The 1,013,097-nt window shown below is 44.0% G+C and overlaps 5 protein-coding genes across 11 annotated transcripts; 3 read left to right on the top strand and 2 right to left on the bottom strand.

The window, feature by feature from the left end:
* The first annotated feature begins 37,759 nt into the window (after positions 1–37,759).
* On the top strand, positions 37,760–185,770 carry UCK2 (uridine-cytidine kinase 2). 3 transcript variants are annotated; one of them, XM_033962174.1, is made up of 7 exons: positions 37,760–37,903; positions 122,176–122,335; positions 131,849–131,945; positions 140,054–140,196; positions 165,919–166,016; positions 181,445–181,493; positions 184,902–185,770. In XM_033962174.1, the coding sequence occupies exons 1-7, from the start codon at positions 37,808–37,810 to the stop codon at positions 185,027–185,029; spliced, it is 771 nt and encodes a 256-aa protein (XP_033818065.1). In that variant the 5' UTR covers positions 37,760–37,807; the 3' UTR covers positions 185,030–185,770. The 3 variants fall into 3 exon arrangements, with proteins under 3 accessions (XP_033818065.1, XP_033818066.1, XP_033818067.1); XM_033962175.1 differs by having other exon boundaries at positions 165,919–166,066; positions 184,902–185,041; XM_033962176.1 differs by having other exon boundaries at positions 37,802–37,830.
* Positions 185,771–226,551: 40,781 nt separating this feature from the next.
* FAM78B (family with sequence similarity 78 member B) lies at positions 226,552–428,531 on the bottom strand. The gene is made up of 2 exons (XM_033961614.1): positions 428,269–428,531; positions 226,552–227,074 (listed from the first exon to the last, which is right to left on the bottom strand). Exons 1-2 carry the CDS (start codon positions 428,529–428,531, stop codon positions 226,552–226,554), a joined length of 786 nt encoding a protein of 261 aa, XP_033817505.1.
* Positions 428,532–436,195: 7,664 nt separating this feature from the next.
* On the top strand, positions 436,196–816,513 carry KAT2A (lysine acetyltransferase 2A). Of its 3 annotated transcripts, none has more exons than XM_033960566.1 (18): positions 436,197–436,910; positions 466,600–466,723; positions 507,247–507,392; positions 540,260–540,349; positions 571,469–571,650; positions 580,703–580,894; positions 665,223–665,329; positions 679,017–679,130; positions 687,769–687,905; positions 709,359–709,567; positions 713,892–714,018; positions 740,339–740,449; positions 742,634–742,777; positions 767,530–767,644; positions 787,776–787,812; positions 799,704–799,767; positions 810,807–810,891; positions 815,837–816,513. In XM_033960566.1, exons 1-18 carry the CDS (start codon positions 436,692–436,694, stop codon positions 816,028–816,030), a joined length of 2,397 nt encoding a protein of 798 aa, XP_033816457.1. In that variant the 5' UTR covers positions 436,197–436,691; the 3' UTR covers positions 816,031–816,513. The 3 variants fall into 3 exon arrangements, with proteins under 3 accessions (XP_033816458.1, XP_033816457.1, XP_033816459.1); XM_033960568.1 differs by lacking the exon at positions 436,197–436,910 and adding an exon at positions 437,023–437,114; XM_033960567.1 differs by lacking the exon at positions 580,703–580,894 and having other exon boundaries at positions 436,196–436,910.
* A 63,896-nt stretch (positions 816,514–880,409) lies between these two features.
* HDHD3 (haloacid dehalogenase like hydrolase domain containing 3) lies at positions 880,410–895,028 on the top strand. The gene is made up of 2 exons (XM_033960935.1): positions 880,410–880,541; positions 893,824–895,028. The coding sequence occupies exon 2, from the start codon at positions 893,844–893,846 to the stop codon at positions 894,561–894,563; it is 720 nt and encodes a 239-aa protein (XP_033816826.1). The 5' UTR covers positions 880,410–880,541; positions 893,824–893,843; the 3' UTR covers positions 894,564–895,028.
* POLE3 (DNA polymerase epsilon 3, accessory subunit) lies at positions 894,582–958,109 on the bottom strand. 3 transcript variants are annotated; one of them, XM_033960938.1, is made up of 5 exons: positions 957,982–958,109; positions 957,326–957,411; positions 927,034–927,152; positions 916,679–916,867; positions 894,582–894,605 (listed from the first exon to the last, which is right to left on the bottom strand). In XM_033960938.1, the coding sequence occupies exons 1-4, from the start codon at positions 958,045–958,047 to the stop codon at positions 916,698–916,700; spliced, it is 441 nt and encodes a 146-aa protein (XP_033816829.1). In that variant the 5' UTR covers positions 958,048–958,109; the 3' UTR covers positions 894,582–894,605; positions 916,679–916,697. The 3 variants fall into 3 exon arrangements, with proteins under 3 accessions (XP_033816829.1, XP_033816828.1, XP_033816827.1); XM_033960937.1 differs by lacking the exon at positions 894,582–894,605 and adding an exon at positions 915,898–915,984; XM_033960936.1 differs by lacking the exon at positions 894,582–894,605 and having other exon boundaries at positions 916,563–916,867.
* Positions 958,110–1,013,097: the final 54,988 nt, after the last annotated feature.

Here is a 1,013,097-nt window from a genome sequence, read left to right as displayed (position 1 = left end):
TGGCAGGCTATTCTCCGGCGGCGGTAGCAGCATGTTCCCCAATGGCAGTGGCTTGGGGAAAAGAGCCCCCCAATTTTCTACCACTCTCTGGGTGAAGAAGAACTTCCTTACATTTGTACAGAATCTATCCCCTTTCAACTTTAGAGAGTGCTCTCTTGTTCTCCCTACCTTGGAGACGGTGAACAATCTGTCTTTATCTGCTAAGTCTATTCACTTCAGTATTTTGAATGTTTCGATCATGTCCCCTCTCAGTCTCCTCTTTTCAAGGGAGAAGAGGCCCAGTTTCTCCAATCTCTCACTGTACGGCAACTCCTTCAGCCCCTTAATCATTTTGGTCGCTCTTCTCTGGACCCTTTCGAGTAGTACCGTGTCCTTCTTCATGTATGGCGACCAGTGCTGGACGCAGTACTCCAGGTGAGGGTGCACCATGGCCTGGTACAGCGGTATGATAACCTTCTACGATCTGTTCGTGATCCCCTTCTTAATCATTCCTAGCTTTCTGTTCGCCCTTTTTGCCACCGCTGCACATTGCGCGGATGGCTTCATCGACTTGTCGATCAGAACTCCCAAGTCTCTTTCCTGGGAGGTCTCTCCAAGTACCACCCCGGTCATCCTGTATTCGTGCATGAGATTTTTGTTACTGACATGCATCACTTTACACTTATCCACGTTGAACCTCATTTGCCATGTCGATGCCCATTTCTCCAGCTTGATTATCTAATTTAGATTATTTTTTTTATAGATTAATAGAATAAATAAATTAATTAATTTAGTTAAAGGTAGGAAGGATGGGTTCAAGCCGGTGATGCAAGCAGGAGTAAGAGAACAGATTTGTTTGTCTCTTTGAGAAATACCTTCAGTGTCATTTTGGTCTATATTGGTGGTTTTTATGTTTGATTCTCTAATCAGTGGCATAGTAGTGGGGGGTGTTACGCCAGCACCCATCCTCACGCCCTCACTATCGCGCTTGTGCGTCCCGTCCCCTATACCTCTTTAACATTCCGAGCGCGAGCAGCAACCCTAATCTGCTGCTTGCATGAGTGTCGGCTCTTCTTCTGATGTCATTTCCTGGACCCGCGCCTAGGAAGTGACATCAGAGGAAGAGCCGACACTGGTGTGAGCAGCAGGCTGGGGTTGCTGTTCACGCCTGGAAGGGAAGGGTGCATGGCAGGAGGGGGCGAGGAAGGAGCAGATGTTAGTGGGAGGCGCCTCTCATCCTTGCTACACCACAGATGATAATGTCACACATGCGCAGAGGCCCTCCAGATGCAGCCCTGAGCTCTTGGAAGGAGACATGAGGCTTGTGTATGGGCAGAATGGGGCAGGACCAGGTGTCCTCTTTACTCATGCATTTTCCCTATGTCCTGGCATGCTCACAGTCTATCCAATGTACCTGGGGCAGTGGAGGATTAAATGACTTGCCCAGAGTCACAAGGAATTGCATGGGGTTTGAACCCACAAACTCAGGGTGCTCTACCTCAGGGTAGCTCTATCCACTATGCCATACTCTGCATATTCACAGGCTCTAATCTCATCTCTGTCACTATAAATCAGAGATTTCTTCATATTACACTGTAATTTCTACTTGAGACTCAAAGTCTTGTGGCTTCCATGTTAGTCCAGTGGGATAATGCATGAGTACCTGATTTGTAACCTGTTTTGAGCTCCTTTAGGAGTTCGGAGTAAAAATTTAATAAATAAATAACTTGGGCTCAGACTGAAATCTGGAAGTTTTTGAAAGGTAGATTACTGTTTACTGTTTGTACTGTAAGTTAGATACTGTTTGATGTATGTTCATTAAGTAAAACCCATATTTACACATGAATAAATATTTCTTTAGCAAAGGTATCAACCATTTTTTTGTTTTTAGCCTCTGCAAATTCAAAGATGCCATAGGTGGCCTACCCCAAAGCTGAAGATTTAAGGCCAATGCATGAGATACAGTATCTTTCGCAGACCACTGCCATATCTTAAATCAGCTCTACCATATGTACTGTGTTGAATGCATTATATGCAGGTACTTTCTATGTCCCTATTGAACTCACAATCTGGTTTTGTACCTGGGGCTTGTTCAAGGTTACAAGGAGCTGCAGTGGGAATTGAAACCAGTTCCCTAGGATCAAGGTCCACTGCACTTACCATTAGGCTACTCCTCCACTCTTTGTTACCTGGTAATTTTTCATTTTCTAATCATGTTGGTACCAGTCTCTTCTTTTAACTGTCATAAGAACATAAGCATTGCCTCTGCCAGGTCAGACCAGGGGTCCATCGTGCCCAGCAGTCCGCTCCCGCAGCGGCCCCCCAGGTCCATGACCTGTAAGTTCTCCACCACCTAAATTGTTTATATCCTAATCATTAACCTGTAAAGTAACCCTCTATCTATACCCTGCAATTCCTTTCTCCTTCAGGAAGTCATCCAATCCTTTTTTGAAACCCAATATTGTACTCTATCTTATCACCTCTCCTGGAAGCGCATTCCAGGTGTCCACCACCCTCTGAGTGAAGAAGAATTTCCTAGCATTCGTTTTGACTCTGTCTCCATTCAGTTTTTTTGAATGCCCTCTTGTTTTTGATGTCCCAGCTAATCTGAAGAATCTGTCCCTCTCCACTTTCTCTATGCCTTTCATGATTTTATAAGTCTCTATCATGTCCCCTCTAAGTCTCCGCTTTTCCAGGGTAAAGAGCCCCAGCTTCTCTAGCCTTTCAGCATATGAAAGGTTTTCCATGCCCTTTACCATCTTTGTTGTTCTTCTCTGGACCCTCTCGAGTATTGCCATATCCTTCTTAAGGTACAGCGACCAGTATTGGACGCAGTACTCCAGATGCAGGCGCACCATTGCTCGATACAGCAGTAGGATAACTTCCTTCGTTCTGGTAGTGATACCTTTTTTGATAAAGCCCAACATTCTGTTCACTTTCTTTGAGGCCGCTGCACATTGTGCCACCGGCTTCATCGTTTTATCCACCAATACCCCCAAGTCTTTTTCTAGGTTGCCTTCCCCCAGTACCCTTCCTCCCATCATATAGCTGTACATCGGGTTCCCTTTCCCTATGTGCAAGACTTTACATTTCTCTACATTGAAGCTCATCTACCATCTTTATGCCCACTCAGTTTGTTCAGGTCACTTTGTAGTTCTTTGCATTCCTCAACAGGGTCAGGGTCTCCTTGTCCATTTGGCACTTTTTTATCTCCATGTCCACTATCCATTTTCTCTCCTACCCATTTTCTCTCCTATCCATTTTCTATCCTACCCAGAATCACCTCTGTGTCCTTGCCCCTGTCTTTTTGAGCATATTCTCCCTCTGTATCCCTAGTCTTAACCTGTCTAACTTAACTCTTCTGAAGCCCTATGCCCACTCCCTCCTAACATACCAGCATCTCTCTCTCACCTGTCCGCTGACAGGCCAGCATCTCTTCCTCTATTCCTTCCTGCCCCCCAGGAGTCCAGTAAGTGTTCCTCTCTTTTCCCTCACTCCTGGCTCCCCTTTGGAGGTCCAGCACCTCCCCCCCTCTTCCTTCTTTCTCCACTATCCTGACATCTCTTACTTTCCCTCTATCCCCGAGCATGTGGATAATGAGGCACTCTCCCACCCAATGGCTTCTTCTGTTACGTCCCTTTCAGATTCTATACGCTAGGGGGCTCATAATCAAAACTTAAACATTTTTTAAAACCCGCCCAAGTCGGCACTTGGACGACCTAAAAGACAGGTCATCTAAGTGCCGATAATCAAACCTGTTTTTTGGATGTATCCAGGGACTTTTTAGGCCTCTGAATGCCGTTGTGTACCCAGAGTTGAAAGGGACGTATTTGGAGAAGTAGTTAGGTCGGGATGTGGATGGGACGTGGGCTGACCTAGACTTAGTTGTCCTGCAGGGATAATCAAATGTTTTACTAGACTTCCTTAACTTAACTTATATGTTGTGACTTAGATGATGTAAAAACAGGTATAAGTGCCCAAAAGATATCCAAAGTGATCAGATAACCACTGTAGAGACAAAGTAAAGACCCACACACACTCGTCCAATATTCACTGAACCCCTCACACCTCCACAACATTGGAATAAAAATGTACATACCTGTCTTCAGAACATCAGCACCTAGTATAGGAAAGCCTAGTAGAGCTGCACACAGGTCTCTTAAATAGCCTGGGGGATGAGCTAGTGAGCCATAGAGAGGAGGACCCAGGTCCATAAACCACTCTAACCACTATATGTGGGTGGAACATGTGCGCCCACAAAACCCTCCCCCAACCCTACTGTACTGCCATATAGATGGCACCTGCAGCCATAAGGGCTTCTGGGATTGTAGACAGGTGGGTATAGTGGGTTTTTGGGGGGGCTCATCATAATCTATAAGGGAGTTCTGGTGAGATGTTTATGTGGCACCCTTTTTGTGAAGTTCACTGCATTGCCCTGTAAAGTACTCCACTGCTCTGTTGCCATGTCTGGGTGGCCAGTCCATCACAATGCTGGCCCCTCTCACGTCCAAAAGGTCTTGTTCTGGGCATTTGGAACTTGGATGAAATTTTGGTTGAGAATATGGTATAAAGACAAATGACCTGGAGGTCTAGACAATCAATAGCCTGAATGTCCAGATAGATGATTCTCAAAAAATATATACAGTCAAACCTCAGTTTATGAGTGCATCAGTTTGTGTGTTATGCAAGATGAGGAAAACATTCTCACAAATCGTGACTCGCAAACCGAGCATTGACTCGATTTGTGGTTCCCCCCTCCTGCCCATATATTGCCCTCCTCCCGCAAACTATGCCCCCCCTTCCATGAACCGGCATTGCCCCCTCCCCCCCACATGAACTGGCATCCCCCGCCCAAACTGCAAGCTTACCCCCCAATGTGGCACCAGCAGGCAGCACCAAGTCAAAGGAGGTGCTGGTGCCCAAAGATCATGCCTCTCCTCTGACTGGGCCTTGAGCATCTGCGCATGCTCAAGGCCTTCTGGCTCTCGTTCTCTCCGACGTGGAAAGAAACCTATCACGAATATGTCTCATATGGCAAGAATCCACAAATTGACACAAAGAAAGTAGACCAAGACCACCTTTATCAATCTGTAAAATCAATTTATGTAATGAAAGACGAGGTCTACTCCCCTTCCAAAGGAATACCCTAAGAAGTTTATCTAATTGGAATTCAACTTTTCGGTAAAGAATAAGAGGAAGCATCTGAAAAATATAAAACCATTGAGGTAGAATAATCATGTTATAAAGCGCAATACGCCCCATCAAAGAAACCGGGAAATGATGCCATGTCAATAGATGAGATTTAATTCTGTCTAACAACGGCTGTATATTAATATCATGAAGTTGATTTAGATCTTGCAGAATTGATATGCCAAGATATATTATTTTTTCAGATGCCCAAATGAAAGGAAAAACACCTTTCCATTTAGAAGGCAAAGATGAATGAAGTCAGTCATGGCTGTTGGACCCATAATAAGGAGGAAGGGAGGGAGCTGCTACTGCACCAGCAAAAGGGGAGGGGGTTGCTTGGGCTGCTGGACTGGCTGGAGCTGAAGGGAAACTGTTGCTGGATCTGGTCTGGGGATTGCCAGTCAGGTTTTCAGGATATCCACAATGAATATGCATGAAAGAGATTTGCATATAAAGGAGGCAGTGTGTGCAAATCAAGTTTATGCATATTCATTGTGGATATCCTGAAAACCTGACTGGCAATGGAGTACTCCAGGACTGAGTTGAGAAACACTGTCTTATGCCACAGCCTGGAAAGCTTTCCATCAGTGATGTGACAAGGACCTGGAAAAGCCTGAGCGGGCTCCCATTCCAGTGGTTCTGTCTTTTCTTCCTGCGGGCTTGGATTTGGGTTTAGCTGTGGCCTCCCTTAAGGTTCAGGTAGCAGGCTTTTTGTGCTTCCGAACAATAGGAGTTCCAGTTCACTTACTGCTCATCCCAGTGTGACCAGGTTTCTGGCAGGGGCGCTTCGCCTGCGACCTCACTTGCATCTTTCTTTCCCTACATGGAATCTTAACCTCAGCCTTATGGAAGCCCCATTTGAGCCACTGAAGGATGTTTCTCTTCTGGATCTGACAATAAAGTCTGTTTTTCTGGTCACCATTGTCTCAGAATGGTGTGTTTCAGAACTTCAGGCTCTTTCGTGCAGTGAACCCTTTCTATGGATCATGGAAGTGGGGCTGGTTCTACGTATAGTAACTTCTTTTCTTTTGACGGTGGTTTCCGATTTCCATGTCACCCAGGAGGTTCATTTTCCTGCATTTCACTTCACAGGATTGGTGTGAAAAGATTAGATCTTTCGCAAATTGGACATCAGGAGAATCTTGCTATACTATTTGGAGAAGACTAATGACTTTCGGCTGTCTGATCATCTCTTTGTCCTGACTAATCCATCTTGGCCAAGTGGGCTGGCTTCTAAGTCCTCGATCGCCTGTTGGATTCATATGGCCATTTCTGCGACTTTCATCGCCCACTTGACTAGACATGTGCTGCCTCATGGATGGAGTCTCAAGCGTTTCATCTGGATAAAATTTGCAGGGTGATTACGTGGTCCTCTCTTCATACCTTTACCTGGTTTTAACGAGTGAATGTGGCGGCTCGCTCTGATGCCACTTAGGGGACCGGTGTTGTAGGCAGGATCTTCTGTCCCTCCATAGATGCTGCCATTGCTTTGGTACATCACATAGTGTATGGAATCTGGAAAGGATGGTTTAGGAAAGGATTAGGTTTTTGCCTTCGATAATCATCTTTTTGTTAGTCCCTGAAGGATTCCATACGATCTGTATAAACTCCACTGTTTCGAAATCGCCCGCTTTCTTTCTGCTTCGGTTATTCTCCTTGGTATCTTCCAGAAAGTTGACAGATTTTAGGGGCAGTTCATTCTTCTGTGAGTATGCATCTTGCCAACAGCTGTTTCATGTGAGTGCTCGTTGCACATAGCAGGTTAGTTCTAGATTGTTCCTCAGTGTCTTTTCTGTGTTGCATTTTGCCTCTTTATTACTTGTTTTTATATTTTGCAGAGCTATTCATAACAGGAATTGCTAATGTTGCTGGGGAGGTTCCCCCATGCCCCTTTCTTTGTCATGGATTGGTTCCGGTATGGTTGCTTAACTTTGGGACTGAACTGTAGAGAGTCTAACTCACTCTCTAAGGTAGAAGGAGCATATACTCAGAAACATGTTTAGATTTCTGCAACTCCTAGATTGCAGGAAGGGGTTAAACACCTAGGGGTAAATTCTCTATTAGTACGTCTAACATAGGCGTGCTTTAGACGTCCGGGAAACGCAAGTGTCAATCAAATGGTACTTAGGCGTGCAGTAGACGTCCCTACAACCTCTTCGCGCAAAATAGACGCAGGTTTCTGAAACGTCATTAAGACGTCTCCAATGGACCAGTGATAGACGTGGGTACGGTTTTGTTTTTTTTGTTTTTTTTTTTAATTATACTTTATTTATACTCTTTATTATCACTCATTCAGCATTGTAAGTATAGGATGATGAAAAAGATAACTAAAACACAGTATACCATTTTGTAAACTATATATTAGTTGATCTAGCAATATCAGTGAGGTAGGGAATGGCAGACAGAGAACACTGCTGTGTTGTATCTTTTTCCTCTAGGATATCAGAATTGTACAGTTTACCATTAATACAAGGAAAAAAAATATGTTATGTTTCAAAGGAGAACTAGAAGATGAAACGTACCGAGTGGGTGTTGAACTTACATTATCAGTATGGAAGGTAGGAACCGGTAGATGTATGCTACACAGAAAGCTGTACAGAAATGTCATACTCACCTCCTATTAGAAGTGGAAAGGATAGGACTTTGAACACCATATAAACTTCGTTTAAGTTCCACAAAGACTGGCAGGAAAGGCACCCTAAGTCATCCAATAAGCTTTCTCTCGATTTCCCAGAAACATTATTTCAGAGAGGATAGTTTAGAAGTGATATCTTGCTCGAAAGAACACTCTCCTGGTCTTAAAACATTGCAACAATCAGCTCATTCTTCAGAACAAAGGTAAATCCCATAACTTACACTGGCCCAACTTAGAAACAGAATCAAAACACAGATTAGACCTGAATGTGGCTTCTAGTTCACAGGAAGAGGAAGTAGCAAGCAGCACAATGCTGATCTCATTGTGACATCATCAAGGTGCACCTGGAAGGTAGATATGCCACAAGTAAAAGACAAGCCGGGAGTTGAACTCACAACCTATAGATGATCAATATAGTGCTTTTACTCACTGACCTACACCTGTGTCTCTGGTTCCCCTGTCATAGCATACCTTAGTGATGTGCTAAAGTATACTCTACTTAGCTATCATATCACAGTCAGTTGAAGCAAAAGACTGGTAGCTCAATGGTGTAAAGCACCGTTGTCACGGATGCAACACCCATATTCTTAAGTATGGTTCAATAAATGTAATACAGAGTCAAAATTATGCTGTTTATTTTATCAAACCCAAGCTCAACTTTGTAATGTATTGTGTATAGTCTCGCTAATGTGTTTGTGATGAAAATGAGATGCGATAGGTGTATATCCTATATAATAAAACCCTAGCCGCGCATGCGCACATACCTGCGTGCTTCTGTGATCTCTGCTCTGTGATCAGTAGGTCTGTGGCCAGCAGGAGTGCAGATGCAGCAGCCAGGTGACTCCCCCCTCCCGCCCTCACTCACCACCAAAACCACCACCGCCAAAGCCTCCTCCTTCTGCCCACCTAGGAGGAGGGCTCCGAGTCGCTGAAGACTGTCCCAGATCAGCTTACACAGTCCCTAAAAAATTAACCTTTTCATCTGAGGCGCGAGGCTGCGGTGACCTTCCTCCCCTGGCTCACTAAGGTTTCATCTTAAGAAATTCAAATGCATTGTTGAAAATGCAAGTGACTATTCTCTGTCATCCTAGACACCCCTGCAACACCCCAACAACACACTCCTGCAGCATAATCAAGTAAAAGTTATAATCAAGTAAAAGACAAGCTGGGAGTTGAACTCACAACCTATGGATGATTGGTACAGCGCATTTACTCACTGAGCTACCGAGCTACTTAACTGTAGCCCTAACCCTAACCCTAAAGTAGCATCTGACGTCATAGAAGCCATTAGAATTTTGAAATCGTTTTGGACGTTCATTGGGTGTTCTCAGATCAAATACACCTGTAGATACTTGCAATGATTACCCCTTGTCAAAGCTTGTACCTAAAGCCATTTCTGGAGACTCCCATTCCCAAGTCCCCAACATAGCTCAGTGCTTAAAAGCACTGCATGTATCTTCCAAAGGTTCCAGGGTTCAAGTCCTGATTAAGGTTACCAAAGACATAACATTCTTTTTATTTTCCACCCACCCAAACATGCATAGCTAAGCTAAAATATGTGAACCTCACTTCCCAATCTTCATTTATTTAATTTATAACTTGTCATTGTGTTTGGGGGAGGTGAAGTTTCATTAGGTTTACATGGTAAGCTTCTAAGCTTGTACCTAAAGTCATTTCTGGAGACTCCCATTCCCAAATCCCCACCATAGCTCAAGTGCTTAAAAGCACTGCATGTATCTTCCAAAGGGCAGGGTTTCAAGTCCTGACTAAGGTTACCAAAGACATAATATTAATTTTTTTTTCACCCACCATATTTTAGCTAAGCTAAGCTAAGCTAAGCTAAGCTAAAATATGTGAACCTCACTTCCCAATCTTCATTTATTTAATTTATAACTTGTCATTGTGTTTGGGGGAGGTGAAGTTTCATTAGGTTTACATGGTAAGCTTCTAAGCGTTCTGCTATACTTTTTTGTATAACAGCGATATCGGCGTGGTTTAGGATGTAATCAACAGTGTTGATGTAGTGCGGAGCAGCCGCTGCAAGCACGCACAAGCGGCACAAAAACATCATCGCGTTTTTTTGCGTTGTGACGTCATAGAATCACCCGTTCTTCATACGCAGTTATTTCTCCTAAAATGGCTGCCAGGAGACAGCCAAACTTCAGTACTGAGGACTCCAGGCTGCTGGCCAGGCTCTTTTTGGTCCATAAGCACCACTATTTTAGAGTGGCAGGCCATCGCAGGTCATACCTGCAGTTCAGGAACTCCTGGACCCGCCTGACCCGGCGGTATAACAGAAGAGCCTCATGTCCCAGGGAAGTAAGTATTCCAAGTCAGGCCCTCACAAATAATCATGTAATGATGATGGAAACCTGTCTCAATCAAATTGGTCATGTTATTGTGGGTAAATCTTGATTCCTTTTAAAAACTACAATTGTGCATATTAAAATCTTTTACATTGAATACTGAAATTAAAGCACATCCCAAAGGAGCAGTAGTAGGATTTTAAATGACAAATTCAGCTCCTATAAGGCATCTATTCCATTCACAACATGCACACAACTAATTTTTGGGTCATGAACATCGCATTTGTAATAGAAACATCTTGAAATCAACTTTGCCAAAGGAAAACAAATATATTAAAGTGCTGCTATGTCATTTCAAATACCTTCAACTTTCCTGTATCAATCTGCTGGTCTAGGGAGATAGTGGCATGACGTTTAAAGTGACAGCGTCAGTACCCTGACGTCAGGGATTTCAAGCCATGCTGCTCCTTCTGACCAAACTATTTTATTGCCCCTGCTGCATGATTATAAGCTCACCAGGACATGCTGTAATGTGGGGCAGTGCTGATAGGCTACAGCCTCAGCACCCTGGGGATGTGAGTTCAATCCCACACTCCTCCTTGTGATGCTGGCCATGTCACCTCAACCCCCCCCCCCACTGTCCCAGGTACAGTAGAGAGATAGCGATGCCTCCAGCACAGAAAGGGGAAAATGCTGGAGTACGTGAATACATTCATGTAAAACATGTGGCAGAAGGGGGTGGAGGCAGGCAGCAAAGCGGATAGGGGCTCTTGGAGGGCAGCATACTCCATTTTTATGTGCTTATAGAGGTCAATACTTAAGTAAACATGTTATGCCACAGTGCTAGATGGCACTCATCATATCCCTCCCTCTCTGTTCTTTCTCTCTCTCTCTATTATCCAGGTTGAGGATCTCAGGAAAAGGGGGCGGCTGCTGAGGCGCCAGGAGCGGGCCTTCCTTGAGGGGGTGAGGGAGGAATTGCGCGCTGAAGCCCCCCTCGCCTGAGGTAGCTCAAGCTGCTCTTGGGGGGCACCCACCCTCTTTCCCTGCGTTATGTGTTATGTAAATAGTTATTTTGTTCAAAAGTTTAAATTTTAAAAAAAGTTTTATATTTGAATAAAAAAATTGTTTAAACTTTCCTGTGTGGTTTTAACCTTGTAGCATCAGCAGTTTAGTGGACAGAGTCCAAGGTAGATAGGGGTTCAGGAGGGACTGCTGAATGGGCCCTTTTCAATATAACAACAAGGTGACATATAGAAAGTTTGACAATCTTTATTGGGGTCTGTCATTCATTCTATTACCTGCTAGCCACTCTGATGTCAAATCATTGCAGAATCTAGGAAAGAAGCAAGTGAATGCAAGGGTATATGCAACTGTAGGTAGATGACGACATCTCAGCTATGATGTGCAAAGTAAGCCAGTCCCTGTTCCAAAGTAAATGGCTACATAAGGAAGAGAATATAAGTCACTGTGGTAGATTTGTTGTTGAGGAATAGGGTTACTGCTAGTAAGAGTTGGCTCCACACCAGGAGAATCCAAATGAGACATGTGGGTTTTTCTTCCTTTCACGGAAGGTGATGGAAGTAAAGGCCACATACCTCAATCTATCCTCCTGGTTCTTGAGCTGCACTATTTTGGTTAAGCAGGTGTGGAAACCACAAAGATGCTCACAGCTGCACTGCTCTCAGTAATACAAAACTCCATCTGACAATACTGCAGGAACAACTACAGTTGCCTGAAAACAGAAAAGAGAAGAAGCTGGTTTACACAAGATTCACAAACAGGGGGGTTCAACCCTCAAGGTCCATATCTGTCCTCCCTTCCCTGAAGCAAAGTGTTAACCTCATTTATGTTGAGCTGCTTAGATGTCACTGTGGTATAGTTGTTAAAGCAATAGCCTTAACTCGCTGATGATGTGAGTTAATATCACCTGTAATCCTCCACTGCTACTGTTTAGAACTCATGTGAGGGAATAGACTAACTGAAAACAAAAAGTTTGTGTGCATATAACAGCAGGAATGCGTGCCATGGTGTTCTACGAGGCCAACATTATCAATTTACTATTGTTCCTGAAAGTCATCAAGGATACCTGTGTGAAGAGAACAATAGAAGTGTGAAACATGTTAGCTTTGTGAACATTTATTTCACTCATCAGAAGAGTGACTCAAGTGAAGAATAGTAGAGTAAGCAAATAAAGGTTACCATATATCATTCTCACCTACAACTGTTTGGCTAGGTGCAAGCTGGTGTGCTGAGCTGCTCGTCTGGTCTCTCTCTGGCAAACACATAGGTGATGAGCATAGTTAACCTGAAATGAAGAATAGAGAGAAACTGTTAACAAAGACCTATGTCTCCAAAATTAAACACTGAAGTTGTGGCAGCGTCTCACTGGTGATCTGCTCCACATCCTAATTTCTTATCTATTCCTGTAGTCTAATAAGCCTCTAAAGGGAATCCAGAGGGGAAGCGCCCCATGGCTATAAACCCCTCTTACACATACATTATTAGTCTGACCTACAAACAAGCTCCTCCGTTCCTGTTACCCACTGGGTGGGCTGCCCAGAGAGGTGGACTGTGGGGGCTTGCCAAACTAACCACACCATTTGCTATCTCTTAGGTTATTTCACAACTGTTGAGCTCCATTTCAACAGCTGTGAAGAGGGGGGGTGAATAAAGGTGAAATTATTTTTGTTTTTGATCACAGACGGATTTCGCATACACTATAAACAGATTACTGGAGATCAGCGAAAGATAATGCACAAAGAAAGCAGAAACTGTATTTGCACAAGGAATAAATATATGTCCAATTAATAGACAAGGTGACAATGCAAGAAAAAAAACGAAAAAAAACCAAACCCCTTTTGTCTTTATAGGTCCAGGATTTTAATATTGCCACCTACATTTCTTTCTTTTTACTAATGACTATTTTGTTTCCTAGAGTCAGGGAAAACTGCAGTGTTCCTGTCTCGGGAAACCACATCTTGAACAGGCATGCCCATTATGTCTGATTTCTCCCGCTACTCTTGCTGACATTAGGAATCCCCCTGTTTTATTCTTCTCTGGCTGCCAGTGCTAGCCATGATTATTTGTCTTGTGCCTCTAGCCCTAGTTTTTCTTTCTCTTGCCTGTTCCCTCGTGATTCCATCTGCCGTTGGTTTTTCACCGATCTTCTGTTAAGCCGTTGCTTAGACAATCCTGTTCCTCCTTCTGCCCCCATATTTCCTACCATGGTTGAGCCGAAAGTATACACCTCTTCTCTGCATTGTGCTTTGTGTTACCTAGCCCCTTATGATGTCACCATACTGCTTGCTTATGACGTTGCTTTCCCTGACATACCATCTTACCTTGCCAAGCTTTCTTTATTTACGCTTGATATGTTGTCTTCCTGGATTTTATTAGTGTAAGTGGTATTATCATGTGTGGTCACTATTTTGTATGGGTTTTGGCTTATTAGTTCTGTTTTTATGGGTTCTTTTTTTTTGCTAATGACAAGAGAGGGTCTTCTAGCCTTAGTACAGCTCTGAGTCTGCGTTTTACTGTAATATTTTCAGCTTGTCATGCTGTCTGATGGCTTCCTTTGTTCTTCCGTTTATGCTGTTTGCTTTACATTTTAGCTGTCGCTTGTGTACTGGCCTGTGTAATATATGGCACTTTATGGGAAAGCGAAAGCATTGCTCTCGTGGTTCTTGTTTCCTGTTCTTTTGTGGTCACGAACCAGGAAAAAAAAACAAAAAACGGGGAGTGAGGGGGATGAGATAGAATGAGACTGAAAGAGGAAGTATATATTTTAACTGTGTTTCAATGTTACCATAAGCTTTCATTAAAACAATTATTTATTTCATATAAGTTTGTTGGATTATAAAGGATTGTTTTTGAGAAAGAGAAGAACAAAATTACAGAAAAGATTAGGATCACTATTGTTTTTATATTTATAAAGACAAACAGTATTGGAAAGAAGGGATAAGAAACAAATACCGGAAGTCAATAGAAAGTGTTATGTTAGATTGGCAATAAAGTGAATATATAAGCAAATTATTGAAGTTCATAGAAAGATAGTGTATGTAGATAGGAGGGATTCGTGACAAGTGATTATGTCTAACCAAATAGCTAGATAACTGACAATGTAAAAATAAACGCACCCTTTGTCTTTCTAGGTCTGGGATTTTTTAATATGGGCGTTTCCCATCACCTCGCTTTTTCCCATTACTAACGATCATTTGGTTTCTACAGTTAGGAAAAACTACAGTGCATTTGAAGAGAACACCGAATGATTTCTATGAGTACTCTAAAAAAAATATATATATAAAAAATTATACAAGAGGGGGGCTACCTTAATACTTGCTAGCAATTAATGTTGGTCCGTTTTCCAGTACATGAGTTATTATTTGTTGTATTATGACATATGTCAACTTCAGTGTTTTTGGAAATACGAGTGGATTTCCATTTATGAGCGCTCTCTATAATTATCAATATAAAGAAAGAATATTTATTTTTTCACTACTCACCACAACGATTTCAAACCTTATTCTTTGTCTGCGATCAAAGTTTAAGAAATGAGTTATGCTTCCTCTTCTTCTTCTTTTTCCGTTACACAAACATACCGAGCTACTTCCTGGTTGATGTGTCTATGTTTAAGGACACTGGGAAATGTAGTGCTCTATTTCTTTAACTTGAAATTATTAGTTGCTATTTTCTTTTTGTTTTTTTCATTATTCATGTCTCTACAATAATTGGAACATATTGCATAGGGTTCTTATGATCCACTCCTATCCCAAATGGTAATATTAATTAATGTTGTGCTAACATACCGAAGTGAGAATAACTTCTGCTTTTTATTTCTTAAGCCCCAAGCCAAGTTTTTGAGTGTTCCAACAAAGAAACATATTCTATAATGTTAACCCATTAAAGGTTGTTCACTTCTTGTTAGAGAAATTATTTGTCTAGCTTTAAGCAATGTGTATTGTTCTGTTTGTTTTTTTTCCCTTAATGAAATATATTATGAGCTAAACAACTATGACTTTGCTAGATTTCCATTTATGAGTACTCAATATAATTAGCAATATAAAAGGAAAAACTATTGTTCCTTTACTTATCATAACAGTTTTGAAAAACTTCTAGCAGTCTTTCTCTCTCTGCCTTTTCTTGGAACTTGTAAAAGAAATGTTACTTCCTCTTTTTCTTATATATTCTCTGATACACGCAGGAATACTTTCTGGTTTAATACAATACAATCAGTGTTTGGCTTTATTTAAAAAAATGGTTCTAACTGTTGCTTAAGAACTTTTCTAATAAGTTGCTGAAGGAAATGTCTAGTCCTATTGATTGGAATTCAAAAATATTTTAGTTTAGGTCTTTTTGCTGATTGAATATTAGTGAAAGTCAATATTAGTGAGTCAAACAAAATTGAACCCATGATTCGATAGAATCCCATGGGAAGGACATTTCTCCCATAAATCCTATTTTATTTTAATTTTTAGGGTTTATCATCTTTATTTTAGTATGTTTCAATATAACCTATGTGTTAATATGTCTAAGGCTATAGCTTAGCCATCCTTTTGCTTGGGTTTGACTCTTTGTTAATTCATATTTATGTTTAGCATATTACTCCTGTCCTTTGAACATCATATGCCATTGTAACTATAATTCCCTTAGGCTGACAAATATAATTCAGCCATTACATATATTAGACCTTAGTCTATTTGAATTAAAGCAGATACGTTTTTGTTTTCTTTTGTATGTCATCTTTTAACGCTGTACCTATCCTGTTAGTAATATTGCTCAGGTATTGTTGGAAACAAGTTAGATGATATATACAGTACAGATATTTCTGCCTTATTAATTGTGGATCACTTCACAAAGACAATTGCCATATCAGAGGAAGCTGTATGCTACATGAGAATCCGTGTTTACACCCTTTTAATTAATTAATGACTTATTTACATAATTATGGACTAATGCTATTTGAAATATCATCGATGAAAAATTTTCAGCCGTATGAAACCCTGATGACGGATGAGCCCCAAAGGAAGGATCGTGCTACCAGAGAAAGCGCCTAGACTTACCAGCAAAGACTTCCTGACTGTTGCTACCAAAGACAGGATGACCTTTATGACCTTGAACTTCTACAGCTTTAATTATGGACTTATTAATTTGCACTTTAACTCTTTTATGGACTCATGCAGTATTAGTATATATATTTTTTCATGTGTTGATAATTATTTCTAACAGCCCTATTGCAAGATTTGGGTGTTTTTCTTGATTGTGACTTTATGCATTTTCATCCTGTTTTGACTCCCACAATAGCTCCCTAGTTATTTTCCCTTCCAGTCAGATTCTTTCCATCCCCTTTCTTGCTGCTAAGCTGAGGAGAAGTGCAGTGAAGAAGAAGTAATGAGCCCAGTTGAAGGATGATGACGTAAGATTTGATGTGGTTACCTGGACTTTCACCCCTGGCGTCTGGACCCAGCCGAGTCTGCACTGATCCCAGCTATTTTGGAAGAGCATGGAAATAATCTAACTTGTTAATTTATCCCTCCATCCCTTTTGGATGTAGTATGCTCATAACAGGATGAAGCCATAAAAGGAGAATATATTAAAACGTATCAGATTAAATTATGAACCCCTGCAGATGCCTAGTTGCTCGAACTATCCCAAATGTTGAAATAGAGACCCCTATACAGACCCATCCACAACATTTTTGATAATCTTGACTTGGCTGATTTTGATATACCTCCCTATGAAACACCAACAGCTGATTTCCCCTCTCAAGAGCCTCCACCTGTCGCCACCGCGTCAGTACTTTATTCTGATGTTTCTAACACACTAGTGTAAGCTCTGCAGTCATGCCTACCTGACTTTTCCGTTGCATATTATCCTAGTTATTGATCGCATATTATCACATTGTATTAATAATTTTATTGTGACATGTTATGCTGTTCTGTTCCGGGTTAGTATAGTATGGGTGGGCACTTGTCCTTTTCATTTTTACCATATACAATTTCAAGTATGTGGTGGCCCTATGCCTGTGCTGTATGAACACTGACACAATCTACCTCCTGCCCGAATATCCGGATGTCAAAGCCACCTGAAGGGGCTTTGAAGAGGGGATGAGAGGGAAAAGAGGATGAGATGAAGAAGAAGAAGACCTGGTGTGATACAGGTGAAGCAAAACAAGTCCTTTGGATAAAGGTGAAGTAACCAGACCTCACAAGAGAAAAACCCCCTCCCCTCCCTCGTGCTCTAATAAATCAGTATATTAACTGTAAAAGATATTTCATAACCCACTTGCCAGCTGGCCTATAGTGATTGAGAAATGTTCTGTTTCTGAGTTAGCTATGGTAAGCAAAAACTTGTAAGAAACAAGACTTCAATTCCGATGCATGGCACCTGGCCGGATATTATGCAAAGAGGAACACAGCTCATGGTCAGAAAAACAGAGTACTCAAGAACATTATTTAGCAAGATATATCATGTGTTACCACAGCAGAGAAGGAATTTTGGACTCGGAATTGCATATATGGTAAAGGGAAAAGGACATTTGCGGGAAAAGGTTAGGCCTTACGGCAAACTGGACAGACGTATAAGATGACACAAATAGATAAGCCAATAAATGAATCTACTTATGTATTGACGTATAAGAAAAATAACCAATAAAGATGTATCATGTGATTTAGGCTAACGTGGTATTGACCACCAAGAAATGTATAAAACCAGGCCTATAAGCAGAAGTAAGCAGAACAGACATCAGAGGACCCTCAGGCCTGAGGATCACATCTGTTCCATTATATGCTGAATGATTTGAAATTGTAAGCTGTTACTGATTTGTTAATAAATGTATACCTATTGAAACCAGTATATAGTGTGTGGAGTCTCCATTCCGAGGTAGGCCTAGACAGCGGCCTACTTCAGAACACACACCTAGAAGTAACAGAGGTGCTAACATACCTTTAGACTCCTTATTAAAAATGGCAGCCATTAGGCACTCATAGGAGTTTTCCACCTGAACCATGTACACTGATTGGATGTCCACTGAATGGCAGTGTTTCCCCCCACCCCCAACACACCCGACCTATTTTTATCAATGAGTTAGTACACAGAACCATTCCTCACTTGATTTTAACTTGCCTGTAATTTGATTCTACAAAGAATTAACTTTAGCTCTATGAGTAAACCCTCTCAGATGTGTGAACACATCCATTTTACTTACATATCCATTTTTCTACCAGCAAAATTTCTACCAGCATGGTCTTTATCAGTCTTCTCAGTCATTTTTGTCAGCCCTGTGGAATGGAGAGTAGGAGATATCAGAAATAAAATAACTATTATAAACAATAGCACACAATGAAAGCCCATAAAGAGAAGTCAGTTTTTCTGGTTGGTTTCTTTAGTTCTATCATAAGGACACCTAAGTAGCTTACAAAATATCATTCTCACCTGGACTTACTATCTGAGCTGCTTCTAGAAAAGATAAAACAACATATTAGAATGACATGTAGCTTGTTAATGGCTCTGTGGAATAGAGAGAAATGGGAGGCAGAGATAGGAAAAAAAATGTAAACGACTAAGACAGAGTAAAGTCTCAAACATCTGCATAAGCAATAGGACAGAATAGAAAAGAAACACTGCTCACCTGGACCTTCTTATACCCATGCACGCCTATGTAGCTTCTGACGTCAGTATGGCGGGAAAACTTTCTCTATGCCTATTGGGCGCCGTTCGGATGCGGTTGCTTGTCCCGCTTCCTAACCACGCCCATCACACCTCATTGGCTGTCCTATGGGGGGGTGTTTGAACGTGTTCTACAAGTAGCCTGAAAAGATGTCTTCACCTTGCAACATGGCTCCAAAACGGAAATCGAATTTCTTGCATGGAGAGTTGCAGATATGGAAAATGGAGGTGGGGCAGACCATGACATTATGAAAGCAGGGAGAGTGGTGGGTGTGGGCATCTGTGTGTAACCTGGCCTGGCCCCTTCTTTTCCCTAACAATTGATTCCCCTCCACACTTAACACAAAACCTAAGTCCTCAACAATCCCTCACACCAACACCCAGAAAAATCCATAAACTAAAGAAATACAGATAATGGGGGTGGGGAGGAGTGTCAAAGGTAGAAGGGAGTATAAAGGAGAACAGCCAAGTCATAGCACAAAGTTTCATCATTGAGGAAATGGAACACCACAAACACCAACTCACATGAGGGGGGTCTAATATAGGAAAAATGGCTGTGCCAAAGCTTTCTATATACTAAGCACGCCTAATTAGCGGCTGACATCATAGGAACCGTTAGGATTCAAATCTAATTGGATGTGCATTGGATGTCGTTTTGCCATATACAGCTGTAGTGACGTTGTAGTCATTTCCTTCACATCTCTAAGCTTTGATACGAAGCTCTACGTTCTAAACAAAGTTACCTCTATAGCTCTATGCCTTAAGGCATGGCTTTTTTTTTCATCTTCCATACATCAGGGGGTTCAAGTCTTGAGTAAGGTTAGCAAATAGTTTATATTCATTTCTCAGCCAGGACACCTGGTAACTCTTTAGCCTTGCCTTTACATATCAATATTTTGCTTCAGCTTTTATTATGTGCAGCCCATTGTCTAATATTTAATGCAACCTGTTCTCTCTCATGCTGAACACCCTCCCCCCACCAAAAACATCCCCCCCTAACTGGATCATTCTTCAACACCTGTCCAAGCCCTCTGAAGTTTGATTTAACTCATAGCTGTTGGCCAATGCCTATATTTCATCAAAATAAACACATCCCTACTAGAATGGCTTCCAGTTAGGAGCAAATGAAAGTATCTCATGCACCTGTGGCTGCAGAATGCTGAGGAGAAACAGCAAATTCCACCACTTCTGAGAACTGTTAGGATGCAAGGAAACAAAAGTGAAGGTGCTTAGAATGAAGATTAGCGTGTGAGCATGGTCTGGGTTGGACATTAAGCAGTGATGAGAGGAAACCTCGTAATAGAGCACATTAACCAGGCGATCCACAAATGTCATCTTGCTGTCAGAGGAAAAGTTTCCTCTCATCACTGCTTAGGATGTCCGAGCCATGGTAAGTTGAAAATAGGTTTGCCTGGAAAGGGAAATGCGCACCTTACAAATGGCAAAGTCCACCATGTAGACCCTGTTATAAGAGCTAATAGGAAAAAACTAAGACCTTATTAAAATGAGCAAAGGTGGGATTTGAACCGAGGAGTTTCAGAAGTCAGAGCTCAGAACAGGAGCACTACCGTGTTAAGCTAGAAATGCTTTCTTGTGCTTATAGCAGTTTTGATTTGCTTATACCGCTTCTTATAGGCAGTTAATTCTGCTAGGAGACAAAACACTGCAGTTGTATATTATTGTTTCTTCACCATTTCAGAAATGTATACTTTACCATGATAAAAACTAACAAAGTATGCCATGTTTAAAAGGAGAAATATAAGATGAGTTGAACTCAAATTCTTAGCATGGAAGGGGGAAAAGTTTATTTTTCTGCTATACAACAAAGTTGTACAGTAATGTTATATTCAACTCCTATAAGAAGTGGAAAGCATCATCAAGGTGCATCTGGAAGGTAGATATGCCACAAGTAAAATACAGGTTGGGATTTGAACCCTCAAAGCCCGGAAGATTGATAGAGTGCCTTTCCTCACTGAGCTACAGCACCTATTGCTCCAATGTCTCTGGCTCCCTTGTCATATCATATCTTAGTGAAGTGCTAAGGGAAAGGGAGTTTAGCTATAATGTCATAATAGGCTGAGACAAAAGAGTGGTAGCTCAATGGTTAAAAGCGCTGCTTTCACTGAGCCCCAAACCCATATTCCCAAGTGTGCTTGAATGCATGTGAGGTGGAGCTCCATTTTTCTCACACGCTAATCTTCATTCTAAGCACTGTACTAATGGATATATGACTGCAAGTAATCTGTTCCTTTTAGGCGTCATACCCGGAAAAGTGGTGTTTTTTTGCCCTTACCGATCAGCGTCATTTGTGCTGCAATTCTTTAATACATATTTGATATTTGTTTTCTACTTGAAAACCTTCCAAATCTTTAGGCATTCCTTTGCTTAAACTTATTTGAGTTCATCCTGATATGATAGCTAATGAGCATAGACAGCTCAGTCAAGTATGATATGAAAGGGTGGTGAGATGGACCTAAGTAGAAGCAGCTGTAGCTCTATGTGTTAGGAGCCAGCCTGTGCTCCTAACATCCAGAGGTTGTGAGTTCTACACCCAGCACATCTTTTAATTGTGGCATACTACTTTGAAGGTGCAGATTGATGAGGTCACAACGAGGTCAGTTTTGTGCAACTGAAGACCTCCATTTTGCAATGAGGGAAGCTGAATGTTAAGGTGTGTATCTGTTTATTCTCTTTTTAAGTGCTGATAATGTGTGCTGATTTTTCTTTGCTTTCAAAAGAGAGCCGATTGCAGTGCTGTTTGTTGAGAAAAAAAGGGGGTTGTAAAAGCCATGTGTAAATTATATTATTGTTTGAGCAGAAATGTGGTTTGTTATCCATGCAATATAATGTGTTCCATTGACATTATATTTATTAGGACAGAGAAAAGATGAAAATTACCTATTCAAACTCACTATTGGAATTATTGATGAAAAAACACAGCGAACGTCTGCCTCGCGTCTAACAAAGAGCTGCAATTACGAAAGTTGAAATGGCATTGAAATCCAAGTTAGACCAGGGTTTCTTACGTCTACATAATACACGATATTTAGACGCAGGTGTTCGCTCAGGTAGCGCCTATCTAGCGTCCCCATTTGGCACGCCCACGGAACGCCCACGTCCAGAGCTGGAGACGGGACTATGCTTTCTATAGACGTCAGTCCGTCAACTACCTCTTAGGGACGTCTATGTGTCGTTTATTTCCCAATTAACATTAATTAAGACCCTTAACTCCGTAATTATTCACTTACTTCTGACGTCCAAAGCACGCCTAAGGTAAACGCAGTAATAGAGAATTTACCCCCAAATGTAGTGATGGGATTCTCAGGTCCAGGTTTCCTCCAGAAATGTGGCAACACTTTTTTTTTGGCAGGCTTATGCAAGAATATTTTTTAACAGAGGCCCTCATATTTGTCTTTATTTATTTATTTGGTTTTATATCCCAATCTCCCAGAAGAGCTCAGAACAGGTTACAAGTTTACGTACATAATAAAGCATATTTATACAGCGTGATGGCAAACATAACATGGCAGAGCATTGTCTGACAAAGATGACAAAACATAGTTAACAAAGCATGGTAAAACAATTTGACAAAATATGGTATGGTTAGTCATAGCATGGCGAGCATAATATGGCAAACATAATATTACACAAAAACCCTAAAAAAAGGCCAATAGTAGAACTAAAGGAAACTCAGCTTGCTCGCCCTTAGAGACAAAGACTTTATATTTCAAGTGCCCAAAGCCAGCAACCAGAGCATATCATAGTTGCTGGACTTGTAACTGGGCTATCTTTGATAATTGTCTTATTTTCTCTGTGAGCTACTTTTTAGATTGCAAAATTATTCACACATTGACTAATGCTGTTTGCTGTATAATACTTAGCTCGGGTTAAATATTACGCCCGGCTTTCATCCTCCGGACATGACGTAGGACGCCGCCAAAGTACTTTAAAATCAGTTATTCGCCGACATATGTCAGCAATTCTCAAAATACAAAAGTACGAGTGTAAGATTCGCGGATATAAAGACTCGTAAGTACATTATGATAGTTAAAACATGGTAGTGCAAACCCCCATAATATTTAATATTTTATCATTTAAGCTATGTTATTAGCATTGGAAAGGTGGGTGATGTCCTTGAGTTTTTCTAGGACGGATAGAATTAGAGGTTTTCAGCTCACATTAAATAGGGTAGTAATATACACATAATAAAATTGTTTCTATATATGTTTTGTTCTAGAATACCATTTAACTAAATGCTGTCCTGAAGAAGTTCTTGGCATTTGGATTAGAGCGAAATGGAGATCTTCCGTCGGGATGAAAGCCGGGCGTAATATTTAACCCGAGCTAAGTATTATACAGCAAACAGCATTAGTCAATGTATGAATAATTTTGCAATCTAAAAAGTAGCTCACAGAGAAAACAAGACAATTATCAATGATAGCCCAGTTACAAGTCCAGCAACTTGAATAATTTTGCAATCTAAAAAGTAGCTCACAGAGAAAACAAGACAATTATCAATGATAGCCCAGTTACAAGTCCAGCAACTATGATATGCTCTGGTTGCTGGCTTTGGGCACTTGAGATATAAAGTCTTCGTCTCTAAGTTGCGAGCAAGCTGAGTTTCCTTTTGTTCTACTGTTGGCCTTTTTTTAGGGTTTTGAGTATTTATACTATTTATTGATTTGGAAACATAATATTACAAACATGGTTAACCTAGTATGACACAACATGGCAAAAACAGTAAGACATGTATAACATGATAAACTTAGCAAGGTAGACATGGAACAGCAAACATTGTGTGGCAGACATAGCATGAGAAATCGTACCATGGTAGACACAGTATGGCAAATATAGTGTGGAAGATATGACTTATAGTAAAGTATGAGAGAAATGGTGACAGTGTGGCAAAACATTGCATGATCAGACGTAGTATATAGGTCATAGTACGGTGGGACCATGTATAGCTGTGGAGGCTATACATTTTACCACCAACAGGGAGTGAAGTACAGGAACTATGGAAATAAATGTAATAGCTTTACATGACAGCTGGCCACAGCATCCTATTTGTTGGGGGGGGGGGGTCTCTATAAATGGTTTATGTTAGCTTATGCACATTGTGTTATCTGGAGGGGGAGGCGATATGTGTTGTGTTTACCAATGTACTGTACATAATTCTATCTGGTGAGAAGGGGAGTGATTACATGTAAGACTAGAAAAAAAAAGGGGGGGGGCTGGTGATGGGTTACCTACAGAATTTGTTCAGGTATCTTTTGGAATGATTATGAGAGTTCATATTATGTACCCTGATAGGTCTACGTGTTCAGGCCAGGGATAGCAATGTGAAGATTATACAATGTTCTCTAACAATGAGTTCTTACTCCTCTTGGAAAGTCTTTGAAACATATTTGTTTAAAAGATATTTATTATAACTTTTGTATTTGTTACACTCTACCAAAATCTTTTGAGTATACACTTCCCCCTCTGCATTCACGGTGATAGGGGAAAAGCATAGCAGTGAATACAAAAAAAAAACGCAAATAACTTTTTGTATGTTATTTGCTGTTTTTCGATAACAAACCCCTAAAAAGATTAAAAACTGTGAATAACCTAACCTGATTTGCTCCAGGAGCAGCGATTTCCTCCATACAATGCCGGGAGAAGCGATTTCCTCTGTTCAACGCCAGGAGCAGCGGGTGACAGGTCAAATGCGCGCAAGACAATAGCGCGCAGACAAAAACGCAAAGACAACTCAGCGCAAAGACAATAGCGCGCGAGACAATTGAGCGCAAGGATAACTCAGCGCAAGACAATTGAGCGCAACGATAACTCAGCGCAATGACAATTCAGCACACCTGAAGATGGCGCCTGGCGAACGAAGGGCAAGCGCACGTTCAGCACGTTAACACGTGATCACGTCACCAGTTATCAGTATGGTTCCCTTGCCTCTTTGCGTTTTGAATATAAGTCACGTGAATGCATTTTTCATTACTATGGTTACGTTTCCTCTTTATATATGTGCTCCGAACAGGCCGCCTTCCTTTTGTTGCCTGACCGTGTCCGTTATAGGTAAAGATCTGGTTTTGCTAGTACTTCATCTATAACGAATATTTGTCTTGCGCGGATTTTTCTCGCCTCTGGTGAGAGCGAACATACTTCCACATTTCAGATTTCTTCATTTACAGGTATATTTATAGTTTCGGTATGTTTATATTTTCGGTTCACGCGGACCGTATATTTTTATGTCGCTCCTTTTGCAAGCTATATAAGATGTGCGCTACACAATCGCAAGAAAACCGAGGGTATAATAATAAACTTTGAGCGCAATTGACTATGAACCGTTTATATGTTCGGTATGTTTATATTTTCGGTTCATGCGCACGCGGACCGTATATTTTTATGTCGCTCCTTTTGCAAGCTATATAAGATGCGCGCTACACAACGATAACTCAGCGCAAAACAATACGAGGGCATAATAAAAACTTTGAGCACAATTGACTATGAACTGTTTATATTTTCGGTATGTTTATATTTTTGGTTCACGCACATGCAGACTGTATATTTTAATGTTGCTCCCTTTGCAAGCTATACAATCTCAAGAAAACCGATGGTATAATAATAAAACTCAGAGTGAACTTGTTCAAATTAAAGTTTTGTTAGTTATCATGGAATGCTTAGCGCGCATGTGCGCATCAAAGTTTTGTCATTCTTGCACCCTTCTTGCGCTCAGTTGTCCCACATAGTAAAAGCGCGAGAAGGGTGATTTATGATATTAAGATTATGTATCATGTGATGTCTGATATTAATAGTATGTATAATTGAATGCAGTTATAGAATTGAAAAGTAATAAAGATGTAAAGAAACATGTTTGCATGAGGTAAAAACTCTTATGCCAGCAAGACTAGTATCTGAATATTTTTAATTTGAGTGTGGCATTATCTTATGATACAATATTATTTGGTATGTCCATGAGAAAAAAGAGTCAAATATCAGCACATAATAATAAACTTTTATTGATCATGACTGGAGTCACCATTCAACATATAACTAATAATTGGAAAGATCATAGTAGACTCAAGTATATTTCTGGTGGAATTCATTATGTCACATTTATAAAATGGAAAGAACATTAGCAATACAAAAGGGAAGTTATAATAATTTTAATAAAATTTGGGAGCCATTAACATCTTACTGTAATGAATAGAAACTATTTTCTATTGAAATATACACCTTCTTATAGTTGGGAGGGGGGTCTTTATTATACTATTATCATTCATATTGGGAAAAGTAATAGCGGGGAAGTGGGGTGGGAAGGGATGTGATGTAAATTTGGGCCAGAGAATGAAAAAAACGCAAATAATCGAAACTGCGGTTAATGAAACCGTGAATACCGAGGGGGAAGTGTAATCTAATTTGGCCTGTAATGGGAGCTGGTGGACTATAAATGGCATATTATGTTACATAACAAAAACAAAAAAGGGAACAAAAAACAAAATGAAAATGCCTATAAAACACGAAGGTGCTCAGAACCATTGCATGATAAGAAAGTGACCAAACCAGGGTAGCAACCCTTGTAAGGACTTTCAAAGAGTCCATCATAGCACCATCCTCAAGCGGTAGAAAGGTATTTAAATTTTGGTGAGTGTCTTTTTATACTGGGGATATTATGTTACATTACATAATAATGAAAACTGTATTTTTCACATTAAACAAATCAACATTGGAACACAGCATTTATTAAATAGAAGGTGAAAGATCACGTGACGCCATGATCCAGGAAGCACGCTGCTAGTTGCTTCTCTGGCCACCTTCCCGACTTAACCCTGCTATTGGGCATTATCGAGCCTTCTTTTGTGGTGGACTGGTGGGGTATTTTCACTGCATTCCCCAAGCTGCTTTCCTGACGGGCCCGCGGCATTGGATGGCCAGTAAAACCGTGTAAAAGGACAGGGAGCGCGCTTGTGCACCGTTGGACAAGATGGCTCTTACTTCCAGCCCAGTGGGGCCTGCCGTACCTTCCTCTTGGGTGCCGTACCTTCCTCTCAGCAGACGTCACAGTGGCGCTGGAAGTTGTGTTCATGAAGCACCTGCAACCTTTGGACTCTAAGCTAGAAACTCTGCAGCACAAGTTGGATGGAGTCAGCCGCGATCTCACCCAATTTCAGCAACGGGTGAGCGATGTTGAGGATCACATGGGGAGTGTTGAGACTTTGTAGATGCAGCAGCTCTGACGGTTGACAGCTCTGGAGGACCGCATGGATGATTTGGAAAACCGCAATCAGTGGAATAATCTTCGCTTGATGGGTCTCCCTGAGTCCGCTGCAGGTCCTGAACTTTGGGTTTTCCTCGAGCACTGGATGCCTGAAGCGCTTAGGCTCCTGGTGTGTCTGGGCCCTTTTTGGGTAGAGCGGGCCCACAGGATTGGCATGAGCCAGGAGGGCGCTGCCCAGCTCCGAATAGTCATCCTGGGTGCTCAACTTTGCACATAAGACTGCTGTACTGAAGGCTATTCGGAGTGGCAGGCAGCTGACCCACAACAATCAACGGGTCCTATGCTTCCAGGATTATTCTTCCCGGGTGGCATAGCACCGGCATCAATTTGGGCCCTTGTGTTCCTGGCTTTTTTGCCTTTAAGATCAAGTTTGCCCTTCTCTACCCGGCAAAGCTGCATATTTCCCATCAGGGAGCCACCAACTTCTATGACACCATGGCGGAGGCACAGGACTATGTTAACCAGCTGGGTGATGCCTCGGGTTCCCCTGCGTCCACTCCTACATTCACGGCGCCCTGAGGAGGTGAGACTGGGCCTTCCTGGGGACCGGTGGTAGAACTTTCCTCTTTGCACCCTCTCCCCTAGTGGGCCTCTATAACTTGACCTTGCCTGGTTGTTTTGGGCTGGAGGACTCCTTGCGTGGCGCAGATCTTTCTGAGGCCCCCCTGGCCCTGATATGCTGTCGGAAGCCTTGCTTGCGGAGGAGTGTTCTGCTTCTGGCCTCTACAGTTTGGGGCCTTTCTCTCTTTCGCCTTTCTTGATGATACTAGTGGCAGTGGAGATGTGTCAGCGGCTGGAGCCCCTGGGCCTGGCAACGTTGGAGTGGGAGGCCTTGATGCAGCTCTCTTTGGGTACCTGCTGTGGACTTTGGTTGGGGTGTTTGGATGTTGTGGGGTGCATGTGGGGGCGGTCTGGTGAGTGTGGCTGATAGAGAGTGCGAGTTACTTGGGTTGGGTATATTTTGGGGTGGGGGGGGACTGGCTCTTTGTTCATTTTGGCTTTGATTTGGGGACTGCTGGAGGGGGTATTCCTTACTTGTTTGGGCTGAAGATGTTATTGCCTGGTTCTTTCCCTGGCAAAGGAGGGGGAGGGGGTGGTTGTCCCCTAGGGACCTGAGGGCTTTTTTCTACATCATTTGTAAGTTGGGGTTAGGGAGTGGGGGCGTCATAGCATGATTGGTCCCATGGAATGGGATATTTGCTATGGGGAGGGGTATGGGGGTATGGTGGGGTTTCCACTTGGGGTAGGGGGGGTTGGTGGGGTGTTTTTCTTTTGGGTGGGGTTTTCTTTTTTGCCTGCAGTGCCTGATCCTGGGCAGCATTCTTCTTTTTTGGGTGCTTGCTTGGTTGGGGCACACCTGAGATTCGCTTGGAGGTTCTCCTCTTTTGATGCTGGATGTCGCAGGCTGGGACGGCATCTTGGCAGCCCTTCTTATTTTCATACTATACCAACTTTCTTATTCCATTTTATTGTTGGCTGAATGGTGAGACTCATTACTTGGAATGTTGGAGGCATTAATTCTCCTATTAAAAGAGCAAAAATCTTACAAAATCTACAGAGAATCAAAGGAGGATATTGCTATGTTGCAGGAGACACACCTTACTGATTTAGAGCATGCTAAGCTTGGGAGGGGATGGGTAGAGCGGTGTATCACAGTGGCTGCGGTCGGGATGAAGCAGGGAGTGGCTATTCTTTTCCGACAAGCGGTGGCCACCCAGATCACTCCGGTAGCTATTGATGGGGGTGGCTGGTATGTTTTTTGTACGGCAATGATTGCGGGTGTTACGGTGCTGGTTGGGTGTATTTATGCTCCCAATACCTATGAAAAAGCTTTCTATACTCGGTTGAAGATTTTCCTCTTGTGGCAGGCTTATTTTCCGATGATTTGGGGGGCAGATTTCAATGTCACTTGGGACTCGTGTTTGGATAAATTGCATCCTCCCTCTGGTGGTGTTATCGCTGAGGCTAAGGGTCTCCCTCAACTGTGTCGTTAGATCTTTTAGATGTTTGGCAACTCTTACACCCACCTTTCTCGTGCTCACTCCACTCTATCTCGTATCAACTATCTGTTGATTTCTAGCTCTCTCTTCTTCGAGATACAACGGATGGCGATATCAGATCATGCCTTGGTGTGGATGGACTGGAACTCGGATTTAGGGACTTGTCCCTCGGGGTACTGGGCTTATCCTTTGTGACTCCGAGATGATCCTAACTTTTTGCCATATCTCATGAAAGAGTTGAAGGACTACCAATATCTTAACAGCCAACATGTGGAGAACCCAGTTCTTTATTGGGAAACAGCAAAGGTGGTACTTCGGGGAGCTATCATTAGCTATGTTAGTAGGGTTCGGAAGGCCCATGATAGGGAACTGATTAATTTCTCTGGACAATTGACGAGAGCTCAACGTGCCTTCGGTGTTCAGCCCACCCCGTCTAACAAACAGAATCTCTTATCTTTGCAAGCTGCACTTAATGAGCTTTTACATCAACGGGCTTCCAAGTCTCTTGCCTATTACAAATTCCACTTGTAAGTGGGGGAGGCTTCTGGCCCGTTTGGTCTCACAGCGGGATTGTCGTAAGAAGATTTTGAGTGTTTGTACTGGCAAGTCCACTCGAGTCACCAGTGACCATGATATTTGTGATGCCTTTCGTCATTTTTATGCAAATTTTTTAGCTCTGCCTCCTGATTTGGGACTCCCTGGGGCCTTATATTTAGATGGATTTGATGTCCCATGTCTTACGGAGGAGCAGCTTGGCATATTGAATGCACTTATTGAGGCTGGGGAGTGGAACTCGCTATCATTCACAGTTCTGCTTTGAAAGCCCCTGGAGTCGATGGTTATAGAGCTGAGTTTTATAAACTTATGAAACCTGAAATTGTGGCACCACTTACTGCTATGTTTAATATGATGGTCAATGCTGAAGCTATGCGCAAACATCTTAATGTGACTCAGATCATAGTCCTTCCGAAACCAGGGAAAGATCCAGTTCTCCCGGAATCATATCGTCCCATCTCGCTCCTCAATTTTGATGTTAAACTTCTGGTGAAGATTCTGGCCAATCATTTGGCTCGATTGTTACCACTCCTTCTTCATGAGTCCCAGGTTGGTTTTGTGCAAAATCTTGCTCTTCTTGGAATATAGCTCTAGAATTGCATTGCCTTCCTTACTTATTCCTTTAATGCTGAGAAGACATTCAACTGTGTTCGTTGGGATTATTTATATGCTACTTTGACTAAATATGGCTTTCAGGGCCGCTTTGTTTCGGTGATACGTTCACTCTATACTACTCTCCAGACCTCTCTGGGGGGTTAACGGTTGTAGATCCTCATTATTTGAGATTCATAGAGGAACCAGTCGGGGTGTCCTCTATCTGCTCTATTATTCGCATTGGCCCTTGATCCGCTCCTTCGTGATATCTACTCAAACTTGGACATTAAGGAAGTTCTTTTGGGACAACACAGTTTTAAAGTCGCTGCCTTTGCGGACGATCTTTTGGCTCTTCTAACAGACCCGTTTCCTTCTTTGCAGGCCCTTTTGGAGACTATTAGAGAATATGGTGACTACGCTGGCTTCCATTTAAATCTCATCAAATCTGAGGCTCTGCCATCTTCCCTGGCCTTGCAGGCTCAATGGGGTGCCTCCTTCCCTTTACGATAGGCTACGGGTTCCTTTCGGTATTTGGGGGTGTATCTTTCGACCTCTATGACACAACTCTATTCACTTAATATTACTAAGCTTTTGGCTGATACCAAGGTCCAACTTGAGGCCTGGGGTGACCTCCCTTTGACACTGATGGGCCGTATAGCCTTGATACATATGGTGATTTTCCCACCCTGGCTGGATGTGTTGCAAACTTTGCCACTCTGGCTGTTGAAGAAGGATCTTGCTCGATTGCACTGTTTACTATTGCGTTTCTGCTGGAATTCTCGCAAGCCGCGTGTTCGCTTTCATTATTTGGTAGGTGGTTGGACTCCGGTCTCCCTGATTTCAGCCTGTACAATGAAGCCTGTTTACTACGGCATCTGAAAATTGGTTGCAAAAAGATTTTGAACGGGCTTTTTACGCACCTCACTCTCTGTCTAGTCTCCTACACTTGCCTGCTAAGGAGATTCCCACTTTGTTTCGTGCCTGTGTTCTTTTGAAATCTATGCGTGCTGTGTGGGGGATCTTGATAAGTAGATTAGGAGAAGACCCCCAAGTGATGAACCAGTTGCCCCTTTGTGGGAACTTAGCCTTTCAGCCAGGTTGGGATAACCCTGCTTTTCTTAGCTGGGCTACTTGCGAAATTAGTCTTGTGGAACACTTGTTGACTGAGGGGGGAAGTCTTAAGCCCCTAAATACTTTTGGGGATCGCTTGGGTGGGTGCTGGAGTGATGCTTTCGCCTACTGTCAAGTTAAACACTATCTTCTCTGTCTACCTGAGGAACGGATCGCACAGCCAATGGGGGAGTGCCTTCGTGTTTTCTTTGAAGGGGTGGCGGTCTGCTCGACTTTGTTGTCGGTGTTGTACAGGGCCCTTTCGGAGTTTACTGGCCCCAAAGATATGTCATGACTACAAAGGAGCTGGGGTCGTGATCTTCATATGGATCTTAGCCATTGGAATATTATGCGTGCCCTGCGGGGGGTTCCTAGCTTGATCATGGGAGCACTGTTTCGAGAGTATTATGTGAGTGTGATATATAGGGCCTATTTTACTCAGATGCAATTGCACAAAATTGGGGGTATCGACTCGCCCATCTGTCTGAAATGTGGCCGGGATCCCAATACATTTGTTCATTCCATTTGGGATTGTTGGACTGTTCAAGTCTTTTGGCAGTCTATAGTCCACTACTTAAGGGGCTTATTTCTGAATCCACTTGCGGGTACTGTAGAGCAACTGATTCCTGACCTGCCCGGGGCCTTCCGTGGCCTTCCTAAGGGGGTCCCCTATGGTGTAGTAAAGTGTGTCGTCTTGCTTGTAAATGCATTTTGAACTGCTGGGCTGCTTCTGAGCCTCCCTCTTTTTGGACCTGGAGATCTCTGGTGCATAATCTGGCCACATGGGAGGCCCGAGAGAAGGTTGGTCGCCCTCATCGTAGACATAGTTTTCTACTTGTTTGGGGAGTTTATTTGGCTTCCTTATCGCCTAGAGGACAGTTTCTTGTTGAATCCTCTTGCTTAGCTTTGTTGCTGTGCAACGCGCTCTCTGCCGGGATCGGTCACTGCAGGCACCCTCTATCCCATTTTTGTGGGGTTTTTTCTTTTCTTTTGGGGACGCATTACTGCGACTACCAAGGGCCACAAGAGTATGGGCCTTTGGGATATTAGAGACCTGTTTGTCATCTTCTGTGTGTTTATCTGGGAGGGGACGGGGAGGGTGTGTTAGGGGATTTTGTTGGTAGGGTGGAGTAGGGGAGGTGGGGTATGGGGTTTACTGCTTTTGTTTTTTCAAAACACAACCGCAACTGTTGTATTGTTGGATGTTGCTTCTTTTGACTTTGTTCTTTTCTTAATTGTCTGTTGTTTTGCATTCACAATAAAAAAAGATTTGAACATAAAAAAAGGTGAAAATGTCAAACTTGGTGAACGACTGTCTATGCTTTTTTTTTTTTTTTTTTTAACATTGTAGCCTCCATAATATCACTTCTAGGTCATGGAGACTGCACCTTCTAAAATATATAAATAGAATGGAGTCAGTCCAGAGGGCTGGTTAGTGGTCTTTATCATAAATCAAATTGGGACAGACTTAGAGATCTTAATATGTACGGTATACTCTGCAAGAAAGACGGGAGAGAGAGGATATGATAGAGACATTTAAATATCTCTGTGGCGTTAATGTACAGGAGGTGAGTCTTTTTCAAATGAAGGAAAACTCCAGAAGGAGAGGGCATGGGATGAAATTAAGAGGTGATAATTTCAGGAGTATTGTAAGAAAATGCTTTTTTACAGAAAAGATGGCTAGATGCATGGAATAGTCTCATGGTGGAGACAAAGACTGTATCTGAATTCAAGATAGCAGAGGATAGGCATGTGGGATCTCATAGGGAAAGGAGGAGATAGCGGATGCAATGGATGGGCAGCCTTTATCTGCCATCATGTTTCTAATACAACATTATATGTGCCAGGCAGTCAAGTGGTTGCTGCATCCTTGTAATGTTCTATCAGGGGCATTTGGCCAGTTAACACCCATATCTTATTTTGGCCTTCAAGCTATGGGTGTGGGAGATGAGATTGAAACATGTATCTTGCATCCCCCAACTGCATCATTGCCTCTGTGAGGGTTCATTTTTTGGCTCACATTCACTCAGGCCCTCTTTTACTAAGGTGTGCTAACCAATTAGCGCGCGCAAAACACTAACATATGCATGTTAGTCTATGGATGCGTTAGCGTTTAGTGCACGCTAATTCGATTAGCACGTGCTAATCAGTTAGCGCACCTTAGTAAAAGAGGAGGCCAGTGGTGCTAACCATGAGACCCAAAATGCAGTGGATGTGCATGATAGTTGTCAGCAGGTCCTCCCTGAGGAATTCAGACTGCTGGCAGATGTCACTCACATACCCACCATTGCTCAGGGACCTTTTTGTTATCATGGGGGTCTGGGTGGGGACTACTGTTTGAAGAGGGGTATCTGTGGGCTAATCATTACAGCTGATATCCTCCTGAATCCTCTGCTTCTGTGATAGAGACAGGCTTGGGCCAGCATCAGTCTCATGCCACCCATTGGAAAAAATAATCCAAATCACAGTTACCGGATGCTAGGGTCCACCTTGGGAGTTAGCGCCCAAGAAAGGGATCTGGGTGTCATTGTAGACAATACGATGAAACCTTCCACCCAATGTGCAGCGATGGCCAAAAAAGCAAACAAGATGCTAGGAATTATTTAAAAAAAGGGATGGTTAACAAAACTAAAGATATTACAATGCCTCTGTATCACTCCATGGTGCAACCTCACCTGGAGTATTGCTATCAGTTCTGGTCTCCTTATCTCAAGAAAGATATAGTGGTACTAGAAAAGGTTCAAAGAAGAGCAACCAAGATGATAAAGGGGATGGAATACCTTTTGTATGAGGAAAGACTAAAAAGGTTAGGGCTCTTCAGCTTGGAAAAGAGAAGGCTGAGGGGGGAGATATGACTGAAGTCTACAAAATCCTGAGTGGAGTAGAACGGGTACAAGTGGATCGATTTTTCACTCTGTCAAAAATTACAAAAACTAGGGGACACATGATGAAACTGCAGGGAAATACTTTTAAAACCAATAGGAGGAAATTTTTTTTCACTCCGAGAATAGTTAAGCTCTGGAATGTGTTGTGGTAAAAGCGGATAGCGTAGCTGGTTTTAAGAAAGGATTGGACAAATTCCTGGAGGAAAAGTCCATAGTCTTATTAAGACATGGGGGAAGCCTCTGTTTGCCCTGGATCGATAGCATGGAATGTTGCTACTCTTTGGGTTTTGGCCAGGTACTAGTGACCTGGATTGGTCACCGTGAGAATGGGCTACTGGGCTTGATGGACCATTGGTCTGACCCAGTAAGGCTATTCTTATGTTCTTATTGTACCTGCTTCTCCACTCCTCACTAATCTTATCCTAGTACTGCAGAGCTGCTTCTAGAGGTTGTAGGCCATTCTATGGGCAGGAACAAATGGACATCACTTCTGCCTGTAACAACCCAATGGATCACCAGGACTATACAAAGTAGGCCTGGTGGGGGTGGGGGTGGAGCCTGTGTGGTGGTGAGGTCACCTACATCCATTATGTGGTCCTGGCCAATATTATGCTTGGGCCTGCATAAGAGTCTCTGCAGGTCCCGGCTGAAAATTGGCCAGGACTCACATAGGCTCCTGTGGTAGCTCATTTAGAATTAGCCCCAGATATTCAGCCCATGGTGCATGGGCTGAATATTGAGTGGATTATATTTAAAAGTCAACCTATCCTGAGGTAACATAAGCAAATCCAGTTTCAGGATAGCTGCACTAAAATAGGATAAGCAGCATAAAATCTGTATTACTACTTGAGATCTAGCTAGATACTTGGGACCTGGGTTGGCCACTGTTAGAAACAAGAAACTGGGCTTGATGGACCTTCGGTTTATCCCAATATGGCAATTTAGCAAAGGAAGATCTTGCTTGACAAACTTACTGCACTTCTTAGAGGGAGTAAACAGGCAGATAGACAAGGGTGACCCGGTCGACATTGTATTGTACATCTGGATTTTCAGAAGGCATTTGATAAGGTCCCAGATGAACGACTACTTTGAAAAATTGCGAGCTGTGGAATCGAGGGTGAAATACTCATGTGGATTAAAAACTGGTTGGTGGATAGGAAACAGAGAGGGGGTAAATGGACAATACTCGGACTGGAAAAGCATCACGAGTGGAGTGCTGCAGGGTTCGGTGCTTGGACCCGTGCTCTTCAACATATTTATATACGACCTGGAAATCGGTACGGCTAGCGAGGTGATTAAATTTGCAGACGATACAAAGTTATTCAGAGTAGTGAAGACACAGAAGGATTGCGAAGACCTGCAATGTGACATAAACACGCTCGAGGAATGGGCTGTGACATGGTAAATGAGGTTTAACGTGGATAAGTGTAAGGTGATGCATGTCAGTAACAAAAATCTTATACACGAATACAGGATATCCGGTGCAGTATTCGGAAAGAGATTTGGGAGTACTGGTGGACAAGTCAATGAAGCCGGCCGCACAATGCACGGCAGCGGCGAAAAGGGCAAACAGAATACTAGGAATGATTAAGAAGAGGATCACAAACAGATTGGAGAAGGTTATCATGCCGTTGTACCGGGCTATGGTACGCCCCCCACCTGGAATACTGCATCTAGCACTGGTTGCCGTACATGAAGAAGGACATAGTACTTCTCAAGAGGATCTAGAGAGGAGCGACTAAAATGGTTAAGAGACTGGAGGAGTTGCCATACAGTGAGAGATTAGAGAAACTGGGCCTCTTCTCCCTCGAAAAGAGGAGACTTAGAGGGGACATGATCAAAACATTCAAGATAATGAAGGGAATAGACTTAGTAGATAAAGACACCCTCTCCAAGGTAGAGAGAACGAGAGGACACTACTAAAGTTAAAAGGGGATAAATTCCGTACAAACGTAAGGAAGTTCTTCTTCACCCAGAGAGTGGTAGAAATCTGGAATGCTCTTCCGGAGGCTGTTATAGGGGAAAACACCCTCCAGGGATTCAAGACAAAGTTAGACAAGTTCTTGCTGAACCAGAACGTATGCAGGTAAGGCTAGACTCAGTTCACTGGTCTTTGACTTAAGGGCCACCATGGGAGCGGACTGCTCGGCATGATGGACCACTGGTCTGACCCAACAGCGGCAATTCTTATGTTCTTAAGATATGCATGACACATTTGCAGGCCATTATTTCGAATGCAGCGGTTCGCTTGATCTATAATCTGAAGAAGTATTGGCTTTGCTTTGGCTACCGATTGAAGCGTGGATTAAGTTCAATATGAATTCCAATATCTCTTGGAATCCTTTACATTCAATAACTCCAAACATTCCAGGAAATCACATGCATTATTCTCTTTTCCATCTGTTAAGGGTTGTAAATTTAAAAGATTTCAACAACGTCGGCTGTCCTTTCAAGCAGCACTATGGGATAAGGATTGAATTTCTTAATTATGTCAACTGACTTTTTTCTACAATTTCGACATGTTTTAAAAATGTACTGTATCTTTTTACTGAATACTTTGAAAATTAGGCATGCTCTGCCTCTCCTCATCTTTTGTACTCATAACTTTTTGTGAACTGCATAGAACTTAGCGGTAATTGCGGTATAAAAGTGAGTTTTATATTATGTTATGACATGCACTATACCTAATACATATTCAGTGTGGATATCCTGGAGACCGGTGCTTCTCTGAGACTGATTTGAGAACCATTGGGTTACAAAGGGCTTGCCATGCTGGATCTATTGAGCCCTGCATCCTTTGAGTGGCTATTGTGATTCACTAAGAAGCACTCAACAGATCTTTCTCACGTCAGGGGTTAAAGTTGGGGCTTTTACTAATCTTATCATACTAAGTAAGTACAGCTTAGCAGAGAGAGACTATCCTTACAGAAAACTACCAAATAATACCATGATGGGAGTCAACTTTTCAGAATTATTGGGGGTACTAAACCCAATGGAAATTCTCTCTCCCGGGACACAGTTAAGAAATTAGTTCAATATAGGGTTTGCTCAAGCTCCTATGTACAGTTTACAAAGCTACATGCCTAACCCCTACTCTTACTTCCCCATGCAGGATTTGGTTCTACAGGAGCAGACAGTAATTTCATCCTGTTTCCTCCGGTTGAAAGAATGACTTTCTGTTGTGGCACGCCAACGCGTATCCCACACAGTCTTGTCCCTTCTCCAGATCCATGCCTTCCTTATGCTTCAGCCTAGTCAATTACTCCGAGGGAGCATGGCTCCTTGCACCAAAGACCTGCTAGGTTCCTCGGGCATCCTACCTGGCGTTTCAGCGGGTCCAATTTTGCTTTTAATCCTACGCTGACATGCACAAAACTAACGCGGGAGCCTTTAATAGAGCTTCGTTCCGGCCCCCTAGAATAGCAGCCTACTTCGTTATGCTGATTCCCTACTGTACAGCTGAGGTGGCTTCTCGGTAGAGCACGAACTGTGGCGGGTTACTTATGCGGTCGAAAACTACAAGTCCCTGCATGCAATGGGACCGGGAGCCGGGGGCCACGTGGTGGAGATATAAGGGAGGCTTTGAGTTGTGGGCCGCGTGGTAGGAAGGAGGTAGCATGGTTGGGGATGGTGAGCAGAGGTTGGTGGCAATGCCGTGCCCTCCTGGACGGCCTTTTCTTATCGGGGTGAGCGGTGGTACGGCTAGCGGAAAGGTGAGCAAGAGTGGTAGGACAGGTGCTTTTTCCCTGACCCTTGTCTTTTGCTCGAAGGGCACGCGAGAGAGATGGTAATGGGGAAGAGCATAGTCAGACTTTCTTGCGTGATACTAACGAGGCTTTTAAGAGTGTTTTACTTTCCTTTCTGTTACTAAAGAGTAGAGTGGGGAGGAAGCGACCAGGTGCTGGGGTTCTGAGCTGGTCTTGTGAACCTCGTGGTGGAGTGTTAAGAGTGATGCAATGACACGAGGTCTTAAGTTTAGCCTTTAGTTTCTTTCGGGTGTGGGGATAGGGCTGAGTCATGGGAAAGGTAGAGCAGGGTGTGGGTGGAGAGAATATTGCTCCAATTCAGTGTACTGTATATATTGACAGGTAGTCTTGTACATCCACAGGCGTGCTGCTCTTGATTTCCTTTTTATTAGGTGTTGACTGCAATCCCCTCACACCCTCCTCCTCCTCCCCCCCCCCACAAATCCTGTTTTCTGTTTCATTTAGTTACTTTTTAAAAAAAATATTGAAGTCTTATTATGAATCTTAACTATGAAAAGCTTATTTAACTCTTTCAGTTGGTGGGAAGGCTGTAAGAAAAAAGTACCCTTACCCTTGTTCTGGAGATTGAGTGAGTGATGTGGCATGATTTTGATTTAATTATTGGGCTGCTATTCAAAACTGAGTGCTGTTGTGCTCTTATTGAATCTAGATGCTAATACAAATCATAAATATGCAAGACAGGTGGCACATTATAGACTAACCAGTTAAGCAGGAGCTTTGAGGACTGGAGTCCATTTGATCAGATTTATGGAGCAAGTAATGTGAGTTAAGAATTAGAGAATGACACTGTGACAAAATTCATCACTGTTCCCATCCCTGTGAATAACCGCGGTAAACAATCTTCATGTCATTCTTTAAGAAGAGAGGGAAGAATCAGAGTATGAATGGCCACAACCACTGACCCTCAAGCTTTGCTTTGAAGAATGCCGGTGTAGAAGGACTGAGGCTGAAATAGACGCTAAAAATGACATGGGATTATTTCCCGCGGTTATCCAGGGGGACGGGAACAGTGATGAATTTTGTCACCGTGTCATTCTCTATTAAGAATCTTGTTACTGGGGGCAAGCAACTTTATTATTTTAGATTTTTCTTAAGAGAATCACCCAAAGAGGTTTACAATTCATTGAATAGTAATTGGGTTCTGATAAGTATTTTCCCTAACAAACAGTGGTATCTTGCCCAGAGTCACAAGGGCTGAGGAAATTGAATTGGCAACTTAGGGTGCTGAGGCAGCATCTCTTACCCTAGGCCACCTCTTCCACTTCACTTTAATAGTCCTCGGTCTCTTGGTTATAACTGGGTCTTTTCTCGCATCTTTTGAGAAGGGACTGGATAGGAAGCTTAATACTTAAATGTATTTGATTTCCCAGCCACTAGTCAAAGAACATAAGAACATAAGCATCACCTCTGCTGAGTCAGACCACAGGTCCATCATGCCCAGCAGTCCGCTCCCTTGGCGGCCCCCCAGGTCAATGACCTGTAAGTTATCTATTATTTAAGACATTTTGCCTGTATAGTATCACTCTAATTATACTCTTCAATCCCCTTTTCCTTCAAGAACTCGTCCAATCCCATTTTGAAACCCAAAATCGTACTCTGCTCTACCACCTCTTCTGGAAGCGAGTTCCAGGTGTCCACCACCCTCTGAGTGAAGAAGAACTTCCTAGCATTTGTTCTGAATCTGTCTCCCTTCAATTTTTTTGAGTGCCCTCTAGTTTTTGTTGCCCCCACCAGTCTGAAAAATCTGTCCCTCTCTACCTTCTCTCTACCCTTCATAATCTTGTAAGTTTCTACCATATCCCCTCTAAGTCTCTGCTTTTCCAGGGAAAAGAGCCCCAGCTTCTCTAGCCTCTCAGCATATGGAAGGTTCTCCATGCCCTTTATCATTTTTGTTGCTCTTCTCTGGACCCTCTCGAGTATCACCATATCCTTCTTAAGGTACGGCGACCAGTATTGAACGCAGTACTCCAGATGCGGTTGCACCGTTGCCCTATACAGCGGAAGGATAACCTCCTTGGTTCTGGTAGTGATACCTTTTTTGATAATGCCCAACATTCTGTTCGTCTTTTTTGAGGCCGCTGCGCATTGTGCCGCTGGTTTCATTGTTTTATCCACCAAAACTACCAAGTCCTTTTCTAGGTTGCCTTCCCCCAATATCATCCCCCCATCGTGTAGTTGTACATTGGGTTTTCTTTCCCTATGTGCATGACTTTACATTTCTCTACATTGAAGCTCATCTGCCATTTATTTGCCCAATCACTCAGTTTGTTCAGGTCCCTTTGAAGTTCTTTACATTCCTCAACAGATCTAACCATACTGGAGAGTTTTGTGTCATCCGCAAATTTTATAACTTCGCACTTCGTCCCTGTTTCCAGGTCATTAATAAATATATTGAACAGAACTGTAAAAAAAAATGTGCGAAGGTGTCATTTTATGGAGGCCCAAGTGAATTCCCTTTTTCTGTTAAAAGCTTTCTGCTTTTTTTTTTTTTTTTTTTAAACAAAACTAAGGCAATTATGATTGACCAGGGCATATTTTGATCAACCTACCTTAGTGTATTAGTCCAAATGTTAATATTATCTAATTTGGCTTGTTATAATGTATTTTATTTGGGTCTGTCCTCCAAGTTAAACAAGATGTAATTAATTAAAAATACTTCTGATCAATTGATTTTTTTTTTTTTTTTTTAACTGAAAGTTTGAGTGCATGTCCTTTGCTTAAATTGCATTGGCTCCTTTGTTCAGTGCATCTTTTTAAAATCAGCATGTTTGGTTTATCAGACATTTTATGAATTAATCTCTGAATTAATATAAGGGCACCATTTGCTAGCTATCACTTGGAGAATGAAATAATAGTTGACCAATTTGTAATTGTCTGATATTTATGAATTTTTAATAGTCTGTTTACTGTTCTTGTGGTTGGACCTTCCTGCCATAGTATATAAGGATGGAACAATTGTTTCCTTTCAACAAAAAAGAAGAGTAAACTTTGCTGTTTGGTAGAGGTGTTTAAGATGTTGAAAAATGAAAAGATGCAATTTCTGGCTATTTTTGCCTAATATGTACAGCACTGAACCAAGTTGGGATTTAACTGTAAATTAAGAAATTGTTGATCAATATGTTTTGTGTGCACCTTTTTGTGTGATCTTAATCTTTCAAATTTACTGTAATATTTCCATTGTCAAGGAGCTTCTTAGCATCCATACCAGACCAGTGAACTGCAATAGAGAAAGTTGTGTGATTTGGGTATTGTATGGTCTAAGAACGCTCAGTATTTCTCAGTCTTTATGGATGGTCATAGATGCTATGAAGCATCTGGTGTTTTACTGACACAGCTCTGAGCCCAATTGGCAGCATGGTTTCATTGAGCACAGGGGCTACCATTCTAAAAGGCTTAAACTATTTCAAAACATTGAGTTCATCTGGAGCATGGGTATAACTCGAATATTTGAGTTCTATCCCCCACCCCCTTTCTGGAACTTCAATGGCATTGGAAGAGGTGCATCTCGATTCACTGGTAAAATGCAATTTGTTACTTTAGCATTTAGTGGCATAAGAGGCTCACTTATACAGCTGTGCTCTCTTTGCATCAGCAGCTGCCAAAAAACAGAGTGTTTACAGGATGGAATTACTTGTTAGCTGTCATTCCTGTACAAATGAAAAGTGACGATGACAGGAGGCATTCCTTTCCCTTCGGCAATAAGCAAGTCTCGGAGTAAAGAGCTATTTCCTAATGTTGGTAAAATTAGGGTACAGAGAAGGGAAACAAAAATGATAAAGGGTTTAGAATGCCTTCCCTATGAGGAAAGGCTCAAGCAGCTAGGGCTCTTCAACTTGGAGAAGACGGTTCGGGGGCGATATGATACAGATCTATAAAATACTGAGTGGCGTGGAAAGGGTAGATGTGAAACACTTGTTCACGCTTTCCAAAAATACTAGGATTAGGGAGCTTGTGATCAAGCTTCTAAGTAGTAGATTTGGAACAAAACAGAGAAAATATTTCTTCACACGTGTAATTAAATTCTGGAATTCATTGCGAGAGAATATGGTGAAATCAGTAATCTTAGGAGGGTTTAAAAAAAGGTTTGAATAATTTCCTAAAAGAGAAATCCATAGGCCATTATTGAGATGGCTTGGGGAAATCCACTGCTTATTCCTAGGATAAATAGCATAAAATCTGTTTTACTACTTGGGATCTAGGTAGGTACTTGGGACCTGGGGTGACCACTGTTGAAAACGGGATACTGGGCTCAGTGGCGTACCTAGGGGGGGGGCGGGCCGCCCCGGGTGCCAGCCCTAAGGGGGTGTTCCCGGCCTTGCCGTTCAGTCCCCCGCCACCCCCGAAGGACCGCTCGCCCCACTGACCTTCCTGCACCACCTGTGAAGCAGCCCGCAGCAGGATCGCGAAGTCAGCGTCAGCATCCCTGCGCTGCTTCCTGCGCCGCGATCCCGCCCCTCCTCTGACGTCAGAGGAGGGGCGGGACCGTGGCGCAGGAAGCAGCGCAGTGATCGCTGACGCTGACATCGCGATCCTGCTGCGGCTGCTTCATAGGTGGTGCGGGGAGGCCAGGGGGGCGAGCGGTCCTTCTGGGTGGGTCGGGGCATCAGGCCTTCAGGGTGGGGCGGGCGGGCAGGCAAGCAGGCTTTCAAGGGGGAGGGGGTGACAGGCAGGCAGGCAGGCCTTCAAGGGGGGACAGGCCTTCGGGGGGGGTGCAGACCTTCAAGGGGTGCAGGCCTTCAAGGGGGGCAGGCAGGCCTTCAGGGGGGTGCAGGCCTTCAAGGGAGTGCTGGCCTTCGGGGGGGGGGGGTGCAGTCCTTCAAGGGGGTGCAGGCCTTCAAGGGGGGGAAAGGCAGGCAGGCAGGCCTTCAAGGGGGGGACAGGCCTACAAGGGGGGGAGAAGCTACAAGGGGGTGGTACAAGCCTTCAAGTGGGGGACAGGCCTTCGGGGGGGGGTGCAGACCTTCAAGGGAGTGCAGGCCTTCGAGGGGGGTGGTGCAGGCCTTCAAGGGGGTGCAGGCCTTCAAGGGGGTGCAGGCCTTCAAGGGGGGGAAAGGCAGGCAGGCAGGCCTTAAAGGGGGGACAGGCCTACAAGGGGGTGGGACAGGCCTACAAGGGGGTGGGACAGGCCTTCGAGGGGGGGGTGCAGGCCTTCGAGGGGGGGGTGCAGGCCTTCGAGGGGGGGGGTGCAGGCCTTCGAGGGGGGGGTGCAGGCCTTCGAGGGGGGGTGCAGGCCTTCGAGGGGGGGTGCAGGCCTTCGAGGGGGGGGGGTGCAGGCCTTCAGGAGGTACAGACCTTCGGGGTGGGTGCAGGCCTTTGGGGTGGGTGCAGGCCTTTGGGGTGGGTGCAGGCCTTTGGGGTGGGTGCAGGCCTTCAGGGGGGGAAAGACCTTCGGGTGGGGGGTACAATCCTTCGGGGAGGGTGCAGGCCTTCAGGTGTGGGGTTTAGGCCTTCAGAGGGGGACAGACCTTTGGGTGGGAGGTAAAGTCCTTCGGGGGGGTGCAGGCCTTCAGGGGTGGGGTGTAGCCCTTCGGAGGGGGGACAGACCTTCGGGGGAGGGGGGTCCTGGTGTAAAAGTACACAGAGGGAGAGAGGGAAGGGGGGTTCAAAGATACGTGCATATGCCAGACTTTGGGGGTTAGAAATAATGGGTCTAAAAACAGAGGAGTGGGAGAGAGATGGTGCATAATGGGATTTAGGGAGGGAAGGAACAGAAAGGGAGAGAACTTGGAAACAGGGGATGGTGTGGAGGGGGGATAGAGATACTGGATAGGAGGATAGTTGGGAACAGAAAGGGAGAGATGGTGGATCCTGGGGTGGTGGGGAGTTGAGAAAAGGTGAATCTGTGGATCGAGACAAAAAAAGGAAAGATGCCAGATCTCCGGGAGAGGGAAGGGAAACGGAAGGGGAGGACAGAGATGGCAGACGGATGGTTAGCACGGAGAAAGGAGACCCTGGCAAGCAAGACAACAAGAGCCTGGGACCAACAAGATTTGAATATTGACCAGAGAACAAAAGGTAGAAAAAATAATTTTATTTTCTGTTTTGTGATTACAATATGTTAGATTTGAAAAGTGTACATGAGACAGCTTGAAATGGGAACTTTTCTATTTTTGTGAATGGCAAGGCTGAGTTCAGTTAAAATATATGCTTTATAAGAAAATATAATAATGTGTTTTATAAAGTTTATAAGCATTGCTGGCATACTCGGTGAGGTGTTCCTAGTGTTGGTGGTGGTGGTAGCATGTCAGTGTGTTGAGAGGAAGAGGTAGTCTGGGAAATTCTGCTGAGCAAACTCTGGGCCCATTTCCACCCCCAGTTAGTCCACTCCACTCAACTGGTTCACACACTGAGTGGGTCTTTGGGTGTTATTTCTGGGTAGTTGTTTTAGAATCTCTTCCAGTGGTTTGTCAGTATCTCCTTCTGGTCCAAGGAAGGAAACTTTGTCAACCTTAGCATTGACCTTCAGAATATGTTTGTAACAGCGCTGCTTGTGTGGCATTAGGCTATGTAGTGATCGAAAGAAAAAAACAGACCTTTGCACATTTTTGCACTATATGGTGGGTGTATGAGGATATTCATTTCCTGCACAGTTAAGTCCGTGTGAAGTTACCTTGTGCTGTATTTGACATCTAGCAAGGTCTCTGTTTGGAAGGAAAGATATAAGCTTAAAAATGAAGTGGCCAGAAGTTATGTTAAAAGTAGATAGCGTAGCTGGTTTTAAGAAAGGTTTGGACAAATTCCTGGAGGAAAAGTCCATTATCCCAGGACAAGCAGGCATGATATTCTCACACATGGGTGACGTCATCTACGGAGCCCCAGTGCGGACAGCTTTTTCAGCAAACTTGCTAGAAGTTTCAAGTTTGCACACTGCACCACGCATGTGCTAGCCTTCTCGCCACTAGAGGGCGCATCCCCACCTCGTGGTCCTCAGTTCATTTTCATCCGCGGAGCCAGAAGCCCTGTGGATAAAATTGTGCTACTTTTGCCTTCTGTCGCCGCGGCTGTGTTCGGAATTTCGACGCGGTCGCTGCGCTACGTTTATTTTCTGTCTTTGTTTTCTTTAATTCTCAAAAAAAAAAAAAAAAAAAAAACATCTCTTTTTTCTTTCGCTCCGGGGGCTCCCGGTAGCCGTGGCCGAGGAACCTCGTCTGTTCCCGGCCTTGTTTTGGGCCCATGTCCCGACCCGTAACGGGTTTTAAAAAGTGTGGTAAGTGTGATAGACTTTTGTCCATCACTGACCCTCACAGGTGCTGTATTCGGTGTTTGGGGCCCCATCACCCGACAGCATCGTGCCCTAAGTGCGCCACTTTCCAGAAACGGGCCCTTACTCGGCGCAAGGCACGCATGGCGGATCTCTTTACCGTCGATACCCCGACGGGGAAGGCCTCGAGCTCGGCCTCGGCTTCGGCCCCGGCCTCGACCTCGGCCTCGACGTCGGACCCCTCGGCTCCCGCGAAGCTGGTTGCCTCGCAGAAGCAAGCCCCGGGTAAGTCTCCACTTCCTTCCTCAGTTTCATCTAACAGGAAGCCATCCTCGGGCTCGTCCTCGGCGGGACCGCAGATCTCGACCCAGCCCAAGGTGTCGAAGGGGTTAGCCCCGAGGGAATACTCGAAACCGAGGTCGCCCTCTGCGGAGCGCCCCCAGGTGTTGCCTCCGGGTCTCACTATCCCGGCGTTCCAGGAGTTGCTTCGCGCTTTGATCTCCTCGGAGCTTTCCGGGGCCATTGAGACCTTGCAGCAGGCTTCGGCCTCGACTTCGGTCTCGGGGGCCCCGCAGTTGGTGACCTCGGCCTCGGGCACCGGCCTCTCGGCGGCCGAAGCTCCCTCAGCCTCGACCTCGACGCTTCCCTCGGACCCGACCCCGGTGAGACAGCCCGAGGTCAGTGTGCGATCCCGAGACAAGCAGCGCCGGGTACGCCGGATCTCCTCCTCCTCGTCCCCGAGGTCGTCACGGGGATCCTCGCCCTCGAGTAAGTCTCGGGCGAAGCACCGTCTTAAAAGGTCTAAGCGGTCTCGAGCCTCGCCTCGGAGGAGTCGTCATTCGACCCCGCCCGAGACCGGAGCCTTGCGTGTCGAGGAACTCCGCCTCGACAACCCAGATCTTTTACGGTCCCCGATCAGGGAGAGTTCCCGTGCCTCCTCACCGAGGCGGAAGGGACGGGCCTCCATACCCCGTACCCCGGGGGGTTCCCCACGGGGGTCTCTTCGCCGGACGGTGTCCCCGACTCCTTCGAGGTCACGGGAGCGTGCCTCTTGGGGTTCGGGGTCCGGGGGACAGTTCGGGTATTCTCGCCAGGCCTCTCCTTTCGGCTCCGTCGAGAAGTCTCGGTCACCCTCCCCGCCTGCACGGACCTCTTCTTTTTCTAAGTTTGTCCATGACATGGCGAAGGCTTTGGGGGTGGACCTGTCGGCAGGGTCACACTATACCTCAGAATTTTTGGAGGAACAGGATTCTCCTGCCCCTCAACGGGAATCCCCCCGCCTCCCACTTCACAAGGTCCTCCTTCAAACCTTGCTGCGGAACCTTGAGACCCCTCTTACAGTGGCGGTAGTGCCCACCAAGATGGAATCCAAATACCGGACCCTTCCCCCTAAAGGGTTTGACAAGGGGCAACTCTCCCATCAGTCGCTCTTGGTGGAGTCGGCTCTTAAGCGCACGCAGCCTTCTAGAGTCTCGGCTGCTGTCCCCCCGGGGAGAGAGGGTCGGACCCTAGATAAATTCGGCCGTCGTCTGTACGCGAATTCCCAGATGGCCACAAGGGTCCTCAACTATGCTTTCGCCTACTCTTCCTACCTCAGGTCCATGGTCAAGGATCTGCCGGATTTTCAGGGGGTGATCCCGGAGTCGCACAGGGATAAATTCGCCACCTTTGCGTCAAACCTATCCCAGCTCAGATTCTATCTGTTTCATGCGGTGTATGACGCCTTTGAGCTTGCCTCGAGGGTCTCGGCTTGTGCAGTAGCCATGCGCCGGCTGGCGTGGCTACGGACCCTCGAGATGGACCCTAACTTGCAGGAGCGCTTGGCCAATCTACCCTGCATCGGGTCGGAGTTATTCGACGACTCCCTGGATGCGGCCACCAAGAAGCTTTCTGAGCAGGAACGCTCTCTGGCGTCTCTAGTTCGTCCGAAGCCTAAGCCGCCGGCTCAGAGGCCTTTTAAACAGCCGCCTAGGCGGTACCCTCAAAAATCCACACCGGCCTTTTCGAGGCCTCCACCCCGTCGCCCTACCCAACAGGGTAGAGGGGGACCCACCAAACCCGCTGCGCAGGGGGTGTCCAAACCGGCGCCGTCTTTTTGACGGGATGAGCGGCCGGGGGCTGGCCCCCGCCGCGAGGTCGCTCAACCCCCTCCCCATCGGGGGTCGGCTCACGGCTTTTGCCGGGACTTGGTCTGGGATTACGTCAGACGCATGGGTGCTCCGGACCGTCTCAGAGGGCTATTCGTTAAACTTCTCCAAACAGCCTACAGACAGGCCCCCCGGGGCGTGCCCGTCCAATCGAAGCCAGTTGACCCTTCTCCGAGAGGAAGCCGGGGCCTTGTTGAGCCTTCGGGCGGTCGAAAGGGTGCCTCTCGATCAGCGAGGCCGGGGATTTTATTCCCGTTACTTTTTGGTCCCCAAAAAGACCGGGGACCTACGCCCCATTTTGGACCTCCGGAAGCTCAACAAGTTCCTGGTCCGGGAGAAGTTCCGCATGTTATCGCTTCCGATTCTATATTCCCTGTTGGAAGAGGGGGACTGGATGTGCTCCCTCGATTTGAAGGAAGCGTACACCCATGTTCCGGTGCATCCCGACTTTCGGAAGTTTTTAAGATTTCAGGTCGGGGATTTGCACCTCCAATACCGTGTACTACCCTTCGGTCTGGCTTCATCCCCTCGGGTATTCACGAAATGCATGGTAGTGGTCGCGGCTGCTCTGCGTTCCCGGGGGTTGCAGGTCTTCCCCTATCTGGATGATTGGCTGATCAAGGCCCCGACAAGGGAGGGGGTTATTTCAGCGACCCAACAGACTATCACGTTTCTTCAGGGTCTGGGGTTCGAGGTGAACTTTCCCAAGTCTCACTTGCAGCCGACTCAATCCCTCCAGTTTATAGGGGCCGTGCTGGACACGGTTCTTCTCCGTGCCTTCCTTCCTTCCCCACGACTGGAGGCCCTGCTCCGCCTGGGCCGGCAGGTTTCGCAACTGCAGGTAGTGTCGGCTCGACGCATGATGGTGCTTTTGGGGCACATGGCGTCGACAGTCCAAGTGACCCCATTTGCTCGGTTGCACCTGAGGATCCCTCAGTGGACCTTGGCCTCGCAATGGCGTCAGGACCGCGACCCTCTGTCTCGACGCTTGACGGTGACTCCGTCTTTCAGACGCTCGCTCCGTTGGTGGACCAGCTCTACCAATCTGTCCGGGGGTTTGCTCTTTCGCGTCCCTCCGCATTGCAAGGTCCTAACCACGGACTCTTCGGAGTATGCGTGGGGGGCTCATCTGGACGGTTTACGAACGCAGGGCCGATGGTCGGCCACGGATCGTCGGTGTCACATCAACGTGTTGGAACTTCGGGCCATTTATCTGGCCGCTCGGACCTTCGGTCACCTCCTGCACGATCGAGTGGTTCTCGTTCGGACAGACAACCAGGTGGCCATGTATTACGTCAACAAACAAGGCGGGACGGGCTCTTGGCCTCTGTGCCAGGAAGCCCTACGGCTTTGGACATGGGCCGTCTCTCAGAACATTTTCTTGCGGGCGGTTTACATTCAGGGAGAGCTGAATTGTCTGGCAGACAAGCTCAGTCGTCTCCTCCAGCCGCACGAGTGGTCTCTGAATTCCCGAGTCCTCCGCGAGGTCTTCGACCGATGGGGGACTCCTCAGGTGGATCTGTTTGCTTCGCCCGAGACTTGCAAACTACCCCTCTACTGCTCTCGGATGTACTCCCAGGACCGTCTCGAGGCCGATGCTTTTCTTCTCGACTGGGAGGGGAGGTTCCTGTATGCATTTCCTCCTTTTCCTCTGATTTTGAGAACGCTGGTTCATCTAAAATCGACCAAAGCCACTATGATTCTCATTGCGCCTCGTTGGCCAAGACAACACTGGTTCTCCCTGCTCCTTCAACTCAGTGTCAGGGAGCCTCTACTTCTGCCTGTCTTTCCCTCTCTGCTGTCTCAGAGTCGGGGTTCGCTGTTACATCCCAATCTTCAGTCGTTACATCTGACCGCTTGGTTCCTTTCTCCTTGACTTCGATTCCGGTTTCTCACTCAGTGCGGGAAATCCTAGAGGCCTCTCGCAAGGTATCGACTAGGCTTTGCTATTCCCAGAAGTGGACCAGATTTTCTTCTTGGTGCTCCACCAACCACCTGGACCCGGATTCAGTCCCTGTGTCTTCGGTCCTGGAATATCTGTTGCATCTCTCGAATTCTGGTCTGAAGACGACTTCTATTCGAGTGCATCTTAGTGCAATTGCTGCATTTCATCAACATCTCGAGGGTCGTTCCCTCTCCTTGCATCCTCTGGTTTCTCGTTTCATGAGAGGTCTTGTGAATGTTCATCCCCCTCTCAAGCCTCCCCCTGTGGTATGGGATCTTAACGTGGTTTTGGCTCAACTGATGAAACCTCCTTTTGAGCCTATCGATAAAGCTCTTCTTAAATTTCTTTCTTGGAAAGTAGTCTTTTTGATTGCGCTCACGTCCGCTCGTCGGATTTGCGAGCTACAGGCTTTGGTGGCGGACCCTCCTTTCACGGTGTTTCATCATGACAAGGTGGTTCTTCGCACCCATCCTAAATTTTTACCTAAGGTTGTGTCTGATTTCCACCTCAATCAGTCCATTGTTCTTCCGGTATTTTTTCCAAAGCCCCATTCTCATCCTGGTGAAACGGCGCTTCACACGCTTGACTGTAAGAGGGCGTTGGCTTTTTATCTCCAACGTACTAAGTCTCATCGGAAGGTTCCTCAATTGTTTTTGTCCTTTGATCCTAATCGGATAGGACATCCGGTTTCCAAGCGTACCTTGTCCAACTGGTTAGCTGCTTGTATCTCTTTTTGCTACGCTCAGGCTGGTCTCCCGCTCTCGGGTCGAGTCACGGGTCATAAGGTCCGGGCGATGGCAGCTTCGGTTGCTTTCCTCCGTTCTACTCCTATGGAGGACATATGTAAAGCTGCCACCTGGTCTTCGGTTCATACGTTCACCTCCCACTACTGTCTGGACTCCTTGTCCAGGAGTGACGGCCGGTTTGGCCAGTCGGTGTTACGTAACCTGTTTTCCTAAATTGCCATCTTCCCACCTGCCCTCTGTCTGGTTGGCTTGGAGGTCACCCATGTGTGAGAATATCATGCCTGCTTGTCCTGGGATAAAGCACAGTTACTTACCGTAACAGGTGTTATCCAGGGACAGCAGGCATATATTCTCACAACCCGCCCACCTCCCCGGGGATGGCTTTTCTTTGCTGGATATGGAACTGAGGACCACGAGGTGGGGATGCGCCCTCTAGTGGCGAGAAGGCTAGCACATGCGTGGTGCAGTGTGCAAACTTGAAACTTCTAGCAAGTTTGCTGAAAAAGCTGTCCGCGCTGGGGCTCCGTAGATGACGTCACCCATGTGTGAGAATATATGCCTGCTGTCCCTGGATAACACCTGTTACGGTAAGTAACTGTGCTTTGTCTGTTATTAAGACATGGGGGAAGCGTCTGCTTGCCCTGGATTGGTGCACTCAGCAGCAACAAATACTAGTTTTGGCTGGCTCTTTCCCCGCATTTCTCCTCTCTTCCCCACGATTTAATATCCAGTTCAGGCAGTAAGTAAATACATCGGCAGGGGGGGGGTCTGGTAAGTCTTGGGGGCTGGGGATGGAAGGTGAGAATCAGTTCTGTAGGCTATCAGAAATTTGCTTAATTATCTACTCACATAGAAAAGCAGTAAAGTCAATAGGTTCTCTGAGTGGGAACAACCTGTTTGATCTTGCACTCTTGTGATTGACCAATTGTTTATTACTGTTTAATTTATCACATTGATTAATTTGAGCACACCTGAGGTGTCCTATGATGGTGTGCACTGCAGGCAGAGGGTGATTAACCTGTGCCTTATTGTGTAAAGCGCTGGAGAATTCTCTCCTCTCGCTTACCTCTCACGCTGAGGACACCCTGCTTCAGTATAATCATTTATATGATTTATCTTATAAACATTATTACGTGGTCTTTTCCTCAAGTGCTGAGACATCAGGTTGTTCCCACTTGGAGAACCTATTGACTTTTACTGCTTTTCTGTGTGGCTTTAACATTTTTGCTATTCAGTATACCTAAACTATTATTCAGTAGAAAAAATTTGGTTTGTTCAATCAAATCCTGTGTGGACATTGGACTTCTATGAGTGAATGTTCTGCTTGATTGAACAAACTAAATTTTTTCTACTGAATAATAGTCTAGGTACAATGAAAGTAAATAGCAAAAATGTTTGAGTAGATAATTAAGGAAATCTTTTTCATATTGCTTGCTTATGGACTGGGAAAAAAGACTGTTCAAGCAAATGTCTCCAGAACTGCTTTAATGGAAAAATGTGATTTTTTTTTTTAAGTACTTTGTGAAATTTATTGTTGTTGTGAAATTTATTGTTGTACTTTGTTTAAACTTAAAAAGCGGTGTCATTAACAGTGAATCGAATCGAAAAATCGATTCAACAGGGTGAATCGAATCGAATGAAATATTTTTCTCTGAATCGGACAGCACTATTGGCTACCATGAGAATGGGCTACTGGGCATGATGGACCATTGGTGTGACCCAGTTAGGCTATTCTTATGTTATGTTCTCATCTGTAGGGGCCTTTGTTTTCACTTCTTATTTTAATGTATTTTTTTCCTGGGAACTTATCAGTGTTTTTTTATAATGGGAACAAAAATGGAAGAGAATTAATGTGTGTGGAATGGGGGGGTAACTAATTTCTTCAGCTAAATAATTCAATCCACTTCAAACAGACATAGGAGAACTTGTGCACCATTCACACACCCTCCAACCAAAAACGTCAAAAGAAAAAAACTGTTCGACAACCTCCTAGCCATTCGAGCTGCAACACTCGACCCCCAACTCTACAACCAATTGATATCAACCACAGACTGCAAAACCTTCAAAAAGAAATAAAAACCCTTCTATTCAAAAAACACATAAAACCGAACTAACACAATCAGAACTGTCCCAAGCATCACCTGCAACTACTCCATATGTACTTCTAATGTCATGACAATTTAGACATAATTTATGTTATGTTATGTTTGGAATAATGGTTACATATATGAGGTTCAATAAAAGAAAATTTTCACTGCCTGTTTCTATTCTGACCATTTATTCCATTTCATGGTTATTGCAAAAAAAAAAAAAAAATTTTTTTACATGGGGGGGGGGGGGGTCAAAAAATGATGGGCCCCGGGTGCCACATACCCTAGGTACGCCACTGACTGGGCTTGATGTACCTTTGGTCTGTCCCAGTATTGCAATTCATATGTTCTCTTATCAGCCTTCCCAGAATTTTAAAGGCGGTAAACTAACTTTTGGGAGGGCTTGACACTTTGTTCACCTAATCAGTTTGCACATCTCTCCTCTTAACAAGGCCTCAGCATTAGTAAGATAATCAACCTGTGCTCAAAAGCCTTCACCTGATTGGTTTTTATTTTAAAGTCTGCATTTCATTCTAGGAGGATTTCTCATCATGTCATATAGAAGCATAGAAATATGATGGCAGATAAAAGGCCAAATGGCCCATACAGTCTGCCCCTCTGTAGTAACCAAGCTGCATATGGCCCCGTGAGGTATTTCGTGCGGCCCCACTCGAGGGCGATGCGGCGTTTTCTTCTGCCACCTCTGGGTGTTTACCTTCTTGCTGGCTCCCTCCTGCGTCTTGCTGCAGTGTTCACTCAAAGCCGTGGGCAGCGGCTCCTACGTGTCTCCTTCAGCTGACCTGGAAGTGTTCCCTCTGACATCACTATGTCAGAGGGAATGCTTCTGGATCAGCCGCAGGAGGCGAGTAGGAGCCACTGCTCGCGGCTTCGAATGAACGCTGCAGCAAGGCAGGAGGGAGCCGGCAAGAAGGTAAACACCCGTGGCACAGAAAGGAGGGAGAAGGACGTGTTGGGACTTGAGAGGGAGGAAGCAAAAACAGGACAAATGATGGAAGGAAGGGAAAAAGGGAGGAGAGCATGAGCCATAAGAATGGAGGGAGTGAGGGAGAGAATAGAAAGGGAGAATTGAGTGTGAGAGAGGGAAAGAGATAGTGCACATGGAGAGATGAGGAAAGAGGAGCACTGTTGAGCAGAGAGGAAGGAGAGAGAATTATTGGACATGGTGGTGGGAGAGGAGTGAGGTAGAGATGCATGGGTGCGGAGAGAAGGGGGAGAAAATACTGGGCCAAGGAAACCTCCAGGACTTTTTTTTTTTTTTTAAAGTACAGAGGGGGAGGATATTAAAATAAATGCTAGATTGGGCGTGGGGGGAGAGCTTATGGGGTTAGAAACAGAGGACAGAGAGAGATGGTAGGCAGTGTTCTGAAGGGAGAGAAGTTGGACCTGGGATGATGTGAAGGAAGAGGAAAAGAGATACTTGAAGGGAGAAATGTTGGGAAAAGAAAGAGAGAAATGGTGGACCTGGAGAAGGGAGGCAGGCAGGCAGGTAGAGAGATGGGATGGGATGCAATTGGGAAGAGAAAGGGAGAGAAGTTGGATCTGGGGATGGAAGGGAGGGAGAGAGAAGTGTTAGGTCTGTGGATGGAAGACAGAGAGGTGCAGCATCTTTTGTTGTTGTTGTTCTCCCCCCCCTCCATTTCATTGTTCAGCATCAAGGGGGGAGGGAAGAAGAAAAACAGAAAAGAGAAGGAGCAAAATGTAGGACCATGGGGATAGAGGAGCAGAGATGGACCCTTGGGAGGGCAGGAGGGAAGAGAGCTGGGATAAGAAGATGCTAGGAGATGGAAAGAAAGGGACAGGGAGTTATAGCCTGACCAGAGGAGAGAGGGAGGGGGATTTTGAAAGTGGTGAGCCATGTGGATGAGGTCAAAAGGGAGATGACAAGATGAGTGAGAGAGCAGTGAGTACAGTGGTAGAAATGTGTGATGGGGAGTAGATAGCAGGAAATAGGAGGTTGGGAAAGGAATGAGATGGAAAATGGGAGAGCTAGGGACTGAGAGAAGATGGAGAATTGAGAGGTAGCTGAATATTTAAAAAGAGGGGGTGAGAAAGAAGGCAAGATTTAGTGGGCAGAGGCAAGAAAAGAAAGTTAAAGTTGAAAGGGAAAAATCAATACGTTGGAGACAAGCATAAGGAGGAAATTGAACAAGAGAGGAGAAAAAAAGAAACAGCAGACACTGGAAAGAGAATTAGTTGAAGATAGACAAAAAGCAAAAAGAGAAACTGGGACCAAGAATATGGAATAACAAAACATCCAGACAAGGTAGAAAACATTGTTTTATTTTGAATTTATTAACTGGAATATGTTAGCTTTGGAATATGTGCATCACAATTATTTTTATATTCAGTGGTGTAGTCATATATAGCTGATTTGGGGGAGGGACTGGAGCTCTAAATTAGTGGATGGGCACCAGTGTTTCTCACCGCCTGAGTCCAATTTATAAATACCTGAGCTAGTGGGGATTCTCAAGACCTGGCAACTGAAGACATCTTCCTCCAGTCTGGCAACTTAATTTCCAAGCTTTGCAGCCAATGGCAATATCCTCAAGCTGCCCCGGATGAGCCTTTTCTTGCCACGCCAAATCCTCCCCTTCCAGTCTTTTGAACTTTGAATCTAGGAGGAGCTACACGCTTACTTACACGCAGCATCTGCCTAGCCTGTCAGCCAGTCAAGGTAGAGGGGAGGGGCGGGTGAGCCTGTTCTTGCCACGCCTTCTCCTCCTCCCGGCATTTCGTAGCTATGATGTTTTACACGTTGACGTTTGAAGGATTTAATGTCGGGTACGTCAGACGTCCAAGATGGCGACCACCGGTGGGACTTGCAACTTGGCCAGATTAAAGAAGTGAATTCCAACGTGGCCGATCTCCTCTCTTTCCTAACATCCCTAGGTTTCCCTAAACCACCCCCTACAAAAACCCATGACAAAGGCCATCACCTAGATCTGATCTCTTTCCTCCCCAACACCCCTTCAACCCCCAGCATTAGCCTTAAAGAAGAAAATTGGACCACCACCCCCTGGTCTGACCACCTCCGTTGCAATTTCAAATTACACTGGCTTAAAAAACAAACCAAAAAACAACCAAGAACCATCCACAAAGAAAAAACAATATGGTCTAGAGGCCAACTTAACCCAGAAGAATTCTGGTCCCACTACAACCCAACATCCATCCCAGATCTCGACCCTAATTTCATCTCAGACTGGAACAACTTCAGCAATAAGACCCTAAATGACATTGCTCTACTGAAACTTTGCAAGAAAAAACACCGCTCCTCTGCCAAATGGTTCGATACTGACCTACTTGCCCTCAAATGTGAAGTACGCAAACTGGAAAGAACCTGGTGCAAAACAGGCACAAACACTGACAGACACTCATGGCGAATTAAAGTTACAGAATACAAAAAAACGATCAAAGAAAAGCACCACAAGCACTACTCCCAATTTATTAACACCCCATCCCTAAACACCAATAACTCTTCAGACTAGTTAACTCCTTATTTGACACCATCCCACATAAAAGCTCCCCCACCGATCTATCACCCTCCCCGACAAATCTAGCTGACTACTTCGCCAACAAAATTCTCAACTTGAAAACAACGCTCACAACAACTAGCACCTACCCATATATCCATCCACCTTCTACAGAAAATGATGGCTCACCGGCTGACATGACCTGGTCTCACTTCAAAAACCCAGACTGGAACCTATTTCTCAAGCTATACTCAAAATATTCCAAATCCAACTGCCTACTAGACAACTGCCCTCCATCCATCATGAAAACTGCCCCCCTCCCCTTCAAAGCAGAACTCTTCAACTGGGTCACCCTCTGCTTGTCAACCGGCCACTTCCCACTGGAACTTGGCCACAACCTCGTATCTCCAATAATCAAAAACCCCAAAGAATCTCCCTCTGTAACCTCCAACTACAGACCCATCGCCAATATTCCGCTCTTCCTTAAAATCATGGAAGGACTTGTCAATTACAATCTCACGTCATACCTAGAGAAATTCAACATCCTTCACGACTCCCAGTCTGGATTCCGCACCAATTACAGCACGGAAACCGTTCTATCCTCATTAACCAATCACCTCCTCCAACTATTCTCACTGGGAAACAGCGCACTGTTACTCCAGTTTGACCTCAGCAGTGCCTTCGACCTAGTAGACCATGACATTCTGATTAGTTGCCTCGACTCCATTGGCATTTCCGGACAAGTACTAACTTGGCTCACAGGCTTCCTAAAAAACTGAACCTACCAAGTCCATAATGACGGAACCTTCTCCCATACCTGGAGCAACCCCTGCAGAGTCCCCCAAGGCTCCCCCCTATCCCCGTCACTATTCAATATCTACATGGCATCACTGGGACACATGTTATCGAACTGTAACCTGAAATCCTATATTTACGCAGATGACATTACAATCATCATACCCATCACCTCACTGTCACATGAGACAGAACAATACATCTCAACTGTCCTCACCATGGTAGAAAACTGGACCACACACTTCAAACTGAAACTAAACCCAGAAAAAACCAAGTTCTTCCTTGCAAGTCCCAACCACAAACTAACGTCCACCACCCTGCAACTTAATGGTTTAACGTACCCAATCAACCCCACTATAAAAATCCTCGGAGTCATCTTGGACCGATGCCTCACTTTGGAAGACCACACTAATGCCCAGGTCAAAAAATGCTTTTCCATCCTTTGGAAACTCCGTTCCATCAAACATTACTTTGATTTCCCCATCTTCAGATTGCTGGTCCAATCCCTAATCCTTAACTCCCTGGACTACTGCAACATCATATCTGGGCTCCTACAAGAAAACCATTAAACGACTAAGACTCATCCAGAACACCGCCGTCCGCCTCATCTACGGGCTCAAAAAGTCAGACCATATCAGCCCTTTCTATAAAAAACTTCATTGGCTACCGTTTGAAGCAAGGATCATCTTCAAATTTGCCTGCCTCTGCTTCAAAACCCTAACTGGCTCAGCCCCGATATATCTGTCACGCCACTTCGCCTTCCCAGGCTCTAACCGTACACACAATGCCCACCTGTTTGCCTACCCCTCCCCAAAAGGATGCATCTACAAAAGATTCTTCGACAAAACCCTCTTTCCAAGCTGGCAAATGGAATGACTGCCTGTCCACCCAAATCTCTCTTGCCCCAACTTATTAATCCTTCAGGAAATCTCTCAAATCTTACCTCTTTGATAAATTCCTCTAACCCCCGCCCTCCCCACCAAACTAATAATCCCAACTTTGCCTCCCTCCCTACCCTTCCTCCCCTCTTCCCCGGTTGGCAACCCCCCTTGCAACAGCTATTGGATCATTTTGTAATTGTCACTGGTTTATACCATACACTTGTTAACTAATTCTCTGCACCTTCATTGCATAAATTGCCCTGAACTGTTTTCTGATATGCTGAACTGTTTTCTGATATGCTGTAACTTCGCTGTAAATGTACAGTCTCTTAACTTGTAAACCGCTCTGAACTGTTTTGTGGTATTGCGGTATACAAAAATTAAGTTATTATTATTATTATTCTTCATTTGGGCATCCCCGAGGCGGTATTTGTGGTGAGTGTGCTATGGGGGGACATTCTTCTGGAAGGCTCGGTTGTCGGCCACCCCTCGCTCTCTCCCTTCCCCCACCCCAGTCTGCCCCGGGGGCGGTAACCGCGTGGTTACTGATCGCTTCCATACATGGTAGCTAGTTGCTGTGGCTCGGGCTGCTCGTTCGGGAGCTTAGTTGCATTTGGTAGACGTTTCTCTTCTCTTCCTAAATGCGTCCATGTCTCTGAGCACTTCCCATCTCCGGGAAATGGTATGTCCCACTTTGGCAGGTTGGGCAGGGCGTTGAATGGCATTAAAAAAAAAAAAAGCAGTCGTTGAGAGGAAAGCATGTGTTCCCGTTAGTACTGCTGAGGTCGTAATTTTGATTGCCCTGGGATCTTTCAGCTTTGTAATTAAAAAAAAAAAAAGTAAAGAAAACTTCTAATGAGTGTAGTGCTTTGTTTTGCTTGTTGTCGGTTTACATTTAATTTACTAAACTCATAGTTTTGAATTGTGAGACTAGAAGAGAGATGGCAGGGGGAGACAGAGACAGACAGTTTCTGGAAGGGGCAGACAGTGGATGAAACAGGCAGATGCTAGATTGAAGAGACAGGGCAGACACTGGAAGGAAAAGAGTGAAAAGAAGATGAAAGCAGAAACCAGAGACAACAAAAGGTAGAAAGAAATCATTTTATTTTTATTTTGTTATTAGAATATATCAGATTTGAAATATATATCCTGCTAGAGACATAACTGGGGACTGCAAAGCCCAGGCAGTGCTTCTTTAGCTTCCAACTGGCTTAGGGCTCTCTCTGATCAGGGGGCACTCCCCCAACACTGTTCCTATCATGCGTGACTGCAGTATTCTGTTAGCATTATATTTCTGTGTAGCATTCTGTAATAATTTGGCTTGTTCAGTTTTCTTGGTAGTAGAGGGGATATATGTGAAGGGGAGGGGAAACAGGGGTTTGTTGATCCTTGCTCTGTATATTTGTATTTATGTTCAAATATGTTTTATTAAATTTCCAACAAAGTGCTAGCAAAATATACAGAAATGTTCATCAAAATCTCCCACATGTGCACAAACCATTCCCCCCTAATCCCCCCCCCCACCTGTAGTGAAAAAGTCCAGTAACATTTCAGGAAGCATGCGATCATCTTCACATATTCAATAATCTACTTCGAACATGGGGAATAAGGTCCATCCAGAAACGTTCCCAAGTCTGACAGAAGTGACGGCTTGGACCACGGTCCAGATCCCCAACCTGTCTCCTCTCCAAAGTGGCGTGTATGATCATCAAGGATCTCCATTGAGTATAAGAGGGCAGGTCCCGGGACAACCAGTTAGTCAATATAGCTTTTTTCCCCAGCAGCAACACTCTGGTCACAAAGGCTGTCATCCCTGTAGGTTTTGGTGGTGCTATATTATAATAGCCAAATAGTGCTCTTGGCATAGGAGACCATCGCCTGCCCCAGATGGTCGTGGTATATTGTCCAAGTCTATGCCAAAACTGCAGAATATGGGGGAAAGTCCAGAGCATGTGTCCCAAGGAGGCATGTGCTTGAGCACATTTCGGACAATTATGGTAAGGAGTGATTCCCATCCGGGATGCTCGCTCAGGTGATATATATAGTCTCAGAACAATTTTCAAATGTAATTCCCAGTGGGTAATGTTAGAGGATATCATCTTGAATTTTTTAACCCTCGTTGCACCTGCTGTGCTGTCAAAGAGCATTGCAAATCTTCTGCCCAGGACGCTGCCAAAATGTCCAAATTCGGACCTGGTTGGCAGTCCCTGAGGCTGAGAAGGTGAAAGCGAAGCGGTATCTTCTGTTGCGCTGAGAGACTAAATAGTTCAGAAAGTGCTTCCCGGCTGTTCTCTGTTAAATATTCTGCAGGCAAAGAGTGAATATAATGTTGTACCTGATAATAAGCAAAAATGTCTGTTTCCGGTAAGTCAAACATACGACACAGTGCCAGAAAAGTAGCTATCCGTCCTTCATCTGAGAACAATTGAAAAAGATATTGTAATCCCTTCGTATCTTATCTTTTAAAGGAAACATGTTGTAATCCTGCCTGAAATGAACAATTTGCCCTGGATGGGCAAATAAATAGAGACCCCAGAAGACAACTTAGCAGATTTACATACCCATTGCCATGTCCTCAGAGTTGGGGCAAATATAGGGTAGGGAGCCACCACTGAGCGTAGCGTCGGGTCAGAGACATGTAATAAATAACTGACATGGTAAGGAGCTAACAAAGATAATTCTAATGGTGTAGCAGAAAAATTAGAAGTACCTCTAAACCAATCATTAATATGTCTCATCTGGCAAGCCAGGGCATACCAGCGAATATTCAATAAACCATACCCTCCCCTGTCCCTAGGCAGACACATCCTAAGAAATTGCATGCGAGGCTGTTTACCTCCCCATAAAAAACGTTGTAAATCCTTGTTGAGGCGTGCATTGTAAGTATAAGATAGTAACAGAAGGAGCACCTGAAAGTGATACAACCATTTTGGAAAGAGCACCATATTATATAAGGCCACCCATCCCGCCACTGAAAGGGGGAAGGTAGACCAATTTTGCAAGCTTTGCAGAGTGTCATGCAGTAGGGGTGAAATATTGTCGTTGTAGAGTGTCTGAAGATCTCTAGGAATCCAAATACCCAAATATTTAATAGAGGTAGTAGCCCATAAAAGGAAAGTCCCCCACTCAGGAGTGTTGTAGTGCCATCGGGCTGGCCAAAGCTACAGATTTCTGGTAATTTAAGGAAAATCCCAAGTAAAATCGGAATTCATCCAGAGCTTGCAGAAGGTGGGGAATAGAATGACAGTGTAAACAATAAATCATCTGCAAAAGCTAATACTTTTATTGAGTGGTCTGCAATGTCAACTCTCGTTATATTGTGGTCTTGAGATACAGTTCGGAGGAAAGGTTCTAAATAAAGCAAGAAAAGCAGGGGGGCGTGAAACCTTTTGTAAAGACTTTAGCTTTTTCTGAAATACTGCCTGCATATGGAAAAGGAGAGCAAAGAGTGAAAAACACAGAGGACTTTAATAGATGGCTCAGAGCCTGGTGTCATCAAGAAGGCTTCAGGTACATAGGAGGATGGGGAAATACATGGAAGGACAAGAAGCTATATTGCACTGATGGGCTACATATTACTACAGCAGGAAAAAGAAACCTTGCAGAGAAATTTAGACAATATTTTTCCAGGCATTTAAACTAGAAGGTGGGGGTGGTGTATGTACGAAGGACAATTATAAAGACCACCCCCGGCAAAAGAAAAGATGTGATAGTAGTAAAGGCTGCAACATAAGCAATATCAGCAACTCATTTCTTAGTATTGCAACGGAAAGTGAAACGACACAAAAATCCATACGAAGAAGGAGATTATCGCTGAAAAATAGCTGGAAAGCGATGACCACAAATGCTCGCAGTCTAAGCAACAAAGTTCATGATCTGCAAGCCCTGATATTAGAGGCAGATCTAGATATTGTTGCTATCACAGAGACATGGTTCAGTGAATCACATGGATGGGATGCAAACATACCGGGATATAATCTTTTTAGGAAGGACAGAGATGGTCATAAAGGTGGAGGAGTAGCTCTCTATGTAAAGATCAATATCCAAGCGACCGAAATGCAAGGGACCTGGGGAGAGGAAGAAGCGATATGGATTGCTCTGAAAAGAGAAGATGGAACTTCTATCTACGTGGGTGTAGTCTACAGACCTCCGACTCAATCGCAGCAAATTGATAAGGATCTGATTGTGGATATCCAAAAGTTTGGAAGGAAAGAGGAGGTTCTGCTGTTGGGAGATTTCAACCTGCCGGATGCGGACTGGAATGTTCCGTCTGCGGAATCGGAAAGAATTAGGGAGATTGTGGATGCCTTTCAAGAGGCTCTGCTCAGACAAATGGTGACGGAACCCACAAGGGAAAAAGCGATATTGGATCTGGTCCTCACAAATGGAGAGAGTATCTCTAATGTTCGAGTGGGTGCTCACCTGGGTAGTAGCGATCATCAAACGGTTTGGTTTGATATAACGGCTAAAGTGGAGAGCGGCCGCACGATACTTAAAGTCCTAGATTTCAAACGTACGGACTTTAATGCAATGGGAAAGTACCTGAAGAAAGAGCTGTTAGGATGGGAGGACATAAGAGAAGTGGAAAGACAGTGGTCTAAGCTGAAAGGAGCGATAAAAATGGCTACGGACCTTTATGTGAAGAAAATCAATAAAAACAAAAGAAAAAGGAAGCCGATATGGTTCTCCAACCTAGTGGCTGAGAAAATAAAGGCGAAAGAGTTGGCGTTCATGAAATATAAAAAAACCCAAGAAGAGGAGAGCAGAAAGGACTACAGGGTGAAACTGAAAGAAGCCAAGAGAGAGATACGTTTGGCGAAGGCACAGGCGGAAGAACAAATGGCTAAAAATGTAAAAAAGGGAGATAAAAATTTTTTCAGATATATTAGTGAAAGGAGGAAGATAAAAAATGGAATTGCTAGGCTAAAAGATGCTGGGAACAAATATGTGGAGAGTGATGAGGAGAAAGCAAATGTGCTAAACAAATACTTCTGTTCTGTGTTCACAGAAGAAAATCCTGGAGAAGGACCGAGATTGTCCGGCAAAGTTACACGAGAAAATGGAGTAGATTCTGCGCCGTTCACGGAGGAGGGTGTTTATGAGCAACTTGAAAAACTGAAGGTGGACAAAGCGATGGGACCAGACGGGATCCATCCCAGGATACTAAGGGAACTCAGAGAGGTTCTGGCGAGTCCTATTAAAGACTTGTTCAACAAATCTCTGGAGACGGGAGTGATTCCTGGGGATTGGAGGAGAGCGGATGTGGTCCCTATTCATAAAAGTGGTCACAGGGATGAAGCAGGAAACTACAGGCCGGTGAGCCTCACTTCAGTTGTTGGAAAAATAATGGAAGTGTTGCTGAAAGAAAGGATAGTGTATTTCCTTGAATCTAATGGGTTACAGGATCCGAGGCAACATGGCTTTACAAAAGGTAAATCGTGCCAAACGAACCTGATTGAATTTTTTGATTGGGTGACCAGAGAGCTGGATCGAGGACATATGCTAGATGTAATTTATTTGGATTTCAGCAAAGCCTTTGATACAGTTCCTCATAGGAGGCTGTTGAACAAACTTGAAGGGCTAAAGTTAGGACCCAAAGTGGTGAACTGGGTCAGAAACTGGCTGTCGGACAGACGCCAGAGGGTGGTGGTTAATGGAAGTCGCTCGAAGGAAGGAAAGGTGACTAGTGGAGTCCCTCAGGGTTCGGTGCTGGGGCCAATCCTGTTCAATATGTATGTAAGTGACATTGCTGAAGGGTTAGAAGGAAAAGTGTGCCTTTTTGCAGATGATACCAAGATTTGTAACAGAGTAGACACCGAAGAGGGAGTGGAAAATATGAAAAAGGATCTGCAAAAGTTAGAGGAATGGTCTAATGCCTGGCAACTAAAATTCAATGCAAAGAAATGCAGAGTAATGCATTTGGGGATTAATAATAGGAAGGAACCGTATATGCTGGGAGGAGAGAAGCTGATATGCACGGACGGGGAGAGGGACCTCGGGGTGATAGTGTCCGAAGATCTAAAGGCGAAAAAACAGTGTGACAAGGCAGTGGCTGCTGCCAGAAGGATTCTGGGCTGTATAAAGAGAGGCGTAGTCAGTAGAAGAAAGAAGGTGTTGATGCCCCTGTACAGGTCATTGGTGAGGCCCCACTTGGAGTATTGTGTTCAGTTTTGGAGACCGTATCTGGCGAAAGACGTAAGAAGACTTGAGGCGGTCCAGAGGAGGGCGACGAAAATGATAGGAGGCTTGCACCAGAAGACATATGAGGAGAGACTGGAAGCCCTGAATATGTATACCCTAGAGGAAAGGAGAGACAGGGGAGATATGATTCAGACGTTCAAATACTTAAAGGGTATTAACGTAGAACAAAATCTTTTCCAGAGAAAGGAAAATGGTAAAACCAGAGGACATAATTTGAGGTTGAGGGGTGGTAGATTCAGGGGCAATGTTAGGAAATTCTACTTTACGGAGAGGGTGGTGGATGCCTGGAATGCGCTCCCGGGAGAGGTGGTGGAGAGTAAAACTGTGACTGAGTTCAAAGAAGCGTGGGATGAACACAGAAGATTTAGAATCAGAAAATAATATTAAAGATTGAACTAGGCCAGTTACTGGGCAGACTTGTACGGTCTGTGTCTGTGTATGGCCGTTTGGAGGAGGATGGGCAGGGGAGGGCTTCAATGGCTGGGAGGGTGTAGATGGGCTGGAGTAAGTCTTAACAGAGATTTCGGCAGTTGGAACCCAAGCACAGTACCGGGTAAAGCTTTGGATTCTCGCCCAGAAATAGCTAAGAAGAAAAAAAAAAAAAAAAAAAAAATTTTTAAATTGAATCAGGTTGGGCAGACTGGATGGACCATTCGGGTCTTTATCTGCCGTCATCTACTATGTTACTATGTTAGGGGGGACAAGGGAAAACCCTGTCTGGTACCCCGTTCTATCAAGATGGCATCCGTGATTATCTCGTTAACCAGCAGCCTGGCCCTTGGTGTCGAATACAATGTCCGCAACGCTCTGACATACCAACTGGTCAGCCCCATATAATCCAGCACCTCAAATAAATATGTCCAATTTACTTGGTCAAAAGCTCGTGCAGCATCTAAACCAGGGGTAGGGAACTCCGGTCCTCGAGAGCCATATTCCAGTTGGGTTTTCAGGATTTCCCCAATGAATGTGCATGAGATTTATTTGCATGCACTGCTTTCAATGCATATTCATTGGGGAAATCCTGAAAACCCGACTGGAATATGGCTCGAGGACCAGAGTTCCCTACCCCTGATCTAAACTAAGTAACAACATGGGTATATTTTGAGATTGTGGATGAGCCAATGTTAAGAGTGCCTTACGGACATTATGCACTGTCTGTCTACCTCTTACAAAACCCACCTGATCCGAGACGATCAAGGTTCGGAAGGAGAGTAGCAAGTCGATTGGCTAAAATTTTAGACAGAATTTTAATATCCACATTTAAAAAAAGAAATGGGTTGATAGGACTCGGGGGCAGCACTCCTTCCCTGGCTTCAATATTAATGTTATTAAGGCTTCATTAGCTCCCACCGAAAATTGCTCATCCTGTATCGCCTGAGTATAATACTCATGTAGAAAGGGCCCAATTTGCACTGATAACATCTTATAGAATTCTGCTATGAAGACATTGGGCCCCGGGGCTGAATAGTTTTTTTGGTGTTGAATGGCCTTTTGCAATTCTTTGGGAGTGATGGGTGTATTTAAAATCTCCACATCCCGGTCCAATATCCGAGGGATGCCAGAATCTTCCAAATAGTTCCTTATAAGAGACTTATCCCCCGAGTCCCGTCGACCATAGATTCCCTGAAAATGAGCATGGAATATCTGTGCTATCTGTTCAGTAGAATGCTTCAGCTGACCGTTGTTATCTTTTAGACTGGACACATAGCGGGGCCCCCGTGCCTGTTTAGTCAATCGCGCCAAGAGTTTCCCTGAACGATTCCCATAGCGATGTTGTATCAGAAGTTTAAATACCAACATCTTGACTGTACATTCATATGTAAGAGTTAAGGGTCGTTTCCACTGAGAGTAAGTGTTCCTTAAGAGTGTGCGACAGTTGTCGTGCGTACTGTTTTTTTGCGTCTGCTAATTCTCGCTCTAAACGTATTATTCCTCTTGACAAACGTCAATTTCGAGCTATAATGCATGCTATGCAATCACCTCTAAGGACCACTTTGCTGTACTCTAAAACGAGGCAGGATTTTGACGATGCTGACCATTAAACTCTAGATATTCTTCCCATTTAGTTGTTAGGTATGAGTTAAAATGATCATCAGAAAACAAATAGCTAGGAAACCGCCAACTTATCCCAGGACAAGCAGGCATGATATTCTCACATGTGGGTGACGTCATCTACGGAGCCCCGATGCGGAAGCATTTTCAAGCAAACTTGATTGAAGATTTAAGTTTGCTCTGCTGCTCCACGCATGCGTGCCTTCCTGCTCCACTAGGGGGTGCATCCCCTCGTGGTCTCCAGTTCAAAATTTTCCGTGAGCCTAGAAGACGTGTTTTTCAGGCTCTGCCCCAACTGCCTTCTAGCACCGCGATTTTTTTCTTGTTTTTTCACGATTAAGTCGCTGTGCGCGAATTCCTTACCTTTTACTTGATTCCTGCTTCGTTTTCAACGACCCGGAGGCTTCCGGGTCCCCGTGGCCGCGTGGCTAATCGAGCCGCGGCTACTTTCGATTTAATGTCCCGGCCTTTGACCGGCTTTAAAAAGTGCACCCGGTGCGAGCGGCTTCTTTCTCTCACAGACCCGCATCGCCGGTGCATCCTTTGTCTGGGGGCGACTCATCCAACCGACTCCTGCCCCCAGTGCGCTATTTTCCAAAACCGGGCCCTCCGCCGAAGAAAAGCCCGCATGGCGGATCTCTTCACCCCGGACCAACCCCCCACTTCGGCCTCGAGGTCGGCCTTGACCTCGGCCCCGGAAACCTCGGCATCGCCTCGAGACTCGACCCCGAAGCCCTCGGGACAACAGAAAGCCTCGGCTCCGGGTAAGTCCCCTCTTCCCTCTTCAGGTTCTGTAACAGCGAAGAAGCCAGCCTCGGGGACAACGGCGACGCATGGCGGAAGCCCCATGCTTACAGCCCCGTCTAAGCCCTCCAAGCCTTCGGGCCGTGCCTCCACCACACGGGAATACTCTGATACGAGGTCGCCCCCGGTGGAGCGCACAGAGGCAGGGGACATGCCTTCGATGCTGTCCGTGCCCGTCTTCCAGGACCTACTCCGAGCGATGATCACGTCGGAGCTGTCCGCTGCAATAGCCCAGTTTCAATCGGCCTCGACCTCGAATGCGCCAGACCAACCTGAGCCTCACACCGAACAACCTCGAGGAAAGGTGCGCAATCCTCGCCGCATCCCATCCTCCTCGGACTCCTCACCGAGACGCCCGAGACATTCCCCCTCTGCGGACCGCCGAGGGGCAAAACGTCGGGCTAGAACGACAGAAACCTCGAACCGCCGTACCTCCAAGAAGGCCCGAGGTTCACCAACCCTACGAGGCCGTTCCCCCACACCTCGTACAGGACCACTAAGGGTGGCTGAGTTATCACTCTCCAACCCGCGTATCCTCCGAACTCCCCCTCGGACGCATTCTCCGAGGGAGTCCGGATCGAGGTCACCAACCCGACATCGATCGGTACCCCTAACCCCGGCATCGTCTCCGAGGGGCTCCTCGAGACGCCGAAGATCGACAACCCCGGAACACTCTCACAGTGCTTCCCCAACCTCGGAGCATGGATCAGAGCATGAACCTCGATACTCGAGGGAAGCCTCCTTATCCTTCTCCACCCGGCGAAGGTCTCGTTCCCTGACCCCGCACGGGGCTCCGGGGACATCTCGCCCATCCTTCACTCGCTTTGTCCAAGACATGGGACAAGCATTGGACTTAGATCTCCAGTCCGACTCCAGATACTCTAAGGAGTACCTGGCGGAGCTGGATATGCCATCACTGCCCAGAGAGTCCCTCCGCTTACCACCTAACCCGGTACTCCAACAGGCCTTCTTCAGGAACCTGGAGACCCCCTACATGGTCACGGCCGTACCCTCCAAAATGGAGGCCAAGTACCGCACAGTACCTTATCCGGGATTCGAGCAACCACAGCTCTCCCACCAATCGCTGCTGGTGGAATCCTCCTTGAAAAAGGCTCACCCGTCCCGTGTCTCAGCAGCGGTACCCCCAGGCCGGGAAGGCCGAACCCTGGACAAGTTCGGCAGGAGACTATACCAAAACGCAATGATGGCCTCTAGGGTGCAAAGCTACACTTTCACCTTCACATCATACCTCAAACACCTCATTGGACTATTGAGAGCCTTTGAGACTGACCTACCGGCCTCCCGACAGGAAACGTTCGGCCTGCTTTTAGAGTCCCTCTCCAACCTGCGCCTTCATCTATTCCACGCGGCCTACGATGGCTTCGAACTCTCCTCCAGAGAAGCAGCCTTCGCTATCGCCATGCGCCGACTAGCTTGGCTGCGCCTGGTCGACATGGACCCCAACTTACAGGACCGGTTAGCAAACCTCCCCTGCGTGGGGAAGGAATTGTTCGATGACACTATCGAGGCGGCGACAAAACGCCTCTCCGAACATGAACGCTCATTTGCCTCCCTTGTCCGGCAAAAACCCAAACCGCCAGCGCCCAGGCCATACAGGGCCCTTCCGCGCCGCTACCCACAAAAGTCCACCCCTGCTTTCTCGCGGCCCCCACCCAGACGTCCGCAAGCCCATCACAGGGCCATGCCCAAGTCCCAACCGCCCGCGACCACCAAACCATCCCCGTCCTTTTGACGGGACACGCGGAAGGGGGCGGGCCCCCTCCGCCATAGTCCCAGACCACCTTCCCATCGGAGGTCGACTCAAAGCCTTTTACCCTCGCTGGGAACAACTCACGACGGACGCATGGGTCCTTGGCGTGATCTCATCAGGGTACTCTCTCAACTTTCGGGCCATTCCCCCGGACAACCCCCCAAGGAATTGCCCTCCCAACAGGACTCAGCTACCTCTACTCCTCTCCGAAGCTCGAGACCTGCTTCGCCTGAGAGCAGTGGAGAAGGTCCCCCCCGACCAACGGGGGAAGGGCTTCTACTCCCGTTACTTCCTGGTACCGAAAAAAACGGGAGACCTACGCCCAATACTAGACTTGAGACGCCTCAACAAATTCCTGGTACGGGAAAAGTTTCGGATGCTCTCACTACCAACACTCTATCCCCTGATCGACGAGGGCGACTGGCTCTGCTCCCTCGATCTCAAGGAGGCGTACACACATGTCCCAGTGCACCCCGCTCACCGCAAGTTCTTGCGTTTCCAAGTAGGGGACTGGCACCTACAATACCGAGTCCTCCCCTTCGGACTAGCATCATCACCTCGGGTCTTCACCAAGTGCCTCGTGGTGGTAACAGCAACCTTACGCTCCCAGGGCCTCCAGGTATTCCCCTACCTGGACGACTGGCTAATCAAAGCCCCGTCCAAAGAAGGGGCTATCTCAGCGACCCAACAGACTATTACCTATCTACAAAGTCTGGGGTTCGAAATAAACTTCCCAAAATCTCAACTACGCCCCTCACAATCCCTACAGTTCATCGGGGCCACGCTGGACACGGTTCGCCTCCGTTCCTTCCTCCCCCCTCCGCGCCTGGAGGCGTTAGTAAGTCTGAGCCGAAGGATCTCTCGGCTGACCTCAGTATCAGCCCGACAGATGATGATCCTCCTGGGCCACATGGCCTCCACCGTCCATGTCACACCCTTCGCCCGCCTCCATCTGAGAATCCCTCAATGGACCCTGGCGTCTCAATGGCGTCAAGACCGGGACCCGATCGACCACTCAGTGACAGTGACTCCTTCATTGCAACGATCGCTCCGCTGGTGGGCCGACTCTTCAAATCTTTCCAAAGGTTTGCTCTTCCTCACCCCACCCCACAGCAAGGTACTCACCACGGACTCGTCGGAGTACGCTTGGGGAGCCCATCTGGACGGCCTGCGCACCCAAGGAATGTGGTCAGCACAAGACCGCCGCTGCCACATCAACGTGCTAGAACTTCGGGCCATCTACCTCGCAGCAGTAGCCTTCCAACATCTGCTCCGCGACCGAGTGGTTCTCATCCGAACCGACAATCAAGTAGCGATGTACTACGTAAACAAACAAGGGGGCACAGGATCTTGGCCCCTTTGCCGGGAAGCCCTGCGCCTCTGGAAATGGGCAATCTCCAACAACACCTTCCTTCGGGCGGTGTACATACAAGGAGAACAAAACTGCCTGGCGGACAGACTCAGCCGCCTCCTCCAGCCACACGAGTGGTCACTACATTCTCAGGCCCTACGAGGAGTGTTCGAACGGTGGGGGACGCCTCAAATAGACCTGTTCGCGTCCCCTCACAACCACAAGCTGCCTCTCTTCTGCTCCCGGATATACTCCCCGGACCGGCTCGAGGCCGACGCCTTCCTCCTCGATTGGGAGGGAAGGTTCCTGTACGCGTTCCCGCCGTTCCCTCTGATACTGCGGACGCTTGTCCACCTGAAAACGGTACAAGCCACCCTGATCCTGATTGCCCCTCGCTGGCCACGCCAACCGTGGTTTTCCCTTCTACTTCAACTCAGTGTCAGAGATCCACTGCCTCTGCCTCTGTTTCCCTCTCTACTGTCACAGGGTCAGGGTTCACTGTTACATCCCAATCTTCAATCTCTTCATCTGAATGCTTGGTTTCTCTCCCCCTGACTGCTCTCCCCGTGTCTCAATCAGTGAAGGAGATATTGGAGGCCTCTAGAAAAACCTCGACGAGAACCTGCTACTCCCAAAAGTGGACCAGATTCTCAACCTGGTGCTCCTCCCACAGCCAGGACCCGGTGTCGGTCCCCGTCCCCCTGGTCCTTGACTATCTACTTCAACTATCTCATTCCGGCCTAAAGACCAACTCCATTCGAGTACACCTCAGTGCGATTGCGGCCTTTCATCAGCCCCTGGAAGGGAAAGCCCTCTCGCTCCATCCCTTAGTCACTCGCTTCATGAAGGGCCTGCTGAACGTCCACCCCCCTCTCAAACCTCCCCCGGTGGTTTGGGACCTTAACGTGGTTCTGGCTCAACTAATGAAACCTCCATTTGAGCCCCTAGACAAATGCCATCCAAAATTCCTCACTTGGAAGGTAATTTTCCTACTTGCACTCACGTCCGCACGGCGGGTCAGTGAGCTACAAGCCCTGGTAGCGGACCCACCCTTCACGGTATTCCATCACGACAAGGTGGTACTCCGCACCCATCCAAAGTTTCTACCTAAAGTAGTGTCTGATTTCCATCTAAATCAGTCCATTGTCTTACCTGTGTTTTTCCCCAAGCCCCACTCTCACCCCGGAGAAGTGGCGCTCCACACTCTTGACTGCAAAAGAGCGTTGGCCTTTTACCTCCAACGCACTCAGCCACACCGGAAAGTCCCACAACTATTTTTGTCCTTCGACCCAAACCGGTTAGGTCACCCAGTTTCCAAATGCACCTTGTCCAACTGGTTGGCCGATTGCATCTCCTTTTGCTACGCTCAGGCTGGTCTCGCGCTGAATGGTCGAGTAACGGGACACAAAGTCCGAGCGATGGCAGCCTCCGTAGCCTTCCTCAGGTCAACACCTATTGAGGAAATCTGCAAGGCTGCCACATGGTCTTCGGTTCATACCTTCACCTCCCACTACTGTCTGGACTCCCTGTCCAGAAGCGATGGCCGATTCGGCCAATCGGTGTTGCGAAACCTATTTGCTTAAATTGCCAACTTCCCTCCATCCCTCTGCAGTAAGCTTGGAGGTCACCCACATGTGAGAATATCATGCCTGCTTGTCCTGGGATAAAGCACAGTTACTTACCGTAACAGGTGTTATCCAGGGACAGCAGGCATATATTCTCACAACCCACCCACCTCCCCGAGGTTGGCTTCTTGGCTAGTTAAGTGAACTGGAGACCACGAGGGGATGCACCCCCTAGTGGAGCAGGAAGGCACGCATGCGTGGAGCAGCAGAGCAAACTTAAATCTTCAATCAAGTTTGCTTGAAAATGCTTCCGCATCGGGGCTCCGTAGATGACGTCACCCACATGTGAGAATATATGCCTGCTGTCCCTGGATAACACCTGTTACGGTAAGTAACTGTGCTATGCTGGACCTCAGAGGCCTGAGCCTACATTCACTTCAATCCAAATCAACGCATGATCCGATATTACTGCAGGGCCTATAATCGCAGAATCTACATTTAAAAAGGCCCTGCTCGTGGTGAGAATATAATCTATTCTAGAAAGCGTTCCATGTGCGCGTGCGCGATGTGTATAGTCCCTTTCAGTTGTGTGCAATAAACGCCAGGGGTCTACCAAATCCAAGGTGGCACAAAGATATGGGATACCCCTTGTTTGTGCTCCCCCTATACAATGCCCTGTGGAGGAGCGATCACAACTCGGGTCCATGACTTGATTAAAGTCTCCTACCAGGAATACCGGGTCTGGCATCAGCTCTAGCAACAGAGCTGCGAGACCTTCAAAAAATGAGTGGTCATAGTTATTGGGAGCATACACATTTAGAAGGTAAAACGAGTATGTGCCCACCGTCAAATGTAACAACATATATCGTCACTGTGGATCACTTTCTACCACTCTAGCAGTATAGGGCAAGGTTTTACGTACTAAGACCGCTACACCTGCTTCTTCATCTGTGGTGAAGAAGCAGCATAAACTGCGCCCACCCAAAATCTCTTCAATTTAGAGTGTTCTACATCTGCCAGGCGAGTTTCCTGCAGGCAGGCTATATTGACCCTATGCCGTTTCAACTGATTTAATATTTTAGTTCTTTTTTTATAGGGGAAGTAATGCCTGATACATTCCAAGATATAATGCGCAGTGTATTAGCTATAGTCGGGTGAGACGACAAATGAATCTGTCAGACAAATATGACTGCGGCCTTAATGCACCATCCCAGGCTCCCAGCCCAACCCAGGACAGCAAAGTTAAACTCGGGACCAACCCGAGTACAACCAGTTTAGTATGTACAAACTGTTTATTGAATTTTCAAAAACATACAGAAATATCAGAAACATGTACAGATCAAAGAAAGCAGGGAGAGCCGGAGCAAATGTCAAGAAATTGTCCATCATCGCTTAGCCAAAGACAGATATGCGTCTAACATCAGCAGAATCAGAGCAAGGAAACACAAGAAAGGCACTGGCGATGCAGCAAATAGATATCAACTCTCCAAACTCTCCCCTTCCCGCCCCCCTCCCACCCCATTCCCCCCTCCACCCAACCCAACACCCCTCCAGAAGAAGAGAAGAAAAGAAGAAAAAAAAAAAAAAAAAGAGGGGGGGACGGAGAAGCAAGAATATGTACAGCTGATAGCAGAGAACTGCAAGCGCTGACCTATGGAAAGGCATAGACAATATATATACAAAGATACCCTGCAAACAGATCCCTGAACTCTTATGAGCCCTGAGAAGAAATGCCAGACCTCTCCCCTCCCCATCCCCTAACTAAAATTATAAGAAAGAGAAATAAAGGAATAGGAGGTCCTTGGCCAAGGAGGGGCACCCCAGAGCAACAACGCCCACCGCTCCAGCAGATCAAAGCCTCAAAGTGTTAAGAATCGAACTCCGAATTCTAGGAGACAGAGAATAAATATAGGGTCTCCAGACCCGCAGAAAAATCTTGGATTGACGAAAGGAAGTATGCACCTGACCTCTCTCTAGTAACATCAATGCATGCAGCCGATTACGCCAGGCCCAATACGCAGGAGGGTCAGCCGACACCCACTCGGTCAAGATAATCTTCTTGGCCACCAAGCCCGCCTTCCGCAGGAATAAACAACCTACTCCAGGCGATAAATGAAAAGCCTCAAATCTGTCTAGGAGAAACCCCACTGGAGTGAGAGGAACAGGACAGCCCAACAGAGCCTCCAAAAAGCGGACCACCCTCCTACAGAAGGACTGAACAATCGGACAACTCCAAAAAGCGTGAAAGAAGGAGTTTGGGGCAGCATTACATTTCTCACATTGATCAGATTCGGTCAAAGCAGAGCGGAACAGCTGAACCTTCGTGAAATAAGCCCTATGGAGCACCCGAAACTGACATTCCCTAAGTTCAGCAGAAACAGAGACTGTGGGGATGCGCCGAATAAGACCTCCCACATCCAAGTCCGCCGGGAGAAGGCCCAAATCCTGGGCCCACCGTGCACACAAAGAGTCCCAAGAGCGAGGCGGGGCCAACAAACAAAGAGCTTTATGCAACGCGGAAACCGAAAGCCCCCCATCAGCAAAACTAGCGAAAAATGAGCGAAGTCGGCCACCCAAACCCAGCTGCAAATCCTCCGCCCTCAAGGAATGAACGTAATGGTCTAATTGTAGATACGCAAAAAAGTCAGTTTCCCTGATCCCCGTCCGTAGTCGAAGTGCCGGCCAAGAGCAGAGAGTCCCAGCCTCGGTGAGGACATGCTCCAAAGTAGTCAATCCAAGTAGGCCCCAACTCCTAAAGGAAGCCGAAGAATTACCGGGTAAGAACTGAAGATTCCCCTGCAGAGGCAACTGGTCAGAGACCCCCGGCCTCCCTCCTAAAAGCAACACCAAACTCTTCCAGATATCACGCAAAGATCCCAACAACAAGCTGGAGCGTAAGGAAGAAGGCACGGAAGATCGAGGCGCATGTAATAGGGAGGATAAATGCCAAGGAGAATAGTACGCCCGTTCATAAGCAAAGCAAGTATAGACGTTCTGGTCCAGTATCCAATCCCCAAGATAACGGAGCAGGCAAGCCTGATTATATTTCTGCAAATCAGGGACGCCCATGCCCCCCCTCGACCAAGACCCAAGCAAAAAACGGAACTGCATCCGCGGTTTTTTCCCATTCCAAAGAAACTGAGAAAGAAGTCTATAAAATGCCCGGAGATCCTTCTGCAATAAGCATATAGGCAATAACTGTAGGACATACAGCCATTTGGGAAATATAATCATATTAAAAAGGTGAATACGACCATGCACCGAAAGGGGAAAAAATTTCCATCGGTCCAGCCGTTGACGAGTATAATCCAAGAGCAAGCGTAAGTTGGTCTGCTTAAGAGTAGCGACCGAAGAGGTCAACTGGATCCCTAAGTAACGAAAAGCACCGGTCGCCCAACGCAATGGGAACATCCCCGGCCAGGAATCCCGAACCTCCGGGGCCATCGGAAGGGCTAAAGACTTGTCTAAATTCAACCGAAAACCGGAGAAATCCCCATATTCAGCTATCGCCATCAGTAGAGCAGGCAATGAGGTAGCTGGATTAGTAAGATGTACAAGGAGATCATCCGCAAATGCAGAAACCACGAAAGACTCCCGACCAATACGAACCCCACTAATGTCAGGGTTCTGCAGCACTTCCCGAATCAACGGATCCAACGTAAGAACAAACAACAAGGGGGACAACGGACATCCCTGCCGCGTGCCCTTCCGAATATCAAAAGACTCAGAAAGGATACCATTCACCCAAAGTGCCGCCGACGGGGAAGCATAAAGAGCATTAATGGCCTCGAGAAAGAACCCAGCAAAACTATAATGCCGAAGCGTGGCAAACATGAAGGGCCAAGAGACCCTATCAAAGGCCTTCTCTGCATCAAAACTGACCAACAGAGAAGGCACGCGACGAGAAGCGACAAACTCCAAAGAAGTCAAAAGACGGCGGATGTTTCTGGAGCTCTGACGGGTCCGAACAAATCCAACCTGAGAATCATCGACCAGGTCAGGGAGGACACCAGCCAATCGGTTGGCCAATATTTTCGCAAAAAACTTGGCCTCCAAGTTAAGGAGGGAAATCGGACGATAGGAACCCGCCAATGTGGGATCACGTCCCGGTTTCAAGAGTAGTACTATGTGAGCATCGCGTAAAGACAGTGGCAGAGATCCCTGTGTAACGTAAACAGTAAAGGTGGAGGCCAAAAGAGGAGCGATCTCCAATGAAAGTAATTTATAGAATTCAGCTCGAAAGCCATCCGGTCCCGGCGCCTTCCACAACTGACTAGATTGAATTGCCAGGGCCACTTCATCAGGGGAGATGGGCGCATTCAACCGCTGGTGTTGAAGAGCAGTCACTCTAGGCACAGAAACATTATCTAAATAAAGATCACTAGGTAAGTCCGGCTCGTCAGGCCGGGAATATAACTGCTGATAAAAGGTGCGAAAAACCGACACTATCTCAGCATCCGAGCCCACCAAGCCGCCCCCCTCCCCCACCACCCACAGCACTCGGCGAGGACCGTCCGCCGTACGAACCAGATTAGCTAACAGCCTACCCCCCTTATTGCCATGCAAATGAAATTGATGTTTAAAATATAGCATCGAGCGAGCAGAGCGAGCCTGCAGCAACTCATTCAGTGAGGCCTGAGACGCCAATAGATTACTACGTCGCCAAGGCGTCGGAGCACAAGCATACCACATCCGAGCAGCCCTCACCTGTTTTTCTAAGCGTAAGATCTCCCGATCCTGTGCCCTCCTCTTGAAACTAGCATATGCGATTATTTCCCCACGGAGCACAGCCTTGGCTGCGTCCCAGAACAGGACAGGATCATCCATATGACCTGCATTATGAAGTTGATAATCCTTCCACTTCTGAAGCAGATGATCAGGAAACCCTGGGTCTTTGTACAACGCGGGCGGGAACCGCCATCTCCGGGAGCCCACATTGCCCGTCCCCATATCCAAAGTACTCCAAACAAAAGCATGATCGGAAACGCAATATGGGCCAATCCCCGCATCTCTCACCGAAGAAAAAAGGCTAGAAGAGAAGAGCCAATAGTCAATCCGGGATTGGGTACCGTGAGCCCGAGACAAATGTGTATAATCACGTTCCCCGGGATGCAACATGCGCCAAATGTCCACCAGATCTAAAGAAGAACACAGCAGGGGAATTCCCTTAGACGAATTCCTGCGCTCATGGGGACGGGGATCAGACTTATCTAAACAAGGCTCATGAACAATATTAAAATCACCACCCATTACCAAGGGCACCCCAGAAAACCCGGTCAGCGCTTTAAACAGGCGAGTGTAAAATACTTTATCATAGACATTCGGTGCGTAAATATTACAAAGGAGAAAAGACTTTCTAGCCAACGTGACATGAGCCAGCACAAACCTTCCTAGTGGGTCCTCATAAACCCCGTGTACTACAGCGTCCAAGTTCCTGCGCAAAAGAATCAATACCCCAGCCTTACGGTGTACAGCGGCTGCTCCCACCACCCTCCCCACCCACCAGCGAGCAAATTTATCATGTTCCGAAGAGGTCAGGTGCGTCTCCTGTAAGAAGGCAACATCTGCCCTGTGTCTGTTTAAGGTCTGCAATATTTTCTGTCTCTTAACAGGTGAAGTAACCCCGTTAACATTCCAAGATATGAATTTAACCATCAGAAGCCATAAAGGCCCAGAACATAGGACAACCCTGCAACGGAGTATAAGGATGGTGAGGCCGCCCCAGCCTACAGACCCACCAAATCCTCAACTCTATCCCAGCGGTGAGCAAACTCCCAAAGTGCTTACTGAGGCCTTGAGCCCCGGGAGAGACCCCCCCCCCAGCCAGACCTCCAGGCAACTAGAAGAAGAATTTTACTAAAACAAAAAATACCTGAACAAGCAGAAGAAAAAAAAAGAAAGAAAGAAAGAGACCAGTCCCCAGCAACCCCCCCACTCCCAACAATCCCCCTGTCCCCTAACCCCCATTGGGATAGCCCCCCTGCCCCCCCCCCGTGAAACATCTGCGTCCCTGAGGACAACCAGGGTCGCCTCGAGCCCCCAGAGCCCCCCTCGTTCTGTCCAAACCCAGCAACAAATACACAAACCCCCCACATCCCAACCCAAGAACCCTACTAAGAAGCCCCTACTGAAGGGGAAGGGGAAAAAGGGGCTAATCCGCTGCAAAAGGATCTCCCCCCACAGCAAACCCCCCCTCTCCAAACCCCGAGCAGGCGGAACCAGAGTCAGGGGATAGAGTGGCCGCTAGTCCCCACCATATAGCATAGAAAAGTACAGCCATCCGTAGCCCAATTCTACACGTCCCATCAAGCATCCAATCCCAGAGGAACAAGAAAGATAAAGAAACAACCTCAGAACTCCCACTCCCACCCTCACAGTTCCACCAGTACACCTAGCACCCTAATACATCCACTACACATACACACCCCGCCCCCACAAGCAAACACCCCGCCAGACACCAATGCGATCAACAAAAGGGTCCCAAATAAAAATAAATTAAAATGTAACAAAGGTAAGGCACATCAGCCCAAATTGCATAACAGAGAATCATAAGCTGGTCGCAAATTCCCCAAGCCAGGAACAGCAGGCCCCATCCAAGGGAGCTCCCAAGGACGAAGGAGGGGAATCCCCTCTCCCACCCGGGGCTACCAGCAAAGTCAACAGGCCGGCTGGCAGGGGTGGCAGATGTTAACAAGTCCAAAAGTCACAAATCATAGATCCAGCGCATAGGTCAAACTCACTAGCAGCCCACAGCATGGACCCATCAACTCTATGGGGTAGCAGAGCTGGTAGAGGGGATCGCCATCTGGGCCACAAAGCGTGATGCGGCCTGCAGGGTGTCGAAGAAGTGAGGTTTACCCTCGTAAAAGATCTTAAGCTTTGCAGGATATAGCAATGCGAACTGCACGTGTTTGCGGTGCAGATCTGCGCAGAGGGAGGCATAGGCTCGCCGTTGACTGGAGACCCGAGGAGAGTAATCCTGGAAGCATAGGACGCGGTGATTTTCGTAAAGAAGTGGCCCCTTCTGTCGGATGGCGCGGAGGATCTCCATTTTGTGCACATAGTTAAGGAGCTTAAAGATCACCACCCGCGGCTTTTCAGAAGGGGCCCGCCGAGGTCCAAGCCGGTGAGCTCGTTCAATCCACAGGGGCCCCGCAGCAGAACGCAACTCCAAGGTCTCAACCAGCCAGCGCTCCAAAAACTCGCGAAGTTCCGCTTCGGTAACTGATTCCGGCAGGCCCACCAGTCGCAGATTCCCCCGTCTAGAGCAATTCTCCGCGTCATCCAGCTTATCCTCCAGAGATCGGACCCGGGCTTGCAGGTCGGTCTGTGTGGTGGAAACCTGAGCCACGGTGTCCTCTAGCGCGGACACTCTCTAGCAGCAACCCGCAAACTCTCCCCTCAGAGACTCCAAACGGCCGTCCACCACCTCCAACTTGTCCGTGATGGATTGAAGACGCGGATCTAAGGAGGATTTAATGGCGTCCTTCACCTCCGACACGATCGCCTGTAGCCATGCAGGGTTTACCATCCCCCCATCCGGGCCCTCGCCGTCCGCCATCTTAGGATCCGCCGGTTTTAACTTTTCTTTCTCCCGACGCAGCGTTTTGGCAGCCATCGGGTCCCTGGGCCGTAAACAACCGCCGCTGAAATCGTGCGTCGCCGAGATTAAGTAGGAGCAGGGGGAAGTGAAGTTGCCAGGGCCAAATTGCCGATAAGGAGAGCGGGGCTCAGGAGCTCGAGGCACACACGTCTGCTCTCTAGCTCCGCATCACGTGTCCGATACAACCAGTTTAGTAATTGCTCCCAAGTTCACATGCAAAGAAAACCAAACACATGTATCTGGACCTAAGCGCCCCCATATCCCGAAGATGATCACATATAACCCTAATGTCAAGTCTCCAACCCAGCCCCCCTCCCGCATTCCAAGGCAAACACAGCTATAGGTCCACACCAGAGTGGCCCTAGAGATGTGAGGGATCACAAAGTAATGCCACCCCAGGCCCCGAGTCCCCACCAGTAACCATTATTATAATAAACTTTGTTTTTTACCTAGTAAATAAAGGAGAAACAGTAAGTATAGTATGACATGTCAATTATAACCTTAACACACCACACCAAACGATACCAAAACATAAAACATATGGTATAGAAAGCACTAAGAAGCAATGGTCCCCATAACTTCAGGGAAACATGATGCTCTTTAACCACCCAACTTAAATAGTAGTGGCTACCCAAAGATATATTCGAGCTAAGTCAATATGCTCAGTCAGGTAAGGTCAGATTGGTGTAATACATGAGTGTTCATATAATTGGCTGCCTCCACGGATGCGTCAAAAGCATGCCATTGGCCCTGATGTAGTATATTTGTATTTATAAAATGACAATTGTACAGAATATTGTTTCTTTTTATACTTTAATAAAATATGTTCAATATAAAATCATATAACTTGTGGGATCAGATGGTTTGCAAGGACCGAGCTCGCGGAGACGGGGTGGAAATGTTTTTTTTTAAATTTCAGTCTTAATAGTTTGCCGGTCCACAAAATAATACTTTTATTTCTGCCGGTCCACGGGTGTAAAAATGTTTAAAAACACTGGTTTAGACCCCTCGGGGCAACAGTATTCCATTCATAAATAAACTTTTGTTCTTTAAAAAGGTTACTAATGTTGCCTCGACTATGAGTCGACAACCCTAAGTAATACTGCAAATTTCAAATCTTGCAGGTTATAGTGTTGCTGCAGTCAATGGACTGTAAGAGGGGCATCAATTTTGTGAGTGCCTATGGTACTAAGATGCTTAATGTGTGCCTTTATAGGTACATCTTGCCGCAAGGGCATACAATGCAATAAATAACTGCCCTGAAACCACAACTGAAAAAGTTGGGAACTGAAGTTTCTTAAATGAAATTTCCAAAGCATGCTGACAAACTGAACACCACCGTCCACATTTGGTAACCTGGGTTCAAATCCTGGTAACTCCCTTGTTGTTTTTCCCATTAGCTTAGATCTTCAGCACAGTGAGGGGAAGGGAGGCCAATCGTCCCCCCTCATTGCACAGAGACCCCATATTTCAAAACTTTTTTTCTTTGGGAAGCCCTGCCCCTTTCTTCCCCAGAGCCAGCCTTGTGTCTCTTCAGCTTTTTAAAGGGCTGCCAAGCAGGCGGGCTTATCCTGCCAGCAGGCCCACCAAAGGGCCCTTTGTGCGACCCTTCATGTAGACCAAGTAGGACCAGACCTAAACCATGCTGGAACCCCTCCACAAAAACCCCGGTCAGCTAAACACACCAAGTCCTATCATAGCTATCACACTTATACTTCCCATAATGGCTCTCTGCATCCCTGTTATCACAAGCCAGGGCTGCTATGGAGACCTGACAAACCGATATCACATGTGGCAAACACCTGTTGGAACCTCCAACCTCAAAAATTCTAACAAATATAGAACCACCCAAAGCAAACTCCATCACAGCAGCCTTAGTAAACGCCAGATCTGTAAATGGCAAAGACCTTGTCCTATTAGATGCCGTAACAGACAACAGATGGGACCTCCTATTAGTGACTGAAACATGGCTAAAAGACAACAACGGGGCCACCTTGAGTGAACTATGCTCTCAGGGCTACCAAGCACTGGCATGTTCCCGCCCCAGAAAAAGAGGGAGTGGTGTGGCAGCCATCTCAAAATCCAAGTTAAACCCATACCATATCTCACTAGAAGGCCTGGATAGCCTTATTTTCTCAATAGGCCACGAAAGAAAAACTATATTCATATTAATCTACAGAACCCCCTCCTGCCCAATGTCAATGCTCAACAAACTACTAGCTATTATAAGCAACCTCTCAGTCAACCACAAACAAATTTATTATCCTAGGAAACTAACTTTGCAGAATACCCAGCAATCACCAGTACACCAAGTGAATTCACGAAGACGCTGTCTGACCTTGGATTCATCCAACAAGTCCACTCCCCCAAACACTCTAGATCTGATCTTCTTAACCCTTTCAGGACCAAGGGACATATTTGTCCCATAACTTTAAAATCCTATCAATTTTGATTGGGATAGTCTACAGTTCTAAATTTGATATGTACGGATTCCATATGATACTACCTTTATGTAAACAAACTGGTTCCGACGTTCATTCATTAGCGTCGTTGCTAGATTGACGAGAAGATTCACTTGCCACACTGTCCATAAGCCAGAAGTGTGATTTTTTTAAATAAAAATAATGATATTTCACAAAAAAAATCAATTTTTTGGCATCTGCAAGCCCTTTTTACCATAAAAATGTCGTCAAAACCACAAAAATTGGCCTACGATCCTTATGGTCCTGAAAGGGTTAAAAGGCCTGCTAATTGACATCAAATCAACTCTGCTGACAAACCTTCAGGTCCCCTGGACTGACCACCACATAATCTCGTTCAACCTATACATTAAGACCAAAGCACAAATAGAAAACCCAGCTTCACAAAAAACAATCATACTCTACCCAAAGTCGGTCAACCTTCACGACTTGTCTATTGGCATCTCCACACTAGACCTAAACACAGGCCCCACGACCAACTCACTAGAAGAAAAGGCACGGGCATGGCATTCTGGCATAGTCACTTTGAGAAATTAACGAGTTAAAGAGGTCAAAACAAACAAGATCCTTCTCATCAACCTGGTTCACAGAAGGCCTGAGAGAACGGAAAAGGAAAGTCAGGAAAACCAAAAAATCTTGGTGCCAAACACATAGCACTGTAGACAAAGTTACCTGGAAAAGCCTCTTGAAAGAATACAAACTAGCGACATTCAAAATAAAAGGCAAATTTTCATAAACCTGATAACCAAGATCCCAAACAGATCAAAGGCCATCTTCTCACTTCCGAAAAACTTGTTCTCCTTCTAAGGATCATACCACAATCAAACTTGGAGACAGTGAATCCTTCTCGAATTTCTTCCACAACAAGATCGAGAAATCCTAGACTTTAAAAAGTCAAAGCTCTGCCAAACATCCCAAAAACTATACAACATAACAACCTATGCAAGCCAAACTCTAAACAACTTCAAACCAGTTTCCATTGATCTAAAGAGTACAATAGTCTCCCTACACCCCACAACCTCAATCCTGTACATGTGCCCATCCACAACACTGCTAGCTACCAACGAATCCTTCCTGAACTACATCTTACTTCTAACGAGTCCTTATGATCAGGCATAATGCCACAGAGCTGGAAATCTGCTGTAGTCTTAAGACCACTCCTGAAAAACCCCACCATGGACCCAGACAATCCAAGCAGCTATAGACCTGTCTCAAACCTCCCATTTATCTCAAAAATACTAGAGAAGATAATATTCGCACAACTGCGAGACTTCATGAAAACAAAACACCATTCTCTCCAACTTCCATTCAGGAAGCACCACAACACAGAAACTGTGCTTCTAGACATTGTGGATGACTGCTGGAAAATCCTCTGAGGGAAAAGATGCATTGCTGGTAGTCAGTGGCGTACCTAGGGTTTATGGCACCCGGGGCCCATCATTTTTTGACACACACCCCCATATAAAAAAATATTTTTTGTAATAACCATGAAATGGAATAAATGGTCAGAATAGAAACAGGCAGTGAAAATTTTCTTTTATTGAACCTCATATGTAACCATTATTCCTAACATAACAAATTATGTCTGAATTGTCATGACATCAGAAGTACATATGGAGTAGTTGCAGGTGATGCTTGGGACAGTTCTGATTGTGTTAGTTCGGTTTTATGTGTTTTTTGAATAGAAGGGTTTTTATTTCTTTTTTGAAGGTTTTGTAGTCTGTGGTCGAGGTCAATAGGTTGTAGAGTTGGGGGTCAAGTGTTAGGAGGTTGTCGAACAGTTGGTTGTTTTTTCTTTTGACGTTTTTGGTTAGAGGATGTGTGAATGGTGCGTGAGTTCTCCTCTGTCTGGTTGAGGTGGATTGAATTATTTAGCTGAAGAAATTAGTTAACCCCTCCCCCCCCATTCCACACACATTAATTCTCTTTCATTTTTGTTCCCATTATAAAAAACACTGATAAGTTCCCAGAAAAAAAATACATTAAAATAAGAAGTGAAAACAAAGGTCCCTACAGATGAGAACATAACATAAGAATAGCCTAACTGGGTCAGACCAATAGTCCATCATGCCCAGTAGCCCATTCTCATGGTAACCAATCCAGGTCACTAGTACCTGGTCAAAACCCAAAGAGTAGCAACAGTCCATGCTACTGATCCAGGGCAAGCAGACACTTCCCCCATGTCTTAATAACAGACTATGGACTTTTCCTCCAGGAATTTGTCCAAACCTTTCTTAAAACCAGCAACGCTAACTGCTTTTACCATAACTTCTGGCCACTTCATTTTTAAGCTTAGATCTTTCCTTCCAAACAGAGACCTTGCTAGATGTCAAATACAGAAAGAACAAGGTAACTTCACAAGGATTTAGCTGTGCAGGAAATGTGAATCTCCTCATACACCCACCATATAGTGCAAAAATGTGCCAACGGTCTGGTTTTTTTCTTTCGATCACTACATAACCTAATGCCACACAAGCAGCACTGTTACAAACATATTCTGAAGGTCAATGCTAAGGTTAACAAAGTTTCCTTCCTTGGACCACAAGGAGATACTGACAAACCACTGGAAGAGATCCCAAAACAACTACCCAGGCACAACACCCAAAGACCCACTCAGTGTGTGAACCAGTTGAGTGGAGTGGACTAACTGGGGGGTGGAAATGGGCCTGGAGTTTGCTCAGCGGAATTTCCCAGTCCACCTCTTCCTCTCAACACTGACACGCTGCCACCGCCACCACAATTAGGAACACCTCACCGGGTAGGCCAGCAATGCTTATAAACTTTATAAAATACATTATATTTTCTTATAAAGCACATATTTTAACTGAACTCTCTGACATTCTCAGCCTTGCCATTCACAAAAATAGAAGGAAGAAAAGTTCCCATTTCCTGCTGTCATGTCCCCGGCCTATACAATAATTTTCTTCTGCAGACCCTTCAAAAGTCTGACCAAATCCTCATTTCATTTGCATTTTAAAGTACTGAGGATACCATCTCTCCCCAATCCCAGGTCCTAAAGTCTAAGACAGTAGCGCAAACTAGTGCTGCCTGATTCAGGGGAAAAAAATAAAAAAATTCGAATTTAGATTCAGCTTATTGAATTAGTTTTTCGATTCGATTTTCCTGCCCAATTAGGTGTGATTTTTTTTTTTTGTTGTTGTTTCAAACATCCTGGTGGGTTTATTTTATAGCTTTTTTCACCCCCCTTTGGCTTCTCTAACCACACTGGCGCTGTGGTGTAAATAAAATAAAGAAACAAAAAGGACTTTTCCTCTCTCTGTTAAATCCTAGCTCACGTTTGCGGTCTAACACCAGCTCTGGCAGGATACACATTTCAAATCTGACATATTGTAATCACAAAACAGAAAATAAAATTAGTTTTTTGTTGTCTGGTTATTTTTCAAATCTTGTTGGTCCAAGGCTCTGGTTGTCTTCTGATAACTTGCTTGCCAGGGTCTCCTTCTTCCTTCTTTCTCCATGCTAACCATCCATCTGCCATCTCTGTCCTCCCCGTTTCCCTTCCTCCCCAGGAAGTCTGGCATCTTTCCTTTTTTCATCTCCCTCCACAGATCCATCTTTTCTTAACTACCCTTTCATCCAGCATCTCTCCCTCCTTCCCCACTACATCAGGGTCCACCATCTCTCCCTTTCTTTTCCCAACTACCCTCCTATCCAGTATCTCTATCCCACCATCCACACCATCCCTTGTGTCCAACTTCTCTCCCTTTCTGTTCCTTCCCTCCCTCCCTAAAAACCATGGTCCATCATCTCTCTCCCTCTCTTCTATTTTCAGACCCATTATTTCTTCCCACCCAAAGTCCGGCATATGCGCGTCTCTTTGAATCCCCCCCTTCCCTCCGTGTACTTCTACACCAGGATACCCCCCCTTTGAAGGCCGGCCTGCCTGTCTCCCCCCCCTTTGAAGGCCGGCCTGCCTGTCTCCCCCCCCCTTTGAAGGCCGGCCGGCCTGTCTCTCCCTCCCCCCCCTTGAAGGCCGGCCGGCCTGTCTCTCCCTCCCCCCCCTTGAAGGCCGGCCGGCCTGTCTCTCCCTCCCCCCCCTTGAAGGCCGGCCGGCCTGTCTTCCCCCTTCCCTTAAGGCCTGATGCCCTGCCCTACCCGAAGGACCGCTCATCCCCCTGGCCTCACCGCACCACCTACGGTAGAGAAGCAGCCCGCAGCAAGATCGCGATGCCAGCGATCCCTGCGCTGCTTCCTCTGCCACAGTCCCGCCCCTCCTTTGACGTCAGAGGAGGGGCAGGACAGCGGCGGAGGAAGCAGCGCCGAAGTAGCGCAGGGTTCGCTGGCATCAGGATCCTGCTGCAGGCTGCTTCTCCACCGCAAACGGTGCGGGGGGAAGGCCTGGGAGAGAATCCGGACGCCACTGGCTTCAAGGTCAGGAGCACCCCTTTAGGGCTTGCACCTGGGGTGTACCGCCCCCCCCCCCTTGGTTCGCCACTGCTGGTAGTATTAGACCTGAGTGCTGCCTTCGATACCATTGATCACGCACTTCTCCTATTTTCTGGTGAAATTTCCCACCCCTGATTTTCAACGGATGCCCTCTTGTTTTTCCTTAAAGGACCCACGGCAACAAGAGGGCATCCGTTGAAAATCAGGGTGGGAAATTTCATGGCGACACCAGAAAATATTTCTTCACCGAAAGGGTGGTTGATCGCTGGAATAATCTTCCACAACAGATAATTGAGGCAAGCAGCGTACCAGATTTTAAGAAAAGATGGGATTGGCATGTGGGATCTCTTCATGGAGGTAGCTAAGGGGTGGGCCATTAGTGTGGGCAGACTAGATGGGCCGTGGCCCTTTTCTGCCGTCATGTTCTATGTTTCTATGTTTTTCTATCCAGACTACACTATTTGAATCCACGATGTCACACTGGCATGGTTCTCCTCGTAGTACTTTTGTACTCTGCTATGGAGTACTCCAGGGTGCATTGCTATCCAAAACTCCTCTTCAACCTATATGTCAAAAAATACTTGACATCGCAGAAAAATACCAAATCAAAATCCATTCATATGCGGACGACATACAGGTCTTCCTTCCCCTAGGTCAACACAGAGATGCACAAATCAAAAAACTTCACTGCTGCCTAACTGAAATAAAGAACTGGATGACTAAGCTGTCATATAGGGCAGTCAGACACCTGCCTGGAAGCTGCTATAACTCAATAAGTAAAAGCCCTTTGCTCATTTTCCAGAGGTCATAAGTTCAAAACCCAACCAGCTCCCCCAGCACATATTTTAATTGTGGCATTCTACCTCGCAGGTGCACCTTGATAATCTCACAATGAGGTCACCGTTGTGCAGCTGCAAACCTCAATTTGCAATGAAGTAGAAACCATACTAAAGTCTGTATCTGTTTTTCTGTTTTTAAGCTTTTGCAAATAATCTATATATTTGTCATGTGCTTTATTTGCTGAATCTACCTGTTTTAAGAATGACCTCATTGGAGCAATTTTTAGTGAGAAAAAAAGGTTAGCTTTGTAGCAAAAACATAAAGCTGTTTTTTTTGGTTTGTTTGTTTGTTTTTTCATGAGCTGTGCTTCAGTTAATGGATCTTTCCCTCTAATTAGCAAATAGCATTGCTGTTTACCCAGGAAAAATAGGTTTTGCATGCCAATATCTTTGTATTGATGTGACCTGTTTGTGGTGGCTTATTAAATGTATTTTGAACTTAATAAAGCAAAAGTAAAAACCCAGAGAGCTATTTAGCAGATCGCATTAAAGACATCCAAACTGTGTCTAAGTTCTGTCCATAGAACGTAGGTCTATCTGAGCAGGAGAAAGCACAGTTACTTACCGTAACAGGTGTTATCCAGGGACAGCAGGCAGATATTCTTGACTGATGGGTGACGGCACCGACGGAGCCCCGGTACGGACACTTTTAGAGTGATTGCACTCTAAGAACTTGGAAAGTTCTGGAGACCGCACCGCGCATGCGCGAGTGCCTTCCCGCCCGACCCCGACGCGCGGTCCCTCAGTTAAGATAAGCCAGCTAAGAAGCCAACCCGGGGAGGTGGGTGGGACGCAAGAATATCTGCCTGCTGTCCCTGGATAACACCTGTTACGGTAAGTAACTGTGCTTTATCCCAGGACAAGCAGGCAGCATATTCTTGACTGATGGGTGACCTCCAAGCTAACAAAAAGAGGGATGGAGGGAAGGTTGGCCATTAGGAAAACAAATTTTGTAAAACAGATTGGCCGAAATGTCCATCCCGTCTGGAGAAAGCATCCAGACAGTAATGAGATGTAAAAGTATGGACTGAGGACCACGTAGCAGCTTTGCAGATTTCCTCAATGGGCGTGGAACGAAGGAAAGCTACAGATGCTGCCATAGCTCTAATTCTATGTGCCGTGACAGAACCTTCCAGTGTCAGTCCGGACTGAGCATAGCAGAATGAAATGCACGCAGCAAGCCAATTAGATAGCGTACGCTTAGAAACAGGACGTCCCAATTTATTCGGATCAAAGGACAGAAAAAGTTGGGGAGATGATCTGTGGGGCTTAGTGCGGTCTAAATAGAAAGCTAAAGCCCGCTTACAGTCCAAAGTATGAAGAGCCTGTTCTCCGGGATGGGAGTGAGGTTTAGGGAAAAAAACAGGTAGAACAATAGATTGGTTGAGATGGAACTCAGAAACAACCTTAGGGAGAAACTTTGGATGTGTACGTAGAACCACCTTGTCGTGATGAAAGACAGTGAAAGGTGGATCAGAAACTAGTGCATGTAGCTCACTGACCCTCCTGGCAGAGGTGAGAGCAATAAGAAAAAGTACCTTCCAAGTGAGAAACTTGAAAGAGGTAGTAGCCAAGGGTTCGAATGGAGGCTTCATCAAGGCGGAAAGAACCACGTTCAGATCCCAGATCACCGGAGGTGCTTTGAGAGGTGGTTTCAGATTGAAAAGACCTCGCATGAATCTGGAGACCAGGGGATGAGCTGAAAGGAGTTTCCCCTGGACCGGCTCATGAAAGGCCGTAATGGCACTGAGATGAACTCTGATGGAAGTAGACTTGAGACCAGAAGTAGACAGAGAAAGCAGATAATCCAATAGAGGTTCTACTGCAAGAGACTTGGGGTCATGATGATGTAGGAGACACCAAGAAGAAAATCTCGTCCACTTTTGATGGTAACATTGCAGAGTGGCTGGTTTCCTGGAGGCGTCCAGGATGGAGCGAACAGGCTGAGACAGCAAAAGATCAGTTGAAGTCAGCCCGAGAGATACCAAGCTGTCAGGTGTAGAGACTGCAGGTTGGGATGGAGGAGGGTTTCCTGATCCTGTGTAAGCAGAGATGGAAACAGTGGAAGTAGAAATGGATCCCTGGAACTGAGTTGAAGTAGAAGGGAGAACCAATGTTGTCTGGGCCACCGTGGAGCAATCAGGATCATGGTGGCCCGTTCCCTCTTTAGTTTGAACAAGGTCCGAAGCATGAGAGGCAGAGGAGGGAAAGCATAAAGGAACAGATTGGACCAATCCAGAAGAAATGCATCCGCTGCCAGACGGTGAGGCGAGTAAAGTCTGGAGCAGAATTGGGGCAACTGATGATTGTGAGGAGCTGCAAAAAGGTCCACCTGAGGAGTGCCCCATTGTGCAAAGATGGACTGTAGAGTCGATGGGTCGAGAGTCCATTCGTGGGGTTGGAGAACTCTGCTGAGCTTGTCCGCTAGGAAGTTCTGTTCTCCTTGAATATAAATCGCTTTCAGGAATAAGCGGCGCGAGGATGCCCAAGACCAGATTCTCTGGGCTTCCTGGCATAAGAGGCGAGAGCCCGTTCCCCCTTGCTTGTTGATGTAGTACATGGCCACTTGGTTGTCTGTGCAAAGTAGAAGGACTTGAGGAAATAGAAGGTGTTGGAAGGCCTTGAGGGCATAGAACATTGCCCTGAGTTCCAAGAAATTGATGTGATGCTTCTTTTCCTGGGGAGTCCAAAGGCCCTGAGTTTGGAACTCGTTCAGATGGGCTCCCCATGCATAAGGGGAGGCGTCGGTGGTGATGACCAGATGATGAGGAGGCAGATGGAACAGAAGGCCCCTGGAGAGATTTGAGGATATCAACCACCATTGCAGAGACTGACGAAGAGACGATGTCACAGATATGTGTCGTGAGCAAGAGTCTGTCGCTTGAGACCACTGGAGAGCCAGGGTCCATTGGGGAGTGCGCAGGTGAAGTCGTGCCAGGGGTGTGACATGAACTGTGGAGGCCATGTGTCCCAAGAGAATCATCATCTGCTTTGCCGAAATGGAGTGCTGGGAAAGCACCTGCTGACAGAGCGATTGGAGGTTGTGAAGACGGTTGTCCGGCAAGAAGGCTCTCATCTGGACCGTGTCCAGTACCGCTCCAATGAATTGAAGTCTCTGCGTAGGCAGAAGGTGAGACTTGGGTATATTGATTTCGAACCCCAGTAGTTGTAGAAAAAAGATGGTCTGGTTGGTGGCCAGAAGAACAGTCTGAGATGAAATGGCCTTGATTAACCAATCGTCCAGGTAGGGAAAAACCTGAAGGTGGTGGGAGCGTAGAAACGCTGCCACCACTACCAGACATTTTGTGAACACTCTTGGAGAGGAGGCAAGACCGAAGGGGAGCACTCTGTATTGGTAATGACAGTGATTTATCATGAAGCGAAGGTACTGTCTGGAGGCCGGATGAATTGGAATGTGAGTGTAGGCCTCTTTGAGATCGAGAGAGCATAGCCAGTCGTTGTGATCGAGGAGAGGATAAAGCGTAGCTAGAGATAGCATCTTGAATTTTTCTTTGACCAAACATTTGTTGAGATCTCGCAGATCTAGAATTGGTCTGAGGTCTCCTGTTTTCTTGGGGACTAGAAAATACCGGGAGTAGAATCCTTGCCCTCTTTGGTCCAGAGGAACTTCCTCTATTGCGTTCAGAAGTAGGAGGGACTGAACCTCCTGACAAAGGAGGGCAGATTGAGGAGTGTGCAAAGCAGACTCTTTTGGTAGACTTTGGCCCGGAAGGGTGTGAAAGTTGAGAGAGTAGCCGTGGCGGATGATGTTGAGGACCCACTGGTCCGAAGTGATAACTTCCCACCAGCTGAGAAAGAAAGACAGTCGTCCTCCTATCGGTTGAGGGAGGAGAGGAGATGGTTGAACGCTGGCTATGCCCTCGAGTATTAAGTCAAAAGGGCTGGGTCGATTTTTGTGGAGGAGGCTGCTTAGCTGGTTGTTGCTGCTGAGGCCTAGGTGTTTGCCGCTGCTGTTGACGCTGCCTCCTAGGTTGCTGAGTGGAAGGCTGCAAGGAGCGAGCCACAAAACGCCGCTGATAGGCCGTTTGCTGTCTGAATGGCCTAGAAGGTGGAGGTTTCTTCTTGGTCTTAAGAAGGGTATCCCAGCGGGTTTCATGAGCCGAGAGCTTCTGGGTCGTTGAGTCCATAGAATCTCCGAACAGCTCATCCCCCAAACATGGGGCATTAGCCAACCGGTCTTGATGATTAACATCAAGCTCAGAGACTCTGAGCCAAGCCAAACGGCGCATGGCTACAGATATGGCTGTTGCTCTAGAGGTAAGCTCAAAAGTGTCATATATAGATCTTACCATGAATTTCCTGAGCTGGAAAAGAGCTGAAGAGCACTGATGAAAAGCCTCACGATTCCCCACAGGAAGGTACTGCTCAAAGGAAGCCATGGTGGTAAGGAGATGCTTTAAATAAAACGAAAAATGAAAAGCATAGTTACCAGAACGATTAGCAAGCATCGCATTCTGGTAAAGTCGCTTACCGAATTTGTCCATGGCTTTACCCTCTCTGCCAGGAGGGACAGAGGCATAGACACTAGCTCCTAAGGACTTCTTGAGGGTGGATTCTACAAGAAGAGACTCATGAGAGAGCTGTGGTTTATCAAAACCAGGAATAGGGATTACTTTATAAAGGGAATCCAATTTGCGAGGGGCTCCCGGGATAGTAAGAGGAGTCTCCAGATTCTTGTAAAAGGTCTCCCTCAGGATGTCATGTAAAGGGAGTTTCAAGAATTCCTTTGGAGGCTGGTCAAAATCAAGAGCGTCCAAAAAAGCTTTGGACTTTTTAGACTCAGCCTCCAAAGGAATAGAAAGAGAGTCACACATATCTCTTAAAAAAGAAGAGAAAGAGGTGGAATCAGGTTTGGAGGAAATATCCTGCAGAACAGGCTCGTCTTCCTCCGATGAACACTCCCCTTCTGACTGAAGAGGTTCTTCAGAGTCGCCCCACAGATCAGGGTCTCGAACATGGGGACCACGGTCCCGAGACTCAGGGGTGGATGGTTCTCGGTGTCGGGACTTCTGTACCGACTTACCAGACCTCACCGACGCGGTACCGGGCGATGTTATCAGTCGCACCGGAGCCGATGTCTGTACCGATTGATGATGAGACCTAGGCTCCGGTGCGAGGACAGGCATCGATGCCGATGAGGTCAAGTGTACCGGTACCGAAGGAGTGGATGGTGACACTACAGACTGTTCCACGATCGGTACCGGTTGCTCAGTGGGGACTGATACCGGAGGGCTCGGTGTCAGGAGAGCTGGAAGGAGTTGTTTGAGCTGTTCCTTCAGCTGTACCTGCAAGATGGCCGCAATGCGATCATCAAGTGAGGGCACCGGTACCGCTTTTTTCTTCTGCGGTACCTGCGGTGCCGCTCGACGCCCCGGAGATGAGGAGCCCGATGTCGAGGGACTCACCTCAATAGGGGCGGAGCGCTTCCGCTGGCGCCTCACGGTCGGCAGGATTGGGCTCTCTGCAATGGAGACCGGAGGACGTTCCAGCGGGGAAGGCTTCTTAGCCGGCTTACCTGCATGCTGCGACGCCGACGCGGTTTCGCGTGGCGTCGATGAGGTGGGTGCCGACGAAACAGGTACCGAGACCGGCGCCGAAGACGCGGGGTCGGACATGTCGGTGCCGAAAAGCAGTCTCTGCTGTATCTGTCGATTTTTGAGAGTCCGCTTTTTCAAAGTGGCGCAGCGGGTGCAGGTAGAGGCCTGATGTTCCGGACCCAGACACTGAAGGCACCAGTTGTGCGGGTCTGTCAGGGAAATAGGCCGTGCACACCGCTGGCACTTCTTGAACCCGGGCTGGGGGGGCATGAACGTAAAAACGGCTTCTGCCAAATCGAAGGCCGAGGCCTCGATGATGGCAGTAGGCCCCGCCGGGTCAAATCAATAAACTTGACAAAAACGAGAGAAAATGTTTTGTTTTTTTTTTTTAAAGAAAAAAGGGAAGGGCAAAAAGAACCCGAAAAAGTTTACGCGAGCGGGAAGGCGAATGAAAAAAATATTTCAACAGCCGTTGAAAATGCGACTTCTTAGCTCCGCGGAAACTAAGAAACTGAGGGACCGCGCGTCGGGGTCGGGCGGGAAGGCACTCGCGCATGCGCGGTGCGGTCTCCAGAACTTTCCAAGTTCTTAGAGTGCAATCACTCTAAAAGTGTCCGTACCGGGGCTCCGTCGGTGCCGTCACCCATCAGTCAAGAATATGCTGCCTGCTTGTCCTGGGATAAAAGCAGTTACAGAGAGAGGCAGAGGGAGAGAGACGCCAAAGGGGGGGAAAAAGCAGATAAAGGAGCAGGAGAGAGAAGTAGAGGCAGGAGACCAAGAGGGGAATTGGCGAGAGTTAGTTCCGCCCACCCCTGACGTCAACCACCAAAGCTCTGCCTTAAAAGGGGAGGGGCCAACGGAGCAGAGTTGATCTGAGCAGGAGAAAAGCAGCTACAGAGAGAGGGAGAGGGAAGCCAAAGAGGGGAAAAAAGCAGATAAAAGAGCAGGCGCAACCACAGCAGACAGAAGACATCCGCAGCAGACCGGCAAGCAGGCAGCAATGGAAGCAAGATGTTGAGCTACCCAGTTTTCTGCATCGTCTGCCATATGTATGATGTATGACTACCTCCCCTCTGGGAGGCGGTCTTACATATGCACTCGATGCGGAGAACTGGAAAGCCTGAAGAAACAAGTCAGACTCCTGGAGGGTAGAATACTGGAACTGGAGACACTTCAAGCAGCAGAGGAGGGAACAGATGCAGAGAACTTCCAGACAGAGGAAGCAGAGAACAAGACAGAGGACACTATCGAGGAAGAAGTCCGAGAGCTGGAGAAGCTCATAGAGGAGGCATACAGGGAGGCCTTGGAAAATCACCAGCAACAGTGGAACTGCTAAAAGACACCTACAGAGAGTGTGGACCACCTGACGGACAACCACCAGGAAGAAATGGGTGACACAGCAGCGAGAATGAAAGACACGGACCTGCAGCTGGAGAATCAGGATAAAATAGGACGGCAATCGTCATGGGGGAGTTGATAGCCACATAGCGGGAGGAAGGCTTGATCGGCTGGTGACCTGCCTACCGGGAGCCAAGGTAGAAGACATAGTGAGCCGCATCGACAGGATCCCCAACAGTGTGGAAGAAGATACGGCAGTGGTGATCCATGTGGGGATGAACAACGTGAGCAACAAGAACTACAACAGGGAAGTACTGAAGGACCAGTTCCGGATGCTAGGAAGGAAGCTGAATACCAGAACGCAGAGGATAGCGTTCTCGGAGATCCTACCGGTACCCAGGGCAGATGAAGAGGCAGATGGAGCTGCAAGCAGTCAACACTGGTGTGAGGAAGAAGGATTCCACTTCGTGCGCAACTGGACGACGTTCTGGGGGAAGAGCAAGCTCTACAGGAAGGATGGACTCCACCTCAGCAGAGACGAACGAGGCTACTTGCAAGCAACATCAAGAGAGAAGTGGACAAGTTTTTAAACTAGGAAGAAGGGGAAAGCCGACAGTCGACCGAGAGAGTTGATGGTTCGGGAACCGGTATACCTGGAGGATACCGTGCAAAAAGAGGGAAAGACTCACCGGATTACAGGCAAGAGAGATCGAAAAGGACACAAGAGGGAAGAAAATGCAAGAAAGGAACAGGCCGCAAACTCAAATGTATGTACACGAACGCAAGGAGCCTTAGAAATAAGATGAGTGAATTAGAAGCCATGGCACAAAAAGATAAAGTTGACATCATAGGCATCACGGAAACATGGTGGACTGAGGAAAATGTCTTGAGACACTGTGCTACCGGGATACAAACTATACCGCAGAGACAAAGTGGCTCAAAAAGGTGGGGGTGTTGCCATATGCGTCAAAGAGGAAATTTAATCTACTGGAGAGAACACGCCACAACGGACGGATACGTTAGTCTGTATGGGTCAAAATTCCAGGAACAAATGGCCTGGAAACAGATTGGCATCTATCGACCCCTCCCCCCCCCCCAGGGCAGTCCGAAGAAATTGATGGAGAAATGACAGACGAGATTAAATGCAACTGCAAGGGAGCCAACAGTTATCATGGGTGACTTCAACTATCCGGGAATAGACTGGAACCTAGGCACCTCCAGCTACATTAGAGAAACCAAATTCTTGGATTCTGTAGGCGATTGCTTCCTGGAACAACTTGTCAAGGAAATGCAATTCTGGACTTAATTCTAAATGGCCCTCGAGGACTGGCACAAGATGTAGAAGTAGAAGGGACGCTGAGAAGCAGTAATCACAATATGATCTGCTTTGATCTGGATGCAGGGGAGAAACATTGGTCCAGAACGACAGCCACGGCACTGAACTTCCGAAAAGGGAATTATGAAGGGATGAAACTCATGGTAGGGAAGAGGATAAGCACTGTAAAAATGCTAGAGCAAGCTTGGTCCCTTTTTAAGGACACAGTCACCAAGGCGCATAATCTATATATATATATATACCGCTTATTAACAAGGGATCCAAGAGGAAAAAGAACAAAGAACCAGCATGGTCACTGTAGAGGTGAAGGAAGTGATCAGAGACAAGAAAACTTCATTTAAGGAGTGGAAAAGGTCAAAAACAGACGAAAACTGGAACAAGCACAAACATCAACTCAGGTGGCATAAGGCGGTAAAAGGGGCCAAAAGACTATGAGGAAAAAATAGCTAAGGAGGCGAAGAACTTCAAGCCGTTTTTTCGACATATTAAGGGGAAACGACCAGCGAAGGAAGCGGTGGGACCGTTGGATGACCATGGAATAAAGAGAGCGCTAAGAGGACAAAGCAATTGCTGACAAACTGAACACATTTTTTGTCTGAATTTACCGAAGATGTACACAGCATACTGGAACCCATCAGGCTATATGCTGGAAATGAAGACGGAAAGCTGACAGGATTGACGGTCAGTTATAGAGGAGGTATGTAGGCAGATTGATAAGACTTAAGAGCGATAAATCCCCGGGACCGGATGGCATCCAAGGAACTGAAAGGGACCATAGCTGAACTGCTTCAATTAATAACCAATCTGTTGATCAAATTGGGAAAAATTCTGGAAGACTGGAAGGTGGCGAATGTTACGCCGATTTTCAAAAAAGGTTTGAGGGGAGATCTGGGAAACTACAGACCTGCAAGTCTGACCTCGGTACCGGGAAAGATGGTAGAGTCACTGATAAAGGACAGCATCATTGATCACCTTGATGGACATGGGCTGATGAGGACCAGTCAGCATGGTTTTAGCAAAGACAGATCATGTTTGACGAACTTGCTGCACTTCTTTGAGGGAGTAAACAGACAAGGGTGATCCGGTCGACATTGTATATCTGGATTTTCAGAAGGCGTTCAATAAGGTTCAGCAAGAACGACTACTTCGGAAAATTGCGAGCCATGGAATTGAGGGTGAAATAGGAAACAGAGTGGGGGTAAATGGACAATACTCGGACTGGAAGAGCGTCGCCAGTGGGGTGCCACAGGGCTCGGTGCTTGGACCCATGCTCTTTAACATCTTTATAAATGATCTGGACATAGGTACGACGAGCAAAGTGATTAAATTTGCAGATGATATGAAGTTATTCAGAGTAGTGAAGATGCAGGGGGATTGCGAAGATCTGCAATGTGACATAATCAGGCTTGATGAATGGGCATCAACATGGCAGATGAGGTTCAACATGGATAAGTGTAAAGTGATGCATGTCGGTAACAAAAATCTCATGCACGAATACAGGATGTCCGGGGCAGTACTTGGAGAGACCTCCTAGGAAAGGGACTTGGGAGTTCTGATCGACAAGTCAATGAAGCCGTCCACGCAATGTGCGGCAGAAGCAAAAAGGGCAAACAGAATGCTAGGAATGATAAAGAAGGGGGATCATGAACAGATCAGAGAAGGTTAACATGTCACTGTATTAGGCCATGGTGCGCCCTCACCTGGAGTACTGCATCCAGCACTGGTCGCCGTACATGAAGAAGGACATGGTACTACTCGAAAGGGTCCAGAGAAGAGCGACTAAGATGGTTAAGGGGTTGGAGGCGCTGCCGTACAGCGAAAGATTAGAGAAACGGCTTCTTTTCCCTCGAACAGAGGAAATTGAGAGGGGACATGATCAAAACATTCAAGGTACTGAAGAGAATAGACTTAGTAGATAAGGATAGGTTGTTCATCCTCTCCAAGGTAGGGAGAACGTGAGGGCACTCTCTAAAGTTGAAAGGGGTTAGATTCCATACAAAAGTAAGGAAGTTCTTCTTCACCCAGATGGTGGTAGAAAGCTGGAACACTCTTCCGGAGGCTGTTATAGGGGAAAACACCCTCCAGGGATTAAAGACAAAGTTAGACAAGTTCCTGCTGAACAAGATCGTGCGCTTAGGGCTAGTCTCAGTTAGGGTGCTGGTCTTTGACCAGAGGGCCACCGCATGAGCAGACTGCTGGGCATGATGGACCACTGGTCTGACCTAGCAGCAGCAATTCTTATGTTCTTATGCCTAAACAGTGCTCAACAGTAGACTTCCTTACAGTGCCTGTAAGACCCAGTTTTACAATTGCTATGCACCTTGCTAGCTCACTCAGTAGCACACTGGTTAGACCTATACCCTTCTATTCTAATGTTACTGGTTCGAATCCCAGTCACTCTGTCTGATGGGAGAGAAATAAATAAAAGCATTAAACAGATCCAACTCCTAGTATTACAATTATAATAATGAAAAACAGCATAAAATCACCATTCTAATAATAGTAATAAAATATAACATTAAGGACATTGGACATCTAAATCTCACCTAAAACTTGATTCTCTAAAGGACACCTTAACAGTGCTGAATTCTGAGTGCGATTCTACAAAGGAAGCTTAACTTAGGCACCTAAACGACGCTTAACATTAGACGCATTTTGCAGAATCGGGGCCTAAATGTACGTGTTTAAAATATAATGGTTAAGTGTGCACTTGACACCCTATGGAAAGGAATACATGCATGGCAAAGAGTATGTAAATTTGCTAATAAATAGTTAAATCAAAACTAAATATGTGGTGAAGCAATGACTTCATTGACTTAAAGCAAACAAATTCAGAAATTGCATTTAGAATCTTGCATAAGAGACTCAACACATTATCAATATTTATAGAAAAAAATCGATGGAGATCTAATGGATCTTATTAGACACTTTGGCCTGGATTCTGTATAGGACGCCAGTCCCGGGCATACTATACAGAATCGTGCCTACACCCGCCCAAAGTTAACCCGATTCTGTAAGCGATGTCCATGTTGCAGACGCCAGTTATAGAATCGTGTTTAACATCCCCCAACCTTCTTCCTAGGACTCCCCCCGAAGATTGCCGGCAGGAGGGTGCCCAACTCCTCCTGCCGGGCCCCCCTAAGATTGCCAGCAGGAAGGTGCTCAACCCTTCCTGCTGACAGAACCTACCCCCCCCCCCCCACCGATGATCGCGGCAGGAGGGTACCCAACTCCTCCTGCCGGACCCCCCAATGCCCCCCTAAGATCACCAGCAGGAAGGTGCTCAACCCTTCCTGCCGAAATAACCCACTGCCGACCCCCCCCCACGGCCCTCCCGAAGATCATGGCAGGAGGGTACCCAACCCCTCCTGCTGGCCCCCCAATGGCCCCCCTTAGATGCCGGCAGGAGGGTGCCCAATCCCTCCTGCCGGACACCCCCCCCCCAACGAACCCCCTCCACCCCGGAGCACCCCCTTGGGCTTACCAGCAAGTTGGACCGGATGGCTCCATGCATGTCCAGCCAGCAGGCCCGCCTTCATCCAAATGAGGCAGGCCCTCCCCTGCCCAACCCACAGGATCATAGGGCCTGATTGGCCCAAGGCCCCTCCTATAGTGGGAGGTGCCTTAGGTGCCTGGTCCAATCAGGCCCTAGGATTCTGTGGGTTGGGCAGGGGAGGGGCGGGCCCACTTAATTTGGACGGAGGCGGGCCTGCTGGCCGGACATGCGAGGAGCCGTCCGGTCCAACTTGCTGGTAAGCCTAAGGGGGGTTCTGGGGTGGGGGGGTTTCCAGCAGGAGGGGTTGGGCACCCTCCTGCCGTCAATCTTAGGGGGGGCTGTTGGGGGGGTCGACAGGAGGGGTTGGGTACCTTCCTGCCACGATCGTCGGGGGGGGGGCAGATTCTGTCAGCAGGATGGGTTGGGCACCCTCCTGCCACAATCGCTGGGGGAGGGAAGACTTGCGGTCGTAGACACGGCCGCTATACTAATCATGGCAGGAAGAGCCTTGCGGTGATTAGGTTAAGCGATCGTGTCTACTTACCATGTAGGCCAGCATTTTGCTAGCCTACATTGTAAGCTATACCGTTCTGCTAGGGAGATGCGTAGGGCTGCCTAGGTTCGCTTAAGGCTACCGCCTAGCCTTAGGTGGGCTTGCGGGCTTCTCTAGGCTCCCTAGAGGCACCTTCAATATAGGTGGCTTACCTGGGGAGGGTTTTTTGTTTTGTTTTTTAAATTTTAAAGAAAAAGTGCCTCCCGATTGGCTGATTAGACAGCTGTAGGATGCCTACAGCTGTCTACAATTGGGAGCACTTTGCACTCAGGGCCTTTGGATATAAACTCATTGTACACTAATATTCCTCAGAGGCTCTTGCAGTTATTGAAAATATCCTTGGAGGGTGAGAACTTGTACTACCCCCAACTTACATTTCCCATACTCCTCCTCCTTGACCTACTCGTTCCCTCTTTATCCAACCTCAACTACTTCGTTGCTTGCAACTTTGTTCAATTGTCTTGAACCGCTTGTAACTTTGACTAACAAATGTGAACCGCCTAGAACTCCCTGGGTATGGCGGTATACAAAAATAAAGTTATTATTATTATTGATCAAAGAAGCAACTCTCCTTCATGAAACAGAAAAGCAAACACTGCTGCACAAACTTAGTCCAAACATTGTGGTCACAGGTCTGTTCTCTTCCTCCTCCAGTTCTGGACCAGAAGAATTCTTCCATTGCATGGCTAAGTCTGTGCAGCAACCCTCTGCCAGGGTGTCTTCCTCTGAGCTTAATTCCTCCATCATTTCCCAGTCACTGGAGTTGTGCTGGTTTTCTTTGAGCTCCTTCCCATTCCTCTCACCTGGGGAACTTCCTGGAATAAAAAGCTCTTCATTACTGTGCCCCACTCCCTTAGCCTCCAAGGAGATTCTTAAAGGGGCCATCACTCCTTAACCTGGGTTCTAAACTAGTGGTGCTTAAAGGCACAGTAATAAACCTCTGGGTTTTGGGAAGTTGTGTCTTTCTCCTCTGGGGCACCTTTAGCATAGACCTGCACTCAGTGGAAGGACTAAGGGCTTGTTGGATACATGGCTCATGATCATAGCTGGGCTGTGCAGGGTCTGTGTCGCAGGGTTTACCACAACTTATGGTACCAGTAAACTAGCATGAATCATTCATGGAGGTAGCAATTTGCCCATGGATCATTCACGGAGGTAATGATTTGCCTGCTTAAGTCCGTTATAGCACAACTCCCCCCCTTTTTTTTTTTTTTCTTCTAGCAACGAAGCCATGATTTGATCCATCAGTTGCTTGCAAGTTTTCTAGTTCACATGCACTTGTTTCAGCCAATCGTGTGCATACATTTCTTTGTTTAAATCACCTGCAAAGTTGATGCAGTAATTTCCCATTGCAGCGAGAACAGTTTGCACAGAGATTTTGTCATTTCATTCTGTGGGAAGCTTGCTTATTTGTCTTGGTTAGTTTTATACTATGCTGTTAACTTAACCAGATGTAATTTAGGAACTTTGGTATCGTCTAGTTTCCTTATAATAAATTTGGGTTTCAAATTCAGGTTTAATTTTTTAGAAAGTCAGTTTAAGGTGTCAGTACTTACATATCAATATATACTTTAGAATAGATTGTGAGCCCACTGGGACATGTAGGGGTGTTTCCTTATTTGCACCTGAAGGTTAGGCCTCTCTGATGTCAAAGCCTGAACCATTGTCTGCAAGAAATCATTCCAGCCTGAACCTAGCAAGAAGAGAAAGAAGAAAACATCTTTGTGGTTTCTGCCTGATGCATTCTGGGTATGTACCAGAACTGTATTATAGTCAAGGACATCCAACTATGCCTACATGCTCTGCCTATGTGAATTTTGGGGGAGTTATGGCTCCTGTGCTTCTTATCTAACGAAGGCGCCTCTGTTCCAAAGCCTGTATGAGATTTTATAAAGAAAGGCTATTCATCTAAGTTATGTTTCTGGATTGGTCTGGAGAGGTCATCTGACAAGATCCAAGTGAAATGTGCTAATTATTAATTTAGTCTGTGCCAGGATGTGAGGGAACTCGCATTTTATCATAGGTTTCTCTGTGTATCTTCTATAATAATTAAGACCTGAAAAGTTACCGCTTGTGACTCTCTGCCTGAGAGAGAGAACCGGACTTTAAACAGATCTGGATTCCATCACATAAAGGAAACCTTTGCTGCCAACCTAAGTTACAGCTTCTCCAGTTGCTGACGGACTATTCCTAAACAGAAGGATCTCCATATCTGCTGAGCGGAGGAAAGACGTCTTCCACTTCACCTGATTTTGTTCTACGGCTTAATTGGATGGTGAGAATAAGGAATTATTTGTCTTTTCAGCTGGGTTAGAGAGGGAATCCTATTGACTTTAGGATAAGGATTTGTAAAGCACCTGTGGTGATAAGCGATATATTTAATTTGCTGCTAATCAGGAATTATTATTATAAGGAATTATTTAGAGTGTAAGAATTAGTTTTACTTACTTATCTAGCAAGTGTATTGTAATAATTATGTACTGAGTTTCATATATGTATTCGGATATTTTGTGAACAATAATTAGTTACTGCTGCTGGCTTATGAACTATATTTTTCTATTTTCATAATAAAAGTATTTCATAACGCTTGGGTCTCTATTCTTAGTATAAACTGGCAAAATAATGAACCTTGGGTAAGGAGATTATGGTTTCCCCTAGAAAAATAACAGGCACGTATTTGTTTATGTAACTGATTAGTACACCATAAATCTTACTACAGACAGATAGGGAAATTACTTGAGTACCTGATTGTAAAACCGCTTAGATAACCTTGATAGGCGGTATATAAAAACTTGAAACTTGATAATGGTCATACATAGCATATTTTTTATATTTTCATGTTTTATACTTATGTTTTGTGAGATCATATAACATTCATAGTGCCTATGATATTTGCATAGCACCCATGAGTACTGTTTGTTCAAATAAATTCAATCTGTTTAAAAAGTAAAGCTTAATTGGATATTTATTGGACAGCCACTATATGACACATAGCAGTGTGGTATGTATTTTTATGTATGTAGTGAGCTTATATTTACAGACATTCATTTTTTATTTTTTTTTTACGTTGTATAACTATCAAATTAGAATCTAATTACCTATAATTGTATACAATGGTTTTATTTTGAAGAGATTTATTAATGTCTGTCGAATTGTGTACTCAAGTCTGGCGGAAGGAACTTAGGTGCCGAAACACTGGATGTCTAGATTCCAGTCGTGTCCAGATTTATAAATAACAAAGACTTTTAGCTGGATCATCCCTTAGTAGAAGTTTCATCATCCTGACTATTGACTTGTTGACAATTTTAGTACCATGTAAGTGTTATGAGATGAAAATGATTGAAAAATCTCAGCAGCAGCAGATGGATGGACTGGTGTAGCAGGTTTTCCTTGTTCTCTCCAGGGTGCAGTCTATAGCCTGCAGCCTTTGAGGTTAAGCTTTCTTCAAGCTGTTTCTTCCAAGGATTGGAAGTGCTTTTAAAACATAATAGTGAAGTTTTTCTGGAATCCAATGGATTACAGGACCTGAGGCAACATGGTTTCACTAGAGGCAAATCATGTCTGACAGATCAATTTCTTTGACTGGGTGATCAGAGAATTGGATAAAGGAAAAGTGCTGATGTGTATTTAGATCTTAAAGCCTTTGACACACTTCCACACAAGCGTCTAATAAAACTGAGTGCTTTGGTATATAGGACAAAATGACAGACTGGGTTAGAAACTAGTTGAGTGGAAGATGACAGGGTAGTAGTAAATAGAGTTCACTCTGAAGAAAAGGATGTTGTTACCAGTGGTATACTGCAAGTTTCGGTTTTTGGGCCTATTCTTTAATCTTTTTGTAAGTAATATTGCTGAAGGGCTGTCTGGTAAGGTTTGCCTCTTTATGGATTACTGCAAAATCCGCAATAGGGTAGGTAGATGCTTCTGATGTGGATAACATGAGGAAGGACCTAGTGAAACTTGATTGATCTGGAATTTGGCAGCTTAAGATTTAGAAACATAGGGAGCCAAGATGGCTGATGGAACTGTTAGCTAAGTGGTTCGTCTCAGTGCACTCACTCATTATTGCTTGTTGCACTTATAAAAGACATTTACCTGAAAGTATGCTGAAATGGAGAGGCTGCAGTGCCACTGGAGCATCACAGCGTTCTGGTCTTGGGCTCAAGGATCTCTCGTACGAGGAGAGGCTGAATATATTGCGGTTATACTCTCTCGAAGAACGTAGGGAGAGGGGAGACATGATTGAGACGTTTAAATATATCACTGGTCACATCGAGGTGGAAGATATCATCTTCTTTCTCAAAGGGCCCTCGGCCATAAGAGGGCATCTACTAAAACTAGGGGTGGGAGATTTCATGGCGACACCAGGAAGTATTTCTTCACTGAAAGAGTGGTTGCTCATTGGAATGAGCTTCCGGTGCAGGTGATAGAGGCCAGCGGCGTTCCAGATTTTAAGAGTAAATGGGATGCCCATGTGGGATCTCTAAGAGGGCAGAGTAAGGGGAAGGGTCATTAGGGGTGGAATCTCTAGGAGGGTAGAACTAGGGGGGTGGGTCAGTAGAGTGGGCAGACTTGATGGGCTTTGACCCTTTTCTGCCCTCATTTTCTATGTTTCTATGGCCCTGCCAATCTCGGCAACATCGAGGAGCTCCTGCGTCGAATGCAGGATATTGCGGGAGCGTCGGCATGCCCGCTGGAGACACTCTGTAGCAAGACGGAGGCGGTCTCCTTGGGCTTGGAGACCACCTTTAACCCCAATGCCAAAGCACCTCCCCCTCCTCCTCAGACCACCAGAGGAGCTACCGGAAGCCAGTGTGTACTTCTCTCCGGAGGCCATTGATAACATTGAGGGGAGCATGGGGTTGGACTGAGGACTTGTGTTGAAGTTAAGCTATATTTTCTAATTATGGCAGATTATACTAGCATAATTTGTATTTTATTTTCTACTTAACTTTACCTTTCTGTACAAGTGGATACTTGATATGTTGTTGAAAAATGATTAAAAAAAAAAAAGATTTAGAAACATGACTGCAGATGAAGGCCAAATCCACTCTGTTCTCTCTGAACCCCCTACATGCCTGTTCACTCTCTTGTTAATTCATACAGTCTGTCTCTACCTCTACTGGGAGACTATTCCATGCATTTTCTTAGATTACTCCTGAGCCTATATCTATAACCTTAATTCTAGATTGAGAGCATAGTGTGAAGTTTTTTCCTTCTTTTGAAAAGGCTCACTTCTGTACATTAATGCCACAGAGATATTTAAATGTCTCGCTTATAACTTCTTTCAAGCTTTTCTTCCAGATCACTGATTAGTTTCGTAGCCACCCTCTGGACTGAATCCATCCTATTTATATCTTTCTGAAGGTGTAGTTTCCAGAATTGCCTAAATGGGGCCTTACTAGAGACACATAGAGACACACGCATTACTACTTTTGTGTACAGGAGTACTTTTGATCAGAATTTCTTAATCGCACTTATCCAATACAGTTTCAAGGTGATGTACAAGAGGCCTATGCAGCATCAAGGAGAAATAGTTGCATCACATTGAAGAAAGTTATATTGTTGCAAGAGGAGAATTAGTTACACCACATTGTGGAGGACAGTTACATTGTCATGTGGGAGAGCAGAGTTACTGAGCTGAAAGGAATTTAATCAAATAGGTACAATTTCAGTCTTTTCCTGAAAGTGAGGTAGTTAGTTCTATTCTTACGGGCATTGGACAGGCATTCCAGGTTCTTGTAGTGACTTACTTGAAGAGGGTGTTGAATATTCGCTTGCATTTCATTCCCTTGGATGAAGGGATGATAAGATAGTGGGTGCTGCTGATCCTAATTTACCTCCTATACCAGTGATGGCTAACCTTTTTGAGCCCGAGTGCCCAAACTGCCGCACAAAACCAAAGAATTTCCTCAAAGTGCCAGCACGTCAATTAAACCTTAACAAGATTTTAGTATCTAAAAACCCTTTATAAAGTTGCCTGAACTATGTAACATCATTTTTAAAGGTTGGAATCTTTGTATTGTCAGAGAATCAATTTGATTCACAATCCTTTGGTTTTCATTTCAATTTATTGGCAATTTATAATGTTTTAATGATTTCATTCAATTTAATGAATTTAGGAAGAATTTGATTCAGTTACACAATATATTTTAAATGTATTATTCACATAACATGTCAAATGTATCCTGAGTAAAAAAAAAGATAAACTTCTTAAAACTGTTAACTGTGTCAAGACTCGGTGTGTATTCCCAAAGAGTCTATACATGTTTTTTTGTAAAATTTACAATCAAATTAGAAAATAGTTAAATCATTACATTTCTAATAATATGATGTAAAGAAAACAAAAGAGCTTTCAATTAAACCAACCGTTTTTATTGGAAATTCCAGATTGGAATACAACAGGGCCATGTAAAGTCCCTTTTTTAAATAACATCTTTAAATAATATTTAAATAACTTAGAAAGTGTCTTAACTGCAAACTGAAAACACTGCTTCATGTAAACATATGCATTGGGCATGCTCTGAAAAAAATTAATGTGATTTTTGTTGTTGCATGCATGCTGATAACTTGTCAATCCTTGGCTCATAGTGCGTTAATTTCAGAGCAACACATGCAGCACTCATGTCATCCGTTAATCTGTTTCTAGCATCAGATTTTATATGATTCAAAGCCGAAAACAGCTGCTCACAAGCATAGGATGACCCAAACAAAGTAAGAAGAGCAATCCTAAGTGCTTTCATGGACTTAAAATTGTCTGGCAGAGAATTCCACGCTTTTAGGATTTCATTTTCAGAACTGCTAGCAGTGATTTCATTTGTCACCCTTTCACACTCAATACGTTCAAGAGCCGCACGCAGGTCATTGAATTTACTTTTCCAGATAGCTTTCTTGAAATTCCAGTAGCTCCATTTCCAAATTTTGAATATCCAACCACAGTAAGCAGGAAAGATCAAGATCTTCAAATGTGGACTTTTCTGGGGAAGTTATAAATGAAAGGGTTGTCTCCATCTTACGGAACTGAGAAAATCTTTTACTAAAATTCTCCTTTGCTTCGGCTACAATGGTGGAATATGCTTTGTGGATTTCTTGGTGTTTTTTATGACTGTCCACAAATGTTGTAGAATTATCCAAATGTATTTTTAGGTTGGGAAAATATTTTAGCTGTCCACTCTCAAGGTCTTTTTCAAAAACATGCAATTTTCTCTCAAAAGCTTTGATGTCACTAAACATGCTTTCTGCTGTTTTTCCCATGCCTTGTAATTTTTTGTTTAGTACATTAAAGTGGTTAGTAAAATCTGTAAAGGCAAGGGGAACACGTCAGGGGTGTCCCCTTTCCCCGCTCCTTTTCGCTTTGACGGTGGAACCCCTGGCGCAGCGTGTGCGGATGAATCCGGATATTAAGGGGGTCACGGTGCCGGGAGGGGATTTTAAGTTGGCTTTGTTTGCGGATGATATTTTGTTTACGGTGGAAGACCCTGCAACTTCCTTGCCGGCTATATTGCGGGAGTTGGATATTTATGGTGAGGTGTCGGGATTTCGGGTCAATGTTGGTAAATCGGCACACTTGCCTCCCGCCGCGCCACATATCTTAATTGCGGACTAGAGAGTTGCGCGGGGACAGAAATCCCACCCGTCCCCGCCAAAGTCTCACCCGTCCCCACGAGGAATGTCCTCCGTTCCCACCCGTTCTCGTGAGGAATCCCCTTCATCCCCGCCCGTCCCTATAAACTTCAGAAATAGTTATTTCATTTAATTATGCTACTGAATTAAAGGCTCTGGTAGAAACCCATTTACAAATAAGCAAAAAGACTTTATTAATTTGGAAATATTAATTGGGAAGAATACACACTTTGTAAACGGGTTTCTACCAGAGCCTCTTTTGTTTATAAATTTTTATCAACACAACTAATATACTACTTTATCCTGAAGCAAGAAAAAAAGAAATAGAATTCTTTTCCTACCTTTGTTGCCTGGTTTCTGCTTTCCTCATGTTCTCATTCAGTTCTTTCCATCCACTGTCTCTCTTCCTTCTGCGTCTTCCATTTGCTCTGTTACTGTGCCTCTCCCTTTCTCCCCCCCTTCCAAATTGGTCTGGCACCCATCTTCTTCCCTCCGCTCCCCCCATAGTCTGGCATCTGTCTTCTTCCCTGCCAGCGTCTTCTCCCCACTCTCTCTTCCCCATTTCCTTTCAGCGTCCTTCTCCCCCCCCCATCTTCCCCATGGCCTTTCAGCGTCCTTCTTCACCCCTTTGTCTTCCCCAGTGCTTTCAGCGTCCTTCTCCCCCCCTCCTTCTCTCCCGCCCCGGGTGCAGCACAGCCGGCCAGGTCCCCTTACTTTTGTGGCGCTTCCGCGACCGACAGACCGACAACAGCCCCGGTCTGACAAACCTCCCTGCCCTTAACCGCGAATCTAAATTTCCTTCTTACAGCTGCTGTAAGGTCGCGGAAGGTTTGTCAGACCAGAGCTGTTGTCGGTCGGTCGGGTTAGCTCCACAAAAGTAAGGGGACCTGGCCGGCTGTGCTGCACAAGGGGCGGGGCGGACCGCCCCCCTCCCTTGGTAGTCACTCGAGCCGCGAGGCTACTCCTCCTTACCTACCCTGCCTGCAGCACAGAGCCGAACGGAAGTCTTCCCGACATCAGCGCTGACGTCGGAGGGAGGGAGGGCTTTGTTTAAGCCCTCCCTCCCCTCCGACGTCAGCGCTGACGTCGGGAAGACTTCCGTTCGGCTCTGTGCTGCAGGCAGAGCAGGTAGGGAGAAAAGCCGCGCGACTTAGTACATCCAGCACCGCAGGAACCCCGCGACCCTCGGAGGTGTCCCCACGGGATCCCCGCGACCCGTGCAGCTCTCTATTGAGGACCTTCCCGCGTGCCAGCTGCAAGGCCTTCACGTGCCACAGCTGGCACGCGTGCCATAAGTTCGCCATCGCTGTCCTATACTATATCATTCCCTTAGATTTTTGCAGCCCAAGTACAGGCAGTCCCCGGTTTAAGAATGCCCAACTTATATCATACTTAATGAGCCAGGGTCTTGCTTCTTCCTTCCTGTCTTAACACTACTACTATTACTACAATTTAATATTTCTATAGCACTGAAAGGCGTACGCAGCGCTGTACATTTTAGCATTCAATAGACGGTTCCTGCTTAGAAGAGCTTACAATCTAACACACCCCACATCCTCCTTATCACTTGGCTCCCTTCTGTGGGTGTTAACTTCTGTAGCCAGCTCCATCCGAGTCCCCACTGTACTTCTCTTCTCAAAGCCACAGCTGCAGTTCTTACCTGTGGCCTGCAGCTGACTAGGAAGCCTTCCCTTCCTGTCCCAACATGCCCCTCATCCTTCTCACATGCCTCCTTCCATGTTACCTCCTCTGGCCCGCTCCCTCCTCCCTGCCGTACTTCTCTTCTCAAAGCTGCGACCGTGGGTCCTGTATGTGGCTCATGGCTGACCTGGAAGGATTCCCTCTCTGCTGGGAAGGGTTCCAGGTCAGCTGCAGGATGCATGCAGGACCTGCAGTCACAGTTTTGAGAAAAGAAGTATGGCATGGAGAGAGCTGTCCAGAGGAGGTAATACCTGTGGGAGGGAGGCAAGTGAAAAGGTTTCTGGACAGCTCTGACTCGTGTGCAGGACCCGTGGCTTTGAGGAAAGAAGTTCAGCAGGAAGAGGGTGGGGGAGCCAGCCAGAGGAGGTAATGCCCACAGAAGGAAGGGCAAGTGATAAGGAGGACGAGGGGCACATTGGCACAAAGGAGGAAACTTCAGATAAAGGATGGGAGGCAGAGAGGGGGCATGAACTTGGGACACAGAATAGAGGGAGGAGAGCATGAACTTGGTACATAGGATGGAAGAATGGAGGGAGTGAGAGAAAGATGCTAAGGTGGGAGAGGGAATAGAAAAGGAGATTTTTTTGGGTATGGGTGCCTTGAGTGAGAAAGAGACAGAGCAAATGGGGACATGAAGAAAGAATTGTTGGGTAGAGGGAGGAAGAAATATTGGACATGGTGGGAGGGACATGATGTACAGATGCATGGGGAAGAGATGAGGGAGAAATGTTGGATGTGGTGATATAGGGAACAGTAGGATGGATGAAAGTAAGTTTAAACCTAAAACTGGCCTATCCATCTGGGCCATGAACTATTCCCACCTAAAACTGGGGCTTTTTTAAAACTGTTTTCCAACACTTGTTGCTTCAGGCTATTCATAACAGTTTTAATCATTCCCATAATCAATATAACTCCTAATTCCTTAATTTGTCTGAAATAGATTATATGCTCTTTCAAGCAGGAACAGTCTCTCTTATATATTTGTGTATGGGCACTGCATATGTCAAGTAATGTAGTGGTTCAAGTTGTATTTATCATATTAATCTTCCCGACTCAACATCAGACCTTTATGCTCAGAATTTTGGTGTTTCCCAGAGTTCTGTATTGTCGCCCATGCTGTTCAATCTTTTCCTGGCTCCACTATTGACAATAGCTCAGTCAATTGGTTTCACATAGTAACATAGTAGATGACGACAGATAAAGACCCGAATGGTCCATCCAGTCTGCCCAACCTGATTCAATTTTAATTTTTTAATTTTTTCTTCTTAGCTATTTCTGGGCAAGAATCCAAAGCTTTACACTGTACTGTGCTTGGGATCCAACTGCCGAAATCTCTGTTAAGACTTTCTCCAGCCCATCTACACCTTCCCAGCCGTTGAAGCCCTCCCCAGCCCATCCTCCACCAAACGGCCATATACAGACACAGACCGTGCAAGTCTGCCCAGTACTGACCTTAGTTCAATATTTAATATTATTTTCTGATTCTAAATCCTCTGTGTTCATACCACGCTTCTTTGAACTCCGTCACAGTTTACTCTCCACCACCTCTCCCGGGAGCGCATTCCAGGCATCCACTACCCTCTCCGTAAAGTAGAATTTCGTAACATTGCCCCTGAATCTACCACCCCTCAACCTCAAATTATGTCCTCTGGTTTTACCATTTTTCTTTCTCTGGAAAAGATTTTGTTCTACATTAATACCCTTCAAGTATTTGAACGTCTGAATCATATCTCCCCTGTCTCTCCTTTCCTCAGTCTCTCCTCATACGTCTTTTGGCGCAAGCCTCCTATCATTTTCGTCACTGTCTTTGCATACACAGATGAAATACAGCTTCACCTGATTCAAACTCAGAACACTAGCAAAGACTTGGACATAATCTGCAATTGGCTTACAGAAAACATGCTCTCCTTAAATAGTAAAAAAAACCAAAGTTCTCCGTTCCAACAAGAATTAACAAATCTTTGAAAGCTCCAATCTGTATCAGATCGATCCCAATTAAATTTTGACACAATGATAAAGCTTTTAGGCATCATCCTTGATGATAAAACTTTCCTTTAATAAATAAATCGGTTCAGTCACTTGCAAATGCTTTTTCAAACTCAAAATGATATGTTCTTTACATTTTTAGACACCAAATCACTTAATATTCTTACTAGTAATCTCTTCCTTATCACGCAGAAGGAGATCAAATCATATAGAAAACGGTGGTTAATTTACAAAGCTAAAAAATATCATATTATAACTTTCAAGACGTGCACTGGCTGCCAGTAGTGCACCGGATTTCATTTAAGATATTATTCCTTACTTTCAAGGTACAATTAGATCATTATCCCAGGACAAGCAGGCAGCATATTCTTGACTGATGGGTGATGGCACCGACGGAGCCCCGGTACAGACAATTTTAGAGTGATTGCACTCTAAGAACTTGGAAAGTTCTAGTAGGCCGCACCGCGCACGCGTGAGTGCCTTCCCGCCCGACGGAGGCGCGCGGTCCACAGTTTTAGTTTCCGCGGAGCTAAGAAGACGCGTTCTTTTCAATGGCCGTTGAAAAGCCCTTTTTTTGCCTTCCCGCTCGCGCGGTTTTTGTATCGGAAGAGTTTCTTCCTCCTTTTCTTTTTTTCTACTTTTTTTGTCAAAAAAACCCCAAAACTTTATTTTTATTATTCTCGGGTTCGCCCCGGCGGGGCCTGTTGCCATCATCGAAGCCTCGGCTTTCGATTTGGCAGAGGCCGTATTTACTTTCATGCCCCCTCAGCCAGGGTTCAAAAAGTGCCAACGGTGTGCATGGCCCATTTCTTTGACCGACCCGCACAATTGGTGTTTACAGTGCCTGGGTCCGGATCATAGGGCTTCCACCTGCACCCGTTGTGCTACCTTGAAAAAACGCACGTTGAAAAATCGACAAATTCAACAAAAATTACTTTTCGGCGCTGAGATGGCTGATTCTGCGGCATCGACACCGGCATCAGCTCCTTCGCAATCGGCACCGACTTCCTCGACGCCGCGTGATACCGCTCCGGCGTCACACCAGTCAGGTAAGCCGGCTAAGAAGCCTTCCCCGCTCGAGCGCCCTCCGGTCGCTGTGGCAGCGAGTCCAGTCCTGCCGACCACGAGGCGCCCGCGCAAACGCTCCGCCCCCATAGAGGTGAGTGCATCTTCATCTGCCTCCTCATCCTCTGGGCGTCGAGCGGCACCACAGGTACCGCAGAAAAAGAAAGCGGTACCGGTGCCTTCTTTGGACGAGCATATTGCAGCCGTCCTTCAGGTGCAGCTTAAAGAGCAGTTGCAGCAACTCCTCCCTGCTCTCTTGGCACCGAACCTTCCAGTTCTGGTCCGGTCTGTACCGCCAGTGGAACAACCTCTATTGTCCGCTTCCACTCTGTCGGTACCGGTCCATTCAGCTTCCTCAACTTCCATGCCGGTACTGGCACCGGAACCGAGAGCTCTTCATCAGGCTGTCCAAACTTCGGCACCATAGCAGCCCTTAACCTCTCCCGATACCGCTTCTTTGCGGTCGGGCAAATCGGTGCGTAAATCCCAACACCTTGAGCCCTCGACACCGGATTCCCGAAGATCGAAGTTCTCAAGTTAGGGATCCTGACCTCTGGGGTGACTCTGAAGAGCCACTACACTCTGAAGGTGAGTTTTCTTCTGGTGAGGAGGATCCTTCTATACATGATCCACCCTCTAAACCAGACAATTCCTCCTTTACTACTTTTCTGAAGGAGATGTGCAAGTCTCTTTCAATTCCCTTGGAGGCTGAGTCCAAAAAATCCAAGGCATTCCTGGATGCATTGGATTTCGACCAGCCTCCAAGGGAATTTCTGAAGTTACCCCTCCATGATATCTTACGGGAGACTTTCTATAAGAACCTAGAAACTCCCTTAACCATTCCAGGGGCGCCTCGTAAGTTAGACTCCTTATACAAGGTTATCCCCATCCCAGGGTTTGATAAACCCCAGTTCCCGCACGAATCATTATTAGTGGAGTCTACTCTCAAAAAGTCTGCGGGATCTAGTATATATGCCTCAGTCCCTCCTGGCAGAGAAGGAAAGGCCATGGACAAATTTGGAAAAAGGTTGTACCAAAAATGCTATGTTGGCAAATAGATCAGGTAATTATGCCTTTCATTTCTCTTTTTACTTGAAGCACCTGATTCAGAACTTAGCTTCTTTTAAGAAATACTTACCTGACCGCAAACAATCTGCTTTTCGTCAATGTTCTTCCTCCCTTCTCCAGCTTCGGAAATTCATGGTACGTTCAATCTACGATACATTTGAACTTACCTCAAGAGCCACGGCAATGTCTGTTGCCATGCGGCGCCTGGCTTGGCTGAGAGTATCGGAACTTGATGTCGACCATCAAGATCGCCTGGCTAATGCTCCGTGCCTAGGGGATGAACTTTTTGGTGACTCTCTTGACTCAACCACACAAAAATTATCGGCACATGAGACTCGCTGGGACACTCTTCTTAAAAATAAGAAGACTCCACCTGCCCGGCCTTTTCGGCAACAATCAGCCTATCAACGCCGTTATGTTGCTAGACCCTTGCCATCGGTTCCCCAGCAACCTAGACGCCAACGTCAGCAACAACGTCAACCACCTCGTGCGCAACAGCAACAACAGGTGAAGCCTCCTCCTCAGCAGAAGTCTACCCAACCCTTTTGACTGCATTCTCCAGGACATAGCCAGTATTCTACCATCCACCCATCTGCCTCAACCCATAGGAGGACGTCTTTCTCTGTTCATCAGCTGTTGGGAGATCATCACTTCGGACCAGTGGGTCCTCAACATCATCCGCCACGGCTATTCTCTCAACTTTCAGACTCTTCCTGCCCAAAGTCCTCAAAGAGTCTGCTTTGAACACTCCTCAGTCCTCCCTCCTCCTTCAGGAGGTCCAATCCCTTCTTCTGAACGCAATAGAGAAAGTTCCTCTAGATCAGAAGGAGCAGGGATTCTACTCCCGTTATTTTCTGGTTCCCAAAAAAACCGGAGATCTCAGACCCATATTAGATCTTCGCTATCTCAACAAATGCTTAGTCAAAGAAAAATTCAAAATGCTTTCTCTGGCCACTCATTACCCTCTTCTCACTCAGGGCAACTGGCTATGCTCCCTCGATCTCAAAGAGGCATACACTCACATTCCGGTTGATCCGGCCTCCAGACAGTACCTCCGCTTCATGATCAATCGCTGTCACTACCAGTACAAGGTGTTACCCTTCGGTCTTGCCTCCTCTCCCAGAGTGTTCACCAAATGTCTCATTGTGGTGGCTGCTTTTCTCCGCTCTCATCATCTTCAGGTCTTCCCCCCTATCTCGACGACTGGTTAATCAAAGCCACTTCTTCTCAAGCGGTGCTACATGCCACCAACCAGACCATCCTATTTCTCCAAGTTCTGGGGTTCAAGATCAATCTACCCAAATCACATCTCATCCCCACTCAGAGACTTCAGTTCATAGGAGCGGTCCTGGACACAGTCCTCATGAGAGCGTTTCTTCCATCCAACCGTCTTCAGACCCTTCAATATCTTTGTCAGCTCCATCTCTGCCAAGCAAATGATGATACTCTTGGGTCACATGGCCTCGACAGTTCATGTCACCCCCTTCGCACGTCTTTACCTGCGCACTCCTCAATGGACCCTAGCTACCCAGTGGTCCCAAGCGACGGATCCTTGCTCACGACATATATCTGTGATATCATCTCTTCGTCAATCTCTACAATGGTGGTTGAAATCTTACAATCTCTCCAGAGGCCTCCTGTTCCATCTGCCTCCTCATCAACTAGTCATCACCACCGACGCCTCCCCTTATGCCTGGGGGGGCTCACTTGAACAAATTCCAAACTCAGGGCCTTTGGACTGCTCAGGAAAAGAAACATCACATCAATTTCCTGGAACTCCGAGCGATGTTTAATGCCCTCAAGGCTTTCCAACATCTTCTCTCTCCTCAAGTTCTGCTACTTTGCACAGACAATCAAGTTGCAATGTACTACATAAACAAACAGGGTGGATCAGGCTCTCATCTGTTATGTCAGGAAGCCCAAAAGATTTGGTCTTGGGCGACAGCTCACCATTTATTCCTGAAGGCTGTCTACATTCAGGGGAAGCAGAATTCCTTGGCAGGCAATCTCAGCAGAATTCTCCAACCCCACGAATGGACTCTCGATCCCATGACTCTCCAGTCCATTTTCGCTCAATGGGGCACTCCTCAGATAGACCTTTTTGCAGCTCCTCACAATCATCAACTGCCCCACTTTTGCTCCAGACTCTACTCTCCTCACCGTCTGGAAGCGGATGCGTTTCTCCTGGATTGGTCCAATCTGTTCCTGTATGCTTTCCCTCTTCTGCCTCTCATGTTACGGGCCTTGTTCAAGCTCAAGAGGGAACAAGCCACCATGATTCTCATCGCTCCACAGTGGCCCAGACAACATTGGTTCTTCCTTCTACTTCAGCTCAGTTCCAGGGAGCCCATTCTTCTTCCACTGTTTCCTTCTCTGCTTACTCAACATCAACAGTCCCTTCTGCATCCCAACCTTCAGGCTCTGCACCTGACAGCTTGGTATCTCTCGGGCTGACTTCAGCTTCTTCACTTCTTTCTCAGCCCGTTCGTTCTATTCTGGATGCTTCTCGGAAACCGGCCACTCTTCAATGCTACCAACAAAAGTGGACTCGGTTTTCTTCCTGGTGTCTTCTTCATCATCATGATCCCACTTCGATTGCAGTTGAGACCTTGTTGGATTATCTTCTTTCTTTGTCTGACTCTGGTCTCAAGTCTACTTCCATCAGAGTCCACCTCAGTGCCATTTCTGCTTTTCATGAGCCGGTTCATGGGAAACTTCTCTCGGCTCATCCTTTAGTTTCCAGATTCATGCGGGGACTTTTCAATGTGAAACCACCTCTCAAGCCCCCTCCTGTAATCTGGGATCTTAATGTGGTTCTTTCTGCCTTAATGAAGCCTCCGTTTGAACCTTTGGCTACAGCTCATTTCAAGTTTCTCACTTGGAAAGTGGTCTTCCTTATTGCTCTCACCTCTGCCAGGAGGGTCAGTGAGTTGCATGCACTAGTTGCTGATCCACCTTTTACAGTCTTTCATCATGACAAGGTGGTTCTGCATACACATCCAAAGTTTCTCCCTAAGGTTGTCTCTGAATTTCATCTCAACCAGTCGATTGTCCTGCCTGTATTCTTCCCAAAACCTCATTCTCATCCTGGAGAACAGGCTTTGCATACTTTGGACTGTAAGCGTGCTTTAGCTTACTATTTAGAGCGCACTAAGCCCCACAGATCAACTCCCCAACTCTTCCAGTCCTTTGATCCTAATAGATTGGGACATCTATTAGGGTCTCTCATACAAAGAAAGACTGGGCAAATTGCAGCTCTATACTCTAGAGGAGCACAGGGAAAGGGGTGACATGATTGAGACATTTAAATACGTCACAGGTCGTGTCGAGGTGGAAAACGACATATTCGTTCCCAGGGGATCCTCGATCACAAGGGGGCACCCGCTTAAACTCAGAGGAGGGAAATTTAGTGGCGACACCAGGAAGTACTTCTTCACAGAAAGGGTGGTGGATCACTGGAACAAACTTCCGGTGCAGGTGATCAAGGCCACCAGCGTGCTCGACTTTAAGAATAAATGGGACATCCACATGGGATCCCTACGAGGGACGAGCTAAGGAACTAAGTCATCAGCACTCAGACTTAATGGGGTGGGTCAGTAGAGTGGGCAGACTTGATGGGCTGTAGCTCTTTTCTGCCGTCATCTTCCTATGTTTCTATGCCGTTTCTAAACGTACGTTGTCAAATTGGCTTGCTGCTTGAATCTCATTCTGTTATGCTCAGTCCGGACTGACACTGGAAGGTTCTGTCATGGCCCATAGGGTTAGAGCTATGGCAGCATCTGTAGCTTTCCTCCGTTCCACTCCTATTGAGGAAATCTGCAAGGCTGCTTCTTGGTCCTCAGTTCATACTTTCACATCTCATTATTGTCTGGATGCTTTCTCCAGACGGGATGAACACTTCGGCCAGTCTGTTTTGCAACATTTATTTTCCTAATGGCCAACCTTCCCTCCATCCCTCTTTTTGTTAGCTTGGAGGTCACCCATCAGTCAAGAATATGCTGCCTGCTTGTCCTGGGATAAAGCACAGTTACTTACCGTAACAGGTGTTATCCAGGGACAGCAGGCAGATATTCTTGCGTCCCACCCTCTTCTCCGGGTTGGCTTCTTAACTGGCTTATCCTAACTGGGGACCGCGCGCCTCCGTTGGGCGGGAAGGCACTCGCGCGTGCGCGGTGCGGCCTACTAGAACTTTCCAAGTTCTTAGAGTGCAATCACTCTAAAATTGTCCGTACCGGGGCTCCGTCGGTGCCGTCACCCATCAGTCAAGAATATCTGCCTGCTGTCCCTGGATAACACCTGTTACGGTAAGTAACTGTGCTTTCTCCAGCATTCCTTGATAGATTTTTGACACCATATACTACATCAAGGGTGCTTCGATCCATTCAGCGATATCTTCTTACAATACCCTCCATGCGCCAAATATTTTTTTGGATGGTATCGTATACTATCTTTTCAGCTAGGGCTCTTACATGTAATTCCCTCCCCATTGACCTCAGACAAGAACATTGTGTCTCAAAGTTTAAATCGGGTCTTAAAACCTTTTGTTCAAAGATGCTTTTTGAAACCTAATCATGACATACCTAGAATTAATTTCTTCAGGCTTTTTTTTTTTTTTCTTCTCTCTTTTCCACCCTCCTAGTTTGTTCCTTTCCCATGTGCTTTTTATTTTAATATAATGTATCTGTTTACATTTTCCCTTTTGTGTCCAGTAGTGTCTATTAATGGTTTTAATAATCCATGTAAGTCTCCCCTAATTCTATATTTTAGTAACCTTTTTAGGTAAACTGCTTAGAACTTAATAGACAGTTTATCTCTATAATAAAACCCTAAGCCGCGCTTGCGCACTTCTATTTGCGTGTTCCGTATGTCTGTGGCCAGAAGAAGCGCGCATGCGTGACTACAACTGCCCCGAGCTCGGAACAGCAAACAGGGCCAGGCAGAGAGAGGGTTGGGTGCTGCTCCTGCGTGGGACAGCCGAGATGAAAGTATTCGCTGCCGCAGCTGCAGGCGACTATAGGTCCCCTGCCAACGCACCTATCTGCCGAACCCCCCCCCCCCCACACACACACACACAAAATCCAGTGCTTGCTCACCGTTCTCGCAGTGCTGCTGCTTTAACTCTTCGGCCATAGGCAGCATGAGTGAAGTAACCAAACTGCCTTCGGTGACCCAGAAGCTTTTCCTATGCTACTGCTTCCTGCCCCCACATAGGCGGAAAACAGTAGCAGAGAGAAAGCTTCCAGGTCACCAGAGGCAGCGTGTTTACTTCACTCATGCTGCCTACGACCAAAGAGTTAGAGCAGCACCGCAAGGAGATCGGTGAGCAAGCAGTGAGGGATGGGGATGGATCACAAAGTGAGGGATGGGGAGGAATAGCATGGTGAGGGTAAGAGATGCTGGACCTCAGGGATGGGGAGAAAAGTAAAGTAAAGAACCAGGCCTGCTAGGGAAGAAAGGGATGGGGCAGATAGAGATGCCAGACCATGGGAGGAAGAGGAAGGAAAGGGGACATTAATACTACTGGATGGGAAAGGGGGTGGGGGTGGGGGACAGAGAGAGACTAGAGAGATGTCAGACCAGGGAAAGGAAGGAGGGGGAAGAGGTTCAAGACTAAGGCAGGGGAAGGGAAAGACAGAGATGCCAGAACAAAAAGGGGGGGGGGAAGAGAAGAGGGGAGAGAGATGCCAGATCATAGGAGGGGTAAAGAGAGGGAGAAGATGGTACACAGGGATGGAGGGAAAGAGGAGAGATAGGGAGGACATGGTGTACAGGGATGGGATGAGGCAGGAGGTGACTAGAGAACAAAAGAAAGTAAGCCAGAGAAGCATAAGAGTTACCATACTGAGACAGACCACAGGTCCCAAAGAGTAGAACAAATTTATGCTGCTTAAATATAGAGGTGGGGCATGGGTGGGTTCAGAGTCAGGGTATAGGTGGGGCTATTCTAGCACCCGTTACTGTAACGAATGTAACAGGCTAAAACACTAGTCAAAATATAATAAACTTGAAAATTGGAAGTTGTGGTATTTACAATCTTACATCCTACCAAAACATTGTTCTAGTGGGTTATAAGAACATAAGCAGTGCCTCTGCTGGGTCAGACCAGAGGTCCATCATGCCCAACAGTCTGCTCCCGTTGCGGCCCATCACGTCCAGGACCTGTATAGTAATCCTCTATATATATCCTTCTATCCCTTTTTCCTTCAGGAAATCATCTAATCCCCTCTTGAACCCTGATACCGTACTCTGTCCTATCACACCCTCTGGAAGTGCATTCCAGGTGTCCACCACCCTTTCGATGAAGAAGAACTTCCTAGCATTGGTTCTGAATCTGTCTCCTCTTAATTTTTCCCAATGCCCTCTCGTTCTTATAGTTTTCGAAAGTTTGAAGAATCTGTCCCTCTCCACTTTCTCTATGCCCTTCATGATCTTGTAAGTCTCTATCCTGTCCCCTCTAAGCCTCCGCTTTTCCAGGGAAAAGAGCCCCAGTTTCTCTAAGCGGCATATCGCTATATAGTGTGGCCGGGCATGTCCCCGAGTAGGTGGGAAACTACGACCCGGACCACAAGCAAGAATTTTAGTACGCCTTTTATATGTTGGTGAAAGGAAGACCTGGATACCGGATTCCTTGAAAAACAGTACCAGGTTTATTAGTGTCCCAAAGTACAAAGAAAAGAAAACAGAAGCAAAAAGAAAACATTCACCTTGGTTGGTTAAAGTCCTTTGGGTGCATCCTGCACGCTATTACATTACAGTCCAGGTGAGTCTCAGGTGTTTTACTGAGGAGCTGGATTGCACCTCCTTATCAAAAGCAAAAATACTATAACATCAAAATATTATATCCGTTCAATGCCTTCCTTGGCTCGTATCCCCCACTGGGATTCATTGATCTCCCTGGATCTTAACACCTTCTGGCTTTTCTAGCTGAGCATGGCTTGCGTCAAGCCTTTTCCCCTCTCAGCTCTCTTTATCTTCTTAACACATTTTTATCACCTTATTAGCTTTGCCAGCCCTGCTCTGGCTTCCGTGTGAAACAAGTAAACAATGAGAGAAGTTCTTCGTGAGAGTAGCTGAGGACTTTCAAATACTGTACTCCCCCAGGTCCATGTCCTCTTCACTCATATTATCACTCAGGACCCTGCACATTTCCCATTCACCCTCATGGGAACTCTGGCTTAACGTTTCCTCCTTTCCCCCAGGCTGTGCTTCCCATCCCCCTCTCTGCAAGTCTGCCAGAATACCTGCAGCCTTTCCCTGGGGATAATTTCCCAACCCTTCTCTCTGGGGTTTAAGTTGCCAGTCACTGTACCTCCCAAGTGCTGTACCACCTTTCCTTAGGTGCTGGCTTCCTGCCATACGCTCATGCTGGGTCTTAGGTACCCTCTGTGACCTGGAACCTCCTTGAGTGATTTGGCTTCTCTCATCAGAGTCAGCTGTGTCCTCCTTCTCCCTCTCTGCAAACTGACTTTGCCTATAAGGCAAACTCCCGGGTCGGACTCCACCCCTCTCTAAATTGGTCTCAGGTTTCTCCCTGACTTGGGGAAAGGAGTGATAGGGGCAATTAGTGGTTTTCAGAGCCTTCCTTAACTGGCTCTTCAGCTGTGCTGGGACCTGCCTGGGCTTGCATTCTTTTGGCTGAGCCAGCTGTCCTGGCTCCATGCCGGGTTCTACAGAGCCCTGTGCTGCATTCTGGGGAGTTTTAGCAGTAGTTTTCACTGTGACAGGAGCTTCCCCGTCACAATAGAAAGGAAATATTTAGTGTCGATGTTCTATTGAGTTATACAAGCTACTTTAAATTTATATATTCAGTGTAATATAAGACGTCTAAAATCACATTGATATTGCATTCTATAAAGTGAATATTCATTATAGAGTCTGAGTCTATAAGGTAGGATACTGGAATGCTGCTGTAGTCAAGGAAGGGAGGAGTAGCTTGAAGTGCTGTAGGAGTGAAGGTTTTTGTGTATTGAAGGAGAGAAGATAGATCAGTGTATGGCAAACTGTGTGTCGTGGTACACCAGTGTTCTTCCTGAGATTTCAGATGGGCCATGACATTGGCGAGGAGTAGAATCGTTCATGCCGGCTGACTGTCTACAGGATGGCGAGAGGCAAGTCCTGTAGGAAGTCAGCCAGCACAGATGACTCTCTCCCCGCAACTCCCGGATCCCTTCACCGAAGCATATTGCGGCCAGATGGACATCCACACATGCTGGGCACGATGGACCACTGGTCTGACCAAGTAGCGGCAATTCTTATGCGCGTGACATCATCGCATCGATATTCACACACTTCTGGGTACCTTCCGGCTGGGGCATTGGATTTAGCGTGCTGCCAGCCGGAATGTTTGTGAAACACTGAGATAAATGACTATCCTCCCCCTCAATGCTCCAATACATTTCTGTGGGAGAAACAGTTCAAAAAGCTGCAACATACAAACACAAATATGTTTTAATTTAACAATAGGAATCCTCATCCTCTCCTACATAGAGCAAATACAGATGGAAATACCCACGCACATTCTCATCCCAGTCCTTAAGAGATTTGCATCCACTGTCTCTTGTATGCAGATCAATCAAACATGAGACGGTGGATATCTCTGAAAATCCAACTGACTGGGTGTGCCTAAAGGATTGTTTTGAGGACTACTGCACTAACATATACAAAACACACACGGCCTGCTTTGATAGTGTGTACCTCCCCATCCCCAACAAAACAGATAAAGTGCACACAAGATAAGATACATGCATGCACATACAGTGGGGGAAGAATTCTGTGATCTACTTTGTTTTTGTTTTGCCATGCAATTCAGTGTTGGAAGCATCTGGACCGTCTATAAATGTCAAAATGTACAGCGCTGCCAGTTGGAGCTACTTTCTTTTTGAAATTTCCATGCAAATGCCTTATATCGTATGGAAGTGATAAATATGTGTTATGAGCCAGTCCAGTTAGAAGACTTTATTAAAGAGAAACCTTTGCTGAAAGTTTAATTTCTATTATTGATTTTCATTTTCTTTCTTTTTAAAAAATACTGGCGACCATGATAATGTGGACTAGGACACGGTTGACTAATTGCCTTATATATGCTTTAATGTTCTCTATATTGAGTTTGCTGTGGTCATTCATGAATATTTGTTATTAATGTACTGTAATGAATAATCAAATAAAGAATTAAAAATGTACAGCGCTGCATACGAAGGGTTACCAGACATCCAGGGATCCAAATGGCTTTTCAAAACCCGGCAAGTAGTCCGGGTTTTGAAAAGCTTGGAACAAATGGGGGGGAGAGGGTGTGCAGGTCTAGGGGTCTGGATTTTCCAAACGGAAAATCTGGTAACCTTATGCATACATCTTTCAGTACTATATAAGTGTTAAGCCCGTTACATTAACAGGTGCTAGAGTAGATGTCTGGGGTTTTTTTTCTTTGTCTCTCTTTCTTTGGATGCTGGATGGCTGGCCCCCTATCTGTCTGTCACTCTTTCTGTCTGTCCGTTTCCCTGGCCCCCTGCCTGCCTGTATTTCTCTGTTGTGCCATGCCTGCCTGTCTCTCCGTGGCCCCCTTCTGTTCCCCCCCACAGAGCAAAGCATGATTGCTGTCTGCCCCCAAGCACACCCCTCCTCCCCAAAGCAGCCCCTTTTTCCTCTCCCCCTGGTCACCTGTTGTGCCATGCCTGCCTGCTCCGTGACCCCCTTCTGTTCCCTCTCTCCCGTTCTTACCCTCCCTCCATTCAAGGTTCCTGGTGTCTTCTGGCCCACTGGCACGAACCGCTGCTGCTGCTCCTCTTCAACAATTGTGTCGGAGGGAACGTGCTACCGAGGTGGAGAGCGGCCTGCGAGGTTCGCTACAGCCGGCTGGTGAACCTTAACAGGCTGCTTTAAAGAGGAGCAGCAGTTGGTGGGTGAGGGTGAGAGGGGGGAGTCGCTGGCGTGTTCCCTGCCTCCCTGTTCCAAAATGTAATTCGGCACGGAGGGACACAGCACAGCGATCACAAAACCCTAAGTGCGCATGCATGCTTAGGGTTTTATTATAGAGGATTAGTAGTAGTAATAGACATGGTAAATGACTTGGCAACAAGGGGCTAACTGACATGTTTGTTCTTTGTCATTCATTCATTTTCTATACTCCAGTCTTCTGTCTGCTCAAAAATTGTGCAACTACTAGGTCAGAATGAGGTGGATCATCACCAGAAGAAGGTAGTGATGCTGAGCCAGGACAGCTTCTACCAGGTCTTAACTGCTGAACAGAAAGCCAAGGCACTAAAGGGACAGTTCAACTTTGATCACCCTGGTGAGTAGTGTGTACAAGGGTATTAGCTGCTCATTAATAGGAAGTGTTCTGATAATCTCCAGCATGCTTCTTCTAGGCCATTATTGAAACATTAACTGACAATTACTACAACAAGGTTTTTTTTTTTTCCCCAGTGAGTCATGGAATGCAAAACATCGACTAAGAATATAAAAAAAAAAAAAAAATTGACCAAGCTCGCACCATCGTATATAATAAACGCATTTAAAGATTAACTTTTTATGTATTCATTTTTTTAAAATTATCTTCCATGTCCCTTCCCCCCCACCATCTCTCTTCTAATACTGAGACCACTTAACTCCTCCATTAACAATTTTAACACCCAACTATGTGCATGATATGAAATAGCTAACCAAACAGGTTCTCCCACTTAGTGCAGCGCATCAAGATCATTCCTTCCTGTCTTATGGTATTCCATTATTGTGGCATACAATTCATTTGAAAATTCATATTAAATCGTTGGGAAAAAAGGGGGGAAGGCTAGCAGCATAAGGAAAAAAACACTGCAAAGCTCAATCAAGGTGGAGAGAAAAGCCTCAGAAAATTCATCAGTAATAAACAGAAATGCTATAAATACTGCTATATAAGGTCACTAGCATAAAAAAAGTCCTACCTTAGCATGCAAAATACAGACCATCTTAAAGTGAATAAGGGCAACTCACACACTGTAGCATATGTGCATGACAAGCTATAAATTTATCTGGAACATAGCTGTTTAAATCTTCAATGCTGCTTCAAATCACAGCAGTTCATCTTCAATCGCCAGCCTGTTCAGTTCATTATAAAAACAGCAGATGAAGGTAGTGATGCTGAGCAAGGACAAATTTTTCTAATGGACTGAACAGTGTTTAACGACTGAAGATGGGCTGCTGTGATTTGAAGGAGTGTTGAAGATAGCTGAAACCTGAAACAAATTCCACTTCTCCCCCACCCATAAGCTCTCCCCGGGCTTATCTTAGGAAGACCCAGTAGTTTATTGAAGTCTTCAGGGGCAGCCCATGGTGTCTAATCACATTCCAACCAAAGTGGAACTTCAGAAGTCCACTCAAGAGAGGGTTCATATATATTTGATATAGTCTGGTTTAATACATCACCTGCACATTTTCATTTTTATGTGAAATCTGTTTTTATTATGCAAAAAATAAATGCAAACCACATATTACAATACACTTCACCAATTCTAACACAGTTGTGGTATCCACTGAGTAGACTTCTATCGTATTATTCAACACTTCATAAATGGTCTCACAAGTCCAAGTCATTCAAAATCAAACTCTGAGCTCTGTTGACCTGGGAGCCTGTCTTTTGGGTTGTGGGGTCATGCAAGCCTCCCAAGCCTCATATGTCAGCAGTAGATGAAACTGATTTTTCCAATGCCATTAGCCTGGTGAGGAGTCTTTCAGCCAATATTGTAAAATACATTTGTGACCCACCATGCATGCCTTATTGAACAGAGAGCATATCCCTATTCCATAGACCTGACGGCTACCAGCTTGACCAAAAATTACCCCCCCCTGGGTGAGGTAAATACAACCACCCCCCATAGCTTACCCAAGTAATATAAAATACGATTTTCACATGTTTGCAATTCCATACAACTTGAGAGATATTAGTGGTCTGCCCACACCATCTGCACATCAGCGTTTCCGTCAAGTAGTAAGCCTGTATCTGAGTGGGCGAATAAATGGCAGATGAACTTCAATGTAGGGAAATGCAAGGTCATGCATATAGGGAAAAAGAATCCCATGTTCAGCTACCAAATGGGGGGATTAGTACTAGAGGGAAGTAACCTTGAAAGAGACTTGGGGTGTGCTGGTGGATACAACAATGAAGTCAACGGCACAATGCGCAGCAGCTTCGAAGAAGGCAAACAGAATGTTGGGTATTTATTAAGAAGAGTATTACAACCAGAACGAAGGAAGTCATCATGCCGCTGTACCGCGCGATGGTAAGACCACATCTGGAGTACTGTGTCCAATATTGGTCGCCGTACCTGAAGAAGGACATGGAGATACTTGAGAGGGTTCAGAGAAGAGTGACAAGAATGATAAAAGGTATGGAAAATCTTTCATACGCAGAGAGGCTAGAAAGGCTGGGGCTCTTCACCCTGGAGAAGTGAAGACTCAGAGGAGACATGATAGAGACTTACAAGAACATGAAGGGCATAGAGAAGGTGGAAAGGGACAGATTCTTCAGCCTATTGGGAACTACAAGAACAAGGGAGCACTCGGAGAAACTGAAAGGGGACAGGTTTAGAACCAATGCTAGGAAATTTTTCTTCACTCATAGGGTGGTGGACACCTGGAATGCGCTTCCAGAGGATGTGATAGGACAGAGTACATTAAGGGGATTCAAAGAGGGATTGGACAAGTTCCTGAAGGATACGGAGATTGAGGGATATAGATAGAGGTAGAGATAGGACCATGAAAGTGTATAGATAGAAAAAAATGGGGATTAAAGGGTTTTAGACAAAGGATCACTTACAGGTCATGGAACTGATGGGCCACTGCGGGAGCGGACTGCTGGGTGCGATGGACCCCTGGTCTGACCCAGCGGAGGCAACTTCTTATGTTCTTATAAAGTATGCTCTATTAAGAATCCTAAATGCACATTCTCTGCAGGCTGCCCCTTTAATAATCCTTGGTATCTGAGTAAGCGCTTGATATATCATTGACCCCCCCCCCCCAAGGCCACCCCCAGTTCTTCATTCCATTTGGCTGTCAAACCTTCAAAGGATCTAGCAGGTGTAATAGTCCAAATGGACCAATGCAGGCAGGACACAGAATAAAGCATCTCCTCCTTATTCTGAAACAATTTTCTCAGTTTTTTGGCCACTCCTATGCATATCCCACCCGCCTGCAATGTAGCAATATAGTGTGTCAATTGGATATACCCATTGCCCCAGGTTCATTAGATAGATTGTGAGCCCACCAGGACAGACAGGGAAAATGCTTGAGAAGCTGAATAAATGCATGTAAACAGTTCTGAGCTCCCCTGGGAAAATGGTATAGAAAATTGAATAAATAAATAAGTGCCCTCTCCCAACGTGGAAGAATTTCATCATACTCTCCTCATCTAGTACTTGAGAGACCATATGGAGATCCTGCCCCCCCAACTACGATATACTCTTGAGGACAATCCTGGGGGAAAGTCCAAATTCCCTTGTAGTGGCAATAGGTCCTTTACATGTGGATTGTACCCCAAAATCGGCATTAGATGCTTCCAAGCCACTTGCAATGAGCCCAACAGGGGACTTCAAGCAACTTCCCTAGGTAGCTGTTGTAAAAGATACATGAAATGTAGAGGTGAGAAAAGTGCCTGTTCATAATGAAGGGGAGTATTAACTGTTGTCTCCTGTAATCCAGTCCTGTACATGGTGCAAGAGGCATGCCTAGTTATACTGTCTTAAGTCTGGGAGACCCATACCCCCCTTATTCTGTGGTCCCAAGAGCCGATCAAAGAAAAGTTTAGATTTGCCACCCAACCAACAATACTTGATCAACAGCTGCCTCAAGTATTTTCAGTCTCGAGATGTTAGCCAGATTGTTACTATTTGGAAAAGAGAGAGCCATTTAGGAAAGAGGGTCATGCGGGATAAAGATAGGCATCCCCCCAAGGATAATGGCGGGGCAGCTGTTTAGTGTGCTGCAAAAGTGGTGGAGTATTGACATTTATAAAGATGATAGGGATTCGATGGTAGGTTAATGCCAAGATATTTAAAGTAGACTTCCACACAACGCAAAGAGAAACAAGGCCCCCATTGGTCCCACAAACTATCATCTGTTGCTAAAGCCTCCAACTTTCCCATAGTTAGTTTAAAACTGGAGAAATCTCCATATTCTTGGAAGCTTTCTAGAAGGGTAGACGGATAATTTTGGTTGGGTGATATGGATCAGGATATCATCTGCAAAGGCCGCTATTTTAAAGGAGTGTTCCCCAATCTGGACTCCAACTATTTCAGGGTTGCTCAATATTTCATGTATTAATGGGTCAAGAGTGAGGACAAAAAGCATGGGGGATAATGGGCACACCTACCGGGTATCTCCTAGGAAAATAATACGATTGAACTCCATTAACTCCTATCCTCGCCCACAGATCATGATACAATGTCCATACTACTTCACTAAAGAAACCCCCCCCCAAGCCCTTACTTCTCCAATACTCCAAACAGAACTCCCAGTGAACCCTATTGAAGGCTGCCTCTGCATCAAAACTGATGAGCAGAGAAGGCCTCTTCTGATGGTAGACCCAATCCAGGGAGCCCAAGATCTTATGCACATTTTTAGCCACTGTCCTGCCCTGCATGAACCCCACCTGAGATAGTGCCACCAATTGAGGCAGTCTCTTAGCCAACCTATTTGCTAATACCTTGCCTAATAGCTTTGCCTCACAGCATAGCAGTGAGATCAGGTGGTAGGATTCAACCTTAGTGGGATCTTTACCAGGATTTTGAAACACCAATATCTGTGTCCTATGTAGTGACATGGGTAGTATCCCTTCTTGGATCTGATGATTGAACATAGACACAAGAGGCTGAGAAAGATCCCCCATCAAGATTTTATAGAACTCGGCTTTATACCTATCTATTCAGGGGGGCCTTATACAGTATAATGGGCTATATTATATGGCTTACATTTCCTCCTCCTGAATAGGAGCATTGAGGAGACTCCAGGCCTCCTTCACAAGTCTTGGCAAGTCCAGGCTGGAGAGAGATGCAACACTGGCCATTCCAACCTCCTCTGAATACAGTTTGGTATAATAATACTGAAAAAGCTTATGAATTGCAGCATCTTGTCTAGTGAGTGTATCCTGAGATGTGCGTAATTGTTGTACACGTGGGTTGGACTGCTGTCCTCGAACTAAGCGAGACATCAATTTACCTGCTTTGTCCCCTTTTTTTTATAAAGTTGGTACTGGTAGTATTTCACTGACTTCTTGGCCCGCATGTGTAACAACTTAAGTTCTGTCTATAAAACTAGTAGCTGTTCTTTATGGGCCACAGTGGGGGAAGCCCATGAGCTCTGCGTGCTGCTATTAACAGTCTCTCCAGTGTCAAGATGGCTTTGTCTAATGTGCTTTTTATTACTGGAATATGCAATTATATCCCCCTGTAAAACTACCTTCGCAGTTTCCCAGAAAAGGGTGGGCTCAGTGCAGTGTTTTGCATTACTTTCTTTATAATATCAGTGGGCGTGTATATATGCAAGAAATTTTAGGATCCTTATTCAGCTCTAGCGGAAATCTCCATTGAGGAGCAGAGGCTGAGGTTATCTGGAGCTCTAGGGTCAGCCATACAAACGCATGGCCTAAAACTGTCGGGCCTATGCCTGCCTCAATCACTGATAAAGTATCTGAGCAAAGAATGTAATCAATACATGAATGAGTATTATGAGCTCTTGAGCAATGGGTATAGTCCCTATCAAGTGGTTGGAGGGCCCTCCATATATATCTAGCAACTGTAAGGTCTTGCACAAAAGTAGTTTTTCCTTTGACATCCCAATTTTCCACAATGTGGGAGAATGACTTATCCATGACAGGTCCGCCACTAAAGTTTCCACCCCCCCCCCCCAACAAAAACGGACAAGCAGCATGCTCCAGCAGGGGCTTAAGAATATATCAAAAGAACCTCTTATCATACATGTTTGGGGCATAGAGGTTACAGAGTAAAATCTCCATCCCATTGATCTTAACAGAGCAATAATAAAACGCCCTGTAGGGTCTTAACTGAAATGTTTTAACTACTGGGCTTTTATGGAACAATATAAGTACCCCGGCCTTTTTATTGACAGTAGGAAATTCTTGATAATCCCCCACACACCGCTTTAGCAATTTGCTGTGCTCCTGTTCCGTCTGCTGCATCTCCTGCAGCATTGCTATTGAAGCCTTTTGTCTATGAAGAGACTGCAAAATTTTTGTTCTCTTCACTGGGGAGGAAATACCTCCCACGTTCCAGGAAAAAATCTGAGGGCCATCAACTAATGGACAAAAGCTAGCATGAGAAGGTTATTTTGCAGAGTCGTATAAACCAACAGGGATTGTCCCAGCCACTGTCCCCCATAGAGCAGGAAAGTGAGAATGTTTAATCATCGTAATTATAGTACATAGTGCCTCGTTCATGACCCACCAGCAGATACCCGAAACATCCATATCTCTGCCCATCCCTCTCCCCACCATCCTGCACCCAACCCCAATATGACTATGGATAGGGAAACAAACCCATTCTTCAATATCCCAGCATACTAGATGCCCTGGTGCATTGTGCTTCAGCCCATTCCCACACCTTCCATACCACATAGCATCCAGCAACCTAAAGAGTATTAATGATAACAAAATATAATAAGGAATTCACATACTTGTCCTTCTCATTCTAAATCTATACCTATACTTCCCTTCCACCTTTCATACCCTCATACGTAATAACCAGCATGTCTGGTGTACTGGTTTGGTACCCATTGTCCCACATTAGATGTTGCCAAGAAATCAATGAAAGTCCACCAGACATACTAGTCTATAGCTTGTGTTATTACTCCACAGATCATCTCGGGGGAGGGTATTGATTACAGTAGATGTAAGAAGAATGGAACTACCACAAAGCCAATCGCCGCTCCAGTCTCATTCGGATCCTTGCAAATATTATTTTGTTCTACAAAGTTCATAGCATCCTGAAGCTTCATGAAGTAATGTCTCTAGCTTTGTTATTGAAGGTGCAATTTCGCCGGGTAAAGCAGGGCAAATGGAGTCCTCATCATAGCCAGACGCATGGTTGTGATCCTGTTTGAATAATCTTGGAAACAGAAGACCTTCTGTGACTTGCCAACTTGAAGTGCTCTCGGAACAAGATCTTTATGACTATAATTGAGGAGCCTGAAAATCACTGCCCTCGGTTTCTTATTTTGTTCTTTCCAGGCCCCCATTTGATGTGCCCTCTCTATTCAAAGTGGGCTTGCTTCGCCCGTTAGTCATTCTTTAACTAACATTTTTTTTTTTTTCTAAAAAGCCCTCCAATTCTCAGTCAAGCAGATTGTTGCGACAACTCTAATTTTTGAGGTCATCCACCTGGTCTGCTAGTTGATGACAGAGTGTGCTGAGCCTTTGATTTTCAGCATGAAGCTGCCCTGTGTCTGACTCCAGTGTTTCAATGCACTGCCCAGTGGCAACAACATCTTTATTCATGTCAGTTACCCGCTCTTCCACCTCCGTTAACTTGTCCAGCACCGGTTGTAGTTTACGATCCAGCGACCCTTCCAGGGCCGCTGAAATTTCCGCTGTTATTTTGGCCATCCATGCAGCTCCAGCCATGGAGACAAGGGCTCTTTCCCTTCCGCCATCTTGTGATTTCATCATTGCCTATCACAATTTATTTCAAATTTTTTGAGGCCATAGCAGCTCGCAGAGACCAGAGAAGACGCCCTCCACTTGCTGCACAATGATGGGAAACTAAATATCCAGATTTGTCTCACATCGGGTAGCTAAAATAGCCAGATTAGCTAGGGGAGATGAGGAGCCAAGCGATTAGTTACCACTTGGCACCATGGTGTCATGTGAAAGGTGGGGCCCTTGGGATCACATTTAAACACTATCATAACTTATAATTTTGAAATCTCATTTATTCAGTTTTCTATACCATTCTCCCAGGCGAGCTCAGAACGGTTTACATTTTTATTTAGATACTAGTGTTTTAACCCGTTACATTCATTACAGTAACGGGTGCTAGAATAGCCCCACCTAAACCCTGACTCTGAACCTACCCATGCCCCGCCTCTATATTTAAGCAGCATAAATTTGTTCTACTCTTTGGGACCTGTGGTCTGTCTCAGTATGGTAACTCTTATGCTTCTCTGGCTTACTTCCTTTTGTTCTCTAGTCACCTCCTGCCTCATCCCATCCCTGTACACCATGTCCTCCCTATCTCTCCTCTTTCCCTCTTTCTCTCCATCCCTGTGTACCATCTTCTCCCTCTCTTTACCTCTCCTATGGTCTGCTATCTTTATCCTCTTTCCCAGTCTGAAATCTCTCTCCCCTCTTTGTCTTCCCCTCCCCCTTCCCCTCCCCCTGCCTTAGTCTTGAACCTCTTCCCCCTCCTTCCTTTCCCTGGTCTGACATCTCTCTATTCTTTCTCTGTCCCCCACCCCAACCCCCTTTCCCATCCAGTAGTCTTAATATCCCCTTTCCTTCCTCTTCCTCCCATGGTCTGGCATCTCTATCTGCCCCTTCCCTTTCTTCCCTAGCAGGTCTGGTCCTTTACTTTACTTTTCTCCCCATCCCTGAGGTCCAGCATCTCTTATCCTCACCATGCTATTCCTCCCCATCCCTCACTGCTTGCTCACTGATATCCTTGAGGTGCTGCTAACTCTTTGGTCATAGGCAGCATGAGTGAAGTAAACACACTGCCTCTGGTGACTGGAAGCTTTCTCTCTGCTACTGTTTTCCGCCTATGTGGGAGCAGGAAGCAGCAGCATAGGAAAAGCTTCTGGGTCACTGAAGGCAATTTGGTTACTTCACTCATGCTGCCTATGGCCGAAGAGTTAAAGCAGCAGCACTGCGAGAACGGTAAGCAAGCACCAGATTTTGTGAGGGGGGGGTCGGCAGTAGGGGACTCCAGATAGGTGCGTTGGCCTTGCAGTGGGGTGGGTGGGCAGGGGACCTATAGCCGCTGGCAGCCTGCTGCAGCCGACAGCTGCGGAAGCTAATACCTTCATGTTGGCTGTCCCGCACAGGAGCAACACCAGACCCTCCGCCTGGCCCTGTTTGCTGTTCCGAGCTCGGGGCAGTTGTAGTCGCGCATGCGCACTTCTTCCGGCCACGGACATACGGAACACGCAAGTAGAAGTGCTCATGCGAGGCTTAGGGTTTTATTATAGAGATTCAAGCATTTTTCCCTGACTGTCGTGGTGGGCTCACAATCTATCTCAAGATTGTGCACCCCTGTTCTTTCAAATATGACTTTTTTGAATGTCACACCACATTAAAAATTTAGTCGCTTTATTCCAAAATACAGCCCTTTTATTATAATATTCTTCTACAGCCTAGGTTTAATTTGGAGGAGTCTTGAGGAAGGCCAATTGCTGAAACATAGACCGTGTTGGGTCCTTTTTTTGCTACCACTAGTTACATGATACACCTTGTTCATAGAACACAAGACTTTTATTAAAACAATGTTTTAAACCTTATACATTTTTTTTGTAACTTTGCTGTCTGTGTACAGTCTCTTCCTCTGTAAACCGCTCTGAACTGCTTGTGGTATTGCGGTATACAAAAATAAAGTTATTATTATTATTATTAATGTAATCTTGTTCTTTCTGCATCAATCCAGGTACTATACATTTTTATCTACTAGGTTGTTGTTGTTGTTGTTGGGGTTTTTTTTTCTTGTGATTATTCTTTTGTGGCTTGTTTTCCCCTTTCATATTGGTAGTACAGATTTGAACCAGTTTTGTTGGCGAGTGTTTAATATATGCTATAATTTTTATTTATTTATTTTTTTCCTGTTTTCAGATGCCTTTGACAATGAATTGATTTTAAAGACACTCCAAGAGATCATGGATGGGAGAACTGTGCAAATCCCAGTTTATGACTTTGTCTCTCATTCACGGTATGGTTCTGTTTCGCTTAAATATTAAGTCAGAATAACAAATCTCAAACTAGGTACAGAATTCAAATAATTAGAAAAGTTGTACACTTTTAAAAAAAAAAATTTAGCCTTTATAATATACTGTGTGTGATGAAAACAAAATAGGCTAAAAAAAATTTCATGTTGTAAATTAGAATGCGCAAAAGAAGGGTATCCTAGTCCTGCCATCCCCTAGTTTAAGTTGACTATAGTCATTCAATCTTGCCAGGTGCTCATTGGAATATAAAGATTTCCCTACTGTGTTTGACCAAAGGTCAATAAAATCAGTATCCTGTTTGTTACAATGGCCCATCCAGATCCCAAAAAGTAATAAGCAATAATTTTCCTCAGCTCAGAATTAATAGAATTTATGGACTTGACCAAATCTCTAAACAGTCCTGTGTAAAACTGCTCTATCAGTGAATTCTAGAACTTAACTAGGTATTGAGAGAGAATATTTTCTCCTATTTAAAGAGTGAGCGGGGGTGGGTGAAATACTCACATGGATTAAAATCTGGCTAGTGGATAGGAAACAGTGTGGATAAATGGACAATACTCGGACTGGAAGAACATCACCAGTGGGGTGCCGCAGGGCTCGGTACTTAGACCCGTACTCTTCAACATATTCATAAACGATCTGGAAATGGGTACGACGAGTGATGTGATTAAATTTGCAGACGATACAAAGTTATTCAGAGTAGTGAAGATGCAGGGGGATTGTGAAGATTTGCAACGCGACATAACCATACTTGAGAAATAGGCAGCGACATGGCAAATGAGGTTCAACGTGGATAAGTGTAAGGTAATGCATGTCGGTTTCAAAAATCCCATACACGAATACGAGATGTCTGGGGAGGTACTAGGAGAGACCCCCCCGGAAATAGACTTGGGAGTAAAGGTCGACAAGTCAATGAAGCCACAGCGCAATGCGCAGCAGCGAAAAGGGCGAACAGAATGCTAGGAATGATTAAAAAGGGGATCACGAACAGATCAGAGAAGGTTATCATGCCGCTGTACCGCGCCATGGTACGTTCTCACCTGGAATACTGCATCCAGCACTGGTCACTGTACATGAAGGACATGGTATTATTCGAAAGGGTCCAGAGAAGAGCGACTAAAATGGTTAAGGGGTTGGAGGAGTTGTGATGTAGGCAGCTGTCCAGGCCTACCTCGGTAATGAGACCTCGAACGCTATATACTGGTTTCAATAAGTATATATTTATTTAGCCAATCAATAACAGCTTACAGGAATAAATCATTTAGCATATAGCGTAACAGAAGGTGATCTTCAGGCCTGTAGATCCTCTGATGTCTGTTCTGCTCTCTCCCTTCTAAAGGCCTGGTTTTTATACATTTCTTAGTGGCCAACACCACGTTGGCCTACATCACATGATACATCCTTATTGGCTACTTTCCTATGCATTACTGCCTAGTTACATTTCTTTATTGGCTGGTTGACCTGCGTCATGTTATATATTCACCCTGTTTCCCGTAAAACCTACCTTTTTCCCCAAAATGCCTGTTTCCCCACCATATTAGTATTTCCGAGCACAAGCCCCCCTCCCAACTGCAAATATCTCTGACACTTTCTATTAGATGATATTTCTTGTGAATTCTGTCTTCTGACCATGGTCTGTTTATCTCTTCATGGTATCTGGCTGGGCGGGCCTTGGTGTAAAACCACAGCTAACCCACAGCCTCAGGACCTGTTGCTTTTTCTCTAGTTTTACTGCTACAGTAGCTAATTGAACTTAAAAACAGCGTATTTCCCCATCTTTGCATGCTCTTTAGTTAATGATGTGAAATATCTTTCCACAGTTAATCTACTGTTTCTATCATCTGCAGAGATAGATAAGGTAGATGTCAGTTGCAGGGGGTGAGGGCAGTTTTTCTGTAAGGAGAAAAGTGATCTTTGTCTTTTTCCCATCCCCCTTTACCTGGTTTGCTAATGTCAGGACTTACAGGGATGTATCCAGAGCTTCCATGCTTTATCTTCCTCCTTCTCTCAGTTGGTATACAGTAAGATTATTTTTTATTTTTTTATTCAATTTTCTATACCGTTCTCCCAGGGGAGTTCAGAACGGTTTACATTAATTTATTCAGGTATTCGAGCATTTTTCCCTGTCTGTCCTGGCGGGCTCACAATCTACCTAATGTACCTGGGGCATTGGGGGGATTAAGTGACTTGCCCAGGGTAACAAGGAGCAGCATGGGGTTGAACCCACAACCCCAAGGTGCTGAGGCTGCAGCTTTAACCACTGCGCCACACACTGGGCCTGTTCTCCCTTGAAAAGAGGAGACTGAGAGGGGACATGATTGAAACATTCAAGATAATGAAGGGAATAGACTTGGTAGATAGACAGGTTGTTCACCCTCTCCAATGTAGAGATAACGAGAAGGCACTCTCTAAAGTTACAGATAGGGGTAGAGATAGGACTATGAAGGTTAATAGATAAAAGGGGAATGAAGGGTTTCAGACAAAGAATCACTTTACAGGTCATGGACCTGATGGGCCGCCGCGGGCTGCTGGGTGCGATGGACCTCTGGTCTGACCAGCGGAGGCAACTTCTTATGTTCTTAAAAGGGGATAGATTCCGTACAAATGTAAGGAAGTTCTTCACCCAGAAAGTGATAGAGAACTAGAATGCTCTTCTGGAATCTGTTATAAAGGAAAACACCCTCCAGGGATTCAAGACAAGGTTGAATAAGTTCCTGCTGAACCATAATGTACACAGGTAGAGCACTGGTCTTTGACCTAAGGGCCGCCGCCTGAGGGGACTGCTGGGCACGAATGACCACTGGTCTGACCCAGCAGCGGCAATTCTTATGTTCTTATGTTCACTCTCCAATCTTCTGCTACTGTAATGTACACCTCCAGGGAATTCTGCATTATATGTGTGCATAAATTCTACCATACTTGTGTAATTTCTCACAACTGTCTGAACTATCCCCTGACTTTCTTGCTCCCCCTGACCTCTTTTCACCTACTCCTACTCCCAAAAGGAGGAGCAATGCCAAATTGCTTCTGCTTCTGTTGATCTCAACTGGACATCTGACCTTTTTGCCTCTAAAGTCAGACCACCATATTTCAAAATAGCAACCACCTCTCTGATAGGGGTCAAATGCTGCCATTTTGACAGATTCGGCATTGTTCTGTCTTGAGGTGGGGTAGAGAATTGTGGAGATTCTTGGAGGTTTGAGAGGGGGTGGGATTTCTAGAGGCAAGAACAACTGATATCTCCTGCTTTCAGAGGTAGATGAGAGGTTAGGAAGTCTGGGCATTTGGGCCACCATGCTTTATGGAAGAACATATAAGAGGTCTACATAAACTGCAAATGGTTTTCAAGGGTGGTGATGTGAAGGAACTGAAAGATCTTGGTGGATTTGGAAGATGTACTAAGCCAAATCAACAAGTTAAAAAAGTAATAAATGACCTGGACCGGATGGTATACATCCCAGGGTACTAAAAGAATTCAAAACATGAAATTACTGAACTGCTGTTAGTGATCTGTAATGTTGCTAAAATCTGTAGTACCTGGAGTTTGGAGGGTGGCCAATGTAACGCCAATTTTTTTTTTTTTAAGGGTTTCAGGGTAGATCAGGAAATTGCAAGCCTGACTTCAGTGCTGGGCAAAATAGTGGAAACAATTTATGAAAAATAAAATTGTGGAACACATAGACAAACATGATTTAATGAGACAGTCAGCATGGGTTCAGCTGAGAGAGATCTTGCCTCACCAATTTGCTTGACTTTGAAGGTGTGAATAAACATGTGGATAAAGGTGAACCAGTTGATATTATAGTGTATCTAGATTTTCAGAAAATTTTTGACAGTTCCTCATGAGAGGCTCCTGAGAAAATTTAAAGAGTCATGGAATAGGAGGCATAGTTCAGTTGTGGATTAGGAATTGGTTATCAAATAGAAAACAGGGTAGGGTTAAATGGAATTTGTATTGGGACCGGTGCTATTTAACTTATTTATAAATGATCTGGAAATTGTAATTACAGTATTTTCACATAGATAACACGCACCCATGTAAAATGCGCACACGGGTATAGCGCGCGAAAAACACAAATTTATGTAGAGAAATTTTTATATACCGCGCACGCTACCCGACTCTCCTCTGGCCGCCCCGACTCTCCTTTCGCCCGCCCCGACTCTCCTCTCCCTCTTGAAGTCCTGTCCCCACCCTGAAAGCCTGATGCCCCCCCCCCGACGTCCGATTCACTCCCCCCCCCCCCGGAGGACCGCTCGCACCCCCACCCCGAAGGACCGCTCGCACGCACCCGCACCCCCACCCTGAAGGACCGCTCGCACCCCCACAGCCTCCCGACCCCCCCATCATGTAGAAGCTCCTACCGGTGTCCTGCTGCTTCCTCTTGGCTGTCCCGACTCCCCGACACGATCGGGGCAAGAGGGAGCTCAAGCCCTCTTGCCCCAGCCAACCGCGGCACCCCCGACACGATCGAGGCAAGAGGGAGCTCAAGCCCTCTTGCCCCCCCGACTCCCCGACACGATCGGGGCAAAAGGGACCCCAAGCCCTCTTGCCCCGCCGACTCCCCAACTCCCCGACAATATCGGGCCAGGAGGGAGCCCAAGTCCTCCTGGCCCTGGCAACCCCCCCCCCGCTAGTTGTTCAGGCCAGGAGGGAGCCCAAGTCCTCCTGGCCCTGGCGAACCCCCCCCCCCCCCCCGCTAGTTGTTCGGGCCAGGAGGGAGCCCAAACCCTCCTGGCCACGGCGACCCCCTACCCCCACCCCTCACTACATTATGGGCAGGAGGGATCCCAGGCCCTCCTGCCCTCGACGCAAACCTCCCTCCCCCCAACGACCGCCTCCCCCCCAAGACCCTCCGACCCCCCCCCCAGCCGACCCCCACCCCCCTTCCCCGTACCTTTGTGTAGTTGGCCGGACAGACGGGAGCCAAACCCGCCTGTCCGGCAGGCAGCCAACGACGGAATGAGGCCGGATTGGCCCATCTGTCCCAAAGCTCCGCCTACTGGTGGGGCCTAAGGCGCCTGGGCCAATCAGAATAGGCCCGGGAGGCTTAGGTCCTTCCTGGGGGCGGGGCCTTGGGCACATGGTCGGGTTGGACCCATGTGCCTCAGGCCCCGCCCCCAGGTGGGACCTAAGGCGCCCGGGCCTATTCTGATTGGCCCAGGCGCCTTAGGCCCCACCAGTAGGCGGAGCTTTGGGACGGATGGGCCAATCCGGCCTCATTCCGTTGTTGGCTGCCTGCCGGACAGGCGAGTTTGACTCCCGTCTCTCCGGCCAACTACACAAAGGTACGGGGAAGGGGGGTGGGGGAGTCGTGGGGGTCGGCCAGGGGGGTCACGGGTCGGCTGGGGGGGCGGTCGGAGGTTCTGGGGGGGGGTGGTCGTTGGGGGGAGGGGGGTTTGCGTCAAGGGCAGGAGGGCCTGGGATCCCTCCTGCCCGTAATGTAGTGCGGGGTGGGGGTAGGGGGTCGCCGGGAGTAGGGGGTCGCCGTGGCCAGGAGAGTTTGTGCTCACTCCTGGCCCGAACAACTAGCGGGGGGTGGGGTCGCCAGGGCCAGGAGGACTTGGGCTCCCTCCTGGCCCGATATTGTCGGGGAGTCGGCGGGGCAAGAGGGCTTGGGCTCCCTTTTGCCCCGATCGTGTCGGGGGGGCAAGAGGGCTTGAGCTCCCTCTTGTCCCGATCGTGTCGGGGGTGCTGCGGTTGGCTGAGGCAAGAGGGCTTGAGCTCCCTCTTACCCCGATCGTGTCGGGTGTTGGGACCGCCAAGAGGAAGCAGCAGGACACCGATAGGAGCTTCTACATGATGGGGGGGGGGGTCGGGAGGCTGTGGGGGTGCGGGTGCGGGTGGGAGTGCATGCGAGCGGTCCTTCGGGGTGGGGATGCGGGTGCGGGTGCGTGCGAGCGGTCCTTCGGGGTGGGGGTGCGAGCAGTCCTGCGGAAGGGTGAATCGGACGTCGGGGGGGAACTATGTAAAAAAAATTTTGTACAATGCGCTCACGCATATAACACGCAAGGGTATGCGCGGTATATAAAAACCACGTATAACGCATGCGTTATATGCGAGAAAATACGGTACACGTGAGGTGATTAGATTTGCAGATAACACTAAACTGTTCAAAGTTGTTAAAAATGCATGCGGACTGTAAAAAATTGCAGGCAGACTTTAGGAAACTGGGTGTCCAAATGGCAGATGAAATTTAATGTAGACAAATACAAAGTGATGCACATTGGGAAGAATAACCCAAATCATAGTTACCATATGCTAGAGTCCACCGTGAGGGTTTGCGCCCAAGAAAATCTGAGTGTCATTGTAAACAATACAATGAAACCTTCCGCTCAATGTGTGGTGGCGGCGGCCAAGAAAGCAAACAAGATGCTAGGAATTATTACTTTTTTTTTTTTTTTTTAAAAAGGATGGTTAACAAGACTAAGAATGTTATAATGCCTCAGTATCACGACATGGTGCATCCTCACCTGGAGTATTGTGTTCAGTTCTCGTCACCTTATCTCAAGAAAGATATAATGGAACTAGAAAAGGCCCAAAGAAGAGCACTCAATATAAAGGGGATGGAACGCCTCTCGTATGAGGAAAGATAAAAACGTTAGGGCTTTTCATCTTGGAAAAGTGACGGGTGAGGGGATATGATTGAATTCTACAAAATCCTGAGTGATGTAGAATAGGTACAACTGGATCAATTTTTTTTTTTTTACTGTGTCAAAGATTAGGGAGCACTCAAAGTTACAGGGAAATAATTTTAAAACCAATAGAAGGAAATATTTTTTCACTTAGAGAATAGTTAATCTCTGAAGTGCGTTGCCAGAGGTTGTGGTAAGAGTGATTAATGTAGCTGATTTTTAAGAAAAAGGTTTGAACAATTTTCTGGAGGAAAAGTCCATAGTCTGTTATTGAAACACATGGGGGAAGCCACTGCTTGCTCTGGATCAGCATGAATGGTCTCTCTGCACAACCTTCTTAAGTCAGATTTTTTTCCACTTGGATACAGGACATAGATCTCTTTGCTTACCCCTCTCCCCATCATATTGTTTTGAATGCCTTCCTTGTTCATTGGAGGGACAGTTTCCTTTACGCATTTTCTCCTATACCTCTCATCAGGAATACTACTACTCAAACTTTGCCAAGATCGAAGCACCATGACCCTCTGGCCATGTCGGGTTTAGTGTCTGCTTCTCCTAGAGCTTTTGTCCAAGAAACCATGCATGTTGTAACAGTTTCCAACACTGATACAGATCATGATTTGTGTTACCAAGGAAGTAAATACTTTTTCTTGGCTACAGTACTTATAGAAAATCTTCCACTCAGCGTTGTTACCGCTTCAAATGGACTAAGCTTTCTTCCTGGTGTACATTGCATTCTTTGGAACTGGTCACATGTCTACTTCATCCATAATGAATTATTTTCATCTCCAACTCTGGACTAAAAACTAATTCAGTCTGAGTACATCTCAGTGGTATTGGTGTGTTTCATTCTCCCTTGTACAAGAAATCTGTCTGTTCATCCTTGGTAGCTGGTTTCATGTGGAATGATTCTATCAAGCCAAGAGTGTGGTGCAGTGGTTAAAGCTATAGCCTTGGCACCCTGAGGTTGTGGGTTCAAATCCGCATTGTTCCTTGTGACCCTTGTGTTCTAGCATTTGCCCCCAACATAGCCAGCTAGGCGAATACATGGTCACATTGGGTTTTTCTATTTAATAAATTTCACTCCTCTTCAGCTTATTTGGTCTGTTTTGTTGTACATCTGAAAGCTTGATTGAGCGATTAAATATTTATCCATATATGTTCTACCAAATTTTCTCATGTGCACTGTTTTGATTAATTCAAATGATCAAGGGATGTAGATGTACAGTAATAAGGGGGAGATAGTAAACAGCAGTGCAGGTACATGGCGCTCTATTCAGCATATCATGTGCTTCTGAGATCAGTTTTGAAGGTTTAAGTTTTCTTGTTTTAGGTTGGTTTCATGTAATTTTAGCTTTGAACACTCCTGTCAAAATAAATACAGAAATGCCTTGGGGTGCTGAAAACCTGTGGGGGGGTTTCATGACATTTTATAACATTCCTTCATATTTGTTGGCAGGAAGGAGGACACGATCACTGTGTACCCAGCTGATGTTGTTCTCTTTGAGGGGATCCTGGCTTTCTATGCACAGAACATCAGGGACTTGTTCCAGTTGAAGCTCTTTGTTGATACAGATGCAGACACAAGACTTTCACGTAGAGGTAAAAGGCTTAGTTTAGCATACTTAATTGCAAGTCCCAGGGACCGGTAGCAGCCCCCATGGACACCTAATGTGGCTCCCTAAACCTTTTCTCTTAATATATATACTCCCCTCACCCCTCTTTCCCCCTCACCCCATCATGCCCAGAGTTTAGAGCTGCTCTGCTTCCCTTCAGGTCTATGGCTCTCAATAAATTTATTATAAAGCACACAAATACTCATGCCATTTTTGCAAGACTTTGAACAGTAAAGAAGTTTGGACACAATGTGGATCACGCTTAACATAGAAACATGATGGTAGATAAAGGCCAAATGGCCCATCCAGTCTGCCCCACGTCTTCTTGAATTCAGCCTTTGTCGCCACCACCTCTACCAAGAGACTATTCCACCAAGAGCCTCATGATGGACAGTGCCTGCAAAAAGACAGTGGGAAAAGTCAGAGTATTAAACCAGAGAGATGCAGCTTGCAGGGATTGAGAACAGGATGATGCTGGCTGATGGAATTTGAGAATGACTGGGAAAAGTATGTATTGAAAGAAGGGGGTAATCTGGGATCTGGGTTGAGGAGATAAGATGGGCTGAGAGATCTGGAGAATCAACTTCATACACATTTCAACGAGTGTACCTAAGTAGCCAGATTGGCTACATAATTGTAAAGATACCCCCACCCCAGTCCCCCTCATGGTTCTGGGCCCCATTCACTTCATCTAGTACTAGTCGGGCTTTCACACTGAAATTGTGTTTGCAACCTGCTCTCTTCAAATCGGTGAAGATCACTGCTTAGTCTGTTATGCAAATAGGAGATATAGGGTGGCACTAAACAAAGCTAGTTGAAAAATTTAGCCATCTGTGTAGAAGAGAAGAACTTGCTCTGTCAGTTTTCTAGGCAACCTAGTTATAAATAGTGTAATTCTATACAGCTTTATCCATATGTAAAGCATGTTTTATATACAAGCTTTCATAAAACTGTATGGTTACATCTGTATATCTATTTTGTGTGCTTAAGTGCACATACTTCTAATGATCTTGACTAAGGTATTTCCAGGGAATGAAGAATCACAAAATATGTACAACTCCAAATCTATCCTGAGCAGTCTACTCATTTTTATTAGAAAACCTTGAAAGCTAATTTTTAATGTGCAGTTTCAAGTAAAGCCAGAAATATTTTGATAGCTAAGCACTCTATCCATGTAGATGAGGCCAAAGAACATAACACAGAATGCACAAATATGTTGGGTGGATGGGGGGTTTCCAAGAAAGTTTATTGAATTTTAGTAAAGCACTAGCTGATCACCTGGCATTGCCTGGATATAAATTCCCTTGAACATTCACTTGAGAGGATTAACATCACACAAATTTTCAGTTTTCACTTTGTTTAGGTTTCACCAAACCACAGCTGCACTTCCTTATATACTGTTGACTGTGACATCATTCCCCAAGCTTCACACCATTGGTCAAAGCAATGTGTCTTTATCCCAGGACAAGCAGGCAGCATATTCTTGACTGATGGGTGACGGCACCGACGGAGCCCCGGTACGGACAATTTTAGAGTGATTGCACTCTAAGAACTTTGAAAGTTCTAGTAGGCCGCACCGCGCACGCGCGAGTGCCTTCCCGCCCGACAGAGGCGCGCGGTCCCCAGTTTCTTAGTTTCCGCGGAGCTAAGAAGACGCGTGTTCCAACTGCTGCTGGAAAATTTTTTCAAATTTTTCTCGCCTTCCCGCTCGCGCGTTATTTTCTTGTCGTGATTTATTCACCTTATCGTTTCTTTCTTTTATTTAAAAAAAAAAGTCCATTTTTTTCTACTTTTTTCCGGTCAGCCCCGGCGGGGCCTGTTGGCACCATCGAAACCTCGGGCTTTGATTTTGCTACGGCCGTTTTTCCCTTCATGCCCCCTTCACCGGGTTTTAAGAAGTGTCAGCGGTGTGCACGTCCTATTTCCCTTTCCGACCCGCACAAGTGGTGCCTTCAGTGTCTGGGTCCGGACCATAGGGCAGAAATGTGCACCCGCTGCAGTTCTCTCCAAAAGAGAACTCTAAAGAATCGCCAAATTCAACAGCGAATTCTTTTCGGTGCCGCCATGGAAGTTCCCCCGGCATCGACACCGTCATCTTCCTCCAAATCGGCACCGGTGACTTCGACACTGCAAGATCCATCCTCGGTGTCGCACCCTGTAGGTAAGCCGGCTAAGAAGCCATCCCCTACTGTCCTTAGCCCACCAGTCGAACAAGCAGTGAGCCAAGTCCTGCAGACTGCGCGCCGGCCTCGCAAACGCTCCGCTCCTATTGAAGTCACTGCCTCTTCATCGGCATCGACTTCGCCTGAGCGTCGAGCTGCACCGCAGGTACCGAGCAAGAAAAAAGCGGTACCGGTGCCATCGGGACCGTCTCTGGATGAGAGAATAGCATCCATCCTTCAGGTCCAGCTTAAGGAGCAGTTACAACACTTGCTCCCGGCTCTGCTGACTCCGAGCTTTCCAGTGTCGGTACCTACTGAGCATTCGGTGCCGATCGTCGAACAGCCTGTTTTGTCGGTATCGACGTTGTCGGCACCGCAAAAATCTGTTTCTATGCCTGTTCTCTCGGCGGAACCGAAGTCTCTTCGACGCACTGCTTACTCGACTTCGGAGCCAGTGCCGTTCTCTGACACCCGTACTGCTGTACAGTCACCCGGTACGGTGTCCATGAGGTCTGGTAAATCGGTACGCAAAACCAAGCATACCAAACCTTCTACCCCACTTTCTCAGGGCCGTCTGTCATCGGTACGGGACCCTGATTTGTGGGATGATTCTGATGACCCCCTCGGTACCGAGGCAGATTATTCCTCGGAGGAGGATGTTACATCGGTGCAGGATCCTGCTGGTAAGCCAGAGCACTCGTCCTTCATCAAGTTTCTTAAGGAGATGTCGGACACCCTTTCCATCCCTCTAAAGTCTGACTCTAAAAAATCCAAAGCATTTCTTGATGCTTTGGATTTTGACCAGCCTCCGAAAGAATTTTTAAAGTTACCCCTCCATGACATCTTGAGGGAAACTTTTTACAAAAATTTAGAAACTCCTCTCACCGTTCCAGGAGCCCCTAGGAAGCTGGAATCGCTTTACAAGGTGATTCCTATTCCAGGGTTTGACAAACTCCAGCTGCCCCATGAATCTCTGCTGGTGGAGTCCACCCTCAAAAAATCGGCAGGCTCTAGTGTATATGCCTCTGTCCCTCCTGGCAGAGAGGGCAAGGCCATGGATAAATTTGGTAAAAGACTTTACAAAAATGCAATGCTGGCCAACCGTTCAGGTAATTATGCGTTTCACTTCTCTTTTTACCTGAAACATTTGATTCAGCAAGTCTCTTCTTTTCAAAAGTATCTTCCTGACCATAAGCTTCCTGCATTCCAACAATGCACTTCCAGTCTCCTACAACTCAGGAAGTTCATGGTCCGGTCCATCTATGATACTTTTGAACTCGCATCCCGAGCCACGGCTATGTCTATAGCGATGAGACGATTGGCATGGCTCCGAGTCTCCGACCTTGATGTGAACCACCAGGACCGCCTTGCCAATGCTCCCTGCCTGGGTGATGAGCTCTTTGGAGAATCTATGGATACCACCACTCAAAAGCTCTCTGCACATGAGACGAGGTGGAATACTTTGCTGAAAAATAAAAAGAAGCCTCCTCCTCCTCGTCCATTTAGACAGCAGCCATCATATCAGAGGCGGTTTTCTGCTCGGCCAGTTCAGCCTCAACCTCCACAACCTCGGAGGCAGCGGCAACAGCACCAACAAGCACGTCAGCAACAGCCGCCTACCATAAAGCCTGTCACTCAGAGTAAGCCGACTCAGCCCTTTTGACTCCCTTCTCCTGGGCATTGCCAGTCTCCCTCCCTCCTGTCCTCTTCCACAGCCCATAGGAAGTCGATTAACCATTTTTCACTCTCGATGGGAGGTAATCACCACCGACCAGTGGGTGCTCTCGATCATAGCCCATGGCTACTCCCTCAATTTTCAGACTCCCCCGCCGTTAGGCCTGCCAAAAGAGTCTGCTTCCAACAAGTCTCAGTCCCTCCTCCTCGCTCAAGAGGTTCAATCCCTCCTTCTTCTCAATGCCATCGAAGAAGTTCCTCAAGATCAGCGAGGTCAGGGTTTTTACTCCCGGTACTTTCTAGTTCCCAAAAAGACCGGAGACCTCAGACCCATCTTAGATCTCAGAGATCTCAACAAATGTTTGGTCAAGGAGAAGTTCAAAATGCTCTCTCTTGCCACCCTCTACCCTCTTCTCGCTCAGGGCGACTGGCTATGCTCCCTCGATCTCAAAGAGGCTTACACACATATTCCTATCCATCTGACGTCCAGGCAATATCTGCGCTTTCTTATCAATCAACATCATTATCAGTACAAAGTGCTACCCTTCGGCCTGGCCTCCTCTCCCAGGGTATTCACCAAATGTCTGATTGTGGTAGCGGCCTATCTCCGCTCTCACAACTTTCAAGTCTTCCCTTATCTGGACGACTGGTTGATCAAAGCTCATTCCCCTCAGGCGGTTCTGCTTGCCACCAATCAGACCATTCACTTCCTTCGACTATTAGGGTTCGAAATCAATCTACCCAAGTCTCACCTCATTCCGACCCAGCGACTTCAATTTATTGAAGCCGTTCTGGACACTGTTCTGATGAGGGCGTTTCTTCCATCCAACCGCCTTCACGCCATCCTCCATCTGTCAGCAGGTGTTTCAACAGATTACCATTTCTGCGAATCACATGATGGTGCTATTGGGGCACATGGCTTCAACAGTACATGTCACACCCTTCGCACATCTCCACCTGCGTACTCCTCAATGGACCTTAGCGAACCAATGGTCCCAAGCGACGGATCCTTGTTCACAACACATATCTGTGACCTAGTCTCTTCGACAGTCGCTTCTTTGGTGGTTGACATCTTCAAATCTATCCAGAGGTCTGCTGTTCCATCTACCTCCTCATCAACTAGTCATCACCACAGATTCCTCCCCCTACGCCTGGGGAGCTCACTTGAACGAATTCCAAACTCAGGGATTTTGGACTGCCCAGGAAAAGAAACACCACATCAATTTCCTGGAACTCCGAGCGATGTTCTATGCCCTCAAGGCGTTTCAACATCTTCTCTTTCCTCAAGTACTACTCATTTGCACAGACAATCAAGTTGCAATGTACTACATCAACAAACAGGGAGGAACGGGCTCTCGCCTGTTGTGTCAGGAAGCCCAACGGATTTGGTCTTGGGCGACAGCTCGTCACTTATTCCTGAAGGCTATCTACATTCAAGGGGAACAGAATTCCTTAGCGGACAATCTCAGCAGAATTCTCCAACCTCACGAATGGACTCTCGATCCCTCGACTCTTCAGTCCATTTTCGCTCAATGGGGCACTCCTCAAGTGGACCTTTTTGCAGCTCCCCACAACCATCAGCTGCCCCTGTTTTGCTCCAGACTCTCCTCTCCTCACCGTCTGGTGCCCGATGCATTTCTCCTGGATTGGACCAGTCTCTTCCTATATGCTTTTCCCCCTCTACCGCTCATGCTGCGAACACTGTTCAAGCTCAAGAGGGAACAAGCCACCATGATTCTCATCGCTCCACGGTGGCCCAGGCAACATTGGTTCTCCCTTCTACTTCAACTCAGTTCCAGGGAACCCATACCTCTTCCACTGTTTCCTTCTCTGCTTTCTCAGCATCAGCAGACCCTACTGCATCCCAACCTACAGTCTCTGCACCTGACAGCTTGGTATCTCTCGGGCTGACTTCGGCTCACTCACTCCTTTCTCAGCCTGTCCGCTCTATCATTGATGCTTCCAGGAAACCGGCCACGCTCCAATGTTATCAACAGAAGTGGTCTCGGTTTTCTTCCTGGTGCCTCTTACATCACCATGATCCCATGTCTCTAGCAGTGGGACTGGTGTTGGACTATCTTCTTTCCTTGTCTGACTCTGGTCTTAAATCTACTTCTATCAGAGTTCACCTTAGTGCCATTGCTGCCTTTCATGAGCCAATTCATGGAAAACCCCTCTCGGCTCATCCTTTGGTTTCTCGGTTCATGAGGGGCCTTTTCAATGTGAAACCACCTCTCAAGCCTCCTCCTGTGGTCTGGGATCTCAATGTGGTTCTTTCCGCTTTAATGAAGCCTCCTTTTGAACCTTTGGCCACAGCGCATTTCAAATTTCTTACCTGGAAAGTGGTCTTCCTTATAGCTCTCACTTCTGCCAGGAGGGTCAGTGAACTGCATGCACTAGTGGCCGATCCACCTTTCACTGTTTTTCACCATGATAAGGTGGTTCTCCGTACACACCCCAAATTTCTTCCTAAGGTTGTGTCTGACTTTCATCTTAACCAGTCCATAGTCCTGCCTGTATTTTTTCCAAAGCCTCATTCTCATCCAGGTGAACAGGCTTTGCATACCTTGGACTGTAAACGTGCTCTGGCTTACTATCTTGAACGTACTAAGACCCACAGATCATCTCCTCAACTATTTTTGTCCTTTGATCCTAACAAGTTGGGTCATCCTGTATCTAAACGCACTCTCTCCAATTGGCTTGCTGCTTGCATTTCTTTCTGTTATGCTCAGTCGGGCCTGACACTGGAAGGTTCTGTCACGGGCCACAAAGTTAGAGCTATGGCGGCGTCTGTAGCTTTCCTCCGATCTACTACTGCAAGGCTGCTACTTGGTCCTCAGTTCACACTTTTACATCACATTATTGTCTGGATGCATTCGCCAGACGGGATGGACACTTCGGCCAATCTGTTTTACAAAATTTATTTTCCTAATGGCCAACCTTCCCTCCATCCCTCTTTTTGTTAGCTTGGAGGTCACCCATCAGTCAAGAATATGCTGCCTGCTTGTCCTGGGATAAAGCACAGTTACTTACCATAACAGGTATTATCCAGGGACAGCAGGCAGATATTCTTGCGTCCCTCCCACCTCCCCGGGTTGGCTTCTTAGCTGGCTTATCCTAACTGGGGACCGCGCGCCTCTGTCGGGCGGGAAGGCACTCGCGCGTGCGGCCTACTAGAACTTTCAAAGTTCTTAGAGTGCAATCACTCTAAAATTGTCCGTACCGGGGCTCCGTCGGTGCCGTCACCCATCAGTCAAGAATATCTGCCTGCTGTCCCTGGATAACATCTGTTATCCCAGGACAAGCAGGCAGGTATTCTCACTAGTGGGTGATGTCATCCGACAGAGCCCCGATACGGACATCTTGCAAGCATGTCTTGCTTGAAGAAACTCAGAAGTTTCGAGATGCCCGCACCGCGCATGCGCCAGTGCCTTCCCGCCCGATGTACCGGGCGTGTCTCCTCAGTTCTTTTCTTTCCGCGGAGCTGAGAAGTTTCACTTCATTCTGCGTTGACTGAATTTCAGTACATTTGCCTTCTTTACTACCGCGTTTTGTTGTATTATTTGATTTATTTCAATTTTAAGTTGTATTTAAAAAAAAAAAAAAAAAAAAGTTAAAATTATTTCTTCCGGCGGTTCGGCCGGGCCGGCCTCGTGGCTTAGGCCGAGCGCCTTCGACCTAGCAGCGACGATTTTCCGGCCTATGTCCCGGCCAATCACCGGTTTTAAAAAGTGCAGCAAGTGCCAGCGTGCGATTTCGTTGACGGACCCGCATCGACGCTGTCTTCAGTGTCTTGGTCCAGACCACGTTCCGAAATCGTGCTGGCCTTGTTCCACGCTCACTGCGCGATCGTTCAAACGGCGCTGCTTACTTTGGGAGTCGATGTTTAAGATGGAGTCTTCCAAAGAGCCGTCTGCTTCAACTTCCACTGCGGTTTCGCCAGTTCGTTCGAAGCCTGCATCGACAACCCCTGCATCGGGCATCGTGAAGCCGGCATCGTTCACTCCGACTTCTGCTTCCGGTTCAGCATCGGTGCCTGTCCCCGTCTCCTCGGCTCAGGTATCGCCTTCCACTGTTCCTCCGGTGGTCATCAAAGTGCCTAAAGCTAGCAAGCAGAAGCACTTGGCCACAAAGGAGCGAGAAGACCGTGCTGGAGGACCCCCTTTCGGTGCGGATCCCTCCATATCGGCTTCGCTGCGATCCCTGCTGGAAGCTCAGTTTGTCGAGCTTATGCAGTCTATGGGACCCCGGCTTATCGCCTCCATTCAGGGTGACCTCCCGGTCTCGGTCCCGAGGGGCGATCCGCCCCCTCCCCCTCCTCCTCGTCGTACGATCTCTCTGCTCGACGAGGAGGATCGGCGGAGGGCGGCGGGTGCTTCCAGGCGGGCTTCATTTAGTAATATGCCACCTTTGGAGCCCATCACGCCCCCTCGACAGCAGAGTGCTGTGTCAGCCCCTGATAGTCGAAGTCCTGGGCATACTGCATCGCAGGAAGAGTTCTTCCGCACTCCATACCAGACCTGGGTGGCACTGCGTGAGTCCGCATCCTTACCACCTCTGCGATCCACTGCATCAAGTCCCATCCTTTCCTTGGAGGCTTCGGGGGATCGTGCGATGCACAGAAGATCTCGCTCCCCATCCCGTCACCGGGAGGGGCATCGATCTCGACACTCATCTCGACACTCTTCACGTCATTCGGAAGTGTCTCCGCAAAAGAAGATCCAGCGTATGGGATACTCCTCGTCAGATTTATCCCCGCCTGAGGGACCGGAGTATGAGGAACCATCTACCTCCTATTCTCCTTGCCGCTCTCAGCTCTCTCTGGATCCGGAGGCTTCCACTTCTTCTAGTCCGTCTCGCCGGCCGGCGCTGGCGGACCAACTCTCTTTTTCATCCTTCCTTCGACAAATGGCGGATGATTTGGATGTGATGTTGGACACTGGTTCTCGATATTCTAAGGAGTATCTGGACACCATGCATTTGCCTCACCCTCCTGCGGAGACGCTTCGCCTTCCTCTGAATAAACTGCTTGACCAGACTTTCATGCGTTGTTTTGAGACACCGTATTCCATCCCGGCAGTTCCCAGTAAATTGGATGCTCGATACCGCATCGTCCATCACAAGGGGTTTGAGGGGGGCGCAACTTTCTCATCAGTCACTTTTGGTCGAGTCCTCCCTCAAACGATCTCATCCCTCCCAGGTTTACGCCTCGGTACTTCCGGGCCGTGAAGGGAGGACGATGGATAAATTTGGTAGACGTATCTACCAGAATTCGATGATGGCGACTCGAGTGCTCAATTATAATTTTTTCTTCTCTTCATATTTGGATTTTTTCTTGCCAGTGCTCCGCAAGTTTATCCCTTTTATCGATGCTCAAGCTCGATTCGAATTTGAAGAGGTGGTGGCGACCCTTTCTCAGTTATGCCTGCAGCTAATGCAATCCTCCTACGATGCCTTCGAACTCTCGGCACGTGCTGCGGCCTGTTCGGTCGCCATGCGTCGCCTGGCATGGCTTCGTACCATTGATATGGATCCGAACCTCCAAGACAGACTTGCTAATGTGCCTTGTGTGGGGGCTGATCTGTTCGATGAGTCTATCGAGACTGTTACTAAAAAGCTTTCGGACCATGAGAAGTCCTTCCAGTCTATTCTGCGGCCTAAGCCTAAGCCTCAGCAGTCTCGTCCCTCTAGGCCGCCTCTGATTTACCAGCGGCATTATCAGCCAAGACAGACTCCTCCTGCGAGACAGCCTGCAAAGAGACAGCCTCCTCAAAAGCCTCAACAGAAGCCTCAGATGCCGGCTGCACCCAAGGCTACTCAGCCTTTTTGACTCTCTTCCAGGGAGCATAACCGACTTCGTTCTGTCTCCTCCCGTTTTTCCCATCGGGGGTCGTCTCCACCATTTTTGTCATCGATGGGAGACAATCACCACGGACCTCTGGGTCCTTACCATCGTAAGAGAGGGATACTCTCTTCATTTCCAACGGGTCCCCCTGGACCATCCGCCAAGAGAGTATCCTTCCAACTCGACGCAGACCGCTCTTCTTCTACAGGAGGCGCAGGCTCTTCTTCGGCTTCGAGCCGTCGAACCGGTGCCGATAGATCAGCAAAACCGGGGGTTCTACTCCCGGTACTTCTTGGTTCCGAAGAAGACGGGCGATCTGCGTCCCATTTTGGACCTTCGAGTCCTCAACAAGTTTTTGGTCAAGGAGCGGTTCCGCATGCTGACCCTTGCTTCTCTCTATCCCCTCCTTGAGCAGAACGATTGGTTATGCTCTCTGGACCTCACGGAGGCCTACACTCACATCCCGATTCATCCGGCCTCCCGCAAGTTTCTCAGATTTCGGGTGGGACATCTACATCTGCAGTATCGAGTGCTTCCATTCGGCCTGTCCTCATCTCCCAGAGTCTTCACAAAGTGTCTGGTGGTAGTGGCCGCTGCACTCCGGAACATGGGTCTTCAGGTATTTCCATACCTCGACGACTGGCTCATCAAGGCACCGTCGGCTCCAGAGGTCATTTCGGCGACCTTGACTACAATTTGTTTCCTACAGAGTTTGGGCTTCGAGATCAACTTCCCCAAGTCACATCTTCAGCCCACCCAGTCTCTCCCCTTTATCGGGGCTGTTCTGGATACCATTCAACTTCGAGCATTCCTTCCTCCTCAACGCATGGATGCTCTCCTTCTACTCTGCCAGTCGGTGTCTTCTCGCCCGTCCATCTCGGCGAGACACATGATGGTCCTCTTGGGTCACATGGCATCTACAGTTCATGTGACGCCTTTTGCCAGACTACAACTCAGAATTCCTCAATGGACACTGGCATCTCAGTGGACTCAAGTGTCCGACCCGTTGTCCCGTCACATTGCAGTCACTCCTGCTCTACGGCAGTCTCTTCTCTGGTGGATGACCTCTTCGAATCTATCCAGAGGTTTGCTGTTTCACTCTCCTCCCCACCAGAAAGTTCTCACAACCGATTCATCGAACTATGCATGGGGGGCCCATCTGGATGGTCTTCGCACTCAGGGGTTCTGGACCAGTGCGGAACGACTCCATCAAATCAATCTTCTGGAGCTCAGGGCCATCTTCAATGCTCTCCAAGCTTTTCAGCATCTGCTACGTGACATGGTGGTCCTTATTCGCACAGACAATCAGGTCGCCATGTATTATGTCAACAAACAAGGGGGCACGGGCTCGGCCCCTCTTTGTCAGGAAGCTCTTAGAGTCTGGGATTGGGCGGTTCGCCACAACACCTTCCTCAGAGCTGTCTACATTCAGGGGAAAGACAACGTCTTGGCAGACAAATTGAGTCGTCTTCTCCAGCCTCACGAATGGACGCTCCATTCCAACCCCCTTCATCAGATCTTTGCTCAGTGGGGAACCCCTCAGATAGACCTCTTTGCAGCCCCCCACAACTTCAAACTGCCTCAGTTTTGCTCCAGGATCTACACTCCTCTCCGCCTCGAGGCAGACGCCTTTCTACTGGAGTGGGGGAATCGCTTCCTATATGCGTTTCCTCCCTTTCCTCTCATTCAGAAGACTCTGGTCAAGTTGAGATCAGACCATGCCACCATGATTCTGATTGCTCCTCGATGGCCCAGACAACCGTGGTACTCCCTTCTACTTCAACTGTGCAGCTGGGAGCCGGTACTTCTTCCAGTGTTTCCTTCACTACTTACTCAACATCAAGGTTCACTACTTCATCCCAACCTGCAGTCTCTCCACCTGACAGCTTGGTTCCTTTCAACATAACTCCTCACCAGTTCTCTCAAGCGGTGAGGGAGGTCTTGGAGGCTTCCAGGAAGCCTGCTACTCGACAATGCTATTCCCAAAAATGGACTAGATTCTCTTCCTGGTGTATTTCCAAGGCCACGGAACCTCAGCGAGCTTCCCTGTCTTCTGTATTGGACTATCTTCTACACCTGTCTCAGTCTGGTCTCAAGTCTACCTCTATACGAGTCCACTTTTTTTTTTTTTAATTCTTTATTTATTGGATTATTCATTACAATATCTTTGTAACAAACATACATGAATGAACACAAAAAATACAAAATACAAAATGTAAATTCCCAGATGGGAATTAACATAATATATAGGAAAACTAATTCAACCGTATCCTAGTCCACATTAAAGCTGATCGCCAGTACAAATAAAACATCAAAGCAAATCTTTCTATCTACTATCTAGGAACAGGCAAATGGCTATTATATATATTATACATCATCCTCCAAAAGTGAACCAAAATAAGGAATTAAACTTTCAACAAAGGTTTCTCTTTGATAAAATCTTCCACCTGGGCTGGATCAAAAAACACATATTTATCATTTCCATATGATATCAGGCATTTACATGGAAATTTTAAGAAGAAAGTAGCTCCGACTGCCAAAACCTTAGGCTTTAGCTGAAGGAACTGTTTCCTCTTAAACTGGGTTTGTCTAGAGACATCTGGAAAAATTATCACCCGTTGACCACAAAACATCTCTTGCTTTTTCAGGAAATATAATTTCAAAATATCTTGTTTCTCAAGTTCTGTCTTGAAGGTCACGAGAAGAGTTGCTCGTTTCTCAATTATGTCTTTAGAGGACTCCAAAAACTGTGATACATTCAAACTCTCTGGTGATACTATTCTATCCATTCCACCTTCCTCTACCTTTTCTTTGGAATCTCTTGAAATGTAATATAAATTATCGACCTCAAAGGTCTCCACTTTGTTATAATGTAATATCTCCCTCAAATACATTTTCAAAAGTTCCATTGCAGAAAGGTAATGTGTGGTAGGAAAATTTAACAAACGAAGGTTTTTAACTCTAATAGCATTTTCCATTTTTTCTAACTTAGCATGTAACATCATACTATCCTTTATATTAGAAACAGCACTAGCTTGTAAATTACCTACTGCCTGATCTAACTTTTCAACCTTTACAGCTGTTTCTCCAATTTTATTATTTTGTTCTTTAATTTTCACAGTTACATCAGATGAGAATTGACATAAGTTCAAAACGGTTTTTTGTAAAGATGACTCTATTCTGTTAATACTAAGCCAAACATCATTTAGAGTGATCACTTTATCCCTGGGGAGAGCATCTGAGCTTTGCCCAGTACTCATCTGCACTGGGGTTAGTTCTTTAGCTTGCCCCAGGGACTGTCCTGAAACCTCCAAACCAGATACTGACAATGATTGAAGGGAAGAAGAAATTATTCCTTCCTTAAAAGGGGAAGGAGATTCTTCTAACCGTAAGGAATATGATGGTTGAGGAGGTGGTGTTGGTTCCCCAGAGGATAAGGAGACAGCTTGAATATTAAAAGTTACCTGTTCCTCAACAGGAGGCAAGATGGGAACCACAAGATGGCGATCCATCGGGCCTGTTGTTACAGCAGATGGTATTGCCTTAGCTTTCCTCTTACCCATGCTGAAGAAATGGTAGTCCTGCTCCCTGCTCCTCTTAGGCTCCGAAGGGGCTCAAAAGGGGCTAGCCCCTTTAGCCACGCCCCTTCGGCTCGCGACCCGAGGCTCGCGACCGCGGGCCGCGTACTGCGGCTGCTCCGGTTTTCAAAGGCTCCCCGGAGGACCCTCTCAGCTGGCTGGGTCGGGCTGCTGCGGGACTGCCTGTCCCGATGAAAACAGTGCTAAACAGCACTAGCGACAGGCTCCCTCGGCGGCTGCTCCGGTTTTCAAAGGCTCCCCGGAGGACCCTCTCAGCTGGCTGGGTCGGGCTGCTGCGGGACTGCCTGTCCCGATGAAAACAGTGCTAAACAGCACTAGCGACAGGCTCCCTCGGCGGCTGCTCCAGTTTTCAAAGGCTCCCCGGAGGACCCTCTCAGCTGGCTGGGTCGGGCTGCTGCGGGACTGCCTGTCCCGATGAAAACAGTGCTAAACAGCACTAGCGACAGGCTCCCTCGGCGGCTGCTCCGGTTTTCAAAGGCTCCCCGGAGGACCCTCTCAGCTGGCTGGGTCGGGCTGCTGCGGGACTGCCTGTCCCGATGAAAACAGTGCTAAACAGCACTAGCGACAGGCTCCCTCGGCGGCTGCTCCGGTTTTCAAAGGCTCCCCGGAGGACCCTCTCAGCTGGCTGGGTCGGGCTGCTGCGGGACTGCCTGTCCCGATGAAAACAGTGCTAAACAGCACTAGCGACAGGCTCCCTCGGCGGCTGCTCCGGTTTTCAAAGGCTCCCCGGAGGACCCTCTCAGCTGGCTGGGTCGGGCTGCTGCGGGACTGCCTGTCCCGATGAAAACAGTGCTAAACAGCACTAGCGACAGCTATACGAGTCCACTTGAGTGCTATTGCGGCTTTCCATCAGCCTCTGCAAGGGAAACCTTTGTCTGCTCATCCTGTGGTTTCCAGATTTATGAAAGGACTTTTCCATGTCAACCCTCCTATCAAACCTCCTCCTGTGGTTTGGGATCTCAATGTTGTCCTGTCTCATCTTATGAAGCCTCCGTTTGAACCTCTCAACAAGGCTCCACTTAAGTATCTCACCTGGAAGGTGGTTTTTCTGGTGGCCCTCACGTCAGCTCGACGGGTCAGTGAGCTTCAGGCCCTAGTGGCGGATCCACCGTTCACTGTATTCCATCATGACAAGGTGGTCCTTCGTACTCATCCAAAATTCTTGCCTAAGGTAGTCTCTGAATTTCACATCAACCAATCCATCGTGCTTCCAGTGTTCTTTCCAAAGCCTCATTCTCATCCTGGGGAATCTGCTTTGCACACTCTGGACTGCAAACGTGCTCTAGCTTTCTACTTGGATCGCACAAAGCCACACAGAACTGCTCCTCAACTTTTCGTCTCCTTTGATCCAAACAAGTTGGGACGCCCTGTATCGAAGCGCACCATCTCTAACTGGATGGCGGCTTGTATCTCTTCCTGCTATGCCCAGGCTGGATTATCCCTTCCCTGTAAGGTCACGGCCCATAAGATCAGAGCAATGGCAGCCTCTGTAGCCTTCCTCAGATCGACACCGATTGAGGAGATATGTAAGGCTGCCACTTGGTCCTCGGTTCATACATTCACCTCTCATTATTGTCTGGATACTTTCTCCAGACGGGATGGACAGTTTGGCCAAACAGTGTTACAAAATTTGTTCTCTTAAATGCCAACTCTCCCACCATCCCATTGGGGTTAGCTTTGAGGTCACCCACTAGTGAGAATACCTGCCTGCTTGTCCTGGGATAAAGCAATGTTACTTACCGTAACAGTTGTTATCCAGGGACAGCAGGCAGCTATTCTCACGTCCCACCCACCTCCCCTGGGTTGGCTTCTCAGGCTAGCTACCTGAACTGAGGAGACACGCCCGGTACATCGGGCGGGAAGGCACTGGCGCATGCGCGGTGCGGGCATCTCGAAACTTCTGAGTTTCTTCAAGCAAGACATGTTTGCAAGATGTCCGTATCGGGGCTCTGTCGGATGACATCACCCACTAGTGAGAATAGCTGCCTGCTGTCCCTGGATAACAACTGTTACGGTAAGTAACATTGCTTTACAGTAAGTAACTGTGCTTTTTCAATGATTGTTTACATGTCACCCCCTTCCCACCCCCACAGTGTTTGTTCCCAGATAGTAATTGATATGTATACCAAGTTTGGTTGAAATCTGTCCATGCGTTTCGGAGTTATGCTGGAACTTTGCAATTTATCTGTCAATTTACTAGTGATTTTTCAATCTTTATGAATGCTTATCCTGCAACTTGTACTGGTTTCATGAAAACGGTATAAGTCGCAGGCATTCATAAAGATTGAAAGATCATTAGTAAATTGACAAGATACATTGCAAAGTTAAGACACAATCAATTATATGCAGTTGTTAAGACACAATCAATTATCTCTGAAAATTATAACTGTTAATTTTAATTAAATGTTAAACATTTTCTAAGTTTAAATTAGGACTAAGACAAATTCATGGAAGAGTTAGGAGCACAGTGTGAAAAGCGCAAGTCCCTCCCAGTGGTGCTGCTGCTACCTCTAGACCAGTGTTTCTCAACACATGGTATGCGTATCCTTGGGGGTACGTGGCTTGGCCACCACCGGGAATCTCTCCCTACTTTCCGCGGGGGATACCTACCTGCCCCCTGCTGAAGCCTCTACCACTGGGGATCTCTCCCTGCCTCCCTATCTGCCCGCCCGCTGCAACACCCTCCACTTCCAAAGCTAACTCTGCCACCTCACTGGAGCCAAAACACTTCATCCGCTCCCCTCAGCAGCAACTCCGTGCAGGGATCGGCCGGGCGAATGCAGTGACTCGCACACTGCACAAGGCTGGCCCACAAGCCTCCCCCCCCCCCCCCCCCCGACATCAATTCTGACATCCTAGAGAAGGTCCTGGGCCAGCCAGTCACTGCCTGGCTGGCCCGAAACCTTCTCTCCAATGTCAGAATTGACATGGAGGGAGGCTTGTGAGCTGGCTGCATGATGTGTTTAAGTTGCTGCATGCGCCGTGGCCTACCCCTGCATGGAGTTGCTACTGGGGGGGAGGGGCGATGAAGCATGTCTGCTCCAGTGAGGTTTGGAGTTGGTGCAGCGGGGAGGCAGGGAGGAATCCGTGGCGGCACCTGCAGCTTCTGTGGATGGGTCGGCAGAGAGGAAGGATGGGCAGGCAGGCAGGGATCCCCAGTGGTGCAACTTAATTTTGGGACAAAGGTTGGAAGGTGGGGAGGGGGCACGAACGCGATAACAGAAAGAAAGGGGGGCATGAACATGGGACACAGAATGGAGAGAGGAAGAGGGCACTAACGTGGGACATAAGGGGGGTAGGGAATAGAAAGGGAGAATTGGGCATGAATGTGAGTGAGAGATGGTGTACATGGGGAAAGGAAGAAAGGAAAATTGGCATGGAGAGAGGAAGAGATGCATGGGGGATTAGGATGAGAGGGAAAAACGTTTGGTATGGTGGTGGAAAGGGACTAGAGCAACAGATTGAAGGGGATGCAAGGGCGGAGGGATGTTGGACCTAATGATGGAAGGAAAGATGTGGCATGGTTTTGGAGGGGGGTGTTAGGGGAAATGGGCATGGGGCTGGTGGGCAGTGGTGAAAAATGCTGCACATGATCTGGGAGGTGAGAGAGGAAGAAATGTTGGATGTGGCAGTAGAGGGGGTAGGAGAGGTGCCTGTATCTCTCAAGACAGATGGACAGTGAGAGAGAGGGGAAGACTTGTTGCCAATAGGGGAAGAGGAAAGAGGACTCGTGGAGGGACAGAGATGTTGGTTGGGGAAGGGAATGAGGCCTGAAGCAGAGGAAATCTGCAGGAGGCAGGAAGTGTTGGACATGGAGAGAGAGATGGATAGGGAGGGAAGGAGAAATGTCACACTCAGGGGGAAGGGGGGAAAAGGGCAGAGAGTAAAAAATTTGAACTCATGGAGGGGGAGAGAGAGAGAGATGTTGGTTGGGGGAGGGAATGAGGACTGGAGGAGAGGAAGTGTACAGGATCAGAGAGAAATATTGGATGCACAGTCAGAAGGTAGTGCAACCAGAGACTCATAAGAACATAAGAAGTTGCCTCCACTGGGTCAGACCGAGGTCCATCTCGCCCAGCGGTCCGCTCCCGCGGCGGCCCATCAGGTCTGTGACCTGTGAAGTGGTTTCTGACCACTTCTATAACCTACCTCAAGTTCTATCTGTACCCCTCTATCCCTTTATCCTCCAGGAACCTATCCAAACCCTTCTTGAATCCCTGTACAGAGTTCTGGCCTATCACTTCCTCCGGAAGCGCGTTCCATGTGTCCACCACCCTCTGCGTAAAAAAGAATTTTCTAGCATTTGTTCTAAACCTGTCCCCTTTCAATTTCTCCGAGTGACCCCTAGTGCTTGTGGCTCCTCTCAGTTTGAAGAATCTGTCCTTATTTACTCTCTCTATGCCCTTAAGGATTTTGAAGGTTTCTATCATGTCCCCTCTAAGTCTCCTCTTCTCCAGGGAGAACAGCCCCAGCATTTTTAACCTGTCAGCGTATGGAAAATTTTCCATACCTTTTATCAGCTTAGTCGCCCTCCTCTGCACTCCCTCGAGTACCGCCATGTCCTTTTTGAGGTACGGCGACCAGTATTGAACACAGTACTCCAGGTGCGGGCGCACCATTGCACGATACAGCGGCATGATGACTTCCTTCGTCCGGGTTGTGATACCCTTTTTGATGATGCCCAGCATTCTGTTTGCTTTCTTTGAGGCTGTCGCACATTGCGCCGATGGTTTCAGTGATGAGTCGACCATCACCCCCAGGTCCCTTTCCAGGTTACTCACCCCTAGCAGTGTTCCCCCCATTTTGTAGTTGAACATCGGGTTCTTTTTCCCTACATGCATGACCTTGCATTTCTCTACGTTAAAACTCATTTGCCACTTTTTTGCCCAGTCTTCCAGTCTCGTTAGGTCCCTTTGTAGGTCTTCGCAGTCTTCCGTGTTTCTAACCCTGCTGCAGAGTTTGGTGTCATCAGCAAATTTGATAACCTCACATTTTGTCCCCGTCTCCAGATCGTTAATAAATATATTGAATAGTAAAGGTCCCAGCACCGACCCCTGCGGAACTCCGCTCGTGACCCATTGCCAATCTGAGTATTGGCCTTTGACTCCAACCCTCTGTTTCCTGCCCGCTAGCCAGTGTTTGATCCATCGGTAGATATCCCCTTGCACCCCGTGGTTCCACAGTTTTTTAAGTAGCCGTTCGTGAGGTACCTTGTTGAAGGCTTTTTGGAAGTCTAGGTAAATGATGTCTATGGATTCACCCTTATCCATCTGACTGTTTATTCCCTCAAAGAAGTACAGCAAGTTCGTGAGGCACGACCTTCCCTTGCAGAAGCCATGCTGGCTCGCCTTCAGTTGTCCATTGATTTCTATGTGTTCGCAGATTGTGTCCTTTACCATTGCTTCCATCATCTTTCCAGGAACCGAGGTCAAGCTCACAGGCCTGTAGTTTCCCGGGTCACCCCTTGATCCCTTCTTAAAGATGGGCGTGACATTTGCTATTTTCCAGTCCTCTGGGATCTCCCCAGTTTTTAGGGAGAGGTTACATATTTGGCGAAGTGTCTCTGCTATTTCGTTTCTCAGTTCTTTTAGTACCCTTGGGTGGATGCCGTCCGGGCCTGGTGATTTGTCGCTTTTTAGTCTGTCTATCTGTCTGAGGACATCCTCTTTGCTTACCTCTAGTTGTACCAGCCTTTCGTCGTGTTCTCCGTTTATAATCACCTCGGGTTCTGGGATATTGGATGTGTCCTCTCTGGTGAAGACCGACGAGAAGAATTTGTTTAACCTTTCAGCTATCTCTTTTTCCTCCTTTATCGCTCCTTTCTTGTCTCCGTCGTCCAGTGGTCCCACTTCCTCTCTGGCTGGTTGTTTCCCTTTCACATACCTAAAGAAGGGTTTGAAGTTTCTTGCTTCTCCTGCCAGTCTTTCCTCGTATTCTCTCTTTGCCTTCCTGACCTCTCTATGACATTCTTTCTGGTGTCTTTTGTGCTCTTCCTGGTTTTCCTTTGTTGGATCCTTTTTCCATTTCTTGAAGGCTGATTTCTTGTCGCTTATCGCCTTTTTAACCGCAGTAGTTATCCATGCTGGGTTTCTAGTTCGATTTTTTTTGCACCCTTTCCTAAACCTTGGGACGCACAGGTCTTGTGCCTCGAGCACTATGCCTTTAAGCAGTGTCCAGGCTTCCTTTACGGTCTTCACCTTCCCTGAGTTGCTGCTGAGCTTTTTTTCCTACCATTTTCCTCATGTCCTTGTAGTTTCCCTTTCTGAAGTTGAGTGCTGTCGTTTTGGTTCTTTTCACCTTTGATGTTCCCATGTTTAATTTGTACTGGATCATGTTGTGATCACTGTTCCCTAATGGTGCTATTACCACCACTTCCTTTGCGGGTCCTTCTAGCCCGTTGAGAATTAGGTCTAGAGTGGCATCCCCTCGTGTTGGTTCTGTGACCAGCTGCTCCATGAAACAGTCCCTTATCGCCTCTAGGAATTTAGTTTCTCTCGTGCAGTTTGAGTGCCCAATGTCCCAGTCTATTCCCGGATAGTTGAAATCCCCCATAACTGCCACCCTTCCACTTTTACACACCTGCTTCAGTTCGGCCTCCAGTTCCAGGTCGTTTGCTTCTGACTGTCCTGGTGGGCGATAGTACAATCCCAATTTGATGTCAGCTCCTTCCCCTCCTGTTAACTTAACCCATAGTGACTCCAGACTGTCTGCCCTTATTGTTGTTTCTGTTCTGGAAGAAGGAATGGAGTCCTTTATATAAAGTGCTATTCCTCCCCCCTTTTTGTGTGCTCTGTCCTTCCTGTAGAGTTTATACCCTGGAAGGGCCACATCCCATTTGTTGTCCTCTGTCCACCATGTCTCTGTGATTCCTATTATGTCTATGTCCTTATTTCCGGCTATAACTTCTAGCTCCCCCATTTTAGTCCTTAGGCTCCTAGCATTTGTATAAAGGCAATTTAAGTCCCAGTTTGTTACCTTTTCTTTTGGATCTACTCTTGATTTGTTGCTCCTGCTGGTCTCCTCACGTTTTGCCTCCTGTGGTGTCTATCCCGTTCTCTGCCCGTTTTTTTTGTTCTTTGATAGCCCTCTGGGTCCTGCTGTTTCCTCCTTGTCTTGCTCTTTATTTCTAGTTGCCTCTCGGGTCCCTGTGCTGCATCTTTGGGTTTATGTCCATAAAGTGTCCATTTTGTCTCTAGTCCACTATCGCCATTTCCTGTTTCAGTATCCTTGCTTGATACTGTGGTCCGGTGTGTCGAGGTCAGATCGACTATCGGCTTTCCCCTTGTTATCAGTTTAAAGTCATGTCTATGCAGGTCTGGATGTTACGTGCCAGCATCCTCGTCCCAGCCGTGCTCAAATGCAATCCGTCTCTCCTGTAGAGCTTGTTTTTCCCCAGGAAGTTTGACCAGTTCCGTACGAAGAGGAAACCTTCCTCGTCACACCATCGCCTCAGCCATCCATTTGTTGCTTGCAGCTCTGTCTGCCTCTTCGCATCTGCTCTTGGTACTGGCATGAAATCACCAGACAATAAAGATAGGAAAAATGATTTTATTCTCAATTTAGTTATCAAAATGTGTTGGTTTTGAGAATAGAAACATAGAAACATAGAAAGATGACAGCAGAAAAGGACTACAGCCCATCAAGTCTGCCCACTCTACTGACCCACCCCATTAAGTCTGAGTGCTAATGACCTAGTTCCTTAACTCGACCCTCATAGGGATCCCACGTGGATGTCCCATTTATTCTTAAAGTCGAGCACGCTGGTGGCCTTGATCAGCTGCACCGGAAGTTTGTTCCAGTGATCTACCACCCTTTCTGTGAAGAAATACTTCCTGGTGTCACCATTAAATTTCCCTCCTCTGAGTTTGAGCGGGTGCCCCCTTGTGACCGAGGGTCCCTTGGGAAAGAATATGTCGTTTTCCACCTTGACACGACCTGTGACGTACTTAAATGTCTCAATCATGTCTCCCCTTTCCCTGCGCTCCTCTAGAGTATAGAGCTGCAATTTGCCCAGTCTTTCTTCGTATGAGAGACCCTTGAGTCTGGAGACCATCCTAGTGGCCATCTGCTGGACCGACTCAACTCGAAGCACATCTTTACGATAATGTGGCCTCCAGAATTGCACACAGTATTCCAGATGAGGTCTCGCCATAGTTCTGTAAAGTGGCATTATGACTTCAGGTTTGCGGCTGACGAAGCTTCTATTGATACATCCCATCATTTGCCTTGCCTTGGATGAGGCCTTCTCTACTTGTTTGGCAGCCTTCATGTCTGCACTGATGATTACTCCCAAATCCCGTTCTTCTGAAGTCCTAACTAGTGTTTCTCCATTCAAGGTGTAAGTTCTGTATGGATTTCCGCTGCCGAGATGCATGACCTTACATTTCTTAGCGTTGAAGCCCAGCTGCTATGTCAAGGACCAGTTTTCCAACGTGATCAGATCCTGCGTCATACTATCCTTGAGATTGCTTTCACTTACTATATTACATAGTTTGGCGTCGTCAGCGAACAGTGCTACTTTACCCTGAAGCCCTCGGGTCAAGTCCCTTATGAATATGTTGAAAAGGGATGGTCCCAGGACTGAGCCCTGCGGCACTCCACTAGTCACCTCCGATGTCTCAGAGAGGGTGCCGTTGACCACCACCCTCTGAAGTCTTCCACTCAGCCAATCATAGACCCATGCAGTTAGTTTCTCACCTAACCCCATCGATTTCATCTTGTTTAATAGTCTGCTGTCTATATTTTGCACTATATTTGTCTATTTTTCTATAGTTGTTACTGAGGTGACATTTTAAAGTCATCTGCCTTGACCTCTTTGGAAAAAAAAAATTGAACTTAAATGATAACATTCTCTGTGTACAGTGTGCTTTTTTTTAATTTTATGTTTACCATTATGTATTCAGATTATATTGTGTGTATATGAAAAATGGATGGAAGAAATTGTATTACAATTAATACTATTATGGGAATGGAGTCTGGGGAGGAGCTTGGGTGGGGGTACTCGGTTGGTATTTGTTAGGCTTAGGAAATTAGGGGGTACTTGGACTTGAAGAATTTGAGAAACACTGCTCTAGACCACAGTTCTTCAACCGCCGGTCCGCGGACCGGTGCCGGTCCGCAAAAAAATCTTGCCGGTCCGCGAAGGACTCGGGTCCCCGCCGCAACGAAAAGTGCCGACGTCAGCTGACTTGCAACTTCCTGTTGCCGTCGCTGTGCCGGGATTTCTGCCTTCGCCGGGACTCCTGCAGCGTATGCTTTCTGCCTTGTCTTCGCACCTCCCGACCAGCAGCGGCAGCTCTGTATGCTTTTAACTTCGGTACAGAGCTGCCTCTAAGCAGTAGTTTAGCGCGGTTTCATGAGGCAGCCTCGGGGCCTTTGCTAGGCCGGCCCGCTTCGATGATGCGATGTGGGCCGGCCTAGCAAAGGCCCCGAGGCTGCCTCATGAAACCGCGCTAAACTACTGCTTAGAGGCAGCTCTGTGCTGAAGTTAAAAGCATACAGAGCTGCCGCTTGCCTAAAGACTCTTGGGCTGCTGAAGGAGGGCAAAGAGCAGCTGTCCTGGAGGTTTCCCTTCCTCTCACCTTTGGAGGTCCCTTTTTTTTTTTTTTCTTCAAACGGCAACGGGCCCCAGCATGACATCAAGTAAGTTCCACTGTTCCTTGCAAGCAGTTATGCTCGGCCAAAGCTTCCCCTCTGACATGAACCACCCTCAGGGGAAAGAAAGTGACCCGCAAAGGTGAGGGGAAGGGGGGCAGATGATGGAAGTTGGGGGGGGGGGAAGAGAGAGAAGGGGCAGATGATGGAATGGAGGAGATGAGAGAGAGAAGGAGACAGATGATGGAAGTGAGAAGAAGGGAGAGAGAGCAGAAGGCAGATGGATGTCAGTTGAGAGGGGAGAGCAGATGTTGAATTGGAAGTGGGGAAAGAACACATACTGGATGGAAGGAGGAGTTAAATAAAGGGGGAAGAAAATAGTAAGATAATGGAGGGGTGAGGGAAAGGGGTGACAAGCTGTGGGTAGACACAGTGAAAAGAGGGAAACAGGACTAAATAGTAAGAAATAATTTAATTTAGATGGAGGCAGAAAATAGAGAAGGAAGACCAGAGAAGAAAAGGGAAGAGAGAGCAGAGAATGATATCAGATCTGAGTGGAGGAAATGAGAAGAGAGAGATGCTAAAAACCACAGGGGGGAGGGAAGGACAGAGATGCCAGACCATGAGGGGAACAGAAGGAAGATGATGGATGCCAGACCAAATTGGGGGGGGGGCAGGAGGAGAGATGGCAGGGAAAGACATACAGTGAATGGAAGGGGCAGATGCTGGACTGAAGAGACAGAGAAGGTTATCATGACGCTGTACGCCCTCACCTGGAGTACTGCGTCCAGCACTGGTCACCGTACATGAAGGAGGACACGGTACTACTACTCGAAAGGGTCCAGAGAAGAGCGACTAAGATGGTTAAGGTGTTGGAGGAGCTGCCATACAGCGAAAGATTAGAGAGATTTGGCTTATTCAGTTTTCTTGATAGTAGAGGGGATATATGTGAAGGGGAGGGGAGACAGGGGGTTTGTTGATCCTTGCTCTGTATTATTTGTATTTATAAAATGACAATTGTATAGAATATTGTTTCTTTTTATACTTTAATAAAATATGTACAATATAAAATCATAACTATTTGAGGCTTGTGCGGATGGGATCAGATGGTTTGTGGGACCGAGCTCGCGGGGACGGGGCGGCGATGGTTTTTTAAAAAAAATTTCAGTCTTAGTAGTTTGCCGGTCCACGAAATAATTATTTTATTTCCGCCGGTCCACAGGTGTAAAAAGGTTGAAGAACACTGCTCTAGACGATAGAAGCAATGCCACTTTTCCTGTTTGTTTCAGGTTAAAGTGTTGAACAGTACAATAAAAGTAATCACACAAAATCATAGGAAACGGAACTCCAATAATGGGAAAGCTCACATCCACATATTCTTAAAAAAAATAAAAATAAATTGAAATTCAGATGAAAAGGGAGGGGAAACCTAGCTTATCTTTAATTGCTAGCAAGGCCTGCATTCTTTAAATCTCAAAGGCCTTCTGAAAACAGTAAGTTTTCAAACATGTGTTAAATCTAAGAAACAAAAATTCAGACCTCACTTTGGGAAGTAGATTGTTCCAGATATTGGGAGCCAAAAATTAAAATGCAGAATTGCAAGTACTGTACTCATAACATGCTTGTCTACTAGATGATGGCAATACCATATGATTCCCAAAATAACAACTGGGTGAAATTCAAACAAAGAAAGTTCCCAAAGGACTGTAAACTAACAAAAACGAAAAAGGAAACAAAAAACAAAATGAAAATGCCTTTAAAACCTCGAAGGTGCTCAGAACCAATATATGGTAAGAAAGTGGTATATGGTAAGGGGGTTCTCTGAAGAAGCCTGTCAGCGAAACGCGTTAGGACCCACCTGTACCTGCTGTAGCAAGTTGGCTTCCTAAATACTCACAGTTAAGTTTTGCCTACTTTAAGGATCATAGTTTTCACTTAAGCATTGGACATTTTAAATGGACATTTAATAGAAAAAAGAAGAGAAAAAGTAAAAAAAGATATTCATCAAAATTTAAATACCTTTCTACCGTTTGAGGATGGTGCAATGATAGACTCTTTGAAAGCCCTTACAGGGGTTGTTGCCCCGGTTTGGTCACTTTTTTACCATATATTGGTTCTGAGCACCTTTGAGGTTTAAAGGCATTTTCATTTTGTTTTTTGTTTCCTTTTTTGTTTTTGTTAGTTAATACAATATGATTAGCATTGATAGATCTGTGTGCATGAGAAGGAGTGTATGGTAATTGCCAAAGAAACTAGGCTGGCTGGCTGCCTGGTCCCCGCAGCTTCCCCCGAGAACGGCAGACACGGCTGCCTCCTCTTCTGTTCTCTTGCGGCAAGATGCCTGCCTGGTCCCAGGCCGCTTCCTGCAAAAACTGAGTTCTCGTGGAAAGCAGCACGGGACCAGGCAGGCAGCCTGGTGTGCCGCGAGAGAACAGAAGAGGAGGCAACCGCATCTGCCATCGGTTCTCAGGGAAGCAGTGGGGACCAAGCAGCCAGCCAGCCACCGCTCTCAGCGAGTGAAGGCGCCAGAAGTTTTTAAAAAGGTACGCGCAGGGGGGAGGGGCAGCGGCGAGGAAGAGGGTCGACAAACAAGGGAGGATGGCAGCATTAAAATAATGTACTGGGGGGGCGGCGCTTTGGGTATTCTCTCCATAAGACGCACCCTTATTGCCACCCACTTTGGGGGGGGGGAAGTGTGTCTAATGGAGCGAAAAATACAGTAAATACTTCTTATGGATACTTAACAAAAATAAACAGGGAATGTCTTGTTGCTAGTGATATGGAGGAAAAGAGATGCTGCTTTATTTTGAAATTTTTTTTCCTACCCTATTCAGTGTTACGAGACATCGGTGAACGTGGCAGAGACCTTGAGCAGGTTTTAACTCAGTACATCACATTTGTGAAGCCAGCCTTTGAGGAGTTCTGCTTACCAGTATGTAAAGTAACTCTCCCCCTTCACTGTGACCATATGTTTTATAAAAGGTATTATTAGTAAGGCAATAGCACAACCCAGCATTGAAAGTGAATTAACTGTTTTAATTGAAATTCTTTCAATAGGATTCTCCAAAGCTTCTCCCAATGAAATAGGGTTCATAAATTTTCCCTCTTCAGTATGAGCATTAGATGTTTAAAGCACAATAGCATATTCTACAGTTGAGTGGGCTGCTGGATTTTTCTATGGCAGGGATTTTCAATCTTTTTTTTCTGTATGACACCTGATTATTAAGTCTCATACATGTGACACACTGCACAAGAACCCATCACAGGGAGGAAGGAATGACCTGATGCAGCTGGGTAAAAGTTTCAAGTTTACTCAAAAATTTTATAAACCATCCAATCGGCCTTCTAGGTGGTGAACATTATGTTAAAAACATATATATGGGGTAACTATACATCCATTAAAACAATAATCATTATTTAAAACATTTAAAAACAATACCAAAACAAACAGGAACAAAAAAGCTCTTGTGTACATTCTCTTTCTCAACACACCCTCTTAATCCCTTTTGCTGGTCCCTCTTCCAGAGCCTAGAGCAGATGAGCCCCAAATCTTGATTGCAGGCTGCCCCTCTGAACTTCAGGCAGGTTTGGGGCCCCCTATGACAGGGGGCCCAGTGTAATTGCCCTGTTTGCCCACCCTTAACACCAGCCCTGCCCTCTTGTAAAACTTCCTGTTCTGCCAATATTTATCACTGAATGAAGAAGTTAAGTAATTAGGACATCATATGTTCAGTCAGGACTTGGAGGGGGGAAGCAGGAATGAAGACATACCATGAATTTTAAATACCTGGCTCTTTGCACTCCCTAAGTTAACAGGCACATGTGGCTATTATGGAAAGTGCAAAATTGCTATGTAAAGTGTTTCGTGACATGTGTCATGACATCTCTCGCTCTCCCCATTTTGCTGCCTCCACATCCATCTCTCTCTGACTCCCTCTGTTTTCCCACATGTCCTTCTCTCCCTCTGTCCTTCAAATCCATCTGTCACTGTAACCCCTTCTCCTACCTCTCCCTGTGATCCTTCTGCCCTCACTCTCCATCACAAATCTGACATCTTTCCCTCCTCCCCTTACCCCATTGCTGAGTGTCACATTTCTCCCTTCCCCCCACTCCCTCTCCCAAGTCCTATATTGCTTTCTCCTTACCTTCTACTCCTACTCCTCCCCAAATCATGCTGCCGGCCAGCGTACCTGGTGGTCTGCTCTCTGCCGCAAACCTTCCAAAACATCTACTACTCCTCCCCCACCTCCACTGTGCGTCTACTTTCCATTTCTTGTAAACGTTGCTGGGCGGAGAAACCAATTCACAACACCGTCCTGCCACCAGCTGGTGTGTTCTCACCACTGCTTGCCCTAGCGGAAACAGGAAGTTGTCAGAGGGCAAGGTGCAATGGCGAGAAGATGCCAGCCGGCAATAGGGCGGTGTTGAGAATCGGTTCCTCTGCCCAGCAATGTTTACAGAAAATGTAAAGTAGATGTGCGATGGGGGAAGAGGGGAAGGAGTAGATGTCGAGGAACGTTCGCGGCAGACTACCAGCAGGTACGCTGGCTGGCAGCATGTCTCCAAGTCGAAGAGTCATTCTTCCTCCTCTTCCTCAGAGACTATTGCCACTCGAAATGTACCAGATCCTCAAGTCTCGGTGTCTCATTTGGAGGCTATGATCCAGACCATATTGGATCGCCAGTTTGGTAATATGCTTGTCAAACGTACTCCTGCCTCTACTCTGCTTCCTGCAGCCCAATCTGAGCACTTGGCAGTATCACAAGGAGTTGAATCCTTGGCAGTGCCTTGAGCTGAATCTATTCACTCTATACAAGGAGTCGAGTCCTTGGGAGTTCCTCAAGAGGATTCTACACATACTATGCAAGGAGTCAAGTCTTTGCGAGAGTCTCATCTGGAGCATAAGCATGTTACTCAAGGAGCCGAGTCCTTGTCAGTGCCTCGAGATACCTCGACACCAGGCGTTCAATCCCTTTTGGTATCTCTATCTCTATCTCCAGCCTCCTTCCTTGCATAAGGCGTCACCCTTTCCAAGGCATAGGGTGAAGACTCCTCAACATTCTCTCAGTGAGACCTGCCTGGTTCGAGGCACAGTTCTCCACATCAGTCGAGGCATCCATTTCAAGACGGGCCTCGTTTCTCCAGGTCTCGAGACTCTTCAAGGCCTCCAACTCCGAAGTCGAGGACACCACCTCAAGACTATACTTCTTCTCCTGCGAGGGATTCTATCCATTCTCTCAGTGAGTCATCTATACCTGTATATTTAGACCTCAGGTATCGGTACTCCAGAAAAGCTTCACCTTCGTTCTTTGCCTTGCGAGGCGCCTTGAGGTCACCTTCTTCCCCTCGAGGTCAACCTTCCTTGGAGCAGATATCTTTTTCTTCTTTCCTACGTCAAATGAGTAAGGACCTCAATATTGCTTTGGACTCTGATTCCAAATACTCTACGAGTATTTAGAGGAAATGAATATGTCTCGTCCTCCTGCGGAGTCTCTTGAGTTGCCCATCAATAGACTTCTTTCTCAAACACTTCTTTCTGAAACACCTTATTCCATTCCTGCTGTGCCAGGAAAGCTGGAACCTCGTTACAGGATGGTCCACTGCAAGGGCTTCAAGAAATCTCAGTTATCCCATCAGTCACTTCTTGTGGAGTCTTTTCTGAAAAGGACCAATCCTGCCAAGGTTTATGCCACTGTCTTTCCTGGAAGAGAGGGTAGGACCATGGACAAGTTTGATCGACGTTTGTAACAAAATTCTTATGGTAACTAGAGGTTTTTTTAAATTACAATTTTGTTTTCATTTCTTATTTCAAGCATTTGGTTGACATTATGCCTGAATATTTCAGGGTTCAGAATGTGATTACCACTCTGACTCAACTCCGCATGAATCTCCTTCAATCTTTCTATGATGCATTTGAACTTTCCTCGAGAGTCACTGCCTTCTCAGTAGCAATGCGCCATGCCGGCTTGCCTGGCTCTGCACTGTAGACATGGACCCCAATCTTCAAGATCTAGCACAACATCCCTTGTCAGGGCAATGAATTATTTCATGACTCTATCAAGGCAGCTACTAAACGATTGAACATAAGAAATCATTTGCTTCCATCATTTGTCCTAAGCCTAAACCTTCTACCTCTAAAGGCCTCTTCCATTTTACCAGCTCCTTATACATGAGTGCCTCCTAAGAAACAACAGCAACAAAGGCAGCAAAAATCTCAGATTTCTGCTGCGCCTAAGGCCTCTCAACCTTTTTGACCATCTAATACAGAGCATAACCTCCATCGTTGTGCCTCGGTCGTCTCCATCATTTTTACCACCGCTGGGAGATGATTACATCAGACCTCTGGGTGCTGACTATCCTCAAGGAAGGATACTCTCTTCGTTTCCTCCAGAGTCCACCAGATCTTCCAAGAGGGTATCCTTCCATTTCATCAGACCACCCTTCTTCAGGAAGCTCAAGCTCTGCTTCGTCTCCATGCCATCGAGGAAGTTCCCTTGGAACAGCAGAGCAGGGAGTTTTACTCCCGTTACTTCCTAGTTCCGAAGAAGATGAGCATCTGTGCCCTATATTGGACTGGCATCCTTATATCCCCTTCTAAATCAGAACAAATGGTTATGTTCTCTAGATCTCAAAGAGGCTTATACTTACATTCCCATTCATCCAGCCTCTCAACAGTTCCTCAGATTTCGGGTGGAAAACCTGCATTTCCAATACAGAATTCTGCCCTTCGGCCTGGCATCATCTCCAAGAGTTTTCACCAAATGCCTAGTTGTAGTAGTAGCAGCTCTGCAGAACCATGGTCTACAGGTATTCCCGTACCAGGATGACTGGCTCATCAACGATTCAATATCTCAAGGGGTTATTGTAGCAACCCAACAGATTATTTGGTTCTTCCAAAGTTTGGGGTTCGAAATCAACTTTCCCAAATCCCAGCTACAGCCCTCTCAAACTCTACAGTTCATCGGAGCTGTCTTGGACACTGTACAACTCGGAGCATTCCTTCCTCAGCAGCGTCAGGATGCTGTCATTCACCTTTGTCACAAAGTGTCATCCCTCACTTCACTTGCAGCGAGACACATGATGTTTCTCTTAGGTCACATGGCCTCTACAGTTCATATGACTCCTTTTGCCAGACTTCACATCAGAATCCCTCAGTGGACCCTGGCATCTCAGTGGGCTCAGGCTTTCGATCCACTCTCTCAACACAGAGTGATTCTTTCAATGAGAGTCTCCACTGGTGGATGCTCTTTTCCAATCTCTCCAGAGGTTTGTTTCAAACACCCCCTCATCAGAAGGTATTCACGACAGATTCTTCGACCTACGCTTGGGGGGCTCATCTCGATGGTCTCCGTACTCAAGGCCATTGGTCCAGCACAGATTATCATTTTCACATCAATCTGTTGGAGCTCAGAGCGATCTTCAATGCTCTCAAAGCTTTTCAGCATCTTCACGACCAGGTAGTCCTCAATCGAACAGACAACCAAGTCGCCATGTATTAAGTCAACAAGCAGGAAGGATCAGGATTTCTCTCTCTTTGCTAGGAAGCTCTGAAGGTTTGGAATTGGGCAATCCTTCACACCTTCCTCAAAGCTGTTTACATTCAAGGAGAGAAACTCTGGCGGACAAATTGAGTCGTCTTCTACAACCTCACAAATGGACACTCAATTCCTCACCTCTTCATCACATTTTTTCTCAGTGGGGAACTCCTCAGATAGATCTAGTTGCACAACAACAAACTCTGTTCTGCTCCAGGATATATTCCCCTCACCGACTGGAGGCAGATGCTTTTCTACTGGAATGGACGAATCAGTTTCTCTATGCGTTCCCTCCATTCTCTCTCATTCTCAAGACACTTGTCAAAACTCAAACAGGAACATGCCACCAGTGTTCCCTCTAAGCGGGCGGGTGTTGTGAGCAAACTTTTTTCACTGTGAGCTAAAAATATCGGGCGCCAGCAAGTTATGAGCCAAATAAATATGTTGCTTTCTACCACAGAACTTCCTTACGTTTGTATGGAATCTATCCCCTTTCAACTTTAGAGAGTGCCCTCTCGTTCTCCCTGCCTTAGCTACTAAGTCTATTCCCTTCAGTACCTTGAATGTTTCTATCATGTCCCCTCTCAATCTCCTCTGCTCAAGGGAGAAGAGGCCCAGTTTCTCTAATCTTTCGCTGTACGGCAACTCCTCCAGCCCCTTAACCATTTTAGTTGCTCTTCTCTGGATCCTTTCGAGTAGTACCGTGTCCTTCTTAAAGTACCAGTGCTGGACGCAGTACTCCAGGTGAGGGCGTACCATGGCCCGGTACAGCAGCATGATAACCTTCTCTGTCTCTTCAGTCCAGCATCTGCCCCTTCCATTCACTGTCTGTCTTTCCCTGCCATCTCTCCTCCTGCCCCCCCCCCACCCCCCAATTTGGTCTAGCATCCATCATCTTCCTTCTGTTCCCCTCATGGTCTGGCATCTCTATCCTTCCCTCCCCCCTGTGGTTTTTAGCATATCTCTCTTCTCATTTCCTCCACTCAGATCTGATCATTCTCTGCTCTCTCTTCCCTTTTCTTCTCTGGTCTTCCTTCTCTATTTTCTGCCTCCATCTAAATTAAATTCTTTCTTACTATTTAGTCCCGTTTCCCTCTTTTCACCGTGTCTACACACAGCTTGTCACCCCTTTCCCTCACCCCTCCATTATCTTACTATTTTCTTCCCCCTTTATTTATCTCCTCCTTCCATCCAGTATGTGTTCTTTCCCCACTTCCATTCAGCATCTGCTCTCCCTTCTCAACTGACGTCCATCTGCCTTCTGCTCTCTCTCCCTTCTTCTCACTTCCATCATCTGTCCCCTTCTCTCTCTCTCTCTCATCTCCTCTATTCCATCATCTGCCCCTTCTCTCTCTCTCTCTCTCTCCCCCCCCAACTTCCATCATCTGCCCCCCTTCCCCTCACCTTTGTGGGTCACTTTCTTTCCCCTGAGGGTGGCTCATGTCACAGGGGAAGCTTTGGCCGAGCAGAACCGCTTGATTAACAGTGGAACTTACTTGATTGATGTCGATGCTGGGGCCCGTTGCCGTTTGAAGGAAAAAAAAAAAGGTGGAAAAAAGGAACCTGTAAAGGCGAGAGGAAGGGAAACCTCCAGGACAGCTGCTTTTTGCCCTCCTTCAGCGGCCCAAGAGTTCAGACCAGCAGCGGCAGCTCTGTATGCTTTTAACTTCGGCACAGAGCTGCCCCTAATCAATAGTTTAGCGCGGTTTCACGAGGCAGCCTCGGGGCCTTTGATAGCCGGCCCGCTTCGATGATGCGATGTGGGCCGGCCTAGCAAAGGCCCCGAGGCTGCCTTATGAAACCGCGCTAAACTATTGATTAGGGGCAGCTCTGTGCCGAAGTTAAAAGCATACACAGCTGCCGCTGCTGGTCTGGAGGTGCGGAGACAAGGCAGGAGGCAAACGCGGTGGAAGGCAGGAGTCCCGGCGAAGGCAGGAGTCCCGGCACAGCGACTGCAACAGGAAGTTGCAAGTCAGCTGACGCCGGCCTTTCGTTGCGGCGGGGACCGAATCCTTCGCGGACCGGCAAGATTTTGTTTGCGGACCGGCGGTTGAAGAACTGTGCTCTACACTGTGTGCGCTGTGACGAGAAACATGTGCGCTGCGAGGTAATATTTTGTGCGCCAACGCACCCCAGCGCAGCTTAGCGGGAACACTGCATGCCACCATGATTCTGATAGCTCCTCGGTGGCCCAGGCAACCTTGGTTTTCCCTTCTACTTCAACTCAGCAGCAGGGAGCCACTACTTCTACCAGTTTTTCCCTCTCTGCTTACTCAGAGTCAGGGGTCTCTACTTAATCCCAACCTACAGTCTCTATACCTGACGGCTTGGTACCTCTCAACCTAGCTGCCACTCTACAGTTTTCTCAATCTGTACAGGACATTTTAGAGGCTTCTAGGAAGCCTACCACTAGACAATACTGCAATCAGAAATGGACTAGACTTTCTGCTTGGTGCACCATTCATCACAAGGAGCCTCAATCTACCTCCTTGTCTTCAGTTTTGGATTACCTGTTCCATTTGTCTCAATCAGGCCTCAAATCCACATCCATCCGAGTACATTTCGGTGCAATTGCTGCTGCTTTTCATCATCCTATCAAAGGGAAACCCCTTTCTGCTCATCCTGTGGTTTCCAGATTTATGAAAGGTCTTTTCAATGTCAAACCATCTCTCAAACCTCCTCCAGTGGTTTGGGATCTCAGTGTTGTTCTTGCTCAATTGATGAAGCCTCCTTTCGAGCCCAATGGCTTCGGCTCATCTCAAATACCTCACTTGGAAAGTGGTTTTTCTCATTGCTCTCACGTCTGCTTTCAGGGTCAGCGAGCTACAAGCTTTAGTTGCAGACCTATCTTTCACAGTATTCCATCATGACAAGGTGGTCCTCCGTACTCATCCGAAATTCTTACCTAAAGTGGTTTCAGAATTTCATCTCAATCAATCCATTGTACTTTCAGTGTTTTTTTTCAAAGCCTCATTCTCATCCTGGAGAAACAACTCTTCATACTCTAGACTGTAAGCATGCTTTGGCTTTTTACTTGCAAAGAACCAAGCCACACAGATCTGCACCTCAACTTTTTGTCTCCTTGGATCTAAACAAGTTGGGTACATCCAATTTCCAAGCACACCATCTCCAACTGGTTAGCTGCTTGCATCTCTTTCTGCTATGCTCAGGCTGGACTGCATCTACAGAGTCGAGTCACAGCCCATAAAGTCAGAGCCATGGCAGCATTAGTATCTTTCCTTAGATCTACTCCTATTGAGGAAATCTGTAAAGCTGCCACTTGGTCCTCAGTTCATACCTTCACCGCTCATTATTGTCTGGATGCTTTTTCCAGATGGGATGGCCATTTTGGCCAGGCAGTGTTACAAAATTTATTCTCCTGAATTGCCAACACTCCCACCATCCCATTCTGGTTTGCTTGGAGGTCACCCATATGTTGAGAATAGGCTGCCTGCTTGTCCTGGGATAAAGCACAGTTACTTACCTTAACAGGTGTTACCAGAGACAGCAGGCAGCTATTCTCACAACCCACCCACCTCCCCTGGTTGGCTTCTCTGTTAGCTATCTGACCTGAGGAGACGCGCGCCCTGTGTTGGGCGGGAAGGCACTCGTGTATGCATGGTGCAGCAGTCGCAAACTTTCTAAAGTTCTTCAAGCAAGTCTGCTTGCAAAGCTGTCCGTATCCGGGCTCTGTGGATGAAGTCACCCACATGTTGAATAGCTGCCTGCTGTCCCTGGATAACACCTGTTACGGTAAGTAACTGTGCTTTGTCTCCGTGTGTTAATGGATTTAAGAGAGGGGACAACCAGCAAATGATGATTAGATCTAAGTGATCGGGTGAGGGCATAGGTTATTAAGACTGTCAATAAAAGAAGGAGATTTGTAAAGTATCAATTTAAGGATTAGTAGACACATCTTGTAGGTTATTCGATGTGCCACCGGCAGCCAATGAGATTTTTTGAGAAGTGGTAAGAACATAAGCCGTGCCGCTACTGGGTCAGACCTGAGGTCCATCATGCCCAGCAGTCTGCTCACGCGGTGGCCCATCAGGTCCAGGACCTGTATACTAGCCCTCTATCTATACCCTTCTATCCCCTTTTCCTTCACAAAATTGTCCAATCCCTTCTTGAAATCCAATACCGTCCACTCATGCAGCGGTCCATCAGGTCCAGGACCTGTATACTAGCCCTCTATCTATACCCTTCTATCCCCTTTTCCTTTAGAAAATTGTCCAATCCCTTCTTGAATTCCAATACCGTACCCTGTCCTATCACTCCCTCTGGAAGTGTGTTTCAGATGTCCACCACCCGTTGGGTGAAGAACTTCCTAGCATTGGTTCTGAATCTGGTTAAACATTCCAAAAGTATATATATTTTATTTGAATCCATAACCTGATTAGTAGTTGACGGGGATAATTTACAATCTTTATTTTTATTTATTGGGATTTATTAAATGCCTTTTCATGAAGAGATTCACCCAAAGCGGTTTACAGTACATTGAATAGTAATCAGGCACTCTTAAGTATTGCACTCTTAAGTATTTTTCCCTATCTGTCCTGGAAGGCTTACAATCTTACTGTGTGGTACTTAGCAAAAGAAGGGTTAAGTGACTTGCACAGAGTCACAGGGAGCAGGCTGGGATTGAACTCGCAACTTCAGGGTGCTAACCACTAGGCTACTCCTTCCCTTTACTTGGATCTTCTGTACATATGTATGAGGGATCTTCAAAAAGTTTTCATTTGTTTAAAAAAATAAAAACTATTTATTAAATATCTCAAAAGCAAATTTACATAACTTTTCCATATAACAACCCTGGTGCCTGACTAGTCACAAGACATTCTACAACATATCCTCTTACTACTTTTCCCGCACCAACCATTTCCCATGAAAATATGAACTTGCAGAAACCTTTTGAAGAATGTGTGTGTATATTATATACACTCTAGGGGGGGCATAATCAAAAACTTTAAAACCTCCAAAACCCTGCCTAAGTCGGCACTTGGACGTACTAATACCAGGGACGTCCAAGTACCGATAATCAAAACCAACTTTCTGGACGTACAGCAGCACTTCCCACCACCCAGAGATGGGGGGGGGGGGGGTGGTAGGGGAGGGACAGCCCATTGAGGGCTTGCCATCAGCTGATTGTAGCAGAAAAATCCCCATCTGCTGACCTGGTTTTGGGGATTCCTGCTGGCTTAGGATCAGCTGGAACACTACATCCCTTCCCTAACTCCCAACATTCCTGCTACCCTTATCACTATACACCTCCAACATCAGACAACACCCTCCTCCTCACATAGCAGACACCACCTGACTTCAGGCAACAATGCCCCCTACATAACCTGACACCCCCGTACCTTGCACTGCAAAATCTATAGGAGGGAAGTCCACACGCTCCTGCCTACAGGGTCACATGCTGCGAATGACAGGCCTTCCCCCTCCCAAAGCATCTTGGGATGCAGTGGGAGGGGCCTTAGGTGGCTGCCTAAGAAGCGACTAAGAATTGCATACCAGCGTCCTATGAAGAATTATGTTTACCTGAAAGGGCAGATGTTTTATCCACCCCCCCCCCCTTCTGATTCTCTAACCAGTGCTGGTTAGGGAATTACGGCTTCAGGGAGTCCTGACAGCTCAGCTGATCAGGGGGAAAATACACTTGCCACAATCAGCTGAGCTGACTGCGGTAGACTACCTCCTCCCAATCTGACACCCACATCCGCGATTGGCAAGAGGGATGCCCACTCCCTCCTGCCTCCGGAACCTCCTCGATCACCAACATATCCCCCTCCCCCCCCCCTCCCCACCGTACCTTTAGAAGAAGATTGGCAAGGGGGATGCCTAGTTCCTCCTGCCAGCAGGTTAGCTTCTTCAAAATGGTGGGCTTTCTCATTCCCGGTGCATCCTAAGGCCATTATTGGCCCAAATACCTAAGGACCTTAGTCCTCTTTCCCGGTGCATTCTGGAATGCACTGGGCTTGGCCTAAGACTCTGGCCCAGATTACTGAAGGCCTCTCCAATGGAATCTGGGCCAATCAGGCCTTAGGCCCCTCCCTGTTGCATTCCAGGATGTTCCGGGAAGGGGAAGGCCTGCCACTTTGAAGAGGCGGGCCTACCAGCAGGATGAACTGGGCATCCCTCTTGCTGGCCTTCTAAAGGTAAGGGGGGGGTTGGGGTGTCGGGGGAATTGAAGGGGTTCAGAAGCAGGAGGGGGAAGTGAGCATTCCTCCTGCTGATCGTGGATTGGGGGGGTGATGGTGGGTGATAGGCAGGAGAGAGTGGGCATCCCTCCTGCTGATCGCGAATGTGGGTGTCGGGGGAGTCCTCTTGCTGCAGCTGGCTCAGCTGATTGTGGCGGGGTGTTTTTCCCCTGGTCAGCTGAGTTGGCAGGACTCCCTGAAATCACAGTTTTGGGGAGTCCTGGCCGGCTCTGCTGATCGGGGAATTCAGTGCCGTGATAGCTCAGCTGGCTGCATCTACTTTCCAGTTTGAAATGTAGGCTAGCATTTTACAGACCTGCGCTTCAGGCTTCTGTTGCAGTTCTAGGGAAATGCGTAGGGATGCTAATACTCGCTCAAGGCCACTTCCGGGTGAAACCACACCCATGCCCTGCCTTGGGCCAGCTTAAGTGTCCCTACGCATCTCACTAGATTGTGACAAGCGTTTACAGTGTAGGCATCCTTCCTCAGGAGAATTTTCTCTTCAAATGTTTGTCCCAATTGGCTGCCAGACAGTGGTAGGATGCCTACAATCATGACGCCTGTTTGAATCAGCCCCCAAATGTCTTTATTAATGTATCATTGAGTGTTAAAACATGTTTTATAGCTATAATACCAAGAAATTTGTTCCATTAAGCAAACATAATAGCAAATTTTAAGAAAAAGGGAGCTATATGTAATTGGTGGCTTTGAGGGACCCCAGGATGGGCTTTAAAAATTTTTTTTTAAATTTTATTTTCTGATCAAGCACAGTCAAATTCATAGGAAAAACTTCAATTTGCACAGTTTTTCCAACTTTAGATTTCTCTGGACAGCCCTGCTCTCCTAGCCTTGCCCTGATAGAGACTATTGATCAGAGTACCACTCGTGCTGTGGAATTTCTCTACCCTTAGCGGCAGTTGAACATACATTGCACACAGTAAGAACTACTATGGGACTGCTAGATTCACTGCCAGCATTCTTGTGAAGTACTATGTAGCACTTTTGTTTTTTCTTCCTTGTATATCTAAAATGGTTCAGAATAGTATTGCAGAAGGCCTGGTTCCATCAGCACAGAAAGCTGCTACTATACAGCCAAAACAGAAAGACCTTCAGAATAGGGGCCCTGTAGCCAATTACAGCAAAGAGCAAGGGGGACAAGGAGCAACCCTACCTTGTTCCCCTCCCCCTCCCAGATGGTTCCAATTCCCCTCCCCCAACCCAGATGGTTCTGATAATATCCCATTAATTTATACAGTGGAGCAGGGGAATCATACAATACCCATATCATATCCAAAGAGGGGTCCCCCATCCCATAATGTTCCAGAAGGCGAAACAGATATTCCCAACGTACACAATCAAACACCTTCTGCATGTCCAAACTCACCAAGAGACTCCTATGATTATTTGTAGCTGTGTGGCCAGTACTACCATAACCCGTCTCGCATTCCAAACTGCCTGTCTAGCCTGCACAAACCTCACCTGGTCAGTGTGAATAATCCCAGGCAACAGAGGAGCCAGGCGCTGGGCCAAAATCTTAGCCAATAACTTCACTTAATGATATTGGTCTATAAGATTCAAAAAATGAGGGGTCCTTTCCAGGCTTTGGTAAAATGATAATGGTGGATAGATTAGCATGTAAAGGAAAGGACCCACTCTGCAGAACCTTATCAGAATTAGGCCTTTAGCAGTAAAGAAATGTGATCCCGCAACAACTTACAGAATTCAGCCAATAGGCCATCAGGCCCTGGGGCTTTTCTCAAAGGGGCCTGCCAAATAGCCTCCCTAATTTCAGTGCCTGTTAATGGAGCATGCAACTCCTGTGCTGCCTCCTCTCGCAGAACTGGGACATTCAACGAGGTCACATAGGCCTCGACCTGCTCGGAGGGGACCGCCCTAGACCGATACAAACGTTCATAATACTGAGCAAACAAGGCCCCAGTCTGTTGACTGTCAGTAACCACTCTACCCACATGTCGCACAGCCTTACACACCTGAGGCCCCCCCTTGCAGATAGGTCAAGCAGGGCCAGTATGGTACTCGTACAATTCCCAAATCTGAAAAAATGATGTTTGTAATAATAATCCAACTGAATGACATGCTCATGCACTTTGGAATTAAGAGCCACCCGAGCAGCCTGCAAGTTCTGTCTCGCCACAGCAGTATGCATCCCAATCCACAGCTGCTTATGTCAATCCGCCTGTTTTTCCAAATAAAGTACGTCTCTCACATATTCCCTACACTTATGGGCCACAGACGCAATGGTGTTGCCCCTAAAGTCTGCCTTACCAGTCTCCCAGAGCTGCAAAGGATTCATCACATGCTGCACATTATCTGTGACAAAATGTTGCCATTTAGTCACCAGCAGTGCCTGAAATTGGAAGTCCTGATACAAATGGCCTGGAAATCACTTTCCTCTATATGTTCTTTGTAGGACCCTCTGCAAATCCGTTCCAATCAGACCATGATCCAACAATGTCTGACTACAGATATGGGTTTTAACAACTCTAGGAAACACTCCCTCACCCACCAAAATATAGTCAATGCAAGACATAGATTGATGTGCTTAGGCTATGTGGGTATAGTTGAGATCTAACGGGTGATGTACCTGCCAAACATCTACCAGATGCAAAAGCATGCAAATACCTGCAAGCCCTGGTCCGGTTGGATTTTTACCACTGTATTTTTTTATCATTGTATTTTTTCATTGAATTTACATGTTTTTATATGTCAGTGTAGAATAAACTATCTCCAGAACATCTGTATCCACAGTTTTTTGTTTTTGTTTTCATCCGTACATTTGAACTCCATAGAATCCATGCGCTCATGTGCTTTCTCCACTCTTATCTAAAATACACTGCAATTTCGACTTCAATGCAGATTCAACAGCCGCTTTGACTTCTGTAATTATCTCAGCAGACTACGCTGAGCTCACCGTCGGGCTCTTGGCCCCAGCAACATCAGCCATCTTGGCTGTGGCCCCATGCAGGCAATCGCGGTCTTTCTTTTGTGATCGATTGGAGTCACTTGCCTCCTTAGAGAGCGCCAGGAGCCGACTAGACATGGACTCCCACTGTTCATACTTGGGTGAGATAAAGATTGTGAATTGTTGAACTGTTTGCAAGATGTATAGCAAAATCAAGGGGAAGCGTTGGAGCTCAGCTTTTCAGCGTCTGAGCATGGCACCATGTGATCTCTTCTCAAAGCCATTTTTATTAGATTGTATTTCCCTGTCATCTTTGAAAGTCCTGATTATAGTGGGTGTGAAAATGTTTGGTGCCATTGTGCCCTTTGAATAATCCCCCTCCCAGTTTCTGAAGCCAGACAACATAAGACGGATAATAAGATGGATAAAAAAGCAGCCCACAAGTGTTCATTAGTCATAAGAACATAAGATTTGCCGCTGCTGGGTCAGACCAGTGGTCCATAATGCCCAACAGTCCGCTCACATGGCGGCCCTTAGGTCAAAGACCAGTGCCCTATTTGAGTCTAGCCTTACTTGTATATGTTCTGTTCCAGTAGGAACTTATCCAATCTTGTCTTGATTCCCTGAAGGGTGCTTTCTCCTATAACAGCCTCCAGAAGAGCGTTCCAGATTTCTACCACTCTCTGGGTGAAGAAGAACTTCCTTACGTTTGTACGGAATCTTTTCCCTTCTAACTTTAGCGAGTGCCCTCTCGTTCTCTTCACCTTGGAGAGGGTGAACAATCTCTTTCTCTACTAAGTCAATTCCCTTCAATATCTTGAATGTTTCAATCATGTCCCCTCTCGGTCTTCTTTTTTCAAGGGAGAAGAGGCCCAGTTTCTCTAGCCTCTAGTCACGACAAACACACAAAGTTGACTTTGCGTACCATATTTTGGTAACTTGTAATCTTATGTTATTGAAGAATCTGTAGGTTGTATTTCTTGTGTTTTGATATTGTTTTTAAGAGTGATAGGTATTTGTTTTTGCCTTATTATAGTAATAATAACAGTTTATATACCGCAGGACTGTGAAGTTCTATGCGGTTTACAATGATTTAAAAATGTATGTTTATATGGAAACTGCTGCGACTCCAGGCAGTATAGAAAGTTGTTTTTTTAAAAAAAATAAAGATTTACTCACCAACAATCTGAGCAACAGCAGAAATTAAGGCAGTCTGTCACTGACCGGTGTCAGGCCCTTTCCTCTCCAGTGTCCCGCGCTTGCTGCCACTGCTAGTGATACAGGTAAGTTTTTGGAAAGCCAGGCAGGGGGAAGAGGATTAGAGATGCTTGACCTGTGAAGAAGAGGAGCCTCCCTTCTGCTTTGTTTACCATCTTTGTGCTTTCCCTCTAAACCTCCCACCAATGCCCCAGTCTGGCAGCTTTCCCTCCAAATTGCCCGCTCTTCCTCTTTCCCCCTGACTCTACCTTCACTGGCCTTCTAAATGTGACTGGTAGCAGCAGCAATTTACAAATATTGTCCTGCTGCTGGCCCTGGAGTCTTCTCAGCACTGCGTCCTGCCTCTGAGGAAATGAGAAGTTCTAGGTGATGGAGGTTGTGCACAGTGGCTGCCATTTGAAATATAAAGGACTACCATAAGCAGATCTTGTAGTGGAGGGTATAAATCAGTAGTTTTAATTCAAGGTATTTTGGTTTCTCACAGACCAAGAAATATGCAGATGTCATCATTCCAAGAGGTGTAGATAACCTGGGTGAGTAGAATTTTTCTTTGCTCCCTCCCCTTTCCACATACCCCCCCCCCCTCCAATGATCTGTTTAATGTTAATGTGTGCCATTCTCTAGTTAGAGGGTCCTATTCTCAAGAAATAACTTTTAGTTTGGAAAAAAACACTCGTGTTTATGAAGTACCCAGTACAGTCCTCCATCTGTGCCAGTGACCTAGGTTTGTTGTGGACCTGCTGTTCTGGATATTTCAGCATAACTGAGGAATAGTGCGTTTTCCTCTAGCACTTGTGATTTTGTTTGTTGTAAAAATTTATGTACCACTATTTGGTGTCGTCGTTTACAATTGGAGTATCTTAATTGAAAAATAACTTAGTATCCAATTTTTAAAAAACAAAACCAAAGCAACCGTTATAGAAAGTAGAGCAAAGAATGAGTTGTGTCTGCAACTCACAGATGCAGCCACAAGTTCAATATTCAAGGCTCCTTTAACAAAGGTGCACTAGGGCCTTAACGTGCGCGCTAGCAACTACTGCCTCCTTTTTAGGAGGCGGTAGATTTTTGGCTACCGCACACTATAGCGCGCAGTAATTTTGTGTATGCGCTAAAAACCCTATCGCACATTCGTAAAAGGAGCCCTTAGTCCCCATATACTTGAGAATTTTTTAAGTTTTTAATCCTACCTTCTATTTGGATAAGGATTCTAATCGCAAATAGAAAGGAACTGAACATAACTGCGTTCTACTGTCTGGCTCTGCTGATTCCAAGCGAGCCTTTGGTGAGGAAAATTTAACAGATAATCAGTTTGAGAATGCAACACTCTGTAAGGAAAAAAAGGACCACTTCAGCATAAAGATACACTGGAAAGCCAGAATGAAGCTAAAATAAAAGCTACAATAGTAACTTAATTCTATATGAAACTAGCAACCAATCTCTCTTCTAATGTAGATTCTTCAAAATGAGTTTTTTATATATATATATATATATATATTTTTTTTTTTTTTTTTTTCACAGAACAAAGCAACCTCACTATTGTATTCTGGCTCAATTGATTTATTTTTATTGCAGATACTTTTGCTATTATGAGTTACTCATTAATAGATTTTGTTATCGTATGAATGAGCAGCCTTTCATAGATTGGGCCTACTAGCACAAATTTAGCATAATTAATCGTCATAGAACCCTGCTTTTCAAAAAATAATTTTAAAGTCAAGTTGATAACCCAATGTACAAAACCAGGGGAATAGACTGATCTGGATCACTGGAGACCATTTTGGTAAAGGAGCTGATCTAATTAATACTTGGTTTTGTATACCGAGACTTCAATCTAAGAGAGAGCTCGACTCGGTTTCCAATAGTTAGATTAAGCTGGAAGAAACACATTGAATGGATCTCAAAAAGGATTAATTACCAAAGTGTTTAGTAAACAGAGTAGTTTTTCAGAGCTCTATTTATGACCCCCACAACTTAGTCTTTTGACACATTTAGTTTGCAGAATGGTTACAATCTAACTGCCTTAATCAGAGAGAGATGCCAAATCTGGTGATTGATTTTATTATCTACCAATGCTCCCTTAAGTGGTGTGGCCATGCACCTACCTTCTCTTAAGTCTTGCAGAAGTTCTGGCCTGCTTCGTAGCAGGACCTGACACATCTCCCCTGCAGAAACGCCTGCTGTTGCTGCTGAAAAAGGGGCAGCCATTCCAGGGCTACATTGCAAGATGTGTTGGCTTCCCATCCAACGCCTCCATCACTTCATGCTCCAGGGCAGAGCCAGCAGCTATGAATATTGGCAGTGAGGTCCCACAGTTGCTGTCCTTTGTTTTGCTGCTGCTGCCCTGAAGAAGAAGTGAAATCGGACAGCTGGGGTGAGAGAAAATGATAGGCTGTAGGTAGACACGGTAAAAAAGTTAAATTGAAGATTGGATAGAAAGACAGAATTAAATCTGGACACAGAACAATAAATTGAAGAAAGCTGAAAAGAAAAGAAGGAAAGAAAAATTACTCTTGTTAGGATTTCCTGTCCAGTCCCCGATTTTTGCTTTCATCAACACAATTAGAAAAAGTAAAATAGCTGGACAACAAAAGGTTGAAAAAAATTGTATTTTTAGTTTAGAATAAAGTGTGGAGCTGTGTTGATAAATGTTAATAAATGGAAATAAAGTGATCTTTTTATTGGATTAATTTTAATACCTCTTTGACTATCTTTAAGAGACCAACACCTCCTTTTTTTTTTTTTTTAAATTCATTCCATTCTGAACAAGTGGGTGAAGTGAGGGCTACCTTCTTATGATTTTGTTTAATGCTTTTTACTGTATTTTTTGCTCCATAAGATGCACTTTTTTTCCACCACAGTGGGTGGAAATCTCGGGGCATCTTATGAAGCGAAGGTGCAATATTTTAATCCCCCGTGCACCAGCTTTTTAAACATCACCTGCCACTCCCTCCCCCCGTACAAATGCAAAACACCCCCGCAGCTGCACCGCCTTGCTGCCCCCTGTACAATTGCAACCTTCCCCCCTCGCTGCAGCCACACCAACTTTCAGCCGCACCACCCTTTTAAAACAAATCCGCCGCCGCTGTCGTTCCCCGTCGTACCTTTTTCTAGCCTGGTGGTCCAGCATATATCCCTCCCTCGACGGCTCTGTATCATTTCCCAGCAGCGGGCGCCCAAGTCAGGAGCACGGCGGTCAGGCCCAAGCTTTACACGATCTCACTTGGGCCTGCTTTTCCTTCTGACTGGCTGGCAGCAGTTCTCGTGGGAGTCGCGTCAGCCATTCAGAAAGTGGCATGGGCCCAAGCATGAGCATGTAAAGCTTGGGCCTGACTGGCATGCTCCTGACTCGTACTCCTGCTGCCGGGAAATGATACAGAGCCATCGAGGGAGGGAGGGAAGAATTTTTTTTTAAATGTTTTTTGTTGTGTTTTTGGTTTTTTTTTAGGTACAAAGGGAGGGGTATGATTAAAAAGGTACAAGAGGTGGTATGATTAAAGGTATGGGGGATGATTTAAGGTACTGGGGGGCATGTGGGGGTTATGAGGCCTGCCTGTCTGTCACTAGGCCTGCCTGTCTGTCTGTCACTAGGCCACTAGGCTTGCACACCGTGTGCCCTGTCCCAGCCTATCACTAGACCACCAGAGGGGAGGGGGACAGGGTACAGAGCCTGGCAGGGAGAATTTAGTTCAGAATTTTTTTTTGTTGTTTTCCTCCTCTAAATCTTATGGAGCGAAAAATTCAGTAATAGAGGTTGAGTGTGATTTGTTTTAATATCAGTTCCATGGCCATTTATGTTGTAGCTTGGTTTTACTTATTGTTCCATATTGTTGAATATATGCAAGTTCAAGATCCTTTAGACTGCACGCAGAGGGAATTTCCTATTGGAAAGAACATGTGCTGAAATGAAACATAATTTTGATCTTTTTCTCTTATCTCTACAGTGGCGATAAATTTGATAGTGCAGCACATCCAGGACATTCTAAATGGAGGCCTGACAAAACGACAAAGCAGTACTAACCTGAATGGCTGCAGCAAGATTCCCTCAGATTCCAGCAGTCGGCCTCACTGAATTCAAGAAACAATATAACCATGGCTTTTTAACTTTTGTATTTTTTTACAGGCAGGATCAAGCGAACAAAAAAATCTTGAATGGCATCCTTTAAGTACTGCAAGTGTAGTACAGCAAAATAATTCCTCTAGCAATGGCTATAAATCTCTTTATAAAGGAATAGCTCTATTTTTGTGTAAATGTAGGTTAAGTGCTATTGAGTTCTTAGTAAATTTAGTGTTGCTTTTGAGGCAGCAGTTTCTGTGTATATTGCAAGATTGTAAAGGATTGTTTGGGAATAAGGGAGATAATAATAAACTGGGTTCTTGTTTTGAACTAGCATGTCATCTTGTACCTGCTAAATCTGTCGGCATATAAATGGGGCACAATGGAATTTTCTGTTTATCTCTATAGAGCTTAGCAGGTATTGGCAGAAATTGCATTTAACATACAGATCCAGATTAGCTATAAAATCACTTTCTGTGTTTTTTTTAACAGATTGTGGAATTAGCAGGTATTGGAACCAAGTCCTTCAATTTTGATATGCATTAGTATGGGTTTATTTGTGGTACAAATGGTATTTGACATAGGACACTGTTGGGATTGGGATGGGCAGCAATACTTGTATGATGAATTTGTTGTATTGATTTTCTGTTAATGCTCCTACCATAACATATACCTAAACTGAGAGCATGAGCAGGTATTGAACACTATCTTTTTAATGTTTATCAGGAGAAAGAATAAATTTGCAATTAAGTTGTATTATATTTTCTAATCATTCATTGCCAGCTGACTGATGCCATCTGCATTCCTGCCTTTTATATCATAAGAACATAAGAATAGCCTTACTGAGTCAGACCAGTGGTCTATCTAGTCTAGTATCCCATCTTTACAGTGGCAAATCCAGGTCACAAGTACCTGACAAAAACCCAAATAGTAGCAGCATTCTATGCTACCAATCCAGGGCAAGCAGTGACTTCCCCCGTCTCTGTCTCAATAGCAGACTGGACTTTTCCTCCAGAAACTTGTCCAAACTTCTTTTAAAACCAGCTACGTTAACCACTCTTACCATGTCCTCTGGCAATGGTTCCACAGCCTAACTATTCTGAATGAAAATTTTTTTCCCTCCTATTGGTTTTAAAAAGATTTCCCTGTAACTGAGTGTCCTGTAGTCTTTGTAATTTTTGATGGTGTAAAAATTCGATCCACTTTTATCCATTCTATACCACTCAGGACTTTGACGTCAATCATATCTCTCTTCAGCTGTCTTTCATAAGCTAAAGAACCCTAACATCTTTAGTCTTTCCTCATATGAGAGGAGTTCATCCCCTTTATCATCTTGGTAGTTCTTTTTGGTTTGCTTTCAAGTTCAAGTTTATTAATTTTAATATACCAACCATCGACGGACACCTGGCCTGTTTACAAAGTTAAAAATTAAAGGTTAAAAAAAATTATTATAAGGGGAGGGGATGTATCATTTTATGGATCATTTTTTAATTTAATAGCTCAGTTCGATCTTTACATAATACTGATTTATTTTTTATTTATTTTATATATATATATATATATATATATATTTTTTTTTTTTTATTTCCTTTGGTGAGAGGATGCACCCATAAGACATTTAGGATGAATGCTTTCTTAGCAGGCAGCTAAATGGGAGCCTGAATTGTTCCCTGATTTAATAAATGTCTACAATTAAGATAGGACGTAGAATTTTCCAAGACTTTTTTTTTTTCCCCACAATTATTTTTATTCAAGTGCAATGTAACAATAGTAGAACTACAAAACAAACAAAAAGACCAACAGGACTTGCAGTAAAAAAAAAAAAAACCAGCAAAAGCAAACAAAAAAAGTACTGCAAGAAAATGTACAGGGTACAGGAGTTTTAGTCACAAAAGCAAAAAATATATACTTTTTATGCAGCTTATGCATTTTACTTTTATATCTAAAACTGGTCCCAATATTCCTGCGGACCAGACCTGACACGGTCCATGTTTTGAAGGAACTCTCCTTCCTCAGGGGTCCCTACTGGTGGTTCACAGACTATCAGAAAACCAGTATGGATAGGGCAGGGAGTGTCCAACCTGCAGACCTTGGGCCGCATGCGGCCCCGTGAAGTATTTTGTGCAGCCTCAGTCGAGGGTGATGCATTGTTTTCCTCTGCTGCCCCTGAGTGTTTACCGTCTTACCGTCTTCCTCCTCTGTCTTGCTGCAGCCCCAGAAACATTTTTTTCAGCCAATGCGGCCCAGGGAAGCCAAAAGGTTGGACACCCCTGGGATAGGGTAAACAAAATCAGTGGTGAAAAGGCATGTAAGGCATGTAACGCTCCTGTACAACGCACTGCCAAAATAAACCCTCCCCAGCCCCCATCCTCTGAAATCCTGGGAATGTGAAGTGAAGGAGAGCAAAATTGCTGCTCAACTTCAACCAACTAAAATCCAACTATATGTTGAAGGGGTCAATGTTTCTAGAAAGGGCTGCCAAATAGTAAGCAACACTCGTCGTCCCCGTTAGGAGTCCCAGTCAGGAACCTCATGCTTTCATTATCAATAAATGTAACATTCTAGAGTGCCAATGGAAATAAATAGGGCCCGAAAACTCAATCCAAATGGAGAGTAACTTTTAAGACCAGACAGGCCCATCTAAGAAATCCTTTAAGCCCCCTAAGTATGGGATGTTGTAAATCAAAAAGTCAAAACAAGCTATAGCAATTGCAGTGCCATCGGGTCTGCCACAAATGTACCACTTAAAAAAACAGAAGACCAATCTAACCAAAGGGCAGTCCCAAAACATATGGGACAAAGATGCCCTAGGGTATGTGCACTTCGGGCAAGCACCAGTAGAGAAGTGTTGCCCGGTAGGCACGCCACTATCTATTCTGCAAATGAATTTATAACCCATTTCAAAATACAAAACATCTGACAACAAACCATGGAGTATTTTCAAGAATTTCTGCACATTGATCTTGTAGATTTATTAACAATTCAATATGCCAGGCGAATGCCCACCTGCTCATAATCCAGTGACAGGAGGAAGTCTAACACAGAGTGCCTAAAATAGTTAAGTGGCATTACCAACTGGGTATCCAACCAATAAAGGTCAGAGAGGCACTCATAAACAGCAGAAGTGAGTGAGGAGGCAGGCAGACATAGAAGTCATATAGTGTTTCAATTGCAAATAGGTCAGGACATCTATTCTGTTCCATCTGTAGCTGGTTTGTAACAATGAAAAAGCATGCAAGCTACTATCATCTTTAAGAACTTAGTACAAATACATCAATCTCTACCCCCACCCTCCTTCTGCCAGCCTGAAATCTAGCTGACATCAACCCTGTTGAAAAATTATCATTGCCACAGATATGCAGAAGAGAGGTCGCACGACAATCAAGTTGGTTGTTTGCACACCTGGTGCCATGTCAGATGTATGGGAGCTAGAAAAAAATGATGGGCATTCCCCAAGCCAGCAGATGGGAGTTTAGATACATGGAGGAGGTAACTAAAGTGATAGGGTTTCCAAAATCGGAGCTCCACTGGATTCCAGGAAAAATTAGATTTTAATACTGATAGGAACAAATCATGGATATGTTTCATGACAAGCTTCCATGAAGGTAAGATGGGCCAAAAGAAACTACGAGGAAAAAATAGCCAAGAAGGCAAAAAACTTCAAGCTGTTCTTTTGATATATTAAGGGGAAAGGACCCGCGAAGGAAGCGGTGGAGCCATTGGATGACCATGGAATAAAGGGAGGACAAAGCCATAGCCAACAAACTGAACACTTTTTTATTTATTTATTTTTTTTGCATCTGTCTTTACTGAAAAGGATATACACTACATACCAGAAGTCGACAGGCTATACGCGGGAAACGAAGACTGGAAACTGACAGGGTTGATGGTCAGTCTAGAAGAGGTATGCAGGCAGAATGATAGGCTTAAAAATTATCCCTGGGACCAGATGGCATCCATCCAAGGGTAATCAAGGAACTGAAAGGGGCTAAAGCTGAACTGCTTCAACTTAATAGCCAATCTGTAGATCAAACCAGGAAGGATTCTGAAAGACTAGAATGTGGTGAATCTTACGCCGATCTTCAAGAAAGGTTCAAGGGGTGATCCTCATCATTGAGCTCCTTGACTGACACAATCTGAGAACCAGCCAGCACGGCTTCAGCAAAGGAAAATCTTCCTTGACGAATTTGCTGCACTTCTTCGAGAGAGTAACAAGCAGATAGACAAAGGCGACCCGGTCGACATTGTATATCTGGATTTTCAGAAGGCGTTCGACAAGGTTCCACATGAACGACTACTTTGAAAAATTGCGAGCCATAGAATCAAGAGTAAAATACTCACGTGGATTAAAAACTGGCTGGCGGATAGGAAAAAGAATGGGAGTAAATGGACAATACTTGGACTGGAAAAGCGTCACCAATGGAGTGCCACAGGGTTCGGCGTTTGGGCCCGTGCTCTTCAACATATTTATAAATGATCTGGAAATTGGCATGATGAGTGAGGTGACTAAATTTGCAGATGATATTAAGCTATTCAGAGTAGTGAAGACACAGGAGGATTGCAAAGATCTGCAACATGACATAAACACGCTCGAGAAATGGGCCGTAACATGGCAAATGAGGTTCAACGTGGATAAGTGATGCATGTCGGTAACAAAAATCTTATACACGAATACAGGATATCCAGGGCGGTACTTGGAGAGACCCCTCAGGAAGAAGACTTGAGAGTACTGGTCGACAAGTAGATGAAGCGTTCCACGCAATGCGCGGCAGCAGCAAAAAGGGTGAACAGAATGCTAGGAATGATTAAGAAGAGATCACGAACAGATCGGAGAAGATTATCATGCCGCTGTACCAGGCCATGGTACACCCTCACCTGGAATACTGCATCCAGCATTGGTTGCCATACATAAAGAAGGACACGGTAATACTCAAAAGGGTCCAGAGAAGAGCAATTAAAATGGTTAAGGGGTGGAGGAGTTGCCGTACAGCGAGAGATTAGAGAAACTAGGCCTCGTCTCCCTTGAAACGAGGAGACTGAGAAGGGGACATGATCAAAACATTCAAGATACTGAAGGGAATAGACTTAGTAGATAAAGACAGGTTGTTCACCCTCTCCAAGGCAGGGAGAATGAGAGGGCATTCTCTAAAGTTGAAAGAGGATAGATTCTGTACAAACTTAAGGAAGTTCTTCTTCACCCAGAGAGTGGTAGAAAACTGGAACACTCTTCTGGGATTCAAGACAGTTAGACAAGTTCTGCTGAACTAGAACATACGCAGGTAGGGCTGGTCTCAGTTAAGGCACCGGTCTTTGACTTATGGGCCGCTGTGGGAGCGAACTACTGGGCACGATGGATCACTGGTCTGACCCAGCAGCGGCAATTCTTATGTTCTCAATGATAAACCCAAGCCCCACCTATATCTATCTACTGGCAGGACTACTTGTCGCAAAGGGAGTCGAGGCCAGCTGCCCGACCAGAAAAACATTTGTAACAATTGGTCCAACCGATGTTCCACCTTCCCCATCAAACTCAGTGGTCACATTTGATAAACATAGAGCCATTGGGGATATCATCATATTATAAAGAGTAATGCGTCCCAACAAGGAGATTGGAAAATAACTATGTTTAAATCATACAAGTCCGCTAAATTCTGTGGTATGTTGATTTCCAAATACTTAGTTTTTCCAGATGCCTAAGACAATGCCTTGCCACTGTGCAGGCAGGGTATCCTGAAATGGGAGGGCCACAGACTTTTATTTATTCCACAAGAATCCTGAATGAAGCCCATATTCATCCAAAGCCCTAATTAGACAGGGTAGAGAACAGTCGGGGTCTGTCAGAATGAGCATTAAGTCATTCGTAAAAGTCAGGGCCTTCAAATTATGACCTGCTGTTTTGAAGCCTGATGTATGAATATCTTGCTTCAAGGTTCTCAGTAATGGCTCCAGGTATAGAACAAACAGCAGTGGGGATAGGGGACAAACCTTGCGGGTGCCCCGTGTAACTGAAAAATCTGAGGTTTGGGTTCCATTAATAAGTACCGATGCCAGAGGATTGTTATACAGGGTTTGCAGACTCTCTCTAGTAACCAACCACTCATTGCCATGTGAGAGCGTAGGAAAAAGAAATGACCATTTCAACTGATCGAAGGCCTTGTCCGTGTCCAGGCTAGCCAGCAAGCTGGACACTTGGGTGCCTTGGCCGGCAGCCAGGGAAGTCAAGACCTTATGAACATTAATCACTGATTGGCAGTCGTGCCCAAAGCCAACTTGTTCTTCTCCAATTAACAGTGACAAATGTATGGTCAACCGGTCCAATAATACCCTCGCAAAAATCTTAAGATCAACATTAAGCAAGGAGATGTATCGATACAATTCAGCATGTAAGGGATTTTTCCCTGGCTTTGGGAGAAGCGTATTAAGGGCATCTGTCACACCATGGGGAAAAGATTTCCTGTCCACACAGCTAGTGAAATAACATACTAACTGTCCCTGGGGTGATATATCAAGGATTTATAATAATCTGCTGTAAATCCATCAAGGACAAAGGAGGACAAAGGACATCTCCGACAGAATCAAGAGAATCCTTGAGGGAGCTGAGACGGAGGAGACAGCAGTGATAATCCACGTTGGAACCAATGACGTCGGCAGAAGGAACTATAACAAGACCACACTGACCGAGCAGTTTAAGATCCTGGGGAGGAAACTGAAGCTGAGGACAAGAAAGATAGCCTTCTCAGAGATCCTGCCAGTTCCGAGGGCGGATGCAAGGAGGCAGACCGAGCTGCAAGCAATAAACAGTTGGCTGAGGAGATGGTGCGATGAGGAGGGTTTCCACTTTGTACGAAACTGGCCAACCTTCCTGGGGAAAAGTAAGCTCTACAGGAGAGATGGACTGCACCTGAGCAGGATGCTGGCACGCAACATCCAGAACGGCATAGACATGACTTTAAACTGAGGACAAGGGGAAAGCCGAGAGTTGATCCGACATCGACACATCGGACTAGAGTATCAAACAAGGATACTGAACTGGGAAAAGGCGATAGAGGGTCTGAGTGGACATTTTTTGACAAAAAAACCAAGGACGCAAAGCAGGGGGCCAAGGAACAAATAAAACTAAAGAGCGGAAAAAGGAGGAAACAGCCAGAGCCAGAGGGACATACAAAAATGGAGAAGCAGGTTGAGGACGAGTTAGACGCACCACAGGAGCAGGGCGAGGATGAAACAGACACACCACAGAAGGAGGATGAACGAAATGAGGCTCCGGGGCTGACCAACCATGAAGGGGTAGGCAGGAGCACCAATCCACGAGGAAAACAAGCAGAAAAGGTAAACAGGGACTTAACTTGCCTATACACAAATGCTAGGAGCCTAAAAACCAAAATGGGGGAGCTAGAAGTTATAGCCAGCAAGGAGGACCTAGACTTAATTGGAGTCACAGAGACATGGTGGTCCGAGGACAATAAATGTGATGTGGTCCTACCAGGGTACAAACTCTATAGGAGTGACAGGACACATAAGAAGGGTGGAGGAATAGCGCTATATATAAAGGACTCCATTCCTTCAACCAGGATGGAAACAACAGTAAGGGCGGACGGCTTGGAATCGTTATGGGTTAAGCTGACAGGAGGAAAGGGAGCAGACATAAAATTGGGGCTCTACTACCGCCCACCAGGACAACTGGAAGCAAACGACCAGGACCTGGAAGCTGAATTGAGGCAGGTATGCAAAAGCGGAAGTGTGGTGGTGATGGGTGACTTCAACTACCGTGGGATAGACTGGAAAACTGGACACTCAAATTGCACGAGAGAAACAAAATTCCTGGAGGTGGTGAGGGACTGTTTCATGAAGCAGCTGGTCAAGGAACCAACACGGGGAGATGCCACTCTTGACCTAATACTCAACGGGCTAGGGGGACCCGCAAAGGACGTGGTAGTACTAGAACCATTAGGAAACAGCGATCACAGCATGATCCAGTGCAAGATAGAAATGGGAGCATCAAAGGTGAAAAGAACTACAACAACAGCATTTAACTTTAGAAAAGGAAATTACGAGGCCATGAGGAAAATGGTGGGAAAGAAACTCAGCAACAGCTCAAGGAAGATGGAGACCGTAGAGGGTACCTGGGCCCTACTTAAGGGCACGGTGCACGAAGCACAAAACCTGTATGTCCCCAGGTTCAGGAAAGGGTGCAAAAAAAATCGAACCAAAAACCCGGCGTGGATAACAAATGCGGTGAAAAAGGCGATAAGAGACAAGAAAACATCATTTAGAAAATGGAAAAAGGACCAAACAAAGGACAACCAGAAGGAACACAAAAGGCACCAAAAGGACTGTCACCGAGAGGTTAGGAAAGCAAAAAGAGAATATGAGGAGAGGCTGGCGGGGGAAGCAAGAAACTTCAAACCATTCTTCAGGTATGTGAAGGGGAAACAACCAGCCAGGAAGGAAGTGGGACCGTTAGACGATGGAGACAGGAAGGGAGTAGTAAAGGAAGAAAAAGAGATAGCTGACAGGTTAAACAAGTTCTTCTCGTCAGTCTTCACGAGAGAGGACACATCCAACATCCCAGAACCTGAGGAGCACATAAACGGAAACCCTGATGAGAAGCTAGTCCAACTAGAGGTAAACAAAGAGGATGTTCTCAGAAAGATAGACAGACTAAAGAGCGACAAATCACCAGGTCCAGACGGCATCCACCCAAGGGTATTAAAAGAACTGAGAAACGAAATAGCAGATACACTAAGCCAAATATGTAACCTATCCTTAAAAACTGGGGAGATCCCAGAAGACTGGAAAATAGCCAATGTCACGCCCATCTTTAAGAAGGGATCAAGGGGTGACCCGGGAAACTACAGGCCGGTGAGCTTGACCTCGGTTCCGGGAAAGATGATGGAAGCACTAATCAAGGACGCAATCTGCGAATACATAGAAGGCAATGGACAACTGAAGGCGAGCCAGCACGGCTTCTGCAAGGGAAGATCATGCCTCACAAACTTACTGTATTTCTTTGAGGGAATAAACAACCAGGTGGATAAAGGGGAATCCATAGACATCATTTACCTTGACTTCCAAAAAGCCTTTGATAAGGTACCTCACGAAAGACTACTTAAGAAGCTGTGGAGCCACGGGGTGCAGGGGGATATCCACCGATGGATCAAACACTGGCTGGCAGGCAGGAAGCAGAGGGTTGGAGTAAAGGGCCATTACTCAGACTGGCAATGGGTCACGAGTGGAGTTCCACAGGGGTCAGTGCTGGGACCAATTCTGTTCAATATATTCATCAACGACCTGGAGACGGGGACGACATGTGAGGTTATCAAATTTGCTGATGACACCAAGCTTTGCAGCAGGGTTAGAAACGTGGAAGACTGTGAGGTCCTGCAAAGAGACCTAACAAGACTGGAAGAGTGGGCAAAAAAATGGCAAATGAGTTTTAATATAGAGAAATGTAAGGTTATGCATGTAGGGAAGAAGAACCCGATGTTCAGCTACAAAATGGGGGGATCACTGCTAGGGGTAAGCAACCTTGAAAGAGACCTGGGAGTGATGGTGGACACAACATTGAAAGCATCAACTCAGTGCGCAACGGCCTCAAAGAAAGCGAACAGAATGTTGGGTATCATTAAAAAGGGTATCTTGACCAGGACGAAGGAAGTCATCATGCCGCTGTATCGTGCAATGGTGCGCCCACATCTGGAGTACTGTGTCCAATACTGGTCGCCGTACCTCAAGAAGGACATGGCAGTACTCGAGGGGGTCCAGAGGAGAGCAACTAAATTGATAAAAGGTATGGAAAACTATTCGTATGCTGACAGGTTAAAGATGCTGGGGCTCTTCTCCCTGGAAAAGCGGAGACTTAGGAGACATGATAGAAACCTTCAAAATCCTGAGGGGCATAGAGAAAGTGGACAGGGACAGATTTTTCAGACTGTGGGGAACCACTAACACAAGGGGTCACTCGGAAAAATGCTAGGAGGTTCTTTTTTACCCAGAGGGTGGTGGACACATGGAACGCGCTTCCGGAGGTTGTGATAGCCCAGAGCACATTGCAGGGTTTCAAGGAAGGTTTAGACAAGTTCCTAAAAGAAAAGGGGATTGAGGGTTACAGATAAAAAAGAAGAGGTAGGTTACAGAAACGGACAGGAACCACATTACAGGTCATGGACCTGACGGGCCGCCGCGAGAGCGGACCGCTGGGCGCGATGGACCAATGGTCTGACCCAGTGGTGGCAACTTCTTATGTTCTTATGTTAGGTCCAGGGGCCTTGCAAGTAGGCATGGACTTAATAATCTGTTGGATTTCCATTCCTCTCGAGAGCATATTCAGTGAATCTAGCATCTCTCGGGTCAGGTGTGAGGCATTCTCCAGATATGCGTTCATCAAGGAGGGTTGGGAGCTTGCGCTGGCTGTATAAAGGCGAGAGAAATAGTCTCAAAAACCCGTGGATATACACTCTGTTGCATTAGTAAGAGTCCCATCCAGGAGGCGGATAGAATGAACTAGCCAAGGGCCACCCCAAGATTTAGTTATGTGAGCAAGAAAGTGCCCCAGGTGATTTCCAAAGAGAAAGAAATTAAATTTCTGAAAGATAGTACTATGTCTAGCCTGATCATGCAGTAGGGTATTTAGAGCTGTCTATGCCACTAGTATACTTTCCTTATGGGCATGAGTGAGGCAGCGCTCATAGGTCTGTTTAGCCTGTTGAAGTTGTTTCTCCAAAGAGATTATCCCTGCCGTGATATGACGGTTTCTAGCCGCAACATAAGCGATAATGTCCCTGCAAAGAACTGTCTTGGAGGCTCCCAATACACCAGGTTGTTAGCATGTTGTTCATTAAAATACATATAATCGGCCCATCACTCCACTAAATACTGCTGAAAATGAGGATCATCATGAAGACAGGAAGGAAATCGTCAACCTCTACGTCTACCACCACCTTCGCATGATCAGATATGGCCAGTGGTCCAATGGTGGAGAAGAGAACCTGAGGAAACCAGTTTTTGAGAGACAAGGATATAGTCTGTTCTAGATCAAATGGGAGTGGGAGCGAGATAGGTGAGTATAGTCTCGATCAGAAGGATGTAACAATCTTCATGGATCTACGAGATCAAGAGTAGAACACAAAAAGGAGACCCCTTTGTGTTGACTCAGTGGCTACTAGCTTGGCGAAGACTGGTCAAGCAGTGGATCTAGCATCTGGTTAAGGTCGCCTGCCAGTATCAGAGGGACAGCATCCTATCCCAGGGCTGTTCGTACCAAGGATTGAAAGAAAGCATGTTCATAAATAATTTGGAGCTTATACTATTAACAAGTTGAAACCGCATGTACTAAGAATTACTTGCAAAAGCAAGTAGCGACCATAGTTATTTTTTTAGCAAGCCATTTGGTCTGAGACAAATATTTGCAAATCATTAATGTAACTCCACCTTTTTTACACTCTGGATGAATATTATTTCTCCCACCCAACCGGTCTTCAATTTCATGTGTTCAACATCTGACAGTTTGATCTCCTGTAGGCATACAATGTCTACCACCTGTCGGCGTAAATGACATAGCAATTTAGTACATTTTTTAGAGGAGCATTTACACCCGAGACATTCCAAGATACCACCCACACAGAAGAAGCAGATTTAGCTCCAGTCATTCCACAAAATAAGACTACTAAGCAGAAAATCATCCAAAAACCAACTGGGTACCCAACCTTCACGGGTGCCAGTCATACCAGCATACATGATGAATCGCCATCAGCATCCTTTCGTATGCAGTTGCTCTCTCCCTCACATTTCCAACTTTCCAAACCCTGCAACTGTGCCCTCTCTAAAAAAAAAAACCACCCCACAACCCATTGCCCCCCCCCCCCAATTCTTCCCTACAAAACACCCCTATCATTTCCTGCGGTGTGTGTGCCCTGAAGGAAAGTATGGAACCACGTGAATATAACCAACAAGGGACCCCCTGGGCCTCCACCCAGGAAAAAATCCAAGAACAATAATGAGGTATTACAACCAGAACGAAAGAAATTATCCTGCCGTTGTATCGGGCGATGGTGTGCCCGCATCTGGAATACTGCGTTTAATATTGGTCGCCATACCTAAAGAAGAATATGGTGATACTCGAGAGGGTTCAGAAGAGAACGACACGCTTGATAAAAGGTATGGAAAACCTTTCATACGCTGAAAAATTGGAGAAACGGGCTCTTTTCTCTGGAGAAGCAGAGACTTGGAGGGGATATGATTGAGACTTACAAGATCATGAAGGGCATAGAAAAAGTGGAGAGGGACAGATTCGTCAAACTTTCGAAAACTACAAGAACGAGAGGGCATTTGGAAAAATTAAAAGGGGACAGATTCAGAACCAATGCTAGGAAGTTCTTCTTTACCCAGAGGGTGATGGACACCTGGAATGCACTTCCAGAGGGCGTGATAGGACAGAGTACGGTTTTGGGGTTGAAGAAGGGATGGATGATTTCCTGAAAGAAAAGGAGATAGAAGGATATAGATAATTACTATACAGGTCCTGGACCTGATGGGCTGCCACGTGAGCAGACTGCTGGGCATGATGGACCTCTGGTCTGACCCAGCAGAGGCATTACTTATGTTCTTATGTAAAATTCCATGATTCAAAATGGTCCTCCACAACCAATTTACCAAGAGTATCCAGAAAAGGTCCAGAACCAGATAGTCAAGATCAATTCTTACAAATTCTGAGGGCTCTTGGTGGATGCATAGAACGGTCTCCCAGAGGAGATGATGGAAGAAAGCCTGGGATAGTCATTTGGGATCTTTTAGAGAAAGGAAGAGATAATGGTTACTGCAGATGGGCAGATTGGATGGGCCATTTGGCTTTAATCTGCCATCATGTTTCTATGTTTCCAAAGTGGTCAACCGAGATTGTGCTTCTTTTGCTGATGTGAAAGCCCACCAGCTGCCCTCAATGTTTAATTTTGATTTGGGCTGGGTAAAAAAAGCATGAAATGCATTTTGCGCTCCAGCCTTGTGCAGACCGTATGGTACACCCAACGGTGGTCAGACAGGGCCTGGGTGTAGACCTGGAAATTTTCATAGTGAAGATTCGCTTGCCTCAATTTGTAACAATGGAGGAGCTCCATTATCTGTTTTTAGCTGTGGAATTTTGCAATGATAGGCCAGGGCCACATTCCACTTTCACATTTCCAACTCAAGTGGTGGGTGTGCTCAATCCAACATGGCCGTCCTTCCGGTGACAATGGAAAATGGTCTAACAACCAATCCTCCAAGACCAAAGTCAGTTGAGCATTGGAGAGAGTTTCTGGGAATCCCACAAACTGCAAATTATCACGGCACTATCTGTTTTCCAGATTGTTAATCTTTTTAAGTGCCTCCCAAACTTGCTGCTGTGACTGTGCAACCTCTGACAGGTGTCTAATCTTCCAGGTCAGAGACCTGTACCTCCAATTTGCCCATTCGGTTTGCAAGATCTGAGAGCAAATTGAGGAGTGAGGTAAGTTGTTCAGAGATCGTTTGGAAACGAGAATCCAATGCACTGACCACTGCTGAGGTGATTTTAGCTTTCAGATGAAGCAGATTAGGATCTGGTCTTGGAGGGGAGCTAGGCACCATCTTATCCTCTGCGGCCTTGCCATAAGGGACTTTATCCTTTTTTTAGCTCTATTTGCCATTGATGCTGGATATTTGATTATATATCTGTCTATAGAGTTAAGTTTCTCTCCCCAAAGCTAGTTGAAGACACAGAAGTGAAGTTTAGTGGTAGATTGATGGAGATTGGTGCTCTCTGGCAGGGGGTGCTGTGGCATGCTGTACTGGAATGGATAGTGTGCAGGGTACGTGCAAGACACCTACTTTTCACATGATTCTGGGTAAATCTAGTTAGTAATGCACTTATAGTAGACAGGGCAATGCCCAATTAAGAGCCTATGAAAAGTTAGGTACAAAGATAAAAAAAACTGAAAATGGATTGCAGCCAAGGCCAGAAACACTAGGGATTAATATTAAGAATGGTCATAATAATATTCAGTATTTATGTGAATTGCTGGATTAAGCAAGATCATAAGGGAAATTAGGTATATGTATATATAACACATTTATTAATCTTTCTCTATCTCTCTGCTCAGTATTATTTGTTTCTTTGTCTAAAACGTTTGCTTCCCGCTTAAAAGCCTGGTTTCTGGTGTTCTTTGTCTGGACTGCTATGCCCAGGGGAATAAGAGAAACCTCATGGCTTGAGTGGTAACAGATGCTCCTGGCATTCTATTGCTGGGTAGAGAAGAAAGCCTAAATTTCTTAACATTCTAATTCATTCTTTGGTGATTTCTAAAATTGATTACTGCAATGCCCTATTTAAGGGAATAGCTCAAAATGAAATCAAATGTTTACAGATTATTCAAAATGCTTCTATTAAACTTATTTCCAAAGCAAGGAAGTTTGATCACGTGACACCTCTCCTTAGGAAAGTGCATTGGCTTCTAGTAGCTCACTGGATAACATATAAATTAAGTTTGCTTACATTTAAAGCCTTACTTTATAAAGCGCCTGCTTTTATTTTTAAACTATTGATTCCATACACTTCAAATAGAACATTGAGATCGAATGAACAACATTTACTGACAATCCCCTCACTTAAAATTATTAATACAAGACAGAAATTTATTTTTTCTATCATAGCCCCTCAAACATGGAACTCGCTCCCTATTTACTTAAGAGAAGAATGCAACTTGGATAAATTTAAGAGCAAATTAAAACGCTTTCTTTTTAAGGATGCATTTGATAATTAGTAAGCCAGACTTTAACTTTGCTGCATAGCTTCATTGAAGTATGTTGATTTTTCAATGATTTTTCCTTTCCTTTAGTTTTTCCCTTGAATGTCTTACTATCGAATAATTTGTATTTCTTTCCCTACTTTCCCTTGTGTTGAATGGGTTTGTCATGTTAGTCTTTAGTCTTGCAAGATTTAATTTTTGTCATTTGCTGTATTGTTCTTTAAATTTTGTAATTTTTAGTGATATGTACATCACATAGAATTCTGATTAAGTGATTAATCAAATCTTTATTAAACTTGAAACTTAAATATGCTCTAAAGTATTGAATATGACTGAAATATGAATTGAATATGAGTGTGGCATGTTTGGGGCCCCAGACTGTGTGTGAGAATGTGTGATGGAATAATTTGTGCTTAATTTAAAATTTTACATTTATAAGATTCAAAAAAACTTTAAGAGGTTCTGAGAGCAACATATGGCACTTAAGTTAAGGCTGAAGGAATGGTTACCATGGAAACCCTCTAGAGGCCCAGGATATACAGAGGTCAGTTAGTTTGACCTCTTGTATAGGAATTCTCATTAAGGGGGGTCATATGGGCTTTCTCTGCTGTAACTTGAAACTGTCAGTTTTCTCCAAAGCATGAGTTCCTGAAGACACAGAACTGTTTTGATTCAAATTCTTAAAAAGATTATGGGGAAAGAGAGTTTTCTTTGGGTATATTATAATGTTTTATGCATATTCAGAAATTGCTGTGAATAAATTATAATTTGTAAAACTTTTCTTTAAGCCTGGTATCTATAAGAGTTAAAAGGAATTTCTTTGTTAAAATAAATTGTCAGCAGTGGTGCTTAGGAATTTAAGTACAGCTTCTGCTGGCTGATCATTGGTAGACTGGAGTGATGTAATATTGGTCATTGCGAGAGTACATATGTAAACGCAGCAGAATAGCATTTTGAGGCCATTTATTCAGAAAAGGTGTGTCTCCATTGTACAAATACCTTTTGAAACAAGATTATTCTGTTAATTTTTAATAAACAATATTTGATTGGAAATACTTGTACAATTATCATTATTCCAGTGCATCTAAGAGCAGGGTTAGGCTAATACTCAGTGGTATAAATTAATATCTGGATTTTTGAATAAGAAACCAAAGACTGGTCTGCGTGACATTTGGAGCATTGAGATAAAAGATCAAATTACTGCATCTCAATGGCCACAAATTTTGGCTTGGAGAATGAGAAGTACGGCTTCAGCATCTATGAGACAAACTTGTTGGGTTTTTTTGTTACATAGAGCAGTTTGGACCCCAGTTCGTTTACAGAAATTAGATATCTCTAAGTCTAATAGATGCTGGCACTGTCATCTCGATGCTGGGAAATTAGATCATTTCTATTCTATTGTCCATTGATACTTAGTTTTTGGAAATCCATCTGGGACCAAGTAAATAATCTACTAGAAAATCCAGTGGCATTATCATATGACACTGTGTTATTTGGTATTTCCATGAGAGCCAAGAGTCAAATCTCTTCTAATAATAAATTTGCGTTCATTATGACGGGTTGCCATACAGCAAATTATGAAAAATTGGGATCGGCTGAATTATAATTTTTGGTGGAATTTATTATGCCAAATCTTTAAAATGGAAAGGGTAATAGTCATACAGCAGAGTTATTTTAAGAAATTTAGGGAATGTTTGGGAGCCATTAACAAAATATACAGAATGAATATTATTTTTTCCCTTTGTTCATATACGTCCAGGGTGGGAAGGGGGGGAATATTTTATGATTTATTATGCTTAAGTACAACTGTTGGGTATAAGGGGGAGGGATATTTGATGTGAATCAAACTTTGATGGTATATTAAGTGATATTAAAGTATTAAATGATTATATCTTAGGTTACACTTGAAAGTTTTTAAAATGAATAAAGATTTTTTATAAAAAGATAATACTCTGTTCAAGATTTCAGGGAGCCCTCCAGGTAGCGCCAGGAATACATGTCCTGCACTGCTCACGGAATCACGTGGTCTCTCTAAAAACTTTATAATTAAGTAAATTGTGGGTAGTTTGCTGATTCGATAGTTTGAATTATGTACTTGTATTAAATGTTATAATTCACTGTTAAGAGTTTTAAGTCAACCACAGAGAACTGCAAGATTATTGCAGAATATAAATAAGTTTTGGCCACATCCATTACATACAAGAGACAGTAACCATTGGCTAGTGCATTCCTGCCCTTTACAAAACCAACTTGATGATAATGGACCAATTGAGGTATCATGGTTATTAATCTCTGGGCCAATATCTATAATAATAAAATGCTAGCCGCGCTTGCGCACTCTCGCCATGTGTTCCCTGAGATCTGATCTGTCGTGCTAGGCGAGAGTGCGCATGCGCGTTGTACGTCACCAGCCGACGATCGCCTCCACAAGCCCGCTCCCAGCTAGCCGACGATCGCTTCCTCAAGCTGGGACTGGGGCACAAAGAGCGCCTCCTCCCCCCCCCCGGAACGAACCGAAAAACGGAGCCAAGAGGAGTCCAGCAACTTTCCGAACCGGCTCTTTCGATGACCCCACCGCCTGGGACTCGAGTCCTTTGTCGCCACACCCTTCCCTTCCCGCGGACCCGACTATGAACCTGGCGATTCCAGCGTGTGCAGCAGTCTTCACACGCTGCTTCGGGCCCTTCTACTGCCCTGATTTGCTCTGCCGCGTCTCTGATGATGTCATCAGGGACATGCCAGAGTAAATCAGGGCAGTAGAAGGACCCGAAGCAGCATGTGAAGACTGCTGCACATGCTGGAATCGCCAGGTTCGTAGTCGGGACCGCGGGAAGGGAAAGGTGGGTAGAGGAAACGCTAATACTGCTAGACAGGGAAGTGCTGGGGGAGGGAATGCTGCTTTGGACAGACAGACAGAGGGAGGAAGGGAGACAGAAAGAAAAGAGGAAAGACCCAGGGGCAGGGAGATGCACAGAAAAACAGACAGACAAAGGGGGCCAGGGACAGAGAAAGACAGCGGGAGGAAGAGAGACAGAAATAAAGACAGACGGACAGACATATATTCTAGCACCCGTTAATGTAACGGGCTAAAATACTAGTCTTAGTATAAAGCTTCATGTCCATATTAAATACTGTATATAAAGAAATAGGACTATAAGAGCTCTATAAGAATATCTATTGGGTTTAAGCAAGGCAACTATCACCGCACATTGCATAGTAGCTCTTGTGAAAAATTTAAAAACTGATTAAAATTTTTTTTCTAGAAAACGAGTTTAGTTGCTCTATGTCCTGTGTGTCTATCATAACTTAGAGCAGAAGCTTGTTTGAGCAGGGACCGTCTTTGGGGTGTTTTAATATACAGCACTGCGTGCAGCTGATAGCATTATAGAAGAAATAATCAAGGTGAGGTTGCACCATGGAGTGATAGAGGCATTATAACATTTTTAGGCTTGTTTACCATCCTTTTCTAATAATTCCTAGCATCTTGTTTGCTTTTTTGGCCACCGCAGCACATTGGGTGGGAGGTTTCAGCATACTACCTATAAAGATATCCAGATATTGAGGGGGAGCTGACCCCCAAGGTGGATCCTAACATCTAGTAACTATGATTTGGGTTATTCTTTCCCATGTGCCTCACTTCGCATTTTTCCACATTAAACTTCATATGCCATTTGGATGCTGTCTTCCAATTTCCTAAGGTCTGCCTGCAATTTTTCAATTTGTGTGTGTTTTAACAGCTTTGAACAGTTTAATGTCATCTGTATATTTAATTACCTCGCTTGTTATTCCAAATTCCAGATCATTTATAAATAAGTTAAATAGCACCAATGCCAGTACAGTCTATTGAAAAAATTGCCATTTAACCATATCCTCTGTTTTCTGTCAGATAACTAATTCCAAATCCACAACTGAATGTTGTCTCCTATCCCATGACTTTTAATTTTCGTAGGAGCCTCTCATGAAGAACTTTGTCAAAAGCTTTCTGAAAATCTAGATACACTACCATCAACTGGCTCACCTTTATCCACATGTTTATTCATTCTAGAGAATGACATGGTAACGAAATTCATTAATGTTCCTATCCCCGCTGATAACCGTGGGAAAAAATCCCACGTCATTCTTTAATGGCTATGTCAACCTCACTCCTACATCAGCATTCTTCAAATCAAGATTGTGCCCATTCATACTCTGATTCTTCCCTCTCTCCTTAAAGCAGGGCTGTCCAATCTGTGGCCCAAGGGCCGCATGTGGCCCCGTGAAGTATTTTGTTTGGCCTTGGTTGAGGGCGATTCAGTGTTTTCCTCTGCTGCTCCTGGGTGTTTACCATCTTGCTGGCTCCCTCCTTGCAGCGTTTACGTGTTTGTGTGGCCCCAGAAACATTTTTTTCGGCCAATGCGGCCCAGGGAAGCCCAAAAGGTTGGACACCCCTGCCTTAGAGAATAACATGGGAATGGTTTCCTGTGGTTATCCATGGTGATTGGAACAGTGATGAATTTGTCACCATGTCATTCTCTAATTCACATCTTCAAAAAAGTCAAGCTAATTGATGAGGCAAGACCTCCCTTGGCTGAACTCATGCCAACTCTGTTCCATTAAATTATGTTTGTCTAAGTGTTCCACAATTTTATTTTTTATAAGGTCAGGCTTACTGGTCTATAATTTCCCGGATCTCCTCTGGAACACTTTTTTTGTTTGTTACTTTCATTTTTATAAACATAAGCAATGCCTCCGCTGGGTCAGACTTGAGGTCCATCGTGCCCAGCAGTCCGCTCACCCGGCGGCCGAACAGGTCCAGGACCTGTGCGGTAATCCTCTATCTATACCCCTCTATCCCCTTTTCTAGCAGGAAATTGTCCAATCCTTTCTTGAACCCCAGTACCATACTCTGCCCTATTACTTCCTCTGGAAGCGCATTCCAGGTGTCACCACACGTTGGGTAAAGAAGAACTTCCTAGCATTCGTTTTGAATCTGTCCCCTTTCAACTTTTCCGAATGCCCTCTTGTTCTTTTCTTTTTCGAAAGTTTGAAGAATCTGTCCTTCTCTAGTCTCTCTTTGCCCTTCATGATCTTAAAAGTCTCTATCATATCCCCTCTAAGTCTCCTCTTCTCCAGGGAAAAGAGACCCAGTTTCTCCTATCTCTCAGCGTATGAGAGGTTTTCCATCCCTTTTATCAGACGTGTCGCTCTCCTCTGAACCCTCTCGAGTAACGCCATATCCTTCTTAAGGTACGGTGACCAATATTGGACGCAGTATTCCAGATGCGGGCGCACCATCGCCCGATACAATGGCAGAATAACTTCTTTCGTCCTAGTCGTAATACCCTTCTTGATTATACCTAGCATTCTATTTGCTTTCTTAGCGGCCGCTGCACACTGTGCCGTCGGCTTCATTGTCATGTCCACCATTACCCCAAGTCCCTTTCTTGGGTACTCTCATTCAATAACATCCCTCCCATCGTATAGTTGTACCTCGGGTTTCTGCTTCCCACATGCAATACTTTAAATTTCTCAACGTTGAACTTCATCTGCCATCTTGCCGCCCATTCCCCTAGTTTGTTCAAGTCCCTTTGCAATTCTTCGCATTCCTCTTTAGTCCCAGCTCCACTAAATAGTTTTGTATCGTCCGCAAATTTTATTATCTCACACTTCGTCCCCGTTTCTAGATCATTTATGAATATATTAAATAGCAGCGGCCCGAGCACCAAGCCCTGCGGAACACCACTCGTAACCCTCCTCCAGTCCGAGTAGTGACCCTTTACTCCTACCCTCTGTTTCCTGCCTGCCAACCAGTTTCTGATCCATCTATGGTTTTTCAGTTTCCGAAGTAGGCGTTTATGGGGTACCTTGTCAAAGGCTTTTTGGAAATCTAGATATATGATGTCTATGGAGTCTCCTCTGTCCATCCGTTAGTTAATTCCTTCGAAGAAGTGCAATAAGTTTGTTAGGCACGATCTCCCCTTGCAAAAACAATGTTGGCTTGTTATCAGAAGTCCGTTTCTTTCAAGATGTTCATCGATGTTTTCTTTTATCAGTGCTTCCGCCATTTTCCTCGGAACCGAGGTCAGACTCACCGGTCTGTAGTTTCCCGGGTCACCTCTTGATCCCTTTTTAAAGATGGGCGTGACGGCTATCTTCCAATCCTCTGGGATCACGTCTGTTTTCAGGGATAGGTTGCAAATTTGCTGCAGTAGTTCCGCTATCTCCTCCTTTAATTCCTTCAAAACCCTTGGATGGATTCCGTCCGGACCCAGGGATTTGTCAGTTTTAAGTTTTTCTATCTGCCTGTGTACATCATCAAGGCTCACTTCCATGGATGTTAATTTTTCTGCTTGATTTCCATTGAAGAATTGCTCAGGTTCCGGTATGTTGGTTGTGTCTTCGTTTGTAAATACAGATGAAAAGAACATGTTAAGTCTTTCCGCGACTTCCTTCTCCTTCACCACTCCCTTCCTGTCTCCTTCGTCCAGCGGTCCCACCTCCTCCCTAGCTGGATGTTTCCCTTTAACATATCTGAACAAAGGTTTGAAATTTCGTGTCTCCCTCGCTAGCCTCTCTTCATACTCTCTTTTGGCTTTTCGAACCATACGGTGACATTCTTTTTGATACTTCCTGTGCTCCTTCCGGTTCCCTTCAGTTTTGTCCTTTTTCCATTTCCTGAATGAATTTTTCTTATTGCCTATCCCTTCCTTTACTATTTTTGTCATCCATACTGGATCTTTTGTTCAACTCTTTTTGCACCCCTTTCTGAATCTCGGGATGTACAGATTTTGCGCCTTGCTCACCGTGTCCTTGAAAAAAGACCAGGCATGTTCTATCGTTTGCCATTTCTTGGAAGTGAATCTAAGTTTCCTCCTTACCATTTCCCTCATTGCTTCATAGTTTCCTTTCCTGAAGTTGAAAGTTGTCGCTATGGTTCTCTTTCCGTTCGGTATTCCTACTTCAACTTTGAACTTGATCATATTATGATCGCTGTTTCCCAACGGTCCAACTACTTCCACTTCCTTTGCAGGTCCCATTAGCCCATTTAGGATTAAATCCAGAGTGGCATTTCCTCTCGTCGGTTCTCTAACAAGCTGCTCCATGAAGCAATCTTGTATAGCCTCCAGGAATTCTGTCTCCCTAGCGCATCTTGAGCTTCCAAGACTCCAGTCTATCCCGGGGTAGTTGAAGTCTCACATAATAACCGTGTAACCGCTTTTGCATTCTCGCTTCATCTCAGCATCCATTTCTTTATCGATATCTCCGGTTTGCCCGGGTGGACGATAGTATAGGCCCATCTTTATTTCATGCCCTTTTTATTTTAACCCATAGCGATTCCAGTTTGTTGGTCGTCTCTGCTGTGTCCATTCGTGTCGATTGTATGCTTTCTTTTACGTATAGGGCTATTCCTCCTCCTTTCTGTCCTGACCTGTCCTGGCGATAGAGCTTGTACCCCGGCAGTGCTGTATCCCATTTGTTTTCTTCATTCCACCACGTTTCAGAGATTCCAATGATGTCTATATCCTCTGCATTGGCCATGGCTTCTAGTTCCCCCATTTTATTTCTTAGGCTCCTTGCATTAGTATATATGCAATTTAGATCCTGGCATTTGTCGTCTTCATTTCCTTACTCTGTGCTTCGGTCTTTAGTGTCTTCTCTTTTGTTACAATCTTTCTAACCTCCACTCAGTTGTCTCCTGTAATTTGTCCCTTGTTTCTTCCCAGCCTTTTTTCCCCTTAGTATCTTCACGGGATACCTTCTTCCGAATCGTCGACACTAGGTCGATTCGGCTTTCCCCTTCCTCTTAGTTTAAAGCCTGTTCTATTCCTCTCTTGACATTGTTTGCTAGAAGTCTTGTTCCCGCCGCACTCAGGTGCAGTCCATCTCTCCTGTAGAGCTTGCTCTTGCCCCAGAACGTTGTCCAGTTCCTCACGAAGTGGAACCCTTCTTCCTCACACCATCTCCTCATCCACGCATTTATTGATTGTAGTTTCTCCTGCCTTTTCACATCTGCCTTCGGTACCGGTAGGATCTCTGAGAATGCTATCTTCTGGGTCCTCATCTTCAGCTTCCTTCCCAGAATCTTGAACTGTTCTATCAGCGTGCCTCTTCTATAGTCTCTCCTGCTGACATCATTCGTCCCGACGTGGATCATTACTGCGGTCTCTTCCGTCTCAGCTCCTTCCAGGATCTTCCCAATTTTGTCCACGATGTCCTTGGTTCTCGCTCCTGGGAGGCAGGTCACCATTCGATCCTCTCTTCCTCCTGCAATGTGGCTGTCCACATGCCTCAGTATCGAGTCTCAAAATCAACATAATTAATAAAACAATTACACAATAAACTAACCCACCCACCCACTGTCCCAACCCATCCATCTCTCAGGACTGCATTACAAAAGAACAATCAATAAATATATTAAGAATGACAAAGGAATACATGACTATGGGCATAAGGAGTTAATGTGTCCAAAAAAGGTTGCCAAATTGTAAGCAACAATTCCTTGTTTAGTTTCCCACTCAGACAATTACATACTTTCCATAGTCAATAAATTAATCATATGCAAGCACTAGTGGCCATATTTAGGCTTCAAGGGTCCTATCCAAAGAGATAATATGACCTTCATACCCACCAAAATTACTTGGTGAAGGAAGCCTTTAATGCCTCTAGATATAGGATGAAGATCAAATAACCAAAATAGGCTATAACTATTGCAATACCAGGTGATGCCTCACATTCTACTGACCTTAGAAAAAACTACAGACCCAAAATAGTATACCTTAGGACAAATCCAAAACATATGAACTCCCTTTTTAAAAATTGGTGTACATTGGCCACCCCTCCAGTATTTAGGTACAATTTTAATGGCTAGTTACAGATCACTAACAGCAGATCAGTAATTTCATGTCTGAGTTCTTTCAGTACCTTGGGATGTATACCATCTGGTCCAAGTGATTTATCACTCTTGTAGATCTTACATATTATTCTGTAAAAACCGAAGCAAAGAATTCATTCAGTCTCTTGGCTATGGCCTTATCCTCTCTAATACCCCTTTTGCTCCTTGATCATCCAAGGCTTTTTGTTCCTTCAGCTTGTCATTGTTTTAAAACTTGTTTTCATATGCTTTTGGTTTATAGCATGGAGAAAAGCTACCCTTCTCTCCTCCAAGCCTCTTGCTAAGTGCTCACACCAATGGCATAGTAAGGGGGGGCGGACTGCCCTGTGCACCATCTTGGTGAGGTGCTGGTACCTCTCCGCCACCCATGCCACTCTCGCACTCTCCTTTCTCTGCTCCGTACTGCCTTAAAATCATCGCCGGCATGAGCATCTACTCTAACACACTGCTTGTGCCAGCCTAGCTCCCTCTAAATTTACTTCTGGGTTGCGGGCCAGAAGTGATTGGGGAATACCAGTGTGAGCAGCAGGCCAGAGAAGCTGCTCATGCTGACAAATATTTAAAAAGATAAGAAGGTGAGAAGACACGAGACGGAAGAGACTGCAGTGATGATCCACATTGGGACAATGTCAGCAGGAGAGACTACAGCAGGAACTGATCGAACAGTTCAAGATTCTGGGAAAAAAGTTGAAGATGAGGACTCAGAAGATTGCATTTTCAGAGATCTTACCAGTACCGAGAGCAGATGTAAAGAGGCAGACGGAACTACAATCAATAAATGCGTGGATGAGGAGCTGGTGCGAGGAAGAGGGGTTCCACTTAGTGAGAAACTGGACAATGTTTTGGGGCAAGAACAAGCTCTTCAGGAGAGATGGACTACACCTGAGCACGGCGGGAACTAAACTTCTAGCAAACAACATCAGGAGAGGAATAGAGCAGGCTTTAAACTAAGAAGAAGGAGAAAGCCGACAGTCGACCAGGTGTCAATTCGGAAGAAGGCATCCCGAGAAGATACTGAGTGGGAAAAATGCTGGGAAGACACAACGGACAAACAACAAGAGTTGACGGAACAAGAGGATAATAAAAAGAACGTAGCACAGGGGGAAGACAAAACGAGCAAAAAAAACCCAAGAGTCGACAGGTCAAGAAGAGGATGTTAAGAAGACTGTAGCGCAGGAAAAAAAAATGAAGACAAGAAAATACCAGGACTTAAATTGCATGTATACTAATGCAAGGAGCCTAAGGAACAATATGGGAGAATTAGAAGTCATGGCCAAAAAAGAGAACCTAGACATCATTGGGGTCTCTGAAACATGGTGGAATGAAGAAAACAAATGGGACACAATACTGCCGGGTACAAACTCTATCGCAAAGACAGGTCAGATCAGAAAGGAGGAATAGCCCTATACATAAAGGATAACATACACTTGACCAGAGTGGACACAGTGGCGACAACCGACAAATTGGAATCATTATGGGTTAAAATACCAGGTAGAAATGGGTCCGTGATAAAGATGGGCCTGTACTATCGTCCACCTGGGCAAACCAAAGAAAACGATGAAGAAATGGAAGCCGAGATGAGGAGGGAATGCAAAAATGGTAACACCATTGTTATGGGAGACTTCAACTACACCGGGATAGACTGGAGTCTTGGAAACTCAAAATGCACTAAGGAAACTGGATTCCTGGGGACTATACAGGACTGCTTCATGGAGCAGCTTGTCAGAGAACTGACGAGAGGGAATGCCACTCTGGACCTAATCCTCAATGGGCTAAGAGGACCTGCAAAGGAAGTGGAAGTAGTGGGACCATTAGGTAACAGCAATCACAATATGATCCAGTTCAAAGTTGAAGTAGGAATATCGAAGGGGAAAAGAACCACAACGACAACTTTCAACTTCAAGAAAGGAAGCGATGAGAGAAATGGTAAGAAAGAAACTTAGAAACAGCTCAAAGAAATCACAGACTGTGGAGCAAGCCTGGTCTTTATTCAAGGACACGGTGAACGAAGCGCAAAATCTGTGAATCCCCAGATTTAGAAAAGAACCGAACAAAAGACGCGGCGTGGATAACTAAAGAAGTGAAGAAAGCGATAGAAGATAAGAAAAGATCATTCCGGATGTGGAAAAAGGACAAAAACGGGGGGAAACTGGAAAGAGCCCAGGAAGCATCAAAAGAAATGTCACCGCATGGTTAGAAGAGCAAAAAGAGAATACGAAGAGAAGCTAGCCAGGGAAGCACAAAATTTCAAACTGTTCTTCAGATATGCTAAAGGGAAGGAGCTGGCAAGGGAAGAGGTGGGACCGCTGGATGAAGGAGATAGGAAGGGAGTGGTGAAGGAGGAAAAAGAAGTGGCGGATAAGACTAAACATGTTCTTTTTGCCAGTATTTACAAGAGAGGACACATCCAACGTGCTGGAACCTGAAAATATCTTCAAAGGAGATCAAGCAGAAAAATTAACATCCATGGAGGTAAGCCTTGAAGATGTACATAAGCAAATAGATAGATTAAAAACTGACAAATCTCTGGGCCCGGACGGAATCCACCCTAGGGTATTGAAAGAACTAAAGGAGGAAATAGCGGAGCTACTACAGCAGGTTTGTAATCTATCCCTGAAAACAGGCGTGATCCCGGAGGATTGGAAGATAGCTAATGTTACGCCTATCTTTAAAAAAGGATCGAGAGGTGACCTGTGGAACTATAGACCGGTAAGTCTGACTTCGGTTCTGGGGAAGATGGTGGAAGCGCTGATAAAAGACAGCATCGATGAGCATCTAGAAAGGAATAAACTGGTGAGAACAAGCCAACATGGCTTCTGCAAGGGAAGATCGTGCCTAACAAACTTATTGCACTTCGAAGGAATTAACAAACAAATGGACAAAGCGGACCCCATTGACATCATACACTTGGATTTTCAAAAAGCCTTTGACAAGGTATCCCAGTGGTATTGCAGCCGGGCGCAGGAGGAACTGCTCCCAACTAAAGGTATGAGGGGAGGGGAGTGGGCATCCCTCCTTCTTTGTCATGGTGGGAGAGGCTTTTTTTTTTCATTTTTTTTATATTGGCCAGATATTTTGCTTGTGTAATATACGCAAAATATCTGGCCCATTAAAAAAAATTGGGAAAAAAAGCCGGAAGAAGCCCTGACAGCAGTGACAGGAGACTGCTTCTCCTGTCTCTACTATCAGGGCTCAGCCCTGACTCAGTTTGCATCTGAGAGCAATAGTTGAATGGCACTCATATCCACCTAAATTATGGGTAAGGATAGAGCAAGAAATGTTGAAAGGGATAGAGGGCATTAGAGAATTGAAATATCTAGGTAGGAGAAAGAGAATTAACAATTATAAATAACCCTTTTTGTAGATGTTCTATGAGAATATGGAAAAATACGGGGAAAAAGCTTTTAAGAAGAGAAAGTATTTTTTTCTCTCCTATCTTATATGCACAAGATTTTATACCAGGGAGAGAAGGGGGAATTTTTAAAAGGTGGGAGGCAAAAGGTCTGAAATGTTTTGGACACTTTATTGATGAAGGGGAAGTTAAAGCTTTTGTAGACCTTGAGGACCAATATCAATTGGAAGGGAAAGATCTTTATCCTTATCTACAGGTGAAAAATTATATCTTGACATATAAGAGGACGGGTAAAGAAGTTTTAAAGAATATAAAGCCCGAGAGCTAGTCTCGACAGGCGACTTTAACTTAGAGCTGGGAGGCCCGTGGGGGTTGCCTGTCGGTTAGGTGAGGGGGGGGGTTCAGTTAGGGAAGGGTGGCAAGGTCCGCAGTGGGGGAGGTCTTTCCCGCCGTGGGATTGACCTCCAATTGGGTGGAGCCGGAGGGAATTGTTGGTAGAGGGATAAAAAGGGGGGCTCTCGGAGGACCCTAACGGTTTCCAGTCCTCCGTGGCAGCTTGGTTTGCAGCGCGTGGTTGGTCGGGGTTCGTGGCGGCCTTGAATATCCAGCACAACGCAATGTTCTTTGGTGCGAGTGCGGGTGTTCCTTGCCACGTGGAAGAGTGCCTATCGAGGCTGCAGTCCGGAGTTCAGAGGGGAGAATGGCGCGCGCATCTACCAGCACTGCTGCGGAGCCCACAGAGCTGTCCCTGCTTGCTGGCAACTAGTTTGAGAACGAGCAGGCGCTGGTGAGTAGGACTGCACAAGATTATTGCCTCCGAGGCGTTCACGTTCAGCTGCCCGTACTGTGATCGCCTTGGAGGTAGTGGGGGAGGTGGTGGCTCATTTGGGTGGTTTGGGGTTGGCCCGCAGAGGCAGGACCCGGGAGTCCGGGGGAGGCATCGGGGCACTGCAGATGCTGGGGGTGGGGCAGTGAGGGACCTGGCTGTTGAGGATTTGCCTTCAGCTGGTGTTTCTCCGGCTGTGCCTCGGGAAGTGGAGGAGTCAGATATACAGCTAGGTGCAGGCAGGCAGACGGTGAGGGTTTTTTCCCTAGTGGGGGATGTGGAGTCGGTGGGAGCTGTCTCCAGAAACATAAGTTGAGGCTCAGTCTCAAATGAATGAAAATGTGATGCAAGATTTATAAGTTATTTTGGAGGACCCTTTTTCTGATATTTCTGATAGATCTACACTTCTAGGGTCATTTGTGATTGAAAATTATTTAAATCTGGTTCTTAAACAATTTTTTTGGAACTCACAAACTTTTTGTGGTCAAAAGATATGGATCTAAACTGATGTAACAAAATCTACACCAGATGAGAAGAAATTGTTTCTTGCCATGAGGGAGGAAGCTAGGTCCTTGGGAACTATGTTCTTGTTAGCTTACCTATGTAAATGTGTTGTAAGATATTTGGAGTTGAAGTATATATTTTTTGAACCACAACATCTAAAGACCTTCCTTGACATGAAGATCTTAGGAGGTAAAGAACCAGCTAAAGAGTAATAGAAGAAATTGTTATCAGTCTATTGCATTTTACCTTAAAGGATTTTTCCTAATTTTCTCCTATGGATTTTACAGCCCCTTTCTCTTATTTGAGGTCTAAAAATGAATAAAATATTTTCTTTTCTTTACTTTTCTCTCTTATATTGAGAGGAAATATATAGGGCTCCTTTTACTAAGGTATGCTAGCGTTTTTAGCACATGCACAAAATTACCGCACGCTACACTGCACGGTATGCTTCTAGAATAACGCCAGCTCAATGTTGGCGTTAAGGTCTAGCGCACGCTATTCCGCGTGTTAAGGCCCTAATGCATCTTGGTAAAAGGAGTCCACAGTATGTTTCCTGTTATAGATTTATCTTTCCAAGTTACTATATAAATTATTAATGCTTATAACTTATTAAACTTATAAATAAAAAGATTTTTTTTAAACCCCCATAATGTGGCCACATTTTGCCCTTAGGTGGTATAAGGAGCAAGAAAAGACAGTGGTGTGTTAAACTCTGATAGACTCTGAACAAATGTTTGCTGAATTACATTATTCCATTTGGAATCATCTAATTGTACCGCTGATGTAACCTGAGGACGAAACACCATATTGGGTTTTTAATAAAGTGGCTTATTGATTTATGTGACTGCGATTTTTTTTTTTGGGGGGGGTTACTTTTAACTCGTACATTGGCCAAAATGATTGCGAGAATCAAGCCCATATCAATTTTTAAAAATAAGGTTAGCAGAAAAGCATTACAGCTTGTAGAAAATATGAACATACTTCCACATACCTTTCTGTTTTTTTCTTTGCCTGGCACACAGGAACAAAGAACAAGATAAATGGTTTGTTTTTTTTAATTCTTTGCAGATTTTTACTACTAAATGTGAGAGTGAAATATGCACTTCGCCATAATTAAATAACTATATAGATTTAATGAAGGTGGTACCTTGAGTTTAAATGTGTAGTGATACAATTCAAAGAGCTTCCTTCACAGGCCTCCCCTTCACATAAATCATTACCTGTGATTTATCTCCAAGACTGATGCGTTATTTATTAATTAATTAATTTTATTTATTTAAACATATTTGATGTACTACCTTTCGAGTCAGGCCTGTCAAGGCAGTTTACAACACTGGTTACTGTCTGTACATACAAAAGTTAAAAACATTTTTCTTATTGACATAAAAACTCTACACCGGGAGAAACAAAAGATGTTCAAAAAGACTGCATTAAAAAAGAAGAAAACGGTGGAGGCTGCATACTACTTGTACAGGACACGTGCACATACTTTACATTCATTTTTCAAAGAGAATTTTCTCAAGTAAGTTCTCTTTGAAATTTGCATAAATTATATGCACTAAAATGACACACACGCATATTATTTAGTGTAGGCGGCAAAAGAGTTTCAAAATAGTGAATAGATCTCTAAAATATCTTGCACTTATGGTATTTTCCTTCTGCAACCTAAATACGGTCCTGTAAACACCTCCTTGCAGTTCAAGCAGCAGTATGTACAGTACATATGGTATGGGAGTCGGTGTGTACTTTTAGCATGTTGACTTGAGCGGTTTTCAGTGTACATTTTATTACCACAGCCTCAGAGCAAAGGGAAAAGACAAGAGAGGAAGCCATGATCAGGCAATTAGGGCTCCTTTTACAAAGCAGCGGTAGCGGTTTTAGCATGTGCTGCAAATTAGCGCACACTAACTCCCATGCTATGCAGAAAAACTAACGCCAACTCAGTGGAGGTGTTAGCGTCTAGCGTGTGCAAAAATCGCTAACACAGTTTAGTAAAAGGAGCCCTTAGTGTCTCCCACTTGGGAACTGGGGTGAATTGGTGACTACAACAGCTACAGAGGGTAAAACCTGAAAGAACAAGAGCAGAACTGGGTCTTTCTGCAAGCAAATCAGAGAGAGCAGGATATTTAAGATAAACAACTGATGTGTGTTTGTGCATGAGGATCCACTTGTGTACTTGCCTGCGGTGGCAGACCTCACATATTGCCTAGTTATGCTCCTTCCCTGTTCAGCCTAAAATCTTATCTTCATAAATGTTACAATTGACATAGATAAGTGTGAGATGGAGGTTCTGAAAGCCAAATTTACTGTAGGTTCATTGGGGCTGATGCAGAAAGCTACAGCAAGCGTAGCTGCACAGATATATGCCAGCAAGCAATGCAGGGTGTGGTTTAGTGCAGGTTTACCTCGGCGTGGAATGCATGGCTGCACATTATGTTCAAATAAATGCATATGAGGCCATTAAGTATGCTGGACCAATATCGAAAACAAAACCTTTGCCTTTACCACCGATGTTCCCTCTAAGTGGAGCAATTGCTTATAACAGGTCACTTACAAAAATACTGACCTGACCTGACTTTCAAACAAAATTAAACTATCAAGAATTTTCACTTAAAATAAGCTAAATTGATTACCATATGTGTGATGCTATATATAGAAACGCATTGTTTTTACTGGGATCAAAAATTGATTGATTTTTAGAACCTGTTGCTCACATGCAAAAAAAATTTGCACCCACCCACTTAGAGGGAACATTTGTTTACAATGCAAATTCTCACAGGTCCAGGTCTGGCATAATCCAATCTCACCTTCCTAGTTAGCTTTCTGCACTGGTACCCTCCCTAATGGACCTGATTGACTCCTTCCCTCCCTCTGGTTAAACCCCCCCTCCCACACACACACACAAATTCTTTTGTGTCTAAGGGAACCCTGACCCCCTCAGCTATAAATGGGATGAAGAGGTAATGGGGGGAGGGGGGGCGAAATACTAAGGATTGTTTGAGAGGGGTAGACACCAGGGACAAGATGCACTAAGAGGATTGGTAAGACTGTGTGAGTCTGCTCCAATCCGATTTTTTGGCCAATTCAGAAAGAGCTATTGATGCACTAAAATGTTTGCATGCAAATGATTCACATGGATATTTGTCATAATCCCTGATTCTGCCCTCCGATTGATCACTGTGAGGGTGACTTGTCACACATGCGCAAAGCTGGCAAGGGAAGCTCGAACAGCTGAGAGGCAGTGGAAACTTTTTTTTTTTTCTTTCCTTTTTTTTTTTTAATGGGCCTTTTGGGAATCGCAACCCATCCCATCCGTGCTAGTGAAGATCAACAGGAAGGAAGGGCATTCTTTCCTGCCATTCGCTCCCCCCCCCCATTACAGACATAAAATGGCAGGAAGGATACCCACTCCCTCCTGCCATGCTGACACCCCCCCCCCCCCCCGGCAGCGAAACAGCAGGAGGGATACCCACTAGCTCAGTCCGTCCCCCTCATATGCCTGCCAGTCCAAAATTTTGGGCCTTTCCTTCCCCGATGCATACGAGGAGGGGTCTAAGGCCCTGATGACGCCTAAGGCCCCTCCCTTTGGGAGTCTTGGTTTGACTGAACATTGACTCAGTTGTGAACAGTTGCTTTTTTTGGTGCATTGGGAAGCCATGTTAGAGCATGAATTGCTCTACTAGTTTACATGGCATTTTAAAATTAATGAGCTTATTTGCATAGTTGGATTGGGGAATGAGCAATTGTGCAAAAAACCAGACAGTGAGCTCAGTGGCGTACCAAGGGGGGGCGGGGGGCGGGCCGCCCCAGGTGCACGCCTTGGGGGAGTGCACAGCCGACCAGATCCTGGTCCTCCTGCCCTACTGTGCAACTGGACCTGCACCTCAGCACCTCCTTCCTTTCCGCCGGTCTGTACCGCTGCAGTCTTACCTAAGGTGAATGGGACTGTCCCCTTTTTAGATCTCCTTTCCCGTTGTCCCCACACACAGCTTCGGACACCAAAATGTCCCATTTTCAGGGATAGCGTCCCGAAGCTGTCCGTGGGGACAACGGGACAGGCGATCGCTTTCCTGCCCTCTATTACCGAAGCCTGCCCCCCTGGACTGGCCCCCACTGCTGCTGCCTACCACAGCTTCAAACCCCCTCCCTGGTTTTGAAGGCAACGTTGGACCAGCACGCTTAGCTGTCCTGTTCTCACTCCCTCTAATGCCGGCCCTGCAGCTCTGGACTTCCCCACACCTGATCCCCCACCCCCCCGGATCGCTATTATTTTAAATGTTATGGCAGCCGCAGTGCTGTATCCATCAGAGGAGACTTCTAACCTCGACCTGCCCCGGAACTCTTCCTGCAGCAGCTGCCTGCCAAGGCGGGGACAGGAAGTCATTGTTGCAGGAAGAGTTCCGGGGCAGGCCGAGGTTAGACGTCTCCTCTGATGGATACAGTGCTGCGGCTGCCATAACATTTAAAATAATAGTGATCCGGGGGGGGGGGAGCAGGTGTGGGGAAGTCTGGAGCTGCAGGGCTGGCATTAGAGGGAGTAAGAGCTGATGGTGCCACAGGGTCCCGCTGGGGGAGGGAGAAAGAAAGAAGAATAACCGAAGCATCGGCAGTTTTGGGGGAGCAGATGTGGGGAAGTCCAGAGCTGCAGGGAAGAATGCTGCTGTACCCAGCTGGAGGAAGAAGGAAGATGAGGGAGGGAATGAAAGGAGATGCCAGGACCTGGAGGGAAGGAGGAAGGTATGCCAGACTAAGGGAAAAGGAAGGGGGAGATGTCAGAGCATGGAGGGGAGGGAAAGATGGAAGAAAAGGAAAGGAGAGAGATGCCAGAGAATAAGGGAAGGGAAGATACCAGACTGTGGGGTGCGAAGGAAGAAAGGAGAAGAGAGAGATGCCAGAGCATAGGGGACGGGGTGGTGATAGAGAGAAAAAAATGGAGAGGTGGCAGAGCTGAAATCTATCATGTACAAAGGAGAGAAGGGGCACATAATAGATAGTTATGAAAGGAGCATAGAAAGAAGGAAGATGTCATATGGAAGAGAGAGAGAGAAGGCAGACATTGGATGGAAAGGGCAGTGACTGGAAGGGGCGAGACAGAAGGTGAACAGTAGATGGAAGGGGTAAAGAGAGAGACAGACACTGAATGGAAGTGTAGGGGAGAGGAGGGACAGCCACTGAATAGAAGTGGGAGGGAGAGGGGGAGCAGACGCTGGAAGGAAGTGGGAGGAGAAAGAAAAAAGGGCACAAGCTGAATTGAGGGGCAATGATCTGAAACAACTACTTACGCTTGCCAATACATATAGGGAATTTAGGAGACAAATGAAAACATACTTAAGAACATAAGAAGTTGCCTCCGCTGAGGCAGACCAGAGGTCCATCTCGCCCAGCGGTCCGCTCCTGCGGCGGCCCATCAGGCCTATTGCCTGATCAGTGGTCCCTGACTATTCCTATAACTTGCCTCTCACTCCTATCCCTGTAACCTACCTCTACTCCTATCTGTACCCCTCAATCCCTTTGTCCTCTAGGAACCTATCCAAACCTTCTTTGAAGCCCTGCAACGTGCTCCTGCTTATCACAGCCTCCGGAAGCGCGTTCCATGTATCCACCACTCTCTGGGTGAAAAAGGTCTTAAAGTACATAGGTAACTGATTCGCAGAATATCTCTCTCAATACCAGACCTCCAGATCTGCTAAACAATAGACACTAACTATGTCAATTCTATTCAGTTTGTAACATTCTCTATAATCATTGTAAACCGCATAGAACTTCACGGTCCTGTGGTATATAAACCGTTATTATTATTATTAGATACTGGAAGGGGTGAGGGAAAGAGGTGGCAAGCTATAGGTAGACATAGTGAAAGGGAAATTGAGGACTGAATAATAAAAAAAGAATAGACAGAGACAGAAAATAAATTGAGAAGGAAGAACGGGAGAAAGGGAACAGAGAGAGAGATGCCAGAGCAGGGGGAAGGGGAAGAGACAGATACCAGACCTAGGAGGAGGAAAAGAAGAAGGAGACGGATACTGGATCTGAGGGGAAAAAAGGAGGAGATATGCTAAAATCTGCTGGGAGGGAGGGAGGAAAGAAGGAGAGAAAGAGGCAGAGAAAGGTGTGGCGGTGTTGTAAGCAGATTACAAAGAGAAAGGCCTGGACAAAAGGGGAAAGACAGGAGGAAGATGCAGGACTATGGGAGGTTCAGAGAGGGAGGGAGAGAGAGGGAGACCTGGAACAATGGTACAAAGGAGAACTGACACTGGATCTGGGAGGGTAATAGAGGGAAAAGAGAGAGAGACCTGGACCCAAAGGGGATGGGTCTGGATTATGAAAGAAATGTTGGATGCAAAACAAAGAAAGATTGGATGCACAGTCAGAAGGAAGTGCAACCAAGAAACTCATGAAATCACTAGACAATAAAGGTAGGAAAAATTATTTTATTTTCAATTTAGTGATCAAAATGTGTCTGTTTTGAGAATTTATATCTGCTGTCTATATTTTGCACTATATGTGTCTATTTTTCTATAGTTACTGAGGTGACATTGCATATTTTAAAGTAATCTGTCTTGACATCTTTGAAAAATCCCTGAAACTCGTAAATGATAATTAACATTTTCTCTGCGTACTGTGTGCTTTGTGTTTTTTAAATATATTTTATATTTACCATTATGAATTAATAAGATATTGTGTGTACATGAAAATGAATGGAAGAAATTGGGGGCGGGGCTAGGGCGGGACTGAATATTAATAGATGTCCCATTTAGATGAAAAAAATAAATGGTCACATTAGTCTTACCTCCCCGCTGCTGCTGCTAATCGCCGACAAGAAGTTTTCTTTCCGACATCAATTCTGACATCGGAGAGGACGTTCTGGGCTACCTGCCCGGCTGGCCCGGAACGTCCTCTCCGACGTCAGAATTGACATCGGAAAGAAGACTTCATGTCAGCAATTAGCAGCAGCAGCGGGAAGGTAAGACTGCAGCGGCGTGGACCGGGGGAAAGGAAGGCTTTTTTTTTTTTTTCTGTGGCAGGGAGGAAGGATGTAGGCAGGCAAGCTGGCAGGCTTTAGAGAGGCAGGGAGGGAGGGAGATAGGTAGGCAGGCAGGCTGGCTGGCTTTGGGGTGGATAAAATCTGGAAGGCAGTGGGGGGACATAAGAAGGAGGCACTGGGGGCACTAAGGACACAGGAAGGAGGCACTGGGGGCACTAAGGACACAGGAAGGAGGCACTATGGACACGGGACGGAGGCACTGGGGGCACTATGGACACTGAGGCACTGGAGGCACTAAGGACACAGGAAGGAGGCACTGGGGGCACTAAGGACATGGGAAGGAAGGAGGGAGAGAGGGAATAGAAAGGGACAATTGTTGGGCCTGAGTGCAGAAAGAAAGAAAGAAATGAAAGAAAGGATACACAGTCAATTAATAGATGTCCCCTTTTGATGAAAAAAATAAATGGTCACATTACCTCTGACTTACTTTCTCTGCAGCAGAGTTGGCAGCCACGCCGAGGTGCAGGAAGGTCCCGCGATGACTCGTCTGCTGGCTCTGCTCCAGAAGAAGTAAGTTACGTCGGGGAGGGGGGGGGGGTGGTGGACCTGGCAGATGCAGTCATTGCGGGACTTTGCCGCAACTCCCTGCGTCTGCCGGGTCCACCCCCTCTGACATAACTTACTTCTTCCGGAGCAGAGCCAGCAGACAAGTCATTGTGGGACCTTCCAGCATGCGGCTGCCGAGTCCGCTCCAGAGCAAGTACGTCGGAGTGGGGTGGACTGGCAACCGGCAGCTACAGTCATCGCGGGACCTTGATGCATGAAGGGAGAGAAAGGAGCAGGACTGCTGGAATGGAAGAGTGGTGAAGGGAAAGAAAGGGGGCAGGGTGGTATGGAAGGGTGGTGCTTATGGAATTGATGTACAGAGAAAGGGGAGAGACATAAGGGGAAAGGATATTGGAGAGAAAGAAAGGGAGAAGATGCTGATTGAAGAGGGGTGGATGGAGGGAGAAAGGGCAGTCATTGGATGGCAGTGGGGAGCCTATGCTGGATGGAAGTGCAGATGGAAGAGATAAATGCAGGAAGGAAATGGGAGGAGAGAAAGAGGGGAGCAGATGCTTGATAGAAGTGGACAGAGAGAGAAGGTACTAGATGGAAGGGTTGGCGAAAGAGGGTACATGATGGAAGGAGGGGATAAATAAAAGGAGGGCACATGATGGGGAGAAAAGGATTGAGTTAGGGAAACACTGGAGGGGTGAGGGAAAGAGGTGGCAAGCTTTAGGTAGACAGTAAAAAAGGACATCGATGAGAGGGTAGTAAGAACGTATTCTAGACAGATTCAGAAAATAAATTGAAAAGGAAAATGAGGGAAAAAAGGGAAAGGGATTGCAGAGGAGAGGTGTGGGAGAGGGAAGGAGAGGAGAGAGATGCCAGATCAATGGGGGGTGAAAGGAGAGATGGAAGGGGAAGGCATACAGTTTCTGGAAGGGGCATAGAAGGAGAGAAGATGCCATATAGGGGAAGAGAGACAGCAGATAGTGGATGGAAGGAAGAGAGTTACAAGAAGATGAGGAAAGCAGAAACCACAGAAGACAAAGATAGAAAAAAATTTTTTATTTATTGCTTTAGGAGACATGTGTCACTGTTTCTGTGGAGCATTGTATGCAGAATCCAGCTTCTTGCTGGTTCAACTTAACCTTTGTCTATGTATTTCTATTTTATCCCCCCTTTTACAAAACTGTGGAGCGTTTTTTAGCGCCAGCCGTGGTGGTAGCAGCTCTGATGCTCAGAATTCTATGAGCATCAGAGCTGTTATCTCGGTAGCTAAAATCCACACTACAGTTTTGTAAAAGACGGAGGGGTTAGTTTGTGATTACATATTCCATACTAGGCGAAGGTGTTTTCTGTGTTCTGTGTGTTCGAAAGACATGGTTTTCTGTTAAGATTGACGGTGTATGATTGATCTGTACTAGTCTGGCTTGTTTAGTTTTACAATGGGGTATATTGATGTTGTACTGCTCATTGCAGTATGTAAGATGCTGCCTTTTCCTTTTCATGTGTGACATGTGGATTGTTACTAAAAATCATGTTTTCATACAGATGGGGGGAGGAGATTGTCACAAAATGGTGGGCCCCAGGTGTCACATATGCTAGGTATGCCACTGAGTGAGCTGTTTTCTGCATCAGGTTGGCAAATGCAATCGTCTCTAAAACGGGTTTAATGATTATCGCTGGCTTTAGTGCATCTGGTCCCAGGTTGGGACGGGATAGGAATTGTCTCATAGGAAATGCTATGACATGCTTGCCTGCAGCTTTTATTTTTTTTTTATGTCACACTTCCTGTCAGTGCCTGAGCCAATCATCAAAAGAAGACAGTTGTGGGGGTATTTCCCTCTGTGCACCTCTGCTGGCTCTGCCAGTCCCAGAACTGGGAGTTACATCAGAGCTTGAATACGGCTTCCTGTTTCTGGGACCAGGAGAGCCAGTGGTGGTGCATATAAGGCAGCAACCAAGTAAGTGAACAACGGGAAGAAAGGGAAACAAATGGGGAGTGGATGGGGAAGATATGAGGCTGGATGTTTGGAGTACAAGGGGAGACAAGAGATGGCGTTGGGAGTGGCCGATATTATCAGTGCCAGCACTCATGTAGCTAAACGATCAAAGTTAGGTTCACTATTTATTCAGTCCTATTTGGTCGCTTAGCTATGTAGGCACTGATGCTGAATATTGCTGGCACCCACATAGCTGTCAGATCCTCCCTCATTTTGCCTTTGGAACACCCCTCTCTGGCTCACTTCGAAAATGGTGGTGCCCACTTGAAAAATGGTGGTCTAAGCCAAAATTCAGCGGCACTTCCTAGTTAAGTGCTGCTGGATATTGGTGGCCAGATTGCAGTATGCAATTTAAGTTCACAGAATCTTCTCCTGTCCTCTTAAGTCATTTTGAATATTGACCTGTAAGTGTTTCATAAAAATTACCCTTGTACCCTTGTACTGAATTTTACCCATGCACAAACTACAAATTTAATCCTAATTTTCAGTCTGTATTGCCTCATTGTAGTTGGTTGAGTACCCTGCAAAAAAATATTGCCTCATTGTAAACTTTCTTCTACTTCCTTCTCAGACCTGCACTTAATTAGTTTGGAAGTTTATGTGCATGTTTGTTTGTGGTACGGTACTGATTATGAGTATTTATAAACAGTTGTATTAAAATAGCCCAATGTTGTTTATGACGTTGTCTATATAATATACACCATCAATCCACAACGGCATATAATAAACTTCAAAGTGCCTAATTTCTAAGTGATCTTTTTTTCAGATAATACCTTTCTAAGGACAGCATCTGTGAGCACATCGAAAAAAATGGGCTGATGAAAGCGAGCCAACATGGCTTCTGCAAGGGAAGATCGTGCCAAACAAACTTACTGCACTTCTTTGAGGGGGTAAACAGTCAGTTGGACAAAGGGGAACCCGTAGACATCATTTACCTCGACTTCAAAAAGGCCTTTGACAAGGTACCCCATGAGCGGCTACTTAGGAAGCTGTGGAACCACGGGGTGGAAAGGGACGTGCACAGATGGGTCAAACACTGGTTGGCAGGCAGAAGGCAGAGGGTTGGAGTGAAGGGTCATTACTTGAGCTGGAGGAAGGTCACGAGCGGGGTTCCGCAGGGGTCTGTACTCGGACCGCTGCTGTTCAATGTATTTATCAATGACCTGGAAATGGGGATGAAGTGTGAAGTTATCAAATTTGCGGATGACACTAAACTCTGTAGAAGGGTTAGAAATGCGGAAGAGTGTGAGGACCTACAAAGGGACCTAAGCAAACTGGAGGAGTGGATGAATAAATGGCAGATGGACTTCAATGTGGGGAAATGCAAGGTCATGCATTTAGGGAGGAAATACCTGATGTTCAGCTACCAAATAGGGGGATTAGTGTTAGAGAGAAGTAGCCTTGAAAGAGATTCGGGTGTACTGGTGGACACAACAACGAAGTCAACAGCACAATGCGCAGCAGCCGCGAAGAAGGCAAACAGAATGTTGGGTATTATTAAGAAGGGTATCACGACCAGAACGAGAGAAGTCATCCTGCCGTTGTATCGGGCAATGGTGCGCCCGCATCTGGAGTACTGTGTTCAGTATTGGTCACCGTACCTTAAGAAGGATATGGCAATACTTGAGAGGGTCCAGAGGAGAGCGACACGAATGATTAAGGGCATGGAAAACCTTTCATACACTGAAAGATTGGAGAGACTGGGGCTCTTCTCCCTGGAAAAGCGGAGACTCAGAGGAGACATGATAGAGACCTACAAGATCATGAAGGGCATAGAGAGGGTAGAGAGGGACAGATTTTTCAAACTTTCAAAACATAAGAGAACAAGAGGGCATTCGGAAAAGTTGGAAGGAGACAGATTCAGAACGAATGCTAGGAAGTTTTTCTTTACCCAGCGTGTGGTGGACACCTGGAATGCGCTTCCAGAAGATGTAATAGGACAGAGTACGGTACTGGAGTTCAAGAAAGGATAGGACAATTTCCTGCTGGAAAAAGGGATAGAGGGGTATAGATAGAGGGCTACTGCACAGGTCCTGGACCTGTTGGGCTGCCGCGTGAGCGGACTGCTGGGCGCGATGGACCTCGGGTCTGACCCAGTAGAGGCACTGCTTATGTTCTTATGTTCTTAAGTACCTCTATAGTCTTCAGTTCCAGCCAACCACCAGCCAAATTATTTGAAGGCTTGTTTCTCTTTCTGGCTTTTATTCATCATCAGACCTTAGTTTTTGTTTGTTTTTTTAAAAGTACTTGTGCTCTATATTCTATGTTTTGTGCAAATCGATAAACTTTTCTTATACAACTTTAAAACTTTTGTACTTAGCTTTAGCTATTTCTTCAATCTTTTTTTAAACCTCGGAAGGATCTTAAGGTTCAACCAGTTTCACCCAAAGGCTTTTTCAAGAACAGGTCGGAATGCTGTGGGGCAAAACAAAAGGGGGGACCCGTTCTTGAAAAAGCCTTTGGGCAAAACTGGTTGAACTTTAAGGTCCTTCCCGAGGTTTAAAAAAAGGTACTGAAAAAAAGATCACTTAGAAATTAGACACTTTGAAGTTTATTATATGCCGTTGTGGATTGATAGTGTATTTATAAACAGTGGCATAGCGAGGGAGAGTGTGCCTGGCATCACTGTGCCGTGCATCCCCCCACTCTTCCCCACCTCTTGAACACCTCCGCCCCCACATACCTCTTGAAATGTTCGCTGGTGCGAGTGGTATCGTCCACCTGCTACTCATGCCAGCCTCGGCTCTTCCTGTGACCAGAACTGACGGAAGGAAGCTGAGGCCAGTGTGAGCAGCAAGTGGAAGATGCTGTTCAAACCTGCGAATATTTAAAGAGGTGCACAGGCGGAGAGGAGAGACACCAGTCTCCCCTGTGGAAGATGGTGCCTGGGCGGTCCACACACCCCCTCCCCCACTTACTACACCACTATTTATAAATGTTCTTTCAGATTATATGATCTTGACAAGGCATTTATTAAGACAAGCCAATTAAAACAAAATAAAAATCTCCACTTCATGAATGATTGACATATGATGTGGTATGGATCCAACACGGTCTGTGTTTCGGCGGAAAAACCTTCTTCAAGAGTCCAGGTCGGTATTCACTCAATGCTGTAAGAGGAAACAAAAGTAGTAGTGTTTCACTTTAGCAACTCAGGGATAAGGTTTTATCTATATTTTGTTTCCTCTTACACCATTGAATGAATACTGCAAGGTTTTTTCGCTGAAACACAGACCATGTTGGATCCATACCACATCATATGTCAGTCATTCATGAAGTGGAGATTTTTTTATTTTGTTTTAATTGACTTGTCTTAATAAACGCCTTGTCAAGACCATTGCATTCCACAGTCTTTTTTTCCTTTTGAGTTTGGACTTCCATTTCTTGACTGTGGAATACCCAGGCCTTTCTTTTGTTTGTTCTTTCAGATTATATGCCAAATGAAGCATTTTACATTAAGACCCTAGAAATTCACATTACATTTTTTCATAATGAATTTAGAATGAAGTAATCAAGGATGATCTCTTGACCTTAAGGAAGGAATACTGTAGAATGTAGTGTCTGTAGAATGAATAGTCTTCTATATTACCATACTGTTACCACACAGACAAATCTTTTCTTTGCTGAAATTCAGTTTAAATGCTACAATGCACCAGCATGTTGATAGTCCTTAAGAGATTTTTTTTTCTATTTGGGTGGTATTACTACTAGTGGTTTCCCTCTTTTAGGTCGCCACATTAACACCTGGGCATCATTGGCATTAGGCTTCACTAGTGCATTTTGTGGGATGGGCTCCATCCTACTGAGAAGCCTTGGTTGTTCCTGTTGCAATCTTCCAACCAACCTAGCTCGCTGACCCAAGGCCTGTGAGGGGTCCACTTCAATGTCCACTCTCATTCTCCACTTAATGGTTTGCAAAATTATTTTTTCCTTTGATGTGGCATTCATTGCCACCAACCAGGTAGTAAAGCTCTGGTCTCTTTTAATTCTAGTCAGCAATGGCATGTTGTTTTCACTCACTGGAACTGCCCATGTCACACTAGGGTAAAAGTTGTCATTCATGCTGACCAAAAACCTGGAGATTTTGTTGGTAGGTCCTATTAATGTCACTGTCTCAGTAGTATTCCCATACCAGGGATAACTTACTCCATCAGAGTCACTGATAGCTTTTACTCGACCTTCTCTCAAGTCAGGGAGTTCCCAGCTTGACCTGATAAATGAAAGAGAAGAAGAGAAGTTATAAACTGGGTTTATTATTTGGATTTAGTTCACACCTATTTCAGTAGTAGTATAAGATGATTTACATTCAGGTACACTAATCCCTGGAAGGTTTACAATATAGTTTTGTGCTAGAAGCAATGGAGGGTAAGTGACTTGGCCAAGATCACAAGGAAAACAACAGAATTTGAGCTGATCTTTGCTGGTTGTCAGCCTAGTGCTCTAACCACTAGACCAGGGATCTCAAAGTCCCTCCTTGAGGGCCGCAATCCAGTCGGGTTTTCGGGATTTCCCCAATGAATATGCATTGAAATCAGTGCATGCACATAGATCTCATGCATATTCATTGGGGAAATCTTGAAAACCCGACTGGACTACAACCCTCAAGGAGGGACTTTGAGACCCCTGCACTAGACTATTCACTTTAGAGAACCACTTGATTATATCAGGATACTGTTATTTTAATCTATTTATTAGGATTTATCTGCTATATTTTAGTATATGTTGGACATAGTCAACAGACAATTATCCTAGGACAGGGATGTCAAAGTCCCTCCTCGAGGGCCGCAATTCAGTCGGGTTTTCAGGATTTCCCCAATGAATATGCATGAGATCTATTTGCATGCACTGCTTTCATTGTATGCTAATAGATCTCATGCATATTCATTAGGGAAATCCTGAAAACCTGACTGGATTGTGGCCCTCGAGGAGGGACTTTGACACCCCTGTCCTAGGACAAGCAGGCAGCATATTCTCACATGTGGGTAACATCCATGGAGCCCCGGTACGGACAATTTAAAAAGTTTTGAGAAACTTCGTGACTGCCCACACTGCGCAAGTGCCTTCCCGCCCGATGCCCACCCACGATACCTCAGTTCTTTGTTTTCCGCGGAGCAAAGAAGTACTTTATTGACTGGACTCCGTTCAGTCTGAATTGCCTTCCAGCTTTAGTGGTTTTTTTTCTTTTAATATCTTTTCTTTTGTTCTTCTATAGTAAATACTTTTCTTTTTTTTATATAATCATTTTTCCTTTTCGTTCAAACTCGGTCTTCAGCTTTGGGGGCTTTCCCTCAGTGAGTCTCTCATTTTTTTTTCAAAATTGAGTTTAATATCGCCAACAATTTTTCCATACATGTCGAAACCTTTGAGTTTTAAGAAGTGCTGTAAGTGTCAGCGGCCTGTTTCCATCACCGACCCTCATAGTTGGTGTTCCACCTTACAAAAGCGCTCTATCAAGACCCATCACATTCAACAGGAAAAGCTGTTTGGCTTGGCCTTGGTCACCGCCAAATCTTCCGAGCCGTTGACATCTAACTCCTGCATCGACATCGGAAGATCTTACAGCATTGGGGAAGCCAGCTAAGAAGCCATCCACTTCCTAGCAAGCGTAGCAGAACTCAACAGCATCGAGTCCCTTGATGTAGACCAAACAGCGACGCCATCGTTCTCCAGCTTTGCAGGTTGTCTCTCCTTCATGGTGTACATCCTCATTAAGGTCACCCACTCATGAGACAACCTACTGCACCGATGGTACCGGCTGATGAGCCATCAGTACCGGTGCATACTTTCAGGGAGAAACTCAAACAATGAGTTCTTCCAGAAAGAGCTGGGTAATATGTTAAAATTGCATTGCATGCCTGAATACTGAGTCGAATCTTGTGCTCGGTGTTCCACCTTACAAAAGCGCTCTATCAAGACCCATCACATTCAACAGGAAAAGCTGTTTGGCTTGGCCTTGGTCACCGCCAAATCTTCCGAGCCGTTGACATCTAACTCCTGCATCGACATCGGAAGATCTTACAGCATTGGGGAAGCCAGCTAAGAAGCCATCCACTTCCTAGCAAGCGTAGCAGAACTCAACAGCATCGAGTCCCTTGATGTAGACCAAACAGCGACGCCATCGTTCTCCAGCTTTGCAGGTTGTCTCTCCTTCATGGTGTACATCCTCATTAAGGTCACCCACTCATGAGACAACCTACTGCACCGATGGTACCGGCTGATGAGCCATCAGTACCGGTGCATACTTTCAGGGAGAAACTCAAACAATGAGTTCTTCCAGAAAGAGCTGGGTAATATGTTAAAATTGCATTGCATGCCTTGCTAATATCGACTCCCTCTGTACTGGCCCAGCCTAAGTAAAGCACTACAAGGCCTCAAGGTACCAATGTCAGCTATCCATCAGCACATTGAGTTACTTCTCATGGATCTTCGGCGAAGCAACATCACTCCCCATCTCGACGGTATTCTACCTCCAGGCATTGATCTTCGCATTGATGTTCTAGCTCATCTCGTTGATCCACTACTTTGAAGCATCGGTGCTTTTCTTCAACATGGCGTTTGACGCCAAGGTATCATCACTCCTCATAACGATGATCTCGTGCTTCAAAGTGAAAAAGGAATACTCATTGATTCTTGTCATTGTCTTCATCCGATCGATATCGAAGACATTGCAAACCTTCCCATAGACATTATTCACTTCGACGCACAGTTTCTCCGACTCTTCTCTGTGATTCAGATTTGCGATCTGACTCAGTGGGAACTTACTTTATCTGCAACTGCATCTGCACCTTCAGAACAGTCACCCAGAAAAAAATCTCCTCCAGAAAGACTTTCTTTTACTAGGTATATTAGGCAGTTGGACAAAGCCCTATCTATCAAATTGGGAACTGACACTGAGTGCTGAGTGCCTGGACAGCTTGGACTATGATGAGCCTCCCAAAGAGCTTCTCAAGTTAACATTACATGGAATTCTTAGAGATGCTTCTCAAAAATTGGGAAATGCCTTTAACTATCATGTTAGATCCAAGAAAACTGGATTCCATTTATAGAATCCTTTCTTGTCCAGGGTTTGATAAACCACTACTACAACATCAATCATTACTTATGGAATCAACCCTTAAAATCTTCCAGTACAAGAGTTTATGCCTCAGCACCACCAGGGTATGAAGGCCGTACTATGGAAAAATTTGGATGTCGCCTTTATCAAAATTCTATGCTGGCGAGCAGAATTCTTAATTACAATTTCTACATGTCCTGTTACCTAAAACATCTGGTGAGGAAATTGCCTGACTTTGAAAATTATATTCCTTCAGAAAAACTTACAGAATATTAGCAAACTATTCACTCTTTCACAGACTAGAAAATATTTAGGAAGATCAGCTTATGATTCTTTTGAGATGTCATCCAGAGCATCTGCTATGTCAGTGGCTATGAGACATCTAGCTTGGCTAAGAGTCTCTGATATAAGAACATAAGAACTGTTATACTGGGATAGCCCAAAGATCCATCAAACCCAGTATCCTGTTTCCAACCGTGGCTAACCCAGGTCCCAAATACCTGGCAGAAACTCAAATAGTAGCAACATTCCAGAGCTCAGATGATGCCAATCCATGTCCCAAGTACCTAACTAGATCCCAAGTAGTATTTGATTTTATTCTACTTATCCTAGGAATAAGCAGTGGATTTCCCCAAACCATCTCAATGGCCCCATGGACTTCTCTTTTAGAAAATTATTCAAACCTCTTTTAAACTATCTCCAAGATAGATTAGCCAATATTCCATGTTTAGGAGAACTTTTTGATGATTCCACTGAGGCGACCACGCAAAAATTAACACAACATGAAAAGAATTGGAATTCTTTAGTAAGAACAAAGACTAAGCCTCAAGCTTCACAGCAGTCTGCTAAGCCTTCCTATTCATATCAGAGGCAATATACTTCTAAACCTTCTGCTTCTAGGGAACCACCGCAAAAGAAGCAAAAACAGTGGCCTCAGAAAGCTCAAGTGGCAGCTCCTCAGATACCTGCTCAGTCCTTTTGACATGCTTTTGGATAGCATAGCTGCTATTCCCCTATCTCGGTCTCTTTCTCAACCAATCAGCAGTCATTTACAATTCTACCATCAATGTAGGACTCTGATAACAACCAACCTATGAGTTCTCAAAGTCATCAAGGAAGGTTACTCTCTTCATTTTGTCACTATACCTCCAAATCATCCTCCAAGAGACTCCTATTTCAACCTTCAGCAGATGTCCCCCCTTCTTCAGAAAATAGAGGCTCTGCTTCAACTAAATGCCATAAAGATAGTACCCCCTTCTCAGAAAAATCAGGGCTTCTACTCCAGGTATTTTCTCATCCCAAAGAAGATGGGAGTTCTACGTCCAATTCTCGACCTCCAAGACTTAAACAAATTCCTAATCAAAGAAAAGTTTTGAATATTCTCTGGGAACTTTATATCCACTATTAGATCAAAACAATTGGCTATGCTCTCTAGATCTATAAGAGGCTTGTACCCAGATAACAATTCATTCTGCTCACAGAAAATTTCTGCAGTTTTGGATAGCCCATCAAACATTTTCAGTACATAGTTCAACCCTTCGGCCTGCCCTCCTCTCAAAGAGTGTTCAAGTGCCTGGTAGTAGTGACAGCAGCTTTAAGAACTCAAGGGTTCCAAGTTTTTCCCTGTCTCGACAATTGGCTCATAAAAGACACCTCTCCTCAAGAGGTGCTGTCACGGTCAACCCTGTTTCTTCAGCAGTTGGGGTTCGAAGTCAACATTCTGAAATCTCAACCCGCTCGACACCATTCAACTCAGGGTGTTCCTACCTCAGCAAAGACAAGACAATATGATTCAACTTTGCAATCAAGTCTATTGTGTTCCATTCATCTCAGCCAGATGAATGATAATACTTTTGGGTCACATGGTGTCTACGGTCCACGTTATCCCCTTCGCAAGACTTCATCTCAGGACAGCTCAGTGGTCCCTGGTGTCTCAATGGTCTCAAGGTTTTGATCCGTTCTCACAGGAAATTGCAGTCACATCATCACTTCATCAATATCATCAGTGGTGGATGAATTCCTCAAATATTTCCAAAGGGCTGCTATTTCAAATGCCTTCACATCAGAAAATTCTGACCAAAGACTTGTCCAAGTATGCTTCAGACGCTCATCTGGACAGTCTTTGTACATAAGATTCCTGCAGTGTTCTCCCTAGTACTTTTTAGCCAGGCACTCCGCTCAGCTAATTTAGGTGAGCTCCCGATTGTCATTGCAGTTGCAAATCCTGCTGCTGCCGCTGCCGCCACTCAAACATTTTTTAAAACCCCTCTCATCAGCTTGGGGTTCCCTGGCCTGAAGTTCTGTGTTCGACTCCGGCCAAAGAAAGTAAAAAAAGACCCCCCTTTCACTGAAAAACCAGGCGATTTTTCAAACCCTTCCTGTAACACTAGCCTGGACTAGCAGCAGCACTGCTCTCTCCTTATTGTAATTTGCCTGACAGCTGCTGTAACTTTAGCGAGTCAATTCCCTTCTGCAGCCTCATGGATTTTGCTAGGCTGCTCCACCTTCGATGATGCAACTTCCTTCTTTCTCAGAGGTGGGATGGCCTAGCAGAGACCCTGAGGCAGCTGGAGGGAATTGATTCGCTAAAGCTACGGCAGCAGTCAGGCAAATTACAATAAGAGAGCGGTGCTGCTGCTAGTTCAGGCTAGTATTATGGAGAGGGTTTGAAAAATTGCTTGGGTTTTTTTTGGGGGGGGTCTTTTTTTTTTTTTACTTTCTTTGGCCGGAGTGGAACACAGAACTTCAGGCTGTGCCGAGTCAGGCCAGGGAATCCCCAAACCGGTGAGAGCCTGTTAATCAGGAGGGGGGAGTGGTGCCAATGGACCTGGGAGATAAGAGGGAAGGGTGCTGATAGGAGATGAGGAAAAGAGGAGAGGAGGGAGTGGTGCTGCTAGACCTGGGAAGTGAGTGGGTAAGGTACTGCTTCTAGTCAGAGGGGAGGGGAGGGAAATGGAAGGGAGAGGAGCCCTGCTAGTCAGAGAGGAGAGATGCTGCTGGCCCTGAGGGTGGAAAGGAGAGGTGCTGCAGCTAGTCGTGAGTGAAACGGAAATAGAGAGGAGGGGAGGGAGAGGTGCTGTTGGAGCTAAGTGGTGGAGGGAGGTGAGAGGGATTGGTTCTGCTGGATTGGGAACAGAGGAGAGTGCTGCCGGACTTAAAATGGAAGAGAGAAAGCTGCAGCAGGACTGAGGGAAGAGCAGTGGAGGAGGAGAGTGGATGGGGAAGGAGGAAGGGCAGTGGAGGAGGAGAGTGAGAGGGGATGGGGAAGGGGAGAAGAGAAATGCTACTGCTGCACCCAATTGGGGAGAGAGAGGGAAGGAGGGAGAAGGAATACCAGGAAGGGAGAGGAAAAAGAGATGCCAAGACCATGGGAGGGAGGGAAAGGCGATAATAGACCATGGAGGGAGAGATGTTAGGTGTGGTGGGGGGAGAAAGGAAACAGATGCCAGACCAGGGGAAAGGAAGGAAGGAGGGAGTGAGAGAAAGGAAGGAGATGCCAGATAATAGAGGAGGAGGGGGAGAGGAGAGAGATGCCAGGGCAAGGGGAAGGGAAACTAAGGAGACAAATGCCAGCCCATAGGGAAATGAAGGAGAGGAGGTGCCAGAGCAGAGAGGGAGAGAGAGGAAAGGAGAGTGATGCCAGGGCATGGGGAGAGGGAAGGGAAGGAAATAAAGATACCAGACCATGGGGTGGAATGGGAAGGAAGAAAGGAAGGAAAGGAGAAGAGAGACATGCCAGAGCATAGGGGAGGAAGTGGAGATAGAAAATTGGAGAGAGGATGAAGCTGAAATGAATCATGTACAAAGGAGAGAAAAGGCACAGGAATATACAGTTTATTGAAGTGACATAAAAAGAGGGAAGATGCTGTATGGAAGAGAGAGAGGGCAGACATTGGATGGAAAGGGCAGAGAGAGAGTGGACAGTGGATTGAAGGGGCAGAGAGAGGGTGGACAGTAGATGGAAGGGGTAGAGAGAGCAGAGGCTGGGCGGAAGGGGCAAAGATAGAGGGCAGATGTTGCATGGAAGGGAGAGAGGACAAACGCTGTATAGAAAGAAAAGAGTGAAGAAAAGATGATTAAAGCAGAAACTACAAAAGGTAGAAATAATTTTTTTTTGTTGCTTTACATAGAATCAAGTAGTATTGTAACTGTATTGATAAAATATAAATAGGAAATGTTAATAAGGCAATTTCTTTTGGACTAAACCCCTTTCCTCAGGTCAGAACAGGATACTATAATAGCAGTATACTGTACTGTCTTGAAGAAAGATTTGGCCTCTGAAAGCTAATTGAAAAATGGATTAGTCCAAAAAAATTGCATTTTCTTATTTCTCGCTATTTGTTTTATTTCTATTTGTTAATTTTTAAAGTGGTGATTGTTATGTATTAGTTTTTTCAAATTTACATCTACTGTCTTTATATTTAGCACAGTATTAGGGGACATGTGTCACTGTTTCTGTGGTGCTACATTAGTTTAATTTTGTCTACATATTTCTATTTTTAATTTGTGATTATTCCATTTTGGGCGAGGGTATATCTGTGTTCTGTGTGTATGAAAAGGATGGTTTTCTGTTAGCATCGACTGTACAGGATCAATTGACTGTGCAGGATCTGGCTTGTTTTTTTTTTGGGGGGGGGGGAGTTTAGTGAAATCAATTTGTATTAAACAGAAAAATGAAAAAACATATCAAAGAAGATACATGTCTTGCAACAATAATACACAACTCCCACCTCCCGCACTCCCAACTCCTCCCCATCCCACCCTCCACCCAAAGCCAGCAATCAAAAGTAAGGAGCAACAGGCAAAAGCTCAACCCTGTACCATTGTGGAGGCCCAGACAGCATAGTCTAAAATACCTTGCAAACAGAGCCCTGTACTCTGATTAGCCCTGAGAAAGAAAAGGCAAGGCCTCCCCCCCCCCCAGCACCCCCCACTCCCCCCAAAAAAACAAACAAACAGTATCAACAAAACACAACACCATGAACAAAAAACAAACAACTGAAAGTAAAGAGAATAAACCACAATAAGAACAGAGGAGATCCATAGCTGGGGAGAGGCAATCCAGAGTCCCTCCTTCACCGCTCAGAACAGCTCAAAGTCGCAGTGTATTAAGAATCGAGCTCCGAATTCTAGGAGACAGAGAATAGATATAGGGCCCCCAAACACGCAGAAAAAACTTGGACTGATGAAAGAAAGCACGCACCTGACCCCTCTCAAGTAACATCAAAGCATGCAGCCGATTGCGCCATGTCCAATATGCAGGAGGGTCAGCCGACACCCACTCGGTCAAAATAACCTTTTTAGCCACCAAGCCTGCCTTCCGCAGGAGTAAACTGCCGACACCAGGCGGCAAACGAAAAGCCTCAAATTTGTCTAAAAAAACCCCCACCAGGGTAAGCGGGATCGAACAGCCCAACAGAGCCTCCAAATATCGGGCCACCTACCTCCAGAAGGACTTAACTACCGGACAGCTCCAAAAGGCATGAAAGAAGGACTTAGGGGCAGCAGTACATTTCTCACATTGATTGGAATTTGTCAAACTAGAGCGGTACAATTGAACCCTTGTAAAGTATGCCCTATGGAGCACCTGAAACTGACATTCCCGAAGTTCAGCAGAGACAGAAATAGTTGGGATTCGCCGAATAAGGCCTCCCACATCCAAATCCGTCGGTAAGAGACCTAATTCCGGGGCCCAACAGGCACACAAATAGTCCCAAGACCAAGGCAGGACCAACAAGAACAAAGCCTTATGTAATGCCGAAACAGAAAGCCCCCCCATCTGCAAAGCTAGCAAAAAAATGAACGAAGCCAAGCGCCTAAACCCAGCTGTAAGCCCTCCGCCTGCAAGGAATGAACATAATGGTCCAATTGCAGATAGGCAAAGAAATCAGTGACCTGAACCCTGTTCCTAAGTTGAAATACTGGCCAAGAGGGGAGAGTCCCAGCCTCGGTCAGTACCTGCACCAAAATAGTCATTCCGAATTGGGCCCAACGTCTAAAAAAAGCCGAAGAGTTACCTGGCAAGAACTGAAGATTCACTTGCAAAGGCAATTGGTCAGACACCCCCGGCTGCCCCCCCAAGTTCAACACCAAAATCTTCCAGATATCATGTAAAGATCCCAACAATAAGCTAGAGCGCAAGGAAGAAGGAAGAGAAGACCGAGGTACATGTAACAGAGAAGATAAATGCCAAGGATGATAGTACGCCCATTCATAAGCAAAACAGGTGTAAACATCTTGTTCCAAAATCCAATCGCCAAGATAACGGAGTAGGCAAGCCTGATTATATTTCTGCAGATTGAGGACACCCATGCCCCCCCTCAACCAAAACCTATCAAAAAGTGAAACTGCATCTGCTTTTTTTTCCCATTCCAAAGGAACCTAGAGAGAAGTCTGTAAAACACCCGAAGATCTTTCTGCAATAGACAAATAGGTTTATTTAGTTTTACAACTCATGTGTTGCTATTCTAGTGCTCACTGCAGTGTTTAAGATGCTGCCTTTTCCTAGGTGCACCCTTGTTGTGTGGCTCATGGATTATTACTAAAAATAACTTTTTTATATAGAGGAGGGGGTTGTTAAAAAATGATCAGCACTGGCTGTCATAAATACTAGGTACGCCACTGGATTTAATGACCCAATTCTAACCACCAAATTTCCCTGTCCTGCCCATCCGGCTACTTTTTCATGCCACCCGGCTGGAAAAAATTTCTGGGGAGAACACTGTTACTGGTCTACTCAGGAACAGAAGTTCCACCTAAACCTCTTGGAACTCAGAGTAGTTTGCAATGCTCTGCTCTGAAGACTTTTCAGCAGAATATATCCAATCAAGTTCTCCTAGTATGCACAGACAATCAAGTTGCGATGTATTATGTAAACAAGCAAGGAGGTATGGATTCTCTGACTCTTTATCAAGAGGTCAAGAAGATTTGGAACTGGGTATTTGCTCAAAACATATGTCTAAAAGCTATGTTCAAGAAGCGCAAAATACTCAGCAGATTTCTTCAGCCATACGAGTGGATGCTGAACTCCATGGTCTTGCGTTAGATATTCTCTCTTTGGGAGACTCATCTTCAGATAGACCTATTTGCGTCCCCCCCAAATTACAAACTGCCTCAATTCTGTTCTAGACAATACTCTCTTCATCGTCTAGAGGCAGATGCCTTTCTCCTGGATTGGACAGACAAATTCCTGTATGCGAGAAATGGGCAGCGACATGGCAAATAAGGTTCAACGTGGATAAGTGTAAGGTGATGCATGTCGGTAACAAAAATCTCACACACGAATACAAGATGTCTGGGGCGGTACTTGGAGAGACCCCCCAGGAAAGAGACTTGGGAGTACTAGTCGACAAATCAATGAAGCTGTCTGCGCAATGCATGGGGTCGGTGAAAAGGGCAAACAGAATGCTAGGAATGATTAAGAAGGGGATCACAAACAGATCAGAGAAGGTTATCATGTCGCTGTACCGGGCCATGGTACTCCCTCACCTGGAATACTGCATCCAGCACTGGTCGCCGTACATGTAGAAAGACACAGTACTACTCGAAAGGGTCCAGAGAAGAGCGACTAAAATGGTTAAGGGGCTGGAGGAGTTGCCGTACAATGAGAGATTAGAGAAACTGGGCCTCTTCTCCCTTGAAAAGATGAGACTGAGAAGGGGACATGATTGAAACATTCAAGATACTGAAGGAAATAGACTTAGTAGATAAAGACAGGTTGTTCGCCCTCTCCTAGGTAGGGAGAACGAGAGGGCATTCTCTAAAGTTAAAAGGGGATAGGTACCGTACAAACGTAAGGAAGTTTTTCTTCACCCAGAGAGTGGTAGAGAACTGGAATGCTCTTCTGGAGTCTGTTATAGGGGAAAAACCCTCCAGGGATTCAAGACAAAGTTAGACAAGTTCCTGCTAAACCGGAACGTATGCAGGTGAGGCTAGACTCATTTAGAGCACTGGTCTTTGACCTAAGGGCTGCCACGTGAGTGAGCACAATGGACCACTGGTCTGACCCAGCAGCGGCAATTCTTATGCTCTCTGTCCCTTCCATATGGTATCTGCCCTCTTTCTAAGCCCTTTTCATCTCTTCCTCCCTCTCAGTGGTCTGGCATTAATCTTTGTCCCTTCCTGCTTTGGTCTGGCATCTGTCTCTTTCTCTTCCATCTCTTCCCCCCCCCTCCCTGTGGATTTTAACATCTCTTTTCTCATCCCCCCCAGATCTGGCATCTGTCTTCCTTCCTCCCCCCCCCCCCCCCCCGAATTTGGCTTCTCTGTCTCTCTCCCATCCCCTTTTCTCTCTCTAGATCTGACTTCTCAATTTATTTTCTGCCTCTCTCTAGATTAAATTCTTTCTTGCTAGCCTGTCCTCAATTTCCCTCTTTCATTGTGTCTACCTACAACTTGCCACCTCTTTCCCTCACCCCCTCCACTATCTCACTAACTCTATTCTCTTCCCCATCCATCATGTGTCCATTTTTCTTTATCCCTTCCTTCCATCCAGTATGTGCCCTCTTTCTCTTCCCCCTTCCATCCAGCATCTTCTCCACTTCCATCCAGCGTCTGCCCCCCTCTTTGTCTACTTCCATTTAGTGGCTGCTCCTTTCTTTCTCTCTCTTTCTTGTAGCAACTGTAAACATAAATGCAACCATCGCCTGCATCTCTCCTCAGCTGCTGGCTCTGCCTAGAAACAAGGAAGTTACGTCAAAGGGGTTGGACCAGCAACTATGGGAATATGCACAAAGGTCCAGCAATAGATGGAGTTAATGTTTATTGTTGCTGCTGGTTTGGGAAAGCAGCAGAATAAGAAGGGAGGTCCCATTGTGGTGGATGCACTCTGCCTTAGCTCTTGCACCCAGGGCGAACCACCCCTGCCCCACTTGGCATGCCACAGGAGTCAATTAAAATATCTAAATTTTCTAAATGAATGTGTGTTCTCAAATATCCATCTTCACCTAAGGTAAGGAGCTCACCCAAACACTGCATTTTATCCAGATTCAATTGCAGATAATCATCTTCCATCCATGTGGTAAGATAATGCACACAAGCTGCTCATTTAGAAACAGTAGTCCAAAAAGAATCAATTATGGACAAGGCTCACTGAAATCATCACCCAAAGCAATCTCATATCACTTTAGTGGTTATTTATTTATTCCACTTAATTACTCACAATGGACCAAAGCAGATAAGTGGCTTTTGAAATACATTTAAAAAAAATCAAAATATATAGTGGACTAATTAAGTTGAATAAATAAATAATAACTGGGGGATTGATCCAATGACGATAGTGGCTCATATGGTGAAGCCTTGACAAGCCAGCTGAGGATCTACTAAAGGGACAAGAGATTGATTGAGGGAAGAAATTGTTATATATGCTGCATGCAACATGAAATCTCTCCTGGAAGAATAGCTGAATGTCCTCCCTGAAATCATCAGCATCTATTACTAAATCAAGTATTCTAGATCATGCACATACAAATTAAATGAGAGAGTAGATAAAGGTGAACTTCATAGCATTCCCAACACTGGTCTGGTGTCCATGTTAATGATTCATCCCCGTTGAAGCAAACTTTAGCTGTGCTGGACAGCAAACACCTTAAATCAAATTTGAACTTGTACCTATACCCATCTACTCAACTTAGATAGCAAAATATAATAATTCATTACTTAAATGCAATGGCCAGGTTCAATTAAAGAAATTGTTGCAGTAGAGCTACTACTAATATCTCTGTATGGAAAGGCTTTCTAAAGCCCAACTGACAATCATGTAAAATTGTATGCTGAAAGGTTCTGAAAGTTGAGCCAAGACCAGTAACTTTATAGTTGTCCTAAAATTAGAACAGAATTATCCAACAAAATAGGTCATTTACCACCTCAGTCCAAAAATCAAACACTAAGATCTAGCAACCAAAACCTTCTGATGGTCCCCTCCCCATGGCATTTATTCTATGACACCACATGGAAAAAAATATTCTCAGTTACTGCACCAACAATATGGAATTCCTTTCCTTCTCATCTTCAAGAAGAGATCTCACTGGACAAATTTAAGAATAACTTAAAGACCTTCCTTTTAAAAAATGCATATGACAAGTAGATGCTAGATCGCATATACTGTAGAAGGAAGAGCATATCCCCTTCCCAATGCATTGACCTTTTACGTCCTTTCTTTCTTATTATAAATTGTATTTCCCCCCTTAATCCAATTTGTATCTTGTAAGTCAGTAAAGTCTTATTTGATGTCTTCCCCTGGATTTTAATAGTCTTAACATTGTACACTGCTTTAACAATTTATTTAAAGCGGTATGTCAAATTTTAAATAAAACTTTTAAACTTGAAACTTGATGTCATTGGTGACATTTCTCAAACGATATGCAAGACAAGGATTAGGAGTTAAGGTCCTTTTACAAATCAAAAAGTATGAATTTCTGGTTCGGTGACTTTTGAAAACTCAGCGAAGACAAATCACACAAGTTCAATGAGCTTTGTCTTTACTGGGAAGACATGGAGAGTCTGAAGACAGCAAAGACTTTCCAACATTCTGAATACCCACTTTTTTTTTAAAGAGAAACATAGAAATAAGACAGAGTTGTACCGTTTCCTCCTTTTCAGTTTAGAATTTTACTACACCTATCATTTGATTTTCATCCAGACAACTACCCAAAAGCTCCACCTTTGACTGAAAAATCTGTTGTTATTATGATGTAGGAAGCTTGGCAAAGGATCAAACTGACAGGTCTTTAACAATCTGAAAGAAAAAGGATGCATTACATTCCTAATTTGGAACAACTGTACAGCCTATAAAAAGCTATCCTTCCTAATTCTACCTCTGCACATAGTGACATAAACCCCGAATCAGAATAAATTTCCACAAAGAATGATCAAACCAGATTACTGGAATTGTTGATCGGTTAACCACCCTTAATCTTTGTAAATAAAAATAATGAAGATTGCATATAACAACTGCACTCTGATGAATAATTTGAGCAAGACCTATATCCCTAATTGCTAGGGGAAAAAAAAGAATCCTATCTCTGGAATTCTCATGCCCTAAAGCACTGTTGGACAGTAATATATTACCTTTATAAATAAAAACTAATTGTAACCATCATTTTCATGCAAATGTAATGAAATAACTAATCATTACTTTTCCCAGAATATAATGTCTTATTTTTTTATTTACTTGAAGATGGGCATAACATTTGCTATTTTCCAATCCTCTGGGATCTCTCCGGTTTTTAAGGATAGGTTGTATATCTGTCGAAGTGACTCCGCTATTTCGTTTTTTAGTTCCTTGAGTACCCTTGGGTGAATGCCGTCCAGACCTGGCGATTTGTCGCTCTTTAGTCTGTCTATCTGCCTGAGTACATCTTCTTGGCTTACCTCTAAATTGACCAGCTTATCATCTTGGTCTCCTATTGCGATCTCCTCGGGTTCCGGAATGTTGGTTGTATTCTCCATCGTGAAGACTGACGTGAAGAACTCATTTAAACTGTCAGCTATTTCTTTCTCTTCTTTTACTACTCCCTTTCTGTCTCCATCATCCAATGGTCCCACTTCTTCTCTTGCCGGTTGCTTCCCCTTGACGTATCTGAAGAACGACTTGAAGTTTGTTGCTTCCTCTGCCAGTCTCTCTTCGTATTCTCTTTTTGCTTTTCTAACCACTCGGTGACATTCCTTCTGGTGTTCTTTGTGCACTTCTGTTTGGTCTTTTTTCCATTTTCTGAACAATGCTTTCTTGTCGTTTATCACCTTCTTCACTGCATTTGTTATCCACACTGGGTTTTTTGTTCTATTTTTTTTGCACCCTTTCCTGAACTTGGGGATGCACCGGTTTTGCGCTTCGTGCACAGTTCCCTTGAGTAAGGTCCAGGCTTTTTCTACGGATTCCATTTTCCCTATGTTGCCTTTGAGTTTCTTTCCCACCAATTTCCTCATGGCATCATAATTTCCTTTTTTGAAGTTGAGTGCCGTCGTTGTGGTTCTTTTCTCCTTTGATGATCCAATTTCTAGCCTGCACTGGATCGTGTTGTGATCGCTGTTACCTAGCGGCGCTAATACTGCCACCTCCTTTGCTGGCCCCCCTAGTCCGTTGAAGATTAGGTCAAGAGTGGCATCACCCCGTGTTGGTTCCGTGACCAGTTGCTCCATGAAACAGTCCCTCGTGACCTCTAGGAATTTGTTCTCCCTTGCGCAGTTTGAGTGCTCAATACTCCAGTCTATCCCAGGATAGTTGAAGTCCCCCATCACCACCACATTTCCGCTTCCGCATACCTGCCTCAGTTCAGCTTCCAGGTCCTGGTCGATTTCTTCATGTTGTCCTGGTGGGCGGTAGTACAGTCCCAATTTAATGTCTGCCCCAGTTCCTCCCTGTAGCTTCACCCATAGTGATTCCAAGCCATCCGCCCGTACTGTTGTTTCCATCCTGGTTGAGGGTATGGAGTCTTTTATGTACAGCGCTATTCCTCCACCCTTTTTATGTGTCCTGTCTCTCCTGTATAGTTTGTACCCTGGTATGGCCACATCCCATTGATTGTCCTCAGTCCACCACGTTTCTGTGACTCCAATTATGTCTAGGTCCTTTTTGCTGGCAGTGATTTCTAGTTCTCCCATTTTGGCCCTCAAGCTCCTAGCATTTGTGTATAGGCAGTTTAAGACCCAGTTTTTTGCCCTATATTTTTGTTTTCCTCTTGTTTTGGTACCCCTGCAGTCCTCCTCATGGTTTGCCAGCCCCCGAGCTTCATCCTCCTCCTGCTGCTGTGTGTCTGTGACGTCCTCAGCCTGTTTCCCCTGCACCTCTTGTTCTCGTAATTCCCACTCAGTCCTTAACATTACTTAACAGTAACTTAACATTACTTTTATTAAAGTATAATATATTACTTTTCCAAAGTAGCTTGGGCAATACTGTCCTCAAGATACAAATTAGAAACCCCCACTAGCAGCAAATCAGAATAATTAGTACTAAAAGTTAAAGAGAACATAGCTTATTAAAAATGAAAACTGTTGATAGGAAGGGACATATATTTAATAGAAAAATCATCTTGGTCCTGTCATTAAACATTAGAGCACATTCAGTTCCTTCAAAGAAATCTTCAAATTTGTTTTTTTAATAATTGTGAAACACTCCTCCCTTCCCTTCTCTGGAACAGAACAGTTTGCATAGCCTGGTGGGGAAACTGCTTGCCACACAGCCTCCTCTGTTTCATCTAACAACTGTAACTAAATCATACACAAGTAACATTTTATTATTTAATAATCCACCATTAAAATAAACACCAAGGGCTCCTAGCGCTAGCGTTTTTAGTGCACGCAGGATTTTAGCACGCGATAAACCTGCGCTATGCTTCTAGAACTAATGCCAGCTCAATACTGGCGTTAAGGTCTAGCGCGTGTGGCAATTTAACGTGTGCTATTCCGTGCGTTAAGACCCTAATGCGCCTTTGTAAAAGGAGCCCCAAGTCTGTTATCTTACAAATATTAGTTGCGATAGTCTGATCCATGTTCTTAAGTGGCAGATATTTATAGCTGGAATTTGACAAGTATAGCCCAAAGAGGAAAAAACATTAAGGGCCAGATTCTGCTAATGGCGCCATTATCAGATGATGCCTCCAAAGTTGTTTGCATGCCAATCACGCAATTGGGCTGTTTGCAGAATCTTGGCTATGTGAAACATATGCTCTGAAAATGTAGGCCAGGGTTTTAAAAGCCTACACTTCACGTGTTTACATTTCATGAGAATTGCATCTAACGGTACCTAAGACCACTTCTGGTGTTAACTACACCCACAGTGGCCTTAGATGCTGTATGGCAGTGGTCCCCAACCCTTGTCCTGGAAGACCATAAGAACATAAGAATTGCCGCTGCTGGGTCAGACCAGTGGTCCATTGTGCCCAGCAGTCTGCTCACGCGGCAGCCCTTAGGTCAAAGACCAGTGCCCTAACTGAAATTAGCCTTACCTGCATACGTTCCGGTTCTGCAGGAACTTGTCTAACTTTGTCTTGAATCCCTGGAGGGTTTTTCCCTTATAACAGCCTCCGGAAGAGCGTTACAGTTTTCTACCACTCTCTGGGCGAAGAAGAACTTCCTTACATTTGTACGGAATCTATCCCCTTTTAGCTTCAGAGTGCCCTCTCATTCTTTCTACCTTGGAGAGGGTGAACCACCTGTCTTTATCTACTAAGTCTATTTCCTTCATTATCTTGAATGTTTTGATCATGTCCCCTCTGTCTTCTCTTTTCAAGGGAGAAGAGGCCATTTTCTCTAATCTCTTGCTTTACGGCAACTCCTCCAGCCCCTTAACCATTTTAGACGCTCTTCTCTGGACCCTTTTGAGTAGTACTATATCCTTCTTCATGTACGGTGACCAAGCTCTATCGCCAGGACAGGTCAGGACAGAAAGGAGGTGGAATAGCCCTATACATAAAAGAAAGCATACAATCAACAAAAATGGACACAGTAGAGACAACCAACAAGCTGGAATCGCTATGGGTTAAAATACCGGGAAGGAAAGGGCCTGAAATAAAGATGGGCCTATACTATCGTCCACCCGGGCAAACCGGAGATATCGATGAAGAAATGGAAGCCGAGATGAAGCGAGAATGCAAAAGCGGTAACACGGTTATTATGGGAGACTTCAATTACCCTGGGATAGACTGGAGTCTTGGAAGCTTAAAATGCGCTAGGGAGACAGAATTCCTGGAGGCTATACAAGATTGTTTCATTGAGCAGCTTGTTAGAGAACCAAAGAGAGGAAATGCCACTCTGGATCTAATCCTAAATGGGTTAAGGGGACCTGCAAAGGAAGTAGATGTAGTGGGACCGTTGGGAAACAGCAATCATGACATGATCAAGTTCAAGGTTGAGGTAGGAATGCTGAAAGGAAAGAGAACCATAGCGACAACTTTCAACTTCAGGAAAGGAAACTACGAAGCAATGAGGGAAATGGTAAGGAAGAAACTTAGGAACACTTCCAAAAAATGGCAAACGGTAGAACATGCCTGGTCTTTTCTCAAGAACACGGTGAGCGAGGCGCAAAATCTGTATATCCCCAGATTCAGAAAGGGGTGCAAAAAGAGTCTAACAAAAGACCCGGCATGGATAACTAAAATAGTGAAGGAAGCGATAGGCAATAAGAAAAACTCATTCAGGAAATGGAAAAAGGACAAAATTGAGGGGAACTGGAAAGAGCACAGGAAGTATCAAAAAGAATGTCACTGAGTGGTTCGAAAAGCCAAAAGAGAGTATGAAGAGAGGCTAGCCAGGGAAGCACGAAATTTCAAACTGTTCTTTAGATATGTTAAAGGGAAGTAACCGGCTAGGGAGGAGGTGGGACCGCTGGATGATGGAAACAGGAAGGGAGTGATGAAGGAGGAGAAAGAAGTGGCAGAAAGACTTAACATGTCCTTTTTGTCTGTATTTACAAATGAAGAAACATCCAACATACCGGAACCTGAGCAATTCTTCAATGGAAATCAAGCAGAAAAATTAACATCCAAGGAAGTGAGCCTTGAAGATGTACGCAGGCAGACAGCAAAACTAAAAACTGACAAATCCCCGGGTCCGGATAGAATCCATCCATGGGTTCTGAAGGAATTAAAGGAGGAAATAGCGGAACTACTGCAGCAAATTTGCAATCTATCCCTGAAAACAGGCATGATCCCAGAGGACTGGAAGATAGCCAACGTTACGCCCATCTTTAAAAAGGGATCAAGAGGTGACCTGGGAAACTACAGACCGGTGAGTCTGACCTTGGTTCCGGGGAAAATGGCGGAAGCACTGATAAAAGAAAACATCGATGAACATTTTGAAAGAAACGAACTTCTGATAACCAGCCAACATGGTTTCTGCAAGGGGAGATTGTGCCTAACAAACTTATTGCACTTCTTCGAAGGAATTAACAAACGGATGGACAAAGGAGACCCCATAGACATCATATATCTAGATTTCCAAAAAGTCTTTTGACAAGGTGCCCCATGAACGCCTACTCCGGAAACTGAAGAACCATGGGGTGGAAGGAGACGTACATAGATGGATCAGAAACTTTTTGGCAGATAGGAAACAGAGGATAGGAATGAAGGGCCACTACTTGGACTGGAGGAGGGTCACGAGTGGGGTCCCGCAGCGCTCTGTGTTTGAGCCGCTGCTATTTAATATATTTATAAATGATCTAGAAACAGGGACGAAGTGTGAGATAATAAAATTTGCGGACGACACCAAACTATTTAGTGGAGCTCAGACTACAGAGGACTGCGAAGAATTGCAAAGGGACTTGAACAAAGTAGGGGAATGGGCGACGAGATGGCAGATGAAGTTCAACGTTGAGAAATGTAAAGTATTACATGTGGGAAACAGAAACCCGAGGTACAACTATACGATGGGAGGGATGTTATTAAATGAGAGTACCCAAGAAAGGGACTTGGGGGTAATGGTGGACATGACAATGAAGCCGGCACAGTGCGCAGCGGCCGCTAAGAAGGCAAACAGAATGCTAGGCATAATCAAGAAGGGTATTACAACCAGAATGAAAGAAGTTATCCTGCCGTTGTATCGGGCAATGGTGCATCCGCATCTTGAGTATTGTGTCCAATATTGGTCGCCGTACCTTAAGAAGGACATGGCATTACTCAAGAGGGTTCAGAGGAGAGCGAAGCATCTGATAAAGGGGATGGAAAACCTTTCATACGCTGAGAGATTGGAGAAACTGGGTCTCTCTTCCCTGGAGAAGAGGAAACTTAAGAGGGGATATGATAGAGAGTTACAAGATCATGAAGGGCATAGAGAGAGTAATAATAATAATAATAATTTTATTTTTTATAAACCACCAAAGTAGTTTGAGGCGGTTTACAATAAAAAGAGCTGGGCAGTCAGCGAAGATATAACAATGAAGTCCTTGAATACAATGAATTTTTAGAAGAACAGTGATGTCTTAGAATACATGCATATTTGTGGGGGGGGAAGAGAAACAGAGTGAAAGTCACATTGTAGGGACGTCAAGTACAAGTAAGTGGAATACAGGGAAAAGTCTTTAGGAGTTCTTAGTTACAAATCGGTTAAACAGGTAGAGAGGGACAGATTCTTCAAACTTTCGAATCAAGAGAGCATTCAGAAAAGTTGAAAGGGGACAGATTCAAAACGAATGCTAGGAAGTTCTTCTTTACCCAACGTGTGGTGGACATCTGGAATACGCTTCCAGAGGCGTAATAGGGCAGAGTACGGTACTGGGGTTCAAGAAAGGATTGGATAATTTCCTGCTGGAAAAGGGGATAGAGGATTGCTGCACAGGTCCTGGACCTGTTGGACCGTCGCGTGAGCGGACTGCTGGGCACGATGGACCTCATGGATGCTTATGTTCTTATGTTCAATATTGTACACAGTATTCCAGGTGAGGGTGTACAATGGCCCGGTTCAGCGGTATGATAACCTTCTCCGATCTGTTCTTGATCCCCTTCTTAATCATTCCTAGCATTCTGTTTGCCCTTTTCGCCTCCGCGTTTTCGGGTTAGCCCTAATGAATATGCAGATCTGCATTCCTATCATCTTCATTACATGCAAATTAGAGAATGACACGGTGAAAAAATTGGTCCCCGTCACCGCCCCGTCCCCGTCTCACCATCCCCGTCACCGCCCCGTCCCCGTCTCACCAACCCCGTCACCGCCCCGTCCCCGTCTCACCATCCTCTTCACCGCCCCGTCACCGCCACTGCCACCCCATTCACCGCCCCGTCACCGCCACTGCAATCCCATTCACTTTTCTTTATTTACGTATAAAGGAAACATTCTTTAAAACTTTAAAACTTAGTTAAATATTAGTTAATAACTATACAAAAACAAAACACGCAGAGAAAAAATTAATTAATAAAAATTCTCAAAACTGACACATTTTGATCACTAAATTTAAAATAGTTATTTTTCATACAGTTTTTCAATCACTAATCTTCCACCACCCCTGGGGCTAGCAATGCAAAAACAAACACGACATGTACTTTAAATGCTGCCGTGATTAGCATAGTGACCGCGGCTACGGCTGCAAGTCTCCCCTCCCCCCAGCGATCACGGCAGGAGGGCACCCAACCCCTCCTGTAGACCCCCCCAACGGCCCTCCCGACAATCGCAGCAGAAGGGTACCCAACCCCTCCTGCCGGTCCTCCCAATGGCCTCCCCTTAGATCGCCGGCAGGAGGGTACCCAACCCCTCCTGCTGGACCCCCCCCCAACGAACCCTCCCACCCCGGAACCCCCTTAGTCTTACTTTTCAAGTTGGACCGGACAGCTCCTCGCTCGTCTGGCCAGCAGGCCTGCCTCCGTCCAAATGAGGCGGGCCCGCCCCTCCCCTCCCCTCCCCTCCCCTGCCTCCCAATGGCCTCCCCTAAGATCGCCGGCAGGAGGGTACCCAACCCCTCCTGCTGGACCCCCCCCCCCAACGAACCCTCCCACCCCGGAACCCTCTTAGTCTTACTTTTCAAGTTGGACCGGACAGCTCCTCGCTCGTCTGGCCAGCAGGCCTGCCTCCGTCCAAATGAGGCGGGCCCGCCCCTACCCTGCCCAACCCACAGGATCCTAGGGCCTGATTGGTCTAGGCACCTAAAGCCACTCCCGCTATAGGAGGGGCCTTAGGTGCTTGGGCCAATCAGGCCCTAGGATCCTGTGGGTTAGGCAGGGGAGGGGAGGGGCGGGCCCGCCTCATTTGGACGGAGGCAGGCCTGCTGGCCAGACGAGCGAGGAGCTGTCCGGTCCAACTTGAAAAGTAAGACTAAGAGGGTTCCGGGGTGGGAGGGTTCGTTGGGGGGGGGTCCAGCAGGAGGGGTTGGGTACCCTCCTGCCGGCGATCTTAGGGGAGGCCATTGGGAGGCAGGGGAGGGGAGGGGAGGGGCGGGCCCGCCTCATTTGGACGGAGGCAGGCCTGCTGGCCAGACGAGCGAGGAGCTGTCCGGTCCAACTTGAAAAGTAAGACTAAGAGGGTTCCGGGGTGGGAGGGTTCGTTGGGGGGGGGTCCAGCAGGAGGGGTTGGGTACCCTCCTGCCGGCGATCTTAGGGGAGGCCATTGGGAGGCAGGGGAGGGGAGGGGAGGGGCGGGCCCGCCTCATTTGGACGGAGGCAGGCCTGCTGGCCAGACGAGCGAGGAGCTGTCCGGTCCAACTTGAAAAGTAAGACTAAGGGGGTTCCGGGGTGGGAGGGTTCGTTGGGGGGGGGTCCAGCAGGAGGGGTTGGGTACCCTCCTGCCGGCGATCTTAGGGGAGGCCATTGGGAGGACCGGCAGGAGGGGTTGGGTACCCTTCTGCTGCGATTGGCAGGAAGGGTTGAAATGACAAATGAGGAGCACGGTGAAATAGCGGTTCCTAGAAGGGGGTACATTGGCCCGCGGGGACAAACCTGTTCACCGTTTCCGCGGTCGGTGAATGGCCTTGTCCCCGTCACCGCAGCGACTGCTATTTTTCTTCCCCGTTTTCGGCGGTGACCCGCGGCTTAAATGCGGTGGCCGCGGGTAAACCGTCACCGTGTCATTCTCTAATGCAAATCTCTTTCATGCATATTCACTAGGGCTATCCTGAAAACCTGACTGGCTGGTGGTTCTCCAGGACAGGGTTGGGAACCACTGCTGTATGGGCACCTCTTTAGGCAGGAGAATGATGCTGGTGCTGGAGACACACTTAGACGCCTCCATTTTTTAACGACATTTTAATTGGTTTTTAATCAGCGCAGTGAATTACTGTTCTTATTAACATAGAAACATAGAGTATGACGGCAGAATAGGGCCGGCGGCCCAACAAGTCTGCCCACTCAAGAACCCTCCCTCCCTTGAGAGACCATCTTTTAAGCATAACTCTGTAGCAACCCTACCTGCCTGTCCCATCAACTCTTGAGGTCGAGCACACTACTGGCCTCGACCACCTCTCGTGGAAGACCATTCCATCGATCAATCACCCTTTTGGTGAAGAAGTATTTCCTGGTGTCACTATGAAATCTTCCCCCCTTAAATTTTAGCGGATGCCCTCTTGTCGCCGTGGGACCCTTAAGAAAAAAGATTTCTTCCTCCACTTCAATGCGGCCCGTGATGTATTTGAATGTTTCTATCATGTCTCCCCTTTCTCTGCACTCCTCGAGAGAATATAAGCGCAATCTGGTGAGACCATTCTAGTGGCCATCCTCTGGATCGATTCCATTCTCTTCACATCTTTTTGATAGTGTGGCCTCCAAAACTGGACACAGTACTCGAGGTGAGGTCTCACCATAGATCTGTATAACGACAGTATGACTTAAGGCTTTCGGCTGATAAAGCTCCTTCTGATGCAACCCAGCATTTGTCTAGCCTTTGTTGAAGCTTTCTCCACCTGATCGGCAGCCTTCATATCTTCCCAGATGAGTACTCCCAAGTCCCTTTCTGCAGTAGTTCTTGTTAAGTTTTCACCATTCAAGGTGTATGTTCTGCATGGATTTCTGCTTCCAAGATGCATTACTTTACATTTTTTGGCATTAAAGTTCAGTTGCCAAGTACTGGACCATTGTTCCAGTAAAAGTAGGTCCTGCTCCATAGTGTTGGGCCTGGTTGCGCTGTCAGGTTCTGTTGCTCTGCCCACAATGTTGCATAGTTTAGCGTCGTCGGCAAATAATGTAATTTTGCCTCAAAGTCCCTGAGTCAGATTCCTTACAAAGATATTCAATAGCATTGGGCCCAAGACCAAGCCCTGTGGCACTCCACTGGTCACTTTTGACGTTTTTGAGGGAATACCATTTACCATTACCCTTTGAAGTCTTGAACCAATTAAAACAAGCTAGGCAGCATTAGGATGCCCAATGTCACCTATCTACTTGTTTTCCAATAAGTGATACATATTGCCATTTAAACCCGTGGTCCCAACCCTGTCCTGGAGGACCACCAGCCAATCAGATTTTCAGCATACCCTAATGAATATGCATGGAACAGATATGCATGTCTGTCACCTCCATGATATTCAAATCTCTCTTATGCATATTTATTAGGGCTATCCTGAAAACCTGACTGGCTGGTGGTCCTCCAAGACAGAGTTGGGAACCACTGATATAAACTACCTAGTAGCACATGCTATGTGCAATTGGAAGTGTATTAAGCATTGGTTAATAAATAAAAAAAATAAGTAAGCCTAACAAATTAGAATGAAGGAAGAACAAGATACAACATCCTTACTTCTGCATTAAGGAGTGAGTGCATGAAGGAACATGTCTTACTCCTTAGACATGCTCCTTCAGCCACACTTATGGAACTTGAAGTTGAATAGAGCAGAGCTTACCCTTTTTTGGGCTGACAGACAGTTCTCACATTTCTTTATGTCATGGGTTTATGCAGCAGCTCATGTTGAGTAAAGTACAGCAGCAAAGCCCAGCTTCCAACTAGTGCTGCCCTAATTCAGGGAAAAATTTTTAGATTCGATTTGGCCTATTGAATTGATTTTTTTTATTTGATTCACTTTTCCTGCCCAATTGGGAGTTTTTTAAATCAAATGGTCTGATGGGTTTATTTTTGTAGCCTCTTCACCCACCCCACACCCCCTTACCCTTCTCCAATCCCATACTGGTACTGTGGTGTAAACAAAACAAAAAAGACTTTTCCTCTCTTTGTTAGGTATTGCGGTATATAAGCTGTTATTATTATTATTATCCTCCTCAACATGTTACATACAGCATGTTACATTACACAGACTTTGTGTAATGTAACATGCTGTATGTGACATGCTAAGGATTCCGCGAGGAATCCCCTCCATCCCCGCGAGGAATCCCTCCGTCCCCACCCGTCCCCGTGAGGAATCCCCTCCATCCCCGCCCGTCCCTATAAACTACAGAAATAGTTATTTCATTTAATTATGCTACTGAATTAAAGGCTCTGGTAGAAACCCATTTAAAAATAAGCAAAAAGACTTTATTAATTTGGAAATATTAATTGGGAAGAATACATACTTTGTAAACGGGTTTCTACCAGAGCCTCTAATGTTTATACATTTTTATCAACACAACTAATATACTACTTTATCCTGAAGCAAAAAAAAAAAAAGAAGAATTTTTTTCCTACCTTTGTTGCCTGGTTTCTGCTTTCCTCATGTTTTCATTTAATTCCTTCCATCCACTGTCTCTCTTCTTTCTGCATCTTCCATTTGCTCTGTTACTGTGCCTCTCCCTTTCTCCCCCCTCCCAAATTGGTCTGGCACCCATCTTCTTCCCTCCGCTCCCCCCATATTCTGGCATCTCTGTCTTCTTCCCTGCCAGTGTCTTCTCCCCACTCTCTCTTCCCCATTTCCTTTCAGCGTCCTTCTCCCCCCCATCTACCCCATGTCCTTTCAGCGTCCTTCTCCCCCTCTGTCTTTCCCATGGGCTTTCAGCGTCCTTCTAAGCCCCTTTGTCTTCCCAATATCCTTTCAGGGTCCTTCTCCCCCCTCTGTCTTCCCCATGTGCTTTCAGCGTCCTTCTCCCCCCCTGTCTTCCCCATGCCCTTTCAGCGTCCTTCTCCCCCCATCTTCCCATGTCCTTTCAGCATCCTTCTCCACCCCTTTGTCTTCCCCATGTCCTTTCAGGGTCCTTCTCCCCCCTCTGTCTTCCCCATGTGCTTTCAGCGTCCTTTTCCCCCCCTCCCGTCTTCCCCATGTCCTTTCAGCGTCCTTCTCCACCCCTTTGTCTTTCCCATGTCCTTTCAGTGTCCTTCTCCACCCCTTTGTCTTCCCCAGTGCTTTCAGCGGTCTTCTCCCCCCTCAGTTTTACCCATTTCCCTTAAGCGTCTTTTCTTCTCCACTCCACCTTTTCTCCCTCCCTGTCCCTTACCTTTGTGGCGCTTCCCTACCCGACCGACAACAGAACAGGCCCGGTCGGACAAACCTCCCTGCCCTGTAGCCGCAAATCTAAATTACCTTCTTACAGCAGCTGGAGTATTGAAGCTGCTGTACTAAGATAATTTAGATTCGCTGCTACAGGGCAGGGAGGTTTGTCGGCCAGGCCTGTTGTTGGTCGGTTGGGGGAAGCGCCACAAGGCTAAGGGGACCTGACCGGCTGTGCACACACCCCCCATGGCTGCACCCGGGGCGGATCACCCCTCCTCCTTCGGAACACGACTGCCTTTTCCCTACCTGCCCTGCCGCAAGCAGCCGACCGGAAGTCTTCCCGATGTCAGCACTGACGTCGGAGGAAGGGAGGGCTTTGCTTAAGCCCTCCCTCCGATGTCAGCACTGACATCGGGAAGACTTCTGTTCGGCTGTGTGCTGCGGCAGGGCAGGTAAGGAGAAGGAGAGGAGATTATGCTTGCGACCCTGGGGAAGCCCGGGCCCCCTGTCAGCTCCGTGCCCCTGAATGCAGGACTGGTAGAAACCCATTTACAAAGTATGTATTCTTCCCAATTAATATTTCCAAATTAATAAAGTCTTTTTGCTTATTTTTAAATGGGTTTCTACCAGAGCCTTTAATTCAGTAGCATAATTAAATGAAATAACTATTTCTGTAGTTTATAGGGACGGGCGGGGACGGAGGGGATTCCTCGCGGGGACGGGTGGGGACGGAGGGATTCCTCGCGGGGACGGAGGGGATTCCTCGCGGAATCCTTAGCATGTCACATACAGCATGTTACATTACACAAAGTCTGTGTAATGTAACATGCTGTATGTGACATGTTGAGGAGGATAATAATAATAATAATAATAACAGCTTATATACCGCAATACCGTGAAGTTCTATGCGGTTTACAAAGATTAAGCAAAGGTACAAATTGATTGACTTTAAGAGGGGAGGAAGAAAGAGGGTTAATAGGACAGGAAATCCATTTTTGAGGAGAGAGTGATCAATAGAACAAGTTAATCGCTATAGAGGGGAGAGAGAAGAGAGGATCAGTTGTCTAGATCAGTGATTCCCAACCCTGTCCTGGAGGAACACCAGGCCAATCGGGTTTTCAGGCTAGACCTAATGAATATGCATGAGAGAGATTTGCATATGATGGAAGGGATAGGCATGCAAATTTGCTTCATGCATATTCATTAGGGCTAGCCTGAAAACCCAATTGGCTTGGTGTTCCTCCAGGACAGGGTTGGGAACCACTGGTCTAGATACTTTAGGAACAGGTGTGTTTTCAGACGTTTCCTAAATTCCTCATAAGTAGTGGGCGAAAGCAATTGTTCTAGGTCTTTACCCTATGATGCTGCTTGGTGCGAGAGAAGATGTTCATGGTGTTTTTTCAGTTTACAACCTCTCACTGGGGGGGAAACAAAGTTGGAATGTGAGCTTCTCTTGTGTCTGTTGGCTGAGAAGACGAAAAGGTCAGTTATATATTTAGGGGCAAGTCCATGTAGTGCTTTGAAGCAGAAGCAGGCAAATTTAAACTTTACGCGCACCTCCATTGGCAGCCAATGCAGCTGCCGGTAGTAGGGTGTCACGTGGTCAAACTTCCTCAGTCCAAAGATCAGTTTGACCGCTGCATTTTGCATCAATTGTAAACGCTGCATGTTCTTTTGGGAAATTGCTAAATAGGCGATGTTGCAGTAGTCAAGTAGACTCAGTACGAGGGATTGGACTAGGGTTCTGAATGCCGCTGTATCGAAATAAGCTTTAATGGATCTGAGTTTCCAGAGAGTGAAAAATCCCTTTCTGATGGGAAGGAAGAGGTGCACACTCCTCATAACATCATTATATATTCATCCATAGCTGCATGTTAATGATGTGCTCATATGCACTTATTTATCATCATAACATATACATCATCATTAACATGCAGCTGTGGATGTGTAAGGACAGGCTGAGGAGGATGGATGGGAAGGAAGGAAGGTGCACATATCAACATATCGTACATTTTTAACATGCATGATGCAGCTATAGGCAAGCTGAGGAGGATGGAATCATACAGATGTGTATGTTCAGATATGCGCTCAGATGTGTATGTTCAGATATGCGCTCAGATGTGTAGTTTTTTTCTGATATATTTATTAAGCTTACAGTATTTATAAAAACACATTTAATACTTGTTACAAAAAATATTGTGCAATTGTGATCTACTTCTGGCCTACAAAGGTCAAAAGAAATCCTTAACTGAGATTTTACATTCAAAAGTGAATTATAGCTACTAGCACTATTATTTATTAGTTATTTATTATGCAGATGTTTGTTAGTTTGTTATTAGTTCAGTATTAGACATATGTTAGTTTAGAATAGATAGATATAGATTAGTTTAGTTTAGGTTTGGTTAGGGCCCTGCTGAAAGAGTCTACCTTGACGTGGTTGCAGGCTTACAAATCTTTTGGTCAAAGAGTGCGGTGACAGAGAAAAGTATGTGTGTATTCGGCCCATGGAAGAAGGGGGGGGTTGGGGGGGGGAGGGGTGCGTGGGGGGCCCAATAGGATTGCTCAGTAAGGAGCCCTGAAATTTCTGATGGCGGCCCTGAGGTCCTAGCTCATGCTCACTGTCTAACACCAGCTCTAGCAGGATACACATTTCAAATCTGACATATTGTAATCATAAAACAGAAAATAAAATTATTTTTTCTACCTTTTGTTGTCTGGTCATTTTATTATTCAAATCATGTTGGTCCTAAGTTCTGGTTTCTGTTTGTCTTCTGTTAACTTGCTCACCAGGGTCTCCTTCCGATTTGATGTTTTCTTCTTTCACCATGCTCACCATCCACCATCCAACATTTCTTTTCCACTGTCTACCATCTCTCCCCCCCCCAATGCCTTGTGCCCTGGGTAAAATATCTTTATTCTCCTCAATGCAGCATCTCTACCTTCCTCCCCTCCATTATCATGTGCAGCATTTTTTTCTCTTGTCCTATGCACCATCTCTCCCTGCCCTTCACCCTCTGTTCAACATTTTTCTCTCTTCTCCATTCATACGCAAGATTTTTCCCTCTCAATCCTTTCTACTTCTTTGTTGCATCTCTCCGTTCATTTCCTCCACCTCATGTCCAAATCATCCTTCCACCCCCCCAGTAGTTTTCCATCCCTCCCTCTTATCCTCCTGTGCAGCACTTTCCAATTGACAACCCCCCTCTCCCATGAGACCTCAACTTTCAGGCCTCCTAAAGCAGCAGTAGTGGTGAACAGACTCCTTAAGGGGAGGTGGGCAAATACGAAAGACTCATGGGCAGATAAGAGGAAAGGATCTGAGGGCTTGAGAGCTGGTACTGAATATAGGTCTATGTATAGATGTTCAAGATAAGAATAGGAGCAGGTATGATATAAAAGACTATGAACAGATCTATAAGACAGAATATAGGTCTATGCAATACGAGGTGTAAGCTTGAGCAGATGTGCAATATGAATCTAAAAGCAGAAGTGGTATAAAAGGCTAAGAACAAGTATTCAATTAAAAGTCTATGAACAGGTATGAAATAAGAGTCATGGGCAGATACGAAGTATAAATCTATGAACTTTAAGAGATAGTGCTCTGATCGGGGTGGCCACAAGTGAGAGTCAAGGAATATAGTATGTGGCCCTAATGAATTAGAGACACTGAGTTAGGTGTCAGTCCTTGGCGGGTTGTTGGTATAGGAGGTGATAGGCATGAAGAACTGGCTGTTGGGGGCAGGGCTAACCGCCGACCACGTTGTGCCCTCCGGTGCAGTGAAGGGGGACGACTTGATCTCCCTTCCGCTTCACTGTGCTGCGGCAGGAAAAGGTCTGGTCTGCTGAGCCCTTAAGAGGGCTGGAAGGCAGGCCAAATGAAGAACTGGCTGTTGGGGGTAGGGCTAACCGCTGACCACGTTGTGCCCTCCGGTGCAGTGAAGGGGGATGACTCGATCTCCCTTCCCCTTCACTGTGCTGCGGCAGGAAAAGGTCTGGTCTGCTGAGCCCTTAAGAGGGCTGGAAGGCAGGCCAGATGAAGAACTGGCTGTTGGGGGTAGGGCTAACCGCCGACCATGTTGTGCCCTCCGGTGCAGTGAAGGGGGACTACTCGATCTCCCTTTCCCTTCACTGTGCTTGTATGAGGTCTTCTGGGCATTTAGAGGTCGTTTTCTCAGGTGTGTCGTTGTTCAAATACTCCCGGCAGGATCGGGGGGAGGGGCAGCGCTTTTCACGCCGCTGCTTTGCTGTAATTTCTGTACCATTTGAATTTTTGTACCATTTGAAGTGATTTCAAACTGTACTGGGGCAAGCCTAACAACAAGGAATTGCAATAATCCAATATGGAAAGCACCATACTTTGTACCACAGCCCTAAAATCTGAAGATTCTAACATCAGCTTAAGTTTACTGAACAGGTACAATCTAAAAATGTTGTTTGAAATATGGACCTTCGTAGATAAAGAAGTACCTAATAAAATTCCCAAATTGCAAACTTCTTCAGAAATCTGAATCTTGATACCATTAAACAAAAGATGAAAAGGAATGTCAGCTGATTGCTTGTGATTAACAACTAACAATTCAGTTCTCCTATATTAAGGCCTAACTAATTAGCAGTCATCTAGTGTATGAACAATCTCAAACACAGCAGGAAATCCTCCAGATGCGAATGAAAAGAAGCCATGAAGTGAAAAAAGGAACTCAATGTCATCAGCATAAATACAGTAATGAACATTCACATAGTGGAACTTTTGACAAATAGATGTAATTCAGTGCAGAATCTGCTGACCTGCTGTCAGTGATCTCTGTAACCTGTCGCTAAAATCATCTGTAGTACCTGAAGATTGGAGGGTGGCCAATGTTATGCCAATTTTTAAAAAGGGCTCCAGGAGAGATCTGGGAAATTACAGACCGGTAAGCCTAACTTCAGTGTTGGGCAAAATGGTAGAAACAATTATAAAAAATAAAATTGTGGAACACTTAGACAAACATGATTTAATAAGACATAGTCAGCATGGGTTCAGCTGAGGGAGATCTTGCCTCATAAATATGCTTGACTTCTTTGAAGGTGTGAATAAACATGTGGATAAAGGTGAGTCAGTTGATATAGTTTATCTAGATTTTCAGAAAGCTTTTGATAAAATTCCTCCTGAGAGGCTCCTGAGAAAATTAAAGTGTCATGGGATAGGTAGCAAAGTTCAGTTGTGGATTAGGAATTGGTTATCTGATAGAAAACAGAGGATAGGGTCATTTTTCTCAATGGAAGAGAATAAAAAGTGGAGTGCCACAGGGGTCTGTACTAGGACTGTTGCTATTTAACTTATTTATAAATGATCTGGAAATTGGGACAGTGAGTGAGGTGATTAAATTTGCAGATGATGCTAAACTGTTCATAGTTGTTAAAATGCATGCGGATTGTGAAAAATTGCAGGCGGACCTTTGGAAATTGGAAGACTGGGCATCCAAATGGCAGATGAAATTTGATGTGGACAAATGCAAAGTGATGTACATTGGGGAGAATAATCTGAATCACAGTTACCGGATCCACCTTGAGGATTAGCTCCCAAGAAAAGGATCTGGGTATCATCGTAGACAATACATTGAAATCTTCCGCCCAATGTGTGGCAGCAGATAAAAAAGCAAACAGGATGCTAGGAATTATTAAAAAAGGGATGGTTAACAAGACTAAGAATGTTATAATGCCCCTGTATTGCTCCATGGTGCAACCTCATCTGGAGTATTGCATTCAATTCTGGTCTCCTTAGCTCAAGAAAGATATAGTGGCGCTAGAAAAGGTTCAAAGGTCCTCTCAAATGAGGAAAAACTAAAACGCTTAAGGCTCTTCAGCTTGGAAAAGAGATGGCTGAGGGGAGATATGATTGAAGTCTACAAAATCCTGAGTGGAGTAAAATGGGTATAAGTGAATTGATTTTTCACTCCGTCAAAAATTACAAAGACTAGGGGACACTCGATGAAGTTACAGGGAAATACTTTTAAAACCAATAGGAGGAAATTGTTTTTCACTCAGAGAATAGTTAAGCTCTGGAAAGCATTGCCAGATGTTGTGGTAAGAGTGGCTACCGTAGCTGGTTTTAAGAAAGGTTTGGACAATTTCCTGCAGGAAAGGTCCATAGTCTGTTATTGAGAAAAACATGGGGGAAGCCACTGTTTGCCTTGGATCGGTATCATGGAATATTGCTACTCCTTGGGTTTTGGCCAGGTACTAGTGACCTGGATTTTCTTTTCAATTCTGTCAGGTATTTTATTCTTCATTTTAATCTACTTTAACATGTTTACAGGATGCGAAATATCAAATATGATAATGAAGTAAAGAGAAAAGAATAGCTACTGCAGATACCAATAAGAAATTATTGGAAAGGAATTTATTCCAAAGACACATGGTAAAAATCTGTAGCCACTGTGAAAGCCTGGGCTCAATTTAGTAGTGTTTGAGAAATGTTCAAAGACTATGTTTGTTTTTTTATTATTATTCAAAAAGGACCACAATACAATAATGCATTGGGCTATATATATAGATCAGAAACAACTTGTATGAAGAAAACTAACAAACACATAGGCAATGCTACTACTACCAAGGTTTAATCCCCCCCCCCTTTTTTTATTTTAAGGTTCCCTACCCTTTCCCTCCACCAAAACAGTCTCCACAGAGTGCAGTAAGTTTTTAACATTCTCTGACACTGATGTGAACATCTCATGCATTCCCAAATAGCCATTTGCAACATTCCAGTGCTGAATTGTTAAAGGTTCTGGAATCACCCAGTGATATAATATGGATCTCTTAGTGAGCAGCACCGCCACCAGAAGAAACTGCCTGTGATGCTTTTGCAGACTTTGAGCCAGCAATTCCTTATCCAACCCCAGGAGGAGGAATTTTTTTTTGATTACTCAAAAGACCTTCCCAACTATTCATCACCCCTGCCCAGAATAGACCAAGAGGGGGGACACTCTCTGAGAAATGGTGGATCAACTTTCCCTACCCAAGACCACATTTAATACAGACATCGTCATCCCATAGATTTCCCCTTGCAGTGTGTAATATAGGCATTGTGCAAAATTTTGTAGTGCATTTCATTTCATGTAAATCTACATTGGGATTATCAAGAGCTGCAGAGGCAAAGCTGAGGGGCAGATCTTTTAGGGAGACTTCATCACCCAATGAGAGCTCCAGAACTCAGCTAAGGAAGCAAAAATGGAGGTTGATACCATACTGCCAAGTGGCATCTGCATTAACAGGAAATCCAACATACTCTACACTGGATAGTCCAAATGTGGCCATTTCAGGGATTGTATATAAAGTCTACGCTGAAGATATGCAAAAAAAAATTGGAATTGGGAATTTTCCACTTAGACTGACAGCTTTTAAAAGAAGGAGTAGACCCCTCTCCCAATGACAATACTTGACCTACATGCCTACAACCTGCACCCAACCATCTTTGAAAGGGGATCCCCCCAGACCAGCAAGGAAGTCAAGATTATTTACTAACTCCCAAAAAGGGAATGGCCTCGCCTCAATTTAGATCGCCACCATGCCCAACCTAACTTTAGATGATGTAAAAGGGGTACAAATGAGCCTTTGGTCTCCTGGAATGAAAAGAATTAAAAACTGAATTAGGGACTGCCTCCACCTGTCAGTCATAACCCGGAGCATATAAATAAGCACCTGAATAGATTTCTTGTATTCTTTGAATTATGGCTCTTACATTGTACAGTCAAAGGTCAGGCAGGTTTACCCCCCTCTAAGTCTGGGGTGAGCGACCTTGAAAGAGACCTGGGAGTGATGGTAGACACAACAATGAAGGCGTCGGCGCAGTATGCCACGGCCTCAAGGAAAGCAAACAGAATGTTGGGTATCATTAAGAAGGGTATCACGACCAGGACAAAGGAAGTCATCCTGCTACTGTATCGTGCTATGGTGCGCCCGCACCTGGAGTACTGTGTTCAGTTCTGGTCGCCGTACCTCAAGAAGGACATGGAGGTACTTGAGAGGGTCCAGAGAAGAGCAACTAAGCTAATAAAGGGCATGTAGGGCCTCTCATATACTGACAGACTGAAAAAGATAGGGCTTTTTTCCCTGGAAAAGCGGAGACTTAGAGGAGACATGATAGAAACCTTCAAGATCATGAAGGGCATAGAAAAAATAGACAGGAACAGATTTTTCAAATTAAGGGGATCAATAAGTACAAGGGGGCACTCAGAGAAATTGAAAGGGGAGAGGTTTAGAACAAACGCCAGGAAGTTCTTTTTCACACAGAGGGTGGTGGATACATGGAACGCGCTACCAGAGGATGTGATAAACAGGAGCACGCTACAGGGGTTCAAAGAAGCTTTGGATAGGTACTTGGAAGACAAAGGGATTGAGGGGTACAGATAAGAGTAGAGGTAGATTATAGGGATGGGATTAGAGGTAAGTTACAAAATTAATCAGGGACCACTGTTCAGGCACTAGGCCTGATGGGCCGCCGCGGGAAGCGGACCGCTGAGCAAGATGGACCTCTGGTCTGACTAAGCGGGGGCAACTTCTTATGTTCTTATGTTCTGTCCCAGGTAAGTTTGTGAAAATCCTATTCATGCTGCTGAGTTCTCCATATAAAAGATGACACTATTCCCCTATACATTGCTTTTTATTTGCGAGTAATCCACAAGGGCATTATTAAAGAGAATACAGTAATTGGGCAGAAGAACCAAGGCAATGTGGCTGAAAAGTGAAATTGGAAGCTCCTTCTACTTCTGACAATAAGTCTTAATATTCTCCAATTTATTTATTTTTTATATTTTTCTAGTAGACTGTGGTGCAAAGAAACCCCAAATATTTGACAACCCCTTGAACCAGTTTAATGGGAAAGAAGGAAGTGTCTGACATGGACAATTTGCTGACCCCGCCAGAACTTCAGATTTATCAAAATTAGGGCCCCTTTTACAAAGCCAGGGTTGTGAGTATTGGCATGGCAAATGTGACATAGCCCATTCAATCAATTCGTTTAGACCCCAGGAGCCTGTAGCCCCCAGTTGATGAATCCATAACTGTTCTCTCACTTCCTAGCTGAGCTTCAGACACTTACTCCATAGCAAACAATTTATTCTAGTTGAAATTATGCTAGGCTCTGATGAAATGTTGAACTAAGGGGGCAGTAACAGTAGATGTTTTCACTCTAGTACGATGTTCAGTTGGATGACTCCTCACTGTTCTGCTCATATACCCCACATATAATTTATAACAGGGACATAAGATGTCATAGACAACAAAAGTAGATTCACACATTGTCTATGTTCTTAGGGGGAAATTCTATAATTGGCGCTGGTATCAACAGCCTCCTACGAAGCGGCCACCAATAGCATATCAATCATGAACTGGTGCCTTTTTAGAATCCTGCATTTAAGGCACCAGTGTTGCGCTTACAGAACTGCCTTTTTCTCTCTCCATCCACCCCTCTTCCATCAGCATCTGCCCCTTGTGTCTCCCTTCCCCCCCACTTCCATCAGCATCTGTCCCCTTTCTTTTCCTTCAACTCAATTCCATCTGATATCCTTCCCCCTTATGTCTGTCTCCCCTTTCCCTTCACACTAATTCCATCAGCATTTTTCCCCTTTCTCTTCCTCCACCACCCTTCCATACCAATATTTTGTTCCCTTCTCTCTCCCTCCACCCTACTTCCCTCTCCCTCCATCACCCTTCCATACAACTATTCTGCTCCTTTCTCTCTCCCCCCATCCCAATGCCATGCAGCAAGGTCCCGCGATGACTGCGGCTGCTGGCACTGCTCCGGAACAAGTAAGTGACATCGGAGGGGGTGGACCGGCAGCTGTGGGGAGGTGCAGTAAGGTCTTGCAATGACTGCGGCTGCCGGTGCACCCCCTCTGACATCACTTACTTGTTCCGGAGTAGAGCTGGCAGCCGCAGTCATCGCGGGACCTTGCTGCACCTCCCCACGGCTGCCGACTCTGCTTCAGATCAAGTAAGTGACGTCAGAGGGGGTGGACCAGCAGCCATGGGGAGGTGCAGAAAGGTCCTGCGGCAGGGTAGGATGGGAGGTTCAGGACCTGCTGTGCCAGCTGTGTATCCCCTTAGGGTGTGCACCTGGGGCAGACCTTGATATGCCACTGGAAAGAGAGTCCCCCACTCCACCAGACTGAAAAGGATCACTCTTAACTGTGCAGTCTTTCAATCACCTGGTCATATGATTCAAGGAGTGGAGGAGGGAGGAAGTTGAGAGCAGGTAGGCAAAGCAAAGGGTTTCTCAGTTTGAGACAGTAGGGGATTCTCAGAACTTTAAAGACAATATCAGAAGGAAATTATTCTTACATACAAGACACTAGATAAGGGGTGTCAAAGTCCCTCCTCGAGGGCTGCAATCCAGTCGGGTTTTCAGAATTTCCCCAATGAATATGCATGAGATCTATTAGCATGCAATGAAAGCAGTGCATGCAGATAGATTGCAGCATATTCATTGGGGAAATCCTGAAAACCCGACTGGATTGCGGCCCTCGAGGAGGGACTTTGACATCCTTGCACTAGATGGAAGAGAGTCCCACATCCCACCAGACTTAAAAGGATCACTCTTAACTAGTACTAAACAGTGGTAGGACCCCATCCTCTGGCAATGCTTATGTTCTTATGTATTAGATCAAGTAATTAGTAAAAGTAAAAATAAATATATATTTTAATACTTAGTAAAAAGTGTAGTGAAGAACATATGAAAAATTTACTTGTGATAAAAGTTATTGCCTAATATACAACTTTTTGAGTAAAAAGTAAAAGTATCACAACTAATGTTGAAAGTTTTTATCCTCAATCTCCTTTGCTTCTAGTAAAACGAAATTTTGAAAATGACCGTCGACCATGTGAGTGTGCTCTTGAGTCATTAATCCAGCATAGTTAAAACAGTATTCAATTACTGCACTGACAGGAAGTGCAGTGTTCAGTTTGATATAAAGTCCCTTCAAATCAGACCAGGCAGAAAAACTACTGATGTCTTCTGACAGAGTCTGCAGGTGTTGCTCAAGGGAAACTTGACTTCCAAAGAGCAAAGAATAGTTTATCCTCATCATTGTCATTATCATCTGTATTAGAAGTAGTGCTCTATAATTCATCACTTGCATCTTCATCCTTTTCTTCATTATTACTGTCATGCTGTCCAGTTAGAAAGAAGGCTTTCACAAAAGTGGAATTGTCTAGTCTAACAATTTTTCGTCTGATGGCAAACTCTGAATATGTGGGAATCCTTCAGTTTTAAAGCTAGACAAGCAGACTTCATCTCTAAAGACTTTATCAATTCAGTGAACAGTCACCTCAATGTTGTCATAGAGACATATGTCTATTCACCAAGAATTGCAACCACCTTCAGCTTTATCTCCTCTTCAAAGTGACCCAACTCATCACTATTCAGTTTAATTGGAGACTAGTCACCAATTCAGCAAACACAGGCAACTCCTCTGTTCTCATAGACTATATTCACTGAACAAAATTTAAGATGAGATGATCCATTGTTTGCATGACAAGGTTTGTAACAAAAGAATCTTGATCCAGATTTTGCTGTGCTCATTTGGTTTACCAAGAATCATCATTTACATCTTGCATCTTGCATCTGCTTTTACTTTTAACTGCAAACATCAGTTATGACTGAGTAAAAGCAGTAAAAATTTTGGAAATTATTACTTTGGTAAAAGTAAGAAATGCTATTTTATACGTCTTTATAAGTAAAAGTGACAAAACTTTTACTTAAGCACAGTAACTAATTGTTGTATACTGCAACACTGGTTTTGTCATATTATAACTAATTTACTGCTGCCTGTTGCATTGCACAGAAATTCCCTCCACCACAACACTGTAAAGCTCATGAGGAACAACAGATTAAGTCCTGATGCAATATATGCACTACATATTAATGCTGAGACAACGAAAGGCCACCCACATTGCATCTTTTTATTTTTGTTTCAATAACTGAGAACATTCAAACAACATTAAGGTAGCCCGCATTGCTAGCTTCACATATAAAATAAAACTAAAGCAATCATTTACCCTCCCCTCTTTTACAAAGTCGTGTTAGGCTTTTTTATCGCTGGCCATGGTGGTCTTAGCTCCGAAGCGCATAGGAATTCTATGAGCGTTGGAGCTAATACCACCGCAGTCAGCGATAAAAAAGCCTAATGCAGCTTTCTAAAAGGAGCCCTTAATAAAATAAAAATACAGTCAAACCTCGGTTTGTGAGTATCGCGGTTTGTGAGTGTTTTGTAAGACGAGCAAAACATTCCTGCAAATCATGCCTCGCAAACCGAGTGTTGACTCGATTTGCGAGCCCCCCCCCCGCGATCCGGCATCCCCCCCACTTGTGTTGCCCCCCCCTGCGATCCGGCATCCCCCGCCCGCATGCCCAAACACAATCCCTTTCCCCGATCTGGCACCAGCACCGAGAGAGCGAGAACCAGAAGGCCTTGAGCATGCATAGATGCTCAAGGCCCAGCCCAGGCAAGAGGGAGGATCTTCGGGCACCGGCAAGTCCTATGCATTGGTGCTGATGCTGGTGCCGGTGCCAGATCGGGGTAAGGGATTGTGTTTGGGTGGGTGGGGGATGCTGGATTGCGGGGGGGGGGGGGAGCGTGCGACGTGAACAGGGGGGGGCGATGCTGGTTCTCGGGGGGCGTTCGCTGGCATGGGGGGGCAATGCCGGTTCTCGGGGGTGTGGTGCAGCGCTGGTGGCCTTGGGGGTGGGGGGTAAGGTGGAGCAGCACCGGTGGCCCGGGGGTGGGGGGGAAATGAATCAAGCGAGTTTCCCTTACTTCCTATGGGGAAATTCGCTTTGATATACGAGCAATTTGGTTTATGAGCATGCTTCTGGAACGAATTATGCTTGTTAACCAAGGTTCCACTGTAATTTAAATACATCTTCATCCAATACTTAGAAAAACAACAACATACCACACTAGCTATGATGTCATTCAAGCCACCTTTCTGCATAACAATCCTCAGTAAAGCAATCAATCCTGAAATATAAGCCAGTGTTTCTGAAATCGGTCCTGGAGTACCCTTTGCCAGTCACGTTCTCAAAATATCCATTATGAATATGCATAAACTCGATTTGCATATACTGATTCTATTATATGCAAATTTCTTTCATGCATATTCATGGAGGATATCCTGAAAACCTGACTGGCAAGGGGGTACTCCAGGACCGTGTTGAGAAAAACTGGCAGAAAGCCAAATCAAGAATCAAGCAAATGATTGTGCAAATTAAAAAGCCTTCAATTGTTTTTCAAAAGTGTCTATCAACTAAAAGCCTAAACTGCATGGGTCAATTTCAATTCCAGAGGAGCAGCAATTGAAAATGTTCAATTTCTAGTTTCAGGAAAGTGGATTTTCCATATGGCAGCGAGAATGAGATGTTGTGTTCAATAACATGGACAAATCTGCTGTATCCCTTCATGATAAAACAACTGGTCATACAATTAGATTTGAGGCCGCAAAAATCTTTAAGATCGTTGGTGGCCAAGAAGAATCAGAGGTTTTGTAGAAAGTAATGGCACAGCAAAAGCTGTACCGAATAGCATATTTTACTAATCAGCCAAATACGAATAATGAAAAATATTATTCAGTGAAATATGAATACCAAATACAAATACAGTAATAGGCATTGAGCTTTAAAATAATAAAATAATAAAAGAAACATTATGAAATTAGAGATCAACTGTTTCAGTAGAATTTAGCACAGTATTCAAATTTAAATCACATTTGGCTAAATACAAATAATGTCTACAGGGCATATTTGGTGCTGAATCGAATACAAATATTTGATACAGTCCTACCTATAACCTATGCAGTGGCATGCGGTCAGGGACTTCAGTGAATACTCAGCCCTGCAGCTTTGCTTTTTTTTTTTTGTTTATTTTTTGTTTAATTGGTTGAACAAGCTGCTCAATCAATCAAACTGCATCAGCAAAACACAAACCAAAAAAAAAGCACAGCTGGCCCTGATGGCATTATTCTGAATTTGATTGGTTAAACAGGCAACCTCTCTTGCTGCCTACTCAACCAATCAAATTCCATCAAGCATAAGTGGCCCACCTTCAGGGGATTCAGGGAGAAGCTCTGACTCCTCTGAAAGTTTTGATGGCACTGCTCTGATTGGAGCAGAGAGGACAAAGCTCAGCTCTCCTTTCCTCGACCGGTCCCAGTTCCGCTGTTGACTGGGGAAGGACTGGTTACTCCCTACTCTCTCTCCTCACAGACTGGGAAAAAGAAAACTGCAGCAAGATCTTGTTCAGCTTTGTGTTTTTTCTGGAAGGCTCACATTTATCCTGTTTGTTCTTAAAGCCACTTTTTGCCTGTGTATAATAGGACATAAGAACATAAGAACATAAGAACATAAGAACTGCCTTCTCCGGATCAGACCTTCGGTCCATCAAGTCCGGCGATCCGCACACGCGGAGGCCCTGCCAGGTGTACACCTGGCGTAATTTATAGTCCATCAAATCCTTATATGCCTCTCTTAAGGAGATATGCATCTAGTTTGCTCTTGAAGCCTAGGATGGTCGATTCTGTCATAATCTCCTCTGGGAGAGCATTCCAGGTGTCAACCACTCTCTGAGTAAAGCAGAACTTCCTGACATTAGTCCTGAACCTGTCCCCCCTCAGCTTCATTACATGTCCTCTAGTCCGTGTCAAATTGGACAATGTAAATAATCTTCTCTGCTCTATTTTGTCGATTCCTTTCAGTATTTTGAAGGTCTCGATCATATCCCCACGCAGTCTCCTTTTCTCAAGGGAGAACAATCCTAGTGTTATAAGTCTGTCCTCGTATTCCAGTTTCTCCATACCCTTCACCAGTTTTGTTGCTCGTCTCTGCACCCTCTCCAGCAGCTTTATATCCTTCTTTAGGTAGGGGGACCAATGTTGGACACAGTATTCCAAGTGTGGTCTGACCATTGCCCTATAAAGCGGCATTATAACTTTCTCTGATCTACTCGAGATTCCTTTCTTTATCATGCCCAACATTCTATTTGCCTTCTTTGCCGCTGCCGCGCATTGTGCCGACGGCTTCAGGGTCCTATCTATCAGTACACCCAGGTCCTTTTCTTGTTCACTCTTCCCCAGAGTTGCACCTGACATTGTATACTCGTATTCCTTATTTTTATTGCCTAAATGCATTACCTTGCATTTCTCCACATTGAACTTCATCTGCCATTTCTCCGCCCATGTTTCTAACCGACACAAGTCGCTCTGGAGTTTCTCTCGATCCTCCTGCGATCTGATTGCCCGGCATAGTTTTGTATCGTCTGCAAACTTGATGATCTCACTGGATGTTCCTTCCTCCAGGTCATTGATATAATTCACCTGAAAGCAGCCATGTGACTTCTGCTTCTTTCCCTCATTATACGTACACGATTAATATTAATATTCTAATGTTACAAGTCATTGCATAAAGATCTGTAGCTTGTAGAAAAATGCATTAAAAAATAGGCAATAGTTTAAAATACATATTTAGGGGCAAATTTTATAAGAAGCAGCCAAAAGTTAGGCACCAATATAGGCACCGTTCAGTGCGAGTCAAGCACAATTGGGTGCTGTTTAGTGAATCATGCTGAGTGGCACCTATTTTGGAGGGGCCCATTAAATAGGCCAGCTCTAGGCACAATTAAAAGTTAGGCACCCATGCGAGTGCTTAAGCACGCTTAAAAGCAGTGATTCTGTAACAAGGCGCCTAACACATAGTCACGCCCACGCCTAACATGCATAGCGCCTATTTTTTTGAAGGCCGCCTAAATTTTTAGAGGTGCCTTATTACTGAATCACTCTTTCTTCATAGGCTCCTAAGTTTCAATTATTGCTGATTAAAAAGCTTAATTGATCTTGTTATTCAATTTAGATAGGCACCTATCTAGTTGGGCGCCTCCAAAATAGGTGCCTAACTTTAGGAGCTACAGAATTTGGGCCTTAATCTTTTTCTTGGGGCAACAAACACTACAATTGTTTTCCTGGCATTTGCTGCATAGTGTTAATTGCATCCATTCTAGACTGCATTCTCATATGAGGAAAGACTAAAATGGTTATGGCTTTTCAGCTTGGAAAAGAGACAGCTGAGGGGAGATATGATTGAAGTCTACAAAATCCTGAGTAGAGTAGAATGGGTACAAGTGGATCAATTTTTCACTCCATCAAAAATTACAAAGACTAGGGGACACTCGATTAAGTTACAGGGAAATACTTTTAAAACTAATAGGAGGACATTTTTTTCACTCAGAGAATAGTTAAGCTCTGGAATGCATTGCCGGAGGTTGTGGTAAGAGTGGATAGCATAGCTGGTTTTAAGAAAGGTTTGGACAAGTTCCTGGAGGAAAAGTCCATAGTCTGTTATTGAGAGAAACATAGGGAAAGCTACTGCTTGCCCTGGATCGGTAGCCTGGAATATTTCCACTCCTTGGGTTTTGGCCAGGTACTAGTGACCTGGATTGGCCACTGTGAGAACGGGCTACTGGGCTTGATGGACCATTGGTCTGACCCAGTAAGGCTATTCTTATGCTCTTATTACTTTGTGTATACAAAAACCAGAGACATTTGATATGAAAGTGTGTGTTTTAAAGATCAGTCCACTAATTCACTGCCTCTGATTTTGTTTTCCTTGCAAAAAAACAGATCCTCCCTCTTTTGACACTCCTCTGGTCAAACTAATCAGAAATAAAATGGGGAGCAATGTGACTTTGTATGCGTGTATGGGAGATTCTCCCGCTACTGAAATAATCATGCATGCTGTTGCAAATATGTACAAATTGGAACAGAACCGATTTATTTAATAACGCCCTATTCTCCTACTTTATGCACAGAAAAACCACTGCTCTCCTTCCCCCTTTTGTTAATAAATGAATTATCAAGTTCATTGTTGACTTGAAAAATTCATTAATCTTGGTTGGAATATGTGCACAAACATAAACGGTATGTAAAGTAATTAATGATTGCCAGTTAGGGTATTTAAAAATAAAAATCCACATGAATTAATGACATTCTGAGTTAAAGCCTTAAGAAGGCACTTGCAGAAAAACATGCAGTGGTGATGCCTAGAGCAGTGGTCTTCATTAATTTTTAAGCTGGAGCCACTTTGGATCCAACTAAGCTGAATGAGAGTCACCAACTATCTTCCCATGGAAGGCTGTGACACTGCTGACCAGTGTGTCAATAAAATCTACTCCACTAGCCTGTATTCAAACTTTTTATTGTGTGTAGGCATTTCCAAATGTATTTTCTTCATCTACCAGAAATGTCTTCTCCTTCAAGCATGTAGCTTTTACTCCCAACCATTTTCCTCTGTGTCATGAGCTTGGGTAGAGAAGCAAAGAGCAGCAGAAAAACAGCCAGAATGATGAGGCCTCCTCAGAGGACTTCAGGGGCCATCATTGGCTCTCAGACAGTGGCGTACCAAGGGGGTGGGTGGGGGGGGGGGGGGGGGGCGGTCCGCCCCGGGTGCACATCCCAAGGGGGTGCACAACTGGCCACCCACCGGGGAATAGGCTGCCACTGCCGCCATCGGGAACAGGCCGGTGCTGAGTTCTCCCTCCCTGCTTTTCTTCCCCACAAGGCCAACCAACTCTCACCACCCAATGTCAATTCTGACGTCGGAGAGGACATTCTGGGCCAGCCAATTGCTGTCTGGCTGGCCTGGAACGTCATCTCTGACATTAGAATTGATGTCGAGCGGCGAGAGTTGATCGGCCCCGCGGAGAAGAAAAGCAGGGAGGGAGAACTTGGCGCCAGCCTGTTCACGATTACAGCAGTGGCAGCCTTTCCCCGGCGGCGGTGGCAGCAGCATGTTTCCCAATGGCGGTGGCATGGGGGAGAGCAGAGAGAGAGAAAGAAAGAAAGAAAGGGGGCAGGGTGAAACAAAGAAAGAAAGAAAAAAAATGGGGCACAGAGAGAGAGAACGACAGATATAGAGAAAGAAAGGGGGCATGGAGAGAGAAAGAAAGAAGGGAGTAGGGTGAAAGAAAGAAATGGGGCACGGAGAGAGAGAGAGAAAGAGAGAGAGAAAGACAGACATACATAAAGAAAGGGGGCATGGAGAAAGAAAGAAAGAAGGGGGCAGGGTGAGCGAAAGAAATGGGGAACGGGGAGAGAAAGACAGACAGAGAAAGAAAGGGGGCATGGAGAGGGAAAGAAAGAAGGGGGCAGGGTGAAAGAAAGAAATGAGGCAGAGAGAGAGAGAAAGACAGATATAGAGAAAGAAAGGGGGCATGGAAAGAGAAAAAAAGAAGGGGTCAGGATGAAACAAAGAAAAAGTTTGGGGAGAGAATGAGGTCTGGAGGAGAGGAAGCATACAGGAGGCTGAAAGAAGGGAAGAAATATTTGATGCATAGTAAGAAGAATAAAATGCAACCAGAGACTGATGAAATTATCAAACAAAGGTAAAAAAAATGATTTTATTTTAAATTTAGTGATCAAAATGTGTCCGTTTTGAGAATTAAACATGCTGTCTATATTTTGCACTATGGCCCCCTTTTACTAAACCGCATTAGCGTTTTTTAGCGCAGGGAGCCTACGAGCGTCGAGAGCAGTGCAGCTAAAAACCACCATCGTGGTTTAGTAAAAATGGAGGGGGTATATATGTCTGTATATATATATGTCTATTTTTGTATAGTTGTTACTGAGGTGACATTGCATAAAGTCATCTGCCATGACCTCTTTGAAAACCCGCAGAATATAAATGATAATTAACATTTTCTCTGCGTACAGTGTGCTTTGTGTTTTTAAAATTTTATTGTTGGTAGATCATTTTGACTTGTCCACAAAGGTAAGGGGGAGGGAGGGAGGGGAGCTGCTGAAAGACGATCCTTGCAGGCTTGACTGTGCAGGGAATTATTTTTGTAAAATCATGTTTTGTTATGTGACTGGCATTATTTAGACTTTAATTTCTATGAATGAATAGAATGAAAATAATATAAAATTACTTGCTTGTTTTTATGTGCGTGCGCTGAAGGAAAGTGGAGAGAGAGTGGGCTGAGGACGCTGAAGGGAAATGGGGAAGAGAGAGTGGGGAGAAGATGCTGATTTATAAGAACATAAGAACATAAGAAATGCCTCCGCTGGATCAGACCTGAGGTCCATCATTGACAATTGTACAGAATATTGTTTCTTTTTATACTTTAATATAATAAGTTCAATATAAAACAATTCAAGGCTTGTGTGGATGGAATCATGTGATTTGCGGGGATGGGGACCGAGCTTACGGGGATTAGTCCAATAAAATGGTATTTTCTTATTTCTCATTATTTATTTTATTTTCATTTGTTAATTTGTAAAGTGGTGATTGTTATGTATCAGTTTTTTCAAATTTACATCTACTGTCTTTATATTTTGCATAGTATTAGAAGACATGCGTTACTGTTTTTGTGGTGTTGTGGTGTTGCATTGCATGCAGAGTCTGGTTTCTTGGCGGTTCAGTTTAACTTTTGTCTACATATTTTTATTTTTAGTTTGTGATTATACCATATTGGGCGAGGGTGTATCTCTGTTCTGTGTGTATGAAAAGAACATAGTTTTCAGTTGGCATTGACTGCAGGATCAATTGACTGTGCGGGATCTGGCTTGTTTAGTTTTACAATGTATGTGTTGGTGCTCACTGCAGTGTTTAAGAAGCTGCCATTTCCTAGGTACACTCTTGTGCGATATGTGGATTGTTACTAAAAATCATATTTTTCATATAGATGGGGGGTGTCAAAAAATGATGGGCCCCGGGTGTCAGATATGCTAGGTACGCCACTGCCCTCAGGCTTTGAAGAACTTTGGCCTAGAGCAGGGGTGTCAAACTCAATCACATAAGGGGCCGAAATCTAAAACTTAGGCTAAGTCATGGGCCAAATTTTTTATTAAGATACTTAGGGGTCCTTTTATTAAGATACGCTAATTGATTTAGCACGCGTTAAAAGCACATCTTAATAAAAGTACCCCTTAGTCTTAGTAGAAGTATAGGGTTACAACCTCTCCAACCCCACACTGGCTCTGTGATGTAAACAAAATGAATAAATAGACTTTTCCTCTCTCTTTTAGGTCCTAGTTCTTGTATAAGTGTATATTTATTCTGAGTCTTAATAATAGAGTTCTCTTCTTTCTATTTTATCTTATGATATACAGGCCCTCAGTTTTTCTTGAGATTCTCACACATAGACTGTTTGGCAAAGGTAGAGAATTTTACAGTAGTATTTTTGTATTCCTATGGCAGTTTGGTAGCACAGTTTCCTACATATCTTTTCAATCTGCTGTGTGTGCATAAAAGATAATTTAGTTGAACATTAATAGAAACATGATGGCAGATAAAGGCCAAATGGCTCATCTAGTCTGCCCATCCACAGTAACCAGTATCTCTTTCTCTCTCTGAGAGATCCCACATATCTATCTCAGGCCCTCTTGAATTCAGACACAGCCTCTGTTTCCACCACCTCTTCCGGGAGACTGTTCCACGCATCTACCACCCTTTCCGTAAAAAAGTATTTCCTCAGATTACTCCGGAACCTATCACCTCTTAACTTCATCCTATGCCCTCTCATTGCAGAGTTTCCTTTCAAATTAAAGAGACTCGACTAATGCACATTTACATTACATAGGTATTTATGTAAATCATATTTATTAAATTTCAAATATAAACAAAATAGTGAAAAATAATCATTTCAAATACAAGAAGAAAACCAACATTTACAGAGTTAATATATAATAAACATTATCAGTAAAAGCAAATATACCCAATTTCCTCCCCTTTTCCCCCATTTTAGAACTGTTATTACATATTAAATAATATGCGACTGCGAGTATATGGTGTTAATGTATCTAAATAAGGTTGCCAAATAGTAAAAAATTGCCTTCCCTAGCTAGTGTCCCATTCTGATAATTGCATACTTTCCATTGTTAAAATGTGTAACATTCTAGAACACTAATGACTATATGTTGGTCTTAAAGGTCCAATCCAAAGATAAAGTATGACTTTCAAACCTGATAAGATTGTTCTTTGAAGAAAGCCTTTTAGGGTCTTGGAATAGGATGCTTAACATCAAAAATCCAAAATATATTATAACTATTGCAATGCCAATCAATTCCTCACATTTGCTCAACTTTAGAAAAAACAACATTCCAAAATTGGCGTATCAAAGGACATGTTCAAAAAATATGAGATAAATTAGCTTTAGGGTGACCACATTTCAAACAAGAGCGTAATGTAGCAAAAATTGCCCTATAAGCACGCCGGGAGCAATATATATTCTACAAATAAATTTATAACCCATTTCATAATAGGTGATATCAGAAAGAAGACCATATAAAATCTTTACAAATCTTTGAATATGGAATCCCTGAAGGTGAATCCTCAATTCTTCATTCCAAGCTTGAGCTATTTTATTGTAATCTAAATTAGGAGAAAGATTCACTAATGAATGTCTAAAATATTTAAGGGGCACAATCAACTGGGCATCTAACCAAAATAATTCTGAAAGAGCATCATATACTTTAGCATTTAGTGACAATGAAGGTAAGGATTTCACAAAATACCTCAACTGCATGTAAGAATATATATCCAATTTAGACCAATTATAAACAGCACGTAATTGTGATAATGTTGGTAAATTACCCTCATCACTTAATATCTGGTAAAAATAGAAAATATTTCCTCGTTTATTAGATTGAAAACCTGCAGATAAAAAAGAGCCATTTCCACAAATAGGTAAAAGTGGTGTAGTTCTAAAATCAAACTTCAATCGATTACATATCCTTTGCCAAGTGGTTCTCAAAGGAACAATTAAAAAATAAAAAGGATTTTTCAGAACAGTAGTCTTCATCTTAGAAGTATGTAAAAGATAACTAAAGTGATAAGGCCTCCACAATTTTAACTCTACAGAAGTCCAGGAAAAATAAGATGTTGCAAGAAACCAATCATGTATGTGATGCATGTGACAAGCCTCAACAAATTGCCTCAACTGTAATAAACCCAATCCTCCCTTTGTTATTGGCAAAGTCACCTGATTTAATGAAATACGTGGTCTTTTTCCCATCCAAAGGAACCCACGTATCAATTTATTTAATTGACATTCTACTACTTTAGAATACAACAATGGTAACATTTGATATACATATAACCATTGAAGAAGAATTATCATATTACAAAGAGCAATACGTCCCATTAAAGAGATAGGAAAATGTATCCATATTAATAAGGTTGATTTGGTTTTATTCAATAACAGTTGAATATTAAGATAATTTAAACGGGTAATATCTTGTGGAATAATGATCCCTAAATAAGTAACTGCTTCACTTGCCCAAGTTAATGGGAAATTTCCTTTCCAATGTTCCTTCAAGAATTGATTGAAAGGAAGGGCTACAGATTTCTGATAATTCAGTCGAAACCCAGAATGAAATCCAAATTCAGATATTTCATCAATAAGATGTGATAAAGTATTCTCAGGATCAGTCAAAATAATCATCAAATCATCCAAGCAAAAGCTAATACTTTCAAATCTTGATCTATCACCCGAATCCCAGTAATGTGAATATCTCGTTTCAAGGTACGTAAAAGAGGTTCTAGATATATTATAAATAATAAAAGAGAAAGAGGGCATCCCTGTTGAGTCACACGAGAAATAGTAAAAGAAGATGAACAAGTGCCATTAATCAAAATAGAGGCCCTTGGCTTGGCATATAAAACTCGAAGACTATCTAAAAACCATCCAGAAATTCCTATTTTAGACAATGCAGATAAGAGAAAGAACTCCACTCGGTCAAAAGCTTTTTCTGCATCCAGACTAGCCAACAGACCAGAAATTGCTTTTGTCTGACCAGTCACCAACACCATTAAAACTTTTCTAACATGTAAAACTGATTGACGACCTCTTATAAAACCAATTTGTTCTTCCCCTATCAGCATAGGCAGATGAGTTGCCAGTCTATCATACATAAGTATTTAAACATCTCTATCATATCTCCCCTCTCCTGCCTTTCCTCCAAAGTATACAGATTGAGATCTTTAAGTCTGTCTCCAAATGTCTTATCACGAAGACCACACATTTTAGTAGCCTTCCTCTGGACTGACTCCATCCTTTTTATATGTTTTTCAAGGTGCGGCCTCCAGAATTGTATACAATATTCTAAATGAGGTCTCACCAGAGTCTTATACAGAGGCAGCAATACCTTCTTTTTCCTATTGGCCATATCTCTCCCTATGCAACCTAGCATCCTTCTAGCTTTTGCTGTCACCTTTTCAACCTGTTTAGCCACCTTAATATCATGGCATACAATCACACCCAAGTCCTGCTCTTCCGTCGTGCACATAAGTTCTTCGCTCCCTAAACTGTACCGTTTCCTTGGGTTTTTGCAGCCCAAACACATGACCTTGCATTTCTTAGCATTAAATTTTAGCTGCCAAATTTCAGACCATTCTTCAAGCTTCGCCAGATCTTTCTTCATGTTATTCACACCATACTCTATTGCAGATTTTGGTATCATCCGCAAAGAGGCAAATCTTACCCGACAACCCTTCAGCAATATGATCTGCTTCCTTAACCTCAGAAAAGGCAGTAACTTTACATTATAATCTGGCACTAAGATATTCTCTGACCAGATATTAGGGCCTGGTCTGGTGCATAAATACCTGCAAAATAAATAAAAAATGTATAACTGACATCAAGAATTAGACATTACATCGATGAGCAAATTTATTATAGGTTCCATAATTTTAAAAAAAAGTATTATATTCTTCAGCTTAGAATAAGCCTTCAAAATGTGAATTTTGTCTCCCTCTGTAGAAAATGAGGCTAATACTGTAATATAGCACTTGTTTTGATATTTTCCTGGGACTTGGAGAAAAAGAGTAGTTGTGGATTAAGGCTCATGGCACAGAATCCCAGCACTGTTTCTGACCAAGAAAGGAGCAAGGAGCAGGCCAAAACATTGGTTTATTGTACTGATTTCAGTCATATGGTGACTGACTCTATTCACAGCACACCCAGACTAGCTTGCTAGGCAGTGTTTTTCTCCAATTACGGAAAGAATATGCAGTTCCACACCACGCCAGTCTATGTATAATTCTGAAGGGTGGATTTCGGGAAGGTGGTAGTGATGCAGAAGTTAACAGAAGTAGCAAATGTTATGTGATTCTCTGAAAGAGACTAAGATGTTGACATCATTCAGCACAGTGGTTAAGAGTATGCCTTGCACTAATGTTTATAGTAAAGCAACTGGTTTCAGTAATAAATGAGTCAATGAAATGTGGCCCTATGTGGCTTGTAAAAAAGCTCAGAGATATGAAACTCTGAAGGGAAGGCTTTTAAATCTCCCTGAGAGAAGAGTTCACCTTCCAGTCATAGCAACTCAAGCCCCAAAGCAATATACAGAGCTAAGTAACCTGTGGTGGCAGTTTATACTGTAAAAAAGTGAAGATATTCATTTCAAAGTAGAAAGACTATAAAACCTTGAGCTTTTATTGCATTCTTGAGGGTTTTTTTTAATGTGCCCTATGAACTTGTTGAGTTGCTATGACTGGAAGGTGAACTCTTCTCTCAGGGAGGTTTAAAAGCCTTCCCTTGAGTTTCATATCTCTGAGCTTTTTTACAAGCCACATAGGGCCACATTTCATTGACTCATTTATTATTGAAACCAGTTGCTTTACTATATCCAATACCTTTTCTGGTTTCTCCTTGTTTGATATATTCACCCTGAACCCATTGCTTGCACTAATGTTTAGTATAGGAGTGTTCAACCTTAATCCTTGAGAGCTACAATCTAGTTGGGTTTTCAGGATTTTTCCAATGAATATGCATGAGATTATTTGCATGCACTGCCTCCATTGTATACAATTAGATCTCATGCATATTTGTTGTGGGAATCCTGAAAACCTGACTTGGTCTGGGCTGTAGCTGTTCTGGCCTCTGGCTTAGCTCATGTACTGAATCCCCTGACATAAATGTCACTGCATACCACTGCCTACTTGGAAACAAAGGGCTATCTTAAACAAAGCAACACAATCACTCATTCAAAAATAAAAGTTTAGCACAAAAAGGACTGATGAGGACAAACATCATCCTCACCACCTTCTCCAGAGGGTGGTATGAAAGATGCCTGATAACAGCAGAGAGCATTCCTCAAGGGCGACCAAGAATTGCTAACACTCTTAACATTTATTTTTTTAAATTTATCTTTAATGCTGTTTTATGGACTGTTTGCCTCATCATTTTCATATCCTTGCTATTGTATGTATTATGGAAGGATTAAATAAATTGGAATTCCATATTTACTCTAAATCAGTCTCCCTCCTTTATCTTTTTAAGGTGTACCTGCAATATAATATTATGATTTTGATATCATTTTTCCTATTTGATCTCTTTTCTGTACAAATGTCTATTGCTTGGTTGTATATTGTAAAAAAATAAAAATAAAAAAGGGTCCCTGCGAGAGATTTTATTATAAGTGAATACTCCACCTTCAGGGGACACTGTGAGGAGGTTTACATATTTTGGCCACAGCCAAATATTACACCCTGAACCCATTGCTTGCACTAATGTTTAGTATAGGAGTGTTCAACCTTAATCCTTGAGAGCTACAATCTAGTTGGGTTTTCAGGATTTTTCCAATGAATATGCATGAGATTATTTGCATGCACTGCCTCCATTGTATACAATTAGATCTCATGCATATTTGTTGTGGGAATCCTGAAAACCTGACTTGGTCTGGGCTGTAGCTGTTCTGGCCTCTGGCTTAGCTCATGTACTGAATCCCCTGACATAAATGTCACTGCATACCACTGCCTACTTGGAAACAAAGGGCTATCTTAAACAAAGCAACACAATCACTCATTCAAAAATAAAAGTTTAGCACAAAAAGGACTGATGAGGACAAACATCATCCTCACCACCTTCTCCAGAGGGTGGTATGAAAGATGCCTGATAACAGCAGAGAGCATTCCTCAAGGGCGACCAAGAATTGCTAACACTCTTAACATTTATTTTTTTAAATTTATCTTTAATGCTGTTTTATGGACTGTTTGCCTCATCATTTTCATATCCTTGCTATTGTATGTATTATGGAAGGATTAAATAAATTGGAATTCCATATTTACTCTAAATCAGTCTCCCTCCTTTATCTTTTTAAGGTGTACCTGCAATATAATATTATGATTTTGATATCATTTTTCCTATTTGATCTCTTTTCTGTACAAATGTCTATTGCTTGGTTGTATATTGTAAAAAAATAAAAATAAAAAAGGGTCCCTGCGAGAGATTTTATTATAAGTGAATACTCCACCTTCAGGGGACACTGTGAGGAGGTTTACATATTTTGGCCACAGCCAGGGTGAATATTTGTTTGCATAACTTTCTTTGGAGTCACCAGAAGCCTCATTTATCTACACAACTAAGTAGATTTCACCTTTAATGACACATTGAGCAGCTACTATCTTCTGCCAACTTTCACAAGAGAAGAGATCCCTTGCTTTTAGATGAGCAATGCTAGCAAGAAACAGCATTCTCGTTTTCCTGGTGTCCAATGTCTTCCAACAAATGCTTTCTACTAGTGCTGCTCAATTCAGGAAAAAAATATTTCAATTCGATTCGATTCAGCCTATTGAATTGATTTTTTTTAAATTTTTTTTTTAAATTATTCGATTCGATTCGATTTTCCTGTCCAAATGGGTATTTTATTTTATTTTTTTCAAACATCCTGGTGGGTTTATTTTATAGCCTCTTCACCCCCTTTGCCCTCTCCTACCCACACTGGCGCTGTGGTGGTGTAAACAAAATAAACAAAAAAATACTTTTCCTCTCTCTGTTAAATCCTAGCTCACGTTTGCGGTCTAACACCACCTCTGGCAGGATACACATTCCAAATCTGATATATTGTAATCACAAAATAGAAAATAAAATTATTTTTCTACCTTTTGTTGTCTGGTCATTATTCAGATCTTGTTGGTCCCAGGCTCTGGTTGTCTTCTGATAACTCACTTGCCAGGATCTCGTTCTTTCTTCGTGCTAACCATCCATCTTCTATCTCTGTCCTCCCCTTCTGTTTCACTTCCCTCCCCCAGAGGTCTGGCATCTTTCCTTTCTTTCGTCTCTATTTTCGTAGCTGCAGCGATGCACCATCTCTCCTTTTCTCAACTACCCTTTCATCCAGCATCTCTCTCTCTTTCCCCACCACCCCAGGTTCCACCAGCTCTCCCTTTCTCTTCCCAACTACCCTCCTATCCAGTATCTCTACCCCCCCTGTGTACAACTTCTCTCCCTTTCTGTTCCTTCCCTCCCTAAATCCCATTGTCCGCCATCTCTCTCCCTCTCCTGTTTTTAGATCCATTATTTCTCCTATCCCACCCCCAACTCCCCTCTACCCCAAGTTCATCTCTCCCTCCCCCAAGTCCATCCATCTTCCCCCCTCCATCTTCTCCCCATCTCTCCTTCTCCAGTCCACCAACTCCAAGTCCATCTCCCATCTCCCCTCTCCCCCTAGCTCTAACTCCCAACACAGAAGCCCAGTATTTGACTGACAGAGGGTAACACTCATGCATTGTGGCACCTACCAAGAGCTCCGGGCGCTTCGCACAGTGGACATACACTTTTCCTGTGAGCTGCAGAAGATGCGGCCTTACAAAAGCCGAGTGAAAAGCGTACTTTCAATGCCTTCGCACCGCTCCTCAGGAGCCCCTGTGCGGCACCATGTCACCCGGTGCTTGCAGGTGCACTAGGCTCTGGCCGTCATGTGGCCGATGAAAGGCCAGCCGCTGGCAGGACCCGGAAGAGCAGGCACGCACCACTGAGTAGCAGAAGCAAGAGCGGTGCATGCAGGTGGCAGATCGGGGGTGTTTGCCGGGCACTGGGGGAAGCATGAGCGTGCATGCGGGAAGATGAGGTGCGGGCAGCTTCTGCCAGTCAACCAATTAAAAATCAACTTGTTGCTGCCGTTCTGTACCCAGAGGTCCACTCGGCTTTCCCTCTGCCACTGGAGTCCTTGCTTCTGGTGTAACTTCCGGTTTCGCAAAACCAGAAGTTACATTAGATGGAAGGATTCTGGTGGCAGAGGGAAAGCCCGAACGGGTCTATAGCAAGGGGGCAGATGAATCGGTGAGTTCGATTTTTTACAAAATCTAATCGATTCGAATCGTGAATCGGGCAGCACTACTTTCTACCTCTGCCTATGTTTGATAAGATCTAAATGTCAGCTCTCAAGCTCTTGGGGACAATAATGGTCATCACATGTCAAAATCCTTTCTGAATGATTAAAGTATTCTCTCCCTGAATTTCATTCTTTTGAGGTCTAGTACATTTAGTCAGCACACCTTTACACATGTTAGAACAACTTAAAGATAAATCTATTTTGATATGAATTTACAGGGTTGCCATTAGTGGGCTCCTTCTAGGTCTGTGAGCTTCTATTTTCTGGAAATAGGCTGAAACTTACTACCGTAGTTAAGTTCCTGTGCGTCAGAGATTTCCTTGCAACTTGAAGGCAATTGGTCTGCTACTAGAAAATCTTTTTTGGGAATTTATTCTGTGAAAAAGGTTGAATCTTATTAGTCAAATGACTAATCTGTGGCATTGTAAAGGCATTTTATTCAGGTCCTCACTGTTGATGAGGCTAATAAGTGGTTGATTGTTAGTCACTCGTTGGTAGGATTCCAAGTTTGAAATGTATTAATAGAATGTTCCAGAAGCTCATACATGCAAGCATTATTTTTCTATGTAGAAAGAGTTCTTCTTCAAGAAAAAAAATATGAACAGAATGTTACTGTCTTGAAGATTTTGTTGTATTCCTGCATCCTGCAACAGGACTCTTCCTATGCCATAGCTACTTGAATCTCAATTCATTACTAGGGAGTAGTGTCTGCTGTCTTTTACTGAGCTGTATGTGCCATGAACAAAAAAAAAAACAACAACAACCCAGGGATTCTATTTGCAAATATTTCTGGACTTATTATGCTATTGTGAGACTGAGAATGTTCTTGTGGAAGAAGATATTGACACGGTGCTGGAAGCACAAAACCTGTACATTCCCAGGTTTAGGAAAGGGTGCAAAAAAAATCGAACAAAAGACCCGGTATGGATAACGACAGAAGTAAAGAGGGTGATAGGAGATAAAAGAAAATCGTTCCGAAAATAGAAAAAGGACCAAACCGAGGAAAACCGGAAAGAACACAAAAATTACCAGAAAGAATGTCACCGAGTAGTTAGGAATGCAAAGAGAGAATACGAGGAGAAACTGGCTGAGAAATCCAGAAACTTCAAATCGTTCTTCAGATATGTCAAGGGGAAGCAACCGGCGAGGGAGGAAGTAGGACCGTTGGATGATGGAGACAGAAAGGGGGTGGTAAAGGAGGAAAAAGAGGTAGCCGACAGGTTAAACAAGTTCTTCTCGTCGGTCTTCACGAGCGACGACATATCGAATGTACCAGAACCCGAAGAGATCATAAGTGGAGATCAAGAAGAAAAACTGGTGCATATAGAGATAAGCCATGAGGAGGTCCTCAAACAGATAGACAGACTAAAATGCGACAAATCACCAGGCCCAGACGGAATCCACCCAAGGGTTCTAAAAGAGCTAAGGAACGAAATAGCGGAAACTCTCTGACAAATTTGCAACTTGTCCTTGAAAACTGGTGAGATCCCGGAGGACTGGAAAATAGCAAATATCACACCTATCTTTAAAAAGGGATCGAGGGGTGACCCGGGGAACTACAGGCCAGTAAGCCTGACTTCAGTCCCAGGCAAGATGATGGAGGCACTGATAAAGGATACCATCTGTGAACACATAGAAAAAAATGGACAACTAAAAGCGAGCCAGCATGGTTTCTGCAAGGGAAGATCGTGCCAAACAAACCTACTACACTTCTTTGAAGGGATAAACAGCCAGATGGACAAAGGAGAACCCATAGACATCATCTATCTCGACTTCCAAAAGGCCTTTGACACGGTGCCCCATGAGCGGCTTCTTAGGAAGCTGTGGAGCCACGGGGTGGAAGGGGACGTACACAGATGGATTAAACACTGGTTGGCAGACAGAAAGCAACGGGTTGGAGTAAAGGGCCACTACTCGGACTGGCGGAAGGTCACGAGCGGTGTTCCCCAGGGGTCGGTGCTCGGACCGCTGCTGTTCAATGTATTCATAAACGACCTAGAAGCGGGGACAAAGTGTGAAGTTATAAAATTTGCGGATGACACCAAACTCTGCAGCAGGGTTAGAACCACGGAAGAATGTGAAGACCTACAAAGGGACCTAAACAAACTGGAAGAGTGGGCAAGCAAATGGCAAATGCGTTTTAATATAGAGAAATGCAAGGTCATGCATTTAGGGGAAAAAACCCCGATGTTCAGCTACAAAATGGGGGGGGGGGGGGGTCAGTGCTAGGGGATAGTAACCTTGAAAAAGACTTGGGTGTGCTGGTAGATACTACAATGAAACCAACGGCACAATGTGCAGCAGCCTCCAAGAAAGCAAACAGAATGTTGGGTATTATTAAGAAGGGTATTACAACCAGGACGAAGGAAGTCATCATGCCGCTGTATCGTGCGATGGTTCGCCCGCATCTGGAGTACTGTGTCCAGTATTGGTCACCGTACCTCAAGAAGGACATGGCGATACTTGAAAGGGTCCAGAGAAGAGCGACGAAAATGATAAAAGGTATGCAGAACCTTTCATATGCAGACAGGTTGGGAAGGCTGGGGCTCTTCTCCCTTGAAAAGAGGAGACTCAGAGGAGACATGATAGAGACTTTCAAGATCATGAAGGGCATAGAGAGGGTGGAAAGGGACAGATTCTTCAGATTATTGGGAACAACAAGTACAAGGGGGCACTCAGAGAAGCTGAAAGCATTTTAGAACCAATGCTAGGAAGTTCTTTTTTACACAGAGGGTGATGGACACCTGGAATGTGCTTCCGGAGGTTGTGATAGGACAAAGTACACTAAGGGGGTTCAAGGAACGATTGGATAAATTCCTGAACGATAGGGGGATTGAAGGATATAGATAGAGGTAGAGATAGGTTTTAGACAGAGCAGTGGCGTACCAAGGGGGGGGCGGGAGGGGCGATCCGCCCCTGGTGCCAGCCCTGAGGGGGTGCTCCCGGCCTTGCCGTTCAGTCCCCCCCCACCCCCGAAGGACCGCTCGCCCCACTGACCTTCTTGCACCACCTGTGAAGCAGCCCGCAGCAGGTTCGCGACGTCAGTGATCCCTGAGCTGCTTGGGCGCTGCTTCCTGCGCCACGGTCTGATGTCAGAGGAGGGGCGGGACCGCAGCACAGGAAGCAGCGCCTAAGTAGCGCAGGGATAGCTGACGTCGCGATCCTGCTGCGGCTGCTTCATAGGTGGTGCAGGAAGGTCAGTGGGGCGAGCGGTCCTTCGGGGGTGGTGGGGGGGACTGAACGGCAAGGCTGGGAGCATAGGTAGTGCTGCTTCATAGGTGGTGCGGGGAGGCCAGGGGGGCGAGCGGTCCTTCGGGGTGGGGCGGGCAGGCAGGCAGGCAAGCTTTCAAGGGGGAGGGGGGTGACAGGCAGGCAGGCAGGCCTTCAAGGGGGGACAGGCCTTCAAGGGGGAGGGACAGGCCTTCAAGGGGGGGGCAGGCAGGCCTTCAAGGGGGGGACAGGCCTTCGGGGGGCTGCAGGCCTTCAGGGGGGGTGCAGGCCTTCGGTGGGTGTGCAGGACTTCGGGGGGGTGCAGACCTTCAAGGAGGGGACAGGCCTTCAAGGGGGGGACAGGCAGGCAGGTCTTCAAGGGGGGGACAGGCAGGCAGCCTTCAAGGGGGGGACAGGCCTACAAGGGGGGGGACAGGCCTACAAGGGGGTGGGACAGGTCTTCAAGGGGGGGACAGGCAGGCAGGCCTTCAAGAGGGGAACAGGCCTTCGGGGGGGTGCAGGCCTTCGGGGGGTGTGCAGGCCTTCGGGAGGTGCAGACCTTCAAGGGGGTGCAGGCCTTCAAGGGGGGGACAGGCCTTCAAGGGGGGGACAAGCCTTCAAGGGGGGGACAGGCCTTCAAGGGGGGGACAGGCAGGCAGCCCTTCAAGAGGGGAACAGGCCTTCAAGGGGGGGACAGGCAGGCAGGCCTTCAAGGGGGGGACAGGCCTACAAGGGGGGGGACAGGCCTACAAGGGGGTGGGACAGGCCTTCGGAGGGGGTGCAGGCCTTCAAGGGGGTGCAGGCCTTCGGGGGGGGTGCAGACCTTCAAGGGGGTGCAGGCCTTCGGGGGGGTGCAGACCTTCAAGGGGGGGACAAAGGCCTTCAAGGGGGGGGACAGGCAGGCAGGCCTTCAAGGGGGGGGACAGGCCTACAAGGGGGAGGGACAGGCCTTCAAGGGGGGGACAGGCCTACAAGGGGGGGACAGGCAGGCAGGCCTTCAAGAGGGGAACAGGCCTTCAAGGGGGGGACAGGCAGGCAGGCCTTCAAGGGGGGGACAGGCCTACAAGGGGTGGGACAGGCCTACAAGGGGGTGGGACAGGCCTTCAGGGGGTGCAGGCCTTCAAGGGGGTGCAGGCCTTCGGGGGGGGTGCAGGCCTTCGGGGGGTGCAGACCTTCAAGGGGGGACACAGGCCTTCAAGGGGGGGACAGGCAGGCAGGCCTTCAAGGGGGGGACAGGCCTACAAGGGGGAGGGACAGGCCTTCAAGGGGGGGACAGGCCTACAAGGGGGTGGGACAGGCCTTCAAGGGGGGTGCAAGCCTTCAAGGGGGGACAGGCAGACCTTTAAGGGGGGGACAGGCGTTTGGGGGGGACCCTGGTTTAGAAGTACACAGAGGGAAGGGGGTGTTCAAAGAGACGTGCATATGCCAAACTTTGGGGGGGGGGAGGAAGAAATAATGCATCTGAAAATAGAGGAGAGGGAGAGAGATGATGGACCATGGGATTTAGGGAGGGAAGGAACAGAAAGGGAGAGAAATTGGACACAAGGGATGGTGTGGAGGAGGGATAGAGATACCGGATAGGAGGGTAATTGGGAAAAGAAAGGGAGAGATAGTGGACTCTGGGGTGGTGGGTAAGGAGGGAGAGATGCCGGATGAATGGGTAGTTAAGAAAAGGTGGATCTGTGGAGGGAGATGAAAAAAAAGGAAAGATACCAGACTTCCTGGGGAGGGAAGGGAAATGGAAAGGGAGGACAGAGTTGGCAGATGGATGGTTAGCACGCAGAAAGAAGAAAGAAGGAGACCCTGGCAAGCAAGTTATCAGAAGAAAACCAGAGCCTTGGACCAACAAGATTTGAAATATAAACAGACAACAAAAGGTAGAAAAATTAATTTTATTTTCTGTTTTGTGATTATAATATGTCAGATTTGAAATGTGTATCCTGCCAGAGCTGGTGTTGGACTGCAAACGTGAGTTAGGATTTAACATAGAGAGGAAAAGTCCTTTTTGTTTCTTTATTTTATTTACACCACAGCGCCAGTGTGGTTAGGAGAAGCCAAAGGGGGTGAAAAAGCTATAAAACCCACCAGGAGTTTTGAAAAAAATCACCCAACTGGGCAGGAAAATCGAATTGAAAAACCAATTCAATAGGCTGAATTGAATCGAAATTTTTTTTCCTAAATCTGGCAGCATTAGTTTGCGCTACTGTCTTAGACTTTAGGACCTGGGATTGGGGAGAGATGGCATCCTCAGTACTTTATAATGCAAGTGAAACGAGGATTTGGTCAGACTTTTGAAGGGTCTGCAGAAAAAAAATATTGTATAGGCCGGGGACATGAGACAGCAGGAAATGGGAACTTTTCTTCCTTCTATTTTTGTGAATGGAAAGGCTGAGGATGTCAGAGAGTTCAGTTAAAATATGTGCTTTATAAGAAAATATAATAATGTGTTTTATAAAGTTTATAGCATAGCTGACCTACCCAGTGAGGTGTTCCTAGTGGTGGTGGTGGCAGCGTGTCAATGTGTTGAGAGGAAGAGGTGGTCTGGGAAATTCTGCTGAGCAAACTCCGGGCCCATTTCCACCCCCCAGTTAGTCCACTCCACTCAACTGGTTCACACACTGAGTGGGTCTTTGGGTGTTGTTTTGGGATCTCTTACAGTGGTTTATCAGTATCTCCTTCTGGTCCAAGGAAGGAAACTTTGTTATCCTTAGCATTGACCTACAGAATATGTTTGTAACAGCGCTGCTTGTGTGGCATTAGGCTATGTAGTGATCGAAAGAAAAAAACAGACCTTTGCACATTTTTGCACTATATGGTGGGTGTATGAGGAGATTCACATTTCCTGCACAGCTAAGTCCATGTGAAGTTACCTTGTGCTGTATTTGACATCTAGCAAGGTCTCTGTTTGAAAGGAAAGATCTAAACTTAAAAATGAAGTGGCCAGAAGTTATGGTAAAAGCAGATAGTGTAGCTGGTTTTAAGAAAGATTTGGACAAATTCCTGGAGGAAAAGTCCATAATCTGTTATTAAGACATGGGGAAGTGTCTGCTTGCCCTGGATCGGTAGCATGGAATGTTGCTACTCTTTGGGTTTTGACCAGGTATTAGTGTCCTGGATTGGCTACCATGAGAATGGGCTACTGGGCATGATGGACCATTGGTCTGACCCAGTTAGGCTATTCTTATGTTATGTTCTCATCTGTAGGGGCCTTTGTTTTCACTTCTTATTTTAATGTATTTTTTTTCTGGGAACTTATCAGTGTTTTTTTTATAATGGGAACAAAAATGGAAGAGAATTAATGTGTGTGGGATGAGGGGGTAACTAATTTCTTCAGCTAAATAATTCAATCCACTTCAAACAGTCATAGGAGAACTCACGCACCATTCACATACCCTCCAACCAAAAACGTCAAAAGAAAAAAACTGTTCGACAACCTCCTAGCCATTCGAGCTGCAACACTCGACCCCCAACTCTACAACCAATTGACATCGACCACAGACTGCAAAACCTTCAAAAAGAAATAAAAACGAGGAGATCTCCAGATCCAGGATATATGATTTGACTTGTATCAGTGCCTGGTGAGACGCTGAGGGTTCGATTGGTTATATTTCAACAGCGATTAGACTATTTGTTAGTCGCGATGCCGAAGAGACGGGGTAAAAGCGCCCCTGCAGCCTCGCGACGTCTTGAACACCCCCCTCTCGCCTCAATTGAACATTTTCTTCAGCGACTTCAGAGGGAGTCAGTAGGTTCGGGGAATCGCCCGCTGGACTCTGCGACGTGGAGTGACGCCGGATCGGAAGTCCTTGGGCTGGATACCACGCTGAGCCCCGACCAGAGGAGTCCACCTCCCCCACCGCTGAGTGCGAGCTCCCCATGTGAAAGGAGTGGGCCAGGAGTAGCAGCACTCTCTGATCATGAGGCTGTAACATCAGGGAGCCAGCAAGGTGAAGTCTCTATGGCTTTGTTAAGTCCAGAGACGGTTCCAGCGGATAGAGAGGAAGGAGGAAAAAATCCAGACCAACAGACAGAAGGCAGCCAAGGTGAGTCTTCCCCAACTTTACATGAGACTTTCTTTAAATATCAGAAACCAGCTGAAGTGACTCTTGATTCAATTTGGGACCTAGTTTCCAAACTGGGAGACTCACTAACTAAACAAATTAAAGAAGGTGAAAAGAATATAAAAATTCAAAAACAGACAATAGAGGAAAATAAACAGGAAATTTCCAATGTCAAAGAAAAATTGGGAGGTATCGAAAATGAAGTGAAAATGATTAAACAAGTTCAATCTACAATAATAAATGATAATCAAAGTATTAGGAAAAAATTGGAAATTATGGAAAACAACTATCGGACTAATAATCTACGACTGTTGAATTTTCCCAAAATCTTATCAGTAAACCCGAGAGAGATGATAAAAAGGTACTTCATGGAGATATTTAATATTCCTGAGGAATCATTGCCTCCTCTCACTCGAGTATATTATTTGCCTATGAACGCAAGGGGTCAACATTCGGAGGATAAGAGACAGGAAATACAAGACCTTCAACAAAATTTGACAGCAATTTTGGAAACATCAGATAAAGATTTGGTTAAACCAGCAACTCTTATACTATCTGTGGCATTGCTGCCGGATAAAGATTGGATTTTGAAAATGTTCTTTAGGAACAAGAGTAAGGAGTTTCTGGGTTTGAAAATTCAAATGTTTCCAGACGTTAGTAGAGAAACTCAGAATCGTAGACGTCAGTTTCTTTTGTTGAAAGCAGGAGTTACACAGCTGGGTGGCATTTTCTTTTTACGTTTCCCATGTAAATGTATAGTAAGATATCGAGATAATAAGTATGTGTTTTTTGAGCCATCTCAACTTACAGCTTTTCTGACACTGAAACGTCTGGAAAAAGAGGGTATAACAACAACTACCACAATAACAACTAAGTAATTGTTGGACTTGGTATAGAATAATTCCTCAAGTCAGACACATGATACTGCTCTTTATTATATAGAATTTACAATTGATTTCCTTAAAAGTTCACTCTTTTATATATATCTTGGATCACATAATTATTGAGGACTTGAGATTGTCCGATTTGAATTTTGTTCTTATTATGTTTAATGATTTACTTATTATTTGTGATCGATCTGACAATCTTTCAGTACAAAATGTTTTGATTTTGTTAAAATTTTTAAAATGATAAATAAAGAAAAAAAAAAAAAAAAAAAAAAAAGAAATAAAAACCCTTCTATTCAAAAAACACATAAAACCGAACTAACACAATCAGAACTGTCCCAAGCATCACCTGCAACTACTCCATATGTACTTCTGATGTCATGACAATTCAGACATAATTTATGTTATGTTATGTTTGGAATATAAGAAAGTTTTCACTGCCTGTTTCTATTCTGACCATTTATTCCGTTTCATGGTCATTACAAAAAATATTTTTTTACATTGGGGGGGGGGTGTCAAAAAATGATGGGCCCCGGGTGCCACATACCCTAGGTACGCCACTGAGACAGAGTATGGATAGAAGGATAAAAAGGGATTAGAGAAGGATCACATTACAGGTCATGGGCCTGATGGGCCGCCGCGGATGCGGACTGCTGGGCACGATGGACCTCGGGTCTGACCCAGCGGAGGCAACTTCTTATGTTCTTATGTCCTTTATTTAAAACGAATGACCCTTATAGAAAGCTGCACAAGAATGGGGCTTGTGAGATTCCTGTGGACTGGGCAGGATTAATTCTTTGAGGGCCCCTAGGCACACAAGTACACTGGGCCCCCTAGCCCTGCCCCACCTATGCCCCGCCCTCCTGCCCCGCCTCCATTTATTTACCTGTTTTCTTCTTTACTTCTTTATTTCCACTTGTATTTCTTTTTTTTCTTTTATTTTAAAATTCAAAACAAACAACAGAGATTCCCATACCTGTACACAGTTTTAGTTCTATGCTAGCCCCAAACATCTCTGAACAAATCACCCCTTCCTTCCCTTCCTACCTACTTGCTCAGGACTTTAACTCTGAACGTATATAAAAGTGTTCAAATGCATTGTAAAGCAGTAATATTATCTTAAACATGTCTATATTAATAACCAAGTTTGCAACTCCTCTCAACTGCCTCACTCTATGTCGTCCAACTGTAACCCATATGTATGTATATACAAACAAATCTGTAACTCCTCTAGTACGTTCCACTCCATGTATGTTAATTTGTAACAAAACAACAAAGAAAAATGGAGAGACCCAATAATCCACAGTGAAAACAATCCACCGATGGAAAAAAAAAACCAAAAACTGTGGATACAGATATTCTGGAGATAATTTATTAAACACTGACATATAAAACCATGAAAATTTAATTAAAAAAGTACAATGATAAAAAATACTGCGATAAAAATCCAACCGGACCCTAAACGGTCCATGTTTTGGTGAACACACCTTCCTCAGGGGTCCAATGGTTTGCAACCTCACATATAAAGAATTGGACTGAAAACAGTCATTTTTTTGCTACTTCAGCTTGTCTGCGGTGTTCTTTGCTAACATGTTTAAAGACAATAGACTGTTTTCAGTCCAATTCTTTATATGTGAGGTTGCAAACCATTGGACCCCTGAGGAAGGCATGTTCGCCGAAACACAGACCATGTAGGGTCCGGTTGGATTTTTATCACAGTATTTTTTATCATTGTACTTTTTTAATTGAATTTTCATGGTTTTATATGTCAGTGTTTAATAAATTATCTCCAGAACATCTGTATCCACAGTTTTTGTTTTTGTTAACAAAACAACAAGGCAAGTGGTCTACCAAAGAATCCAATGTGGAATAAAAGAAGATTGGCAGACAATATGGAGATTCAAATCAGGTTTATTCAAAGTGCTCCCAGGAACCATGCTTGATGCATTTCGCCAAACAAGGCTGGTCAATGCTAACAGAAACCCATGTCTTTCATGGCAACTAAAATTCAATGCAAAGAAATGCAGAGTAATGCATTTGGGGATTAATAATAGGAAGGAACCGTATATGCTGGGAGGAGAGAAGCTGACATGCACGGACGGGGAGAGGGACCTTGGGGTGATAGTGTCCGAAGATCTAAAGGCGAAAAAACAGTATGAGAAGGCAGTGGCTGCTGCCAGAAGGATTCTGGGCTGTATAAAGAGAGGCATAGTCAGTAGAAGGAAGAAGGTGTTGATGCCCCTGTACAGGTCATTGGTGAGGCCCCACTTGGAGTATTGTGTTCAGTTTTGGAGACCGTATCTGGCGAAAGACGTAAGAAGACTTGAGGCGGTCCAGAGGAGGGCGACGAAAATGATAGGAGGCTTGCGCCAGAAGACGTATGAGGAGAGACTGGAAGCCCTGAATATGTATACCCTAGAGGAAAGGAGAGACAGGGGAGATATGATTCAGACGTTCAAATACTTAAAGGGTATTAATGTAGAACAAAATCTTTTCCAGAGAAAGGAAAATGGTAAAACCAGAGGACATAATTTGAGGTTGAGGGGTGGTAGATTCAGGGGCAATGTTAGGAAATTCTACTTTACGGAGAGGGTGGTGGATGCCTGGAATGCGCTCCCGAGAGAGGTGGTGGAGAGTAAAACTGTGACTGAGTTCAAAGAAGCGTGGGATGAACACAGAAGATTTAGAATCAGAAAATAATATTAAATATTGAACTAGGCCAGTTACTGGGCAGACTTGTACGGTCTGTGTCTGTGTATGGCCGTTTGGTGGAGGATGGGCAGGGGAGGGCTTCAATGGCTGGGAGGGTGTAGATGGGCTGGAGTAAGTCTTAACAGAGATTTCGGCAGTTGGAACCCAAGCATAGTACCGGGTAAAGCTTTGGATTCTCGCCCAGAAATAGCTAAGAAGAAAAAAAATAAAATAAAAAATTAAATTAAATTAAAAAAAAAAAAAAAAAAAAAAAATTTAAATTGAATCAGGTTGGGCAGACTGGATGGACCATTCGGGTCTTTATCTGCCGTCATCTACTATGTAGAACACAGAACCACCCTTACCCAGTATGGAATAAGTAATCATAAACTACCCCCCCCCCCTTTTTTTAATTTTATTTTACAAAAGCACAGAAGAGGTTTTTAGTGCTGGTTGGAGGGCTGAATGTTCTACGCTGCTCTGACGCGTGAACGGACTGCTGGGCATGATGGACCTCTGGTCTGGCCCAGCAGAAACACGGCTTATGTTCTTATGACTGTCGGAGCAGTGCAGAGCATTCAGTATGCTGGCTGATGCTAAAAACCAAAGGAACGGTACAGTTTAGGGGGTGAAGAACTTATGTGCACAACATAAATGTGATTGGATGTGATGATTGTATGTGATGTGATTGTATGTGATGATCTTAAGGTGGCCCAACAGGTTGAAAAGGTGACAGCAAAAGCTAGAAGGATGCTAGGGTGCATAGGAAAAGGTATGGCCAGTAGGAAAAAGGAAGTATTGATGCTCCTGTATAAGACTCTGGTGAGACCTCATTTAGAATATTGTGTGCAATTCTGGAGACTGTACCTTCAAAAAGAATGGAGTCAGTCCAGAGGAAGGCTACTAAAATGGTGCGTGGTCTTTGTAAGGCATATGGGGACAGACTTAAAGATCTCAATATGTATACTTTGGAGAAAAGGTAGGAGATATGATAGAGACGTTTAAATATCTACATGGTGTAAATGCTCATGAGTTGAGTCTCTCATTTGAAAGGAAACTATGGAATGAGAGGGCATAGGATGAAGTTGAGAGGTGATAGGCTCAGGAGTAATCTAATGAAATACATTTTTACAGAAAGGGTGGTGGCTGCATGGAATGGTCTCCTGAAGGAGGTGGTGGAGACAAGAGATTGTCTGAATTCAAGAAAGCATGGGATAAAGACGTGGGATTGCTTAGAGAGAGGAAGATATAATGGTTACTGTGGATGGGCAGACTGGGTGGGCTATTTGGCCTTTATCTGCCATCATTTTCTATGTGTCTTCTGCTCTTTTGTAAAGGGAGGGGGGGGGGGAATAAAAACAAAAACTGAACCCATAAAGAAGCCAGGCTCTGCATACAATGCAATAGCAAAGAAACAGTGGTGCATATCCCTCCAATACTGTACAAAATATAAACATAGCAGTTATAAATTTGAATAAAAGAAAAAAATCACTTTACAAATTAACAATTAAAAATAAAACAAAAAATTGAAAATAAGATAATACCATTTTATTGGACTAATACATTTTTAAATTAGCTTTCAGAGATCAAAACCTCTTTCTTTAAGTCAATAAAGTATACTGCAGTTACAGTATTCTGTCCTGACCTGAGAAAGGAGAATTTGGTCTCTGAAAGTTAGTCAAAAATGTATTAAAATTAGTCCAATAAAATGATCACCGTATTTCCATTTTCTATTTATAAACATTTATCAACACAGCTACAATACTACTTTATCCTAAAGTAACCAATTTACAAAAGAGAGGTTTTTTACTACCTTTATCGTCTTGATTTTCATATAGCTCTCTATCAGCTGAATTATGTGTTTGGGTATTCCCATTTGCAAAAGAGTTCTCCATAGTTTATTGTAATCCACACAGTCAAAAGCTTTGCTGTAGTCAATGAAGCAAAGGTATAGGGGTTTTTGGTATTCTTTGCTCTTCTCCAACATCCATCTAACATTGGACTAGGACTCGAGCACAAGTTGATGGCACCTAACAACCTTTGTTATTTTGTTTCTGCTTTCTTCATCTTCTTGTCATTTTCTTTCTTCCATCCACTGTCTGCCCCTTCCAGAAGCTGTCTGCCAACCCCCATTCATCTTTCCTCCTGCCCTTCCCTTCCCCCCTTGTCTGGCATCCATCTTCTTCCCTCTGTTCCCCTCATGGTCTGGCATCTCTCTCCTTCCCTCCCCCTCTCTTTTCTTCTCCCCATCCAGCATCATGCCCTTTTTCTTTATCCCCTCCTTCCATCCAGTATGTGTTCTCTTTCTCCACTTCCATTCAGCATCTGCTCTCCCCTATCAGCTGACATCCCCTTCTCCCCACTTCCATCATCTGCCCCTTCTCTCTTTCTCCCCCCTTCCATCATCTGCCCTCTTCTCTCTCTCTCCTTTCTCCCCACTTCTATCATCTGCCCTCTTCTCTCTCTCTCTCTCTCCCTTCTTCCATCATCTTCTCTCTTCTCTCTCTCTCCCCCTTCTCCTCAGTTCCATCATCTGCCCACTTAACTTCTCCCCCTAGTTGGTCCATCTCCCTCCCTTCATCTTTGTGGATCACCTTTCCGATGTTTTCTTTGTCAAAGAGGCCCCGGAATTGACGGCAAATGTTATCTTGCAAGTGATGCTTGGCCCAAAGCTTCCCCTCATCAAGGCGGAAACAGGAAGCTGCGTCAGAGGGGAAGCTTTGGGCCAAGCACCACTTGCAAAATAACATTTGCCGTCAATGTCAGGGCCCGTTTGACAAAAAAACATCTGAAAGGTGACCGCAAAAGTGAGGGAGATGGGCCAGTTAGGGGGAGAAATGCCTGGACCATGAGGACCCAAACAGCCCTAAAGCACTGCACCGGCGGGCCCCCCTGCCATTTTCAGGCCCTAGGCATAAGCCTACTGGGCCTACCCGTGCGTATGGAAGAAGGTGCCACAGGATTCTTGCAGAGATAGAAGAAACTGCTGTGGGATTCCTGTGGAAGAATAATCAAAACCTCTGGTGACTCCAGAATGAGGCTTGAGAGAGGCAATTGAAGCACCAGAATGAGGTTATGAAAACTCATTGGGTGAACAGTGAATACTATCCAAAAAAACCATAGGAGGCTGTTAATGTTGGGAGGAAACAGATGGCTGCAAGCAAGTAAATAATAGCACTGACTCCTGAGGGCTTGGGTTGGGGATGGAATGGATCTAAGTGGGTATATGGGAGAGTATAGGTTAGATTTCATTGAAGATGGGTGGGGATGTGTGAAATTTCTGTCCCCTTGCAGCTCTCTAGTCTAGAGTTCCATTACTGTGGCAAATTTTCAATAAACTATTTTATCTAAAAAGATCCAAAGAAGTAAACAGGTTTTCTCTCCAGCATCTATTTCTCCTCATCTGGCTTTGCCGTACACCTGATTGGACAATAAAGGATGATTTTTAATTTGCTCATTTGGTGTTGTCAATCAGAGTGACTACTTCGACAGGAGCTGAGTTTAGAAGATTATGATGACAACCAATATGTACTTATCCTCAAAACAAATGAAAGTTAAATAGAAAAATAAACTGAAAACACTGCCAAGATGCTTGACAGCAAGTTTCAAAAATATATTTGGATTTCACTCACATCTTTTCAATTGAAGTAAATTTTAGAAAGAGGATAAAGACTTTTGCAGGAAATATATCTTGGTTAGTAGCTGGTGTTCTGACCTGTCCCTGGACTGCTGTGCTGATTGGCTTCCCTGCTGGTGTCATCTCCACTGCCTCCCCTGTGTTGCTCTTTGCTGCCTGTCCCAGGACATCATGAAGCCCCACCCCTTCCTTGACATCAGTTGCAAATGTGGGGTTAAGAAAATACAGGCAGCACTGCAGGCGTGATACACCAGAGAGGTATGCGCCTCATTGGTCTCGCTGATGAAGGAGCGCAGCTAAGAAGCTCATTAGGTGCTCCTTTGGTTGGACTGGGGAACAGGTTAAGTTTTGCCTGTTTTCTCTGTTTTGTAATTAATGGAAGGGCAAGGTATTAAAGTAGTGATAGGGAGAAAGGAGGTAAGGAAGTTTGTATTTTAAGAGAGATACCATAGAGAGATTACAGGGTTACAGACTGCTTGAAACAGGTGGACATTATAAAAGAGAAGAGAATGGTTATATTAATGCACAGTCAGTGGAAACAAAGATGCCTATAATGTGATTTGTTGATTGAAGAGCAATTTGATGTGTTCTCTGTAGTTGAGTCATGGCTGCTGAGATCGGATGAAGGTATGGTGAAATAATGTTGCCCTATAGCAGTGATGGCTAACCTTTTTGAGCCCGAGTGCCCAAACTGCCGCACAAAACCAAAGAATTTCCTCAAAGTGCCAGCACGTCAATTAAACCTTAATAACAAGATTTTAGTATCTAAAAACTCTTTATAAAGTTGCCTGAACTACGTAACATCATTTTTAAAGGTTGGAATCTTTGTATTGTCAGAGAATCAATTTGATTCACAATCCTTTGGTTTTCATTTCAATTTATTGGCAATTTATAATGTTTTAATGATTTCATTCAATTTAATGAATTTAGGAAGAATTTGATTCAGTTACACAATATATTTTAAATGTATTATTCACATAACATGTCAAATGTATCCTGAGTAAAAAAAAAGATAAACTTCTTAAAACTGTTAACTGTGTCAAGACTCGGTGTGTATTCCCAAAGAGTCTATACATGTTTTTTTGTAAAATTTACAATCAAATTAGAAAATAGTTAAATCATTACATTTCTAATAATATGATGTAAAGAAAACAAAAGAGCTTTCAATTAAACCAACCATTTTTATTGGAAATTCCAGATTGGAATACAACAGGGCCATGTAAAGTCCCTTTTTTAAATAACATCTTTAAATAATATTTAAATAACTTAGAAAGTGTCTTAACTGCAAACTGAAAACACTGCTTCATGTAAACATATGCATTGGGCATGCTCTGAAAAAAATTAATGTGATTTTTGTTGTTGCATGCATGCTGATAACTTGTCAATCCTTGGCTCATAGTGCGTTAATTTCAGAGCAACACATGCAGCACTCATGTCATCCGTTAATCTGTTTCTAGCATCAGATTTTATATGATTCAAAGCCGAAAACAGCTGCTCACAAGCATAGGATGACCCAAACAAAGTAAGAAGAGCAATCCCAAGTGCTTTCATGGACTTAAAATTGTCTGGCAGAGAATTCCACGCTTTTAGGATTTCATTTTCAGAACTGCTAGCAGTGATTTCATTTGTCACCCTTTCACACTCAATACATTCAAGAGCCGCACGCAGGTCATTGAATTTACTTTTCCAGATAGAGCTTTCTTGAAATTCCAGTAGCTCCATTTCCAAATTTTGAATATCCAACCACAGTAAGCAGGAAAGATCAAGATCTTCAAATGTGGACTTTTCTGGGGAAGTTATAAATGAAAGGGTTGTTTCCATCTTACGGAACTGAGAAAATCTTTTACTAAAATTCTCCTTTGCTTCGGCTACAATGGTGGAATATGCTTTGTGAATTTCCTGGTGTTTTTTATGACTGTCCACAAATGTTGTAGAATTATCCAAATGTATTTTTAGGTTGGGAAAATATTTTAGCTGTCCACTCTCAAGGTCTTTTTCAAAAACATGCAATTTTCTCTCAAAAGCTTTGATGTCACTAAACATGCTTTCTGCTGTTTTTCCCATGCCTTGTAATTTTTTGTTTAGTACATTAAAGTGGTTATTAAATCTGTAAAGAACATGAGGTTGGTAAGCCAGGCCATGTTTATTTATTTATTTATTTTATTTATTTATTTATTTGGATTTCTATCCCGTCCTCCCAGTAGCTCAGAACGGTTTACAATGAACATACATAGTGGAGAGTAAATAGACATATAAGTAATACAAAAGGTTTAGTAATTGGATTTATAGATTTTGGAGAGAATTAAATACAGGGAGAGTATAGCAGAAAGAGAGAAGGGGGAAATGCAGTAGTTTAGTTTAAGGAAAGTTATATGCGTTTAGATACAATTTGTTGGTGGAGAGAGTAAGAGAGGGTTAACTTGGAGTTTCGGGGAGGAGATGGGAGAGTGGAGGGGGGGGGTAAGGGGGGGAGACGACAGAGGAGATCTTTAGTTGAAGAGGAGGGTCTTTACCGATTTCCTGAAAGTTAATAATGAGTTCTGTTGTCTAAGTTGGGGGGGGAGTTGGTTCCAAAGGTGTGGAATGAAGTGGCTGTAGGATCGTTTGTGGGCTGTTTCTGTGAGCAGGGATCTTCCGGGGGGGGTGCATAGGCGTGTCTCTGACTTTGAGCGGAGGGTGCGAGTGGGGTTGTAGATGGGTAGCTTGGATTTTATGTAGGAGGGGGTGGTGGAATAAATTCTCTTGTGGGCAATTGTCAGGGCTTTGAAAGTGCAGCGTTGGCTAATTGGGAGCCAGTGTTCAGCATGGAGTGCCGGAGAGATGGAATCGTGGTAGTTGAGGTTGGTGAGTTGGTGAGGTTGGTGTTGGTGAGTTGAGGATAGTCTTCCCCCTTTTCGTTCATAAATAGCCTAACTTCTTCCAAGCAGGCCACAAATCTCTCTAACACTCGTCCTCTGCTCAGCCACCGGACATTATTGTACATCAGTAAAGTGTTATATTGTGCCTGAACCTCATCAAGAAGGGCTTGAAATTGTCGAAAATTAAGAGCACGCGCCATGATGAATTTCACCATTTTTGTTACATCTTTGAGGACATCGTCAAGTTTTTTGCTGCTTTCTTTGGCGCAGAGAGCCTCTTGATGTATTATGCAGTGAAATTGAATCAGTGGATGTTTTGCTTCCTTAGCAAAGAAATGAATGAATCCCGATGTTGTCCCCACCATGCTAGGTGCTCCATCGCTAGTAACTGAAACTACTTTTTCTGGACTTATGTCTAGTGATGAAAAAGCCTCCATCACAGCATTGTGGATATCTATCCCTTGTGTTCTTCCAGGCAAAGACAGCAGTTTTACCAGCTCTTCTCTCATGATGTCACCAGTAGCATAACGCAAAATGAGCGCTAGTCTTGCATGGTTAGTAATATCTGTACTTTCATCCAAGCACATGGAGTAGAAGGGTGCTTTTTGTAAGTCGCAAGTAAGCTGTTGACTAACATCAGCAGCCATTCGCAGAACCCTATCTTTTGCAGTATTTCTGCTTAGCGGCATCTCAGAGATGCGCTGCACAATTTTATCCTTGTTTTGGAAATCATGGAAGAGTGAATTACTCCCAGCCAAAATTGCCTTTTTGATAAAATCTCCATCAGAGAGGGGCTTACCATGTTTTGCCATGCACAGTGAAATTTGAAAGCTGGTAACTGTAAGATGATTAGTTTTTGAAAGATAGTTGCTAAAACTAAGAGACTGGGAGTGATATTTCTTTAATTTTCCTACAAGGAACTCTTTTCTTTGAGCTAAACCAAGTTCAGCAACACTGTTATGGTTGGTCTCAAAGTGACATTTGACACTTGATGTGCAAGACACAACACTTTCATTACACATAATACACAATGCTTTCCCACTGCGTTCAATCACTCCATATGTCTCTGTCCAGGCCTCTTGGAATGGTCTTCCACTATCTGTTTTTGCTTTTTTTGCTGTACTCATTTTCTTTGTTCAAGACTTCAAGTCTACAAAAAGATAAAATTTGTATAATAAAAATAATGAAGTGCTGTATACAAATTCGTCCCCATAAAAAAATATGTGATTGGGGAATTTTACTAATTGTAGACATCCGTTTTGGTCAAAAAATATACTGTCCGGGTGAAAACCGGACTTGTGCAACCTGAGTGTATGGGAAAAGGACTTTTATTTTTCATTATTGGAGCCTTTGTTATTTTATTATGATGTTTACAAAAGCACTGTGAAGGGCCACATATACACTTTACTGTTTTTTGCTATATTGAGTTTTCCATAAGGTACAGCGCAGAGGATTAATGTGTTGGTTGTTCACAGAGAGCCCAGCCCTCCTCTCAGCTTACTGAACTTCTCTATGCAATCATCATAAGCAGCTTTTTTATTTCCTCAAATTTAGCATGTCCCCCATGGAAGATACAGAGGTTTTTACAGAGGAGCACATTATTAGACACATTAACTTCCCCCCATATCCTCACCTCTCTAGCATGGGAGCACTAGGAACTGTTCCTGATTACAGATGTCACATGTGGAGTCACACTACAGCCTCACTGAGTTCCTGTGACAGACTCAGTGTGAAGCTTCTCTTCCTCTTCCCACTTCCCCCTCACACACTGCCTGGCTCATAGGATACTAAGGGGAAGACAGGCAGGCTAAACATCCACTCACAGGACTGCAGCCAGCACAGGAGGATGGGCCGCGGCCCACCGGGACAATGCCCGGTCCTACCAATGGCCAGTCCGGCCCTGTTGCCAGGTGAGCTGCAAAGCAGACACCGGCACACTTGCCTCCCGCCGCGCCGCATATCTTAATTGCGGACTAGAGAGTTGCGCGGGGACAGAAATCCCACCCGTCCCCACCCGTCCCTGCCAAAGTCTCACCCGTCCCCACCCGTCCCCGCGAGGAATGTCCTCCGTCCCCGCCCGTCCCCGTGAGGAATCCCCTCTGTCCCCGCCCGTCCCTATAAACTTCAGAAATAGTTATTTCATTTAATTATGCTACTGAATTAAAGGCTCTGGTAGAAACCCATTTACAAATAAGCAAAAAGACTTTATTAATTTGGAAATATTAATTGGGAAGAATACACACTTTGTAAACGGGTTTCTACCAGAGCCTCTAATGTTTATAAATTTTTATCAACACAACTAATATACTACTTTATCCTGAAGCAAAAAAAAAAGAAAAAAAGAAATAGAATTCTTTTCCTACCTTTGTTGCTTGGTTTCTGCTTTCCTCCACTGTCTCTCTTCCTTCTGCGTCTTCCATTTGCTCTGTTACTGTGCCTCTCCCTTTCTCCCCCCTTCCAAATTGGTCTGGCACCCATCTTCTTCCCTACGCTCCCCCCATAGTCTGGCATCTCTGTCTTCTTCCCTGCCAGCGTCTTCTCCCCACTCTCTCTTCCCCATTTCCTTTCAGCGTCCTTCTCCCCCCCATCTTCCCCATGTCCTGTCAGCATCCTTCTCCCCCCTCTGTCTTCCCCATGGCCTTTCAGCATCCTTCTCCACCCCACCCCACCCCGTCTTCTCCACCCCACCCCAACCCCCATCTTCCCCATGTCTTTTCAGCGTCCTTCTCCACCCCTTTGTCTTCTCCATGTGCTTTCAGCGTCCTTCTCCCCCTGTCTTCCCCATGTCCTGTCAGCGTCCTTCTCCCCTTCTATCTTCCACAAATGCTTTCAGTGTCCTTCCCCCCCACCCCGTCTTCCCCATGACCTTTCAGCGTCCTTCTTCACCCCTTTGTCTTCCCCATGTGCTTTCAGCGTCCTTCTCCCCCCCCCCGTCTTCCCCATGTCCTGTCAGCATCCTTCTCCCCCTTCTGTCTTCCACAAATGTTTTCAGTGTCCTTCCCCCCCCCCACCCCGTCTTCCCCATGGCCTTTCAGCGTCCTTCTTCACCCCTTTGTCTTCCCCAGTGCTTTCAGCGTCCTTCTCCCCCCTCCTTCTCTCCCGCCCTGGGTGCAGCACAGCCGGCCAGGTCCCCTTACTTTTGTGGCACTTCCGCGACCGACAGACCGACAACAGCCCCGGTCTGACAAACCTCCCTGCCCTTAACCGCGAATCTAAATTTCCTTCTTACAGCTGCTGTAAGAAGGTAATTTAGATTCGCGGTTAAGGGCAGGGAGGTTTGTCGGACCAGGGCTGTTGTCGGTTGGTCGGGTTAGCGCCACAAAAATAAGGGGACCTGGCCGGCTGTGCTGCACCCAGGGCGGGGTGGGGCGGGGTGGGGCAGACCGCCCCCCTCCCTTGGTAGCCACTCGAGCCGCGAGGCTACTCCTCCTTACCTACCCTGCCTGCAGTACAGAGCCGAACGAAAGTCTTCCCGACGTTAGCGCAGACGTCAGAGGGAGGGCTTTGTTTACCGACGTCAGCGCTGATGTCGGGAAGACTTCCGTTCGGCTCTGTGCTGCAAGCAGAGCAGGTAGGGAGAAAAGCCGCGTGACTTAGTACATCCAGCCCCGCAGGAACCCCGCGACCCTCGGAGGCGTCCCCACGGGATCCCCGCGACCCGTGCAGCTCTCTATTGCGGACCTTCCTGCGTGCCAGCTGCAAGGCCTTCGCGTGCCACAGCTGGCATGCGTGCCATAGGTTCGCCATCGCTGTACTATACCATTCTAACTCATGTATCCCACAAATGTCAGCTAGGAATCATTACGGCTTACATAATGTTAGAAGAGCTACAGAGACATAGACATCATGCAGGAAATTGCATGGGAGATATCATGCCGGTGACTGCATAGGAATGGGTCAGAGCAACAAAGAGAAAAGGTGTGTTTTCAGTGCCTTCCTGAATTGGAGGTATGTGGGTATATGTCAAAGGCTGCCCAGGATGCTTTTTCAGATTCTGGGACCCTGGAACTCGAAGTTGGTCTTGAAGAGAGCCTTCCTTCGAACATGGCGGGTGGAGAGAGGTGGTAGTTTCCAAAATTGGATTGTCCTCAAGTGGTAGAAGGATTGTGTGATTTGGATCGTGGATGTGAGTCCAGCTGAGTTTTCTCCATATATGGCCTTGTGTGCCATGCATGCAATCTTAAATTGGACCCTGCTTCTGACTGGCAACCAGTGTAGCCCTCTCATATTTGGTCTTGCTTAACATTAGTCTTGCCCACTGATTTGTGGAGTAATTGTAGTCTATTAAGGTCTTTCTCAGCAATAAGTTTATACCTGAGGTAATAGAAAATTAAATGACTTGTCAAGCAACAGTGGGATTTGAACCCTGGCTTCTGTGGTTCTCAGCCCACTATTCTATTAGGCACACTAATACTAATAATACATATTCCAAACATGTTTGGGGAGTTCATTAATAAACTAAAGGCCTGCAGATTTAAAGCCTGGTGGTTGCAATCTACCAAAAACATTATACAAATCATCCTATGGCTGCCAGTAACACAGGATTTCTGTCAGAACATCATTGTTTTATTTATTTATTTATTTATTCATTTTCAATAATACAATTCAAGATATACTTGTACAGAAAGCTTTTAAGTCAAAAGGAAAAGTTCCAATAATATAATAACTTCAAAGATATTAAATTAACTTAAATCAGCTCAAGTCCACAAAAGATCCAAAATGTAATTTATAAAACGGAAACTAGGAAATTTTAACTAAGGAAAAATGATGCAAATTAACTGATATGGACATCTAAATTATTCTATACTCCTCCTTTCTTTTCCTACTCAAGCCGAGATAGAGATAGGAAAGTTGTCAGCTGGTAGGGCTCAAAGAAAACATATTTTTGTGAATTATAGAACATCATTGTTAATATGAAGATTATTGTCAACATGAAGATTCTGGACTGGGGGCTAGGGCTGTCTGGGAGCCTGCATCTATTTCCAGAATATTGCAAATAATGTTCTGTTTAATATGTTGTATTTTTGGTGCACTGCAGTTTTATGGCACATAATTCCCTGGAATATATTCAGCATGCATATTACCATCAGTAACAGAATATCAGAGATGGGAATGGGGGTGGGAGTAGGGGAATAGGAGGGAGTTGGTGCAGCTACACCAGAATGGCTCAAAAGTGAACTGTCCATTTACTGCTGACATAGGTGTAACTTCTCCCCACACCAAAGATTTAACTTGCCCAGCCATTCCCTGTCACCTCACCTAGCCCATCCACCTTAGCCTCCCCAAATATCAGAATCACAGACTGCCTATGCTTTTTTTAATATGTTGAATACATCTGTTTGGAGTTTCAATGATAAAAATTTTAAACTATGCCTATTGATTCAAACTTCTAACCTCTGCAGCTGCTCCTTGTAGGATTTTTCTAACCATTTTTCACATTTTCTCATAGTTGCCCTTTTGAAAGTTAAATGTTGCAACATTATATTTCCTTAGTGTCTTCACTCAGGTTATTACTTCAAATTTGCTCATGTTATGATCAGTGTAGCTCAGTGGTCCCAAAACCATTACCTCTCACACTAAGTCCTGCATTTCACAAAGAATGAAATGTAAGACAGAGGTTCTTAACACACAGTACGCGTACCCCAGGGGGTACATGTACCATTGTCATGGGGTACGCAGCACAGTATTCTCCTAATCATCCTTCTGCCATTACATATCTCCCGCCTTCCTCATCTTCTCTCCCCAGTCCCCCAGCCCCCCATCCTGAACTAACAGTGGTAGCTCACTGTGTGCTTCTCCACATAGCTGCTGCTAGCATTAGTTTAGCTGGCAATTCCATCAGGCAGCCTTAGGGCCTTTGCTAGGCTGGCCCACTTCTGATGAAAGAGGAAGTTGCATTATCGGAGGTGGGCAGGCCTAGCAAAAGTCCTGAGGCTGCCTGATGGAACCACAGCTAAACTAACGCTAGCAGCAGCTATGTGGGGAAGTTAAAAGCACACAGTGAACTGCTGCTAAAGGGAGGAGAGGTACTGCTGGATAAGGGAGAGGGAGAGGTGCTACTGGACAGGGGAAGAGGGAAAGGGAAGGAAGAAGAGGTGCTGATGGACCTGGTGGAAGGGAAGGGACGTGAAAGGTTCTGCTTGGCTTGAAGAAGGGGAGGGAAGAGAGAGATACTGTATGAAGGGAGAAGTATTGCATGCTGAAGTGGAAAATGAGATGGTGCATGGGGAGAGAGCATATTAGTTGTGAGTGGGGATGGAGGGAGGGAAGGAAGGAAATTTGTTGCAGGAGGGGTGAGTGATGAGAGAGGGAGAAATGGGCATGAGTGGAAGGAAGGGAGACATGGTGTATCTGAAGAGAGCATGCTAATTGTGAGTGGGATTGGGGAGGAGGGAAGGAAGGCAAATTGATGCAGGATGGATGAGAGTGATGAGAAAGAGAAATGGACATGGGGTGGAGGGGATAGAGAGATGATGCACGAGGAAAGAACATGTTAGTTGTGAGTGTGACTGTGGAGAGATGAACTCTGGGGGTGGGAAAGAGGGATGTCACACTCAAGGAAAGGGGTGAGGAGAGAGAGAGAAAGTGTGCAGGAGGCAGAAAGTGTTGGACTCATGGAGAGAGAGGGTGAAAGATGTTGGATGGGGAGGGCAGAAAGGAGGGAAGGAGAAATGTCACTTTCAGGGGAAAGGGGAGAGGACAGAGAATGAAAAGTTGGACTCATGGAGGGGGAGAGAGAGATGTTGTTTGGGGAGGGAACAAGGACCAGAGGAGAGGAAGCGTGCAGGAGGCCTAGAGAAAGAAACGTTGGACTGGGAGGGAGGCCAGAAAAGAGGAAGGGAGGGGGGATGTTGGACTGCAGGGGGCAGAAAGGAGGAAGGGAGAGAAAAATGCTACACTGGGGAGGAGAGATAACTCAATGAAAGGAGAGATGCTAGACCAGGGAATGGAGGGGAAAGAGAGATATCAGATTGTGGGAAGGAGAGGAAAGAGATGCCAGACTGTAAGAAGGGCGGGGGAAGGAAGGGGAAAGATGTCAGACCACTGGGAGAAGGAAGGGAAGGAGAGAGATGTCAGACTACTGGGAGGAGGGTGGGAAGGAGAGAGATGTCAGATTATGGGAGAGGAGAGAGATAGGAAGGGAAGGGAAGACACAGAAAAGTAGATTTTGAGAAGAAAGAAGCAGAAAAATTGAAAAATGTTGAATGTTAAAAGTTAATGCCAAGGATGAATTAAGGGCAGAAAGTGAAGAAGGAGAAAAAAAAACAGTCAATGGATAAGAAGGCAATGGAAATACAGTTAAGAGCACAGAAAGAAGGAAGTGAAATCAGAGACTGGGAAAAGATTATTAGAAAAATCACAACAAAGGAAGGGAAAATGATTTTTTTTTCAATTTAGTGATTGAAATGTGTCAGTTTTGAGAATTTATATCTGCAGTATATATTGTGTGTATATGAAAAATGAATGGAAGAAATTACATTACAATTAGTAATAGGGTGGGGTCTGGGGAGGAGCTTGGGCAGTCAGTGGTCATAAGAACATAAGAACATAAGAAGTTGCCTCCACTGGAGCAGACCAGAGGTCCATCGTGCCCAGTGGTCCGCTCCCGTGGCGGCCCATCAGGTCCACGACCTGTGAAGTGGTTTCTGACTATTCCTGTAACCTACCTCCATTTCTATCTATCTGTTGATATTTGTTAGACATAGAGGGTACTTGGCTTTAAGAAGTTGAGAAATACTGATCTAAGAAATCCCCCTCTTCTTTAGGGTTACCATATGGCTCCAGAAAAAAGGAGGACAGATTGAGACATCTAGGTTTTACTTCCGTAGCTTTCAATGGAAGTAAAACCTGGATTTCTCAATCCACCACTTTTTTCTGGAGCCATATTGTAATCCTCCTCTTGTTGATTTATGGACCACTTGCTCCATAAAATTCATTTATTTCATCTTGGAATTTTACCTAGCATTTCTTGATGTGACATTTATCCAGCCAATATCCAGGGGAGATATGATAGAGCAGGGGTAGGGAACTCTGGTCCTCGAGAGCCATATGCCAGTCGGGTTTCAGGATTTCCCCAATGAATATGCATTGAAAGCAGTGCATGTAAATAGATCTCATGCATATTCATTGGGTAAATCCTGAAAACACAACTGGAATATGGCTCTCGAGGACCAGAGTTCCCTACCCCTGTGATAGAGGTCTATAAAATACTGAATGGTGTGGAAAGGGTAGATGTGAGTTGCTTGTTTACTCTTTCCAAAAATACTAGGAGTAGGGGGGCATATAATGACACTATTAAGTAGTAGATTTAAAACAAACAGGAGAATATATTTCTTCATTCAACATGTAATTAAACTTTGGAATTCTTGCCAGAGAATGTGGTGAAAGCAGTTAGCCTAGCAGGATTTAAAAGAGGGTTGGAAAACTTCCTAAAAGAGAAGTCCTTAAGCCATTAAGATGGATTTGAGGAAATTCACTGCTTATTCCTAGGATAAGCAGCACATAATCTGTTTTACTCTTTGGGATGTTGTCAGTTATTTTTTTTTACCTGTGTTGGCCACTGTTGGAAACAAGATACTGGGCTTGATGGACCTTCAGTCTGTCCCAGTATGACAGCTCTTATGTTCTTATATGGGATAACTGAAATAGCCTATTATACTGTTGCCAAATTTGCTAGCTTCCTTAATTTTTATTAACATTTTATCATCTGTCTGCTTGTTCTGGCCTGGCAGATGGTAGTATATAGTCCTACCAGTATTCTCTTTCCCGTCACACACAAAATTTCTATCTGTAGGGATTCCTCTTTGCTATCTGTTTCTTGCTGAATTTTATTTTGTTCGACTCAATTCCCTCTTTAACATATAGCAATACCCCCTCCAATTTGATTCACTCTATTATTGTGATATAATTTGTTCCCTGGTAGCACAGTGTCTCATGGGTTGTCCTTCTTCTACTAGGTCTCTGAGATCTTGCAGGATTGTATGCTTGGAACAGACTGCCTGAGTCAATATGTCAAGCTCCATCTCTGCAAGTATTCAGATCTAGGCTAAAAGCCCACATTTTTTGGCTTCTTTTAACTCTTAACTTCCACTCACTTATAAAGTACCCATGTCTGTTTTATCATTCCCTCTTTAATAAATATCCTAACCCCTATTTGTCCTGTTTGTCTGTTTTAATTAGATTGTAAGCTCTATTGAGCAGGAATTATCTCTTACATGTTTAATGTAGAGTGCTGAGTATATCTAGAAGTGCTATAGAAATAAGTAATAGTGGTAGTAGAAGAGATGCCTATTATATCTACCTCTTCTTTTAATGCCATAGTATATACTTTCCCAACTTAATTTTAGGCTTCTAGCATTCTATATGGACATTTCAAATTGTTTTTGTTTGTGTCTACAAACTGCTTAGCAGATGACAATGATAATTTCTAGTCTTTACTCTACTCTCTCTTTAAAGACTCTTGCCTTTCTTTCTCTTGTGTTGCAACCTCTCTATTAGGATTGTTTTGATTGTAACTTTCAAAGATACTTTATTCCAAAGCATAAATGACCTGTTACCTTTTGCCCAGGTTCTAGTTTAGAAGCGGCTCTATTTCCTTTTTAAATGCTAGCTAAAGCAGCCTGGCTCCATCCCAGTTAAGGTGGAGCCCATCTTTTTTAGAATAGGCACCCCTTTCTCCAGAATGTTGCCCAGTTCCTAACAAATCTAATTCCCTCATTCCTGTACTATCATCTCAATCACATATTGAGACACCAGAGCTTTGCCTGTCTCATGGATCCTGCTATGGAACTGGGAGCATTTCTAAAAATGCTATGCTGAAGCATCTGGATTTCAGCTTTCTAGCCAAGAACCTAAATTTGGCATCCATAAGAACATAGGAATTGCCATACTGAGACAGACTGAAGGTCCATCAAGTCCAGCATCCTGTTTCCAACAGTGGTCAACCCAGGTCCCAAGTACCTAGCTAGATCCCAAGTAGTAAAACAGATTTTATACTATTGATCCTAGGAATAAGCATTGGATTTCCTCAAGTCATCTCATTAATGGCCTATGGACTTCTCTTTTAAGAAAAATATCCAAGCCATTTTTAAACCCTGCTAAGCTAACTGATTTCACAACATTCTCCGGAAACAAATTCCAGAGTTTAATTACATATTATGAAGAAATATTTTGTCCAGAAACTCCTTTTTACATTTTCTTATGTTGTTGGTATCCACATGTACCAAAACAGCTGGCTCCCTTCAGCCCTTACCTAAAGTCTTATCTAGGCAACTCATATATATACATGAGTTTCCTTTGAATCATTACTAAAAAACAGGAAGAAGGGGTGTCTTTGTCACAGAGACATAACAGGTATGAGCAGGGTAGAGGATAGAGGAATATATCATTTTGCTACAGTATATCCCCTGAGGAAGTTGCTACAATAATTGTTTCCTATTATAGATCCATATTTTAGTTGACTTGATGAGTTTGAGAGTTCCACTAAACTATAGTTACAGTTTCAAAATATGAGTTTAGGGTAGAACAGAAGTAGAATAAAAGTCAAAACTGTGATTTATATGTTATGGGAAAAAGTTTTAGTCTATAGTTCCTATCTAAAGGAGAGAGAAAAAAAAGAGGAAAATCCCAGGAGACTGCCAACCTGAGATATCCAACTACTCATACAAGCCAGATAAAAGGAAGAAGGAGCTGAAGATGATTGCCCAGGGGAAGAATGTAAAGGAGGTATCTGCCAGCAATAAATGAGGAGTGGAGTGAAAACGGAATAAAGTGCCTAAGTTAATAGCACCCAAGGAACAGAAATTTCTCATTTATAGATTTCAAGGAGAAACACAAGTACCACAGATGAAATTGGGACTCATTGAAAAAAATATTGAAGAGATCACAAATACAGATACATACAGTATTTAAAATTATTCTTGCTAGAGTGGATGTAACCAGAACCAGAATGCATGCCCAGTGTACAAATGTTATTGGACCATTTGTGACAGTAATGTTATGCTGGGAAACTACCAAGTGCTTAATTATTTTACAGAAAATGGTTCATGGTATTCTTTACCCAGGTCATGGAGGTTAAGCCTCACTCCTTCAACACTCAAGAAGACTTGACCCTTGTAGTGAGTATGGCCCTGTTCAATAACAATGGTCCTGAGTCAGGAGCTACATCCAGTTATATTCATGAACAGTCCAGTCTTTAATAGTATCTCCCAATTTAAAAATTATTTTTCAGGTAAACTAAAAACGATACACTGACCTGATAAATGGTGTAACAGAATCAAGATGATGTAGAAGAAAAGCCCAACATCAGCATTTCGGCCACAGCATACTCTACCTCAGAGGGAGTGCCTTCCAACCTTCACAATATTCAGCTGACACCTGTCCATAAATTAGCAAGATGGACCATCTTCATAAAAATCTTTACTGGGAACACAAAACACAGAAACAGGTTTTATCAATTCAAAAATGGTGGGCTTTTCAGAAAACGAAACCAACTGGATGCCTAAATCCTTGGCAGCCAATTGCAGTTTATCAAACCAGTAGAGATGCAGGGAGAGATGTCAGTCTCTATAACATAATTTGAAAAGTCATTAAAGTACAAAAATGTCAATTGTGTGACATATAATAAAAAGTTACCCCCTCTGAAAGAACATAATGGAAGACTCCTCATAAAGCTCTTCAAGAAGTAAATCCGGGTGTAAAGTGTACAACAAACCGAGCCACATTAACACTATAGTTTCCAAGTTTATTTAAATCTTGATATACTGCTCATCAAATGTCTGTGCCCTGACCATGGATCCCATTCATTTCTTCCTTCCTACTGCAAAGGCACATTCACTCTTTACCAAGCCCCTCTGGGAATCTGCGTTCATGGCCTTTCTCTTCAGATTTCCTGCCCACTACCCCTCAAATATCAATTTTTCTTTCTTGAATTGAGCTGAAACGAATGAATCATTTTTGCCCTCCACTGCCTTAATTATGAACTTAAAGCTGTCTCTATTAATGTGTGTTACTCCAATAATTCAACTTAATGCAACAAGAAAGGAGCTAAATATACATTAAAAATGAGCTGCATCACAAAGCAATGCTTTATAATGCAAATGAGATAATGCAGCCAGAGTTAAACTTTACCTAGCTGGGTTATTTTAGGAAGGTTAATAATGTATTTTAAGATTAACTTTGTTCTTGGAACCATCCATTGGCTAATGGTGCAAACCAATGCCTTCAGGGAGTATCTTAAAGGGGCTGATGAAAGTGACAAAATAGCTCCCCACATCTCAATCCCTTTGTAAAATTAAGAGAGCCTTCTTTCCCCAGACCAACCTCAATCTCTTTTTGAAATAAAAACCTTCCACTACCCATTCCTTTTCTTAAAAATGTTGGGGCTCCTAAACTCCTGTCCCCCTAGCTTATACAATCATCTTTGGAGTCTGGGGAGTGGAGTTTGGGGGTTTTCTACAGAAAACCATTTTCCCCAGGAAGGCCCAAAGCATAACAGATGATACATACCAGGGGATTGGGAGGCCCTGCCATTTTTAATCAAAGGAAATGCAGAGAGAGATAACACTAACGACAAATAACAGTGCAAGGAAGACAAACAGTTGGCCACACGCAGTAGAGAAGGACCACAAAAGATGAAAATCACACCCAGGAATTCTAGTGTGAGCTGACACAGACCCTGTTTCAAATTATGCCTGCACCATGTACAAAAATTATACAGGCTAATGGCAAGTGTCAATTAAAGTCCAAAAAAATCTTGCCATACAAGATAAAAATTGTGAAGAACTACTTAATGGTATTAACACACTGGGGATATCTCAGAACGCTACTCTGATAAATTTATATCAGTGTTGCAGCACTCCTCACCGACTTCACCCTGTGCGTATTACAACTTTATACCACACTTATTTTGTGGCTATCTTTAATTTATATTCAAACTCATTATAATTTAATTTAACCTTTTTTGGAAACTTATATATATATATATATCCATTCTTCACATTTATTCCACCTTCATGTATCTTCATGAACTATTTCTTTTAAACTTTTCATTCTCTAAAAGTCATAAATGCACTTAGCTTTTATGCAGCTTTTATTCAACTATGTGTTGTACTGTCTCCCATCGACACATTTCAGATCTTCTTCAGGACGGGGCTAATACTATCTCTAATGTCTTCCACCATTCCATTCATCTCGCGACCATTATAGCAATTAAATATATATATATATATTGTATATATATATATATATATATATATACATTTAATATATATATATACTGTATTTAATTGCTATAATATATATATATTTTATATATATATATTTAATTGCTATAATGGTCGTGAGATGAATGGAATGGTGGAAGACATTAGAGATAGTATTAGCCCCGTCCTGAAGAAGATCTGAAACGCGTCGATGGGAGGCAGTACAACACATAGTTGAATAATAGCTGCATAAAAGCTAAGTGCATTTATGACTTTTAGAGAATGAAAAGTTTAAAAGAAATAGTTCATGAAGATACATGAAGGTGGAATAAATGTGAAGAATGGATATATATATATATATATTAATATATATATATATATTAAAAAGTTTCAAAAAAATGTTTAAATTAAATTATAATGAGTTTGAATATAAATTAAAGATAGCCACAAAATAAGTGTGATATAAAGTTGTAATACGCACAGGGTGAAGTCGGTGAGGAGTACTGCTACACTGATATATATTTATCAGAATAGCATTCTGAGATATCCCCAGTGTGTTAATACCATTAAATAGTTCACAATTTTTATCTTGTATGGCAAGATCGTTTTGGACTTCATGTACAAAAAAACATATACAACAAAAACATAAAGATGGTTCTCTGGACAATAAAACCACAAACTAATGTATCAGGTTAATGTAAACTTAAACCAAAAACTGGTAAGACTAAGGGCTCCTTTTACAAAGCCACGGTAGCGGTTTAATGTGTATAATAGTGCACACTAAACTGCCGGCCATGCTAGCCGCAACCGCCTCCTCTTGAGCAGGCGGGGGTTAGCGCGTGATAAAAGTTAAGTGCGTTAAAGCCGCTAATGTGGCTCCGTAAAAGGAGCCCTAAGATGGTATAAGTGATTAAAATGACAAACATAACAATATAATAAACAGATGTTTAAATAAAAAATAAAACAAAAACCAATATACATAAAAATAATAATAATGAAACATGACAAAAGAAATGTTATTGGGGAATTAAGTCTTCAATAAGGTCTGAAGAATTGCCAACACAATGGTACTATGGTTCACATTTTCTAAAGAAAAACAATCCACATTTTGAATCCTCACTTATTACCTGATATTAACCTTGCTAATTATTGAGTGTAGCAATATTAGAACCAAAATGGATATGCAGTGCTCAATGAGACATGTCAGAAAAGAGTATTTCAAACGAGTGTACTTCTGCTACAAAATGATTGAAGAAACATTAGGCAACATTAAAGTGTAATGGTCTCCAATATTGAACTCATTATTAGGGACATTTTCAAAACTCCAAAAAAACCCCAAATAAATCAGCACTTGGATGTTTTTCTTATTATAATGTCCAAGTGCTGATAATCGAAACAAAAAAGATAGACAGTTTGTAGGATGTTCTCTGTCCAGCACGTTTAAGCGGTAAAGGGGCATGGTAGAGGATGACTATGGGCAGCTTTTGGGCGGCATGGATTTGGACGTCTTGCAGCTATAATCAAACCATTCCAAGGATGCCCCAAAAGGAACTTATAAATAAGAGAAAACCTGATGGTAACCTATCAATTAAATATAATTTTCAAAACCATTGGTATAAACCAAAATGATACTGAAGGTACTTATTTAACTTATTTATCTTCATTCATTTTTTTTATCCTATAAACAGGAACAAGCCTCAGATTGTGGAGTTTTACCCATTCAGGGTTCTTTTAAAAAGAAAAACAGTTTTCTTCTCTTACTCCTATTAACATCACTGGCTTGAACCCATCCTCCCTACCTTAACATATACAATTAGGGGCTCATAATCAAAAGAGAAAAACGTCCAAAAACCGGCCTAAGTCGGCACTTGAACGAACATTGTCCAAATACGTCCAAGTGCCGATAATAAAAACGGGTTTTGGACGTATTTCTAAACGACCTAGGCCTTCATAGTGCCGCTGAACGACCAAAGCTAAATGGGGCATTTCAGGAGGAATGTCGAGGGCGGGAGTTGGGCGGGACATGGGCCAGCTTAGACTTATTCATACAGCATGTATAACCGAAAGTTATACAGCCCACAATCTAAGTTACAAAAGCCTACCTAAAGTCACCAGATAAGCACTGCAAACACATAAAACAGACCCACACACACTACCCCAGTGATCACCGACCCCTGCCCACCCCCATAAAATTATTAATCACATCTTTAAAATTCAGCCTCCCGACCATCACCTGTCAGCCTGGCATAGGAAAGCCTAGTCGTCCAGCACAGAGGTGGCTTAAGCCGTCTTGAGGGTGGGTTAGGACCCATGGAGAGGAGGACCCATGCCCATAAGCCCCTGTAATCACTGCATTGATACTTAAACATGTGCACTTCCCTATACACCCCCAAAACCCTTTTTTACTGGCATATAAGTGCCTCCTGCAGCCATAAGGGCTATTAGGGTGGTAAATAAGTGGGTCTAGGAGATTCTGGAGGTGGTTTGGGGGGGCTCACCATGACCTATAAGGGAGCTGTAGTGAGATGAAAACATGGCATCCTTTTTGTGAAGTTCACAGCAGTGCCCTGTAAGGTACCCCACTATTTAGGTGCCATGTCTGGGTGTTCAGTCCATCACTTTGCAGACCTCTCCCATGTCCAACAGGGTTTGTTCTAGGTGTTTTTGATTTGGATGAAAAGTTGGACGATAAAGTGGTATAAAGATGAACGATTTAGCGACTTGGATGATCAGATCGACAGGACGTATAGTTAGACAATTTTCAAAACAAAAAAAATTTTGGACATATTTTTCGAAAATGTGTCCTAGGCTGTCTTATACTTTGGATGACTTGCGACTTAGACGAAAACGAACTTAGACATTCCTCTCGATTATACCCCTCCACATCTTTTATTTCTTCAATCTTAAATTAATTCCTACTGAAATACCTAACTGAATTATTATTACCTTCTAATCTTATTACTTTCTGATAAACTCAATATTTTAAATACTCAGTTCCTAAAGGTTAATAATTCATTAATGTTAAAAACCATTTAAACCTCACAGTACATTTTAGAAACTCAGAACCAACAAAAGTGCACTAGTATAAAAGTGTACTAGTGCTTTAAAGTGCTGTATCGTATGCTAGATAAGGTAAAAATGTATGTTTTGAAAGAGGTTATAAGTATTTAATTGGCTTGTTTTAAGATATAATAATTGCTCTACTTTTTACTTTCCAGCGTTGCTAATAAGACTTTTCCCTGATGCACCGGGGATGTAATCTGACCCCACAAAACGTAGGCCACGTTGGATTGAGAGTAGTAAGCAATGGTCCTGGTTCTTAAAGAGCACAAGAGCAAAAGCAAAGCTAAGTCCTTCTGGTTTTAAACGTTTCAAAAGTTTGAATAAAACTAAAAAGGTTTACAGCACTAATGCACTTTTGTTATGGCATTTTCGATACAGCACTTTAAAGCACTAGTACACTTTATACTAGTGCACTTTTGTCAGTTCTGAGTTTCTAAAATGTACTGTGAGGTTAAATAGTTTTTAACATTAATGAATTATTAACTTTTAGGAACTGAGTATTTAAAATATTGAGTTTATCAGAAAGTAATAAGATTAGAAGGTAATAATAATTCAGTTAGGTATTTCAGTAGGAATTAATTTAAGATTGAAGAAATAAAAGATTAATTGTGTATGTTAAGGTAGGGAGGATGGGTTCAAGCCAGCGATGTTAATAGGAGTAAGAGAAGAAAAACTGTTTTTCTCTTTAAAAGAACCCTGAATGGGTAAAACTCCACAATCTGAGGCTTGTTCCTGTTTATAAGATAAAAGAAATTAATGAAGAGAAATAAGTTAAATAAGTACCTTCAGTATCATTTTGGTTTATACCGATGGTTTTGAAAATTATATTTACCAGAAGGAACTTAGACATTTCAGGCTAGATGTGTTTTTGGTTTTTAAAAAAAAATCTTTATTAAATTTTCAAGGTACATAAAATTACACAAACATTAATAATCAGAATCAGCACTTACAATCCATCAGTAACAATACAAAATGAATTACCCCCTCCCCTCCCTTCCAGTACATTCAATCAAGGAATAAAACAAAGGAGATAACCCTTCCATCCCACCCTATTACCCTTCCCTGGATGTGGGTATAAATCTAAAGGAAATTAAAGGTAAAAGACAACTATATCGAAGTAACAAAAGTAATTAATGGACCCCAAACTAATCTGAATAACATGTCAGTTAGATATGGCTAGATGTGTCTAAGTGCCCAAATGTTGCCCAGTCTGACCATAGAAATATAGAAATGTAGAAACATGATGGCAGATAAAGGACAAATGGTCCATCTAGTCTGCCCATCCCCAGTAACCATTATCTCTTCCTCTCTCTATAAGATTCCAAATGCCTATCCCACACTTTCTTGAATTCAGACAGTCTTTGTCTCCACCACCTCTACCAGGAGACTGTTTCATGCATCTACCACCCTTTCTGTAAAAAAGTATTTCTTTAGATTACTCTGGAGCCTATCACCTCTTAACTTCATCTTATGCCCTCTCATTTCAGAGCTTCTTTTCAAATGAAAAAGGCTCAACTCATATGCATTTATGCCACATAGGTATTTAACCATCTCTATTATATCTCCCCTCTCCCTTTCCTCCAAAGTATATATATTGAGATCTTTAAGTCTGTCCTCATACGTCTTATGATGAAGACTACGCACCATTTTAGTAGCCTTCCTCTGGACTGACTGCATCCTTTTTATATCTTTTGAAGGTGCAGTCTCCAGAATTGCACACAGTATTCTAAATGAGGTCTCACCAGAGTCTTATACAGGGGCATCAATACCTCCTTTTTTCTACTGGCAATATCTCTCCCTATGCACCCTAGCATTCTTCTAGCTTTCACCATCAGACAAAAATGATAAAGGGCTGAGAGGCTGGAGGCTGGAGAAGCTGGGACTCTTTTCCCTGGAAAAACGGAGACTTAGAGGGGATATGATAGAAACTTACAAGATTATGATGGGTAGAGAGAAGGTAGAGAGGGACAGATTCTTCAGACTGGCGAGGGCAACAAAAACTAGAGGGCACTCAAAAAAATTGAAGGGAGATGCTAGGAAGTTCTTCTTCATCAGAGGGTGGTGGACACCTGGAATTCGCTTCCAGAAGAGGTGGTAGAGCAGAGTACGATTTTGGGTTTCAAAATGGGATTGGACAAGTTCCTGAAGGAAAAGGGGATTGAAGGGTACAAAATGCTTTGGAGCATTAGATCACTTACAGGTCATTGACCTGGGGGGCCGCCACGGGAGCGGACTGCTGGGCATGGTGGCATTGAGTAGCTTGAAACCTCACGAGTAACCTCCTTTTTTCCAATTGTTGATATGTTTTTGTCTCCAAGCTACAGCAGTTTTGTGATAGTGTGTTTTCATAATCGGCTATTTTTCATCATGTACGACCTCAATGAGCAGCGCTACAGCGTGAAGTTCTGTTTTAAATTTGGTAAAAACGCTACAGAAACTTATGAAATGTTGAAAGTGGCTTATGGGGAACATGTCATGAGTTGTGGAAGGTGTACTGAATGCATTAAAATTCGTGAAGCTTGCGCAAAAAACACGATAACAGTTCTTCCCCAGCCACCTTAATCTCCTGACTTGGCACCTGCTGACTTCCTAAACTTCAATCCACGCTGAAAGAAAAGTGATTTGACACCATTGAAGACATAAAGCAAAATTCAATGCAGCAACTTTTGGCAATTCCTGAATATGCATTTTATGGACTCCTATCTATGTTTCACTAGCCCACCCCCCAGACTACTTAAGCCACCTCTGTGCAGCTCTACTAGGCTTTCCTATGCCAGATGCTGATGTTCTGGAGGCAGGTATGCACTTTGTATTCTGATTTTTATGGTGAGGGGGTTGGGGGGGTCAGTGATCACGGGGGGAGTGTGTGTGGGGCTGTACTTTGTCCCTGCAGTGGTTATTTGGTCACTTTGGATACCTTCTGGCCACGTAGACCTGCTTTTAGATCACCTAAGTCGTTTAAGTTCCGTCTAGGCAGTCTTGTTAAACTAAACTTTTGATTATCACTGCGGGACTAAGTCTAGGTCAGCCCACATCCTGCCTACCTCTCGCCCTAACCACTCCTTCAAAAATGCCCCTTTTCACTCTGGGCGCACAGTGGCAGTGAAAAGGCCTAAGCAGCTTTTAGATATGTCTAAAACCCATTTCGATTATTGGCACTTGGACAACCTGTCTTTTTGATTGTCCAAGTGCCAATTTAGGTGGGTTTTTAGACATATTTCCATTTCGATTATGAACCTCTTATTATTTAACAAATCACTGAACAACTTGTGCCATCCATGTCTACCAGAAAGTAGTAAACTTCTCCCTGAATGAACTCAGGAAGGACTCTGATGTGAAACAGCAAATAGTTTTATTTTATTCTCTTGCAAGAAAGGGTGTCATACACAAAGAGTATTACCACCTTTCCTCCACATTTATAGTTTAGTTTTCTTTAGTTTACTGTTCCTCAGCGGGCCACCACACACTCAAGCGTTCTCATAGGGCATGGCTTTACGCTCCCACTCATCATTGGAACTAGTATATTTTTTTATATATAAATATATGCACACTTCTTGCGTATACTTTGTGGTTAAATTCTATATACTAAAAGTACTTAGCTTTTAGCGAGACGCTGTGCAGGGGAATATGTGTGAGTACACCGACATGTTTCGCCCATAAAAATTATTGGGCTTTATCAAGGTTCCCACTCCCTATAAAATATAAAAACAGAGAGTTAAGTATCCTTAATCCACCGTCCCAACTACTTACAATCATATCGCTAAGTGTACTATCAATAAACCTTAATTTCATTTTCTTACCTCTCACTAACATTCAGCCACCATAGCGTCGAAATGAAATGGCAGCCCGACTCTAAATCATGTGATTTATAGACTCCCTCCCCTAGCGTCAACCGTCCAATGATAATGGGCCGTGACGTCAGGGGTTGGAGTACAGCCTTTGTTGTAATAGTTAAAGATACATTGAGCGTGTAGGCTAAATAGAGTGTATGGACTAAATAGAGGACAAATCCCAGGACCATTCATCTATATTAGCGTGGCCCACTCCAATTCATTGTTAAGTCCATAAGGGACCACTGAATTTAGTCGGTAAATCCACCTCTGTTCAAGCACATTGAGTCTCTGCTCCTTTCTGCTCACTTGTTTCAATATGATCGATAATTCTCCATTTTAATTGGTTAACTCCATGATCTCTATCAATACAATGTTGGACTATCGGGGCTTGTAAGGCTAAAGTATTAATCCGTGATTTATGTTCATTGAGGCGGACATTGATCGCTCTCTTAGTGCGCCCCACATAAACTAGGTTACAGGGGCACACTATTATGTAGACTACCCTAGAGGTCTTACAGTTGGTGTTGATCCTGGCTCTCACTATGTACCCCGATTGGGGGTCAATCCATTGGGGCCCTTCCAAAGTAGAATTGCACCACTGGCATTGTTGACATTTTTCATGACCACTGATCGTACTAGGGTCCATTATGGCTCTGCCAGATTTAATGAGAGCTTGACCAATGGTCCTACCTCGGCGATGGGAAAACAAGGGGAATTCTATAAAACCCTCATGTAAGCTAAGTATAGACCAGTATTGTTTAATTTGAGATATTAATACTCCTGAGGCTTTAGAAAAGGGTAGGACACAAACAAGACGATCTTCCTCTTTATCACTAGTTTTTTCTTGTAATAAAAGATCTCTCTGGGCATATCGTGCTCTAAGATAAGCTTGTCTAATGGAATTTCTGTGATAGCCCCTTTCTAAAAACCTCTCTTCTAAATCTTTAGCTACCCTCTTGAATTCTGCTAAGGTAGAACAAACCCGCCGTGCCCTCAAATATTGACTGATAGGTAAGTTAAATCTCAAGTGATATGGATGATGACTGTTGAAGTGAAGCAGGGTGTTCCTTGCCACAGCTTTCCTATATAGCGTAGTGTGAATCCCTGTATCGTCTTTGTTTATGAGTATGTCTAGAAATTCAATCTTCGTTTTACTATAATGAGCCACAAATTGGAGATTCGGGTTTCTGGTGTTTATCCATATACAAAACCTGTTGAGGTCATTTTCTGAGCCATCCCATATTATAAAAATATCGTCTAAAAATCTTTTCCAGACTTGGATGTGTTGAAAAAACTCAGAAGGGTACACTACTTCTGTCTCAAACTTGCCCATGTATAGAGTGGCTATTGAAGGGGCTACCGTCACCCCCATCGCTACCCCCTCAATTTGTTGGTAGATGGTACCATTGTGTTCAAAAAAGCTCTCTTTAAGAACCCATTCTGCCAATCTAAGAAGAAAAGAATTAGATATTCTCAAATGTTCCGTCCTACTCATCATAATATCTTCAATGACAGAGAGGGCTTCATTCTGAGGGATCTTGGTATACAGGGACACTACGTCTAAAGTGACTAAAAGTGATTCTTTATGCGGGATCACCTCCTGAAGAATCCTAAGGAAGTGCGAGGAGTCCTTCAAATAAGATTTTACCTTAATAGCTTCAACCCTCAAAAATGTGTCAAGAAACTTAGATAGTGGTTCTAACAGACTGGACCTGGTGTTAACTATAGGCCTACCTGGAGGCATGGTAATGCTTTTATGTATTTTTGGGACAAAGCGGATGGTAGGGGTTCTAGGATGTTTTTCTAGGAGAAACTGGTACTCTATATTAGTTATATGGCCTTGTTCATAATATTGGGTAATAAAATTGAAATTTTTTTTCATTAATGGGCCTGTAGGGTTGTCAGAGAGGACCTTATACGCTGTTATGTCCTGCAGTTGCCTGTCGGCTTCTTCCTGATATTTTGACATATCTTGAACCACAATTGCCCCACCCTTATCTGCTTTGGTAATAATAACATTTTTAGTGAAGGAACATAAAGGGGTCCTTTTATCAAGCCGCGTTAGCAGGGTTAGCCCTTTGTACATTTCATCACGCGCTAACCCCCGCGGCCGGCTAAAAAACTAACGCCTGCTCAATGCAGGCGCTAGCGGCTAGCGCGGCAGGCGGTTTAATGCATGTTTTAACCCCTACCGCAGCTTGATGAAAGGACCACAAAGAGTGTGTTGAGAAGCAGATCTTAAAGCTCTGGGAGGATCGTATGGGATTAATAGTCTATCTATGAATGCTGGCTCGTTAGACTTTTGAGTTTTAAATGTTATGAGAGCAATTTTGTACATTATCCGATGTGGGATGGGCAACCAGTGTGCTTTCTTTAGTAATGGGGTGATGTCATCATATCTATTTGAATTTGTGATGATTTTAAGGGCCGAGTTTTGAATCAGTTGAAGACGTCTAATGTATTTTTGGCATAATCCTTTATATAATGAATTGCAATAATCGATTTTTGAAATGACAAGGGAGTGAATCAAGATATTGAGAGAATGAGAGTCTAAGAGAGGAACGAAGGACTTTATCGTTCTGAGTTTGTAAAAGCAGTTTTTTACATGAACGCTGATTTGGGAACGGTAGGAAAGTTTGTTGTCAATGATGACACCTAAGATTTTGATTGAGAAAGTAGATTCAATAGGGATATTTCCAATGGACAATGGTGCTGCAAGTTGTAGGCCATCTTTCCATGGGAAAAGAGCACAGCTTGTTTTCGTAATGCTTAAAGATAGCATACTGGAATATAACCAATCTCAGATTTTATCTAGTTTAAAGTTAATGGAAGTGATGTCATTTAGGTTGGATGGATCGATGCTATGGAGAATTTAAATATCTTCGGTGTAAGCGAAAATGAAAATGCCAATTGACTGGCAGACGGTTAATAATGGAGCAAGATAGATATTAAAGAGCAACGGGGATAAAATGGAACCTTGAGGAATGCCAAAATTGTTTTGAAAGGACGTAAAGACAGAGTTGTTGAAATATACTGTAGAAGTTGATTCAATGGCATTTGCTTGCTAAGGGCCGTTTCTATTAGTCTTTGGGTCAACCCTCGCACACAGGACCCCAAAGCAGTTAGGACTCCAGCTACTATGATAACAGAAGTGAGAATGGATACCACCATCCTCTTCCACTTCTCAACCACCTGGTGAGTAAGATAGACATCCCTGAGTTCTCTGCTAATTTTGCCGCTAGTGTGGTTAATCCCTGCAGAGGTTTGGTAATTGTCCCATCAGCAGCTGTGTTGAGAATGAAAGTACAACAACTCTCTCCCACCATAACGCAGACCCCCTCCTTTCTCTGCTAACATTATGCCAGCACCATCCTATTTTCCCAGGCCATCCTACTAGTGGCATCAAGCTGCTCAGTTATTCCTTTCACTGCATCCCTGGTGTAATTAATAAATCGTTGTTGGTTATAGTAGACATAATTGATCCAATCTACATTTTTATTGATGGTTGCCAACCAAAACAGAGCAGCCTCAAACCCAGCTGCTATTGGATAATGTACAAAATTGCACTTATAACATTTAAAACTCATCTGGAACCCTTCTGAGGACCCTTATATATATTCTATTATCAAACGAGGTCCCCAGAATGTCCCACTTAGGCCTGCCCTTCCCCTTTACCTTCTTCCTCTCAAATGCCAGGGTAAATGGTATAGTCAATTGTACAATTGCACATGTGCCTCTCCACCTAGGGGAAAGTATTGGTCTCAAAGTTCTTCCTCCACAGTATCACCACAAGTCGGCTCTGGGCACTCCGAGCGCAGAGTAGTTCTTCTGTTCCTCCCTGGTTGTGACATTAAAGGTCTTAACACAAGTCTTCAGTTGCCCCAGGTTTCGTGTGAATTCTACACCCTACCATGAGAGGCATGCTATGTGGTTCCCACTGATCAAGGAGAACATAGGTGGCACCTTTATGTCTTTTAATGGCAGCGCAGGGAACATCTGGACAAGCCTTGTTGCCCCATCCTGTCGGATCATGGTACAGTGCTAGCATATAGTTAATTCCTTGGTCCTCCGTGTCCCACCCCAAGGAGAAGGGTACTTACATGTGCCACTGGTTGCCCAGAGGCGCATGCATAGCAATTGCTTTTGTTCAGACTTTTCACTGTATTTTTGACCCATTCTACCCAGGCATTTCTATCCCCATACCCTGTTTCTATTTCTATTGTCTGCTTTAAATCTTAAATTACCATAACTATAACTTCCTTGGGATCATTTGGAGGCTTAAAAAGTGTAATCTGGGGCATAAGAGGATGAGTCTCAGTGTGGATAGGTTGTCCACTCTGATCTTAAAGCAACAAGCCACTGGATCTTTCTCTGAGATGGAAACCCCATCCCAAATAAAGTGTCATTTATCCCATATGCATAAACCTGCCCTTTAATATGTTCTCTCCATGTAGTTTGCTTTATTATCATGTAAATAGAGTTACATTACCATCCACCCTGATCCTTGGGTGGTCCACCACATATGATTGAAATGAGGGCAATAAGTGCCCAGGCAGATGTATTTATCCTCAGCACTATACTTCTTCTGATTTTGTACATCCCCACAATCTATCAGGCTGCACAAATTAAAGTGTTCAACCTGTGGATTGTTAGTCTACTTTACTTTAATTGTGAACCAGGTAGGCCTAGAATATTTAGTGGTACTCTCATTCCCCCTCCACACTGGGGTGCTAATGGTCTGACTCCAATCAGGCATACAACCAAATCAATGCAATCATTTTCTTCCTTAAGTCTAACATGTTTCCCAAAAAATCTCTCTCTCATACACACAGAAGCAGAGTATTAGCATACATCCTAATCCTACTAAAGTAAATAAGAATATCTCAATTACTGTAATTTCCCTTGCCCACATCCCCAAATCCTTTATATAATCAAAGTTTACGCCTGAAAGTATATCATGAGTGAGTGATGAACCACTCTTGTAATTTTACTGTCTTTTTATGTTAAGTGAAGGAGGTCCTCTAATTGCTGTACACACCACTTGGCAGGAGCCTCTACTGGTCCCTTAATTCTGGTGTAGTGGGGTTCCTGACCATACTAGGGATTTGAACCCACCACCTTGGAAAGATGGAAGAAGTGACTTTAACTAACGGGCCACATGAGATTTCTTTTAGGCAGGGGTTCCTATATTGTGAGATGATACTTTAGGAGATCATAGCCATCTCAGGGAAAAAATAAGTGTCCCTCTGCATCGTGGAAATGACAGAGTGCAAATATAAATGGCAAAGTCCACAACCCTCTCTTATGAGACAAAAAAAAAGCTTCATGACCTGTGGCAGATAGAATAAGTGCCTTTAAACACTGAATTACAGGAGCTTTCATTTTAGTGGCATTCTGCCATCTAGATGCATACTGATGATGTCACAATGATGCCAAGATTGTGCATCAGACATGTCCACTTGCTCTAAATTACAGCCCTTGTGAGTAGGGATTTTCTTCTTATTTTCTTAGCCTTTTTGGAATGAGGTTTAGTATGCTATATATTTTTCATGTGCTTTGTTTGAGTAATGCATTAAACATCTTTTTTCTATTATTATCAAAGAGGAGTCCTCTTTACCCCCAAAATAGAAGGTTTAATATGCTATATATATATTCATGTGCATTGCTTAAATAATGCATTATTAAACATCTTTTGACCTTAATATCAAACTGGAGTCCTCTATACCCCAAAACATAAAGTCCCGTTCACCTATATATGGACATCTCTGACACACCTAAGTGATCCCTAAGTCACATCTACCTAACTCGCACCTACCTAGCGCCCAGCTCACACTCAAAAGTAGACATAATTTTGTAACGCCTACATTTTAGGTGTTAGGTAGATGTGTTAGAACCCTGAGCTGCGTGCGATTCTATAAATGGACATCTATTTTGAAGCCATGCTCATGTCTATCCCATTAGGCGCAGCTTTTTCCGATGGGTGTCCATGAAATTGTGGACACCTATATGTATTGTGAATTGCGCCCAGCCTTTGGACATCTAACTTCTAATTATTGCTTGTTAATTAATTGCGCTTATTATCTACTTTATTTGGATGCCTAAGTTGATAGACATCCACTTTGTAGATGCCTAAAGTTAGACGTTCTTCACAGAATCTGCCCCTTTGGGTCCATTAACAGATTTCCTCCTGTCACTTCCAGTTAACCCTGGATTTGAACATTTACAGTTTCTTCAGCGTGAAAGGCAGACACTTTGGCTCCATCAACAAATTTCCTCCTGTCACATCCAGTTCACCCTTCCAGTTTGCAATTTTCAATGGATTTCTATAGTGGTTGTCTTCAGTGTGCCTAAATCTCAAGGGAACATGTTGGAGGCATGAGTTGTGCAGGACTGCGGCAGGCTTATGATTTCAACTTTTTTCTGAAATAATTGAATATTTTAGAAAATGTCCAGGACAAAATTTGGACATTTGAGGCTAGACATAGTTTAATAACAAGTGCCAAAAAGGTACCCAGACTGGCCCAGATGACTCACACTGTTCATAGAGGAAGCCCATCAGTACCACGTAGAGATCCCAGGGCTGGAAAACTGTACTCAGGAAACCCATGTGAGGAGAGAAGACACCCATGCAAACACAGAAGAAAACGAAGACGAGGTAGGAGACAACCGCACACCAGGAGGAATAGTGAGAGCACAGGAAGATGTTCCCCCACCCAAAGAACAGGAAACAATTTCAAGAGTATCATTGGAGGAAGATGACTGGCCCTACTCCAAGGACGTGGACCTACGCCCCCCAAGGAACTCCCGAATAAAGAAGATGGGGATCATCGTAGGCGACTCCATTATACGACACGTGGACAGCCACACCGCAGGAGGAAGAGAGGACAGAGTCGTCACCTGTCTGCCTGGAGCAAGAGTAAAGGATGTGACCAACAGGATCTCCAGGATCATAGATGGCGCACGGGGAGTGGACACCGCTGTGCTTATCCACGTGGGAACAAATGATGTGAGCGGGCGGAAGTATGACAGGGAAGAGATGAAGGGCCAGCTCCGCTCACTCGGAAGACAACTGAAGATCAGGGAGGTGAAGGTGGCCTTCTCTGAAATCCTCCCTGTACCAAGAGCAGATGGAAAGAGACATAAGAACATAAGAACATAAGAAGTTGCCTCCGCTGAGGCAGACCCTAGGTCCATCCTGCTCAGCAGTCCGCTCCCGCGGCGGCCCATCAGGCCCATTGCCTGAGCAATGGTCTATACCTATCTATACCCCTCAATCCCTTTTTCTTCTAGGAATCTATCCAAACCTTCTTTGAAACCATTTAATGTTTTCTTGTCTACAACAGCCTCTGGAAGCGTGTTCCATGTATCCACCACCCTCTGAGTGAAAAAGAACTTCCTAGCGTTTGTTCTAAACCTGTCCCGTTTCAATTTCTCCGAGTGCCCCCTTGTACTTGTGGCGCCCCTTAATTTGAAAAATCTGCCCCTGTCTACTTTTTCTATGCCCTTCAGGATCTTGAAGGTTTCTATCATGTCTCCTCTAAGTCTTCGCTTCTCCAGGGAGAAAAGTCCCAACTGCTTCAATCTTTCGGTATATGGGAGATTTTCCATTCCCTTTATCAGTCTAGTTGCTCTTTTTTGTACTCCCTCAAGTACCGCCATGTCTTTCTTGAGGTACGGTGACCAGTACTGGACGCAGTACTCCAGATGCGGCCGCACCATTGCACGATACAGCGGCATGATGACTTCTTTCGTCCTGGTTGTAATACCCTTCTTAATGATACCCAACATTCTGTTTGCTTTCCTAGAGGCCGTGGCGCATTGCGCCGATGCCTTCAGTGTTGCATCTACCATCACTCCCATGTCTCTCTCCAGGTTGCTGACCCCTAGTGGTGTTCCCCCCATTTTGTATGTGAACATCGGGTTCTTTTTCCCCACGTGCATGACCTTGCATTTCCCCACGTTGAAGCTCATCTGCTATTTTTCGGCCCACTTTTCCAGCTGTGTTAGATCCTTTTGAAGATCTTCGCAGTCTTCCCTAGTTTGAGCCCTGCTGTATAGTTTGGTGTCATCTGCAAATTTAATGACCTCACACTTGGTTCCCACCTCTAGGTCGTTTATGTAGATATTGAACAGGAGCGGTCCCAGCACCGACCCCTGCGGAACTCCGCTCGTGACCCCTTTCCAGTCAGAGTAGTGGCCCTTTACGCCAACCCTCTGTTTCCTGTTTGCCAGCCAGATTTTGATCCATCGGTGGACCTCCCCTTGTACCCCGTGGTTCCATATCTTTTTAAGCAGTCTCTCGTGTGGCACCTTGTCGAAGGCTTTTTGGAAGTCAAGGTAAATGATGTCTATAGATCCCCTTTATCCATCTGGCTGCTCACCCCCTCAAAGAAGTACAATAAGTTAGTGAGGCATGACCTACCCTTGCAGAAGCCGTGTTGACTCGGTTTTAGCTACCCATTTTTTCGATGTGCTCACAGATGTTGTCTTTAATCAGTGCCTCCATCATCTTTCCCGGGACTGAGGTCAGGCTCACCGGCCTGAAGTTTCCCGGGTCTCCTCTTGCGCCCTTCTTGAAGATGGGCGTGACATTTGCTATTTTCCAATCCTCCAGGATCTCTCCGGTTTTTAAGGATAGGTTGCATATCTGTCGAAATGGCTCCGCTATTTCGTTTTTTAGCTCCTTGAGTACCCTTGGATGGATGCCGTCCGGACCTGGCGATTTGTTGCTCTTTAGTCTGTCAATCTGCTTGAGTACATCCTCTTTGCTTACTTCTAAATCGACCAGCTTATCGTCTTGGTCTCCTATAACGATCTCCTCGGGTTCTGGAATATTGGTTATATTTTCCATCGTGAAGACTGACGTGAAGAACTCATTTAACCTGTCAGCTATCTCTTTCTCTCCTTTTACTACTCCCTTTCTGTCACCATCGTCCAATGGTCCCACTTCTTCTCTCGTCGGTTGCTTCCCCTTGACGTATCTGAAGAACGACTTGAAGTTTGTTGCTTCCTCTGCCAGTCTCTCTTTGTATTCTCTTTTTGCTTTTCTAACCATTCGGTGACACTCCTTCTGGTGTTCTTTGTGCACTTTTTGGTTCTCCTCTGTTTGGTCTTTTTTCCATTTTCTGAACGATGCCTTCTTGTTGCTTATCGCCTTCTTCACTGCATTTGTTATCCACACTGGATTTTTCGTTCTATTTTTTTTGCACCCTTTTCTGAACTTGGGGATGCATAGGTTTTGCGCTTCGTGCACAGTCTCCTTGAGTAAGGTCCAGGCTTTTTCTACGGATTCAGTCTTCCCTATGTTGCCTTTGAGTTTCTTTCCCACTAATTTCCTCATGGCATCATAATTTCCTTTTTTGAAGTTGAGTGCCGTCGTTGTGGTTCTTTTCCCCTTTGATGATCCAAGGGGAATTGCAAGTGATCAACGCCTGGATGAGACGATGGTTCGAAGACGAAGGCTTCGACTTCGTGCGCAACTGGACGGCGTTCTGGGGAAAAAGCAAGTACTACAGAAGGGATGGACTACACCTCAACAAGGAAGGAGCAAGAGTTTTGGCAGGCAACATGAAGAAAGCAATAGAGAAGGCTTTAAACTGAAGGACAGGGGAAAGCCGACAGTCGACCACCGGTCGATGGCACGGACAACAGGATGCCCCGACGTAGGAACAAAGGACTACTACTCATACACAAGAGAGGTCGACCTCACAGCCAACAAAGGAGAACAAGCAGGAAGGGACAACTCAGACACAGGAGGGGATGACCACACAGCAAACATGGGAAATAACACAGGAGCAGTAAAGGATACCGTAAATGAAACTGTAAGGACAGCCAAGAGTAGAAGGTCCAAAAAGGTAACACGAAGGGAACTTAGATGTATGTATACAAATGCTAGAAGTCTAGGAAACAAAATGGGAGAACTAGAGACGATAGCAAGACATGAGAACATGGATATCATTGGCATAACAGAAACATGGTGAAATGAAGAAAACAAATGGGACACAGTACTACAGGGATACAAACTATATAGAAGGGATCGAGAAGGGCAGAAAGGTGGAGGTATTGCCCTATATGTTAAGGAAGGAATAGATTCTGTTGGAATGATTACAACAGACAGGAAAGAGAAGCTGGAGTCCCTCTGGGTCAAAATTCCTGGTCACAATGGCGCAGATACAAAAATTGGCCTTTACTATCGTCCCCCAGGACAGGCGGAGGTCACTGACTCAAAAATGATGGAGGAAATCAAACAAGTATGCAAGACAGGCAATGTAGTTATATTGGGAGACTTCAATTTCCCAGGAATAGACTGGAAACTAGGAGCCTCCAACTGCGGCAAGGAGGCCAAATTCCTGGAGGTGCTAGGGGATTGCTTCCTGGAGCAAATGGTAAAAGAGCCGACAAGAGGCGACGCCACCTTGGACTTGGTCCTAAATGGTCTCACCGGACCGATAACAGAAGTAGAAGTCATGGTTCCACTGGGAACGAGTGATCACAATGTAATCAACTTTAAACTTCAAGTTTCAAGTTTCAAGTTTATTTAGCTCTTGATGAATCGCCTATTTCGAATTTTCTAGGCGATGTACATAATATAATAAAGCAACTTTAAACATAATAACATAAAATTCCAATAATAACTAACATGAAAAAAAGGAAAGGAGGTAAAGTTACAATAAGGGCACAGAAAAAAGGGAAAAACAAAAGGTAGGGTAAATAATTTCAAGGCACACTTTGTGGATATTAATTAAAACAAAATAGATAATTTTAGAATTTTTAAAGGTCATAAGCATCCTTAAACAAATAAGTTTTTAAGAAATTTTTAAAACCTGAAATATCTTGTTCTATTCTAATGTACTGGGGAAGGGAGTTCCACCATTGTGGACCTACGACAGTGAACATATCTGCTCTTCTTGTTCCGATGATTTTTAAAGAAGGGACAGATAGTAAATTTAATTGGGATGAACGTAAAGATCGTTGGGGTTTGTATGGGATCAGCGATTTAGATATGAATTGTGGTTCACTAGATGTTAGGGTCTTGAAGATTAAAAACATCAGTTTGTACATAATCCTATGGTTAATTGGTAACCAATGCGCGTCTATCAGCAATGGGGATACATGGTCAAATTTTTTGGCGTTGTAGATAAGTTTTATAGCCGTGTTTTGGACAATTTGGAGTCTCCTTTTTTCTTTTTGAGTAATGTTTAAAAATAGGGCATTACAATAGTCAATTTTTGCGATGATGAATGAGTGTATTAGGATTTTTAAAGAGGAAGGATTAAGAAATTTGGCAATGGCTCTTATCTGACGTAGTTTGAAGAAACAATTTTTGACGATAGAAGAAACGTGTTCGTGATAAGATAAGTTATCATCAAATATTACCCCGAGAATTTTAATTGAGGGTTCCATACTGATAGGTAAGTTATTGAGAAGAAACGGTTTTGTAAGAGAAATGTCTTTTTTCCAGTTAAATAGAATAGCTTTGGTCTTATTAATATTTAGTGCTAATTTATTTGAATTCAACCAGTTATGTATTTATTCTAATTTGTGGTTTATGGAGGCGATGTCTGTGCCACTTTCGGGATCTAAAGGATGGATTAGTTGAATATCATCCGCATAGGAGAATGGAATAAAACCTATGGCCTGACAAATTTCTAATAATGGCGATAGAAAAATATTAAATAATAATGGAGATAAAATGGATCCTTGTGGGATTCCGAATGTTGAGGAAAAAGTAGTGGAATCTTCATTATTAAATCTCACGGATGAAGTACGATTGTTAAGATAAGATTTAAACTAATCTAAGACTTTGCCGTTTATTCCTTTTTCTTCTAGTCTGTTTAGGAGCAAGTCGTGATCGAAGGTGTCGAAGGCGGCTGAAATATCTAAGGAAAAAAGGATTACAGATTTATGATGGTCTAGAACTTGACATCGGGAAAGGGAAACATGCCAAAACCTTAACCACCACCTTAAACTTTAAAAAGGGTAAATACGATTGCATGAGAGCCATGGTAACAAAACGACTCGAGAAGATGGTGGACAAACTTGAAACAGTAGATCAGGCATGGTGCCTATTGAAAAATACTATTGCAGAAGCACAAGATCTCTACATTCCGAGGATTTCCAAAGATCGGAGAACTAAAGGCAAAGGAGAAACGGCATGGTTTACCATACAGGTGAAGGAAGCCATAAAAGAAAAGAAGGACTCTTTCAAAAAATGGAAATGCACGAAGACAACCGAAGCCTGGAACAAACATAAAGATGAATAGAAGAAATGTCACAAGGCGGTGAGGGATGCAAAACAGGACTATGAGGAAAAAATAGCCCGGGAGGCCAAAAACTTCAAGCCCTTCTTTAGATACGTGAAAGGGAAAAAACCTGCAAAAGAGGCAGTGGGACCCCTGGACGACAAGGGAAGAAAAGGGTACATCAAGGAAGATAAACAAATCGCAGACAAACTAAATTCCTTCTTTGCGTCCGTCTTTACGAAGGAGGACACCTCAACAATACCTGAAGCGGAGAAACTGTTTACAGGAGAAATAGAGGACAGCCTCACCACAGTTGAAGTGAACTTAGATCAGATATACTACCAGATCGACAAACTTAAAAGTGACAAATCCCCTGGACCGGATGAAATTCACCCGAGAGTCTTGAAGGAATTGAAGGTTGACATCAGAGAGTTATTGCAAAAACTTGCAAACCTGTCAATCAGAACTGGTCAGATACCAGACGACTGGAGGAAAGCGAACGTCACGCCAATTTTCAAAAAAGGATCGAGAGGAGAACCGGGCAACTATAGACCTGTGAGTCTTACGTCTGTCCCCGGCAAGATGATTGAATCACTGATCAAGGATAGCATAGTTCAGCACTTGGACACACACGACTTGATGAAACCCAGTCAACATGGATTCAGGAAAGGGAAATCGTGTTTGACAAACTTACTCCAATTCTTTGAGACCGTGAACAAGCAAATTGATAGTGGAAAGCCGGTGGACATAATATACTTGGACTTCCAGAAAGCATTTGACAAAGTTCCACACGAAAGACTTCTCAGGAAACTACAAAGCCATGGCATAGAGGGAGATATACAAAGATGGATAGGCAAATGGCTAGATAACAGGAAGCAGAGAGTGGGCATTAATGGGAAGTTCTCCGACTGGGAGAAAGTGACTAGTGGTGTACCCCAGGGCTCGGTACTTGGGCCGATCCTTTTTAATATTTATATCAATGACCTGGAAAACGGAACATCCAGTGAGATCATCAAGTTTGCAGATGACACAAAACTCTGCAGGGCAATCAGATCGCAGGAGGACAGTGAGGAACTCCAGAGCGATTTGTGTCGGTTAGAAAAATGGGCGGAGAAATGGCAGATGAATTTCAACGTGGAGAAATGCAAGGTAATGCATTTAGGCAGTAAAAATAAGGAATACGAGTACAGAATGTCAGGTGCAACTCTGGGAAAAAGTGAACAAGAAAGGGATCTGGGTGTACTGATAGATAGGACCCTGAAGCCGTCGGCACAATGCGCGGCAGCGGCAAATAAGGCAAATAGAATGTTGGGCATGATAAAGAAAGGAATCTCGAGTAGATCGGAGAAAGTTATAATGCCGCTTTATAGGGCAATGGTCAGACCCCACTTGGAATACTGCGTCCAACATTGGTCTCCCTACCTAAAGAAGGATATAAAACTGCTGGAGAGGGTGCAGAGACGAGCAACTAAACTAGTGAAGGGTATGGAGAAACTGGAATATGAGGATCGATTTAAAACACTGGGATTGTTCTCCCTTGAGAAAAGGAGACTGCATGGGGATATGATCGAGACCTTCAAAATACTGAAAGGAATTGACAAAATAGAGCAGAGAAGATTATTTACATTGTCCAATTTGACACGGACAAGAGGACATGAAATGAAGCTAAGGGGGGACAAGTTCAGGACTAATATCAGGAAGTTCTGCTTCACACAGAGAGTGATTGACATCTGGAATACTCTCCCAGGGGAGATTATTGCGGAATCGACAGTCCTAGGCTTCAAAAGCAAACTAGATGCATATCTCCTTGAGAGAGGCATATAAAGATATGGTTGGCTATAAAATAAGCCAGGTGTATACCTGGCAGGGCCTCCGCGTGTGCGGATCGCCGGACTTGATGGACCGAAGGTCTGATCCGGAGATGGCGCTTCTTATGTTATGTTCTTATGTTATGTTAAGTGGCCACTAATACTCTCCCACCCCTTAAAGATGTGAATGAAACAGTACATATCTGCCTGTATGGCCAGACCTAGTAGAGCAGCAAACAGGTTCCTAGAGTAGCCTGGTGGGTAGTATAGTGAACTATAGAGATGGGGACTCAGGCTCATATCCCATTCTAATTACTACACTTATGGTGGAATATGTGAGCCTTCAAAAACCCACCCAAAACATACTGTACTTAAATATAGGTGGCACCTGCAAGCATAAAGACAATTGGTATGGTATACTGTTGGGTCCAGTTGTGGATGGGTTTTGGAGGGATCACCATATGTTATAAGGCAGTGGTTCCCAACCCTGTCCTGGAGGATCACCAGGCCAGTCGGGTTTTGGGGATAGCCCTAATGAATATGCATGAGAGAGATTTGCATATAACGGAGGTGACAGGCATGCAAATCTGCCCCATGCATATTCATTAGGGCTATCTCAAAAAACCAACTGGCCTGGTGGTTCTCCAGGATAGGATTGGGAACAACTGCTATAAGGGATTATAGTAAGATATGTACCTGGGTCTTTTATGTTATGACCAGTCAGGCACTGGGACTGATGAGGCCCCTGTGAGAGCAGGCAGAAAGGATGGCAAGAGGCCCAAAAAGGGGGTTGCCAAGGCCAGCTCCCAGCACCAAGCTGGCCCTCCTGAAGATGACACAGACCCAGAATGGGGGGATGATGAAAACTGTTACAAACACTACCATTCACACAGCAGGGCTAGGGACATAGGTTTTAACCCTTCTTCCAGGAATAGTGAGGAAGGTTATTACCCTAGTGCCCATCGGGGGAGCCAGAGAGAAGCCCAGGTGAGAGCATGGCTCCCCTCTTGAAAAGCCAGTGGATGTTAGTAAGCTGCTAGGCAGGTTAGGGAGGAAGCACAGGGCTATCCCTAAAGGAGAGCTTCCTGGCTCAAGCACGGGTAATGCCTGGGACCCGATGGAAGTGGAAGAAGCTGGAGTCACTTCAAAGTTCGTAGCAGCAGACCTGGAGATGCCAATGGAACTACAAGGAGAGCTGGCCCCTGAGAATTTGTGTGCAGTCCCTGAACAGATGGAAGTAGGCTAGGCATCGATTTGCAAAGAATGAGCTTGAGAACTGTGAGGTTTTTTTGTGGTTGCTATTTTTGGCTGAGGTTGGTTTTTTTTTTTTTTTTGTCAGCCTGGGACATTGACTGCTTGAACTGTGGGGTTTTGTTACTTTACTGTTTTGTTTTCTGCACATTTTGGGTAAGAAGCTGAGAGTGCCTTTTTGTGGGGAGAAGTTTGTAACCAACCGGGAGGGATTTTGAAAAGCTGTTTTTGTGCTTTTCGAAAGCAAACTTTAGGCACTCCCCTTTACTCAGCCATGCTATATGATAAGCTAGAGGCTTTATTATGTGAGACGGTTTGAATATGGTAGTATGATAGCAGTGAACTGAACTTTCCTGAAACCTGATAGGAGCAGGCTTTGAAAAAACTTTATTGAGAAGAAGCTCTGTGGATAGTAAAACCACAGAGAAAATTGTTTGCATTGTGAGAGGAAATCCTGGACGTACCCAGAGTTTTCCTTGGGAGTTTTGCTTTGCAAACTGCATTGAATTTGGATTTTTTTTTTTTTTTTTTAACCATTCTGACATTAAACTAACCTGTGAAAATTAAACTCTGAAACTCTGTGGATGGGTTTTTCTTTTCTTTGAATATAATTTGCAGTCCCTGCAGGGTGACTCTTTACTGGGTCACAAGCCAGTGCAATTTTAGCTGTAGCCACTAGGGGCACTGAGAAATCCCGTTGGAAGGCTCTGGTGCCGGCTACAATGTGAAGTTCACTGCAGTGTCCCCTGGGGTTCGCCACTGCTCTGCTGGGATGTCTATGTGGTCAGTCTACTAAAAATACTGGCCCCTCCTACATCCCAATGGCTTGTTTTGTGCATTTTTCTTTTTTGAAAATGGTTTAAAATGATACACCCAGTTTGGACTCAGGCCCACCCACCCAGCAGCCATAAGCTGTCGGCAGCAGCTCCTACATGCTGCTGGCGACTGACCTAGAAGGTTTCCTTCTGACGTGTTTGCATTTTACATCAGAGGGAAGGTTTCTGGGTCAGCCTTTGACAGCATGTAGGTGACCTGAAGAGAAACAGAAATACCACACCCTTTGGCGTAGTTGAGGGTAGGAAGCGCCTGGGGCAGTGGCGCCCCCATGCCCTCTTCTCCACTCTCTGCTCCTTCCACACCTCTATTTCTTCCCCGCCCCCTATGCCATACTCACACCATCCCTTCCACATACCTCTTTAAATCTTTGCCAGTGTGAGCAGCTTTTTCAGCCTTTCACTTGCACCAGCGTTGGCTTTCCCTCTGATGACACTTCCTGGCTCCGTAACCAGGAAGTGATTTTAGAGGGGAGCCAGGCCTGTGCAAGCAGCAGGCCGGAGAAGTTGCTTGTGCTGGCTGAGATTTACAGAGATACAGGGGTAGGAAGGGCACAAGCGTGGCATGGAGGGTGGAGAGGTGCCAGCACCCCCCACCAAGATGGCACCTGGGGCGGTCCGCCCCTGCCCCCTCTTAGTACGCCACTGACTGCACAGGCTGGAACAGAGTGAAAGAAGCCTCTCCACTTTGGGCTTAAGCCCACCCAAAATTGGCTGTCTGGCACTGAGGACAAATACTCTGAAAAATATCCATTTTTGAAGCAAAAAGATAAAACATTTTGTTTTTTCACAAATGGTTATGTTCACTACTAGATTTTTTAAATATAATATTGAAAATGCCCCTCCACATCTTTTGGGGGATGCATTAGCCAGAATTGCACACAGTATTCAATATGCGATTGTTCCCTGCAACATTACAAGGGTATTATAACATAACATAATAACAAATTTCTAGACCGCATAACTCTAAGTTCAATGCGGTTAACAAAAGAATGTAATACATAGAGATTAGTTAATCAAAAATTTGGAAAAAAGAAAAGTCTTCAGAAGTTTTCTATAATGTGTATAAGATGTAGATCTAATCAATAATGGGCAAAAATCTTTATCGTAATGAGCTGCTTGATAAGAAAGACAGTGACCATGATGTTTCTTACTTTTACACCCCCTGAAGGGAACGTAAATAAGGCATGAGATTTTCTACTCTTCTCATGTGTCATAAAAACAAATCTGTCAACAAGGTAGAGTGGGGCCACCCCAGATGCGACTTTATAGTATAGACAACCTAACTTAAAAATCACCCGTGCTTCCACTGGGAGCCAATGCAACCTACAGTAATAAGGAGTTACATGGTCATACTTCCTCAAGCCATAAATCATCCTTACTGCTGTATTTTGAATCAAAAAGTCAGTCTAGCCAAGTTTTTCTTAGTGCTTGTCAAATATGCAATGTTACAGTAATCTAAAATACTCAAAAGTAGTGTCTGAACTAAAAGCGTAAAGGCAGTAGTCTCGAAGTAGGATCTGATGGTGTGAAGTTTCCACAAGGTATAGTAACCCTTCTGAACTACTGCATCTATTTGATTTTTTATGGTCAAGCACTGATCAAAAACTACTCCCAAGATTTTAATTGTAGAACTTATTGTAAATGATACTGAATTGATCTTAATTAATGGTTCAAAGATAATGTTTTGAGATGACACAAAAAAGAATTTAGTCTTTTCCTGATTTAGTTTCAGCTTGAATTCTTGCATCCAGGATTCCATCATGCTTAACACAGACTCAATGAATTGAGTACTGTTGGATAACGTAATGCAACAAAGAATAACTATTGTAATATTGTCAGCATAGCAGAACAACCTGAAACCCATTTTACTCATCCAATAGCCCAATGAAAGGAGATACACATTAAAAAGTGAAGGAGAAAGTGGGGAGCCCTGCGTTTGCTATTCCTTTCCTAATAATTCCTAGGATTCTATTTGCTTTCTTAGCCACTGCTGCACACTGAGCTGAGGGCTTCAATCTATCAATAATGACATCTAAATCCTTTTTACTGGGTGGTGACTCCTAATGTAAAGGGTTACCAGATTTACAGAAGTAAAATCTGGACCCATGGCCATGCCTCCAGGCCTGCCCAGTCTGGCCCCATTCTGTCCAAGCCCCGCCCCTCAACCTGTTCACTTGTTCAGAGCGGTGTCGGGACGGCATCTGCACATGTGCAGATGTGACACGATGACGTCACACACATGCACGTGACATCACCGCGTTGCATCCACGTATGCGCAAATGCCCTCCCAATGCTGATCCAACTGAAAGCTTTTCAAAACCTGGACAAAGTGCCGTCTAAAAAGAGGCCTTGTCCAGGTAAATCCCAACATCTGGTAACCCTACCTAATGTGGAACCTTGCATCATGTAGCTATAGTTTGGGTTCCCCTTTCCTACATGTATCATTTTGCTCTTGCTCACAGTAAGTGTCATCTGCCATTTGGATGCCTAATCTCAGTCTCAGAAAGTTCTCCTGCAAGTTTTTACAATTCTCTTATGATTTAACAACTTTGAATAATTTTGTTGTCAGCAAATTTGATCGCCTCACTCGTTATTCCTGTTTCCAGCACAGACCCTTCTCCATTGAGAACACTGATCATTTAATCCTGTTCTATGTTGCCTGACTTTTACAAGTTCTTAATCCACAAAAGGACACTGCCTCCTATCCCATAATTTTTTAATTTCCTCATGAATCATTCATGAAGCACTTTGTTGAATGCCTTCCAAAAATTCAGATAGACAATATCAACTGGCTCACTTTAATCCACGTTTATTCATCCCCTTCAAAGAAATATATCTGATTGGTGAGGAAAGATTTCCCTTGCCTAAATTCATGTTGGCTTTGTCCATGCCTATGTATATGCTCAATAATTTTGTTCTTTATAATAGTCTATCAGTTTACCTTATTATTGAACTAAATTAATAAATGTGATGGCTATACTGTATTTTGAAGGCTAAAGCCTCCTTCCTTATGTCAGGACTGTATTCCATAACAGCAGTATACTGTCCCAACATGATGAAGGCTCTGGCCTTCAAGAGCTAGAAACTAGTCAAAAAATGGATTTAGTCCAATAAAAAGGTACCACTTTATCTTCTGATTTTTCTTTTATTTCTGTGTATTAATCTTTAAATTGGACTAATGTGACTACCATATTAATTCATCTTAAATTAAAAATAAGAGGGTCAATATTCAAAGCAATTTAAATGGGCCATCACTTATCAATGTCCAGCAATAGTGTGCAAGCATTGATGGGCTCCATCTGCCGTGATAGTGTTGCTCCATTCCTGCAATGTCCTATAGAAATCACTTGTTTTTTTACTGGTCCACGTTTGTATGGAAAAATAAATTAGATGAGAGTACATAGCCAAGTTTTTATGTGCTTTGAGAAGGTTTTCTACCAACTGCTTGTAGTTGTCTTATTTCCAAGAAAATTTTCTGCCAACAACTTGAAAGCTTTCTGTCAGTTTTGCCTTTATTTTAGCTTTATTTAACCTTGGAAATTTCTCATGGAGGTACTTGAAAAATGCTTTTGGCTTGTGTGTAAATATCAATTGTCCCAGAGGGTATATATCAATGAAAATAGAAAGCTTCCCTCTATTCCGATTTGGAAATGGTGAGTTACAAGTCAGTACAATCTAAGTAAGATTAATTTTAAAATTTATTTGTGTGCTGTGTATCACTGTACCCAGAAATGCCTCTTTTCTGTTCGATCGCTTGTATTTGCTCTTGCACCACCTCATGACACTATTTTAAAATTTTCTCTGTTCTTTGCAGAACCCCATGTTCTGATAGGAGTTCTGCTATTTCCTGGCACTTATTTTTGAACACTGTGGGGCTCATAATCGAAAGAGAAATACATCCAAAAACCGGCCTAAGTCGGCACTTGGACGAACATTTCTCAAAAGCATCCAAGTGCTGATAAAAAAAAAATGGGTTTTGGACGTATTTCTAAATGACCTAGGCCTTCATAGTGCCGGTGAATGACCAAAGCTAAATGGGGCGTTTCGGGAGGAGTGTCTAGGGCGGGAGTTGGGCGGGACATGGGCCGGCTTAAAATTAGTCGTACAGCATGTATAACCGAAAGTTATACAGCCCACAATCGACGGAACTTGGACGTTGTGACTTAGACCATGGTCTAAGTCACAAAAATCCACCTAAATTCACCAGAAAACCACTTCAAACATATAAAACAGACCCCCACACACTACCCCAGTGATCACCGATCCCTGCCCACCCCCATAAAATTATTAATCACATCTTTAAAATTCCGCCTCCAGACCATCATCACCTGGCCGTCTGGCATAGGAAAGCCTAGTCGTCTAGCACAGAGGCAGCTTAACTCATCTTGGGGGTGGGTTAGGGACCCATAGAGAGGAGGACCCATGCCCATAAGCCCCTGTAATCACTGCATTGATACTTAAACATGTGAACTCCCCTATACACCCCCAAAACCCTTTTGTACTGGCATATAAGTGGTTCCTGCAGCCATAAGGGCTATTGGGGTGGTAGATAAGTGGGTCTAGGGGATTCTGGAGGTGGTTTGGGGGGCTCATCGTAACCTATAAGGGAGCTGTAGGGAAGAGAAGACATGGCACCCTTTTTGTGAAGTTCACAGCAGTGCCCTGTAAGGTACCTCACTATTTAGGTGGCATGTCTGGGTGTGCAGTCCATCATTTTTCAGACCCCTCCCACGATCAACAGGGCTTGTTCTAGGCATTTTGGACTTGGATGAAAATGTGGTATAAAGATGGATGATTTAGCAGCTTGGACGATCAGATCGGCAGGACGTATAATTAGATGATTTTCAAAACGAAAAAAAAGTTGGACATATTTTTCAAAAATGTTTCTTAAGCTGTTTTTAACTTTGGACAACTTGCGAGTTGGACGTAAACGGACTTAGAAGTCCCTTTCGATTATGCCCCTCAACGCTTTTGCCACGAAGCTTACTAATATAGCGCTTAAACTCATCCCCCTTTAGAACTTCAGTCCCATTAAATTCCCATGTCTGACTTGCTTTTATTGCCATTTCTTTTCCCAAATTTGTGATATCTTGCTTTGCTTCAGCTCTCTGCAACCTCTGCTCTGCATGAAACAAGCCAGGGAAGCCGAATGCCACTGCAGCTCCTCGAGACCAGGCAGGAAATCTCCACAGTTTTCATTCACGCTATAGCAAACGACTTTTTTAAACTCTCCAGCACCATTTTATCCAAGGAATAACAGTTAAACAGTAAAGTTCCTCCCCTTCAATTTGAATCTCCTTTTCCATTGGCTCTCACCAAAATCAATACAAATTTCCCCATAACAATTTTGCCGCAAATCAAAAGAGGAAACTATGTTTAAGTAAGGAACTCCTTCATGTCCAGACTAAATAATAATAGAATAAAGAAAACCTGATGGTTACCTATCAATTAAATACAGCTTATAAAACCACCGATGTAAACCAAAATGACACTGAAGGTGATTTTTTTTCTTTTTTTCTCTTATTTTTTCTCTTATCATATAAACGGGAATAAGCCTCAGATTATAGAGTTTCACTCATTTAGGGTTCTCTCAAAGAGAAAAACGATTCTTTTCTTTTACTCCTGCTGACATCACCGGCTTGAACCCATCCTTCCTACCTTAATTCTAACATTAAACTTATTCTTTATTTCTTTATTACTTTAATTTAATTCATAGCTTTTCAATCTTCAATTAATTTATACTGGAACACACCTAAATTGATTACTGCTAATTTATGTTAGACTCACTTATTTTAAATACTTAATTCTAAAAAACCTCATACTTCATTAATGCTTAAAATTTTTTTAAAGACCTCACAGTTCATATCAGAAACTCAGAACCAACAGAAAGTGCACTGGTGCTTTAAAGTGCTATATCAAAAGTGCATTTGTGCTGTAAACTCTTTTAGTTCCATTCAAATTCTTAGAACTTAAAGTACTTAGCTTGTGCTCATATGCTCTTTAAGAACCAGGACCGTTGCTTATTACTTTCAGTCCAACGCAGCCTGCATTTCACAGGATCAAGTTACATCCCAGCTGCGTTAGGGAGAAGTCTTTCTAGCCAACGCTGGAAGATAAAATACCACACAATTACTATCTCTTTAAAGAACTGAAAGTAATAAGCAAGATATAGCACTTTAAAGCACCAGTGCACTTTCTATCGGTTCTGAGTTTCTACTACAAAAAACAGAGTGGAATTGTCCTAATCAGAATGATGTGCACAAATAAGGTGTCCTTCAACTCATCTGATGATTCAAATGTCTTTATTCATCCAATGACTCAATGACGCGACATGTACATGTTCAGCCAAACAGGCCTGCCTCAGGAGTTTACAAATACATATATAAACATATAAAAAGGTTGAAAAATATGTAAACAGGTTAAAGAAATTGGTTAAAAAAAATTATATATATAGGACTCCTTTTACAAAGGTGTGTTAGGGCCTTAATGCGCTGAATAGCGCGCACTAAATTGCCTTGCATGCTAGCCACTACCTCCTCCTTTTAAGCAGGTGGTAATTTTTTGGCTAGAGCACTATAGCATGTGCTAATCTTGTGCGTGCGCTAAAAATGCTAGCACACCTTAGTAAAAGGAGCCCATAATGCATCAGATCACAGATAAAAACATATAAATATCAATCTTTAACAAAAAAAAAAATAAAACCAGGTGTTAATTCATAACACCTAAAAATAACATGCATCAAAAATATAACATTCAATACAAAAAAATCTCATATATATATATATATATATAAATTAATCAATTTAAATCTAAATGTGCCACATATCAATGCATTAATTATCTGTAATAATAATCATGATGAAGTTTAAAAACATTTAACCAAAGCTTATAAACTGTATAACCCCATACCTATTAAATATGTAAATGAATCAAGCGAATTTAATATAAATGAATCAAACAGCCAATATTACTAATATTGTTAAAAAAGATGCATGATAAAATTGTATACTATAAATTATACATTACAAATAAAAACACTAGTATATGAGATATAGAACTATTATTTAACTAACTATATAGTGGAAGTTGAATTAATTTATAAAAATATATCATATATATCAAGTTCTATAGAACCCTTAAAAAAAACCTCATAAATAAATAAAATCATCATAGAGTGAATTACATTTAAGTCAACAGGACCAAAAATAAACAAAAAATATACAAATGTGTCAAACATTTGAACTGTTAATAATAAAGTTCATTATGTACTAAATAGAATAAGACACTTTAGTGTGGCTCTTTATGTGACTCATTCAAATTCATATGTAAAGATGAATAAAGATAAATAAAAACACTAGACCAAACCCATTAAACACAATCGTGATTTTAAAACCTAAAAAGCAGAAAACAGCTAACAACATTAAAAACTCTATATGCCTATTTATTATCCAGTGGTATCTCTAATAATTATTAAGTAATATGTTTAATTATTATCTAATTTTAGTTTTTGCAGTGACATGCACATTTTTTTTTTTTTTTTCAAGATGGCGCCGGGTTAGGTTACTGTTATAGTATCTCCCGCCATTTTCTTTGTTTATTTTTATGTTTTCTGTTTCTTTTGTTATTTAATTTGGTTTTATTATCTACATTTACACTACTGTAATATTTTTTTCTAAATTTTTTCATTTTTATTGATCTTGTTTTTAAATTTGGAGTCTTCTATCTTTTCTTCACGGTTTGGCCTACATGAAGCGGTCTTGGGGGTCTTCTTTAGTGGTTGTGGTTGGAGATCGGCATTGGGGGGCTCGCAGTGGATCCAGCGAGGACAGTCGGGTAGACCTGAGATGCACAGCTCGGCAGGCCGAGTTTGGCAGTAGAGAGAGGAGAGGACTTGTCAGTTGCCGACGATCCCAGCGGAGTGGACTCCACCAAGGGGGAGGCAGCGCCCAACCGTCATTACCCTTCGAGTGCTGCAACGGACGGCACGGCATTTGTGATGTTTTTATCGGGCATTGTTGGGGCAGGTCGCGTCGGTGAGGATTGCCGAGTTGGAGCTGAAGTATGCGGGCAAGGAGATGCCTCCGGCGCAATCGCTCACCCAGCCCCTCCATCCCATCATCGCCGTCACCCCTGTCGCCGAGAAGCCGGCAGCCAACCCGGCGCTCGCCCGCCACTAGAGGCAACCGGCCCTGATGCCAGCCTGATTCTGCTGAGCAGTGTCGACGCAGAGAAGGTGCTGCAGCCGCTAGCTTCGGCCATGATGAGGAGCGACCCCCACGACCACCACCGCCACCACGAGGGGGAGGCCATGGTTGGTGCCGCAAACGGTCAGAGAGACGCGAACGGTGCCTGTCCTGAAAGGAGACAGATTCAGCGGATTTGACATGCAGGAGGAGAGAGTGAATACCTTAGACGAGTTGATGACCGGAGACTCTGGATTTGGGGCTTCCGGTTTACTGACAAGGATCGGATGACATCTGGAGAAGTTTCACAGCCAAAGCAGTGAAGTCATTTCAAGCTGGACTTCAGTCTTGACTGTTTGTTTTTATTTTTTTCACTTTCTTTTTAGTTTATGATATTTTATTTTTAAATCTCATTCATTGTTTTGCCACTTGGTTTTTGTTTCCTATTTTATTATTTAAACTTCATTTAAATTTCCCAAGAATTCTATAGTTTCAACGGTTCTCCCTTCTGCTTCTATTTCCTATCTCCCCTCTTTTTTCAACCTTTCAAAGTCCTTTAGACCATTGTAGTCTTATTAGAATGTTTATTTTCTTATTTTTTCTCTTCTATCACTATTTTATTTTTTCATTACTCTACTAATTGTCATTTTTTTAGGTACTTTAGTTAGATTGTGAGCCTTCGGGACAGTAAGGGAATATCTAAGTACCTATTTTACTTATAATTTTAATGTACCCTATTGTCTATTTTTCTGTAAACCGAGTTTAGCGGTATATAAGAAATAAATTACATTACAGTTCTTCATGGGAATATTTTGATTGGCTTCTTTAGATGCCATTTCTTCACGCTATATGTGACATCAAAGCGCTTACATACACTTTAAATTCATACCTTTTAGTGGGTTTTTCTCTTTTCTAGTTGCAGAACACCCGGTACGTCTCTGAGCTCCAAGCACTGTTCCATAAGTTTTCAGTAAGTTGCTTGCATTTGAATTATTTTTGCCCCTGTAATCGCTATTTGTTAGAGTGGTAGTTTTATTTTATTTTAATACTATTGTTAGGTAAATGAGTACCTACGTAGTTTGACATTTTCTGTCCCACTCTTCCGTTACATTTCTTGCCCTCCGCTTTTTACAGCTATGTAGTTTTTTTGTTTTTTAGCGTGTGGAAGCTTTACAGGTTTAGTTTTTTTCTCTTAATCAGTTTACAAATGTTGCTTTAGTATTTTGTAACGCTAGTGCGTTTGTTATTTAAGCACATTTTTCACGACATAACTGTGCCCTTCTGTAATTAGTTTACGGTACTGGTTTCAATTTACAGCCTATGGTTTTCTTACTATTCAAATATAGTTTTTAAAGTTTATTTAGCTTTTTTATTTATCATGTTTTATTGGCTAATATTTATTATAGATATTAGGTTTTTGCTGGCACAATTGACTCCTTTGTTTCATGCGTGAGCTAGGGCCCATTGTTAGCTTTAGCCTGCAATCAGGATTTTTGTTATAATAATAATAATAATAATAATTTTATTCTTATATACCGCCATACCGAGAAAGTTCTAGGCGGTTCACAACAAGGTGAGTTAATACATGGGATACAGATAATATACAAATTAGAATAATGGACTTAAAAACAAATAAAGACAGGTGGAGGGGCATAATCAAAAAAAAGGTCTAAGTCCCTTTTTGGCCTAAGTCCTTAAACGTTCAAAGCAGAAGCAGGGAAAGTGTCCATAACCAAAACAAACGTCCTTGTTTTGATTATGGCCTGCCTCTACTAAACGCCCAGATCATCAGTACGTCTAAAGTACACTCCCACGACGTCTACACTTTTTGCCCATAATGAACCAAAAAAACGCCTAAGCCCCAAACATCCAACAAAAGGGCTTTTCGGCGAAGGAGGAGCCAGTCCTTCGCCTAAAAGCTGGATTCTGTAACCAGTGTCTGTCAAAAACAACACCGGTTACAGAATCCCCCCCCCCCACAACAATCCAGGCAGGAGGGTACCCAAGCCCTCCTGCCATGTAGAACCGCAAACCCCCCCAACAACATCGGGACAAGAGGGAGCCCAAGCCCTCTTGGCCCGGCGATCGTGCCCCCCCCCCCCGACTCGATCTGGCCAGGAGGGAGCCCAAGCCCTCCTGGCCCCGGCGACCCCCCTCCGAAAGAACGGGCCAGGAGAGAGCCCAAGCTCTCCTGGCCCCGGCGACCCCCCTCCGAAAGAACGGGCCAGGAGAGAGCCCAAGCTCTCCTGGCCCCGGCAACCCCCCCTCCGAAAGTAACGGGCCAGGAGAGAGCCCAAGCTCTCTTGGCCCCAGCGACCCCCCCTACTGGATTGGGCCAGGAGGGAGCCCAAGCCCCATTTGGCCCCGGCGACCCCCCTACCCCCCACCCCCCACTACAATACGGGCAGGAGGGATCCCAGGCCCTCCTGCCCTCAACACAACCCCCTCCCCCCAATGACTGCCCCCTCCCAGAACCCCAGATCAGACCCCCCCGCCGACCCACCCTGTGGGAGAGGCCTTAGGCACATGGGCCCAACCTATTCTGATTGGCCCAGGCACCTCAGGCCCCACCTGTGGGTGGGGTCTCTTCCGCCTGGGCCAATCCGGACCCATTCTGGACCTGGCTGGCCTGCCGGACGGGCGGGCTTGGCACCCGTCTGTCTGGCCAACATACAGGTACGGGGAAGGGGTGGGGGTGGGGGGGTCGTGGAGTCGGCCAGGGGGGTCGTGGGTCAGCATGGGGGGGTCCGAACAGGGGTTCTGGGGGGTCAGTTGTTGGGGGGAGGGGGGTTGTGTCGAGGGCAGGAGGGCCTGGGATCCCTCCTGCCCGTATTGTAGTGGGGGGTGGGGGGTAGGGGGTCACTGGGGCCAGGGGGGCTTGGGCTCCCTCCCTTAGGCACATGGGCCCAACCCGGGTTGGGCCCATGTGCCTAAGGCCCCACCCACAGGAGGAGCCTAAGACTCCCGGGCCTATTCTGATTGGCACAGGCGCCTCAGGCCCCACCTGTGGGCGGGGTTTCTTATGCCTGGGCCAATCCGGCCCCATTCTGGACCCGGCTGGCCTGCCAGATAGGCAGACTTGGCACCCGTCCGTCTGGCCAACGTACAGGTATGGGGAAGGGGTGGGGGTGGGGGTGTCATGGAGTCGGCCGGGGGGGGGTCGCGGGTTGGCGGGGGGGTCCGACCGGGGTTTCTGGGGGCGGTTGTTGGGGGGAGGGGGGTTATGTCGAGGGCAGGAGGGCCTGGGATCCCTCCTGCCCATATTGTAGTGGGGGGTGGGAGTAGGGGGTCGCCTGGGCCAGGGGGGCTTGGGCTCCCTCCTGGCCCAATCCAGTAGGGGGGGGGGTCACCGGGGCCAGGAGAACTTGGGCTCTCTCCTGGCCCGTTACTTTTGGGGGGGGGGTCACCGGGGCCAGGAGAGCTTGGGCTCTCTCCTGGCTCGTTCTTTCGGAGGGGAGGGTCGTCGGGGCCAGGAGGGCTTGGCCTCCCTCCTGGCCAGATCGAGTAGGAGGGTAAGATCGCTGGGGCAAGAGGGCTTGGGCTCCCTCTTGCCCCGATGTTGTATGTGTGTGGGAGGGTGATGCATCGTGGCAGGAGAGGTGCCTCATCTCCCCTACCGCGATGCCATCACTCCTCTACCCGAGCTGCTGCGACCCACGGCAGGAGAGATAGGGCATATCTCCTGCCGCGGGTCGTGTCAGTTCGGGTAGAGGAGTGATGGCATTGCGGTAGGGGAGATGAGGCATCTCTTCTGCCACGATGCTTGTGCTGGGTAGGTTGCCGGGTCGCTGAACTGATGGCGCCAGCGGCCATCAGCTCAGCGGCCCCTTTTTCGGCACTTAGATCTTGTTTGACTTCGTCTAAGTCAAAAAGGTCTAAGTGCCGACTAGGCAACCTGTAAATGTTTTGGTTATACCTCTTGTACGCCTAGGTGTGGTCGGCCCACCTCCCACCCTTTCCCCTCCTCTAAACACACCTCTTTTCTCTCTGTGCATCTAGAGGCAGGGGAAAGGCCTAAGTTGTTTTTAGATACGTCTAAAAACCAGCTTTGGTTATGGGTACTTGGACGATCAGGCTTTTTGATCATCCAAGTAGCCATTTAGGACACTTTTTAGATGTGTTTTTTTTTTTTTATTATGAACCCCAAAGCATTTACAATATAATGCAGAAAATACTAGCATGGCAGAGAAAGAAGTAGTACATAGAACAGATAAAATACATCAAGTGAAAATAATGAATTTGACTGAAAAAATGAAGCAGAATGCATTAAGATACCAGCCTATCAAAGAGTTGAGTCTTTAACAATTTTCTAAAATCAAGATAGGAAGAGACCTCTAACAATTCAACACATGCATAAATATATATTTTTTACCTGTCTAATATGTGATCTATTTATACTACCATGTTATTTTTCTTCCTGCCTCCTTTTTTGATATCTTTAGGAGCATACCAAACATTTCTCTTTTAATTTATAGCTCGGTAGCAACCATATGAGCGATTGCACATTCTCACATAACGCTATCCGATATAATTGTTGAAGACTCTCAAGGTATATCTGAATTTAAGATTTTTTACTGTATTGCTCTTGCTCAGATTATTAATCTATCTGATCAAATCTTAACCCCCTTTTTTTTGATCAATGAGTCATGACAGGTTATTTGCAAGTCAGGATGCAGTAGTTTTTATATCATGGTGTTATGTACATATTCTATTAGGCTTCCGTTTTTATGGGCTTTTAATGTTTTTAGCTGTTTTCTGCTTTTTAGGTTTTAAAATCACGATTCTGTTTAATGGGTTTGGTCTAGTATTTTTATTTATCTTTATTCATCTTTACATATGAATTTGTATGAGTCCAACTAATGAACTTTATTATTAACAGTTCGAATGTTTGACATATTTATATATTTTTTAAAAAACTTTTGGTCCTGTTGACTTAAATGTAATTCACTCTATGATGATTTTATTTATTTATGAGGTTTTTTAAGGGTTCTATAGTACTTGATATATATGATGTATTTTTGTAATTAACTCAACATCCACTATACAGTTAGTTAAATAATAGTTCTATATCTCATATACTAGTGTTTTTATTTGTAATGTATAATTTATAGTATACAATTTTATCATGCATCTTTTTTAACAATTTTAGTATTATTGGCTGATTGATTCATTTATATTAATCTCGCTTGATTCATTTACATATTTAATAGGTATGGGGTTATACAGTTTATAAGCTTTGGTTAAATGTTTTTAAACTTCATCATGATTATCATTACAGATAATTAATGCATTAATACATGATACATTTAGATTTAAATTGATTAGTTTATATGTATATGAGATATTTTTTTGTATTGTATGTTATATTTTTGATGCATGTTATTTTTAGGTGTTATGAATTAACACCACCAATGCTAGGAATGATAAAGAAGGGGATCACGAACAGATCGGAGAAGGTTATCTTGCCGCTGTACCGGGCCATGGTGCGCCCCTCACCTGGAGTACTGCATCCAGCACTGGTCGCCATACATGAAGAAGGACACGGTACTACTTGAAAAGGTCCAGAGAAGAGTGACTAAAATGGTTAAGGGGCTGGATGAGTTGCTGTACAGTGAGAGATTGGAGAAACCGGGCCTCTTCTCCCTTGAAAAGAGAAGACTGAGAGGGGACATGATTGAAACATTCAAAATACTGAAGGGAATAGACTTAGCAGATAAAGATAGATTGTTCACCCTCTCCAAGGTAGAAAGAACGAGAAGGCACTCTCTAAAGTTGAAAGGGGATTGATTCCGTACAAACACTCAGAGAGTGGTGGAGAGCTGGAACGTTCTTCCGGAGTCTGTTATAAGGGAAAACACCCTCCAGGGATTCAAGACAAAGTTGGACAAGTTCTTGCTAAACTGGAACGTACACAGGTGAGGCTGGACTCATTTACATCATGGTCTTTGACCTAGGGGCCACCGTGTGAGCGGACTGCTGGGCACGATGGACTACTGGTTTGATCCAGCAGCGGCAATTCTTATATTCTTACTATCCTATCTGTAAACAAATGAAAGGAAGCAAAACTCTAGCCTCCCTAGATGAATGCAGGCTAAAGTCAGCGTCTTCATAGACTAATGTCATGTATTTCTAACTAAATGTGCAATCCCTAAATTGACCCTCCCATGAAAACAAACAAAAAAAGTTTCTGATATGAAATCAGCTCACACTCACATAATATCTGAGCAACCTCAGCTTTATCTATATGTCCAAGTATCTTTGATTCATAAATAATGAAACTCCTTAGTAATTATCTCACAGTTCCACAGCTCCTTCACATAGAGCCTGTTAGTATATCAGGAATACTGACTGCACCACAGAACTTCTTAGAATTCTAAGTCATGAGATCACTCCAGTGGTCTCAAACTCGTAGCCCACCAGGTACTATTTTGAGGCCCTCGGTATGTTTATCATAATCACAAAACTAAAATAAAACAGTTTCTTGATTAAATGTCTCTTTAGCTATAAATTACAATATTATTATTAAGACAGCCAAATGGAAAGATTTATAAACTATAAAGAGTTTTATCTCATGCAAAATTGTCATTTCTTTAATAAAACATTAACTATTTTTTCTGAGGCCCTCCAAGTACCTACAGATCCAAACTGTAGCCCTTGAAAGGGTTGGAGTTCGAGACCACTGCTTTAGACCTTCAATTCTCAAAAAAAACAACCATTTAGCTTTCAAAAAATAATTTTGGATTCTCCAAGTTTCACATGACTCTGTATACTGGTTACGGTATCAGTAGATTACATTTCTCCCTTCATATTTGTGGGGGTTAGGGGCACTGTACTTACTTTTTAAAGCCTGGTGGTCTAGCGGTGAAGGGGGGCAGGAGTGATCTTCCTATGCCCCTGCCCCGTGCAGAGCCGCGAAACCATGGGAACTCAAGGCACTCATTTTTGTTCCCAGTTCTGCACAGGGCAGGAGTGTAAAAGGAGCCCTAAATTAAATACAAAACATTTGCTTTAAACATCAATATTATTAGGCAATCTGAGTTGAATCCATGGTCTTACACAGTGAAGGGATTACAATTCTCTATTTCCCAGTACATAATACTTATTTATAATAACAGGAGTCACAAAAATCCAGTTTAAATTCTGAAACACATTTTAAAAGTTCTTCTCAATTTTCTTTTGAAATACAAATCCAAAAACTTAATTTTGAAATCTCAATAAATCATGAGAACCAGCAGGTATCAAATAAGTTCTTGACCCACAATTCACACAAACTCAGAGCAGTATCCCTCCATCACAGCCTCCTCATTACACACCTCAGTTCAACAGCCCTTATGTAGGTTTAGGGCTCCTTTTACAAAACCATAGTAGAGGTTTCTTTTTCTTTACATTATGCAACATTATACACAAGCAAACACTTATTCAAGAAAAAAAGGAAGAGCTACATTCATAATAAAATATAACAAAAAACAGGAAAAAGAGAATTCCTCTTATCTTATAAAGAAAATTCAAGCTCTCAATTAGACCACTAATAAGGGGGAAGGGAGCAAGAGGTACCTTACGGTATACAAAAGAGCCCCTATATGACCATAATTTATAATCCTAGAAGAAAAGGCTTAACATGATAAATCCCTGCTTAACTACTTCTTTCTCCAATGTCCAAAAACACTTTCAACTGATCTGGCTCAGTAAACATATATTTAACCCCTGATACTTTATCAAACATTTACAGGGGTAAGATAGCAAGAAGGAAGCACCAAGATCTTTAATTTGCTGTCTATAAATAAGATAAGAAAACTTTTCTCCTCTCCTAGGTCTTCTTCATTACATCAGGAAAAATCCATATCTTCTGATTATAAAAAAGTTTTTTAGCTGTCCTGAAATATTGTCTCAATAAATTCTTCAAATCTTGTTAAAAAACAAAATTCACCAACAAAGTAGATCTTTCCAAAACCTCATATTGCAATTTCTCAAGAAAGCCAGTTAAATTATTTAAATCTGGAATTATTTCTTTAGTTGTTTGGGAATTCTGTGTTTCTAAAATATCAACATTCTCTTCCATATTTGTAGGCTTATTTTGGAATATTTACCTCGCCAGCCCGTGGTAGAAACCTCTACCACAGCTTTGTAAAAGCCAGTGTTAATTTGTAGCATTTCTCATGAAATCAAACATTTACAGGAAATATTATTTCAAAAATATTTACACCTTCCACACACACACAAACTCTAGAGCTGACATACAATTTTCACTCAGCAGTTAGTTACTCACCATTTCCTCACCAATTTCTTGTGCTGCCTTAATCTCTCTGCTCTCCTGTAGCTCACAATAATGGTGCTGGAGCTCTTAATGAGAGGTGGAGGTGGTGGAGATGAAGACTGTACCTGAATTCAAAATACCGTGGGATGGGCATGTGGGATCTCTTAAGGCAGGGGTGTCCAATGTCGGTCCTCGAGGGCCGCAGTCCAGTCGGATTTTCAGGATTTCCCCAATGAATATACATGAGGTCTATTTGCATGCACTGCTTTCATTGTATGCTAATAGATCTCATGCATATTCATTGGGGAAATCCTGAAAATCCGACTGGACTGCGGCCCTCGAGGACCGACATTGGACACCCCTGCCTTAAGAGATCCCACATGCCCATCCCACGGTATTTTGAATTCAGGTACAGTCTTCATCTCCACCACCTCCACCTCTCATTAAGAGCTCCAGCACCATTATTGTGAGCTGTTGCAAGACATAGAACCAATGGGGAATAGAACCATACTAAAGAGTGCAATGCGGCCACTCACCGAGAGTAGAAGAGAACTCCAAATATCTATCTGCCATAGTGTACTAGCCATAAGATTCAAGATGTTACTGAGATATACATGTAGTCATCAACTTACAACCTATCCAAGTTACGACTGTTTGACCGTACAACACGACTTCCGCTCTCCGAAGTCTCGCTACGCAGCATGATAATATACGCAGGGGTGTTGCCCCACGTGAGTTGTGCCTTGTTGTTTTGACGATTTCATGCAATAAAAATGACAACGAAGAGGAAATTGTCTCTGTCCACTCCTCAGCCTTCTATAAAGGAAAGAAAGGCCATAGATCTAGATACCAAAATGATGATAATAAAACAGTATGAAGGAGGAAAGAAAGTGAATGTGATCGCATGTGATATAAAGTTATCACACTCTACTGTGTCGACTATTATAAAGGACAAAAATAGAATTCATGAAGCTGTGAAAGGTTACGCACCTTTGCGATCAACAGTGATTACGGAACAACGTACTAGGCCCATCCATGAAATGGAGAAATTGTTAAAACATTTGGATGGAAGATCAGATTCAAAAGTGGACGCCCTTAAGCCTCTTTACAGTACAGTCAAAGGCTAGAAGTCTATTTGGGACTTTAAAGGAACGCGCTGGAGAAGACTACAGTCAAGAATTTGTGGCAAGTACTGGTTGGTTTAAGAGGTTTAAAAATAAATTCCAGTTGCATAATGTTCGGGTGACTGGAGAAGCAGTGAGTGCGAAGGAGCAAAGTGCGAAGGATGACGAAGGAGCTAAAAAGTTTGTTGATAGTTTAGAAGAAATAATCAAGGTGGAGGGTTACCTGGCAGAGCAAATTTTTAATGTGGATGAAACAGGATTATATTGGAAGCGGATGCCAGGACGCACTTACATCCACAAAGAAGCCAAAAGCATGCCAGGATTTAAAGTACACAAGGATAGACTCACTCTACTGCTTGGAGGGAATATCAATGGGTTCAAGCTGAAGCCCTTATTAATTTACCATTCTGAAAATCCACGTGCATTTAAGAATGTGAACAAGCACACTTTGCCAGTTTATTATAGATCATGTTTTAATGCCTGGATGACACACAAACAAAAAAGGAAGAACCAACAGAGTCTGCAGTAGAAGGGTCGAAGACAAAAACAAGGAAAACTGCAGTAACATGTACAATGAAACAGGCAAAGTTTATTAAATTGATTGCGGTTAAAAACAACACCTCATTGTACATGTTACTGCAGCTTTCCTTGTTTTTGTAATGCCTGGATGAACAAGGCTTTATTTGAGGATTGGTACAGTAATTGTTTTATTCCTCAAGTGCGTGAGAACTGTTTGGAGAAAGGAATCCCCTTCAAAATTTTACTTGATAATGCGCCTGGACATCCACAGCACTTAGCTGAGCTCTATCCCAATGTGAAAGTGTTATTTTTGCACCCGAACACTACACCACTTATTCAACTGATGGACCATCTCAGAACCACTTTCGCCCAAGTCATAGCTGCTATAGATATCGACCCTGAACTATCACTACGTGACTATTGGAAACAGTATAACATTCTTAAGTGTATAAAAAATCTTGCTACTGCTTGGGACTCAGTGACGGAAAACATTGAAACATAGAAACATAGAAAATGACAGCAGAAAAGGGCCACGGCCCATCAAGTCTGCCCACTCTAATGACCCACCCCCCCTAACTTCTTCCCCTAAGAGATCCCACATGCCTATCCCATTTTTTCTTAAAGTCTGGCACGCTGCTGGCCTTAATTACCTGCAGTGGAAGATCATTCCAATGATCAACCACCCTTTCGGTGAAGAAATACTTCCTGGTGTCGCCATGAAATTTCCCGCCCCTGATTTTCAGCGGATGCCCTCTTGTGGCCGTGGGTCCTTTAAGAAAAAAGATATCATCTTCCACCTCGATATGGCCCGTGATATATTTGAACGTCTCAATCATGTCTCCCCTCTCTCTACGTTCCTCGAGTGAGTATAGCTGCAATTTACTCAGCCTTTCCTCATACGGGAGATCCTTGAGTCCTGAGACCATCCTGGTGGCCATTCGCTGAACCGATTCAGCTCTCAGCACATCTTTTTGGTAATGTGGCCTCCAGAATTGTACACAATATTCCAGATGAGGTCTCACCATGGATCTGTACAACGGCATTATGACTTCGGGCTTCTGGCTGACGAAACTTCTACGGATACAACCCATCATTTGTCTAGCCTTGGATGAAGCTTTCTCCACTTGATTGGCAGTTTTCATGTCTTCACTAATGATCACTCCTAAGTCTCGTTCTGTTGCAGTCCTAGCTAAGGTCTCACCATTTAGGGTGTAAGTTCTGCACAGATTTCTGCTGCCAAGGTGCATGACCTTACACTTTTTGGCATTGAAGCTTAGTTGCCAAGTCGAGGACCAATGTTCTAGTAAGAGTAGGTCCCGTGTCATACTGTCGGGCAATGTGCTTTTGCCTACTATGTTGCATAGTTTGGCGTCATCGACGAATAATGTTATTTTACCTTGAAGCCCCTGAGTCAAGTCTCTTACGAAAATGTTAAATAGGATCGTGCCCAAGACCGAGCCCTGCGGCACTCCACTGATCACCTCCGACGTTTCAGAGAGGGTACCGTTAACCACCACCCTCTGAAGTCTACCGCTAAGCCAGTCTTTGACCCATGCAGTTAATGTTTCACCTAATCCCATCGAACTCATCTTGCTAAATAACCTGCAGTGTGGGACGCTATCAAAAGCTTTACTGAAGTCCAAGTACACGACATCCAGGGACTCCCCCATATCCAGCTTTCTTGTTACCCAGTCAAAGAAGCTGATTAGATTGGATTGGCAGGACCTTCCCTTTGTAAATCCATGTTGATGGGGATCACGTAGATTTTCCTCGTTCAGGATCGTATCTAATTCATGTTTAATTAGTGTTTCCATAAGTTTACTCACTATTGATGTGAGACTCACCGGTCTGTAATTCGCAGCCTCCGTCCTGCATCCCTTTTTGTGGAGTGGAATGACGTTAGCTGTTTTCCAGTCCAACGGGACTCTTCCTGTACTTAGGGAAAGATTGAAGAGCGCGGATAACGGTTCCACCAGGATATCACTCAACTCTCTAAGCACCCTGGGGTATAGATTGTCTGGTCCCATGGCTTTGTTCACTTTGAGTCTTGATAGTTCACAGTAGACGCTGCTGGGCGTAAACTCAAAATTGCGAAACGGGTCTTCCGAGCTTTCCCTTGTCTGCTGCAACTGTGGACCAGACCCCGGCGCCTCGCAGGTAAAGACTGAGCAGAAGTATTCATTTAGTAGTTCGGCTTTATCGGAATCTGATTCTACATAATTCCCATCTGGTTTCCTAAGGCGTACTATCCCATTTGTGTTTCTTTTTCGCCTTGCTGTATTGTATTTTTTAATTGAAAGACGCGGCAGTGGCTCCTCTCACGATCCCCACCTGCGTCGGACTTCCGATGCAGGTGGGGATCATGAGAGGAGCCGCCGCCGCATCTTTCAACTAAAAAGTACAATACGGCAAGGCAAGCAGGAAGCAGGCCAGACTGAAGCTCCGAATTTCTCCCCGATGTCGGCTTCAGGTGGCGCGGAGGCTGTTGGCTTCTGATGGCCGCGCAAATCTACTCACTGTCTCTCCTGGATGTCGGCTTCAGGTGGTAAGAGATTGGGAAGCTGCGCTTTGGTGGAGGAAGTGGCGGGTGAGCTAGAGAGGGAGGGAGCAACAGCCGGCCGAGGTGAGGGCCTTTCTCTGCAGCAGGAAGTCTTCAGCCCCATCATTGCCTGAATCCCTCTGTTCCCTCTGGGCTTTTCACTCCTCCATGCCCCGGTTTCTCCAGCAGGTCTGCTTCAGCTGTTTCATCCGTCCACCTCTGGGGTGTTAGCAATGCCCTCGCTGTCCCACGTCTCCCATCAACATTCCCCAGTCTCTCCTTCATTCCCATTGCCTCCTGATCAGCATCCAAACGTGGTTTAAACTTCATCATGTCACTTTCAAAATCAGAGGAGAAAATCCAAATGGGCTGGCCCAACCCCAAAAGAATTTCTTCTTCCCTCACTTCTGTTTTTTTGCTCTTTGGAGTCTGTTAGCTTTTTGAGGTTTGAAACTCATATTGCAAGACTGGACAGGGTTCTGTGCTCAGGGCTGAAATTCTTTCAGGGGAAGAGATGGGGGGGAGAAAAAGGAAGGGAGACCTACTGCTGTACAGGGGGACAGGAAAGAGATGCTGATGGACAGGGGAACAGATAGGGGTGGGGAAAGGAAGGGAGGCCTACTGCTAGACAGGGGGACAGAAAAGAGGTGCTGATGGACAGGGGAAGAGACGGGGGAAGAAAAAGGAAGAGAGGTCTACTGCTGGACAGGGGGACAGGAAAGAGGTGCTGCTGGACAGGGGGGAGATAAAAAAAAGGGAGAAGGACTGCTGCTGTATAAGGGGAGCAGTGAAGGGGTGGTGGTAGACACAGGGAAGGTAAAAGGAAGGGAGAATGGGTGGACAGCCGAGGAAAAATAAAGACAAAGAAAGACAGAAATACAGAAAGTGGCTAAGGAGAGAGAGAGAGAAAGAAATAAACACAGACACACACATATATATTCTAGCACCCGTTAATGTAACGGGCTATAACACTAGTAATTAATAACAGCAAAGAATAATAATAAATAAAACATATAAATGCAACTACAATATAAACATAAAAACACATCATAGATCCCATTGGACCACGTACATATTAACAAAATTGAAAATAGCAAATTCATTAATGCCTTATATATCGTTCACCACCTTTAATTATATAATAATTAAAATAAATATGCAATTCATATTTATTAAAAACTCATTAACCTAAAAACCTAAAAACATACAACAATACACTTTAATATTTAATAAACAAATATCTACCTTCTAAAAACTACAAGCTCATACACAATTATAAAACTATACTGGAGTAAGATATAGTACTTAAAAACATTTAAAAATATAAAACAATGCATGAATGGAGTAAAAATTAAAATATCCTAGTCATCAGGCAGTACATTGTTCACTAGGCAATAGGAAAAAACAAACCTATCTTAATGTCTTAAATAACAAACATCTACCTTCTACAGACCTGAAACTCATCCACAAAACATAAAACTATACTTGAGTAAGATATAGGGCTTTCAAACCATATAATAATGTAAAACAATGCATGAATAAGATATAAAAATTAAAATATCCTAGTCGTCAAGCAGTACATTGTATACCAAACAATGGGGAAAACCTAAGTTCAGTGAATCACATGGATGGGAGCAAACATACCGGGATATAATCTTTTTAGGAAGGACAGAGATGGTCAAAAAGGTGGAGGAGTAGCTCTCTATGGAAAGATCAATATCCAAGCGACTGAAATGCAAGGGACCTGGGGAGAGGAAGAAGCGATATGGATTGCTCTGAAAAGAGAAGATGGAACTTCTATCTATGTGGGTGTAGTCTACAGACCTCCAACTCAATCGCAGCAAATTGATAAGGATCTGATTGTGGATACCCAAAAGTTTGGAAGGAAAGAGGAGGTTCTGCTGTTGGGAGATTTCAACCTGCCGGATGCGGACTGGAATGTTCCGTCTGCAGAATCGGAAAGAAGTAGGGAGATTGTGGATACTTTTCAAGAGGCTCTGCTCAGACAAATGGTGACGGAACCCACAAGGTTAAAAAGCGATATTGGATCTGGTCCTCACAAATGGAGAGAGTATCTCTAATGTTCGAGTGGGTGCTCACCTGGGAAGTAGCGATCATCAAACGGTTTGGTTTGATATAACGGCTAAAGTGGAGAGCGGCCGCACGATACTTAAAGTCCTAGATTTCAAACGTATGGACTTTAATGCTATGGGAGAGTACCTGAAGAAAGAGCTGTTAGGATGGGAGGACATAAGAGAAGTGGAAAGACAGTGGTCTAAGCTGAAAGGAGCGATAAAAATGGCTACGGACCTTTATGTGAAGAAAATCAATAAAAACAAGAGAAAAAGGAAGCCGATATGGTTCTCCAACCTAGTGGCTGAGAAAATAAAGGCGAAAGAGTTGGCATTCGTGAAATATAAAAAAAGCCAAGAAGAGGAGAGCAGAAAGGACTACAGAAAGAAGCCAAAAGAGAGATACGTCTGGCGAAGGCACAGGCGGAAGAACAAATGGCTAAAAATATAAAAAAGGGAGACAAAAATTTTTTCTGATATATTAGTGAAAGGAGGAAGATGAAAAATGGAATTGCTAGGCTAAAAGATGCTGGAAACCAATATGTGGAAAGTGATGAGGAGAAAGAGAATGTACTAAACAAATACTTCTGTTCTGTGTTCACAGAAGAAAAACCTGGAGAAAGACCGAGATTGTCTAGCAAAGTTACACGAGAAAATGGAGTAGATTCTGCGCTGTTCACGCAGGAGGGTGTTTATGAACAACTTGAAAAACTGAAGATGGACAAAGCGATGGGACCAGATGGGATCCATCCCAGGATACTAAGGGAGGTTCTGGCGAGTCCTATTAAAGACTTGTTCAACAAATCTCTGGAGACGGGAGTGATTCCTGGGGATTGGAGGAGAGCGGATGTGGTCCCTATTCATAAAAGTGGTCACAGGGATGAAGCAGGAAACTACAGGCCGGTGAGCCTCACTTCAGTTTTTGGAAAAATAATGGAAGTTTTGCTGAAAGAAAGGATAGTGTACTTCCTTGAATCTAATGGGTTACAGGATCCGAGGCAACATGGCTTTACAAAAGGTAAATCGTGCCAAACGAACCTGATTGAATTTTTTGATTGGGTGACCAGAGAGCTGGATCGAGGACATATGCTAGATGTAATTTACTTGGATTTCAGCAAAGCCTTTGATACAGTTCCTCATAGGAGGCTGTTGAACAAACTTGAAGGGCTGAAGTTAGGACCCAAAGTGGTGAACTGGGTCAGAAACTGGCTGTCGGACAGACGCCAGAGGGTGGTGGTTAATGGAAGTCGCTCGAAGGAAGGAAAGGTGACTAGTGGAGTCCCTCAGGGATCAGTGCTGGGGCCAATCCTGTTCAATATGTTTGTGAGTGACATTGCTGAAGGGTTAGAAGGAAAAGTGTGCCTTTTTGCAGATGATACCAAGATTTGTAACAGAGTAGACACCGAAGAGGGAGTGGAAAATATGAAAAAGGATCTGCAAAAGTTAGAGGAATGGTCTAATGCCTGGCAACTAAAATTCAATGCAAAGAAATGCAGAGTAATGCATTTGGGGATTAATAATAGGAAGGAACCGTATATGCTGGGAGGAGAGAAGCTGATATGCATGGACGGGGAGAGGGGCCTTGGGGTGATAGTGTCCGAAGATCTAAAGGTGAAAAAACAGTGTGACAAGGCAATGGCTGCTGCCAGAAGGATGCTGGGCTGTATAAAGAGAGGCGTAGTCAGTAGAAGGAAGAAGGTGTTGATGCCCCTGTACAGGTCATTGGTAAGGCCCCACTTGGAGTATTGTGTTCAATTTTGGAGACCGTATCTGGCGAAGGACGTAAGAAGACTTGAGGCAGTCCAGAGGAGGGCGACGAAAATGATAGGAAGCTTGCGCCAGAAGACGTATGAGGAGAGACTGGAAGCCCTGAATATATATACCCTAGAGGAAAGGAGAGACAGGGGAGATATGATTCAGATGTTCAAATACTTGAAGGGTATTAACATAGAACAAAATCTTTTTCAGAGAAAGGAAAATGGTAAAACCAGAGGACGTAATTTGAGGTTGAGGGGTGGTAGACTCAAAGGCAATGTTAGGAAATTCTACTTTACGGAGAGTGTGGTGGATGCCTGGAATGCGCTCCTGAGAGAGGTGGTGGAGAGTAAAACTGTGACTGAGTTCAAAGAAGCGTGGGATGAACACAAAGGATCTAGAATCAGAAAATAAGATTAAATATTGAACTAAGGCCAGTACTGGGCAGACTTGCACAGTCTGTGTCTGTATATGGCCGTTTGGTGGAGGATGGGCTGGGGAGGACTTCAATGGCTGGGAGGGTGTAGATGGGCTGGAGTAAGTCTTAACAGAGATTTCGGCAGTTGGAACCCAAGCACAGTACAGGGTAAAGCTTTGGATTCTTGCCCAGAAATAGCTAAGAAGAAAAAATTAAAAAATTTAAATTGAATCAGGTTGGGCAGACTGGATGGACCATTCGGGTCTCTATATGCCGTCATCTACTATGTTACTATGTTACAATATATGAAAAGGAAGGAGGGCACTATTGTAAAGCTGAATAGTCAAACAAACCAATCCCATAGAACATAATAGATATCAAGCAAACCTTGTGAGTTTTTGACAGGTGTATTAGAAAAAACGTACAAAGTATAAAGATACACGCACCCTCTAAAGCGTGGCTTCTATACTGGAAATGGTATCACAAAATGCAAAGAAACCACAAAATTTGAATTTTATACTTAGAACAAGTGTAAAGTTGAGAAACAACAGTATGTAGCTCTGTGGTGAGCACCACAATCTGTCATTAGAGTTTCCTCATCTACAAAAAAGAGGGAGAGGGATAGAGGAGAGGGAAGAAGGACTTCAGATTGGGTGACTGGGAGAGTGAATGGTGAGTAAAAGGATATTGCATCTTGAGACATGGATGATAATTGGCGAGATCGAGGAGTGGATATATGACGTAGGGGGGCTAGGTTTAAAAGATATATAATGGCACAGCATTGCATTTTTATTTTTTTTTTCCGATCACTGAGGGAAAGATTACTTTCCTAGGAAATATCCTAAGAGTACATTCTGTTGCGGTTTCATTCTACTTTGTTATTTATGCAAGGTTGTTCTAATAAACATATAATAATAAAAAAAATTTTTTAAAACTACTCAGACATACTTTGGGCTAGATTCTACAAAAGCTGCCAAAAGTTAGGTGGCGGGAACGCCCTACCACTGCTTAACTTAACTTATTTGGTGGCTCGATAATTGGTCACGCCATTAAAACCTAATTAAACCCTCATTACAAAGAACTAAATAGCTGCTGCTACGCAGCCTCCAGAACCGGTGCCTAAATCTCTGGTGGCTAGTGGTGCATAGTGATGCCAAAACCCAGAAGTGGGCATGCTTAAGAATAGCTCCAGACTTCGGCATCACTATGTACTGCTGGCTGCAATTCAGGGAGGATTCTGGGCACTGGAAATGTAGACCTATAAAACCCTTGCCTACATTTCTAGCACCTAGGGTACTTGAGAGCTATGATTCTGTAAGTGGCACCTGTCAATGACACACGGCAGATGCCTGCCATGGCAGATGCCACTTACATAATCAGGGCCTTATTGTCTTCACCACCTCCACCACAAGGCCATTCCAAGCATTCACCACCCTTTCCATGAAAATGTATTCTCTGAGGTTACTTCTGAACCTATCCCCATTCACCTTCATCCTATGCCCTCTCATTCCAGAGTTTCCTAACAATTAAAAAAGACTCACCTCATGCACATTTATTTCTGGTGCCTGTGGCTCAGGGTGACTAAAGTAGGGAAAATCCTGTTATAAATCCTGTGTTTTAGGGTAGCACTGATAGAACCTGCAGTTTTGTTTAAAATACTGTGTTTTAGGTGGTATAGAGCCTATATTTCTGACTCACTAGTTTTTAGCCATTGTGTCTGATTAGGTGGAGAAGGGAGGGGCTCTGTTTTACTTCTAAGGTTAATTGCATTATCTTTGGGACATTGCTGAAACAAGGCTGCCCTGTGAACTTCTAAAAGCTAAGTTACTCAGCATTTCATATTCTGCTCTTTTCACTGGTTTTCAGCATTATATCTGCTTAATTTCTCTTCTCCTCCCTGTTTCTTACTAAAAAAAAATATAAAAAAGCACAAAAAAATCCTTCTCTTTCCTCTGTTAAATCTTATTTCCTCTTCCTGCATTTTTGTTTAAAATACTGTGTTTTAGGTGGTATAGAGCCTATATTTCTGGTGCCTGTGGCTCAGGGTGACTAAAGTAGGGAAAATCCTGTTATAAATCCTGTGTTTTAGGGTAGCACTGATAGAACCTGCAGTTTTGTTTAAAATACTGTGTTTTAGGTGGTATAGAGCCTATATTTCTGGTGCCTGTGGCTCAGGGTGACTAAAGTAGGGAAAATCCTGTTATAAATCCTGTGTTTTAGGGTAGCACTGATAGAACCTGCAGTTTTGTTTAAAATACTGTGTTTTAGGTGGTATAGAGCCTATATTTCTGACTCACTAGTTTTTAGCCATTGTGTCTGATTAGGTGGAGAAGGGAGGGGCTCTGTTTTACTTCTAAGGTTAATTGCATTATCTTTGGGACATTGCTGAAACAAGGCTGCCCTGTGAACTTCTAAAAGCTAAGTTACTCAGCATTTCATATTCTGCTCTTTTCACTGGTTTTCAGCATTATATCTGCTTAATTTCTCTTCTCCTCCCTGTTTCTTACTAAAAAAAAATATAAAAAAGCACAAAAAAATCCTTCTCTTTCCTCTGTTAAATCTTATTTCCTCTTCCTGCATTTTTGTTTAAAATACTGTGTTTTAGGTGGTATAGAGCCTATATTTCTGGTGCCTGTGGCTCAGGGTGACTAAAGTAGGGAAAATCCTGTTATAAATCCTGTGTTTTAGGGTAGCACTGATAGAACCTGCAGTTTTGTTTAAAATACTGTGTTTTAGGTGGTATAGAGCCTATATTTCTGGTGCCTGTGGCTCAGGGTGACTAAAGTAGGGAAAATCCTGTTATAAATCCTGTGTTTTAGGGTAGCACTGATAGAACCTGCAGTTTTGTTTAAAATACTGTGTTTTAGGTGGTAAAGAGCCTATATTTCTGCCTTACTAGTAGTCTTACTTATAGTCCCACCAACCCCAGGGACCACTATTCATATATATAGACCCATATAATCAGGACTTCACAACCAATCAAGATGACCTTTATTCTATGCAATCACTGTGGTGCTTTAATTCCAAGACATACTATTTGGAGGCTTAAGGCTTGCCCCATCTGTCTTCAACTTGCCAGTATTAAGGAGGAGCTCTGCAAACTTAAACAAGAATTGAATACAATTAAAGCAGCTTCCATCACTCCACAAAATCATACCAACTTACCACCTCTACCTCAAAGAATAAAACAGCCCAGGAATAAATGGGTCACAGTAGGCTCAGGAAGACTGCGACATGTAACACAGAAACATCCACCTTCACTAATATTACCTCTACAGAATTCCTTCGCTCAAGTTTCAAGTTTATTAGGATTTTATATACCGCCTATCAAGGTTATCTAAGCGGTTTTTACAATCAGGTACTCAAGCATTTTCCCTATCTGTCCCGGTAGGCTCACAATCTATCTAACGTACCTGGGGCTATGGAGGATTAAGTGACTTGCCCAGGGTCACAAGGAGCAGCGCGGGGTTTGAACCCACAACCCCAGGGTGCTGAGGCTGTAGATCCAACCACTGCGCCACACACTCCACTAGTGCACTGCGATACTCAGGAAAACAGAAGGGAGGTGGGACTGGAACCAATGAAGGAAACTCAAGAGAACAAGAGCACCCTAAGTACAAATAAAAAAGCCAAAAACAGAAAACTATTACTGTTGGGGGATTCCATCATCAGAGGCATTAACCTTGGAACACAGGGCGAGGAGACCAAAATAGTGAAATGTCTTCTGTTGGGGGGGTCGGAAGCCTAAGCTGAGGTGGCGCTTGCTGGTGGGCTTGTGGGGCCAGGGAGGCTTCGGGGTGCCGAATCTTCGGTTTTACAATTGGGCATGTCTATTGCGGCATATCCGAGATTGGGCTTTGGGTACAGCTCTATATACGGACATTTCCCTTGAACGGGATTATTTCTACCCAGCTCATCTCTTGTCTCTTCTCCACGCGCGGCTGGCGGAGGTGCCTCTTCCTGGTCGGCATAGCGTCTTGTTTCGCCCTCTTTGGGAGGTGTGGCAGCGGATACTTCCCCTGTGGCATCAGGATCCCTGGGCTAGCGTGCTTTTGCCTCTGACTGGTAATCTTTCTTTCCTCCCGGGGCTGGGGCCTTCCATCTTTGGAAGATGGAGGGCTAAGGGTTGTGAATTTCTCTTTCAGGTTTTGCGGGAGGGAGGGGAACTGCAGTCTTGCGCTGATTTGCAGCGTGGTGGTCTGTCTTCTCTTGGCCTAGCTTACGCGCATTGTCAGTTGCAGCATTATGTGCACTCGCTCCCTAGAGATTCCCTCTCCTTGTCCTTTGGGATGCAGTTCAGAGCATTTCTGGAGGGGGGGGAGGATCCGGAACCTCAGATTTCAGTTTCCTTTTTTCAGCGGCGGCTGGCGGCCTTGGGGCCTCCTCATGATTTTTCCTCAGTTTTGGAGGCTTGGCAGAGGGATTTGGGGAAGGAGCTGGGGGCGGATTGGTTGCTCCGTGCTATTCGCCGGGTACCGGCCTTAGTCTTTAATGCGGAACTGCGTGAGTGCCATTACAGGACCCTGTTGCGAGCCTATACCTCCCAGAGCCAAGCCTTCTATATGGGCTGTGTGGACACCCAGATTTGCCTCACTTGTAATACAGAGGTGAATTCTTACTTTCATGGCTTTTGGAGTTGTGAGAGTATACAGGGGTTTTGGGGGGCATTGGCCTCTTTCCTGCAGGATCTACTGCGAGTTCCTGTCCCTCTTTCTGTTTATCACATGTTGTTTGCTCACTTCTCTGGTTTTTCTGTGTTTTCTTCTGCTGAAAAATTATTTTTGAGCAAATGCTATATTGTGGGGAAAAAATGTATCTTGAACCATTGGCTGGCCGACGTGCCTCCCTCCCTTTGTTATTGGAGAAATAAATTACATGAGTTGGTATGTTGGGAGGCCCAGCTGGCTTGTTCCTCTGCTCGTAAGAGCCGTGATTTTATCTGCACATGGTCTCCTTACTTGGACTGTTTGCCCCCACGCAGTCGTAGTCAAATTGTGAATAGATTGCAACTGTACTCTGCACCACCTATCTGACCTGGGACATTTTCTGTGGGGGTGGGGGGAGGAGGGGGTTGGGGGGGCTCAGGGGGGGGTTTGGGCTAGTTGGGGGGAGTTTGGGCCTTTTTGTTTCCTGAAGAGGACATCAGAGTCCAGTCCTCTTTGGGGGGAGGGGGTCCTCATTTGATTGTTTTTGGAAATGTTTCTAATCCTTGCCTGTATTCTATGCTTGTGAGATGTTATTCCATTTGCCAATAAAAAAAGTTTTATAATAATAATAGTGAAATGTCTTCCAGGATCCTCAGCTACCAGGAGTTCCAGGCAAATACTGACTATAATTAAGGAAGAAACTAAGGATTTTAACACTGATGTTGTTATCCATCTGGGAACAAATGACCTGGCCAACAACTCCACACTTGCAGCACAGAAAGCTTTTCGGGAGCTTGGTGAGGGCGTGAAACCTTTTGTAAAGACTTTAGCTTTTTCTGAAATACTGCCTGCATATGGAAAAGGAGAGCAAAGAATGAAAAACACAGAGGACTTTAATAGATGGCTCAGAGCCTGGTGTCATCAAGAAGGCTTCAGGTACATAGGAGGATGGGGAAATACATGGAAGGACAAGAAGCTATATTGCACTGATGGGCTACATATTACTACAGCAGGAAAAAGAAACCTTGCAGAGAAATTTAGACAATATTTTTCTAGGCATTTAAACTAGAAGGTGGGGGTGGTGTATGTACGAAGGACAATTATAGAGACCATACGAAATCCATACGAAAAAGGAGATTATCGCTGAAAAATAGCTGGAAAGCGATGACCACAAATGCTCGCAGTCTAAGCAACAAAGTTCATGATCTGCAAGCCCTGATATTAGAGGCAGATCTAGATATTGTTGCTATCACAGAGACATGTTTCAGTGAATCACATGGATGGGATGCAAACTAGAGAGTTGCGCGGGGGCAGAAATCCCACCCGTCCCCGCCAAAGTCCCACCCGTCCCCGTGAGGAATCCCACCCGTCCCCACCCGTCCCGGTGAGGAATCCCTCCGTCCCCACCCGTCCCCGCGAGGAATCCCCTCCGTCCCCACCCGTCCCCGCGAGGAATCCCCTCCCTATAAACTTCAGAAATAGTTATTTCATTTAATTATGCTACTGAATTAAAGGCTCTGGTAGAAACCCATTTACAAATAAGCAAAAAGACTTTATTAATTTGAAAATATTAATTGGGAAGAATACATACTTTGTAAACGGGTTTCTACCAGAGCCTCTAATGTTTATAAATTTTTATCAATATACTACTTTATCCTGAAGCAAAAAAAAAAAAAAAAGAAATATAATTCTTTTCCTACCTTTGTTGCCTGGTTTCTGCTTTCCTCATGTTCTCATTCAATTCCTTCCATCCACTGTCTCTCTTCCTTCTGCATCTTCCATTTGCTCTGTTACTGTGCCTCTCCCTTTCTTCCCCCTTCCAAATTGGTCTGGCACCCATCTTCTCTCCGCTCCCCCCATAGTCTGGCATCTGTCTTCTTCCCTGCCAGCGTCTTCTCCCTACTCTCTCTTCCTCATTTCCTTTCAGTGTCCTTCTCCCCCCCATCTTCCCCATGTCCTTTCAGCGTCCTTCTCCCTCTCTGTCTTCCACAAGTGCTTTCAGAGTCCTTCCTCCCCCCCGCCCTTCCCATGGCCTTTCAGTGTCCTTCTCCACCCCTTTGTCTTCCCCATGTGCTTTCAGCATCCTTCTCCCCCCTCTGTCTTCCACAAGTGCTTTCAGAGTCCTTTCCCCCCCCCCCGCCCTTCCCATGGCCTTTCAGCATCCTTCTCCACCCCTTTGTATTCCCCCATGTGCTTTCAGCGTCCTTCTCCCTCCTCTGTCTTCAAGTGCTTTCAGAGTCCTTCCCCCCCTCCTGTCTTCACCATGGCCTTTCAGCGTCCTTCTCCCCCCTCCTTCTCTACCGCCCCGGGTGCAGCGCAGCCGGCCAGGTCCCCTTACTTTTGTGGCACTTCCCCGACCGACCGACAACAGCCCCGGTCCAACAAACCTCCCTGCCCTTAACCGCGAATCTAAATTACCTTCTTACAGCTGCTGTAAGAAGGTAATTTAGATTCGCGGCTACAGGGCAGGGAGGATTGTCGGACCCGGGCTGTTATCGGTTGGTCGGGGAAGTGCCACAAAAGTAAGGGGACCTGGCCGGCTATGCTGCAACCCGGGCGGGGCGGGGCGGGGTGGACCGCCCCGCCCCCCTCCCTTGGTAGCCACTCGAACCGCGAGGCTACTCTCCTTCTCCTTACCTGCCCTGCCTGCAGCACAGAGCCGAACGGAAGTCTTCCCGACGTCAGCGCTGACGTCGGAGGGAGGGAGGGCTTTGTTTAAGCTTTGTTTAAGCCCTCCCTCCTCTCCGACGTCAGCGCTGACGTCGGGAAGACTTCCGTTCGGCTCTGTGCTGCAAGTAGAGAAGGTAGGGAGAAGAAGAGCCGCGCGACTGAGTACATCCAGCCCCGCAGGAGCCCCGCGACCCTAGGGGCCGTCCCCATGGGATCCCCGCGACCCTAGGGGGCGTCCCCACGGGATCCCCGTGACCCGAAGGGGGAACCCGCGGGATTCCCGTCGTCCCCGTTCCCGTGCAGCTCTCTAATGCAAACATACCGGGATATAATCTTTTTAGGAAGGACAGAGATGGTCATAAAGGTGGAGGAGTAGCTCTCTATATAAAGATCAATATCCAAGCGACCGAAATGCAAGGGACCTGGGGAGAGGAAGAAGCGATATGGATTGCTCTGAAAAGAGAAGATGGAACTTCTATCTACGTGGGTGTAGTCTACAGACCTCCGACTCAATTGCAGCAAATTGATAAAGATCTCATTGTGGATATCCAAAAGTTTGGAAGGAAAGAGGAGGTTCTGCTGTTGGGAGATTTCAACCTGCCGGATGCGGACTGGAATGTTCCGTCTGCGGAATCGGAAAGAAGTAGGGAGATTGTGGATGCCTTTCAAGAGGCTCTGCTCAGACAAATGGTGACGGAACCCACAAGGGAAAAAGCGATATTGGATCTGGTCCTCACAAATGGAGAGAGTATCTCTAATGTTCGAGTGGGTGCTCACCTGGGTAGTAGCGATCATCAAATGGTTTGGTTTGATAAAACGGCTAAAGTGGAGAGCGGCCGCACGATACTTAAAGTCCTAGATTTCAAACGTACGGACTTTAATGCAATGGGAAAGTACCCGAAGGAAGAGCTGTTAGGATGGGAGGACATAAGAGAAGTGGAAAGACAGTGGTCTAAGCTGAAAGGAGCGATAAAAATGGCTACGGACCTTTATGTGAAGAAAATCAATAAAAACAAGAGAAAAAGGAAGCCGATATGGTTCTCCAACCTAGTGGCTGAGAAAATAAAGGCGAAAGAGTTGGCGTTCATGAAATATAAAAAAACCCAAGAAGAGGAGAGCAGAAAGGACTACAGGATGAAACTGAAAGAAGCCAAGAGAGAGATACGTTTGGCGAAGGCACAGGCAGAAGAACAAATGGCTAAAAATGTAAAAAAGGGAGATAAAAATTTTTTCAGATATATTAGTGAAAGGAGGAAGATAAAAAATGGAATTGCTAGGCTAAAAGATGCTGGGAACAAATATGTGGAGAGTGATGAGGAGAAAGCAAATGTGCTAAACAAATACTTCTGTTCTGTGTTCACAGAAGAAAATCCTGGAGAAGGACCGAGATTGTCTGGCAAAGTTACACGAGAAAATGGAGTAGATTCTGCGCCGTTCACGGAGGAGGGTGTTTATGAGCAACTTGAAAAACTGAAGGTGGACAAAGCGATGGGACCAGACGGGATCCATCCCAGGATACTAAGGGAACTCAGAGAGGTTCTGGCGAGTCCTATTAAAGACTTGTTCAACAAATCTCTGGAGACGGGAGTGATTCCTGGGGATTGGAGGAGAGCGGATGTGGTCCCTATTCATAAAAGTGGTCACAGGGATGAAGCAGGAAACTACAGGCTGGTGAGCCTCACTTCAGTTGTTGGAAAAATAATGGAAGTGTTGCTGAAAGAAAGGATAGTGTATTTCCTTGAATCTAATGGGTTACAGGATCCGAGGCAACATGGCTTTACAAAAGGTAAATCGTGCCAAACGAACCTGATTGAATTTTTTGATTGGGTGACCAGAGAGCTGGATCGAGGACATATGCTAGATGTAATTTACTTGGATTTCAGCAAAGCCTTTGATACAGTTCCTCATAGGAGGCTGTTGAACAAACTTGAAGGGCTGAAGTTAGGACCCAAAGTGGTGAACTGGGTCAGAAACTGGCTGTCGGACAGACGCCAGAGGGTGGTGGTTAATGGAAGTCGCTCGAAGGAAGGAAAGGTGACTAGTGGAGTCCCTCAGGGTTCGGTGCTGGGGCCAATCCTGTTCAATATGTATGTAAGTGACATTGCTGAAGGGTTAGAAGGAAAAGTGTGCCTTTTTGCAGATGATACCAAGATTTGTAACAGAGTAGACACTGAAGAGGGAGTGGAAAATATGAAAAAGGATCTGCAAAAGTTAGAGGAATGGTCTAATGCCTGGCAACTAAAATTCAATGCAAAGAAATGCAGAGTAATGCATTTGGGGATTAATAATAGGAAGGAACCGTATATGCTGGGAGGAGAGAAGCTGATATGCACAGACGGGGAGAGGGACCTTGGGGTGATAGTGTCCGAAGATCTAAAGGTGAAAAAACAGTGTGACAAGGCAGTGGCTGCTGCCAGAAGGATTTTGGGCTGTATAAAGAGAGGCGTAGTCAGTAGAAGGAAGAAGGTGTTGATGCCCCTGTACAGGTCATTGGTGAGGCCCCACTTGGAGTATTGTGTTCAGTTTTGGAGACCGTATTTGGCGAAAGACGTAAGAAGACTTGAGGCGGTCCAGAGGAGGGCGACGAAAATGATAGGAGGCTTGCGCCAGAAGACGTATGAGGAGAGACTGGAAGCCCTGAATATGTATACCCTAGAGGAAAGGAGAGACAGGGGAGATATGATTCAGACGTTCAAATACTTAAAGGGTATTAACGTAGAACAAAATCTTTTCCAGAGAAAGGAAAATGGTAAAACCAGAGGACATAATTTGAGGTTGAGGGGTGGTAGATTCAGGGGCAATGTTAGGAAATTCTACTTTACGGAGAGGGTGGTGGATGCCTGGAATGCGCTCCCGAGAGAGGTGGTGGAGAGTAAAACTGTGACTGAGTTCAAAGAAGCGTGGGATGAACACAGAAGATTTAGAATCAGAAAATAATATTAAAGATTGAACTAGGAGGTCACGTGATGCCATGAGCCTGTGAGGACGCTTCCTTGCTAGCTCCAGGGCTGCCCTATACACCGATCAATAATTGACTACTCTGCTGCTGAATTTGTGGCGATTTCACAGGGTACTAGATCGCTCTGGGTGCATGGACAGATATCTAACCAGATCGAAGGAGTTCATGCACCCGAAAACTGCCCGCAAAGATCGAGACCGAGTGAGGCCGGGGGAGAGGAAAATGGCGGCAAGTCCCGCGGCGGCGGTCTCGAATCTGACTGAGACCGCCCTGAGTGACATTAGGGAGGCGCTGGCCCAGGTACTAGGTCCCAAGCTGGAAATACTCACGGAGCGAATGTTGAATATTGAAACTCTGCTGGCGGCGGCGACGACACGCACGACCGAGGTAGAACAACGAGTCTCCGATTTGGAGGATACATCCACGTCTCGGGGAGCAGAGCTTAGTGAGTTGCGGGCGCAGGTTCGGGCGCAGGCAGAGAAACTGGACGATTTGGAGAATCGCTCCAGACGCTCGAACCTGCGCTTGCTGGGTATGCCCGAGACGGTCTCCGACCGCGATTTATTGGGGGTCCTGGAGACCTGGCTGCGAGATGAATTACCGCTCCCGCCCTCGTTGGGGCCTATGCACATTGAACGTGCTCATCGCCTGGGCCGCCGCCATGATCGGGAGACACGACCACGTGTGGTCATCCTGAAGCTCCTCAATTTCAGGCACAAAGTGGAACTGTTACAACTATATCGTAAGAAAAGGGATGCCTTGAAATATGATGGAAACCTAATTCGCATCAGCCAGGACTTTTCTCAGGCACTGCAAGAACGGAGGCGGCCTTTCTATCCACTTTGTACACAACTCTCTGACCTTCACCTGAGATTTCAATTCAACTATCCGGCTCTGTTGCGTATCTACAGTAATGGAGTCTGGCAGTCCTTTCAGTCACCCGAAGCAGCCACTGACTTTATTAAAAAGTTTGAAAACTCCACTCCAGGACAGGCTTGACCCGGGTATCTGAGCTCATGTTACTGGGCTGTTTCTGCACCTTAACTGTTATGGCTGCTGGTTTCACTATTTGAGGAAACCCTGGTTTCCATTACGTTTGATATGTATCTGTTTGCTAGTAGGGGTGGCCCTGGAGGGGGCGTCTTTTGTGACCCGTTTTCTCCCACATGATGGGGGCAGTTGGGAAAGTTGGGGAATTAGGGGGGGGGGATGTTTCTGGGTGGCAGCAGCGGTATTTTGGGGGCACATTATGTTTATTTTATTTTTCTAACTTTGGTTCAGGTATTTTTTGGGCTCTTGTACATTGTGTGACTGGAGTGTGCTTGCATGGTCTAGGGGTGAGGCTGGGCACCCTGGGACCCCCTTTTACTGGCTGGTTTCTTTTCTATATCATGAAGAGTGGGGTAAGCCATGGGTGATAGACAGTTCCGTATAATTTCCTGGAATGTATCGGGTATAACATCACCTGCCAAGCGTACAAAAATATTATCACAGTTGAAACATCATTCCGCGGACATCGCTTGTTTACAGGAAACTAGACTCACAGATATAGAACATCAAAAACTGAGGAGGGGTTGGGTGGGGGACGTATACTATGCATCCAGCACGGGGAAGAGGGCAGGGGTGGCCATATTGATTAGAAAGGGCTTACCCTGTACTGTCCAGGTCCTGAGACGGGATCCCACTGGTCGATACTTATTAGTGAAGGTACTCGGACCGGGGGGATCCTTCAGATTATTGGTGGGGTATGGCCCCAATGGGTATCAACATTCTTATTTCCAAAATTTGGTTAACATATGTTTGCAGAATTCGGGTGACCCTCTGATACTGGTGGGAGACCTGAATCAAGTACTGGACCCTGGGGTGGATCGTTCGGGGGGGATAGGACCGACGAATGTGCGACAGACGAAGGGAGTCCCCTATCTGTGTCGTGCTCTGGGGTTGGTGGACCCTTGGAGGTTACTTCACCCCACCGACAGAGATTATACTCATCAATCCAGAGCCCATGGATCTTTTTCCAGAATCGACTATACTTTACTTTCGGAGAGCATGTTTGCTCGGGTCTCGGAGGCTACAATTGGCCCCCTTGAGATCTCTGATCACCATATGATTTGGTTGGACGTGGCGGTGGGGGGTCCCATGAATACCGGGATGGGATGGAGATTTCCTTCGTACCTACATAATGACACTCATTTTCAGGAATTTCTGTCCGACAGATGGGAGGATTATTGTTCTAATAATGCTCAACATATTGCTCAACCTATATTATTTTGGGAGGCTGCGAAAGCGGTGTTACGTGGGGAAGTGATTGCCTATGTGGCTTCTAGGACCCGGAGAATTGCACAACGTATAGTGCAGCTCGAACGGCAGTCCACACTTTTGAAGCGGGAGCTGTTGCGTGACGCCACAGTGGCGGTCAGAGAGGAGTATACCGCAGCTCTGGCTGAACTGAACTCCCTTATCCATGAGCGGACAAAGAAATTATTATTTTTTCGTAAATATCAATTTTATAAACATGGTAACAAAGCGGGGAAATTGTTAGCATCGATAGCCAAGAGTTGGAAGGGATCCAGATATATTGCTATGATAAAAGAGAGCTCGGGGAAAGTGTTAACCTCGGCGGCAGACATTTTCGCCTGTTTTAGGAATTACTTTGCAACCTTTTATGCTTCCCCGGGTCCATATGCTGGACCGGATGTGCAGGATTACTTGGAGGATGCAGGGATGCCCAAATTGTCGGCGGCTCAGATTTCCCGGCTGGGTGCTCCTTTACAGCTTCAGGAAGTGTTACAGGCGATCAAAACACTGAAGCCTTGCACGGCCCCTGGTCCGGACGGATACTCCCCGGAGTTTTACAAGATCCTATCGTCTTCTGTGGGGGGGTCTCTTTTGAATTATTACACTGCGGTTCAGTTATGTGGAACTTTCCCGAGGTATGCGAATGAGGCATTGATTACCTTGATCCCGAAACCCGCAAAATCGCCCACTGATATCGAATCTTATAGACCAATTTCACTGTTGAATGTTGACTTAAAAATTTTAGCACGTCTTATGGCAGATAGGCTGGCGGCCCTGTTGCCCACCATCATTGTGCCGGAGCAAGTTGGTTTTGTACGTTCCCGTCAATCGGTAATTAATGTGCGCCGGGTGCTCCTAGCTTACTCTCGAGCTCAACAGGTCAAGTCCCCGGGACTGCTGGTTGGGTTAGACGCGGCGAAAGCCTTCGATAAGGTTCAGTGGCATTATCTATTCCAGGTTTTATCCCATATGGGATTTCCGGATAGCTATATGGCGTGGCTTCGCGCGCTTTATGCTGAGCCTAAAGCATATGTATTGGTTAATGGTGTGCGTTCTACTTCTTTCCCGGTGGGCAGGGGGACGCGTCAGGGATGTCCATTGTCGCCTCTTCTTTTTTTACTGTACTTAGACCCTTTATTGCGGACGTTACAAAAGGATGATGAACTTGTAGGGCTCCCTGAGGGAACATCCCAACTGAGAGTGTTGGCATTTGCGGACGATCTTTTGTTAACGTTGGGCTCTCCTCAACGTTCTCTGCCCCGAGCTCTGGATCTGCTAGATGAATTTCATTTATATTCTGGATTGGTGCTTAATAAACAGAAGTCCATGGCGTTGCCCACATTGCCTGTGGTACGTCTTGACTGGCAGGGGGACTTTCCTTTACAGTGGGCTTCGTCGCAGCTAACATATTTGGGGGTGGTGATTCCTCAGGACCTGGGCAGGTTGTACTCCATTAATATCACACCCCTGCTTCTTCGTACACAGACTACACTGGCGGGTTGGAAGAACCTTCCATTGTCCCTCTCTGGTAGAATAGCATTATACAATATGATATTATTGCCGCAATGGCTCTATAGATTACAAATGCTACCCATTATGTTAACAAAAATGCACCTATCACAACTACATTCTTACCTTTCCGCATTTTTATGGCAAGGTAAGAGGGCTAGGATAGCCTTGTCTAAATTGATGTTGCCAAAGTATCGAGGGGGGTGGGGTTTAATGGATATCTCACGATTTGCCCTTGCGTGCCAATTAAGACATATTCATGATTGGTTTTGCAGTACTACTTGGTTTTCTTTGCCTGAGATTGAATGTTTTGCATTTAAACCTTATCATTTTAGTTACCTGTTACATGTTAAGCATTTGCCTGATTTGCCCCTACTGCGTTCACACCCCTTTTTGCAGGTAATGCGCATGGCTTGGAAAAGGTTATGTAAGTTGCTGAACATCTCTTCTGAGACAACACCGTATCTCCCTGTGGTTGGCAACGGGGACTTTCCTCCCGGCTTGGACTCTGCAACTTTCAGACGTTGGAAGTCTTTGGGACTACATTACGTATCCCAGGTGGTGCAGGATACGGGTATGCCGACATCATTTGCTGAACTCCAAACACAGTTCCACGTGCCACCTGGGGACTGGTTTGCTTTTCGACAACTTTGTCACTACGTACATACTTTGACCCCGGTGTCCTTGAAAGAGGAAGTACATTCTGGCTTACGGGAAGCGCTCGATCTTACTGCTCAAGACCATGTCCCGTTGAAATTTTTTCATAGGTGCTTACGGGACCTATCCGGAGAACTGGACTTGCTTGCTCTTGCTCAAAAATGGTCGGCTGATCTTCAAGTGCCTATCTCTGATGATGTCCTCCGTAGGGGCCTTCGGGTGGGGAACGACCCTACGCTATCCGCAATTGAGAAGGAGCGAAATTACAAATTTCTATTGAGAGCGTTTTATCCCCCCAAGAGAGCTATGACTATGGGGATTAGCGCGACTTCTGGCTGTGGAAAGTGTGCACACCCTATGGCTTCTTTCGGACATATGTTCTGGACATGCCCCTTGGTGTCTACTTTCTGGATAACCGTGGTGTCTGCAGTGGCTGAGCTTTGGGGATGCTCCTGGAGAATGCACCCCACCTTTCTCTTTACTTTACAAATTCGTTTTCATCCCCCTAAACAGGGGTGTGCGCTTTTCCTCAGAAAAACAATCCTCATGGGCAGGAAATGTATACTGATGCAATGGCTTTCGCCTCAATCTCCTTCTCTGCAACAGTGGAGGTCCTTAATGTTGCAGCAAATGTTGTTGGAACGCAGGGATATTGTGGACTTGACATCAAAAAAGGGTAGGCTGTTCCGCCAATGCTGGTACCCCTTTAGTTTAACATTTGTCTCGCCTATTCAACATCAACTTTGGGATGTATGCCCTGTATAACATTATTCTACTTTGGTATTTTTTTACTGTTTTGTTTTTACTGCTGCTGCTGCCCGGGTGGGGGGGGGTTGGGGGGGGTTGGGGAGGCTGGGAGGGTTGGGATTTGGGAATGTTTTGAGAATCATCAAAATGTGCTTGTCTTTTCTCTGTTGGATTTGACTTACTGTTTCAATAAAAACACCTTATACATAAAAAAAAAAAAAAAAGATTGAACTAGGCAAGTTACTGGGCAGACTTGTACGGTCTGTGTCTGTGCATAGCCATTTGGAGGAGGATGGGCAGGGGAGGGCTTCAATGGCTGGGAGGGTGTAGATGGGCTAGAGTAAGTCTTGAACAATCAAACCAAAAAAACTGCAGGTGAATGTACACGATGAAGGCAGTCTTTATTGTGACAAATAAATCTTTTGAATAAAAACCTTTTACCAGGTTTACAGAGATTTCGGCAGTTGGAACCCAAGCACAGTACCGGGTAAAGCTTTGGATTCTCGCCCAGAAATAGCTAAGAAGAAAAAAAAAAAAATTTAAATTGAATCAGGTTGGGCAGACTGGATGGACCATTCGGGTCTTTATCTGCCGTCATCTACTATGTTACTATGTTACTATGCCACATGGTTATTTAAACATCTATCATATCTCCCCTCTCCTGCCTTTCCTCCAAAGTATACAATTGAGATCTTTAAGTCTGTCCCCATACGCCTTATGATGAAGACCACTGACTATTTTAGTATCCTTTCTCTGGACTGACTCCATCCTGTTTATATCTTTTTGAAGGTGCAGTCTCCAGAATTGTACACAATATTCTAAATGAGGTCTCATAAGAGTGTTATACAGGGGCATCAGTACCTTCTTTTTCCTGCTGGCCTTTCCTCTCCGTTTACACCCAAGCATCTTTCTAGTTTTTCCATCAATTCTTCAACCTGTTTGGCCACCTTAAGATCAACACATACTATCACACCCAAGTCTCGCTCCTCTATCGTGCACAAAAGTTCTTCACCCCCTAAGCTGCACCATTCCCTTGGGTTTTTGCAGCCTAAATTTATGACCTTGCATTTCTTAGCATTAAATCTTAGCTGTCAAATTTCAGATTATTCCTCAGTGATCACTAGGTCCTTCCTCATGTTATCCACACCATCAGGGGTGTCTACTCTGTTTCTGATTTGGTATCATCTGCAAAGAGATAACCAATGATCTGCTTGTCCATATTTTTCTAGCACCATGTTTCTCATCTCTGGCAGATTTGAAATTACTTTGAAGTTTTCAAGTGCCAGAATGCAGCCATATATGCTATAAAAATGTCCCTATGATCTATTGTACTTTGATAAAACCGTCTAAGCTGTACAGAGCTACATGATTCAACAATGAATTTACCTTCAGCTATTGAGAGTGGAGGCTCTGATTCATACTTTTATGGTTTATTACATTTGATATATTGCCTTTCCTGAAAGCATAATGTTCTGATTTTTGTGGTTTTAGAACTGGTTAGATCAAAACTATGCCATGATTTTTTGATGAAAAATTTATTGTAGCAGGAACAGTGTTAGCTATATAACCTACAAGTTTTCACCTCATAGATAATGAGATTAACTGATCTCTATGTATATTTTTCTGAACTGTCTATATGGTTTTCCTAAATTAGGAAAGTATTTATTTCTCTATTTTATTCTATTCATATAAATGCCTTTACCTCTCAGTTTGATTTTATATCTTTGGGTTGTGATTGGTTGTTATACAATCTATACCCAATGAGATTTAATTAAAGATACCTTCCATGTTTGGCTTTCAGGAAGGGTGATTTTCATTGCATGTATATACCTTCTCAATGGTTCTTTGCAATTCATATGAGGGGGATGCTGAAAAGTTCTCAGCCCAACCAAGAACATAATGAAGTGGATATGGTTCAATCAATGACCTGAAACAATGTCAAAACAGAGAATTTCCTTTCTGCAAATTGACAATTAAAGAAATAAGATAACACTTTTTTCAGCTACAGTGGCAAAATAACAGACAGAATTTAGGAAGTTAGTCAGTTGGGCTGAGAACTTTTCATCACCCCCCTCATATGTTATTGTATATATAGAAACTGACATCTTTGACACTACATCTCTTCTAGTTTTGCTTTTAAACATTGTGATTGGCTGCCCTTGAGGCATCCAATCCAATTCATGTTTTCATAATTCCACTATTTTTGAACTGATAAAAAAGCTCTTTCCATATTTTGAGTTTCCAGTAAAGATTTATATAAAGACAGTATATCTCATTAATATTTGGACAGGTGTCAGTAGAATACTATAAAGCTTTCACAGACACTCCCCTGATGTAGACAATTATGTTACCAAAACACTAAAATTAAGTTTTTCTTCTTGATTCCATTGCACTATATACTAGATAGGTATATCATTTCTTTTAACCTGAAAAAGACTTTTTGAATGTAGGGATACCTTAAAAACTGGACTGTAAATAGAGACTATGAATCTACTATATCAAATATGAATGCCTGGAAACCTGGTTGGAGCACCGCAAACTCAGGTATGATCCAATAAAAAAAACAAAATCAATATGGCTGCTAGAAGAAGTGACATCATTGGAGTAGATTGTATTTTAAGAAGCAAGCTTCCCTCAGCCAGATTCTAAAAGTGTAAAATGAACACTATTCTTCACCTCTCCTCACTTAGAACACATGTTTTAGTAATGTAGACCCTCCTGTTTCAGATGGCAATGAAAAAGAAAGACGCTGATATCCTCACATAATGTATGTAAATCCTGTACCTGAGTCTGCAAATTGTGAAAGTGTCAAATGGCTGTTGACAAATGAGAGAGAGATTGAGTGGAACTGCCTATAAGCTGCACCAATATCTCATAGGGGAAAAATTCACAGTGGTCAACTGTACTGAAACTCAGCAGTTGATTGAAGAAATCAAAGCATTAATCTCGAGTGTCAAGAATTAGCTGAACACTAACTTGACTAAAATTCTCTCCACTTTGTTTGATACAGATCAGAGGACTCAAGATGCAGAAGAGAAACTGATTGACCACAAGGAAGTCCTCGTAGGATTACAAAATCTTACCAGGACTGGATTGCAGACAAAGAAGCCTGGAAGATTGTGAAGTTTTTCATGGTGAAATAATTTACAGGTACGTGGTACGCCTGAGTTACCACAAGAAACCAATCTGATAGACCGTTTTCAAAAGATCTGCCATAAATTCATGGTTGTAATAGCCTATCCAGATAATCTAACTAACATGGTGATAGCAAGGATCTACAGAATGATAGGTCCTAAGCCTGCAAATTAAGAGATATTTTCACCTGTCTACTGAGGTTCCCAAGGAAGGAACAAATTCTGCAAGTTGTCCGGTGGGTGGGCAGCCAAGTGAAGATATTTTATGACCTATCTGCTACTGCCTTTTGAAAAAGACATGAGTTTTGTGATATACCTCAATGTTTAAAGGACAAAAATATTTCTTTTCATTAAGGGTTCCACCATTGCACCACTATGTATTCTTAAATAGGAGACAGTTAAACAACAAAGATGCGTGGGATCGGCTCTCTGCATGCTGCTGCTGTTTCCTCTGCTGCCCTTACCTCCAGTCTTCTCTTAAGATAACCAAACAGGTTGAAATGGAGATGGTGAAAGCTTAAAGGATGTTTGGGTACATAGGAAGAGAAATAGCCAGTAGGAAAAAGGAGGTCTTGATGTCCCTGTATAAGACTCTACTGAGATCTCATTTAGAATATTGTGTACAATTCTGGAGACTGCACCTTAAAAAAGATAGATATAAAAAGATAGATGGGTGTAGATATAAGACCTTCTTAGATAGGACCCTAACATTTCAAGCTGGTAGACAGCAGTCTTGGCTAGGTAAATGTATTCAACAAGCTATGTTATCTTATTGCTCTTTTCGGAAATTAATTAAGACCACTCTGTTCGATAAGTTTATTACTTAATGAGAGTTTTATATTAAAACTGTATTTTATAATACATCTGTATTTTTACTGTATTATTGTATCTCGCTGATTGTCCAGCTCTTTTTAGTATAAACCGCCTAGAACTCTTGGTTATGGCGGTATAAAAGAATAAAGTTTAAATTATTATTATAACAGGATGGAGTCAGTCCAGAGGAAGGCTACAAAAATGGTCGGCGGTTTGTCATAAGACATATGGGCACAGACTTAAAGATCTCAATATGTATACTTTGGAGGAAAAGCGGGAGAGGGGAAATATGATAGAGATGTTTAAATACCTATGTGGCAAAAATCTCTTTCAATTAAAAGGAAACTCTAAAGTGAAAGGGCATGGGATGAAGTTAAGATGTGATAGGCTCAGGAGTAATCTAAGGAAATAGTTTTGTACAGAAAGGGTGATAGATGGATGGAATAGTCTTCCAGTAGAGGTGGTGGAGACAAAGGCTGTCTGAATTTAAGAAAGCATGGACAGGCATGTGGGATCTCTTAGGGAGAAGAGGAGATAGTGGATGCTGCGAATGGGCAAACTGGATGGGCCATCTGGCCTTTATCTGTTGTCATGTTTCTATGTTATGTCAGGGAAGGAAAGACCAGCAGTAGAAGCAGCAGTGCATGGAAAGTTATGGCCCTACACATCTTTGATGTTTAATTACTACAGCAGACCCAGTAGAGATGCAACAGGAAGATGGGAACAAAAGATTCTGCATGGTGCATGGTACAGGAGAGAAACAGGACAATGACAGATGGGAAGAGAGAGAGACAGAGGCAATGCTAGATGAAGAGAGAAATGGGGCAATTCTAGATGAGAGAAGGGAGAGACAGATAAAGGCAATGCTGAGGAAGAGACAGGGATAATGCTGGATGACTGATAAGAGAGTGTGAGGGCAACACTGAAAGGGAGGAAGGAAAAGAGAGAGAGAAAAAAATAAATAAAGAGATAGCGTGGGTAATACTGCATAGGAGAAGGGGGAGAGAGACAGACAGGATGTGGAAGAGTGAGAGAGGTAGGGGCAATGCTGAATGGTATAGAGAACGAGAGAGAGAGACAGGGGCAATGATACATGTCAGTGGGAGAGAGACAGAGTGAGACAGGGCAAAATTTTATTATGTGTGAGGAGAAATGGGGAAATGCTGGATGGGGAGATAGAGGGATAAAGCAATTTTGGATGGGGAAAAAGAGAGAGCTGGGGCAATGTTGAATGGTGCATAAGCCGGGAAAGAGAGACTCACAAAAGCAAAGCAATTCAGTGATTTAAGATGTTGCTGTATTGCACATGCATGGTATTTGTTAGTTGCTCAGTGCCATTTTGTCAACACAGCCTACCACAAGCTGAACAAAAGCAGTTGAAAGTAAGTCCAATTTTCACTACAGAGATTAGAATATTTGTTCTGTGTAGAACTATTAATGGTCTGTATTTTGATTTACAGCTGTCTTTAATAGATGTTTTAGCCCTCACAAGTGAACCCTGCCAAAACCGGGAGTGCCAGTGAAATGGGTCCCATTATTTATTTAAAATATTTATAACCCACATTATCCCACAGTTCTGAGATAAGTGTAAGCTCCTTGGTTAAATAGGGCACTAGGCAATTGCCTAGACCCAGCTCAGATGGTGGCAGAAGGGGGGCCGTTGCAAGCATGCATCACACTGTCCACTCACTCCAACAAAAGCTAGATCATACCAGATGTTAAACTCCAAACTCTTAAACTTTATTCTCTCAGTGGATGAAAGAGGCACTTCCCTTAAACAGTTAACATAGCACAACCAGATCCAACTTATTTACAGTTGATGTACATTCTCCTTACTCCTTTCAGTAACCAAGATGTTAACTGCACAGTTTTATCAGATGGTAAAAGCTGTTCACAGAAATGTACCTTTGTAGATCCCAGACTTGTAGGGTGCAACCCTAGTACCAGAGTTGTGCAGACTTCACATTATCTCCCTTTTGCCATAGATGTACATTCCAATTGAATTGATTATGGGCTACCTGGATAATAGTGTTGTATACAATCCTGAGGCTTTATTTGAAGTAGGAAGCATTCCCCAAACCTACGGTTACCATATGTTCTGGAAAACCCAGACATGTCCTCTCTTTAGAGGACATGTCCGGGTGCCCAGATGTTTTTTTTTTTTAATGGGGGAGTCTGTCTGGGTTTAGACGGCTCTCCCAACTCCCCCACCTTCCTCCTCCCCAGCTGCTGCACTGAATCTTCAGGCAGCTGGCAGGTCCTGCCTATGCACCTGCTCACAAGGCTGGCAAAACGATGGATGTTTTGACGCAGTTGGAGTTTCAGTGCATAGACCATCCACCCTATTCACCAGATCTTGCTCCATCTGACTATTTTCTATTTCCAAAACTTAAAAAGAGTTTGAAAGGGCGACAATTTTCAATGTGATTGCAGCAGTGGAGCAGTATTTCAGTGACCAGATATCAGAGTATTTTTTGAAAAGGTTACAGAAATTTCAGACATGATGTGCCAAGTGTGTTGAACTTAGGGGTGAATATGGGAATAACTTGAGAGTTTCATGGCTCCACATCATTCCCTTCTTGGTTGGGCTGCGATCTTTTCAGCACCCCTCCCCCCTCATATTTCCATACTGCTATACTCCTCCCTGCTACTAGAAACAAATAATTTCCTCACTAGAAGGGAATCATTTGTGGGTGTTCTCACCCTAATATCTCCTTCTGGACACACTCTAATTAATAACCTAGATTAATGATACATACTGTAAATCTCAATACACCCATGCTGATCAACATCTTCCTCCAACCGCTGGGGAAATTCATCAGAAAATTGGGATGGGAATGCTACATCTATGCAGACAATGTCCAACTGATCATCTCACTGAAGAAACAGGATGTGAAGATTAAATAGTGGATGAAGACAGGCCTAGAGAAAATCTTTGGATGGTTCCAAACAAATGGACTAGTAGCTAACAAGAATAAAACTATTTCTAATTAACAAATGGGTAGAAATAGCTCAAGATACCAACTAACTCTGAATGACAATACCATAAAATCATCCACAGAAGGAGTGAGGAACCTAGGAGTATGGCTGAACCTGAACCTGAACCTAGACATGACATTACAGATCAAGCGCATCGTGAAAAATGCTTATGGCAAACTCTACTGGGTTAGAGGACTTAAATCCTACCTTACCCATTAAGCAATGTGCAACATAATAATAACACAACATAGAACATGATACAGGTATTATATGTGCAAATAAGTAGGATTTAGTATGAACATAGTACATGATACTAGCATTATGGGGTTCATAATCAAAACTTAAACATGTCTAAAAACCCCACCCAAACCGATTTTCTGGACATGTCGCAGGACTTTCCAGGCCTCTGAATCCTGCTGTGTGCCCAGAGCTAAAATGGGCATATCTGGAGGAGTGGTTAGGGCAGTATGTGGGCGGGATGGGGGGGGGGTCGAACTAGACTTAGTCATCCTGCAGGGATAATCAAATATTTTACTAGACATCCTGGATGAAACTTAAACATTGTGAGTTAGACGATATAAAAACAGGTATAAGTGCCAAAAAGGTATCCAAAGTGACCAGGTAACCACTGCAGAGACAAAGTAAAGACCCACACAAACTCCCCCAGTGTTCACTGACCCCCTCACATACCCACAAAGATCAGAATAAAAAAGTACATACCTGTTTCCAAAACATCAGCACCTGGTATTGGAAAGCCTAGTAGAGCTGCACACAAGTGTCTTAAATAGCCTGGGGGTGGGCTAGTGAACCATAGAGAGGAGAACCCAGGCCCATAAGCCACTCTAACCATTACATTTATGATGGAACATGTGCACCTACCAAACCCCCCAATCCCCTACTCCACTGCCATATAAGTACCACCTCCAGCCATAAGGGCTATTGGGGTTGTAGACAGGTGGGTATAGTGGGTTTGGGGGGGACTCATCATAACCTATAAGGCAGTACCTTCTAAGGTGCCCCATTGCTCTGTTGCCGTGTCTGGGTGGCCAGTCCATTACAAGATTGGCCCCTCCCATGTCCAAATGGTCTTGTTCTGGGCATTTGAGACTTGGACGAAATATTGGTTGAAAATGTATAAAAATGGACATTCTGGACATCCAGGAAAAAAATATATTCTAGATGTATTTTTCAAAAATGGGCATTTTCCCACTGCCAATTTTGGGCATCTAGCTCCATATGTCTGAATTGGACTTACAATAGCTAAACCGCTGAAACCCTAAGGATTCAGAAGCCAATAAAGTCCAACCTAAATACCAAAAAAGGGGGAATTGGCTCGCAATGAGAATTCTTCCAGAAGGGAAAGATTGAAAGAAAAAAGTAAAATAGAAATAGAATTTAGTAATGTTGGGCAGGCCTATAATACATAAGCCCTTTAAATACAAATGGACATCAGTATGAGCCGTTCGAATAGCACACAAAGTGAGATTAAGGCTCAGGCAGTAACTTTACTGATGACATGCATCAACCAGACAGAAGTCTAGATAAAGATTGCCTCATAAGTACATAAGTACATAAGTAGTTGCCTCCGCCGGGGCAGACCAGAGGTCCATCCCGCCCAGCGGTCCGCTCACGCGGCGGCCCATCAGGCATATTGCCTGAGCAGCGGTCCCTGACTAATTTTATACCTACCTCTACACTTATCTCTAAACCTTCCACTGCTCTTATCTGTACCCCTCAATCCCTTTGTCCTCCAGGAACCTATCCAGGTCTTCCTTGAAACCCTGTACTGTGCTATTTCTTATCATGGCCTCCGGAAGGGTGTTCCATGTGTCCACCACCCTCTGTGTGAAAAAGAATTTCCTTGCGTTTGTTCTAAACCTGTCCCCCTTCAATTTCATCGAGTGACCCCTTGTTCTTGTGGTTTCTTTCAAATTGAAAAATCTGTCCTTGTCAACCTTTTCGATGCCCCTCAGGATCTTGAAGGTCTCTATCATATCTCCTCTGAGTCTCCGCTTTTCCAGGGAGAACAGCCCCAGCTTCTTCAGTCTGTCAGTGTATGTAAGGTTTTCCATACCCTTAATCAGTTTAGTTGCTCTTCTCTGGACTCCCTCAAGCATTGCCATGTCCTTTTTGAGGTACAGTGACCAGTACTGTACACAGTATTCCAGATGCGGGCGCACCATAGCCCGGTACAGTGGCAGGATGACTTCCTTCGTTCTGGTCGAGATACCCTTCTTAATGATACCTAACATTTGGTTTGCTTTCCTCGAGGCTGTGGCGCACTGTGCCGACGCCTTCAATGTCGTGTCTACCATCACTCCCAGGTCTCTTTCCAGCTTACTGACCCCTAGCATTGATCCCCCCATTTTGTAAGTGAACATCGGGTTCCTTCTCCCTATATGCATGACCTTGCATTTCCCTACGTTGAAGCTCATTTGCCACTTTTTCGCCCATTCTTCCAGTGTCGTAAGATCCCTTTGGAGATCCTCGCAATCTACCGTGGTTTCAACCTTGCTGAATAGTTTGGTGTCATCTGCGAATTTGATGACCTCACATTTTGTTCCCGCCTCCAGGTCGTCAATGAATATGTTAAACAGGAGCGGTCCCAGCACTGACCCTTGAGGAACCCCGCTCGTGACCCCTTGCCAGTCCGAGTAGTGGCCCTTTACACCAACCCTCTGCTTCCTGTCTGCCAGCCAGTTTTTGATCCATCGGTGGACCTCCCCTCGCACCCCGTGATTCATACATCATGTTGTCCTTTATTATATGTGAAAAAAGACCCAAACATAAATAAATAAATAAATACCTTTCAATCAGTGTTCCCTCTAAGGTGAGCACATGAGCGATCGCTCACTATTTTCAGTGGCGTCGCTCATACGCTTTCCCCTGTCGCTCACTCGAGGGCGGGCAGAGGTGAGAGGAAGCGGCGGCGGCGGCCTGTAGTTTAAAGTTAAAAGATGCAGCGGCGGCTCCTCTCAAGATCCCTGACTGCATCGGACTTCCCGACGCAGGTGGGGATTTGTGAGAGGAGCCGCTGCCACGTCTTCAGTGTCCTCCAAGGGGGGGGGGGGAGCGGTCTGCCCCGGCTGTGCACCCGCCCTAAGGCTGCAGTCGGAGAGGAAGTTCGGGCCAGCCAATCGCTGCCTGGCTGGGCGGAACTTCCTCTCCAACGGCAGAATTGACGTCGGGGGAAGCTGGTCGGCCCGATGTGAAGCAGAGAGAGCTTCGGGCAGCCGCGGCGGTGGCTTTGGGGCCTGTTTCCCCCGATGGTGGCAGCAGTGGCTTTCTGAAGGGTAGGGAGAAAGAAAGAAAGAAAGGGGGCAGGCAGGGAGACAGAAGAGAAGCAGAAAAAAAGAAAGGGAGCATCAAGAGAGAAAAAAGAAAGAAAGGTCAGGGAGAGAGGAAGAAAAAGTTGGGGGAGGGAATGAGGTCTGGAGGAGAGGAAGCATACAGGCTGAAAGAAGGGAAGAAAGATTGGATGCACAGTCAGAAAATGAAAGTGCAACCAGAGACTCATGAAATCACCAGACAAGGTAGGAAAAATGATTTCATTTTAAATTTAGTGATCAAAATGTGTCTGAATTTATATATGCTGTCTATATTTTGCACTATGGCCCCTTTTATTAAACCGCAATAGTGTTTTTTAGCGCAGGGAGCCTATGAGTGTCGAGAGCAGCGCTGGGCATTTAGCGCAGTTCCCTGCGCTAAAAACTGCTATTGTGGTTTAATAAAAAGGAAGGGGGGTTTATTTGTCTATTTTTGTATGGTTTACTGAGGTGACAATGCATAGAGTCATCTGCCTTGACCTCTTTGAAAAAAACCCAGAATAGGAATGATAATTAACATTTTCTCAGTCTATAGTGTGCTTTGTGTTTTTTTATTTTATTGTTGGTAGATCATTTTGACTTGGTCATTTTAAAGTAGCTCGCAAGCCCAAAAAGTTTGGGCGCCCTGAGCTAGAGTGTTGAAGCTCTGTATTTCTATTTTATCCCCCCTTTTACAAAACTGTGGAGCGTTTTTTAGCGCCAGCCGTGGTGGTAGCAGCTCTGATGCTCAGAATTCTATGAGCGTCAGAGCTGTTACCACCGTGGCTAAAATCCACATTACAGTTTTGTAAAAGGGGGAGGGGTTAGTTTGTGATGACATATTCCATACTAAGCGAAGGTGTTTTCTGTGTTCTGTGTGTTCGAAAGACATGGTTTTCTGTTAGGATTGAAGGTGTAGGATTGATCTGTGTTGGTCTGGCTTGTTTAGTTTTACAATGGGTGTATTGATGTACTGCTTACTGCAATATGTAAGATGCTGCCTTTTCCTAGGTACTCATGTGTGACTTGTGACTTGTTACTAAAAATCATGTTTTTCGTACAGATGGGGAGGGGGGTGCCAAAAAATGATGGGCCCCGGGTGGCACTGTATGTAAAGATACCAGAAAGCTGGCGAAGCAAAAACTTTAAGTAAATTGTTATTCTTCTAAGTTTTGAGTATTTAACCCTCCCACAATCTCATGGGCACTCATTTCAAGTTTATTGAGATTTTGATTTAAACGCAATATCAAATATTTTCAATGCGTATAACAAAAATAAATTTGGGGAAATAAATAAAACCATTTGAACAATAAACATACAAACATATCCATGGATGATTAAAAATACATAAGGAGTACAAGGATAAACTACATTTGTTTAAAAATGAGTCCTCCGCGCCTGCTCATAAATTTATGGAGTATGTAACTTGTCGCTCATGCATATTTTTTTTTGCACACACCTCATCAATCCTTAGAGGGAACATTGCATTCAATCATTCCCTCCTGGGATAAAGCAAATAATCTCCCAAGACGTAAAAAATAAAGTGTCAATGGCTGTAAAGTGCCTGTGCAAAGTTTAAAAACTGTATATCAAAAAGTTAATAAGATAACGCCCTAGTGAAAAAATATATAAAAAATGTATAAGCAAAGTAGAAAAGTGGAAAAAAGTTCATCAAAGTGTCTAGTGAAAAAATCAATTCCTTCCTCGTGCAAGTTCATGAATAAAGAGTTCACTAAAAAAGTTAATGGACTAGGTGGTAATAACAATCCATTGAATGAATGTGGTGATAACAGTTCATTAGATGAAAGTCAATTCAATCACTTAGAAAAACATGACGAAATTCATGAAATTCATACATTTTATGATAATTCAAAAGATTGCACACTAGCCCAGAACTTGAAGAAATAAATACTTAGCTTCACAGTAAAAAGCAGAATGTAGCCTGTAGAAATCTCCACTCAACAGAGCTCCGTTTCGTCACCTTCATCAGGAGCGGGGATCAGAAACAAGATAGGGAGGCGACAAGCCACAAATAAGGCCGTCAGCCATGTAAAGTCAAAAAGGGCGACGGTTAAATAATAATGCCATCAGCCACATATCCCGGAGCAGTTACAAATAGCACCGCCACATCGGAGCAAAGCTATTCGAACGGCTCATACTGATGTCCATTTGTATATAAAGGGCTTATGTATTATAGGCCTACCCAACATTACTAAATTATATTTCTATTTCTATTTTACTTTTTCCTTTCAATCTTTCCCTTCTGGAAGAATTTTCATTGCGAGCCAATTCCCCCTTTTTTGGTTTTTTGAATTGGACTTAGCCATTTCTTTTGATTATGCCCCTCCACATGTGTATATACGTAGGATGACTGACTATGGTATAAATGTGTTTGTATTGAAAACCATCTAAAAAATCACTAACTCTGGGTTGTAACACCATTACAGAAGTTCATGTAATCTGCTCTGAATTGACTCCCCAGTCATTAGTAGCAGTATAGAAGCTTTCAATAAACATAAACATACAATGCTATGGGTGCAGAGAAATCCAGAACATGGAAACCAAAAAAAATATCCTTTATTTTTTTTTCTTCACTCCTCTTCACTAATCAGCTTGTTCCTCTGATTTAGATGGAACAGAATAAACCTCCCTAACTACTTACCAAACTTATGTACAAATCTTAAGAAATGTAAAGAATTTAAATATAATATGGGTGGCAGCAAGTTGTTAGCCACTATATCCAAGTGGTGCTCAGGTCACCACTGAGAAAATATATTCGCTATAGCGGAAACTAGGTGGGAAAAATCACTGGGGTTACACAGGACTCCCATAGAACAGGAAATTGCAGCTGCCTCCAGACATTTACTCATGATAGATACCCAGCATGGGATAAACTGCACAACAAACTTCAGCTTAACATTATTACTATAGGTAACAATAACACATTGAAGCAGAGCAAGACACCTAATTTTCTTTTATTAAGCAGGCAACTGAGTATATTCCTAGGCCTTGGTCACATATTTAGATGGCAGGCACTTGTAAATCAAGTAAGTCTTTATACGACTCCTCTGGTACACGCATCCCTCTGGAAGCCCTGCTGCTATCGTTTCCTCCTTCTGTCAACATACTGGAAGCCCAGTACAGGGCAGGTTTCCATGTAGGCCAAATTCTCTCTCAGGATGAATTACCACAATCTAATCTATTTGAGCGTCGCGCATACCCAAGCAGATTCAAGGCGACTTATAGAGGGAAGAAAGAAGTAAAGGAGCAGAGCAGATTCAAGGAGGTGGGGGAAAAGGAGGAGAAGTAAGGGAAGGTGGCAGAATAGCCGGAAGGAGGTACCAAGAGATTCATGTAAAGTTCAGATATCGAAGAGAAGGGTTTTCAGTTTCTTCTGGAATACAGTGTGATTAGGCTCTGTTCTGGTTGTTTCTGTGAGGTCATTCCATAATGCTTCTCTAGAGCCAGGAGTGGTACTGGAGGACTGGAGAAAGGCCGATGGTGTCCCTCTACACAAAAGTGGAAGTAAGGAAGAAGTAAGGAACTACAGGTCTGTGCAGGGCTGGATTAATCACTAGGCCAACTACGCACAGGCCTAGGGCCCAAAACTGTGAAGGTCCCCCAATGACTGCTTCTGCCGGTCTAGCCCCCTCCGACTTACTTGCTCTGGAAGAAGTGACGTCGGAAGGGGCTGGACCGGCAGAAGCAGTCATTGCGGGACTTTCCTGTAATACATTCGCGTTGGTGTTGCTGCTGTTGCTGCGGGTGGGCGGGGCCCGTTGCCATTACTGCATGGGGGGCCCATTGCCGCGGAGGGGCCATTGCCGTTGCCGCGGGAGTGATGCTGTTGATGCGGGGGAGAGGTGCCATGGGGAGAGAGAAAGGACAATGGAAGGGTGGTGGTAGGAGAGAAAGGGAGCAGGGTGGTATGGAAGGGTTGTGAGAAGGATGGTATGGAAGAGTGGTGGAGGAAGAGAAAGGGGGCAGGGTGGTATGGAAGGGTGGTGGAAGGAGAGAAAGGGGCAGATTAAATTGGTGTGCAGGGGAAGGGGAGAGATATAAGAGGAAGGATACTGGATGGAATTGGGTTGAAGGGAGAGAAAGGGGGCAGATGCTGATGGAAGTGGGAGGAAGGGAGAGAAGAGAGTGAAATGCCCGACCATGGGGATGTGGGAGAGGGAAGGAGAGGAGAGAGATGCCAGACCATTTGGGGGGAAGAGAAGGGAAGAAAAGATGATGGATGCCACACCATTTGGGGGGGGAAGAGATGGAAGGGAGAGGCAGACAATTTTGGAAGAGGCACAAAAGGACAGAAGATGAAAAGAAGAGAGTGACAAGAAGATGAGGAGAGCAGACACCAGAGAAGACAAAGAGAAAAAATATTTCTATTTATTTATTTTTTTGCTTTAGGGGACATCGCTGTTGCTTTAGAGGACATCACTGCTTCTGTGGTGTTGCACTGTATGCAGCTTCTTGGTGGTTTTATTTAACCTTTGTCTACGTATTTATATTTTATTCCCCCTTTTACAAAACTATAGAGCATTTTTTAGCGCTGGCCGTGGCTAAAAACCATACTACAGTTTTGTAAAAGGGGGAGAGGTTAGTTTGTGATTACATATTCCATACTAGGCAAAGGTGTTTTCTGTGTTCTGTTTGTATGAAAGACATGGGTTTTTTTTGTTAGCGTTGACTAGCCTTGTTTGGTGAAATGCATCAGGCATGGTTCTTGGGAGCACCTTGAATTAACCTGATTTGAATCTCCTTATTTTTCTGCCAATCTTCTTTTGTTTCATGTTGGATTCTTTGATGGACTGCTTGCCTTGTTGTTTCATTGCAAATTAACATACATGGAGTGGAACGTGCTAGAGGAGTTATAGATTTGGTTGTTTATACATAGTAACATAGTAGATGACGGCAGATAAAGACCCGAATGGTCCATCCAGTCTGCCCAACCTGATTCAATTAAAAAATTTTTTAAATTTTTTCTTTTTAGCTATTTCTGGACAAGAATCCAAAGCTATACCCGGTACTATGCTTGGGTTCCAACTGCTGAAATCTCCGTCAAAACCTACTGCAGCCCATCTACACCCTCCCAGCGATTGAAGCCCTCTCCAACCCATCCTCCCCCAAACTGCCATATACAGACCGTGCAAGTCTGCCCAGTACTGGCCTTAGTTCAATATTTAATATTATTTTCTGATTCTAGATTCTCTGTGTTCATCCCACGCTTCTTTGAACATATGGGTTACAGTTGGTTGATGTAGAGTGAGGCAGTTGAGAGGCGTTGTAAACTTGGTTATTAATATAGACATACTGTATTTCGGATAGTATTACTGCTTTACAAATATTTGAACACTTTTATATATGCATGGAAAGGGTTCAGAGTTAAAGTCCTGGGTAAGTAGGTGGGAAGGGAAGGAAGGGAAGGGGGATTTGTTCTGAGATGTTTGGGGGTTGCATAGAAGAAAAACTGTGCACTGGTATGCTAATCTTTGTTTTGAATTTAAAAAAAAAAAAGAAATACAAGGGGAAATAAAGAAGTAAATAAGAAAACAGATAAATGGGGGCGGGACAGGGGCAGGGCATGGACGGGGTGGGGGCGGGACAGGGGCAGGGCATGGTCAGGGTAGGGGAAGGGCATGGGTGGAGTAGGGGCGGGGCAGGGCCAGGGGGGCCCAGCGTACTTGGGTGCCTAGGGGCCCTCGAAGAATTAATCCTGCCCTGGGTCTGTGGTAAGTAAATTAATGGAAGCGCTTTTAAAATAAAGAATAGTCACGTTTCTGGAATCCAGTGGATTACAGGACCTGAGACAACATGGATTCATTAGAGGAAGATCTTGTCAGACAAATCTGATCAATTTCTTTGACTTGGTGACCAGAGAATTGGTTAGAGGGAGTGTGCTAGATGTGATGTATGTAGATTTTAGCAAAGCCTTAGAGTGCTCAACACAGGCATCTAATAAATATACTGAGTGCCCTTGGTATGGGCCCCAAACTGACGAATTGGATCAAGAACTGGCTGAGCAGAAGGTGACAGAGGATAGTGGACAGTGGAGATTGCTCGGAGGACAGGGATGATACCAGAGGTGTGCCTCAAGGTTTGGTTCTTGGACCTGTTCTTTTTAACATTTTTGTAAATTATATTGCTGAAAGGCTGTCAGGTTTGATTTGTTTCTTTGTAGATGATACCAAAATCTGCAATAGGGTAGACACCCCTGATGGTGTGAATAACATGAGGAAGGACCTAGCAAACCTTGAAGAATACTCTGAAATTTGGCAGCTAAAATGTAATGCTACAAAATGCAAGGTGCTAAAGAACTTATGTGCATGAAAGAGGAGCGGGGCTTGGGTGTGATAGTATGTGATGATGTGGGTGTGATAGTATGTGATGGCCAAAAAGGTTGAAAAGATGACTGTGAAAGCTAGAAGGATGCTAGGGTGCATAAAACATTGAAACATAGAAACATGATGGCAGATAAAGGTCAAAAAGGCACATCTAGTCTGCCCATCCACAGTAACCATTATACCAGTCTGCATTTTAAAACTTTTACTCAGATGATTTCTTAAAAGTAGTTGTTCTTGAATCGATTTTTTTATGCTGATTCTAGAAATGACTTTCATTTTTGCCTATCATGTCAGGTTTTTACACAAAATAAGAAGTTATGTTTTCACGATTTAAACTACTGTAAGCACAAATGTAATCAAGCACCATTTCATAAGAAGTTAATTTTTATTACAAACACATTTAAAAAATACTGTAAAGAACTGCCCTAATTTATTTCTTGACTACCCAGTAACAAAACAAAAAGCAAACAGTGTTCCATTCATTTTCAAACTTTCTCCTCTTTGACTTAACGGTCAGTCTAGAAGAAGGGTTAATGGTCAGTATGTAGGCAGATTGATAGGCTTAAGAGCGATAAATCCCCGGGACTGGATGGTATCTATCCGAGGGTCATCAAGGAACTGAAAGGGTCTATAGCTGAACTGCTTCAGCTAATAGCAAATCTGCCGATCAAATCAGGAAAGATTCCAGAGGACTGGAAGGTGGCGAATGTTACGCCGATCTTCAAAAAAGGTTCGAAGGGAGACCCGGGAAACTGCAGACTAGTGAGTCTGACCTTGGTACTGGGAAAGATGGTAGAGGCGCTGATAAAGGACTGCATCATTGATCACCTTGACGGACACGGGCTGATGAGGACCAGCCAGCATGGTTTCAGCAAAGGCAGATCTTGTTTGACGAACTTGCTGCACTTCTTCGAAGGAGTAAACAGGCAGAAAGACAAGGGCGACCCGGTTGACATTGTATATCTGGATTTTCAGAAGGCGTTTGACAAGGTTCCGCATGAACGACTACTTTGGAAAACTGCGAGCCATGGAATCGAGGGTGAAATATTTACTTGGATTAAAAACTGGCTAGAGCATAGGAAACAGAGAGTGGGGTAAATGGACAATACTTGGACTGGAAGAACATCACTAGTGGGGTGCCACAGGGCTTGGTGCTTGGACCCGTGCTCTTCAACATCTTTATAAAGATCTGGACATAGGTACGACGAGTGAGGTGATTAAATTTGCGGACGATACGAAGTTATTCAGAGTAGTGAAGACACAGGGGGATTGTGAAGATCTGCAAAGTGACATAATCAGGCTCAAGGAATGGGCATCGACATGGCAGATGAGGTTCAACGTGGATAAGTGTAAAGTGATGCATGTCGGTAACAAAAATCTCATGCATGAATACAGGATGTCCGGGGCGGTACTTGGAGAGACCTCCCAGGAAAGAGACTTGGGAGTTCTGATCGACAAGTCGATGAAGCCGCCTGCACAATTTGCAGCGGCGGCAAAAAGGGCGAACAGAATGCTAGGAATGATAAAGAAGGGGATCACGAACAAGTCAGAGAGGGTTGTCATGCCGCTGTACCGGGCCATGGTGTGCCCTCACCTGGAGTACTGCGTCCAGCACTGGTCGCCATACATGAAGAAAGATACAGTACTACTCGAAAGGGTCCAGAGAAGAGCGACTAAAATGGTTAAGGAGCTGGAGGAGTTGCCGTACAGCGAAAGATTAGAGAAACTCGGCCTCTTCTCCCTCGAACAGAGGAGATTGACAGGGGACATGATTGAAACATTCAAGGTACTGAAGGGAATAGACTTAGTAGATAAAGACATGTTATTCACCTTATCCAAGGTAGGGAGAACAAGAAGAAACTCTCTAAAATTGAAAGGGGATAGATTCCGTACGAACGTAAGGAAGTTCTTCTTCACCCAGAGAGTGGTAGAAAACTGTAACTCTCTTCCGGAGTCTGTCATAGGAGAAAACACCCTCCAGGGATTCAAGACAAAGTTAGACAAGTTCCTGCTGAACCAGAATGCACACAGGTAAGGCTCATCTCAGGGCGCTGATCTTTGACCAGAGGGCAGCCACGTGAGCAGACTGCTGGGCACGATGGACCACTGGTCTGACCCAGCAGTGGCAATTCTTATGTTCTTATGTTCCTTGCAGATCTTGACTGTCCTTCAACATCCAACAATAGTTGGCCATCATACGAGTGTTTCATTCCATCTCTCCTGGTACCTCCTCTCCATCTCCTTAATATCTTGGTGAAAACGTTCACCTTGCTCTTCACTATAATGTCCCAGATTTTCCAGAAAGTAGTCAATATGGGAATGTAGAAAGTGAACTTTTACACTCATGTTACAACCCAACTTCTTGAGAATTTCCAACATTGTTACAACAATGGCCCTGTAATTAGGACCTTTGTTATTCCCTAGAAAGTTTTCAGTAACAGATCGAAAGGCGGTCAGTGTGTCTTTTTCTCTCTCATTCATTGTTTTATCAAAAATTTCATCTTTCATCAGTTTCTTTATTTGAGGACTAACAAAAATTCCAGCTTTCAATTTTTCTTGTGTGATGAAAGGAAATTTCTTAGAAATGTACTTTAAGCAGGGCCCATCTTGTGGTAGAACTCTTACAAACTGCTTCATCAAGCCCAATTTGAAGTATAGTGGTGGAAGCAGGACTTTTTGTGGGTCTATAAGTTTTCAAGTTTCAAGTTTTATTGATTTTGATAAATCGCCTATTTTGTACTAAGCGAGCAACAATTAAAAAAAAATGCTATACATAGTTTTAAAAGAGGTACATAAAAACTTCGGACAGACAATACTGACAAACTCGAGAAACAATGGGAAGGGATAAAGTAGGTTAAAGTTACATATTGCGTTTCTCAGAGGAGAAGAAAGTGAAAATATGAAAGAGGAAAAAACATTAGGGTTGGGGGTTTAGAAAGTCATATTGAGAGAAGTTGAGAAAAAAAGAAATAGGAATTATTTAAAATTGCTGATTAATAAAAAAAAAATTAAAAAATAATAGTAAGTGAGAAGGTTTTAAATATTAAAAGAAGTTTTAAAAAAGAAAGTTTTTAGGTTAGATTTAAATAAGTTCAGGTCTTTGGTTTCTCTAATGTATAAAGGAAGGGCATTCCAAGTAAGGGGAGCCATGACTGAGAATATGTCGTGATGTCTGGTTCCGATGATCTTTAGAGAGTTCATGCAGGATGTTTTTAGTTCCAGGCATAAAATTTTGCCTTTCTGGCCAAACTCTCATACTCCAATATCTTTGCTTTGCCCGACTGTCCCATTCACATAGAAAACAAGGCATATTTTTGAACCCAGTTTGTTGTCCTAATAGTATTCCTATAACTTTGAAGTCACCGCAGATAAGCCATTTGTGTTCCTCATACTGGATACTTGTTAAAAGTAGCTTCATGTTCTCAAATGTCTCTTTCATTTGAACTAAATGGGCTACAGGAATGGACCCATACACATTCCCATTATGCAGTAACACGCATTTGAGGATCCTCTTTGATGAGTGTATAAAAAGTCTCCACTGAGTCCTACTTAGTGGAGACTTTTTATACCTTGTTTTATGCCTCGTTTAATGCCTTGTTTTCTATGTGAATGTTTAGTGCCATAGAAGTGAATTAACTCGTTTATGTTATTGCAGTAAATCAAGGAATCGTTCTGTGATAATAAAGGAACTAGTTCTTTTTCTCTGTGTCTGTGTCTGTAATGTGTTCCTGGTTCCAGAAGATTCTTACTTTTAAGCCGGGAGCCAAATAGTTCTGCAGATTCCTTAGGCAAATTCAAATCACGTACTAGATCATTAAGTGCACTCTGAGAGAACCATTGTGGAGTAAAGTCATATTCAGGCTGGTAGACATCATCAGTATCAACTTTGGTGATTGCGTCAAGTTCACTTACAACATCATCTTCTGACAGGTTCTCTAAAACAGCTGGAGGAAGAGAAGCTTGCAGGTCTTCTCTATGTGGAATTGGCTTAATGGCTGAAGGAATGCTTGGATATACAATTTGGTACTTATTTTTCAAATTGCACCCCTGAACATTAACTAAACAGAAGTAACAGTTATTAAAGTGGTCTTTAGGCTCCCTCCACACCATAGGAATTACAAATGGCATGCACGTTTTCTTTCCTTTTGTCCACAATCTCTCAACACAATAACGGCAAATTTTCTTTGGCGCCCATGCCTTATCCTGGGCACCAAAATAAGCATAGTAAGCTTTTTTCACAAAGTCTGTTTTATCCGTTCTTTGCTTAAGCACTGTATAATTTCCACAGATGTAACAGAAAACATTTGGATTGGTCACACACTTGCGTGTAGACATTGTAATACCTGCAATCACAATAGAGAAATAAAATGAGAACAGCACTGGAAATGCAAACGTCTGAGATAAACAACACTTCCAAGGTTGCAGAATAACAACTAGCAGCAACAGTCTGTATTGAGAAATTTCCCTCCAACAATACTCATTACCTACTGGCACAGCAATATAACATAGTAACATAGTAGATGACGGCAGATAAAGACCCGAATGGTCCATCCAGTCTGCCCAACCTGATTCAATTTAAATTTTTTTTTTTTAAATTTTTTCTTCTTAGCTATTTCTGGGCAAAAATCCAAAGCTTTACCCGGTACTGTGCTTGGGTTCCAACTGCCGAAATCTCTGTTAAGACTTACTCCAGCCCATCTACACCCTCCCAGCCATTGAAGCCCTCCCCTGCCCATCCTCCACCAAACGGCCATACAAAGACACAGACCATGCAAGTCTGCCCAGTAACTGGCCTAGTTCAATATTTAATATTATTTTCTGATTCTAAATCTTCTGTGTTCATCCCACGCTTCTTTGAACTCAGTCACAGATTTACTCTCCACCACCTCTCTCGGGAGTGCATTCCAGGCATCCACTACCCTCTCCGTAAAGTAGAATTTCCTAACATTGCCCCTGAATCTACCACCCCTCAACCTCAAATTATGTCCTCTGGTTTTATCATTTTCCTTTCTCTGGAAAAGATTTTGTTCTATGTTAATACCCTTCAAGTATTTGAACATCTGAATCATATCTCCCCTGTCTCTCCTTTCCTCTAGGGTATACATATTCAGCGCTTCCAATCTCTCCTCATACGTCTTCTGGCGCAAGCCTCCTATAATTTTTGTCGCCCTCCTCTGGACCGCCTCAAGTCTTCTTACGTCTTTCGCCAGATACGGCCTCCAAAACTGAACACAATACTCCAAGTGGGGCCTCATCAATGACCTGTACAGGGGCATCAACACCTTCTTCCTTCTACTGACTATGCCTCTCTTTATACAGCCCAGCATCCTTCTGGCAGCAGCCACTGCCTTGTCACACTGTTTTTTCGCCTTAAGATCTTCGGACACTATAACCCCAAGGTCCCTCTTCCCGTCCGTGCATATCAGCTTCTCTCCTCCCAGCATATATGGTTCCTTCCTATTATTAATCCCCAAATGCATTACTCTGCATTTCTTTGCATTGAATTTTAGTTGCCAGGCATTAGACCATTCCTCTAACTTTTGCAGATCCTTTTTCATATTTTCCACTCCCTCTTCAGTGTCTACTCTGTTACAAATCTTGGTATCATCTGCAAAAAGGCACACTTTTCCTTCTAACCCTTCAGCAATGTCACTAACAAACATATTGAACAGGATTGGCCCCAGCACAGAACCCTGAGGGACTCCACTAGTCACCTTTCCTTCCTTCGAGCAACTTCCATTAACCACCACACTCTGGTGTCTGTCCGAGAGCCAGTTTCTGACCCAGTTCACCACTTTGGGTCCTAACTTCAGCCCTTCAAGTTTGTTCAACAGCCTCTTATGAGGAACTGTATCAAAGGCTTTGCTGAAATCCAAGTAAATTAAATCTAGCATATGTCCTTGATCCAGCTCTCTGGTCACCCAATCAAAAAAATTCAATCAGGTTCGTTTGGCACGATTTACCTTTTGTAAAGCCATGTTGCCTCGGATCCTGTAACCCATTAGATTTAAGGAAGTACACTATCCTTTCTTTTAGCAACACTTCCATTATTTTTCCAACAACTGAAGTGAGGTTCACTGGCGTGTAATTTCCTGCTTCATCCCTGTGACCACTTTTATGAATAGAGACCACATCCGCTCTCCTCCAATCCCCAGGAATCACTCCCGTGTCCAGAGATTTGTTGAACAAGTCTTTAATAGGACTCGCCAGAACCTCCCTTAGTATCCTGGGATGGATCCCGTCTGGTCCCATCGCTTTGTCCATCTTCAGTTTTTCAAGTTGTTCATAAACACCCTCCTGCGTGAACGGCGCAGAATCTACTCCATTTTCTCGTGTAACTTTGCTAGACAATCTCGGTCTTTCTCCAGGTTTTTCTTCTGTGAACACAAAACAGAAGTATTTGTTTAGTACATTCGCTTTCTCCTCATCACTTTCCACATATTGGATTCCAGCATCTTTTAGCCTAGCAATTCCATTTTTCATCTTCCTCCTTTCACTAATATATCTGAAAAAATTTTTGTCTCCCTTTTTTATATTTTTAGCCATTTGTTCTTCCGCCTGTGCTTTCGCCAGACGTAACTCTCTTTTGGCTTCTTTCTGTAGTCCTTTCTGCTCTCCTCTTCTTGGCTTTTTTTATATTTCACGAATGCCAACTCTTTCGCCTTTATTTTCTCAGCCACTAGGTTGGAGAACCATATCGGCTTCCTTTTTCTCTTGTTTTTATTGATTTTCTTCACATAAAGGTCCGTAGCCATTTTTATCGCTCCTTTCAGCTTAGACCACTGTCTTTCCACTTCTCTTATGTCCTCCCATCCTAACAGCTCTTTCTTCAGGTACTCTCCCATAGCATTAAAGTCCATACGTTTGAAATCTAGGACTTTAAGTATCGTGCGGCCGCTCTCCACTTTAGCCGTTATATCAAACCAAACCGTTTGATGATCGCTACTTCCCAGGTGAGCACCCACTTGAACATTAGAGATACTCTCTCCATTTGTGAGGACCAGATCCAATATCGCTTTTTCCATTGTGGGTTCCGTCACCATTTGTCTGAGCAGAGCCTCTTGAAAGGCATCCACAATCTCCCTACTTCTTTCCGATTCCGCAGACGGAACATTCCAGTCCGCATCCGGCAGGTTGAAATCTCCTAACAGCAGAACCTCCTCTTTCCTTCCAAACTTTTGGATATCCAGTCAGATCCTTATCAATTTGCTGCGATTGAGTCGAAAGTCTGTAGACTACACCCATGTAGATAAATCTTTGAAGTAAAATTGTGAAAAAACTGTATGTGATAGAAGAAAACTAAGAACAGTTCTGGAATCAGCATAAAAAAGTGAGGTAATATCACATATTAGTTTTCATTCATCCAAAATCATGCAGACTACCTCTTTCTCTCTCTAAGACAGGGGTGTCCAATGTCGGTCCTCGAGGGCCGCAGTCCAGTCGGGTTTTCTGGATTTCCCCAATGAATATGCATGAGATCTATTTGCATGCACTGCTTTCAATGCATATTCATTGAGGAAATCCTGAAAACCCGACTGGATTGCGGCCCTCGAGGACCGACATTGGACACCCCTGCTCTAAGAGATCATGCCAGTAGGAAAAAGGAGGTTTTGATGCCCCTGTATAAAACTCTGGTGAGACCTCATTTAGAATATTGTGTACAATTCTGGAGACTGCACCTTCAAAAAGATATAAACAAGATGGAGTAGGTTCAGAGACAAGCTACTAAAATGGTCAGTGGTCTTCATCATAAGGGTTAGACTTAAAGATCTCAATATGTATACTATAATGGAAAAGCTGAAGAGGGGAGAGATTTTATTATTTATTTTAAAAAAATATATATATACTGCATACAAATCTAAGCAGTTTACAGTCAACATATAAAGTATTTAAAACTGTATATCTTATATATCATAACTATTAGTATCCCCATTCAACCATCAATCACTCTTAATCTTTTCACAAATACATATCAACAAAAAGCTATGAGGGGCATAATCATAAAATACGTCTAAGTCCATTTTGGGCCTAAGTCGTTAGTCGTCCTAAGTCGGACATGTCAAAAGTCCATTCTTGAAAACTACATCCAAAATATTTTTTTCGAGAATTGTCTACTACATCCAGCCTTTTGATTGTCCAAACTGCTAGGTTGTCTATCTTTATACCCCATTCTCATCCAAAAATTCATCCAAGTCAGAAACGCCTATAACAAGATCTTTTGGGCATGGGCAGGGTCAGCAAAGTAATGAACTGGACACCCAGACATGGCAACAGAGGAGTGGGGCACCTTACAGGGCATTGTTGTGAACTTCACTAAAAGGGTGCCACATAAACATCTCACCACAACTCCCTTATAGATCATGGTGAGCTTCTCGAAACCTATTAGACCCACATGTCTACCACTCTCAATAGGAGGCTGCTGGTTTTGGGGGTGCACATGTTAGGGAGAGGAGGAGATAGTGGATGCTGCAGATGGGCAGACTGGATGGGCCATTTGAGCTTTATCTGCCATCATGTGTCTATGTTTCTATAATGAATATCTGTTTATGTTTATTTTAGAACTTGATATACCGCATGGAGAGAGCATGTTAATTGTGAGTGAGATTGGGGAGGAGCGAAGGAAGGAAAATTGTTGCAGGAGGGGTGAGAGTGGTGAGAGAGGAAGAAATGGACATGGGATGGAGGGGAGGTTGAAATGGTGCATGGGGAGAGAGCATGTTAGTTGTGCATAGGGTTGGGGAGAGATGGACTTGGATGGTGGGAAGGAGGGATGTCACACTTGGAAGGGGCAAGGAGAGAGAAAGTGTGCAGGAGGCAGACTCATGGAGAGAGAGGGGGAGAAATGTCAGATGGGGAGGACAGAAAGGAGAGAAGGAGAAATGTCACACTCAGGGAAAGGGGGAGAGGGCAGAGAGTGAAAACTTGGGTTAATGGAGGAAGAGAGAGAGAGAGAGAGCTGTTGGTTGGGGGAGGGAATGAGGTCCAGAGGAGAGGAAGCATACAGGAGGAAGAGAGAAAGAAATATTGGACTGGTGGAGGGAAAGGAGGGAGAAATGTTGGACTGGGAGGAGGATCAGGAAGGGAAGGGAGATGTTGGACTGCAGGGGTCAGAAAGGAGGAGGAGAAGGGGAAATGTTATACTGGGGGCGGAGGAGAGATGACTCAAGGAACGGAAAGATGTCAGATCTGGAGAAGGGTGATGGAAGGAGGGGGAGAGAGAGATGCCAGACCAGGAAATGTAAGGGGAAGGGGGGGAGGAGAGAGATGCAAGACCAGGGAATGGAAGGGAAGGAGGGGAAAGAGAGATGCCAGACTGCATGAAGGAGAGGAGAGAGATGCCAGACTGTGGGAAGGGGGGAAAGGAAGGAGAGAGGGACCACTGGGGGGAGGGAGGGAAGGAGAGAGATGGACAACTGGAGAAGGAAGAAGGGAGGGGGAGAGAGATGCCAGACCATGGGAGAGAGATAGGAAGGGAAGCTAAGACATGATGCCCAGATCACAAAACTACTGAACTGCCTCTCAGGAATCAAAATCTGGATGTCCGTCAACAAATTACAACTAATATTGGCGGGAGATTTAAATCAAGTTCTTGATCCTTCTTTGGACAGATCTTCTTCAGGTCAGCGGTCTTCTGTTCCTCACAAGGGAGTACCTTATTTATGTTCTGCTTTAAACTTAGTTGATCCCTGGAGATTGTTTCATCCTATGGAAAGAGATTATATGCATTTATCACGCTCTCATTTTACTTGGTTCCGTATTGATTATATTCTTGTTTCACAATTGTTGTTTTCTCGTGTTCTTTCTTCTACTATTGGACCACAAATGCTTTCTGATCATTCGCTGGTGTTTCTGGATATTGAGGTAGGGGGTTCTAGAGGAAGTGGATGGAGGTTTCCTTCCTATCTATATGAGGATTCACATTTTATGCAATATCTTGTAGAACGTTGGGCAGATTATGTTCACTTCAATGATGAACATATAGCAGAACTGGTTTTTTTGTGGGGGAAGCTTCTAAAGCAGTTCTTAGAGGTGATATCATTGCTTATGTCGCTTCACGGAATCGATGTATTGCTGCTAAAATTATCTCTTTCAAGCGTCAGTTTCAATGTGCAAAACGTACTTATTTGCGACTTCCTATAGTTTCTCATAAAGAAAATATGCTTGCAGCACAAGTGGCTCTTAATACTCTATTGCATGAAAGGTATCAACGTTATATATAGGAAATTTAAGTTTTTTCATTTTGGAAATCGTCCTGGTCATTTTTTAGCGAAACTCACTAAAACTTGGAGTGGATCAAGGATGGTTCAATCACTTCGCCTTTCAGATGGGACTATTACTAATGTAACTAATAAAATTTCCAAAGCATTTTGTGATTATTTTGCAAGTCTTTATATAGATGATTCTTCTTTCCAAACTTCTTTTGTGCAGGCTTTTTTAGAGGATGCTTCTTTGTCTAAGTTGACACCGCAAATGTTAACTTCTTTAAATGCGCCTATTAGAGGAGTAGAAATCCAAAAAGTAATTAAATCTTTATCTACTTGTAAGGTACCTGGGCCGGATGGATTTACAGGGGAATATTATAAATTACTTGTTAATCATATTCCAAGTACATTGATGTGTTATTATAATCAATGTGTAGAAGACAATTCTTTTCCTTTTGGAGCTACTGATGCTCTGATAACATTGATCCCAAAATCGGGTAAAAATCCTCTGTTGGTAGAATCATATCGTCCGATTTCATTACTCAATGTAGATCTTAAGATATTTGCAAGAATATTGGCAGATAGACTGGCAATTCATCTTCCTTATGCTGATAGGGGAAGAACAAGTTGGTTTTATAAGAGGTCGTCAATCAGTTTTACATGTTAGAAAAGTTTTAATGGCATTGGTGACTGGTCAGATAAAAGCAATTTCTGGTCTGTTGGCTAGTCTGGATGCAGAAAAAGCTTTTGACCGAGTGGAGTGGTCCTTTCTCTTTTCTGCATTGTCTAAAATAGAAATTTCTGGATGGTTCTTAGATAGTCTTCGAGTTTTGTATGCCAAGCCAAGGGCCTCTATTTTTATTAATGGCACTTGTTCATCTCCTTTTACTATTTCTCGTGTGGCTCGACAGGGATGTCCTCTTTCTCCTTTATTATTTATAATATATCTAGAACCTCTTTTACGTACCTTGAAACGAGATATTCACATTACTGAGATTCGGGTGACAGATCAAGATTTGAAAGTATTAGCTTTTGCGGATGATTTGATGATTATTTTGACTGATCCTGAGAATTCTTTACCACATCTTATTGATGCAATATCTGAATTTGGATTTCATTCTGGGTTTCATCTGAATTATCAGAAATCTGTAGCCCTTTCTTTCAATCAGTTCTTGAAGGAACATTGGAAAGGAAATTTCCCATTAACTTGGATAAGTGAAGCAATTACTTATTTAGGGATCATTATTCCACAAGAAATTACACGTTTAAATGAATGAAACCAAATCAACCTTATTAATATGGAGACATTTTCCTATCTCTTTAATGGGACGTATTGCTCTTTGTAATATGATAATTCTTCCTCAATGGTTATATGTATATCAAATGTTATCATTGTTGTATTCTAAAGTAGTAGAATGTCAATTAAATAAATTGATACGTGGGTTCCTTTGGATGGGAAAAAGACCACGTATTTCCTTAAATCAGGTGACTTTGCCAATAACAAAGGGAAGATTGGGTTTATTACAGTTGAGGCAGTTTGTCGAGGCTTGTCACATGCATCGCATACATGATTGGTTTCTTGCAACATCTTATTTTTCCTGGACTTTAGTAGAGTTAAAATTATGGAGGGCTTATCACTTTAGTTATCTTTTACATGCTTCTAAGATGAAGACTGCTGTTCTGAAAAATCCTTTTTATTTTTAATTATTCCTTTGAGAACCACTTGGTGAAGGATATGTAATCGATTGAAGTTTGATTTTAGAACTACACCACTTTTATCTATTTGTGGAAATGACTCTTTTTTACCTGGTATAACATCTGCAGGTTTTCAATCTAATAAACGAGGAAATATTTTCTATTTTTACCAGATATTAACTGATGAGGGTAATTTACCAACATTATCACAATTACGTACTGTTTATAATTGGTCTAAATTGGATATATATTATTACATGCAGTTGAGGTATTTTGTGAAATCCTTACCTTCATTGTCACTAAATGCTAAACTATATGATGCTCTTTCAGAATTATTTTGGTTAGACACCCCTTAGTGCCCCTTAGTGAATCTTTCTCCTAATTTAGATTACAATAAAATAGCTCAAGCTTGGAATGAAGAGTTGGGGATTCACCTTCAGGGATTCCATATTCAAAGATTTTTAAAGATTTTATATGGTCTTCTTTCTGATATCACCTATTATGAAATGGGTTATAAATTTATTTGTAGTATATATATTGCTCCCTGGCGTGTTTATAGGGCGACTTTTGCTACATTAGGCTCTTGTTTGAAATGTGGTCACCCTAAAGCTAATTTATCTCACATGGTTTGGACATGTCCTTTGATACGCCAATTTTGGAATGTTGTTTTTCCTAAAGTTGAGCAAATGTGGGGAATTGATTGGCATTGCAATAGTTATAATATATTTTGGATTTTTTATGTTAAGCATCCTATTCCAAGAAGCCCAAAAGGCTTTCTTCCAAGAACAATCTTATCAGGTTTGAAAGTCATACTTTATCTTTGGATTGGACCTTTAAGACCAACATATAGTATTGGCGTTCTAGAATGTTACACATTTTAACAATGGAAAGTATGCAATTATCAGAATGGGACACTAGACAGGGAAGATAATTTTTTACTATTTGGCAACCTTATTTAGATACATTAACACCATATACTCGCAGTCGCATATTATTTAATATGTAATTACAGTTCTAAAATGGGGGAAAAGGGGAGGGAATTGGGTATATTTGCTTTTAGTGATAATGTTTATTATATATTAACTCTGTAAATGTTGGTTTTCTTCTTGTATTTGAAATTATTGTTTTTACTATTGTGTTTGTATTTGAAATTTAATAAATATGATTTACATTAAAATGAGCGGTCACGTGATATGTTGAGCAGAGCAGGACGTGTCATGCTCGAGCTCCGGGGCCCCGGGATCCTTCCCTCCTCGCCTAGCCTCATCTAGCGTCCACACAAGAGTCCTTAGGCTCGGATCAGTGTATGGACAGGTGTGTCTAGCACATTAGCCCGGCGATGAGTGGGAGGACCACTAGAAAAGAGAAGGACAGAGAACCGCGGCCTTCCAAATCTGACTCCAAGATGGCGGCGGCGGAGTCAGGATCCGCGCTGCCCCTCTCTGATGCACACATTGATGCACTATCGGCATCTGTGGTCCGCACGCTGGAGTCACGTTTTGAGCACCTGTTGGGGCAGCTTACCTCGCTAGAAGCCCTGCTCACTGAGACCACTCGGCGTACAGGAGAGCTCGAGACGCGGGTGGTGCTGGTGGAGGAAGCACACACGACATCGGCAGCCAACCTCCTCTGCATTAAAGATCAATTACAATGCCAGGTGGAGAAGATCGAGGATCTGGAGAACCGATCACGGCATGATAATCTTCGGCTGATCGGCCTGCCCAAGTCGGTGCCTGATTCCCGCCTTTTGTCTACCCTGGAATCCTGGCTCAACACTGAACTTCCCTTTCCGCCTGGAGTGGGGCCCTTGCGTTTGGATCAGGCACACCGCCTGTGCAGGCGCTTGGAGGACCACACCCGCGCCCGAGTTACTATCCTAAATATGCACAATTCCGCGCACAAGGCTGAGCTGATGAGATCTTACAAGCAGAAGTGCAACACCCTCACGTATGAAGGAACTCCACTCAGGATATTTAAGGATTACTCGCCTGCTCTGCAAGAACGACAGTGGCGTTTCTCCAGGGTGTGTTCAGCACTCTTCGACCGCAAACAGCGCTTTATGTTGCAATACCCGGCACACTTGAAGATCTGGACGAGTGCCGGGTGGAAGAGTTACCCTACCGTGGAAGACGCCCAGGCCTTTTTGGATGCACTGCCCATTGAGCCTGGTCCTTCATCGGCACCCTGATTCTGTTGACTGGGGGTGATTTGACTCTTGGGGTGTCTCTATTTGGGGCCTGGTTGTTGTTGGCTTTTTGCCTACAGTGTGTTTGTTACCCATTTCACTGGGACTGCTGTCCCTGAATCTGTTGTTTGTTCAATCAGTTGGAGTGCTTATTGGGGTTAGGAGTGTTTGGGGATTTGTATGATTGGCTGTGGATGGTTGGGCATAGGTATCACTTCAGAGGACAGTGGGTTCCCGCTCGAGCACCGTATATTCCTCTGACTTGGGATTTGACTGGGGGATGGAGTTTTAGGGATACCGGTTAGGGTACGGTATGTATGTGGTTTGGTCTTGGAGGGGTGACTGTCTGGGAGGGCTGGGGGGTAATTCTTGGTTTGGTGTTCTGGTAGCTGACTGTAGACTTTTGAAGCCCAGTGTCTTTGATCTCTAATTTTCTTGGAGAGTTGATCTATTATCTTTGAGAGTTGGTTGATCTGGAGGGTGTGTGAGTGGTATAGTTGGTTGGGTTCGTGAGTGTGTGGGGTTTTCTGCTTTGGGTCTGGTTGGGGTTGGGGAACAATGGGTGGGGTGGAGGGTCTGGGGCCCTGCCCACATCTATTTGTGACTTCCTCTCTTGGTCCCGCTTTTGTGGGATGGGGTGTGAGTTTGTTGTGGGAGTATGGGGGGAATGGGTTGGGGGTGCTTGGGAATGGAAGGGTTGGATTTTGGGGGGTGGGTTGGTCCTCCTCTCACTGATTTTTTGGTATAGTTCCTGGGGTTCCGGGTATTTGTTGTTCTGTTTATTCTCTATGGGGATTCTGGGACTGCTTTTGTGTTTTCTCTTTATTTGGGGTACTCCTATAACACCTTTTTTGGGAGACAGCTTCTTGGCCCTCTCCCCCTTCCTAATTAGTGTTGTGGATCTTTTTTGGGATAGATGGTCCCAGGGGAGGCTGGGCTCCTGGGGTCTTGATTTGTGGTATTTTTTGCTTCTTGGTTACTTTCTTTTATTTTTTCTCTGACAGACATAGGTTCACCATTTCGGCTAACCTCTTGGAATGTTGAGGGCATCACGTCCCCGATTAAGCAATATAAAATCTTGGCAGCTCTCCAGCGTCAACATTCTGATATCGCTTGTTTACAAAAAACTCGCCTAACAGATGAGGAACACCTTAAGTTACGTCGCTCGTGGGTAGGTGAGGTTTACTTTGCATCCCCCCCCGGGTGTCATGGTGGTATAGAGGTGTTGATACGGAGGTCTTCACCTCTGGGAGTTCAGGTTCTTGATAAATCACTGGATGGTCGTCATTTACTTTTGCGTATATTGTTAAGGGACAGGAGTTATTTGTTGCTGGTGGTTTACGGGCCTAACTCGTCTGAATCCTCTTTTTTGCGGGAATTGGTTGCCCTCCATGCCCGGTATTCTGGTGATCCTTTGCTCCTGGTGGGTGACTTTAATCTGGTGAGCGATCCCAACTCTGATAAGTCAGGTGCCTTGTCTTCTTTGCTGGGGACTCGGGGTCGTCTCCTTGCTGATTTTTGTGGCACTCTCTCCGTGGTTGACACTTGGTGTCTTTTACATCCTGAGGTTCGGGACTATACTCATCTCTCTTGTGCTCATAATACTTGGTCTTGAATCGACTATATTTTTGTGTCTTCGGGCCTGTTTACATCCGTGTCTTTGACGGAGATTGGCCCCTTGAGTATCTCTGATCGTACTCCAATATGGATTGATATACATTTCGATCCAGCTTATACGCATTCTCCTTCCTAGCATTTTCCTTTTTACATGGCACAGGATGTAGAGTTTCAAACCTTTTGGGGGACCAATGGGAAGATTATATACAACACAATGCGCAGCATCAGGAGGATCCCATTTTGTTTTGGGAAGATGCCAAGTCCGTGCTCCGGAGTCATATAATTTATTTTCTTTGTGCCAGACATAAACATATCAATCGTAGCATCATTACTTTGGAGCGTGCCCTGAGTGTTGCTAAGTGCACCTTTCACTCAGCCCCCTTCTCCTGCAGCTCGGGAGCAATATCTGTCCACTCAGGCTGCACTTAACTCTTTGTTTCATTCTCGTTCTCAGAAGTGGGCGACTTATCATAAACATAGTTTTCATAGGTTTGATAATCGACCTGGGCGATTGTTGGCGCATTTTGTGGATGCTAAAAAGGGCAGTAAACCGATACTGATGCTTAGGACGCCTGGGGGGATTGGGTGACTAAAACAGCGCAGGTGGCAGCGACGCTTTCCGACTTCTTTTCTCGACTCTATGCTGCACCCAATGAGGTTCCGGAGGAGCTGATTTTGGACTATCTACAATCGTCTGGGATGCTGCGTCTTGCTGAGGAAGTGGTGAATTGTCTTAATGCTCCCTTTCAGGCGCTGGAATTGCAGACGGCCTTTAAGTCTCTTCATACGGGTAAGGCCTCTGGCCCTGATGGCTTTTCGGGTGAGTTTTACCATATTCTTTCCCCCCATTTCTGTGGTCCCTTGCTAGAATATTATAATACGGCTATAACTAGGGGTTCCTTCCTTCGTTATGCTAACGAGGCCCTCGTCACATTGTTGCTGAAGCCGGGCAAGGTGGCTGATGACCCGGGTTCTTATCGCCCAATTTCTTTACTCAATGTGGATTTAAAACTGTTTTTCTGTATGCTGGCTAATCGTCTTGCTCCCCATCTCCCATCCATTATTTATGAGGACTAGGTGGGCTTTGTCCGGGGTCGGCAATCGGTCAGAAATGTGCGTGAAGTCCTCTTCACGTTGGCACATTGTCAGGATCTTGGAATTGCCACGCTGTTTGTTAGTTTGGATGCCTCCAAAGCTTTTGATAGTGTTAATTGATCCTTTTTGTTTCGTACGCTTGAGTATGTGGGGCTAGGGGAGCTTTATCTTCAGGCGGTGCATTCTTTATATTCTAATCTATGGGCATCCTTGCTAGTAAATGGCACTTGTACGGATTCCTTTCCCATTTTTGGGGGGACTCGCCAGGGATGTCCTCTTTCTCCGCTGCTCTTTTTACTCTTTTTGGAACCATTGCTCTGTCCTTTATGCCTTTTTGATGAGGTGCGAGGCCTCCAGGTTGCGGGGGAGTCTTAGAAAACATTGGCTTTTGTGGACGATATGTTTTTGATCCTCACGGATCCTGAGGTTTCCTTGCCGCTTGCGTTGGATCTCATTTCTGAATTTGGCTTTCATTCCGGCATCCCTTGAATTTAGACAAATCAATGGCCTAGCCCTCCTGTATGGCGGTTCGTACTGCTTGGAGGGGTTCGTTTCCTCTGAGGTGGGCGGAGTCCGAGTTAACATACTTAGGGGTCCGTATCCCTCTTGATCTTTCCCGATTATACTCTTGGAATGTGGACCCCTTATTTTCTGCATTTGGGAACTGGCTGTAGTTATGGAGGGGTCTTCCGCTTTCCTTGTTGGGCTGGGTGAGTCTCTATAATATGTTTATTGTTCCGCAGTGGTTATACATCTTTCAGGTTCTTCCCCTCTATCTGTCTCCTCGTGATGAAAAACGATTTGAGCGTATGGTTCAGCGGTTTCTCTGGACGGGACGACATACTCGTATTACCTATCAGAGAGCGGCCTCCCCTTGGTATAAGGGAGGATTGGGGTTGTTAAATATTCGTTCCTTGACGATTGCTTGTGGAATGCGTCATATTAGTGATCTTTTTTGCGGTATCTCCAAATTTATTAATACTTCCTTGGAACTTTCTTGTTTTACTACTACTCACTTTAGTGCCTTTCTTCACTCTGCTTTGCTTTCTAAATGGGGGCCTGAACCAAGTGCCTTGTTGCACTGCCCATTACGGCGGGTCTGGCACTGGGTTTGCAAATTTCACTCTCTCAGCCCCAGTATCTCTCCCTTTCTACCACTACGCCTTAATGTGAACTTTCCACCTGGGGTAGATAATGCTAGTTTTGTGCGATGGGAAACAAGGGGGATTTTCTATTTGTTTCATCTGGTTGATGATGCAGGTCGGATAAAATCTTTCGACCAGCTCTGTGAGGAATTTGCTCTTCCTCCTATGGATGGTCTGCTTATTTGCAGATTCACCATTACATTTCTTCTCTGCAATCATCTTTCGACTTCCAGTCGGGAGTTATTGTCTATAGCATTTACATTCGGCTCCCAACAGCCTGTACCCTTAAATTTCATTATAGACATTTGAAAGACGAGTCCCCCTTGCTTGATCATGTTAGATTACAGGATGCTTGGGCTCGTGACTTAAATGTAGAATTGGCTGAGGATGTGATATTGAATGCTATAAAAAATTACCGATTTATGGCAAATATACTGTATTTTGGGAACACCATTACAAATTGGTTCTTCGATTGTATATATCTCATCGGCGAGCTCATTTGGTGGGGCTTTGTCCAACTGCAGCTTGCCAGTGCTGTAATGCCCCTGAAGCTGGTCTAGGCCACATATTCTGGACTTGTCCTTCTGTGCAAGCCTTTTGGGACACAATCTGATGAGAACCAGCCAGCACGGCTTCAGCAAAGGAAGATCTTGCTTGACAAACTTGCTGCACTTTTTCGAGGGAGTTAACAGGCAGATAGACAAAGGTGACACGGTCGACATTGTATATCTGGATTTTCAGAAGGCATTTGACAAGGTCCCACATGAACGACTACTTCAAAAAATTGCGAGCCATGGGATTGAGGGTGAAATACACATGTGGATAAGAAACTGATTGGCAGATAGAAAGCAAAGAGTGGGGGTAATTGGACAATACTCGGACTGGAAAAGTGTCAACAGTGGAGTGCCGCAGGGTTCGATGCTTGGGCCTGTGCTCTTCAACATATTTATAAATGACCTGGAAATTTGAACGACGAGCGAGGTGATTAAATTTGCAGATGATACGAAGTTATTCAGAGTAGTAAAGACGCAGGAGGACTGCGAAGACCTGCAACAGGACATAAACACGCTCGAGAAATCGGCTGAGACATGGCAAATGAAGTTTAACATGGACAAGTGTAAGGTGATGCATGTTGGTAACAAAAATCTTGTACACGAATACAGGATGTCTGGTGCAGTACTCAGAGAGATAACTCAGGAAAGAGATTCAGGAGTACTGGTCGACAAGTCGATGAAGCCATCTGCGCAATGCACGGCAGCGGCGAAAAGGGCAAACAGAATGCTTGGAATGATTAAGAAGGGGATCACAAACAGATCGGAGAAGGTTATCATGCTGCTGTACCGGGTCATGGTACACCCCCACCTGGAATACTACTTGAAAGGGTCCAGAGAAGAGCGACTAAAATGGTTAAGGGGCTGGAGGAGTTGTTGTACAGTGAGAGATTAGAGAAACTGGGCCTCTTCTCCCTTGAAAAGAGGAGACTGAGAGGGGACATGATCAAAATCTTCAAGATAATGAAGGGAATAGACTTAGTAGATAAAGACAGATTGTTCACCCTCTCCAAGGTAGAGAGAACGAGAGGGCACTCTCTAAAGTTAAAAGGGGCTAGATTCTGTACAAACGTAAGGAAGTTCTTTTTCACCCAGAGAGTGGTAGAAAACTGGAACGCTCTTCCGGCTGTCGTAAGGGAAAACACCATCCAGGGATTCAAGACAAAGTTAGACAAGTTCCTGTGGAATTAGAATGTACACAGGTAGGGCTGGTCTCAGTTAGGGCCCTGGTCTTTGACCTGGGGGCCACCGCAGGAGCAGACTGCTGGGCACGATGGACCACTGGTCTGACCCAGCAGCAGCAGTTCTTATGTTCTTATGACTCTATCTTTCTCTTTGTGGATCGTATCTGGAACATTACTATACAGCGTTCCACTTTAGTGCTGTTTGGTGCCTCCCCTCACTTCCATCCGCATCGACCTGGGGCGGCAGCTTTTCTCCGTTGGACTGTTTTGACAGCAATAAAGTGTATCTTGCTAAAGTGGATGGAGGTGGAGGCTCCTGACTATTCATTTTGGCGATGTCGCCTAATCACGCTCCTTTCATGGGAGCGCAGAGGTGTGCAGGATATTTCTTCTTTACCTGGACGGGCCTTTCAATGCAATTGGGAGCCCTTTTGGACCACTATGACACCAGTGGCACATAGCCGCCCCTTGAATTGTTAGCCTACTTAACTATGTAACTCTGTTTTGTTTAGTGTCCTTTTGTCTCTGAATACTTTGTTTTCTCTGGATGGAGTGCCCCTTGTGGTACAAGTGTGAGGGGATCGGGGGTTGGGGGGTGGGGTGGGTTGTTTATGGTGAATTCCTGAGCTGATCTTGTTGAGTTTTGCACCTTTGTTTTTGGCTGTTCTGTTGAGCTCAATAAAATATATTCAACAATAATTAATTAAAACTTGTTAAGGTACTGGGCATATTAGACTAAGAGCTTTAATTCTATATGATGTATGATTTATGTACTGTTTGTTTTTCAGCAAGTATACAATTGTTAATGCCAATTACTTATAAATTAACATATTGTGTAATGACAAACTCCCTCTTATCTCTTAATTGGAATAATTGACTATAAATTTAAAATTATGTGCCTGGGATGGGTAGGAGTTGGAGATGGTGAGTGGGAAAGAAGATTGAAATAGGCTCTGCTATGTCTTCTAGAGGCTGTTAATGTTCTAGGCTGTGACAGTTAAATTTCAACCTCAGAAACAAAGTTCAAGTTTAAGATTATAGGGGAAAAGGATTTATACAATTTTTAAACTACTTTTATCTATAAACCTACAATTTTTCTCTTATCCCAATATTTAAGTCACCAAAGCACAGAGCAAAATAGTGTTCACTTACCAGAGAGATGTCCTTTTCTCTCAGAACTATTTCAGAGCAGTAGCCTGTCTCAGATCAGCCACCTAGTGGTGAGGAGGTGTATTTGTTATATCTCCATGGGTCCAGGGACAGATGCAGGCATGAGGAAGTAGAATCTCCATAACATGCATTTGAAGATGCAGCAGATCTGCTTTGTGTCCTTGGCTTCATAGAAAATCATCTAAGGGTCATTTGGGATGCCCTGATAACTGGACACCCATGGCAATAGACCATGACCCATTTAGGCCAGATGATATCAGGTTATGACATAGGGGCAGAACTTTGGTGAGGCAAAGTTAGGGTTTCCTAATGGGGAAGGGGAGGCAAGGACAGAGCTTACCTGCCAGTTACATATGCGTAGCATATGTGGAAGAGTGGATTTATGAGAGGGGAGAAGGGTGGGAGTTTGGGTATTGAGTAACGCATGATATATTGTTCAAAATAAATGTATAGTTTGCTGCATACCTTTTCTGTGAGTGTTCCTGTTCGCAGATATACACAGCCATCGTTATGCATGCACCCTCAGAGATACAATATGGGCAGCAACATCTATAGCAGTGTATTGCAAACAGGTTGGGCAGACTGGATGGACCATTCGGGTCTTTGTCTGCCGTCATCTACTATGTTACTATGTTACTATATGTTACTATGTGTGCCTTTTGAGATTTTAAGTGTGCCACGGCTCACAGGGCACCTGTGTCAGCTGACTTCTACTGTTGCATTGTCTATATCTGCCGGGACTCCTACCTTCCTCGTCTCCGTGCCCCCGGACAAGCAGCGGTAGCTTTTAACTTCAGCACACAACTGCCACAAGCAGTAATTTAGCCTGATTTCATTAGGCAGCGTCAGAGCCTTGCTAGGTCAGCCCACATTGCATCATTGAAGTGGGCCAGCCTAGCAAAGGCCCCGAGGTTGCCTAATGAAACCTGACTAAACTACTGCTAGTGGCAGCTGTGTGCCGAAGTTAAAAGCACATAGTGAGCTGCCGCTAGCAGTGACAGGAGAGGTATTGCTGGACAGGGAAGGGAGAAGGAGTATTGCTGGACATGGGGAGCAGGGAAGAGGGAAGTAGTACTGCTGGACAGGGGAAGAGGAGGGAAGGGAGAAGTGGTAATGCTGGACAGGGGAGGAGGGAAGGGAGAAGGAGTACTGCTGGACATGGGGAGTAGGGAAGGGAGAAGGGATACTACTGGACAGGAGGCACAGGGAAGGGGTACTGCTGGACAGGGGGGAGGTAAAAGGAAGGGAGAAGATGTCCCTCCCTTTCCCTGGCAGAAAGGGAGGGGAAAAAAAGGTGCTACACACTGGAGGGGAGGTGCATGGGGAGAGAACATGTTGGGTAGGGGGTGGGAAGAAGGGATGCCACTCGAGGAATGAGGAAAGGACAGAGAGAGAAAGCATGCAGGAGGGAGAAAGTGTTGGACTCATGGAGAGGGTGAGATGGATGGGGAGGACAGAAAGAAGGGAAGGAGAAATGTTACACTCTGGGGAAGGGGAGAAGGCAGAGAGTGAAAAGTTGGACTCATGGAGGGAGGGGGAGAGAGAGAGAGAGAGATGTTGGTTGGGGGAAGGAAGGAGGCCCAGAGGAGAAGCAAATAGGAGGAAGAAAGAAAAAATGTTGGACTGGTGGAAAGGAGGGAGAAATGTTAGACTGGGAGGGGGCCAGAAAGGAGGAAGGGAAGGGAGATGGACTGAAGGGGGCAGATAGGAAGAAGGGAAAGAGAAATGTTACATTGGAGGGGAGGGGAGGAGAGATGACTAAAGGAAAGGAGAGATATCAGACCAGGGAATAGAAGAGAAGGAGGGGAGTCTGGTAGTGCTATAGAACTAATAATAGTAGTAGTAAAGAGAGATGCCAGATTATGGGAAGGAGAGAAGAGAGATGTCAGACTAAGAAGGGGGGAAAGGAAGGAGAGAGATGTTGTTGAACCACGAGGGAGGGGGGGAAGGAGAGAGATGTCAGACCATGGAAATAGGGAGGGAAGGAGAGAGAGATAGTAGATTTTGAGAAAAAGCAGAAAAATGGAAATATTGAATGTTAAGTTAATGCCAAAGATGGATGCAAGCCCTAAAATTCTCTGGCTTAAATTAGAGTCTTGCTTGATGTCCAGTCCAATCTCATATAAACTTTTTATCACCTGGACTCTATATGGTTGCCACTTTTAATGATTCTTAAAGAGAAGCCTCAGCCCCACCACTCCACCGCTAGGCCGCTTTTCAAACTGCGGGAAGCTTTACGTGGTGCCTCATCATTGGCTGTCCACTTAGCTGTGGTAACACCTTCATTATTCTAATTTTTCATAATTTGAATACATATAAATTATATTGCGTCAATCATATTTCTTCCAATAAATAATCATAAATATAAAGTGCATATGTGGTTAGCTTATACTTAGGACCACTAGTATCCCACTCTGGATAACTACGCAGACTTTTGCGGTCAGAGTCTATGACTTGCGTAGGCTCTGTAACTGAGGCCCTTCCAGTAATCAATTAGTGATAAGGTGGCTTGGTTTTGCACTTTTTCACAAATAGTGGGATACTAGTGGTCTTTATTATTTTTAATATTTTTCTCACTAAGGGAATTTAGTGTAGTAGCTTATACTTAGCTCATATCACAGCCAAAACCCGGGAATCTGACCCGACTCCAAAGTGTGTAAGAGAAAGCTCTTACACACATACACACTTTGGAGTCGGATGACAGCAGCGGCCTCGGGGGACCCTTGATACAGCATATTGATGCGAAACATGTCGGGTCAGACTCCCGGGTTTTGGCTGTGATATAAGCTAAGTATAAGCTAACCACATATGCACTTTATATTTATGATTATTTATTGGAAGAAATGCAATTGATGCAATATAATTTATATGTATTCAAATTATGAAAACTTAGAATAAGGAAGGTGTTACCACAGCTAAGTGGACAGCCAATGATGAGGCACCACATAAAGCTTCCCGCAGTTTGAAAAGCGGCCTAGCTGTGGAGTGATGGGGCTGAGGCTTCCCTTTAAGAATCATTAAAAGTGGCAACCATATAGAGTCCAGGTGATAAAAAGTTTATAAAAGATGGATGCAAGGCAGAAAGTGAAGACAGAGAGAAAAACAGTCAATGGATAAGAAGGCCCTGGAAACATAGTCAAAAGCACAGAAAAATAAAGTCACCAGACAACAAACGTAGGGAAAATGATTTTATATATAATGATTGAAATGTGTCAGTTTTGAGAATTTATATCTGCTGTGTATATTGTGTGTATATGAAAAATGAATGAAAAAAATTACATTACAATTTGTAAAGTGGGTAGGAACTGGGGAAGAGCTTAGGTGGGTCTAGGGTGGAGTTTGGGAGGTCTGTGGTTGGGGGTACTCAGTTGATATTTGTTAGACTTCCTTGCTGGAACGCCCTACTGGCATTTCAGGGCCTGTCTGGAGGGCCTCTGCACATGCGTGGATGTTAGCATGATGATGTCACACATCCATGTGATGTCATCACGGCGACGTCCGCGCACTTCTGGGTGCCTCGAGCCGTGGTCACTACCTTTAGTGTGTCCCAGCTCGAAAAAGTTTGAGGAGACACTGATCTATAGTTTTCTATGTTAGATCTACTTACAATGGTTACACACATTACATATCAATATATTGTCCAAGTGCATAAGGCAAATGTAAGTGTATATCTGTGGAGATATATATACAGTAGATGGACTTTTCCATTGTCACATGCATAGCAGATGCACCATATATGTAACATTCAGTATATGTAATATGTAACACCATATATGTAATATGGGAACATCTGTGCATTTGAAGTTAATTGAATGTTAGGCACACAGCTTGGTAAGCATGATTCTATAAATGTTAGGCACCTTGTCCAAAGTGCCTATCTAAAAGTAGGGGGGGGTGGATCATGGACTTTTTTATGGTTCTGCACATGATTATAGAATATGGGTCAATTTGTGCCTAACTTAGGTGCAGGCATTTAGGCCACAAAAATCCTGGCATAAATACCGTGCACCTAAAAGTTAGGATGCCTAGTGATACCTAAGACTGGTTAGGCAACGCTAAGCTCGATTGTATATAGTATACCTAAGTTTTATAGAATCATGCTTAGTGCCGTGCTAGTCAGCACCAATTGTTTGGATGACATATATAAAATTGGGGTCTCATTGCATCTATCCTACTCCAGTGATTCTCAAACCTGATAGACCACCAACCAGTTGGGTTTTCAGGATAATGCTAATGAATATGCATGAGATAGATCTGCATATAGTAGAGGCAATAGGCATGCAAATCTGTCTCATGCATATTCATTATTCACTATACAAAAATAGAAGCTTTGCCTGAATATTTATTATATCAAAACATCATTATCAAGACTTCACATGCATGCAATCTGATTAAATGGATCCACATTGCATATAAGGAGTGCAACAAGTAACAACAAAACCCTCCATAAATATTGAAAATCAACATGTAACTTTGTTCTGCTGAGAAGGATTTTAAGGACTCCAGTTTTTCTATTATGGCTATCTTCACCCAGAGAGTGGTAGAGAGCTGGAACGCTCTTCCAGAGGCTGTTATAGGGGAAAACACCCTCCAAGGATTCAAGACAAAGTTAGACAAGTTCTGTTGAACAAGAACGTGCGCTGGTAGGGCTAGTCTCAGTTAGGGTGCTGGTCTTAGACCGGAGGGCCACCGCGTGAGCGGACTGCTGGGCATGATGGACCACTGGTCTGACCCAGCAGTGGCAATTCTTATGTTCTTATGTTATCTATGCAAGCTTCAGTGCTTTAATAGTTTTATTGCTTATATGTGCAGTGTGGATCCATTTAATCAGATTGCTTGCATGTGAAGTGTTGATAATGATGTTTTGATATAATAAATATTTATTCAAGCAAAGCTTCTATTTTTGTATAGTGAATAAAAATCATATAGGTAGGAAGCTTTTATTTATATTAGCCCAGTGAAGTGGAGTTGTTTTACCATGCATATTAATTAGGGATATCCTGAAAACCCAATAGCTGGTGGTCCCCCAGGAAAAGGTTTGAGAACCACTGTCCTACTCCAATATCACCAATTTCACTCTTCATTTTCTTTGGCTTTACTATACCAGCTGTTCTGGTTGAAGCATGCCACCTATGGTAATGTTTATCTATGGTAGTGGTTGTAGTCATTGCCTTTCATAACTGTCACTGGGGGTTTATTTTTTCTATCTGTCTTTTAATAAAAGTTTCTGCTACAGATTCTACTACAGATTTTATTACATATCACACTGTAGCACTGACATCAGTTAATGGGTAAGAAGACAGAAGAAGAAAAGAGAAAAGTTGGATTAACATCCTGGCTAGATTCTAGGATGTCGCCATTCTCCATCTATCCTCACTGAGTACATTGTAAGCTCCACTGAGCAGGGTCTGCTTCTTCTATGTGCATCTAAAGTGCTGTGTATATTTTGAAGAACTATATAATAGTATTAAATGTAGCATTGTATCATGGTGGCACTATCTCCTGTACATCCTGAATATTTAAATGCAGTCACCCATACTGGACATCTTTGTTAACATGTATCCTATTTTAAGAAGTTGCTATATATATTAAAATCCAAATTGTGATAGATATTTGCCCACCTATAATAATTTGCTTTGATGTTTAGCATTGGCATGGAAGATATCCTATGCTTTGTTGTAGAGTTTCTATATTACTCTGAAGAAACAAAGGCAGAAAAAAAACAGATGTGAGAGTACATCATTTTGCCTGAAAACACATGTCCTTTTAATTTAGAGAGGAATATGTAGATGCTGATAAGGTAGAATTGTTTAACAAATATTTCTGTTTTGTGTTCACAGATGAGGGGCTGAGAGTAGGACCACAGAAGTCAAACACAAATAGGCATGGAAGTGTGCTAGATCCTGAATGATTTCCAGAGGACTGTATTCATGAGGAGCTAGTTAAACTAAAGGTGGACAAAGTAACGGGACCAGATGGCAAACATCCAAGGGTGTGGTAGGAACATAGCAGAGTTCTAACAAATACACTGTATGACTTTTTCAATGTTTCTCTAGAGCCAGGTGTGAGCCCAGAAGACTGGAATACAACAGATATGGCCCCTCTGTACAAAAATGGAAGTAAAGAGGTTGGGAAATACATGCTGGTTAGTCTGACCTCTGTGGTAAGTAAATTAATAGAAACCCAAAGTTTCTGTAATCCAATGGATTGTAGGAAATGAAGCAGCATAGTTTCACTAGAGGCAGGTTTTATCAGACAAATCTGATTACAGTAAAACATTGGATTTCAAGTAACTTGGTTTGCATGTGTTTTGCAAGACAAGCAAAACATTCGATTAAATTTTAACTTGATATACAAGCAATGTCTTACAATACAAATACATACAGTATACACGCGTCACATCATCACAACTGAGCCAATGGTTCTTCTCTCTCTGACGCTGCAAGATATATATATACAATATACTGTAAAATCATGGATTGCAAGTAACTTGGTTTGCAAGACAAGCAAAACATTTGATTAAATTTTAACTTGATATACAAGCAATGTCTTGCAATACATATACACACAGTATACACGCATCACATCATCACAACTGAGCCGATGGTTCTCTCTCTGACGCTGCAGGAGTGTAGTGACTGTTCTAAACGAGCGAGGTCTTGCAATACAAGTATATATAGTATTTTGTATTAAAGCTTTTGGGTTGTGGAACGAATTGTCTGGGTTTCCATTATTTCCTATGGGGAAATTTGCTTTGATATACGAGTGCTTTGGATTACAAGCATGCTTGTGTAATAAATTATGCTCACAAACCAAGGTTGACCAGAGAGTTGAATCAAGGGAGAGCACGAGATGTGGTATACTAAGATTTTATCAAAGCCTTTGACACAATTCCACATAGATATGGTTACCATATTTCTAACAATATAAAGAAGACAAATGGCCCCACCCCCATACATCCTCTCCTTCCCTTACTCCCTCCCCTCCCTTACGCAGGTAAGAGCCACAACGATCGCGGTTCAGCCACAGGTGCTAGTGGTCCAGGGGTAGGAGCTCCTGTTGCAAGTTGCTGGATGCTCATTTGGTGCTGGTTGGAGGTGGTAGGAAAGACCTTGGCTCTACCTGAGCTCAGGGCTGCGTCTGAAGAACCTCTGAGAATGCATATACTGTGACCAGTCAGACCCGGGCTCTGCCAAGGTCCCAGTTAAGCCAGGGAAAAAAGTAAGAACAAAAACACGGAAGGGAAATTCCCAGATCTCCCAAGATTATGTTTCAGGAGATAATGCCATTGACCACCAGAGGGAGCTGGATTCATCTGAGGAGGAAGTAGGTGAGCTTGCTTTGAATCACCACCGGGGGAGCTCAAGAGGCCCCTGGACTTCTGCTGACTCCCTCAGATCAGGCCACACTCCTAGGGTATGTAAGCCAGCAGTGGCATTCAAGCCAGCAGGCCGGTTAGGGAGAAAGTTCAGGCCTTGCCTCCCTAAAGATCCACCTGGGCCAAACAGGAGCAACAACCCTATGCCTATGGAGCTGACAGAGGCTGGACAAGATGAAGACTTGCCACTCTTGAATGGAGAGCCTATGGACTGTCAAGAAGCTTGTGCAGGCTGTGAATCTAATTATCCTGAGCCTATGCAGGTGGACTTGGCCTCAAGCTACAAACAGTGAGTTTGGATTATGTGGAACTGTTTGTTTGCTGTGGGTTTTTTTTTATGTTGGTTTTGGGAAAGCTAGGAGTGTGTGGGGAGAGGTTTTGTTTTCACTCTGGGTGGGATTTTGAAGGCCATTTCTGTGGCTGTATTTTGACAAAACCTGTACACTCTCCTTTCCTGGCAGTCATAAATGTTGCCAGAGGCTTTCCTCATGTTTCTTAAGGACTGAGAATTGGGGAAACTATTATCCTGAACTGCATTTTTGATTTACTGAATTACCTGCTTTGGAGCAGGCAGTGCTAGCTCTGTGGAGAGCTGTGGTCTCAAGAGCAATTGGGACTTATTTAGGAGTAAAAGAAAGTTTTGGACTGTTTTATTTTTCTTGCCATTTTGACAATATTTCTTTAATGCTGTGTGAAATCATGACCAATGTTATGAAAGTTTAATGAAATACTTACCTGCATGAAGGATTGAGTAAAAAGAACTATTTCTATAATCCACTACCATTGTTGGAACTTTATTTTACTTCGCTTTAATTTTGATAACTGCTGAGAATCCAGTCCTGCAGGGTGACTCCATGCCAGGTCACACGCTGGTGCACTGTTTATGTTAACCACTGGGATTGCTGTAGAGCCCAGCCCTGGGCTATAGTGGTGGTGACAATACGTGACAATATCATGCGCATGTGTGGACACCCACTAGACATGGCCCTGAGCTGAGGCAGAGCCAGGGCCTTTCCTGCCACCTCCAGCCAGGGCCAAACGAGCCTCCAGCAAGTCACAACAGGAGCTCTTGCCCACGGACTACTGGTACCCACGGTGGGGGCCGTGATTGATGTGGCTCCCACCCACAGGTGACCCTCGCTGCCTCCTCATTCTTCCTGGGCCCCCCTCCCTGAAGATTAAAAAAAATAACATTTAGGCTGGGCTCAGAGACAGTCCAAACTGACAGGTTTTAGAAAAACATCCAGACATCCAGACAGTCCTCTAAAAAGAGGACATGTCCGGGCAAATGCAGACATATGGTAACCCTACACATAGAGAACTTATAAATAAACTGAGTGTCCTTGGAGTCCTAAAGTGATTGCTGGGTTTGAAACTAGTTGAGTGGAAGGTGACATAGTATCTGAATTCAAGCAAGCTTAAAACAAATATATAGAATGTCTAAGGGAAAGGAAGGGCTAGCAGATTGCATGGATGGGCAGACTGGATAGGCCATATGGTCTCCTTCTGCTTTCATTTTTTTTTTGTTTCTATTTGGCTTTCGAATGGGGAAATCTGAATCCTTGAAATATAACAAATTCACCTTGCCTTTTATATTTAGCTAGATATTGTAAACTTTCATAGCATTAACATGCCCAATATACAGAGTGGTTTAAGCAGGCACTTAAATCACACTCAGAAGGCTGGCTGCCAATGTTCAGCAATTAACCAGATGATGCCATTGAATATTGGCTCTAACTGGCCCTTTTGATAGTTGACAGGAGAGGGGTATTCTATGGGGAGAACTGGGGAGGAGCCAGCAGTTGTGGAGATGCTGAAAATATTCAATACCAGTGCCCGCATAGCTAAGTGACCAAATAGGACCACAAAAATACATAGCACTCCTAACTTTGGTTGCTTAGCTATGTAGGTGCTGGCACTTAATATTGGCTGGTACCTGCATAACTAATGGGAAGCAGCCTGAAGCTGATCCCATCCACCCCCACCCCCAGCATCACATCAATCCCTCTCCCACCCCCTAACATCAATCCAATCCTCCCTCTGGCCCCCAACATCACTTTGATCCTCATCTTGCTCTTGACATGACTCCAAACCCCTTCTGGCCCCCCCTATCTCTTCAGTCCCCCTCCCATGTTACAGAAAGCCCCCTGTGCCTACCAGAAGAGGGTTGTTGGTCTGGAGGTGATCAGGACAGTAGCAAATCCCACTCACTCCTGATAGAACATGGACACCATGACTTCTAGTGGTAGTCTTGCGATACTATGGCTAGAGGCTGATACCCTAGTGGTATTACCTCAAGAATACTGCTAGAAGTTGAGTGGCCATTTTTATCAGGAGCTTTGAGGGTTAGGAACATAAGAATAGCCTTACTAGATCAGACCAATGGTCCATCTAGCCCAGTATCCTATCTTCACAGAGGCCAGTCCAAGTCAAAAGTACCTGTCAAAAACCCAAATAGTAGCAGCATTCCATGCCACTGATCAGGGCAAGCAGTGGCTTCCCCCATGTCTGTCTCAATAGCAGAAAATGGACTTTTCCTCCAGGAACTTGTTCAAACCTTTTTTTAAACCAGCTACATTAACATAAGAACATAAGCAGTGCCTCCGCCGGGTCAGACCATAGGTCCATCCTGCCCAGCAGTCCGCTCTCGCGGCGGCCCAAACAGGTCACGACCTGTCTGAATCACCAGAAGGGGCCCCCTTGCCACCTTGGTTTCCCATTGAAGTCCTATCTTCCCATCGAAGTCCTAACCCTCCAGTCTTGCACATTCACGACCTGGTTGGGTTTCTATACTTATTACCTGGTTAGCTTTCTATACTTGTATTACATCCCAGCACCTCTTTCAGTATCCCACGATCCCTTTATCCCTCAGGAATCCGTCCAATCCCTGTACCGTACTCTGCCTGATCACTTCCTCTGGTAGCGCATTCCAAGAGTCCACGACCCTTTGGGTGAAATTTGTTTTGAACCTATCTCCCTTCAGTTTCTCCGAATGCCCCCTCATACCTGTTGTCCCCTTCAGTCTGAAGAATCTGTCCCTATCCACCCTCTCTATGCCCCTCATGATCTTGAAGGTCTCTATCATATCTCCCCTGAGCCTCCTTTTTTCTAGAGAGAAGAGCCCCAGCCTATCCAACCTCTCGACGTATGGGCAGTGTTCCAGCCCTCTTACCAGTTTCGTTGCTCTCCTTTGGACTCTCTCAAGTACCGCCATGTCCTTCCTGAGGTACGGCGACCAATATTGAACGCAGTATTCCAGATGCGGACGCACCATCGCTCGATACAATGGCATGATGACTTCCCGCGTCCTGGTTGTTATGCCCCTCTTTATGATGCCCAGCATCCTGTTGGCTTTTTTCGAGGCTGCTGCGCACTGTGCAGATGGCTTCAGTGATGCATCCACCAGCACACCCAAGTCTCTTTCAAGTCTGCTGTCTCCCAACAATGCCCCCCCCCCCAATTTGTAGTTGAACAACGGGTTCTTTTTCCCTATATGCATGACCTTGCATTTTTCCACGTTAAAGCGCATTTGCCATTTGTTTGCCCAGTCTTCCAGCTTGTCCAGGTCCCTTTGCAGGTCCTCACACTCCTCCCTGGACCTAACTCTGCCGCACAGTTTGGTATCGTCTGCATTCTTAACAATTCTTAACAATCCTTTGGCAATTCATTCCAGAGCTTAACTATTCTCTGAGTGAAAAAAATATTTCCTCCTATTGGTTTTAAAAGTATTACTCTGTAACTTCATCGAGTCACTCCTGCCTTGGCAACTGCTAGACCACCAGGCCTCTTTAGGTAGGCCCAGGAGTGTGCTATGACTTGGCAGAGCAGGAGGTGAGAACGGAGTGATGCCAGGCAGGGGGTGAGAGGGAAGACATGTGAGTTCTGGCCAATATTCAGTCAGAGCCCGCATAAGTGTCTTATGCAAGTCCGAGCTGCATAACTCCCCACAGAAAACATATGTCTGATGAGAGCTGGATATTAAATACTGGTACCTGGACATAGCTCGGCATTAAATATTCAGAACTAATTGAAGGATGCTGCACAAAACCTGATAAGTTCATTGTAGGGACAAAATGAGATTTTCTTATTATTGCATTCATTATGGGGTCTTTTACTAAGGTGCACTAGCCAGTTTAGTGCACGCTAAATGTTAACATGCCCATTATATTCTAAGGACGCATTAGCAATTAGAGCACGCTAAATTGGCTAGCATTTAGTAAAAGCCCCTTATGTAATTAATTATTTTTACTTAAAAACTTATGTTTATTAAAATTTAATATACCGCTTCAACTGACAACAGATCCAAGTGGGGTACAATGAATAAAAACACAAAAAAATGAAAGGAACTCCATAAAATCAATAGGACAAGTCTAATAATATACATACAGTAGAGACAAGCCAGTCACATACAAAAGCAGAAATCAAACTGTCTTACATTCCCATGGACAACCCATGTTACCTACTTGCTGCCAGTCAAAGTTCAATGTATGTGTTTTCCCTGAGGTACCTCAGTACCAAAGGCCTGATGAAAAAAATATGTTTTCAATAAATTCTTGAATGATGCAAATTTTTCCGCTAAACGTAGGTATTTGAGGAGTTCATTCCACAAGGATGAAGTGTAATTGATGAAAGCTTTAGATCTACGGTAGTGATCTCCCTTCTAGCCCATGAAACATGGCAGATGAAGTTCAACATTGAGAAATGTAAAGTATTACATGTGGGGAGCAGAAACTCGAGGTACAACTATACAATGGGAGGGATGTTATTGAATAAGAGTACCCAGGAAAGGGACTTGGGGGTGATGGTGGACATGACAATGAAGCCGTCGGCACAGTGTGCAGCGGCCGCTAAGAGAGCGAATAGAATGCTTGGTATAATCAAAAAGGGTATTATAGCCAGAACGAAAGAAGTTATCCTGTCATTGTATCGGGCGATGGTGCGCCCGCATTTGGAGTACTGCGTCCAATATTGGTCGCCGTACCTTAAGAAGGATATGGAGTTAGTCGAGAGGGTTCAGAGGAGAGCGACACGTCTGATAAAAGGTATGGAAAACCTGTCATATTCTGAGAGATTGGAGAAGCTGGGTCTCTTTTCCCTGGAGAAGAGGAGACTTAGAGGAGATATGATAGAGACTTATAAGATCATGAAGGGCATAGAGAGAGTAAAGAGGGACAGATTCTTCAAACTTTCTAATAACAAAAGAACAAGAGGGCATTCGGAAAAGCTGATAGGAGACAGATTCAAAACAAATGCTAGGAAGTTCTTCTTTACCCAACGTGTGGTGGACACCTGGAATGCGCTTCCAGAGGACGTAATAGGGCAGAGTAAGGTACTGGGGTTCAAGAAAGGATTGGATAAATTCCTACTGGAAATGGGGATAGAGGGGGTATAGATAGAAGATTACTACACAGGTCTGGGACCTGTTGGGCCACCGCGTGAGCGGACTGCTGGGCATGATGGACCTCGGGTCTGACCCAGCAGAGGCATTTCTTATGTTCTTATCAGTAGATCACCAGGAGTACCGTAGATAAAAACATTGCTTTATTAAAGTCACATAAAAGACTGAATATGACCACGTTTCACGTTACCAACTAAAATGTAATATACTGTACAATAATATACTGTACATGCAGGCCTTTTACGTGACTTTAATAAAGCAGAGTTCTTATCTACTAGTGATCTGCTGCTATTTCTACATTTCTGGACTGTTTGCAGATCCTGATTACCTCTGTTTTTTGTAAATTCTCATAATAGCTATTTCAAATTTTTGTTGTGTAAAATTCTATTAAGTCCACAAAACAGGAAAAGAAATTAAAAAAGGGTAATTTCCTAATATATTAATCATTCCATGTGCACAATATTTACTACTGTTATAATTAATTTTAAAGAGCTATTTTTGGTGAAATTAATTCATTTCTAATGATAATTTTGCATAGTAATATGTGTTTGGGCCCATGCATTAATAAGCATGTGCATGGTAGTCTAACTGATCATTCAGCACTGCGAAGCAATGCTATTCTTTATGTTTTCGAGCATGAAGACCAGAAGTAAAAATGCTGACTTATCCTTCTAAAATACTAAAAATGAAAGTGTAATGACAGCAACTGGAAACAAACTTAACGTAAAGCAAACATATAAAAGGGAGAAGAATTTATGAATGGGAAAGGACAGACAGATTGTGGTTTGCAAGCTCCGCTGTATGGATAGTCTAAATGACCAAGAAATCCTTTCATCTTTCAATAAAATCAGAGATCATGCCTAGAAACTGTATCTATGAGGAATGGCAACAAAATTAATGCCGGCTTTTACAAAGCTGTGGTAGAGGTTTCTACCACAGGCCAGTGAGGTAAATACTCTGATGCTCATAGAATTCCTATGAGCATCAGAGCATTTACTTCGCTGGTCCACTGTGGAAATCTCTACCGCGGCTTTGTAAAAGGAACCCTAAATGTCAAACGGTATTAAATCCAAAATAAAAATGGGAAATCAAAAACCTGCAGCTGGTTGTTTAAAGTGAGTGGACTTACTTTGTCAAGGCACAACATAACAGGCACAAGTTGTGTCAAGTACTACTTTTGTGATATGTGATAAACATAACATGGACGTGAAATTTTTACACTTCTCCCTCCTTATTCGTGGGGGATATGGGCAGAGCCGGACCGCGAATGGCAAAAAACCGCGAATATCCGGCTCTGACCCACCCCCGCCTCCCTTCCGCCTTCCCTCGGCATCCCGGCCTTACCTGGTGGTTTAGCTGGTTTTCGGGGCAGGAGCGATCTTCCTACACTCCTGCCCCATGCAGATAGCCATTAGGAAATGGCTGTGGGGAGTTCCCGTAGTCTCTCAAGAGACTACGGGAACTCACCACAGCCATTTCCTAATGGCTATCTGCACGGGGTAGGAGCGTAGGAAGATCGTTCCTGCCCCGAAAACCAGCACTCCCAACCAGCAAAGCGCACTATCCCGCAGGCTGGAATTCAGCTCCTGCGCACTACTACGGACAGGCGCACGCCCGATGCCCAAACTCAAACGGCCAGAAAACAATTGCTCCCTCGTTCCCCGTGCCGCCGATGCCTCTGTGTCTACAGCGGAGCGACTGTCCCAAACAACGAGGCCTGCACAAAATGGAACACAAAGCCCACATGACTCACCCAGCTATCCTGCATGACACAGCCAGGTAAGGCCTGGATGCTGGGGGAAAGACAAAAATATGGGTTTGTTTGTTTTTCCTCCTCCTCCCCCCCAAAAAAATTGCGATTATGTGAAATCGCAAGTAGGGAAACTGCGAATGGGGAGGGGGAAGTGTAATATTATTATACAGTGTACTGGACTGTAACAACATATAATTTCTAGCCAATAAATATCATCTTAAAATGTTTCACAAGTACTTGGCCAAATTCAGGCCCCCTTTTACGAAGCCGATTACCACAGCAGCCCACGGTAATTGCATTGAAGCCCATTTGGAATTAATGGGCTTCGGTGCCATTGAAGCTGTGGCAGCCCATAGCATGGCTTTGTTATTGGGGGGGGGGGGGGGAGGAGGGGTGTTCAAATTGTTATCCAATCTCCATGGGCAGGCTAAGTCAGGCCAAAATGTCATAATGTCCAGATAAAAAAAATAATAGTCTTTTATACCAGGTTTTTCTATGCAGCTCTGCTGTCAATCTCATTACTTTTAAAAAGATAATTCTATTAGCACAACTACTGCATTATTAATCATACATTAATATTTTGACACAAATATGTTAAGAAGCTGTAGATAGTAGTCCACATTATTTTGATATCATTTTGATTTGATATCATGTAACAAACGCTAACTTTTACTAAACCTCGGTAGAGCTTTTTACTGTGGGACTGCCAGGTAAATACTCTGATGCTCATAGGAACTGAATGAGTATTGGAGCATTTACCTGGCTGGCCCACAGGAAAAAGCTCTACTGTAGCTTAGTGAAAGGAGCCCAAAGTTAACAACAATAACATAATCTATGAATAATGGCTTTCACAGGAGGAAAAATGTCTAAATACAAGAACTGCTTTTGTCAAAAATTAGATTTTTTTGCGACTTACCAGGTTTTTGTGCAACACTCTTCCATTTAGCCAGCAACAGATTTTTTTAAAAAACATTGACCACCACTGGCTGAATATTGACCAGAACACTTTAAATACCAGTGCATTTTATAATCCTCTATCTACAATTACTAATTAGTTCTGATACAACATAAAACAATAAAAATAATAACAATAATATGGAGATAGGTAATGTTAAATTTGTGTCTATTATTCACACTCAAATCAGATTTCATGACTGAAATGAAACTGAAATACTAATTAATCCAGCTACTGAAATATTGGAAACAACAAATGGTAAAATAGTTAGAAATTTTGCCTCATCTCTGTACTATTTAAAAAAAAAGAAAAAATTCCAATCATTCTGTGAATAAGTATACTATTAAAATCCACTTGTAATCACATCTCATTGTTCTCAGCTCATTCTACAACCAAATTGATCAAACCTGTACCATAATGCATGAAAAATCAGAGTAAATATGATTTGTTGAATAATGCAATTAGTACAATTGTTACCCTGTTTTAGGAGAATGCAGGATACTAACATTTTTAAATGCTATTAAAAAAAACACCCTGGTGGAATGTGACATTCCCTGTTCCTATCCTCATTTTATTTCAGAGGAAATTTTAACTAGAAATTGACAAATGCTTTATTGCTTACATGCCCAGGTCACTGTAAGTGTTGAAGAATTCCATTTGGTTGCAGGCTTGGATCCAACCCACCACCCAGGTCTCATTTCTCGGGACTGGAGGCATCACTACCCGGGCTGATGCTTTGAAGTATGGGGTCTTGTACCTTAAAACGATGGGTGAGCTCTCTTCAATGAGTGTAGGGCACTGGTCAATTGTAGCACACACATCATATACCACAATGTTCTCCCTCCGGATCCGAGACTTGCAAGTGATGCTCTGGATGCAGCCCATCTCTTTGCAGCAGGGATACACCCACGGAAACTGGTCATAAATAAAATCTCATTGAACTGTGTTAAAAGTCAAAAGAATAAAAAAAAAATAAAGACTGTAGAAGAAAGAAATACAGCATTTTCAACAACCTTTAAATTACTAAGAATAAAAAAAAAATCCTCCTTGGAGAAGTCCTTGATCATTTTATCCGCTGAGAAACCAGAAAAGACAGAAATCCTTTATCCTTCCTCCATTGTCTCCTGCTAAGCCATTGACGGGAAGCTGAGCTGCTACGATTCGATTACTGCTTTCTGGTGTTCCCACCTGTTAGGTCCGAAAGGGCAGGAATTTGACAACCGAGGAAGAAAAGAGCCAGATAGCAGGAACAGCATGGTGTGTTCAGGCAGCGGGGGCAGAGGAGAGGGGCTGAGCTGGTGCAGTGCTGAGAAAACAGTGGGAAAGCCTGCTTTACACAGCCTCCCTGTTTGCTGCAGCAGCAGATTGTTCAATGATGGTGAGCTCTCTGCAGCAACAACTAGAGGCAACTCATAGCACTGCTCAGTATTCAAGTGAGGCAGGTGAGTTCTGACATTCCCCACCAACCCTCATACTCTGCTCCCAGAACCAAAAAGTATACGAATGCCTCACCCAGTCCTGAGTAGTCCGGTGCCATCTGCTATCTATCTTCTTTTTTTCCTGGCAAGAAAATACACTGCCATACACAAATTCAGGACCTGAATACTGCTTTGAGTTTGACCTCCTTTGGCCTTTATAAAGGAAGGCACTTAGATCTTGTGGTTTTGCACTGTCAACTATTCCTCCATAAATCAATAAATTCCTCCATAGGTCATAAATAAAACAACAAAATCAAAGGCAATTGGGGTAGGGAATTATTTCCAATATGTTCCTCCTGTAGAGAGCTCTAAAGTTCTGCTCTTTTGAGAATAGCAGAAATCTCTAGTGGCTCTTTTGGACTTTGAGAGAATGGAGAATGCCTGGAATACCCTCCCAGTGGGAACAAAAAAATGATGTTATTTAAAGATATGTGAGATAAACACAGAAGATCCCTCTATAGAAAGAGGATGGCATCAAAGCAAATCTTAACCTTAGCATTTTAAACAGGGCCTAGTAAACGCTGGGGTCCGGGAGAACTGACGGGCCACATACGTTCGACCGACAGGAGGGGTCCTGTTAAGGTGACCCCTCACTGCCTGCTGCAGACCCTGACATCAGGGCTGGAACCCTGGTAGAAATCCAGGCTCCAGGTGTGTTTCTCTTTTCTGGTTACACTTGCTTAAATAATGCTGAGTGGATTGGCTGTGATATTCAGCAACACTTAGGAGGAAGTTTATCAGTATGAGCTACTATTAAAGATCTTATTTTTCTGTTAACCACAGTTATTAGTAATTAGGTTAAAAAAAAAAAAAAAGGTGGGGATGGAACAGTACACATCAACCGGGAATTAATGCTCAAAATTTATCCCCTCTTCTACAACGCCGCACTAGCGGCTGCTGCGCGGTAACGGCCCCAAAGCCCATAGAGATTTAGGGCCCATTTTACAAAGCCACGTAGCAACAGCCCCGAAGCCCATAGAGATTTAAAGGGCTTTGGGGCTGTTGCTGTGCGGCTTTGTAAAACAGGCCCTTAAAGGGCTTCGGGGCTGTTGCTGTGCGGCTTTGTAAAACAGGCCCTTAGTCTTGATGATAAAAAAAGTGTGCTTTATTGATAAAAATGGATCTAACACAATCCATGTTTCAGCTCAAAAACCTGCCTCAGGGGTACTGCATGGCCCATAAAGCTACATCCATTTATTGCAGATGACCAGCGTAGAGGAATCCAAACTGACAGACTTTCTGGGTCTCATTGCATAAAATAGCAAGTTAGTGATAAAATACCACATTTTAATGGTAGCCCATGTTGATAACTATGCTCCTTAACCTGATTATGCTCTAGCCAACCAGGCATGATTTGCGCAGTGCTGAGGCAGTCTAGGAGGGGGAGGGGAGTCAGAGAGGAGCTGGCAGTTATGCAGTCATCAGTCATAGCAGTCTTTTCAATGCGGATGCTGGTTCTGAATATCAGCCAGCACCCACATAACATCTGAGAAGCAGGTTGAATATCATTTTGTTCTCCCACCATGATAACCCTCTCATCAGCATTCACCTCCCAATAACCCTTCTTAGATGCTTGCGCCTCCTGATAAACCTCTCAAAAGTAGCTAACTTCCTGAAGGCCCCTCCGTAGAGATCATAGATGTCATTTTCTGTCTGAAGCTGGCATGGTCAGAAAGAACTGAGGTTTGATCCTGCCCGGAAGGCAGAAATTTATTGAGGGTGGGGGCTGCATGGAACACAAGTGCTAGATGCCTAGAACACCCTCCCAATGGAAGTGGTGGAGTCAATGGAATTCAAACATGTTGGATAAACAAAGTCGATCTCTATCTATTTATTTCTTTATTTAATAAGGCCATCATTCTGACATATGTGAACTGTTAAAAGATGACTTTAAGGCCCCAACACCTAAGGAGCTAGTCTTATCTGTGTGTTGGCCTTCCTTGCAACAAGCATGTTGATGGGACAAGCACTGGCATCACACAATCTGCCACATGCCATTGCATAGACTCTTTCCTGAGTCCTGCTTAGAAAGTTGTATGATTATATCATCTTTCCACACGGCCAAGAACAGAGGAAGCAAATAGGTTCAAAGAATAAAGTGCTTAAGGCACAAATATCATTCCCCACAGCCTCCCTCCTCCTTCCATGCTATAAAGATTACAGAAACTCCCTCTGGCAGGCTAAACACGTGTGTACTTTTCTAGGCTCATAGAAACTTTTACAAACATACCTTAGAAATTGTTTCAGATACTTGAGTCCATTTCCCTTGCTGCTGCTGTGGCCTCTTCTGATAATGTTCATGTACCTATCCTTGATACTCTTACACAGGCTTGGGCAACACATATTTATTTATTTGCATTCTGCTCTGAGACTATCTTCTTTCATGAGATGAAGTTAAGAGGTGATAGGCTCAGGCGTAATCTAAGGAAATACTTTTTTACAGAAAGGGTGATAGATTCTTTTCTCTGATGGTTGGGAAGGGAGGGGGTATTTCTGGGTATTGATAAACTGATTCTGAATGTTTATAAGTGCTTAATTGTTATGGATATGACATGTATGTTATGATGCACTTTTTGTAAGATTTGAAAATTTAATAAAGATTTAATAAAAAAAAAAAAAAGAAAGGCTGATAGATGTGTGGAACAGTCTCTCGGTAGAGGTGGTGGAGACAAAGACTGTGTCTGAATTCAAGAAAGTGTGGGACAGGCATTGGGATCTCTTAGGGAGAGGAGGAGATGGTGGAAGCTGTGGATGAGCAGACTGGATGGACCATTTGGCCTTCATGTTTCTATCTTTCATGTCTTGCTCTCCCCCTTCTAGATCAATTGGATTTCCTACGTGAAACTGTTCCATTCTTAACATTCAAGTTGTCATCCTTTCAACCACTGACTCACAGACTTGGTGAAATATTTTTCTACACTCAGACCTACTTCCTCTCCACAGGATCCTGGCCAGTTTCTCTGGTGAAAGAATATTCTGCACTTGTTATCTTTGTTTACCTCAACTGCAGGACAGTCACCATTCAGGCTATGTACTTTCAATTTGGAAGCATGCCATCATTGTTACTATTCTGAAGAAACTGCATCTTGATTGCCCAAACCCCTTTAACTTCAGACCTGTTTCTAATTTACCACTGTCTAAACTCCTTGATCATATTGTTCACCTGTAACTAACAAATTTTCTGGATAAATCTCCGACACTACATCCTTGTTCTGTTTTTCAACCACATCACAGCACTGAAACATTGCCTACTGCCCTGCATAATTAAATCTGGTGCACGCTTGACCAGTCCTTTTCTGTACTTATGGTATCACTTAATCTATCTTCTGCATTTAATCCTGTTGATCATACTCTTTGCCCTCCTGTCTGAAATCTCTTTGCCCCTCTTAAATATTTGTCCATTTACCATTTGTCTGGGGTGTTTCTCAGGACTCTGGCTTCGCATTCTCCTTCTTTAATATCTTTCTATTATCTCTTCTTATGATTTAGGGCTCCTTTTACGAAGGTGCGTTAGGGCCGTGTGTGCTAGCCGCTACTGCCTCCTTTTGAGCAGGTGGTAGATTTTCGTCTAGCGCGCGCTAAAATGCTTAGCACACCTTCGTTAAAGGAGCCCTTAGTCACTGAATAGACTAAATCATTGTTACTCTGATGTCTTTCACATCTTATTTTGTCTACCATCTGCTTCCACTGACATGTCTGTATTCAACCAGTGTTTGAGTGCAGTCTCTGCTTGGCTCAGATCTAATCATCCATTTTTCAGTTTCGCAAAATGCAAAGCAACACTTCTTGAATCTATGCACATTATGCCCAGCAACTTTCATTACTGACAAAGTAGCACTCCTGTATGCATATTGTGAATTAGATTTGACTCTCAACTGATCTTCTTCCAACAAGTCATAGGTTCTATTATTCTCATCCTTCTGTGTCATGTATGAGTCTTTAAACCATTTCTCCCAGCATACATAATTAGAATTCTTCTTTTATCTCTTTTTACAAAACTAGATTATTGAAATTCACTCTATCATGGCCTTCATCTGAAAATCATTTAAAAAAATTGCAACTCATAGTTCTGACATTGCTTAACACTTGCTCGTTTGATCATGTTATCCTTCTCCAACCACATTGGCTCACTGTGACCGCTTGATTGAAATTCAATGTACTCATGCTTGTATTAAAGGGTTTGGCTCCCCAAACTCATAGACTATCTTACAGAATTATACATTCCTTATACTCCCGCTCACACCTACTGTCCTCTCAGGCCTCCCTCCTAGGCTTTGCTCCCCCCCCTTTGTATATATGGTAAGATGTCACTCGAGAACTGCATTCTCTTATTATGGACCACACCTTTGTAATGCTCTGCCCATTGACATTTGGACTGCATTATCATATAACATGTTTTAAAAATTGTTAGAGACCTGGATTTTTCAATTGGCCTATGGTTGACTTACATTTCAGCTGCTTCTTATTCCCCCGTCTTCTGACTTGCGCTGTCTCTTTTCAATTTCCCTAGATAGCTTTTCTACCTCTTATTTCTATTCCATTGTCCCTAATATGTGTTTCTCTTTTCTGAGCATATTGGTTCTCCCTGCTGTATCTGCTTATTTGAGATTATTTCCATATCTATGACTATCTTATTGTATTGTTAACCGCTCAGCAGCACCATGCACATGTATCAAATGAAATAAATATAAAATATGAAGTACTTTTGTAGTAAAGCTGAGTTCCCTTCTGTGCTGCAGACCTTAGGTTGCTCACATCACCCTGAGATCACATGATAGGATAAGAAGGCTTATAGAAACTGCAAGCACTACCACTCCATGAATATGCAGGTGGTTTGCAATGTGAGAATGTGTCTGCATGATTCCCTGATTCTAGCCTTGATACCTTTGTGCTGTTCCAGTCAAGATTGGGCTATGAGATTTCTTGGGGGGCTTTGCAGCTGTGAAAGGGAATATACGCCCCTACCCACAATTCTCAAATTTCATCGAAGGATCTAGTAACAGCATGCCCCTGTCTAGTCCATTGCCCCCCCCCCCAACAAGTCTGTTATTAGGCTTATAGAAATAAGGACAAAAGTGTGTGAAATACTATCACTTATGCTGGACTACACGATCCAAAGGCATGTCTACAAAGGCATTGCTGATGGAGTGCTGCCACTGCAAATTATCAGTCCTGCACTGTGTAGTTATGTGTGATCATGGTCTGCTCCCTCGCAATATGCTATTGTCTCAACCCTAAGTGGTGGGGGCTTTCCTCTGAATACCTGGCTTCTGGTACCAATAAGGCAGCCTGTAACAACACAAGTGAAGTGCTACAGTATAATAAGGCACACCAAATTCATAATAATAATAATTTTATTTCTTATATACCGCTATACCATAAGTTCAAAGCGGTTTACAACAAAATTCATGCAATGAGAGTATGCGATGATTACAACAAGAAACATATGTTTACAACAAGATACATAAGTTTAGAGCAGTTTATAAGATATGTAAGTTCAGAGTGGTTTGCAAGAAGATACATGCAATGAGAATACGAGATGTTTGCAACAAGCAACAAATGATTACAGCAGGATACGGAAATATAGAGCGGTTTACAACAGGGTACATGAGTTTGGGGCAGTTTACAAGAAGATGCGTGCAATGAGAATAAGAGAGGTTTACAACAAAATACATGCAATACATAACAAAGTGCACCTTTGACATCTGAAGAGCATTTTCATGTGTCTTAGAGGTCAGCTCCTATACAGCCCTCAGAAGGTGTGTGACATGTTTACAGTATGTTACAATGCCACTCAAAGAGGGTTTGTGGTTCGAGGAGGATTTACATTGAAAACCAAGACAGGGGCTGTTCTGCTCCCATTTTATGTGGGCATTTTCTTAATTCTTGTATAAAACAAGTATGAGTGTTTATTCTAAGATGCGTAATTAGTGTGTGTCCTGTGGACTCAAATCCCAGCAGGCCACCAGAGAGCTTTAGCCCATCCTTCTTTATCTTCTGGGAGAGATCAGTATCCATTTTGTGAGACCACATGGCTGCTTGAAAACTTGGGTCTAACATTGTCCTCTGACCAGGTTTTCTTCCTTTATTTCCACTAGCCAGGGGTAGGCAATTCCGATCCTCAAGAGCCGAATCCAGGTCATGTTTTCAGGATATCTACAATGAATATGTATGAGATGGATTTGCATGCACTGCCTCCTTAAGATGTAAATCTATCTTATGCACATTTATTGTGGATATTCTGAAAACCTGGCCTGGTTCCAGCTCTCGAGGAACGGAATTGCCTACCCCTGCACTAGCCTAATGCAGCTTAGGTTCAGTATATAATTCTGGAACACAGTGTTATTCCTCACAAGGTATGTGGACTCACTTCCAGCTTCCCCTTGGATAAAGTGAGAAGATTCTGTAACGAAGTTGGACTGCCTTGAAATCATCAAATTGTGAGTGTTCATTCTTTACTTAAAGTTATTAAAGAAAGTTGTTTAAAAAAAAAACACAACTTAGAGTCTTACTGATAATACTAAGGTTATAGAAGTAAGGGTTAACTGAAGGGGAGCATCAGAGAAGTGCCAGCCTAATTTAGTGAGTTCAGCAGTGCTTGGCCATTTGAAGAGTCCCTGCTTTTCAGTTTAAAAAAACCCTGCAGAAGTTTCAGTGAAAGTCTATGGTAAAGACTGCTCAGTAAAACCTGTTCCCAACAGCAGGCAAGTGTAAAGCTAAGATTTTAATAACAAATGTGAAGGATCTGAGAAAAAAAAAAAAAAAAGACTGAATACCTTTCTTCCCCTTTCCCAGTCGCCTCCACCCTGCCCTGCCACTCTTCCCCCTATGTGCTTCTCCATACTTGTGCAGGTAGTGCGCCCCTCCTCTCCACCCAATTCAGCATCTCTCCCCGATTCCCTCCCATCTTCAAGCTGCTCCTTTCTCTCTTCCAATTGATCCAACATCTTCCTTCTCGTGCTGCGCCCGACGTTGCCCATCCTTCCCCCTCCCCTTTCTGGTTCCACAATTACTGTATATCTCCCAGCTCTTCTTCACCCCTCCCAGCTTTATAGTCCCGGCACTTCCTTCCAGCTCTTTAAAGTTACCATAGAAGACAAAACCGGGATTGAAGTCTCTAAGCAATCAGGATCACGCAGGGCCCAGGGCTGTAGAACTCTCGCATGTGTTCCTCGCCCAAAGGAAATTGACCTTAGAGGGGACGCGTCGGAAGGGCCAGAGGGAGGCTCGGTTTTGCGTGGTCTCTGTTAGTTTAGCTTGCTATGGCTTAGAAAGGAACGGGAGGAGCTGAAACAGAGAGTCTTACTCGGGGTGGGGGGTTGTGCCCCTTCCCCGCTCAGCCTACGCCGGAGGTCAGGTCGTTCTGTAACGTACCCCACAAGCACGCTCGGAGCTTTACATCAGTTTCTTCAAAATTAAAGCGGTCTACTCTAAATGAAATTTCAGCAAAGCTGTACTAGAAGCACATGCGCACTAGCTACAGTAGATCACGTGGCTATGTGAAAAAAAAAAAATAATTATTATAATCAACTTTGATATCCGGAAGAACTGGCAGGGGCTAGATGGCATGGCGGAGCCGGCACAGGCTTTTCAGGATCAATGTGTACGGCAACCTGAAGCTGGTGGAGCAGTAAGTATGGGCCCCGGGGGCTCTGGCAGCAGCAATAGCGACCCAGCACGTCCGGGCTTGAGTCAGCAGCAGAGAGCAAGCCAGAGGAAGGCACAAGTGCGAGCCTTTCCCCGAGCCAAAAAGCTGGAGAAACTTGGGGTTTTCTCGGCATGCAAGGTAAGGGAACGGGTGTTTTTTTTTTGTTTTTTTTTTTGGGGGGGGGGGGATCTGCCCATCCTACTTTTCAGTTTTTCAAGAGTTGGCTGAAACGAGGGTTGTCTTGAGTGCATGGTTTACGCGGTGGCTTGGCCTACCTGACTACCGAAGAGCATCGCTTCTTCTTTCCTCTCGTAGGCAGATGCATCTGCAGTGGCTTGGACGGTACGATTTGGACTGGCTTTCCCGTTTCTCAGTGCTTGGAAAGGAAAAGGTCTTTGTGGTTTCCGAGTTTCAGTTTTGCGGTGGAGGCTGCTCCTATTTATTTATTGTGATTTATTAACTGCGTTTATGAAGAGATTCATCCATGGGGTACATCTATGGAATAATTTACCTGGACCTCTAAAGATTATGTACGAATTGTACTAACTTTTAAAAAGCTCTTAAAGACACAACTTTTTGTTGAGGCCTATTTGTAATGAGGCTAATTTAATTTTAACTGCCTTGATACATTGTCACCATAGAAGATGAGATGTTGGTTTTTATGTTATGTTTTATGGCAAATTTTTGTGTTTGCTGTTGGAAACAGCTTAGATATTTAAGTGGTCTATAAATGTTTTAAATAAAAAAGACATGTACAGCATGGACAATCCAACATAAAACTTGCAATTTTGTTAACAGCATAACAGTAGTAAAAAGACCAAATATAAACCTAAATGTAATGAATGAGGAGTACTTGTATGATCTGGAAAGGCAGCTTCACAGACATACTATGGCTACATATTATGGACTACCCCTAGATAAGGAATATTATTAGGAAAAGAATAAACAAAAAAATGTAGTCATACCTCTTTATTGCTACATGATATATCCTCACCTTAAATATTATGGAGTCCTTTTACTAAGGTGTGTTAGACATTTTGTGCGCCTTAGTAAAAGGATCCCTATGTGCAGTTTTGGTATATAGAAGTATTAGAAGAGATACAGAAAAAAGGCAGCCAAAATGAGAGAGGATGAAACAATCCTACTAGAAAAACATAAGGGAGACTGGAGAAAAGACAATTGAGAGGAGATATGATAAGACGTCTATAAAATCATGAGTGTAATAGAATGGGTATGCAAATTAATGGTGTTCTTTCTCAAATACAAAAACAGGGAACATGCTGTAAAGTTACTAAGTACTATATTTAAAACAAATATGAGAATATATTTGTTCACACAAATTTGTAGTTAAGCCCTGAAAACTATTGCCAGAGGATGTGTTAAAAGCAGTTAATATAGCTAGGTTTTAAAAGGCTATGAATAAATTCCTGGAAGAAAAGGCCATAAACTGGAGAAAGCCATTGCTCATCCCCGAGGGCAGCATTGGTCAAAGTACTTATATAAAAGTAAAAATAAATGCATATTTGAATACTAAATTATGGTGAAGAACATATTAAAAGATTCACTTAAGGGGCCAGGAGATTAGCCAAGATGGTGACTGAAAGTTGGCAGCAGTAGTATCGGCTCTGAGGACTCTTGAGTGTTATTCCCCTTACCTTGTTTTCTTTGCCAATACCGCACACCAAAAGAAAGGGGACAATAAAGCTTTCACCCCCACCAGTGGCAATGTCCTTCCCCATCCAACAGATGCTTCAGCAGATGCTTGATTTGCCTGCCAAAACCCAACAGAGTAACTGGGGTGAGTCCTGGAGAAAGAGCCCCACTCTTCTTAGGACATGGTGCTTTACCATCTCCCTGGAGCTAATATACCACCTTGTCCAGTGGTGGCATGGTTGGAGGTCCAGGATGAATTTGCAGCGGTAGCTGCTGGACTGGAATCCTGACATATTGGGGCCCTCTCCCTACATTTGTCTGCCAAGAGGGGCAGGTAACGAAGAAGCAGTCACTGGAGACTCTTTGGTTGGCCTTCAAGAATCTCAAGGATACAGCATTAATTGTGAGTAAAGTGGAGACTTTGTCTGTCTGTTGAAAAAGTGCAATTAGATGCCCTGGAACAAGCAACTCAAATTCAATTGGATGTTAATCTTAAGGGAACTGTTTCAATATTAATTAAAGATTAAAAGTTAATTCAGAGAGAGTTGTAACAGATTGAGAATTTCAACAGGAGATTGAACTTAAGGGTTCTAAATTTTCCCAAAATGTTGGGTGTGACTCCTATGGATATGTTAAGTTTCTTCTAAAACATTTAAAAATACCTAATGAAGCTATACCTTTTCTGAATAAAGTTTTATTTACTGTCTATATCTAAGAATACCACAGCAGTCCCTCTGTGCAGGAACAACAGTCAGCTGTTGCCCAGGCTCAATCATAACCGAAGGGAAGTGATTTGAATGATATATCAGCAATTCTGAAAGCCTCTCTTTCTTTTTCAGAAGTAAATTTATTTAAAAAATGATATTTTGCCTATCCCTAAGAGTTATAAAATAAACATACACCATTCTGAGCTCCTTTGGGAGAAGGATATACAAAATTGAATGAATGAATTATTAACACATGGACATAATTCTCTGGGGAGTTCACAGCAGAATCTTGGCAGCTTAGATAAGCTTTCTACATGAGACTTACAAAATCAGGAGTGAAACCCTGAGAAGTCATTCCTGAGGACCCCCCCCCACCTTTCTCCTCTTGGGCTCCAAAATAGTTTTTAATAGAACAGATCAGACATACACTGTATTGCAAGCGTTCAGAAGGAAAAACTGAAGGGGGCAGCACACTCCACTGAGGAAGGAGGAGGAGTTGAAAATTGTGATTGATAACCTTCTGCAAAACGTGTGGTTTTGAATTCACCCACTTATCCAGAATTATTCACCTATTGTACTAGAACTGTTTTTATAAGCAAAACTAAAGTTTCTAAAACTAAATATGAAACAGCAGAAACTGACATTAAAAAAAAAATAGAGAATTACCAATGTTTAACTCATGTACTGTATTTTTTGCTTCATTAGTTATTGAAATAATGTTTTCAGTACAGCTTGCTTTTGGTGGAAATTTAATGTAACTTTGGCGAACAGCTTGAAATTATCCCCCTTTTACTAAGGTGTGCTAGCCGATTTAGTGCATGCTAACGCACCTATAAAATATAATGTATGAATTAGCGTTTAGCCCGCACTAAAATGGCTAGCGTGTCTTAGTAAAATGACCCCTATATTTCTACAAATAAAAAAAAATGTATTATTTTTAATTTGTATGGAGTTTATTTCTGAATATCTTTCTGGCTCCCACTATGGTTTCTCTTCAACACAGCTTCTTTAGTATGCGATTCTAGTCAGAAGGATGCTAGGCTATTATAGAAAGAAATATAACTAGTAGAAGAAAGGAGATGTTGATGCCCCTGTACAGGTTGTTAGTGAAGCCTCACCTGCAGTACTGTGTTTAGTTTTGGAGGACGCGTCTAGCTAAGGATATAAAAAGATTTGAAGCAGTCCAGAGAAAAGCGACAAAAATGGTATGGGGCTTGCGCCAAAAGATGTACAAGAAGAGATTGGAAGACCTGAATATGTATGAGGAGGGATAGGGGAAATATGATACAGACGTTTAACTACCTGAAGGGTATTAATATAGAAACAAATCTTTTCCAGAGAAAGAAAAATGGTAAAACTAGAGGGTATGAATTGAAGTTGCGGGGAGTAATGATAGGAAATTCTTTTTCATGGAGAGGGTGGTAGATGCTTGGAATGCCCTTCTGAGGGAGGTGGCAGAGATGAAAACGGTGACTGAATTCAAAAATGTTTGGGATGAACTAGAGAGTTGCGCGGGGACAGAAATCCTACCCGTCCCCACCAAAGTCCCACCCGTCCCCACGAGGAATCCCGTCCCCGTGAGGAATCCCTCCATCCCCACCCGTCCCCGCGAGGAATCCCCTCCGTCCCCACCCGTCCCCATGAGGAATCCCCTCGGTCCCCGCCCGTCCCTATAAACTTCAGAAATAGTTATTTCATTTAATTATGAATTAAAGGCTCTGGTAGAAACCCATTTACAAATAAGCAAAAAGACTTTATTAATTTGGAAATATTAATTGGGAAGAATACATACTTTGTAAACGGGTTTCTACCAGAGCCTCTAATGTTTATAAATTTTTATCAACACAACTAATATACTACTTTATCCTGAAGCAAAAAAAAGAGAGAAAGAAATAGAATTCTTTTCCTACCTTTGTTGCCTGGTTTCTGCTTTCCTCATGTTCTCATTCAATTCCTTCCATCCACTGTCTCTCTTCTCTCTGCGTCTTCCATTTGCTCTGTTACTGTGCCTCTCCCTTTCTCCCCCCTTCCAAATTGGTCTGGCACACATCTTCTTCCCTCCGCTCTCCCCATAGTCTGGCATCTCTGTCTTCTTCCCTACCAGCATCTTCTCCCCACTCTCTCTTCTCCATTTCCTTTCAGCGTCCTTCTTCCCCCCATCTTCCCTATGTCCTGTCAGCGTCCTTCTCCCCCCTCTGTCTTCCACATGTGCTTTCAGTGTCCTTCTCTCCCCCCCTGTCTTCCCCATGTCCTTTCAGCGTCCTTCCCCATGTCCTTTCAGCATCCTTCTCCACCCCTCTGTTTTCCCCATGTGCTTTCAGCGTCCTTCTCCCCCTCTCTGTCTTCCCCATGTCCTTTCAGTGTCCTTCTCCACCCCTTTGTCTTCCCCAGTGCTTTCAGCGTCTTTCTCCCCCCTCAGTTTTACCCATTTCCCTTAAGCGTCTTTTCCTCTCCACTCCACCTTTCCTCCCTTTCTCTCTCCCTGCCCCCTTACCTTCGTGACGCTTCCCCGCCTGCCCGACAACAGAACAGGCCCAGTCCGACAAACCTCCCAGTGCGCTAACTTTATGGTTCAAAAACAAAGCTGTAGATTGGAGATCGGCTCCCAGATCTGTGTCTCCTTGGTAGCTAATGCACCATTGCATATTAAATGCTTTGGCTTGAAAACTTGGATTAGACAAAAATAAACAGTGTTACTCAAAGGCAAAAGAAGTATCCTGATGTATTGCACAATCCTCAATTCTGTTTTTTGGATTTACAGCTGAAAATTACAGAGTTAAAAACAAACAAACAGGATGACAGGATGAAATATGGTATGAAAAACAGAGAGTGAAGGAAAAGAATGCTATTGCTACAAAGTCATGATTGTAATGCTATGAAGGTGTATATGGAATATATGGAATTTGCTGAAAAGAGTCTGTATTGTGGATTATAATTTGTATTAATATTTAATCATGCCATTTTGTAGATAAACAATGAAATACAAGGGCACCGAACCTTCTTTTTGATTAAAAGTCCATAAAAGTTCCCCCCCCCCCTGTCATTTGAGATTTCATAGCCATGAGAAGGGATGCAAACTTACAAAGTCCAACTTTTGTTATGGAAGAGACAGTGGAAGGGATCATTGCGAGGCTCGTCTTCTCCCTACCTGCCCTGCCGCAGCACACAGCTGACCCGGAAGTCTTCCCGATGTCAGCGCTGACGTCGGAGGGAGGGAGGGTTTTGCTTAAGCCCTCCCTCCGACGTCAGCACTAACATCGTGGAAGAGTTCCGGGTCAGCTGTGTGCTGCCGCAGGACAGGTAGGGAGAAGACGAGCCTCGCGGCTGAGTACATCCAGCCCCGCAGAAACCCCGCGACTCTCGGAGGCGTCCCCACGGGATTCCCGCGACCCTAGGGGCATCCCTACGGGATCCCCATGACCCGAAGGGGGATCCCCGAGGGTCCCGCGGGATTCCCGTCGTTCCCGTGCAGCTCTCTAGGATGAACACAGAGAATCATCTAATTGGAAAATGAAAGGTATAAAACAAACTGCATGGTTTGTGTCCCATATATGGTGTTTTCTTTTAGGATGAACTGGGGAGGGCTTTGATAGAAACTCCAGCGACAGGATGGTTAGGATAGGCTGAAGTGGGCTTCAATGGCAACTCCAAAAGTTGGAGCCTAAAGACAGTACCGGGTGGATTTCTATGGTTTATTGCCCAGAAATACTAAAGAATATATCCATTAATTAATGAATTTACCATGAATATATAATGAGCATGACTATTGGGCAGACTGGATGGACCATTCAAGTCTTTATCTGCTGTCATTTACTATGTAACTACGTACAGTAACTCAAAATCAGCAAGTTGAAGCATAATAATAGGACTACCATGAAACAATTTCAAATATATTCAGTACTTACATTTCAATGAGAGAGATATAATACAATTTCAGCATAATATTTATGAAACACCTAATAAGCACATATCAGAACATTCAAATAACTTAGATATGATGCTAAAGTTTTTCTACAGTACAGCTTATCGTACAGCTGAGGGACCAAGTGTAGATGGGGACATGATAGGTGGTACAGTCTTATTTGGATAAACAGATGGGAGGGAAGCTAAACTCAAGGCAAGTTGTTATACAGTTAAACAAGATATAAGGAACTGCTTTAGTTAGTGTGTAGCAAGCTAGTCTTGGTGTAGAATGAGTATGTAGTCAATCACCCTATGTATTAGACACTGTTCTTAATTGCAAGGCCTGCAAACCAGTGGCCACCCAAGGGGACCTCTTATTTAGTTCGCAGCTCCCCACCATGTTCCAAAGCCCTCCTCACTCAAAACCTAAAAGGAAAGCGCTGCTGGTGGTCTCCTCTGCCCTGTTCTTCTGCCACGGTCCACCCCTCTGTTTCTGCTTGGGTTGACCTCAGCAAAGGAACCATGCAGAGGAGGCTGCGGGCAGCGCTAGAGAATTGCTGCTGCGCTGGCAACCTCCTTTAGTTTTCATGGAGGTAGGGAAGACAATTGGTGGATTGGGGGGATGGAGAGGGAGGAAGACATGCTGAATGGGAGGGTCAGAGGAGTGGAATGGGGGTAACATGGATGGATGGATGGGGAGTCCAGAAACTTTAGTTTGTGTCAGACCCCAAGTAAGAAGATATTTGTCAGCTCTCCTTCAGCTTTTTTGGACTCAAAACAGTCCAAACTTAAAAATTAGTGAAGACTACTTGTATTAGCGGCTTGGATGAAGAGCCAGGCTTTCACCTGCTTCCTGAAGTAGAGGTAGTCTGGAGTAGCCCCTCTGGGAGTAAATTCCTTAGTGTGGGAGCTATACCTGAGAAGGCTCATTGGTGGGTATCACATTGTACATCTTCTTTTGATGGGGGTACAGATAGTGATGCTCCTTGAGAGGATCTTGGATGTTTTAAATGTATGTAAAGGGTTAGCTCAGTGTTTTTCAAACTGTGTGCCCAAGCACAGTGGTGTGCCCCAAAGAGATTCCAGAATTTTACTTTTATTTTTAAAAATTCCCTTCATAAGTATACACTAGAATAGATGACATATACATCACGTATATAAGAGTCTGTCAGTGTTATGAACATCGGTGTGTGTAAGGATATAACTGCCCAGACAAGTGCATTCAAAAACGAGCATATTCATTGCATTGATTAGCAATTTTACCTACTTTAGTTTCACCATTGTTACAATTACCCAAACATAGCTTAAATAACTCAAATTATTATTTTTTTTGTTTTTGCAATTTTATAATTTCAGTTATAATGTGCCTCGAAAAACATTTGCTCCATATAGTGTGCCACTAAAATCATTTGCTCTGTTTAGTGCGCCAGAGCTAAAAAAGTTTGAGAGATACTGGGTTAGCTTAATTTTGAAATATTCTGGCCCATTTTGTCTGAGGACCTTGGAAATCAAACATAAGAGTTTTAAATTTAGCCATGTAAGCTACTGGTAGCCAATGTGGTTTTTGCAGGAAGGGTATAATGTGCTCAACACCAGTTGCAGCCTTTTAATGTGCTGCAGCATTTTGAATTAGTTGCAGCTGATGCAAACTTTTAGGTTATACCAGTTTTTAGAGCGTTACGGTAGTATTGTCATGGTGTTATCATGGCATTGAACACTGTGTTAGGCTTGTCTTTTCAATATATGGAGAGAAATTTTGTAGCTGATGTAGAGGACAGAGACAATTTTTAAAGGTTGTTTGACTTTATGGGATCAGAATAAGTGATGTGTCTAGCAGTATCCTGAGATTCCTGACCTGTGATTAGAGAATGACTTGGTGGTTGTTAGCTGCGGCTAGCCGCGGGTAATCCGCCGAAACGGTGACAAAAAAAAGGTCACTGCGAGATCGGGGACAAGGCCATTCACTGCCCTGTGGAGCGGTGAATGGTGAGCATGCGTGGTGAATGAGCGTGCAGTCCGGCAGACCCCTCTCTCCCGCCGGCTGGCCGGCCGTGCATCTCCCTCCCTCCCTTTCCTTCTCTTTGTGGCGAAACTGGCGATTTATATAAGGCTATGCACTGTATTACAGCTGGAGCCTTGAAGTCGCATCGTGTTGCCTGCTGGAAAAGTCTCCTCTGATGCAACTTCCTGTTTCTGGTTGCATCGGAGGAGACTTTTCCAGCAGGCAATGCGACGCGACTTCAAGACTCCCTCCGGCTGTAATACAGTGCATAGCCTTATAGAAATCACCAGTTTTGCCACAAAGAGAAGGAAAGGGAGGGAGGGAGATGCACGGCTAGCTGGCGGGAGGGAGCTGCTCGACTGGGCGAAGGGTGCTGGGGGTGGGAGAGGAGAAGACGCTGAAGCAGCCTGAAGGGAACTGGGGAAGAAAGAGAGGGGAGAAGACGCTGGGAAATGGGAGAAGAGAGAGTGGGAAGAGGATGCTGGGAAATGGGGAAGAGACAGTAGGAAGAAGACGCTGGGAAATGGTGAACAGAGAGTGGGGAGAAGACGCTGAAGGGAAATGGCGAACAGAGAGTGGGGAGAAAACGCTGAAGGGAAATGGCGAACAGAGTGGGGAGAAGACACTGGAAGGGAAGAAGCCAGAGATGCCAGACTATTGGGGAGTGGAGGGAAGAAGATGGGTGCCAGACCTATTGGGGGGGGGGAAGGGAGAGGCACAGTAACAGATCAAATGAAAGACGCAGAGTCCCTCCTTCCTCTGTCCACACCTTGCCAGGCCCAAATCCTCATTTTTACCCCACTTAAACCTCTTACAGGACAGTATCCAGCTGCTTTGATATCATCCAGTTGCCTATTTATCCAATTTTTACCTTGATCTCCAGTTGTTCTGATTTTTACCTCATTTATTGTTTCTCATTGCCACTTATTACACCTACATGTTATTATCCTGCTACCAAGTTTGATTTTCCAGCTGTTCTGATTCTTACCCCACCTACTGCTGATCATCCAATTCATAATCCTAGCAGACTACCCAGTTCACTATCCTGTCGCTTATCCAGTTCAGATATCATAGTTCACCCTCCTCTAAGATTGGGCTCCATCCCAACCTTCTTCCTCTTTTGATACAAACTACCTAGCTCTTTCCCCGATAAAGCTCTCCCCCAAAAATAAAAGCAAAAAAAAAATTTACCCTCATCATGAAGCCGCATTCATGGCTCCTTCTCCTTCTGCTCTGCTCTTCTCCCTACACTACCCCTTGCTTGAAACCTCCTCCCCCCAACCTTCCCGACCCCTCAATTGACTTTAACATCTGCCCTGGCCTCAAAATCCCCCATGTTGCTGCGCACCAGAAACCATCCCTCCAAAAAAACCCCTCGAAGAGTCAACCACGCATCCCTAAAGCCTGTTCCCTCCGCAAATCTCCCCAACCTTGCTTCAGACTTGCTCACCCCAGTCCCAACACTATATTGCAACGCCAGATCCGCTTGCAATAAGATTCAAATCCTGAAGGACCTACTCGAAGACTCTGACCCGGGATTCCTATGCGTCACGGAATCTTGGATCACAAAAGATGACATATTTACACAAAATGAACTCTGCTCCCACGGCTACCAAGGTCTCTTCTCTCCCAGAACTAACCGAAAAGGAGGTGGTCTGGCACTAATCTACAAATCATTCTTCGATGTCCAGCTCATCGAAAAGAGCAGCCACACCTCTCTAGAATACATGCTAGCCTCGGTCAATGATGAACTCCAACCTCACCCACTGGGTATCCTACTTTTTTACTGCCCACCTACCCCATGGAACAAATCCTCTGATCTCGTTCTCGAAACCATTTCAAACGCCTTCCTCAAATTTCAAAGACTTTTGATCATTGGGGACATCAATCTCCACCTTGATGACAACTCCAACAAGGACACGATTGAACTGAAGAGCTTCCTCATCTCTCTTGGTTTTTCCCCCCCCCCCTCACCTTCCCCAACCCATGAAAAGGGACACACTCTAGACCTCATCAGTTTCCTGGACCTTACCGCCTACAAAACCGTAGCTGGCGACACCCGCTGGGAACAGGTCCCCTGGTCTGACCACTTCCTTGGGACCTTCAGCCTCCCCATCTTCATGTCGCATCTTGGGGCTCCCCTCGCTTCTCTAATTCCATTACCTTTCGCAAAAAAATTTCAAGCGACCTGTTCTGGACAAAATTTCTCAAACAACTCTCCTCTGCTCCCAAGCCTGCAGACCCCGAATCCAACTGGCATAACTGGACCGCCCTCTCTGAGTCCACCTACCACTCCCTCGCCCCCCTTTCCACCAAATCCATCTCCTACCCTCGCAAAGCCCCCTGGTACCTCCCTTATCACAGAGAACTAAAGCAGAAATGTTGAGCCCTGGAGCGCAAATGGAAAAAATCTAACTCCCCTATAGACAGACAGTCCTGGAGAGCCAACATTAAGCTCTACAATTCAGCACTAAAAAAAGCAAGGAAGAACTTCTACGGTGAGAAAATCTCCAGATCCATCAACCAGAGCAGTACACTTTTCAAAATCTGGCGCTCTCTAACCTCCAAAAAAGACTCCATCTCTCTCCCCTCCTCTCCCTCAGCCGAAGTTCTAGCAAAATTCTTCAATGAAAAGGTCACTACCTTATGTTGTTCCTTCTCACCTGCAATCTCCTACAACTCCCTGGTGCTCACTGACCCCAACCCTACTCTAATGGCCCCTAGCACTATCCCAGCCGACAGATTCTGGGCTGCCTTTGAGCACGTATCCGAATCCCACATCCTTAAACTCTGTCTCAAACTGAAATCTTGCAATTGTTCTTTAGACCCTTTCCCCTCCTACCTCTACGAGGAAATACCCACTCAGGCCATCTCTTCCATTACCAAACTCCTAAACTCTGCCCTATTATTCGGGCCTCTTCTCCCCAGAAATGGGCCATATCACCTTAACCCCTCTAGTGAAAAAACCCGACCTCGACCCTTCCACACCATCCAGCTATCGCCCAATAGCAAATATCCCTCTCCTAACCAAGTTGGTCGAGACCATCATATCGACCCAACTCTCATCCTATCTAGAGAAATTCTCCATTCTCCTACCTTACCAATATGGCTTTCGTCCCAATTTCAGCACCGAATCCCTACTGACCTCCCTAATCTCCAAGGTTCAACAACTTCACTCCCGCAACAAGTTCGCCGTCCTCTTGCAATTCGATCTTTCTGCCGCTTTCGACGTTGTTCACCACGATATTCTAAGCTACCAACTCTCCGAGATCGGCATCACCTCTACAGTCCTGAATGGTTCTCAATATTTTAAAATAAGACACCTCTCTCTCCCTTACCCTCTTTCAACCCTTGGCCATATATGCAGAAAACAGATAAACCCTCATCTAATACAGGCCCACAAACTAAAAGTACTAATGTATATAAACAAAGCCTTAAGATGCCAGACTGCATGCAATACAGAACCAGAGAAATAGAAAGAAATGGATTTGTTATTTAACAGTGTAAAATAAATACAACAGATATAAATCTCAAAACTGACATTTTAATTGCCAAATTGAAAATAAAATCAATTTTTCTACGTTTTGTGGTCTAGTGATTTTTTTTTTTTTAAATTTTTCTGATCATCCTGTTCCCAGGCTCTGGTTATATTTCCTTCTGTTTGTGCTCTTAACGCTATTTCCTATTTGCTGTTTCTTTTCTCTCCTCCTCTTTTTGCCCTCTTCCATCTTTGGCACTGATTTTTTTTTTTTTTTTTTTTCTTCATTTTTTTGCCTCCATCTCAAATCTTCCTCCCTCCCTCTTCCCCTCAATCCATTTGCACCTCTCCTCCCTTCCTTTCCCTCCATCCATGTGGCCTTCTTTTCCCTCCCTCTTCCCCTCAATCCATTTGCACTTCTTCTCCCTCCCCCCTTCTTTAACCTCCATCCATGTGCACCTCTCCTCTTACCATCTTCTCCATCCATGTGCACATCTTCTCTCTTCCCTTCATCCATGTGCACCATCTCCTTTCTCTTAGCTTCCCTTCTTCACCTCCTCACCATACATATGTACCATCCATATGCACCATCCCCTCTCTCTCCTCCTAGAAATTGGCATTTCGAGTGAGGTGATTAAATTTGCAGTGATACAAAGTTATTCAGAGTAGTGAAGACATAGAAGGATTGTGAAGACCTACAACGAGACATAAACACACTTGAGGAATGGGCCGCAAAATGGCAAATGATGTTCAACGTGGCTAAATGCAAGGTGATGCATGTAGGTAACAAAAATCATATGCACAAATAGAGGATGTCTGGTGCTATACACGGAGAAAGCTCCCAAGAAAGAGACTTGGGAGTACTTGTAGACAAGTCAATGAAACTGTCCACGCAATGTGTGGCGGCGGTGAAAAGGGCCAACAGAATGCTAGGAATGATTAAGAAGGGGATCACATACAGATCTGAAAAGGTTATCATGCCATTGTACTGGGCCATGGTACACCCCCACCTGGAATACTGCATCCAACACTGGTTGCCATACATGAAAAAGGACAGTATTACTCAAAAGGGTCCAGAGAAAAGTGACAAAAATGGTTAAGGGACTGGAGGAGTTGCCGTACAATGAGAGGCTAGAGAAACTGGGACTCTTCTCCCTTGAAAAGAGGAGTCTGAGAGGGGACATGATTGAAACATTCAAGATAATGAAGGGAATAGACCAAGTATAGAAAGAGAGATTATTCACTCTCTCCAAGATGAAGAGAATGAGAGGGTACTTGCTAAAGTTAAAAGGGAATAGATTCCATACAAATGTAAGGAAGTGCTTCTTTACCCAGAGAGTGGTAGAAATCTGGAACGCTCTACCAGAGGCTGTTATAGGGGAAAGCACCCTTCAGGGATTCAAGAAAAGGTTGGATAAGTTCCTGCTGGAACAGAACATATGCAGGTAAGGCTAGACTCAAATAGGGCACTGGCTTTGACCTAAGGGCCGCCGCGTGAGCGGACTGCTGGGCACGATGGACCACTGGTCTGACCCAGCAGCGGCAAATCTTATGTTCTTATGTTCTTATGTTCCTCCGCTCCCACATTGTCAATAGGAATGGCACCTCATCCTCCCCCTGGATACCAATCTGTAGAGTCCCGCAAGGCTCACCTTTATCTCCTATCCTTTTCAACATTTATATGACCTCTCTAAAACTCCTCCATCTATCCCCCCTTGAAACAATTTACACCTATGCTGATGATATCCTCGTCCTTCTCGAGACCGACTCGAACCTCACTAATCTCTCAGAGAACATATCCTCTTGTATCTCGAACCTCCAATCCTGGGCCCACACCGTCCAAATGAAATTGAATGAATCCAAAACAAAACTACTCTGGCTTGGCCCAAATTTAGCTCAGCTACCCACCTCAATCCCACTGTCCTCTGGCTCCACTCTGCAGCTTGAATTCTCCAGCAAGGTCCTGGGCGTCATTATTGGCTCTACATTGTCCTTCAATGACCACCTCAACTCCCTGATAAAAAAATGCTACTTCAGCCTACACATGCTGAGGAAAGTAAGATCCTGTTTCCACCAAAAACATTTTGCCGTTCTCGTCCAATCCATCATCCTCTCCAGACTGGACTACTGCAATTCTATCTTCATAAGCCTAACAAGGAAAAACCTTCACAGACTCCAACGGATCCAAAATGCCGCGGCCAAGCTTATCTTTGCAAAAAGTAAATTTGATCACTTCTCACCGCTCCTTTCCAAGCTTCATTGGCTCCCGATAATTTCCAGAGTTCACTTCAAATGCATCTGCCTAACTTTTAAGATCCTCCACGGCATCCTTCCTCCACTAATTCCACTCTCTTGGAATTCCTCAAATCTTAATACCACCAGACCTTCCCAAAAATCAAAATTATCCTTCCCCTCATTAAAAGGCATTTCCCACCCAGGAAAACTGGGGACTTCCCTTTCCTTCAGATTCATCGAGCTCTGGAACAACCTTACCTCCCCCCTTCGAAACCTGAGTGCTCTCCAACCCTTCCGTAAACATCTGAAAACCTGGCTTTTCTCTAAAACCTAACACTCCCCCCTCTTCTGACATCCTAGCCCTCTAACTTTCTTCCCTCCTCTGATCTTCATCTAGCCCTTCCTTGGAGTTCCTTTCTCATTACAATTCCTGTAAACCGTGCCGAGCTCCACAACTATGGAGATGGTGCGGTATACAAACCCAAGGTTTAGTTTAATTTAGTTTAGAGAGACGGCAGACAGTGGATGGAAGAAATTGAATGAGAAGATGAGGGAAGCAGAAACCAGACAACAAAGGTAGAAAAAAATTTTCTATTTATTTTGCTTTAGGATAAAGTAGTATATTAATTGTGTTTATAAAAATTTATAAACAAAGCCCTGCCAGCTGAACATCTCCTTTCTCTAGTTCAGCAGCCAGAACTTTGATTTATAAGGAAGGAATAAGCTAAATATTGCAGTACTGAGGGTGTATGGATGCTTCAGGGACGGGACGGTGAAAGGGACGACGGGGCGGTGAAGGGGATGGCGGAGACAGGGACGGGGTGGTGAAGAGGATGGTGGTCTGGGGACAAGGCAGTGACGGGGACAAAATTTTTCCCCGTGTCATTCTCTACCTGTGATTTTAGGGGGAGTTCATACTCGGGTATTTGTCCACTTGTGTTAGGAACCCAAAGAATTTCTGTTTTTGCATGGGTTCAGGAAGAGTTTGTTGTTGTTTGCCCATTCCGGAGCTGTGGTTAGACAGGCAGTCAATTTACTTAGAGTTATGGGTAGATCTGGTTCAATGGTATAAGTAGTTGCATATCATCAGCTTAGTTATAGAATTACGTGTCCATTGATTGAAGCAGCTTGGCAAAAGACTTGATAGATAATAAATAAGATGGGAGACATTCCCCTGTGGCATTCCCCTCCCTCCCCCCCCCCCCCCCGCAAAAAAAAGGCAAAATGCCTCTACAAAATATCACACTCAATCCATAAAAGTAAAGATGAAAGAGATGCTTTAACTGGGACTTTATTGCACTAAAATAAACATTAGACTCTACACAGCCTGTGTTTCAGCACCCTAGTGCCTTCCTCAGGAGTCTATAAAAGCTAAAAACATCTATATGAGCATCAATAATTTTTTTTAAAATTCTTTATTGATTTTCAATTTGAGTACAAAGTGCAATAAATTTTACATACAATTAATATCATGAAGAGCACTTCATTCAATCAAAGAATAATACAAAATTTATTTCCCCCCTCCCTCCCTACCTGGATGTGTGTGCAAATCAAATAGGAAATAAAGGCATTATACAACTAGTCAATTAACAAAATTCGTTAATGGACCCCATGTTATTTTAAATAGTTTATTATGACCCAATATTTCTGAATTCATTTTTTCATATAACATAGACATAAGGTTTCCCACCAAAAGGAAAAATTAAGCTTGTCCCAGTTTTTCCAATTTTTGGTAATCATTTGCATGGCAATCCCTGTCATAATGATAAAGAGTCTGCTTTTATATCTATCTAATGGAGGTTTAGCTTTCAACAATGTCCCATAGATGACCACATCGTAGGACAATGGAATTGATGCTTCCAGTATCATATTAATTTGTCCCCATATTCATTTCCAGAAATTGAGTATCGAGGGACAATAAAACAACAAATGATCAGTGACCCCACTTCAAGATGACAGTGCCAGCATCTATTAGACCAGGGGTGTCAAAGTCCCTCCTCGAGGGCCGGAATCCAGTCGGGTTTTCTGGATTTCCCCAATGAATATGCATTGAAAGCAGTGCATGCAAATAGATCTCATGCAGATTCATTGGGGAAATCCTGAAAACCCGACTGGATTCTGGCCCTCGAGGACCGACTTTGACACCTGTGTATTAGACTTTGAACTATCCAACTTTTGCAAACGAACTGAGGTCCAAAAAACTCTATGTAACAAAAAGAACCATGTTTGTCTCATAGATGCTGACGCTGTACATCTCATCCTCCGTCCAAATCTGTGGCCATTGAGTAGCAGAAATCTGCTGCTTTAACTCAATGCTCCAAATGTCTTTTAGGCTTGTTTTAGGTTTTTTATTCATCAATAATTAATTGAAAAAACATAAAACGTATTTAAAGAGCTGTACATACCAAACTGTTGATATATTTGGAGAATGGTATACAAAAAAAGCACCAACACCGCAATATCAATCCTATGATTTTCAATCAACAATATTACACTTAAATACTAACTTATAAATCACTTGACATTAGTATGTATAAAACAATAAAAATATAAATTACTAATGCAGACTCCTTAAATTCATTGACACTAATATTTATATAACACAATAAAAAAAAAAAGCATAAACATTAAAAAGTGTGCTTATCATACTTATAATACACATAACTGAAAATGAGAACATAAATCCTAATAAAAATATCATATGAAATTTAATGGCATTATAGTAATATGCTTATCTAATTTATATTGTAACATAGATGATGGCAGATAAAGACCCGAATGGTCTATCCAGTCTGCCCAACCTGATTCAATTTAAATTTTTTAAATTTTTTCTTCTTAGCTATTTCTGGGCAAGAATCCAAAGCTCTACCCGGTACTATGCTTGGGTTCCAACTGCTGAAATCTCTGTCAAAACCTACTTCAGCCCATCTACACCCTCCCAGCCATTGAAGCCCTCTCCAGCCCATCCTCCCCCAAACGGCCATATACAGACAGAACGTGCAAGTCTGCCCAGTACTGGCCTTAGTTCAATATTTAATATTATTTTCTGATTTTAGATCCTCTGTGTTCATCCCACGCTTCTTTGAACTCAGTCACTGTTTTCCTTTCCACCACCTCTCTCGGGAGCGCATTCAAGGCATCCACCACCCTCTCAGTAAAGTAGAATTTCCTAACATTGCTCTTGAATCTTCCACCCCTCAACCTCAAATTATGTCCTCTGGTTTTACCATTTTCCTTTCTCTGGAAAAGATTTTGTTCTGCGTTAATACTCTTCAAGTATTTGAACGTCTGAATCATATCTCCCTTGTCCCTCCTTTCCTCTAGAGTATACATATTCAGGGCTTCCAGTTTTTCCTCATACGTCTTCTGGCGCAAGCCTCTTATCATTTTTGTCGCCCTCCTCTGGACCGCTTCAAGTCTTCTTACGTCCTTCGCCAGATACGGTCTCCAAAACTGAACACAATACTCCAAGTGGGGCCTCACCAATGACCTGTACAGGGGCATCAACACCTTCTTCCTTCTACTGGCTATGCCTCTCTTTATACAGCCCAGCATCCTTCTGGCAACAGCCACCGCCTTGTCACACTGTTTTTTTCGCCTTTAGATCTTCAGACACTATCACCCCAAGGTCATTCTCCCACAAGGTCTGTGCATATCGGCTTCTCACCTCCCAGCATATAAAGTTCCTTCTGATTATTAATCCCCAAATGCATTACTCTGCATTTCTTTGCATTGAATTTTAGTTGCCAGGCATTAGACCATTCCTCAAACTTTTGCAGATCCTTTTTCATATTTTCCACTCCCTTTTCAGTGTCTACTCTGTTACAAATCTTAGTATCATCTGCAAAAAGGCACACTTTTCCTTTTAACCTTTCAGCAATATCACTAACAAACATATTGAACAGGATCGGCCCCAGCACCGAACCCTGAGGGACTCCACTACTCACCTTTCCTTCCTCCGAGCGACTTCCATTAACCACCACCCTCTGAGAAACTTCAATAATAATGCTATTTATACACTTATTGATGAAATAATATTCTCTTATGTACATAAAGACCACTAAATACCACATTAAAAGGCAATTTCAATTAATGTAATAAAGCAGAGAGGCAGTAATATAATAAAATAGAGAGACAACACTATTTGCAGCCTGCCCATCAGGGCTTCCCTCTGCCACATAATCAGTGACGCGGCAGAGGAAATGTTCTAGTGGGGCTGGCCACGAGTAGCCTGCTTAGAGCACTGCATCTGCCCACCAGTCATCATCACTGCTGCTGCTGCTTTATGTCAGGCCTCACCGGGGGTGGGTTGTTCATTGAATCAGTAAGTCCAATTGTGGGGAAAACAAATTGATTCGAATCAATTCACTAAAGTGAATCGATGCAAATCGGGCAACACTACTTGGGACATCTCTGGCTGCAGTAGATCAGACTTTCAGGTTAGAAGTTTGTAGTCAAGGGGTTGCATGCATTACAGGGCACCTACATAGCCAGTCTGCACTAATGGTTTGGAAGTTCGGGGACTGGTCTCAGCTCACCCCAGGTTCTGTCAGTAGTACCTGAAGATTGGAGGGTAGCCAATGTTACACCAATTTTTAAAAAGGGTTTCAGGGGAGATCTGGAAAATTACAGACAGGTAAACCTGACTTCAGTGCTGGGCAAAATGGTGGAAACAGTTTTTAAAAAAATTAAATTGTGGAACACGTAGACAAGCATGATTTAATGAGACAGAGTCAGCATGGGTTCAGCCGAGGGAGATCTTGCCTCACCAATTTACTTGACTTCTTTGAAGGTTTGAATAAATGTAAAGATGAACCGGTTGATATAGCGTATCTAGATTTTCAGAAAGCTTTTGACAAAGTTCTTCATGAGAGGCTCCTTGAAAATTAAAGAGTCGTGGGATAGGAGGCAAAGTTCAATTGTGGATTAGGAATTGGTTATCGGATAGAAACAGGGTAGGATAAAATGGGCATTTCTCTCAATGGAGGAGAGTAAACAGTGGAATGCTGCAGGGATCTGTATTCTGTACTGGGACCAGTGCTATTTAACTTATTTATAAATGATCTGGAAATTAGAACGAAGAATGAGGTGATAAAATTTGCAGATCACACTAAACCAGCAGTCTCAAACCCGCAGGCCGCATGTGGCTCTCCAGATTTTATTTGTGGCCCGTGGTCTGGACGGATCATTATCTTCCTTTTGGAGCAGCAGCGTGTCTGGCCGGCTCGTTCCATTCAAAGCCGCAGGTTGAAGGCTCCTTGCGCTATCCACGGAAGAGCCGGCCAGATACGCTGCTGCTCCAGTGGCATACCAAGGGTGGGGGGGGTCCACTGCTCTCCCTAGAGTGCGGCTCGTCTAGAGTAGTGGTGCCCAACCTGCTTCCCTTCCCTTCTCAGGCCAGCACCGTGTTATTTGATCTCCCTGCTTCACTTCGGGGCCGACCAACTCTCACTGCCTGACGTCAATTCTGACGTCGAGAGGACGTTCTGGCTAGCCAATCGCTGCCTGGCTGCCCGGAACGTCCTTTCCGACGTTAGAATTGACGTCGGGCGGCGAGACTTGGTCGGCCCCATGGAGAAGAGAAAGAGGGAGATCTCGGCAAAATGGGATCAAGAGGGGCATATCAACCAGGACGCGGGAAGTCATCATGCCGCTGTATCGAGCGATGGTGCGCCCACATCTGGAATACTGCGTTCAATATTGGTCGCCGCACCTCAAGAAGGACATGGCAGTTCTTGAGAGAGTCCAAAGGAGGGCAACGAAACTGGTAAGAGGGCTGGAAAACTGCCCATATGCTGAGAGGCTGGATAAACTGGGGCTCTTCTCTCTGGAAAAGAGGAGGCTCAGGGGGGATATGATAGAGACCTTCAAAATACTTAGGGGCATAGAGAGGGTGGACAGGGACAGGTTCTTCAGACTAAAAGGGACGACAGGTACGAGGGGGCACTCAGAGAAACTGAAGGGAGATAGGTTCAAATCAAATGCAAGGAAGTTTTTCTTCACCCAAAGAGTCGTGGACAAATGGAATGCGCTCCCGGAGGAAGTGATCCGGCAGAGTACAGTACAGGGATTCAAACAGGGATTGGACAGATTCCTGAGGTAAAAGGGGATCATGGGGTACTGAGGGAGGTGCTGGGGTGTTGCATAAGTATAGACAGCTCACCAGGTCGTGCAGGTGCAAGGCCGGAGGGTTAGGACATTGATGGGAAGATAGGACTTCGATGAGAAACCTAGGGGGCAAGGGGGCCCCTTCTGGTGATTAAGGCAGGTCATGACCTGTTGGGCCGCCGCGGGGGCGGACTGCTGGGCGGGATGGACCTCTGGTCTGACCCGGCAGAGGCACTGCTTATGCTCTTATGTTCGGCCTGTTCCCGATGGCGGCAGCGGCAGCAGCCTATTCCCTGGCGGCGGTGGCGTGGGGGAGGGCAGGAAGGAAGGAAGAAAGAAAGAAAGAAGGGGGGGACAGGGAGCCAGAAACAAAGCAAAAAATGGGACACAGAATCAAAGAAAGACAGACATAGAGAAAGAAAGAAAAAGTTGGGGGAGGGAATGAGGTTTGGAGGAGAGGAAGCATACAGGAGGCTGAAAGAAGAGAAGAAATATTGGATGCATAGTCAGAGACTGATGAAATTACCAAACAAAGGTAGGAAAATGATTTTATTTTCAATTTAGTGATTGAAATGTGCCAGTTTTGAGAAAGAAAAGATATTAAACTTTAAATGTGAGGGCTGCAGAAAAAAAAGAGCACTTGGAGGGCCGCAGAAAAAATAGTTAATGTCTTATTAAAGAAATGACAATTTTGCATGAGGTAAAACTCTTTATAGTTTATATATCTTTCCTTTTAACTGTTAAAGGAAAGTTTTATAAACTATAAAGAGTTTAACCTCATGCAAAATTGTCATTTCTTTAATAAGACATTAACTATTTTTTCTGCGGCCCTCCAAGTACCTACAAATCCAAAATGTGGCCCCACAAAGGGTTTGAGTTTGAGACCACTGCACTAAACTGTTCAAAGTTGCGGAATTATTAAAAAAAGGGATGGGTACGGAATCGCTCAATAGTACGATCTCACCTGGAGTATTGGCTTCATTCAATTCTGGTCTCCTTATCTCAAGAAAGATATAGGAGCACTAGAAAAGGTTCAAAGAAGAACGACCAAGATGTAACTCCTCTTGTATGAGGAAAGACTAAAAAGGCTAGGGCTCTTTAGCTTGGAAAAGAAATGGCTGAGGGGAGATATGATTGAAGTCTACAAAATCCTGAGTGGATCGATTTTTCACTGTCAAAAATTACAAAGACTAGGGGACACTTGATGAAGTTACAGGGAAATACTTTTAAAACGAATAGGAGGAAATATTTTTTCACTCGGAGAGTACTTAAGCTTTGGAATGCATTGGTAAGAGCAGATAGCGTAGCTGGTTTTAAGAAGGGTTTAGACAATTTCCTGGAGGAAAAGTCCATAGTCTTATTGAGAGAGACATAGAGGAAGCCACTGTTTGCCCTGGATCGGTAGCATGGAATATAAGAACATAAGAAATGCCTTCACCGGATCAGACCGAGGTCCATCTTGTCCGGCGATCTGCGCACGCGGCGGCCCATTTAAGTACACCTTTTTGGAGACCCGGATTTCCCGTATCCCTCAATATGATTTTCAAGAAGGTGTGCATCCAACTTGCGCTTGAAACTTGGAACAGTAGTCTCCGCCACAACCTCCTCTGGGAGAGCATTCCAAGCGCCAACCACTCGCTGTGTGAAACAGAACTTCCTAACATTTGTCCTAAACCTGCTGCCACTCAGTTTCAGGCTATGACCCCGCGTCCGTGTCACCTCCGAAAATGTTAGTAATGCTGTTTCCTGGTCTATTTTATCAAATCCTTTTAATATTTTAAAAGTCTCTATCATATCCCCTCGCAATCTTCTCTTCTCGAGGGTGAATAGTCCCAGTTTTCTGAGACGTTCTTTGTAGCTCAAATTTTCTATACCTTTGACTAGTTTTGTGGCTCGCCTCTGCACCCTCTCCAGCAGAGTCATATCCTTCTTAAGGTATGGAGACCAGTGTTGGACACAGTATTCCAAGTGAGGTCTGACCATTGCTCTGTAAAGTGGCATTATGACCTCTTCCGATCTACTCGTGATCCCCTTCTTAATCATGCCCAACATCCTGTTTGCTTTCTTCGCCGCTGCCACACATTGAGTCAAAGGCTTTAGGGTTCTGTCTATCAGTACCCCCAAATCCCTTTCTTGTTCGCATTTGGCTAATGTCACCTCCAACATCTTATACTCATGTTCTTTGTTTTTCTTTCCTAGATGCATCACCTTGCATTTGTCTATGTTAAAATTCATCTGCCACTTTTTCGCCCAAGTTTCCAGCTGGTTTAGATCCTTCTGGAGATCCTCGCAGTCCCCTAGAGAGCCAACCACCCGACATAGTTTTGTATCATCCGCAAACTTTGTTATATTGCATGTTGTTTCCTCTTCAAGGTCATTTATAAAAATATTAAACAAGATAGGCCCAAGAACCGAACCCTGGGGCACGCCGCTAGTCACTCTCTCCCAGTCCGAGAATTGCCCATTTATGCAAACCCTCTGCCTTCTGTTCTCCAGCCATTTGCCAATCCATCTGTGCACTTCTCCTCCTATTCCATGGCTCAGTAGTTTTCTCATAAGCCTTTCATGCGGAACCTTGTCAAACGCTTTCTGGAACTATGTAAACTATGTCCACTGGATCTCCACTATCCAATTGTTTGTTCACCTTCTAGAAGAATTGAAGTAAATTTGTCAGACATGACTTCCCTTTCCTAAAGCCGTGTTGACTAGCCCTTATTAAGTTGTGATCTTCCAAGTGTTGTACAATGCTGTCTTTAATTAGTGCCTCAATTATCTTCCCAGGAACTGATGTGAGGCTCACAGGTCTGTAATTTCCTGGTTCACCTCTTGATCCTTTTTTGAATATTGGGATGACATTTGCTATCCTCCAGTCCTCTGGTATTTGCCCGGTTCTAATTGACATGTTAACTAAGGATTGCAAAAGTTCTCCAATTTCTACCTTAAGTTCCTTTAATACTCTCGGGTGAATTCCATCCGTCCAGGGGATTTGTCACTTTTTAGTTTGTCAATCTGAAAGTATCATGTCCAACTCCACATTTACTGTTGCGAGGCTTTCCTCTATGCCTCCGGTGAATATCTTCCCTGTGTTTGGCATTGTTGTAGTGTCCTCATTTGTGAAGACAGAGGCAAAGAATGCATTTAACTTATCGGCAACTTGTTTGTCTTCTTTGATTGACCCTTTCCTTCCTTGGTCATCGAGAGGGCCCACTGCCTCTCTTGCTGGTTTCCTTCCTTTTATATATCTAAAAAAGGGCTTGAAATTTTTGGCTTCTTGCGCTGTCTTTTCTTCGTAGACTTTTTTGGCATCTCTTACCACTTTATGACACTTTTCTGATCGATTTTGTGACAGTTTCAGGCCTCCACCGTTTTTTCCCGTTTCCATTTTTTAAACGAGTTTCTCTTATCCCTTACTGCATCCTTAACCTCTTTGGATGACCAAGCTGGTTCTCCTTTTTTCTTTTTTTGCCTTCCTTTGGATATCTTTGGTATGTGGATATTCTGTGCTTCTGTGATGGTGTTTTTCAGTAGAGACCATGCTTGCTCAACTGTTTGGATTTCTGCTTTGCCCTTCTTGAGCCGTTTTCTAACCATGGTTCTCATGCTGTCGTAATTCCCTTTTTTGAAGTTAAAGGTCGTGGCTTTAGTCTTGATTGGTTTTCCCCTTCTGATGCCAATGGTAAAATTGATCATATTGTGATCACTTGTCCCCAGTGGGGCTGTAACTTCTACATCTGCTGTCCTCCCTGTAATACCATTTATGACCAAGTCTAGGATTGCATTTCCTCTTGTCGGTTCTCTTACCATTTGCTGCAGCCCCGTTCTAATGTCCCTCCCCACGACACCCCCCCATGAACTGGCACCGCAACCCCCCCACGGCAGCAAAAATAACTAGAGGGATGCCTACTCCTTCCTGTCTGGCCGAATACCCCTGTGCCATGCCTCCACCTGGTACTGGACCTCACCGTACCACCGACCCCCCCCCCAACCATCCCCTCCCCTCCCCCCCAAATGAAGACGGAAGGGATGCCCACTCCTTCCTGCCACCGGATGCTCCCCCGACCCCTCACCCCTGTACCTTTGGTACATGTTGGGAGCTAGAGGGAAGCATAATCCCTCCAGCTCCAAGGTCCAGCATGGGGAGGTCCTAAGGTCCTGATTTGCTTAGATGTCGGACCTAGGGCCCCTTCCTGTGGATCCCATGTGCATCACATGGGATACAGAGGGAGGAGCCCAAGGCCCTGATTGGCTCAGATGCCTATGGCCCATTTCAAGGGGAGGGGCCTTGGGCATCTGAGCCATTCAGGGCCTTAGGCTCCTCCTCATGCATCACATGATGCACCAGAGAACGGAAGGCCTGCCATTTTCCACATTTAGGCCTTGGAACTGGAGGGACTGTGCTTCCCATCCAGCTCACAACGTCTACCAAAGGTACAGGGAATGGGGTTGGGGTTCGGGGAGCATCCAGTTGCAGGAGGGAGTGGCCATTATTTCTACTTTTTTTGTGTGAGGGATGGTTGGGAAGGGCTAGTGGTGCGGGGGGGGGGGGGTCCATGACCAAGTGGGGGCATGGCACGAGGATATTTGGCCAGGCATGAAGGAGTAGGCATCCCTTCTGCCATTTTTGCTGCTGTAGTTGGGGGGGGGGGGTCATCAGGGAGGGCCGTCATCAGTGGTGGGGGACTTTTTTTTAATGGAACACATGAAAAATATCTGTGCCATTGAGAGAAAAATGAAAAAAAAAAAACCAGGCAGTTTTTTCTGATAGCTAAAACCCCTATTTTATTTTGCATAGCCAAGTGATATTAGTGTATCAATTGCTTACCTTTTTTGCATGGGGTTTTAGCTGATTTGCATGGCCGGATCGGAAAATGGGTGATCGAGGGGGGAAAACATGCAGTGAGCTGCTTTGTGCATCGGTTCGGTAAAAGCCAGGGATCTCAAAGTCCCTCCTTGAGGGCCGCAATCCGGTCGGGTTTTCAGGATTTCCCCAATGAATATGCATTGAAAGCAGTGCATGCACATAGAAACATAGAAACATAGAAATTGACGGCAGAAAAGGGCCTCAGCCCATCAAGTCTGCCCACACCAATGACCCACTCCCTGACTTTTATTCCCCTAGAGATCCCACGTGAATATCCCATTTTCTCTTAAAATCTGATACGTTGTTGGCCTCAATCACCTGCTGAGGTAGCTCGTTCCAATGATCGACTACCCTTTCGGTGAAGAAGTACTTCCTGGTATCACCATGAAATTTCCCTCCCCTGACTTTCAGCGAGTGCCCTCTGGTGACTGAGGGCCCTGTAAGACAGAAGATATCTTCTTTCACCTCTATACGTCCCGGAATATACTTAAAGGTCTCAATCATGTCTCCCCTCTCTCTTCGTTCTTCCAGTGAGTACATCCGCAGTTTTTTTAGCCTTTCTTCGTACGTGAGTTCCCTGAGCCCCAAGACCATCCTGGTAGCCATTCGCTGAACCGACTCAATTCTCAACATATCTTTCCGGTAGTGCGGTCTCCAGATTTGAGATTTCACAATACTCCAGATGACGTCTCACCATGGATCTGTATAGCGGCATTATGACTTCAGGTTTTCTGCTGACAAAACCCCTACGGATGCAGCCCATCATTTGTCTTGCCTTAGACGAAGCCTTCTCCACCTGATTGGCAGCCTTCATATCATCACTAATGATCACTCCTAAATCACGTTCTGCCGTGGTCTTGGACAAGGTTTCTCCATTTAGTGTGTAAATTCTGTGTGGATTTTTTTTACCTAGGTGCATCACTTTACATTTTTTAGCATTGAAGCTTAGCTGCCAAGTTGACGACCACTGTTCCAGCTGCCGTAGGTCATGCGTCATAGGGTCAGGCACACTGCTTTTACCTACTATGTTGCATAGTTTGGCGTCGTCGGCAAACAGTGACGCTTTTCCTCTAAGCCCTTGGGTCATATCTCCTATGAATAAATTGAATAGAATCGGCCCTAAGGCGGAGCCCTGTGGTACTCCACTTGTCACTGCTGACGTTTTGGAGGGGGTACCGTTTACCATCACCCTTTGAAGCCTACCGCTTAGCCAATCCCTAACCCATGTAATGAGTGTATCCCCTAATCCCATAGATTTTAGTTTGTTCAACAGCCTGCGGTGTGGGACGCTATCAAAAGCTTTGCTGAAGTCCAAATAAATCACGTCCAGGGACTCCCCGGCATCCAGATGACTAGTCACCCAGTCAAAGAAGTCAATCAGATTAGATTGGCAGGATCTTCCCCTGGTAAATCCGTGTTGGTGTGGATCATGTAGATTTTCTTCATCTAGTATTTGGTCGAGTTTCTGTTTGATCAGTGTTTCCATGAGTTTGCACACTATGGATGTGAGACTCACCGGTCTGTAATTTTCTGTTTCTGTTCTGCAGCCCTTTTTGTGGAGTGGAATTACGTTAGCTGTTTTCCAGTCCAGGGGTACTCTTCCCGTGCGTATGGAAAGATTGAAGAGCACGGATAGTGGTTCAGCTAGAACTTCACACAGCTCTCTGAGCACCCTGGGGTATAGATTGTCTGGTCCCATGGCTTTGTCTACTTTGAGTCTTGAAAGTTCGTAGTAGACGCTACTGGGTGTAAACTCGAAATCCTGAAACAGGTCTTTTTGGCTGTCTCTTGTCTGTAGTTGTGGACCAGCTCCCGGTGCTTCACAGGTGAATACTGAGCAGAAGTATTCGTTTAGTAGTTCTGCCTTGGTAGAATCAGATTCCGCGTAGTTTCCATCTGACTGCCTAAGGCGCTCTATCCCATCCTTGTTTCTCTTCCTGTCGCTAATGTACCTGAAGAAGGATTTATCCCTTTTTTTAATGTTCCGTGCTAGATCTTCTGTTCGTAGTTTGGCCTCCCTGACTGCCTTTTTGACAGCTTTCGATCTGACCAGATAGTCTTCCTTTGCCTCCCTCTTCCCGAGATGTTTGTAGGTGATAAATGCTTCTTTTTTCTTTTTAATGAGGTCCGAAATTTCCTTGATGAACCATTGTGGTCTTTTGTTTCTCCGGCGTTTGCTTACTGTATTAATGTAGCGGTTAGTTGCTTCGTTCTGGATGGATTTCAGATTTGACCACATAGTTTCCGGATTGTCAGTTTCTGCATGGTTTTGCAGCTCTTGATGGACAAAGTATCTCATGTGGTCGAAGTCTGCGCCCCTAAAGTTGAGGACCCTCGTTGCTGTGTTTGATTTAGAGAAGCCTTTCCTGAGGTTGAGCCACACCATGTTGTGGTCACTGGAGGCCAACGTGTCTCCTACTGATACCTCTGAGACACTGTCTCCATTGGTGAGTACCAGGTCCAGTATTGTCTGTTCCCTTGTGGGCTCCAATACCATTTGTTTGAGTTGTGCACCCTTAATGGAGGTTAATATTCTTCTGCTACCACTCGTAGTCGCAGAGAGTGTGTTCCAATCTGCATCTGGCACATTGAAGTCCCCTAACAGTACTGTGTCACCACGCAAAGTGATGTTCTCTATGTCTTCAATCAATTCCTTGTCTTTTTCTTCCTGTTGTCTTGGAGGTCTGTATACCACACCGAAGTAAAGGCATTTTTCATTCCCTCTGGCCAGGTTTACCCAAAGTGATTCCCCTGTGTATCTAACCTCTGTGATTCTGGTAGTTTTGATATTATCCTTAGTGTATAGTGCTACCCCCCTTCCTAACTTGTCTCTGTCTCGACGAAGTAGATTGTAGCCTGGTATAACCATATCCCACCCATGCGAGTCTGTGAACCAGGTCTCGGATATCGCTACTATGTCAAGGTCAGCATTCCTTATCTCTGTTTCTAGTTCCAGGATTTTGTTGCCCAAGCTGTGTGCGTTAACATACATAGCTCTCCAAACCTGTGAAGAGATGCCTGACCCTTTTAGTGTGGCTCCTATTTTTTTGTGTATACTATGGGTACTTACCCTAGGCTCAGAAGTGTGGGTGCTACTTGCTTCCCCAGGATGGATCCTTGTTGCTCTGGAATGTGTGTATGTACCCTCCCCCAATTTACCTAGTTTAAAGCCTTCCGAAGTAGGCGGGCTAGTCGATGTCCAAATACTTTCTTTCCTTTCTTGGTCAGGTGTAGTCCGTCAGGTCCCTGTAGTCCTTGTAGCATCTCTCCGTGGTCCAGGAATCCAAAGTTCATCTCCAAACACCATTCGCGAAGCCACTCATTGGTCCAATGGATACGCTCTTCCCTGTCTCTGCCTTTGCCTCTTACTAGGAGAATTGATGAGAAGACCACCTATGCTCCTGTCTGCTTCAGCTTCTTTCCCAGGGTTTCAAAGTCTTTAGGGATGCTGTCTGATGTGCTCCTGGCTGTATCGTTGATACCTACATGAATGAGAAACATAGGGAAATGGTCAGTAGGTTTCAGGAGTTTGTCTAGACTGGTGGTGATGTCCCGGATCCTGGCTCCAGGGAGACAGCAGACCTCCCTTGACTGCAAATCTGGTCTGCAAATTGGTCCTTCGGTACCTCTTAGCATGAAGTCCCCGATGACCACCACTCTGCGCTCCTTCCGAGGGGGTCGATCAGTGAGTACTGTAGTCGATGTTCTGTGTTTGGAATCTTCCTGAGCCTCCTCTGTTTCATCCTTCTTGAAGGACATGAAATCTGTTTCTCAGGGAGAGTTGTGGAGTTGGTGTAGAGCTACCCTGTTTGAGAGAAAAAGAAGAAGAAAGTGAGAAAGGTGGGGGGGGGGGGTTCTTTGCTTGCCCGTAGAGGAGGTTACCAGCTGCCAGGGACGGGGCATCTCCAATCATTTCCTGTATTCCAATCGTTGAATTTGGAGCTGTAGGTTTGGGAGTGCTGAGGATGGACTTATCGTGGGTTTGTTCTGTGATATGAGACAGTTCCTGGATGGCATCGTCGATGAAGGCCTCATCCTCCCTGATGCACCTCAAGCGTTTCACCTCCTCCCTGAGGCTCCGCAGTTCCTGCATAATGTCCTCGTCTACCGCTACTTGCCTCATCTCCTCTGTCTGCGTAGAGACTGTAGCGTACCGTGGGAGGGGGATGGCCTCGGTCAGCACTGAGATATCTGTTCCCCGCTCAGTGGCACTCTTTTCCTTCTGTGTAGAGTCCTTGGCTATCCCCCGGGTCTCTCCAGATGTTGGAGTGTTGAACTTGATAGTAGTCTTGGCGCTCCGAGTTCTCCCTGCCATTTCCAAGTGTGAAAGTTTTAGTGTTAAAAAAAAAAGAATAGAAATTTAAGGGATACAAGTTGGGAGTGTGTAAGAAAGTGTCTGAGATTAAGACAGTATCTGAGTGTGAGAAGAGGAAAGAGAAGAGTGTGCTTGCCTGAGTGCTTGCTTGAGTGTGTTTGCCTGGGTGCTTGCTTGAGTGTGATAAAGGAGAGTATCTGCTTTCGTGTGAGAGAAGAGAGGAGTGTGTCTGGTTGGGGAAATCCTGAAAACCCGACTGGATTGCGGCCCTCAAGGAAGGACTTTGAGACCCCTGGTAAAAGCGATCTTCGACTATCACTGACTTTAGTGCAATCTAGCCCTTTATTTCTAGACCTCGAGGCAATAAAAAGTAAACATTTAAGAAGGGTTTGTAGACTTTTTATAGACACTTTACTTTTTCATTTTGAAAATTCATTGAAATGCACATATTGCACCATCATTGTGTACAAAATAACCTTTTCCTTGATTTTAGATTTTCTTGGCTTGATTTTGTGTAGCAGGCAGGTAGGGTTGCAATAACATTGATTTCTTATTATATCTTTAGGTCAATGATTCTTGTAAGTGTAATGGATGGAAGAATCCTAATCCTCCAACTGCTCCCAGAATGGACCTTCAGCAGCCTGCAGCCAGTCTCGGTGATCTGTGCCGTAGCTGTGAGCATACACTAGGTAATAATCTGTTTTCTCTCATGTTATGTCTGCATGAATTCAATATAAACTTCCAAGAATGAATTTTTGAATTAGGTGATTTCAGTTCCAGCAGGTACAGGAGCAAAGTGTAGAGCTCTAACAGTAGAGGTAATATAAGTGGAACGACCCAACCATTGGCGAAAGCTATGCTGAAAGTGAAAAACCAAAAAAAATGCAATATAGCTACAGGTTTTACTTTTCTACACTTGCTCGATATATTGATATCCAAATTTATCCATAATCCAAACCCTGAATAGGATATTACAGACCTTGGTGGTGGCGCTACATGAGTAAATTTTAAACATGCAGACTCATTCCACTTGATGGTGGAAAGACCTTATTTGTGCATGGTGTGAGAACGAAAGTGGGTCACAATTTCGTGAGATTGGTGAGACTATTGGTTTAAAATTTTTTTTTAAAAAATCATCTTTATTAAGGAGTCAATGGAGAACAGAAACAATTATATAGTACAATACCCATACAAAAAAGGGAACAGAAGTACAAATATTGTAGAACAGAATACAATCATGAAAGGCATCAAGTCGCTCCCATACTGAAGCCACCCATCTAGCAAAAAGTCAGCCTACAAAATTGGGAACACAGTGGCATAGCTAACTTGGCAATTAAATTAAAAGTAATACATAAAGGTGCCACTTGAAGAAGCAAGCCCATTCTCCCAGACCCCATATTTTCATTTACCCAAAAGTCTCCTCAGCAATCCTATCCACCGCAAAGGAGAACAGAACTCGCTCAATCCAACCCTCCCCTCCAATCATACACTAACCATTCATCCCCCCACTCAACCATCCCCCCCACCCCTATTCGAGAGACTAGAGACACTGCTTTCATTGTATGCTAATAGATCTCATGCATATTCATTGAAGAAATCCTGAAAACCCGACTGGATTGCGGCCCTCGAGGAGGGACTTTGACACCCCTGTACTAGAGGAAGATGTAAATACGCTTTCCACAGAGCTGTGTAAGCCAAGACTTCAGGATTCATGATATGTTTGTAATAACAAAGTTCAAAGCGGGCTACTTCAGACATTTGATGAATCCAGCTCTCCAAAGGTATGTCCTCTTCCTGCGTCTAGTACTGTAGAATAGTTTTCCTAACTATTAACAAGCTCATATAAATGAATCTCTGCTGTGGCATGATCAGACCCTGCTCTTCAATAAGGTCTGATCCTCCAGCAACAATGTTTTATAATCCCACTCCAAATCCTTCTGTAGTACCAGCTGAATTTTATTTATTTATTTATTTAGCACATCCTCCCAAAGGAGCCAGAACAGCTTACAAAGGTACATTCACAGTACAGACGGGACAAAATTATTGAAAGACATTTTTGGCAGACAAAGCTTAGAAGAATTTGCGGCATTCGTAGTAAATATTACATGGAATAGCCTAGATTTAGGACAGCATTCACTATACCAATAGAACATAACATAACTGTACTAAACGCAGAGAGAGGGGAGACATGATCGAGACGTTCAAGTATCTCACGGGCCGCATCGAGGTGGAAGAAGATATCTTCCTTTTCAAGGGTCCCACGGCAACAAGGGGGCATCCGTGAAAATCAGGGGTGGGAAACTGCACGGTGATGCCAGGAAATTCTTTTTCACTGAAGAAAGGGTGGTTGATCGCTGGAATGGTCTTCCACTTCAGGTCATTGAGGCCAGCAGCGTGCCTGATTTTAAGGCCAAATGGGATAGACACTTGGGATCTATTCACAGAGAGGGGAGGGTCATTGCGTTGGGCAGACTAGATGGGCCGTGAGTATATACGTCAAACCAGCCTGAGTATACCTTTTTTGGCAGACAAAGCTTAGAAGAATTTGCGGCATTCGTAGTAAATATTACATGGAATAGCCTAGATTTAGGACAGCATTCACTATACCAATAGAACATAACATAACTGTACTAAAGTTGGTTGGTTTTTTTCCAAAGTTTATTTCAAGAGAGAATCATAATACAGAACACAGAAAGCAAAATGCTCCAAATCAGTAATACAGTATAGCCAAATAAAAGTAATTAAAAAAACACTCTCAAAATTTTTTCCCCATTTTCTCCCAACCTCCTCAAAAGCCCACCCCCCACCCCACCTCCCCACAACCCAACAATCCCCTCCCAATACAACTAGACCATCTGGATATGGGGCAGCTATCATATCTCTACAGAACGCTTATTGTACTGCTCGCCACTGTACATAGTTATCCCACACCTTATGATAAGTACCCACATTCTTACGACGAAGAGCTGTCAACTTAGACATCAATTGGAGGTAGTCCAGCCGTTGATATAACACAGAATCTAGGAATAGCCGAAGACCTCCAGCGATGGGCTAATGCCAACCGAGTGGCTGTAAACACACAAGCTGCAAATTTCTGTTCAGGTTTCGTAAAGCCCAGTACTCCCACATTCAATAAACAACTCTCCAAACACACTAGGCAATGTTTCGCAACACACGAACCAGCAGACATCCCACCATTTGCCGATATACCTTAACAGCAGGGCAGGCCCACCATATATTTAGAAAATCTCCCTTGTCCCCACAATTCCTCCAAGTCACATCAAGGTCTGCGAGGGGGAAGCTCAAAGTGCCTAACTTGGCTCACAACTTACAAACCAAATATAGTGTAACATGTCAAAAAACATGTCACATTATATGATGTTATAGGGCGCTCTCAGTGTGAACCCTCAGTGATAGGAGCACAGCTCCGACACTTCACTTCTGGGTCAAGGCAATAAGCCTCCACCCGCACACTATCATCGAGCGCCCTGTGTGTGCAAAAATCAAACCAATCAACAATCAAAGTGAGTAAATGAAACTCAACACAAACAACCTGAGCGACCCCCACACAGACCCTGCCAGCCTAACCCCCTCAAAAAACTCACCCAAAATCACAAAGTCAAAAACCATACCAAAAAGTGAAAAACATATCCAACAGAAACAATACTTATCCAAAACTGTCACACAAACGGAAAAACCGCGCCAGGAGGAGAGGTTCAACCGCGCTGGTTTCGGGAGGAGCCCTTCTTCAGGAACCTAAAGACCTGAAGAAGGGCTCCTCCCGAAACCAGCGCGGTTGAACCTCTCCTCCTGGCGCGGTTTTTCCGTTTGTGTGACAGTTTTGGATAAGTATTGTTTCTGTTGGATATGTTTTTCACTTTTTGGTATGGTTTTTGACTTTGTGATTTTGGGTGAGTTTTTTGAGGGGGTTAGGCTGGCAGGGTCTGTGTGGGGGTCGCTCAGGTTGTTTGTGTTGAGTTTCATTTACTCACTTTGATTGTTGATTGGTTTGATTTTTGCACACACAGGGCGCTCGATGATGGTGTGCGGGTGGAGGCTTATTGCCTTGACCCAGAAGTGAAGTGTCGGAGCTGTGCTCCTATCACTGAGGGTTCACACTGAGAGCGCCCTATAACATCATATAATGTGACATGTTTTTTGACATGTTACACTATATTTGGTTTGTAAGTTGTGAGCCAAGTTAGGCACTTTGAGCTTCCCCCTCGCAGACCTTGATGTGACTTGGTTGCCTTCCTTGTTTTTTCTAGTTTAGGATTTGTTTGGCAAATTAGGAGTGTATTGTTGTTGCCCACAATTCCTCCAACAACTATCCGACCCCCGTCCCAAAATACGTTGTATCCTATCGGGAGTAAAATGCCACCTAAAATACATTTTGTAGCCATTTACCACATAGTTAACGGACAGAGTAGTTGTAAACAAACCCTTATAGATAACCTCCCAACTAGGCCACTCCCTCCCCCTCTGTACCTCCCGCTCCCAAAACGCTTTATATGGGTCCCAGGGATCTTTCCTATACAATAACGTCTGATACACCCATGAAACCCCCCCATGACCCGAACTTAGCTGCAGAGCTTGTTCTAGACGCGTGTTCCCTAAAGACAGATCACAAAACACCTTTTTTTGTATAAAAGAATGCAACTGCATATACAAAAAAAAGTCCCTGTCCTCCAATCCTTACTCAGCCTGCAAATCTGCAAAGGATAACATTTGCAGTTCCCCCCCATAACTGTCTTAAATACTGTAAATCCAATTTAACCCACCTATAATTAATCACCACCTCCCGATCGGCCAAAAAACCTGGCATCACTGCTATGGCCATTTGACGAAAATAACGCCGCTCTGGAAACATCATCCACCTAAGTCTATACCACACTAACAATATGGTATGTAAAAAAGGATTAGGATTACTCAATGTAGTCCGCAAGCGCTCCAAAGGTGCCCAAGGCAACTTCCACAACGAGATGCGAGGGAGAAAATATTGTTCAACATGTATCCACGAGCGATCTTCGAAAGATATCCACATACTGATCTCTTGTAATAACGCTGCCTTATAATACAGACTAAAATTGGGAACCCCCATCCCCCCTTGCAACTTAGCTCGATAAAGCACACTACGCCGCACCCTGGATGACATTTTCTGCCATATGTAGGCAAAAACTTTGCAGGAAAGCTGCAGAAAAAACACCTCTGGTAGTGAAATAGGTAATGCCAAAAACATACAGCAACTTTGGCAAAACCATCATTTTAATTGCAGAGATATGCCCCATCCAACTAAGCGACAAACCCTCCCAACGTTAATTCCGCGAAAATCTGATGTAGTCTTTCTGGATAATTTATCGCATATAATTGGCGATGATCGGCTGTGAGATTAATAACCAAATATTTTATAAAATGAGGCACCCAAGAAAATGGAAACTGAGGCTTTAAATGTCGGATCTCAGCCTCTGTCAGAGTTGCATTCAAAATCTCGGATTTGTCCATATTAACTGTAAAGCCAGATAGACTACCAAATTCCTCCAGCATCCCCAGAACAGATGGTTTAGACCGTCCCGGACGTTGCAATAGCAACAAGATATTATCCGCATATAATATGATTTTATATTGGCGGGACCCTACATTGATACCATGTTGACAAATACGACAATCCAGTGGCTCCATTGATAAGGCAAACAATAAAGGAGAGAGGGTACAACCATGTCGCGTCCCTATCTCCAATACTAGAGAAGGCTGCAGACACCCATTAACCTTAAAACAAGAAAGGGGCTTATCATAAAGAAGTCTTATCCACTGAAAATATTGCTGCCCAATTCCCATAATCTCCAACACCTTGAAAAGATAAGGCTAACCCACCCGGTCAAATGCCTTTTCCGCGTCTAAGGAGAGTACTACTACTGTGATACCCTCCCTACATGCATGCCTAGCAAGTGCAAGGCCAACTTAATATTATCAAAAGTTTGTCGAGTAATAAAACCCACCTGAGCACAATGCACAAGAGTAGACATATAAGTTTGCAATCTGCAATAAGTTTTATGAAGATCTTATAGTCTGTGTTGAGCAAAGAAATCGGGCGATAGGCCACACAACTCACCGGGTTTTTTCCTGATTTATGTATCAAAGTCACCGCAGCCAATCTCCAAGTTTGAGGAAGAGGATGATGCTCATCAAACCTATTAAACACCCATACCAACAAAGGAATCAGAAGCTGTTGAAATGTTTTGTAAAAATTATTGGTGAACCCATCAAGCCCAGGGGAAATATGTAACGGCAAAGACTGAACCATCTTTTCCACTTCCAAGGCTGAAATTGGATGAGAGAGATAAGCTGTCTCCTCCACAGAATGTGCAGCCAGCTGCAGACCAGAAAAATAATCAACAATCGCCTCCTCACTCACTGGCCGATCCGCCTGATATAACTCTTTTTAACTGTACTAAAGTTTTAGTGTCGTAAGTGAGTACATGATTGGTGGTTGGCAGTTAATTCCATAGTGTCAAAGGTGGGGCATTCCAAAAAGGAATGCAGGAGCGTGCCTGGGGCTTCCTTGCTTAATAAACTCAAAGCCAATCTCAAAACCTTTTTGTTTCAGGATGCATGCCAAACAATAATATAACATTGCTTCTCCGACCGCAGCGTCCTTCTTCCCATGAGAACCGCTTCTATGAAGTGACCACACATTCCTTGACGTTCCTTCCCATCCCATCATACCTCTTCTTATTTTTATTTTATTACTCTTCTTCCCTTCCCCTATCTCCTTCTGTATCATTTATGTCAAATGTAATTGTCTTAACCTTGTTCCTACCACCCATTTTTATTTTTAAAATTTTATGCTTCATATTATTTTAGCATTGTAAACCGACCAGATAATATTGATGGTCGGTATATCAAGGTATGAATAAATTTGGAAACTTGCATTTACTACACGTCGCATCCTCCCACAATCACATTCGGGTACCCCCCTCTTTAGTAATATATTTACTTTGTGTAAAAGCTTAAATTGTGTTTCCTGTAGGGCTATGGATTTTACAAACTCATACAGTGTTCTGAAGAGTTCCATAAAGGTAACAGGGGTGTAATGTATATGGAGGTCCCTATTCCATTTTTCCCAGACTGTAGTTAGGTTTTCTCTTGTCACCGAGGACCAAACTACCCCATAGAAAAAGAGAGCTCACAGAAACTGGAATTTGAAAGAGGTATACATCCAAAGGTCCGCAACGCCAAGATTCCCCATACTGTCGCTGAATGGTCACCCAGTAATGTCTTGCTTGCAGGTATGCAAAAAATTAAGTTTTAGGAATCCCCCACTGCTGTTTGAAATGGGAAAAAGTATGAAAGATACCCATGCCCGAGGCTGCCATAACATTAAGTGTAACTTCCCCCTGAGATGCCCACTCCGCAAATGGTTTAGAACTGTGACCCGGAGCAAAATTAGGATTACCTGACAGTTGTGAAAAGGGGGATGCTAAAGGGGTTTTCCCCTGAGTCTTGCACCACCACTGCCACGTGGCACAAAAAGGTTTGAAAAACCTAAGTTTAGATGATAAATCACCTCCCGAGCTACGAGGGGAGTGCAAAAGATTTAGAAAGGTGAAAGGGGCACATCATCCCGTCAGCCAACCCAGGGGGGGGGGGCGGGGGGAACCTAGCAGAACCCATCACCCCTTTATGTATAAAATGCATGAGTTTCGCCACATACACTCTTAAATCTGCAAGCCTAGCCCTCCCTCCCTTTTAGCGAAGATTAATTTGTTATAACTAATCCAAACAGACCGGTTCCTCCAAAGGAAAGCATTAAAGATGGAACAGACCTTGCATTTATCCTGTTTTAGGAGCCAGAATGGCACAGTTTGTAGTGAATATAATAATTTGGGTAACGGTATCAATTTAAGTAAGGCAACCTGACCCAAAAGGGACAGGGGTAGGTCTCTCCATGCAACACACAGATTCCTAATTTTCTCAATATTATCTAACATATTACATTTATACATAACCCTGGGATTGATATGGAGATAGATTCCGAGGTATCTCATAGGATTATGCACTGGGTGAATATATAGATTATCATGCCATGGTTCCTAGCCAGTCCCTACCAAGGGCAATAGCTCTGATTTCTCGTAGTTCACTCAAAGATCTGAAAGGTTACCAAAATCCTGAACCAGGTGCAGAGCAGAATGCGCGCTTAGGGTTTTATTATAGAGGATTGCAATAATCCAACTTAGAAATTATCAGAGAATGAATTAAGATGTTCATTGAGGCTGTATCAAGAAAAGAGGCTAAAGATCTAATGAGCAGTCTATGAAAGCAGCTCCTAACTACTGCACTAATTTGCTCATGGTAGTTGAGTCTTTGATCTAATATGACCCCTAATATTTTAATCTTGGGGACTTCTTGAAGAAGAGTATTATTAACGATCGATGACTTTTGCATAATCCCTTCTTTCCAGGGAAAGAACATGGTTTTAGTTTTAGTGATGTTCAATGCTAGTTTATTTTCATTTAGCCAATTGGCAATTTTAGTTAGTTTCTCATTAATAGTTGATACTTCTTTTATAGAATTTGAGTCTAATAGATATAAAAGTTGTAAATCATCTGCATAAACAAACACAGTGAACCCTATAGATTGGCTAAGTGTTAATAGAGGGGCCAAAAAGATGTTAAATAACAAAGGAGATAATATGTGGGATACTGTAATTTGTTGAAATAGGATTAGAAATTGAGTTGTTAAAGATAACCCTTGATGAATGTTCAGATTTTTGTGGTTGGAGTGTATGAAACCTCATGAAATTCATAGAAGAATGCTGCAACAGTATGGCAATGCTTGCATTGGCAAGAGAAGAGTGTACAAGTGAGTAGATGTGTTTAAAAATGGTCGAACATCAATCCCTGATCCTTGGTTGTCTCAGCACAGCCATCACTGATGAGAAGATAATAATAATAACTTTATTTTTCTATACCGCCATAGTCAGGCGACTTCTAGGCGGTTAACATTGTAAGAAGGCTGGACATTCAGCGAATAACAAGAGGTCTTAATGCAATACAATAATTCTGCTTTCAATACAATACAATGAGTCTGCATACAATACAATACAATACAATACAATACAATGAGTCTGAATACAATACAATACAATACAATGAGTCTAAATACAATACAATACAATAAGTCCAAGTACAATACTATACGATGAGTCTGAATACTTTACAATAATCTAAATGGGAAACTTACGTTCTAATTGGAGTTCTATGGGTAATGAATACCTGAATACTTTAGTACTAGCAAATTAATTGGAGTTCTAAGGGTAGAGAATACCTAATACGTGAAAGGAGCTTCTTGAGAGAAAGAAAAGGTGATTACAGGGGGGAGGTTCTAGTGAGGGAGGGGATTGTTTTAGTCAATGAATTTGGCGAAAAGGGCGGTTTTGATCGATTTTCGGAATGCATTGTAAGTCAGATTGGGTTCGTTTATGTAGTTTTTCAGCCAAACTTGCTGTCTGTTCGCTTGGAACTTAAAGGTTCTATCCAGGAATGATTTGTATCTGCAACCTGTGATCTTTGGGTATGTAAAGATGTTTTTGTTTCTGGTTGCTCGCGTGGGGTTATGTAGGATGAAGTGAGTTTGCAGGTAAGAAGGTGCTAGTCCCCAGACTTGCTTGAAACAGGTGCAAGCAAATTTGAATAATATTCACGCTTCTATTGGTAGCCAATGCAGTTTTTTATAGTAGGGGCTGATGTGGTCATTTTTTTTTAGTCCGAAAATTAGGCGAACGGCGGTGTTTTGTATTAATCTCAGTTTTTTTATTGTTTTTCGTGGGATACCCAGGTAGATGATGTTGCAGTAGTCAAGAATGGATAGGATCAGCGCCTGTACCAGCAACCTGAATGATGTTGGGTCAAAGTATTTTTTTATGGTCCTTAGTTTCCATAAGCGTGTATAAACATTTTTTCACTATTGAGTTTGTGTGGTCAGTCATAGTTAGGTGTGTGTCTAGAGTGATACCGAGTATTTTTATGTTTTTGGATATTGGGTATTCGTGATTGTTTATTTTTATCGAAGTTCTCGTAATTTTGTTGTTAGGACTAGCCAGAGAGACTTTTGTTTTCTCTGCGTTTAGTTTCAGTTTGAAATTGGTGGTCCATTTATCGATTCGGTCATTATGTTTGAGAGGTTGTCTACAATTTCTTTTGTGATGTAATTTAAGGGGATTAGAATGGATATGTCGTCTGCGTAAATGTAGTGTATTAAGTTTAGTTTTTGTAGAAGGTGACCTAAGGAGGCGATATAGATATTGAAAAGGGTGGGCGATAGGGGGGAGCTTTGGGGCACGCCTGATGGGTTTTTCCATGGTTTGGAGTAGTTTCCATTGCTGATTACTCGATAGGATCTGTTTGTTAGGAATTCTTGGAACCATTTCTTTGCCTTACCAGAAATTCCCATTGCTTCAAGGCACAGAGGCATGATTTCATGGTCTACCAGGTCGAACGCACTGCTGAGGTCTAATTGTAGAATCAGTGCGCTTTTGCCTTTGCTAAAGAGATCATAGAGGTGGTTCAGTAAGGAGGCTAATACAGTTTCTGTGTTGTATCCTTTCCTGAATCCTGATTGGTGTTCACTAAGGATGTTAAATTTGTCCAGGTAGTTTACTAGTTGAAGGAATGGCCTACTGAGAACAAGCCAGCACGGATTCTGTAAGGGAAGGTCGTGCCTAACGAACCTTCTGTACTTCTTTGAGGGAATAAGCAGCCGGATGGACAATGGGGAGCCCATAGACATCATTTACCTCGACTTTCAAAAGGCTTTCGACAAGGTGCCACATGAAAGGCTACTTAAGAAGCTGTGGAGCCACGGGGTGGGAGGGGATGTGCACAGATGGATCAAGCACTGGCTGTCGGGTAGACTGCAGAGGGTTGGAGTAAAGGGCCAATATTCTGACTGGCGGGGAGTCACGAGCGGTGTGCCACAAGGATCGGTGCTGGGGCCTTTACTCTTTAACATATTCATCAATGACCTGGAAAAGGAGGCAAAGTGTGAGGTTATAAAATTCGCAGACGATACCAAAATGTGCGGCAGAGTTAGGACCAGGGAGGAGTGTGAGGACCTACAAAGGGACCTGGACAAGCTGGAAGACTGGGCAAACAAATGGCAAATGCGCTTCAACGTAGACAAATGCAAGGTCATGCATATAGGGAAAAAGAACCCGTTGTTCAGCTACAAATTGGGGGGGGTATTGTTGGGAGACAGCAGACTCGAGAGAGACTTGGGTGTGCTGGTGGATGCATCACTGAAGCCATCTGCACAGTGCGCAGCAGCCTCGAAAAAAGCCAACAGGATGCTGGGCATCATAAAGAAGGGCATAACAACAGAACACGGGAAGTCATCATGCCATTGTATCGAGCGATGGTACGTCCGCATCTGGAATACTGCGTCCAGTATTGTTCACCGCACCTCAAGAAGGACATGGCGGTACTTGAGAGAGTCCAAAGGAGAGCAACAAAAATGGTAAAAGGGCTGGAACACTGCTCGTACGCCGAGAGGCTGGATAGGCTGGGGCTCTTCTCTCTGGAGAAAAGGAGACTCAGGGGAGATATGATAGAGACCTTCAAGATCATGAGGGGCATAGAGAGGGTGGATAGGGACAGATTCTTCAGACTGAAGGGGACAGCAAATACGAGGGGGCATTCTGAGAAACTGAAGGGAGACAGGTTCAAAACAAATGCAAGGAAGTTCTTTTTCACCCAAAGGGTGGTGGACACTTGGAATGCGCTACCGGAGGAAGTGATCAGGCAGAGTACGGTACAGGGATTCAAGCAGGGATTGGATGGATTCCTGAGGGGTAGAGGGATCGTGGGGTACTGAGTAAACCAACCTGGTCGTGCATGTGCAAGACCGGAGGGCTAGGACTTCGATAGGAGGGCAGAACTTAAATGGGAAACCAAGGTGGCAGGGGAGCCCTTCTGATGATTCAGACAGGCCTTGACCTGTTTTTGGCCACCGCGGGAGCGGACTGCTGGGCAGGATGGACCTGTGGTCTGACCCAGCAGAGGCACTGCTTATGTTCTTATGTTCTTATGAAGGTTGACCAATCCTTCCTGTATCTTTGTGAAAAGGGGAATGCTTGCTATGGGTCTGAAATTGGATGTCAGTGCTGAGAAGGTTTTCTGATCTTTAGGGATTGGAGTGATTAGTATGCGTCCCATTTTTTGTTTAATGTTCCGCTTGTTAGGGCGGTTGTTAGCCATACGAATAGTTCCTTTTTAAATTCTGGAGGGGCAACTGTCATGATTTTTGGGGGACATGCGTCAAGTAGACAGTTAGATTTGGTGTACTTGTTGAATAAATTTAGGAACTGATGCCAGTCTGGGTATTCGAGGTGGTCCCATATCATGTCAACTCTGGTGTCTTGGTCGTGGGGTTCGAGGTATTGGAGAGCATTTGTTGTGGTTGTGGGTAGAGTTGCTCTTAGCTCAGTGATTTTAGCTCAAGATGAGTGGTGCTGATGCCATTATTCATGAAAACAGGTGCATTTCTTTAGAAGTTCTGGCCAGAAAAGTGGATGTCATTATCAGATCCGCACATAACCATTTTCATGGAGTTTCTTAAGTATAACAAGTTGTGTGCATGGTGGGTGCCTAGGATGTTGACTGATGAACATAAGATAAGAATTGCCGCTGCTGGGTTAGACCAGTGTCCTAACTGAGACTAGCTTTACCTGCGTACATTCTGGTTCAGCAGGAACTTGTCTAACTTTATCTTGAATCCCTGGAGGATGTTTTCCCCTATAACAGCCTCCGGAAGAGGGTTCCAGTTTTCCACCACTCTCTGGGTGAAGAAGAACTTCCTTACGTTTGTGCGGAATTGATCCCCTTTTAACTTTAGAGAGTGTCCTCTCGTTCTCTCTACCTTGGAGAGGGTAAACAACCTGTCTATCTACTAAATCTATTCCCTTCATTATCTTGAATGTTTATATCATGTCCCCTCTCAGTCTTCTCTTTTCAAGGGAGTAGAGGGCCAGTTTCTCTACGGCAACTCCTCCAGCCCCTTAACCATTTTAGTCGCTCTTCTCTGGATCCTCTCGAGTAGTACCGTGTCCTTTTTCATATAGGGTTACCAGTGTTGGACGCAGTATTCCAGGGGGCTTACCATGGCCCGGTACAGCAGCATAATAACCTTCTCTGATCTGTTCGTGATCCCCTTCTTAATCATTCCCAGCATTCTGTTTGCCCTTTTCACCGCGCATTGCGTGGATGGCTTCATTGACTTGTCGACCAGTACTCCCAAGTCTCTTTCCTGGGGTGTCTCCAAGTACCGCACCGGCCATCCTGTAGTGTATAAGATTTTTATTACCGACATGAATCACCTTACACTTATCCACGTTAAACCTCATTTGCCCTGTCGCGGACCATTTCTCGAGCGTGTTTGTCGCGTTGCAGGTCTTCGCAATCCTTCTGCGTCTTCACTACTCTGAATAACTTCGTATCATCTGCAAATTTAATCACCTCGCTCATCATACCAATTTCCAGGTCATTTATAATATGTTGAAGAGCACGGGTCCAAGCACCGAACCAGCAGCACTCACCAGTGTGACGCTTTTCCAGTTCAAGTATTGTCCATTTACCCTCACTCTCTGTTTCCTGTCCGCCAACCAGTTTTAATCCACATGAGTATTCCACCCTCGATTTCAAGGCTCGCAATTTTCCTGTGCAGACTTTCACAGCACATATTTGTTACAGAGGAGGAAACCTGTGTGCATCACTATGAGCTTGAAAGCAAGACAGTCTTCACAATAGTGTCGCACATCATCTCCAGTCAAGAAGTAGTTCTAGTTTCATCTATCTGCTGGAAAGGCCCTGTTTACTCTTTTCTGGGATATGAATGGACCAATTTTGGAGCACTATTAGAAAAAGGGTGAAACAGTGAATAGTTCCCAATACAGTGCAATGTGGGGAGGAAGAGCTGAAGCCAAAAATACGGATCCATCGCATTGTCTAAAGGCATTCTTTTTTTTTTCTTTATGACAATGCATTCCCTCACACAGCCACTGCAACTCTTGACACCATTTGGAGATTGAGATATCGGATCTTACTGCATTCTCTATACAGCCTTGATCTTACTCCCTCTGATTTTTCATGTGTTTGGACCCTTGACAGATGCTTTGAGAAGGCAAAGATTTGGAAGCGATGATAAGGCAAAGAAGCGGTGCATTCCTGGCTGAAGGCACAACCAAAAAACCTTTTTAAAAAATAAATAATAAAAGAATAGAGAAGTTGGTGCATCAATGTGAGAAGTGTGTTGAAAAGGAGGGTGATTTTTGTAATTGGGGTAAAACTTTGGAATTTTACCCTGGAACCCTTGAATCAGGTTGGGCAGACTGGATGGACCATTCGGGTCTTTATCTGCCGTCATCTACTATGTTACTATGTAACCTTGAGGCTTTGTATTGATCATTCAAACTTTTAAGAAAATTTTGAAAACACAATTATTTGTGAATTCATTTATGTGACAAATGATGGGAGGACATTGGTTTCGTTAGTGTTGTCTCGTAATATTAAGATTGTGCAAGATGTAAAGAATGGGAGGATCCTGATACTGTAATTTTGATAATATTTTACTGAGAAATGTACAGTGGTACCTCGGAATCCGAACGCCCCAGAACTCGAACGTTTTAGAATCTAAACCTTTTTTTGTAGTAAATTTTGTCTCGGAATCCGAAGGCTGCTTTGGAATCTGAACACGCGTTGCTCAGCCCAAAGCTTCCCCTCTAATGCAGCTTCCTGTTTCCGCCTGGGAGGAAAGCTTTGGGCTGTGCAATGGTTGCAGTTCCTGCATGTGTGGATCTTGCTGCCTCTGCCAAAGGGACCTGTTCTTGCTGTTTCTGCAACTGGGCCAATATTGCTGTTTCTGCAACTGTGCCAATCTTGCTGCCTCTGCCAAGGGAACCTGATCTTGCTGTTTCTGCAACTGGTCCAATCTTGCTGTTTCTGCAGCTGGGTCAATCTGTTAGAGCTACAATTGAAGTTAAGAGCTTATTGCTAAGCATGAAAGCAGTACACGTGTGGTTGATCTTGCTGCTATGTTTGGGTTGCCTAAATCGACTGTGTGTACAATTTTGAAAAATAAAGAAGCTATCAAAGCAGCTAATGTGGCCAAAGGGGTTACTACAATGACCTCTAGAAGATCAAAAGAATGGAAGAGATGGAAAAACTGCTCTCTATTTGGAAGAGATGGAAAAACTGCTCTCTATTTGGATTAATGAAAAACAGCTTGCTGGTGATGTGATTTCAGAGACAATCATTTGTGAGAAAGCCAAAGTTCTTCATGATGATCTAGTGAAAGGCCAGCCTGATACTACTGATGAAAAGGGGGAGTTTAAAGCCAGTAGAGGGTGGTTCGAGAACTTTAAAAAAATACTGGGATCCATAGTGTTGTTATGCATGGGGAAGCAGCCAGTTCTAATCTTGAAGCAGCTGAAGAGTTTGTAAAGGAGTTTATGATCAGTGAGGGCTATGTTTCGAACCAAGTGTTCAATTGTGACGAAACTGGCCTCTTTTGGAAAAGGAAAAAAAGTCTGTATCCGGCTATAAGTCAATGAAAGAACGCCTTACTCTTTTGGTGTGTTGTAATGCTAGTGGGGACTGCAAGATCAAACCTCTCCTTGTATACCATTCAGAAAACTCATGGGTCTTTAAGAAGAATAACATCATTAAGAGCAAACTTAATGTTATGTGGAGAACAAATGTGAAAGCATGGGTTACCAAGCAGTTCTTCACTGAGTGGATACACAAGGAATGTGCTCCTCATGTAAAGGCTTATCTACAGGAGAATAACCTCCCGATCAAGGCTCTCCTTGTCCTCGACAATGTTCCTACACATCTACCAGAGCTGGAGGATAATTTGGTGGGCGAATATAGCTTCATCAAGATCAAATTTTTGCCCCCCAATGTCACTCCTCTTATATAGCAAATGGATCAGCAGGTGATCTCAAACTTCAAAAAATTGTACACCAAGGCTATGTTCCAGAGATGTTTTGAAGTTACAAATGAAACGGAACTGACTCTGCGAGAGTTCTGGAAGGATCACTACAATATCCTCCATTGCCTAAGAATCATTGAGAAAGCTTGGAGGGAAGTGTCTTTGAGAACATTAGTCTCTGCCTGGCAAAACCTCTGGTCAGAATGTGTTGCTGAAAGGAACATTGATGGCTTTGAAGAACCACCTGTTGTTCCTGATATCCTATCTCTGGGCAAGTCCATGGGTTTGGAAGTCAGCGAAGAGGATGTCAATGAGTTAGTGGATGATCACAAGACAGAGCTGACAACGGAAGAGCTTCAGCACCTCAACAAGCAGCAGCAGAAAGAAGTAGCCCAAGAAATTTCTTCAGGGGAGGAAGAAGGAGACGCAGGTACCATACCCACAGCTGAAATCAAGGATCTGCTCAGCATGTGGTCAAAAACACAGGCAGTCATAGAGAAGTGGCACCCCGATAAAGCCCTTGTTAACAGGTGTGTTAACTTATTCAATGATAATATCATTGAACATTTTAGAAAAGTTCAAAAAGGTCGTCATCATCAAACCACTTTGGAACGTTGGTTCACAAAACACACAACCAGAATACAGACACCAGAACCATCTGAACCACCTGATGCCAACACAAGGTGATCCCAAGCCCTCTACAAGTGGTACCTTGGCAAAGAGCATAAAAAGGAGCAGAATGAAGACACCTAAACCACCTGATGTCAATACAGAAGGTGATCCCAAGCCCCGCACAAGTGGTACCTTGGCAAAGAGCCTAACAAGGAGCCATAATACATACACCAGAACCATCTGAATCACCTGATGTCTACAAGAGGTAATTTGTCAAAGAGCCTAAAAAGGAGCAGAATGAAGATACCTGCCTGGTAACACATGCTTTCACATTCTATCTCCACCTGAACCACAAGAGGCTAATCTGGAAAGTGACTTGCCTTCCTAACAATAATCTACCTCATGTTCCAGGTTCCACATCATGATTGATAATAATTGGTTACTTTAAATTACTGTACTGAACATTACTCTACTGTATTACAGTATCATTGGTTAATACAGTATCTAAGAGTGTTATGAATAAAAAATTACAAAACAAGCTGGACTTATGTCTCGGAGACTTCGGTGTTGCTGGCCTTGTCCACTGCTTCTTATTGTTTTAAATGCTACAGCGCTGAAACTAGACAATGGCCAACGTTTCACGAGAAGATAATCATTTCTTCAGGGCTCTGGAATTGCGAGAACAGTAGTTGTCCCACGTTCAGTTCTCTAGTTTCAGCGCTGTAGTGTCTAAAACAATAAGAAGCAGCGGACAAGACCAGCAACACAGAAGCCTTTGAAAAATAAGTCCAGCTTGCTTGCTTTTCTTTTTCACAGACTGGTTTCTTTACATTACTGTACTGAAAATTACTCTACTCTACTGTATTATCATTGGTTAATATCTGAGAGTGTTATGAATAAAACATTACAAAACAAAACTAGTGTGTTTACTGTTATATTTAAATAAAAATGCAGTTTCTATTGTTTTCAATGGGAACAATTGTCTTGGAATGCGAACTGAGTTCCGGAACGGATTAAGTTTGGATTCCGAGGTACCACTAGTCTTAGTCATATAGCTCAAGCTATATCCATAACACTATGTGAGAGATAAAGAAATGTAAGGCCTGACATTGTGATTGCAATATAGTATTATTATAGCACTGTGAAATGTTAAGTTCTGCTGTAACAGCCATAATATGTTACTCATGCTGTCTGTTACAGTGTATTGCAAACTGTGTGCCGCAGCAGATTCCAGATGTGCCCAGAGACGCCAGTAAGGAGGAGAGGTGCTGGCACGGGCCGACTGCTTATAGGACATGCCTCCCTCTGCGAGAGGCATGTCCTGTAGGCAGTCAGCTGGCACTGACAATTCTTCTCACTGGCATCTCTCCTCCTCTCCCCACACCTCCCCTCCTTCAGGATCCCCCGCTGAAGTGACGAGTTCAGGTTCACGACTAGATGGGCCTCTGCGCATGCTCGGACTTCGACGAGATGAAGTCATGCATGTGCGTGATTGCATCGCATCGACGTCTGCACACTTCTGAGTGCCTGCTGGCCGGGGCATTAGGTTTAGTGTGCTTTCTGGCTGAAAAGTTTGCTTAATACTGCTCTGTTATAACATTATGTATGGTTTTATGTTTGTTTTTTAATGGAAACTGCTTAGATCAGGGTTGTCAAAGTCCCTTCTCGAGGACCGCAATCAAGTCAGGTTTTCAAGATTTCCCCAATGAATATGCCTGAGATCTATTTGCATGCACTGCTTTCATTGTATGCTAATAGATTTCATGCATATTCATTGGGGAAATCCTGAAACCCAACTGGATTACGGCCCTCGAGGAGGGACTTGGACATCCCTGGCTTAGATTAAGTGGTTAATAAATTTGAAAAATAAATAAAACACATAATTTGTAAATTGAATTATATATCTCAAAATATTCAGTTTGCTGGTACTTTTTGAAATGCTCTCATAATCGCAGTCCAGGCATCTAGGTAACAGGGCAGCTATAAAAAAGTGCAGGCTTTTTGGGTTCACATACTTTCTGCATCAGCCATGAACAAGACTCAGAGCCTGATGTTGGAGGAGCATGTACATGTGTAAGTGATGAATGAGGAAAAATGTTCATGCTGCTGAACACCAGCAAAGTCGGTTGCAGTAAAGATTGTACAAAAGAAGAAAGCAACAGGTTCAATGGTAGATCAGCCTTGGTCCAGTCATCCACGTGCATCAACATTATACCAAGACCAATTGCAAGTTGACCTCACCTCAGCTACTGCATGAGTGGTCAGATGAGTGTCATGTCAATGTCAGCTCATTAACAGTTTGTTACTGATGCCTGACGTCCAAAAGCGCAACTGGATCCAGTGGGCATGGAAGCACTCAACCTAGACATGTGAGATGTGGGAAAAGGTGTTTTTCAGTGATGAAAGCACCTTCTCCCTATTTGGTAATGAGGTCCACACCTACACGAAGTTTCTTGGAGAGGAGCTCAAGCCTGAGTGTCTCAACCTCACTATGTAGCATACTTTGAAGTCAATGGTTCGGGGCTGCAAGGCTACCAGTAGCTTTGGACGTCTGCACATCGTTGAAGGAATGGTCAACAGGACCAAGTACATTACAATACTGCAAAGGTGCATGGTGCCATCAGCTCAGCAGCTGTTTCCAGGCATTTCCTGTTCCAAAATGACAACACACCTTGCCATTGCTCCAAACAGATGGTATACTAGAAGCATCAGAACCATATCGAGTCAGTTGACTGGCTTGGCCAATTTCTGGCTCTGAATCTGATCTAGAGCTTGTGGTACAAGGTGGCCTTGGAGATATCCAAGAGACATCCAGCGTCAAAACATGAGTTGATTGAGTCACTCATTGCAACCTGGAACCACATTGTTACCCATGATAACCTCATCAAACTAGTTCACTCAATGCCAATACGGTACAGACAGGTGATTAAGTATAGAGGGTAGCCCAGTAAATACTGATGTAAAACAAAAGCAAGAAAACAGTTAGTTATATTTATTTGATATAATGCAATTAAAAAAAAAGGTTAAACCAAAGCTAGTTACAATAATGAAACCAAGGGTAAAGGGGGACCCCCCCCCCAAAAAAAAAATCCCAATAAAAACTGACATAGTAATTAAACCCTGACAAGGAAAGCATACTAGACACAGTTAGATTTGCAAGGGAAGGAAAAATTTATAATCTGTTGTAGGGGAGAAAAAACAACATAAAAAGAAAAACAAGAGGTAGAGGGTAAAAATGTAAAATAATCATGCCTTTAGCTGTAACTTAAAATTCTTAAGGGATTTTTTTCAACCTTAAGAATAGTGGTAGAGAGTTCAAAAGAGTTGATTGAATCACTCATTGCAACCTGGAACCACATTGTTACCCATGATAACCTCATCAAATTAGTTCACTCAATGCCAACACGGTACAGACAGGTGATTAAGTATAGAGGGTAGCCCAGTAAATACTGATGTAAAACAAAAGCAAGAAAACAGTTAGTTATATTTATTTGATATAATGCAATTAAAAAAAAAGGTTAAACCAAAGCTATTTACAATAATGAAACCAAGGGTAAAGGGGGACCCCCCCAAAAAAAACCCCCAATATAAACTGACATAGTAATTAAACCCTGACAAGGAAAGCATACTAGACACAGTTAGATTTGCAAGGGAAGGAAAAATTTATAATCTGTTGTAGGGGAAAAAAAAACAACATAAAAAGAAAAACAAGAGGTAGAGGGTAAAAATGTAAAATAATCATGCCTTTAGCTGTAACTTAAAATTCTTAAGGGATTTTTTTCAACCTTAAGTATAGAGGTAGAGAGTTCCAAAGAGTAGGGGTCATGACTGAGAAGCTAGAATCCTGGTTTATATCAAGAAATATCTATCTGAAAGAAGGTACAGATAGCAGATGTTGATTAGAAGAACAAAGATCCCTATTGGGGGGAAATGGGTGTCAGAAAATAAGACAAATTATGGAAGTCCGGAGCACTGAATCTAGAAAGTGAGTTCATTTTACTTGAATGGTATTCTGTAAGATATTGGAAGCATATGTTCAGATTTAAGTAGAGGAGTAATATGGTCATATTTTGAACGACAGTAAAGGAGACGGAGAGCAGTGTTTTGAATAAGTTGAAAGCGATGTAGTTGATATTGGGGGAGCTCAATTAAGAGGGAGTTATAGTAGTCCAACTTTGAGAAGACCATGTAATGTAAGAAAATCTGGAGAGAATTATGATTTAAAAGAGACAAGACAGAACAGAGCTGACGAAGCTTGAGAAACAAAGAAGAAACAACGCTGTAAATGTGTGAATGGAATGACAAGTTATGTAAGGTTACTCTAAGAATCTTAAAAGATGATGAGTATGGCGGGAGTATCTCTCAGACTGAAGAATGGGCGTTTCAGTAGACATTTATTTGAGGAAAAAGTTATTGGGAAGTTATCTGAAAATTGATTTTTAATCTATTGTATGTTAACCACTCAGCTACCTGATCTAGTTTAATGGAGATTAAATAAAAATCAGTAGAATGTTGAAGGAATAAGGCAACTGAATATAATTAGCATAAATAAAAAATGTAAACCCAAGAGACTGAAGTAGTAATGTTAAGGGAGCTAGGAAAATATTGAAAAGTATGGGCCCAAGAACAGAACCCCTGAGGGACAACCGATTGTAGCTGCTGTGGACTAGACAAAGAGCCAGAGTATAAAACAGAGTAAGACTGCTCAGTGAGGTATGACCTGAACCATTTACGGGCCTTATCTGTGATATATAAAAAATCCTTTAATCAATCTAATAGAATCGAATGGTCCACCAGGTCAAAAGCAGCAGACATATCCAATGAGAGCAGGACAACATCACGGATGCTGTCAATAATGGTTCTTACATAATTTGCACCATTCAAAAAGTCAGACAGCTGTGCAGCAACAACCTTTGAAAGGTCACTTTGGTCAGCCACAAAACTTAGACTTGAAGAAAGCAACAGGGTTTTTATTAGCATATGTATGCGACTCCCGAGCACCAAGCTGGCAGCTTCAGAAGACCCATGTGCTGGGTGGAGAGGACTTACAAAATAGTTGAAGGATAGAGAGGTCAAAATTGTGAACTAGCAATACTGTAAGAGTTCCTTCATTATATGAAAAATTTCTCTCGTCTGCATCACATGTTTTTCCTTGGCATTTGAAGTCTAAAACCTCTCTTTTCTTGGGTTCCTTGAAAAAGACTTTCAAAACTTTGTCCATGTCGGGACCTGTAACAACTCTTTAAGTTAAGTGAATTTATTTTTCTTGCCACTGAAAATCTTTATTGTTATTACATAAAGAGCATTTTGCCTTAGCCAGCATTTTTACACTAAAGTCATACACTGTGATGGGACAGTATGTTCGACTATAGGAGTCTAGGCTCTTGGTCGGATCACACATTTTCTGAGTGTATGTGAAGAATGTATAGATGCAATTTATATATTTATACTTTCAGTTCCGTATATATTGAGAAGTCTTATTTACAGTATTGCTAGTTCACAATTTTGACCTCTCTATCCTTCAACTATTTTGTAAGTCCTCTCCACCCAGCTGTTATTTTGTTGGAGCCGGACTCGCTCCATCCTCTCCCTGCAGCAACTCCATGCAGGGATGGCGCGTGCAGCCATTCATACTCTGCACAGGGCTGGCCCACAATCCTTCCCTCTGACGTCAAGAAAAGGACCTGGGTGTACTGATAGATAGGACCCTGAAACCGTCGGCACAATGCGCGGCAGCGGCAAAGAAGGCAAATAGAATGTTGGGCATGATAAAGAAAGGAATCTCGAGTAGATCGGAGAAAGTTATAATGCCGCTTTATAGGGCAATGGTCAGACCACACTTGGAATACTGCGTCCAACATTGGTCTCCCTACCTAAAGAAGGATATAAAACTGCTGGAGAGGGTGCAGAGACGAGCGACAAAACTGGTGAAGGGTATGGAGAGACTGGAATATGAGGATAGACTTATAACACTAGGATTGTTCTCCCTTGAGAAAAGGAGACTGCGTGGGGATATGATCGAGACCTTCAAAATACTGAAAGGAATCGACAAAATAGAGCAGAGAAGATTATTTACACTGTCCAATTTGACACGGACTAGAGGACATGTAATGAAGCTAAGGGGGGGCAAGTTCAGGACTAATATCAGGAAGTTCTGCTTCACTCAGAGGGTGGTTGACGCCTGGAATGCCCTCCCAGAGGAGATTATTGCGGAATCGACCGTCCTAGGCTTCAAGAGCAAACTAGATGCATATCTCCTTAAGAGAGGCATATAAAGATATGGTGGACTATAAATTACGCCAGGTGTACACCTGGCAGGGCCTCCGCGTGTGCGGATCGCCGGACTTGATGGACCGAAGGTCTGATCCGGAGATGGCAGTTCTTATGTTCTTATGTCAGTTCTGACATCGGAGAGAAGATTGCGAGTCAGCTATGCAGCGTGTGAGTTGCTGCCTACGTCCCTGCACGGAGTTGCTGCTGGAAGAAGATGGAGCGAGTCCGGCTCTGACAAAGTAACAGGGACAGCTTCAGAGGTGGGGGGGTTGTGTGAAGGGCTTTCAGACAGGCAAGGAGGGATCATAGGCAGAGGCTTCAACGAGCTGGCAGGGAGGGATCCCCGGAAGCAGATTCTTCAGCAGGCTGGCAGGGAAGGATCTTCAGCAGCGACAGCCAGGCCATGTACCCCCAACAAGCGGCCTGCATACCCCCAAGAGATATACGTACCGCGTGTTGAGAAACACTGCTTTAAGCAGTACCATTTTTATAAGTTATTCAACATTAATTAGAATATATCTATAATAGACATGCTTTCTATGTTTGTATAAACCCCATGGGTTCCAAAGACAATCTAGCGTTTTTATATACTTAGCTTATTTAGTATAGATGCCTGAGATTCCTGTATTTCTGTTTAAAATCCTGTGTTTTGGGGTAGCCACAGTTCTGGTATAGAACCTGTATTTCTGTTTAAAATCCTGTGTTTTGAGGTAACCACAGTTCTGGTATAGAGCCTGCATTTTTGTTTAAAATCCTATGTTTTAGGGTAGTATAGAGCCTGTATTTCTGGCTTACTAGTATTCTACCATTGTGTTTGCTGATTAGGTGTAGAAGGGAGGGGCTCTGATTTATTACTAAATAAATGCAAAAACAAAAGCCAAAAACAGAAAACTATTACTGTTGGGGGATTCCATCATCAGAGGCATTAACCTTGGAACACAAGGCGAGGAGACCAAAATAGTGAAATGTCTTCCAGGATCCTCAGCTACCAGGAGTTCCAGGCAAATACAGACTATAATTAAGGAAGAAACTAAGGATTTTAACACTGATGTTGTTATCCATCTGGGAACAAATGACCTGGCCAACAACTCCACACTTGCAGCACAGAAAGCTTTTCGGGAGCTTGGTAAGAGTTTGAAACCTTTTCTAAAGACTTTAGCTTTTTCTGAAATACTGCCTGCATATGGAAAGGGAGAGCAAAGAGTGAAAAACACAAAGGACTTTAATAGATGGCTCAAAGCCTGGTGTCGTCAAGAAGGCTTCAGGTACATAGGAGGATGGGGAAATACATGGAAGGACAAGAAGCTATATTGCACTGATGGGCTACATATTACTACAGCAGGAAAAAGAAACCTTGCAGAGAAACTTAGACAATATGTTTCTAGGCATTTAAACTAGAAAGTGGGGGTGGTGTATGTATGAAGGACAATTATAGAGACCACCCCCGGCAAAAGAAAAGATGTGATAGTAGTAAAGATTGCAACATAAACAATATCAGCAACTCATTTCTTAGCATTGTAACAGAAAGTGAAACGAAACAAAATCCATACGAAAAAGGAGATTATCGCTGAAAAATAGCTGGAAAGTGATGACCACAAATGCTCGCAGTCTAAGCAACAAAGTTCATGATCTGCAAGCCCTGATGTTAGAGGCAGATCTAGATATTATCACTATCACAGAGACATGGTTCAGTGAATCACATGGATGGGATGCAAACATACTGGGATATAATCTTTTTAGGAAGGATAGAGATGGTCAAAAAGGTGGAGGAATAGATCTCTATGTAAAGATCAATATCCAAGCAACCGAAATGCAAGGGACCTGGGAAGAGGAAGAAGCGATATGGATTGCTCTGAAAAGAGAAGATGGAACTTCTATCTATGTGGGTATAGTCTACAGACCTCCGACTTAATCGCAACAAATTGATAAGGATCTGATTGTGGATATCCAAAAGTTTGGAAGCAAAGAGGAGGTTCTGCTGTTGGGAGATTTCAACCTGCCGGATGCGGACTGGAATGTTCCGTCTGCGGAATTGGAAAGAAGTAGGGAGATTGTGGATGCCTTTCAAGAGGCTCTGCTCAGACAAATGGTGACGGAACCCACAAGGGAAAAAGCGATATTGGATCTGGTCTTCACAAATGGAGAGAGTATCGCTAATGTTCGAGTGGGTGCTCACCTGGGAGGTAGCAATCATCAAATGGTTTGGTTTGATATAACGACTAAAGTGGAGAGCGGCCGCACGTTACTTAAAGTCCTAGATTTCAAACGTACGGACTTTAATGCAGTGGGAGAGTACCTGAAGAAAGAGGATGGGAGGACATAAGAGAAGTGGAAAGACAGTGGCCTAAGCTGAAAGGAGCGATAAAAATGGCTATGGACCTTTTATGTGAAGAAAATCAAAAAAACAAGAGAAAAAGGAAGCCGATATGGTTCTCCAAACTAGTGGCGGAGAAAATAAAGGCGAAAGAGTTGGCGTTCGTGAAATATAAAAAAAACCCAAGAAGAGGAGTGCAGAAAAGACTACAGGGTGAAACTGAAAGAAGCCAAGAGAGAGATATGTCTGGCGAAAGCACAGGCGGAAGAACAAATGGCTAAAAATGTAACAAAAGGGAGACAAATTTTTTCAGATATATTAGTGAAAGGAGGAAGATGAAAAATGGAATTGCTAAACTAAAAGATGCTGGGAACGGATATGTGGAGAGTGATGAGGAAAAAGCAAATGTGCTAAACAAATACTTCAGTTCTGTGTTCACAGAAGAAAATCCTGGAGAAGGACCGAAATTGTCTGGCAAAGTTACACGAGAAAATGGAGTAGATTCTGCGCCGTTCACGGAGGAGGGTGTTTATGAGCAACTTGAAAAACTGAAGGTGGACAAAGCGATGGGACCAGACGGGATCCATCCCAGGATACTAAGGGAACTCAGAGAGGTTCTGGGAGTCCTATTAAAGACTTGTTCAACAAATCTCTGGAGACGGGAGTGATTCCTGGGGATTGGAGGAGAGCGGATGTGGTCCCTATTCATAAAAGTGGTCACAGGGATGAAGCAGGAAACTACAGGCCGGTGAGCCTCACTTCAGTTGTTGGAAAAATAATGGAAGTGTTGCTGAAAGAAAGGATAGTGTATTTCCTTGAATCTAATGGGTTACAGGATCCGAGGCAACATGGCTTTACAAAAGGTAAATCGTGCCAAACGAACCTGATTGAATTTTTTGATTGGGTGACCAGAGAGCTGGATCGAGGACATATGCTAGATGTAATTTACTTGGATTTCAGCAAAGCCTTTGATACAGTTCCTCAAAGGAGGCTGTTGAACAAACTTGAAGGGCTGAAGTTAGGACCCAAAGTGGTGAACTGGGTCAGAAACTGGCTGTCGGACAGACGCCAGAGGGTGGTGGTTAATGGAAGTCACTCGAAGGAAGGAAAGGTGACTAGTGGAGTCCCTCAGGGTTCGGTGCTGGGGCCAATCCTGTTCAATATGTTTGTGAGTGACATTGCTGAAGGGTTAGAAGGAAAAGTGTGCCTTTTTGCAGATGATACCAAGATTTGTAACAGAGTAGACACCAAAGAGGGAGTGGAAAATATGAAAAAAGATCTGCAAAAGTTAGAGGAATGGTCTAATGCCAGGCAACTAAAATTCAATGCAAAGAAATGCAGAGTAATGCATTTGGGGATTAATAATCGGAAGGAACCGTATATGCTGGGAAGAGAGAGGCTGATATACACGGATGGGGAGAGGGATCTTGGGGTGATAGTGTCCGAAGATCTAAAGGCGAAAAAGCAGTGTGACAAGGTAGTGGCTGCTGCCAGAAGGATGCTGGGCTGTATAAAGAGAGGCGTAGCCAGTAGAAGGAAGAAGGTGTTGATGCCCCTGTACAGATCATTGGTAAGGCCCCACTTTTAGACTGTATCTGGCGAAGGACATAAGAAGACTTGAAGCTGTCCAGAGGAGGGTGACGAAAATGATAGGAGGCTTGTGCCAGAAGACATATGAGGATAGACTGGAAGCCCTGAATATGTATACTCTAGAGGAAAAGAGAGACAGGGGAGATATGATTCAGACGTTCAAATACTTGAAGGGTATTAACATAGAACATAATCTTTTTCAGAGAAAGGAAAATGGTAAAACCAGAGGACATAATTTGAGGTTGAGGGATAGTAGATTCAAGAGCAATGTTAGGAAATTCTACTTTACAGAGAGGGTGGTGGATGCCTGGAATGTGCTCCCGAGAGAGGTGGTAGAGAGTAAAACTGTGATTGAGTTCAAAGAAGCGTGGGATGAACACAGAGGATCTAGAATCAGAAAATAATATTAAAAATTGAACTAAGACCAGTACTGGGCAGACTTGCACGGTCTGTGTCTGTATATGGCCATTTGGTGGAGGATGGGCTGGGGAGGGCTTCAATGGCTGGGAGGGTGTAGATGGGCTGGAGTAGGTTTTAATGGAGATTTTGGCAGTAGGAACCCAAGCACAGTACTGGGTAGAGCTTTAAATTCTTGCCCAGAAATAGCTAAGAAGAAAAAATTTAAAAAATTTAAATTGAATCAGGTTGGGCAGACTGGATGGACCATTCGGATCTTTATCTGCTGTCATCTACTATGTTACTATTCCCAATGGAGATGATTGGATGACATGGGGAATCTCGGGCATCTATGCTAAATAAGCTAAGTATATAAAAACCCTAGATTGTCTTTGGAATATATATATAAAAAAAAAAGACTGGCATTCTATAAGAAAAATAAATAAAGAAAAATATAAATTTAGAGTATGGTCAGTATAGAGGGATAAAAAATAACTAATGATAGCCCACAATAAGCAGTTTTGATAAAGACAAGTTCTTAACATCAGACTGCTGCGAGCACTAAGACTCATGGTGTACTAATGATTTCAACTACAAGATAATGAATAAGATAATGCATTAGAATATGTAAATATAGAGATTAAAAATTAAAAAATGAAGAAAGTATTCCTCTAATTCATCAATATTGGTTATAGGAAAGGTTGTCATTAGACAGGTTCTAGATTAGGTTTTAGTAAGAATTACAGTATTTCAATACCATATGTATAAACTATAGAGTGTTCCTTATAGAGATTTTTTAAAATGTTGTTAATCTGTTACTTTTGCATAATGGCAAATGTATTAAAATAGTAATTCATTTTATGTACAATGAGAGATATTATGCATTCCAAAGTTCAACGTGGATAAGTGCAAGGTGATGCATGTTGGTAACAAAAATCGTATGCACGAATACAGTATGTCCGGATCTATACTCGGAGAGAGCCCCTAGGAAAGATACTTGGGAGTATTTGTAGACAAGTCAATGAAACCATCTGCGCAATGTGCGGTGGCGGCGTAAAGGGCTAACAGAATGCTAGGAATGATTAAGAAGGGGATCACGAACAGATCTCAAAAGGTTATTATGCCTTTATACTGGGCCATGGTACGCCCCCACCTGGAATACTGCATCCAACACTGGTCGCTGAACTTGAAAAAGGACATAGTACTACTGGAAAGGGTCCAGAGAAGAGCGACAAAAATGGTTAAGGGACTGGGGAGTTGCCATACAATGAGAGGCTAGAGAAACTGGGCCTCTTCTCCCTTGAGAAGAGAAGACTGAGAGGGGACATGATCGAAACATTCAAGATATTGAAGGGAATTGACGTAGTAGAGACAGAGAGACTGTTCACCCTCTCCAAGGTGAAGAGAACGAGAGGGCACTCGCTGAAGTTAGAAGGGAAAAGATTCCGTACAAACGTAAGGCAAGTTTTTCTTCACCCAGAGAGTGGTAGAAACCTGGAATGCTCTTCCGGAGGCTGTTATAGGGCAAAATACCCTTCAAGGAATCGAGACAAAGTTGAATAACTTCCTACTGGAACAGAACATACGCAGGTAAGGTTAGACTCTAATAGGGCACTGGTCTTTGACCTAAGGACCCGCGTGAACGGACTGCTGGGCTTGATGGTCCACTGGTCTGACCCAGCAGCAGCAATTCTTATGTTCTTAAACATACACAGCATATAATTTGTAAGAACACATTCTCACATTTCCACTCTGTAACATGTATACACTATCTCTGACATCTGTTTTACTTCATTTTTTCTCAAGATTCATCATCATCAAGATTCATCAACATACACATGCATTAATACTTTAAACTTGACACCTTATCTTGTGGTATTCTTACGCACTTTTCATACTTTTAGTTTTTATTCTGTTTGGCTACTTTTTTCTGTTTCTTTTAATCTCTTATTCACATTGTAATTTACATACTTTTTGTTTTTTTATTATGCATATTTGATTGATGTTTACTACGTATCATCTCAACTATTTGCATTTAAGCTTTTCGTGCAACACTGACATCATAATACTTAACGGATGCACTATTTCCATTCTGGCGTATGTCTCTCTTTTTTCTTATCGCACTGAGTAATGGTTGGATTGCGACAAGCGTCTACATGGGTGAGATATTTTATAGCATATTCCTACAAATATACTTCGCACTCAAGATCTTCAAGTTTTTCCATACTTGGACGACTGGCTAATCAAAGCCTCCTCTCATCGAGAGGTTATTGCAGCGACCCAACAGACTATTCTGTTCCTGCAAAGTCTGGGGTTCGAAATCAACTTCCCAAAATCCCAGTTGACCCCATCTCAATCTCTCCAATTCATTGGGGCCACCCTGGATACTGTCCGCCTCAGAGCGTTTCTACCTCCATCACGTCGAGATACCCTCCTTCGCTTTTGTCATCAGGTGTGTCGTCTTCCATCAATTTCTGCAAGGCAAATGATGGTTCTATTCGGCCATATGGCTTCTACAGTTCACGTGACTCCTTTTGCCAGACTTCACCTTCGCATTCCTCAGTTGTCCCTGGCATCCCAGTGGCAACAGGTGATCGACCCGCCTTCTCAACAGATTACAGTAACTCCTTTGTTGCAGCAGTCTCTCCACTGGTGGATGCTCTCTTCCAATCTTTCCAGAGGTTTGCGGTTCCACACTCTATCTCCAAGTTTCCAAGTTTATTATCAGATTTGATTAATTGCCTATTCCAGGTTCTAAGCGATTTACAGCTAAAATTACAAAGTTAGGGTAAACATACTAAATTAGAACAACTTAATATTAAACACATTAAAATAGCATAAAAATACATAACATGACTAAACGTATACAACATCAGAAAGTTCTCACAACGGACTTATCCACTTACGCTTGGGGAGCCCATATCGACGGCCTTCGTACCCAGGGTCGGTGGACTGCGCAGGACCGTCTTTGTCATATCAATCTGTTGGAACTCAGAGCGATTTTCAATGCTCTCAAAGCTTTTCAACACCTTCTTCACGACACTGTGGTTCTCATGAGTTTGGACAACCAGGTGGCCATGTATTATGTCAACAAACAGGGAGGAACGGGATCTCATTCCCTGTGTCAGGAGGCTCTGAGGATGTGGATTTGGCAATTCATCATAACATCTTTCTCAGAGCTGTCTATATTCAAGGTCAACACAACTGACTGGCAGACAAATTGAGTCGCCTTCTCCAACCTCACGAATGGACAATCAATTCTCCCACACTTCGTCAGGTTTTTGCTCGCTGGGGGGACCCCGCAGATAGATCTCTTTGCATCCCCCCTGAACTACAAGCTGCCTCAGTTTTGCTCCCGGATATACTCTCCCCAGCGTCTCGAGGCAGATGCTTTTCTCCTAGATTGGAGGGATCAGTTTTTTTATGCCTTCCCTCCTTTTCCGCTGATTCTCAGGACTCTTGTCAAACTCAAGTCAGCACGTGCCACCATGATTCTGATAGCTCCTTGGTGGCCCAGACAACCGTGGTACTCCCTTCTACTTCAACTCAGCACCAGGGAGCCTCTGCTTCTACCAGTTTTTCCCTCTCTGCTTACTCAGTCAGGGTTCCTTACTCCATCCCAACCTGCAGTCTCTACACTTAACAACTTGGTTCCTTTCCACCTAAACGACTCTTTCCAGTTCTCTCAGTCTGTACAATATATTTTGGTAGTTTCCAGAAAGCCATCCACTCGGCAGTGTTACGGCCAGAAATGGACTAGATTTTCTGCTTGATGTTCCACCCGTCAGTTAGAGCCACAGTCTACCTCCTTGGCTTCTGTTTTGGATTATTTACTTCACTTATCGCAATCTGGTCTTCAGTCTACATCTATTCGAGTCCATCTCAATGCGATCGCTGCTTTTCATCAGCTTATTGATAGGAAACCTATCTCTGCACATCCTATGGTTTCCTGTTGTGTGTCTATTTAATGTTCATCCACCACTTAAACCGCCTCCAGTGGTCTGGGATCTCAATGTTGTTTTAGTTCAACTGATGAAATCTCCATTTGAACCAATTGATAAAGCTCACCTCAAGTATCTCACTTGGAAAGCAGTGTTCCTGATTGCCCTCATATCTGCTCGAAGAGTCAGTGAGTTACAAGCTTTGGTTGCGGACACACCTTTCACAGTTTTCCACCATGACAAAGTGGTTCTCCGCACTCATCCAAAATTCTTACCTAAAGTTGTTTCAGAATTTCATCTCAATCTATTGTTCTGCCAGTATTTTTTCCAAAGCCTCATTCTCACCCTGGAGAAGTGGCGCTCCATACTTTGGATTGCAAGCGTGCTTTGGCTTTCTACTTGCAACGCACTCAACCTCACAGAACAGCTCCTCAACTTTTCATCTCCTTTGATCCGAATAGGTTGGGTCGGCCTATCTCGAAGCGAACCATTTCCAACTGGATGGCTGCTTGCATCTCTTTCTGCTATGCTCAGGCTGGTCTACCTCTGCAGGGTTGAGTCACGGGCCATAAAGTTCGAGCTATGGCGGCATCTGTAGCTTTCCTCAGATCAACTCCTATCGAGGAAATCTGCAAGGCTGCCACTTGGTCTTCGGTTCATACACTCACCTCTCATTACTGTCTGGATACCTTATCCAGGAGGGATGGCCATTTTGGCCAGTCTGTTTTGCAAAATCTTTTTTCTTAAATTGCCAACTCTCCCTCCGTCCCTTTCTGCTTAGCTTGGAGGTCACCCATGTGTGAGAATATGCTGCCTGCTTGTCCTGGGATACAGTTATTTACCGTAACAGTTGTTATCCAGGGACAGCAGGCAGATATTCTCACAACCCACCCACCTCCCCTGGTTGGCTTCTTAGCTAGGTATCTGAACTGAGGATCCTCTCAGGAGATGAGCCCCCTAGTTCGGGCGGAAAGGCACACGCCCATGCACGATGCAGCATTCGGAAGCTCTTATAAAGATCTTCAAGCAAGTCTGCTTTCGAGGCTGTCCGCTGTGGTGCTCTGTCGGTGACGTCACCCATGTGTGAGAATATCTGCCTGCTGTCCCTGGATAACAACTGTTACGGTAAGTAACTGTATTTTCGTGCAACACTGACATCATAATACTTAATGGATGCACTATTTCCATTCTGCACGCATGTCTCTCTTTTTTCTTATCGCACTGAGTAATGGTTGGATTGCGACAAGCGTCTACATGGGTGAGATATATTTTATAGCATATTCCTACAAATATACTTTTATTCCTTTTTAGACTCATTTATAATGACACTTTTTATCATAGTTTTTGCTATCTTGTGGAAATAGGTAATTTTTAAATTTATATTCTTTCCTTTTACCTTCCTGTGGTTTTATTCGTTTGTCACACAGTAGCATTCTTGTTTTCTTATTTTTCAGTTTCATTAAGCAGCCGAGCAAAATGTTTGTTTTACAACTTTTCACTTATTGTAATATTTAGCAGCATTTTTTTAGCCATTAGTAACGCTGCTTGATAATTTTTATACATTTCATTGAAGATTTAGATTTCTTAATCAATATTTTAGGTGAATGTGACTTCGGTTTTTTAAGCGTTATGGCTAAATAGTCATTTTACTTTACACTCACATTAATTCTTGTTCCTTTGGCACTTGGTGATGTAATTCACAATCATGGGTTATTTCAAACATTCTACTTTAAATCTAGTATCACTTGGTCTATGATGTGTCACTATATGGCATGATTGCTTATTTTTGGTTTGATCATATGCCTGCCTATTCATTTTCCTGGATAAATGCTATTAATTTAGAGGTCCTTTTACAAATGCAATCTAACCGATTTAGCATGTGCTCCTTAGTAGAGGGACCCCACATTTATATCTGTTTGCATTCATTTATACAGTATTTATCTTTAGTTCTTATTATTATTATTATTTTTTTTTTTTTTTGAAGTTTAAGATTTTATTAAACAAAATGAAAACAGTACACAGGCAGTATGCCAACAGCAAAAGTACATCGCCCATATGAAACAACAGAACCCCCCCACCCCCCCCACCGAGTGATACAATATAAGCCTAAAACAAAGGAAGATGAAAAAGAAAAGTAAGAAAAGTTTCAAAGTAAACCTCGCCAGGAGCTATAACGAGACCACTGTCGATGAAACGTTCCACAGGAATCATTATTTAAAGCAGTCAATTTGGACATCAAGTAAATTTGGTCAATCTTATGTAACAGTTCAGTACGAGAAGGCAAAGAGTCACGCTTCCAATATGTAGCCACTAAAAGTCTGGCTGCCGTAGCAACCAGGGCCACAAAATGATTCTGATCCACATCCAAACTCCCCAAAGGATGGTTAAGTAAAAATGTTTCCATACGCAATAGGATGGGTAAGCGTAACACATCAATCAGCAGTCGTTGAACCATCTTCCAAAAAGGTACAATCTTAATACAGTCCCACCACACATGCCCAAAGGAGCCCAAACACCCACAATTGCGCCAACAGTGCCCGTTCCCACAGTGATAGAAACGGTGCACCTTTTCTGGCGTGAGGTACCACTGAAATAGCATCTTATATCCCTGCTCCACTAAGGGAGATGCCAAGGAGACTCTCAGCAGTGTACCATAAAGACAGTCCCATTGTCGATAATCCAAGGTCCTCCCCAGCAAGAGTTCCCAACGATGTTCATATGTGTGGGCCTGTGGTCTAGTGTATAAAAGAGCCCTATAGAGACGTGAAATAAGGCCCACCCCAGATCCCATCCTAAAAACTTGTAAAAAAGCAGAGTCTGCCCCTTCCCACTCCGGGATCACCCTCTTCACCATAAAATCTCGAAGTTGGACATAGGCGAAAAAATCAGTCGAGGGGAGGTCATATATAGATTGCAAGGCAGCAAAGGGTACCAGTTGTCCACCAGCTGACCTAGGACCCTAAGACCCTCCATTTCCCAACGCCGAAAAATCCCAGTATCTTTAGCAGGCAGAAAATCAGGGGCAAATCTAATGGGAGTAGCATAAAAATAGCGCTGACGTGGGAACCAAGCTCGTCTAACCCGGCTCCATGCATGCAAAGTACATTCCATCCCATAAGATGTCCCAGTCTGCAGATCCCGAAGGATATCTAAAGACAGCCAGGGCACTGCTGCCAAAGGGTAAGTAGGTTGTAAGGCCTGTTCTAGTGAGACCCAGCGCTGGGAGGGATATGCCCAATGAAACAGTCCTTGCAGTTGGGATGCATAGTAATACGTAGAAAAATCAGGGACACCCATTCCCCCATGTAACCTGTCCCAGTACATACGTTCCCTCCGCACCCTAGGGGGTTTACGTGTCCAGATATAAGCAAAGGCCCGCCTTTGTAGCCTAAGCAAGAACCGTTTAGGAATTGAGAGAGGTAGGCAGGAGAACAGATACAAAAAACGAGGCAACACATTCATACGCAAAGCACTAATCCTACCCATCCAAGACAATCTCAACCCCTCCCATCGATCCAGATCAGCAAATACAGTTCTTAGCAACGGAGGGTAATTCAATTCAAAAAGGTCAGTAAGTCTTCGAGATATACGCACACCAAGGTATTTAATGGATTTAGCCGCCCATCGAAATGAGAACCTAGCACGTAAGTCCGTTACCAACAAGTCCGGAAGGGAAACGTTAAGCAATTCAGATTTTTCGATGTTAATTTTAAAGCCAGCCACCACACCAAACGTAGTCAAAACACGAAGCGCCTCCGTCAAAGAACGATGCGGGTGGGTCAAGGTAAACAAAATATCATCAGCATACAATAAAATCTTATGCTCTTCACCACCCACCACAATTCCCTGAATGTCAGCATTCGCACGTATAGAGGCTGCTAAAGGTTCCATGACTAGCGCAAAAATCAGTGGTGATAGAGGGCACCCTTGCCTAGTTCCTCTACGAATCATAAAATTAGCAGTATATCTTCCATTAACTCTTAAACAAGCCTCCGGAGCAGCATATAATAAAGTCACCCAGTGTAGAAAAGCACCCGAAATGCCCATCTTCTTCAAGGCCGCTAACATAAACGGCCAATAAACCCTATCAAAGGCTTTTTCAGCGTCAACTGATAACAGGACTGCCGGAACCGAATCTTGATGGGCCACTCCAATAAGATCTAACACTCTTCGGATATTATCACCAGGTTGCCTCCCTGAAATAAAGCCACACTGATCTCCATGAACTAGGTAAGGAAGAAAACGTTGCAGCCGGACTGCCAAAATACGGGTAAACAGCTTATAATCAACTCCTAACAATGAGATAGGGCGGTAAGACCCACAAAGGAGGGGATCTTTCCCAGGCTTGAGAAGAAGGGAGACCGCTGCCTGACGAAACGAATACGGCAGACAATCCCCCTCCAAAAAAGAATTAAACAATCTAGTCAGAGGATTGACTATATGGGCCTCCATTTTCTTATAAAACAGGGGGGAAAAGTCATCAACACCCGGTGCTTTGGAAGCAGCCAAATGGCGTATAGCCGCCACCACCTCAGCGGGTTGAATAGGGGAAGAGAGCCACTCCGCATCAACTTCCGCCAAACAAGGCAAGGTGACGCTAGATAGAAAAGCATCTATCTCCCCCTCCGTGGTTTCAATTTCCGGAGTGTACAGAGTCTGATAGAAGGATAAAAAAGCCTGATGGATGTCCCCATCATCTACACAAAGCTGACCCGAGTCATTACGAATCCGAGTTATGGAATGTTGTGCTTGAGTTTGCTTGATCTGTGCAGCTAACAAGCGACCTGCCCTACCACCCCATTCAAAAAAACCGTTGTTTCCGCCTCTGCAGGGCCCAAGCCATGCCCTCTAAATCAAGTTCTTGTAAATCTCTCCGGCACTCCGTCAGCGCTACCCCCCCAGCCACCGACGGGGCTCTCTTGTGAGCATTCTCTAGGCGTCGAAGGCGGGACACTAGTTCTAATCTGCGAGCCACTCGACATTGATTTCTGTACGACCCCCTCGAGATACAACAACCCCGAAGGGTAGCTTTAAAACTTTCCCAAAGAATTGCAACATTAATGCCAGCTATGTCGTTGAATACAAAAAATTCCTTGACATCAGTCTCTAAAAGAGTCAAGGTATTGGGATCTTTCAACAAAGAGTCATTCATACGCCACATGCGACGGCCGCCTCTAACCTGCCCAACCTGTAACTCCAGAGTCAAAGGAGCATGATCTGACCACACCCGGGGCTCAATACTGGAGGCCAGGGCTCGAGGCAGAGCAATACGAGGCAGCATCCACATATCAATTCTAGTATATGAGTTATGTTTCGATGAATAAAATGTGTAATCTCGCGTGCCTGGATGTAAATAACGCCACACATCTATCAAATCATGTCTACGCAGGAAGCGCAGCAAAGCTCTTCTGTCGCTTCTAGCGTAGCGGATGGAAGAATTTGAATTATCCTCCTGAGGATAGCAAGTGAGGTTAAAATCTCCACCCACAAGGAGAGTACCTTCTACATGATCCAACAGCACACGTTCTAGCAATGTAAAGAAGGCCCCCTGACCAGCGTTTGGGGCATAGACATTCAGCAAACTATACAAGGTGCCATCCAGCTCAGCCTTGACCAATATGTAGCGGCCCTCAACATCCCGCACCACCTCTCTCAATACCACCTGGACACGTTTATGAATTAAGATGCCCACCCCCTGGGTCTTTTTCCGGACCTTATTAGAAGAAAGGAAAACGTGTGGGTAGTTATGGTGTGTAAGCAATTTCTCATAATGAGATTGAAAATGGGTCTCCTGAATAAATCCAACCGCACTATTCAGGCGGCTCATTTCTTTAAATAACAAGCGTCGTTTTTGTGGAGAATTCAGACCATGTACATTATAAGATAGCAAAGTGAGTTTATCCATTTGTACCAGAAAAGAAAAAGCACTTCATTACCAAATCAACCATTAGTTCCAAAGCAGCCAAATCAACCAACCCCTGCAATCGTAACCTTAAGAGAAACATTATACAAACACACTTCCATACAATCATACAAGAAAGCACTCGGTTACTACTTTTCCCAGCACCAACACCCCCCCCTCCCCCCAACCCCCCAACAATACCCCACATGGTCCAGCCACCAAAGCACCTGGTAACCACGGTACAGGAAGTGTAGAGAAACAGTTCACAAAGGGACCCCCAGAACAAGCCCTATAAACAATCTTCGCGACAAAAGCCGCTCAGCAAAGAGAAGAAAAAACAGACACAGCACAAAATTTCTAAAGCACATTGCTCAAATACAAATGTTCAAGTGGGTGAGGGTGTGGCCGCCTCCAAAGGGCGACGAGCTGCAGCCGATCTAGCCACTCTCTGCCATCCCAGCCCTCTTCCTGATTTGAGCACAGGTGACCTCTGAGGAAGTGGAGCCATTTCTGAAGCTGCCATCAAACCTGCTTCCACCAGTCGAGCCTGAACATCCGCCACAGTTATTGCAGTGTAAGTCTTGCTTGCATGTGTAAAAGCCAATCCGATAGGATAAATCCATCTATATCGAACACTGTGTTCCTGCAGTATACGGGTACAGTCTCTATATGTGCGACGGCGGGCCAGGGTTGCCGGAGCTATATCAGGATAGACATCAATGTCCGCTTCTTCCCATTTAACAGTTCCCCCAGAGCGCCGCACCGCCCTAAGCACATGTTCTTTATCCATATAGCGATGGAAACAGGCCACAACATCACGAGGACGGTTCACATCACGAGGGCCAGGGATGCGGTGAGCCCTATCCAGCAATGGTTTCCCCACCTCCACAGGTAAACCAGCGGACTCCAGAGCCTGAATGCATATGTGATCAATCACCTCCATGCAGCGAGAGTCAGAAACAGTGTCAGGCACACCCCGAAAGCGAAGGTTGCACCGTCTGGAGCGATTCTCCAGATCTTCCATCTTTAGGGTGCTTGCATCAGCCTTTTCCTCTAGCGCTGCAATCCTGCCTCTCAAGTGTGTTAATTCAGAGCCATGTGCCTCCACTGCAGTCTCTGTCTCTCCCACTCGATTCCCGATTTCACCCACCTCACGTTTTAGCTCAGCAACAACAGCGTGGATATCAGCTCGAACTGCAGAGATTTCAGATTTTAATTCCTGAAACCAGCCACGCATCTCCATTTGTAAAGTTGGCAACGTTGCATCGACATGTGAGCCCTCCGCAGCCGCGGTCGGATCGGGCGCCATTTTTGAGCTAGGCTTAGGAGGCCCATTCGGGATCGGTGAAGAAAATGCTTTTATGTCGGTTTGTTTTTTTCGCGTCGTCATCGAAACACAGCAAAGCAGCTACACAATCGAATTATAGTTAATATGCAGTGCAGGCACGCGAAATCGCGCGAAGATAGCCAAAATCAGCACGGGGGTCCGCGGAGCTATCTCTCTAGGCTGCCATCAGCCACGATGACGTCACTTCCTCCTCTTCTTATTATTTAATGATGCCCCAAGATTGCCATCTACTGGGTATGTTTTTTAATTGCACACTAGAGAATGACACGGGGAAAAAATCTGTCCCCGTCACCGGCCCACCATCCTCTGCACCGCCTCATCACCGCCGTTCCCTTCACCGCCCCGTCACCGCCATCCCTTTCACCGCCCCGTCACCGCCACTGCCATCCCATTCACCGCCCCGTCACCGTCCCCGCTGCATCCATATAAGCCTTAGTACTGTAATATTTAGCTTATTCCTTTCTTATAAATCAAAGTTCCTGCTGCTGAACTAGAGAAAGGGATGTTCAGCTGGCAGGGCTTTGTTTATAAATTTTTATCAACACAACTAATATACTATTTTATCCTAAAGCAAAAAATAAATAAATAAATATAAATTTTTTTTCTACCTTTGTTGTCTGGTTTCTGCTTTCCACATTTTCTCATTCAATTCCTTCCATCCACTGTGTGTCTTCTCTCTGCGTCTTCCACTTGCTGTTACTGTGCCTCTCCCTTCACCCCCCCCCTCCAATTGGTCTAGCACCCATCTTCTTCCCTCCGCTCCCCCATAGTCTGGCATCTGTCTTCTTCCCACTCTGTCTTCCACATTTCCCTTCGGGGTCTGTTCCTCTCCACACTCCTTCAATGTCTGTCCTATTCCTTTCCACCACCACCCTTCCCTCCCTCCTTTACCATCTGTTCCTTTCTACTACCCTTCAGCTCCTCTCGTGTGGCCTATCTATCTACCTTCCTCCCTCTTATTTTCATGGCCCGTTACAATGTAATTTGTGCAAGCCACTGGAGCCTGCAAGCTCGGTCCCTGTCCCATCCCCACAAACCATCTCGCTTCTGTGCTATTTTCCCCATTTCTAATATCTCCCCTATGTATCTGCCATTGCCCCCCCCCCCCGTGTCCATATGCCATCCTCATGGCATGTCCCCTTTATGTCACTGTCCCTATGCCCCATGCACATAATTTCCCCTCTTTCTGTTACCTTCCTGTGTCCAGATTTCCCCTATCTTCCTCTTCCATACCAGTGTGTCTCTTCTTTTCAACCCCATCTAGCTTTTTTCCCTCTTTCTTCCCCTCCCCCCCTTGCTTCTAGCATCTGGCTCACCTGTCTGTCCTTCCCTTTCTTTCCTGCTGTGGGTTTTTCTTTCCGTCTTCATCCCCTTGACCCAGAATCCTTTTCCCTTTCACTCCCTCCTTCCAATTTGAGCCGGGAACACGAGCGATCGCACGGTCCCCGCAGCCACCACCCGCCTGCCCAATCGATCCTACTGTTTAGCCAGCTCTCTCCCTTCTCCTCACCTTAGTTTGTAGGTTTTGTTTTTCGGCGACATGCACGCTTTCCCAAAGAGCCGCACATGCGCGGCTGCTCAGTGTTCAATCTTCTGCTCTGCTGCAACTTCCTGTTTCCGGTTGCGTCAGAGCAGAAGATCGAAACTGAGCAGCAGCGGGTGCGCGGCTCTCTGATAGTGTGCGGGTCGCCGAAAAAGAAAACCTACAAACTAAGGTGAGGAGAAGGGAGAGAGCTGGCTAAACACTAGGATCGATTGGGCAGGTGGGTGTGTGCTGCGGGGACCGCGTGATCCTTCATGCCTCACTGCGGGGACAAGACCATTCACCGCCCCATGGGCGGTGAATGGCCTTGTCCCCGTTGCCGCAGCAACTGCTAGTTTTCGTTCCCCGTTTCGGCGGGTGACCCGCGGCTAAAATGCGGTGGCCGCGGGTAAACCGCCACCGTGTCATTCTCTATTGCACACATTAAAATTACATCACTCACTTTCAATTAATATAAATGCACACAAATGCATTAATTAGTTATGTAAACGGCACAATTTATTGTTTCCATTGATGCTTTTATTTATTTCCTACACTGTTGCACACATTTTATTATTCACACATAAAGACAATAAATATATTATCAGTTATGTGTATGACATAATCTTATTATTAATTTGGAGATATATATATATATATATATTTTAAGGTTTTAATAAATATAGTACAGAAGTGATGTTCTTCATCTATGTTTTTATACATTGATTTTTATATGCATTCATTGTTCATGTCGTAGGTATTTTATAATTGTATTCAGCATGTTTTTGTTTGTCCTTCAGATGATAAATATACCACCAACTACTAAGCCATCATTGACACATAAAACGGCATTTTTTAAGGCCACCTACATGAATATGAAGGATAGATGATTCTTGTATGTACTTTTTTGGCCAGCAAAGTGTGTTACTTGATTTATGCAGAAAAATGATTAACATGATAACTTTAACAAACAAACTTGGAAATTTAAGGCCAAGATAAAATAAAAAGTTGATTCTAATTGCCACATGTATCCCTTATAATGTGGTACACAGACAAATCTATTGGGTCCACAAAAAAATCAAAATAAAAAGGTCAGAAAGTTGAAAGATTGCAAAATTCACAAGTGGTTCCAGACTTTTGCATGCCACTGTATTATGACTGAGTAATTTTGTTTTGCATTGGGAAATGAAGGTTCTTTTAATGTTACTAAATTTAATTGAATAAAGCTAGAAAAGGCACCTGGCTAATGCCAGGTTTTTTTGACTGTCTATAATATTTCTGCACTGGAGGACCTTGGCACTTGTTTTATTTCATTGTTGTTTTTCACATACAGCTGACCATGTTTCTCACCTGGAGAATGTCTCTGAAGATGAAATTAATCGATTGTTAGGGATGGTTGTGGATGTCGAAAATCTCTTTATGTCTGTGCACAAGGAGGAAGACACTGACACTAAACAAGTTTACTTTTATTTGTTTAAGGTAAGACAATGTATAAACTGTGGAAAGAAGACTAATAAAGGAAATGGGGAGGGACAGTATTTGGTATGTAGAACATTGATACTATAAGTTAATTGCTGCTTAATTCAACTGGTACAATAGGTTTGATATTTTGGTAAGTCATGTCTCTGCCACCCTTTGGCTATGGATCTGTAGTTTGCCATTATTCAATGCTACAGAATTTCCTCTTTGGTATGTAGAAAAAACCACCAAGTAAATGATAGGTTCTGTCTTTTTAATGAACTAATGTTAAACAGGGTTTGGTTTTAGAAGGGTTCGGTGTCATTTATGTATGTAAATGACATATAAATGTAAACAACTATCTCACCAAAATTAGGCAAGTACTGTACTTACTAATCCAATATCTTCCACAGTAATTAATGTAAGTCCTGAGGTCCAGCAGATATAACCACAATTCTTAAATAAACCTTAATTTTGAAGAGACAGAAAAGATGACGCTCAACTGCATATGAGTTGTATGTAAACAGATAGAGTTTCTGTTTCACTCTTCTGCTTCCTCAGGAGCAAACATCAATATATACTTTGGCCATGAACTCTTGTTTACTGCAAAGTGAAAGTTGGAGAACTCTTTTATAATTGCCTGTGTATGTTCTGGAACCCATCTAGGTTTGAAGATAAAATAAATACATAAATAAAGCCCCTTGCTAGGTGTAGTTTATGCTATTTATTTTATGATTGATTCAAGATAAACTGCTGGGGCATAATCATTTGCTAATGAAATCCCAATTGTGAAAGTGTATCTCCTATTTCTTAATTGGTATAAAAGCCTATATATCAAAATTTGAGTCTGGGCTGGGGGGAAATGGGGGGATATGAGAGGAGGGGGATTGGGTTGGAATCAGATACTAATAAAACACTTTGCTACTAGACTATTTTAACTGAGTTTTGAAATTAATCATGGAGTGACTGATATTCAAAAGGCTTAATTTGGTTAGTAGGAACTCCCTGTACTGGAAAGCCCAATATTCAGCAGAACTAGCCAGACAAGACTGCTTAATATTTCCTTTCACCATCACATGGCACATGGGGTAGTCCTGTAGGGTAGTTATATTGGTATCTAAGTTGTGACCTGTTCTGTTGAAGGACGACAGGAGGGATGCAGAATAAAGCCTGTGTACAGAAACTGGGAGTTTGACACCAAGGTATCGAAAGGAGTCAGATGCCCAGTGTAGCGGAAAAGGGGAACCGCACAAGTTCTTCAGCTCCACTGTGGAGGGTAATGCGCACACTTACTGAGATTTAAACGGAAGACCCCAACATCACTGTATTCTGTTATATTCTCTAATAAAGCCTCCAAAGATCGCTGGAGATTCATGATATGAACCAAAAGGTCATCCGAAAAGGTGACCAATTTAAAGCACTGATCCCATATAGACATCCCTTTAATATCAGAATTTTACATAGATATCATGGATGAGAGGGTCTAGGGCAGGGTGGGCAACTCCGGTCCTCGAGGGCCGGAATCCAGTCGGGTTTTCAGGATTTCCCCAATGAATATGCATGAGATCTATTTGCATGCACTGCTTTCAATACATATTCATTGAGGAAATCCTGAAAACCTGACTGGATTCTGGCCCTCGAGGACTGGAGTGGCCCACCCCTGGTCTAGGGTCAAAAGACAGTAAAGGCAATAGAGGACACCTTGTCTGCTTCCCCTATGGATCTCAAACAAAGAAGAGCTACAACCATTAACCATAAGAACCTCCGTAGGGACCCATAAAGTATTCTGATGGCTGGATCAAAGCAGCGTGTCAAAGTAGTGCAGAAATAATCCCAATAAACCTTTCAAGGTATAGCTCTGGGTAATAGCTAGCTCCACTTCCCCTGCCTGTATAGGGGCATTCAGTTTCTCTAGGTGCGTAGATGTATGACATGGGAGATGAAGCCCATTTAAGTATAATTCTCCAGGTAGCCCTATCTCTATGGGGGAAGCATATAGAGTCACATAAAAATTACAAAACACCTCACAGATTTCTTCACCTTTCATAAGCCTCCTTGTCCCTCCTGGATTTAAATGTAAGATTTTCCTGCTGCTGTCTCTGCAAAACCAGGCGTGCCAGTAATTTACCATTCTGATAGCCATGAACACAAAGCTGATATTTATAACAGGTCAGAGTTTTAACCGTTCTCTGATGAAGTTTCTCATTTAATGCTGTGTGTGTTTATTAGGCTATTTGGGATGAGTGTCACCCTGTAAGTGTGCCTTAATAAGCTGCCAAGACAATCGTAAGATCTCTTGGTCTTACGCTGTCCTAACATGGCTAACATAGCCTATAATTTCACCTTGAAGCACTGCTTTCACTGTTTCCCAGAATAAAATGGGAGTCTCCTCATGTGGTTGGTTAAAACATTGATAATCTTTCCAATGTTTCAGCAAAAAATTATAAAATTGGGATCAGTTCCATTCTTTCTAGTCTAGCCACACCCAGGCCTGATCAGAGATTGTATAAGGCCCTATTTTCACCTGCTCGATAATAGAATAAAGGTCTCTAGAGCCTAATAGATAATCAATGCAGGACTGCGTCAAGTGCGCTGTAGACATATGAGTAAAATCCTTCTCAGTTGGGTGCAATATTCACCAGACATCAATGAGATCTAATAAACAACACAATTGAAGAAGGCCCTTTGGTTCTGATAACATGTTTGTAGTAGGAAGAAATAATTTGTCTAAGGAGAGGTCCCAAGCTACATTAACCAATCAAGATGACCTTTATTCTATGCAATCACTGTGGTGCTTTAATTCCAAGACATATTATTTGGAGGCTTAAGGCTTGCCCCATCTGTCTTCAACTTGCCAGTATTAAGGAGGAGCTCTGCAAACTTAAACAGGAATTGAATACAATTAAAGCAGCTTCCATCACTCCACAAAATCATACCAACTTACCACCTCTACCTCAAAGAATAAAACAGCCCAGGAATAAATGGGTCACAGTAGGCTCAGAAAGACTGCGACATGTAACTCAGAAACATCCACCTTCCCTAATATTAACTCTACAGAATTCCTTCGCTCCACTAATGCACTGCGATACTCATGAAAACAGAAGGGAGGTGGGACTGGAACCAATGAAGGTAACTCAAGAGAACAAGCGCACCCTAAGTACAAATAAAAAAGCCAAAAACAGAAAACTATTGCTGTTGGGGGATTCCATCATCAGAGGCATTAACCTTGGAACACAGGGCGAGGAGACCAAAATAGTGAAATGTCTTCCAGGATCCTCAGCTACCAGGAGTTCCAGGCAAATACTGACTATAATTAAGGAAGAAACTAAGGATTTTAACACTGATGTTGTTATCCATCTGGGAACAAATGACCTGGCCAACAACTCCACACTTGCAGCACAGAAAGCTTTTCGGGAGCTTGGTGAGGGCGTGAAACCTTTTGTAAAGACTTTAGCTTTTTCTGAAATACTGCCTGCATATGGAAAGGGAGAGCAAAGAGTGAAAAACATAGAGGACTTTAATAGATGGCTCAGAGCCTGGTGTCATCAAGAAGGCTTCAGGTACATAGGAGGATGGGGAAATACATGGAAGGACAAGAAGCTATATTGCACTAATGGGCTACATATTACTACAGCAGGAAAAAGAAACCTTGCAGAGAAATTTAGACAATATTTTTCTAGGCATTTAAACTAGAAGGTGGGGGTGGTGTATGTACGAAGGACAATTATAGAGACCACCCCCGGTAAAAGAAAAGATATGATAGTAGTAAAGGCTGCAACATAAGCAATATCAGCAACTCATTTGTTAGCATTGCAACGGAAAGTGAAACGACACAAAAATCCATACGAAAAAGGAGATTATCGCTGAAAAATAGCTGGAAAGCGATGACCACAAATGCTCGCAGTCTAAGCAACAAAGTTCATGATCTGCAAGCCCTGATATTAGAGGCAGATCTAGATATTGTTGCTATCACAGAGACATGGTTCAGTGAATCACATGGATGGGATGCAAACATACCGGGATATAATCTTTTTAGGAAGGACAGAGATGGTCATAAAGGTGGAGGAATAGCTCTCTATGTAAAGATCAATATCCAAGCGACCGAAATGCAAGGGACCTGGGGAGAGGAAGAAGCGATATGGATTGCTCTGAAAAGAGAAGATGGAACTTCTATCTACGTGGGTGTAGTCTACAGACCTCTGACTCAATCGCAGCAAATTGATAAGGATCTGATTGTGGATATCCAAAAATTTGGAAGGAAAAAGGAGGTTCTGCTGTTGGGAGATTTCAACCTGCCAGATGCGGACTGGAATGTTCCGTCTGCGGAATCGGAAAGAAATAGGGAGATTGTGGATGCCTTTCAAGAGGCTCTGCTCAGACAAATGGTGACGGAACCCACAAGGGAAAAAGTGATATTGGATCTGGTCCTCACAAATGGAGAGAGTATCTCTAATGTTCGAGTGGGTGCTCACCTGGGAAATAGCGATCATCAAACGGATTGGTTTGATATAACGGCTAAAGTGGAGAGCGGCCGCACGATACTTAAAGTCCTAGATTTCAAACGTACGGACTTTAATGCAATGGGAAAGTACCTGAAGAAAGAGCTGTTAGGATGGGAGGATATAAGAGAAGTGGAAAGACAGTGGTCTAAGCTGAAAGGAGCGATAAAAATGGCTACGGACCTTTATGTGAAGAAAATCAATAAAAACAAGAGACGTGACCCTGTTGCTTGTATTGACTGCTTTCTCAATAAAAATTATATACAAAAAAAAAACAAAAAACAAGAGAAAAAGGAAGCCGATATGGTTCTCCAACCTAGTGGCTGAGAAAATAAAGGCGAAAGAGTTGGCGTTCATGACATATAAAAAAACCCAAGAAGAGGAGAGCAGAAAGGACTACAGGGTGAAACTGAAAGAAGCCAAGAGAGAGATACGTTTGGCGAAGGCACAGGCGGAAGAACAAATGGCTAGAAATAAAAGGGAGATAAAAATTTTTTCAGATATATTAGTGAAAGGAGGAAGATAAAAAATGGAATTGCTAGGCTAAAAGATGCTGGGAACAAATATGTGGAGAGTGATGAGGAGAAAGCAAATGTGCTAAACAAATACTTCTGTTCTGTGTTCACAGAAGAAAATCCTGGAGAAGGACCGAGACTGTCTTGCAAAGTTACACGAGAAAATGGAGTAGATTCTGCGCCGTTCATGGAGGAGGGTGTTTATGAGCAACATGAAAAACTGAAGGTGGACAAAGCGATGGGACCAGACGGGATCCATCCCAGGATTCTAAGGGAGCTCAGAGAGGTTCTGGCGAGTCCTATTAAAGACTTGTTCAACAAATCTCTGGAGACGGGAGTGATTCCTGGGGATTGGAGGAGAGCGGATGTGGTCCCTATTCATAAAAGCGGTCACAGGGATGAAGCAGGAAACTACAGGCCGGTGAGCCTCACTTCAGTTGTTGGAAAAATAATGGAAGTGTTGCTGAAAGAAAGGATAGTGTACTTCCTTGAAACTAATGGGTTACAGGATCCGAGGCAAAATGGCTTTACAAAAGGTAAATCGTGCCAAACGAACCTGATTGAATTTTTTGATTGGGTGACCAGAGAGCTGGATCGAGGACATATGCTAGATGTAATTTACTTGGATTTCAGCAAAGCCTTTGATACAGTTCCTCATAGGAGGCTGTTGAACAAACTTGAAGGGCTGAAGTTAGGACCCAAAGTGGTGAACTGGGTCAGAAACTGGCTGTCGGACAGACGCCAGAGGGTGGTGGTTAATGGAAGTCACTCGAAGGAAGGAAAGGTGACTAGTGGAGTCCCTCAGGGTTCGGTGCTGGGGCCAATCCTGTTCAATATGTTTGTGAGTGACATTGCTGAAGGGTTAGAAGGAAAAGTGTGCCTTTTTGCAAATGATACCAAGATTTGTAACAGAGTAGACACCGAAGAGGGAGTGGAAAATATGATAAAGGATCTGCAAAAGTTAGAGGAATGGTCTAATGCCTGGCAACTAAAATTCAATGCAAAGAAATGCAGAGTAATGCATTTGGGGATTAATAATAGGAAGGAACCGTATATGCTGGGAGGAGAGAGGGACGGGGAGAGGGACCTTGGGGTTATAGTGTCCGAAGATCTAAAGGCGAAAAAACAGTGTGACAAGGCAGTGGCTGCTGCCAGAAGGATGCTGGGCTGTATAAAGAGAGGCGTAGTCAGTAGAAGGAAGAAGGTGTTGATGCCCCTGTACAGGTCATTGATGAGGCCCCACTTGGAGTATTGTGTTCAATTTTGGAGACCGTATCTGGCGAAGGACGTAAGAAGACTTGAGGCAGTCCAGAGGAGGGCGACGAAAATGATAGGAGGCTTGCGCCAGAAGACGTATGAGGAGAGACTGGAAGCCCTGAATATGTATACCCTAGAGCAGGGGTGCCCACACTTTATGAGCTTGCGAGCTACTTTTATAATGACTAAGTCAAAATGATCTACCAACAATAAAATTTAAAAAAAACACAAAGCACACTGAAAGGCAGAGAAAATGTTAATTATTCATATTCCGGGTTTTTTCAAAGAGGTCACAGCAGTTGACTCTATGCAATGTCACCTCAGTAACAAAATACAAAAATAGACAAATACACCCCCTCCCTTTTTACTAAACCACAATAGTAGGTTTTAGTACAGGGAGTTACGCTGAATGCCTCGCGCTGCTCTCAATGCTCATAGGCTCCCTGCGCTAAAAAACGCTATTGCGGTTTAGTAAAAGGGAGCCATAGTGCAAAATATAGACAGCAGATATAAATTCTCAAAACAGACACATTTTGATCACTAAATTGAAAATAAAATCATTTTTCCTACCTTTGCTGTTTGGTGATTTCATGAGTCTCTGGTTGCACTTTCTTCTTCTGACTGTGCATCCAATCTTTCTTCCTTTCTTTCAGCCTCCTGTATGTTTCCTCTCCTCCAGACCTCATTCTCTCCCCCAACTTTTTCTTTCTGTCTCCCTGTTCCCCCTTCTTTCTGCCTCCTTGTCTGCCCCCTTTCTTTCCTTTTACGTGCCCTCTCCCAAGCCACTCGGTTTGCTGCCACTGCCGTCCCAAGCTTTCCCTGCAGAAGCGTCGCGCTGACCAGCATTCCGCTCCCTGACGTCAATTCTGATGTAGGAGAGGAAGTTCCGGGCCAACAAGTCATTTCTCCTCATTCCATCCAGCCTGAGCCCCATCTCTCCTTGATCCAGCATTTCCCTTCTGTGTCTGTCAGAATTACCATTCTACCTATTTTCCAGCATCACCCTTTGTGTCCATCTCACCTATATCCCTATCTCACCACTTTTTCAGAATCTTCATTTGTCTCTGTCCATGTCTTTACCCCATGTTCACCATTTGCCCTTTCAATGTCTTTATCTCCCCCCCCCCACTTTTTCAGCATTACTTCTATGTCTCTATTTCACCTCCTCTTCATGTCCCCTCTGTATCTCTATCCTTATTCAGTAGGTCCTGCTTTCCCTTTCTCTTCTTTGTGTCACTATCTCCATTTTCTGCTTTCCCCCCTTTTCCTTTATTACTGCACCCGGTAGCCAGAACCTTTCCACCCTCCCTCCACTCAGGCCCAGCATGAAATATTTCCTTTTGTTTCCCTCCCCTCTCTCTTTCTCTCTCTCTTCCCCTCCCTCACCCACAAATACTGCATCTGGCCCTCTCCCTTCTACCTGCACCCGGCAACACCCCCTGCTCCGCGGCTCTCTTCAGCAACTCGTCAGCAGCGGTGATCAAGACAGGCTGCCGACATCGAGGCCTTCCCTCTATGAGTCCCGCCTTTGTGGAAAAAGGAAGTTGAAACAAGCGGGACTCGCAGAGGGTAGGCCCCGACGTCAGAAGCTTGTGTCGATCGCTGCTGCTGAGTTGCCGAAGAGAGCCGCGGAGCAGGGGGTGTGGCCGGAAGCAGGTAGAAGGGAGAGGGAGATAGGAAGGCTGTAGAAGCTCCGGAGCATGACACCGACCCCGGCCAGGATGATTTCTTTTTCAGGCTGCTATGCCGCTGCCACGCTCCCCCCCCCCCCCCGAAATGACAAAAACAGCCTAATGCCCGGCGTCGGCATCTTTGACGTCGGGGAGAGGAAGGCTGGTAGGCCCGGTAGATCGGGACGGCAACACGAGTCTATCACGGAGCCCGGGATGGGCTCTGTGATCGACTCACGTTGCCTTCCTGAGCTACCGGTCGATCGCGATTGACGTGTTGGGCACCCCTGTCCTAGAGGAAAGGAGAGACAGGGAAGATATGATTCAGACGTTCAAATACTTGAAGGGTATTAATGTAGAACAAAATCTTTTCCAGAGAAAGGAAAATGGTAAAACCAGAGGACATAATTTGAGGTTGAGGGGTGGTAAATTCAGGGGCAATGCTAGGAAATTCTACTTTACGGAGAGGGTAGTGGATGCCTGGAATGCGCTCCCGAGAGAGGTGGTGGAGAGTAAAACTGTGACTGAGTTCAAAGAAGCGTGGGATGAACACAGAAGATTTAGAATCAGAAAATAATATTAAATATTGAACTAGGCCAGTTACTGGGCAGACTTGCACGGTCTGTGTCTGTGTATGGCCGTTTGGTGGAGGATGGGCAGGGAAGGGCTTCAATGGCTGGGAGTATGTAGATGGGCTGGAGTAAGTCTTAACAGAGATTTCGGCAGTTGGAACCCAAGCACAGTACCGGGTAAAGCTTTGGAATCTTGCCCAGAAATAGCTAAGAAGAAAAAATTAAAAAAAAAAAAATTTAAATTGAATCAGGTTGGGCAGACTGGATGGACCATTCGGGTCTTTATCTGCCGTCATCTACTATGTTACTATGTATATTAAAATCTCCCCCAAGCAACAATGGCATTGTATCTTCAGTAAGTAAATGTTTTGTAAACACTTGTAAAATAATCAATCATAGGTATTGGGGGCATAAATGCTACCAAGCAGCACTTTGTGTCTTGCAGTGCAAAAAATATAATGCCCTCCAGAATCGGCAACCACAGTAGTAATTTGAGCCGTTGCTCCCTTACAGAAAAGTATGGCCACCCCACATTTCTTGCCCTGTGCTGCTTCTGCCATGCAAACACCAACCCAACCTCTCTTCAACCTAGTATGTTCTGTGTCAGTAAAGTGTGTCTCCTGAAGCATCACTATATCCACCTTGAGTCTGTGCAGGTTTTGTAAAATTTTGGTCCGTTTCACAAGGGAGTTAATACCTCCCACATTCCAAGTCACTATGCAAACTATTAGCCAACCAAAATAGGCCAGGGAAAGAAAATACATATACAACGTCCGAAGCACCATCCCAGCTACCGGTCTCCAGAGAATAATGTCCTGAGGTCCAGAAGAGAACTGTGGGCCCAGACCAAAGACAATAGTGAGAAGGGCAATAAGAATTACCCATGACCCTGATAAAAAAGAACCAAATCCACCCAAATGAAAGTCATCCAGAGCCCCCCCACACACATACAACTTAAACCCCCACCCCATGTCTTCCCAACCTTACCTTACCATCCCATCCCATCCTGTACAGCACCCCCATAAAAACTATTCCCCTTTCGTTCCCAGTGAGGGAACTGATCACCAAGAACGCCTACTCCCCCAGAAGCCTTAAATAAAAAGAGACATATGAAAATCAATTAGCCCTGAATGATCTAAATTCTCCTTCCCCCCCCCCATCCAATATTCACAGTTCCAGCTCTCCACTCCATACAAACCCCACTTGCCACCAACGCTACTAGGGCAGTATCTCCAAACAAACAAAACCCTCACCTTTCCCCTTCCTTACCACCCAACTCTGTAGAAAGCCAGTACCCACACTTTCATACAGCAGATGAAAAAATTCCCCACAAAGCGTTGACATGAAATAACAACTGGAATCATAAGCAGTTAAACACTGAAGTCCACAAGGTGTCCCGAGTTTCCAACGGGCTCAGACAGCCAACATGTGAAGCCACCCAGGATGAATCTGTTAATATCCACCAGGGGATATTCCAAGACTCTGTCCATGAGCAAGTAGCAATGAAGGAAGTGTCGTCAAAGAAATTGGAAAAAAACAAAACTATAAGAGCCCAAATCATAGCATACACTCTAGTCACAATCTTTCCACAACACTCCCCTCATACATTCCACATGTGATCTACCCACACAATCCTCCAAACGCACAAGGAAAAACAGTGTAAACCAGACGCTTCAATATCAGGAGATATTTGTCAGATCCAGAGGTAGATGTCCCATCATCGAGAAACCATCAGCAACTGAAGAATCCTGGAGACCATCCATTCTCTGGGCCGTAGTTGTCAAGGAAGCAGGCATGTCCTCCAGTGAAACTTGGTGATATATTTCATCTTTCCCAAAGCCATTAGTCATACAAACACAAAAGACACAATGGCCAAGCAAGCACCAGATCAGAGTTCGAAAGCCAGCGTGTCAGAATCAAGATATGATATCCAATCAAGAGTACGCAAATTTAGGAAGAATTTGTTTTCAAAGTCAGCTCTGGAAGGGTTTATCTCAATGTAATTGATGCTTGCCATCAATGTGTAGAAGGTAAGCTGATCTGTGTACAGCTTTTAGTTGGTTACTTTTGTTGAAGCCCCCTATCAAATTTTCTACAGTGTCACGGGATCTCAACGTCATTCTCACCCAGCCAATGAAAGCTCCTTTTGTGCTACTTGACATTTGCCACCTGAAGTACCTGACCTGGAAAATCTTATTTTTGGTGGTGGTCACTTTAGCACACAGGGTTAAAGATCTCCAGGCTCTAATAGCTGATTGCCTTACACTAGATTTTATCACAACAGAGTATTTCTCTACACACATCCTAAATTCCTTCCTAAGGTGGTGTTTGGAATTCTACTTTAACCAGTTCTGCCAACATTCTTTCCCAAACCTCATACCCATTCCTCCCATACTGCAAACCTTGGTCTCCTATCTGGACTAAAGCCCATAGACAATTACCCAAATTGGTTAGGTGTCAGAGATAGATACTGGAAAATCATGTGTAACAATTTTAAAATGTTTATGGTATTTTGTGATATATGCACTGTAAAGAGATGAGCATGTGTTTCATTTTGCAGCATAGGAATATCATAATACATAGCAAAATTTGTACAATAATTAAAATAGTGATAGGGTGAATAAGGACATTGAGGACATGATCATCAATAGGTGAATGTCCAAAGAAAAGTTCCCAAAGACATGAGCATCTTGTAGCAAATTGTGAACAGTTTGTTCAATCTGTCCATTCTCAAAAGTGATAGTATAATTCACTTCTTTGCAGGTTGTCTTAAGCTGTTCAATATAGGCAAGGAGTCCTGTAAAGTTCAGCAGCTTATGAAATGTCTTGTTTTCCATGCCAAGAGGGAGTGGATGCATAGCATATGAAATAGTCTGGAATGTCCATAGAGTCTTTAGTCTCATTAATGGTGATGGAGATTGGTGTTTGACTATACCAGGTATTGTTCAGTAAATAGTTTATCCTGACAGGAAATATTATACAGAATCAAGGCAGGAAGACCTTTCATCTTTCCCAAAGCCATCAGTCTGGGAGCGTTTTCAGTTCTTGTGTTTTTTCTAGAGAAGTGGAGATAGGACAGAGGTCTCAAAGTCCCTCCTTGAGGACCGCAATTCAGGATTTCCCCAATGAATATGCATGAGATCTATGTGCATGCACTGCTTTCAATGCATATTCATTGGGGAAATCCTGAAAACCCGACTGGATTGCAGCCCTCAAGGAGGGACTTTGAGATCCCTGAGATAGGAGGTGTCCGTTGGACTTGGGTGATGTTTAATGAGTAGAACACTGGCTTGTCCTGTAAAGAACAGAAACTCAGGATGCCAAAGTCTTTTCCTTCAGAAAAAGGTGGAGGTATTTCTTGATAGCGATATACGCCATCTGTGGAACTAGCCCACCCAGTCATACATAATCAGATGATAGTTCCTGTAATGAAACTTAGATAAAGGAGAGCAGATACAAGACCAAAAGGGAACCATGACATAATAAAAAGTTAATTCACTATTAGAATGAAACAAATTAACTAGTGCTTACTACTTGTATAATACAATAACAGAAATAATGTTTACTATTATTTATATAACTATTACACACCTGTCCTGTAGATAGGACTTATCAATTATACAGCAGGAGTAAATAATATAGTTACCATCCCCTAGTGACTTTTCTTCAGAACAAAGTTGTCTACAAAAGCAACTGTCCTTGCTGTCTTCAAGTGATTTCTGAAAACAGAGACTGATAAAACACATATTACCCATACAGTTTCAATTGAGTGATGTGTTTCCAACACTGCTGGTTGTCTTGGCATTAGGTATCAGTTACTAAGTATGGTCCATCCCACTTTGCTGTTCCAAAGGGGAGGTTTGGTTTGAGGTTCAACAGCATGACTTTACTCATGACTTTGAGGGGCTTTAAATCGGAGCCTGTTGCATGTACTTCCTGCAAATAATCCCTAGACTTTTCTGTGCTAGCCAGCACAGTGATCTGTATTTCTTTTAGATGTTGTTGCAAGGATTTCACCACTCATTGGCAAGAATTACTGTCTGATCCTCTGGAAGAAAAGGATACAACAGATTTTCCTACCATGACATTGGCCTTCCCATCAAGGCTTCATAAGGTGCAAAACCTGTGGACTTACAAACATTAGCTCTGATATGCATAAGGACCAAAGGGAGTACAAGATTCCAGTTTTTTCCAGTCAGATTCAGCAAAGGGCTAAGATGGGCTTAATAGTTTGGTTCATTCTTTCTATTTGCCCTTCTGCTTGTAGGTGGTATGGGATATGCAATTGCTGTTGCATACCTGTTGTAGATAAGTTGTCTGTAGCTTCAGCAGTGCCCAGATCAGATGGAGCATGGCAAACGGTGGTATTTCAAGGGAAGAACTCCAAGACAGCTACTTGATCAACAACTATGATTCTTAGACTGTATGCCTAAATGGACTGGGGCAGTGAGGATTGAGAGTGGATTGTGGTATGACTCTATTTTGATAAAGATAGTGTCATTGGAGAATGATTGTGCACGGGGACATAAAGCTGACTGGGTGGGATTTCATTTCCTTAAAGAATGGCTGGTGAGGGTAAGACAAGACATGGGGAGGGTAAGGGTTGGGGGAGAAGGGATACTAAAGGTAGAAGAAAGGGGGGAAATACTACTGAGTTTTGTATAGGCTTCTGGAATATTAATGGCCTTAACAGCACGGGAAGCAGAGTATTGTTTTGAAAGAGGTCCAGAGGTTGAAGTGGGATATTGCATTTTTGCAAGAAATCCGTTTAAGGGTTCGGGATTCTCACTGGTTGAGGCATCCTGCTTTTGAATTGGTTATAACTCATCAGGCAGGGGGAGGGCAAAAGAAAAGTATGTCTGCCATCTTGATTAGGAAAGGGGTGGGGATGATTGTGTTGTGATAAGGGCCATTGTGTTGTGATAAGGGGAAATATAAAGGGAACTTAATCACAATTATAAATATTTATGGTCACAGTTCTAACCAAGCCCATTATTATAGCTCACTTCAAAGAGAATTGCTTGACTTTGCTAATGGGGTCACTTTTCTGAGAGGGGACTTTAATATTACACCAAATGCTGTATTGGCTCAGTCCAAAGGGGGTCACGGGTATGAGAAGACATCAGAAGGCACTCCTGAATTTAATGAAGGGTTTGAATTTAATTGACTGCTGGAGGACAATCCATGGACCCAGAGAAGCTATACATTTTTTTTTCTCATGCACTTAAACGTATACGAAAATAGAAGGCATTTTAGCCCATCAGAATACATGGGGTGTAATGGGGCAAGCTGAAATTGAAGCGATTCAGATTTCAAATCATGCTCTGGTGTAGGTTTCCTGTCAGGGATTTTGCAACCTTAAAGGCAAGGACAAAGAAAAGGACTGCAGGCAGGTGTACAAGATGCAGGCAAATTTTATTATGATCAAATAAACAAATTATTTCATACAAAAAAACCACTTATGGCAATAATGGGACCCAACACGCTCCGTGTTTTGATCAACATGTCTTCCTCAGGGGTCCCATAAAAAGGTGGTATCAAATAAACACAACAAATATGTCTGATATGTATACGGTGTAGTGCACAAATGAAATATGCTGCTGAAGAGAGCTGAGGTAGCAGTGTTGATCGAAACACGGACCATGTGGGTCCCATTATTGCCATAAGTGGTTTATTTGTATACAACAATTTGTTGTTTTTTTTTGTTCATAATAAATTATGCCTATATCTTGTACACCTGTCTGCAGTCCTTTTCTTTGTCCTTGGTTTACCGTTCTTCACTACAGATCAGTTGGATCTTTGTAAGGGATCTGACTCAAGGACTTCGAGGCAAAATTGTGTTATTTGCCGACGATGCTAAACTGTGCAACGTTGTGGGCAGGGCAACTGAACTTAACAGCGCAACTGCGCAAAACACTATGGAACAACATAAGAACATAAGAACATAAGAACAAGACCTACTTTTGCTAGAACAATGGTCCAGTACTTGGCAACTAAATTTTAATGCCAAAAAATGTAAGGTGATGCATCTTGGTAGCGGGAATCCTTGCACTACATACACCCTAAATGGAGAAAACTTAACAAAAACTGAAGTAGAAAGGGACTTGAGAGTAATCATCCGTGAAGACATGAAGGCTGCAAATCAGGTGGAGAAAGCCTCAGCTAAGGAACGAAATAGCTGAGCCACTTCGACAAATATGCAACCTATCCCTAAAAACTGGAGAGATTCCGGAAGACTGGAAAATAGCAAATGTCACGCCCATCTTCAAGAAAGGCTCAAGGGGAGACCCAGGAAACTACAGGCCGGTGAGCTTGACCTCGGTCCCGGGAAAGATGATGGAAGCACTGATTAAAGACAGCATCTGGGAACACATCGACAACTATGGGCAGCTAAAGTCGAGCCAGCATGGCTTCTGCAAGGGCAGGTCATGCCTCACGAACTTATTATACTTCTTTGAGGGGGTAACCAGCCAGGTGGATAAAGGGGAATCCATAGATATCATTTACCTTGACTTCCAAAAAGCCTTCGACAAGGTGCCACACGAAAGACTACTAAGGAAGCTATGGAACCATGGGGTGCAAGGGGAGGTCCACCGATGGATCAAAAACTGGCTGGCGGACAGGAAACAGAGGGTTGGAGTAAAGGGACATTACTCAGACTGGCAATGGGTCACGAGCGGAGTTCCACAGGGGTCGGTGCTGGGACCGCTCCTATTCAATATATTCATTAATGACCTGGAAGCAGGAACAAAATGTGAGGTTATTAAATTTGCGGATGACACCAAACTATATCGCAAGGTCAATAACATGGAGGACTGCGAAGATCTCCAAAAAGATCTGACAACACTGGAAAAATGGGCCAAAAAGTGGCAATTGAGTTTCAACATAGGGAAATGCAAGGTCATGCATATAGGGAAAAAAACCCCGATGTTCACTTACAAAATGGGGGGATCAGCGCTAGGGGTGAGCGACCTTGAAAGAGACCTGGGAGTGATGGTAGACACAACATTGAAGGCGTCGGCGCAGTGTGACACGGCCTCAAGGAAAGAAAATAGAATGTTGGGTATCATTAAGAAGGGTATCACGACCAGGACAAAGGAAGTCATCCTGCCACTGTATCGTGCTATGGTGCGCCCGCACCTGGAGTACTGTGTTCAGTTCTGGTCGCCGTAACTCAAGAAGGACATGGAGGTACTTGAGAGGGTCCAGAGAAGAGCAACTAAGCTAATAAAGGGCATGGAGGACCTCACATATACTGACAGACTGAAAAAGCTAGGGCTTTTCTTCCTGGAAAAGCGGAGACTTAGAGGAGGCATGATAGAAACCTTCAAGATCATGAAGGGCATAGAAAAAATAGACAGGGACAGATTTTTCAAATTAAGGGGATCAATAAGTACAAGGGGCACTCAGAGAAATTGAAAGGGGAGAGGTTTAGAACAAACGCCAGGAAGTTCTTTTTCACACAGAGGGTGGTGGATACATGGAACGCGCTACCAGAGGATGTGATAAACAGGAGCACGCTACAGGGGTTCAAAGAAGCTTTGGATAGGTACTTGGAAGACAAAGGGATTGAGGGGTACAGATAAGAGTAAAGGTAGATTATAGGGATGGGATTAGAGGTAAGTTACAAAATTAATCAGGGACCACTGTTCAGGCACTAGGCCTGATGGGCTGGCGCGGGAGCGGACCGCTGAGCAAGATGGACCTCTGGTCTGACTCAGCGGGGGCAACTTCTTATGTTCTTATGTAAAGGCTAGACAAATGCTTGGCTGCATCAGAAGAAGCTTTATCAGCCGAAAGCCCAAAGTTATAATGCCATTATATAGATCCATGGTGAGACCGCACCTGGAGTACTACGTCCAGTTTTGGAGGCCACATTACCAAAAGGATGTGAAGAGAATTGAGTCATAGAAACATAGAAACATAGAAAGATGACGGCAGATAAGGGCTACAGCCCATCAAGTCTGCCCACACCATCAACCCTCCCTTTTAAGTCTAATGTCCCCTTTAAGTAGAATTGTAATAATGCCATTCTACTGACCCGCTCTTTCAAGTCTATACCCTAGTGATCCTATCCTTTGGCTGACCCTCGTAGGGATCCTACATAGGTATCCCATTTATTCTTGAAGTCTGGGACGCTGTGTGCCTCTATCACCTGCATTGGAAGCTTGTTCCAATGCTTAATCACTCTCTCCGTGAAGAAGTACTTCCTGGCATCTCCACGAAACTTCCCTCCCCTGAGTCAGTTCAGAGAATGACCACAAGGATGGTCTCGGGACTTAAAGATCTTTCATATGAAGATCGTCTGAGCAGTCTGTGCTTATACTCACTCAAGGAGCGCAGAGAAAGGGGGGACATGATAGAAACTTTCAAGTACATAACAGGCCGCATAGAGGAGGAGGAGGAAATCTTCACTCTTACGGGTCCCACAGTGACAGGAGGACATCCACTAAAACTTAGGGGAGAAAGATTCCATGGGGACATCAGGAAATACTTCTTTACTGAGAGAGTGATTGATAGATGGAATGGTCTTCCACGTCAGGTAGTCGAGGCTAGTAGCACTCTCGACTTAAATAAACGATGGGACAAACATGTGAGGTCGCTATTGAGGTATGATAGAGGATAGTTTCTCAAGGGTGGAAGGGATCATGATTGGGCAGACTAGTTGGGCCGTTGGCCCTTTTCTGCCATCATATTCTATGTTTCTATGTTTCTTTTTTGTCTTTGTAACCAGAGAGTTGGGGGTCTTCCAGATGGGTTTCTGTCAAGCTGCTGCTTCTTATTTTTGCATGTGTGTGTGGGGGGGGGGGGGCAGAGGCTAAGCTTTTTCTTCTTCTAGGGGGTTGAGGGGAGTCTTCTAGAGGGGTTGCAGCCAAGCTGCTGTTTTTTTTTTCTGGGGGGTTGTGGGAGCATGGGCCCCCATGCTGCTAAGTTGCTTCTTCTTGCAGGGGGGAGGGTAGATGTAAGAGATAGAACAACAATTGGTAGGGCGACAGTAGGTAGGATCTTCCTACCAATTGTCATCCTATGAATTGTCTTCCTATGAACCGTCTTCCTAACAATTGTCGTAGACTCATTATGCACCAAGATGATCCACACTAAGCTTGCATTCTGTAAAAGGCACTCTGCATGGAGCATTCTTAATAGAATACTAGCTTAGTGTGCATTTCGTGCCCAACTTTGGATACGAGCACTTACAACTGGCAAAGGATGACATAAATGTTGGCGCCCAACTGATGGTAGTTAGGTGCACAAATTGATTGAGATTCTATAACATTCCACCTAATTTCTGGGAATGCCCCAACCCATCCATGCTCTTCCCATGGCCATGCACCTTTGGAGTTATGCACTATCAAATTTAGGTAACCATGTTACAGAATAGGACCTAGGGTTGATCTGTGTGTAACTTCCAATTACTGCCAATTAAGTACTTGTTAACGCCAATAAATACAATTCACCTACAGAGCCGAGAATACAAAATTGACCAAACCATAAAGATTCTGAGGGTAATACTTGACAAACACCTAACTCTGGAAAACCACACAAACCTACTGTTTAAAAAATGTATTTCGGTTCTATGGAAACTTCGCACTATTAAAAAATTATTCGATGAAAAGTCCTTCCGTTTACTAGTACAATTTAAGCACCCTAGATTACTGTAACATCATATACCTAGGAGCTTATAAAAAGAACCTCAACAAGCTGAGATTAATTCAGAACACCGCGATCCGACTAATCCACAGTTTAAAAAAATGGGAACACATTACCCCTTATTATCAGAAACTCCACTGGTTATCCGCAGAATCCAGAATCCTCTTCAAGTTTGCTTGTTTTTGTTACAAAGCTGTCTTTGGGATTCTTCCAGCTTACATAATCTCTCAGTTCTCCCCCAACGAGTCCAACAAGAGCACTCGCAGAACAAATCTATTTAATTACTCCTCCTTGAAATCTTACCAATACAAAAGTTTCTAGATAGAATGTTATCATTCCAGGCAGCTAGGCTAAACACATGGCTTGGAAAACCCTTACTTGAGGCCACTACATACGCAGACTTTAGAAAATCCCTGAAAACTCAATTGTTTAACAAATTCTAATTTCCCATACCCAACTCTTCCTCGCCACGACCCTCTTCCACACCTCGCCCCCCAATTCAAGGTCCGAAAATAACTTATTCTTTCCACCTTGAATCTCATGTACTGACATAATGCATCTTTATTGTAACCCATGTACTGACATAATGCATCTTTATTGTAACCCACCTGTATCCCTTGCACTGACAAAATGCATCTTTATAGTAAACCACTTCCCTAGCAACAGGGGCCAAAGGGGAGGACCTGGACATAATTGGAATTACAGAAACCTGGTGGACAGAGGAAAAACAATGGGATGTGGCGCTGCCGGGGTACAAGCTCTACAGGAGGGACAGGACCCACAAGAAGGGGGGAGGCATAGCACTATATATAAAGGACTCTATTTGCTCGGTCGGGATGGATATGGCATCGAAGGCAGAGGGGCTGGAATCGCTATGGGTCAAATTGCCGGCAAACAAGGGTGCAGGCATAAAACTGGGGCTGTACTATCGCCCACCTGGTACGCCAGAAGGAGTCGGACACGACTTGGAAGCTGAACTGAGGCAGGAATGCAGGACTGGAAAGGTAACAGTGATGGGGGACTTCAACTACCCGGGGATAGACTGGAGTACGGGTCACTCCAACTGCACTAGGGAAACAGGATTTGTAGAAACTGTGAGGGACTGCTTCATGGAGCAGCTGGTCAGGGAACCGACGCGAGGGGGTGCCACTCTTGACCTCATCCTAAACGGATTAGGGGGGCCTGCAAGAGGGGTAGAAGTGGGAGGACCACTAGGCAACAGTGATCACAACGCGATCAGATTCACATTAGAAAGGGGGACACCCATAGTAAGGAGGACCGCAACAACTGCGCTCAACTTCAGGAAAGGAAACTATGTTGCTATGAGGGAAATGGTGGGGAGGAAGCTCAGAAACATCTTTAGGATGGAGACTGTAGGAAGCGCCAGGTCCCTATTCAGGGACACCCTGTAGGAAGCACAAAGAATGTACGTCCCCAGTTTCAGGAAAGGCTGCAAGAACAAACGGTCAAAGGACCCGGTTTGGATGTCAACTGAAGTAAAGAGGGCAATTAACGACAAAAAAATATCCTTCCGGAGATGGAAAAAGGACCCAACGGAGGAAAATCACCAGGCGCACAGGAAATGCCAAAAGGAATGCCACCGAGAGGTTAGAAAAGCAAAAGGGGAATACGAAGAGGGGCTGGCCAGGGAGGCGAAAAACTTCAAGGCATTCTTCAGTTACGTAAAGGGGAAGCGACCAGCGAGAGAGGAGGTGGGGCCGTTGAACGACGGGGATAGGAAGGGAGTGATTAAGGAGGATAAAGAGGTAGCTGAGAGGTTGAACACGTTCTTCTCGTCAGTTTTCACGAGCGAAGACACATCTAATATACCAGACTCGGAGGAGCTCATGAGTGGGGAACAGGCAGAAAAATTGGAGCACATAGAGGTAAGTAAGGAGGATGTCCTGAAACAGATAGACAGGTTAAAATGCGGCAAATCACCAGGCCCAGACGGGATCCACCCAAGGGTTCTGAAGGAACTAAGACAAGAAATAGCGGGCACAATCCAACATGTTTGCAACCTATCCTTAAAAACTGGAGAGGTACCAGAGGACTGGAAATTGGCGAATGTCACACCTATCTTCAAGAAGGGATCAAGGGGTGACCCCGGGAACTACAGGCCGGTGAGCCTGACTTCAATTATAGGGAAGATGGCGGAAGCTATGATCAAGGACGGCATTTGCGAACACATCGAGAGGAATGGCCTACTGAGAACAAGCCAGCACGGATTCTGTAAAGGAAGGTCGTGCCTAACGAATCTTCTGTACTTCTTTGAGGGAATAAGCAGTAGGGTGGACAATGGGGAACCCATAGACATCATTTACCTTGATTTTCAAAAGGCTTTCGACAAGGTACCACATGAAAGGCTGCTTAGGAAACTGTGGAACCACGGGGTGGGAGGGGATGTGCACAGATGGATCAAGCAGAGGGTCGGAGTAAAGGGCCAATATTCTGACTGTCGGGGAGTCACGAGCGGTGTGCCACAGGGATCGGTGCTGGGGCCGTTACTCTTCAACATATTTATCAATGACCTGGAAAAGGAAGCAAAGTGCGAGGTTATAAAATTTGCAGACGATACCAAACTGTGCGGCAGAGTTAGGTCCAGGGAGGAGTGTGAGGACCTGCAAAGGGACCTGGACAAGCTGGAAGACTAGGCAAACAAATGGCAAATGCGCTTTAACGTGGAAAAATGCAAGGTCATGCATATAGGGAAAAAGAACCCGTTGTTCAACTACAAATTGGGGGGGGGCATTGTTGGGAGACAGCAGACTCGAGAGAGACTTGGGTGTACTGGTGGATGCATCACTGAAGCCATCTGCACAGTGCGCAGCAGCCTCAAAAAAAGCCAACAGGATGCTGGGCATCATAAAGAGGGGCATAACAACCAGGACGCGGGAAGTCATCATGCCATTGTATCGAGCGATGGTGCGTCCGCATCTGGAGTACTGCGTTCAGTATTGGTCGCCGCACCTCAAGAAGGACATGGCGGTACTTGAGAGAGTCCAAAGGAGAGCAACAAAACTGGTAAGAGGGCTGGAACACTGCCCATACGCCGAGAGGTTGGATAGGCTGGGGCTCTTCTCTCTGGAAAAAAGGAGGCTCAGGGGAGATATGATAGAGACCTTCAAGATCATGAGGGGCATAGAGAGGGTGGATAGGGACAGATTCTTCAGACTGAGGGGGACAACAGGTACGAGGGGCATTCGGAGAAACTGAAGGGAGATAGGTTCAAAACAAATGCGAGGAAGTTTTTCTTCACCCAAAGGGTCGTGGACACTTGGAATGCGCTACCGGAGGAAGTGATCAGGCAGAGTACAGTGCAGGAATTCAAACAGGGTTTGGACGGATTCCTGAGGGATAAAGGGATCGTGGGATACTGAGAGAAGTGCTGGGATGTAACACAAGTATAGAAAACTAAACAGGTAATAAGTATAGTATAGAAAGCCAAGCAGGTCGTGCATGTGCAAGGCCGGAGGGTTAGGACTTCGATGGGAAATTAGGACTTAAATGAGAAACCAGGGTGGCAAGGGGGCCCCTTCTTGTGATTCAGACAGGTCGTGACCTGTTGGGCCGCCGCGGGAACGGACTGCTGGGCAGGATGGACCTATGGTCTGACCCGGCGGAGGCACTGCTTATGTTCTTATGTAACAGCAGCAGATGAATCCAGAGACCAATAATCCAGATAGCCCACATCTACCAGCAGGCGGAGATAGAGAAACTGATTAACAGGTGGTCCTATTGGCTGGCACTCCTCCTGTTTATTCAGTATGCTCTATCTCCCAGCAGGGGAAAGTCGCTATTCAACTAGCTCCTGGATTCTGGCTGTGACTGGAAACTCATTTTCTCCTGTTGAGATTTTCTCTTCAGTGAGCTTACGATTCTATCTCTCCTGTTGAGATTTTCTCTTCAATGAGCTTACAATTAATTCTATTTCTCCTATTAAGATTTTTCTCTTCAGTGAGACAGGGGTGTCCGGCTGAATGGTGCCGGCTTTAGGGGTTACACCTGGGCCCCCCCCAGGTCCCTGCCTCACCCTCCCTCCTATGATAGAGGGTCTATCTGGGTCTCTATTTTTCTTCTTACCCTGACAAAAAAAAAAAAAAAAGAGAGACTGCATTTGTTTTCCATGATTGGGTACTCTCAATGGTGCTCAACCTGTTCCTAACGGCGTCTGACAGCCCTGTAAGCCGGGTTGTGAGTATGCCTTTTTTGCCTTGCAATTGCAAGTTATATTTTCTGGTTGTTGGTGTTGTGTTTGGTGCTTCGGGGGACACGGTGGCTGTGCGGTCGCATGGTTCGCCTGATGTTTAATTTATTTCTCATCCGCTAAGCTTTGGTGAGCGGTACATATTTTTTGCAGCTTGTGGAGGCTAATTTTCTTTTTTTGCATATTTTTGAGTGGAGTGAGCCCCCGTGTTATAGTTTGGGCTCGGTTGGAGGAGCCGCTGCCTTCCTGCGCGTGGGAAACGTATGGTGTTTTCCTGTGTGGGTCGGGGGGGGGTGTCCTCGCATTTGCAGCCTGTTTCGCTGAGGCAGCCCTTCGCTTGGCATGTGCCGCGGCTGTGGTCGGGGTGCTACAGGGTGGACACTGTTTGTGGAGCCCCTGCCTTTCCGTGGGCTGGTGGATTGCAATGGTGCTCCGACGCTGGCGCTGCGGCATTCTTGTGGTCTGTTTCAGCGGCTTCTTTCTCTCTGCGCCTTCCACGGTCTCCCTGTTTTTCTCTCACAGTTGCATGGGGCCGGCAAAACAGGCAATGCTTGTTCTCTTGCTCGGCTGAGCGCGTCACAGCGTGGCTTGAGTTTCCCGCTTGCCGCAGCTGTGTTTGATTCTCCGGCTGAGAGCCGCGGTCTTTCGGTGAGCAAAAGACTAGCGCTCCTGCAATGGGGGGAGGGCGCCACAGCGTTCAGTGGTTTCTCTGGTAGCTGGCTTATATGGGCTCTGCCGTGGCTTCTATGCCTTCGAGGTCAGATGCGGCGGAAGTTGCTTGCAGTTTTCTCCTGCTTTCATGAGATATTGGGGCCCAATGTGTGGCGGTCTTCCGAGTTGATTGATTTGCCGCGCTGACGTTATCTCCTGTGGGAATCTCTGCAGACCCATTAGAATGTGGTTTGGCTCTATACTTCACCACCCAGTTTCGGCTTCCCTCCGTACTGGGTTGGTAGAAGCCGTGTCTCAAGGTACTACTTGGGTCAGTCGCAGGAGAGTTCCCAGATTTTTTTTTCTTTCGGGGCTCTCTTCATCTCTCTCGAGGTCTCCAATGGGTGACACTATGTAAGTTTGGCGGTTTCCTTACTATTGGTGCCATTGATGCTGCGCTGACTGTGTCTGGTAGCACTATTGAACTGCCCTTTGAAGTGGTTTTAGGGGCATATTGGCTATTTCCGATTTCCATCGGGCGTGACTATCTTTTTCTGTATAGCGTTCCAGGATCTACGGCCGGGGTGTCCCATCGTTTGCCTTCCCTGGGCCACATTGAACTGCACACACGCTGTCAGCTCTTTCAGCTTTCTCATGGATGGGGAGCTGTCATATGGGCAGGTCACGACGCTTTTGTCTGATACCTGTTAAGTTGCTGTTGTTTTCCAAAGGGCGGTAGGTGCAGCATCTTGATTGCATCTAGTACGTATTCCCTTTATAGGCCATACGTCTTTCGCTCCCGTTGTATGGAGTTAGTACTGTTTTCATGGGTTACATTACGAACCTTGATTTTTTTCCTAGGAGAATTTCTTTCTTCTTCCAGTTCCTGCAGTGCTCATCCTGCCGTTTACTGTCCTCTTGCGCTTCATTCTGAGGGGATCTTGACTTCTTCCAAGGCCTCGTCAGGCTTTCTCATGAGGGAGTAGTCGCTATACTGTCAGGTCAGGGGGTTGTGCACATTTTTCAGGATGCTTGCACCTTTGCATCCTCCTCAGGTTTCCAGTTCGTTCATGGAGTCTCTCTGTTTTGTGTTTCTCTTTGAAGTGTTACTGGTCCTCAGGACGGTTCTTGTAGTTCTTAGGGAACCATTTAATGCATGGTGGCCAAGACGGGGGCATTGGGCAGGCTGGATCCCATTCTGCTGCATTAGTTCTCAGGGTTACACATTTCTGCTGGCAACCTGGGAGTGTATTTACATTTTCTCTATGGACTCAGAATCGGCACTAGGTTTGCCTGCCTCTCTTGGAGCGGCGCTTTCAGTTTTGGCACATGCCATTTCGCCTACCCAAGGATTCACAAGCGTTTTAGATGCTGTGAGCGGTGGTTCCGTTTTGGCGCTGCCAGGTGATTCATCTAATTTCTTCTTGACTGCCTGCTTGATTCGGACGACTTCCAGTCGGGCCATTTGACTGACACGAAAAGGGTGGTTTCTTTTCCTCAGTTCCTTACACGTGCATCTTCGAATTTGCAGCGCTCTTTTCTCCTGTACTATTTATAGGTATATCGGGATGATGTTTTTATTCATATAGGAGAGACATGTGTTTCTTTCCGGAGACTTGGGCGTGGGGTCTCGGTCTCAGATTGGCATTCTTCTTCGCTTACCATGTCCAAGAGTATGGGATTCTGTACAGGGCCGATCCTATTTAATATTTATATCAATGACCTGGAAGACGGAATATCCAGTGAGATCATTAAGTTTGCAGACGACACAAAGCTATGCCGGGCAATCAGATCGCAGGAGGATAGCGAGGAACTCCAGAGCGACTTGTATCAGTTAGAGAAATGGGCAGATCAATGGCAGATGAAGTTCAACGTGGAGAAATGCAAAGTAATGCATTTAGGTAGTAAGAATAAGGAATACGAGTATAGAATGTCAGGCGCAACTCTGGGTAAGAGCGAACAAGAAAAGGACCTGGGTGTACTGATAGATAGGACCCTGAAGCCGTCGGCACAATGCGCGGCAGCGGCAAAGAAAGCAAACAGAATGTTAGGCATGATAAAGAAAGGAATCACGAGTAGATCGGAGAAAGTCATAATACCGCTTTATAGAGCAATGGTCAGACCACACTTGGAATACTGTGTCCAACATTGGTCTCCCAACCTAAAGAAGGATATAAAACTGTTAGAGAGGGTGCAGAGACGAGCAACGAAGTTAATAAGAGGTATGGAGAACTTGGAATATGAGGAACGACTCAAGAAACTAGGACTGTTCTCCCTTGAGAAGAGAAGGCTGCGAGGGGACATGATCGAGACGTTCAAAATGCTGAAAGGCATCGATAAAATAGAGCAGGAAAATAAATTATTTACATTGTCCAACATGACACGGACAAGAGGACATGGTTTGAAGCTAAGGGGGGACAAGTCCAGGACAAATGTCAGGAAGTTCTGTTTTACGCAGCGAGTGGTAGACGCCTGGAATGCTCTCCCAAAGGAGGTTATCAAGGAATCCACTGTGCTGGGATTCAAAGGCAAATTAGATGCACATCTCCTTATGAGAGGCATAGAGGGATATGGGTGACTAAAACTACATCAGGTGTATACCTGACTGGGCCTCCGCGTGTGCGGATCGCCGGACTTGATGGACCATGGGTCTGATCCGGAGATGGCAGTTCTTATGTTCTTATGTTCTTATGTTCTAGGATCCATATTGCTGACTCCACTGGGAACTTTGGCTTGCTATCCCCTTCTGATGCTACAGCTGTCACTTTGGTTCTGGTGGTTCCCAGTATCTCAGGGTTCCAATTATTTGGTATGCTCCTCCTGCATCGCTCTGTATGATTTGATGGCTCAGCGAGATTTCTCTTTTTGAGGCATGCCTCGGTCTTTGCTGGACTAGCTCATGACCACCGACCATTCCGGGCTGTCGGGTTGGGGGGCTCGATGGCTTCCTTCCTCAGCTCCATGAGTCTGGTCTTCAGAGGCGACTCAGTACTTGTTCATTCTTCTGCTCTTGAGCAGGGTCAGGCTACCTTTCTGGAGCTTCAGATCATTCTTCTGGAATGCCGCTGAGGGTCCTTTTGGTCAGTATTAGGATGGGGGTATTTCTCTACAGCTTGGGCAGTAGGTGTTGTACTTGGTTGGCAGGTGAAGTTGTTCTGCTTCAATGGGTGTACTCTCAACTTTATCTTCTGTTGGCAGATCCTTTTCTGGATCAGGATGTGAGTTTGGATAGACTTTATCTTCGCGGAATCTAAGCATGGCACATTTCTTGTATGTTACAGTGTACGGCGCTGTGTGCGCTCGGGAAAGTGTGCATGTTAGTAATTGTGTAATCTTCTGCATCCTGGATGTTGAGATTTGTGGCTCGGGCGTTCTAGCTCTTTTTATGGACGTGAGATCTCCTGGAACTAGACCTCATGGCCTCGTCTCTCAATTCTAAGCTTCCTAGCTTCTTCGGCTGGCCCGGGGAGTGAGAGTTAGAGGGGGTTGCTGCGTGGCTCCTTTTTCGCCTCTGCCTTCTCTTTTTCAGTGTTTTCCGCTGGCTGATGACAGCTTGGATTTGCCATCTCAAGCTCACTTTCTGGGCACTGTATTTGTAGAATCTCTGGATTGGCGGCGCCATCCTTACTATGCGGATTTGATGTGTCTTTCGACAGTCGGACTAAGAAGTTTCCTGGTATCTCCGGCTTTGCTCGCCTAGGGTCCGATCTCCATGGATATTTGTACTATTTTAGTATTACGACCTAGCTTTTTGGAAAGGTCTTGGCTGACGTGTAAGGTTATGAGAAGCAGGTTGTTTCTTCTTTTATCCAGGTGCTACGGACGTCTTCTCCTGTGGCTTCTGCTTCCTTCTGGAGGTTTTTCCTTTCTTGGGTGCTTCTTAGCGTTTGAACCACTCCAGAGTTCCTTTTTGGGAACGAGTGTATTGCCGAGGGCTTAGCGTTCAATTCCCTTTGGCTTCCAGTGCCGTTCTTGGCTTGTTACAAGGGCTTGGTATATTGCTCTTCGCTTACTTCTCAGCTTCATGTAGTTCAGTTCCTACACAGAGTGCGGTATATTCATGCACCTCTTAGGAAGCCCAGTTTGGAGTACAATCTTCACGTACTTCTTCTCAGTTTTCCGAAGGCTTCATTTCATCCTTGTCTTTTGGGACTCTGAAGGGCTGTGCCGTTGCTCATGATGTTTCTTGTGGCCATGGTTTCAGCTCTGCAGTTTTCTATGTTGCAGGCCTTGTTCAGCGGGGATTCCTATTTCTGATTTCCGAAATATGGGGTATCAGTTCGGATGGTACCACTATTTCCTTCTGTGGGGGTGTCATCCTTTCTTTTCTGTCACGCTCACTTTTCCTTCGTTCTTCCTGGGAGGTGAACTTGGGAGCAGTGCTTTTATTCACGGCATTTTTTTAGTACGTACGTAGCGTTCTCCACGAGCTCAATTTCTAATGACTTTTAGTTGTCGATATCTCCGTTTTTGTATTCTTCAAGGGACGCCTCAAACATATGGCGGCGTCCGAAGCCTCCATCGCTCGATGGGTCTGGGAGGACATTCTTTATGCTTACTTGCTGGCAGGGAAGCGGTTGGCGAAAGAACTTCATGACCATTCCGCTGGAGCAATGGCTACTTCTTGGGCTCGGCCCAGAGGTTTTTTCCTTGGAGGAGATTTGTCTCGCGGCTACTTGGTCTTCTGAGAGTGCTTTCTCTCCGCATTTCTGCTTGGATGTGGGGACGCATGCGGTAGGGGCGTTTTGTGCTTCGGTTGTTGCGGAGGCGGCATTTGCTTCCCACCCAGATTGAGGATTGTTTTGCTACATCCTATTGGTCTCTGGATTCATCTGCTGCTGTTGCTAGGGAAGGAAAAATTATGTTCTTAACAGTTAATTTTCTTTCCCTTAGACGCAGCAGATGAATCCAGAGCCCCACCCTTTCTGGTTATTGTCTCTCGGTTTTCTCTTTTGCAACTTTCGCAGTTTGTTATTTTGGCGGGTTGTTTTCTGTATTATTGCATTTTGAGATTTATTATGGGAAAGAAGTTTTTTACATGCTATGCCTATTGATGGTTACGGATGCTTGGGCAAGGAGCTATACTGGATAAACAGGAGGAGTGCCAGCCAATAGGACCACCTGTTAATCAGTTTCTCTATCTCCGCCTGCTGGTAGATGTGGGCTACCCCATTGGTCTCTGGATTCATCTGCTTCGTCTAAGGCAGGGGTGTCCAATGTCGGTCCTCGAGGGCCGCAATCCAGTCGGGTTTTCAGGATTTCCCCAATGAATATGCATTGAAAGCAGTGCATGCAAATAGATCTCATGCATATTCATTGGGGAAATCCTGAAAACCCGACTGGATTGCGGCCCTCGAGGACCGACATTGGACGCCCCTGGTCTAAGGGAAAGAAAATTAACAGGTAAGAACATAATTTTTCCTTGTATTGTAATCCACTTGTATCCCATGTACTGACAAAATGTATCTTTACTGTAATCCACTCGTATCCCATGTACTGACAAAATGTATCTTTACTGTAACCCACTCGTATCCCATGTACTGACAAAATGTATCTTTACTGTAACCCACTCGCATCCCATGTACTGACTAAACGTATCTCTATTGTAAACCGTTTGTATCCCATGTACTGTCAAAATGTATCTTTATTGTAAACCGCTTCGAACTTCACGGTATAGCAGTATATAAGAAATAAATTATTATTATTATTATTATATTATTAAAGGCAAACAGTTTTGCAGATTGAATGAATCCTTATTGGGAGACCCAAAAGTATGCAAGGAGATCCACTCCACTATTGCAGCCTATCTTAGTCACAATGAAGTTAGTGATGAAATTTTATGGGATGCTCTTAAAGTAGTAGGGGAGTGTTTTAATTAAATGGGGGGCTTGAAAAAAGACTTCAAAATATCCGGTTGTTGCATTTGAGGGAGAGGTTGATCCATCTAGAGCTCCAACATAAATCTTGGGCAGACCCTCGAGTGGGAGTTCTTGCAGAAAATATGGTCAGAGCTTCAGAAATATCAGTTAGAGGAACTTGATTATCTAGGTCTAGTTCCATGCTGGCTTGTTAACATTAGGAAAAAGCAGGCGTAATATACTCTTCAGGAGATTTGGGAACCTAGGTATGGGGTGTGCAAGTGCATTACACAGTTTTTTGGAAGGGAGCATTTAAGTGTTATAGCATATATGTGCAAAGGACATGGACATGTATGACTTTTACTTGTGCGCGCAACTTACAAAATATTAGAAATGCATGTACTGCATAGTGCACCTAGGCCTGCCATAGACCTGGTGCAAGTGGGCAATCCTAAATGTAGGTGCATCAGTTCTTTAAAAGAATCTTGGTGTCAATATACTGTGTTAGAATTGGTACTTGGTGCACAGCATCAATGTGCCTAATTTGAAGTGCCAAGTTAACAGCAGTAGAAGCTTCCCTTAACCTGTGTTGTAGATATAGCTTCCTCAGATTCATTGAACTATTAGGCAGATCTGTAGGACACTGCAATTCTGACTGACTATTATTATTTTCATCTATGAAAGATACAAAAGTCAAGAAATCCCAGTGCAAATCTTTTAACTATCAGATTGCAGGAATTTGGAACTCAATTCCTGCGAAGATCTGAACTGCTACTATGTATACTATGTTCCACAAATATCTGAAAGCATGGATCGTTCAAAAATTTATGTGAGGAGCTTAATGTGAGCTAGATTTCACATTGAAGGTCTACTTGGTGTAACGATAATGCAACCTGCTGCCTATGAAAATGCCATTTGCAATTCACTGTTTTAAGAAATCTCTACTATATATTGTATGTATGTATGTATGTATTTCTTTATTTCTAAAATTTCTTGACCGCCTATAACTAAGCGGTTAAAAGAATAAAACATTCATAATGGTTCAGAGGACAACATACATAAAATACTTTCAATGCACCACAATCAGGCTATATAAGTTCTATGTAGAAACATAGAAACAGACAGCAGATAAGGGCCACGGCCCATCAAGTCTGCCCAACCCAATAGCCCTCCCATACCTTTCCCTGTGAAGAGATCCCACTGACGATCCCATTTTGTCTTAAAATCAGGCACGCTGCTGGCCTCAATTACCTGTAGCGGAAGATTATTCCAGCGATCAACCACCCTTTTGGTGAAGAAGTATTTCCTGGTGTCACCGTGTAGTTTCCCCACCCCTGATGCCGTGTAGTTTCCCACCCCCGATGCCCTCTTGTTGCCATGGGGCCTTTGAAAAAGAAGATATCCTCTTCCACCTCAATACAGCCCGTGAGATATTTGAACGTCTCGATCATGTCTCCCCTTTCTCTGCGTTCTTCAAGTGAGTACAGCTGCAATTTATTCAGCCGTTCCTCATACGGGAGAACCTTGAGTCCCGAGACCATCCGGGTGGCCATTCGCTGGACCGACTCAAGTCTCGGCACATCTTTGCGATAATGCGGCCTCCAGAATTGTACACAGTATTCCAGATGGGGTCTCAAAGGCATAATGACTTCGTGCTTACGGCTGACGAAACTCCTACGTATACAACCTATGATTTGTCTAGCCTTAGATGAAGCTTTCTCCACTTGCTTGGCAGTCTTCATGTCCTCACTGATGATCACCCCTAAGTCACGTTCTGCTACAGTCCTCGCTAGGAACTCACCATTAAGGGTGTAAGTCTTGCATAGATTTTGGCTGCCAAGGTGCATGACTTTACATTTTTCGGTATTGAAACTTAGTTGCCAGGACCTGGACCAGCGCTCCAGTAGGAGTAGGTCGTGCACCATACTGTCAGGCATTGAGTTATCGACAGGCACTGTTTTTTTGTCTGTTGTGTTCTTGCCTACTACATTGCATAGTTTGGTGTCATTGGCGAATAGCGTTATTTTACCTCAAAGCCCCTCAGCCAAGTCCCTTATGAAGATGTTGAAAAGGATCGGGCCCAAGACCGAGCCCTGCGGCACTCCACTGATCATCTCTGTTGTTTCGAAGGGGGTGCTGTTCACCACCACCCTCTGAAGCCTACCTCCAAGCCAGTCCCCAACCCATGCTGTCAATGTGTCTCCCAATCCTATAGAGCTCATCTTGCTCAACAACCTGCGGTGTGGTACGCTATCGAATGTTTTGCTGAAGTCCAAGTATACGATGTCCAGAGACTCCCCAACATCCAGCTTCCCCGTCACCCAGTCAAGAAGCTGATTAGGTTGGATTGGCAGGACCTCCCCTTGGTAAATCCATGTTGACGGGTATCTCGTAGATTCTCCTCATTCAGGATCGTATCCAATTGGCGTTTGATTAGAGTTTGCATTAGCTTGCTCACTATTGATGTGAGACTGTAGTTTGCAGCCTTCTTCCTGCATCCTTTTTTGTGGAGTGGAATGACTTTAGCCGTTTTCCAGTCCAATGGGACTCTACCTGTACTAAGGGAGAGATTGAAGAGCGCGAATAGCGGTTCCGCCAAGACGTCACTAAGCTCTGGGGTGTTGGTTGTCTGGCCTCATTGCTTTGTTAACCTTGAGTTTAGACAGCTCACAGTGGACAGTGCTGGGCATAAACTCGAAATTTCAAAACGGGTCCACCGAGCTATCCCTTGTCTGCAGCTGAGGGCCGGATCCCGGCGCCTCACGGGTGAAGACTGAGCAGAAGTATTCATTTAAAAGTTTAGCTTTTTCGGAGTCTGATTCTACATAGTTCCCGTCTGGTTTCCTAAGGCGTACTATCCCGCCTGTGTTTCTGTTTCTGTCGCCAATATAACTGAAGAAGGATTTATCACCCTTCTTAATGTTCTTCGCTAGATTCTCCTCCATTCGGAATTTGGCCTCTCTGACCGCTGTTTTGACAGTTTTGATAGTCTTCTCTAGATTCCTGCTTCCCTGAATGTTTGTAAGAGATTAACGCTCTTTTCTTTTCTTTTATGAGGTCTGAGATCTCTGCAGAGAACCACTGTGGCTTATTGTTTCTTCGCCGTTTACTTGCTTCTTGTATGGTAGCTTTCAGAGTTGACCACATTACTTCTACATTATCTGTTTCTGCTCTGTTTAGCAGCGCCTGATGGATGAAATCCCCCATGCCCTCGAAGTTGGTGTCCTTGAAGCTGAGGACCTTGGTTAATGTGTTAGATTTGGCGAAACCTTTCCTTAGATTGAACCATACCATGTTGTGGTCACTGGAGGCCAACGTGTTGCCCACCGAGACTTCTGTGACACTTTCTCCATTGTAATGTTAATGCTATTTGTAACCTGCCTAGAAATCCACTCTGCAAGGATTCTGCGGGATATAAGACTGCATATAACATAACGTTATCAGAAAGTCTTAGTGTACATTCATATTAAAAATCAAACAAATATGTAAATACATAAGAAATCATCTAAAATATATAACATAAAGCTGCAGTTAAGACTGTAACAAAACTGCAATTCTCAAATGAACCATTTTTTTTAAACCTTTATTTGTATAACTAGGTCTTTTGTAAAAAATTATTTGATGGAGCTTTTTATAATTCAGAGGCCCAGCAATTCCAAACATTCTGTAGCGTAGACTATCTTCTTGAATTAAAGGAAAAGGAAGGAACATCTAACAATCTAGCATCTCAGCATTTGAGAAAGTTTATAAAATTTTAAGACTGAATTGTATAGTTTGTTTACCCTTGTCCAGGTTCTATAAAGGCCTAAAGATTCAAAGTGCATTGACTTTGCCTAGTCTTTTAGTTTAAGTATAGTAAACGTAGAAAACATAAAATTTGCTTAAGTGTTTTCATTTAAAACATATGGTATGAATACAATGCAGGCTCATTATTGTTAATTAATTCTTCTCACTACCCAATTTATATTTTAAATGAGGTTTCTTTTACTGTTTTGTGTTTCTTTATAGCTTTTGCGGAAATGCATTTTGCAGATGAGCTGCCCTGTTGTAGAAGGCTCCCTTGGAAGTCCTCCTTTTGAGAAACCTAATATTGAACAGGTAATGCTACCAATAGGAAACTGAGCTTTTGTTGTAATGCAGCTCTTTAACTGTACACTGTTTCAGGTAACTTATTGCCATGACCAGACTGCAAAGAAACAATATGGTCTTTAAAGAAAAGTACAGCCTTCTGTAGCCCTTGTGGGAGTATTTTACATTACTCAGGTGCCACTGCTAAGAATGCCTTGTTTTGCCATCTCACTATCCTGATTCTTTTAATTTTAAATCCAGATACTTGGTGCCATTATCCATATAGGTAGTGGTTTGAATATACAGATAGTATCGTAACCATGCTGGCATAAACCTGATTTCAGAGAGAACGGACAGGGCCACCAGTGAGTGACCTCTATCAGAATTGGGCACTTAGAAAACTGGATGTTCTCCAAGGACAAGCAGGATTGAGAATTCCTACTCATGTCACTAGCAAAGCCTGTTGCAGGAAACAGTATCTCATCAACTTTTTTCCATCTGCTGCTGTCTTGTGGTATCTTCTCAGTCTATGGAATTTTGTTTGTTTACTAGCCAAAGGGAAGGAGAGTGAAAAATACATAATCTGAGCAACTACAGACCCGTGAGTCTTACGTCGGTTCCTGGGAAGATGGTTGAAGCATTAATTAAGGATAGCATAGTGCAACACCTGGAAAATCATGATCTGATGAGAGCTAGTCAACACGGTTTCAGGAAGGGGAAGTCATGTTTGACAAATTTGCTTCAATTTTTTGAGAAGGTGAACCAACAAATTGATAGCGGAGAACCGGTGGATATCGTATACTTGGACTTCCAGAAAGCGTTCGACAAGGTACCACACGCAAGGCTTCTGAGGAAACTACAAAGCCATGGAATAGAAGGGGATATACTAAGATGGATAGGCAAATGGCTGGAGAACAGATTGCAGAGGGTGGACATAAATGGGAAGTTCTTGGATTGGGAGAAGGTGACGAGCGGCGTGCCCCAGGGCTCGGTTCTTGGGCCCATCTTATTCAATATATTCATAAATGACCTAGAAGAGGAAACAAGAAGTAACATAATCAAGTTTGCAGATGATACAAAACTATGTTGGGCAGTTGGGTCGAAAATGGACAGAGATGCACTTCAAAGAGATTTGAACCAACTAGAGAAATGGGCGGAAAAGTGGCAGATGAAATTTAATATAGAAAAATGCAAAGTGATGCACCTGGGCAGAAAAAACAAAGAACAAGAATATAAAATGTTAGGTGTAACATTGGGCAAGAGTGAACAAGAAAGGGACCTGGGGGTACTGATAGACAGGACCCTGAAGCCGTTGGCTCAATGTGCAGCAGCAGCAAAGAAAGCAAACAGGATGTTGGGCATGATAAAGAAGGGCATCATGAGTAGATCGGCGGACGTCATAATGCCGCTTTATAGAGCAATGGTCAGACCACACTTGGAATACTGTGTCCAACACTGGTCTCCCTATCTAAAGAAGGATATAACCCTGCTGGAGAGGGTGCAGAGATGAGCCACGAAGCTAATAAAAGGTGTGGAGAATTTGAGCTACAAAGAACGCCTCGAAAAATTGGGATTGTTCATCCTCCAGAAGAGAAGGCTGCGTGGGGATATGATAGAGACTTTTAAAATACTAAAAGGTTTCGACAAAATAGAGCAAGAAACTTCGTTATTCACATTGTCAAAAGTGACTCGAACAAGAGGTCATGGACTGAAACTGAGGGGCGGCAGACTCAGGACTAATGTCAGGAAGTTCTGCTTCACACAGCGAGTGGTGGACGCTTGGAATGCTCTCCCGGAGGAGGTTGTGACAGAGACCACCATTCTGGGATTCAAGGGCAAGTTGGATGCACACCTTCTTGCAAATCACATTGAGGGATACGGATGAACAAGGTGTCCATTAGGGAACACCTAGCTTAGCCTCCGCGTGTGCGGGTCGCCGGACGAGATGAACCTAAGGTCTGATCCGGTGAAGGCATTTCTTATGTCCTTATGTTCTATTGAAATGGCATTAAGAGCTTCTGCAGTACTTGGCATCTGCAGACTCATCTGGTTGCAGGCCTCAGACTTCAGACAAGATCTGCTAATGTGCTCTCCTAATGTGCTTGCTAATGTGCTCTGCTGTGGGGAGAATTTCTTCAGAGAAAAGATTCAGTAAGTACTTTTCTTTCATCAAGCAGCATATTGATGCCTTTAATCCTCTACAGGCACACTTCCAACCTGTCCCCTTATCCAGAAAGTATCAAAGTGGAAGGCATAGGAGGTCCTATTACTCTCATAGACATAAGTAATCTCCTCCCTCCTGCACATCCTAGTCTCAGCAGGGTTTCTCGTTCTTTTCCCAGACAGAAGAGGGCTGAGAAATTTCAGTCTACATCACAGTCAAAATGAGGGACAGGATTTTGACTGCCTCAGTAAGACTAGACATCATTTATCTCGACTTCCAAAAAGCCTTTGACAAGGTACCCCATGAGCGGCTACTTAGGAAGCTGTGGAACCATGAGGTGGAAGGGGATGTATACAGATGGGTTAAACACTGGTTGGCAGGCAGAAAGCAAAGGGTTGGAGTGAAGGGCCACTACTTGGATTGGAGGAGGGTCACGAGCGGTGTTCCGCAGGGGTCGGTACTCGGACTGCTGCTGTTCAATGTATTTATTAATGACCTAGAAACAGGGACGAAATGTGAAGTTATAAAATTTGCGGATGACACTAAACTCTGTAGCAGGGTTAGAACTGCGGAGGAATGTGAAGACCTACAAAGGGACCTGAACAAACTGGAGGAGTGGGCGAATAAATGGCAGATGAACTTCAATGTAGAGAAATGCAAGGTCATGCATATAGGGAAAAAGAACCCGATGTTCAGCTACAAAATGGGGGAATTAGTTCTAGGGAAAAGTAACCTTGAAAAAGACTTGAGTGTGCTGGTGGATACAACAATGAAGTCAACGGCACAATGCGCAGCAGCCTAAAAGAAAGCAAACAGAATGTTGGGTATTATTAAGAAGGATATTACAACCAGAACGAAGGAAGTCATCATGCCGCTGTATCGTGCGATGGTGCGTCCGCATCTGGAGTACTGTGTCCGATATTGGTCACCGTACCTTAAGAAGGACATGGTGATACTTGAGAGAGTTCAGAGAAGAGCGACAAGAATGATAAAGGGTATGGAAAACCTTTCATAAGCAGACAGGTTAGAAAGGCTGGAGCTCTTCTCCCTGGAGAAGCGGAGTCTTAGAGGAGACATGATATAGAGACTTACAAGATCATGAAGGGCATAGAGAAGGTGGAGAGGGACAGATTCTTCAGAACCACAAGAACAAGGGGGCGCTCGGAGAAATTGAAAGGGGACAGGTTAGAACCAATGCTAGGAAATTCTTTTTCACCCAGAGGGTGGTGGGCACCTGGAATGCGCTTCCGGAGGTTGTGATAGGACAGAGTACATTACGGGGTTTCAAAGAAGGATTGGATAAATTCCTGAAGGATACGGGGATTGAGGGATACAGATAGAGGTAGAGATAGGATTATGAAAGGGTATAGATAGAAGGATAAAGGGGATTGAAGGGTTTTAGACAAAGGATCACCTTACAGGTCATGGACCTCATTCCCTCTCCCAACTTTTTCTTCCTCTTTCCATGCCCCCTCCCTTTTCTTTCTGTCTCCCTTCCCCCCTTTCTTTCTGTTTCCCTTCTTTCTTTCTGTCTCTGTGCCGGGGGTTCTTTCTATCTCCCTGCCTGCCCCCTTTCTTTCTTTCTTTCTCCCTGCCCTCCCCCAAGCCACTGCTGCCGCCATCATGGAATAGGCCCCCAAGCCACCACCACCCTAAGCTCTTCCTGCATCCAATATTTCTTCCCTTTGTTCAGCATACTGTATGCTTCCTCTCCTCCAGACCTCATTCCCTCCCCCAACTTTTTCTTCCTTTCTCCCTGCCCCCCTTTCTTTCTTTCTGTCTCCCTTCTTTCTTTCTGTCTCCCTGCCGGGGGTTCTATCTGTCTTCCTGCCTGCCCCCTTTCTTTCTTTCTGTCTCCCCTTTCTTTCTGTCTATCTCCCTTCTTTCTTTCTGTCTCCCTGCCCTCCCCCAAGTCACTGCCGCCACCATTGTGGAACAAGCCACCGCCGCACCAAGCTCTCCCTGCTTCCCGACACAGAAGCGTCGGCTGACCAGCATTCCTCTTCCCGACGTCAATTCTGACATCAGAAAGGAAGTTCCAGGCCAGCCAATCGCTGCCTGGCTGGCCTGGAACTTCCTCTCCAACGTCAGAATTGACGGGGAGAGGAAGGCTGATCGGACCAGTAGAATGTGAAGGCAATGCGAGTCTATCACCGAGCCCGGGATGGGCTCTACGATCGACTCATGTTGCCTTTGCGATCGACCTTTTGGGCACCCCTGCTCTAGGGTAAACATATTCAGGGCTTCCAGTCTCTCCTCATATGTGTTTTGGCGCAAACTTTCTATCATTTTTGTTGCCCTCCTCTGGACCGCTTCAAGTCTTCTTATGTCCTTTGTCAGATACAGTCTCCAAAACTGAACACAATACTCAAGTGGGGCCTCACTATCTTCATCTGGCAGACCAGCCTCCAAATTGCCCAACAGTTATGTGTCAGTGTGGTCAAACCCGTTCCATCATGGGAAGGAGGGCAGGGATTATGTTTGTTTATTAATATTTGATATACCGCTCCGCTCCAATATATCACAGACCTAAGCGGTTACAAATAAAATTAGGTACTTAGAACTTCCCTATCTGTCCCGAAGGCTCACAATCTAGCTTAAAGTACCTGAGTAACAATTATTGAAATAGTAAAGATATAACAAAAGTCCAAGAATGGTGAGGGAAGGGTACAATTTACATAATACAAAAGAAAAATTAAAAGAATAAAATTAAAAAGAATAAAGAATAAAATTAAAATAAATAAATAAAAAAACCTCAGAGTCTCAAAGCAAGAAGTCCTTTAGGCTCTAAACATTGGCTGAAGGTGATAACTGGATCCCAATCATGGGCGAGGGCTAATGGCTGAAGATTGTAGGACAACATTTGTGGGCTCTCCCTCCACAGACTCCCTGAAATCCGATGCACCATCGTCTGACACCAGGTCCAGCCAACTCCAGCATCCGATCCTCCACTTTTGGCCCCAACCAGCTGTTTTCTCTCCTCTCTCTGCCACCTGAATTGAATCCTGGTCGGTCTGTGGTGTAAAGTGGCTCTTCAGAAGCACCGCCTCCGAGCTCACTCTGATGTGTCGTCGTCCTCTCAACCAGCCTGACTCCAACGGTGGAAAATCTTGTTCTTCAGCAGCGCCTCTTGATTTGAGGGAAGAGAGAGAGAGCCGCCGCCACCCGTGAAGAGGAGCTTCATGCAAAAAATACCACTGTCTGAGGTGAACTGCGTTCCAGCAGCGGGAGCCCACTCCACCATTGGCATGCTGATGTTGCGTCTCTCTGCGCTCTGATTTCCTTCCTTTCCCTTTCCACCAGCCCCGGGCCACAAACCATCCAAGCAGGTCTGACAGGTTGAGCTGCGCCACCAAAGAGTCAAAGGAGCCCAACTCCAATCCCTCCATCCAAGCTGGCAACTCAGAATCGCCACTGTTAAACCTGAAATGGGTAATTTTGTGATACCTTCCCAGAGCGGATGGACAGTTGTGGCTTTACTTATAGTTTTCGCTTTTATTGATTCACATATTTCACATATTCCACACTCAAGAGAGCTCCAGGGATGTATCACAAACATTATCCATTTCGGGTTTAACTTGTGTCAACTTTGATCCAGGAGTTGGTTCTCCATATTAGAGTTGTGATAACTGAGGACTCTCTTTCACATTTAATTATTACTTCTGGTATTACATCTTTTGCCACACGTCCTTCCTTATTTCTCTTATATCTCTATATATAAAAGGCTAACTCGCGCATGCGCACTCCTATCAGCGTGCTTCCGTGATCCGTATGTCCGTGGCCGGCAAGAGTGCACATGCAAGCTTACAACAGCCCGCACTCACGGTCTGGCAGGCTCACTACAGTTTTTCGCAGTGGCGGCTCACCTGCTCCGCCTTCCTCTTCCTGCCAGTGTCAGCCGGGCTCACTCCTGGCAGCCCTGAACCTGTTCTCCGTTCCTCGCACGACGGGCCAGTGAGTGGCGCGGTGGGGGCAATGCAGGTGGAGACTGTTGTTGGCGGCGACTCTTGGCGTCGGAGACGGAGGGAAGGGGGGTGGGAGGCAAGAAGTTCGGCAGCATAAACGCAAATTGTTTGCAGTGCGAGCAGGAGGAGGGTGAGACCGAAGCCATTACTCCGGAGTTTTACAGCGAGATCCCGGAATACACCCTCCCCTACGAGCAGGCATAGGAAAGGGGTGTGGCAAAGGGGGAAAGCAAGGAAAGGCTGCCCAATCTCCTGTGGGGACCTGATGTGTCCGTCCGTGGCCGCGGATTCAGGCGTATGCGCCAGTTAGGGAGTGGCGCTGGCGGCGGATGGCGGAAGGAGGGCTCATGGTCCTGCCGCCGCTGCCACTCCTGTTCACAGCAAGTCGCCGACTCCCCCCCCTTCCCGCAACAACCGCTACCACTCCTGTTCAAAGCGGCCTGCTGAGGTTAGCGGCCGGCTGTAACGAACCTCGCAGGCCGCTCTCCACATGGTAGCACGTTCCCTCTGACGCGATCGCCTCAGAGGGAACATGCTACCGAGTTGGAGAGCGGCCTGCGAGGTTCGTTACAGCCGGCCGCGAACAGCAGGCCGCTTTGAACAGGAGCGGTTGCGGGAGGGGGGGGGGCGTTTTAACAGGAGGAGTCGCCGAAAAAAACCTTCAGCCGCAGCAGGCCAGCACGTGGGAAGGAAAGGGGGAGGGGCCGAACGGAGCAGGGCAGCTCAAGGTAAGAAGGGAATGGGGGGTGGGTGAAAATGCTTCTACTACTCAGCAGGGACCTGGAGGGGAAGGGAAATACCGCTGCTGCTTCTGCAGAGGAAAGTGGTGGTGGGGGAGAGAAGGGAATGGGGGGGTGGGTGGGGGAAAATGCTGCTACTACTTCTCAGGGATCTGGAGGGGAAGGGAAATATCACAGCTGCTTCTGCAAAAGAAAGTGGGGGGGGGAGAGAAGGGAATGGGGGGTGGGGGAAAATGCTGCTACTGCTTCAGCAAGGACCTGGAGGGGAAGAGAAATACGCTGCTGCTTCTGCAAAGGAAAGTGGGGGGGAGAGAAGGGAATGGGGGTGGGTGGGGGGAAATGCTGCTACTACTTCACAGGGATTTGGAGGGGAAGGGAAATATCACTGTTGCTTCTGCAAAGGAAAGTGGGGGGGGGGGGGGGAGACACAGAAAGAAATACAGACAGACAAAGGAGGCTAGGGAGAGAGACAGACAGAAATAAAGACAGACAGGGGACCAGAGAGAGACAGAAAAAAAGACAGACAGACAAAGGGTGCCAGGGAGAGAGAGAGAGAAAAATTGCAGGAGGGAGAGAGACAGAAAGAAAGGAAGAAAGAGACAGGAGCAGGGAGAGAGACATAAATAAAGAAAGACAGACAGCCATATATTCTAGCACCCGTTAATGTAACGGGCTTAAACACTAGTATATATATATATTTTTTTAAAGAATACACTTTGGTACCTTCTGAATCTAAAGAACATATGCTCATAAGAACATAAAAATAGCCACACGGTGTCAGACCAATGATCCATCTAGCCCAGTATACTGTTGCCACAGTGGCCAATTCAGGTCATAAATACTGATCCCAGGGCAAGTATTGGCTTCCCCCACAATAGTAGACTATGGACTTTACCTTCAGTATCTTGTCCAAACCTTTTTTAACCCATCTACATTAACTCACTTGAAAATACATCCAACTTCTAAATAACATAAGAACATAAGCAGTGCCTCCGCTAGGTCAGACCTGAGGTTCATCGCGCCCAGCAGCCCACTCATGCGGCGGCCCAACAGGTCCAGGACCTGTGTAGTAATCCTCTATCTATACCCTTCTATTCCCTTTTCCAGCAGGAAATTGTCAAATCCTTTCTTAAACCCCAGTATGTCCTCTGGAAGCGCATTCCAGATGTCTACCACACGTTGGGTAAAGAAGAACTTCCTAGCATTTGTTTTGAATCTGTCCCCTTTCAACTTTTCCGAATGCCCTCTTGTTCTTTTATTTTTTGAAAGTTTGAAGAATCTGTCCCTCTCTACTCTCTCTATGCCCTTCATGATCTTGTAATTCTCTATCATATCCCCTCTAAGTCTCCTCTTCTCCAGGGAAAAGAGACCCAGTTTCTCCAATCTCTTAGCGTATGAAAGGTTTTCCATCCCTTTAATCAGACGTGTCGCTCTCCTCTGAACCCTCTCGAGTAACGCCATATCCTTCTTAAGGTACGGTGATCAATATTGGATGCAGTACCGTATTTTCTCGCATATAACGCGCGCGTTATACGTGGTTTTTACGTACCGCGCATACCCTTGCGTGTTATACGTGTGAGCGCGTTGTACAAAATTTTTTTTCATACTTCCCCCCCCCGACGTCTGATTCACCCCCCCCCCCCGCAGGACCGCTCGCACCCCCACCCCGAAGGACCGCTCGCACGCACCCGCACCCCCACCCCGAAGGACAGCTCGCACGCATTCCCACCCGCACCCTGAAGGACCGCTCGCACCCCCACAGCCTCCCGACCCCCCCATCATGTAGAAGCTCCTACCGGTGTCCTACTGCTTCCTCTTGGCGATCCCGACACGATCGGGGCAAGAGGGAGCTCAAGCCCTCTTGCCCCCCCCGACTCCCCGACACGATCGGGGCAAAAGGGAGCCCAAGCCCTCTTGCCCCGCCGACTCCCTAACTGCCCGACAATATCGGGCCAGGAGGGAGCCCAAACCCTCCTGGCCACGGCGACCCTCTACCCCCACCCCGCACTACATTATAGGCAGGAGGGATCCCAGGCCCTCCTGCCCTCGACGCAAACCCCCCTCCCCCCAACAACCGCCCCCCCAAAGAACCTCCAATCTCCCCGCAGGAGACCCCCACCCCCCTTCCCCATACCTTTGTGTAGTTGGCCGGACAGACGGGAGTCAAACTCGCCTGTCCTGCAGGCAGCCAACGACGGAATGAGGCCGGATTGACTCTTCCGTCCCAAAGCTCCGCCTACTGGTGGGGCCTAAGGCGCCTGGGCCAATCAGAATAGGCCCGGGATCCTTAGGTCCCACCTGGGGGCGGGGCCTGAGGCACATGGGCCCAACCCGACCATGTGCCCAAGGCCCCGCCCCCAGGAGGGACCTAAGGCTCCCGGGCCTATTCTGATTGGCCCAGGCGCCTTAGGCCCCACCAGTAGGCGGAGCTTTGGGACGGATGGGCCAATCCGGCCTCATTCCGTCGTTGGCTGCCTGCCGGACAGGCGAGTTTGACTCCCGTCTGTCCGGCCAACTACACAAAGGTACGGGGAAGGGTGGTGGGGGTGTCTTGGGGTCGGCCAGGGGGGTCGCGGGTCGGCTGGGGGGGGGCGGTCGTTGGGGGGAGGGGGGTTTGCGTCGAGGGCAGGAGGACCTGGGATCCCTCCTGCCCGTAATGTAGTGCGGAGTGGGGGTAGGGGGTCGCCGTGGCCAGGAGGGTTTGGGCTCCCTCCTGGCCCGAACAACTAGCGGGGGGGGGGGGTGTCGCCAGGGCCAGGAGGATTTGGGCTCCTTCCTGGCCCGAACAACTAGCAGGGGGGGGTCGCCAGAGCCAGGAGGACTTGGGCTCCCTCCTGGCCTGAACAACTAGCGGGGGGGGGGGGGTGTCGCCAGAGCCAGGAGGTCTTGGGCTCCCTCCTGGCCCGATATTGTCAAGGAGTTGGGGAGTCGGCGGGGCAAGAGGGCTTGGCCTCCCTTTTGCCCCGATCGTGTTGGGGAGTCGGGGGGGCAAGAAGGCTTGAACTCCCTCTTGCCCCGATCGTGTCGGGGATGCCGCGGTTGGCTGGGGCAAGAGGGCTTGAGCTCCCTCTTGCCCCGATCGTGTCGGGGGTGCCGCCGTTGGCTGGGGCAAGAGGGCTTGAGCTCCCTCTTGCCCCGATCGTGTCGGGGGTGCCGCGGTTGGCTGGGGCAAGAGGGCTTGAGCTCCCTCTTGCCCCGATCGTGTCGGGGAGTCGGGACCGCCAAGAGGAAGCAGCAGGACACCGGTAGGAGCTTCTACATGATGGGGGTGTCGGGAGGCTGTGGGGTTGCGAGCGGTCCTTCAGGGTGGGGGTGCGGGTGGGAGTGCGTGCGAGCGGTCCTTCGGGGTGGGAGTGCGGGTGGGAGTGCGTGCAAGCGGTCCTTCGGGGTGCGGGTGCGTGCGAGCGGTCCTTCGGGGTGGGGGTGCGAGCGGTCCTGTGGTGGGGGGGGTGAATCGGACATCGGGGGGGGGGGATCAGGCTTTCAGGGTGGGGACAGGACTTCAAGGGGGAGAGGAGAGTCGGGGCGGTCGAAAGGAGAGTCGGGGTGGCCAGAGGAGAGTCGGGGCGGGCGAAAGGAGAGTCGGGCGGTGACAGGAGAGTCGGGCAGTATGCGCAGTATACGGGTGTGCGCGGTATATAAAAATTTCTGTGCATAAATTTGTGTTTTTCGTGCGCTATACCCGTGTGCGCGTTTTACACGGGTGCGCGTTATCTATGTGAAAATACGGTACTCCAGATGCGGACGCACCATCGCCCGATACAACGGCAGGATAACTTCCTTTGTTCTGGTAGTAATACCCTTCTTGATTATACCTAGCATTCTATTCGCTCTCTTAGCGGCCGCTGCGCACTGTGCCCTCGGCTTCATTGTCATGTCCACCATTACCCCCAAGTCCCTTTCTTGGGTACTCTCATTCAGTAACATCCCTCCCATCGTATAGATGTACCTCGGGTTTCTGCTTCCCACATGCAATACTTTACATTTTCAATGTTGAACTTCATCTGCCATCTCGTCGCCCATTCCCCTAGTTTGTTCAAGTCCCTTTGCAATTCTTCGCAGTCCTCCTTAGTCCGAGCTCCACTAAATAGTTTGGTGTCGTCCGCAAATTTTATTATCTCACACTTCGTCCTTGTTTCTAAATCATTTATGAATATATTAAATAGCAGCGGCCCGAGCACCAAGCCCTGCGGGACACCACTCGTGACTCGCCTCCTGTCCAAGTAGTGGCCCTTTACTCCTACCCTCTGTTTCCTGCCCGCCAACCAATTTCTGATCCATCTATGTACGTCTCCGTCCACCCCATGGTTCTTCAGTTTCCGGAGTAGATGTTCATGAGGCACCTTGTCAAAGGCTTTTTGAAAATCTAGGTATATGGGGTCTCCTCTGTCCATCCGTTTGTTAATTCCTTCGAAGAAGTGCAATAAGTTAGTTAGGCACGATCTCCCCCTGCAGAAACCATGTTGGCTAGTTATCAGAAGTTCGTTTCTTTCAAAATGTTTATCGATGTTTTCTTTTATCAGTGCTTCCGCCATTTTCCCCGGATCCGAATTCAGACTCATCGGTCTATAGTTTCTTGGATCACCTCTTGATCCCTTTTTAAAGATGGGCGTAACATTGGCTATCTTCCAATTCTCCGGGATCATGCCTGTTTTCAGGGATAGGTTGCAAATTTGCTGCAGTAGTTCCACTATCTCCTCCTTTAATTCCTTCAGAACACGTGGATGGATTCTGTCCAGACCCGGGGATTTGTCAGTTTTTAGTTTTTCTTTCTGCCTGCGCACATCTTCAAGGCTCACTTCCATGGATGTTAATTTTTCTGCTTGATTTCCATTGAAGAATTGCTCAAGTTCCGGTATGTTGGTTGTGTCTTTGTTTGTAAATACAGACGAAAAGAACATGTTAAGTCTTTCCGCGACCTCTTTTTCCTCCTTCACCACTCCCTTCCTGTCTCTGTCGTCCAGTGGTCCCACCTCCTCCCTAGCCGGCTGCTTCCCTTTAACATATCTAAAGAACGGTTTGAAATTTCGTGCTTCCCTGGCTAGCCTCTCTTCATACTCTCTTTTGGCTTTTCGAACCACACGGTGACATTCTTTTTGATACTTCCTGTGCTCTTTCCAGTTCCCCTCAGTTTTGTCCTTTTTCCATTTTCTGAATGAATTTTTCTTATTGCCTATCGCTTCCTTCACTATAATAGTTATCCACGCTGGATCTTTTGTTAGACTATTTTTGCACCCCTTTTTGAATCTGGGGATATACAGATTTGTGCCTTGCTCACCGTGTCCTTGAAAAAAGACCAGGCATGTTCTTTTTTTTTTAAAATATTCTTTATTCATTTTTAAAACACATACAGTAAGTGAAATACAGAGTAAATTATTCATTTTACAATATAGACATCACTTAAAATTCTCAAAAATTCATGCTTATTAATACCCTCCCCTCACCCACCAAAACATTTCCAACCATTTTTCCAACCTTATTTACCTCCCATCCCTCCCCCCTCCCTGGATGTGCATATTATCTAATGACAAACCATAACTATAGAGATTCTACAAAGGACATCAATGGGCCCCAAATTAATTTAAAATTTTCATTATTCCCTAATATAGCAGCATTCATTTTCTCATATTTATATATTAGACATAAACTTGCCCACCAAAATGTAAAGTTGAGGCGATCCCAGTTTTTCCAGTTTCATGTAATCAGTTGTATAGCTGTACTTGTCATAATTAAAAAGAGACGTCTTTTAAATTTATCTAAGGGATCTTTAATATGCAAAATAGTACCGCAAATTATTATTTCATAAGTTAAAGGAATCTCAAAATTTAAAATATTATTAATTTTTCCTCAAATTGATTTCCAAAAAATCAGAATTCTAGGGCAGTAAAACAATAGATGGTCTAATGTTCCTATGTCAAAGTGACAGTGCCAGCATCTATTAGATCTAGAATTATCTAATTTATTCAACCTAACTGGGGGTCCAAAAAGAACGATGTAACAAAAAGAACCAAGTTTGTTTCATAGATGCTGACACCTTACACCTCATCCTCCAAGACCAAATACATGGCATCGAGATGCAGAAATATATTGCTTAATCTCAATGCTCCAAATATCCCTAAGAGCGTTTTTTGGGTTTCTTATTCATAAGTTCAGGTGCAATATTTGAACTGCCTATTTAGAAACATAGAAACATAGAAAGATGACGGCAGAAAAGGGCTACAGCCCATCAAGTCTGCCCACTCTACTGACCCACCCCATTAAGTCTGGGTGCTAATGACTTAGTTCTTTAGCTCGACCCTCGTAGTGATCCTACGTGGATGTCCCATTTATTCTTAAAGTCGAGCACGCTGGTGGCCTTGATCACCTGCATCAGAAGTTTGTTCCAGTGATCCACCACCCTTTCTGTGAAGAAGTACTTCCTGGTGTCACCATTAAAGTTCCCTCCTCTGAGTTTGAGTTCGTGCCCTCTTGTGACCGATGGTCCTTTGAGAAGGAAGATGCCGTTTTCCACCTCGACACGTCCTGTGACATATTTAAATGTCTCAATCATGTCCCCCCTTTCCCTGCGCTCCTCTAGAGTATAGAGCTGCAATTTGCCCAGTCTTTCTTCGTATGAGAGACCCTTGAGTCCGGAGACCATTCTAGTGGCCATCCGCTGGACCGACTCGGCTCGAAGCACATCTTTGCGGTAATGTGGCCTCCAGAATTGCACACAGTATTCCAGATGAGGTCTCACCATGGTTCTGTAAAGTGGCATTATGACTTCAGGCTTGCGGCTGACGAAGCTTCTCTTGATACATCCCATCATTTGCCTTGCCTTGGATGAGGCCTTCTCCACTTGTTTGGCCGCCTTCATGTCTGCACTGATGATTACTCCCAAATCGCGTTCTTCTGAAGTCCTAGCTAGTGCTACTCCATTCAAGGTGTATGTTCTGCATGGATTTCTGCTGCCGAGATGCATGACTTTACACTTCTTAGCGTTGAAGCCCAGCTGCCATGTTGAGGACCAGTTTTCCAACATGATCAGATCCTGCGTCATACTACCCTTGAGACTGCTTTCACTTACTATATTACACAGTTTGGCGTCGTCGGCGAACAGTGCTACCTTACCCTGAAGCCCCCAGGTTAAATCCCTTATGAATATGTTGAAAAGAGATGGTCCCAGGACTGATCCTTGCGGCACTCCGCTAGTCACCTCCGATGTCTCAGAGAGGGTGCCGTTGACCACCACCCTCTGAAGTCTTCCACTCAGCCAATCATTGACCCATGCAGTTAGTTTCTCACCTAACCCCATCGATTTCATCTTGTTTAATAGTCTACGGTGCGGGACACTGTCAAAAGCTTTACTGAAATCCAAGTATACCACGTCCAGAGACTCTCCCGAGTCTAGCTTTCCTGTCACCCAGTCAAAGAAGCTGATAAGATTGGATTGGCATGACCTGCCCCTAGTGAATCCATGTTGACAGGGATCCCTCAGATTTTCCTCATCCAATATCATGTCCAATTTACCTTTAAGTAAAGTTTCCATAAGTTTACACACTATTGATGTGAGACTCACCGGTCTGTAATTCGCAGCCTCTGCTCTGCAACCCTTTTTGTGCAGAGGGACAACGTTGGCTGTTTTCCAGTCCAGGGGGACTCTCCCCGTACTTAGAGAGAGATTGAAGAGCATGGCTAACGGTTCTGCCAGAACATCGCATAGCTCTCTGAGCACTCTTGGGTGCAAATTGTCCGGTCCCATGGCTTTGTTCACCTTGAGTTTTGACAGTTCTCTGTAAACATCAGCTGGTGTGAACTCAAAATTCTGAAATGGGTCTTCCATGCTTTGCTTTGCTTCCAGACGTGGCCCGTGCCCTGGTGCCTCGCATGTAAAGACTGAACAGAAGTAATCATTTAGTAGTTTGGCCTTATCGGAATCTGTTTCCACATAGTTCCCTTCTGGCGTTCTAAGACGTACTATCCCATTTGCGTTCTTTTTCCTGTCGCTAATGTATCTGAAGAAAGATTTGTCTCCTTTCTTAATGTTCTTCGCTAGAGTTTCTTCCATTTGAAGTTTGGCCTCCCTGACTGCTGTTTTGACCGCTGCAGACTTTGTCCTGTATTCAATGTTTGCTTCTTTTTCCCCCATGCGTTTGTATGAGAGAAATGCTCTTTTCTTCTCTTTGACGAGGTGCGAGATCTCATCAGTGAACCATTGGGGTTTCTTTTTTCTTTGCTGTTTGGTTACTGATTTAATGTAGCGTTTAGTTGCCTCATGAAGAGTTGATTTCAAGGTTGACCACATAGCTTCCACATTATCAGTTACTTCTTGAACCTGGAGCGTCTGATGGACGAAATTTCCCATGCGTGTGAAGTCGGTGCCCCGGAAATTGAGTACCTTTGTTTTTGTTTGTGACCTAGGGAAGCCTTTCTTAAGGTTAAACCATACCATGTTATGGTCACTGGTGGCTAGCGTTTCTCCCACCGAGACCCCCGAGACGCTTTCCCCGTTCGTAAGTACCAGGTCCAGGATGGCCTGGGCCCTAGTGGGTTGTAGTACCATTTGTTTGAGCCGTACTCCCTTCATGGACGTTAATATCCTTCTGCTATCACAAGTTGTCGCTGAGAGTGTGTTCCAGTCTACATCAGGCATGTTGAAGTCTCCTAACAGAACAACGTCTCCCCGTAGGGTGATATTCTCAATGTCTTCAATTAATTCTGCATCCTTGTCCTCCGATTGTCTTGGAGGTCTGTATACCACACCAAGGTACAGGCATTTTTCTCCACTTCTGGCCAGGTTTACCCAGATGGATTCCCCAGTATACTTGACATCCGTGATCCTGGTTGTCTTGATGTTCTCTTTGATATAGAGTGCTACCCCTCCTCCTAACTTACCCTCTCTATCTTGTCGAAGTCTTGGAGTTGAGCCATAGTGATTGACACAAAGATTTCTCTATAGGAATTTCAGTTAATTTATTTATGCATCTCAGGGTCTTCCAAGTATCTAAAATAATGTTATTATCCTTAGCATAATTGGGTAGTTTAATGTCTAATATATGAGATAAACGCATTGGGGACATAATTTTCCATTCCAAAATTAACCACTCTGGATAATGTTCCATGAGATCAGGTAGGATCCAGTACATACCCTAACACAGAATATAGGCCTGATGATACCTATGTAAATTTGGAAAATTTACCCCTCCCTCCTCGATTGATTTTTGTAAAGATACTAAGGTTATTCTAGCAGTTTTGCCCCTCCAAATAAATTTAATAAGAATACTGTTCAATTTTTTATAAAAAGAACTTTGAAAATAGTTTGGTAGCATTCCCATTTGATAACATACCACAGGCAAAATCTCCCACACCAAGATATATGTAACGGATTCCATTGCTCACATATTTCTGTCACTTTTAATAATAAGTATTTTTCATTTATTTTTATTGTTTCTTCCAGTGACTTGTAAATCCATATTCCTAAATATTTTATGCCCAGGCATGTTCTACCGTTTGCCATTTTTTGGAAGTGTTCCTAAGTTTCTTCCTTACCATTCCCCTCATTGCTTCATAGTTTCCTTTCCTGAAGTTAAAAGTTGTTGCTATGGTTCTCTTTTCTTTCGGTATTCCTACTTCAACCTTGAACTTTTTTTTTTTAATTCTTTATTTAATTTTTAGATAAGTACAACAATTGTGCTTAACAGGTAATATTACGATATTAATACATCCAATATTATGTTAATAAACAAGATAAATCAAAAAGGCAATACAAAATTAATCCAAATTTTCTATTGGATCAACATAATATATCAAAAGAGGAAACCCATTATTTAATTTGAACATAGTCCTCAATCATGAAGAAGGGGGGAAACAGAAAGAAAAAATCTTCCAGGAAAGATTACATATTTGCAATTAAAAGGAAATTAAGTGAAAACCGATAGCACAAACAGTAGACTTGAGTTATTCCGGAAATCACTATGGTGCAAACGAAACTCCTTTTCCTTCTAAAAAGAAACGTAATTTATCTGAATCATAAAAAATATATCTATTATTTTGAAATACAACGAAGCACTACAAGGAAATCTTAACTGAAAGGAGGCTCCTAACGATACAACTTTATCCCGATCAAATGAAACACGTGGGGGACATTGAAAAATCTATAACTGAGTTTAAATCTTTAAATAAACAGCAAGCAATGGATAAAGCCTTTTTTCTTCGTAAAATTGAAAATTTGGAAAACCAAAATAGGAGTTTAAGTTTAAAGATTTTAAATTTTCCTATGTCTAAATTTAAAACTCCTAGATAAATCTTTAAGGAATTTTTAGTTTCTATACTTAAAATTATGGAAGTGAATATACCACCTTTGCAGAAGATTTACTATTTAAAAAGGACAATAAAAGAGATTGAGACAACTACTGGACAAGACTTATCAACCCTTTTAGAATCATCAAATCTTGAATTGTCTGGACGAGCTACACTAATAGTATCTTTAGTATTCCATCAGAACAAAGAAATGATTTTGAGATTGTACTATGGTCTGAAACAAGTTTCTTTATATCTATTATTTTGAAATACAACGAAGCACTACAAGGAAATCTTAACTGAAAGGAGGCTCCTAACGATACAACTTTATCCCGATCAAATGAAACACGTGGGGGACATTGAAAAATCTATAACTGAGTTTAAATCTTTAAATAAACAGCAAGCAATGGATAAAGCCTTTTTTCTTCATAAAATTGAAAATTTGGAAAACCAAAATAGGAGTTTAAATTTAAAGATTTTAAATTTTCCTATGTCTAAATTTAAAACTCCTAGATAAATCTTTAAGGAATTTTTAGTTTCTATACTTAAAATTATGGAAGTGAATATACCACCTTTGCAGAAGATTTACTATTTAAAAAGGACAATAAAAGAGATTGAGACAACTACTGGACAAGACTTAACCCTTTTAGAATCATCAAATCTTGAATTGTCTGGACGAGCTACACTAATAGTATCTTTAGTATTCCATCAGAACAAAGAAATGATTTTGAGATTGTACTATGGTCTGAAACAAGTTTCTTTTTTTGGGAGAAAGAATATATATATATATATATATATCCGGATGTTTCAAAGTGGACTCAGTCAACCTTGAACTTGATCATATTATGATCGCTGTTTCCCAACAGTCCCACTACTTCCACTTCCTTTGCAGGTCCCCTTAACCCATTTAGGATTAGATCCAGAGTGGCATTTCCTCTCATCGGTTCTCTAACAACAAAAGAGACAGCAAGGCAAGCAACATAAGGAAGCAGCAGGAAAGGGACACAAGCACACACAAGGGAAGCAAGAAATGGAAGCCCAAGGAAGTCAGAAGGTGAGCTTTCCGGTCTTCTGTATCGGCTGCAATATGTATGACTACCTCCCTTCGGGGATCCAGGCATACATTTGCAATCGATGCATGGAGATGGATAGCTTGAAATGTCAGGTAAGACTATTGGAAGGAACAGTGATGGAACTCGAAGACAGAATCCGAGCACAGGAGAAGATGCTAGTGGAGTACAGCCCAAACGACGAGGTCAAGGAACTAGAAATGTTCATAGAGGAAGCTCATCAGCACCACGTAGAGATCCCAGGGCTGGAAAACTGTACTCAGGAAACCGATGTGAGGAGAGAAGACACCCATGCAAACACAGAAGAAACCGAAGACGAGGTAGGAGACAACCGCACATTAGTTGGAATAGTGAGAGCACAGGAAGACATCGCCCCACCCAAAGAACAGGAAACAATTTCAAGAGTATCATTGGAGGAAGAAGACTGGCTCTACTCCAAGGACGTGGACCTACGCCCCCCAAGGAATCCCCGAATAAAGAAGATGGGGATCATCGTAGGCGACTCCATTATACGACATGTGGACAGCCACACCGCAGGAGGAAGAGAGGACAGAGTCGTCACCTGTCTGCCTGGAGCAAGAGTGAAGGATGTAACCAACAGGATCTCCAGGATCATAGATGGCGCACGGGGAGAGGACACCGCTGTGCTTATCCACGTGGGAACAAATGATGTGAGCGGGCGGAAGTATGACAGGGAAGAGCTGAAGGGCCAGCTCCGCTCACTCGGAAGAAAACTGAAGATCAGGGAGGTGAAGGTGGCCTTCTCTGAGATCCTCCCAGTACCAAGAGCGGATGGAAAGAGACAAGGGGAATTGCAAGTAATCAACGCCTGGATGAGACGATGGTGCGAAGAAGAAGGCTTCGACTTCGTGCGCAACTGGACGGCGTTCTGGGGAAAAAGCAAGTACTACAGAAGGGACGGACTACACCTCAACAAAGAAGGAGCAAGAGTTTTGGCAGGCAACATGAAGAAGGCAATCGAGAAGGCTTTAAACTGAAAGATAGGGGAAAGCCGACAGTCGACCACCGGTCGATGGCACGGATAGCAGGATGCCCCGACGAAGAAGCCAAGGAAAACTACTCCTACACAAGAGAAGACGACCTCATGGCAAATAAGGGAGAAAAAGCAGGAAGGGACAATTCAGACACAGGAGGGGACGACCACACAGCAAACAAGGGTGATAACACAGGAGCAGTAAAGGATACCGTAATTGAAACTACAGGGACGGCCAAGAGTAGAAGGTCCAAAAAGGTAACGCGAAGGGAACTTAGATGTATGTATACAAATGCTAGAAGTCTAGGTAACAAAATGGGGGAACTAGAGACAATAGCAAGACATGACATATTGGATATCATCGGCATAACAGAAACATGGTGGAATGAAGAAAACAAATGGGACACAGTACTACAGGGATACAAGCTGTATAGAAGAGATCGAGTAGGGCAGAAAGGTGGAGGTATTGCTCTATATGTTAAGGAGGGAATAGAGTCTGTTGAAATGGTTACAACAGAAATGAAAGAGAAGCTTGAGTCACTCTGGATCAAGATTCCTGGTCAATATGGCGCAGATACGAAAATTGGCCTTTACTATCGTCCCCCAGGACAGGCGGAGGAAACTGACTCAGAAATGATGGAGGAAATCAAACAAGAATGCAAGACAGGCAATATAATTATATTGGGAGACTTCAATTTCCCAGGGATAGACTGGAAACTAGCAACCTCCAACTGCGGCAAGGAGGCCAAGTTCCTGGAGGTGCTAGGGGATTGCTTCCTGGAACAAATGGTAAAAGAGCCGACAAGAGGCAACGCCACCTTGGACTTGGTCCTAAATGGCCTCACGGGACCGATAACAGAAGTGGAAGTCATGGTTCCACTGGGAACGAGTGATCACAATGTAATTAACTTTAAACTTGACATCGGGAAAGGGAAACATGCCAAAACCTTAACCACCACCTTGAACTTTAAAAAGGGTAAATACGATCACATGAGAGCCATGGTAGAAAAACGACTCGAAAAGAAGGTGGACAAACTTGAAACGGTAGATCAGGCATGGTCCCTACTGAAAAATACTATCACAGAAGCACAAGATCTCTACATTCCGAGGATTTCCAAAGATCGGAGATCAAAGAGCAAAAGAGAACCGGCATGGCTTACCAAACAGGTGAAGGAAGCCATAAAAGAAAAGAAGGACTCTTTCAAAAAATGGAAATACATAAAGACAACCGAAGCCTGGAACAAACATAAAGATGATCAGAAGAAATGTCACAAGGCGGTGAGGGATGCAAAACAGGAATATGAGGAAAAAATAGCCCAGGAGGCCAAAAACTTCAAGCCCTTCTTTAGATACGTGAAAGGGAAAAAACCTGCAAAAGAGGCAGTCGGACCCTTGGACGACCAGGGAAGAAAAGGGTACATCAAGGAAGATAAACAAATCGCAGACAAACTAAATTCTTTCTTTGCGTCCGTCTTTACGAAGGAGGACACCTCAACAATACCTGAAGCGGAGAAAGTGTTTGCAGGAGAAATAGAAGACAGCCTCACCACAGTTGAAGTGGACTTAGACCAGATATACTATCAGATCGACAAACTTAAAAGTGACAAATCCCCTGGACCGGATGGAATTCACCCGAGAGTCTTAAAGGAATTGAAGGTTGAAATCGGAGAGTTATTGCAAAAACTTGCAAACCTGACAATCAGAACTGGACAGATACCGGATGACTGGAGGATAGCGAACGTCACCCCAATTTTCAAAAAAGGATCGAGAGGGGAACCGGGCAACTATAGACCTGTGAGTCTTACGTCTGTCCCCGGCAAGATGGTTGAAGCACTGATCAAGGATAGCATGGTCCGGCACTTGGACGCACACGACTTGATGAAACCCAGTCAACATGGATTCAGGAAAGGGAAATCATGTTTGACGAATTTACTCCAATTTTTTGAGACCGTGAACGAGCAAATTGATAGTGGGAAGCCGGTGGACATAATATACTTGGACTTCCAGAAAGCGTTCGACAAAGTTCCACACGAAAGACTTCTCAGGAAACTACAAAGCCATGGCATAGAGGGGGATATACAAAGATGGATAGGCAAATGGCTGGAAAACCGAAAGCAGAGAGTGGGCATAAATGGGAAGTTCTCCGACTGGGAGAAAGTGACTAGTGGTGTACCCCAGGGCTCGGTACTTGGGCCGATCCTTTTTAATATTTATATCAATGACCTGGAGGAAGGAACATCCAGTGAGATCATCAAGTTTGCAGACGATACAAAACTATGCCGGGCGATCAGATCGCAGGAGGATAGAGAGAAACTCCAGAGCGACTTGTGTCGGTTAGAAACATGGGCGGAGAAATGGCAGATGAAGTTCAATGTGGAGAAATGCAAGGTAATGCATTTAGGCAATAAGAATAAGGAATACGAGTATACAATGTCAGGTGCAACTCTGGGGAAGAGTGAACAAGAAAAGGACCTGGGTGTAATGATAGATAGGACCCTGAAGCCGTCGGCACAATGCGCGGCAGCGGCAAAGAAGGCAAATAGAATGTTGGGCATGATAAAGGAATCTCGAGTAGATCGGAGAAAGTTATAATGCCGCTTTATAGGGCAATGGTCAGACCACACTTGGAATACTGCGTCCAACATTGGTCTCCCTACCTAAAGAAGGATATAAAACTGCTGGAGAGGGTGCAGAGACGAGCAACAAAACTGGTGAAGGGTATGGAGAAACTGGAATACGAGGACAGACTTATAACACTAGGATTGTTCTCCCTTGAGAAAAGGAGACTGCGTGGGGATATGATCGAGACCTTCAAAATACTGAAAGGAATCGACAAAATAGAGCAGAGAAGATTATTTACATTGTCCAATTTGACACGGACTAGAGGACATGAAATGAAGCTAAGGGGGGACAGGTTCAGGACTAATGTCAGGAAGTTCTGCTTCACTCAGAGAGTGGTTGACACCTGGAATGCCCTCCCAGATGAGATTATTGCGGAATCGACCGTCCTAGGCTTCAAGAGCAAACTAGATGCATATCTCCTTAAGAGAGGCATGTAAGGATATGGTGGACTATAAATTACGACAGGTGTACACCTGCCAGGGCCTCCGCGTGTGCGGATCGCCGGACTTGATGGACCGAAGGTCTGATCCGGAGATGGCATTTCTTATGTTCTTATGTTCTTATGTACTCCATGAAGCAATCTTGTGTAGCCTCCAGGAATTTTGTCTCCCTAGCGCATCTTGAGCTTCCAAGACTCCAGTCTTGTATCTCTGATTTGTCATAGGGAAGCACCATTATCGGCACTGTGCCTTTAGGCCTAGCATCAGTGCCTCAGGTGTTCTCCAAATATTTAGTGGTTGTCACAGTGTATCTTTGTAATCTGGGAGTGCATGTTTTAAACAGTCAAACAAATCTACTTTCTTCTGCACTACAGTCTCAGGAACCAGCCCACAAGCAAACTTGTGAAGTAAAAGACCTGTTTTTTCACCAGGATTCTACCACTAAAGCATAATTTAGCAAATGCAGTAGGTCCAATTTCAATCATTGGTCAAAGAAAAAAAAAAAAACTCCACAGAAAAAGCTATTAGCACTAGAACTGGAGCCATTCCTCTAGCGGGCTAGAAGAAAATACAGTCTCCGATACCAAAATCGCAGGCACAGCATGAAAAAAAAACTTTCCCAAAAGTTGTACAAAAAGCAGTCAAACCACTCAATCACTAGGCCTGCACTTTACTCTTGTAATTCCAACAGGAGTACCCTGTTTTGCTGTCTGCATCATCAGGGGAAATTCTTCATGGAGTTCAATTTTGGTGGCTGCTTCCTCAATGGTGATTCTCCAGCAAAATGCTGCCTTCTTTAGATAGACCTGTGGTGATGTCAACGAAACATGACATCATTTACAACACCTATCCCATCCTTTTATAAAAATCCTTCCATTCGGTAGCATAGTAACATAGTAGATGACAGCAGATAAAGACCCGAATAGTCCATCCAGTCTGCCCAACCTGATTCAATTTAAATTTTTTAATTTTTTCTTCTTAGCTATTTCTGGGCAAGAATCCAAAGCTTTACCTGGTACTGTGCTTGGGTTCCAATAGGAGCCACTGTCTGAAAGTAAAATTTCCATTGCTGCTCTTTTTTTGCCTTATATGCCTTCGAATATCAGCCCATCGCAAACTAACTGGCAGCAGTTCCAGCACAAAAAAACAAAAAGTGAGACCCAATGATCCACAGTAAAAACAATCCAAAGATAAAAACAACCTTCACTTCAGCTGCACAGACAGAGCTGACAGGCAAGATATTTTGGAGATTTTGAGTAAAGCCCCAGTACTTCCTATGGGAGAATCGGGGAGGGGGGAGTGTCTAAAAACAGGGTTTTTAGTTATTTCTGAGGGTAGGGATCAGGTGTCCCATGTCCAAAATCCCTAAATCACTTTTCTTTTTACTTTATATTAAGTTTCCACAAGCTCTTTTTGGTGCGAATTTCCTGGTGGCTGCCATCTTTGATTTTTATTGCTATTTTTTTCAACCTTAGAACTATTCAATTTTGTTTAAAATCGTTAGGGATGGACTCCTCAATCCCTATTGAGTTGAATTCATGTGTGGATTGCGCTGGATTACTGGCAGAGACATGTCCTTTTACCGTGTGCTGCAACACATGGGAGAGGGCAGGAGCTTCGGGCCATGCCTCCTCCAGATCCTCCAGGGCTGAGGATCCTGTTTGGGGCCAGGAAGTGAACAGGAAATATACTCTTTGCCAGTTTTTGGCAGAGATACAAAGTGCATGCATGCAGAGTCTGAAGATATCTTACAGACTTCGTATTGGGCTTGTTGGGAGCCGATGTCAGTTCTGGTATGTGGATTTTCCCCAGAATTTGTTCAACTCATGTGGAGAGCTTACCTGACAGGCCCTGCTCACTTGGTGCACCACACACTTTTATGCCAAGACCTTCTTTTGCAGAGGTGACTGCTCAGTTTCCCAGCGCCCCTGTCATTATGGATCCAGACTGCCTTACCTGGCGTGCTGAGAAGGTTGAATTTCTTACTAGGTTGATTAAGAGATCTTTTCTGGAACAAGGTAATAAGGCAGGAAAATTACTCGCTTGGCAACTAAGAAAATGGAGAGCCTCCAAATTGCTAAAGAAATTGTCAGTGGCGATGGGACCTGCTATAGGACAAATGCTTTTATTGCAGAGGAATTTAAGAAGTTTTATCAGAAACTCAGTCGCGTACCTAGTGGGGGAGGGGGTTCCTGGGGTCCTAAATTTTGTTTATATAGGTGGAAATCTACTGAACATTTGGAGGCAGGTCAGAAAGAGTTTGCTTAACTTATTGTTAGTGGCCAGGCTAACCATTACCAGTCAATGGCATCTGGCCTCTGGGCCCCAGATTAGCAGGTGGAGGACCTTCAGAGAGACTTGATGATCTATGACAAGCTGATTTAGATGCTGCGAGGTCGGGCAAAGCACTTTGATACAGTGTGGCGCTGGCTGGATTTGTCCATCAATTAACATATTTAGGAGCACTTGAGGGTTATAAGCATGTTCTAGGAGTTTGGTTTTGCTCTCCTTCTTTCTCTTGCCCTTGAGATTTCTTTGGGGCTTCTCTTCTCAAAGTGCCATTATTTTACCCACTTTCTTTAATTCCTTTTTATTTCACTTTCTTACATACTATTTTCGTATAGATTGCAATTATATCAAGCTGATCATGGGTAGGTGTGAACATGGGATCATAGTAGGAGGGATAATCAGGGGGTGGGGTGGTTGGGGGTTCTTTCTCTTGTGGAGCACAGAATAACATATAAAATCCTATTATTAACTTTCAATACCTGAACTTCTTGTCAACCTGAATTCATCAATAAATTACTAATACTGTACGCTCCTCAAACAACTCTCCGTTCAGTTTCACAAAACCTGCTTTCCATACCATCCTTAAGACACATCAACACCATGCGTAATAATAACTTTTCAGTAACTGCTCCTTCACTTTGGAACTCTGCCCCCAACCCATCTAAGAGACGAAACAACCCTAAATCACTTCGAATCAAAACTGAAAACCTTTCTGTTTCAAGACGTCTTTGGGCCATAACCGTCCTCTTAGGGACGTCTTCCACCTTTAATTCTTTCAGCTCGTAATGTTTTGTTTTCATTTCCCTCTTTTAGCTTCCCTTCTTTCTGTACTTTAATACGTTGTAGTTGTCCGCCCTTTCCGTATCGTTTTCTGTATGTTTTTTTCCTTGTTGTTTGTCTCTTTATTGTCATGTATAGAATAGTGCTTTTAATGATTTTTGTTATATTTATATTATGAATTTTGTTATACCCCTCTGTTATTTTAAATTTAATTATTAGATGTACACTGCCTTGAAGCCCAGTTTGGCAATATAACAAACTTTTAATAAACTTGAAACTTGTTGTTTGTTGTGGATACAGTTTTAGAGAGCCGTATTCCAGTCGGGTTTTCAGGATTTCCCCAATGAATATGCATGAGATCTATTTGCATGCACTGCTTTCAATGCATATTCATTGGGGAAATCCTGAAAACCCGACTGGAATACGGCTCTCGAGGACCGGAGTTCCCTACCCCTGTTTTAGTGGAAGAGAAGGGGGGGGGTTCTTAGTTGGTCAGAGGTGTTCTTATCTGGGACTTGATATATCACTTTTTCTGTGTGGTTTACACAATCGGAGTGGCTTACATGGGGCAATGAAGTGTTAAGTGACTTGTCCAGAGTCACAAGGAACTGCAGTGAGAATTGAACTTGCAACCTTAATAACTATCCATCGTGATCCAATGGCTTACCTCTTATATAATGCACTTTTTAGAATTATCATCAGAAAGAGGCTAATATATTCACAGTATTTTTTGTATAACACTCCATACCTTCCTCCTGACCATTTGTACATTTCCATAGTAGTATAACATCGATTCAGAATGCACAGCCTAAAGTTTCATGATCAAAGTAGATTGGATGACCCTGGTTTGATCCAGGGAAGCTTGAATGGAATCCATTCCATAGTTAGACAAACATGCAATTATGTGTTTATGAAAGACTGTAATTTCTTACACTAAATAATTAAAAGTGACTAAGAAATATTCAAGTATAAACTTATGATGATGCATATCATGCATTAGAAGTGAACAAATGAAATTTACAATGTTGCAAGAGCGGATGGAAGGAGGCAAGGGGAACTGCAAGCGATCAACGCCTGGATGAGACGATGGTGCGAAGAGGAAGGCTTTGACTTCATGCGCAACTGGACAGCGTTCTGGGGAAGAAGCAAGTACTACAGGAAGGACGGACTGCACCTCAACGAGGAAGGAGCAAAAGTGTTGGCAGGCAACATGAAGGCCATCGAGAAGGCTTTAAACTAAAGGACAGGGGAAAGCCGACAGTCAACCACCAGTCGATGGTCCGGGCGACAGGATGTCCCAAAGAAGGAACTACAGACATCTACTCAGACACAGGAGAGGACGACCACAAAGCATATAAGAGAGACAATACAGGAGCAAGAAAGGATGCCGTGAAGGAACCAGGGGAAACTGCTAAGCTTAAAGAGTCCAAGAAGGCAACACAAAGGGAACTCAAATGTATGTATACGAACGCTAGAAGTTTGAGAAACAAAATGGGAGAATTAGAAGCAATAGCAAAGAATGACGAACTGGAAATCATTGGCATAACAGAAACCTGGTGGAATGATGAAAACAATTGGGATACAGTACTACAAGGATACAAACTGTACAGAAGAGATAGAGTGGGGCAGAAAGGTGGAGGTATTGCCCTATTTGTTCGTGAAGGAATAGAATCTGTGAGAGAGACTATGACAGAAGAGAAAGAGAAGCTGGAATCCCTCTGGATAAAGATTCCCAGACACAACGGTGCTGACACAAAGATTGGCCTTTACTACCGACTGCCAGGACAGGTGGAAGAAACAGACTTGGAAATGATAGAGGAAATTAAACACGAATGTAAGACAGGTAATGTCATAATCTTGGGGGATTTCAATTTTCCAGGAATAGACTGGAACCCGGGAACTTCACATTGTGGCAAAGAGGCAATGTTCCTGGAGGTGCTAGGGGACTGCTTCCTGGAACAATTGGTGGGAGAGCCGACATGAGGAAACGTCACCTTGAATTTGGTCCTAAACGGCATTATGGGGCCAGCAAAGGAAGTAGAAGTCACGGTCCCGCTGGGGACGAGCGATCACAACATGATCAACTTCAAACTCGATGTCGGGAAGGGGAAAAGTACCAAAACCTCAACCACGACTTTAAACTTTAAAAGGGGAAGATATGATAGCATGAGAGCCATGGTGAAACAACGGATCAAGAAAAAAATGGGCAAAGTCAAAATGGTAGAACAGGCATGGTCCCTTCTGAAAAATACTATCACGGAAGCACAAAGCCTCTACATTCCGCGGATGTCCAAAGCAAAGAAAACCAAAGGCAAAAGAGAGCCGGCATGGCTTACCAAAGAGGTGAAGGAAGCCATAAAAGAAAAGGAGGACTTCTTTAAAGCATGGAAACGCACGAAAACAACCGAAACTTGGAACAAACACAAGGATGATCAGAAGTGTCACAGGGCGGTGAGGGATGCCAAAAAGGGCTATGAGGAGAAAATAGCGCAGGAGGCCAAAAACTTTAAGCCCTTCTTCAAGTACGTGAAAGGGAGAAAACCCGCAAATGAGGCGGTGGGACCGCTGGACGACCAGGGAAGGAAAGGGTGCATCAAGGAAGACAACCAAATCGCAGACAGACTAAATTCCTTCTTTGCGTCTGTCTTTACAAAGGAAGACACTGCAACAATTCCAGAAGCAGTGAAAGTATTCAAAGGAGTAACAGAGGACAGCCTTACCACAGTAGAAGTGGACTTGGACCAGATCTACCGCCAGATCAACAAACTCAAAAGTGACAAATCTCCTGGACCGGATGGAATTCATCCGAGAGTCTTGAAAGAGCTAAAAGTGGAAATCGGAGAACTATTCCAAAAACTTGCCAACCTGTCAATCAAAACAAGACAAATACCAGACGACTGGAAGATAGCGAACGTCACGCCGATATTTAAAAAAGGATCAAGGGGAGTACCGGGCAACTATAGACCTGTGAGTCTCACGTCAGTCCCTGGGAAGATGATTGAGGCGCTGATCAAGGATAGCATAACCCGGCACTTAGACACACACGACCTGATGAGAGCCAGCCAACATGGATTCAGGAAAGGGAAGTCATGTTTGACGAACCTACTTCAATTTTTTGAGACAGTGAACAGACAAATTGATAATGGAGAACCGGTGGATATTATATACTTGGATTTTCAGAAAGCGTTCAACAAAGTTCCACATGTAAGACTCCTCAGGAAACGGAGGGGCCATGGAATAGAAGGAGATATACTAAGATGGATAGGCAAATGGCTGGAGAACAGAAGGCAGAGAGTGGGCATAAATGTGACTAGCGGTGTGCCCCAGGGCTCGGTACTTGGGCCCATCTTATTTAATATTTTCATCAGCGACCTATTGGATGAAACATCCAGTTTGCAGATGACACAAAGCTATGCCAGGCCATCAAATCGCAGAAGGACAGTGAGGAACTCCAGAGTGACTTGAGCCGATTGGTGAATTGGGCAGATAAATGGCAGATGAAGTTTAATGTGGAAAAATGCAAAGTGATGCACTTAGGCAGAAAAAATAAGGAACACAAGTATAGTATGTCAGGTGCAACTCTGGGAAAAACCGAACAGGAAAAGGACCTTGGAGTATTAATCGATAGGACTCTGAAGCTGTCGGTGCAATGTGTGGCGGCAGCGAAGAACGCGAATAGAATGCTAGGCATGATAAAGAAGGGAATCATGAGTAGATCGGAAAAAGTTATAATGCCGCTTTATAGAGCAATGGTCAGACCACACTTGGAATACTGCGTCCAGCATTGGTCTCCATACCTAAAGAAGGATATAAAACTGCTGGAGAGGGTGCAGAGGGGTTGTTCTCCCTTGAGAAAAGGAGACTGCGAGGGGATACGATCGAGACTTTCAAAATACTGAAAGGAATCGACAAAATAGAGCAGGAAAAAACATTATTTACAATGTCCAATGTGACACGGACAAGAGGACATGGACTGAAGCTAAGGGGGGACAAGTTCAGGATAAATATCAGGAAGTTCTGCTTCACGCAACGAGTGGTGGACACTTGGAATGCTCTCCCAGAAGAGGTAATTGCGGAATCCACCGTTCTAGGATTTAAGGGTAAGTTAGATGTACATCTCCTTATGAGTGGCATAGAGTAATATGGGTAAGGGTAAGCTAGATGCACTTCTCTTTACGAGAAGCTTAGAGTGATATGGGGACTAAAACTATGCCAGGGTACACCTGGCGGGGCCTCCGCGTGTGCAAATCGCTGGACTTGATGGACCTAGGGTCTGTTCCGGAGATGGCACTTCTTATGTTCTTATGTACAAGCTTTATAAATGTTATACTGATTGTTATTACTTATTTTTATTTTTTTCAGTTATGTGTAATCTTATATTCTGCTAAACCCTCATTAGAATTTTAGGTGGGTTACAAGGATCACACCACTTGACTGAGACCCTTTTACTAAAGCTTGTCATACTCTACTCATAAATGCTAAGCACATAGGCATAAAATGCATCTTAGTACAGCGCTGCATATGTCTGGCAGCACTATATAAATGATAAGTAGTAATAATGTTGTAATTTTATATGTGCTATGTACCATCCTTGTTTTCATTACCGTATATACTCGAATATAGGATGAGATTTTTGGGCCAAAAATATGGCCCAAAAATGGGGGTCTTGTCCTATATTCAGGTCATCACCCAATGACCACCTGACCCCCTCCCGGACTTGTTGCAGGTTTCAACCAGCCTGCTGTATGACCTGGTAGGCCGGGACAGGAGGGATCCCTCCCATTTCCCATCCCGGCCAACTAACAATTTTTTTTAAAAAACCCCACCCCACCCACCACTGGACCACCAGGGATTACAAACGGTGAAAAAAAGGTATCGGGGGGCGGGGGGATGTTCAAAAAAATTGTTAGTCGGCCAGACGGGAGGGATCCCTCCTGTCCCAGCCTACCACTAGACCACCAGAGGGGGTACAGGGTAGGAAGGTGGGACAGGATACAGAGCCTGGCAGGGAGTGAGAGGAGCTGGATGCAAAGCATGGTAGAGAAGGAAGAGGGCTGGGTGCAGAATCTGGCAGGGGAAGGTGTGAGGGAGGGACACTGTGTGCAGATCCTGGCAGGGCATGGCAATCGAATATTAAGCCCCCGTTTTATATTCGAGTCAACCAGTTTTCCTCCTTTTTGGGGGGAAAAATGGAGGTCTCGACTTATATTCGAATATATAGGGTAATAGAGATTTCTTTTATTTTTTTAGTGGCTAAGCTTGCTCTAAATAGATAATGAACTCTAGATAGCAACTTTATGTGCTAAGTTCTAAAACAGCTTTTATGTGAAGCTCTAACAGAGACTTTAAATGGTAAACTATTCTCTAAACAACCTTTGCAAGATAAACAGAGTACCGTAAAATAGAGACATTGATATTATTCATTGAACAAGTTTGAATGTGATTTCCTAGCAAGTTACTCACCACTGAAGTTTTCTTCCCCTCAGCAGATCCTCTCAGCATCTCCACCTCTTTAAGGAAGTCTACCCCATAGTAGCTTGATTTTTGAATGTCCATTGGGATTGGGTATATTGCAGAAGTCATCTGATTTGCTTTAATGAGGAAGGAAGTGACTGTTACTTCACAGATGGTCCTTGATAGGAACAGATCTTCAGTATTCAATTTTAGTCATGTAGGCAATCTTCTTATATAGTGCTTGTTTTTTAGAGGTACAAAATGGATAATGACAGATAACAAGTAAAGCAGGCACATATTCCTGTTACTAAAATGTGTTTTATTTTTACATTGTTTTTGCATGTTCTCTGTAGGGTGTTTTGAATTTTATACAATACAAATTTAGTCATCTGCCGCCAAAGGAGAGACAAACCATGACTGAACTTTCTAAAATGTTCTTGCTTTGCTTGAATTATTGGAAGCTGGAGACACCATCCCAATTTAGACAAAGGTCACAGAACAGTGATGTTGCTACTTACAAAGTCAATTATACCAGGTAAATTCTAACATCTTATTCTATATGATGCTATTGGGAGTACCCAGTGCTATATAGATACAGTATAGGCCAGGTATCACAAAAATGAACATACAAAATCTTACACCAGTCTGTTTAATAAGATAAAAAATATAAATAAATTATACAGCCTATCAGTACAATTTTTAAAATTGTATTTTGGCTTAATATTTGAACTGGTGTATGGTTTTACTATTTTTTTGGTAGATAACATTTAAGATAGTCCTTGCACTGTGGAACTACACTCTAGTCAAGATAAAGACAAAGCAATAAAAGGTTTTAAGAAGTCAACTTTAATTTTCATTTACATTAAGGGTAGTTGAATAGAGAACACTAAACTTCAAAGATCCAGAATTTAAGGTTTAAGAGGAACCTTAAGAATGGAGATTTCTTGCCAGAGAGGGAGTATGGTTTACTAATTAAGGAAGGCTGTTCAAGGTATACAGCCAGCAAGGTTGAAAGTACAATAATTATTACTTAGAAACAGAAAATGATGGCAAGTAAAGATTATATAGTCATCCTGTCTTTTCATTCACATCAACTATAAAATAGAGAATGACATGGTAACTGTTACCTGTGAGTAGCCGCAGGAATGGAGGGGAAAAAAGACTGTTTGCTGCGGGTATGGAGACAAGGCCTTATCCCCGCAGTGAAGTATCTGGCCTTGTCCCCGCAGTGAAGTATCTGCCATGAGTTGCCTCCATGCCCTCCTCGGTGCGATCACACGTCTTGCAACAGCCCCCCCTCTCGAGTCCAGCAGCCCCCTCCCTCCCTATCGCCAGTCCAACAGCCCCCCAACCCTTGCACCCTCCTTTCCGATGGCGGACAGAAAAAACCCCCCCAAAAAATGCGAGTGTAACTCCTGGGTCTGCTTCTTCTCATTTCCCAGGGCGAGCTTGTTGGAATGGAAGTTTCCTGCACACATGACACAGAGCTGCTGAGACCGGAACCTTCTTGCCGCCAACTCCCTCTTTCCCCCTAGAACGTAGGGAAGGAGAATATTGATTAGGAGATTGTTTATTAGAAACTCAGTGATAGTCTTTTGTTGTTGTTCATTGAACATAAGAATTGCCACTGCTGGGTCAGACCAGTGGTCCATCATGCCCAGCAGTCTGCTCACTCGGCGGCCCTCTGGTCTAAGACCAGCGTCCTAACCGAGACTAGCCCTATCAGCGCATGTCCTTGTTCAGCAGGAACTTGTCTAACTTTGTCTTGAATCCCTGGAGGGTGTTTTCCCCTATGACAGACTTTTTTATTCCACTCTTCAAAGAAAGTGAAAGTGGTTTACAATAACGCAAACCAATAAAAGTAGGGGAAAAAGATTACAACATGATGATAGAGAAGAAAAAAGCAAAATAGATAGCGATGCTGTCAATCCACATCTGCATGCAAGCCATCCATTGTACATTAGTGGTACTATTTCAGAAAGATTCAGTTATACATCTAGGAATGCCAAAGAAAAAGAATTTTCAGTCCAGACTTAAATCCTAAAATTCATCTCATATTGCAGATATTGAAGCAACAAATTCTATAATACTGGGTCCAGATAATAAAATGCTGATTTTCACAGACAATCCAATTATGCTAAAGGAGAACTGAAGTATTCTAACAGAGGAGTAAGGTATCGACATACTAGAAAGATGAACATGAACTCCCCTGTAGCATGCCAACTATCCCAGCACCAAAATCTTAACATGATAAAGGATTGATAACCAATGATATTGTTTGATTATTAGAGATTTATGATCGGACATACACATTGAGGGGCATTTTCAATAGGACGTCTAAGTCAGAGTTTGGACGTTTTGAGAAAGACATCCAGAAATTCAGTAGTAAAAATGTCCATTCTCAAAACTGCCACACATCAAACATTTTTTTGAGAATTAACTATGTAGACGTTTTAACCCTTAGTACGTCTTATCTTTTTTTGACATTCCCAAATATAAAGACATTCACAAGAAAAATGCATAAAAGCAAGCTTTTTGGATGTGGTACCCAATTGTTCTACCCTGTCCGAACAGCTTGCCATTAATCTAACCCTACTGATTAGTAAAATGAAAAATCAAGTTAAACAAGGCTTCTTTGTGAATAAATGGTTTAGTAGCTTAAATAGGTCAAAGAACTTGAAAACAAGACTTAACACTGCCCAGATATAACATTGCTAAAACCTACCGCTTTTTCTTCTGTAATACCAAAATCTGACCCTTCCTCTCTGAGCACACTACCAAACCACTTATCCACGCCCTCATCACCTCACACTTAGACTGCTGCAACTCATTACTCTCAGGCCTTCCGTTTAGACCATACTACCGTAAGGACATGCTGAGGATCGAGTCAGTTCAGCGAATGGCTACCAGGATGGTCTCGGGGCTCAAGGATCTAACGTATGAAGAAAGACTAAAAAAGTTGTGGCTGTATTCACTTGAGGAATGAAGAGAGAGGGGAGACGGGTCGCATCGAGTCGGAAGATAATATTTTCTGTCTCGTGGGTCCCTCGACCACCAGAGGGCATTGATAAAACAAATGTTTTACTATTCCCATGGAAAGATATTCCCACTCTTATTAATCCAATTACTATTAAAGGTATTTCTCTGAAACTTATTCGTAGGATTAGAATTCTCGGTGTAATTTTAGATGATAAACTAACGTATCATGATCATATCAGTCAAGTCGTGAAATCTACTTTTTACAATCTCCGCCAAATACGTTCAATGAAAAAATTTCTTTGTCCAAAATCTCTGAATATTTTGATTCATTCTTTAGTAATTTCAAAGATAGACTATTGTAATGCCCTATTTAACGGAATAACACAAAAAGAAATCAAGCGCCTGCAGATTGTTCAAAATACCTCGATTAAATTGATTGAAAACGCTAAGAAATTTGATCATGTTACACCTTTACTCCGGAAAGCTCATTGGTTGCCAGTTGCATATCGAATAATATATAAATTAAACCTGCTTACCTTTAAATCAATAACATCAAAGACTCCAGCTTTTATTTATAAATTCTTAATTCCCTATAAAACTTCAAGAGTATTACGATCAACTGATCAACATTTATTAGTTGTCCCATCGTTAAAAGTTATAGGCACACGACGACAGACTATTTTCTCAGTTACAGCCCCACTAGCCTGGAACAATTTGCCGATCTATTTGAGAGAAGAAAGAATTTTAGATAAATTTAAGAGTAATCTTAAAGGATTCCTTTTTAAAAATGCTTTTAGTGATTAATTGATTTTTATATTTTATATTCTAACTTCTTCAATCATTTTAAAATCCCCTACCTTTCCCCATTGTTTTTATCCTTAAATGTTTCTATTATATTGAAATGTATTTCTACTCCTCATCTTACCTATTGTTTTCAAGTTTGTCTAGTTATGTTATGTATATTTCGGATATTTTAATGTGTCTTAAATTGTTATAAATATATATAATTTTGTAATTGCTGATGTACATCGCCTAGAACCTGGAATAGGCGATTAATTAAATTTTATAATAAACTTGAAACTTGAAACTTGATCCGCTGAAAATCAGGGGAGGGAAGTTTCATAGCGACTCCAGAAAGTACTTCTTCACCGAAAGAGTGGTGGATCAGTGGAACAGACTCCCACTGCAGGTAATAGAGGCCAGCAACGTGATGGATTTCAAGAGAAAATGAGATGCTCACGTGGGATCTTTAAGGGAGTAAATTCAGGGGGGGCGGATAATTGGCAGGGGCAGACTCGATGGGCTATGGCCCTTTTCTGCCACCGTTTTCTATGTTTCTATGTTTCCAATTTGTCCAGAATTCTGCTGCATGACTCATATTCCTGGAGAGCTGCTTTACTCAAATTACCCCTTTCCTAAATAATAATAATAACAGTTTATATACCGCAGTACCGTGAAGTTCTATGCGGTTTACAATAATTAAAAAGTTACAGATTTAGTAGTACTAGTGGAGTTGAGATTTAGCCATCAGTTATTGTGGGGAAAGATTGTTCAGTGTAACTGCCTAAGTACTTTAGGAACAAATATGTTTTTAGGTTTCTCCTAAATTCCCTATAAATATTCGCAAGCATGAATAATTGTTTTAGATCTTTACCCCATAACGCCGCCTGGTAAGAGAAGAGATGTTGATGTTTTTTAAATTTACATCTCTTTAACCAGTGGAGAAACCAAATTCAAGTTTGAGCTTCTCTTAAGACGATTGGTTGAGAAAGAGAAAAGGTCAGTTATATATCTGGGGGCTAGGCCGGAAAGTACCTTAAAGCAAAAACATCCAAATTTGAATTTCACCTGAGCCTCCATCGGCAACCAATGTAGTCACTTCATTGGCTTCCCATCCATTTTCGAATACAATTCAAACTCCTCTTTCTTACCTCCAAATGCACTCACTCAGCTGCCCCTCACTATCTCTCTTCACCTATCTCTCCCTATGATTACCACTGTGAGCTCCGCTCAGCTGGTAAGTCCCTCCTTTCTGTGCCCTTTTCTTCAGCTGCTAACTCCAGACTCCAGCACTTCTGCCTTGCTGCGCCATATGCTTGGAACAAGTTACCCAAATCCTTGCAGCGGGCTCCGTGTCTTTTGACTCCTAACTCCTTTCACCTTGGGTTCTGCATCCCCAACCTTATATGTCATGTCTTGTCTGTCCAAGTTAGATTGTAAGCACTTCCGAGCAGGGACCGTTCATAAATGTCAAAATGTACAGCGTTGCGTAACATAGCATAAAATTGTGCTTATTGAGCGCTTAACCAGAAGTTCAACACAGTTTACAAAAAGTTATAAAAGTAAACATGTTATATGAAATAAGATGATTCGTTAAACAGTCAAATTTTTAGAAAAAAGATAGGTATTTAATTGTTTTCTAAAATGGCCATAGGAATGGGTTATAAGCAACAATATTCAGAATTCGTTGTCATGAAGAGCTGCCTGAAATGCCAAAGTATGATTTAGAAATTTCTTACTCCTGCAACCCTGGACAGATGGAAAATTAAACAAAGGATGAGTTCTTCTACTATGTCTCTATGATGCTAAAGAAAATCTATTGACTAAGAAGGAGCTGTACCATAAACAGCCTAGTTTAAACAATACCCGGGCCTCCATTGGCAGCCAATGCAATTCGCGATAAAAGGGTGTAACATGATCAAATTTCTTCAGGCCATAAATCATTCTGACTGCTGTATTCTGTATTATTGTAAGTCTTGCTAATTCTTTCTTGGTGACTGTCAGATAGATAATATTACAATAATCGAGAAGACTCAGTAGTAACGATTGAACCAGTAATCTAAAAAAGCAGTAAATTCAAAATAAGATCTAATTGTTTGTAATTTACATAATGTGAAGTGGCATTTATGCACTACAGCATCTATCTGAGCATGCATTGTAAGATGCTGGTCTAAAATAACTCCCAAAATTTTAATCGTTGGATGAATTATATACTGAGTTGAATTTATACTAATAGAAGGTTCAGAAGAAATATTACTAGCAGTCGCCACGAAAAACTTTGTTTTGCCAGAGTTTAGTTTGAGTTTAAATTTTTGCATCCAGGAATCCATCTGTTTCATTACAATTTCAACTTTAGTTGTAATCTGAGATAGGGCTGAAGTAAAAGGTATGACAATAGTAATGTCGTCAGCGTAACTAAACAGTTCTACATCCAGGTTGCTCAAACATGAGCCCAATGATGAAAGATAAACATTGAATAGTGTAGGTGAAAGTGGAGAACCCTGAGGAACACCACATGAGTTATTCCAGATTGAAGAGAGGTGGGTCCTAAACCTAACTTGGTACAACTTTCAGCGCTATATAAGTGATAAGTATTAGTAGTAACAAGAAATCTGAAGATGGAAGAAATTTGAGAGTTGAAAATGAGCCCAAGAATCTTGAGGTGAAGCCAAAGGTAGTTGATATCCTAGATGAGGTGGAAGGGGTTTCCATATAATCTACATTGAAGACTTCTTTGGAGGGTAAGATTCAAGTGATGAGCCTGCAACAGGTAAATATTAACAAATAGTTGTTGAGGGGAGAAAGCTTTGGAAAATCTGGATCTGTAGAAAAACACCAATTGCACATTATCAGCAAAAAAGTAACTGTTGATACCTTTGAGCTATATCAGAGATGTCAGAATACTCAGACACGGATGAAAGAAAATTGTGGAGAGGACTGACTCCCTGAGGAACCTCACAAAAACAGATAAAGACTTGAAATTGTGGGATTGAAAGAAACCATATATTCTCAGGGCAATCAGGCAGCATATTCTCACAGACAAGTGATGTCATCAATAGAGCCCAATACAGACAGTACAAAAGTGTACTGTCACTTTAACTTCCTTAGAAGTCTCGAGACAACCCATACCTAACATGACCATTTATTTTTTTCATCAAAACGGGACATCTATCGTCAGTCCCGCTGCCAATCCCGCCCATAATTTCTTCCATTCATTTTTCATGTACACATAAAATAAACACAAAGCACACTATACGCAGAGAAAATGTTAATTATCATTTATATTTGGGGGTTTTTCAAAGATGTCAAGGCAGATGACTTTAAAATATGCAATGTCACCTCAGTAACTATAGACAAATATAGTGCAAAATATAGACAGCAGATATAAATTCCCAAAAATGACACATTTTGATCGCTAAATTGAAAATAAAATCATTTTTCCTTCCTTTGTTGTCTGGTGATTTCACGAGTCTCTGGTTGCATTTCCTTCTGACTGTGCATCCTTTCTTTCTTTCTACACTCAGGCCTAACAATTGTCCCTTTCTATTCCCTTCCTCCTTCCTTCCTATGTCCTTAGTGCCTCTTCACATGTCCTTAGTGCTCCCAGTGCTTCTTTCACATGTCCTTAGTGCCCCCAGTGCCTCCTCCCCATGTATTTAGTGCCCCCAGTGCCTCCTCCCCATGTCCTTAGTGCCCCCAGTGCCTCCTCCCCATGTACTTAGTGCCCCCAGTGCCTCCTTCCCATGTCCTTAGTGCCCCCAGTGCCTCCTTCCCATGTCCTTAGTGCCCTCAGTGCCTCCTTCCTATATCCCCCTCACTGCCTTCCAGCCTTTGTCCCACCCCCTCTCCCGAAGCCTGCCTGCCTGCCTCCCTCCCTGCCACACCAAAGTCTGCCTGCCTACCTCCTTCCCTCCCTCCAGTGACCAATTCAAACCCCCCCAGGTCTGCTGATGCTGCCTGCCAGCCTCCCTCCTTCCCTCCATGCTGTGCCGATTCAAATCCCTTCGTCCGCCGCTGCACCTTCTTCTTGCCGCCTAGAAGCCTTCTTCCCGACGTCAATTCTGACATCGGAGAGGAAGTTCTGGGTCAGCCAATCGTTGCCTGGCTGGCCTGGAACTTCCTCTCCGATGTCAGAATTGACGTCGGGAAGAAGGCTTCTGCGTGGCAAGAAGCAATGACGGCGGACCGGGGGTTTGAATCAGCGTGACAGGGAGGGAGGGGAAGTGATCGCCGGTCCCGTTGTCCCCGTGCACAGCTTCGGGATGCTGTCCCTGAAAACAGGACATTTCAGCATCCCAAAGTGGTGGATCAGGACAACGGGATGACCAGTCCAATAACGGGACAGTCCGGTTGAAAATGGGACATATGGTCACTTTACCCATACCGCACATGCACAAGTGCCTTCCTGTCTGACGTCTGCTCACGAGACCACCAGTTCTTAGTTTTCTGCAGAGCTAAGAAAACGTGTGTCATTAGAGTCTCTCCAATTGCACTATTTTATTCCTTTTTTGTGCCTTCCTAGATCGTTTTTCTTTATTTTCTATAATACTAGTTTAATTTCTCAGGAATTTTTCTCAAAATTTTTACTTTTTAGTTTTCAGGCCTTCAGTCTTCCAGCTGGATTTCCGGCCAGCGGCGTCAACTCTTTTTCAGTCACTAAATTACTCACCCATCTGAGGAAAAATTGATTCCTTTGATCTTGCAACGACAGTTTTCCCTCTGTTGAAGCCTTCCTCCAGCTTCAAGAGATGTTCTTGGTGCAACAGGGCCATATCAGTCACTGATCCACACAATTGGTATCTTCAGTGCCTTGGTCCTAAGCACCAAGTAGACTCTTGTCGACGCTGTTCAAAGTTACAATTCTTTGAAGGCTCAACATCTGCAGTTGGAGAAACTTTTTGGATCTCAAGATTCATTTCATATCTGATGATTCATTCACAAATGAGCAGAATAGAAAACTGCCATATTGGGTCCAAGCTGTTTTGCAGACAGTAACATTCATGTTAATTTGGTTCTATGATACACAGAAGAGTCTTATCTCCTGAATACAACCCCAAATCTAGTGTAGTCTCTGGTTGTTCCTCCCTTATAAGCTGTCAGCATAAAAATGGCATCTTTATCTCCTAGTGTCTTATGGTACTATTGCTAGGGGTCAAACTTTCAAATAAGGGCAAGGCATCTTCACCCTTAGTGGCAGTACCATGAAGCTACTATTATGGATCAGAAATGGCATTTTAATGCTGGCAGGGATAGCCATGATATGTCTAAGGGTATTTCCAGTAATTTGGGGGCGGGGGCAGTTGAGGTCTTTCTTGATAGAGGGAGGGAGTTTATGGGGCTGTAGGGTTGTGGTTGGAGAGTTTTCTGATTGGGGATAGGAGTAGTTTTTGCTTAGGAGGGATCAGGGAGTATGGAAATAAATTACCTCTGTCTCTTTAAAGGATAATGGGCCAGCTTGGGTCATGTTCTCGGCTTTATTTGAAGCTAGGTGTGCACAATTATTCTGTCTGAAACAATGTCAATTACGGTAATATTTACTGTGAGAGTCTTATCTTGTAGTAGTTCAAATTAGTGACTCCGACAGTAAATTTATGCTGCTGAAAAATATGATAGTTCACTTCAGCTTAGTAACTACCCCTTTAGATATCTTTGTGAATTTTAAAGGATGTATGTAACATAAAACCATAGAATAGCAAAGAAAAGAGATGTTTCAAATTATATTGAAGCTGAGTATTTTTGTCCATGATTATATAACTTTAGTGTTGAGAGTAGCAGTCCTCCCAAAATTTCTTGAGATGTCTAAATTTGACTGCATTGGCTTTGTGTAGGTGGCTATGTTACTGTCATGTCCCACAGAGCTGTGACAGCCTCCCACGTTATGAGACAACGCACATATTTGGCCGCAGTCTCCTGAAGTCCATCTTTTCAGTCACTCGCCGGCAGCTACTGGAGAAGTTCCGTGTAGAGAAGGAGAAGCTTGTGCCTGAAAAGCGAACACTCATCCTAACACACTTTCCAAAGTAAAATATTTTTATATTTTGGTAACTACATTGGGTTTCTGATAGTATGGCTGTATGTGTGTATTTTTCCATATGCTTTTCATCCAGTCAGAGAACTATATGTACAAGCACCTTAATTGTCTTAAATTTGGCAACGGTATGCTTTATATATCAGATAATTGAAAAGAGGTACAATTTTTTAAAAATACCCTAGATCAAAAGATAACCACCTCCAATTTACTAGATCAGGAGTGGCAAATTGTGGGCCACGTTTGATTTACTGTAGGACAAAATGCAGTATTCTAAACATCAATGGAAACAGCATCATTGGCCTACTTAGGCCAAAGGAATGTGGAAGTACTATTGTGATGCATAGGCTGAAGAGAAGAGATGGTATCATCAGGTCTCCTGAGCAAAAGAGCGATGTAAGCAACCTCACCATCCTAAAAGAGAAACGAGATGATGACTTCCATCTGGAGTAGATGAATTATAAGTAAAACTAGTGAGGATGAGAATGGGAGGTGGGGAGTGTGGAGTCAGGGTGGGAGGATTAAAAAAAAACTTGATAGCGATGATTGGTGGTTAAGAGAGAAAAAAATTGCCAAGGATTGAGAAAGTAAGACTGGTAGGAACAGAATGAGAGAGTTTTATTTCATTATATTTATATCCTTCTAAATGGTTAGACCTTCAAAGTGGGTAAGAGAAAACATACCAAATCAAGACATACTTAAAGTAAAACACAATAAAATAAAATTTAAGCACTATAATAACAGAACTGCAGGAGGACAGAATGGAATGTAGGGACAGTGAAGGGCGTTAAGTACTGCAGATAAGGAGGGGGTTGAAAGTGTGCAGCTTTTAGTGTAGATGGACCTCTCCCCTAATTTCAAGTTGATATCCCCTCCCTTAAAGATGTGAGGTGCTTTGGTACAATGCATTTTGGTATCCTAAAAGTTGGCCAGCCTCGTATTAGACTTCTGATATACCGGAAGAGGTGATCTTTAAAGTAAATGGTGCAAGAATTATAAAAGTTAACAAGTGAGATACTCTTAGATCCTTTTTATATAATACCAAGTGAATATAATAAGATTGTAAAAGGGATATACTTAAAGATCTTCTTTATACTAATGTATGACAACATACATTTCCCTGGTAGATTGAGGACAGTATCCTTAACCTGAAGTGATATGCATTGGAAAGAGTTTGAAAAAATGGATGTGAGGATGTACTATATATTATCTTTTTTTAGAAAAAATTCTGGAGGAAACATGGGTTTGATTTGCTCACTGCTGGGACTTAAGCATCAGGAGGATCCAATAATTTTTATATTGGGTTCGACAGCACAGCAAAGAAATAATTGGAGTCAAAACATTTAAAACATAACATAAGAACTTCCATACTGGGACAGACTGCATGTCCATCAAGCCCTGTATCCTGTGGCCAACAGTGGCCAACCCAGGTCACAAGTACCTGGCAAGATTATGAAAAAAATAAAACATTTTATCATAACGTTTGTATATGATGGAATGGAGATACCAGTACAGCATGAGATTAAAAGTTTGGGGGGTTGTTGGATTCCTCTTTGTCTTTTCATTGGCACATTGCCTCAATAGTAAAGATGGTCTTTTTTAAGGTTTGTCTAGTACTGAGGCTGCGTAAGTTACTCTCTTCAGAAATTTTAACAGATCATGCAATGTTTTGTTACTCTATTTGGATTATTGTTATGCTTTCTTTTGAAGATATTGAGGGCTTTACAAATAGTGCAGAAAGCAGCAGCAAGAGTGATTGGAGGGTATCTCTCATGACAAACATATAGCTCCTTTATTTGTTAAGCTACATTGGCTTCCAATCTCTTGGAGAATTCAGTTTAAGATCTTGGTACTGGTATTTAAGATCATCCAGCATTCATTACCAAAGGTATGATTAATTTAATAACGCCATATGTGCCCCCTCATGCATTATGATCAGAATCTCGGCACCTTTTGGAAGTGCTTTCATTAAAGTTGATTGCTAAATCTACTATTCACTCTAGGATATTTAGTGTGTTAGGCCCTCAAATATGGAATGCCTCCTTACCTGATGGCATTCGGAAGATTCTAGTGTATTTAACTTTTCGTAAGTCTTTGAAAACTTTTTTCCAGGAAGCCTTTGATATTTGAGGAGAAGAACCTGTGGTTGGTCTATTTGAATTCTGATTTGATTTTAAGCTTTTGGATTGTAGATTGTTATTGTAAAGATTTTATAGAATGATATATATGATTTGTTAGACTGTTATTTAATGTGTATGTATATTATAACCCACATAGATTGTTGGATATGTGGGATATAAGTCTTTTAAATAAATAAATACTCTATTTTCTATCTTTTAACCATTTCTTCATCCATAATAAGACATTACCTCATATGCCATGACTTTCTCATTTTCTCAGGAGTCTTTCATGAGGTACTTTGTCAATGCTTTTTGAAATTGAGATACACAGTATTGACCGGCTCACCTTTATCCACATGTTTTTTCACCCCATGAAATAAATGCATTAGATTGGTGCGGCAAGACTTCCTTTGACTAAATCCATGTTGGCTCTATCTCATTAACCCATGCTTATGTATATGCTATTTAATATTGTTCTTTATAATAGTCTCTACTATTTTACCCAGTTTATAATTTCGCTGGTTTATAATTTACCGGATCACCTCTGGAACCCTTTTTAAAAATTAGCATTGCTTTGGCCACCCTCCAGTCCTCAGGTACCATGCTGGATTTTAAAGATAAATTGCATTTTCCCTGACTCTTCTGCATCGAATACCATTTCTGGCTCTGGTGTCTTCCCCATATCTTCCTTGATGAAGACCAAAGCAAAGAATTCATTTAATCTCTGCTGTGATCTTGTCTTCTCTAGCGTCCCTTTTACCCCTTAGTCATCTAGAGGTCCCAACTAATTCTCATCCCAACTTCTTGCTTCTTATATACCTAAAAAGGCTTTTTACTATGTGTTTTTGCCTCCGATACAATCCAACATCTACATAAATAGAAGTTCCATCTTCTCTTTTCAGAGCTATCCATATCACTTCTTCCTTTCTTAGGCTTCTGGTATTTGCATGCAGCCATTTCAAACAATGTCTGTCCTTCCTGTTCACAACTTGCTGATATAGATAATTTGCAATCTTTAAAATCTGTCTGCTTTGTATTTGAGGCCACTTTACCATGGGCTCTATTGCAACCTCGATAAGAGGGCGCCATATCTTCCCTGTTTTGATGATATATTTTAAAGATATTTTGTTCTGAACATAGAAAGATAGAAGCATGATGGCAGATAAAGGTCAAATAGCCCATCCATTATCTCTGCCTCTCCCTAGGAGATTCTACGTGCCTGTCCTACGCTTTCTTGAATAAAGACATAGTCTTTGTCTCCAACACCTCTACCAGGAGACAAATCAAAATTTTTCCTAGCCTCCCCCAAAGATAAAATCAAGGAAACCACAATTCAACTAAAAGGAGTGACCTTCCCCCTCGATCAGACCATAAAAATTCTGGGAGTCACGTTGGACAAAAACCTATCCCTAAATAACCATACTGACCTCATCGTTAGGAAAAGCTTCTCGGTACTTTGGAAACTTCGCACCATAAAAAAATACTTCAATGACACTGCATTCCGTCTACTTGTACAATCCTCCATCCTCAGCATTCTCGACTACTGCAATATCATCTTCCTCAACGCCACAAAGAAAACTACCAGGAGACTAAAAATAATCCAAAATACCGCAGTGCGCCTCATCTTTGGCCTAAAGAAATGGGAACATGTCACCCCTTTCTATCACCAACTACACTGGCTACAATTTGAATCTAGAGTTCTTTTTAAATTCGCATGCTTCTGCTACAAATCGATTAACGGCTCTTCTCCAAGTTACATAAATACCCACTTTAACCTTTACAGCAATAACAGGACATCACGCAGAATTCAACTGTTCACCTTCCCTTCGCCAAAACACTGTCCTCTCAAAAGATTCCTTGATAGAACTTTCGCCTTCCAAGCAGCCAAGTCGAACCCATGGCTAGCCCAGATGATACTCGAGGCCCCCACTTACCTTGCCTTCAGAAAACTACTAAAAACTTACCTATTCAGCAAACACAACCCTTAATATTCCGTCCACCCCACATAACACTTACCCCACCCCTGCCCCCTTCCTCCTTCACCAGACCCTCCCTCCCACATTCTCTACTTCCCTTATCTAGTTCGACCAAACCTGCAATTTCTGTTATACTGATGTAAATCTTCCCCTTATTGCAGACAGTTGTAAATTGCTTTAATTTCACTGCTGACTATTGTAAATCGTTGTAATTTATCGTAAATCTGCTTGTAATTTGTTGTAAATCTGCTTCAAATTTTGTTGTAAATCTACTTGTCAATGCAGATCATTTGCTAATTGATGTAAACTGCCTAGAACTCACTGGGTATGGCGGTATATAAGAATAAAGAATAATAATAATAATAATATTCCATGCATCTACTACCCTTTTTGTAAAAATGTATTTCCTTAGACAGGAGACTATTCCATGCATCTACTACCCTTTTTGTAAAAATGTATTTCCTTAGATTATTTCTGAGCCTATCACCTCTTAATTTAATCCCATGCCCTCTCACTCTGGAGTTTCCTTTCAGTTGAAACCGTGCACTTTTGAGCTACTGTTTGGCCTTCCCCCAGTTCCTAGTTTAAAAGCTGCTCTGTCTCCTTTTTAAATGTTGATGCCAACAGCCTGGTTTCACCCTGGTTAAGGTGGAGCCCATCATTATGGAATAGGTTCCTCCTTCCCCAGAATGTTGCCCAGTTCCTATCAAATCTAAAATCCTCCTTCCTGCTTCCACACATTGAGGTTCTGGAACTCTGCCTGTCTCTTGGGTCCTGCACATGGAACTTATGAAACTGCTATTATCCCAGGACAAGCAGGCAGGTATTCTCACTAGTGGGTGATGTCATCTGACAGAGCCCCGATGCGGACGTCTCACAAGCATACTTGCTTGAAGAAACTTCAGAAGTTTCGAGATGCCCGCACCGCGCATGCGCAAGTGCCTTCCCGCACCGGGCGTGTCTCCTCAGTTCTTTTCTTTCCGCGGAGCTGAGAAGTTTGCTTCAACTCTCTGCGCTGAGTGAACCCGTGTTCTTGCCTTCTAGTACCGCGGTTTTGAGTTTGTATTCTCTTAATCGTGTGTTTCATTCTGTTGTTTTCTTATTTTTCCAAAAAAAAAAAAAAAAAAATTTCTTCCGGAGATTCGACCAGGTCGGCCGCGTGGCTGTGGCCCCGCTCCTTCGATCTAGCGGCAGAGCTTTTTCGGCCTATGTCCCAGCCAATTACCGGTTTTAAAAAGTGCATCAAGTGCCAGCGCGCGATTTCGTTGACGGACCCGCATCGACGCTGTCTGCAATGTCTTGGTCCAGAACATCTTCCGAAATCGTGCCGGCCTTGTTCCACTCTAACAGCACGTGCTTTTAAGCGTCGCTGTTTCCTGTGGGAGTCGATGTTCAAGATGGGAGCTTCTAAAGAACCTTCGGCTTCGACTTCGACCAGCGCTTCGCCTTTACCTGCGAAGTTGTCTTCTACTCCTGCTGCATCGGGTCTTTTGAAGCCGGCCTCCTTCGTTCCGGCTTCGACCCCGCCTCCTGCTCCGGTGCCTGCTTCGGTCTCCTCAGATCAGGTACCTCCTCAGATCATTCCCCCGGTGGTTATTAAAGTGCTAAGCTTCTAAGGCTAAGCACTCGACCACTCGGGACCGCGAAGACCGATCAGGAGGTCCCACTTCGAGTGCTGCTCTCCCCTTGGCGGCTTCGCTGCGGTCAATCATGGAGGCCCAATTCATTGATATCATGACTACCATGGGGCCCAAGTGGCTTGCCATGATCCAGTCTGGGCATGCAGTCCCTCCTCGTGGGGGCGAGCCGCCCCTCCTCCTCCCGCTCGCTCTCGCTGCTAGGGGAGGAGGAGCGGCGCTTGGCCGCCAGTTCATCGAGGCGAGCTTCGTTTAATGACATGCCACCTCTGGAACCCATCCCCGTTCAGGGCGAAGAAATTTGGGATGTGCCTTCGGGTGGTCGAAGCCCTGAGCGTCGTCAGGAGGAATTCTTCCGCAGTCCCTTCCATGCCAGACCCCCTCTTGACCCATGGAACGCGGCTCGAGAGGCGTCGGCCCATCTTCTTCGCTCTACGCCCTCCAGCCCCATCTATTCCTTGGAGGCCTCTGGGGAACCATCTAGACATCGCCGGTCCAGGTCTCCTTCGATACACAGAGAGGGGCATCGTTCCAGGCATTCTTCGAGGCATTCCTCTAGGCATTCTACAGTCTCGCCTCAGAAGAAACTTCCTCGTGTGGGGTATTCATCTTCGGAGATCTCCCCTCCTCCGGGCCCGGAGTGCGAGGATGCATATGGTTCTTTCTCTCCTTGTCGATCCCAAGTCTCCTTGGATCCAGAGGCATTGACTTCATCCAGTCCGACCCACAGGCTTGTGTTGGCGGACCAGTTGTCCTTTTCGTCTTTTCTACGGCAGATGGCGGATGACCTCGACATTACCTTGGACTCGGGTTCCCGATACTCCAAGGAATATCTGGATACCATGCATCTGCCTCATCCCCCTGCCGAGTCTCTTTGCCTGCCTCTGCACAAGCTCCTCGACCAAACCTTCATGCGTTGTTTTGAAACACCGTACTCTATTCCTGCCGTTCCTGGCAAACTGGATGCCAGGTACCGCACGGTGCATCATAAGGGGTTCGAGGGCTCCCAGCTCTCCCATCAGTCCCTGTTGGTCGAGTCCTCCCTCAAACGTTCTCATCCGTCCCAGTTGTATGCCTCAGTGCCACCGGGCAGAGAGGGTCGGACCATGGATAAGTTCGGGCGGCGCATCTACCAGAACTCGATGATGGCGTCCCGAGTTCTCAATTACACCTTCCATTTTGCCACCGATTTGGAGTTCTTCCTGCCTGTGCTTCGGAAGTTTACACCTTACATCGAATCTCAGGCTCGTTTTGAGTTTGAGGAGGTCGTCGCCTCGCTGTCCCAGCTGCGTCTTCAACTGATGCAATCCTCCTATGATGCCTTTGAGCTTTCGGCACGGGCTGCCGCCTGTTCCATGGCCATGCGTCGCTTAGCCTGGCTTCGAACCATTGACATGGACTCGAACCTCCAGGACAGGCTTGCCAACATCCCCTGTGCGGGTGCAGATTTGTTTGATGAATCTATTGAGACCGTGACGAAGAAGCTGTCGGACCATGAAAAATCTTTCCAGTCCATCCTTCGTCCCAAGCCTAAACCTGCTCAGTCTCGACCTTCTCGACCGCCCTTGATCTATCAGCGGCGTTATACTCCCAGGCAGGCTCCTGCTGCGAGACAACCAGCGAAGAGACAGCCACCACAGAAGGCTCAACAAAAACCTCAGCATTCTGCTGTTCCTAAGGCTCCTCAGCCTTTTTGACTCTCCATACGAAAAAGGAGATTATCGCTGAAAAATAGCTGGAAAGCGATGACCACAAATGCTCGCAGTCTAAGCAACAAAGTTCATGATCTGCAAGCCCTGATATTAGAGGCAGATCTAGATATTGTTGCTATCACAGAGACATGGTTCAGTGAATCACATGGATGGGATGCAAACATACCGGGATATAATATTTTTAGGAAGGACAGAGATGGTCATAAAGGTGGAGGAGTAGCTCTCTATGTAAAGATCAATATCCAAGCGACCGAAATGCAAGGGACCTGGGGAGAGGAAGAAGCGATATGGATTGATCTGAAAAGAGAAGATGGAACGTCTATCTACGTGGGTGTAGTCTACAGACCTCCGACTCAATCGCAGCAAATTGATAAGGATCTGATTGTGGATATCCAAAAGTTTGGAAGGAAAGAGGAGGTTCTGCTGTTGGGAGATTTCAACCTGCCGGATGCGGACTGGAATGTTCCGTCTGCGGAATCGGAAAGAAGTAGGGAGATTGTGGATGCCTTTCAAGAGGCTCTGCTCAGACAAATGGTGAAGGAACCCACAAGGGAAAAAGCGATATTGGATCTGGTCCTCACAAATGGAGAGAGTATCTCTAATGTTCGAGTGGGTGCTCACCTGGGTAGTAGCGATCATCAAACGGTTTGGTTTGATATAACGGCTAAAGTTGAGAGCGGCCGCACGATACTTAAAGTCCTAGATTTCAAATGTATGGACTTTAATGCAATGGGAAAGTACCTGAAGAAAGAGCTGTTAGGATGGGAGGACATAAGAGAAGTGGAAAGACAGTGGTCTAAGCTGAAAGGAGCGATAAAAATGGCTACGGACCTTTATGTGAAGAAAATCAATAAAAACAAGAGAAAAAGGAAGCCGATATGGTTCTCCAACCTAGTGGCTGAGAAAATAAAGGCGAAAGAGTTGGCGTTCATGAAATATAAAAAAACCCAAGAAGAGGAGAGCAGAAAGGACTACAGGGTGAAACTGAAAGAAGCCAAGAGAGAGATACGTTTGGCGAAGGCACAGCGGAAGAACAAATGGCTAAAAATGTAAAAAAGGGAGATAAAAATTTTTTCAGATATATTAGTGAAAGGAGGAAGATAAAAAATGGAATTGCTAGGCTAAAAGATGCTAGGAACAAATATGTGGAGAGTGATGAGGAGAAAGCAAATGTGCTAAACAAATACTTCTGTTCTGTGTTCACAGAAGAAAATCCTGGAGAAGGACCGAGATTGTCTGGCAAAGTTACACGAGAAAATGGAGTAGATTCTGCGCCGTTCACGGAGGAGGGTGTTTATGAGCAACTTGAAAAACTGAAGGTGGACAAAGCGATGGGACCAGACGGGATCCATCCCAGGATACTAAGGGAGCTCAGAGAGGTTCTGACGAGTCCTATTAAAGACTTGTTCAACAAATCTCTGGAGACGGGAGTAATTCCTGGGGATTGGAGGAGAGCAGATGTGGTCCCTATTCATAAAAGTGGTCACAGGGATGAAGCAGGAAACTACAGGCCGGTGAGCCTCACTTCAGTTGTTGGAAAAATAATGGAAGTGTTGCTGAAAGAAAGGATAGTGTACTTCCTTGAATCTAATGGGTTACAGGATCCGAGGCAACATGGCTTTACAAAAGGTAGGGAGCATAACCAACACCGTTCTGCTGTCCCCTGTCTTTCCAATTGGGGGTCGCCTCCATCATTTTTATCATCGATGGACGGCTATTACCACCGACCTTTGGGTCCTTACCATCATCAGGGAAGGATATTCTCTTCAGTTCCATCGGGTCCCCCCGGACCACTCTCCAAGAGAGTATCCTTCCAACTTTACCCAGAGCGCCCTTCTTCTTCAGGAAGCTCAGGCTTTGCTCCGGCTTCGGGCCGTCGAGCCAGTCCCTGTGGACCAACACAACCGGGGGTTTTACTCCCGGTACTTCCTTGTTCCGAAGAAGACGGGCGACCTGCGTCCTATTCTGGACCTCAGGGTCCTCAACAAGTTCCTGGTCAAGGAGAGATTTCGCATGCTGACCCTTGCTTCTCTCTACCCCCTCCTCGAGCATAACGACTGGTTATGCTCTCTGGATCTCAAGGAGGCCTACACTCACATTCTCATTCATCCGGCCTCTTGCAAATTCCTCAGATTTCGGGTGGGACATCTTCATTTGCAGTATCGAGTGCTTCCATTTGGCCTGTCCTCGTCTCCCAGAGTCTTCACAAAGTGTCTGGTGGTGGTGGCCGCTGCACTCCGGATCCAGGGTCTTCAGGTGTTTCCCTACCTCGACGACTGGCTCATCAAGGCCACCTCTGCTCCTGGGGTCATCTCGGCGACCCTAATGACTATTTGGTTCCTGCAGAGTCTGGGCTTCGAGATCAACTTCCCAAAATCTTATCTGCAGCCTACCCTGTCTCTTCCCTTCATCGGGGCGGTCCTGGATACTATTCAACTCAGAGCATTCCTTCCTCCACAGCGTCTAGATGCTCTTCTTTATCTCTGCCAGTCTGTGTCTTCTCGCCAGTCCATCTCAGCGAGACACATGATGGTTCTCCTGGGCCACATGGCCTCTACAGTTCATGTGACTCCTTTTGCCAGACTTCACCTCAGAATTCCTCAGTGGACCATGACTTCTCAATGGACACAAGTGTCAGATCTTTTGACTCGTCACATCCTAGTCACTCCTGCTCTTCAGCAGTCTCTAAATTGGTGGATGACCTCTTCCAATCTATCCAGAGGTTTGCTGTTTCACACTCCTCCCCACCAAAAGGTTCTCACAACCGATTCCTTGACCTATGCATGGGGGGCTCATCTGGACGGTCTTCGCACTCAAGACTTCTGGACCAATGCGTACCGGCTGTGTCATATCAATCTTCTGGAACTCAGGGCGATTTTCAATGCTCTTCAAGCGTTTCAACATCTGCTTCATGACCTGGTGGTCTTCATTCGCACAGACAATCAGGTCGCCATGTATTATGTCAACAAGCAGGGGGGCACGTGTTCGGCCTCCCTCTGCCAGGAAGCTCTCAGAGTCTGGGATTGGGCGATTCGCCACAACACCTTCCTCAAAGCTGTCTACATCCAGTGGAAGGACAATGCCTTGGTGGACAACTTAAGTCATCTCCTCCAGCCTCACGAATGGACCCTCCATTCCAGGCCCCTTCATCAGATCTTCTCTCAGTGGGGGACGCCTCAGATAGACCTCTTTGCTGCCCCCCCACAACTTCAAATTGCCTCAATTCTGCTCCAGGATCTACCTCAAGTTTCAAGTTTATTCAAGGTTTGTTGAATCGCTTATTTAAATTTACTAAGCGATTTACAAAAACAAGAAAAATAATACAAATACAAGGTTAGTTAAACTTTAATACAATGTTAATAAAATTAAAATTATACAGACTAACGGACACATAAGGAAAGAAGGGTAAAATTACATATGTATAAAAAAAAACAAAAAGATATGAGGTAAAAAAATGAGGTAAGGGAAGGGAATGAGGAAAAAGATAAGTTGAGGAAGGATTAGGAAAATTGGTTTCATACGTTAAATGCGTCCTTAAAAAGGAAACTTTTTAAGCTACTTTTAAACTGCTTTAAATCTTTTTCAGTTCTAAGATACAGGGACAAGTTATTCCATAATTGAGGGGCTATGACAGAAAAAATATCTGTACGACGAGTTCCAATAATTTTTAGTGAAGGAACTGTTAAGAGATTTTGGTTGGTTGATCTTAATGTGCGGGAGGTACAGTATGGGATAAGTAGTCTGTTAATAAATTGAGGTTCGTTTGTGCTCAATGTTTTTAAAAACTAAAAGTAGTATTTTAAAAGTAGAACGATGAGAGATAGGGAGCCAATGAGATTCAATAAAAAGTGGTGTGACGTGGTCAAATTTTTTACAGTTATGTATTAATTTAATTGCTGTGTTTTGGACTATCTGGAGACGTTTTTTCTCTTTCTGAGAGATATTAAATAATAATGCATTACAATAATCCATTTTTGAAATAATGAGTGAGTGAATAAGTATGTTTAAAGATTTAGGCTCTAAAAATTTAGCAATTGATCTGATCATACGCAATCTAAAAAAAGATATTCTAATTGTATTTGTAATATGCTCATGAAAGGTTAATCCATCATCAATTGTGACTCCTAATATTTTTAGGGAGCTTACTAGGTTTATTTGTGCATTATCTAAAATAAATGAAGAATTTAGGTGTATATCTTTTTTCCAAGGGAAAAAGAGTGCTTTGGATTTTTGAACATTTAAGGCTAACATGTTTGAGTTTAGCCATTGTTTAATTTCTCCTAATTTTTTGTTTATATCAGTTATTTCGTTTTTGTTGTCTGGATTCAATGGATGCAGTAATTGAATATCATCGGCATAGGTAAAAGTGGTGAATCCTATTGATTGACACATACAGAGCAGGGGAGAAAGAAAGATATTGAACAATAGTGGTGACAATATTGATCCTTGAGGGATACCATAACTAGTGGAGTATGGATTAGAGACTGTATTTTTAAAAGTAACTATAGAGGATCGTTCAGAAAGAAAAGAATGAAACCATTCAAGGACTTGACCACCGACACCAATTGATTTTAGCCTATCTAATAGTAATACATGGTCGATAGTATCAAAAGCTGCTGATAAATCTAAAGAAAAAAGAATTATTGAATTTTGGTGATCTAAATGGTAAATTATATTAGTGGTCAGTCCTATCAGAGAATATTCAGTCGAGTAATTTTTCCTAAAGCCGGTTTGATGTGGGTGAAGAACATTAGTTGTTTCAACAAAGTTTGTTAATTGTTCGAATACAAGCCGTTCGGTTAATTTTGCTAAAAAGGGAATATTGGCGATAGGTCGATAATTAGAGGCGTTTTCAGGTCCTATTTTATAATCTTTTATTATTGGAGTAATTGAAGCTTTTTTCCAGGCAGATGGTAACTGACCTGATTCTAAACTATTTCGGATGAGATTATGAATATAGGATCCAAAGCATGGAAAAAATTTTTTCAAAATAGCTGGCGGAATAATTTCATCTCGTGTGCCTTTTAAGTTAACTCTTGAAATGAGCTGTTTTACTTCTTCTAAAAATGGGAGATTAAAGGAAAGACATTTAGCAGATGGTAGGAGATGGTCAATGGTATCATGAAAGAATGCTTTAGATTTACTCAATGAAAATGAGTTCCGAATATTTTTTATTTTGTTATAAAAATTATCGGCAATTTCTTGTGCAGTAATATTAATAGCTGAATTTGGGTGAGAGTATTTGGGGTTAGGGGCAAATGATTTGATAATAGAGAATAATATAGATGAATTTTTTGTTTCTAAAATTTTTTTGGAATAATAGTTTTTTTTTTGTGAGGTTTATTTTAGCTCTATAGAAAAGTGCATGTTCTCTATAAGATTGTAGATTAGCTGATGATTTATTTTGACGCCATTTTCGTTCTAATGATCTCAACTGTTTTTTCAAAAGTGTAAGTTCTTGAGAATACCAAGGATTTGATAGTTTACGTGAGGATACTGTTTTGGAAATTAGTGGGACTTCTTTGTCTAAGAAAGATTGAATTGCTATATTCCAGTTGGTAAGTTGGGTTTCGATTGTATCATCACTTTTGATTACTGTTTGTAAATTAAATGAAGATTCTACATTTGATAAATTTAGTTTGGAGTAGTCACGGTATGAAATATCTTTTTTTGGTTGTTGGGGATGTTTTAAAATGTATTTAAAGTAATATTTCATTGTGATGATGTGATGATCCGACCAGGGTATTGGAGTAGTATGTACATTTGAGAAAATGGGAATGTTAGATTTCGAGGTAGATGCCTTTCAGCTGGATTGGAGGAATCTCTTTCTATATGCGTTTCCTCCATTTCCTCTCATTCAAAAGACTGGTCAAATTGAAATCCGACCATACCACCATTATTCTGATAGCTCCTCGGTGGCCCAGACAGCCTTGGTACTCCAACTCAGCAGCAGGGAGCCATGCCTTCTTCCAGTATTTCCTTCACTGCTTACGCAGCATCAGGGGTCTCTGCTCCATCCCAACCTGCAGTCTCTCCACCTGACAGCTTGGTTCCTCTCAATGTAACTCCTCTACAGTTTTCCCAGGCTGTGAGGGACGTGTTGGAGGCTTCCCGGAAGCCTGCTACTAGACAATGCTACTCTCAAAAATGGACTAGATTTTCTAACTGGTGTGTTTCTCATCGTAAGGAGCCTCAGCGAGCCTCCCTCTCTTCTGTTTTGGACTATCTTCTGCACCTATCTCATTCTGGCTTCAAGTCTACATCAATACGAGTCCATCTGAGTGCAATTGCGGCTTTTCATCAGCCTCTGCAAGGGAAACCTCTCTCTGTAGTTTCCAGATTTATGAAGGGACTTTTCCATGTCAATCCTCCTCTCAAACCTCCTCCAGTGGTTTGGGATCTCAATGTTGTCCTTTGTGGTTTTTCTTGTAGCCCTCACTTCTGCTCGCAGGGTCAGTGAGCTTCAGGCCTTAGTGGCGGATCCACCTTTCACAGTATTCCATCATGACAAAGTGGTCCTTCGCACTCATCCGAAATTCCTGCCTAAAGTGGTCTCTGAATTTCATCTCAACCAATCCATAGTTCTTCCTGTGTTTTTTCCAAAGCCTCATTCTCATCATGGAGAATCAGCTCTTCACACTCTGGACTGTAAACGTACTTTGGCTTTCTACCTGGATCGCTCCAAACCACACAGAACTGCTCCTCAACTTTTCGTCTCCTTTGATCCGAACAAATTGGGACGCCCTGTCTCGAAGCGTACCATCTCCAACTGGATGGCGGCTTGCATCTCTTTATGCTATGCCCAGGCTGGATTACCCCTTCCCTGTAAAGTCACAGCCCATAGGGTCAGAGCAATGGCGGCCTCTGTAGTCTTCCTCAGATCGATACTGATTGAGGAGATTTGTAAGGCTGCCACTTGGTCATCGGTTCATACATTCACCTCTCATTATTGTCTGGATACTTTCTCCAGACGGGATGGACAGTATGGCCAAACAGTATTACAAAATTTATTCTCCTAAGTTGCCAACTCTCCCACCATCCCATTGAGGTTAGCTTGGAGGTCACCCATTAGTGAGAATACCTGCCTGCTTGTCCTGGGATAAAGCAATGTTACTTACCGTAACAGTTGTTATCCAGGGACAGCAGGCAGCTATTCTCACGTCCCACCCACCTCCCCTGGGTTGGCTTCTCTGCTAGCTACCTGAACTGAGGACACACGCCCGGTGCATCGGGCGGGAAGGCACTCGCGCATGCGCGGTGCGGGCATCTCGAAACTTCTGAAGTTTCTTCAAGCAAGTATGCTTGTGAGACGTCCGCATCGGGGCTTTGTCGGATGACATCACCCACTAGTGAGAATAGCTGCCTGTTGTCCCTGGATAACAACTGTTACGGTAAGTAACATTGCTTTCTGGAGGTTTTGGATTTTAGCTTCCTACCTCAGAGCCTAAATGTGGCTTCCAGAACCTCCCTACCTCATTTCCCTATGTCATTGGTACCCACATGTACCAAGACAGCAGGTTCTTCCTTAACACTGCCTAAAATCTTATCTAGGGATGCGTGAGGTCCGCCACCTTTGCACCAGGCGGGCAAGTGATTAAGTGATCCACTAGCCACCCAGCTGTCTACATGCCTAATGATCAAATCGCCCACTAAAGTGGCCGTCCTAACCCTTCTCTCCTGGACAAAAGTCCCTGTAAACATATCCTCAGTGCAGGAGGATATTGCATCCCCTGGTGTGCAGGTCCTGGCTACATGTTCATTTCCTACTTCACCAGGGCGATGCTGTCCTATAAGAAGACCTCCCTCCAGGGTGGCACCAGGGCTGCCAGACTGGAGGTGGGACAGGTAGAAAGGCAATTTAGATTACTGATTTTAGCTTGCACCTGTTCAGTAGTTGCTGAAGGCAAGTTACATTCAATTAAATTAGATATTTTCCTATCTCTGGAGGACTTACAATCTGTACCATCTGAAGCAATAGACAATAAAGTGACTTGTCCAAGATCACAAGGAAAGGTAGTGAGATTTAAACCCGATTTCCTTGTTTTTCGGCTTGCTGTTTAACCTTTAGGCTACTCTTTCACTTGATAGAGGAATAGATCCTTGTCTCTACAAGAATGATTGAGAGAGGTGAGAAAATACCATGTAAATAGGTTTATATTAAAACTAAGAAATAAGGTACAACTTCTTCAATATTCAAATACTGTACATAAATGTTGGCAAGCCAGGTAAGATGATATTGAAATGCATGATTTGTATTTGAGTGTCTCTTGTTTCTATTGAAGAGAATTTTGAATATCATTCAGTACATGAATCACATTAGTATGTATGAGTGATTGGTTCTCTATATATCTATATCTCTAGCTATCTAAATATGTTGTGATTGGGTAAGACCTGGACTGGATCAGCCTGAGTCCTGACCTGGATCATCCAAGCCTCGGCCGAGCAGTTGAGCGAGGCATAGTGGAGAGAGGGGTGTCTGCATCAAATAAAAATGTCCAGCAAATTTGTTTCAGTTTGAATTATTATTTCTTTGTTTTCTGGCTTATGCTTTGGTGAAATGAAAACAAAACACAAACTTGCACAAACACAGCCTGTTAGCCCAACCAGGCTTCCACAGTTTTACAGTACCACACTGGCAACTTTCCACAAAACATATGCTTTCAGAATGTACAAGACCGATTAGCCAACATACCATGCCTAGGAGTTGAGTTGTTTGGTGAGAAGACTGAAGAGGCTAAACAAAAAATCACCAGACATGAGCAGAATATGTTTGCCTTCTCTACTTCAAAAGCTTCCAGATCTCAGCCATCCAAGAGATACTTCCATCCTAAATATCCTTCATCCTTCTACCTATGATCCTTGCTCCTCATATAACAAAAGGAGATATATATACCATCCTCTACTATATCCAGGCTTCCTGGAGAAGAGCATATTCTAAAACACTTATTTTTTTCTCAGGGCATATTAGTGCTGCAACGTCCAACAAACACCCATTGATAGTTTCAAGTTTAATTAATTTAATATACTGACCATCGACTCCTAGCTTACTGTTTTTTCCAATTTTGTGGGATATCACAAAGCTGGTCTTAACTGCTCCATCCCTGGATGTGTAAAGCTTGGTAAAAACGCATTGTTGCTTTTGCAACTTTCAAAGCTTTTGATGTCCACATCCTCTCTGCATCAGTCAAGTACTTCTATTTTTCTGTATATTTAATCTCATAATGGTGATTCAGATTGTAATTCTTAAATAGCAATCTGTTCTCCACAAACTAAGCACACGGCTTTAACTTTGACATCAGTAAATAAATACTTACAAGTCCATGTCTTGTTAAAAACTCTTATGTTCTTTATCAATCTTTTTTTTAATGGGAGCTGACATTTGTGAGGCCTAACAGCTAACACATCTCTTGTAAATGTCTGTTTGCAGCACAATACAGTGAAGGTGCATATGCTTGCACACACGCATGAACTTATGTAAATTCATTACGTACGTAAAAAAATTAGCAGTCGCCTTCAAAATAAAAATAATGCAGTTGTATTGCATGTATGAGCTAGAGTTATGTTTGATTCCTAATTTGCCATTGATTTCATGTAGGCTGGTCAGGGACAACCAAAGAGCCAAATGTGGCCCGAGGGCTGTACAGTGCCCAGGTCTATTCTACACTGATATCATGGTAAACTTTAAAACAGTAACTTTAAATACTAGCTTTTACTTTAAAACAGCTTATATATTGTGACCGCTCCAGCTTAGGCAGTAGTGGGGTCCTTTTTCCCTATCATCTCTTCAGTTTCCCTTTATCTCAATGGGTAGAATCTCTCTGCCTCACTAAAGATACAAAATAGTTTTTCAAGTGAATGTTTCTCAGAATAAAACTACTTTATTTAATCTAGGCTTAGAACATAAAAGTTCTACACATGTCCATATTTCTCACGGAAGAGTGCTTTACAGTTAGTCCTTCTTAGAACAGCAAGGCAATTCGAGTCCCAAAGTTTGAGTTCTGCCTGAATCGGGGTAAATCTCTTCCTATTATTAAATAAAAAATAAAATATATCTATCTTGTATAGTTATAACTTATATATAATTATATATATATATATATGTATATATAACTTAGCTTGCATGCCTTTCCAGTTCTTTCACTCCAAACAAATCTTTAACACCCTTCTTTAAATTCTGCTTCTTTTATAGCTTGTAGCCGGTTTCCATTCAGTTCATATATCTATATCTCTATTTTCATTCACAGGTTTTGGTAAAATAGATATGTGATGGGGTAGAGTTACTATCACCCAATCACCACTGAGAGAAGGCTGCATGGGGAAGCCCTATGCTAAAACCTGCTGGGTAGAGGCTCTTCCCAGCAAGCCAAGTGAAGTAAGCTCATTTGCATGTTGAGTCAAGTTGGAACAGATCTCACCCTGAGAAATAGCTTGCAGACAAGACCCGGAGCCCAGAAATCAAGTGAGGCAGAGTTCCTAGCAACAGTGTTACTTGAGGGGATACACCTAACCCCCAGTAAGCTCAAACCCAAATTGACTGGTGACAGATCCTCGGGGGCCAAGGTACTGAGAGACCTGAGTGATCGTTGGTGACTGGAAGAGACCTGAGTGACTGGTGGTGACCAGAAGAGACCCGAGTGACCAGCAATGATTGGAAGAGACCTGAGTGACTGGTGGTGACCAGAAGAGACTCAAGTGACCGGCAATGATTAGAAGAGACTGAGTGACCAGCAGTGACCAGAAGAGACCCGAGTGACCAGTGGTGATCAGAAGTGACCCAAGTCAACAAAAGAGACTCGAGTGATTGGAAGAGATTGGAGAGAGAGAGAGACCAGAAAAGTCCGAATGACCAGCTGGCAGTCTCTGCCAACATCAGCAAAGTGACCACTCGACATAATTTGTGTCAGGGATGGGATTTTGAAACAGCCAGCAAGAGGTCCAGGAAGATGGCCTTTGGAAGCAGGGCTAAAGTAGTTAGCAGAGCAATTTCAGGCCCAAAAGGAGAGCATGGAGCGCCACTTTGCACAGACTCTTGAGCAACAATGGCAAAGACATCAGCCCATGCTACCATGTTAGACGCACAAGCTAAAGAACTGAGGCATCTAGCAGATTGGGCCCAAATCCTTTCCGCCCATCTAGACCAGAGTCCTGAAGGTATAGGTAGTCCTGAAGGTATAGAGATTGGGCTAAGCAGTTAACACTAATAAAACTGGGCCCAGAAGATGACCCAGAGGTGTTTTAGCCACGGCATGCTGATATGAGAGCAATGAAGAAGACCACTTTCCAAATGAAGAATTTGAGAGATGAAGATGAAAGTGGTTCAAATGGCGACTTCATAAGTGTGAAACACCACATTAAGGTTCCAAGAAACTGGAGGAGGTTTCAGAGGTGGCTTGGTATTGTAAAGCCCTTCGTGAATCTAGAAACCAGAGGGCGTACTACAAAGGTTTCTTATCCAGTGGTGTGTGAAAAACACTTATAGCACTGAGATGAACTCTCACTGAATTAGTCTATAGTCCAGAATTAGAGAGGTATAGGAGATATTCCAGTATGGACGGAAGAGGAGAGAGGTCACTTGATCCAAAGATTTGACCCTACACCACAAGGAAAAGCGAGTCCATTTGAAGCATTAGCAGCACTGTGTGGAAGATTTCCTAGAAGCTTCAATGATAGCTGACACTGGTGCTGACAGCAAAAGAGTATCTAATAATAATAATAATAACTTTATTATTCTATACCGCCACAATCTTGTGACTTCTAAGCAGTTTACAATCAAGGGAGCTGGACGTCCAGCGAGTTACAATATGCAGATGATCAAAGGAAATACAGAGTGCAGATATTTTAAGAAAACAAAAATATAAATATACAGTTTGCTGAGCGAGAATATAAGATATACAGTTTGCTAAGAAATTTCCGAGAAGATCTGATAGGAAAAGGTCACGCATTTCAAAAAATACAGCGAAAATTACAATATGATAATAATGACAGTTTATATATATATCGCTGAACAGTAAAGTTCTATACGGACTTATGAGGGGAGAGAGGGAATGGGTAAGAGGTTGGGAGGACCTTTATTGTGGAGAGAGAGAAGAGTGGGTCAGTTGTCTAGGTATTTCAGGAACAGGTATGTTTTAAGGCGTGTCCTAAATTCCTCATAAGTGGTCGGTGAAAGCAATTGATCTAGGTCTTTACCCCATATGGCTGCTTTGTGTGAGAGAAGGTATTCATGGTGTTTTTTCAGTTTGCAACCTCTAACTGGAGGGGAAACGAAGTTTGAATGTGTGCTTCTCTTGCATCTGTTGGTGGAAAAGGAGAAAAGGTCCGTTATGTATTTGGGGGCTAGTCCATATAGTACTTTGAAGCAGAGGCAGGCGAATTTAAACTTTACGCATGCTTTTGTTGGCAGCCAGTGCAATTGCCGGTAGTAAGGTATCACGTGATCGAATTTCTTCAGCCCGAAGATAAGTCTGACCGCTGCATTTTGCAGTATTTGAAGACGTCGCATATTCTTTTGGGAGATTGCTAAATAGGCGATGTTGCAGTAGTCAAGTTGACTTAGTACAAGGGATTGCACTAGGATTCTGAATGCTGATGTATCGAAATATGATTTAATGGATCTAAGTTTCCAGAGAGTGAAAAAACCCTTTCTGATTACGGAGTCCACCTGGTCTTTCATGGTTAAGCATTGATCCACCCAATATCTTCATGGTGGGCTGAATAGGGTAATTAAGTTCATTGATGCATAGCGGGGTTTTGTTGTCAAGCGGGTTTGGAGAGGCAACGAAAAATTTTGTTTTTTCTGGATTCAGTTTGAGCTTGAAATCTGTCATCCATTGTTCCATCTCATTTATGGCTTCTGTTGCCTTGGGAATGGTTTCTGAGATAGAGTTAGCAAATGGGATGATGATTGTGAAATCATCTGCGTAACTGAATAGTTTTATCCCCAGTTGGGTTAGTTGCATGCCCAATGAGGACATGTAGACATTGAAAAGCAGTGGCACCTTGTGGCACACCGGATGAGTTGCTCCAGATATCGGAGTGATCATGGTTGAAGCGTACTTGGTAGGTACGGGATGTAAGGAAGCTATGAAACCAGTTCAATACCTCATCCCTGATACCAATGGCGCCTAGGCATTGTAGCATTTTCCCATGGTCTACCAGATCAAATGCAGAGCTCATATCGAATTGCATGATCAGGGCATTGAAGCCCTTGCTAAATAATAGGCGCAAATAGTCTAAGATAGCAGCAATTACAGTCTCCGTACTGAATAAAGGTCTAAAACCGGATTGAGTTTCATGTAGGAGAGAACTGATTAAGATATTCCATTAATTGGGTGTGAACCAAGCCTTCCATGATTTTTACAATAAATGGGATAGATGCTATAGGTCTGTAGTTGGTTATTAGCGCTGAAGATTCTTTTCTATTTTTTGGGATAGGGTTATTATATGACCATTGTTAGTGGGGAAATTCCTTTTTTTTAGGTTGTGGGCTAAGTAGTGTAACAATGATAGTTTAAATTCTAGTGGTGCCACTTTCATAATGTCTGGGGGGCATATGTCTAGAACGCAGTGAGATTTAGAGTATTTGTGGTATAGTTTGGTGTAGTTATTCCATTCTAAATCACGAAAGGAACTCCAGATCATGTCAGTTGATATTTCATTTTCTTGTAAGTTAGCTATTTGGTGATTACTAGGGATGTTTGTTAAACAGTTATTTCTTAGGTTTTTAATTTTAGATTCAAAATGTAGCGCTAGGTCTTTCGCAGAAGGTAACTTCGTGTTGTACACAGGCATAGTGTAGCGAGTGGTGTCAAATAGATTTGGGGTTAGGTTGAACAATTCTTTTGTATTGATTCCTTGTGAACTGTTGCAGGATAGGTTGATTTTGGTAGAGTAGAATGTTTTATGTTTATCTTTTATCAGTTGTTTGTAGATTTTTATGTTGGCTCTCCATTTGTTACGGTCTGCCAATTCTCCTGTTATTTTCCAAATCCTTTCCAGTCACCTAGCTAGTTGTTTCGTTTTAAGTAGTTCGGTGTCGAACCATTTGCTTTATTTGTTTGCATTTCTTTTGCTTTTATGTATAGGGGCAATTTTATCTAAAATGGATGTGCTGGTTGTCATCCAGTGGTCCCAGAAATCGACTCCTTCCTCTATCTCCGTTTGCAGTTCGTATTGTGACCAGTATTCTTCTGGATTAATATAACCTCTTGTGTGATGTTATTTTTTATCATCGGACGTGTTTTAGATTTTCGGTGCGACCAGATTAATTTGAAATAATAAGTGAAATGGTCGGACCAGATGTCGTGACACCAGGTGCCTTCAGGCAGAGAGATGACTGGGTCAAGGATTTCCTTTGTGGACATGGCAACCAAATCTATATGATGTCCTTTTTCATGAGTTTGTGTGGGTACGGGGAGGTTGTAGTTGAGTAGGGATAGGAAGTTTTTAAGCTCTTTTGTGTCTGTATTGTTCTATTCATCTAGGTGTATGTTTATGTCCCCTGCGATGATATTGTAGTTAGGGCCAATTGAATTGTGTAGGACAAATTCACAGAAGTCTTCTTTGGCTTTGGGCCAGCTTTTTGATGGGACATACAATAGTATGCAGGATAAGAATTCTTCTAGTTGATTGTTATTGATTTTACAGGCTAAGATTTCTAGGTGGTCAGTCATTTTGGAGTCCAGTAGTTCGAACTCGAATTCTTCTTTAAGAATAATTGCTAATCCTCCTCCTTTTTTGCCTGTGCAGTTTAACGTAAGGATTTTGAAATTGTCTGGTAGAAGATCAATTATTATTGGATCATCCTCAGCCAATAACCAAGTTTCGGTTAGAAAAAGGCAGGCTATTTGCTTGCTGATGATCCAGTCATTAATTAGGAATGCCTTATTTCTAACAGATCTGGTATTAAGATAAGCACAGGGAATAGAAGTGGATGTAGCAGTTTCTGTAGAGGTGGTGGTTCTGATGGTTTTTATTTCTCTTGTTCTTTTTGTAAGGGTACGCTGATGTCTTTTTTTGTTTGAGATAACCTTAATATGATTTATTGTGTCTTCCTCTGGGTTAGTGTTGTGCATGATAGATAGACCAGGGTAGTGGATAGATTGTCATTGAGGGTGGAGGGAGTTAATGTCTTTGAAGCTACCACTTATCAAGTAGATCAATATGATCGGTAGGAGATTCATGATTGTAGGGTAGAGTGATTCTTCCTGAAGCAGAGGTTGTATTTGTTTCCCTAGAATTCTTGCTGTATGGTTGTTAGGGGGGAAAATTTTTATTTATTTATTTATTTATTTATTTATTTGGATGACCCTAGGGTTGTTGATTTATAGATTGAGTGGATGTAAGGTGCTGCAATCTTTATCTTTAACCCCGCTGGCTGGGGGAAGGGGCAGAGCGGTGCTCGCGTGCCTCTCTGGAGCGGGCTCCCGGCGAAAAGAAACTTTAGCCCGCTGCAATCTTTATCTTTAACCCCGCTGGCTCGGGAGAGGGGCAGAGCGGTGCTCGCATGCCTCTCTGGAGTGGGCTCTCGGCGAAAAGAAACTTTGGCCCGCTGCAATCTTTATCTTTAACCCCGCTGGCTCTACTGGCTGGGAGAAAAATACCATGCTGTGAGAACTATAGAAAGTACGAGTAGATAGGTATGCAGTAGAGAGCAGAGAGCTCTTGTTCTGTGTCAGCAGTGTTGGAAAGATCTGTAGAGTGATCTGTTCTTGTTTGCTCAGTCCAGGAGGAACCAGGATTGACGTGGCCACTGAGGTGTTATGAGAATCATGGTGGCTGGTTCTTGGAAGCTTGATTAGCATTTTCCTGATTAGAGAAACTGGAAGAAATGCATAGAGAAACTTGCCTCACCAGTCGAGCAGAAAAGCATCAGTTTCCAGACAATTGGGAGTGGTGGAGTCTGGAGCAGAAAAGAGGGAGCTTGTGATTGTAAGGGGTAAGCAAATATGTCCACTTCAGGGGTCTACCAAGTCACAAAGATCTGTCACAAGACGGGAGTGTTGAGTGACCACTCATGCAGTTGTAGAATTCTGCTTAGTTTCTCAGCCAATACATTTTGTTTTCCTACTAGGTAGACTGCTTTCAGGAAAATGCTGCAAGTATTGGCCTAGGATCAGATCTGAATGGCCTCTTGGCAGATGTGATGAGATCTTGTTCCACCCTGCTTGTTTAGACCAGTGGTTCCCAACCCTGTCCTGGAGGATCACCAGGCCAATCGGGTTTTCAGGCTAGCCTTAATGAATATGCATGAGAGAGATTTGCATATAATGGAAGTGAGAAGCATGCAACTCCGCTCCATGCATATTCATTAGGCAATCCTGAAAACCCAATTGGCCTGGTGGTCCTCCAGTACAGGGTTGGGAACCACTGGTTTAGACAACCAAGTAGCCATGTACTATGTATTCAAACCAAAACATAGAATATGACGTCAGAAAAGGGCCGGCGGCCCAACAAGTCTGCCCACTCCAGAACCCTCCCTCAGCTAAAATGCCCTCTCTAGAGCCTCCTCTCCATGAGTCCGTCCTTTAAGGATGACTCTGTAGCGACCCCACTTATCTATCCCCATGTCTTTTAAAGTCGAGTACGCTGCTGGCCTCTACCACTTGTCGTGGAAGGCCATTCCATCGATCAATCACCCTTTCAGTGAAGAAGTACTTCCTGGTGTCTCCATGAAATCTTCCCCCAATATTTGACCATTTACCCACCTCTATTCCATTATCCTCTGGCCCCACACTTCAGCTTGAGTTCTCAAGCAAAGTTCTGGGCGTCATCATGGATTCCTCACTATCCTTCAATGACCAGCTCCACTCCTTAGTAAAAAAAAAAATGCTTCTTTAGCCTTCATATGCTGAGGAAAGTGAGATCCTGTTTCCATCAAAAACACTTTGCAGTCCTTGTACAATCCATCATCCTCTCCAGATTAGACTATTGCAACTCTATCTACTTGAGCCTAACTAAGAAAAGCCTCCACAGACTCTAGCAGATACAGAATGCCGTGGCTAAGCTTATTTTCACAAAAAGTAAATTTGATCACGTCTCACCACTTCTGTCCAAGCTTCACTGGCTTCCAGTAATTTCCAGGGTCCACTTCAAGTGTGTCTGCCTAACTTTCAAGATCCTTCACAGCATTCTTCCTCCCGTTATTCCACTATCTTGGAATTCCTCTAATCCTAATTCCACCAGATCCTCCCAAAAATTAAAGCTATCCTTCCCTTCTATAAAAGGTATATCCCATGTTGGAAAACTAGGGACATCCCTCCCCTTTAGAATCACTGAGCTCTGGAACAACCTTACATCCCCTCTCTGAAACTCGAGCTCCCTCTAACTCTTCCAAAAACATCTGAAAACTTGGCTTTTCTCAAAAATGTAACATCCCCCCCCTCTGGTACCCTAATACCCCCTTTATTTTCCTTACACTTAATCCTATAACCCTCCTTTGGAGTTCCTTTCTATCTTAACCCTGTAAACCGTGCCGAGCTCTATGATTGTGGAGAAGATGCGGTATACAAACCTAAGGTTTAGTTTTAGCGGATGTCCTCTTGTTGCCATTGGACCCCTAAGAAAAAAGATGTCTTCCTCCACCTCTATGTGGCCCGTGATGTATTTAAATGTTTCAATCATGTCCCCTCTTTCTTTGCGCTCTTCGAGAGAATATAGGCGTAGTCTGGTCAGACGTTCCTCATAAGGGAGATCCCTGAGTCCCGAGACCATCCTAGTGGCCATTCTCTGGATCGATTCCAGTCTCCTCACAACTTTTTGATAATGCGGCCTCCAGAACTGGCACAGTACTCTAGGTGGGGTATCACCATGGATCTGTACTACTTGATTAAAAATGCGATCCAGGAACGTGGACAGGGCATTGCAAATTGCTTGTAGCTCTAGGAGATTGATGTGAAGACAAGTCTCTGCAGGACTCCAAGAGTCCAAAGTGTGGGGTCCATCTAAGTGAGCTTCCCATCCTAACATGGAAGCATCTGTTGTCAAAATCTTTTGATGAGGTGGTATTTGAAACAGAAGACCTCTGGAGAGATTGGTTGGAAACATACACCACAGAAGTAAGTCTTTGAGCTTCAATGTCGCTGACCAAAACTGGGACAGAAGACCAATTGCTTGAGACCACTGGGATAAAGATGCCCACTGAGGTTGTTTGAAGATTGGCAAAAGGGTCCACATATAGTATACTTTGGAGGCCATGTGGCCAAGGAGTCATAACATGTGATGTGCAGTCAGGTGGTGACGAGAAGAGACTTCCTGGCAGAGCTGAGTAGTGTGGTGAGTCTCTGTTGAGGGAAGAAAGCACATGTCTGGATTGTGTCCAGAAGAGCTCCAATAAACTCCAAAGTCTGAGTGGGCTCTAGGTGGGATTTGTGGTAGACTGCAGATACCAGGAGTTTGAGAAGTTGCACTCAAAGCTTGTTGAGCCTGTTGAGGTGTGGAAGCTTTAATCAACCAGTTGTCCAAGTAAGGAAAAACATGGATCTTAATACATAATGATAACCACAAAATTTAAAAAACACAAAGCACACTATATGCAGAGAAAATGTTAATTATCATTTCTATTCGGGGGATTTTCAAAGAGGTCAAGGCAACTTTAAAACAACTATAGAAAAATAGACAAATATAATGCAAAATATAGACAGCAGATATAAATTCTCAAAACTGACACATTTCGATCACTAAATTGAAAATAAAATCATTTTTCCTACCTTTGCTGGCTGGAGATTTCATAAGTCTCTGTTTACACTTCCTTCTCACTGTGCATCCAATATTTCTTTCTTTCTGCCTCTTGCATACTTCTTCTCCTCCAGTCCTCATTCCCTCCCCCAACCAACATCTCTCTCCCTCCATGAGTTCAACTTTTTACTCTCTGCCCTCTCCCCCTTCCCCTGAGTGTGACATTTCTCCTTCCCTCCCCATCCATCTCTCTTTCTCTCTCCCCATGAGTCCAACACTTTCTGCCTCCTGCATGCTTCCTCTCCTCTGGATCTCATTCCTTTCCCCAGCCAACATCTCTCTTTGTCCCTCCATGAGTCCAATTTTTCTTCCTCTCTCCACTCCTATTGGCAACAAGTCTCTCTCTCTCTCTCTCACTGTGTCCATCTATCTTGAGAGGTTCAAGCATCTCTTCCACCTCTTCTACTGTCACAACCAAATTTTCTCCCTCTCTCATCCCCCCAGATCATGTGCAGCATTTTTCACCACTGCCCACCAGCCCCATACCCATTTCTCCTATGACCCCTCTCTGGCACAATGCCACATCTCTCCCTCCATCACGATGTTCAACATTCCTCCCCTTGCATCCCCTTCAATCTGTCCCTCTATTCTCTCTCCACCACCATATCCAACATTTCTCCCTCTCATCCTTCTCTTCCCCATGCATCTCTACCTCTCTCCTCTCTCTCTATGCCCAATTTTTCTCTTTTTTCATTTCCCTATATGCCACCATCTCTTTCTTTCCCTCTTACTCACACACTTATGCCCAACAATTCTCCCTTTCTATTCTCTCCTTCCTATGTCCCGAGTTAGTGCCCCCCTTCCTCCCTCCCTTCTTTGTCCCATGTTCATGCCACCTCCCTGCCTTCTAAGTTGAGTTTGTTCCCCCTCCCCCTGCCTTCTAGCCGTTGTCCCAGAATTGTGTCCCTCCAATGCTCCAACACGCTCCTTCCCCACCCTTTCTCCCAAAAAGATCGGGTCCCCTTACTTGTTTGAGCCGCACTTGCTCCATCTGCCTTCAGCAATTTGTTGGGGAACACAGAGCTGGCAGCGATTCACATGCTGCATGTGGCTGACCCACAAGCCTTCCCTCCGACATCAGCGGCTTCAGCAGGTGGGGCAAGCAGCAAAGAGGGATCCCCAACAACAGCACGGCTTCGGACGAGCAGGGAATATTCTCCGCCAAGGCCATGCCTTGTACCCCCAACTAGCAGCCTGTGCACCACGTGTTAAGAAACACTGTTCTAGAGGAAATACAGGAGAGGGAGGATATAATGGTCATTTAAATATCTCCATTTCAGGAACCCCTGCGAATCTCGAAATACCGCGAATTTGGTTTTTCATGGGGGAGCCTGAAGAGGGCAGCGGGAGAGGGCAGCAGGAGAGCATCCAGAGCGCCATGAGTACAGGAAATCACTCGCGGTACGCTCCGACTGCCCCTTCCTGCACTAAGTCCGGCCTTATCCAATCAGGAGCTGTGTGTCAAAGCAGCTCCTGATTGGATAAGGCCCGACTTAGTGCAGGAAGAGGCAGTCGGAGTGTACTGCGAGTGATTTCCTGCACTCACGGCGCTCCGGCTGCTCTCTCCTGCTGCCCTCTCCTTATTGGCGGTTCGCAGTCGGAAAATACCGCAAATGACCGGGACCGCCGATCGTAAATGACCAGAAGAACACTATACTGGGACAGACCGAAGGTCCTTCAAGCCCAGTATCCTATTTCCGACAGTGGCCATCCCAAGTACATAGCTAAATCCCAAATAGCAAAACAGATTCTATGCTGCTTAATAAGCAGTGGATAAGGAATAAGCAGTGGATTTCCCCAAGCCATCTCAATAATTACATTACATTAGGGATTTCTTTTCCGTCATTACCTTGTGGTTCAGGGCGGATTACAAAAGAGTTAAAGAGGGTGTTTAACAAAAAGATTTCTGGTCCTTTTTTGGGGGAAAAAGAGTAGAGCAGGTTGATTTTGGGGGTTCGGGGGGTTAGAGGGATGAAAGAAGGAAGCTTGAGAGGTTAGGACTTTTTCAAGGATTTTTTGAAAAGTGTAGTCTTTCTTTTCTGAAAGTTTTGTAATCTGGGGTCATTATCAGAAGGTTGGCAATTTGGTTGTCTATTTTTGCTGCTTGAGTGGCTAGGAGGCCATCATATAGTTTTTTCCGTTTAACTTCTTTGATTGGCGGGTGTGTGAATGGGGTGTGAGTTTTCCTATGTCTGGTTGAGGTGGTTTGGATGAGGCGGTTTTCAAGTAGGTTGGGCTATCTCCATTTAAAGTTTTAAATAGTAGACAGTAGAATTTGAATAGTATTCTTGCTGGAATTGGAAGCCAGTGAGAGTTCAGGTATGCCTCTGTGATGTGGTTGTGTTTCCTCAATGAGTAGATGAGTCTTAGAGCTGTGTTTTGAATTGTTTGTAGTTGTTTTGTTATTGTAGCAGGGCATGGGAGATAGAGGATGTTGCAATAGTATTAGTGATTGTACTGTGAGCTGAAATGGTGTTTTCTCGAAGAATTTTCTGGCTTGTCTTAAGTTTCTCATAACTACAAATGATTTCTGTATTGTTTTATTGATTTGCGGTTGCATGGTGCAGCATCTGTCTATTGTTATTCTAGTAGTTTTAGGGTGGGTTGTATGGGGTAGTTAATTGCTTTGATTTCTATGTTGGTTATGGTTCAACCCAGACAAAACAAAATTTATCCTCCTCGAAAATAACAAAACCCCAGTTTCAGTTTGTGATCTTTAATCCAAGTCGCTACTGTTTCAAGTGTTTGGTGTAGTGTGTCTGTCATGGAGGGCTTTGGTTGATGAAAAGGTATGAGAATGGTGATGTCATCTGCATAACTATAGGAAGATAGACCTAGTTTGCCAGGTGGGCACTGAGGGAGGCAGTGTAGAGGTACGCTGCAGGGGTTTGACCAAGTTTCTGATTTTTCTTTATCTGATTTTACTCTGTAGGTTCTGGATTTTATGAGTATACTTTATCTGTGATACCTATTGTGTCCAAAATTTGTAGTAGGGTGTTATGGTCCACCAGGTCTAATGAAGCGGTCAGGTCCAGTTGTATGAGCATCATTTTTTCCCCTATACAGAGGTGTTGTCTAGCAGTTTTAAATCTACTACTTAGTAGCTTCATTGCATGTCCCCTAGTTTTAGTATTTTTAGAAAGAGTGAAAAAGTGATTCACATTTACCCTTTCCACTCCACTCATCATTTTATAGACCTCTATTTTATCACCCCTGAACTGTTTCTTCTCTAAGCTGAAGAGCCCTAGCCCTAGCCGCTTTAGTCTCTCTTCATAGGGAAGTTGTCTCATCCCTTTTATAATTTTTGTCACCCTTCTCTGTACCTTTTCTAATTCTGCTATGTCTTTTTTTGAGATACGATGACCAGAACTGCACACAGTATTTGAGCTGTGGCCATACCATAGAGTGATACAAGGGCATTATAACATTTTCATCTTTGTTTTCCATTCCTTTCCTGTTAATTCTTAACATTCTATTTGCTTTCTTAGCTGCATCTGCACATTGAGCTGAAGATTTCAACGTATCCTCAACAATGACACCAAGATCCTTTTCTTAGGCAGTGATTCCTAACACAGAACCCATCATCACATACAGTCAAGTGAAAAAATTAGGATACCCCATGAAATATTTAGTTCTTTCTTAAGAAATGTTCACATATTGATATCAAATCTTTTTTTATTTATCTCTGTAAAAGAAAGTGAAGTAATTGCAGGTAAACAACAAAAATTTCCTCGATTTACTCATGAAACAAAAGATATCCACAAAAATGTTTATTCTAACTGAGGAATAAATTAGGACACTCTATATCCTAAAAGCTAGTGTTACCCCCTTTGGCTGAAATAACTGCAGTGAGATGCTTCTTGTAGCCGTCTACCAGTTTCTGACATCGGTCTGAGGAAAATTTAGTCCACTCCTCAGTGCAGAATTCTTTCAGCTGTGAGATGTTTGAGGGGTTTCTTGCATGTACAGCCCATTTCAAATCACCCCACAGCAATTCAATGGGATTAAGATCAGGGCTTTGACTCAGCCTCTCCAGGACTCTCCATTTCTTAGTTTTCAGCCAGTCCTTCATGGATTTATTGGTATGTTTTGGGCATCATAGAGTTGCAGGGTGCTGGGGTTGCTCCTAACGTGGCTTTCCAAGAGATTCATCTTAAGATCTTACATAAGGCTTACATAACCCGATGCGCAAGGAGCACTATGGGCCTGTGGCCAGATGTCTTTTGTTCCCATTGCCCAGCTCTCCGAGGAACGATGGTGCATCATTTCTTGGAATGCTCTTTTGTGGGATCTTTGTGGGTGCAGGTGCTTCGGGAGTTGAGGCTGTTTTGGGGCGCTCTTTGGAGTGGTTGTACAAGACTCTGCTGCTTGGTGTCACGGGTCCCCTAGCTGACGCTTTGTGTTATTAGCTCTGGGGTTTACCAAAAAGCTTATTTTGCAACACTGGGTAGGAGAGGTGCGTCCTACGTTCCAGCAATGGAGGGCCAGTATGTCCCAGATGGCGACCTGGGAGCGGCAGCGTAAAAAGGGTGCCACTAGTTGGCAATAGGTGGCTTATTTGGAGTGTTGGAGTTCTTTCTAGACTGGGTCTGATTTCTAGGATGCAGGGGAGAGGGTGGGGGATGGCTTTGGGAGGGTGGGGTGATTGTATTTTTTTAGTTATGTATAAAAACACAAACTTTGGACTTTTCATGAGAGTTCTTTGTATGATTGTTTGATTTTTGCCTAGCAGCACTGTTCATCTGTATTGCTGTTTCTTATGTGCTGTCTTCGGCTTGGCTGTTGTCTGTTTCTCTGGTAATTTGTTCATCCAATAAAAAATATATTTTAAAAAAAAACCCAACAAAGGCGCATATCAATTTTACAATAAAATCTACCCACCATGGGAGACTGTACTCTTATATCCCTCACAGTGATATCATGGCTTCTGTCACCCGAATGCTCAGGGTCAGTCAAAAATACCAAAAGATCATCGGCAAATGCCGCACGCTTAAAATGAGAGGCACCCAAAGACAACCCACATATATCTATATTGGATTGGATCTCTTGGAGCAGAGGATCCAACGAAAGAACGAACAAAAGCGGCGACAAAGGGCATCCCTGCCGAGTACCACGCGAATCCGAAAAGAGCCCGACAGTTCTCGACCTGGATCTATGCAGCGGGGTCACTATAAAGTGCTTGAATCGCATTAAAAAAGAAGGGGCCAACCCCATATGACCAAAGCACCACAAAGAGGTAGCCCCACTGCACACGGTCAAATGCCTTCTCGGCGTCAAAGCTAATAAGCAAGGAGGGGCCACCCTCCGCACGCGCTTTTTCCAAGGCCAACAAAATGCACCCGATATTCTTGGCCACTGGTCGGTTTCGCACAAATCCCACCTGTTGCTCTGAGATCACTGATGGCAAGGCCCGCGCCAAATGATTAGCAAGGATCTTAGCCATGAGCGTAATCTCATAATTCAACAAGGAGATTGTTCGATAGGATTCTGGCAAGGTAGAATCGTTGCCTGGTTTCAGTAGAACTATAATCTGCGCTAGGTTCAAATACCAGGGAAGAAAGCCCTTGGCCACACTAAGATTGTAAAACTCTGCTAACACTGGAGCGATCTCCTCCACCAGCAATTTATAAAACTCCTATATCCGTCGTGCCCCGGCGCGTTGCCCAAAGGACTAACCCTGATCGCCCACTCCACCTCAGCAGGAATGGGACGGTCCAACGCCTCTGATTCCCAAGGAGACAAACTGGGCAAATCCATACTATCTAGATAGACCTACCCATCCAGAACATCCGGCCCCAGGTCCGCATGTAAATCTGCAAAGAACGTCCACAAAACCTCATAGATCTCCCCCAGTCTATGGTAAAGTATACCCTGTGAGTCACGGAGGGTAGTAACACCGTCCTTCCTGTGCTGTGTACGGAACAAGCACGCCAGCAACCGGCTACTTTTATTGGCGAAGCGAAACAATTGAAATTTAAAATTCTCCTGCACTTGCATTGCTCCTTGGTGTAATAACTCGTTCAGTTCCTGTTGGACCTCCAATAACTGCGTCCGAAGCATAATAGAAACCCGAAGCCCATACTGCCGCCTCAACAAGGTCGCTCGACGTTCCAAACCCAGAATAATCTGATGTCGCAGCTTGTTCTCCCGGGCCACATAAGCAATGACCTCACCACGTAGCACCGTCTTCGCAGTTTCCCAGTAAAGAATAGGATCATCCCGGTGCCCCTGGTCAGTAAGTTGAAAATCTTTCCACTGTCACATCAAAAACTCCTGGAACCACACATCACGGTGAAGATGGTAGGGAAACCACAAGCCCCTCTGACTGCTCCGTGGATCATCCTATTTCCAATGAAGTCAGAACCAAGCGTGGTCGGATACTTAGATAGGTCCCATCTCCACCCCTAGCACCATGGGAAGGAGCGCAAGTGAAATAAGAACAAAATCTATACGAGAAAGCGTCCCATGCACCCAAGAGAGGTGAGAATAATCCCTCTCCAAAGGATGTAATACTCTCCAGACATTCAGCAAGTTCAAAGTTGTCTCTAATGTATGAGCCCCTGTACAAGTTTTGGCAGTCTCCCTCTCAAGGGAGGAAGAACGATCCAACCTGAGATCAGGGACTTCATTAAAGTCCCCACCCATAAGTAACGGAATATCCCCAAAGTGTAAAAGTTGATTACAGAGTATCCGAAAAAACCGAGCAGGGGGGATTGTTAGGGGCATAGACATTGCACAGCAATAATGGACGATTGTTAAGAGAGACGGAAGCAATAACATAACAGCCATTAGGATCACAGATAGCGCCCGGGGCCTCCAAATAATTGCCCACCCACCATGTACAGAGCTTAGCATGTTCTGCAGAAGATAGCCTGGTCTCTTATAAGAAGGCTATAGATGTTTTGAAGCAGTTTAAATGTTGTAAGATTTTATAGCATTTTATGGGCGAGTGGATCTCTCCCAAGTTCCAATAAGTCAAGGTGTACTCCAGGGAAAAATTAAGACATAACTATACCAAACACGAATACAACAGGGGCATCCCAGCCTCCACCCCTCCAGAGCCAGCCAAGCTCCAGAATATAGCCCATACCCCCACCAGCCCATGCAAAGCCTCCCTCCCACTGGCCCGTCCATCCCTGTCTCCAACCCAGCCGCACCCGCCCTCTGCCCTAACCCATCCAAACCCCCTCCCCTCAACATACTCAACAGGGTAACACTTCCAAGAAGCTAGATACACCCTCCACGGGAACCCCTTTGTTCCACCCCATTGAGCAGAGGATACACCCCAGAGCGCCAGCGAGAAAGAGAGAGAAAAAAATAATGATAAGAGAGCAAATACATAAGGGAAGCCTACAATATAACCTGTGTCTTGTCATGTCTTTTTATTCAATAAATGAGATTGAACATCAATCAGTCACCTATGTATATGTTTTGTCAATTTGTTCTTTATAATAGTCCTTTTCAAATAAAGGAAAATTCCAGAAGGAGAGGGCTTAGGATGAAGTTAAGAGGAGTAATGTAAGAAATGCTTCTTTACAGAAAGGGTGGTAGATGCATGGAATGGTCTCTCAGTGGAAGTGGTGGAGACGAAGACTGTATCTAAATTCAAGATAGCATGGGACAGGCATGTGAGATCTCTTATGGAGAAGAGAAGATAATGGATGGTGGGGAAGGGCAGACTGGATGGACCACTAGGCCTTTATCTGCTGTCATGTTTCTATGAAAGTGGTATGTTCCCAGAAAAAAAAAATCCGATATTTTCTGTGAGCAGGGAGATTAGAAATGAGTGTGTACACTTTTTTGAGATCTAGAGAGCAAAGCTAGTCATTCTTTTCCTAAAGAAGCAATAGGTTTCCCAGAGAGAGCATCTAAAACTGTTTTCATCAGGTACTGAACCAGTAGTGGGAATCCCGTGGCCTGCAAAACTAATCGAGTTCTGTGTCAACACCCAATTAGCAGAATTTCTACAGAGAATAGAAGCATTATATCACACACAACATGGCTTCAGATCCTTGCATAGCACAGAGTCACTTCTACTTGATCTGGCCTCGAAGGCCAAGGCATATCTAAGCAAAGGCACACAGTCAGTTCTTTTGCAGTTCGACATTTCAGCAGCTTTCAATGCCGTGGATTACTCGCTTCTACTATACGAACTCGGTGGGCTAGGTATAAGAGGCACTACTGAAGTGGTTCACAAAATTCCTCTCCATCAGAACCTACGAGGTGAGAAAGGACAAGTCACAAACATGAAGGGCTACCTGTGGTGTCCCACAAGGCTCACCATTGTCCCCCTCTCTGTTCAATATATACCTAAGTGCCTAGGCAAGAAATTCACAGACCTCCAAACTCACGTGCTCTCCTATGCGGATTGCATCTTTATACTGACCCCTGTTAAAAAAAAAAAAAACCCACAAAAAATTTTCACCGAAACCACAACGCACATAGGATGACTAATCAATAACCTCTGTGCATGGACTACAACAAACTTCCTAAAACTGAAAAACTAAAGACCAAAGTCCAGTGGTTTGGAAATTATAACACCTTATCTTACACAGACCTGATACTGATGACTGGCAAAACGCTGAAACTGGAACGGTCCTCAAAGGTCCTAGGTGGGATCCTCAACTCAGATCTCACCTGCACAGACCAAATAAACTCCTTGGTCAGGAAATTTTTCTTCATGCTCAGGCAGTTGAGAGCAATCAGACCACTGCTGAACCAATCCAACTTCAGAACAGTCACTCAGGCGGTCCTCCTCCCCTAAATTGACTACTGCAACTCCTTATATGCAGACATTGCAGAATATGATTGCAAAAGATTACAACTGCTCCAGAACACAGCAGCAATACTGATTTTCCAAAAGGGCAAATATGAAAGCATCTCTCCACTCCTGAAAGAATTATACTGTCTCCCAGTGAACAGAAGAATACAGTACAAAACAGCTTGCATGATACACAAAGCCATCTACGGGAAAACTCCACAGAACTTGTCGCAGCCATCACAGTCAACAGTCCTTCCTCAAGGCAAGAACACTCCAACAGTACAAACTGGCCTTTCCCACCTTTTTCAGGCGTATGTAGAAAGAAGCTGCACAACTCCAACGTTTACATACCAGTGACCCAGGACATGGAATGGTCTTTCTCTTCATCTGTGACAACAATGACAGTACAAAATCTTCAGAAAGAATCTTAAGATCTATCTTTTCTCCTTGGACATATAGCTAAACTAAACCTTAAGTTTATATACCGCGTCATCTCCACGGAAGTGGAGCTCGACACGGTTTACAGGAATTAAAAACAAAGAAAGGAACTCCAATCGAAGGAAGAAGGGCTTGGTAAAAAGGAAGGAAAGAGGGGACTTAGAGTAATGGAGGGGGGGTAGTTACATTTTGGAGAAAAGCCAGGTTTTCAGATGTTTTCTGAAGTGTTGGAGGGAGGTCGAACTCCGAAGATGGGCAGTAAAGCTGTTCCACAGCTCGGTGATCCTGAAGAGGAGGGATGTTCCAAGTTTTCCTGTATGGGAAATGCCATTTAGAGATGGGAAGGATAGTTTGAATTTCTGAGTGGATCTGGTGGAGTGAGTACTCGAGAGCCAGGATAGTGGAAAGAGGGGAGGAAAGATGCCGTGAAGAGATTTGAAGGTGAGACAGGCGCATTTGTAGCGAACCCTGAGGGTGACTGGGAGCCAGTGAAGCTTAGACAGAAGCGGGGAGACATGGTCGAATTTGCCTTTTGTGAAGATTAGTTTAGCTGCGGTATTCTGAATCCGTTGGAGTCTGAGGAGACTTTTCTTTGTTAGGCTTAGGTAGATGGAGTTGCAGTAATCAAGTCTGGATAGAATGATGGATTGGACAAGGACAGCGAAATGTTGTTGGTGGAAGCAGGATCTGACTTTTCTTAGCATATGAAGATTGAAAAAGCATTTTTTTTACTAGGGAGTTGATGTGGTCGTTAAAGGACAATGTAGAGTCAATGATGATTCCCAGAACTTTGCTAGAGTGCTCAAGCTGCAGATTGGTGCCAGAGGAAAGTGGGATGTGGGAGGGTAGCTGATCCAATTTCGGGCCGAGCCAAAGTAGTTTTGTTTTGGTTTCATTTGAATGGTGAGAGCTCAGGATTGGAGATTTGTTATACAAGATGAGATGTTATCAGAGAGGTTGGTGAGGTTAGAGTTGGTCTCGAGAAGTACGAGGATGTCATCGGCGTAGGTGTAAAGTGTTTCCGAGGTGGATAGTTGGAGGAGTTTCAGGGAGGACATATAAACATTGAAAAGAATCGGGGATAGAGGTGAACCCTGAGGGACTCCGCAGATCGGTTTCCAAGGGGAGGATGAGGTACCATTCGTGTTAACGAGGTAGGAGCGGGAACGTAAGAATTTTGAGAACCAATCTAAGACTGTGGAATTTATGCCGATTTCAGAAAGTTGGAGGATTAGTATGTCATGGTGGACAATGTCGAAAGCTGCAGAGAGGTCGAATTGAAGAAGGACAGCGAACTTGTTGCAGGAGTGAAGTTGTTGGACCTTTGAAATTAAAGAGGCTAAGAGGGATTCAGTGCTGTAGTTGGGTCTGAATCCATGTTGGTAGGGTAGGAGAATGGAGAATCTCTCAAGATAGGATGAGAGTTGGGTGGCTACGATGGACTCCAGCATTTTGGTCAGGAGAGGAATGTTAGCTATTGGGCGATAGCTGGAAGGAGTGGAGGGGTCCAGATCAGCTTTTTTCAAAAGAGGGGATAGGGAAATGTGTCCCATTTCTGTAGTAAATAGGCCTGAGAGCAGGGCGGAATTTAAAAGTTTGGTGAGAGATGAGATGGCCTGTGCTGGAATGTTCTGGTATAAGTAGGAGGGGAAAGGATCCAAGGTACAGTTGCAGGATTTTAACTTGAGGCAGAGTTTAGAGACCTGGGAGTCGGAAACGAGCTCGAAGGTGGTCCAGGATCTATCGGCTGGGATGTGGTTGGCCTCGGTTAGATTAGGGTTGGAGGTAGTGAGCACCAGAGAGTTTTAGGCGGGTGGTGGGGGGAAGGAGCATCATAAGGTAGTCACTTTCTCATTGAAGAATTTGCTAGATCATTAGCAGATGGAGAAGAGGGGAGTGAGGAGGAATCATGTTTAGTGGATATGGAACGCCAAATGTTGAACAATGTGTTACTTTGGTTGTTGGATCTGGAGATTTTGTTGCCGTATTAGTTCTTCCTTGATTTTTTTTAATTCAGTGTTGTAGAACTTAATAAAAGCCCTCCAGGACTGTCTGTCAGTGGGGGATTTGGATTTTTTCCATTGACGTTCCAGTGTTCGACATTTCTGCTTTAGTTGTCTGTGATAGGGAAGGTACCAGGGGGCCTTGCGGGAGTAGGAGACAGTTTTTGTGGTTAGAGGAGCAAGGGAGTGGTAGGTGGTCTCAGAGAGGGTGATCCAATTATGCCAGTTGGATTCAGGGTTTGAAGGGTTGGGGATGGTGGGAATTAGGTTGAGGAATTTGGCCCAGAACAAATCACTCGCAATTTTTTTTCGGAAGGTAATGGGGTTGGGGGAACGAGGGGGAGGTTCGAGGTGGGACATGAAAATGGGGAGGCAGAAAGCCCCTAGGAAGTGGTCGGACCAAGGGACGGGTTCCCAGCGAGTGTCGTCGATCGAAGTTTTGTATTCAGTGAGGTCGATGAAGCTGATGATGTCTAACGCATGCCCCTTTTCATGGGTTGGGGAGGGAGCCGGGGGGGGGGAAGCCTAAAGAGGTGAGGAAGTTGTTGAGATCAATTGCATCCTTGTTGGTGGTATCGTTTATGTGAAGATTAATATCCCCAATGATTAGTAATCTTTGAAATTTGAGTAAGGCGTTTGTAATGGTCTCAAGGACGAGGTCAGAGGATTTCTTCCAGGGGGATGAAGGTGGGCGATATAAAAGCAGGATACCTAGTGGGTGCGGGTGGAGCTCGTCATTGACAGAGGCTAGCATGTATTCTAGGAAAGCATGGCTACCCTTTTCAAGAAGCTGGACGTCGAAGAATGATTTATGGAGGAGTGCCAGACCACCTCCTTTTCGGTTAATTCTGGGGGAGAAGAGGCCTTGGTAACCGTGAGAACAGAGTTCGTTTTGAGAGAATATGTCGTCTTTTGCGATCCAAGTTTCAGTGATGAATAAGAATCCGGGGTTGAGATCTTCAAGAAGATCCTTCAAAATTTGGGTTTTGTTGCATGCGGATCTGGCGTTGCAATATAGATATGGGACTGGGGTGAGAGAGTCTGAGGAGTGGTTGGGAGGGTTGGCAGGGGGGATTGATTCTTCGGGGGTTTTTTTTGGAGGGGTGATTTCTGGTGCGCAAAAGCGTGGGGATTTTGGCACCAGGGTCAATAGGACTGACAGTGATGGGGTTCGGTAAGTTAGGGGGGGAGGGTTCAGGCAGAAGGAGATATTGGAGGATGAGCAGATAAGGAGAAGAAGGATCCATAGGTGTGGCTTCATGGTGGGGGTTTGGAGGACCTTTGGAGGGGTGGGAGGCGAGAATAGCGGAAGGCTTGGAGTTGAGGAGAGCAGGACGATTGGGCAGGACTAAAACAGTTGGATAGAAACTGGTGAATCTAGTAATTAGACAAGGGCTTAAACAGTTGAGAAGAATCTGGAGATCCTTAGCAGGGGATAGACAGTTGAATAAAATCTGGGGATCTTTAGCAAACTGAAACAGTAAGTAGAATCAATTGAGTGGCAGAGCAAAAACAGTTGAATAGAATCAGCCGGGCTTGAAAAAGGTTTGTTGACTAAGTTAGGATGGAACTTGGCAGTTATAAAGAAACTTGACAGAAATAAAGACAAAAGTTGAGCCGCAGGAGGCCTCGGGTGACGGAGCTAGACTCCCACGCGGCTCGAGGTTCTCTCTCTGCAGCTGAGGGACGAATCTCACGTTGGGGCAGCTCCCGGTATCGATGGGGCTGCCCTGAAGAGTAGCGCTGGAGAGACTTGGTTGCAGGGGGTTTCGGGAGGCGGAGCTGGACTCCCACGCGTCCCGAAACTTCTTCCCTGCAGCCGGAGGGTCGGGCTGTGTTAGGGCAGCTCCGGAATCAGTGGAGCTGCCCTGAGGAGAGCAACAAAAACAAAAGTTGAGCCGCAGGAGGCCTCGGGTGGCGGAGCTGGACTCCCACGCGGCCCGAGGTTCTCTCTCTGCAGCTGAGGGCCGAATCTCACGTTGGGGCAGCTCCCGGTATCGATGGGGCTGCCCTGAAGAGTAGCGCTGGAGAGACTTGGTTACAGGGGGTTTCGGGAGGCGGAGCTGGACTCCCACGCGTCCCGAAACTTCTTCCCTGCAGCCGGAGGGTCGGGCTGTGTTAGGGCAGCTCCGGAATCAGTGGAGCTGCCCTGAGGAGAGCAACAAAAACAAAAGTTGAGCCACAGGAGGCCTCGGGTGGCGGAGCTTCTTCCCTGCAGCCGGAGGGTCGGGCTGTGTTGGGGCAGCTCCAGAATCAGTGGAGCTGCCCTGTGATGATGCGATCCTATGCACGTCCTTTTAGTCTGCCTCATGCAGACTAAAATCCCAGGAGCCTACCCTCTGCTCTTTCCTCATGTCCAGTCCATAAATCTTGTTGTAACCCTTTGATTCCCCCAATTCTACATCCAATGTACATGTTCTGATCTTAAATCTGTTGTAAACCACAGTGAATCCTAGTGGAAATTTGCGGTTTAGAAGAAAATGTATGGTTTGGTATGGTTTAGTGCATGGAGGTCTAAAATTGGGCAAAGACCTCCATTTTTCTTAGGGATAAAGAAGTACCTTAAATAAAAACCCTGGCCTTTTTGCAGTGGAACTTTTTCTATTGCATTGAGCTTGAGGAAAGCTGAAAGCTCTTTGTGAAGGAGGGCTTTCTAATGGGGGTTGAAATGAGACTCTCTTGGGAGGTAGTTTGGAGGCTTCTGCAGATGAAGGGCATAGCCTTGACTCACCACTTGAAGGACCCACTGATCTGATGTTATGAAGGTTCAACACTGTTGGAAATGGATGAGCTTGCCTCCTGTTGGGAGAGTCTGAGGTCAGGGCTGAGATATACTAGCTAGACTCTAGGAGGGAGTCAAGGACTGCTAGTTGAGTAGGCGCAGAGGTTTTCTGATGCCTTTGTAGCCTCGGATGCCTTTGGGTAGATGTTCACGTAGATATAGGAGGCTGACTGTATCTAGTCTTATAATAGTATGAGGAGTGCCTGTAGGAGTTTGCAAATCAGTTAGGCTGCTGAGAATGTTGAGCTTTTGAGGAGTATGGAGTGGTCATACAGTCAATATGTCTTTTGATCATTTGAGTCGCCTCCTCTATGCAATCTCCAAACAAGACATCCCCTGTACAAGGTATGTTGGAAAGATGGTCTTGAACATTGGCATCTAGATCTGAGATTCTAAACCAAGCCTGTCTGCGCATAGCAGTAGACATCACTAAGGTGCGAGTAGCTACATCGAAGGCATCATATGTAGCATGCACCATGTATTTCCTGGTTTCCAGAGATCATACTTGAGATGCTGATAAGCTGAGAGATATTTAGAGGGTATGTACTTGTCATAATTAGACATGCTGTGGATAAGAGACTTTATATAGAAGAACATATAGAAAGTGTAATTCAGGATTTTGCTCGTGAGCATGGAACCCTGGAACACCCTGCGACCAAACTTATCTAGTATACTGCCTCCTCTGCCAGGATGAGCACTTGCATAGGCTCTAGAGCTGTGTGATTTCTTTAAAAAGGATTCTGACATTAAGATTGGTGTTGTAGCTGCACAGATACTGGAACGTGCGTAGTAGTTGGTACAAAATATTCTCTTTGCTGCACAGATACTGTGCCTGAGCGGTAGTTGGCACAGAATGAGCATGTGCAGAGTTAACAAGTCGTTTCTTCGATGGAGACGACGCTTGTGATGCAGCAGGGGGAACAGTGCTTTGTGAATGAAACGGGTACAAATTTTTCCATGTCCCCACAGGAACTCATTTTCCCGTCCCATTCCAGCGAGTTATTTTCCTGTCCCTTTCCTGCAAGTTCTGTCCTCATCTGCATAAACCTCAAACACTTTAAAATCATAAGTGTTCAAAGCTTGTGCGGTTAAGGCAGAGCTTACATGAATGGGGCAGGGACAGTGACAAAATTTGCGGGGACAGGATGGGGAAATTGAGTTCCTGCGGGGACAGGGTCCCCGTCTCATTCTCTACTTAGCTTTCTTTTGTGGTTCCCCTCAATGGTGGCAGTACCTGAAATAGCTGAGGCAGAGGTAGACGTTGAAGTCAATGGCTCTGGAGAGGGGCTGTGAAGAGGAGCCTCAACATCGGAGTTGGCCATTCTCGATGCTGCTTCAAAACCTACCCAAAAATAAAAAAAATTATTTAGAGGTAAACGACCCTGAGAGAAAAATCGCTGACACAAGGCTCTTCAGTGAGGAGTGGGAGGCTATTAGGCACAGGCCTAAAAGCACTCTGTTGTGTAATACTGAAAAATAAAATTATTGAAAGAAAAATTTATATGGGAAGGCACAAAACATACACATATAATACAGGTAGAAATTAAACACTTGTAAAATACGTCTGTGAAAAATGCATACGACACATGCCGAAAGGCATGTGATGATAAAACCAAAATATGCTTTCTCCACTCCTTGGAAAACAAAGAACTGATGGTCCTGTGAGCTGTCTGTGGACAGGAAGGTACCTGCACATGCACGGTATGGACAGTCTTTTAATTTCTAAGTGACAGTTCACTTTAGACAGTCCATGCCAAATTCTGTGGATGACATCATCCACATGTGAGACTATGCTGCCTGCTTGTCCTGGGATAACCCTTTGCCATGCAATTGGTTTCCATGTGCACAACTGCCTTATACATGTCTAGAAAGAGGTCATACAGATATCTCTCAAATAATTTTAGAAACCCGGACACCTAAGCAGCTACATCAAGAATCATGATGTCTAAGCAGCAAATCCTTACAGAAAGATGAGTCCCTTCTGAGCTCCAGTAAATAAACCCTGCAAATGTTCCATTCTTCTATTAAAAACCTCACATAGTAATAGAAATAGAAACTGAAATGCAAGATTTCAGAGGTACAGATTGTCCAATGCTGATATATTATAATTAATAAATTCAGAAAAAACAACTTTTTTCTACCTTTGTTAACTGAGCATTGCTTTGGTTCCAGTATCTCTCTTCTGTTTTACTATATTTTATTTTCTTAGCTTTTTATTCAGGGTCTCCTATCCTTTTGACACTTCTTTTCTCTCTGTCCACAACCACTTTTCCTTTATGTACCTTTCCATCCTGTCCAGCATCTTCCCCCCTCTGTGTTCCTATGTCTCACCTTGTGTCCAGCATTGCCTCTGTGTCCCTACCTCATTCTCCCTTCATGCCCAACATCTCATCTGTGGCCTTGTCTTTTCCCTCCCTTCTGTATCCCCTCAACTCCCCTCCCCTTTACCCTGGAAAAGCAGAGACTGAGAGGGGACATGATAGAGACTTATAAAATCATGAAAGGCATAGAGAAGGTGGAGAGGGACAGATTCTTTAGACTAGCAGGGACAACTAAAACAAGAGGTCATTCAGAAAAACTGAGAGGAGACAGATTCATAACGAATGCAAGGAAGTTCTTCTGCACTCAACGGGTGGTGGACACCTGGAACGCGCTTCCCGGAGAGGTGATAAGACAGAGTACAATTCTGGGGTTCAAAAAGGGACTGGATGACTTCCTGGAAGCGAAGGGGATAACAGGGTACAGATAGAGGTTTACCTTACAGGACTTTGAGCGAATAGGGTATGGACATTTTAGGTTAAGTAGGGAAAACTTTCAGGTCATGGACCTGGAGGGACGCTGCGGGAGTGGACTGCCGGGCACGATGGACCCCTGGTCTGACCCGGCAGAGGCAATGCTTATGTTCTATATTTCTTTCCCCTGGCCCAGTCTCTCTCTTTCTCTGTCCCTTTGCTTCAGGCTTCTTGCTCTCTCTCTTCCTTTTGCTTCCCTCCCCAAAGGTCTGGCATCTCTTCCCCCTCTCTTTCTCATCCCCTTTGCTCCAGGTCACTCACTCTTATTCTTGCTCTCTGTTTTCCTCTACCCACATCTAGCATCTCTCCTCTCCAGCTCACCCCCTGCAAGTCCAGCATCCCTCCTTTCCTCTGCCCCCATCTCTGCTTGAGTTCAGCTTCTCACATGCCAGTCCTCCATACATACTGCAGGTTGCTGGCAGAGGCAGCTCTGAAAACTCTCCGACTGGTCCCACCAGAGCTTTTTCTCCATCATATACCACCTCTCTGATGCAACTTCCTTTGGATGGGACATAGTAGAGGAAAGGCCTTGGCAGAGATGGCCTGTTTTGAGTGCTGCTTCTGTTGGTGACTCACCACAAATTTGGAGGACTTGGGGGAGGTGCTGAATAGATGCCAGATGCATGCAAGTGGTTGGCAAGAAGGGAATGATGCTGAGCTTTTGGGAGGGAGGGTTCAATTTTTGGCAGCCCATATTACTAGACAGCCCTTCATATTTTGCTGGGCTTACTCAATGGTAGTATCACTCCTGCTTGATTGATCAAGCAAACCTCAGCTCTGTGTTGACATCTATTACAATATATGTCCAGGCCTACACTGCATGCAGTACAATGCACTAGTCATGAATAATGCTGTGGATATGGCCCTTCAATGCATTCCATAAAATTGGGTTCTGTGAGGGCTAACTGATCTGTGGGTATGGAATTGCATTAGAACAGATTTCTGGCCAGATGTCAAACTACTGCCAGACAGCCCATGAAAGTCTGTTAAATGCATTTTGAGGCAAATATTATTGGATAATGAGAGACAGAAGAGAGGGTGCATGGCTATGGACATAACATAACATAAATCTCTATTCATGTACCACGAAAGCCTTTCGGTTCCAGGCGGTTTACAGGAAAAATGGCTGAGGAGAATCAGCAAGCTACAGCAATGGAGAGAGGACTGAAAATTGTATAGATTGCATAGAGGGAAGTTAAGCAGGGTTTTATGAGGGAGATAAATAAATAGGTATGAATGTTCATAGTCTTAGAGCTTCTCAGGTCATGTTCTCTCTAGACACCAATTGCATTCAGATAGTGATGGTGTTTAACTGTTTCCTTACCTGCAGATGAGGCCATGGGTTCTGATTCAGAGGAGGGTCTGAGCAGCTATTCCACAACACCGGAAGAGGCTAAACAATATCAAATGTCCACCAGTTTCCATCTGAGGAGCATCTGGAGGAGGAGGCTGGAGCATCTGGTACGACAACATCAGATACGGAGGCTGCAGATAAGGAGACAAACATTCTTTTGCCATCCCCTCACCATTTGAAGACCAAGCAGGACTTAGCAGAAGGTGACACAGATGGTATAGAAGGAGAATGCCAGTGGTGATGTGCACAATGTAGCTTCTGGAGCAGAACAAGCTACTCATCAACCAGCAGGAGAGGAAGTTGCAAATGCAGGAACAGTTATTTGCATTCACTGAGTGCCAGGTGTCCCTGCAAGAAAGGCAAGTGGAACTGAATAAACAGATTGTGTGTGATGAAGTCCCTCATCCTTAAGGACCTGACCCTGCATGAGAAGGAGAGCAATTAATGAAGGGACTAATTGAGACCAGATACCCCACTCCACCAGTTGTTATATCTGTCTTGTCTGCATTATCAAGAACAATGTCTGCTGGCCATCATCAAAACTATGCCAGGCAACTACTTGACCTTCTTGCTGTCTGCTATGTGAACCCCAAGCATGCATGAGATTGTAATCTGTTCTGGACTGCTGGACAATGTATCAGTGAGCTCATTTGAGTGCAATAGCCCCCTATTCAGCAATACAGAATATCATGCTAGTTGGGTTTTGCAGGGGATACAGAGTGGTGAATAGGGAAGGGGAAAAATTGTAATTTGTTCATATGTGGGAGATGGGAGGGCTGTCGCAATTGAGATGGGCATGGAATGACAAACATTGTAGGTACCTTTTTCTTAAAATATAATTAACATATCTTCATTGAAAACACCTGTGTATGAGTTGGTTTCTTTTTATTAAGCCCTGTTGATATAGGTAGAATGGCCTGTCCTTTGTATTTGATTTGGCATCCTCTGTATTCTGGTATTGCAAATCTGCACTTCCTGGAAGGGGTTGTCTGTGCCTTAGTGCCAGATTATGTAGCATATTGCATTTTGTGAATATCTGACATACTTTGTTTGGCCGATAGAGCAGTTGTTTCCCAGATTAGTGAAGACAGCAGAAGTGGCTTTTTAATAGGCCAGAGGTCCTCTCAATGATGGCCTTTGTTTGCCAGTGAGCCCTATTGTGGTACCTTTCTGAATTGTCTCCTATGAAGGTAGTCTAACATCTATACTGAATAAAATGAAGCAGACATGATGTTTGAAATAGGCTATGAGCTGTGGGATTAATCACTGCTAGGATTCCTCTGCATATGTATTGTGAGCTTAAAGAGGCTGCAAGGACCACTTTTGCACACACAGTTATTTGTGTATGTAAGTGCAGGGCTTACTGAGCGGCCAGCTACTGGTGATCTAGTCACTCTCAAGTCTTTAATAAATCCCATTGTATGAGAAGATGCAGGAAGACATCTGTAATCTCTCCCTGAACATTATAGACAAACTTGAATGTTGAGGGAGTGAAAGGCTTTCCTGTTGAAATAGATGGTCTCTCTTCTACTTCGAGGCCTGATGGGTACATGTGTGTAGTCAATGACCCTGTGATGGAAGGCTTATATGCACAGAAGCTGTTGAGAAAAACTATGGAGATGCATGATGCACAGAGAAGGCAGACTGAGACCCACAATGATAGCTGGCACAGACAGGAAACTGCTAGTGGTGAAAAAGGCTAGGGCAGAGGTGATTTTTCAGGTGAACTGGTGTGGTTTGCACACCCCCCCCCCCCCTTGCATATAGTAGAGCAGAGGAGAGGCTCTAGCTCTTGGCAGAGATGGTGGATAGTCTTATAAAAACCGAAACTGGTGAAGCACTGGTCATCTGTGAGGTCTATGAATTGGGTTCTGGGCCTTTGATATGAATGCCTTTCTGGTGGCCCTCCTGTCTTTGTTATGTGCCTTAAGCAGTTTGACCTGCACAGCCTATTGGTTCAGGTTAATTATGACTACTGATTTCTATCACCAACATTTTATCAGCACAAATTCATTCTGCAAGAGACCCAGGCAAGCAAATACTGACACACACAGCAAGCAGAGCTAGAGAATATCTAAGACTAACCAAGAAAAATCTTCAAAGACTTCAGCGGATCCAGAACACTGCGGCTAGGTTGATCTTCTCAAAAAGCAAATTCGATCATGTTTCCCCGCTTCTGTCAAAACTTCACTGGCTTCCGGTGATTTCTAGGATTCACTTTCAATGTACCTGCCTAATTTTCAAGATTCTATATGGCATTCTTCCTCCCCTAATCCCACTTTCCTGGAATTCTTCGAGACCTGACACTACCAGATCCGCCCACATACTCAAATTATCTTTCCCCTCGTTAAAAGGTGTCATGTATGCAGGTAAATTAGGGAAATCCCTTTTCTTCAAATTCACTGAGCTTTGGAATAACCTTCCTACCCTGCTGCGGAACCTAGGCTCATTCCAATTATTCCGAAAGCATCTGAAAACCTGGCTTTTCTCCAAAACATAAAGCTATCTATTTAAAATGTAAAGCTAGCTATCCTCTTCATAAACTCTAATTTCTTATTATGTCCTTCCCTCATTTATTGAATTACCTGTAAACTGTGTTCAGCTCTATCTTTATGGAGATGATGCGGTATACAAACTTAAGGTTTAATTTAGTTTAGTTTAGAATACCAGGCAGCAGGGCACACTTAGATACAGATTGGGGCAGGTTAAGCTCACAAATGAAGGCAGAGGTGAGTACAGGTGTGTTGGGAGGCAGAGATATGCATAGATGGTTTGCAGGAAGATGATAGGTCACTGAGTGGAATAATAGTTTCAAGTTTTATTTAAATTTGATAATCGCTTATATATAATTTACTAAGCGAGTTACAATAAAATATAAAATAAACATACAATTTAACGTACAGCTTAAAATGGGTTAGACGGACAGACATATAGACAAACTTGAATACATAAGGAAAAAAAGGGAGAAAATCACAAAGTTAATGTTATTCATCTTAAAAAAGAAAAGAAGCGGAGTTTTTTGAAAATAATTCTAAAGATCCTGAAATTTGTCCTTCCATTGTCTGGGAAGCATACAAAGTAACCCTTAGAGGTGAATTGATTAAAATTGCCTCTTGGAAAAAGAAACAGTCCATGAGAAAGGAAAAAGATTTAGAAAACTCCATCAAAACCTTAGAATTACAACATATGTCTAATCACATACATGACCCAAATACTTTCCAACGTATTCAAAATCTTAAATATGAATATAATACTTTAGTTTCATATATAGCTAGGCGTGATATTTTTATCTCTAACTCTGGACATTACATAATATAATATAATTATTACATAAGATAATATAATGGGTCGTCCTTTGGCCAGATACCTTAAAAATAAATCTAAAAGACTACATATAACGGCTATTCAAAATTCATCAGGTCAATTAGTCAAAACCAGATCTCTAATTTCCTCTCAATTTGAAAAATTCTATACTTCTTTATACCAATCCGAATCTACCACTCCTGAAGCAGATATAGACTCATTTCTTACCTCCTTAACTCATCCGACTATTCCAGAATCTGTTAAATTGGAACTTGATTCTCCAATAACTATATTAGAAATTGAAACTGCCATATCTTCCTTACCTGCTGGGAAAGCCCCTGGCCCAGACGGTTTCACGAACGAATTCTTTAAGCAATTTCGCACCCTACTAGCTCCTCATCTCCTTAAATATTATGACTTCCTCCACTCCACTCCGGACAAGCAATTCAATTTCACCGAGGCCACCATTGTAGTAATCCCTAAACCTGACAGAGATGACACTTTAGTTAAAAACTTTCGCCCCATCTCTCTCCTCAATTTAGACTACAAGATAATGGCAAAATTACTTGCATTAAGACTTACCAAAATAATCCCATTGCTTATACATAAAGATCAAACAGGGTTCATTAAACAAAGATATATAGGAGACAACCTGCGCCTATTTCACTATATTAACGCTCATGCTAAAACAATGTCAGACCCTGTAATAGGCCTAGCTATTGATGCTGAAAAAGCCTTTGACCGAGTGGAGTGGCCTTTCCTTTTCCATGTCCTGAAGTGGTATAATTTTGGCCCATTTTTTACAAACTGGATAAAAACGCTATATCATCAACCCACAGCTCGTATTAGGATTAACAATTCTTTATCCAATAAATTTCCCCTCCATAGAGGTACTCGACAAGGCTGTCCTCTCTCACCATTACTATTTAATCTAGTGTTAGAGCCACTCCTTTCAGCTATACGACAAAGTCCCTCAATTAAAGGTATTCCCTCCTCTGATCGAGATTTCAAATTAGCAGCTTATGCTGATGATGTTTTACTTTTTCTGAGAGACCCTTTACTCTCCCTTCCCAATCTTATTCACATTATCACTCAATACTCCCTCCTTTCCGGATACTCTGTTAATTGGGAGAAATCAGAGATCTTCCCTCTAAATGATAATATACTTCCATCAGATTTGGCTCATTTTCCTTTCTCATGGTCACATGAAGCTGTGAAATACTTAGGGATTTTAATACATAAAGATTCGGTTCATGCTCAAGATCTTAATATATCTAAAGTCAAAAATCTAGTTCTAAACACCACATCTCGATGGACTCCACTCTTTTTATCCTGGTGGGGTAGAATTGCATCCATCAAAATGGCTCTGGCCCCTCAAATTAATTATATCCTTTCTATGCTCCCTCTGTTATGCCGGAAATCATTATTTAATTGGCTAAATATGAAAATATCTGAATTCATTTGGAACAAGAAAAAACCTCGAATTGCTCTCGCCAAACTGAAAGCCTCTAAGATCAACGGTGGTCTCAACTTTCCTGATTTCTATCACTATTATATTGCTTCATTAGCCAAATATGGAGCTTACTGGCTCACTAACTCCTCCACTCAAAATCTTCCCCCTCAAGATCTTCCTGCCTGGTTTGAAATGGAATGTTTTTTATGTACGCCTTTACACATCTCATGCTTACTAACGGTGTCAATACCAAGGCACTTAAAGAGATACTCTTTATTGGGTGCAACGCAGCATGCTCTTTATCTTATAGATACATTGACTGAAATCTCAGTTAATGTTAGTCCACTCATGTCCCTTTGGAACAATCCCAAAATTCAAAATCACGACAAATCTCTATCATGGAAAAGGTGGCAGAGGGCAGGTATATGGTTTGTCCATCAATTGTCTACCCTCAACTCGTTAGTTCCATTCGATATACTGTGCTCTACATACTCGCTGCCTCCTTCTACTTATTCACAATGGCGTTCTCTCACTGGAGTGTTGCCTTCTTTGCATATACGATTTGACTATATGACTTCCAAAAATACTATTTACAACTGGTCTTCTCTGTCTATTAAAAGGCAAGGCGATATCATCCTTCTACAATATTTTAAGAGATCACTCCTTCACTTTTTCACCTCACTCTATGAAGCACTGGGACGTTATACTTACCACTCCGCTTTCTGACATTGATTGGGAGCTTTTCTGGTCATCGACAAATCGCCCGCTTTTATCTTCTAGAGTATCACAATCAATGTACTTTCTTATGTGGCAGGCAATATGGACCCCACTTCGCATGTGGAAAGCTAACTTAAAGCAAGACTCTGTTTGCTGGAACTGCTTGAAAGAGGAAGGAACTCTTGATCATATGTTATTTCATTGTACTCTAGTCCGCTCTTTTTGGACCTATGTCTGGAACACCATACAATCTATTACTAACTGCTCAGAAGAAATCTCTATAGACATTGTAATCCTTCGCTCTCAACACCCATGTTTCACACAATCAAATTGTCCACCTAAACTCATTGATACCATGTTGGTGACTGCTCTCATGCACATTCTAAAAAATTGGAAATCACCCTCGCTATTAGATTATACCTTTTGGTGGAACTCTCTGAGTATGTATCATAGATTTGAATCCTATGCATATGAGAAGAGAGTTACATTTCGAACCTGCATGAACTTGAAATACAACAAATCTCCATGGTCATTCTTAGACTCCTATGTACGCTCATCTTCTTAGACACTCCTGTTATCCTCTTCTCTCTTTCATTCTTCTTTCCTTTTTCTTTACTGCTCTCTCTCATCTTTATCTTATATATCCCTTACATACATTTTTAATAACTGGAGCCTTTGCTCCTATACAGTTAAACATAGATTTATATATTTTATATACAGAAAGCTTTATTTTGTTTCTATGTACTTTAAATGATTCTTGTATCCTTTAAAATACTTAATAAAAATTATTGAACTTAAAAAAAAAAAAAAAGGAAGGTACATGAGGAAAGGTAAAAAAAAAAATATATATATATATATATATATATATATAAATGGTGTTTGGTACGTTGGATATAAGTCATTTAAAAATTAAAAGCGTCTCTAAAAAGGAAAGTTTTCAGGTTGTTTTTAAATCTATTAAGATCTTTTTCTTCTCTTATATGTTGTGGTAGGGTATTCCAGGTCTGAGGGGCTATTACTGAATATATGTCATGGTGTCTAGTACCAATAACTTTTAAAGAAGGGACCACTAACAGCCTTTGAGCTGTGGAACGGAGAGAGCGTGACGTATTATATGGAATGAGCATCCGGTTTATAAATTGAGGTTCGTTTGTGGACAGTACCCAGTACAAGGCAATAAAAAGTGAGCAATAAAACACCTGTGTGGACAAAAGACAACAATCATGCAAAAATCTTTCCTTCAGTTATTACAAATGGAAGCAGTTCCAAAAGACATGGAAATGATGTTTATATTTTATAGCAGGGTTAAATGCTAGCACTGTGCTGTACAAATAAGGTGTTTCCCATTTGTGATGCAGAACAGCCCATGCTATTCCTCCAATATTCATCTTTCCTATACAGGGATTTTTGCATTTAGCCAGAAGATCCACATGTAAATTGCAGCCCTTCAATAATGGCAATATAAGAGGAGGTGCTAAAATGTTCTCAGCCCAACCAAGAAGGGAATGACGTGGAGCCACATATTCACCCATAAGTTCAACACACTTAGCACACTATGTCTGAAGTTTCTGTAACCCTTCCAATAATACTCTGATTTCTGGTTATTGAAATACTCTGCTGCTGCTGAAATCACCTCCAAATAACTCAAAAATTGTCACCCTTTCAAACTCTTTTTAAAGTTTGGAAACAGAAAATAGTCAGATGGAGCAAGATCTTGTGAGTAGGGTGGATGGTTTATGCACCAAAACTCTAACTGCGTCAAAACATCCATCATTTTGCCAGCCTTGTGAACAGGTGTATTTTCTTGCAAAAAGAGAACTCCTTTCCGCAGCTTCACACTTTTTTCTTTCAATGCTTCCTTTAATCGGCACAGCAAGTTACAGTAGTATTCTGTATTAACTTTTTGGCTCCTTGGAAGTTAGTCATTACAACAGCTCCCTAGGGCCATGACCTTTCCTGCTGACTTTTGGGTCTTGAATTTCCTTGGCCTTGGAGAACCTGAGTGCCATCATTACATGGACTATTGTTTTGTCTCAGGATCATAGTAACCGCATTCTTCAACAGTAACTAGTCATTCCAAAAAGTCGGCACCAGCTCGCTGAAAATGCTACAAAATCAACATGGAAGGGTCCACTTAATGTTGTTCCTCATCAGCATTCAAACATTTAGGCACCATTTTGGTAGACAGCTTCTACATACTCACCTGCTAGTGGATTATACACCCAACATGGATATTTGTAGTATCTCAGCAATTGTTTTAGTCGATATTCACCAATCTGCCAAAATTAGGTCATGGACATGGTCAACAATTTCAGGAGTTTGAGACCTCAGAGACCTTGCTGCATCTTTGCTCTCAATCTCCATCCTGAAAGCTTGCATACCACTTCTTCCGTGTGGGGTATGATGGCCATTTGTCACTCAATGTTTGCATCATACATTCATAGATTTCCTTTGGAGTTTTCTTCTGGAAGAATAAGAACTACATAATGGATCGGAGTTCTAGACGTGACTATTCCAGACTTTTTGTTAACATGGTTCAATCAATGATCTGAAACAATGTCAAAACAGCATTATGATTCTGCAAATTGTCACTAACACTCTTTTTAGCAACAGTGGCAAAATAACTCAAAATTTAAGAAGTTGGTTTGGCTGAGAACTTTTCTGCACCCCCTTATACCCAAGGATTTCACTTATTGTTTTATTTTTATTGTTGTTATGAAGTATGTCTGTTTTTAATTTGAAATCTTTATAGTGTATGTTTGTAAATCTTTATAGTGTATGCTTGTAAAGAATTTGTGTGTGTAGGAAGCTAGACTGGGTTTTCCAGGAAACCCTGTGTGTTTCCATTTTATTAATAATTTTTATAGATCATGATGTATTTTGATTGGAAGTATGTTATTTTTTTAAATATTCTATTGATGTTTTCAGTTGTCATACAGTGTATTATGTGTTCTCTCCAATTTTTTAAAATATATTTTTATAATGGATTAAATTTTTCTAAATACTGTTGTGTCGTGTTGTTGACTGTTAGCTTGTTGATTTGTGACTGCTTCTCCTTTCATTGTTTCCTTTCTTTTCATAAATATTTTGAAGGTTGAGTAATGCTGTAATTTAAGATTCTGGGGGTGGCTTAAGGGATCTGGCCAATCGGAATCTTAGGCCACTCCCAGTGCATCCCAGAATGCACTGCAAGAGTGGCCCAATATTCCAGTTGGCGCATGTGCCTAAGGCCCCTCCTACGGGAAGGAGCAGGCCCGTCATTTATGTGATGGTAGGCTAGCCAACTGGAGGCAGGAAGGATGCCTCTGGTTGGCCAACATTATAAAGTAGGGGGAGGTCCTGGGGTGAGCTGATATGTGTATGGTGGGTGGAGGAGGGATGGGCTTGGAGGGGGTCCGGCAGGATGGGCTGTAACCTTACGGGGAAGGGGTGGATGGGGTGGTTAAGGCAGGAGGGATTGGGCATCCCTCCTACTGGGGATGTTAGCGGGGGTGGGGGCATCTCTCCTGCCGGCTGATTTGAGGTCGGGTTCCCTACCATGACTGCTCTCAACCGATTGCGGTGGGTGGAATTTCCCCCTCCATTATCAGCTGAGCGGCAGGGACTCCTAAAGCCGCAATTCTGTAACCGGTGCCCAGAACTTGGACTCTAGTTACAGAATCGTGGCTTTGGGGAATCCCTGCTGTTCAGCTGAATTCCCCTGCTGCGGTCTAGTGGCTAAGATAAATGGTTGAAATGTAGCCCTGGCCTACATTTCAGCCACCTGTCTTGGAGTGATTCTGTAACCGGTGCCCTAGTCTGATTGACAGGCGATCGGCGTCTGCTTTTAAGCCAGGCGCTGGTTACAGAATCCGGGCCTAAGAATATACACTGCCTTGCTCTATATACATAGTTAAAGGTGGTATAAAAAGTCATAATATATAAATAAATAACCAGGCACTTACAAGGAAATTTTAAAAAGAATCTGCCTTCCACAATAAACAGTTGGATTACTGAACATATCCAAAGCTTAAGTCTTAATTCTTCTGATCAATTGGATGAGAATTTTGCTTCAGAATTTAAGATGGGAGATAATTTCCTTTAGAACTAGAATAACAGTATCTTGGGATCATATTAGATTCCTCTCTTTTATTTAAAATTCTATAAAGATTTAGAGTTTTGATGAAAAAGGTGTTGAGGTTTTTTTTCCCAAGTTAAAAATTTGTAAAAGATTGTCAGAGGAGAGCTTTAGAACAATATTACATTCATTGGTAATGCGATATTTGATTACTGTTAATTCCTTATTTTGGGGTATACTGACTAATCTGTTAAAATTATTACAAGTAGCACAAAATACAGCAGCCCAAATTGAATCTGGTATCTCAAGATTTGAACATTCGTATTTCCATTGTGTTGCAAAAACTGCATTGGTTGCCAGTTAAATGGCGAACACAGTTTAAGATTTTAACTCTTATTTTTAAAACATTGAATGATGACGTTCCTTTTTCATTAGCAACCTCTTTAATAAACTACTTCCCTCCCTTATTGCATTATCTGAGAAATTGTTACTAAATGTTCCTGCTTTTAGACAGATTTGACTAGATGTTTATAGATCTAGGACAGGAGTGGGCAATGAGGGCCAGAATCCAGTCAGGTTTTTTGGATTTCCCCAATGAATATGCATGAGATCCATTTGCATACAGTGGGAGGCAGTGCATGCAAATAGATCTCATGCATATTCATTGGGGAATTCCTGAAAACCCAACTGGAGTCTGGCTCTTGTTGCCAACCCCTGATCTAGGATGTTCTTTGTGGAGGGTGCTAATGTAATAGCAGTACAGATTTTTTTTAAAAGGCAGATTCTTCACACTTGCTTCCTGAAGAATTGCACAGTATGAAGAAATGCTTACAGTTCTGTAAGCTACTTTAGGCATATTTGTTTCAAATTTAAACTGACGGAGTTAGATTACTCGAAGAAATACCTAATATGGCATGATATTTTTTTTTTGTTTTTAATGGCTTTATTTTATCATGTTTTATGTTATTATGAATGTTAAATTGTAAACTGCCTAGTATCTTGGATAGTGCAGTATAGAAACTATGGAAATAAATAATGCTGGTAGAGAAAATCGTATTCCTCTGCCTTTGAAGAAATTACATTGGCTGCCCCAAAGTTGACAGGATTCAGTATAAGGTTCTTTTCATGATCCATAAAGCATTTCATACAGGTTCTCTGTTTTATCTTTCTGATCCTCTTGTCCCTCACAATATTGGTCTTTTAGCCTGTGTTCAATATATCAAAGCCCTTAGTCTAAATCAGGTTGGCTTCTACCTGTTGTACAGTATTTCAAGGTATCACTTTATCTGTATGGAACAATTTACCCCTCCATGTTGAGGTCCAAAACTAAATGTGCTCAATTTAACTGTAGTTCTAAAATGCTCTTTTTTGAGCAAGCATTTAAGGAAATAAGTTCTATCTTCCAAGGACTAAGGAATACTCTCGGAGAACAAACAGGCATAATATTTTCACATGTACGTAATGTCATCCACGGAACCCTCATGGACAGTCAAAAGTGTACCGTCACTTTAAATTTTTAGGACTATCTGTACCACAAGCATACTGGTACCTTTCTGCCCAAGGTCAGCTCGCAGGACTTGCAGTTCTTAGTTTTCCATGGAACTGATAAGAAGTGCTTTTGAGTTCTCTCAAAGCACTTCAAACTTCATCTTTTTGTGCCTTCCCTTTTGTTTTTTCTTTCAGTAATATAGTAGCACACAGTAGATGATGGCATAAAAAGACCCTTATGGTCCATCCAGTCTGTCCAACAAGGCAACCATAGCCCCTCCCACCACTCAGTGTAGGCCCAGGTCACCCATTTTTAAATGCTGGGTGTGAAGTCACCATGTCAACCATATAGCAGCTAAACATGATGGGGTTAAGTTGAATACTGTCAGCAGTATACCATGTATCAAGTCAAGATGACTTCCTCTCCCTCCTAGGCTGCTTAGACCCCCCACTCACAGTTTGTGAAAATAAAATGATCAATATACTGGAGTTGACCAATCTTCACCTGTCTCTTGCACATGCAAGACACAGACCTAACAAGTCTGTCCAGCATCGGCTTCCATTCCCCCATGCTGGATTTTGCCACTCCTCTTTGGCTTTCACTATTCATAGGACAGACCATTTTTCCATTCAAGAAGGGAAAATGATAAAACTGAAGGGCATAACTTGAGGTTGTAGGGAGGAAGACTTCAGGAGTAATGTTAGGAAATTCTTTTTCACAGAAAGGGTGATGGATGCCTGGAATGCTCTCCCGAGGAAGGTGGTGGAGAGGAAAATAGTGATGGAATTCAGAAAGGCGTGGGATAAACACAGAGGATCTCTAATTAGAAAACAAATGGTACAAATTAAAGAACTAAGACTGGTATTGGACAGATTTGTACGGTTTGTGTCCCATATATGGTGATTCGGTGTAGGATGGGCTGCGGAGGGCATCAGTGGAAACTCCACTAACTTGGAACATGAGGACATTATTGGCTAGATTTTACAGTTGATATCCTACAAACAGAATGGTTGGATAGGCTGGAGTGAGCTTAGATGGCAACTTCAGCAGCTGGAACCTAGGACAATACCAGGTGGACTTTAGTTTATGGCCCAGAAATATCAAAGAAGAGACAAGTTAATTTAATCATGTATTTTTAATGAGAATAACTAATGGGCAGACTGGATGGACTGTTCAGGTCTTTATCTGCCATCATTTACTATGTTATATATTACTAAGTCTGTCTGGCATTGGCCTTAAATCCCTAGATCTCATTATTCTGCTTTTACAACTAAGCAGCAGCGGGACCAGCCGCAACCACCTAGAGCCCACAGACCTCATCCTGCCAGGAGTGTGAGCTCCGCCCCCCCTGCAGTCCGCTAGAAAGATCAACTGCTTTTACACCTAAGCAGCAGCAGGACCAGCCGCCACTACCGGGAGCCCTTTGCCCCGATCCAGCCAGGCGTGTGAGCTCCTCCCCCTGCAGTCCGTTGGAGAGATCAATCTGCCTGCTTTTAAATATCAGCAGCAGTGGGAGATCAACTGCTTTTACACCTAAGCAGCAGCGGGACCAGCCGCAACCAACAAGAGCCCACAGACCCGATCCTGCCAGGAGTGTGAGCTCCACCCCCCCTGCAGTCCGCTAGGAAGATCAACTGCTTTTACACCTAAGCAACAGCAGGAACAGCCGCCACTACCGGGAGCCCTTTGCCCCGATCCAGCCAGGCGTGTGAGCTCCTCCCCCTGCAGTCCGTTGGAGAGATCAATTTGCCTGCTTTTAAATATCAGCAGCAGTGGGAGATCAACTGCTTTTACACCTAAGCAGCAGCGGGACCAGCCGCAACCACCGAGAGCCCACAGACCCGATCCTGCCAGGAGTGTGAGCTCCACCCCCCCTGCAGTCCGCTAGGAAGATCAACTGCTTTTACACCTAAGCAGCAGCAGGACCAGCCGCCACTACCGGGAACCCTTTGCCCCGATCCAGCCAGGCGTGTGAGCTCCTCCCCCTGCAGTCCGTTGGAGAGATCAATTTGCCTGCTTTTAAATATCAGCAGCAGTGGGAGATCAACTGCTTTTACACCTAAGCAGCAGCGGGACCAGCCGCAACCACCGAGAGCCCACAGACCCGATCCTGCCAGGAGTGTGAGCTCCGCCCCCCCTGCAGTCCGCTAGAAAGATCAACTGCTTTTACACCTAAGCAGCAGCAGGACCAGCCGCCACTACCGGGAGCCCTTTGCCCCGATCCAGCCAGGCGTGTGAGCTCCTCCCTCTGCAGTCCGTTGGAGAGATCAATCTGCCTGCTTTTAAATATCAGCAGCAGTGGGAGATCAACTGCTTTTACACCTAAGCAACAGCGGGACCAGCCGCAACTACCGGGAGCCCATAGACTAGAAGACAGAACTGCCTGCCTGCATAAATAACTGTTAGGCATATGTTTCCATCAGAGACATACAATTACTAGATGGAGGTGTAACTGTTAATTGCATGTATAATTGTTAGAGACTTGAATTAGGACAACCTAGGAACTATAGAGGCTTGTGTTATCATCAAAGACACATATAGTTGCTAAATGAATGAGTAATTGTTAGATGCTTGCTTAATTACTAGAGACTTGCAATAGAATTGCTTAACGAACTATATCTACTTGGGCCACCTTCAAAACTACGCCAATCCAATTAACAACCATACAAACGATAACTCAAGAATTCACAGGCATTCCATTACTAGGAATAATACTTTACCCTGCTAACATGAATCCCCTCCTGATTTTAGTGATCTGTCTGTTAATTGGCAACATCAAAGATGTTAACTCACTCCACCCACAATTACAATCAATCAACTACCCGGATCTATCAATTTTACACATCACTAATTCACAAGAAAACACAATAAATCATATTACCGTTATCTCAAATAAAAGAAGACATCAACGAACACTTAAAAAAAGAATAAGGCAAGTAAAACCCGTCAAAACCACTACCGCTACCAAAACTATCACACCCACATCTGTCTCCTGTGCATACCTTAATACTAGATCTGTCAGGAATAAAGCTTTCCTAATTAATGATTGGATCATCAACAAGCAAATAGCCTGCCTTTTACTAACTGAAACATGGCTACTATCTGAAGATGATCCAATAATAATTGATCTCTTACCAAGCAATTTCAAAATCCTTCCACTAAACTGCGTGGGGAAAAAAGGAGGAGGATTAGCAATTATTCTTAAAGAAGGATTTGACTTTGAACTTCTGGATTCCAAAATGACAGACCATTTAGAAATTTTAGCCTGTAAAATTAGCAACTGTCAACTAGAAGAATCCCTATCCTGCATATTATTCTATGTCCCACCAAAAAGCTGGCCAAAGAAGACTTCTTTGCATTTGTCCTAAACAATTCAATCGGTCCTTCTTATAATATCATCGCAGGCGACATAAACCTACACCTAGATGAAGTGGACAACACAAATGCGATAGAGTTCAAAAACTTTCTATCCCTACTCAATTACAATCTTCCTCTACCCACACCATCAATTGGATGGAAAAAGGCCATCAATTGGATGTGGTAGCCATGTCCACAAAGGATATCCCAAACCCTGCCATTTCATTACATTACATTACATTGCATTTGTGATTTCTATTCCGCCTGTGCCTTGCGGTTCTAAGCGGATTACAGTTAAAAGAGATCAGGATATTACCGAGAGAAATACATTACAACGATTTAAGTAAATTGCATGTTGTGGTATAGAAATACAAGTATAAGATATCTGGATTTATCGATAGAATAACTTGACAGGGTTCAAGTAGTTACAAGGTTCAGTGGGGAAAACAATATAGGCAACTGAAGAAAGATACCTAACTTTGAAGGAATCAGTTAAGTGGATACCTAAGAGAGATGCTTATTTAGGAGAAGGTTAAATGGATACCTAACGGAGATGCTTATTTAGGAGTTTGGATATTTTTGGTAAATGAGGTTCAAGGGGATGACTAGTGTGTTATTTGCTGGGGAGAGTGCATGTGTGATTGGGGAGGGGAATATTAAGTAAGGACGTGTTTTTTGAAAAGAAATGTTTTGATTTCTTTCCGAAACACTTTGATGTCTGTTGTTTTGATCATCAGTTTGGTGATGGTGGGGTCAATTTTCGCTGCCTGAGTTGCTAGAAGCTGTCGTAAAGTTTCTTACGTCGGGTACCATTATGAGGGGGGAAGGTGAAAAGATTCTGAGTTCTTTTTGATCTGGGTAGTCGGTAGCGACAAAGACGGTTGTTCAGTTAATTGGGGGCCATACCATGGGTTACTTTGAAAAGTAAGCAGTAGAGTTTGAATTGAGTTCTTGCTTTTATCGGAAGCCAGTGAGAGTCTACATAGGCGGGTGTGACGTGGTCGAATTTGCTGAGCGAGTAGATGAGTCTGATAGCTGTGTTCTGAACGGTCTGTAGTTGTTTTATCATAGTATTTGGGCAAGGTAGGTAGAGGCTGTTGCAGTAATCTAAGGAGCTGAGTATGAGGGATTGTACAATGATCTTGAAGTGTTCTTTGGAAAAGAATTTTCTTATTTTTCTTAGGTTTCGCATGGTGAAGAATGCTTTTTTTATGGTTTTGTGTATTTGTGTTTGCATTGTGCAGCCTCTGTCTAGGTGTGTTCCCAGAATTTTGAGAGTATTCTGTATTGGATATTTGATTGTGTTTACATCTAGTTCTGTTAGGGATGGTTTTTGTTCCTTCTCTAGTAGTAGGAATTTGGTTTTCTCCGCATTCAGTTTTAACTTGTGGTTCGTCATCTATTTTTTTACAGTTTCCAATGTTGTTTTCAGGCGTCCGTTGGAGGTGGGGTCTTGGATGTCGAAGGGGAGGAGGATGGTTATATCATCCGCGTAGCTGAAGGATGTAATGTTTAGGGCGTCTAGGGCTGTGCCTAGGGATGCTATGAAGAGGTTGAAAAGTATGGGCGATAGAGGGGATCCTTGTGGAACTCCGCAGAGATTTGACCATGAGTCGGATAGAAGATCATTTGACTTGACTCTGTATGATCTTGTTTTGAGGAATCCTTGGAACCAGTTGAGAACATTACCTGATATTCCTATGGCATCTAGTATCTGGAGTAGTATGGAATGGTCAACTAAGTCGAATGCTGCTGAAAGATCGAGTTGGATGATTAGTAACTTATTTCCTTTGCTGAGGTGCTGACGGGCTATGTCTAGTAGGGAAACCAGAAGTGTTTCAGTACTGTGATTGGTTCTGAATCCGGATTGAGTAGGGTGTAGGATGTGGTGGTCTTCTAGGTAATTGGCGAGATATTGTGCTACTAGACCCTCTATGAGTTTGACGTATAGAGGTATAGAAGCGATTGGTCTATAATTTGTTGGGCTGTCTATTGGGCCTTTGGGGTCTTTTAGTATGGGAGTAATTATGATTTCGCCAAGTTCCGGGGGGAACTGACCTTCCCTTAGGGTGGTTTGCAGCCATAGCGTGAGACCAGCTGTGAATTTAGTGGACGCTGTAGCTAGTAGATAAGGAGGACAATTGTTCAAATCACATGAAGATTTGCTGTATTTTTTGTACAGCCAGTCTAGGTCTGACCATTGTGTCGTTGGGAAGTCGGTCCAGATCCTATCTGCTGAGGTGGCTTCGTCTTTTGTGGGTTTTGTTAGTATCTCTTCTAAGATGTTTCGAGAGTTGTTGAATGTGGATCTGATTGTGATGATTTTGTGTTTGAAATGGTCCGCTAGTTGGGAGGCTGTTGGAGTTTGGTTTCCTAGGGTGGCGAGGTGGGGTTTGGTATCAGTGAGATTTCTGACAAGGTTGAAAAGTTTTTTTGTGTCCGGTTTATCGGTGCCAATGAGTTTGGAGTAGTAATCTGTTCTTTTTTCCTTCAGTTTGATTTTGAATTGTTTGATTTGGTGTCTCCATTCTGTTTTGGTGTGGTCTTGTTTCTGTTTTTTCCATGTCCTTTCTAATTGTCTGCATTGTCTTTTTAGGTGTAGGAGTACGGCGTCAAACCATTTGTCTGATGGTCTGCATATTTTATTTTTTGTTTTTGTGGTGCTAGTTTGTTTAAAGCGGATTCACTTGTGGAGCGCCAAGTGTTTTTAAATCCTTTGGGATTGTTTAGGTCTATTTCTGGGTCTACTGTGTCCCAGAATGTGGTTCGATTTTCTTTCTGGACTTGAAGCTTGTTGTGTGTGGTGTGGGTTTGTTGTTATTCTGCACCCAGTTAATTATGAAGGTGTACTTGTAATGGTCAGACCATAAGGTGGGATGCCATGAGCCATTGGTGATGTGGATGTTTTGTGTGTTAAGGTTGGGGGAAGTGTAAGCGGCTATATCAAGTTGATGGCCCTTTTCATGCATGGGTTCGGGATTGAGTATCTGGTAAGATAGGGTGTTGAGGTATGAAAGAATGTCCGCTACTTGTTTGGAGGTGTGGTCTTCTAAGTGGAGATTGATGTCTCCTAGGATCAGGTTATGTGTGGAGGAGAGGGAATGCTGGAGGATAAATTCTTCGAGTTCTTGTTTAGAGGTGTTCTATTTTCCTGGTGTGACATAGCAGAGAAGGCAGTTCAGAGTTCCTGTGAGAGTGTTGTCAGAAAGTTGGCAGGCTAGAAGGTCTAGGTGGGGGGTGGAGTGCATGGCTAGGACTTTAATGTTGAAGTTGTTTTTTGCAATGATTGCTAGACCTCCTCCTCTTCTCTTTCCTCTACATACTAGCTTTAGTTTGTATCTTATTTCGCTACTTAAAGGCACCTGGATTCATGATATCTGGTCTGACCATTTTACTTATTATTTCCAGCTGTTCTGGTCTTATCATAAATCTAAAACACGCCCAATTATAAAAAGAGAACATCACACAAGAGGCTATATTAATCCAAAAGAATTCTGGTCACAATACGAATTGCAAACAGAGATAGATGAAGGAATCGATTTTTAGGATCACTGGACGACAACCAGCACATCCATTTTAGATAAAATCGCCCCTATACGTAATAGCAAAAGCAATTCAAATAAATATAACAAATGGTTTGACATAGAACTTCTAAAAATGAAACAACTAGCTAGATGACTGGAAAGAACTTGGAAAAAAACAGGAGAACTAGCCGACCGTAACAACTGGAGAGCTAACATAAAAATTTACAAACAAATGTTAAAAGACAAACGTAAAGCATTCTACTCCACTAAAATCAACTCATCTTGTAATGGTTCACAAGGAATCAATACAAAAGAGCTATTCAACCTGATCACAAATTTATTTGACACCACTCGCTACACCTCACCCACACACAACATTAAACTACCCTCTGCAAATGACTTAGCTCTGTACTTCGATTCTAAAATTAAGAACCTTAGAATCCATTGTTCAACAAACGACTCTTGTGATCATCAAATAGCGAACACTCAAGGAAATGATATACCGGCAGACATGATTTGGAGCTCCTTTCAGGATTTAGAGTGGAATGATTATATCAGATTATATAACAAATACTCTAGATCCTATTGCGTTCTGGACTCATGCCCCCCAGAAATTATGAAAGCAGCACCTTTAGAATTTAAATTATCACTGATGCAATACTTGGCTTACAACCTAAACAATGGGAAGTTCCTCTCTAATAATGGTCACATTATTATAACCCCAATTCTAAAAAATTGTAAAGTATCCTCAGCCCTAATATCCAACTATAGACCGGTAGCTTCCATTCCATTTATTATAAAAATTATGGAGGGATTGGTTCACACCCAACTGATGGGTTATCTTGATCAATTCTCTCTCCTCCATGAAACTCAATCTGGTTTTAGGCCATTATTCAGTACGGAGACAGTAATTGCGGCTATCTTAGACAATTTGCACCTACTGTTTAGTAAAGGCCTTAATGCCCTGATAATGCAATTCGATATGAGTTCTGCCTTTGATCTAGTGGACCACATGAAACTGCTGCAATGCCTAGATGCCATTGGTATCCGGGATAAGGTGCTGAACTGGTTCCATGGCTTCCTTATATCCCGCACCTATCAGGTTCGTTTTAATTATGAGCTTTCCGACACCTGGAGCAATCTATCTGGTGTGCCCCAAGGCTCTCCACTATCCCCATTGCTCTTCAACGTCTACATGTCCTCACTGGGCACGAAGCTAACCCAGCTGGGGATAAAACTATTTAGTTATGCAGATGATTTTACGATTATCATCCCATTCACCAATTCTGTATCCGAAACTATTCCCAAACCTTCAGAAGCTATAAACATGATGGAACAATGGATGACAAACTTTAGGCTCAAACTTAATTCAGATAAAACGACTTTTTTCATTGCTTCACCACATCCACTTGACATTAAATCACCCCTCTGTATCAATAACCTTAGTTACCCTATCCAGCCCTCCATAAAGATACTAGGTGTAACTCTGGATCAATGCCTAACCATGAAAGACCAAGTAGATTCCTTAATCAGAAAGGGATTTTTCACTCTCTGGAAACTCAGATCCCTTAAAGCTTATTTTGTTACATCGTTTTTTAGAATCCTAGTCCAATCCCTCGTACTAAGCCTGCTTGACTACTGTAACATCACCTATTTGGCAATTTCCCAAAAAAATATGCGACGCCTACAACTGTTGCAGAATGCGGCAGTCAGACTAATCTTTGGACTAAAAAAATTTGACCACGTGACACCCTACTACCGGCAGCTACATTGGCTGCCGATGAAGGCACGTGTAAAGTTCAAATTTGCCTGTTTCTGCTTTAAAGCATTACACGGACTTGCCCCCAAATACATTACTGACTCTCCTTCTCAACCAACAGACACAAGAGAAGTTCACATTCCAACTTCGTTTCCCCCCAGTGAGAGGTTGCAAACTAAAAAAACACCATGAATTCCTTCTCTCACACCAAGCAGCATCATGGGGTAAAGACCTAGAACAATTACTTTCGCCCTCTACTTATGAGGAATTTAGGAAACGTCTAAAAACACACCTGTTTCTAAAACATCTTGACAACTGATCCACTTATCTCTTTCCTCTCAATAGCGACCTACTGTCCTTTTGATCACTTTTCTCCTCAACAATGAATTTCCTGTCTAATTACTTCTCTTTCTTCTTCCCCTCTTGAAGTCAGTCAATTTGTACCTTTGCTTAATCTTTTGTAAACCGCAGAGAACTTCACGGTATTGCGGTATATAAGCTGTTATTATTATTATTATTCTTGCCCAAAGTAACAGTTCAATAGCCATCTTGCGTTTCCATCTTCTTTTTGTTTAAGCATCTCCTGTGTTTATCCCACACATTTTTTAAATTCATTCACAATTTTAGACTCTGCGTTTTTTTTAGCACAGGCCTGTGCACTGTTCCCGACACTTATATAAACTTTGAGTATTGGAAGCAGTGCAGAGCATTCAGCGTGCCAGCCGGTGCTAAAAACCTCTTACGTAATTTTGTAAAAGGGAAGATTAAGTAGGTATTTAGCAGTGCCTATATAGATACTATTACAGTAGTCAAGGCAGGAAATTAAAAATGCATGTATAGGATAAAGGCCTCAAAAGAAGACTACACCGGAATGGAGCTGATTTAGAGGAAAGATACTTGCCAAGGCTCACAAAGTTGCCCATTTTGCTTTATCATGATTCCTTAGGAGCAAGTTCCTAACAATTTTCAATCTACAATTAAAGAGGAAGTGTGTTACTATGTAGTTATTACAAAGCTGCATTGCATCCATGAGAGTAAGAAATACAGTGGGAGACTAGAGGAGCGTCTTCTTATGTTGTATACCTGAAGTGTGTTTGTTCATTCTGATTCTAAAAGTTCTGGTAGTCGATGATCTGCTGGCCTTGTATTTTGCCTAGTCATACTGTCACAACAAGCCAGTGCAAAACACATTTCACAACCTACTAGAAAGAAAATAGAACATCACACACTAACTTCTGTTAAAACTACGCATACATTTATTAGAAAAGAAAAGATACATCACCTCCGGCCGTGACCCTGAAGCTGTCACTTCAGTGGGAGATCCTGAAGGCATGGAGGTGCAGAAAGAGGAGGAGAATCAGCACCAGTTGACTGCCTACAAGATGTGCCTCTTGCCATGAGAGGCGCGTCCTATAAGTTGTCAGCCGGTGCGGGTGCCCCTCCTCCTTACCAGCATCTCGGGGCACATCTGGAATCTGCTGTGGCACAGAGTTTGTGATACACTGAGCTAAAGCCATAAGTCAGCTAGGCAACGTTCAAAAGAGACAAGTCATGAAACTGTACAATGCTGTTCTTAGACTTACAAGCCCTGGGCCCTTTTACTATAATCCTACCCTTTGAACGTTGTTCTAAGCTGACGAGTAAGAATAACTTGAAACTACAGTGGTAGTATATTTGTATACACAATAGGTTAAGCAACAGTTCCAAAAAGTAATGAAAATCAAAATGAGCCAGTCTAGGACATAGGCAAAATGCATAAAGAATATAACTACACACTAATGTTCTGGAGTAATTCAGTGTCAAGCAAACACACATTATCCCTATAGACAAATATCTTGCCAACTAACATTTCCCACTAATGCAGAAGTTTAGCAGGTGATGTTTGCCACTAGTGTTCTCTGGCACTGATGCAGGAGTACTGTCTATGGGAGAGATGCCTCTCTGGCAGATGGTCTGGAAAAGACAACTAGGCATTGAAAGCTGTAGCCTGGGTCTTAGCAATCTCTTCAGGGCAAGCATCAGGCATAGCATAGCTAAAAGACCTCAGGAGCAAGAATTGGTAGCATGCCCCAGTCTGAGATAATGGTTGCTAGGGACCAAGAGCTCTCTAAGAGGTTCATTGTCATAGTCTTTTGGATTCAGTTCTTCTCTGAAAAACTGATGCTTTCCACGCACCAGGTTCTGAGCTCTTGACCTGAGTCTCAAAACATCTTTAAACGTTACATTAATAAAACGTCCAGCTGTCTTGGCTCTTTCTGTGGTCCCTAGAATGTTTTGGTTCCAAGTTGTCTAAAAGGACCAGCTTGCCCCTAGCAAGACATCAAGCTGGAACATGTAATAATAACAAATTTCAGTTGCATCATCAGTTCTTTGCATCATTTATCACAGAAGTGGACCCTGCTGTATGCACAGTCTCTGAGGAAAAATGTAGAAGATTTTCAACTTCTGTATAAAGGTCCAATTCCTACATTCCCCCCTTCTTTCCAACTGGTGGACATAAAAGTATCTATCAGTCTAGTAGGACGGGTATTTGCTTGCAGTACTATAGTGAAAGTGACCTAACAAAGCATAAATTCAATTACCTCAACACCATATATACTAACACTGTTAAAACAGATCAAACAATGCAATAACCAGTAATATAAGCACTTGAAGTAACAGTAAATAAACATTAACACAATTAGGCAATGAGGAAACAGGGACGTCATTTGAGGCCTAGAGTAGAAATTGTGAAATTCCACAATTACCGCCATAAAATGGAGATTCTGCACCAGTATAGTATTAAGAGGAATACTCTACAGTTTGAGGGCACATTAGTGTGTATCAGCAAGGATTACTCAGCTGCATTAATGGATAAAGACAAAGTTTTCTACCCCCTGTGTGCTAAACTAGTGGAATACAAAGCTCATTTCATGTTTATATGTCCAGCAATTCTTAAAATCCACCATGCTGGAGTCTGGAAATCCTTTGAAATGGCGACAGTGGCAGGAGACTTTATCAACACTACTTTTGGTTAAAGGTTGGGTACTACCTGACTTTGGTAGCCCATCTATGTCTTTATGCTCAGCTGTGGCTTTGGTTTGCTTTGGTGTGGTTGTTGGTAATGTATATTTGCTTGGCATTTTGATTCTTGTATAAATATCTGTGAGTATGCATGGGAGGGCAGAGCCTGTGGCCTAAAGCCTATCTTCCTTTCTGGTTGAGAGAGATATCTTGGGGGTTATTTTGGGGTTGGATGAAGGATAGAGTTGCATTCAGGGAACAGCAGCATAAAAGGAAAATAGGTTCTGTATATTGTTTAGGTGGGTTTTCGTGAGAGCTCTTGATTGATGCATATAATCTCATTCAGTCAGGTGGAGGAGTCTCCAGGGATCAACCAGCCCCAATGATTTACACAAATAATGGAATTTCTTTGGTTTTAGTACCTGGAGCTGTCGAGTTTGAGTGTCATGCAGGCAGCATTGGCAGCTCTTAACACACTATTCTATCGTAAATTTAAATACTGTAGCTATGGGAATAAGACAGGGAGGATGTTAGTGGCAATTACTAAGAACTTGCAAGTCTCCCATTATATTTCACATTTAAAGGGCTCTCGGGCAATCTGCGGACTCGGCCTCAGGAGATTGCAGATTCTTTTTATCAATATTTTGCTGCCTTCTATTTTAGCCCACCACCTTACCGAGGTCCAGACATTGTAGATTATTTAGAAGATGCTGCCATGCCAAAACTTACAGAGACCCAACGGGCAACACTGAATAAGCCAATTCAGGGGCAGGAACTCTTAAAAATGATTCGAGCGATAAAATCTTGTACAGCCCCAGGCTCAGATGGTTTTTCTCCAGAATTTTATAAATTGCTTTCTATGCAGCTCTGTGGCCCTTTAGCAGCATATTATAAACAGGTGCAGGACAGGAGCCAAATTCCATCTTATGCTAATGAAGCTGTCATTGCTCTGATCCCCAAACCCAATATGAAGTGGCATTCCTTTGCCCTATTTCACTTATAAATGTAGACTTGAAAAAACTACTGCAAATTTTGGCATACTGTCTAGTTCCATTTTTGCCCACAATCATCTCGAGAGAACAGGTGGGATTTGTACAAAGTAAACATTCTGTATTGAATGTTCGGCGGGTACTGCTAGTGATGTCTAGGGCACAAGCTCAGAATGTTCCCGGTATTCTTGTAGGCCTTGATACAGCCAAAGCCTTTATAAGGTTAATTGGCACTACTTGTTCCAGACATTGGAATATGTGGGGCTGGGAGATTGGTATTTAAAATCTATGTGCATGCTATACACTAACCCCTGAGCCTCAGTTTTGGTGAATGGACTTCGTACATTGGGCAGGGAACACACCAGGGGTGCCCGTTCTCCCCTTTATTGTTTTATTATATTTAGAGTCATTGATCTGCATGCTCTTAAAAGGTGATGAATTAGTGGGCCTTCCAGAAAGACACTCAAAATTGTGGGTTTTAGCATTTGCTGACGATTTACTACTTACTTTAGCTCATCCTCAAGGATCCCTGTCCCAGCCATTAGAGATCTTGGATGAATTCCATCTATATTCGGGGTTAACTCTCAATAAGCATAAATCACTGGTGATTCCCCTCCAACCTGAAATTCGAAACCACTGGGTGGGCTCCTTTTCTTTGGAGTGGGGCACAACACATTTAATATACTTAGGGATAAAACTACCTCAAGATCTGTCCCAACTTTATAAACTCAGCATTTTACCTCTACTGACCAAGACTACACATAAATTGCTAGCGTGGTGCTCTTACCCCCTCTCCTTGTTAGGAAAAATTGGCCTCTATAACATGATGGTAATTCTCCAGTGGCTTTGTTCTTCATATATTGCCCTACTGTTAACAACGTAAACATTTGATGCTTTTGAACAGAGCTTTAATAGGTTATCTATGGGGGGGGGAGGCTCTTGTATTTCTTTGCTCACCATTATGTTACCCAAAGATCAAGGGGGTTTAGGCCTATTATGCATAGAGAGGTGTGTCAATTATGTCATCTTAATGATTGGTTTTGTAATACTAACTATTTCTCTACAACTGAATTTGAATGTGCTGCTTACTCATAAGAACATAAGTATTGCCATTGCTGGGTCAGACCAGTGGTCCATCGCGCCCAGCAGTCCACTCACGTGGCGGCCCCCAGGTCAAAGACCTGTGCCCTAACCAAGACCAGCCCTACCTGCATCCATTCTGGTTCAGCAGGAACTTGTTCAACCTTGTCTTGAATCCCTGGAGCGTGTTTTTCCTTATAACAGATTCCGGAAGAGCATTCCAGTTCTCCACCACTCCCTGGGTGAAGAAGAACTTCCTTACGTTTGTACGGAATCTATCCCCTTTTAACTTCAGAGAGTGCCCTCTCATTCTCTCTATCTTGGAGAGGGTGAACAACCTGTCTATTCCCTTCATTATCTTGAATGTTTCGATCATGTCTCCTCTTAGTCTCCTCTCTTCAAGTGAGAACAGGCCCAGCTTCCTTAATCTCTCACTATAAGGCAACTCCTCTAACCCTTTAACCATTTTAGTCGCTCTTCTCTTGACCCTTTCAAGTAGTACTGTGTCCTTCTTCATGTAAGGTGACTTGTGCTGGACGCAATATTCCAGGTGAGGGCATACCATAGCTCAGTATAGCGGCATGATAACCTTCTCCGATCTGTTTGTGATCCCCTTCTTTATCATTCCTAGCATTCTGTTCGCCCTTTTCGCCGCCGCTGCACATTGCACAGACGGCTTCATTGATTTGTCGACCAGTACTGCCAGGTCTCTTTCCTGGGGGGTCTCTCCAAGTACCGCCCCAGACATCTTGTATTCGTGTATGGGATTTTTGATACCAACATGCATTACCTTACACTTATCCACGTTGAACCTCATTTGCCATGTCGCTGCCCATTTCTCGAGCGTGGTTATGTCGCGTTGTAGATTTTCACAATCCCCCTGCGTCTTCACTACTCTGAATAACTTCATAGCGTCTGCAAAAATCACCTCACTTGTGGTACCCATTTCCAGATCATTTATGAATATGTTGAAGAGCACGAGTCCTGCGGCACCCCACTGGTGACGTTCTTCCAGTCCGAGTATTGTCCATTTATCCCCACTCTCTGTTTCCTATCCGCTAGCCAGTTTTTAATCCATGTGAGTATTTCACCCTCAATTCCATGGCTCGCAATTTTCCGAAGTAGTTGTTCATGCGGAACCTTGTCAAACGCCTTCTGAAAATCCAGATATACTATCTGCCTGTTTACCCCCTCGAAGAAGTGCAGCAAGTTCTTTTTTGAAGATCGGCGTAACATTCGCCACCTTTCAGTCTTCCGGAATCTTTCCCGATTTGATCTGGGATATCACTCTCTCTGTTACTATAGCTCCTAAAAAAAATTGACTCTCTTCATCAAATATGTCTTGTCCTGGATTTAATAAACCACAATTATCACATCAATCATTGCTCGTTGAATCAACTCTTTTAAAAATTCCCCAGCTCCAGGGTCTATGCCACTGCACCACCAGGACATGAGGGTCGTACTATGGATAAGTTTGAATGCCGTCTTTACCAGAACTGTATGATAGCTAACCAAGTTCTCAGTTACAACATCTACATGTCTTTTTATGTTAAACAGCTCATGAAGAAGTTGGCTAATTTTGAGTGGTATATTCCATATTACCAGAATTTCAACAGACTACTCACAGTCTACTTCAAACACGAAAATTTATGGCAAGAACAGCATTCGATGCATTTGAGATAGCATCCAGAGTATCAGCAATGGTGCGAGTCTCAGACATGGATATTAATCTTCAAGACCAGTTAGCAAACATTCCTTGTCTTAGTGAAGAACTCTTCAGTGACAATGTGAAGGATGCTACTCAAAGACTGAATCGGCATGAGCAGAGTTGGAATACTTTAATAGGATCTAAGACTAAAGCTCAACCATGTAAGCCTTCTCAAAGATCTACTACTTCCTATAAGAGGCATTATCCAACAACATCCTCTTCTTCTAAGCCTCCACCACAGAAGAGGCAGAAACAGAGGCCTCAGAAGCCCCAGCTTTTGGCTCCTCAGAAACCAGCCCAGTCTTTTTGACATGCTTTTAGAGAGCATAGCCAAAATTCCTCCTTTTCACCCTCTTCCTCTTGGCGAGTGAGTGCATCATGACAAGGTGATTCTCAGGACCCATCCTAAATTCCTCCCAAAAGTAATCACAGAATTTCACCTAAATCAATCCATTGTGCTTCCAGTTTTTTTTCCCCCCAAAGCTTCATTCTAATCCTGGAGAAACAGCTCTACACATTTTGGACTGTAAATGTGCCTTGGCATACTACATGCAAAGCCACACAGGACTTTACCTCAACTGTTCATCTCTTTTCACCCTAACAGATTGGGCCTGCCTGAAACCAAGAGAACTATTTTCTTCTGCTATGCTCAGGCTGGGCTGCAGCTTGAGGGACATGTTACAGCACACAAGGTCCAAGCTATGGCAGCATCAGTGGCCTGTTTGCATTACACTCCTATTGAAGATTTTTGCAAAGCAGTTTCTTGGTCCTCAATTCACACATTCACATCTCACTACTGTCTAAAATCCTATTCCAGACAAGATAGTCATTTCAGCCAAGCAATATTACAGAATTAATTTTCTTCTTAATGGCCAACTCTCCCTCCATCCCATTACAGTAAGCTAGGGAGTCCCACATATGAGAATATGCTGCCTACTTGTCCTAGGATAAAGCACAGTTAGTTACCGTAACAGGTGTTATCCAGGGACAGCAGGCGGATATTCTCACATCCCTCTCACCTTCCCTGGTTGACTTCTTAGCTTGCTTACGGAACTGAGGTACTGTAGGCAGGAAGGTACTCACACATGCGCGGTGCGGGCAGTCACAAAGTTTCTAAAAACTTAAAGTAGCAATGCACTTTTGACACTGTCCATACCGGGCTCCGTGGATGACGTCACCCACATGTGAGAATATCTGCCTGTTGTCCCTGGATAACACCTGTTATGGCAAGTAACTATGCTTTCTGGACCCCAGGTCACCAAGTTCAAAATTCCATGTCCTTTTCACAGATACCTGTCCAAAACAATCTCCTCTGGCCTCTCATGATGCAGAAAAGAAAAACCAATTACTCTTTAGGTCTTTCTTCCTGACTAAAATCCTTCAGGGCACTCAGAAGCACCATTATCCATTCCACAAAGTTACAAATTGTTGAACTCTCCCCTTTTCTTTCCTATCCAGAAGCCTAAGCAGTTCGTATATATACTCTCTCTTCCATTATGCTCCTATTATTCTACTGCTCTCCATCATTAACCCAGGCTCAGTGGAACTCCTACGTACATAAATCTATGTCTCTTAAGAGTCACAAAATCAACCAAATCAACCTTCTGAACTTCCTAGCATTAGCTGAAATGTAGAATCAGCAACTTAGACAGGGAATGCCAATCTGTGAGCTAGCTAAATCTATTTATTACAAGGCTTCAAGGCTGAGTTTCCAATGCAACGTGCAGATAACTGTATTTTTTTTAATGTATTCACTTAAGTTTGATTCATTCACAATCTCAGTTTTCATATCATCGGTAACAATTGTCACACCTGTAAATTCAAGAAATCGTCAACATTCCCCTCTTGTAACAAGACTCTGTCTGTTACATATACGCTAGCTAGTAAGTTGATATCCCTCACTCACAAAGATTTGTATGCAGAGGATGTTGAGACCAGGTAGGGTGACGTGACAACTTAAGCTCAGTGGCGTACCTAGGGTATGTGGCACCTGGGGCCCATCATTTTTTGACACCCCCCCCATGTAAAAAAATATTTTTTGTAATAACCATGAAACGGAATAAATGGTCAGAATAGAAACAGGCAGTGAAAATTTTCTTTTATTGAACCTCATATATGTAACCATTATTCCAAACATAACATAAATTATGTCTGAATTGTCATGACATCAGAAGTACATATGGAGTAGTTGCAGGTGATGCTTGGGACAGTTCTGATTGTGTTAGTTCGGTTTTATGTGTTTTTTGAATAGAAGGGTTTTTATTTCTTTTTTGAAGGTTTTGTAGTCTGTGGTCGAGGTCAATAGGTTGTAGAGTTGGAGGGTCGAGTGTTGCAGCTCGAATGGCTAGGAGGTTGTCGAACAGTTTTTTCTTTTCATGTTTTTGGTTGGAGGGTGTGTGAATGGTGTGTGAATTCTCCTATGTCTGGTTGAGGTGGATTGAATTATTTAGCTGAAGAAATTAGTTACCCCCCTCCCCACCCATTCCACACACATTAATTCTCTTCCATTTTTGTTCCCATTATAAAAAACACTGATAAGTTCCCAGAAAAAAATACATTAAAATAAGAAGTGAAAACAAAGGCCCCTACAGATGAGAACATAACATAAGAATAGCCTAACTGGGTCAGACCAATGGTCCATCATGCCCAGTAGCCCATTCTCATGGTAGCCAATCCAGGTCACTAGTACCTGGTCAAAACCCAAAGAGTAGCAACATTCCATGCTACCGATCCAGGGCAAGCAGACACTTCACCCATGTCTTAATAACAGACTTTGGACTTTTCCTCCAGGAATTTGTCCAAACCTTTCTTAAAACCAGCAACGCTATCTGCTTTTACCATAACTTCTGGCCACTTCATTTTTAAGCTTAGATCTTTCCTTCCAAACAGAGACCTTGCTAGATATCAAATACAGAAAGGACAAGGTAACTTCACAAGGACTTAGCTGTGCAGGAAATGTGAATCTCCTCATACACCTACCATATAGTGCAAAAATGTGCAAAGGTCTGTTTTTTTCTTTCAATCACTACATAGCTTAATGCCGCATAAGCAGCGCTGTTACAAACATATTCTGAAGGTCAATACTAAGGTTAACAAAGTTTCCTTCCTTGGACCACAAGGAGATATTGACAAGCCACTGGAAGAGATCCCAAAACAACTATCCAGGCACAACACCCAAAGACCCACTCAGTGTGTGAACCAGTTGAGTGGAGTGGACTAACTGGGAGGTGGAAATGGGCCCAGAGTTTTCTCAGCAGAATTTCCCAGACCACCTCTTCCTCTCAACACATTGACATGCTGCCACCACCACCACCATTAGGAACACTTCACCAGGTAGGCCAGCAATGCTTATAAACTTTATAACCTCCACAAATATGGCTGTTTTAATGATAAATATTTTACCAGTATCCAATCAGTATATCAGATAGTAGTGAAGAAACTGGTATATAACAAAGTCAGTTGATTTAATGAGTATGCCTCAGTCCCACCACTCCACCGCTGTGCTATCTCTTGACTGCGGAGATGAAGTGCCACATAAATCTCTCCGCAGTCAAGAGATAGCACAGCGGTGGAGTGGTGGGACTGAGGCATACTCATTAAATCAACTGACATTGTTATATACCAGTTTCTTCACTACTATCTTATAAACTTTATAAAACACATTATTATATTTTCTTATAAAGCACATATTTTAACTGAACTCTCTGACATCCTCAGCCTTGCCATTCACAAAAATAGAAGGAAGAAAAGTTCCCGTTTCCTGCTGTCTCATATCCCCGGCCTATACAATATATTTCTTCTGCAGACCCTTCAAAAGTCTGACCAAATCCTCGTTTCACTTGCATTATAAAGTATTGAGGATGCCATCTCTCCCCAATCCCAGGTCCTAAAGTCTAAGACAGTAGCGCAAACTAGTGCTGCCCGATTCAGGTTAAAAAAAAAAAAAAAAATTTCGATTCGATTCAGCCTATTGAATTGGTTTTTCGATTCAATTTTCATGCCCAATTGGGTGTTTTTTTTCAAACATCCTGGTGGGTTTATTTTATAGCTTTTTCACCCCCCTTTGGCTTCTCATAACCACACTGGCGCTGTGGTGTAAATAAAATAAAGAAACAAAAAGGACTTTTCCTCTCTGTTAAATCCTAGCTCACGTTTGCGGTCTAACACCAGCTCTGGCAGGATACACATTTCAAATCTGACATATTGTAATCACAAAACAGAAAATAAAATTAGTTTTTCTACCTTTTGTTGTCTGGTTATTTTTCAAATCTTGTTGGTCCAAGGCTCTGGTTGTCTTCTGATAACTTGCTTGCCAGGGTCTCCTTTCTTCTTTCTCCGTGCTAACCATCCATCTGCCATCTCTGTCCTCCCCTTCCGTTTCCCTTTCCTCCCCCAGATGTCTGGCATCTTTCCTTTTTTCGTCTCCCTCCACAGATCCACCTTTTCTTAACTACCCTTTCATCCAGCATCTCTCCCTCCTTCCCCACCACCCCAGGGTCCACCATTTCTCCCTTTCTTTTCCCAACTACCCTCCTATCCAGTATCTCTATCCCCCCTCCACACCATCCCTTGTGTCCAATTTCTCTCCCTTTCTGTTCCATCCCTCCCTAAAAACCATGGTCCATCATCTCTCTCCCTTTCCTCTATTTTCAGACCCATTATTTCTTCCCACCCAAAGTCCAGCATATGCGCGTCTCTTTGAACCCCCCTTCCCTCCGTGTACTTCTACATCAGGGCCCCCCCTCCCTGAAGGCCTGTCCCCCTCTTTGAAGGCCTGCACTCCCCCCCGAAGGCCTGTCCCCCCCTTGAAGGCCTGCCTGCCTGCCTGTCCCCCCTTGAAGGCCTGCCTGCATGTGTCCCCCCCCTTTGAAAGCCTGTCTGCCTGTCCCCCCCCCTTGAAGGCCTGCCTGCCTGTCCCCCCCCCCTGAAGGCCAGCCTGCCTGTCCCCCTGGCCTGCCTGCCTGCCCATTCTTCCCCCCCCTTGAAGGCCGGCCTGCCTGCCTGCCTGTTCCCCCCCCTTGAAGGCCAGCCTGCCCGACCCAACCTGAAGGACCGCTCGCCCCCTGACCTCCCAGCACCACCTACGGTATTGAAGCAGCCCACAGCAGGATTGCAATGCCAGCGATCCCTGCGCTGCTTCGGTGCTGCTTCCTCCGCCGCGGTTCCGCCCCCTCCTCTGATGTCAGAGGAGGGGCGGGACCACGGCAGAGGAAGCAGCGCCGAAGCAGTGCAGGGATCGCTGGCATCGCGATCCCGCTGCGGGCTGCTTCTCCGCCTCAAACGGTTGGGGGGGAAAATCCGGACATGGGGGGGGCGTAACTGGACAGCAAGGCTGAGAGCACCCCCTCAGGGCTTGCACCCGGGGCGGACCTCTCCCCCGCCCCCCTATTGGTACGCCACTGCTTAAGCTGTTCTTCCGAGTAGCTAAAGCTGAGAGAAATCATCAGATGTGAACTGAAATGTCATGAATTGAATCAAACAAGGTATAAGAATGCCAATTGTAAATCTTGGCTAGCCAAATGAGAGTTGGACCCCATCCATGAGACAATGTTAAAAGAGATTGTTCCTACTTTCTTAAGTAACTGTAGTCATAATTATTCATAGAAGGATCAATCAAGGTTTGAAATTGTGACTGATAAGAAAAGGCTTCATAATGTAGACATCAAATCTTGTTTAAACATCATTCATCAAGGACATCAGTATTAAGGGCCTATAGTTGGCAATAAACTTCACAATAAGGACATTGCATTAGCCTACAATATTTGATTCCATCACTACAAATAAAGTAGTTCCTTATTCAAACAGCCTAAAATACTGTTCTTATACTCATGGACATTTAAAAATATTATAGGATTCCTTGGGAAATAAGTTTACAAAACTCTTCACTTCAAGAAACATTGTTCCTGTGTTCTAAGACAGCTGTGTCCAGTAAAGATTTGATCACTGGATATCTTCAAGGTATCCCACATCGTCCTCTCAGGAGTATGAGGTTTCTTATGTATTCTCAACATCCATTAAATAAAATATATTATCTTCCACAAACCACTAGAGCTCGGGAAACATTGGAGGGAATTAATCCAGATATACCGCAATTGGATGTTAACATCATATCAGCTATTTTGGAAGAGTCTATTATCCCAGGTCAAGCAGGCAGGTATTCTTACTAATGGGTGACGTGATCCAACGGAGCCCTGATGCGGACGCTTCTTTGATGAAAATTTGAAGTTTCGAGTTGCCCACACCGCGCATGCGCGAGTGCCTTCCCGCACGATGCACCGGGCGTGTCTCCTCAGTTCTTACTTTTTCGCGGAGCCGAGAAGTCCGTCTTCGACTCTGCGCAAAGTTCCTTCGCTTGTGCCTTCTAAGTCCGCGGTTTTGATTTTAATTGATTGTAATCGCTGATTTTCATCGTGTTTTATTGTTTAAAAAAAAAAAATTTTTCTTCGTACCGTTCGACCGGGCAGGCAACGTGGCTGCAGCCCCACAGCTTCGATCTTGCGGCGGAGCTTTTTCGGCCTATGTCCCGGCCTATCACCGGTTTTAAAAGTGTCCAAGTGCCAGCGCTCAATTTCGCTAACGGACTCTCATCGACGCTGTGTTCGGTGTCTCGGGCCTGAACACATCCCGAAATCGTGCCGGCCTTGCTCCACACTCACCGCACGTGCTTTCAAGCGCCGTTGCGTCCTGTGGGAATTGCTCTTCATGGAGTCCTCGACGGATTCGTCGACTTCAAAGGGACCCGCAACCTCGACATCCGCAACTCCACAGCCTTCCACCTCTGTGGCGCCAAGTCTCATCAAGCCCGCCTTGTTTGTTCCGGCTCAGACTCCAGTGCCTGCTGCGATGCCTTCCTCAACCTCCTCAGGTCAGGTAGCCCAGCAGCCCATTCCCCCAGTAGTGTTGAAAGTGCCCAAGGCCTCGAAGTCCAAGCACTCACACGCTGCTCCGAGGGAACGCGAGGCCCGCGCAGGTGGTCCCATTTCAGATGCGGATCTATCCTTGCCGGCCTCGTTCCAGACCATGTTACAGAAGCATTTCATCGAGCTCTTTACCACGATGGGGCCTCAGCTTCTCTCCCAAATCCAGCCTGGGTACGCGGAGGTCTCCCGCGAGGTCAAGCCGCCTCCAGTGCCTCAGTGGGGAACACACTCTCAACAGGGAGCAGAGTCTCTGCGAGTGTCTGGTCTGGCAACAATGCATGCATCGCAAGGAGAAGAGTCTTTGCCTATGCCACCTTTGGAACCAATACACTCGATGCAAGGAGCAGAGTCTTTGCGAGTGCCTCCGTTGGAGCCAATTCATTCAATGCAAGGAGCAGAGTCTTTGCGAATGCCTCCATTGGAACCGATCACACCGACGGGGTTCGAGCCTCTACGGCAGCAACCCGTGCTTCGATCGACCGCTTCCAGCCCCATCCACTACCTGGGGGCCTCAACGAAGCCTGCCTCGCCTCGTTCATCGAGGCCAATCTCTCGACACCGATCGAGGCATTCCTCGAGACACTCATCCAGGCATGCCTCGCCTCGGCCGAAGCAAGCATACTTGGAGTATTCACCTCCACTGATGCCAGAACTCGAGGGCACAATGGGATCTATCTCACCATCTCGATCCCTGTCCCCAGCGGATCCGGAAGCCTCGACCTCATCGAGCCCATCACGAAGCCAGGCAACGGCAGACCAACTGTCCTTCTTCTCGTTCCTTCAGCAGATGGCTGAGGACATGGACATTCTACTGGATATGGGTTCCAAATTTTCAAAGGAATACCAGGAGGCTATACGCGTCCCTCAACCACCCGCTGAGTCCCTTAAGCTTCCGTTGCACAAGCTTCTGGACCAAACCTTCGCTCGATGCCTCGAGACACTCTACTCCATCCCTGCGGTCCCGAGTAAACTGGACACCAGGTACCGCACGGTCCATCGTAAAGGGTTTGACAACTCTCAACTCTCCCACCAGTCCCTGTTGGTGGAATCATCGTTGAAGCGATCCCATCCCTCCCAGGTCTACGCCGCCGTCCCGCCTGGCAGAGAAGGGAAAACCATGGACCGATTCGGCAGGAGAGTTTACCAGAACTCCATAATGGCCTCGAGAGTTCTGAACTACAACTTCCACTTTACAACATATTTGGAGTTCCTTCTGTCAGTATTCCAGAAGTTTATGCCCTACGTGGACACAAGGGCACATTTCGAGTACCAAGAAGCGCTGGTCTCGCTGTCCCAGCTCCGGGTACAGTTGATGCAGTCCTCGTACGACGCCTTTGAGCTCGCGGCTCAGGCAATAGCATGTTCAGTGGCCATGTGCCGGCTGGCATGGCTGAGGACCATCGACATGGATCCCAACCTCCAGGACAGGCTCGCAAACGTTCCCTGCGTCGGCACCAACCTCTTCGACAAGTCCATTGAGGCGGTAACCAAGAAGCTATCGGACCATGAGCAATCCTTCCAGTCCATCTTACGTCCAAAGCTCAGGCCTACTCCCCCTCGCCAGCCACGTCCACCGTTGGTACCAGCGGCGTTATCATCCAAAACAGGCTCCCCCCAGCAGACAGCCTGTGAAGAGACAGCACCCGCAGAAACACCAGCATAAGCCTCAACTACCGGCTGCACCTAAGGCTCCCCAGCCCTTTTGACTGTCTCAAAAAGGACATATCCTCCATCGTCCTCCCTTTCTCAGTAAATCCACCCAACGGAGGTCGCCTCCATCATTTCTACCACCGATGGACAACTATCACCACAGACCTCTGGGTTCTCTCCATCATAAAAGAAGGATACTCCCTTCAGTTCCACCAAGCTCCTCTGGAGCACCCTCCAAGAGAGTATACTTCCAACTTGAGCCAGACCGCCCTTCTTCTTCAGGAAGCTCAGGCCTTGTTACAGCTGGGGGCTGTCGAACCGGTCCCCCAGGACCAACAGAACAAGGGGTTTTACTCCCGATACTTCCTTGTCCCGAAGAAGGCGGGTGACCTGCGACCCATTTTGGACCTCAGGGTACTCAACAAATATCTGGTCAAAGAAAAGTTTCACATGCTGACCCTGGCATCATTGTACTCCCTCCTCGAGCAGAACGACTGCTCGTTGGATCTCAAGGAGGCCTACACTCACATTCCAATTCATCCAGCCTCCCGTCAATATCTCAGATTCAGTGTGGGATACCTTCATCTCCAATACCGAGTGCTCCCCTTCGGCCTGTCCTCGTCACCCAGAGTCTTCACCAAATGCCTGGTTGTGGTGGCCGCAGCACTCAGGAACCATGGCCTCCAGGTGTTTCCTTACCTGGACGACTGGCTCATCAAGTATTCCACATCTCAGGTAGCCGCTCTCGCGATCTAGAAGACAATTTGGTTACTGCAACACCTGGGATTCGAGATCAACTTCCCCAAATCCCATCTGCAACCTTCCCAGATTCTTCCCTTCATTGGAGCGATTCTGGATACTACCAACTCAGAGCGTTCCTCCCTCCCCCACGCAGGGATGCTCTTCTTCACCTTTGCCACTCAGTGTCCTCTCGCCCGTCCATCTCAGCGAGACAAATGATGATCCTTCTAGGCCACATGGCCTCTACAGTTCACGTGATTCCGCTTGCCAGACTTCACCTCAGGATTCCCCAATGGACCCTGGCGTCCCAGTGGTCCCAGACATCCGACCCTCTGACTCGCCTCATCAGGGTCATTCCTGCTCTGCAACAGTCTCTTCGCTGGTGGATGCTCTCCTCCAATCTATCCAGAGGCTTGCTATTCCACACCCCCCCGTCATCAGAAAGTCCTCACGACCGATTCGTCGACTTATGCTTGGGGGGCTCACCTAGATGGCCTCCGTACCCAGGGCCACTGGACCAGCACCGACCGCCAGTGCCACATCAATCTCCTGGAGCTCAGGGCGATCTTCAACGCCCTCCAGACCTTTCAACATCTCCTTCGCGACCAGGTTGTCCTCATCTGCACAGACAACCAGGTCGCCATGTACTACAAGCAGGGAGGCACGGGATCGGCCTCCCTCTGCCAGGAAGCTCTGAAGGTGTGGGATTGGGTAACTCGCAACAACACCTTCCTCAGAGCGATCTACATTCAGACAATGCCTACAGGCAGACAATGCCTTAGCAGATAGCTTGAGCCGCCCTCTCCAACCTCAACGAGTGGGCTCTCAACTCCACGCCGCTTCACCACATCTTCTCTCTGTGGGGAATGCCTCAGATAGACCTCTTTGCAGCCCCTCACAACTTCAAATTGCCTCACTTCTGCTCCAGGATCTACAACCCTCAGTGCCTCGAGGCAGATGCATTCCTCCTGGACTGGACAAATCGCTTCCTATATGCGTTTCCTCCATTTCCTCTCATTCAAAAGACCCTGGTCAAGCTGAAGTCAGACCATGCCACCATGATCCTGATTGCTCCACGGTGGCCCAGACAACCTTGGTACTCCCTTCTACTTCAACTCAGCAGCAGGGAACCATACCTTCTGCCAGTTTTTCCATCTCTGCTTACATAGCATCAGGGATCTCTGCTTCACACCAATCAGCAGTCTCTACACCTGACAGCTTGGTTCCTCTCAACGTAACCCCCCTACAGTTTTCCCAACCTGTGAGGGACGTCCTGGAAGCTTCACGGAAGCCAGCTACTAGGCAATGCTACCACCAGAAATGGACTAGATTCTCTGTTTGGTGTGTCTCTCAGCGCCAGGAGCCTCAACACTCCCCTTGTCTTCGGTTTTGGACTATCTTTTCCACCTGTCTCATTTTGGCCTCAAGTCTTCCTCGATACGAGTCCATCTCAGTGCAATCGCTGCTTTCCATCAGCCTCTTCAAGGGAAACCTCTATCTGCTCATCCTGTGGTTTCAAGATTCATGAAAGGACTGTTCCATGTCAATCCTCCCCTCAAACCGCCTCCAGTGGTTTGGGACCTCAATGTTGTTCTTTCACAACTTATGAAGCCTCCATTTGAACCTCTTCACATGGCTCACCTGAAGTATCTCACTTGGAAAGTGGTGTTTCTCACTGGCCTCACTTCTGCTCGAAGAGTCAGTGAGCTACAAGCCTTGGTTGCGGACCCACCTTTTACAGTATTCCATCATGACAAGGTGGTCCTCCGCACGCATCCGAAATTCCTTCCTAAAGTTGTCTCAGAATTTCATCTCAATCAATCCATTGTGCTTCCAGTTTTCTTTCCGAAGCCACATTCTCACCCTGGAGAAACTGCCCTGCATACTCTGGACTGTAAGCGTGCTTTGGCTTTCTACCTAGAACACACCAAACCTCACAGAACTGCTCCCCAACTTTTAATCTCCTTTGATCCGAACAAGTTGGGACGTCCTATTTCTAAGCGCACCATCTCCAACTGGATGGCGGCTTGCATCTCATTCTACTATGCCTAGGCTGGATTGCCCCTTGACAGAAAAATCACAGCCCATAAGGTCAGAGCGATGGCAGCTTCTGTAGCTTTCCTCAGATCAACACCGATTGAGGAGATTTGTAAAGCTGCCACTTGGTCCTCGGTTCATACCTTCACTTCACACTATGTCTGGATACTTTCTCCAGACGGGATGGACAGTTTGGCCAAGCAGTATTGCAAAATTTATTCTCCTAAGTTGCCAACTCTCCCACCATCCCATTCTGGTTAGCTTGGAGGTCACCCATTAGTGAGAATACATGCCTGCTTGTCCTGGGATAAAGCAATGTTACTTACCGTAACAGTTGTTATCCAGGGACAGCAGGCAGCTGTTCTCATGTCCCACCCACCTCCCCTGGGTTGGCTTCTCTGCTAGCTAGCTGAACTGAGGAGGCACGCCCGGTGCATCGGGCGGGAAGGCACTCGCGCATGCGCGGTGCGGGCGACTCGAAACTTCGAGTTTTCTTCAAAGCCGCATCGTGGCTCCGTTGGATCACGTCACCCATTAGTGAGAATAGCTGCCTGCTATCCCTAGATAACAACTGTTACGGTAAGTAACATTGCTTTTCTGACTCTTCATTGAGAGTGACACTTCTGATTTCATTTATTTTCCAACAGGACTTGGATTCCTTTATGAAACTCTATTTCCGCTTATCAAAAGAACTGTTTTATGGTAAAAAGATATGGGTATTCCTGGATGTAACTAAGGTTACCCAGGAAAAAAGGAAACAATTTTTGTCCTTGAGACAGGAGACCAAGGCATTTGGGGCGTCCTTTTTACTGGCGTACCCTTGTAAATGCATAGTAAAATTTGCTCAGGTTAAATATATTTTTTTTCAGCCGGAGCAGCTAAGATCATTTCTGGAGCTAAAGAAAATTGCTGTTGTTTAGCGGAAATTTAATATAAATGCAGAGTATGTTATAGCCTTTCATTGACTAGTTCTTTTTACTTTGTGTTTAACTTCTTAATAATAACTGCCGGTACTCCCCTTCATTTTTTGTGGTCTAAGGAAGCGAGAATTTTATTTTCATATCTGCTTATAAAATGTGATGTTTTAACATTTATTCCTGCTGTATTTCCTTAGCAAGAATGTTAGTTTCTTGTAATATATTGAAAATTTCAATAAATAATTAAATTTTTTTTAAAAAAATATTGTTTTAGGAGATTTCAGTGTACATGTTGATACTCCACATCACCCTCAGTCCAAAATCTTCTTATCATTCTTTCAGATCTTAATCTCACCTAATGGATTTCGTTCCCAACTTACAAAGGGGGGGAGCACTCCTTGGATTTGGTACTCTCACCAACAGACTCCCCAAATCACCCAATTGTTTTCTCTTCTTCTCAGATCCCCTGGTCCGACCACATTATTGTTTACTTCTCTATTCCCCTGTTGTTCCCTCTGCGTACAATAGAAGTTTCTTCAAAATGAACCAAACAACTGACTCACATCGATCCACACAATCTATCCCCCACTCTTTTCACTTTCCCTTGGATTTTGACTTATTGACAAACAAGCCCGCTGTCTTCACATAGTAATATCCTCAGTTTTAAATCAGATCACTCCACCAAAATAAGGTCTAATCTGTCAATTTAAAAAAAACCTTGGTATCACAGTAGCCTATGCTTACTTAAGACAATTACATAAAGCTGAGGGTAGATGGAGGAGAACTAAATCACAACCTGATTTATTAACTTATAAAAAAACTAAGCTCAAGGATTCATAACTTCCATTTATGAAAATCAAAGACACTTTATTAGAAGCCATATAAGAAAGGCTCCAAGTCTGTCTAAGGAACTTTTCTCCGTTTTTCACAATATGAATACCACACCAACTAGATCACGTGCATATTCAATGTGGAAATCTTGAAAACCCAAATGAATTGTGGCCTTTGAGGACTGTGGTTACCTACCCCATCATATTGGATATCCTGAAATCATCTTTATCTTTAAGGCAGGGGTGAGCAACCTCAATGCTCAAGGGCTGCAATCCAGTCAGGTTTTCAGAATTCCCCAATAAATATGTTTGAGATCTATTTGTATGCACTGCCTCCATTATATGGAAATAGATCTCATGCACATTTATTGTGGAAATCCTGAAAACCCAACTGGATTTTGGCCCTCAAGAACCACTGGTTACTCTACTAGTTCTCCATGTGTTAATTGACATATGTCAACCCTCTCTTTACATAGGTTCCTTTCCATGTTGGAAGAGGAAATTTATGGTGAGAACTCTCCTATCTGGGAACTGGATTTCAAAGTGCCTACCACTGAAAGTGTACAGCTAGTGTCTAATCCAGGTATTGTGCTATATTGTAATAATAGATGAGGCATCGAAAAACCAGTTACTAAATGCTGTTTATCTATGCCAATGTCTGTTTACATAAATAAAAGTACTTTTTGAATATTGCTCATTCTCTGTGTGTGGATGGAAATAGGCATGCTCCACAGTGCACTTAATTTAATCCTTTTTTTTGGACCTAGGCCAAGGAAAGCAACAATATATGTAGTCTTGTATTTTCAAAACTATGTGCATTGGTTTGGCTAGAGAAAAGGTTTGCAGAAAGGCAGGTAAAAATCTCTGTGGTGGTTATTGAAAGAAAGGTATACTGTACATACTCTTTTTTGAGAATTGGGTAAAAAATACAAATACGAGAGAAGCTTTGCATCTGCCTGCATAGATTTGAAAATTATCTGGTATGGCTGCTGAGAGGAATTTGTAAGAAATATTATACAAAAATCCAAAAATATCACTCCTCGACAAAAGCACCACATAAGCCAAGAAAGCTGGCTTATTACTTAAGCAAAAGAAAAGCCTCAGACAAACGGAGAGGTGTACCCACACTCTTTCACCCAAGCATCATAGGCAAAAAACTTTCACACAAGTTTAAAGTTAACAGGTGGGAGCAAAAAAATAGCTGAGAATGATTAATGGTAAAAACCATTGAACACAAACAGGCCAGGCCAAAGATCGTTGATATTTTTGGATTTTTGGATTACACTTTCCTCCATTCCTCCCTGTTTTTTGTGGTTGTATACAGATTTTTAAAGAAATATTATATACACAGATTTATACTGTTTTGTGATTCCATAAAATTTAACTTGAACAAATGTCTCAAAAGTTGGAAAGAATTATACAAAAGAGGTCCAGAAATGTCTATCCGGGGATAAAATTAATGAAAAAGAAAGACTGGGGTGACATTTTTCCTTGAAGAAAATGTAAAAAATTCACATTCAAAAATGGTACAGATCAGTCTGACAATTTCAGAGAAAAAAGCCACCTATACCCTCCCAAAAAGTCCAGTGCATTTCTATAGAAGACATGGTTTCAGATTCTGCAACATAGAAACTTACATACAGTAAAACATAGTATACCTCTCCCCTGTTTTTAACTGTCCCCAATCCTGAAAACTACCCCCATTCTACAAAATTCTTTGCTCTTAAAATTGCTTGACTATCCCCAAACTCACCCCACCACCCACAACAAGCCTCTTTCCCCTCCTCCCTCCCCTACAACTGCCCCATCACCTCCAATCTGCCTCTACCCTCTTAAAATGCTCCTGGGAAACTGTGACCTCCCTAACCCCAACATGGCTCAACACTCCTAAATTACCCCCAAACTGCCCTTACTCTGCAAAACAGTAGTTTTAGGAGTTGTTATAAATTAGTGGATTAAGATTAATTATCATGTATTTTATACAGTATATATAATTTAATTTGTATTGTATTATGTTTCAATGGTGTGATATAAATAGAATTAATGAATCATCATGAAGAGGATTCCACTAGTCAGCTTTCAGAGACAGAATACTAGCACCCATGCACAGCATACTGAAATAATTTTATTTACCATTTTTAAAGAATTGCTTTAACATAGGCTTCTTACACCAAAATACAATGAATATGTTTTTCTTCACCAGCTAAACATAAACATAGTTATTTACAATACTATCACAGCTGTTTCTTTAAAACTCACCCTCCAGCCTGTGACTTTACACAGCAAGATTACAGGCCTTTGTACTGTCTAATTACTTGTAGACTCAAGTGTAGGATTTTTAATATACTGACTGACTCTCTTTTTAGATCTTAAACTCTGGCCCTAGCTGTACAATAGAGCACAACTTAATCAGTGGCTTTTAGCTAGTAAATTGAAATTAATTTGCATAAATTTGAATTTTTATGGATTAGGAAGCCATAATTTATTTATTTATTCCATTTTCTATACCGTTCTCCCAGGAGAGCTCAGAACGGTTTACATGAGTTTATTCAGGTACTCAAGCATTTTTCCCTGTCTGTCCCAGGGGGCTCACAATCTATCTAATGTACCTGGGGCAATGGGGGGATTAAGTGACTTGCCCAGGGTCACAAGGAGCAGCGTGGGTTTGAACCCACAACCCCAGGGTGCTGAGGCTATAGCTTTAACTACTGCGCCACACTCTCTCCATCATCTTCCATTTTCTTACAGCGGTTAGCATAGCTGGGTTTAAGAAAGGTTTGGACAAGTTCCTGGAGGAAAAGTCCATAGTCTGTTATTGAGACAGACATGGGGGAAGCCACTGCTTGCTCTGGATTGGTAGCATGGAATGTTGCGACTATTTGGGTTTCTGCTAGGTATATTGACCTGGATTGGCCACTGTTGGAAACAGGAAACTGGGCTAGATGAGCCACTGATCTGACCCAGTATAGCTGTTCTCAAGGGGTAGAAGAGGACAATCCAGATATGCAATTGAGATTTGGAATCAATATGCATAGGTGTTTCAAAACTTGCCTCAAAGCAACAGTGTCATTAAAGGATGGTGTAATGCTTCAACAAAGTTGTTGGATTTGCCCATCGCACTACAGCTGAACTTCCATAAAAGCTATAGCAGGAACAACATAGTATTGGACTCTTGTGTTGCTAGCTTGAACTTAGGGTTTAGCCAGAAAAGATGACATATGTAATCATCAGTGAAACTTTTACACTATGGTAGCTGACTACAGTAATAGAAACCTGATTGCTTATTTGGGAGACATTATCAAAGTTTTAAATATCATTGTTGTCTGAACATTCTGTCTTTATGCTAATTTTAAGTTGGAATAAACTGCAGTATACATTCTTTTTTTTATCATCTTTATTCGGTTCCTAACAAAACAGCATCAAACATAGGCCAAAACAATGCAAAGATCACAAAAAGGAACTCAACAAGATGCCAAGAACAAGGCTTGTAATCCAGCACTTGCAAAGGAACTGTTATATCATAATTAGACAGATAAAGAATAAAGTCCCAGTTGTGACTATGGCTAATGAAGAAAAAAAAAATTACATGAAGAATCATAAATTGTAGTCTGTCTTTTTTTTATGAATGGGAATAGTAAAAGCACACTTCATGAGCATGTGTATTATAGCCCTCCTCAGCAGCAGGAGAGATGCCCAATCTTTCCCACTGCCAAGAAACACACCCCAGTACCCCTTCAGCAGCAGGAGAGATGACCATGCTCTCCTGCCGCAAAGCAACACCCCTCCCCAGCAGCGGGAGAGATGCCCAATCTCTCCCACCGTCAATCGACACCCTCCTCCCCACCTCCCCACCGATAGCAGGAGAGATGCCCAATCTCTCCCGCCACCAAGCAACCCCCCCCCCCCTCTGTAGCGGGAGATATGCTGCTGTGGGAGGGGCCTTAAACAACCTGGGCCAATCAGAGATTCAAGCCCCTCCCCAGTGCATCCCAGGATGCACTGGGGAGGGAAGGCCCACCATTTTGAAGAGATGGGCCAGCTTTAGCTTTGTAAACCGGCCAGATACACGCTGATGGTTGGTATATTAAAATGTGAATAAATTTGGTAAACTTGATCCCTCTGACTAGCCATCTGAAAGTAAGGTAAGGAGGAGGAGGAGAGGGCGGGGGACATTGGTGTCACAGGGGGGATGTTGCATGGTTGCATGGTAATGGGAGAGAATGGACATCTTCCCCACTGCCAGAAGGGTGTTTTGTTGCTCAGTGGCAGGAGAGACTGGGCATCTCTCTCGCTGTTGGATGGAGGATTACTTGCAGCTCGATATTTTTGTTGTTGTTGGGGGGGTTGTCTTTATTCTGCGCATGTGCCCATCACTATCACGCTATAATTGCAGTGACAGTGATACACCAATTTTTAATGCGACTTTTAGAGAATCTAGGCTTGTTATAATGCCTCTGTATCACTCAATGGTGTGATCTCACCTTGAGTTTTGCATTCAGTTCTGGTCTCCTTATCTCAAAAAAGATATAGCAGCACTAAAAAAGGTTCAAAGAATGACCAAGATGATAAAGAGGATAGAACTCCTCTCATATGAGTAAAGGCTAAAGAGACAGCTGAGGGGAGATATGATTGAAGTCTACAAAATCCTGAGTGGTGTAAAATGGGTACAAGTGGATCGGTTTTTTATTGCATCAAGATTTACAAAAGATTAGGGGACACTTGATGAAATTACAGAGTAATACTTTTAAAACTAATAGGAGGAAATATTTTTTCACTCAGAGAATAGTTAAGCTCTGGAATGCATTGCCAGGGGATGTGGTAAGAGCGGTTAATGTAGCTAGTTTTAAAAAAGGTTTGGACAAGTTCCTGGAGGTAAAGTCTGTAGTCTGCTGTTGAGACAGACATGGGCAAAGCAACTGCTTGCCCTGGCTCAGTGGCATGGACTGCTGCTACTATTTAGGTTTTTGGGACTCAAATACAAAAAACACGGATCTTTCAAAAAATCCTACCCTGATTTGTTGGAGGACTATCTTCAATCCTTGGGTTTACCTCGCTTTTCTGAAGATGTGGTCTCCGCTCTGAATTGTCCCTTTCAGGTGGCGGAATTGCAAACTGCTATTAAGGCTCTTCGTTCTGGCAAAGCACCTGGCCCTGATGGCTTTTCCGGTGAATTTTATTGCATCCTTTCTCCCCATTTGTGTGGTCCCCTGCTCGCCTATTTCAATGCTGCTATTACTTGGGGCTCCTTTCCCTGCTATACTAATGAAGCTCTTATTACTTTATTGCTGAAGCCTGGCAAAGAGCCTGACGATCCTGGTTCTTACCGTCTGATATCTTTGATTAATGTGGATCTCAAGCTTCTTTCCCTTATGCTAGCGGATCGTCTTGCTCCTCATCTTCCGGCGGTAATTCATGAGGACCAGTTAGGTTTTGTTTGTGGACATCAGTCGGTATGTAATGTGCGGAAGGTTCTTTTTGCATTGGCCCATGGTCAGCATCACCGCATTCCAGTTTTGTTTGTTAGTTTGGACGTCTCTAAGGCCTTTGATAGTGTTCATTGGTCTTTTTTGTTTCGCACCCTTGAGTATATTGGGCTTACGGGCTTTTTCCTCAGTGCAGTGCTTTCTTTGTATTCTAATCTGCGAGCATCCCTGCTGGTCAATGGCACCCGTGCGGACTCTTCCTATTTTCCGGGGTGCCCCCTTTTGCCTCTTCTTTTTCTTCTCTCTTTGGAACCGTTGCTCTGTACCCTTCGTCTTTTTGATGGGGTGCAGGGCCTTTGTGTTGAGGGGATAGAGCTGAAGACCTTAGCTTTTGCTGATGATATGTTCTTGATTCTTACTTGGCCGGAGGTTTCTTTACCTTCAGCGTTGGATCTTATCTCTGAGTTTGGGTTTTATTCTGGTCTCTCCCTTAATCTTGACAAATCCATAGCATTGCCCTCCTACCCGGCGGTACGCACTGCTTGGAGAAGATAGTTTCCTTTGCGATGGGCGGAGTCCTCGTTGAAATATTTGGGGGTTCTCATACCGCTTGACTTATCTCGCTTGTACTTTTTGAATGTGAAACCAGTTTTTCAAGCTCTTATTATAAACTGCAGTTGTGGAGGGGCCTTCCCTTTTCGTTTTTTGGTTGGGTGGACTTTTACAGCATGCTTATTGTTCCGTGCTGGTTGTATGTTTTTCAGGTTTTGCCTTTCTATTTGGCCTCCCGGGATGAACGTCGGCTTGAACGCTTGGTGCAGTGCTTTCTTTGGGCTGGTAAACTAGCTCGCCTGCCTTATCGACTGGCGGCGGCACCATGGTATAAAGGAGGCTTTGGTTTGTTGAATCTTCATTATTTCACTATTGGTTGTAGTATGTGCCATATCAATGATCTTTTTAGGGTTTCTTCTACTTTTACTAACACTTCCTTGGAACTCTCCTGCTTTCAAACTGCTCATTTTAGTGTGTGTCTTCACTCTGTTTCTACCCCTCAGCCCGAGCTTCTTATCTGCAAACTCTTACACTGCACTCTGTCATTCCTACTGTTTCCCCTTTTTTACCTCTTCGCTTAAATGGTCATTTTCTTCCTGGGGTGGATGGGGCCAGCTTTGCTAGGTGGAAAGCGAAGGGGATTCATTATTTGTTTCAATTGGTGGAGGACGATGGGACAGCACAGCTGCGGGTGGATCTTGATCTCCCTCTCCTAAGAGGTCTTACCTCTCTGGATTCTGAGTGTTGGCTGCTTGTCTTTGTTGTCAGGCTAGTTTAGGACATATGTTTTGGACCTATCCTGCTGTTCGTTCCTTTTAGGATGCTATTTTTCTTTTTGTTGAGCGTCTTTGGAACATTACCATTCAACGTTCCCCTTTGGCCTTGTTTGGAGCTCCTTTGCACTATTTTCCCCGCCGGAGGGGGACTTCTGCTTTCCTTCGGTGGATGGTCCTTATAGCTCTGAAATGCATTCTCCTCAAATGGCTTGAGACGGAGGCTCCTGACTACTCTCTTTGGTGCTGTCGTTTGATTTCCCTCCTGATGTGGGAACGCAGAGATATACTAGAGTTCTCTTCTTTGCGGGGGCACCTCTTTCAACGCACTTGGGAGCCTTTTTGGAACACTTTGACTCCCCTGACTCATAGCCATTTATTGAACTGCTGATTGTTGTTCTTTGTACCTTATTGTATTATTTGCATATTTATTATTTTTGTTTTTGCCTTAAATTGTGCTTTGTTCTCTGCTTTGTGGATTGGAGGACTGGGGGGGGGAGGTTGGGAGGGTGGGTGAGATTGCATTGTTTTGGTTTCTCTTGCAAAAATGAGCATTTGTTGTTTGTGTTTTATTGTGCCTTTGTTTCTCTCTCTGGTTGAGCTCAATAAAAATTGACAATAAACTCAGAGGGTGGTATATCATATAATATAAACAGATTTCAATGCATAGGACCTCTCATAACGTATGTTATCCCAAGTCCATATTCTGTTCAGTTTTGTGTAATCATTTATACCACAACCTCTTTCCCTTCCTTTAATTAGTTAATAACTGTCTTTATTTTATTCTATTTTAATTCATTCAGTAAAAATATATAAATTGATGGAACTTCTTCTCAGTTAATATAGTGCAATATCGCAATTCATCGATTCATTGCCATGATTTTTACCAATCTTTGATTTAAAATAGCAACACACATCTTTAACATTAAACTGCTGGTCCAACGTTGGTTAGTTAGACTACAACTGCCCGACGCTCTACTTGTACATGAGCGTTTCATCAACAGACCTTCATTGAGGGAAGTTGTGGTTGCTGCAGTTTATAAAGCAGAGCTTGTCTCTCCAAATGCGCGGATCTTATTCAGTTATATCAGATTGATCAGAATGATTTTGATAACAGACATAACAGTTTGTGTGAAAATTGAATCAAAATTCACCAATCAGCAGTATAGCATTTGCAGCAAATCAGAAGTAACATTTGTGCAGCCAATCAGCATTAAGCTTCACTACATAGCGAGAAGTCTAAATTTCTGGGATTCCTGCAACTGGTATCATTCAAACTGATTGACCAACGACATCAATAGCAATAAAGTCCAAATTTCAGTTCTTGTTGGAAGAAAACCGGGTTCAAATAGTGGTTCTTGGTGAAGAGGGGTATTCCAGCAGGCAGATTGCACAGAGGGTGGGATGCAATCAGAGTACAGTAATCAGGGTGCTTCAGAAGAAGAAGGAGACAGGAGGAATACAGGATAGACAGCGTTCAGGTCGACCAAGAAAGACAAGTTATAGACAAGATCGAGTATGGTATGGGCTGTGCAATATAGCAAGTGGACACAGAAAAAATGAGAGAAGGTGTTATTTAGTGATGAGAGCACTTTCTGCATCTTGGGTGATCAGTGCAGAACGTTTGTACACAGATATCCAGAAGAATGCAAGCCTGAATGCCTTAACCTGTCAGTTAAGTATCCTACAAAGGTCGTGGTATGGGGATGTATGGCGGCAAGTGGTGTTGGTCGGCTTCACATTGTAGAGGGCATGGCAAATGCAGTGAAGTACATTGAAATCTTGCAGAAATGCATGTTGCCTTCTTCCAATATGATAATGCACCATGTTATCGAGCAAAAACTGTACTCAAATAGAAGAGAAAGAAGGGATGTGAAGACAATTGATTGGCCTGCTCAGTCACCAGTTCTTAATCCAATTGAGAACCTGTGGCACAAGCTGTCACTGGAAATATCAAAAAACAGCCAACAACGAAGCAAGAGCTGATTGTGTCATTGATTGAAGCTTGGAATAGGATTATCACCCACGAGCATCTGATGAAGTTGGTCCACTCTATGCCCGAAAAGGTGTCGATTTGTCCGCAAGAGCAAAGGCTGGCCAATCAAATATTGAAAGCAGTAGACGGGACAAAACAGCCCTCTTCAGGGCTAATTATAGAAATAAAAGTAAAACTAATGGTAATATAACAGAATCTGTTACTACAATTTAAGATCATACAGCCATACCAGCACAATATATTATCATTGCCAATGTTCAAAAAAATTTCTCTGGATTGAAAATGTATTTAAATTTATTTAAAGGCACACCTTTATCTAATATACATGTACATAAGAACATAAGAAGCGCCATCTGCGGATCAGACCTTCGGTCCATCTAGTCCGGCGATCCGCACACGCGGAGGCCCTACAAGGTGTACACCTGGCATAGTTTTTAGTCACCTATATCCTTCTATGCCTCATAAGAACATAACACAAAAATGGAACCCAAAAATGTATAGGGAGGAAAAATATATAACTGCTGCAAAACCTCCCCAACCCCAAGAAAACCAACTGACAAGGGGGAGAGACAAGAAGAAACCTCAATCTAAGTTAATCAGCAAATTACACATAGTGTGAAACAGGAGAACCCTCAGTAACACAGCCGCCCACTAAGGGAAAGGCTGTCACCGGCTGACACTCAGAAAGAGTGTAAACTGTGAAACATCCCCGGGTTCTTCCTGTAAGTGAGAATAAATCAAGTGCACCCCCAAAAAGTGCTACGTGTGAAAAAAGATTCTAGAAATCAAAAAAACACACTATAAGGTTAAGAAATTCTTGTCTCTACTCCTTGCCAGGGGGGCCAAACAAGGAAGGAAAGTGTCCAAATCTGTCCAAATCAGAACCAAGCCAGTCAATGAGTGGAAGTACTTAGCTTCTTTAAACTGTAGAACAGCCAGCCGATGTGTGACATCATCCGTCCAACGGGACTCCGTTTCGGGGGTGCACACCCCCTTCCTCAGGAACAACTGGACTGTAATAAGACTGGTGATTCCTCTGGCGTGGCTTGGAAAGTAAGGCAGAAAATGGCACCTAACGGAGGAAAACGCCTCCAAATTTAAACTGCAGCCACTAGTGTTATTGGATGAAAAAGTCAGATGACCAATTTCTTGAGGGAAGAAGTGGAAATTCCCTGAATACCAAAAAGAGTAAAAAATGACAGCGTATCAACAAAGTAAATCCCACAAAAGATACGAATGGGATTGTACTGTGTGTACGAAAAAAAGTTAAGCAAAAGTCAGTTCGCAAAAAAGGCTAGTATGTAAGTTGCCATTCTATATAATCGTTATGTCCATTAGGAGTAAGGGTCTGTAATTCAAAAATCCAGTGTTGTTCTCTTCTCTGTAACCACTTAGTTTTATTACCCAAATAGTCAGCAAACAGATGTTCAATAATGAACCAGCGTAGGTCTCGGAAAGTATGGCCATATTGGATACAATGGGGGACCATAGGAGAATTCAATGATTGAGTGTTGATCCGTGACCGATGTTCTATCAATCGGGTTCTGACAGTTCTCTGTGTGCGACCCACATAGATCATAGTGCAGGGGCAGATGATAACATAAATAGCCCACATGGATTTGCAAGTGGTGTCTGACTTTAGAGTGTATAATCTGCCAGTATGAGGATGTTGCCACTGATTGCCCTGAATGGTAGTGTGACAAATGTCACAAGTGTCACTGCATCTGGAATGACGGCCTTCCCGCATAGTAAAGCCCCTGTTCTTGCTGTACCTAGAATGAACCAGGTAGTCTCCTAAGTTCTTTGCCCGGGAATACGCTAGCACGTAGCACTTTTTGGGGGTGCACTTGATTTATTCTCACTTACAGGAAGAACCCGGGGATGTTTCACAGTTTACACTCTTTCTGAGTGTCAGCCGGTGACAGCCTTTCCCTTAGTGGGCGGCTGTGTTACTGAGGGTTCTCCTGTTTCACACTATGTGTAATTTGCTGATTAACTTAGATTGAGGTTTCTTCTTGTCTCTCCCCCTTGTCAGTTGGTTTTCTTGGGGTTGGGGAGGTTTTGCAGCAGTCATAAGAACATAAGACATAAGAAGTTGCCTCCGCTGGGTCAAACCAGAGGTCCATCGCACCCAGCAGCCAACACCCACGGCGGCCCAGCAGGTCTATGACCTGTCCGATGTTCCTTGACATAGCCCTATGATCCCCCTTTTTCTTCTATCTATACTCTTCCTAACCTATCTCTACTTTTATCTGTACACCTCTACTTTTATCTGTACCCCTCTTCCTAGCCTATCTCTACTTTTATCTGTACCCCTCAATCCCCCTATCATTCAGGAATTTATCCAATCCTTCTTTGAATCCCTGTAGCGTGCTCTGCCCTATCACAACCTCCGGGAGCGCGTTCCATGTGTCCACCACTCTCTGGGTGAAGAAGAACTTCCTGGCATTGGTTCTAAACTTGTCCCCTTTCAGTTTCTCTGAGTGCCCCCTTGTGCTTGTGATTCCCCGTAGTCTGAAGAATCTGTCCCTGTCTACCTTCTCTATGCCTTTCATGATTTTGAAGGTTTCTATCATGTCTCCTCTAAGTCTCTGCTTTTCCAGGGAGAAGAGCCCCAGCCTTTCTAACCTATCAGTGTATGAAAGGTTTTCCATACCTCTTATCATTTTCGTTGCTCTCCTCTGGACCCTCTTAAGTATCACCATGTCCTTCTTGAGGTACGGCGACCAATACTGGGCACAGTACTCCAGGTGCGGGCGCACCATTGCATGATACAGCAGCATGATGACTTCCTCCGTCCTGGTCGTGATACCCTTTTTAATGATACCCAACATTCTGTTTGCTTTCTTAGAGGCTGTTGCACACTGTGCCGATGATTTCATTGTTGTATCCACCAGCACACCCAAGTCCTTCTCAAGGTTACTTTCCCCTAGCAAGGATCCCCCTATTGTGTAGCTGAACATTGGGTTCTTTTTCCCTATGTGCATGACCTTGCATTTCTCTATATTAAAGCGCATTTGCCACTTTTTTGCCCACTCTTCCAGTTTCATTAGGTCCCTTTGCAGGTCTTCACATTCTTCCATGGTTCTGACCCTGCTGCAGAGTTTGGTGTCATCCGCAAATTTGATAACTTCACACTTCGTCCCCGTTTCCATGTCGTTTATGAATATATTGAACAGCAGCGGTCCCAGCACCGACCCCTGCGGAACACCGCTCATGACCCACTGCCAGTCCGAGTATTGGCCTTTTACTCCAATCCTTTGCTTTCTTTCTGCCAGCCAGTGTTTAATCCATCGGTGAACTGCAGGGATGGAGATCTGATAAGTTCTGATCCAGGGCATCAGAACACTGGCGGGGTCCGCACGCAGGCGGTTCTGAGCGCAGGCCAGGTCGGCACACCGACCTAGGCCCTGTGTGCGGATCTGGGCCTATGTGTGGATCCAGGCCTGGGTTTGGTTCTGAGGCCCTGTTTCTCATTTCCTCTCCCTCCTGCCACGAATACATTCTAAGCAAGGACAAGGGTTGCACCTTGAGCAGAAGGCTGAGGCATTCCCCCCTCCCTTGCCACATATTAATCTGACATACATTTACCCTTTTTCTCTTATCTTGTTTAAGCATCCCTTATATGGACAACAATCAGACTTTGCCTGAGCAAGGCTAATGAAGAGAGCTTAAGAAGCATGCATTATAACCTTTGGACTGTCACATGCCATAGTAAGATTTGAGACATATCAGAAAGGTACACATTGGGAATCACTTTATTATAACTGTTATTATGTATTCATATGTCACGTGAGATAGTAGCTTTGAGACACACATGATATAGATAAACAATGGTTTAATCCTTACTGTAAATGCATTATGAAATTATAACCTTGTAGAGCATTAACTAAGTAATTAATGGAGATATGATTCTCAATAAAAAGAGAGAGAGACCATTCATTTGGAGCGCCTCCTCCTGACTCTAAGATTGTGTGTATGTGTGTTTCCTTTGTGGGGCATTCCTACAGTGAACATCCCCTTCCACCCCGTGGTTCCACAGCTTCCTAAGTAGCCGCTCGTGGGGTACCTTGTCGAAGGCTTTTTGGAAGTCGAGGTAAATGATGTCTATGGATTCCCCTTTGTCCATCTGGCTGTTTATCCCTTCAAAGAAGTGTAGTAAGTTTGTTAGGCACGACCTTCCCTTGCAGAAGCCATGCTGACTCACTTTCAGTTGTCCATTCTTTTCTATGTACATAACAAATGGTTATATAGCTTAAAATGCAACAAACAAGTCAAATGATGGAGGATTTTTACACACCACAGGTACCTACCAAAATAGGCTTTTTGAAAGTTGCCCATATATAGGTAAGTGCCTATATGCACAAAATTGAAGAGCTATCCTGATGACAGAGTTGGATAGGGGTCCCACTTATGCACATATTTATGTTTTCAGAAATTTGTGTATATTTTTCCTTCAGAAAACTGTGTGTACAAATTTAGAACATAAGACCTGTATAACTTTGTTTTGAAAATTAGTGCACAATTTGTTAGGTAAAAGAAACTTGTGTTTACAAAATTCCCCCCTAAAATACCCAGTGGTTGCAAAGCTTACATATACTTTTAACCCATGGGCTCTTAATCAATTTTTAAATGGAAAGTACAAACATATTTTTTATTTTTTGAACATTGCCTCAAAGGCAAGCCTCCAGAGATTTGTACCTGTTTTTTTCTGTTGTATTTTTTCCTTACATATTAAGCTTGTAGATTTGAAAATGAAACCATGCATGTCCTCTTCTGAGCAGAATATGCTTCCCACCCCCGGAACTACCCAGGGCAGGATTAACCAAATGGCCAAGTAGGCATGTGCCTAGGGCCCGAAATGGTCAAGGAGACCCGATGAAGGAGGGCATTAACATTGTTTTTTCCAAACGGCGATGGGCCCCTCCAGCATCGATCGGCAATGCGGGCCCCACCCCAATCAGCAACGCGGCCCCCCATCAATGGAAAGTAAGACAAGCAAGCAACGCGGGTAAGAAAGGCAACGGGAACTGTAATTGTGCAAGTGGTGCTGCTTGCCCAAAGCTTCCCTCTGACGTTGCTTCCTGTTTCCACCTGGGCGCATGGTGGGGTGGGTCGGGGCAGGGGGCCCAGTGTACTTGTGTGCCTAGGGGCCCTCGACGAATTAATCCTGCCCTGGAACTACCTACCTTTTACCTGGCTAAAAATCATGTGTTGTTTGCCCATGTTATGTTCTTTTAACCAGGTAAGAGGTGAGCACATTTTAGACTTCAATTTACCTGAATAAGTTGGTAGTTACCTAGGTAGATCACTTTTGACAATTTCCCTAATTGCATCATACACAGTTCCATCTAAATCTGGTAATTAGAATACATGATGAACCACTAGATATGCTTTTGATTTTAAGGTATATCAAATAAAATTGATGATGATGATGGTGAACTGTTAGACACTAGAACATAACTTTTTACTGAAAAGCTGTTTACTGGTTATTATTTCTAAGGTCTTTTTTATTTTCTTATCTAGGAGTTGTGAGCACAGCTACAGTACCTAGTGCTCCTTTGTTCAGCAAAACCCTCAACCATGGTTCATCTTTAACATCCATAAATATTGATAGCACTTCTTCAGAACCAATGCCAGGTATTGCAGTTTAAACATAACTGTTGTATTTCACAAAATACATAAATTGAGCTTTACTTAGTGTAAGGTACTAGTCCCACCAACAATATCAGCTTTCTAAAGTAGCAAGTACCTATGTATGAGCATAACTATGGGACAAATGATATTAATGATATCAGATAATGTGGTTTCAAGCAAATCAGTAACATGTAAAGGTTCTCTTGCACTTAACTTCTATTTATTTCTTCATGGGTAAATAGTATATTTGATTCACAGGCAGAATATGTTCAGGGGTAAACCTTAATACCTTAACCAAATATCTTTTCAACATATCTATAAGTGGAGAGGAGCAGATTTTAAATCTGCAGCTGACAGGTCTATTCTTCAGGGACCTGTTTCAGCCAGCCTGCTGAAGATTAGAGAAGCCCCTAGTCTTTGCTCACTCTTTTGACTTGGTGACCAGCGTAATGTTCTAACCCCACCCTTAGATGCCCAGGAATAATGATAATTGTATAAATATTTCCAATCAAATATTGTTTATTAAAAATTAACAGAATAATCTTGTTTCAAAAGGCATTTGTACAATAATAATAATAATAATAATTTTATTCTTATACAACGCCAAAGCCATAGTAGTTTGAGGCTGTTTACAATAAGAGGAGCTGGACAATCAGCAAAGATAGGCACAATATAAAGTCATGGAATATATGTAAGCAAGATACAGAGATAAGAAGGGCTGGAACAGCCTGATGTATAAAATGTATCTTTCTGAATTAAATGGTCTCAGAGAACCTATTCTGGGTCGTTCATTTCTGTACTTTCGCAATGACCAGGATGACATCACTCCAATCTACCAATCATCAGCCAGCAGGGGCTGTTCATATGTTTGAACAATGAAATTCCTTTTAGCTCTTATGGATACAGGCTTAAAGAAAAGTTTTACAAATTATATATTTGTTCACAGCAACTTCTGAATATGCATAAAACATTATAATATACCCAAGGAACATTCTCTCTCAGTAATTCTTTAAAAGTTTAAATCAAAACAGCTTTCTGGCCCTTCAAAACTCAAATGCTTTTGGTCTGGGCTTTTTCTGTTTGTGAACCCCCCTTAATGAGAATTCCTAATGTGGGCTAAAGGAGCCCTCCCTTCACATCTACAGATTGAAGAGAGTTTCTATGGTAGGCTAGCTTAAAGGTCAGATAGGTCAAACTGCAGATGTTACCTCTTAGGGTTTCTCAAATTTCTCAAGGGTTAAAATATATAAAAATACAGTTTGCAAAACCAGTTTCATATATACACTCACTCACATATGGGATGCCATACAGTCATTAACATCCATACGTCATAGTTAGTCATATTCAGTACTTCTTTAGATCATATTTAAGAAAGGTTTCCTTCTCTACCCAGCAATGGAATGCCAAGAACATCTGTTAAAACTCAAGTCCTGAGGTTTCTCCTATCCCCCTGAATATGGCAGTTCACACAAAGAACACCAGAAACCCAGGCTTTTTAAGCGGGAAACTGCAGTAGTTTAGACAAAGAAGGACACAAAGAATACTGAACAGAGAGAGAGATATAGAGAGATTAATACCTCTACAATATATATTGTGGCCAGGCCAGGCTCTCAGCAAGCGAAAGACCTGGCTCGGACCGCAGTCAAGATTTGGGGCACCTTTAATTTGGTTGGTGAAAAGAAAAACACAGACTTTTTCTGGATTCAGTTCAAAATAAAGTTTACATTTTATTTGTCCACAAGAAACCCCCCCAAAAAATATCAGACTCAATTCCAGTGATAATTTCCCTGCAGTTCAGTCTTCATTGCCACCTGGGTAAGGCATGCATTCTTATTATTGTGTTTCATTTCAAAGTTCATTTCCACCAGACTTCATTTGCCTCCAATACTAATGTCCAAATAATATGATAGTCTCTGTTGGGACCCCTACCCACAGGTAGCTAGGTTCCCTCTTAGGGAACGCTTGCCAACTTACTCCCCTCTCTTAAGGCAATGCCTAGTCCAAGCAATAAACCAAAACAGTTTTCATTGACTTTTGGCTTCTCAGCTTTCACTGCTTTTATCTCTTAGGACTTCTCCCATTCTGCCTAAGCAGTGGGATGGAAACAAACAACCCTTCCTATGCATAAAGTTGTTCTATGCCCCACCCAAGTTTCCAAGCACCCCTTGCTTCTGCATGGCAGTTTAAAAGTTTGTTCAAGGGATTGGCTAATTTCCCTAGAACTTGTGCTTGGTCCCTGTTTATTATCAGCACTCTAGCCCTCCCCCAGTACATACACATTCCTAGCTCATTTAATATTCTGGCTGGAGAAACGTTTGCAAAGTGCAGTGCTGGTGAGCAGTTTCATTACAACTCTATGCCTTCTGGCAAATTATATTCTTTTGGGAAATTAGCATGGCTCTCCCAGCCCTTACTACTGGTATCACAATCATACTCAGATATTTCCATGCTTTCTGCATTTACATTTTCCCATTCCCCTCCCCCTTCAGAGTAGTTAGAAGAGCAGGGTGGCCAAGCGTCCCTTCCCCTCTCTGTAGCATTACTTTGCCTTTCCCTTACAAAACCCTTTGCAAGGTCCCAGTACTTAGCTGCTTGAGGAATTTCTGCTTGTCCTTCTCTGGGTGACAAAGAGCTGCCTTTCTGTCTCTTTGGAGGGAATGTCCAGCGTGGAGCTGTGGGCTGGGCTCGAATCTCCCTTCCAGCCTCAGCTGGGGTTAATTTATTTCCCTTCTGCTTCATGTCTGAAGGCTTACTTGCTTGCAGTTCCCCCAGTGTAGTCCCGCCCCCTTCTGGGTTTATTCTCTGTTACACAGCTTGGTTTTGCAGGGAAACTTCTCTGCTCTTGGGAAAGGAATAGTGGCAATTAGACTGTGATTTGGGAGCCCTTCCTACTGGGTTTCCTGGTGGATGGCTCTCTTGTTTTAACCCTGCTTGTTTTACTCTGCCTAAAACCCTATTCTCTGGCTGCTGAACTGGCTTAACTTTAGGGATGGAGGGTTTTAGAGCAGAGTTTTTCCACGTGACAGAGGCTTCCCTGTCACAATATATATCTAATTTCCCTTATGATCTTGCTTAACCCAGTAAAGTACATAAAGAGAATCTTATTATGCTTTTTCTTCCTAGTACCCCCTAGTGTTTTTCTATTAATCTAGTTTTTCTGGCCTCAGCTGCAATCTGTGTTCAAATTTTTATCTCTTTGTACCAAAACTTTTCATAGGCTTCTAATTGGGCATGGGTCTTATCTTTCATAAATACATTACTAACTAGATTTACCAGAATCATATCAAAAGTAGGTGTCTTATATGTAGAAAAAAATCTACAACGTATTCAAATTTTTTCTTGCACACTATCCATTCCACTACAGTGCCCCCTGGCTGCCAGTGCCACTACTCACTTGGTCAGGGGCTTTTGGGGTACTAATAGCATTCCTTTGGGGGCACTCACAGTGCTGGTTGTGTTTTGTCTCCCTCCCTTTTTTTGTGAGAGGTCTGGGGGGGTTGAGGGTTGGTCCATGGTCTGACTGGCAGTCTGAAGATTCCAGCAAAGTGACTGAGTGACTGGAAGCAGAGGGCCTCCTAGAACAGCTACACCTGAGAGGAGCTGAAGCAGGCAGCAGCAGCACCATTTCTCCAGCACATGGACTATGCACAAGGCTGTGACAGCCTGTGGGAAAAATGTGTGTGGGGGGGTCTTCAAAGGCTGTTTTTAGCTGTTTCTACAGCTATGAATTTGGCCTCCCCCCATCCCCTAAAATTCTGGTTTTTGAGGCTTTTGGTCAACCCCGAGGAGATTTTAAGCTGTGTTTTTTTAACACTGAAAGCCACCAGCAATAGCCATCTTGGATTTTCTCCAAAACACCTTGTTTTGTTTCCAAAGTTGTAGGGATAGAGTCCTATGACTCTAATACCTCTATATCATGACTTGTTTGTGAAGAATGGGTGGCAGAAGAGCACCCTTGTGTTATGTGCCACGTCGAGTGAATCAGGGAGGCAGGAACTTCAAGTTTAGCTTCCACAGGACCTCTGGGGCATGGCACATGGATTTTGAGCCCATTAGGGGAGCAAAAATTTTCCTAGGAGCCCCAGAATGGTGCAGAGGCTCTGCAGACAAAGAAGAGGCATATCCTCCTTCCTAAAGGGGAAGAGTTGTCTACTAAAGCCTTTGCCCAAGAGTTCATTAATCTGCTTTAGCATGCGTATGTTCATAGCCAAAATACGCACATCTCTAAGAATCCTCAGAATACTTCTTCTATGAGAGTGGAGCTCCTCCCTGACTCTTAATTGATTGTCAGTTGGGCAGGGATTCAGGGGACAAAAGTTCAGTCTTGATTCCCTTACTGTCTCAAAGGGAGGCCTCCCTGATGAGTGATTTGGCCTCCTATGTTGAGGATCAGGATGGAGTCCTGCCTACAGACCTGGGAGAGGATCCCTCCATACGACAACTGTTCAAGTCTTTGGCCCTGCCAGACATTATTACTGAGTCTCTTTGTGAGCTCAAGACTGATCCGCCTCAGCCTTAGTCATCTCGGTGTTCTCTTTTGAGCAAGGTCCAATCTCAGTCCACGTCCTTTCCATGGCACCCAGACATGAAACTCATTGGTTATAATGGAGAATGCCAATCAGCCCTTCCTGACCTTCAGGGTCAAGGAAATAAAATTTTCCCAATCTGTGAAGTGACTGTGTTCTCATATGAATCATTTATTTATTTAGATTTTTATTCTGTCCTCCCAAAAAGCTCAGAATGGGTTACAAGAAGACAATCACAAAGTAAATCCAAAGATATGACTAGATATAAACAAGAAGTACATTGAAGGAGGCATATAGGGCAAGGAGTCTGTTTGCTGATGACCTTTATGACAGAGGAATCAGTGACAGCCCAGCCTACTTGAATAACCGCCTAATCCAAACTACCACAATCAGACACAGGAGAACCCAGACACCATTCACATACCCTCCAATCAGAGATATCAAACAGAAAAAAACTGTACGATGGCCTTCTAGCCACACAAGCAGCAAAACTAGATCACCAATTCTCTATCTACTAATAGCGACCCCAGACTACAAAACTTTCAGAAAAGAAATAAAGCCTCTGATGCAACCCGCTCTACTCTGTAACACCTCTGGACATGTTCAGAAATCCTCTTCTGTAATCCGCCTTGAACTGCAAGGTAATGGCAGAATACAAATCACTAATGTAATGTAATTTTAACAGAAAAGGAGTCTTCATGGCTGTTTGGAAAGCCATCAGTGAGTCTAGTCGCCTAGTTTGTGTAGGGAGCTGGTTCCATATTCGAGGGATGAAGCGACTGTACGAGTGTTTGCATGCAATTTCCATTTAGAGGGATCTCTCTTGGGGGATGCTGAGATGTTTCTCCCCTTCAGAGCAGAGGGAACAGTTGGGGGTATATGGACATAGTTTTGTAGAGCACTGTTTTTCAACCGCCGGTCCGCGGACCAGTGCCGGTCCGCAGAAAATTTCTGCCGGTCCGTGGAGGGCCGGCGAGATTGACCTGGTTAAATTTCCTGTTGGGCATCTCTTCCCCTTTCCCTTCCTGGGCTGGCATTAGGATCGGCTGCGGTACTGCTACAACGGACAGCAAAAAGAAACACAGAAGCCGCGGGACTTTTCCTCTTGCCTGCATCGCTATAGGCTCTGCCAATCCTGATCCCGCCCCCCTCTGAAGTGACTTCCTGTGTTTGGGGGGCAGAATTGAGACTTGCAGAGCTTATAGCGAATAGCAATGCAGGCAAGAGGAAAGGTCCCGCGGCTTCTGTCTTTGTTCTAGCCGTCTGATTTAGCGGGACCACAATTGAAGGCAGGGCTTAGCAGTCGAGTTTGAGAGAGACATCCCTAAGCCCCATGGAATGGGTAGCTCCCCTGCCACTGCAGTTTAGCTCTTGTCTGAGGCAAGTACCAGCGAGCAAGGGAGGCAGACAGCAGCATTATTGGGCTTAACTCTGAATGAACAAGCTTTTCAAGTTGCTTCCAGACTTCTGTGCAAGGGAACTGTAAGTAAACTGATGCGAGTTAAGAACCAAGCTGCTTCCGATTTAGTGTCAGTTATGGTGAGACCAGCCATTGTGACACTGGTGTCACTCTGGGGCTAGCAGCCAAGAGAGGGAATAAGTGATGCTGGATTCCCACGTGTTGTGGGAAGGGGATGGTAGATCCAGGAGGTGGGATTGGTGTGACAGAAGGGAGATGGTGGATCCCCTTGGGGGAGGATAATTATTGGAACTAGGTGGGAGTTGGAAGAATAGGGACACAAAGACAGATGCTGGATCTTGCAGGGGGCAGAGAGACATGGAAAATGCTGAACAGGAGGAGAATGGAGTATGAAGACAGAAGTAAGATGTTGGACATGGGTAGAGGGAGTAGGGAGACAGAGGGGATATGCTGGACATGGTGAAGGGGGAAATAGGGAGACAAGGAGAAGATGCTGAATAAGAAATGGAGGGAGTAGGGTGATGGAAGGTATCTGCTGGATGAAGATGGGGAAAAGAGGGGAGGTACTGTAATACGTTCAATATAAAATCATAACTGAGGCTTGTGCAGATGGGATCAGATGGTTTGCGGAGACCGAGCTTGCGGAGACGGGGCGGAAATGTGTTTTTCTTATTTCAGTCTTAGTGGTTTGCCGGTCCACAAAATAATTATTTTATTTCTGCCGGTCCACGGGTGTAAAAAGGATGAAAAACACTGTTGTAGCGACATAGATGGGAATTTTGTGGTGGAAGATTTTATGTGCCAGCACAATGGCCTTGAAGGCACAGCGCTTGTTGATAGGTAGCCAGTGGGCTGCTTGGAGTGCTGGTGTGATGGGGTCATGGAAGTTAAGTTTATACAGGAGGTGGATAGCTGAGTTCTGCACTCTCTGGAGTCATTTCAAGTCTTTCATGGTGATGCCATTAAACAGGGAGTTGCAGTAGTCCATTTGAGGCATAGGCATAGAAGAGATGCGCAAGGTCTGAGTTAAAGAGGTAGGGTTTCATCTTCCGTAGCTGGCGAAGATAATAGAAGGAAGTGGAGACAACCTGTGAGATATGTGTAGAGAGAGATAAGTGGCCATCTAGGATCACTCCCAAGCTGCACGCTTGGTCCTTCACTGTTAGGATGGTGGATTCCCAGGATAATGTCAGGCGGGTGAAGCTGGAGTTCTCTTTCTGATCCAGAGAAGTTCAGTTTTAGTGACATTGAGCTGGAACTCTTCATGTCAGAGAGGCAGTGGTGGAGTTTGGAAAGTTGGGTGGGTCAATCCTTGCCCAGCGGGGTTAATAGCTGTATGTCATTGGCATAGGACTGAACCTTAATGTTGTGTCTATGGGTAATGTCAATGACAGGTTTAATGTACAGGTTGAAGAGGAGTGGGGAAAGCAAAGTACCTTGATGGGCTTAGGCTGTGACTGGTCTAGGCCTAATAGTACTGTTTGCACAGGAAGGAAGTAAACTATTTGAGTGCCGAGTTCATGATTCCAAGGTTGGCAAGTTACTGTGGCTTAGTAAAAGGGGGGGGGGGGTTAGTTCTTCAAATAACAATAGCCAGCCTCTTCAGTAGTCTTTTTTAAGAGACTTTAAAAAAAAAAAATTTTAATATAATTTAAAATTTTAAGTAAACAGATTTTCTCTTATGTCATTTTATAATCTTCAATCTCCACTTATTTCCTCAACAAATATTACTTAAATATTCATCTTTGTCAGTAGTCTTGGGGACCCCAATAAAGTTTAAGAACTTTGCTCAACAGGTCATCCCTAGATATTCAGCATCACTTAACCACACATGCTGCTGATTATCCCCTTTGACTTCCGTGACGCTATTCAATTAGTTGGGTAGAGTTGGAGAGGAGCCTGTGGTTATGGAAGCACCAACAAAAGAAATGGAGTGGACAGTGGACCAATGGAAACTTGGAAACAATCACTAGTCACTGCTGGGCCAGTCCCCGATAGTGGTAGAGTATCTTGAGATAATGCAGAAGCTAGAATTACCAGCAATATTTAACCCATTCTGTGGATAACTAACTGGATAAAGGATTGAAGTGAATCTAATTCTGCTAATTTTGTTCCAACTTCATCCAAATAGTTACCTGCTTAGCAGACTGACAATTGCTACTAGCCAGGTAATTTCTGGCTCTGCTCCAGCATTGCCCAGATAGTTCCAGTCTGCTCAGCTTTGCTATCCAGTTCAGTGCTACAGAATGTTTGGGTTTGCTCTAAGCATGATCTAACTGGGCAAGGACCCTCTCCTGGCCAGGAAAATTATTTTAAATATTGGGCTCATATTTTATATCGCATTCAAATTGTAGAAATTTTTTCACTACAACTTGGCAAGTTAAAGCGATGATACCTAATACAAATTTTCCCAACCAAAGCTCTTTTTTAGTTTTCTATGTTGAAAATTGGTATATTGGAGTATTTGCCTGAATTCGATTTTTTATATATAAATGTGCAATTTGTTTTATAGTGTTCATTGATGTGATTTGTGTGTTAAATGTAATGCCTCATTTTGTATGTAAATGTGTAACTCGTCTTGGATAAGGGCGGGAGATAAATAAACAATAAGAAATGGAGGGAAAGATGTTTTTATTGATATGATACCAGAGGAGAACAAAATCTACATTGATTAAGCTCTTAAATTACTGCACAGGAGAGAAAAGGAAGTTGTCTGAAGGCTTAACACTAGAGGATGCAAAGAGGATCCGTTTGATGGGTGATATTCCTATGGAGTTGGTCAATGAAGTGATGCTGACAATCACAGATCCAGCTGCTATGCTGGGCCCAGAGGTAATTAAAGTCTGTTAGAGCAGATTCCTTGGTACAGAGAAATTCTGTTGAATGTTTATTGCCCTATAATCTTATCTGATCTAGTCTTATTTTTCTTTGTTCTGTTTTATCTCTCAACCATTTTGCTTGACACTCTGTTTTGGCTATCTCATACTTTTACATGCTTCATGTTTTGAATCCACATTTACCTTTCTTTTAAAGGCAGAGAGGCAGAAGAGGTAGATTGGGGCATCCCATCTGCAGAATCAGTAGCAGGCAGATTTATTTTTCAGACAAATGATTCTGGAACACACAAATAAGGAAGTGATAATAGACTGAGGGGAAGATTCTCAAAACTTAACATTGCATTTAATGCGGTTGCTAAACTGGTTCCAGATGGTTTAGCGTGCATGTATTTAGTGGCAGATTATCAAAACGGATTACTGTGGTCTTTTCTGAGCTTCCTAGCAGTCCCCGATTCTTCCATGCAAATGGGCTCATCAGAATTTAAATAAGCATTCCAGTTGATAACCTTTGCCCTCATCCTTTTTAATATTTATATGACCACTTTGAAACATCTTGAATCATCAATTTTTGAATCCCTTTACACTTACGCAGACAATATTTTCATCCTCCTCGAGGTGGACTCGAATCTTTCAAATCTTTCTGCGAACATAATTCAATGTATAATGAATTTATAAGCTTGGGCATTCTCTGTTCAAATGAAATTAAATGAAGCCAAAACTAAACTCTTAATGGCTCGGCCCAAAACTGGATCATCTTCCTTCCACTATTTCCTTGCCGTCAGGAGCATCTCTACAGATTGAGCTTTCCTCTAAAATCTTGGGTGTAATCATAGATTCATCCCTCTCATTTAATGAATAAATTAATTCTCTAGTAAAAAAAAAGTTTCTTCAGCCTTCAGATGTTGAGGAGAGTTAGGTCCTGTTTTCATCCGCAGCAATCTATTATTCTTTCTCGGTTAGATCATTGTAACTCAATCTATCTAAGCAGAGGCTCCAGTTAATTCAGAACACCGCAGCTAGGTTGATTTTTTTGCAAGGGTAAATTTGATCATGTATCTCCGCTGCTGGCTAAACTCCATTAGCTTCCGATATTTTCCAGGATACACTTTAAATGTGCCTGTTTAAATTTTTTTTAAGTTCAATAAGATTTTTATTATTTTCTCAGAAAGGTACAGAAGAACAAAGATAACAGGAACATTATCCTACAGGTATACATAATTTTATATACTTGGACAGGGGAAGCATGAAAACAAGTCACAGAGATTAAGACTATACTGAGAACAGCAAAGTGGTATAATTTAACAACCATCCAATAAACGAGACCATACAGAATTGAAGAAAGAGAGGGTATTCAGCTTTTCAGCAGCTACTTTTTCATATCTAGCATAGAGACATACAGTATTCCACCATTCATTTGCATGAAGCAGAGAGAAGTCTTTCCAATGTGACAATATTGTTTTTAATGCTATCAAGATGAGGTTCTTTAGTAAACGAATCTCTCCTTTATCTAGAGAGGAAGGTATGTAGGTACCAAACAAAATGAGAGGTAAAGACAACCCAACAGTGATAGGTATTAGAGTGCATATCGTTGACCATACATCTGACCAAAAAGGTTGAAGCAGGGAGCAATGGTAAATCATATGGGTAAAGGTGCCTACTTCAGATTTGCACGACCAACAGACATTAGATCCAGCATTCGGCAGCTTAGATAGTTTGTTTGGGGTCCAGAATGCTTTATGATAAAGGAAGAGAATCATTTGTTTAATTGAGGCAGATTTTAAGGCTCTAAATGACGTGAGCCATAGTTGTTCCCAATCACATGGGGAAAGAGATACATGGGTATCGGACGACCATATATCGTATAAGTGGGTGGGTGGGGAGAATTTGTTATTTTTAATGAGTTTATACCATGCTGAAGCTTCTCCCCTCTGCATGTAAAAGTTGGTTGAATATTGTAATAAAGATGGAGAGTCGTCATTCAATGGAGTGTGCTTCATGTACGAGATGAGACAGTGACGCAGTTGAATCCATCTATATGCTTGGGTATTTGGAATATGGTATGTCAAAGATAATGTCACAAAACCCATCAGTTGACCATTGGCTAATAAGTGTTTAATAGACCAGATGCCCTCTTTGATCCACAATTTCCATTCTATGTGTAATCCCTGAATTTTTATCTGAGGATTATTCCAAATTGAGATGCTAGTGGTAGTATGCCATGGGATCTTAACTTGAGAGTCAATCAATAGTAAGGCCTCCTTGGTTGATCGAAAGATGTGATCAGTAGGATGTTTACTTTTGAGAGAAGAAAGAGATGAAAAGTGCAAAAAGAGTTCTCCATAAAGCTTGTGTTCGAGTTTCAGCCAAGTAGGTATATCGTCAGATTGTGAGTACTGTAACCATTGGGACCCTTGTCGAGCCAGGAAGGCAACATGATAGTCATACATACTAGGGAAATTAATTCCGCCATTATCTTTGGTACATTTGAGCTTTTTCAACGATATGCGAGGTGGTTTATTATTCCAAAGATATTTAGTGAGCAAGCTTTCTATTTTCTGATAAGTCTTCACAGGTAAAAGGAAAGGTATCATTGACAAGATGTAAGTGATTTTGGGAGCCATGGTCATCTTGATGGAATCTAGTCGACCCCACCAAGAGAGTTTTAAGGGGGTCCATTGCACAGACAGGGTTTTCATTATGTCCAGCATACAATCAGTATTATAGTCTCTTATTTCTTCCAAAGACGTGCTAAAGAATATTCCCAGGTATTTGATGTTAGTTGGGGAATATTTGAGCTGATATTTAGCAATAATATCGCTACACGGGAAGCCGTTGAGAGGCATCACCTCAGTCTTATTTGAGTTTAGTTTGTAGCCAGTTACTCGAGCATAAGTTTGGATTGTGGATAATATATCAGGTAAAGAATTTAAAGTGGAATATAATAAAACATCATCAGAATATGCTAGGGCTTTTATGGATAAGTTTCCCAAGTTAAAACCCTCTATGGCCTTATTATATCGAAAGGCAATCAGTAAGGGTTCGAGTGCTATATTAAAGAGTAGAGGTGATAGCGGACAACCCTGTCTGGTTCCTCTCATTGGACAAAAGGGCTCTGATAATATACCATTCACTCTCAGTTGGGTAGACGGGTTGGAATATAATGTCGAAACCATGGTGATAAAACGTTCAGAAAAACCGAACCATCACATTACATGAAAAAGGAATGACCATTCAATGCGATCAAACGCCTTTTCAGCATCTAGGGCTGTGGCAATCATTGGTGTTGATGTTTGCTGTGCTTGCAGAATAAGATGCATAAAAAGTCTGGTGTTATCTGAAGAGAGTCTACCACACATAAAGCCATTCTGATCTCTGTGGATGAGTCTAGGGAGAACACTGTTAAGTCTGGAGGCAAGGATTTTGGCGTACAGTTTGGCATCTACATTGATTAATGAAAGGGGTCTATAGTTTTGGACAAGTAAAGGGTTTTTTCTTGGTTTTAAAAGCACAATTGTAAGAGCTTCTGTGATTGATCCGTGAGCGGTGCCTTGTAACGCCATGTGTTAGAAGTAGCTGGATAAAAAGAGGAGAATAGCATCTTTGAATGCTATGTCGAATTCCACTGTTAGACCATCTGGTCCCGGGGATTTTCTTTTTGCAATGGAGAGAAGAGCCTCAGATAATTGGTCTTGTAATATAGGAGCCACTAGAATGTCCTTGTCGAGAGTATTGATAGTAGAATGTGGAAGGTCTTGAAGAAACGGTTGAAAAAGACGTGGGTCAGGATTGTCCATAGAAAATAGTTCCTTATAATAAGAAAGGAAGCGGGAGCAAATATCCACATTATTAAGTAGGGTAACATTGTTGACATCATTAATCGCTGATATAGTGGTTTTCTCCGATTTTATTTTCAGAAATGTAGCTAATTGGTGGCCACTCTTATTCATTTCAGAGTAGTAATGAGCAGCCGAGAGAAAGATTTCCTTTGCAGCAGATGAACTGAGGTGAAGATTGTAAGCATATCTCAGTTGTCGTAGCGTAGACAATTTTGCGATGTCAGAGAGATTCGTGAGATGATCTTTTTCAGCGTCTTTGATTTGTCGTTCAAGGGAGAGCAATTCCATTTTGTGTTTTTTCTTTTGTCTTTTTTGATAAGCAATTATTTCTCCTCGTATATATGCTTTAAAAGCATCCCACGTAGCATCTTCTCTGTTACAGCTCCCCAAATCTGGAATTCCCTACCTCTCAATATTAGAGATGAAAAACTACTCGCTAAATTCAAAGGCTTACTAAAAAGCTGACTATTTAAGGATGCTTTTATCTGACCTTTTTCTGGTTTAATCGTTTTATTTTTTCTTAGAACTTATCTGGACAAGGAATACTGTTAAATAGAAATCAAGTTGGTGCCATCCCCAACCTTTTCATGTCCTACCCACCCTTTTATTTTATTTTTACATTGTATTTAATCCAATTTCCCCCCCCCCTCATTTTTTTTCTTAGTATTTTTATAATCACAATGTTTTTAATACCATGTTTGTTGAAATTGTTTTGATATTTTTAGTTTTGTAAATCACATTGGATTCAGATATTGCGATTATATCAAACATTAAATAAACTTGAAACTTGAAACTAGTATGCCATGAGGTAGCTGATGGTAGATTCAACGTGAAAAATTCCTGTATACGTTGGGAGAGCAGATCTATAAATGTAGAGTCCGTCAGTAATATAGAGTTGAATTTCCACAATGTACAACCAGAAGGTAATCCTACATCTCCGATAGTGAGTAGAATGGAGGCATGATCTGAAACAGAAATGGATTGTATTTCAGTCTTATCCAACTGTGTAGTGAGACCAAAGCTAACTAGAAAATAATCAATTCTTGAGTAAGATGAATTGGCAGAGAGTAAAAAGTGAATTGTTCATCTTCCACATGCATTAGTCTCCAAGGGTCTATTAGTTTTAGTTGGAACATTAGATTATGGAGACTGTGCCAAGATTTGGTCTTCTTGTAAGGTGCCATCGATTTCCTATCTTTTGAAGGATCTATGGGCAAGTTGAAGTCTCCACCAATAATACAGGGAATATTTCCAAAAGAAGTTATCATTTCTGCTAATGTGTCAAAAAAACCCGGATCATCTACATTTGGAGCATATATGTTGAGAAGAAGCAGCGATATTGAACCAATAGATATAATAGTAGTAATCCATCTGCCATTAGTATCCGATGAATGAGATAAGATCCGTATATCAGATCGGTTTCTAATTAGTGTTAGTACTCCATTTTTTTTCCCTGTCATGACTGAGGAGGAGAGAGGTGGGTAAGACCATTTTGTTTTACATTTTGCAGATTCCAATGGAGTTAGGTGTGTTTCCTGGAGCATTACTACATCAGGACAATGTTGGTCTGTGTAAGACAGGATCTTCTTTCTTTTGATGACATTATTCAATCCCTTTACATTAAGGGACAAACAGGTTAGAGGCATGGAATGGAGTAATTATGAATGCAACAATAATATCACATGCAAGCAACATCTACACCATAATGGCAGGTTGGATAAGAGAGTAACATGGAGTATATCTGAGATACTGGAGTTATACTTTGATAGTACATTATAAAGTACAGTGGAAGTATGGATTTGCAACCTTATGGGGACATATAGGTATGACATTTCACCAGGCATACATGAATAATAAGAACCCAATATTGAATAGTGGAAAGGAACCGTTATAAAAAGTAGGGTACCTCTGCATATGTGTTAGAAAAATCAGATTGGGGAGAGCACATATATATATGCTTGGGTTTTATGTCAGTATAATAGATGGTATGAACATAATACATAGAAGAATTCTTTTGTATATGGGAAGTAAGAGCAGACCTGGAAAAAAAGAAAAACAAAGAGAAAAGAAACTGAAGTAGAACAGCCTGTCCAGCAGTGATCAAAACACCTGCAAGATAAAAGAACATTAGTAACAATAGAAACAGCAGCCTCCGGGTTAGAGAGCCGGAATGGAGGACACGGTAAAAAAAAAAGTCCAGCAATATAATAGAACGATATGATAAACATCATAGTGAGAACAAATAACAGCCATAATGGTAATATGCACATTTATAGCCAAAACGCATTATTGATATTATAACCATTACTGGGTGGAGGAAATCAGCGTCAATGTCTTCAGGTTTTGTCAATAGGAGTAGGATGGATTTTTTTGATGTAATCCGCCAGATCTGCAGGGTTTGTATAATCCTTGGTAGCATTAAGATGGGTCACACGCAAACATGCAGGGTACAGCATACCACATTTGGCTCCCATGGATGTCAACTTCGAACGGTAAGATAAGAGTAGTTTTCTCTTCTTTGCCGTCTCTTTAGTGAGGTCTGGTCCCACAAGGAGTTTATTTCGCCTTTTGAATGATCAATTGCACGTGGCGATGGCCAGCATGGAAATTATTATAGGCCTCGGGTATCGAGTATTTCGTGCAGCGTGATGTGGAACACGGTAGGCGGTATCAAATTCCAGCTTTGTGTTGTCGTTAAGTTTAAGTACCTGAGGGAGCATGGCGGCCAGAAAGTCAGTTAAGTCGCAAGCTTCTCACCCTTCCTGAAGCCCAAGTAAACGAAAATTATTTCTCTTCGCTTTATTGCCGGCGTCTTCCAGAGCCTGTTCAAGGTGCGTGATACGCAGAGCCTGCTTTTTCAAATATTGTATAGATTCGTCGGCAGCAGACGATTTAGTCTCGAGCATCTCAGTATGCTGTTTGATCGTTGAGAGTTCTTCCTTTATATTAGACATGTCAGCCCTCATTTCAGATATGTCGTGCCAGGTGTCAAGAATCAGTTCCCTGATAGATAGAAGCTCCTCCATTAAGGAGGCCGTTGACACCTTGTCTAATTTTGCGGCTGCATTTTTATGTGGAGAAACGGGGTCTACAGACTTGCGTTTGTTAGACTTATTAGGAGCCATGATCGAGTTGATGATATTAACAAAAAACAAATAAGTTTATATCGATGATAAAGATGTTTATCTTGAGTTATGGGTCTAGAAGCGCTGGAGCTCTCTCACCACGCGTCCATCACGTTCAGCGCTCTCTAGCACCCCCGCCTGTTTAAATTTTAAGATTCTATTTGGCATATGCTACTTGAATTCTCAAAGACAGGGTCAGGTTAGGACTGTGCAAAAACTTAAACTGTCTTTTCAATCCCTTAAAGGTATTGTTTCTATTGATAAACTAGGGAAATCTTATTCATTTAAACTAACAGAAATATGGAACGATATTCCCCTAAGGTTAAGAGAATTAGGTTCACTTCAATCCTTTTGCAAAAACTTAAAAACTTGGCTATTCTCAAAATTGTAAGTTCTGTTTGATATTTTTTAAAAAAAATCTTTTAATTTATTGTAAACTGAGTTGAACTTTTATTATATGAAGATGACCTGGCCTATAAATTCAAGTTTTAGTTTAGTTTAGTTCATCATCTCTTCTGTGATTTCAAGTTGATTCCTTCAATAATGGAGTCTCAAGGCAGTAGCAGTTTTCTATTTTGGGCTCTTTTGACATTGTTTAAGGGATTTCTTGTCAGAGCAGAAGATTGAATACTGAGCAGCTGCGCGTGCGCGGCTCTTTTGAAAGCATTCCGGTCGCCAAAAAAGAAAGCCGGCAAACTAAGGTGAGGTGGAGAGAGGAAGCTGGTTAAACGATCGAGCCGGCGTGCGGGTGGGCATGTGGGGGCTGCGGGGACCGCATGATCCTTTATGCCTCACTGCGGTGACAAGACCATTCACCACTCCACCGGGCGGTGATGGCCTTGTCCCCGTCCCCGCAGAGGCTGCTAATTTTCATTCCCCCGTTTTTGGCGGGTTACCTGCGGCTAAACGCGGTAGCCGCAGGTAAACCGCCACCGTGTCATTCTCTAATTACAACTCATTCAGAATACGGCTGCCAAAATAATGTATGGTAAAAATAAATATGATCATGTTACTTCACTGTTGAGGGCATTACACTGGCTTCTGATTTATTGGAGGGTCCAGTTTAAATGTGCAAATGTGATTTTTAAGAGTTTATATGGGATTTTCTCCCCACTATTTCCTCTTTCTTTTAATTCTTATCGTTTTCAGTCTACAAGGAATATACACAAATTTAAATTAATGTTCCCTGCCATTAAAGGGATTCAAACTTTAGGTGGGCTTTCACATTCTCTGCCATTTACTATGGTTAAAATTTGGAATGATCTTCCTTCAGTTATTAGAATTCGCTCTTCATTGACTTGCTTTAGAACAAGACTGCCCTGTGAATTTCTAAAAGCTAAGTTACACAGAATTTCATATTCTGCTCTTTTCACTGTTTTTCAGCATTATATCTGCTTAATTTCTGTTCTCCTCCTCTCTGTTTCTTACTTAAAAAAAACAAAAAAATAAACCCTTCTCTGTCCTCTGTTAAATCTTATTTCCTCTTCTTTATATTAACTCTAATTAAATCCTGGTGCCTGTGGCACAGGATGACTAAAGTAGGGAAAATCCTGTTATAAATCCTGTATGATCTGGTATAGAGCCTGCATTACTGTTTAAAATCCTGTGTTTTAGGGTAGCCACTGAACTGGTACAGAGCCTGCATTTCTGTTTAAAATCCTGTGTTTTAGGGTAGCCACTGATCTGTAAAGATCGATATCCAAGCAACCGAAATGCAAGGGATCTGGGGAGAGGAAGAAGCAATATGGATCGCTCTGAAAAGAGAAGATGGAACTTCTATCTACGTGGGTGTAATTTACAGATCTCCGACTCAATCGCAACAAATTGATAAAGATCTGATTGTGGATATCCAAAAGTTTGGAAGGAAAGAGTAGGTGCTGCTGTTGGGAGATTTCTACCTGCTGGATGCAGACTAGAATGTTCCGTCTGCGGAATCAGAAAGAAGTAGGGAGATTATGGATGCCTTTCAAGCGGCTCTGCTCAGACAAATAAGAACATAAGAATTTGCCTCCGCCGGGTCAGACCAGAGGTCCATCCCACCCAGCGGTCCACTCCCGCGGCGGCCCTTCAGGCCTATCACCTGTGCAGTGGTCCCTGACTATTCCTATAACCTACCTCAACTCCTATCTGTACCTCTCAATCCCCTTATCGTCTAGGAACCTATCCAAACCTTCTTTGAAGCCCTGTAACGTGCTCTGGCCTATCACAGCCTCCGGAAGCGCGTTCCACGTGTCCACCACCCTCTGGGTAAAAAAGAACTTCCTAGCGTTTGTTCTAAACCTGTCCCCTTTTAATTTCTCCGAGTGCCCCCTTGTACTTGTGGTTCCCCACAGTGTGAAGAATCTGTCCCTGTCTACCCTTTCTATGCCCTTCAGGATTTTGAAGGTTTCTATCATGTCTCCTCTAAGTCTCCGCTTTTCCAGGGAGAATAGCCCCAGCTTTTTCAACCTGTCCGCATATGAGAAGTTTTCCATACCCTTTATCAGTTTAGTCGCTCTTCTCTGGACTCCCTCAAGTACTGCCATGTCCTTCTTGAGATATGGTGACCAGTACTGGACACAGTACTCCAGATGTGGGCGCACCATTGCACTATACAGTGACATGATGACTTCCTTCGTCCTGGCCGTGATACCTTTCTTAATGATACCCAACATTTGGTTTGCTTTCCTTGAGGCCATCGCGCATTGTGCCGACGCCTTCAATGTTGTGTCTACCATCACTCCCAGGTCTCTTTCAAGGTTATTTACCCCTAGCAGTGATCCCCCCATTTTGTAGCTGAATATCGGGTTCTTTTTCCCTACATGCATGACCTTGCATTTCTCTATGTTAAAGCTCATTTGCCACTTTTTTGCCCACTCTTCCAGTATCGTTAGGTCCCTTTGCAGGTCCTCGCAGTCTTCCGTGGTTCTAACCCTGCTGCAGAGTTTGGTGTCATTCGAAAATTTTATAACCTCACATTTTGTTCCCGCCTCCAGGTCATTAATAAATATATTGAACAGGAGCGGTCCCAGCACCGACCCCTGCGGAACTCCGCTCGTGACCAATAGCCAGTCTGAGTAGTGGCCCTTTACTCCAACCCTCTGTTTCCTGCCTGCCAGCCAGTTTTTGATCCATCGGTGGACATCCCCTTGCACCCCGTAGTTCCACAGCTTCTTAAGCAGCCATTCGTGTGGTACCTTGTCGAAGGCTTTTTGGAAGTCAAGGTAAATGATGTCTATGGATTCCCCTTTATCATCTGGCTGTTTATTCCCTCAAAGAAGTATAGTAAGTTTGTGAGGCACGACCTTCCCTTGCAGAAGCCGTGCTGGCTCACCTTCAGCTGTCCATTGTTTTATATGTGCTCCCAGATGCTGTCCATAACCAGTGCTTCCATCATCTTTCCCGGAACCGAAGTTAAGCTCACCGGCCTGTAGTTTCCTGGGTCACCCCTTGAACCCTTTTTAAAGATGGGCGTGACATTCGCTATTTTCCAGTCCTCCGGTACCTCCCCAGTTTTTAAGGATAGGTTACATATTTGGCTATTTCGTTCCTTAGCTGTTTGAGTACCCTTGGGTGGATGCCGTCCGGACCCGGTGATTTGTCGCTCTTTAGTCTGTCTATCTGTCGGAGGGCATCCTCTTGTCTTACCTCTAGTTGGACCAGCTTTTCATCCTGATCCCCATTTATGATCTCCTCGGGTTCTGGAATATTGGATGTGTCCTCTCTCATGAAGACCGACAAGAAGAACTTATTTAACCTGTCAGCTATCTCTTTTTCCTCCTTTACCACTCTCTTCTTGTCTCCATCATCCAATGGTCCCACTTCTTCCCTGGCTGGTTGTTTCCCCTTGACGTACCTGAAGAACGATTTGAAGTTTGTTGCTTCCCCCGCCAATCTCTCCTCATATTCTCTTTTTGCTTTCCTAACCACTCGGTGACATTCTCTTTGGTGTCTTTTGTGTTCCTTCTGGTTGTCCTTTGTTTGGTCCTTTTTCCATTTTCTGAACGACACTTTCTTGTCATTTATTGCCTTTTTTTACTGCAGTTGTTATCCACACTGGGTTTTTTGTTCGATTATTTTTGCACCCTTTCCTGAACCTGGGGACGTACAGGTTCTGTGCCTCGTGCACCGTGCCTTTGAGTAGGGACCAGGCTTTTTCTATGGTCTCCATCTTCCCTGAGTTTCTTTCCCACCATTTTCCTCATGGCATCGTAATTCCCTTTTCTGAAATTGAGTGCTGTCATTGTGGTTCTTATCACCTTTGGTGACCCACTTTCTAGCTTGCATTGGATCATGTTGTGATCGCTGTTTCCTAGTGGCGCTAGTACCGCCACCTCCTTTGCGGGTTCCCCTAGCCCGTTGAGGATTAGGTCAAGAGTGGCATCTCCCCATGTTGGTTCTGTGACCAGCTGTTCCATAAAACAGTCCCTCATAGCCTCCAGGAATTTGGTCTCCCTTGTGCAGTTTGAGTGTCCAATACTCCAGTCTATCCCGGGGTAGTTGAAGTCCCCCATCACCACCACACTTCCGCTTTTGCATACCTCCCTCAATTCAGCCTCCAGGTCCTGGTCGATTTTTTCCGGTTGTCCAGGTGGGCGATAGTACAGTCCCAATTTGATGTCTGCTCCAGTTCCCCCTTGTAGCTTAACCCATAGTGATTCCAAGCCGTCCGCCCTTACTGTTGTTTCCATCCTAGTTGAAGGAATGGAGTCCTTTATATATATCGCTATTCCTCCACCCTTCTTGTGTGTCCTGTCTCTCCTATAGAGTTTGTACCCTGGTATGACCACATCCCATTTGTTGTCATCAGTCCACCATGTTTCTGTGACTCCAATTATGTCCAGGTCCTTTTTGCTGGCTATGACTTCCAGCTCTCCCATTTTGGCTCTTAGGCTCCTAGAATTAGTGTATAGGCAATTTAAGTCCCGGTTGCTTGCCTTCCTCGCTGGTTCTCCTCGTGGTTTGGCGCTCCTGCCGACCCCCCTCATGGGTTTCCAGCCCCCGAGCCTTCTTACGTTCATCCCCATCCTGCAGTGTGTCTGTGTCGTCCTCAGCCTGTTTCCCCATGTTTGGATGCCCCTCTGGCTCCTGTTGTTCTCTCTTAGTCCTGCTTGCTAGGATCCTTTGTGCTTTGGGCCCCTGCATTGCGTCCTTTGGTCGGGTCCTTTTTCCAAAAGTTCCCACTTAGTCCCGAGCCCTCTTTTACAATTCCCTGGTTCAGTATCCTTGTTTGATACTTTGGTCCGATGTGTCGAGGTCAGATCGACTATCGGCTTTCCCCTTCTCCTTAGTTTAAAGCCAAGTCTATGCCGCTCTGGACGTGGCGTGCCAGCATCCTCGTCCCAGCCGTGCTCAGGTGCAGTCCGTCCCTCCTGTAGAGCTTGTTCTTCCCCCTAAAAGTTGTCCAGTTCCGTACAAAGTGGAAACCCTCCTCTTCGCACCATCTCCTCAGCCAACCGTTTATTGCTTGCAGCTCGGTCTGCCTCCTTGCATCTGCCATCGGTGCTGGCAGGATCTCTGAGAAGGCTATCTTCCTTGTCCTCAGCTTCAGTTTCCTCCCCAAGATCTTGAACTGCTCAGTTAGTGTAGTCCTGTTGTAGTTCCTCCTGCTGACGTCGTTGGTTCCAACGTGGATTATTACTGCTGTCTCCTCCGTCTCAGCTCCTTCTAGGATTCTCTCAATTCTGTCGATGACGTCCTTCGTTCTTGCCCCCAGGAGACATGTCACTAGTCGGTCCTTTCTCCCTCCTGCTATGTGACTGTCCACTTCTCTCAGGATTGAGTCTCCCACTACAATTGCAGATTTCCCCTTCCTCAGATGTCTCTCTGGTCTCAGGTCTGTATCAGTGGCGCGGTCCGCTAATCCTTCCTCCGGGTTCTGTTGGGTCTCCACCTCCTCTGCCTCTCCAGATCCTCCGCAAGGTCCTACTCCCATGGCGTCTGGTGGATTCTGTCCTCCAACTGTTGGCTCCCTTCTGATTTGCTGGTGGTCCTGTGCCTCCACCATCCTGCAGGCCTCCTCGATGAATTTCTCGAGCTCTCTAACTTGTTCCATGATGTGACTCTCTCTGGTGGTATCCTCAGTTGTCCAGCACGGTTCCTCTATGGTGCGGAGTCCCTCCAGCTCCTGTACCCTGACCTGCAGTCTCCCGACCTCCTTCCTCAGGCTATCCAGTTCCTGGCATCGACCGCATATGTACGCCTGCCTCCCGGAGGGGAGGTAGTCATACATATGACACTAGGTGCAGTACACTGGGTAGCTCCACTGGGTTCCTGCAGCCTCCATTTCTTTTTCCTTGCTCCTATGGTCCCTCGGTGTGTAGGAGTGGTGCCCGGCGTGCAGCTAGCTGAGTGGAGAGAGAGAGAAGAATGAGAAGAGAAGAAAAGTACCTTTGTTGTATTTTTCAGAAGTTAGATTTTGCTGCTGGGCTGCCTGGACTCCTTCTCAAGGCTCCTTCGCAAAGGTGCTCTTGCTAAGGCGAGCGCCTTTGCTGCTCGCCTTCGCCGCACGCCGAACGGCTGCATGCCGTTGGCACCTCCCCTTTTATGGGAGGGATCAGCTGGTGACGTCGGGGGTAGGCGGAGCTATCTCTCGCCTCTTCCCTTGGACTCTGCTCTGCCTGTTCCGCCTTTGCCCCTCTCCTCGTCTTAGCAATCTCTCTGCACTCCTCCGATCTCTCTCTGCGCTCCCCGGTACTCCTCCTCTCCGCTCCGATCTCTCTCTGCACTCTGCACTTCTCCGATCTCTCTCTGCATTCCCCGGTACTCCTCTTCTCTGCTCCGATCTCTCTCTGCACTCCTCCGATCTCTCTCTGCACTCCCCGGTACTCCTCCTCTCCGCTCCGATCTCTCTCTGCACTCCCCGATACTCCTCCTCTCTGCTCCGATCTCTCTCTGTCTGCCACGTGCTCGGCTCAGCCCTCCCAGCTACCTGCTGCAAGCCCGGTGACGGAACCAACGAGGGAAAAAGCGATATTGGATCTGGTCCTCACAAATGAAAAGAGTATCTCTAATGTTCAAATGGGTGCTCACCTGGGAAGTAGCGATCATCAAACGTTTTGGTTTGATATAACTCCTAAAGTGGAGAGCGGCCGCACGATACTTAAAGTCCTAGACTTCAAACGTACGGACTTTAATGAAATGGGAAAGTACCTGAAGAAAGAGCTGTTAGGATGGGAGGACATAAGAGAAGTGGAAAGACAGTGGTCTAAGCTGAAAGGAGCAATAAAAATGGCTACGGACCTTTATGTGAAGAAAATAAATAAAAACAAGAGAAAAAGGAAACCGATATGGTTCTCCAAACTAGTGGCAGAGAAAATAAAGGCAAAAGAGTGCAGAAAGGACTACAGGGTGAAACTGAAAGAAGCCAAGAGAAAGATACATCTGGCGAAAGAGCAGGCGGAAGAACAAATGGCTAGAAATGTAAAAAAGGGAGATAAAAATTTTTTAAGATATATTAGTGAAAGGAGGAAGATGAAAAATGGAATTGCTAAACTAAAAGATGCTGGCAACCGATATGTAGAGAGTGATGAGGAAAAAGCAAATGTGCTAAACAAATATTTCTGTTCTGTGTTCATGGAAGAAAATCCTGGAGAAGGACCGAGATTGTCTGGCAAAGTAACACGAGAAAATGGAGTAGATTCTGCACCGTTCACGGAGGAGAGTGTTTATGAGCAACTTGAAAAACTGAAGGTGGACAAAGCGATGGGACCGGATGGGATCCATCCAGGATACTGAGGGAGCTCAGAGAGGTTCTGGCGGGTCCTATTAAAGACTTGTTCAACAAATCTCTGGAGAAGGGAATGGTTCCTGGGGATTGGAGGAGAGCCGATGTGGTCCCTATTCACAAAAGTGGTCACAGGGATGAACGGGAAACTACAGGCTGGTGAGCCTCACTTCGATTGTTAGAAAAATAATGGAAGTGTTGCTTTTCAGCAAGGATAGTGTACTTCCTTAAATCTAATGGGTTACAGGATCCGAGGCAACATGGCTTTTCAAAAGGTAAATCGTGCCAAACGAACCTGATTGAATTTTTTGATTGGGTGACCAGAGAGCTTGATCGAGGACATATGCTAGATGTAATTTACTTAGATTTCAGCAAAGCCTTTTATACGGTTCCTCATAGGAGGCTCTTGAACAAACTTGAAGGGCTAAAGTTAGGACCCAAAGTGGTGAACTGGGTTATAAACTGGCTGTCGGACAGATACCAGAGGGTGGTGGTTAATGGAAGTCACTCGGAGGAAGGAAAGGTAAGTAGTGGAGTCCCTCAGGGTTCGGTGATGGGGCCGATCCTGTTCAATATGTTTGTGAGTGACATTGCTGAAGGGTTAGAAGGAAAAGTTTGCTTGTTGCGGATGATACTAAGATTTGTAACAGAGTAGACACCGAAGAGGGAGTAGAAGACTTGAAGCAGTCCAGAGGAGGGCGACGAAAATGATAGGTGGCTTGCGCCAGAAGACGTATGAGGAGAGACTGGGAGTCCTGAATATGTATACCCTAGAGCAGCGATGGCAAACCTATGGCACGCGTGCCAGCTGTGGCACGCGAAGGCCTTGCAGCTGGCACGCGGGAAGGTCCGCAATTAAGATATGCGGCGCGGCGTGAGGCGAGTGTGCCGGTGTCTGCTTTGCAGCTCACCTGGCAACAGGGCCAGACTGGCCATTGGGAGGACCGGGCATTGTCCCGGTGGGCCGCGGCCCATCCTCCTGTGCTGGCTGCAGTCCTGTGAGTGGATGTTTAGCCTGCCTGTCTTCCCCTTAGTATCCTATGAGCCAGGCAGTGTGTGAGGGGGAAGTGGGGGGAGGAAGAGAAGCTTCACACTGAGTCTGTCACAGGAACTCAGTGAGGCTGTAGTGTGACTCCACATGTGACATCTGTAATCAGGAACAGTTCCTAGTGCTCCCATGCTAGAGAGGTGAGGATATGGGGGGATGTTAATGTGTCTAATAATGTGCTCCTCTGTAAAAACCTCTGTATCTTCCATGGGGGACATGCTAAATTCGAGGAAATAAAAAAGCTGCTTATGATGATTGCATAGAGAAGTTCAGTAAGCTGAGAGGAGGGCTGGGCTCTCTGTGAACAACCAACACACTAATCCTCTGTGCTGTACCTTATGGAAAACTCATTATAGCAAAAAACAGTAAAGTGTATATGTGGCCCTTCACAGTGCTTTTGTAAACATCATAATAAAATAACAAATGCTCCAATAATGAAAAATAAAAGTCCTTTTCCCATACACTCAGGTCACCTCTTAATTAGTTGTTATTGTGATGAATCCAATGTTGTATAGTCATTAATGCGATTAATCCAGTTTGCAGGTCATTTTATTTGGGGAATCGCAGTCACTTCTCCAATACATCAAGACTACAAATAAAACATCTCTTTTTAGTCCTCTGCTGTCACATAAACCTCCAGCTCATAAGGTTGGACATTGCTGAGCTGCCTCTTGTTATCCGGATTTTTCATTGTAAAAAGCGCGGACCCCGTGGTTTGGTTTTATTGATAAGCGCTTGTCATTTTTGTTTCAAAGGTGAGAGTCTGTCATTGCTTTTATAGAACATTAAAGTTTGAACATATCGCACGATTATCTTTCCTGTGTATCTTCCTTTAAATTACATTGTTTTCTGGAGGATCTTTGGGTGTTCAGCATTCCTTTGGGAGTTTTGTGTGACAGCAGAGGATTAAGAAGAGATGTTTTAGTCGTAGTCTTTATGGATCTTCTCTCCCCCCCCTCTATGTCCCATCTTCTCTCTCTCCCTTCCCCCATGTCACATCTTCTTGTGTGTTGGCTGTTGCACTCCTTACTTATTAGTGGCTGGCAGTGCCTCTCAAGTGTGCTTCTGCATTTTAGCCCTGCCCCTGGACTTCAATGGGCGGGGCCTGCGTGAGGTCATGTGATTGGGCTGCTCAACCTAAAATGCCCGGGCCTATTTTTTGTCCCAGTCCGGCCCTGCCTGGCAATGTGTTCCTCGCGGCTGCCTGAACCGCCGCGGGGCTGTGAGAAGCAAAGTCTCACTCCCCGCCTCCGCCTCTGAACCCGCCAAGGTACTCGCCTACAGCACCGAGCGTTCTTCTGTCACGCCTTCCCACCCTGGCGGAAGACTTGAGGAGAACAGGAGACGCAATCTGCATTCTACATCATTTATTATTAGGTAAACTTCTACTTTGCCCTACCTGTGCTGCCTAAGTTTAATTGGACCAATAATACTAATGTTAATTATAAACTTACCTGGGCTCCTTTTTAAAAACCTATTAAATTATCTGGCTATTTGTCTAGATGTCCAGGTTAGGGTTGCACAAGTCCGGTTTTCACCCGGACAGTATATTTTTTGACCAAAACGGATGTCTACAATTAGTAAAATTCCCCAATCACATATTTTTTTATGGGGACGGATTTGTATACAGCACTTCATTAGATTTTTTTTATTATACAAATTTTATCTTTTTGTAGACTTGAAGTCTTGAACAAAGAAAATGAGTACAGCAAAAAAAGCAAAAACAGATAGTGGAAGACCATTCCAAGAGGCCTGGACAGAGACATATGGAGTGATTGAACGCAGTGGAAAAGCATTGTGTATTATGTGTAATGAAAGTGTTGTGTCTCGCACGTCAAGTGTCAAACGTCACTTTGAGACCAACCATAACAGTATTGCTGAACTTGGTTTAGCTCAAAGAAAAGAGTTCCTTGTAGGAAAATTAAAGAAATATCACTCCCAGTCTCTTAGTTTTAGCAACTATCTTTCAAAAACTAATCATCTTACAGTTTCCAGCTTTCAAATTTCACTGTGCATGGCAAAACATGGTAAGCCCCTCTCTGATGGAGATTTTATCAAAAAGGCAATTTTGGCTGGGAGTAATTCACTCTTCCATGATTTCCAAAACAAGGATAAAATTGTGCAGCGCATCTCTGAGATGCCGCTAAGCAGAAATACTGCAAAAGATAGGGTTCTGCGAATGGCTGCTGATGTTAGTCAACAGCTTACTTGCGACTTACAAAAAGCACCCTTCTACTCCATGTGCTTGGAAGAAAGTACAGATATTACTAACCATGCAAGACTAGCGCTCATTTTGCGTTATGCTACTGGTGACATCATGAGAGAAGAGCTGGTAAAACTTCTGTCTTTGCCTGGAAGAACACAAGGGATAGATATCCACAATGCTGTGATGGAGGCTTTTTCATCACTAGACATAAGTCCAGAAAAAGTGGTTTCAGTTACTAGCGATGGAGCACCTAGCATGGTGGGGACAACATCAGGATTCATTCATTTCTTTGCTAAGGAAGCAAAACATCCACTGATTCAATTTCACTGCTTAATACATCAAGAGGCTCTCTGCGCCAAAGAAAGCAGCAAAAAACTTGACGATGTCCTCAAAGATGTAACAAAAATGGTGAACTTCATCATGGCGCGTGCTCTTAATTTTAGACAATTTCAAGCCCTTCTTGATGAGGTTCAGGCACAATATAACACTTTATTGATGTACAATAATGTCCGGTGGCTGAGCAGAGGACGAGTGTTAGAGAGATTTGTGGCCTGCTTGGAAGAAGTTAGGCTATTTATGAACGAAAAGGGGGAAGACTCTCCTCAACTCACCAACATGGCCTGGCTTACCAACCTCATGTTCTTTACAGATTTTACTAACCACTTTAATGTACTAAACAAAAAATTACAAGGCATGGGAAAAATAGCAGAAAGCATGTTTAGTGGCATCAAAGCTTTTGAGGGAAAATTGCATGTTTTTGAAAAAGACCTTGAGAGTGGACAGCTAAAATATTTTCCCAACCTAAAAATACATTTGGATAATTCTACAACATTTGTGGACAGTCATAAAAAACACCAGGAAATCCACAAAGCATATTCCACCATTGTAGTCGAAGCAAAGGAGAATTTTAGTAAAAGATTTTCTCAGTTCCGTAAGATGGAGACAACCCTTTCATTTATAACTTACCCAGAAAAGTCCACATTTGAAGATCTTGATCTTTCCTGCTTACAGTGGTTGGATATTCAAAATTTGGAAATGGAGCTACTGGAATTTCAAGAAAGCTCTATCTGGAAAAGTAAATTCAATGACCTGCGTGCGGCTCTTGAACGTATTGAGTGTGAAAGGGTGACAAATGAAATCACTGCTAGCAGTTCTGAAAATGAAATCCTAAAAGCGTGGAATTCTCTGCCAGACAATTTTAAGTCAATGAAAGCACTTGGGATTGCTCTTCTTACTTTGTTTGGGTCATCCTATGCTTGTGAGCAGCTGTTTTCGACTTTGAATCATATAAAATCTGATGCTAGAAACAGATTAACGGATGACATGAGTGCTGCATGTGTTGCTTTGAAATTAACGCACTATGAGCCAAGGATTGACAAGTTATCAGCATGCATGCAACAACAAAAATCACATTAATTTTTTTCAGAGCATGCCCAATGCATATGTTTACATGAAGCAGTGTTTTCAGTTTGCAGTTAAGACACTTTCTAAGTTATTTAAATATTATTTAAAGATGTTATTTAAAAAAGGGACTTTACATGGCCCTGTTGTATTCCAATCTGGAATTTCCAATAAAAACGGTTGGTTTAATTGAAAGCTCTTTTGTTTTCTTTACATCATATTATTAGAAATGTAATGATTTAACTATTTTCTAATTTGATTGTAAATTTTACAAAAAAACATGTATAGACTCTTTGGGAATACACACCGAGTCTTGACACAGTTAACAGTTTTAAGAAGTTTATCTTTTTTTTTACTCAGGATACATTTGACATGTTATGTGAATAATACATTTAAAATATATTGTGTAACTGAATCAAATTCTTCCTAAATTCATTAAATTGAATGAAATCATTAAAACATTATAAATTGTCAATAAATTGAAATGAAAACCAAAGGATTGTGAATCAAATTGATTCTCTGACAATACAAAGATTCCAACCTTTAAAAATGATGTTACATAGTTTAGGCAACTTTATACAGAGTTTTTAGATACTAAAATCTTGTTATTAAGGTTTAATTGACGTGCTGGCACTTTGAGGAAATTCTTTGGTTTTGTGCGGCAGTTTGGGCACTCGGGCTCAAAAAGGTTAGCCATCACTGCCCTAGAGGAAAGGAGGGACAGGGGAGATATGATTCAGACGTTCAAATACTTGAAGGGTATTAACGCAGAACAAAATCTTTTCCAGAGAAAGGAAAATGGTAAAACCAGAGGACATAATTTGAGGTTGAGGGGTAGTAGATTCAAGAGAAATGTTAGGAAATTCTACTTTACGAAGAGGGTGGCGGATGCCTGGAATGTGCTCCCAAGAGAGGTGGCAGAGAGGAAAATGGTGATGGAGTTCAAAGAAGCGTGGGATGAACACAGAGGATCTAGAATCAGAAAATAATATTGAACTAAGGCCAGTACTAGGCAGACTTGCACGGTCTGTGTCTGTCTGTATATGGCCATTTGGGAGAGGATGGGCTTGGGAGGACTTCGATGGCTGGGATAGTGTAGATGGGCTGAAGTCAGTTTTGACGGAGATTTCGGCAGTTGGAACCCAAGCACAGTAGAGCTTTGGATTCTTGCCCAGAAATAGCTAAGAAGAAAAATTTTAAAAATTTAAATTGAATCAAGTTGGGCAGACTGGATGGACCATTCGGGTCTTTATCTGCCGTCATCTACTGTGTTACTATGTTACTAAGATATGATTTAAACTGATCAAGGACAGTATCCTTGATAACTTCTTGTAAGCGGTAGATAGCAGTCCAAACAAATATCTAGAAACAATCTACTACAAAACTATTATAAAAGAAAATGACAGAACTTCCCTGGTTGTCACCTAAAGCTCCTGTATAATCAAGATCTACAACCCATCCTGATCAATGATTCCAGAGAGTGGGCATCTCTCCCGCTGCTGGGGGAGGGGGGTTCATTTGGCAGCAGGAGAGATTGAACATCTCTCCCACTGTTGGTGTGTTTTGTTTTGGGGGGGGGGTTCTTTTTGCCTTTTTCTCTGCACATGTGTCCATTGCTATCACCAGTAATGGGCACATGCAAATTTAGCGAGTCTTCGCTATTCTCTGCCAACCTCATTTACATGAGAGTTTTTTGGAGAATGACTAAATTTGCTACCAGAACGGCTGCAATAGCAGCCTATCGTTTTTTAACGCGGTTTCCCCATACATCTTCCTGTATATGTATCCATGTCTTGAACTTCATGTCATGCATCTGACAAAGTAGATTCTGGTGCTCGACATCTCATGCCTGAATAAATTGATCAATCTATAAGGTGCCTCTGTCAATTTTGTTGCACCAGACTTATATGGCTACCTCTTTTAAAATAATTATGCATTATTAATGAACCCACTTTCTGTGCACTTTTTATCAGTTGACAGTTTGCGTTTTATAATTACTGTATGATGTATTTAGACTGTATCACCATTAAGTTAAGGGTAAAACATCTACTCCTGTCACAATCTTCTGTACAGAGATCTCCTTGTAATATCTAATGAAGGATCTCATCTTCCCTTTGTAATCTATAGACCAGTTTATTATCTGCTAATGCTGCCAGGGATGAGACAGCTCGCTTAGAAGAAAGAAGAGGAATCATTGAGTTCCATATGATTGGAAATTCCCTCTCACAGAAATCAAACAAGAAGATTCTGATGTGGTTGGTAGGATTACAGAATGTCTTCTCCCATCAGCTGCCTAGAATGCCAAAAGAATACATCACCCGACTTGTGTTTGATCCGTAGGTAGCCCTTTTATATCCCCTGTTTATATTATGTGTATGCATTTGAAAAACAGAATATTTGGGTCAGTATTCAAAAATAAATTGTCCAATAATTACATCAGTTTTCAGGATATTTTCCTTAGCCACATCTACTAGGGATATTCAGCAAAGCTATCAAGATAGTGCCACTTAATATTCTTCTAGACCAGAGATGTCTAACCTCGGTCATTGCTAGGTCATGTTTTAATGATTTACCAAATGAATATGAATGAGATCTATTTGCGTACAATGGAAACAGTGCATGCAAATAGATCTCATGCAAATTCATTGGGGAAATCCTGAAAACCTGACTGGATTGTGGTCCTTGAGGACCGATGTTGGACAACCCTGTTCTAGACCAATCACTATAGGGGAAAGACAGCAATGACAGTAAAATCATAAGCACAAAAAAGTAGAGAAAAAGAGACCTCATACACAGACTGCCAGGACTACCAGTACCCTAAGCAGTCTGTATCATCACTGGTCTGTGAAAAAACTCCACACACTTTAAGTCTCTCATACATTCATAAGATTTTTATGTAAAAAAAATGTGCTTTTAAACAGAACGATAATCTAGATTCCACTGCAAAAACATCAGTATCAAAGGCTACAGCTGAGTATATTTGAATTGGATTTTCAAAATACTCAGCTGTAGCCTTTGATATTGATGGTTTTTTCAACCCTGTTCTAGACCAGTGGTTCCCAACCCTGTCCTGGAGGACCACCAGGCCAATCTGGTTTTCAGGCTAGCCCTAATGTATATGCATGGAGCAGATTTGCATGCCTGTCACTTCCATTTATGCAAATCTCTCTCATGCATATTCATTAGGGCTAGCCTGAAAACCCGATTGGCCTGGTGGTCCTCCAGGACAGGGTTGGGAACTACTGGTCTAGACCATGTCAGTACTATCCAGAGCATGTGTGGTCCTGGCACTTTTCCAGGTTCTGACACTATTCAGAATAAATGCTGTCCTAACTTTTTTTTTCTGTGTCCATGTATATGTACCAAGCTCACAGAGTTTTCAGTTGGTTTACTATTGTCGAGTGCAATGCCCTTCCTTTGTTTATAATCTATCCTTCCTGAATAAATGGTACAAAGTCATGGCTACCTCCCAGTCTTGGGACTCGTGGAACCACATCTCTGTGTGTCATAAACGTTGTCTTTTTCTTTGAAGAAAAGCAGAATAACATCGGGCACAGAAATGGGAACAGCATCCAACAATGCCAATGAGGCACATTTCATAGTTGCTGTCATGAATTTTTTTTAAATCAGATGTCTTTTTTTTTTTTAATATATTTTAAATTTTTATTAAAGGTTTGCAAAAACAATACAAGCATTAACACAATACAACGCAACTGGCAAAGCATGATGCTCCAGGACCCCCACAATCACTACCTAATACAGGAAAGTCCTGACTAGCGAAGTAACATCACCCTAGCACAAAACCCCCAAAAAACAAAACAGTCCCCTACCCGTATGGCACAGCAAGAACCACTCCCCCTACCCATTCCCCCCAAGATTGCAAAAAGGGACACATGTGTTCTTCAATGCGCCCCCATAGAACTCCACCTCCCCCCACCCCCACCCCACATCGGACGTCTTTTTTATTGAAAGTTCTTCCAAATTATAACAGCATGAAAACCAAGAGTATAATCATATACAAACAAGCATAAGTACAATTGTGACATATAATGGAAAATACTGTAGATCATAAACAGAAAGAAGTTATGATTCAGAATCCCCTTTACTTTTGCTATGAATCCAGTTATTCTATATGGTTTATAATGAAACATCCATATAAGAAAGAAAAGAATAGCATCACAAACACAACAATCATCATATTATAAAACCTATAATTAATTTAAATACCTGTTAACCAAAAATCTTCAAAATGACTTAAGGATAGCAAAAGCATGATGAAACAAAAAGTCTTTTAGCTGGTAAGGAATTTTAACCACTTAGCCCTTCAGGATTGTAGTGATATACCGTATTTTCACGCATATACCGCGCACCCGTGTAAAACGTGCACACGGGTATAGCGCGCGGGAAACCTAAATATATGTAAACAAATTTTTATATAGCGCGCACACGCGTATACCGCACATGCTGCTCCATGAATTTAAATCTCCTTCTGCCGTCCCGACTCTCCTCTCGCCGCCCTGCTCTCTGCCCCGAGTCTCCTCTGGTCCCGACTCTCCTTTCGCCACCCTGCCCTCTGCCCCGAGTCTCCTCTGGTCCCGACTCTCCTTTCGCTGCCCTGCCCCGAGTCTCCTCAGGTCCCGACTCTCCTTTCGCCGCCCTTGAAGGTCTGCCTGTCCCCCCTTGAAGTCCTGTCCCCCCTTGAAGTCCTGTCCCCACCCTGAAAGCCTGATGCCCCCCGACGTCCGATTCATCACCCCGAAGGACCGCTCGCACCCCCACCCCGAAGGACCGCTTGCACCCCCGCCCCGAAGGACCGCTCACACCCGCACCCCGAAGGACCGCTCACACCCCCCCAGCCCCCCCCCGCACGGAGAAGCTGCCTACTGTTGTTTCCCGATGCCAGTGAGCCCTGCTGCTTCCTCTGCCGGCGGTCCCGCCCCTTCTCTGAGCCCTGCACTGCGCTGCTTCCTCTGCCGCGGTCCCGCCCCTTCTCTGACATCAGAGAAAGGGCGGGACCGCCGGCAGAGGAAGCAGCGCAGCGCAGGGCTCAGAGAAGGGGCAGGACCGCCGGCAGAGGAAGCAGCAGGGCTCACTGGCATCGGGAAACAACGGTAGGCAGCTTCTCCGTGCGGGGGGGGGCTGGGGGGGTGCGAGCGGTCCTTCAGGGTGGGGGTGCGAGCGGTCCTTCGGGGTGATGAATTGGACGTCGGGGGGGGGGAAACTATGTAAAAAAAAAATTTGTACAATGCGCTCACGCATGGTTATACTCGGTTTGTAAAATCGTGTATAATGCGCGCGTTATATGCGTGAAAATACGGTACTCAATCCTCCCAAAACTGTGGAACCTGTTACCCCCACAAATCAGGTTACTGGAAAGCCTGATGGACTTCAAAAAAGCGGTGAAAACCTTCCAATGACCCAACCTCAGACCTTGTACTCTATATGTGGATTAGAGAATTGTCTTGCTTCACCAATGGGCCCTGCAGTCTATAAGGGGCAGATTTTGTAAAGGACATCTAAAAGTTAGGTGTCCTATTCCATCAATCCCTTTTTTTTTATTAAGACAGTGAAGGGATTGGTATCTTTTCAACTTTCAGCTTTTCTTTGTCCTCTTAGGCCTGAGTGCCCAGTCAGGATCTTTTTGATTTCACTTCAGCCATTTTTGCTCCAATGTTCCTTAAAACTCCTAGTGGTTTTAAGAAGTGTTCTACATGTGACAAAGTCATCCCTGTGAGTGACTCTCACAATTGGTGCTTGCTGTGCCTAGGACCTGACAACAAGGCCTCTAATTGTATCTTGCATGCTAAAATGCAGAAAAGATCACAAAAGAGGCCCAGTGTGGGAGACTTTTTTGGTGCTTCTAAGTCCAGTCCATCTGCATCAGAGGCATCAGTCCCCATGGTTGATGAAGCTTCTTCAGACACAAGGGGGCAATGCACAAGTCTTGCTTTAGTTGGGCAGGAAAACACCTGTGCATGTGCAGTACAGCTCTGCCAAAAGTTTCAGAAAGTTCTAGAACTGGGTAGCGTCCACGCTGGGCTGTCAAATGATATAACTCATATGTGGTAATGTGTGTTTTGCTGTCCTCAGAAAACAGCTGCTACAGATGAATAACACTATGGGGGAATTCATGAAAGGGTTAAGTGCTAACCACTAAAAAAGCCAATTATATTCCTATAGCAGTTAGCATGCATAAATGCGCTTAACGCCCTTTTATAAATTCTCCACTATGTGGAACTGAGTATTTATTGCATTTCCTTCAAAATCTAATTTAGAAACTGTTGTAATAAAATTCCTGAAATCTGATTCAACTATCCACGTCTGATTTCCTTCATCTTAACCTCAACATAGCACTAGAAATTACACACACGAACACCCCTCCATAAATATACCTAAACATTGTACAACTCGCTTCATCAACCTACGATTTATCTACTACGTGCTCCAAATTTCTCCTGGAAACTTCCAGACTAACAATTGTAACTTGATACATCCCTGATTCTATGTACTGTAATATTCCTGAATTTGTCCAGTCTCTTAAACTGTAATCCGCTTAGAACCGCAAGGCACAAGCGGAATAGAAATCTGTAATGTAATGTAATGTAATATTAAATAATTATTTATTTATTTATTTTTTTGTGGTGGTGCGGGAATTTAAAGCAAGCACAAGACACTTGTTTTGATTAAAGATGGCCGAGTAATTGGTGGAATTTGCTTCCGAATGTTCCCATCCCAAGGATTCACAGAAATTGTGTTTTGTGCAGTGACATCAAATGAGCAAGTAAAGGTAAGCACTTTTTCTTTGAAGTCTGTTCTTCCCTTGCTATAGAGAGGAATTTTCAAAACTCTGCTGGTGCTTGCAGAGTCCATGAACCTTTACACACGGACTTTGCACCAATTCTAAAGACAGAGATTGTCTAGAGAAAAAGTACACACAGAGATTTTTAGCTACTTTTCATGCCATGAAAATACAAAACGACCTGCTTTACTTCCTCCTGCTTCCAAACCCTGCTTTGGCGCCTACCTACTTTTTCCATGAGTAAAAGTAAATGGCTTTTGAAAATTGCCCTCAAGTTTCTCTGGGATTATGTCTATTGTCTTTAGAGCCATTATAGTTTGTTTTTATGGATTTTTTCCCCATAATTCCTTCACCTTTATAAACCTAGAAGTGTCTTTTTTTCATAGAAGAAATTGATGATCATAAAAGATTGATGAAAAAGCTTGCAAATAGGATAGTTGGATACAAATTTTAAAAATTAGGCAAGAAGCTAATTGAGCAACAAGATTCAGAGGAGAGTATGTAGTTAATGATTTCTCCTCTAGCAAAGAGAAAGTTATTACTGGGATAATCTGACTTCTCAGTGTCTTTATGAAAGATCTTAAGGATAGATTAGAAGGAGTATACCTTTTTGGAAATTATGTCAGAATATTAGGAACAGAACAAAATAGACACCGGAGGTGGTATATTCGAAGTCAATTTTAAAAATTGGAAAAAGATTAAAAATGTGGCAAATTTGGGCTAGATTCACAAAACTTACCAATTGTGTACCGATGGTTTTGCGATCGTTTCCCGACTCGATTCATTAAACAGTTGTGCAATCAATCTCGGATCCGATCCGCACATGCAAAGTAGGAAGCCATCGATTCACTAAACAGAAGAAGAAACACCAATTGGGTTTGCTGATCCTCAATGAAGCGACTGCTGAGGACCAGTCACTACTGTACTTGCTGACTCACCTGCTCTCTGCCGCCCTGAAATCTCCCTGCTCTCTGCTGCCCTGAAAACAACCATCAACATAAAAAATAAAAAACTGTACATATGCATACTCCCCCTTTTTTATATAGTGTGCAAAAAGTGCAATGCAAGCCCGTGGTTTTAATCTGCGGGTTTAAAGCGTGTTGTGTTCCATAGTCTGGCTGCAAAGTGTGTTCTGTTCCATTCTGCATGCACAAATTTAAATGATTCCTTTCAGGAGCTGCTGTCTGTACCTATGCCACCCCTCCCCCTTTGTTTTGACCTCGCTTGTGCGGAGAACATGCACATGCTTGGATCACATCTACAGCCAACCAGGATGGTCTGTGCATGCGCTGCAATCGCTCTGCAGTGATCTGTGGGGCATGCGTCCGATCAGATAATTTGCATGAGGAATCTTTAGTGAATCAGTTACCCGGCAGAATTTGGCTACGAATCATCCAACAACGATCCAGACCAGTGAGTTTAGTGAATCTAGGCCTTTGTTTAACCCCAAAGAAATGTTTTCATCAAATCATTAAAGAGATCTGAAGGCTGCTAACTCTAATCCCACAGTAGTCAGCCAGTGTGAAAAGGCATTTGGAATTACAATAGACTCAAAAAGCTAAAGAGATGTACTCTTTAGAAAGGCAACAGTAAAATACGATATAAATATTCACATATCTAAATAGCTTCAATAAAATGTCAGTGACAAGGAATCATCATTTAAATAGTACTAACTAACAAAATAATATGAGACACAAAGTGTGTTCAATAACTACTTAAGGTACCATGAACTCCAAACACACAAACATGCAATGATATTTTTTTGTCACAGAGAAAAAGACCTCATAAACACCCTGGTGCCACGTGATCACACTTGACACCTTGTATTGGATTTCAGGGTATCATTATTGGTCATAAAAACTTCTGTTTTTTATATATTTTGATTTTTATATTTTTTATTCTAATTTTTTTTTTTTTTTTTTATTATTTTGAAGATTATCTTTTCTTTTTTTTCCAAATCTTTATTCATTTTCAAATTAACTCACTTGAAAATCTTATCCAATATTATCTTAAGTACAGAAATACCGCCCTCCTCCCTCCCATCCCTCCCAACAACCGCAATGAATTCAATCAAATCATACATTGTATACCCCCACCCTTCATTAATAATAGTCTTTATATATAAAGGTGTCTGATCATTCGAATATGCAATCAATGGCCCCCAAATCTTTTTAAAATTAGTATAATTTCCTTTCTATAAAGCAATGATTCTTTCCATTTTATATATATGACATACGGAATTCCACCAGAAGGTGTAATTGAGTCTTGTATAATCTTTCCAATTTCTGGTAATATGCTGAATAGCAACTCCTGTCAATATTTATAAAAGTTTATTATTATTTGCTGAAATTTGGCTCGTTAATCTCATCGATGTTCCAAATAGAATTGTATCATAGGATAAGGCAACATAATTCTCTAATAAAGAATTAATTTGGGACCAAATTGACTTCCAAAAGCCATTAATACAAGGACAAAAAAAAATTAAATGATCTAAAGTTCCTGCATCCAGATTACAGTGCCAACATCTATTAGACTTAGAGCTGTCTTTTTTTTTTCCATGAAAATTTTTATTGATTTTATAAAAAACCAGTGTAACAGAGGCACAGAGCAGTACAAACACAAACAATGTTACACAAAAGTATAAAATAAGTACATTCATACATCAGATGTTTGCAGGTATTTCAGCAAAGGGGACCAACAAGAATTAGCAGAACGAATTTGTCCTTTACATTTATAGAATGCTATTTCATATTTATGATGTTGTAAAACTAAGTTCCACCAATGTTGGACATGGAGTAAGTTTGCAGATTTCCAATGAGTTAGAATCAATTTCTGAGCAAGAATGATTAATATATCAAACAGTTTTCTTTGAGAGTCCAATAAATCAATGTGTATGGAATGTGATTTGAACATTATAATAGATAAAGATAATTGACAGTCTAGATGAAACATTGACTTCATTATGGACCATACATCTTGCCAAAAAGAGTTTACATAAGAACATTCATATATCATATGAATCAATGAACCTTGATCTGTTTGACAGTTCCAACAAACATTAGAAGGTAAGAGACCTGCAATACATAATTTATGAGGGGTCCAGAGAGCCTTATGGTACAAGAAATACATAGACTGTATAGTACTAGCTGATGATAGAGACCTCAGAGATTTAGACCAAAGAAGCTCCCATGCTTTATTACCTAAATGATGTTCACAATCTTTTTCCCATATACCCATTAGTGTGTTATTAGGTAAGTTGTCCCGGAAAAGGGCTAATTTATATAATTTAGAAGCTGTGTCCTGTTGTCAATAGGGCTGAGGCAAGATTAGATATAGTCGGTTGATGAGCAGTAATATTTTGAAGAGAAGTATTATTTGAAATGCAATGATGGAGCTGCATCCATTGGAAGTACGCAGAGGGCGGAAGAGCGAATTTAGTTTGAAGGGTAAAGAAAGGAAGTAATTTAAAATTAGCATCTACAATGTCCTTCAATAAAAAGATTCCTTTGTCTATCCATTCCTTCCACAGAAAAGGTTTTTTGTCTATAAGAATATTTGGGTTATACCATAGAGAAGTATACAGCGAGGTGGCATATGAGTTTTCCAAAGTTGAATCAAAGTCTAAGAGACATTGTATTGTCGAATGCAATAAAGGATATATAGATGGATTACGTGTTGCTGTTAGACAGGCAGCAGGAGGTAGAGGAAATAATAATTGTTTTTCCACCTCAAGCCAGATTGGTGAATTAGGATCTTGGTCGGAAAACCAATGTAAGCCTTGATGAGTGATAAAGGCTTTGTGGTAGGCGCAAAAGTCGGGAAATAGAACTCCACCTGCTTCCTTTTTCAATTTAAGTTTTTTAAGTGCTATTCTGGGTTGCTTGTTTTTCCAAAGAAAAGAAGACAAAAGGGAATCAATCTTTTTGTAGAAAGCTGGAGAAAAGAGACAAGGGATCATAAGCAGAATATAATTTATTTTGGGCATGAACATCATTTTTATCGTTTCCAACCTACCCCACCATGAAAGGAATAGAGGGTGCCATGATTGGATTAAGGTTCTAACAAGTTGAAGTACTTTCTGTGCATTGACTTCAATAGTATCCGAAAGGGTTTGAGTAAGTTCGATACCTAGATATTTCAACTTGTTAGAAGTCCAAATCAAGTTGTAAGGTTGAACCATAGCTGAGGTGGCAAAATGATTTAAAGGGAGAGATTCTGTTTTGTCCTGATTAAGTTTGTAACCTGAGAAAGAGGAGTAACTAGCTATAGTATGAAGAAGTTCTGGAATCGAGTTTTCCGGATTAGAGAGATATAAGAGAACATCATCTGCGTATGCAGAAAGTTTAACTTCAGTAGAGTTGCACATTACACCAGATATATTTGGGTTCTGCCTAATTTGGATAAGCAGAGGTTCCAGGGCGAGATTAAACAAATATGGGGAAAGAGGACAACCCTGCCTAGTTCCTCTATAAAGCTGAAAAAAGGAGGAAAGAGAATTGTTCGCTATTATTCGAGCCGACGGAGAGGTATAGAGGACTCTGATCATTTGAATAAATGGGGATTGAGCTCCAAACCATTCTAAAATATGAAATAGATAATTCCATTCAATTCTATCAAAAGCCTTCTCAGCATCAAGAGATAAGGCTATAACAGGATTTGGTAATTTGCTGGCTATATGGGAGAGGTGGAAGAAAAGTCTAGAATTATCCGCAATAAGTCGATTAGGCATGAAACCAATTTGATTAGAATGAATTACTTTATGAATAACCTTTTTTATTCTATTTGCCAGTATTTTAGCATATATCTTATAGTCTACATTTAATAGCGATATAGGTCTATAATTCTGTACCTTCAAGTGATCTTTGTTAGGTTTTGGAATGACCGTAATAATTGCCTCACTAAAACGACTACGTTGAACTAGATCTGGGGAAAGATTTCGAAACATCTCAAGGAGATGATGTAAAAGATCATTTTGGAAGATTTTGTAAAATTCTACAGGAAGACCATCTGCACCTGGTGATTTATTTGAATTGAGTTGCTTCAGTGCAGAAAGGATTTCCTCTGTAGTTATGGGATGATTTAAAGCTATGTTATCTAAATCAGACCAGACTGGTCTATGCAAATTTGAAAGGAAGGAGTTTAGAGAGGATAAGTCAGGTGTAGCCTCAGAGCGATATAAACTCTGAAGTATTCCTGAAAGACCTCCAAAATACCAGATTATGAAGTGATAGGAGAGTCATTCTTGTTATGTATCACAGGGATCTGAATTTTACACTGTTTTCTCTTCAGGTATGAGGCCAACATTTTACCACTTTTGTTTCCCTCTGCATAATATTTGGCTTCACTGAGGAATATTTGCATCCCTGCTTGTTTAGAAATGAGACGATTATATTGATATTTAAGTTGACATAGAGCGTTTTATATTGCTTGGGGTCTTTTGTAGTGCTATACATGTGTTCCAGATTCAAAATTTGAGCTTCTAAATCTGTTATAGTGGCTTTATCAGTTTTTGATTCATGAGAGGCAATGGAGATGAATTCTCCTCTCAACGCGGCCTTAAAGGCTTCCCACGTGATTAATGGATCTGTATCAGATATAACATTAGTGGTAAAGAAATCTTGAATAAAGTTCTTAATACGATCTACTATTGCATCATCTTCGAGGAGAGAGAGTTGCAATCTCCACGATGGAGATCTAGGAGTTGGTGTTGTATTCCATAAGAAAGTACCAGTTACTAGCGAATGATCAGAAATGAGAATTGGGGAGATGTAAGTGTTGACGATGGAATTGAGGAAAGGAGGGGAAACAAAAATATAATCTAAGCGGGAGAAGCTATTGTGTGGAATAGAGTGAAATGTATAGTCTCTATCTGAAGGATGTTGTAGTCTCCAGACATCTAATAATTGAAGTTGTGTGATAAGTGATTTAAAGGAGATATGAGATTTTTGTGGGGACATTTTGGATTTCGATTGTTTGTCTAAGTGAGGGTCCAGAGGGAGATTGAAATCCCCCGCCATAATAATTGGCAAAGGTTCAAATGTTTGTATGGTAGTTAATAAATCAAGAAAAAATTCTGGAGAGTCACTGTTAGGTGCATAGACATTTATCAAAAGAAATGGAACATTATGTATGGTGATCTGCAATATTATCCATCTACCATTAGTGTCAATAGCTTGACTAATTATCCTAGGTTGTATAGATTTAGAAAATAGTATAGATACTCCTCCCCTTCTACCCAACGAAGGGGAATCAATCCCAGAATGAATCCAGTTACAGGCTTTAATCAGAGAAGACGTGGAGGAAAGATGTGTTTCTTGTAACATTATTATATCTGGTGATTTCTGTTTTAGGTGAATGAGAACCTTCTTCCTTTTTATAGGGTTTTTAAGCCCATTAACATTCCATGAGACAACAGTGACAGGTAATTGCTTATCTGAAGTCATAAGAGCATATTACAGGGTATAAAACTGAAGTATGAAGTTGAGAAGTACAGGATACAATCCTAGTAACAGACACGTACTGCCAAGTGCCAAAAGAAAATACATACAGAAAAAACAAAGACTGAACTATAACATGCAGTATAGCAAGAAAGGCAAAAAGGACCAACATGGTCCAGCCAACCGTATGAGGAAAGAAGAATGGTGCCATTAAACTTAGAGTAACAAGGATACACATATCTCCTCTTTCAATAAAAAAACATAACAGTATATCAACGAAGCAAGGAAAACATAATAATAGCAGATTGAAAAATTACTGAATTATGTATATATCAATTAGTAAACATTTATGCGAAAATAAGAAATGAGATTACTTCCAGTAAAGTATAAAGAATGATGAATGAATTAGTAATCATTACTTGAAAAACAAAAACAAAAAAGAACATGACAAGTGAGCAAACAAGTCCCCTCTGAACTTGAATAATATATGTAAAAGGCACATTATCAAAGAAAGCAATGAATTTAGAGTATTTATAAACCATATCGATTCTTTTTTTATTATTTTTTTTTTCCATTTTTTTTTATTATTTTTTATTTTTATTTTTATTTTTAATTGCTTATTTCTTATTTTTCCCCTTTCTATTTCCCTCTTATTCTTTCCCATTCTCTTTTGCATATAAACCCCCGTATATAAACCTATACCCCCTTAATTCATTCCCCTTATCCGAATCTAATAACCATATCAAAAGCAAGATCCCTAAATGAAATCAGGATAAAACATATAATAGAGATTGTAATAAAGACTGTCTGTTCCCTTATTTTTTTTTTTGTTGGTTTTTTTGTTTTGTTTTGTTTTTTTTATTTTTTTTTTATTTATTTCTTTTTTTTAAATATTTATCATTTTTTCTCCCCCCTTTTTCCCCCCTCTGTTCTATTGTTGTTATACATAAACATATAGTTCTTTTCCTTTTCTTTTTATATACAAATCCCCCAAACTTAATATGAGAAAATTATATATCACTGTAACAGAGACCATTAAGAAAAAATAGAAAAGGAGAACATAGTTCCTTTACATTTTAACATACAACCCTACCGGGAGCAGCAATATCTAAAAACACTATATGAAAAAAAGCAAATAATGAAATAATCAAGAAGACAGTTGTATGAGATAAAAAAGGAAGCTAAAGTGTGATCAGCAATAAGAAAGAAATAAATAAAAAAAAAGAAAAGGATAAACATGTAGAGTCATCAAGTAATGAAGGCCATAGGAGGTGAAAAGCTGGTGTAGTCGTCCTCAGCAATCTTCAGTTCTCAGGAAGAAAGGTTAGGCATGTAATTGAAGTATAGTATAGAGTCATCAGGTGGACGACATGCCTTGTGACTGCAGGCCATCGAGGAAAGACTGGAGCTGCTCTGGGGATTCAAAATGCTGGGTGGAATTGTTAATTGTCACGATCATCCGGGCAGGGTATTGCAGCCCATATCGTGCTCCCATTGATTTAAGGCGTGCTCTCATTTCCAAAAATGACTTCCTTTTTCGCGCCGTCGTTTTCGCCAAATCCGGAACGATTAAGAATTTCTTATCTTCGAATTTCAGATCCGATATGGACTTTGCAGCTGTTAAAATTTGTAGAGCCTGGGGATAGCGCAGTAGTTTTGCAACAATGGGTCTTGGTCTCGTGAATCCTTGTTTTAAGGAAGATGGCGTCCTGTGGGCGCGCTCGAATTGCAGAGGTAAGTCGGATGACAAATGTAGGATTTTCGGGAGTTGGTCAGCAAGAAATTTAATAAGATCTGATCCTTCCGCACATTCCTGTAGGCCAATAATTCTAATATTATTTCGCCGATTGCGATTGGAAAGATCCTCCAATTCCTGATCCAGCTCTTTAAAACGCTGCTGCACACGTTCCTCAAATTGTGCAGAAGAAAGCGCCGCCATGTCTGCCCTAGTCTCTAGCGCCTCGACACGCGTTTTGCAAGATTCGAAGGAGACTGAGAGTGAATTAATCTCTCCCCGCATCTCACAGGATATCATATTGTTTTGTTATGAGATCTTTTAGTGCACAAATCTCATCCAGCACGATATCTGAGGAATCCGAGTGGTGTTTACTCACCGACTTCTTTTCTGGCGTCGGAGGATCATGTTTGGATCTTTTTGATCCCGATGTTTGTGCTAGTTGCAAATCTGTTTTATTAGATTTATTCGCTGCCATCTCAGCTATAGAAGGAGATATTTATATACTCAATCAGTGAAGTTTATCCCTTGCTCCGCTTCGATGTTTTAGAATCCAAGGAGGAGAGAAGAGATTATGCAGCCACCTTGTTCTCCAGCTCAATAGCGCCCCGACTTAGAGCTGTCTAACTTTTGTAAGCGAACTGGGGTCCAAAAAGCTCTATGTAACAGAAAAAACCAAGTTTGTCTCATAGATGCCGACATTATACATCTTATTCTCCAAGACCAAGACCAAATTCGTGGCTATTGAGATGCAGAAATTTGGTGCTTGATCTCAATGCTCCAAATGTCTCTAAGACCATTTTTTTGTTTTTTATTGAAATAACCATATAACAATTTATACCATTGTGCGGCTTGGTGTCCCAAGAAATCCGCCTGAAAGCATAGGAATTCCAAACTATACTGATTCAGGGAATCCATTCAGGGAACCCCTCCTGAATAGCCTACTTCAGCTGCAACCATTTAAAACTTTGTAATTTATTTAAACCATATTTATGCTGCAACTGTGAAAAATCAAGCAGTTTACCATTTAAAAACACATCATTCAAAGTTCGTATACCTGCAATAATCCAATGCTTCCAGATGATTTGAAATCCGCCAATTTTAATCTTGGAGTTTAGCCAAATGGATTGATGCAATGATTTAGAAATTGGAATAGGTAATAAATTATTAACATAACGTAAGGTTTACCAGGTATCAATCAAAATTCTATTCTCCTTATATTTCCTAGGCATTTTTATACTAAGAAGATGAACAAGATGTAAAGGAAAAAGGAGTCGCCACTCTAAATACAACCAGTCTGGGACAGTTTCCATGAGCTCTGGGAGGACTCAATACATACCCTGACGTAAAATATAGGCTTGATGATACCTATAAAAATTTGGAAAATTTACCCCCCCCCCCTTCCACAATTGACTTTTGTAAAGATACTAAAGCAATTCTAGACCTTTTACCTAGCCAAACAAATTTCGTAAGAATACCATTTAACTTTTTATAAAAGGACCCCTGGAAAAAAACTGGTATTATACTCATTTGATAACAAACCATAGCCAATATCATCATTTTAATAGTTTGAACTCTTCCCCACCAAGATAAATGTAACAGATTCCATTTCTCACACATTTCTGTTATTTTCCTTAATAAAAGTTTTTCATTCTCTTTCATTGTGTCCTCAATAGTATTTTTAATAGTGATGCCTAAGTATTTTAGTCCATTTTCTTTCCAAACAAATGTAAATAAATCAAATAATCCTTTGGTACAATGGGCATTAAGCGGAAGGACTTCAGACTTATTCCAATTAATCTTATATCCTGAAAACTTTCCAAATTTCTCTATCAATTCAAGTAAGCATGGAATGGTAGTTTCTGGGTTCCTCAAATAAAGCAGTATATCATCCACATACGCAGAGAGTTTATATTCCCAATTCGAATAAGAAATACCTTGTATCCCCCTTGCCTGATTAATCGCTATCAACAAGAGTTCTAAAACAACATCAAAAAGCAAAGGAGACAAAGGACAACCCTGTCTAAAGTTAAAACGATCTGATAAATTATTAATAATATATATTATCCCAGGACAAGCAGGCAGGTATTCTCACTAATGGGTGACGTGATCCAACGGAGCCCTGATGCGGACACTTCTTTGAAGAAAACTCGAAGTTTCGAGTCGCCGCACCGTGCATGCGTAAGTGCCTTCCCACTTGATACACCGGGCGTGTCTCCTCAGTTCTTACTTTTCCGCGGAGCCGAGAAGTCCGTCTTCGACTCTCTGCGCAAAGTTCCTTCGCTTGTGCCTTCTAAGTCCACGGTTTTGATTTTAATTGATCGTAATCGCTGATTTTCATCGTGTTTTATTGTTTGTTTGTTTTTTAAATTTTTGTACCGTTCGACCAGGCAGGCCACGGGGCCGCAGCCCTGTGGCTTCGATCTTGCGGCGGAACTTTTCCGGCCTATGTCCCGGCCTATCACCGGTTTTAAAAAAAGTGTGACAAGTGCCAGTGCACAATTTCACTGACGAACCCTCATCGACACTGTGTTCGGTGTCTCGGGCCTGAACACATCCCGAAATCGTGCTGGCCTTGCTCCACACTCACCGCACGTGCTTTCAAGCGCCGTTGCGTCCTGTGGGAATCACTCTTCATGGAGTCCTCGACGGAGCCGTCGACCTCAAAGGGACCTGCACCTTCAACATCATCCGCAGCCCCACAGTTTTCCACCTCTGCGGCGCCGAGTCTCATCAAGCCCACCTCGTTTGTCCCGGCTCAGACTCCAGCGCCTGCTGCGATGCCTTCCTCAACCTCCTCAGGTCAGGTAGCCCAGCAGCCCATTCCCCCAGTCGTGTTGAAAGTGCCCAAGGCCTCGAAGTCCAAGCCCTCACACACTGCTCCGAGGGAACGCGAGGCCCGCGCAGGTGGTCCCATTTCAGATGCAGATCCATCCTTGCCGGCCTCGTTCCAGACCATGTTACAGAAGCACTTCATCGAGCTCTTTACCACAATGGGGCCTCAGCTTCTCTCCCAAATCCAGCCTGAGCACGCGGAGGCCTCCCGTGAGGTCGAGCCACTTCCAGTGCCTCAGCGGGGAACACACTCTCAACAGGGAGCAGAGTCTCTGCAAGTGTCTGGACTGGCAACAATGCATGCATCGCAAGGAGAAGAGTCTTTGCCCATGCCACCTTTGGAACCGATACACTCGATGCAAGGAGCAGTCTTTGCTAGTGCCTCCGTTGGAGCCGATTCACTCGATGCAAGGAGCAGAGTCTTTGCGAGTGCCTCCGTTGGAGCCGATTCATTCAATGCAAGGAGCAGAGTCTTTGCGAATGCCTCCATTGGAACCGATCACCCCGACGGGGTTCGAGCCTCTACGGCAGCAACCCCTGCTTCGATCGACCGCTTCCAGCCCCATCCACTACCTGGAGGCCTCAATGAAGCCTGCCTCACCCCGTCCATTAAGGCCAACCTCTCGACACCGATCGAGGCATTCCTCGAGACATTCATCCAGGCACACCTCGCCTCAGCGGAAACAGGCATACCTGGACTATTCACCTCCACCGATGCCAGAACTCGAGGACACAATGGGATCTTTCTCACCATCTCGATCCCTGTCCCCAGCGGACCCGGAAGCCTCGACCTCATCGAGCCCATCACGGAGCCAGGCAACGGCAGACCAACTGTCCTTCTCGTTCCTCCGACAGATGGCTGAAGACATAGACATACCATTGGACATGGGTTCCAAATTCTCAAAGGAATACCTGGAGTCTATGCGCCTCCCTCAACCATCCGCTGAGTCCCTTAAGCTTCCGTTGCACAAGCTTCTGGACCAGACCTGTGCTCGATGTCTCGAGACACCTTACTCCATCCCTGCTGTCCCAAGTAAACTGGACACCAGGTACCGCACGGTCCATCGCAAAGGGTTCGACAGCTCTCAACTCTCTCACCAGTCCTTGTTGGTGGAGTCATCATTGAAGCGATCCCATCCCTTCCAGGTCTACGCCGCCGTCCCGCCTGGCAGAGAAGGAAAAACAATGGACCAATTCGGCAGGAGAGTGTACCAGAACTCCATGATGGCCTCGAGAGTTCTGAACTACAACCTCCACTTTACAACATACTTGGAGTTCCTTCTGTCAGTATTCCAGAAGTTTATGCCCTACGTGGACACGAGGACATACTTCGAGTACCAAGAAGCGCTAGCCTCACTATCCCAGCTACGGGTACAGTTAATGCAGTCCTCGTACGACGCCTTTGAGCTCGCGGCTCGGGCATCAGCGTGCTCAGTGGCCATGTGCCAGCTACCATGGCTGAGGACCATTGACATGGATCCCAACCTCCAGGACAGGCTCACAAACATACCCTGCGTTGGCACCAACCTCTTTGACGAATCCATCGAGGTGGTGACCAAGAAACTATCGGACCATGAACAATTCTTCCAGTCCATCCTATGTCTGAAGCCCAGGCCTGCTCCTCCTCGCCAGCCTCGCCCGCCGTTGGTATACTAGCGGCGCTACCCTCCCAAACAGGCTCCCCCCAGCAGACAGCCTGGGAAGAGACAGCACCCGCAGAAACACCAGCCACCGGTTGCACCTAAGGCCCCCCCAGCCCTTTTGACTGTCTCAAAGAGGACATTTCCTCCATCATCCTCCCTTTCTCAGTAAATCCACCCATCGGAGGTCGCCTCCATCTTTTCTACCACCGATGGATGACTATCACCACAGACCTCTGGGTTCTCTCCATCATAAAAGAAGGATACTCCCTTCAGTTCCACCAAGCTCCTCCGGAGCACCCTCCAAGAGAGTATCCTTCCAACTTGACCCACCTGTATCCCATGTACTGACAAAATGAATCTTTAATGTAAACCACTTGCATCCCATGAACTGACTAAACGTATCTTTATTGTAAACCGTTTCTATCCCATGTACTGTCAAATGTATCTTTATTGTAAACCGCTTCGAACTTCACGGTATAGCAGTATATAAGAAATAAATTATTATTATTATTATTATTCAGGAAATTCAGGCCTTGTTACAGCTGCGGGCTATCGAACCGGTCCCCCAGGACCAACAGAACAAGAGGTTTTACTCCCGATACTTCCTTTTTCCAAAGAAGACGGGCGACCTGCGACCCATCTTAGACCTCAGGGTATTCAACAAATATCTAGTCAAAGAAAAGTTTCGCATGCTGACCCTGGCATCACTGTACCCCCTCCTCGAGCAGAACGACTGGTTATGCTCACTGGATCTCAAGGAGGCCTACACTCACATTCCAATTCATCCAGCTTCCCGTCAATATCTCAGATTCAGGGTGGGACACCTTCACCTACAATACCGAGTGCTACCCTTCGGCCTATCCTCGTCACCCAGAGTCTTCACTAAATGCCTGGTTGTGGTGGCCGCAGCACTCCGGAGCCATGGCCTCAAGGTGTTTCCTTACCTGGACGATTGGCTCATCAAGGATTCCACATCTCAGGGAGCCGCTCTCGCAATCCAGAAGACAATTTGGTCACTGCAACATCTGGGATTCGAGATCAACTTCCCCAAATCCCACCTGCAACCGTCCCTTCATTGGAGCGATTCTGGATACTCCCCAATGGACCCTGGCATCCCAGACGTCCGACCCTCTGACTCACCTCATCCAGGTCACTCCTGCGCTACAACAGTCTCTTCGCTGGTGGATGCTCTCCTCCAATCTATCCAGAGGCTTGTTATTCCACACACCCCACCACCAGAAAGTCCTCACATCCGACTTGTCGAATTATGCCTGGGGGGCCCATCTGGACGGCCTTCGCACCCAGGGTTACTGGACCAGCATGGACCGCCAGTGCCACATCAATCTCCTGGAACTCAGGGCGATCGTCAATGCTCTCCTTCGCGACCAGGTTGTCCTCATTGGCACAGACAACCAGGTCGCCATGTACTACGTGAACAAGCAGGGAGGCACGGGATCGGCCTCCCTCTGCCAGGAAGCTCTGAAAGTGTGGGATTGGGCCCCTACATTCAGGGGGCGGACAATGCCTTAGCAGACAGCCTGAGCCATCTTTTGCAACCTCACGAGTGGACCCTCAACTCCACGCCCCTGCATCTCCATCTTCTTTCTGTGGGAAACGCCTTCGAGAGACCTCTTTGCAGCCCCCCACAACTTCAAACTGCCTCATTTCTGCTTCAGGATCTACACCCCTCAGCGCCTCGAGGCAGATGCATTCCTTCTGGACTGGACGAATCGCTTTCTATATACGTTTCCTCCATTTCCTCTCATCCAAAAGACTCTAGTCAAGCTAAAGTCAGACCATGCCACCATGATCCTGATTGCTCCACGGTAGCCCAGACAACCTTGCAGCTCAGGGAAGATGGAGACCATAGAGAAAGCCTGGTCCCTACTCAAGGACACGGTGCACAAAGCACAAAACCTGTACGTCCCCAGGTTTAGGAAGGGGTGCAAAAAGAATCGAACAAAAGACCCGGTGTGGATAACAAACGCAGTGAAAAAGGTGATAAGGGACAAGAAAATATCGTTCAAAAATTGGAAAAAGGACCCAACTGAGGGCAACCAGAAGGAACACAAAAAACATCAAAAGGAATGTCACCGGGTGGTTAGGGAAGCAAAAAGAGAATATGAGGAGAGGCTGGCAAGGGAAGCAGGAAACATCAAACCATTCTTCAAGTACGTGAAGGGGAAGCAACCGGCGAGGGAGGAAGTGGGACCTTTGGATGATGGAAATATGAAGGGAGTGGTGAGAGAGGGAAAAGAGGTAGCCGAAAGGTTAAACAAGTTCTTCTCGTCGGTCTTCACAAGCAAGGACACATCCAATGTTCCAGAACCCGAGGAAATCATAAGTGGAGATCAGGACGAAAAGCTAGAGCGAATAGAGGTAAGCCAAGAAGATATCCTCCGACAGATAGACAGATTAAAGAGTGACAAATCACCAGGCCCAGACGGAATCCACCCAAGGGTGCTAAAAGAACTGAGGAACGAAATAGCGGATACGCTCCAGCAAATCTATAACCTATCCTTAAAAACTGGGGAGATCCCCGAGGACTAGAAAACAGCGAATGTCACACCTATCTTCAAGAAGAGATCAAGGGGAGACCCGGGAAACTACAGGCCAGTGAGTTTGACCTCGGTTCCGGGAAAGATGATGGAATCACTGGTCAAGGACAACATCTGCAAGCACATGGAAAGCAATGGACAGCTGAGGGCGAGCCAGCACGGCTTCTGCAAAGGAAGGTCGTGCCTTACGAACTTACTGCACTTCTTCGAAGGGATAAACAGCCAGATGGACAAAGGGGAATTCATTGACATCATTTACCTTGACTTCCATGAACGGCTGCTTAAAAAGTTGTGGAACCACGGGATGGAAGGGGATGTCTACCGATGGATTAAACATTGGTTGGAGGGCAGGAAACAGAGGGTTGGAGTAAAGGGCCAATACTCAGACTGGCAAAGGGTCACGAGCGGAGTTCCGCAGGGGTCGGTACTAGGACCGCTCCTGTTCAATATATTTATAAACGACCTGGAGACGGGGACAAATTGTGAGGTTATAAAATTTGCAGATGACACTAAACTCTGCAGCAGGGTAGAACCAAGGAAGACTGAGGACCTCCAAAGGGACCTAACAAAACTGGAAAAATGGGCAAAAAAGTGGCAAATGAGCTTTAACGTAGAGAAATGCAAGGTCATGCATGTGGGGAAAAAGAACCCGATGTTCAGCTACAAAATGGGGGGATCATTGCTAGGGGTAAGTAACCTTGAAAGAGACCTAGGTGTGTTGGTGGATACAACATTGAAAGCATCGGCACAATGTGCGACAGCCTCAAAGAAAGCAAACAGAATGTTGGGTATCATCAAAAAGATATCACGACCAGGACGAAGGAAGTCATCATGCCGCTGTATCGTGCAATGGTGCGCCCCCATCTGGAGTACTGTGTCCAGTACTGGTCACCGTACCTCAAGAAAGACATGGTAATACTTGAGGGAAAAGCTGGGGCTCTTCTCCCTGGAAAAGCGGAGACTTAGAGAAGACATGATAGAAACCTTCAAAATCCTGAAAGGCATAGAGAAGATAGACAGGGACAGATTCTTCAAACTGAAGGGAGTCACAAATACAAGGGGGCACTCGGGGAAATTGAAAGGGGACAGGTTTAGAACAAATGCTAGGAAGTTCTTCTTTACTCAGAGGGTGGTGGACACATGGAACGCACCTCCGGAGGATGTGGTAGGGCAGGGCACACTACAGGGGTTCAAAGAAGGTTTGGATAAATACCTACAGGATAAGGGGATTGAGGGGTACAGATAGACATAGAGATAGGTATAGGAAAGGCATGGACAGATAGACATAGAGATAGGTACAGGAAAGGCAGGGACACTTAGCAGGTCATGGACCTGATGGGCCGCCGCGGGTGCAGGCTGCTGGGCGCGATGGAACTCTGGTCTGACCCGGCGGAGGCAACTCTTATGTTCTTATGTTCCCTTCTACTTCAACTCAGCAGCAGGGAGCCATACCTCCTACCAGTCTTTCCATCTCTGCTTACACAACATCAAGGATCTCTGCTTCACCCCAACCTGCAGTCTCTACACCTGACAGCTTAGTTCCTCTCAATGTAGCCCCTTTCCAGTTTTCTTAACCTGTGAGAGATGTCCTGGAAGCTTCAAGGAAGCCCGCGACTAGACAATGCTACCACCAAAAGTGGACTAGATTTTCTGCTTGGTGTTTTTCTCATCATCATGAGCCACAACACTCCTCCTTGTCTTCAGTTTTGGATTATCTTTTACACCTTTCCCATTCTGGTCTCAAGTCTACATCGATATGAATCCATCTTAGTGCAATTGCTACTTTCCATCAGCCTCTTTAAGGGAAACCTCTCTCTGCTCATCCGGTGGTTTCCAGATTCATGAAAGGACTCTTCCATGTCAATCCTCCCCTCAAACCGCCGCCAGTGGTTTGGGACCTCAATGTGGTTCTTTCTCAGCTTATGAAACCTCCATTTGAACCTCTTCACAAGGCTCACCTGAAGTATCTCACTTGGAAAGTGGTGTTTCTCATTGGCCTCACTTCTGCCCGAAGAGTCAGTGAGCTACAAGCCTTGGTTGCGGACCCGCCATCATGACAAGGTGGTTCTCCGCACACACCCAAAATTCCTTCCTAAGGTTGTCTCAGAATTTCATCTCAACCAATCCATTGTCCTACCAGTGTTCTTTCCGAAGCCACACTCTCACTCTGGAGAATCTGCTCTTCATACTCTGGACTGTAAGCGTGCTTTGGCTTTCTACTTAGAACGCACCAAACCTCACAGATCTGCTCCTCAACTTTTCATCTCCTTTGATCCGAACAAGTTGTGACGCCCCGTTTCCAAGCGCACCATCTCCAACTGGATGGCGGCTTGCATCTCATTCTGCTATGCCCAGGCTGGATTGACCCTTGACAGAAAAATCACAGCCCACAAGGTCAGAGCGATGGCAGCTTCTGTAGCCTTCCTCAGATCAACACCGATTGAGGAGATTTGTAAAGCTGCCACTTGGTCTTCTGTTCATACCTTCACCTCACACTATTGTCTGGATACCTTCTCCAGACGGGATGGACAGTTTGGCCAAACAGTACTACAAAATTTATTCTCCTAAGTTGCCAACTCTCCCACCATCCCATTCTGGTTAGCTTGGAGGTCACTCATTAGTGAGAATACCTGCCTGCTTGTTCTGGGATAAAGCAATGTTACTTACCGTAACAGTTGTTATCCAGGGACAGCAGGCAGCTATTCTCACGTCCCACCCACCTCCCCTGGGTTGGCTTCTCTGCTAGCTAGCTGAACTGAGGAGACATGCCCGGTGCATCAGGTGGAAAGGCACTCGCGCATGCGCGGTGCGGGCGACTCGAAACTTCGAGTTTTCTTCAAAGAAGCGTCCGCATCAGGGTTCCGTTGGATCACGTCACCCATTAGTGAGAATAGCTGCCTGCTGTCCCTGGATAACAACTGTTACGGTAAGTAACATTGCTATCTTGCACCAGGAGAGCTATACAGCGTCTGAATCATTTGAATAAAACCAGAACCCACACCAAACCATTCCAGTGCCTGATACATAAAAGCCCATTCAACTCTATCAAATGCTTTTTCTGCATCCAAAGAAACCAAGAAAACTGGATCATTAATGTTTTTTGTTAAATTTAAAGTATGAAAATCCAATCTAGTATTATTAGAAGAATGTCTCTTTGCAACGCATCCTGTTTGGTGAGTATCAATAATAAAAGGGAGAGCTTTTGCCAATCTTAAAGCCAATATTTTAGCAAAAAGTTTTCCATCCACATCTATTAACGAAATAGGCCTGTAGTTTGGCTTTGGTAAAAACAATAATTAATGAATCTGCCATAGTACCTGTAATGCAACCTTTAGTCAGTTGATACTGATATAAATTTAGCAAATATGGTAAAAGGGTAATTTGAAATGACTTGTAGAACTCTACAGTAAAACCATCACCACCTGGAGCGGATCCGACTCTAAGAGACTTCAATGCTGTTTCTAATTCTTTTAGAGATATAGGTTCTTCTAAACTTCCTTTTATATGTTCAGGAATCTTTGGTCCATTAATTAAATTTAAAAATTCTAAACCATCCTTTTCTCTGTCTCCATAAGACTCAGAAGAATACAAGTCTTTGTAGAAAGTAAGAAATTATTTTAAAATATTCTCAATTTTAGTGTGTGTTTCTCCTTGGTTATCTTTTATTGCAATAATTTTTGTTTTCCTCTTCTTTGCTTTAAGATAATTTGCCAGTAATCTTCCCGCCTTATTTGAGTTTCCATAATACTGAGTTTGCTGATGAAACAAATCATTCCTTACAAATTTAGAAGATAACTCATTATATTTGGCTTTTGCTTTTAATAAAACTTGTAAGGTATTTTGTTGCCACCTATTAATTAATTTATTTTCCAATATCTTAATTTCTTTCTCCAAATCCCAAAATTGTTTTTTAAGTTGTTTTCTAATATATGCTGAATATGAAATAATATTACCTCTCATGGTTGCTTTAAATGCATCCCATAATATTTCTATACTAATATTATCAGAGGTATTAATTTGAAAAAATTCAATCATTTTTAATTTAAAATCTTGAAGGAAATTTGAATCTGCAATCAAAGTATTATCTAACCTCCAAACAGGTTTAGAACAAACTTGTTCATCAGATTGTAACTCAATCCACACACCACCATGATCAGACAAAATGATAGGATCTATGATGGCTTTTGTTACATTCTGGACTATTTTATTGGAAACAAAAATATAATCAATCCTTGAAAAGAATTTATGAACCTGTAAACAAAAAGAAAATTCCCGATCATTAAAATGAAGAATACACCATATATCTATTAAATCACAAGATTGTACCAAATTATCTAATCCTAATGATTTCATAATTTTACTTGGACTTTTAGCAATAATTGGATACATTACAGCATTGAAATCTCCAGCCATCACTAAATTAGAAGCAGCCAGTGGGAGTAATAATTGTTGTAAAGTCTTAAAAAACTCCATTTGATTCGTTTTTGGAGCATAGACATTGAACAAGTCAAGGGTAGTACTTCCCATGCTCATTTTAACATGTACCCACCTACCTAAAGGATCCGAAGCAATCATTTGAAAATCAGCTGTACATTTCCTATTAACTAAAATGGCGACCCCAGTTTTTTTTCCAATTGCTGGGGCAAAAAAATTTTTAGAAACCCAACCCCCTTCCAATTTCTTAGATTCTATTATTGACAGATGCGTCTTTTGGATAAAATAAACATCAGCATTTTGCTTTTTAAGGAAAGCTAACATTTTCTTCTTTTTGATCTGATGATTAAGGCCATTGACGTTTAAGGAAAAAATCTTAATCTCCATCTAAATTCCCATGTATAAACCAGCAATAATATGTAAACTTACTCAAATTGAAATGAGTAGTCACCAGCACCCACAAGAAATCCAAAAATAATAGAATTGATACAAATCATCTAAAACCTTCTTATCCCTAATTATAGAAAAAACCCCAATCCTCATCCCTCCCATACCCTCCCTAAAAATGGATAAACTTGTAACACGCATAGGATATGTAACCACAATACCCCCCCCCCAGGCAACATATAATCAAATCCATCTTCTTATAAAAATATTATTATGATAATAATTCATTGATGCCTTAAATATCAATAAAACAATATATATACCCCATATAATAAAATGACCATAAAAATAATCATATAAATTCATATTGAATAAATAGAATTAATCAAATTATTAACTCATAAAATTAACTTCCTAAACTCTAAAATTAATGTAGAAAATTCCCATTTGATCAACTTTCAAATTATATTCATCTGTTAAGAAAACAATATTTTAAATAATTTATATTATAAAATTCCATAAAATCTTACATAAAAACCCCTATAAAATTTAAAACATACTATCCCCAACCATCATTTATTCTAAAACACATCAATTGAAATCCCCCTTAATAAGTTCAGTAAAATATATAATTCATAGATGTATTTTATATCTTACATTCATAACTGATATGATATTTAAAATTTCAATCATCAAAACATACAAATCTTTAAAAGCAGGACCAAATAATATCTCATAATTTTCCAAACTGCAAATCTTAAATTATCCTTACAAACAAATAATTGTACAATTGAATGTTATTATGGAAAATGACCAAATCATATATCAGAAACTCTAAAAACAAAATGAAAAAATGTCATAAAAAGATTGCATCCAGAATCAATAAAATAAATGACACACACCAAATTATAAAAAAGAAAAATAAACTAAAATTCAGAAGTATATCTTTCCATAATTCATTCAAATACTTATTCCTTCCAAATCATAAAACATAAACACAACTACTAAAACAAATTAATAAAACAAAAGAAACATAAAACATTCATGTCTTCAATTTATAAAGATAAGCTAACACAAGAAACCAGATGTTCAAAAGAAATAAAAAAAGAAGCAACAATAAATAAACAAAAACAATTCTATTGGCATCATTAAAGTAAAAAAGAAAAGAAAAGAAAAATTCCACTGCATAGAATAAAATCATTAATATAATAAAACATAAACTTTGCTCCTCTTCTTCTTTATCTTCTTTTCTTGAAAAACCTTTAAATAGTCATTGGCTCTGAACTGACCAAGAAATCCTTCAGTTTCTCAGGATCTTCAAAATAAAGTGATTTATTCCCATTGGACACTCTCATTTTCGCAGGATAGTACAATCCATACTTAAAACCTTTTTCTTTCAGTTGAGGACGAAGCTGAAGGAACTGCTGTCTTAAAGCCGCAGTGTTCTTTGCAAAATCCAGCAAGAATAGTAATTTGAAGCCTTTATAATTTAAGTTCCTATCAGCTTTTTCAAAACTTAAAATTTCAAAGGCTTGCTGAAATCTCAAAAGCTTGAAAATAAAAGGTCTAGGCTTTGACTGACTAGCATTCCATTGAAATGGAATTCTATGTGCTCGTTCAATTTCTATGGGGTACTTTGAGTTCAGCTGTAATAACTTTGGCAATAAATTCTCCAGAAACTGAATAGGATTTTCCCCTTCCAAATTTTCCGCTAAACCAATGATTTTCACGTTCTTTCTCCGACCACGATTTTCATAATCCTCTAGCTGTTTTTGCAGATCTTTGATGATTTTATTATCAGCCTTAGACTGAGCAGCCGTTAACTCCAACTGCTCCACTTTGTGTTCTAAAACCGTCACTCGCTGATTAGCAATCTCCATCTGCCTATTCGTATTTAAAACTTCCTCTTTGACCTCTTCTATACTATCCACATTCTTCTGAATCATTTTTTGTATATTTCTGAGCTCAGCCATCACTTCTTTTTTGTCCAGTTCTTCATCATCCGGAAGTGGGGCTTTAGAGGGCGTCACATGGTCGTGTTTGTGCCGGATGCCACAAAAGCCGCATCAATTTTTGACTGCCGCGTATTTTCCATTTTCTTATCGCAAACTATCCCCACACGAATCCGAAAATAAGGCAAAAAGGTATTTATAATCCTCAATCCGTTGCCTGGAAAAGCGGAGCAACGCGATCACACATCCATTTTGTGTGCGCGCCAAGCCACGCCCCCAAGATTATTTTTTCTTATACTAAATGTGTCTACTCTAATAATCAAATTTTCACAAATCTGGTCATAGGGCTAGATTCACTAAGGGCACGGATTGGATCCGATCCGTGAGGATCCGATCCATGTCCAGGGGGCTGATTCACGAATCATGCCCCCAACAGCGATCCTTGAGCATGCGCTGACTCTCTGTGCTTGGCAGAGCAGGAAATTTCTTTTTATTTTTTCTTCCTGCTTTAAAGCCCATAGGTTAAAACCACAGGCTTGCACTGTGGGGAAAGGTGGGAGAGTCGGGACTGCAGGAGTTCGGGGCAGGCAGGAGATTTGGGCTGCAGGAGTTTGGGGCAGAGAGCAGGGTGGCAGAAGGCAGGGCAGTCGGAAAGGACCTGAGAGACTGGTCCTCAGCAGTTGCTTGTTTGTGATCAGCCAGACTACCATATTTTCACTCATATACCGTGCACCCGTGTAAAATGCGCACACGGGTATAGCGCGCGGGGAACTATAATTTATGTAAATAAATTTTTATATACCGTGCATGCCGCCCCGACTCTCCTTTCGCCCGCCCCGACTGTCCTCTGGCCAGCCCGACTCTCCTTTAGCCCGCCCCGCCTCTCCTCTGGCCAGCCCACTCTCCTTTAGCCCGCCCCAACTCTCCTCTCCCCCTTGAAGTCCTGTCCCCACCCTGAAAGCCTGATGCCCCCCGACGTCTGATTCACCCCCCCCCCGCAGGACCGCTCGCACCCGCACCCCGAAGGACCGCTCGCGCTGGAACCCGCACCCCCACCCCGAAGGACCGCTTGCACCCCCACAGCCTCCCCACCCCCCCATCATGTAGAAGTTTCCTACCGTCGTCCTGCTGCTTCCTCTGCAGGCGGTCCTGCCCCTTCTCTTAGCCCTGCGTCTACGCTGCTTCCTCTTCCGGCAGTCCCGCCCTTTCTCTGACAGGGCAGGACCGCCGGAAGAGGAAGCAGTGTAGACGTAGGGCTAAGAGAAGGGGCAGGACCGCCGGCAGAGGAAGCAGCAGGATGACGGTAGGAAACTTCTACATGATGGGGGGTGGGGAGGCTGTGGGGGTGCGAGCGGTCCTTCGGTGTGGGGGTGCGGGTGCGTGTTCCAGCGCGAGCGGTCCTTCGGGGTGCGGGTGCGAGCGGTCCTTCGGGGGGGGGGTGAATCGGACATCGGGGGGAACTATGTAAAAAAAAAGGGGATAACGCGCTCACGCATATAACGCGCATGGTTATACACGGTTTGTAAAATCGTGTATAATGCGCGCGTTATATGCGTGAAAATACGGTAGGTAGTCGGTGTTGCAGATTTTTTGTTAGTGAATTGCTGCCTGCCATCATTTCAATGCCGTTCCCCCTCATTTGCATGCGTGGATCAGAGGATGATCGGGACACAGGTTAGTGAATCGGGTCAGAGGGAAATCGGGTCGCAAACTGATCGATGTACGATTGGTTTGCTTAGTGAATCTAGCCCCTAGTCCTCTTGTTCTTACTGGCAAGCTGCTCTGTTGAATTCCTATGCGCTTCACTAATTCATTCAGCAGTGAATTCATTACATTCTGTTTAACTGAAAGACAACATGAAGCACATAACACTGGCACCTAAGGAATCATCATGTAAAACTGAAAGGAGATCGGTTCCAAAGGAATATAAGAAAGCACTGTTCCATTAAAATGGGGATGAGCACCTGAACCTGGAACAGACTTACAGCAAAGATTATAGGAGCCATAACAATGGTAAAATTCAAGTATGCAGGGAATTAGAACAAAGGTACCTTAGTGAACAAGGGAGGGAATAAACCACAAATTAATAAAACATCTGAGAGCACAGAAGAGATGTACAAGTGAGCAGACTGAGTTCTTGGTAGCTGACAACAATCATTCTTAGAGCAGTGGTCTCAAACTCAAACCCTTAGCAGGGCCACATTTTGGATTTGTAGGTACTTGGAAGGCCTCAGAAAAATAGTTAGTGTCTTATTAAAGAAATGACAATTTTGCATGAGATTAAACTCTATAATTTATAAATCTCTCCTTTTGGCTAAGTCTTAATAACAATATTGTAATTTATAGCCAAAGAGATATATGATCAAGAAACTGTTTTATTTTACTTTTGTAATTATGATAAACATACTGAGGGCCTCAAAATAGTACCTGGCGGGCCACATGTGGCCCCCGAGCAGCAAGTTTGAGACCACTGTTCTTAGAGCAACATGTATATATGTATTTATTTTAAAAAGTTTTTATCTCGCTTATACCTAAATGGATTACAAAAAACCCCAAACATAATTATCCCCCCTTTTACAAAACCGTAGCACGGTTTTAGCACCAGCCACAACAGTAACAGCTCCGACACTCATAGGAATTCTATGAACATTGGAGCTGTTATCTCCACGGCCGGTGCTAAAATCTGCACTACAGTTTTATAAAAGGGGATGTCAGCATAGCTAGCATTCAGCATTTTCAGTTGGCATTACTAATGTCAGCAAAGGTCTATGGGAAATTATATCAATCTGACTCTGGCATGTGAATGTAGATAGACCCTGAGGGCAGGGAGACTGTTTTAAGTAGCCCTGATTAAATCATGATTAGCTAAAAGGTGTTAATGTCTGATTAAGAGGGTGCTTAGGACAATGGGTCCAGGTGCACAGATAACTAAAGTTAATCAGAAACTATTGTCAGAGACAGACTGGAAATACATATATGACTACAGCCTATTTTTCTCCTGTCTACGAAGGAGGGGGGAGATTTAACTTCTATTGAAGCTCAATAGATTCTGGTTTTTAGAATAAGTTTCCAAACTATAAAAGCCCCCTCGCAGCATCACCCCCCTCTCTTGGCTCTTGGCACTCTGGTCCTCTCTTGTTTCTCTTGAGCTCTCTCTTTCTCTGTTTATCCTTCTCTTTATCTATTGAACACGAAGGTTGGACCATCACCCCATCCCCCTTTTCTCTCTGCCTTTCCCTGGAACTTCAGACTTCTATGTCTCTCTTTTCCTCTGAACTCTGTAAGGCAGGGAAACTGTGTTGCTCTCTCATTAATTGTAATGCTTAATTGTAATGCTTATAAATATTGCTTTTCTGTAAGCCTATTTCTATAATATATTCTTTATGCAATCACCTCTGGCTGTGCCTTTTTGATTCTACTTCCTGGTGAATCTTCAGTGAGGGAACTGAACCTGGGACCTGACATTTGTAAGGGTGCCTCTCAAGTGACCCCACCAACCATATATTGTGGAGGCCACTAACAATCCTTGCAGGGGAGATATAAGATAAAAATACAAAAAACACTATAAACACTTGGGAGTTGTATCCATTGATGTTCTTTGAAGAACAGGAAATTTTCCAATTTGTGGATGAGGTGGTGGTGTTTTTTCCTAGTTATAGACTTTCTGTTCTCCAGTGAAAATGTTAATCAGTAATCATACTGGTTTAGGAATCTTGACATTTTCTAATGATTGCTGTAATCTGTCCCAGCTAACTAAAAGCTCCTATTATTTATTTTTGACATTGCAAGCATAGAGGTAGATATTCAAAATGTTTTAGCTAGGAGAAAAGGCTCCTGCCTGATTAAATCGCACTGATTAAATCAAGAGGATATGCAACAAGATTGAACTGGACAATGCCACTGAATATCTGTTCTGACCACTATAGTTAGTGCTGGAGCAACTGGAGTAGAGTCAGTGAGGAACCAGAACTAGCTATGCCCATTTAGCTATTAGTTCTGCACTATCCAAAGTTCTAGGTGGATTACAACAGACACACACAGCATTATTTTGAGACAATGGACCGCCAGTGAAATTTACAGTTCAGGAATCGGTCCCAAAATATTGGCCAAACCTGAATAGCTTCCATGCACCACCAGATACCTGGATATTCAGTGCCACTGCCCAGATATGGACCAGCAACAAATATTCAGGTCTAATTTAACTGACTGTGGTCAGCATTAAAAGAAAAACTGTCACCAGTTAAATATTGACCAAATAGTTTAATAGAGAAACCTGTAATCATGCAGGGGAAGAAAATAGTAACTTGTGATTATTTTATTCCTCAAGGGCTATGGCACACATCTGATGAATCACTTAAAGGAGTATCACATAAAGCACAATATCCTGCACTTTCTAACCTATGCTGATGAGTATGCTATTGGCTACTTCAAGAAACAGGTGAATGTCTTATCTTCCTGTTCTGGCTTCATCACACCTTTGTCTCAGGTTTAGCTACAACACTGATTCTGTGAATAAGTTGTGCATCTTTTATTGTATATCTTTTTAAATTGAAATTCTCCCTCCACAGTTTTGCTGTATTGATGAGAAACAAAATGTCATACTAGTATGGGCTTGAAGAGAGGAGGTACCTGATGTGTGCTTGGTTCTTGAGCCAGTGCCTTCTGTGGGGAACCATTTGGGATGTTTCTATAAAACAACAAGAATCAGCAGTGTGACAGGGCCTGCTGAGGACAGATCTCTGTCCTTTTCTGACAACAGAGGCACTGGCATCAAGAATAAAATTCACCTAATTTCCCTATGGTGTAGCTGTGACCTTGTGACCAAAGGTAAATGTCTCTTTGGGGCTCTTTCAGTATCACTGAGGTGCTTTTGGGTGCTCAAGTCTATTGACAAAAATGAAGATGAAGGCCTCCATTGCAAATTCAGCTGCTGTTTCTAGTGGTCTGATGGACAAGTATACTTGATCTCACCGCATAACGAACAAAATTTTCTCCTTTACTTGCAGGGACCTCTGCAAGTCCCACTTCAAGGACCAGGGAGCATTTGAAGATTTGACAGTATTAGGACAGTATTAGGAGAGAGTTCCTAGTATTCTTACATTATATATCCTCATGGTTAACACTCCTCTGAGTGAGGAGTGAAAGAGTTCTCTCCCCAGAGTGATTGCCTTCCCTGGAGTTTCTGGAATTAAGCTCAATTCTGAGAATACTGTAGAAACTCAAGTGTCTCTTAATGATATTTAATCTGTTGTTTCAGAAATCAAACCCATGGTTTAAGGGTTTTGTTTTTCCTCTCTCTCAGTTAGTAAGCTGTCTTATCAAGACTCTAAAGTTGGTGCAAATGGTGGCTCAGACAGATCATTGCATTAATAAGACATTAATGTGTCTTATATTAAAGACAGGTTTTTTTCTTCTCAGATAAGATTATTTCTGAAGCTTTGGGGGGGGTCCAGGTGGGCTACTTTATGGGGTAGAGGGGTTCTGGCAGGAGGGATTGGGCATATTTTTGGATGGGTGGGGGGGTGTCCAGTAGGAGGACTTGGACATCCCTCCTGCCGGTGATGTTTGCAAGTGATGGGGGGGAGGGATTCTGGCAGGAGGGATTGGGCATCTCTCCTGCCAGCGATGTTTGCGGCAATGAGTGGGGGTTCCAGCAGGAGGGATTGGGCATCTTTGCCGGAGGGGGGGAGGGACGGGTTGTCACGGCCGCTAAACTTATTACAACAGGGAGATCCTTGCCGCAATAAGCTCAGCAGTCGCTTTTATGTGATTGGCCAGCCCAGTGTTACAGGTTTTTTGTTAATGAATCACTGCCTGCCATCATTTCAATGCCGTTCCCCCTCATTTGCATGCATGGATCAGAGGATGATCGGGACACAGGTTAGTGAATTGGGTCGGAGGGAAATTGGGTCGCAAAGGGGTCGCAAACTGATCATTTCAGGCACCTACCGTGGTCTTAGGGATGCGTGTAGGGCCATCTAGGCCCGCCTAAGGTCACTTAAGACCACTCCCAGGTGAAGCCACGCCTAGCCTTAGGCAAGCTTAGGCGGACCTATATGCCTCCCTAGGCTCCCAGAGGTGCCTACAATATAGGCCGCCTTCCTCAGGATGTTTTTTTTTTTAAAGTGCATCCTGGTTGACTGGTTAGGCAGCAGTAGGCCATCTACAATCGGGACACCATTTATAGAATTTGCCCCTTGGAGCTTTTAAATACCAATATTTAATTAGTCATGAACTAAAGGCTGTGTCGCATTTGCTGTGCGAGAATTACTACTGTGGCTTTCTATAAGAGGCCCTAAATATCAGATTTCTTAGAAGTGTAAGGCCTTTGCTTCAAAGGAATTATGTAAACAGTTTTTTTATACTTCATTTTTTAAAACATGACAGGGAAAAACCATTTCTTTCTAATGTACTCACTGGCATTTCAGGTGTAAATAAGATTAATAAAAAGAGTTCAAAGAGAAAGTGAAGGAAATTTTTTTAAATATATGGCTACAGATCTTTAGAGAAAAGGAATGGTTAAGTGATATGGACTTATATATTCTTTATTGGCTTATCAAAATTTAAGAAAACATAAGAGTAAAATCAAAAGCAATATTGTCTTCATTTTTGCCTACACTAGGGTTTTTCTAAAGACATAAAAGTTACCAAGAGCCGCTACCTGGGATATATCAAGGATTATGAAGGAGCAACCCTTATGGAGTGTGAACTTAATCCCCGAATACCATATACAGAGCTGTCTCATATTATCAAGAAGCAGAAAGAGGTATGGTCAGGGTTTCTTGGACATCATCATGACCTCATTTGTTAGAGCATATATAAACTGACAGATTTGGAAGTTGAGATCAAGGCAAACGTTTGGGATGCATATTAGAGAATGACACGGTGGCGGTTTACCCGCGGCCACCGCATTTTAGCCGCGGGTCACCTGCCGAAAACGGGGAAAAAAACTAGCAGTTGCTGCGGCGACGGGGACAAGGCCATTCACCGCCCGCGGGGCGGTGAATGGTCTTATCCCCACAGTGAGGCATGAAGGATCACGCGGTCCCCGCAGCTCACACCCGCCTGCCCAATCGATTCTAGTGTTTAGCCAGCTCTCTCCCTTCTCCTCACCTTAGTTTGTAGATTTTCTTTTTCGGCGACCCGCACGCTATCAGAGAGCCGCGCAACCGCTGCTGCTCAGTTTCGATCTTCTGCTCTGACGCAACCGGAAACAGGAAGTTGCAGCAGAGCAGAAGATTGAACACTGAGCAGCCGCGCGTGCGCGGCTCTTTGGGAAAGCGTGCAGGTCGCCGAAAAAGAAAACCTATAAACTAAGGTGAGGAGAAGGGAGAGAGCTGGCTAAACACTAGGATCAATTGGGCAGGCAGGTAGTGGCTGCGGGGACCGTGCGATCGCTAGTGTTCCCGGCTCAAATTGGAAGGAGGGAGTGAAAGGGAAAAGGATTCTGGGCCAAGGGGATGAAGTCGGAAAGAAAAACCCACAGCAGGAAAGAAAGGGAAGGACTGGCAGGTGAGCCAGATGCTAGAAGCAGGGGGGGGAAGAAAGAGGGGTAAAAGCTAGATGGGGTTGAAAAGAAGAGACACATTGGTATGGAAGAGGAAGATAGGGGAAATCTGGAAACAGGAAGGTAACAGAAAGAGGGGAAATTATGTGCATGGGGCATAGGGACAGAGACATAAAGGGGACATGCCATGGGGATGGTATATGGACACAGGGGGGGCAATGACAGATACATAGGGGAGATATTAGAAATGGAGAAAATAGGAGCACAGAAGCGAGATGGTTTGTGGGGATGGGACAGGGACCGAGCTTGCAGGCTCCAGTGGCTTGCACAAATTACATTGTAACGTGCCATGAAAATAAGAGGAAGGAAGGTAGAAAGGCCACGCGAGAGGAGCTGAAGGGTAGTAGAAAGGAACAGATGGTAAAGGAGAGAGGGAAGGGTGGTGGTGGAAAGGAAAAGAACAGACATTGAAGGAGGGTGGAGAGGAACAGACCCCCAAGGGAAATGTGGAAGACAGAGTGGGAAGAAGACAGATGCCAGACTATGCGGGAGCGGAGGGAAGAAGATGGGTGCTAGACCAATTGGGGGGGGGGGGTTAAGGGAGAGGCACAGTAACAGCAAATGGAAGACGCAGAGAGAAGACACACAGTGGATGGAAGGAATTCAATGAGAAGATGTGGAAAGCAGAAACCAGACAACAAAGGTAGAAAAAAAAATTATATTTATTTATTTATTTTTTGCTTTAGGATAAAATAGTATATTAGTTGTGTTGATAAAAATTTATAAACAAAGCCCTGCCAGCTGAACATCTCTTTCTCTAGTTCAGCAGCAGGAACTTTGATTTATAAGAAAGGAATAAGCTAAATATTACAGTACTAAGGCTTATATGGATGCAGCGGGGACGGTGACGGGGCGGTGAATGGGATGGCAGTGGCGGTGACGGGGCGGTGAAAGGGATGGCGGTGACGGGGCGGTGAAGGGAACGGCGGTGACGGGACGGTGCAGAGGATGGTGGGCCGGTGACGGGGCGGTGAGGGGACAGATTTTTTCCCCGTGTCATTCTCTAATGCATATTCTGATCATCTCTGCCAATGATATACAAGTGACTTGTCTTTTGCATCTCTGTTCTCTAGAACAATATGTTTACTTCTCCATTAGTGCCTTTTAGAGCTTTTAGTCAGTTCTGGCTTCAGATACCATATTTCACCGAAAATAAGACAGTGTCATATTAATTTTAGGCCCAAAAAGCACTAGGACTTATTTTTAGGGTATGTACATAATCATCTCTCCCTTCCTCTCCTTCATCCCAATTCTTTCTTTTTCCTTTTTCTCCCCCACATGTGCAGTATGTTTGCTCCCCTCCCTCCCATTCCTCGTGCAGCAGGACCCTTACCCAGCTTCTATCCTTCCCTCCCTCCCATCCCTCATGCAGCAGGACCCTTGCCCAGCTTCCCTTCCCTCCCTCCCATCCCTTGTGCAGCAGGACCCTTGCCCAGCCTCCCTTCCCTCCCTCCCATCCCTTGTGCAGCAGGACCGTTACCCAGCTTCTATCCTTCCCTCCCTCCCATCCCATGTGCAGCAGGACCCTTGCCCAGCTTCCCTTCCCTCCCTCCCATCCCTTGTGCAGCAGGACCCTTGCCCAGCCTCCCTTCCCTCCCTCCCATCCCTTGTGCAGCAGGACCGTTACCCAGCTTCTATCCTTCCCTCCCTCCCATCCCATGTGCAGCAGGACCCTTGCCCAGCTTCCCTTCCCTCCCTCCCATCCCTTGTGCAGCAGGACCCTTACCCAGCTTCTATCCTTCCCTCCCTCCCATCCCTCGTGCAGCAGGACCCTTGCCCAGCTTCCCTTCCCTCCCTCCCATCCCTTGTGCAGCAGAATCCTTGAGCGAGCACCCCCCCCCCACCCCGAGCACGCCCCCTGCAGCTGAACCCCCATCCTTCCCTCCCTCTCATCTGAACCCTGCCGACCTCGAGCAAGTCCTACATACCTCCTTAAGCAGCATCGGGCCAGCAGCACTCTAAACAGGCTGCTTCGGCCTGTCCGCCCATGAATTCACTCTACCGCGTTAATGATGGACTTATATTCTGCAACAGTTTGGACATCTGGAGGTAGGCTTGCAATGTGCACATGCATTTTATAAAACGACTTCACAAACTAAACTAAACTAAACCTTAGGTTTGTATACCGCGCCATCTCCACAAGCCTAGAGCTCGGCACGGTTTACAGGGTTAGGTTGAAAAGGAGCTACAGTGAAAGGTTATAGGAAGTATATGCAAACATTTAATTAGGCTATCCCTCCAAAGTCAGTAGCCATGCACCAAGAAAATTGCTGAGGAAGGTCAATGTGAGATCTATGATTGCTGTAAACAGAGCTACAGAGGCCAGTAGCTGAGACTGGAGAACATGTAGACTATTCAACAATTTCTAGACTATTCTACATAAGGCCTGTGTGGAGGGATGGCAAGAAGGAAGCTACTGCTGAAGAAAAGCTGTATGATGTGTTGCATAATATTTACAAAGGAATACTTAAGAGACAGTAGGCACATGAAGGAAAAGGTTTCTTGCTCTGAAGAGAGGAAAGAAGAACTTTTTGTGTCAATGCTAAGAAATAAGTATAACCTAAGAAAAAATACACACACACCCTACACACACACACATAGCATGTCACCCTACTAACACCATCCCTACATTAAGCATGGTGATGATAGCATTATATTGGGATGCTTTGCAGCAGAGAACAGAGAGCCTTGTGATTATCAAGGAAAAGTGAATTCTGTAAAATACAAATAGATTCTACAATAAAATCTGTTTGTCTGCCAGATACCTGAGACAAACTTTTAGCAGGAAAGCACAAAATTAAAGCAACAATGAAGTAGCATAACAAAAAGAAAGTGAATTGTCTCAGTGAAAATATGTATTGAGATTTGAAGACTTCAGTCTAGAAATCATTCCAAAACAACCTAATATAAAAACTGAAGAGAAACTTGCCAAAAAGGCAAAAACTCATAACAATTTCTTTAGGTACATCAGAAGTAGAAAACCAGTGAGGGAATCCGTGGGACCGTTGGATGATCAAGGGGCACTCAAGGAGGATAAGGCCATAGCGGAGAGACTGAATGTTTTGCTTTGGTCTTTATGGAAGAAGATGTAAGAGATCTTCCAAAACTGGAAATGGTATTCAAGGGTGATGATGCGGAGGAACTGAAAGAAATCTCTGTGAATCTGGAAGAAGTACTAAGCCAAATCGACAAGTTAAGAAGTGATAAATCACCTGGAACGGATGGTATACATCCCAGGGTACTAAAGGAACTCAAACATGAAATTGCTGACCTGCTGTTAGTTATCTGTAACCTATCACTAAAATCATCTGTAGTACCTGAAGATTGGAGGGTGGCCAATGTTACACCAATTTTTTTAAAGGATTCCAAAGGAGATCCGGGAAATTACAGACTTCAGTACCGGGCAAAATAGTGGACACAATTATAAAAAATAAACACGTATACAAACATGAGTTAATGAGACAGAGTCAGCATGGGTTCAACCGAGGGAGATCTTGCCTCACCAATGTACTTGACTTCTTTGAAGGTGTGGATACATATGTGAATAAAGGTGAGCCGGTTGATATAATATATCTAGATTTTCAGAAAGCTGTTAATAAAGTTCTTCACGAGAGGCTCTTGAGAAAAAGAGTCATGGGATAGGAGACAAAGTTCAGTTGTGGATTAGGAATTGGTTATCGGATAGAAAACAAAGAGTAGGCTTAAATGGTCATTTTTCTCAATGGAGGAGAGTAAACAGTGGAATGCCGCAGGGATTTGTACTGGGACCGGTGCTATTTAACTTATTTATAAACGATCTGGAAATTTGAACAACGAGTGAGGTGATTAAATTTGCAGATGACACTAAACCAGTGGTTTACCAAGGGGGGGGGGCGGTCCGCCCCGGGTGTAGCCTGCCCCAGGTGCAGCTTAGGGGGGGGGGGGCATAGCCAGCCAGGTCCAGAAACTGGTCGATCGCCAAGGCAAAGTGAATCAATCACGGAGCCCATCCCGGGAGATGGAAGGGGGAGGCATACAGTTTCTGGAAGGGGCATAGAAAGAGAGAAGATGCCATATAGGGAGGGGCAGAGAGATGGCAGACAGTGGATGGAAGGAAGACAGTAACAAGAAGATGAGGAAAGCAGAAACCAGAGAAGACAAAGGTAGAACAAAAATTTTCTATTTATTTATTGCTTTAGGAGACATGTGTCACTGTTTCTGTGGTGTTGCATTTTATGCAGAGTCCAGCTTCTTGCTGGTTCAATTTAACCGTTGTCTATATATTTCTATTTTATCCCCCCTTTTACAAAAATGTGGAGCGTTTTTTAGCGCCAGCCGTGGTGGTAGCAGCTCTGATGCTCAGAATTATTCTATGAGCATCAGAGCTGTTACCACCTTGGCTAAAATCCATACTACAGTTTTGTAAAGGGGGGAGAGGTTAGTTTGTGATGACATATTCCATACTAGGCGAAGGTGTTTTCTGTGTTCTGTGTGTTCGAAAGACATGGTTTTCTGTTAGGATTGACGGTGTAGGATTGATCTGTACTGGTCTGGCTTATTTAGTTTTACAATGGGTGTATTTATGTACTGCTCACTGCAATATGTAAGATGCTGCCTTTTCCTAGGTACTCATGTGTGACGTGTGGCTTGTTACTAAAAATCATGTTTTTTGTACAGATGGGGGGGTCCAAAAAATGATGGGCCCGGGTGTCACATATGCTAGGTACGCCACTGCACTAAACTGTTCAAAGTTGTTAAAAGCATGCGGATTGTGAAACATTGCAGGCAGCCATTAGGAAATTGGAAGACTGGGCATTCAACTGGCAGATAAAATTTAATGTGGACAAATGCAAAGTGATGCATATTGGGAAGAATAACCCAGATCACAGTTACCGGATGCTAGGGTCCACCTTGGGGGTTAGCACCCAAGAAACGGATCTGGGTGTCATTGTAGACAATACGTTGAAACCAGTGGTGTACCAAGGGTGGGGCAGTGGATGCGGACCGCCCCGGGTGCCAGCCCTAAGAGAGTGCACAGTCGGCCGGATCCAGAACCTCCCGCTCTGCTCTAAACAGTACCTGCACCTCAGCGCGTCTGCCGTACTTATTCCGAAGCAGTCAGCAGCCACGCTGAAGTGCAGGAAGGTCCCACGATGACTGCTTCTGCTGCCTCTGCTCCGGATGACGTAAGTAATGTCAGAGGGGGTGGACCGGCAGCCGCAGTTATCTTGGGACCTTGCCGCAACTCCCTGCATCTGCCCCCTCTGACGTCACTTACGTCTTCCGAAGCAGAGGTAGCAACAGCAATCATTGCGGGACCTTGCTGGTTTGGAGGGAGAGAGGAGCATAGAAGGGTGGTGGAGGAAGAGAAAGGGGCAGGGTGGTATGGAAGGGTGGTGGAAGGAGAGAAAGGGGACAGAATTGGTGTGCAGGGAAAGGAGAGAGAGACATAAGGATGGAATTGGGTTGGAGGGAAAGAAAGGGGGCAGATGCTGATGGAATTGGTGTGCAGTGAAAGGATACTGGATGGAATTGGGTCGGAGGGAAAGAAATGCTGATGGAAGTGGGGGGAAGGGAGATGAAAGAGCAAAATGCCAGACCATGGGGGCATGGAAGAGAGAAGGGAAGAAGAGGAGAGAGATGCCAGACCATTGGAGGAGGAGAAGGGAAGAAGATGGATGCCAGACCAATGGGGGTGAAGGGAGAGCTGGAAGGAGGAGGCATAAAGTTTCTGGAAGGGGAATAGAAGGAGAGAAGATGCCCTATAGAAGGGGCAAAGAGAAGATAGACAGTGGATGAAAGGAAGAAAGTGACAAGAAGATGAGGAAAGCAGAAACCAGAGAAGACAAGGTAGAAAAAAAATTCTATTTATTTATTTTTTTGCTTTAGGGGGAGATGCATCGCTGTTTCTGTGGTGTTGCATTGTATGCAGAGTCCAGCTTCTTGGTGGTTCAATTTAACCTTTGTCTTTCTATTTTATCCCCCATTTTACTGTACAGCGTTTTTTAGCGCCGGCCATAGTGGTAACAGCTCTGATGCTCAGAATTCTATGAAAGTCTGAGCTGTTACCATCATGGCTAAAAACCATACTACAGTTTTGTAAAAGGGGGAGGAGTTAGTTTGTGATTACATATTACATACTAGGCCACGGAGTTTTCTGTGTTCTGTGTATTCGAAAGACATGATTTTCTGTTAGGATTGACGGTGCAGGATTGATCTGTACTAGCCTGGCTTCTTTAGTTTTACTATGGGTGTATTGATGTTGTACTGCTCACTGCAGTATGTAAGATGCTGCCTGTTTCTAGGTATACTCTTGTGTGACGTGTGGATTGTTACTAAAAATCATGTTTTTCATACAGATGGGGGTGTGTGTCAAAAAATGATGTCACATATGCTAGGTATGCCACTGGATGAAACCTTCCGCCCAGTGTGTGGCAGTGGCCAAAAAAGCAAACAAGATGCTAGGAATTATTAAAAAAGGGATGGTTAACAAGACTAAAGATATTATAATGCCTCTGTATCGCTCCATGGTCCAACCTCACCTGGAGTATTGCGTTCAATTCTGGTCTCCTTATCTCAAGAAAGATATAATGGTACTAGAAAAGGTTCAAAGAAGAGAGACCAAGATGGTAAAGGGGATGGAACTCCTCTCGTATGAAGAAAGACTAAAAAGGTTAGGGCTCTTCAGCTTGGAAAAGAGAAGGCTAAGGGGAGATATGATTAAAGTCTACAAAATCCTGAGTGGAGTAGAATGGGTACAAGTGGCTTGATTTTTCACTCCGTCAAAAATTACAAAGACTAGGGGACATTTGATGAAACTGCAGGGAAATACTTTTAAAACCAATATGAGGAAATATTTTTTTACTCAGAGAATAGTTAAGCTCTGGTAAAAGCAGATAGTGTAGCTGGTTATAAGAAAGGTTTGAACAGATTCCTGGAGCAAAAGTCTTGCTTGCCTTGGATCGATAGCATGGAATGTTTGGGTTTTGGCCAGGTACTAGTGACCTGGAATGGCCACCGTGAGAATGGGCGACTGGGCTTGATGGACCATTGGTTTGACCCAGTAAGGCTATTCTTATATTGTTATGCCATCCTGAGCCAGACCAAAGATCCATCAAACTCTAATATACCTTTGTTACAGTGGTCAATCCAGGTCGCAGGTACCTGACAGGAATAAATAGTGGCTTTCCCTAATTATCCATCTAATAATTAATATATGGACTTTTCCTCCAGGAATTTGTCCACATCTTGTTTTAAACCTAGCTATGCTAACTGTTTCTATCACGTCCTCTGTCAGTAAATTTCAGAGCTAACTTATATGTTCATTGAAGAGCTTTAATCTCTTTAACCTTTCCTTATAGGACAGCATTTCCATCCTCTTTATTATTTTGATTGTTTTTGATTGATGTAGATTTTAATTACTTTCAATTAGTTTTAATTAGACATGGACATTATTTAAAAATACCATCTTGGAAGCCCAGACCATATATACAGTATTTCACATATTAAAATAGGTAGAAAGAAGTGCAAAGGACAGCCAGCATGGTTAATATTCAACAGGGTCCATTGCTAGGTGTTTTTGTTTTAACCTTTTATGAAATTGACATTTCCCATAATCAAAATAGGAAACAACAAAAATATATTGCTGAAATACAGCAGATAAAGAATACTCAAACATAATCAACACAAATCTTAAGCTCATTATCAGGGGAAAAGAAGGACAAAGAAATAAGAATTAATATAACAATGTAAGAAAACAAACAAAGATATTTATCTTGATACAATCCAGGCTCCAAATAATCATACAATTCCTTATACACACATGCAAGGACATTGCTACTATTGAGCAAGCCCCATTGCTACCATTGAGTGAGTCCAACAAAATGCCCAGGGCTGCCAAATGGCAGGGGCCAACTGCAGCTGAACCCTCATTTCCACATACCTGGCCCCAGCACCTCTCTCCCCCCTCCCCCCACCCTCCAGATTCTACAGAGTTACCACTAAAATCTTCTTCTCTGGCTGACAGGACCTTTTCTCTGCTGCATCCCACCCACAGGAAGTTGCATCAGAGTGGTGGAATGCAACTGAAGAAAGGCTCTGCTGGCCAGAAAGGCAGCCTTTAACGCAGTCTCTGCTGTTGTAGCAGCTGGGCAAGGGAAAGAGGAGGTGCTAGACTCAGGGAGTGTGCACATAGGGATGGAAGGAGACATCTTGGTCCTCCTGCCCTGGGCCTACTGAGACTCAGTACTGCATATGGCCCAGAAATTTCAAGCTCCATGCTCCTGAAAAAAGTTCTTAAGTTGTAAAGATTCAATAAACATATTGCTTCACCTGAAGTGTAACTAAACACAGGGGAAATGGAGAAAAAAGTAGCATCTTTAGCCTCCGATTGGCTTTTTAAAGCCAGGAAGGATTTCCTTTGCAATTGAGTTGTGCATGATACATCTGGGAAGATCTGGACTGTCCTACCACAAAATGGTATGGATTTCCTCTTGAAATATATTTACAAAATAACTGATTTATACACTTCATTTAAGAATGTGACCAGCAAGGTAATCTAGTCAAGATGGTATCAGTTGAGTCCTCCAGAAAGCCAGTTAAATTAGCATAATCTGAAGGGCCTGCTTCGACAAGGCCATTCTGCACAGTACTATTTTTATTTTAGGTATTTACATCCTAATTCTATAAAAGGCCTTAAAAATTGTGTGCATGCCCAATTTGTGTGTGAAATTTAATTGAATAATGAGACAATTAGGCCTGATACATTTGGATCTTAAATAATTATTGGTGCTAATTGAAAGTTATTAAAATTTACATACATATATTTAGACATGGGATCCGCATGTAAATTTATACAGTTCCAAAAAGGGGGTGTGGGCATGGGAGGATCAGGGGCAGATCAGGGCATTCCTGCAATTTACAAATGTGGTTATAGAATAAAAGGAGATCCAAGCCTAATTTAGGTGCAATGATTTATACGACATTTCAGTTGGTGTAAATGGCCTAACTTTGAGCACCGTTTATAGAATAGTGATAAATGCCAGTTTTATAAGCACAATTTATACAATCTAGTCCATAATAAGGCTTGGACATGGGTTTGGCAGTTTCTTCTCTCAAGGTTCAGGTGGCTGGAGTATCCTGTTTCAAAGCCAACAGAAACAGGTTTTCCCTTTCTACACACCCGGATATTATTAGATTCTTTAAGGGTGCCTAGAGTCTTAAGCCCCTGGTTCACCAATTTTGTCCTTCCTGGAACCTTAACATCGTGTTGGAGAGGCTCTCCAGATCTCCATTTGAGCCCTTACAGGAGGCCACACTCATGGACCTGACTATTGAGACAGTCTTTCTGGTAGCCGTTACCTCTGCTAGACATGTTTTGGAATTGCAGGCCTTGTCCTGTAGTAAACCTTACCTCCGTATCTGGGATGCGGGAATTTTCTTGCACTCCGTCCCTTCTTTCTTGCCAAAGGTGGTTTCAGCATTTAATATCCAGCCCTCTGGTTCTAGAAAGAAGGTCAAAGTTTTCTAGGTGTTGGATGTCCAGAGGGCTATCTTGCAATACCTGGAAATTACAAGTGATTTTCATCTTTCGGACCATCTCTTCATTTTCACATATCCAGCAAAGAAGAGGAGATCAGCTTCCAAAGATACCATTTCAAGATGGATTAGGTCAGCTATTTCTTCCTACATTGACTGCAGAAAGCAGCCTCCTTTCGCTCTTCTTGGGCTGAATCTTGCATCTTCCTGGGCTGAATCTACAATGATTCCGCTGGGTGAAATTTGTTAAGAGCAACTTGGTTGTCTCTTCACACGTTCACTAGATTTTATAGGGTGGGCATGGTGGTACAGGAGGACTCATCGTATGGAGCCTTGGTTTTGCAGGCAGGCTTATTTCTCCCATCCAGGGACTGTACATCCCATGGTTCAGCATACCATCCCTATTGTACTGGAAAGAGATTAGGTTCTTTCCTTTATAATATCTTTTCAAGTAGATAGGTATGGTAGGGATGATTTGCTGAACACCCCACCCATCGTTGTCGATTCTTCTGCCTGGACTGTCTGCTGCCTGAAGGCTATATCTCTGAACTTTCTGCTAACTATCATTATTTTGAAGTCTAAGATTGGATGTTTTGGGCAAGATGTCCACAAAACCAGTAGAAAAAATGTCCATTTTCAAAGCTGCCAGACATCTATCTTTTATTTTCGAAAATGACCTATGCATAAGTTTTGGTCCTTAACACGTCTATCTTTTTTGGCCCTATAGGCAGGAGGGAATGGGCTTCCCTCCTGCTGATTTTGCAGCACAAGGTATGGGAGTATTGGGTAATGTTGTGCTGTTTCTTACTAAAAAAAAATATAAAAAAGCACAAAAAATCCTTCTCTTTCCTCTGTTAAATTTTATTTCCTCTTCCTGCATTTTTGTTTAAAATACTGTGTTTTAGGTGGTATAGAGCCTATATTTCTGGTGCCTGTGGCTCAGGGTGACTAAAGTAGGGAAAATCCTGTTATAAATCCTGTGTTTTAGGGTAGCACTGATAGAACCTGCAGTTTTGTTTAAAATACTGTGTTTTAGGTAGTATAGAGCCTATACTTATAGTCCCACCAACCCCAGGGACCACTATTCATATATAGAGACCCATATAATCAGGACTACTCAAATCAAGTCACTTCACAACCAATCAAAATGACCTTTATTCTATGCAATCACTGTGGTGCTTTAATTCCAAGACATACTATTTGGAGGCTTAAGGCTTGCCCCATCTGTCTTCAACTTGCCAGTATTAAGGAGGAGCTCTGCAAACTTAAACAGGAATTGAATACAATTAAAGCAGCTTCCATCACTCCACAAAATCATACCAACTTACCACCTCTACCTCAAAGAATAAAACAGCCCAGGAATAAATGGGTCACAGTAGGCTCAGGAAGACTGCGACATGTAACACAGAAACATCCACCTTCACTAATATTACCTCTACAGAATTCCTTCGCTCCACTAGTGCACTGCGATACTCAGGAAAACAGAAGGGAGGTGGGACTGGAACCAATGAAGGTAACTCAAGAGAACAAGCGCACCCTAAGTACAAATAAAAAAGCCCAAAACAGAAAACTATTACTGTTGGGGGATTCCATCATCAGAGGCATTAACCTTGGAACACAGGGCGAGGAGACCAAAATAGTGAAATGTCTTCCAGGATCCTCAGCTACCAGGAGTTCCAGGCAAATACTGACTATAATTAAGGAAGAAACTAAGGATTTTAACACTGATGTTGTTATCCATCTGGGAACAAATGACCTGGCCAACAACTCCACACTTGCAGCACAGAAAGCTTTTCGGGAGCTTGGTGAGGGCGTGAAACCTTTTGTAAAGACTTTAGCTTTTTCTGAAATACTGCCTGCATATGGAAAAGGAGAGCAAAGAGTGAAAAACACAGAGGACTTTAATAGATGGCTCAGAGCCTGGTGTCATCAAGAAGGCTTCAGGTACATAGGAGGATGGGGAAATACATGGAAGGACAAGAAGCTATATTGCACTGATGGGCTACATATTACTACAGCAGGAAAAAGAAACCTTGCAGAGAAATTTAGACAATATTTTTCTAGGCATTTAAACTAGAAGGTGGGGGTGGTGTATGTACGAAGGACAATTATAGAGACCACCCCCAGCAAAAGAAAAGATTTGATAGTAGTAAAGACTGCAACATAAGCAATATCAGCAACTCATTTCTTAGTATTGCAACGGAAAGTGAAACGACACAAAAATCCATACGAAAAAGGAGATTATCGCTGAAAAATAGCTGGAAAGCGATGACCACAAATGCTCGCTGTCTAAGCAACAAAGTTCATGATCTGCAAGCCCTGATATTAGAGGCAGATCTAGATATTGTTGCTATCACAGAGACATGGTTCAGTGAATCACATGGATGGGATGCAAACATACCGGGATATAATCTTTTTAGGAAGGACAGAGATTGTCATAAAGGTGGAGGAGTAGCTCTCTATGTAAAGATCAATATCCAAGCGACCGAAATGCAAGGGACCTGGGGAGAGGAAGAAGCGATATGGATTGCTCTGAAAAGAGAAGATGGAACTTCTATCTACGTGGGTGTAGTCTACAGACCTCCGACTCAATCGCAGCAAATTGATAAGGATCTGATTGTGGATATCCAAAAGTTTGGAAGGAAAGAGGAGGTTCTGCTGTTGGGAGATTTCAACCTGCCGGATGCGGACTGGAATGTTCCGTCTGCGGAATCGGAAAGAAGTAGGGAGATTGTGGATGCCTATCAAGAGGCTCTGCTCAGACAAATGGTGACGGAACCCACAAGGGAAAAAGCGATATTGGATCTGGTTCTCACAAATGGAGAGAGTATCTCTAATGTTCGAGTGGGTGCTCACCTGGGTAGTAGCGATCATCAAACGGTTTGGTTTGATATAACGGCTAAAGTGGAGAGCGGCCGCACGATACTTAAAGTCCTAGATTTCAAACGTACGGACTTTAATGCAATGGGAAAGTACCTGAAGAAAGAGCTGTTAGGATGGGAGGACATAAGAGAAGTGGAAAGACAGTGGTCTAAGCTGAAAGGAGCGATAAAAATGGCTACGGACCTTTATGTGAAGAAAATCAATAAAAACAAGAGAAAAAGGAAGCCGATATGGTTCTCCAACCTAGTGGCTGAGAAAATAAAGGCGAAAGAGTTGGCGTTCATGAAATATTAAAAAACCCAAGAAGAGGAGAGCAGAAAGGACTACAGGGTGAAACTGAAAGAAGCCAAGAGAGAGATACGTTTGGCGAAGGCACAGGCGGAAGAACAAATGGCTAAAAATGTAAAAAAGGGAGATAAAAATTTTTTCAGATATATTAGTGAAAGGAGGAAGATAAAAAATGGAATTGCTAGGCTAAAAGATGCTGGGAACAAATATGTGGAGAGTGATGAGGAGAAAGCAAATGTGCTAAACAAATACTTCTGTTCTGTGTTCACAGAAGAAAATCCTGGAGAAGGACCGAGATTGTCTGGCAAAGTTACACGAGAAAATGGAGTAGATTCTGCGCCGTTCACAGAGGAGGGTGTTTATGAGCAACTTGAAAAACTGAAGGTGGACAAAGCGATGGGACCAGACGGGATCCATCCCAGGATTCTAAGGGAGCTCAGAGAGGTTCTGGCGAGTCCTATTAAAGACTTGTTCAACAAATCTCTGGAGACGGGAGTGATTCCTGGGGATTGGAGGAGAGCGGATGTGGTCCCTATTCATAAAAGTGGTCACAGGGATGAAGCAGGAAACTACAGGCCGGTGAGCCTCACTTCAGTTGTTGGAAAAATAATGGAAGTGTTGCTGAAAGAAAGGATAGTGTATTTCCTTGAATCTAATGGGTTACAGGATCCGAGGCAACATGGCTTTACAAAAGGTAAATCGTGCCAAACGAACCTGATTGAATTTTTTGATTGGGTGACCAGAGAGCTGGATCGAGGACATATGCTAGATGTAATTTACTTGGATTTCAGCAAAGCCTTTGATACAGTTCCTCATAGGAGGCTGTTGAACAAACTTGAAGGGCTGAAGTTAGGACCCAAAGTGGTGAACTGAGTCAGAAACTGGCTGTCGGACAGACGCCAGAGGGTGGTGGTTAATGGAAGTCGCTCGAAGGAAAGGTGACTAGTGGAGTCCCTCAGGGTTTGGTGCTGGGGCCAATCCTGTTCAATATGTATGTAAGTGACATTGCTGAAGGGTTAGAAGGAAAAGTGTGCCTTTTTGCAGATGATACCAAGATTTGTAACAGAGTAGACACCGAAGAGGGAGTGGAAAATATGAAAAAGGATCTGCAAACTTTAGAGGAATGGTCTAATGCCTGGCAACTAAAATTCAATGCAAAGAAATGCAGAGTAATGCATTTGGGGATTAATAATAGGAAGGAACCGTATATGCTGGGAGGAGAGAAGCTGATATGCACGGACGGGGAGAGGGACCTTGGGGTGATAGTGTCCGAAGATCTAAAGGCGAAAAAACAGTGTGACAAGGCAGTGGCTGCTGCCAGAAGGATTCTGGGCTGTATAAAGAGAGGCGTAGTCAGTAGAAGGAAGAAGGTGTTGATGCCCCTGTACAGGTCATTGGTGAGGCCCCACTTGGAGTATTGTGTTCAGTTTTGGAGACCGTATCTGGCGAAAGACGTAAGAAGACTTGAGGCGGTCCAGAGGAGGGTGACGAAAATGATAGGAGGCTTGCGCCAGAAGACGTATGAGGAGAGACTGGAAGCCCTGAATATGTATACCCTAGAGGAAAGGAGAGACAGGGGAGATATGATTCAGACGTTCAAATACTTAAAGGGTATTAACGTAGAACAAAATCTTTTCCAGAGAAAGGAAAATGGTAAAACCAGAGGACATAATTTGAGGTTGAGGGGTGGTAGATTCAGGGGCAATGTTAGGAAATTCTACTTTACGGAGAGGGTGGTGGATGCCTGGAATGCGCTCCCTAGAGAGGTGGTGGAGAGTAAAACTGTGACTGAGTTCAAAGAAGCGTGGGATGAACACAGAAGATTTAGAATCAGAAAATAATATTAAAGATTGAACTAGGCCAGTTACTGGGCAGACTTGTACGGTCTGCGTCTGTGTATGGCCGTTTGGAGGAGGATGGGCAGGGGAGGGCTTCAATGGCTGGGAGGGTGTAGATGGGCTGGAGTAAGTCTTAACAGAGATTTCGGCAGTTGTAACCCAAGCACAGTACCGGGTAAAGCTTTGGATTCTCGCCCAGAAATAGCTAAGAAGAAAAAAAAAAAAAAATTTAAATTGAATCAGGTTGGGCAGACTGGATGGACCATTCGGGTCTTTATCTGCCGTCATCTACTATGTTACTATGTTACTAATGTGGGGGTGGGAGGTTTGCCAGTGCTGTCGGGTGATATGCCAGTGCTGTTGGGGGTGTTGGGTGATGCGGGAGGTTTTGCCAATGCTTTCAGAGATGTTGAGGGATGTTGGGGAGAGGAGTGTAGTGCAGGAGCTCTCTGTGGAGGGGGCGGGGGGATCGGTGCCTATGAGGGAGGGATAGAGGAATTTTCCTGCTAGTTCAGCTGATCCTGACAGGGGGAATCCTCATCAGCTGAGTCGGCAGGAATCCCCAAAACCAGCTCAGCTGAAGAGGATTCCTCTGCCCTGATCAACTGATGGCAAGCCCTCAATATGCTGTTTTTCCCCATCTCTGGGAGGTGGGAGGGGATCGGTGACCATTGGGGGAGTAAGGAGGTTCATACCTTAATCTCTCCAGTGGTCATCTGGTCATTGTGGGCAGCTTTGGGGCACTTAGATGCAACTAAAATAGGTCTAACTGCTAGCGTCTAAGTTCACTCTACAAAAGCTTTGATTATTGCTACAGTACGTCCAGGTTTAATCCTGATTCCCACCCATAACACACTTCCCAACATGCCCCTTGGAACTGTGGATGCACAGCAGCTTAGAAGTGCTGTTGCACATCCAGAAAGTTGGTTTTGATTATTGGCACTTGGACGTCCCTGCTATTAGGATGTCCAAGTGTTGACTTAGCTGGTTTTTGGAAGTTTCAGAGTTTTGATTATGAGCCTCTAACTGACTAGGGGTAGCAGGGAGAAGGAGGAGGTACTGAAAACAGTGATCAGTATCTGCTGTTATAGATTTGTGGGAGTGGATTGAAGACCCACGGTTCAGGATGCCATCCCTATTTACTGGAAAAGATATTATCAAGGTAAGAGCCTAATCTCTTTTTTCAGTTTATCTACCGTTATGCTATTCTCTGTTCATGCCTTCCTGTCCTGTAAATGATTTTGTATTTACACCTTGTAGGATGAATTTAAAAGAAGATTTTAATAATACCGTTAGTTAATGTCTTTTTGTGTTTCTCTTGTAAAATGTTTAACATTTCTTAAATATGTATGCATGTAATTTTGTAAACCGCATAGTTTTTATGTGGTATACAAATTTTTAAATAAATAAATAACTGTCTCAAATGTGGTTTTTAGATGTACACTCAGAACTAGCTCTTGAAAGACAGTTTTGGCATTTGCTGCAAGAAGGTTGTGGATAAATCTAATGGAACTTCTACCAGTAATAAATATTTTCAAACTTTCAATTCCTTTCCAAAAGTGGGCTTTTTTCTGGTTACACTTCAGCACATTTACTTTCTTGTAACAGGTGTTATTTGAGGACAGCAGGCAGTTATTCTCACGTTTGGGTGACATCTCTGGTGGACCCCATCGCAGACGTTGTAAGTAAAGGATGTGCTTACAATTTTAAGAGTCATGGACATGTCCATGCCCTCCCATATCTTTCCACGATGTGGAAGAGTCCCAGTTCAGTTCCAAGCCAAGAAGGGAAGGCAAGAAGGTTGTGAAAATAACTGCCTGCTGTCCTCAGATAATACCTGTTATAAGAAAGTAACTGCTTTATCCAAGGACAAGCAAGCAGGGTTATTCTCACATATGGGACTCCCTAGCTGCCAGGATCATGGTTTTGAAAACAGAGTGTCTGCTATCCACCATGAGTCTGGTGAGACCAGGTGGGATGAAGGGGACCTTGGCTTCAAAGGATGATTAAATGTTGTAAAATAGCTTGGTCAAACTGCCTCTCTCTGCTGGAATGTGCCTCAAGGCAGTAATGAATGAGTAGTGAAGGTGTGAACAGAGGACTAGGTGGCTGCCCTACAAATGTCTTCAATAGGAGTCAAGTGGAGATAAGCTATAGTAGCGGCCATGGCTCGGACTTTGTGCAATATGACACGGCCATCAAGGGCAGTCCATCCCTAGTATAGTAGAAAGAGATAACAGTCAGTAAGCCATAAAGAGATGGTCCTTTTGGAAACAGAGACACCCAGTCTACTGGGATCAAAAGACAGCTGCATGGAGGTCAGGTAGTAGGCAAGAGCTAGCTTGAGGTCCAGGGTGTGAACCTCCTCGTTGGGGTGAGAGTATGGCTTTGGGCAGAACACAGGGAGCACAATGGACTGGTGGGTGCAAAGGACCACTTTAGCATGGTAGAATGTTATATAAGGAGGATCTGACACAAGAGCTTGGAGTTCGCTCACTCAATGTGCGGATGTGAGGGCAATCAGGAAGGTCACTTTCCAGGTAAGATACTTGAGCGATGAACATGAGAGTGGCTCTAAGGGAGTCTTCATCAGGGCAGAGAGAACTAAATTAAGGCCCCAAGGCACAGCTGGAAGCTTGATTGGTGGTCTGGTATGAAGCAAGCCCTTCATGAATTTGGACACCAACGGGTGTCTAGAGAGTGGTTTGCCTTCTAGCGGCAGATGATAGACGCCGATCGCGCTAAGGTGGATTCTGATGGAAGGGCTTTGAAGGCCAGAGTCAGACAGGTGCAGAAAATAGTCAAGTACTGATGGCAGAGGACAAGTGCTGTGATCTAACGAATGAGCAATGCACCACCATTTGAAGCGACTCCACTTGAAGTGATAGGAGCATTGCATAGAAGGCTTCCTAGAGGCTTCCAGGATGGCTGACACCGAGGACGAGAGTGTTTTGGCATCTAGCAGCTGAGGGATAGCAACTATGCTGTAAGTTCAGGGAGCGAAGGTTCAGATGAAGGAAGAAACCCTCGTTCTGTATCAGCAGCGTTGGAAATACTGGAAGGGTAATAGGTTCCCTCAACATAAGTCACAGAAGGAGAGGAAATCATGGTTGTCATAGCCATCTAGATGCTATGAGGATTATGGCGGCCCATTCCCAGTGAAGCTTGAACAGAGTTTTCCCTATGAGCAGGAAAGGATGGAAGGAACATAGGAAGTGGTGACTCCAATTGAAGAGAAAGGCATTGAATTCCAGATGGTTGGGGGTGTATAGCCTGGAACAGAAGAACAGAAGTTTGTGATTGTCGGGGAAGCAAAAAGATCCACTTCTGTGGTCCCCCAAACTGAAATCAGCTGGTGCACAATAGTGAGATTCAGGGACCACTTGTGCGACTGCAGCAGTTTGCTCAATTTGTTTGCAAGGAGATTCTGCAGTCCTTCTAGGTAGACAGTCTTTAGATACACATCACAGGAAACTACCTGATCTGGATTGTTTCCTGGCAAAGGCGGCAAGATTCGGTGCCTCCCTGTGTGTTCACATAGCAGATCACTACTTGGTTATCCATATGAATGAGTATGACTTGATTGAGAAAGTGTTCCTGGAAAGCACAGAGATCTTTGTGAATCACCCACAGCTCGAAGAGGTTGTTGTGGAGGAGTCTCTCCAAGTAGCTCCACAAGCTTTGGGTATAGAGATTGTCGAGATGAGCTTCCCAGAACAGTGTGGAGGCATCGGTCATCAGAATCCTCTGGTGTGGCAGAGGCTGAAATAAGAGGCCCGTGGAGAGGTTGATAGGATACATCCACCATTGAAGTGAAGCGTTGAAGGCCAAGGTTACTCTGATCTATTGTGAAAGCCATCCAGTTGCTGGAGACCATTGAATTGAAAGCACCCACTCAGGCTCCCTGACCACATAGACTATGGAGGGCTACATATATGTGGAGGCCATGTATCCAAGAATCTTCAGCATCTGGCCTGCCATGATGTGATGAGTAGAGGCTGCTCAGCAGAGCTGAATCAGCATGTCAAGTCTCTGTTGGAGCAGGAAGGCCCAAGTCTGAGTCATGTCCAAGTGGGCTCCAGTAAACTCTAGGACTTTTGTGGGGTCCAGATGGGACTTCTGGTAGTTGATCTTGAACCCCACTTGTGTGGGGTTCAGATGGGACTTCTGGTAGTTGATTTGGAATCCCAGGAGCTGCAACAGACGAACTGTGGCTTACATTGTTCAGTGAGCCAGATGAAGTGTAGCAGCCTGTATCAGCCAGTTGTCTGGGTAAGGGAAGACCTGGAACCCCTGGGTTCAGAGGCAATCTCTGGCCCAAGGGGAGGCTGGAAAATTCATTTGCTGAAAAACCAGGGCAAAAGCTGGAAGAGCAGGGAGACATCCAAATAAGAACCCTTGAAGGCAGACTGTAATGAAACATGCCACATGGGGGAGTGCTGAGGAGAATGTCAAGAAGATCATGAAGAACAATGAGAGGAGCATCTAGAGTGCAAGGATGAGGTCTCCTGCCATGACTAGGATGCCAGGTGATGATCTTGCGGGTCAACTGCAGAAGTCCATGGTGGATGTTGCCATGTGTGTCTACACCAGACACCCATGAGGTGCGCCAATGATGGGCATCAGAGTCAGGTGATGCTTCTTGAAGAATGTAGGTCTGAGATTAGCGACTTATTTGAGGTTCTTTGTGTCACTCAGGCAGTTCCTTAACAGGGGCTTTAGAGGCAGGAGCTGATACTGCATTTGCCTGCAAAAGCCCCGGAAATTCTGACTGCAGCAGCTGAAAGAGCTGTTCTAACAGGGGTGGTGCTGGCCCTGCCTATGGCAAAGGTGCCATGGACACAGGCTAGGTCAAGAGTTGAGGCACCGGTGACCCCACTGAGGAGGCGCATTTCAGGGAGGACACCGACCGACAGGATGGCAAGCCAGTCTCTTTGTGCCATCGCCAGTGGCATGCAACTGGAGTTGAAGATTGGGAAGATTCTGAAGTGACCCTGGAGGGGGAGGTCATATGCTCGTGCTTCTTGGGTCTCTTATGTGGCTCCCCCAATGATGGTATTGCCAATGAGGGAGGCGACTGTGATGAAGCGATCCCCAGCATAGTCCTGTACTAGTGCCTATTTAAGCTGCTACTGGGTATCCAACTGGCGCCTGTCAAAGTTGCATAGTTCACGCTGTTAGTTCGTACCTGCACCTCCTATACTGGACTGCTGTCTGCTAGTAGAGGCTGCTTGAGGATGGTGGCTAGGTTGCAAAAGCCTGTCTCCTGCCTCAGCAGGCAGTGGGAAGGAGAAATTGGAGCCCCGTTCGTCATATGTGAAGCACTCCCCCATCCGTCACAAAATCGTTTCTAGAAAAAAAGAAGAGAAGAAATTAGAAAGTACATATGCCAGGCTTCTCCATTTTGACAGAAAAGGAAGAAACTGGGGCCTAGATGCACTAAAGTCAGCGATCGTTGCTAAACCAGTTTTGACTGCTTTAGCTGTGATCGCACAAACGGCTCACCACGTGTTTGTCCCTTCAATTGCCCATTTTCTGATCTGGCCATGCAAATTAGCTATTTAATATTAAAACCCCATGCAAACTACCAGAGCGATTGATGCACTAACATCAATAGGTGATGCACAAGAAAAAGCGACTGGTTAAGACCAGTCGCTTACCTGTCTTACCGGCACTTTTTTAAGTAGGCACAGCTGCTGTGCACATGTGTATCTGCCCCATTTTAAAAAACCTGAAAAAAAGCACACACCTGCAACGTCTCCCTGATGAACCAGCACTGGGGACCAACCACCGTCCCCCGCACCTGTAAAAAACAGCAAAGGAATGCCCACTCCCTCCAGCCTTGCTGACCCCCTCCTTCATGTAAGAAAAAAATTTGCAAGAGGTATGCCCACTCCCTCCCTCCTACCTTGCCGACTTCCCTTCTCTGCGTGAGAAAAAATTGGCAGGAGAGAAGACCACTCACTCCTGCCAATGAAGGCCCCCCCAACCATCCCCTACCCTTCCCCCCAAAAAGGAAGGCGGAATACCCATTCCCTCCTGCCACCGGATGCTCACCTGAACCTCCCAGTACCTTTGTGTGAAGAGAGCAGGAGGGAACCTTGGTCCTACCAGCTCCTGAGGCCTACCGATCCAAAATGGCGGGCCTTCCCCTCTTTGGTGCATCATGTGATGCACGGGGAGGGGCTTAAAGCCCTGAAGGGTTCAGACATCTAAAACCCCTCTCAAGAGGCAGGGCCTTAGACATCTGAGCCAATCAGGACTTTAGGTTCTTCCCTTTGTATCCCCGGTGGCAGGAGGGAATGGGCATTCCTCCTGCCTTTTTTTTTGGGGGGGGAGAGGTAGGAGATGGTTTGGGTGGGTGGCGCCTGACCACAGGGGTGCCTCCGTTGGCAGGAGGGAGTAGGTATCCCTCCTGCCAATTTTTGCTGGCGCAGGGGAGGGGGGTTGGTCCCCGGTACCGGTTCGTCTGGGAGATGTCAGGGAGGGCCGTCATCGGCAAGGGGGGCTTTTTTCTTTTTTTATGGGGCAGATATTGTGTGTGTAACACACACACAGCATTTGTGTCCATTAAAAAAATAAAATAAAAAAAAAAAAAAAGGTTTCCTGTCCTGAATAGCTGAATGGCAGGAGGCTGCTTTGGGGCTTTCCTGGCCTCTCACCTGTTTGGGCTTTCCCTGCCGGCTCTGCGCATGTGTGAGAGTTACTCTCACAGCGATCAATTGCATTGGAGCGATGGGGATTATGACGAACTTCCACGCGAATCATTTGCATGCAAACCTTTTAGTGCATCAATAGCTCTTTTAGAATTGCCCAAAAATCAAAGCAGAGCGGACTCATGCGGTCTTACTGATCCTGTTTAGTGCATCTAGCCCTGGGGCTCTTCTGCATGGGAAGATATGGGAGGGCTGACGCACGGATTCTGCAGGCACGCCCAAAGCTTTTAAAGTTGTAAGCATATCCTTTACTTACAATGTCTGCGCTGGGGTTCTGCCAGAGAAGTCACCCATACGTGAGAATAATCCTGCCTGCTTGTCCTTGGATAATGAATGTATCCAGAATGTTGGAATGTGAAGAGATCTTTCTTTTTTGTTGTGCCCTTCCAGTTTATTTTTCTAGCAGTTGTTGTACAATGTCTGTGATTTATAGTGTCCTTTCATTATCCACACAACCATCCTAGGACCATGAAATGAGTAACATTTATTAATCCTCACATAACTCTGCACAAAATAAATACAAATTCTGCAAACAAAATTTGCAAATTCTGCAAGTTTATTTTACAACATTTAAACAATATTTTTGCTAATTATCATCCAGAATTTCAGTACAATTATACTAGAGAAAACAAAGAGCCAGCATCTTTAACCTTATTTTCCCCCACAGCTAGCATCTCTACCCGCCCCCCCACAGCCAACATCTCTCCTCCAAGTTTCTGAATTTATTAAAATTTTTTATAAAAATGCCAATCATACATTCTAAGCGTTTAACAGTTAAAAAATTAAACAGATTTATTAATGACATGACAGTACTTACATGGAAACAATGGGATGGTAGGGAGAAATACAATTTTTAAAGAAAAGAGAACAACCAAGATAAAAACAAGAGGAAAAGGGAAGGATCATCTCAGAGTTAAATATAAATGAACAGCATTTGGCATGAAAGGACCCTAAGGTACTTTAAAATTCATAAGCGTCTTTAAATAAGACGCTTTTAAGACTGCCTTTAAATATATCAAGATTTTTCTCAGACCTTAAATGTGGTGGTAACAGATTCTACATTGTAAGGGCTATTGTGGCGAATTAAGTTGATTTTTAAGGATGGGATACAAAGAAGGTGCTGAGACGCAGATTGTAAAGTTCTTGGAGGATCATGAGGAATGAGGAGCTTATGAATAAAAGAAGGTACCTTGGAGTCCATAGTTTTAAAAGAGATTAAGGCAATTTTATAAGTAATGTGATGATGGATTGGCAACCAGTGTGCACCTTTCAGCAAGGGAGTGACATGGTCAAATTTTTTCTTGTTTGTTATAATTTTTATGGCCATGATTTGTATTAGTTGTAAACTTCTGATATCTTTTTGACAGACACCTTTGAGTAGAGAATTGCAGTAGTCAAGTTTGGAAATTATGAGTGAATGAATTAAAATGTTAAGAGATTGTGGATCAAGAATGTTAGCTAAAGATCTGACCATTCTGAGTTTCCAAAAACAATTTTTGACAACTGCGCTAATCTGAAGGTGATAAGAGAGTTTTTTGTCAATTATTACTCCGAGAATTTTGATTGAATTGACGGAGTTTATTAATGTGCCTTTGATGTTGATCGAGGATGATAAGTGAATATTTTCTTTCCAAGGGAAGAGTAAATAAACAATTAGTTTTGGAGATATTTAGTGAAAGCATGTTATCACAAAGCCATTGGCTGAGCTTATCAAGATTCAAATTGACGAGGCTGATGTCATTGGGATTGGATGCGTCAAGGGATGGATAATCTGAATATCATCTGCATAAGCGTATGCGGTAAGACCAATGGATTGACATAAAGTGAGCAGGGAGGCCAAATAGATATTGAAAAGAAGAGGGGAAAGTATAGATCACTGAGGGATGCCAAATTTATTTTTGAATACAGTTGATGATGTGTTATTGAAAGATACTACAGAGGTACGGTTTGAAAAATAAGAAGAGAACCAATCAAAGATTTGTTCCGAAATTCCACAGCCAGCATCTCTCACTCTCTCCCCATTGTCCCCAATTATGTATTCCTGTCCATTGCATCTGTGACACTGATTCCAATTAATGGTAACCTGCTGCCGGCTTCCCTCTACCACGGTCCTGCCAAAAAAGAAGTGACTTCATTGAGTGTGAGATCATGGTAGAGAGAAGGCTGCAGAGCCCATGCAGGCTTCCTGAAGATGTTGCTGGCAGCAATTTGGGCTTTAGCAAGGGATTTCTGACTCAACACCAAAATCTGTGCAGACCTCAAGTATTTCCCTCAGCCAGCATCTTTCACACTCTTCCCATTGTCCCCAATCCAGCATTCCTATCCACTAGCCCTGTGATGGCAATTCCAGTTAATGGTAACCTGCTGCTGGTTCTGCATACTTCCCTCTACTGCTGTCCCGCTGAAGAAAGAGGAAGTGACATAATCGAGGGTGGGACCGCAGTAGAAGGAAACCTGAAGAGCCCACAGAGGCTGCCCAAACATGTTGCCGGCAATAATTCTGGCTGCAGTGATGAAGTGCCAACCCGACACCAAAATCTGCACAGAACTCAAGTATTTCTGTGCCCCTGTAGAATTCTGTGCAAATTCTGCATTGCGCAGTAGTGCAGAATTCCGCCAGGAGTAAATTATAACCTAGATAATTTGTAATCCTTTATTATGTTTGTCAAGTCCTGTACAAAGTCAGTATTTCTGCAATTGTTTTATTAAGATAATCAAGAAATTGATCGAACGAAAACAGGCACAGATTCGCAAGGTTTATCCAGGACTCAACTGCTTCAAAGAAGGTGTTCATCAGATTCCTGTTGAAAACATACCGGGAATACGTATGTCACTTTTTCATATGTTCATTCTCATGAGTCCATTATCAGAATGAAATTAGTGTTTTGCTATATTTTAGATTGACCACAAATTATTAGTTAGCTCTGATTGTTCTAATTTTCCTCCTTTAGTGTGGTTTAATTGATTTGCTGAAGATCTAACAAAACTTGAGCATTAATTGAGTGCTTGGTGAATAAAATTCAAACCAAACTGTGGTGTTATACAATTGGAATGCAGAGTAGAGAGCTGCATGGGAACGGGGACGACGGGAATCCCCCTTCGGGTCACAGGGATCCCGTGGGGACGCCCCCTAGGGTTGCGGGGATCCTGTGGGGACGCCCCCTAGGGTCGCGGGGATCCCGTGGGGACGCCTCCGAGGGTCGCGGGGTTCCTGCGGGGCTGGATGTATTCAGCCGCAAGGCTCGTCTCCCTACCTGCCCTCAGCCCTGCTGCACACAGCTGAACGGAAGTCTTCCCTCCCTCCCTCCGACGTCAGCGCTGACATCGTGAAGACTTCCGTTCGTGTGTTGCGGTAGGGCAGGCAGGGAAAAGGCATTGGTACAAGGTGGGGGGCGGTCCCGGGGCGGGTGCAGCACAGCCAGCCAGGTCTCCCGACCGACCGACAATAGGCCCAGTCCGTCAAACCTCCCTGCCCTGTAGCCGCGAATCTTAATTACTTTCTTACAGCAGCTTCAATACTCCAGCTGCTGTAAGAAGGTAATTTAGATTCGCGGCTACAAGGCAGGGAGGTTTGTTGGACCGGGCCTGTTCTGTTGTCAGTCGGGCGGGTATTGCGCCACAAAGGTAAGGGGCAGGGAGGGAGAAAGGGAGGAAAGGTGGAGTGGAGAGGAAAAGGTGCTTAAGGTAAAACTGAGGGGGGAAAAGGAGCTGAAAGCACTGGGGAAGACAAAAGGGTGGAGAAGGACGCTGAAAGCACATGGGGAAGACAAAGGACATGGGGAAGATGGGGGGGAGAAGGACGCTGAAAGGACATGGGGAAGACAGAGGGGGAGAAGGACGCTGAAAGGACATGGGGAAGACAGGGGGGAGAAGGACACTGAAAGCACATGTGGAAGACAGAGGAGGGAGAAGGATGCTGACAGAACATGGGGAAGATGGGGGGAGAAGGACGCTGAAAGGAAATGGGGAAGAGAGAGTGGGGAGAAGACGCTGGCAGGGAAGAAGACAGAGATGCCAGACTATGGGGGGAGCGGAGGGAAGAAGATGGGCGCCGGATCAATTTGGAAGGGGGGAGAAAGGGAGAGGCACAGTAACAGAGCAAATGGAAGACGCAGAGAGAAGAGAGACAGTGGATGGAAGGAATTGAATGAGAACATGAGGAAAGCAGAAACCAGGCAATAAAGGTAGGAAAAAAATTATTTTTTTTTTTGCTTCAGGATAAAGTAGTATATTAGTTGTGTTGATAAAAATTTATAAACATTAGAGGCTCTGGTAGAAATCTGTTTACAAAGTATGTATTCTTCCCAATTAATATTTCCAAATTAATAAAGTCTTTTTGCTTATTTGTAAATGGGTTTCTACCAGAGCCTTTAATTCAGTAGCATAATTAAATGAAATAACTATTTCTGTAGTTTATAGGGACAGGTAGGGACAGAGGGGATTCCTCGTGGGGACGGAGGGGATTCCTCACGGGGACGGGTGGGGATGGGGGGATTCCTCGCGGGGATGGGTGGGGATGGAGGGATTCCTCACGGGGACGGGTGGGATTTCTGTCCCCACGCAACTCTCTAATGCAGAGATCAAAGGAGATGGTATATAATAGTGACATCCTCTGATCTGATCCGTGCATGCAAATGAGGGGAAATGGCATGCAAAGTAAGTAGGCGATTCAGTAAACCAAAACTGGAACACTGACTGGGCTGGCCGATCAAGAAATAAGCGACTGCTGGGGACCAGTTGCTCACGTCCTTTCTGACTGCATCTCCTGCTCTCTGCCCCAACACTCTGCCTTGATTCTCCAGCTCTCTTGCCGCCCTGCTCTCTTCTGCCCCGACTCTCTGCCCCGATTCTCTTGCAGCTCTGCTCTGCCCTGATTCTCCTGCTCTCTGCCATGATTCTCCTGCTGCCCTTCTCTGCCCGAATCTTCTGCTCTCTGCCCCGACTCTCTGCCCCGATTCTCCTGCCGCCCTGCTCTGCCCCAATTCTCCTGCTCAATTTCCCCGATTCTCCTGCTCTTCCCTGCAGTGAAAGCCCATGGTTTTAACCCGCGGGTTTAAAGCAGGTTAAAACCACAGGCTCGCAAAAAAGTAGTGCTGGCAAAAAAAGTGTTTCCTAAAGTAAAAAAAAAGTTTTGGTTCCTGCTGCCGCGCATGTGTTGGGATCGCTGGAGAGCGATCCATTTAGTCCACAGGTGTCAAAGTCGGTCCTCGAGGGCCGGAATCCAGTCGGGTTTTCAGGATTTCCCCAATGAATATGCATGAGATCTATGTGCATGCACTGCTTTCAATGCATATTCATTGGGGAAATCCTGAAAACCCGACTGGATTACGGCCCTCGAGGAGGGACTTTGACACCCCTGATTTAGTCGGTTGGGGGCATGATTCTGATCGCTCTCATTTGCATGAGGGCGCTTCGTGAATCAGCCCCCCGGCCATAAATCTAGCCCTATAAGTACAGCCCCATTACTTCCTATGGGAGAACTGGAGGGGGAGGGGGGTGGAAAATGGGGTTTTCATCACTTTCTGGGGATAGGGATTAAGTCTCCCATTCCCAAAAACACAAAATCACTATTTTTTAAAAAGTTCTATTTAGTTTCCACAAGGTGTTTTAGGTGTGAATTTTCTGGCGGTGGCTATCTTGGATTTTTAGTGATTTTTCTTTTTACTTCTTTTTTCTGCCTCACAACCCATCAATTTCATTTCAGATCATTAGGGATGGACTCCTTCACCTCTGTGGAGTTCAATTCCTGTGTGGATTGCATCGGTTTACTGGCGGAGAAATGTCTGTGTACCGCATGCCTTGGCATGCGAGGGAAGGGAGTGAAACTTTGGGCTTCACCTCCTCTCGATCTCTAGGCCTGGGGAAGCCTGTTTAGGTCGAGGAAATGGGCAGAAAATCTCGCAGTGCCTGTTTTTGGCGGTGATGCAAAGGGCAGGTGTACAGAATCTGGGAAACTCTCACAGACCTTGTCTTGGACTCACAGGGAGCCATTGTCAGCCCCAATCTTTGTTTCCCGGAATTTGTTCAGCTCATATGGAGAGTGTATCTTACGAATGTGACCCATGCAGCACTGCCGATGGGTGCTCCACAAGTTTCTCTGCCAGGGCCTTCCTTTGCAGAGATCTCTGTTCAGGTCCCCAATGCCCCCGGCCTTAATTGGCGCACTGAGGCCATGGATTCTGTGTCTACCCTGGATGACATTGATACCATTTGCAGCACAGTTAGCCAAGTGGTGTCGGAGAGCCCTGATATGGGTGATGAACCCTCTGTCCGTCAGCTGTTTAAATCAGCCTGTGGATTACAGGACTGGAGGCAACATGGATTCACTAGAGGTAGATCATGTCAGACAAATCTGATCAATTTCTTTGACTGGGTGACCAGAGAATTGGATAGAGGACGTGCGCTAGATGTGGTGTATTTAGATTTTAGCAAAGCCTTTGACAGTGTTCCACCCAGACATCTAATAAACAAACTGAGTGCCCTCGAGATGGATCCCAAAGTGGCGGGTTGGATCAAGAACTAGTTGAGTGGAAGGCGATAGAGGATAGTGATCAATGGAGATCGCTCTGAGGAAAGAGATGTTACCAGTGCTGTGCCTCAAGTTTCTGTTCTTGGGCCTGTTCTTTTTAACATTTTTATAAACGATATTGCTACTGTTTTTGAATGTTTACGTGCATTTTTGTTGGAAATTTAATAAAACATATTTGAACATAAACAATATTGCTGAAGGGTTGTTGGGTAATATTTGCCTTTGCAACAGAGTAGACCCGCCGGATGATGTGAATAACATGAAGAAAGATCTGGCGAAGCTTGAAGAATGGTCTGAAATTTGGCAGCTAAAATTTAATGCTAAGAAATGCATTTGAGCTGCAAAAATCCAAGGGAACAGTACAGTTTAGGGATTGAAGAACTTATGTGCACGGCAGAAGGGCGGAACTTGTGTGATTGTATGTGATAAGCTTAAGGTGGCCAAACAGGTTGAAAAGGTGACTGTGAAAGCTAGAAGGATGCTAAGTTGCATAGGGAGAGGTATGGCCAGTAGGAAAAATGAGGTATTGATGCCCCTGTATCTCTGGTGAGACCTCATTTAGAATATTGTGTACAATTCTGGAGGCCGCACCTTTAAAAAGATATAAAAAGGATGGAGTCAGTCTAGAGCAGGGATCTCAAAGTCCCTCCATGAGGGCCGCAATTCAATCGGGTTTTCAGGATTTCCCCAATGAATATGCATTGAAAGCAGTGCATGCATATTCATTGGGGAAATCCTGAAAACCCGACTGGATTGCGGCCCTCAAGGAACAACTTTTAGACCCCTGATCTAGAGGAAGGCTACTAAAATGATATGTGGTCTTCATCATAAGGCGTATGGGGACAGACTTAAAGATCTCAATCTATATACTTTGGAGGAAAGGCGGGAGAGGGGAGATATGATAGAGACGTTTAAATACCTACGTAATGTAAATGCGCATGAGTCGAGTCTCTTTCATTTGAAAGGAAATTCTGCAATAAGAGGGCATTGGATGAAGTTAAGAGGTGATAGGCTCCAGAGTAATCTAAGGAAATACTGTTTTTACAGAAAGGGTGCATGGAACAGTCTCTCAGAAGAGGTGGTAGAGACAGAGACTGTGTCTGAATTTAAAAGGGGCTGGGATAGGCATGTGGAATCTCTTGGAGTGAGAAAGAGATAATGGTTACTGGGGATGGGCAGACTGGATGGACCATTTGGCCTTTATCTGCCATCATGTTTCTACGTTCACCGTTTTATAGCAGATGCCTTAAAGGAACTGAAGTTGGAGGTTCAGCCCTATACGTCTCAATGTACCATCATAAATACTTCTAATACACTGACGTCCTTTTTTCCATCTCATGGCTCTGGTTACTGAGCAGTGGTAGACACCAGAAAGTTCCTTTAGACTAAGATCATAGCTAAACATTATTCTATGGCGCCAGATTTGTAGCAGCTATTTGAGCAGCCGAAGGTAGAATCGGCAGTGGCTCAGATGACCAAGCGCACTGCCCTCCTGAGTGAAGGAGGAATAATGCTGAAAGATTCTCGGGACCACAGGGTGGACATGGTCTTAAGAACATAAGAATTTGCCTCCGCTGGGTCAGACCAAGGGTCCATCGAGCCCAGCGGTCCGCTCCCACGGCAGCCCATCAGGTCCACGAGTGATCTTTTGACTAACCTGTTGATTCATACTCCTTTATATCTTGAAAACCCCTTTTATCTATACCCCTTTTTTTTTTTTTTTTTGCTCCTGTGTCCTCCTTTATCTGTAGCCTTCAATCCCCTATCCTTCAGGAATTTATCTAGTCCCTCTTTGAAACCCTTTAATGTAGTCTGTCCTATTACATCTTCCGGAAGCGCATTCCAGGTATCCACCACCCTCTGAGCGAAGAAGAACTTTCTCGCATTGGTTCTAAACCTGTCCCCTTTCAATTTCTCCGAGTGCCCTCTTGTTTTTGTAGTTCCCAGTATGCTGAAGAACCTGTCCCTCTCCACCCTCTCTATGCCTTTCATAATCTTGTAAGTCTCTATCATGTCTCCTCTGAGTCTCCGCTTTTCCAGGGAGAAGAGTCCCAGTTTCTCTAACTTTTCAGTGTATGAAAGGTTTTCTATACCCTTAATCATTCGTGTCGCTCTCCTCTGGACCCTCTCAAGTATTGCCATATCCTTCTTAAGGTACGGTGACCAATATTGGACACAATACTCCAGGTGCGGGCGCACCATCGCCCAATACAGCGGCAGGATGACTTCCTTCGTTCTTGTTGTAATACCCTTCTTGATAATGCCCAACATTCTGTTTGCTTTCTTTGAGGCCACCGCGCATTGCGCCGTTGGTTTCATTGTATTCACCAACACTCCCAAGTCCTTTTCAAAGTTACTTTCCCCCAATACCGACCCCCCCCCTATTTTGTAGCTGAGCATCGGGTTCTTTTTCCCTTTATGCATGACCTTGCATTTCTCTATATTGAAGTTCAACTGCCATTTATTCGCCCACTCCTCCAATGTTGTCAGGTCTCTTTGCAGTTCTTCACATTCTCCTATAGTTTTAACCCTGCTACAGAGTTTAGTGTCATCTGCAAACTTTATAACTTTGCACTTTGTCCCTGCTTCCAGATCATTTATAAATACATTGAACAGCAGCGACCCGAGTACAGACCCCTGTGGGACACCGCTCGTTACCCTTCTCCAGCCCGAGTAGTGGCACTTCACTGCAACCCTCTGCTTTCTGTCTGTTTAACCCATCTATGAACGTCCCCTTCCACCCTGTGGTTCCACAGTTTCCTAAGAAGCCGCTCATGAGGTACCTTGTCAAAGGCTTTTTGGAAGTCGAGATATATGATGTCTATGGGGTCCCTTTTGTCCATCTGGCTGTTTATCCCTTCAAAGAAGTGTAGTAAGTTCGTTTGGCATGATCTTCCTTTGCAGAAGCTATGTTGGCTCGTTTTCATTAGCCTATTCCTTTCTATATGCTCACAGATACTGTCTTTTATCAATGCTTCTACCATCTTGCCTGGCATTGAAGTCAAGCTCACCGGTCTGTAGTTTCCTGGATCACCTCTCGATCCCTTTTTGAAGATAGGTGTGAAATTTGCTATTTTCCAATCCTCCGGGATCACCCCTGTTTTCAAGGGCAGGTTGCAAACTTTTTGGAGTATTTCTGCTATTTCGGTTTTCAGTTCCTTTAATACCCTTGGGTGGATCCCGTCCGGTCCCGGGGATTTGTTGGTTTTCAATCTGTCTATCTGTCGGAGGACATCTTTGAGAGTTACCTCTAATGTTGATAGTTTTTCTTCTGGGTCTCCGTTAAAGATATCTTTGGATTCCGGTATATTGGATGTGTCCTCGCTTGTGAAGACTGACGAGAAGAACATGTTTACCGTATTTTCGCGGATATAACGCGCGCGTTATACGTGATTTTACGTACCGCGCATACCCCTCGCGCGTTATATGCCTGAGCGCGGTATACAAAAGTTTTTAAACATAGTTCCCACCCCGCCCGACGCCCGATTCACCCCCCCAGCAGGACCGCTCGCACCCCCACCCCGAACGACCGCTCGCACGCGCTCCCACCCGCACCCGCATCCACGATCGGAGCAAGAGGGAGCCCAAGCCCTCTTGCCCGGCCGACTCCCCGACGTCCGATACATCCCCCCCCCGGCAGGACCACTCGCACCCTCACCCCGAAGGACCGCCGACTCCCCAACAATATCGGGCCAGGAGGGAGCCCAAACCCTCCTGGCCACGGCGACCCCCTAACCCCACCCCGCACTACATTACGGGCAGGAGGGATCCCAGGCCCTCCTGCCCTCGACGCAAACCCCCTCCCCCCAACGACCGCCCCCCACCAAGAACCTCCGCCCGTCCCTCAGCCGACCCGCGACCCCCCTGGCCGACCCCCACGACACCCCCACCCGCCTTCCCCGTACTTTGTGTAGTTGGGCCAGAAGGGAGCCCAAACCCTCCTGGCCACGGCGACCCCCTAACCCCACCCCGCACTACATTACGGGCAGGAGGGATCCCAGGCCCTCCTGCCCTCGACGCAAACCCCCCTCCCTCCAACGACCGTCCCCCCCCAAGAACCTCCGACCGACCCGCGACCCCCCTGGCCGACCCCCCCACCCCCCTTCCCCGTACCTTTGGAAGTTGGCCGGACAGACGGGAGCCAAACCCGCCTGTCCGGCAGGCAGCCAACGAAGGAATGAGGCCGGATTGGCCCATCCGTCCTAAAGCTCCGCCTACTGGTGGGGCCTAAGGCGCGTGGGCCAATCAGAATAGGCCCTGGAGCCTTAGGTCCCACCTGGGGGCGCGGCCTGAGGCACATGGGCCAAACCCGACCATGTGTCTCAGGCCGCGCCCCCAGGTGGGACCTAAGGCTCCAGGGCCTATTCTGATTGGCCCACGCGCCTTAGGCCCCACCAGTAGGCGGAGCTTTAGGACGGATGGGCCAATCCGGCCTCATTCCTTCGTTGGCTGCCTGCCGGACAGGCGGGTTTGGCTCCTGTCTGTCCGGCCAACTTCCAAAGGTACGGGGAAGGGGGGTGGGGGGGTCGGCCAGGGGGGTCGCGGGTCGGTCGGAGGTTCTTGGGGGGGGGGCGGTCGTTGGAGGGAGGGGGGTTTGCGTCGAGGGCAGGAGGGCCTGGGATCCCTCCTGCCCGTAATGTAGTGCGGGGTGGGGTTAGGGGGTCGCCGTGGCCAGGAGGGTTTGGGCTCCCTTCTGGCCCAACTACACAAAGTACGGGGAAGGCGGGTGGGGGTGTCGTGGGGGTCGGCCAGGGGGGTCACGGGTCGGCTGGGGGACGGGCGGAGGTTCTTGGGGGGGGGGGCGGTCGTTGGGGGGGGGGGGTTTGCGTCGAGGGCAGGAGGGCATGGGATCCCTCCTGCCCGTAATGTAGTGCGGGGTGGGGTTAGGGGGTCGCCGTGGCCAGGAGGATTTGGGCTCCCTCCTGGCCCAATATTGTCGGGGAGTCGGCGGTCCTTCGGGGTGGGGGTGCGAGTGGTCCTGCCGAGGGGGGAGAAGAATCGGACGTCGAGGGGGGGCATCAGGCTTTCAGGATGGGGACAGGACTTCAAGGGGGGACAGGCAGATCTTCAAGGGGGACAGGCAGACCTTCAAGGGGGACAGGACTTCAAGGGGGGACAGGCAGACCTTCAAGGGGGGACAGGCAGACCTTCAAGGGGGGACAGGACTTCAAGGGGGACAGGCACGGAGAGGCGGGGCAGTGCACCGAAAGTCAGGGCGGGTGAACGGTGAGTCGGGGCAACCAGAGGAGAGTCGGGGCAGTGCACCGAAAGTCAGGGTGAGTCGGGGCAACCAGAGGAGAGTCGGGGCAGTGCACCGAAAGTCAGGGTGAGTCGGGGCAACCAGATGAGAGTCGGGGAGGGCGAAAGGAGAGTCGGGGTGGCCAGAGGAGAGTCGGGCAGCATGCGCGTTATATGCCTGAGCGCGGTATAGAAAAGTTTTTGTACATATCATCGTGATTTCTGCGCGCTATACCCCTGTGCGCGTTTTACAATGGTGCGCGTTATATCCGCGAAAATACGGTAATCTGTCAGCCACCTCCTTTCCCCCCCTTATCGCTCCTTTTATGTTTCCATCGTCCAACGGTCCTACTTCCTCCCTCGCCGGTTGCTTCCCTTTAATATATCTGAAGAAAGATTTGAAATTTCTTGCTTCCTTGGCCAGTCTCTCTTCATATTCTCTTTTTGCTTTCCTGACCACTCGGTGACATTTTTTTTATGTTGCCTGTGCTTTTTCCAGTTTTCCTCGGTTTTGTTCTTTTTCCACTTCCGGAACGATTGTTTCTTGTCCCATATCGCTTCCCTCAATGCATTGCTTATCCACACCAGGTCTTTTGTTTGATTCTTTTTGCACCCTTTTCTAAATCTGGGGACATACAGGTTCTGTGCTTCTTGTACTTGCCCTTGCTCCACGATCTTTGTTTTTCCCGAGCCTTTCCTGAGTTTCTTTCTCGCCATTGCTCTCATAGCGTCATAGTTCCCCTTCCTGAAGTTGAGCATTGTCGCTGTGGTTCTCTTCCCTTTTGATGCTCCTACTTCTAGTTTGTATTGGATCATATTATGATCGCTGTTTCCTAGTGGTCCTATTACTTCCACTTCCTTTGCAGGTCCCCCCAGCCCGTTGAATAGTAGATCGAGAGTTGCATTCCATCTCATTGGTTCCTTGATGAGCTGTTCCATGAAGCAGTCCCGCACAGTCTGTAGGAATTCCATTTCCCTTGTGTTGTTCGAGTTTCCAATACTCCAGTCTATCCCGGGGTAGTTAAAGTCCCCCATTACCATGACGTTTCCATTCTTGCATTCCCGCCTTAGTTCTGCTTCCAGTTCTTTGTCTTTTGCTTCTGTTTGTCCAGGTGGACGATAGTACAGTCCCAATTTTATGTCTGGTCCATTTCTTCCTGGTAATTTAACCCATAATGATTCTAATCCGCCCATCTCTGTTGCCGTATCCACTTTGGTCGAGTGAATGGTGTCCTTTATATATAGTGCTATTCCTCCACCCTTCTTTTGTGTCCTGTCTCTTCGATAGAGTGTGTACCCTGGCAGTACTATGTCCCATTTGTTTTCCTCGTTCCACCATGTTTCCGTGATTCCGATGACATCCAGGGCCTCTTTTTTGGCCATGATTTCTAGTTCTCCCATTTTGTTCTTTAGGCTCCTTGTATTTGCGTACAAGCAATTTAGGTCCTGGTTTTTTCCTTTCTCTGTTGTTTTTCCCTGTGATTTGTTCCTCTTGTTGTCCCCTTTTTGAGCTGCCAGACCCCGAGTTCTGTTCATTTCTTCCTCCTTGAAGAAGCTTTTTAAGTTGCTTCTTCGGGTAGTAAGGCTGCAGCAGCTGCCTCCTTTACGGCGCATGCTTGTCAAAAGAGGTTACGCTGAGATCTTTCAGCAGAGGATGATGCCTGCCCTCAGGTGGTGCTAGAGAGAGTGGATTATATTGCAAATGCCTTGTGTGATCTTATACTGGTTCTACACAAAGTTTCAGTGTATGCTATTTCAGCTCACAGAACGCTCTGGATTCACCACTGGGCTGGAGATTCTGCCTCTAAGGCAACTCTCACCAAACTACCTTTAAAGGTTCAAACGCAAAGAGTTAGATGACCTTATGGATAGTATGGTGGACCACTGTCCTAAGTCCCTCCTGGATAACAAGCCACGACATGCTCCAGTAGAAGGTCACAGCAATTTTTGTTCCTCAAGTAGGTTTTGCCAAAATTCCACTGACTTGTCTGGCCAGAGATATTCCCATGGCTACAGACAATGTTATAGCAACCCCAGACACCAACAGGCTTCAGGTTCTCGCACCAACCCTGCCTCTAAGAAGTCCAAATGACTCCAGAGCCTCAGCCGCTCTTCCTCACAATGGAGGCTGTTTGTCAGAATTCCTCCAGGAGTGGGAACAAATCTCCTCAGACCAATGGGTGCTGAACTCCTTTTCATCTTATCACCTTGGCCCATGGTAGGTCATGTCATATGCAAGATCACGACTCATCTGGGCCTGGTGATTCTAGTGGCCCCAGACTGGCCTCACTGGCCATGATATAAGGATCTTGTCCATCTTCAGAGAGACAAGAAACTCAGGCTTCCTCTTCATTGAGACCTCAGTCAAGGGACTATTCCTATGGAGAACCTCCAGTGCTTTGGTCTTATGGCATGGCTCTTGAGCGTAAGGTTTTGATTAAACAGGGATACTCTGATATGGTAATTGCCACTTTTTTGAAGTCTAAGAAGCCCTCTTATATTGCGGCTTACACCAAGGCTTGGAAGGCTTTCCAGCAGTGGTGTGCCAGAGACCAGGTGGAACCTTTGAGTGCTCTATTCTCGATGGTCTTAGTGTTTTTGCAGGCCAGTCTAGAAAAAAGCCTAGCAGTGGCTTCCCTCAAGGTACAAGTGGCAGTACTTTTCTGTTTCAGAGCGCACAGTGGTTCCAGTTTGCTTACTGCTCATCCAGATGTAACTAGATTTTTCAGAGGGGCGCTTTGTTTGTGGCTGCCCCTGCATCAACCCTTTCCAACATGGAACCTCAATGTGATGCTAAAAGGACTGGCTGCAGCTCCTTTTGAGCCGCTCAAACATGAGTCTTTCTGGACTTTACAGTCAAAACAGTATTCCTTGTGGCAACTGGCTCTTGGTCGGATTACACAAATCTGAGTGTATGTGAAAAATTGCATTATTTTACATTCTCAACATTCATATTTAAGTTTCACTATTTGATTTATATATTGAGATGTCTTGGTTCTAGTTATAACTGGCTCAGACAGGCATATTTTGGAGTTGCAGGCACTCTCTTGTAGAGAACCCTTTTTCTGGATCAAAGAGGCCAGGATATTCCTCCGTATTGTTCTTTCTCTTCTTCCAAAAGTGGTTTCGGAGTTCCATGTCAACCAGGAAGTTCGTCTGCCTGATTTTCGTTCCACTGGATCAGATGAAAAGGATAAGATCTTGCGGAAACTGGATGTCCGAAGAGTCTTGCTTCCCTACTTGGAGAGAACCAATGACTTCTGTCTTTCTGACCATCTGTTTGTCCTAATTAGCCAGTCCACACAGGGCAGGCTGGCATTTAAGGCCTCTGTTGCCTGGCGATTTCATTGACTGGTATCAAAGCGGAGTGTTGAGCGATTAATCCGGCAGATATTTGTAGAGCGGCCTCTTGGTTGTCTACTCATACATTTACCAGATTTTACAGAGTGGATGTGACGGCTTAGTCTAATGCTGCATTTGGGGCCTTGGTGTTGCAGACAGGCTCTTCTGTCCCACCTGGCAAAAACGTTGCCAATGCTTTGGTAAGTCACCTTTAGTATTGATTCCAGAAAGGATGTAACAGAATAGAAGATTAGGTTCTTACCTTTGGTAATCTTCTTTCTGTTAGTCCCTTACGGAATCAATACGGTCCGTTCTTTGTCTTCTCTGTGTTTATCAGTATCTCCTCAGATTTGATTTAATCAATATTGAATGGTAGGTAGGCAGGTGAGTGCAATGATGTAGTCACAATACATCTTTATTCCTTAAACCTGTTGGTTTTGAATAAGATTTCACACTGAGCACTCTAATACACATTTTATTATATATATTTTGTATTTATTTTTTGATGAACAATTTACAATTACATTCACTTTATTATGATATATTATAAGTTAGGTGAATTTTTGAATTTAATTTTTCTCCAATTTATTTATTACTTTGAATTTCAAATTTATTAAGGAGAATAATGACCTCTATTGGATGGGAAACGAAGTCAGGGTTATCTAATGAGAGAATCACCCAATTAATGAGTGGTACTAGACTCCTAATAGGTGTACATGAAACCAACGTAGATTATTGGTCTAGTACAGTTAAACTACATAAAACCCTTATTAGGGAACAGATGCATTCAGCAACATTATTGGAATATTGTCACTCTCAGAGGATTCCACGTGGGATGCGAATATACAAGGAGCCCAGATTCCTTAATAATCCACAATATGTGGAAAGATGGAATGCTTTATTGACACAATGTGGTTTGGATTTGATGCTGTTAACGATTGATAATTTAGATATTATCATTAAAGATCTGGAATTGGAATTACTTGAGAAATTAGAAAACATCAAAAAAATAGAAAACCCAGAAGATTTTGAATTACATTATCAAGAACATTTCAAATCTATGGAGTTATATCAAACGGACATTCGTAAACAGAAAATAGCCAAGTTTAAAAGGGATGAATTTGATTACACGAAAGGGTATATATACCCATGGATGGACAAAAATAGAAAATCAAGACGTAATCGTCCAAATAGGAAACACATCACTTTCATTAATTCCTCTAGTGAATCATCCAATGAGGGGACTAAATCTACTATCTCAAGTTCTGAATTTACTAATAATGTTTCAACACCACCTATTCCTGATTCTTTTTTACGATTAACAACTACAACAGAAAAACAGGCAGATTCCGGCATACAAAACAAACTCAAACCACAGAAACTGAACAAGCGTTAACATTGGTATTTAATATTTCTTCCAGATCGTTAACATCTTCAGAAATATCATTATTACAGTTAGGTTTATCATTTGTTCCGTTCACCTATTATGATTCATATGATACACGTGCCTGGTTACACAAATTCTTTAGATCATTGAAATTAAGATTGTTTTTTGGTCAAGCTTTAACTCAATCTCAAGAGGAACCTTCTTTCACTGACTCTCATCATGTTCCTTCTTCGTGGCTTCCGCCCGGTCCTATTGACAACATGATAGGGGCGTTTGAAAAATTAGTTTTGCGAGATGTTGAATTAATGGAAATGGTTAATCATAAACACTATTACAACTTGAAAGACCACAGAGACTAGCTTTGAATACTTTAACCCAGGACAGTACCATAAAAATTTTAAGAGCTGACAAAGGGGGAGGAGTTGTTATTATGGATACGGTAGCCTATCACACTGAAGCTATGCGTCAATTATCTGACATGTCAATGTATCAATTATTAGAAACTGACCCTACTAGTGAATTTCAACGAACCATCTATACTAAACTCTGTCAAGCAAATACCGATGGTATTATATCCTCTAAAGAATTTAAATACTTATATTGTAAGTATCCTTCGGTGCCAATAATCAAATTTCTTCCTAAGATACATAAATCTCGCAATAACCCCCCAGGCAGACCCATAGTTTCTTGTTGTGGATCTTTATTTGAACCGCTGTCTCAATACATTGATTTTTATTTACAACCTTTTGTATTGACTATTCACTCTTACATCAGAGATTCTATGGATCTGTTACTTCAGATCCAGGATTTAGACATTTCATCATTCAATCACAATGATCTGATATTAGTCACACTGGACATTACTTCACTTTATACCAGTATACCCCAACAAGCAGCCATAGAAACTATAGAAAGCTATTTGACTAAATCATCTCAAGTAGGTAATAAATTAAATCTTCTTATGTTTATGGCTCGTTTAGTGATCAATAACAATTATTTTCTTTATGAAAATTCTTATTATTTACAACGCAAGGGTGTTGCCATGGGAGCGACTGTAGCCCCTGCTGTGGCATGTTTATTCATGGCCCAATTTGAAGAAAAATATGTTTACAATTCTATATTTTTTTCCAAGATTTTGTTTTGGAAAAGATTTATCGATGATATTATTTTTATTTGGAACGGTTCTATAATGGAATTAAATCAGTTTATAAGTCAACTCAATGTGAGTGATCATAACATTCAATTCAGTGCTAATATGGACAGATCTAATATTAGTTTTTTAAATATTCAGATCTCTTTAACATCGGGCCATTTCCATTCAACTATTCATAGGAAAAGCACTGACAGGAATTCCATACTCCATTATAGGAGTTTCCATCCGAAACAACTCAAAGATAGTATCCCGAATAGTCAATTTCTAAGACTAAAACGTTTATGTTCATCTCCTGCTGAGTATAAATCTCAAGCAGTGGTCATGAGCCAACGATTCCACAACAGGAGTTACCCTGATCATTGTATCAAAATTGCACATAAGAGAGCCAACAATGCAAATCGTGATTGGTTATTGCTACCCAGGAATAAATCTAATCAAACTAATTCAAGAATAACTTGTGTTTTACCATTTTCTAATAAAACCTCTCATATTCAAAAGATCATTTGTAAAGATTGGAACATATTAAGTTTTCTTTCGGTGTTTTCTGAGGTTCCCATGTTTGCACATAAGAGAAATAAAAATCTAGGAGAATATTTCAATGGTAATTCCATCGATCAAGATGATAATATTCTAAGAGGTCACACAAGTTGTGGCAGGTGCAAATATTGTTGTCATTCTTTAACCATTGACCAAATAGTGGTTCCTAATATGGATAAACCTTACTATTTACGAGGCTATTCTGATTGTAATACTGCTCAAGTGGTCTATGGTATTTTTTGTCCATGTAATAAGATCTATATTGGTCAAACTAAGAGGGCCATCAAATTAAGTATAGCAGAACACTTGAGCAGTATCCGTACCAACAAATCAGAAGCTCCTTTAACTGATCATTGGCAATCTATGGGTCACTCATTAAATGATCTAAAGTTTTGTGTAATCAGGCAATTCAAGTTTAACAGACAAGGTGATATCTCTCACACCTTAATATATCATGAACAACGTTTAATTTATTCTTGGAAAACAGTAACACCCAATGGTCTTAACAAAGAAATAGAATGGACCATTAGATAATTATCCAATTTGTGTTCTCTTTTACATATATTGATTATCAAATTCACGTCGTTCATCACGTGACTATTTGACGTTCCTATAAACGTCTTTACGTTTTACGTTGTTTCAGTCATCTCTGCTGAGATTCTCTGGCGCCGTGCTTCCTCCATTAGGAGGTCTGAGGGTAAATTTTAACTTTTATTTTTGAGTTTATATGTTCTTTTTGATATATGTTATTTGATTGACAACTGCATTTTTTCATATGTTTTGTTTAGTTTACATTGTTTCCTCCTGATGAAGCAATTCACAGTGAAACACGATCGGTGTTGAGGAGATTTTGGATATTTCAACTTTTCACGTAGTGGAGTTTTTTGGAGTTCTTGGATACATGGTGATTTTTATAGAAGCAGTTAAAACAATCTTTTTTGTTTTTGGGGATTCACTTTTATAATAATTTTTTTCAAAGCCAACATTACCAATATGGATCAGTTCGTTGCATGATTGTTAACACCTGCAATAACCTACAAGTACATATTCTTATATTTCCATCATGTTAAGATGAGTACAACATTATTGGACTTTGTATTTATCATCTGATCTCGTCTTCTTCAGGATCCAGCTAAGTACTTTTTATACTGCTTGATATCTTTTGAGTCAGATTTGATTTAATCAATATTGAATGGTAGGTAGGCAGGTGAGTGCAATGATGTAGTCACAATACATCTTTATTCCTTAAACCTGTTGGTTTTGAATAAGATTTCACACTGAGCACTCTAATACACATTTTATTATATATATTTTGTATTTATTTTTTGATGAACAATTTACAATTACATTCACTTTATTTTGATATATCAGTATCTCCTGCCTATTTCTGTCTCGGATGTTTCTCCTTTCAGGCTTCAGTATCTTCCAGCCAGCAGACAGGCCCTGTAGGGAATCCTTCTGTATGGAAGAATCCATATCTATATAGAAGACAGGCTTCCAGTTTGTGCTTGTTGCACACGGAAGGATGGTTTCATGTTGTTACCATGATCTTAAATATAAAGTAAACAACCATTGATTATACAGGAACAAGCCTCAGATTGTGGAGAAATTTTCCCATTCTGGAATTTCTTCCAAGAGAAAGAAAGTTCTTTTCTCTTATCCTAGTTACATCACCGGCTTGAACCCATCCTCCCTACCATAACTAAAACCATAATTTATTATTTATTCCTTAAATTGATATATCTCCTTACCTAATTTTTACTTAATCTTTAATCAATTTTCATTCACCTATTAAATTAAATTAATTAAATATGAAAATCTAAAAAGCCTTTATAATTCAATAATATTTCATTGTTGGGAATCACCTGCAGGGTCATTTTGACTTCTATCAATGATTCTTTACTTTATATTTAATTAATAGGTAGCCATTTAGTCTTCTTTGTTGTGTTACCATGATTTTGCCATGTCCAAGCTTTATCCAATGGTAGAAGCCTTTAATCAGCATTTTGTTTCTCTGATGGTGAATTCCTATATGGCACAGGTCACCAAGGGTACTTCTCTCCCTAGTGTTGAAGGATGCCTAGGACATCAGAATTGATTTTGTGCTGAAAGGCCTTTTGATTAGGCGTCCTTGGGGTTAAAAGCAGCCACAGTGGCATCATTTATGGTCTAGAATCTGTCACTCCAAGATGCATCATGATTGACACTATATTGCTTCAAGATCTTCCCTTTATGACACCAAGTTTTCAGCTGACCCTCCGCAAATTGGAGGGAAGCTCTCGGCTTTCCTGGAGGAGTGGACGAGCTGGTTGCTGGATATTCTCTACGACGGGTACAAACTCGAGTTTTTTCAGCCTCTTCCAGACTTTTTCCTGGACTCTCCATTGGGGAGGCCAGACAAAGAGACCAAAGTACGAGCCAGTGTCCAGAGATTGCTGGATATAGCGGCCATATAGTCTATTCCAGAGTCCAACTTGGGCTCCGGCAAATACTCAATATACTTTATTGTGTCTGAAGACTGAAGACCAATCTTAGCTCTGAAAGCAGTCAATGCGGCCTTCAAGGTTCCTCGCTTCAGAATGGAAATGGTGAGGTTGGTGATACCAGGGGAATTCCTGGTCTCTCTAGATCTGAAAGAGGCCTATCTGCATATCCCCATTTTTCCAGAGCAAAGGAGATACTTGAGGTTCCACATCTTACACCAGCACTTTCAGTTTGCGGCCTTGTCTTTTGGGCTTGCAACAGGACCTCAAACCTTTACCAAGGTGATGTTGGTGGTGGCAGCCCACCTGCACATATTTGGGATTAAAGTCCATCAGTAATGTGGACGATTGGCTCATTAGAGCCTAGTTGGAGTCTGAAGGACACCAGTCAGTGTGCCAGGTTGTTCACCTACTTCAGGATATAGACCGGGTGGTCAACTTTTAGAAGAGTCAACTCATTCCGATGCAGTACCTGGAGTAACTGGGAGTTTGTTTCTCCATGGGGATGAACAGTGTTTCTCCCCTAGTCCTGCCAGGAGAAGCTTTGGCGGTTGATACGCTCAAGCCCCGAGAGTCTGGCAATACTTGCAGGTTCTGGGGTAGATGGTCATGACTATCGATGTAGTTGCCTGGGTGAGGGCTTACTTACACCTGCTCCAGGACGTGCTAATCTCCCATTGGAGTCCACAGAGGGATACACTGTATTTGTGGCTCCCTTCGACACTGGAGGCTCAGTACAGTCTGACATGATGGTAGAAAAGAGTTCCCCTCAGAATCTCCACCTCGGTGATCTTGAAGATGGATACCAATCTTTACAGCTGGGGGGCACTTTACGCGGACAGTCTGGTTCAGGGATGTTGGTCACCTTCAAAGAGAAAGTGGTCGATCAGTCGCCTGGAGCTGCAAGCAATCCAGCTAGTTCTTCTACATTTCAAGGGTACACTCCAGAACCAGGCAGTCCGGGTTTTCTCAGACAATTTCACAGCAGGAGCCTATATCAATTGGCAGGGGAGCACCAGGAGCACGCCTGTGCGGCAGAAGGCTCAACTTCTTTTTCACTGGACAGAAAAGCATCTTCCAGCAATTTCAGTGGTGCACGTTGAAGGTGTGGACAACGTGCAGGCGGATTATCTCAGCCAGCAAACTCTAGATCTGAGAGAATGTTCTCTGTCCCAGAGAGCCTTCCAGAGTAAAGTGGACAGCTGGGAATGCCCAACATTCGACCTTATGGTGTCGGTGTCCAACAAGAAAGTACCTCGTTTCTTCAGCCATCGTCGCAAACTAGGAAGTAAAGGATTGGATGCCCTGGTACAATTATGGCCGCAGGAGGGTCTTTTTTTATGTCTTTCCTCTGTGGCCCATGATAGGCTGTCTTCTGAGATGACTCAAGAGTCACCGAGGCTGAGTGATTCTAATAGCACACAATTGGCTGAGGCACCTGTTGTATGCTGACCTGGTTCATCTGCAGCTGGATCAGAGTCTCAAACTTCCCTGTTACTTGTGCCTTCTCACGCAGGGTCTCATAGCCCTGCAGGATCCGAACCGCTTTGGTCTTATGGCCTGGCTCTTGAGCACAAAGACTTAGTGTGCAGAGGTTACTTCACAGGAGTGATTGTGACAATCTTGCACAGTAAGAAGTCAATGGTGGTAGCATATGCGAAGGCTTGGAGGTGTTTTCAAAATTGGTGTGCTTGGTAGTGCGAATATCCAAGCTTAATATCGATTCCTCTTGTGCTCACTTTCCTTCAAGAAAGCCTGGAAAAGGCCTTGCAGTTGGCTCCCTTAAGAATGCAAATAGCCAGTCTTTCCTATTTCGTTCTTAAGACCATGAGGAGAATATTATGCCTGCTTGTCCTTGAAGAAAACAAAATTAATTACCTGTAGCAGATGTTTTCCAAAGACAGCAGGAATATATTGCACAACCTGCCCACCTCCTCTAGTTGACTTCTAAGCTTTGTTACTGAACTAATGATCCTGTGAGCTGATGTTGGGTGATAAGGCAATGGTGTGAGCACGCAGCACGGACACTGTCTAAAAAAATTTAACGTGACAGTGCACTTGGCAGTGTCCATACCAGGTTCTGGATGATGCCATCCACATGTGAGAATATATGCCTGCTGTCCTCATACACTATACCTGCTACAGTTAAGTAACATTGCCTTTTCTGAATAATGCGCATTTTTCTGCATTTACCAATCTTTAGAAATTTTGCAAAATGATGTTGATATTGCCAATTTTTGCATTTAGAAAGAATAAATGTATTCATATTTTTCTTTTCTTTTTTTAGGAGAAACAGGATGGAAGTTCTTAGGAAAAGAAAAGGGGTGAGTGGAAAGTTACCAAATCATAATACCTGTAATGTTATTTATTTTTTATTTATTTGTCTTGTACTTAGAACATGGTATGCAAAGGAAATTAGATTATGAAAGGCTTGATTGCTGATCACATAAGGATAAAATCTGATTGTACAAATAAATTATTTTTACTATTTACCATTTCTACAGTGCTATATAGCGCACACAGTACTGTATACATAAGAAGCAGTCACTACTAGAGGTTTACAAACTAGATGAGAGTGGAGCAGTATCCTAATGGTTAGTGCAGTGGGCCCAGAACCTGGAGTTCTGGGTTCAGTTGCCACTGCAGTTCCTTGTGAATCTTGGCAAGTCACTTAACTCTTCATTGCCCCACTTACTCCCCATTTTATCAAGCAGTGCTGCTGAGCCGCCTATAGGAACAGAATGGGGGGTTCAGCATTTAGCTTGTGCTGCTTTGCAGCACAGCTTGATAAAAGAGGGGGGGGTGAACCCACTAGAAACAGAAAAAGTACCTGCATGGCCATATATCAAACCGAACCTTTTATACTTTACAAGACAAATAAGAGATTTCAGAACATATAAGTATCTATTACAATAAATATGGTAAGACTTGGCCTTGCTGTGATTAGAAAAGCTAAGAATTAAGATTTAAATGCAGTTTCAAAGTGGTAGGCTTTTTAACAAAAAAAAATATATAATGCAAATTTTACATTTTTAACAAGCGCCAAAGCACTTGAAAAGAAACATTGAGGATTACAAGAAATTATTAACAGAAGTAAAAATTTCTAATAAGAAAATAACTGAATTACCCAAATGAAAATCCAAAATGGTAAGCTTTTAAAGAATGTTTTTTGTAAAATGAATGTTGCAAACAAATTTTAGACATTTATTTGCAATTGGATCATTGAGAGAGAAAGTTATCAAGCTGCGTTAAGGCTATAAATTACTTTATTTGCCTCTTAATTTGTGTTAAAGGACTCTAACGCAACTTAAATTACCGTAGCACAGTGATATACTAAGGCCCTCTTTTACTAAGGTGCGCTAATCGATTAGCACGCACTAATCTATTTAGCACGCGCTAAACATTAACACATGCATGTTAGTCTATGGACACATTAGCATTTAGCGCGCACTAATCGGTTAGCGCACCTTAGTAAAAGAGGGGGTAAGTCACCAATAGAGAGTTGCATGGGGACAGAAATTTCACCAATCCCTGCCCGTCCCCACAGGAAATCTAACCCATACCTGATAAGATCCATTCTATCCCCACAATTAATCTCCTCTATCCCCACCTGTACTTGCAGGAGTCAATGCTATTATTTACTTGCATGCAGCCTTCTGTTTCCTCCTAACCCCCAGCAGCCTCTCATGGTTTTTTGGACAGTATTCACTATTCAACCAAGGTTCAGCCTGGTTTTTTCAGCTACCTCTCTTGACATTCCAAGCCTCAGTTTGGCATTCCAGCTGCCTCTTTCTGTACATTTCAAGCCTCATTCTGGTGCTCCCATTGCCCCTCAGTGCATTTCAGACCTCATTCTTGAGTCACCAGAGATTTTGGCTATACTTCTGAGGGAATCATGTGTTAACTTCTTCCATCCCTATGGGAATCCCATGGCAACTTCTTCCATCCTGAGGAATCCTACAATCCTTATTCCCATGCAGCTCTCTAGTCATCACAGCGTAGATAGTAATGAGATGCGAAATCATTTTGGTAGCACTGGGCCTCAAAGCATGGCCCAATGCTTCCAGCATGCATCTTAAAGGGTAGCCTCTGCTGTCCTTGCCACTCCAAAATATCAAGTTTCAAGTTTATTAGTTTTTAATATACCGACCATCAGCTAGTATCTAGTCGGTTTACAATAAAATATTAAAAATAGGAATAAAAGAATGTAGCACTTATAAAGAGAAGTAGTAGAGGTGTACAATTAATAACATAAACAGGACATACTTGAGAGTGAGGATAAAAGAGAAGGGGAGGGGTAAAGTTACATAATAGGTAAGAAAAAAGAGAGGGGGGAGAAAAAAAAAAAGAGTTGAATGAAAATGGGGGGAGAGGATAAAACATTAGGAATGGGATCGCTTCATAGAAGCGGTTGGTTGAATGAAAGTGAAATGATTCAAGAGCAGTTGAAAGCATCTTGAAATAAGAAAGCCTTCAAGCTTATCTTAAATCTATCAAGCTGTTTTTCGTGACGGAGATGAGATGGTAAAGCATTCCATAAGGTAGGGGCAACTACTGAAAAGTTTGATTTCCTAGTGTAGAAGAAATCTTTTAAGGAGGGAAAGGAAAGGAGGTTCTGTTCTGCAGATCTGAGCAACCTTGTAGGGCACTGTGGAATGAGAAGCCTATCGAGGTAGGAGGGTTGATGGGAGAGTAGAATTTTAAAGGTCAGCATGATTGTTTTATAAGTAACACGGTGAGAGATGGGAAGCCAGTGGGCTTCTTTCAGGAGGGGGGTAACGTGGTCATATTTCCCTAATTTAAAGATGAGTTTGATAGCTGTGTTTTGGATTAACTATAGACGTCAAATTTCTTTTTGAGGAATTCCGTTATATAGAGAGTTACAGTAGTCGAGATGTGAGATGACTAGGGAGTGAACCAGAGTTGTAATTGCATCCGTGTCTAGAATAGAGGTAAGAGAACGAATGAGACGAAGCTTATAAAAACAGGTTTTAACCACTGAGCTAATATGATCATGGAAAATAAGATCTTTGTCGATGATTACTCCCAGTAATTTTATTTTTGTTTCCATTTTTATTGAGGAGGATTTGATAAAAATCTTCCTCGATAAAGATTCATTATTTTTTGTTGGAAATAGGAGACCGCAAGATTTATCGATGTTAAGAGAGAGTTTATTTGTATGAAGCCAGTCGCTTATTTTATCTAGTTTATTGTTAATTTCTTGTATTTCTGTAATATTAGAGCTATTGATGGGGTGTAGTAGTTGAATGTCATCCGCGTAGGCAAAGATAGTGAATCCAATAGATTGGGCTAGAGTGAGGAGAGGTGACATAACGATATTGAAGAGTAAAGGTGATAGAATAGAGCCCTGAGGAACTCCATAAGTTTGGGTTATAGGTGAAGAAGTTTCTTCCTTTGAATGAACTTTAAAACTGTGTTCGGTAAAGTAGGAGGTGAACCATAAAAGAGCCGAACCTGTGAGGCCGCAATCTTTGAGTCGAGTAATGAGAAGAGAGTGGTCAATGGTGTCGAATGCTGCAGACAGATCAAGGGTAAAAGGGTAAATACGATCGCATGAGGGCCATGGTAGAAAAACGACTAGAGAAGATGGTAGACAAACTTGAAACGGTAGATCAGGCATGGTCCCTACTGAAAAATACTATCACAGAAGCACAAGATCTCTACATTCCGAGGATTTCCAAAGATCAGAGAACAAAGAGCAAAAGAGAACCGGCATGGCTTACCATACAGGTGAAGGAAGCCATAAAAGAAAAGAAGGACTCTTTCAAAAAATGGAAATGCATAAAGACAACCGAAGCCTGGAACAAACATAAAGATGATCAGAAGAAATGTCACAAGGCGGTGAGGGATGCCAAACAGGATTATGAGGAAAAAATAGCCCAGGAGGCCAAAAACTTCAAGCCCTTCTTTAGATACGTGAAAGGGAAAAAACCTGCAAAAGAGGCAGTGGGACCCCTGGACGACCAGGGAAGAAAAGGGTACATCAAGGAAGATAAACAAATCGCAGACAAACTAAATTCCTTCTTTGCGTCTGTCTTTACGAAGGAAGACACCTCAACAATACCTGAAGCGGAGAAAGTGTTTCCAGGAGAAATAGAAGACAGCCTCACCACAGTTGAAGTGGACTTAGACCAGATATACTATCAGATCGACAAACTTAAAAGTGACAAATCCCCTGGACCGGATGGAATTCACCCGAGAGTCTTAAAGGAATTGAAGGTTGAAATCGGAGAGTTATTGCAAAAACTTGCAAACCTGACAATCAGAACTGGACAGATACCGGACGACTGGAGGAAAGCGAACGTCATGCCAATTTTCAAAAAAGGATCGAGAGGGGAACCGGGCAACTATAGGCCTGTGAGTCTTACGTCGGTCCCCGGCAAGATGGTTGAAGCACTGATCAAGGATAGCATAGTCCGGCACTTGGACGCACACGACTTGATGAAACCCAGTCAACATGGATTCAGGAAAGGGAAATCGTGTTTGACGAATTTACTCCAATTTTTTGAGACCGTGAACGAGCAAATTGATAGTGGGAAGCCTGTGGACATAATATACTTGGACTTCCAGAAAGCGTTCGACAAAGTTCCACACGAAAGACTTCTCAGGAAACTACAAAGCCATGGCATAGAGGGAGATATACAAAGATGGATAGGCAAATGGCTGGAAAACCGAAAGCAGAGAGTGGGCATAAATGGGAAGTTCTCCGACTGGGAGAAAGTGACTAGTGGAGTACCCCAGGGCTCGGTACTTGGGCCGATCCTTTTTAATATTTATATCAATGACCTGGAGGAAGGAACATCCAGTGAGATCATCAAGTTTGCAGACGATACAAAACTATGCCGGCCGATCAGATCGCAGGAGGATGGAGAGAAACTCCAGAGCGACTTGTGTCGGTTAGAAACATGGGCGGAGAAATGGCAGATGAAGTTCAATGTGGAGAAATGCAAGGTAATGCATTTAGGAAATAAGAATAAGGAATACGAGTATACAATGTCAGGTGCAACTCTGGGGAAGAGTGAACAAGAAAAGGACCTGGGTGTACTGATAGATAGGACCCTGAAACCGTCGGCACAATGCGCGGCAGCGGCAAAGAAGGCAAATAGAATGTTGGGCATGATAAAGAAAGGAATCGGAGAAAGTTATAATGCCGCTTTATAGGGCAATGGTCAGACCACACTTGGAATACTGCGTCCAACATTGGTCTCCCTACCTAAAGAAGGATATAAAACTGCTGGAGAGGGTGCAGAGACGAGCGACAAAACTGGTGAAGGGTATGGAGAGACTGGAATATGAGGATAGACTTATAACACTAGGATTGTTCTCCCTTGAGAAAAGGAGACTGCGTGGGGATATGATCGAGACCTTCAAAATACTGAAAGGAATCGACAAAATAGAGCAGAGAAGATTATTTACACTGTCCAATTTGACACGGACTAGAGGACATGTAATGAAGCTAAGGGGGGGCAAGTTCAGGACTAATATCAGGAAGTTCTGCTTCACTCAGAGGGTGGTTGATGCCTGGAATGCCCTCCCAGAGGAGATTATTGCGGAATCGACCGTCCTAGGCTTCAAGAGCAAACTAGATGCATATCTCCTTAAGAGAGGCATATAAAGATATGGTGGACTATAAATTACGCCAGGTGTACACCTGGCAGGGCCTCCGCGTGTGCGGATTGCCGGACTTGATGGACCGAAGGTCTGATCCGGAGATGGCAGTTCTTATGTTCTTATGTTCTTATGATGGTCAAGAAAATAGTAAATGGTTGAAATAAGACCTAACAATGATAATTCAGTAGAATAGGAAGAGCGGAAACCGGTTTGATGTGGATGGAGGGCATGAGTGTTGCCGATGAATTCTGCAAGTTGGTTGTGAATAATTTTCTCGGTCAGTTTTGATATTAGAGGGAGGTTAGCGATAGGATGGAAATTAGCTGGTAAGGAGGGATCTAGATTGTGGTTTTTTAATTTTGGAAAGACAAGGGCTGATTTCCAGGCTTTTGGGACGAGATTGTCAGAAAGAGATTTAGAAACCATTTCCAGAAGGAATGGTCCAAAAAAAGAGAAGAATTTTTTAAGAAGTGAGGAAGGAATACTCTTTGTAGGATTATTAGGTGTGTTTAATGATTGTAGAATTTGGAAAAGGTTTGCTAGTGAAGGGGGTTTAAAATTGGAGCAGGTACTAAATGAGAGAAAAGTAGTATCATTGGAGAAATCTGGAGTAGTAACTGAAATAGGAGGTCCAAAATGAGATCTAATGTTCTTGATTTTGTTGTCAAAAAAGAGTGCAAGTTCAGTAGTAGATGGCTGCGTTGAAAGGGGTAATGGTTTCTTTTTGGAATAGGGAGAGAGAGAATGAACTAGATTGAAGAGAGCAGAGGAATTAGAAGTTGTACTGATATATTTAGAATAGTATTCTTTTTTGGTTTGTTGAATAGCAATTTTGTAGTAAGTGGCTTTTTCCTTAAAAAGAATGAGAAGATTATGTGAGTGAGTTTTGCGCCATTTATGTTCGATGGAGCGAAGTTGTCGATGAAGGAGAGTTAATTCGTCGTTATACCAGGGTTTGTTTTTTTTTAGTTTCTAACTTTGAAAATTTTTTTTCCTGAGGAGGAGCAAGGAGATCCATTAATGATTTTGTAGAAGTGTCCCAAAGGGAGAATTGTTCTTCAGTTGAAAGGGCAGTGAAATCTTGTAATTTTAGTTTAAAAGAGGTCTGAATGGCTGAGAGTGTTATTTTATTAATATTTCTGGAGATGTATGTGTTCTGTTGAACAGAAAGTGGTTGCGAAGGAAATTCTAATTGCCAAATGATAAGGGTATGATCAGACCAGGGAAGGGAATGAAATTGGAAGTTTTGAAAGAGATGACTGATGGAAGTTGAGCTGAAAATCATATCTATGGTATTTCCGGCAGAGTGGGTAGGCGTAGAGATAAGAGGGGTTAAAGAGAGATCAGAAATTAAGGTCAAAAGTTCTGCTGTATTGTGATGATTAGGTAGGTTAAAGTGAATATTGAAGTCTCCGAGGATTATGGGATTGGGATGAAAGATGATAAAATCAGAAATAATTGAAATAAGGATAGATATTGAAGCTTTTGTAACCAGCGGGGGGAGATAGATCAGCAGAAAATTAAAAGATGGAGAGTTTTTTATAGAAAATTGGAGAGTTTCGACTGGGGGGGTGGAGTAAGAAGTAGGAGAGTAAGACTGAAGGGGAATAGAAGCATGATATATGATGGCTAAGCCTCCTCCTTTTTTATTTGGACGCGGTTGAAATATTGCTCAATCCCCTGATCTCACAGCCCAATAAAAAGGTTCCCTTGATAGAAACACCCTCAATCAAACCCCCACTCCAGAAGACCCTCCTGTCTACCCTCTTGGGGCCTACCAGCCCATACCTAGACACCTGAAGATATATGGAATCCTGGTAGATGTGCCCTCCCCCCCCCAGTTGTTCCTGCCCTTGCCAGAGCAGCCTCTCAAAATGGTACCCCTTAGTAGTAGTCTATTATTTTCACTATAGTACTGGTAGAAGTGCCATTTTGAGAGGTGGAGCCAACAAGGGCAGGAGCAACTGGGGGTTGCTTCTGTACAGGACCTCCTATACTACCATATTCTAGAGGAAGAGAATTTGTTTTGTGAAATTATTCAGAACACCATCTTGCTATTATTACTCCTGATGTATGTTTGCATGTATGTATGTATGTATGTATGTATGTTTTTATTTATTGTTAGTATTTATATAACACTTATAGTCTAAGTGCTTTATATTCAGGTTCTGAAGCATTTTTCCCTCTTTGTCTTGGTAGGTTCACACTCTTCTAATGTACCTGTAACCCTTGAGGGCAAAACATGGGTGTGTCAGACTGTATCATCCGCAAAAAGGCAAACCTTTCCTTCTAACCCTTCAGCAATGTTGCTCACAAACATATTGAACAGGATCAGCCCCAGCACCGATCCCTGAGGGACTCCAATACTCACCTTTCCTTCCTCCAAGCGAATTCCATTAACCATCACCCTCTGGCATTTGTCCATCAACCAGTTTCTAATCCAGTTCACCACTTTGGGTCCTAACTTCAGTCTGTCAAGTTTGTTCAAGAGCCTTCTATGAGGAACCGTGTCAAAGGCTTTGCTGAAATCTAAGTAAATTACATTTGGCATATGCCCTTGATCCAATTCTCTTATCAACCAATCAAAAAATTGAATCAGATTCATTTAGTACGATTTACCTTTAGTAAAACCATGTTGCCTCGGATCCTGTAGTCCATTAGATTCTATGAATTTCACTGTCCTTTCTTTTCGCAACACTTTCATTATTTTTCCAATTACTGAAGTTTCCTGCTTCATCTCTGCGACCACTTTTGTGAATAGGAACCACATCTGCTCTTTCCCCATCCCCAGGAACCACTCCCGTCTCCAAAGATTTGTTGAATAAATCTGTAATAGGACCCGCCAGAACCTCTCTGAGCTCCCTCAATATCCTGGGATGGATCCCGTCCAGTTTCATTGCTTTGTCCACCTTCAATTTTTCAAGTTGTCCAGAAACACTTTCTTCCATGAATGGCATGGTATCTATTCCATTCTTGTGTGTAACTTTGCTAGACAATCTTGGTCCTTCTCCAGGGTCTTATTCCATGAACAAAATATAGCTCTGAGACTCATTGAGGAAACACGACCATATTACAGAAGCATACATCAACTCACACTGGCTAGCAATTCAGGAAAGAATTCTATTTAAATTCTACTGTATGCTATTTAAATCTTTAAATGGAGACAGCCCAACCTACCTGAACAACCGCCTCATCCAAACTACCTCAACCAGACATAGAAAAATACCCCCCCCATTCTCACACCCTTCAATCAAAGAAGTTAAACGGAAAAAACTATATGATGGCCTCCTAGCCACTCAAGCAGCAAACCTAGATAACCAAATCTCCAGTCTACTGATAACTACCCCAGACTACAAGATGTTCAGAAAAGAAATAAAAACTTTACTCTTCAAGAAATCCATGAAACAGTCTTAATATCATAAATACCTTCCTTCTTCTTCCTGCCTCACTGATACTACCTGATCTACTCTTTACCTTCACTAGAAATGACCAATGATCTTCCTTTGTAACCCACCATTTATAACTTTTGTAATCCGCCTTGAACCGCAAGGTAATGGCGGAATAGAAATCCCTAATGTAATGTAATGTAATATTTGCTATTCAATGATGGGAAACATTCTATAAATTTAGAGAAGGGCATGAGAATATCACCATCATATAATTAACAGTCCACACCCTAGGTTTTTTTCCATAATCTCCAAGATAAAGATTTTTTTAGCATGTTTAATAGCTGAGTTGTTCCAGTGACATATCTCAGTGTCTATAAATGGAGTTTGTGGCAAGTTGTTTTTTGGGTTTTTTTTATTAATTCTTTATTGATTTTTAAACAAGAACAGTGTTATATAAATAAAAGAACTGTATATTATTGCATTCAGTCATAACACTAATATCTATATAGATAACAGAACTATCATTCAATAATTACATTCTTTTGCATATAGTAAATAATATAATATGAAACCAAGTTACCTAAAATATCATTATTAATATTTCCTCCCAACCACCCAACCCCCCACCCTCCCTGGATGTGTAAAGATAAATAAACCAAGAAAAAAGTAAGACAAAACACAGTATTATATTTGTACAAATGTAGTCAATGGGCACCAAATTTTGTTGAATATTCCACTAAGTCTACACTCTGCATTAATTTGTTCATATTTGTATATAGTACACACATTCACCCACCAGAAAATATAATTTATTCTATCATGATTCTTCCAATTACTTGTAATCAATTGAATGGCTATACCTGTAAGAATTAAAAATAGACGACTTTTATACTTATCTAAAGTGGGTTTAACATGTAAAATTGTTCCACAAATTATAACCTCATATGTTAATGGAATATTTGAATCTAAAACTAGATTAATTTGTCCCCATATGGATTTCCAAAATATTAATATAAATGGACAAAAGTACAACAGATGATCCAGAGTCCCTATTACAATGCTAGCATCTATTAGACTTAGAGCTATATATTTTATGTAATCTAACTGGGGTCCAGAAAATTCTATGTAACAAAAATAACCATGTTTGTCTCATAGATGCTGACACTGTACATCTTATTCTCCAATTCCAAATTCGTGGCCAACGAGACACAGAAATATATTGTTTGATCTCGAAGCTCCAAATGTCTCTAAGACTATTTTTTGGCTTTTTATTTATTAATCCAGAAATCAATTTGTATCACTGAGCAGCCTGATGTCCTATTAAATCAGTTTGGTAGCAAAGGATTTGCAGGCTAAAATAAGTTTTAAAATTTTTCCATTCAGGGAACCCACTCTGAATAGCCTGCTTCAACTGCAACCACCTATATTGCTGAGATTTTAAAAGTCCAAATGACTGTTGCAGTTGTGAAAAACTAAGCAGATTTCCATTCAACAAAACATCATCTAATGTCCGAATATTTGCCTGCATCCAATTCTTACAAGCGATCACAGCACTGCCTATTTGAATCTTGGAGTTTAGCCATAAGGACTGTAAAGTAGATTTTATTATGGGAACATCTGTTAACTTATCAATAAATTTAATTGTTTTCCAAGTGTCCAATAAAATCACATTATTCTTAGCGTACCAAGGTAATTTAATACTTAATATATGAGACAGTCTCATCGGGGACAGGATTTTCCACTCAAGATATAGCCAGTCTGGGTAATGTGGCAAGTTTATCAAGAAACCGAAGAGCGAATTGGGTAGCCTCCATAATAGGGAAATGTTTGAGATTGGATGGAAGAGACATTGTAGGAAGAACTTGGATAGGAACATATGTGTTGCTCTAGTTCCAACCAGGTTGGAGGTTGAGATGAAGTACACATGTCAGTTCGGAACCATTGTGTGCCATATTGTAGTAAAGAGGCCAGGTGATATCTATAGAAATCTGGTAGATTAATACCTCCATTTATCTTGGCAGCTTTCAATTTTTTTCAGGGAAATTCTAGGTTTCTTGTTTTGCCAGAGGAAAGATTGTATTTTCTGATCAATCCAACTATATAAGGAAGCCCTACACATGGATGGTAACATTGCAAGTTGGTAATTTATTTGAGGCGCCAAAGTCATTTTAATTGAGGAGATCCTGCCCTACCAAGTGAGATATAGTGGAGACCATTTGGTAAATTGTGATGTTTAGTAATATTAAATTCTATACTATACTTGAGTTTAGTAATATTAAATTCTATACTACGGTTATAGTCTTTATGTATATAAGTGCCGAGGTATTTTATTTCTTTTGTGGTCCAAGGAAATCCGAACTGACTTACATCACTTTCCGTGATTTGGTCGTTCAGTGGAAATATAACTGATTTTTCCCAGTTAACTTTATACCCCAATAGTTGAGAATAAGAGTAGACCAATTGTTGAAAAGCTTGAGGGTTACGTAGAAAGAGAAGAATATCATCGGCATAAGCCGCTATTTTAATTTCTCTGGTCAGGGATGAAATGCCTAAAATTTGGGAGGATTGGCATATACTAGATAGTAAGGGTTCTAGTGAAAGATCGAATAAAAGTGGCGAAATGGGACAACCTTGTCTGGTGCCTTTATACAGTTGGATAGGGTTAGTTAATGAATTATTAATAAGGATTTTTGAGGTAGGGTTCCAATAGAGAGAGTGGATCCAAGAAATAAAGGACTCACCAAAGTTAAACCATCGCAGAACTCTCAAAAGCTTTTTCAGCATCGATGGCCAATCCCACTGCAGGTTCCAGGAGGCGCTTCGTGCAACCGTTTATATTATGGAATAGCCTGAGATTATCACCTATTTACTCTGTGTTTGATGAATCCCACTTGATCTGGTGGAATCAGGAGTTCAATATGTATGTACTTGTATTGCAAGACCTTGCTTGTATATCAAGTTAAAATTTAATAAAATGTTTGCTTATCTTGCAAAACACTTGCATACTAAGTTACTTGCAATCCAAGGTTTTACTGTACTTGGCTGTATTCAGGATAAGAGCACTAGTGTAATAGCATATCAGACACCTGTTAAATTTAATATTTATTGTATCAATGTTGAAAACTCAATAAAATTATGAAAAAAGCAAGTTGCTGTCCATAATCACATGTACTTATGTATATCTTTCTTTTTAGTAAAGAAATAAAAGACCCGGACCAGCTTTACAATACTCTAAAGAACATTCTGGCACAAATCAAGGTAATGTTAGTGGAAGAATAGCATAGGTTATTTTCTTCTCTTCTACTTGAATGCCTTTCTGATCTAAAATTGTAATTGTAGTGCTACATTTGTCAGAAAAATTTGCAATTAATTTCAAGATGTGTAAAAACAACTTTAGAAGTAGAGGTGTTATACTCTTTTGTGTAGAAATATGGCAGTATAATTTAGATCAGGGGTAGGCAATTCTGGTCCTCGAGAGCCACAGGTAGGTCAGATTTTCAAGATATCCACAATGCATATGTATGAGATGGATTTGCATGCACTGCCTCTTTGAAATGCAAATCTATCTCATGCATATTTATTGTGGATATCCTGAAAACCTGGCTTGCCTGTGGCTCTCGAGTACAGGAATTGCCTTCCCCTGCTTTAGATAATCTGTTACCGGTTTCATTATCCACACAATCGGATGTTATTTGGATGTAAATCAAATCCACCCAACAAAAAGCCTCAAAACTATTAATTAAGTAAATAATAAATTGTGCTGGAAGCTGTCATATATGGATTGTAATTAAAATGCAACAGTTTCTGAATCAAGCATATGAATACCACCACCTTTTCTGGGCAAACTTATTTATGCTCCATAAGCATAATGAGAACATAAGAATAGCCTTACTGGGTCAGACCAATAGTCCATCTAGACTAGTAGCCTGTCCTCACAGTAGCCAATTCAGGTTACTGCTACTTGGCAAAAACCCAAGTAGAAGTAGTAGCTTCCCCCATGTCTGTCTCAATAACAGGCTATGGACTTTTCCTCCAGGAAATTGTCCAATTCTTTCTTAAAACCGGCTACGTTAACTGCTCTTACCACAACCTCTGGCAACATGTTCCAGAGCTTAACTATTCTATGAGTGAAAAAATATTTCTCCCTATTAGTTTTAAAAGTACAGTGGTACCTTGGTTTACAAGTGCACCAGTTTGCGAGTGTTTTGCAAGACGAGCAAAACATTTGCAAAATCGGCGCCTCGGAAACCGAGCGTGCCTCGATTTACGAGCACCCCTTGCGATCCAGCACCCCCCTGCCGCGATCTGAAGTCCCCGAGACCACGCTTCTTACTTTCATCTCGGCACCGGCACCAGCATGTCCAGTGCGTTGGTGCCAGTGCCCGAAGATCGGCCTCCTCTTCTTGCTGGGCCTTGAGCATCTGCGCATGCTCAAGGTGTGCGAGTTCACGCTCTCTCCGAGATCTCCGAGAATCTTGGAGAGAGCGTGAACTCGCAGGCCTTGAGCATGCGCAGATGCTCAAGGCCCAGCAAGAAGAGGAGGCCGATCTTCGGGCACTGGCACCAACGCACAGGACATGCCGGTGCCAGTGCCGAGGCCGAGATGAAAGTAAGAAGCGGGTTCGGATGGGTCTGGGGGACTTCAGATCGCGGCTGAGGGGGTGCCGGATCGCGGGGGGGGGGCCTTCTGGGGGAGTAATGCCGGTTCTCATGGGGGGGCGATAGAGCAGTGCTGCTGGCCTCGGGAGGTGGGAATGTATCAAAGCGAGTTTCCATTGTTTCCTATGGGGAAACTCGCTTTGATATACGAGTATTTTGGTTTACGAGCATGCTTCCGGAACGAATTATGCTCGTGAACCAAGGTACCACTGTATTTATCTGTTTCAGCTTCAGCAATAAAAGATTTGTGTAATATACACTTTAAAATGGAAATGCTTGAGAATGCTGATAGAGCTAGGAACTTGAGATTTGATAATTTCCCTATTATACTGTATATTTGCTTTCACCTGAGATCCTATTGAGGAAGTCCTCAAAGAGATTCTAGGTATAGTGAATGATGCCATTTTGACTTTTTTTTTTAATATTATATTCCTACTAAGAAAAGGTTTCCAGGAGACCAGGGGGTTGATTACTCTAGTATCTTCAGAATTGGATTTAACTGATTTTTTTGAAGATTCCCAAGATAAGATAGAGACAAGATCCACTCTCTTGGTAACTTGTCTTAATGAAGGCGATAAATCTTTGATAATAAACTTATATTTTAAAAAGATGAGAATTTCTGTAGAGCCAAAGTAATGTTGTTTCCTGATGTAGCCAGGTCAAGCCAGTTGGAGATGGAAGGTTGTTTTGGTTTTAAAGTCCAGAGTGTTAACCCTGAAAGCTACTTTCTTTCTTAAATTTCCTTGTAAATATTTAGTTAATTTTTAGGGTAATGATTATATTTATTTGGATCTATTACAATTAGAACAGTTTCTGATAGACACAGAGAATAAAATGTCTTAACAAAGATAAGGAATATTGAGTTAAAGCAACGCTGTTAAATGATAAGTTGTGACATCCTAAGTATTTCCTTTTTTGAAAATAATTTCTTTATGGATTATGGAACAACTATCTTGATGAGGACTAGATGGTTTTTCTATGATGATTTTTTTTTTTTTAATTCTTTATTCATTTTCAAACTTACAATTCAAGTTTCAAGTTTATTAGGATTTTATATACCGCCTATCAAGGTTATCTAAGCGGTTTTTTTTTTTACAATCAGGTACTCAAGCATTTTCCCTCTCTGTCCCGGTGGGCTCACAATCTATCTAACGTACCTGGAGCTATGGAGGATTAAGTGACTTGCCCAGGGTCACAAGGAGCAGCACGGGGTTTGAACCCACAACCCCAGGGTGCTGAGGCTGTAGATCCAACCACTGCGCCACACACTGTGACATATGTTCAAACAAATTAACAATAAATACATCACTTAATAATCATCATTGGTACAAAACATAAACTCTTATCACCCCCCCTTCCCACCCTTTCCTACCATATAATCAAATATCTTATAGAATATGTAATAGTAAAATAACCCCCCTCCCCCCCTCACTATTGAACTTGTAAATTTAAGGGAAACAATTTCATCTAAACAGTACAATATTTTGTTAATGGCTCCCACACATCTTGAAATTTCCTGAAACATCTCCGCTATATTGCAATAAATCTCTCCATTTTATAAACATGACATAAAGAATTTCACCAGAAATTATAATTTATTCTACTCCAATCTTTCCAATTATACGTAATTTGTTGTATGGCAATACCAGCCATTATGAGTAATAATTTATCATTGTTTGTAGAAATCTGACTTTTTGTTCTCATTGCCATACCAAATAGCACAGTATCATATGATAATGCCACTGGGTTATCTAATAAACAATTAATTTGGTCCCAAATTGATTTCCAGAAATTCATAATAAATGGGCAATAGAATAATAAATGATCTAAAGTCCCTGCTTCTAGATGACAGTGCCTCTCTTAGACAGTGTTTAATTTATTTTTAATAAGTCCATTTAATAATTTATACCACTGGGCGGCCTGGTGACCCAAGAAGTCTGCCTGAAAACATAGGAACTCCATACTATATTGATTATTAAGGTTTTTCCAGTCAGGGAACCTCGCCTGAATGGCATGCTTCAGTTGCAACCATCTACAACTTTCTGATTTATTAAGTCCATATTTATGTTGCAACTGTGAAAATTCAAGCATATTACCATTAGAAATAACATCATCTAATATACGTATTCCTGCTATCATCCAATTCTTCCAGACGAGCCTTTCTCCGCCAATTTGAATCTTGGAGTTCACCCATATAGAATGATTTGTAGATTTGTAAATTGGAATAGTTGTTAAATTGCTTACAAAACGCAATGTTTTCCATGTATCAGCTAATATTCTGTTATCTTTACTGTAACTAGGCATTTTGATACTGAGCACATGGCAAAGGCGCAATGGAGACATGATGATTTTTTATTGTTTCCTTGGTTTTTGTTCAATTTGATTACCATTTTCCTTGTAATCTATGGGATTGTTTGTAAAGATTCTGAAAAGCTAATTTTAAAAACATGTATTTCCCTGTAACTTCATTGAGTGTCCCCTAATCTTTGTAATTTTTGATTTAATAAACAATTGATCCACTTGTACCTGTTCTACACCACTCAGGGTTGTGTAGGCTTCAATCATATCTCCCCTCAGCCATCTCTTTTCCAAGTTGAAGAGCCCTAAACTAACAGGGCTGGTAGTTCTGGTCACACTGATATGCAGATCTCTTCCATCTACAGAGGGACCAGAATCTCAGACTACCATGCCATCTGGGGTTGCTCACACAGGGCCCAGTCGCCCTAGAGGATCGAGTGCTTTGGTCTTACAGCATGGCTCTTGAGCGTGCAGCCTTAATGTGCAAAGGCTACTCAGATGTGATGATTGGCACCCTTCTATGATCCAAGAAGTAGTCGATGTTAACCGCCTATGCAAAAGCCTGAAAGTGTTTCCAGGTCTGGTGTGCATTGAAGAATGAGAACCCAGTTTCAGCTCCGATTTCTTTGGTCCTAGCATTCCTGCAGAAGCGACTTGAAAAAAGTCTAGCACTCCCTCAGAGTTCAAGTAGCAGGTCTTTTGTGTTTCAAACCTCAAGAAAACAAGAAGTCCTTGGCTTCGCACCTAAATGTGGCCAGATTTATGGAGAGGGTTTTGTGCCTGTGTCCTCTAGTATGACACCCTTTTACATTGTGGAGTCTTAATCTTGTCCTTCGGGCACTCTCCAGAGCTCCATATGAACCCCTTGAAGAGCCGGCTGATTCGGCCTCCATTGACAGACCACTCGACACTCTTTATGCTGGTTTGAGTAATACCAATTTAATAATAAATCAGCAACAGCTTACATGAATGAATCACACAGCATACAGAGTAATAGAGCACACACCAGGCTGGCCAGACTGATGGAGAACTTCGGATGAGTTCTGAAACCATGGCTCAAGGAGCTTTCTTTTATATGATTCTGACAGCTCTGGCCCACGTTGGTGCATGTTACGTTTCACATTTACATTGGTTAATCATATTCATTATCTCACTTATTAATCTATTGATTGGTTAACATTTTTGAGTGATAGTGTGTGTCATGCTTTTCTTCTAGGTCTATTCTATTTCCCCGTAAATGTTCTGTTAATATACCAAGTTCCTCTTTTGAACACCTGGGCCTAACAGCCTTTAGCTCTGTGGTCAATTTTCTTAAGTTTCACGTCCTTGTTTCTGTGATGCTTTTAACCACTGTCCATCCCTGGGTGGAGGGTAGCTTTTCACAAGAATTTCCAGCTTTGCCTTCTTTTTGACCTTGCTCTTCTCAGAAAAAGCAGAAGTGTGCCTTTCAGAGCTGACAGCATCTGGTCAGAGTGTATTTTTAACCATTTTAGTCCTTTCATCAGCCATTTTAGTCTCTTGGCTGTGTTGTCCTATTTCTGCTATCGTGGGGAGGCTAAGGGGTCTTCCAGCGGTCTTCACCTGTGCTTTTCTGCACAGGACTTCCTCCTCTTCCTTCCTCATCCTGGAGCAGACATTGTTGGACCTCACGTTTAAAACAGCGTTTTTAGTGGCAGTCACTCCAGCTTGGCGGGTGTTGGAACTGCAGACCCTCTCATACAGAGAATCCTTTCTCAGAATAACAGAGCCTGGAGTGATACTGCATACTGTACCTTCTTTCTTGCCAAAAGTGGTTTCCCATTTTCATGTCAACCAGGAAGTTTGGCTGCCCACCTTCACGCCCTCGGGATCCAAGCAAGGGGACAAAGTCCTGAGATTGAGGGATGATCACAGAGTGCTGCTTCGTTATCTGGAAGTGATGAATGAGTTTTTGACATTTGAATCATCTTTTTGTGCTGATAGATGCAGCCCGTAAGGGTCAACTAGCTTCTAAAGTGACCATTATGAGGTGGATCCGTATGGCCATTGTGTTCACCGATATCAGATATGGAAAGCAACCTCCATATCCTTGAAAGCACATTCCACTACGGGAGTAGCATCCTCCTGGGCAGAGGCTATAGCAGTTTCCCCTCAAGAGATTTGCAGAGCAACCACATGGTCCTTCCTGCATACTTTCACAAACTTTTACAGGGTGGATGTGCCAGCCTAATTGGACTCTGCCTTCGCATTGTCTGTACTTTCAGCAGGCTCATTTGTCCCACCTTAAGTTCTAGGGTATATATCCCAAGAGTTCAGGAATGATGTGCCTATTACCTAATAATCTTCTTTCTAGTAAATATGAACATCATTCCTGTCAGATGTTAATTAGCCTGTTTATTACCTCAGACAAGCCGAGAAGTCTGGTTTTTTGTTTCTTTATCCAGTGAGGACAAGGATAGAGGATGGCATGACTCTTTCAGGACATTCAAGGGGTATTCTTCAGAACCCTAAGACTTTTAGTGCAGGTTGCATTCGGGTAGGTGGCTAGTATGTTCCACCTTGTTATATGCTTAAATGTTTATATTAGGGATGTACAATTAAAAATTTTAATTGCACAATTAATTGTATAAAGCGTCCCCTATATAGTGCAGTACAGAAATAGCAGATGTAAATTCTCAAAATTGACATATTTCAACTAAACTAAAAATAAAATAATTTATCTTACCTTTGTTATCTGATGATTTTATTTTTCTAATCTCATTACCTAACTCTGGTGCTGTTTCCGTGTCCATGCAGCATAGTTCTATGCTGTCAACTCTGGTTATAGGGCCTCACTATTTCTTTTTTCACCTCCTTCACTTCCTGCTCTATATCAGTCTTTCACATTCAACTTTCACCCATTTTTCTTCCTCTATTTCAAATCTAGTTTTCATTCCTTCCATTACCTTCCCTTACCCTCCCTTCCATGAGCACCGCCTCCTTTCTTCCCATCCCGTCTCTTCCATGGGCACTGTCTCCTCTTTTCCCTTCTCCTCTCTTCCATGAGCACCATCTCCTCCCATCTCTTACCTTTTACTCTTCTCCATGAGCATCATCTCTTCCAGTCTCTTTGATCTCCCTTTCCTCAACTCTCCATGGGCACCATCTTTTCCCCTCCCTCTATCCATGGTACACCATTCCTTCCCTCCCCTCCTTCTTCCAACACTCCATGTCATCATTTCTCCTCTCCCCTCCGTCCATGGTCATCATCTTCCTTTTTTGTTTTTCCATCCTTTATTTCCAGCTTCGCTATCAAAAATCCCCCCCATCCACATCTCTCATTCTTCTTCGCTCTTCTATAAGTTATTTATGGTGCATGTACATAAGGAGGCATAGCCCCTGATGAAACCGCGTGTGAAACGGTTGGGCATAAGAGATAAGTGCCTTCCTTTCTTTAGCACCTTAAGCACTAAAAGCACTTTATATTTATTGTTTGCTATCAAAATAAAGGTATAAAATTAATTTAGAGCACATGTCACTTTACTAAGACCAATGATGAACTGTACTACCCCAGTAAAGACACGAAAGATTATTTAAGTAGTGTCTCGGGTATTCGAGGTCTGGTGATTTGATTAAACTTGATGTTGATTTGTTCTCCTGTTTATGCACTTCTTAACCTTCACCTCCCTGTCTTGTCTGCACTATTTCACTCTTCTACCTGGCCCTCTTGACCTTACAATTATGCCTTTAACACTGCAGTGTTGAAGGAATGTTGCTTTTCTCACCTGTCCAACGCCGTCCCCCCCCCCTCTTTGCCTTTATAGCATCCATCCCATGTCTCTTCCTCCTCACCACTCCACTCCATGCCCCACCTCCCGGTCAAGACATCTGCCCCCCCCCCCTCCTTCCAACACAGTATCATTTATCTACTCATCTCATAAACTAATATGTTGTGATTCCCTTCCTCCTTCCCCCTGGCAGTTCTTTGGCCTCCCAGTGCCTTCCTGTTGGCGTCAGTGCTTGAAGCAGGGAATCACCAGCTACTCCAGGGGCTTACTCTCTGGCTCATCTCACCTACATGGGAACAGGAAGTTACATCAGAGGAGGCAGGAGGCACTAGAGAGAGGGCCTCTGGATCTAGCTGGTGATGCCCTTCTTTGAACACCTGTGCTGCCGCGGAGGGGGGTGTTTGGGGGGAGGGTTGAAGGACCATCTAGGGGGAGGACTGAGGGAATTATGATCTAGCTGGTGGTGTCCTGCCTTGATTGCCTACACCACCCTGGGGAGGGCGGGGGGGGGTTGGAGGTCCACTTAGGGGGAAGTAGAAGGGAATCATGATCTGATCGGATGTGATCAGTGGAGTGCCGCAGGGCTCGGTCCTGGGCCCGATTCTATTTAACTTATTCATAAGAGATATGACTCAAGGACTTAGAGGAAGGGTATCACTGTTCGCCGACGATGCCAAACTTTGCAACATAGTAGGCAAAAGCTTATTACCTGATAATATGACACACGACCTACTGTTGCTGGAACTTGGTCAACTACTTGGCAGCTAGGCTTCAATGCTAAAAAATGCAAGATAATGCACCTGGGTAAGAGAAACCCGCATAGAACTTATGTACTAAATGGTGAGACCTTGGTTAGGACCACGGCGGAACGCGACCTAGGGGTGATCATTAGTGAGGATATGAAGGTTGCCAATCAAGTGGAGAAGGCTTCCTCCAGGGCAAGACAAATGATGGGGTGTATCCGCAGAGGTTTCGTCAGCAGGAGACCTGAAGTTATGATGCCGTTGTACAGAGCCATGGTGAGGCCTCACTTGGAGTACTGTGTTCAGTTTTGGAGACCACACTACCGAAAGGACGTGCTGAGGATCGAGTCGGTTCAGCGAACGGCCACCAGGATGGTCTTGGGGCTCAAGGATCTCACGTATGAAGAAAGATTTAAAAAATTGCGGCTGTACTCACTTGAGGAAAGAAGAGAACGGGGAGATATGATTGAAACATATAAGTACATCACGGGACGCATCGAGTCAGAAGATGATATCTTCTGGCTCATGGGACCCTCGACCACCAGAGGGCATCCGCTGAAAATCAGGAGAGGGAAGTTTCATGGCGACTCCAGGAAGTACTTCTTCACCGAAAGAGTAGTGGATCATTGGAACAGACTCCCACTCCAGGTGATAAAGGCCAGCAGCGTGACGGATTTTAAGAGAAAATGGGATACTCATGTGGGATCTTTAAGGGAGTAAATTCAGGGGAGGGGATACTTGGAATAGGCAGACTTGGTGGGCTATAGCCCTTTTCTGCTGCTTTTTTCTATGTTTCTATGTTTCTATCAGTGCCCTACTTTGATCACCTGTGCCACCGGGGGGGAGGTGCGCGGGGGGGTTGGAGGACCACATAGGGGGAGTAGGAAGGGAATCATGATCCAACAAGTGTTGTCCTACTTCAATTGCCTGTGCCACCAGAAAGGGGTGCTGGGGAAGGAGGAAGGGACCACTAGGGCAGACATGTCAAACTCTGGCCCGCGGTGTGTTAAAAATTGGCCCGCCAGACATTTTTAACTTTATACTAAATTTGGCCCGCCAGCATGAACTGCTGCCGCTGCTGTTTCTCTTCACTTGCGTCTGCCTTCGCCTGGTCTCCTCTTCAAAGCAACCTGCTGAGGATCGCTGGCCGGCTGTAGTGAATCTCACAGACCGCTGTTGACCTCGGTAGCACGTTCCCTCTGACGCAATCCCGTACGTCAGAGGAGGGGCAGACTGGACACACATTTGAACAATGAACCTCTGTGAAACTTAAGCTATGGCATCTGGTATGGATTTTCTCCGGCCCTCAACAGAGCTTATCAATCAAACTAATGCGCTAAGATGCATTCCTTGCTTCTCTATTTCTCTTCAAAGTCCACAGCACATGTGTCCAGTATCTTTTCTTTCCCTCCTCTCCCTAAAAGCATTTTTCTTTCAAACTTTTCCCCCTCAGGCAGTCCAATATCTTGTGTGTGTGTCTCTCTCTCAAACCCCTTTCCCCAATTTACCTCCGCTTGCTTTGCAGCAGTCTTCAGGCACCAGTATCAATTTACATTTGCAGTCTGCCGCTGGCCAACATTTTCTCTTTAAAATGTCTTGTCCTATTTGATATTGCTTCCTGTTTCCTCGGGGGCAGGATATGGTAGAGAAGAGACATTGCCCAGTGGCAGACAATGAACATGAATTGCTGCTGTTGCCTGGTGACTGATGCAAAGCAAGTGGAGGTAAATCTGGGGAGGGGATTTGAGAGAGCAGGACAAGATGTTGGACTTCCGGGGGTCCTTGAAGAGCTAAAACTTCCTTCCAGATAGATTCTCCAGCAATTCTAGCACTTCCTTAGGAAATGTGCTAGAAGGGAACTACATAAAGCCAAGTTTTTCCTTGGCTTTACATGGTTTCCTTTTAAAGATGTATGCATGAAACCTTCAATTCAAGCTCTGATATAGTTCTCTCTGATCTTGGTCTTGTTATTCATCCATTCCAGAAAGTAATGAACACATCTTTTATTTCCTGAGATTTATCTATTTTCTTCTGTTATTTTTAATTTCACCCACAAAGGGACACTGTTTTTCTACATACCATTCTTTTTATACTGGACTGAAATGGACAAAAAAGAAAAATTGTCTTACCTTTAGTCTTTGCCATACCAGTTCAGAAACCTTTCCTAATTAGTTTTCACATGAACTATATTTCTGTAACATAAATGTTACGTCTTCTGACTCCATGAAATACTTGCATATTAGTGGAGCATATTCCTCACCAGATCTGATTAAACATTTGATCTCGATGTATAGAAGGAATTAGTTGTTATTAAATTAGTTAATTAATTTATTATTTTTATTTGATATTATATTGTTGAAATTGTTTGTATTTATATTGAAAATTTAATATAAATGATTTAAATAAAGAATTTGATCTTGAACTTTTCTGTACTGACTGATGTAAGGATTATGAGCACTATTGCTTGACTATTCAAAATACTCAACATTCTGGGCTGCACAATACCCTTAAGGGGTGAATCATTTTGAACCACTTTTTTTCTGTCTCCATCCACTAGTGAATGGACATAACCCAGTGATTCTGGTCTGGTCTGAAGGGCTATAGGAAAGAAAATTATTAGGTAAGACGTAATTTTTCTTTCCCATCATTTACTTGCTGGGGCATACTTAGACATGGGAGAAGAGAGAATAAAGAGACATACTTATAAAAAAAAATGGATAGTTGTCACAGGCAGACACCATAAACTAATAGCAAATAAATGATAGTGTTTAGATATGTTGCTAGATATTCAAAAAAGTGGACATAGGTAGAGGGACCAAATACTAAACAATGAGTTCTCTTTGTTTTATAGACCCATCCCAGTGCGTGGCCATTCATGGAACCAGTGAAGAAGTCAGAGGCTCATGATTACTATGAGATCATCCGTTTTCCCATTGGTATATTCTCTGGCTTTTAATTTAAGCATTTTTTAAAAAGCTACAAAAGATATACAAGGCAAAATCTACCTTTTTGTCTGAGCAATATTTTTGTTACAAACTATGTCATATGGGTGCAATGAGTATAAGATCATAAGATATATCATACTGGGTCAGGACAAAGGTCCATCATTTCTAGCATCCTGTTTCCATCACTAGCCAATCCCAATCACAAAGTGTAGTTCCATTTCTTATACACAAAAATGAGACTTTCCATGTCTATATATCAAATAATTTATGGACTGCTCTCCAGAAACTTAAACCCAGAAATTCTAACTGCTTTGACTACAAGGTCAATTCTAATTGATTTATTAGCAGTCCTAATCATCTGTGGCTAGAATAAATTGAATAGTCAGAACAGGTTCTGTTATAGAAATTTACTATGCTCAGGTGCAGGTTATTTTGTATAATTTTAGTTTAAAAGGGAATGCAAGCAATTGTAATAAACACAGCACACTCTGTAAGAAGATGGTATTGGTCAGATAAAGAGCTGAAAGAGTTTAATTTTAATTACATTCACTTATTATCCACTTTTACAATTAAAAGAGATTTACAGAGTGGAGTACAATATAAATAAAAATTCAACTACAGAATCCATTAACTTAATTTTTATTCATTTCAAAACGCTTAATATACTGCCAGTGACAAAAAAATAGCAAAGCAATTTTCAACCATACTCAAAGTGATTTTTAAAAAAGGGGAAGAACAGAGAAAAAATGAATATAGCCTTAAGTAGAAAATACCTTTTGAAAGAGATAGGTTTTCAGGAGCTTTATGAAAACAGGAAATGAAGGTTGAGTCCTAAGTTCCAGTGGTAACGTATTCCGGGGTTTAGGAGCTTCATAGTAGGAGGTTGTCTCTCTAGTGATGTCTAGTTGTATAACAGAGGGAGGAGGGAGATATAATAGTGATTGCTAAGAAGAGTGGAGGGAGCATGATGGATGATATACTTGATTTAGATTGCAAATATACTCAGGAGCAGTAGGCCTTTGTATACTGAAGTTAGTAATTTAACTGAATACATGCAGAAAAAGGTAACCAGTAGAGAATGACATGGGGAAAGTTTGTCCCCGTCCCGTTCCTGCATGCTCTGTCCCCATCCCTGCATGCTGTCCCTATCCCCACAAGTTTGGTCTGTTCCCATCCGTACAAGCCCATGGTTTTAATTTTATATTTAAATTATTTTATTAAAGTTTAAAAAGAAACAATATCTAGTGCAACTGTCATTTTATAAATCACAAATACAGCAAAAGGATCAACAAAACCCATCTCCCCTCACAATATCCCCTCCACTATCAGGAAAACTGAATGCTTCATAGAAAATTAATCCTAACAGAAATCCTCGCTCAAATAGAACTAAAACTAAACTAAACTAAACCGTAGAGCTCGGCACGGTTTACAGAGTTAGGATAGAAAGGAACTCCAATGAAGGGTTAAAGGAAAGGAACTAAAAGGGTAGAGAGGGGCCAGGGTACGAGAGAGCGGGAGGTATTAGATTTTTGAGAAGAGCCAAGTTTTCAGGTGTTTGCAGAAAAGTTGGAGGGAGTTGGAATTTCTGAGCGGGGATGTGAGGTTATTCCAGAGTTCTGTGGTTCTAAAGGGGAGGGATGTTCCTAGTTTTCCTGCGCGGGATATATCTTTTGTTTTGTGAGGATCTGGCGGATTAGGGTTTGAGGAATTCCAAAAGAGTGGAATAACGGGAGGGAGGATGCCGTGAAGGATCTTGAAGGCTAAGCAGGCACATTTGAAGAGGACCCTGGAGGGTCCTGGAAGCCAGTGAAGCTTGAACAGGAGTGGAGAGACATGGTCGAATTTGCCTTTTGCAAAAATAAGCTTAGCCGCGGCATTCTGAATTAGCTGAAGTCTATGTAGGTTTTTCTTAGTTAGGCTTATAAAGATGGAGTTGCAATAATCGAGTCTAGAGAGGATGGTGGATTGAACAAGGACGGCGAAGTGAGATTGATGAAAGCAGGATCTCACTTTCCTCAGCATGTGGAGGCTAAAGAAGCATTTTTTTACCAAGGAGTTGATGTGGTCATTGAAGGAAAGAGAAGAGTCTATGATGATGCCCAGGACTTTGCTTGAAAACTCAAGCTGAAGAGTGGGGCCGGAAGACAGTGGGATGGAGGTGGGTAAATTATCTAATATTGGGCCGAGCCAAAGTAATTTTGTTTTGGACTCATTTAGTTTCATTTGTACAGATTGGGCCCATGATTGGAGGTTCATTATACATGCGGATATGTTCTCAGCGAGGTTAGAGAGGTTCGAGTCGGTCTCGAGGAGGATAAGGATGTCGTCAGCATAGGTGTAGAGAGTTTCTAGGGGGGATAGATGGAGGAGTTTCAGAGAGGACATGTAGATGTTGAAAAGGATAGGAGAGAGGGGTGAGTCTTGTGGGACTCCACATATCGGCTTCCAGGGGGAGGATGAGGTACCGTTTATGTTAACGGTGTAGGAGCGGAAGCGTAGGAATTTTGAGAACCAATCTAGGACAGTGGAACTTATGCCTATTTCGGAGAGTTGGAAAATTAGGATGTCATGATGGACGACGTTGAAATCTGCGGAAAGGTCGAATTTTAGAAGAACAGCGAATTTGTTGCGAGAATGGAGTTGTTGCACCTTAGAGATTAGTGAGGCCAGTAGGGATTCGGTGCTGAAATTGGGTCTGAAGCCGAATTGGTGGGTTAGGAGAATAGAGAATCTTTCTAGATAGGATGAGAGTTGAGTGGATATGATAGATTCTAACATCTTGGTTAGGAGAGGGATGTTTGCTATTGGACGGTAATTGGATGGTATGGAGGGGTCAAGGTCGGTCTTTTTCAGTAGGGGGGTCAGAGCAATATGTCCCATTTCAGAGGAGAAAAGGCCAAATACATAATAGCTGACCAAAAATGATAAACATAAATTAAACCAAAATCACAAGAAGTCACTCCTTCCATGTAGTACAACACCAAAGAAATAGAAAGATCCATTTCCTCCTATACTGTGCAAAATATAAAGATCACACATGCCAAGAATGGTGTTAAGCCAAGGAGTACAATTAGGGCAACTGTCCCCTGGGTAGAGAAAGCCCTAAGCCTGCTAGAAGCAGTAGATGGCACAGGCTAGTAGTGGGCTTTGGAGTCCCTTCCCAAATTTCTCCCCTGGTCCCTACCCATGTCTTAACACCAGCACTGGAAGGATAAACATTTCAGTTCTCATATATTCTAATCACAAAATAGAAAAATAAAATTATTTTTTCTACCTTTTGTTGTCATGTTGGTCCCAGGCTCTGGTTTCTGTTTCCCTCTGTCTGCTCTTAATTCACTCACCAGGGTCTCCAGCTCATTTGACATTTCTTCTTCTATGTGCTCACCATCCATCTTCCATCTTTATGTACCTATCTTTCCCTTCTCTGTGTCCCGTCTAGCATCTCCCCTGTGTACAACTCCCTGTATGTATCATCACTACTCTACGTTCCACATTACTTATCTCTTTTCTGTGTTCTTATTCTCTCCAACATCTAGCACTTTCCCTCTATGTCTATATACCCCCTCCCATGTCTGCCATTGCTCCTCTCTGTTCATGTACTATTCCCATGCAGCATCTCCCTTTGTGTCCCTGTCCCTATTCTCCTCTCCATGACCATTATTTCCCCTTTGTTTCTGATACTTCCCTGCATCTCTCCCTCTCTCTGGTGTGTTCGGTATTTCATTCCCTCTTCCTTCATCTGCATAGTATGGCATCTTTTTTCCCTTCTCTTCCCTTCAGCAGCCTCCCTTCCACAGGTGCAGCACATCTCCACCTTCCCTCAAGCAGCTCCTTTTCCATAGGTGCAGAACCTCTCCCCCTTCCCTCCAGCTCTCCCTCCTGCAGGTCCTGTAGTTCTCTCCCTTCTCTTCAGTTCCAGCCCTCCCTTCCATAGGTCAAGCACCTCTCGTTCCCTTACCTTCAGCTCCAGTCCCCTCTTTTGCCCTTCCCTCCAACCCCAGACCCGTCATGTGCCCTTTCCCCAGCCCCAGTATCTGCTTTACCTTGCCTTGCTCCCTCTCTTCCTCGGGTTCAATGGCTTCATCTCCCTCCCCTGGCAGGTAATGTAATGTAATTTATTTCTTATATACCGCTAAACTCCGTTAGGATTCTAAGCGGTTTACAGAAAAAAACAGACAATAGGGTGCATTAAAATTATAAGTACAATATAAGTAAAATAGGTACTTAGATATTCCCTTACTGTCCCGAAGGCTCACAATCTAACTAAAGGGTCCAGCCCCCTCTCCCTCACGGATATGACTCCAACCGGCTTCCCTCCATCCCCACCACTGGCACACACCTTGTAGAAGAGCAAACCGATCTCCACACAGGCCTGCTTGACAGTGCTCACGGCTTTCCCTCTATCGGACTCCTCCTTATGATTCAATTTCCTCTCTTTGGAGAGAGAAAGCTGCAAGCTTCGTCGAGCAATGGGGGGAGGGCTGGAGCCACTGGACCCGTGAGCAAGGGGGGAACTGGAGCCTGCTGGACCCGCAAGGGGGGGTAGGGAAATCAAACACCTACTCCTGAGGGGGAGGGATGCCTGGAGCCATGAGGGGGGGGGGAGCTGTGATTGTGGGCATGGTTCCCTGCAGGATCAAAGCTTTATATCGCACCTCTTTGTTCATGCACCGGCGATATTCAGATGACATTTTTACCTGTTCCTGCGGTTTAACTTCAGTTTGCTGCAGTTTACCGTGGGAACAGGTCACTGTGTCATTCTCTAGTAACCAGTTTTCAGTTTAAGGAGAGGTGCCAGGTGAACTTTTCTAAAAAAGATATTAAAATCCAATCTAGCTGGAACTAAGAATCCGGTCAAGTGTTAACCACTAGGTCACTAGCCCATAGTTATTTATAATTTAGTAATATATATAGCCATTTATTTTGTGTGTTTCAGATCTGAAGACCATGACAGAGCGCCTTAAGAACCACTATTATGTCACTAAGAAGTTATTCATAGCTGACCTTCAGCGTGTCATTACCAACTGCCGGGAATATAACCCACCAGAGAGTGACTATTGCAAATATGCCAACTCCTTAGAAAAGTTCTTCTACTTCAAGCTAAAAGAAAGTGGACTTATAGAAAAGTGATATGGATGGAAAGGACAGACCTCCTTGACTTGCCACCAATCCAGAGAATCATGAACCAGAGTTGACTTTTTATATTGTAACTCCTCTCTCTGCTGATTCAGTGACCACTTTATTGTTCTTCCATAACCAAACTGATGGTCAATAGACAAGTGCAGTAATTAATAATTTACAAAAACAGGCATGAGTCAATTCATCCCACAAAAAAAAGAGTGGATGCGTAAACTTTCCACATGTGAACAAATATTTTTAATAAGCTCAGAGACCATTATTTTCTAAACTATTATACAAAAGTGGAATAGATGTAATATCTCTGGGAGGTAATGTGGATGATATTGTTTCTGTTATTCAGAGACGTCATACATCTGTCTTGAACTGTTGGAGCATTGCAAAATCCAAAGTCCAAAATTGTCCAGGCACTTAAATGGAATGGAAATGCATAAATTTGAGTGTATGCCACATTAAAGGAAAATATTTTACTGGTGACTAGTGAATGTTTCTTTACTATTTGTTAAGTCAATAAATATGCTCTGGGTCTGAAGGTTGGTATCCTGTTGGGATTGTTCTTATTTTTGAAAATCAAGACTTCTGAAGGTTAAGATTTTACACTTGGAAAAATGGCTGTTATAAAATTCTGCAGAGGTGTACATACATAATAAGAAGGCAGACAGCAATATAGTACCTACTTTTATGTGATCTGCATGTAGGAATTCCAGGAACAATAGTTTGGGTGAAGCAAGGATAGAATTGGAATATAGGGAAAGGGAAAAAGAATGAGACTTGATGTACTGCCTTTCTGTGGTTACAATCAAAGTAGTTTACATATTAATAATAATAATAATAACTTTATTCTTGTATACCGCCATACCCAGGGAGTTCTAGGCGGTTCACATCAATTAAACAAAGTTTAATAAGAAATTACAATAAACTAGATTTACAAGTAATGTAGATATTGAGGTGAGCATGAGGAGGGGAGTTTTCACAACAGATAAACAAAATTTAACAAGAATTTACAATTGATCATAATTACAAGCAATGTACCCAAATAAAATCAAGTTACTTACCTGTACCAGGTGACTTGCCTAGAGTCACAAGAAGCTACAGTGAGAATCAAACCCATTTCCCTACATTTTCAGACCACTGCACTAACTACTAGGCTATTCCTCCACTTTAAGTGTTCCTTATAAAATATTAATGTACTTGAAAAAAACCAAGTTACTTACCTGTAGCAGGTGTTCTCCATGGCCAGCAGGGTGTAAATCCTCACAGCAGAGTGATGTCATCTAAGGAGGCCACATATTAAAGCTGCTCCAGCTTAGTATGTCCTAGAAGCTTATGAGTTCCTTTTAGTATTCTCACCATAAAATCATTGGTGCAGTGTTTCTGTTTTGTCTGACAGAGGTGACATCCTGGTTGGCATTGCAATTTTTAATATGATATCTGTGTAAATTGGTAAGAATACTAAAAGGGAACTTTAGGACAATCCAAGAAAATAAGAACTTTGAAGTCAAAATGATAAAATATTTTGATGCCCACCGGACACGACTTTAAACTAGGTGAGCTGGGGGAGGGAACCCATTCTCATCCTGGTGTGGTAAGTAACCATCCCGGTATGGTAGGTAACTACTCCATTACTGAGTCTGAGGTAAGTACTTACGCTGCAGTCAGTACTGCAAGGGACAGACCAACTCAAAAGGGACAAACTAACTCAAACAGGGAAATAAAGGGCAAACTAAGTCAAGCGGGAAAATCTCCACGCAGACCGGGCAAACACGAAGTATGGAAGGCTATGTACATTAATACCCGCAGTTTAGGCAATAAAATACTGGAATTAGAGACGGAAATGAGAAGTGCTGACCTAGATCTGGTGGTAATATCCGAAACTTGGTTCACGGATTCCCATGGATGGGATATACCAGGTTATAACATAAGAATTTGCCTCCGCTGGGTCAGACCAGAGGTCCATCCCGCCCAGCGGTCCGCTCCCGCGGCGGCCCCTCAGGCCTATCACCTGTGCAGTGGTTCCTGACTATTCCTATAACCTACCTCAACTCCTATCTGTACCCCTCAATTCACTTATCTTCTAGGAACCTATCCAAACCTTCTTTGAAGCCCTGTAACGTGCTCTGGCCTATCATGGCCTCCGGAAACGCGTTCCATGAGTCCACCACCCTCTGGGTAAAAAAGAACTTCCTAGCGTTTGTTCTAAACCTGCCCCCTTTTAATTTCTCCGAGTGCCCCCTTGTACTTGTGGTTCCCCACATTGTGAAGAATCTGTCCCTGTCTATCTTTTCTATGCCCTTCAGGATTTTGAAGGGCAGAGAAGGCAAAAACGGAGGAGGGCTAGCACTATATATCAAGGAAGAAATCAAAGATACCAGAATCACAGGTGTCAAGTATACAGGGGAGTCCCTCTGGGTGAACCTTGCCAGGGGAAGTGGCAAATGCCTGTATCTGGGCATTGTATACAGACCTCCGAAACAACAAGATGACATAGACAAAGAATTAGTTGAAGACATCGAGACCATCACTCTGCGTGGAGACACTGTACTGTTAGGGGACTTCAACATTCCAGATATACACTGGAGCAAACTTTCAGCTATGACCAGCAGCAGCAGAAGGCTACTAACCTCTATACGGGGAGCATGACTCTAACAAATGGTACTGGAGCCCACCAGGGATCAGGCGATTCCGGACCTGATACTCACCAATGGAGATAGCGTCACAGAGGTTTCAGTAGGTGAGGCGGCCTCCAGCGTCCACAACATGGTGTGGTTTTACCTCAGGAAGGGATCCACGAGGTTGAACACGTCAACGAAGGTCCTTAACTTTAAGGGCACTGACTTTTGAGAGCATGGGAGATTTTGTCTCTGAGGCACTGCAAAACCAAGACACAACAGATGATGTGAAGGTAATGTGGTCAGCTCTGAAATCTATCCTACAGAAAGCAACCAACCTCTTTATAAGAACCGTGAGTAAATGGCAGAGAAATAACAAACCCCAATGGTTTTCTGCGGAGATCTCAGAACTCGTAAAAGAGAAGAAAAGAGCATTTGTATCCTACAAACAATCACAACAACCAGAAGCTAAAGAAGCTTATCTAGAGAAATCTAGAACTGTTAAAACAGCGGTCAGAAACGACAAACTCCGGATGGAAGAAAATTTAGCTAGGAATATTAAAAAAGGGATAAATCCTTCTTCAGGTATGTTAGTGATAGAAAGAGGAATACAGACGGGATAGTGCGCCTGAGGAAACCCGACGGCAACTTTGCAGAATCGGACTCCGATAAAGCCGAACTACTGAACAAATACTTCTGCTCAGTCTTTACCTGTGAGGCACCGGGATCTGGGCCACAGCTGCAAACAAGGGAGAGCTCAGAAGACCCATTCAGGAATTTTGAATTTTCCACCAGCAACATCTACCAAGAATTGTCAAGGCTCAAAGTGAATAAAGCCATGGGATCAGATAAATTGCACCCCAGAATGCTTAGGGAATTGAGAGATGTCCAGGCAGAGCCGTTAGCCGCCCTCTTCACGGGAAAAGTTCCATTAGACTGGAAAACAGCTAATGTCATTCTGCTCCACAAAAAGGAATGCAGGTTAGAGACTGCAAATTACAGACCGGTAATTCTCACGTCAATAGTGTGTAAACTTATGGAAACATTGATTAAACACAAATTAGACACGGTTCTGGATGATGAGAGACTGATGGATCCCCACCAGCAAGGATTTACAGGGAGATCCTGCCAATCCAACCTGATCAGCTTCTTTGACTGGGTAACAAAAAAACCAGATAAGGGAGAATCCCTAGATGTAGTGTATCTGGACTTCAGTAAGGCTTTTGATAGCGTCCTACACCGTAGACTCTTGAACAAGATGAGTTTGTTGGGGCTAGGAGAAATATTAACTGCATGGGTTAAAGACTGGCTCAGTGGCAGACATCAAAGGATGGTGGTAAACGGTACTCCCTCTGAAAAGTCGGAAGTGCACAGTGGAGTACCGCAGGGCTCGGTCCTGGGTCCAATCCTATTTAATATCTTCATACAAGATCTGCCTCAGGGACTTGGGGTAAAATTGCATTATTTGCCGATGATGCTAAATTATGCAACATAGTGGGCGGAGGTACCATGCCCAATACTATGACACAGGACATACTTTTACTGGAGCACTGGTCCAGTATTTGGCATATTTGGCAGCTGAATTTTAATGCCAAGAAGTGTAAAGTTATGCACTTTGGTAGCGGAAACCCATGTAGAACCTACACTCTGAATGGTGAGACCTTAACTAGAACTGTTGCAGAACTGGACCTGGGAGTAATCATTAGTGAAGATATGAAGACAGCCAATCAAGTGGAGAAAGCCTCATCCAAGGCTAGACAAATGCTGGGTTGCATCCGGAAAAGTTTTGTCAGCCGAAAGTCCGAAGTGGTAATGCCACTATACAGGTCCATGGTGAGACCACATCTGGAATACTGTGTACAATTTTGGAGGCCACATTATCAGAAGGATGTGCTGAGAATAGAATCGGTTCAACGGGTTGGCCATCAGGATGGTCTCAGGACTCAAGGATATCCCATATGAAGAACATCTAGGTAAGTTGCAGCTATACTTTCGAGGAACGCAGAGAGAGGGGTGACATGATAGAGACGTTCAAATACGTTACTGGCCGTATTGAGGTGGAAGAAGACATCTTTTTCCTTACAGGACCTACGGCGACAAGAGGGCATCCGCTAAAAATCAGGGGCGGGAGATTTCATGGTGACACAAGGAAGTACTTTTTCACCGAAAGGGTGGTTGACTGTTGGAATGATCTTCCACTTCAGGTAGTTGAGGCCAAGAACGTGACTGACTTTAAGAACAAATGGGATCAACATGTGGGTTCACTTCAAAGAAGAACTTAGGGGGGAGGGTTATTTGAGTGGGCAGACTTGTTGGGCCGAAGGCCCTTTTTTGCCATCATATTCTATGTTTCTATGTTAACGCTTTCTTTTGCATTACAAATTAAATTAAGCTGCTTTGTCACCTCCCCATCACCCACCCATATCTCTTTGTCTCCTACCAAGCCCTCCCTCTTCCTGTGAGACAGTCACTGGAATGTTTTCATGTTTAATTTACATATACTAATGCTTTCATGTTTAACCTACATATACTGATATTTGTCAACATTTGCTTATTTCTTATCTGAAGAAGAAGGGTTACCTTCAAAAGCTAATCATAAAATGCATTAAGTTAGTCCAATAAATAAGATATCAACTTATTTCCTTTATGTTTTTATTTTATTTCTATATATTACTTAAAATAAACATATACTGTACACCAAAAATAAGTGATTCTCATCTGCTAAGTTATAACCTTGGTAACTTTAAGCTGTTCCGAAACACTACTGTATCCATTAGTAATCTAACATGCATCAGGCTCTGATTCCATTTGCTTGGGCCCACAATAGAAAATGCACAGCATCTAGTCTGTTTATAATTAGGGCTGCATTTCAGAAGTAGGCTGTGAAAATTGTAAGGCTGTTAATATCTATTTTGCATGCTGTCCATGCTAGTATTTTTAGCGCAGGCCACAGTGGTAACAGCTTCAATGTTCGTAGCATTGGAGCTGTTACTGTTGCGGCCAGCACTAAAAACACTAGCACCGTTTTGTAAAAAGGGGTAGGGGTTAATTTGTCAATTTGTATTTTTTTATCTTTTCATTGCTTTTTATTCTTTATGTTCAAATCTGTTTTTATTATGAACACAAGAGAGAATACAAGCAACAGAATCTGAACAATCAACAAGGCAGAACAGGTCCAGCACAGTACACCCCCCCCCCATGAGACTAGAATGATTGCAACCTGTAGGTGACAAAAACACCAGAGGCCCGTACTCTTGTGGCCCCTGGGTGAGCAAGGGACATCGACGCCTCTTGAAAGCTTAGGTTTGAAAATAATAACACATGCAAAATGACACCAGCACAAGGTTTTCAAAATTATAATTAAGATTTATTGAATTATTGTTTCTATTTTTCCGTTATGAGATCAATAGAATCAAGCATAATTGCTTAACAGTTGCGCTAATGGGAGATCGTTATAGTTGCCAAATGCTGGCCTTCTAATAACGAGCTCATCTTACTATCATTTCATTCTATTATATACTTTTGGCTTATTGTGACATCATCAGGTTGACAACCAATAACAATCCACAAAAGAGGTGGTCTTAAAAGTTGGGCAAAGAAAAAATTCCTCCACGTTTTAAAGTTAGACAAAGTTTTAGAAAATTATTTTTGATTTCTGAATTAACATTATAACATTATAACATATTCAAGAGAATCTACAATTATTAACATGGTGCTGAGAAGTTCTCAGCTTTAGAGGAAAAAAAGCTGACAGGCTATGGATTTGCACACAGACACCCTAGCCTGGAGGAAGAGGGGCTGGTCCCCCTCTTCTCCTAAGCTGACAGTCTCACACACAGTGAGCAGGAGTCTCTGACTTAATTACTTCCAGATGTTGCTGTAGGATTTCTTTAGGTTGCAAATATATATATATATATGTTTTTTTCAACACACAGCCACACATCCACTCCAGTCATATTTGTTCATTCACTCTTTGCTTGGCCAAGCTTTCCATATATTCATTCATTCAAAACTATATTTAATTCAGTTTGGGACACGTTATCTTTCTTTACCAGTCTAAAGCACAGCTGGTGTTAATTAATACCACGCTGCTGGGAACAAAGATTGGGACACAAAATGGATTCCTCAAAATGAGCAGATATAGCAAAGACAGAGAACTCAAAATGGATTCCTTTGGTTTCCTTTCTGATCTGACCCAACAGCAAAATACATTAAAAAACACCATTCTTTCCTTTATATTAACCTATAGTGTGTTTTTCTTCTGGCCTTATCTATATTTATATTCAGATTTTTATTCACCCGTTTTTCGTACGCTTCTACTGGGCGTGGCCCTAACTGACACATATGCTTGTATCTAACTAGAATTACCCAGAATCATACGAAAAACAGGCGCATTTGTAGAAAAACTCCACAAAAATACTGCACTTATGTTCTGACATCCATTCCATTATCGTCCCATAAACATCACCCCCTGCTGCCCAAGAGCCACTACTCCTCATGGGTCAAACAAAAGCTGTGTCTCACAAAAAAAACCAACTCCAGTCCCGAACTAGAGCTCAAGAACCAGCAGACCGCCTAGGAAATAGTATTCAAAATGAGGCTACACTCTCTCGGGGACAAAGAAGCAAGATAAGCTCCCCAGATGAGTAAAAAATGACTCCGCCTGAGCGGGCAGCCCATCGCCTCACAGCCCTACCACAAGGCCAGGTTGTGCACCATAGATCTCCATCAATGTTCCCTCTAAGCTGAGCACATGAGCGATCGCTCACTATTTTCATTGGCGTTGCTCATAATTTTTCTCGTGTCACTCACTAAAATACTGCAGTGGGAAACTGAGGACTGTATAGTAAGATCCCCAACGCACTTCCGACGCAGGTGGGGATTGTGAGAGGAGCCGCTGCCATTTTTGTATGGTTGTTACTGAGGTGACAATGCATAGATTCATCTGCCTTGACCTCTTTGAAAAAAACCCAGAATAGGAATGATAATTAACATTTTCTCAGCGTATAGTGTGCTTTGTGTTTTTTAATTTTATTGTTGGTAGAACATTTTGACTTGGTCATTTTAAAGTAGCTCGCAAGCTCAAAAAGTTTGGGCACCCCTGAGCTAGAGCGTTGAAGCTGTGTATTTCTATTTTATCCCCCCTTTTACAAAACGGTGGAGCGTTTTTTAGCGCCAGCCGTGGTGGTAGCAGCTCTGATGCTCAGAATTCTATGAGTGTCAGAGCTGTTACTGTAGGGTCATGAAATGGTTAACTGTTGTTTAAAATATTGCTCTGGTCTACATAGCTGAAAAGAGTGTACAATCTATTGACTTCATCTGCCTAAAATGTATGTCCCTACCTTAACATACTGTAAGCTAAATAGATAAGAGTTTGAACCATGATGTACCCTGCCCTTCTGTACATTTAACTGTAAGAGTTAGATAAGTGTCCTGCTAGTGACCTGCTAGTGTGAGCAGTTAAGAAAAGTAACACGTGAAAAGCTTTTTCTAGAATTCAGTTGTATAGCCAGAAAAATGAATAAATATCTCTGTAACTTCCTGGTTTCGGCACTTCTGAGCCAGCTTGGAGCTCAGGGGTCCAGCATGCATGCTGTGAATAAAACTTGTACTTTCTTCATGCCTCTGACTTTGTGTGTCCAAGTGACCTTTCATTTGGCTTCCGAACAGGGTCTTGAAGGTCTCTTGACCACTGGTTACTCGATTGGTCACTTGTTTCTGGTCCTATGGCTGATGTGTCTGCTTAGCCGGCTGCCTTCCTTTTGGGGGGTTGGCAGACCTCAGGACGTTGGACCGCTTCAACTGACTTATCTAGTCTCAGTTTAAAGTACAAGAATCTGTATCTGTACCTGTACCTGGAGTGGCCACCATCTGGTAAGTGGGGATTGATCATCCCTATCCTGTCTCTCGTCTCCTGTCTAGTAAGCCACGTGATCTGTCGCTGAAAAGTTGTGGGGAAGGATTCTAGGAACTGTTATTTTCTGGTTGAGTAACTGAACTGAAATCTGTTTTGTGTGTTTGAGAGTGTCTGAGACATCCTTGAGGACGAAGCGAGTGTGGACCTGTTAGTACTGCGTTTCCCTAGTCCGGAGACGGGCCGGGCCAGGAATTCGGGGAAGTGTTTTTGTCCTCCATTGCACAATGGGGGGATGTCTGTCTACCTGTAGGGATCCCTTGATATGTTAACTAATTTTAAAAAAAGGAATTTGTCTTTGATTATACTTAACAAATCAACCCTTATTTGTCTGTGCCAGTTAGAATGGCCGATATTTGGTGTGGGCTGGCCCCCTCTGGCTCCCTGGAAGAGGACATAACCCGTCAGGTTTTTATGCATTCTTTTGCTGTCGGTTCCTCTTCCAGTCAGCCTATTTTGCATTCCAATGGGAAAACCCTTCACCGTCCTTGCTTCAGACCTTGCCAATTTCTTCCCTTCATCTGATTCCCAAGTCCTGCAGTATCCTGGGTTTTTTATGAGTTCTGTCTATCCAAATGTATCAGTGAAGTTTTAAACTGTCAGTTGTTTAAAGCAGGAGAGGGGAGTACCCCTCCTCCTCCTTTTGTGATAAGGGCCATGAAGTGTTTAGCACTTCAAATGCGGTTTCTCCTGAAACAGATAAGTGGTTTTGCATTTGAAGTTTTTGGCTATATTATAAAATGTTTATATATATTTAGAAATGTATGTAAACGAAAAATATGATTTCTGGAACTTATATTCCATGCTAAAAAGAAGTTCTTTGTCTAAATTTAGAAGTTATTTGTCTAAATTTAAAAATTCTGAAAAGGACTACATCTGTAATTTGATCTCTTTGATCTTTAAGCAACTCTCTCTCCTTTGTGAAATTCTGTAGGAAGGGGGAGTAAGTCTCTACTGAGACCCATATTGATTGTAAAAAAAAAGAAAAGAAAAAACTGAACAATATTTAAACTTGTGAGTACAGTAAAACCTTGGTTTGGGAGCATAATTTGTCAGAAGCATGCTTGTAGTCCAGGGCACTCGTGTACAAAAATATACATACTTGTATTGCAAGCCCTTGCTCGTTTGGAACAGTCACTGCATTTCTGCAGCGTCATATAGAGAGGAACCATTGGCTCAGTTGTGAAAATGTGATGCTTATATACTGTATATATGTGTATTGCAAGACGTTGCTGGTATAGCAAGTTAAAATTTAATCATTGCTTGTCTTATAGAACACTTGCAAACCAAGTTATTTGCAATCCAAAGTTTTACTGTATATTCCAATCCTTGTTTTGTATTTCTTTTTATAAATCATGTAAGCTTAGTATAAAAATGTAACTTTTAGGAATAAGAATGTAATTTTTAGGAATGCTTTTGTATTGAAGTAAATATTTTTGCCAGTCAGCTGATAGTGAAGGGACTGCTGCTTTAGAGAGCGCTTGTGTCAGACTACCTTGCTTAGTGGGTGGATCCAGAACTGCATTTTACTTAATTTTTACAAGTCAGCTCTTTGGGATAGGAACCTGATATAGAATAGGGATTGAGAACAATTCTTATGTGTTAGTAGACATCTTAAGTTCAATTATTTTGTACCTTCTCTAATCTTTTGTAAACTACATAGCACTTCACGGTATTGCGGTATATAAACTGTTATTATTATTATTTATCTGAGTCTTTCAGATAGTGGGTCTGCCTTTTAAATTTTCCTGTGGCCATATTTACATTGATTTCAAGTATGCCTTCCTTGTGTCACCTACCTTGGCTTTCAAATCTCCAAGGGTACCAGGTCCCTTCCCACACCCAGGTCCAGGCTGTCTGTAGTCTCCCTGTCCCTGATAACTGCAAGGCTCTGAGCACCTTTCTCAGAATTGCAGGATACTGTCCCATCTGGATCCCTGATTTCTCTACTATTGCCCACCCTCTGTATGATGCCTCCAAAAACTTCTGACTCAGGCCCCTGCCCTCTGGCCCTTCTGCCCAAGAAGCTGAGCTGTATGCCCTGCGATATTCTGCTTCTTTAGTCTTGCAACATCTACACTGACTCCAAATATGTTTTCCTTACCTTGCATTCCCATAGGACCATCTGGAAACATCGAGGTTTCATTATAGCCTCCGGCCGCCTGATCCATCATGCTCCCCTCATTCTTGACCTTCTTGAGGCCGTACAACTGCCCTCACGTGTTTCTGTTATGCACTGCCATGCTTACAGATGCATGACGGACCTTGTCTCTCGTGGCAATGCCCTTGCCGACTGCACAGCCCGAGCTGCCAGTCTCTGCCCCCTCCTTCGGCTCCTCTGTACACCATTATTCCTTTTTTTGGACTCCCTTACACCCCAATACACTTCTCAGGAACAGACTTGGGCATGCACTATTTTGGGCCAGTCTGTCCTGAAAGGGGGGGTGGATACAAAATGTGCCAATGCGCCAATTCAAGTGCCAATCCAGACCCACACACTGATACTTCAAACGCAAGCACAGCAGGTACCCTCATATTCATTCCTTAACACCTGGCCCTCATGATTGTCACAAGATGCTATGATCTAGCACTCTGGAGAACCAGCTATGAAAATGACTCTCAAGAGACATTTCTTTATCAATCACCTTGATTAGCTAGTCTGGAATACGGTCCGACAGTGTGTTGTCTGTTCTAGAATAAAATTCCCAATCAGATGACTGCCACCTCTTGGACACCAACCTATTGGAACATATCCGATGCAGGTCCTATCTGTAGATTGTACCCACATGCCCATTTCCCGTTCCCTCAGTCTCTTCCTAGTCTTCACAGACACCCTGACTAGATGGGTCAAAGCCTTCCCTTCTCGCACTGAATGCGCCAGAGACGTAACCAAACACCTCCTGAATAATTCCGTGCTTTGATCTCCTTGTTTCCATAGGCAGTGACAACGGCCCCCGCTTTCATTGCCGATGTTGTCCAACAAATTGCTCAGGCCCTCCAAATTGAATAGAAATTACATGCTGCTTACCATCCTGAGAGCTCTGGTCAGGTCGAAAGAATGAACAGAACTCTTAAGACCCTTCTCATGAAACGAATTAAAGAAACTAATCTGCCCTGGCCTGTCCTGTTGCCTTCTGTTCTTTTCAGATCAGGTGTACCTTGTCTGGACTGTCCCCGTTTCAGCTCATATTTGGCCACCACCCATTATGAATCCAGATCCTGGTTCCTTTGCTACTCTGGGATCAGATATCCTCCAGAGTCAGGTCCAATCTTTAGCTAAGGCCCTTCAAGAGCTCCACAAATGGGTCCTGGAAAGGGCCCCACTACCGATAGCTACACAACTCCATGGGTATGTCCCTGTAAATACAGTATGGCTAAAACTTGGAAGTCAGACCCCCTGAAACCTAGGTGGATAGGTCCTTTTACTGTCCTAATTTCTTCTCTTACAGTTGTCTCTTACAACACGGATCTTCAGCTGAAGCTTTCTAAGACCTCAAAAGTTCTGAATATTTACCATTGTACTTAGCAGGTGTTCTGAATATAATTCTTTATAAGTGTTTGAGTTTAATTGACTGCCTGTGGTTCACCACTGCCTTTAGCAAGTGTCTTGAGTATAACTGTTTGAAGTTTTCTAAGTTGTGCCTGAAAGAAAAATGAGCTTCCTATGTTAGTATATATAGATATGATATTTGTGTTGCCCTCACTTATGTTTCTTTCTTCTGTATTTTGTACTTAACAAGTGCCCCTAGCCTTTTGCCTGATGTTTGTTTGCATGAAGGAGTTAAGTACAGAAAGTGTCAAACATCAGAGGGTATTTTCTGTTTCCAACCTACTGGTGATGAAGTTTAAAAGTGGGCAGATATCTGCATTTATAATGTTGAGGGTCCACTTATCAACTAGACTCTTATTGTAAACCCCACTCGCCCGGTGTCTTTGTATTGTGATACATGTGTGCTATTTGATGTTTCTCAAAGTCATGGTACTACCCCTAATACAGTTTTGTGTGGCTCCCTAGATTGACTGTGTTATTATACCAAATGTGCTAAGTATATATGTCTGTATAACCTGATGCCTTTAAGAACTGCCCCTATGAGGAAACCTTCACTAATGGTGGAGCCTGTCCTTTATGAGAAAGTGTCTTGTGGGCCATCTACAATAACCCACACAAATATCCCCCTAATACCCCGTCTGCCTCCCTTACTATAGGTCCTAACTCTGGCCCCTTGTGTACTACAGGCTACTGTAATCCCATGGTTTTCACTATCACTGACCCATATAACTGGAATGCCAATGTCCAAGTCCAGAAGGCCAGAGACTGCATGGCATTGTATATTGATGGTAAAAGGTATATGTCCGTATTGTATCCGGCTCATGTGCTCCTGTCCATCACTCTTTGGTGTTTCCCCAGTTTTATGAAAGTAGATGCTGATATCCTGTAATCACTAGAAATCTGTTTATACAGTTTGCTGAAACTATAGGTCAGACTCTTAATGTTAGCAATTGTTGTTTATGAGGAGGGACTGGTATGGGAGAACAGTGGCTATGGGAGGCAATGCAGCTGGACATGTTAAACCTGACTTCACAGACCCTCACTTTTACGTCAGGTCCACAACCTTCACGATGGGCCTTGTGAACCTCCATTGTTATTTCCCACTGTCTTCAGCGCCCTTCAGACACTGCTTAATGGAACTTCCTATGAATGATGGTCAGCTCCTGATAGTTGATATTGGCTCTGTGATCTGTTTGCCTACTCTTGGTTGTCTGCTAACTAGACTGGTACATGTGTACTTTGCATGATCCGTCCCAGTTTCTTCCTGTTACTGCTGGCCGATGGTGAACACCTGGGAGCCCCTGTATTCAACACCAGAGGTCGCCAAAAGCAGTCTACTTCCACCAATTCCCTTAAAATAGGTGAATGGGGTGATGACTGTTCTGCAGAATGGATCATTGCTGCTTATGGACCTGCCACATGGACTGAGGATGACACCTGGGGCTATCGGACCCCAATCTATATGCTGAACTGCATTATTTGTCTACAAGCTATATTCGAACTGATAACTAATGAGACCACCTGAGCTTTGAGTACCATTGTCAGAGCGAATGCTAAAATGCACTGCTATCTATCAGAACTGCCTAGCTCTAGACAGAAGGTGGTGTCTGTGGTAAATTCAACCTCTCCAACTGCTGCCTTGAACTTGAGTAAAGTGATTGAGAACGATGTGGATCGTATCACCAAACTGGCTCATGTTCCTGACCAGACCTGACGTGACCTTACTGCAGATTGGATCTCTGGTACCTTCGGCTCCTGGTTGCCCTCTGGTTCAGCACTGAAGATCATCTTGCTGGTTGCCGTCCTGTCTTCTCTGCTCCTTTGCTGCCTGCCCTGTGTGGTCCCCATAGCCATAAAGCTGCTCCACTGAACTATGGACTCTGTTGTCAACTGTTCCACTGCTGCATTGGCCCTTGCCCTCTCCCAGTATTGTCCCTTACCCACTGGGAATCCCGACTTTCCTGACCCATAACTTTATTTTGTCAGGCTTGGCTCCTTAGGTACGCCAGCCTGAAAGGGGGGAATATAGGGTCATGAAATGGTTAACTGTTGTTTAAAATATTGCTCTGGTCTACATAGCTGAAAAGAGTGTACAATCTATTGACTTCATCTGCCTAAAATGTATGTCCCTACCTTAATATACTGTAAGCTAAATAGATAAGAGTTTGAGCCATGATGTACCCTGCCCTTCTGTACATTTAACTGTAAGAGTTAGATAAGTGTCCTGCTAGTGACCTGCTAGTGTGAGCTTAGAACCAATGAGTGTTAAGAAAAGTAACACGTGAAAAGCTTTTTCTAGAATTCAGTTGTATAGCCATAAAAACGAATAAATATCTCTGTAACTTCCTGGTTTTGGCACTTCTGAGCCAGCTTGGAGCTCAGGGGTCCAGCATGCAAGCTGTGAATAAAACTTGTACTTTCTTCACGCCTCTGACTTTGTGTGTCCAAGTGACCTTTCATTACCACCGTGGCTAAAATCCACACTACAGTTTTGTAAAAGGGGGAGGGGTTAGTTTGTGATGACATATTCCATACTAGGCGAAGGTATTTTCTGTGTTCTGTGTGTTCGAAAGACATGGTTTTCTGTTAGGATTGACAGTGTAGGATTGATCTGTGCTGGTCTGGCTTGTTTAGTTTTACAATGGGTGTATTGATGTACTGGTGCCTATCTGAACATTCGCTCAGCTAGAAACAAAGCCCAACTGATTAAAGATTGGCTAGAAGAAACCCACCTCGACATACTTCTCTTAACCGAAACATGGCTAATTTCCGATCAAGACACTATCATTGGAGATCTACTCCCAATAAACTACAAAATCATCCCGCTATCAAGACATACTAGGAGAGGAGGCGGCCTAGCTATAATCCTTCAAGACCACTTCCAATTCCAAACTCTAGACTCCAAAATGATCAACCACCTGGAAATCCTCTCCTGCAAACTGTCCAAAGCAGACTGTAAAGATAACCTGACCATTACAGTAGTCTACATCCCCCCTAACAAATGGAACCTAGCCAAAGAAGATCTTTACGAATTCCTCCTCGCAAACCCCACCGCTGGCACCCACACCCTTCTCGCCGGCGATATAAATCTACACCTGGAGCAGGAAGAGAATTCCAATGTTTCTGATCTCTTCTCCTTCCTAACATCCCTAGGATTCTCAAAACCACCTACAACCAAAACACATTCTAAAGGACATCATTTAGACCTGATCTCATTCCTTCCCAATACCCCCGCTTCCCCCAGCATAAGCTTTGAAGACGAAACCTGGACCACCACCCCTTGGTCAGATCACCTCCGATGCAACTTTAACTTACACTGGCTCAAAAAACAAAACCAAAGGCCGCCAAGAACTACCCATAAAGAAAAAACCATATGGACTAGAGGTCAACTAAACCCTGAAGAATTCTGGGCCCAATACAACCCAACACCCATCACAGACCCAAACCCCAACTTCATCCCAAGTTGGAATAACTTCAGCATCCAGGTTCTAAATGACTTGGCTCCACTGAAACCCTGCAAGAAAAAACACCGCTCTTCTGCCAACTGACGCCAACCTTCTAGCCCTGAAACGAGAAGTGCGCAAACTAGAAAGAATTTTGTGCAAATCCAGCAAAGACACTGACAGATACTCCTGGCGCATAAAAGCCATTAAATACAAAAGATTGATCAAAGAGAAACGCTCCAAATACTACGCCCAATCAATCAATACCCCATCCCTGAACAGCAATAAACTATTCAGACTAGTCAACTCCTTATTTGACATCAACTCATATAAAAGCTCCCCCACAGATCTTCCACCCTCCCCAAGAAATCTAGCCAACTACTTCGCCCAAAAAATTCATAACTTAAAAACCTCTCTTGCAACAACAAACACCAGCCCACCAACCCACCTACCTACCCCAAACAATGAAGGTTCAACCGCCAACATGACTTGGAATCGCTTTGAAAACCCAGATTGGAACCTATTTCTCGAGCTATACTCTAAATATTCCAAATCCAATTGCCTACTAGATAACTGCCCACCCTCCATCATGAAAATAGCTCTCCCCCCCCCTTCAAAGTGGAGCTCTTCAACTGGGTCACTCTCTGCCTGTCCACCGGCTACTTCCCGCTGGAACTCGGCCACATCCTCATATCTCAAACTATCAAAAACCCCAAAGAACCACTCTCCACAACCACCAACTACAGACCCATTGCCAACATACCCTTCTTCCTCAAAATCATTGAAGGCCTTGTCAACCGGGACCTCATGTCATACCTCAAAAAGTTCGACATCCTTCATGACTCCCAGTCTGGATTCCGCACTAACTACGGCACGGAAACCGTCCTAGCGTCACTAACCGACTACCTCCTCCAACTATTCTCCCAGGGAAACAGCGCCCTACTACTCCAGTTTGACCTTAGTAGTGCCTTTGACCTGGTAGACCATGACATTCTGCTTAGTTGCCTCGACTCTATAGGCATTTCGGGACAGGTACTAACTTGGCTTACAGGCTTCCTAAAAAACCGCACCTACCAAGTCCATAATGAGGGAACCTACTCCCATACCTGGTCCAACCCCTGTGGAGTTCCACAAGGCTCCCCCCTATCACCTTCCCTATTCAATATCTACATGGCATCAGTGGGACACATGTTATCTGCCCGAAAGCTGAAATCCTATATTTATGCAGATGACATTACAATTGTCATCCCCATCTCCTCACTGTCACAAGAAACAGAACAGCACATCTCTTCAGTACTCACCATGGTTGAACACTGGACCACCCAGTTCAAACTAAAACTAAATCCAGAAAAGACTAAACTCTTCCTTGCAAGTCCCAACCACAAATTAACGAACACCACCCTACAACTCAACGGTCTAACTTACCCTATCAATCCTACCATCAAAATCCTTGGAGTCATCCTAGACCGCTGCCTGACCTTCGAAGACCACACCAATGCTCAGGTCAAAAAATGCTTTTACACCCTCTGGAAACTCCGTACCATCAAACACTACTTTGACTTCCCCTCCTTCAGACTGCTGGTCCAATCCCTAATCTTAAGCACCCTGGATTACTGTAATATCATATATTTGGGCTCCTACAAGAAAACCATCAAACGCCTGAGACTCATCCAAAACACAGCCGTCCACCTAATCTATGGCCTCAAAAAGTCAGACCATATCAGCCCTTACTATAGAAAACTCCACTGGCTACCAATAGAAGCGAGAGTCATCTTCAAATTCGCCTGCCTCTGCTTCAAAACCTTAACTGGCCTGTCCCTGATATATCTGTCTCACCACTTTGCGTTCCCAGGCACCAATCGAACTCGCAATGCCTATCTGTTTACTTACCCATCCCCAAAGGGATGCACCTACAAAAGATTCCTTAATAGAACTCTCTCATTCCAAGCTGGCAAATGGACAGATTGCCTGACAACCCTCATCTCATCTGCCCCTTCTTACTCATCCTTCAGAAAATCTCTCAAATCTTATCTCTATGATAAATTTCTCGAACCCCTCCCCTCCAATTAACCAAACCCTACCACCTCTTCTTCCCCCGATCTCTCCTTTCCTCCCCCTCAATCCAACACTTCCTTCCTTCCTACTTACCCCTCCCCCCGGCACCCTCCCTTAACTGATACTGGTTGCACTCTCTGGCCATTCACCACTCTGTATCCTCGCTATATATGTAACTATCTTTGCATAGTAATCCACTTAACCGCATTATATAGTCTCTTGCATCGTATCGTGCTCTACAAGTCTCTCGCACTATATTTTCACTGTATAAATATCTCCGCTGTATATGTACAGTCTCTTGCATTGTAAATCTGCATTGTATCTTCGCTGTATAAACACCTATGCTGAATATGTACAGTCCTCTGCATTGTAAACTGCTCTCAACTGCATAATACATTCCCTGGCATTGTATTTTCGCTGTATATGTAATGTAGTGTAATGTAATGTAATTTATTTCTTATATACCGCTATATCTGTACAATCTCTTGCATTGTAAACCGCTCTGAACTGTTTGTGGTATTGCGGTATACAAAAATAAAGTTATTATTATTATTATTACTGCTCACTGCAATATGTAAGATGCTGCCTTTTCCTAGGTACTTATGTGTGACGTGTGGCTTGTTACTAAAAATCATGTTTTTCGTACAGATGGGGGGGAGGGTGCCAAAAAATGATGGGCCCCGGGTGTTACATATGCTAGGTACGCCACTGTATGTAAAGATACCAGAAAGCTGGCGAAGCAAAAACTTTAAGTAAATTGTTATTCTTCTAAGTTTTGAGTATTTAATCCTCCCACAATCTCATGGGCACTTGTCCTCCGCGCCTGCTCATAAATTTGTAGAGTATGTAACTTGTCGCTCATGCATATTTTTTTTTTGCACACACCTCATCAATCCTTAGAGGGAACATTGATCTCCATCCCCAAAAGGATGGCGGCTCAGACACCGTCCAGGACTATAAAATATACTTATGAGCAAGGAGACACACCTTACAACACCAGAAGGAATCCCCTTTAGGCAAACCGCTAAAAGCTCCCGGGAAATCCAGGATCAATTGCTCCACTGTGCCCGAGGGCACATGCATAAAGGCGCTGTATGTAAAGCATAATAAACCCCCAAAATGAACGAATAGTCCAACAATTCCACATAGAATGAACAAAAGTGTTGGGGTCCCGGCCACATTCTAAACAAAGAGGAGAGGAAATACCCCCTATTTTATGTAATTGCACCTGGGTATAATAAGCCCTATAAAGCACCCTAGAATAACAATCCCGAAATACTGCTCCCGTTATCAACCTTAGGATCCCGCTCATAGCTCCCAAGATGTGCCACTGACTAAGGTCCTTGTGAAGTTCCAGGCCACACATCGCTCAGAGTCGTTAGTAGTCTATAGTGCGTTCAAAGTGATATAGGGCCTTATGTAGCGCCGACACTGAAGTGTGAGAGGCTGCCACTCCCATGAAGAAGACTTGAAGGATGTTCCCAATAGGTTGCACAATTTGCTCCGGAGGGAGTGAAAGAATGTAATGTTTGGCCTGACAATAGGCAAAAGGATCCCCCCAACAACGGCCTAATTGATCACCAAGCTCCACAAGAGGTAGCAAGCGGCCCTCAGGAGACAGCAGTTGTTCCACCATGTGGATCCCCTGACAAGCCGAGATTATCGAGTCTAGGAGGAAAAGCTAAATTCCCCCTCAAGGAGATCTGGTTAGTCACCCACCCCACCCAACTTACATATGAGACTGCCCCATGCCACCCGCATAGATGTCAATAAGATATTCGATCAGAATTGAGCAGGGATATCCTTAGTAGGTAAATGTAAAAGACTGCAGAAGTTGTGAGGGGCAAAGAAGGCCAATTCAAAAGCCAAAGGGGTAAATTGATCTTTTTTCCAAAAATACCTCTCTTCTGGATTCTTTAAATAAACTTTATCTTGAAGAAATGGTGGTGAAAAGTCTTCTTCCCCACTTCGTCTCTGATATATTTTTTTAAAGTATATAATCAATCAAAAAAGGGGGGGGGGGGGAGCCTCAGATCCCTGTGCTTCATTGTAAAGTCCAAAATTAGGAAGACCAAAACCCCCTTGCCTCCAGCTACCCACCAAAAAATAATAGCAAACCTTTGGCTTCCGTCAGTTCCAACAAAATCGAGATATTAACTGAGCTAAGATATTAAGGTCTTTTTTAAACAAGTGAAGGGATGGCGTTTCTAAAACATATAACCAACGGGGAAGAATGACCATTCGGACCAAAGCTATACATCGATTCCCAGCAAGGATAGAGGGAGATCCCCCCACGTTTCCAATTGGCTTCTAGTAATTAAAAGTAGCTTAGTAACATTATATCGAGTAGAATTGAGCAGGAGAAGCTGGTAAGTGTACACCTAGGTATTTCAAGGAGTCCGAAGCCCAATGTAAGGGGAAAGGAGCCCCTCATCAGGTTCGGAGATCAGGGGCAGATAGCAGAGCTTCAGATTTCAAAAGGTTCAGCCGGAAACCGGCAAAATCCACATATTCCACTATGGAGTCTAGCAAAGCCGATAAAGAGCCACGAAGATCTGTAAGGTGAGCAAAAAGGTCGTACGCAAAAGCAGCCAGTTTAAAACTATGCCCTCCAAGCTGGATACCTTTAATGTCGGGGTTGGCATAAATGTCTCTGAGGAGAGGTCCAAAGTCAGGACAAACAACAGTGGTGACATGGGACACCCATGCCTCGTTCCCTGATGAATCTCAAAGAGGGGGGATCTGCAATTATTAACCCACGTAGTCGCCTGAGGGGTAGCATACAGCGCCTTAATAGCCGAAACAAAGCGACCCTCGAAACCGTATTTAGACAGAGTGGCAAACAAAAAATCCCACCGAACCCGATTGAACACCTTTTCAGCGTCGAAACTAATAAATAAAGAAGAAGAGGACAGCTGAGTACTATACGCCAAGGAGGTCAAAATTTTCCTGAGGTTCTTGGCCACAGATTAACCTTGTAAAAATCCCACCTGTGATTCGTGAAGAATATGCGGAAGGAGCCTTGCCAGCCTGTTGGCCAAGATCTTCGCCAAAAAGTTTAACATCAAAATTTAAAAGGGAAATAGAGCAATAGGATTCCAGGAGGGATCCCTCCCCGGCTTCGGGAGGACTATCATCTGAGCCACATTAAGATGCTCTGGCATAGCTGCAGCATCAATCATCACACTGAACATATTTGCAAGTGGGTGAACAATTTCCAATTTCATGAGTTTATAGAACTCAGCTCTATATCCATCTACACCTGGAGCCTTCAAAGTAGGGCTTTGATTAATGGCCAGCTCCACCTCTCCGGAAGACACCAGTACATTCATGTCAAGTTGCACCTGCATAAGACTAGGAAGGTCTAGTCCATCCAAATAGAGCTCCCCAGGGAGTCCCAAGTCAAGTGGAGGAGCATAAAGCTTTGCATAAAAGGCTCGGAAAATATCACCTATCGGCCCTGCACTAGTCACCCGCCCAGTCCCAGGAGTCCAGAGTTGTAAAATATTTTTGCAACCCTCCCTCTGAGATCAAATGGGCCAAAAGTTTCCCTCCCTTATGGCCATGAACATAGAGTTTATATTTATAGTATGCAAGTGATTTGGTCGTGCGCTGATGGAGGAGCTCATTAAGCCCTGTTTGTAAGGAAAGTAAATGTTGCTTATTAGACAAAGAAGGTTGAAGGCCATAGACCCTTCTAGCCAAGGCAAGTTGCCGAGTTAAACAAAATAACTCCTGATCTTTAACATAGCTATTAACAGCCCCTCTAAGAACCTCCTTTGCTGTTTGCCAATATAAAACAGGGTCCCCCTCGTGCGGCCGATTAAGATACTGAAAATCTTTCCATTCCTTCAAAATATAAGGTGGAAAGTTTGGGTCAGCCTAGAGCCACAAGGTATAAGCCCAATAGCGAGGGGACCCAGAGTCCCCCCCCCTCCAGTCCAGCCACACCCAGGCATGAACAAAGATTGCATACGGCCCAATTTCTGCATGTTGAATCGTCAACAAAAGAGAACGAGAGATCAGTAAGTAATCAATACGCGACTGGGTGGAGTGGGCGCGAGACAGGTGCATGAAATCCCGCTCCCCCAGGTGTAAGAGCTGCCAAACATCAACAGGGTCCAAAAGTTGACAAAGGTGGGGAAGACCCTTAGCTGGCATGGTAGCAGAAGCAATGCCCTAGAAAAACACGAGGAGGCCGCAGATCAAAATGTGGAGTGCTCTGTTGTGGTTGATGCAAGAGATGAAAGGAGTTGCACTCAATGCACTCTGACTTAAAGCAAGCAGTCTCTGATCTGAGATAGCAGTCCAGCGGAACAGACATGAGACGGTGGAGACTCAGCTAGATGAGGTGCAGTACAACAGCAACTGGATTCTACACACCAGAGTGAGCTCTGTGGGACAAGACTGAAGACCTGGAGAATCACTCTAGAAGGTGCAATTTGAGGATCGTGGGGGGAAGGGGCCTGAGGAAGAGGCATATAAAGATGTCCACGCGGTGACCAGTGCCATCTGCATGGACTTGCTATGCCTGGTACAGGGGGCTGCCTACCACTAGACCTGCCTTGTACCCTGTCCCAACCTACCACTAGATTACAAGTACAGGGCAGGGTTTTCCTCCTCTACAGGAGGGGAGTCTTATGGAGGGGTGCATCCTATGGAGCAAAATATACTGTAGTAATTTTTATTATGCAGTGTCCTGTAGGGAAGATTGCATGTTGAGACGAGCTATTCTCCATCATCAAGCAAGACTAAATCAGGCACATACTCTTCTGCATGACTCATAATCTGGGTTCCGCTCACAATTTAGTACCAAAACTGTAATGGCTGCGATTCTGGATTACCTTCACAATTTATTTAGTAAAGGTACTAGTGCTCTCGTACTGCAATTTGACCTGAGTAATACCTTCGACTTGGTCAACCACAAAAAATCTTGGAATGCTTGGATAGCATTGGCATCCAAAAAAGGTCTACTCATGGTTTCAGGGGTTCTTAGAATCTCGTACCTACCATGTTTGTGTCAATAATTTCAACTCAGTCTCTTGGAAAAACCCATGCGGGGTTCTGCAGGGATCGCCACTTTCACCGACACTCTTTAATATCTATCTATCTTCTCTCGGGCCAAGATTGTCAAATTTAGGTGCTAAATTGTTCAGTTATGCTGCTGATATTACAATAATTCCCTGTAAAACATCCTTGAGTAGTATAATCCATATTATTGAGGCTATCTTTGACACTATAGAAACTTGGATGTCGGAGTTCAAATTAAAGTTGAACCCCGACAAGACTAAATTCTTTTTTGCTTTCCCTCAACAACTACCCCATGATTCATCTATATTCGTCAAATCTTTACAATATGCAATCCATTCCACAATCAAAATTCTGGGTATTACCCTTGATTACAATCTAACTATGAAACATCAAGTTGATACTGTGATTTGGAAGGGTTTCTCCATGCTGTAGAAATTGTGTACACTGAGATCCTATTTTGAAGCCCCAATATTCAGATCTCTAGTTCAGTCTTTAATTTTGAGTCAGCTCGATTTACTGCAACATAGTATATCTTGCAGAAACTAAGAAAAACATCCTAAGAAAGCGAATTATTTAGAACACGGTAATTAAACTTATATATAATCAAAGGAAGTATGACCATGTTACTCCACTGTATCGAGAGCTGCATTGGCTCCCAGTGGAGGCACGTATTGTATTTAAGCTGTGCTGTTTCTATTATAAAGTCACTACTGGTCAAGCTCCACAATATTTGACCGATTTATCAAGTTTCAAGTTTATTATTTTTCTTGATTAATCGCTTAATCAAATTCTAAGCGATGAACATGTTAAATATAGTCAAATAAGGACAATACAATACAAAACAAACTTTAAATAATAACATTGGGTAAAAACTAATACATAATATTTTATACTTATGACATAGGGTAAGATAAGGGTTAGAAATACAATTGATAAAGAAAAGTAAAACAAAGGAAAAATACATTAGGGGAATCAATTAACACATAGCATAACACAGTAAAATAACATCACCAAATTAAGAACTATTTAATTAAATATTAAAAGCATCTTTAAAAATAAATGTTTTCAAATTGCTTTTAAATTTTCCTAAATCCTGCTCATTCCGCAGGTAAATGGGAAGATCGTTCCAAGTTTGAGGAGCAGTTACAGAAAAAATAAATTGACGTCTAGTGTTAATAATTTTAAGTGATGGAATGGTTAATAGGTTTTGCTCATTAGACCTCAAAGTTCTATTTGAATGATAAGGAATTAAATGTTTAAAAATGTTTATTTATCTTTTTAACTCAGAAAAATCCATGAAAAACTCACACTTTATTTGTTTTCCCTTCAGTTAGTGGATGCAAATACAAAAAATTTCATGAGCGGCAACTTTCTGTTCAAGTTGCATTGCATGATAGTGACTTTAAGAATCTGTTCCTAACCTCTTACTCTTATCATCAATTTAGAAAGCAGTTGAAAACTCATCTTTTTAAAAAATTCATAGGCAACTAATTCTTTGACTATTTCATCCTGTAGGTATGGCTAATCTTTTGTAAACCTCATTGAACTACCTGGTAATGCGGTCTAGAAATTGATTTATTGTATAGATGTTGTCTAATAGCACCAGAATGGAACAGCTCCCTCAGAGCTGAGAACTAGTGTAAAGGTCTAAGCACACATCATAAGAAAATAAGAATTGCCATACTAGGACAGACTGAAGGTCCATCAACACAGCATCCTGGCCAACCCAGATCCCAAGTAGTAAAACAGATTTTATGCTGCTTTTCCTAGGAATAAGCAGTGGGTTTCCCCAAGCCATCTCAGTAATGGCCTGTGGACTTTTATGAAATTATCCAAACCTTTTAAACCCTGCTAAGCTAACTGATTTTACCACACTCTCCTTCAATGAATACCTGTTTATTTACACATTGTGTGAAGAAATATTTTCTCTGGTCTGTTTTAAATCTACTACTTGGCTTAATCCTAGTATTTTTGGAAAGAGTAAATAAGCAAATTTAATTATCTCACTAGTTATTTCCACCTCTGGATCATTGATAAATATATTAAAAAGCAGCATTCCTAGCACAGACCCTCCTGGGGAACCTCATTTACCCATTTCCATTGAGAATATTGAGCATTTAAACCTACTCTGTTTTCTATCTTTTAACCGGTTCTAAATCCATAAGAGGACATTACCTCCTATCCCATGACTCTAATTTCCTCAGAAGTCTTTCATGAGATACTTTGTCAAATGCCTTTTGAAAATCCAAATACACGATATGAACCAGTTTACCTTTATCCACATGTTCATTCACCTCTTCAAAGAAATGCAGTAGATTGGTGAGGCAAGATTCATGTTGGCTTTCTCTAAATTCACTAAATTCATGTTGGCTTTCTCTCATTAATCCATGCTTATGTATATATTCTTATGTGTTACGTTAAGCAACTGTATTTAAATAGAAGGTGCACACGCAATCTCTGTTTAGGAGAAGTATTTTTCAACCATCCATAAAACCTTCTATTTGAGTAACTCTATCGGCCCTCAGAAATGCCACCAGTTGTTCAACAAACTTTCATAACAGCTAGCTTTACGCATCCAATCTTCACCGGGTCATATTATGATAAATTTCACTCAAAAATGAGATAAGTTAAACTGTCACCTATACTAAGGTGTGTGGTTTATGCATATAGTTATACTTAGCTTGGGTGGTAAAAAGCAAGGGACCAGCACGCCAACATGTTTCACCCTTAGGGGGTTTCCTCAGGGCTACAATCCCTAAAACCCAAGAAAACAACCTTAGTATTATCGGAATGTAATCCTGTCTAAAGTCTAATCACTCTAATCACATTCAAATTCTTACCTTCATTTAAAATTTACTTCATGACGTGGCCACCCATTAGTTTTTATCAAGATGGCCGCGGCGTGTTGTTAATCTCGTTAAATACCCCCAGATGCGGCTGTCAGTGACGTGGCTGGGCGGAGCTAGTAAAGCATCCATCAGCGTCAGAAACTCACGTCACACCAGCACTGACACCCGGTCTGGGGTATATAATTTCACTACTCGTAGTGAACACTAAACCACTCCCAGTAGTTTAATGATATAATTCTCTAAACATTTTTGAGAAGAACCCCCCAGAGAGACCTCACACCAAAGACAACCATTCCAGTTCTAAATTTAGACCATAGGGCATAACTGTATTAAGGCGATAAATCCACCTCTGTTCCAAATAATTTAATCCTTGCTTCCATATTTCCTCTATACCCTGTATATTCAAGGTATCAATAATTCTCCACTTGATCTGATCCAAAGTGTGTTTTTTGGCTACCCAATGCTGTACTAATGGGACTGACCAGGTTTCAGTGGAGATCCTGGACTTGTGTTCATTCAGCCTCACCTGCACGGGGCGTTTAGTACGTCCAACATATACTAACTGACAGGGGCAGACTATGATGTAAATTACCCAATCTGTTTTGCATGTCGTGTGTTGCCTAGCCTGGACAACTCTACCTGTTTGGGGGTCCTGCCACGAACCCCCTTCAATAGTTTTCTCGCACCATTGACAGTGGGAGCATTGTTTATGAGTGCCCTGGATTATGGTGGAGACCCCTTTCTGGTTCAGCATTTGGCCGATGGTCCTCCCTTTGGTATAAGCTATCATGGGGTATTCCTCCAATCCTCTTAAGGTCCTCAAAATTGGCCAATGTTGTCTAATGAACCCCACCATGATTTTCGCCGCATCAGAATAAGGCAGGACACAGACTAGTCTAGCTTCCTCGATCCCCGAACGGTTATCCCTGTTAGTATCTTGCAATAACAGGTCTCGATGGGCGTATCTCGCCCGTTTATAGGCTTGATGTATGGATTTCTCCGGGTACCCCTGTGATCGGAACCTGCATCTAATCTCATCTGCCACCTTGTGAAATTCTGCCAGATTAGAACATATTCTAGCCCTTAAAAATTGACTCACAGGGAGGCTGTATTTGAGTTTATATGGGTGGAAGCTCGAAAAATGTAGCAGAGTATTCTGGCTACTGATTTCCTTTACAGTGTGGTAGCTAATCGATCACCCTCCCTATAGACCAAAATATCCAAAAATTCTATTTTGATAGTGTTAAATGAAGCTGTGAATTGAAGATTCACATCGATAGTATTGATCCATTGGATAAATCCCTGTAGGTCCATTTCTGTACCATTCCAGAGGAAGAATATGTCGTCCAAAAACCGATTCCACAATAGAATCTTTGTGCGATACTGAGTAGAAGGATATATTACTTCCTCTTCAAATTTGCCCACATACAATGTGACCACCGAAGGGGCCAGGGTGGCCCCCATGGCTACTCCCTGGACCTGTTTATAATATTTCCCTTCATATTTGAAATAACTCTCTTCAATCACCCATTTGGCTAGGGTAAGAAGAAATTCTGTAGTAATCCTCTGGGGACCCAGCCTAGCCTCTAAAGTGTCCCTAATGATATCCAAAGCTCGTTGTTGTGGAATTTTCGTGTATAGTGAAACTATATCTAAAGTCACCATCCAACATTGTGTTGGTATATTGGAAACTTCCCCCAGATTTCTCAAGAAGTGGGAGGAGTCTTTTAAATAGGAACGGATCTGACTGGCTGAATGTTTCAAGAATATGTCCAAAAATTTTGACAGGGGCTCCAAAAGGCTTTCCCTGGTATTGACAATTGGCCTTCCAGGTGGGGACTGAAGATTCTTGTGGATTTTAGGAATAAATTGTATTTTTGGAGTTTTAGGGAATTTTTCCAGCAAAAATCTGTATTCGTTCTTTGTGAGCTGGCCACCCTCATAAGTAGCAGTAACATAATTAAATATATCCATCATCAGCCTTTCCCCTGGATTCTGGGGGACTGGAACATAAGAAGTCTGATCTGCTAATTGTCTATTTGCTTCTTCCCTATAACTGGAATGTTCTTGGACCACAATCGCTCCCCCCTTGTCTGCTTTCTTAATAATGATGTCTTCCCTGGCAGATAACTCCTTTATTGCCAGATACTGAGCATGAGATAGATTATACTTTTGATTCTTAGATTTGTAACTCATACTTCGTAATATCATTCAACACCCAGTCCCGGAAGGTGGAAATCACGGGATCTACTGGTGGGGGAGGGGTCCAAGTAGATTTAACTTTGCATATAGATGTATCAGTTTCAGTATGGGACTCAATCTCATCTCATCTGTCTGGAAAAATACTTTAATCTGCACTTTACGAATGAACTTGTAAAACGCTATTTTTAATTTGAAGAAATCAGGTTGTTCTTGTAAAACAAAGCCCAATCCAAGCTGTAAAACCTCCTCTTGTGCAATAGTGAGATGGAAGGATGAAATGTTGACCACTAAAGATGTCATTTGGGCTTGGGCATCACTCCCGTTCTCATGGTGCCTCGACCCCTGGCTCTGGACCTTAAGTTTTTTGAACTGGGATTCACGTCTCCTGTTGCCTTTGAACGGGAACTATCTGTGGATTCTCCACTCGTAGCATCTGATTCTTCCGATGTAGCTTCAAACGCTACCCGGCGTTTGATGGTAGCTCCAGTGTGTTTCCTATTCCAAGTATATACTCTCCCCAACTGGTAGTCCTGTTCATCTCTTTTCAATTTTTTTTATTTTGGTCTGTTTAATAGATTCCCGAGCTTTATTTAGTGATTCTTCCAATTCTTTCTTTTTATTATCATACTCCTCCATCGAACATTTGGTCTGTAAATCTTGTTGGATCTCGACTATTTTAACCTTCAGATCTTGTTCAATCTCGGTGGTGCTTTCTACCAACAGAATCATCAGATCCCGTGAGCATCGGTTCAAAATAGCTATCCACTTATACATGAAAGATTTATTCGATGACAAGACTTTAGGTTCTTTTACTATGCGCAGACCACGAGGGATCATTGCTTTCTTCAGATATTGTACAAGAGTGCTGCTATGTAATTCAGCTATGATCAAGCGTTTGTATGTTGTTTCCCATTCGTTCCATGAGGTCTCACTGGGGGATGCTTTCCCATCATCAAGGAGTGCGGGTCTAGACAGGACGGATTTAAATTGTTCATCCAAATAGCCCATGAATTCTGTATCATCTTCTAAAGCCATGTCCCAACAATAAATTTATGTGTTACGTTAAGCAACTGTATTTAAATAGAAGGTGCACACGCAATCTCTGTTTAGAAGTATTTTTCAACCATCCATAAAACCTATTTGAGTAACTCTATCGGCCCTCAGAAATGCCACCAGTTGTTCAACAAACTTTCATAACAGCTGGCTTTATGCATCCAATCTTCACAGGGTCATATTATGATAAATTTCACTCAAAAATGAGATGTTAAACTGTCACCTATACTAAGGTGTGTCGTTTATGCGTATATTTATACTTAGCTTGGGTGGTAAACAGCAAGGGACCAGCACGCCAACATGTTTCACCCTTAGGGGGTTTCCTCAGGGCTACAATCCCTAAAACCCAAGAAAACAACCTTAGTATTATCGGAATGTAATCCTGTCTAAAGTCTAACCATTCTAATCACATTCAAATTTTTACCTTCATTTAAAATTTACTTCACGACGTGGCCACCCGTTAGTTTTTATCAAGATGGCCGCAGCGTGTTGTTAATCTCATTAAATACCCCCAGATGCGGCTGTCAGTGACGTGGCTGGACGGAGCTAGTAAAGCATCCATCAGCATCAAAAACTGACGTCACACCAGCACTGACACCCGGTCTGGGGTATATAATTTCACTACTCGTAGTGAACACTAAACCACTCCCAGTAGTTTAATGATATAGTTTTCTAAATATTTTTGAGAAGAACCCCCCCCCAGAGAGACCTCACACCAAGGACAACCATTCTAGTTCTAAATTTAGACCATAGGGCATAACTGTGGCATTTCTGAGGGCCGATAGAGTTATTCAAATAGAAGGTTTTATGGATGGTTGAAAAATACTTCTCCTAAACAGAGATTATGTATATATTCTGTCATTTTGGTCTCTATAATAATCTTTATCATTTTGCCTGACACCAACATCAGACTCACTGGTTTCTAATTTTCCGGATCACCTCTGGAACTTTTTTTAAAAATTGGTCACCCTCGAGTCTTCCAGTACTATGCTGGAATTTAGGGAAAAATTACAAATTACTAACAGTGGCTCTGCAAGTTCATTTTTCAATTCTATCAGCCTCCCCAGGTACATTAGATAGACTGTGAGCCCACTAGAACAGATGGGGAAAATACCTGAAGTACCTGTATGTAAACTGCTTTGTGTGGTTGTAAAACTACAAAAAGGTGGTTTACAAGTCCCAATCCCCTATCCAAGGCCAGATTAAAATCACCACCCAAAAACATGGGAAGGTGACTATGAGTCAGAAGAATGGTCTTCAATCTGGTATAAAACGATTTATCATAAAGGTTTGGAGGAAACTAAGATGGCGGGTTAGATGCTGCGTGAGCGTCGTACTCTTACCTCCCAGTTTCTTCCATAGAACTGCCTCTTGTTATCGGCATTCTATACCTCATTCAACTATGTCTCATACGGAAAGGAAGGCTTCTGTCCGGCTGAATCTCTCTATGCCGGGACAATTGAAGATGGACTCTTTCATGACAGGCACCCCATCTGTTAGCGGAGTGGAGCTGCCTGCTTTGGTCTTGGAGGAAGGAGCCTCCAGAACCTTTGGGCCTGAGATATCTCTGTCTCCTCCATCTCTGCCTCCATCGCGACCAGCATCAGACTTCGGCGACGTCGTGGCGTCTCCAATCCCAAGTAGATTGTTGCAGATACACACAGAGAAAGTCAAGCTGCTGCCTGCTGCTGAGCTCCGAGTCATTCATGGAGAGGAAGAGAGGACTCCCCCCTCCCCTCCCATGATGGTAACCCTGGTGTATGTTACAAAGACTGGAAGCTGCTGTGACCAAATCTTCTTCTGAATTTACAACGGTTGTGAGTAAAATCGATGACTTAACAAAATCTTTAGAATTTGTAAAGAAAGATACAACTGATAAAATTTACTTGATTAATAAAGAAGTATCTTCTCTTCAGCAACTAACTGGGAATATGGCAAAGGACAAACTCTATACATTAAGGAAATTCAAACAGATTGAGAATTATAACAGAAGGCTAAATTTGAGGTTTCTCAATTTTCCTAAAGCAACAGGGATGACACCGGGCGATATGTTTAAAAAATATTTGACTGAAATTCTAAAACCAAATTGAGTTTCATGTAAGAGAGAGAACTGATCAAGATATTCCATCAATTGGGTATGTACCAATCCCTCCATGATTTTTACAATAGATGGAATGGATGCTACTGGTCTATAGTTGGTTACCAGTGCTAATGATTCTTTACTATTTTTTGGAATTGGTGTTATTATTATGTGACCATTATTAGTGAGGAACTTCCCATTTTTTAGGTTATGGGCTAAGTAGTGCAGCAAAGATAGTTTAAATTCTAATGGCGCTGCTTTCATAATTTCTGGGGAACATGAGTCCACAACGCAGTATGATTTAGAGTATTTGTTATATAGTTTGATATAATTATTCCATTCTAAATCTTGAAATGAACTCCAGATCATGTCTGCTGGTATTTCATTTCCTTGTATGTTAGCTACTTGATGATCACTAGGGTCTTTTGTTGAATAGTTGTTTCTTAGGTTTTTAATTTTTGAATCAAAATGCTGTGCTAAATCATTTGCTGAAGGTAGATTAATATTGTGTACAAGTTGAGTGTAGCGTGTGGTGTCAAATAATTCCTTTTGCTTATTATATTATGTTTATACCTCATTCTCTGTATTACCAGAACAAGTTGGATACTTGTAAAATTTGTTGTTAAAATGAATAAAAACTTAAATATATAAAAAAAACAAAACGATTTATCATATGTATTGGGGGCGTATATACAACCCACAAGCACCTTAGTACCCGCCAGTGTGGCCATGCAAAAGACAAAATGCCCTCCCGGGTCAATAGCTAAAGGAGCAATTTAGGTGGCCACCACCTTAAAAAAAAGAATAGCCACCCCACAATGCTTACCCATCACCGCCACTGTAATGCATCTCTCCACACAACCCTTACGCATTTAGCATGCTCCAAGTCAGTAAGGTGTGTCTCCTGCAACAGTGTGATATCCACTTTAATACATTGTAAGTTTTGCAAGATTTTTGCTCGTTTCACAGGGGAGTTAATATCCCTCACATTCCAAGTTACTATTTGAACCATTCACCCAACAAAAAAGTGAATGAAAAAATTCCAGTCAAATGAGAAATAGAAGTAAGCACTAAGGTGCCGCCCCAGCCTTCAACACCCAGCACTCAACAAGCACATATAGCAGACCGCTGGTGAGCTTGTAGCAACAAGGCACAGAAGAAAGAAAACAAATTTTCCGCACAGGACCAGACACAGCCCAAAACAAAACCCCACCAAACCAAACTCCCCCAAACCCCACCCCTCCCCAGCCCCCGAACCCCATCCGTAACACCCCCCTTGCTCCCACATCACCCTGTGCCCTTCCAGAACCCAAACCCCCATTACCCCCACCCCATCACCCAACTCCAACCTCCTCCAACCCCCCCTCCCCCGAGACATGGTCCCCAGAGGAACCAGGCCCGAATTAATGCCCCCAACCACTGTTCCCTCTAAGCTGTGCGCTTGTGCGCACGCACACACAAATTAAAATAGTGCCACAAAAAAATAAATTTTTGCCTAAAATGATTTTCACTGCTAAAATGAAATGTTACAGAAGACCAGCTGTTCTGATTTCTCATTTATCGCATTTAATGAAGCACTATAATATAAATTTTAAGTCATTCACGTGATTCCATTATCTTTGGCAGTTGAACTTGACATGTCACGTGCCCCATAGGGCCATAGCCTATGGCCCATAGGATATGAAACACTTCCGATTCTTTGACTTCCTGAAGTTCCGCCATATTATTTATTTTATGGAATCGTAGTGTGCAGCGTGTTACTGCGGTTATATAACTGTATTCGTTTATTAAATTGCAACCAGATATAACTCTTAAAATGTCTAAACCGCGAATGGTGAAAAGTGTAAAATGCAAGAGAGCTGCAACAGCTTTTAGGTCTGAATGGCTTGAAGAAATTGTTGAAACGGAGACACCGGAATCTCAAAATATAATGCGTGTTCAACTGTGTAAAATATTTACCTATGACGAAGATGATGGAGTTGTGTGTTGTTATTGTCAAGATGCCAAAGCAACTGGAAAATTCTCTACTGGAAAAATATAGGATGATGTTTGGAAACTGGACTTTCTGAAACGCCATCTATCAAGTAAATCTCATACCGACAGTATTAGGAAACTCAGAAGTAAAAATCCGAATTTAAGAGGGGAACTGGTTAACATGTTGCTTGAAAGCCCAACCAAAAAAGAAAACAGGCAAATTAGTAATGAATGGAAGCGTTCCAGTCCTGATGAAATTAAGGTTCTTGATGACAGTGTTGTGCTGGCCATTAAGATGAATATCTCAATGCTCTCTGTTCAAGATATCAATGAGCACATGGCGAAGTATGTTAGTATATCTGATAGCTGGAGAAGCAAAAACTATGCGTTTGAATTTCTTGGAATTATCTATGGCATCGTGCAAGATGATCGTATGGCAGACATTAAATTAGCAACGTATCATACGTTAACTGTTGTTGAAAGCACAGACATTTCTGTCAACAAGTACTTAATACTCTACTTTAAGTATCGGCCAGTCAATTCAAATGAGTATAGGACATCATTTGGTGGGATACTACAGTTGGAAGCATGTGATGCTACATCAATAGTAACAGCAATTAGGGAATTCTATAGGAAACATGAACTTGACCTGAATAAAATGGTTATGTTCACCTCTGATGGTGCTTCTGTTATGTTGGGCAAAATAGATGGTGTTGCAGCACAGCTGAGAAAAGACATTCCACATTTAGTGCAGCAACATTGTGTTGCACATTGGGAAGATTTGGGACTTTCTTGATTCATGGAAAGAAGTAAAATCGATGAAAGAAGTAGAAACTGTAATGAGAGCTGTATACACGGTGTTCTGTCGGTCTTCTACTAAATGATACGAATTTCAAGATATAGCAGATGCATCTGAATGTGAATCAATTGCTTTCAGACCTCTGAATGAAGTGTGCTGGTTATCTAGACACTTTGCACTTAAAGCAATTATTCGAAATTATGATCCCCTGTTAAAATATTTTGAAGAAGACAAAGATAATGATCCTATTGCAAATTACTGCTATAAGAAGCTGAACAGTGAACAATTTCATATTACACTTGAAGTTTTGAATGATGTCTTATCAGAACTGGCTTCCTTAACCATGGCATTTCAAAAACGTGGTTTGACATCATTGGAAGCTTATCATCTTGCACAGGGTAAATTGAACAAACTTCGAATGCAATACTTAGGAGACAAGGTTAAGTGGAGTGATAAAGTCAACAGTCTTCTTGACAACAGGATGAGGTCTGGAGAAAAAGTTTCAGTGGATACTAATTCCATATTAACCTTCATCAACATCCTATGTTTGCATCTGGGTGAAAGATTTCCTGAAAATGAAGTTGAGGAATGGTCTGCTTTTGACTGTACAGCAATATCACAATGCGACTTTGACTTCGGAAATGGACATATCAGATCTCTTTGTTTAAAGTATAAACAATTTCTTCCGGAGGAAAGTGTTATTATTCAGCAATACAATGACTTTAAATTCCTTGTTGCAGAAAAAATCAAAAGCAATATGATAAACAGCTTTCCAGATATGACGAAATTTGCATTTCAGAATGATCAATTTGCAGATTTAGCAAAATTGATGGACATTGGTGCCACATTCTTAGCATCTAGTTCAGATTGTGAGCGTGGTTTTAGTCTAATGAACAATTTGAAGACTAAACAAAGGAATCGTTTACATTTAGAGCATTTGGAAATGCTGATGCATGTTAAGAGTCACCTTCAAGATGGAGGCTCAACAGATCTTGACAGAATTTATTCGGACTGGATAAATATGAAAGATCGCAGGGAAAACTTTGAAAATTAAATTGCTGTTATTTTCTAAATTTTAAGTATAAAGTACAATGATACCTTATTTATAGGTAGCGCTCAATGAAACATTTCAATGAAACATAATTTATGTTTATTGAAATGAGACTTTATGTTACATAAAGTGTAACTAACATAAAGTGTAACTAAAATTACATTGTGTTTTTGTTAATTCAGACTAAACTCAAAGACCTGCCCATAAATGCCCATAATGAACTCCAGGCCCTCGGGCAATCATTTTTATAGTGTACACAAATTTAGTTTTTCTTTAAAATGCGCACAGATGAAACTTTTTGCACGCACAGCCTATGAAAAATTAGAGGGAACATTGCCCCCAACCCCAAATAATCAAACAGTAAAAGCAACACACAGACCTCTCCAGGACTAGAAAAGAAACAAGGAGCCTCCACTCCCCCCCCCCCCAACACACACACTCTAAACCCCTCTGACACAGCCCCATTCATACCAAATAGAAACCGGGGCAATCAAAATCCTCTAACAGATCTTTCAAAAGCAATGGAAAGGGTCTATGGCCCAAGCTGTAACCTCCCCTCCCCAACAGTGAGTGAGCAAACCAGCCCTGAACCTCCCCAACACCCCATCAGCATGCTCGCAAGCCGGGGTTAAAAGGCTCAACAATGTCCAAATGAGGTACTAAAGTGGTCCCTGCACTGGCCAAAGTAGAAAAGGTCAAGTGCAGCTCCAGCAGGTGGCGGAAAAGGCAAGCCATCCATAGGCAGTCAGCAGCCAGGAGCAAAGTGGGGAGATCAGGGGGACAAGGTCTGGAAGCAGAGCCCAAAGGGCCCCAGAGTGTCAGCTCCTTACAAACAAAGCCTTCCCAAGCAAGCCGAATGAAGTGGAACAGTGAAGTAGCCAGTTAATATCCCCAAGCCAGTCACGGAGCTGTCGAAGTTGGGGAACCACTTGCGTCCTCCAGGTGATGAAGAAAATCCTGAGCCTCCACTACAGTCTCATAAAATCGAGTGGTGCCACTATGGGTGATACTGAGCCTCGTGGGGTAAAGCAGAGCAAACTGTATCTTGCGCTCAAATAGCCGGGAGCAAATAGGGCTAAACTGCCGCCGCTACTGGGCTACCCCTGCAGAGTAGTCTTGAAAACACATCACCCTCCGGGAGTCATAGGTCAGCTGGCATTCCCCTCGAAGCACCCACAGCACTGCCACTTTATGAGCAAAGTTTAAGATCCGCACAATGATCACTCGTGGCCAAGGCGCACCCTCTTGCCTCGTGCCGATCCGATGGGTGTGTTCCACTCACAGGGAGCCCAACTCCTCCTGGATCCCCAGATTTTTGGGCAACCAGCACTCAAAGAACGCGCTGAGATCCTAGCCAGGGAGATCCTAGCTGGGAGCCCGACAAACTGAAGGCTGTTCCATCGGGCATGGTTCTCAAGATTTTCCATACGTTGTTCAAGTGCCTCCATTTTCCTCGTGGTGGACGTTTGAGACTGTCAAGCCTCCCACCTGGTCCTCCACATCACTTACTCTCTGCTGAAACTGAGTAAGATCACGGCCCACACTTTTGATCTTGCCCTTCAACGTCGCAAGTTGTGAATCAAGATGTTGAAACCTGGCATTGAGAATGGAAGCTACTGCCACAGTGACTTTGGCAGTGATATCCACCACCCAAGCTATCAATGGGCTTGCGGGGCTCATAGCCTGCGCCATCTTGGTGTCTTGCATGCGGCTCCTGTTCATCTCCCTGCGAAAGCTTTTAGCAACCATCCACGGGCTCAGGTTACCGGTAAGTTGCATTGGTGTTGCACGTTGCCAGAAGCTGTTTGGGGCGCCCCAAGAAAGGTCAGAAAGCCAAATAAGGTGGCATTATTCGAGCTGGTGTCTGGAGAAGAAGCTAACATCATCCTCCACGGAACATGGTGTCACGTGACCTCTCTTTTTATTCTTTATTTAGGGCTGCATTTTGATTAAAATTTGTAATTGGGATTAATTGCATACTTAAAGGTATTTTTTTTCTATTGCAGCTACTTGTGATTCTGGGGAATGGAGGGCTATGTGACTTGTCCAGAGTCACAAGGAGATGCAATAGGCAGAAAAAATAAATAAACATTGTACCTGCTGTTATTGTTAAATATTTGGTATTCTGACCGCAAAGATCTTGGTTTATAAATATTTAAAACAGTAGAAAAATAAAAAGGAGTGATGAGACTCAATACCTTATGTATCAGTAGAAAAATTCTGAACAGAATTCTTTGTTCTTTTGAGAGTCAATATAATTCCTTAAGAATCAGGTTTAATATTGGACGTATGGACCTCTGTTAATAAGACAAGCTGCAGCATTTTGTTCAATTTGCAGAGCTCTAATACTGGCTTTTGGAAGGCTCAAATGTAAGGAATTCAAATAGTCTATCTTTGCAAAAATAATGCATTGCACTACTGATCTTAAATCTTCCAAAGGGATCATGGGTTTCAGTTTATGTAAAACCCACAATTTAAAAAAAAAAAAAATACAGATTTCACTACTTCTCAAAAGTGTAATTCGAAGGGAAAATCTGCATCTGTGATCACACCCAAGCGAATGACTACATATAGAAGGGCATTTTCAATAGAACGTCTAAGCCTAAATCGGGACATCCACAAACAGGCACGATAACCAAAAAGATATCCAGAAGCAACAGGTTGCTTCCGTTATTGCAAAGGTATACGCCTAGAAAAAATACATCCAAAACGAGTTCTGCAAGGCATAGTACAGGAGTTAACTGTGTTGGGTCCACTGGGAACAGTGATCATAATGTGATCAAATTTGAGCTGATACTGGAAGGGTATTGCAAAAGAAATCTACTGTAGAAGCATTTAATTTTAGAAAGGGCAACTATGATAAAATTAGAAAAATGGTTAAAAATAAGCTAAAAGGATCAGTTGCAAAGGTTAGGACTGTAAACCAGGTGTAGATGTTATTTAAAAATACCATTGTGGAAGCCCAGACCAAATGTATTCCACGTATCAGCAAAGGTGAAAAGAAGAGGAAACAAGAGCCAGCATGTTAAAAGGTGACGTGAAAGAGGCTATTAGAGCAAAAAAAAAAAAAATCCTCTAAAGAATGGAAAAAGGATCCAAATGAAGAAAATAAGAAGAGACACAAGCACTGGCAAGTTAGATGCAAAGCATTGATAAAGAAAGCTAAGAAAGAATATGAAGAGAAACATCAGAAGCAGAAAACCTGTGAGAGAATCCGTGGGACCGTTGGATGATCAAGGAGCAAAAGGGGCACTCAGGGAAGATAAGGCCACAGCAGAGAGACTGAATGAATTCTTTGCTTCAGTCTTTATGGAAGAAGATGAAAGAGATCTACCTGAACCAGAAATGGTTTTCAAGGATGATGATGCAGAGGAACTGAAAGAAATCTCGGTGAATCTGCCAAATCAACAAGTTAAAAAGTGATAAATCGCCTGGACCGGATGGTATAAATCCCAGGGTACTTAAAAAACTCAAACATGAAATTGCTGACCTGCTGTTAGTGATCTGTAATCTATCGCTAAAATCGTCTGTAGTACCTGAAGATTGGAGGGTCGTGAGCAGCCAGGTTTGCTCATAGGTGGGTAAAGTGTACATGAATGATGGCACATGATGCAAAGTATATTAAAAAAAATGTATTAATTTTATTTATTTCCATAACATTTATCAAAAAGATTATTGCATCATCGGTGGGAGTCTTTTACAAGTGCCAAACACTGGCATTTCTGACAAAGAATCCCCACTGATAATTTGTTGCTCACCAATATATATTTTCTGTCCAGTCTGACATCATTACTTGTCAGCCAATCGGCTAATAGAGGCTGTCCTTAGGTTTAAACAAAGAACATTTCTTTACACAGGAACAAGTTTTTCAAACTCAAAGACAAAGTTTTTAAAAATCATATTTTTGTTTACATTAATTTCTAAATATGCATAAATCCATTATAACATACCCAATACCTTTTTTGTCATTCTCAAAACTTAAATCAAACAGCTTGTCTGTGTTAAAGTCAGCCTGCATTTCTCTTCAGCATCTGCTGATAAATTTGTGTCCCTGTCAGCACCAGAAGAAGGAGGAGGCCTACTCCCCCTCCCTCCTATGCTGGAGGTCAAACCCGCTGACCCTTCCTGCTCTGAGTCTCTCAAAGACTAGTAAAGTGTTTCTGTCTCTATTTCCAGATGTTCTCAAGATTTCTCCTTAAAGTTTCTTCAGGTTTAAAATATATAAAATATTTAAAATTAAGTACAACTCATTCTCTCACATATCATTTATACCACTTATCACACACATAATCCCACACACACACCCAACACGGTATATTGCATTCATACGATACATATAACTATCTGTATTCAAAAATATGAAACCCTATATCTTCCACAAGCCAGACTGAGAGGTCTGGTATTAATTAGAGCCACGAGGCTCAAGGTGGAAAACGCAGAAAGAACAAAGACAGAAAAATCACTGACACAAAATAGAGTCACTGACTCAAGATGGAGTTCTTTTAATACAAGATGGAGTTCTTAATACACCTCTAGAAGTATGTTACACATTACCTTATTTCCTCTATGGTCTGGCTTAATAGCAAAATACATACAGAGAATATTATTATGCTTTTCCTTAAAGTTAATCTGTAGTGTGTTTTTCTGGCCTTGGCTACATCCATATTCAGATTTTTATTCACTAACTTTTTCATATGCTTCTAGTGGGCGTGGCCTTAACTTTCATATGTACTTCTAACTAGTTTACCCAGAACCTTACGAAAAGCCAGCATTTTTGTAGAAAAAACTCCACAAAATACTCCAACATGTCTTGCACACTATCCATTCCATTAATGCCCCCTACAGCCCACGGGCAAGTGCCATTCCACAGTGGCCAATGATACGCCAATTTTTTAAAAGGGTTACAGGGGAGATCTGGGAAATTACAGACCAGTAAGCCTGACTTCAGTGCCGGCCAAAATGGTGGAAACAATTATAAAAAAATTAAATTGTGGAACACGTAGACAAACATGATTTATTGAGACAGTCAGCATGGGTTCAGCCGAGGGAGATCTTGCCTGACTAATTTGCTTGACTTCTTTGAAGGTGTGAATAAACATGTGGATAAAAGTTGATATAGTGTATCTAGATTTTCAGAAAGGTTTTTGTAAAGTTCCTCATGAGAGGCTCCTGACAAAATTAGTCATGGGATAGGTAGAAAAGTTCAGTTGTAGATTAGGAATTGGTTATCAGATAGAAAACAGAGAGTAGGGATCTGTACTGGCATTGGAGCTATTTAATTTATTTATAAATGATCTGGAAATTGGAATGACAATTAAATTTGCAGATGAGACTAAATTGTTCAAAGTTGTTAAAATGCATGCGGATTATGAAAAATTGCAGGCAGACCTTAGAAAATAGGAAGACTTGGGTGTCCAAGTGGCAGATGAAATTTAATGTGAACAAATGCAATTGGGTAGAATAACCCGAATCACAGTTACCGAATGTTAGGGTCCACCTTGGGAGTTAGTGCCCAAGAAATGGATTTGAGTGTCATCATAGACAATACGATGAAACCTTCTGCCAAATGTGCGACGGCGGCCAAAAAAGCAAATAGGATAGTAGGAATTATTTAAAAGGGATGGTTAACAAGACTAAGAATGGTATAATGCCCCTGTATTGTTCCATGGTGCAACCTCATCTGGAATGTTGCGTTCAATTCTGGTCTCATTATCTCAAGAATGGTAAAGGGATGGAACTCCTCTTGTATGAGGAAAGACTAAAAAGGTTAGGGCTCTTAAGCTTGGAAAAGAGATGGCTGAGGGGAGATATGATTGAAGTCTACAAAATCCTGAGTGGTGTAGAACAGGTACAAGTGGATCGATTTTTCACTTCTTCAAAAATTACAAAGACTAGGGGATGCTTAAAATTTCAGGGAAATACTTTTAAAACCAATAAGAGGAAATATTTTTTCACTCAAAGAATAGTTAAGCTCTGGAATGCATTGCCAGAGGTTGTGGTAAGAGCTGATAGTGTAGCTGGTTTTAAGAAAGGTTTGGACAATTTCCTGCAGGAAAAGTCCATAGTATGTTATTGAGAAAGACATGGGGCAAGCTACTGCTTGCCATGGAATGGTAGCATGGAATGTTGCTACTCTTTGGGTTTTTGCCAGGTACTAGTAACCTGGATTGGCCACTGTGAGAACAGCCTACTGGGCTTGATGGACCATTGGTCCAACCCAGTAAGGCTTTTCTTATGTTCTTATATCAACAAGGGATTCAAGAGGAAAAAGAACAAGGAACCAACGTGGCTCACCGTAGCGGTGAAGGAAGCAATCAGAGACAAGAAGACTTTGTTTAAGGAATGGAAAAGGTCAAAAATGGACAAAAACTAGAAAAAGCACAAACAACATCATTGCAGGTGCCATACGGCGGTAAGAGAGGCCAAAAGAGTCTGCGAGGAAAAAATAGCCAAGGAGGCAAAAAACTTCAAGCTGTTCTTTCGATATATTAAGGGGAAACAACCCGCGAAGGAAGTGGTGGGGCCATTGGATGACCATGGAATAAAGGGAGTGCTAAAGGAGGACAAAGCCATCGCCGACAAACTGAACACATTTTTTTTTGCGTCTCTATTTACTGAAGAGGACATACACAACATATCGGAAGCCGACAGGCTATACACAGGAAATGAAGACAGGAAACTGACAGGGTTGACGGTCAGTCTAAAAGAGGTATGCAGGTAGATTGATATGCTTAAAAACGATAAATCCCTGAGACCGGATGGCATCCATCCGAGGGTAATCAAGGAACTGAAAGGGGTTATAGCTGAACTGCTTCAACTAATAACCAATCTGTCGATCAAATCGGGAAGGATTCCGGAAGACTGGAAAGTGGCGAATGTTACGCCGATCTTCAAGAAAGGTTAGAGGGAAGATCTGGGAAACTACCTGACCTCAGTACCGGGAAAGATGGTAGAGACACTGATAAAGGATCGCATCGTTGACCACCTTGACGGACACAATCTGATGAGAGCCAGCCAGCACTGCTTCAGCAAAGGAAGATCTTGCTTGACGAATTTGCTGCACTTTTTTGAGGGAGTTAGGCAGATAGACAAAGGTGACCCGGTTGACATTGTATATCTGGATTTTCAGAAGGCGTTTGACTACTTCATGAACGACTGCTTCAAAAAATTGCGAGCCATGTGGATCAAAAACTGGTTGGCATATAGAAAACAAAGAGTGGGGGTAAATGGATAATACTTGGACTGCAAAAGCATCACCAGTGGAGTGCTGCAGGGTTTGGTGCTTGGGCCTGAGCTCTTCAACATATTTATAAATGACCTGGAAATTTGAACGACGAGCGAGGTGATTAAATTTGCAGATGATATGAAGTTATTCAGAGTAGTGAAGATGCAGGAGAATTGCGAAGACCTGCAACAGGACATAAACACGCTGGAGGAATGGGCCGCGACATGGCAAATGAAGTTTAACATGGACAAGTGTAAGGTAATGCATGTTGGAAACAAAAATCTTGTACACGAATACAGGATGTCTGGTGCAATATTCGGAGAGACACCCCAGGAAAGAGATTTAGGAGTACTGGTCGACAAGTCGATGAAGCCGTCCGCGCAATATGTGGCGGCGGCGAAAAGGGCAAACAGAATGCTTGGAATGATTAAGAAGGGGATCACGAACAGATCGGAAAAGGTTATCATGCCGCTGTACCGGGCCATGGTACGACCTCCCCTGGAATACTGCGTTCAGCACTGGTCTCCGTACTTGAAGAAGGATACGGTACTACTCGAAAGGGTCCAGAGAAGAGCGACTAAAATAGTTAAGGGACTGGAGGAGTTGTCATACAGTAAGAGATTAGAGAAACTGGGCCTCTTCTCCCTTGAAAAGAGGAGACTGAGAGGGGACATGATTGAAACCTTCAAGATAATGAAGGGAATAGACTTAGTAGATAAAGGACAGGTTGTTCACCCTCTCCAAGGTAGGGAGAACGAGAGGGCACTCTCTAAAGTTAAAAGGGGATAGATTCCGTACAAATGTAAGGAAGTTCTTTTTCACCCAGAGAGTGGTGGAAAACTGGAACGCTCTTCCGGAGGCTGTCGTAGGGAAAAACACCCTCCAGGGATTCAAGACAAAGTGAGACAAGTTCCTGCGGAACTGGAACGTACGCAGGTAGGGCTGGTCTCGGTTATGTTCTTATGTTCTTGAGCCAGAAAGATTGTCGGTGTTCCACTGGACAGAAGCATATCTTCTGTCTTTCTTGGCGGCCCATGAGGCCGGAGTCAATAATGTTCAGGCCCCAGGAGCATTGTCCCTTTTGCAGGATCATACAGAAGCATTCAATCTTTTACCTTCCATCCAATAATATGACGTCTCAAGTTTTAAATCAAATTCACCCTTCCTTTTGTTCTTCCCATCACTGTTTTTCTTCTTCTCTGTCATAGAATTGTAACTTTTCCTCCCTTTTCCTCACAACTCATATAAGTTTTACCCAATAACTTTGAAGTTATTTTGTTCAACGGCACTCCCTGTTTGTCTGTTTTGATTTATTAAATTGTACATCGCTTAGTAAATTAAATAAGCGATCTATTAAATACCAATAAAAACTTGAAACTTGAGTTAAGGTTAGCCCCAGAGAGATTTGGCTTCGGCAGATGACTCGAAGGCTGGGCACTTTTTTGGTCAACGAACAACAAGAAAGCTAGGGCCAGATGCCTTGGTTTAGCCCTGGCTGGCTTACAAGCTCATGATGTTCCCTTTATGGCCTCTGGTTGGTCGGGTCATCCACTGGATAGCGACACATCCTGGCCTGGTGTTTCTAGTGTCTCTGGACTGGCCTCGCTGCCCATGGTATGTGGATCTCATACGTCTTCAGCGGGATGAGAAGCTAAGGCTCTGTTTTCATCAATATCTTCTCAGTCAGGGACCGGTGTCCATGGAAAACCCATGGCACTTTGGTCTTAAGGCATGGCTCTTGAGTGCTCAGCCTTGATGAAGCACAGTTATTTGGAGGTAGTTATCTCGACTCTTTCACGATTGAAGAAACCCTCTACTATGACTTTTTCTGCCAGTGGTGTGCTAGGGATCAGGTGGAGCCTGAGAAGGCTCTCATTTTGGTAGTCCTGGCTTTCCTTCAGGAGAGTTTAGTCAGAGGTCTGGCAGTGGCCTCCCTGAAAGTTCAGGTTGCAGACCTTTCATGTTTTCGAGGTGCTAGTTCGCTTTCTGCTCATCCAGATGTAACTAGGTTTATGAGGGGGACACTTTGTCTGCATCCACCCTTGCGTCTTCCTTTCCCTTCGTGGACTCTTAACATAGTTTTGCAGGATGCTTCTCTTCTGGACCTAATGATCAAGACTCTTTTCTGGTCGCCATTGTCTCAGCATGGCGTATTTTGGAGCTTCAGGCTCTTTCATGCAGGGAACCTTTTCTCCATATTACGGATGGGGGTGTTTTCTTCTGTTCTGTACTTCCTTCTTGCTGAAAGTGGTCTCGTCTTTCCATGTTAAGTTGCCTGTATTTCATCCAACAGGTTCAGAGTGCAAGGATCAGATCTTATGCAAATTTGTCTTGTTCCATTATTTGGAGAGGACTATTGAGTTCAGGCTGTCTGATCACTTTTTTGTTCTAACTGCTGCACCTCACCATGGTAGAACGGTGTCCAAGTCCTCAATTGCTTGATGGATTCGAATGGCAACTTCTGCAACTTACATCACCCACAGCAAGCAGCCACCGATTTCACTTAAAGCACATTCAACGAGAAATGTAGCTGCGTCTTGGGCGGAATCTTGCGCAATTCATCCTGATGAAATTTTCAGGGCAGCTACTTGGTCCTATCTTCATACTTTTACCTGTTTTTATTGAGTGCATGTGGCGGCACATTCTGATACCATTTTCGAGACCTCGGTTTTGAGGGCAGGCTCTTCTGTCCCTCCCTTGGTAATGTGGCTTTGGTCTGGTATCTCTCTCCCTCTCTCTACAATCAAGCATCTCTTCCTTCTCAACCCCCTTTCTGGCCTGGGTTTCTCCTCTACTTACTGGTCCATCATCTATATCCCCTCCTCTCCCTGCAGGTTTAGCATCCATAGCCCCTCCTCACTCCTACTTGCAGTCCAAGATCCATGTCCCCTCCTCTTCCTTCTCCCTTATAGACCTAGCATCCATGTTCCTTCCTTACCCCTCAATAAAATTGTGGTCTAGCATCCATGTCCCCTCCCCTTCGCAGGTCTGGCCTCTTTCTGATTGACTGACTTCTCCACTCTGGGAGATCTGACATACCTGAGGGCCTCCCAGAGCAGTAATAGCAGTGACAGCCAGCTAGCAGAGGTGGTGCTATGAACAGGCTGCTCACAGCCGGCCCTGCCAGTGTCTTCCCTATGCCACGTCATCTATCTACATGAAGTAATGCAGCAGAAAGAAGGCCCCAGTAGTGCAGAATTCCACCAGAAGTAATTATGTAGGTGCACAGCGGTTCTCAGTAGCCATGTTGTCAGAGGCTAACTACAGTGTAGGCTGTTGCAGTTTCTGCAAAGCAACACCAAAATGCAAAAATATCTCTTGAAACTTGAAACGGTTTCCTTTAACATTTGGCTTCCTCAAACAGACTTTCTGTGATTGGTGGACTGACAGTTGTTTTAGCTGTTTGTTTTACGTTTTGGATTTTTTCCTTTGTTGTAAGTTTATGTATATTTGTTAATCCACTTATCAGGTTTCTAAGCAGAGTACATAAGTTAAAAACTAGGTTGAACATAAAGTACATTACTTACCGTAACAGGTGTTATCCAGGGACAGCAGGCAGATATTCTCACATGTGGGTGATGTCATCGATGGAGCCCGGATGCGGACAGCTTCGCAAGCAGATTTGCTTGTAGAACTTCAAAAAGTTTGTGACTGCCACATGCGCGAGTGCCTTTCCACCCTGCGTAGGGCACGTCTCTCCTCAGTTCAGATAGCTAGCAGAAAAGTCAACCAGGGGAGGTAGGTGGGTTGAGAATATCTGCCTGCTGTCCCTGGATAACACCTGTTATGGTAAGTAACTGTGCTTTATCCTAGGACAAGCAGGCAGCATATTCTCACATGTGGGTGACCTCCAAGCTAACCAAAATGGGATTATGGGAGTGTTGGCAACTTAGGAGAATAAATTTTGTAAAGCTGTCTTGCCAAAATGGCCATCTCGTCTGGAAAAAGTATCCAGACAATAATGAGAAGTGAAGGTATGAACCGAGGACCTAGTGGCAGCTTTGCAGATTTCTTCAATAGGAGTAGATTTGAGGAAAGCGACTGATGCCGCCATGGCTCTGACTTTGTGGGCTCTGACTCGACTCTGTAGATGCAGTCCAGCCTGAGCAAAGCAGAAAGAGATGCAAGCAGCTAACCAGTTGAAGACGGTGCGCTTGGAAATCGGATGTCCCAACTTGTTTGGATCGAAGGAGACAAAAAGTTGAGGTGCAGATCTATGTGGTTGAATGCATTGCAAGTAGAAAGCCAAAGCATACTTACAGTGAAGAGCGTGAAGAGCTGTTTCTCCAGGGTGAGACTGAGGCTTTGAAAAAACACTGGAAGTACAATAGATTGATTGAGATGAAATTCTGAAACCACTTTAGGTAAGAATTTAGGATGAGTACGAAGGACCACCTTGTCATGATGGAATACTGTGAAAGGTGGGTCTGCAACTAAAGCTTGGAGCTCACTGACCCTGTGAGCGGAGGTGAGAGCAATGAGAAAAACCACTTTCCAAGTGAGATATTTAAGATGAGGTGAATCCATTGGTTCGAAAGGAGGCTTCATCAATTGAGCAAGAAAAACATTAAGATCCCAAAATACTGGAGGCAGTTTGAGAGGTGGTTTGACATTGAAAAGTCCTTTCATAAATCTGGAAACCACAGGATGAGCAAAGAGGGGTTTCCCTTTGATAGGCTGATGGTAAGCAGTAATTGCACTGAGATGGACTCGAATGGATGTGGATTTGTGGCCTGATTGAGACAAATGGAACAGGTAATCCAAAACTGAAGACAAAGAGGCAGATTGAGGCTCCTTGTGATGAATAGTGCACTAAGCAGAAAATCTAGTCCATTTCTGATTGTAGCATTGTCTAGTGGTAGGCTTCCTAGAAGCCTCTAAAATGTCCTGCATAGATTGAGAAAACTGTAGAGTAGCAGTTAGGTTGAGAGGTAAAGACTGCAGGTTGGGATGAAGTAGAGACCCCTGACTCTGTGTAAGTAGAGAGACAAAAATTGGTAGAAGCAGGGGCTCCCTGCTGCTGAGTTGAAGTAGAAGTGAGAATCAAGGTTGCCTGGGCCGAGGAGCTATCAGAATCATGATGGCATGTTCCTGTTTGAGTGTGACAAGTGTCTTGAGAATGAGAGGGAATGGAGGGAATGCATAGAGAAACTGATTCGTCCATTCCAGGAGAAAAGCATCTGCCTCCAGTCGGTGAGGAGAGTATATCCTGGAGCAGAACTGAGGCAGTTTGTTGTTGTGGGGAGATGCAAAGAGATCTATCTGAGGATGTGATGAAGAGGCGAGGAATTGAGTGTCCATTCATAAGGTTGTAGAAGATGACTCAATTTGTCCGCCAGACAGTTTTTCTCTCCTTGAATGTAGACAGCTTTCAGGAAGGTGTTGTGGAATATTGCCCAATCCCACACCTGTAGAGCTTCCTGGCAGAGAGGGAGAGATCCTGTTCCTCCCTGCTTATTTACATAGTACATGGCGACTTGGTTGTCCATCCAAATGAGGACTACCTGGTCGTGAAGAAGATGTTGAAAAGCTTTGAGAGCATTGAAGATCACTCTGAGTTCCAACAGATTGATGTGATACCGCCGATCTGTGCTGGACCAATGGCCTTGAGTACGGAGACCATCGAGATGAGCCCCCCAAGCGTAGGTCGAAGAATCTGTCGTGAGGACTTTCTGATGAGGAGGTGTTTGAAATAATAAACCTCTGGAGAGATTGGAAAAGAGCATCCACCAGTGGAGAGACTGTCTCAATGAAGGAGTCACTCTGATGTGTTGAGAGCGTGGGTCGCAAGCCTGCGCCTACTAAGATGCCAGGGTCCACTGAGGAATTCTGAGGTGAAGCCTGGCAAAAGGAGTCACGTGAACTGTAGAGGCCATGTGACCCAGGAGAATCATTATGTGTCTTGCTGAAATTGTAGTCGAGGAAGACACTTTGTGGCATAGATGAATGAGAGCATCCTGATGTTTTTGAGGAAGGAATGTCTGAGCTGGACAGTGTCTAGAACAGCTCCGATGAACTGCAAAGTTTGAGGGCTGTAGCTGGGATTTGGGAAAGTTGATTTCGAATCCCAAACATTGTAGGAGCCATGTAGTCCATTGGGTCTCTACAATAACCCCTTGAGATGTTGAATCCTTGATGAGCCAGTCATCCAGATAAAGGAACACCTGGAGGCCATGATTCCGCAGAGCTGCTGCTACTACCACAAGGCACTTGGTGAACACTCTTGGAGATGAAGCCAGGCTGAAAGGTAGCATTCTGTACTGAAAATGCAGATTCCCCACCCAAAATCTGAGGAATTGTCGAGAGGCTGGATGAATGGGTATGTGAGTGTAAGCTTCTTTGAGATCTAGAGAATATAACCAATCGTTCTAATCTAGAAGGGGGTATAGAGATGCCAGAGACAGCATCCAAAATTTCTCTCTGACCAGAAATTTGTTGAGGGCTCTGAGGTCCAAAATAGGTTGCAGATCGTCCGTCTTCTTCGGAACTAGGAAATAACGGGAGTAAAAACCCCTGCTCTGCTGTTCCAGCAGAACGTCCTCGATGGCACGGAGATGAAGCAGAGCTTGAGCTTCCTGAAGAAGAAGGGCGGTCTGGGATGGATTGGAAGGATACTCTTTTGGAGGCAGATCTGGAGGAACCTGAGGAACCTGGATGAAATGAAGAGAGTATCCTTCCCTGATGATGGACAGCACCCAGAGATCTGATGTAATGATCTCCCGGCAATGGTAAAAATGATGGAGACAACCTCCAATGGGAAGGGGAGAGAACAGAGGCAGAATGATGGAGGTTATGCTCTGTATTAGATGGTCAAAAAGGCTGAGAGGTCTTAGGCGCACAAGGAGTATGAGGTTTCTGTTGCCTCTGCTGCTGTTGTAGTCGTTTCTTAGGAGGTGCTCTTGTATAAGGAGCTGCTCTCTGTGGAAAACACCTCTGATAAGATGGAAGATGTCTGAAATCTTTAGAAGTGGAAAGCTTAGGCTTACGACAAGTGATGGAAGCAAACAATTTTTCATGTTCAGACAATCGTTTAGTACCTGCCTCGATGGAGCCTTCAAACAATTTATTGCCTTGACAAGAAATGTTGGCCAGACGATCCTGAAGATTAGGGTCCATGTCTATAGTGCGGAGCCAGGCAAGCTTGTGCAGCGACCCTCGAGAAAAGCTCAAATGCATCATAGAAAGATTGAAGGAGATGCATGTGGAGTTGAGTCAGAGTGGTGATTGTCTGCTGAAAACCTGGAAGACGATGTTGAGGAATATATTTGAAATATTTAGGTAGTGTGTCAACCAAATGTTTGAAATAAGAAATGATAACAAAGTTGTAATTCAAAACTCTAGTTGCTTTGAGAGAATTTTGATACAACCGGTGACCAAATTTGCCCTCTCTTCCAGGAGGGACAGTGGCATAAACTTTGGCAGGATTGGTTTTTTTCAGAGAAGACTCCACAAGAAGGGACTGATGAGATAACTGAGATTTCTCGAAGCCCTTGCAGTGGACCATCCTGTAACAAGACTCCAGCTTTTCTGGGACAGCAGGCATGGAATAAGGTGTCTCAAGGTTTCTCTTAAATGTTTGGGAACAAAGTTTATTAATGGGAAATTGAGAGACTCCGCAGGAGGCCGAGACATACCCATTTCTTCTAAATACTCCTGAGAGTATTTGGAATCAAAATCCAAAGTAATATTGAGTTCCTTACTCAAGGAAAGAAGAAAAAGATATCTGGAAAGTTGACTTTGAGGAGAAGGTGACCTCGAGGTGCCTCACAAGGCAGAGAACAAAGGTGAAATTTCTCTGGAGTACTGCTACCTGAGGCCTGAATATGCAGGTATAGACAACTCACTGAGAGAATGGATAGAATCTCTTGTGGGAGAAGAAGCAACGGTATCTGGAGGTGGTGTCATCGACTTCAGAGTTGGAGGCCTCGAAGAATCTTGAGGCCTGGAGAGACGAGTCTTGTCTTGAGACGAGGATCTATGCCTCGATGAATGCCTCGACTGATGTGGATAACCGTACCTCAAACCAGGTAGGTCTTGAGAAAGTCGAGGAATCTTTGCCTTGTGCCTCGGGAAGGGCGATGCCTTATACGAGGAGGGAGGGCTGGAGGTTGGAGATCTAGATCGAGACACCAAAAGGGACTGAATGCCTGGTGTTGAGGTATCTCAAGGTACTAACGAGAACTCGACTCCTTGAGTAATGTGCTCCAGACGAGACACTCGCAAAGATTCAACTCCTTGCATAGAGTGTGAAGAGTCCTCTCAAGGCATTCCCAAGGACTTGACTCCTTGTATAGAGTGAGGAGGATCAGCTCGAGGTACAGCCAAGGATTCAGTGGTGTACTAAGGGGGGGGGGCGGGAGGGGCGGTCCGCCCCGGGTGCCAGCCATGAGGGGGTGTTCCCGGCCTTGCCGTTCATTCCCCCCCACCACCCCCGAAGGACTGCTCGCCCCACTGACTTTCCTGCACCACCTGTGAAGCAGCCCGCAGCAGGATCGCGACTTCAGCGATACCTGAGCTGCTTGGGCGCTGCTTCCTGCGCCGCGGTCCCGCCCCTCCTCTGATGTCAGATTAGGGGCGGGAATGCGGCGCAGGAAGCAGCGCCTAAGCAGCGCAGAGATCGCTGACGTCGGGATCCTGCTGCGGCTGCTTCATAGGTGGTGCAGGAAGGTCAGTGGGGCGAGCGGTCCTTCGGGGGTGGTGGGGGGGGGAATGAACGGCAAGGCCGGGAGCATAGGTAGTGCTGCTTCATAGTGGTGCGGGGAGGCCAGGGGCGAGCGGTCCTTCGGGGTGGGGCGGGCGGGCAGGCAGGCAGGCTTTCAAGGAGAAGGGGGGTGACAGACAGGCAGGAAGGCCTTCAAGGGGGGACAGGTCTTCAAGGGGGGGGACAGGCAGGCCTTCAAGGGGGGGGACAGGCCTTTGGGGGTGTGTGCAGACCTTCAAGGGGGGAGGGACAGGCCTTCAAGGGGGGGCAGGCAGGCCTTCAAGGGGGGGGACAGGTCTACAAGGGGGTGGGACAGGCCTACAAGGGGGTGGGACAGGCCTTCAAGGGGGGAACAGGCCTTGGGGGGGACAGGCCTACAAGGGTGTGGGACAGGCCTTCAAGGGGGGTGCAGGCCTTCGGGGGGGTTCAGGCCTTCGGGGGGGTGCAGACCTTCAAGGGGGTGCAGGTCTTCAAGGGGGGACAGGCCTTCAGGGGGATGCAGGACTTCGGGGGGGGGTGCAGACTTTCAAGGGGGGGAACAGGCCTTCAAGGGGGGGACAGGAAGGCAGGCCTACAAGGGGGGGACAGGCCTACAAGGGGGGGAGGACAGGCCTTCGGGGGGGGTGCAGGCCTTCGGGGGGGTGCAGACCTTCAAGGGGGGGGACAGGCCTTCAAGGGGGGGACAGGCAGGCAGGCCTTCAAGGGGGGGGACAGGCCTACAAGGGGGGGGACAGGCCTTCTAGGAGGTGGGACAGGCCTTCAAGGGGGGTGCAGGCCTTCAAGGGGGGACCCTGGTTTAGAAGTACACGGAGGGAAGGGGGTGTTCAAAGAGACATGCATATGCCAAACTTTGGGGGGGAGGAAGAAATAATGGGTCTGAAAATAGAGGAGAGGGAGAGAGATGATGGACCATGGGATTTAGGGAGGGAAGGAACAGAAAGGGAGAGAAATTGGAAACAAGGGATGGTGTGGAGGAGGGATAGAGATACTGGATAGGAGGGTAATTGGGAAAAGAAAGGGAGAGATGGTGGACTCGGGTGGTGGGGAAGGAGGGAGAGATGCCGGATGAAAGGGTAGTTAAGAAAAGGTGGATCTGTGGAGGGAGATGAAAAAAAGGAAAGATACCAGACTTCCTGGGGAGGGAAGGGAAATGGAAAGGGAGGACAGAGTTGGCAGATGGATGGTTAGCATGCAGAAAGAAGAAAGAAGGAGACCCCAAGTTATCAGAAGAAAACCAGAGCCTTGGACCAACAAGATTTGAAATATAACCAGACAACAAAAGGTAGAAAAATTAATTTTATTTTCTGTTTTGTGATTATAATATGTCAGATTTGAAATGTGTATCCTGCCAGAGCTGGTGTTGGACTGTAAACGTGAGCTAGGATTTAACAGAGAGAGGAAAAGTCCTTTTTGTTTCTTTATTTTATTTACACCACAGCGCCAGTGTGATTAGGAGAAGCCAAAGGGGGTGAAAAAGCTATAAAACCCACCAAGAGTTTTGAAAAAAATCACCCAACTGGGCAGGAAAATCGTATTGAAAAACCAATTCAATAGGCTGAATCGAATCAAAATTTTTTTTCCTGAATCTGGCAGCATTAGTTTGCACTACTGTCTTAGACTTTAGGACCTGGGATTGGGGAGAGATGGCATCCTCAGTACTTTATAATGCAAGTGAAACGAGGATTTGGTCAGACTTTTGAAGGGTCTGCAGAAAAAAAATATTGTATAGGCCGGGGACATGAGACAGCAGGAAATGGGAACTTTTCTTCCTTCTATTTTTGTGAATGGAAAGGCTGAGGATGTCAGAGAGTTCAGTTAAAATATGTGCTTTATAAGAAAATATAATAATGGGTTTTATAAAGTTTATAGCATAGCTGGCCTACCCAGTGAGGTGTTCCTAGTGGTGGTGGTGGCAGCGTGTCAATGTGTTGAGAAGAAGAGGTGGTCTGGGAAATTCTGCTGAGCAAACTCCGGGCCCATTTCCACCCCCCAGTTAGTCCACTCCACTCAACTGGTTCACACACTGAGTGGGTCTTTGGGTGTTGTTTTGGGATCTCTTCCAATGGTTTATCAGTATCTCCTTCTGGTCCAAGGAAGGAAAATTTGTTATCCTTAGCATTGACCTACAGAATATGTTTGTAACAGCGCTGCTTGTGTGGCATTAGGCTATGTAGTGATCGAAAGAAAAAAACAGACCTTTGCACATTTTTGCACTATATGGTGGGTGTATGAGGAGATTCACATTTCCTGCACAGCTAAGTCCATGTGAAGTTACCTTGTGCTGTATTTGACATCTAGAAAGGTCTCTGTTTGAAAGGAAAGATCTAAACTTAAAAATGAAGTGGCCAGAAGTTATGGTAAAAGCAGATAGTGTAGCTGGTTTTAAGAAAGATTTGGACAAATTCCTGGAGGAAAAGTCCATAATCTGTTATTAAGACATGGGGGAAGTGTCTGCTTGCCCTGGATCGGTAGCATGGAATGTTGCTACTCTTTGGGTTTTGACCAGGTATTAGTGTCCTGGATTGGCTACCATGAGAATGGGCTACTGGGCATGATGGACCATTGGTCTGACCCAGTTAGGCTATTCTTATGTTATGTTCTCATCTGTAGGGGCCTTTGTTTTCACTTCTTATTTTAATGTATTTTTTTTCTGGGAACTTATCAGTGTTTTTTATAATGGGAACAAAAATGGAAGAGAATTAATGTGTGTGGGATGAGGGGGTAACTAATTTCTTCAGCTAAATAATTCAATCCACCTCAACCAGACATAGGAGAACTCACGCACCATTCACACACCCTCCAACCAAAAACGTCAAAAGAAAAAAACTGTTCGACAACCTCCTAGCCATTCGAGCTGCAACACTCGACCCCCAACTCTACAACCAATTGACATCGACCACAGACTGCAAAACCTTCAAAAAGAAATAAAAACCCTTCTATTCAAAAAACACATAAAACCGAACTAACACAATCAGAACTGTCCCAAGCATCACCTGCAACTACTCCATATGTACTTCTGATGTCATGACAATTCAGACATAATTTATGTTATGTTATGTTTGGAATATAAGAAAATTTTCACTGCCTGTTTCTATTCTGACCATTTATTCCGTTTCATGGTCATTACAAAAAAATATTTTTTTACATGGGGGGGTGTCAAAAAATGATGGGCCCCGGGTGCCACATACCCTAGGTACGCCACTGCAAGGATTCGACTCCTTGTGATACTGCTAAATGCTCAGGCTGGACTGCAGGATGCAGAGTCGAGTTAGGAGCATGTTTGGGAAGCAAATTACCAAACTGACAATCCAAGATGGTCTGGATCATAGCCTCCAAATGTGACACCGAGACTTGAGGATCTGGTACATTTGGTGTGGCTATAGTACAAACACAGCCCTGAGACTAATCTATTCACTAAGAAAACATGATCACATCACCGAGGCATACCTCGACTCACACTGGCTACCAATTAAAACAAGAATACTATTTAAATTCTACTGTCTATTATTTAAATCCATAAATAGTGACAGCCCAGCCTACTTGAACAATCGCCTAATCCAAACTACCACAACCAGACACAGGAGAACCCAGACGTCATTCACATACCCTCCAATCAGGGACATCAAACGGAAAAAAATGTATTTATTTTATTTATTTATTTATTCGATTTTTTAGTCCGTCCTCCCAAAAGAGCCCAGAACGAGTTACAATGACTATATTGGTGCATTAAAATTATAAGTAAGATAGGTACTTAGAAATTCCCTTACTGTCCCGAAGGCTCACAATCTAACTAAAGTACCAGGAAAAATGACAATTAGAAGAGTAATAAAGAAAGAAAATAGAGATAGAGGAGAAAAATAAGAAAATAAATATACTAATAAGATTACAATGATCTAAAGGAATTTGAAAGGTTAAAAAGAGGGGAGATAAGAATAGATGCAGAGGGAGAACCGTTGAAGCAATAGAATTCTGGGGAAATTTAAATGAAATTTGAATGATAAAATAAAACAAAATAAGTGGTAAAACAATAAGTGAGATTAAAAATATATCATAAACTAAAAAGAAGTGAAAATAAAATCAAAACAGTCAAAACTGAAGTCCAGCTTGAACGGGCCCCCAAGCCAACCGTTGGTCCGATGGCCGGACTGCAGCCCTCCTCCGTCGGCTCTCCCCTGCTGGAATGGGGGAGGAGCGAAGATAGTGTCAGGTAACCCGCTGGAACGGGCCCCCGAGCCGACCGTTGGTCCGATGGCCGGACTGCAGCCCTCCTCTGTCGGCTCTCCCCTGCTGGAATGGGGGAGGAGCGAAGACAGTGTTGGTGCCCCGCTGGAACGGGCCCCCGAGCCGACCGTTGGTCCGATGGCTGGACTGCAGCCCTCCTCCGTCAGCTCTCCCCTGCTGGAATGGGGGAGGAGCGAAGACAGTGTCGGGTACTCCGCTGGAACGGGCCCCCGAGCCGATCGTTGGTCCGATGGCCGGACTGCAGCCCTCCTCCGTCGGCTCTCCCCTGCTGGAATGGGGAGGAGCGAAGACAGTGTTGGGTGCCCCGCTGGAACGGGCCACCGAGCTGACCGTTGGTCCGATGGCCGGACTGCAGCCCTCCTCCGTCGGCTCTCCCCTGCTGGAATGGGGAGGAGCGAAGACAGTGTTGGGTGCCCTGCTGGAACGGGCCACCGAGCCGACCGTTGGTCCGATGGCCGGACTGCAGCCCTCCTCCGTCGGCTCTCCCCTGCTGGAATGGGGGAGGAGCGAAGACAGTGTCGGATGCCCCGCTGGAACGGGCCCCCGAGCCGACCGTTTGTCCGATGGCCGGACTGCAGCCCTCCTCCGTTGGCTCTCCCCTACTGGAATGGTGTTAGATGGTGTCACAGGCAGCAAAACTAGACTACCAACTCTCCAATCTACTAATCGCGACCCCAGACTACAAAACTTTCAGAAAAGAAATAAAAACCCTGCTATTCAAGAAATCCATGAAGACTAACTAACACCATATGAAACATTTCAATCCTCTAAAGCAAACCCGCTCTACTCTGTAACACCTCTGGACATGTCCAGAAATCCTCTTCTGTAATCCGCCTTGAACCGCAAGGTAATGGCAGAATATAAAAATCACTAATGTAATGTATAGTCTCCAAGGAAGAGGAGGAAGAATGACTCTTCGACTTGGAGACATGCTTCTTGGGTATCTTGATAACTACTGCTGGTACCTGACCTGAGGGAGGTAGCGAGGCAAGCGTCTCATCAGGAGAAGACTTAGCAGATTTACTGGAGGAAGAGGACCCGCTGAACGAGGATGGCGTGATTAAAGTTGAAGCCGAGGTTGAGGCAGAAGGCGGAACTCCTCTAAGCTTGACCAGATTCGAGGTCGAGACCTTGGCAAGTGGATCCATACCTCTGAAGAGTTTTTCCACCTGAACTCGATGACGTTTGCGGGCACGAGTTTGAAGGGTAGCACAGCAGGCACATGACTCTGGATGATGGTCAGGTCCCAAACACTGAATACACCACCGAAGTGGATCAGTGATGGCGCTGGCAACAGCTACACTTCTTGAAGCCTGTGACTGGCCGGGACATAAATGCAAAGATAGCCGCAGCTAAGGTGAAACCCGCTGGCTGAGGCCGCAAGGCAGGCTCTGCCGTGACTGAAAGAAAAAATAAAATAAGTTTTGTTTTTTTTGATGAAATGCGCAAGAAATACACAGCGACTGAAAAGAAATAAAACACATGCGGCGGTAAGAGAAGGCACAAAGTAGAACTGAGTCTAGTGCAGAGCGTCGAAATAGGACTTCTCGGCTCTGCAGAAAACAGAACTAAGGAGAGACACGCCCTACGTAGGGTGGGAAGGCACTCGCAAACTTTCTGAAGTTCTATAAGCAAGTCTGCTTACGAAGCTGTCCGTATCCGGGCTCCGTGGATGATGCCACTCACATGTGAGAATATGCTGCCTGCTTGTCCTGGGATAATAACATGATACAGACAGACGAACTGAAACAAATAATGAGAAAGAGGGGAGATTGATAGGACAGAAGATATATTTAGGGTTATCCCATCTGCATGAAGATGTGGAAATTGAGGTCTATAGATCGAAGGCATCTTTAAATAGGTATGTTTTTAAATTAAATTTAAAGCGATCTAGTGAGGTTTCTTCGCGTAAATAAATTGGTATAGAATTCCAAAGTTGCATTGAACCTTTGGCCTTCCTCACAAATCCTTTCTGCCATTGGCAGACTGTTGTCTCTGCTGTATGTTATTGCAGTTTGACCATACTGCACAATTGTGTGTGAATGTGTGGCTGCATATCTACTGAGTTCGGTTAACACCCTGCATGGCTATGAACCAAGGCAACAACTTCAATGATAGTTGCAGTGCAAATTGCAGTAGGATTAGCACATGAGACTACACTCTAGAGCTTGAATATCCCCACTAAATATTCTGCATCCACAGAGCTGCTAACCCTCCTGCAAGGGTTGGTCAGAGTAGAACCAGAACATTTCCCCATTCAACTCACCATACACTACACTGTGTAAAATATAGATAGGACATGGTGTTAGGGGATCCAACTAGTACTAATATCCTTGGAACCCTGCCCAGAGAGTTCAGCAAGCTTAGGGTTACCATGTGGCTCCAGAAAACAGAGGACAGATTGAGACATCTGGGTTTAACTTCCATTGCTCTATCCATCCCAGTACTTTCAATGGAAGTAAAACCTGAATATCTCTTTCTGTCCCCTTTATTATGGAGCCATTTGGCAACCCTAAACAAGCCTGCCATAAGCTGAGCAAGGTGCAGCCTGATAGTGATCACTGGGGAGTTCCTCAAAATTTCTATGCCACCCATGTCTAATACCAACCCTAGAAGGATACATATTTCAACAGACATATTTTCTACCAACCAATTAAGCAATTACAATATGTTAGGAAATAACAATAGAAAGAATAATCACAGTGGCTGTTGCTCAAAGAAATGGACATTTTTGATGCACAAGCTTGACATCATTATGGCATCATCAATATGCACCTGGATGGCAGATTGCCATTAAAAAAATAGGAATATGTGTTGGAGTATCTGACCATCGCTGAGCTTCTTGTGGATTTGAACCCACCACCTGGAGAAGATGGAAGGAGGGTCTTTAAAATGTTTGGTCTTTAAAATGCTGAATGGGTTGACATCTCCTATTTTGGCATCAATGTTAAAACTATAACACTCCTGATGGTGTGGATAACATGAGGAAGGACCTAGCGAAGCTTGAGAAATGGTCCAAAATTTGGCAGCTGAGATTTAATTGTAAGAAATGCAAGGTCATGCATTTGGGCTTCAAAATCCCATGGGAATGGTACAGTTTAAAAGGTGAGGAATTTTGTACACAAAAGAGGAACGGAACTTGGATGTGGTAGTATATGATGATCTTAAAGTGGCCAAACAGGTTGAAAAGGCGATGGCGAAAGCTAGAAGGATGCTTGGATGCATAGGGAGAGAAATGGCCAGTATGAAAAAGGAGGGATTGATGCTCCTGTATAAGACTCTGGTGAAATCTCATTTAGAATATTGTGTACAATTCTGCAGACTGCACCTTCAAAAAGATATAAACAGAATGGAGACAGTTTAGAGCAGAGTCTCAAAGTCTCTCCTTGAGGGCCGCAATCCAGTCGGGTTTTCAGGATTTACCATGAATATGCATGAGATCTATGTGCATGCACTGCTTTCAATGCATATTCATTGGGGAAATCCTGAAAACCCGACTGGATTGCGGCCCTCAAAGAGGGACTTTGAGATCCCTGAGAAAGGCTATTACTATTAAAATGGTCAGTGGTCTTCAGCATAAGGTGTATAGAGACAGGCTTAAATATCTTAATATGTATAATTTGAAGGAAAGTTGGGACAGGGAAGATATGATAGAGATGTTTAAATACCTATGTGGCATAAATGCAGATGAGGTGAGACTCAGTTGAGAGGAAGCTCTGGAATGAGCGGGCATAGGATGAAGGTGAAAGGAGATAGATTCAGAAGTAATGTCAGAATATACTTTTTCATGGAATAGGTAATGAATGCGTGGAACAGCCTCCTGGTGGAGGTGATGGAGACAAAGAGTGTATTTGAATTCAAGACAGCTTGGGACTAGTATATTGGATTTCTAGGGGATAGTGGATGGTATGGTTAGGCAGACTATATAGAAAAATGAAGGCAGGTAAAGACCATATGGCCAATGTTTAAAGGCAGCTATGTTCCTAGCAATGAATGACAGATTTGATGTACAGTAGGCTCTCAGTTATCCGGCACCCATGGGGATTGGTGGATGCCGGATAACTGTAGCTTCTAGTTGCTTGAGAGATACTTAAAAATAGTTTTGTCTCCCTTCCCACCTCACTATCATTATCCCCCATCCCCATCTGTTCTTCCCTTCTTTTTGGTCACTTTCTCCCCCCCCCCACTCCCATACCAGAAGCAGCAGAGTCGGTCCCAACCCTCCCTCCCTATGTTCCCTGAAAAAGCATAGCCGTCTGACAACCCCTTCTCCTTCCCTCCCTCCCTCTGTTCCCTGAAGCAGCAGAGCTGGTCTGACAACTCCCCTCTTTTCGTTACCTGAAATAGCAGAATCAGTCTGACAACCCTCCTTCCCTCAAGGCAGCAGAGCAGGTCTGACAATCCCCTCCAACTCACTCACTCACCCACCTGAAGCAGTAGTGGCAGCCAGTGAGCAGAGAAGGCACCGGTAAACAGGCTGCTTCTGAAAAGCACCAGCAGGGCCTTTCCTCTGCTGTCATAGGCCTATCGGGGCCTTAGGCCTCTCTCCGTGCACCCCAGGATGCACTGGAAAGGGGAAGGCCCGCCATTTTGCAGTGGCGGCCTGTGGAGCAGTAGGGACTGGGCATCCCTCCTACTGTGATCAAATTACAAGGGGGGGGGAGATTCGGGGGGGGGGTTGGGGGACATCTGGTGGCAGAAGGGAGTGGGCATCCCCCTGCCAATTTTTTTTTTTTTACGAAGGGAAGGAGGGAAGGGGAGGGGATAGCTCGGGGGGAGGTCCTGGTGTGGGGCATCCCTCCTGCCAATTTTGGCTCGCACGGGGGGTTTTCACAGTGATAGGAGAGAGTGGGCATTCCTCCTGTCTTTCTGAGTGTCACGGGGGTGGCCATCATCGTCGGGGGGTTTGGGGACCCGTGATTGTCATTGGAGGGGGCTATGGTGGCTCATCATTGGTGGGTGGGTGGGGAGCTCGGCTCAAGTTGGATTTTTTTAATGCAGCAGATATTGTGCTTGTGTAGCACATACTTAGCATCTGTGCCCATTAAAAAAAGGTATGGTATATATTAATTTCAGGCCTGAACTATGGGTAGGGCAGGTAAACGACTGGTCTTGACAAATCAGTTTTTGGGATGCTAAAAGCAATCACTTTTTTTTGTGCATTGGGAAGCCATTTTAGAGCATCAATCGGTCTGCTAGTTTACATGGCATTTCAATATTAATTACCTTATTTGCATGGCCAGATCGGAGCATGAGCAATTATGCATAAGGTGACCATGCGTCCTGTTTTCAACAGGACAGTCCCATTTTCGGGCTGACCGTCCCGTTGTCCTGACCCACCGCTTTGGGACACCAAAAATGTCCCATTTTCAGGGACAGCGTCCCGAAGCTGTGCGCGGGGACACCAGGATGGCCGATAACTTTCTCTCCTTGCCGCGCAGACTGAAAACCTGGGCCACCGCCACTGCTTCTTGTTCTTCCCGAAGTCAATTTTGACATCGGAGAGGAAGTTCGGGGCCAGCCAATCGCTGCCTGACTGGCCCGAACTTCCTCTCTGACGTCAAAATTGACATCGGGAAGAAGCCAAGAAGCAGTGGTGGCGGCCCAGCGTTTCAATCGGCCCAGCAGAGAGGTAGACAGGCAAGCAGCAGCGGTTCACGGGCCGGCGGGTGGGCAGGGGTTGAATCGCGTGGGGGGAGGGGTTTGAATCACATGGGGAGGGGGTTTGAATCGCGCGGGGGGTTGAATCTGCGGGTGGGGGTGGTGAATCAAGCACTGGAGAGAGGTTAAGGAGGCAGGCAGGCAGGCTGGCTTCGGGGGAGGGACAAAGGCAAAAGGCAAGAGACACTGGGGGCACTAAGGACACAGGACAGGCACTGGGGGCACTATGGACATGGGAAGGAGGCACTGGGGGCACTAGGGACTCAGGACAGAGGCACTGGGGGGCACTATGGACATGGGAAGGAGGCACTGGGGGCACTAGGGACTCAGGACAGAGGCATTGGGGGGCACTATGGACATGGGAAGGAGGCACTGGGGGCACTAAGGACACAGGACAGGCACTGGGGTCAATAAGGACACAGGACAGGCACTGGGGGCACTATGGACATGGGAAGGAGGCACTGGGGGCACTAGGGACTCAGGACAGAGGCACTGGGGGGCACTATGGACATGGGAAGGAGGCACTGGGGGCACTAAGGACACAGGACAGGCACTGGGGGCACTATGGACATGGGAAAGAGGCATTGGGGGCATAATGAACATGGGAAGGAGGCATTGGGGCACTATGGACACAGGACAGAGGCACTGGGGGCACTAGGGACACAGGACAGAGGCACTGGGGGGCACTATGGACATGGGAAGAAGGCACTGGGGGCACTATGGACATGGGAAAGAGGCATTGGGGGCATTATGGACATGGGAAGGAGGCACTGGGGGCACTAGGAACACAGGACAGAGGCACTGGGGGGCACTAAGGACATAGGAAGGAAGGAGGGAGGGAATAGAAAGGGACAATTGTTGGACCTGAGTAAAGAAAGAAAAAAATGAAAGAAATGATACACAGTAAGAAGGAAATACAACCAGAGACTCATGAAATCACCAAACAGCAAAGGTAGGAAAAATGATTTTATTTTCAATTTAGTGATCAAAGCGTGTCAGTTTTGAGAATTTATATCTGCTGTCTATATTTTGCACTATATTTGTCTATTTTTCTATTGTTACTAAGGTGACATTGCATATTTTAAAGTCATTTGCCTTGACTTCTTTGAACCCCCCCCAAATATAAATGATAATTAATATTTTCTCTGCCTATAGTTTGCTTTGTAGTTTTTTTTAATTTTAAGGTTACCATTATGAATTAATATGAAGATATTATGTGTACATGAAAAATGAATGGAAGAAATTGGGGGCGGGATTGGGGGCGGGGCTAGGGCAGGGTTGAGGCGGGGCTAGGGTGAGATTGGGGCAGGGCTGGGGCGGGGCTGGGGCAGGATTGACAATTAATAGATGTCCCCTTTTGATGAAAAAAATTAATGGTCACGTTAATTATGCACAAAATCACACGGAGATGATTGCTGACTTTTACTGCATCTGGGCCAAAGTCTTTTAAACTCACCTAGATTCCTGCCCCACCGTAAACAGGAAATAGAAGAAGACCACTGCAGACTGATCAGAAGTAGCCTTTTAGTGCTTTTGCTAGCAATCTAGAGCAAATTTAAAGGACCCAGGCAGGGGCAGAGTGAGTGAGTGAGAAATGCTGAACTGTGAGAAGGATGAGCAAGAGAAGAGAGATGCTATACGAGACCTGGGGGTGCGGCTTAGCAAGATGGCTGCGAGTAGCTGGAGTTAAGCACTCACGGAGGCGTTGGAGCTGTTGGTTCTCACCTTAAGATGGTAAAACGCAAATCTAAGCTCCGAGTTTTCCCGGAAGAATCTTTGGCAACAGCTGCGGGCCCGATGGATGTTTTCCTCCAGCTTGGGGCTGGAACGAGTTATCCGGAGCTTTCTTCGGCTAGGAGAGACACGCCGGCTGAAGCGTCAGTTCTCTCCCTCGAAGCAACATCGCTGTCTCCGGAGGAGCGGAGTCCTCCGAGTCGCCCGGGGGCGTTAGACCAGCAGATGTAGGTCGGAGCGTCCCAGGGTGTTCCCTCACCAGCACAACCGAGTTCGGGAGACGACTCGGCAGGCGGAGAAGGGAAGCCAAACCAGACATCTGTGCACCCAGAGAGACTGGAGCGGCAAATTCCTCAAGATTTCCTGAGACTGAATATATCTCCAGCTGAGGTTTTAGGTAACTTATCTGTAACAGAGGGTCTGGGGTCTGAACTAACACCTATGCAGAGGCCCAAAGTTTTCACTATGGAAACATTATGGGAAGCAATATCTACTTTACAACTCTCTTTAGGATCTCAAATGCAGCAACTTACTACAAGATATACTACTGTTGTTTTTGAAAATATGGAACTGAAAAATAGACTATCTAGTGTGGAAACAAAAATGGAGGGTCATGAGACCAGAATAAAATCTGTGGAGTCCCAGGCCTCGGTGTGGGTTAGGGACAGTGGAAATCTTAATTTTAAGGTTGAAATGCTGGAAAACATGACCAGATGTAATCTTCGGATTATAAATTTTCCAAAATTACCACTTATTTCTCCACAAGATATGTTTAAGAAATACCTGAAAGAGACTTTGAAAGTTCCCGAAACCTCTTATCCACCTCTCACTAAAATATATTATTTACCAACTAGATCACCTGTTCAGAAACCAGACCAGCAAAATTTGTCTGCTGATAGTTTGGACCTGACAAATTTCCTTGAGAGGTCAGATAATGAGCCACTGGCAACTGCAACGCTGCTAGTACAGTTTGCTATAGACTCTGACAAAGAATGGATGCTTAAGTTGTTTTTCAAGTTCAAGGACCAAAACAGTGAGAATGTATCCTGATCAGTGTTCCCGCTAAGCTGCGCTGGCGCACAAAATATTACATCGCAGCGCACAAGTTTCACGTCACAGCGCACACTCGAGCGGAGGTGAGAGGAAGCGGCGGCGGTCTGCCCTGATCGCCTAAGATGCAGCAGCGGCGGCTCCTTTCATGATCCCCGTAAATTACGGGGATGCCGCCGCTGCTGCATCTTAGGCGATCAGGGCAGACCGCCGCCACTTCCTCTCACCTCCGCTCGAGTGTGCGCTGTGACGTGAAACTTGTGCGCTGCGATGTAATATTTTGTGCGCCAGCGCACGCCAGCGCAGCTTAGCGGGAACACTGTTCAAGGATGACCCAAAAGAGAAGAAAATAGTTTCTCATTTTGAGACCGAGGGTCCTACAGTTGGGTGCTACGTTCGTACTCAGATACCCATGTAAATGTGTGATGGTCTATCAGGGGAATAGACATGTTTATTTTGAACCTCAGCAGCTGATAAAATTTATTTCTTTGAAAGAGCAAACTTAATATTCTTGAGAGAATTGTTGCTTCAAACTGCTTAGTTTAATTAGGTTCTTGTCCCCACTCAATGCTATACTTATTTTCTTAGTAATGTTTGATTGAAATTCAGGGAATGTAGCTTTCTCCCCTCTTATTGAGGTCTAATTTTTCAATCCAGCATATTTAGAATTGTAAAAAAAAAAATTTTTCCTATTGTATTTTAGTTTTGTTTTCTTTTTTCATCTAAATTTATCTTTTTGATTATCTTGTTAAGTATTGTTGAGACTAGTATTGGAATATTTATTTGATTTGACTGATTATTATGTCAAATTATAAAATTTAAATAAAGAATTAAAAAAAAATAAAAAATAAAAAAGAGAGAGAGAGAGATGCTATACGAAAGTTGTAAACAAGCAAGAAGCCAGTGCTGGGGAGAAAGGCACTTTGGTTATGACCTCCAGAAGGGGGTCAGAAGTGTGTGACTTGGCATGTCTGGCATTCTAAGCCTACGGCTGGTGTTCTGGCTGCTTCCCTGTGCATTATAAGCTTCAATCTAATGTTCTGACTGCCTTCCTATGCATTCCAAGCCTCAGTCTGGTGCTCCACATTTCAAGCCTCACTTTGATATTGCCACTTTCTTATTTCAGAGCTCTTTATGATGTTTTTTTTTTTTTTTTCTTCACAACGCAGTGCCTGCACCTAGCCTTCTTGGAGGCTAGAGAGCAAAGTATTATGATAAGCGGTTTCTTTTGCACAAAAAAATCGGTCCCTGTGCGGTAGTAGCTCCAGACACCATATGAACAGTAAGGAAAGCTGGTTATTTTTCTTAGTAAATAGACTTATTTTATGTATGTGTTTATTGATTTTATATATGATGCAGAATGCTAAGTTTTCCCAGTTTTAGTCTGGAGACCTTTTGGCCTAGTGCTGCAAGTCTCAAAATGGACCTGGATTGAGTGGACAGAAATCCAGGACTATCCCAAAATTTCCAGCCTGGAACTGGGTAACTTGGCATGTACGGACATTTCATCATTGAAACACTTAATTACTAAGCCAGGTTGTCATGGGACACTTCATCACAGTATTCAAGTTAAATGTATTCAGATTCTATGCACGGAAAAATTGTGGCAAAATGGAATGGGAGGGGACATGCATGCATGCACACATCCGGGCTTGCTTTTTTGCATCTAAATATGAGCCTTGCTAAAACTTCTTACACAAAACTTTTTCAGACGGCTCATGTTTAGGAAAGAAAAACAGCTCTATTTTTCATCACTTTAAACTGCCACTTTTTATCAAGTGACATCCCACCACTGTAGACTTTTTATCCCAAGACACTTCATCATATATTCAAGCTAAATGCATTAAAATTATATGTATGGAAAACTTGCACCAATTAGTGGGGAAGCATGATGGAAATAGCAGCTTCTTTGTGTGCATACCAAAGGAAACCATAAGTGCTGGAATACATTGGCACCTCTTGGTTTTTTTTAAGCCTAAACAGGAACCTTGTAAACACATACTAAAACCATACAGAGCCCTAATTCTCTTTCCTGTACACAGGTCTCTAAGGTGCTACCTTGCTCTCTTTTCCAACCCAACTGTGTTATATGCTAAGTTATTGCCTGACAATCATTGAACTGTTGTGGTTTTCGAAAACAAAAAAAACAATCCAACTAGTCTGCAGTGAAGAACAAATAAAGAAGAACTTCAGACAAGAGTACAAGATGCAGGCTATGTTTATTGAAACAATTATATGTTGCGGTTAGTGTCACCACCTTTTTACAAACCAGGGGACCCGGTTAACACACTTTCATCAGGGGTCCTACTAAATACTGTTGTGGTTTTCACCTTTCATCATCTTTTTGTGCAAGTTTTCCATGTATATTCATTTAAATTGTAAATGTATTTGATCAATTTGCTGTGCCATTTTTCCGTGCATATAATCTGAGTACATTTTTCTTTCTGTGCATAATGTGGTGTTGCGTGATAAAAATGCTATTCTCCATCATAAAAGTCTTTTGATTTCAGATCTTATTTCCTAACTGTGGGCTTAACTACTTTGTCTCACAGCAGGAGCATAGCCAGCTTTTTTTTTTAATCCTGAAATTTAATAAGAATTATGAAAAGTATATAAAGTTAATAATAACAATAATAGGGGCTCAGGGATGGACTAATGGTGCGATGTATTTCTTGTCTGTTCTACTCCCTGCTGCTTGCCCAAGCCCTACCAGTCGATGAGATCTGCTGCTCAAACTGCCCCAGTACTGTCTCAATAGCAAAGATGTTGGTGGCTGAACAGTGTGACAGAAAGCATGCCTTTTTGGCAAGGGAAGCAGGCTCTTGACCAGGGTTGGCATTTGTTGCCCCACATGGCTTCAGCATTCCTTGAGGTAGAGGAGGGATATTTGCAGTTCACATGGAGCTGAACAGAGAGAAGACAGGCAGGGGCAGATTAAAGGGTAGGCCCAGTAGGCAAGTGCCCCGGGCCAAAAAATATCAGGGTTAGGGAGGAGCAAAAAGGGCAGGGAGTCCCTGACTGCCTGGTGAGGTGAGGTCAGCTTCCTTTCTTGCTGCCCTCTCACCCACAAGCAAACTGAACCCAAGCTGTGGGGCTCTAACACTGCATGTGCCGGCTTCCCTTCTCCTCTGAAACAGGAAGTTACATAATGAGGAGGAGGGAGAAGGGAAGCCTGCATATGCGCAGTGTTACATCAAAATGAACCCAGGCGATGGGGCTCTAACACTGCACGCGCTGGCTTCCCTGACATAACTTCCTGTTTAATCAGAGAAGGGAAGCTGGCGCGCAGTGTTAAAGCCCCACAGCCTGGGTTTAGTTTGCTTATGAGTGGCAGGCAAGAGGGCAGCGAGGGAGTGGGAGGGAAGCTGATCGGACCAAATCTCACCAGGCAGTTGGGGGGGGGGTAGAATTGCTGCTGCACCCTATTGAGGAGAGGGAAGGAGGGAGAAGGAAGAACAGGGAAGGGAGAGAAGAAAGAGAGATGCCAAGACCATGGGAGGGAGGGGAAGGAAAGGAAATACCAGATCATGGAGGGAGAAGGAAGGAGACAGATGCCAGAAAAGGGGCAAGGAAGGAGGGAGGAAGAGAAAGGAATGAAGGAGAGAAAATGTCAGATAATGGAGGGGGAGGGAGAGCTAGGAAGAGGAGAGCAGAAAGATGCCAGGGCATGGGGGGAAGGAAGGGAAACTAAGGAGACAGATGCCAGACCATAGGGAAAAGAAGGAGATGCCAGAGCATGGAGGGAGAGGGAAAGATAGGAGACATATGCCAGGCCATGGGATTGAATGGGAAGGAAAGGAGAAGAGAGAGATGCCAGAGCATAGGGGAAGAGGTGGAGACAGAAAAATGGAGAGGAGTGAAGCTGAAATGAATCATGTACAAAGGAGAGAAGGGGCACAAGACAGAAAGAGGGAAGATACCATATGGAAGAGAGAGAGAGAGGGCAGACACTGGATGGAAAGGGCAGTGGATGGAAAGGGGCGAAAGGGGAGCAGACGGTGGAAGTGGGGAGGAGAAAGGAAAAAGGGAACATGTTGGATTGGGGGAAGAGGATAGAGTTCGATACTGGAAGGAGTGAGGGACAGAGGTGGCAAGCTATAGGTAGACACAATGAAAGAGGGAAATTGAGGACTGAATAGTAAGAAAGAATTTGGACAGAGGCAAAAACTAAATTGAGAAGGAAGACCAGGAGGGAAGGGGAGGAGACAGATACCAGACCTGGGAGGAGGAAAGGAGGAAGAAGACAGATACCAGATCTAAGGGGAGGAAAGGAGGAGAGAGATGCTAAAATCTGCTGGGAGGAAGAGATGAAAGGGGAGAAGACAGATGTCACACCAATGGGGGGGGGGAAGGAGAGATGGAAGGGAGAGGCAGACAGTTTCTGGAAGAGGCATAGAAAGAGAGCAGATACAATATAGAAGAGGCAGAGAGAGGGCAGACAGTGGATGGAAGGAAGAGAATGATGAGAGGATGAGGAAAGCAGAAACCAGACAACAAAGGTATAAAAAAAATTCTAGTTGTTTTATTTATTTATGCTTTAGGATAAAGTATTATTGTAGCTGTGTTGGTAATTGTTTATTAATAGAAAATGGAATTAAGATGATCCTTTTTATTGGAATAATTTTAATACATTTTTTACTAATTCAGAGACCATAACTCCTTTCCTCAGGTCAGGACAGGGTTACTGTAACAGCAGTATAGTTTATTGACCTGAAGAAAGAGGTTTTAACCTCTGAAAGCTAATTGTATTAGTCCAAAAAAATAATGGGCACTAAATTTTCTTCCTGCCATGCCCCATGCCTCCTATCCAAATGCAAAATATAAATTGATTGGCTTCCCAAAGTCCTGCCAGCTGAAGATTTCTTCCTCTAGGAAGGAAGGGGGAATTTGTTCAGAGATGTTTAGAGGTTGCATAGAAGAAAAACTGTACACCGGCACTGGTATAGTAATCTTGGTTGCTTGTTTTGAATTTTAAAAGAAAACAAAGAACTAAAGTGGAAATAAAGAAGTAAATAAGAAAATGAGTAAATAAATGGGGGTGGGGTGAGGTAGGGGAGCCCAATGGACTTGTGTGCCTAGGTGCTCTCGACTACCTGAAGACAGGTAGTCACAGTGGTGGTATTTGGGCGGGAGCAGAGCAGTGGGAGCAATATTAAAGAGGCAAAGTAGAAGCAGGCCCCCCCAAAAAGCTGCAGTTGTTGTCCTGGTAGCAGCATCACAGCAGCAGAAACCACCAGGATTGAACAACATGAAGATGATGTGTCTCCAGCTCTCTTAAAACTTTTAGAGGCTCGTTGGTAGTATTGGGGGGGTAGCATGAGAAACAATACTATGTGGAGTGAAGGAGGGCATGAGAGATCACTTCAGTATGTGGGATGTTGGGGGGAGAGACAAGAGAATACTGTGTGAGGTGGAAGGATAAGAGAGACAGACTTGGGGTGCGGGGTAAAAATGAGGCACTGAAAATGGCTATTCCACTGAGGGGAAGGTGGAAGAAGTTAGGGGTTCAAAGAGACTACCGGTTGGGGTAGGGGTTTGCAAGAAACTACCATTCATGGTAAGCGTGATGATTTTCAGGGTGCAGTTGAGAGATGCTGCTATTTGAGAGGGTGATGGAGGAAAGATTGAGAGGCTACTGCTACAAGGGGTGTAATGCCAAGATTACTGCTGTGGTGGATGAGCAATGAAAAGAAGCTAAAAGTGTGGAGCAGGTGGGTGAATGAATGAGTATTGGGGAGAAGCTGAAGCTGTTGTGGGAGTGAGTGAGTGGATGGGTGGGTTCCTCATTCCACAGAAAGGCTCAGAAGTTTGGAGACCTATTCTGGATCTAAAGGTGGCGAATGCTTTCCTGCGAGTTAAGCGTTTCAAGATGGCAACGGTGCGCTTATGTAATCATGACAGTAGCGCCTGGAGAATTCTTGGCTTCCCTGGATCTCATGGAAGCATACTTCCACATCCCAACTCTCGGGAGCACAGGAAGTTTCTACGGTTCCATGTGCTGAGACAGCACTTCCAGTTTGCAGCGCGACCTTTCAGTCTGGTGTCCGTGCCCAGAACCTTCTCCAAGGTCATGGTGGTTGTAGCTGCGCACCTTCGCTCGCAGGGTGTCCTAGTCCATCCGTACCAGGACGACTGGCTGTTCAGAGCCCCCTCGCTGTTGGAGGGGCGCAGGGCAATTCTTCAAGTGGTCCAACTGATGGAGTGTCATGGCTGGGTGATCAACTTGAAGAAGAGCCACCTCGAGCCGATGCAGGAATTGGAGTTCCTGGGAGTCTGGTTTCACAAGGCCAGGAACCAGGTGTTCCTCCTGGATCCCAGGAAGTTCAAGTTGAGGAGTCACATTCAGGCCATGTTGGCAGTTCCGGCCCTGATGGCCTGGCAGTTCTGCAGATCCTAGGTCTCTTAGTGGCGACCATCGATGTGATTTCATGGGCCAGAGCACGGCTGCAACCTCTTCAGCAGTCTCTCTTGACTCCATGGAATCCCCAGCGAGATTCTAAGTGTGCTGCTTCCTTAGTAGGCGGCTGCCCGAAGCAGCATGCTGTGGTGGTTGAATCCGATGTCTCTAGTCAGAGGGCTTTCCCTGAGAGTCTGAACTGAGTGACTCTGACAACAGATATGAGCCTGTCCAGCTGGGGGAGCAGTTTGCAGGTCTGTCCTGGCACAAGGCTGATTGTCTACTTTGGAGAGAAGATTGGCGATTAATTGCCTGGAACTGAAGTGTCTCCTTCGTCAAGCTGTCCGAGTGTTCTCAGACACTGTGACGGCAGTTGCCTATCTCTACCGACAGAGAGGGGCAAAGAGTTCTTTACTGAGCCTGGAAGCTCGGATGCTCTTTTCCTGGTGGGAGAAGCATTTGGTGACCTTGCTCGCTGCTCACGTGGTGGATGGCAACTTTCTAATTCGGTGGACTATGGACCTGGGAGAGCGTTCGTCTTCTTAGTTCGACAGTGCGGCTGTGCAACCTTCAATCTGATGGTGTCTGTCGGATATCGGAAGGCAGACAGATTCTACAGCTGCCGCCGAGATCAGCAGCAAAGGGTTGGATGCCCTGGTACAGACTTGGCCCCAGGGGGAACTGCTCTATGTCTTCCCTCATAGCTCATGATAGGCGCTCTGCACCGGGTGGCCTCTCACATGGGCCAGGTGATCCTTGTGGCCCCGGACGGGCGCAGAACATCGTATTAGCAGACCTGATGCAATTGAGCATGGAGAGGAGTCTGTGATTTCCCTATTAACAGTGGTTGCTCACACAGGGCCCCATAGCGCTCCAAGATACAGACCATTTTGGTCTTACAGCTTGGCTCTTGTGCACTCGTTAAATGCTAGGGGCTATTCGTCCGCGGTCCTCGCTATGCTCCTTCCGAGTAACCGAAAATCTACTGTGTCACCTATGCGTAAGCCTGGCGATGCTGTCAGGCTTGGTGTTCAAGGGTTTCAGTGGATACCTCGGCCCCTCCGTGACACAGGTTCTGGACTTCCTGCAAGATGATCTCAGGGTCTTGTGGTTTATTTGCTCCATGTGCAGATTGTGGGACTATCGAGTTTGGGTCCTACTGCTCTTGGGGGTTCACTGGCATTTCCAGACGCTGTCCACTTTTGTGGGGGGCGGGGAGGCTGAGGCCTCCTTTGCGGCTGCCTTGTCCACCATGGAGTTGGACCTGGATTGTTCATTTGACTATTCTATATTATTGTTCTGGATTTGAACTCTGGTCATTATTGACTGTCTGTTTTTTTGCTCTTCAATAAAATATGTTTATAAAAAAAAAGTACAAGTGCGTTCATTCAGCAAACCCTCACTGCTCTCTCCCTTTACCCCTTTCTTGTGAAAGCTGCACAAAAGGCAAATCATTTTAGTCTGTGCCTTTCTTCATGGTAAATACTTGGCTGTGTGCTTTCCACCTTGCTGTGCCCTGTGTTTTGGAGTAGATTTCTTTGGGTCATTATTGATCTACCCAGTTAGCATTGTTCTTAAATGCCAGCCATGGTAGTTTAAAAAATATTTTGATATTCAGTGCTAGTTTCTAGATAGAAGCTGGTGCTGAATTGCTGCTATCCAGATAGCAGTGAGATTCAATTAGCTATCCAAATATCATTAGGACAGCTATGGGTAGTCTCTTAAGGATATTTGTATCAATATGGGTAATGCTGCTGAATATCCTGATCAGGCACTTATCTGGATAGCACATTTGGACATGCACTGTTGAATATTGACCCACATATATCTGCACAAGAAGCTAAGTGTGAGGAAGGAGGGACAAGCGGTAAAAATGAAAGTGAAACTTTTTGAGTATAATTCACCACAAGTCTTGGTATCTGTAATAGCACGAGTGGGATGGGGTGAAGTCTGGAACAGTACACAAACACCCAAACACAAGCAGAGAAGATAAAGGAAAATTTCTCTATTAACTCTAAAGAGAAATCCTGTACCCTGTTACTGCACAGGGTCTGGCATACACAGAACAGTCTGTTGTTCAAAATATTTTGAGGGGCCTGTAGCTGACAGGACCCAAAGCATGGACTGTGGTTTGGGACCGCCATGCCCAGTCTTTCAACAGTTTTCCTCAGTGAGACAACAGAGCAAATCACAGGTGTTCTGCAACAAAAGGACTATTGTAAACCTCAGATAAGCAGAGTATCCAAGGGTTGCAGTCACGATGCATATAGGAACCACCTCTTCCTCCTCCTATCCTCTATCTATTTAGGGCCTGGCCTCTTATATTTCCTGGTTCCTGTCTCCTCCTTCCCATGTCACTTCCCTTTAAGGAGGATCTACCTATATTAAATATTGTGAGGGAGTATCCAGCAGGGGGAGTGGTAGTGTCCTAGAAACTCCCTCACAAGATCGTTGTATGTATAGCGTGAGATTTATCATATTATTCTATGGGAATAGGCCGTAAGAGAGACCCCAGAATGGGACTATTTTAATGAAGTTCCTCTACATCACATATGGGTAAGGCATGCATGCATGCAAAATGCAAACACTGCAACAAAGAAATACAAGGCCTGGTAAGTGCTTTGATGAAGTTGACGAACATGTTTGAACAGACAGGATCTTCAAGTTGGTAAATATTTCAATTTCATCATATTTCTTTGACTGCCATGAAGAATTATCATATTTGAATAAAAATATATTTTTGTTATTACTGCATATTACCATCACTTTGCTACAGTTGTCATGAAGACATAAAGAGTTGAAACAAGCAAATATTCCTTTTTGGGGCAATCCTGAGTGGTAGTGAATATAATGAGCAATATTAAATAAGCATAAATGGTATCAATAATAAAATAACAAGCATTGACCTTTTGTTTAGGGGAATCTATCATCAACTTAAAGGTTTCTGGAAACTATCCACCTTCGAGATCTCCATCCTCCTGTTCTAGTTTCAGAATTATCTGTCTAGGATAGTGTTTCAGTCACATCATATACATTGCATATCAACAGTATACTTGAATCACCTAAAAGAAAGAAAAAAATCTGAATATCCAGGAACCACCATAGATAAGTTTGTAATAAGCAACAGCAGGTACTGTAGGTAGACTGTGAGCCTGCTGGAATAAATAGGGAAAATACTTAGTACCTGAATGTAAAAACTGCCATAATAGACATAAACGTTAGAAAAAGGGGTAATTGATGAAAAAATTGCCCAGTTTGTTTATGCGACAAACTCTTCTTTCCATCTGATTGAAAACACACACTTCATTAATATGGTGGTCACTGAGAGCAGGATACAGTCCACCCAGCCAGTGGTGTAGCAAGGTTGAGAGGCACCCCTTCCCTATCCTGTACCTCTTTTTAACTTCCCCAGTGAGAACAGTACACTTCTCCCTCCTGATTCGCAGGTTCAGTATTTGCGAATTCAGTTATTTGCAAGTTTCTAAACCCGGACCCATCCCTGCCTCCCAAATGCCTCATAAAATGCACACGACCACGAAGCCGGGCTCTAACAGCCTCACCTCTTCCAGGACCCATCACAACATCCTGCCACGGTGCCCCCAGGCCTTCGTCACTGTAACAGCTTCATGCTTCACCTCCCACAAAGCTCCCCAGCCATAGAACCCACCCACCTGCCAGTCTCGTGCTCCCAGCCGGGCTTCTGAGCACCGGTGCCCCAGCCAATCAGCGCCTGCATTGGTTTCAGCCACTCCACGGCACTAGGTGGGCATAGCCAATGGCAAGTGTCTCCACCGCTGTTACGACAAGCCACTGCCGAGCCAGCCAATAGGCATCATCCTTGTGAGGGAAGGGGAAGTTCGCTGTCTTTTCGCCTCCTCGCATGGGACAGGAGCATAGGAAGAGTGCTGCTGCCCTTCACCCGCTAGACCATCAGGTAAGCTTTATAGAGGTCCAGGAGGCAGGAGGGAGGCGGGGGTGGGTCAAAGCCAGCCTAAAAATTATCTGCGTTTTTTGATATTTGCGGGCCAGCTCTGCCCCGAACCCCCGTGAATACTGAGGTGAAGTGCGTCACCAACTTGTTGCTCACGTTGGCTCTCACGGGAGCCTATGCTGGTGCGAGCAGCAGGTTGGAGTTGCTCACACCAGTGAAGAGAGAAGGTGCATGTGCTTCGGGGGAAGGAGTTGGTGGTGGAGAGGAAGAGGAAGAGTGCCAGTGCCCTCACCAAGATGTTGCCTGGGGTGGACTACCCCCTTTACTATGCCACTGCACCCAGAACAGATGTTGCAGGGTAATTGCTGGATAAAGCATATGACAGAGAAATGAGCAAAATGCAACAGCAGGGTAAAACTGATAACCTTAAGTCTTGATGGGTGGAGTAATGTCCACAATGATCTTGTTGTATATGCTTGTATAACAGAAGAAGGGACTGTCTTTCTTGCAGAAAAATTGATACCTCAGGAAATGCACTTATAGCAGAATACTTACAGGAAGTAGCAGCAAAAGTTATAATAAAATGAACAAAATTCAAATGTCTAGTACTCAGTTTAGTCACAGACAATGCTGTAAGTATATCAAAGATGAGAAGAAACTTAGATCATGAAAAGAATACCAAGTTATAACATATAGTTGCAGTGCTCATTTTCTATACCTCCTAACCAAATACTTTAGTGTCCCAGAAATAAAGACTAATGTCTCTCTCACTGTCCTCTCATTCCCTCCGTTGCTGCAAAGGGAGTGGGGAAAGAGAGATCTAGGGTGCATCTCTCCTACTCCCACATCCAACATTTCTCCCTCCTTTCCACTAGTCCATTTCATTCTCTGCCTCCTGTATGCTTCCTCTCCTTGTCATTCCCAACATCTTTTTCTCCCTCCGTGAGTCTAACGTTTTACTCTTTGCCTTCTCCCCTTCCTGAGTGAAATTTCTCCTTCCCTCCTTTTTGCCCTCCCCATCCATCTCTCCCTCTCTCCATGAGTCCAACATTTTATGCCTCCTGCACGCTTTCTTTCTCCTCACCCCTTCCTTCAAGTGACATCCCTCCTTACCCCCAGTCCATCTCCCCCTCCCCCCTCACATGTTCGCTCCCCTTGCCCCATTTCTCCTTCTCACCATGTCCATTTCTCCATCACTCATTCATCCTGCAACAATTTTCTTTCCTTCAATCCCCCTAACCCCACTCACAACTAATATGCTCTCTCCCCATGTCGCACCATCTTACCCTCCTCTCCAGCGTTCAACACCTTTCCTTTCCCTTCCCTTCCCCTTCTGCAAGGTCCAGCAGCACCTCTTCTCCCTTACCTTTTCCTTCCTCTTGTCCAGCAGCCACCTCTCCCTATGTCCAGCAGTACCCCCATCTCCCTTCCCCAGGTCTAACAGTTCCTCTCCTCTTCCTAACAGCAGCTCACTGCATGCTTTTAACTTCTCCACACAGCTGCCGCTAGTGTTAATTTAGCCGCAGTTCCATCAGGCAGCCTTGGGGCCTTTGCTAGGCCAGCCTGCAACTTCCTCTGCTAGCGGCAGCTGTGTGTGGAAGTTAAAAGCACACAGTGAGCTGCCACTAGGGAGAGGAGAGGTACTGCTGAGCCTACAATTCCATCAAGCAGCCTTGGGGCCTTTGCTAGGCTGGCCCACCTTCGACGATGCAATTTCCTCTTTCGTCAGAAGTGGGCCAAGGCTGCCTGATGGAACTACCGGTAAACTAACACTAGCAACAGCTGTGTGGAGAAGTTAAAAGCACACAGTGAGCTGCTGGTCCAGGGGGAGGCTGGAGGGCAGGGGAAAGAAGATGAGGAAGGCGGGAGATACCCAATGGCGGAAGGAAGTTGGGAGACATACAGCGCCAGAGCCACATACCGCGTTTTGAGAAACACTGGTGTAAGCCACCTTGACACATACATTTGGATTAGGCGATATATCAAGTCTTTAATAAACAGATTGTAAGCCTATTTGCAAGGCAGCCATAGCCTTCTACCTAGAATATATTAAAGCCTATAAACAGTTCACCCAACATTTAGTTTATTTTGACCCAAACAGAATATGAGCAGTGATCAAGAAACACACTTTATCCAGTTAGCTAGCAGATTGCATCTCCTTTATTTATGTCCAGGCTGGGCCGATTCTGGAGGGCCACATCCCTATTCACAATATGAAAGCAATGGCTGCCAGTAGCCCACTAGAGATCAACTTCTACTGAGGAGATCTGCAAGGCTGCAACATGGTCTGTCCATACATTCACATCTCACTAATGCATTGAATAAAACAACTGATGTGGCAGCTGGTTTGGTCAGTCTTCAAAATTTATTTGGATCTAGAATCCAAACAACCCCCTAGTAACATTTGGTTTCTGTTCCAGGCTATACGCACACAAAAAAAATATCATTAATATGTTCTGGTTGTTCATGTTGGCCTTTACTATTTGCAAGCACTATTTCTATTTTCCCTTTTTTGTTTTGTCAGCCTGATATCTAGGGATTCCCATATGTGGAACAATAGTGTTCTGTGGTCCTCAGAGAAAGCAAAGTTACTCACATAGCAGCGGACACATTTTCACATACCTGCTCTCCTCCCCTAGGAGTTGTATTCTATTAGTTATTGTATTAGACTTCCTTGATCCTGTGTGTTATGTACAGGTGTGAAGATGTGCACATGCATAGTGCAGCTTCCAAAAGCTTCTGGAATTAAAAGCTGGGGAGCACATCCATGCTGAGCTTCATCATATGATGTCATCCATATACCATACCCTACAGTTTCTTATATTCTGCAATTTTCAGCAAGGATTCATTGCAGTTTACAATAAGATTGATAGATATCTATTGCCGTTACAATATGAATTCCCAATTACAAATGAGTACGGATCAGGAGCTTTATGAAGAGATTTGTCTATTAACAGTTTTCTAAAGTGGTAGTATGAAGAGAGTTGCTGTAAATAGTCTGGTAGGCTGTTCCAGATTTTGGGACCTTGAAATTCAAAGATGAATTTGAATAGTTTCTTTCGATACACTTATTGAAGCAAGGGAAAGGTCATATGTGGAAATATGTGTCCTGCTATCCTCAGAAAAAGCTGATAGAGATGAGTAACTTCACTTTACCATTTCCTGCATCAGTATAAGGAAGCTAGCTAAAACATCTAAAGATTACTCATGTGGACCTTTTAACCTAATTTCTTATGTTATGCTGTATTATTTTTCTTAGTGCTATGAAAGTTTTTGAATATCCAAATCATATCAATAAGCCAGATTAACAAACAGGTTGATGAGGTAACATGAAAAATGAATGCAGGAATATGCTTAATAAATTGCAACATACTCTTAAAAATGAACTTGAATACTTGAGTTTAAAACAATGCTGTTTGTGGTAGTGAGGAGACTGACAATAAGCATTGTCTGAGGTGGTTAAGTTTTTCATCTTAGTTTACATGAAATATATTACATCTCAAAGGTTATTTTAGAGGGGATAATCATTTTATACAAGTAAAAATGATTTTCATGTATTAATATCTAATCATGAATCAATAGTGGTTTTGAACAGGCATTACTTATACAGAAACAGCAGCATGCAGAAATTTTGGGCATGCTATGAGCTGTTTTTCAAAGTACAATATTTGTGTTCTGTAATTTTTAAATGGGAATACAGGAATACCTAGAAAAAAATTTCCTTGTTGACATTTACACTTGCTTTCAATCATGTATAACAGTCAGCTAACTTCTTGTTTGGGACTTGAGCTTTGGAGAACTTCAGGGGCAAGCTGTACTTCTCTCATGTGTTCAAAAGCACCTTAGAATATCAGAAGTTTGTATTTTAGCTCTCCTCCTTCATGTTTTGTTTTTTTTATTTTTATATCGACATATGTATCCTGTAGCACTTATATGTACATCACCCAATGTGGTACTGCACTTTTACTTCTTCTTTTGAATGTATGCATTTCCAAAATGGCTTCTTCTAATGAGTGTTTCAGCAAATACATGTTTGTCAATACTTTTTTTTTTCTGGGCTGTGTTTATGAAAGGCTTGGGTGTTCACTGAACGTTTTATAAATTGTCACAATTTGCATGCATGGACCTAATTATCCATTTTTTGACATACAGTTACCCTCATATTCACTTATTTTAAGTGTCATACTTTGTACTTGACATTGATAGTATGTATCATCTGTTTTCTTGTTATTACAGGATTTCCTTAACAATTAAGAATGAAGTTGAAATTGTTGACCTGGGATGTGAAGGACACTTTAGTTCGACTTACGTGCTCTGTGGGGGAGCAATATTCTGCTGTGGCTAAGAGTTTTGGAATTCATTTGGAACCAAAAGTGCTTGAAAGCTCCTTTCATAAAGTATATAGAGTCCAAAACAAACTATTTCCAAACTATGGACTGAACAGAGGACTCAGCTCCCAACAGTGGTGGACAGATGTTGTCAAACAAACATTCAGGCACTGTGGGATCAATGAAGACTGCACCCTCAATTTCATAGCAGAAAACCTCTATAGAGACTACTCAATGGTGAAGAACTGGGAGGTTCTTCCTGGTGTGCAAGAGACTTTATATCAGTGCCGTCAGCTTGGTCTTCGTTTGGCAGTGATATCTAATTTTGATCAGCGATTAGACCAGATTCTTGATCACTGCAACCTTGGACACCATTTTGAATTTATACTGACTTCTGAAATGGCTGGTGTTGCTAAACCAGATGTACAAATTTTCCAGAAAGCTCTGCTCATGGCTAAAGTGATGCCACAGCACGCAGCCCACATTGGTGACAATTATATAAATGATTATTTGGGAGCCAGAGATGCAGGAATGCAGAGCTATCTAATCCAGCAAGGTGGATATCATGATAGTTGTGAAAGGCAGGTGCCAAAAAAACACATCCTTCAGTCTCCTTGCCAAGTACTGACCATTTTTGAAAGAGAATAAAGTTGATGCAACAGCTCATCTTTGCTCCAAATGCTTGTGCACCTGTAACAGTGGAGTGGGAAAATAATTTAATGGTTAGAAAATGAGATGGTGAAGCTAGGAAAGGTTGAAATCCTGCTTCTCCCACTGATAACATTTGTGACCTTAAACAAGTCCCTATAGTTTCTATTTCATCAAGTACAACTAGACTGTAAATCCATTTGTCTGGGAAATAACACCCTGAACATACCTCATATAACTCACCTTGAGCTCATATTTGGAAAAGGCAAGAAATAAATCTAAACTCCAAATCCAAGTTCTGCTTGTAGGTTTGTGTAGTGCTACTAGGTAGTATTATGCATTTTATGGAAACCATTAAAAAATATTTATTTTTAACTATTACAGGATTTTGTTAACCATTAGAGAATGACACAGTGACAAAATTCATCACTGTCCCCGTCCCCGCGGATAACCGTGGGAAACTATCTTCATGTCATTCTTTAAGGAGAGAGGAAAGAATAAGAGTATAATTGGGCACAACCACTGACCCGCAAGCTTTGCTTTGAAGAATGCTGGTGTAGGTCCGAGGTTGAAATAGACACTAGAAAATGACATGGGATTATTTCCCGCAGTTATCCGCGGGGACGGGAATGGTGATGAATTTTGTCACTGTGTCAGTCTCTATTAACAATAAGAATGAAGTTGAAATTGTTGACCTGGGATGTGAAGGACATTTAGTTCTTCACAACCCAGTGGTAGTTCCATTATGAGTAATGAGTAGGTCTATTAATTCCCCGTTTATATTTAAAAACAATGCTAGTGGTACATGCTTTTTCTGTTTTACATCACTTCATAGTAAAAAAAAAATTATAACATGTTCTGTGACAGGAGTCTGGTATCTAGGGCAAATTCCACTTCTGTGTAAAATAAAGTATTCTTCTGAATGGGTCAATGGACTATATAATGCATCGCGGCCAGCTGCCTCAAATATAGTACTGAAGGCAATAAGCAAACCAATTAGCTTTGAGGTACTCAAGAAACTAGATAGTACTCTAGTACTATCATACAGACTGAAGCCAATGCTGCCGCCGTATAATTTCCATATTGTGGTACAAACACTTATTCTGGGTAAATTAGATTACTGCAATGCACTCTGTCTTGGAGTAGTAAAAACAAAGCAAAAAAGGTATTACAAGTGTTGATGAATTCTGCAGCAAGATTGATTAACAGGAGTGTCAGGGCAGGTCCACATTACGCTGGTCTTGAAGCAACTGCACTGGCTTCCAATACAGCAATGTGTTCAATTCAAGGTTTTAACCATTGTACACCAGGTTCTATACCATAAGGCCCCTGATTGTTTCCTGGACATGCTGCAGTTATACTCTCCTACAAGAATGGCGATCAGAACATGCATGAGATTGGCTCAGGATAGAGTATGTACTATATCTCTTACAAGAATCAGGATATCAATGTTCGCTGTAGCAAGTGTGAAATTCTGGAATGCCTTGACTGGGCAACTGCGCCTATGCAAGCCAAGAGATGTTTTTAAGAAACTGTTGAAAACATATCTATATGAACTTATGAGAGATGTCCTATATATAGAGAACTCTGTTTGAAATAACATGTGATGTATCAGATGTATTTATTCATTTTGTATATTGATTGTACACTGCTTTGGTTTAAAGCAGTATATAATTTTAAATAAATAATTATGAATATAAATACATTTAGGTTTTTTTGTATTGATTCTCCTCAGAACTCCACAGGTATACTGAAAAATATAATGGTTCGATTTGTCCATAATACATGTGTCCTTTGGAAACTAGATTTTTTTTTAAACAGCTACCAAACAAAGTAGAAACTGAGGGCCCTTTTTAAAAAGTTACAGTAGGAATTCCCAGCACAGCAACTGCGACAAAACCCATAGGAACTGAACAGGTTGCATTGCATTTGCCACATGGAAATCGTTACCACAGCTTTGTAAAAGGGGTCCTGAGAGAAAATAGAAGATACTAAGCATGATATTGAAAAGGTTATTCTATATACTCAGGAGGAGGTACTGTTATTATTTCCCACTGCAGCTACAGAATGCAAAATTCACCACACCGATCTTGATTGTAGAATTCTGCTTGTACTCCTTCCTCAGACAGGCATAATTGAGAAGTTGCCACAGCCACTATACTCCCATTATTTTCTGCAGAATCAAATTTTGACCGTTTGTTTTTATACACTTAGGAGAAAATAGAGCATCTAAATGGAATAAACTTATACACTATTTCAATGTGTATAAGAAACAATACCACACCAGACACTAATAACCTAAAGTCATGTAAAGTTGCTCTGGAACAGATGAAAGGATAAAAGATTTCTGCAAGGGCTGCTAAGATATGCGTTATTAGGGAATGAGATGATTTAGCACAGTCGTTTTAGCACAGCCAGTTCACCCTAGCCAGATCAAAATGGTCCTTTCCATATAGGACAGTTTATCACAGCCGTTTCATCACAGCCATTTCAGCATGGGCTGTTTCATCTCTTTAATATTAAAGCACTCTCTCAAAATCAACTTTTTACCCTAGAAGTCTTCCCTCTAGACAACTTTCCATTTCAATATAAAGGGAAAACTTACACTGTGCCTGATTGATCTGTGATGCCTCCCCCCACCCCCCTTCAAACACTGAAGTCACCAGATGATGCAGGAAGCGACTGTCAGCCTAGCTATCGCTACCATTCAGCATTTTTAGTTGGCATTACTTATGTCAGCGAAGGCCTATGGGAAATTATATCAATCTGACTCTGGCATGGGAATGCAGATAGACCCTGAGGGCAGGAAGACTGTTTTAAGTATCCCTGATTGATATGTTTTAAGTATCCCTGATAGCCCTGATTGAATCATGACTAGCTAAAAGGTGTTAATGTCTGATTAAGAGGGTGCTTCGGACAATGGGTCCAGGTGCACTGAACAAGCACAGAGACTAATCCCATCTTCCATGCTTGCAGGTATCACACCCTCCTTTGTCAATTAAATTGACCATTGTCTCAAACAGTTTGCAAGTTCTAAACAGAAAGATATTGGGACATACAATATTTTCTATATTCAGAATAAGATTCCAAGGTATAAAAGCCTCCTCTCTGCATAGTAACATAGTAACATAGTAGATGACGGCAGATAAAGACCCGAATGGTCCATCCAGTCTGCCCAACCTGATTCAATTTAAATTATTATTTTATTTTATTTTTTCTTCTTAGCTATTTCTGGGCGAGAATCCAAAGCTTTACCCGGTACTGTGCTTGGGTTCCAACTGCCGAAATCTCTGTTAAGACTTACTCTAGCCCATCTACACCCTCCCAGCCATTGAAGTCCTCCCCTGCCCTCCTCCTCCAAACGGCCATGCACAGACACAGACCGTACAAGTCTGCCCAGTAACTGGCCTAGTTCAATCTTTAATATTATTTTCTGATTCTAAATCTTCTGTGTTCATCCCACGCTTCTTTGAACTCAGTCACAGTTTTACTCTCCACCACCTCTCTCGGGAGCGCATTCCAGGCATCCACCACCCTCTCCGTAAAGTAGAATTTCCTAACATTGCCCCTGAATCTACCACCCCTCAACCTCAAATTATGTCCTCTGGTTTTACCATTTTCCTTTCTCTGGAAAAGATTTTGTTCTACGTTAATACCCTTTAAGTATTTGAACGTCTGAATCATATCTCCCCTGTCTCTCCTTTCCTCTAGGGTATACATATTCCGGGCTTCCAGTCTCTCCTCATACGTCTTCTGGCGCAACACACATCTCTCTTTCTATCTAGCTATCTCTTGGCTTGGCACTCTGGTTCTCTCTTGAGCTCTCTCTATCTCTCTGTCTATCCTTCTCTTTATCTATGGAACACGAAACATCACCCCATCCCCCTCTCTCTCTCTCTGCCTTTCCCTAGAACTTCACGCTTTCTTCTGGACTCTGTAAGGCAGGGAAACTGCTTTGCTCTCTGCTTAAGTGTAATGCTCTCTATTTAATTGTAATGCTTATAAATACTGCTTTTCTTTTCCCCTATTTCTATAATATATTCTTTAAACAAAACTGACATTTTGGGGTCCATATGAGGGTAATTTTCCAGAAAACACATGGCACGATATTCAGAAACAAATGGTTTCTCATTCTCAGGAGTTTAGAAAGAAAACAGATAAAAGAAAATGCCTTTTCATTCAAGGAATATTAAGGGGAATTATTAGCCTAAAACAAGATAATACTGACTTGAACACTCAGTGCCATCAGCTGTCCAAAGACTTAGATGAGGCACAAATTAATATATCCATGCTAAGAACCCAAATTGTTCAGGCCACAAATTCCTTTTTAACTGTAAATGAACAATTAGAAGAGGCCAAGGCAGAATTAAAGTATTTAAAGTCAAAATGTGCCTCACAGGGATAGGCTATTCTGCCGTCTGCACCTGTGCCACCATCACCATATAATCCATGTAGTCAGAAAACCGTTTTTGTAGCAGGTCAGAGAAAGGGTAAACAGATGTAGAACAGGAAGAAGAACGGACAAACGAAAGTGAGGAAAATTCATTACCAGGCCAGAGCAATACCAATAGTACCCCTATAAGTGACACAGCTCCAGTAACAGTAGTGCTGCAGGGACATATGAAGGACAGTGACATTGAAAGAATAATGGAGAAAGTGGGCCCTATGCCTTTTAACATAAATGAATGGTGCAAATGGGCTACTGACATACTGATTCACTGGGGTCTAGGGAAATACAAAAGGAACAATGCAGATTTTGATAAGCTTATGCACCTAGCCCTGGGTCCACATTATTATAAATTTAGATCTCATCCATACCAATTTGTAAAGATGGGCATCGAACAACTATTTTGCTGCACCTCTTTGCAAGTACTTAGAACTCTTTCACCCCTGCCAAGTGATACACCAGAGCAGTTTGCATATAGAGTGTGGGTAATCAACGCGGTACTTAACGAACATGAACATTGGCCCATTTCCTCAGATTATGGTCAGAGAGAACATAAAGAATTCCTATTAGAATTATTATCTCCCGAGATTACTAAACACCTTCTGTTGTTCTCGGAGGACCCTAAAACTACGCCTTTTGACACTTTACTGCTCAGGATTGGGTCTGTGTGGAAGACCCAGCCAGCTCAAATTATTTCAGTCTCAGAAGCTAGAAGGTGGCGTGTTGAGGGAGCACCCCAATACAAGAAAACACCACACACAGGAAATAGAGGGCATGTCAGAGGTAGTTACAGAAATTCCTCCACTTACATTCCTTTCCATGAGCTCAGAGCAGACAGAAGCATTAGAAAAAGAGAAAATGAAATGGGAACAGGATCGTCACACAATGCAGATAGAATTGGACAGAGTAAAAAGTGATTTGACAGCTAGGAACACCAGTGCTAGTCCATAGGGATGTCCTGATTCTCTGTGTCCGAATGCCAAGGTGACTCAGGCCTTTACAGCTCAGCCAGATTCCTTTCACTTACCTGTGGACTCACTTTTTGAGACGCAGGATAAGGGAAAGAAGTCAGACTCTGAATTCAGCTTGAGGTATGTGGCACCTTTTATTTTGGACACTTGCGGCCGCCCCAATGTTAATGCTACCATAGAGGGTCAGGATAAATTAACTTTAATTGATACAGGTGCCAGAATCAGTTTTACAGATAGAGTGCCTCCTACTGGAGATCAGAAAAATATGGAAATTTGTGAGATTCAGGGTCTAAATGACACAGCTTCAAAGTGTGTGTGTGTGTCTATCCCACAAAAGGAACAAATGAAAGACATTGTAGAAACTACTGCCAGCATGAGTGAGAATACAGGCAAAGAAATAGTTGAGGTGGCTGGTCTTCCATTAGGTACAGGAATTCCTAATGCTTCTAAACCTTTGGTTCATGAAGTTATTCCTGTGCAGTTAGCCACACAGTGTAGCATGCTAGTGCAGAAGCATGATCGTAGTGTAACTCACTCAGAGGCTGCAGATGTTTCAGTTTGGGCACAAGATTGTGGGAAAAGGTACACAGAAATTTTGTTTGAGGGCAAAGATCCTGAACCACAAACACAGCATCCAGTACTTCCTCAAGCAACAGAACTGGTGCCTAAGATGGAGGAGAGGGATCTGAGTGGACCTATCTCTTTAGCATATGCCTCTCCAACTTGGTCAGATGCTAAACCAGAGGGCTCTGTTAGGCTCACTATACACTCTCGGGCCCTAACTAAGATTTCAAAGCCTGTACAAGTGGCAGCCTCTTACTCTGACATTACTGTGAAATTTAACCCTAAATGTGCATTTTTCTCTGTCCTAGACATGACTAATGATTTTCGGAATTTGCCCCTTGCCTCTGAATGCCAGGACACAGTGCAGACAAAAGAAGACAAATCTAGCCTGCACCTGACTTCTGCACCGCAGTGCCCATTCCTCCGAGTGCAGTGGGACCCAGGTGGCAGACATGTGGTCCAGGTCGGCCTGAATGGAACATGGACAAAGTTTGTTTTAAGTGACCTTGAGGATGCTGCTAATTTGGAATGGTTTTATTTTTCTCCTTTTTCTTAGCAGCAGTTCGGACTCAGGTGTTCATCTTTGCTGTGTTTTTTCTATAACAATGTGTTTATTTGCAGAGTTAAATTCAACCCTGAACACTTGACAGATGGACGCCTCAAAATTTATGTTTTATGTTGTCTGTGCCATGTGGTCTGTCTTATGTCTATTTGTTTTAGTTTAGGGGGTACCCCAGGATACATAACATTGGCCATTTCTAGAGCTCTTTTCCCATTTTTTTTTTAACTAGCCCAATTGAGCAATGTTCTTTTTACCTATTGTTTCATATCCTAAATGTAGCTTAGTAAGGGGTTATATTTTTAAGTAAAGGTTTCACTTTTTATACCGTGTTTATTCTATGCTCCTCACTAGATTCAGTACACATTTCTGACATAATTTTTTTTTATATGTATACATTCAGTACAGAATTATGGTCTCTCTGCAGTGCCATAATAGTTATATGCAGCACACAAAGCAATGTTACTTACCGTAACAGTTGTTATCCAGGGACAGCAGACAGCTATTCTCACTAGTGGGTGATGTCATCCAACAGAGCCCCGATACGGACGTCTCACATGCATGTCTTGCTTGAAGAAACTCAGAAGTTTTGAGAAGCCCGCACCGCGCATGAGCCAGTGCCTTCCCGCCCGATGGTCCGGGCATGTCTCCTCAGTTCAGGTAGCTAGCAGAGAAGCCAACCCAGGGGAGGTGGGTGGGACTTGAGAATAGCTACCTGCTGTCCCTGGATAACAACTGTTACGGTAAGTAACATTGCTTTATCCCAGGACAAGCAGGCAGGTATTCTCACTAGTGGGTGACCTCCAAGCTAACCTCAATGGGATGGTGGGAGAGTTGGCAATTTAGGAGAATAAATTTTGTAACACTGTTTGGCCAAACTGTCCCTCCCTTCTGGAGAAAGTATCCAGACAATAATGAGAGGTGAATGTATGAACCGAGGACCAAGTGGCAGCCTTACAAATCTCCTCAATCGGTGTCGATCTGAGGAAGGCTACAGAGGCTGCCATCGCTCTGACCTTATGGGCTGTGACCTTACAGGGAAGGTGTAATCCAGCCTGGGCATAGCAGAAAGAGATACAAGCCGCCATCCAGTTGGAGATGGTGCGCTTCGATACAGGTCGTCCCAACTTGTTTGGATCAAAGGAGACAAATAGTTGAGGAGCAGTTCTGTGTGGTTTGGTGCGATCCAGGTAGAAAGCCAAAGCACGTTTACAGTCCAGAGTATGAAGAGCTGATTCTCCAGGATGAGAATGAGGCTTCGGAAAAAACACTGGAAGCACAATAGATTGGTTGAGATGAAATTCAGAGACCACTTTAGGCAGGAATTTCGGATGAGTGCGGAGGACCACCTTGTCATGATGGAACACTGTGAAAGGAGGATCCGCCACCAAGGCCTGAAGCTCACTGACCCTGTGAGCAGAAGTGAGGGCCACTAGAAAAACCACTTTCCAAGTGAGAAACTTCAGTGGAGCCGTTTTTAGAGGCTCAAAGGGAGGTTTCATAAGTCGAGAAAGGACAACATTGAAATCCCAAACCACTGGAGGCGGTTTGAGAGGAGGATTGACATGAAAAAGTCCTTTCATAAATCTGGAAACCACAGGATGAGCAGAGAGAGGTTTCCCCTGCAGAGGCTGATGGAAAGCCGCAATAGCATTCAGGTGGACTCGTATAGATGTCGACTTGAGACCAGATTGAGACAGGTGTAGAAGATAGTCCAACACAGATGATAGAGAGGCTCACTGAGGCTCTTTAGAGTTGGAAATACACCATGAAGAAAATCTAGTCCATTTTTGGGAGTAGCACTGACGAGTAGCAGGCTTCCTGGAGGCCTCCAAGACATCCCTCACCGCCTGGGAAAACTGGTGAGGAGTTACGTTGAGAGGAACCAAGCTGTCAGGTGGAGAGACTGCAGGTTGGGATGAAGTAGAGACCCCTGATGCTGAGTAAGCAGTGAAGGAAATATTGGAAGAAGGAACGGCTCCCTGCTGCTGAGTTGAAGTAGAAGGGAGAACCAAGGCTGTCGGGGCCACCGAGGAGCTATCAGAATCATGGTGGCATGGTCGGACCTCAGCTTGACCAGAGTCTTTTGAATGAGAGGAAATGGAGGAAACGCATACAGAAAGCGATTCCCCCAATCCAGCAGGAAAGCATCCGCCTCGAGGCGATGAGGAGAGTAGATCCTGGAGCAAAATTGAGGCAGCTTGAAGTTGTGGGGAGCTGCAAAGAGGTCTATCTGAGGCGTTCCCCACTGAGCAAAGACCCGATGAAGGGGTGTGGAATGGAGTGTCCATTCGTGAGGCTGGAGTAGACGACTCAAGTTGTCCGCCAGGACATTGTCCTTCCCCTGAATGTAGACAGCCTTGAGGAAGGCGTTGTGGCGAACCGCCCAATCCCAGACTCTGAGAGCTTCCTGGCAGAGGGAGGCCGAGCCCGTGCCCCCCTGCTTGTTGACATAATACATGGCGACCTGATTGTCTGTGCGAATGAGGACCACCATGTCGCGAAGCAGATGTTGAAAAGCTTGAAGAGCATTGAAGATGGCTCTGAGCTCCAGGAGATTGATTTGATGGAGTCGGTCCGCAATGGTCCAGAATCCCTGAGTGCGAAGACCATCCAGATGCGCTCCCCAGGCATAGGTCGAGGAATCGGTTGTGAGAACCTTCTGGTGGGGAGGAGTGTGAAACAGCAAACCTCTGGATAGATTTGAAGAGGTCATCCACCAAAGTAGAGACTGCCGAAGAGCAGGAGTGATGATGATGTGCTGAGTCAATGGATCCGACACCTGAGTCCATTGAGATGCCAGGGTCCACTGAGGAATTCTGAGATGGAGTCTGGCAAACGGTGTCACATGAACTGTAGAGGCCATGTGGCCCAGGAGGACCATCATGTGTCTCGCTGAGATGGACTGGCGAGAAGACACAGACTGGCAGAGATGAAGAAGAGCATCCATGCGCTGAGGTGGAAGGAATGCTCTGAGACGAATGGTATCCAGGACCGCCCCGATGAAGGGGAGAGACTGGGTAGGCTATAGATGAGATTTGGGGAAGTTGATCTCGAAGCCCAAACACTGCAGGAAGGAAATTGTGGCCCGGGTCGCCGAGATGACCCCCGGAGCCGAGGTGGCCTTGATGAGCCAGTTGTCGAGGTAGGGAAAAACCTGAAGACCTTCGCTCCGGAGTGCTGCGGCCACCACTACCAGACACTTCGTGAAGACTCTGGGAGACGAGGATAGGCCGAAAGGAAGCACTCGATACTGCAGATGTAGATGTCCCACCCGAAATCTGAGGAACCTGCGAGAGGCCGGATGAATGGGAATGTGAGTGTAGGCCTCCTTGAGATCCAAAGAGCACAACCAGTCGTTCTGCTCAAGGAGGGGATAGAGAGAAGCTAGGGTCAGCATGCGAAATCTCTCTTTGACCAAGAACTTGTTGAGGACCCTGAGGTCCAGAATGGGTCGCAGGTCGCCCGTCTTCTTCGGGACCAGGAAGTACCGGGAGTAAAACCCCCGGTTGTGTTGGTCCACAGGGACCGGCTTGACGGCACGAAGCCAGAGCAAGGCTTGAGCTTCCTGAAGAAGAAGGGCGGTCTGGGTCAAGTTTGAAGGATACTCTTTTGGAGGATGGTCCAGAGGAACCCGATGGAATTGAAGAGAGTACCCTTCCCTGATGATAGTAAGGACCCAGAGGTCGGTGGTGGTTATCGCCTCCCAAAGATGATAAAAATGATGGAGGCGTCCCCCAATGGGAAAAACAGGGGGAGGCAGAACAAGGCTGGTTATGCCCTCGAAGGGACAGTCAAAAAGGCTGAGGAGCCTTGGGGACAGCAGACGGCTGAGGCTTTTGCTGAGTTTTCTGAGGAGGCTGCCGCTTCGCAGGTTGCCTCGCAGGGGGAGCTTGCCTCGGCTGATAACGCCGTTGATAGATTAATGGTGGTCAAGAGGGTCGAGACTGCTGAGGCTTAGGCTTCGGCCGAAGAATGGACTGAAAGGACTTTTCATGATCAGACAATTTCTTCGTGACGGTCTCGATGGATTCATCAAAAAGACCCGCCCCAGCACACGGAACGTTCGCCAGGCGGTCCTGAAGATTCGGGTCCATGTCAATGGTCCGCAACCAGGCCAAACGGCGCATCGCCACAGAGCAGGCCGCCGCCCGGGCCGAGAGCTCGAAGGCATCATAGGAAGATTGCATCAACTGAAGACGAAGCTGGGACAGCGAAGCAACCACCTCCTCAAACTCAAAATGAGCCTGGGACTCGACGTAGGGCGTAAACCTCCAAAGCACAGGAAGAAAAAATTCCAAATAGGTGGCAAAATGGAAATTATAATTTAGAACTTGGGACGCCATCATAGAATTCTGATAGATGCGTCGTCCAAACTTATCCATGGTCCTGCCCTCGCGGCCCGGAGGTACCGAAGCATACACCTGTGCTGGATGAGACCGCTTGAGCGAAGATTCGACCAGGAGGGACTGATGTGAAAGCTGAGGTCCCTCGAAACCCTTATGATGCACCGTGCGGTACCGAGCATCCAATTTCCCAGGGACCGCAGGGATAGAGTAAGGAGACTCAAAACAACTCATGAAGGTTTGGTCGAGGAGCTTGTGCAGCGGCAGGCGTAAGGACTCAGCTGGGGGACGAGGCAAGTGCATGGTATCGAGGTACTCCTTGGAGTATCGAGAGCCAGAATAGAGTAATGTCCAGGTCATCCGCCATCTGTCTTAGAAATGAGGAAAAAGACAGTTGGTCCGCCAGCACCGGCCTGCGAGAAGGACTAGAAGAAGTCGAGGCCTCAGGCTCTACCGAGGCCTGCGAACAACAGGGCGAGTAAAAGACTTCGGGGTCCTCGAACTCCGGTCCCGGAGGAGGAGACCCAGCCGAAGCAGAGTACCCCATACGAGGCAATTTCTTCTGAGGAGAGACGGTCGAGTGTCGAGAGGAATGCCTCGAAGAGTGCCTGGATCGATGCCCCTCTCGATGTCTGGAGGGGGATCGAGCCCGCCTGTGATAATATTGATCCCCAGAAGCCTCCAAAGAGCAGATAGGACTCGAGGCCTTAGATCGGAGAGGCGGAAGATTCGGCGCCTCCCCAGACGCCGCCCAGGCTTGATAGGGGGTTCGGAAGAACTCGTCCTGCTTCCTGCTATGCCCAGGACTGGGAGGCCTCGATGGTGGACGCCACACCGTGTCATGGGGAGGGGTAATAGGCTCCAAGGGAGGCAAGTCACTAAGGGAGGCCTTCCTCGAGGGAATAGGCTCCAAGGGAGGCATGTCACTAAGGGAGGCCTTCCTCGAGGAAATAGGCTCCAAGGGGGGCATGGCACCACCAGAGGCCTTCCTCGAGGAACCGGACGCCGACCGCCGCTCCTCGCCGAGCAACGAGGTCGTGCAGCGCGGCGGAGGAGGAGGGGGCGGCCCGCCCCTCGGAATCAGAACTGGGAGGTCACCCTGGATCGAGGCAATCAGCCGGGGTCCCATGGTGTTCATGAGTTCCACAAACAGCCTCCAGAATGGACCGCAACGAAGCCGATATGGAGGGATCCGCACCAAAAGGGGGCCCTTCCGCACGGTCTCCGCGCTCCTTCGGTGCCGAGTGCTTTTGCTTGCCAGCCTTCGGCACTTTGAGCACCACCGGAGGAACTATAGGGGTCGGTACCTGTTCCGAGGACACTGAGGAAAGCACCGGCGCCGAGGTCGAGGCCGAAACCGGCGTGAACGATGCTGGTTTCAGAAGGCCCGAAGCAGCTGGAGAGGCAGAGGGCTTCGCAGACGGAGTCGAAGCACCAGTCGACGTCGAAGCTGAAGGATCCAACGCAGCTTCCATCTTGAACATGGACTCCCAGAGAAGACAGCGGCGCTTAAACGCCCGCGCTGTCAGAGTGGAGCAAGGCCGGCACGATTTCGGAAGGTGATCCGGACCCAGACACTGTAGGCAGCGTCGATGCGGGTCCGTGAGCGAAATCACGTGCTGGCACTTGCTGCACTTTTTAAAACCGGTGATCGGCCGGGACATAGGCCGGAAAAGCTCCGCCGCAAGGTTGAAGGCGCGGGGCCCCAGCCACGCGGCCGACCCGGTGTCGGAAGAAAAAAAATTTTTATTTTTATTTTTTGAAAAGAAGTCAAAGAAAAAAATAAACGTACGGAAAGAGTAAAAAGAACTCAACCCGCGGCGATGCAGAAGGCAAAAAAAAAAAAAAACAGATTCAATGGGCGCAGAATTGAAGTAAACTTCTCAGCTCCGCGGAAGAAAAAGAACTGAGGAGACACTCCCGGACCATCGGGCGGGAAGGCACTGGCGCATGCGCGGTGCGGGCATCTCAAAACTTCTGAGTTTCTTCAAGCAAGACATGCTTGTGAGACGTCCGTATCGGGGCTCTGTCGGATGACATCACCCACTAGTGAGAATACCTGCCTGCTTGTCCTGGGATAAAAACATATCTTTTTGGAATGTCTGATTAAGAACCTTAAGTACCTGAATATTGTCTGTCTTTTGTCATAACTATACCAAGAAAATGCATTAATATTGTTACATGTTGCCACATTCAGTACAGGCAACCTGGTCTCTCTCTCTCTCTACATTCAGTACAGACAACATGGTTTCTCTTCCGTTTTCTATCTCTTATTTGGATCACACTGAAGTACAGCTGCTGAATGATATCGGGACTCTTTTCAAATCCCTCCCTGTATGCACAGACATCATTTCATCTCAAGGGTGAACATCACTAGTTTCCTGTACAAACACCATTTCATTTCAAGTGTGAACCTCATCAGTTTAAAGAGACTGCCGGTTCCTGTTGGACTAATTCATCTTCCTGCACCCTGACTGCAAAGACTTACTTTTCCACACATGCTGTACACAACGCTTTGCTGTACAATTCCACCTATTTAACCTATTCTATGGACATTCCAGACTTTATTTCATATGCTGTGCATCCACTACCTCTTGGTATGGGGAATGAGACATTCCACAAGCTGCTGAACTTTACTGAACTCCATACTTACATTGAACAACTTAAGAAAACTGAATCATACTATCACTTTTTAAATGGACAGATTTGCTACGAGACGCTCATGTCTCAGTTTGGGAACTTTCCTTTGGGTATTCGCCCACTGCAAACCATGTATTTAATGTTTTAATTCATCCTATCATTATCTTAATTATTGTACAAATTTTGTTATGTATTATTATGATTCTCCTTTGCTGTAAAGTGAAACACAAGTACTTTTCTTTATCTCACAAGCTTCCTTCTAACTTTTAAGGCAGTTATACATGTATTTCCAGTATCTTTTCTGACACTTTCTAATTTGGTTTTAATTTGGCATGGCCTATTGCATTACCATTACCAGGGTCAGAGATAATATTATCCCGTATCCCATACATGCATACTCTCTCATGACATCTTGGTACCTTTATACCTGAACCTCCTGAAAAAGCTTCCTGCATCCCTTATGCACCGTTCATTCACTCAACGACGGGTAAGATATAAGCATACTGTGGTCCCCTGCCCAGTTGATGGCCTATACAACCTAAGACAGAGGTTTGAACTCATAATGGGAACTGTTTATCTTCATAGCTTGGAGATTCTGCAGCAAAGGGGACGTGCGACTATAATGTTGGAGGTAAAAGAAGCATCTGCTAATTGCAGACTGGCTGTTTAAAGAAGGGTACCACAAGCTTGCCCTCATTTCAAAGAATAAAAATAAAAATAAAAAAAATATGGGAGATGTCAGCCTAGCTATCGCTACCATTCAGCATTTTTAGTTGCCATTACTTATGTCAGCGAAGGCCTATGGGAAATTATATCAATCTGACTCTGGCATGGGAATGCAGATAGACCCTGAGGGCAGGCAGACTGTTTTAAGTATCCCTGATTGATATGTTTTAAGTATCCCTGATAGCCCTGATTGAATCATGACTAGCTAAAAGGTGTTAATGTCTGATTAAGAGGGTGCTTAGGACAATGGGTCCAGGTGCACAGAACAAGCATAAGAACATAAGAAGTTGCCTCCGCTGAGTCAGACCGTAGGTCCATCCTGCCCAGCGGTCCGCTCCCGCGGCGGCCCATCAGGCCCATCGCCTGAGAAGTGGTCTATACCTATCTATACCCTTCAATCCCTTTTTCTTCAAGGAATCTATCCAAACCTTCTTTGAATCCATTTAATGTTTTGCTGCCTACAACAGCCTCTGGGAGCGCGTTCCATGTATCCACCACCCTCTGAGTGAAAAAGAACTTCCTAGCGTTTGTTCTAAACCTGTCCCCTTTCAATTTCTCCGAGTGCCCCCTTGTACTTGTGGTACCCCTTAATTTGAAAAATCTGTCCCTGTCTACTTTTTCTATGCCCTTCAGGATCTTGAAGGTTTCTATCATGTCTCCTCTAAGTCTCCGCTTTTCTAGTGAGAAAAGTCCCAACTGCTTCAATCTGTCGGTATATGGGAGATTTTCCATTCCCTTTATCAGTTTAGTTGCTCTTCTCTGTACTCCCTCAAGTACTGCCATGTCCTTCTTGAGGTACGGCGACCAGTACTGGACACAGTACTCCAGATGAGGCCGCACCATTGCACGATACAGCGGCATGATGACTTCTTTCGTCCTGGTCGTAATACCCTTCTTAATGATACCCAACATTCTGTTTGCTTTCCATGCTTCATGCTTTCCATCCCATCTTCCATGCTTGCAGGTATCACACCCTCCTTTGTCAATTAAATTGACCATTGTCTCAAACAGTTTGCAAGTTCTAAACAGAAAGATACTGGGACATAAAATATTTTCTATATTCAGAATAAGATTCCAAGGTATAAAAGCCTCCTCTCTGCAACACACATCTCTCTTTCTATCTAGCTATCTCTTGGCTCTTGGCTTGGCACTTTGGTTCTCTCTTGAGCTCTCTCTATCTCTCTGTCTATCCTTCTCTTTATCTATGGAACACGAAACATCACCCCATCCCCCTTTCTCTCTCTCTGCCTTTCCCTAGAACTTCACGCTTTCTTCTGGACTCTGTAAGGCAGGGAAACTGCTTTGCTCTCTGCTTAAGTGTAATGCTCTCTGCTTAATTGTAATCCTTCATTGTAATGCTTCAGAATATTGCTTTTCTGTAAGACTATTTCTATAATATATTCTTTATGCAACCACCTCTGGCTATGCCTTCTTTATTCTACTTCCTGGTGAGTCATCTATGAGGGAACTGAACCTGGGACCAGCGTTTGTCAGTACGCCTTTCACTTAACCCCTACCACCATACATTGGGGGGGCCACTAACAAAACTGACAGCGATGACCACGGGTGGGTGAAGGGAAAGGAAAGAAGCACCAATGGGGTGAGGGGGGCTATTCCCCCCTCTCTTTCAAACCTCAAAGCTTCAGCAAGGTAAGTGCTTGCCCTTACAATGGCTGCAATGAAAGAGCTGCTGTTAAATGGCCTTGCTGAAACAGCCATGCTGAACTGTGCCAAAACTTACTAAAATCCATGAATCTTGTCACAGGAATAAGCTATGGTAAATGAATCTTGCCTTGATGAATGAAATTAATTACATTACTCAAAATTGACACAAAATGGACTGAATGAGTTTTGGAAAAGTACTCCTCCAATTGCAGATGATACCTCAATCAGCCGGTAGGCAGACAAAAGATCTTGCTTTTGATTCACAGGGCTGAAGCTGAGTTACCAAAGCTGTGCCAAACAGCTAGGGAGGGACAGATGAGCCTGCCCACAGCACTGAAGACCCAAATCCTCTTGGACTGCCATATCCAATCTGTACAACCTTGTAAAAATATGGAACATAACAACATAAGCAATGCCTCCGCTGGGTCAGACCTGAGGTCCATCGTGCCCAGCAGTCCACTCACGCGGCGGCCCAACAGGTCCAGGACCTGTGCAGTAATCCTCTATCTATACTCCTCTATCCCTTTTTCCAGCAGGAAATTGTCCAATCCTTTCTTAAACCCCAGTACCGTTCTCTGCCCTATTACATCCTCTGGAAGCGCATTCCAGGTGTCCACCACGCGTTGGGTAAAGAAGAACTTCCTGGCATTTGTTTTGAATCTGTCCCTTTTCAACTTTTCCGAATGCCCTCTTGTTCTTTTATTTTTTGAAAGTTTGAAGAATTTGTCCCTCTCTACTCTCTCTATGCCCTTAATGATCTTGTATGTCTCTATCATATCCCCTCTAAGTCTCCTCTTCTCCAGGGAAGAGAGACCCAGCTTCTCCAATCTCTCAGCGTATGAGAGGTTTTCCATCCCTTTTATTAGACATGTCACTCTCCTCTGAACCCTCTCGAGTAATGCCATATCCTTCTTAAGGTACGGCGACCAATATTGGACGCAGTACTCTAGATGCGGACGCACCATCGCCCAAGTAACTGCTCTACAGATTTCATTGGGTGGAACAGCCCAGGACTTTGCCCAAGCAGCAGTAACCCAAGGATTAAGTGACCCTGGGCAAGTCACTTAATCCTCCATAGCCCCAGGTACGTTAGCTAGATTGTGAGCCCACCGGGACAGAGAGGGAAAATGCTTGAGTACCTGATTGTAAAACCGCTTAGATAACCTTGATAGGCGGTATATAAAAAATCCTAATAATAATAATAGTCAAATGTTCTGTAATAGAGATAGGTAGCAGTTTTCCACAGGTAATATATGAAGAAGAAATTGCCATGCAAATCCACCTGGCAATCGAAGCCTTAGAGGCTGGCCTGCCTTGTCTTGATTGACTGTGTCAGAACAAAAAGATGGTTAGAGAGACAGGAATCATTGACCCTCTCCAGGTAATGAAGAATTCTTCGCACGTCTAGCCTCTGCAAAATCCTGTCCTGTCTGGCTAAACCCATAGGGTGAAAAGAGGCAAACAAATTTCTTGATTGATGTGAAAGGCCGAGACCACTTTTGGTATGAAGGAAGGTACCGTTCAGAGAGAAACAGCAGACTCTATAAGCCTGAGGAAAGGTTCCCTGCAGGAGAGAGCCTGTAATTCTGAGATTTTAGCCACTAGTCTTGACTGAAAAGTGGAAAAGGGACGTATCTTGCAGAGACTCATACAGAGCCTGAGAGAGGCTCGTCAGAATGGCATTAAGGTTTCATGATGGAAAAGGCCGACGCAATGGAGGATGCAATCGGAGCGCCCCTCTCAAGAAGCAAGAAACTTCTAGGTGAGACATTAGTGACTGCTTAGCTCCTCAAACCCAAAAGCACAAGAGGCAAGCTACCTGTACTTTGAGTGATGCAACCAATAGACTTTTTTCTAGTCTAGCTTGCAAAAATGCCAGGCTCACTGGAATTGGTGCCTGAGAATGCTCTACCTGCTCCTTGGCACAACAAAGCTGGAAAGCCTTCCAGGTTTTAGCATAAACTGCAAACACTGAAGGCTTCTTGGCTCTAAGGAGATTACCTTCAAATAACCCTTATGAGTTCAGGCCTTGCACTCAAGAGCCATGCTGCAAGACCAAAGCACTCTGGATTCTCTATGGGAACTGGGCCCTGACTGAGGAGCCCCAGATGAACCAGCAGTTTGAGATACCTGTCTCTTTGTAGTCACACCAAATCTGTATACCAACTTCGATGAGGCCAGTCTGAGGCCACCAGTATCACTAGACTCTGGTGGCTTGTGACTCTGCGGATGATCCAGCCTACCATGGTCCATAGAGGGAACACAAATGAGACTCTCTATGGGCCAGGGTGTCCAGCCCTACGCTTCCAGGTTCAGTTCTTCAACTATAAAAGCAATCTGCTTTTGCGTTCTTGGCTGAAGCCATGAGATCTATTTCCGGTCTTCTCCAGCATCACACAATGAGGCTGAAACTCTCTGGGATAGGGATCACACCCCTGGATCCAGAATCTGACTGCTTAAGAAGTCGGCCTAGACATCCTCTATTCCTGCCACGTGGGTTGTTGAGAGCACCTGTGAGCTTCCGCCTACTTGAGCATCTGTGTCTCCAGATGCAATGGGGCGATTCTCATTCCTCCTTGTCTGTTCACATAAGCTATCGTGATGGCATTGTTGGAGAATACCCTGACCACCTGTATGGACCACTTTTATGCACCCTGGAGAGAGTGACCACAGCAGTGAGCCCCCTAGCTGCTCAGACTGGCGTCGATCATGAGTGTCATCCATGAGGTGATTCTGAGGGGCATGCTCTTCAATAAGGCATCCCCTGGAGACACCAATGTAAGCTGTGTCATGCCTCCCTTGACCAGGGGAGCTGTATCTATAGAGAATGCTTTTGCAGGACTACCTGGAGAGGAGGGAATTCTGGAGTGGACGCATATGCGCTCTCACCCAAGGAACAAGTTCCAGAGAGGCTGCCATTGAGCCCAGCACCTGAAGGTAATGCCAGGCCATGGCAGCTTTCCTGAAAAACAACAACAAAAAAAAACCAACATTGGAAAGGCATTTTGGAGGTGGGGAAACCTAACTCTAACCCCAGAAACCCTCAGATTTACCTTTTTCAGACCTCCTCACCCTCCCCTGATTTTTCCCAATGGGAATAATGAGAGTACTCGCTGTAACTTCTGGTGCCCATCTGCCAGCTTGCAGGGAAATTATGTCTGCCTCAGAAACTGCTGGGAACAAATCCACCATCGAAAATCTTCTAGCTGCTGGTCAAGATGAGTCTGACCAAGAATTCCAAACACTAAAACTCCACGCAGCACGTCAGGGTGAGAAAATTTGCAGCTGGCTCCCTGATACCCAGAGGGTTGTTACACAGGAGTCCCACAGCCTATACTTAAGTCTCTGATAAATCATCAGGTGAGCAAGCTGAGCCCTTGATGAACACAAAGCAGGCTGCGAGCAGCAGCCCATCCTCATGGATCTGCGTCCTTTCCCCAGTGGAGTAAGCTCAAGAGTGAGCACCGAAGCCATGCAGGAAAAAAGAACAGATCGCCAAAAATACCTGAAAATAATAAAAAGAAAGCAGAACAAATCAGAACATCTCTTCTCAGTTTGCTTGCAGAAGAAAAAACTGAAGAAGGAGCTATTCTCCTCTGGTGAAGGGGAGGAGTTCAGAGATTTGAATGACATCCTCTTGCAAAGTTCGTGACTATGGGAATCCTATGTCTTTGCAACAAAACATACATTCTGCTCTCCTAGAAGGTGGAACTGGCACAAATGTTGCAGTTTTTACTACATATTCTAAGAATGCTTAAAATTGGATGAAAGCAACACATACCCACTACCAGAAGATCTAAAAGAACTGTCTTAAGATTATTAACATTCCAACACCTTTTCAAGTAAACCATCTGGGAATAAATATGAATCCTTTACTTTCTCTAGAGCCACAAACAGCCCTGATTACTAATATGAATGAACTTGTTGAACAACGGTTAGAAACTCTGTTAATGCTAAGGTTTCAGAGTGACATTACATGCAACAGTGTTGTTTCATTGAACTGTAACAGTTAAAATATAAATATATTTTGATTCATTTTAGATGCCCTGTTAAGAAAACAAAACTAGAGTAAAATTAGTTTTTAAAAAGATTATATTTGAATTTTGCAGTAGCATTTACATACAAGCTTAGAAAATAAGGCCCTCTTTTCCTAAGCAGCAGTAGAGGTTTCTACAGTGGCCGAGAGAGCTAAATGATCCGATATTGTTCTGATGCTCATACCTCTACCGCAGCTTAGTAAAGGCGGGGTGGAGGTAAATTTCTAAAAAGAAGCAGCTTCCCTGGTTAGATTAACTATTTTATCTACGAGGTGCCTTAGGTTAGATTTTTAATATATTTTACCTGCATGAAACTCCCCCCCCCCCACAAATAATTCAAGCTACTTCTAAGATTGTTATGATATTAGAAATAACTTGGATAAAAGGCAGTTAAATTTACAAATATCCAACATACATAGCATAAAACAAGCTACCAAAATGCTAAGAATTTTTGAAAGAATGCCATTACAAGGGTTGGGAAAGGCCTCAGCCAGAAAAATATTCCGGTATTTTAGAAATATTATTTTTCAGCTTTTTTAGGCTAGTTTTCTACATTTATTTTAGAAAAGCTTATTTTAAACCAGTTTTTCTGTCGATTTTATCAGGATCTGTATGAAGACCTGGGGCTTATTGATGGGTTGGTAGCATAAGGCAAGTGTTAGTGCATAGGACTGTGAAATTTGGAAATCCACTTTCCTGCATATGGTTTATACTGAACTGTACCTACTGATAGTGGCAGCATGTTTTTCTTCTGGGGGATTCTACACAATAGCATAGCACAGAATTTCTCATCTCCTCAGAAGGCAGAGAAATTCTGCACTTGTACAGAATTCTACAAAGATGCCAGCATGAGGTTTCTCCATGATCTCTCGCACCCTTTCCCTTAGAGACTGCATGGAAAAAGGAGCAGTGAAGCATTGCACATTGGGCCACTTCCTCTTCCTCTGCCAGCCTAGAGTTGTTTATGTGAACCAGCAAGTCTCCATAAGGTTCAGGATGTGCCATGAGGGTGGAAAGAGAAATACGAATCAATGATAGCTATGAAGAAAACATGGGGGCAGATAGAATCGGCGGTCTTGCTGGGAATTAAAGGGAGAGAGAACTCAGAAGAGTGAAAGGGGGAACTCAGAAGGTTGGAGCTAGAGAAGGGAAAAGGCATGCATTTATGATGAGGAAATTCTATGCAAGAACACTACAAATAAACAATGCAGAATTCTATCAGAGGTAATGTTTTCATTAACAACCATGAAATAAGTACTGCAAAAGCAGGAATGAACAGTCACAGAGTACTTGGTTATTGAGGTGCTGTTCATGTCATAATAATGCCTTCCTTGAACAAAACAGAAGAAAACATTCTAAGAAATATATATCAGTTCATGTCATTAATCCTAAAAGAGGAGGTTCATTTTCTCTTCTTCCCATTTTTTTTTCTTAATAAAACAATTCTGATTGAGTTTTTGTTGAGCCTGTGACAAGAAATGGCATAAGAGTTAGATCTATTTGAAATAATGAGAAATATAGCTACATAAAAAAGTGTCATGGGGAGGGGAAGGTGTCACTTCCATATTCATGAGATCAATTTGCATGCATATGCTGCCTTCTTAGTATACAATTTCTTTCTTTCATTCATATTCATTGTGAATAGCCTGAAAACGATTGACTAGAGTTCCCCCAGGACAGCTTTGGGAACCCCAGGTTAGCTGGTAAAATTAATTCCCTTCCCACAGACCAGCTAAAATTTACCTTAAAAGTCACAAGGCAGCCAAATTTAATTGGTCAGGAGATAAGCTTTACAAGTGTTTCTGGGAGGGAGATTATGATTTAGCTAGTTAGCAGTGATTTTCAGTACTAATTTGCCACATATTAGGGCTGTACCAAAAATTCAGGCTTTTGTGCCCCAAATGCATTATTCTATTTGGCTAAATATGAATAATGCATCTGGGACGCTAGGGGGTGCCATATAGCCCTACTATGTATAACTAGATAAACCCAAGTAAACAAATGGCAAGAGCAAATATGGAATGCCAAATTTTGACCACCAAGATTCAGAAGTTTCTGCAAAAATATTTAATGAGTTGGATTTGACTAAAAATTCATTTAAACATAAGATAAAAATGGAAGGTATTTTAGTTTTTCAGCAGGTTTTTAAAAAGAACTGACCCATTTCTTTTGCCAGTGCTCATTTATCCACTTCATTCTCATCATTTGGATTTTCCTCCTCTAATCTGTCGTCGTCGTCCACATTTTCTTCCTCCCGGCTCTTCTCTTGATCAGAGTCTGTTTTTTTGTCTTTATCTTTTCTCTTCTGTTCAGTGGCTTCTTTCTTGCCTCTCTGTTCACGCCTAAATGCTACAATCATGCAAGAATACAAAATAGTTGCTGCATAACAAGACGCAAAGGCATATGCAGTACATATAAAGAAAAAAAGGTCTCCCTTTAGTTCCGTTGTGGTTTCCTAAAATTCTATGTAAAGAATTAAAAGATCAGATTTAATCCTTAAATTACATATGGGATATGTTCTCTGTTAAATTAAAATGTGATTTTGTGGCACAAATTTGGGAATGCTATCTTGATCTTCTTTCCCACTTAGGGCCCAATGCTCAAAACAACATTAGTGCCAAGACCAATTAGTGCAAGCTTTGCGTGCATATTGTCCTTCTAATGCTCTAATGCAGCGGTCTCAAACTCACGGCCCCCTTGGCTGCTATTTTGCTGGCCACGGTCTAGTACCCGAACTTGCAACTGCCTGGTGCCATCGCTTATGCCTGGACTTCTGCCTTTGCGTATCTGCCGGATGCACGAAGGCAGGAGTCCTGGCATACGAGATGGCAGCAGGCAATTGCAAATCAGCTGATGCTGGCACGATCTCGAACACTGGGCAGGAAGAGAAGCACCGGCGTCACAACTCCTGCAGCCGCATCGTATGCCGGGACTTCTGCTTCCGGCAGATACGCAAAGGCAGGAATCCCGGCAAACGCGACAGCTGCAGGAAGTTGCAAGTCAGCTGACGCCAACGCCATAACTTTTCTTCCTGCCCAGTGTGCACCAGGTACCAGGACAAGGGGAGGGGGGAAGAAGAAGGGAGAAGGGGTACTGCTGGACAAAGGGGAGGTAAAAGGAAGGGAGAAGAGGTGCTGCTGGACCTGGCAGAAAGGGAGGGAAAGGAAAGGTGCTACACACTGGAGGGGAGGGTGAGATGGTACATGGGGAGAGCATGTTGGGTTGGGGGGTGCGAAGGAGGGATGCCACTAAGGGAAAAGGCAAGGACAGAGAGAGAGAAAGTGCAGGAGGCAGAAAGTGTTGGATTCATGGAGAGGGCAAGATGGATGGGGAGGACAGAAAGGAGGGAAGGAGAAATGTTACACTGGGGAAGGGGGAGAGAGCAGAGTGAAAAGTTAGACTCATGGAGGGAGAGAGAGAGAGAGAGAGATGTTGTTTGGTTGATGAAAGGAGGATCAGGGGAGAATCATGCAGGAGGAAGAGAGAAAAAAAATGTTGGACTGGTGGAAAGGAGGGAAAAATGTTGGACTGGGAGGGGGCCTAGAAAGGAGGAAGGGAAGGAAGATGGACTGCAGGGGGCAGAAAGGAGGACGGGAAAGAGAAACGTTACACTGGGGAGGAGGAAGAAGGGAAGGAGAGAGATTACATTACATTAAGAATTTCTATTCCACCATTACCTTGCGATTCAAGTTGGATTACAAATGGATTGTCCGGAGATTAGAAGTATTTAGGGAGTAGTTTGTACATTTCTTTGAGTTGCTAAGGATTACATCTGAGTTGTCATGATATTGGAGGTACATATGTAGAAGTTGCAGGTGATGCTTGGGACATTTCTGATTGTGTTAGTTCGGTTTTATGTGTTTTTTTGAATAGAATTGTTTTCTGTCAAAGAATTTTATGACTTGCCTCAGGTTTCTCATGACTGCGAATGAATTTTTTTATTGTTTTGTTGATTTGTGGTTGCATTGTACAGCCTCTGTCTATTAGCACTCCCAGGAGTTTTAAAGTGGGTTGGAAGTGGTATGTTGTAGAGTTTATGACAAGGTTTGTAACGGTTGGGGTTTTGTTATTTTCGAGTAGGATGAAGTTTGTTTTTTACAGATTTAGTTTTAGTTTGTGGTCTTTCATCCATGCTGCTATTGTTCCAAGTGTACTGTGTCTGCCATGGATGGTGCTGGTTGATCGAACGGAAGGAGAATGGTGATGTTGTCTGCATAACTGTAGGAGGTTAGACCTTATTTGTCTAGGTAGGAGCCGAAATGACAGACCATGGAAATAGGGAGGGAAGGAGAGAGAGATAGGAAGGGAAGGGAAGGGAAGACATGGAAATATAGATTTTGAGAAGAAAACAGAAAAAAGGGAAAAATTGAATGTTAATTTAGTGCCAAAGATGGATGCAAGGCAGAACGTGAAGACGGAGAGAAAAGCAGTTAAAGGACAAGAAGGCCCTAGAAACATGGTTAAAAGCACAGAAAAATGAAGTCACCAGACAACAAAGGTATGGAAAATGATTTTATTTTCAATATAGTGATTGAAATGTGTCAGTTCTGAGAAAGGAAAGATGTTAAACTTTAACTGTGAGAGCCGCAGAAAAAATAGGGTATTTGGAGGGCTGCAGAAAAAATAGTTAATGTCATATTAAAGAAATGACAATTTATATTTTATAAATCTTTCCTTTAACAGTTAAAGGAAAGATTTATAAACTATAAAGAGTTTTACCTCATGCAAAATTGTCATTTCTTTAATAAGACATTAACTGTTTTTTTCTGTGGCCCTCCATGAATATGCATGAGAGAGATTTGCATATAATGGAAGTGATATACATGCAAATCTGCTCCATGCATATTCATTAGGACTAGCCTGAAAACCCGATTGGCCTGGTGGCCCTCCAGGATAGGGTTGGGAACCACTGGTCTACAGATTGCGACTTGTACATAATAATGGTAGCTTATAGACTTTTCCTCTTTTGTCCAACCTCTTTCTAAACCAGGGATCTCAAAGTCCCTCCTTGAGGGCCACAATCCAGTCGGGTTTTCAGGATTTCCCCAATGAATATGCATTGAAAGCAGTGCATGCACATAGATCTCAAGCATATTCATTGGGGAAATCCTGAAACCTGACTGGATTACGGCCCTCAAGGAGGGACTTTGAGACCCCTGTTCTAAACTAACTGCTTTTAGCACTTGCTCCAACAATTAGATCCAGAGAGCTGAACTATATGTTCAGTGAAAACAATATATTTTCTCCTATTTGTTTTAAAATATTTTACTAAGAATCTTCAACGAGTGTCCCATAGTCTTTGCACTTTTTGAAACTGTAACTTATCGATTTGTGTTCACTCATTCCAAACCACTAAGGATTTCATGGACCTTTTATCAGCCATCTCTTGGAAAAATTACAAGACCTGGGGTAGCTCAGTACCTCAATTCACACATATGCTAAGGTCACTTACTTCAGAGTCATAGCTAAGGTGAACTAATCTTTTGCCTCTCAAACAGCCAAGCAGTAAACCTGAAGAGGCTTAGGTCCTCTAGGAATACCGGCCCTTGATGGAAAAGACATGACTCCCTTGGCAACAGAAGGGTATGAGGTTCAATAATTTCATACTCGGGTAGATAAGTTAAGCAGCAAGCATGTTGAAGCAAGGCTGGGCATTTATGACATGTCAAGGTTACTCATGAACAGTGGTGGCTCAGTGCAAGTCTAACATTTCAAGAGACAAGATTGTCAGGAGAAACCTCATGTGAATCAAGTAAGAAAACGCTAGATCTGGAGCATCGTTCAGTGCTAAAATTTCTTACAAAAAAAGGGAAATAGCCAAAGGAGATCCACAAACACAAGACTGTAGTTTATGATGGTCTGCCTTATTATCCTACAAAGTAAAATATTAGAGCAAGCAGTTTAAATGGGGTAGAGAGTCCATTGAAGATGACATTGAAGATGACACTGGATGGCCTGATGTCAAGGGGTTAGTAGCAGTTTTTGTCAAAATACTAAAAATCTTCAACATTTTTGGAACTTGCTGCCAAATGCCCCTGATAAAATTGGTCAGGGTGTAAGGAACTGTTGAAATCTTTCAGAAAGATTGAGTGGAGGGGAGCAGGTGGGGTGAGGTGAGGTGGGAGATACTGCTATTCATGCCATGCTGGCTGGTTTAGAAAGTTAGTACTGTGAGCTCTTGTAATTTAAAGGCTGACTGAGCCAATTTTGTGCATCACAATAATAATGGATTCTAAAAACGCTAAGCATGTCAGAGGCCTAGATCAGTGTATCGCCACGGCACACCAGCAAGGCACCAGCTGACTGTCTAAAGGACATGCCTCTCATGGCGAGAGGCACATTCTACAGGCAGTCAGCCAGCGCCGGCACTTCTCCTCCTCTACGCACCTCTCCTCTGATTTATTTGGTTTTATATGTTTCAAGTTTCAAGTTTTATTTGAGTTTGATGAATCGCTTATTTAATTTTACTAAGTGAGGTACAAAATTGATAAAAATATAAACATATATTTAGACATACAATTTAAAATTTAAAATAATGTGTTAGACAGATAGACTTACAGGTCAACTAATAAGGAAAGAGGGAACAGAACTACAATTCAGTATTTTTAAAGTACAGAGGAGAACCATATATAGAAAACCAATAGGATGGGGACGTGGCTTGGACACTCAATCGGATGGACGGGTGAACAAGCAGCTCCGTATTAACAGGATTAAATTATGAAGATTTAAGCTATAAATATTAGTTTTGCTCCCTCTGCTGGTGAAATTAGGGTATAACATGGCTTTAAATAAAAAGGAGAGATGTCGGGTTTAACTTCAGGGAAAAGATCTAAGCCAGAGTCGTCATCTCCCACGAAAGTGCCATTGACAAAGGAGGATCGTAGAGACATCTTTGCGGAGTTACAACAAATTAAAGACATTGTGACTAATAATTCAAAAACTCTCCTGGAAGTTAAAGAAAAGGTAGCTAACCTTACCAAAAGGATGGAAGTTATGGATCTTAAATTTGATCAGCTGGAAAAATGTATAGAAAGGAATTAAATTGTGATACAGCAATGTAAAGTTGACAAGAAAATAATAGAAAATTTAGGAAGGGATTTGGAAGATTGCATTAATACGAGCAAAATAAATAATTTGAGACTTATTGGGATTCCAGAGAGAGTAGAAAAAAACGATCCGATTGGTTTCCTGGAAAACTTCCTTCCAAAAATCCTTCCTCTTAAAACTAGCCAAATAAAGATCCTACTTTGGTTTCAAATTATAGGCCTATTTCTTTAATTAATGTGGATATGAAATTATTGGCTAAACTCTTGGCCTTACGTTTGGCAAAATTTCTTCCTTATATAATTGGTACTAGTCTTATAGCCCGTTATAGAATATATGTGTGTGTGTCTGCTTATTTCTTTCTCTCTCTCCTTAGCCGCTTTCTTTCTTTCTGTCTTTCTTTTTCCTTAGCTGTCTATCACCACCCCTTGCCTGCTCCTCATGTCCATTGTCCCTTCCTTTTACGTCCCCTGTGTCCACCACCACCCTTCACTGCTCTCCTTATGCAGCAGCAGCCCTTCTCCCTTTGTTTTACCTCCCCCCTGTCCAGCAGCACCTTTCCTTCTCCCCCTGTCCAACATTAGGCCTCCGTTCCTTTTTCTTCACCCCCCCTGTCCATCAGCACCTCTTTCCTTCTCCCCCTGTCCAGCAGTAGGCGTCCCTTCCTTTTTCTCCCCACCCTCCTTCTTATCCCTATGATACACTTACCTTGCTGTGCCCCTGATCAGAGGTTCCCGACAGCCGCCCACTTGCACCCATTGGAAAAGTTCCCTCTGCCGCATCCCGCACCCCTCCTGACGCGACTCCCGCTGTCTTTCTTTCTGTCTGTCCCTGGCCCCCTTTGTCTGTCTGTTTTTCTGTGTATCTCCCTGCCCCTGTGTCTTTCTTCTTTTCTTTCTCCCTTCCTCCCTCTGTCTGTCTGTCTGAAGCAGCATTCCCTCCCCCTCCATTTCCCACCCCCCCACACCAGTTCCTTGTGCACCTGCCCCTGTGTCTTTCTTCTTTTCTTTCTGTCTCCCTTCCTCCCTGTCTGTCCAAAGCAGCATTCCTTCCCCCACACCAGTTCACTGTGCACCTGCCCCTGTGTCTTTCTTCTTTTCTTTCTGTCTCCCTTCCTCCCTCTGTCTGTCCAAAGCAGCATTCCCTCCCCCTCCATTTCCCTCCCCCCACACCAGTTCCCTGTGCAGCAGCATTAGCGTTTCCTCTACCCCCCTTTCCCTTCCCGCGGTCCTGACTACAAACGCGGTCCCGAGTCCTTTGCCGCCCCCCCTTCCCTTCCCGCGGGCCCGACTACACATGACGATTCAAGCAGTGTGTGCAGCAGTCTTCACACGCTGCTTCGGGTCCTTCTACTGCCCTGATTTACTCTGGCACGTCCCTGATAACATCATCAGAGACGCGGCAGAGCAAATCAGGGCAGTAGAAAGGCCCTCGGAAAGGGAAGGAGGGCGGCAAAGGACTCGGGTCCCGGGCAGCGGAAAGTAGCTGGGCTCCTCGGTGGGGGCGCTGAGCGGCCACAATCCCTCTCCTCCCAGATCCCCCCCCTGCTGGAGGAACAGAGATCGGCGTCTAGCTGCAGTCCTGGCTTGTGGAGGCGATTGGCAGCTGGTGACGTATAAGCACGCATGCGCACTCTTGCGACCACAGACCTACTGATCACGGAAGCACACAAATAGGAGTGCACATGCGCGGCTAGCCTTTTATTATATAGGATGCATCAAACGGGTTTTGTTGCTCAGAGGCACTCTTCTAATAATACTAGATTGGCTTTTCACATGTTATATCTAACAAAGGACTTAAATGACCAGGCCTTCTCTGTGTCCTTAGATGCAGAGAAGGCTTTTGATCGGGTAGAATGGGCCTTTATGTATCAGGCTATGGAATGGTTTGGTATGGGTTCAGGATTTATACAAATGATTCAAACGTTGTATAGCTCTCCTGTTGCTAGATTATATATCGATAATAATTTTTCAGATTCTTTCAAGTTGCAAAGGGGGGTTAGACAGGGTTGTCCCTTGTCTCCTTTGTTGTTTGATATAGTACTTGAACCCTTGTTATTAGCTATTCAACAGGTAAAGGAGATACAGGATATTCCATGTTCTGGAAAGGAATATAAGGTATCTGCTTATGCAGATGATATACTGCTTCATTTGAGGAATCCTGAAACAACCATTCCATGTTTGCTTGATTTAATTGAGAAATTTGGGAAAATTTCAGGATATAAAATAAATTGGACTAAGTCAGACGTTCTTCCTTTAAATGTGCATTGTACAAAAGGTTTATTCGATTCTTTTCATTTTATTTGGAAGGAGGAAGGAATAAAGTATCTAGGAATTGGGATAAAAAATACATTTGAAGAGACAATGAAAGTGAATGAAAAAACTTTATTACAAAAAGTAATAGAGTTATGTGAACAATGGAATCCGTTGCATCTGTCTTGGTGGGGAAGAGTCCAAACTGTTAAGATGATGATTTTGCCTGTTGTTTGTTACCAAATACCAGTTTTTTTTCAGGGGTCTTTTTATAAAAAGTTGAATAGTATTTTGATTAAGTTTATTTGGCTGGGTAAAAGTACAAGAATTGCCTTAGTGACCTTACAAGTTTTCAAGTTTTATTAGAATTTTATATACCGCCTATCAAGGTTATCTAAGCGGTTTTACAATCAGGTACTCAAGCGTTTTCCCTATTTGTCCCGGTGGGCTCACAATCTATCTAACGTACCTGGGGCTATGGGGGATTAAGTGACTTGCCCAGGGTCACAAGGTGCAGCGCAGGATTTGAACCCACAACCCTAGGGTGCTGAGGCTGTAGCTTCAACCACTATGCCACACACTCCTCCAATTGTGGAGGGTGGGGTAAATTTTCCAAATTTTTATAGGTACCATCAATCCTATATTATGCGCCAGGGTATGTATTGGGTCCTCCCAGAACTCATGGAAAAGCTACCAGATTGGTTATGGTTGGAATGGCAGCTCATGTTTCCCATTAGACTTCGTCATCTTCTCAGTATTAAAATGCCTAGAATACGGAAAAACAATAGAATATTAATGGATACATGGAAAACTTTACGATATATTAATAATTTAACACCTCTTCCAATTCAAAAATCTACATATCAAAATATATGGCTAAACTCCAGGATCCAAATAGGCGGTTTTAAGATTGTCTGGAAGGATTGGATTAAAGCAGGTATACGAACCTTAAATGATGTTATATCTAATGGTAAACTGCTGGATTTTTCACAGTTGCAACTTAAATTTGGCCTTGATAAAAAACAAAGTTATAAGTGGTTGCAACTGAAGCAGGCTATTCAGACAGGGTTCCCTGAATGGAAATCTCTTGATAATCAATTTAGTTTAGATTTCTTATGCTTTCAGGCAGACTTCCTGGGACACCAGGCCGCACAGTGGTATAAATTATTATCTGGCTATTTAGGTTATTTAAATAAGAAACCAAAGATTGGACTTAGAGATATTTGGAGTATTGAGATTAAGTATCAAATTAATGCATCTCAATGGACATGTATTTGGTCTTGGAGGATGAAATGTACAATGTCTGCGTCTGAGGCAAACATGGTTTTTCCTGTTGCATAGAGCACTCTGGACCCCTGTTCGTTTACAAAAATTGGATTTCTCTAAGTCTAATAGATGTTGGCATTGTCATCTCAAAGCTGGAGTTTTAGATCATTTATTGTTTTATTGTCCATTCATTAAGGCTTTTTGGCAGTCTATTTGGGATCAAATAAATTGCTTGTTAGAAAATCATGTAGCATTGTCATATGACACAATTTTATTTGGCATGTTTATGAGAACTAAATGTCAAATATCTGCTAATAATAACAAACTTTTATGATATTTACAGGAGTTGCCATCCAACAAATAACATATAATTGGAAGGATTGTAAAAGGCTGAATTATTGTTTCTGGTGGAATTCAGTTTGTCACGTGTATAAAATGGAAAGAGCGTTGGCAGTTCAAAAAGGTTATTATAATAAATTTAAGGATGTGTGGGGACCATTATTAAATTATTATAATGAATAATTTACACTTTTCTCAATTTTAATACACATGTGGATTTGGGGTGGTGGGGATTCTTGGTTTTTCACTAATAATATATATATGAATGACATAAGATATTATTTTCATGTAGTATATTTTAGTTGTATATGAATTTGGGAAGGGGGTGGGGGTTAAATCTTCTTGTTGTATGATATTGTAGATTTTCAAGTGATGTTGTACTATAATTGTTTGATATTTACTGTTCACTTGATGTAAGTTATAAAATGAATAAAGAAATTAAAAAAAAAAAAAGAAAACCAATAGGAAGGGAAAAATGCAATCAAATAAAGAAACAAAAATAAAGGTTAAAAGCGTCTTTAAAAAGAAAACTCTTAAATGCTGTGGCATGGTGTTCCAAAGCTGCGGTGCCATCACTGAAAACATATCGTGTCATCATGTCCCAATAACTTTCAAAGAGGGGACTACTATAAGCTTTTGATTAGTAGACCGAAGAGAACGCAAAATGCTATAAGGGATGAGTAATTTATCAATAAATTGAGGTTCGTTAGTAGAGAGGGTTTTGAATACTAAAAGTAAAGTTTTGAAGGTGATACGATGGTTAATTGGAAGCCAATGAGATTTAGTCAGAAAAGGTGTTACATGATCATATTTTTTACCATTGTGGGTGAGTTTAATGGCAGTATTCTGAATTATCTGAAGGCACTTTTTTTTCTTTTTGTGTGATACTTATTAATAAAGAATTACAATAGTTGTTATATTGTGTAAAATTAACAAAATAAGGGGAGGGAAAGGGATTCATAAGTGAATAATAGTTGATTACATGATTAAAAATTTTTATATGATGTCCAATTATAGTAAGGATTATATAAGATATATTGTATGTACAATATGCTATAGATATATCAAGTGTATACTTAAGATAATTGTATGAATCTTTATGACACACTTGTTGTTATATGATGGAAAATCAATAAAAAATTTAAAACAGAACAATAGTTGAGTATTGCAATGATTAAAGAATGGATTAATATATTTAACAATTTTGGCTCCAGAAATTTGGAAATTGAGCAAATCATTTGCAGCCTATACAAGCAGGATTTAACAATACTACTTATGTGATCGTGGTAGGAAAGTTTATCGTCCTCCAGGAGAGCTCAGAACGGGTTACTATGCAACATCCCCCCACTGGCGGCTCAGGGCCCCGTATGGAGGGCCTTCGCACGTGTGCGGACATCAACGTGATGACATCACACATGCACATGTCATCAATGCCCACTATTTCCGGATGCCATCCAGTCACGGCACAGGGTTAGTGTGACGTGGCTTTCAGAAGTTTGCGAGACACGGATCTAGATTAATCAGAATGGCACATAATGCAAAATGTGCATATATGCCTATATCGTTCACAATCCTACTGAACACAGAACAGACAAAATACAGAAGTACAATTACCTTCTAGAGATTCTTTTAAAGGAGTCACAAATCGCTGAAATTCCATTTCTTCCATGGCTGCTAACACATCTCCAGAGTTCAGGGTTTTCCGCTTCCCCTTCATTGCAAAATTGTTTGCACTATAATATGGAAGAGTAGCATTAAAAAAGAGGAATACAAATGAACAATACCCAAATAGCCCTACTGTGCCTTTTGGAAAAAATTGGGGCATGTTTGAATAGCAGTTACAGATTATTTTAAAGTTATGTTTAGAAATAAAACAAAGGAAATATGGTAAAAAGAGATTATGTAAGCTGGTAAGCTCTTTTCCAGTAGATAGGTGAGACATTGTAGACTAGTGTTTTTCAACTCAGTCCTGGTACCCCCTTACCAGTCAGGTTTTCAGGATATCCACAATGAATATGAATGGAAGAAATTTGCATATAATAGAGGCAGTGTATGCAAATCAAGTTTATGCATATTAATTGTGGATATCCTGAAAACCTGACTGGCAAGGGGGTACTCCAGGACTGAGTTGAGAAACAATGGTCTAGACAACAGGGTTATTTCCCCATACTCGCATGGACTGCAGAAGGAATCTACTCTGGATTTTTCTCTCTGCCTCCAATGTACTTCACAGATCAGCTTAGCGCCTCCAATGTACTTCACAGATCAGCTTAGTGCCCTCAAGCAGTCAGTATCCAAGCATAGAAAGGCACCCACACATGTGAAGTAGAGGCACCAGTAACCACAGGTTAAACTATTGTTCTGCTCATAAACAACTAAACAGTACCATTAACCGCCAACACAAGCTTCAAAGGAGCTCAGAAACTACTCCCTAAGAAGTTGAACATATGTACAGATTCTTCATAACCCCGAAGGGCTGGCCAGTCACCAAGAATCAGCTTGGAGAAGCATAAGTAGACTGAAAACAGAAAGGAGGCGCAGGAAGTTAAATGCCAATATGGGCTTCAAAGGAGTTGAGAATCTGCTCCCCAATAAATTGAAACATACCTTATTTTTCGCTTCATAAGGCACACTTTTTTTCTACCCAAAATTGGGTGGACATTTTGGTGCGTCTTATGAAGCGAAGGTAACTTTTTTTAAACACCCCCCACCCACTCCGTCATACCTCTTAAAAATGTCCCACTCATTGGGGGTACCTGGGCTAACTGCTGCACACCCCTGCCCGCCTGCTTGCTGCCACTGTGCTGCAACTCCAGGAAGGAAAGGGAAGGGCTAGCGTGCAGCGATTGTATGTCACCAGCGCACAAGCCTTCCCCTGACGTCAGTTCTGACATCTGGGAAAGGCTTGTGGGCCAGCGACGTGCAATCGCTGTATGCTGGCCCTTCCCTTCCTGGAGTTGTGTCGGAGCAGTGGTGGCGGCGGATCGGGGGCAAAGGAGGAGGAATCGGTGGCAGGTAGGCAGGCTTCGGTGTGGTAGGGAGGGAGGATGAAGGACAAAGGCTAGAAGGCAGTCAGGGGAAGGGGGCACAAACTCAGGACATGGGAGGGAATAGAAAGGGACAATTGTTGGGCCTGAGTGAAGAAAGGAAGGAAGGAGACTCATGAAATCACCAGGCAACAAAGGTAGGAAAAATGATTTTCTTTTCAATTTAGTGATCAAAATGTATCAGTTTTGAGAATTTATATCTGCTGTGTGTATTGTGTGTATATGAAAAATGAAAGGAACAGCCTGGCAGGGAAGGGGGAGACAGGATGCAGAGCCTGGCAGGGAGGGGGGACAGGGTGTAGAGCCTGGCAGGGAGTGAGGGGACTGGGTGCAGAACCTGGTATATATTAGTACACAATTTGGTTCAGAATGTTTTTTTTTTCTTGTTTTCCTACTCTAAATCTAGGGTGTGTCTTATGGAGCGAAAAATACAATATATACAAATTCTTTACAGCCCTCAAGAACTGACAGGTATCCAAGAAACAGCTTGGAGAAGCATAAACAGACTGAAAACTGAAAGCAGGCACAGGAAGGACAGGGCAGGGAGTCAAGAATGTCTCACCTATTGCACTGGAAAAAAAGATTATGTACTTACCCTAGTGGGCTCTTTTCCAGTACATAGGCGAGACATTCTTGACAACAGGGACATACTAAAGCAGTCCACCTTAAAATAGCTAGAGTGGGCTTGCTGCGCCAGCCCTTAAGACCGAGGACCTGAAGGCCGAGTCCTGCCTGGCAGCAACATCCACTCTGTAGAACTTGGCAAACGTGTGAAGCGAAGACCGCATAGCCGCCCTGCAAGTCTCTTCAGGTGAAAAGATCAAGCTTCGCCTTGCAGAATGTGCCCTGACGGAAACAGGAATATAAGCTGACGAAATGGCCTTACGAATCCATCTGGATATCGTGGTCTTAGAAGTAGGAACACCCCGCTTAACTGAATGAGTCAGCACACACAGATGGTCAAAGATTTGAAACTTACTAGTGACCTCCAAATAACATAGGAGCACCCTGCGCACGTCCAATTTCTTCAGCAGGTGATCCTGAGTTCTGGAACCTGTCGGCTGAAAAGCAGGCAAACACACTTCCTGATTGACATGGAATGCCGAAAAAAACCTTCGTCAAAAAGGAAGGAACTGTTCGCAAACAAACCCCCACCTCCATCCAGGGCGAGTTACACACTTACATACAAAATATAAAATTACATATAACAGACAGGTCGCATCAACGACAAACATCACTATAACCATAAAACAGTTCAGACCATAGAATACATCAGTGACCAGCACCCTGCACTCAACAGTATCCACTCCTCAATTAACCAATCTCAGACCCTGTATTTCATTTGACAGAACAGATGTATTTTGAGTAATTTCTTGAAATTCTATGTATTCTGCTGTTGACGAATATACTCAGGAAGGTTGTTCCATTCCTGGGACCAATACAATGGAAGATACTATCCCTGGATGATGATAGCCTCAGCTCCCGCACAGATGGAATTAGCAGATCAAAATGGTCATCAGACTGAAGCAATCGAGGCAGATCACGTGGCAAGATATTCTGGATCAGGTGTTTGAGAGCCAACTTCTGTAGGCACATGAAAACATTTACCAGTAGCTTATAACATATCCTGGCCCTTACCTTCAACCAGTACAAACTTATGTAATATTAGAACATAAGAACATAAGAAATGCCTTCACCGGATCAGACCCTAGGTCCATCTAGTCCGGCGACCTGCACACGCGGAGGCCAAGCTAGGTGTTCTCTAATGGACACCTTGTTCACCCGTATCCCTCAATGTGATTTGCATGAAGATGTGCATCCAACTTGCCCTTGAATCCCAGAATGGTGGTCTCTGTCACAACCTCCTCCGGGAGAGCATTCCAGGCGTCCACCATTTAATTAAACTTTAAACTAAGTCGAGCTCCTTAGGGAGATGATCTAGTATATAAATTGAAGATTAGATAGACTGATCCATTTACAAAAAAAAAATCTACTCTTATAATCTTGCTTTGGCATTTATACATCATGTGACTTATTATGCCAATAATAACAGATGTGGACATAAACTAGCACAATATCTTATGGCTAAAAAAAACCCACCACCTATGTGCATGCCATACAGAATGAGGGAGTAGTGGTTAAGTCAGATTCTGAAATTCTTCAATGTTTTCGGGATTTTTATCAACTTCTGTATACTTCTGAATTGAGTGGACATGTAGATCCATCTACTTTTCTTGGTAATTTTGAACATGTTACCTTCTCTGATGATGTCTGTGGATGTCTAAGGATGTGACTGGTACAGAAATTTTTGATGTGATTGGGAATATGGCCAAAGGTAAATCTCTAGGTCCAGAAGGTATAAACCTAGAATTTTATATAGCATTTCGTGATTTCATTGCGCCTCATCTAGCGGAATATTATTCATATTTATTTACTACTGGAATTGTTATGGATACTTTCACTGAAGCAAATATTATTGTGATACCAAAGGCAGGAAAAGATCATCTACAAGTCTCAAATTATAGACCCATTTCGCTTATTAATGTTGACGCTAAAATTTATGCGAATATGTTGGCGACTAGGTTACAGAATATTTTGTCTTCATTTATTCACACAGATCAAAGTGGTTTTTTGACTAGGAAATACTCTTGTGATAACACATGTATGTTTACAGATGTAATCTTGCATGCCTCTTCGTGTGATTCCCCACATTTGCTGGCAATGAGTCTTGATACTGAAAAAGCATTTGTTCGGGTAGAATGGTCATTTATTTTTGCTGTATTGAGGTGATTTGGTTTCCCTGATAAAATTTCTCCATATGATTAAAATTTTATATTCCGCTCCGGTCACCAGGATATATCTCAACAATACATCAGTAGATCATTTTATTCCATCTCGTGGTAAGCATCAAGGTTGGCCCCTTTTGCCATTGTTGTTTAATCTGACTTTGGAACCTTTGCTGGTGGAAATATGTTGTAATTCCAATATAAAAGTGGTATCATGTGGCCTTTCTGAAATCAAGTTATCAGTTTATGCTGATAATGTTTTGCTCTACACTACAGTAGATTCCATACCACATATCCTAGATACTATTGACAATTATTCTTCTGTTTCAGGCTACAAGCTGAATGCTACAAAAACAGAGATTATGCCTCTGATTTGCCCAGAGGTAGAACATATGGTTAAGGGAATGTGTTTTCAGTGGTCCCCGTGTAAAATCAAATACAGTGGAACCTCGATTTGCGAGTAACCCAGTTTGCGAGTGTTTTGCAAGATGAGCAAAACACTCAGCAAACTTTTGCCTCGCAAACCGAGCATGTTCTGGTGTACGAGCACCTCCCCCCCCGCTCTAACCAGCATCACACACCCCCCGAACCAACATCGCAAACCCCCCCCGCGTGAACACCCCCCCATGAGAACCGCAAAACACCCCCGTGCTGAAAGCAGCTTCTGCCCGCCCTTCCTCCCAAGCACGGTCCTTACCCCTTCTGCTTGTTGTAAGGGTGAATGCAAGCTCCCACCTCTTGCCTGGGCTGGGCCTTGAGCATCTGCGCATGCTCAAGGCCTTCTGGCTCTCATTCTCTCGGAGAAAACGAGATCTCCGAGAGAACGAGAGCCAGAAGGCCTTGAGCATGCGCAGATGCTCAAGGCCCAGCCCAGGCAAGAGGCGGGAGCTCGCATTCACCCTTACAACGAGCAGAAGGGGTAAGGACCATGTTTGGGAGGAAGGGCAGGTGGATGCCGCTTTCAGCACGGGGGTGCTTTGCGGTTCTCGCGGGGGGGGGGGGGGGGTTGCGGTGCCGGTTCAGGGGGGTGCGATGCCGGTTAGAGCGGGGGGAGGGGGTGATGGAGCAACGCCGGTAGCCTCGGGGGGGGGGGGGGCGGTGGTGGAACGAATTGTTCAAGTTTTCATTATCTTCTATGGGGAAAGTTGCTTTGATATACGAGTGTTTTGGTTTAAGAGCATGCTTCTGGAACGAATTATGCTCTTAAACCAAGGTACCACTGTACTTGGTTATTTTCTTTGAACCAACTCTTGAAGAAACAATGTCATACAATGTTGATCATATGCTTGAGCATATCAATAAGACAACTGCATATTGGTCCCCTCTTAAATTAACCTGGCGGGGATGGATGTATATAATAATAATAACTTTATTTTGTATACCGCAGTACCACAAACAGTTCAGAGCGGTTTACAGTGTAAGAGACTACATTTACAGCGAAGGTACAATGAGGACTGTACATATTCAGTAAAGGTGTTTATACAGTGAAGAAAAATGCAGATTTACCATGCAGGAGACTGTACATATACAGCAGAGATATTTATATAGTGGAAAAAAAATAAAATAAAATAAAAAAGCAGTGCGAGAGACTTATAGAGCAAAATGCAATGCAAGGGACAGAATAATGCGATGAAGCGGTTTACTATGCAATGACAGTTACATATATGGCGAGGATGCAGGGTGGTGAATGACAAGAAAAGCAACCAGTATCAATTACAGGATGGATGTATTTGATTGAGGGGTAGAATTTGGTTATTTGGTGATGGGGGGGGTTCGAGAAATTTGTCGTAGAGGAAAGATTTGATCCTGAAGGGATGAGTAAGATAGGGCAGATGAGATGAGGGTGGTCAGGCAGTTTGTCCATCTGCCAGCTTGGTACGAGAGAGTTCTATTGAGGAATCTTTTGTAGGTGCATCCCTTTGGGGAAGGGTAGGTAAACAGATAGGCATTACGCGTACGAGTAGTTCCAGGGTGGTGAGACAGATATATCGGGGTGGTGAGACAGATATATCAAAGTGGTGAGACAGATATATCGGGGACAAGCCAGTTAAGGTTTTGAAGCAGAGGCAGGCAAATTTGAAGATGACTCTCGCTTCTATTGGCAACCAGTGAAGTTTCCTGTAGTAAGGGCTGATATGGTCTGACTTTTTGAGGCCATAGATTAGGCGGACAGCGGTGTTTTGGATAAGTCTCAGCCGTTTGATGGTTTTCTTGTAGGTGCCCATATATATGATATTACAGTAATCCAGTGTGCTTAGGATTAGGGATTGGACCAGCAGTCTGAAGGAGGGGAAGTCGAAGTAATGTTTGATGGTGCGGAGTTTCCAGAGGGTATAAAAGCATTTTTTGACCTGGGCATTGGTGTGGTCTTCGAAGGTCAGGCAGCGGTCTAGGATGACTCCAAGGATTTTGATGGTGGGATTAATAGGGTAATTTAGGCCGTTGAGTTGTAAGGTGGTGGTCGTTAATTTGTGGTTGGGACTTGCTAGGAAGAGTTTAGTCTTTTCTGGATTTAGTTTCAGTTTGGACTGAGTGGTCCAGTGTTCGACCATGGTAAGTACTGATGAGATGTGTTGCTCTGTTTCTTGTGACAATGAGTAGATGGGGATGACAATTGTGATGTCATCTGCATAGATGTAGGATTTCAGCTTTTGGTCAGATAACATGTGTCCCAGTGAAGTCATGTAGATATTGAATAGGGAAGGTGATAGGGGGGAGCCTTGTGGAACTCCACAGGGGTTGGACCAGGTGTAGGAGTAGGTTCCCTCGAGCGTTGTCCTTGTCCATGGGGACGCGGGGGTTCCTGGAGTAGAAACCCTTGGTGATCTCCTCTGTTCGTCACCGCCTCTATTGATTCTGCAGAAGCAGGTCCTCTCCTTGCTGCAGGAAAATTGGGTCATCAGATGGAGGGTACCCCGCCCACTCGGGGGGGGGGCAGGAGTGGAGACGAATTTGGAGTCCCTGCTTGATGATGCTGAGGGCCCACTGGTCGATGGTGATCCTGGGCCAAGCCTTCGCAGACAATCTGAATCTGCTGGGCCGGAGGGTGGTCAAGGTTCTGTTTTTGTCTTGGGGAGAGGGCTGCCCTTGGATGCCCCTGCCCCTCGGGCGGTGCTTGTTTGCGTAGCAGTTATGTTACTGTTGCGAGCGCTGGGGCACAGACTGCAGTGTGGACTGGCTCGGTAGTGAGCTGGAGTCCCTATTTTATTTTATTTATTTATTTTCTCTCACTGGCCTCCTGACAAAGCCGCATCTGGAACTGGAGCGCAGCAATTCATGCGCTCAGCATTGCGCCCTCGAAGGTCTTTTTCCCGGTGGAATCCAGGATTTTTCAGGTCCTTCCCTGATGGGGCGTTGGAGGGGGGGGGGGTCGTGCTGCCCTGTTTCTCTTAAGCACCAAGGCTACCGCAATGTCCATGTATGGCTGCTGCGGGTTGTCGAATCTCTGGGCTGGAAAGATCTGGTACTTCAATCCCAGTCTCCTTGATGTTGGTTGCCCTGAAGAGGGAGTCAGCCAAAATCTTGTCTCTGCAGTCCAGGAGGTTCTTGTGGACTGGAATCGCCACTGCCTGCGTGAAGTACTGGTACTGGTAGTTCAGGCCTTGTAGTACTCTGTCTTGGGTACTTGTTGTTCACCCACGTGGATCTTGAGAAAGGCTGTGAGTTTCTGGAGGGACTTGGGGTGAGTTCTTGTTTGTGGGTTTTCTTTTTTTTTGTTAATTATTTATTTATTTTTGTGGGTGGTGACTCAGGGTGTGGCTGGAGGCTGGTGTGTTGCTTGTTCCTCCGTTGCTTGGGTGCATGGCATGCTGCTGGAACGCGCCATGTTGTTGTGCATGGCTCCCTCTAAAGGGGGGCATTGGGGGGAGTGTTGCCCGCTGAGAGAGGAGTGGGTCAGCAGGAGGATTAACTGTTACTGCTGGTCCCAACCCTGGTGGTTCGCAGGTTCATGTGCTGCTCCACTTGACTAGTTGGGTGGCTCCATGTACCCCACCGACATTCTCTGTCCTTCTTGAGAGGGAGGGGAGAGCCTGCAGAGAGGGGGCAGGATGCACCCCTTCATCTGTGCCAGTGCTCCTGGCTGCGTTTCCCACTGTGCCTGGAGGCAGAGAAAGAGGAGTGATAATGCCTCTTGAGTGGGCTTCTCCTGCTGTACTGCCTATTGTATATTAAACTGTACAGCGCTGCATATGCCTTTCAGTGCTATAGAAATCATAAATAGTAGCAGAGTCCCTCATGCTGGCTGGAAAAGCATCTGAAGTGCAGTGAACTGCTCTTTAGGCTGAGGAGTTTCAAACCCCCACCTTTGGAGAGGCGTGGTCTGACATGCCGCATCACTGATGATATCAGCACCCTGCTGTGAAAGGCAGACTCCTCGTTCCCGACATGAGAGGGGGAGGGGGGCGGGGTGGGAGAGGTGTGAACTGCAGACTCTGCCCCAAGAGGGAAATAAGCATCGAGTTGTTTTGTTTTTTTTTCAGCATGTCCTTTACAAGCTGAACTCTGGGGCAGCATGTCTCCTGCTGGTGGGAGAGGTCTGCAGGTCCCCTCCGAGGGAAAGAAGCATGGGAGTTTCTTTCTCCTTAAATTCAGATTGGGAGGAGGGTGGGGCAGTGCCCTCGGGGCTGCAAAAGATTATCAGAGGTTTTCCCAAAAACAAGCAGATAGGACTTACCTTTGGGGCTGGAGGGGGAACCCCGATCGGCTCCCTGCAGAGGCTGGCTGTACGAGGCAGCATGCAATCTGGAGGGCGAAAACCCCAATCTGCTGATTGCAGAGGCTGGCTTTACGCGGCAGCATGCAAAAACTCCGGGGGAGATCTCTCAGTCTGGAGGGCGAAAACCCGATCTGCTGACCGCAGAGGCTGGCTTTACGCGGCAGCATGCAGTGACTCCTGGAGAGATCTCTCGGTCTGGTGAGACTCCTATCGGCTGCCCTGCAGAGGCTGGCTGTAAACGGCAACATGCAGGGACTTCGGGAGATATTTCTCTACCGGGCCGAGTGCAGGCGGGGGGATTAGCTCAGCCATGGCATCCTGGAGGCTCCTTGCCGCTGTAGCTTGTAGATCCCCCGCTGCTGCATTCCAATGAGGATGGCTGCTGGAGGAAGATTCTCGGGCCTCACTTCTCTTCATGAAGTCTCTCAGTGCCCTCTTCCTTAGCTTGTGTGCACGTGGTGATATGTGCGCACAATGCAAGCATCGCAATGCAAGCATCGCAATGAAAGCACGGAAACCTCGAGCGCCGGATCCAACCAGTGGGCGCACAATTCATGAGGATCCAGTGTGTTCATCCTTCTCCTGCATCCCAGTCGTTTCTTTAGAAGATTCAGGCATCTTCAAGGTGATGAGTAGAAAAGTTGTAATGGAGAGCTGTAGAAAATCCGACCAATGGGAATGGGCGGAAACTAAAGACTGGGGATTAGGGGGAAGCAGGGGGAAATGGGTAGGGCTCGGGCATGCCCAGTGGGGCCCGGGCACTGCATGTGCTCAGAGAGAAAAAAAAAAAATCTCTCTGAGCTATTGGAGATGATGATTATGCCGGTCATTAATTACATTGCCAATTTTATTTGAAAATCATTTTTATTGAGAAGGGAACAACAAGGTATCAAATACAACAAGTGCGCCTGAGGCGCAAACACCAAAAGTACCAAGGCAAAAGGCAAGTACAAAGAACAAGGCAGAAATCCAAAAGTCCAAAACTGCACCCTGGAAAATGGCACAAAAATGCATAATAACACAAGAATTGGCGAGGAGACGGACATCCTCCCTCATACCGGAACAGGAAGGTTTTAATAGCAAATACAGATTGTAGGTAAGCAAACTTATCCCGTCTCATCTAGAGGGAGAAAAGAAAACCAGAATCCCCCAGGGTCCTCCCATAGGAAAAAAGACACAAACGTGGCATCCAAAGACACCCCATTGGCCCCCTACATTTTACATTTTATAGAAAAGAAAACAACAACGTACACCAGCCATCCAGAGCAGCGCCCCCCGCCAAGGGTCTACTCACCACAACAATCAACACCAAACGTACAGAGCAACAAACATACCACAAACACACTCCCCATTCAAACTCCCCTAGTCCCTCCCCTATGCCGGACAACCAGAGATAGCTGCAGAAACACATTCCAAAGAGCTTTATAGGCCAGCCGCTCAGGATTTAATGAGTGCCGGTAACGTTGAAGCTCAAAGCTAGCCAAATCAGACAGCTGGTCTAGCCAACTGTCATGTGGAATGGGCCCCTCCCGCGTCCAATGTAATAAAATAGTACGCTTGACTGCCAAGAAAATCAGGTAAACAAAACACCGCTGAGGCTCCGTGAGTCCCTGAGATTCCAGTAAGGTCTGGTCCCCCAAAAGCAATGTTTTATAATCCCACTCCAAATCCCTCTGCAAGACCAAGCGAAGCTGCGCGAAAGACGTATTCCACAAGGTAAGTTGAGGACATTCCAAAAAAGAGTGCAAGAGCGTGCCAGGGCTCCCCCCACATTTACTACACAAATCATCGTCCCACAAACCCATCCGCACTCCCCGTTGCTTAGTAATATAGACTCTATGGAGAACCCGGAACTGTGTCTCCTGCCAAGCCGCCGAACGCACAAAGACCTGGAGGACCCGAAAAAGCTCCCGGAAGGCCTCGGGTGTGTAGGAAGCGAAAAGATCACGGTTCCACTGGTTCCGCAAAGGGGTCAAGAGGCCCTCTCGATGAGCCGCTCCAGCGAGTTTGTACCAAACAGAGAGCGACCCCAGCGAAGCAGGTATGCTCAAAAGATATTCATCCAGAGTCCCACATAACCATGCCGATCCATGCGATTGGGAAAGGCTATCAAAATAATGACGGGCCTGTAAATAAGCAAAAAACTGAGTATTTGGAACGGCCCAACGTTCCTTGAACTGCGCAAAGGATGCAGAGGCCCCAGATCCAACATCCATCATCTCAGAGAGGGTACAGGCCCCACGTGAAGCCCAAGCCGCAAAGGTGCCACAACCCAGCCCAGAAGGAAAAGCTGGATTGCCCGTCAGCTGTAAAAACGGGGACGCCAGGGGTGTCTTACCCTGAACCCTGCGCCACCACCGCCACGCCAAGCAAAACGGCTTCAGAAACTTCAACTTGGAGGGCAATCCCCCTCTTCCACCCACGAGGTCCCGAGGAGAATGCAGCAAAGTCAAAAACTGAAAAGGTGCACACCAATCAGTCAGCCATCCCGGTGGCGAGAATCGAGCGGAGATGGAAACCCCCTCATGAATAAAGCGCAGAAGAGCCGCCACATTGTAAACTCTAAGATCAGGTAAGCCAAGACCACCCTGGCCTTTAGGTAGGGTCAACTTGGCATAACTAATACGGGCCGAACGAGAACGCCACAAAAAGGTGGTAAAAATGGAGCGAAGCTTACCAATGTCTCTTTGTAGGATCCAAAAAAGCACTGTTTGTAATGGATAAAGAATTTTAGGGAAAAGAACCATCTTAATGAGAGCAGCCCGGCCGAACAGCGACAATGGGAGATCCCTCCACACCTCGCAGAGGAGTCCGATCTTCTTGATGGCGTCCAAGATATTAGCCCTATATAGAACTCGGGGATCCGGATGAAGGTAGATACCCAGATACCGCATAGGCTTGTGCACCGGCGGGATAGGTAAGCGCGCACGCTACGGCTCCCAGCCAAGTCCCGCGAGAGGTAAAACCTCAGACTTGTCACAGTTAACCTGAAGGCCCGAAAGAACCCCAAACTGCGCCACCAAGCGAAGAGCGATCGGCAAATGAATGGGAGCCTGGTCAAGAAAGAGCAAGATGTCATCGGCGAAGAGAGTGAGGTGATACTCAGTGCGCCCCACCCTAATCCCTCGCAGATCAGGGCAAGTGCGTATCTTAATAGCCAAGGGTTCCAAAGCCAATACAAACAGAAGCGGCGAAAGAGGACATCCCTGGCGTGTCCCCGGCAGAGTTCAAAAGTAGTCGAGCTGTGGGACTGTCAAAGGCCCTGAATCCAGTGCACAAAGTTCCCCGTCAATCCATACTTCGGCAAAACCCAAAATAAATACTGCCAGGAGATACTGTCAAAAGCTTTTTCCATGTTCAATCCAGCTATTGCCGAAGTGCCTCCATCCCCTCGGCGTTCATGCAGGGCGGAGAGGGCCTTGAGCAGATTCATAGAGGCATACCTCTGAGGGACAAACCCCACCTGATCTGTGCCCACCAGTTGCGGTAAAGCAATGTTACTTACCGTAACAGTTGTTATCCAGGGACAGCAGGCAGCTATTCTCACTAGTGGGTGATGTCATCAGACAGAGCCCGATACGGACGTCTCACAAGCACGTGTTGCTTGTAGAAACTTAAAAGTTTCGAGATGCCCGCACCGCGCATGCGCCGGTGCCTTCCCGCCCGGAGAGCCGGGCGTGTCTCCTCAGTTCAGGTAGCTAGCCTGAGAAGCCAACCCAGGGGAGGTGGGTGGGACGTGAGAATAGCTGCCTGCTGTCCCTGGATAACAACTGTTACGGTAAGTAACATTGCTTTATCCCAGGACAAGCAGGCAGGTATTCTCACTAGTGGGTGACCTCCAAGCTAACCTCAGTGGGATGGAGGGGGAGTTGGCGACTTAAGAGAATAAATTTTTCAACACTGTTTGGCCAAACTGTCCATCCCGTCTGGAGAAAGTATCCAGACAATAATGTGAGGTGAAAGTGTGAACCGAGGACCAAGTGGCAGCCTTACAAATCTCCTCAATTGGTGTTGATCTGAGGAATGCTACTGAGGCTGCCATTGCTCTGACCTTATGGGCTGTGACCTTACAAGGAAGTGATAATCCAGCCTGGGCATAGCAGAAAGAGATACAAGCCGCCATCCAATTAGAGATGGTGCGCTTTGATACGGGTCTTCCCAACTTATTAGGATCGAAGGAGACAAAAAGTTGGGGGGTGGTTCTGTGTGGCTTGGTACGATCCAGGTAGAAAGCCAAAGCACGTTTACAGTCTAGAGTGTGAAGGGCCGATTCTCCGTGGTGAGAATGGGGCTTAGGAAAGAATACTGGAAGTACAATGGATTGGTTGAGATGAAATTCGGAGACCACTTTAGGCAGGAATTTCGGGTGAGTGCGGAGGACCACCTTGTCGTGATGGAATACTGTGAATGGTGGGTCCGCCATCAATGCCTGGAGTTCGCTGACTCTGCGAGCAGACGTAAGGGCTACAAGAAAAAGCACTTTCCAGGTGAGATACTTAAGAGGAGCCCTGTTGAGTGGTTCAAACGGGGGCTTCATGAGATGGGAAAGGACTACATTGAGATCCCAAACTACTGGGGGTGGTTTGAGAGGAGGGTTAACATGAAAGAGCCCTTTCATAAATCTGGCGACCACCGGATGGGCCGAGAGGGGTTTCCCTTGTAGAGGCTGGTGGAAAGCTGCAATAGCGCTCAGGTGGACACGTATGGATGTAGACTTGAGCCCAGATTGAGATAGGTGTAGGAGATAGTCCAGCACGGAGGATAAGGAAGCTCGCTGAGGTTCCTTTGATTTAGAAACACACCATGAGGAGAATCTAGTCCATTTCTGGGAGTAGCATTGTCGAGTGGCGGGCTTCCTGGAAGCCTCCAAGATCTCCCTCACTTCTTGTGAGAATTGGTGAGGGGTTACGTTGAGAGGAACCAAGCTGTCAGGTGAAGAGACTGCAGGTTGGGATGAAGCAGTGATCCTTGATGTTGAGTAAGTAGTGAAGGAAACACTGGAAGTGGTACAGGTTCCCTGCTGCTGAGTTGAAGTAGAAGGGAGAACCAAGGTTGTCTGGGCCACCGAGGAGCTATTAGAATCATGGTGGCCTGTTCGAGTTTCAGCTTGACCAGAGTCTTCTGGATCAGCGGGAATGGTGGGAACGCATATAGAAATTGTTTCCCCCAGTCCAGTAGAAAAGCATCTGCCTCGAGGCGATGAGGAGTGTAGATCCTGGAGCAAAACTGAGGCAGTTTGGAGTTGTGGGGAGCCGCAAAGAGGTCTATCTGAGGCGTCCCCCACTGTGTGAAGATTTGGTGAAGGGGGAGAGTCCATTCGTGAGGTTGTAGAAGACGACTTAGGTTGTCTGCTAAGACGTTGTTCTTCCCCTGAATGTAGACAGCTCTGAGGAAGGCGTTGTGGCGAACCGCCCAGTCCCAGATTCGTAGAGCTTCCTGGCAAAGGAGGGCCGAGCCCGTGCCTCCTTGCTTGTTGATATAATACATGGCGGCCTGATTGTCTGTGCGAATGAGGATCACCATGTTGTGAAGTAGGTGTTGGAAAGCTTGGAGAGCATTGAAGATGGCTCTGAGCTCCAGTAGATTGATTTGATGTAGTCTGTCCGCACTGGTCCAGAATCCTTGGGTGCGGAGACCATCCAGGTGGGCCCCCCATGCATAGTTCGACGAATCGGTTGTGAGAACTTTCTGATGGGGGGGGAGAGTGCAACAGCAAACCTCTGGATAGATTTGAAGAGGTCATCCACCAAAGTAGAGACTGCCGAAGAGCAGGTGTGACTACGATGTGTTTGGTTAGTGGATCGGACGTCTGATTCCACTGTGATGCCAGGGTCCACTGGGGGATTCTGAGATGGAGTCTGGCAAAGGGTGTCACATGTACTGTGGAGGCCATGTGGCCCAGGAGAACCATCAGTTGTCTCGCCGGTAGGGTTTGGCGAGTAGACACCGACTGGCAGAGATGAAGAAGAGCCTCCATGCGTTGAAGAGGCAGGAATGCTCGGAGTCGACTGGTCCAGGACTCGGAATGCTCGGAGGCAGGAATGCTCGGAGTCCAGGACTGCCCCGATGAAGGGGAGGGACTGGGTGGGTTGTAGGTGAGACTTGGAAAAGTTGATCTCGAAGCCCAAGTTCTGGAGGAGGTAGGTTGTAGCCGAGACCGCCGAAGTGACCTCTGGGGCTGACGGGGCCTTGATGAGCCAGTCGTCGAGGTATGGGAACACCTGTAGACCCCTGTCCCGGAGTGCCGCGGCCACTACCACCAGGCACTTTGTGAAGACTCTGGGGGACGAAGAGAGGCCGAATGGTAGCACTCGATACTGTAGATGCAGATTTCCCACCCGAAATCTGAGGAACTTTCGGGAGGCCGGGTGAATGGGGATGTGAGTGTAGGCCTCCTTGAGATCCAGGGAGCATAACCAGTCGTTCTGCTCGAGGAGGGGGTATAGAGAAGCCAGAGTCAGCATACGAAACTTCTCTTTGACCAGAAACTTGTTGAGGGCCCGAAGGTCTAGAATGGGTCGCAGGTCGCCCGTTTTCTTCGGGACGAGGAAGTACCGGGAGTAAAACCCTCGGTTCAATTGGTCTGACGGGACCGGCTCGACGGCCCGAAGCTGAAGTAAGGTTTGGCCTTCCTGAAGAAGAAGGGCGGTCTGTGTCGAGCTTGAAGGATACTCTCTTGGAGGATGGTCCGGGGGGACCCGATGGAAGTGAAGAGAGTATCCGTCTCTTATGATGGTAAGGACCCATAGGTCCGTGGTTATGGCCTCCCATCGATGGTAGAAAAGATGGAGGCGGCCCCCTATGGGAGAGGCTGAGGGGTGCAGAACGGTGTCGGTTATGCTCCCAGGAAGGGAGTCAAAAGGGCTAGGTAGCCTTAGGTGCAGCCGGTGGCTGGGGTTTTTGCTGAGACTTCTGGGGAGGTTGTCTCTTCGCAGGTTGTCTCGCAGCAGGCGTTTGTCGGGGCATGTAACGCCGCTGGTAAATCAGGGGTGGCTTGGAAGGTCGAGACTGTTGAGGTTTGGGTTTGGGCCGCAGGATGGATTGAAAGGATTTTTCGTGATCCGACAGCTTCTTGGTAACAGTTTCGATAGACTCATCGAACAGATCAGCTCCCGCACATGGTACGTTGGCGAGTCTGTCTTGGAGGTTGGGATCCATATCGATTGTACGGAGCCATGCCAGGTGGCGCATGGCTACCGCGCTTGCGGCAGCACGTGCCGAGAGTTCAAATGCATCGAAGGAGGATTGCATCAGCTGGAGGCGTAACTGGGAGAGGGAGGCTACCACTTCCTCGAACTCGAATCGAGCTTGGGTGTCTATGAAAGGAGTGAACTTGCGGAGCACCGGCAAGAAGAACTCCAGATAGGAAGAGAAAAAGAAATTGTAGTTCAGCACCCGTGACGCCATCATGGAGTTTTGATAGAATTTTCTACCAAATTTGTCCATCGTTCTCCCCTCTCGGCCCGGCGGTACAGAGGCGTAGACCTGAGAGGGATGAGAGCGTTTAAGAGAGGACTCGACCAGTAGGGATTGGTGAGAGTTGAGGGCCTTCGAACCCTTTATGGTGCACGATGCGGTATCGAGCATCGAGTTTGCTGGGAATCGCCGATATGGAGTACGGTGTTTCGAAACACTGCATGAAGGTCTGATCCAGCAATTTATGCAGAGGGAGCCGAAGCGACTCCGTTGGAGGGTTAGGTAAATGCATGGTGTCCAGATACTCTTTGGAGTATCGGGAGCCCGTGTCAAGAGTCACATCCAGATCATCCGCCATTTGTCGGAGGAATGATGAGAAAGACAATTGATCCGCCAGCGTCGGTTTGTGAGACGGGCTGGAGGAGGAAGAGGCCTCCGGGTCCATGGACATCGGGGAATGGCAAGGAGAGTCGGGTACGGGTGTTTCCTCGTACTCCGGTCCCTCCGGTGGGGATACCTCTGATGAGGGGTATCCCATACGTTGCAGTTTTTTCTGCGGTGACACCTCCGAATGGCGTGAAGAGTGCCAGGATGAGTGTCTGGATCGATGTCCCTCTCGGTGGCGGGACGGAGATCGGGATCGTCTGTGCATCGCATGGTCTCCCGAGGCCCCCAAGTGATGGATAGGGCTGGAAGCGGTGGATCGTAACAGGGGTTGCGATGCAGGTTCTTGCGATGCTACCCAAGTCTGGTAAGGAGTGCGGAAGAACTCTTCCTGACTATGCCCAGGGCTTTGATTATCGATCGGAGGTCTGGTCCCATGTTGGCGCGGAGGCGTAATGGGCTCTAATGGCGGCATATCAGTAAGCGAGGCTTGCCGCATGGGCATCGCCGCCCTCCCCCGTTCGTCCTCGTCGGTTGTCGAGGTCGAACGGCGTGGGGGAGGGGGAGGGGGCGGACCGCCCCTTTGGACCGGTACCGGGAGGTCACCCTGTATGGCAGCGATGAGCCCGGGTCCGATGGTCTGCATGAGCTCAACGAATTGAGCTTCCAGCATGGACCTTAGCGAAGCCGATAAGGAGGGATCCGCACCGAAAGGGGGTCCTCCTGCACGGACATCGCGTTCCTTCGAGGTCGAGTGCTTCTGCTTGGTAGCTTTCGGCACTTTGATGACCACTGGTGGTACTGTGGAAGGAAGAGGTACCTGAACCGAAGAGACCGGGGCAGGCACCGACATCGAGCTCGTGGATGGTGTCGGGATGAACGATGCCGGTTTCACCACACTCGATGCAGGAGGGGTCGATACCGGTTTCGCACGAACCGGGGAGGTATCAGATGAAGTGGAAGCTGAAGGATCCTTAGCTGCGTCCATCTTGAACATCGACTCCCACAGTAGGCAACGCCGTTTGAATGAGCGTGCCGTAAGGGTAGAGCAAGGCCTGCACGATTTCGGAATGTGGTCAGGACCAAGACACTGCAAACAGCGTCGGTGCGGGTCCGTGAGTGAAATCGCGCGTTGGCACTTGTTGCACTTTTTAAACCCGGTGATTGGCCGGGACATAGGCCGGAAAATCTCCGCCGCGAGGTCGAAGCCAGTAGGCCTGAGCCACGTGGCCGGCCCGTTCGACCCGCCGGAGGAAATAATCTTTTATTTTTTTTTTTTTTACTGAAAAAGAAATGTACTACAATTAAAAATAAAAGAAAGCGAAAAACGCGGACAAGGAAGGCAAATTTAACTGAATTCAGCTAGCGCATGATGAAGTTGAACTTCTCAGCTCCGCGGAAAGAAAAGAACTGAGGAGACACGCCCGGCTCTCCGGGCGGGAAGGCACCGGCGCATGCGCGGTGCGGGCATCTCAAAACTTTTAAGTTTCTACAAGCAACACGTGCTTGTGAGACGTCCGTATCGGGCTCTGTCTGATGACATCACCCACTAGTGAGAATACCTGCCTGCTTGTCCTGGGATAAAAAGAGATTCAACCGAGCCGCTAAAATTGAGGCCAGTAACTTGACATCCTGGTTCAATAAAGAGATGGATCTATAAGAACCAACCTGCGTGGGATCCTTCCCCGGCTTTGGAAGTAGGGTGATGTGAGCTAAATTAGGCCTAGGGCCAGTCGCGCTACAAGATAAATGATGGAAATAAGCTTGCAAAGGCTGAACCAAAATATCAGACAGAATTTTATAGTACTCGGGTCCACAGCCGTTCGGTCCTGGGGCTTTAGCCAGATGCATTTTCTTAATCCCTAAGCGGATTTCATCCGTGGAGATTGGCCCATTCAGCTGTTCTGCCTGACTCTCAGAAAGACTCGGCAAGGGGAGACCCCAAAAGAAGGCGTCTCGGTCGGCCTCCGTGAAGGCCCGCTGGGCGTAAAGATACTTATAAAAAGCCACAAACTGGTCTCGAATTTGAGACTCCCGAGTGAAACTCTCTCCCTTCTTATTCCGCACCAAGCGAATAAGTTGTTTTTTCCGATATGGTCGTACCAAGGTCGCTAGGAGTCTGCCCGCCCTGTTCCCCCATTGATAAAGCCGAAACTTCTGAAAATAAATACTATGTCTAGCTTTCTGGTCAAGGATCCCGTTAATGCGAAGGCGGATGGTCTTAATCTGCTGGAGGACATCCCCATCCCGACTGGAGCAATGACTCCGCTGCAGCGCAGCCAGATTTCGCGAGAGAGCCAAAAGCTCTGCCCCCTGCTTTTTACGTCGGGTCGCAACATATTGTATAATGTGCCCCCGCACGACTGCCTTAGAAGCCTCCCAAAAGGTTTCTGGGGTCACATCCGAGGTGTCATTATGGGAAGCATACTCGAGCCAACAAGCTCTAAGGAAGGTATGAAAATCCTTATCACTATATAGGGCGACCGGAAAACGCCAAGAGCTCTCCTCCCGCTGGTCCATAACCCCCAAAGCCAGGACTACCACTGAATGATCAGATAACAGCGTATCCTCGATAGTGACAGTGTCGACGCGGGAAAATAAGGAAGAAGATATTAAGAAATAATCCAATCGCTAATACATGTTATGAGGGTGCGAGAAGAAGGTAAATTCACGGTCGAACTGATGAAGCGTTCGCCACGCATCAACGAGGTCTAATTGACTACAAAGAAAATTCACCCCCCGTTGGTCCGGATTATGAAGCTGCAGCTTGGCAGGAGAACAGTCCAAAGAGGGGTCAGCCACCACATTGAAATCCCCTCCAACTATCAACTGGTAAGTGGGATATTTGCTTTAACCACCACCACCGCTTCTACAAGAGGCCAGGGAGAGGGAGAGCAGATACAGAGGCAAGCTGTGTGAGGCGCTGGGAGAGAGGGAAGCGCCGCACAGCATCGGAGACCTCGGAGCTGCAGCGTGAGTAGCTCCGCCCACCCCATTACATCAGCAGCCAGCGACCGGGCTCTTCCATAAAGGGAGACGAGCCAACGGGCGCTGCCACTGCTTTAACCACCACCACCCCTTCTACAAGAGGCCAGGGAGAGGGAGAGCAGAGACAGAGGCAAGCTGTGTGAGGCGCTGGGAGAGAGGGAAGCGCCGCACAGCATCGGAGACCTCGGGGCTGCGGCGTGAGTAGCTCCGCCCACCCCATTACATCAGCAGCCAGCAACCGGGCTCCTCCATAAAGGGAGACGAGCCAACGGCGCGCAGCTGTTCGGCGCGCAGCGAAGGCGAGCGGCAAAGGCGCTCGCCTTAGCGAGAGCGTCTTTGCGAAGAGCCTTAAGAAGAGCCTAATTGCAGAAGTGTCAAACTTCTCTGTTAGGACAGAGTTTTCTGTTAGGACAGAGTTACTAATCTAATCTTCTCTATTGTCTAATCTTTTACAGACAGGGAGCCCCCACGCGGCACAACTTGAACATGGCGGGGAGGACGAGAAACACCAAGACAACTATCAAACCCAGCATTCCAGCCACCGAGAGGACTCAGGAGGTGGTTACGACCAGCGCGCTGCAGGACGAGGACCCAAGACGGTGGACAGAGGCCATCCTCCAGCAGTACACTTCAGTCTCCATGCAGACAGATGGAGAGGACATGCCGGGCGGAGACATTTTCCAGGAATTAAGGAACCTAAGGGAGGAGGTAAAACGCTTGAGGAGCATCTGTGAGGACGAGACCTTCATAGACGGAGTCATCCAGGAGCTATCCCTCATCATCGAGCAGACACAGGACATATCTACCCTAGAAACGCCTGAACCTTCAGCTGCAAAACCAACATTTGGGGTACAGGAAATGGCTGTGGACACCGATTCCTGGCAGCTGGTCACCTCCTCCACAGGTAAACTCAGGCGACCCCTCCTCATTTTCTCAAATTCTTCACCTTCTTCTCTTTCTCACCAACAGGGCAGCTTTACAACAACTCCTCATCTCACCCTGAAGAACAGATTCCAAATCCTACAGGAAAAGATTGCCGACGAGGAGGAGAATGAGGTCCAACCCACGGCTCCAGCCCCAGGGACAGCTGATCGACTCCCTCCACTGAGGTGAAGGGTAGTGGTCATTGGGGATTCCATGCTGAGGGGCACCGAGGGACCAATCTGCAGACCGGACATGCAGTCAAGGGAAGTTTGCTGCCTACCTGGAGCCAGAATCCGTGATGTCACCGCCTGTCTAGATAGACTCCTCAAGCTCCAGGACCACTTCCCTATGCTTCTCATCCACATCGGAACAAACGACACTGCCAAGAACACCTCGGAGAACATACCTAGGGACTTTGGAGCCCTGGGTGAGAAGCTGAAGCGTGCCAGAGCTCAGGTGGTCTTCTCCTCGATCCTCCCAGTCAGAGGCAAGGGAAGAGCCAGGGATGAGCGTATCCAGAGGACCAACGAGTGGCTACGCAGCTGGTGCAGGGAGATGAACTTCGGATTCCTAAACCACGGAGAGTCACTTCAGGGACTTCAGGGATCAGACGGACTCCATCTAACCAGCAGAGGTAAGAACGTCTTCGGACACCGATTGGCTCGACTGCTAAGCAGGGCTTTAAACTAGGTAAGTTGGGGGAGGGTACCAGTATAGTAAGTAACTATCCAGAGGAGGGGAGACACTACTCCAATTCCACACCCAAGGTATGTAGTCATCTTGCAAACAATTCTTTAGGTACCACATTAGTTCAGTTGGGAAACTCCCCTCGGGAGCCTAGCAAACACAGGGTATGGAAGGCTATGTATGTTAATGCACACAGTCTAGGCAACAAAATTCTGGAATTAGAGACTGAAATAATGTCTGCTGACCTGGATGTGGTAGCAATTTCTGAGACTTGGTTCACGGACTCTCATGGGTGGGATATGGCTATACCGGGTTACAACTTGCTTCGTCAAGACAGAGAGGGAAAGGTAGGGGGAGGGGTAGCACTATACACCAGAGAAGGCATCAAACTTACGAGAATCACAGATGTCAAGTACACCGGGGAATCCCTCTGGGTTAACCTAGCCAGAGGCAACGAAAAATCCCTATACCTTGGTGTAATATACAGACCTCCAAGACAGCTGGAAGACAAAGACACAGAATTAATCAAGGACATTGAGAATATCACTTTACGGGGGGATACGGTACTACTAGGGGACTTCAATATGCCCGATGCAGACTGGAGCACACTTTCAGCATCTACCAGCGGAAGTAAAAGGCTATTGTCCTCCATAAGGGGAGCACAACTCAAACAATTGGTGTTGGAGCCTACCAGGGCCCAGGCGATACTAGATCTGGTACTCACCAACGGAGGAAGTGTCTCGGAGGTATCAGTGGGCGACAAGCTAGCCTCCAGCGACCACAACATGATATGGTTCGACCTCAAGAAAGGGTTCACTAGATCTAACACTACAACAAAAGTTCTCAGCTTTCGAGGTACTGACTTTAAAGGCATGGGAGATTTTGTCCATCAAGCACTGCGTCACAAAGCAGTGACCATCGATGTGGAGGCTATGTGGTCAACCTTGAAATCAACCCTACACGCAGCAACAGACCGTTACATAAAATCCGGTAGTAAACGGCGAAGAAAAACCAGACCTCAATGGTTCACCTCAGAGATATCTGACCTCGTTAAAGACAAGAAACGAGCATTCATTCACTACAAATGCACGAAGGGTAAAGAGGCTAAAATAAAATATATGGCTAAGTCGTCAGCGGTCAAACTGGCAGTCAAAGAAGCCAAGCTCCGAGTAGAAGAAAACTTAGCGAATAACATTAAAAAGGGGGACAAATCTTTCTTCAGGTATATTAGTGATAGAAAAAGAAACACAGATGGAATAGTACGCCTCAGAAAACCTGACGGAAATTATGCAGAATCGAACATAGATAAAGCCGAACTACTAAATAAGTACTTCTGCTCAGTCTTCACCTGCGAGGCGCCAGGGTTAGGTCCAAAGTTAAAGGTGAAGCATAACTCATGAGACCCATTTTAGAACCACGAGTTTACACCCAGTGACGTATACGACGAACTATCGAAACTCAAGATGAACAAAGCCATGGGACCGGACAATCTGCATCCAAGGGTGCTCAGAGAGCTGTGTGACGTCCTGGCTGAACCGTTAGCCGTACTCTTCAATCTCTCTCTCAGTACGAGAAAAGTCCCATTGGACTGGAAAACAGCTAACGTCGTTCCTCTGCACAAAAAGGGTTGCAAGGCAGAAGCTGCAAATTACAGACCGGTGAGTCTCACTTCGATTGTGAGTAAGCTCATGGAAACACTAGTCAAACACAAACTAGACACGATCCTTGATGAGGAGAACCTACGCAACCCCACCAACACAGTTTCACCAAGGGTAGGTCATGCCAATCCAATCTTATCAGCTTCTTTGACTGGGTAACTAGGAGGCTGGACCTGGGAGAGTCCCTAGACGTAGTGTACTAGGACTTCAGCAAAGCTTTTGACAGCGTCCCCCACCGTAGATTACTGAGCAAGATGAAATCAATGGGATTAGGTGATACACTAACTGCATGGGTCAGCGACTGGCAAAGTGGGAGACTTCAGAGGGTGTTGGTTAACGGTACCCTCTCTGAAACGTCGAGGGTGACCAGTGGAGTGCCGCAGGGATCAGTCTTGGGCCCGATCCTTTTCAACATATTTCTAGGAGACATGACTCAGGGGCTTCAAGGTAAGATAGCATTATTCGCCGACGATGCCAAATTATGTAACACTGTGGGTGACACCGCAAGTGAAAATGATTTGTCCGACAGCATGAGGCAGGACCTGCTTTTACTGGAACATTGGTCCACAACCTGGCAGCTGGGCTTTAATGCGAAAAAATGCAAGGTCATGCACCTTGGTAACAATAATCCGTGTAAGACATACACACTGAATGGTGAAACCTTGTCCAGGACTACAGCAGAGCGGGATTTGGGGGTAATCATTAGTGGAGACATGAAATCAGCCAATCAAGTGGAGAAGGCTTCATCTAAGGCTAGACAAATGCTGGGATGTATCCGTAGAGGCTTTGTTAGCCGGAAGCCAGAGGTCATTATGCCGTTGTACAGAAGCATGGTGAGACCTCATCTGGAGTACTGTGTGCAATTCTGGAGGCCGCACTACCTTAAGGATGTGCTGAGAGTTGAGTCGGTTCAGCGAATGGCCACCAGGATGATCTTGGGGCTCAAGGATCTCTCGTATGAAGACAGGCTGCACAAGTTGCGGCTATACTCTCTCGAGGAATGTAGGGAGAGGGGAGATATGATAGAGACGTTTAAGTACATCACTGGTCGAATAGAGGTGGAAGACGACATTTTCCTTCTAAAAGGACCCTCGTCCACAAGGGGACATCCGTTGAAAATCAGGGGGGGGAAATTTCATGGGGATATCAGGAAGTACTTCTTCACTGAAAGAGTGGTGGACCATTGGAACGAGCTCCCGGAGCAGGTGATCATGGTCAGCAGCATACAAGATTTTAAGAATAAATGGGATGCCCATGTTGGATCCCTACGAGGGTAGCATAGAGGAGGGCAGCTTGGGGACGAGTGATAGAGTGTAGATTAGGGGAGGGTTGTTGGAGTGGGCAGACTTCATGGGCTATGGCCCTTTTCTGCCGTCATTTTCTATGTTTCTATATTGCGTGAGGAGACCCAGAAGCCCTGAGAAAAATTTATGACTATAAACATTGGGGGCATACAGATTGCAAAAAAGCAAATTATACCCCCATAACTCCCCCAGAAGAAGGACATAGCGGCCTTCCCTATCCTGGATAGTCTTATGGACATGAAAGGGTAGCTGGCTGTGAACCAATATGGCGACCCCCCGTTGCCTACTGTTATATGCAGAATAGCCCACTTCCCCAACCCAGTCTCTGCGCAGCTTCTCATGTTTGGAGGCAGTAAGGTGGGTTTCTTGGAGATATGCAATATCAACACAATGCTGCTTAAGCCATGTAAATATTTTCTTACGTTTTATAGGGGAATGGATACCATCCACATTGAAAGAGGCTACCTGAAGATTAACCATAGCTGCTAAGAGAAAAAAGCCACCAACACTCCCATAGAGTAATCCCATCCATACATACCGGAACCTGAGCCTCCCAGCTAGACTCAGCTCCTGAAAACAACACCACAATAGTAGGAACATATCCACCAACTCCTCCAGTCGCCCATGGAAAGGACAAGCGCCCCACCCCCACCCCCCCCATACACCCCACCACAATCAATCACAGCCACACCACACATAAACACCAACCCACCCCCCCAAACCCCCCCTCCCAGAAAGCCGTCCCCCAATCAGCCACCACCCCCATGTCATACAGACCCCCATACACCCAAGCCCTTACTCACCCCTCCCCTAGATGCAAAAAAGAAAATATAATAAGAAAATGTAAACCAGATACACAGCTGCCAAGGAGGGAATTACGTCCCCAGAGCCCCAGAAATAGAGGAAGAGAGACCATACCCAGAGACTAAAGCAGGACCACTCCCCCCGCAAGAACCAAGGTAGATGACTCTCAAAAAGGTACATCAGAAACCAGCAGCACACAAAACAACCGGAAAAAGACGAACAGAGAAAGGCCACCAAGCCCCTCATCCACCAGTGAAGAGAGGTCCAGCAGCATCAGTCCCATCCGCCACAGCAGAGTATAGAGGGGACAGAGAAAAACACAGTCCTAGAAAGAAGAAGAAGATGAAATCAAGAACCAGTATAAGGGTGGACTGTGCTATTTGCCAGGTAACTCTACCTCAAGGTCCCTCGCAGATGAGAAAGGGCTAACAAAGCCAGAGACACACAGCTGGAGCTAGAAAAGAACAGCACAGAAGAATGTAAGAGAGAAAAAGAAAACAAAGATACAAAACTAGACCCCCGCACAAAGTCCGAATCCACTACTCAGCCTTGCCCTGAAAGTGTGCGGGCTGAGCAAAGCTCCTCCAGCTGACAACCAGGAGCCGAAGGGAATAGTGGTCTCATCAATATCCCAATAAATCCACAGGAGCACCCCTGCAGCACTGGAAAGTGAAGAAAAGTCACAAGCAAGCCCAATCTCAGTCGGCGAAAACCGAAAGGGCGGAAGTCCCCCCAACATCACCCAGGCAGGGTGGATAGGAAAGCGCAGACTTCCTCCGGGGTGTTGAAATAAGCAGCCCTGTTATCATGGAACACCCAGATCCGTGCAGGATACTGCAGGGCAAAGCGGATCTGTCGCTGATGCAGCTGAGTGCAATAAGGCGCCATGGCGCGCCGTTTCTCAGATACTCGAGCAGAATAGTCCTGGAATATCAAGATCTTCTGGCCTTCATAGGAGAGATCACCCTTGGCCTTACAGCAGGTCAGCAGCCGGTGTTTATCTGCATAATTCAAAAGACGAGCTATAATTGGCCTGGGCCTGCGATCACCTTCGCGGCGAGCTCCCAGCCGGTGGGCCCTTTCCACCAGCAGAGGCACTCCTCCAGTATCCATATTCAATTCCTTCGGCAGCCAGGTCGACACCAACTCCCGCAGGTCCGCATCAAGGACCGATTCAGGGATCCCGATCAGACGGAGATTGTTGCGGCGGTTGAGGTTCTCCAGATCCTCGGCCCTGTCCTCCAAGCGCCCGCATTTCTCCTCCAGTGCGGAAGCCCTCGCCTCCAGGGCCCCGGTCCGGTCCTCCTGCGCTGACACCCGCTCCTCTGCCTGTTGAAGCCGAGTAGCCTGCCGCTCCAAAGTGTCCTTAATGCCATCCATCGAGGACTGCAAACGAGTCAGCTTGTCATCAAGGATGGCAGTCAGGTGCCGTTTTAATTCTTCCACCGCCTCTGAGTGCAGCGTGACCGTCGGGCCCGGGAGTGCTGTAGCGGGAGATGTTTGCGTCGCCATCTTGACAGGCGTGTTAGGGCCTCGCGGGAATTTTGTTGGACGGGACGCCCGAGTCGGCATACCTTAAAAACCGACCAAAAAAAGCAACAGCCGGCGTCCCCCGATCAGCCCGAACTGGAGAGGCCACCAGCAGCGCCCGAGCCCAGGAAATTCGGCGAAAAAGCTGCGATTAAAGCCTGATGAAGCGGGAGAGGTGAGCAAGCACGTCTGCTTAGCTTGAGCACATCACGTGACACCCCCCCCCCCCCCCCCCCCGCCAATTTTATTTGAATAGGTATTGTATCATAAGATGGAAAGTTTGTTGAATTTTTTGTGGAATAATAAACCTCCATGTATTAGTGTGAAAAAATTTAAATGTACCAAGGATTACGGAGGTGTTAATTTCCTGAGTTTTTATGAATATCATTTGGCCTTTATACTTCGTTAGAGTTCGAGGTGGATGATATCAGATTCAACAATATTGCTCGCTTGAATGCAACATGAGGAGGCACTGTTTAATCTACCGTTATGGCTACTTCCCTTTATGCCTATTAATGGAGATTTGGGTAAGAATCTGGTGCTGTTTGCATCTAAGTCAGCCTTTCATGAATTGGAAAAAAACTGTCAAGATTAAACGGAAGGATTCATCCTGGGCTTTCATGTGGAGCAATCCTATGCATAAGATTCAAGGATCACTAGTTTATATTGGGGGATTTAGAAAAATGCTGGTATTTGGCAGATTAGACAACTGAATACCTTTTTCTGATATTGTGGAAAAATATGGTATTCCAAAGCAACAACACAATAGGTGGATCCAGATGTTACATTGTATATAGTCAGTCCATCCTCAAATTAAGACCTTAGAAGGACAGATGGAGTGCGTTTCTCTTTGCATTTCTTCATGTGCTGCTGCTCAATGGTACAGTATAAGGCACCTTTGGGAACACAAGAATTTTGGGAATTTGATCTGAATATACATTTAGATGAGTTTCGATGGAAATTGGTTTGGAGATTAGTCACTACTTCATTACACTTGGCTTCTTTTTACTACATAAGGCTTTTAGGACCCTGGTTAAAGTGTCAAAGATAGATACCTCCTGTGGAAAGTTCTGCATGCAAAGACAGGATTGGAACATTAGAACATATGTTGTTTGAATATCCTTATGTGTCTGATTATTTGGAATAAGATCTGGTCAACAATTTCAGATTTGCTTCCTATATCAGAGCCATTAAAATAGAAACATGAGGGCAGATAAAGGCCAAATGGCTCATCTCTTTCTCTCTCTGAGAGATCCCACGTGCCTATCCCAGGCCCTCTTTAATTCAGACACAGTCTCTGTTTCCACCACCTCTTCCAGGAGGCTATTCCACGCATCTACCACCCTTTCCATAAAAAAGTATTTCCTCAGATTACTCCAGAGTTTCCTTTCAAATGAAAGAGACTTGACTCATGCATATTTATATTATGTAGGTATTTAAACGACTCTATCATATCTCCCCTCTCTCGCCTTTCCTCCAAAGATTGAGATCTTTAAATCTTACCTATACGCCTTATCACGAAGACCACACATCATTTTAGTAGCCTTTCTCTGGACCGACTCCATCCTTTTTATATCTTTTTTAAGGTGCGGCCTCCAGAATTGTACACAATATTCTAAATGAGGTCTTATACAGAGGCATCAATGCCTCCTTTTTCCTACTGGCCATACCTCTTCATATGCAATCTAGCATCCTTCTAGCTTTCACCGTCACTTTTTCAACCTGTTTGACTACCTTAAGATCATCACATACAATCATACCCAAACCCCGCTCTTCTGTTGTGCACATAAGTTCTTCACCCCCTAAACTGTACTGTTTTTGCAGCCCAGATGACCTTGCATTTCTTAGCAATAGAAACATAGGAACATGACGGCAGATAAAGGCCAAATGGCCCATCTAGTCTGGGGGGTTTGGGTTTACGGTCTTCATTAAGCTCCTCTGTGACAAAATTGTTGCTTAACTTAATAATGATTACCATTAAAACAATTTTAATTAATTGGAAGGATCTTACTAAATTGGAATATAATACATGGTGGAATACTTTATGTTTATACTAGTCTTTAAGCCCGTTACATTAACGGGTGCTAGAATAGATGTGTCTGTCTGTCTGTGTTTCTTTATTTCTCTCTCCTTGGCCGCTGTCTGTATCCTTCTGTCCCCCCCTCCCCCACCCGAGCAAAGCTGTCTGCCCCCAGCACCCACCTCCCCCCCCAAATGTCTCTCCATGGCCCTCTTCTGTCTTCCCCCCCCAGAGCAAAGCTGTCTGTCCCCAGCACCCCTCCCCCCAAAGCAGCCCCCTTTCCCTATCTCTCCATGGCCCCTTCTGTCTCCCCCCAGCACACCCCTCCCCCCCTAACCCTCTCCCTGTCGCTCCATGGCCCCTTCTGTCTTCCCCCCAGAGCAAAGCTGTTTGCGGGCAGCTCCTTGACCAATCCGCGCTTACAACGGCCCCACACTCGCGGTCTGGCTGGCTCCCCCACCAAAGCCCTTCGCAGCGGCAGCCCCTCCCCCTCAAGACACATTTCAAATCTGACATATTGTAATCACAAAACAGAAAATAAAATTATTTTTCTTACCTTTTGTTGTCTGGTCATTATTCATATCATGTAGGGGTCCCAGGCTATGGTTGGCTTTTGATAACTCGCTTGCCAGGGCTCCTTCTTTCTTCTTCCCTCCCTCCATCCCGGCAGCTGAAGATAGGCACCTCCCCCCAGTGGTCTGAGACAGGAGCGAGCATGCACAATGCGCAGATAGTGAGTTAGGAGAGGGTCTGAGGGCAAAGAGGGGCTCAACAGCGCACAACCACCTTTCCTTCCCTCCCTCCATCAGGTGCAGTGAATCCACCAATGTTAAAAGGAGCCGCGTCGAAATCGGAGGCCTGCCACTGCCGTAGCACTTTCCCCTCTGCCTTGGTCCTGCCCCTTCTCTGACATATGGGACCGCGGCAGAGGGAACGTTACGGTGGCGGCAGGACTCCAATTTCAAAGCAGCTCCTTTTAACATAGGCGGAGCTGAACTGTACCTGATGGAGGAAGGGAAGGAACGGCAGAAATTGTTTTGCGGGTAAGTACACAGGGCCGGATGCAAGAGGAGCCGCCACCGCGAAAAACCCCAGCAAGGGAGCCAGGCGACAGAGAGGGCAGGGGGTGCTAGCGGCCGGCAGCTGCCGCTCCGCAGGTGGAGAGCAGGGAAGGCCAGACCATAAGCCGCGCATGCGCACTTCCTAGCTACAGCTCACGGAAAACGGACGCACGCATAGGAAGTGCGCATGCGCAGCTTACCGTTTTATTATATTAAATAGCAAATATGAAAAAATATATGCGATTAAGCGCAGTAGTTTGAGACAGTTTAATAAGATATGGAATTGTTTACTTAAATTCATAGATTGAATGTTATTGTATTTAATTTGTATTGTATTGTATGTTATGACACCCTTTGACTTTATTTATTGTATTACATTGTTTTCAATAAAATCTTATTGGAAGGACGTATGTCAAGTCTCACTGGGGGTGGGTGGGGGTGGGGGTGGGGGGGTGGTGTTGGTCATTGCATTGATGAGTCTGATTTTCTCGAACAACAAATTGATTTGAATTGATTTCTGAATTGGTGAATCGATTCAAATCGGCAAAATGGGCAGCACTATTGATTAATGAATTCTTACCATGATGTTGCATATAGAACAAAGACACTGGCAGCTCGAGAGATGGCACTACGTGCTTCTTTGGAAATATTTACACCCTCAGGAAGCTGAAACAGAAAAGGAGATAAAGTGCAGTTTAACAGTCAGTGCTTGTGAAACCTTGGAAAATAAATAAATACCACTACCTCCATCATCCATATGTGTATTTTATCCATACTGTATGTTACAGTGGTGTTTTGGTTTCATTCATCTTTGGTTTTATTTGTTTGGTTGTGGTGGTATATTACAATGGTTTTCAGTTTATCATTATTATTTTTAAATTTTTTTATATACTATTCTATTCCGATTTTAATTTAAAGTGGCGCTATGTTATAATGTTTTTTTACTAGTTTTTATCTGTCTATATGCACGCTCTTTATACACTGGATATGTATGTTTATGATATGTTTTATATATTTGTCTTATATTTGTTATGTATGTTAATAATTTATGCCTTGATTTTAATTTTGGTTTTAGCTTATTGGTTTTCCCCTGAGGAAGACATTCCAGATTGCCAAAACTAGGATCCTAGTCAGGACCTATAGCTTTTAAGATTGGTTCCTAAGTCAAGCAAGTATATTGGGACTATTTTATGCGAATAAATGTAACTGTTGGTTGACATTAAACATCTCACTTGCCTTTTTTGTCTGCTTGTATATACTGAGGCAAGGTTTCTTCTCCTCTCTGTTTGGTATTTTATCCATATGTCATAAAAAAGTGACCCTCTTCAAAGATCCCTTCTTTCCCCTGGATGTATGGGAAGCAGCTACATTTAGATATAAGACATAACAAAGGTTTCTGAGTTTAGGTTTTAACTTATAAATACTAATAAATCACCACTGATGCAAAAATTAAAACAAATGTTTAAACACAAATACTAGAAAAGACTACTTCCCCTAGTACTCTCTCAAGCCTCTCTGGCTTGTCTTTTATCACTTGACTAAATCCATATTGGTTTTGACTCATTAATCCATATTTATGTATATGTTCTACAATTTTGTTCTTCATCACTGACATCAGGCTCACTAGTTTATAATTTTCTAGGATCACCAAATCATATTAATTTACCATCTGGACAAATCATTTAGACACTAGAAAGGATCTGGGTGTCATCATAGACAATAAGATGAAACCTTCTGCCTAATGTGCGGCAGCAGCCAAAAAAACAAACAGGATGCTAGGAATTATTAAAAAAGGGATGGTTAACAAGACTAAGAATGTTATAATGCCCCTGTATCACTCCATGGTGCGACCTCACCTGGAGTGCTGCATTCAATTCTGATCTTCTTATCTCAAGAAAGATATAGTAGCACTAGAAAAGGTTCAAAGAAGAGTGACCAAGATGATAAAAGGGATGGAACTCCTCTCACATGAGGAAAGGCTAAAAAGATTAAGGCTCTACAGCTTGGAAAGAGATGGCTGAGGGGAGATATGATTGAAGTCTACAAAATCCTGAGTGGAGTAAAATGGGTACAAGCAGTTTTTCACACCATCAAAAATTACAAAGACTAGGGGACACTCGATGAAGTTACAGGGAAATACTTCTAAAACCAATAGGAGGAAATTTTTTTTCACTCAGAGAATAGTTAAGCTCTGGAACGCATTGCCAGAGGTTGTGGTAAGAGCGGATAGTGTAGCTGGTTTTAAGAAAGGTATGGACAATTTCCTGGAGGAAAAGTCCATAATCTGTTATTGAGAAAGACATGGGGGAAGCCACTGCTTGCCCTGGATCAGTAACATGGAATATTGCTACTCCTTGGATTTTAGCCAGGTATAAGTGACCTGGATTGGCCACTGTGAGAAGAGGCTACTGGGCTTGATGGATCATTGGTCTGACCCAATAAAGCTATTCTTATGTTCTTATGTTAGAAGGAATATGCAGAAATGTTAGGAATGATTAAGAAGGGGATCATGATCAGAGAAGGTTATAATCTTTATCTGTTTTATTCATTTTGAAAATAATAATCAAGCATTACACTTGTTAAGGAAATACAAACAAGAAATTTTTACAAAGAAAATTAGTTACATAAGAAACAATACAACTTCTTCTTAGATCCCAAATATAACCATAGGAGGAGAGTCCACTATTTGAGACTTAAAACTCAAACAGCAAGAAACAATAACAATAAAAGCTTTAATGGAAATATTCTTCTCATATTTATAACACCATTTAGTCCCTGATGATCTTTTTCATGTCTAGAAAGCTTCTAAGATGTTCCGGAACAAAAAAGGTATATTTCGTCCCCAAGTATTTTATGAGGCATTCTATGAGGAAAGTGGTTCCAAGATCTTTCACTTCTTGCCTCATTACTAGAAACAATTTTCTCCTTTCTTGTGTCTCTTTATTAACATCGGGATAAATCCAAATACACTGTCCCATAAAAGGAGCTTGAGGCTTACGAAAATAAATCTTCAATACAGCATTAAGATCTTGCTGAAACACAAATGAAAGGAGCAAGGTAGCTCTTTCCTCAATTTTTGTAGTAGATGTTTCCAAGATTTCTGAAATATTTCCCAATTCAAATGGCTGAGGTAAAAGTCCTTGATTTATTGCAGATGTTTCGCTCCCTAATTTCTTTATAGGACCAGGTAAATAATAAATCTTATTCAAGGGAGGAGTAAGTTTGGGAGCAAAACCCAAAATTTGGACAAAATAATTCTTAAACAATTCAACAGAGGAAATTTCATAGTTGACTGACCTGCCTATGTATCATCTGATTAGGAATGATATCACAATCACCACAAAGAAAACATTTCTGGCTCACCAAGTTAATGCACCTTAGCTAGTCCAGTACCTTTTTTTCAAACTGGACTAGCTAAATACTCCTTGAGTGGTAGCAGTTTTGATATAAGATAGTGCATTGCGATTCTTGACTAGAATGTTCTACGAATGAAGTGACATTACGAATTGTTTGCAGATAGATGGATTGTTATAAGCACTATGAATGACTTTGAGGAATTTATGAACTATTTATGAATTATTAGAATATATATGAATGTTTCATAGGATGTTTTTACATTTCTGCTTTTTGATCTCACTATTTTCATGAATTTTTGCAAAAGAACTTTATGCATTTACAGGTTATTTGTATGATACTATTAACTTATTTATTAAGATTCATAGTTGGTTTATGTGACATTATTAACTTATTTATTAAGATATTTTGAGGGGGTTTTTCATCTTAGAGTGTATTTCTTATTAATTTTTGCACTCACCTGCACTTTGCACTTTATTATATTCACAAGACAGATTCTTGGAAGCCTATATAGTTTTAAGTTATGTTTTCCTAGGTGTGACTGTTTGACTTTGATTTTTTTTTAGCACTTTATTCATTTGCGTGATTTGCACATTTAGGACCAGGTGATGTATAAGGCAGTGCTTATTTAGACTTTTGTCTGGTGCTGGTCACCCATGAGTTGCTGCCTGAGCTCAGAAATCCCTCATTTACATTCCGAGAGGTCCATTAACATTTTCAATTGGTTTATATTTCTATTTTTCCAAGGCCAAACAGTCCCCCTGGAGATTTATCCAGTTTAGCCAATTATAGATTCACTTGTATCTTGGACGTATTGGCAACTGTTAAGTCCATAGGGTTATATTCTTTTATAAGAAGGTCCATCGGAGAAGTGTTTTCCCTTTTAGGACACCTATTCTGTGTTAATGCTTATTTTGAGACTTTAATTTTTTTGATTATCTTTAACCTTTTCATTCCTATATCTGCCACAACTTTCCATTTCATAGGACCATTAGCAGCTATAGTAACTTGCAATTTTGATGTTTGTCTAACCTTTTTCATCTTTCCAGGAACAAATCTAGGTGAAAATTATATATATTGCTAGCTACTTAGGTGTCTTTATTAGATAAAAGCTCGGGCAGAACTGATTTCTTCTTTTGGACTCCCATTCTGTTACTGCTTGTGATGATTCTCCATTAACTTTCTCTCCCCTGATATCAGCCACAATTCTCTCTATTCCACAGGGTCATTAGCAGGTCTGAGAATTAGTGATGATAATAATTGGTTCCAGGAGTGTTGGCTGAAAAAACCTCCATGCTGTTTGAAACTTTGGTGCCAGCAAAATGGATGCAAGTAACATGAATATGTGGATCCTATAGCAGTGCTTTTCCTCATAGAGCTAAAGGTAAATCTTTTTAGAGTCATAATTGTTAGGTATCTTTATTATAAAAAAAAGAACAGGTTTTTTTTTTTGCTTCTGTTCATTCTAGCTGTTATTGAGACTGCTGCTTTTTATTTTTGCCACATATGTCTTCACTTTTCCTTCCTTTTTTCCTGATTTCAGGTTCCCAGAGTGGCCTTGTGTTTCCCTGAGGCCAGAGCTCAAGTACCAAAACAGAAAGAATAGGTGAGAATTATCTACTGCAACTTTTCTTTGCCCTTGTGATGAATTATCGACATTTTCACAATACTAACATGTTTCACACTTTTTTTTTCCTTCAGAAGGGGGAACTTATAGAAGCTTTCCTGAGAAAACAGTCAATTGGTGAGTTTTTTACAAAGGTGCGCTAAATCCACACATGCGCTAACTACTAACGCTTGCATTTGATAACATGCACACGTTAAGTTTTACTGCGCGTTGAAGTGGCACCGTTTAGGCGCCGTTAGTGTGTGCTAAAGGTTAACGTGTGCATGTTATCCTATGCACGTATTAGTAGTTAGAGCATGCGTGGATTTAGCGCACCTTTGTAAAAGACAGGCTAAAAAACGCACCATTCAACTCTTAATTTGTCTCAATCCATCTTCCTTTTTCTTCAGCCTGCCTTCTCAGATTCTGGGACCTTAACAATTCTACCACAGTAACAACTTGGACCTAGGAGTGGCTTACTATGCATACCTGTCATCCATCTCATCAAACTGCTGTTGCCTGATATTACACTTGCATGCTGCTTTCCTGGACTGTGCAATAAAAATCTTATACCATTTTTCACCTTGTGCTTATTTATATTAAGTAGCAGCTGGGCATTAGTATTTACTTAATAAGTACCACTTCAGCTACTTGGTCACATTGACCTTTGTCTTATCTAGTGGTCTATGAGGCCCAGGCTGCAAAGGGGGGTGGCAAACAGGGTAGCTGGCATGTCTCCTGCCTCACAGCCTGCAACCAGCATAATATTTGAGAACATAAGATTAGATGAGAGGTGGAGAGGGTGAACCAGGTGCCTTAACTTGGTGGATTATTTCAGTCAGTTTCCTACCCTGACAGCTTGAGATATGCTGAACCGCAGCCCATTTGGCATGCTTCGGGCACTCTGTTACTGAGCCGTAAGCACGCTGATACTACTGCCCAAAGGACACCTAAACAGCACAGTATAATCCACTTACAATTGCTATGATTTTATGACTGATTCTGTAGCACAGCGGTTAGAATGAAGGTTGGGGTGTGAGCCTGGTCTGGGTTCGACTCCCTCATGTCTTTCAGCTGACAAAATACTCATCTTAATAAAAATGACAAGCTATAGACCAATTACATCTAATTTTCATCTCAAACAGCACAACATTAGCAATACTAGAAAACTATCTATTCCAAAAGTTGAGTTTGCATTTGATAAAAACAGCAGTATTTTAATCCACATCACATTTATTGAACCCGACTTGAGATTCTGGCTTTTGGGACAATGAAAGCAGTGCTTTAAGCCATTGAGCTACAAGTCTTTTGTCTCAGCTAACTGTGAGATGATAGCTAAGCAGATTTTACCTTAGCAGATCACTAAGCTATGATATGACAGAAGAGTGAGAGAAACTGGAGTGGAAGATGCTGTAGCTCAATGAGTAAAAGCGCTGTACTGATCTTCCAGAGGTTGTGAGTTCAACTCCCAGCCTGTCTTTTACTTGTGGCATTCTACTTTGCAGGTGCACTTTGATGATGTCACAATGAGGTCATCATTGTACAGCTGCATACCTTCATTTGCAATGAACTAGAAGCCACATTCAGGTCTGTTCTGTGTTTTATTCTGTTTTTAAGCTTGGCTAATTGAAGTTATGGGCTTTCTGTTTGCTTTGAAGAATGAGCTGATTATAGCAATGTTTCATGACAAAGAGAGTGTTATTTAGAGCAAGGAATCGCTTCTAAAAACCTCTCTCAAATAACGTCGTGGGATGCCCAGAGAAAGCTGATTGGATGACCTAAATAGCATATATCATGATAAAGCCTTTTTGGAGCTTAAACCACGTCTATTGGAAGCCTATACGAAGCTCAAAGTCCTATGCTTTACACTTATAGAAGCTAATGATGCCATTGCTATACAAGTTTCTGTGTAGCACAGGAGTGAATCTTCCCCCCCCTTCCATGCTGATGTTCCCAGACCAACTCCCACTGAAACTAATATATTATAAATATCCTTTTTAAACATGGTATACTGTGTTTTTATTATCCTTTTAATGATGATATACTTTGGGTTAATTATGTTAAAGCTTCCAGTCCTGAAATAATAAGAAATCAATCCTGAAATAATAAGAAATCAGTAAAAACCACCTTTTTATATATAACATTGTAGGGATGTCTGTCTGGCATCTATATGGGGTTTTGGGGAATATGTGCCCAATACATGCCTAAGATACGCTTAGTGCATTAGAGATGTCTATTCGATGCCTATGTAGCACCTAAGTAACGCTGATTGGCACTTGCGCCACAAGGATGCCTAAAGTTAAGCGCAGTTTATAGAATCGGGGCCAAAGTGCCTATCTGTTTGCTTTCCCATCCTTGAAGGGCTGTATCTACAAGAGATTCCTTGATAGATCACTATCATTCCAAGCAGGCAAATGAAATAAATGTCTAACCACCTTCATTTCAAATGCACCCTCCTACCAAACCTTCAGGAAATCAATTCAAGCCTATCTCTTTGACAAATTTCTCTGACTCCTTTCCTGCCTTGTTGTATAAACCTTGACTACTCTTGGCTTGCTAATGTAATTTGAAAGTCTTTTTCTGTAACATCGCTGTCTTTATACAGTCTCTCCCTCTGTAAACTGCTCTGAACTGCTTGTGATATTGCGGTATACAAAAATAAAGTTATTATTATTATTATTAAACCGGTTCTATATTTACTACCAAAGATCCATAAGAGTCTGCAAAATCCCCCTGGGCATCCCATCATCTCTTCAAAGGGCTCTTTGTTAGAACCCTTATCAATTTACGTGGACACTTTTCTGCAACCGTTTGTGCCCACTGCCCCCTCGTACATACTGAACCTCAACTGATTTCATGCTGAAATTGAATGCAGTTAACATTGGCAATGCAACGCAACTATATTTGGTTACAGCAGACATCGAAGCGTTGTAAACTAATATACTGCAAACAGAGGCTCTTCAAATTGCCATGGAAGTACTCAATCTGAGAACTACTCCACTGGATCCAGCCACTCCTTTTTTGGTTACCCTATTGCAATTTGTCCTCAAAAAGAATTTTTTTCTTTTTCAATATAAATACTTTTTGCAAATAAAAGGAACAGCAATGGGTGCCATTGTAGCACAGGACGTCGCTAACCTTTATATTAGTGCATTTGAAGAACAATTTCTGCCTTTGAATCCATGGTACACTCATATTCTATTTTGGAAACATTTCATTGATGACGTCTTTATATTATGGCAGGGCAATAGGGACCAATTGGAATCTTCTTTCAGATGGTTGAATCAGTGCGATCCTAATTTGAAGTACACATACATATTTCACGATCGACATATCCATTGTTTTGGATTTGAAAATTACATATAATGAGGGATCTTTCTCATATTCAATCTTTAGAAAGCCCACTGACTGGAACACACTGTTGCACTATACAAGTCATTGCGACAAAACATCCCAGCAGGTCAGTTCCTTAGATTGCGCCGCATCCACTCTACAGTAGAGGATTTTGAAATCCAGGCAGAATTATTAAAAACTAGATTTCTGACAAGAGGTTATCCACCCTCCGTTGTAAAATGTGCATATAAACGGGCCAGATGGACAGAGAGAACATACCTCCTACGATCCCAAGTGAAAGAACCTTCTACACGCGTTACCTGCGTGTTACCTTTTGTCTCTGGGATTTATAATATTAGGCGCAGTATCTTAAAATTTTGGCACACAGCCCAGCTACGTGACAACTTTTTGGAGACATCTCAGTTTGCATATACTAGAGGGAGAAACCTAAAGAAATTTTTTTCACCTTCTTTTCTACCAAGACAGGACACTGCTACAATACCTGATAATACGTTAGGACATTTTCCCTGCAGTCAATGCAGCTTGTGCAATTGCTCTTTTGCAGGTCAAAGATTAAAATTAAACGCACGCACCTTAGTACTTAAACATTACTCCACCTTTCCAACAACTCAAGTAGTGTATGCTTTCTGGTGCTTGTGTAGTTTGGTATATGTTGGAGAAACAACACGAGCACTGAAATCTAGACTGAGCATCGTTCATGTCTAAGACAGTGTAACACTGCTGCACCTATGGTTGCGCATTGTCTAGAACTGAGACATGATTTCGATGTCTTGAAATTTGTGGTACTAGAGTTAGTACATACCTCAGTAAGAGGTGGTGATATTAATTCAGTCCTGCTAAGGAAGGAGAGACAGTGGATCTTTTATTTAAAATCAGTCTGATGCCTGCCGGACTCAATAGGGAGTGGGACGCTTGATAGACAGCTAGTGCTATCTTTTTTAGATGATTTTGCAATTTCGTCCCTGTTGTGCAATCCAGACAGGTAAGATGGACTAGTGCTTTCGCATTTGCAGCATGAATTTGTGAGATCATTACGTCGGGGGTTAGCATGAATGAACTTATGAACTTATGTCAGAACGTTGGGCACGTGGCTCTTGTGTTCCCACGTGATGATTCCCCTGACACGCTCTGGCGTCAAAAATGGAGAAGCTTCCGGCAAGCATTTTTCAATCGTGGAATAACACAGCTTACCGAGTGTGAGAAAGCATTTGGGCATTGTAAATAGTGACGCTGAGCCTCTTAGGAATGTTTTGTTTGTTTGAATATGGTGGTTTTCAGCTGGAATTTTCATGATAAATTTTAAATATTTCAGCACTTGTGTGCTGGTGGTTTAGTTACACATAAATTGCATGGTAGAAGTTAAAGATAGAAGTTGGTTGCTTGAACGTTTGCTCATGATATACATGCATGTTGTTTCTGTTTTTAGCAATACAGCAACAACTACTTCCCCTGATGAAGGTCGGATGACTGAAACGCTCAAGTCAATATGGAGTGTCGGGTATTTTGAAACCAGAGTTGGATTAGCGAATCGCTATTTAAGCTAAAAACATAAGAATTGTCACTGCTGGGTCAGACCAGTGATCCATCGTGCCCAGCAGTCCGCTCTCGTGGCGGCCCACAGGTCAAAGACCAGTGCCCTAACTGAGACCAGCCCTATCTTCGTACGTTCCGGTTCAGCAGGAACTTGTCTAACTTTGTCTTGAATCCCTGGAGGGTGTTTCCCCTATAACAGCCTCCGGAAGAGCATTCCAGTTTTCCACCACTCTCTGGGAAGAGAAGAACTTCCTTACGTTTGAACGGATCTATCCCCTTTTAACTTTAGAGAGAGTGCCCTCTCGTTCTCCCTACCTTGGAGAGGGTGAACAACCTGTCTTTATCTACTAAGTCTATTCCCTTCATTATCTTGAATGTTTCGATCATGTCCCCTCTCAGTCTCCTCTTTTCAAGGGAGAAGAGGCCTAGTTTCTCTAACCTCTCGCAGTACAGCAACTTCTTCAGCCCCTTAACCATTTTAGTCGCTCTTCTCTGGACCCTTTCGAGTAGTACTGTGTCCTTTTTCATGTATGGTGACCAGTGCTGGATGCAGTATTCTAGGTGGGGGCATACCATGACCTGGTACAGCAGCATGATAGCCTTCTCCGATCTGTTTGTGATCCCCTTCTTAATCATTCCTAGCATTCTGTTCGCCCTTTTCACCGCCGCCGCACATTGCGCGGACGGCTTCATCGACTTGTCGACCAGTACTCCCAAGTCTCCTTCCTGGGGGGTCTCTCCAAGTACCGCACCAGACATCCTGTATTCGTATATAAGATTTTTGTTACTGACATGCATCACCTTACACTAAGTATTGCTGATTGGTAGAAATGATAGAAGTTTCATGAATGGAAAGGTTCTATTTTATAAATTCATAAATTTTGATAACAGCAAGGCCAGTCAAATTAAGTTTTACATAAGTGATACATCTAATATAATAAAATGCTAGGCCGCGCATGCGCACTAAAAAATCGTATTCCCTGATCCCGTCGCGGAAACACGAGTGCGCATGCGCGGTTTTCACGCATCGAGCTTACCACCGCTGCAGCCAGCTGAGGTCTATGACGCAGCTCAGCCTCTTCAGACAACGCCACTCCTCCTCTTCGGGCAGCAGGCTCCTCTCAGCGCAGCCGCTCGGAGGCCGCCGGGACAGAGCTGCGGCGCCGATCGCCTCCACCAGTCGGGCAGCCAGCCGCCGATCTCCAGCGAGCGGGGTATCGGAGGAGAGGGATCGCGGCCACTCAGCGCCCCCACCGAGGAGCCCAGCAACTTTCCGCCCACCCGGTGGCAATTCCATTAGCGTGTGCAACACTCTTCACACGCTCCATACGCTCATTCGGGCCCTTCTCCTGCCCTGATTTGCTCAGCCGCGTCTCTGATGATGTCATCAGAGACGCAGCAGAGCAAATCAGGGCAGGAGAAGGACCCGAAGCAGAGTGTGGAGACTGCTGCACACACGCTGCTGGAATCACCACGTTTGTAGTTGGGCCTGCGGGAAGGGAAAGTGGGGTAGAGGAAACGCTAATGCTGCTGCACAGGGAACTGCTGTGGAGGGAGGGAAATGGAGGGGGAGGCAATGCTGCTTTGGACAGACAGACAGACAGAGGGAGGAAGGGAGACAGAAAGAAAAGAGACACAGGGGCAGGGAGATACATAGAAAGACAGACAAACAAAGGGGGCCAGGGACAGAGACAGAAATAAAGACAGCGGGAGTCGCGTCAGGGGGTGTGCGGGATGTGGCAGAGGGAACTTTTCCTATGGGTGCAACTGGGCGGCTGTCGGGAACCTATGATCAGGGGCAGAGCAAGGTAAGTGTATCATAGGGATAAGAAGGAGGATGGGGGAGAAGAAGGAGGAGGGGGGAGAAAAAGGAAGGGATGCCTACTGCTGGATAGGGGGAGAAGGAAAGAGGTGCTGCTGGACAGGGGGGAGGTAAAACAAAGGGAGAAGGGCTGCTGCTGCATAAGGAGAGCTGTGAAGGGGTAGTGATGGACACAGGGGAGGTAAAAGGAAGGGAGAATGGACAGGGGGAGCAGGCAAGGGGTGGTGGTGGACAGCCAAGGAAAAAGAAAGGCAGAAAGAAAAAAAACAGCTAAGGAGAGAGAGAGAAAGAAATAAAGACAGACACACACTCATATATTCTAGCACCCGTTAATGTAACGGGCTATAAGACTAGTATTATATATTTTAAATAAGGGATATACGCCAATAGTCACATACAAACGTACATAAAAATACATACAAAAATTTTCACAAGATAAGGGATGGATGGAGGCTTTGGTATAAATAATTATTATTTTTGAAGAAAAGAGACAGAATGCGGACTTGTGATAACATACATTATGGGAGGTTCAATAACGTATGATATACCTGCCTTCTATTTAATCACTTGAGGGTTGTCCTAATAGGATTTGTTATGCAATAGAAATCCAAAAAAAGTTGAATTTTCATTTGATTAAATAGAGTGAGCTAGATATCACATTTATTTAAATGTACATTTATATTTCTAATAAACCCTACTTTGTCTGGAATATTATATTTGTGGGTTGGATTTTGGTTTTTAAAAAAATGATCCGTTCCCTCTACACTATTTTGGTTTTTGCCAGGTACTTATGATTTTGATTGGCCTCTGCATAGAGGCAATCCTCTGATTGCTCTCTTCTATACTAATTTCTATCCACTCCCCCTCTTCCTTTAATTTTTACCTTATTTATTTACTTTCCTTTAAATATAGTAGTTCTCCCTATTCTCACCATATGTTATGTCAGTATTGCTTTTATTAAGTTATGTCTGTATTTTTTTTAATTAGCCTCTTGATTGTTTCCCCATTCAATTTTATTGTACAATGCTTAGACTTTATGATTGGCGTTTAATCAAAATTTTAATAAACTTTGAAACTTGGACACTGGGCTAGATGGACCATTGGTCTGACCTAGTAAGGCTATTCTTATGTTCTTATATAGAAGATTGTATGATGGAAGTTTATCGGCAGCTACATGGTATTACAACTTATTATGTGAACTTCCTGAAGATCCTTCATATGGAATTTCAGCTAAGAAAGTAAAAAGCAATAACAGATGGATTGAAAGCCTTTTTTAACCAAATCCAAACACTGATTTTTGAACTACAGGTGCTTTAAGATACCTGGTTTTTGTACATTACTTAAAACTCACAGTTATTTAAATCTCCAGGGTGACCCATTGTGTTGGCTCATGGATCCTTATTAGAAAGATTTGTAAACATGTGGACACATTTTTACAACCTTGGGCTCCTCAGATTAAAGCTTATGTTAAAGATAGCACACGTGTTTTAAAATTGTTATCCACTCTTAAAGTTCCAGAGTCTCCGTTTTTTCTGGTGACTTTAGATGTGACTTCATTATATATGCAAACAATTGTATCACACTTTATCTTGACTATATCGCTCAGCAAAGTTGAAGACATATGAAATCACTTTATACTTAATTGTATAGACCTTCTGACTGCAGCCAGCACTAAATGCTACCGGTTGCTAACCTCTTCGTCAGTCCAGCTTTTATTGTGTATCCATACTATTTTGTGTTCTTTTTTATTAATTTTACTTTTGAATTTAATATATCCTTATCATTATTTTTCAATATAAAAATGGAAGAATGTCATTCACCTCTCCCAACATGCATGTTTCAGATGAAACTTTTCTTCAGGGTCGAGAGAAAACATTTGAGGGAGCCTATACCGAACTTGCAACTTCCATTTTTATATTGAAAAATAAGGATAAGGATAAAAAGTAAACTAAATTAAATTTAAAAGTAAAATTAATTAAAAAAAAAAAATAGTATGGATACACACTAAAAGCTGGACTGACAAAGAGGTTAGCAACCAGTAGCATTTAGTGCCGGCTGCGGTCAGAAGGTCCATACAGCAATGTTACTTACCGTAACAGTTGTTATCCAGGGACAGCAGGCAGCTATTCTCACTAGTGGGTGACGTCATCCAACGGAGCCCCGATGCGGACATCTCACAAGCATACTTGCTTGTAGAAACTTTTAGAAGTTTCGAGTTGCCCACACAACATGAGCCAACAGGAATGAGCACAAGAACCCAAACCCGTGGGCACAGAAGGCACAAAAAAGGAACTTCGCGCAGAGAGTTCAAAGGCAAACTTCTCAGCTCCGCGGAAGAGAAAGAACTGAGGAGACGTGCCCGGTGCATCGGGCGGGAAGGCACTCGCGCATGCACGGTGTGGGCAACTCGAAACTTCTAAAAGTTTCTACAAGCAAGTATGCTTGTGAGATGTCCGCATCGGGGCTCCGTTGGATGACGTCATCCACTAGTGAGAATACCTGCCTGCTTGTCCTGGGATAAAATTAAATATAAAGTGATTTCATCTGTCTTCAACTTTGCTGGTTCATTATATATGAACATACTTCAAAAGAAAACCTTAAAAGTGGCTGGAGAAGTGTTGAACAGGCTCCTCAACCAAGATTGGTTCTGGTTAAGTTTGTATTGTTATTGATGGAAACTATTTTAACATCTAATTATTTCATTTTTGATAAAAAATATTATTTACAGAAAACAGTAGTTGTTATGGGGGCTTCTTTGTTACCCTCTATTGCCACTTTATTCATGGCTCATTTTGAAGAGAGTCATGTATATGTTGTCCCTGTTTTTGTTTTTAAAGTTCTCTGTTGGTGGAGGTCCTGCTAAGGACAGTCAGATCATGGTCAGCACAGCTACTCCTCACAGCCAACTGGTCATCAAGACTGCTACAGAATGACTCCTTTCTAGGTTTGGAAGCTGCAGCGGCTCAACACAAGTTATATCAGAGCTCATCAGAGCAATATTGGCGTTGGAGGACTCCCCAAAACCTGCTTGGGAACTCTTCTCCAAATCTCTGAAATCTACGGCAAACCTCTAAGAAGATAAGCCACTGCAGTAAGCTTTTAGGGTGAGAGGGTGTATGGTCCTTGATGAACATACATAATTCAGATAATCAGCACATCACAAAGCTTATTCATTAAATACAAATGAAAGATTAGGTTCTTACCTGGATAATCTTCTGTTAATCTACTACGGATTCCGTACGTGTGATGATCAATCCTTTCCCATGAATTGGGCTTGCAGAAGAGAGAATAATTACAGCACTGAGCACCTCCCATATGGAGGCAGAGCCCAGTGCACCTTCTAGTTATGTACCAAAACAAATCAAGCTCCACTGCAACAGAAAACAAATGGAGGGGAACAGGGAAACTCCCTTCATACAAGAAATGATTCTATTCTGCTTTGTAACTTACAAAACAAGAATTAGAACAAGGCATCATAACAATCGGAAAACAACCATAGAAAAAAAAAAACCACCTGCTGCATGTGCAACCAGCACTAGCACAAGGGAGTCAGAGGCTGAGGAATACACTTATTCACACAGGATCTCTTTGCACTCAGCCTGCTGGTTGACAGGAGAAACTCCAGGCCTGGAACACAGAAATATCTGAGGCAGAAAGCAGGCACTGGAGAACTGTGAGTTTTCTTTTGCTGTTTTGGCTGGAATGCGGGGTTTTTTTTCATTTGTGAGTTTTTGCATGAACTGCCAGAACTGTGGAGTTTTGTTTTTCTGTTCTGTTTCCCAGCTCTTTTTATAGAACGCTAAGAGTGCTTATAGTGGGGAGAAGTTTGCCAACAACTGGGAGGGATTTTGTAAGCTGTTTTTCTGCTGTTATTAAGGCAAACTGAAGGCACTTCTAAGCCCAGCAGTTCTGAATAATTGCTGGAGACTTTCTCATTTGAAGCTGTTTGAGTGTGGGACTATTGAAACAGTAACACTGGATTTATCTGAGACCTGCAGTGTACAGGCTTAGGGAAAGAACTTTAGGGAAGCAAAGCTGTTTGAATGGTAAAAAAACACAGTTGGAATTAAATGGATTGTGGGAAGAAATCCTGAGAGCCTACAGGATTTTTCATTGAAGTTTATTCTTTTGAAATGGCTTTTTGTTCGCTTTTGCTTGGCCATTTTGACTGACTTGAAACATTCTGACATTAAATTTTCTTTTGGAAACTGAACCTGGAACTGTGTGCAGTGGTTTTGGTTTTATTTTACTGATATTATTGCAGTCCCTGCAGGGTGACCCTTACTTGGTCACATGCTGGTGCAATTTTGGACTGTAGCCACTGAAGGCACTGAAGAGCCCCATTGGAAGGCTCTGGTGTCAGCTACAGTGGAACCAAGAAAACACTGTGGAATGACGATGATCCTGAAATGGACTTTAATGAAAGAATCAAAGTTCCAAATATACAATAGAATAATCCACATAAAAAGTAAAAATCTACATACAAATCAAAAGGACCTAGTCCGCTAGTGGCGCAGGACCCAACACGGTCTGCGTTTCGACAAGATTGTCTTCTTCAGGGGTTCCTAAGAGTCCTATTATGATGAATACGTGGAAAAACTGGTATGTGGAGAGACGAATGCTGCCTTGATTTCCAGCAGCGTTCGTCTCTCCACATACCAGTTTTTCCACGTATTCATCATAATAGGACTCATAGGGACCCCTGAAGCAGACATCTTGTCAAAATGCGGACCGTGTTGGGTCCTGCGCCACTAGTGGACTAGGTCCTTTTGATTTGTAAGTAGCTGCTCAACAAAACTCTGCAGGAGGCACTGCCCGAGACGCCTGCCCAGGAAAAGGCAATGCTGCTGGTCAAGAGCACCTTGAGAGATACTGGTGGTTGCTTAGTAAAGAGATGGACATGCGAATCCATCTAGCAATAGAGGCTTTAGACGATGGCTTGCCAAGCCAGGAGTGGCTGGTAAGCTTCAAGTTTAAGTTTCAAGTTTATTAGGTGACTTGATTAATCGCTTAATCAGGATTTCTAAGCGATGTACACTTTAAAATTCACATTTATTTAGGGGACAATACAATACGAACAAATACTTAAATAGGGCTAATTAACATTACTAAACAATGGGTAAGGAGGGAAGAAATACAATTCTTAAAGTAAAGAGAAGACATTAAGGGAAAATACAAAGGGGTAACAATTAACAAAAGTAAGACAATAAAATAGTAAAATTAAGTTGCGAAGGCATCTTTAAAAAGGAAGGTTTTTAACTCATTTTTAAATTTCCCAAACTCCTTCTCCTCCCGTAAAAAAATAGGGAGGGCATGAACAGATGGTCAGAAAGGCTAGTCATTTGTCCTGCAGAGGACAAATGGGGACCCCGTTTGGTAAAAAGGTTTTAATATATAGTTTGCTTGTCACAATAAAATTCGCCTACATCGTTGTACATATCTGCAGTTTTGGTTTGTTTGTTCACAGCACAGTAGGTAACACCTTCATCAGTTATCCTGAGATAAGGCTCTCTACAGGAGAGCGCCTGTAGTTTCAAGATTCGCCATGTTTAAACAATTGCCACCAGAAACGGTGATCCGTCAAAAGTGCGCCGGACATTGTCGCGCCAACATTTGCATGCTGCCGCTTCTGCCAGTTTCAGGCCTTCAGGTTTGCGCTGTGAGGGTGGGGGTGGGACCACACTTACAAGTCCTGGCGCTCCTGTTGGGGGTGTGAGGGGGAACACCCCCCTGGGACAGTGTTCCCTCTAAGGTGAGCGCATGAGCGATCGCTCACTATTTTCAGTGGCGTCGCTCATACGCTTTCCCCTGTCGCTCACTCGAGGGAGGTGAGAGGAAGCGGCGGCAGCGGCCTGTATTTTCCAAAGTTGAAAGATGCAGCGGCGGCTCCTCTCAAGATCCCCGACTGCATCGGACTTCGTGAGAGGAGCCGCTGCCACGTCTTCAGTGACTACCAAGGGGGGGGGGGGGCGGTCCACTCCGGCTGTGCACATCCCCTAAGGCTGTAGTCGGAAAGAAAGTTCGGGCCAGCCAATCGCTACCTTGCTGGGCGGAACTTCCTCTCCGATGGCAGAATTGACGTCGGGGGAAGCAGAGAGAGCTTGGGGCAGCCGCAGCGGTGGCTTTGGGGCCTATTTCCCCCCAATGGTTGCGGCGGTGGTTTTGGAGCCTGTTTCCCCCGATGGTTGCGGCGGTGGGTTTGGGGCCTGTTTCCCCCGATGGTGGCAGCAGTGGCTTTGTGGAGGGTAGGGAGCAAGAAAGGGGGCAGGCAGGGAGACAGAAGGGAAACAGAAAAAAAGAAAGGGGGCATCAAGAGAAAAAAAAAGAAAGAAAGGGCAAGGAGAAAGGAAGAAAAAATTGGGGGAGGAAATGAGGTCTGGAGGAGAGGAAGCATACAGGCTGAAAGAAGGGAAGAAAGATTTGATGCACAGTCAGAAGATGAAAGTGCAACCAGAGACTCATGAAATCACCAGACAAGGTAGGAAAAATGATTTTATTTTAAATTTAGTGATCAAAATGTGGCTGAATTTATATATGCTGTCTATATTTTGCACTATGGTCCCCTTTTACTAAACCGCAATAGTGTTTTTTAGCGCAGGGAGCCTATGAGCGTCGAGAGCAGCGCTGGGCATTTAGCACAGTTCCCTGCGTTAAAAACTGCTATTGTGGTTTAATAAAAAGGAAGGGAGGTATATTTGTCTATTTTTGTATGGTTGTTACTGAGGTGACAATGCATAGAGTCATCTGCTTTGACCTCTTTGAAAAAAACCCAGAATAGGAATGATAATTTAACATTTTCTCAGCGTATAGTGTGCTTTGTGTTTTTTAATTTTATTGTTGGTAGATCATTTTGACTTGGTCATTTTAAAGTAGCTCGCAAGCCCAAAAAGTTTGGGCACCCCTGAGCTAGAGCGTTGAAGCTGTGTATTTCTATTTTATCCCCCCTTTTACAAAACTGTGGAGCGTTTTTTAGCGCCAGCCATGGTGGTAGCAGCTCTGATGCTCAGAATTCTATGAGCGTCAGCGCTGTTACCTCCGTAGCTAAAATTCACACTACAGTTTTGTAAAAGGGGGAGGGGTTAGTTTGTGATGACATATTCCATACTAGGCGAAGGTGTTTTCTGTGTTCTGTGTGTTCGAAAGACATGGTTTTCTGTTAGGATTGATGGTGTAGGATTGATCTGTGCTGGTCTGGCTTGTTTAGTTTTACAATGGGTGTATTGATGTACTGCTCACTGCAATATGTAAGATGCAGCCTTTTCCTAGGTACTCATGTGTGACGTGGCTTGTTATTAAAAATCATGTTTTTCGTACAGATGGGAGGGGTGCCAAAAAATGATGGGCCCCGGGTGTTACATATGTTAGGTATGTAAATCAACACTTTCAATTGGTGACTACTATATTTGTAGGACAAAATAGTAATAAAGTTTTGCAGAGAAATATATGTGAGACTAGTATCGACTCTAAATATACTCAAAAAGAAGGAAAAAAGCCTCAGAAAGAAGTCCTCCCACCGCCACAAAGGTGGATATCAAGGTGGTTAGACGGTAACCTCACAGGCAAAACCTTCATTAATGTGAGTAATTTGAGCAAAAAACTTGTACTTCACATGTATAAATTAATAGATAGAGGAAAAACCACTTATCTTAAACTGATCGGCACACCGACGGAGGCCAGCGTTTCACCGACAAGTTGCATCAGGGTGTGACCCGACCGATCAGTCTGCAAAACAAAGAAAAACAGAGGAAACTTCAGCAATTTCTCAATGAGTTTTGACTTTTGTTGAATATTAACACGTACCTTAAGAGAGCGGAAACTACCGCTTCAAAAGAGTCCAAAAAAGATGGCTGCCATGGGGCGGCTTTAGAATTCTTGAATTTAAATACCCCCGGTGTGACATCACTACCGGAAGTAAATCTAAAAAGACGTAACAGCTGAGAGAACGTAACAGCCAAGAAAAAATCAGACAAGGTGAACCAGTGCCACAAACCAGAAAACACAAAAACGTGCCCTTTCCACTATGTGTTACTGTTTTTCATTTTTATCAATTTTGAGAATTTTTATTTTTGTTTTTACTTTTGTTTTTGTTTTTGTCATTATTTTTTCTTTCTTATCTCTTCATTCTTAAATCATTAGTCCATGATAATTATCTTAAGATGTTATTTATGTGATAAAGGAGGACCATTTCCAAAAAGGATGTAAAAAATATGAAAAAGTTTTTTGAAAATTCTAATGGATTTAATAAGTTTAATAAAAAGCATTCCAATCGAGTCTTTGATTTAGGCCGACAGGTTCTTCACTGTTTAATAGATGGATCCAAAATTGTTCAGCACGTAATAACTGAGTCTGACGATTCAAAGTTCCTTCCTTAATATGATCAATGGCATAGCATCGTAAATCTTCAAACCGATGGTTGTGTTCAAGACAATGTACAACAAGAGGAGCTTGCAGTTTGTTGTTAGTGAGACAACTCTTGTGTTCAGTGATACGTCTTCTTAAAGTGCGTGTGGTTTGCCCTACGTAAATCTTTAAACAGGGGCAAAAAATCACATATACCACAAACATTGTGGAGCATGTGGTTAAGTGTTTGAGTTTATACATCTTCTTCGTGCCGGGATGTATAAAATTGTCTAAAAATTCAATGGTAATAGCACACGTCATGCACTTGCCGCATTTGGAGTGACCAGTAGATTCAATACTGGGACTGCCCGGCTGAAATAAAGTTGAGGTTATGTCTGCTGGACTCAAAAGTTCTTTTAAATTTTTTTGTCTGGTAAATGCAATTCTGAGATGAGTCTCAGTATGCATCAGATGTGCTGTCATCAGCTCCCAATGTTTCCTCAAAATCTTGGTGACAACATTCATGCTCGGAGAATATTGTAAAATGCATGTAGCTACGCCAGTGTCAAGTGTTTTATCCCTAGGAAGGAACAATAAATCCCTATTTAAGAACTTGGCTCGTTTATATGCTTTTTTAAGAATGGGACCTGGATAACCCCTGTTTTTAAGCTTAGAATATAGATGTTTGCTTTGCAATTTAAAGTCAGATAGCTCAGAACATAAACGGCGATATCTGAAAAACTGGGATGTTTTATGTTCTGCCAAAGATTCATAAAGACCCTAAAAATCCTCCCGGACGTCCTATTGTATCCAGTCGTGGCTCCCTCCTGGAACCTCTCTCCACCTTTGCTGACATTTTTCTGCGGCCTCTCGTATCTAAAGGATTTTCATATCTACGAGATTCCTCTCATTTTTTATCTAAGTTGTCTGAAGTCAAGAACATCAAAGACATTACATTTCTCGTAACTTTTGATGTCAAGTCTTTGTATACAATTATTCCCCAGGCTGAAGCTGTTGTCATCATTAGGGATTTTTTGAACAGCACTACAACCAAAACCCGGATACCGCAGAAAAATGTCAACAAAGGTGGAGAGAGGTTCCAGGAGGGAGCCACGACTGGATACAATAGGACGTCCGGGAGGATTTTTAGGGTCTTTATGAATCTTTGGCAGAACATAAAACATCCCAGTTTTTCAGATATCGCCGTTTATGTTCTGAGCTATCTGACTTTAAATTGCAAAGCAAACATCTATATTCTAAGCTTAAAAACAGGGGTTATCCAGGTCCCATTCTTAAAAAAGCATATAAACGAGCCAAGTTCTTAAATAGGGATTTATTGTTCCTTCCTAGGGATAAAACACTTGACACTGGCGTAGCTACATGCATTTTACAATATTCTCCGAGCATGAATGTTGTCACCAAGATTTTGAGGAAACATTGGGAGCTGATGACAGCACATCCGATGCATACTGAGACTCATCTCAGAATTGCATTTACCAGACAAAAAAATTTAAAAGAACTTTTGAGTCCAGCAGACATAACCTCAACTTTATTTCAGCCGGGCAGTCCCAGTATTGAATCTACTGGTCACTCCAAATGCGGCAAGTGCATGACGTGTGCTATTACCATTGAATTTTTAGACAATTTTATACATCCCGGCACGAAGAAGATGTATAAACTCAAACACTTAACCACATGCTCCACAATGTTTGTGGTATATGTGATTTTTTGCCCCTGTTTAAAGATTTACGTAGGGCAAACCACACGCACTTTAAGAAGACGTATCACTGAACACAAGAGTTGTCTCACTAACAACAAACTGCAAGCTCCTCTTGTTGTACATTGTCTTGAACACAACCATCAGTTTGAAGATTTACGATGCTATGCCATTGATCATATTAAGGAAGGAACTTTGAATCGTCAGACTCAGTTATTACGTGCTGAACAATTTTGGATCCATCTATTAAACAGTGAAGAACCTGTCGGCCTAAATCAAAGACTCGATTGGAATGCTTTTTATTAAACTTATTAAATCCATTAGAATTTTCAAAAAACTTTTTCATATTTTTTACATCCTTTTTGGAAATGGTCCTCCTTTATCACATAAATAACATCTTAAGATAATTATCATGGACTAATGATTTAAGAATGAAGAGATAAGAAAGAAAAAATAATGACAAAAACAAAAGTAAAAACAAAAATAAAAATTCTCAAAATTGATAAAAATGAAAAACAGTAACACATAGTGGAAAGGGCACGTTTTTGTGTTTTCTGGTTTGTGGCACTGGTTCACCTTGTCTGATTTTTTCTTGGCTGTTACGTTCTCTCAGCTGTTACGTCTTTTTAGATTTACTTCCGGTAGTGATGTCACACCGGGGGTATTTAAATTCAAGAATTCTAAAGCCGCCCCATGGCAGCCATCTTTTTTGGACTCTTTTGAAGCGGTAGTTTCCGCTCTCTTAAGGTACGTGTTAATATTCAACAAAAGTCAAAACTCATTGAGAAATTGCTGAAGTTTCCTCTGTTTTTCTTTGTTTTGCAGACTGATCGGTCGGGTCACACCCTGATGCAACTTGTCGGTGAAACGCTGGCCTCCGTCGGTGTGCCGATCAGTTTAAGATAAGTGGTTTTTCCTCTATCTATTAATTTATACATGTGAAGTACAAGTTTTTTGCTCAAATTACTCACATTAATGAAGGTTTTGCCTGTGAGGTTACCGTCTAACCACCTTGATATCCACCTTTGTGGCGGTGGGAGGACCTCTTTCTGAGGCTTTTTTCCTTCTTTTTGAGTATATTTAGAGTCGATACTAGTCTCACATATATTTCTCTGCAAAACTTTATTACTATTTTGTCCTACAAATATAGTAGTCACCAATTGAAAGTGTTGATTTACATACATTGGTTTTCAATATATCTGTGTTTCTATAGCTATTACATATGCTAGGTATGCCACTGTATGTAAAGATACCAGAAAGCTGGCGAAGCAAAAACTTTAAGTAAATTGTTATTCTTCTAAGTTTTGAGTATTTAACCCTCCCACAATCTCACGGGCACTCGTTTCAAGTTTATTGAGATTTTGATTTAAACGCAATATCAAATATTTTCAATGCGTATAACAAAAATAAATTTGGGGAAATAAATAAAACCATTTGAACAATAAACATACAAACATATCCATAAATGATTAAAAATACATAAGGAGTACAAGGATAAACTACATTTGTTTAAAAATGCGCCCTCCGCACCTGCTCATAAATTTGTGGAGTATGTAATTTGTCGCTCATGCATATTTTTTTTTGCACACACCTCATCAATCCTTAGAAGGAACATTGCTCCCCACTACACTGAAAAATCCCATTCTCCTTTCTTCAGAAGTTTTCAGGGAATTTTCAGTATAGTGGGGGTTCCCCCCAACCCCCCCTAACGGGAGCGCCAGGACTTCTAAGTGTAGTGAGAGGTTCCCCCACACACACACACCCTCACAGTGCAAAACTGAAGGCATGAAACTGGCAGAAGCGGCGGCGCGCATTAGTCCTGTGTGCAAATGTCGCCGCGGCTTTGTTGGTGTATCAATGTCCACACGCTTTAGTTACAGTACCCCAGAAACACAGTCTTGACTGTAAGGTCCAAAAGTGAAGCAACCTTGAGGAGCTCATATGGAGAAATAGCTAAGAAGAAAAAATTAAAAAATTTAAATTGAATCAGGTTGGGCAGACTGGATGGACCATTCGGGTCTTTATCTGCCGTCATCTACTAAGTTACTTTAGTGAGGACCTTCAGAACCACATGTAAGGTTCCAGGTCAGAAAGGGATGCTGCAGTGGAGGTCTCAACTAGAGAGCTCCCTGGAGGAACCTGGTCACATCAGGAACAGTCAGTGAAAACTTGTGATCTTGCGTCAGGAAGCAAGACCGGCCACCTGCACTTTGAGGGAGGCCACAACCAGGCCTTTTTCCAGACTGGCCTAAAGGAAAGCCAAGATGACTAGATAGGGTACCAGAAGTGACTCAACCCGATTCTTTGCAAACCATTACTGAAAAACCCACCAGGCCTTTGCATAAGCTGCCAGAGTAGAGGGCTTTTAAGCCTGAAGTAGCTTGGAATGACCGCTTCAGAACAGCCCTTGTGAACTAGCACAGAATGCTCAAAAACCATGCTATAAGATCAAAGCGCTGTGAATTCACGAGGACTGGCCCCTGACAGAGAAAACCGCAATGAAGAGGCAGCTGGAGACCTTTGTCCTGCTGAAAATGTACTAGGTCGGAAAGGCCAGTTTGAAGCCATCATGATCACAAGGCCTGGATAAGTATCTATCCTGTGGATGACCTGACCCACCATGGGCCACGGAGGGAAGACAAAGGAGATCGACTAACACATTCAGCCCTGAGCTTCCTGGTTCTGCTCTTTTACTGAAGAAGCATTTGGCCTTTATGTTCTTGGCTAAAGCCTTCAAATCCATCACTGTCTGTCCCAGCTCTGCACAATCAAGATTGCACACCTGTGCGAGAGCGACTATTCCCCTGGGTTCAGGGACTGACTTAGAATGTCTGCCTGAACAAAATCCACTCCGGCCACATGGGCCATGGAAAGAGCCTGAAGGTGGGCTTCTGCCCAATGGAAAAACGTCTGAGCTTCCAGGCGCAAGGGGGCTCTTCTTGTGCCCCCCCCCACCTCCCCCCAGCTGTTCACATACGCCATAGCCGTGACATTGTAGGAAAATACTTTTACAGCCTTTCCATCCAGGAGCCTTCAAGGCCTGTCGAATGGGTTGGAGCTCCAGATGGTTTAGGAACCATTTCTTCTGATGGGAAGCCCACTGGCCCTAAATCGAGCAATTCCCACAATGAGTTCCCCAGCCAAAGAGGCTGACATCGTCGTGAGAGCCATCCAGTCTAAGATCTGGAGAGGCTTGCCTTTCTTTTTTTTTTTTTTTTGTTCAATGATTTTTATTGAATATTTCAAGAAATATACAGAAAGCAGTGTAAACACACAAAATCTGACTAAGAACCAGTGACATAAAATAAGACCATGTCTATAGTCATTAACATATAACCAGATTAATAAAAAAAAAAATTCAAGATATGTGCAACTGCTAGTAGAAGATATATGAAAAGCAGAAAAGCGAGGAGAGTGAATAAGAGAAAGGGAGATAGAGGGAGGGACAAAGAGAAAGTAAGAGATAGATAAGTAGAAAGAGAGGCAGAAGTGTCTATGGAGTAGAATGAACATATGAATCTAAGAATGACCAAGGTGATTTTTTCCGCACCATGTTCGTGGAGAGTTGAGAGATCATGTTTTTCTCATATGCATAAGATTCAAATTTGTGATACATGCTCAGAGAATTCCACCAAAAGGTGTAGTCGAGTAGTGAGGGTGATTTCCAGTTTTTAAGAATATGCATAAAGCAATGTTACTTACCGTAACAGTTGTTATCCAGGGACAGCAGGCAGCTATTCTCACTAGTGGGTGATGTCATCAGACAGAGCCCCGGTACGGACGTCTCACAAGCACGTGTTGTTTGTAGAAACTTAAAGTTTCTAGATGCCCGCACCGCGCATGCGCCGGTGCCTTCCTACCCGGAGATCCGGGCGTGTCTCCTCAGTTCAGGTAGCTAGCCTGAGAAGCCAACCCAGGGGAGGTGGGTGGGACGTGAGAATAGCTGCCTGCTGTCCCTGGATAACAACTGTTACGGTAAGTAACATTGCTTTATCCCAGGACAAGCAGGCAGGTATTCTCACTAGTGGGTGACCTCCAAGCTAACCTCAGTGGGATGGAGGGGGAGTTGGCGACTTAAGAGAATAAATTTTTCAATACTGTTTGGCCAAACTTTCCATCCCGTCTGGAGAGGGTATCCAGACAATAATGTGAGGTGAATGTGTGAACTGAGGACCAGGTGGCAGCCTTACAAATTTCCTCGATTGGTGTTGATCTGAGGAATGCTACTGAGGCTGCCATTGCTCTGACCTTATGGGCTGTGACCTTACAAGGAAGTGATAATCCAGCCTGGGCATAGCAGAAAGAGATACAAGCCGCCATCCAATTAGAGATGGTGCGCTTTGATACGGGTCTTCCCAACTTGTTAGGATCGAAGGAGACAAAAAGTTGAGGAGTGGTTCTGTGTGGCTTGGTGCGATCCAGGTAGAAAGCCAAGGCACGTTTACAGTCTAGAGTGTGAAGGGCCGATTCTCCGTGGTGAGAATGGGGCTTAGGGAAGAATACTGGAAGTACAATGGATTGGTTGAGATGAAATTCGGAGACCACCTTAGGCAGGAATTTCGGGTGAGTGCGGAGGACCACCTTGTCATGATGGAATACTGTGAATGGTGGATCCGCCATCAATGCCTGGAGTTCGCTGACTCTGCGAGCGGACGTAAGGGCTACAAGGAAAAGCACTTTCCAGGTGAGATACTTAAGAGGGGCCCTGTTGAGTGGTTCAAACGGGGGCTTCATGAGATGGGAAAGGACTACATTGAGGTCCCAAACTACTGGGGGTGGTTTGAGAGGAGGGTTAACATGGAAGAGTCCTTTCATAAATCTGGCGACCACCGGATGGGCCGAGAGGGGTTTCCCTTGTAGGGGCTGGTGGAACGCCGCGATAGCGCTCAGGTGGACTCGTATGGATGTGGACTTGAGCCCAGATTGAGATAGGTGTAGGAGATAGTCCAGCACGGAGGATAAGGAAGCTCGCTGAGGTTCCTTTGACTTAGAAACACACCATGAGGAGAATCTGGTCCATTTCTGGGAGTAGCATTGTCGAGTGGCGGGCTTCCTGGAAGCTTCCAAGACCTCCCTCACTTCTTGTGAGAATTGGTGAGGGGTTACGTTGAGAGGAACCAAGCTGTCAGGTGGAGAGACTGCAGGTTGGGATGAAGTAGTGATCCTTGATGTTGAGTAAGTAGTGAAGGAAACACTGGAAGTGGTACTGGTTCCCTGCTGCTGAGTTGAAGTAGGAGGGAGAACCAAGGTTGTCTGGGCCACCGAGGAGCTATTAGAATCATGGTGGCCCGTTCGAGTTTCAGCTTGACCAGGGTCTTCTGGATCAGCGGGAATGGTGGGAACGCATATAGAAATCGTTTCCCCCAGTTCAGTAGAAAAGCATCTGCCTCGAGGCGATGAGGAGTGTAGATCCTGGAGCAAAACTGAGGCAGTTTGGAGTTGTGGGGAGCCGCAAAGAGGTCTATCTGAGGCGTCCCCCATTCCGTGAAGATTTGGTGAAGGGGTCTGGAATGGAGAGTCCATTCGTGCGGTTGTAGCAGACGGCTTAGTTTGTCTGCTAAGACGTTGTTCTCCCCCTGGATGTATACTGCTCTGAGTAGGGCGTTGTGGCGCACCGCCCAGTCCCAGACTCGTAGAGCTTCCTGGCAAAGGAGGGCCGAGCCCGTGCCTCCTTGCTTGTTGATATAATACATGGCGGCCTGATTGTCTGTGCGAATGAGGATTACCATGTCGTGAAGTAGGTGTTGGAAAGCTTGGAGCGCATTGAAGATGGCTCTGAGTTCCAGTAGATTGATTTGGTGTAGTCTTTCCGCACTGGTCCAGAATCCTTGGGTGCGGAGACCCTCCAGGTGGGCCCCCCATGCATAATTCGACGAATCGGTTGTGAGAACTTTCTGATGGGGGGGAGAGTGCATCAGCAAACCTCTGGATAGATTCGAAGAGGTCATCCACCAAAGTAGAGACTGCCGAAGAGCAGGTGTGACTAAGATGCGTTTGGATAGTGGATCGGACGTCTGATTCCACTGTGATGCCGGGGTCCACTGGGGGATCCTGAGGTGGAGTCTGGCAAAGGATGTCACATGTACTGTGGAGGCCATATGGCCCAGGAGCACCATCAGTTGTCTCGCCGGTAGGGTTTGGCGAGTAGACACCGACTGGCAGAGATGAAGAAGAGACTCCATGCGTTGAAGAGGCAGGAATGCTCGGAGTCGGGTGGTGTCCAGGACCGCTCCGATGAAGGGGAGGGACTGGGTGGGTTGTAGATGAGACTTGGAGAAGTTGATCTCGAAGCCCAAATTCTGGAGGAAGTAGGTTGTAGCCAAGGCCGCCGAAGTGACCTCTGGGGCTGACGGGGCCTTGATGAGCCAGTCGTCGAGGTATGGGAACACCTGTAGACCCCTGTCCCGGAGTGCTGCGGCCACTACCACCAGGCACTTTGTGAAGACTCTGGGGGACGAAGATAGGCCGAATGGTAGCACTCGATACTGTAGGTGCAGATTTCCCACCCGAAATCTGAGGAACTTTCGGGAGGCCGGGTGAATGGGGATGTGAGTGTAGGCCTCCTTGAGATCCAGGGAGCATAACCAGTCGTTCTGCTCGAGGAGGGGGTATAGAGAAGCCAAAGTCAACATGCGAAACTTCTCTTTGACCAGGAACTTGTTGAGGGCCCGAAGGTCTAAAATGGGTCGCAGGTCGCCCGTTTTCTTCGGGACGAGGAAGTACCGGGAGTAAAACCCTCGGTTCAATTGGTCTGACGGGACCGGCTCGACAGCCCGAAGCTGAAGTAAGGTTTGGACTTCCTGAAGAAGAAGGGCGGTCTGCGTCGAGCTTGAAGGATACTCTCTTGGAGGATGGTCCGGGGGGACCCAGTGGAATTGAAGAGAGTATCCTTCTCTTATGATGGTGAGGACCCATAGGTCCGTGGTTATGGCCTCCCATCGATGGTAAAAAAGATGGAGGCGGCCCCCTATGGGAGAGGCCGAGGTTATGCTCCCGGGAGGGGCGTCAAAAGGGCTGGGGAGCCTTAGGTACAGCAGGTGGCTGAGGTTTTTGCTGAGACTTCTGGGGAGGTTGTCTCTTCGCAGGCTGTCTCGCAGCAGGCGTTTGTCTGGGCATGTAACGCCGCTGGTAAATCAGGGGTGGCCTGGAAGGTCGGGACTGTTGAGGTTTGGGTTTGGGCCGCAGGATGGATTGAAAAGATTTTTCATGATCCGACAGCTTCTTGGTAACAGTTTCGATAGACTCATCGAACAGGTCAGCTCCAGCACATGGTACGTTGGCGAGTCTGTCCTGCAGGTTGGGATCCATATCGATTGTACGGAGCCATGCCAGGCGACGCATAGCTACCGCGCTTGCGGCGGCGCGTGCCGAGAGTTCGAATGCATCGAAGGAGGATTGCATCAGCTGGAGGCGTAATTGGGAGAGGGAGGCTACCACTTCCTCGAACTCGAATCGAGCTTGGTTGTCTATGAACGTAGTGAACTTGCGGAGTACCGGCAAGAAGAACTCCAGATAGGAAGAGAAAAAGAAATTGTAGTTTAGCACCCGTGACGCCATCATGGAGTTTTGGTAGAATTTTCTACCAAATTTGTCCATCGTTCTCCCCTCTCGGCCCGGCGGTACAGAGGCGTAGACCTGGGAGGGATGAGAGCGTTTAAGGGAGGACTCGACCAGTAGGGATTGGTGGGAGAGTTGAGGGCCCTCGAACCCTTTATGGTGCACGATGCGGTATCGAGCATCGAGTTTGCTGGGGATCGCCGGTATGGAATACGGTGTTTCGAAGCACTGCATGAAGGTCTGGTCCAGTAATTTATGCAAGGGGAGCCGAAGCGACTCCGTTGGAGGGTTAGGTAAATGCATGGTGTCCAGATACTCTTTGGAGTATCGGGAGCCCGTGTCAAGGGTCACATCCAGATCATCCGCCATTTGTCGGAGGAATGATGAGAAGGACAATTGTTCCGCCAGCGTCGGTCTGTGGGACGGGCTGGAGGAGGAGGAGGCCTCCAGGTCCGTGGACATGGGGGAGTGGCAAGGAGAATCGGGCACCGATGTCTCCTCGTACTCCGGGCCCCCCGGAGGGGACACCTCTGATGAGGAGTATCCCCTACGTTGCAGTTTTTTCTGCGGTGACACCTCCGAATGGCGTGAGGAGTGCCAGGATGAGTGCCTCGATCGGTGCCCGTCTCGGTGGCATGGTCCCCCGAGGCCCCCAAGTGGATAGGGCTGGAAGCGGTGGATCGCAACTGGGTTTGCGATGCGGGTTCTTGCGATGCTACCCAAGTCTGGTAAGGAGTACGGAAGAACTCTTCCTGACTATGCCCAGGGCTTCGAGTATCGATCGGAGGTCTGGTCCCATGTTGGCGCGGAGGCGTAATGGGTTCTAACGGCGGCATATCGGTAAGCGAGGCTTGCCGCGTGGGCATCGCCGCCCTCCCCCGTTCGTCCTCGTCGGTTGTCGAGGTCGAATGGTGTGGGGGAGGGGGAGGGGGCGGACCGCCCCTTTGGACCGGTACCGGGAGGTCACCCTGTATGGCAGCGATGAGCCCGGGTCCGATGGTCTGCATGAGCTCAACGAATTGAGCTTCCAGCACGGACCGTAGCGAAGCCGATAAGGAGGGATCCGCACCGAAAGGGGGTCCTCCTGCACGGACATCGCGCTCCTTCGAGGCCGAGTGCTTCTGCTTAGTAGCTTTCGGCACTTTGATGACCATTGGTGGCACTGTGGAAGGAAGAGGTACCTGAACCGAGGAGACCGGGGCAGGCACCGACGTCGAGCTCGTGGATGGTGTCGGGGTGAGCGATGCCGGTTTCACCACACTCGATGCAGGAGGGGTCGATGCCGGTTTCGCCCGAACCGGGGAGGTATCAGATGAAGTGGAGGCTGAGGGATCCTTAGCTGCGTCCATCTTGAACATCGATTCCCACAATAGGCAACGCCGCTTGAATGAGCGTGCCGTAAGGGTAGAGCAAGGCCTGCACGATTTCGGGATGTGGTCAGGGCCCAAACACTGCAAACAGCGCCAGTGAGCGTCCGTGAGTGAAATCGCGCGTTGGCACTTGCTGCACTTTTTAAACCCGGTGATTGGCCGGGACATAGGCCGGAAAATCTCCGCCGCGAGGTCGAAGCCAGTGGGCCTGAGCCACGTGGCCGGCCCGTTCGACCCGCCGGAGGAAATAATCTTCTTTTTTTTTTTTTTTTTTACTGAAAAAGAAAAGTACTGTTAACTGTAATTAAAAGAAAGCGAAAACGCGGACAAGGAAGGCAAATTTAACTGAATTCAGCTAGCGCATGATGAAGTTGAACTTCTCAGCTCCGCGGAAAAGAAAGAACTGAGGAGACACGCCCGGATCTCCGGGTAGGAAGGCACCGGCGCATGCGCGGTGCGGGCATCTAGAAACTTTAAGTTTCTACAAGCAACACGTGCTTGTGAGACGTCCGTACCGGGGCTCTGTCTGATGACATCACCCACTAGTGAGAATACCTGCCTGCTTGTCCTGGGATAAGAGCTGTTACAAACATGGCATCAATGAGTTTAGGCGGACAGTTTGTGTGTGCAAAACAAGGATGCTGAGAACGAAGAATTACAATGTCCAAGGAAATCTCTTCTGAACATTTAGTTATAGATTTTATAGTGTCCCAAATATGAATCCAGAAGGAGTGAACCATAGTACATTGAAAGAGCATATGATCAAGAGTCCCAGACTCTGTTAAACAGTTCCAGCAAGTAGAATCTTGTTTTAGCTTCGCTTTCCACATGCGAAATGGAGTCCATACTGCATTCCACATAACGAAGAACATTGATTGCGAGACTCTGGAAGATAGAAGAGGGCGATTTGTGGAAGACCAGAAAAGTTCCCAATCTATGTCAGTTAACGCAGTCTGTAGACTCGAGTCCCAATGGTTCATTAACTGAGGTGAAAAGGTGAAAAAATGGTCCCTTAGAATACCATAGAAAAGAGATATCGCTCTACCCTTTATTAAGGCCAGAGTAGACCAGTGACGAACAGTGTGAATAGAGGTCATAAAGTCATGACGCATATGTATTTTAAGCTCATTAAACCTATGGCCGCCCAAATTAGATTGATATAATCCAGACAAAAAATAGTTAATGTATGTGTCAAGAAATGTGTCCAGATTAATATTGAATTATAAACCTGACGCCTCAGCCCCACCACTCCACCGCAATGTAAAATTCAAAGAGCGGGAGATTTATTGTGGGAGCCTCATCATTGGCTGTCGGGTTTTTATCCTAAATTTATATGTTTTTATATTTTATATTTTTTTAGTAAATTTTCAGTATATATATATCAGTTTTTAAACTTAGACTTTAAGAAGTTTTAAGAAATAAATATTCTCTTTCTGAGTATCGTGATTTTGATTTTAAAAGTACTTGATACTTATCTCAGCGTTAAACCCAGGGAGTCAGACCCGACATGTTTCACAGCATTTGTGTTTTATCAAGGGTCTCCCTATGGAAAAAATATTAAAAAGAGAAAAAGAGTCACATACAATTGTGTGCACTACTCCCCCCCTATCTGAAATTGTTTCACTATCCGTAGTAGTTCAAAAATGTGTGCTTACCGAGGGCGCCGCCGCCTTCCGACTCCACTACTTTCATGAGAAAAGATGGCGTCGGCGTCCTCGGGCCGAAATTTAAATCCTCCCTCGCTGTCATATAAAACTCCTCCCCCTGCATTCAATTGGTGCTCGCAAGATTATACCGTCCCCCACTCTATACCGATGTTTAATCCGTGGGGTTCAACTGTGTCTAAAGAAAAAATGTATCTCTGTTCAAATTCATTTAGCTTAACAGGATCCCCCCGCCCCTCCCGTCCTGTTACTTTCTTAATAACCCGCCATTTCAACTCTGTCACTGTATGTTTAAACCTTAAACAATGCTCCACCAAAGGAGCTTGCATGATCTTATTCACAATTCGAGATTTGTGCTCAGTTAGCCTGATTTTTTATTTTTCTGCTCGTGCGCCCAACATATATAAGTTCGCACGGGCATACTATGACGTAGATCACCCCCTCAGAATCACAATTAGTGATATGTTGTGCCTTCAGAATATCGGGACGACCCGGAACATCCCAAGTTTTTCCTTGGATGGCTGAGGGGCACCATTGGCATCTACCGCATGTGCCGTGGTTACCTTCCACCCCTTCTCTGTCCGGACGGGTACCGAACTTCATAAAGTTCAATTGTTGGCCCAGTGTGTTACCTCGGGTGTACGCTATCATAGGGAAAGAGCACAAAACTGAATGGGGTTGGACAATGAACCAGTGTTTTCTTAATATTTGCACTACCATTTGTACCACTCTAGAGTAAGGGAGCACACAGATAAGGTTATCTTCTTCGTCCTGTGTGGTAGTTGATTCTTGCAATAGAAGGTCCCTCTGCGCATATTTGCCCCTGTTAAATGCTTGTTTGATGGATCGTGTTGGGTAACCCCTATCACAAAAGCGTTGTTTTAAATCCTTCGCTTGTGATTTGTACTCTTCTGTTGTGGAACAGATCCTGCGTATCCGCAGAAACTGTCCCACCGGCCAGATTTGAGGAGACCTGGGTTTATACCTCACTATGGATGCCCCATATTCAACTCTGGGGCAGATTTTTAGATGACATTTTTTTCATCTGGCAAGACACGGCACAAGAATTAAACTCCTTTGTAGAATTTCTAAATTCGGTTGACCCAAATATCAAATTTACAATGACCTGCCATAAGACCAAAATTGATTTCTTGGACGTCACAGTCCAAATACAAGGAGACAAAATCAACACGTCCCTTTATAGAAAACCAGTAACTCGCAACACCATTTTACACTTTAGCAGTTTTCATCCATTCAAGCTTAGATTTAACTTGCCGGTGGGACAGTTTCTGCGGATACGCAGGATCTGTTCCACAACAGAAGAGTACAAATCACAAGCGAAGGATTTAAAACAACGCTTTTGTGATAGGGGTTACCCAACACGATCCATCAAACAAGCATTTAACAGGGGCAAATATGCGCAGAGGGACCTTCTATTGCAAGAATCAACTACCACACAGGACGAAGAAGATAACCTTATCTGTGTGCTCCCTTACTCTAGAGTGGTACAAATGGTAGTGCAAATATTAAGAAAACACTGGTTCATTGTCCAACCCCATTCAGTTTTGTGCTCTTTCCCTATGATAGCGTACACCCGAGGTAACACACTGGGCCAACAATTGAACTTTATGAAGTTCGGTACCCGTCCGGACAGAGAAGGGGTGGAAGGTAACCACGGCACATGCGGTAGATGCCAATGGTGCCCCTCAGCCATCCAAGGAAAAACTTGGGATGTTCCGGGTCGTCCCGATATTCTGAAGGCACAACATATCACTAATTGTGATTCTGAGGGGGTGATCTACGTCATAGTATGCCCGTGCGAACTTATATATGTTGGGCGCACGAGCAGAAAAATAAAAATCAGGCTAACTGAGCACAAATCTCGAATTGTGAATAAGATCATGCAAGCTCCTTTGGTGGAGCATTGTTTAAGGTTTAAACATACAGTGACAGAGTTGAAATGGCGGGTTATTAAGAAAGTAACAGGACGGGAGGGGCGGGGGGATCCTGTTAAGCTAAATGAATTTGAACAGAGATACATTTTTTCTTTAGACACAGTTGAACCCCATGGATTAAACATCGGTATAGAGTGGGGGACGGTATAATCTTGCGAGCACCAATTGAATGCAGGGGGAGGAGTTTTATATGACAGCGAGGGAGGATTTAAATTTCGGCCCGAGGACGCCGACGCCATCTTTTCTCATGAAAGTAGTGGAGTCGGAAGGCGGCGGCGCCCTCGGTAAGCACACATTTTTGAACTACTACGGATAGTGAAACAATTTCAGATAGGGGGGGAGTAGTGCACACAATTGTATGTGACTCTTTTTCTCTTTTTAATATTTTTTCCATAGGGAGACCCTTGATAAAACACAAATGCTGTGAAACATGTCGGGTCTGACTCCCTGGGTTTAACGCTGAGATAAGTATCAAGTACTTTTAAAATCAAAATCACGATACTCAGAAAGAGAATATTTATTTCTTAAAACTTCTTAAAGTCTAAGTTTAAAAACTGATATATATATACTGAAAATTTACTAAAAAAATATAAAATATAAAAACATATAAATTTAGGATAAAAACCCGACAGCCAATGATGAGGCTCCCACAATAAATCTCCCGCTCTTTGAATTTTACATTGCGGTGGAGTGGTGGGGCTGAGGCGTCAGGTTTATAATTCAATATTAATCTGGACACATTTCTTGACACATGCATATGTATTTTAGACAGTATTCCGGTAAGTATAAGCCATTGGGGATATATAGAGGGTGGAAGTGAATATGCAGAACAAAAAATGTCAAAAGGAATAAATGAAGTAGAGGAGCCCAATTGATGAGCAAACTCGACCCCCGCCCGCTGCCACCTCTTCCATGAGAGGGATCTGCCTTTATTTCGAATTTTAGAGTTATTCCAAAGGGACATGAATGGGCTTTCACTAATAGAAATCTCAGCCGTTGCATCTAGAAGATGAAAAGCGTGCTGCGTTGCACTCAGCAAAGAATACTTTCTCAAGTGTCTAGGTATTGACACCGTGAGGAAGCAGGAGGTGTGCAATGGTGCACATAAAAAGCGTTCCATTTCGAACCATGTTGGTTGATCCTGAGGATTAGAATCAACTATCCAATGAGCTCCATATTTAGCTAGAGATGCGATATAGTAGTGATAAAAATCTGGCAGATTTAATCCACCATTAATTTTAGAAGCCTTCAGTTTGGCGAGAGCGACACGGGGTTTTTTCTTGTTCCAGATAAATTCAGAGAGTTTCATATTAAGCCAGCGAAAGAATGTTTTCTGGCATAAGAGAGGAAGCATGGAGAGGGTATAATTAATTTGTGGGGCTAGAGTCATTTTAATGGAAGCTATTCTACCCCACCATGACAAATAAAGTGGTGACCAACGAGTTGTAGTGTTTGAAACTAATGATTTGATTTTGGAAATGTTAAGGTCCTGGGCATGTGTTGGATCTTTATGAATTAGGACCCCCCAAATATTTCACAGCTTTCTGTGACCATGAAAAAGGAAATTGAGCTAGATCCGAGGAGGAAATATGGTCATTAAGAGGAAAGATCTCTGATTTCTCCCAATTAACTGAATATCCAGATATTTGAGAGTATTGAGAGATAGTGTTAATAAGATGGGGCAAAGAAACAAGAGGATCTCTAAGAAATAGAAGAACATCATCGGCATAGGCTGCTAATTTAATGTCTCGATAGGACGTGGGGATACCTTTAATTAGGGGACATTGTCGGATAGCTGATAGGAGAGGTTCCAACGCTAAGTCGAATAATAATGGTGATAGGGGACAGCCCTGACGGGTGCCTCTATGAAGGGGGAATTTGTTGGAGAGAGAATTATTAATCAAAATACGGGCTGTGGGTTGTCTATACAGTGTTTCTATCCAATCTGTGAAGAAGGGACCAAAATTGTACCATTTCAGTACTCGGAATAGGAATGGCCATTCCACACGGTCGAAGGCTTTTTCAGCATCTATGGCCAGACCAATCACAGGATCTGACAGTGTTTTGGCGTGGGCATTGATGTGGTGAAATAAGCGTAAATTATCTCCAATGTATCTTTGTTTGATGAAACCTGTTTGATCTTTATGTATAAGGGTTGGGATCACTGTGGTGAGTCTTAATGCTAGTAATTTTGCCATAATTTTATAGTCTAGATTAAGGAGAGAGATAGGACGAAAATTTTTAACCAAGGTAGCATCTCGGTCTGGTTTAGAAATAACTACAATAGTGGCCTCAGCAAAATTGAATTGTTTATCCGGAGTGGAGTGAAGAAAATCATAATACGTGAGGAGTTGAGGCGCCAAGAGAGTTCGGAAATTCTTGAAAAACTCATTAGTGAAGCCATCTGGACCTGGAGCTTTCCCAGTGGGTAAAGAGGATATAGCAGTTTCAATTTCAGACGTGGTGATGGGAGCGTCTAGTTTTGCTTTAATGGTTTCTGATATAGTTGGGTGGGTTAAGGAGGTAAGAAAAGAATCCATGTCTGATTCAGGGGTAGAAAGTTCAGATTGGTATAAAGCAGTATAAAATTTTTCAAATTGGGAGGAAATCAGAGATCTGGTTGTAGCTAATCGTCCTGATGAGTCTTGAATAACTGAGATGTGCAAACGTTTTGATTTAGTTTTAAGATATCTAGCTAAAGGGCGACCCATAAGGTTGTCTCCCATATAATGACCAGAAGAGGAGATAAAAATGTCACGCCGGGCTGTATGGGAGACCATAGTATTATATTCATATTTAAGATTTTGAATGCGTTGGAATATGGAGGGGTCATGCAAATGAGTTGACATATGTTGTAATTCTAAGTTTTTAATAGAAGTTTCTAATTCTTTTTCTTTTTGTATGGATTGTTTCTTTTTCCAGGAGGCGAGTTTAATCAGTTCGCCTCTGAGAGAAACTTTATAAGCTTCCCAAACAATAGCGGGGCAGGTTTCTGAATCCTTAGTGTTAATTTCAAAAAATTCCGTGGTAAAGGATTTGATTTTGTCCACTATTGCATCATCTAAAAGCAAGGCATTATTAAGTCGCCAAGAGGGAGATTCTTTGCGTGGGGCGGAGATGGTTAAGTGTAAGGAAATGGCTGCATGGTCTGTAAGAGATATTGGATGTATGATAGTGTTTGCTACTTCTTGAATAAGTGATGGGGAAAGAAGAAAGAAATCGATTCTTGAATAAGTGTTATGTGGTGGTGAAAAATGAGAGTACTCTCTACCTTTCGGGTGTAATAAGCGCCACGGATCTACTAGGGAGAAGGCTTCCATTAAAGCATGTAAAGCTGAAAAAGATCTGGACTTTGAAGGTTTACAGGAGGATGACCGATCTATATAGATATCTTGAATTTGGTTGAAGTCACCTCCTAATATCAGAGAGCAAGAACCATATTCAACTAACGCCAGCTGAAGATCTTTGAAAAATTCTGGGTGGTCTAAAACAGGAGCGTAAATATTAAGGAGTACAAAATCTACTGAGTGCAACGCAGCGTGTACCAGACACCATCTACCATCAGAGTCTGTTTTAACAGAGTGAATAACTGGAGATAATTTGTCACTGAGAAGTATTGATGTCCCATTTTTCTTCCTCTGAGTTGCGGAGGAATACAAATGAGTGGAATATCCCTTCAATTTAAATTTTGAGGCGGTAGCAGGCGGGAGGTGGGTCTCCTGTAAATAAATCACATCAGGATGTTTATTGAACACGTAATTAGCTATCTTTTTCCTCTTAATGGGGTGATTCAAACCGTTCACATTAAAAGAAAAGACATGTAAATCAGCCATATTTTGTTATAAGCAGTATCAAGACATTGTAAATATCACCTTTTTGGGGAAAGGATAAATAATATAACCATAATATCAGGTAGACACTCCTGCCAGAGAGAGTAAGTAAAGAGAGAATAAGAGAGAGAGTAAGAACAAGTAAACTAGCAATGAAAGCATGAAGCAAGGTCAGAAAAGAGAAAGACCATACTATCATGCATGAGATGAAACATTTTAAGGGTGCTCCTGTGAGCACGGGGAGAAAACACATACGGAACAACTTGCAAAGCTCCACACCCACTCAATTTTGAAAAACCTGAGAGTAGTGTGCTTATCCACATGAACAATAATTAACAGTGAATTGTACAATTAAACATATGCGATTTATAACATCAGAGACAGAAGTAAACAAATAAATCCGCAGCCCAACATGTTAGTTCATTTTCAAGGATTCCAGAAATGTTGCCAGGTCCTCAGGATCAGTATAGGAGGTAGTGCGGTTATTGTAAGTTACTTTCATCCTAGCAGGGTACATCAGACCATATTTAGCTCCAATGTCTTTAAGCTCCTGCCGGTGGGAAAGAAATGCTTTTCTCTTCAAAGCTGTGGTTTTTGCAAGATCAGGCACAATGAAAAACTTCCTACCTTGATGCAAGAGCTGAGATTTAGATTTTGCTGCTGTGAGAATTTGCAGTGCATGCTGAAATCTGAGCAACTTAGCCACTATGGGTCTGGGAGAAGTGGCATGTGGAGAGAGGTGAGATGGCACGCGGTGAGCACGCTCTATTTCTAGAGGAGGTGAAAAGGCAAGCCCCAGGGCAGCAGGCAGGAAGGTAGAGAGAAAGGAAGCCATATCAGAGCCTTCCGAAGATTCAGGTAGCCCAATAATTCTGATATTAGATCTTCTACTGCGATTAGAGAGATCTTCATAGTCTCTCTGCAAGGTAGTAATCAGTTTATCATGTTTAGCTACCGTTTCTTGCAGGGATGAAATGGCAGTCGATTTTTCTTCCAGTGCATCCAATCTGTGACGGGCATCCACAAATTGTGAGTTGAGTGCCTCTATTTCACCCCTTAGCAGCTTAGTTTCTTCAACCTGCTCCTGTATTATGCCCCTGATCGATCTTACTTCCTTCAGGAGCAGGTCTAGTGAGGCCTCGTCGGATTTTGGCGCCATTTTCTCCGGCGTGCTGGGATCGGGTTTCAGCCGTTTCCCTCCGAGGGGCGCGGGTGAAGCGGGGTCGTTTTTTGCCGGTTTCGGAGGCGACATAGGGGATCCTGGCAACAAGATCGCGGCGAAAATCACAAAATTACGCGAAATTTCGCGAAGAAAAGCACTTTTTAATCTTTATTTGGGTGAGGAGGAGCAGCTATGCCATGCGTGTTAGCTCCGCGGTAGTCAGGCCACGCCGAGAGGCTTGCCTTTCAACCAGACACATCCCGAAGCCACCAGCAAAGGCTAGCCACTGTCAGGATGCATCCCAAAGACACCAACAAAATGGCCACCGCCAGGAAAATCGTGCCAAAAACAGCCATGGAGACTTAGAAAAGTTCAAAAGCACAGAAAAAAAAGGGGTTTTGGCAGCGAGATCCCTGAACTCTACCCCAGATACTCTCAAAAATGAGCTTTTCTGACCCACCCCAATTTTCCCATAGGATCAATGGGGTTATACTCGCAGTTCTCTGCTGGAGCCTGCCTGCAGCTTATTCAATGCAGCTGAGAAGGTGGAAAAGACTTTCTGCTTCAGATTCTTCTTGCGACTCTCCAAACCAAGGAATCTTCGGGCTGCCAGCCAAACCGACACCAACTGTAGGGATCCGTTGGAAACACACGTCTTCTTAGCTCCGCAGAAACTGGGGACCCGCGCGCCTTCGTCGGGCGGGAAGGCACTCGCGCACGCGCGGTGTGGCCTAACTAGAACTTTCTAAGTTCTTAGAGTGCAATCACTCTAAAATTGTCCGTACCGGGGCTCCGTCGGTGCCGTCACCCATCAGTCAAGAATATGCTGCCTGCTTGTCCTGGGATAATGTCATATACTGTTTTATGATTTATTCGTTTTGAACATAACCTATTTGCTTTGAAAAGTGGTAACAATACTCCATATTAATACAAAAATTCCATCATAACAGACTCACTATGCTATGCTTATGAATACTTAGGTTATGTTCCTTCCTAGTTAACTGAATGGTAGAATAATCATTAGGAAATGGTGGTAATACTATTCTCATACAATTTGTTTACATTTGTCTACTATTGGTAGCTCAAGGCAAAGTGGAAATTTAATCACTCAACACAATGCAAAAATATCATTAATTATTTTTATTAAGAGTCAAACTACAAAGGCTGTGAGATACAGAAAATGAAATATACAAAACTATGTTTAATATGTATATTTCACTGATTGTCCAGTTCTTCTTTTCTGTGAACTGCCCGGATCTTTTGTGGGTGGACGGTATACAAGAATAAAGTTATTATAGTATAGCAAACCAACAGTACAACTGCTCCAAACCAACTTCCAAAATCCTCTCCCTCCCCCTACCCAACACCATCCACCCAAGAGAGTCCATTACGGTCTGGAATGGGAACAGAGAAGATTGTCCAGAATCCTTCATGGATAAGTAGACCAGAAGTGCTGACATACCATGTGCAATGTGTACTACTAAAACATTTCATTTGAAAAGAGTATTAAAATGTTAATTCAAACATGCACATCAGGAGGATCCTGTAAAAGCCAATTAACCAATATTGCTTTATTTTCCATCAGCGCCATTTTTCATAAAACTGTTCCAAGCCTTTTGGAAGTGGGGCTGCTATGTCAACTATATATATATATTTTTTAAAAATCTCTGGAGGAAAAGTCCATAGTCATGGGGGAAGCCTCTGCTTGCCCTAGATCGGTAGCATGGAATGTTGCTATTTTTTTGGGTTTTGGCCAGGTGCTAGTGACCTGGATTGGCTACCGTGAGAACAGGCTACTGGGCTTGATGGACCATTGGTTTGACCCAGTAAGGCTATTCTTATGTTCTATGGAATTGTACAAGAACACCAAGAAGATAGCATCATTAACAGCAATTTCCAAAATAATGAAACTCCAGGGCAGTGCCAAAACATGTGCCCCCTGGGAGGTGAAGCCAAAACCACATTTTGGGCAGGCACCGGATCATACAAAGCCTGCTTAGTAGGCCCATCATGGGGAAACATATAACCTCAATATAAACTTAGACTGTAATTCCCAATGCAACACATTAAAAGAAGCAGAACACAGGTCCACCACACAAGAGCAGAGCATATTCTCTGTGAACAGGCTATGCAGGTCCCAAGGCTACAATAAAGACATCTTTTTTGTAATCAATTTCTACTGTAGTATCCAACAAATACCGATAATGAAAGGTTAAGGGCACCTTTGCATGAGCTCCCATAGTGTACACTCTAGCAGTGATCTCTTGAACATCTTCACAAAGATTGTTCCATAGCAAACTAGTCACATACTGCTGTAACTGAAGACATGCAAAGCGATCTTTGTCAGGCAAACAAAATCCAGACTGTCAGAAAATGATTTTAGGTTCCCATTTCTCAGTCATCAACTGTAACAGATATTGTATTCCAATTATATACCCACCGCTTGATGGGAATGGTGCAAGTCCCCGGGGGAAAGGCCACATTACCCTGGAGAGGCAATAAGGTGTTACTGTAGAGGAGACGTGGTGCCTCCAGCACAACCACTTCCAGATGGCTTTTCCAGGAGTTCAATAAAAAGTTATTTTTTAAAACATCAAGAGGCAACATCTCACAAAATGTAAGGAAACTGCTGATATGAGAACACAAACATGCCAACTCAAGCTCTGGAACAGAAAAATAATTTGTGCTCCAGAACCAGTCAATGCATCTCATTCCTCAAGCAATAGAAAGATAATTCAAGTTCAACAATCCCAGTCCCTGCCCCCATGTGATATTGGTGCATACTAGTGCTGCCCGACTCACATCGATTTGCTTTCTAAAAAAATAATAATAATATCATCGGACTCACTGATTCAGCGTGTCCCGACAGCAGCAGCAGCGATGGTGGTGGCTGGCAGGAAGAAACAGTGCTTGGAACAGGCTGAAGGCGTTTGACAAAGTTCCGCATGAAAGACTACTTCAGAAAATTGCGAGCCATGGAATCCAGGGCGAAATACTCCCGTGGATTAAAAACTGGCTGGAGCATAGGAAACAGAGAATGGGGGTTAATGGACAATACTCGGACTGGAAGAGCATCACCAGTGGGGTGCCGCAGGGCTCAGTGCTTGGACTCGTGCTCTTCAACATCTTTATAAACGATCTGGACATTGGTACGACGAGTGAAGATGCAGGAGGATTGTGAAGATCTGCAACGCGACATAATAATGCTCAAGGAATGGGTATCAACATGGCAAATGAGGTTCAACGTGGATAAGCATAAAGTGATGCATGTTGGTAACAAAAATCTCATGCACGAATACAGGATGTCTGCGGCGGTACTAGGAGAGACCTCCCAGGAAAGAGACTTGGGAGTTCTGATCGATAAGTTGATGCAACCGTCCATGCAATGTGCGGTGGCGGCGAAAAGGGCAAACAGAATGCTAGGAATGATAAAGAAGGGGATCACGAACAGATCGGAGAAGGTTATCATGCCGCTGTACCGGGCCATGGTGCATCCTCACCTGGAGTACTGCGTCCAGCACTGGTCACCGTACATGAAGAAGGACACGGTACTACTCGAAAGGGTCAAGAGAAGAGCGACTAAAATGGTTAAGGGGCTGGAGGAGTTGCCATACAGTGAGATTCGAGAAACTGGGCCTCTTCTCCCTCAAGCAGAGGATATTGAGAGGGGACATGATCGAAACATTCAAGGTACTGAAGGGTATAGACTTAGTAGATAAGGACAGATTGTTCACCCTCTCCGAGGTGGGGAGAACGAGAGCGCACTCTCTAAAGTTGAAAGGGGATAGATTCCGTACGAATGTAAGGAAGTTCTTCTTCACCCAGAGAGTGCTGGAGAACTGGAACACTCTTCTGGAGTCTGTTATAGGGGAAAACACCCTCCAGGGATTCAAGATAAAGTTAGACAAGTTCTTGCTGAACCGGAACGTACGCAGGTAGGGCTAGTCTCAGGGCGCTGGTCTTTGACCAGAGGGCCGCCACATGAGCAGACTGCTGGGCACGATGGACCACTGGTCTGACCTAGCAGCGGTAATTCCTATGTTCTTAAATGAAGTAGATAGTCCAGCACAGAAGATGACTTAACAGGATCAGAAAGATCAGTGACTGTTGAGGTCAAGCTGAGAGGTACCAAGCTGTCAGGTGTAACGTCTGTAGGTTAGGATGTAAAAGAGACCCTTGACTCTGCGTGAGAAGAGACAGAAAGATCTGCAGAGGTACTGGATCCTTGACCGTGAGCTGAAGTAGAATGGAGAACCAGGATTGCCTGAGCCATCGGGAGATATGAGAATCATGGTGGCTGATTGCTGCTTGAGTCTGACCAGAATTTTGAGAATGAGAGGAATTGGTGGAAATGCAAAGAGGAACTTGTCCGACCAATCCAGGAGAAAGGAATCTGCCTCCAGACGATGAGGGGAATATTGCCTGGAACAGAACTGAGGCAGTTTGTGATTGTTAGAGGGCGCAAATAGCACAGTTACTTACCGTTACAGGTGTTATTCAGGGACAGTAGGCAGCTATTATGACATATGGGTGACGTCATCAGCGGAGCCCAGATGCAGAAGCTCACAAGCAGACTTGCTTGAAGAAACTAGAAGTTTCAAGTCGACCGCACCGCGCATGAGCAAGTGCCTTCCAGCCCAGCATAGGGCGCGTCTCCTCAGTTCAGATAGCTAGCAGAGAAGTCAACCAGGAGAGGTAGGTGGGTGGGTTGTGAGAATAGCTGCCTGCTGTCCTTGGATAACACCTGTTATGGTAACTGTGCTTTATCCCAGGACAAGCAGGCAGCCTATTCTCACATATGGGTGACCTCCAAGCTAACCAGAATGGGATGGTGGGAGTGTTGGCAATTTAGGAGAATAAATTGGCCAAACTGTCCATACCGTCTGGAGAAAACATCCAGACAATAGTGAGAAGTGAAAGTATGAACCGAGGACCAAGTAGCAGCCTTGTAAATTTCCTCAATAGGTGAAGATCTGAGGAAAGCTACTGAAGCTGCCATTGCTCTGACTTTATGGGCTGCGACTCTGCTGTGTAGGGGTAATCCAGCCTGGGTGTAGCAGAAAGAGATACAAGCAGCCATCCAGTTGGAGATGGTACGCTTAGATAGGATGTCCCAACTTATTTGGATCAAAGGAAACAAAAAGTTGAGGAGCAGTTCTATGTGGTTTGGTGCGTTCCAAATAGAAGGCCAAAGCACGTTTACAGTCCAGAGTATGAAGAGCTACTTCTCCAGGATGAGAATGAGGCTTTGGAAAGAACACTGGAAGAACAATGGATTGGTTGAGATGAAATTCTGATACCACTTTAAGGAGGAATTTAGGATGAATACAAAGGACCACTTTGTCATGATGAAACACCGTGAAAGGTGGATCAGCAACTAAAGCTTGCAGCTCACTGACTCGTCGAGCAGAAGTGAGGGCAATGAGAAACACCACTTTCCAAGTGAGATACTTCAGATGAGCCTTGTCAATTGGTTCAAATGGAAGCTTCATCAGTTGAACAAGGACAACATTGAGGTCCCAAAACACAGAAGGCAGTTTGAGAGGAGGTTTGACATTGAAAAGTCCTTTCATGAATCTGGAAACCACCGGATGAGCAGAGAGGGATTTCCCTTCAATAGGCTGATTGAATGCCGCAATTGCACTGAGATGGACTCGGATAGACTTGAGGCCAGAAGTAGATAAGTGCAAAAGGTAATCCAAAACAGAAGATAAGGAGGAATGTTGAGGCTCCATATCATGAGAAAACCACCACATAGAAAATCTAGTCCATTTCTGGTGATAGCATTATCTAGTGCAGGGATGTCCACACTTTTTTGACTCACGAGCTACTTTTAAAATGACCAAGTCAAAATGATCTAACAACAATAAAATTTTTTAAAAAACACAACGCACACTGTACGCATAGAATTGTTAATTATCATTCCTATTCCGGGGTTTTTTCAAAGAGGTCAAAGCAGATGACTCTACGCACTGTCACCTCAGTAACAACCATACAAAAATAGACAAATACCCACCCCCCTCCCTTTTTACTAAACCACAATAGCAGTTTTTAGTGCAGGAAGCTGTGCTGAATGCCCAGCGCTGCTCTCGACGCTCATAGGCTCCCTGCGCTTAAAACCACTATTGCGGTTTAGTAAAAGGGGACCATATTGTAAAATATAGACAGCGGATATAAATTCAGACACATTTTGATCACTAAATTTAAAATAAAATCATTTTTCCTACCTTGTCTGGTGATTTCATGAGTCTCTGGTTGCACTTTCTTCTTCTGACTGTGCATCCAATCTTTCTTTCAGCCTGTATGCTTCCTCTCCTCCACACCTCATTCCCTCCCCCAACTTTTTCTTCCTCTCTCCCTGACCTTTCTTTCTCTCTTCATGCCCCCTTTCTTTTTTCTGTTTCTCTTCTTTCCTTCTGTCTCCCTGCCTGCACCCTTTCTTTCTCCCTGCCCTTCCCCAAGCCATTGCCACTGCCGCTGCCATCGGGGAACAGGAGCCAAAACGCCACCAATAGATAACAGGCCCCAAAGCCGATGCCGACGCCGCCCCATGCTCTTCCTGCTTCGGGCCGACCAGCATTCCTCTCCCAGACATCAATTCTGCCGTCTGAGAGGAAGTTCCGCCCAGCCAGGCAGCGATTGGCTGGCCCGAACTTCCTCTCCAATGGCAGAATTGACGTCGGGGAGGGGAAGACTGATCAGCCCGATAGATCGCCAAGGCAAAGTGAGTCCTGGGTAATCAACTCACTTTGCTTTGGCGAGCTACCGGTCGATCGCGATCGACCTATTGAGCACCCCTGATCTAGTGATAGGCTTCATAGAAGCCTCTAAAACGTCTCTTACAGATTGAGAAAACTGAAGAGGAGTCATGTTGAGAGGTACCAAGCTGTCAGGTGTAGAGACTGCAGGTTGGGATGAAGGAGAGACCCTTGACTCTGTGTAAGCAGAGATGGAAAAACTGGTAGAAGGTAGGGCTCTCTGCTGCTGAGTTGAAGTAGAAGGGAGTACCAAGGTTGTCTCGGCCACCGAAGAGCAATCAGAATCATGGTGGCATGATCGTTCTTCAACTTGACCAGAGTCTTGAGAATGAGAGGGAATGGAGGGAATGCATATAGGAAGAGATTTCTCCATTCCAGAAGAAAAGCATCTGCCTCGAGGCGATGAGGAGAGTATATCCTGGAGCAGAACTGAGGCAGTTTGTAGTTGTGGGGAGCTGCAAAGAGGTCTATCTGAGGCGTTCCCCACTGTGAAAAAATGTGAAGAAGAGGCTAGGAATGGAGTGTCCATTTGTGAGGTTGCAGAAGACGACTCAAGTTGTCCGCCAAGCAATTCTTCGCCCCTTGTATGTAGACAGCTTTGAGGAAGGTGTTGTGGCGGATTGCCCAATCCCAAACCTTCAGAGCTTCTTGACAAAGGGAGGCAGATCCCGACCCTCCCTGTTTGTTGACATAATACATGGCGACTTGGTTGTCCGTCCGAATGAGGACTACCTGGTCATGAAGAAGATGTTGAAAAGCATTGAAAGCCTTAAGGATTGCTCTGAGTTCCAACAGATCAATATGACACTGACGATCCGTACTGGTCCAGTGGCCTTGTGTACGGAGACCATCGAGATGAGTGCCCCAAGCATAGGTCGAAGAATCTGTCGTGAGGACCTTCTGATGGGAGGGCGTTTGAAAAAGCAAGCCTCTGGAGAGATTGGAAGAGAGCATCCACAAATGGAGAGACTGCTTCAATGAAGGAGTGACTATTATGTGTCGAGAAAGTGGGTCGCAAACCTGCATCCATTGAGATGCCAGGGTCCACTGAGGAATTCTGAGGTGAAGTCTGGCAAAAGGAATCATGTGTACTGTGGAGGCCATGTGACCCAGGAGTACCATCATGTGTCTCGCTGAGATGGAAGAGCGGGAAGACACTGTATGACAGAGTTGAAGAAGAGCGCCCAGACGTTGTTGTGGAAGGAATGCTCTGAGTTGGACAGTTTCCAGAACAGCTCCGATGAATTGTAGATTCTGTGAGGGCTGAAATTGGGATTTGGGAAAGTTGATTTCAAAGCCCAAACTTTGTAAGAACCAAGTAGTCCTTTGGGTCGCTACAATAACCCCCTAAAATGTTGAATCTTTGATGAGCCAGTCATCGAGTTAGAGAAATACCTGAAGACCATGGTTCCTTAGAGCTGTGCTACCACTACTAGGCACTTGGTGAACACTCTGGGAGATGAAGCCAGGCCAAAGGGCAGCACTCTGTATTGATAATGTAGATTCCCCACCCAAAATCTGAGATATTGATGGGAGGCCGGATGAATGGGAATATGAGTGTAGGCCCCCTTGAGATCCAGAGAGCAGAACGACTCATAACCAGTCGTTCTGCTCGAGAAGGGGATAAAGGGATGCCAGGGATAACATTCAAAATTTTTCTTTCACCAAAAATTTGTTGAGAGCCCTGAGATCCAGAATGGGCCGCAGATCGCCCATCTTCTTTGGAACAAGGAAGTAATGGGAGTAAAACCCCCTGTTCTGCTGGTCCAAAGGAACTGGTTTGATGGCATGGAGACGAAGCAGAGCTTGAGCTTCCTGAAGAAGAAGGGCGGTCTGGGAAGGATTGGAAGGATACTCTCTTGGAGGAAGCTCTGGTGGAACCTGAGTGAAATAAAGAGAGTAGCCTTCCCTGATGATGGTCAGCACTCAGAGATCAGATGTAATTGTCATCCATCGGTGGTAAAAATGATGGAGAAGACCTCCTATAGGGAGAAGAGAAGTCAGTCAGAGCGATGGAGGTTATGCTCTGTTGTAAACAGTCAAAAAGGCTGTGAAGCCTTAGGTGCAGCAGAAGGTTGAGATTTTGGTTGCTTCCGAGGCTGCTGTTTCTTAGGAGGGGGGCGAGTATAAGGAGCCGCCCTTGGAGCAAAATGCCTCTGATAAATGGGAGGAGGATGTGTAGACTTGGCAAAAGTTGGCTTGGGCTTAGGTCTGACAATAGAAGCGAAAGATTTTTCATGTTCAGACAACTTCTTGGTGGCTGCCTCGATAGATTCATCAAAGAAGTCATTGCCTGCACAAGGAATATTAGCCAAGCGGTACTGAAGATTAGGGTCCGTGTCAATGGTACGAAGCCAGGCAAGGCGACGCATTGCTACAGAGCAAGCAGCCACTCGGGCAGACAACTCGAAGGCATCATAAGACGACTGAAGGAGATGTAATCTGAGTTGTGATAGAGAAGCAATGACTTCTTGAAATTCAAAGTGTTTTTGAGTATCCAAATAACTCAAAAATTTAAGCAAAAGAGTTATGAGGAACTCAAAATAAGTAATAAAATGAAAATTATAATTAAGGACTTTAGAGGACATCATAGAATTTTGATAGATGCGACGACTGTATTTGTCCATAGTTTTCCCTTCCCTTCCAGGAGGAACGGTGACATAAACCTTGGAAGGATGGGAATTCTGGATGACTCCACAAAAAGGGATTGATGAGATAATTGTGAGTTGTCAAACCCTTTGCGATGGAGAGTTTTATACCTAGAGTCCAATTTGCCTGGAACAGCTAGAATGGTATAAGGGGTCTCCAGGCATCTGGCAAAAGTCTGAGACAAAAGCTTATGAAGAAGGGAGCTTAAGTGACTCTGCCGGAGGTTGAGGAAGATGCATGACTTCGAGATACTCAGAGTATTTGGAACCAGCTTCTAATTGAAGATACAAGTCCACAGCTATCTGACGAAGAAAAGATGAAAGAGATAGCTGATCGTCGAGGCAGCCTGGGTTGAAGATGAAGCTTCGGCAGGAAAAAAGGCATCAAAAGAATATGGAGACTTGGACGAAGCAATTGGAATCGCTGAATCCTCGAGGTTTGGAAGTGGAGACTTCGATCGGGGAATCAGCGGTCTAGTAGAAGTAGGAGTAGATTGAGGCTTAGTTGAAGACGGACGTTCTTTAGAAGAACTATGCCTGGAAGTTTGCCTCGATGAAGGCCTTGATCGTCAGTGAGAATGGTGCTTGGAAGCAGATCTCGACGATCGAGGAGACTTCGCCTTGGAGACAGAAGCAGCCAATGCCAAGGAATGGATAGGGCTGGAGGCTGTGGATCGAAGCTCCAGAGGTTCGATGCACTCCCAAAGACTCTGCTCCTTGTATAGAGTGTGAGGATTCCTACCGAGACATTTGCAAAGAATCTGCTCCTTGCTTCATGTGTTTGGATGCCAGACCAGACACTCGCAGAGACTCTGCTCCCTGCAAAGAGTGTGCAAGCTCAGACTGAAGCAAAGGAAGAGTCTGCAGAATGTTCAGGCTGGATGAGAGGAAGATGCTTCGGTCCCATATTAGTGAGAAACTGAATGAATTATTTCTCCAACATGGTCTGGAAAGAAGCCGGCAAAGATGGATCTGCGTCTGAAACCAGACCACCTGCTTTGGCTGGAGGTTCCACAGAGGCAGTGGAAATGTGCTTCGACTTAGAAGTCTTAGGCACCTTAAGCACCACCGCTGGAACTTTCTGCTAAGCTATCTGACCTGAGGATACAGGGGAAGATACAGCAGAAGTCGTCAAAGAGAGAGCCGCTGCAAACAACGAAGGTCTGATGAGGCTTGAGGGGAAAGCAGTAGAAGCAGGAGGAGTCTCGGTCGAAGGCGAGGCAGAGGTCGCCTTCGAAGTCGAGGGATCGGAGGAAGAATCCATCCCGAAGAGCTTCTCCACCAAAAGACGACGACATTTAAGGGCTCAAGGTTGAAGAGTAGCACAGCGCTCGCACGACTTCGGTTGATGATCCGGCCCCCAAGGCACTTGAGGTACCAACGGTGTGGGTCCGTGATGGAAATCGCACGCTGGCACTGGCTACACTTCTTGAAGCCCGTTGCTGGCCGGGACATAGGAGGAAAAACAGCCGCCACAAAATCGAAGCCTCTGGGCTGCGGCTGAGCGGCCTGCCCCGGCAGCCGAACAGAAGAAATTTTTTTTTTTTTAATAAATAAAAGAAAAGAAAAAACAGCGATTCATGAAGAAAAAAACACAAACCGCAGTGTAGAGAAGGCACGAAGTAACAAAGATAAATGCAGAGAGTCAAAGACGGACTTCTCGGCTCAGCGGAAAACTGAGAACTGAGGAGACGCGCCCTACGCTGGGTGGGAAGGCACTCGCGCATGCGTGGTGCGGTCGACTCGAAACTTCTAGTTTCTTCAAGCAAGTCTGCTTGCGAGCTTCCGCATCTGGGCTCCGCTGATGACGTCACCCATGTGAGAATAGCTGCCTGCTTGTCCTGGGATAAAGATCTGTCTGAGGAGTCCCTCACTGAGAAAATATCTGATGCATGACTCTGGAGTGAAGTGACCACTCGTATGGCCGAAGAAATCTGCTAAGTTTGTCGGCAAGAATATTTTGTGCTCCCTGAACATAGACAGCTTTTAGGAATATGTTTTAAGAGAATACCCAGTTCCAAATCTTTTCGGCCTCCTGACAAGAGTGTCAAAGAATCTGTCCCTCCTTGCTTGTTGATGTAATACATCATGACTTGATAGCACAGTTACTTACCGTAACAGGTGTTATCCAGGGACAGCAGGCATATATTCTCACATGTGGGTGACGTCATCTACGGAGCCCCGGCGCGGACAGCTTTTCAAGCAAACTTGATAGAAGTTTCAGGTTTACACACTGCACCACGCATGTGCGTGCCTTCTCGCCCACTAGAGGGCGCATCCAACCTCGTGGTCCTCAGTTCCATAACTAGCAAGGAAGCCATCCCCGGGGAGGTGGGCGGGTTGTGAGAATATATGCCTGCTGTCCCTGGATAACACCTGTTACGGTAAGTAACTGTGCTTTATCCCAGGACAAGCAGGCATGATATTCTCACATGTGGGTGACCTCCAAGCCAACCAAAAAAGGGTAGGTGGGAGGATGGCAATTTATGAAAACAGGTTACGTAATACCGACTGGCCAAACCGGCCATCGTTTCTGGACAAGGTGTCCAGACAGTAATGAGAGGTGAATGTATGAACCGAAGACCAAGTGGCAGCCTTGCATATGTCCTCCATCGGGGTGGATCGGAGGAAAGCTATTGAAGCTGCCATCGCTCGGACCTTGTGCCCCGTGACTCGACCCGGGGGAGGAAGGCCAGCCTGAGCGTAGCAAAAGGAAATGCAAGCGGCCAACCAGTTAGACAGAGTGCGCTTGGAAACTGGGTGCCCTAATCGATTGGGATCGAAGGACAAAAACAATTGAGGAACCTTTCGATGAGGTCTGGTGCGTTGAAGATAAAATGCCAACGCCCTCTTACAGTCAAGCGTGTGAAGCGCCGTCTCGCCTGGATGGGAGTGGGGCTTCGGGAAGAACACAGGAAGGACAATGGACTGATTGAGGTGGAAGTCAGAAACAACTTTAGGTAGAAACTTAGGATGGGTGCGGAGGACCACCTTGTCGTGATGAAAGACAGTGAAAGGAGGGTCCGCAACCAAGGCTTGCAACTCCCCAATCCGCCTGGCGGAGGTGAGGGCAATTAGAAACACCGCCTTCCAAGTCAGAAATTTCAAGAGGGACTTGTTGAGTGGCTCAAACGGGGGTTTCATCAGTTGAGCCAGAACCACATTCAAATTCCACACGACGGGCGGAGGCTTAAGAGGGGGGCAAACCCTGAGTAACCCTTTCATGAAGCGTGTCACCAAGGGATGGAGTGACAGAGGGCGTCCCTCCAGAGGTTGGTGGAAAGCAGAAATCGCACTGAGATGAACTCGCACCGAAGTGGTTTTCAAGCCGGAGCGCGACAAATGAAACAAATATTCTAAAACCGAGGATACCGGAACTGATACCGGATCCAGGTGAAAAGACGAGCACCAGGTGGAAAACCTGGTCCATTTCTGCGCATAGCACAGCCTCGTCGAGATCTTGCGGGAGGCTTCCAACACCTCCTTCACCGATTGAGACAGGTCCGGAGGAGTCAGGGAACAAGAAACCAGGCTGTCAGGTGCAATGACTGCAGATTGGGATGTAACATGGATCCTTGACTCTGAGACAGCAGAGAAGGAGAGACAGGCAGGGGAAGAGGCTCCCTGGCACTGAGTTGGAGCAGCAGGGAGAACCAGTGCTGACGCGGCCACCGAGGTGCTATGAGAATCATCGTGGCCGTGGACGATTTTAGGTGTACCAACGTTCGCATGATCAGAGGGAACGGAGGGAATGCATACAGGAACCTCCCTTCCCAGTCGAGTAGGAAGGCATCCGCTTCCAGACGGTCCTGCGAGTACATCCGAGAACAATATAGTGGTAGTTTGTGTGTCTCCGGAGAGGCAAACAGATCCACCTGTGGCGTTCCCCAGCGAGCGAAAACCTCGCGTAGAACTGCTGAGTGTAGAGTCCACTCGTGCGGTTGCAGAAGTCGACTCAGTTTGTCCGCCAGGCAATTCCGTTCCCCTTGGATGTAGACCGCCCGGAGGAAGATGTTCCGGGAGGCCGCCCACTCCCAGAGGCGAAGAGCCTCGGAGCAGAGGGGCCATGACCCCGTTCCTCCCTGCTTGTTCACATAATACATTGCCACCTGATTGTCCGTGCGGACGAGGACCACCTGGTCGAGCAACATGTGAACGAAGGCTCGAAGTGCTAGGAAGATGGCCCGCAGCTCTAGCACGTTGATATGACACCGACGGTCTTCTGCCGACCACAGGCCCTGCGTGCGAAGACCGTCGAGATGGGCTCCCCACGCGTACTCCGAGGAGTCCGTGGTCAGGACCTTGTGAAAAGGCGGAGTGCGGAACAATAGCCCCCTGGACAGATTTGAAGAGTCTGTCCACCAGCGTAGCGATTTCCGCAAAAGCGGAGTCACCGAAATGAGGCGAGACACCGGGTCGCACTCCTGACGCCACTGGGATGCGAGGGTCCACTGGGGGATCCTCAGGTGTAGCCTCGCAAACGGCGTGACATGTACCGTCGAGGCCATATGGCCCAGCAGCATCATCATGTGCTTGGCCGACACCTTCGACAGTTGAGAGAACTGGCGACTCATCCGTACCAAGGCTTCCAACCGCTGGGTCGGCAGGTAGGAGCGTAGGCGCACCGTGTCCAGCACCGCACCTATGAATTGAAGAGACTGCGACGGCCTCAATTGAGACTTTGGGAAGTTTATCTCGAACCCGAGAGTTTGCAGGAAGGTAATAGACTGTCGGGTCGCTGAGATAACCCCCTCCCTGGTCGGGGCTTTGATGAGCCAATCGTCCAGGTAAGGGAACACGTGGAGTCCCCGTGACCTGAGGGCTGCTGCAACCACCACCATGCACTTCGTGAATACTCGTGGGGACGCGGCCAGGCCGAAGGGCAGTACCCTGTACTGGAGGTGGAGGTCCCCCACCTGGAATCGTAAGAATCTTCGACAGGCGGGGTGCACCGGAACATGGGTGTATGCTTCCTTCAGGTCGAGGGAGCACATCCAGTCCCCTTCCTCCAAGAGGGGATACAGAACCGGGAGAGATAGCATTCGAAACTTCTCCCGGGCCAGGAATTTGTTGAGCTTCCTGAGGTCCAATATGGGGCGCAGGTCCCCGGTCTTTTTTGGGACCAAAAAGTAGCGGGAGTAAAACCCCGTACCCCACTGGTCCTTGGGGACCGGCTCGACCGCCCGAAGCTTCAAGAGGGCTTTGGCTTCGGTTATAAGGGTCGGTAGCTGCGAACGGTTGCAGGGGACTAAACTCGGGGGACTGTCCGGCGGCGAGGACACAAAGTTGAGCGAGTAGCCCTCGGAGACGATCCGGAGCACCCAAGCGTCTGAGGTAATCCCGGTCCATGCCTCCCGGAAGGACCGGAGACGGCCCCCGATAGGAAGGGATTCCTGTGAAAGTGCGGAGGGGAACCCGCCCCGTCCGCTCAGCCCGTCAAAAGGAAGGCGCTGGCTTAGAAGGGCCCTGCGCTGGGGCTTGGGTTTGTCCCCCTCTGCCTCGCTGAGACGGACGTCTCGGAGGTGGTCTCGAGAAAGCCGGGGTCGACTTCTGAGGGTATCGGTGCGGCGGAGGCCGAAAGGGTTTCTGAGGCGGGGGCCTAGGTTTGGGGCGGACCAGGGATGCTAGAGAGCGCTCCTGTTCCGACAAGCGTTTGGTCGCCGCATCCAATGACTCGTCGAATAACTCGGACCCCACACAAGGCAAGTCTGCCAGGCGTTCCTGCAGGTTTGGGTCCATGTCGAGGGTGCGAAGCCAGGCCAAGCGGCGCATGGCCACCGCGAGGGCCGACACCCTCGAAACCAGCTCAAAGGCGTCGTACACTGCATGGAATAGGTACAATCGCAATTGAGACAGGTTGGACATAAACTTGTCGAATCCTGCTCTTTGGGAGTCCGGTAACGAGTTTCGATATTGAGGAAGATCCTTCACCATACCCCGCAAATAGGAGGAAAAGGTGAAGGCGTAATTTAGAACCCTGGTGGCCATCAGGGAATTTGAATAGAGGCGACGGCCAAACTTGTCCAGGGTCCGCCCTTCCCTGCCTGGTGGAACCGTCGCAGAAACCCGTGAGGGCTGTGATTTTTTAAGAGCTGACTCCACCAGAAGGGACTGGTGTGAGAGCTGCGCCTTATCGAACCCTTTAGGGGGAATCGTTCTATACTTCGATTCCATTTTTGAGGGTACAGACGTGACTGTAAGAGGGTTTGACAAGTTCTTCAGCCAGGTCTGCAGAAGGACGCTGTTGAGAGGGAGTCTAGGCACCTCTCTAGGAGGAGTGGGGAGGTCCTGTTCCTCCAAAAATTCTTTGGAATACCGAGAACATACCATCTGGTCAATCCCCAGGGCTTGGGCCATGTCCTGAACGAAGGATGAAAATGAGGACGGCCTAGCCTGGGGAGACGGGGTTCTCGACCGCCCCACCGAGGAGAGGGGGGAGGCCTCATGGGAATAATGAGGATCCCTAACCGATCCCGAATCCCAGGATCCCCTCTCGAGGGCCCTCGAGGGGGAAGGGGAAGTTGTCCTCCTCGCAGAACCCTTGGGTGAGGACCCCGGGGTTCGTGGGACACTCTCCCGTTTCCTCGGCGAGGCGGCCCGGGAAAACTTCCCACGAGGTGAGCGGAGGAGCCTCGGATTGTCGAGGCGCAACTCCGACACCTGCAGCGCCTCGCCCCCGAACGACGAGGAACGGTCGCGCCGAGGCGAGCCTCGAGGTCGCTTAGACTTCCTCGATCGACGCCCCGTCCGAGGTCGCGTCGAGGGCGAGGCGTGTCTGGAAGACCCGGAGGAAGAGGAGGAAAGACGGCGCACTCTGCGCAACTTTTCTTTGGGCCTTACACTCCGCTCAGGGGGTTCCCCCGAGGTCGAGGTCCGGGGCGGGGCCGAGACCGAGGTGAACGGGGTCACTGTACCCGAGACCGAGGTCGCCGAGGCCGGGGCGCCCGCGGTCGAGGGGGCCGAGGCCGGGGCCTCCAAGACCGAAGGCGCTCCGGCCGAGGTCGAGGCTGCCGGGACCGCAGCACGCTGTAACACTTCCAGGGCTCCCGATAGCTCCGATGAGATCAGAGCTCGGAGGAGATCCTGGAAGGCCGGAATCCCCACGAAGGTGGGGAGTTCCGAGTCCGGGGCACACTCCCTGGAGGGCGACCTCGGTCTCGAGTATTCCCTCGGGGTGTGCGGAGTCGAGGTCCGATGCGGGGCCGGGGTCGACCCACCCGCTTTGGCCTGACTCGAGGATGGCTTCTTTGCTGAAGGGGATGGAACAGAGGACTTACCCGAAGCTTGCTTCACTGACGACGCCTTCGAGGATGAGGGTCGGGGCGAGGCCGAGGCCCCTGAGGACGCCGAGGCCGAGGTCAAGGCCGGGGCCGAAGCCGGGGCCGACGTCGAGGCCTTAGGCGGCGCGTCGACGGCGAACAAATCCGCCATTCTGGCCTTGCGGCGACGTAGGGCCCTGTTTTGGAAGGTAGAGCAGCGATCACACGACTCTGTCGGATGTTCGGGCCCCAGACAGACAATGCACCACCGGTGAGGGTCAGTGATGGAAAGCAACCTCTCGCACCGGCTGCACTTTTTGAATCCCGTAACAGGACGGGACATCCACGAAGAAAAAGAAGAAGGCCGGGAACGTACCGACGTCCCCGGCCGCGGCTTCCGGGAGCCCCCGGAGCCAGACGAAA

Source organism: Geotrypetes seraphini, chromosome 10, assembly GCF_902459505.1.
Source record: "Geotrypetes seraphini chromosome 10, aGeoSer1.1, whole genome shotgun sequence".
Taxonomy (NCBI): Eukaryota; Metazoa; Chordata; class Amphibia; order Gymnophiona; family Dermophiidae; genus Geotrypetes; species Geotrypetes seraphini.
This window is presented reverse-complemented; position numbering and strand designations above follow the sequence as displayed.

Bases quoted from the DNA above. Each gene is read 5' to 3' on its own strand.
- UCK2 (XM_033962174.1), top strand. From the start codon at position 37,808: ATGGTTGGGGATGGTGAGCAGAGGTTGGTGGCAATGCCGTGCCCTCCT. The intron at 37,904-122,175 runs GTGAGCAAGAGT...TCTATACTCCAG, and splicing joins GTGGTACGGCTAGCGGAAAG to TCTTCTGTCTGCTCAAAAAT. The intron at 131,946-140,053 runs GTATGGTTCTGT...ATTTGTTGGCAG, and splicing joins GACTTTGTCTCTCATTCACG to GAAGGAGGACACGATCACTG.
- FAM78B (XM_033961614.1), bottom strand. From the start codon at position 428,531: ATGGGCTGCATCCAGAGCATCACTTGCAAGTCTCGGATCCGGAGGGAG. The intron at 227,075-428,268 runs GTAAGCAATAAA...TTCATTTATCAG, and splicing joins ACTTACAGTGACCTGGGCAT to GTCAAGCTGGGAACTCCCTG.
- KAT2A (XM_033960566.1), top strand. From the start codon at position 436,692: ATGGCGGAGCCGGCACAGGCTTTTCAGGATCAATGTGTACGGCAACCT. The intron at 466,724-507,246 runs GTAATAATCTGT...TTTCACATACAG, and splicing joins TAGCTGTGAGCATACACTAG to CTGACCATGTTTCTCACCTG. The intron at 714,019-740,338 runs GTAAGCACTTTT...TTATTCCTCAAG, and splicing joins CATCAAATGAGCAAGTAAAG to GGCTATGGCACACATCTGAT.
- HDHD3 (XM_033960935.1), top strand. From the start codon at position 893,844: ATGAAGTTGAAATTGTTGACCTGGGATGTGAAGGACACTTTAGTTCGA.
- POLE3 (XM_033960938.1), bottom strand. From the start codon at position 958,047: ATGGATAAAATACCAAACAGAGAGGAGAAGAAACCTTGCCTCAGTATA. The intron at 957,412-957,981 runs GCAAGTGAGATG...TTTCTGTTTCAG, and splicing joins TATACAAGCAGACAAAAAAG to CTTCCTGAGGGTGTAAATAT. The intron at 916,868-927,033 runs GTAATTGTACTT...GCATGATTGTAG, and splicing joins TTTAAAAGAATCTCTAGAAG to CATTTAGGCGTGAACAGAGA.